At 43.9% G+C, this 995,839-nt stretch overlaps 4 protein-coding genes, 1 long non-coding RNA gene and 2 other non-coding genes across 10 annotated transcripts; 6 read left to right on the forward strand and 1 right to left on the reverse strand.

The window, feature by feature from the left end:
• Positions 1 to 41,442: 41,442 nt before the first annotated feature.
• LOC115472856 lies at positions 41,443 to 46,803 on the reverse strand. Its single transcript, XR_003942570.1, has 2 exons — positions 46,698 to 46,803; positions 41,443 to 42,437 (listed from the first exon to the last, which is right to left on the reverse strand). It is a non-coding gene; the product is annotated as an uncharacterized LOC115472856 (long non-coding RNA).
• Positions 46,804 to 104,277: 57,474 nt separating this feature from the next.
• Positions 104,278 to 326,012, forward strand: RC3H2 (ring finger and CCCH-type domains 2). The gene is made up of 19 exons (XM_030207326.1): positions 104,278 to 104,520; positions 115,902 to 116,019; positions 120,634 to 120,867; positions 147,996 to 148,171; positions 164,863 to 165,063; positions 166,254 to 166,386; positions 178,264 to 178,382; positions 180,035 to 180,147; positions 180,307 to 180,615; positions 181,675 to 181,886; positions 219,232 to 219,650; positions 237,604 to 237,774; positions 250,086 to 250,244; positions 257,041 to 257,254; positions 257,866 to 257,950; positions 259,773 to 259,854; positions 274,236 to 274,343; positions 292,954 to 293,075; positions 321,443 to 326,012. The coding sequence occupies exons 1-19, from the start codon at positions 104,290 to 104,292 to the stop codon at positions 321,630 to 321,632; spliced, it is 3,396 nt and encodes a 1,131-aa protein (XP_030063186.1). The 5' UTR covers positions 104,278 to 104,289; the 3' UTR covers positions 321,633 to 326,012.
• Positions 166,055 to 166,169, forward strand: LOC115473594. Its single transcript, XR_003942691.1, has one exon. It is a non-coding gene; the product is annotated as a small nucleolar RNA SNORD90 (small nucleolar RNA).
• Positions 326,013 to 372,015: 46,003 nt separating the features above from the next.
• RABGAP1 (RAB GTPase activating protein 1) lies at positions 372,016 to 867,706 on the forward strand. 4 transcript variants are annotated; one of them, XM_030207329.1, is made up of 26 exons: positions 372,016 to 372,112; positions 412,368 to 412,565; positions 478,336 to 478,573; positions 489,926 to 490,130; positions 491,751 to 491,925; positions 512,736 to 512,893; positions 518,232 to 518,342; positions 545,007 to 545,073; positions 557,300 to 557,402; positions 579,142 to 579,311; positions 635,828 to 636,002; positions 638,583 to 638,676; positions 639,700 to 639,850; positions 803,770 to 803,883; positions 810,690 to 810,764; positions 818,894 to 819,019; positions 824,511 to 824,654; positions 838,097 to 838,138; positions 842,032 to 842,160; positions 847,034 to 847,126; positions 848,969 to 849,079; positions 849,620 to 849,724; positions 854,565 to 854,648; positions 859,214 to 859,285; positions 863,610 to 863,807; positions 865,755 to 867,706. In XM_030207329.1, the coding sequence occupies exons 2-26, from the start codon at positions 412,416 to 412,418 to the stop codon at positions 865,875 to 865,877; spliced, it is 3,213 nt and encodes a 1,070-aa protein (XP_030063189.1). In that variant the 5' UTR covers positions 372,016 to 372,112; positions 412,368 to 412,415; the 3' UTR covers positions 865,878 to 867,706. The 4 variants fall into 4 exon arrangements, with proteins under 4 accessions (XP_030063189.1, XP_030063191.1, XP_030063190.1 ...); XM_030207330.1 differs by lacking the exons at positions 372,016 to 372,112; positions 412,368 to 412,565 and adding exons at positions 473,714 to 473,728; positions 476,417 to 476,490; XM_030207331.1 differs by lacking the exons at positions 803,770 to 803,883; positions 810,690 to 810,764; positions 818,894 to 819,019; ... (8 more) ...; positions 863,610 to 863,807; positions 865,755 to 867,706 and adding an exon at positions 706,824 to 706,961.
• Positions 569,691 to 569,819, forward strand: LOC115473627. Its single transcript, XR_003942719.1, has one exon. It is a non-coding gene; the product is annotated as a small nucleolar RNA SNORA65 (small nucleolar RNA).
• LOC115472863 (60S ribosomal protein L6-like) lies at positions 656,541 to 657,371 on the forward strand. The gene is given in 2 exon segments (XM_030207334.1): positions 656,541 to 657,028; positions 657,031 to 657,371. Coding segments are annotated over 2 exon segments (786 nt in total). The 5' UTR covers positions 656,541 to 656,554; the 3' UTR covers positions 657,343 to 657,371.
• On the forward strand, positions 707,152 to 709,448 carry GPR21 (G protein-coupled receptor 21). The gene has a single exon (XM_030207333.1). The coding sequence runs from the start codon at positions 707,163 to 707,165 to the stop codon at positions 708,264 to 708,266; it is 1,104 nt and encodes a 367-aa protein (XP_030063193.1). The 5' UTR covers positions 707,152 to 707,162; the 3' UTR covers positions 708,267 to 709,448.
• Positions 867,707 to 995,839: the final 128,133 nt, after the last annotated feature.

Consider the following 995,839-nt stretch of genomic DNA (forward strand, 5'->3'; position numbering starts at 1 on the left):
GTAAAATGAGTTCATCTTGTTGGGCAGACTGGATGGACCATACAGGTCTTTATCTGCCGTCATTTACTATGTATGTAAGTGGTCCTGTGTTAAATCTGCATTAGCCAGTTAGTACACAATAAGTGCAACATGCCAACTTGGTAATGCTTCCATGACCGCTGTCTGCCCATGCCACTCCCCCTGACAGAAAAACTTTGAAAAATTCAGTAACACACAGAAATGGGCAGACTCCTGCATAATCCTTAAGAACATAAGCATTGCCATACAGGGACAGACCAAAGGTCCATGAAGCCCAGTATCCTGTTTCCAACAGTGGCCAATTCAAGTCACAAGTACCTGTCAAAATCCCAAAACAGTGAAACAGATTTTATGCTGCTTATCCTAGAAATAAGCAGTGGGCTTTCCCAAGTCCATCTTAATAATGACTTATGGACTTTTCTTTTAGGAAATTATCCAAACCTTTTTAAAATCCTGTTAAGCTAACTGCTTTTACTACAGTCTCTGGTAATGAATTCCAGAGTTTATTTGCACGTTGAGTTTATAGTTTTATTGCTTTCTATACCGCTTAAACTGACCAAGAGTGAAAAAATATTTTCTCTGATTAGTTTTAAATGTACCTAGTCCTAGTATTTTTGGAAATGGTTAACAAGTGATTCATGTCTACCCATTCCACTCCACTCAGTATTTTATAGATCTCTGACATATCACCTCTCAGCCATCTCTTCCCCAAGCTGAAGAACCCTAGCTGCTTTAGCCTTTCCTCATAGGGAAGTCATCCCATCCCCATTATCATTTTCGTCAACCTTCTCTGTACCTTTTCTGATTCTGCTTAATGTGATCGTGCGATAACAACTTAATACCCTTTAGTAAAAGGGCCCCTCAGTTTCTTTTTATGGTTCTTAAAATCTGTTAAAGTTGTTGTGCATTAATATAAATGCTTAAAAACATTTTTTGGTCCGCAGTAGGTCATCCTTTCCATTTAGAAGGCTGCTTGTCTCATTGATGTAGCTTTCCACTCAAGAGCCTCTAGTTACACAAAATCAATTACAAATTTTGATATCAAAACAAATTTAATTTGTATTTAATGGAATGTTTTTCGGTGTTTTAGCTATTTCTCATAAGTCATTTGATAATTGCCTTTTAATAAAAGTGCTTGCCAACATTTGTCCATGGGCAATGTTGGCTCATTTGTATTGTAAATTGTGTTTTATGCTGCTTAGCTTCATAACCTTGGGTGCTACTTAATGAAGTTTTTAATGACTTAAATATCAATTATAATATAGTATAGAGATTTTATAAAGCTGTTTGTTTGCATTGACCAAAAAGCAGTTTTATGTAAAACCCCAGAACCAAAATTTGTAACCATGATCATTTAGCTGTTTCTTTTGATCACTGGTAATGCAGTGAAAACAGTTAAGAAAACCCGCAAAACTATCCCGTAAATACTTTAGTGCTTTTAAATAGTTGGACCATCAGATAGTAAATGCGGTAGTCCACTCTTTCAAATGGCACCGAAATAGCTCCCAATGCGCAGCAGGCTGCATTTGCAAACTTTAGAGGAAGAAACTGGGGAGACTCCATCCTGATGCAGTCTATATGAAACATGAGAGAGGTTGCCTGCTGTGCTGAAGCTAAGTGCTCCTTATTTATATAAATGATCCCTTTTGAGAGGCTTTTGAGAAGATTGATAGAGAAATGAAAAATACTCAAATAAACTGAACCAATGAAGATTAGGAGCATTTTCGGTGCAGCTTGAAAGAGTAGGCTACCGCATTTGCTATCTGATGGTCCAACTAGTTAAAAGTGCTATAGTATTTACAGGATAGTCTTGCTGGTATCCTTAGGGACTCATTTTTGAATGAGAAAAACATTTAAAATGTGGCATAAAGCAGCATTTGAACATTTTGCTTGCCAAAACATTCAAATCGCTATTTTCGAAGCCTATGTTGCAGTGCGTCCAAATCGCGGGAGCGGGATTAGGGTCTAACACTTAGACGTTTTTCTGCCATAATGGAACAAAAAATTTTGAGCTAGACCTGTTAATGACTAAACCACAAAAAAGTGCCCTAAATGACCAGATGACCACTGGAGGTTTAAAGGAATGACTCCCTCCCACCCACCCCCCCAAAAAATATGAAAGAAACAGTTCATACCAGCCTCTATCCAGATTCAAATGTTATGGTCAGTCATATTAGAGCAACAGGCAGGTCTCTGGAGTAGCCTAGTGGTTAGTGCAGCATAATCCATTATAACTGTTACACTTGTAATGGAAAGTTTCAGCCCCCTCCCCCCCCCACAAAAAAAAAAAGCCCTACTGTATCCACATATAGGTGAGACCTGCAGCCTTAAGGGCTATTGTAGTGGTGTATAGTTGGGTACTGTATGTTTTTGGTGGGTTTTGGAGGGCTCACCATACAATATAAGGGGGTAATGGTGTGATGTGTACCTAAGAGCTTTTAGGTGAAGTCCATTGCAGTACCCCATAGGGTGCACCACTGCTCTGCTGGGATGTCTATGTGGCTAGTCGACTAAGAATTATGGCTGCTCCTACATCCCAGTGGCTTGATTTTGTGCGTTTTTCACTTGGACGTGTTTTTTTTTTCCAAAAATGGACTAAAAATGATAAACGCGTAGAGCACAAAAACATCTTGTAAGTGGTCATTTTTGGGAAAAAAAAAAAAGATAAGACGTTTTGCTGTTTCGAAAATCGCTATATTCGCTATTTAGATTCTGGACGTTTTGAGCAAAATATCCAGTCGAACTTAGACATCATATCAAAAATGCTTATTTCCGATCTGAAGAAGGGTTACCTTCGAAAGCTAATCAAAAAATGTATTTAGTCCAATAAAAAGGTATCATCTAATTTTCTCTGTTTTGGGGAGCAGGTCAAATGTATAATTTCCAGAAGCTTCACCAGTTTATTTATTTATTGCCTTTGTATCCCACATGTTTCCACCGTATGGCAGGTTCAATGTGGCTTACATATTGCTAAAAAGGCGGTTACAAAATTTTGATTTGTAGAAGTCTAGTACATAATACAGAAGTACAATAAACGCTTAGGTTGATATATTAGCATATTGTGAGAGAGGTTAATATTATTGTTTTCCATTTCTGAACTTTTTGTGATGTATGGTGGTGTGGGATTAGGCAGATCCAGGGGGGAAAGACTTCTTGAAAAGATGTGTTTTCAGGTTTGTTTTTAATTGTAGGTAGTTTTTTTGTGTTTCAGGTCTTTGGGTAGTGAGTTCTAAAGTTGTGTGCCTATAAAGGAGAGAGGCTGGTGGCATGTGAAGATTTGTATTTTAAACCCTTGCAATTGGGGTAGTGAAGGGTTAGGTAGGTTCTTGCTGTTCTCGTCACGTTTCTGAATGATAGATCAATAAGTTCCGTCATGTAATCTGGTGCACGTCCATAGATGATTCTGTGGACTATTCATATTTTGAATGTTATGCGAGCGTTAATAGGAAGCCAATGTAAGCTTCTTAGGAGGGGTTTCGCGCTGTCGAAGCGTGTTTTTCCGAAGATGAATCTGACAGCCGTGTTTTGTGCTGTCTGTAGTTTTCTTGTGATTTGATCATTGCAGCCTATGTAAATACTATTGCAGTAGTTACATGGGTTAACACCATGGTTTGGATAATGTTGCGGAATGAATCCCTGGGAAAGTAAGGTTTTATACGTTTGAGCTTCCACATGGTGTGAAACATTTTCTTGGTCGTGTTCTTAGCTTGGCTTTCTAGCGTTGGGTTGCAGTCAATTGTTATGCCTAAAATTGCCAAGTGGTCTGAGATTGGGAGGGATGAACCCTGTGTGTTAATTGCTGAGAGGGAAACATTATTGTATTGGGACGAGAGAATGAGACATTGGGTTTTATCTCTATTGAGTTTTAACTTTAATGCCAATGCCCAGGATTCCATGATCATGCTGTGTATTATTTCCTTGGTGATTTCTGTGGGGTTCTGTTGAGTAATTGTTCTAAAATTATTTCCTTTTTTTTTTCTTCCATGACAATTATTCAGATGGATCTCCTTTAACATACTCTGCACCAACATTCATTTCTATTATATAAACAATGGAAGCCTAAGATGAGGGCAAACTGTTTTACAACTTTCTATCCGAGCTGCCAAGTTACCCTGTTCCAGGTGGGAGACTTTTTGGCCAGTCCTAATTTTTAAGTTGTGTCCAAACAGCAGAGTGGTATTTGTACTTCTTGACTTTACCCGTTGACATCAATACTACTGCTTCAATAATGCTTAGAGAAAAGGGTTACCTGAAATCCAGGACTTGCCTACAATCTCTTGGAATTAGTAACATAGCAGTTCTGTACTTCTATAAACCAGCTATGCCACTTGTAACTTTCAGCCTCTCTTACACTTGGATAATTCATAGTGGTGTTACATACATGCTATGGATGTTGTATTAGTGAAGGAAGACTATTTGCAAAGGAACTGAGTGAAAGTGATAGTTTAGTTTGAGAGTTTGAGGAGTTAATGCTATTTTTGTCTTTTATTTTCCATTTTGTTTTTGTAGTATATTTTTATTATATATGTACCATTTGTAAGCCACCAAGAACAATTTGGATAGAGTGAGCTGTAAGTATTTTAAATAAATATCGATTAAGATAAAATGTGGCATCAACTGACCTAATCCAGGACTTATTCCTTCTTAGTGGCATAGTTATTTGTGGGCTACTGTTAAGATGTGTTATTTTACCACTAGCTCATGCTATTTTAGCATAGGTCCCATTTTATGCAGTAAGGCCTAATCACTAATAACTAGTGTTAACAGTAAAGTAACACATCTTAACAATAGCCCATGTTTAACTTCCACCTCAGTATAGCAAGTATATAAATTAGAGACAATTTGTGAGCAATAGCACAGTAGCTGTAGTGCCAGTTAATAAGGCATGAAGAAGTTAAATGGGGTGAGAGGCGGATGTAATTAATACTCTGCACATTTGTTGGTCTAAGATATATAGAACCTGTGCAGTTCTGCATTTTTGTGTCAGTGGTGGCACAGATGTGGACTTTTGAGGATTCAGAATAATGAACTGGAAATAACTTCCCGTGTACAATGTGTGTTTTTATTTGGCACTGTAAAGCACATATGCCTAAACAGCTTTTAACCTCCTCAAGTACACCATTTTTATTAGCAGTCCAAGGTATACCACAAAGGTTGATGAAAGGACAAGCAGGTTATATTTTAATATGTGGGTGATGGTCATCCACGTTGGCCTGTGCAGAGCTTAAACATGTATACGCTGGAAGAGAGGTGACATGATAGAAATGTTTAAATATCTCCAGGGCATTTATGTACAGGAAGAGAGCCTTTTCCAAATGAAGGAGATCTCTGGAATGAGGGGGCATATGACAAAGTTAAGAGGGAATAGGCTTAGGAGTAACAGAAAGGGTGGTGGAGGTGTGGAATGGCCTCCTGATGGAGCTGGTGGAGTCGAGGACTGTTCCAGAATTTAAAAAGGCATGGGATAAGCATGTGGGATAGCTTAGGAACAGGAAGAATTAGGGGTTACAGAGGCTGGGCAGACTGGATGGGTCATATGGCCTTTATCTGCCGTCATGTTTCTATGTTTCTGTTACAGTTTTAACAGCATGTGCAGCGTTCCCACTGCATGCATGAGTGCCTTCCTGCCTGCCGCAACAGCACAGGACCATCAATATCTTCTCATCCACAGTGAGGAGAGACTGCGATTGTTCCGTGTTCATCACAACTTCTGGTGCATGAGCATTATTTTTTTTTTTTCATTTTTGTGCTTTCCTTTTGGGGTTTTTTCCCTGATTTTTTTTTCTTTTCTTTGGTAAGTTCCTTTCCTTTCCTGTAGAGTTTTAGTTTCCTTTGTTTGTGGCACGCTCTATAGGCCCTCTTAGGCCTGAGCTCCAGACAGGTATCTGCTGTAGCCGGTCCAATAGGACCATCTCTGGCAAAGACACTCTTTCTTGGTGTCTTCAAGTGTTCGGGGACTGAGCATACCCCTTCTAGCTGTGTTCTTTCCCTTCGTATGAAGAAAAGAACCCAGCTGGTCAAAGAAGCTCAAAAGAAAAAGGTTTTTGGAGCGCAGTATCTGCATCAACGTCAGGAGCTGAATCGGTCAATATGGCTGAAAAGCCTGTCTCAGACACTGGGACTGGACGTGCATGGAATAGGTCTCCACCCAACTTGACGCCGGCCAATGTGCAGGGCCCCCAGGACTGGTCACATCGGAGCATGGAATCTAGCCAGGTATATGGGACCTGGATTGGCCACTGTTGGAAACAGGATGCTGGGCTTGATGGACCTTTGGTCTGTCCCAGTATGGCAATACTTATGGATCTGACCCCAAGGCTATGTGGGGATTTGACGTCATCCTCATTGGAACTGAGGAGCATTGATGACCGGCATCAGGTGAAAGCCAAGAAGCATCAGCACTGATCCCCCTCAATGCATGGTGCTGGGAGCTCCAGGGCATCGAGGGATTCAGTCCCAGAGAAGCATTAGCGCCAGGAGGACTGCTCCCCCTCCATACAGGTGGTGCCAATGCGTGGGTCTGCACGCAACCAAGGCCAGGCACCCTTCTTGACCCCTGCAGTTCAGCAGTCTGTTTATGAATCAGCACCAAGCCTTTCCCAATGGCCTCTCTTCAACGCATCCGGGCTATGCTCCCTGAGTTCTTGGTGGGGTTTTGACAAAAGTGTGCATCAGCCATGTCTCTTAACTGCTGACCCGCATGGCCCTCAGCCTGCGGCAAGGTCTCTGATTCCAGTGTCGTGTGTGGCACCCCCTTGATGTCTGTGGAGGAAGCTTTGCTGGAGATGAGGGTGGAACCGACACCTTGATGCCCTTCTCGAGGAAATGGCTCCTATGTTTTGAGGCAGGCTTGGTCTCTGCCTTCCCATGAGGAGTTTTGTGCTAACACTGATGAGGAGCTCTTATGGGAGTCTGAGGACCACGGTACTTCCCAGAGGAGTCCTGTGGTATCCTATCTGACACCTCCCCTCCGAAGAAAAGGATGAAGTCTCCACCTGAGTGCCTTTCCTGCCCAGGTTTTGTGCGGGAAATGGCAGCTGCAATTCCTGTTCTTTGGAGATGGAGGACGAGCTGAGATGTTTGAGGTCCTAGACTACGAATCTCCTCCCAGAGAGGCTACGACAGTCCCCCTTCACTGGATCCTGAAAGATGTTCAGGTGAAGAACTTGGAGTCCCCTATGTGGGTCCCTATTCTACTCAAGAAGATATACCATTATCAGTTCCAGAGTTCCCCAGGATTTGACAAGCCTCAGTTGCCTCATCATTTCTTGGTGGTGGAATTCGCACTCAACAGAGCTAGGAGTTCTAAAGACTATGTTTTGGTGCCTCCTAGCTGAGCTGCTAGAACCCTGGATTCTTTTGGGCTGAAGATTTATCAGGCCTCATATTCAATAATTCTAACTCTACACGAGCTTCTATTTACAGAACTTGGCACACAGTGTAGATGCAAAGCAAGCACTATGCCCAGCCCTGCGTGTTCCTATATGGCAACATATATGGTCTCGTACATACATGGCACTGTTCATCATTAATAACCTGATTACAATATGCAAACTCAGACATTTCATCTATAAAGTCTCTAGAACAATGCAGAGACATCAAGACTAACAGAAGCACAACAACTTTTGTTTACTGTACTTGAGACAGAAGCTGCTGCTAAGATTCCCAATGTTCCAGGACAATCAGGCTGTTATCAGAATTGACATCATGGCTGGGGCAGCCAAGGACAGAAAATACATCAGTAGTACAGACTACAGCTTCTGATTTCTCTATAAAAAGGGGCTCTTATCAGAGATAGGGACTGCTGTGTCAACATATAAGCTTGAGGAGCAGACCTGCATGGGACCTGCCTGCCCATCTAAGGGACACGCTGACATCTGAAGGACTGCATCAGGTTGTATGTGCCATGTACCTTTGTAGTGCTCTGTGGGTTAGAGTGACTTCGGAGTCTAGTTAGGGATTTATGTGTGTTTACTCTAATTTTATTTCTGTAATGAGATTAGCTTTATCTTCATTTCTATCTCTTATACCATGTTTGCTGCTATTGTAAATAAAATAAATGCTCTATTTTTATAATACTTGGGTGTGAAGTTAGTTCCTTCTATTATTTTTGGCACAGTGGTCTTGGATTTAAGGATAAGGGAAATACATTTGCATCTGACACTTCCTTTACCAGTATTAGTCTTGTTTGGGTCCCATTTCTTGTTTCAGGTTCCCCAATAACACTCCATAAAGAGTGTATCTGTATTATGCCTACATGCAATATATCCAATTTGGCAAATTCTCTCCCACAAGAGCAGGCCGAATCTTTGCCAGTTTGTCATGCAGCGGAAGACGTCAACGTTCTTGGTCAGGGGGGCACTTATGACACCTTTTGACGTGGCGTCCAGCTTCTCTGCCTACAGTATGAGATAACCTTTTTGGAGACAAGATGGAGGAGGTCACTGACCTCATCAAGAAACACACTGACGCCATTGACACTCTCTCCCGCCAGACGTCTTCTGCACCTTTCTTCTCATCCAGGAGGTTTTTGGGCAACTCAGAGGGGTCCCTACTAATCCGAGACATAGGTACGCTCCTCCTTATTGCCAGCCTCAGCGGGCTCTGTACCAGCACACTCGTTCTTGGAGTTCATCAGAGCTGTGCTAGACACACAGCAGGCATGAGCTTTTCTCCCTGTGCTGAGGATGCACACTCTTGTCGCTCTTGCCACTCAGATCAGAGCCAGCCAGCAGGTCACAGATCGGAGGATGTTGAGATTGTTAGGCCACATGGCCTGCACTGTCCATGTCACACCCATAGCACGTCTTCACATGAGAACTGCTCAGTGGACCGTAGCTTCCCAGTGGTGCCAAGCTTCGGGGAACCTAGCGGATATCATCTGAGTAACACCAGAGTTGATTGTCTCGCTTTTGGTGGACAGTTTGGTCCAATTTGACTGTAGGATTTTTCCAAATTCCTCAGCCTCAGAAGGGGCTGGCGATGGATGCATTCTGCCTGGGTTGGGAAGCTCATGTAGATGGGCTTCACACTCAGGGTGCTTGGTCAGCTCAGGCATCGGATCTCCAGATTGGCTGTCCAACCAAACTGTATTTATTCAAACAGACAATTGGGTTGCAATGTACTACACCAACAAGCAGGGGGGCAATCGGAACACGCCCACCGGGTCAGAAGGCTGTCCGGATGTGGTACTGGGCAGTCTAATATAGGATGCTCCTCAAGGCCACTTATCTGGCAGGCAAATCCAACTGCCTGGCCAATAGACTGAGCAGGGTCACACAGCCACACAAGTGGTCATTCAACATGGGCATTGGTCGCAAAATTTTCCGAGTGTGGGGCACCCCCTTGGTGGATCTCTCTGCCACTCATAACAAAGTCCCTCAGTTCTGTTCCAGACTTCAGACCCATGACAAACTAGCGTCGGATGCCTTCCTCCTTCATTGAGGGACCGGTCTTCTGTATGCGTATCCTCCTGTCCCTTTTTTGTGGAAGACTTTGCTGAAACTCAAACAAGACCAAGGAGCCGTGATCCTGATCGCTCCATATTAGCCCAGGCAGATCTGGTTTCCTCTTCTGGAGTTGTTCTCCAAAGAACCTTGGAGATGGAGTGTTTTCCGACCGTCATCACGCAGAACAAGGGATCTCTTCTACATCCCAACCTCCAGTCTCTGGCCCTCACAGCATGAATGTTGAGAATGTAGAATTTGTTTCTTTGCATCTTCATGAGGGTATCTCCAGAGTCTTGCAGGCTTGCAAGAAAGATTTCACTAAGAGGTGTTACTCTTTCAAATGGAAGAGGTTTGCCGACTGTTGTGAGGGCAAGGCCCTAGACCCTCTTTCTTGCCCTACACAGACCCTGGTTGAATACCTTCTACACCTCTCTGAGTCTGGTCTCAAGACCAACTCTGTAAGGGTTCACCTTAATGCTTACCATCGCCGTGTAGACAGTAGGCCCATCTCTGGACAGCCTCTAGTTGTTTGTTTAATGAGAGGCTTGCTTTTGACAGAGCCCCCTGTCAGACCCTCGGCTGTGTCATGGGACCTCAATGTCCTACTCGCCCAGCTGATAAAAGCTCTTTTTGAGCCATTAGATTCCTGTCATCTAAAGTACTTGACATATTTTTGGTGGCTGTTACTTCAGCTTGCAGGATCAGTGGGCTTCAGGCCCTAGTGGAGGAGCCACCTTACACTAAATTTCATCATAACAGTAGTTCTCCACACACACCCTAAATTCCTACCTAAGGTTGTGTTGGAGTTCCATCTGAACCAGTCTATCGTTCTTCCAACATTCTTTCCCAAATCTCATGCCTATCCTGGCGAAAGCACACTATACACTTTGGACTGCAAGTGAGCATTGACTTTTTACTTGGAGTGGACTAGGCCCTACAGACAGTCCACCCAGCTTTTTGTTTTTTTTTTATCCCAACAGGATGGAGGTTGCCATCAGGAAACGCACAATCTGCACTTGGCTGGCAGATTGCATTTCATTCACTTATACCTAGGCTGGGTTTATTCTTGAGGGTCACATCAAGGCTCACAATTTCAGAGCCATGGCTGCGTCAGTAGCCCACTTTAGGTCACCCTCCATTTGAAGAAATTTGCAAGGCTGCAGTGTGGTCTTTGTCTATACATTCACATCTCGCTCCTGCCTTGAGCCGGATACCCTATGCAGTAGTCTGTTTGGACAGGAAGTTCTGCAGAATTTATTTAGGGTCTCGAATCCAACTCCACCCCCCCCCCCCCCCCACCCAGGTCTATTTTGTTCTGTTCTAGGCTGCACACTCACACAGTTGTATATAGTTTCAGGTTAATTACTATTTTGTGCTTGCCATTGCGAGGTCCAATAATTGACCGATGTTTGTTGTTTTCAGTGAGCCTGGTACCTAGGGATTCCCTCATGTGAGAATATAGCCCGCTTGTCCTCAGAGAAAGCAAATATACTTACCTGTAGCATGTATTTTCAGAGGACCGCAGGCCATTCATTCTCACATACCATCTCCACCTCCCCGTGGAGTTCATTCCATGCTATGTCATTGTACTCATGGTCCCATGCCCTCGCGGTGGATGGGAAGGCATCACACATGCACGGTGGGGATGCTACATGTGCTGTTCAAGATGTAATAGCTTGTTTTACCTCCGCACCGGGTGCCATGGATGACATCACCCACGTGTGAGAATTATTGGCCTGCAGACCTCAGAGAATATCTGCTATAAGTAAGTATCTTCGTTTTCCTTCCTTGTTCTTTTATCCAAGCCAGCTTTTATAGTTTATTATAGAAACTTCTATAAATTAAGCCTATGCTGGCATGACTGTGCTTTAAACACTGCTTGACAGGTTAAAAAAAAGACAAATTTGGTGATTTTACCTTTTTGTAAAAGCAAATCTAACCAATTAATCACAAGCTTGATTTCTCTGATTTGCTGCTTACTTTTAATTGGACCTTCAATCTATTTGTAGCTGGCTTTCAAGAGTTGCACTGTCAGTCCAGTTTAAAATCAAGTTTCATAATGTGACTTCTATTTCTGCAAATCTAAGTGGACTAATAGGGAAAGGGGGTCATTTTCGAAAAATGACACTCATAAATAGCAGCACATTTACTTCGGTAGATCGCATAGTGAATTTAGAAAACTACTATTTTTTATGTGTAGATAACTATATTACACACACTTTTTTGGGGTGGGTGGGGGAGATCTATACATGCATTCCCCATTTTACAAAGGGAATACCCATCTGGGTGGGGGGTATATTGTCACTGTCTGGTTTTCCACCAGCTCAGAGGTACGCATACAATTTTTTAAATAGCTTGTTTTCATCCAGGACTTTACATGATGGATTAAGGGAGTAAATCTCAATCCCTCATTGTATTTTTCTGCCTCCAAAATTAAAAAAAAATAATAATAAAAATTGCATCACTGCTTGATTGGTAGCACTTATACGTATAGGTTTGTAAAATGAGCCAATTACCTGTGGAAGTTGCAAAATTGCTGCTTCTATGTGGAAGCTGTCGGGTTCATGCCACTCATTATTTCCACATTATTTCACTATACTCCACGGCTTTGCCCACTGTGCATTCCTGCAAGTGCATGTGTTCTATATGTCCACGTATTTTAGAAAATCCTCTGCATTCAACAGAGTCTTTTTTTTTTTTTTTTTTTTTTTTAAATACTGCCTGAACTGTGCGTCCTAACATGAATATCTCAATTCCAATCTCGGTGTTCTGTGTAAAATGGTCTTATAGTGTACTACTTTACATGGCACTAAATTGGATCAGTCGTATTGATATACACTAAATGCTAAAAGATGTTGATTCAAAATAGACTTGTAATAGTTTGGAAATTCTTTTCTTCATCAACTAGATGTCATGTAGCCTGTGTAGATGCAGTTTTATTCTGTAAGGTACTGGTGCTAGTTATTTTCTACAAATAATGTTTATCTTGGGGACATAGAAGTGGTTGCTATACCATTACTTTTCTATCTCTCAAGTATGTCTTGTCCTATTCCTCTTTATCACTGTAAAATAATCCAGAGGATTGTGTGTATAAGCAATGATTATTAAACAGTAATAGTCAAATGTGATCCTCAATGTGGTATTAGACTTACATATTTGAAACTGGTGTCCTGAAAATGCTGTACGATGCACCTAGATGTTTTTAAGGTGGTACTCTGTATGTTAAAGTTGCATGCATGGTGTAAATTTTCTTCTTTGAGTTTTTTTTAACCAAATCATTGAGTAAATTGTATTACAGTTCACTGATTATGATAATTTGTTAGGTAAGCCCTGTGCCAGCTTCTCATATGCAGTGGCTTCTTCCATGCTCTCTAGAGCTAAGTTCACCTATTTATTTTTGGAACTTAGTCTCATTTTTGTTTGCACACTCCTTTTTGCATTTTCATATGCATGCAAAGAAAGGTGAGTTTACATTTTGCAAAAAAAAGTGTAAATGTTATTGGGCTTGCTCTGATGTATTATTTATACTGAAAACTATAAACAAATGTATTTTTTCTGAATTATGCTGTCTGTAATTTTGGTAAAAGTAGCTAAGCAAGATCTATTATCTACACCGATTCCAAGTATAAAGCCCTTATGTTATTACCTCTGTGTATCTGTATTTTAACTTTTTGCTAGTAAGTTAAATCAGTAAAAATCTGATGAAGAAAGTTTGTGTAAAAGTGTGAATTATTCTTGCACAAGACATGGTATAAAACCTGCTCAAGAGGAACATCACATTTGTTGGTCTTTTATACTTAGAGGCTGTGGTGACTAGCTAATATAAGACTGCACAGAGGCCAGAAAAAAGCAGAGACTATTATGGGGCAATGCTATGAAAGAATGGAACTTACAATATTGTCAAACTGCACCGCTGTGAGCTTTCAGGAAATGTAGTTATTAGAACATGGTATGCCCAGAGTATCTCCTATATAGTAAAAGGAAGGAATCAAAGCAAAATTTTCAAAGGACTTTCACAGTTCAGAAAAGGCATGGTGAAGCAGGTACAACTCTAGTTGACTCTAGTCTTACTGGGCAGACAAGCTGGACCATACTGGCCTATATTTGCCATCATTTACTATAAGATCTGAAGCCATGGGCAAAACAGATGAAAGTGAACATCATGGTTGTCACCCTTCTTATTGAAGATGTCACTTGATGGTGATTTTCAATGAGAGAATTGTTTAGAGCAATGTCTACCTAGTCAGTCCTGGAGTACCCCTTTGCCAGTTAGGTTTTCAGGATAAATGCAATGAATATGTATGAACTTGATTTGCATACACTGTCCCCATTATATGCAACTCCCTTCATGCATATTCATTGTAGGTATCCTGAAAACCTGACTGGCAAGGGGGTACTCCAGATCCTCCTCCTTCAAAATATCAGGCTGCACATGCAGTGGCCAAAGTGGGGAGGTGCATACTGTAGTGACTCACAAATGATAGTGAGGGTACTGCAGAGTACTAAGTAGTAGGATGTACACACTTGTCATTAATAGTGCCCTACCCTGCAGAAAGAGTGCACACACTTTCCCCAATAGTAGACACAGGTGTGAACTGTTGCACATACACCATCAGGAAAGAGTATGCACTCACAAGATTGCTCTCATAATGACCAGTACAAAAGACCTGAACAAATATATGACATGGGGAAACAATATAAAACCAAACATTTTTGAGCTTCTAGATGCAGGCTGGAGTTCCACAACAGCAGCGATGTGGTGCAAAATACAGGGCTAGGTGAACCTTCAGGAATCTACTATAATAATTTCCACCTCCAACGTTCTGAAGCTGACTCCGTGGCACACTGAAGTGAAGGGTTCGTAAGGTTCGTCAGTCTGTCACAATCTCTCTCTGTCCCGCCCTCGCGTCAAAATGTGATGACGTCGAGGGCGGAACAGTGAGCGGGAAGGGCACGCTGCAGAGTTGGAACGCGACGTCACACGCATGAGGGTGTATTCCCTCCCAGTTCCAGGCCCCCTCCCTCCGATTTTTAAAAGTCATCTTCACTTACCAAGTTAAGGTTACGGTACCCTCCAGCAGAGCATACCCGACATCCAAGTGTCAGTGCCGGGCGACCTGCCAGTCGGAGGGAGGTTGAAAGCTTTTCACCAAAGGTGGCCTCTCATAACCTCCGATCAGTGGGTTCTCCAAATAGTCCGGCAAGGATACACCCTCAATTTGGCCTCAAAACCTCCAAATTGTCCACCGGGAGCTCAGTCTTACAGCTTCCAACACAAGCAGGTACTTGCAGAGGAACTTTCCGCCCTTCTCAGCGCCAATGCGGTCGAGCCCGTGCCATCCGGGCAAGAAGGGCTGGGATTCTATTCCAGGTACTTCCTTGTGGAAAAGAAAACAGGGGGGATGCATCCCATCCTAGACCTAAGGGCCCTGAACAAATATCTGGTCAAAGAAAAGTTCAGGATGCTTTCCCTGGGCACCCTTCTCCCCATGATTCAGGAAAACGATTGGCTATGCTCTCTGGACTTGAAGGACGCCTACACGCACATCCCGATACTGCCAGCTCACAGACAGTATCTGCGATTTCAGCTGGGCACACGTCACTTCCAGTACTGTGTGCTACCCTTTGGGCTTGCCTCTGCGCCCAGAGTGTTCACAAAGTGCTTGGCTGTAGTAGCAGCGGCACTTCGCAGACTGGGGGTACACGTGTTCCCATATCTCGACGATTGGCTGGTGAAGAACACATCCGAGGCAGGAGCTCTGCAGTCCATGCAGATGACTATTCGCCTCCTGGAGCTACTGGGGTTTGTGATAAATTATGCAAAGTCCCATCGTCTCCCAGTGCAGAAACTCGAATTCATAGGAGCTCTGCTGGATTCCCGGACGGCTCGCGCCTATCTCCCAGAGACGAGAGCCAACAACTTGTTGTCCCTCGTCTCGCGGGTGCGAGCGTCCCAGCAGATCACAGCTCGGCAGATGTTGAGATTGCTGGGCCACATGGCCTCCACAGTTCATGTGACTCCCATGGCCCGCCTTCACATGAGATCTGCCCAATGGACCCTAGCTTCCCAGTAGTTTCAGGCTGCTGGGGATCTAGAAGACTTGATCCACCTGTCCACGAGTTTTCTCAAATCCCTGCATTGGTGGACGATTTGGTCCAATTTGACTCTGGGACGTCCTTTCCAAATTCCTCAGCCACAAAAAGTACTGACCACGGATGCGTGTCTCCTGGGATGGGGAGCTCATGTCGATGGGCTTCACACCCAAGGAAGCTGGTCCCTCCAGGAACGCGATCTGCAGATCAATCTTCTGGAGTTACGAGCGGTCTGGAATGCTCTGAAGGCTTTCAGAGATCGGCTGTCCCACCAAATTATCCAAATTCAGACAGACAACCAGGTTGCCATGTATTACATCAACAAGCAGGGGGGCACCGGATCTCGCCCCCTGTGTCAGGAAGCCGTCAGCATGTGGCTCTGGGCTCGCCGTCACGGCATGGTGCTCCAAGCCACATATCTGGCAGGCGTAAACAACAGTCTGGCCGACAGGTTGAGCAGGATTATGCAACCTCACGAGTGGTCGCTCAATTCCCGTGTAGTGCGACAGATCTTCCAGGTGTGGGGCACCCCCTTGGTAGATCTCTTCGCATCGCGAGCCAACCACAAAGTCCCTCAGTTCAGTTCCAGGCTTCAGGCCCACGGCAGGCTGGCATCGGATGCCTTCCTCCTGGACTGGGAGGAGGGTCTGCTGTATGCTTATCCTCCCATTCCTCTGGTGGGGAAGACTTTGTTGAAACTCAAGCAAGACCGAGGCACCATGATTCTGATTGCTCCTTTTTGGCCGCGTCAGATCTGGTTCCCTCTTCTTCTGGAGTTGTCCTCCGAAGAACCGTGGAGGTTGGAGTGTTTTCCGACCCTCATCACACAGGACGAAGGGGCGCTTCTGCATCCCAACCTCCGGTCCCTGGCTCTCACGGCCTGGATGTTGAGAGCGTAGACTTTGCCTCTTTGGGTCTGTCAGAGGGTGTCTCCCGCATCTTGCTTGCTTCCAGGAAAGATTCCACTAAGAGGAGTTACTTCTTTCTATGGAGGAGGTTTGCCGTCTGGTGTGACAGCAAGGCCCTAGATCCTCGCTCTTGTCCTACACAGACCCTGCTTGAATACCTTCTGCACTTGTCTGAGTCTGGTCTCAAGACTAACTCTGTAAGGGTTCACCTTAGTGCAATCAGTGCATACCATTACCGTGTGGAAGGTAAGCCGATCTCAGGGCAGCCTTTAGTTGTTCGCTTCATGAGAGGTTTGCTTTTGTCAAAGCCCCCTGTCAAGCCTCCTACTGTGTCATGGGATCTCAATGTCGTTCTCACCCAGCTGATGAAACCTCCTTTTGAGCCACTGAACTCCTGCCATCTGAAGTACTTGACCTGGAAGGTCATTTTCTTGGTGGCAGTTACTTCAGCTCGTAGAGTCAGTGAGCTTCAGGCCCTGGTAGCCCAGGCCCCTTACACCAAATTTCATCACAACAGAGTAGTCCTCTGCACTCACCCTAAGTTCTTGCCAAAGGTCGTGTCGGAGTTCCATCTGAACCAGTCAATTGTCTTGCCAACATTCTTTCCCCGTCCTCATTCCTGCCCTGCTGAACGTCAGCTGCACACATTGGACTGCAAGAGAGCATTGGCCTTCTATCTGGAGCGGACACAGCCCAACAGACAGTCCGCCCAATTGTTTGTTTCTTTTGATCCCAACAGGAGGGGAGTGGCTGTGGGAAAACGCACCATATCCAATTGGCTAGCAGATTGCATTTCCTTCACTTACGCCCAGGCTGGGCTGGCTCTTGAGGGTCATGTCACGGCTCATAATGTTAGAGCCATGGCAGCGTCGGTAGCCCACTTGAAGTCCGCCACTATTGAAGAGATTTGCAAAGCTGCGACGTGGTCATCTGTCCACACATTCACATCTCATTACTGCCTGCAGCAGGATACCCGACGCAACAGTCGGTTCGGGCAGTCAGTGCTTCAGAATCTGTTCGGGGTTTAGAATCCAACTCCACCCCCCTAGGCCCATGTTTGTTCTGTTCCAGGCTGCACTCTCAGTTAGTTGGTAAATTTTTTAGGTCAATCTCAGTTATGTCCTCGCCGTTGCGAGGCCCAATTGACCATGGTTGTTGTTTTGAGTGAGCCTGGGGGCTAGGGATACCCCATCAGTGAGAACAAGCAGCCTGCTTGTCCTCGGAGAAAGCGAATGCTACATACCTGTAGAAGGTTTTCTCCGAGGACAGCAGGCTGATTGTTCTCACAAACCCGCCCGCCTCCCCTTTGGAGTTGTGTCTTCCCTTCTCTTTGTCTTGCTACATATGAGACTGGCCGGCACGAGCCGGTTCGGGCGGGAAGACGGCCGCGCATGCGCGGTGCGCATCGGTGCGCGAGGACTAGCAAAGGACTTTGCTAGAAAGTGTTCCGATTGAAGGGGCTGCCGTGGACGTCACCCATCAGTGAGAACAATCAGCCTGCTGTCCTCGGAGAATACCTTCTACAGGTATGTAGCATTCGCTATATAGTATAAAGACATTCATACTTCTAATCAGAGTGCATTATTTGTGATTGATACTGATTAGGCCACATAAGACATTGCCAGTGCTGTTTTAGGGAACTGGATGACTATGGAAGAGTATCAAGATTTAAAATTAACATGGCTAAAAGTGAAGCCATGAAATGTTATGTTCAAATATTTTTACTGAAGTTTCATAAAACAAAGCAACATAGAATATGGTACAAACAATAACAACCACAGGATGCCATCCAAATCTAGAATCCTCTATGAGTAGATAACTATTACTTAACTTCAAGCATTACAATGTCACATATTCTGAGCAGAAGACCAAATAAGCTCACACTTTCTAATAATATTCATTTTCAGTTACTATTCTTCAAATTTTAAAATTTCAACAATTATTGATGGCTTCGCTACAGAAAAAAAAAAAGAAAGGAGAGTAGAAAAAAGATTTCCTGGCTAATGCAGGTAATTCCCCAAGAAAAACTTCAAGTAGTTGCAAAAACTATATCACATAAGTTTTGTCAGAATGAAAACCCCCTATCCACCCTCTCTTCCCTAACCCCTAGCGACCATTCCTCCACCCCTAAAAAACCAAAACACATCAACCTACCAACCTAGGCTCAAATGTTATGTCCCCTACCTCAACGCAAGCGGCGTCCTCGGGCTGCGTCCCGTCGACACACACACTTGACTGACCCTGCCCTTAGCCATTTGTGTGTAGTTCTTCTCTGGGTTTGTTCAGAGAGCGGTGGTTGCAGGCAGTGGCGTACCTAGGGTACTTGACACCCAGGGCTGTTCATTTTTTAACACCCCCTCCAAAATCCAGTACTAGGCATACCAAAAATACAAAACACTCAGGACCTATAGAGCAATTCTTCCATACCAAAAGCAGTAATTTCTACGAGTCACACAAGGAAAAGGCAAGCATCTTAAAAACTACAGTGAGCACTAGAACATCAATTTACCTATTGTAAAACCAGACAGAATAATACAGATTGTCAATCCTGCACAGTCAATGCCAACTGAAAGCCATGTCTTTTTCACAAACACAGATACACCCTAATCCACTATAGAATAAGTAATCATAAACTTTCTATTTAGACAAAAATTAAACAACCCCCAAGATGCCAGACTCTGCATACAATGCAACACCACAGAAACAGAAAATGTCCCTTAGTACTGTGCAAAATATAAAGACAGCAGATGTAAATTGGAAAAAACTAACAAATATTCACCACTTTACAAATTAACAAATAGAAATAATTTAGAACAAATAATAATTTATTGGACTAATACATTTAGCTTTCAGAGGCCAAAACCTCCTTCCACAGGTCAATACAGTATAGTGCTGTTACAGTATCCTATCCTGACCTGAGGAAGGGGGTTTTGTTCTCTGGAAGTAAAATGAATTAAAATTAGTCCAATAAAAATATTACCTTATTTACATGTTCTATTTATAAACATTTATTAACAGCTACAATACTACTTTATCCTAAAGCAAAAAAATAAAAATATATACTTTATTTACAGTTTGTCGTCTCTGGTTTCTGCTTTCCTCATCTTCTTTTCACTGTCTTCCTTCTATCCAGCATATGTCTTTGCTCTCACTCTGCCATCCAGTGTCTGCCCTCTCTCTGCAACAAACTGCCCTTCACCCACGATCTCTTCATCTCTCGTTCCCTTCAACTGCTCACCCTAACTGAAACCTGGCTCTCCCCTGATGATTCTGCCTCAGTCGCGGCCCTTTGCCATGGAGGTTATCTCTTCTCCCACACTCCCCGCCCAGCTGGTCGCGGTGGAGGCGTCGGGCTTCTACTCTCGCCCTCCTGTAGTTTCCAACCCCTCCTCCTACCGGTCTCACTGCTTCTCATCCTTTGAAGCACACTCCATCCGGCTATTCTACCCATTGCCACTCAGAGTGGCAGTCATTTACCGCCCCCCTAATAAATCCCTCTCGTCCTTCCTTACCGACTTTGATGCCTGGCTTTCCATTTTTCTCGAACCCTCATCTCCGTCCCTCATTCTCGGAGACTTTAACATACACGTTGATGACCAATCCGACCCTCACGCTTCTCAGTTCCTCACTCTAACATCCTCCTTCAACCTCCAGCTATGCTCCACCACCCCTACTCACCGAGACGGCCATTGTCTTGACCTCGTCTTCTCCTCTTCCGGCTCTCCCTCCAATTTCCATGCGTCAGCTCTTCCTCTCTCCGATCATCACCTGATCACCTTCACACTTCTTCACACCCCCCCCTGCCCCGTCCAACTTTAACCACTACCTCCAGGAATCTCCAGGCTATTGACCCTCCCATCCTATCCTCTAGTATTTCTAATCTCCCCTCCCCTCCATCATGTCCTCCGAGTCTGTCGACAAGGCTGTCTCCGCTTACAATGCCACTCTCTCCTCTGCTCTGGACACCCTCGCACCATCCACCTCCCGTCCCACTAAGCGTACTATTCCCCAGCCATTGCTGACCCCTTGCATCTTCGCTCCTGCGCCCGATCTGCTGAATGCTTCTGGAGGAAATCCCGCACCCATTCAGATTTCCTTCACTACAAATTTATACTATCCTCCTTCCACTCCTCCCTATTCCTTGCCAAACAGGATTATTACACCCAATTGACCAATTCTCTCAGCTCCAACCCCCGTCGTGTCTTCGCCACCCTTAACTCCCTCCTTGAAGTGCCCTCCGCCCCAACCCCCCTCGCTCTCTCCTCAATCACTGACCGATTACTTCCGCGACAAGGTGCAAAAGATCAACCTTGAGTTCACTACCAAGCCATCTCCTCCTCTTCACCCTTCAACCCTCTCCCTCAACCAATCAACCCAGGCCTCCTCCTCCTCCTTTCCTGACATCACCGAGACGGAAACCGCTCGCCTTCTTTCCTCCTCGAAATGCACCACCTGCTCTTCTGATCCCATCCCCACCAACTTACTTAACATAATCTCTCATACTGTCACCCCCTCCATCTGTCATATCCTCAACCTCTCTCTCTCTACTGCAACTGTCCCTGACACCTTCAAGCACACCGTAGTCACACCTCTCCCCAAAAAACCATCACTTGACCCCTTTTCTATCTACACTTCTTCCCTTGGTTCATTAATCTCATCCCATGGCTTTTCCTACCATCTCTATGCTGATGACTCCCAAATCTACCTTTCTACCCATGATATCTCACCTTGCATCCAAACCAGAGTTTCAGCGTGCTTGTCTGACATTGCTGTCTGGATGTCTCAACGCCACCTGAAATTAAATATGACCAAAACCGAGCTTCTCATTTTCCCCCCCAAACCCACCTCCCCGCGCCCCCCGTTTTCTATTTCTGTTGATGGCTCTCTCATTCTCCCTGTCTCCTCAGCTCGAAACCTTGGGGTCATCTTTGACTCTTCTCTCTCCTTCTCTGCTCATATCCAGCAGATTGCCAAGACCTGTCGTTTCTTTCTTTACAACATCCGTAAAATCCGCCCCTTTCTTTCCGAGCACTCTACCAAAACCCTCATCCACACTCTTGTCACCTCTCGTTTAGACTACTGCAATCTGCTTTTTGCTGGCCTCCCACTTAGTCACCTCTCCCCTCTCCAGTCGGTTCAAAACTCTGCTGCCCGTCTCATCTTCCGCCAGGGTCGCTTTACTCACACTACCCCTCTCCTCAAGACCCTTCACTGGCTCCCTATCAGTTTTCGCATCCTGTTCAAACTTCTTCTACTAACCTATAAATGTACTCACTCTGCTGCTCCCCAGTATCTCTCCACACTCGTCCTTCCCTACACCCTTTCCCGTGCACTCCGCTCCATGGATAAATCCTTCTTATCTGTTCCCTTCTCCACTACTGCCAACTCCAGACTTCGCACCTGCTGTCTCGCTGCACCCTATGCCTGGAATAAACTTCCTGAGCCCCTACGTCTTGCCCCATCCTTGGCCACCTTTAAATCTAGACTGAAAGCCCACCTCTTTAACATTGCTTTTGACTCGTAACCACTTGTAACCACTCGCCTCCACCTACCCTCCTCTCTTCCTTCCCGTTCACATTAATTGATTTGCTTACTTTATTTATTTTTTGTCTATTAGATTGTAAGCTCTTTGAGCAGGGACTGTCTTTCTTCTATGTTTGTGCAGCGCTGCGTACGCCTTGTAGCGCTATAGAAATGCTAAATAGTAGTAGTAGTAGTCAATCATGATTTACTTCTTGCCACATTGTCCTCATTTGGGTTCCAGGGCTCTGTCCTCTCCTGGTTCTCCTCCTCTCTCTCCCACCGCACCTTCAGAGTTCACTTTCATGGATCCTCCTCCACCCCCATCCCGCTATCTGTTGGTGTTCCCCAGGGATCTGTCCTTGGACCCCTTCTCTTCTCAATCTACACCTCTTCCCTGGGCTCCCTGATCTCATCTCATGGTTTCCAGTATTATCTCTATGTTGATGACACCCAGCTGTATCTCTCCACATCAGACATCACGGCGGAGACCCAGGCAAAGGTATCAGCCTGCTTATCCGTCATTGCTGCCTGGATGTCCAACCGCCACCTGAAACTGAACATGTCCAAGACCGAGCTCATCGTCTTTCCACGAAAACCCACTTCTCCTCTTCCTCCACTTTCTATCTCAGTTGATAACACCCTCATCCTCCCCATCTCATCTGCCCGCAACCTCGGAGTCATCTTTGACTCCTCCCTCTCCTTCTCTGCGCATATCCAGCAGATAGCCAAGACCTGTCGCTTCTTCCTCTTTAACATCAGCAAAATTCGCCCTTTCCTCTCTGAACACACCACTCAAACCCTCGTCCACGCTCTCATTACCTCTCGCCTTGACTACTGCAACTTACTCCTCACCGGCCTCCCACTTAGCCACCTATCCCCCGTTCAATCTGTTCAGAACTCTGCTGCACGTCTTATATTCCGCCAGAACCGATATATTCATATCACTCCTCTCCTCAGGTCACTTCACTGGCTTCCAATCAGATACTGCATTCAGTTCAAGCTTCTCCTTCTTACCTACAAATGCACTCAGTCTGCTGCCCCTCACTACCTCTCTACCCTCATCTCCCCTTACGTTCCCGCCCGAAACCTCCGTTCACAGGACAAATCCCTCCTCTCATTACCCTTCTCCACCACCGCCAACTCCAGGCTCCGCTTATTCTGCCTCGCCTCACCCTATGCTTGGAACAACCTTCCCGAGCCCTTACGCCAAGCCCCCTCCCTGCCCATCTTCAAGTCTTTGCTTAAAGCCCACCTCTTCAATGCTGCGTTCGGCACCTAACTCTTACCTTTCAGGAAATCCAGACTGCCCCTATCGGACTGACTGTTCACGTGTCCTTTAGATTGTAAGCTCTTTGAGCAGGGATTGTTCTTCTATGTTATATTGTACAGCACTGCGTAACCCTAGTAGCGCTTTAGAAATGTTTAGTAGTCTCTCCCTTCCATCCACATCTGCCCTCTGTCTCTGCCCCTTCCATCTGCTCATCTGCCCTCTCTCTCCCCACCCCTTCCATCCACTGTCTGCCCTTTCTCTCTGCCCCTTCAATCTACCATTTGTCCTCCTTCTCCCATCCATCCAGGGTCTGCCCTCCCTCTCGCTCCCCCTTCCATCCAGGGTCTGCCCTCCCTCTCGCTCCCCCTTCCATCCAGGGTCTGTCCCCTCTCTGCCCCCTCTTTTCGGCCCCCAGTTCTAGCCCCATTATCCCACCTGCCCCTAATTCCAGCCCACATCTCCCACCTGCCCCCTTTTCAGCCCCACTATCTCATCAGTCCCCAGCTTCAGCCCCAGCCACTTCCCCCTGTTCCCCTCTTTTTAGCCCCCAGTCTCTTCCCCCTGTTCCCCTCTTTTTAGCCCCCAGTCTCCCCCTTTTTAGCCCCCAGTCCCCCCAGTTTCAGCCCCTGCCCCTTTTCAGTCCTCAGTTCCAGTACTGGCCCCCCTTATCCCACCTACCCTCCTTTTCAGCCCCCAGTTCCAGTCCCCTTCATTCATATGCCTTGCATTAGGGCCCCCCTTTTCAGCCCCAGAACCATTCTCCCTCCTGCCTCCTCCCATTTGAGCCCCCCTCCCCAACCCAGTCTCCACCTGCCTACCAGCTCCATCGACGGACGACCCTATTCTCCTGCCATCCGGCCTTTAAAAAAAAATCTGTGAAGCAGCGGCGCAGCGCATCTGTCTGCTCTGCATGTAAAGGAAGCAAATCACCTCGTCAGCCGGCCTTTCCTCACTGTGTCCCGCCCTCTGATGTAACTTCCAATTTTCTGTTAGGACCTGTGTGATTGCATTAATGTGATCACCTGGGTCCAGCACACAGGAGCAGGAGAGTGATAGACCGAGGGAGGCGCAGATGCAGCAAGGTAAGGGAGGCGGGGGTGGCTGCAGTCCCAGGGTCAGTCTCTCAGTGACCCTGATCTAAAGCAAGGAAAGAAGGATTGTCATCTTTGGAGTGGGTATGGGTAAAGAAAAGAAGTAGTAGGGGCCTACTCACTGCCTTATATAAGGTGGAGAAGTCTCAGGGAGATTGGAAGCTTAGCTACATGACTGCCTGGGAGGTTAACATAGGGGTTAAATTTACACAAAAGCAATGGGGGAGGGGGAGAATAATTCTGCAAGCATATAAGTCATCAATTTCACTTAAGAAAGGAGAATGGTATGAATGCATTGACTCAGTGTTATCTAATACCTGTGCAGTTATGGAAAATGTTCCCTGGAAGCTTAGCTAATTGATGGAGGAAGTGTGAAGCATTGGGAACATTCTAGAGGTGATCTGGGAAATTATAGACTGGTGAGCCTGATGTCGGTGCAGGGCAAAATGGTAGAGACTATTAAAGAACAAAGTTACAGAGCATATACATAAGCATGGAGTAATGAGACAAAGCCCACATCGATTTAGTCAAGGGAAATCTTGCCTTGCCTCGCCAATCTACTACATTTCTTTGAAGGGGTCAATAAGCATGTGGATAAAGATGAACTGGTTGATTATGAGGCTTATTTTCAAAGCACTTAGCCTCCCAAAGTTCCATAGAAACATATGGAACTTAGCCTCCCAAAGTGCTTTGAAAATATGCCTCATTGTGTATCTGGATTTTCAGAAGGCATTTGACGAAGTACCTATGAAACTCACAGGAATAGCACGATACACGGTAAGCAGGAATGATAAAAACGATTAGATTTGTATCCTGGAATGTAGGGGGTATAGCCACGCCAGTGAAAAGGACAAAAATACTACAGGCCCTGAAGAGACATAGGGCAGACGTGGTTTGCCTCCAGGAAACTAGGCTCACGAAGGAGGAGCACCGGAAACTGCAAAAAGTATGGGTGGGACAGGTGTTCTCGGCCTCAGCGGAAGGCAGGAAAAACGGAGTAGCAATTCTAATTAAGAAAGGAATAGCGGCGAAAGCCGAACTGGTAGCGGCAGACGCCCAGGGGAGATATGTTATAATACACCTCTGGCTCCAACACCGAGAATTCTTGCTGGTCTCATTATATGGGCCTAATGAATATAAGCCAGCCTTTTTTCAAGCTATTATAAAGCACTGCGCCCCCCAAGCATCACTGAGGCTGCTGATCGGTGGGGACTTTAATTTAGTAGTGGACCCAGAGAGGGACACCACAAACCCCAGCGGCACGCCGCAGGGTGGGAGCAAGCAAAGAGCACTCCCAGCATTCATGAACACTTTGAGCCTAGTAGATACCTGGAGAGCACTACACCCGGAGACTAAAGACTATACACACCTATCCAGGGCTCATGGCACAAGTTCTAGAATAGACTATATGCTGATAGATACCCTAGCCTTCCCCTGGGTGTGCGGGGCCGGAATTGGGCCTACACAAATTTCGGATCATGCTCTGGTGTGGACGGACCTGGAAGTCCCAGACCACTACCAAAACACGGGGGGCTGGAGATACCCGGGCTATCTTTATGGGGACAAAGAGTTCACACAATATTTAGCTACCAAATGGGGGGAATATAAACAATTTAACAAACAACATGCAGACGACCCTAGCCTATACTGGATGGCCTCCAAAGCGGTAATACGGGGAGATATAGCATATGTTCATGCGAGAAAGAAAAAGCAGGCCAAGGCGATTTTGCACATGGAAGCCAAACTTAGGAAGGCCAAATGACAGTACATACAATCCCCAACAGCTGCAAACAAAGAGAGATACGTAGCGACCCAGGTGACGCTTAACACATTAATCCACAGCCAAACCAGGAAATCCCTCATATATTATAAATACAAGCTGCAGAGATTTGGGAACAAGGCAGGCACACTCCTTGCGCGGCTGGTGAAGGCGAATGGCCATAGCAGAGTGATCACAGCAATACGAGACCCCCTAGGCGTAATTAAAAACCAAAGTGAGGACATAGGGAAGATCTTCCATAACTACTTTTAACCACTTTAGGGAGGGCCCTCAGCCAGAAACTTAAGTACCTTGCCTACATATTTAGACAAGGTGGGGCTCCCGAAATTCCAAAAACAGCATGTAGATATGCTAAATCAGCCGTTAACGGGGAAAGAGTTACAAGACACAATTAGAGCCCTGGCCATGAACTCGGCACCGGATGGGTTCATGGGCGAATATTATAAATCATTACCCAAGGAGGGATTAGAAGCAATTTGACAATACTTAGAACAAGCAATAGAAGACAGGAAGTTTCCCCTTTATGCGAATGAAGCCCTGATCACTCTGCTACCCAAGCTGGGATGGGATGGGGCGGAACCAGGATCTTACCACCCCATCTCCTTGATTAATGTAGATGTAAAAATCTTAGCGAGGATACTAGCCACACGCTTGGGACACCTACTGCCAGATCTCATAGGAGAGGAGCAGGTGGGCTTTGTCCGGAACAGGCAAGCAGGTAGTAATGTCAGCCGTCTCCTCTTAGCCATAGCACAATGTCAAAAAGAGCAAAGCCCAGCCCTGATCCTTAGCTTAGATGCGGAAAAGGTGTTTGACAAAGTAGATTGGAGATACCTGTTTGGGTTACTCAGTTATATAGGCGTACAGGGTTGGTTTGGAGACGCCTTGCAGGCTCTGTACAGCGATCCCAGGGCGGCTGTACTGGTGAATGGGGTAAAAGTAGAAAACTTTCAGATACTCCAGGGGACGAAGCAGGGATGCCCCCTTTCTCCCCTCCTGTTCGTCTTGGCGATGGAACCTTTGCTTCGAGCCTTACGAGCGGACAGAGGGGTGAGGGGGATAATCCTAGAGGGGGGAAGGGTCACGGCCCTGGCGTTTGCTGATGACCTGCTTGTGGTGACCCAAGATCCTGAACAATCAGTCCCTAGGATTCTAGAGGTGATCCAGGAATAAGGGGTAATATTGGGTTACACACTGAACATCCAAAAATCCAGAGCGCTAGAAGTACTGCCGGGGGACAATGTAAAACATAGACTTTCACTGCCTATAGAGTGGGAGGAAGAAGAAATTAAATACCTGGGAGTCAAAATATCCCGAGAGCTCTCCCGAATGTATGCCAGAAATGTACAAAAGCTGATGAATGACACGAGAGTGAGTTTCCAAATGTGGCAGGGCCTCCCCTTATCACTAATGGGTAGAATAGCTCTATACAACATGGTGATAATACCTAAATGGCTGTACGTGTTCCAGACCTTGCCATTATATCTGACCAAGACTGATGAAAAACAGCTTAAGATGCTACAGACCTTTTTATGGGCAAAGAAAAAACCTAGAACAGCACTGACCAACTTACACTTGCCGGCAGAATTTGGCGGGCTAGGATTGCTGAGCCTGCGCTACATGACGATAGCCAGTGGATTGAGACATTTGAATGATTGGCTACGACGCACGCAATATTTCACCCCCACTTACCTGGAACTACCTGAAAATGAACAAAGACACATAAGTTATTTGCTACATTCGAACACTAAAAAAGAGCATAGCTTGTTAAGTAGGGCGCAGTCTTTGCCAGCAGCACGGGAGGTCTGGAGGTGGGTGTGTCGGCACCAACGATTTTCGACCTGAGTGACACTGTACCTTCCAATTTGTGGCAATCCGGAGTTCCAGCCGGGCCTGATCCATGAAGCGTTTGCACACTGGAATACATTTTACAGGCTATAGATGAAAACAGAAAGATCAAGCCGTGGACAATTCTCCAGGCCCTGTTCTCTCTGAGCCCATCAGACTGGCTTCATTATTATCAATTACAAACACTACATAGCGAGCCTCCCGCTGGAAGATTTGACAGAAGATGTACAGGAGGAGTTGGGATCGGCACTCTCCTTGGGGGCACAAAGTAAAGTTCCGCTCACATACCATAGACATTTCAAAGATATGGCAAAAGAACCGGGCTTTGAGAGACTATCAAAATTGTGGAGTGAAGAACTAGAGACAGAAATCACAGCTACACTGATACGGGAACACCTTGTTGGGTATCGCAAGAATACGGATCTAACAAATTTCTGGGAATTACAGTTTAAGTTTACATTGAGAGCAGATATACCCCCTAGGCGAGCTTTTCACATGGGAGTATCGCCGGATGGAGCATGCCCCAAATGCGCAGCTGAGGGAGTCACACTGAGCCATATGTTTTGGAGTTGTCCACGGGTCCGGAAATTTTGGAAGGCCTTAACCAAGCAGACAGCTGTCACCTGGGCTATAACTTGGCAAGAAGACCCTAGACTACTTTTTGGCTATCTACAGCTCTCTAGACCCCTACCTAGGGGATGCAAGGCGTTTGTCTTGAAAACAGTTATGGTGGCGAAGAAAACGATACTGCTGGCATGGCTGTCTGCAGAGGGCCCCACAGTGTCTCAACGGAGAGGACTAATGATCCACCTGCTACGTATGGAAAGAACAAGCTTGAGAAGCTGGCGGCCATGCTAGGTCAGAGCCTTCTGGGACTGCTGGACTCCGTTCTGGCAGACACTAACACCTTATGCCAGAGGTCATTTAATGAATATGTGACACAGATACTACCTCTTGCACTGCAGGAGTCGGAAGGATGCGAGCAGACAGTGTGGCATTGAAGGGGGAGAAGGGAGGGAGGAAGGAGGAGGGATAGGGAAGGGGAGAGGAGGAAAATGGGGGGAGGGGAGGGAGAAATTACAGGAGAAATTATCAGAGGCTGGGAGAACCACATTGTGTTTATATACAGAATCTGGTAGGTCAACAATGTTAGCTGTGAATGTGTTGTTGAGATACCTCCAATAAAAAAAAATTATTGAAATATAAACAGAGTGGAATACACTCTGAGGAGGTGGGGTGGAGGGGGAGAAAATGTTAAAAATTTTGATGATGAGATTATCACCATGCTTGTACTGAGTTTGTCTTGTTCTCAAATGGATATATACTGAGATTGTTGACTGTTAATTTTGTTATATCATCAATAAAAATTGTTGAAACATAAAATATCTTCGCTCCATACCTAACTTGAAATTGTCAATCCTGCAAAACTGAGGTTTCTCCTGAGATTCCAAAATATTTTAAAATGCTTCACTAGAAGTTGACAGTTAATAGTATCTAAAGCAATTGTAGTACCCAATGTTACTATTAGAAATTCAGTACTTCCATCAAAACCACAAAGGATAGATTCCAAAACAGAAGTTAAAAGCATTTCAGAGTTATTATATTTATAATATAATGGTGCATCAGGGCTGCAGGTTTTTGCGGAAGTTATGGGCAGTAAGGGAGTATTTGGATTCCGATGCATTTCTGATTTTACTGCATGCTTCGTTTATGACCCATTTAGATTATGCTAATTCGATTCTTGCTGGGCTAACTGATGCGAATCTGCATAAGTTGCAAACTCTTCAGAATTCAGCCATCTGATTGCTGGGTCTGGTAAAAAGATATGAACTTGCTTCTCACAGGTCTCCCACTTAGCCATCTCTCTCCTCTTCTTCTCATCAATGAAACTTGGATACATGACTCTAAAGACCCAATAATCCTAGAGCTTTGTCCACCAGGATACAAAATCACTCATTGAACGAGAGAAGGAAAAAGAGGCGGAGGGATAGCTATAATCTATAAATCCCAATTTACAATTACAACTACAGCCGAATCGATCCTCCCTCAACTCGAAATAGCCTCAGCCAGAGTTACACACCCGAACTTGCATGATCAACTAAATATAATCCTATTTTACAGACCCCCGGCTAAGTGGCAAGAAGCACAGATACACTTCACAGACTTCATATCCAATACTTGTCTATCATCCCAGAATATCATCATAGCAGGAGACATTAACCTCCATCTTGAAGACACCAACTCAAACAACGAACACGAATGCTAGGAATTCCTCCAACTTTGAGAGTTCCACTGGCCTAATATGCAGCCCACCCACAAACATGGTCACACGCTGGACATTATAACTCACAAATTTTCATCAGACGCGAACCTCACAATCAAGGACACGAAATGGACACTCACACCATGGTCAGATCACTATAAAACAAATACTTCCCTCCTCTGGAAAACAAAAGAGAAACAACAAAAACAGGAAAAAAGAACTACACAACGAGAGGCAAAATAGACCCTTTCCATATCATCATGCTGATCAATCCATAGACTGGTGGGTTGTGTCCATCTACCAGCAGGTGGAGATAGAGAGCAATCCTTTTGCCTCCCTATATGTGGTCATGTGCTGCCGGAAACTCCTCAGTATGTTCTCTATCTCAGCAGGTGGTGGTCACACACAGCAGCAGCTCTGGCTAGGTCTCCAAGCCTATTTTTTTAGGTTTTGTTGAGTACCTGGGGTTGAGGGCTCTTCTTGAGCAAGTGCAAACCTGGTGGTGCCAGGTCCCTCCTTTTCTCCCCCCTCCTGCTGGCTCCGTTTAAAAAAAAATTGGACGTCCTTTAAGGGCGTTTATTTCAACGTTTATTGCAGCTGCTCACTGGGACACCAGTTCGTTACAGCTCGGAGCGAGAAGCAGATAATTTTACCTTTTTATAGCGGGCAGGGGGTTCCCCGTTCGGTCTCCACGTGGCTTATGGCGTCAGAGGGCGAGGGCGTGAAGATTCACTCCCCGGACCGCGTGTGTGCGTCTAGCGGGGATGCAGGGGTTTCAAAGCCTGAATCACCTTTGTTGGGCATCAGTTTGGAGTCCGGTCAGTGTCCCGGTTCTTCCTCTGGTGCGGCGGTTTTTCCCCACCATAAGCGCCCATCCCCCGCTGCTCGCCCACTCCATGTTGGCCGGCCACTCTGCTCGGATGGCTTCTTCTTGGGCCGCCCTCGAGCTGGGAGACGTTAATACTATGGTCGCCCTTGATTCGGGCGACGGTAAGAAAGCGGCCAAAGTTAAGCGCCGTTCTTCCCGCGCGGCTCCTTCTCGGAGTTTCGCGCCGGACGCCATTTTGGATGCGCAGCATGTTTCTCCCCCGCTCTTGCGAGTGCCGGTTGAGGGTGCGTCTAGCGCCATGGCCCAAGCTGCAGAAGTGCACAGTTCGGGGGGGTTCTCCCCTGAGTTCATTTTGCTGCTGCATCAGGCTTTTCTTATGCAAAACGCTGCCCCTGCCCCCCCTGTCTGATAAAGGGGTTGAGGCCTCCAGAAGCAAATGCCCTCGGGTGGATTTCCAGGCCCTAGAGGACTCTGTCTCCTCTGATGTAGATGAGGGCAGCGTATCTGAGTTCTCCCAAGGGTCCTTTGGGGATTCCTTGGAGGAGACGGATTCCCGCTCGCATGGAGCGGATGACCCCTCTGCAGCGCAGATCTTTCGCTCAGAGGATTTGCCCAACCTGTTAGTGCAGGCCATGAGCATTTTGAAGATTTCCTCTCTGGAGGACGTCTCTCCCTCAGCCTCTGTTGGCTCCGCCATTATGCTGGGGACGAAGCGCCCGCCTAGAACCTTCCACGTGCATGAGGCCATGTGCACCTTGTTTTCGGCTCAATGGGATGTCCCAGAAGCGAGCCTCAAAGTGGCTAGGGCTATGTCCCACCTCTATCCTCTGCCTGAAGGTGAACGGGAGGCCTTTCTTGGGCCTACCGTGGATTCTTTAATCACTGCGGTGACTAAGAAAACGGCGTTGCCGGTGGAAGGTGGCACGGCCCTAAAGGACGCCCAAGACAGAAGATTGGAGGCGGCTGCTTTAAGTTTGCAGGCCTCAGTTTGCGGCTCCTATGTGGCCAGGGCGTGCCTGACGATTGTGCAGCGGGCTTCCCCTTCGGATCCTTCCTTGAGGGCTGATTGGCCGGCCCTGGAATCGGGCTTGGCTTATTTGGCAGACTTGCTGTATGATGTCTTGAGAGCCTCAGCTAAAGGTATGGCTCAGACAGTCTCTGCGCGGCGTTGGCTTTGGCTGAAGCATTGGTCTGCTGACCACGCCTCTAAGTCTCGCCTGGCTAAGTTGCCTTTTAAAGGCAAGCTGCTATTTGGGGTCGAGCTTGACAAAATTGTGACCGATTTGGGCACGTCTAAGGGCAAGAGGTTACCAGAGATCAGGGCTCGGGCCAGTGGTGCTCGCCCCGGTTCCTCCAAAGGACGGTTTCAGGAAGCCCATCGGTACCGCCCGGGCAAGTCGGGTTCCTCTGCCCCCTCTTCCTTCAAGAGGAACTTCTCCCCCAAGCAGCATTCCTTTCACAGAGACCGCCGTCCCGGAGGTGCGTCCTCCGGTCCTCCCCCAGGATCTCGTACCCAATGACGGGGCCCTGGTCCATGGCCCAGTGCAGATTGGAGGACGCCTGTCCTCGTTTCTGGGCGAATGGACCAGGGTAACTTCAGACGCTTGGGTGCTGGAAGTCATCAGAGACGGCTACAAGCTAGAGTGCTGCCGACCCTTAAGAGACGGGTTTGTGCACTCTCCCTGCAAGTCTAAGGTCAAAGCTGTGGCAGTGCAGCAGACTTTGGACAATCTGATCTGCCTGGGTGCGGTTGTTCCGGTGCCAGAAGATCAGCTTGGCAAGGGACGTTACTCCATTTACTTTGTGGTACCAAAGAAAGAAGGTTCTGTACGGCCTATCCTCGACCTCAAAGGGGTCAATCGGGCCTTGAAAGTTCGGCACTTCCGAATGGAGACCCTCCGCTCTGTTATAGCGGCAGTGAAGGCAGGGGAGTTCCTGGCATCCTTGGACATCAAGGAAGCTTACTTGCATATTCCCATCTGGCCTCCTCATCAACGCTTTCTGCGTTTTGCAGTCCTGTGCCGACACTTCCAGTTCAGAGCCCTCCCGTTCGGGTTGGCTACTGCTCTGCGGACCTTCTCCAAAGTAATGGTGGTCATCGCGGCCTTCCTATGAAAGGAAGGAGTACAAGTCCATCCTTATCTGGACGACTGGTTGATCCGAGCCCCCTCTTATGCAGAGTGCGGCAGAGCTGTAGACCGGGTGATTGCTCTTTTGAGCTCCCTGAAGTGGATCATCAACTGGGAGAAAAGCCAGCTGCGCCCGACTCAGTCCCTGGAATATCTGGGAGTTCGTTTCGACACCCCAGTGGGCAGAGTGTTCCTGCCGGACAATCGGATTGTCAAGCTTCAGGCTCAGGTGGACCAGTTCCTAGTAGCCTCTCCTCTTCGGGCTTGGGACTATGTGCAGCTGTTGGGCTTTAAGACGGCCCTGGGCCAGGGCTCATATGAGACCACTACAACTCTCTCTGCTGCAGCGCTGGACTCCAGTGTCAGAGGATTACGCTGTGCGCCTTCCCTTGGACCCAGCAGTGCGCAAGGCGCTGAGCTGGTGGCTGAGGACAGACAAGTTGTCCGCAGGGATGCCTCTTTTGACCCCGGAGTGGGTTGTCGTCACGATGGACGCCTCTTTGACGGGCTAGGGAGCCCACTGCTTGGGAAGGACAGCGCAGGGGCTCTGGTCTCCTGCAGAGGCAAAGTGGTCTATCAACCTCCTGGAACTCAGAGCCATTCGGTTGGCGCTTTTGGAGTTTCTCCCGGTACTGGCGTTGAAGCCAGTACGGGTCCTGTCGGCCAATGCCACGGCTGTGGCCTATGTCAATCGCCAGGGAGGTACCAAGAGCGCCCCTCTAGCCAAGGAGGCCATGAATTTATGCCAGTGGGCGGAAGCGAACCTGGAACAGCTGTCGACAGCCCACATTGCCGGAGTCATGAATGTCAAGGCGGACTTTCTCAGTCGCCATACCTTGGATCCCGGAGAGTGGCAGCTATCGACTCAGGCGTTCTTGGACATCACGAAGCGCTGGGGCCAGCCGAGCCTAGATCTGATGGCGTCATCGGCCAATTGCCAAGTGCCGTGCTTTTTCAGCAGAGGACGGGACCCTCGATCTCTGGGAGTAGATGCTCTTCTCCAAAAGTGGCCGACACAGGAGCTTCTCTATGTGTTCCCGCCCTGGCCCATGTTGGGCAGGGTGCTAGACCGGGTGGCAAAGCATCCGAGCCGGATAATCCTGGTGGGTCCGGACTGGCCCAGACGTCCCTGGTATGCAGACTTGATCAGGCTCTCAGTGGACGGCCCTCTGCGGCTGCCAGCGGGGCCGGGCCTGTTGCATCAGGGTCCCATGGTGATGGAGGATCCCTTACGGCCTGGCTATTGAGCGGCAGCGTCTGAGGAAGAAGGGATTCTCAGACAAGGTCATCGCCACTATGCTGAGAGCGAGGAAGCGCTCTACTTCTACTGCTTACGCCAGGGTTTGGCGCACCTTTGCATCGTGGTGTGAGGCAGGCTCACTTTCTCCCTTCACTGCTCCAATTTCTTCAGTGCTGCCGTTCCTGCAAGAAGGTCTGGAGAAAGGCCTGTCGCTCAGTTCCCTTAAAGTCCAGGTAGCGGCTCTGGCTTGCTTCAGGGGTCGCCTGAAGGGTGCTTCCCTGGCCTCGCAGCCAGATGTGGTGCGCTCTCAAGGGAGTTAATCATCTGCGCTCGGTGGTGCCTGCGTGGAATCTCAATTTGGTGCTAAGAGCCTTGCAGAAGCCGCCTTTTGAACCCTTGTCGAGGGCATCTCTGAAAGACCTGATGTTGAAAGCAGTCTTTTTGGTGGCTATCACTTCAGCCAGACGAGTTTCCGAGTTCCAGGCACTATCATGTCGGGAACCCTTCCTGCAGTTCACTGAGGCAGGAGTGTCTATTCGCACGGTGCCTTCCTTCCTGCCCAAGATTGTTTCTCGCTTCCATGTGAATCAGCAGCTCTGCCTACCCTCCTTTCGTAGGGAGGACTACCCAGAGGAGTACTCTGCTCTCAAATATCTAGATGTGAGACGAGTCATCATCAGATACTTGGAAGTGACCAATGATTTCCGGAAGTCGGATCATCTGTTTGTGCTGTTCGCAGGTCCTCGTAAGGGTCTGCAGGCTGCCAAGCCTACAGTAGCACAATGGGTCAAGGAAACCATTGCAGCGGCTTATGTGGCTGCGGGGAAGATGCCGCCTATCCAGCTGAAGGCTCACTCCACTAGAGCGCAGGCGGCCTCGATGGCAGAGGCCGGGTCCGTCTCCTTGGAAGAGATTTGCAAGGCGGCAACTTGGGCATCGGCTCATACCTTCTCCAGGCATTACCGCTTGACTGTGGCTGCTCGGGCGGAGGCCCGGTTTGGAGCTTCAGAGTTGCGGTCAGGGATTTCTATGTCCCGCCCTGGGTGAGTACTGCTTCGGTACATCCCACCAGTCTATGGATTGATCAGCATGATGATATGGAAGGTAAAATTATGTATCATACCTGATAATTTTCTTTCCATTAATCATAGCTGATCAATCCATAGCCCCTCCCAGATATCTGTACTGTTTATATTTTGGTTGCATTTCAGGTTCAAGTTTAGTCTTCAGTTCCTGTTCAAGAGGACTTCGTGTTCAAGTTTTTTCAATTGGATTCTTCAGGAGTTGAGACGATTTTGTGTTACAGTGAGCTGCTGCATTCGTCTCCCCTCCGTTTTACGGGGCTGGTTTGAGACCTAAATTCTGCCGGCGCTTCCTCCCGCTTCATGCGGCTGTAGGGCAGCTTTGTACCCCTCCCGCTTCAGCGGTGTTAGGGTCACTCAGCTCCTCCCGCGGTTGCAGGATAAGCCATATCCCCCCGCATCGGCGGGTGTGGTGTCCCTCCCACGCTCCGCGGGGATGAGCTGGACGGATTCCCCTCCCCCACTTGTGTGGGGATGAGCTGGGTTAATTCCCCTCCCCCGTTTCGGTGGTGGTGAGCTGGGCAGAATGTCCCTTTGTGGGTGTAATTCTCTAAGTGCTGAGTCCTGTGGATGGAGCTTTGATATCGACATACTGAGGAGTTTCCGGCAGCACATGACCACATATAGGGAGGCAAAAGGATTGCTCTCTATCTCCACCTGCTGGTAGATGGACACAACCCACCAGTCTATGGATTGATCAGCTATGATTAATGGAAAGAAAATTATCAGGTATGATACATAATTTTACCTTAACATTTTGGCAACAAATATATACCGCCGAATTGACAACCACCACAGAATCACCCCAGTTCTTACAAGAATTGGATAATAGATGCAGAACAGTCCTAGACAATATAGCCCCGCTCCAAACCAGAACCTCGCGCAGGATCAGCTCAATCCCATGGTTCAACGAAGAGCTGAAAGAACTAAAAACACAGGTCAGAAGACTAGAAAGAGCATGGAGCAAAAAAAAAAAGATGAACACACACTTGAAGAATGGAAACAGTTAAAAAGAAAATACAAATACAGCATCAGACATACCAAAAGAATGTATTACAAAACCATAATAGGACCAGATTACAAGGACACACACAAACTCTTTTCACTCGTAAACAATCTCCTAAACACCACACGGGTCACCTCGAACATAGACACCCCATCGGCAGCTGACCTAGCGAAGGATTTCAATGAAAAAATCACAAAGCTCTGACGCATGATACCAAGTAACACCATTGAATATTCAAGCATCCTTGAATGCTTAGACCCAATACCTGGGGAATACCCAGCTGATCGATCATGGACCAACTTTGCCTTAATTTCAGTAGATGAACTCACACACTGGCTCAATAAATATGCCAAATCTCAGTGCAAACTCGACATTTGCCCTACAAGCCTAATAAGAGCTGCACCCAAACAATTTAAAAAAGACCTCACGAACCAAGTAAACTATAGACTCCTACATGGTCTCTTCCCCACGGAAAATGGAAACATACTACTCACTCCGTTGCCGAAAGATGCCAAGAAAAGCACAATGGACTTAACCAACTACCGACCAGTTGCCTCTATCCCCTCACTACAAAGTTGATGGAAGGCATAGTGACGAAGCAGCTCACGGATTATCTGACCAAACACTCAATTCTACACGAGTCACAGTCAGGATTCCGATCAAATCATAGCACCGAAACCGTACTAATATCTGCAATGAACTTCTTCAAAAAAACAATTGCAACCGGCAAGAACATACTCAAATTACAATTCGACATGTCTAGTGCCTTCGACATGGTGGATCATGGAATACTATTACACATTCTAGAATACTTCGGAATCGGAGGCCCAGTTCTCAAATAGTTTAAAGGATTCCTCACCACTAGATCCTACCAAGTTATAACGAATACTGCCAGATCACTGCCTTGGACACCGGAATGTGGAGTCCCTAAAGGATCCCCCCCTTTCACCCACAATCTTTATCCTAATGATGATACCACTAGCCAAACTCTTGGCCAATCAAAACCTTAACCCCCTACATATATGCCGATGACGTCACAATCTACATCCCGTTTAAGAATGACTTAAACGAAATAACCAACGAGATCAACCAGAGCTTACAGATCATGCACTCATGGGCGGACTCATTCCGGTTAAAACTCAACGCAGAAAAAACCCAATGCCTAGTTCTCACCTCCCAATACAATACAAACAACTACTCCACTATAACCACACCTTACTGCACACTTCCTATCTCAGAAAACCTGAAAATTCTTGGAGTCACCATTGATCAAAACCTCACACTCCATACCCACGTGAAGAACACAACGAAAAAAATGTTCCAATCGATATGGAAACTCAAAAGAATTAAACCTTTTTTCCCAAGAAACGTCTTTCGCACCCTGGTACAGTCACTAGTAATAAGCCACTTGGACTACTGCAACACTCTGTACGCAGGCTGTAAGGAACAGACCATTAAAAGACTCCAGACAACCCAAAACACAGCAGCCTAAATACGAAAGTGCGAAGCCCCTAAAAGAGAAACTACATTGGCTTCCGCTCAAGGAACGTATTGAGTTCAAGATCTGCACAACCGTGCACAAGATCATTCACGCAGACGCCCCACTCTATATGCTAAACCTAGTGGACCTACCGCCCAGAAACGCCAAAAGATCGGCCCGCAAATTCCTCAATCTGAATCTCCCCAGCTGCAAAGGAGTGAAATACAAACAGGCTTATGCTACGACCTTTGCATACAAAAGCACACAGTCTTGGAATGCGTTACCCAAGGCCCTGAAAACCATGAACAATCTAACCAGCTTCCGCAAAGCTCTGAAAACTCACCTCTTTAACAAAGCTTACAAAAGTCACCCTCAATGATATAAATCATCCCAAACCACCCAAATACTCCTAAAACACTTCTCACACAATCGATCCAACATCTGCCCATCTAAATTCCTCTTTCACCTCAGCTTATGATCAACTGTATTTAAATCATGTACCGACTTTATCATAACCTTACTCTGTAAGCCACATTGAGCCTGCAAAAAGGTGGGATAATGTGGGGTACAAATGCAATAAATAATAATAATATGTAAAGAACAGACCATATATTTAGCTTCAAAAGGGGTTTATTTGTAATACAGTTTTCAGCAATTGCAGCAAGAGGTAAAGAATCTTAAAACAGAGAATTTGTGCTGCAAAACCAACAAGGTAACAGAGTTTAAACCAAAAGGTTATAATTTAACTTACAAAAGTCCTTTAGCTCCTACACAGTTAACGTTTGCGTACAGGGTTAACACGCATGTACAGTTACATGCGTACAGGGTTAACAAGCATTAAAAACACTAACTCGCCTATAATGCGGCTTAGTAAACAGGGCCCTAAATCCTGCAATTGTACTAATATTAAATTTTCTAACACTTTCATCAGAAATGATAATGGATCCAACTTAGAATTCTTTAGCAAGGTCTTTACTACTGCTCGTTTTAAACAAATGGGAACAATCCCTTTTACTGCATAATTTAATCTCTATAATACAACAGAAGATTGATTCACGGATAAAGTTTTCATTATTGAATCTGAACAAATATTGAGGGCAAACAAGGAATTATTTAAAGATTGAATTACAGCAGCCAACTCACCTGCTGAAACTGTAGCAAATGTATCCCATTTTTCAAGTACACTAGATTCTAAATCAGCTAATGATAATGCAGTACAATCAAAAGAAGCAACAATCTTAGCTATCTTTTGTTGAAATTTATCAGCAAACTCCTGATCTGGCAGTGGCTAAGTTAAAGAAACTCCAAATTCTTCAAAATGCAGCTATTCATTTATTAGGTAAGGCATATTTTAAGGACCACGTTACTCCATTATGCTTCAGGTTTTATTGTCTTTCAGTGAAATACTGAGTTGAATTTAAGACACTTGTGTTAGCCCATAGAGTGTTTGAATTTGCACCACCTTATTTATCTTCTTTTGCAATCGCATATGTTCCAAGTAGGTCCCATTGATTGTTGAAACGCAATAGGATGATCATACCCCAAGTGTCTAGCGATAGAGTGTTTTCTTTCTGGTTGGCTCTAGCACTTTGGAAAAGCTTAGCTATTGCTTTACACAAACAGGACTCTGTAAAGAATTTTATGATTCAACTTGTTTTAAGTTAGCATTTAATTTAGTATATTCAGGGCTGATTTATTCTGGATGGAATGATGTAATATATTTCTTTTGGTTTTCTTGGTTCAGTGAGATTTTATTATCTTAAAGGGGAATCCCTTTTTTTTTTTTAACTCTGCCTATGTTTTTAACTCAGAAGTCTTTACTGAATTTCGCAAAAGCCTACGAACCAAAGAAAGCGCAATGAAGGTGAACAAGAATCTGACTTCCCAGTTTGTAATATCTTTTTCTCCCAAAACAAAGTCTGCCCCCCCCCCCCCCAATCAAATTGAGAGGAAGGGAGACCAAAGTACAGCGTCATCTACCCAAATAAATAAAAGAAAAATAACTTAAATCACCCTAAGAGAGTCAGATTGCACATCTTACCCCAGATGCGCTTGCACCTTTCAGCTGTTAACTTTTCCATTCTACTATACTTGGGCAGCTTAAGTCTCCAAGTAAGGAGAAATGGGACCTGATCTTTCCATGCAGCAGCCAGTGTCAATTTTGCCACATGCAAAAAATGACAAACCAAATTAATCTGGTCCTTATGCAAACCTGGGACAGATTAAACAAACAGATGCCAGGATCTTCAGTCCCTTAATGCAAAGAATTTGAAAATGTATACTTTTCTCGAATGCCACAGGCTTTGGGCAAATGCACCAAATGTGGTTCATAGTACCAGAAGCACCACATTTCTACCACACGGAAGAATTAACATTAGGGAACTAGTGCCTGATGTACTCTGGAGTTAAATAGCAATTATAAAGAATCTTAACATTGGAAGCAATAGCAATAGAGGCTTGAATCCCAGTCAACCAGATCATAAGTCACAACAAGCAATGACTTCCATTTATGTCTGTAAGTCAGGGCTGGAGGCCTAAGATCGCAAAGGAAACCATAGAATGTGCCCATGAAGAATCTTTGAAAACATCTTTTAAAAATATATAGTCCCCCATCAAGTGTGGCTGACAAGACATGTATGGGTTGCTCTCCCACAATCTCATCAATATACCTAGTTGCAATATCCCTAGCCAATGCAGAAAAGGGGATTAAGGTATCATCATACAACTGACCTCAGTGAGCTAGACCATGTTGATGCCACACCCCAGAAGGCGATGGCCCCAATGGTGGAACAATGGATTATGACAAATGGGAGTGTAACAAGAACGCTGAAAGTCAGGCTGTGAACACGTTTTATCCCAAATATGAAATGTGTGAGCAATAGTAAGGGAGATATCCCTAGGGATTGTGCGACATCGCCTAGGAAGCCACATCAAGGTTCCCAGGGGAATAGGGACCACCTGTGATTGCTCTATATGTACCCAAAGTTTGTAATCATGGTTTGGGAAACATTCTACAGCAGCCCTAGCTTGAGTGGCCCACCAATAATTCCACAACTGCAGCACCCCTAGCCCCCATAGTTAGGATCCCAAAACAGGATCTTCCTTGATAGCCTAGGATTTCTGCCACACCAAACTGCAGAGCCTTCAAAATACTGTTTTGTTTTTTATTCACCTGTACATTCAAACTTAATCCCATGAGATAATAAAGATGCAAATCAAAGGTGACTAGTCATAGATCAAGCAAACCAAGTGAATAATAACAATAAAACATTTACAGTTAGAGATAACAAAAAATAACACTTCATAAACATTACTGATAGCAAGATCCAGAGCCAGGAAACCTACACCCATGAGTTTTAAAAAAAATAACCACCATAAGAACAGATTTGAGATATTATCACATTGTTATATTCACCCAACCAGGACTCAGTAATACAAATAAAATCAAGTTTAATTTAAACAATCAAATCGTACAAATATACTGGCCATTTGTTCAATGCAAATGACAAATGCCCAGTCCTAGAAAAAGTCTGAGGAACAAATACTAAAGGGACAGTGAATAGACTTTGCAGATAATCTTTTGCAGAATCAAATGAACTATATCATCCCTGGCCAGTAACCACAGGTAGAGTAGACAAAGTAATCATAAAAACAAGGAAAAATACAAAAGCAAAAAGATGTTAAAAGAAATCCAGCCCTAAATCCACACTAAGGAGGACATAAAGGAGCTCCCTTAGTCACAATCATTTGTCAGCACAACAAAGGAGACATTCACTCCTCTGGTGCAGGTCTGCTCATCTACAATCTGCTTCCCCAAGTTGACGTCATACAGGTCTTCCAGCAGATGTGGACTCCTAAAGCATACATTCTAGACAGCGGTGTGGAAATAGCTCAGCAGATGACGGCAATGATAATCTCACTCTGACGCCACTCTGCTTGTCTTCAACTTGCGTCCTTGAATATCATGATGGGGGGGAAGAGCATGGTCCTGGAGCAGTAACCGGATAGGCTGTCCCAAAGAAGTGGAGCCCCAGCCTCAGATGTTCCACGAATTATGCAGAAACAACTCAGCAGATGATTGCATGATAACAGTTTGTATCTTTGCATTTTTCTGTACAATATATTGTTTGGTAATACCTGTAAATTACATAAATCTAAAATTAAAAAATATCCTGTCCACCTCCAACTGTGTTGAACAGGCATGAATACCTACCACAGATGCCATCCCACAATGTTGTTGATCTTTTCACCAAGTTTCTCCTTCCACCTTTTCCAAGAATATCTGCCACTTGTTCATTGGCCTCAAATGCATCCCTTGGGAGGTGTGGACCATCATCCGAGAAAAACCCAACAGGATTTTTTTTTTTTGGTGGTAAAATTTCCAGGCATATCTTTCCTGGGCCATCACTTAGAATTCTGCAGCACCTTCTAGAAAGAAAGAATAATTAATATTAAACTCAGACAGCAAAATACAATAGAAATATGTCTTAGTATAAACACTGCTAGATCTCTGGCTTACTAAATAAATGACTATTAAATGGCAAATTCACCTTCCATCTAAATGTTTGGCTTATTGAATTTAAGCTTGCCATAATAAAGGCTGAAAAGTATTTCTTACTGCTGGATACAATTACTTCTGCTAGATTTTTATTACATTTTAATAAATGTTGAAGACAAGAAGTTGCGTGAAAAGGTCTCCTCATCAATGTGATGCTTCCATTTCTATTAGTTTACATTCTGTTTTGGGTTTACTTCATGAGTGTATTTGCAGATGAAATGTTTCAATAGGTCCCATGACCTGTCCCCATAGATGGGAAACTTTACACTGAAATCTCTCATAGCCTTTCTTAAAGTGCCGTCAAGTTCATCACATAAGTAAACTCGAAGTTATAATTCATATCATGTTCCCACTGGTCCAATGGCACAGGTCACTTCCTTCTTATAGTGGAATTTCCGAGCATGCTAATGGAGAATGGTGTGAAGCAAAGGAAGCATTGTCCCCTCAATCCGGTGCCTTTCCACCAACACTTCTGATAGGTCATCGTGATATTGCTTACGGTACGAAACAACTTCCACTCAGGGAACCTTCCCTCTAGATAAAATTGTTCTGAAAATTACATATAATATTAAAATTAAACTGAATTCCATTGCTTTTCATTAATCAGGTTGAAAAACTGGCATCTTAGAAAGGCAACCACAATGCTTGAAAAACTTGTATACAGTACAATTTTGGGGAAATTCTTATACTGGTCTAATAATAAGGTATTTCACTGCCTGCAAAGAACACAGCAAGGCAAATCAGCCAAGAGGGATTTATGGTCTGATCCATTACCCTAAAATGAGAAAAAATTAAGCTTTAATAAACCAAACCCTTAGAAAAAACTAAGAATAAAAAGACTCTTACTAAGCTTTTTTTTTCCTTTTACTGCCTTAAGTACGCATTAGCAACTAACACAGGACACATTAATGCAATGCACATTAGTTTTGGGATGTACATACACCACCTAACCATAACCTCTCCAAAGGACATTACACAATGAGATACCTGCAAGCTAGCCTTCTCCAGAGTAGTACCCCCCCCCCCCCCCCACACACACACACACTCTGGAATGCACTCCCTGAAAGCCTTTGCATACCAAAAGACTATCTCTACTTAAGGAAGCAGGTGAAAGCTTGACTCTTCAACCAGGCCTTTAATGGGAGAATTAATTAACTTGCTAGTCTCACTCTCACACACACCCTAGCTCATATGATATTTAAGCACCTTTCTGACTTCATGTGCAACTTTCTTTAAAATAGTCCTCTTATTTTCTAACTCCTCTTACGTATCTATGTGTTCCATCTTTGCTTATACCCTATGCTGTCTGTCAAAATGTTTTATTACGTATTGTTGACATTGTAAGTAGAATACTACGCCATACTTCGTATTGTTATTTGAATATTTTTACTGCTGCAATTGTCTATTGCTTATGTTTGACATTCTTGCTGCACATTGCCTTGAGTGAATTCTTTCAAAAAGGTGGTAAATAAATCCTAATAAATAAATAAAAATAACTGCACACTTAAGGGGCTGATGTTAAAAAGTCCCTGTTAAAAACAGTGTGCGTTAGATCCATGGTATAAGTTACCAATTGTGAAATAGTGAACAAAGAACATCACATGCAAATAAGATTCACATAAATCCAGCAAGCAGCTTCTCCTTGCTGCAAGCACCCCCCCCCCCCCCCCAGCTGACATCATAGGGGCTGGCTGTATGCTTGTTTCTCTGCCTGCCCCCAGCAGACATCATAGGGGCTTTTCCCCAGCCAATTGAATGTCTGCTTGTTTCTCCACCCCCCCCCCCCCAGCTGACATCATGGGGCTTTCCCCAGCCAATTGGCTGTCTGCTTGTTTCTCGGTCCTTTGAACCTGTTCTCTGCTCTTGGACAAGTTTTGCTATTGAAAAATACAAGCAAAGTACTTCTACCAGAAGTTGCCCTCACACAATGGCAGCTCCAGACCCTGGAAAATTGTGCACAATAAAAGGTAGGTGTTCTTTTCTGTGCACGGCACAGAATGCTCATTTTAATACTAATCAGCTCATTCTAATATATTTGCATTGGATTATTGGTAGCAGCTATAGCAAACTGTTAACCCCTTTCTGCATTAGATGTTAAATAATGTTTGCTTTAAACTGGCTCCAATGGGTCTAAAGCAAATGTTGCAAGCACAGTAAGCTTTGTGGATCGGGCCCTAATAATTTTTTTTGAGGGGGCATATTAGGGGCACAGAGTGGGCATTCCTGCTCCTACAGTAATTAAAAAAAAAAATGGCCACACACTAATGGTAACGTTAACACATGCCCATTAATGAAATCAATACAAAAAAAAAACTCCTGTTTTCTATTTTACAGCTGTGGTAAAAATGGCCTTTGCGCATGGAAGAGACCCATGTAAGGGAAAGGGAATGGGACTTGATATACCGCCTTTCTGTGGTTACAATCAAGGCAGTTTACAGGTACTGATTTTGTACTGTGGATTGTTAAATGACTTGCTCAGAGTCACAAGGAGCTTCAGTAGGAATTGAACCCAGTTCCCCAGCATCAAAGTCCACTAGAGATACCCATATATTCCTGTGTGTGCCTCTTGCGTTAGTGTGCAATAATTTTTAGCGCACCTTAGTAAACAGGGCCCTGACTGAAGATGGCCTCATGGGTTACTTATTTCCTCTTACTATATTGTTTTGTCTGTAGGATTAATATTTTCATGTTTCCATCTTTTCTGTTACAAGGGTTATTCTTGGAAATATTTGAAAATGCTTAAAAAATAAAATAAAAGTGCACATGCGCCTATTGTGTGGATGTATATATATGCATGTTTAAAGTACATGCATATATCTATGTAATTCCATACTATGTAAGCCGCACTGAGCCTGCTAGCGAGCGGGAAAGCGTGCGGTATAAATGCAACAAATAAATAAATACATGTGCCAATTTTAGAAATGCCATTAACATAAATATAGAACAGAATGTGTCTTACACAACGTACGTTATGAAATTACATTCAAAGTGATTAAAACAAAATTATTTTTAAAAATTACAACAACAGTAAAAAGATTTGTACTTAAAAGATTCAAAGGCAGTAAAGAGGGGAATGTACAATACACGTACAAGTCCGTGCCTAAACTTGTGCAACTACACACGACGTCAGAAAGGGGCGGGCCCAGCAGGAGAAAGACGCGCCATCGAAGCTGGGCGAAGGCAGGCATCAGGCTTTCTTCTTGCCCGTGCAGCGCCTTCGGACAGAGGAGAGAGGCGCTGCACGGGCCCGGTAAGAGGGAGGGGGGCCCGATGGAAGAGGGGAATGGCGGCGACGACCCCAAAAGGGGGCGGGGCACAGGACGGAGGATGTCGGGAGGCGGAGCTGAGGTGACAGAGTAGTGAGGAAGGGAGGGGGCAGGGGCTGCTCGAATTTTGCTTTTTCGGGGTGGAGGGAGCGGCGGAAAGTGGCGAGCAGCGGGGGGGGGGGGGGGGCAAGGCCGTCCATACAGGACGCTCCTGATGAGCGCCCTTGCCCCCTCCCGATCCTTTTTTTATTTTTATTTATTTTTGTTTTTCTGACGTCCTTTGGACCAATCACAGCGCTTTTAGCTCTGCTAATGCGCTGGGATTGGCTCAAAGTTTCACTTTACGATTTTTCCTGGCACAGAGCTGTCCTAACGAGAGGTCCAGACCTCTCGTTAGTTTTCCTGCCTTTTTCCTGCGTAAAGGCAATCGGAAAAGGTTAGTGCATGTCGTTTCAATGGGGTTTTCACACTAATTGCTCATCTCCATTCCGTTTTCGTTAGCTGCTGGCTTCCTCGGTAAAAGCCCTTTGATGCATGCAACGGATCAAATTTTCCTCGTTGGAGTCATTAAAGGCTCATTTAGCTTTAGTGCATCTGCCTCTAAGAGACACTTGCTAGCTCGTGATGCTCTTTACTAAGTACACGTGAGGCCTATCAAAACTACGGCTCTGAGAACTCTAGCTTTCTAAGGTAGATGCTAGTCCCTTGCCCTTCCCTCCAGGACAACCCTAACACGGGGGACCTAAAGTCGTCGAATCCGATCCGATCTATCAATGTCAACCGACTGCATCTCTCTCAATTTTCCAGCCCCGCCGCCACTCCAGCATCTCGCCATCATTCCCACACCTCGTCTCCTAGTCCTACCTTCAAACTTGTGTTTACGGTTACTGGAACTGATTAAAAAAAAAAAATTCATACACGTTACTACTGTCTGCAATCGACCCGGAGCTTTCTTTCTCATAAGCCCTGCCCCCCTTCTGACGCAAGCAACTAATTTCCCCCCTTGCCGCGTTCCGCCCCTCCCCCTCTGATGCAGTTTCCTGTTTCCGGTAGGGCGGGACGCGGCAGAGGGAAAGCTTAGGGGTCGATTTCGGGCAGTCTGCATGAATTGCTGCTGGGGACCTCAAAGACACGTTTGAAGGTATGACGGGTGGGAGAAGTTGCGAACGAGGACGCGATGTCGGGCCGCGGACAGGAAGGAGAGAGGAAGACGCATTGGGACTGGGGAAAGTGGAAGAGATGCCAGACCGCGGGGGAGGAGGTTCTGGGTTCTTGAATGCGTGTGAAGAGGGGTGCTCGGCTTGTGAGGACAGCCAAATGCGTGTGATTTGGTCTCGCTGGACGTGGCAGTGTTGTGCTTGCTGGAGAGTCCCGGCGGTTGGTATAGGGAAGGAGGTATGCTGAAAGGCAGCATAAGTTTGGCAGTGGGCTCTGCTTTAATGTTTTACGATGATCACTCAGTCGAATAGTCATTTTATTCTGTGACACCTGAGGGCTGTTCTCTAGGGGATTGATTGATCATCTTGAGTTATTGGGCATGGTGTAAGGTTTGATTTATTAAGTTCATAGGCGCAAGATTATTTAATCTATGAAGGCTTTGAGGTGTACATGAGAGCTGTCATTTCTCATTTTGGTTTTCGCTTCCTCACTTATGTGTTAGTTCTTTTTCGTAAGGCGTGTGTAGGTAAACATCGGGTACCTTCATATGTTTATTGCAGAACTTTTGATTTTTGATTGTTTTGGTTAACCATCATATTACTGCGGAATCGTGCAGAACATTATTTTAATTTTTCTTAATAGAAATATTTAAACAGTGGTTGGTCTTTGTTCTCAGTAATAAAGTAGTGAGGGTGATATAGTAGGTCCTAATCCCCTGTGCTTTCGTTCTTCCAACAAGGTAGTGCAGATGGCGTGTTACTATAATTCAGCAAACATTGCTAACGATGCTGATACCAACAAATTAAAGGGCACCCTGAACATTATTAATGACAGCACAATTTAGTGGTACACACTATTTTTGTTGTTGTTGTTGCTGTAGTTTATCTGTACAGACTAATTATTTTTTAACTGTACTGACCTTACTCCCAGCTGAAAGAAGAGATTTTTCAGTGTTCAGAATTAAAAACAAATGGGCAGGGGTATGCAAAAATTATATTCCTTTTATATCATGAAATTAGAATAATGTCTGTGTTTTCCCCAAAATATTTTAACATATGGTGACATGTTTGTTTAATATAATTCATGATGCTTGTTGAGCCTGTAAAATAGGAATGCAGTGACATAACTCAAACTATGCAGATAATTTTATTTGCCTTCTCAGTATTTATGGAAGGTGGAGCAATGTGGCTTTTAATAGCTGATTAGTTAGCCATCTTTAGTCAGGTAAACATAATCATTAAGTCTTAGCAATAAGGAACATTTTAAGGTTACCCTAAAGACAACTCCCACATGTCTGCCTAGTGAACCAGTTGAATAGCAAAACAGTTTAGATCACAGGATTGTTTAGGTTTAGGCAGACATGTGGCAGTTGTCTTTATTTATTTATTTTTTTTTTAATTTTATTTATATCAGTTTATGTACCGTATCTTATTGCAATTGCAAACCAGAACGGTTTACATATATAAAAATAACAATTGGTTTATACAAATAGACAGACAAGGAACTCCATTCATGACAGGAAAGCACAGCAAATCAGAATTAATTACATAGTACAAACCAAAATGGATTATATTTAATATACAGTGAGGCTACCCTTTTATTTGACCGTATCTCTTATTCTAAGTTCTGTTCTACATAATTTATAAAGAAAAAGGTTTTCAAGAGTTTCCGGAAATGGATGTAAGAATTCTCTAGTCTGATCTCTTTTGGAAGGCCGTTCCAAAGAGAAGGGGACAGGTAGAAAAAAGCCGATCTCCGTGTAGATTCCCATCTAGCCTTAGCGAGAGAGGGAATAACTAACCTATTATCTGTTAGAAATCTAAGAGTTCGCATGGCAGTGTAAGGAATTGTCAGGTTTGATAGGTAATTAGAGTTTAATGTATGGAAAGCCTTGTGAGTCAAAACGAGAATTTTAAACTTGATTCTTGCTTCAACCTGAAGCCAATGCAGACGACGCAGTAAAGGTGTTACTCTGTCATCCCTCCGGGCCTTGCAAATCATATGCGCTGCTGTATTTTGTATTCTTTGCAATCGTTTTAAGTTGGCTTGAGTAATCCATGCATATATAATATTACAGTAATCTAAACGTGAGGTAATGTACGCAGATGTCAATGTTTTAAGAGAATCCTTAAATTAACCATAAAGTAGATTAATCATTTGCAAAGATGTGTGATGGATATTCTGTGGTATATCTTGAAAATGAAGTCAGCTAGTGGTTCTGAGGAACTAGAAGTTAATGTCCTAACATAAGAGGGAAACTGAAGATTTGAAGTGCTTATGTGATAGATGGAAAGAACTACTTCTATCCCTCTGGGGTCCTAATGTTCTTTTAAAATATTATACCCTTTTTGGGTTTTAAAGTGCGAGGACGAAGTTTATAGGAGTATAATGCAGCACTTTCTCTGGTGGGGGAAAATCCCCAAGTTAAGCTATGCCAAGTTGATGAGGGGTAAAGTTAAGAAATAGAGACATGATGGCAGATAAGGGCCAAATGGTCCGTATAGTCTGTCCATCCTCAGTAACCACTAACTCTTCCTTTTCCTAAGGGATCCCACATGTTTGTCCCACACTTCCTTCAATTCTGGCAGAGTCCTTGTCTCCACAACCTCCACCTGGAGGCCATTCCACGCATCCACCACTCTTTCCGTAAAATAGTATTTTCTGATATTCTCCTAAGCCTATGTCCTCTTAACTTCATCATAACCCCCTCATTCCAGAGTTTTCCTTTGTTTGAAAAAGGCTGCCTCCTGTACATTAAGGCCACTGATGTATTTAAATGTCTCCATCATATCCCCTCTCCCCGCCTATCTCCTAGCATATACATGTTGAAGTTCATAAGCCTGTCCCTGTATGTTTTGTGACTGAGACCACTTACCAATTTGGTAGGAACCCTCTGGACTGACTCCATCCTGTTTATATCTTTCTGTAAATACAGTAATACAGTCTCCAGAACTGCACTTGTTATTCTAAATGGGGCCTCACCAGAGACTTATACAAGGGCACGATCACCTCTTTTTCTTTTTTTTCCTGCTGGTCATCCCTCCCCTTATGTGCCCAAACATCCTTCTGGCTTTGACCGTCGTTTTTTTTTTACCTGTTTGGAGACTTTAAGGTCATCAGACACAATCACCCTCAAGTCCCGCTCTTCCTTTGCACACAGAAGCACGCCCTATACTATACTGTTCCCTTGGATTCTTGTAAACCATGTGCATGACCCTTCATTTCTTAGCATTAAATCTTACATGACAATTTTTGGACCATTCTTTGAACTTTGCTAGATCCCGCCTCATGCCATCCACACCCTCCGGGGTGTCCACCCTATTACAGAGTTTGGTATCATTTGCAAAGAGAGAAACCTTACCAGACAGCCCTTACGCAATATCACTTATTTGTTTGTTTGTTGCATTTGTATCCCACATTTTCCCACCTATTTGCAGGCTCAATGTGGCTTACATAATTTTGTTATTACATTGTCATTCCAGGCTATCAGATATAGTTATTGGTAAGGTGCAGAGATTAAGTAAGGGAAGTAAGAAGGAAGTGATTAGGGGATAAAGATACTAAAAAGAGCCAACCTGAGGACTGATCCCTGCTGTACACCGCTGATAACACCCCTTTCCTCAGAGCAAGCTCCATTTACCATTACCCTCTGTCTCCTTCCACTTAACCAATTTTTTACTCAGTCACTTTAGGCCCCTTACCAAGGACATGCAGTTTATCAGTCACCTGTGCAGAACAGTGTGAAAGGATTTGCTAAAATCCAAGTATCCCACATGTAGCGCACATCCCATGCCCAACTGTTTGGTCACTCAGTCAAAGAAATCAATTGGATTTGTCTGACATGACCTGCCTCTGGTGATGTACAGGCTTATCAGATCTTAGGCTATATAATGTGGCGGCCCTACATTGTTGGTTTTGAGTTACATCGCGGGGATCCACATTATGTGCTGGGTGAACTGGGGGCTGCCCTTAAAAAAAGATTGACTGTCTTACCGTGTTATATTTATCATGAACATCCCCTTAAACTTGCTAGGCCGTTACAGAAAGTGTGGAAGTGATGGATTTTAGTGAAGGGAAATCTTGCCTCATCAATCTGCAACATTTCTTTGAAGGGTTGAACAAATATGTGGGTAGTGAGCCGGTCGATATTGTGTATCTGGATTTTCAAAAGGCATTTGACAAAGTATCTCATGAAAAACTCCAGAAGAAATTGGAAAGTCATAGGATAGGAGGTAGTGTTCTATTGTGGATTAAAAACTGGTTAAAAGATAGAAAACAGAGAGTAGGGTTAAATGGTCGGGGGTCTGTGCTAGGACCGCTGCTTTTTAACATATTTATAAATTATCTAGAGATGGGAGTAACTAGTGAGGTAATTAAATTTACTGACGACACAAAGTTATTCAGAGTTGTTAAATTGAAAGAGGATTGTGAAAAATTACAAGAGGACCTTACGAGACTGGGAGATTGGGAATCCAAATAGCAGATGACGTTTAATTTGAGCAAGTGCAAAGTGATGCATGTGGGAAAGAGGAACCCGCATTATAGCTACATGATTCAAGGTTCCGGGTTAGGAGTCACCGACCAGGAAAAGGATCTCGGAGTCATCGTTGATACACTGAAACCCTCTGCTCGCTGTGCAGCGGCGGCTAAGAAAGCAAATAGAATATTAGGTATTATTACGAAAGGAATGGAAAACAAAAATAAGGATCTCAAAATAAATATAGTGGAATTAGAAAAGGTATAGAGAAGGGTGACCTCCCTGTGAGGAAAGGCTAAAGCGGCTAGGGCTCTTCAGCTTGGAGAAAAGATGGCTGAAGGGAGATATGATGGAGGTCTATAAAATGAGTGGAGTGAAATGGGTAGACATGAATCTCTTTTTTTTTTTTAACTCTTTCCAAAAATACTAGGACTAGGAGACATGGAATGAAGCTACAAAGTAGTAAATTTACAACAAATCAGAAAAAATATTTCTTCACTCAGCATGTAATTAACTCTGGAGTTCATTGCCAGAGAATGTGGTAAAACCAGTTAGCTTAGCAGGGTTTTAAAAAGGTTTGGATAACTTCTTAAAAGAAAATTCCGTAAGCCATTATTAAGGTGGCCGTGGGAAAAATCCACTGCTTATTTCTAGGATAAGCAGCATAAAATGTATTGTATTGTTTTGGGATCTTGTCAGGTACTTGTAACCTGGATTGGACACTGTTGGAAACAGGATACTGGGCTTGACGGACTTTCGGTCTATGGTCTGTCCCAGTATGGTAACGCAAAAAAAATGGTCAAAAGCCAGTAAACTTTTGGGGACTGTTTCCTCATTCATGGTATTGATAGGAAATCCAGTGTTTCCATCAGGGGTAGGAGCTACACGTTTGCACCACTGGTCCAGGGAGGTGGTTAGTATTTTGGGGAATCTGATACAGTTGTTAGAATAGTTTCTCTTCCTTTACACAAATTAGGGCTTTTCCAAACGCTCATTTTATCCACTATCTACAAATATGACATTACTGGGAGATACTGAAACAGAAAATTGTCTTGGGTATTAGTTGGAGTGAAGTAGATTATGACTTTCACTTGCTTCCCCATAAGTGTAATAAGTTCTCTATTTGGCACCACAATACTTTACAAACAAAGGATGTTTCCCACCTTGAAGAACTTGCAGGGGTTTGAATGAGAGATATAGGAATTGAATACATAATTGGTAATTTACAATAGGTTTGGAAGGAGGGGATATCAATTACTTTCTAGTGCATATTTCCAGGAGACCTTTTTTTAAACTTGCACATTGCCTATGTATCGCACGAAATAGGTTATCAGGTGAAGTTGTGGGACACTGAGATTTGCCTCCATTGTAAGAGGTCTATGGGGTTTTGGATAGATACCTTTTTGGAATGCCCACGTTTGGGTGATCTGTGGAGCCATGCCATAGAAATTGTGGCGTATATAATCAGGTGGAAGATACCTTTTACTCATGGTTTGCTGTGTTTGTAGGATTGGGAGGGAACCGAGGAACAGGGTCTCCCTCATAGGCTGTCCTTGGCAACAACAAAAAAAAAAAGCCTTTTATCCTATATGCTATTTTACTTGTACATAAGATTATACTAAAAAGATGGAAACAGGAGGAACCACCAACCTTCATTTTTATGGCTCCACCTCGTGAACGCTCTGTCTACCTTAGAACTTTAACACTCTCAGTATATTCAGAAGGCTCATGCTTTATGCTATGTTTGTCTCTGGAAGAAATTTACTAGAGCGTATCATTGTATATTTCCCAACCAAACTGATGTCCAGAGAGTCTCATTTTGGTTCTTCACACTTGGGGTCCCAGGGGAGGGATGTGAGATGGATGAGCGAGTGTGTTGGTATGGTTGTTTTATTGAAATCTGTTGATTATGATACAGGATTATTCCCTGGGCACTGCATATCATAACTGTTAATCCTCCCTATATTTGTGGGTTTAGCACTAGTCTGGGCAAAAATTAGATACCTATCTGTAGCTTTTCCTGCTTAATTGTATTTCTAATTGTATTTCTAAATACTTTCAATAGTTTCTTTGCATCCTTTCCCCCATCTTTTCTCTACCCATAGCTGAATCACCTGATCTCTTGTAGGCTGGATTGTTAAGTCAAAGAGGTGGGGCTAGGTTTTTGAAAAAGTGCAGCAGAGGCCTTACGTGTAGTCTTTAGAGATCTGGCCTTGGAGTGCTTGGAGCCAGACTATTCTAGAGCTAAGCAATATTTCTTGTATCTACTGGCTAATTCTAATCCTTGTGACTTTCTGTTGTATTTTAATACAACTTTGGAGATAGATTACACAGCTAACACATTCTACAGATATTTGGTTGTTTAGGCCCTCCCACCCCGGGGTTAACACTTCCTAAATAGTTTGCCTCAATACACTGTTTATCACCAACAGTTAATTCTATCCAAATTACATCTGTTTTCTGGAAGTAAATCATTCCTGATTGTAGCAACTCTCTAGACTTCTACTTGGTATCAGGTGTCTTCCTTCGTTACATTAAATGGATCTCTAAAGGTTACTCTCCATATACCGCTATTACAATAATATTAATTTACCTTCTCTTTCCATTAAACTTGTTCATCAACTTACTACAGGCTTTTCACTTGCCCCCACTTCAAAAGGGAACAGTCGTACTGCCCTTCTGCCACAGTTGACAGTAGCTGTATTGGAAGGATAATCAAGAAAACATTGTCAATTAACTGTTACCCATAGATGAGATTAATCCTTTGAATTAGGCCTACAACCAAACACTGCATTGGGGGGGGGGGGGGGGGGGGATAAACCTACACCCTGAAATGAAAAGCTAAATCACTGAATATCCCAATAATAGGTAAGGAAGTACATTCAGTTTTACCCACAGAGTAAATCTGAACAGGTTCTTAGATCCTACACCTAGATCCTGCTACCTATACACCACAGAACTGGTTTTGGAAAAAATAGGGTTGGTACTTTGATAGGCCATTTTCATTTCTTTTATCCACAAGTACAACAGCTTCTACACTTGAAATATGGCAAAGAAACAACAAACCCCTAGAGCTGCAGCTTCCTTGTCATCAAGCAGATGAAGCCATTACGTATGGGTTATGTCCATCAACCAGCAGGGGAGATAGAGAGCACTCAAACTTTCACAGTGCCCTCTTGGCCAGCTAGCTCCACTGCCTCTTCAGTATTCTCTATCTCCCCTAGCAGGGTGGCTGTAGCTTGTTCGAGCTCCAGAAAAATCTGCCGGGAGGTGGTTCCTGGCTTGCCAGTTGTTAACCGGGGTGTTGGATGCTTTAGCAGCTTCACTTTAAAGGCACATAGGTTAGCCCTTTCCCTGCCTTACCCATACCTCTGTGGATGTGGACATATTGCCTTGCTTTCCCTGTCCTTACCCACCAACAGTGGATGCAGGCATATAGGTTCGCCCTTTCCCTGCCTTTCCCACTCATCTGAGCCTCTGGAGTCTTCAATACCTCTGCTTTCCTCACAGCTTAAAAAAAAAAAAAAGTCGCGTCGCGTTTTTAAACGCAGAGACGCTGGAACAGAGGTTTTTGACCTGATTTTCAGCAGGATCGTAGTTGTACACTAGATCCTTTGAGGTAAGAGTGTTTTCCAACTCCTCCGGGGTGGGCCCGCGATCGGGGCGATTTTGGCGCGAAACCGCCATTTTGGATTTTACCGCCGTTTTTCGGCAATGGCTGCGGACAATGTAAAGCGCTGTTCCACTTGTGGCAAGCGCAAATCAGCAGCAGGGCTCTGTAAATTGTGCTGTACTGGCGTAGGAGCCGGCCCGAGCATGGCGAGCGATGTTTCTTCCCGCTCTGAGCTGGCAGCGGGCGCCATTTTGCTTACACCGCATGGTGCGGCCTCCGTGGACACGGAGAGACCTGAGCCGGGTGGGGCACCTCGAGATGAGGTTATTTCAGGAGTGGCTAGCACCGTACAGGATTTGGGTGCCCAGGGTGAGATTTTCTCCCCGGATTTTGTGCTTTTGCTGCATAAAGCATACATGATGAAAAGAGCCCTTCCTCAAGGGTCGCCTGAGGCTCCTCTGATTGCCCCCCCGATGGATTCTGGCCTGGGACTGCCCAGTGAGGCTTTTTTCCCGGATGCTTGGCCTAAAGATAAGTTCAGAAGGGTTAATTCCCCTTCAGATTGTGGTGCACCTTTTTCCCCCCCGTGGTCGGGGTGTGAGGATTCGGAGAACTCTGACAGACGTTCTTGGTCTGAGGAACCAGAGTCAGGTGCGGATTTACCACAGGATCTGGATGATCCCTCCGCGGTGAGGATTTTCCACCGTGATGAGCTGCCAGCGCTTATTTCAGATACCCTGCAGGCCCTCTCGATTGAAGATCCTGACAGTGGCATGGCCTCCTCGGGTAATCCCAGGATGGCTAGTACCAAGAAAGCTGCTCGGGCCTTCCCTTTGCATGACTCCATCCTAGAGCTTGTTTCGGCTCAGTGGGCTGACCCCGAGGGACCTTTGAGAGTTTCCAGGGCTATGGGGCAGTTATACCCCCTGCGTGAGGGACATATGGCTCGTTTTCAAATGCCTACAGTGGATGCCCTAGTCACTGCGGTGACAAAGAGAACTACCCTCCCTGTTGAAGGAGGTGTTGCCCTGAAGGATGTTCAAGACAGTAGACTGGAAACAGCATTGAAACGGTCCTTTGAAATTGCAGGTCTCACTGTTCGGGCGTCTGCATGCAGCTGTTATGCTGTGAGAGCCTGCCTAGCTTGGCTGCAACAGGCAGTGGCTTAGCCCGGAGATGGAGCGGAGCCCTTCTTGGATGTGGCTCCGCGGATGGAGGTGGCCTTGTCCTTTCTGGCTGATGCCCTTTATGACCTTGTCAGAGCTTCGGCTAAACAAATGGCAGTAGCAGTGGCGGCTCGCCGTCGTCTGTGGCTACGACACTGGGCAGCGGACATGGCCTCTAAGCAAAGGTTGGTGAAGTTGCCTTTTCAAGGACTTCTCCTATTTGGTGAGGAGTTGGGGAAAATTGTGAAAGGCCTGGGTGATCCAAAACCCCAGCGCTTGCCCGAAGATAGGCAGAGGCCTTCCTCTAAGGGCCAGGCGGTCCACTCCTCGTACAGACCTCGCTTCCGTGAAGCTAGAAGGTACCGCCCGGGGCGTTCTGCTGGGTTCACTTCACGTTCCCGTGGTCAGCAGAGGAACTCCTTTCGCTCGGACAAGCGTTCCGCAGCCGGTGGCTCAAGACCAGGAGTTCAGGGGCAATGATGGTGCGCCGGCCCTCTCCTCGATGCCTGTCATCGGAGGACGGCTTTCCCTCTTTGTCGAGGAGTGGGCCAAGATTTCCTCAGATCAGTGGGTTCTGGACCTGATCAGAGATGGATACAGAATAGAATTCAACGCCCCAGTAAGAGACGTGTTTGTGGAGTCCCGATACGGTTCTGCCGTCAAACGGGTGGCGGTGGAGGAGACTTTACAAGGTCTGATTCAGTTAGGAACAGTGACCCCGGTGCCTCCCGCCGAGCAAGGCTGCGGCCAATACTCCATCTACTTTGTGGTGCCGCGAAAAGGTGGGTCCTTTCACCCTATTCTGGACTTAAAAGAAGTGAACAAGTCCCTGAGAGTGCGGCATTTCCACATGGAATCCCTGCGCTCCGTCATTGCGGCGGTTCAGCCAGGAGAATTTCTCACGTCTCTAGACCTGAAAGAAGCTTACTTGCACATACCGATTTGGCCCCCGCACCAGAAGTTTCTGAGGTTTGCGGTGTTGGGAAAACATTTCCAGTTCAGGGCCTTGCCTTTTGGCCTCGCCACAGCTCCCCGAACCTTTTCGAAGGTAATAGTGGTAGTAGCTGCTTTTCTCAGGCGAGAAGGTATCAGGGTTCACCCGTACCTAGACGACTGGCTCATCAGAGCAGACTCTGCAACAGAGAGCTTACAAGCTACAGCCAGAGTGGTCTCAGTACTGCAATCTCTAGGCTGGGTCGTCAATATGGCCAAAAGTCACCTGTCCCCTTCACAATCTCTAGAGTTTTTGGGGGCCAGGTTCGACACAGTCTCGGGCTATGTGTTCCTACCCGAGCCAAGGCGGTGCAAGCTTCAGAATCAGGTCCGTCTGCTCCTGAGGATGCCCCGCCCGCGAGCTTGGGACATTGTCCAGCTGCTGGGATCGATGACAGCCACGATGGAAGTGGTACCCTGGGCGGGAGCGCACCTGAGACTTCTACAGTATTCCCTACTCCGGAGATGGTCTCCTATTTCTCAGGATTACCAATGCAGACTTACTTGGCTCCCTGCAGCCCGTCTCAGCATGAGACAGCATGCTGTGGCGAGGAATGCCGCTGACGCTCCCCGTTTGGTGCCTAGTGGTAACAGATGCCAGCCTGAAGGGCTGGGGCGCACACTGCAAGGGGAAGCATGCCCAGGGTCTATGGACACCCGAGGAGTCTGAGTGGTCCATCAACCGCTTAGAGTTGAAAGCGGTGTTTCAGGCGCTTCTGGCCTTTCAAGTGACCCTGGAAGGATTGGCTGTCAGAGTGATGTCGGACAACACGACAACGGTGGCCTATATTTTTCCATGGACAGGATCTTCTAGCCACACCCCTTGAATGACGTGCCACACCCCTTGGATGTCGTGCGTGACCCGGCCATCCAATAACAACGCTTTAAAAAGAAAGCAAAAAAATTAGCGGATTCCCGCCCATAAGTACTGTATAAATACACTTGACAGCCCAGACCAGTCAGTTTTATTTTTTCCGCGATTGACAGCGACCCGGTTTTTATTATTCAGTCAGTCAGTCAATTGTAAATTATTTACGTTATGTCTCAGAAAAAAACGGGGTTTAAGGCTTGCGCTACATGCCCCCGTAAATTGTCTCTCACAGATACACATTTTAGATGTTTGAGGTGTTTAGGTGAACATCACGATGCCAAGTCCTGTTTTGCCTGTAAGAATATGTCTCAGAAATCCTTGGACATTAGGGCATTTAAATTACAGCAGTATTTGACAGCGTCTCAGTCTGAAACTCGATCTGTCAGCTCCTCTGACAAAGCTTCACCGCATATGGCTGTCACAGCATCAGCAGCTTCAGCGCTTCAGGATGTTGCTATTCTCCCTGCTCTCCCCCTTGCCATAGTGCCCGGGGATCAGGTGGCGTCCATTCCTGCTCTCCCCCTTGCCTCAGTGCCCGGGGATCAGGTTCTTTCTTTACAAAATGGACAGCAAGCGTTGCTGAGAGAAGTCACTGACATCGAGGTCAGTTCTCGACATCGACATCGGCATCATAAATCTTCGAGATCAGCTGATGCTCGACGTCGTCATGACAACCCTCGACATCGTAAGAGGTCATCGAGCTCGACTTCGAGCAATGGATCCGATGTCGGTACCAGGCAGGGCAGTGCACGGCACCATCGACGTTCTTCAAAATATGAGTATTCTCCTCGAGGCAGAAGCACTGTTCGATCCAGTTCTTCATCTTCTTCTTCATCTGCTGCTCCTCAGAAGAAGCGATGCAAAAGGCAGGCTCGATTACCCTCCCACTCTGCTAGATGTAGGGGATCGACTCGGTCAATTTCTCATGCCTCCTCTAGAGGGCGTTCTTCCACTTCTTCCACTACACAATTGAAAATAGTGGATTTGCTAACGAAGTTGTTAGAAAATCAGCAAAAAATGCATCAGCCTGCAGTTCAAACAACTCAATTAGTCACCTCTGAATCAATATCTCTGCCTCATTCACCTCAGAGGCAGCAGTTATGTGCCTTTTCTCCTTCACCTTCAGTGCAGGAAGTGTTGTCAGTAAAATCACCAGTAAATTCACCAGCGCCTTCAGTGGCTTCTTCACATCATACACACATGACTACAACAGGACAAGATTTACCTGCACTTCCAGCTCTTCCTTCTACTTCTCAGGAGGAGACTCTTCCTGTCCAGGATGAGTCTTATACAAAATTTTTACACAAATTAGTGATTACTTTGCATATACCCCTTACATCTCAAGGGGACATTTCTGAAGGGAAAAGATCTGTCACTAAATATTTAAATTTAGTCAAGCAATCAATAGCCTTGCCTATACCGCAGGTGCTTCAAGATCATCAAAAATTAGTTTGGTCCACACCTTATTCAATTAGACCTACACAAAGGTCGTTAGACAATAAATATAAGGTCCAGGAGTTTTTGGGTCATGGGAAGATGCAACTTCCTCATGCATCTTTGGTAGTCAAATCAGCCATGAGACGAAGTAAGTTGCAGAAAGATATAACCAACCATCCACCACCAAAAGATTTGAAATTTATGGACATTCTAGCACGGAAAACTTTTCAGTCTTCCATGTTGTCAGCACATATTGCAATTCACATGTTCCATCAGATTGAATACCTTTATACCATCATGGAAGATTTATCCAAATTGCAATCATTGATTCAGCAACAGAACATGCCACTTTTTCAGCAAATTCTGGTGAATTTAGAAGACAGTTCTAAACAAATGATCCGAACTATTCATGATCACTTTGACACTTCGGTCAGAACTGCGGCTACTTCTATTGCATCCAGACGCTTGTCATGGTTAAGAGCGTCGGCATTGGGAGAAGATGTTCATGACAAGGTAGCTGATGCTCCTTGTGTTGGGGATTCTTTGTTTGGAGACAAAGTAAAACAGTTAATTGAGGGCCTTAAAGAGGACTGTACAACGTTAGATACGTTGGAGCAAGATAAACAACAGCCTTCAAAATCAAACTATAAACGCTTGCCTTATTTTAATACTAAGAATAGATTTTTTCAAAGGAAGTCTTTTCCTCCTCAACGGTCAGCTTCTCATTTTAAATCTCAGTATCACCGATACAATTTTCATGCTAGACCGGTTAGAGAAAGGCGTTCTCAGAAGCCTATTCAACCACATCAGCAGCAAAAGCTTACGCCATCTTTTTGACCCTTCCCAGGCCCAATGTCCGGTGGGGGGCAGGATTCAACATTTTTTCCCTGCTTGGAGATCAATAACAGACAAGTGGATTCTGGAGATTGTTCAACATGGTTATTCTCTGGTATTTTCACAAACCCCACCTTTTCGATCATCTACACATCTCCATGTCCCCAGTTCTCAGGTGTTTCAATTACGTCAGGAAGTGTGCAGACTTCTTCATCTCAATGCTATAGAGATTGTACCTGCTCACGACATAAACAAGGGCTTTTATTCCCGATTTTTTCTCATTCCCAAGAAAGATGGAGGTCAAAGAGCGATACTAGATCTGCGGCATCTCAACAAGTTTCTCCCAAAACAAAGGTTTCGAATGACATCGTTACAAGTCATTCTCCCTTTATTGAATCAGGGAGCATGGTTTTCAGCCATAGACCTGCAGGATGCTTACCTACATATTCCTGTTCATCCTTCTTCAAGACGATTTCTTCGGTTTGTCTGTCAAGGGCAACGTTACCAGTACAAAGTTCTGCCCTTTGGTCTAACATCAGCTCCCAGGGTGTTCTCGAAGTGTGTCATAGCACCAGTTGCTCAATTACATCGACAGGGAATCGTCCTTTTCCCATATCTCGACGATTGGCTGATCGTAGCCCAGTCTTCTCAGCAGAATCTTCAAGATTTACAGACTACCATTGTGCTTCTCGAAAAGTTAGGTTTAGTGATCAATTACAAAAAAATCACATTTGATCCCAACACAGAGATTGACTTTCATCGGAGCGGATCTGGTGTCATACGAGTCTCTAGCGAAGTTACCACTCCCTCGAGCTCATTTCCTTATCCAATTAGTTCACTATCTTCAATCACTGAAGGTCATAACGGCTCGGGTTCTCCTAATTCTGTTAGGTCATATGACATCGACAGTTGCGGTACTTCCACTAGCACGTCTGCACATGAGACCTTTACAGTGGTATTTAAAGAACAGGTGGATTCAGTATCAAGATCCGCTTACTTCAAGGATTCTTCTATCCTCCCGTATCAAACTTCAGCTCTCTTGGTGGACACATCAACACAATGTCTTGGTAGGAGCGCCTTTCCAGTCACCTCTTCCAACAAAAATTCTTACCACGGATGCATCCAAAGTGGGATGGGGGGCGCATATCGACCACTTCTCGACACAAGGCCGCTGGACCAATCAAGAGAAGTGTTATTCCATCAATCTTCTGGAATTGAGGGCGGTCAGATTGGCTATTCAAACTTTTCACCATCTTCTTCGATCCCAAGTGATTCAAGTTCGTATAGACAATCAAGTCGCAATGTTTTATATCAACAAGCAAGGAGGTATGGGTTCTCTTCATCTGTGTCAAGAAGCTGTCACACTCTGGAACCTAGTTCTCTCCCTCAATTCGGTGATTCAAGCAATTTATCTACGAGGTCGGGAGAATCAGATTGCAGATGTATTAAGCAGGAGTCTTCAACCTCACGAGTGGTCCCTGAAGACCATAATTATTCACGAACTGTTCCAGATGTGGGGCTGGCCTCTAGTAGATCTTTTTGCCTCCCCACAGAACAACAAATGTCAGAGATATTGTTCAAGGTGGCCTGCAAAGAACAGAGTAGCAGAGGACGCATTTGCTATCCGTTGGACAAATTCTCTGTTTTATGCATTCCCTCCAATCCCTCTCATTCCAAGAGTGTTGCAGAAAGTTCTCCAGGACAAATCATCACTCATTCTAATAGCGCCGTATTGGCCAAGGCAAGTGTGGTTTCCTGTGCTAAACCAGTTAGCTGTCCGACCACCACAGTTTCTGCCTATAATTCCAGACCTTCTTTCACAGAACAACGGTCAGCTTCTACACCCAAATCTCAGCCACCTTCAGCTCACTGCGTGGTATCTTCAAGTCAATCATTAGTTTCTCAAGTTTTTTCTCAACCAGTTCTTGCAGTCTTGTTGGCTTCCAGGAAGCACTCGACTCGAATGGTTTATGCCTCAAAATGGAGAAGATTTTGTCATTGGTTTACAGCGCATCAACTTGACCAAGTGTCGTGTTCAATTTCTTCCTTATTGGAATATTTCCTTTCTTTATCTAATTCACAACTAGCTGCATCTTCAGTAAAGGTACATGTTGCGGCGATTTCTGTTTTTCATGATTCAATTGATGGTTGCACTGTCATGGCACATCCCATCACTAAAAGATTTTTGAAGGTGTTATTTAACCTTAAACCTCCGGTTCAATTACCTCCAGTAGTTTGGGATTTGAATTTGGTTTTAGACAAACTTATGGAACCTCCATTTGAACCTCTTCAAGAGACAACCCTTCAATATCTTACTTGGAAAACCTTGTTTCTTATAGCTATTACTTCAGCTCGAAGAATTGGGGAATTACATGCACTCGTATATTACAGTCCTTATACTCAATTATTACGTGATAAAGCGATACTACGTCCTCATCCGAAGTTTCTGCCAAAGGTAGTTTCTTCTTTTCATATAAATCAATCAATTATTTTACCAGTGTTTTTTCCTCCTCCACATCAATTTGTTCAACACAGTAGGTTGCACATATTGGATTGTACCAGAGCATTATCGATTTATTTGCACCGTACGTCAGGTAGTCATAGACCTTCACAGCTTTTTTTGTCGTACAATGGAAATGCTCAACAACCAATATCAAAACAAACTTTATCATCATATGTGACTCAGTGTATAAATGTTTGTTATCACCAGCATGCATCACATCCTCATGTTACTGCTCATAAATTACGTTCAATGGCAGCCTCTACTGCATTTCTACATAGAGCACCTCTTATTGATATCTGTAAGGCAGCTACCTGGTCCTCTCTGCATACTTTTTCAAAGCATTACTGTTTGGATGCAGCTTCACGGGCAGATTCATTGTTTGGACTGTCAATCCTGCGGGAGGCAATGTAACCGACAACTGTCCTCCTCCTCCTATCACAGGTAACAGATCTCCGACATTGGGTTTACTGTATATTTCATGTTTATGATTACATGTTTTTGTTACCTGTGTTGGCTTGGGAGTCTTCAAGGGGTGTGGCTAGAAGATCCTGTCCATGGAAAAATCTTAGTTTCTTACCTGTAACGGTAGTTTTCCGTGGACAAAGGATCTTCTAGCCACCCCATCCCTCCCTACCCTCCCTAGTTGTCGTAGCTATATTATTAAACTGACTGGTCTGGGCTGTCAAGTGTATTTATACAGTACTTATGGGCGGGAATCCGCTAATTTTTTTGCTTTCTTTTTAAAGCGTTGCTATTGGATGGCCGGGTCACGCACGTCATCGTGGCGTATATTCAAGGTGTGTGGCTAGAAGATCCTTTGTCCACGGAAAACTACCGTTACAGGTAAGAAACTAAGATAAATCGACAAGGCGGAACAAGGTGCAGAGCACTAGCTGCGCAGGCCGAACTGATTTGCCACTGGGCCGAGCTGCATCTTCAGTGTCTGTCGGCAGCTCATATTGCAGGTCAGAGCAATGTGCAGGCCGATTATCTGAGCAGGCATCAGATCGATCCAGCAGAATGGAATCTGGCAGACGAAGTATTCCTGCAGATCTGTGCCAAATGGGGCAAGCCCATGATGGATCTAATGGCGACAAGTGCCAATACCAAAGTCCCGTGCTTCTTCAGCAGATGGAGAGATCCTCGCTCGGCGGGGTTGGATGCCTTGGCTCAACCCTGGCCTCCGGGTCTACTTTATGTGTTTCCCCATGGCCCTTGATAGGGCGCCTGCTCTTGCGGATTCGGCTGCACCCAGGAGAAGTGGTCCTCATCGCCCCGGATTGGCCAAGGAGACCTTGGTATGCAGACCTCCGACAGATGCTCCTGGAGGCTCCTCTGCCGTTACCTCTGGTACCGAACCTGTTGACTCAGGGACCGGTAGCCATGGAAGACGCCGGCCGCTTTGGTCTTACGGCATGGCTATTGAGAGGGCGCAATTGAGGGATAAAGGTTTTTCCAATAAAGTTATTTCCACTCTCCTGCAAGCCCGCAAGCGGTCCACTTCCGTGGCTTATGCCAGGATTTGGTGCCTGTTTGAGTCTTGGTGTGCTTCCAGAGCCATTGCTCCAATGCGGGCTCCTGTCTCGCCGATTCTGGACTTTTTGCAGGAAGGTGTACAAAAAGGCTTGGCCTATAATTCCCTGCGGGTGCAGGTGGCAGCGTTGGCCTCCCTTCGTGGTAAGGTGGAAGGCGTGTCTTTGACTGCTCACCCAGATGTGGCACGGTTTCTTAGAGGGGTGCTTCGGCTCCGACCTCCAGTGCGAGCACCCTGTCCAGCTTGGAACCTGGGGCTAGTTTTGAAAACCCTGCAGGCATCTCCTTTTGAGCCGCTTCGGCGAGCATCGGAGAAAGATTTGACACTGAGGGCCGTTTTTCTGGTGGCCATTACTTCGGCGAGACGGGTGTCAGAGCTCCAGGCGCTGTCCTGTAGAGACCCATTTCTGCAATTTTCAGAGTCCGGAGTCACGGTTCGGACCGTGCCTTCCTTTATGCCTAAGGTGGTTTCAGCCTTTCACCTAAACCAGCCTATTTTCTTGCCCTCTTTTTCAGAGGAAGAGTTTCCAGAATCTTTTGGGCAGCTGCACCTTTTGGATTTGCGCAGGACTCTGCTGCAGTATCTGCGAGTTACTAACTCTTTCAGGACTTCTGATCATCTGTTTGTTTTGCTATCCGGTTCTCGCAGAGGGTCTCCAGCGTCGAAAGCCACTATTGCCCGCTGGCTCAAAGAAACTATCTTTTCAGCTTATCTGCTGGCCGGCAGGGTTCCGCCTGTAGCCTTTAAGGCACATTCTACTAGAGCGATTTCTTCCTCTTGGGCTGAAACTGGAGCACTCTCTCTTCAAGAGATATGCAGTGCAGCAACATGGGCTTCTAAGCTCTCCTTTGCCTGACAATACAGGCTGGATGTGGCTGCCAGGAGGGATGCGCGTTTTGGTGCACAAGTGCTAGCGCGTGGTGTGGCTTGTTCCCACCCTATCTAGGGATTGCTTTGTTACATCCCATACGTAATGGCTTCATCTGCTTGATGACAAGGAAGGGAAAATTAGGTTCTTACCTTGGTAATTTTCTTTCCTTTAGTCATAGCAGATGAAGCCATGAGCCCTCCCTGTATGATTGTCTGTATGCTGTGAATCTGTTTTTCAGGTTCAGTTCTAATTTCCTGAAGTTCCTTCCTTGGGAGAAAGTTGGAAAACAATCATCAGGATTCATGTTCAGTTTAAATTTAGGAGGATGTGTTCATTCCCTCCAGCATGTTTTTTTTGGAGGATGTGTTGATTCTCTCCAGGAGGCGCATGTGTTCCCCTCCAGTTCTATAAATAGGAGGATGAGTTCATTCCCTCCAATGTGTTGGGAGGATGTGTGATTCCCTCCAGGAGGCGCGTGTGTTCCTCTCCACTTATACAATAAGGAGGATGAGTTTATTCCCTCCAGGAGGATGTGCATTCCCTCCTTTATGAGTTCATGCCCTTGTGATGGGCCATCGTTCGCTGTGAGGAAAGCTCTTGTGATTCCCATTGCGGTTTGCCATACTGCTTTGGAAGCTTCAAATACTGAAGAGGCAGTGGAGCTAGCTGGCCAAGAGGGCACTGTGAAAGTTTGAGTGCTCTCTATCTCCCCTGCTGGTTGATGGACATAACCCATACGTAATGGCTTCATCTGCTATGACTAAAGGAAAGAAAATTACCAAGGTAAGAACCTATTTTCCCTTTCATTACAGCTTCTGCCTCTGTCCAGACTGAATGCTTGGATGCACATTGAATCCCTCATGAAAGAAGTAAAAGAACTAAGAGAAGTGGTGTCAAGACTAAGAAACATCTGTGACAACCAGAAATTCATTACAGATGCATTTTGAAATATAGGGATGTTGTCAGTGGAGTACCACAGGGATCGGTCCTAGGACCGGCTGTTTTTAACACCTTTGTGAGTGATATTGCGGAAGGGCTGTCTAGTAAGGTCTGTCTCTTTGCGAATGATATCAAACTCTGCAACAGGGTGGACACCCTGAAGGATGTGGATGACATGAGGAAGGACATAGCGAAGCTTGAGGAGTGGTCCAATATTTGACAACTAAGATTTAATGCTAAAAAATGCAAGGTCATGCACCTGGGACACAAAAATCCCAGGGATTGGTACAATATAGGGGGTGAAGTGCTTCTGTGTACAAAGGAAGAGTGGGACTTGGGGGTAATTGTGTCTGACCTTAAAGTGGCCAAACAGAAAAAGCGACGGTCAAAGACAGAAGGATGCTTGGGTGCATAAGAAGAGGGATGACTGGCAGGAAGAAACAGGTGATGGTGCCCTTATATAAATCTCTGGTGAGGCCCCATTTAGAGTACTGTGTACAGTTTTGGAACCTGCACCTACGGAAAGCTATAAACAGGATGGAGTCAGTCTAGAGGGTGGCTACAAAATTGGTAAGCGGCTTGGACATAAAACATATAAGGGCAGGCTTATGAACCTCAACATGCATACACTGGGATAGAGGAGATATGATAGAGACATTTAAATATCTCGGGGGCATTAATGTACAAGAAGAGAGCCTTTTTCAAATGAAGGAAAACTCTGGAATGAGATAGCATACGATAAAGTTAGAGGAAATAAGCTTAGGAGAATCTAAGAAAGTATTCATTTACGGAAAGGGTGGTGGAAACATGGAATGGCCTCCTGGTGGAGGTTGTGGAGATGACTGTGTCAGAGTTTAAGAAAGCATGGGACAAGCATGTGGGATCCCTTAGGAAAAGGAGGAGTTAAGAGTTATGGAGAATGTTCACACTGGAAGGGCCATTTGGCCTTTATCTGCTGTCATATTTCTCTGTTTATGTTCTATGTTTCTATGTTGTGGAATGCTAGTTGTATATTGGGGATCAATAGAAACAAGTTCTAATATATCAGTCATAGTAGTGGGAATTGGTTCTGTAGGGGTATTTTCCTGTTATCTCACTTTCACTGGTCTGAGGCCTGTCCAAGCCTGAATAAAATAATATGGATTCTACAGCCTGTGGCCTGTATACATCAGAACCATCAGAAACTAGCTAGCTTTCTATAAAGGGGAAATTAGTTTTTGGTACAACTATGCTGCTGACTTCATTAAGGACATATGGCTACGTGCACTGGCCATCCATCTTGCCTCCTGGGAGCATGTGGAGAAGTGAACTTCTCAAGAACAGTGTCTTTAGTAACAACTGTGAACAATGGAGGGAGCTTTCTACAATCAGGCTCATGACTGATAAGTTATTCTAGCTGGACGCACACACGTCCTCTTTGGTGGGTTATCTGCTGGACAGAGATACATGGTTGGTGATTGGTCCCTGTGTCACCTGACCGCGAACAGGGTCAAGGATGGGCGAGGGAAGGAAAAGGGACTTCAGGAGATGACAAGAGGAGAGGAGGGAGAGAAGAAGATTTCCCTGGTGTATGCATCTCTCTCAGAGGAGCTGGAGAGACTCACTTTTGACCTGAACACCAGTGAACTGAATTCCTTGTGCTGAGAGCTGACAAGGTCGTCCAGCCGCAGCTCGGTGGTTTTCCCCAAAGACTGTATAATTTTATTCCTGCACTGGGATAGACTCAGAGGTACTCTGCTGGAGTCTAAAAGGAATCCGATTCATCACCAGAAGTCTGAAACCTACAGACAGGGTGAGAGAAGTGGGATTATTCTTCATATGGTTCAGGGGTTAGCAAGTCTATGGTGGTTGCCTGTCATTGGTTATAACAGGACTTGTGGTTTTCAGCCTTACATTGCTGCTAACTGTGTAATTTGCACAAGATAAATTATAACTGTGTATAATCACTCGTACATATAGTTTTATATATCTGTAATCGTATATCTATTGGTAATCAGGATACCAGTCTATTTTTATAACTTTGCATTTTGCCACATTAGTAACATAGTAACATAGTAGATGACGGCAGAAAAAGACCTGCATGGTCCATCCAGTCTGCCCAACAAGATAAACTCATATGTGTATACCTTACCTTGATTTGTACCTGCCTTTTTCAGGGCACAGACCGTACAAGTCTGCCCAGCAGTATTTCCTGCCTCCCAACCACCAGTCCCGCCTCCCATCACTGGCTCTGGCACAGACCGTATAAGTCTGCCCTCCACTATCCTCGCCTCCCAACCACCAACCTCTCTTCCCCCACCTGCTCCGCCACCCAATTTTGGCTAAGCTTCTGAGGATCCATTCCTACTGCATAGGATTCCTTTATGCATATCCCACGCATGTTTGAATTCCGTTACCGTTTTCATCTCCACCACCTCCCGCGGGAGGGCATTCCAAGCATCCACCACCCTCTCCGTGAAAAAATACTTCCTGACATCTTTTTTGAGTCTGCCCCCCTTCAATCTCATTTCATGTCCTCTCGTTCTACCGCCTTCCCATCTCCGGAAAAGATGTTTTTGCGGATTAATACCTTTCAAGTATTTGAACGTCTGTATCATATCACCCCTGTTCCTCCTTTCCTCCAGGGTATACGTGTTCAAGTCCGCAAGTCTCTGCTCATACGTCTTGGAACGCAAATCCCATACCATTCTCGTAGCTTTTCTTTGCACCGCTTCCATTTTTTTAACATCCTTCGCAAGGTACGGCCTCCAAAACTGCCACATTGTTATTTTTATATCTATAATAAATAATATATTCCCATTTGTGGCATTTTTCCTTTCATTGGTTCAGCCAATCAGCAGAACCTAAGGTACTGTCATATCCCCGAGCAAACGAGTCCAGAATAATTGCTGTTTTGTGATTATCTATTATAGAAGTACCTACAGTTCTCCCCCGTTTGGATCAGAGTCCACCAATGGGGGAGCATATATAGACTTATATTGTCTCCACTTCAGATCACTATGATTCTTTCTACGTTTAGTATTTTGTCTTTTTTTTTTTTTTTTTTTTTTTTACTGTTATGTAATCCCTAGTCTTTTACTTCTATTGTCTTGAATTGATAGTTTATTCCTACTGCTCTTGATTGCTAAATAAAGATAATTAAAAAAAAAAGTTAATGTCTTGAAAACCGTCTTGATGTAATGGTATTTTAAGTTTGCCATCATTCTTTCAATGATGTCAACTTGGAAACTGAGGGAGAGCATCGCATAGCATCAGGATGGAACATTTTCAGAGATCGGAACTGATTTTAAAATAATGAACATGTGGGGTCCTTCCCGCATACTATATAGTCTCCTTAATCCTTCAATTTTGTTTTGTTTTTTTTCTGCTCTTCCAAATGAAGGGAAAAAAGCTGTTTTTTACCATTTTGTTGTTTTTTTTTATTTGAATTAAATAACAAAAAAAAAATAAAAATAATACTTGTACAGTGAGACAGATTCAAAACATTGACACCCATGCAGATCTCTGATATGTGTGGGTTCTGAGCACTTCTGGGCTGACTGCAATCATTGTTGGAGACTGACCCCTTGGGCTTGAAAGGACTGCCTCTCTTGTTTTCATGGAGCAGCATATGTGCTAGTATTGCAGTTTCCTCAGTGCTACATCGTGTAATACATGCATACCTTATTTCAAGAGTGCAAGCATTTTCACTTCATCTACCTTCTAGATCCCAAGCTAAGTTAGCTAGTATACTGTCAGGTGCAGATGAATGGAGCTCATGTCTTGCACATTCAGCTTACAATGTCTGACATCTCGTCTAAAGTTTTGGTATCTGCCATTGTTGCTGGTCATGGCTGCAGGCTTCTGTTTTGTGTGATGGTGTCCACAGTATTTTAGCATGGTCAATAGCACTATTTAGTGACTGTAGATACTCCTTAAAGATCACTGTATTATGTTATAGCATGTATCTTCAGTGGGCCTTGAGTCAATATCATTCTCCAGATAAACCACTGTCTTTCCGTATCAAAGGTCTTATTACTTTAGGAAGAGGTCTCTTATACCCTTCTCCAGACAACCAGAACTACCTCGGCATCAGTTCTGTACAAGGCCTCGTCATAGAGAAAGCAAAAAAAAACATTGTGCTGTCTAAAACAGCTTTCATCTTTTTCATTCTGCTGTCTGAAAACTAACCTTGTTTCACAAATATTATCTCCTTCATGTAGGGGGTATGGTATAGTGCTTTGTTCTGCAGTGCTGAAAATAACAGTAGATTCTCGAGTACTCTGCGTTATTATATTGTGGTACAGTCTGTTTTTTGTCATCTTCTCCCCCCACCCCACCCTCCTCCAGACTTAATTATGCCTCTTGAAAGCCAATGAAGACCTGTTCCACTGCAAGAAATCAGAAATTCATTTCCAGATGCTTCCAAATCCTCAAGAAGTCAGGAGGACTACATTCTTTATTAGACCTCAGAGAGTGCAATTTATTTTGCAACAAAGAAGTGTTCAAATTGAACAGAGTTTGCTCTTATCCTTCCCTGCCTCACTAAAGGGAACTAGATAAGACCTCAAAGACTCTTATACAGGTATTCCAATTCATCCCAGCTGCAGGAAGTGTCTTTTTGCTTCGGACTTCAAGGTAGTCATTACTAGTATAAGATCATTCTTTTCAGCCTTTCCTCGGCCTCCAGGGTGTCTACAAAATGCTTTAATGAGTGCAGTACCTCACTTCTACAAGCAAGTGCACATGTATTTCTATTAGAGAAACTGTAAGAAGTCAGCTGGATCAGTTGTTTTTCTTTTGGACAGTAGCTCTTCTCAAGTTCGAAAAATCACTCTTCAACCCACAAAACAGCTCTCATTTGTAGGAGCTCTTTTGGAGGTGGATCAGGCCAAAGCGTTTTTTCTGCAAGACGGAATGTAGAAACTAAGAGTGCATTCTAAATGCTGAGGAGTCCATATGAGTCTCAGCAATGACCAACTTATGGATGTTAGGCCATGTGGCAGCTACAGTGCATATAGCTCTTTTGCTTGAAAATAAGAAAACTAAACTAGGCCTCAGTTTCCATTAGGATCAGTGGACTAACTCTCTGTTCTTCTATTCATCCACTACTATCCCTTCAGACAATTTTGAATTGGTGGATTTCTGAAATCCTTTGTACAGCTTGAACTTTCTTGTATCCTAATAGCAGATATTTGTAGCACTGGCTGAGGATCTCAACTTGGTTCACAGCTCACTCAGAGCCAGGTCAAAAGCTGAAAAGGTGGTACATATCAATCATTTGGAATGGAAAGTAGTATTTTACTGTCTACAAATGTTTGCTCATCTGTTTCGCAGTCAGTGTTGTTCCAGACAGAAAGTGAAAGTAGTCATGTTGAACTCAACATACAAGGGGATACTGGTCCTTCATTTGTCAGGAAGCACCAAGAATATGGGTTTTTATGACTTCTAACTGCATAACAATTCAAGCATTCATAATCACAGAGCAGCCAAACTCAGTAGGGTTCTTCAACCCCAAGAATAGTTGCTAAACCCTCACACCATTCAGAAGGTTTTCTGAAGATGGAGCATTCCCCAAATAGACATTCTTGCCAGCAGCAAAGACGCAAAGTTGCCCCTTCTAGTATACCAGTTTCCTGATTATCTAGTGAGGGTTGCACCAGTCATAAATTGAACTTAGCCCCCTCTTATGCTTATCCATCCCTATAATAGCAAGATTACTGCACAAATTTTAAACAAGCCCCACACAATGATATACATTGCACCGTACTGGCCTAATCAGAATTGGTTTCCTCTCCTTAGAAAACTCTTCTCCCTGCATTGATAACCCAGAATAAAGGTGTCTGTTATGGCCCCAGAGGTCGGCTTTGGCTTTGGTCTGGTTCTCTGGGTTCCTGAGCCCACTTCTTAGGGGCAGTGGGTTTGGTAGCCCAATAATACAACACACAAGTATGGCTTGGCAAAAGGTATTTTTCTAGAAATAGGCTTACATTACTTAGGATAGAAAGATAATACAGCACTGCTTTTGTGTATCACAGGGTCTGCCTGTCTCTGCTTCTGTGTGTGTTTCTGTCCTGTCATGGCTGAGGAGGGGGGATGTGTGTGGGATGGCTGCAGGTGGGGGGAGGGGGTGTGGATGTGTGTCCCTCTTTGTCCCTCTCTGGGTTTAAATAACTGAATTCTTTTCCAATGCATCGGCCTGCCATATAATTTGGTTAGTTTTACCAAGGTGGTGTGAATTTCTGTGAAGGCACAGTTTATGGAGACAGTGGTTTGCTTCTATTCCTGTGTATTGATTCTGGTCTGTGTTATTGCTCGGAAGCATAAGTGTTGAGATATCAGAGGCAGGAAACATCCTATACTGACATTCCAAGGGATCAGACTAGGAGGGAGGAGGGAGAATGTCAGAGCTGCTCTCCCAGAGGCCTTAGGATCTTGCACAGCATAAGGTAGTGCTGACAAAGGGCACCTTTATTTATCCCAGTCTGAAATCCTTAGCTCTAACGTGATGGTTCCCAAACTGAGTTTCAACCCCAAATGGGGTTGCTAAATCATCATTTGGGACACAGCGGCCTAAAAATAAAGTGGTGTCATCAGCCCATACTAGCGAACAAGACCCCACCATTGCACTTCACTGTAGAGCATTTGCAAATGAGCTACCTGGTTCCCCCCTTCATACTTTTCACTCTGTGCGACTGCTTGGACCAGTCAACAGTCACGGGTAGTGCTTTAGTCAACCTATCTTTGTGAACTGTGCAGCTCTCACCTTTATTTAATAGGGCTGCTCCTCGCAGTGGACAGAGATTCTATACAGCAGAGCAGCCCTGAGTTTGGAAGTTGCCCTCGTGTGCTTGGTTAACCGTGCTGCCTACAGAAAATATCTGTTACAGGTCAACTAAGCTTTTTCCATCAAATGGGATATAATTGGGCATACAATCCTTTTAGGCCCCCTGAGAGTTGCAGTCCTGAGGAGACCATGGCATGAGGGAAGGGCCACTCATGTTGAGAGCTTTTGTACTAGTTCTGAGCTCTGGGAGAGCTGTTCTGTCCCGGTCCCATGCAATGACATCGCCTACTAATTACTTCATCTGCTGTCCATGGGAAATACCAGTTAGGGATAAACAACTTAGCTGCCCCCCCCCCCCAAAAAAAAAAGCTTAATTATTGTAGTACATGAATTGGCATTTAAATTATTTTCCTGTATTGTAAATGTTCTTTGCTTAGTAACCTAACTCCAGCAAAGTCTAATTAGAAATAGATGACATCCTAACAGTAAAATAAGCATTGTTAGCTAATTTGTTCACATGAAATTCCTTGCTTTGCTAAACAAGGGGACCTAGAGACACTGATTTCCCCCCTCCCTCATTACCAGGGATAGCCTTTCTATAGATACAGACTGCTGCTTGTTATCTTCACTGTTTTTCTTTTTTCTAGATCCTTCATATATGCTCATATATAGGGCAGTGTGTTCCCCCCCCCCCCTTCTTTTTTGGGTGCTAAAAATGGATACTTACCTGACCATTGAGTCCCTTCTTTAGAGGCATTAGTGTTCAGGTCTTCCAAAGCTGCATCAAGAGAAGGAGCAGGGCCAGCAGTATTACTATTCTGCCTCTCAGAAGCATTGTAAAGAGGAGAAATGGGGCAGCAGCTTTGGTCTTTTGGCCCTGTGGGACCATAGTTGAGGAGCAGGCTGATGGATGTTGATGTTTTGGTTCCTCCTGGGATGCATTGAGAGGAGTAATTCAGCAGCTTCTCTCTTCAACCCTCACTGATAGAAGAGCTTGCCTTTAAGTCAAGGTTGCCCTATAATCTATATATCTATATTCATAGGTTTATCCAAGTTTTTAAAATAATGTAAGAGATTATGATGAAAGATCTTGAGCAGATATCCACTCTTATTTTTGCATATTATAACTTGTAAGTCCTGTATTAGTCTGTCTTAATGTAATTGTATTAATTGTGTGTTTTATTATGTATGTTTGGTTGTAATTTGTAACCCACTGTGATTGTAAGATACAGCTGGCTTTAAATTTTAATAATTATAATTGGGCAAATATGATATATAAACAGGCAAGGATTTAAGATCTATAGTGGCTGGAAGGACACCCACTTCCCTTATTCCCTTCTTCCTTGATTTTACTTCACAGCTTTGAAAATAAATACATGTTGAATGCATTGGACACATGATAGTAAATACATACAGGGGTTCAGTGAGCACAGGTTTGAGGCTTGTGAGCATTACTGCCAGTGCCTAGGCTTGAAACCTTGATGTGTGTAATTGCAGTTTAGAAGTTTCAAACTTTTGCTGATTTAATCCGTTTGTGTGAGTTTTGAAAACACAGATGTAAGCAAACTTTCATTTAACTTTTGGATTATTTCACCTTACTTAAGTACAGAGGTAGCTCATGAGGCCTTTTAATCATATTTAACATGCATTTAAAGGTCCTCAAAGAAGTTGAAAGTGAGATGCATGCCTGGGCTAACTTCCACATCTTATACATCAGGGCTTCCCAAACCATAGCCAGTGGTGTTTTCAAGATTCTCATAATGACTATGCATGAGATTAATCTACATGTACTGGGTCTCCAGCATGTACAAACTAATCTCATGCATATTCATTGTATGTACTGTATCCTGAAAACTTGTCTAGCTAAGGATTACCCGGGACAGCTCTGGGAGGCCCTGCTCTACTTCCTTCATCATGGACAATGCAAACTGAGCTACCAATGACAATGTTAGAATAGATAAGTAAACTGGAGGTTCCTTAGCATCTCTCCGGACTGGCCCAGAGTATGACTGATGAGTTATGCACTCCTTCCAGCAGGTGGAGACTGAGAACTCTGACTCTCGTGAGAGTCAATAAGAGCCCTGGCCAGCTAGTGTGAGAGTCAATATTCTCAGTCTTCAGCAGGTGGAAGGAGGTGAGCCTTTCAGTCTCTTTCTCATTTCTCCCTTTTGACTTTAATTATTATTATATTCCATGCATTCTGTGCTCTGGTGTTTCTCTTCAAGTTGGAGGCTGAGGCCCCTGGGGGTTCTTAATAAGTCTCGGGGTTGCTACACTCGGGTGGCCAGGTCCCTCCCTCCTAAAATCCTCCCAAATGTTTGATTTAGTGCTGCTAGCTTCGAGTGACTGCAGTTTTGATTTGCACTGCCTCAGCTCCTTCACGGGAAGGGTGTCCTGAGAGCCGGGAGAGACAGCCACACTGATTCTGCATATAAAAAAAAAAAAACCAACCAAAGCAGCTCTATTTTGGCTTCCTTCAGTAGCCATCCCTTTATCTTGGGTTTGCTACCAATCATAAAACTAGAAAGATGGCCTTTTAGTTCCTTTTATGCTAAACGTGCTCATGCTACAACTTCCTGTTCCGTAAAAGCGTGGTGAAATTTTCTTGAAACGCACATAGTTAACTATTGAACTCCCTTCTGCCGTCAGTGATGAGAATAAGACTCCTTATGTACTGGTTAGCCACCGTGTACTCTTTAAGACATGTTAATAGCAATATTTTAAATCTACCATTGAAATGAATTTGCAATGTGGCTCACATGTAAGCCGCATTGAGCCTGCCATGAGTGGGAAAGCGCGGGGTACAAATGTAACAAAAATAAAAAAACAAAAAATAAATATATCAGATGATAAAAAAGAAAAGCACAAATTGATACATGCAGTTTATCCAGTTATCATTGTCTCTGGCTAACAAGTATTTACATTCCCATACTTCATTCACCTCCAGCTTTCTCAGTCTCTGAACCCTTTCTGCATACTGCTTTCCATTCCCAAGCATTAGAGAATGACACGGGGACAAAGTTTTTCACCTTCCCTGCCCCATCCCCGTGGGCTCTGTACTCATCTGTAGAAACCTCGGACTCTTATGATTTTATATTTAAATCTTTTGATTAAAGAATAAAAAGGAACAATATGCAGTGCAACTGTTGTTTATAAATCACAAATAATAACGAGCAACTATAATAACCCCCTAACCACCCTCCTCTATTCTTCCAACCCCAACAATAGCTGACTTCTACTACTTCAATTAATCCTAATCCACTCTGTTGAAATGCCCAGGGGTACAAAATGCAACCTGTTCTGTATGCCCTAGTGAGGGAGAAATATGCCCTATGAAGCACTGTTATGATTGTTTATGACTTATTCATCCACAGATTAAAATCTCTGGATTCAATCTAGCTCTCCTACAGGCCTTCTTGCAATAGAAGATGTCTTCTCAGATGTGCTGGTAGCAGGAATGTACAGGATTCCCCATGCAAATTTTGCCAGTTGTGGCCAGCATGTTTGCTTGTTTTTCCAAAAAATCAAAATATCGTTGTCTGCATAACTCAAACATAAATAACGGTCCAGTTCATTAACAGGCTTCAAAGCAGAGAATGACACAGGGACAAAGTTTGCCCCCCACCCTGCCCCTGCGGGCTCTGTCGTTGTCCCCGCCCCATCCCCACACGCTCTGTCGCTGTTCCCACAGTTACCACGTGTCTCCGTCCCTGTATCATTCTCTACCAAGCATTTTTGTTTTATTACAATACTAGTAAAAAAAGGCCCGTTTCTGGAACAAATGAAACGGGCGCTAGCAAGGTTTTCCTGGGAGTGTGTATGTTTGAGAGAGAGAGCCAGAGTGAATGTGCGGGTGTGTGACAGAGTGAGACTGTCTGTGTGACAGTGTGTGTGTGAGAATGAGAGTGTGTGACAGGGCCCCCTCCCCTGTTCCTAATGCCCCTCACCCCGTTCCCTCCCCTCCTTTTTCTCCTCCTTCCCACACTTTGGGTTCCTTAAGGCTTTCAAAAGTCTATGTACCCCCCGTGGCCCTAACGCCCAGTATCCGGATACCCCACCGCTTTCCTCCTCCCCCCTCCCCCAAGATGTAATACTTTCCCGTCCTTCATTTTTAAAAAAAAGTGTCCTATCTACCCTGTGTACAAATGCCCGGCATTCAGATTGTGTTCCTCTCATAAATTTTCATTTCTTTCATTCATTCAGAATTTGCCCCCCTCCCACCCCCCCGAACACTTTTGGTTCCTTCAGTCTTTTAAAACTCTCCTATCAACCCTGTGTCCTAATGGCCAGCACTCAGATTGTTTTGCTTTGCCAAATTGTCTGTCACTGAGGTCAGTGCATGCCTGCCTAGCAGACCACTTCCGTCAGGCAGGGTCCCAGGCACATCCTGTTGGAGGTGAGAATTATTATATAAGACTGGCTTTGCTTATGCTCTTGTTTCAGATCCTGTCTTTTTCACAAGTCCCATGCTTCTTAGTCTGCTACCAAGGCCCCCTCCCATATTCTGCCACTAAGCTTTATAGTAACCACTGGAGCTAATGAGTCTGTCTGTTCATTGATACAAGGGTACAGTTCTTTGTTTATAATTGTTGAGGTGTCTTGACAATAGCAAAGCAGCTGACTATGACATCAGTTGCATCTTATTCACCAGAGGTGGTATGTTGCATCTCCACATTCCAGACTCAGAGCAGTACCCAAGTTCTAAAAACAGCCAAAGGAATTTATATTACTGGAAGCCTGCATAATGGTTGCTTAAACAAAGGGTTTTTTTTATACGAGGGTAACTGGGTGCTCGTGAGTATTCATGTATTTATGTACACGCCTACACATTACCTGCTGTCTCCCTCTTTGACCTGCATTATCAGTTGCCAAGGGGATTGTATCAGTAGTGTATGTGTTTTTTTGCACTGTCCCCCTGCACGCTATCTCCTGGGCTTTCCTCTCTCCACACGCCCTCCTGAGCTACATTTCTTTCTCCAAACAGTCCTGCAAATCTCAGAGTGCTGGCAAGTGAAGCTTTCTTTTTTCATGCTTTTTTTTTCACAGTCTATTGCTGTTTAATTTCAGCCATGTTTTATTTAAGGAAACAGGACTGCTGACTTTGATATCCACATTATATCCGTGTTATAAATTGCACAATGAGCAATGAATATCTTTGTGAAGTGATTCTGCTGGCTCTTGTTAAATGATACCCCATAGACTCAGGCTATGAATAATCAAGCAGATGTAATTTTGCACCTGGGGTCTTGTAAGTCATGGAAACCTTCTGCATCCTCTGAGTGTGAAGTACAAGTGTATGTTAGCAGTGCCAGAATTAAACTTCTTTAAATACTTAGATATAGCTAGTGTGTGTGTGTAGATATAGATATATAGATGGAATGGGATGTCATTGGCTGATAATAGGGCATGCTATTTGCAAAGAGGATTCTCTCTTTTCCTGATGATTCATTTATATGCACACTATCTAGAAAAGAATGTGCCTTCCGTGCACAAGAGTGTGCATTCTAAATGACACAGCTCCTGTAACAAACAAAAACATCCGGGAGAAAAAAAAATAAACATTCCCAGAAATGACACAGGAAATGACCCATCAAAAACTTTCTGGCTGCCCCTCCCTAATACATATTATTTATTTATAATTATTACCGAATAACCACAAATATCCACTTGCTACAGAAACATTGGGAAGGACTGGAATTCCAAATTAAACCTTTAAGAAACAAATATAAAAGACCAAAAAAGAAATATCCCGTACCCTCCCCCATGGTCAGCTTCTAATGTTAATCTGTGAACTGCTGTGCTTGTGCCCACTAAAAGGCGGTATACTAACAGGCTTATTTTCGAAACAGGACGCCCATCTTCCGACACAAATCGGGAGATGGGCGTCCTTCTCTCAGGGTCGCCCAAATCGGCATAATCGAAAGTCGATTTTGGGCGCCCTCAACCGCTTTCCGTCGCGGGGGCGACCAAAGTTCCCGGGGGCGTGTTGGAGGCGTAGCGAAGGCAGGACTGGGGTGCGCTTAACAGATGGGTGTCCTTGGACGATAATGGAAAAAAGAAGGGCGTCCCTGACGAGCACTTGGCTGACTTGACTTGGTCCATTTTTTTTCACGACCAAGCCTCAAAAAGGTGCCCGAACTGACCAGATGACCACCGGAGGGAATCGGGGATGACCTCCCCTTACTCCCCCAGTGCTCACCAACCCCTTCCCACCCTAAAAAAAAGCAGATGCAGCCATTACAGATGGGTTGTGTCCATCAACCAGCAGAGGGAGATAGAGAGCACACTTTTTTCAGTGCCTCATACCAGCTTGCTCCACTGCCTCTCTTTAGTATTCTCTATCTCCCCTAGCAGAGTGGCTGCAGCTTCTTCGAGCTCCATCTAAAATCTGCCTGGAGGTTGCTCCTGTGCTTTTGCCAGTTGTTAGCAGGGGTGTTGGAGGCTATAGCAGCCTTCCTTTAAAGGCACATAGGTTCGCCCTTTCCCTGCCTTACCCACTCACCTGAGCCTCCGGAGTTCTATTTACCTCTGCTTTCCTCACAGCGTTAAAAAAAAAAAAAAAAAAAGTTGCGTCGCGCTTTGGCGCTTAGACGCTGGAACAGATGTTTTTCCTTGCCTTTTTCTGTGGGACCGGAGCTGTGATACTCGGTCCAGTGAGGTAAGAGTATTTTCTGACTCCTCCGGGGTGGGCCCGCGATCGGGGCGATTTTGGCGCGAACCGCCATTTTGAATTTTACCGCCGTTTTCGGCGATGGCTGCGGAGACAGTAAAGCGCTGTTCCAAGTGTGGCAAGCGCAGATCAGCAGCGGGGCTCTGTAAATCGTGCTGTACAGACGTTAGAGCCGGCCCAAGCATGGCGAGCGACGATTCTTCGCGCTCTGAACTGGCAGCGGGCGCCATTTTGAATTTACCACATGGCGCGACCTCTGCTGAGACGGAGAGTCCTGAGCCCGGGGGAGGCCTCGGAGTGAGGCTGATATGGGAGCTACTAGCCCCGGCAGAGATCCGAGTGCCCAGGGTGAGTTTTTCTCTCCTGATTTTGTCTTATTAATGCATAAAGCATACATGCTTAAAAGAGCTCTCCCACAAAGCCCGGCAGGGGCCTCTTCTAATACCCCCCCCCCCCCCCCCCGGTGGATTCTAGCCTGGGTATGCCCTCTGAGGCATTATTCCCTGATAATTTGCAGAATATGAAGCGCAGAAGGGCTCATTCCCCTTCAGAGAATGCTGCACCTCCATTCCCACCCTCTCCCCCCCCCCCCCCCCCCCCCCCCCCCCCGTGGTTAGGCTGCGAGGATTTGGAGGACTCTGGCAGGCCTTCATGGTCTGAGGAGCCAGAGTCTGGTGCAGAAGTGACTCAGGATCTGGACGATCCCTCCGTGGTGAGGATTTTCCACCGTGATGAGCTGCCAGCGCTTATTTCTGATGCCCTGCAGGCTCTCTCTATTGAGGACCCTGCCAGTGGCACAGCCTCCTCTGTGAATCCTAGGATGGCTAGTACCAAAAAGCCTGCTCGAGCCTTTCCTTTGCATGACTCCATCCAAGAGCTTATTTCGGCTCAATGGGCTGACCCCGAGGGACCTTTGAAAGTTTTCAGGGCTATGGGGCAATTATACCCTCTGAGTGAGGAGCATATGGCTCGCTTTGCTATGCCTAAAGTGGATGCTCTAGTCACAGCGGTGACAAAGAGAACTACCCTCCCGGTTGAAGGAGGTGTTGCCCTGAAGGATATTCAAGACCGTAGACTGGAATCAGCACTTAAACGGTCATTTGAACTTGCAGGTCTCACTATTCGGGCGTCTGCATGCAGTTGTTATGCTGCTAGAGCCTGCCTGGCTTGGTTGCAACAGGCAGTGGAACAGCCCGGTGATGGAGCGGAGCCCTTTTCAGATGTGGCTCCGCGGATGGAGTCGGCCTTGTCCTTTCTTGCTGACACCCTTTATGATATTGTCAGAGCTTCGGCTAAACACATGGCAGTAGCAGTGGCGGCTCGCCGTCTTCTTTGGCTACGACATTGGGCGGCGGACACGGCCTCTAAGCAAAGGTTGGTGAAGTTGCCCTTTCAAGGCCTTCTCCTGTTTGGTGAGGAGTTGGAGAAAATTGTGAAGGGCCTGGGTGAGGCTAAACCCCAGCGCTTCCCGAAGATAGGCCTCGGCCTTCCTCTAAGGGTGCGGTGGTCCACTCCTCTTACAGACCTCGCTTCCGTGAAGCTCGAAGGTACCGCCCGAGGCGTTCTGCTGGGTTCACTTCTTGTGCCCGTTTTCAGCAGAGGAACTCCTTTCGCTCGGACAAACGTTCCACAGCCACTGGCTCAAGGCCTGGAGTTCAGGGGCGACCCTCTCAACGATGGTGCGCTGGCCCTCTCCTCGAGTCCTGTCATCGGAGGACGTCTTTCCCTCTTTGCCGAGGAGTGGGCCAACATTTCCTCAGATCAGTGGGTCTTGGACCTGATCAGAGACGGTTACAGAATAAAATTCGATGCCCCTGTAAGAGACATGTTTGTGGAGTCCCGATGCGGTTCTGCCACCAAACGGGCGGCGGTAGAGGAGACTTTACAGGGTCTGATTCAGATAGGGGCCATGTCCCCGGTACCTCCCGCTGAACACGGCTAAGGCCGCTACTCCATCTACTTCGTGGTGCCGCGAAAAGGTGGGTCTTTTCGCCCTATTCTGGACTTAAAAGAATTAAACAAATCCCGGAGAGTGCAGCATTTTCACATGGAAACCCTGCGCTCCGTCATTGCGGCGGTACAGCCAGGAGAGTTTCTCACATCTCTGGACCTGAAAGAAGCTTACTTGCACATTCCAATTTGGCCCCCGCACCAGAAGTTTCTGAGGTTTGCGGTGATGGGAAAGCATTTCAAGTTCCGGGCCTTGCCTTTTGGCCTCGCCACAGCTCCCCGCACCTTTTCGAAGGTTATGGTGATAGTAGCTGCCTTTCTAAGGCGAGAGGGTATTCGGGTTCTCCCGTACCTGGACGACTGGCTCATTCGAGGAAACTCTGCTGCAGAGAGTCAGCATGTAACAGCCAGAGTGGTCTCAGTACTTCAATCTCTGGGCTGGGTCGTCAATTTGGCCAAAAGTCACCTGACCCCCTCGCAGTCTCTAGAATATTTGGGGGCCAGGTTCGACACAGCCTCGGGGTATGTGTACCTACCCGAGCAAAGGCGGTGCAAGCTTCAGAATCAGGTCCGTCTGCTCCTGAGGATGCCCCGCCCGCGAGCTTGGGACATTGTCCAGCTGCTTGGATCGAGACCTGAGACCTCTACAGTATGCTCTACTCCAAAGATGGTCTCCAGTATCTCAGGATTACCAATGCAGACTCTCTTGGCTCCCTGCGGCCCGACTCAGCATGGAGTGGTGGCTCTCAGACAGCATGCTGCGGCGAGGAATGCCGCTGGCGCTCCCTGATTGGTGCCTAGTGGTGACAGATGCCAGTCTGAAAGGCTGGGGCGCACATTGCAAGGGGAAGCATGCCCAGGGTCTATGGACACCCGAGGAGTCGAGTGGTCCATCAACCGCCTAGAGTTGAAAGCGGTGTTTCAGGCGCTTCTGGCCTTTCAAGTGACCCTGGAAGGATTGGCTGTCAGAGTGATGTCAGACAACACGACAGCAGTGGCCTACATAAATCAACAAGGCGGCACTCAGTGCAGAGCTCTAGCCGCGCAGGCCGAACAAATTTGCCACTGGGCCGAGCTGCATCTACAGTTTCTGTCGGCAGCTCACATTGCAGGTCAGAGCAACGTGCAAGCCGATTATCTAAGCAGGCATCAGATCGCTCCAGCGGAGTGGGAACTTGCAGACGAAGTGTTCCTGCAGATATGTGCCAAGTGGGGCAAACCCGTGATCGATCTAATGGCGACAAGCACCAATGCCAAAGTACTCGCGCGGCGGGGTTGGATGCCTTGGCTCAACCCTGGCCTCCAGGCCTACTGTTTGTGTTCCCTCCGTGGCCCTTGATAGGGCGAGTGCTCCTGCGGATTCGGCTGCATCCAGGAGAAGTGGTTCTTGTCGCCCCAGATTGGCCCAGGAGGCCTTGGTATGCGGACCTCCGACAGATGCTCGTAGAGGATCCCCTTCAGTTACCTCTGGTTCCCAACCTGTTGTCACAGGGTCCGGTGACCATGGAGGACGCTGGCCAATTTGGTCTTATGGCCTGGCGATTGAGAGGGCGCAATTGAGAGGCAGAGGCTATTCCAATAAAGTAATTACCACTCTCCTGCAAGCCCGCAAGCGTTCCACTTCTGTGGCTTATGCCAGGATTTGGCGCCAGTTTTAAGTCTGGTGTGCTTCCAGAGAGATCACACACCTGCGGGCTCCTGTCTCTCCGATTCAGGACTTTTTGCAGGATGGTGTACAAAAAGGCTTGGCCTATAATTCCCTGCGGGTGCAAGTGGCAGCGTTGGCCTCCCTTCGTGGCAAGGTTGAAGGCGTGTCTTTAGCTGCTCATCCGGATGTGGCACGGTTTCTTAGAGGGGTGCTTTGGCTCCGTCCTCCCGTGCGTGCACCTTGTCCAGCTTGGAACCTGGGGCTAGTGCTGAAGGCCCTTCAGGGTGCTCCCTTTGAACCGCTTCGGCATGCTTCAGAGAGAGATTTGACACTGAAGGCCGTCTTGTTAGTGGCCATTACTTCGGCGAGACGGGTGTCAGAGCTCCAGGCGCTGTCCTGTAGAAACCCTTTTCTGCAGTTTTCAGAGTCCGGGGTCACGGTTCGGACCGGGCCTTCCTTCTTGCCTAAGGTGGTTTCAGCGTTTCACCTAAACCAACCTAATTTCTTGCCCTCCTTTGTCAAGGAGGAGTTTCCAGAATCTTTTCGGCAATTGCACTTGTTGGACGTGCGCAGGACTCTGCTGCAGTATCTGCGAGTTTCTAACTGTTTCAGGACCTCTGATCATCTGTTTGTTTTGCTATCAGGTCCTCGCAGAGGGTCTCCAGCGTCTAAAGCCACTATTGCCCGCTGGCTTAAAGAATCTATCTTTTCAGCTTATTTACTTGCCGGCCGGCCTCCGCCTGATGCCTTTAAGGCGCATTCCACTAGAGGAATTTCCTCTTCTTGGGCTGAAACTGGAGCACTCTCTCTTCAAGAGATTTGTAGTGCAGCAACATGGGCTTCTAAGCTCTCTTTTGCCCGACATTACAGGCTGGATGTGGTTGCCAGGAGAGACGCACATTTTGGAGCGCAAGTGCTGGCACGTGGTGTGGCTTGTTCCCACCCTATCTAGGGATTGCTTTGATACATCCCATCTGTAATGGCTGCATCTGCTTGATGACAAGGAAGGGAAAATTAGGTTCTTACCGTGATAATTTTCTTTCCTTTAGTCATAGCAGATGCAGCCATGATCCCTCCCTGTCTGATGCTATCTGCTGTAAATCTATTTCAGGTTCTGTTCGTGTTTCCTGGAGATTCCGTCCTTGGGAGAAAGTCGGAAAACAGTCTTCAGGATTCTTGTTCAATTAAAGGAGGATGATCTAATTCCCTCCAGTTTCATGTTTTGGAGGATGAGTTTATTCCCTCTGGGAGGATGAGTTTATTCCCTCCAATTATGTCTCAGTGGAGGATGAGTTTATGCCCTCCGGGAGGATGTTTCATTCCCTCCATTCTGAGTTAATGCCCTTTGTTGTAGGGCCATCGTTCGCTGTTAGGAAAGCTCATGTTATTCCCATTGCGGTTTGCCATACTGCTTTGGAAGCTTCAAATACTGAAGAGAGGCAGTGGAGCAAGCTGGTATGAGGCACTGAAAAAAGTGTGCTCTCTATCTCCCTCTGCTGGTTGATGGACACAACCCATCTGTAATGGCTGCATCTGCTATGACTAAAGGAAAGAAAATTATCAGGGTAAGAACCTAATTTTCCCTTTGCCAGCCTCAAATATCATACCCAGCTCCTTGACAGCAGTATGCAGGTCCGTGGAACAGTTTTAGTGGGTGCAGTGCACTTCAGCCAGGGGGACCCAGGCCACCCCCCCCCCCCCCACCTGTTACACTTGTGGTGGTAAATGTGAGCCCTTCAAAACCCACCCGAAACCCACTGTACCCACATGTAGGTGCCCCCCTTCACCCGTAAGGGCTATGGTAGTGTTGTACAGATGTGGGGAGTGGGTTTTGGGGGGGGGGGTTGGGGGGCTCAGCACATAAGGTAAGGGAGCTATGCACCTGGGAGCAATTTCTGAAGTCTACTGCAGTGCCCCCTAGGGTGCCCGGCAGGTCAGGCGGACCAGTGCACTACGAATGCTGGCTCCTCCCACGACCAAATGGCTTGGATTTGGTCGTTTCTGAGATGGGCGTCCTCGGTTTCCATTATCGCCGAAAACCGGGGACGACCATCTCTAAGGTCGACCTAAATGTTGGGATTTGGGCGACCCTGACTGTATTATTGAAACAAAAGATGGACACCCATCTTGTTTCGATAATTCGGATTTCCCCACCCCTTCGCTGGGACGTCCTTAGAGATGGGCGCCCTTAGGGATGGTCGTCCACGTTCGATTATGCCCCTCCACATGATTCAACAAATATAAACATTATACAACAAAAAAATTGGGGTGGGGGGGGGAATAAAATTTGGACTGAATAAAAGGTAAAAAGAATTAAAGCAAGAAACAGGTATAGCAACATTACTACCCAGTTAGATTATCTGTCGCTCACAGCTGTACTACCTGGGGAAGCAGGCAAACCAGTAACTTAAGTGTTCTGAAATAAACAAAAACAAATTTAACACCCAAGTAATTTAGCATTTGCAAGTGTAACGAAGTGCCCAGGTTTCTTGATACATGGAAAAAATAATGTCTCTTCAGTTTTGTGTGTGCGTAAAGGGCAATTTATAAATTGGCGTCTCAGTCTAGGTGCTCCATTGCCGTGCACTTAGTGACAATTCTATAACAGCATCTTAGTGCCAAGGTTCTGTTATAGAAAGCTAGTGTAAGGCTGGCATTGGTGCGCCCATGTGTAGGTGTGCCCATCTTGTCAATGGCAGGTGTAAGTTGGTGTGCCTAGATGCACCGAGTGACGCGTGTAGTATTAAAGAATTCTGTATACTACGTGCCCAACAGGGGAACATAAGTGTTGCCATACTGGGACAGACTGAAAGTCCATCAAGCCCAGTAGCCTGTTTCCAACAGTGGCCAATCCAGGTTACAAGTACCTGGTAAGATCCCAAAACAGTAAAATAGGTTTTTTGCTGCTTATCCTAGAAATAAGCAGTGGATTTTCCCCAAGTCCATCTTAATGATGGCTTATGGACTTTTCTTTTAGGAAGTTATCCAAAACTTTTTAAAACCCTCCTAAGCTAACGAATTCCAGAGTTTAATTACATGTTAAGTGAAGAAATCTTTTCTCTGATTTGTTTTAAATTTACTACTCAATAGCTTCATTGCGTGCCTCCTAGTCCTAGTATTTTTGGAAAGAGTAAACAAGCGATTCACATCTACTCATTATTTTATATACCTCTATCATATTTCCCCTCAGCTGTCTTTTCTCCAAGCTGAAGGGCCCTAGCTGCTTTAGGAGGAGTTGCCTACTGGTTAGTGCAGCGGGCTTTGATCCTGATAAACTGGGTTCGATTCCCACTGCATCTCCTTGTGACTCTGGGCAAGTTACTAGTACTACTAATTTCTGTAGTGCTACTAGATGTACACAGTGCTGTACACATTATATACAGGTACATTCTCTCTCAATGGAGTGCTCACAATCTAAGTTTTTGTACCTGGGCAATGGAGAGTTAAGTGACTTGCCCAAGGTTACAAGGAGCTGCAGTGGGAATCCAACCCAGGTTACCAGGATCAAAGTCTACTGCACTAACCATTAGGCTACTTCTCCGCTTAACCCTCCATTGTCCCAGGTACAAAATAAGTGCCTGTATATGTAAAGTAATGGCACGCTTTGAATGTAACCACAGAAAGGCGGTATATCAAGTCCCGTTCCCTTCTCTTTCCCCATAGGGAAATCTTCCAATCCTCTTTATCATTTTCATTGCCCTTCTCTGTATCTTTCCTAATTCCCCTATATCTTTTTTGAGATACGGTGACCAGAATTACACACAATATTCGAAGTGCGGTCGCACCATGGAGTGATAGAAAGGCGTTAACGTTCTCATTTTTGCTTTCCATTCCTTTTCTAATACCTAATTCTATTTGCTTTCTTAGCTACCACTGCACAATGAGCAGAGGGTTTCAAAATATCGATGATGACACCTAGAGCCTTTTCCTGGTCGTTGACTCCTTATGTGGAACCTTGCATCACGTAGCTATAGTTTGGGTTCCTCTTTCCCATATTCATCACTTTGCACTTGCTCTCATTAATTGTTGTTCCATTTGGATGCCCAGACTCCCAGTCTTGTAATGTCCTCTTGCGATTTAATAACTTTGAATAACTTTGTGTCATTAGCAGATTTAATTATCTCACTAGTTAATCCCGTCTAGATTATTTATAAATGTTAAAAAGCAGTGGTCCCAGCATAGACCCCTGTGGAACCCCACTATCTACCCTTCTCCATTGAGAATACTAACCATTTAACCCTACTCTGTTTTTTATCTTTTAATTTCTTTAAAATCAAGCATGGTACCGAAAAATTGGAGGGTGGCCAATGTAACACCAGTTTTTTTTAAAGGATTCCAGAGGTGATCTGGGAAATTATAGACCAGTGAGCCTGATGTCAGTGCCAGGCAAAATGGTAGAGACTATTATAAAGAACAAAATTACAGAGCATATACATAAGCATGGATTAATGAGACAAAGCCAACATCGATTTAGACAAGGGAAATCTTGCCTCACCAATCTACTATGTTTCTTTGAAGGGGTGAACAAACGTGGATAAAGATGAGCCGGTTGATATTGTGTATCTGGATTTTCAAAAGGCATTTGATAAAGTACCTCGTGAAAGACTCCTGAGGAAATTATTCATAGGATACAAGGTAATGTCCTATTGTGGATTAAACACTGGTTGCATATTACTAACAATTGGTCTGCAAGTTCATTTTTCAATTATATCAGTACTCTGGGATGTATACCGTCCAGTCCAAAGGATTTGCTACGCCTTCAGTTTGTCAAATTACACCATTACATTTCTAGGTTTACGGAGACTTGATTCAGTTCTCTGACTCTGTCAGCATGAAATACCATTTCTGGCATTGGTATCTCTCCCACATCTTCCTCGGTGAGGGCTGAAGCAAAGAATTCATTTATTCTCTCCGCTATGGTCTTGTGGTCCCTGATTGCCCCTTTTTACCCCTCTGTCATCTAGTGGTCCAACTTGATTCTTTTACTAACTTCTTATTTCTAATTTACCTAAAAAAGTTTTTACTATGTGTTTTTTGCCTCCAGCGCAATCTTCTTTTCAAAGTCTCTCTCTCTTTGTCTTTCTGATCAGCGCTTTGCATTTGACTTGCCATTCCTTATGCTATTTCCTATTATTTTCAGTTAGATCCTTCCATTTTCTGAAGGATTTTCTTTTAACTCTAATAGCTTCCTTCACCTCACTTTTTAACCATGTCGTTTGACCTGCCTTCCTCCTTTTTTTTTTTTTTTAAATACATGGAATATATCTGATCTGGCTTCCAGGATGGTATTTTTGAACAGCATCCACACCTGATGTAAATTTTTGACCTTTGCTTATGGCTTTCTCATGCTTCACCCATGTGTACTCCCCCCTCCCTTTTAAGTTCTACCTTACAGAATGGTGCCTACCTCAATTTAATGACGCCTACCTCTACTCGCCAGCTTTATAGAATTGCCGTCTATTGTTTGTCTGATAAGGAAAACTACAGTGGAGATGCATAAGCATATTCAAGACTTTTTCAAAGCCCTAGCTTCCAACAAGGTGGGCCCTCTCTTGATTGTCTTCCACAGATGTTTATCTAGTTGAAATGTCCAAAATTTCAGTTTTTCTTTCAGGTCTACATGTGTTGGCAAAGAATATACCTTATAAAAGGGGACAGCATTGATACAGCTATACCTAAAATGTTAACTAGATATTTCTTCCAAGTGTCAGTAAATGACTCTAGTAAATTAAGGTTCCTAAAGTGATTTTTCCATTTGCTCCAATCTTCTTTAAATGACCATTTTATCTTGAACTAATGCACCAGTCACTGTTTTGGACTCGTGGACATCTGCTCCAAACCAACAGCCTTCTCCTGATACTCTTTCCCAAGACTGTCTTGCTTCTGAGACAATATCACAGTAGTTTGCACCAAAGAACTAACATCATATGAACCTTTTGTAATAGAGTACAATTTACAGGGAAATTCATCAAGCAGCATAAAGATCTTCATTCGGGCATTAGGGCCTTAATGGGCTTCTTAGCATTTAGTATGTGTTAATTCCCTTATCACGTGTCCATTCTCTAATACTGCTTGATGAATTACCTCCTTAATTAGCATGGCCCAGATGATTTACAGTGATACCTCAGAGCTGGGGTCTGGTATTAAATTTATCTCCTGCAACTGAAGTCTCAATCACACTCTCCTCAACAGTACTTGGACAGTTACTTGTGGAAGTATTGCACTCATAGTCTTACATAAGTACATAAGTAATGCCATACTGGGAAAAGACCAAAGGCCCATCAAGCCCAGCATCCTGTCCCTGACAGCGGCCAATCCAGGTCAAGGGCACCTGGCAGCTTCAAAAACGTACAAACATTCTATACATGTTATTCCCGAAATTGTGGATTTTTCCAAGTCCATTTAGTAGCGGTCTAAGGACTTGTCCTTTAGGAAACCGTCCAAACCCTTTTTAAACTCTGCCAAGCTAACCGCCTTCACCACATTCTCCGGCAACGAATTCCAGAGTTTAATTACGCGTTGGGTGAAGAAAAATTTTCTCCTATTTGTTTTAAATGTACTACGCTGTAGTTTCATCGCATACCCCCTAGTCCTATTTTTGGAAAGCGTGAACAGACACTTCACATCTTGCTGTTATTGTACTCCAACTGCTAGCCCAGGTTCACTAGGAGGTCCTTCCAAGGCTGCCAAAATTGCAACACTGTTGTCCCGCACTGATGCACTACCTGCAGTGTCTGCGACTGCAAATGCCAACACACTTTCCACATCTGAGGACCTGAGCCAGGGTCAGAAGAGGAGTGATTTCACAGGCTGAGGGAAACCTTTCCTCCAGGCAGCTTTGACTCTGCACTGCTGCTTCAGAGGACACACCAGTACCAACACCGGAAAGCCATTAGGATCAAGCTCACTGTAGGGTAAACCCTTACTTTGCCTTTATGTTCTGGAGCCATTAAAGAAACACAGTTAAAGGTAACACAGAGCTATTAGCAGGAACTTGGCATCGCGCTACTATCTTGACTCCTCCCACAATTGCACAGGAAAATAAATATTTCATTTATTTCCTTTTAACAAGAATACTGATATTGTAGTGCAAAATAAAAATAAGGAAAACCATCATTATTGCAGAGCTTTATAAAAAATGTGCAACTAGAATTATTGAGCAGAATTTATAAAAAATGAAATAAGGTTTGTTACGAAGACTGTACAACTAGAAGAAGCAGTTTTCAGTTTCACTTGAACTAGAAGGTATCGGTTTTCCTGAAATTGGGTCTCTGCCTGACAGTCATAAATAGATGAGTCAAGTCCTGAATTTTGAATTGCCCTGTCTATGCTTTACCTAGTAAGAAAATCCTAGAATGTTGTAATATGGGCTGAAATTAGGACTGACTCACATGTTCCTTATAATCTGGGGACAGACAATCCCTCTGCTAATATATATATATAATTTTTTTTTTCCATTTTCCTTCTGGCAGGTTCCACAGGTGTGGGGTTAATTTTACAGCTGCCCAGATGCATAAAAATGTATGTGTTTGCTTCTCTCTGTGCTGGTGCTGCCAATTTTTCAAAGCAAAAGTAACATACATTATTACTGTTTTGAAAATTACCTCAAGGAAATCATGTGCATTCATTTATACTTGCTCTTTGGCAAATACAGACTTTCAGAGTTTACTGCAAACAGGCTTGCATTTTCAACTGTATGTGTTTTAAGTACAAACCCCTTCCTAATTCTCATCCCTGGAATAGCTCTGCGCATAAGTTTGTGTATTGATGGGCAAAAGAAGATGAGAAAATCTTACATTTGCTACTAGATTTTTGAAATCTGCTAAAAGTGTCTCATCTGACTTAATCTAGATATGCAAAAGCAGGGGGTTCACAATTTTCTTAATATATTTGTTTTTGTTTATTGTTTTATTCCCAACTTCTTAAACTGCTCCTGTCAAACAGAAACAAGTGGTTTAGAATACCAGTTATTTGGAGGTTAACTAGGATGTCTCCTTTGTATTTTATTCTGTATCTTTTGAAGTTCCTGGGCAACAGTCTAGATAAGCAGACCTGGTTTCTAGGTGATAGCAGGAGGCAAAGCTTTGTAAGTTAGTCAACAGAAGCAAACAGTTATAGGCGTGTCCTGCTCTGAGCTGTGGAAGCCGAAGGAATGAAAGATACGGTTTTAACGTTTTTTCATAGAAAGCAAGTTTATTATGGGGACAGTATACAAAAGAGAACTGATTTTAATAGAATATTTTGGCATTAAAATATTGTATTATGAGTTTGTTTTCACAGTATCATTGTGTCATTGTTAACACTTAAGATTATTGTATTATTTTACGTCGATTTCTTTTATTGTTTAATAACTTGTTTTTCCAACTGGGGCAGTGTAGTACGTCTAGTTGGTTTACAGTTTCAAAATAAAATACTAGGAAGAGAGGCCTAAGTTGCAGCACGCCGTCGGAGCCGATTGCCACCACACTGATCTACACGCTTGCACACGCACAGATACACTACCAATAGCTCACATCCTGGGTATGGGTAGTGAGGCAGATGCCTCACCTCGGCCACAGCCCCCAGTACCATATGGAAGCTGGGCAAAAGAAAGGCTCAGGGCACTGTCTTCTGGGATGACACCAGCTATATACCCTTTGTTCAAGCAGGGGACACCTGTTTGGTCATATTCCACATCGGTCCCCACAAACGACAAAGCCAATCAACCAGCAGATTTTTCAACTGCTCATTCTGAAACTTCAGAAAGGAGCTCAGTGCTTACCCAGTTTGGTGGCCGCCCTGAGCGTTAACAGAGCATGGAAATTTGACTACAAAATCCTGAGTGGTATAGAATGAGTAGAAGTAAATCAATTTTTTTACTTGTTCCAAAAGTACAAGACTAGGGGACACTTGTGGAAGTTACATGGAAATACTTTTAAAACAAATAGGAAGAAATATTTTTTCACTCAACGAATTGTTAAGCTCTGGAACTCCTTGCCGGGGGATGTGGTAACAGCGGTTAGCATATCTGTGTTTAAAAAAGGTGTGGACAAATTCCTGGAGGAAAAGTCCATAGTCTGTTATTAAGGCAGACATGGGAAGCTACTGCTTGCCCTGGGATTTGTAGTAGGGAGTGCTGCCATGATTTGGGTTTCTGCCATGTACTTTTGACCTGGCTTTGGCCACTGTTTGGAAAACAGGATACTGGGCTACATGGACCATTGGTCTGACCCAGTATGGCTACTCTTACATTCTTATGTACCAATATACATTAAAAAAAAAAAAACTAAAAAAAATCTCCAAACACACACATACAGGGAGGAAAGGCAATCGAAGTTTCTTCCTAGCTGCACTAAAGTCAAGACAGGCTCCTGGAAGTTACCAGTCTCCAAAGGCAAGGAGAAAGTAGTGCATCTTAAGATTTGTCTGGAAGGCCTTAAAGGAAGACTTGACACAAAGCAAAAGAGAGAGACTAGCCTAACAATGAAAAAACACACTGCCTCATCCTCTCATCCCTGTACAACACGGACAACCCCACAACCATCAGCATCCTGGATCAGACCCTCCCAATCTCAGACAGCCTGGAAATCCTCGGTGTAACATTAGACCGCTACCTGACACTGGAGACCCAAGTAAAATCCACAACAAAGAGAATGTTCTTGACAATGTGGAAACTCAAATGAGTGAAGCAATTCTTCCTGAGGGAAATATTTCGCAACCTGATACAATCAATGGTGCTAAGCCATGCTGACTATTGCAATGGAATCTATGCAGGATGCAAAGAACAAATCTTAAGGAATCTCAAAACATGGTGGCAAGACTCATCTTTGGAAAAACACGATTTGAAAGTGCAACTCCCTTCGAGGAAAACTACATTGGCTACCAATCAAAGAATGCATCACCTTCAAAATCTGCACTATGGTTCACAAGATCATCTATGGTGAAGCACCGGGATATATGACGAACTTGATCGACCTACCAACCAGAAACATATCCGCATCAGCACGACAATACCTAAACCTCAACTACCCAAGCTGCAAAGGACTAAAATACAAATCAACCTACGCATTCAGTTTTTCCTACATCAGCACACAACTATGGAACGCACTACCAAAAACAGTGAAAACCACTTAGACCACCTCCAATTCAGGAAAAAAACTAAAAACCCACCTGTTTCAAAAGGCTTACCCCACCAACCCAACCTAAATACCTGAACTCCGTGGCATTATAACACCACAGTCCGCAAACAATCTCATCTGTTCTTGCTATCCTCTTTATGGTCCCACCACATGTTCCTTCATGTGGTCCCTACCCTTCCTACCTCAACCATTATTTGTATTTGTTTTACTCCGGAGTCTGTCAACATTAATTTTGCATTTACTACAAACTGTATATTCTTCTTACAACTTTGTAATTCTTTATATTGTTACTATGTAAGCCGCATTGAGCCTGCCATGTGTGGGAAAGCACGGGGTACAAATGTGATAAATAAACACCTCTCCAGTACCATGTAAGCCACATTGAGCCTGCAAATAGGTGGGAAAATGTGGGGTACAAATGTAACAAATAAAGATAAGGGGCTTGATCAAGATCAAGATGGCACTGTAGGCAGCAGCATCTGAGCAGCTCTTACCTCAAAGCACCATTTGGATTATTTCCCGATACGATGGAGAAGAGATGGGATAAAATCGGAGGAATCCCTCCTGTCTCTGGTGTGATGACTGCCTCACTGTAGCTGACACTAGAGTCATATAGTTGCTCCAGTGAGGGAGTGTCTGTCTTCGGCATCTCCAGAACCAATGGAAAGAAGTGCAGTCGGGGTTTCCTTGAGTCCTAAGAAGTGTATAGCCCCCCCCCCCCCCCCAGCAGCTTCTCCTTTCTGCCGTGGGACATGCAGGCAGACGCAGAGGGAGCTGACTCGCATCTACCTGTCATCGAGGGAAACCAGGCAGAGTTTGCTACCACCCCCCCCCCCCCCCCATTTAGATGCAGCTGGAAGAACCAGTGGGGGAATAGATGGAGGTTTCTTAGCTGGAGCTAGGTTGAGTTCTGTGGCTACAGATATCCTTACAGCATTGAGGGAGGGCATTGGAACATTCTTTGTTTTTCCTTCTAGGATTTCTGAAGATTTGGGCAAAGTTAGTGTGCTTGTTCAAGAGCAGGTGATAATTCAAACTCGGCACACTTCATGAGTTAGTAAGTTGGAGAGAGATTTTAAAGTTCTTAAGTCTGTGGTTAAAATTCATACTAATGTGGTTTGGTGAGGAAATCTGAGAATCTGGAGAACCGTAGTAGAGTTTTAAACCTCTGCTTTCAGTGTCTGGTGATAAGCCCAGTGGCTATGTTAAAGAAATATTTAATGGAGGCTTTGGAGTTCCCAAGTAATAATTTACCACCTAAGGCTTATTATCTTTCTTTGTCATCAAGAACTAGAGGCCCAGAAGAACAATCTCATGAGACTATAGAATTGACAGCTTTTTTAGAAAGCTCTCTTGAAGTTGTGACTGGAAAAAGAACATTAATTGCTGTGTTTGCACTTGAGCATGATAGAAATTTAATTTTACATTCAAGAAAATGGATATGGTTTTCTTAGGCTCTAAAATAAGGGGTTTTCCTGATTCTCAATACTCCATGACTCCCAATCAGGGTTTCGGTCTAACCACAGTACTGAAACAGTACTAGTACCCTCATGACTAAATTCAAACAAATGATCGCAACAGGAAAAAACATACTACTCCTACAATTTGATATGTCAAGCGCTTTCGACATGGTTGATCATGGAATACTACTTACTACATATCCTTGAGTACTTCAGAATTGGAGGTAACGTCCTCAATTGGTTCAAGGGATTCCTAACCACATGATCATACCAAGAGACATCTAACTCGACTACTTCAGCCATATGGATACCTGAATGTGGAGTCCCACAGGGATCCCCCCTCTCGCCGACCCTATTCAACTTAATGATGATACCCTTGGCCAAACTATTATCAAACCAAAACCTTAACCCATACATATACGCAGACGACGTAACGATCTACATCCCATTTAAACAAGATCTAAAGGAAATTTCCAGTGACATCAACCAAAGTCTCCATATCATGCATTCATGGGCAGATTCTTTTCGACTGAAACTTAATGCAGAAAAAACCCAATGCCTAATACTCACCTCTCAACATAACAAGAACAAATTCACAGCCATCAACACAACAAATCTGAACCTTCCTATTTCAGACAACCTAAAAATTCTTGGCATTACCATCGATCGACACCTAACACTCGAAAACCACGCGAAAAATACAACCAAGAAGATGTTCCACTCAATGTAGAAATTAAAAAGAGTAAGACCTTTCTTCCCAAGGAATGTTTTCCGTAACCTGGTACAATCAATGGTGCTCAGTCATCTAGATTACTGCAACGCACTCTACGCCGGCTGTAAAGAGCAAATAATGAAGAAACTTCAGACAGCCCAGAACACTACATCTAGACTCATATTCGGCAAAACAAAATATGAAAGTGCTAAGCCCCTACGAGAAAAACTACACTGGCTCCCACTTAAAGAACGCATCACGTTCAAAATTTGCTCCCTAGTTCACAAAATCATTCATGGAGATGCACCAGCCTACATGTCAGACCTGATAGACTTACCACCCAGGAATGCCAAAAGATAATCCCGCACATTCCTTGATCTGCACTTCCCTAACTGCAAAGGTCTAAAATACAAATTAATGCACGCATCAAACTTTACCTACTTAAGTACACAGTTATGGAACTCACTGCCGTGCAATTTAAAAACGATCTACGAACTAACGGACTTCCGAAAATTACTGAAGACCCATCTCTTTAACAAGGCTTATCACAAAGATCAACCAATGTGAATATGCATAACTTCTCCACACATAGTTAGAACTGTCTTGTAATATCTGCTTGTTATACTACTATCATGTCTTATCATTATCATGTTACCAAAGATTCTTCTGTAACACTATTCCTATTTTCTACTATATTTCCACTACTCATGATGTATTGTAAGCCACATTGAGCCTGCAAAGAGGTGGGAAAATGTGGGATACAAATGCAATAGATAAATAAATTTAAGTAGTGAGATCTGGAAGAGGAGGAAGAACTAACTGGCCTTACAGCCTCAACTCTTGGCTCTAGAAGCAACATTTTCTTTACGATTTCCATGTTGATGTTTTATCATTTGTGCTTTAGCAAATTGAGCCTAAGCAATTGCTTGAGTTTTTGGTTTCTAGGGAAAGTTCCTTGACTGATTATGGCAATGCTAATTAGGAATGTTATTTGCCTCTGCCGTCTAGTTTGATGTCTCTTGCACACTGCTGTTGCATTTTAGATGTATTTGGAATATTTCCTCTTTTTGTTTTGTTTTTGTTCATTAATCTTGGCTCCATAAATTGTGGACTGTTATTTAATTTTGCTTGAGATAACCTTTTTTCCTATGTTATTAATCAGCCTCCATTGAAGAGATTTGCAAAGCTGCAACATGGCTTTCAGTCCACACATTCACATCTCACTACTGCCTTCAGCAGGATACCCGACACGACAGTCGGTTTGGGCAGTCAGTGCTGCAGAATCTGTTTTGGGGTTTAGAATCCAACTCCACCCCCCACCCCGGCCCATTTTATTCTGTTCCAGGCTGCACTCTCAGCTAGCTATAGTTTCAGGTCCTAGCCGTTGCGAGGCCCAATTGACCAATGTTTATTGTTTTGAGTGAGCCTGGATGCTAGGGATACCCGCTGTATGAGAATAAGCAGCCTGCTTGTCCTCGGAGAAAGTGAAGATACTTACCTGTAGCAGGTATCTTCCGAGGACAGCAGGCTGATTATTCTCACAATCCCTCCCACCTCCCCTTTGGAGTTATTTGTTATCAGTTATGCTTTTTGATTTAACTGAGGTATGTGCTTGCGTGGCAGGCAGAAAGTCAGTCCACGCATGCGCAGTGTGCACTGCACGTGCACCAGAAGACTCTAGCAAAGTTTTTTTTTTTTTCTTTGCTATGGCAAAATGTCGATTCCCGGGCCATCGCAGACGTCAACCCACATGTGAAAATAATCAGCCTGCTGTCCTCAGAGAGTACCTGCTACAGGTAAGTATCTTCGCTTTCTCACAGAAGGTTACAAGTCAGAGTTGCCCTGCCTGGTGACTGCTCCTCCTCCTCTGCCTCCTCTTCTTCCTCTCTTCTTACAGTCTCCTTGTCAAAAGGTAACCAAGGCAGTCGAGATTCAGGCCACCATAGATTTCTTACTGGCACTCCGAGCCATTGTAACACTTCCCCAGGCGGAACAGGGAAAGGGTAGATAATTCCATCTACTTCATTGTCCCAAAGAAGGAATGCACCTTTCATCCAGTCGTACATCTCGGTGGTCTAAACTGCTACCTGCTACCTCCAAGTGTCCTGCTTTTGCATGGAAACACTAAGAGCAGTGAGAGACTTTCTCACCGCCCTCTATTTAAAGGAGACGTACTTACATATACCCATATGGCCAATGCATCAGAGGTTTCTATATTTTGTGGTGCTAGGCCATCACTTCCAGGTCAGGGCTTTGCCCTTCAGTCTCGCCATGGCTCCAAGAAGGTTTACCAAGGTTATGGTGGTGATGGTGTCCTTCCTTTGGTACCAGGGAATTGGAGTTCATCCATATTTCAATGACAGGCTTATCATGCATCATCCTATTTGGACAGCGTGGCGGGGATGGACATAGTTTTCCGTTTTCCACAGTCATTGCAATGGATGCTCAATTTTGAGAAGAACAGACTGCACTGCAGATGCTGAAGTATTTGGGTATTCTATTCAACACTGCGTGGGAGAGGATCTGCCTCATGGAGCTCAGGAGGTTGAAGCTGGTTCAACAGATTTGTCTTCTCCACAGTCGAGGCAGGCCCAGGGTCTGGGACTATATCCATGTGCTGGGGTCAGTGATGAATTGGTGCCATGGGCAAGAGCTCATAAATGCCCATTACAGGAATCTCTTCTTGGCTGCTGGTCTCTTGTGTCACAGAAGTATGGTCTTCATCATCCTTGGATGCTGGTTGCCAGACAAGTATGCAGTGGTGTTTGTCACCCATGAATTTGAGCATCAGAGATCTCTTTTTGATAACACAATGGGAGATGGCGACATTGGATGCCAGCAAAGTCAGGTTGGCAAGCTCATTACAAGTTTCTGCTGACATAGGGGCCCCTGAACAGAACAGGAGCCTCTGTGGTTGGTAAATCGCTTGGAGCTCAGGTCAGTGCAAAATGCCTTACGTGACTTAGCTCCCTTTCTGATGGTGGACCTCAGACCGAGGTTTCTCCAACAATGCGATGGTGGTGGCTTATATCAACGAGCAAGGCAGGACCCACAGCCGTCCGATGGTGGTGGAGATGGCCTCCCTTATGAGTTGGACGGAGAAGAATCTTCTCTGTTTGTTGGCAGCTCACATCGTTGGATCCTTGAATGTGGAGGCAGACTTTCTCAGCAGGCACTTGTTGGACCTGAGAGAATGGGAACTACAGCCAGGGTTTTCAGTTGATAGTGGCCCGATAGGGTTCTCCGCTTCTATACTTGATGGTGACACAAAAAGGAATGCCAAAGTGCCTAAGTTCTTCAGCCTTCGGAAAGAACCAGGGAATGCTGCTTTACTGCAGCTCTGGCTGGAGATACATTTACTGTATGTTTTTCCTTCCTTGTCCCATGGTAGGTCGCATAATGAGCAGGATCACACTGCACAGTGGTCAAATAATTCTCATAACCCCAGGTTGGTCGTGGGGGCCATGGTGCTTGAACCAGATTTGACTGCTAGACTTCTTCTGCAGGTGCATGGCTACTGAAGCAAAGTCCAGTGCTCATGTAGGATCCGTGCCCCTTTGGTTTTACAGCTTAGCCTTTGAAAGGGCTCGGTTGAGACAAAAAGGTTATTCTGATTCTGTCATCACTACTTTGCTTCAGGCTCTAAAATGCTCTACCTCCAGGGTGTATGTGAGGGTGTGGAGGACATTCGAGGGCTGGTGTTCTGAGCGTGGACTTTCCCCCTTCTCTGTTTAGATTGCACACATCCTAGGTTTCTTCAAGCAGGTCTTCAGAAAGGATTGGCGTTGAGTTCTCTAAAAGTTCAGGTTGTGGCTTTGGTTTTTTTTTAAATTAAAAATGTAGCAAACTAGTATAAGCAAGCAGTATAGAAACACAATCAGAAAAATCAAACATATAATAGTTAAATTCAAGCCCACGTCAAGGGGAGATCAACAAGCAGAGACCCGCTATAGAAATGAGAAAACAATGAATTATTGAACAAGCACAAAATAATTAATTAATCCCTAAAATAACCTACTACAGTAAGCCAAAAAAGAAAAGCATTATGAAACAGAGCCTAATAGTTTATAGTTTATTAAATTTGCTATACCACCCTGCCTAATTAACAGGTCTGCTAGACACACTGAGATACTGTTTCCACCATGTCCTCTGTAAATTTGCTAAATCGAGAGAGATTTGTCTCTCAAACTTATACCCATTTTTCACAATCACATCATATATATCTCTCAAACAAATAGCATCTAAGGCTGGAGGCTTAGGTAAACCAGTATATTGAAAAGAAACACTAGTTAAATTTTTTACAGAGGCTACTACTGCAGTTGAAGAGCCCACAGAAGAGGGAGCAACAACATGAGACAAATTTACTAATTCCAGTGACACCACAGGTTGTGGGGGATGGAAAAGGTCCCTCAGATGATAGAGAAGTTTTCAGGGAGCAAAACATACTCACTGAAGGAGGTTCTAGCATCTTAGGTGACTGCAGATGAAGGTCCCCTGACCATAGTAACCACCTCATGTTTTTTCTTTGCTGCCTTTCACTTCCCCATAGGAGCAGAGCAGATTACCACACTCCTCAATGCTCTGAAGGGGCGGGACCTGTCCCTTTGATCACACGCACATGGCCATGTGCCTGCGGCCACATAAGAACAGCCTCCAGGTGTCCCAGCAGGTGCCTGTAACAACTTCACGGTTCCCTCAAAGATCTCCCGGTGTACCTCGGTAGGGATCACGTGTTAAATGGTGTTAACAGGGCCTCTCTCCCATGTCAGAGCAGCTTCCGGGCATCCTCACAGCTCACTCAAAGGTCTTCCCCAGGTTTTTGGCTTTGACCTGTTTCAGAGGTTGACTACAGAAGATGTCTCTTGCGGCTCATCTGGATATTATTCAATTCTTGCAGGGATCGGGCCACTTGCGGCCTCTCTTCATACACTGTATCGAGAGTGGAACGTTAATTTAGTCCTTTGGGCTCTTCAGAGAAGCTAGAACCCTGAACTCTTTTGAGAGAAAGATGTATCGGGCTTCTGTACTCATCGCCTGTATCCAATCATACCAGCTCTTCACAAGTGTGTACTTGTGGAACTCGTCAAGGCAGTTGTCAGACTTGGTCGATGTGCTCCCTCCGGAGCAGGCAGAGCCATTTTGCTAGTTGGTCAAGTAGCAGAAGGAGTGTCGCAAGTTCTTGGCCAGGGGCACTTATGACACTTTTGACGTGGCATCTAGGATTTCTGCCCAAGGTATAGCAATTCGTGTCTCTGACCTGGAACATTCTGTTCAGCAGAGGTTGCCGGATGCCCCTTGCTGGGGGGACAAACTTTGGAGAGAAGGTTGAGGAGGTCACTGACCAAATCAAGAAGCGTACAGATACTATCTCTTCTCTCTCCTGCCGGGCATATTCTGCATCCGCCTCCTCATTCAAGAGGTATTTTAGCATGTTGCGCTCCCTATTACTATTCTAGTCTGCTCAGCCCCAGCACGCTTGTTCTCATCAACAGCGTGTGCCTAAGGCCCCTTCTGCTCCCCAGCAAAAGCAAGGGACAAACTTTTGACTGGCTCCAGCAGAGTACATTCGCGGTCAAATTGTCCATCCCTGATTACTTGCCAGTTGGGGGGGAAGGTTAAAATTTTTACACCAAAGGTAGCCTCTTGTAACCTCTGGTGGGTTCTTCAAATAGTCCGGCTTGGATACACCCTATATTTGCTTTCCAAACCTCCAAATTGTCCACAGAGAGCCCATTCTTTCAGCTCTCAGCACAAGCAGATACTTGTTGAGGAACTCTCCACCTTTCTCAAGGACCTTTTGGTCAAACCCGTTCCACCAGGGGAAGAAGGGCAGGGATGCATTCCATCCTAGACCTAAGGGCCCTAGACAAATTCCTAGTCTGTGAAAAGTTCAGGATGGTTTTCCTATTCGCCCTTCTTCCCATGTTTTAGGTAAACAATTGGCTATGCTCTCTGGACTTGAAGGATGCATATACACACATCCTGATACTTCCAGCCCACCAGAAGTATCTTCGATTTTGGCTGGGAACACATCACTTTCAGTACCGTGTGTTGCCTTTTGGTCTCGCGTCAGCTTCCAGGGTTTTTACCAAGTGTCTAGCAGCGGTGCTTGGGAGTCCATGCAGATGACTATTCGGGTGCTAGAACTACTAGGGTTCGTTATCAACTACCTTAAGTCCCACCTCCAACCTGTTCAGCGATCGGAGTTCATAAGAGCCCTGCTCAACACGAGGGCTATTTGAGCCTAACTCCCGGAGACTCATGTGGACAATCTTCTTTCCCTAGCGTCCAAGGTTCGGGCATTACAGCAGGTCACAGCTAGGCAGATGTTGAGATTGTCGGGCCACATGGCTTCCACATTGTATGTTAGACCCATGGCACGCCTGCACATGAAATCTGCTCAATGGACCCTGGCTTCTCAGTGGTACCAAGCCACGGGTAATCTAGAGGATGCCATTCAAGTGTCCCAGGAGCTTGTACACGCTTTTCAGTTGTGGACAATTCGGTCCAATTTGACCTTGGTACTTTCATTCCAAATTCCTCAGCCGCAAAAAGTGCTGATGATGGATGCATCTCTCCTGGGATGGGGAGCTCATATAGATGGGCTTCACACTCAAGGAACTTGGTCCCTCAAGGAAACAAATCTTCAGATCGATCTCCTGGATCTTCGAGCGATCTGGAACGCTCTAAAGGCTTTCAGAGATACTGTCCCATCAAATTATTCTAATTCAAGCAGACAGGTTGCAATATATTACACCAACAAGCAGGGGGGGGCATCGGATCTCGCCCTATGTGTCAAGAAGCCGTCCAGATGTGGCATTGGGCTTGCCAGTGCGTCATGCTTCTCCAAGCCACTTATCTGGCGGGTGTAAACAACGACCTGGCCTACAGGCTGAGCAAGATAATGCAATCACACAAGTCTCTAAATATGGGCGTAGCCCACAAGATCTTCTGAGCGTGGGGCACCCCCTCTGTGGATCTTTTTGACACTCAGATCAACCACAAGGTCCCTCAGTTCTGTTCCAGGCTTCAGGCCCACGACAGACTAGCGTCAGATGCCTCCCTTCTACATGGGGACAGACCCTTCTGTATGCATATCTTCTGATAACTCTAGTGGGAAAGAATTTGTTGAAACTCAAGCAAGACCGCGGAACCATGATTCTGATTGCACCCTTCTGGCCACAACAGGCCCACCCGTGGCTACGCCCCTGATTTGGGCAGTGTTGCAGAATCTGTTTGGGGTCTAGAATCCAACTCCACCCTCCTAGGCCCGTTGTTTTCTGTTCCAGGCTGCACTCTCATCTAGTCTGTGTATAGTTTCAGGTTACTCTGTGTTAAGTCCTTGCCGTTTGAGGCCTGATTGAACAGTGTTTGTCGTTTTGGGTGAGCCTGGATGCTAGGGATTCAAGCGGTGGCCTCGTAAAACTTCTGCTAAACTCTCGGCAGCCATTTTAAACAAGCTTCGGCAGTGAGACAGATCAGTGGCAGCAGGCAGTAAAGAGTGCGGATCTTTCCTGCCCCGAAGCAAGCCACTAGACCACCAGGATAACTTCAGGTATGTACAGGGAGGGAAAGCATAGGTCAGCTCAATTGTGTGGTTCCACAGAAACCCCACATTGACCCGGGTCCATCTCTGCGGACCTGGAGAAGATCCCCGAGGGATTTCCACTGTCCCCGCTCCCATGCAGCTTTGTAGTCTGCACCGAGCTCTGTCAGATGACATCCTCCAGCTGTGAGAATATTACTACAGGTGAGTAACTTTGCTTTCAAGAACTGCTAACAGTTTACAAATGAAGTAAAAGCATAATAGACCAATGTAAGATAATTAAAAAAAAATTATGTTGGTATTATGTTTTTTTGTTTTTGTACATATGATGTTTAGAAATCAAATTTGGAATGGGTTTCACAGAAGCTCATTTGAGTTCAGTTCTCGAGGGCTACAAGCAAACCAGGTTTTTAGGCTATTCTTAATGAATATGCATGAGAGAGTTCTGCGTACAGTCTCGTGTATATTCATTAGGGATATCCTGAAAACCTGGCTTATTTGCAGCCCGCGAGGACTGAACGTGGACAAGCCTGGCCTAGCATCATGCATTTTAAACTCCCATGTGATGATGTGAGCTCATACCAGTGGTGTAGCCTTGGGAGCCTCAGGACCCCTCCAGAACAGCATCACCCCTTTGTGTTTGCTGGTGGGGATGCTGAAGCTCTGCCAGCCAAATAAATACAGTGCCACCTCGTCTCTCTTGCTCATGCTGTTTCCTGCCTACAGATGTTGAAGGTGTGCCTTTGGCCACTGACGCTGGGACTTCTTGAGCTAGCATGCATCTGAAGGCATGCAGCTGACATCTGTAGGCAGGAAGCAGCTCAAGAAGGAGGGGAGCAGCAGCACTGTGTTCAGCTGGCGGGACTTTGGCACCCCCTTCAACAAAAGTATGGTTAGTGTGCTGGGGGGGGGAGAGGAATGCATTGCCCCCCCCGGCACCCCAAAAATTGGAGAGCTGTCTACTCCCCTTGCTCAAACTGTGTCAGTTCCAGTAGATTAACCAGAGGTGAGGATGGTGCAGCGACTAGTAGAAAGATATAGCACAAGTAGTCTAGGAGTGAAGGAAATAAAAACTCAAACGAAAAAGATAAATGTTTTCTTCTTTCTTTTCCTCTTATTTCCTACAGGTTCCCAAATAGAAAGGAAGAAAATGTTATGTTAAACCGCTAAACGTGTGTCCTGCTTCCACAATGCCTGTACAGGCAGCTCAGTGGACAGAGTTCCTGTCCTGTCCTATTTGTTACAATGAATTTGATGAGACGGTACATAAACCCATCAGCTTAGGCTGTTCACATACTGTCTGTAAGACCTGCTTGAACAAACTTCATCGTAAGGCCTGTCCTTTTGATCAGACTGCTATCAATACAGACATTGATGTTCTTCCTGTTAACTTTGCACTTCTCCAGTTGGTGGGAGGACAGGTAAGATGTTGCCTCTTCTCTACTTTAAGTTTGTGGACATCAGTTTGACATAACAGTGCTAAATTTTCCACTCTGCAGGTGATAAGTGTTTTTTATAACTGTTTGCAGCCCCAATGGTAAAACAGCCCTAGAATTAAAACATCTGTCCTGTTCTGCTGGTTTTTTCATTGTTTTGTGGCCATTTTATCAGTCTCTTTGGTCTTGAGCCTTGTTAGCTATCCTTGCTGGCACTTTTAGTCATGGTGGTAGCAGACCTACCAAGTCTCCCACATTCAGCGGGAGACACCCGCTTTGGCGGGTCATCTCCCGCACTCCCACCAAAGCAGGAAAGTCTCCTGCTGAGACACTTCCTGCCACCACCACACTGCCGCTGCTTCTTTTCCCGATGTGCTGCGCTGTCGGTTCTGCTGGTCTGCTGACCCCACCAGAATGGGAAGTTGACGTCAGCGTGGTCAGAGGACCGGCAGATAGGACAGCGCAGCGCATGCCTGAAGGCTGCTGCCGCGCCCCCGCAATTGCATTTTGTATTGTTTTGCTACAGCTGCTGCTGCTCACGGAGAGAAGCAGCAGTGACCAGGAAACAGATACTGAGGGGAAGGGGGAAAGGATGCGAAGTTGGAGACAGGAGGTGCTAAAAGAGAGCAGAGTGGAGAAAATGGTAGAAGGGAGCTGGATGGAAGAGAGGTACAGAGAAATGAGTGCAAAGATGGGGAGAGAAAGGGGACACGGAAAAGGGCAGGAGACAGAGAAGATGCTGGAGAGAAAGGGGGAGAACCCTGAGGGGAACAGATGTTGGATAGGGGGGTTTAATAGAGGCGAACAGAAACACTCCCTTTTACCCATCCCTGCTGTCACTGGTGTAAATAAAACATTTTCTGGAATGGCTGTGGGATTGAGGTATGCCAGGAGGCGGTGCCATGAGGTAGAGTGGGTGGGGCCAAGGGGGTGAAGCTGGGGGCGTGTACTAAAATCTCCCTCTCAAAAATCGTGACCCCTGGCAGTTCTGTGGTAGACACATCGTCAATAAAGCTGTAAAAATACATTCCTTAGGGTCCCTCCGGACCGGACCAGGATTGGACTGATGGGTTGTGCTCGCCTACCAGCAGGTGGAGACTGAGAAAAAACTCTGACTCTAGAGAGCCAATAGGAGCCCTGGCCATGTGACCTTAGCCTCAGTATTTTCTCAGTCTCCCAGCAGGTAGGAAGTGAGCCCATTAGTCTCTCTCCTTTTCTCTTTAGATATTACAGATATTTGTGATAATTCTTCTGTGCCTGGAATCTTATTTAGAGGCTTGACAGGGTTTCCTTTCTCTTCTTTCTTTGACAGCCTCGGGGGTGTTAAACTCGGGTGTCTCGAGTCCACCCCCCTTCCTCCCCATCTCCCTGGCTTAGCAGGGAAGGGCCGTCCCTTTCTCTGGAAAGGTGTACCGTCTTTGGGAGAGGCAGCCACTTTTAACAGGCAGCTGCTTTAAAAGAATTAAATCAAATAAAAGAAAATTCAAAGAAGCAGCCTTTCTTTCCCCAGACTTCTAACGAGCAGGCAGCTCCAGTGTTTTATTATGATTGAGGAGTTATAAAAAAAAAAAAAAAAAAGAAGAAAATAATTCAGTGTCTGTGACTTTAAACAGCGATTTTTCTCGTCAGATTTAATTTCCTCCATTTTCTTGCGTTTTGGCGGCGGCAGTTTAAACAAATGAAAAAAAAAAAAAGAAAGGTGCGAACCGCGTAAGCGCGGCCACCTGTTTTTTCCGATATGGCTTAAAAGTTCAAACAGCTGCTGTCGGTCAGCGTCGCGCAGTTCACGCAGCCGGAACATGTAAATTTTGCTCTCCCTTCAAGGTTTCTTCGGGTCCGGTGCTGCTTCCGGTTTTTTCGGGGCCTTTTTCGCCGGCTGTTGTTTCTTCACTGTTCCACTGGGCTCCGCTTGTTCGGAGGTGTCGGGCGCGCTGTCGACGATCGCCACGGGGCCAGTGGTGCGAACGGCGGCCATTTTGTTTCTCCCTCCGTCTTATCAGTCGGGGATCTCTCTGCTGAAGGTAAGGCTGCAGTTCATAGAGCAGTTCGGCTCCAAAATGTGTACACTTTTGTATGTGCTGAACGGCGTATTCTAAAATGCTCTTCACATCAGCAGGCAATATTTGGTTGAAAGGGGGCTCCTTTCATATATGGATATATAACAAGCTTTTCTTGTTTTAAATTTCTATGTATCACGGGGCTGTTAACACTAGTTTTTTCTGATGCTCAGTCATTTTTTCATTGCCTGGTGGAAAATCTACATCTTATCATAATATCATAATTCATTTCAAGCATTTTCCTCAATAGCTGTAGTATTATACAGTGTTTTAAGAACTTTAGAAACTTTCTCTATAGGCATAGAGTAAATTTCTGTCTTTCTCATTCCCTGGTGAATAGGACTACATTGTCTAAGAGTCAATTGATTGGTACTTTGCAATTCTGACCATAATATCTTAGTTCCTTTCAAGCATTTTACTCCATGCCTATGATGTTATATAGTGTTTTAAGAACTTAGCAGACAATCACTCTCAATGGCTGTAGTGTTATACAGTGTTTTCTTTTTCAGACTTTAAGAAGCCTTCTCTAGAGGCATACAGTAGATTGTTCAGATGCCATGGGGATATATCAGCTCTTTCATATTCTCTGAGGGACAGTCCTGTCTACCAAGCTCCCAATCACTCAGCTGCCTTAGCAGGCATGCTTTATTCATGTCTTCCCTTCTTTTCCAACTGCCTTGAAGCCTCTCATATTTCATTTTAGCTTTCTTCTGGGTTTTACAGGACATATGGTCACTTAGAGAATAAAGTCATCCTTTCATTTTGCATATTTCCCACTTAAAGATAGTGGAAGGTCCTCAAACCATCTACTCGTGTTTGTCTCTACTCTATCAGTTCAGCATTGGCAGATTATAAACATCCTGGTTTGGTCCAGTATGCCTATACATACCATCTGCTATCTCTTCCTCTTCCTTAGAGACCTGATGTTATATCAAGCTTTCTTGAATTCAGATACAGTCTTGTCTACACTGCCTTCACCAAGTGGCTGTGGCACAACTTCACTTTTTTCGTTACAGGTATTTTCCAAGTTTGTCCTTTTTCATTTTCATTCTATGCGCCTTCACTCCAGAGTGTTCTTTCAATTGGAAGGGGATTCACTCACTTCCTGTGTATTTATGCCATACATACATAAGTATGGTTATGCTGGGTAAGGCCTAAAGTCCATCAAGTCCAGCATTCATATCTAATGGGCATAGGTACATAAGTTTTGCCATTCTGGGAAAGCTCAAATGTCCACCTTTCTACAACCAGAACAGCATAAAAAAAAAAAAAACCTCTCACGAGAGTATCGAACAGAAATCTCTGCTCCAAAAGCAAGGCTTTGCAGTAATTCTGCAAACTAACGCATACAATATTTGCCATGGCTGTTCACCACTAGGAACACCGGGGACCCTGGGCCTAGGTTCGGTGTTTTAACCTGAAACAAGCTCAACGTTCATATCTGTTGGGTGTGAGTCTGGTACTACTACTACTACTACTATTTCTAGAGCGCTACTAGGGTTACGCAGCGCTGTACAAATTAACAAAGAAGGACGTTCCCTGCTCAAAGGAGCTTACAATCTACATCTCAGTGAGGGAGGATGCATGTACGTGGATTAGTGGTATGTGGATTAGGGAGATCCAAGAAATTACAGGCCGGTGAATCAGACGTTCATACTGGGACAATTTTTTTCTGTCCGGAGCGTACTACCATAGCTGGTGGACTCCTATATTCAGAACTTTCTATATTCAGAACTTACCCAACTATGGAACGCCATAGAGATAGGGTTGGAGTTTGTAGCCCTATTTAGCTGGTGTCCTTGGTCACCCTTCCTCTTCTCCTCAGGATCCAGAGAATGGCTAGTTTTTTGCTTATGCATTAACCAGTCATTTTCAGCAGTACTCTCTCTTCCGTTCTTTTATAGATCTAAGAGGATGTTCATTGCGCTCTTAGGGTCATTTCATTCTTACCTAGACGACTGCCTAATTGGAGAAAGTCTTATCAGCAGAGTTCTCAGGTCACGCACTGGGTGTTGCATTTCTTACAGTCTCTAGGTTGGGTGGTGATTGTAGCCAGGCCTATCATTTGATCTCTCATCAGATATCTCTGATTTTCTCTTTGTTTAGTCAGGTGGGCGCACAGTCTTTTGTCTCCTCTGCAAACATCCCAGTTTATATTTTTCTTGGTGACCTTGGGCCTTCGGCCATTTCCTCGCTCTATTCTGCAGAATGCAATTTTACTTTCTAATGCCCAAGAAGGAATTTTCCTTCATCCTATTGCGAATCTCAGGGTCATCAATCGCGCTATTTAAGTGTCATCTAGTTATCTCAAGAACCTTAGTTCTGTCATTGGGATGCTTCGTGCAGTACACTTTTTGACAGAAGCTTGTTTGTATATATTTTTTTCTGGGGGACCTCAGCAATTCGTTTTACTTTCGGGTGAATTTTGTTTTCCCTACTGACAAACAAGGCAGAGAGAGCTATGTTGGTCCTTGCCATGGCAATGGATTATGTCATCCGCCAAGGAGGTGTTAAGAGTATACTCTTGAGTTTGTAGTCATTTTTTCTTAGTTGTCTCACCCTGCATTTAGGTGAATGGACTCTCATTTTTTCAGCCTTACTTCCTCACTGCGACACTTCAGGGCTATCTCTTTTTGCCTTCAGGCTCACGAACATTTCTTGCTTCTTCCGTTCAGCAACAGTCTTGACAGAGACAGGGACAGATGCCAACGTCCAGCAGGGGTTTTTCAACCTTCTATATGCGTTTCTTCCGTCATCTCACTAGGTGTTCACGCAGAACCAAGGCACCTTTCTACATCCGGACCCCCAGTCACTCAAACTTATGGCGTGGTTACTGGGTCCGCAACGTCTTTGATATTTTTGCAGGAAGTACTTCAAGTTTTAATTGCTTCCAGACAGAAATCTACATTAAAGTCCTATGAATCAAAGGGGCGATGGTTCACTCTGTGGTACTCCTCTCGCCACTTCATTCCACAAACAGTATCCATTTCGCATGTTTTGAAATATCTTCTGCATCTTGCGAAATCTGGTCTGTCTTACTCATCCATTAGAGTTCATTTCGCAGCTCTATCAGTGATGCATGATACTGTTGACAACCGCACGCTTATGCAGCATCCACTGTCAAAGCGGTTTTCTTAAAGGAGTCCTGCACCTGTACCCCCTGCTTCGTCCACCAGCTAGGTGAACTACGTGAACAGACTCTTAAAGTTCTGTTTTCTAGTAGCCATAACTTTTTCTATAAAGTTTTCCTCTTCAAGCAGTGTTTCCTAGTAGCCATTGCAGCAAGTAGATCTATGTGTGGAATACTTCTACGGTTGGTAACTTCTTTTCGGTCTGCTGTAGTTTAAAGTTTTCACCTTTCCCAATCGTTTTTTTCTTATTGGTTTTGTCCTTCTAGCCAGTAGGCGTAAAAGTTTTTCATTGTTTCTAACCCGCTATATCTCGAAGGATCAAGGAAATGAGAATGTCTATTTCTCTTCTCGCTGAGAGGGCAGTTCCACAGCGTATTACAACATATTCCACAACTTCAGAAGCGGGCTCTATTCTTACTACAGCGATTTTTGGTGCTCTCGGTGCACATTGGTAAGTTGGCAACTTAATCCTAGTTTCATTTTATTTTGCTCATTGGGACACACTACATGTTAGTTGTCGCCAGGTGGCCTATGCAGCATGAACATTTCTCTGCAGTTTTCATAGGGTCCCTCCCTTCAGATTACTGCTTTGGTACTTCCCATCAGTCCAATCCTGGTCCGGTCCGGAGGGACGCTAAGGAAGGAGAAATTAGATCTTACCTGCTAATTTGCTTTCCTTTAGTCCCTCCGGACCGGACCAGGCCCCTCCCATGTTCTCTCTACTCTTTAGCTTCTTTTATTAAGTAGGAAGTGTATTCATTCCTTTACGATTTGTGGAACAATACTATATATATACAAAACTTTACGTGGTCTATACCACTTCTCTGGTGGTTGCTGGTGAGCTCAATTGCTGGAATCTATCTATAAAACCTTAAATACGCCATACCACTTCTCTGGTGAGAGTTGTGGCTGAGCTCAGTTGCTGGAATATCTATAAAACCTTAAATATGATTTACCACTTTTCTGGTGAGAGTTGCTGGTAAGCTCAGTTGATGGAATATATATCAAATCTTAAGTGGGCCATACCACTTCTCTGGGGAGAGTTGCTGGTGAGCTATATTACATGTGAACCATATCGCTTCTCTGGTGAGAGTTGCTAGCAAGCTATAGTACAAGTGAGCCATACCACTTCTCTGGTGAGAGTTGCTGGTGAGCTGTAATACATATCGGGCCATACCACTTCTCTGGTGAGAGTTGCTGGTGAGCTCTGATACTTGGCATTGCCGAGTGCTTTGTGGCTGCTAGGATTCCATACGGCACAGAAGGTCTTTCTTTCTTTCCTGCTTTGTTATTCAAATACTGAGGCTAAGGTCACATGGCCAGGGCTCCTATTGGCTCTCTAGAGTCAGAGTTTTTTCTCAGTCTCCACCTGCTGGTAGGCGAGCACAACCCATCAGTCCAATCCTGGTCCGGTCCGGAGGGACTAAAGGAAAGCAAATTAGCAGGTAAGATCTAATTTCTCCTTAAGCAGCAGCTTGTCTTCTCTCTACAAGCAAGAGTGTTGGGGACGGTTTTAACCTAGTGTAGGGGCTGTTTTACTAAAGCTTAGCGCACACTAACGGACATTAGCGTAAGCATACGCTAATGTCCGTTAGTGTGCGCTAAGCTTTATGGGTCACGTGGCACTTAGCATAGATGTAAAATGGGCTGGGCAGCATTTAGCGCATGCTAATGTCTGTGATCATGTGCTAAGCTTTAGTTAAAAGGACCCCCTAGTGACTTATTTGTTAGAACTTTATGTCCCACCAACATCAAAATGGCTAACACAATTAATGTAATTCACATCAAAATTAAATTATTAAAAATAAACCTGTTAACATTCCCTATCCAGAACTCTGATGGGCTCATCCTATCATAATTCTACTTTTTCCATATTTGTTTCTAAAACTTAATTTTGTTTTCTAAGAAGTGCAAACTGGAAAATGGAGTTCCTCTTGATCCTAAGAAAAAAGTTTCTTTCTGTTTTATAGTCCTCTATCTTTTGATCCTCTCTCCAACAATCCACTTGTCCAGCCAACTGAAGGAACTTGCTTCCTCCTAGGTATACCCTTATGCCCTGACGCTCAGAAGCAAATGTGGGTGATAGAGGCCATTAGTGCCAGACTAGCACCCATGTTTGCCAGCACACCATGCTCAGAGGCCCCTACCGTGGGGAATAAAGAGTGTGCCAAGGAAAAATGCAAATAGCATTTAAATTACATTAAAATTAGGCCGTTCCCTATCTCCCCCCTCCCCACCCCATGCTCAAAAAACAGTGTGGCAAACAAGGGCGTTCTTGCCACTGAAAACCCTACATCAGCTCAGGGCTGGTATTGGGCTATCTGGGGTAGGGTTTCCTTGCAGTTTTACTGGCTTTGTTTGGATGTCAAGGCTGCTACCTGCTCCCCTCTGCATTTTGAGACCAATAGAGACACAAACCATTTCTGAACACTGCATTTTTCTAGAACACGTCACACCATCTGGGGGAATGGGGTGATTAACAATTGAAGGGTTGGTGTGGCGAAACGGTGTGTTTCAAGCCTGTGAACTATATTAATCTTTTCATGTTTGGCCAGCAGGTGGTGTTTTTATATTTTAAACCTGTTGCAGAAAAGAGTTTTCTTTTTGAGTTTAAACCGTGTAGGAAGGCAACATGTAGTTTCATTGGACAGATACTTTCAAAGTTGATGCTCTGGGCTCTGATTGGCCCTGAAGTTCAAATCCAGCCAGGAGATACAGGATTTTCCCTAGTCTCAGATAAGGAGTGTAGAGTGTAAACATCTCTGCCCTGAGGCCTTAGAGAATGACATGGGGACCCACAGTAACTTTGGGGACTGGGTGGGGATGGGGACAGACCTCACAGGGACAAATTTTGGCCCTGTGTCATATTCTGCTTTGAAGTCTGTTAATGAACTGAACTGTTATTTATGTTAGATTGATGCAGACAATGATATTTCTATTTTTTTTTTTTTTTTAAACAAGCAAACGTGCTGGCCACAGCTAGTAAAATTTGCATGGGGGATCCTGTACGTTCCTGCTACCAGCTCATCTTTATAGATTGTAAGCTCTTTGAGAAGGGACTGTCTCTCTTTGTTAAATTGTACAGCGCTGCGTAGCCCTAGTAGCGCTCTAGAAATGTTAAGTAGTAGTAGTTATTGCAGGAAGGACTGTGGAATACAGGAGAGCTAGACTGAATCCTGAGATTGTTGATGACTTATTCATTCACAGATTAAAAAATAATAACAGTGCTTCATAGGGCATGTTTCTCCCCTGCTAGGGCATACAGAATGGTTTGTAATTTGTACCCCTGTACATTTTCACAGAGTGGATTAGGATTCCTTGGGGTAGTAGAAGTCAGCTATTGTTGGGGTTGGAAGAGTTGAGGGTGGTTGTGTGTATGTGGGGGGGATTATTATAGTTGTTGCTATTTTCTGTTTATGATTTATAAATAACAGTTGCACAGCATATTGTTCCTTTATACTTTAATAAAAAAATTTAAATATAAAATTAGAAATGTTCAAGGCTTCTGCAGGAGGACAGAGCCCAAGGAGATGGGGCGGGGTGGAGACCCAGCCCGTGAGGACAGGACAGGGACAGAGACAGAACCCATGGAGATGGGGAGGGGACAACCTTTGTCCCCGTGTCATTCTCTAGCCCTGTTCAAGATCTGTGAAACTCCCCAGTTGCTTTCCAGGTAGTGACAGAGTGTTTAGATAGTTTTAATATTGATCCTTATTCAGTTACCTGTTGTTTTTCGACGTGTTTTATATCGTCCACTGTTCTATTTCTGTGATAATAAGCCACTTAGTTTATTAGGTCTGATGTCTTGGACTGACTAAGAATCCTGGTGGTTTGGGTCTGTGAGTGCTTTCTAGGATCTGTGGGTCCCCTGGATATGTGGCCCAAGTGTTAGAAATCACTGGGGAATAACTTGAGAGTGGGAGACTCACCCAGAGGAAAGCGGGACCCAATCAGTGGGAGGATGGTGGTAGTGTAGATCACATTCACAGGTGCAGGCCGGCCTGAGCTGTGCTGGGGACAGACCCTCACAACCTATGTTTTGTACCTGGGGCAATGGGTTAAACGGAGCTGTAGTGGGAATCAAACTCAGTTCCCCAGGTTCTCTGCCCACTGCACTAACCATTAAGCTGATTCTCCACTCCATTGTATGAAGCTGGTTCCCAGAAAGACTTTTGTTTCTAAAGTTAATCCAAAGATCTTTAACCTTGTGTTTCCAATGTTGGCTGCATTAGCTGTTTTATGTAGTATTAAAAATGCTTGAAGAGTTATATATGACCTCCAAAACTAATTGAAGAATACTTATCTATTCTAACATGATTTTGCTTTGCTGGCCCTTCATTATATGTGGTTGCAGATTTTATAAGATATATTTGCCTTAGTCTAGGCCCCAAATGTCCTGCCTTACCAACGGACACAAAATTTGCCTGCTGTCCTTCATCTCCCCTTCCCCATTCCACTTCTTAGTTGGCTGCCAGTAGTGCCCAATACCACCTATTCCCAGTGATGAGATTTCTGATTGCAGAGGGCTTTCTCCCTCCATTGGTGTTCAGATTGAAGTTGTTGTTCCATGTGTTCATGATAGCACTGCACAATTGACTGGGAAGAGGGTTTAAGGAAGTAGAGAGATTGGGGTAGGATGGTGGTTGAGCAGAAGCAGAGGTTGTGAAGGATGGGAGAGAAAAAGAGCAGAGAGTTACTGAAGGGATGGAAAACTGTAAGGGGAGATGGGAGGAGACTACATGAAGGGAAAAAAGAGATGGCTATTTATGACCCTAGTGGATTAGTACAATACTGGTTGATCTTCCAGAGAAGTGCATTTGGTTTTATGTTGTACTTTTTAGTTTGTATGTATTTATAATTTATGGATACGATTTTACGTTAACCACTTTGAACATTTTGCTTGTGAGCGGTGTATACGAATTTTAATAAACATAAAAATGAAGAGACATTGGAGAGGTAAAATAGGAAACAGTTTGAAAAATAAAAGGAAAGAAAAGGCAAATGAAAATACTTAGACACACAAGAAAGGTTAGAAGCTATTAATGCAATTTGATTGTCATAGTTGTGCCTTGGCTGCTGTAGTTGTTGAGATATTGGTAATGTTACAGAGTTTTGTTATTGTGGTGTTGCTTTCTAGTTTCAATTCTGGAGTGCGTGTACTCCTGGGGGAATTCTGTGCAAAATTTTTGAAAAATGAGAACACAATATTTTAAAATTCTGCAATATAATTTGATAGTGTGTTTTGCACGTAATTTGCCCATTGTAAGGCCCGATTCCGTTCTTAGACTCCAGACTCTGCAGTTTTCTCTCCCTCTAACTCCAAGCAAAACTGCTAATTCTATCTGCCCTCAAAGTCTTCTCCCACATGCAATACCCCCACTTCTCATTCTTCCTCCTCTCCGCATCTCAATGTTTATTTTTCCCCTTCACATCTATCACTATCTCTCCTGCCACCCTCCCCATGGTACACCCCCAGGCTTGATCCCTTGCCCACCAGTGGTAAACTTTCAGCTTGCTGCGCCCACCTCCATGGCACGCTCTGACCTTACTCTCTCCAGTCCTCCATTGCACACTCACTTCTGCTCTTCTCAACCTCCCCATGGGCAGCAGCGGTTCACATGTGTTGGCACAAGAGGAAGTGACCTGATGTGCTTCGGTTCACTTCCTCCTCCTCTTCCTCCTCCTCTTCCTTGTTGCACAAGCTCAGCGAGGGAGGGGGAGAGAGCATGCACAGCTGCCCATGCCTGCACAGAATTCTGCTTTGTGCTTCACAGTTGATTGAGTAGACTCCCCCAGGAGTACAACATTTATACATAGTTTCAGTAAATTTGACAGTTTGTACTTTCCAAGTGATATTCAAAACCATTCAAATGCAAATATACCACCAAAGTGCTTCAGAATTTTGTAACACTTGCTGAACAATAATGGGCTTATGTAGTGTTGCAGGAGACCATTGGGGAAAGGAGAAGATGCCTTGGCTGTGGGAGTGGTATAACTTGTCTGGAATGTTTTTACGTTTGGGGAGCGTGCCAGGTGCCCTTGACCTGGATTGGCCACTGTCGGTGACAGGATGCTGGGCTAGATGGACCTTTGGTCTTTCCCAGTATGGCACTACTTATGTACTTATGTACTTATGTAGTGTGTTCAGGGCTGATGGTATCTTCTGTAATTTTTTTAGGTCCCAGATCACCAAACAATAAAATTAAGTAGCTTAGGAGAGAACAAGCATTATGAAGTTGCGAAGAACTGTGTAGAAGATTTAGCACTCTACTTGAAGCCACTAAGTGGAGGAAAGGGTAAGTTCTGGAGTTTTGTCGAAGCTGGTTCTCCACGCATTGGGTAATATGTTTCAAGGCTGAGAGGTCTTTTCAATAAACCATGTTAGATTTTTAACATGACGTTTAACGTGTGCTAACAATGTGACTGGTGAACTGCTAGTGCATGCTAATCGTTATGTTAAACACTTTACTCAGAAGTTGCCATTAGGGGAGTGGGGAATGAGCAGGGACTGCACCTTGCAATTAATGTGGGGGTCATTGCTGTATTTTATGTGCTAACATGGCAGATGTTTAATACTTTTTCAAGAGGTATAGGTAAGAAGTATAGGTAATTGCATTGTGTCCCTCATTAATGACGTGGCTGTCTTCCCCATAGTGCAGGGAATGCCCCCGTTAGTTACTGCAGATGTTTTGCACCTAAAATGCTTTTTCCTTAGTAATTAACACGCATTAGTTGTAAAATATTACACGCTGGTGCTTATTTTAGAAGCTCTATTTGTGTTTTGTACATCTGAAAACCAGCATGGCTGTCAAAATGCTGATTTTTTGTTTATATTTTTCTTTACTAAAGCCAGGATATAGATGTCTAAAACTGCTGAACGTCATATGGCAAGGGGATGTGGTCTGGGTGTGTTTTGTGCGGGACTGGGGAGAGGCCAGAAGTGACGTCCAGCTCCGATTGCAGAAGGGGAAGGGATGTCCATGTTCAAAAAGATGAGCATCCGTATTAGACCTGGTACTTGGCACATCCAGGTTACAGAAATGTGCTACGTTTGAGCAGTTCTCCACTAAATGAAGTAAGGGAAGTCACAGTAGGTGTTTTCCTATCCCTGGAGGGCTCACGATTAAAAAAAAAAAAAAAATCCTGCAGTAGGACTTGAACAGGCAACCTTTGGATCTCTGCTCTGGTTCTCAGTTGGCTGCTGTAACCATTAGGCTACTCCTCCACATAGATGCCTCTGTGACCATTTTATAATGTGGATGTTGCTATGCTACCATAAAGACATCCATGTCCCTTGTTTTGTTCCATTCATAATTTAGATGTTTATTTGTAAAATGGGTGTTCATACTGGACGTAGCCAGCACTTAGATATCCGTTTCTCATATATTTTAGAACAGGTTGTGTGTTGGTAGATCTTGTTCTAAAATACAGGAGAAATGGATGTCCATATCTGACGTACAGACTTAGATGTCCATATTCTGAGTTGAACCTCCATTCTAAAATTGTGCTCCAGGGTAAATAGGAAAACCTCCGTGTTAACTGGTGCAGGTATACGCAGCATCTTGCCTTTCAGGTAGCACAGGGCCCTAAATGCATTGCAGTTAGCTACACTTATTGAAGCAGTGCTAACTGCACCATGTTATTTATTGTGTTAAAGGTTAATGTGCAGTAGCTACTTTCATGTAACTGGCAGAGCCAGTGGTGGGAGGCGGGGCTGGTGGTTGGGAGGCGGGACTAGTGCTGGGCAGACTTCTACGGTCTGTGCCCTGAACATGGCAGATACAAATCAAGGTAAGGTATATACAAAAAGTAGCACATATGAGTTTATCTTGTTGGGCAGACGAGATGGACCGTGCAGGTCTTTTTCTGCCGTCATCTACTAAGTTACTATCCTGCTTATAATCGAATGAGAAAAACACCCAAGTTCCGACCTAAATCGGGAGATGGACGTTTATCTCACAAAAACGAATAACACGGTATAATCGAAAGCCGAACTTGGACGTTTTCAACTGCACTCCATCGCGGAAGCGTACAAAGTTGACGGGGGCGTGTCGGAGGCGTGGTGAAGGCGGGACTGGGGCATGGTTATCACCCGAACAGAGATGGGCGTCTTTCGCCGATAATAGGAAAAAAAGTATGTGTTTGTAGCTAGAATTTAGGGCACTTTTCCTGGACCCTGTTATTTCACGAATAAGGCCCTAAAAAGTGCCCTAAATGACCAGATTACCACCAGAGGGAATCGGGGATGACCTCCCCTGACTCCTCCAGTGGTCACTAACCCCCTCCCACCACAAAAAATGTTTCACAACTTTTTATATTCACCCTCAAATATCATACCCACCTCCCTGGCAGCAGTATGCAGGTCCCTGGAGCAGTTGTTAGGGGGTGCAGTGGACTTCAGGCAGGTGGACCCAGGCCCATCCCCCCCCAACCTGTTACTATTGTGCTGCTTAATGCTTAGTTGTCTAACCCCCCCCCCCCCCCAAACCCACTGTACCCACATGTAGGTGCCACCCTTCACCCCTTAGGGCTATAGTAATGGTGTAGACTTGTGGGCAGTGGGTTTTGAGGGGGATTTGGGGGGCTCAACACACAAGGGAAGGGTGCTATGCACCTGGGAGCTCTTTTACCTTTTTTTTTTGTTTTTGTAAAAGTGCCCCCTAGGGTGCCCGGTTGGTGGTCCTGGCATGTGAGGGGGACCAGTGCACTACGAATCCTGGCCCCTCCCACGAACAAATGCCTTGGATTTATTCGTTTTTGAGCTGGGCGCTTTCATTTTCCATTATCGCTGAAAAGCAAAAACGCCCAGCTCACAAATTGTCGAATGGACGTCTATTTTTTTTGAAAATACGGTTCGGTCCGCTCCTTCACGGACCCGTTCTCGGAGATAAACGCCCATGGAGATAGACGTTTTCGTTCAATTATGCCCCTCCACGAGGCATATTTTCAAAGCACTTAGCCTTCCAAAGTTCCATAGAAACCTATGGAATTTTGGACGGCTAAGTGCTTTGAAAATATGCCTCTCTGTTTCTCTGCTCTGTGCAATGTGTTAATTGATAGTGTGTGTTAATTGGTAAGTAAGCCTCTCAGTTTCCTATTGAGCCTGCAAATAGGTGGGATAATGTGGGGTACAAATGTAACAAATAAATAAAATGTGACTGAATTAAGAGGTGTGTTCACAAAGCTTTCTTTTCTGCAGGATCTCCTTTAAGGGGAAATAGACTATAAGCCTTTGGGGGACAGGAAAACAAGCTTGTGCCTGAGGCATTGGAGGGTTAAGTGACTTACCCAAAGAGCAGTGAGATTTGAACCTGGCTTCCCTGAATCTAAGCCTACTGCTCTAACCTCCACAGTTATTTCTTCTCATCACATAAAAGCATTCTTTATTCTGTGGCTAGGATTGACATGGCATGAAAATACTGGAGTTAAGCAAACATTTAAATGAAAAAATACAAGTATTTTTTTCATTTAAATGTTATATCCTTTGTAGAATAAAGGTTATTATCATTTAAAGGTTATAGCTAATTCAAGTTCTCCTAAATCATATTTGCTTCAAACAATATTTTAAAAGGGTTCTGCATTTGGAAAACCAAGAACATTTAGAGAAGGAGATGAAACATGGGTTGAAAGGCATTTTAGATATAGTTCCAGATGTTGTTGAAGCCTAAATTCTTTCTTTGGTAGTGTGGATAGATAAGATTTTTTTTGTTGTTGTTTTTCAAAGAAAACAAAGGTGAAAAGACATGTAGGCTGACAAAAAATAATTAAAATTCATGTGGAAAACTCAATGTGGAAAGTTAAAAAATGATTTACTTTTTTATGTGTTTACATTACCTTTAATCCATTTGCTATTATTAGATTTAATTCAAATTCAAACAAACATTTAAAACATCAGAAAAATATTATTTTCAGTTCATCAATTTTGAAGTTTGTACTCTTGAAGGGTACTACTTTTACATGGTACTACTTTTAAAACAGGAGGAAATATTTTTTTTCACTCAATGAATAGTTAACTCTTGAACTCGTTGTCAGATAATGTGGTATCAATGGTTAGTGTATCTGGGTTTAGAAAAAGTTTGGACAAGTTCCCGGAGGAAAAGGCCAAAGTCCACTTTTGAGATAAACATGAGGAAAGCCACTGCTTGTCCCTGGGATCAGTAGTTAGAATTCAAAATAGTAACAAGATTCAATCAGGTACTTGTGATCTGAATTGGCCACTGTTGGAAGCAGGATACTGGATTTGATGGACTACTGGTCTGACCCAGTGTGGCCATTCTTATGTAATTTTTATATCATGCACCTATGTTGGAATGATTCACAAGCACATAACATTGTACCTATTTTATAAAGGCAACATATCCATGTGTTTTTATAAAATAGCCTCTGGAAAAGCTACCACACACAGTTATAACAGCTGGAGGCAGCAGTAAGTTTGTGCATGTTCATACCAGTAAGAATTGGTGCTTGCATGTATTTTATAAGATTCTTTACAAGCTCTATACTATATAAATATACCAAAATATAAAATGAAACTCATTATTGCACTTTTGATGATCAGTCTTGTGCCCCTCTCTACCCATTCTCCACTCCTGGGAATCTTAAGTATGTGTCACATAAAAGTAGGAGTTACATTTTCTGAGTGCCTGCTTTTATGTGCATTTACCCCTGCATCATTTTATACAAGACTTACCTGATCATATAAAGCACACTTTTTGTCAGCTCTTCAATTGAAATCTGTATTTCCAAAATAGTCCTTGATTTTTGTATCCCGAAAGGAGGGTAAAGACCTCTTCGTAACTTCTTTTTTCATAAAGTTTCTCTCCATTTCACAATTCATTAGTAAGATTTTAATCAGCCTTTGTTTTGGTAGACTAAAGCCTTAATTGCTTTTGGCTGCATGCTCTCTCTAGGTGTTGCTAGTTTGAATCAGAGCACACTGAGCCGTCCAATGCAGAGAAAGCTGGTTACGCTGGTGAACTGTCAGCTGGTGGAGGAGGAAGGTCGTTTAAGAGCCATGCGGGCAGCACGGTCACTAGGGGAAAGAACTGTAACAGAACTTATTTTACAACATCAGAACCCGCAGCAGCTCTCAGCTAACCTTTGGGCAGCAGTCCGGGCTCGTGGATGCCAGTTCCTTGGGCCAGGTAAGGACTGAGAGTGAGAAGTTCTTTGAATGTTGAGATGGCAAAATGTTAAAGTAAAATAAATCAAATGTCATCGTTGATAGAACTCTGTGAAGGGGTGAACCCTCTTTATTGCACTGACAACACAACATTTTATAAGAGAGGAGGCCAAAGAAGGTTTTGATTTAACAACAAATTCTCATCGGTGTATAATATTACACTGCAACATTTGAGATTGATCAAGACCCCTGAGGCAGGCCTTAGGGCTGAAACACGGCCGTGTCGGGTTGGTTTTTTTTTTAAATACCCAATAAAGGTTTTTTTGTATCCTCCTTGGTTTCTCCTCACTTTTTTTGTTTCACATTATACTGTAGACCACATATAGGGTAGATTCTACAAAAGGTGCCAAAAATTAGGCACCAGAAATATGTGCACCAAGTGCCAATTCTGTAACAGCAATTGTGCTCAAAATTGCCATTATTGAATAGGGCGTAAGTCAACATGTGAGTGCCTGACTTTAGGCGTGAGCACTTATGCCATGTCAAAGGCTGGTGTAAATTCTGGCACCTAAAGTTGGGAGTTGCACGTGTAAGTGATAGTATTCTGTAACTTACATGCGCAGCTGTAAGACATGCCCCTGACCTGCCCATGAACACATCTCCCTTTTTGTGCACTACCACATTTAGGTACTGTGTTTATAGCTAATTTTTTAAATATGTTTTGATTATTGTAATTTTGTGCTTGAAGTGTATTTGTATCTTATAAACCACTTAGATTTAGGCAGTATAGAAGTTTGAAAAATAAATAATGCCTAAGGGCAGTTGTGCATATAACTCTAAATTAGTGCTAATTACCATTTAAGGGCTATTGGTACTTAATACCCGTTGGTGCTTAATTTAACAATTAGGTGCACACTGGCACTATTCTATAATTTTGAGTACCCAATTTTATAAAATCCAGTGTCTATGTTAATGGGTCTACAGTGTAGTAGTTTAATTATGACTGGTGCTCATTGGAAAATTTTGTTTATGCACAGTAGGGATGGGCTGTCGTTTGCAACAACAGAGGAAATGTCAGTAACATATCCCATGTCGTTGCATGTCATTAAGTAACAAAAGCGAGCAGAGAAGACACAATTTTTGTGCTCATTGTTTGCAGAGAGGACATACTCTTAAAGATATTGGCCCTAAAACAAAAATGAAGATTAAACAAAACAAAATCAACAAATAAAACAGAAAATGAAATAAACATTTTGGGGCTGTACATCCCCAATACATACTGTACATATATGGGTTTAAGCTTAACTATGATAGGACAGTGGAGCTGCCCATTAACTTGACAGTTCAAACTGTGGCCCTTATATCTCTGCTTTTTTACTGGGCAAATGGCCCTATCTGCTATTTAGGTATTCAAATACCTTCTCATCATATTGAGCTGTACAAGGCTAATGTAAAGCCTTAAATATGCTTTTCCAAGCAGTTATTGCAGAATTGGATATCCTTCCCTTTGTCTTTATTAGAATAGCGGTTTATAAAATTATACTCCCCACCCCCCACCCCACCCCCAAAATATTTTGCACAGTCCCTTTGCATATCTGTGGCCATAACAAATAATGGACAGATTGTTGCAAAATTATCTTTGACAGGGCAGAAGGCTAAAATGCAATGGGAGGATATTAAAATATCCCGTAGAAAGGGAGGGTTAGCAGTACCAGGTTTACTTGCAAATTTGTATGATGGGTTGGTTGAAAATTCTCAAGGACAAGTACGCCATAATTCTCACAAGTGGGTAAACGCGGCCTGCGTTACTCAGTCCGGAGCTTATGACAAGCTTTAAAGAGCTTTGTGGAGTGCAAGTCATGCTCAACCACAGAAGTGCCTTCCTGCCCACTTAGAGTGCGATTCCCGCAGTTCTTCATTTACGCGGTGAAGGCAGGATATGATTTTTTTTTCCCTGTTCTTCACAGCTTGATCTGCTTGAACTTTGGAGTGCCTTTCAGCTAGCTTTTTGGCTGTTTTTGGCCTGTTTTGTGTTTTCCCATGTTTTGGGTCTCTTTTTATTTCCCCCTCCCCCCCCCCTTTTGTTGTGTTTAGTCAGTTTCACCCGCATTTAAGTTTTCTTTATTTTTTTCCGCGTCATCAGGCCGCTTTTAGGCCTTGACTTTTTGGCCAGGTTCTCCCTTTGTTTTTCTCTGGTGCTTAGCCCCTTTTTTGGCACCATCATGTCTTTTGATTTGGCTTTGGAAGTTTTTCCTTCCATATCCACAAAAGTCTCCAGTGGCTTTAAGCACTCTACCCAGTGCACTCCTACCATCTCTGATAAAGACACCCATTCTTGGTGTCTTCAGTATCTGGGACCTGTCCCTAGCCCTTCCACCTCAGTCCTTTGTCTTCATATGAAGAAAAGGACCCAGTTGGCTAGAGGCTCAGTGTGAGAAGATTTTTGGAGCTTGGTCTGAATCATTGGCATCAGGGGCATCAGTGCGTATGGCTGCGAGACCCATTGACACCGGGAGCAGTAATGCATCGAGTAGATCTCCACCTGCCTCTGTGCCACCTGCTGTACAGAGCCCATGGGACTTACATGTGTCGGACCCAACTCCAAGGTGGCATGAGGATTCTATATCTTCCTCGGTACCAAGGAGCCTCGATGACCAGCTTTGGGCGAAGGCCAAAAAGCATCAGCATCAATGCCCTGGATGCGTGGTGCCAGGAGCTCCAGGATGCCAAGGAATTCGGCACCCAAGAAGCGTTTGCACCGGGAAAACCACACCCTCCTCAATGCAAGAGGTGCAGTAGTCTCGATTTAGCCAGGACCAGCTTCCCATCTTGACCCCAGCAGTTCTGCAGACTGTCTGAGCTGACACCCCATCCTTTCCCGGTTTTGGCCCTTGATGAGTGCATCTGGGCCTTCCTCCCTGAGCTGCTGGCTGACTTTATACAACAGAGTGCATCGGCGTCAAGGGTGCTTGTGCCAGATCAATCTTCAGATCAATCTCCTGGAACTTAGGGCAATCTGGGATGCTCTAAAGGCTTTCAGAGATTGGCTTTCTCATCAAATTGTACTTATTCAAACAGACAATCAGATTGGGCGAGTATGTGTGGTGGTGGTGGGGTAGTGGTTGGGGATCCTTTGTTTTCATATTTTGTTTTTTTGTAGTTGTTTACAATAAAATAAATTCTTACTGTGTTCAGTCATGAGATTGCAATATCATCAAAATATCATCAGTATATTTTTTTCTATAGGCATATATGTTTGAAATTGTGGTCCTTCAAAAATTTCTCTTCAAAATTGGCAATGTATAGATTGCTTCACAACTATCTTCTCAGACTTTGCTTGCTCTGAAGAAAATATCACTATAAAGTACTAGCAAGTAAGATCCAATTTGCTAAGAATAAAAGTAATAGAAGGAAAAAGAATTTCAGTGGCTTAGGTCACGTCTGAATTGAGGCTTGGACTAATGGCCCACCCTACTTCTTCATCAGTCCTAAAAAATAAACCACCTATACAATTCCATATTTATTTAATATTTTGATAATGTTTTCTTATTTTTCAGTATTCCAAATACGATCATGGTCACTCAGATACTTATCTGAAATAAACGCTGCTTTGCTTTACAGCGCGACTGTTTCATACTGGCTTCATCAGGAGCATTATTTTCATTTAGCAAGTTGTTACTTAAAAAACATGTTAGCAAATTATCTAAAAAAGTGTATACTTGACTGCACGCTTAAGGTTATATCATTAGAAATAGAATTAGGAAATTTAATACTTATATCTCTTACCCCGCTGCTTAGTATATTTGTCTTGAGAGTATATAAATTTTCAAAATGGCGCCTGAAATTTAAAAGGACGCCTAGGATTGTTAGCCAATGGGATAAAAGAATCCCTAATTGGTCAAAGAAAACAAAAGCTGGAAGGTCTAAATGTATACTCAAGATCGATCTCCAAACTAATAGGTCTTCAAGATTTTAATTACAAAAATCATAATGATGAAAAAAATCATGATAAATGCTTTCCACGCAGTGGCTATATGTAAACCATTCGGTTGAAGTGTTTTTAATCTGTTTATCCAATATTGTTCTCTTTGTATCAGCTTTTTCCCCCATCCCCTCCTCTTATGAATTCCTGAATTTGATCAATGACACCACATTTAAGATCCTCAAATTGATGCCCTTTTCGAATGCAATGTACCACTAAAGGGACTTCATGTCTATGATATAGTATATTAAATCTGTGCTCGTTCAATCTTGTGCACAAGGACTGATGAAGTGTAGGGCAGGTCATTAGTCCAAGCCTCATTTTCAGACATGACCTAAGCCACTGAAATCCTTTTTCCTCCTGTTATTTTTATTCTTAGCAAACTGGATGTTACTTGCTAGTACTTTATAGCAATGTATAGATTGGCAATTGAAGGGGCCACAGTGGCACCCATCACTGTTCCTTTAATTCGCTGATTGAACTTCTCCTGTAAGGCTATGGAGGCCAGATGTACTATGAATTCTGTGGGATTTCTTAGGCAGAGATTTTTATGGAAGAGTGTTTTTCTGATAATATAAATGTTATCTTTCTGCAGCATTCATATATAGGGATTCTATATTCATAGTAACTAGCATAATATCACCATTTATGGTAGTATTTTTTAAAGATGTTTATACAAGTCCAATTCCTGGTGTAGGAAAGGATCTTTGTTACAAACAATCTTAAAAATGTGTCTACAAAAACAGAGTAGTTCAAGGATAGAGCCAATTGCAGAGACTATTGGTCTTCCTGGTAGTGAGGAGAGAAATTTGAGAATCTTTGTGAGTTTATCAATTGATAAGTGTCAAGCTCTTTTTCTGGATGGAAGCCTGCCTTTTTGATGTTGAGGAGCGAGCTAATAGGTTTCTGTACATGGGAGATGGAAGCTGTCTGTGAATTTCCTTAATGTAATCTGTTCTGTTCATTATCACTGTTGCACTTCCCTTATCAGCCTGTTTTATCACGATAGATGAATCATTCTGGAGTGAATCAGTGGCTGAGTTATCTTGTCTGGTATGGAGAAACAGTAAGTGTGGGTAGTCTGATGTGATTAAAGGAAAGAAAATTAGGTAAGGTATTCAAGCAAAATTCCGGTTTGGCACTTACTTTCTTGATCCAAGGGAATGGCACCAGCCTCCTCCGGTCTCTTAAAGTTAGTCCCTAACTTTGTGGTTCAAACTGTTCATTCTAGTCCCCATGGTGTGAAGGACCAACTGTAAGATTCTACACCTTTTTCATTTATTGACTATGCTGTCAGGGAAGCAGAACTGTTTCTGCTTCCTTTACAGCATAGAAAACTGTGGAATATATTCCAGTCACCTCCAACGTTAGGTTGGTTGCCCCAGAAATTCTTAGCTTTCTGTCCACCAGAGTACTCTAATAGCACCGTAGAAGTTTAGGTTAGTCAACCTAATGTGTCTGACATTTCCACAGTAGTTTCATGTCTTGGCCATGCTTTTTAGTCCTGGAACCACCTTCCCACTTCACATACTTGTGATTTTGGTGAATCTTGACAAGTGGTATGCAGTGGAGACAGTTTTTCTGAGTAGTTCTCTCATATACATAAGTTCTGCTTCAAGTAGAAATAGCTCAGGGTCCATAAAAGTTCAAGTTGCAGCTTTTTCATCTTCTAGGATAATTGTAAAGGTTCTCCCAGACAATTAATCCATATGTAGTGCACCATCTCTGGATCATTATATTTCCTCCTGTGTGTTTCTCCTGTTCTAAATGGAGTTTGATTCTGCTGCTTTGAGCTTCCATCCTTAATCCCCTTTAAGCAGTGTCTTTGAAGAATCTTACCATTGAGTACTGATTTTTATCTCTTCATTCAAGAGCATTTTGAGCTAAAAATGTTAACATGCACAGATCCCCTTCTGCGGCTCTCAGGAGGTATTTGGTTCAAAACAATTCTGTCCTTACTTCCAAAGGTACTGTCCTTATTTCAGGTAAATCAAATTTTTACTTTTGCTCCGTATTTGTTGTGTAATTTAGAGGTATTTTAAAGTAATCAAATAATTTCTAAGGTTGGGCAGATTGTTCTCTTAGCAAATTTTCAGAAGAAGCAAACTGACCTTTATTCTGTCATTGTCCTGTAGCTGAGGTAATGTCTTATAAGTATACATATATTTGATTTCATAAGGAGGTGACCACCAAAGGTTGCAAAACTTTCTTTTAGATGTGTTCAACTCATGAACAGAGTTGTGAGCGATTTAACCTCTGTTTAGCAGTTGCAGACTGGATGATTCAGTGGCTTTTGCATTCCCAAAATGTTACTGGCTCCAGAGAGAAATGCGGCTATAAAATTTGGGTAGAGATTTTAGTCTTACCTATTTTGGGAATTACTTTGATACATCCCACAGGTTCTGGACTGGTCAGGTGAGAACACTGAGGAAGGAGAAATTAGATCACGCCTTCTAATTATCTTTCCTTTAGTTCCAAGTTTCCAAGTTTATTAAAGGCTTTCTATCCTGCTCATCAGACAAACCACCTGAGTGGCACAGAGGCTAAAATATTTGAAGAAAGAGAAGAGCAAAAGAAAAACAAAATAGGTGGGAAGAACTACTTAATTCATGATAGGATAGTGGTGGGAGGAGCACCTGGGAAAGCTATACAATTATGACTCACATCCATTGCCTCTATGCTTAGAGAGAAAAAAGAGTAATGCTTATTTGGAAAGCATCCTGAAAGAGAGAAGTTTTTAGATCGGACTTGAATCACTGGGGCAGTGCCTTACAAAGCTCTGGGCCTTGGACTAAGAAGATTGAACATTGAGTGGTGTCATAGACAGTCTCTCTAAAAGAGAGGACTACTGACCAATCTTGGTTTGATTACCTTAATGTCCTAGAAGGGAAGTATGGTGTCAAAAGGTGTGAGAGGAGCAGAAGTTCTCAAGAAGTATAGATTTTATAAACCAGTAATAGTAATTTGTAAGTATTTGGTGTGACAAAGGAAGCGACAGTTCAAAAGTGGGGTAATGTGGTTGTATTTTTTGGTTCCTGTAATAAGTTTGACTCCAGTGTTGTGTACTAGTTGGAGGCCTCTAAGATCTTTGAGTCTAAGCCTTTTATACAATGCATTGCAATATTCCAGTTGGCTAATAACTAGTGAATGGATTAGAATATTAAGAGCTGAAAGGTGTAATAGAGGTCTTAATGGAACAAATAGTAGAGAGTTTGAAAAATGAGTGCTTAACTACTTAGGAGATTTGTGAGGTAAATGTGAGTGTGTTGTCAAAGATCACACCTATTATCCTGATTGCTAAAGACAAAGGATTTAGATATGCTAGGATTAAGGACAAGTTTGTTTTCATTCAACCAGTTTTGTGACCTATGTTAATTTGCTGTTAGTGTTATGGATCTGTTGTGGGTCTGAAGGGTGTAAAGTACAAAAAATCTGAATGTCTGCATAAAGGAATGCAATATGGTCTAATGATTTGTATCAGGGTCAAAAGAGGTACAAGAAAGATATTGAATGGTATGGGGACCAGTATTGATACCTCTGGGGCTCCACAAGCAGGAGAGAATGGGCTAGAATTGTTATTGAAACTGTACAACTGCATTTCGATAAGATGAAAACCATTTAAAGACAGTATCCTTTAGCCCCATCTGGTGCAATCTAAGGAGCAGGATAGTCAACAGGGTCAAAGGCTGTACGTAAGTCCAAAGAGGAGAAGAACAGATTTAGCTTGAACCAAATATATACAAACAACACATGGGTCAAGCTAAATCTGTTCTTCTTTTTGGACTTACCTACAGCCTTTGACCTTGTGATGCCAAATAAGATAGTTTCAGTACTATGGTTCTGCAGAAAGCCTGTCTGGTTAGGATGGAGCGCATATGTTTTGTTGAAGTCCAAGAGTTTCGAGTGAACAATGGTTTCTATGATTTTTTTTCCAAGAAAGGAAGGTTAGCAGTTAGAGTTGTACCAAATAGCATATTTTACTATTCGTCCGAATAAGAATAATGAAAAAATATTATTTGGCTGAATACGGATAATGAGCATTGAGCTTTAACATAACAAATAATAAAAGAAGCAACATCAAAGATCAAGTGTTTATTTCAGTAGGATTTATCACAGTAGAACCTCAGATTATTTGTATTCGAATTTTCATCACTGTTTGGCCAAATACAAATAACGTATTCAGGGCACTATTTAGGCTGAATCATGAGCAACTATAGTCAACTTCATACATCTGACAACCGTTGCAAGGCTAAGAGGAGAGGGAAGATTAAAGTTAGATGGAGAACTACATGGTGGTGGTCTTCACAAGGGAGGTGAGTCATGGAGCTGGTGTATTGGTGGTGGAAGATAGTAAATTTCTTCCTTTTAATATTAGATTAGATTAATTTTAGATTCTCCGAAGATAAGCAGGCTGATATTCTCACAAGTGGGTGACGTCACGTCGGCCTCGGAGGATTTTCAAGCAAAATCTAAAAATCTCTTTAACGGCGTTCCGTCGCGCGAGCGATCGCACCGCGCATGTGCGCACACATCTTCCCGCTCGCCGTGCGGACACACCCCTCAGTTCTTCTTTTTCCACGTCTGAGGAGACAAGGAGTTCGTTAGCGCTTTGTGTTTTCTTCAGGTCCTCGGAGTTAAATCTCTTTTTTATTTTACCCTTTCGGGTGTTCTTTATTTTTTCATATGTACCCTTTCTCAGGGCAGGCTCATTGTGGCTTACATATACAGGTACTTTTTGTACCTGGGGCAAGGAAAGGTTAAGTAATTGCCAGAGTCACAAGGGGCTGTGCCTGAAATGGGAATCAAAACTTATAGGGAAGCTTTATTTTTGTGGTGTTTCTTTTTTTCTTTTTTCTTATCAAAGACCTTTAAGCAGGGGTGTGCTGGTAAATTGTTATCTATGGGCTCTGTCTCGCCAGCAAAGTAAAAGACCAAGCCCACATTTTGGGATCCATTTGTTAAAGTCCCAAAATTCTTAAAAACTTAACAAACGGCTCTTGAGAGCCTGTGAGAGCCTGCTCCAGCACACCACTGGCTTTAAGCCTTGTACCCGTCCAGGCTGCAGGTTCATGACAGGCTAGCATCGGATGCCTTTCTCCTTCATTGGGGGACAGGCTTTCTGTATGCGTATCCTCCCATACCTCTGGTGGAAAAGACTTTGCTGATTCTCAAGCAAGATTGTGGAGCCATGATTCTGATCGCTCCCTTTTAGTCGCGTCAGATATGGTTCCCTCTTCTTCTGGAGTTGTTCTCCAGAAGAATCCTGGAGATTGGAATGTTTTCCAGCTCTCATTACGCAGAGCGAGGGGGCACTTCTACATCCCAACCTCCAATCTCTGGCTCGCACGGTCTTAATGTTGAGAGTGTGGATTTCGCCTCTTTGGGTCTTCCAAAGAGTGTCTCCCGAGTCTTGTTTGCTTCCAGAAAAGATTCCACGAAGAGGTGTTATTCTTTTTCATGGAAGAGGTTTGCCGTCTGGTGTGACAGCAAGGCCCTAGATCCTGCCTCTTGTCTTATACAGACCTTGCTTGAGTTCCTTCTACACCTGTCTGAGTCTGGTCTCAAGACCAACTCTGTAAGTGTTCATCTTCGTGCAATAAGTGCTTATCATCAACGTGTAGAAGGTCAGCCTATCTCTGGACAGCCTTTAGCTGTCCACTTCATGAGAGGTTTACTTCTCCCCCAATATTGAGAGAATTCCTTGTATGTGTCCAGGGGGGGTTATTTCTGTTGGGCTTAGCACCCCCAATAATTTTGAAAGTTGGCTCTTATGCTTCGGTCAAAGCCCCTATCAAACCTTCTCCAGTGTCTTGGGGTCTCAATGTTGTTTTCATCCAGCTGCTGAAAGCTCAATTCGGGCCACTGGATTCCTGCCATCTGAAGTATTGGACCTGGAAGGTCGTTTTGCTTGGTGGCTGTTCCTTCAACTCGTAAGGTCGGTGAGCTTCAGACTCTAGTAGCTCAAGCGCCTTACCTTACTTTTCATCTTAACAGAGTAGTTCTCTGCATGCAGCCAAAGTTCTTACTGACGGTGGTATCGGAGTACCATCTGATCCAGTCAATTGTCTTACCAACATTCTTTCTCCCTCATCTTACAAGCCCTGGCGAAAGCAAGCTGCGCACTTTGGACTGCAAAAGAGCGCTGGCCTTTTTACATGGAGCGGACGAGTCCCCTCAGACAGTCCGCCCAGTTGTTTATTTCTTTTAATGCCAATAGAGAGGAGTTGCTGTCGGAAACCGCACCATTTCTTCTTGGCTAGCAGATTGCATTTCCTTCATTTTTGTCCAAGCTGGACTGACTCTAGAGGGCCATGTCACGGCTCACAAAATTAGAGCCATGGCTGAGTCGGTGGCTCATCTAAAATCAGTCACTATTGAAGAGATCTGCAAGGCTGCGGCGTGGTCATCAGTCCACACATTCACATCTCACTACTGCCTTCAGCATGATAGCAGACGCGACAGTCGGTTTGGGCAGTCGGGGCTGCAGAACTTATTTGGGGTTTAGAATCCAACTCCAACCCTCCTAGGCCCATTTTTGTTCTGTTCCAGGCTACACTCATTTAGATGTTTCTTCTTTTCAGGTCAATTTTTATTCTGTCCTCGCCGTTGCGAGGCTAACTTGACCACTGTTTGTTGTGTTGTGTAAGCCTGGAAGCTAGGGATACCCCACTTGTGAGAATATCAGCCTGCTTGTCTTCGGAGAAAGAGTAGTTACTTACCTGTAACTGGTGTTCTCCGAAGACAGCAGGCTGCATATTCTCACAAACCCTTCCACCTCCCCTTTTGGAGTTGTCTCCTTCATCTTTTGGATTTAACTGAGGGGCGTGTCCGCACGGTGAGCGGGAAGATGTGTGCGCACATGCGCTGTGCGATCGCTCGCGCGACGGAACGCCGTTAAAGAGATTTTTAGATTTTGCTTGAAAATCCTCCGGGGCCGACGTGACGTCACCCACTTGTGAGAATATGCAGCCTGCTGTCTTCGGAGAACACCTGTTACAGGTAAGTAACTACTCTTTATATGAATTTTTGGCAATTTAATAAAGACATGGCTATTTCAAAAATATTTTCAGGAGTAACTTTAAGAATTTGGAAGTTTTAGATTTTAAAATATATATTTTGGAAGTTTTAGGTTTTAAAATATATATTTTTAGCAGGTAATGTGGTTGGATGTTATTCTGTACTTTTATTTTATGACTGTAACCTGATATATGTTATGTTGTAGTTGCATTTTATTATTTCAACCCACCAGAACTTATTGGTTAAGCGGACTATGAATGAATGTCATGATTAGATTAGAATTTCGCAAATCTATTACTTCTCAAAATGATTAGCCAGCCAGTCCCATCAGACCAGTCTAGAGGCCAAAACTAACATATAACTTATTGAGCTGCTCTACTTTCTCTATTTCTCCTAGTTATACACATAGTAACATAGTAGATGACGGCAGAAAAAGACCTGCATGGTCCATCCAGTCTGCCCAACAAGATAACTCATACAGTATTTGCTGCTTTTTGTGTACACCCTACTTTGATTTGTACCTGTGCTCTTCAGGGCACAGACCGTATAAGTCTGCCCCGCACTATCCCCGCCTCCCAACCACCGGCTCTGGCACAGGCACAGACCGTACAAGTCTGCCCAGCACTATCCCCGCCTCCCAACCACCAGTCCCGCTTCCCACCACCGGCTCTGGTACAGACCGTATAAGTTTGCCCAGCCCTATCCCCGCCTCCCAACCACCAGCCCCGCCTCCCGGTCTTGACTAAGCTCCTGAGGATCCATTCCTTCGGCAAAGGATTCCTTTATGCTTATCCCACGCATGTTTGAATTCCGTTACCGTTTTCATTTCCACCACCTCCCGCGGGAGGGCATTCCAAGCATCCACTACTCTCTCCTTGAAAAAATACTTCCTGACATTTTTCTTGAGTCTGCCCCCCTTCAATCTCATTTCATGTCATCTCGTTCTACCACCTTCCCATCTCCAGAAAAGGTTCGTTTGCGGATTAATATCTTTCAAATATTTGAACGTCTGTATCATATCACCCCTGTTTCTCCTTTCCTCCAGAGTATACATGTTTAGTTCAGCAAGTCTCTCCTCATACGTCTTGTAACGCAAATCCCATACCATTCTCGTAGCTTTTCTTTGCACCGCTTCAATTCTTTTTAAATCCTTAACAAGATACGGCCTCCAAAACTGAACACAATAATCCAGGTGGGGCCTCACCAACGACTTATACAGGGGCATCAACACCCCCTTTCTTCTGCTGGTCACACCTCTCTTTATACAGCCTAACAACCTTCTAGCTACGGCCACCGCCTTGTCACACTGTTTCGTCGCCTTCAAATCCTCAGATACTATCACCCCAAGATCCCTCTCTCCGTCCGTACCTATCAGACTCTCCCCGCCTAACACATACGTCTCTCGTGGATTTCTACTTCCTAAGTGCATCACTTTGCATTTCTTCGCATTGAATTTTAATTGCCAAACCTTAGACCATTCTTCTAGCTTCCGTAGGTCCTTTTTCATGTTTTCCACTCCCTCCGGGGTGTCCACTCTGTTACAGATCTTAGTATCATCCGCAAATAGGCAAACTACCTTCTAACCCTTCGGCAATGTCACTCACAAATATATTGAACAGAATCGGCCCCAGCACCGATTCTTGAGGCACTCCACTACTTACCTTTCGCTCCTCCGAGCGAATTCCATTCACCACCACCCTCTGGCGTCTGTCCGTCAACCAGTTCCTAATCCAGTTCACCACTTCGGGTCCTGTCTTCAGCCCATCCAGTTTATTTAAGAGCCTCCTGTGGGGAACCATGTCAAAAGCTTTGCTGAAATCTAAGTAGATTACATCCATAGCTCGTCCCTGATTCAATTCTCCTGTCACCCAATCAAAGAACTCAATGAGGTTCGTTTGGCACGATTTCCGTTTGGTAAATCCATGTTGTCTCGGATCTTGCAACTTATTGGCTTCCAGGAAATTCACTATCCTTTCCTTCAGCATCGCTTCCATTACTTTTCCAATAACCGAAGTGAGGCTTACCGGCCTGTAGTTTCCAGCTTCTTCCCTATCACCACTTTTGTAAAGAGGGACCACATCCGCCGATCTCCAATCCCTCGGAACCTCTCCCGTCTCCAAGGATTTATTAAACAAATCTTTAAGAGGACCCGTCAGAACCTCTCTGAGCTCCCTCAATATTCTACGGTGGATTCCATCCGGTCCCATGGCTTTGTCCACCTTTAGCTTTTCAAGTTGTTCATATACACTCTCTTCCGTGAACGGTGCTCTATCCACTTCAACCTCATTTGTACTTTTTGCAGTCCATCGCAGTCCTTTTCCAGGATTTTCTTCTGTGAAAACAGAACAGAAGTATCTATTTAGCAAATTTGCTTTTTCTTCATCATTATCCACATAGCGGTTCGCAGTATCTTTTAGTCTCACAATTCCCTTTTTAGTCATTCTCCTTTCACTAATATACCTGAAGAAAATTTTGCCACCCCTCCTTACATTTCTAGCCATTTGTTCTTCCGTTTGCGCTTTCGCCAGTCGTATCTCTCTCTTGGCTTCTTTCAGTTTCATCCGGTATTCCTCCTCGTGTCCCTTTTTCATGAGTTTTTTTGTATATCTGGAATGCCAATTCTTTAGCCTTTATTTTCTCAGCCACTTGCTTGGAGAACCATATCGGTTTCCTTTTTCTCTTGCTTTTATTTACTTTCCTTACATAAAGGTTCGTGGCCCTATTTATAGCTTCTTTCAGTCTGGACCACTGTCCTTCCACTTCTTGTATTTTCTCCCATCCCATCAGCTCCTTCCTCAGGTATTCCCCCATTTTACTAAAGTCAGCATGTTTGAAATCCAGGAATGTGTTTGCTGTAACCTATCTCTAGAACAGCATTAAAATGCCCAGAGCCACAAGTGTAAGGTGGTGGGGGGAATCAGAAAATAATCTTATCTGAGAGCACCCAGATCCGTTCAGCTTCTGTTCTGTGTAGAGACAAAAACCACGTGGAGAGAAAAGCTCCACCTGTGCTATGCAATTACCTTACAACAAAAGCAGATGGGGGAGGGGAGGAGTTTCACACAGAATGGAAGCAGAGGGGAAAAAAAATACAAGAGAAACTACTACCGATTTTAAAGCACTTGTTAAATTCAGTTCCTAGATTATCAACTATCAAATACAAATAGCCAATAAGCAGTTTTAAAATCAGTTACATAGAGTACGGATATCAATTAGAAATAGCCACTAAGCAGTTAGTTAGGAAACACAGATTATGAGATCACAAGTTTAGCTGAGCAGTTAAAAATAGGGTTTTTTCTGTAATTCAGTTTTTTCTCTGGCAGGTTACCCTTTCCAAATTGAGTATAGTATATAGACATAGGTACATTAAGTACGACGCCTCAAGCAAAAGGAATAACGCATAATCTGTTACTTTGCCAGTTGAAATATGGCGTGGCTAAGGCTTCATGGTACCCTTAAGGGGCAAATCACACACAACTTTTTATTTCACTTCTCTGTTTCCTTCTGCTGGTTCACAGGTATAACCCATAGGTTCTGGACAAGTCTGGTTGGACTAATGGAAACAAAATTAGCAGATAAGGTCTAATTTCTCCATTGAACTGCAGATTTGAACAAGTGAGGATCAGTCCCTTGCATTAGAATTGCTTTAGATTCATGAGACTTCAAACAATAATGCATATAGATCTGTGCAGCATGATTTGCGGCACTTTTTCTGGCTCCTAAAGGCATAAATGCATCCAAAAGTGAGAAGATATAATACAACAGTTCTCTGCTCTAGTGCACAGATAATAAATAATTTGGCTGGCTCATGATAATATATCTTTGAGGCAGAAATTCTTAACTTTGTACCAAGGACTCTCCTTAAAAAGTACACTGTATCTTTCCATCCAAGAACACAGGCTGTTTTACAAAATGAATGCATATAACTAACTGAAGAGTTACCAGACTTCACAATCGCATTTTGGTAAAAAAAAAAAAAAACATACACACACAAAATGAGGAAATACCTTTTGGTACATTTGGTCTTGTATTGAGACCTGGGGCTTAAGGGTAAACATTTTCTTTTAATTTGCTTCCAGGGCTTTTATACCATCTGTGCTTAGGTGTAAAGTTCATCCAGAACCACTTTTAGTTGTCATTGGCATTAGATTTGTTCCTAGAAATAAAATGCCATAGAATGTGAGGAAAATGATGGTCTGCCTGAGAGCCATGGTATGGTTTGTGGTTAAATTGGGATTTTGACAATAGTTGATGGCATCTAGGGTTGATTATTCTGCATTTGAGTTTTTAGGGGCTGTTGTGTCACTTTCAAAGTGAAAACTAGTCATAAGAAGAAATAGGTAGGCAGAAATATAGTAAACCAAACCCCCCCCCCCCCCCACAAACACAGGACCTCTGTTGAATGGGTGTTGTCTGTCTTCTGTTCTATGTTTAGGCAAAACTTTGACTTTGTGTCCCCATTTCTTCCCCCCCCCCCCCCCCCCCCCCACCAGTTCATGAACACCTCAACACCACCCTTCCCAGAATAATCTGGATAAACAGACCATTTGAAAACTGCCCACCCTCCCTGTTGGTAAAAATACCTCCTGCTATTTCTTTGAATTTGTGTGTCTGTCAGGATCTATTGCTTTGTTTCACAGCAGTTTCCTTTTAGTGCACCCCGAGAAGTTGCCACTTTGGGAAACTGCTTTGACCTGCCTAGTAATTTAAACAATCTCTAATGATACATACCCAATCCTGAAGCTTATGATGGTGCACGTCACTGAGCTACCAAATAACACTCCTCCCCAATTTCATTATAGTAAAGCATTGACAGCAACATTATTTAAAGAAAGTAGGTGCTTCTGGCAGCTCTGAGCCTTGGAAAATATGCGCTGTAACACATCATATACTACAAAGGTATCAAAATACAAAGTGATGATTGCTTCTGATTTGCAAGTCTTAGAAGATGTAATCTGGTTTGTATAAGTTTTGGAGCAATCCAGAGTGCTGAAGCAGCTGTCGTCCACTGCTGGATGGCAGCACAGCTTATTAATCAGGGATTCCTTATCCTAAGCTGCAGATGAATCCAGGAACTGGTATGTTGTGTGCATCTACCCACAGGTATAGATAGAGATTTGAAGACAGTGATACCAGATGGCCAGCTCCTCCTTCAACCAGTATATCTCTATCTCCAGCAGGTGGTAGATGGCATCTCAGCAGCTCTTGGATTCGTCTCCTGGGCCTTTGAGCCAGTTAAGCCTGGAGGGGTGTTTGTTCAGATGAGCAGCTTTGGAGGCATACTTAGCTGCCTAGGTCCCTGCCTCACCCTGTGGACCCATCTCTCCCTGCTTCTCTTAGGCTGTAGCCTTCCTTACTTGTTTAAAAAAAAAAAACACTTGCTCAGCCTTCACAAAAAGAAACACAAAAAAACAAGAGAGAGCATTTGGAAGACAGTACTTGTGGGGAGAATCTGGCAGCATTGGGCCGATCAGCAGTGCCATTCCACCACCTCTGTTCCTTTGGGCTGAGCTGCCGGAAGCTTCCCTTCTGCCTTGCTGGGTGTGGGTGTGGCACTTTTCTGGTGGTGAGTTTTTGGTGTCTTTGGTTTCTGGGGGGAAGTGCGCTCATGGCGGCACAGTCGGTGAAGCAGTGCTCCTGCTGTGGAACACACAGGTCGACGACAGGTGTTTGTCTCACCCAGGTATACTGAGGTGCTCTCTGGTTCGGGTGAGAGCCTGTCTCTGGGGCAACCTGATTCATGCCTGGGTGTTGGCGCACGTGGCCATTTCCTTGCGCCTTCCGATGTGGTTCCTGCTGCTCAGCTCTTGACGGCTGGGGAGTCCTCATGGCCTGCTTCTAACCTGCACATGGCAGTTTTAGGGGGGGGGGGTCTCTGCTCCTGGGGGACTATCTGCAGGGTTTTCTGCTCTTCCTTCTGGGCGGCTGAGTCGGAGGATTTTTTTTTCTTCCCAGATTTTATTCTCCTTCTCCATCAGGCTTATTTGCTGAAGGGGTCTTTACCCCCTTCTCAATTTTCTGTTGCCTCTCCTTTAGGGACTCCGTCTCCTGGGTCAGAGGTAGCCTTACAAGTTTCCTTGGAGGATCCAGTTTCCAAGCACAGGCAGATCTCTCCTGGCTCAGATGGGTCAGTGGGACCTTTTTCTGGGCCCCTGTCGGTGACAATGGGCTCGGGGGGGAGGGGTCCTTACATCCGTCCTGGGTGGATGAGTTGGAAGGGGATGAGGTGACCCAGGAAGAGGCTGATGACCCTTCTGCTGTCTTTTCTACTGGGATGAGCTGCTGGCGCTCATCAGCCAGGCTCTGGAAGCTTTGAATATTGAGGATCCCGAGGCACAGACTGCGGCTACCATCAATCCCAATATGGTGAGCAATTGGAAACCTCTAAGACTTTTTTTTGCGGCCATTCAAGAGCTTATTATGACCCAGTGGTCTGATCCTGAGAGCAGTTTGAATGTAGCCAAAGCTATGTCTCGCCTGTACTCAGTGGCGGCAGAGCAGGCGGAGAAGCTGGCTTTGCTGAGAGTGGATACCTTGGTCATGGCTGTGACTAAGAAGACCACTCTCCCTGTGGAGGTTGGTGTAGCCTTGAAGAATATGCAAAACCAGTGTCTGGAAGCTTCCCTTAAGCATGCCTTTGAGGTTTTGATGCATTCATTACAGTCCTCTATCTGTAGTTCCTACGCTGCTAGGGCCAGTCTTAGCTGGTTACAGCAGGCCTTGGAGCAGGAAGGAAGGTCAGCTCCGACTGTTGGAGGTTCCTTGTCCCGCATGATGTCAGGGTTAGCTTATCTAGCAGATTCCCTTTATGACCTGGTAAGGACTTCAGCCAAGCAGATGGCCTTGATGATTTCTGCTCTACTGCTTTTGTGACTTTGACATTGGTCGGCAGATTTGGTGTACAAGCAGCGTCTGACGCATCTTCCCTTTCAGGGCAAACTTCTTTTTGGGAAAGTATTGTGAAGGATTTGAAGAGTCAAAGTCTAGGAGGTTTCCTGAGGCCAAGCCCAGTTCTTCGTCGTGAGGAGGGGGGGTCCTGTAGACCTCGCCTCCGGGAGGCTCATCGTTACCGGCTTGGTACCTCTGTGCCCTTCCAGCACCCTAGATTTCAGCAGTTCTCTTCTTTTCAGAATGATAATCGCCCTGTGAGTGCTGCAATGCGGCAGGGGTCTGGTGCCTGTTTTTCTCAATGATAATGAGCACATGTTCACTCCTCGGGGTCCAGGATAGGGGGTTGGCTGACCCTCTTTTACAAGGAGTGGACCAAAATCACTTCAGACCACTGGGTCTTAGACATTGTCAGGGAGGGTTACCGGCTTGAGTTCTCTCCTGTAAGTGAGATGTTCCTGAAGTCCAGTTGCGCCACGGCTGTCAAAAGGGCAGCGGTCAAGCCCACGTTGTAGTCTCTCCTGGACCTGGGGGCAGTGTTTCTTGTTCTGCCTTCAGATCTTTGTGCTGGGAATTATTCAGTCTATTTTGTCGTGCCTCTGAAGGGAAGCGCCTTCCGTCCTATCTTGGACTTCCGGAAGGTGAACCAGTGCCTCGCCGTTTGGCAATTCTGCATGGAAACCCTGCGGTCCTTGATGGCGGCCATTTAGCTGGGAGAGTTTCTCATGGTGCTGGACCTAAAGGAGGCGTACCTTCATATTCCCCTTTGGCCGCCTCATCAGCAGTTTCTCCATTTTTGCCGTTCTGGGGCGGCATCTTTAATTCTGGGCCTTGCTGTTTGGTCTGGCCACTGCCCCTCGTACCTTTTCTGGATGGGATCTGTTGGGCAGCTACTTGGGCTTCACTACACACCTTTGCTAAGCACTACAGAGTGGATGCTGCCGCTTGATTTGATGCTTCCTTTGGAACGGCGGTATTGTCTGGAGGATCGGTGGTGGCCCACCCTCGTTAGGGACTGCTTTGGTACATCCCACCAGTTCCTGGATTCATCTGCTGCTTAGGATAAAGAAGGTAAAATTATGCCTTACCTGTGGTTAATTTTCTTTACTTACAGCAGATGAATCCAGGATCCCACCCTTTGTCCGCTGTGCTTGCTGTTCTTCACAGATGTCTCCTAGTACCAAAAAAAAAAAAACCCAAAACCCAGAAGAAGAAAACAGACTTACAAAAGATTTAGGAAGAATCAATGTTATTTCAGTTGTTTGCTGTTTATTTTATTAGTGAGAAAAGTTTATGACCTTTGATTTTCTGTTACTGCTTTGCGTTGTTACATATATTGGTTGAAGGAGTTGCTGGCTGTCTGGTATCACTGTCTTCAAATCTGTAATCTCTCTTGCCACCTGCTGGTAGATGGATAAAACCTAACAATTCCTGATTTCATCTGCTGCTGGTAAAGAAAAGAAAATTAACTTCAGCAAAGCATAATTTTACTTTCTTTCATTTTTTGGTTGACAGTTTTTAAATTTGTGAAATAAGTTTTCATCAGAAAAATGACACTTCCATTACAAAGAGAAGCATAATTACCTCACAAAATTAAACAGTCAGTGAAAATCTAAGGACTACTAAATCAACATGCAGTGTGGTCTGAATTCAGGCACTTTCCCTTGCAATTTTATTTGCTTGAGTAAAATATCTGCTATTTCGCAGTTGAGTAATTAAGTCATCCTCCACATAGAATAACTATGGTATCATTGACTTAGCAAGAAGGTCAAAGCATACATGTTTAACATGTAGTTTCTGAAAATAGAAGAGAACCTTCTGGTAAACTGCTTCTCTCTTATGATATTAGGTTAATCTTCAGCAATTTAGCAAGACATTTTTCAGGATCTCAAGAACTTTTATTTCTTTGTATGATGTGACAGTACGCAGAAGCCCTTGAGGATTTAGACAGCTGCAATAGATCATGATTCCATAGCTCTGTGATCTGCCCAGTTTTTCTTTTCCATTTTTGGCTGAAAGGGGATCTGCAGCTGAAATTTGCAACTTAGTTTTAGCTGAAACCAAAGTCAAAACCAGAACCATCTGCTACTAGGACCCAGCTCAATCCCCTCTCCTTCCCCAAACAGAAGGTTACTCCCTACTCCCCCTCCCCCATCCGTAGGCCTCCCTGGGCCTATCTTAAATCCTGGTGGTCTAGTGGCCTAATTGGGGCAGGTGTGATCCCCAGTAACTCCTGCCCATGCTGTCTCGGCTGTCAAAGCCTTCAGCAGCAGTTTCGTGAGATTGCTGCTAAGTGTCACAGCAGCCATTTTGAGATTGGAGCCAGCATAGGCAGGAATAACTGAATTAAAGGTAGGCTCTTGGCTTACAGGTTGATCCGGGAGGTGGGCTTCTCCTGTTGGCGGGAGGAGACTGGGACACAAGGCTCCTCCTTTTCTTTTGCACTCAGGAAAGTAGGCTTTTTTGCTTCAGTTCTCAATGTGTTTGGCAAAGAACAACTTTTCCTACATCATTAGCCACCAAAGTATCATGGACTCAAAATTTTGTTAAACAAGTAGACTGTGTTTTTCATCTTATAATTGTGGAGTTAGCTTCCTGGAGTTGGTGACATTTCGTGAGCAAAAGCGTTCTTAACTTTAAAATCCTTGAGGTGGGGGGGAGTGGACACCTATGTCGGCAATAAATGGACAGTGGGTCACTTGAACACAGGGAAGGACCTGTTCACCATGTTGTTCTGGTGCAGCTGTACCAGTGTCTTCCCCTCCCCCCACACCCACACACACTGCAGTAGCTCTGTTACTAATAGTAACAGAGGTACTACAGTGGGAATTATGTGCCAAAAGAATCAAAACAACGCACCAAATTAATACAGCATATTAAACAGAATAGTATTTGTAGTATTTGGGAAATGTAGGTACTTAACACTTGGCTCCCAGTCAGCCCTTGCACCCGAGTCTAGTATTTTCCTGCTAGCCATGTTAACACTGATGTTGAGCAGCACTGTAACAGAAATCCAGTGGTTACTGGCATCTATAAAATAATTTGACTGGCCTTTAGTTTGTTGTTGAGCTACAAAACATGTTTGGTCTAAGCATAACCTACTACTTTGAAAGGTGGGAGCTAAATCCAAAGTTTACAGGCATTTTGTGAATCAATACAAAACTTTCAAGTGTCACTCGGGACCTATAAGACAATTCTACCATACCACAATAGCACTAACTTCCAAGAGCCAAACAACAATGATCTACCTACAGTAGGAAGAGGCAGCAATGTAAACATTGCATTGGTCAGTAGAACATCAATAATACCTATTGGGATAAGCTGGATTAGAACCATACAAAGACATTCAATACCTTTTTATACATGCAGAATTCAGTTAGACCCTCACCAAGTATAGAATAAGTAACCACAAACTAAAAATAGAAATATGGAGTCAAAAATTTAACTGAAGCCAGACTCTGCATACAGAGCAGCACAAGGGAAAGAGATGCATATCCCCATATACTGTGCAAAATATGAAGATAACAGATGTAACGTCCAAAAACTGACACATTCCAATCACTGCATTACAAATTAACAAACAAAAATGAAAAATAAGGTGATGCCATTTTGTTGGACTAATTCTATATATTTTGGCTAACTTTTAGAGGCCTGACCTGAGGAAGGAGGTTTTGGCCTCTAAAATCTAGTCAAAATATGTCCAATTTTGCTGGTCACTCCCCTTCTGATGTAAACTTTCTGCATTGGAGGAGCATGACTGGCAGAGCTAGCAGTGACGAGCAAAGGAAAATGACCCCACGTATCTACATGTAGTTTTCAGTACTGTCCACCTGGGAAGAGAGCGACCCAGCAACGCTGGTAACAGGAGAGTAGAAGGTTTCCATTGGGGATGGGGAGGTTAAGCTTCCCCAAGCCTCTTATACAGGGCACCAGTGATGTAAAGGAATGGTTATCAGTAGTCTCGGAGGACAAGCAGACCTTCTTATTCTCGCATATAGACAACATCATCCGATGGAGCCTGGAGCAGACAGTACAGTAGAAAATTTTAGCAGCGTCCCTCTGTGCGTGCGCTGGTCCTCTAGTCTTAGTTTTTCTGCGGAGCTGAGAGGACATGTTCCATGGCTAAAGACTTGTTTGTGCCTTCCTATCCGGGTTTTTTCTTTTGCTAGTTCTTATTTTTTCTCAACCCTTGTATTTTGTTAAGTTTTTCGGCTTTTCAAGTTTTTTTCTTTTTCAGGTGTAACTACGCGGTTAGCAGATGAGGATCCACATTATTTCTCAGAGGAGGAGTCATATGGAATTCCGTCTGATACCCTCTCCTTCTCAAGAGAGATGAAAATCTCCTCCTGAGGTGTTCTTTTTCACCAGTTTTGTGAGGGAGATGACTGCAGCCGTCCCATTTAAGTTGGAGACGGAGGAGGAGCCCAGAGCAGAAATGTTGTCTGTTCTGGGCTTTAAGTCTCCTCCTAAGGAAGGGGTCACTGTACCATTGCACCTTATTCTTAAGGACGCACTGTTGAAGAACTGTGAGTCTCCCCTCACAGTTCAGGTTGCACCCAAGAAGGTGTATACACAGTTTTGTATCCAGAAGGCACAGTTGCCGCACAACTCCATGGTGGTCGAATCTGTTCTCAAATGGGCCAAGAGTTCTCGGTCTCATGCTTCGTTGCCTCCGGGACAGGAGGCCAGGACATTGGATTCATTTGGGAGAAACACTTTTCAGGCCTCGAAGCTTGTCTGCATTCAGTCCTACTAGCTCTACATGAGCCTTTGCTTGGAGTCTCTGGTGAACAGTACACTGACTCTGGCGGACTGTCTCCCTTCAGAGCAGGCCACAGAGCTTTGCCAGCTGGCCAACAGCAGATGGAGTGTAGCCATTATCTGGCCAGGGGCGCCTATGATACTTTTGATGTTGCATCCATACTCCCTGGTATGGGGATGCGCAGACTCTCATGGCTGCATGTGTCTGACCCAGAACCAACAGTTCAAGAGAGGTTGTTGGACTTGCCGTGCTGAGGGTGCAACTTGTTTGGAGAGAAAGTGGCAGAGGCCACTGACCTCATTAAGAAACATACAGATACTATCCACACTCTCTTGGTGTACTCCATCTGCATCATCATCATCAACATGAAGATTTTCAGCCTGGTCTAGGTGGCATTTCTACTACTCTCAAAAGCTCATTCAAACTCGGGCGACTCAGTCCCAGGCCTCGCCAGCCCTGCCTTCAGAAGTTCCAGCCAGCTCCCCAGTCAAAGCAGGGCATGGGCTTTTGACTGGCTCCAGGAGAATATAGCCGCTCAAAGGTATCCATCCTGGACAACCTTCCGGTCAGGGGGAGGCTCATTTTTCACCAGCACAGGTGACCCCTTATAACCTCCGACCAGTGGGTTCTTCAAGTAGTGCATCTCAGATACACACTGACCTCTAAATTGCCCACCAGGAGCATCTTTCATCAGCTCTCAGCACAAGCAGGTACTTGCAGAGGAAATTTCCTTCCTTCTACAGGCCCGAGCGGTTGAACCTGTGCCTCCAGGGGAAGCAAGGAAGAGATTCTATTCTAGGTACTTTCTTGTGACCCAAAAAAACATGGGGGGAGGGGATACTGGCCCATCCTAGACCTATGGGGTATGACCACATTTCTTGTCATAGAAAAGTTCAGGATGCTTTCCCTGGACAACCTTCTAACTCTAATTCAGGAAAATGACTGGCTATGATCTCTGGATTAAAGGATGCCTATACCCACATTTCGATACTTCCAAGTCACAGGAAGTATCTCAGATTTTGACTGGGAAATGCCACTACTAGTATAGTGTTCTGTCTTTTGGACTGATGTCTGCACCCAGAGTTTTCTCCAAATGTGTGTTAACTGGTACAGGTATACCCAGCATCTTGCCTTTCGGGTAGCACAGGGCCCTAAATGCATTGCAGTTAGCTACACTTATTGAAGCAGTGCTAACTGCACCATGTTATTTGTTGTGTTAAAGGTTAATGTGCAGTAGCTACTTTCATGTAACTGGCAGAGCTGATGGTGGGAGGCGGGGCTGGTGGTTGGGAGGCGGGACTAGTGCTGGGCAGACTTCTACGGTCTGTGCCCTGAACATGGCAGATACAAATCAAGGTAAGGTATACACAAAAAGTAGCACATACGAGTTTATCTTGTTGGGCAGACTAGATGGACCGTGCAGGTCTTTTTCTGCCATCATCTACTATGTTACTATGTCTGGTGGTAGTCACAGCATATCTATACAGACTGAGGGTGTATATGTTTCCCTACCTAGATGATTGGCTGGTTAAGAGCACATCTCAGGAAGGAGCCAAGGAGTCAATGAGGATGATTATTCCAGTGTTGGAGCTACTGGGGTTTGTCATCAATTGTTCCAAGTCCCACCTACACCTAGTTTACCAATTGAAATACATAGAAGCTGTGCTAGATACAGCGCAGGCTGACCTTACTTCCTCAAGCGAGAGCGGATACCTTAGTAAAGCTTGCCTTGCAGGTCTGCAGCAGCCAGCAGGTTTCATCTCTGCAAATATTGAGACTGATGGGCTACATAGCATCCATCGTACATGCCACTCCCATGGTGCGGCTCCATTTGAGAGCGGCCCAGAGGACCTTAGCTTGCCAGTGGTCTCGGGTGACAGGGAACCTAACAGGTGTCTTTTGCATACCACCAAAACTGGCCCACGCCTTTTCTGGTGGACAATCTGGTCCAATTTTAACTCTGGGACTTTTGTTCCAAATTCCACTGCCTCAAAAGGTGTTGACAACAGATGCATCCAACCTGGGTAGGGGAGCTTATGTAGATAGGCTGGTGGTCCACTCAGGAGGTTGTTCCACATCGATCTCCTCAAGCTCAGGGCTATTTGGAACGCTCTAAAGGCTTTCATAGAACAGCGCCAGAACCAAATTGTTCTCATTCAAACAGACAACCTAGTTGCGATGTTATGTGTCAACAAGCCGGGGGGGGGGGGGGGGTACAGGATCCTACCCTTCTGTCGGGAAGCAGTAGGCATGTGGCAGTGGGCTGTACTTCATGGTATGGACCTCTGTGCCACTTTCCTGCCCAGCAAGAACAACTGCCTGGTAGATTGAGCAGGATATTGCAACCACACGAGTGGCCTCTAAACAAGCGTAGTCTGGAAGATCCTCTGAGAGGGGGGCACCCCTTTGGTGGATCTTTTCACCACTCATCTCAACAACAAAGTCCCTCAGTTCTGCTCCAGGCTAGGGTCACATGGCAGACTAGCGTAAGATGCCTCTCTCCTACTTTTTTTTTTTTGGGGGGGGGGGGGGAGAGTCTTCTGTATGCATATCCTCCCATACCTCTCATAGAGAAGACTTTGCTGAAACTCAGGCAAGATCAGGGCACCGTGATTCTGATTGCTCCTTACTGACTGATGTAGATTATTATTATTAGCATTTGTATAGTGCTACCAGACGCACGTAGCGCTGAACACCTGATACAAAGAGACAGTCCCTGCTCAAAAGAGCTTACAATCTAAATAATATCTGGTTCATTCTTCTTGGAGTTGTCTTCTGACGATCCATGATTGGCCTATTTTCCGACCCTCATCGCACAGAATGAGGGTTCCCTTCTGCATCCCAACCTTCAATCCCTGGTCCTCACAGCTTGGATGTTGAGAGTGTAAAACTCGAACCCATGGGATTGCATGAGGGTGTTTCCCGTATCTTGCTGGCTTCCAGGAAAGATTCTACTAAGAGATGTTACTCTTAAGTGGAAGAAGTTTGCTGTCTGGTGTGAGGGCAATGCCTTAGATCTCTTCTCAATTGGTACTTATCACTGTGTAGGAGGAGAGTTGTTCGCTTCATGAGAGATTTGTTGCTAACAAAGCCCCCTACCAAACCTCTCACTGTGTCATGGGATCTTAACATAGTCCTCACCCAGCTGATGATAGCTCCTTTTGAGCCTCTGAATTCCTGCCATCTGAAGTTTTTGACCTGGAAAGTTGCGTTTCTGGTGGTGGTCACTTCAGCTCGCAGAGTCATGGAGGTCCAGACCCTGGTAGTTCATCTACCATATACTGAATTTCATCACAACAGAGTAGTTCTCCACATGCACCCTAAGTTCCTTCCTAAGGTAGTGTCAGAGTTTCATCTTAACTAGTAAATTGTTCTGTCAACATTTTTCCCAAAACCTCATGCCCATCCTGGTTAAAGTGTACTGCATACTTTAGACTGCAGTTGAGCCTTAGTCTTCTATCTGGAGCAGATTCAAGCCCATAGACAGTCCACCCAGCTTTTCATTTCTTTTGACCCCAACAGGTTGGGGGTGGCCATCAGCAAAAGCACACTTTCAAATTGCATCTCCTTTGCTTATGCCCAGGGTCGTGTCATAGCTCACAATGTCAGAGCCATGGCTGTGTAGGTAGCCCACTTGAGATCAGCATCCAAGAAGAGATTTGCAAGGTTGCAACGTGGTCTTCAGTCCACACATTCACTTCCCACTACTGTTTGGATCAGGATACTTGACATGACAGTTGGTTTGGACAGGCAGGTCTGCAGAATTTGTTAGGTGTCTAGAATCCAACTCCACCCTCCTAGGCCCTGTTTTATTCTGTTCCAGGTTGCACTTACACAGCTAGTATGTATTATAGTTTAAGGTTGATTGAAGCTTGTCTTGATGTTTTGAGACTCAGTTACCCTAGCTTTCTTGTTTTCGGTGAACCTGGTAGCTAGGGATTCCCAGATGTGAGAATAAGGCCTGCTTGTCCTCGGAGAAAGCAAAGATACTTACATGTAGCTAGTGTTCTCTGAGGACAGCAGGCTGATTATTCTCGCATACCCTCCTACCTCCTCTAGGAGTTGAATTTAGTGATAGGCTTTGTTGCTTTTTCACCTGGCTAGAGGACCCTTACTCTCAAGTCAGGTGGAAAAGCACCACTGCATGCACAGTGGGCCGCTGCTAGAATTTTCTACTGTACTCTATAGTCAATGACCACACCGGGCTCCGTTGGATAACATCATCCAGATGTGAGAATAATTGGCCTGCTGTCCTCAGAACACCAGCTACAAGTAAGTATCTTTTCTTTTTTGCTACTTGTCTTGGTGGTGTTTATCTCTGATCTGGTAATTAAAGTTATGTATTTAGGGGGTCACATACTAACAGCACACGCTAATGTTATGTATTATCTGTCACATGGCCCAATTTGCTAACCCTTAATAAATTAGTTCCTTAATATTTAATTCTGATAATATAGTTTAAGAATACTTGTATTTCAAAAAAGTATCTTTATATTTAAAGCTATGCAGGAAGAGGCTCTAAAATTGGTATTACTTGCATTGGAAGATGGTTCTGCTCTTTCAAGGAAGGTTTTGGTACTTTTCGTGGTGCAGAGACTCGAGCCTCGATTTCCTCAGGCATCCAAGACCAGCATCGGCCATGTTGTTCAGCTGCTATATAGAGCTTCCTGTTTCAAGGTAATGTGTTTTTGTGTGTGTGTATATGTATGTATGTGTGCTTTGCGAACTTTAATGCATTTTTAGCATCCTCCTTCCCTGTGGTTAGTGCAGCGGACTTTGATCCTGGGGAACTGCGTTAGATTCCCACCTCAGCTCCTTGTGACTGTGTTAACCCTCCATTGCCCCAGGTACAAAATAAGTACCTGTATATATGTAAACCGCTTTGAATGTAGTTGCAAAATACCACAGAAAGGCGGTATATCAAGTCCCATTTCCCATTCCCCTTTCCCTTCCAATTTTAACTTGCTTCCGTCCTCCAAGACTAAATGCCTCAACAACATGCTCCTGCCTGCCCTCCCTAGAGCTCATGCACAATACCTTTGCAGTGCACCTGAGCTCCAACAAAGTCCAAAAACTCAAACCCAAGGAGCTTGCACCACAGCACAATGCTTGAGTTATGGGCAGGCCTGAAAGCTATGTTAACTGTCCCTAAGCTGAACTGTCTTGGTTTATAATTTGCAGTGGTTTACTGAAGTTGTGCCTTCACAGTAGTATGGAAATGAAAAAATCAGTACTAATTATGAATGGATGTTTTATAATAGCAGGATGGTTGAAGAATGACTGGTTTATTCCATTACATAGCTTCCCACTTTTCCAGAACCTGAGAGGTAGTTGTGTCCATCTACCAGAAAGTAGAGAGAGAGAGAATTGAAAACTGAGCTGAGACATATGTGTTTTGGCATCCAGTCCAGCTCCTCAGTATTTTCTGTCTCCAGCAGGTTCAGCCTCTGGTTGAGTGCTTTGCTCCTGATCCAGTTGTTCAACTAGTCCCCAGTTGAGCTTTGCAGGTGAATTGAGTCTGCAGAGTCAACCTGGAGGTCTTCAGATCCCTGTCTCTGGTGCCTTGCAAATTTACTTCTTCCCTCTCTTCACCTCTCCCCTGTTTTCTGTGGAGCGCTCCTTTCCAGCACAACAACATTAAAACACAAAAGAAAAGAGCTTTACTGGCGAGCATGGGACAGAGACTTTCTCATCTGTGGTAAGACTTGTAGAGACTGAGCTTGAGCTGCCAGCAGTGGTAAGTCTGACGAAAATTTGACTCTGAACCGCTTGGAGGGCTTCAAGTTCTACGTGGTGCAGGGGAGGGATCCTGGCTCATCACGTGGGACACATTGTGCTGTGCATGTGACAGGCGGGGTGAATGGCGACTGCCACAGAGACAGTTAAGCGGTGTTCCCGCTGTGGGTCCCGTTGGCTGGCGTCAGGGCGTTTCAGTACGTGAAGCCAAGAATCCCATGGAATGTGGAGGAAATATAGTTGGTGGCTGTACATCTTCAGATTTAGCGCAGCGTCCAAATATGCTTAGGGCTTGGAGCTCTCCGGCAGGGCTGCTGTGCAATTTGATGCAGGAAAGCGCAGGAGCGGGCACCATTTTGTCAGGGTCTACTGGCAGTGGGAGCAGCCTCTGTCTCATCAAGTATGGAGCACAGCTGCCATTTTACAGCCTCAAGGCCCAAGGATCTTTGTTTTCTCCGAGTATATATTGCTCTTACACCAGGCCTATTTACTGAGGTAGGGACAGTCAAGAGTTTCTGCAAGGTGCTTCAGTTTCTCACCACGCTGCCCCTCTGGCTCCTAAGAGATCTTGTTTAGACCTCCAAGAGTGGGGCAGATGAGGCTATCTCTGCTTCTTCCTCCTTATCTGATGTGGTCTCGGTCTATTCAGAGGAGTCATCATTGAAGGAGCCATTAGAGCCGGGCGAGCTCCTTCCTGAGGAGAGGAATAGTCCGAAACTACTGAGATGGTTTCATGACGAGGAACTCAGTACTCTTATTTCTGAGGTACTGGCAGTGCTTTCCTTTGAGTAGCCACCTGCTTTTGTGTCAGGAGTTCTCTTGTCATTGATCATGAGGGGGCTTAGATGTCTTTCTAAGGCCTTCCCAATGCATCCAGAAATTCAGGACCTAATTGCAGCAGAATGGGTCTCACTGGACATGGGGCTGAGAGCTTAGTTCCAGAGGCGAAAGATAAATGACTTAAGAATACCACCTTGCCAGTGGAAGGGGGCATTGCTCTAAAAGACCTACAAGATAGAAAGCTAGAAGATTCGCTGAGACAAGCCTTTGACGTGGCCTCTTTTTGGGTCTTAAAGCAACCATGTACAGCTCATTCGTGGCAAGAGGATGACTGAAGTGGCATCAGCAGTTGGCAGCACAAGACTGGCGCCATAACACCCAGCTGGAAGCGCAGTTGGCCTATTTGAACAGAAACTATTTGACATGTTGCAGGTTATGGCCCACAGTATGTCTTTGGCTGTCACAGCACATCGACAACTCCTGGTTGCAGCATTGGGTAGCAGATGCAGTGTCTGTCACATCTAGTTAAACTGCCTTTTCAGGGCAAGTGGTTGTTTGGAGAAGATCTCAGTAACTTGATGAAAGAAATGGGGGGAAACTAAGCCACAATGGTTGCCGGAGAATAAGCCAAAAGCCTCTGGTCATCCGTCTTCAGGGGGCTCTCGATTTTGAGACAGCAGACGGTACCAACCTGATTGCCAGCAATAAGGTCAGAAGTCCCGCTTTCAGGCTCGCCAATCTTCCTTTTGTGCAAACGGAAGTTCTCTAAAGTGCCCTATGCCTCCAGAACAACTCAATGATGGGCGGCTGGTCCACTCTTCTCTTCCTCCAGTGGGAGGATGTCTTCAGGAGTTTGGGGATGAGTGGGCCAAAATCACATCAGACCACCGGATTCTGGATATTCTTACAGAAGGTTCTCCGAGGACAAGCAGGCTGCTTGTTCTCACGACTGGGTGACGTCCGCGGCAGCCCCCACCAACCGGAAGAAGCTTCGCGGGGCGGTCCGCACGCAGGGCACGCCCACCGCGCATGCGCGGCCGTCTTCCCGCCCGTGCGTGACCGTTCCCGCCAGTCTTTTCTTTTCCACGCCTGAGGAGAGTCGTGCCGTCGCCGCTCTCCTTTTCGCAGCCCCGGAAAGACCGTCGCGTTTACGCGATTTTTGTTAATTTTTGTTTATTCTGTTGCCGCGCGCTCCAGTTTTCTTTTTCTTTAAAAAAAAAAAAAAAAGAGCACGCGCTCCTTTTTTCCCTTGTTTCTAGCGAGGGCGTCGCGTTGCGGCCTTGTGGCCGCGCGATCGATTTATTTTTCGAGGTGTGATTTCCGCCACCATCGACGACTTTAACTTCACCGATGCGATTTTTCCGTCGATGTCCTCGAAGGTCCCGAGTGGATTTAAGAAGTATGGTCGGTGCGGCCGGCCGATCTCGCAGACCGACACCCACGCTTGGTGCCTCCAGTGCCTCGGGCCGGAGCACAATATCAAGTCGTGTTCTCTGTGTCTCGGTCTCCGGAAACGGACTCAGGTTGCGAGGCAAGTTCTGCGGGACCGTCTTTTTGGAACTTGCGCCGGCCCCTCGACGTCGACTTCGACGGCATCGGTATCGACGCCCGGTCCTTCGGTACCGGTATCGATGCCCGACAAATCGGCACCGATGGCATCGACCCCAGGAGAACAGGTCCCGTCGGCCCGCCGGTCCTCCGGTGAGGGTAGAGGTGAGAGACCGCGTGGGCAGTCGGCCCCGGTCACCCCTTCAGCCCGTGGCCCTCGGGACCGAACCCTGTCTGACCCGGTTCCTCGGGACCGAGGGGGATCGACCTCCTCCTCCTCCATACCACCCGGTACCGGTGACGGGCACTGTAAGAAGGCAAAGAAGCACCGTCACCGGTCGCCCTCGACGCATCCGGCTCTCGGTACCGGAGAGGAGTCGACGCCGAAGCGTCCGCGTCGGGAGGAGAGGTCCCCCTCGGTAGTGGAGGTATTGACGCGTCAGGGTCCCAGCACTTCGGTGCAGTCTCCTGGACCCGAGCAGCTTCCGGCACCGACGCCTCTACCGGCCCCCACGTCTTTCCCGACAGCGGGCCTGGACGAGTGCCTCCGAGCCATCCTTCCGGGGATCCTGGAAGGGCTGATGCGCCAGGCTGTGCCGGCGCTGGGGGTGCTTGCGCCCTCGGCGCCGATGACTGTGGCGCCGGCGAGCTCTAGCCCGGTGCCGAGGTCGTCGACGACGACGCCGCTTGCGGCGCCGGTCTCGACCGCCACGCAGGTGGAGTCCCCGTCGACGTCGATGGAGGGAGCTTCGTCCCCGCCGACGCGGGAGTCCACCGCTCGACGACACCGAGGCCTTGGTGCCTCGACGTTGAGCCGGGCCCGGTTCAGGACTCAGCTACATGAGCTCATGTCCGATACCGGGGAAGAGGCCTCGTGGGGGGAAGAGGAGGACCCCAGATATTTCTCCTCAGAGGAGTCTGCGGGTCTTCCCTCGGACCCCACGCCTTCACCTGAGAGGAAGCTCTCGCCCCCTGAGAGCCTCTCATTTGCCTCCTTTGTAAGGGACATGTGGATTTGCATTCCCTTCCCCGTGGTCTCTGTGGACGAGCCGAGGGCTGAGATGCTCGAGGTCTTCGACTATCCATCACCACCTAGAGAGTCCTCCACGGTGCCGCTGCACAATGTCCTCAAAGAGACACTGCTTCGGAACTGGATGAGACCATTATCTAATCCCACCATTCCCAAGAAAGCAGAGTCCCAGTACAGAATTCACTCGGACCCAGAGTTAATGCGGCCCCAATTTCCCCATGACTCGGCGGTCGTGGATTCTGCTCTCAAGAGGGCACGGAATTCGAGGGATACCGCCTCGGCGCCCCCGGGGCGGGAGTCTCGCACTCTGGACTCGTTTGGGAGGAAGGCCTACCAATCCTCCATGCTCGTGACCCGCATCCAGTCATACCAGCTCTATACGAGCATCCACATGCGGAACAATGTGAAGCAACTGGCGGACCTGGTCGATAAGCTCCCGCCGGAGCAGTCCAGGCCTTATCAGGAGGTGGTCAGGCAGCTGAAGGCGTGTAGAAAGTTCCTGTCCAGGGGTATCTATGACACCTGTGACGTGGCATCTCGTGCTGCGGCCCAAGGTATAGTGATGCGCAGGCTCTCATGGCTGTGTGCCTCTGACCTGGACAACCGCACCCAGCAGAGACTGGCCGACGTCCCTTGCCGGGGGGATAACATTTTTGGTGAGAAGGTCGAGCAGCTGGTGGACCAACTGCATCAGCGGGAAACCGCCCTCGACAAGCTCTCCCACCGGGCGCCTTCAGCATCCACCTCAGCAGGTGGACGTTTTTCCCGGGCCCGGCAGACTGCACCCTACTCTTTTGCAAAGCGTAGGTTCACCCAGCCGGCCCGAAGGCCTCGTCAGGCACAGGGACAGCCCCAGCGCGCTCGTTCTCGTCAACAGCGTGCGCCTAAGCAGCCCCCTGCGCCTCCACAGCAAAAGCCGGGGACGGGCTTTTGACTGGATCCACGGGAACATAGCCGCCCTCAAAGTGTCCGTACCGGACGATCTGCCGGTCGGAGGGAGGTTAAAATTTTTTCACCAAAGGTGGCCTCTCATAACCTCCGATCAGTGGGTTCTCCAAATAGTGCGGTGCGGATACGCCCTGAATTTGGCCTCCCTGCCTCCAAATTGTCCTCCGGGAGCTCAATCCTTCAGCTCCCATCACAAGCAGGTACTTGCAGAGGAACTCTCCGCCCTTCTCAGCGCCAATGCGGTCGAGCCCGTACCACCCGGGCAGGAAGGGCAGGGATTCTATTCCAGGTACTTCCTTGTGGAAAAGAAAACAGGGGGGATGCGTCCCATCCTAGACCTGAGAGGCCTGAACAAATTCCTGGTCAAAGAAAAGTTCAGGATGCTTTCCTTGGGCACCCTTCTGCCAATGATTCAGAAAAACGATTGGCTATGTTCCCTGGATTTAAAGGACGCATACACTCACATCCCGATACTGCCAGCTCACAGACAGTATCTCAGATTCCGCCTGGGCGCACGGCACTTTCAGTATTGTGTGCTGCCCTTTGGGCTCACCTCTGCCCCACGAGTGTTCACAAAGTGCCTCGTGGTGGTAGCGGCCTACCTACGCAAGCTGGGAGTGCACGTGTTCCCATATCTCGACGATTGGCTGGTCAAGAGCACCTCGGAGGCAGGAGCCCTCCGGTCCATGCAGTGCACTATTCAACTTCTGGAGCTACTGGGGTTTGTGATAAATTACCCAAAGTCCCATCTCCAGCCAACTCAGTCTCTGGAATTCATAGGAGCTCTGCTGAATACCCAGACGGCTCAGGCCTTCCTTCCCGAGGCGAGGGCCAACAACCTCCTGGCCCTGGCTTCGAAGGCCAGAGCGTCTCAGCAGGTCACAGCTCGGCAGATGTTGAGACTTCTGGGTCATATGGCCTCCACAGTTCATGTGACTCCCATGGCTCGTCTTCACATGAGATCTGCTCAATGGACCCTAGCTTCCCAGTGGGTTCAAGCCACCGGGAATCTAGAAGATGTCATCCGCCTCTCCACCAGTTGCAGCACTTCACTGCTCTGGTGGACCATTCGGACCAATTTGACCCTGGGACGTCCATTCCAAATTCCACAGCCCACGAAAGTGCTGACGACGGATGCATCTCGCCTGGGGTGGGGAGCTCATGTCGATGGGCTTCACACCCAGGGTCTGTGGTCCCTCCAGGAAAAGGATCTGCAGATCAACCTCCTGGAGCTCCGAGCGATCTGGAACGCACTGAAGGCTTTCAGGGATCGGCTGTCCTGCCAAATTATCCAAATTCGGACAGACAATCAGGTTGCAATGTATTACACCAACAAGCAGGGGGGCACCGGATCTCGCCCCTTGTGTCAGGAAGCCGTGGGCATGTGGCGTTGGGCTTGCCAGTGCGGTATGCTCCTCCAAGCCACATACCTGGCAGGTGTAAACAACAGTCTGGCCGACAGACTGAGCAGAGTCATGCAACCGCACGAGTGGTCGCTCCATTCCAGAGTGGTACGCAAGATCTTCCGAGAGTGGGGCACCCCCTCGGTGGACCTTTTCGCCTCTCAGACCAACCACAAGCTGCCTCTGTTCTGTTCCAGACTACAGGCACACGGCAGACTGGCGTCGGATGCCTTTCTCCTCCATTGGGGGACCGGCCTCCTGTATGCGTATCCTTCCATACCTTTGGTGGGGAAGACCTTACTGAAGCTCAAGCAAGACCACGGCACCATGATCCTGATAGCGCCCTTTTGGCCCCGTCAGATCTGGTTCCCTCTTCTTCTGGAGTTGTCCTCAGAAGAACCGTGGAGATTGGAGTGTTTTCCGACTCTCATCTCGCGGAACGGCGGAACGTTGCTGCACCCTAACCTTCAGTCCCTGGCTCTCACGGCCTGGATGTTGAGGGCGTAGACTTCGCTGCGTTGGGTCTGTCTGAGGGTGTCTCCCGTGTCTTGCTTGCCTCTAGGAAGGATTCCACTAAAAAGAGTTACTTTTTCAAGTGGAGGAGGTTTGTCGTGTGGTGTGAGAGCAAGGCCCTAGAACCTCGTTCTTGCCCTGCACAGAACCTGCTTGAATACCTTCTGCACTTATCAGAGTCTGGCCTCAAGACCAACTCCGTAAGGAATCACCTTAGTGCGATTAGTGCTTACCATTATCGTGTGGAAGGTAAAGCCATCTCTGGAGAGCCTTTGGTCGTTCGCTTCATGAGAGGCTTGCTGCTGTCAAAGCCCCCTATCAAGCCTCCCACAGTGTCATGGGATCTCAACGTCGTCCTCACCCAGCTGATGAAACCTCCTTTTGAGCCACTGAATACCTGCCATCTGAAGTACTTGACCTGGAAGGTCATTTTCGTGGTGGCAGTTACTTCAGCTCGTAGGGTCAGTGAGCTTCAAGCCCTGGTAGCTCATGCTCCATATACCAAATTTCATCACAACAGAGTAGTGCTCCGCACCCACCCAAAGTTCCTGCCGAAGGTGGTGTCGGAGTTCCATCTTAACCAGTCAATTGTCTTGCCAACATTCTTCCCCAGGCCGCATACCCGCCCTGCTGAACGTCAGTTGCACACATTGGACTGCAAGATAGCATTGGCCTTCTACTTGGAGCGGACACAGCCCCACAGACAGTCCGCCCAATTGTTTATTTCTTTTGACCCTAACAGGCTAGGGGTCGCTGTCGGGAAACGCACCATCTCCAATTGGCTAGCAGATTGCATTTCCTTCACTTATGCCCAGGCTGGGCTGGCTCTTGAGGGTCATGTCACGGCTCATAGTGTTAGAGCCATGGCAGCGTCAGTGGCCCACTTGAAGTCAGCCACTATTGAAGAGATCTGCAAGGCTGCGACGTGGTCATCTGTCCACACATTCACATCACATTACTGCCTCCAGCAGGATACCCGACGCGACAGTTGGTTCGGGCAGTCGGTGCTGCAGAATCTGTTTGGGGTTTAAATCCAACTCCACCCTCCAGGACCCGAATTTATTCTGGTCAGGCTGCACTCTCAGTTAGTTGTTCTTCATAGGTCAATTTCTGTTATGCCCTCGCCGTTGCGAGGTTCAATTGACCTGGGTTCTTGTTTTGAGTGAGCCCGAGAGCTAGGGATACCCCAGTCGTGAGAACAAGCAGCCTGCTTGTCCTCGGAGAAAGTGAATGATACATACCTGTAGCAGGTGTTCTCCGAGGACAGCAGGCTGATTGTTCTCACCTACCCTCCCTCCTCCCCTTTGGAGTTGCGTTTTCATGTTGTTTCTTGCTTGTCATTCAACTGTCGGGAACGGTCACGCACGGGCGGGAAGACGGCCGCGCATGCGCGGTGGGCGTGCCCTGCGTGCGGACCGCCCCGCGAAGCTTCTTTCGGTTGGTGGGGGCTGCCGCGGACGTCACCCAGTCGTGAGAACAATCAGCCTGCTGTCCTCGGAGAACACCTGCTACAGGTATGTATCATTCACTTTACTGTTTGCAATTCTTCCACTCAGTCGCATTTCTCTTCTTGCAATCTCTTTGTCAAAAGGGAACCAAGGTGGTTGAGGTTCAGGTCACCATAGATTTCTGGCGCTTTGGGCCATTGTTCCAGTTCCACAGGCTGAACAAGGACAAGGCAGATACTGTGTCAACTTCATTGTCCCAAAGAAGAAAGGCATCTTTCATCCAGTTTTAGATCTCAAAGGTCTAAACCTTTGACTCGGAGAGTCACATGGAGACACTAAGAGCAGTCATAACCTCAGTTCAAGGGGGAGAATTTCTCACCACCCAGGAGATGTATTTGCATATACCCATATTGCCGCTGCATCAGAGGTTTCTGTGTTTTGTGGTGCTGGGCCATTGCTTCCAGTTCAAGGCTTTGCTCTTCGGTCTTGCCATAATTCAAAGAACATTAATAAGGTTATGGTAGTGGTGGCTTCCTTCCTTTGGCGCCAGGGAATCAGTTCACTTCTATCTCAATGACTGGCTCATTCGTGTATCATCCTATTTGGACAGTCTGGCAGCATTGGACAAAGTTGTCCATCTTCTGCAGTTAGGTTGTGTGATCAATTTCAAGAAGAGCAGTTGAACTCTATCGCAGAACTGGAGTATCCAGATATTCTATTCGACACAGCAAGGGAGAGGATCTTCCTCACTGAGTGCAGGAGGTCAAAGCTAGTTCCACAGATTTGTCTTCTCGGTCAAGGCAGGCCCAGGTTCTGGGATCAATGACTGCGGTGATGGTGCCATGGGCAAGGGCACATATGCAGCCCTTACAGGAATCTCTTCTCAGCCACTGGTCTCCGGTGTCACAGAAGCACAACCTTCATCTTTCTTGGACGCTGGTTGCCAGACAGAGTATGCAGTAGTGCTTGTTGCTCAGGACTTAAACTCCCTTTCCAATAACACAGTGGGATGTGGTGACAGCAGACACCAGCAAGTTGGGTTGGGGAGCTCATTACAAGTTCCATCTGGCACAGGGCACCTGGATGGAAGAGGAGTCTCAGTAGTTGATAAATCACTTGGAGCTCAGGGCAATGTGGAATACCTTATGTGACTTCGCTACCTTTCTGGAAGGGGCCCTGGTCCGAGTTTGCTCTGACAGTGCAGTGGCTTATATCAGTAAGCAAGATGGGACCCACAGCCATTCAATGGCTGTGGAGGCAGCCTCCCTCATAGTTGAGCAGAAAAAAAATCTTCGCTGCTTGCTGGAAGCTGACATCACGGGGTCCTTGATTGTGGAGGTGGACTTTCTCAGCAGGCACTCCTTGGACCCGGGAGAATGGGAACCATCTAGCCAGGGTTTTCAGCTGCTAGTGGACCAATGGAGTTTTCCACTTCTGGACTTGATGGTGACGAAAAGGAATGCCATAGTGCTCGAGCTCTGTAGCCGTCTGAAAGAACCAGGATCGATGCCCTACTTGCAGCTGTGGCCGGAGGTACATTTGCTGTATGTCTTCCCTCCTTGGCCCATAGTAGATCACTTCTGGAAAAAGATCACATTGCACCATCATCGAATAATTCTTACAGCCCCAGATTGACTGCAGAGACTGTGGTATGTGGGCCTGATTCGACTGCTGGACAGGAGTACTTTGTCTTCCACAGGTACACAGCCTACTGAAGCAAGGTCCTGTACTCAATGGAGCATCTGTGCCCCTTCCATCTTATGGCTTGGTTGTTGTAAGGGCTCGGTTGAAACAAAAAGGTTATTCTGATTCGGTCATTGCTACCTTGCTTCAGATTCGGAAACGTTCTACATCCATAGCATATACCAGGGTGTGGAGGATGTTCAAGAGCTGGTGTTCTGAGCACAGTCTTTCTCCCTTCTCTGTTCATATTGCACACATTCTAGTGTTTCTCTAAGCAGGTCTTCAGAAAGGATTGGCGTTGGGTTCTCTAATAGTTCAGGTTCACAGATCAAGCGAGCTCTGTGCCCTGAAAATGGTAAGGGCAGATCAAGGTTGAGTATGCTTATGTTATTTCACATCATATCATATATGCTATGCATTTCTCTTGTTGGGTGGACTAGATGGACCGGGCAGGTCTTCATCTGCTGTCATCTACTATGTCACTAGGTTACCTTGGACAAGTGGGTCTTGGAGGTGGTGAATCAAGGGTACATCTTAGATGTGGCACAACATAATTTCAGAAGAATTCATGTTCTCCCCATGCGACTCATCCACAAAGCACTAGACGGTGGCTGACATGCTTCATCTGCTCTAGCTTGGGGCTCTGGAGGTTGTGCCTCCCGTGGAGCAAGCAGAAGAGACGCTACTCCATGTATTTCATGGTGTTAAAAAAAGGGGGCTCCTTCAGACCCATCTTGGACCACAGAGGTGCTAACATGGCCCTTCGAGTGCTGCTGTTCTAGATGGGGACACTGTGTTCGGTCATCGCCTCCATGAGTCCGGGTGAATTTCTCCTCTCCTTGGCTCTGATGGAGGCCTACCTTCGTTTTCCCATCCAAGCAGTACACAATGTACAGCCCATGGTTCACGTGAGTGGTTGGCTTTAGGCAAGCACAGGGGAAGGAAGCAACCTTGCAGTACGATTTCAGCTGGGGAGAGGGAGAGAGAGTGAACAGTGCAGCTCTGCCTGTGGCAGTGGATAACAGTGCTGCACAAGGCAAGGTGATTGTGTGCCGTGGGGGGGAGGCTGTACAAGGCAAGGTGATTGTGTGCTATGTGTCACCTATCAGGTAGGTGATGTCATACAGCTGATATCATGCTTCCAGAAGGGAGACAACTCGTTTCTGGCAGTGATGTGCAGGGTACCTTAAGGGACTGATTTATTAAACTTTCAGACACAGAATGGGAAAGAGCCTTAACAAATGAGTTTGTAAAGGAACTGCTGCTGATCATGGAGAAGATTCAACCTCCCCCCCCCCCCCCCAAAAAAAAAAAAAAAAGCCTTCACTGTGGACAATGTTGGGTGTGAACAGGAAATGAAAGGAGTCTCAGCTGCCAGCTCCTAAGTCTTGGGGGCTGGCTCCTAGATTAGTGAAAATCTGTTGAGGCTTGACTTGCGCACTACTTTATAGAATAGCACCTAGTGCATGTATGCTAATAACTGCAGCTTTGTGGAGGAGTAGCCTAGTAATTAGAGTAGCAGGCTGACAACCAGCAAAGCCAGGCTCAAATCGTGCTGCTGGTCCCTGTGATCTTGGGCAAGTCACTTAACCTTCCATTGCTTCAAATACAAAATTAGATTCTAATTCCCCTGCGGACAGGGAAATACCAAGTGTACCTGAATATAGCTCACCTACAGCTACTATTGAGAAAGATGCCAGCTAAATCCAAAAAATATGTTCATAAATCCACTTTTAGGCACTTAATTGGCACATGTCTCTATGCACAAGCTTATAAAATTGCCTTTCTCATGCCTGAAAGAATTGTATTTTTTTTAAGGAAACTGGTATTTGTTATTTGTTGAAGGTTTAGGAACAATTAAACAAAAAAAAAAAAAAAGTAAACTAGGTATACATGCCAAATTTCTTTCAACTGTTTAACATTTGGATCATGCGATTAATCGCACAATTAAAAATTTTAGTCGGTATACAGCCCTAGCTGATAGTCATACAACTGCAATACTTTTGGTTGCTTTGCCTTGCAAATCGAATAGAGACTGGCTCCTTCATATGTATTGTAAGGTTAAGGAATGTACCTATATGAATTCTCATGTGTGTGTGTGTTCTCAGATGTTTTCAAAATCTACTTGGAAGTGACAGCAACAAATTTTATTGCTCAGTTTCAGAGTACTTCAGTTGGGTGTGGGGAGCTTTTCTTTTTCTGCTTTCCTTGCCTAATGTATGACTAAAACGGGAGGACAGAATTATAGTGGTTTTTTTGTTGTTGTTTTTTTTTAAGCCTCTGCAATTGACAATGTTTTTGTCTAATAAAGCCTTTTCTCCTCTCCAATTCACAAGAGATCACTATCTGACCCCTAAGTTGAAGGTCCATGAGAGACTCGGACAGTAATATAGATGGTGTGCCTTTTTAGTCCTTCTATTACTTATCAACAAAAAAAAAGTCCTTTGAGTAGTGAATTGATATCTTTTATTATTGGGGACTAGTAGGAGAGTTAGGTTTAGCTAATTTCTTCTGATGCTTTTTTGTTCTTTGAGATTTGTTTCTTGTAACCCTCCTTTTTCTGTGCAAGTTTATGCTTCTAATTATTTTGTGTAAAAAATGATAGGTAAATATTTTTTAAAATGTGGGACATAAACTAAGAAGATTATTACTACTACTACAAATCATTTCTATAGCGCTATAACAACTGCCTTGTTCTGCAGACAGTCAAACATCTAGGCTGACAGATGGATTTTATCCTTAGAGTATGACAGGAGTAGCCAGACATTTAGAGCCCAGTGCTCAAAACTCCAGCGCTGTATAAAACAGCGCCTGAAAATAATGCTACAACTGCATAGGAAGGGAACGCCACAATGCTCAACATTAATGGCATGCAAATTTTATGCATACTGTTAGCGCTGAGCATTGGGAAGTAAGGAGGGGGGAGCGTGCCCAGCACATGCGCACAAGAGCTGTACAGTGAGGCACAGCTCTTGTGCACATGCCTAGTTGAACAGGGGAAGCGCATGGGGAAGTGCACGCAGGAGCTTCTCCCCTCAGCGCCTATAGTGAAACCAGGAAGCCCAGATGTTTGAAGTGTTGCAGAATATATTGCTTTTAGCAGAGAACCGGGTTCTGTCCCATACCTGCATAGGAATCAGGAGCTCAGCTTATCTGAGGTCAAAGTTACCTTTAGATTGTAAGCTCTCTTGAGCAGGGACTGTCCTTCCCCATGTACCGCTATAGAAATGCTAAGTAGTAGTAGTAGTAAAGTCTTGGAGGACTGCTGCCAGTGTCAGCCCCTGATGCTCCACGAAGGTTTTCTTGGAGCAATGAAAATGACAGCTTGATGGCATCTTTCTGTGCAAGTTTTGTGCTCACCTGTGGCATTGAAAGTGATTCATGTTACTGCCCGGGGAGAGAGATGTCAGCCAGCCAACTGCGTTTGAGGGACACGGTGGAGTAAGTGCATTGAACTGATAAGTCCTTTTGCTTAACAGGTTGGGATAACTGAGGGTCAGCAATTTTTTTTTTTCAGCAGACACCTAACACCAGCTCGGAGCTGGTGTTAGGCTCCAGGTGGTAAGGTCGCCGTTGTTCAGGGCACTGTTCTTTGAGCATCAGGGTGAATCAATAATAACCTTATTTAAATGTGATTAGCATGCTACTTGCACTATCCTTTGGTACGGTCGTTATTCCCCGCACTAGAGCCCTCCGTGCATTCAGCATCTAGCAAATGCGGGCGCTAGTCCTGTGCTAATGACCTCCAGCACATGCTTTTGCTTCTGAGCATTGGGGCCTTAGTCCTTATCTGCACTGATTTTCATCTGCTTAAATGTTAGGCTCAGGGAAAACATGAGGTGGCAAAAGCATTTACTTAGTGGGGTTTAAAAACAAGTTTAGATGATTTCCTAAAAGAAAAGTCCATAAGTCTTTGGATAAGCAGCATAAAATCTGTTTACTGTTCTGGGATCTTGTCAGGTACTTGTGACTTGGATTGGCCACAGTTGGAAATGGGACACTGGGCTTGATGGACCTTTAGTCTGTCCCAGTATGGCAGTGCTTATGTTCTTATGTGTTGGGACTTTCTGGGGATGACTGACATCCAGTTTGATCTGCCTGTGGAGGTAATGGAGACCGATGCTGTAGTGAAATTTGGACATGTTTGGCAAAGGTATATAATGGATAGTAGGAGAAACAGGGTTGAGAGTTAAAAGACTTGGTGGGGAGGGGATATAGTTTTGGTTTTAAATGGAACCAGAGAGGGAAACAACTGAGTGGACTGATCCTCATCTTCCCACATTTTCTCTGTTTTATTTGTCATTTTAATAATGGGGGGGAGGGGAAACAGTTTTTACAGTCTTGTCATGACAATAACTCTGAAATGTTACACTTCTCCAATGATTTAAAATTTAGTCTTGTGTGTTAGAGGTTTAGAAATAATCATTCTAAATTTTATATCTGAAAAAAATCCGTTTTTTTTCTTTGCAATAACTGTTTGGAGGCTATAATATGGTCTGCATTCAAGCGTTAAATTTTATGAAAAAAAAAACTCTCTGATAACAACCTTGAATAACAGAAGTAGTTCAGAATTCTTGTCTGAATAAGTGACAGACACCTTTCTGGTATAAAGATGGATTCTTCGTTTACTTCCTTTTAATGGTTTAACTTTGTCTCTTAGACTAGTTCAGGGGTTTCCAAACTTTTTCGGTTCGCTGCACCTCCCCTCCCCGGCCACATGGGTCTCTGCAGCGCGCACATACCCCCACCCAGGCCACATGGGTCTCCGTGGCGCCCTCCTGATTACATGGGTCTACCTTTCCCTGCAGCCTCCTCCTCTCACACCAGCACACCTCTGCTTCCCTGCAGCCCCCTCTTCTCACACTAGCACACCTCTGCTTCCCTGCAGCCCCCTCCTCTCACACTAGCACACCTCTGCTTCCCTGCAGCCCCCTCCTCTCACACCAGCTCACCTCACACAAGGATCACTGCCGCTTCCTTCCTCTTTCCCCGCTGCCACTGCAGTGCTTGCAGCTTACATTTTCGGGCCGTCCATGATTCACATAGGCACTCTGGGGCCTTCCCAGTCTGCTGCATCCAGCCCTTTCTGATGCTGCTTCTCATTGCGAGAGCCGGACGCAGTAGAGGGAAGTCCCCACAGTGCCTGTGTGAATCGCGGATGGCCCAAAAATGTAAGCTGCAAGCACTACAGCGGCGGTGGGGGAAGAAGCAAGAAGCAGCAGATGCAGAACTTGCAGGCTGGGAAAGTAGGGAGCGATGCACCGCAGCACCCCTGAGAGTTTGCTGCAGTGCACCAGGGTGCCATGGTGCACAGTTTGAGAACCACTGAACTAGTTGATTTCACATATGATGTCTTTCTGAAATTGTTTCTTTCCAGGCTGTTCTATTCCTGCAGTGGACAGAACTTCAAGAGTATAATTGCTAGGTAGAACAGAAGTTTTGAGGAAGGAGCAGGAAAAGAGAATCATAGTTTCTTGTTCCTAATTGTGCTTGGAGCTGAAGAGGGAGGAAGCCTGCCTGCCTGTCTGCCTCCTATATCTTGTTTGGTATAGTGGATGTAGAGGAGCTTGCGGTAGAGTTTCTGTGGTGATGGTGGTTTGGCCATCCAGTAAAGTAGTGATTCCAGGGAAGCCAGCTGTGTGGAATTTTAGAAGCAGGAAATAAGAGAGCTGCTAAACTGATGCTTAATCCAGGCATCCATAGACAGATGAGAAAAGAGTTTGCAGAAGAAAGATTCAATCAATTGGAATGTCGGGTACCATATAGGGTCTTTGGGGACTAATGGAGCTTTTTGTACGTCCAGAGGGAACCCAATGGTCAAAGGAAGGGGGAGGAGGGTGTCGCAGAAGTGTATGCAAGAAAAGATTTAACCCTCTATTTTACCTTGTTGTATGTTTTGAAACTGTCTTGGAACCTGTTGCCGTTAACCTTTGAAGAACATTTATTCAGTAAAGGCTTTTTTTTTGGGGGGGGGGGGGGGGGGGTCTACTGCTACTTTGTCTGAAGTGTCTTCTTGAACTACAAATAGTAGACCTGAGGTTTTGTTGGAGAATCCCATTTCCCCCTCTGAGAATCTGTGCCGGGTGGTGGTGATAGAGTGAGGGACAGAGCCCCTAATCTCAGAAGAAGGGCTACTAATTTTGTGTATTTGTGTTGTGGGAAGGGGGGACCTCCAGTCTTTGCTATAGCACCTTCCGTTTCAGTTGTGAATTTCTTGTGGCCTATTCCCCTAACATCAGAGAGAGAATGAATTTAAATGTTTGTTTGTCAACTATTTAGGTCACCAAAAGGGATGAAGATTCTTCCCTAATGCAGCTGAAAGAAGAGTTTCGTAGTTATGAGGCTTTGCGTAGGGAACACGATGCACAGATTGTTCACATTGCCATGGAAGCAGGGTTGCGGATATCTCCTGAACAATGGTCTTCCCTTCTCTATGGAGACTTGGCACACAAGTCGCACATGCAATCCATCATTGACAAGGTTTGTACAGCTGATTCAAACAACTTCTGGTACCCTAAGCTCTCCACTTAGGAAAGGTATTCCACACTCTCATCTCTAGACACAAGGCATGGTTTAATTGGACATTTTGTCCCTGTCCATGCTAAAAATTGTCTCATTCTCAGTGTCATTTCAAAGCATACATTTGTATCTTTCCAGTTCAGCAATACCTGACACTCGGACAATTAGAGAAAACCAAAATATATCTGTGTGACTCGTTTAAGACTTTCTAATACACATTGACTTCTGTAATTTAATAATCTGTTTCTGTGCCATAGAGTTTCAAAAAGACACATGATGTGTTGTATTTTTCAGTATAATGGTAGTGAACCATACCTAGAAGTAAACTGTACACATGAAAATGGCTTAAGCAGCCCAGTACTGAAGATGATGAAAGTAGATTTTTCCATAGGTTTGCACCATATATATTTTCCATATCTCAATAATATACATCACAAGCCTCCAGTATTGCTGTTTTTTGTTCAAATATCAGTGGCTGTATAAAATGTGATGTCTTATGGAGAGAACAATAGTGTGTGTAATACCTTCAAAAGTAGTCTTAAAGGTGATCTGCAATATGTTTTAAGAAGAAAATATATAGTTGCATTTTATTAAGTGGCTGGGATAGGGATTGTTTGGGTTTTATTGGAGTGATAGCATGTGGCAGAAGCACCCCTAACTTGATGTGACTCACTCTTTCAAGGTGAGAGTCCTTAGACAGCAAGGGAGTACATTTTGCTTACAACATGAATCTTTCTTTAAAAAATTGAATGACTACCAAAAGCATAATTTTAAGGTAAAAGAAAAGATTTGCAGATCACCTATAAAATCCTTGCACTGTGACACTAATGAAGATGTTGTGTGCTGTAGTGGCTGAAGCTGATATCTTGTTTGTGTGATCTGCTGCTAGAGAAGTAGAGGCCATTTGTGTGTGTGCTTAAAAGCAGAACGTTTTGTTGTTCACAGTAAAGCAAAATGAATTTTTGTGTCTAATGATGAAGATTATGGGGCAGATTTTGAGTTGAAAGCATTCATTTTCAGCACTGATTACATTTCATTACACAAAGGCTGAAGACACTGGTTATTTAATCATTTCAATTTACAATGATTTCAGTAAATTTAAGAACTCTTCTTTTACTTAATACAGATCAGTAATAAATTCTTCTCCTTAGCTCCAGTCTCCAGAATCTTTTGCGAAGAGTGTTCAAGAGCTTACTATTGTTCTGCAACGTACAAGTGATCCAGCTAACTTAAACAGATTAAGGCCACATTTAGAACTTCTAGCAAATATAGACCCTAACCCAGGTATGTGACAGAGGAGCCCACTTTGATTGTATCCCACTTCACACTTAGAGGCCAATGTACTAAGGAGCGTTTTGTTTGCGAATGCACAATTTTGCAATCAGGATCACCAAAAATATACAAAATAGATACAAACAATTAATTCATTAGGGTCCTCACCAGACCAGTCCAGAATCTGTAGGTAGTGTCAGTCAAACAGTGGCTGGAGACAGAGAAACAAAACAGTTCCATATGATGTGTCTCTTAAGAGCACCATGCAACATTAGATACTCAGTATTAGAACTTCACATTTAACACTTTAATAACACAATTAACTCGTTAAATGTTTAATTGTCATTAAACATTTTAGCGCAGTTAATGCATTGCTCTGTCTCCCCCCCCCCCCCCTTCCCCGTATCCAGTTTTGTTCCATCAGTCTCCCTATGCTCTTTCCCTCCCGTTGGTTCACTCATTTTAGGTGGTCTGAAGCTCCTGTGGTCAAGTAGAAGGCAGGCTTAGGGATGTTCCCTCTGCGTGTTGCCGCTGGATCTGCCTGACCCAAAAAACAGGCAATTACATCAGGGCTTGATGCAGCGCAGACCATGGGGAGGGGAGGAAGAGATGGGGCAATGTAGGACATAGGGGTGGGGAAAGACAGAGCAGTGCATAATAGGAAAGAGATGTGGCAATATAGAATATGGAGGTGGGGACAGATGGGGCAATGTAGAATATGGGGGAGACAAGGCAATACTAGATGGGTAGGGGAGAAAGAGAAAGAGATTGGGGCAATGAGGAATGATGGTTTTGTTTTTGTGGTAGTAATGGTAGGGAGAGGAAGAGAGAAGCAGTGATGCCAAATGGTTTGGTGTGGGGGGGGGGGGGGGGTGCGGCAAGAGACGGGGCAATACTGGATGTGATGGTGTGTGAGAGGAAACAGATGGGCAATACTGGATGCTGGGGGAGAGACAGGCAGCAGGGTGATGCTGAATGGTGAGGGGAAAGAGCGATGGGTCATTGGTGGATGATGGAGGGACATGAGCAATGCTGGATGGTTGAGGAAGAGAGAAAGGGGTGATGCTGGATGATGGGAAGAGAGGGACAGATGTTGGAAACGGGGGATGGAAGAAAGAAAAAAAAAAAAAGCAAAAAGGGAGATTGTGGACATGAATAGAGAAAGAAGAGGAGAAATGCACATAGATGCCAGGGGACAGAAGAGAAGAGAGAAAGGGGAGAAGTTGCTGCCCATGGATGGAGGGAAAGGGAAGAGCTGGCAACTAGATAGATTTGAGGAGGAGGCCCTGGAAACAGAGTTCAGAGCACAGAGACAGGGAGCAAGATGATTAGAAAAATAAAATCACCAGACAACAAAGATAAGAAATTATTTTATTTTCAGTTTAGTAATTGAAACGTGAGTTCTGAGAATTTACTTCTGCTGTCTATATTTTGCACTGTGCAGGAGGAAATAGGAGGAGGAATGCTTTGTGATTAATCATGCGATTAAAAATTTTTAATCAATGTGCAGCCCTACTCAGTATTTCTCTGTCTCCTGGGGATGGTGACAGATGGACCATGCAGCTTCTGGACTGTTTTCTGAGGCAGCTCCTGACCCACTTGGAAAACTGTGTGTTAATTGAGCAGAGGGGGACCCACTTTTAAGGTTTTGTGCTTCATATAAAAAAAAGAGGAGGAATGTATTCTAGAGCTGAGAATAACTCAGAGGAGTCTGACCCCCATCTTCCCCGTTACCCCCTCCCACTGCTGCACACTGAGCAGAGGATTTCAACATATCATCAACGATGACACCTAGATCTGTTTCCTGGGCGCTGATTTCTAATGTGTTACCTTGCATTATGTAGCTACTAGTAAAAAAGGCCCGTTTCTGAGAGCAATGAAACGGGCGCTAGCAAGGTATTTGTTTATGCAATGAACGTTTTGAAAGGTTTTTGTGGTTAATTTTGTTGTGTTAGTAATGAATAATTGATATTTTAGAATTATGTGCAATATGATTTTGTTAGGGGGGGTTGATTCCTCTTCCCTACATGTATCAGTTTGCACTTGCTCACATTAAATCTCATCTGCCATTTGGATGACCAGTCTGCTAGTCTTGTAAGATCAACTTACACAATAACTTTGTGTCATCAGTCAATTTGATCACCTCACTCAATCCTGTTTCCAGGTTATGCATAAAAATGATAAAAAGCAGCGGTCCCAGCATAGATCCCTGGGGCACCCTACCAGGGCTGCCGAGAGACTGAGCCAGGGCAGGGCTGCTGCCAGCTGTCCCCCTGGATTTCTACCCCCCCCCCCCCCTTGCATCGCCACTGCCCCCCCCCCCCCCCCCCCCCGCCCCCAAGGATTTTCCCTGATCTCCAGAATTGCAAATACCTTAGCTGGCTGGGATCCCGAGGTCCCACCAGCAGATGATGTCTTCCTCCATCACTGCTCTCTCCTCTGCTGCATTGCCTGTCCCTGCGGCTGCTTTTTCTCTCACATTGCGCCTTCTCGGTTTCAAAACCAAGCATGTGCGGCCTAAGGAGAAAAGCAGCCTCTTAGCAGGGGGAATGCGGCAGAGTGAAGAGCAGCAGCGCTGGAGGAAGATCTCTTCTGCTGGCAGGACCTAGGGCGACCCCCACCAACCATACCAGAGGTCCTGTTGTTTCTTCTCCGGGACCTCCCCAGCCTCCAAGGGGGGCCCAGCGCCGGAGTTTTCTCTCTCCTTCTCCTGTCGGGACGCGTTCACCTGGGTACCGTCAGGAGCAGGAGAGAGAGAGAAGAGACCCTGACACTGGGCCCCCCTTGGAGGCAGGGGTCCTGGGGAATTTTGCCCCCCCCTCGCAGCCATGCACCCTAATAATAACCCTTCTCCATTGAGAATATTGACCATTTAACCCTATTCTCTGTTTTCTATAGTCTAACTTGTTCTTAATCCACAAGAGGACACTGCCTCCTATCCCATGACCTTTTAATTTCCTTAAGAGTTATTCATGAAGTATTTTGTCAAACGCCCATTAAATCCAGATACACAATATCAACCAGCTCACCTTTATCCACATGTTTATTCACCCTTTCAAAAAAAATGTAGCAGATTGGTTAGGTAAGATGTTCCTTGGCTAAATCCATGTTGGCTTTGTCCCAATAATCCATGCCTATATATATATGTTCAATAATTCTGTTCTTTATAATAGTCTCTACCATTATGCCTGGCACTGACATCAGGCTCACCAGTCTATAATTTCCCAGGTCACCTTTGGAACCCTTTTTAAAAATTGGCATTACATTGGCCACCCTCCAATCTTCCAGTGCCACACTTGATTTTTTTAAAATAAATTACTAATTATAGGTCTTCAATTTCATATTTTAGTTCTTTCAGTACTCTGGGATATATACCATCCCTTCCAGGTGATTTGCTACTCATTTGTCAGATTGTCCTGTTACATTTTTCCGAGGTTTAAGAACCAAAGAATAACCATACTGGATCAAACCAATGGTCCATCTAGCCCAGTATCCTGCTTTCAACAGTGGCCAATCCAGGTCACAAGTCCCTGTCAGAAATTCAAATAGTAGTAAGATTCCATGCTACCGAACCCAGGGCAAGCAGTGGCTTCCTCATTGCTGTCTCAATAGCAGACTATGGACTTTTCCTCCAAGAACTTGTCCAAACCTTTTTAAACCCAGATATGCTAACTGCTGTTACCACATCCTCCGGCAACGAGTTCCAGAGCTTAACTATTCATTGAGTGAAGTTCTGGACTAGTCTGATAGGACTAAAGGAAAGAAAATTTACAGGTGAGCATGATTTCTCCTTAGGTTGAGTCTCTTGGGTCTTCAGAATTTCCTGTTTTAATGCAACACATGTCCTTCTGGAAGAGCATGAGGTATCTATTCAGAGATTTGTAGTCCCCTGTTTTCTTCTTCCTATGATTAGTTCTTCTAAGCCAGTACCACAAGGGACGCTCTTGCAGATATCTTGTGGTTCTCTGAGAACTGCTCTTGCTATTTTAGGAGTCTCTTACTGCAGACTTCTTCATAGTTCCTAGAGGAAAGTTAGCAGCTGTGATTAACAGGTTTTAACTCCCTAAGTTTTCTAAGGAGTTTTTTTTTCTCTAGGTTTCTTTGTGTTTTAGCTTCAGTGAGGTAGAACGAAATATGAATCACTTTTCTTTGCACCATCTACAAAGACATTCCTTGGATATCTGGAGGTATCAAGCTAACACTCTGTTATACAGTGAGGGGCCATCTCCCTCTTCTAGAGTAACTAATTTTCTCTTACAAGTGGGGGTTTTGCCAGTGGATTTCTCCTCATGTCTGGGAAAATTTTCTTTCTATAGAGAGCTTTATATGTAGGCCAATAGCTGTGGCTTCTCCTTATGGAATAGCTTTGGCCAAGAGTCTGAGCGGTTGGGCCCACAGCACTGCTTATTTTAGAGCAACTATGCCAAAGCACAGGCCCACGCACCTGAGATAATTTTCAGGTCTCACTTCTAGATGCAGACCAGCGAAAGGAGGTAAACTCAGATGTGTCTTCCCTTCTCTTCCTCCCCCTCCCCCACTGATTTCTTTTTATTCAGGCAAACAAGAGCTAAGTGGGTGGTACAATCTATGGAGACTTAGCACCCAGCCAAAAGCAAAGTGAGAATGGTTCAACAGTTCCTTAGATTGAGCTGTGGAATAATATATGCCACTTTTCTGTTTCAGGGATCTATATCTTCAGTTTTGTGTAGCATGCTGTGCCTTCTATCTTCTCCCCCCCCCCCCCCCCCCCCCCCCCCGTTAAAGATATGTAAAAGTTAACAAAAGCTATATATCTACCTTCAGGCATGGCAAAACATGCTTAGTGCCTGCTCTCTGCTGAGTTAATAATCATCAAGTAGAGTCACTTGCATGTCAGTTCCTCTCTCCTCCCCATTGCAAACTAAGAGAACAGTAGTGTGACCAGCCTGCGTGACTCTTTGCTCCTCTACAAAAGTGAAACTTCCAGAATGCCTTTAAACTGGATTAGACTTGTTATGCATTAAAAAAAAACAAAATCCTGGGTGACCTGCTTTGGCAGCACCTTCAGGTTCCGTTTTGAGCTCTTCCATATATACTCGCTCAGTGACACTAGTCTGCAATCATGTCATACAGAGGTACTGCTTTCTGCTTCTTGGCATTCTTTATTGCCGTCTTAGTATTCCTTGGAATGAACTCCTCCAAGGGTAACACTGGAGCTCCTTAGCCTCTAATAGCAGCATGGTCATGTTCTTAACCCAATCTAGTTCATACTTTGTATGAATTTTAGTTGGCTACGCTTTGTTGTGAGAGTATGCAACTCCATTCTTTTTCTTCTTCCTACCTGGACATAGCGTCTTCCAGCCACTTTGAACCCCTTATTGGAGAATGTTGAGCGTCTTCCTTCTTAAAGTGGTATCCCATTATTTAGGGGATGGTACTATTATTTCTTATTCCAGGAGTGTCAAGTACCAGAATTTCCTGTATTTTCCTTGTAACTGTAGAAAGCAGTGTGACTAGATCGTCTTCTAGTACAAAGCTGAAGATCTGATCAGACCCTAAGACTTCTAGGCCGTAAGACAAGTGATTTGTTAATTTCTGCACAGCAAAATGTGAAACGCTTATCTAAGTTTGCTGGGTTCCTTATGAGATGCATGTTTAACTTTGTGTTCAAAGTTGTGAGCAGGGCTTCAGTTGTTTGTAACACAATGGGCACATATTCTATTCTGTGAGCATAGGCTATGGTTGTATTTAGCCAAATACTGGCAGGAATTTTGCAATCCCACCCAAATTGAGAAGTACTTAGTTACATCCCACAGGTTCTGGACTGGACTAGTCTGGTGAGGATGCTAAGGAAGGAGAAATTAGGTCTTACCAGCTATTTTTATTTCTCTCAGTCCCACCTGTCCAGAAGCCCATCTTGATATGTCCTTTTCTAATTTTGTTCCTTTCTGAATATGATGGGTTAGCATGCATATTTTCTGTGACAACTTAGAAAGCATAGCTATACCATTGCTTTATCAGTCAGAACACTGAATATCTAATGCTGCATGGTACCTTTAGTTCCCATGTGGAACTATTTCTGTCTCCATCCACTGGTCAACAGACAGAACCCACAGGTTATGGACTGATCTGGTGGATCTAAAGGACTTAATTTCCCCACATCTGCATTTCGTTTATTAAATTTTTTTTTACATCAAAAACTGCACCTTGGAGGTTAGTATATTGGTCCCTTAATGTTTTTATTTTCCTTTGAAGGCTGAAACAAAAGACAAGCTGAATGTCCATCATTTTTATGGAAATAAGATGCAATAGAAACCCGCTACAGATTGGGCCATATTATTCTTTTACGTGCCATGCTTTCAAGCACCAGTTTTGTTCAGCTTCATTTGGATGATATCAAATATGTACTAAGGCGCTTTCATCCTCAAAGTTCACTTCAGGTTTTATTTTATGCCTTATAATAGCATCTACCTTGCTTCAGAAGAAATTTAAAAATGAAGCAGGTCGTGAGTTAACGTCCCTTGAAAAAGCTTTCCTTCTTGCAGAGTACACCTAGGTTTTTGCTGAGGGGATTGGGGGTGGGGGGAAGCGATTCAACTACACAGCATCCAGTGGTATCATGTTCTCTGCTCACAATGGAAAGAAACATGCTGAAAGTGTATTGGCTGAGGTCAGAGAGTCTCACCCATACCAAGAAATTCTTTGAAGGTAAGTCCACCCTTGGCCTAATTCACTCCAAATTCTATGGTTCAAAAGGTGGGCACCTTCACCTGGCCATTTAATATTTAGAAGCACACAGCTTTGACTGTTTGTTAACCCTTGAAGTGATTGCAAATTGTTCTGTCTCTTTGCTCAAAGCATGCTGATTCGTTGACAATATTTGCCTCTGCACAAGTCAGACACAATATTGGCTAGATTATGGCCAAAACACAGATCTGTGTCAAGTCTGGCAACATTTTCATGTGTATTGCAAACTTTTTTCTGTATGTAACTGAATTAGGCAATATGTTTTTATATTTTATTGATTTTAGACAATTTTTATCATCGTGGTTTTGCTCTGTTAATAAATACTACTTAATGTATGTTTATTCACCTCTCTAGTTTGTTGGAAATTAATTGGTTCTTATCTACTCCCTTCCCTGAGACTTATATGCATTCAAAGAGATTTTCCTCTCTTTTTCATTTAAATATTTTTTAATTTTGCTTTTTTTCACATTTAAGATTGGGCAGTCTGGATGGACTGTGCTGGTCTTTATCTGCCTTCATTTACTGTGTTACTGTGTTAAGGTGACACTCATTCCTAAATGTATTTTTTTATTTTTGTTTTAATCATTACCCAGTCAAGGTGATAGAAGTGTGATACAGCCTCCTTCCTACAGAGGCTTGTATTGACTTGTATATGTTGCTAGAGTTTGCCCAGTTGCTTCTCTGGTGGATGATTCTGGGACTCTCATTCCAAAATTTTACCGCCTCAAAAGGTATTGACAGTGGATGCATCCAACCTGGGGTAGAAAGCCCACGTAGGGCTTCCTACTTAGGGACTTTGGTCTGCTCAAGAGACAGAATTTCACATCAACCTCCTAGAGCTATGGGTGATATGGAACGCTGTAAAGGCTTTCAGAGACTGCTGAGCCAAATCATTCTAATTCAGACAGTCAACTAGGTAGCAGTGTTTTATGTCAACAAGCTGGTTGAGGGGAGGGGGGGGGGGGGAATCCTACCCTTGTGGCAGTGGACCACCAGTCACAGCATAGTGCTCTGAGCAATGTACCCAGTGCTTTTTTTGTAGGAAAAAAGGTACTGGTACTCATTATGGGCGGGGTCACCATCTATGGCTCTGCTCCTCTGGTAGCCACACCCCTTATACCAGCCATGGCGCAATTAAACAGGTATCATTGAAAATACTATACCAGTATAGGAGGAAAAAAATAACTTTGTGATTTTTTTTTTCATTATAAATAATTTCTGTAAGCTGTTACAGCTCCATTATACCCAGTGCAAAAATAAGACTGCAGATGTAAATTCTCAAATTGGACATATTCCAAACACTAAAATGAAAATAAAATGATTTTTCTACCTTTGTTTTCTGGTGACTGTTTTTCTGATCATGTTGGTCCCAGTCGCTGATTCTGCTGCTCTTTATCTGTTCCCTTAACGCCATTTCCAGGGCTTCCTTTCCATTTTATTTCTTTACTTTCCTCCTTCCTTCTTTATTTCTTGCCCTACATCCATAGGTAAAAGCTGGGTCCTCCGCAGACTTGACTGGAGGAGGTATAGAGTGGATCCAACTTTTTCCTATTTTCTCTATCCATGTGCAGTTTTTCTTTTTTCCCTTTCCCTCATCTCCGTCAGTATGCATCTCCTTCCTATTCTTCCCTCTCCTCCATCCATATACATCTCCTTCCTCTCTCTTCATTTACATTTACATTTATTACATTTGTATCCCATATTTCCCCACTTATTTGCAGGCTCAATGTGGCTTACATAGTACCGTAACAGCATTTGCCAGTTCCGGTATGAACAAATACAAGGTGATATCCATGTCCAGCATTTCTCCTCTCTCCCTCCATCTATGTCCTGCATTTCTCCTCTCTCCTCTCCTCCCCTCCATCCATGTTCACCTCGCTTCCCTCTCCTCCATCCATGTCCAACATTTCAACTCTCTCCCCTCCATCCATGTCCAACATTTCAACTCTCTCCCCTCCCCTCCATCCATGTCCAACATTTCAACTCTCTCCCCTCCCCTCCATCCATGTCCAACATTTCAACTCTCTCCCCTCCCCTCCATCCATGTCCAACATTTCAACTCTCTCCCCTCCCCTCCATCCATGTCCAACATTTCAACTCTCTCCCCTCCCCTCCATCTGTGTCCAGAATTTCTCATCTCCCCTAAATCCATGTGCATCTCCTCCTCGGTCTCCCCTCCCCTCCATCCATGTCCAGTATTTCTCCTCTCCCCTCCCCTCCCTCCATGTTCATCTCAGTTCCACTCTTTCCTCTTCTCTATCCATGTCCAATGAGTCTCCTCTGCCCCCTATCCTCCCCGCCCATCCATGTCCAGTTACTCGTCACTCGCCCCCAACCCCACCTGCCCACCCTCAGCTCCCTGACTTTCCGTTCCTGCCGCCCTGCGTTGAAATCTTTTATTTTACTTCAAGTCGCAGCAGAAGTGAAGGCACCAGGCAGGCTCACCTCCTCGCTTCCCTTCCCTCAGCGACGCATCCCGCCCTCGCAGAAAGGAAATTACATCAGATGAAGGCAGGACACTGAGAAGGAAGGGAAGGCTGGAGATGAAGCCTGCCTGCTGCTTCACCGTTGCGACTTGAGGTAAATATAAAAGATTTCAACGCAGGGCAGCACGAACGGAAAGTCGGGGAGCTGAGGGAAGGCAGGTGAACCAGTCCTGTGAAAAAAGGTGCCACTACGCCGTACTGGCGCATACCGGCACAAAAAAAAGCACTGAATGTACCTGATGGGAAAAGAGAACAGACAGACTGAGCAGGATGATGCAAACCACACGAGTGGTCTCTCAACATGGGTATCACCTGATAGATCTTTTGAGAGTGGGGCACCCCCTTAGTGGATCTTTTTGCCACTCATCTCAACAATAAAGTCCCTCAGTTTTGCTCCAGACTCAGGTCACATGACAGACTAGCATTGGATGCCTTTCTCTTACATTGGGGAGAGGGTCTCCTGTATGTATATCCTCTAGTCCCTCTTATAGGGAAAACACTGCTGAATCTCAAGCAGAACAGTGGACCATGATCCTCATAGCGACTTGCTGGCCAAGACATATATGGTTTCTCTTCTTCTGGAGTTGTCCTCCGAAGAACCTTGGAGACTGAACTGCTTTCCAACACTCAGAAGGAGAGGTGTCTTCTGTATCCCAACCTCCAGTCCCTGGCCCTCAAGGTCTGGATGTTGAGAGTATAGAATTTGCAACCCTTCAATTGCTTGAGTGTGTCTCCAAAGTTCTGTTGGTTTCCAAAAAAGATTCCACCAAGAGGTTTTAGGGTCTAAGTAGGGCCTCCTCCACTTTTCACTTGCTGTACACAAAACCTGCTTGAATACCTCTGCACTGTCTGAGGCTAGTTTGAAAACCAGTTCTGTAAGGGTTCACCTCAGTGCAGTCCATGCTTGTCACCGAGTAGGAGGTAAGCCCAACTCTGTACAGCATCTGGTTGTTTGCTTTATGGGAGGTTGCTGTTGACAAGGCCCCCCATCAAACCTCCTACAGTGTCATGGGACCATAATGTCCTCACCCAGCTGATGAAAGCTCCTTTTCAGCAACTTGATTCATGTCATCTGAAATACCTGACCTGGAAAGTTGTGTTCTTGTGGCGGTCACTTCAGCTCGCAGAGTCAGTGAGCTTCAGGTCCTAGTAGATGATCCACCTTACCCAATATTTCACCATAACAGAGTTCTCCGCGAGGTTTTGAGAAGAATGTTGGCAGGATGACTGACTGGTTGAGATGGAATTCTGACACAACCTTAGGATGGAACCATCTCAACCAGTCAGTCATCCTGCCAACATTCTTCTCAAAACCTCATGCCCATCCTAGCGAAAATGCCCTGCACACTTGACTGCAAGCAAGCCTTGGTTTTCTATCTGTAGTGGACTATAGACCATAGACAATCCTTCCAGCTTTTTGTTTCTTTACTCAAACAGAATGGGAGTAGCCTTTGGAAAATGTACTTTGTCCATTTGGTTAGCAGACAGCATCTCCTTCACTTATGTACAGGCAGACTGACTGGAGGGTCATGTCATGGCTCATAATGTCAGAACCATGTCCATGTTGATAGCCCACTTGAGATTGTATTCAAGAGACTTGCAGAGCTGCAATGAGGTCTTCAGTTCACATACATTGCCATCTCATTACTGCCTGGAGCAGCATACCTGACGCGACAGCTGGATTGGTTAGACTATCCTGCAGAATTTGTTTGATGTCTAGAATCCAACTCCACCCTCCTTGACCCAATTATTTTTTATTTTCTTGTCCCATGCTGCAACTCTGCAACAGTTTAGTTTCATGTTAATTGTTTTTTGTTGGCCTTGCCTTTGCAAGTCCCTATTCTTGTATTGTTGTTTTCGAGCAGATGTTCTCTGAGGACAGCAGGACACATATTCTTATATTCCTCCCTCCGCCCCTAGTAGTTGATTTCTTTTTGCTTTGGTATCATACTAACAGTCCCTCACACTCATGCTGGGTGGGAAAGCACTCGTGCTTGTGCCATGGGACACTGCCAAAAGCCTCTTAAAACTATAGAGTTCTGGTAGCATCTGAACCGAGGCTCCGCCGGATGATGTCACCCACATATGGGAATACTTGGCCTGCTGTCATCGGAGAACAGCTGCAACTGGTGAGTAACTTCTCTCTGCCGCACATTTAATGTACAGTAATTGATAAGGTACCATGTTGCTGTTCTGCTCTTGGTTGCCAACTAGATCCAGATTCACCCGACAGGGTTGATCAGTCGTGGGCTTACCCCATTGCATGCATGCACTTCTGGTTCTGATTTCCCCATTGGATTCCCTAAGAAAAGCAAGGATACAAGTCCCTGCATGCATTGGGGTAAGCCCAGGACCCTATCTTGGAGCCTTTTTAACTCCATGTTGTATCGGGAGCAATAGACAAGTTAACTGTGGTTTAAAACTCTGCTGGTTGATGGACACAGCAGATTCTGTAATAGAAGGAGTAATGGAAAGAAAATTAACAGGTAAAACTTAATTTATCCTTTTTTAATTTCTTGAAACATTACCCAACCATGGTGGCGGAGGTGTGATACGGCCTCCCTCCTATAGAGGCTTTTATTGACTTACGTATGTTGTTAGCTGTAGCATTCTAGTTGCATTCTGGTATCCAAAGACCCAATACTTATTTTACCATAAGCATTTCTTCTAACAACAGATGCATCGTCTCCAACATGGGAGCAGCTTGCAAATGCCATGGTGGCTGTGAAGACAGTGGTGCATGGTCTAGTGGACTTTATTCAGAATTTCAGCAGAAAAGGGCATGAAGCGCTACAGGTGAGTCTATCCGTTTTAGAAATTCATTTCCAAGGATTTTGATTTCAGCCACATAAAAGCAAATAAGTTTGCCTGGATCTTAAGAGGGTTTTTTTATGGATTTGTATTTGACTAATAGGAATAAAATTATAGACTGCAGGGCCCAATATTTAAAGGCACTTAGCTGAGTAGCAATACATTCTACCTGGCTAAGGGCCACTCAACAGGGCCAGTGATTTTTCCACTACATTATCTGGATTATCATTGCAGACCACTCTGAGGAGTAGCCTATTGGTTAGTTCAGTGGGCTGAGAACCTGAGGAATTGGGTTCAATTCCCACTGCAGTTCCTTGTGACCCTGGGCAAGTCACCTAATCTTCCATTGCCCCAGGTACAAAACTTAGGACCCGATGCACAGAGCTCCAGCACTGTAGGGAACAGCGCCGGTAAGTACCGACTGAACACAGAATCAGAATTACTGACCAGAGTTGAACACTAACAGCATGCAAATTATATGCATGCTGCTATGAGGGCGGGCCCAGAGGCAGGAGGGAATAGATGTTTTCCTGCCTCAGACTCAAGGTATGTTGGAGGGAGGGGGGATTACATTAGACCACCAGGGCCAGTTTTCACTTTGGGGAGGTTAGTGAGCCTGTTGGATCACCAGGGTATTCGGGGGGGAGGGGGTCGTGAGGGTCCACTGGGCTACCAGGGATGTTTTTAAAGTTTCATGGGGCGGCAGAAGTCTGCTGGACCACCAGAGATTTTTTAAGGTTGGGTGGGGGAAGCTTGGGATGGTTTGGGGGTAAGGGGCTGTGTTGTGCTACCATGTTGACTTTCTTGTCAGTACCTGAGGCAATCAGTGCTCAAGCACTGACAGGAAAGTTAGCGCAGGACCCCAACAACAGCTCTGGCAATTTTCTGAAAATGGCTGCTGTGACCTGTACCGCAAAGCTGCCATGAGGGTTTGCAGCAGCTTTGCAGTACAGGTCACAACAGCCATTTTCGGGAAGCTGCTGCTAGGGACAGGTGCGGGGGGGGGGGGGGGGTCACTCCTGCCGCTGTCACCCCACTGGACCACCAGGGAGCTCAGGTCGGCCCAAGGGGAGGAACCTATCCTGACTGGGGGTTTGGGTGTTGATCTGTTGGGGGGGGGGGGGGGGGGGGAACAGAGGGCAATTCTCCTGTTGTTTTTGTTTTTTGTTTTTTTTAAATTTGGGTCCCATCCAGTATTCAGTGCTGGGGCCTGCAGAGCTAAGCAGGTGAATTTTAAAACAGCTTTTGAGCTGTCCTTTCCAACTTAGCTTTGCAGGTGCCAGCGCTGAATATCGCCAACACCCACATAACCCCTAGCTGCTCCCCAGTATCGTCCCCAGTGCCGCCCCTGACCTGCCCACTTTTTTGTTTGGCAGTCTGTGGTGATATTCAGCAACACTGTCCAATTATGTACCACTCAATATCACCACTTAGGCAGTGGTAAGCAATTTAACCAGACAAGAGAGGGCTCTGTCTGCTAAAATCACTTTGGAATATTGACTGGGAAATGTCTTGTGTATTGGCTAGTAGCAAGAGCCACCGGGGTCGTCTGAATTCTTCTGGGTCTGTAAGAGGTGGAAAAAGATTTTTGCAGATCCCTTGATGAATTTTTTTTCTCCTTATTTTCTTGATTGAAGCCACAGCCAAATAGTAAATATAAAACAAGTATGTGCCGAGATCTGCGACAGCAGGGAGGCTGTCCTCGAGGAACGAACTGTACCTTTGCTCACTCTCAGGAAGAACTAGAAAAGTAAGTGTGGATTCCATCGATTCAAGATTGCAGACTTGTAACTATTTTCAGTGTAAAACTGTTCATGTTGGGGGTCCTTGCCTTAATGATTCAAATGTTAAATGTTTTTTCAGTTTTTGCATTGTATAGCTTTTTTAATTAAACAATTATTTCTTACAGATATCGACTGAGGAACAAAAAGATCAGTGCTACTGTGAGGTCATTTCCTCTACTGAATAAAATCTGCATAAATGGCACTGTCACAACCTCCACTGGAAATATTATTTCTGTCTTAGGAAGCCCAGAAACTGCAGGGAAGATGATGCAAAGCACTAATAGCATTGCAAGCACAGAGAGCAATGTTCCCCAGCTCATCTCCCGGTGCATTGATATAGCTATACGACCAGTAGAGAATGTCCAGAAAATTGGAAAGATTTCCACAGACGGTCAAAATGTGACTGGATCTCCAACAGAATCATTACTTGAGAAGTATGTGTTTGAATCATATAAGCAAATTAAATTTGGGATTAGGAGTGGTTTAGTGGGTAGTGTAAGGAATTAGGGATCTGAACTAAGGTTCATAGGTTCTGATTCTTATTCAGTCAGTGACTGTGTGAGGCATCTAACAAGTAAGTCTGCCTTCCTATGCCTTAATCTTCCTGTATCATTCATGGCCACCAAAAGGTGGTTGTATACTGAACTCGCATAAATCCTAGCATGATCACATCCACATCTGAAATGGGAGCAAGCATGCAAACCCTTTCCCAGCCCTGTTCCTGGAATTGTCTCAAAGTGGACCAAGTAAACAATCTACAGTGGAAGGAAAGATAGGCCAGCACAGAATATTAACATGGAATCTTCCTACTTGTTGGGGCTCTATCAGCTCTCGCATGCCATCTCCATTGATATGGCCATGTTTGCAGGATGGCGGCATCACAGCTACCAAGGAGGTTACTGCAATGGCATCAACCACCTGACTGAAAGGTTGTAAAAAAAAAAAGTGCTCCAAGAAAGACCTGACATAAGCAAATCAAGGTTAAAGCAAACTAGCTCCACATTTGCCTGGATGATTTTACTGCAGCTTCTCAGAATCGACTGCACTGGAAGAGACTCGCTGTGACACCCTTATCACAGCACCTGTGAGACAGCTGTATCACCTAAGGGACCACCCTACTTGGGCTAGAGCACTGATTGAATTGAGGCGTACTTAACGTAGAAAGATACAGGTTTATAGTGCATAAGTTGTACCTGCTTATTTGGCAGGCAGTTTTTATAAAAGCACATTTTAAGCAGTGTCCATATGGTCAGAGATGTTGAAATGAAAAAGGGAAGCAATGGAAAGCCAGATGGGTAAAAACAATAGACACAGAAAAACTTTACTTGACATGAACAGCAAATGACGACTGAGATTGGAGTGCTATAAAGATAAATTCATGTCTTAGTTGTTCCATTGTCAAGATTTGTCTATAAAACCTAATCAGCATAATTAGAAAATGGGAAATGATTCGTGTAACATTTGACTTTTTAAACATTTCTTTTCCTTTTTAGAATTGGTTCTCCACCAAAAACTCCAGTTAGCCAGGTGACATCTACCTCAGCGTGTTCAGCCAGTATGGGAATGGATGTGAATTCTTTACCTCCAAAGTCCAGCCCATTTATTGCAAGGGTACCTACCTACTCTCCACATTCTGAAAATGTGCAGTATTTTCAAGATCCCAGGACACAGTTAACCTTCGAAGTATCACAGTACTCACAGACTGGTAAGTTGCTGAAGGTGCATAGTTTAAAAACAGCTGTTGACGCTGTAAACTCGTTTAAGAACATTTTCTACAGTAAGTAAAATAATATTTTGCTAGTTTGATATTCTGTACAGAACAGGAAGCCAATTATGAAACTATATAGTTAGTTCCTGAAGCATGGAAAATGCATGAAGATTTTAGTGTCAGCACAGATTCTCTTGAAATCATGGCTAGACCAAGACCAAACTTTCAGCCTTGCCCCCCCCCCCCCCCCCCCCACCAAGAGTCCAGCATTAACCCTTTACCTCCCTTCCTCCAAAGAATCCAGCATGGAGTCTTCCCTACCATACCACTCCTCCTCCAAATGTTCAACATAGCCTTCTAAAGGTGTCCAGCATCTCTGCTCTTCTGTTCCTACCAGTTACTGCTGCTGGAGCTGTGCTACTGCTGCCACCCTCCACTAAGCCAGCACTAAAGGAGGGTGAGAGTGGCTGATGCATGTGGGCAAGTCACTTTAACCCTCCATTGCACCAGGTACAAAATGAGTACCTGTATATAATATATGAACTGCTTTGATTATAACCACAGAGAGGCTTCTTCATCTGCTCAGAGCCCTGCATTGGACACTTGCTGTGTTTATTTTAAGCTTGCTGACAACTACCATACCAGCGCTGGCACCACCCCTAGATTTCTGCCACCTTAAGTGGACACCTAGTCCACCTAGTGTTAGGGCTGGACCTACCTGAAATGAAACTGCAAAGACCTTTGTCACTTCTCAAGCAACTGAGTCAGTTGGGGTTAAATGATTAATAATTTTTAGGGCTATTTTCAAAAGCCATGTAGCTCATGAAATTCCAATCTTCCTTAGGTAACTTGGCCTCCTGAAAACTGCCCAGCTACTTAATCAGTTAAAAGCATACATAGGGAATCAACAAAACACATGCTTCTAGCTTGCTAAAAAGTAAGTACCAGTAGGTCAAGGAGCAAGTTTAGGTTGGAGGAAGAAAATAGCGTACCATAACTTTAAAGTTCATGCATTTTATTTTGTGGTAGTGTGACTCTCTGGACAGGCCTGAGCCCTTAGTTACCATATAATATGGTATATGTGAAGGAAATAAAGGGCAAAATCTCTTATTTCTCAAATACTGGAGCTTATAGCCTCCTACATGTGTGATTGGTCAAACAAGTCACCATTAGTCTAGAAAAACCTACTAATAACAGTTGCTGGATAGACAAAAATTCAAAAACTTTAATTCCCAATTTAATTTTCTACCAACAACCAGATAGAATAAAACACAGACAGACACAGTGAAGAGCTCAGGCATAACAGATCGTCTTAGAAAGCGGTGGGGTATCTGGAAGAAGCCAATTGCGAAACGGGTCCCCGTCAGGACCTGTACCTGGGATTTAAAAGATTTTTTTTGGATAATAAAGAGAATGGACGATCACTTGAAGTTTCTGATGAATAACGAGAAGTGAAGTTGCTTTGCACTGTGCAACTAAAGTTAAGTAACAATTTTTATTTTATATGTTTGTTGGTAGAAAATTAAATTGGAAATGAAAGTTTTTGAATTTTTCTGCATTCTGGAATTTTTTTTTTCACTGATCAGGACAGCGCATTTTTAGTCTTATTGGCGGGCTTTTGGTTTGTTAATGGCGGGCCTGTTTTTCGCAGTCAGCCAGTCCACTATGTTCCCTGCACTCTGGCACCTTTTTGGGCAGATTTTTGTTTAATGGCTCTCTTTGGTTTGCCCGGGACCTTTGTTCCTTCGCTCTTCTGGGACAGACTGAAGAGTCCATTTCTGTCTTTCGTGCTTCGTTCCTCGGGGAAGTCTGTGGTGCAACTTGTTTTCTTTTTTGGCCTCTGGTAGAGCGCTAGTGTTGGCGGCAGTTACAAGTGTACAGTTGTCTCCGTTGTAGCCGGTCTTGTCCCCTATTCTGCTTTCTCTTTCAGATGGCCTCCCCTTCTTCGTATTAAAAAAAAAAAAACCAGACGGGGTTTTCTTGGTCCTCCTGGTCAGAGGGTGTCCTGTACTTGCCTTCAGTTTCTTGCCAGCAGTCTCAGTCGCTGCTGTTGCATTATTTTCTTGTCTACAGTTTTTTGGGAGATTGGGGAAGGCTTCGACTGTGCTTTCTCTAGTTTGGCCCAATCTGGGTTTGCATGGTTTTTTGCTCCTCTGGTCTCTGAGAGGCCAAGTCTTGTTGACAGTTTATTTTGCACTCTGTATGAGTACAAATTTTCTGCCTTTATTTTTTCTACTTTGTAAGCTTCCCCGTCAGGCCTGCCCGGTTGGGCGTCTTCCATCACACTTACCTCTGTAGCCTTCCTCCGTCATCGCTACTTTCATTTTCCCTTTGGAAACTCTTTCTGGCAGTACTGCAGGCTGAGTTTCTCATTGCTGTCCATCTTCTGGGTTACTTGCAGCACCTGTAGTATGTTTTTTGCAATGTTTTGTCTTTCTTTTGGGACAGATCCGGTGGAATTCTGTTCTCTTCTGTCTCTCCAGGGACAGCTGTACTTTGTGTTTGACTTGGCAGGACTTGTATGCAGGCATTCTGTTGGATCCCAGACCTCTAGTGTCTGTCCTCTTTGCCTTCCAGTTTTTGCTCTACCTATGGATAGTATTCTGCCTTTTGGAGCTTGGCCTCAATCTCTTCTTAGGTCGGACATGCCTCTTTTTGGGGTTGGCTGGCTGTCAGGTCAGCTCTGCCATCTTGGCTTCTTTCAGGAAGTTTTGCCATCCCGTGCCTGGGCTAGCATCATCTTTCTTGCAAGCTGGGCAGTCTATATGTCTCTTGCAAGAGTTGTCAGGTTTCCTCCTACTGTGCTCATATGGTTTCGGTCAAAAATGCCATTCTGTTTTTGTCTGTTTGCCATCTTCTTTTAGGTCCATTCCTGTCTGTCAGAGCTGGTGACATTGAGCATTTATCCAGCTTTTGGTTAGTAAGCCTTCCTCCTTCTCCAGCTTGGCATATCTTGTCTGGTTCCATCTCTGGTTTTACCTCAGAGTCTACTGGGGCATTTGAGATTTGATCCTTCTCTGTAGGTCTAGTCTTGCTCCATTTTGGGATGATGAGTCTTGCTTCATCTTTAGATGGTGAGTCTTGCCCCATTTCTGGAAGGTGAGCTTTGATTCATTTCTGGATGGCAAGTTTCCTCTGTTTCCAGATAGTGAGCCTTGTTCCATGGCTGGAGGTCGTATCTTGTTACATGTCGGCCGGTCAAGGGTGGCTCAATTTCTAGCAGTCAAGTCTTGCTCCGTCATGGATGTCAGGCCCCATCAGTGGTTCTTTTCGGCTCTCTGTAAGGGAGAATCTGGAATTTGAACCGGGGATGGATAATTCTGTCTTTGCCATGTGGGAACAAAAAGGAATCTTGTTATTGGAGCACATGTTGGGCAGGGAAGGTGCTTTGATCCCATTTGAGGAGTTGCAGGTTCGTGGTGGAGTGACCTGGGGGACCAGATTTGCTTACTGTCAGATTAAACATTATATAACCTCTTTGGATAACGAGTTACTAATTCATAGGATAGGGGACCATGTGCAATGATTTTTTTTAATGACATCTCTGAAGAGGGGTTATTGGTTTCAGATTGCATCAGAACTTAGATATTCTACTGCATAAATAGGAGGTGGATTTGGGTAGTTCCTTATCAGACTGTGATATATTGAAACATCTGAAAAGTGTCCTAACTCTCACTCCTTCCTCAAGACTGAGGGAATACTATTTTCCATATCATCATGCTGATCAATCCATAGACTGGTGGGTTGTGTCCATCTACCAGCAGGTGGAGATAGAGAGCAATCCTTTTGCCTCCCTATATGTGGTCATGTGCTGCCGGAAACTCCTCAGTATGTTCTCTATATCAGCAGGTGGTGGTCACACACAGCAGCAGCTCTGGCTAGGTCTCCAAGCCTAATCTTTAGGTTTTGTTGAGTACCTGGGGTTGAGGGCTCTTCTTGAGCAAGTGCAAACCTGGTGGTGCCAGGTCCTTCCTTTTCTCCCCCCTCCCGCAGGCTCCGTTTAAAAAAAAAATGTTTTTGACGTCCTTTAAGGGCGTTTATTTCAGCGTTTATATCAGCGTTTATTGCAGCTGCTCACTGGGACACCAGTTCGTTACAGCTCGGAGCGAGAAGCAGGTAATTTTACTTTTTTAAAGCGGGCAGGGGGTTCCCCGTTCGGACTCCACATGGCTTATGGCGTCGGAGGGCGAGGGCGTGAAGATTCACTCCCCGGACCGCGTGTGTGCATCTAGCGAGGATGCGGGGGTTTTCAAAGCCTGAATCGCCTTTGTTGGGCATCAGTTTGGAGTCCGGTCAGTGTCCCGGTTCTTCCTCCGGTGCGGCGGTTTTTCCCGCCATAAGCGCCCATCCCCCGCTGCTCGCCCACTCCATGTTGGCCGGCCACTCTGCTCGGATGGCTTCTTCTTGGGCCGCCCTCGAGCTGGGAGACGTTAATGCTATGGTCGCCCTTGATTCGGGCGACGGCAAGAAAGCGGCTAAAGTTAAGCGCCGTTCTTCCCACGCGGCTCCTTCTCGGAGTTTCGTGCCGGACGCCATTTTGGATGCGCAGCACGTTTCTCCCCCGCTCTTGCGAGCGCCGGTTGAGGGTGCGTCTAGGGCCGTGGCCCAGGCGACAGAAGTGCACAGTCTAGGGAGTTTCTCCCCTGAGTTCTTTTTGCTGCTGCATCAGGCTTTTCTTATGATAAACGCTGCCCCGGCTCCCCCCTCTGATCAAGGGGCTGAGGCCTCCGGAAGCAAACGCCCTCGGGTGGACTTCCAGGCCCTAGAGGACTCGGTCTCCTCTGATGTAGATGAGGGCAGCGTATCTGAGTTCTCCTAACGGTCCTTTGGGGATTCCTTGGAGGAGACGGATTCCCGCTCGGATGGAGCGGATGAACCCTCTGCAGCACGGATCTTTCGCTCAGAGGATTTGCCCAACCTGTTAGTGCAGGCCATGAGCATTTTGAAGAGTTCCTCTCCGGAGGACGTCTCTCCCTCAGCCTCTGTTGGCTCTGCCATTATGCGGGGGACTAAGCGCCCGCCTAGAACCTTCCACGTGCATGAATGCACACCTTGATTTCGGCTCAATGGGATTTCCCAGAAGCGAGCCTTAAAGTGGCTAGGGCTATGTCCCGTCTCTATCCTCTGCCTGAAGGGGAACGGGAGGCCTTTCTTGGGCCTACCGTAGATTCTTTAATCACTGCGGTGACTAAGAAAACGGCGTTGCCGGTGGAAGGTGGCATGGCCCTAAAGGACGCCCAAGACAGGAGTTTGGAGGCGGCTTTAAAGTTGTCCTTCGAGGCGGCTGCTTTAAGTTTACAGGCCTCAATTTGTGGCTCCTATGTGGCCAGGGCGTGCCGGACGCTTGCGCAGCGGGCTTCCCCCTCGGATCCTTCCTTGAGGGCTGATTGGCCAGCCCTGGAATCGGGCTTGGCCTACTTGGCAGGCTGGCTGTATGATGTCTTGAGAGCCTCAGCTAAAGGTATGGCTCAGACAGTCTCTGCACGGCGGTGGCTTTGGCTGAAGCATTGGTCTGTTGACCACGCCTCTTAAGTCTCGCCTGGCTAAGTTGCCTTTTAAAGGCAAGCTGCTCTTTGGGGTCGAGCTGGACAAGATTGTGACCGATCTCGGCATGTCTAAGGGCAAGAGGTTACCAGAGGTCTGGGCTCGGGCCAATGGTGCCCGCCCCGGTTCCTCCAAAGGACGGTTTCAGGAAGCCCGTCGGTATTGCCCGGGCAAGTCAAGCTCCTCTGCCCCCTCTTTCATCAAAAGGAATTTCTCCCCCAAGCAACATTCCTTTCGCAGAGACCGCCGTCCCGGAGGTGCCTCCTCCGGTCCTCCCCCAGGGTCTCGTACCCAATGACGGGTTGCTGGTCCATGGCCCAGAGCAGATTGGAGGACGCCTATCCTCGTTTCTGGGCGAGTGGACCAGGGTAACTTCGGACGCTTGAGTGCTGGAAGTCATCAGAGACTGCTACAAGCTAGAGTTCTGCCGACCCTTAAGAATCGGGTTTGTGCACTCTCCCTGCAAGTCTCCGGTCAAGCTATGGCAGTGCAGCAGACTTTGGACAATCTGATCCGCCTGGGTGCGGTCGTTCCGGTGCCAGAAGATCCTCTGGCAAGAGACGTTACTCCATTTCTTTGTGGTACCTAAGAAAGGAGGTTTTGTCCGGCTTATCCTCGACCTCAAGGGGTCAATCGGGCTTTGGAATTTCGACACTTCCGAATGGAGACCCTCCGCTCTGTTATAGCGGCAGTACAGGCAGGGGAGTTCCTGGCATCCTTGGACATCAAGGAAGCTTACTTGCATATTCCCATCTGGCCTCCTCATCAACGCTTTCCGCGTTTTGCAGTTCTGAGGACACTCCCAGTTCAGAGCCCTCCCTTTCGGGTTGGCTACTGCTCCGCGGACCTTCTCCAAGTTATGGTGGTCATCGCGGCCTTCCTACACAAGAAAGGAGTACAAGTCCATCCTTATCTGGACGACTGGTTGATCCGAGCCCCCTCTTTTGCAGAGTGCGGCAGAGCTTCAGACCGGGTGATTGCTCTTTTGAGCTCCCTGAGGTGGATCATCAACTGGGAGAAAAGCCACCTGCGCCCGACTCAGTCCCTGGAGTATCTGGGAGTTCGATTCGACCCCCAAGTGGGCAGAGTGTTCCTGCCAGACAATCGGATTGTCAAGCTTCAGGCTCAGGTGGACAAGTTCCTAGCAGCCTCTTCTCTTCGGGCTCGGGACTATGAGCAGCTGTTGGGCTCTATGACGGCCACGATGGAAGTAGTGCCCTGGGTCAGGGCCCATATGAGACCTATAAAGCTCTCTCTGCTGCAGCGATGGACTCCAGCTTCGGAGGATTACGCTGTGCGCCTTCCCTTGGATCCAGCGGTGCGCAAGGCGCTGAGCTGGTGGCTGAGGCCAGACAAGCCGTCCGCAGGAATGCCTCTTGTGACCCCGGAGTGGGTTTTTTCGTCACGGCGGATGCCTCTTTGTGGGGCTGGGGAGCCCACTGCTTGGGAAGGACAGCGCAGGGGCTCTGGTCCCCTGCAGAGGCAGAGTGATCTATCAACCTCCCGGAACTCAGAGCCATTCGGTTGGCGCCTTTGGAGTTTCTCCCGGGCCTGGCGCTGAAGCCAGTACGGGTCCTGTCGGACAATGCCACGGCTGTGGCCTATGTCAATCACCGGGGAGGTACCAGGAGCGCTCCTCTAGCCAAGGAGGCCATGAAGCTATGCCTGTGGGCGGAAGCAAACCTGGAACAGCTGTTGGCGGCCCACATTGCGGGAGTCATGAATATTGCTCAGGCGTTCTTGGACATCACGAAGCGCTGGGGCCAGCTGAGCCTAGATTTGATGGCGTCTTCAGCCAATTGCCAAGTGCTGCGCTTTTTCAGCAGAGGACGGGTCCCTCGATCTCTGGGAGTAAATGCTATTCTCCCACAGTGGCTGACACAGGAGCTCCTCTTTGTGTTCCCGCCTTGGCCCATGTTGGGCAGGGTGCTGGGCCGGGTGGCAAAGCATCCGGGCCGGATAATCCTGGTGAGTCCGGATTGGCCCAGACGTCCCTGGTATGCGGACTTGATCAAGCTCTCAGTGGACGGACCTCTGCAGATGCCAGCGGAGCGGGGCCTGTTGCATCAGGGTCCCGTAGTGATGGAGGATCCCTCCTCCTTTGGTCTTACGGCCTGGTTATTGAGCGGCAGCGTCGGCGCAAGCAGAGCTTCTCAGATAAGGTCATCGCCACTATGCTCAGAGCGAGGAAGCGCTCTACTTCTACTGATTACGCCAGGGTTTGGCGTACCTTTGCATTGTGGGGTGAGGCAGGCTCACTTTCTCCCTTCACTGCTCCAATTTCATCAGTGTTGGCGTACCTGCAAGAAGGTCTGGAAAAAGGCCTGTCGCTCAGTTCCCTTAAGGTCCAGGTAGCGGCTCTTGCTTGCTTCAAGGGTCACCTGACTGGTGTTTCCATGGCATTGCAGCCAGATGTGGTGTGCTTTCTCAAGAGAGTTATTCACCTGCGCCCTCCTCTGCGCGCAGTGGTACCTGCGTGGAATCTCAATCTGGTGCTAAGAGCCTTGCAGAAGCTGCCTTGTGAACCCTTGTCGAGGGCATCTCTGAAAGAATTGACTTTGAAAGCAGTCTTTTGGTGGCTATCGCTTCAGCCAGAAGAGTTTCCGAGCTCCAGGCGCTATCATGTCGAGAGCCCTTTCTGCAGTTCACTGAGGCAGGAGTGTCTATTCGCACAGTGCCTTCCTTCCTGCCCAAGATTGGTCCTCGATTCCATGTGAATCAGCAGCTCTGTCTACCCTCCTTTTGTAGGGAGGACTACCCAGAGGAGTACTCTGCTCTCAAATATTTAGATGTGAGACGAGTCATCATCAGATACTTGGAAGTGACCAATGATTCCGGAAGACGGATCATCTGTTTGTGCTGTTCGCAGGACCTCGTAAGGGTCTGCAGGCTGCCAAGCCTACAGTGGTACGATGGGTCAAAGAACCCTTTGCAGCGGCTTATGTGGCCGCAGGGAAGGTGCCGCCTATCTAGCTGAAGGCTCATTCCACTAGATCACATGCGGCCTCGATGGCAGAGGCCGAGTCCGTCTCCTTGGAAGAGATTTGTAGGGCGGCAACTTGGGCATCGGCTCATACCTTCTCCAGACATTACCGCTTGACAAGTGGCTGCTCGGGCAGAGGCCCGGTTTGGAGCTTCAGTGTTGCGGTCAGGGATTTCTGTGTCCCGCCCTGGGTGAGTACTGCTTCGGTACATCCCACCAGTCTATGGATTGATCAGTATGATGATATGGAAGGTAAAATTATGTATCATACCTGATAATTTTCTTACCATTAATCATAGCTGATCAATCCATAGCCCCTCCCAGATATCTGTACTGTTTATATTCTGGTTGCATTTCAGGTTCAAGTTTAGTCTTCAGTTCCTGTTCAGGAGGACTTCGTGTTCAAGTTTTTTCAATTGGATTCTTCAGAAGTTGAGACGATTTTGTGTTACAGTGAGCTGCTGCATTCCTCTCCCCTCCGTTTTACGGGGCTGGATTGATACCTAAATTCTGCCGGCGCTCCCTCCCGCTTCGTGCGGCTGTAGGGCAGCTTTGTACCCCTCCCGCTTCGGCGGTGTTGGGGTCAGTCAGCTCCTCCGCGGTTGTGGTTGCAGGATAAGCCAGATCCCCCCCGAATCGGCGGGTGTGGTGTCGCTCCGCGGGGATGAGCTGGACGGATTCCCCTGCCCCGCTTGTGTGGGGATGAGCTGGGTTAATTCCCCTCCCCCGTTTCGGCGGTGGTGAGCTGGGCAGAGTGTCCCTTTGTGGGTGTAATTCTCTAAGTGCTGAGTCCTGCGGATGGAGCTTTGATATCAACATACTGAGGAGTTTCCGGCAGCACATGACCACATATAGGGAGGCAAAAGGATTGCTCTCTATCTCCACCTGCTGGTAGATGGACACAACCCACCAGTCTATGGATTGATCAGCTATGATTAATGGAAAGAAAATTATCAGGTATGATACATAATTTTACCTTAGTGTGTTACACCCGATTTACTTTGTCGAATTACAGTTATATCGTATGGGAAGGATACAGACTTCAATATGTCCTAAGTGCGGGTGATATGCTAACTCTTTTTATCATTCATTTTGGAGTTGCCCCAAGATGCAAGGTTTTTGGGTAACTGTCAAAAGATACATTGTCTCACTCCTGGGGAGAGGGATGGCTGGTACAGTAGAACAGTTTTTATTAGATAAAACGGGGGCATACCGAGGCGGGCACAAGGGTAACAATTTGTTATTCCGTAAAATGATTTTAGTGATGCACAAAAGTGTTTTTTTTTTTTTTTTTTTTAATGTTTGAATATTTTATTGAGCATCATTACAATACAACAATGTAAACTTCTTCATTTTTCTCCCACATTTCCCCCCCCTCCTCCCCCTCCCAGCTCTATGTCAACTGTCCTTATTGGGTTAATCGCTTAAATCGAGACCACAGTTCAGAAGATGGGCTGTACCTTCCCATTCTTTTGTCCGTTAGTTGCTCCAATTCCCCGACCAGGGAAAGTTTCAGAGTCCAGTCCAGCTCTGAGGGAGCCACCTGTTTCTTCCAGTGCATTGCAATGACACTCTTAGCCGCTGTTAAACAAATCCTCTTTAGGCGCCTCTGCCATTTAGTTCCTCTTCTGTTACCGAGACCCAAAAGACACCAATGCGGCGTACATTGAAACGGCTTATTCGTACTTTCTGAAATTTTTGTCGTTACTGTCTTCCAGAATGTTTGTAAAGTCCGGCACGACCACCAAATATGCAAAAAAGTCCCCTCCTCATCTCCACACCTCCAACACAGTGAGGATGCCGAGGAGAACATAGCATGTAGTCGATGCGGGGTGTAATACCACCGCGACAATATCTTAAAAGCATTTTCTTTTAACAACACACAATTCGAGGCTTTTTTGACTTCTATTACTATAGCCTTCCACTCATTTACTGTAAATTCCCTTTGCAGATCCTGTTCCCATTTTATCATATAAGCACATTTCTCAAAAGATCTACCTCTGATCAATTTGTACAACATAGATATAACTCTTCTCATTTTCCCCAATGATCCCCACAAATTTTCAAGTTCCTCGTATTCTTCTGGGTCCCTTTTCAACCACCCTTGTTGGCTCATATAATGCTTGACTTGTATATAAAAATAAGTATCTCCCGCACCTCCCCCACACTGTTCCCGGATCTCCTCTAAGGGTCTTAACTCCCCATCATCCAGAAGATCCCTAAAACAAATCAACCCCTCCTCTTCCCACCACCCTGCAACCTGGTGGCCCATTCCCACTTGAAAAGCCGGTTCCCAACCTATACCTGCCATTGTGGAAGTTTTCCTCTTTATCCAGAACCTGGTTCTGAAAGAGGCCCACAAGGTCAACAGATGGTTCACAAATGGATTCGTTGTCATTTGGCCATATACCCTCGGTTCTAGTGAAGCCCATATAACCGACTTCAACTTATAACCCTGCACCATCTCTTGGTCTAAACTAGCCACCACCGATTGAGGCTCCTGACTCCATGCCACCACAAACTTTACCTGTGCAGCCCAAAAGTACCATTCCAAATTGGGCACCCCCCTCCCTCCCAGGTCCACCGACTTCCACATCAATTTCCTATGTATTCTCGGAGCTTTACACCCCCATATAAATTTCATAATCTCCCCCTGAAGCTTATTTATTTCCTTTTTAGGTACCTGCACAGGCAAAGTCTGAAACAGGAACAAAATCCTGGGTAAGATATTCATTCGTACTGTTGCTATTCTCCCCCACCAGGATAGCCACTTACCCTGCCAGCCCGCCATGTCCCTATGTACTTGTTGAAACAACGGGCCATAATTTAGTGAATATAGCTGATTCAACTCAGAGGGTATCTGAACCCCTAAATATTTGATATTGCCCTTCTTTAGTCGAAATGAGAACCCCTGTAGCATTTCTTCCAGTCGACCCTGTGGGATAGTCACCCCCAGAACTTCAGACTTGTCATAGTTTATCTTAAACCCTGAAATTCTACCAAATTGATTAAGCTCTTTCACCAAGTTTGGTAAAGTCGTCAGGGGACTCGTGACAAAAAACAGAATATCGTCAGCAAATAATGCCAGCTTGTGTTCCCTGCCCGCTACCACCATCCCTTTTATGTCGCCCATCTCCCTTATCCTCTGCGCCAGCGGTTCAATCGATATCGCAAACAACAAGGGAGATAGTGGGCATCCTTGCCTCGTACTTCTCCGTATCTTAAATGCATTAGAATACCCCCCATTTACCTTGATCCTTGCCGAGGGTCCTTCATATAACCTTTGCAACCATCCTATCAACCCCTCTCCCACACCAAGATGCCTCAAAACCTCCCATAAATAGGGCCACTCCACCCTGTCAAAAGCTTTTTCAGCATCTGTGCTTAGCAAGGCCATATGTCGACCCTCCTGTTGAGCCTCCCAAATCATATGCAGTGTACGGCGTATATTATCGGCTACTTGTCTCCCCGCTACAAACCCTGATTCATCTGGGTGGATTAATTTGGGCAATATCTCCCCTAATCTGTTCGCAAGGACCTTAGAGAGAATCTTAACATCCAAATTAATTAAGGAAATTGGTCTATAAGACCCACACGCAGAGGGGTCTTTGCCTGGTTTGAGTATGAGTGATATACCAGCTTCATGCATACTAGAAGGGAGGGAACTGCCCTGGAAACAAGCATTTCCCACCCTTACCAACAACGGCCCTACCTCCCCAGCAAAGATTTTATAAAACTTTGCAGAGTAGCCATCCACCCCTGGGGCCTTCCCTCCTTTAAGTCCTTTTATGACCTGCCTAATTTCCTCCAAATGAAAGGGGGCCTCTAGCTGTTCACAATCCTCACGAGATAACTTGGGCAACTTAAGAGAGCACAGTTCCTTTCTAATTTCACCTTCCTCCACTCCTATAGTGCTAGTATATAGTGTACTATAAAATTTCAAAAATTGCTCTCTAATCTCTCTGTCCTTGTAAAGGATCTGATCCCCCTGCCCTTTAATTTTGGTAATCAGCGAGTCCCGTTGACGGTGTCTCAAACAGTTAGCCAGCATCCTCCCTGACTTATTACCAAATTCAAAAAACTTATGCTGGAGACGTTTCCTCAGGAACTCCACCCGCTCAACCTGTATTTGATCCAAGGCCACCCTCCATTTACATACCTCGCGCAACTCCTCTCCCAACCCCCCTTCCTGATGTTTACGCTCCCAGTAGGCCAACCTCTCCCTGGCTTCCAGTTCTTTTGCCTCCCGTTCCCGTTTTTCCTGGCACCCCATTTAATTAGGTGACCCCGTACCACCGCCTTTAAAGCATCCCAGAGTGTGCCCTCCGATACCTCCCCTATGTCATTCATACTACAGTAATCTTGAATTACCTTGCGTATATCCTCACATATCTGTTTATCGCCCAAGATGCCCTCATTAAGCCTCCAAAATCTCTGTTTATCCTCTTCTCCCAACCCCTTCAAGTCAAGTTCTACCGGGGCATGATCAGAGACTGAGATAGACCCCACATCTGCATCCACAACGTGTTCCCATAAAACCTGGCTACACCAAATCATATCAATACGTGTATATGAGTTCTGCGAGTGAGAAAAGAATGTATATGCCTTCTGGGTCGGATGTTTAAGTCTCCAGACCTCCAGGAGATCCAATCTCGAGGCCAGTGCCCTCAAACTCCGAGTATAAGGCTTGTGTACTGTAATGTGTCCCTTAGAATGATCCATAGATGTATTCCACAAATTAAAATCTCCTCCCATAATCATCCCACCTCTTTGAAATTGAAAAAGTTCCTCCCTTATATGCTCAAAAAACTCTCCCTGACCAGAATTAGGTGCATAGACATTCACAATTGTCACAGATTTCCCATATAAGAGCCCTCTGACCGCTAAACAGCGCCCCAATTCATCTCTATAAATGTCATCAGTTACAAATGGAGTCCCTTTCCGAATATAAATGGCCAAACCGCCCACCTTTCCCCCTCTTTTGTCAAAGTGTGCAATACATTCACTGTAGGCCCTCTGCTGTAATAAATGTGCCTCTCGGCGTCTAATGTGTGTCTCCTGCAGCAAGACTATATCCCATCTACTCCTCTGTAACTCCCGATATACCATATTTCTCTTCCTCTGCGAATTTAACCCATTCACATTCCAAGTTCCCACCCTCAACCCTTTCCCTCCCTGTACCCCCCTCCCGCCCCCCTGTTGCTGAGCGGTACCATTTGCCGCCAGCCTAATACTGTAAGGAAATAACCCCTCGCCAGAGCTGACTCCCCCCTCTCCCCCTCTGTTTTTCCCCCCTCCCCCCAAACTCGTATTCCCTCTCCCTCCGCTCCACCTTCTCCAAACTCATTACATTATAACAGTGTAGAAAACATCCATTCTCTGAACTCATAACAGAAGACAACTATTGCAAACCCTGTCCGGTAACCCTCCCGGGCTACTCAACCACCTATAACTGTGGTGAACTGAAACCAGTAGTGTCTCATACTTTCCATCAGGGTACTCTGTCCATTTCCGGCCTATGTGAGCCCGGTCCTTTGCGAGAGCCCGCCTTTTGCCACGACGATCCTCTCTTCTCGGTTGCTGCCTTCCCTGGTTTCCCTGTATCTCCATCAGATGGCAAATTGTTACAGCCAAGCTCCTTCAGCACTTTCCATGCTTCAACCAGCGAGGTCACCCTCCTCGTGTGGCCCTCTACTGTAAGCTGCAGTCCAAACGGGAAGACCCATCTGTACCTGTAATTGGCCTGCTGTAGAAACTTGGTCAGATCTCGAAACTCTCGTCTTCGTTGCAGCGTGCCCAGGGCTAGGTCTTGAAATACTAGCACTGTTTGATTGTCCCAGGGAATTTCACCCATCAATCGTGCCTTACGCCAGACCAGATCTTTAGTCTTATAATCCTTAAAGCATGCCACTATATCCCTGGGCTGTTTATCTCTTCGGGGTCCCAGGCTTCTGTGTACCCTATCAAATTGTATCTCAGTCCCATCTCCAAGCATGTGTTCATCTCCTTCAGATGCCAGGATAAAGGCACAAATTGCTTTCACCACCTTAGTGCAGTCCATATTTTGATCCGTTTCTAGGACCCCTTTGAATCTTAAATTATTTCTTCTGGATCTATTTTCTAAGTCCTCAAGATCCAACTGCATTTTATCTTTCTCTGCACGCAGGGAGCCAATCTCTGTTTTCAATTCCAAGATGTCTCCCTCCACGTGCTCCAGTGCTTCCTCAGCTTGTTCCACCCTGGTGCCAATTTCCCTCACCTCTTTCTGAATGTCCACCACTGCATCCTTGATTGTTTTCCTCACTGCCGCCATTTCAGCTTTGAGCGCTTTAAACCAGCGCGTTACCTCCTGCTTCGTGAGTTCAGTATCGCTCTCCTGCTGTTCCATCAGCCCCTCCGTATCCGAGTCCGCGTCCGCCATTTTGTCTCGCGCCTTGCGAGGGGTGCGGCTCGATGTTGCCGCTCCGTCCCGCTGATCAGCGCTGTATTTAAATTTCTCCAGGCGCTTTCGGGTCGCCATCGATCCCCGGACTCAGACCGCCTAAATTCGCGATCGCGGTTTCGCTGGGGGAAAATCACTGTTTTCACTGCTGCCCCGACTGAGCTCAAACTTCAAGCAGCCATCTCTGACGGTGACGTCACCTCCTCCGCACAAAAGTGTTTTACAATAGTGGTTGACTCCTGAGCCCCCGAATTTTTGGGTCTGGAGAAACCAACAACACTTGGTGACATGGGAGGCCAGATATGTGAAAGGATCCCTTAAGAGAAGGAAGCAATTCTTACTGGTTTGGGAACCATATCTCCAATCCCTGCACCCAAGAGGACAAGGTTTGATCCTTAACATGTGAAACATGATTTTTTTTCTCAATCTTAGCGTGTCTGCTTAGTGTTGGGATGAGGAGGGGGGGATTCACTAGGGTGTTTCATTACTTGATTTGGGCTCGGAGGGTCATAAGAGCACAAGCCCGTGGGTGCCTTTAAGGGGATGAGGGGGAAGAGGGTTCTAGAGGGCGAGGGGTTATAGGGGTGACTGAAGCAATGGTTGTCAGTTCATACAAAAGATTTGTTATGTTGGTGTATATCCTTTGTTATTCTTCAATAAAAATTGTTTAAACATAAAAATAAAGTGAAAAAACAAAACTTGCATGGCTGCATGTGTGTTGACGTGTTGAGTGTTGCTTAGATGGTGACTCTGGCTGTGAAAAACTAAGGCCAGTTCCTGGCCGACTTATACGGTCTGTGTCTTATATATGGCAGTCTGGTTTAGGATGGGTAGAAAGGGCTTTGACGGCAACTCCAGTAATTGGAACGTGAGGACAGTGTCAGGCGGACTTCTATGGTCTAGGTCCCAGAAATGCCAAGGAAAGACAGGGATCAATTATTTTATAGGGCTGCATTTCGATTAAAATTTTTAATTGCCTCTTTCCTTGAATTTTTCTCATTTAGAAAAGTTATTTTTCATTATTCTTCTTGATGTTTTCCATCCTTGGATCTCTTATTGTGGACTCAAATTTACGTTGTGAAGGTTTTTTTCCTAACTCTGTTTAAATCTGTGATATGGGGAGACCACGTGACGCTATGAGCTGAGCAAGACGTGACTTGCTTCAGCTCCGAGACTCGCTCCCCCAAAATTGCTTAATTTGCAGCAAAGCGGCGATTACCACCATCAACCAATACTACAAAGTGCGCATGGACAAATATATTAAGAAATCGCTGTTGGATTATTTGTAGTAAATAATTAGCAGATTTTAGTACACACAGCTTCAGCTTTAGAAATGTTAATTTCTTTCTTCATCTCTCTCTCATTCACCCCTGAATAATTCACTGCTGAGTCACTTTAAAGTTGAAGTAACAAAACATCTGTTTACTCACAGTTTGTAGTTAGATTATAATCAGACAGGCTTATATATACATATTACTATACATTTGTCTTATCAGCTCCTTCCATGTGCTTAGATGGTAATGGATGCTCACACCACCATAGATCCTCTCAGGTTAGGAGAGATCATGAGCTCCATGTGCTCCATGTGCTGCATGTGCTGCATCTAACCCCCACAGGAAGTTGCATAGCTGTGTGACCTCTCTAAGTAATTCACATCAGAGGTCACAGAGTAATCACAGAGAAATAATAGGTGACAGGCAATGCATGTAAAATACAATTACATTCCAACAAACCCCTTCTCATGCATAACTGTCATGCAATTATTTATTCATACAAAGTCCAAGCTTTATACGCAGATTCACAAAATGTTCTCTGGGTAACGGTTTGGTCATGATGTCAGCTGTCATCTCACTGGTGTGACAATAGTGTAGACTGATGACCCCTTCTTTTGCCAACTCTCGCACGTTGTGGTATTTCGTTGCGATGTGCTTGGTGCGTGACTGAACCTTGTCATTCTGTGACAGTCGGATGCAGCTCTGATTATCTTCCATAATCTGGATTGGTCTCTTTTCAGCTATTCCAAAATCCAGCAAAAGTTTTTCAATCCACATCAGTTCTCTGCACGCTTCCGATACGGCCACATATTCAGCTTCTGTAGAAGACAGACTCACAATACTTTGTTTATGACTGGCCCATGAAATGTGTACATTTCCATACATAAACACATATCCACTTGTGGATTTATAATCAGAATGATCCCCTGCCCAATCTGAATCACAGTAACATATTAGTTTTGGATTACTATTGGCTGAAATCTTTAATTTACAATCAATGGTACCCTTTAAATACCTTACCATCCTTTTAACTGCAGTCCAATCTGATTTGGTAGGTGAGCTGACCCTTCTGCTCAAAATTCCTACTGCATTTGCTATATCAGCCCTGTATGTGGTAGCTAGATATAAAAGCTTACCTATGGCTGATCTATATTGGATGTTATCTGGTAAAGGTTCTCTTACTGTTTCATCCTTCAGAAAATCAGTGATCATGGGAGTGCTTACAACTTGGGCATCTTGCATACCTAAACTTTCAATAAGCTCATTTATTTTCTGCTTCTGGCTTAGAAGATAAGAACCATCATTTTGTTTCTCAATTTCTATACCAAGATAGTATGACACATTACCAAGTTCTTTTATCTCAACATTGTGGTTTAAACACTTTACAATGTCCTTGTACTCTTGCTCACTTTTGCTTGCAATGAGCAGATCATCAACAAAAGCTAAAATGTATGCATATTGTCCATTTGTGCACCTAGTGTACAAGCATTTATCTGCTTCACCTTGCTTAAATCCTAAATTTGTCAATATTTCATGCAATTTTTCATTCCAACATTTTGCACTTTGCTTTAATCCATAAAGACCTTTGTTTAATTTACACACTAGCTGTCTTTGTTTTGTATTTATGAAACCTGTTGGTTGTTCCATGTACAAGTCTTCAGTTATATCTCCGTGAAGAAACGCTGTTTTCACATCAATGTGTTTGACTTGCATGCCTTTTGAGACTGCAATGCTCAGAAGTGTTCTGATTGTCGTGTGTTTCACTACAGGTGCAAACACTTCATCAAAATCTTCTCCATATTTTTGAAGATATCCCTTTGCCACTAATCTTGCTTTATACCTTTCCACTTTTCCTTGTGCATTCCTTTTTAACTTGAATACCCATTTGCATCCTATAGCTTTCTTGCCAGGAGGTAATTTTGTAAGAATCCAAGTATTATTTTTATCCAATGCATCAATTTCTTCTTGTGCAGCTTTATGCCATTCAGCAGCTTCTTCTGCTGGCATTTTCTCAATCTCATCCCATGTTAAGGGCTCTTGAGCTTCTGCTGACTTTGTTAGGTAAGACAGTCTTGGGGGTGGAACACCTTTGTTTTCCCTGGATGAGCGTCTGACAACAGGTTGGTCTGACCTTTCCGCATCCTCTAAATCTGAGAGTCCTTCTCCAATTGATTCCCCTTCTCCAACTGTACTGTCTTCTTCAATGATCCTTTCTGTGTCTGCTTCCTCTGCCTGTTCCTCGTTAGATACAGGTGAGTTGCTTTCAGACATCTGCCTTGGTATGGCATTTATATACACTGGCATGTCTATTATGGTTCTAGTTTCATATTCTGGATGATAAGGCTCATCTGGGATAATCCAGCCTTTATCAACCCTTTTGTTTTCATCAAAATATGTAACATGTCTTATGCCAACAATGCCAGTTTTCAGATTCAAAATTCTATATCCTTTGTGTCCTGGAGCATAGCCAACTAAAATGCCCCTTTCTGTTGTGGAATCCAGCTTATGCCTTCTTTGCTTTGGTACATGAGCATATGCTGTACTTCCAAATGTTCTTATGTGTGACAGGTTTGGCTTCCTACCATGCCATGTCTCATGTGGTGTGCGCTCAGCGCCTTTAGTTGGCATTCTGTTTTGTAGGTACACTGCTGTGAGAATGGCTTCCCCCCATAGTCTTTTAGGGAGATTGCTATCTGACAGCATACATCTGGTCATTTCCACAAGTGACCTAAATTTTCTCTCTGCAACAGAATTTTGCTCTGGTGTATAAGCTACTGTTGTGATATGTTGAATGCCTTCTTGTTCTAGAAATGTGCGCATGCTTTGCGAAGTGAACTCACCACCATTGTCGGTCTGAAGAACCTTTGGTTTTCTTTCAAATTTGTTGCTCACCATGGCTACGTATTTCTTCAGCATGTCTGTGACTTGACTTTTCTCTTTCAGCAAATAGGCCACACAATATCTAGAGAAATCATCCAAGAATATTAGCACAAATCTGTTATTTCCCAATGATGGGATATTAAACGGTCCACATAAGTCACTGTGTATTAAGTCCAGCACTTTATTACTCCTATTTCCTGTGTATGCAGGAAATGAGGGTCTCACACCTTTTTGAGTAACACAGTCTATGCATTTCTCCATTTTACCAGCATCTGCACTTATCTGAATGCCAGTGGCTAGTTGCTTACTGTGAAGATCCTGGATCACCTTAAAATCACGATGTCCCAGGCGGCGGTGCCAGATTTCCAGACTACATTTACCATCATTCTTCCTTACTTGCGCCAGATGTGAGGCTTCACCTGAAATGCTCAGTTTATAAACATCATTATGCATAAAAGCTTCAGCATACACTTCATCATTTTTAGAGATTGTGCACTTACTGTTTTCAAAATGAATCACAAATCCCTTCTTATCTAATGTAGATACACTAAGCATATTGCAAACTGCTTGGGGAATATACAAGACATCACTTACAGGAATTTCTTTAACTTCATTAGACACTTTGCATTTTAAGAATCCAATACCTTTTGCTTGGATCTTAGCAGTCCCTGCGTTTGCAGTTTTAAGAATACCTTCCTCTGGACACATTTCCTGAAAGAAATCCTTACAATTGGTTAAATGGCATGTGCTCCCTGAATCCAAAATCCAAGTACTTTCATTTGAATTATTATTTACCATAGTCAAAGATTTTTCTGCCATTAGAAAGCCCTTGTGTTTATCTTTGTCCTTCATACATTTCCTGGTTTGAAAATTCTTTAGTTCCATTGGCTTAGGTGAGCTAGAGGGAGTGTTTTGTGTTTCCTTACACCATTTAGATACATGTCCCTCCTTTCCACATGAGTAGCAAATCAGCTTGCCCTTGGGTGGAGTTTTCCCATAGCTCCGCCTTTCTCTGTTCTTTGCCAAGAAATTTGTTTCATTTCTCTCTGACTTGCTTTGAGAACAGATCTCCTCAGAATCATTTATTATGCATTCCTGCCTTAGTTTTGATGTTGCCTGTTCAAAAGATTGCCCTTCAATGGCCTCATTTACAGACCTAAAAACATCAAACTTCTTTGATAGTGAGGTAAAAAGAAATGCTCTTTTCAATGCATCACACATGGGAATTCCTGAAAGTTCTAACTTTTGAAATGAAGACATAAGATGCATAATGTGATCATTACATTTACTTTTATCCCTTAATTTGGTTTCATTCAACTCTGCCAGCCAAATTGGTTGCTGCTTTGCATATGTAGTTGCATACATAGTTCTCAGTTTATATAAAATGTCCTTTGGTGTATCTTTTCCCTCCACTAATATGGCTTGTTTCTCTGAGAGAGCTTCCAAAAGCATGCACTTCACATAATAGTTTGCATTGTCCCATTCAGCCATATTTTCAGCTGTTCTGTCTTGGTCTAAGCATATATCTAATCTTTTTGCTCGAAGGAGACATATGAATCTTAATTCCCACTGCCGATAATTAAACTCAGTTAATTTAGGCACCTTGAGAGAATAGAACAATGGTGAATTTCTTCCCTCAGCCATTTTCTTAGCCTTCTGTCTGCTGTGTGGGGGGAGAGAGAGACAGACTGAATCTTTCCTTTAAAACTTAAGAGAAAAATGTGGCCTTTTTTCTGCCTGGTAATATTTCTCTTCTTTTTCAATTCCTGAGCCCTGGGCCCATAACCCTTTTGTTGGATTATTTGTAGTAAATAATTAGCAGATTTTAGTACACACAGCTTCAGCTTTAGAAATGTTAATTTCTTTCTTCATCTCTCTCTCATTCACCCCTGAATAATTCACTGCTGAGTCACTTTAAAGTTGAAGTAACAAAACATCTGTTTACTCACAGTTTGTAGTTAGATTATAATCAGACAGGCTTATATATACATATTACTATACATTTGTCTTATCAGCTCCTTCCATGTGCTTAGATGGTAATGGATGCTCACACCACCATAGATCCTCTCAGGTTAGGAGAGATCATGAGCTCCATGTGCTCCATGTGCTGCATGTGCTGCATCTAACCCCCACAGGAAGTTGCATAGCTGTGTGACCTCTCTAAGTAATTCACATCAGAGGTCACAGAGTAATCACAGAGAAATAATAGGTGACAGGCAATGCATGTAAAATACAATTACATTCCAACAATCGCCAGGTGGTATGGCATTGCGCACCGCAAAGAAAGAAAAAACTGAAGCGGGAACCCTGGAAGGAGTTATGGCGGAAGGCCCGGGAACCGCGGCAGCGCCATGCAGCTTCACAGAACAGCAATTGGTCCAACTGACCTCTGCTATTGAAAAAGCTTGGGCTCCAAAGTGGTCAGCACTACATGAAAAATTAGATCATTACCAGACTGCGTTGAATGGCTTGGGGATCAGGACGGGAGATCTAGAAACCAGAATGGCGGCCCTCGAAGATGATTCACGTGGTTATGGGCCAGATATCCACAGTCTACAACAGCAGCTGAAGGAACAAAGCGCAAAGCTGGAGGACCTGGAGAGCCGATCGCGACGAAATAATGTTCGCATAGTTGGGCTCCCATAACAATTACCAGAGCGCAACTTAGAAACCTGGCTTGAAAATTGGCTGGGAAAAGAATTGGCACTCACGGACTCGTCCGGCTCGCTGGTAATAGAACGGGCACACCGAATAGGATGCAAGGTGGAAGCTAATAACAGGCCAAGAGTTGTGGTGGCGAAAATTCTCAATTATAAACACAAAATTGAAATATTACAAGGATTTAAACTTAAGAGAGACTCACTCAAATATGGCGGACGCAACATTTTGATTTTTCAAGACTGCACAATGATGGTTCAGGAGCAGCGTAAGAAGTTTCATCCGTTGTGCTCACAATTGATTGAGAAAAAGATAAAGTTTGCGTTACAATATCCCGCTAAGCTGCGGCTGCATATTCAAGATAGATGGCAAACTTTTGACAAAGTGGAGGAGGCACGTGCGGCTCTGGCGGACCACCAGTTGTTGGACAGTACTTAGAAAGAAATGTGAGCGTAACTGTGTAAGAATGCATTACTGATTGTGAGTAAGGCCGGTGCAGGGGAAAAGCGGGGAGAAAACATGATGTACAAAGTATGGGGGAGGGGGTCTCAAAGCAAAGAAACGTGGTTTTTTACATTTTCGTGGGCATTGTGACCTGGGGAAATGTTTCGGGGTAGCATCACAGGATGGGGTAATGGGGAGCAGGGGGGGAGGTTGGGAGGGGAATGGGAGGGGGAGTGGGTAAGATATACACTGGTGTGGCTCGGCCAGAACAGAGATTTATATGGCATAGTATTTCACCGAGGGCAGAACAGGGAGACGACACAACCAAAGCAAAAGGCACATGGGAATAGCGGACAGGAGTCAGACAGGGCACCTTGCGTTAGGGCATTATACACAATCTAGTCCATGCCCGCGCGTATAATAACATGGAATGTGGGAGGGATCTCCTCTCCAATCAAGCGGGCAAAAATACTATCGGCCCTGCGAAGGCATGGCGCGGATATTGCCTGTTTACAAGAAACCCGCCTGTCGGCGGCAGAGCACAATAAATTAAAGAAAACTTGGGTTGGAGAGGTGTTTGCCAGTTCCCCCCAGGGCCGAAAAGGTGGTGTAGCAATTCTATTTAAAAAAGGCTTGTCGTATAAGGCCTCGTTGATAACCACAGATCAGGCGGGGCGATACTTGATGTTAAAGGTGTGGTTGCAAGGGATGGAAATAAACTTATTGGTAATTTATGGGCCTAACAAACACGATCCTGAGTTTTACCAAACAATAATGAAGTTATGTAATCAAAATGGAAACCGCCCATTACTGATAGTGGGAGATTTAAATTTAGTAATGGATCCAGAACAGGACTGCACAAATCCAAACTCCTCACATTATCAAGGACACAGGGGAGACTCTGCCTTGCTTAGTACGAGCACAGGACCTAGTTGACACATGGAGGGCCTTACACCCAACAGAAGTAGATTTCACACATAGATCTCGGGCACATGGGACGCAGGCCAGGCTGGACTACATGTTAATAACACGTGGAGAGTTTTATAGAGTGCAGAGGGTAACTATAGGACCGGAAGAAATATCTGACCACACTCCAGTGTGGCTGGATATGGAAACTAACATTGGGGAATCGGGAAGGAAAAGATGGAGATTTCCGGCCTATCTTGTGGCAGACCCACAATTCCAAAAATATATTAACGAGAGGTGGGATGAATTTGCGACAGATAATGTGCAGCATGCAGACCAAGCGTCCCTATTTTGGTCGACCTCTAAGGCCGTCCTACGAGGAGCTATTATTGCATACGTCTCTCTTAGGAAAAAGAAAGTGGCAGCTAGTGTGTTATTACTGGAAGCGCAACTGAGAAGCGCGAGGAGGGCTTATGCGCGGAATCCAACCTCAATGAGGTTGGAAACTTTGAAAGCCACACAGGTGTCCCTTAATACGTTACTGCACGAAAGAGAAACACACTCCCAACTGTATAAGAAGTATAGGTTAGAAAGATATGGCAATCGGCCGGGTCGCATGCTGGCACGGGCTATAAAGACCTGGGGCGGCCCAAGAACGATAGACACTCTTAGAAACCGACAGGACCAATTTACTAACAACCCAACGCAAATTGCTAAAATTCTGGCTACACACTTTGCCACTTTATACAAAAAGGAACAGTTAGAAAGCCCACAGAGGATCAGGAAGTACTTGGCACAAACTGGGCTGCCCAGGTTGACGGCTGAGGAACAACAGGCCCTAAATGCCCCATTGACGGCGAAAGAATTGCAGGCAGTAATAAAAAAACTGAAGTCATACTCGGTGCCTGGGCCAGACGGATTTTCAGGTGAATATTATAAGATGTTGCCACCGAGGGCCGGGGGGGCATTGATTGACTACTTTGAAGAGGTGATAGAAGGTGGCGAGTTGCCCCTGTATGCTAACACGTCCACGATCACCCTAATACCAAAACCAGGTAAATCAAAAGAGTTAGCAGAGTCGTACAGACCCATGTCATTATTGAATGTAGACATTAAAATGTTAGCAAAAATTCTGGCGGAGCGCATGGCCGCTGTCCTTCCCAGACTGATAGGACCTGATCAAGTGGGATTCGTTAGAAATAGGTCCTCGGTTTTAAATGTGCGGAAGGCCCTGGTGGCAATGGCCAGATGTCAGGAGAAGGGAGAGCCCGCGATGCTGCTGAGTCTGGACGCTGAAAAAGCTTTTGACAAAGTGAGTTGGGATTTCCTCTTTCAGACTCTGGAGCATCTGGGATTTGGGAAATGGTTTGGGAAAGCAATAAAAACCTTGTACAATCAACCAAGGGCGGCAATACTGGCAAACGGGGCACTAAGTGAAGAATTTAAAATAGAACGGGGCACGAGACAGGGGTGCCCCTTATCCCCACTGTTGTTTGTGCTCACTTTGGAACCGCTACTGAGGCAAATAAACAAAGTAGAAGCCATAAAAGGAGTGAGTGTGGAAAAGCACCAACTCAAAGTTCTGGCATATACCGACGACCTTTTGGTGATAATTACAGATGTTAAGCAGTCGCTTAATCCCCTCCTAGAGGTATTAGCCGTGTATAAGCGGGTGGCGGGGTTTACCTTAAATTTGGATAAGTCCCAGGCTTTGTCAATCATCCCTGAGTTGGTAGATAGAGAAGGGTATGGGTTCCCCTTTAAACACGCAGATGGGGTGCTCAAATATTTAGGGATATGGTTACCAGCGAATTTGGCTCATGTTTACACACTTAACATACAACGCCTACTGAGGGACACCGAACAGAGTTTAAGGGGGTGGGAGTCCTTGCCGCTAAATTTATGGGGAAGAATAGCCCTGTATAATATGTGCATTATACCTAAATGGTTGTATGTGTTTCAGTTGTTGCCTTTGTTTCTGAAAAACAAAGAAGAACGTAGCCTGAACAAAATGTTAAGAAGGTTCCTATGGAAGGGGAAAAGAGCGCGACTACCATTGAGAATTTTGTGTACCCCAGAAGAATATGGCGGATTGGGATTAATTAGTATTAAAAATATAACAGCTGCTAGTGGGATGCGGCATATCAACGACTGGTTCCGCCAGACATCCCACTTCTCCAATACAGATTTGGAACTCAGCCTGCTTCCACAGATTCATTTTAGTAACTGTCTACACTCAGGAGGAGGGGACATTCCTGCGACACTGAGAACCACAGGGATAATGAGTTCAGCTAAGGCGAATTGGAAATGGATATGCCGGTTCCACCAGTTCTCGCCCAAAGTGACCCCTTTCCTTTCTATTGTGAACAACCCTCACTTCAAGCCAGGATACATCTACCCAGCTTTTGGTAGGTGGAAACAAAAAGGGATGACATATCTTCTACAAGTGCTGACTTTGGAGGGCAAGCTCAAGTCATTTTCAGATTTGAAGACAGAGTTTTTAATCCCTCTGAGAGACTACTTTCATTATGTACAGTTGCAACATTACATCACTTCGTTGCCATGGACAGACTTGACAGAGGACGTGCAAGAAGAATTGTCTTCAGCTTACTCTTTAAGAGCGCAAGATAAAGTACCGTTGGCATACCATCATCGCCACATAAAAGATATGACTCCAGAGGTGGATTATAAACGATTGGCAGAGACTTGGGGAAAAGATTTATCCACAGACATCACTGCAGACCAGCTTAAGGACTATATCCTGTCAATTAAGAGACGCTCAAAATATACAGTACATTGGGAAATCCAGTATAAAACTGCGATGCGGATATATGTAGCGCCCAGAAGGGCGTTTCATATGGGTATGTCCCCATGGGGGGCATGTCCAAAATGTGGGGTAGATGGAGCGACGCTGGGCCACATGCTGTGGTCCTGTAAAGGAATACAACAGTTCTGGAAGGTCATAATAACCCAGGTTTCAAAACTATGGAAGGTGAAATGGCAGTTAGATGCGAGACTGTTGTTTGACTACTACAGAGCGCCGTGGCGCACCGTGAAAGGACTGAAGGTATTCTTAGGAAAAACTGTCATAATAGCACAGCAATGCATAATGGCCAACTGGATTACAAATAAATGTCCGACTTTGCAAGAATGGAGGTTGCGCATGATTACTCTGATGCGAATGGAGAAGATGGCAGTCGGGGATATTTCTTCAAGGACTGGAGAGAATTGGCAGCAAAGTTGGTGTTTATTTCTGAGTACACTGACCCCGGCGGCGAGGAGCAGACTGTTGAACAGATAATTATAAAGAGCCTGACCCACATTGGATTTAGTCAAGTTGGTTTAGGATGCCAGGGAGAGAGGGGGGGGGAGGGGGAAGGGGGGAATCTAAGGGGATGGGATAGGGGTGGCAGGGGGGAGGGCGGGGTAAGGATATGCGGGTAAAAGGGAGAAAATGGGGGGAAAAGGAGTTGGGAACCTGTTAGAAGGAATGATGTTAGCATGGTTATATTTGTGAAACGCTTAAGTTGTAACAAATGATTTATTATTCACAGTGTTAATGTCTACTTCCGTAATAAAAATGATTTAAACAAATCTGTGATATGTTATATTTAGACTCAATGCCAAAGAATTTGGAATAGACCAATGTAAGTTCCCACTAGAACAGATCATGAAAATTCTAGGTATTACAATTAATCAACACCTTTCTTTTGATCTCTATCTCTAGTGATAGTCTTTAAAACATTATGGAGATTGAAAAGAATTAGACCCCTTTTCTCAAAATAAATTTTCAGAAACAGCCCAAACCCTAGTACTATCCAAATTTGATTATTGTAATGCAGTGTATGTAGAATTCAAGGACAGGGTCATAAAGAAACTACAGACTGCCCAAAGTACTGCCGCAAGACTTGTATCTAACTTCTCACAGTTTAACAAGGCATCACCATTCCTTTACTTATTATATTGGCTTTTGATCAAAGCCAGGGTTGCCATCAAATTATGTGTCTGCATTCCAAATTATATATGGTGTGACCCCTGACTATATGCTCCCTTTAACTGAGCTCCCTACGCATAATGGATTCAGAGAATTCCTAATTCTCCATCATCTTAATTGTAAAAAGATTGTTTATAAAACGGCCCTCTCTGTTGACTTCTCCTATCAATATACTAATTGGTGGAATCTTCTTTCAAGGGCTATTCGATCAGTACATGATTACAGTTGCTTGCAGAGTTCCTGCAACAAGATAATGGAAGAGAAGAATAACCACTTTTATGCAAAATGTTGTTTTAAACTTTATCCTGTTTATCTGCTTATAATTTGATGTTTGTTACAGAATACAACCATTCATAAACTAATTTTTGTATAGTTTCATATGGCCGTATGTAGAATATTTACTAAATATTTTTCTTTATCAGAAGATTTATAATTATAATATGTATATACTAAATTGTCTGGATTGTAAGCCACATTGAACCTGAACAATGTTTGGAATAATGTGGGATACAAATATAAATAAGTAAACGTAAAGGTCTTTTCTATTTCAGGCCTCATGAGGCCTGTTTATTTTTAATTTGGAACATTTTGAAATTTAATTTAAAAAAATGTAATCACAATTAACCATGTGATTAAAGGCGGAGTATAGCCAGCAGTCCATTGGGGGGGGGTATGGGGGGGCACGCATTTCCTCCCCTACCCCCACATTAGATATATCTTTGCTGGTGGGGATGCTGAAGCCCTGCCAGTCAAAGAAATCCACTGCCAGTGGCCCCCTTCCTCCTTGTACCGCCTCAGAGCAAGGAAGTCAGCAGGGTGCCTCCAGCTGCCGATGCTGGCACTCCCCGAGCATGCTCAGTTCAAGTTCATGCCCTCAATTGGCATCTGTACTTATTTCCCCCTTCTCCTCCCCATGCACAGTCCAGCATCTCTCCCTTCCCTTTTGGCCCTGCCCACGGTTCTGTCTTCCTCTCCTCACCCCCCCCCCCCCCCCCACCAGCCGCCACAACCTGAGGTTCTTCTGCCTGTCTGAGGGTCTCTCTCAATTCCCTCCCTCCCCCACTCACCTACAGTTCTCTCTCAATACCAACCCCCCCCCCCTTGCGGTTCTCTCTCAATCTCCCCCCCCCCCCCCCAGGTTCTCTCTCAATTCATTCCATCCCTCGCTCTCCCCCCCCCCCCCCCCCGACGTTTTTCTCTCAGTTCATTCCTTCTGTCACTTCCCCCCCTGATGTTCTTCTCTCAGTTCATTCCCTCCCTCCCCCTCTGTCTGCATGGTCTGTCTGGCATCTCACTCCCCTCCCAACCCGGTGTACCTTTTTCAGTAAGTCTGTGGCCTGCACCGAGCATTCCCTCTGACACATCCCGCCCCCTTCTGACACAATTTCTGTTTTCAGAAGGAGGCAGGATGGGTCAGAGGAAAAGGCCCAGTGCAGGCTGCAAGCAGCCTTTCAGTACAGCTGCCCCTAGTGCTGCAGGCGAAGATTTACTGAAAAGTAAACCGGGTTGAAAGGGGAGGGAAGAGAGCCGTTAGTGGTCTGGGAAGGGAGGGGAAAGATGTCTGACCCGACCCGACCATGTGTGTGTACAGACGAGGAAGGGAAGGAGACAGGTTAATTATTAATCATGATTTACGTGCAGCCCTGGTATTTTATATCACATGCATTATTGGTTTAATTATGTTGTTTTAATTATGAATTGATAATGAGTATTACTGTTAGGCAGACTGGATGGACCACTCAGGTCTTACCAGCCATCATTTACTATGTTGGATCTAGATATCAGTGCTATTTTAGAGCTTAAGCATTCTGTTTTCTGCATTAGCTCTCTGTTCGGAGCATCAGCATTCAGCTGTATGTTAAGAGCATTAGCACTCGGTTCTGTTTTGAGTGCCAGCGCTCAGTTCTGCACATCTCTCTCCTTTAACTGCAGATCTGCAGTACTTAGCTGTTTGGCGGTGCTACTGCCCTCAGCTGTAATTTGTGCTATACACCACCTAACTTGTTTGAAGTCTGGAACTTCCAACTGGGCGGCAAAATAAAAAATTCTCTTTTAAAGAAATTTAAGACTAAACTATTTTTCTTAGCTGTCATGTAGCTGGAACATGTCAGTTGTGCTGCACAAGTACTCAGCTTAATTAGGAGGCTAAAGGTCTCAATTCACTACAACTCGCCCACTTATGGATTGCTGAGCTGGAGAAATCTACTTATGTTTCTATTAAGTATCAGGATCAAGTGTCCCTCAGGGGGTGGAATGCTGGCTTCAGCCTAACCCCCCGGTAAGCCTTTCCTTGGCTGAGAGGTGCCCAGCTCTACCACCGGCTGCCTTTCAGGTGCTGTGGAGGACTTGCAGCTCATCTGCATATCCTTACAGCATTCTCCGGGGTGACTCCCAGGTCCAGTCCGATCCACTCAGGACCTCCGCTCTAGGTGCCGCGCGCCGGGGCATTTTCTCTTTACATTTAGTTTTTTCCCAGTTACTACTTATGGCTCCAGTAAACTTTTTCTTCTTGGTACTGTCCCTTCCTAATCTGTTTCTCCATCTGAAACCACTGTACACTGCAGGAACACATTGTCCACCCTCTGTATTCATCACCTCACTATCTCTTTTTTCCTCTTCCTTTTTCTCAGCTCTCAACCTTCAACATTTCCTTCCTTCCATTCATCCATCTCCTTTCTATCGGAGCACATCTCGCCTTTGTCGCTGTCGTCATACCTCTCCTACTCTTCTCCGTACACTCTTGCTCCTTCTCCTGCTGTCCGCTGGGGACATTAATCCCAATCCTGGTCCTCCACATCAGCTCTCATCCTATTTGTACACGTCACACTGTGATATCTCCAATCTAATTTCTGTTCCTCTCCTCCCCCCTTCTTCCCTGCCTTTCTCTTGCGCTCTGTGGAATGCCCGCTCTGTAACAAACTTTCCTACATCCATGACCTCTTTATCTCTCGTACTCTCCATCTGTTTGCCCTAACTGAAACTTGGCTTTACCCTGAAGACTCTGCTTCAGTCATGGCCCTATGCCATGGAAGTTATCTTTTCTCCCATACTCCTCGCCCGGTTGGCTGCAGAGGTGGTGTCGGGCTACTACTTTCCCTCTTGTAGATTTCAACCTCTTCTTCCACCTCAGTCTCACTGTTTTTCTTCCTTCGAAGTCCACTCCATCTGTCTACTTGCTCCTCTGCCTCTCCGAGTAGCAGTCATTTATCGATCCCCTGATAAGTCCCTTTCTTCCTTTCTCACTGACTTTGATGCCTGGCTTTCCATCTTTCTTGAACCTTCATCTCCTTCCCTCATTCTTGGGGGATTTTAACATTCATGCTAGTGATCCCTTTGACTCTTATGCTTCTCAGTTTCTTTCTTTAACATCCTCTTTCAATCTTCAACTGTGCTCCACTTCCCCCACTCACCAGAATGGCCACTGTCTTGATCTTATCCTGTTCTCAAACTGCTCACTCTCCAGTTTCTGTGCCTCAACTCTTTCCCTCTCTGACCATCATCTGATAACTTTCACACTTAAACACCTTCCTCCCCAGTCCCGTCCAATCTTAACCAGTACATTTAGGAATCTTCAGGCTATTGACCCTTCTACGCTGTCCTCCAGTGTTTCAAATCTCTTCTCTACCACTGTGTTATCCAAGTCTGTCAATGAGGCTGTTGCTTCCTATAATACTATTCTCTCCTCTGCTCTGGATACTCTCGCTCCTCCCATTTCCAGTTCTGTAAAACGTACCAAACCCCAGCCTTGGCTGACCTCTAGAATCCGCTACCTACGTTCCTGTGCCCGCTCTGCCGAACGCCTTTGGCTGAAATCCCGTGCCCATGCTGACTTCATACATTTCATATTCTTGCTGACCTCCTTCCAGTCTGCTTTTTTACCTGAACAAACAGGACTATTACATCCAGTTGACAAATTCTCTTGGCTTAAACCCTCGACGTCTCTTTGCCACACTGAACTCTCTCCTCACACTACCTCCAACTCCCTCTTCTCTTTCCCCCCAGACTCTGGCTGAGTACTTTCATGATAAGGTTCACAAGATTAAACTTGAATTCTCAACCAGGTTACCTCCACCTCTCCTTCCCTTAGTCCATTCTCTCAACCCTCCAACCCCTGCCTCCTTTTCTGAAATCACTGAAGAGGAAACTACGCATCTTCTTTCCTCCTCAAAAACTACCTGTTCCTCTGCTCCTATTCCCACCCATCTACTTAACGCTATCTCTCCTACTGTCATCCCTTTTATCTGTCATATCCTCAATCTTTCACTTTCCACTGCGACTGTTCCTGATGCCTTCAAACATGCCGTAGTCACACCACTCCTTAAAAGAACCTTCATTTGACCCTACCTGTCCTTCCTACTATCGTCCCATATCCCTCCTTCCTTTCCTGTCCAAGATACTTGAACGTGCTTGTTCACCGCCGTTGCCTTGACTTTTTCATCTCAAGCTATTCTTGATCCACTTCAATCTGGCTTTCGCCCCCTTCATTCAACTGAAACAGCGCTTGCTAAAGTCTCCAATGATCTGTTCCTGGCTAGATCCAAAGGTCTCTATTCTATCCTCATCCTCGATCTATCTGCTGCTTTTGACACTGTTGATCACAGCCTACTCCTTGATACACTGTCCTCACTTGGATTTCAGGGCTCTGTTCTTTCCTGGTTTTCTTCTGATCTCTCCCAGAGTACCTTTAGTGTATACCCCTAGTGGATCCTTCTCTACTTCTGTCCCACTGTCAGTTGGTGTACCTCAGGGATCTGTCCTGGGACCTTTCTTTTCTCCACCTATACTTCCTCCCTTGGTACTCTGATCTCATTCCATGGTTTTCAGTATCATCTTTATGCTGATGACTCCCAGATCTACCTCTCCACACCAGACATCTCAGCCGAAATCCAGGCCAAAGTATCAGCCTGCCTGTCTGACATTGCGGCCTGGATGTCTCAGCGCCATCTGAAACTAAACATGACCAAGACTGAGATGCTTATCTTTTCCCCTAAACCAACCTCTCCTCTTCCCCCATTTTCTATTTCTGTGGATAACACTCTCATCCTTCCTGTCTCATCAGCTCGTAACCTTGGGGTCATCTTCGACTCCTCCCTCTCCTTCTCTGCATATATTCAGCAGACTGCTAAAACCCGTCGTTTCTTTCTCTATAATATCAGCAAAATTCGCCCTTTCCTTTCTGAGCACACTACCAGAACCCTCATCCACACTCTTATCACCTCTCGCTTAGACTATTGCAACTTGCTTCTCACAGGTCTCCCACTTAGCCATCTCTCTCCTCTTCAATCTGTTCAAAATTCTGCTGCATGACTAATATTCCGCCAGTGTCGTTTTGCTTATATTAGCCCTCTTCTCAAGTCACTTCACTGGCTTCCTATCCGTTTCCGCATACAGTTCAAACTCCTCTTATTGACTTATAAGTGCATTCACTCTGCAGCTCCTCAGTACCTCTCCACTCTCATCTCTCCCTACATTCCTCCCCGGGAACTCCGTTCACTGAGTAAATCTCTCTTATCTGCACCCTTCTCCTCCACCGCTAACTCCAGACTCCGTTCCTTTTATCTTGCTGCACCATATGCCTGGAATAGACTTTCTGAGCCAGTACGTCAAGCTCCATCTCTGGCCATCTTCAAATCTAAGTTAAAAGCCCACCTTTTTGATGCTGCTTTTAACTCCTAACCCTTATTCACTTGTTCAGAGTCCTTATTTTATCATCCTCACTTTAATATTCCCTTATCTCTTGTTTGTCCTGTTTGTCTGTCCTAATTAGATTGTAAGCTCTGTCGAGCAGGGGCTGTCTTCATGTTCAAGTGTACAGTGCTGCGTGCGTCTAGTTGCACTGTAGAAATAAGTAGTAGTAGCTAGCTATATTAATTGCTTGATGCAGCTTTTTGGATTCTCTCTTTCATTGTTTGGAAAGCCGGCTGTTATTAAGGACTGCAGAGGTTAGCTTTTTTTTACACAGCTCTACTAGCTGTTGTGTTACATAGTTTCATTGCCAGTGGTATTGCACAACTCCTTCAACCACATATATTCCATTTTTCCACTAGTCAGCTCCTGCCCTACTGCTGCAGCTGCCTGTAATCCACATCTGAGCCAGGAACCTTTATTGCATTTCTGCTGTAGTTAGTCGTATCAGTACCCTGTTGTGCATAGATTCTCTTGCTTGATTGTGTTGCACAACTGCATTGACAGGCCATCTTCTACAGGTGCTCTGTTGAGTTTTACATGGCTCCTTAGGAGGCCTGTGTTTTTCAGCTACTCAACCCAATTCTTTCCTCAGCCACTCTGGCAGCTTTTTTTTACACAGCTGCTCTGACAGCTTTCTATTGCTACTACTACTACTTCTTTATCACTTCTATAGCGCTACTAGACGTACGCAGCGCTGTACACTTGAACGTGAAGAGACAGTCCCTGCTCAACAGAGCTTACAATCTAATTAGGACAGACAAAGAGAATTACTAAGGTGGGGATCATAAAGTAAGGGTTAAGAGTTAAAAGCAGCATCAAAAAGGTGGGCTTTTAGCCTAGATTTAAAGACGGCCAGAGACGGAGCTTGACGTACCGGCTCAGGAAGTTTATTCCAGGCACATGGTGCAGCAAGATAAAAGGAACGGAGTCTGGAGTTAGCGGTGGAGGAGAAGGGTGCAGATAAGAGAGAGATTTACCCAGTGAACGGAGTTAATGGGGAAGAGTGTAGGGAGAGATGAGAGTGGAGAGGTACTGAGGAGCTGCAGAGTGAATGCACTTATTAGTCAATAAGAGGAGTTTGAACTGTATGTGGAAACAGGGATTCAGCGAAGTGACTTGAGGAGAGGGCTAATATGAGCATAGCGACACTGGCGGAATATAAGTCGTGCAGCAGAATCTTGAACAGATTGAAGAGGAGAGAGATGGCTAAGTGGGAGATCTGTGAGAAGCAAGTTGCAATAGTTTGAGCAAGAGGTGATAAGAGTGCGGATAAGGGTTCTGGTAGTGTACTCAGAAAGGAAAGGGTGAATTTTGGTGATATTAGAGAGAAAGAAATGACAGGTTTTAGCAGTCTGCTGAATATGTGCAGAGAAGGAGAGGGAGGAGTCGAAGATGACCCCAAGGCTACGAGCAACTCTGGACGCCTGGATTGCACAGCTGCTCTCTTATATTGCTTAGTTGTTCTGGCCGCGTGTATTGTTCAGTTCTCTTGGTAGCCTGTATGGCACAGTTCTTATGGCCACCTGTATGACACAACTGCTCTAGCTGTCTGTATGACATGGCTCCTCTAGCCACATATATCGCACAGCTGCCTTGGCCATCTAGTTTGTGCAGCTGCTCACTGGTGTGGCTGCTTTAGCAGGCTATCTTGCACAGCTACTCTGGCATCCTGTCTGGAGCAGCTGCCTTGGTTGCCTATATTGCATGAGTGCTTTAACGACTTTGGCTGCTCTGGTTGCCTGTATTGCTTAGCAGTTTTGGCCACCTGTGCAGTACAGCTGTTTCAACCATCTGAATTGCTCACCTGCATTGGGTTTCTCTCCAACTCTTCTGTCCTTTCTAGCAGTTTTTTTTCCACTGCTGCCCTAGCTGCTGAGTTGTGCTGCTATGCTAGTCTTCTATATTATAAGCGATGTTGCTGCGTTGCTTGGTGGGACAGTTGCAACAGCTAACTTACTAGCACGCCTACACCAGCAGACTGTTTCACAGTGCCTCCAGCCAGTGGTATACCACTGTTTCTCCAACTGGCAAGATTCTTCACTTTACACAGCCTGACTGCGTGCATATATTCATCTATTGTACAATGACTTGAACTGCCGCTTTTCTACAGCTGTAGAAGTCTCCAGTTTTCTGGAAAGGCTGATTATTCTGCTTTATCAGAAGAAAGGTGGTTGTTTTTCTTCTTTCATATTTGCTGTGCCAAATCTTTCAGTTTCTGTTCATTTCCTCTGTAGTTTTGAGTTCCACACTGTAGGACACTAAGTTGGGCAAGATTCCTTACACCCTTCTTTATCCTGTGTTTAGGATGGGGTTCACCTTCTTTGAGGAGCGATTCTCCTTTGTAATAGTATCTCCTTCCACTTTTGATCTGTTCCTTCTGCTGAAGTGGACAGAAAAAGAAACGCTTTACTTGCCATGTACATAGCCTTTGATATTTCCTTATTCTGTAGCCTTCACAGGGTTTGCATAAACCCTAGCATTTATTTGGAGGGTATATTTTTCTTTATTCCGTTTCTTTTGGGCATAGGCTATACCCTAAGAATCTTCAGTCAGATCTTTGTCTGTTGACATCTTCCTTTTCTCACTGTCCTAATTTTGGAACTTTCATCTATGGCAGCTCTTCTATCTCTTTCATCCTTGTTAATTTTGCCTTAAAGAAATGAGCAGTTGTTTCTTCTGGCATTATTTTCTTTAATACTAGTGCTGAAGCATCCTTTTTGTCTTCCTCGTCTACTCCCACCCTACTGGGAATTGCTTTGCTACATCCCACCAGGGCCGCAGAGACGGGGGGCAAAATTCCCCAGACCCAACTTCCAGGGAGAGGGCTGTCACACCAACATTCAATGCGGATATGGGAACAAAACCTTTTACTGCTCCATGGAAATGATAAAAAGTTTTGTTCCCCCAGTAAAAAAAAAAATGCTTTCCTCCCTTCTCATCTTCTTTCTCCCTACTGGTCTCACTTCCCACAACTGGCAGTGATTCACAATCGGAGGCCATTTCTTTGCCTTCTACTGTTTCCCACCCTCCCTACTGCAACTTCCTGTTTAGCATCAAAACATGGCTGAAAGAATGCCTCTGAGTCAGAGATGGCCTCTGACTGTGAATCGCTACCGGCTGCAGGAACCTGTAGGTGAGACCAGTGGGGAGGAGGAAGGGAGGGGAGAAAAGGGGCAGGGGGGAGAACAGTGGCAGGGATGGTGGGGGGGGGGGGGGCAATAGCGACAGGGATAGAGGATTGGGGGGAGGGGCTGAAGATTTTTTTGCCCCAGCCCAGCTTTGTCTCTTGGCAGCCCTGCATCCCACTTGTGCTGGATTGGTTTGGTATGCACACTGGAAGTTAAAATTGTATTATTTTCTTTCCTTTAGTGCTACCAGACCAGTCCAGAAACACTACCTCTTTTTAGTTTTATTGGAGCTAGGGGGTGCTTTTCTTTCTACATTTTGTAGATATCCTTGCTTCTATTTTCAAATTTCTTTCTTATACTTCATTGCATTCATCTCCTGACTCAGCCAGTTTTGCATGTCAGTAGAGTATATGCCTACACTATTGGATTTTACATTGGCTGAATGTGGTGTTTACTACAATTATTTGTTCTTAACTGACAGTTTGAACATGAGCACCATTGCTTGGCTATTTGCAATACTGAGGATTCTATTGTAGCATGATATCCTCTAAAGGCAAATCACTTGGAACTATTTTCTTTCCCTGTCTCTATTCACTGGTTAAATTATTCTGGATTGATCTGGCAGCATTAAGGGAAAGAAAATTATCAGGCAAGACATAATTTTTTCATGCCATCTTGTTGGCACATGTAACTGCACAGCTGAATATGTGAGTGTGAGTCATTTTACACACATAAAATGTGCTTTATAAAATTACTCCTAAATATATTGTGACTGCTTTCAGCTTGTGCACAGGCGTAATGTGTTTTTCCTAACAGGCAACCAGACATAATCAGAGGCACACAGCCTTTATATATTTTGATTGCTCACAGTTGTGATATAATTCTGACAAGGACTGGACAGATATAGTTTTTAAAAATACTGTGGACTTATTATAGAAGCTTTGGGGAATGCTACATGAGTTTTGCAAAACTTGTTCTTTATATATAGATGGCGAGAATGTGAATGAACAGCCTGAAAAAATGGCGCCGTGTCTTACTGAATTGATATGTGGGTTCAGATTCTGATGTTCTTTCAAGCGTTTCACAAATATTTAACTTTATTTTTTTTTTATTTGTTGCGGCACTGATCAAGCAGGATAGGGTGTAGAACTTTCACTTCCCAAGCTTTCTTTGTGTAGCGTGGGTAAGCTGTTTGCATTTTTAAATGGAAACACTGGATAAAGCACAACATTTTGTATTTTCAGTTATGGAAAAATTATTTTGTACTGAGTAAATAACATGTTTATAATAGACTAGGACTTTTTTGAACCATTGAAAATCTTGATGTCCTGGTGGTGATTCCAATTAATACCTTGTTACCATTTTTTTGTCCTGATTTGATATATATATATTTTTTTTCAGGAGCATTTTATCCTCCTCCACCTCCACCACCACCAGCTCTAGCTTCTTGTGTGCCTCGCTTTGTGAGACCCAGTAGTGTTGTGGAACCTTCGATGCCATATACTGATCGCTGCAGCACATTTACCCCTCGAGATCGTCTGACAGCTTCTCCATACCAGCCATCATCACCACATCAATATGGGCCAGTTCCCCCTGTGCCTTCTGGCATGTATGCCCCAGTGTATGACAGCAGGCGCATCTGGAGACCACAGATGTATCATCGAGATGACATCATAAGGAGCAATTCTTTGCCTCCTGTAGAAATCATGCACGCCTCTGTATATCCAACTTCACTGAGAGAGCGATACAACTCTTTGGATGGGTATTATTCTGTGGCTGGCCAACTAACAAATGAGCAGAGGACTGTACCTTTATCCAGGGTGGGCATTGTCAGAATGGAAAATGTAGAAACTAACACATCGCTTATTCTTTTGCAACTAACTCTGGTGTTTTTACCATTTATATTGCTGATGTATAGTTATTCAAACTACATAAACAGGAGAGAAAAGTACAGGGGTGGGGGCCAAATAATCAACAAACACATGGGGGGGTATATTTTTGTAGGTTGCTTTGATTGAGAGGGCAATAAGGCATCTGTTTGTAGCCTGTTTTATAAAGACACGTTGGCCCTGTCTGCAGGAAATACCATCACAAATCCTGCAGAAATAGCACCTAAAATGAAGTTGTAGACATTTATGTCTGCCTTTTATAAAGTGTGCACATAAATCTTGTCAACCTCAAAGTACATTCATGTAAGTCATGGACATGGGGTCGTTCTATAAGACAAACAAACAAAGCAAACACTGGGCCTTCAGGATTGAGAAAAATGTAGTTCTTTATTTATAATGGAGACCCGACACGGTCCGTGTTTCAGCGTACAAACGCCTGCATCAGGGGTCAAGGGACTCCTATAAGATAATTAGTTGACAAAGATGTGGAGTAAACTATCAGGTTATATTACCCACTGTTTGAACAGCTCGTTTGTAGAACGCCTTCAGCCGTGTAAACCGCCAAAAGTCCCTTGACCCCTGATGCAGGCGTTTGTACGCCGAAACACGGACCATGTCGGGTCTCCATTATAAATAAAGAACTACATTTTTCTCAATCCTGAAGGCCCAGTGTTTGCTTTGTTTGGTTGCTTTTGTATGCTGTATTCCCTCTTTTTTGTGACTGTAGTCGTTCTATAAGAGGCATTTTCAGGGCAATTCTATGAAATGAGCATGATGTTTAGAATACTAGTGTATATACCATTATGCACCTACGTGCTATTCTGCTAGTGCGTATCTTGCATAGTGTGTATTTGCAAGAGGGGTGTACGTAGGGGCGGAGCATGGACGGGACCCAAACTTATGCACATAGGGCTAGCGTGCAAAAAAAATTACACCTATGCATATTCTGTAAAGGACACCTAAATTTTATAGAATAGACTTTAAATTTCCATGCGGTATATAGAATACGCCGAGTGGCTTGCCACTTGACTAAATTTGGTTGCATCCATTTAGGCCACATTTTACTTGGTGTAAATCCTGACACTTAAATTAGGCGCAGATCGGGTGTATTCTATAATGCGTATAGATTTTAGAAATGCCCATGCCCCACCCATGGCCTTGCCTTGTTTTCAACTCGCAACTTAGAATTTAGATGCACCACATTATAGAATACACTTACCAAGTTGTGTGCATAAATCTAATGCCAATTAGTGCTGATAATTGCTTGTTAACATCCGATTAACAGCGCTGATTAGCTAGTTAACCAGTTAAGTTATGCACATTGTTACAGAATATGCTTCGCTTTCTGTGCGGATTTTCAGGCGACATATATAGAATATGGGGGATAATATAGAATAATGCAAGTTATGCTTGTACCTGCAGCAGTTAGGCACTATCACTTACACCAGCTCTGTGGCTGGTATAAATCCTCACACCTAAATGTTAAGTGCATTAATACCTGGTTAGGCTAATATTACTAGCTGCTCTCTGAGTACCTAATTTGTTGGCACCCTTGTTATAGAAATACCCCCTTTATGTGCATCAGTGTGTAAAAATGCCTTTATAAAGTTACCAGTCCACATATCCTTTCACTGTATTATATATATCAATTATGGGACCCATCTGTCAATGTGGATCTCTATAGAAATTTCTCTAGAGATACCGGTACCCAATATTTGTCATTGGTCCAGCATACAGTTTTTATTCAAAAACCATTTACATTTTATATAAAAATAATTCAAACGTGTACTTAACTCATAAGAGTAGTACAGCAATCCCATCCAAGAGAAGTGCATCTGATGTGACACGTTTCGTTAGCTGCTTCAGGAAAAAGTATCTTGGGAAGAACAACATTTTACTTCAAATCTGTGTCTGATAAGACTTCTCAGAAATAGAACTTCAAATAAACATTTCTGTGACACACAGCACTAAGTCAGACACTTTATAAAATGGTGCTGTCATCGTCTTATATAAATAATCATCACATGATAACTGTTTAGCCAATGAAATCAGACTAGCATCATCCACTTTAAAACATCATTCAAACCATACGGAGAGAGAGTATTTTAACAAAAAATCCAATGTTCTTGTAATTAAGCAACCTTCCATATCTCTGCCTTTCAATCCAATCTCAGTTTTATCAAGAATTCCCTTACCAGTATTGAATGTAGTTTGACTTTGCCAACTAGGGGCCACTAGCCTGCTCATATTCATCTGTTAATTAGTGTTTGTATTTTTAGATACTGGAAGCTATGCAAGTTAGCTTCACCTTTTAAATGAGCTTCCAATTTTTTTTTATTTTTTTTTTTAGTGATCCTTGATGTGATGTGTCTGTACACAGATATCTCCAGAAGGAGCTTTAAATGTTATTCAAAACTATGTTAGCCAGGTGGACTCCCCTCTCAACAAATTCCTACTGATTTCCCCTTCCAGTTGTCAGAACTAGTATTAGAATTATTTTTAGTTTATGAACAAATACATGAAATTGCAGTTGGAACTTCTTTGGCTCCTTCTCTTGCAATCTTAAATGTTGACTACATTTTAGAAACAACATCTTTATCCTGCCCTTTACTTAAAGTAGAAAAGGGTTTTTTTGGATAATATTTTCTTAATGTGGGATGATAAGAGTAAACTGAAAGTATTCTTTGACTGAATTCCTTGGATCTTAATTCAAAGTTTGTTGTGACCTATCATCAGTGAAAGGTATACTATTTTTTATTATCCATATTTTTAAATGTGAAGCTATATTACTCTCTTTTATAGAAAAGCTACTGATTATTAAGATTTCATAGTTTCCATCCTTTAAATTGAAATCAGATTTACAAATCGGTCAATTTCTTGTCTTAGGCAGATTTGTTCTACTTTGCAAGACATATCTTCTCAACAGCGTTACATAAGAGCATAAATGTTGCCATATTGGGACAGACTGAAGGTCCATCAAGCCCAGCATCCTGTTTCCAACAGTGGCCAATTTAGGTTACAAGTACCTGGAAAGATTCCAAAACAGTACAATACATTTTTTGCTGCTTATCCTAGAAATAAAAACAAAAAAACTTGAATGGCTTGACTCACTCCTAATGAAATATAGGCTACTAAAATATATGTGCAGGAGAAAATCATTCAAAATATTCGCAATTGGCAACCAGGTGGAGTCTCATATCTTTTGCACGAATATTCACATCACTCCCTTGGTGACTCTATTACCGTGCATAGGTTTAATCATCGACTAAAACCACCTCCACCCTAATGTTGTAATTTCTTAAACATAACATACCAAAAAATACAAACATATGTGAATATATATAAAAATGTACAAAAGACACTTAGCTTGCGGAGCAATTAAGCTCCCTTATTCAGACTGGGTGTGTACAAGCCCCGACAGTGCCTGTTTCGCTATGCTTCTTCTGGGGGAACCCACACTATTTAGCCTGATGAAATAAATCGTAGAATACACAGTGTCAATCTCTTGTTCCCATTGCAAATCTTAACAATATTCAAATTAATATCGTGGACTTACTGAATCGTGTCTTGACACAGTCCCTTGACTATTCACACAAAATGGCACCTCTGCTCTCTTACAAATCTGTCTGTTACCGGAAATAATTATACGTCATTTCCGTAAGGAAAAACCTTAAGTGTTCACATAAAGCTGCCCCATTGCAGCATAGTGTTGAGACCCTCGGGTTCCACCGTATTTAACCGATGTATCCAGAAGGTCTCACGTTGCAACAATTTCCTATTGAAATCCCCGCCTCTAACAGCTGGATCAACGCGTTCAATCACCTTACATTTAAGGTCTTCAAAACTATGATTTGTGGCCACACAATGTTGAACTAAAGGAGCACCAAAATTGCGTGCATTAATCCTAGATTTGTGTTCTATCAGTCTAGCATGAAGCGATCGAGTAGATTTACCTATGTATAGTTTATGACATGGGCACTTGATGTAATATACAATGCCTTGAGTTCGGCATGTGGTGTGTTTTTTTAATTGGTATATTTTACCATTATGGGAAAAATGGTCTCCCTCTTCTGTCATTTCACATGTCTTGCAACGAGACTTGCCACACCTAAAATGTCCCGTTTCTAATGTACTGTCAGATAACTCATTGGACAAGGCAGGTAATAGTGCAGGACTCAAAATTTCTTTTAAGTTCTGAGAACGGGAAAAAGCAGTTCTTATCGAATAATTCTCAAACAGAGGATGTGATCGTATTATGTCCCAATGGTGTCTAATAATATCCGCTATTCTTTCACCACCAGGAACATAACGTAAAACGAAAGTTAAAACTTCCTCTGCCTGCTTTTTAGAATGTTTTGATTGCAATAGCAATTCTCTGTTGTTAAACTTAGCGCGTGTATACGCTTTTTTCAAGGTCTTGTGTGGATAATGTCTTTGTAGCAGTTTCGCCCCTAAAACATTTGCATGTGTTTTATAATCTTGTACATCAGTGCAAATTCTTTTAAATCTGAGAAACTGAGAAAAAGGCAAACTCTGTTTCAAAGCCCTCGGATGGCAACTATGGTAATCCAAAAATGGTCTGATACAAAAATAAATTTTCTGGATGTAGAAGTGCATCTGATTCAGAATCATTTTGTCACCTGGGTTTTTTCAAAACCGACTGATAGGAACACATTTTTGGATTACCATAGTTGCCATCCGAGGGCTTTGAAACAGAGTTTGCCTTTTTCTCAGTTTCTCAGATTTAAAAGAATTTGCACTGATGTACAAGATTATAAAACACATGCAAATGTTTTAGGGGCGAAACTGCTACAAAGACATTATCCACACAAGACCTTGAAAAAAGCGTATACACGCGCTAAGTTTAACAACAGAGAATTGCTATTGCAATCAAAACATTCTAAAAAGCAGGCAGAGGAAGATTTAACTTTCGTTTTGCGTTATGTTCCTGGTGGTGAAAGAATAGCGGATATTATTAGACACCATTGGGACATAATACGATCACATCCTCTGTTTGAGAATTATTCGATAAGAACTGCTTTTTCCCGTTCTCAGAACTTAAAAGAAATTTTGAGTCCTGCACTATTACCTGCCTTGTCCAATGAGTTATCTGACAGTACATTAGAAACGGGACATTTTAGGTGTGGCAAGTCTCGTTGCAAGACATGTGAAATGACAGAAGAGGGAGACCATTTTTCCCATAATGGTAAAATATACCAATTAAAAAAACACACCACATGCCGAACTCAAGGCATTGTATATTACATCAAGTGCCCATGTCATAAACTATACATAGATAAATCTACTCGATCGCTTCATGCTAGACTGATAGAACACAAATCTAGGATTAATGCACGCAATTTTGGTGCTCCTTTAGTTCAACATTGTGTGGCCACAAATCATAGTTTTGAAGACCTTAAATGTAAGGTGATTGAACGCGTTGATCCAGCTGTTAGAGGCGGGGATTTCAATAGGAAATTGTTGCAACGTGAGACCTTCTGGATACATCGGTTAAATACGGTGGAACCCGAGGGTCTCAACACTATGCTGCAATGGGGCAGCTTTATGTGAAAACTTAAGGTTTTTCCTTACGGAAATGACGTATAATTATTTCCGGTAACAGACAGATTTGTAAGAGAGCAGAGGTGCCATTTTGTGTGAATAGTCAAGGGACTGTGTCAAGACACGATTCAGTAAGTCCACGATATTAATTTGAATATTGTTAAGATTTGCAATGGGAACAAGAGATTGACACTGTGTATTCTACGATTTATTTCATCAGGCTAAATAGTGTGGGTTCCCCCAGAAGAAGCATAGCGAAACAGGCACTGTCTGGGCTTGTACACACCCAGTCTGAATAAGGGAGCTTAATTGCTCCGCAAGCTAAGTGTCTTTTGTACATTTTTATATATATTCACATATGTTTGTATTTTTTGGTATGTTATGTTTAAGAAATTACAACATTAGGGTGGAGGTGGTTTTAGTCGATGATTAAACCTATGCACGGTAATAGAGTCACCAAGGGAGTGATGTGAATATTCGTGCAAAAGATATGAGACTCCACCTGGTTGCCAATTGCGAATATTTTGAATGATTTTCTCCTGCACATATATTTTAGTATCCTAGAAATAAGCAGTGGATTTTCCCAAGTCCAGAAGTTCTCCAAACTAAACTCCGCTAAGCTAACTGCTTTTGCCACATTCTCTAGCAACGAATTCCAGAGTTTAATTACACACAGAGTGAAGAAATATTTTCTCCGATTTGTTTTAAATTTACTACTTTGTAGCTTCATTGCATGCCCCTTACTCCTAGTATTTTTTTGGAAACAGTAAACAAGTGACTCACTTTTTCCCATTCCACTCCACTCATTATTTTATAGATCTCTATCGTATCTCCCCTCAGCTGTCTTTTCTCCAAGCTGAAGAGCCCTAGCCACTTCAGTCTTTCCTTATAGGGAAATCATCCCATCCCCTTTATCCTCTTTGTCGCCCTTCTCTGTACCTTTTCAAATTTCACTATATCTTTTTTTGAGGTGTGGTGACCAGAATTGCACACTATTCAAGGTGCGGTCACACCATGGAACGATACAAAGGAATAATAACATTCTCATTTTTGTTTTCCATTCCTTTCCTAATAATACCTAACATTCTGTTTGCTTTCTTCGCCACCGCTGCACTGAGCAGAGGGTTTCAGTGTATCGTCAACTATGACACCTAGATCCCTTTCCTGGTTGGTGACTCCTAATGTGGAACCTTGCATCACTTAGCTATGGTTCTGGTTCTTCTTTCCCACATGTATCACTTTGCACTTGCTAACATTAAACATTATGTGCCATTTGGATGCCCAGTCTCGTAAGGTCCTCTTGTAATTTTTCACAATCCTCTTGAGACTTAACAACTTTGAATGACTTTGTGTTGTCAGCAAATTTAATTACCTCACTAGGTATTCCCATATCTAGATCATTTATAAATATTTTAAAAAGCAACGGTCCTAGCACAGACCCCTGCAGAACCCCACTGTCAACCTTTCTCCATTGAGAATATTGACCATTTAATCCTACTCTCTGTTTTCTATCTTTTAACCAGTTTTTAATCCACAATAGAACACTACCTCCTATCCCATGACTTTCCAGTTTCCTCTGGAGTTTTTCATGAGGTACTTTGTCAAATGCCTTTTGAAAATCCAGATACACACTATCGACCGGCTCAGCTTTATCCACGTTTGTTCACCCCTTCAAAGAAATGTAGTAGATTGGTGAGGTAAATTTTCCCTTCACTAAATCCATGTTGGCTTTGTCTGTCTCATTAATCAATGCTTATGTATATACTCTGTAATTTTGTTCTTTATAATGGCCTCTACCAGTTTGCCTGGCACTGATTTCAGGCTCACCGGTCTATAACATTGGCCACACTCCAAACTTCCGGTAAACCATCTGTATTTGAGAGCACACTGTGCTCAGTGGAAATTGTTGCTTCATTATCATTGGGAGGACCTTGAAGAAGCTCTGACCTGTGTACTCCCACTTTACCAACTACAAGTGATAGATTCAGACTCACTGGCATGTTCTGAGACCTTATATCTCTTATTAACCCCCTAGCGTAGTATATAAAAAGGGAAAGTCCTTGGGACTTTATCAAGGGAGATCTTTTAAAAATCATAGTAAATGGAATGGCCTAATGGTTAGGGTGGTGGACTTTGGTCCTGGGGAACTGAGGAACTGAGTTTGATTCCCACTTCAGGCACAGGCAGCTCCTTGTGACTCTGGGCAAGTCACTTAACTCTCAATTGCCCCATGTAAGCCGCATTGAGCCTGCCATGAGTGGGAAAGCGTGGGGTACAAATGTAACAAAAATAAAAAAACAAATGTGGTCATGGTCCGTGATGTGACCAGACACTAGAGGGACATACTTGGATTTACCTAGGAAAAAAAACAGATCTGCTAAACCAGACATACTACTACTTGTGCCTACACTAATGTGGTCTACCTAATTGTTTGTTGTTTGATATATTTTAATATAAAAAAAATTTTTTAATTTGAAAAATATTTTTATTTAGTCACATTGTTCCTAAATACATACACATAATCAGCTAACAGCTGTACAACGGATACAAATAGAGTGAACTGCAATATAACCAATTGATAACATAAGAATTTTCTCCCCTCCCTCCCCCCCCTCCCTCACTTTAAGGCTGAATACTCTGTACATTAGTAGCAGCAGTCCATAAACGTTCTAAGTGTGTCCACTCCTCCGCACCAGGGTCAAATCTACCCCTCCGTCTGTCCGTCAGTTGCTCAAGTCCCATTATATTTCGAAGCCTCGTTTTCCAGTCTACAATCGTAGGACCCACTCTCTGTTTCCAGTGGGCTGCTATTTCCAGCTTCGCGGCTGACAAACATAGTCTTTTTAGCCACTTCTGCCATTTCTTGCCCCTTTTATTTCCCCACCCCAGCAAACACCACTTTGGTTCTGCAGGAAACTGTGTATCCAAAATAGAGGTCAAGCATATAATTATTTCTTCCCAGAAAGAGCGTACAAGAGTACAAGACCACCATACATGTAAAAAAACTACCAAGGTCATTTTCACATCACCAACACCGGTCTGAAGCAGTAGCATACATTCGTTTTAACCTATCTGGCGTGTAGTACCATCTGCTTACGACTTTGTAGGCATTTTCCTTTATTAATACACATACAGATGCCTTTTTTTACCTCTAGGCATACCCTTTCCCATTCCTTCACACTCATTTCACAATTCAAATCGCGCTCCCATGCTTTCATATAAGGTAGTTTAATCAATGTGCTGCCTCTAATATAATTATATAGTCTGGAAATGCCTCTCCTCCCCACCTCCAGTGTAACCCAGATGTTTTCTAAGGGCTCCTGTTCCCTCGGGTCAGCCTGTAACCACCCCTGTTTGCTCATATAGTGTTTGACGTGCAAATATGCATAATTATCAGACTCCCGCAGGGCAAACTTCCTCCTTAGTGTCTCAAATGTTCTTAGTGTACCATCTGACAACAAGTCACAGAATCTCCGCAGGCCCTTTCTATACCATTCATGAAACGTACCCCCCGCTTCTCCAGCCGGGAATTCGACCTCATGAATAATATGAGCCATAGTTGAGGTTTTAGCTCCCTTCTTAAATTTGCGTTTCAGCACATCCCATGTATGTAACAAATGCCCTATAAAAGGATTTTCAGTTCCCCTACGGGAGGCGCACATCCTTCCAGATCCCCACAATCCCCGTTCAAAATTACACCTAGGCTCCAAATGTTGCTCTAATACAGCTACTGGTACCCTTTCCCCCTTACTCTATTCCGCCACCTGCTTTAATTGTGCTGCCTGGTAATACCATGTAATGTTGGGCATCCCCCTCCCTCCTTCCTCAACTCCACTCCACATAATTCGCTTGGATAACCTCGCCCTTTTCTCTCCCCAAGCAAAGTTTGACATATCAGACTGTAATCTGTTCAGGGTACCCGAAGGAACTTCCAATGGCAGCGTCTGGAAGAGGAACAACAACCTAGGAAGTAAGTTCATCTTGATAACCGCTATTCTGCCCCACCATGAAAGCAACCCATTTTCCCATCTACTTAAGTCTGCTCGAAGTTCTCTAAATAAGGGGACATAATTAATCCCATATAAAGATGCAAGGTCCCGAGGAAGTCTTACACCAAGATATCGAAAGCTCTCTCTGGCATGCTTAAAAGAAAATCTGGTTAACAGATTCTCCAGATCTAAAGTGGGACCCGTAATGCCCAACACCTCTGACTTATCGTAATTAACTTTAAAGCCAGATATAGCTCCAAACGCCCTGAGCTCCATACATATAGAATGTAGGGTCTCTTCCGGGTGACTTACATAAAAAAGAATATCATCTGCAAATAACGCCACTTTGTGCTCTCGATCGCCCATCAAGATCCCCTCAATGCTGACTGTCTCCCTAATCCTCTGCGCCAGCGGCTCAATCGCCAGAGCAAAGAGCAAGGGCGACAGGGGGCAGCCCTGGCGCGTACCACGCTGTATCCGAAACTGATCGTAGTATCCCCCATTAACTTTTATACGAGCTATTGGTGTCGCATATAGCCCCTTAAGCCATGTCAATACCCCTGGGCCAAACCCCATAGACTCCAACACCTCCCACAAGTAATGCCACTCCACCCGATCAAAGGCCTTTTCTGCATCCGTTGTTAAGAGTACAAAATCCCCACCTCGACGTTGGGCCTCCCATATTATGTTTAGAGATCTCCTAATATTATCCGCTACTTGCCTGTGTGGGACAAAGCCTGATTGATCCTCATGAATTAATTGGGGCAGAAATGTATTAATCCGCTCCGCCATAGCCTTGGCCAATATCTTAATATCTATATTTATAAGGGATATAGGCCTATAGGATGCACACAGTGTGGGATCTTTCCACGGCTTGGGAATCACCGAGATTCCCGCTTCATACATACTCCTCGACAAGGTCCCTGATGCGAAGCACTCATTCCCTACCCGTACTAACAATGGCCCTACCTCCTTGCTCATTAACTTGTAGAATTTAGCCGTGTACCCATCGAGACCCGGCGCTTTCCCTCCCTTTAAACCTCTGATAACTCTTTCTATCTCATCCAATGATATGGGCTTGTCCAGTGTATCTCTTTGCATCTCGGTTAATTTCCGCAATCCCAACCCGCTTAGATATTCTTTAATCTTTTCCCCGGATTCCCCATTTTCCTTAGTATACAAAGCTGCATAAAATTGGGCAAAACGGTACATACATAAGTAATGCCATACTGGGAAAAGACCAAGGGTCCATCGAGCCCAGCATCCTGTCCACGACAGCGGCCAATCCAGGCCAAGGGCACCTGGCAAGCTTCCCAAACGTACAAACATTCTATACATGTTATTCCTGGAATTTTGGATTTTTCCAAGTCCGTTTAGTAGCGGTTTATGGACTTGTCCTTTAGGAAACCGTCCAACCCCTTTTTAAACTCTGCTAAGCTAACCGCCTTTACCACTTTCTCCGGCAATGAATTCCAGAGTTTAATTACACGTTGGGTGAAGAAACATTTTCTCCGATTTGTTTTAAATTTACTACACTGTAGTTTCATCGCATGCCCCCTAGTCCTAGTATTTTTGGAAAGCGTGAACAGAAGCTTCACATCCACCTGTTCCACTCCACTCATTATTTTATATACCTCTATCATGTCTCCCCTCAGCCGTCTCTTCTCCAAGCTGTATAGCCCTAGCCTCCTTAGTCTTTCTTCATAGGGAAGTAGTCCCATCCCCGCTATCATTTTAGTCGCCCTTCGCTGCACCTTTTCCAATTCTACTATATCTTTCTTGAGATGCGGCGACCAGAATTGAACACAATACTCAAGGTGCGGTCGCACCATGGAGCGATACAACGGCATTATAACATCCTCACACCTGTTTTCCATACCTTTCCTAATAATACCCAACATTCTATTCGCTTTCTTAGCCGCAGCAGCACACTGAGCAGAGGGTTTCAGTGTGTTATCGACGACGACACCCAGATCCCTTTCTTGGTCCGTAACTCCTAACGTGGAACCTTGCATGACGTAGCTATAATTCGGGTTCTTTTTTCCCACATGCATCACCTTGCACTTGCTCACATTAAACATCATCTGCCATTTAGCCTCCCAGTCTCCCGGTCTCTAAGTTCTTTGTCTTGATATAGCAATACATCCCCCTCCCCCTTGATTTTCATTATAGTATTGCCCACCCGTCGCCGGCGAAGGCAACGTGCCAACATCCTCCCAGACTTATTACTATATTCAAAAAACTTTTGCTGAACTAACTTCCTTTGAAAATCCATCTGTTTTATTTGAATTTGATGCAAAGCTGCCCTATACTCCCTCAGTTCTGTAAGTACTTCAGGGCATTGTCCACCTTGATGTTGGGCCTCTAGGGTCGCTAATCTTTGTCTTACCTCTAATTCCCGCCTTTGACCCTCCCTCTTCCTTTGACTGCCTTTTTTGATCAGATGTCCTCTCACCACAACTTTAAGAGCGTCCCAAAGCGTCCCCTCTGCCACTTCACCCGTGTCATTGTAGGCTAAATACTCTTGTACCACCCTCCGAACTTCCTCACAGTCCTCCACTGAGTCAAGTAGAGATTCGTTCAATCTCCAAAAAGTGTGACCCCTTTCTCTCCCCAAACCCCTCCAAGAAGCCCAGATAGGGGCGTGATCGGACACATGGATACTTCCTATACTAGAGTCTCCAACCTCCCCCCAGATATTACGGGAGCCCCAAATTGCATCAATCCTTGTATATGTTTGTTGTGCATGTGAATAGAAGGTGTATGTCCTCTGCCCAGGGTGTTGCAATCTCCAAACATCTATCAAATCCAGATCCCTGACCAAACTCAGTAATTTAGTCGTATTTGCCGAAACTCCACCCTTTTTTTTGCCTTTAGAGTGGTCTAGGTCCGCTAGAGCCCAATTGAAATCCCCTCCAAGAATCACTTCCCCTCTCACAAAATTTGTCAACTCTAATCTTAATTTTTCAAAGAATGCACCCTGTCCCTCATTGGGTGCATAGATATTAACTAATGTGATCTGTTGTTCATTGATCTTTCCCGTGACCGCAATACATCTTCCTTGGCTCTCCAGAAAAGTTTGCTCATGGACAAAAGGTACCCTGTCTTTAATATAAATTGCCAGACCTCCCTTTTTTCCCCCCTCTGGGGTCTGTCAGTATATAGTTCTGACCCAGATTTTTATATTGGATAAGCCGTACATCTTTCTTTTGGATATGTGTTTCCTGTAGCATGGTAATGTCCCACTGCATTTTATGAATTTCCCTGCATACAATGCTTCTTTTCTCAGGTGTATTCAAGCCATTTACATTCCATGAGCCCACTGTGATCCCACCCTCTCTCCCCCCTCCCCCCAGCCCTTCCCCTCAACTGGCCGCTACAACAAGCTGCCAGGTTTTCCCTAAGAAAGTGTCGTCCCCAGGGGGTCCAGGCCCCACTTATATCCCCCACACATTCAAACCTGCAACCACCTGCATTCATTCCAGATATATTCTATCCGAATCATACACATATGATCAATTAAACATTACCAACATGGTATCACTTACTACAAATGATCAAATGACCAAACTTTGCATCCGGGCACTAGCCCCTCTACATTTGTCCATTCAAGTGTCCCCTTGCTGCTCCAGACCACGCTCCTTCCTCACTCTGTTTGTGCTGTTGCCCCTTTTCCTCTGCTGAAGCCATCTGCCTGGACTAGGAATGTTCTCTTTATTGCCATCCTTAGGGGGAGCTCGTAACTCCTCCGGTAGATCCGTGCAGCCCATGTTCTCCAGGATTTTCCTAGCTGCAACTGGCTGTTGTATTTTCCTTGTCTGATTCCCCACCGTGACCATAAGACCACTGGGGAAAATCCATCTATAACGCAGCCCAGTCTTTTGTAGATATCTCGTCACTTCACGGAATTCCCGCCTCTTTTGTAAAGTAGATTTCGCCAGATCTTGAAAAATCTGTATTTTAATGCTCTGCCATTGTATGTCTCCCAAAGCACGAGCTTTCCTCCAAACAGTCTCCTTCACCTGAAAGTCATGAAAGCAGGCAATGATATCTCTGGGGTTCTCCCCCCGCTGTGGTCCCATACTCCGGTGTGCTCGATCAATTTTAATTACAGTCTTATCTGTATACTCCTGGGAGTCTCTCTCTTGACTTAGAATAAAGATGCAAATCTCTTGCACCACTTTCGCAGCATCCATATATTGGGCCTCCTCAGGCACTCCTTTAAAGCGCAGATTGCCCCTTCGAGAGCGATTCTCTAGATCTTCCATCCTAATCTCAATTTCTTCGCGCTGCTGTTTCTTATCTTTAACTCTTTTCGCCAGGCCTTGCACCCCCGCCTCCAACTCCTCCAGGCGTTCCTCAGTCTCACCCATGCGGTTACCAATGTCTTTTACTTCTTCACGAAGTTCTTTGATAGCAGCGTGTATACTATTTCTAGTATTAATCATCTCCGATTTCAGCTCCTGGAACCATTTGATAATTTCGCTCCTCTCGAGTTCCACCTCTCTGCCGCTCCGTTCCTCAAGTTCGGTATCCGACTCGGGGTCCTCCGGCGCCATTTTGTTTTCGCGCGAGGGCAGCACCGCCGACACTCTGCTTCCCGCTTTCACCGATTCAGCCGCAAACTTGAATTTTGAAAGTTTCTTTCTGGCTGCCATATAGTCTGGTAAGTTCAACCGATCGTCTACGGAGATGAATATCAATCTAATGTGGGGATTTAACAACTGATTTCTTCGCGTCCCCGCGGAGCTCCGAATTTGAGCTACCGATCACATCGGTGACGTCACTTCCTCTCTTTAATATAAAATGTAAACATTTTCTGAATAAAACTATATGCTGGACTGATGAATATTGGGTACCAGTATCTAGAGATATTGCTGTAAGAGAGCCACACTTACTGATGGTCCGATACTTGATATTTATAATATAGAGAGATAATTTGTTGTGGATTGGTTTATTATTCATCCTTTCTGCTTTGGTGTGTGTGTAGATATATGGTTTTTCACGCTTTTTTTGTTCTTAGTACTATCACACACGGGGGAGGATTTTGTGAAGATTTATGTGACTAATTTTGTAAAATAGACTGCTATGTCTAATAGAGTAAAATCTCTCCCTCCCCTCATCCAATTAACTTTGTGTGACTTAATTGCAAGGCGTACAAATCTAGCCAGCTAAATTGGAACCTTTATAAGCTTTCCTTCAAAGGGTTTTTAATGTAGCCGGTCAATGAAGATTTTCAAGTTTGACTACACAAATGGCTACCCTAAATTTAGCTGATCTAGGTATAACTCTGGAAATTCAGTTACATGGCCAGTTGGATGTGATTGAAAATATACTTTTCAAGATAACCAGGGTTTTTTACTCCAATTATTTTACCCACTGCACAGGTTTTTGAAAACTGACACAGTTGTGTAACATAGATCAGGGCTTGACGATTTTTTTTTTATTAAATCTAGAAGCCAGCCCAAATATTTAGGAGCCAACAGCTGAGACCCCTCTCACTTTTCCTTCCCCACCCCTCTCAAACTGTCCACAGTTTTTTGTTTTTGTTTTTTTTGCAGGGGAGGAGGAGTGGGATTCGCCTCCCAGATCAGCAGTAGCTCTTATAGAAACTAATTTGCTAAGGCTGTTTTCCATTTCTGTATGTGTGGGCAAAGAAACTTCAGTAAGTCAGTCCCTTAAGACGGTGCTTCTCAACCCAGTCCTCGGGCATACCTAGCTAGTTGGGCTTTCAGGATATCCACTCTGGAATTCGTTGCCGGAGAACGTAGTGAAGGCGGTTAGCTTGGCAGAGTTTAAAAATGGGTTGGACGGTTTCCTAAAGGACAAGTCCATAGACTGCTACTAAATGGATTTGGGGAAAATCCACAATTTCAGGAATAGCTTGTATAAAATGTTTGTACGTTTGGGTAGCTTGCCAGGTGCCCTTGACCTGGATTGGCCGCTCGATGGACCTTTGGTCTTTTCCCAGTATGGCATTACTTATGTACTTATGAATATGCATGAGAGAGATTGGCATGCACTACTTTTCTCAGTATGCAGATCTCTCATATGCATATTCATTCTGGATATCCTGAAAACCCAACTGGCTGGGTGTGTCCCAAGGACTGAGTTGAGAAGCACTATCTTGAGGTACTTCTGCAAATCACTGACAGAAGCTAGCAATCTCCCTTCCCAAAGCGTGCTGTCAGCTGTGTGACACACTGCCTTGATAGGTGAAGTAAAGAGGTGATTGCCTCTTTGTTTAACATATCACCAGAGCCTAGGTCTCTCTTGCACTTCTCCACAGTTTACCTGCTCTTCCTCTTATACCCTCCCTTCTCTCTCTCTCTTTTGTATACTCCCCCGCTGCATCCTTTAAACAGGACCGCCGAGAGATTGAGCCGGGCCAGGGGCAGAATCATCATCGCCTCTGCCCCCTCAAAATTGTAATCGCCACCACTGCTGCCACCGCCGCCCGCCCCCCCTCCTACCCACCCACCCACCCAAAGTACTCTGGCTGGTCCCACCAGCTGCAGATAGCATGGCTCCTTCCTCTGCCCAGCACTGCCTGCCCATGCAGCTGCTTGTCTCAGGTCGCACATGTTCAGTCTCAAAATTGAGCATGTGTGGCCTGAGGGCCCAGCAGCTGCTAGGCAGGCAATGCAAGGGGGGGCCTGGTGCCAGAGTTTTCTGTCTTCTGCACCTGTCGGGACGCAATCACCTGGGTCCTGTCAGGAGCAGGCGAGAGAGAGAGAGACCCCTGTGCCGGACCTCCCCTGGAGGCTCAGGACCGAGGAATTTTGCCTCTTCCCCCCCCCCCCCCCCCCCCCCCCCCCCTCGGCAGCTATTCCTTCAAACAGTCTCACTCTCATAACAGCTGCTCCCAGGCAACCAGTGGGCTTGGGAATCTGCCACCTATTGCCCTTACCTTGATATTTGCAGAGAATGCAAGACTTCCCGAACTTCTGCAGTACTTCAAGTTTAGAGCTGAATCATGGTACAGAGCTGGGAGACAGTTTGTGAGGCAGCTGTGCAAAAAAAGAAAAAAATCATTTGGGTTTAAGAAATTTATTTATTTATGGCATTTATATCCCACATTATTCCCACCCATGGACAGGCTCAATGTGGCGTACAATAGTCTATTAAACAACATTAATACAAAATACAGGAATTAGCGTCAGAGAAGGGAAAGAGGAACAACAGGAGGGAGAGGGAGAGAGGGGAAGGTGACAATTTGTCGATGTGGCTGCCGTGGCTCAGAGGGATGTAACACCAGGAGGGCCCACAGCATATGCTGAAATCTCAGGCACAGTGCAATTTCTAGGTTACCCACTTCCTTGGATTTGTCAAGCTCTGACAGATAGATAGTAGAAGAAGACCTGCAGGCTCATGTAGTCTTCCCAGTTGCTGTTGTCCATACTGCTAAGGATTGTCATCTTAATTAGTACTGTACCATCTTAGGCAGATAAGAATACAAGATGCTCATGTGGTTCTCCCTATGTCTAACTTCTTGGGCTTAAGTACTATACTGGCTTGTTATGTTTCCAGCTAGCAAAGGATGACCATAAAAGAAATCTGAAACTGAAATGTGTGTATTACTGCAATATTTGTGTTGCCCTTCAAGCAGCTTTTATTAATGGGCTTAAGCTGCACAATTCAAGCAGCAGTGCACAAGTACCCAGTGTGTGTGGTTAGAGGTTTCTCAGAAAGCTAGTGTTTTTATTCCCTTTTGTGCATTAAATAATTTCATATAAAGCTATTTTTAGACTGCAGTGGGATGAAGCTTGCAGGTATTTTTTACCCCTAGTCTTTGCACAAGTTTTCAAGAAGAAAAAACCCTTGTGCTTTCACTTAGAAATTTTGTATCTTTGGACTTATCCATCGCCTTTATGCATAATTTTTTTTATTTTTATTTTTTGTGGAAAATATAACATACAGATGAAAAGAGAATCTAAACCTAAAACTCTGAATTTCTCTCCTCTCTTCCCTCAAGCAGCATCTCAACTATAGTATGCACCTTGTGGGGCAACATATGTACTTAAAGCTATTTTGAGGGAGGGTAATTTTAATGCCATTTGCCTACACCAATTAAATAATGCATGATATCTGGTAGATAAAGGCACATATTTAAAGCCCATTTGTTTTCCATTGACAGATAACATTAACATCTGTAGAAAATGTTTGTTGTAATACCACAATCTGACATTTGTTGCTGCATATTTCTACTATGTGTTTATCTGTTTACCTTTTTAATGCCAACTAGTTAAGAGTGCCAGGAAAATCATTGCTGTGTCTGGTATTATAATTACAGGTTTAGTAAGAAAAGTATCTTTTTTTTTTCAATACTTTAGGAGTCTTGTACTCACTTGAAGCCCAATTATGATGAGGAGTCAAGGCGAAAGTCTGAGCAGTGGGTTCCTTGCGACAATCAGAAAGTACACATTGCCTCATCAACCATGCCTTTGATTGCTCAGTCACCAACATCATCATCTGCTTTCTTCAGCATAGACCTTAGTGCAGAGGTAAAAAAAAAAAAAAAACCCAAGAAAACAGTGATACATTGGATAGAAGGGGGTGGGAAAGGGAAGGCTGTGATGGTCTGGTGGCCACAGAATGTCACTAAAGGTAATGTCAGAGGAGACTTTCCTTGGAGCTCACAATGGTACCTGTGCCACCCAGATGTGCTGGGTGGAGCACTGGGGAGGGGAAAAAAGGAGAGAAGGAAACACAAAATCTAAATAAACTTTCCTGTCACTTTTTTTTATTTTTTTAATCATTTTGGGAGGCAGTTTTTAACACATTTGCAGGACTTCCAGGCCTAAGAGTCTGTATGCCATTCTTCAAAAGGAAACTCCCTACAGAAATTCTTTTTGAAAATAGGAGACTGGCTTTTATGTCTACCAATTCTGCTCCCACCCCCCCCCCCCCCCCCCCCCCCCCCAGTTCCAACCCTGCCATTTTATGTATGGAATAAAAGTACCAGGAGTAGTATCTCAGAACAGTGCGTGACTGTTTCATGACCTGCTTCTTTCTTTAGCAGTGATTTAATTTTCTTCTGAGGAGTGACATTGAGCCACCAGCTGAGCGCATTAATGACTGTTCTCGATGAAGCAACCACTGGGCCACGTCGAGTTTGTATGATGTGCAAGAGTGGCTCTCTGTGCTCCAGTTTGGGGAAAGAGCTTCTCCTACTCTTTGGAAGGGAAATCTTCAGGGAAGAGACATAATGTCCCATTCTTCTCTTAGGGAAACATAGGATTGGCAGTCATTTTGTCTCCCTCTCTGTTTGGGGTACCTCAAATGGAGTCTGAAGAATTAACTGCCTCCCAAGTAAATTTGAGGGATGTAGAGGAAATTCATGTATTAATCTTGGTGGGTTGAAGGGGGAGTTCTTCCCCTATGATTAGAGATGCCTTGGGAGCTAGGTCTGGCTTCTAGATCAGTCTCTCTGGAAGAGCCCTTGGTAGGGGTAAAAGGATGATCCCTTAGTCATGCATCTGTTTGGAAGAGAAGAACTTAGTGAAGCCATTACAAAGTCCTTGAAAGCCCTAAGCATCTTATCTCCTTCTGCCCCAGCTCTATCAGAGGATCCCGTATAGGAGGGCATTAGAAGGCCATCCAAAGCATTTTTCAGTTCTTCAAACCATTGAGGCTCTTATTTCTGTGGAGTGGAATACTTCTAAGACGAGGCTTAAAGTAAGAAGAGCAAAGGCCAAACTTTATCCTCTGGTTTCAGAGAAGGAAAACCTACTCCAGTTCAAGGTAGAATATAGTGGTAACAGCTGTGACCAAAAAAGACCACTATTCCAATCCAAAGAAGGTCAGTCTTGAAGCATCTCCAAGATTGCAGGCTGGAGTCTCTCTTGAAACGGGCATTTCAAATCTCGGCAAATGTTTTCGACCCCCAAAACACAGTGGAGAAGTTGTCCCCTCACCCAGGAATGTTTAAAACGCCTGAATGAGTACCGCGAAATCTGATCCGAGCAGAAGACATGGTGAAATTCAGCGAACTCGCGCGTACCCGCACCCGTGAAGGTCCATGACCAGCAGGAACCGGAGAGTAACCTAGGAAGGAGATAAGCCACAGGCCCGAAGCTAGCAGGGGACCAGAAAACAGGTTGGAAAATCTTACTAGCGGGACCCAGAGCGGGCGACCGGGACCAGTGGTACGAGCAGACGAAGAAGGGTGTGGCGGAGTGCGGGAGAGAGAGCGGGACACGCGGAGCAGAGGGCAGCGCATCAGCATGAGAGATTGATAGGGGAAACGATGCAAACAAAGATCAGTAAAAATTGACTTCAGCAATCGCACCTAACATGCCCATTTGTGCATTTAACAAAGGAGGACGAACTCACTAGCACGGAGTGGCATAACGTCAGGCCGGGTAGGGGCCTGTAAAAGTGCAGAGCCTTCGACAGCATGCGTTCGGAAGTCTGAACCATGGCAGCCTCACTGATGCAGATCTAGACAGCATTCAAACAGTACTCTGCACAATATAAATATATAAATTGTCCCGTTCACCAAAGCAGATAGTTCAGCAATTGGGGCAGAAAACAGTATCAAACATCGGCAGACCGGATCATAGTTGCCCCCAGAACTTTTGTATGGCGACCAGAAGCTGCAGGAAAAAGCTGGACAAGAATAAGATCGGGGGAATAAAAATGGCGGAAAAAACTCTCCGCCGTCACCATCGGTGAGCTCTGCCTGGGCCTCAGAAATTGTTGCAGAGGTAAAAATGGCGGTGAAGGAAACCATGAGCCACAAGTTACAGCAAATAATTGACAAGCTTGACGGAATGGATCAAAGAATCACCACTTTTACTAATGAAATCCAGGAGGTCCAACAGCGACTGGGGGACGTGGAAACCTCTTCACAAGAGGCCTCAAAATCTGTAGAGCATCTCCAAAAAACGGTATCAACCCTAGAAGATAAAGTGGACGATTTGGAAAATTGTTCTCGCAGAAATAACCTCCGGTTGGTAGGAATACCAGAATCAATACAGGACGTGGAACTGAGAGGTTTTTTGGAGCCCTGGCTCGCCAAGATTTTACCTAATCAGAACACGACGGGGCCACTGAAGATAGAAAGAGCACATTGCCTGGACTCAAGAAAGGAGACCAATACACGACCTAGAGTGGTCATCTTGCGGCTGCTCCACTATCAACATAAGATGGATGTGTTAGCAGCTCTTCGGAAAGGGGAAACGCTGGAGGTGGATGGACATAAGATACTGTGTTTTCAAGACTATTCTACTAAAGTCTCCCTCCAACGCAAACAATTCTCGCAAGTTTGTGGGCGACTACATACAATGCAGATACGATTCAGTTTATTGTACCCGGCTAAACTCAGAATCCAGCACAATGGGACAGTAAGATTCTGTGACACTGCAGAAGCCGCTCAAGCATGGGTGAACCAGCTAGAGGAGGACAGACCAAGTACATCCAGAAATACATGAACAGTGCTCTAGAAGGCAAAAAGTGAGATCGATGCATCTGAAGGAGGGAGGGCAGTAAAAGCCAGAAGGCTCGTGATTATTTGTGACTGAGTTTAAAGTTCTGAAATCGTTAATGCTGTTTGTGACGGTTATAAGGTAGAAGGGGGTAGGAGACATATAAAACATATATTGTTAGTGTGGGTGGGATCCCGGATCGGAGGCACGGAAGTAGTGCACCTTAGGTGCCGCTAAGAGACTGGAAGGATGGGAAGACAGGGGATGGGTGGGGGAGGGGTCGAGGGGGGTACATGGGAGAGCAGGAACTTCATGGTTAAAGAGGAGAAGGGGAAAGCAGGCAACACATTACTCGTTACACGAGGAGTATACTCATGTAGAATTTTGTTTAACCACAGGCGGTGGGGAGTATAGGCTGGGATGCCCCCCCTGCCCACTCAGTGAAGGCATCAAGGTAACATTTTATTGGATAACTGACAACACGTGATGGCCGTTAAAGCAGGGACGTATCTGCGTGGGGCCTCGGGGGCCCAGGCCCCCGCATTCCTCTCTCAGGCCCCCTCTGCTCTGCCTGATTGAAAAAATTCAATTTGCTGCTGCTGCTGCTTTAAACAACGTCTTCCATGTTCCAGGCAGCTTCAGCAGCGCTAGCAGCTACCCTTGTGGCCCCCACACACCAGCTCCTGCTCTCATATGACTCAGAACGTCACAGCGGCGCGAAGAGCCCTGCCCCCCACAGCAGCACGATCAGACGGAGATGCACGCACGCCTCGTGCCTCACTGCTGCCCTACTCACCCGCCTCACGTCGCGCCTTTGCAGTTCGCGCCAAAATCGGATCTCATATAGACGAGTGAGGAGGACGAGGAGGAGGAGTGGAGCACAACGAGCACTGAAGACGAGCCCACCAGGCACCACCAGGAAGCCACCATCCGCTGCCTATCTGTGTATGCAGCAGCACTGAAGGAAGCCTCTCCCTTGCGGTGCTCAGCCGGTGCAGGCAATTTGATAGTGCCTGGCCCTGCCTAGATGTTGAAACCTCTCCCTTGCGGTGCAGCCTCAGGCAATTTGATAGCCAAGCTCCACCACTGTGACTGCCTGCTGTCTACTCTAGTCCAGAGAATCCAGACTCCAGGTAAAAACAAAACAAAAAAACACTTTGGGGACAGGAGGTGATGCTGGGTTGGCTGGTGTTGTGGGGTTAGAATAGCAGAATTGAGGTTGGACTGTGGGGATGGTGGAGTAGGGAAGGACAGGGGGAGCTATGAGACAGACGGTGGGGTATAGAGAGCAAGGGTGATGCAGGTCTTGAAGGATATGCCACTGCAGTAATTATTTTGCAGGACACTATGATGTGTGCTTAGAGGTTGACCAGACTGAAGTCTACTATATTGGGATAATGCAACTTTGTTTCAAAATGTCAGTGTTTCCAAGGATTCTATAAATGTGTATGTGGTTTATATTGATGCAGGACTGACTGTGTACTTAGTAACCCATCATCAAGAACACTGTAAAGCATTATTTAGCAGTATACCAAGCACTACTCAACCTGTATGCTTAGTGCCCCCCCCCCCCCCCCCATTTTAACTCTGGCCCCCTCAAAATGTCAGGTCTAGATATGCCCCTGCCTTAAAGTGGTGACATGGAATGTAGGAGGTATTTCTTCGCCGATTAAACGGCAGAAGATATTTCAAGCACTTCATAAGCAACAGGCATCAATAGCATTACTTCAAGAAACACATTTAACTGCCAAAGAGCATGAGAAATTATGTTGTTGGTGGGTGGGTTCATATTATGAATCTCCGGCGCAGGTGAAAAAAGCGGGGGTCATAATTCTAATTAAGAAAGGGGTCCAAGTCATTACACACAAAATTATAGCAGACAAGGCGGGAAGATTCGTATTGGCACACTTAACAATAGAGCGTCAACCAGTAGTTATATGTAATGTGTATGTTCCCAACACGTATAATAAGGCGTTTTACAAACCTCTTGCATCACTTAACAATATTCAAAGGAACTCCCCTACTGGTAGGAGGAGATTTCAACGAAGTTGGAGATCCCAAATTGGACAGATCTCATGGGGAGAAAAGGGGATCGGGTGCGGACTCCAGAGGAATAGATATGTTGAGTGAGGTCCTAGACCTGGTGGATGTGTGGCGAACTTTGCATCCATTAGAGCGTGATTACACTCATTTGTCTCGCGCACATGCTACCATTTTACGGATTGATTATATCTTTATTTCTCGTCCATTATTCACAAAAATTTGTGCAGCAGAAATAGGCCCCATCAAAATCTCAGATCATGCAATGGTGATGGCTCAATGGGAACCTTCAGAGAGCAATCCTGATCAATTCCAATGGAGGTTCCCCATTCAGCTCTATAAAGATCAGGGCTTCCGAGAGTTCATACTTAAAAAGTATAAGCAGTTTCAAGACACTAATCAGGCACACATGACAACTCCAGTACTCTACTGGGATACAGCCAAGGCCGTACTTAGGGGGGAGATTATTGCTTACACAAGTCACCAGAAAAAGGCAAGGGACAGGGACCTGCTTAGGCTAGAAAAGGAAATAACACGGACAGGGCGTGAATATGGACGCCATCATAACGTCATATTAAAAGCCCAGCTTCTAAAACTGCAGCAAACCCTAAATGAGAGGCTCCATAACAAGGCCCAACAGAATTATGCATACTATAGTTATCAATTATACAAATATGCCAATAAAAGTGGAAGGATGTTGGCTAGGTTGGCAAATCCTAGGCAGGGCCCTTATAAAATAAACACTTGTACTCATCAAATGGAACTTTAGAAAATAAAGATGTCCTAATCAATAGAATCATGCAAGAATATTATAGGAAGCTATATGCTATCCCAGATCCACCCCAGATGGACAGTGAGATGTATCTGGATGGGCAAGATCTTCCGCAAGTAGATACAAAGTGCCTAGACATGCTAAATGCTCCCATAACGGTAGATGAGGTATCATGGGCTATACAACAGGGACCACTGGGGAAGGCCCCGGGCCCAGATGATATAGAGGAGAGTTTTACAAAATGCTGAGGGATGAAGTAATAGTACCCATCACATCAATGTTTAATGTCATAGTGCAGGAGAAACAAATGCCTACTTCCTTAAGAACAGCCCAGATTATAGTGCTCCCAAAACCAGGGCAGGATATACAGAAACCAGAATCTTATAGGCCAATATCGTTACTCAATTTTGAGGCTAAATTATTTGCTAAAGTCTTAGCAAACCGTTTATCCCGAATACTGCCAGACATTATCGAGGATTCACAGGTGGGATTTGTTCAGGGCAGAACAATTACTAAAAATGTGAGAAAGATATTGGTAACATTGGAGGTGGTGTCCACGCAGGCCATACCATCGGTATTAGCTTTGATGCCGAAAAGGCATTCGACAGGGTGGTATGGGACTTTCTATTTGGGACATTTGACGCGTATGGTATAAAAGTGTTTTTCCAGGAGGCGATCCGAGCACTATATTATCTTCCACAAGCCCAGGTGTGGGTTAATGGAATTTTGTCCCCTAGGCAAGGATGCCCACTGTCGCCTCTATTATTTGTCTTAACGTTAGACCCACTGATTAGAAACATCCAACAGACACCCGATGTACAAGGAGTCAAGATAGGCACAGAAACTTTTAAAATAGCAGCTTTCGCTGATGATTTACTTGCACATGTGATCCACCCAGAGACATCACTTACAGCTGTTTTAGAATGTATGGCAGAATTTGGTGACTTCTCTGGCTTTAAGCTAAATTTAGAGAAGTCTGAAGCTTTGCAGAGGGAAGGAGACCAAGTCAGAGATTGGCAGGGACAGCTCCGGTTAAAATGGGCGGAGGAATCCTTCAGATATCTAGGAGTACGCCTGACTATGGATACCACCAAACTTTATAAAATCAATATAAAAAAGCTGTTACAGGATACCAGATGCTCTCTCGAGAGATGGAACCATTTACCTTTATCATTAATGGGTAAAATCAACTTATTTAAAATGATCATATTCCCGAGATGGCTCTATATCTTGCAAGTGTTGCCAATACATGTACTTGGTAAAGATTTATGTAAGTTGAACAGGATGTGTCGAAAATTCCTGTGGGGGAGAGGCGGAAATCAAAATTACGATTTGAATATTTGTGCAATGGATGGGCACAGGGCGGGTTAGGCTTACCTTGTATTAAACAATACAATCAGGCATGCCTTCTGAGACATTTTAGGGATTGGCTGCTTAACACAAATCAACATACGCCGCTTAGTTGAGAACGTACACTATTTAGACCTTGGCATTTGAATTTCCTCCTGCAGGCCAAAACAAAAAGTTGCCACTCATTTGTCGGAAAAGCATACTGCTGCAACCACTGAGAAGCACTTGGCGATTCATTATGCAATCCTGGAGACATGATCCCAATGTAAGTGATCAGCTCCCATTGCGAGGAAATGGGGACTTTCCACCGGGGTTGGAGAAAGGGCTACTTGATAGATGGTCGGCCATGGGGATTACTCTGCTTGAACATTTAATAAATGAAGAGGGGGTCTGTATGGCTTTCAGGACCTGCAGCAGAGACTTTCACTTGCCAATAAGGATTATTACGCATATAGACAATTACATCATTATTGGTTCAGTCTGGACCAGGCAGCTCTGGGCACGAGGATGGGCCATAGACTGCGAGAATTCCTGAGGGGGGGATGCACATGGACAGGTGTCAATATAGAGTTTACATAGAGCTTTAATGTCGCTCAGTCCCCCTCGTACTTATGAGCTACTCAAAGACACATGGAGCAAAGACTTGGGATATGAGTTGAAGGGAATAAATTTTGCAAAATTGATCAAAGATATACCAAAACAAGTGGGTGGGGCTGAATTGCAGGAGAGTCAATATAGGGTAATCCATAAGGGATACATTACACAAACACAAGCAGCAAGGGCAGGCTAGATACCTGATGCCCAATGTCCTAAGTGTAATAGAGAGAGTAATACCTTTATGCATGCATTCTGGAGATGTGATAGAATAAAACTATTTTGGAGAGCGTTACAGAAATACCTTGAGCACTTATCAGGGCAAAGGTTACTCCCCTCCTGGAGAGGAGTGCTTCTGAACAAAAATGATGCTTATGGGATTTCAGATAAAAATTTGGAGTTATTCCTATGTAAGGCATATGCAGTGGGGAAAAATGTATACTTAGACACTGGATGCAAGCGGAACAGCCCTCCGTTTGGTACTGGAGGAATAGGCTCCATGAATTAATGCTCTGGGAAGCCAGGGCGGCCCACGGCAACCCAAAGAGAAGAGAAAATTTTCTCAATATATGGAATACATATTTGCAAAATATTTCCCATAAAGCAAGTACTGTACTTAATAAATTTGGAATGCCCTAGCTTATGGGGCACCCAGTAGACATATACTCCTTGCTTTAGACGGGTAAAGTCCTGTGCTAGATTTTGGAAGGAATTGATACCATGAAGTAAGAAGTTTAAGGTACAGAGGTTAAGGGGGGGCGGGTAGAGGGGGAGAAAATGATGTTAAAAAACTGATGATGCAGCTAAGATGTACGTATATGAATATGATTGGTCACTATGATCACAAAATGTTTGACTTTAATGATTCTGTTCAAAGTGTTTAATTGTCAATAAAAACCGTTAAAACATAAAAGTTGTTAAAGGATCTTGGTGATACTGAGCCTCAGAGATTGCCAGAGGTCAGGGCTAGGACTTCCTCTTGCAGGAGTTGTTGCAAATCCAGATTGCAGAACGCAAGACAGTACAAGCCTAGACATTATGGGTCCTTTCAGCAGCTTCATTTTCAGTTCAGGCAGTCCTCCTTTTGTTCATAAAGAAAGGAAGGCAACCAGGAATTGAGTGCTCCAGTCACCACCCAAATGCCCCAATGATGCGCAGAAATTCCATTCTTTGGATGTTCAAATAGGCAGGTGCCTATTTTCAAGGAATGGACCCTAGTCACATCTGACCAATGGTTTCTTGACATAATCAAGGAAGGTTATAAGCTAGAATTTTCCCACCCATTCACAGATTTATTTTTAGTTTCTCCATGTCACATTTTGGACCTCAAGACAGCAAATCGAGCACTCTTGAGTATTGCATTTCAGAATAGAGACCTTACAGACAGTGTGCCCGGAGACCTCAAAGAAGCTTGTCTTCACATTTCAATTTGGCCACCTCATCAGGGGATTTTTAGATTTAAGGGTAATGGGATTTGATATACCACCATAGGTATTTATATTTCGCCTAACTTGGACATAACTCAAAGCGGATCATAATAAAAATAGAGAAAGACAATGGGCATGGTCCCACAAAACTTCCAGTTTTAGGCAATATGAACTTTTTCAAAGTCATAGTAGTAACAGCGGCCTTCCTTCTGCAAGAGGGGATCAGGGTGCAGCCTTATCTAGACAGTTGGGTTCTAAGAGCCAGTTTTCAAATGAAGAGCCTCCAAATGTCAAACAGACATGCAAGTGCTGGAGTCCCTGGGATGAAGTGGTTGATGCGAGCAAGAGTATTGTGGTTCCTTCCCAGTCACTGGAATACTTGGGAACAAGGTTAGATACAAAAATGGTAAGAGTGTTTCTTCCAGTTCAGAGAATGGTAACGTTACAAGAGCAGATCAGGAAACTTCTGGAACAGCCAGCTCCTTGAGCCTGAGATTACATGCAAGTGCTGGGATCAATTGCAGTGACCATTGCCTTAGACTCAAGTGCATATGTGATCTCTGTAGAGCTTCCTCCTCGGTCATAGGTCAATTCATTTTGCAGTCTTAGGAATGCCACTTCCCTTGGACTTCATTGGCAAGAGGAAGCAAGTTTAAGTGGTAGCTCCAGTCTTGAAACTTGCCCAAAGGAGTGGAACTAGTGGTGTCAGCAGATGATAGTCTGCTTGGCTAGGGAGCCCACTGCCAGAGTCAAATAGTGCAAGCGAGATGGTTATGCACAAAGGCCTCCTGGTTTGCCAACAGGCTAGTGTTTCTTATGGCTCAGAAAGCGTTCTAGTCCTTTGCACTGCTTCTCTGCAGGAGGGTTGTTCACATTTTTTCCTGACAGTGCAACAGCAGTGGTATAAATCAACAGGCAGAGGGGAACAAAGAGTCTAAACACCTAACTCTTTCAGTGGTGCACATAGTAGGAATCTAGAATATGCAACTGGACTTTCTTAGGGAGTATTTCCTCGATCCTGGAGAATGAGAACTATCAACAGCAGCCTTTCACCTTACAACAGCCGATCTGGTTAGTTCTATAGCAACAGGGAAGCCCAAGTGCCTTGATTTTTCAGTCAACAAGGGAGTTCAGAGCCAAAGGCCTTGACTCACTAATTCATCAGTGGCTGCAGGAGGACCTTCTTTAAATTTTTATCCCTGTTCCCAGTGCTTAACAGAGTCCTTTAAAGAATTGCAGCCCATTCAGTTCGAGTAGTACTTGTGGCACTAGACTGACCCAGAAGAACTTGGTTTGCAGACCTAGTCTTTCTTCAGATTGATCAGCTGTTCTGCCTGTGGCAGGAGAGAGATCTTGTATCCCAGAGGCCCATGGTCGTAAAGAATCCTTCCCATTTTAGTCGTATGGCATGGCTATGCCTAAGGAAAATAAGTTATTCAGAGGAATTCATTTCTACATTGCTGTTAGCTAGTAAGCGTTTTGCTTCTACAGCTTATTTGTGGGTTTGACATGTTTTTGAAACTTGTTGTGCAGAGATGGGTATTGCCCCCTTTTACGCCATCAAATTGTTCATATTTTAGCCTTTTTACAGGAGGGTCTCAAGAAAAGTTTCTTTTTGGCGGCATGTGCAGGTAGCTGCTTGGAATGTTAGGGAGGACTAGAGAATGACATGGGAATAAAATTTGTCCCCATCCCTGTAGGTTCTGTCTCCGTCCCCACCTTGTCCCCGCAGGCCTCATCTCCATCACCATTCCCCCCCCCCCTTTGTTCTCATCTGCAGAAGCCTTGAACACTTATGATTTTATATTTAAATCTTTTTATTAAAGTATAAAAAGGAACAATAGGCTGTGCAATTGTTGTGTTTAAATTACAAATAGAAAACAATAACAATGAGCAACTATAATAAACTCTCCCACCACCACCCTCTACCCTTCCAACCCCAACAATAGCTTTCTACTACCCCAAGGAATCCTAATCCACCCTGTTACAATGTCCAGGGGTACAAAATGCAACCCATTCTGTATGCCCTACAGGGGAGAAATATGCCCTTTGAAGCACTGTTATGATTTTTTAATCTGTGGATGAATATCATCAACAGTCTCAGGATTCAGTCTAGCTCTCCTGTCTTCCACAGTCCCTCCTGCAGTAGATGTACAGGATCCCCCATGCAAACTTTGCTAGCTGTGGCCAGCATGTTTGCTTGTTTTTCAAAAAAATAAAAATATTGTCATCTGCATCGATGAAACATAAATAACAGTTCAGTTCATTAACAGGCTTCAAAGTAGAAAGTGACACGGGCACAAACTTTTGTTCTCGTCCTCAGGGCTCTGTCCCCATCTCTGCATTGCCCAATGGGATCTGTCCCCGTCCCCGTGTCATTCTCTAGAGAGGACTTCCTTGGCTTCTCATCTTAATGTGGTTCACTTTCTAAAAGGGTACTCTGCCTTCACCCTCCAGTCCGTTCTGTCTACTCCAAATAGAATCTCAACTTGGTGCTCAAAGCTCTTTCAGGGATCCATTTCTGCACTTTACAGAGGCTAGAGTTTCCATTCAGACAGATCCATCTTTTTTTCCAAAGGTGGTTTCTGCATGTCATGTGAATCAATTTCTGTTTTTTCCTTCCTTTGGAGAGAGGAATGTGGGAGAGAGTTTAAACATTTAAAGTGCTTGGCTGTCTGAAGTGTGCTGATGAGATATCTCGATGTTACTTTTTGGAGAAGTCAGAAAAAAAGAGGTGGCCTCCAATTTTAGATTTCAAAAGATGTGCATGGAAATTTTTCACAGCAAAACTACCTGCACCAACTGCATGTGGGCAGTTTTGCCAGAGTAACTTTCAAAACAAACATATGCATAAGTTGACTGAGAATAGGTGTCACTTATGTATGTAATAGCCTGCAAACTTATTTATTTACTTAAACTATTTCTGTGCTGCCTATAACTTATGTGAGTTTTGACAGAATTACTCTCACTTAATAATTAACCCCCCCTGTTTACAAAGCTGCGCTAGCTGCTGCCACGCGGCAATGCCAACTCAGTCCATTCAAAGTGAATGGGCTGTGGCGGCATTACCGTACCAACAACCGCTAGCATAACTTTGTAAACAGTGGGGTAAGTGTAGTGATGGGGGGGGCTAAAAAAATAATATTACATAATGTGAATCATTTGTGAATCATCACAACTAAATATTTGTTTCTTTTCAATAGTTCTCAGAGAGTGTAAATGATTTGACCGGCCCTGAATTCAAAAACAGAGATCGTTTGTCCCAGTATTCACCATGGTCCTGCAGCAGCATCAGCAGCTGTATAAATTCTATTGATTCAGAGCCCAAGGATGTCATTGCCAATTCAAATACTGCATTAAAAGTAAGAAATTTATTTCTACACTTGTTCAAGTCCTATTTCATTATCTGGAACATACAAGAGTACCAATATATTTTTTTCAGTTTAATGAGAAATGATAGCTTGTCTTTGATTTCTGTGAACAAATAGGGGCAGAAATGAAGGCTAACAAATACAAACAAAAAATGTATGAGGTGATTTTTTTTTTTTTTTTTAAATAAAGCTACTCAAAAAGTGTATTTTTGGGTTTTGGACCTAACACCCTCTTCCTTAGGCCAGAACAGAATGAAACCGGGGAATTCAAGTTCTAAGTAGTATTGTGAAGTTCTTTCTTTTCAAGGTGTGAATTGCTTAATCATCAGCTGTAGTGCAGAATGTTGGCAATTTAATTCAATTTTACAGCACGCATATAGCACATCAGTCACAGATGTTAGGAGCACGCACCAACAACATAGAGTGGGACCTGCCAGCACTTCGTGTTAAGCTAAGTGAGTGCATTGTACATACCAACTTAACCCATTCAGGATATTTGTCCTTAACTAGTTCAGTCATCATCTAGGCAGGTAAGGAGGGACCGGTGCAATGATGGCAGTTGGTCACTGTGCTCAAATGTAGTTGTTTTGACTATATGATTCAAGAGCACTTAGACTCACACTGAGCACTGCATATATAAAAATAAAAACAATAATAATTTTAGTATATGTTTGCATATTTGGCAAATAGTGATATATACTGGTATCGATTGTAATAGTTAAAATTTAATGCCAAGAAGTGCGGAGTGATGCATTTGGAGTGTAGAAACCCAAAAGAGAGATACCGAATAGGAGGGGAGAGTTTAGTAAGCTCGACTGAGGAGAGAGACCTTGGGGTGCTGGTGTCCAAGGATCTGAAGGTGAAGAAACAATGTGACAAGGCGACTCCTGTGGCCAGAAGGATGCTATGCTTCATAGAGAGGGGTATTACCAGCAGAAGAAAGGAGGTGTGTTGATGCCCCTCTTCAAGTCGTTGGTGAGGCCCCACTTGGAGTATCGTGTTCAGTTTTGGAGGCTGTATCTTGCTAAAGATGTAAAAAGACTGGAAGTGGTGCAAAGAAAAGCTACAAAAATGGTATGGGATTTGCGTTGCAAACCATTCGAGGAGAGACTTGCCGACTTGAACATGTATACCTTGGAGGAAAGGAGAAACAGGGGTGACATGATACAGATGTTCAAATATTTGAAAGGTATTAATCCGCAAACTAACCTTTTCTGGAGGCAGGATGATGGTAGAACTAGAGAACATGAATTGAGGTTGAAGGGGAGTGGAGGAGTGGCCTAGTGGTTAGGGTGGTGGACTTTGGTCCTGGGGAACTGAGGAACTGAGTTCAATTCCCACTTCAGGCACAGGCAGCTCCTTGTGACTCTGGGCAAGTCACTTAACCCTCCATTGCCCCATGTAAGCCGCATTGAGCCTGCCATGAGTGGGAAAGCGCGGGGTACAAATGAAACCAAAAAAACAAGGGGGGGGGGGGCAGACTCAGGACTAATGTCAGGAAGTATTTTTTCACGAAAACGGTGGTAGATACATGGAATGCCCTCCCGCGGGAGGTGGTGGCGATAAAAACGGTAATGGAATTCAAACATGCGTGGGATAAACACAAAGGAATCCTGTTTAGAAGGAATAGATCTACAGAATATTAGCGGAGATTGGGTGGCGACGCCGGTATTTGGAGAGTAAAACCATGCTGGGCGGACTTCTATGGTCTGTGCCCTGATCGTAATGTACAAAAAGTGGGAGTACAACCAAGGATACCAGAAACTGGAGGATGTTCTTAAATAAAAAACTTTATTGAAGGTTTGAAGACTCGACACAACGTCGTGTTTCGGCCGTCAGGCCTGCATCAGGAGTCTGCTGTGCAGAGTGCTGCAGAGCAATGATGATGGAAATCCTCTGAAGATCTTACAGCAGTCTCTTACATGGAGAATTGCTAAATAGCAATGAGGTTGATTCTTCAAAAATAACGTAGTAGTCTTTAAAAAGACTATTTAAAAAAAGTCCGTCAAAAGCGCTGCATGATGGGAGGGTGAGAATGTGGGAATCTGATTCCTTTTAGTACTTCAAATGTGCTCTGATTTTTGTTGGTTATCTGTAGTGGGATGGAGTCAAGGCCTTCAAGAGTTTCAGTGAATCCCCAGACCTTGCCACTACATCATGTTTTGTTTTGGGTTTTTTTTAGTTTGGTCAGGTTTGTAACACTGCTATCCCTCTCTCTGTCATGCGCTCCCCTCCACCTCTCATGGCTACTACTACTGCTACTACTACTTGACATTTCTAAAGCGCTACTAGGGTTACGCAGCGCTGTACAATTTAACATAGAAGGACAGTCCCTACTCAAAGGAGCTTACAATCTAAAGGACAAATGTAGTCAGTCAAATAGGGGCAGTCTAGATTTCCTGAAAGGTATAAAGGTTAGGTGCCGAAAGCAACATTGAAGAGGTGGGCTTTGAGCAAGGATTTGAAGATAGGTAGGGAGGGGGCTTGGCGTAAGGGCTCAGGAAGTTTATTCCAAGCATAGGTTGAGGCAAGGCAGAATGAGCGGAGCCTGGAGTTGGCTCCAACATTTTGCTGTTCCCCTCCCCTTTCCTTCTCCCAGAGCTCCAGCATCTCTATTTTTTTCTTCCTCTTTGTTCACCATTCTTCAAACCTGGCTTTACTGGCGGCAGCAGCGATCAACACACACTATTTGCATATCTTTTCTATCTATTACTATTTATTTGGATTTAGCACACACCTTTTCAGAAGTAGGTCAAGATAAATTAAAGTGAGGTACAGTAGGTATTTCCCTGTCCCCAGAGGATTTGCAATCTATGGAGTCTTTTTACTAAAGCATAGCATGTGTATAGGTATAGACTGGGCTGCTTAGCATTTAGCACGTGCTAATTCCATTAGCACGCGCTAAGCTTTAGTAAAAGGGCCCATGCGTTTGTACCTGAGGCAGTGGAGAAGTGATTTGCCCAAGGTCAAAAGGAGCAGGAGCAGCAGACTTTGAACTGCTACTACTACTTATCATTTCTATAGTGCTACTAAACGTACGCAGCGCTGTACACTTGAACATGAAGAGACAGTCCCTGCTCAAAAGAGCTTACAATCAAATCAGGACAGACAAACAGGACAAATAAAAGATAAGGGAATTAATAAGGTGGGAAAGATAAAACATACAAGGGTCCTGTACAAATGAATAGGGGTTAAGAGTTAAAAGCAGCATCAAAAAGGTGGACTTCTAGCCTAGATTTGAAGACAGCCAGAGATGGAGCTTGACATACTGGCTCAGGAAGTCTATTCCAGGCATATGGTTTAGCAAGATGAATAGAATCTGGAGTTGGTAGTGGAAGATAAGGGTACAGATAAGAGAGATTTGCCCAATGATCGGAGTTCCCGGGGAGGAGTGTAGGGAGAGATAAGAGCGGAGAGTTACTGAGGAGCTGCAGAGTGAATGCACTTGTAAGTCTGATGTTCTAACCTCTAGGCCAGTGTTTCCCAAGCCCGGTCCTGGAGTACCCCTTGCCAGTCAGGTTTTCAGGATATCCACAATGAATATGCATGAACTTGTTTTGCATATACTGCATCCATTATATGCAAATCTCTTTCATTCATATTCATTGTGGATATCCTCAGTGGTGTGCTGGTAAATGTTTAACAGGCTCTCTTCCCGGTCCACCTCTGCGCCCCCCCCCCCCCAAAAAAAAAAATTGCAGAGCTGGCTACAGCCGGGGAGAGAGCCTGGGGGGGGGGGGCAATGCATTACTCCAGGAAAAAAAAATATTTTATGATCCCAGGTTCCAATCTAATTCATGTTTAATGTGGGATAAAATGCCATAAATAAGTAAATATATATAAACTTTTAATGTTGAGCACCTGATTCTCAAAGTGGACATATTCCAAACACTATAATGAAAATAAAATGATTTTTTTCTACCCTTGTTGTCTGGTGACTTTGTTTTTCTGATCATGCTGGCCCAGTATCCGATTCTGCTGCTATCTGTCCTCTTAACTCCGTTTCCAGGGCTTCCTTTCCATTTATTTCTTTCCTTTCCTCCTTTCTTCTTCATTTCTGGTCCTCCGCAGACTTGACTGTCCAGAGGAATCCAGCTTCTGCCTATTTTCTTCATCCATGTGCAGTTTTTCTCCTCTTTTCCTTTTCCCTCATCTCCTTCCTCACTCTTCCCTCCCCTCCATCCATGTCCAGCATTTCTTCTCTCTCCCTTCCCTCTCCTCCATCCATGTCCAGCAACTCTCCTCTCCCCTGCCCCCCCCTCCAGCCATCCATACCCACCCAGCGATTCTGTCCTCTCCCCTGCCCCCCCTTCAGTCATCCATACCCACCCAGTGATTCTCTCCTCTCCCCTGCCCCCTCCAGCCATCCATACCCACCCAGCGATTCTCTCCTCTCCCCTGCCCCCTCCAGCCATCCATACCCACCCAGCGATTCTCTCCTCTCCCCTGCCCCCTCCAGCCATCCATACCCACCCAGCGATTCTCTTCGCTCCCCTGCCCCCCCTCCAGCCATCCACACCCACCCAACGATTCTCTTCGCTCCCCTGCCCCCCCCCCCTCCAGCCATTCACACCCACCCAATGATTCTCCTCGCTCCCCTGCCTCCATCGCAGCAGCCGCAGTGGAAAGCCCGTCTCTAGCCTTCGCTTCGTTTCCTGTCAGTGTCCCGCCCTTGAAGAAAGAGGAAATTATGTCAGAAGAAGGTGGGACACTGACGGGAACGAAGTGAAGGCTAGAGACAGGAGCGGCGGGAGATGAGGTAAGCATGGCTTGTGGCGCCCTCCTGCCATGCTTACCTCACCGCCGGGTTGCGCCGCCCCTGGGAGCCGGCTCGCTTTAAAAATTTAACAACCGGCTCTTGTGAGCCGGCTCCAGCACACCACTGGATATCCTGAAAATCAGACTGGCAAGAGGTACTGCAGGACCGAACTTGGGAAACAATGCTCTAGGCTACTCCATTCCGTATTTAGTAATCTGTGGTAATCTGGATTGTTCCTAATTTTCCCAACAGATGTACATTCATGGTGTAAGGCCCATGTAATATTTAGGGCACCACCTCTTTGTAGGAGGGTCCTTGTTTTGGAAGTTAGTGCTGGTATGGTAGATTTGAGTGACTCTTTTTAAGCCTTTTCTATTACTTTTTGGCCTGCTCAGGCGGGAGACGGGAGTTCAGGGAGCAAGAGCAGAAAAAAAAGGTGTGGAGCACAAATAAGTGAATGTGGAATGGGGTTTTGTCTTGAAAAGAGAGAAGGAATGTTGGTAAAAGGGAGTACAGAGGCAAGAGTTTAGGGTGGCCAAAGGGGAAGTCGGATGGGTCCAGTTTGCAACCCCATTTGAGATCAATGTTTTGAGGTATTCAGGTGTTCAATTTTTTAGTATGTATTTGATCATTTCTTCCCCTACATCTCTTTGCACATACCCAAGTGACACCCTTCACTGCCCCAGATGGAACCCTACTAGAAGGTCATTCCATTGTTTTGTTTCATCTATTGACAAAAGCTTTGACAGCTGAACAACTTTCACATGAGAGAACAAAACAAACCTGTAGGGGCATAATCCTCTCTCATGTTCTTTCTATTTAAGGCACTGCCCTTCTGGGAGGTTTTTAAACTACTATGAGGATTTTAAATCTGTGTCTTCAGACAATGGAGATTATTTATGGTAGTCCTATTATTAGATTTCAGTTTACTGTTTTCTAGTTTACCTCATTCATTGTATTTATGTTTATACTTGGTCATTGTACTATTGTTATGCTGTTAACAAAATTGTAAGTTTTATGTTAAACTTTACCTGCTTTATACCACCTTGGGTGAATCTCTTCATAAAGGTGGTTAATAAATCCCAATAAAAAAATAAATATTCTATTTAGTGATCCAGGGCTAGATGCAAACTCCTCTAGAACTGAAACCCTTAGTTCTGTTTCTATGATGATAATCACCTCCCTTTTCCTGAGCATGCCACCTTCAGTTAGAGGCTGATCAACTTTGGTTTTCAGTTTCGGTGCCAAAACCAGCCCCAAATCCAGATTTGGCAATGCCATTGTTTTGGCCGAAAATGGAAGTGCAGTTTTGTCTGAAACCGAAGTTCCCTGCCCCCATGATCACTCTGTCATCGCCCCCACCACAGAAACCCCATTCCCCCGGGCCAGCGCACCCCCCCCCCCCCCAAGTAGAAAACACATCTCTCCAGACTGCGCACCAATTCCGGCCTCCTCAAGTCTACCTTTGAAAATTCCTGAAGGTCTAGTGGTCTCTTCAGGGTAGGAGCGATTCTCTGCCTATTCCGTAGTCAAAATGGCTGCTGCAACTTTCTATGGCAGCCATTTTGACTACGGAGCTGCTCCGAAGAGGCCACCAGGGCTTTCCGACTGTAGGCCCAGGAAGTATTGGGGGGAGGGCAGAGTTGGTGGGTAGCCTGGTGGGACAGGTTTTCTGCAGTGGGGGAGGGGGAGGCTGACCTGGGGTTGGGCCTATGGCAGGGTGATTGTTTCGGCTTCGGTTCCTGCTAAAACTAATAGCCCTGGATTCAGTCACCCTCTGCCTTCAGTGCACATCCACACCACATCAGCCACAGCAAACTAGACACTTGGAATAGGTCTCTGTGCAAGACTATGGTTAAACTATGAGAATAATCCAGGAGAGTTTTTACTCAGAGAAATATACGGACAAATATTTGTTCAGTCTAAATTTGCCACCTTCTTTCAGCAGTAGTTTAATATGCAGAATGTTCCCTCCTCTCCTTCCTCATTTGATTTATTTTTTATCAAATTTTGTGCATTAATATGTAGGACCTCAACAGTAGTGATGTTAAGAAAAGAGTAAATTTGTTTGAAGCTCAAAGAAGAGCCAAGGAAGAAGATCCTATCATTCCCTTTAGCGATGGACCAATCATCTCCAAGTGGGGTGCAATTTCCAGATCCTCCCGAACTGGCTATCACACCACAGACCCAGTTCAGGCCACTGCTTCCCAAGGAAGCACTACTAAGCCCATCACTGTCACAGGTAAATGGTTTTCTTCCTGTCAGTAGAAACTTCTGCTTGTACACAAGGGATAAATTTCATATTGGTATTGTACTGGGTAATCCCTGCTCCTTCATGTTCCTTTCATTAGCTTCACACATCTCTAGTTTAATAACATCTCTGAATAGCATGCAAACATTTTTTTCTATTTTTATTCCATCTATAGTAATGTGCTAGCTCTTTATAGATTTGTTTACCATGGTGTCCTTGTACTAGTTAGTGAATATCACTATAATAGCATTTTAGGTTCCTTTACACCAGGGGTATCGAACCTCGACCCTCGCTAGGATGGATTTTCAGGATTTCCATAATGAATATGCATGAGATGTATTTGCATACAATGAAGGTAGTACATGCAAATAGATCTCATGCATATTCATGGAGGAAATCCAGAAAACCTGACTGGAATTTGGCCCTTGTATACCGGAAATACTATCTGATACTCCCCATTATCTGAGAAGCTCCTGAATACAAGCCTCCCCCCACCACACAACATTCTTGGCAGTACAAAATGTTAGCCATGGAGCTATCACTCTAGCACTTTCTCCTGTCCTAATATAAAATGACAATTATTTACTTCTTCTATTGTTTAGATTATGTCCCTTATATCAGTGCTGTTGATTCAAGGTGGAGCTTGCGTGCCTCCGATGCCACCTCATACTCGCAATATATAGAAAGGTGGGTATTTAATTTTTGTGTAATGGTTAAATTGGAAATGTGTCTTACCGCAGCTCATATTTTAGGAGCATTAAAGTACATTTTCTCCATAAATATTAGTGACCGATCTATTGTTATATATCTATAACTGTACGGTAGACCTGAAACTAATCTTGATGAACCTGGAGATGCAATAAACCAAGTCGACAAATTTAAAGAGCAGTAAATCACCTGGACCAGATGGTATACAGCCCAGAATACTGAAAGAACTCAAAAATAAAATTGATGATCTAGTATTAATACTCTGTAACCTTTCATTAAAATCATCCTTGGTCCTTGAAGATTGGGTGGTGACCAGTGTAACACCAATTTTTAAAAAGGGTTCCGGAATTATCCTGGAAATTATAGACCAGTAAACTTAATGAAAATGCTAGGTAAAACAATAGAAACTTTTATAAAGCACAAAATTACTGAACCTATAGACAAACGTGGTTTAGTCAACTTGGATTCAGTCAAGGAAAATCTTGTCTCACCAATTTGCTGCATTTTTTTGAAGGCGTGAATAAACATTTATTTATAAAACCTTTTCAAACCCTCCTCTTGCTCATGCCATTCAACATGGTATACAATATTCAGTAATATAAAACAAAAGTTAAAATAAACACAGTTAATGCAGATGGCATAACAAGCAGGTCCAATCTTCAAACAAAGTCTTGGGGAAACAAATGACTTCAAGGCCATTCTAAAACCCAGAAGTGATGTCATCCTTATATATGTATATGTTTATTAAAATTATCTTCCAGTAGATTATTCCATACCGCTGTGGCAGTCTGCCTAAAGACCTTTTTTCCTCCACATTTGTTTCCCTTAAACAGACTTATCTGGAACCCTCAAACAAATTTCTCTGTGAAGAATGCAGTATCTGCGACCCACGCCGCCTACCTGACGGTGTAGGCTGAGGGTTTCCCACCAAATGCTGTTTGCCGAAGAGCAAACCGAAGCTACAAGGCACTGCTTGCCGAAATGCAAGCCGAAACCACCATCCACCGCTTACCAGAGCGTAAGCCGAAATCTGAACACTGCTTGCCGAAATACAAGCCGAATCCACCATCCACAGCTTACCAAAGTGTAAGCCAGAATCCACACCTCCGAAGAGGTCGGACAGACTGGACTCAATTTCCTAGGCCTCCTGGATCCTCTTAACAGGCCCTTTTTCTTCTCAGGGTGAAATGGGTCCAGCTCCAAAACCCTTCTCTCGGTCGCCCCCTAAGTCCAGAGGGTCTCAGCTCTCCCCCCTCCTGGCCCTGAGAGCAGCGGAATCCAGTTTCACTTCTGGGCTTTAAAATAATCCCAACCTTTTGCCAGTCCAAATATGCAAATAGGTATGTAGATCAGCGTTCTGGTCAACATTAGCTATCTACAGTTTTCTCCCACAATAGGTGTTCCACTCCTCGCCTTCAGGAATGGGCTAGTCTGTTGTCGCCTCCCACATAGTCTCTACCCTGGACTACAACCACCCCAGCAGGGTTCCAGGGGTCCACCTGAGTAGAATGGGAATGGACTAAACCCAGGCGTTCTTCCTATGTTTGGCTGGAGACACACTCCCTTGTCTGGGGATCTGCTTCCCAGTGATGGGACAAACACCCCGTCACAAGTGCAAATCTGCAAACATGGGCGTGTTAATTGAGTGACTCTTAAACTTTAAATCTAAAAACACCCACTTCCTCATAGGAAGCCAATATAGCTAAGCCGATAATTGTTATACTACTTTTTGTCAAAAAACCTAGCAGTTTTTAGTTCTTGCAGACCAAGATGCTTACATATTTGTTTCCTCTTCTTAAAGGGACAGATTTCTGATTGTGGATTTCTCTGGTCAGAAAAAGCATTCCAGTGCTGGAGATATGTTGAAGACTGAACCACAGCAGGTATATTTTCAGTTTCATTTTCTGTGAATTCTTTGCCCTTGAAGATTAGAAATAAATATAAATGTAATTCTGTATTTTCTAAAAATCTCCTAATCTGTGATCAAGTAATTCTAAAATGTTCTGTTGGCATACATTGTCGGTCACTTTTCTTGAGGGCCACAAATCATTTTGCTTTAAAAATCTGCAATATCTGTTCCTATTTTGGGTGCGCCAAGACACATTGTTCTGTAATAAAGGTTTGGGTTAGGAAAATTATTCCCACACATTGCCAAAGATCCCTATAGCTTATCCGTAGTTTGTGAAAGTGTTTCTCTGGAGATAGTGCCAACCAACACTGTAGCGCTATAGAAATGATAAGTAGTAGTAGAATCAGGTGCAGGAAGTGGAAAAGTGGTAACTCTGTGCCGGTGAAGGTCTTGTGCCCTAGAAACCACACAGATATGAGTGAGGGATAAGGGAAAGAAGGTAAAGACAGTGCATAGGAGAGGAAAGGGAAAAGGAGGAAGGAATAGTCATTTCAAGCTAGTGAGTGAGGATAAAAGTTGGGGGGGGGGGGGAGGAGGGAGGCTGCTTATTTTTGTATATGTGATGGGGAAAGAAATCACTCTTGTACTGGTGCGAGCAGAGTAGATCTATGACTAAGGAAAAATTATTTCTTACCTGCTAATTTCATTTCCTTTAGTCGACTCACTGTTCTGAGCAAGTGAGTGCTATCCCCTCCTATCTGCAGGTGGAGGTAGATTTAAAAAATGGTCTTTTCCAGTAAACTCACTAGTATAACCTGCTGGTGCTCAGGGGAAATCTCCAGTATGTGTCTTGTCTGCCAATAAGCAGCAGAAGATCCCTTGGTAACACACACCCATACCCCATCAACCACTGCAGCTGCAATGATCATCAAGCGAACATAACACCACAGAGTGGCACTCGCAGCCTTACATATCCAAGGATTGCCTGTTTTGTGTTTGAATCATTCCCTGTCTTTTTTTTTTTTTTAATTGTAATGGCAGAGCAGAGCACCCCAAGGGCAGACTTATACGGTCTGTGCCAGAGCCGGTGGTGGGAGGCGGGGCTGGTGGTTGGGAGGTGGGGATAGTGCTGGGCAGACTTATACGGTGTGTGCCCTGAAGAGGACAGGTACAAATCAAGATAGGGTATACACAAAAAGTAGCACATATGAGCTTATCTTGTTGGGCTTACTGGATGGACCGTGCAGGTCTTTTTCTGCCGTCATCTACTATGTTACTTTGTAACCCCGGGCCTCATCTTCCAAGGGCGGGCTTCAGAATGATGACTAAAGGAAAGGAAATTATCAGGTAAGACACAATTTCACTTTCCTTGTTTTGCTGGACCGTTCTGAACAAGTGGGATGTACCCAAACAGAACTACTGGATGGAGGAAGACAAAACTCTCCTGAGGACAGCTCTGCCAAAGTCCAAGCAGGTCCTAGTAAGCACATCCAGTCTGTAATGCTTCACAAAGTAAATGGAGAGACGACCATGTTGTCACCCTACAAATCTCTGAGACGACCTTCCAGGCTTCCACCAATGAAGTTGCCTGAGCCCTCGAGTGGGCCTTCAAACCAAGAGGCACCAACTGATTCTTACAAACATAGGCTGACTCTAGGACCACCTTCATCCACTGCGCAGTGATAATTGTAATTATTGAAAAGTTTGCATCAAGACCAGCACCAATCTGAACAGAGTTATTGTAACACTGGAAGATAAGGCCATTCCAAGCTAAGTAAAATAAATTTTTGTTTGTCAACTCATAAGTTTAAGTGAATAGTAGAGGCAGGTAGGAATGGATGATGGTGGATTGGTGATATAAGTTATTGACCTTGGTCGATGTAATACACTAAAAACTGAGCACTTAACGCTATAGGAAAATAAGGGTGGCACAGCAAAGCATAAAAAAAATTTATGGTATCCTGTAGGAGTTTATACAAAAGGTAGGAACCGGAGAGTCATATAACCCATGCAAATTTGAGGAAGTTAAAATTGAATGCCAAGAAGTGTATAGTGATGTACTTGGGGTACAGAAACCCAAAAGAGAGATACCTGATAGGAGGGGAGAGATTAGTAAGCTTGACTCAAGAGAGAGACCTTGGGGTGATGGTGTCCAAGGATCTGAAGTTGAAGAAACAATGCAACAAGGCGGCGGCTGTGGCCAGAAGAATGCTAGGCTGCATAGAGCAGGGTATAACCAGCAGAAGAAAGGAGGTATTGATGCCCCACTTGGAGTATTGTGTTCAGTTTTGGAGGCAGTATCTTGCTAAAGATGTAAAAAGACTGGAAGCGGTGCAAAGAAAAGCTATAAAAATGGTATGGGATTTGTGTTGCAAACCGTATGAAAAAAGACTTGCCAACCTGAACATGTATACCTTGGCGGAAAGGAGAAACAGGGGTGACATGATACAGATGTTCAAATATTTGAAAGATATTAATCAGCAAACAAATCTTTTACGGAGACGGGAAGGCGGTAGAACTAGAGGACTTGAATTGAGGTTGAAGGGGGGCAGACTCAGGAGTAATGTCAGGAAGTATTTCACGGAGAGGATGGTGGATACATGGAATGTCCTCCTTTGGGAGGTGGTGGAGATTAGAATGGTATTGGAATTCAAACGTGCATGGGATAAACACAAAGGAATCCTGTTTAGATGGAATGGATCCATAGAATCTTAGTAGAGATTGGGTGGCAACATCGGTAATTGGAAAGAAAAAACAGTGCCGGGCAGACTTCTGCAATCTGTGCCCTGATCGTGACTGTATAGATATGGATGGGCTAGAGTGTAAATTTTAAGGGGCTTCGACATTAACTTCAGAAATTTTAGTACAAGAGCAGTACTGGGCAGACTTCTACGGTCTTTGTCCTGCAAATGTCAAAGGCAAATCAAATTTGGGTATACATATAAAATATTGCATACCATGTATAATGAATTTATCTTGTTGGCAGACTGGATGGACCATACAGGTCTTTATCTGCCATCTTTTATTATGTTGCTATGTTTACTATGAAAACCGTTTTGAGCACAAGGTCCTTGAGCAAAGCACACCATAAGGACTCAAAAGGAGCTTCAGAGAGCAATCTCCTCTCTTAATGCAGTAACAGATACCTTGGTAAAAGATAAGTTGAAGGTCTCTTTAAAGTTGGAACACCTTGAGAATTACAATAGACGTTTAAACCTACGGATATTGAATTTTCCTGTTTCAAGTGGAATTGCTCCGATTGATTTCCTAAAAAAATATCTTTTGGAAGTTCTTGCTTATCCTCAATCTGCCATTCCACCGATTAATAACATTTACTACTTGCCTGATTCCAAACAACCCAAGGTGAATCCAACAGTAAATAATCAGACTCCTGAATTGAATTTGCAAGATATATCGGCCTTTTTGGAAGAGTCTTTGTCAGAAGTACCTACTCGAAGGACGCTTTTGGTATCGTTTGTCTTCGAGCAAGACGTGAAGGCGTTACTTAGACTCTATTTTAAGAATTCAAATAGAATTTTTTGCGGACAAAAAATCTGGATTTTTCCAGATGTGATTAGGTCTACACAAGATCGTAGGAAAGTTTTTCTAGCTTATAGAGAAGAGATTAAAACAATGGGTGCTACATTTGTGTTAGCTTATCCATGCAAATGCTGTATTACCTGGACCTTTAAAGAATCCAGCAGCAGGCTTTGATCCGGACCTTGCTGTAAAAACTAAGACCTTGGGAATCTGTGCCTTTCAGGGAGATAGTGCCCACTCAATACACCTAATCTCAAAAACCTTCTTTACCCACACATAAGCCAATGACATGGAAGATTCTGGGATCTAAGCAAGGTAGAGACAACCGGTGGGGAAACCTAATCAAGGTAGAGACAACCAGGGGAGAAAAAAACATGCCTTGCTAGACACGTCCTTTCAAGGGCCAAACTGTAAGCCAGAAGCGAACTGGATCTTCGATTACCACTGGACTTTGCCAAAGGAGACTGTGTCACCTGGGTAGAGGAAGTGGTTCATCCACCAACAACCGCACCACAGTAGACAGGGCCAATCTGGGGCCACCAGAAGGACGAGATGAGGGTGGTGCACTATTCTGCACAAGAGCTGGTTTGTCAGAGGCCACAAAGGGAAGACATACAGGGGCTCCTCTGCCAGCTACGGCCTCTCTCCAGCAGCTGATGAAATGCTCCATTTTGGCATTGGAGCATGAAGCCATCAGTTCAAACACAGGTGACTCCCAGCCATTCTGAATGATCTGAAAGGCCACCTTCCCTAGCTTCTACTCCCAGGATCCAACTGGGAGGGGCTGAGAAAGTCTGCCTGGACATGGTCCTTGCCTGCTGTATGCACTGCTGACAGGGCAGATTGATGCCTCTCTGCCCAGCAACAGAGACTCACTGCTTCCAACATCATCACCTGGCTCCGGGCAGGGCAAACAGGGCAGGTACCCTGGACCCCACAGCTCCAGGGGGCCCCCGTTGGCCAGCATGTCTTTTCCATCTCTCCACCCCTGTCCGTCATCTCCCTCACCTTCCTGGTCTAATTTAAAAAAAAATGTTTTTTTTTCTATTCAGAGGGTTTCCGGCATGGGAGTGATTGAAACACTCTGCTTTCGGCAAAATTCAGCCTCCTCGGCACTCTTCCTCTGCTGCCATGGTCCGCCTAAGCAGAAACAGAAAGTAGTTGTGTCAGAGGTGGGATGAACTGCATCAGCAAAGGAAGAGTGCTGAGGAGGCCAAATTTCACCAAAGGCAGCGTATTTCAGTTGCTCCCACGCAGGAAACCCTCTGCCTATGAAGAAAACATTTTTAAGTTAGACCGGGAAGATGAGGGAGATGCCGGACTGGGGCAGAGAGAAGGGGAGAGAATGCGGCCCACGGGATCACTTTGGAGCAGCTGTTTTTTTTTAACTAAAGGAAGGGAGGGTTCAAAGAGAGGGGGAGATGCTGGAATGTGGGTGGTGGGAGAAGGTGAAAGGAAAGAAATAATGGGCTTGGAAACAAAAGAGAAGAAGAGAGATGGTGGACAGTAGCATGGAGGGAGGCAAGAGAAAAGGAGAGAAGGTGGACTTGAGGTGTGGAGTGAGAGGGACAGAGATATAGTGGGTGAGAGGACAGTTGAGAAGAGGCTTGGGGCTGGTGCGGAGGGAGGGAGAGAGAAAGATACTAGATGGGAAAGTAGTTGCAAAGAGAAAGGGAGAGATGGTGGGCCCTGGGTAGTGGGGAAGGAAGGATAGATGCTGAATGAGAGAGGGCATTCTGGAAGAAAGAGAAAGAAGCTGAAACTGGGGATCGGAGGGAGGGATGGGAGGGAAGAGAAGGAGAAATGTTGAGTCTGGGGGTGGAAGGGAGGGATAGATGCTCAACATTGGAATGGAGGGAGGAAAGAGATGCTACATCAAGGGGGGAGGGAAGAAGAACCGAAAAGAGAGAGAGGAGGAGAGATGGGCCCACGGGGGGGGGGGGGGGCTGGAGGGAAAAGAGATGGGAGAGAAAGATGCTAGGAGGTGGAGGGGAAAGGACAGGGAGATGTCAGGCAATGAGATTGGGGTGGGCTACAAGAGTGGAGAGAGGGAGAGGAGATTCTGGAAATGGTGGAACCATGTGGGAAAAGTCAAAAGGGGTAGCTAGAAGATGAGTGAGAGGAGAATAGTGAGTACAGAGGTAGAAATGTGATAATAGGGAGTAGATGAAAGGAAATAGGCTGGGAAAGAAGTGAGGGACTGAGAGGAGATGGAAAATTGATAGCTGAAAATTGAAAAGAAGAAAGGGTGTGAGAGAGTGAAATTTGAGTGGACAGAGGCAGAAAGGGCAAAAAAGGGAAGAAATAGCTGAAAGGGAAAAATCAATATGTTAGAGACAGGTGTAGTGAGGGAATGGAATGAGAGAGAAGAGAGGAGAAAATAAACAAGGACAGCAGACACTGGAAAGAGATTTAGCAGAAGACAGACAAGAAAGCAGAAAAAGAGAAATTGAGACCAAGATGATGGAAAAACAAAATGTCCAGACAACAAAGGTAGAAAAAGTGTTTTCTTTTTGAATGTATTAACTGGAATGTGTTAGCTTTGGGGTATGGGCATCACAGATGGTTTTTGTATTGTATTCTGTGGCATAGCCTGATTGCTTATTTGGGGGAGGGAGGGGGCTTGAGCCCAAAATGGATGGGCACCAAATTTTCTCCCCACCGAAATGTAAAATATAAATACTTGAGTTGACGGGGATCACTCAAGCCCCGCCAAGTGAAAACCTCCTCTTCCAGTCTGGCAGCCAGAAATCTCCAAGCTCTGCAGTTGGTGGCAGTATCCTCAAATTACCACTGCCCCCCCCCCCCCCCCCCCACCACCATGCATGATCAGATTTCATGAATATGTGAAGGATGAGCATGTGGAGGGGGGGGGAGGTAGCAGCATCTCTGTAATACTGCTGCTAACTACAGAGCATGGAGAGTTCTGGTCACTGGACCTGAGGAGGGGAAAGAGGTGGTCATCACCTGGTGAGGCCTGAGTAGCCTCACCAGCTACAGCAAGGGAGATGTTAATTTAGGGGGTCTAAGTCCTCTCCCTTCGTGGTTATGCCACTTATTGGTCAGTAGAAAATGAATTGCATTTCTATTTTTACTTCTCAAGTGCGGCAGTATTTGCCGAGTTTAACTTCTTGGGGTTCCTGGCAGTACTTGCCGAATTTAACTTCTTGGTTCCCAGTTCCGTTTTGGTGTTCATATTTCTAATCTGTGATCTCTTGTTCTGTATTTGGTGACAGTCTGTGTTTTGTGTGTGAAGAAGTTATTTAAGGTTGTTTTATGTGTGGTAGTAATGATAGGTAGGGAAATCAAGAGAGGGGGCAGGGAAGAAAGGGGATTGAGGGCCGCCTCCTTAATTTCTGCCCTGGGCCCCAGCATGTCTAACACTGGCCTTGGCTCCGGGTGCTTCCTGGCTTGTTTATGTAGGCTACCACTTTGGTGTCAATCGTCATCACCTGGACTGCCTTTCCCTGAAGCAGGGGAAGGAATTTCAATAAGACCAGGCAGACTGCCCGAGTATGCCTCTAGCAGAGACTAGATCCCCTGGGCCACTCTGCCCAAGCAATGTGCTTACCAGCCATGGAGCCTCACATCCACCACCCACTGCAGAGAGTTCAGCAAAATTCCCCGAAGGAGGTGTACGGGACTGTCCCACCAGTCCAGACTGGCTCTCACCTTGGCAGAGAAGCAACAGGTGCTCAAAATCCTATGAAACGGAGGTCCACCTGGACAATGGTGCTGACTGCACATGCTGTATGTGTGCTCATGTCCAAGGCACCCCCTCCAGATCTGCTGCCATGAATCCCAAGAGCTGTAGGTAGTCCCAAACTGTAGGAGTCAGCAGCTCGCACAGCCTGCAATTCTGGGCTTGCAGCTTTGCTGCACAATCTTCTGGGAGCAAAACCATCCCCCAAGCTATATCGAAGCAAACTCCAAGATATTATAGGACCCGGATAAGGAGCAGATGATTCACTACCCAGCACAGTTCCTCCAGGAGGGCTGTGACCTGAGAAGTGGCTTCCCTGGCCTCTGCGTTGGCCCGAATTAGCCAATTGTCCATGTAGGGTTGCACCTGGATGCCTTGGCACATCAGATGAACCGCTGCCACCACCATCACCTTGGAAAAAGTGTGGAGGAGGGCGTGGCCAGCTAAAGGGCAGGACCTAAAACTGGAAATGGTATCCAAACACACAAAAACAGAGGTACCTCTTGTGATGTTCCACAATGGGAATGTGCAGATAGGCTTCTGTGAAGTCAAAGGATATCAAGAACTCGCCTGGTCGAACAGAGGCAATCACAGACCGGAGAGTTTCCATTTAAAAATGCTGCACATGAAGGCAAGCATTCACTCCCTTTAGATCTAGGATGGCCTGAAAGAAGCCACCCTTCGTTGGGCCCACAATGGAAATGGAATAGAGACCCAGACCCCGTTCCGCTACTAGAATGGGTTCCATTTCTCCCAGGTCGAACAAACATAGCAAGGTAAGAGTGACACTTTAGTTCCAAGCCATATGGGGACACCATGAAGACGTCTGGAATGGTGTGGGCAAACCATCTCCAGTACCCACTGATCTGAGTTGATACAGGCCCACTTACAGAGGCAGAGGACCAACCTGCCCCCTACCAGAACTGCCAAGGGGCCCAGCACACCCTCATTGGGCAGGCCAGGCTACTCCGGCCCCACTGGAGGGACCAGAGTCACCAGCTCTTTTGGACCTTTGAAAAGAGCCTGGCTTAAGAGCCTACCTGAACCTGAGGCCCAGTGTGTAGAATGCTGTACCAGCCGACACTGTCCCATTCTCCTTGAGTAGCCTCTAGCAGCCCGAGGGTCACTGAGAGCCTTTTGCTGCAGTTCAGAAAGACAAAGGACGCGCCTCTTCCCCATATCCTTCAACTTCTCCAGGATCAGGCGACCCTCAGGGGGAGGAATACTGGCTTCGGCCTAACCCCTGGTAAGCCTTCCTCAGCTGAGAGGTGCCCAGCTCTACCACCGGCTGCCTTTCAGGTGCTGTGGAGGACTTGCAGCTCATCTGCATATCCAGGTCCACTCCGATCCACTCAGGGCCTCCGCTCTTGGTGGGGGCATTTTTCTCTTTACATCTATTTTCTCCCAGTCACTACTGACCTCACTCAATTATACCTAATTCTGAATCACGCTATGGCCCCTATACACATTCTCTTCCTTGCCCTGTCCCTTCCTAATCTTTTCCCTCACCCCCTACTTCTTTCCACTACAGGAACTCACTGCCCATCCATCGATTTCATCACCTCACCTTCTCTCCTACCCTCTTCCTCCCTCTTAGCTTTTAATCTTCATCTCTTTCTTCCTTCCATTTTGCCTTCCCTATTCCACCTAAATACCTCTCGCCTTCGATACCTTCATGGCCACACCTCTCCTACTCTCCTCCGCTCTCTTTTACTCCTTCTCTTACTCTCAGCCGGTGACATCAATCCCAATCCTGGCCCTCCTCACCAACTATTATCCCAACTCTACAGATTTCACCGTGACCTCTCTAACCTCATCACTATTCCTCTACTCCCCTCCTCTGCCCTTCTCTTGCGCCCTTTGGAATGCCCGCTCTAGCTGCAACAAACTCCCATATATTCATGAACTCTTTATCTCACGTCATCTCCATCTGCTCACCATAACTCTGCTTCAGTCGCAGCCCTCTGCCATGAGGACTGGGTTGACAAGACTGATCTAGTTCTAGTTTATCCCACGCATGGAATTCAAACATGCATGGGATAAACACAAAGGAATTCTGTTTAGAAGGAATGGAACCATGGAATCTTAGTGGAGATTGGGTGGCGGCGCCGGTAATTGGGAAGCAGTACTGGTGCTAGGCAGACTTCTACAGTCTACGCCATGATCATGATTGAATAGATATGGATGGGCTTAAATTTGAAGGGCTTCGACATTAGCTTCAGAACTTTTAGTACAAGAAGAGTGCTGGGCAGACTTCTACGGTTTGTGCCCTGAGAATGTCAAGGACAAATCAAACTCTGGTATACATATAAAGTATCACATACCATGTAAAATGAGTTCATCTTGTTGGGCAGACTGGATGGACCATACAGGTCTTTATCTGCCGTCATTTACTATGGCAGTTATCTTTTTTCACATACTCCTCGCCCTGCTGGCTGCGGGGGCGGTGTTGGACTACTTCTCTCTCCCTCCTCCAGATTTCAACCCCTTCTTCCACCTCAATCTCACTGTTTTTCCTCCTCTGAAGTCCACTCTATCCGCCTTTTCTCTCCTCTGCCTCTTTGAATAGCAGTCATTTATCGTCCCCCTGATAAGTCCCTTTCATCCTTTCTCAGTGACTTTGATGCCTGGCTTGCCTTCTTCCATGATCCTTCCTCCCCCTCTCTCATCCTTGGCGACTTTAATATTCCTGCTAATGATCCTTCTAACTCTTATATTTCCAAGTTACTCGCTTTAACATCCTCCTTTAATCTCCAACTATGCTCCACCTCCCCCACTCATCAAAATGGTCACTGTCTTGATCTTATCTTCTCCTCCAACTGTTCAACCTCTAGTTTTCTTGCCTCTGATCTTCCCTTCTCTGATCACCATCTTATAATTTTCACACTTAAATCTCCTCCCTCCCAGTCCCGTCCTATCTTATCTAATTTATCTAGGAATCTTCATGGTATTGACCCTTCATCTCTATCCTCCCATGTTTCAAACCTCCTCTCGACTGTGGCACCATCCACGTCTGTCAACGAGGCTGTTTCTTCTTACAACAATATTCTATCATCTGCCTTAGACACTCTTGCACCTTTGATGACCCGCCCTATAACGCGTACAAAACCCCAACCTTGGCTGACTTCTAATATCCGCTACCTACGTTCCTGTACCCACTCCGCCGAACGCCTCTGGCGGAAATCTCGGGCCCTTGCTGATTTCTTACACTTTAAGTTCATGCTGACCTCCTTCCAATTTGCTCTTTTATGCGCCAAACAGGATTATTATATCCAACTGACTAACTCTCTTGGCTCTAACCCTCGACTTCTCTTCACCACATTGAACTCTCTCCTCAAGGTGCCCCCTCCCCCAACTCCCCCTTCATTATCTCCTCAGACCCTTGCTGAATTCTTTCACGACATGGTTCAAAAGATAAACCTTGCATTCTCTACCTCGCTGCCTCTCCCTCCACTAGTCCATTCCCCTTTCTCTCCTTCCCCTCATTCCCTTTCCTCCTCTCCTGAAGTTACTATTGAGGAAACTACACTTCTCCTTTCTTCCTCAAAATGTACCACCTGTTCCTCTGATCCCATTCCCACCCACCTTCTTAATGCCATCTCTCCTGCTCTTATTCCTTTTATCTGTCACATTCTCAACCTCTCACTTTCCACTGCGAGTGTCCCTGCTACCTTTAAACATGCTGTGGTCACACCTCTCCTTAAGAAGCCTTCACTCGACCCTACTTGTCCCTCTAATTACCGACCCATCTCCCTCCTTCCCTTTCTCTCCAAATTACTTGAGCGTGCTGTTCACCGCCGCTACCTTGATTTTCTCTCCTCACATGCTATTCTTGACCCACTACAATCTGGTTTTCGCCCTCTCCACTCAACCGAAACTGCGCTTACTAAAGTCTCCAATGACCTATTACTGGCTAAATCCAGAGGTCAATATTCCATCCTCATTCTTCTTGATCTTTCCGCTGCTTTTGACACTGTCGATCACAGCATACTTCTCGATACCCTGTCCTCACTTGGATTCCAGGGCTCTGTCCTTCTGTCCTTTCCTGGTTCTCTTCCTGCCTCTCCCTCCGCACCTTTAGTGTTCAGTCTGGTGGATCCTCTTCTACTTCTATCCCTCTGCCTGTCGACGTACCTCAGGGTTCTGTTCTTGGTCCCCTCCTCTTTTCTATCTACCCTTGGTTCATTAATCTCATTCCCTTCTTCTTCCCTTGGTTCATTAATCTCATCCCATGGCTTTTCCTACCATCTCTATGCTGATGACTCCCAAATCTACCTTTCTACCCCTGATATCTCACCTTGCATCCAAACCAAAGTTTCAGCGTGCTTGTCTGACATTGCTGTCTGAATGTCTCAACGCCACCTGAAATTAAATATGACCAAAACCGAGCTTCTCATTTTCCCCCCCAAACCCACCTCCCCGCTCCCCCCGTTTTCTATTTCTGTTGATGGCTCTCTCATTCTCCCTGTCTTCTCAGCTCGAAACCTTGGGGTTATCTTTGACTCTTCTCTCTCATTCTCTGCTCATATCCAGCAGATGGCCAAGACCTGTCGTTTCTTTCTTTACAACATCCGTAAAATCCGCCCCTTTCTATCTGAGCACTCTACCAAAACCCTCATCCACACCCTTGTCACCTCTCGTTTGGACTACTGCAGTCTGCTTCTTGCTGGCCTCCCACTTAGTCACCTCTCCCCTCTCCAGTCGGTTCAAAACTCTGCTGCCCGTCTCGTCTTCTGCCAGGGTCACTTTACTCATAGTACCCCTCTCCTCAAGTCGCTTCACTGGCTCCCTATCCGTTTTCGCATCCTGTTCAAACTTCTCCTACTAACCTATAAATGTACTCACTCTGCTGCTCCCCAGTATCTCTCCACACTCGTCCTTCCCTACACCCCTTCCCGTGCACTCCGTTCCCTGGATAAATCCTTCTTATCTGTTCCCTTCTCTGCTACTACCAACTCCAGTCTTTCTTCTATGTTTGTGCAGCGCTGTGTATGCTTTATAGCGCTATAGAAATGCTAAATAGTAGTACAGTAGTAGTCCTCTCCAAAATAGCAAGTGTCCCTAAAAGAGCAGCTAAGTTCATGGAGTCTGCATCTGCAGTCCAATGATGCGGATGCAGCTACAGCCAGCAGCCCACCACAGAGGTGGCCACTGACTGGGAGAAAAGACAGACCAAATCGTAAATAATGTCTACCAGGAAGCAGTGCCGGACTGCAGATGAGAAATAGCTGTGGATTCAGGCATCTACTGTAGCATGACCCTCGCCATATAGCCGCAGCAAATGGCGACCTGAACATCAGATATCCCAAAGACAAGGTGAAACTACTGCTCCACCCACTTCTCATGAAGCTCTCAGAGAGTCAAGCCTCCTTGCACAGGGACTGCAGTCTTTTTGGTGACTGCTGTGACAAGTGCATCCATCTTGGGGTGTGTCCAGTACCTCTTCATGTCCTCAGAAGCAAAGGTATAGGGACAATTCAGTACCTTGGCACCCTCAAGAGCCCATCCAAGGACTCCTACTCCACCAGCATCACTCAGATGAGGGCCTTGTGAAGCAGAAAATGCTTTAGGGGCCTCACGAGGCCCTACAATAAAGGATCTCCTTCAGAGGAGTCTGCTAGGAGAGCTTCGAGCATCCCAAGGGCAGCTGTGATCTCATCAGTAAGTCAAGAAAGCGCTTCCCAACGGAAGAGCTGAATCACATCGAACCGCTCTTCTTCCTCTTCCTTGGGAGTCCGAGGTAGACTGGCGATCCAAGAGACCCTCCTGATCTTTTGTGGTCTATCTAGAACCACCTGAGGCATTGGAAGCTCCCCAGTTCTCCTCTTCGACGCTTGGTCCCCTGAACAGGGCTCTGAACAGAAATATCTGGGCCTCTAGTGGCCACACCAGTGGCTGAGGGGCCAGCCTCCATCTGCAGGGCTTGCTTAACCATTTGGGTTAAGCTCTGGATCCCAAAAGAGCCATGGCCCCTTTGGAATCTCCCCTATTGGCAGACTCGGGGTGGGTAAGATAGATATGCTTCCCACCCCTCCAAGCCCCAGTGGTGGCTTTTCTGCCCTGAAGCAGTAGCAGGAGAGAAAGAGAAGGAACTCAATAATGGTTGCTGTTCCCACCAAAGACGTCTGGATCACAGGTCCCACCCTTCAGTGCAGGGAAAAGGGCAGTCGGCTCCAGCACACCTTTTTCTTCTAGGTGTGGGTTACACAACACATCACAAAGCAAATCTTGTCCCTCAGCAGCATCTCCTCTCTGACAAAATGAGACTTTTTGCCTGGAGACTGTTCAAGTGTTTGTATTTATGTAGACTTGAATTTATTCATTTCAGCACATTCATGATAGTTTCTTCACATGGAGACTGGTGCACTAACCATATAATAATACTTTTTATTATTAGTGCTACTAGATATATGCAGCACTGTACAGTGGTAATAGCATTTAGGTACAATATGTCTCTGCTGCAGTTAACTTACAGTCTAAGCGGGTTCCTGAGGCAGTGGGTGACAGAGAATTACCTAAGGTGCAAAAGTGTCTGGCAGAAGCAGGATCTGAACTCTTGCTGCTTAGCCCATTGCTCAATCTACTAGGCCACTTCTCCCTTGCAACAAAAAGTGCAATTCTTTTGACAAAACTGTTGCATCTATAAGTGTGTTTACTTTCATCTGCTCCTCGTAATTTTCTATGCATACTTCTACACACCCTTGCCTTTATTTTCTTGTTTCTGATAAGACACTATGTACAAGTCCACTGTAATCTGTTAAACTCGTGTGTTCATTTTCTTTGAGCAAGTATCTCTTGTTCCCAAAATAATTTCATTGAGACTTTGCCAGGAAAAGCTTAAAAAAAGCAAGGCAGTTTAAGCATACACGGTTATTTTTATAGCATCAAAGCTATGCAGATCACATCAGGGTGCTGGATTTTTATATGGAGGTAAATTATAGCTCTTAGGCTGGCCATAAATAATAAAGTTGCTGAGTGATTCCTGTAGTGTAATTGGTCTGAGTATTCAGTTGAACTCTTGCAAGGAGCTAGTATCAAATAACTGGTTTTGTACATGAGCAAAATTCTGCATTTATAAAGCAACAGTTGAAATGGAACAGACAGTTATGCATTGCAGTTCTGCTGAAAGCAAAGAGCTACTGGTTTAATTTACCTGCTATTTGTATTTACAGAGTGATTATACAGAAGACATCTCTGTCACTAAACCAGACCGAGACATTGAATTAGAACTTTCGGTCCTTGATATTGATGAACCTGATTGTCAGTGTGAAAAGGCAGAGGTATGTGGCTTTGAGGAGTTCTTGGCACCACCGTCCAAAATTTGTCTTGTGAAATCTCGAAAGCTAGCACGCTGTTTTACCTGGAAGGAGAAATTTCCCTAAATTTGAGAAGAAAGCATTAAAGTAGCATCATCCTAGTGTGTGGTGAATGGCATAATGCTGAGGATCCATGATTGTGAAGAATCGAAGGAGACCCTGGGGAATAGTTGGAATCTATGGCATTGCTCTAGAAAATAAGTTAGGCAATCTATGTGGTTCTTATGATCCATATCTGTGTTATGTGGTGCTACCAGAAGCTATTAGTATTGTAGCATATCTTAGGTTAAGTAAGAATAGTTGTTGAGCTAGCCCTCTTTCTTGGTGCTGCTTCAGCCATGTATGATATATGGCCAAGGTCTGAGTAAGCTGTAACAGGTGAGGTTGTTCTCAGTCATGTTTTGTGTTCTTTGCAGGGCTTTCCAAACCTGTACTTGTGACCCAGCTAGTTGGGTTTTTAGGGTATCCAAAATTTGTCTGAGGACAAGCAGGGTGGTATATTCACACTGATGTGACATCATCCTATGGAGCCTGGTGTGGCAAGCGCTCTCCAGCATTTTTCTAGAAACCTTTGGAAGCGGCCTACATCGCATGTACATGGGTGGACAGGACCAGCTCAGTCTCATTTTAACCATGGAGAATAGTATAGCCGTGCCTCACAGCTCGCGTATTGTTTTCATTGCAGTTGTGGTTGCACTGCTGTGTAAATGATCTGCATGGGGCCAGTATCCCTTCTTTATCCCTTTTAGTTCTCTTAGTCAGGATTTTTGGTATTTCAAATTTTCTTTTTTTTTTTATGGCCCACTAGTCCCCCATAGGCTTCAGGCACCTGATCGGGGACCTCATTTTCGCTTCTGCTATTTTTCCTGACATGTCCCTCAAAATTCCAAGGGGCCGTTGTACTAAAGTCCCCAGAGGCAACCACCCACTATTTTCACTCCAGTAAAAATTACCGAGGTGGAAATAGCGAGCAATTCACTAAACAAATTGCATGCAAATGAGCTTCACAGACTTTAGCGTGCAGCTCGGTAGGGAAAGCGTCGGGGCATGCGCATAGTAGTCAAATCAGTAAGCGTGGCTGCTATGCGCATGCCCTGAACATCATGGACGGCTCCATGGTACACACATTAAAAAAAATTGTGAAGAGAGAGGAATTCTCAAGAGCCACAAGCCCCTACCTGATCAGCCTTAGCTGCAGCCATTCCCTGTATGAAAGCAGTGTGCTGAGGTTTCTTCCCTTTTCTTTTCATGTGTGTCTCATTCATCCCTCCTTGAGACTGCAGTTGGAGCAACAGGGGAAGGGAGTCCCACCCACACAACGCAGCAGGAGCCCAGCAGGAAGTTGGGGTTCAATCAGTGAAAGGGATCCTAATGATGCTGGAGGAGGTGTCCATATTTGGGCAGTTGGGAAGCCCAGCCAGGAGGAGGAGTCTGTTGCTGGCTTAGCCAATCAGAGAGGCAGCTTGCTGACATCATTGCCTACACAGGGGCTTCCTTGGACCCAGGGAGTCAATTGGGACTGGCTGGGGCAGAGCCTATCCTCAATGTTCCTTTCACAACAGCAGGGCAAGAAGCAGAGTGTAAAAAGCTGAAGAAGGAAGCTGTAGATGTATCTGTGTCAGACATCTGACCTGCCCTTTACACATGGAACAATCTGGATAGCAGATTGTGGCTTGCAAGGAGGAGTTTTTGTGCTGCCGCTGCCCAACCCCAGGGCAGATTCTGGCATGGAAGTGGGAGCAGCAGAGGAAAGGGAAGTAGAAGAGAGCTTCAGAGCACTTCAAAGGACTTTTTAAAGTTTTAACCCCCCCCCCCCCCCAGCCTTTTTGTTTCTTTATGCTCTCCTCTCTAGTCCCTGCTCTCAATCCTACTGGCTGCTCCAGACCTCCTGTAAAATTTCTCCCGGTGAAGGTAGGAGGGCCTTTCTGTGCATTGCTTGTAAATGGCTGTGCATACTTCAGAATGCATATAATACTGATCAGCTCATTTAAATGTATTAACATACCGTTCCTGTTGTCTGCTGCCTCGAATGGAAAACAGTCTGCAGAACCCCTTTGTGCATCTCCTGCCAAATAACGTGCTTGGTAAACCAGCTGGAACAGGTCAAAAACCCATGTTGCTGTTCCAGTAAGTTTAATGTATCTCCCCTCCAGAGGCTTTAAAAAATGCTCCAGATGCAACAGGACCATATTCTTCATGGACACTCATAACTGGTGCCTGCAGTGTCTGGGGGACCCAGTTATAATTCCTCTTCTTGTAAACTCTGTTAACAGACCTCAAGGAGAGGTGTTGAGGGTCAAGTAAAGTAACACAAATAGATTTTTGGTGCTGAAAAGTCCAGTCCATCAACATCAGCATCAGAGGCATCAGCCTCCTGAGGCTGTCGGAGCTGCATCGGAGAGTGGGCATGTGTCCACTCTGAGGGAGCCTCCACCTTCCTCAATATTGAGCATCAATAGCAGACACTGGGATTAGGCATCCTTCGATTCCCCCCTAGAGGACGAGGAAGGATTTGACAACATCCTCTAAGACGCCAAGGGATTCTGGTGCCGTACATTAGATGGAGACCAGTAAGCATCGGTATCAATCCCCTGAGGCACGGAATTGAGACCATTGAGGCCATTGATGCCCTCAAATTGCTCTCACCCTTTCAAGAACTGAATGGGTGTGACAGCCTCCATCAACTCAAAACGAGATCACTGATACTACCCTGGTAACTTTGGAGGATGTGACCAATCCAGATGAACTCCAGGCTTTGTCAATGACAGGTCTCAATGAAGAGCCTAGGACCATGCTTCAGGAACAGATGAGGCCATAGCACCGAGAGCATCGGGGCCAGCACCTCAGGCGCTCCAGCCTATCCTGGAAGCCCATACATTGCCTATGGGGAGCACCTCAACACTGAAGCCCCGAAAGGCACTAGAGTTTGGTGTGCGCTGAACCATTGTCATTCTCTAGCCCCTTAGGGGGTGGGAGGAACCACCTTGAGGAGCTGGGGATCTCCAGTGCTTCAACGCTTCTGCCACTCCAAACTTGTTAAGGTAAATTCACTTGAGGAAGGCAGAGACTCAAATGTCTCCAGGGAAGTACTTTTACAAGTCTGATTCAGACTACTCCTGGGCATATGAGGAAGTGATGGCAGTCCTCTCAGAGTAGAGGTCCTTTGGTCTCCTTCCCTCCACACAAAAGGAGAAAGTTGCCTCCAGAGGAGCGCTCATCTTTCGATTTTGTTCAGGAGATGATTAAATCCATTCCATTTGATTTAGAAACGGAGGATGAACCCAAGGCTGAAATGTTGAACATCTTTAAGTTTGATAGCCCTCCCTCCCCCCACTAACAAAGTTGTGACAGTGCCCATGCATAGAATCCTTAAGCTTGTACAGATGAAGCAGTAGGAGACACAGCTCCACCCACCGCTTCTGTGCAGCAGGTTGATAAGAATGTCAACTCTATGTATAGAGTCCCAGAATTGAAGAAGCTTTCTCACCCATTCTGTTCTGGTCAGATTCCGCAAACTACTGAAGACCCATCTCTTTAACAAGGCTTACCACAAAGATCAACCAATGTGAATATTCATAACTCATAAGTACATAAGTAATGCCATACTGGGAAAAGACCAAGGGTCCATTGAGCCCAGCATCCTGTCCACGACAGCGGCCAATCCAGGCCAAGGGCACCTGGCAAGCTTCCCAAACGTACAAACATTCTATACATGTTATTCCTGGAATTGTGGATTTTTCCCAAGTCCATTTAGTAGCGGTTTATGGACTTGTCCTTTAGGAAACCGTCCAACCCCTTTTTAAACTCTGCTAAGCTAACCGCCTTCACCACTTTCTCCGGCAACGAATTCCAGAGTTTAATTATACGTTGGGTGAAGAAACATTTTCTCCGATTTGTTTTAAATTTACTACACTGTAGTTTCATCGCATGCCCCCTAGTCCTAGTATTTTTGGAAAGCGTGAACAGACGCTTCACATCCACCTGTTCCACTCCACTCATTATTTTATATGCCTCTATCATGTCTCCCCTCAGCCGTCTCTTCTCCAAGCTGAATAGCCCTAGCCTCCTTAATCTTTCTTCATAGGGAAGTCGTCCCATCCCCGCTATCATTTTAGTCGCCCTTCTCTGCACCTTTTCCAATTCTACTATATCTTTCTTGAGATGCGGCGACCAGAATTGAACACAATACTCAAGGTGCGGTCGCACCATGGAGCGATACAACGGCATTATAACATCCTCACACCTGTTTTCCATACCTTTCCTAATAATACCCAACATTCTATTCGCTTTCCTAGCCGCAGCAGCACACTGAGCAGAAGGTTTCAGTGTATTATCGACGACGACACCCAGATCCCTTTCTTGGTCCGTAACTCCTAACGTGGAACCTTGCAAGACGTAGCTATAATTTGGGTTCTTTTTTCCCACATGCATTATCTTGCACTTGCTCACATTAAACGTCATCTGCCATTTAGCCGCCCAGTCTCCCAGTCTCGTAAGGTCCTCTTGTAATTTTTCACAATCCTGTCGCAATTTAACAACTTTGAATAACTTTGTGTCATCAGCAAATTTAATTACCTCGCTAGTTACTCCCATCTCTAAATCATTTATGAATATATTAAAAAGCACCGGTCCTAGCACAGACCCCTGAGGAACCCCACTAACTACCCTTCTCCATTGTGAATACTGCCCATTTAACCCCACTCTCTGTTTCCTATCCTTCAACCAGTTTTTAATCCACAATAGGACATTTCCTCCTATCCCATGACCCTCCAATTTCCTCTGTAGCCTTTCATAAGGTACCTTGTCAAACGCCTTTTGGAAATCCAGATACACAATATCAACTGGCTCCCCTTTGTCCACATGTTTGTTTACTCCTTCAAAGAATTGAAGTAAATTGGTCAGGCAAGATTTCCCCACACAAAAGCCGTGCTGACTTGGTCTCAGTAATCCATGTCCTCGGATGTGCTCTGTAATTTTGTTTTTAATAATAGTCTCTACCATTTTCCCCGGCACTCACCGGTCTATAATTTCCCGGATCTCCCCTGGAGCCTTTTTTAAAAATCGGTGTTACATTTGCCACCCTCCAATCTTCCGGTACCACACTCGATTTTAAGGATAAGTTGCATATCACTAGCAGTAGCTCCGCAAGCTCATTTTTCAGTTCTTTCAGTACTCTAGGATGAATACCATCCGGTCCAGGAGATTTGCTACTCTTCAGTTTGCTGAACTGCCCCATTATGTCCTCCAGGTTTACCGTGACGTCAGTAAGTTTCTCCGACTCATCCGCTTGAAATACCATTTCCGACACCGGTATCCCACCCAAATCTTCCTCGGTGAAGACCGAAGCAAAGAATTCATTCAGTCTCTCCGCTACGTCTTTGTCTTCCTTGATCGCCCCTTTTACCCCTCGGTCATCCAGCGGCCCAACCGATTCTTTTGCCGGCTTCCTGCTTTTAATATACCGAAAAAAAATTTTACTATGTTTTTTTGCCTCTAATGCTATCTTTTTTTCGTAATCCCTCTTGGCCTTCTTTATCTGTGCCTTGCATTTGCATTGACACTCCTTATGCTGCTTCTTGTTATTTTCAGACGGTTCCTTCTTCCATTTTCTGAAGGCGTTTCTTTTAGCCCTAATAGCTTCCTTCACCTCACTTTTCAACCAGGCCGGCTGTCTTTTGGACTTCCGTCTTTCTTTTCTAAATCGCGGAATATGTATGGCCTGGGCCTCCAGGATGGTATTTTTGAACAGCGTCCACGCCTGTTGTACAGTTTTTACTCTCTCAGTTGCCCCCCCTAAGTTTTTTTTTTTACCGTTCTTCTCATTTTATCATAGTCTTCTTTTTTAAAGTTAAACACTAACGTATTTGACTTTCTGTGTACAGTTACTTCAAGGTCGATATCAAAACTGATCATATTATGATCACTGTTATCAAGCGGCCCCAGTACCATAACGTCCCTCACCAGATCATGCGCTCCACTAAGGACCAAGTCTAGAATTTTTCCTTCTCTCGTCGGCTCCTGCACCAGGTGCTCCATAAAGCTGTCCTTGATTTCATCAAGGAATTGTACCTCTGTAGCGTGTCCCGATGTTACATTTACCCAGTCTATATTTGGATAATTGAAGTCACCCATTATTATCACATTGCCCATTTTGTTCGCGTCTCTGATTTCTTTTATCATTTCTACGTCTACCTGCTCGTCCTGGCGAGGCGGACGGTAGTACACTCCTATCACCGTTTTTTTCCCTTTTATACATGGAATTTCAACCCACAATGATTCAAAGGTGTGACTTGTGTCCTGCTGAATTTGTAATCTATCTGAGTCAAGGCTCTCGTTAATATACAATGCTACCCCTCCACCAGTCCGGTCCACCCTATCACTACGATATACTTTGTACCCCGGTATGACAGTGTCCCACTGGTTATCCTCCTTCCACCAGGTCTCAGTAATGCCTATTATATCCAATTTTTCATTTAGTGCAATATATTCCTACTCTCCCATCTTATTTCTTAGACTCCTAGCATTTGCATATAGACATTTCAGAGTATGTTTGTTGTTCCTATTTGCATGATGATTAGTACCTGACACTATTGATTTGCCATCTTTTGTCTGATCTTTAGTTGTATTTAAGGGCACCTGGCCTACGGTCTGTTGTGGAACCTCACTATCCAGAAACCCTATCTTCCCTGTTTGTGAGGTATCATTGCAAGATACCTTTTCCCGAACCATGCGCTTTTGAGTGACTGTCGGCCTTCCCCCCATTTCTAGTTTAAAAGCTGCTCTATCTCCTTTTTAAATGCCGACACCAGCAGCCTGGTCCCACCCTGGTTAAGGTGGAGCCCATCCTTTCGGAATAGGCTCCCCCTTCCCCAGAATGTTGCCCAGTTCCTAACAAATCTAAAACCCTCCTCCCTGCACCATCGTCTCATCCACGCATTGAGACTTCTGAGCTCTGCCTGTCTCTTGGGCCCTGCGCGTGAAACAGTTAGCATTTCAGAAAATGCTACCCTAGAGGATCTGGATTTGAGCTTTCTACCTAAGAGCCTAAATTTGGCTTCCAGAACCTCTCTCCCACATTTTCCTATGTCATTGGTACCCACATGTACCCAGACAGCGGACTCATCCCCAGCACTATCTAGAATCCTATCTAGGTGACGTGTGAGGTCCGCCACCTTCGCACCAGGCAGGCAAGTCACCAGGCGATCCTCACATCCACCAGCCACCCAGCTATCTATATGCCTAATGATCGAATCACCAACTACAACAGCTGTCCTAACTCCTCCACACATAGTTAGAAATGTCTTATAATATTTGCTTGTTATATTACTATCATGTCTTATCATTATCATGTTGCCAAAAATTTTCTGTAACACTAAATGTCTATTTTCTATTATATTTCTACTACCCATGATGGATTGTAAGCCACATTGAGCCTGCAAATAGGTGGGAAAATGTGGGATACAAATGCAATAAATAAATAAAATCCACTCTCAAAAGAGCCAAGAGTTCCAAGACTCGCTCTTTGATTCTCACAGGGAGGGAAACTCGGATATTTGAGTGTTTTGGGAAGAAATTCTTCTAGTACACTATACTTGCTTCCTACATAGCTTCTTTACCGGCTGTTAATGAGCATGCTCTTGCAGAACATTGTGCTCAGTGTGGCAAAGTTCAAAGACATTCTCCCTCAGGAGAAGGCTGAGGAGTTCTGTCAGCTAGTAGCCAGAGAGCGGGAGTTTGGAAATTATATGGTGTGAGCAGCCTGTGATGCTTTTGATATGATGACCAGGGCCTCCACCATAGGTACTGGTTTGCCCAAACTCACCTAGCTGTGTCTCAGACCTGGAAACATTGTTTCAGGAGAAATAGGCAGACATTCCATGCTGGAGAGACACCCTTTTTGTTGACAAAGTGGAGGAGGCTGCAAATCTCTTCAAGAAATGGTCTAAGACCATTAAGTCCCAATGCCAGCCTGCTCCTAGCTCATCCTCCACATCCAGGAGGTATTTTGGTAGAGGGCAAGAAAGGAGTTACTACTCTAAGACATAGGTTCCCTTTTGACTTCCCTAGAATAACCTGGTATTTTCCTCCCACCCATGGTAACAGAGGGCTCAAAAGTCCCAGCTAGCTCCCCAGTCAAAACAAGGAATGAACTTTTTGACTGGTTCCAGGAGAATATAGTTGCAGTTCCTGTGACTGCTCTGGATGACCTTCAGGTAGGAGGGAAGCTGAATTTTTCCCAAGAAAGATATCCCCTTGTAACCACAGACTGTTTTGAGAACTCGCCAGTCTAGACAAGCTACACATTTCAGTTAGACAGATTACCACCAAATTGCCCACTGAGAGTGTCAAAACTGAGCTCTGAGCACCAGGAATTGCTTACAAAGGAATTTTTATCTTTTTTATAGGCCAATGTAGTTGAACCTATTTCACCAAGGGAAAAAGGGAATGGTTGTATTCCAAGTTGTTCCTGGTCATAAAGAAGAAAGGACCCTGAACAGGTTTCTGACCGAGCAAAAGTTCAAGATGGTTTACCTGAGCACCCTATTCCCCTTGATTCAGGAAAGAGATTGGCTATGCTCTCTGGACTTGAAGGACGCCTATACCCACATACATCCCAGTCACAGGAAGTATGTGAGATTAGAATAGGGAAGCACGGCTACCCGTATTGCATTCTGCATTTGGCTTCACGTCAGTACCTACAGTTATCACAAAATGTTTCAATAGTCACTGGACAGTTGGCTAGTCAAGAGCACATCAGAGGAAGGTGCAAAAGAATCAATGCACAGAGCCATTTGGGTGCTGAAGCTACTAGGGTTAAATCATAAACTATATCAAGTCCCACCTGAGTATTTCCCAGCAATTGGAGTTCATGGGGACCCCTGTTGGTCATGACTTGAGTCAGTTCATTCCTCCTAACCCAGAGAATAGAGGCACTCACTTTAATGGTTCAGGAGGTGCACCAAAGTCATCAGGTATCTACTCGTAGATATTGAGATTTCTAGACTACATGGCTTCCACCATGCTTGTTGCACCCATGTCACATCTTCATTTGAGGCATGCTCAATGGCCCTGTCTTCCCAATGGACTCAGCTGTTATATCCTGTAGGTTCCCCATGGCCTGTCACAACTTCTCACTCTTAGTGGCTAATTTGCAACAATTTGGACAGTGGTCTACCGTTCCAAATTCCTCACCCACAAAAGACATCAATGGATGCTTCTCACCTGGGGTGGGGAGATCATTTAGATGGTCTCCACACCCAAGGTCAGTGGTCTGCTCTGGAGAGACCACACCATCTGGAACCCTCTGAAGGCTTTCAGAGATCGACTGTCAAACCAAATTATCTTGATCTAAACAATCAGTTTGCAATGTCTGTTTGGACAAACAGAGAGGCATGGGGTTGTATCTCCTGTGTCAGGATACAGAGAGAGACACTATCTCATAGGATGATGCTCAAGGCCACTTACCTGGCAAAGAAGAACAATTGTCTGGCAGACAAACCGAGTTGATAAATGCAACCACATAAGTGATCTGTTAACATGGGAGTTGCCCAGAAGATCTTTTGAGAGTGGAACATCCCCTCAGTAGACCTTTTTGCCATGCATCTCGACAAGAAAGTCCCTTCTTTCTTTCCAGACTGGGATCACACAGCAGATTAGCCTAGGATGCTTTTCTCCATCAAGGACAGGGTCTTTTGTATGGGTATCCTCCAATGCCCCACAGTGAACTCTCTCCTGAAACAAGACCATGGATCCATGATTATCATCGCTTTATATTGACCGTGACAGATCTGATTCCTCTATTTCTGGAGCTAGCCTTCAAAGATCTGTGGAGACTGGAATGCTTTCTGACCCTCTTCACTCAGAATGTGGGGCCCTGTTGCATCCTGATCTCAAGTCCCTGGCCCTCACAGCTTGGATGTTGAGAGGTTAGAAGTGGACTTCTTGAACCTACAAGAGGGTGTGTCTCAGATTCTGTTGGCTTCCAGGAGAGATTGCACTAGGATATCATATGGATTCAAATGGAAAAGGTTTGCTATCTGGTGTGAGGGCAAGGCCCTAGATACCTTTTCCTGTCCTACACTACACCTGTCAGAGTCGGGTCTGAAGACCAACTCCATAAGGGCTCATTTTCAATACAATTGGAGCTTATGTAGAGGGTAAGCCCATCTTGGCTCAGCCTTTAGTAGTTCGCTTTGTGAGGGGTTGGCTTCTGTTGAAGCTGCCAATCAAGCCTTCCACAGTGTCATGGGATTGCAACGTTGTCCTTACCCAGCTGATGAAAGCTTTCTTTGAGCTACTTAATACCTTGCCACCAGAAGTACCTAACCTTGAAGTTTTTGTTTTTGGTGGTGGTCACTTCAGCATGTGGGGTTATTGAGTTACAGGCCTTAGTAGCCGATCCATTTTGACAGTAAGTTTTACAACAATAGAGCAGTTTTGTGCACACATCTTAAGCTCATTCCTTAGGTGGTGTTGGATTTCCACCTTAGCCAGTCAATTGTATCTTTGTTTCTCAAAGTCTTATACCCAAAGACACAAAGAAAAACGCAAGCGAAATAACTAACTACAGACCAGTAGCATCTATACCACTAATAACCAAAATAACCGAAGGAATGGTAACCAAACAACTCACAAATTATCTCAACAAGTTCTCAATACTGCATGATGCCCAATCAGGATTCTGGTCAAATCACAGCACAGAAACAGTACTAATTACCCTAATGACCAAATTCAAACAAATGATTGCTACCGGCACCATTATACTCCTCTTACAATTTGACATGTCAAGTGCCTTTGATATGGTTGACCACGAAATCCTATTACACATACTTGAATATTTTGGCATTGGAGGCAATGTCCTAAACTGGTTCAAGGGGTTCCTAACCTTGCGCTCATACCAAGTCACATCAAATTTAACTACGTCTACCGCATGGACACCTGAATGTGGAGTACCGCAGGGATCCCCCCTCTCGCCAACCATCTTCAACCTAATGATGATCCCCTTGGCAAAACTTCTATCAAATCACAACCTTAACCCTCACATATATGCAGATGATGTAACGATATATATTCCTTTCAAACAAGACATTAATGAAATCTCCAACGAAATCAACCAAAGTCTATACATCATGAATACCTGAGCAGATGCATTCCGACAAAAACTGAATGCCTCGTACTTACCTCCCAATACAACACGAATAAATTTACCGCTATCAACACACCTAAACTAAGTCTACCAATCTCTGAAACTTTAAAAATGCTTGGAGTCACCATTGACCGCCACCTAACACTGGAGACTCATGCGAATAACACAACCAAAAAAATGTTCTACTCCATGTGGAAACTGAAAAGAATAAAACCATTCTTTCCAAGGTTCATATTCCGCAGCCTAGTGCAATCACTCGTACTCAGCCACCTGGACTATTGTAACTCACTATATACGCAGGCTGCAAAGAACAAATACTGAGGAAACTTCAAACAGCCCAGAATACAGCAGCCAGACTCATTTTCGGAAAACCAAAATACGAAAGCGCAAAACCCTTGCGTGAGAAACTACACTGGCTCCCACTCAAGGAACGTATCACCTTTAAGGTATGCACCTTGGTCCACAAAATCATCCACGGTGAAGCCCCTGCATACATGTCTGACTTAATAGACCTGCCACCCAGAAACGCTAAAAGATCATCCAGAACTTTCCTCAATCTCCACTTCCCTAATTGCAAAGGCATAAAATACAAAGTATTGCATGCATCAACCTTCTCCTATATGAGCACGCAGTTCTGGAATACACTACCACGCAGCCTGAAAATGATCTACGAATTAACCGACTTCCGCAAACAATTGAAGACTCATCTCTTCGAGAGAATTTATTGCAAGGATTAAAACACATGAAGTCCATACATACTAATAGAAATGCATCAATACACTCCCTTCTGAATTTCTCTTACCCCGTATTTTCACCACACTTCAAACTCCACCCACAGTTAAAATGTTATACCCTATGTTCTCTTGAAATTGTTCTATCGCCTTATCTTTTCCCCATTGTAACTTCACATGGTTTCCACGCCCTAACGATTTTTGACTTGACTTTGTCTTCCCATAACTCCTCACAAAGTAACCCATAATCGTACTGTAACACTGTATCTCCATCCTTCACAATGTATTGTAAGCCACACTGAGCCCGCAAATAGGTGGGAAAATGTGGGATACAAATGCAATAAATAAATAAATAAAATCCTTGCAAAAGCACACTCCATGCTTTGGACTGCAAGAGAGCCTTGGCCTTGAATCTGTAGCGGGCTAAAGCCCGTAAATATTTCACCTAGTTTTTTGTTTCTTTTGACTTCCAACAGGATGGGGGCTGCTATAGTAAATATACTCTTTCAAATTGGCTAGCAGTCTATATTTTCTTTACTTAGGCTCAGGCTGGGCTGACTATAGAGGGCCATGCATGACTTAGTGTCAGAGCCATGGCTGTGTCAGTTGTCCACTTGAGGTCAGCCTCCATAGAGGAGATTAGCAGAGCTGTAACATGGACTTCAGTCTACATGTTCATATCTTACTACTGCCTAGAGCAAGACTTCCAAAACAACAGCTGGTTTGGACAGACAGTCCTTCAGAATTTATTTGGGATTCAGAACTCCACTCCCACCCCCTCCCTCCCTACCTCCCCTCAGCCCATTTGTTTCTGTTCCAAGCTGTGCAAAAAAAGTGTTACTGTTTGTTGCAGGCTCTCATTTTTGCCCCTTTATTCTTCAAGGTTTATTTAATTAACTGCTTAGGGTCAGACTATCAAAGCTGGGGCACACAGTAATAAAAAGGCATAAATAAAGGCATCATATATAGACGGTAAACTGGGTAAACAAAAACAAACAACTGTGCTGCTGGTGCCCAAAAGCCCTCAGATGGAACGACTGCATTATCCCCTGGATATCATCAATTGCTAACCACAAAGAAGTACCCAAGATGTTAAACATTGAATTGCAAAAGATAGCCAATGACACCTCATGAGGTCCAGGAACTACCAACTGACACCTTATGAGGTCCAGGAACTACCAACTGGTATTGACTGAAACGCAATGACCAGGAGGGAACATAGGGGACTAAGTGAGAGGACAGGTAGGCTGGTGAACCTGACTGTAACACTTTAAAAACAAAATTTTGTATTTAATTTGTTGGCTCATTGGTAGCTAGTTTTCTAGTTTTAAAAAGGGTGTCACCCAATGAAATTTATGAGCTCTATAAAGCAGCTTCATTGCATTCTGGTAGCTAAGGATTCCCATCAGTGTGGATATACTATCCTGCTTGTCCTCGGAGAAAATGAAGTTATTCGCCTGTAGCAGGTGTTCTCCAAGGCAGCAAGATGAATGTTCACACAGCCCCACCAAACTCCCCTTGGAGTTGAATTCTATCAGTTATTGTATTAGACTGTACTGGTCCCATGCAGTAACAGTGGGTGGGAAAATGTGCATGCACAGTAGGCCACTTCTGAAAACTTCTAGAAGAATGCTGAGGAAGCTCTCACTGTGCTAGGCTTCATCAGATGATGTTACCCATCAATGTGGATGTTCATGTTGTCCTCGGAGAGCACTTGCTACAAGATGATAACTTGAATAAGACTTCTGGATTACTTCGGGATTGGTGGTAATGTACTCAATTGGATCAAGGGTTTCCTGATCACCAGAACTTATCAAGTGAAATCAAATTCAGATCTATTCTCCCCGTGGAAAGCACATGGAGTACCTCAAGGATCGACATTATCACCAACCCTTTTCAACCTAATGATGACTCCACTAGCCAAGGCCTTATCCATCCAGGGCCTCAACCCCTTCATCTATGCTGACAATGTTACAATATTCATCCCCTTCAAACATGATTTGTCAGAAATCACCAACAAAATTAAACTCTGCTTGCATACCATGAACTCATGGGCAAATGCATTCCAGCTTAAACTAAATGCAGAAAAAAACACATTGCCCATCCTCTCATCCTGCTACAACTTAAATATTCCCTCGAACCTAATCACCCCAGACTATACTCTTCCGCTTACAATGCCGCTCTCTCCTCTGCTTTGTACACCCTCGCTCCATCCACCTCCCGACCCACAAAGCATACTAGTCCCCAGCCTTGGCTGACCCCTTGCATCCGTTACCTTCGCTCCTGCACCCGATCCGCTGAACGCCTCTGGAGGAAATCTCATACCCATTCAGACTTCCTTCACTACAAATTTATGCTATCCTCCTTCCATTCCTCCCTATTCCTTGCAAAACAGGACTATTACACCCAATTGACCAATTCTCTCAGCTCCAACCCTCGTCGTCTCTTCACCACCCTTAACTCCCTCCTCAAAGTGCCCCCCGCTCCCACTCCCCCTTCACTCTCTCCTCAATCACTGGCTGACTACTTCCGCGACAAGGTACAAAAGATCAACCTGGAGTTCACTACCAAGCCATCTCCTCTTCAGCCTGCAGCTCTATCCAACAACCAACCAACCATGGCCTCTTTCTCCTCCTTTCCTGAGATCACCGAGGATGAAACCTCCCGCCTTCTTTCCTCCTTGAAATGCACCACCTGCTCCTCCGATCCCATCCCCACCAACCTACTTAACTCCATCTCCCATACTGTCACCCCCTCCATCTGTCGCATCCTTAACCTTTCTCTCTCCACTGCAACTGTCCCTGACACCTTCAAGCATGCCGTAGTCACACCTCTCCTAAAAAAAACCATCACTTGACCCTCCCCTTCCTCTCCAAAATACTTGAACGCGCCATTCACAGTCGCTGCATTGATTTTCTCTCCTCTCATGCCATCTTAGATCCACTTCAATCCGGCTTTCGCCCTCTACACTCGACAGAAACAGCTCTCTCTAAAGTCTGCAACGACCTGCTCCTCGCCAAATCCAGAGGCCACTATTCCATCCTCATCCTCCTCAATCTATCCGCTGCGTTTGACACGGTCAATCATGACTTACTTCTTGCCACATTGTCCTCTTTTGGGTTCCAAGGCTCTGTCCTCTCCTGGTTCTCCTGTTATCTCTCCCACCGCACCTTCAGAGTACACTCTCATGGATCCTCCTCCACTCCCATCCCACTATCTGTTGGAGTTCCCCAGGGATCTGTCCTTGGACCCCTTCTCTTCTCAATCTACACCTCCTCCCTAGGCTCACTGATCTCATCTCATGGTTTTCAGTATCATCTTTATGCTGACAACACCCAGCTATATCTCTCCACACCAGACATCACCGCGGAGACCCAGGCCAAGGTATCGGCCTGCTTATCTGACATTACTGCCTGGATGTCCAACCGCCACCTGAAGCTGAACATGTCCAAAACCGAGCTCCTCGTCTTTCCACCCAAACCCACCTTTCCTCTTCCTCCACTCTCTATCTCAGTTGATAACACCCTCATCCTCCCCGTCCCATCTGCCCGCAACCTCGGAATAATCTTCGACTCCTCCCTCTCCTTCTCTGCGCATATCCAACAGACTGCTAAGACCTGTCGCTTCTTCCTCTTCAACATCAGCAAAATTCACCCTTTCCTATCTGAGCACACCACACGAACTCTCGTCCACGCTCTCATTACCTCTCACCTTGACTACTGCAACTTGCTCCTCACCAGCCTCCCACTTAGCCATCTATCCCCCCTTCAATCCATCCAGAATGCTGCCACACGTCTTATATTCCGCCAGAATCGATATACTCACATCACCCCTCTCCTCAAGTCACTTCACTGGCTTCCGATCAGATACCGCATTCAATTCAAGATTCTCCTCCTTACCTACAAATGCACCCGGTCTGCGGCTCCTCACTACCTCTCTACCCTCATCTCCCCCTATGTTCCCGCCCGTAACCTCCGCTCCCAGGACAAATCCCTCCTTTCAGTTCCCTTCTCCACCACTGCCAACTCGAGGCTCCGCTCATTCTGCCTTGCCTCGCCCTATGCCTGGAACAATCTTCCTCAACCCCTACGCCAAGCCCCCTCCCTACCCATCTTCAAATCTCTGCTTAAAACTCACCTCTTCAGTGCTGCTTTCGGCACCTAACCTTTCGTGAAATATAGTATGCCCTATCAGACGGACTCTACACTTGTCTTTGACTGTACACTTGTCTTTAGATTGTACACCTGTCTTTTAGATTGTAAGCTCCTTGAGCAGGGACTGTCCTTCTATGTTTAAATTGTACAGCGCTGCGTAACCCTGGTAGCGCTTTAGAAATGTTAAGTAGTAGTATTTCAGATAATTTGAAAATCCTCAGTGTTACTATTGACAGGAACCTTACATTTGAGAGCCAAGTTAACTCCACAATCAAGAAAATGTTTCACTCAATGTGGAAACTTTGAAACCGTTCTTCCCAAGGGCAATATTTTGCAATCTGGTACAATCAATGGGCCTTAGCCATGCCGACTATTGTAACAGAATTTATGCCGGATGCAAAGAAAATCTTATAAAGAAGCTTCAGACTGCTCAAAATACAGCAGCCAGGCTTGTATTTGGGAGTCCGCAATTTGATAGGGCCAAACCCCTTCGTGAAAAATTACATTGGCTACCAATTAGAGAACGTATTACTTTTAAAATTTGTACCCTGGTCCATAAAATTATATACGGTGATACCCCAGGATATATGTCTGACCTCATAGACCAACCAACCAGAAACTCAATGAGATCATCACGCTCTTATTTAAGTCTACACCACCCTAGTTGCAAAGGACTCAAATACAAATCAGTTCATGGTTCCAGCTTCTCATATATAAGTACACAACTCTGGAATGCACTCCCAAAGACCGTGAAAACTACGTACAAACACCTCAACTTCCGGAAATCACTAAAGACTTACCTGTTCGAAAAGGCATATCCTAAGGACCCAACTTAATTACCTGAATCCAGCAAGTCAAAGAAACCCAAATTTGTTATGAACTTAATAAACTTTATATAACTTCCCTCTCTGTTTCTCTAATGTGTCTGTACATATCTGTTTCATTTAAAATAACATCACTCTATATTTGTTTCTTCACCGGAGGAGGCTTTTGCCTCAAGGCGCTATGTAAGCCACATTGAGCCTGCAAATAGGTAGGAAAATGTGGGGTACAAATGTAACAAATAAATGTACATAAGATAAACTCATATGCTGTTAGGCTTCTCACGGAAACACTGGGATTGTGAGCCCCTGGACCACTGCCTTGGAGCAGCAGTGGTAGGCAAAACCACCCCCAAACGAGAGACAAGGCAGAACAGGACTGGAACCCCGGACTGGAGTTGCAGCTGAGGCAAACAAGCTGGAACAGGCAGAGCAGGCACAGCTAGACTTCACCTGCGCTTAACCGCCATTCCCCAGGAGTTGAGCCCCTGGGTGCAGGCGGCCGGCAGGGCTTACAGGACAGGGCAGGAACTGGAAACCAACAGGATACACACAGGGTTTAGAATACACAAGGGAGGCTAGGCAGAATACTAGACTAGGACTCTCAGACAAACAATACCACACTAGGTAGAAAGCAGACAGGCTCAAGAACAAGGACTGAAAGCTGCCAGGCAGCCACTAAGAAAGGGACACAGACAGGAAAGAGTCAGGACTGAAAGCTGCCAAGCAGCCACTAAGGAACAAACACAGACAACCAAGAACTAGACAAGGAATACAGACCAGAAACAAGACTAGAAAATAATCAATAAAACCAAAGCTAAACTACACACAGACTAACTAGAACCAGACAAGAAACTGGACTAGGCAGAAGTGCACAGAGCACACCAACATACCAGGGACCTTAGACAATGCAAAGGCAAACACAGAAGTTTCCAGGTGGTTAATAAAGCCCATCAGCAGCTGAAGTTCAGCTGCAGGAATCACAAGGCAGCTACGGGTACTGTTCAGGCACAAACAAGAAAAGCAAGTCTGGCAGCCTGGAAGATCCGGACTGGACTGGGCTGAAGTCTGGAACGTGTGACAGTCCATAGCAGCCACCGGTTCTGGCCGCCAGAGGGCGAGGTGAGCACAGACAAGGAAACAGTCACCATCATGACATATGCATTGAAAATTGAGTATATACTAATGTATCTCATGTATATTGTTTGTGAGTATTCTGAAAACCTAACCAACTGTAGGGTCACATGACAGGTTTGGGGAAGCCATATTTTACAATTGTAGTAGTCCAAATAGAGGACAGGGTGCATGCTCAGCTTTGAGCAGGCCAGAAAGATACCACTGTTGAACAATCAGAATGATCTTTCTCCTAGAGGTTTTGTTTTGAACCCTACAAAGCCCTGCTTGTCCACAGTGCTGGAGTCTATATCCACAATACTGTCTCTGAGTTACTGGTGACACTTGGTTCTTGGTTGTAGAACAGTACTGTATATTACTCTGGAGATATGCCTATTGCATCTGTAGTAGGACACTGTGTAGAATAAAGGATGGGATGAAACCAGGAGAGCTCTGGAGGTTAAGCTTCCCAATGAGACTGGTGGAAAACAACATAGAGTCTTGCAAAACACAGCAAGGGAAAATTGAGACTTCTAAGGCCTTATTTTACACTGGAATGTTAATAGGATAAGAAGGGTTTTATTATTTGTTTTTATTTATCTGTTTTAGGTTGCTCTAGATCAAGTTGACCAAGTTTCCAGTGGGACAGTATTTGAGAATGGGTTGCAGCATCAGCAGAAAGAGCCTTTGAATCAGGAAGTGCAAAGACTTGCTGGAGAATATGCAGTTCTGTAAGTATTTTACAACAAAAATTGTTACCTTGAACAAGATTGAATTGACTTAAATGAGCTTTGTAAAGAGACTAGAACATAACTAAGAGGATCATTTACTGATGGTTGGCATTTGTAAACGACTGCCTAAGATGATGCTGAGTGCGTTCATTTAGATTTCCAAGCAGAAAGATGAAAATGGCAGTCTGCAAGCACACTAAACCTAAAATATATAGTCTCCTACAAGTGTTCTAGGAAGCAAACTATCCTTCATGCCACATCCTCAGGACATTTCTCAGAAGTGAAGGAGACTTATTATAAAGTTAAAGAATCCCATAGGACTCAAGAGGCTACAAATGTATGCTGTAAATCACCCCCCTTTGTAAATGCTGTAACATTATAGGAAGGGGAATTCTTTGCAGCCAATGCAAAGCCAGTAATTTGCTTAGTCTTAAAGAAACAAACACATCTGCTTTTGTTAACCAAGTTAATGCTGTAGTGTGCCAGATAATGAAGTCATAAATTACCTTACAGTTGTAATGTAAACACACCCTAGAATTTGGACATCATATTTCACCTTAGATGTTTAACCACCACGTGAGGAAGTCATAAGAACTGAACAAAATGTGTAGCAAATAAGAGCAGTTCAATTAAGCCAACCAAACCATGCCATTACGTTACTACAAACTAAAGCTAAGTGCCAAAAAATGAAGCGCTGCTGCCCTCTGATGGGCCTTAAGAGTAATTACTACTACTACTTATCATTTCTATAGCACTACTAGACTTATGCAGCGCTGTACGCTTGAACATGAAGAGACAGTCCCTGCTCGACAGAGCTTACAATCTAATTAGGACAAACAAACAGGACAAATAAGAGATAAGGGAATATTAAAGTGAGGATGATAAAATAAGGGTTCTGAACAAGTGAATAAGGATTAAGAGTTAAAAGCAGCATCAAAAAGGTGGGCTTTTAGCTTACATTTGAAGACAGCCAGAGATGGAGCTTGACGTACCGGCTCAGGAAGTCTATTCCAGGGTTATGGTGCAGCAAGATAAAAGGAACAGAGTCTGGAGTTAGCAGTGGAGTAGAAGGGTGCAGATAAGAGAGATTTACTCAGTGAACGGAGTTCCCGGGGAGGAGTGTAGGGAGAGATGAGAGTGGAGAGGTACTGAGGAGCTGCAGAGTGAATGCACTTGTAAGTCAATAAAAGGAGTTTGAACTGTATGCAGAAACAGGTAGGGAGCCAGTGAAGTGACTTGAGGAGAGGGCTAACATGAGCATAGCGACATTGGTGGAATATTAGTCGTGCAGCAGAATTTTGAACAGATTGAAGAGGAGAGAGATGGCTAAGTGGGAGACCTATGAGAAGCAATTTGCAATAGTCTAAGTGAGAGGTGATAACAGTGTGGATAAGGGTTTTGGTAGTGTGTTCAGAAAGGAAAGGGCGAATTTTAGTGATGATATAGAGAAAGAAACAGGTTTTAGCAGTCTGCTGAATATGTGCAGAGAAGTAGAGGGAGGAGTCGAAGATGACCCCAAGGTTACGAGCTGATGAGACAGGAAGGATGAGAGTGTTATCCACAGAAATAGAGAATGGTGGAAGAGGAATGGTTGGTTTAGGTGGAAAGATAAGATGCTCAGTCTTGGTCATGTTTAGTTTCAGATGGCAGTGAGACATCCAGGCAGCAATGTCAGACAGGCAGGCTGATACTTTGGCCTGGATTTCGGCTGAGATTTCTGGTGTGGAGAGGTAGATCTGGGAGTCGTCAGCATAAAGATGATACTGAAAACCATGGGATGAGATCAGAGTACCAAGGGAAGAAGTATAGATGGAGAAGTATAGATAATTGCAAACCAAAGGAACAAAGACGCAGTTGGAATTTGTTCCCTTTTTTTTTCTTTTTTTTAAATTTGTAAAATTTTTATTAACAAATCGGAATAACAGCATCTGGAGACAAATACTCCTTGAAAAGTTCAAAACATCAACATTCAAGCAATATCACATCCAAATTTCCCCCCCCCCCCCCCCCCCCCCCTCCCTCCATGAACTCTCAATCTCCCTCCCTCCATCTTCCCTTCCACCGCCCCCCCCCCCCCCCACCTCCACCCCTCCTGATCCGCATCTTATACCCCAGGTTTATTTCTCCCTTAATCATCTCTCCAAACCTCTGCTAAGTGTAGCCACTCTTCCGCATTCGGATTATAATGACCCCTGCGTCTGTCCGTCAGTTTTTCCAGTCCCATCAATAGCTGAAGTTTACCCTTCCAATCTTGCCCTGTTGGGCCCAACTTCTGCTTCCATTTCAATGCTATAGTTGTTTTTGCTGCCGCCAGGCCCATTCGTGTAATTCTACTTTGCCATTTCTTCCCACCCTTATTTCCATAACCTAGTAAACACCATTTGGGTTCACAAGAAAACTGGATTCCCACCGCTAGTGATATGTAACCCGTAACTACCTCCCAAAATTCCTGTATCTTCGGGCATGCCCACCATATATGAAAATATGTTCCTTTCCCCCTCCTCGCACCTCCAACAGGTATCCGAGGTATTAGGATACATAGCCTTTATTCGGTCTGGAGTATAGTACCAGCGACTCAGGACCTTATAGGCATTTTCTTTAATTAGGACACACACTGATGCTTTTTTAACCTCTTTGCAAATTTTCCTCCATTGCCCCTCATTAAATTCCGTTTTAAGATCTTGTTCCCAAGCCCTCATATAAGAAAGCTTTACCATCCCAGAGCCCCTAATGTGCTCATGTAGCTTAGAGATTCCTTTCCCACCCTCTCCTATTGCTCCCCATAAATTTTCAAACTTCTCACTCTCCAACCCTTTATCTTTGAACCACTTTTCTTTGCTCATGTAATTCTTTACTTGTAGGTACGCATATAGGTCGGTCTGTGGAAGATTATATTCTTGTTGTAGCATTTCAAAGCTCTTAAGATTCCCCTCCACTATGAGTTCACGAAATCTTATCAGCCCTTTATCAAACCACGTTGCGAATGTGTTATTCTCCCGCCCACCAGGGAATCCCGGTTCTTGAGTTAACCAGGCATAGGTGGAACGGGTCTGTGACCCCCTCAAGTTCTTCTTAAGTTTCCCCCATATTGTAAGTAAGTGGGAAGTAAAGGGGTTCAGGGTCAGGGATCTATACATGTTGTCTGGGGCAGACCCCCACAACAAAGCATCTAGATTTCCCTCCTGGACAAAAATCTGTTCAAATCTCGTTACGGGAGATAGATCCACACTACTCCAGACCCCAATTTGCCTGAGTTGCGCCGCCCAATAGTACCAGGTAATATTTGGCATGCCTCTTCCTCCCTGCTCTATCGTCTTCCACATTATTTTCTTTGATAATGGAGCTGGGTGACCTCCCCATACAAACTCCCCCCGCTCTGTTTGTATTTTCTGTAACTCCCCCTTAGGGACAGCAATTGGGAGAGTCTGAAAGAGGAAGAGTAACCTTGGTAGTATATTCATTTTTACAGCCGCTATGCGGCCCCACCACGATAATCATCCCTTCTTCCATTGGATTAGCTCTCTCCTGATTGCCGCTATAAGCGGTACATAATTCAAGAGGTATAGTGTAGTAAGATCACGTGGGATATGTATACCTAGGTAACGGAAACTTCTGTCGGTCCAACGGAACACGGATCTCTTCATTTGTTCCACCTCCTGCTCTGTTACTGTTATCCCCATAAGTTCCGATTTATCAAAATTTACTTTAAACCCGGACATTCTTCCAAACATATTTAACTCTCTAATAAGCACCGGCAGGGTACTCCCTGGGGAACCTATAAAAAATAATAGATCATCTGCAAATAAAGCTAATTTGTGTTCCTGCCCCCCCATCCGAACCCCTTTTACGTCTTTAAGCCCCCGGATTTGTTGAGCTAAAGGCTCAATAGAGATGGCAAACAATAACGGGGATAGGGGACACCCCTGTCTTGTTCCTCTTTGAATGTTAAATATACCAGACCATCCCCCATTCACCTTAATTCTTGCCACTGGGTGTTCATATAGCCCTTTCACCCATCCCACAAAAGGTCTACCCAGCCCCATTTCCAACATTACTTCCCATAGATATTCCCATTCCACTCTATCAAACGCCTTTTCTGCGCCTATTGTGAGAAGTGTCATAGAGTCCCCTCTTCTCTGCGCTCCCCAAATCAGGTTAAGAGTTCGTCTAATGTTATTTGCCACTTGCCTTTGACGTATAAAGCCAGATTGATCTTCATGAATAAGAGAGGGTAATATCTCGCTCAGTCTATCCGCCATAAGTTTAGCTAGAACCTACATTCAGCAAGGATATCGGGCGATAAGAGCCACACAATGTTGGATCTCTCCCAGGTTTTAGGAGCACCGATATCCTGGCTTCATGCATGCTTGGCGGTAGGCCCCTTTCTACAAAACAAGCATTGCCCAATCTTACCAACAGAGGCCCTAGCTCTTGATGAAAGAGCTTATAGTATTTGGCCGTGAACCCATCCATCCCAGGGGATTTTCCCCCCTTTCAGCCCTTTGATAAATTTTACTACTTCCTTCAAGGTCACAGTGGCATCAATTTTCTCCCTCTGTTGGGCCGTCACCCTCCGCAGACCCAGGCTCTGTAGGAATTCTCTGATTTCCCCTTTGGAGGCTGTGGATTCCGTACTATATAAAGTCTTATAAAACTTTACAAATTGCTCTCTAATTTCCCCATCTTGGTGAAACATCAAATCCTTTGGCCCTTTATTTTAGTAATCGTATTTCGGACCCTTCTATCCTGTAGCCCTCTAGCTAGCATTGCGCTCGCTTTATTGCTGAATTCAAAGAATCTCTGCTGTAGCAACTGCCTGTGGAATTCCATTGCTCTCAGCTGAATTTTTTGCAGCTCTCCCCTCCACTTTTTAAGCTCCAGTAGTTGCTGGGGTTTACCCTCCCTCTGATGTAGTGCTTCCAGTCTCGCCAAATTACTCCGTACTTCCATCGCATGGGCTGCCCTCTTCTTTTTCATGTATGTTCCTTTATGTATGAGCACCCCCCTCACAACCACCTTAAGGGCGTCCCACAAGATCCCCTCCGACACTTCTCCTGTATCATTTATTTCTAAATACTCTTTGATGGTGGACCGTACTTCTTGACAATCCTCAACCTTATCTAAGAGGGATTCATTTAATCTCCAAATTTGACTTCCCCCCTGTTCCCCTAACCCATCTAACTTCACCCATACCGGTGCATGATCAGAGGCATGGATATTTTCAATTTCTGCTTCTCGCACTTCCCCCCACTCATTCCTGCTTCCCCAAATGGCGTCTATTCTCGCATATGTCCCCTGTACGTGTGCATAGTGTGTGAATTGTCGTCGACCCGGATGTTTCAAACGCCATATATCAATCAGATCTAATTCTCTCATCAATCTGTGGAATTGTCGCCCATTATATCCACCCCCTCCCTTCTGCCTGATGGAGTGATCCAGTGACCCCACTGAATGGTTAAAGTCCCCCCCCCCCCCCATCAACACCCCCCCCCCCCCCACAAAAGGGAGCAATTCTTCCCGAAGTGAATCAAAGTATTTTCCCTGACCCACATTAGTAGCATATACATTGATAAGTGTAATATTTCGACCATTCAGTTGCCCTTTAATTGCCAGGCATCTCCCCTCTCTGTCCTTGTAAACTGCTTCTTTATTAAACTTCAAATGGTCCCTCACATATATCACCAACCCTCCCGTCTTATTTCCCCTGGAGTCTGCTAGGGCGTACCCTAAGCCCAGACCTTTATTCATGATTAGAGATTCATCACGTTGTTTAATGTGTGTCTCTTGCAGCATGACTATATCCCCAATTCAATTTACGCAGTTCCCTGAATATTATGCTCCTCTTACCCGGGTTATTTAATCCATTAACGTTCCATGATCCAATTCGCCCTCCTCCCCCCCCCTTGTTCCCCCCTGTAACTGGCAAACTATATCTCGTGCCAGTCTTACCCTTTAGGAAGCTAGCCTTCCCCAGAGCATAACCGCTCAGATATACATCCATAGAAACTCAACCCCCTATGTTTCCAACTTAAACATTAACATTTACTCTCCTCCATTTTGACATCTGCATATAACATGCCCACCCCCAAGTCTCTCACCAACTGCAATCAGAAAGACAGTATAAGTCCAGAAGCAGTACAGGTCTCGCTTAGGTGACCGCCACTGTCCGTTCTTCCGCTCTTTCCACCCTTGGGGATAAGTGGTTTTTCTTTCCTCCAACCTTCTGCCAGCTATTCTGCTCCATCCTCCTCTTGTTATTTGTAGGATGCTGTTTCGCCTCTTCATCTCTGGGGACGTCTGTGCATCCCATCTCTCTCAGTAGTTTCCACGCTCCTTGATGTGTATGTAGGCACCTGGTATTGTTTCCCACTGTGATCTGTAATCCAAATGGGAACAACCAACGGTACCGCAGTCCCGCCTTTTGCAGATAGGCGGTAATTTCTTTAAAATCTCTTCTCTGCAATGTTTTCTACTACTAACTAACATTTCTAAAGCGCTACTAGGGTTACGCAGCGCTGTACAATTTAAACATAGAAGGACAGTCCCTGCTCAAAGAGCTTACAATCTAAAAGTTTTCCTTGCCAAGTCTTGGAAGATTTTAACTTTAACCGACCGCCAGTTTACTTCCCCCAATTCTCTTGCTCACCTCCATACTCTCTCTTTAACTGTAAATTTGTGGAAACACACCACTATGTCTCTGGGCAAACCCCCTCTTGGTGACCCCAGGCTTCTGTGGGCTCTCTCCAGTTCCATGGGCTCTTGTTCTTGCTGCCCTTCCCCGTTAGGGTCTTGCTGGAATAAAAAGGTGCAAATTTCTTTTACTACCTTTTCTGGATCTTTATACTGATCCTCTTCTGGAATGCCTCGAAATCGCAAATTACACCTTCTTGAGCGATTTTCCAAGTCCTCCAGCGCTATTTCCAGGTCTGCTCTTACTTGTTGTTCAGCTTTAAGAGCTCCCTGGAGTTCTCTCACCTCCGCCATTGCAGCCTCCGTTTTTTCTTCATTTTCAGCCACTCGATTTCCAATTTCTTTTATTTCTTCATGCAGCTCCATTACTGCTGTTTGGATACTTCGACGAGTTGCTACCAGTTCAGTTTTAAGGTCTTTGAACCAGCGCACAAAGTCCTGTTTACTCAGCTCCGTTTCACTTTCCATTTGTTCTTTGGAATCCGGGTCTGAGTCACTCTCTTCGGCAGCCATCTTTGCGCCGCGTGTCCGAAGGCTTGATCCTTTACTCGCACTGGGCACGTCAGCCCCGAATTTGAATTTTGCCAGCTTTTTCTTCGCTGCCATCGTTCCGACGTTCTCTCTTTCGTTTTGGTGAGTAAATTCTACAATTTAGCGCAGGGGAAGCTTCTATTCTGCTCCGAAGACAGCAGAGCTCTCAAATTAAGCTGCCATCTCTAGGGCTGACGTCACTTCCTCCCCGGAATTTGTTCCCTTTTGTAGCTGGCTTGATAACAAAACAAAAAAACAGAGCCTGAATAGGGAACATGCAGCTAATTAACACAAGGAAACCCTGTTCTAGGTGTCAGATTAGGGAATTCCTTAAATAGGCAGGGCACTAAGTACATGGTTCTCTACCTTTTAAAATCTCCCAGACAATAAAAAAAAAGCAGAACTTTCTTCTAGGGATGCAGAAAAGGTAAAACAGCTTAAAGTAGTGATGGTTCAGATTACATGCTTGGATTCAGGGGAAGGTAAGGAAAGACTCTTTGCAGCCTTACTCCAATTCCGCCTCAGGAGATGGGTCTCTCTCCTGTGTAACTTTTTTCCTTTGTTGACATTTGGTACTTTTCTTCTTTCCACTTAAAAAGTGCCCAAACTTTGTAGAGACTGATTGACATTTTAATTGTTTCCCTCTGGCACCTGATGAAATGTCATTACCCTCAGATGCAGGCTCAGTGCTGGGGTCCTCAGATGTAGGACTGACTATGCTAGCCTGTCCAGTCAGTCTCAAGGGGACGTCCACTCTGTCACCCCAGGACAAAGTCGACACAGGGTCACCAGCAGAAGTGGTGCCTTTTTTTCTTTTTTTTTTTTAAATGCACCTCCATTCAAAACCCCTCTCCTCAAGGAAGGTGAACATGGGTTCTCAGACCTGCTTGCCTCTTGCACAAACCTATTTGCTAGGTGTTCCTGGAGTTTTTCATAAAACTTATGGCTTTCTAGTCTACTGCTGAAAAAATCAGCCTTAGATAATGGTCATACACAGTAGAACTTTCCATCAGTAACAGAGATCTGTATAATTGGAGCAAGTGCTTTACCTGATTTTGAAACCTGTAGCACCGAAAGAACAGCAATCCAGTCCTGCAACGCTTGTCCACTTGGGGGCATTATAGAGTTACACAATTTGCCTCAAGTCCTGTATGTGCTCACTTTTGTTATTATAATTGGGATTCATGTTTTGAACTAAGGTGGGGGGGTCACACTATGCATGCCAGACAAAAGACCAGATTAGTGGGGATTAACTCTTTCCTATTTGGAAGGGCACAATTGCTGCTCACAAGGTTTTAAACAGACAGCAGCCCGAGATAATTGTACCAGAATTTCAGTCTCAAAATTGAGAATGATGCTTAGCTGATCTGTCTGATGGGCAACAGACTGCTGTAATTTATGACTCCTTCTAAACAAGATCTACACAAGCTCACTTTCCCTATCATCAAGCCGATCAATCCATAGACTGGTGGGTTGTGTCCATCTACCAGCAGGTGGAGATAGAGAGCAATCTTTTGCCTCCCTATATGTGGTCATGTGCTGCCGGAAATTCCCCAGTATGTTCTCTATCTCAGCAGGTGTGTGGTCACACAGCAGCAGCTCTGGCTAGGTCTCCAAGCCTAATTGTTTAGGTTTTGTTGAGTACCTGGGGTTGAGGGCTCTTCGTGAGCAAGTGCAAACCTGGTGGTGCCAGGTCCCTCCTTTTCTCCCCCCTCCCGCTGGTTTTTTTAAAACGTTCAAAAAGGATGTCCATTTGCAGCTGCTCACTGGAACAAGTCGTTGCTGCTCGGAGCAAGAAGCAGGTAATTTTTACCTTTTACTAGCAGGCAGGGGGTTCCCCGAACGGTCTCCACGTGGCTATGGCCTCGGATGGCAAGGGAGCGAAAAGACGCTCCCAGGAACGCGTTCGCGCACCTAGCGGGAAAGCGGGGGGGCTCGAAGGTAGAGTTGCCTTTTTTGGGCGCCCTTTCAGAGCTGGGAGAGTTCCTCGGTTTTTCCTCCGGCGCGGCGGCCTTTCCCGCCTTAGGCGCCCATTCCCCGCTAGCCGCCCTTCCGGTTGTGACCGGCCACGCTGCTCGGATGGCGTCTTCTTGGGCCGCCCTCGAGGGGGGAGACGTTAACAGCTTGGTCGTCCTTGACTCGGGCGACGGTAAAAAGTCGTCGAAGTTAAAGCGCCATTCTTCCCGCGCAGCTCCTTCTTGGAGTTTCGCGCCGGACGCCATTTTGGACGCGCAACACGTCTCTCCCCCGCTCCTGGGAGCGCAGATGGAGGGCGCCTCTAGGGCCGCGGCACAGGCTGCAGAAATGCACAGACTGGGGGGTTTCTCCCCTGAGTTCATTTTGCTGCTGCATCAGGCCTTTCTTATGCAGAACACTGCCCCTGCTCACCTCTCTGATAGGGGCGATGAGGCCTCTATGCTTAAGCGCCCTCGGGTGGATCTTCCACCCCCGGGGGACTCGGTCTCCTCGGATGTGGATGACGGCAGCGTGTCTGAGTTCTCCCAGAGATCCTTAGCGGACTCTATGGAGGAGACTGATCCTCGCTCGGATGGAGCGGATGACCCCTCTGCAGCGTCTTTTTCGCTCAGAGGATTTGCCCAACCTGCTTGTGCAGGTCATGAGCATTTTGAAGATTGCCTCTCCGGAGGAAGGCCCTCTCTCAGCCTCTACTGGCTCTGCCGTTATGCTGGGAACGAAGCGCCCGCCTAGAACCTTCCACGTTCGTGAAGCCATGCAGACCTTAATTTCAGAGCAATGGGACGCCCCTGAAGCAAACCTGAAAGCAGTCAGGGCTATGTCCTGTCTGTACCCCTTGCCTGAGGGGGAACGGGAAGCCTTTGTCTGGCCCACGGTAGATTCCTTAATCACTGCCGTGACTAAGAAAACGGCGCTGCCGGTGGAAGGAGGCACTGCCCTGAAGAACGCTCAGGACAGGAGAATGGAGGCGGCCTTAAAGTCGTCCTTTGAGGCGGCCGCTCTGAGTTTGCAAGCCTCGGTTTGCAGCTCCTACGTGGCTAGGGCGTGTTTGACTGTTTTGCAGCGGGCTTCCCCCTCGGATCCTTCCTGGAGGGCGGAATGGCCGACCCTGGAGTCGGGGTTGGCATACTTGGCAGACTTGCTGTATGATGTTTTGAGAGCCTCGGCCAAAGGTATGGCTCAGACGGTCTCTGTGCGGCGGTGGCTCTGGCTTAAGCACTGGTCTGCTGACCATGCCTCTAAATCTCGCCTAGCCAAGTTGCCTTTTAAAGGCAAGCTGCTCTTTGGGGACGAGCTGGACAAGATCGTGACAGAGCTCGGCACGTCCAAGGGCAAGAGGTTGCTGGAGGTCAGGACTTGGGCCGGCAGTGCCCGTCCTGGTTCCTCTAAGGGCCGATTCCAGGAAGCCCGTCGGTATCGCCCGGGCAAGTCGGCTTCCTCTGCCTCCGCTTCCTTTCGCAGGGACCGCCGTCCCAGAGGTTCGTCCTCCGGCCCGCCCCCAGGGTCGCGTACCCAATGACGGGGACCTGGTCCATGGCCCAGTGCAGATAGGAGGAAGGTTGTCCTCTTTTCTGGGCGAGTGGACCAGGGTAACTTCAGACGCTTGTGTTCTGGAAGTCATCAGAGACGGCTACAAGCTAGAGTTCTGCCAACCCCTAAGAGACGGGTTTGTAAACTCTCCTCGCAAGTCCCAGGTCAAAGCAGCTGCTGTGCAGCAGACTTTGAACAACCTGATCCGCCTGGGCGCGGTGGTCCCAGTGCCAGTAGATCAGCTTGGCAAGGGGCGCTACTCCATTTACTTTGTGGTGCCAAAGAAAGAAGGTTCTGCTCGGCCTATTCTCGACCTCAAGGGAGTCAATCAGGCCTTGAAAGTTCGGCACTTCCGGATGGAGACCCTCCGCTCCGTAATAGCTGCGGTGAAAAAGGGAGAATTCCTGGCCTCCCTGGACATCAAGGAAGCTTACCTACATATTCCCATCTGGCCACCTCATCAGCGCTTTCTGTGCTTTGCAGTACTGGGCCGACACTTCCAGTTCAGAGCCCTCCCGTTCGGGTTAGCTACGGCTCCGCGGACCTTCTCCAAAGTAATGGTGGTCATAGCGGCCTACCTCCGCAAGGAGGGAGTGCAAGTCCATCCCTATCTGGACGACTGGCTGATCCGAGACCCCTCCTATGCGGAGTGTGGGAGAGCTAAGGACATGGTCATTGCTCTTCTGAGCTCCCTGGGATGGGTCATCAACTGGGAGAAAAGCCAGCTGCGCCCGACTCAGTCCCTGGAGTATCTGGGAGTTCGATTCGACACCCAAGTGGGCAGAGAGTGTTCCTGCCGGACAACCGGAGCGTCAAGCTTCGGACCCAGATGGACCAGTTCCTAGCCTCCTCTACTCTTCGAGCTTGGGACTATGTGCAGCTGTTGGGCTCCATGACGGCCACGATGGAGGTAGTGCCCTGGGCCAGGGCTCATATGAGACCACTACAGCACTCTCTTCTGCGGCGGTGGACTCCAGTCTCGGAGGATTACGCCGTACGTCTTCCTTTGTATCTAGCGGCGCAAAAAGTGCTGAGCTGGTGGCTGAGGCCAGGCAAGCTGTCCGCAGGAATGCCTCTTACGACCCCGGAGTGGGTTGTCGTCACGACGGACGCCTGCTTGACGGGCTGGGGAGCCCACTGCCTGGGACGGACAGCGCAGGGGCTCTGGTCTCCTGCAGAGACGAAATGGTCCATCAACCTCCTGGAACTCCGAGCCATTCGGTTGGCACTTCTAGAGTTTCTCCCGGTACTGGTACTGAGGCCTGTGCGGGTCCTGTCGGACAATGCCACAGCTGTGGCCTATGTCAATCGCCAGGGAGGTACCAGGAGCGCCCCTCTAGCCAAGGAGGCCATGAGACTATGCCTGTGGGCGGAAGCGAATCTGGAACAGCTGTTGGCGGCCCACATTGTGGGAGTCATGAATGTCAAGGCGGACTTTCTCAGTCGCCATACCTTGGATCCCGGAGAGTGGCAACTGTCTGCTCGGGCGTTCTTGGACATCACGAAACGCTGGGGCCGGCCGAGCCTGGATCTGATGGCGTCCTCGGCCAATTGCCAAGTGCCGCGTTTTTTCAGCAGGGGACGGGACCCTCGATCTCTGGGAGTCGATGCTCTTCTCCAGCAGTGGCCAGCACAGGAGCTTCTCTACGTGTTTCCGCCCTGGCCCATGATGGGCAGGGTGCTAGGCCGGGTGATCCTGGTGGGTCCGGATTGGCCCAGACATCCCTGGTATGCGGACTTAGTCAGACTCTCGGCGGACGGCCCTCTGCGGCTGCCAGCGGAGCGGGGCCTCTTACATCAGGGTCCTGTGGTGATGGAGGATCCCTCCCCCTTTGGTCTTATGGCCTGGCTCTTGAGCAAAAGCGACTGAGGAAGAAGGGCTTCTCAGACAAGGTCATCGCCACTATGCTGAGAGCGAGGAAGTGCTCTACTTCCACCACTTACGCCAGGGTTTGGCGTACCTTTGCGTCGTGGTGCGAGGCAGGCTCTGTATTGCCCTTCACTGGTCCAATATCTTCAGTGTTGGCGTTCCTGCAAGAGGGGCTGGAGAAAGGCTTGTCGCTCAGTTCGTTGAAAGTCCAGGTGGCGGCTCTAGCTTGCTTCAGGAGTCGTCTGAAGGGGGCTTCCCTGGCTTCACAGCCGGATGTGGTACGCTTTCTCAAAGGAGTTAATTACCTGCGCCCCCCTCTGCACTCGATAGTGCCTACGTGGAATCTCAATCTGGTGCTATGGACCTTGCAGAAGCCGCCCTTTGAGCCCTTGCCAAGGGCATCGCTGAAGGACCTGACGTTGAAAGCAGTCTTCCTGGTGGCTATCACATCAGCCAGAAGAGTTTCCGAGCTCCAGGCGCTCTCGTGTAGAGAACCGTTCCTGCGATTCACTGAGGCAGGAGTATCGATTCGCCCAGTGCCTTCCTTCCTGCCCAAGATTGTTTCTCGATTCCATGTGAATCAGCAGCTTTACCTACCCTCCTTTCGTAGGGAGGATTACCCAGAGGAGTACCCTGCGCTCAAATACCTGGATGTTAGACGGGTCATCATCAGATACTTGGAAGTGACCAACGATTTCCGGAAGTCGGATCACCTGTTCGTGCTGTTCGCAGGCCCTTGTAAGGGTCTGCAGGCATCTAGGCCTACGGTGGCACGTTGGGTCAAGGAGACGATCGCGTCAGCTTATTTGGCGGCAGGAAAGATTCTGCCTATTCAGCTGAAGGCCCACTCTACTAGAGCACAAGCAGCCTCGATGGCGGAGTCCAGATCTGTCTCCTTGGAAGAGATTTGCAGAGCGGGTACTTGGTCGTTGGCTCATACCTTCTCACGACATTACCACTTGGATGTGGCTGCTCAAGCCGAGGCCCAGTTTGGGGCTTCAGTGTTGCGTTCAGGGATTGCCATGTCCCGCCCTGGGTGAGTACTGCTTCGGTACATCCCACCAGTCTATGGATTGATCGGCTTGATGATAGGGAAGGTAATATTATGTATCATACCTGATAATTTTCTTTCCCTTAATCATAGCCGATCAATCCATAGCCCCTCCCAGATATCTGTATTGTTTGTGTTCTGGTTATATTTCAGGTTTAAGTTCAGTCTTCATTTCCTGTTCACGAGGACTTCGTGTTCAAGTTCTTCCAATTGAAATCTCTTCGAGTTGAGACGATTTTGTTACAGTGAGCTGCTGCTTCCTCTCCCCCCGTTTCGGTGGTGGCTGGATTGATAACTAAATTATGCCGGCGCTCCCTCCCGCTTCGTGCTGCTGTAGGGTAGCTTTGTATCTTTCCCACTTCTGCGGTGTTAGAGTAATCCAGCTCCTCCCACGGTTGCGGTAGCAGGATAAGCCAGTTCCTCCCACGTCGGCGGGTGTGGTTTCCCGCCCACCGCCCCGGCGGTGGTGCGCTGGAATATTTCCCCTCCCCCGCTTCGGCGGTGGCGAGCTGGGCATAGTGTCCCTTTGTGGGTGTAATTCTCTAAGTGCTGAGTCCTGCGGATGGAGCTTTGATATCGACATACTGGGGAATTTCCAGCAGCACATGACCACATATAGGGAGGCAAAAGATTGCTCTCTATCTCCACCTGCTGGTAGATGGACACAACCCACCAGTCTATGGATTGATCGGCTATGATTAAGGGAAAGAAAATTATCAGTTAAGATACATAATTTTACCGTATCTCACAACAATACCTGCACGTTGAACATAGGCAGTCTATAATCTCTGATACTGTTAGAATTATTTAACCAAGGTATCCTGTGTTAGTTGAATCTCTACCCAAAGACTAGCCAGAGCTATAACATCTAGCTCAACCTCAGATTCTAGGGTTAAACTGCGCAGGTGTTCCATTGTGTGGGGAAAAACTCCTGTGCAGACTTTCTATCTCTGACTTCAAAGATCGATGTATATCTTGCTCTTCCTTGTAATTGCTCTGAGAGTCTGAGTATTCCCTAATTCCCGTGAACCTCTAGCTAACTGGGACTCAAACTGTCCGTTTTGTAAAGTTTGCCACTGCCAGACCTCCAAATACGTGTGTATAACGATCTGCACTCCAAATACGTGTGTATAACGATCTGCACTTAGGATCTTGACTACCATTTCTCTGAAACTAACACACTTAGCAAAGATTAGCTAACAGTGGTCCAGCAAGCTGTTACTTTTATAGCTCCACACCGATATCAAATGTTATGCAAAGAACACTGCTTTAAGAAAAACTAGCAAACTAAAGAATGCACTCTCACCTTGGTCTTATCAGTGAAATACCAAAAACTGAAGGCAATTAGTTCACCTACATGCCAGACCTGATAGACTTACCACCCAGGAATGCTAGGAAATCATCTCGAACATTCCTTAATCTTCATTTCCCCAATTGTAAAGGTCTAAAATACAAACTAACGCACACATCAACTTTTTCCTATTTGAGCACACAATTCTGGAACGCACTGCTGCACAACCTAAAAACGATCTATGAACTGACCGACTTCCGCAAGCTACTGAAGACCCATCTCTTTGACAGGACATACCACAAAGATCAACACGTGAACTCTCTCACATGTAACCAAAACTGTTTTATTATGTTCTCTTGCTATATTACTATTATGTTTATAATGTTTTCTTGTTATATTACTTTCTTGTTTTTCATTATCATGTAACCCAAAATCCTTCTGTAATACTAAATGTCTACTTCCTCTTATTTCCACTATTCATGATGTATTGTAAGCCACATTGAGCCTGCAAAGAGGTGGGAAAATGTGGGATACAAATGCAACAAATAATAAATAAATAATAGAAAAACAAGAAGACAGGCCATGAAACAGGTTCAGGCTGACATGGCTTAGTGCCTTGAGACTGTTAGGAAACAGTGCCATAACAAATCATTAAAGAGGGGTGAAATACATATGAAGTATCTCTCCCATGTCTCTGGTACCTACCAAATTGTGGGGATTAATCACAGTTACCCAGGCACAGGTAGAGAGTGGGCAATGAGGGAAGGCAGAAAGATGACAGAAAGTAGAAATTTAGCATTCTGGAAAGAATGGGTCACAACCTTCCTCTTACAGATCCGAATTCTTAGTCTGAGATAATACTGAAAAAATCAGACACAAGGCTCAGATATTGTAAGAAAAATAGAAAAGCTGGTTTATTAGAAATATTGGCAGCAGTAAGCTTATTATTGTGTAGCTGTAAAACAGTGTCAGAGACAATGCGCTTATGCACCTCTGTTGCCAGCCTCAGGATGGCCCAGGCTATATTTCATCTGTACTCTATCTCTCCAGAGAAGTTAGCCTAAGGAGAATGTCTTGGTGATGGCAGTAACTAAGAAGACTAACCTTCCTGGGGAGGGTGGTATAGCTCTTAAGGATGTTCAGGATGGAAGCTGGAATCTGCCTTAAAAACCTTCCTTTGAGGTGTCAGGTTTCTCCTTACAGGCGGTGGTTTGTAGCTCTTATGTGGCCAGGGCTTGCCTCTCCTGGGTACAGCAAGCGGCAGATTCTTTGGCTGATTCTGCTACTCAAGCGTCATTGGAATTCCCTGCTATGGAAACCAGTTTAGCCTATTTGGCTGATTCTTTATATGATCTGATCAGAGCTTCTACTAAACAAATAGGCTTAGCCCATCACAGCTTAGACACTTGTGGCTTCGCAACCGGGCAGCGAACATGGCTTTCAAACATCATCTTACCAAGTTGCCTTTTCGAGTGACGCATCTGTTTGGGGAAGATTTAGAAAAGTTAGTCAAGGATTTTGGAGACTCTAAAACTCAACGCTTGCCTGAGCACAAGTCTAAGGGTTTTCTTAGATCAAATCAGGCTTGTTGTCCTCTTAAGGAATCAAAACAAATATAAGCCTGATCGTTCTACTTCATTTCTGAGGCCCAGATATCAACAAAAACAGTTCTTTTGTTCAGACAAGCGAACCTCTAACTAGCCCTCTCATCCCTCCCCTGCTTCTCGTCCCTCACAATGATGGGGTCCACTCTTCGCAGGAGATTATCAGAGGGCATCTATCCAGGTTTTATGAAGAGTGGGCCAAAATTATGTCAAACCAGTGGATTCTATTTATTATTAGAGGCAGTTGCAAATTAGAGGTCTCTCATATTTTAGATTTTTTTCTTAGAAATCCCGTGCAGAGCCAAAGCCATTTTTTCTGCTCTTCAGTCCTTACAAGACTGGGCGCATTCCTTCCAATATCCAGGTCCAGTCGAGGTCAAGGCCTTCTATTTTGTGGTATCAAAGAAAGGAGGTTCCTTCTCCCAGTTCTTGATCTAATTGGGTTGATATAGTAATTGCTGTTGATTTTTGTTGTTTGTTTTAGTCAGTGTATTGTTTCTAGCAAAAAAGGTGCCGGTACTCAAATGTTAGGCCACCCTTCAAGGGTGGGGTGATCACTGAGGGACACACTTCACAATAACCAGGCCCCCTGCAACCAGTCACAGAATCTATGACAAGGCAGAGTTGGTGTGTAAAGCCTGAGCTGTTTCATTAAACTTGGTGTTTATGGGTCAATTTTAGCAGACAATGGAAAAGGTGCCTGTACTCAGTATCCTCAAGTACCCCCTCAAAAAACAGCCCTGGTTTTAGTGTTTTTATTGCTTGTATGTATGTTGGGGGGGGTTTCTGTTAGCCGTTTTGGACAAAGGCAGGATACAAATGAGTTAAATAAATCTAAAGAAGGTTGACCGATTTTCTCCAAGTTGAGCATTTTTGAATGGAATCCCTGCTCTCTGTAATAGCAGCTATGCAGCTAGTGGAATTCCACAATTCATTAGATGTCGAAGAGGCTTACTTTCATATTCCCATTTGACATCTGTATCAGCATTTCTTATGTTTTGCAGTCGCTAGGAAATACTTTCAGTTCCGATGAATGTCATTTGGCCTTTCTACATCTCCCAGAACCTTCACTAAAGTGGTTGTAGCGGCATTTCTAAGCCTTGGCCGAAGACAGATCTTCTCTCTCTCTCTCCCATGGCCACGGATAAGAAGAGTGTTCCACAGAATCCTCCTTCATCCAGGTCAGGTAATTCTGATAACTTCAGACAGGCCCAGATCTGATTCAACGAGCCGTTTTGACTTTCTCTTCTTCAAGGGCTGCTTGTACAGATAGAAGATCTGTCTCCCTATGGTCTTACGGCTTGGCTATTGAGAGGTCAAAATTAAAAAAGAAAGGATTCTCTGAGAAGACCATTACTACCTTGCTTCAGGCGAGGAAGCATTCTAAGTACTTCAGCATATGCCTGGGCTTGAAGAGTTTTTGAAACTTGGTGTTCAGGAAAGAGCCATCTCTCCCTTTCATTCTTCCTTGCCTCAAATTTTGGTATTCTTGCAGGATGGTTTTAAGAATGGTCTGGCCTATGACTCTTAGTTCAGGTGACAGCATTAGCTTGTTATCGGGGGTGACTGATGAATTCCTGCACACCCTGATATCTTTTATTTTATTTATTTTTTTTTTTTAAAGAGTCAGCAGTCTTCAGCCACCCCTTTGCCTTCCTTGTCCAGAGTGGAATCTGAACCTAGTGCTTAGATCTCTCCAGAAATCATCTTTTGACTCCTTGAAAAAGACTACTTTAAAGGATCTTACTTTGAAATCTGTTTTTCTTGTAGCGATTACTTCTGAAAGATGAATTTCTGAACTTAAGGTGTTGTCCTGTAGAGATACTTTCCTTCGGTTCACGGAAGAGGGAGTCACTATTTGCACTGTTCCTTCCTTTCTACCCAAGGTTGATTGTTCTTGTCATATAAACCAACCATTGTGTCTTCCATCCTTTCAAAAAGAAGGTTATGAGAAGGACTTTAATGTGTTGCACTGTCTTGGTACCTTCAAGTCACCAGTGAACTTCATTGTTCGGATCACCTTTTTGTTTTGTTGGCAGGTCCGAATAAGGGGAATGCACGTTCAAAATCATCCATTGCTCGCTGGATTAAGGAATCTATTTCTTTGGCTTATGTTCTCTCTGGTAAGCAAGCTCCGGTTTCCTTAAAGAGCTCATTCTTCCAGCGTTCTTTCCACATCTTGGGCAGAGTATCATTCCTTTTCTCTCAAATGAATGTAAAGACTTCCTACAGTCCTGGGATTTTAAATGGCCCCACATGCAAACTACCCATATCAAAGGACATACATTGGACCTCCTATCACACAAACTACCTACAGACAATAACCTATTAATAACAGACATCAAATGGACAGCAATACCTTGGACTGACCATTACAAACAGAACCTAACTCTAAACTGGTGGAAGAAGGGCTCAAACAGTACACCAGAACGTACTACTTACACTACAAGAGGGCAAATCGATCCACAAATATTCTGGCAACAAATATACGACAACGAATGGACAACACGCACTGATTCCATACTTTATCTCAACCACTGGGATGGTAGATGCAACAGCGTACTAAACAAAACAGCACCCTTAAAAACAAAAATATCAAAAAGACAAAACACTACACGTTGGTTCAATGACGAACTAAAAAAACTCAAAACACAATCTAGAAAACTTGAACGAGTATGGAGAAAGACAAAAGATGAGCACACACTCAACGCATGGAAACAAATACATAGAAAATACAAATACGCAATAAAACCAAAAGGTCCTACTACAAAACCAAATTAGGACCGGACTACAAAAATATGAAGAAACTATTCCAACTCGTAAATAAGTTACTAGACACCACCCCTATCACCACAACCAACACAGACATCCCACCCACAGACAAACTTGCTAACTACTCTAACGAAAAAATAATAAAACTATGCAGCACACTTCCTCATCACAATACCGACATCGAAATCTTCTTCAACTGGACCCATCCTCCGAAGGATACCCAGCTGACCGCATTTGGACAACATTTAATCTCCTCAGCACCGAATCAGTTACACAAGCGACTCACAGGTTCGCCAAGACCCACTGCAAACTGGATACATGTCCCAGTCATCTACTCAAGTCTGCTCCAGACCTCTTCACTATAAACACTTCATAGTAGACCTTACATCCCATCTAAACTTCATGTTACAACAAGGTCTCTTTCCCTGAGGAACATGGCAACATCCTACTCAACCCAATACCAAAAGACGCCAAGAAAAGCACAAATGATATCACCAATTACCGCCGGTTGCGTCTATCCCATTAGTAGTAAAAATGATGGAGAGCTTCGTGACTAAACAGCTTACAGAATACCTGGACAAGTTCTCAATACTAGATAATTCACAATCAGGATTCAGATTCCACCATAGCACCGAAACTGTCCTAGTCACCCTCCTGGCCAAATTCAAGCAGGAGATTGCCACAGGCAAAAGCATACTCCTCCTCCAGTTCGATATGTCGAGCGCATTCAACATGGTAAACCACAACATACTACTAAATACTAGGCCACTTCGGGATTGAAGGAAACATACTTAACTGAATCAAAGGCTTTCTAACCACCAGAACTTATCAAGTAAAATCAAAGTCAAACATATCACCACTGTGGAAAGCAGTCTGTGGAGTACCTCAAGGATCACCATTATCACCAATACTCTTCAACATGATGATGATTCCACTGGCACAGTCCTTATCCAACCGAGGCCTTAACCCATTCATTTACACAGATGATGTTACAATATACATCCCCTTCAGACATGATCTGACAGAAATAACCAACAAAATCAACGATAGTCTGAACATCATGGACTCCTGGGCAAACTCATTCCACCTGAAACTGAACACCGAAAAAACACATTGCCTCATCCTCTCCTCTCCATATAAAAAATACAAACCCACAACCATAAATACTCCAGGACATACCCTCCCTATCCCAGACAGTTTGAAAATACTCGGTGTCACACTCGATTGCAACCTTACCCTCGACAGTCAAGTAAACTCTGTAATAAAGAAAATGTTCTATTCAATGTGGATGCTCAAATGATTAAAACCTTTCTTCCCAAGAGCAACTTTTCGATACCTAATACAATCAATGGTCCTAAGTCATGCAAATTATTGCAATGGAATCTATGTGGACTGCAAAGAACAACTCATAAAAAAACTCCAGACCACCCAAAATACAGCAGCCAGGCTGATATTCAGCAAAACATGCTTCGAACATGCCAAACCCCTCCGAGAAAAGTTGCATTGGCTCCCAATCAAAGAACGGATCATCTTCAAAATCTGCACCTTAGTCCACAAAATCACATACGGCGTAGTCCCAGAATACATGACAGACCTCATAGACTTACCAATAAGAAGCAAAGTCAGATCATCAAGGTCCTACCTAAACCTACACTACCTAAATTGCAAAGGACTGAAATACAAAACAACTTATGCAGCTGGCTTCTCTTACATGAGCGCACAACTATGGAATGGGCTCCCAAAAGCTGTGAAAACAATCCACAACCTCTTGAACTTCAGGAAATCACTAAAAACCAACCTCTTCAAAAAGGCCTACCCCAATGACCTCACGTAACCCTCTTCACCTACCAGCACAGCATGACTGTGATCGCACAGGACAACATGCAATCTTCATCCATTTCGACCCTCCACTTATACATCATACGATAACTATACAACTTTGTATTTGTTATCCACTGACTGGGCAAACGCATTTGACGGTACTATGTAAGCCACATTGAGCCTGCAAATAGGTGGGAAAATGTGGGGTACAAATGCAATAAATAAATCTGCAGATCGACTACCTGGTCCTCTTTGCATACCTCTTCCAAAATATTATCATTTGGACCTTATGGCTAGGTCGGAAGCATCCTTTGGAGCCTCAGTTCTCTCCACAGGTGGTTTCCCGTCCTGTTTGAGGACTGCTTTGCTACATCCACAAGTTTCTGGTTTTATCTGCTGCTGATGACAAGGAAGGAAAAATTATGCCTTACTGGATAATTTTCTTTCCTTTTAATTAAGCAGATGAATCCAGAAACCCTCCCTCTGTCTGTTGTATCACAGTCTTCTCAGTCAGTTTCTCTGTTTAGTTCAGTTGTTCTTTGCTATTCATATTTTTATATAGTTCATACCTCTTTTCTGTGAGGAAGAAGTGTAGTATATTCTAGTTCTTCCTTCTGTTTTGTTATGAGACTTACTGATTGACCAGGATGCCAGTTGTCTTATATGACAGTTCAGTTTGATGTCCTTTGTCTCTACCTAGTGGTAGATGGTCATAACCTACAAGTTTTTGGATTCATCTGCTGTGATTAAAGGAAATAAAATTATCCGGAAAGATAATGTTTTTCCATTTTAAGACTAGACTAGACATTACAAGATGTGCCTTTTACTGCACTGCCCCGCCCCATCTCTGTAGAATGCGTTACCCAGTTCTCTACTCCTCAAATTATCATTCCCTAAAAACCTATTTATTCCTGCTTACCTTCAGTGATAGCTTAAGCACGAGTGTTGCTAAGGAACAACTGATTCTGATGGTTAAGTTTATCAGTTAACTTTAGTGAATGGTTGTTTTCTTCTTTTTCCTTTTGTGTGTATCTATTTTCAGGGTGACCAAGTATTCCCTATTTATTTTGCTTTCCTATCAAATAGTGGAGTTCCTTTCCCCTGTATTTTGTTTGCCTGTACATTGCCTTGCTATGTCCTCATGAAAGGTTAGTATATCAAATAAGTAAAACCATAAATCATAAACCAATAGGGATGCTGTGGCAGGACCTGAAACGAGCAGTTCATTCATGAAAATCTGTGAATGACCACAGCACCTGCAATTAGACACATGCCCAAGGCTCTTCCTGGTGCATGTTTTGATATATTTTTAATGTATTAATTTTGTATGCTTTATTTGTGATTATTTATTCATTTATGGTTTTATGTATGTTTGCAGACCCCTGATGAAGGCTTAAGTGTTGAAACTTGGCTGAGTTGGGTGGTTTTCCAATAAATCTATTTGTGGCTGAACTTGAGATTTCCCCTTCTCTGGACTATCTCTGCTGTGTTTTGGCTGCTTGTGGTGTTTGTGCAGAATACTTTGCTTCTGTTTTTGCTGCTCCTCCTGGTGTAAACCAACTGAATTGCAGATTCAGTTTGAATAGCCTCTTCTACCAAAGGAAGATTCGTTTTGACTTGATGAATACTCTAGTTCAGGGGTAGGCAACTCCGGTCCTCGAGAGCCGCAGGCAGGTCAGGTTTTCAGGATATCCACAATGAATATGCAGGAGATAGATTTGCAAGCACTGCCTCCATGGTATGCAAATCTATCTCATGCATATTCATTGTGGATATCCTGAAAACCTGACCTGCCTACGGCTCTCGAGGACCGCAGTTGCCTACCCCTGCTCTAGTTCATGAGAGAGAACTAGCTTGCTTTTGGAAAGATGAAGCACTCAGTGTAAGGGTCTCAGAAAGAGAAGGAATTGGGCTGTCATAGTAAATAGTAAATGACGGCAGATAACGACCTGTATGATCCATCCAGTCTGCCCAACAAGACAAACTCATTTCTTATTATCTTGTTAAATACTGGCCCAAAATAGCTAGTTCAGCAAATATGCACTCCCAATACCTTCTAGGTGAAAGACAAAACAATGCGACAAGGCTGCATAGAGAGAGGGGTATAACCAGCAGGAAGTGTTGATGCCCCTGTACAAGTTGTTAGGCCCCACTTGGAGTATTCTGTTCAGTTTTGTTCATTGTGTTCTGAAATGAGCACACTGAAAGAAATAGAACAGCTTGTCTTGAATCTTTCAATTGAATCATATCTAATTCTGCTCAAAGGGAAAAAAGGGAAGGCTTGGGCTTATTTTCAGGAAACCTCAGAGACTTGGGCTTGCAAAAACCTTTACTAGGATCCCCATAGCTCTTCACAATAATAAAATGGGTAAAATAAGGCAGACCACTGGTATGTGTCTTGGAAACTGTAACAGTAGACTAATCGGTGAGCCCAAAAGGGAATGTGTATAACACTGAGTGTTACATATTTTGCCTAAACACATGTGTAGTTTCCATAGGCCCCTTAAGGACATTCAAGGAAATTATACTATGACTGTGCTGGACCTGGAAACATAGGTGCTACACATGGCTGGTTGAAGACCCAGGGGTGAGACGTGAAATGCCTATTTCAGTAAAGATTCCAGCCTGAAATTCTTCAGATCAGAAGATACTACTACTGTAAAGAAGGTCTCTAAGATACTCATCATAGGAAGAATAAGCCTCTTCCTATTCCTCAGGTGTTAAGTGAGACAGGTTAGCCACCACCTTCTACTTAAATTATAGCCCAAAAGACTTGAATAATATGGAAAACCTATGAAAAGTTTTGGGATCCTCCATAATATAAAATCCCCAAAGCAAGACAAGACTCTCTCTTGTATTAGATAATCACAATACCTAAGTCCTCCAGGAACATGGAAATTACTTATGGAGTTCTTTCATTCAGCAGAGTTTGACTTCAGAAAAGGTATTCCCTTCAACCATCGGGAGATCCCTGCATTTTAGCTGCTCTGCTAGGGAACTAGTGCTGGTCCTAAAGACCCACTGAAGGATAAAGATTATGGTCAAACATAATTGTAACTTCCACACATCCAGCAAACCAATCTGTTCTGCTGCCTTACTGAGTGTCCCAGACTTGAAAACATAGGGAGAGTTCTTAGTATTCTGAGTTCCTTCTGAGTACTAAAGATAAAAAGGCTTTGAGAGAGAGACCACACAAGCTCTGGTTGGGGGGGTGGGGGAGAGAGAACCCTGCTCCCAGGGTTCCTGCAGTGCTGCCCAAGGCTACCAAACAATACCCCAGGAACCTCTGAAGCAAACAGGAATTCCTTTTGGGAGCCAACAGAATCGGGCTAGTGGCTGGTCCCCCCGGTAATGGTTTTATGGTAGGACCTGCTGCAGGAGTGCTGAATTTTTAAACCGGATGTCTCTACCATGCTTTTACAGTGAGCCACTGGCATCCCTAAAACAGTTCTTTCCTGTGCCAAAACTAACAAAATGTTCATCTCATAGCACTGAAAGAATCCAGTGTCACTAGACACACACTGCCTGGATGGACTCTGATGGCTACTGCAAGAGACTGCAGGGGCTTACATTCTGAACACAGCCCACAAATTACCTCAGACGCTCGCAGGCAGCTCCTCTACACAAAACCCAGTGCTTCAGCCTAAATGCCCTCAAAGAATGGTGTTTCCAGCAGTATAGGCTCGCAGTCCAAGCTCCCTCGTAATCAGCCAATGACACTGGTCCCCCCCCCCCCCTAAATCTCTTACCATGCTGCTTTAAACTGATGGCATAAATTTTTTTTCTTTTAAATTCCTCTCGGGGGGTGGGGTGGGGGGAAGAATCGGAGTGGGGGCCGTGGATGGAGGATCAATATTCCAGCTCACCAGCCTTCATTTTCTTTTTATGTTTCAGTCATTTTTATTGATGAACAACCAATAAACGCAGTATAAACAACTGTACAATACAGAACAGCCTTATAGATTCATAGCAAATACTGTCCAGTCACAACATTGTCATCCAATTTTCCAGTTATTACCTTTCTAACCCTCCCCATCCCCCTCCCTCCCATTCCCCCCCCCCCCCCCCCAGTGTGTCCGTGTGGATTTAACAGTTCAAAATAAAATTTCTCCCTTTTGGAGGCAGAGTAGCCCAAAGTGGCTCCCATCTAGCCCAAAAATGAGTCACTGGGACACTATCCCAACATTTAACCCCACATCTATCCACTTTCATCTGCTGTATCAGCTGAATCCTCCACTCCTGCAAGGAGGGGCCCGAAAGAGAGAGCCAAGACCTCAGGATGGAGTTGATCCCAAAAAATATAGCCACCTTTAAGAAACCCTTAAAACCCTCTGGCGGCTCAGAAGTAAACGAGTAAGAATTAAACAGAAGCAGTGGGTCCCAAACCAAGGAGCACTCCCACCATGTCCCAATCTCCCTTAGCAACCCCTTCCAAAAACGACTGATACGGGGCAAAGCCAAAACATATGCCCCAGCATAGCCATCCCTCCTCCACACTTCAAGCAAGACCCGCTCTCCACAAATCCCGCCCGGAAGGCTCTTCGCGGAGAAATATACAATTGTAACAAAAATCAGTAAAACTTTTCTCTTTGGGGAATCGATATTCTTAGTGAATATAGATTTTTGATATATGCTTTGCACAGATCTGAAGAGACCTCACAACCAAGGTCGATCGACCAACTCAGGGCCAGCCGAACATAATCTAACTCCTCTGTTATATCCTTCAGTTGTTGATGATGAAACTTTAATGGCACCGACTGTTGCAAACCCAAGGAATAGCCTTCTGTTAAGATATCTAGGACATCCTCGGTAAGGTCTGTCCAGGTCAAAGAGGAGATATAATGCTGTAGTTGAAGCTAGGCAAAATATTGCCCAGAAGGGATCCCATACTGTTGTTGCAAATCTTCGTACGATCTAATGTGCTCTTCACTTAAAACTTGAGCTAAATAGATGATACTATGCCTTGCCCAAGCACCAAACACGCTGGGCCCCACACCCGGAGGAAAGGCAGGGTTGTTACAAATAGAAAGCAATGGGGAAGTCTTAGATGATAAATAATGCCTCCTCCGACATAACCAACGCCAGGCTGCTCTCGAGGCCAAAAGTGGATGAGAACGAAAAGCCTGTCGTGGCATCTCGCCTCCTGTGTGAAGCAAATAGTGGAAGTGAACACCCGGAAACAGTGAAGTCCCTAGTGACGTTAAGGAAAACTCAGACGTGCCCATGTACCAGTTATTTATATGCCGCATCGAACACACAACAGTGAGGGATCTAAAACTTAACAAACCCATTCCACCACTCTCTCGCGGTGCACAAAGCACCGCCAGTGGGAGTCTCGGACGCTTCCCTCTCCATAAGAAAAATTGAATTAGCCGACCTATTCATTTTCTTTTTTTTAATAAGCTTAAGACTTACAGAGAGGTATCCTCTATTCAAGTGAAGATCTGTTCTCCAACTGGCTCTGGAATTGACTTGGTAATCAATCCAGAAGCTGCACAGTCTTCCTGTTATCATCCATTGGAGACAGAAATAAGGAAGCCCTACGGCTGCATGGTGCTCTTATTGGGCAAAGTATGCAGACTTTATTTCTCTGTCTCCATTCACTGGTGAGTGGGAAAAACCTGCAGGTTCTGGACTGGTCTGGTGAGGACTCTTAAGGAAACAGCCTTTTCCCTAGTAGTTACAATACCAAAATACTTACTTGCAGTGTGTTAATTTTGCATGAAATATGTTTGCAGTAACAAGTGATGAAACATTGAGAAGGTTCAGTTTCCACAATACTAATTCAGCTATGACCTTGACCAGCATAACATAAGGTGACACCAGTATTTGGTAATCCAATACAGCCAGTGGAATGCTTTCATTATTTGGGAGTTCTTATTGACTCTAGATTAATGTTTGAAAATCAATAAAGTGGTTAAAAGGGTTTTTTAATCTTGAGAAGATTGTGATCATTAAAATATTTATTTAATGAGGAAGTGTTACATACTTTTACATGCTTTGTTAATATCAAGGTTAGATTATGCTAATGCGATTTATGCAAGTTTATCAGGTAATAAATTGAAGAGACTGCAATCCCTGCAAAATGCGGCAATTGAGCTATTAGGAAACAAGAAGAAATATGATTGTGCTCCTCCAATTTGTCTATTACCATTGATTGCAAATTAAATTTAGAATATCTTAAAATTCTGGTTTTGGCTTACAAAGCATTGTATGAGTTAAAACCTTCTTATTTAAATACCCTCACTATTCCATATATTCCAGGAAGGGTCCTTAAGATCGATGCAGGGTTTTAGGATGGTTGAGCCTTCAAGAAATAGAATAAGGGCTTGATTAGGCAAGGGAAAGAACTTTCTCTTGTTTAGCACCTCCCATATGGAACAGTGTTCCAAAAGAAATATGTGCAGAGTTAAACTCTAGGAACTTTAAGACCATGCTCAAAACGTTTTACATTAAGCAGGCCTTTGCTTTTATTGAACAAGAGAAATTTAGGATTTATTAGGTTCTTGTTAATGTGAAGACAGTACTCCTATGTGTATATTCTGGTTGTGTGTGTCTTGAGAGCATATTATTAGGTATTTTCTGTCAATATCAATGGCGTTCTTTCTTTAACATTTTTGTAATTTTATTTTAACTGTCTTGATCTGTTTAAGCCAGGCAGTATATTAAATTTTTATAATAAACATAAACAAGTGACAGTAGAAAAGACCCAGCACGGCCCACACTACTAAGGAGATACTCCAGCTGGCAACCATAGAGCCTGACAGGGGTTAATATACGCTTGAGCTTCTAACCAGGACCGTATTTAAGATTTTGGTACATAAAGGAGGACTGAAGAAAAGTGGATTCAAGAATGCAACAGTGGTTCTCCTTTGAGGTGCATGTCTTTGAAGCAGAGGTTCTCAACTCAGTCCTTTGAACACACACCGATTTTTCAGGAAGTATATCCACATTGAATATGCATGAGAGAGATTGCATGCAATGCAGTCATCGACTGGGTGCATCCCAAGGGCTGGGTTGAAAATTACTGCCCTTAAAACTAGGGAGAGCAGGACCCTCTTTTGCCTGGATAGTTGACAAATTCAGATTCCATGTATCCAGGACAATTAATTAACCTCTTTTTTGTGAGATCTCCAAGGAAAGGACTTTGAGAATATAAAGTGATTGTAGAGTGCTACCCACCTTTAGATATATAAATATGGATGCTTTTTCTTTTTCTTGATGAAATAGGGAGAAGCAAACCAGACTCCTGCCCCTGACGAGCTGTTTCAGGCAAACTGTGACCACATCCAGGAACAACCTGCCTGTCACTGCCGCAGTCAGCATTGGCAGCTTCATATTGAAGACATCTCACATGCCTGAAGAAAAAAGTGACTTCTTAAAGCCAGTTGCAAGCAGCAAGATGGTTCTAAACAGTTGAAAGGCATTCACCCTTTCAGGTGTGATGCCATCCTAGAAACATTTACAATGGCTTGTGCGTATGTATGCATTATACACACACAGACATATGTATAATAGGTATTATATAATATGTGTATATATAATTTTTTAAAAATATGTAAGGGCATCCATTTCCTGTGAATTCTTTGATACTCTAAGCCCTATTGCATTAGTTCTCTTAAAAGACTGTATTTTGCTTTACTAAGAGAATAAGTTCATGTTCCAAAAATGATTGGAATGTAAACACCATTTTTACTTAAGCTTCAAGCAATTTTTATGAGTTAGGTAGTAAATGGTACAGTAGCTGGGCCATTCATATTTATGATGGCTTCTAACTAAAATTTAAATAACTTTTTTTTTTTTACCAGGATTCTACAGTGATGCATATAGTGAAAGTAAAATAATTTATTTTTGTGTGTATTTTACTGAAATTCAGTCTTCACATTTATGCTGATTTATTTATCTTTTGATGTACGTAAGTTCTTTCTGGATAATTTTTGTATGTTTTAGGGTTTGTTTGTTTTTGTTTTTGTTTGTTTTGGGGTTTTTTTTAAACCATGAGAGACCAGCAACCCCTTTCCATATTATGGCAAAGCTATCGTTAGGAGAGTGGTACAGTGATTTCTTGTCATTTTTTTATTTTTGTGATGATTTGTTAGTGCTGGTAATATTTATATACAGGTCATTTGTCCAAGTAATTGTAGAAATGTCAAGTGCCTAAATCCTTCAGCTGATGTACCAGGTATTTCATTTTGTTACGATATGCACAGAACAGTTTATAACAGTTTTATTGTATTATGCACTAAAATAATTGCTGTGTGTGTGGGGTTTTTTTGTTTGTTTGTTTTTATACCTACACGTTACTGAAGGCTTGACAAAGAATTAGTTTTGTCTAAGAAATGGGAGAAACTGTTGTGTGAAAAATCCTGTATGTAATATTTGCACTGACTGACAAGATGGTTATTACTGTCTGTTATTATTTAAGTCTATTAGCATTTTTATTAATGTTAAACACACATGATTTTCAGGTCTGCTTTTGCTTCTTCATTTCCTAATGCATTCATAGCTTTAGCTGAGCGTTGACACTCTTAATTGAAAGTGCAAGAGCCTGCACCATGCTCAAACCTAAATGAAAACCTTGTGAGGCAGTTTTCAAACTGCCTGACCTAAGCCAGAGTTCATGGGGTACTTCCAATCTTTGGATTCTGCGTCAGATTTATTTGTTTTGTTTTTTTAATTGAAAATGTATGTAAACTTGAAAAAGCAGTTGACGACTTCTTAATGCTGCTAAAGGTATGCAAGTTGTAGCAGAGCATACAGACTTTTTAGCTTCATTGAGCGAAGACCATTTTCAGAAGCCAGTTAGCATGACTCAAACTCTGTCAAAACAAAAGCAGCTTTGAAAACTGCCCACTGCATGAGAAATAATTGGAGGTTAAAGGCCTACCACATAAAAGAAGTCTATAGAGCTATTATTGAACTATCTGATTTTTTTTTTTAAACCTAGCACCATCTTGCAAGAACAAAAGCGGTTTGTTTTCCCTGCTGACCTTTTGCCTGTTCTGTGATTTTTCATTAAGATAAGTTCCCCCCTTTTTTTTAATTGGTTTACTTTTAAATTTGACTTCTGTGAAGTTGCTGACTCTGAAAGCTGTTATTGGGATACCTTAAGCCAAGCCAATCTTTCACCAGGTGTACATAAGGGCTTTTCCTGCAAGCCAAAGTGCTTAAACTGGATCATGTTATTGGTCATCTGAATTGTTAAAATTGTAGTACAAAAAAGGCATGCAACATGTCAAGAAATTTTGATAAGAATTTTGTGTTTGCTGAGGGTTTTGGCATCTCCCTGAATATTAATAAGAGAAAGGACTGAAATGCCAGAGCTTCAAAATCATTTTATAGAAACATATCAGTAAAATGGATGGGAGCTTTGTAAATATATCCACTAAAGAGCTATGTGGGTTAGATATTCTTCTGCCTATATGGAAGATCTTATTTACTGAAACTCAACTGCTAAGCAGGTCTCCTAGCTTGTGATGGTACTGCTTCTCCCCCAGCCTTGCCCTTCTAGATTCTTTTTCCTTCTCTTCATTTGTACTGTTTATTAACTTAGTATTTATTTTACTAGCCAGCTTGAACTTGAGAACATGCAAACTCTTACTCTACCGTTTCACTTTGGCTTGCATAGCTAGCTGAAGGTTAATGAGTAACAAAGATATTTTAAAGAGAATTGTATTCTATATTTTTATCAGTACCTCCGTTCTGTAAATAGGTGTAGCTCTTGCTTTTGAAATTCTATAAGCACTTTTGCTGTAAAGTTAGAACAGAATACCTGTCTGTTGATACCTGTATTTCATGGAGCTATATAAATAGTTTTCAAATAGCAAGATCTTTCTTGTTGAATTTTATGCGATTTTTCTTTATGGCATTTGTCATATTCTATTTTGTTCCAAAAATAGTTTGAATATTCAAGGTTCCAGAAACCCCTTCAGTTCCCTCCTCCTCCCCACCTAGAGATGGAAAAATCTTCAGCACAGTCAAACTTTACTGTTAATGTCTTCAGTAGCACTGAGGATGTATGTTTACCTTAATTCTTGATTTTAAAACATGGCTGTGCTGTGCTAAGAGAGGTTTGGGATAAGCTGCTTCTACAACTTTTGGACCGTTCGCCTCGTGAGCTTCTGAAAACTGAATTCTGTGTGCACTAATGTATAGTTGCCAACTTCTAATACTTGAGCCAAGAGAACATGTGTTGAAATATGCTCGTCTTACAACAGAAAGCAGTACATTTTCCTGTATGAGGTCTCAGTATAACGTAACCAAAGATTTTTATTCTTTGGGGGCATTTTTTTTGGTGTATCCCCCTTTACTACATAGATGGGGATGTGTAGACCACCTTGTTTTTTTGTTTTTTTTTTTTAATGAAATGTGCTGGCTTTCTCTCCTGAATGTTTTCATATTTGCACATGGTCTAATCTTGTCAAACAAAATCCACCATGCCAAATTGGGTTTCCAATTTCTGTGTTCATCGCTTGGATCTAGAAATATTGTTTTTAATTTTATCATGTATATAGTAAAGATACAGAATACATCTGAGTCATGTGTCACCCCATTCATAATTAGAATTATAAAATCTGATGTAAGTTTTGTTTTTCCATGTCTGAATCCCTTTAGAGCTACAACAGATCAATAAGTCAATGGCATCTCTCTTTTCCTCATGTAAAACCCTACTTGTATTCAGCAGAAGGCACTCAAGTGAGAAAAATGTCACATTTATTGCATTGCCTGGGAAGTGATAGCTGTACTATATCTTGCCTCTTTTGGCAGACAAGCCATTATTAGAATCTGAATTGGTATTACTGAAAGTGGAATATTACCATGCTGTTCTGTTAGAAGAGAATTTGAGATATGGGCAGGTTAAACAGCATATTACAGAAACAGATGACTGTAAGCTTTTAGGATTCAGTCTGACATTAGAAATCAGAGTGTAGTTTTTCAGGGTGACCCTTATTATCTAAGAGAGAGATACTGAAGCTAGAGACAAGATTTGTAGCTGGAGACGATTCAATTTAGTGCTAGCGTAACTCTTAGTGACAGAGGTAGAGGACCACTGCTGTAAACTCTGGACACAATGGTACAGACTTGATTGTCTTTGTGAGAATTGTGCACTTGGGAGATGATCCCTAGATGAAGATAAGGAACACTGAGATGTGTGTCACACAAACTATGGATGCAAAATTTGATAAAAGAACATGGTTTGTAGCTGGAGTATCTTTAAAACTTATGTAGCTGGCTTTCTGCTAAACAAATTGAAGTATCAGTTTCTGCAAGACTAGTTTCACAGTTTTTGTGTAAGAGTATAACTTGTGTAAGCATTGGGGGGAGGGGGTAATTTTATAATAGGATGCCTATGTGTAATGTTAAAAAAGTACCTATTTTATAAAGGCAATTTAGGCAGCTGTGCAACTTTATAACATAGGGTCTTAGAACTATCCTTAACAGCACACAAGTTCCCACCTGCTAAATGTGGCTGTGTACTGTATCTGTGTACATGCATAGTTTATAAAATATATGCATAAACTATATCCCCAGGAATGCCTATGTGCACTTGTCTGCGTGTGTTCAGCTGTGAAATCTTAAAATATCCACCTTCTGCGTGGAAAATGTTTTGGTTTTTTTTTAATACCCCTTTAATGTTTGATGGGAGAATTTAACACACATTACTTTAAAGAAAACTAAAAATGCAAAGTTTTGATGAACCTGCCTTCTGCTCTGTGGCTGTTCACATTCACAAACAGACTTATTTTCGAAAGAGAAGGATGCCCATCTTTCAACAAAAATCGGAAGATGGGCGTCCTTCTCCCAGGGTCGCCCAAATTGGCATAATCGAAAGCCAATTTTGGGCATCCCCAACTGCTTTCCGTCGTGGGGATGACCAAAATTCCCGGGGGCGTGTTGGAGGCATAGCGAAGGCGAGACTTGGGCGTGCCTAACACATGGGCGTCCTCAACCCATAATCGAAAAAAGAAGGGCATCCCTGACGAGCACTTGGACGACCAAGCCACGAAAAGGTGCCCGAACTGACCAGATGACCACCGGAGGGAATCGGGGATGACCTCCCCTTACTCCCCCAGTGGTCACTAACCCCCTCCCACTCTCAAAAAAAATTCTTTCAAAATTTTTTTTGCCAGCGTCTATGCCAGCCTCAAATGTCATACTCGGGTCCATCGCAGCAGTATGCAGGTCCCTGGAGCAGTTTTAGTGTGGGTGCAGTGCACTTCAGACAGGTGGACCCAGGCCCATCCCCCCCTGCCTGTTACACTTGTGGTGGTAAATGTGAGCCCTCCAAAACCCACCAGAAACCCACTGTACCCACATCTAGGTACCCCCTTCACCTATAAGGGCTATGGTAGTGATGTACAGTTGTGGGTAGTGGGTTTGGGGGGGGGGGGCTCAGCACACATGGTAAGGGAGCTATGCACCTGGGAGCAATTTCTGAAGCCCACTGCAGTGCCCCCTAGGGTGCACGGTTAGTGTCCTGGCAGGTCAGGGATGCTGGCTCCTCCCATGACCAAAGGGCTTGTATTTGGTCATTTCTGAGATGGGCGTCCTCAGTTTCCATTATCACTGAAAATCAGAAACGGCCAAGTCTAAGGACGACCATCTCTAAGGTTGGCCTAAATTTCCAGGTTTGGGCATCCCCGACCGTATTATCAAAACGAAAAATGGACGTCCATCTTGTTTCGATAATACAGGTTTCCCCGCCCCTTCATGGGGACGTCCTCAGAAAACCTTGGGCGTCCCTTTCGATTATGCCCCTCAAAATGTAAATTTTGATCAAGTTGTGAAGGGGGTGGGATGTTTGCATTGCTTAGCCTTCGGCCACAGTTTCATACTCTTTGTTAATGGACATGAACATCTGTAATCACAACTCAAAATATAAACAATTATTTTAAGTATCAACCTTAATTTTTCATGTACATCTACCTATGATTTTTCAGCAAAGGCAGCCAATACTAGTGCTGTTTGCCAACAGGGAGGTCCTATCTCCCTCACTTAACACAGCAGCATCTCCTGGAAGCATAGCTGAAAAAAAAAATAATGTTTCCGTCACTCCTTTCACCACTCCGAAGTTCTTTCTTTGTACTCTTATAGGGATTAGCCCTACTGGGATCTGAGGCTGCCATGTATGTGTATCCAGCTCTCTTACTTCCCAGTATATCTGCTGTATCCTTCGCCTCTGGCCTCATCCTTGCTAAATGGTGATTTAGGAGCTTACATTCCATGATGCAAATAGGGGAGTTTTCCTGTAAAAGTTCAAGAAGTGTGTAGCGACCATATTATAACACACTGAGTAAACACTTTATAAATCATTTTTGTTGGTCCAATCAGAAGTATCATGACTTCTGAAGTACCCTATCATGGGAGTAAAAAAGAAAAAGATTGACTGGATTACTGAGTTGGAAGGTTGGGATACCCATAGTGTCTCATTAAAATTTGACTAGACTTGAATATTTTTTTTCTAGCACAGTTCTTTAAGGTGTTTACAGGCTCTATAAGGGATGCCTCTGATATCTAAGAGAATAGAAACTAAATATAGAGTGCGCCTAGCAATGGGGAGCAGACCCTGTCCTCAGATGGGTTGCTAGGAGAAGGGACTGACCCCTTACACCTATACTCTGGCTGTGCATAAGTTTACTCGTATATCCAGAGGACAGTTTTACATACAGAAATAGGCTTCCAGGTGGCATATTAGTTACAAATGTGTATTTGTGAGGGAGAGAGATGTACTGGGCTATGTTCAATACTTCAAAAGACAAGGTCTTTTGCGCATAGTACATCAACTTATCCTGCATAGGCCTCAGTTAACCCAAGGCATGGAAAAGCATAGATTTTTGTAGCTGGGCAAATGTAGATTATACTGCAGTTGTGATACAACACATGTGGCTTTGATTTGTGCTACACATGGCCACTGTAGAACCACATTTGAAGTAATGTGGCCACCTCACAGCACCCACTGTCTGCATTTTACAATGTTTATGCCAGATTCTTTTCCCTGGGAGTTTTAAACATGTTTGTTTGGTTTTTTTTTGGGGGGGGGGGTGTTCCGCTCTGGCGTTGATTGCATTTTATTTTTAAATAAAATTTGCTTAGCTTGAAAAGTTTGGGGAAAAGAGGCCTGTTTTGTCAATTGTACAACCGATTGTGGAACTCTGGTGTGAATATTTTTACGTCTGTATTAGACATTTTTTTTTGCAAATCTATTGTTCGATTGAAATGTAAATGAAATAAAAGATGGTACACATCCGTCATGTATAAAGCAGGAACCATCGCTAAGATGGATTTAATGCCCATTTCTATGGCATATTCTGAGCTTATATTTAAAACAATAATTTAAAATAATTCAGTACTATGAAATTAATATATTTGGGAATAAATTTTATTCCCTTTTTTGATGTATTGGATTGTAATCTTTACATTTGTAATGTTTTTTTTCCATTTGTGTGATAGGAAAAAGTTGGTCTGTATGGCATATATGAAAAGGTAGATTGTGATAACTGTCTGATACACACTGAAATACATATTTGCCTTTGCTATTTACAGAGTAGACCATCATGGTTTTCAGTGTTTGAGAGAGAACTGATGGGAAAGAATTTGCAGTACTTGACATGTGTTTGCATGCGTGAATTAAAAAAAAATGTCCACCTAAAACAGTCTCTCTTTGTTTAGTTTTTCTGCTTGGATTTTAATTCTTTTTATAGCCCTCCCCTTGTGGCATTAAGCAAAATAATCAAACCATGGGAAAAAAGCCACAGGAGCCACTTAAAACACCAAAAAGCACAAACAAAGGCAAGGAAATCTTGTATTCCCAAAATCATATAGTCCAGCTTTTAGTAAAGTTATGATGCACTGAGTATTCATCAGAAATTATTGAGATAACCTCTAAATAGGCTGGAAGTGCCGAAGTACGGTAACCACTATATGAAGCTTACTGCAAAAGGTGTATGATGTGTTTGCATTGTTATGATCATATATCTTATTTACAGTCTTTTTTTTTATAACATAGCTATAATAGTCTGTAAAAATAAAAACCATTACACATTTCTTTAAGTACTATCTTTCTAAGGTAACATGGAATGTGGAATTCATTTAGGGGCATAGTTATCTACATGGGCTACTGTTAAGATGTGTTATTTTACCACAGGTCCTATTGTGCAATGAGACCTAGTTATTAATAACTGGGGATAAAAGAAAAATTACATGTTTTACTGGTTGTCCACACTACCTACACCCCTTAGGCTAGGGGTAGGCAACTCCAGTCCTCGAGCGCCGCAGGCAGGTCAGGTTTTCAGGATATCCACAATGAATATGCAGGAGATAGATTTGCATACCATGGAGACAGTGCTTGCAAATCTCTCTTGCATATTCATTGTGGATGTCCTGAAAACCTGACCTGCCTGCGGCTCTCGAGGACCGGAGTTGCCTACCCCTGCCTTAGGCCCTTAAGTTAGAAGCCCTGTTCACACTATACACGTATTTATCGCATACACTTATAAAACCCACCCTCTTCAGACTCAAGCCATTCGGGGGAAACACAACACCACCCATTGAAGTGGCATTAAGGGCTCCCATGGTAACCGGGTTGTAGTGTGACTCTGCTCGATTACCGCCAGGTTAATGCCACGCTAGAAAATAGTTATTTCCATAGGGTGGTAAAAAGTACGTGCCAGGATTGGAACTACTGCCGGTGCCCACGTTGGGCCAACGGTAGTGCCAGATTACCCACCGCTCTGTAAAAAGCCCATAAGTGCCATTTTAACACACACTAGTCCACACAATAAAAAAATATTCTTTTTTGGGAGGAAGGGGCTTTAGGGGGCATTCCTGCACTAATCACTACAGCTACGTTACCACATGTTAACTGGTTAGTGCAGGAGTATTGTGTGAGCCCTTGCCCCCTACAAAATGGGTGGTGGTAAGTTTCTCACGTGGACATTTTTATTAATGGCCATATTCTAATTACAACATTAGCGCACAGCTATTAGTACAAACAAAAATAGAAAACTGGCCATTTTATGACTGCGGCAAAAATGGCCTTAGCACAGGAAAAACTCATACAATGGCACGCTTGTGCGGGTAGTATTTTTAAAAATACTACTGGAATTGTCCACATTACAACTTGGGCGTATCAATTACATTTTCTACATTTTATCTAAAATGGTATTTCAAATTTATTCAGTTAGATACCATCTTAGCGATTTACAATATTAAAATTTAGGAGGAAAGGACATTTACAATTTTAAACAACATTAAAACAGAGAAAGAAATCAGTTTATATTTTGAGTGTGTTTTTGTTGTGCTGCTTTATTTTGTACATTCATGTTGATTTGTTCACTGCCAAGTATTTTGGGATTGTACGGCTAATATTATAAATAGTCTCAATTTAAATTTGAGATGTTTCAAGTCTTAAGTCCAGTGGTAGAGAGATCCAAAACATGGGTCCTAATACGCTAAATATGGCTGTTCAAATGGATTCAAAGGAGATTTTTGATGATAGGAAGGAATTAGTAGTAGTTGTTGAGACAAGTGTATGGACTGAGCAGGCTGATAGAGGGTTATGTAACATAGTTAGAATAAATAGAAAATAGAATCCTAATGTGAGTGTATTGTGTACTAAGAATATACAGGCAGAAGAGATGAAAACATCTTAGGAACAGGAGGAAATAATCAAAAATCCCAAAGAAGCCAGATCGGTGGCCAATAAGAAATGAAAGGTAGTGGTAGTTGGAGAAGGGGTACTGAGGCAGCCATCTGCCGACCAGTATAATGTCCAGGGAGGTGTGCTGTCTGCCTGGTGCCAAGATTCGAGATGCAACAGAAAGATTGCCTAGACTCATCAAGCCTACTGACCACTATCCTTTGCTGCTCATCCATGTTGGCACGAATGATACTGCTAGGTATCCTACTGAACATATGTGACTTCATGGCTGTGGGTCAGAAGGAGAAGCACCTAGATGCACAGGTGGTGTTCTCATCAATCTTTCCTGTTGACGGTAAAGGCCGAACAAAGGAAGCTCACATCCTGGAGCTAAATGTGTGGCTGCATCTGTCCCCTCTCCCCCCTTTCCATCCAGCATCTGCCCTCTCTCCCCCCCCCCCCCCTTTTCATTCAGCATCTGCCCTCTCCCCCCCTTTTCATTCAGCATCTGCCCTCCCCCCCTTTCCATCTAGCTTCTACCCCCTCCCTCTCCTATCCATCTAGTATCTGCCCTCTTTCTCTGGTCCCTTCTTCCAGAATCTGCCACCTCTCCCCCTTATATATATAGTGTCTGCTCCCTCCCTTCGCCCTCCCACCTGAAACCCCCACCACCACTACTGCTGTTGTTTATCAGACCAGTAGCAGTAGTGGTGGTGAAACAAAACTAAAACAATTGCAGGGCTGTTCTGTTCCTGCTTGCGGCTGCAGGTCCCACCCCCTCTGACATTATGTCCTGTTCCAGGGTAGAACTGGCAGCCACGAGCAGGAACACTGCAGCCCCACGAGCTCTCTTTCTTTCTTTTTGCTATGGCTACTGAAACAGTGGCAGTGGGGTGTTGGGTGGGAGTAGGGAGAGTCTGTGCACCTCCTGCCCCCTCTGGATTTTTTGGGGCAGCAATGGCTCCCCCTATTCTGAGACCTATGCTTCCCCCCCCCCCCCCCCCCCCCAATGCTCTCTACTGCCCTTTCTTTACCAGTCCAATGCTCTTCAGCCATCACTGTCCCTCCCCTTCCTTCATAAGAACAATAGCTTACTGGGTCAGACCAATGGTCTATCTAGTCCTGCTTCCAACAGTGGCCAATCCAGGTCACAAGTACCTGGCAGTAACCCAAATCGTAGCAACATCCATGCTACCAATCCCAGGGCAAACAGTGACTTCCCCATGTCTATCTCAATAACAGACTGTGGACCTTTCCTCCAGGAACTTGTCCAAACCTTTTTTTTTTTAACCCAGATACACTAACTGCTGTTACCACATCCTCCAGCAACGAGTTCCAAACTAACTATTTGTTGAGTGAAAAAATATTTCCTCCTATTTGTTTTAAAAGTATTTCCATGTAGCTTCATTGAGTGTTCCCTAGTCTTTGTACCTTTTGAAAGAATTAAAAATTGATTAACTTTTACCCATTCTGCACCACTCAGCATTTTGTAGACTTCCATCATATCCACCCCCCCAGCCTTCTCTTTCCCAAGCTGAAGAGCCCTAATCTCCTTAGCCTTTCCTTATATGAGAAGCATTCCACCCCCTTTATAATTTTGGTCACTTTTCTTTGCACCTTTTCTAATTCCACTGTATCTTTTTTGAGATATGGTAAGCAGAATTGAATGCAGTACTCAAGGTGGGGTTGCACCATGGAGCGATTCAGAAGCTTTATAATATTTACCGTCCTTTTCCTAATAATAACATACTGTTTGCTTTTTTGGCCACTGTCACACAGTGAGCAGAAGATTTCAGAGTATTGTCTTCAATGACACCTAGATCTTTTTCTTGGGTGCTGACTCCGAAGGTGGACTCTAGCATCAGGTAACTATGATTTGGATTGTTCTTCCCAATGTGTTATCACTCTGCATTTGTCCACATTAAATTTTATCTGCCATTTGGATGCCCAGTCTTCCAATTTCCTATGGTTTTCATGCAATTTTTTACAGTCCACATGCGTTTTAACAACCTTGAATAGTTTTGTGTCATCTGCATATTTAATCACCTCATTTGTCTTTCCAATTTTCAGATCATTTATAAATATGTTAAGTAACATCGGTCTCAGTAGAGATCCCTGCAGCCCTCCACTATTCAGCCTCCATTGAGAGAAATGGCCATTTAACCCTACCCTCTGCTTTCTGTCCAATAACCAATTCCTAATCCACAATGGAACGTTGCCTCCTATCCCATGACTCTTTAATTTTCTCAGGAGTCTCTCATAAGGAACTTTGTCAACAGCTTTCTGAAAATCTAGATATACTACATTAACTGGCTCACCTTTATCCACATGTTTGTTAACACCTTCAAAGAAATGGTGCAAAGTGTTGAAACAAGACTTCCCTTGGCTGAACCCATGCTGATTTTGTCCAATTAAACCAGTGGCGTAGCCTACCCACTTTGGACTCGGAACCATCCAAAATTCTTGCACACTTTTTATGGTTTAGTCCTCCAATAGCAAGAACAGCTCCATTCCTTCTTGCTGCAGCCAGCAGCACCAAGGAAGTTAGATCAAGACCTCCTTGGCACTGTGTATGCGCTACTGTTGCGCTGACCTCCCCTTGCCACACATGCACAAGGGGGTAGATCAGTGGCAGAGTGTGGACAGTTCTGCCGGCTGGAGCAAGACAGAGGGAGCTATTCTTGCTGTCAGATGACATCTGCAGCTGGTGGGGCTCAGGGTAGAGAAGGACTTGGAGACAGGGACTCGCGGTAAAAGAGCGGGGATGGGGAAAAGAGCCCATGGGGACGGGGACAAACTTTGTTCCCATGTCATTTTCTACTTTGAAGCCTGTTAATGGACAGGACTGTTATTTATGTTTGAGTAATGCAGATGACAATATTTTTGATTTTTTGGGAAAAACAAGCAAACATGCTGGCCACAGCTATCAACATTTTGCATGGAGGATCCTGTACATCCTGCTACCAGCACATCTTCTAAGAAGACATCTTCTATTGCAGGAAGGACTGTGGAAAACAGGAGAGCTAGACTGAATCCTGTTTGATGACTTCTTATTCATCCACAGATTAAAAAAAAATCATAACAGTGCGTCATAGGACATATTTCTCGCACATAATGTCTTTCCTATATGCAGTATATTAAGTAAAATAAAACTAGAAAACTTACCAGGCTGCTTGATTTACCATGACTACCTATTGGAAGACATCCCTGTCTTTGGCATGTTGGTCCTTCCAGGTGGCAGAGATTGCATCTGTAGAGAAAGTGTCTTATACCTTCCATGATAAGAGTAGTATAGTAAATGATGGCATGGTCCATCCAGTCTGCCCAACAGTCACATTCGTAATCAAATCATTATTGTACCACCAATCCAATAGCATTATTACAACATTGTACTTGCTAAGTTCCACTTTAGGATGTCTTTCCCTCCCCTCTCTGAGATATACAGGACTCTCACAATATGAATGTGGTATAAAATACGTATACTTGATCCTAATCTGTCATTGCCATTTTCAGGGCTCGGACTGTAAAAAAAAAAAGTTTGCCCTGCACTGGTCCTACTTCTCAACAACTAGAGTTGTCTTCGAAACCCACTCCAGTCCATCCTGATCTGTGTAGCTGTATACAGGCAAGTGCTATCTGTGGTCAAATATGGGGAAAATACTGGAGGTTCTGGGAAAGACATGCCTGGTAATGGGTTATTCTGTTGTTTTTTTTATTTTTAGATGGGGGGAGGGTGTATGGAATTCCAGTTTGTGGCATTGTCTTACCTTTCCATGCTGTATGCTATTTACATTTTTCTATGTTTAACCTGTCAAATAAAAAGCTAAAAAAAAAAAAAAAAAACTTGCTTCACTCTCATTGATTTGATTTTCATTAACATCACAGTATAGAGTCTTGCCTTTTGTCCCTGCTTGACGCTGGGAGGTATGCCATGTTGGTTTCTCTTGATCTATCTGTGGCATTTGATGTGGTTAACCACCAGCTCTTCTGTCCAGGTTTCAGTTCTTAGGTGAGGTGGTACCATCAGAACATGGTTCAGTTCTTTATCAGACCGCTCCTTCAGAATCAAAATTGATAACCTATTATCTAATGTCCATCCATTGACATCAAGGGTACCACAGGACTTAGTTCTGGCACCTGTTCTCTTTAATGTATTCCTCAAACCTTTCATCACTATAACACAATCCCTTGGTCTTATTCCTTTCCTTTCCTTTTTGCCAGTTACATCCAATTACTCTATTATACTGGCCTCAAATTACTGGATCTTGTGCCACTCATTCACTGTCTTTTTAAGATGGTTCTTAATCCAGACAAATGTCAAGCCATGTGGATAACACTGTTAGGGTTCTGGGTGTCTGTCCCAATAGTGAGCCCTTGGGCTGTCATCAGCTCTGAACCTTGGAGGTAGGGAAACTCCAAGGAAGTCACCTCAAGACCTGATTGAATACTAGATATCGAACAAAAGAACCACAGAGATGAAGACTGGAAATCAGGAGACTGGAACTCGGGAACAGAGCTGCGGATTGGAACTCAGGAAAAGAATTGCACACTGGAACTTGGGAACAGAGCTGCGCACTGGAACTCAGGAACAGTGCTGGGGCCAAGCAACTCACAGCAGAGGAGCACAGTCTCTAGTGCCCAGGAATGAGACTTAGACCACACTGAAGGAGGCAGCAGGGTACCACGAAGAGGCTAGACTGCTGAAACACCAGCGTGAGGCTTGAATAGTCCCTGGAATGAGGCTAGAATGCTGAGGCAGCAGAGTGAGGCTTGGAACACAGGGGAACTGGCAGCAGAGGCATCAGTGCAGGGAGGAGGTAGTCCGTAGAAGCTGCAGAGCCTGACCATTAGAAGTAAAGGTGAGTCTGAACACGGGGCACGGCCATGGCAGTGACAAACAGGTTATCTGCACCAATTATGGGATAGTCTATTGCTGTGACAACTATTTGAAAAAGTCATGGAGTTACTTTGGATACTGAATTCTCTTGGGTGCCATATGACTTCAATGATTAGAACCTCTTTCTTTATGTCTATGGCAAATCCAAACCACCCAGAGCTATGAAAATCATGGGTGGACACTAAGCACCCCCTCCCCCTCCCCCTCCAAACAAAACTACCTTAGCTAGCACACACTAGAATGACTCAACAATATTTTCATGAACCTTTTATTTCACAAATTTGGAGAAATTGCCTATTCAAGGTAAATAGCGTGCTAGGTTTCAAGATTTCACAAGACAAATTTTTGGACAGTGGCACTGTAAGCGTGCTCCATTATCATGCATGAACTGAGCATGTCATGCTTGTAGTACTGGTGGCTGCAGCAGCAGCACTTTGAGACACTGATAGCTGCACTGTATGTGAAACATGATCCAATTGATATTTCCCTATGAGAAGAGCAGAAGGACAAGGGAGAACCCAGAACCTGGGAAGGACTATGGTAGAGAAGCTCTGTGAAGGATTATTACCCCAGAACCAAAGAAAGGGAATGAATAAGGAATACAACTAAGCAAAAGCAGGGTCATAGTACATGAGAGATCCTCCAGGTAAAACCAACTCCAACTGGATTACTCGGAAGGTCAAAATATTCTGTTCATTGAGAAGTAGCCCCGCCACCAAGACCCTGAAGCAGCAGCATGAAAAACTGGCCATTGCTTGGGGTGAGGGGGTGAAGAAAACACGGTTCAGCACAGGATCTTTCAGTGCCGTCCACAGATAGTGCTGACGAAGAAAGATAAGTGTTTGCACAGTACTACCAATATTACCGTAGCGTATCAATGTCAGTCCCTCTTTGTTTCTTTTTTTTGGGGGGGGAGGGGGGTGAACTCTTTGATATGCAACATTGCAGTAAAATTATTTAAAAAGTGTTAAAGCAGAAAAATTATCTAAAAAGATTGCAGAAAAATTAAAAAATTTGCTTGAAGGATTTAGCAATTGGAAGCTTTTTTCTGGCCAATGATGAAGAGAAGATCGTTGTGATCTGGTCAGCTCTGGTAGACTTTTACGATCTAGTAGCTCTTTGAGGCCTTTTTCCTTCCATGATAATTTATGATTATAAGAATTAGAGCTTCAGCATCTGTGTCGTAATTTATGCATATTGGGACCAACATTGCTATACTTATAAAGTAATTTAAGATGTTTTCATTTGGTGGAAATTATTGGTATTTATAATAAGTGCCATTTTTCCTAAAAAGGAAAAAAAAAAAAGGACACTCATTCAAGGCTCACTGGGGCTTCCACTATCTACCCCAGCTGCACTAAGGCAAAGGAAGCAAATTCTAACATATTTTATGTTCCCTACCTAGTAGAAAATCACCACTTAAAAATAGCTTAGTACAGCTGACCCCATATGTACACATTTTTTAAAACTTACATAACCCATAGTACACAGGCAGTCCCTTTTACTATAACCCTTGATTACCCCTCACCTTTTTACTTGTATTAAATTGCACCCGCCATCAAGGCTTGCCATGTCTGTGGTACTGGTCACATAAGCTGCAGTTAGCCCATGCCTCACCACATGGCTCCCTCCTCCTTCTCTCTTCTAGATCCACGCTCTGCTGCTGCAGCCACTCTGAACATGTGTGTGCAAGCACACTGTTCACAATTTTGTTTTGGACGCTTGGGCTTCAGTTGGGTCATGTGAAAGTAGGCTCATGCTGGTCCTTCCCCTCTTCTGCCTTGTTCTCTCATGGGGTCCAGGAAGTCTACACATCATGCATCTGAGAACAGGAATTCCCCCCTCTCTCCCTGCCCCCACTCCTCCCCCACCCCTCTCATCAATGGAAGCTGGAAAATCTCCAGAAAGAGTTTTGACTGGTGCCAACAGTAGTAATAGCAGCAGTGCGTCAACTACTTGTGTAAGCAAGCTGGACAGAAGGTAGGCCCTGAGCCCTGCTTGTGTCCCAATCTAGGAGGGAGACAGGTGATGGTGACTGTAGAGAGTGCTGGTCCGATATGGAAGATGCAGAGGCCCCAGAGAAGGATCATTAACATTTAGACTGGGCAGCAGCTCAACCCTTAGACATATTTAGTTGTTATGATTCCTAACCCCTAGAATAAATATTATGACTAAGAATTAGTAAACTGTAGTTAGGGTTGTTATGCAATAGTGTTTCCCAGTGCTAAGGAGTCCTTGTACTGCCTCAAGATAAGATGGGTTTAGTGTTGTTAGATGCAAACTTTAATGCTATGTTTTGGTGCTGCTGAAAAAAAATTGTGCTACTCTTAGAAGTATATAAACTGTGGAAAGTGCCTATAATTGTTTTAGAAGGTTATTATCGCATACCTGAATGCAAAAGATAAAATGTGGTTTGCTGTACTTATGTCAAATTCCAGTGGGTTCTCTGCTTGGGCAAGGATGACAATTGCTGTAGCAAATAGATTTGTTCTCACAGTTAACACAATATTAATAAAGTATGTTTTCATGAAGAGTCAGATTAATTTGTATACTTTCAAAGTAGCTGTTTCTGCATTTGGTGACTGGGGGTTTCCTATACTTGCATGAATAATGCACCACAATTACAGAATTAAATTGTTCTTTGTGTGGCTCCGTAAAAGACTGCTTCATATTCCAAACAGAAAACTATGAGAACTGGTGATAACAATCTAGTTTTCCAAATTTTACATGGCTTCACGTCTGAATTGTTGATTAATGTCTCATCATTATATTTGGTTTAACCTAACAGACTGAAAAAAACAATTGATGATAGCATCGCTGCTTTGCAAGGAAATCAAGTCTCAGAAGATTTTTAGCTCTCTCTTCCCTGTATTTAGGAGTCTCACTATGGAATTCTTTACCTACTGCAATTAGGTCAGATAATTTCAGCTTCCAGAAGAGGTTAAAATCATTTTGCTTTTCAAAAACTGTTACATAGTAAACCATTACTACGTTTGCATCCTTTTCCGTCTATAATACTATTCATGATGTACCTTTATTACTTTTATATATACTCTAATCAGTTTATGTCAAGTCCACTTAGGATGTAAAGCACACTGACCCCTGAAAAGGGGATTTTAGCAGTATATAAGACTTGATTTGATTAATCAGGGCTAGCAGTAAGGGGGAAGGTGATAAATAGGGCAGTTGCCCAAAAACTCATGTCACAAATAACCACCTTAGCAAAGAGTGACATCATCTGATGGTGCATTTTTGTCTTACAATGCTTTTGCCTCATTAAAGGGCCCTTTTACTAAAATGAACTAGGCTCTGGGCTTACCGTGTGGTAATGAGGGCTTTTACCGCACACTAAGTCAGATTTAGCACAGCCCTCTGGGGGATTTTCTAACTATATCTTATTGCAGGTCATGCGCTAATGTTGTCATTAGTGTGTGGTACCTGCACAGAGTTAATGTGGGAGCACTTACTGCCTCCTATTTAGTGCGTGTGAAGAATAATGCACTAGCCAGTTAACACTTCCATTCCCATTCTCTGTCCACGATATGGGCCCTCCCAAAGTATTTGTAAACAAATCAGCACTATATGAGTTAGTGTGGGCAAACTGGCAAAATACCGCAAAATGCTTTAACGTGTTTCTGCAGTGGTGCTAACCATGCATTAAGGCCTAATGCCTTTTAGTAAAAGAGCCCTAAACTTATTAGTCTATAAGGTGCTACCAGCACGTCCCAATGTTGCTATCCCTCTGGAGGTTGACATCACCAATGCAGAGTTTGGGCTGTTTGGCTCTGTCCTAGACTACAGTTTACTTAGTTCTGGTTCTAAATACAATATCAGCATGTTAGAGTATGCAATATTATGTTGTGTAGAATAGAGCAAGTGCTATGCATTTAATGCAGTGCTGCTATTCTAATCTATAAACCTCTATAAGCATAGGCTTTTCAGAGATTGAGATTAGCAGAAACTCTGGAGGCTAAATTGTCATGAATTAGATATATATTGAAGGATTTTTCTGTGTTTTGTTCATATAGGGGAAAATGCATAGTACATTTGTCCCTGACTGCCCATATCTCATGCACTATATTGTCTTAACGATACTAAATAGTTTGAAGTAATTGTTGGCCAAATTCTTTTGTTACAATTTCTAAAAATATAGGTATTCTGTGAATGTAAATATCTAACAGGCTTATTTTCGAAAGGGATTGCTGGTGATCTTCCAACACAAATCGGGAGATCGCCGGCGATCTCTCAATCCCGGCCAAATCGGTATTATCGAAAGCCGATTTTGGCCGGCCCCAATTGCTTTTTCGTTGCAGCGCCGGCCAACCTTCAAGGGGGCATGTTGGTAGGGTAGCGAAGGCGGGAAGGGGGTGGGGCGGGGTTATGAGATGGCCAGCTTCACCTTATTATGAAAAAAAAGGCTGGCTCGAACAAGCATTTCGCCGGCTGGACTTGGTCCATGTATTTTTAGGACCAAGTCCCAAAAAAGAGCCGCAACTGACCAGATGACCACTGGAGGGAAGCGTGGATCACCTCCCCTTACTCCCCCAGTGGTCACCAACCCCCTCCCACACAAATAAAAAACAATTAAAACATTTTTGCCAGCCTGTATGCCAGCCTCATATGTCATACCCAGCTCCCTGACAGCAGGATGCAGGTCCCTGGAGCAGTTTTTAGTGGGTGCACTGCACTTCAGGCAGGTGGACCCAGGCCCATCCCCCCCTACCTGTTACACTTGTGGTGGTTAATGTTCAGCCCTCCAAAAAAAAACCAAAACCCACTGTACCCACATGTAGGTGTCCCCCTTCACCCCTTAGGGCTATGGTGATGGTGTAGACTTGTGGGCAGTGGGTTTTGAGGGGGATTTGGGGGGCTCAGCACACAAGGGAAGGGTGCTATGCACCTGGAAGCTAATTTTATGGGTTTTTAAAAGATTTTTTAAGTGCCCCCTAGGGTGACCGGTTGGTGTCCTGGCATGTCAGGGGGGCCAGTGCACTACAAATGCTGGCTCCTCCCATGGCCAAATGCCTTTTGAGATGGCCGGGTCCAGTTTCCATTATGGCTGAAAATCGGAGCCAGCCATCTCATCTAAACCCGGTGATCTGCCAGCGATCCTATTCTAAACCCAGCGAGTGATTTGGCTGGCGCCAAGCGTATTTCGAAAATACGCTTGGCTCCGCCTGCTTGTGGCACCGGCCCTGAAGATGGCCGGTCATCGATTTTGCCGGCGCCGTTCGATTATGCTCCTCTAAATGGATTGCAAATAAAATATTGGAACCACTCAAACGCTTTGTTAACGTAAATATATAAAACAAAATCCTGAACACCATAAATATAAGCAATCAGTCAATATCCCAAAATAAACAGGGGATGATAGATCAAGTCAACTGACTCATCATACAGAGCTAGATAAGTGATGCAAGGATATGCCTTCATCTTCTTTCTGAAGCAGGAGATGAATCTATTGGGAATTCCATAAGGTGAGTCTGGTGATTGAGAAGGCTCAAACATGAGTCTGTTTGCAAATATATATATATATTTTAATTTAATTAATTTATGACATTTTTACACCACATTAGCCTGAGAATAACTCACGTTCAATGTGACTTAAATAACAAATGAATGAGAGATATTAAAATGAATAGGAAAAAAAGCTCACTTATTAGGTTCTATTAGGTAGGAAGTTTTCCAACATAATATAAAATTTACCAAAATGAAACCTCAAGAATCCAGGTGACCTACAGAGATGGTCCCTTATTGGACTCATCATGATGGGTTTCCAACCTACCTCCGAAAACGGCCTCAGTGTAAAAAACTCCAATCTGGAGAAAAAAAAACACTGTGGCAAAAAACGGAGGATATTTTTTAGTGGTAAAGATCCCTACCCATAGAAAATGCAAAAAACTGGGAGGACTAAGTAAACGTCAATATTTAACAATGTGGGTGCACCACATATACGAGGACAAAATCAGAAAAACTTACCTTTAAACCAAGAACCACGCAGCTTGAGTCGAGCTGTAGTCCTCATGAGTGGTCACTCATAGGAGTCAACTTTTCAAAATTATTGGGGGTGCTAAGCCCAATGGAAATAACCCCTCCCTGCACACACACAAGGAATTTTCTCAGTATTGGGGGTGCTCAAGCACCCACAGCACCCACAGAGCTGGCTCCAATGTGGTCACTCATCTTTAGTACCCCGACAGGGGTATCCCCCGTTTCGATCCTGCTTCAGGGGGAGAAAGAGTTTTATGACTTCACCAGTCTTAATCGCAACGAAGCAGGATCGAAACAGAAAATCCCCCTGTCAGGGTACTAAAGATGAGTGGCTGCCGTGTTGGGAACTGCTCAATGGTTTGATGTGCAGGAAAGGAGGTGTGGGTTGGTGGTGGCTATACCTTCACAACCCCTTTGCGCTTGTTATGAGGCATCATGTATTAAAGATAACTCCAATAAAAATGCTACTAACAAGCCTTCCAGAGAGGTAATCACCAAGCAAACACTCAGTCCGCCATGATGCAAAGGGTCCTCTTTTATCAAACCGTGCTAGCGGTCCCTGGTGTGGTAATGCTGACAAAGCCCATTCACTTTGGCTTCATCAGCATTGCCACTTGGAAACCACTAGCACGGCTTGATAAAAGAGGCCCTAAGTTTGTACCTGAGGAAATGTAAGGCTAATTGACTTGACCAAGATCACAAGGGACATCAGTGGGATTTAAGCCAGGTTTCTCCAGTTCTCAGCCTGCTTTTCTAACTATTAAGCTAGAACAAAAGCTGAAAGTTCCAATTACATAGACTGACACTGCAATTTTTGTTAGGCTGGACTCATAATAAAAAATTAACTGTGCACATAGTAAGTGTGCCTAAGCAAGTATTTAATAATATCATTTAATAAGATACAAAATGGGAAAATTAGGTTCTTACCTTGGTAATTTTCTTTCCTTTAGTCATAGCAGATGAAGCCATTATGTATGGGTTGTGTCCATCAACCAGCAGGGGGAGATAGAGAGCACTCAACTTTTCACAGTGCCTCATGGCCAGCCAGCTCCACTGCCTCTTCAGTATTTGAAGCTTCCAAAGCAGTATGGCAAACCGCAATGGGAATAACATGAACTTTCCTCACAGCGAATGACGGCCCCTTAACAAGGGCATGAACTCAAAAGGAGGGAATGAACACGTCCTCCTGGAGGGAATAAACTCGTCCTCCTTATTGTATAACTGGAGGGGATACACGCAACCTCCTGAAGGGAATAAACTCATCCTCCAAAACATAAACTGGAGGGAATGGACTCATCCTCCTATAAGTGAACATGAATCCTGAAGACTGTTTTCCAACTTTCTCCCAAGGAAGGAACTTCAGGAAACAAGAACAGAACCTGAAACAGATTCACAGCATACAGACAATCATACAGGGAGGGCTCATGGCTTCATCTGCTATGACTAAAGGAAAGAAAATTACCAATGTAAGAACCTAATTTTCCCTTCCTTGTCATCAAGCAGATGAAGCCATTACGTATGGGATGTAACAAAGCAATCCCTATATAGGGTGGGAACAGGTCACACCACGCGCTAGCACTTGTGCTCCAAAACGCGCACCCCTCCTAGCAGCCACATCCAGCCTGTAATGTTGGGCAAAAGAGAGCTTAGAAGCCCATGTTGCTGCACTGCATATCTGTTGACGAGAGAGTGCTCCAGTTTCAGCCCAAGAGGAAGAAATCGCTCTGGTAGAATGTGCCTTAAAGGCTACAGGCGGAGACCGGCCGGCAAGCAGATAAGCTGAAAAGATAGTTTCTTTGAGCCAGCGGGCAATAGTGGCTTTAGACGCTGGAGACCCTCTGCGAGGACCTGATAGCAAAACAAACAGCTGATCATAGATCCTGAAAGAGATAGTAACTCGCAGATACTGCAGCAGAGTCCTGCGCACATCCAACAGGTGCAACTGCCCAAAAGATTCTGGAAACTCCTCCTTATCAAAGGAGGGCAAGAAAATAGGCTGGTTTAGGTGAAATGCTGAAACCACCTTAGGCATGAAGGAAGGCACGGTCCGAACCGTGACCCTGGACTCTGAGAATTGCAGAAATGGGTCTCTACAGGACAGCGCCTGGAGCTCTGACACCCGTCTCGCTGAAGTAATGGCCACAAGAAAAACGGCCTTTAGTGTCAAATCTTTCTCCAGTGCTCGCCGAACGGCTCAAAAGGAGAAGCCTGCAGGGCCTTCAAAACTAGCCCCAGGTTCCAAGCTGGGCAGGGTGCTTGCACGGAAGGCCGGAGCCGAAGCACCCCACTAAGAAACTGTGCCACATCTGGATGAGCAGCTAAAGACGCCTTCAACCTTACCACGAAGGGAGGCCAATGCTGCCACTTGCACCCGCAGGGAATTATAGGCCAAGCCTATTTGTACACCATCCTGCAAAAAGTCCAGAATCGGCGAGACAGGAGCCCGCATGGGTGTGATCGCTTTTGAAGCACACCAAGACTCAAACTGGCGCCAACTCCTGGCATAAGCCACGGAAGTGGAACGCTTGCGGGCCTGCAGGAGAGTGGAAATGACTGTGTTTGAATAGCCTTTGTCCCTCAATTGTGCCCTCTCAATCGCCATGCCATAAGACCAAAGCCACAGTCGTCCTCCATGGCTACCGGGCCCTGTGACAACAGGTTCGGTACCAGAGGTAAAGGAAGGGGAGCCTCCTCTAGCATCTGTCGGAGGTCCGCATACCAAGGCCTCCTGAGCCAATCGGGGGCGATGAGGACTACTTCTCCTGGGTGCAGCCGAATCCGCAGGAGCACGCGCCCTATCAAGGGCCACGGAGGGAACACATATAGTAGGCCCGGAAGCCAGGGCTGAGTCAAGGCATCCAACCCTGCCGAGCGAGGATCTCTCCGTCTGCTGAAGAAGCACGGGACTTTGGCATTTGAACTTGTCGCCATAATATCCATCACGGGCTTGCCCCATTTGGCACATATCTGCAGGAATACTTCGTCTGCTAGTTCCCATTCTGCTGGATCGATCTGATGCCTGCTTAGATAATCGGCTTGCACGTTGCTCTGACCTGCAATGTGAGCTGCCGACAGAAACTGAAGATGCAGCTCGGCCCAGTGGCAAATCTGTTCAGCCTGCACAGCCAGTGCTCTGCACTGAGTGCCGCCTTGTCGATTTATGTAGGCCACTGCTGTCGTGTTGTCCGACATCACTCTGACAGCCAATCCTTCCAGGGTCACTTGAAAGGCCAGAAGCGCCTGAAACACCGCTTTCAACTCCAGGCGGTTGATAGACCACTCCGACACCTCGGGTGTCCATAGACCCTGGGCATGCTTCCCCTTGCAATGTGCACCCCAGCCCTTCAGGCTGGCATCTGTCACTACTAGACATCAATCGCGGAGTGCCAGCGGCATTCCTCGCCGCAGCATGCTGTCTGAGAGCCACCACTCCATGCTGAGTCGGGCCGCAGGGAGCCAAGAAAGTCTGCATTGATAATCCTGAGAAACTGGAGACCATCTTTGAAGTAGGGAATACTGTAGAGGTCTCAGGTGCGCTCTCGCCCAGGGCACCACTTCCAATGTGGCTGTCATCGATCCCAGCAGCTGGACAATGTCCCAAGCTCGCAGGCGGGGCATCCTCAGGAGCAGACGGACCTGATTCTGAAGCTGGCACCGCCTTAGCTCGGGTAGGTATACATAGCCCGAGTCTGTGTCGAACCTGGCCCCCAAATATTCTAGAGATTGCGAGGGGGTCAGGTGACTTTTGGCCATATTGATGACCCAGCCTAGAGATTGAAGTACTGAGACCACTCTGGTTGTAGTTTGATAGCTCTCTGTTACAGAGTCTGCTTTGATGAGCCAGTCGTCTAGGTACGGGTGAACCCTGATACCTTCTCGCCTGAGCAAAGCAGCTACTACCACCATTACCTTCGAAAAGGTTCGTGGAGCTGTGGCGAGGCCAAAAGGCAAGGCCCGGAACTGGAAATGTTTTCCCAACACCACAAACCTCAGAAACTTCTGGTGCGGGGGCCAAATTGGTATGTGCAAGTAAGCTTCTTTCAGGTCTAGAGACATAAGAAACTCTCCTGCCTGTACCGCAGCAATGACGGAGCGCAGGGTTTCCATGTGGAAATGCCGCACTCTCAGGGACTTGTTTAATTCTTTTAAGTCCAGAATAGGGCGAAAAGACCCACCTTTTTGCGGCACCACAAAGTAGATGGAGTATCGGCCGTAGCCATGTTCGGCGGGAGGTACCGGGGACACGGCCCCTAACTGAATCAGACCTTGCAAAGTCTCCTCTACCGCCGCCCATTTGGCGGCAGAACCGCATCGGGACTCCACAAACACGTCTCTTACTGGGGCGTTGAATTCTATTCTGTAGCCATCTCTGATCAGGTCCAGAACCCACTAATCTGAGGAAATATTGGCCCACTCCTCGGCAAAGAGGGAAAGACGTCCTCCGATGACAGGAAGCGAGGAGGGGGCCGGCGTACCATCATTGAGAGGGTCGCCCCTGAACTCCAGGCCTAGAGCCAGTGGCTGCAGAACGCTTGTCCAAGCGAAAGGAGTTCCTCTGCTGAAAAACGGGCACGAGAAGTGAACTCAGCAGAACGCCCCGGGCGGTACCTTCTAGCTTCACGGAAGCGAGGTCTATAAGAGGAGTGGACCGCCTGGCCCTTGGAGGAAGGCCTCGGCCTATCTTCGGGCAAGCGCTGGGGTTTAGGATCTCCCAGGCCTTTAACAATTTTCTCCAACTCCTCACCAAATAGGAGAAGGCCTTGAAAGGGCAACTTCACCAACCTTTGCCTAGAGGCCATGTCCGCTGCCCAATGTCGTAGCCAAATAAGACGGCGAGCCGCCACTGCTACTGCCATTTGTTTAGCCGAAGCTCTGACAATATCATAAAGGACATCAGTCAAAAAGGACAAGGCCGACTGCAGCCGCGGAGCCACATCCGAGAAGGGCTCCCCTCCATCTCCGGGCTGTTCCACTGCCTGTTGCAACCACGCCAGGCAGGCTCTAGCAGCATAACAACTGCATGCAGACACCTGAACTGTAAGACCTGCAATTTCAAAGGACCGTTTAAGTGCTGCTTCCAGCCTACGGTCTTGTATATCCTTCAGGGCAACTCCTCCTTCCACAGGGAGGGTAGTTCTCTTTGTCACCACAGTGACTAGGGCATCTACTTTAGGCATTGCAAAGCGAGCCAAATGCTCCTCACGCAGAGGGTATAATTGCTCCATAGCTTGGACACTTTCAAAGGTCCCTCGGGGTCAGCCCACTGAGCGGAAATAAGCTCTTGGATGGAGTCATGCAAAGGAAAGGCTCGAGCAGGCTTTTTGGTACTAGCCATCCTAGGATTCACAGAGGAGGCCGTGCCATTGTCAGGCCCTTCAATAGAAAGGACCTGTAGGGCATCTGAAATAAGCGCTGGCAGCTCATCACGGTGGAAAATCCTCAACGCGGAGGGATCATCCAGATCCTGTGGTAATTCTGCACCTGACTCTGGCTACTCAGATCACGAAGGCCTGCCAGAACTCTCCAAATCCTCACAGCCCGACCACGGGGGGGGGGGGTAGGGGGGAGGTGCACCACAATCTGAAGGGGAATTAGCCCTTCTACGCTTTTCTTTATGCCAATTATCAGGGAAAATAGCCTCAGCGGGCAGTCCCAGGCCAGAATCCACGAGGGGGACAATAGAAGGGGCCTTAGACGACCCTTGAGGGAGAGCTCTTTTCAGCATGTATGCTTTATGCAATAATAACACAAACTCAGGGGAGAAAAACTCGCCCTGGGCACCCAGATCCTGTCCAGGGCTAGCCGCTCCCTGAATAGCCTCAATTCGAGGTCCCCCCCCCCCCGGCTCAGGGCTCTCCGTCTCTACGGAGGCCGCGCCATGCGGAGAATTCAAAATGGCATCCACTGCCAGCTCTGAGTGGGACGAATCATCGCTCGCCATGCTCGGGCCGGCTCTTACACCTGTACAGCACGATTTACAGAGCCCCGCTGCTGATTTGCGCTTGCCACACCGGGAACAGCACTTTACATTCTCTGCAGCCATCGCCGAAAACGGCGGGAACATTCAAAATGGCGGTTTCGTGCCAAAAAAGCCCCGATCGCGGGCCCACCCCGGAGGAGTTAGAAAACACTCTTACCTCACCGGACCGAGTATCACAGCTCCGGTCCCATAGAAGAATCAAAGGAAAACCTCTGTTCCATTTTTTTTTTTAACGCTGTGAGGAAAGCAGAGGTAATAAGAACTCCGGAGGCTCAGATGAGTGGGAAAGGCAGGGAAAGGCGAACCAATGTGCCTGCATCCACTGAGTGGGAAAGGACAGGGAAAAGCAAGCTAATATGTCCACATCCACGGGGGCATGGGTAAGGCAGGGAAAAGGCTAACCTATGTGCCTTCAAAGTGAAGCTGCTATAGCCTCTAACACCCCGGCTAACAACTGGCAAGCCGGGAGCCACCCCCAGGCAGATTTTTGATGGAGCTTGAAGAAGCTGCAGTCACCCTGCTTGGGGAGATAGAGAATACTGAAGAGGCAGTGGAGCTGGCTGGCCATGAGGCACTGTGAAAAGTTGAGTGCTCTCTATCTCCACCTGCTGGTTGATGGACACAACCCATACGTAATGGCTTCATCTGCTTGATGACAAGGAAGGTTCATATACTTGAGGACTCTTTAAATAACATTTCCTTCACCTCACCCATAATGTGTAATTTTTTGTTTAAACCCTGCTTAGCCCACTAGGATATCTGTGCATATCTTTCTCCTACATCATAGAATGCAGATGCTTAATAGTGTTCAGCAGCTTCTCTAAATAGAATAAGAAACCAACAGACTACTTATCTCCAAGATGTCTTTCAATTTCTAATATTGTGGAAAAAGATTAGCTTTCAATAAGAACCTAATTAGATATGCCCTAGTGGTTATCTTTGCTAAGATTATCCTTTACAGATAATGAGAGTATGAGTCTATCACAAGGCTAGCTGATGTCCCAGCCTGCACTGACAAATGATTGTTCAGTGGTATCCTTCTGCAACTTTCCAACTATAGCTGCTGTTATGCATATGTAGTCTGTCTACAGTGAAGCAAATTAGCATTTTAAATGTATAAAATGTAGCTTTATACATTTTATATTTAGTGTGGGAGGGACTTGATCACATTTCAATATCATTTAACAATTTAATAAATATGTAATTAATATAATAATGTAATAATAATTACTATTAATATTTAATAATATTTATAAACCTACCGATAGGTGGGAAATGTGGGATAGAAATGCAATAAATAAATAAGGTCTATACAGACCTAATAATTAGAATGGTTACAATATTGTACTTTTAATCTATACAAACGTTACATCTACTGTTTACACATTAGCACTTATATTTTTGTTTGTTTATTTGGTCACCTGGTAAAATTCCGTTCATACCAATATAAGAATGACTCTGCCTCAAATCCTGTCTATTTTAAACTATATAAAGTTTGGCTATATAGTGCTTGGTGCAGACAAAAATGATAGATTTTGAAGTCTGATAAATAGGGACAAAATTACTTAAGCAGTTTGTTTTATTTATTCATTCATTCATTCTATTTATGCGGATGGCGTAACCATCTACATTCCTCTCAAAGATTCTGTTGAAGAAGTGCTATCTATCATTAAATCTGGACTAGACCTGATGGAGAATTGGGCCTCCACCTTTAAACTAAAATTGAATAGAAAGAAAACAACATTTCTGTTATTATCGAACCCTCACCACGTCAAAAAAATTGTCACAACTTCACAATTAATAATGTAACTTATCCATTGGAGTCCCAGCTAATATTTTCAAAGCACTTAGAGTTAGAGATTATCTAACCCTCCACTATCCCAGTTGCAAAAATGTGATCTACAAGTCATTCTACATGTCAGGATTCTCTTACCTCTGTACTAAATGGTAGAATCCCCTCCCGAAATTCATCAGATGGGAACTTAATTATATTATATTATGGAAATACCTTAAAGCCTCTCTGTTTAAGCAATTTCTCATGGATGATCATAATTAATTTAAACCCCTAATTATACAATTATTCAGTTTCTCAGTTCCATTCTAATTGTCATTATACATGGCTGACTATAAATTGCTACCTTTTTGCGTCCAGCATTTGTTTCCATATTACATATTATAATTACTCAATCCTCATTAAGGGGTCCTTTTACAGATGCACACTGAAAAATGGCTTGCAGTAGTGTAGCCGTGGGTTTTGGGCACGCGCTGCTCCATTTTTTAGCCCACCTTTAAAAAAAGGTCTCTTTTTTTTCCCCCCTGAAAATGTATGTGCGGCAAAATCAAAATTGTCGTGCGTCCATTTTGGGTCTGAGACCTTACTGTCAGCCATAAACCTAGAGGTAAAGAACCTGGGCGGGAATGATCTATGTACATCAGATGCCACTTGGTGCGTATCCGTTACGCATGCCCGAAAATAAAAAATATTTTTCAGATGTTCATAGTGGACACGCGCCAAAATTGAAATTACCACAAGGGCCACATGGTGACCGGGCGGTAACTCCAATTTAGCACACGTAGGCACCTACACAGCTTAGTAAAAGGGGCCCTTATTTTGTTATTACTACTTAATGTATACTATCCCGCATCACTTTTTGTACTGTTAATCACAATAAGTTGTTAGCTCATTGAACATGATCTAATAGGATAATGTGGGATATAAACAAAATAAATGTTTAGGTCTATTCAAAACTTGATATACTGCCTTTTCTGCAAAAGCTAAATTTTGTTCAGAGGGACTTTCCAAATACACAACTTCTTCTGCTTAAGGAAGCTCGATAATGGAATGCTGCACTTCACATCTTTTTGTGGCTTATAGAAGCTCAGAATCCAGATAAGTAGTTTTATATCTGCCTTGTGGGTTGCAGTTACTGCCCTGTAGATAAGCTTCTGTCTACGATATAGACTACAAAGAATTCTTTACATTGTGTGTAACCTCAGATCAGTGGTCAGTAGTGGTTAAAAAAAGAAAAAACAAAAAAACATTGCTGCCTTTTTTTGACAGACTGAGATTGGCTGGTGGTCTCGGTCTGGTACTGGGCAAATGCCAGTTTTCCTGACATTATTTTCATCATTGGCCTAGCTGATATCTCATTAAAAAGACACATAACTTAAATCACCATACTTAGGGACCTGTTTACTAAGCCGTGTTAGAGGTGTGCTGGTGTTTTTAGCGCATGCTAACCGTGTATACACAGCATGTGCCAATTTTTAGTGCGCGCTAAAAACACTAGCGCACCTTAGTAAACAGGGCCCTTAGTACATTTCTCCCTCCTGAAATGACTGTAGTATTTATGTTTTAATCACTTTCATGCTGCAGATAGAAATTTATATATTTTTTTGTGAGTTTAGATAGGAAACCAGAGTATGTAGCTGCCAGCTGGTGGTGAATTTAACACAGATGCACTTTTTCAACTGAATAAGCAGTAGCATAGCCAGAGTTTAATTTTTAGATGGGCCTGGAGGTGGACTGGGTGGGCACAGGCCTCGCATTTCCTCTGCACCTGCTACCACCCCCGCCACCGCATTTCCTCTCCACCCACTACCCCCACGACAGCCTCCTGCACATGGTCAGTTCTGGTCATTTTTACTGACCTGAAGCTCTGTTCTCCCTCCAGCACTGGCGATTCCCATAGCCAGCCTTCTGCCAGCGCGCATCGTCGGAGCCTCTTCTCAGGCACGTCCTGCCTACTCTGCAACTTCATGTTTTCCGCAAAGGTGGGATGCAGGAAGTTGCAGAGTAGGCGGGACGTGCCTGAGAAGAGGCCCCGACGACGTGCGCTGGCAGAAGGCTGGCTATGGGAATCGCCGGTGCTGGAGGGAGAACGGCGCTTCAGGGCAGTAAAAGTGAGCAGACCAAGTGGATGGGGAGAGCGGGCAGAAGAGGCTGGGCGGGCCTGGAGCAAATGTGGCTGGGCCTGGACCCGTCAAGGCCCACCCGTGGCTACTCCCCGATATGTAATTGACTGCTTATTTAGCAAAGGTAGAATCCAAACAGGAAGTAAGGATGAGCACACATAGCCCGTTGCCCCACAGGGCAGCTGTAATTGAATCTGTGCTTCCTGTTGGGTAAAGAAATATTGTATAACAAACTGGATATATCTTTGACAGTAGTGAAGTATTTGAATGTGATTACTGATATTGTTGAGGGAGGGGCTCCTGGTGCACAGGGCTCCTTTCTGTCTACATTGGTTAGATATAGGGCTCTTATTTTTAGGTGTTTATGAAATGTAAATGTTTATTTTCCAGCTTATTAGGGGTATTGTGAGGGCACAAAAATCAGTGTTTATCACTGTTTTCATGGGGGGGGGGGGGGTTCCCCAGTTGAATGATAAATGGCACAAAACTGAGTGAAGGATACAAGAAAAGCCAGGGGAAAGGGTGAAAGAGCATAATAGAAGTAGTGTGGGTTTTCCCCCCAGTGTTTATTCAACTTTTGTTGTTTTCATTTTTATGCATTGGAGGTATTCTATTTATTAAACCCCCCAAAATCTTGCTTCATTTTGTGGCATTTTTTTTTTTATTTCTGCATTGTTAACCGATTTAGGATGAAATATTAATTTGAAGTTATTTTTATTATCTTATTATAAACTAGTAAAAAAGGCCCGTTTCCAAAACCAATGAAACGGGCGCTAGCATGTGGCTTTTTGTGTGTGTGTGTGTGTGTGTGTGTGTGTGTGTGTGTGTGTGTGTGTATGTGTCACAGAGTTATTGTGTGTGTGTGTGTGTGTGTGAATGTGTGAGGGTGCGGTGTGTGTGCAGGTTGTTGTGTGTCTTTTTTTGTTTTGTTTTTTGTTTGGGGGTTGTGGGATGTGCTGTGCTGGCAAAGTGGGTTGGATTGGTGTGTGGCTTTGAGGGTGTGTTTCTGTTGTATTGTGTGTGTGTGGTTTTGTCTGTCATGGAGGTTTGTGGAGGGGGGTTTTTCTGTTGGTGAAATGTAAATGTGGTTGTAGGGGGGTCAGCCTTTGCTGAGTGGTGGTTTTTTTTCCAGGTTTTTTTTTTTGTGTTGTGCTGAGGCAGCAGTGTTGTTTTAGATGGGCGGAAGGTAGAGGAGCACGTTCTTTGTCTGTTGGTATTTTTTGGCCGTTTCAGGGCTGCTGTAGGGGAATGCTGGAAGAGAAACGTGCTGTTGGAAGTAGCGCCATCTTTTTCCATTGGGCTGGGGTTCTGGGCATCCTGGAGGTGGGTGACGGCTTGCCTGAGGACGGGGATGGTTGTTTTAAGTTGGCGGAAGGGAGAAGAGCACGGTCTCGGGCCGTCTGGGGGTGATCCGGTATGTTTGGTCCATTTCAGGCCGGCTGCAGGGGAATGCTGGAACATTTATGCGCTGCAGGAATCAGCGCCGTCTTTTTCCGGGTGCTCGGGGAATCCCCGAGGTGGGAGACAGCTTGCCTGAGGCTGGGGATTGTTGGGCACGTCCTTGGCCGCTTCGGCAAAAGGGGAAGAGGAAGGGGGTGGGAAGTTACCTGCAGCCGCCTGAGAAACCATGTATTCTTTGTTTGTTTTGTTTTATTAGTTTGCATTTCTGTTGAAGAAAGAGTGGATGCCTTTCGAATGATGGAGGTGGTGCGTCGGTGTGCGGTTGTTTCGTTAGTTTGGCAGCCAGTCTCCAGCGATTCCTAGGCAGGGAAGGAGTACTCCTCCCCCTTCCTTGGTCGCTGTTTGCTGCTGGCTGGGTCGCGGGTAATCCTTCCAGCTGGGCCGCAGCTTGTCCTGTTCGCCCACGTCCCAGATGGTGACGGGCACGTTGTTTTCCGGCTCCTCCGACTCCATGTCAAGCGATCCCAAATATAGTCTTTGCTATAGGCCCTCTGGCACTCTTCAGTACTGGCATTAGGCATTTAAAAATTTGTCCCCCCCCCCCCCCCAGGTCTATTTTTGCACATACCCACAGCAGGAATATTCTTCTCTCGTTCCAGCGGTGGTTCTGTGCTCTCTGTGCTGCACAGATAATGAGCCATTCTGCTGGGGAATGCTCCTCCCTTATTGTCACGTAGTTTCCTCTGATTGGTCCGTCTTACGTTGCCTAGTGTTGCCTGGGAACGGTGTTGTGATTGTCCTTTGTGTTTCAGAATGTTGAGGGTGTTTTTTCTGATTGGTCCGTCATGCGAGGGCGGGGCAGAGAGACATGGTCAGTGTTGTGGCTTCACCACCATAAATCCATGAACCCTTCAGGGAGTGGCTGAGTGACTTCAGAACGTTGTCTTCAGAACGTTGAGGGTGAGTTTTATTATAGTAGATGTTATTCACTAGTATTCTTGTTATCTAGTTTTATTGTAATCCACTTAGAACTCGCTGTGCTTTCAGCAGAATATAAGTTCTAATGTCAAGTTATGTTATTTTTTTCTGTGTTTAATTTCATTGCTTAACCACTGACATTTCTTGGGAGCAATTGTCAATATCCTATGTTTTGTGCAAAGTGTATATGCTCTTTCAGTTTATGTATAATGCACCAGTTCTCAAAGGGTTCTGGTTGGGAGTGGGGGTGGGGGAGAGAATATACATACTTTTTGCATAGATACCAAAGGTGGCCCATCCCAAAGAGTGAGGTTTTCTAGTGATGCATCTGGGGTACAAATTTGGAAAGATCTGCATGTTTTGCTTTCTAAATGCTGCCGTAGGGTAGAGGTTCTCAACCCAGTCCACGGGACACACCCAGCCAGTAATGTTTTCAGAAAAACCACAATGAGCATGCAGGAAATACATTTGCACACAGTGGAGGCAGTGCATGTAAATTTATCTCATTCATATTCATTGTGGGTATCCTGGCTGAGTGTGTCCTCAGGACTGGTTTGAGAACCACTTGAAAACCTCAGTCATTGATCTTCAGTCTCATTCATTATGATGGTGAATCTTCTCATACTTTGGAATGGACCATCCCCCCTGCTGTCTTTGCATACAGCTGCTATTCTTCAAGCAGCAATAACAATTCATCATCATATGTACAGATATATGATCACTTTACATGGAACGCATGAGAAGCGGTAGGCAGTGAAGACAATGAAAGGGCTGACAACAGAAGTGCAGCGATCCCCATGAGAAAGCATCCAAGAATCAATAGAGTTATGGGAGAATAGCAGGTGGAGGTCCCAATTTTTACTGCCATGAAATTACAGGCATTTATTCTCTGTTGGTGGCAAGGAGAACTGTGGTAAGGTGCCATGAATAAGCAGAAGCATAAGCAAGATGGTGGCAGCAGCAGCCTATGTGAGTCGGATGGCAGAGGGAATGGCAACAGAGACTCAATTACAAGTAGAGAATTGCATAAGAGGCTCCTAGAGATCACAGGGGGAATCCAGAGTGCTATGGAGATCAGGAAACTGATGGACACTGCAGCGAGATATGTGTGAATTAACTGAAAGACATATGGAGCTAGAGGGGCAGATGGACATGTGGGAACAGGATCTGGAAAGTGTACAGATGAGAGAGGAAAGACATGATGGAGTCTATAAGGATCTTAAAGAGAAGCTGAAAAATCTGGACAACTGCACTTGGCAGTGCAATTTGAGATTATGAAGGTTTCTAGAAACAGAGTCCTTTCAGCAATGTGTGACTGTGATAAGAGAGATCTGTGAGGCAGTGCTTTAGGAGGGTCAGCAATGAGAAGAGCAGGTCAGTATACTGAAAATGGACAAAGGAACCTGAGGTTGAAAAGGGACAACTTGCCCAGGGCCTTGGTAGCAAAGGGTAAAGAGTCATGGATTTGATATACTGCTAGTACAACCAAAGTGGTTTACATATATTATAACAGGTATTTTCTCTGTCCCTGGCAAGCTCACAATCAAGTTTTGTACATGTTTTTATGAATATACGGTCAAGGAAGAAGTATTAAAGTGAGGAAGGCAAGGAGAATCGTTTAGAAGGATTAAGGATTGAAATCTTTCAAGACCTCTCCCCCTGTGACACAGAAGAGGCACAGAGAGATATAAGATGTACTTAGTTATTTGAGAAAGGAAGGGTACAGGTATAAATGGCTGTTCCTTTTTGCATTGGCTTTAATGTGGAGGGCAGACTAGGTAAGCCTTAGTAGTGCTGGAAGTGGAAAAACTTCCACCAGTGGCCCTTTGTGACTTGTGAGGAACCAAAGAAATCAGCCAAGAAGTCCAGGCTGGGAATAAAATGGAGAGGGTAGCAGAAAGGATGTTTGAAAAACCCAGAGAAGGCAGAGTGTAGTAATTACTTTGGCGAGATTACCGATTCAATTTAAATGAATTGAGGAGCAGGCGGCAGAGACTTATCAGCTAGACTATGCAGAGAGGAATCAAGAGAAAGAAGGACATTGAAGCTACAGACTTGGGGGTATAGAAGGACATGGGGGAGGGGAAGGATGAGGATTTTGAGACAATTGGGCACAGAAGAGGGGACAAGCAACTATGGGAAAGGTCTCAGCAGAGGGGGGTCACTTGCGCAAGGGTACAGCTAGTGGGATTGGGTTCTTACCAGGTAGGCAATGGAAATGGTGGGGTGTGGGAGATGTTGGATTTGGAGTAAGGAATGAGATGGAGAGGAGGGAAGGGCAGGGGGAAAGGGAAGGCAGAGGGGTCCCTATACTATTACCCTATAGCAGGGGTATTCAATGTCAATCTCCAAGGTCTGCAACCCAGTAGGGTTTTCAGACTTTTTCATGGTGCTCAGGAAGGGGACCATTGACCACCTTAAGTGGGTGAAGGAAAGGACAGTAGGGATTGCCCATATCCTTATTAAATACAGATGTGAAAATCATAATCAAAATATTGGCAAGTCAGTTAGCAAAAGTGATGCCACTACTAATAAACCCAGACCAGAGTGGATTCATACTGGGGAGTCAAGCTGCAGATAACATCAAGAGGGCACTTCAGTTAGGATGGGCAGCAAAATGGGCTGGTATTCCAGACCTTATGCTTTCTTTGTATGTAGAGAAGGCTTTTGACCGAGTATGCTGGGGCTTTATGCATTCAGTACTGGAGAAGATGGGATTGGGCCAATATTTTAGGTGATGGATTGTAAAATTGTATGAGGTCCCTACTGACTGAGTAAAAATTAATAAGGTATATTCAGAGATTATCTCATTAGGAAGGGGAACTAGATAAGGGGAACTTGCTGCTCACTCTGGTAATGGAGGCACAAAGAGCTCAAGACACAGGGGACATCGGGGAAGTGATAGTTAAGGGGATTGCACAGAAAATTGCATTATTTGCAGATATGTATTGCTGATGCTGACTAGGCCCCATACAACATTGCCAGTGCTGGATGAGCATGGGAGGGTATCGGGATTTAAAAATAAATAAATAAACAAACAAATTATATATAGAGATATATAGATTTTATATTTATAGCCCACATTATTTCAGCAGCCTGAGTTCAATGTGGCTAAAAACACAGCGAAATTGCATCATATAGAACACAAAGAGGCTTATTTTCAAAGCACTTAGCCTCCCAAAGTTCCATAGAAACATATGGAACTTAGCCTCCCAAAGTGCTTTGAAAATGTGCCTCAAAGTGAACATACTACTAAACTATATTATAAAGTACATTGCAATAGAAAGAGAAAGTAAAAAAAACAATAAAAAAAACAATACAGAACAATAACAACAAAGATTCAGTCACCAAAAATTGACTAGGCAGGGAGATCAGTATCCACACCTAAAAATTTCCCAAAGAGAACAATTTTTAACATTTTATGGAATATTATGTATTCACACTGACCCCCTAATTGAACTCGGCAAGGAGTTCCAACATTTTGTGCCCTGATAAGCAAATCCCACTTCAAGAACTGATTTGTAAACAATGTTCTTACAACTTGGATAGTGAAGCACTAGATAATCTCTAGACCCAAGAACAGCATTACAAGATGGAAGATCAACAAGAGATAACATATAGTCAGGGGCCAGGCAATGCCATATACTATTTGGTAGATAAGTGCACAAAGTTTAAAAGTGACTCTTGTTTTTATTGGAAGCCAATGCAGCTTAGCTAGCAGTGGAGATGCCCTCTTAAAACACCAAACTTTACAGACAAGACAAGCTATGTTTTTTTTGGGCAGTTTTGCATTTTCTTACCAGCAGTTCCCTGCAGCCAGCATAGATTGCATTGCAATAGTCTAATTGTGACAAAACAAGAGTCTGCAGGGAAGAAGGATCTTATGCTCCTCCGTTTCCATAAGGTTTTAAAGGATTTCGACTCAACATTGGATACTTGTGGCTCAAAAGAGGTGATGATCAACAACCATTGCTAGTTCTGTTAGTGTAGACTCCAATGGATTAACAGTGTGGTCGATCATAAAACTGTCTAAAGGTGTATGATCAAAAGGATTAGTGAGGACCAGGAATTTTGTTTTGTCCATATTCAATTTTAATTTGAAATCAGATGCCCAAGATGCCATCAGGTCTAAACCTGATTTAACCACTAACAGAATTTTGTGAAAGTCTCATATAAAAGGTATGTAAATTGTGACATCATCTACATAAATAAAGGATTGGGAACCCTTGTGACTCCAATAGCCTACATAAAGGTGCCATCATGACATTAAATAAAGTGGGAGACAGAGGAGAACCCTGAGGTACACCATAGTCAGGAGTCCTGGGGGATGAGATAGAACTCTACTCGCTGACTAGACTGCTGCATTCATCAATGATCACTGTCTGTGTCTGCATAGGCCCAACTCAGCCCAGTTAGAATCCACTAGACACTGAGCCTTCTTCTTTGCAGCCCCTTCCCTAGTCCTCCCTATTTGGATCAAACTGTCCTTCAAAAAATGTAAAAGTGCTATAAAGACTTGGCTGTTTCGCCAAGCTTTTGAACCCTCTTAAGTTGCTCTTCGTCTTTACCATACCTACTCCTACTGCTTAGCTTTTACTGATTAGCTTTTATTGTTTAGATTTCATTACCTGAATAACTCTGTTTGAATGTGTTGTGTTCTTTCCTGTCCAGAATTGTAGTTCTTTCCTTTTAATTCTCTTTGTTTTTTAGAGCATTCACTGCTGTGATCTGCTAGTTAGCTAATAGCAGTATATCAAATTTTAATAAACAATAAAATAGACAATTTTACCTGATAGGACCTAGCCATTAGGAAACCCTGGAGCCACTTAAGGAGATAATCATGGGCGTAGTTTGACTGTTTCATTTGCAGGGGCAAAGGATGGGGCGGAGCATATTAGCATATTCATTTACATATATGGGTCATCAGTGGCTCAAAATATTTAGTAGTTTTTCTTAATGGTACTCCAGATCAACTATATGAAACCAATTATTTGCCACTCTTTAAACAGATTGAGGGGGATTTGGCAGATAGAGGATATTTCCTGGCTGGGAAGGATGGCTACATTCAAAATAAATGGAGTGCCTTCTGGATGGGTACTAAAGTGACTACCTGGTTAAAAACTGGTTAAGTGGAAGGAGACAGACAACAGTGGTAAACACAGCCTGCTCTGAGGAAAAAGATGTTAGCAGTGGTGTACTGCAGGGATTGGTCCTTGGGCCAGCTCTTTTTAACATCTTTATGAGCGATATTGCGGAAGGACTGTCTGGTAAGCTTTGTCTCTTCGTGGATGATACCAAACTCTGTAATAGGGTTGACACCATGGAGGGTATGGCTAGCATGCGGAGGGATGTAGCGAAACTGGAAGAATGGTCCATTGATTGGAAACTCAGATTTAATACTAAAAAATGCAGGGTCATGCACTTAGGTTGCAAAAGCCCAAGGGAATGGTATAGTATAGGGGATGAAGAACTTCTGTGTGTGAAAGAAGAGTGTGACTGGGGGGTGATTTTGTTGGATGATCTCAAGGTGGCAAAACAGGTAGAAAAGGTGACGGTCAAAGCCATAAGAATGTTGGGTGCTTAGGGAGAGGAATGGCCAGCAGAAGAAAAGAGGTTATAGTGCCCTTGTATAAGTCTCTGTTGAGGCCCCATTTAAAATACTGTTTGCAATTCTGGAGACCACGTCTACAAAAGGATATAAACAGGATGGAGTCGGTCCAGAGGACGGCTACAAAATTGGTCAGTAGTCTCTCTTGTAAAACGTATGGGGACAGATTTAAGGCTCTCAATATATATACATTAGAAGAAAGGCGGGAAAGAGGGGATATGATGGAGACATTTAAATACCTTGGTGGCATTAAAGTACAGGAGGTGAGCCTCTTTCAAATGAAGGAAAACTCAGGAATGAGGGGGCATAGGAGGTTATAGGCCCAGGAGTAATCTAAGGAAGTACTTTTTCAAAGAAAGGGTGGTGGATGCATGGAATTGCCTCCTAGTGGAAATGGTGGAGTCGAGGACTGTGACTGAATTTAAGAAAGCATGGGACAGGCACATGGGATCTCTTAGGGAGAAGAGGAGATAGTGGATGCCATGGATGGGCAGACTGGATAGGCCATTGGGGGGGGGGGGAAGAGTAAGCTGCCATGGAGTGTAAGAATGTAGATGTAGCCCTGTCCAGCACATTAAGGCAGTGTGAGAGGCCACAGAGGTGTGGTGCTGTGAGATAGGAGGAAAGCTGCCACCCCTGTTTGGTACAGGGTCCTCCTGTGTGCTGTGAAGAGGACAGGGCCATTAAGTAGTGGTTTCCTTTGAAGAGGCTTTTTATGACAGGGTTGAATTATTGGGATGTATAGAACAGCAGGCTGAACTTTGACTAAGCCCTTCTGAGGGAGAGGGGAGGTAGTGCAAAGGAAGAGGGCCTGAACTGTTAAGGAACTGAATGTTGGCTGGAATTGTGAACCCGGCCTGAACCCTGTTTGTGAACTGCATTTCAATTTTGAGAGTGGGACTGAATTGAGAAAGCACTTTAGTCCTACGTCCGTATGGCAGTCTGGTTCTTTGCTGGAAACCTGTGAGCCTAACCGGGCTGTCAGCCCCAACCCAGAGGGGAGGAATTCAAAGTTTAATAAAAGGCAAACTCTCTAAGGTAGCACACAGAGATGTTGGGAGGGAAGACAGGTAAGGGGTTGGGGGGTCTTCAGCATAAGAGCCTATTATGAGGCTGCACAGGTGAGACACCTGTGAGATTACCAGGGATAGGTGAGGGGGTAAGTGACATGTCAAAATTGAACAATCTAGATTGGGGATACCCCCCCCCCCCCCACACACATTATATTTCATGAATACAGAGAGTGAAAGGGAGAAAAGGGGGTATAAGGAGCCCATATACAGAGCAACTTTGTAGGTTTGGAACAAGCTGGTGGGGAGGATGTTAGGAAAGGACCCTAATTTACTGGTAAAACCCCTACACTATTAGTAGGATTTCATACCAGGGTTGGAAGGGGGGGGGGTATAACTTATGGGAGCAGGTAGGATTGGACTTGGTCTGTCAAGTTGTGGAGGTTGGAGAAGTCAGATAATTTAATGAATGTAAAGAATAATTAGAGGTTAGAGAGGAGGATTTTGTGCTTATAACCAGGTAGTCAATACTTAAAACAGGGGATGGGATCTAAGAAGTGGGTATGGGCAAAGAAAAGAGGAAGCAGGGGCCTGATCGCTGCCTTATATTAGATGATGAAGTCTCAGGGGGATTGGAAGCATGGCTGCATGGGAGGTTAACTTGTGGACTTAGTTTACACACAAGCAATGGGGGAAAATTAATTATGCAAGTTCATAAGTTGTCTCTCGGTTAAGATAAAGGAGAACTGTCTGAAAGTGTTGACCCAGTGGTATCTCACACTACCAGTATGATCACGGAAACTGTTCCCTGGAAGTTGAGCTAATTGTTGAAGGAAGTGTGGAGCATTGGAAACATTCTACCATATGTGGTGGGACTACTTCATAATCCATTTTTGTGATCAAATATGGAAAGTACGTGTAACATTCTGGTGGGAGGTGGCACTTGACTCTAACCTGTACTTGATGGGATACTGAGAAGTGGGATAAAAAAGAAAATATCATAAGAAGATTCCAGCATGTTTATCTGCTGTGAGATGTGAAATCAATTACGGGTGGAAGCAGGAGAAAGCCCCAGGTATACAACACTAGAGGGCAAGGAAGGGATCCATAGTATTAGGTATATGATTAGTATTATGCTAAAATTGTATTATATCTCTATTATTTGAATTCCAGTACTGTTAAATGTGTATATTTTTTATACTGTTTCATGGTAATTCTATTATTAGGTTTCAATTTACTGTTTTCAAGTTTACCTCAATTATTGTATTTGTTTATTCTTGGTTATTTTACTATTGTAATGCTTTTAACAAAATTATAAATTTTATGTTCAATTGTACCTACTGTACACCACCTTAGGTGAATCTCTTCATAAAGGTGGTAAATAATTCCCAATAAATAAAATAAAAAGTAATGGAAAGATTAACCACACTAGCTCATGATAAACCTGAACAATTTGAGACAGATTAGTTACCTTTCCTTAGTTATCTTTGGGGGGGGGGGAGGGGGCAGAAAGTCAGGATGCAAGAAGGGGGTTATATTAATGCAAAATGGAGTTTGGATTCTATGTTCTTGACTGAATTATTGGGCTCCTCAAAGAAACAATGGGAGCTTGGTGGGTTGTAATTAGCTGTAACGTGCTTGAAAGCTTAAGTTCTGTAAAAAATAAATAAAATAAAGACTCGATTGTGGTGGTATTCAATTACTGGTTTTTCTCTTCACCTCCTTTTTTTCAAGTAGTGGGCTGTGCTGGAAGAGTATCAGAGTACTCATGGACCTGAACACACTGCTCCTGGTAACATACTAAGGGGGTCTTTTAATAAAGATTAGCTCAAGTTATCTGCAGCAGGGCCCATAGGAATAAAATGGGACCATCTGCAGATAACTCAAGCTAATATTTAGTAAAAGACCCCCTAAATGATGGCTGATAAAGACCTTTATGGACCATTTGGTCTGCCCAACAAGATGATCAGCGATGTACCTGCCTCTCTCTGCAGGTTACACCCCTCTATGTCAGAGGGTGGTGGTGAATGGAGTTCGCTCGGAGGAGGGAAAGGTGAGTAGTGGAGTGCCTCAGGGATCGGTGCTGGGGCTGATTCTGTTCAATATATTTGTGAGTGACATTGCCGAAGGGTTAGAAGGTAAAGTTTGCCTATTTGCGGATGATACTAAGATTTGTAACACAGTGGACACCCCGGAAGGAGTGGAAAACATGAAAAAGGATCTGAAAAAGCTAGAAGAATGGTCTAAGGTTTGGCAATTAAAATTCAATGCGAAGAAATGCAAAGTGATGCACTTAGGGAGTAGAAAAGAGGCGTATGTGTTAGGCGGTGAGAGTCTGCTAGGTACGGATGGGGAGAGGGATCTTGGGGTGATAGTATCTGAGGATCTGAAGGCGATGAAACAGTGTGACAAGGCGGTGGCTGTAGCTAGAAGGTTACTAGGCTGTATAGAGAGAGGTGTGACCAGCAGAAGAAAAGAGGTGTTGATGCCCCTGTACAAGTCGTTGGTGAGGCCCCACCTGGAGTATTGTGTTCAGTTTTGGAGGCCGTATCTTGCTAAGGATGTAAAAAGAATTGAAGCGGTGCAAAGAAAAGCTACGAGGATGGTATGGGATTTGCGTTACAAGACGTATGAGGAGAGACTTGCGGACCTGAACATGTATACCCTGGAGGAAAGGAGGAACAGGGGTGATATGATACAGACGTTCAAATATTTGAATGGTATTAATCCGCAAACAAACCTTTTCCGGAGATGGGAAGGCAGTAGAACGAGAGGGCATGAAATGAGATTGAAGGGGGGCAGACTCAAGAAGAATGTCAGGAAGTATTTTTTCACGGAGAGGGTGGTGGATGCTTGGAATGCCCTCCTGCGGGAGGTGGTGGAGATGAAAACGGTAACGGAATTCAAACATGCGTGGGATAAACATAAAGGAATCCTGTGCAGAAGGAAGGGATCCTCAGGAGCTTAGCCTAGAATGGGTGGCAGAGCTGGTGGTTGGGAGGCGGGGCTAGTGCTGGGGCTGGTGGTTGGGAGGTGGGACTAGTGCTGGGCAGACTTATACGGTCTGTGCCGGGGCTGGTGGTTGGGCGGCGGGGATAGTGCTGGGCAGACTTATACAGTCTGTGCCAGAGCCAGTGGTGGGAGGCAGGGATAGTGCTGGGCAGACTTATAGGGTCTGTGCCAGAGCTGGTGGTTGGGAGGCGGGGATAGGGCTGGCCAGACTTATACGGTCTGTGCACTGAAGAGGACAGTACAAATAAAAAAGTAGCACATATGAATTTATCTTCTTGGGCAGACTGGATGGACCGTGCAGGTCTTTTTCTGCCGTCATCTACTATGTTACTATGTTTCTGTTTAAATTGCTAAGGTTTTCAAGGTTTATATTGATTTCATCGTCTTTCTACAAATGATCCTCTGTGTTTTATCCCATGCTTTTTTCAAAGCCACCACAGTTTCTGTCCCCACCACCTTTTCCCAGGTAACCATTACCCTCTCTTTGAAAACGTTATTTACTGATATTACTCCTAAGTCTACCAACCTGCAACTTCAATTCATGTTCTCTATTTCTGCCACTTCCCTGGTTTTGAAAAAGATTTGTTTGTGCATTAATACCGTTCCAGTATTTAAACATCTCCCCGTCCCTCCTTTCCTCTAGAGTACACAGATTCAGGTCTTCAAGTCTCTTGTCATACACTTTGACACAAGCCCCATACCATTTTTGTCACTTTCCATGTCCTTAGCAAGATAAGTCCTCCAAAACTGTACACAATACTTCAAATTGGACCTCACCACAGATCTGTGCGGGGCATTAACACCACCTTTTTTTTTTCCTGTAGCAGATCCAGACCTAAATGGCCCCTCTGGACTGGTGTTTCAAACCCAGATCCACTATGCCAAAGCCCATAACATTCTGGCCAGAGCCAGGCACCAGCCCCCATTTTTATTCAGATCTGAAGGTAGAACAGCTAAGTTGTCTATAGAAGGACTGGAACTTGTGAAACACAGGTTTAGAAGGTAGTCATGTTCCTCTAGGTTGTAATGTGAGAGAACACCCCTCAACCCCCCCCCCCCCCCCCTAGATTTCAGAGATATTTTTTGTCTAGGGAAAAGGTCTGAAGATGAGCCTAATGCTATATTAAAAGCTGCTAGCATTGTGGTGTGCAAAGAATGTGGTATATAAATTACTGGAGTTTAAGGTTCCTATACCTCACCACAGTGTAGAGGTGAAAGCCCAAGGGTTACCTGTCAACAAGTTAAAAGCAAACCACAGTTTATAGATTTTTAGTAAACATCTGTCATTACCAGAAACATCTGCCTCATTCATGACTTTGGTTAAGAAATGAACACCCCCACTCCCACCCCCCAAGGCTGAAAGCTGCAACCTTAAAATCCCACATCCTCACAGGCATGTTGGTGCTTTTTCCATTCCAGATGGCTCCACATAGTCTTGTAGATTACACAACCTACAGAAAACTAACAAAAGCTTCCTACAAATAGTAAAGCTCCACAGTGAGCTGCTCTAGCTAGAGAGCCAGCGTGTCCTTGATCAGTCTCCTCATTGTGGTAGTGACAGATGTACTAAGTAAATTTGTAACTTGGTAGGAGATTTTGTACAGGTAAAGCTGAACATCCTTTAAATTTGTCTCAAAAACACTGTTCAGTTTACATGCAAATATATAGTCAAATACCATCCTGTGAAGCATAGTTTTTTTCAAACCACCACAATTAGTCACCTTTATTAATAGTAAGAGGGCTCTGGGAGCTTCAAGTGTAGATCCTAGTTAAAACTTGTGTCTGTTAGAAATCTTAATGCTCCTGGATTATAATTCTTTATTGCTACTTTTTGTTAATTATTGACATTGGGGTCCTTTTACTAAGGTATGCTAATGGATTTAGCGTGTGCTAAATCATAAGATGCCCATTATATTCCTATGGGTGTCTTATCATTTAGTGCATGCTAAGCGTTAGCACTCACTAAGGACCTTTTTTATCAAGCTGAATGGGGTTTTTCGGCATTGCTGCACCGGGAACCACTAGGGTGGTTTGATAAGAGGCCCAAACTCTGCTAGCGCACCTGAGGGCCCAGTTTACAAAGGTGCGCCAGCATACTTTAGTGCGTGCTAAAAATTAGTACATGCTGTGTGGACGCCCATAAAATTCCTATGGGCGCCTACACAGTGCATGCTAATTTTTAGCATGCACTAAAGAACACTAGCGTGCCTTTGTAAACAGGACCCTTAGAGGGGCATAATCGAATGGGGCGCCCATGTTTTCCTGAGGGCGTCCTCGCGAAGGGGCGGGGAAACCCGTATTATCGAAACAAGAGGGGCGTCCATCTTTCATTTCGATAATACGGTCAGTTAGGTCGACCTTAGAGATGGTTGTTCCTGGTTTTCAGCGATAATGGAAACAGAGGACGCCCATCTCAGAAACGACCCAATCCAAGCCATTTGATTGTGGGAGGAGCCAGCATTCGTAGTGCATTGGTCCCCCTCACATGCCAGGACACCAACCGGGCACCCTAGGGGGCAGTGCAGTGGACTTCAGAAATTGCTCCCAGGTGCATAGCTCCCTTACCTTGTGTACTGAGCCCCCCAAACCCCACAACTGTACACCACTACCATAGCCCTTACGGGTGAAGGGCGCACCTATATATTGGTACAGTGGGTTTGTGGTGGGTTTTGGAGGGCTCGCTGTTTCCTCCACAAATGTAACAGGTAGGCGGGGTATGGGCCTGGGTCCGCCTGTCTGAAGTGCACTGCAGTACCTACTAAAACTGCTCCTGGGACCTGCATGCGCTGTCATGGACCTGAGTATTCTCTTCATATATAAATACAGAACTCAGTTACAAAATGTAAGCATAAGTCATTCAAAAAGAGGAGGAAAAACGCCTCAAGAGAAAGCTTCTCCCACAACCGTAAAGGGGACAAAAGCTACTGTTTCATCATCATAGGCGATGCAAAAAAACATCCTATTTTTTGTTATTTTTTATCATTAATTTGTTGAAAATTTATTTCGTTTGCTGTTTCTTTTACTAAACAAAAAATCGCTCTGCCAAATGAATTAAAAAATGTTTACTTAACTTCGGCAGGCTCAAAATTCTCTCCTTTCTCTGACCGAAATCAAACTGTGGTCAACGGGTCCCGTTTCACATTACGCTGCTTCAGGACCACAGCTGTTCAATTATACATTTCAGCGGTCATCTTTCCTAAAAAATTGGAAAGAAAGAGAAAGGAGAGGAATAAACATAAAAAGATTTTATCTTTTCTAATCATTCTCTTAAATGTTGACTCTCCTTACAGTCCGTTCATTATGCCGACGGAAGCATGGCAAGCAACTCAAATTAAACATGGCGGCTCTCTATATAAAGAACGTGACGTCATACGCTGTCAGCAATGTCCAATCATATTCTTTCAATACAACGAGGCTCTGCCTCGGTATTCTGTCAAAAATCAATCCTTCTGAGTTACATTAAAAAAAAAAATGCGTCCATTCAATCTTCCCATTTAATCCAAGAGGAGTCATTGATTTTAATCGGAAAATCCACTGTTGTTGCCACAATCGGGCTTCTTCATTCTTTAAACGCCAATCAGCCTGCTGTAAAACCAAACAGCTGAGAGAGTTAAAATTATGCACAAATTCTGTATAGTGTTTAGCCAATGGGGACGTGGTCTTGTTTGTTGAAATGACACTTCTATGTTCTATAAGTCTAACATAAGGTTGTGGGGTGGTTTGTCCAACATAAATCCTATCACAAGGACATTTAATACAATATACAACTCCCTTAGATTTACAAGTAGTGTTCGTATAGAGAGTAAATTTCTGTCCTGTACTTGGATTCATAAATTCCTTTGTCTCAACCATGATGGAGCACATCTGGCAATTACCACAACTTTTATGTCCGTTATATACAATAGTCTGTCTGAAGATTAGGTTTTGTTAAGCACAACAGTTCCTTTAAATTATTGCCCCTACTGTAAGCCATTCTTACGGCTGAATTGGTAAATACAGGTAGAGTCTGAACAATATTCCAATGCATCCTAATAATATTGGAAACTCTACTTGCTTGCAAGGTGTGCTTTAACACATATGTAAACACCTTTTCTTCTTGGTTATCTTCTCTCTCGGTGGGCTGTAGTAACAACTGTCTATCAATATACTTCGCCCTCTTGTAGGCCGACCTCACTACTTTTTTAGGGTACCCTCTTTCCATGAGACATTCTTGTAAATTTCGTGCTTGACGGCAGAAATCATTTTTATTTGAGCAAATCCTCCGATATATAAAAAATTGAGCGAATGGTAAGTTGTTCTTTAAAGACTTCGGGTGGCAGCTAGTGTAATACAACACGTGTTCCGGTCTGTATTCTTTTTATATATTGAGGTATCAAAATGATCAAATTGCTTCTGTACTTTCACATCCAAAAATGTAATTTAATTTGAATGCACATTCATAGTAAACTTAATGTTGGAATGACAATTATTTAAATAAACCAAAAACTGATCCAGCATCTCTTGACCACCTTGCCACACTAGAAAAACGTCATCAATAAAACCTGAGTATGACATCTGAGGCTGGCATGACATATTTTGAAAGATATTTTTTGAGGGTGGGAGGGGTTAGTGACCACTGGGGGAGTAACGGGAGGTCATCCCCGATTCTCTCCGGTGGTTATCTGATCATTCCAGGCACCTTTTTGTGCCTTATTCGTAAAAAAAACACGTCCAGATGAAAATGTCAAAGTGTTTGTCAGGGACGTCCTTGTTTTTTTCGATTATGGGTCAAAGACGTCCAAGTGTTAGGCACACCCATGTCCCGCCTTCGCTATGCTTCCGACACGCCCCCTTGAACTTTGGACATCCCTGCAACGGACTGCAGTTGGGGACGTCCAAAATCGGGTTTCGATTATACCGATTTGGATGTCCCTGGGAGAAGGATGTCCATCTTCCGATTTATGTCGAAAGATGGACGTCTTTCTCTTTAGAAAATGAGCCCAAAAGTAACACACTAGGGGCCCTGTTTACTAAGCCACTCTAGAGGTTCGCTAACGTTTTTATTGTGTGCTGTTTAGATGCTTATAATATTCCTATGGGCGTCTACACGGATAGTGTGTGTGCTAATTTCTAGCACACACTAAAAACCTTAGCAAAGAAGGCCCTTGAAAAGTAATTTTAAAACAGAGTGCTAAGCAATTAAACAAAAAAAAAAAACCCATACTTTTATTTTATAAAAACAAGTTATGTGTTTAACTGCTTTTATACAGAGACTCCTACAATATTCCTGAGCAGTGCACAAATTCTGTCACACAAAGTTACATTGGATTCAAGGAAGGTGCAACTATGTGGATGTACTCTAATGTGGGTACATGCCTATTTTATAGATTTCTTAAAAGTATACATGCCTTTGTTGGCACACGTACTTACATATACATAAGCCATTTCCACATATAGAACATGCTTCAGAAGCAGAGATTGCTTTATGAAATTATCTTCAAAGTGGTTAAAAGGGAATTTTTTTTCAAAATTGCAACAACAGTAAATTAAAGCTATAGGGCATAGAAAGGTCTTGCACGTACAGATTAAAAGGCAATAAGCTTGAGAACACATGAGAATCTGTGCATAAACTTAGGTTCAATTGCATGAGTCTAAAAGCACAGGTGCCCAGTATAAGAGGCGTGGGGAGGCTAGGTTTCCCCAGCTGCAAGTCCCTGACTCTCACCAGGCCACTCCAGGTGCCTGCAGGCTGCATCATTCTCCCTTGGTCCAACACCTCTCTTTCTCCCTCCATCCTGGTTCCAGCGTCTTTCTCCTTTCCTTCCCGGTTACAGTGTCTGCCCTTCTCCCTCCCGCAGTCCCCTTCGCTTTTCCCCTGGCTGCTGGTAGTGGCACTACTTCAATTCAATCAGCCTGCCTTGGGGGGTTAGGGCCTTCTCTATGACACGAACCACCCTCGCTGATGCAGCTTCCTGCTTCCGTGAGGGCAGGGCGTGTTACAGGGAAGGCCCAAAGCACCAAAGAAGGCTCACTGGATTGAAGCAGTGCCACTACTGGCGGCCAGGAGAAAACAAATGAGAGAGACCGTGGGGAGGGATGGAGAGGGTGGAAAGGGGAGGGACACTAGAACCCAGGAAGGGGTTGGGAAGGAGAGAAGGGGATAGATGCTAGAACCAGGAGGGGAGAGGAAAGGGGGCAGATGCTGGACCCGTGAGATGGAGGGGGAAAGAGGTGCTGGACCCGTGAGATGGAGGGGGAAAGAGGTGCTGGACCCAGGGATAGAGAGGTGGAGGTGGTGCTGCTCTACTGGATCGGGGGGGGGGGGGAGGGAGGGACAGACAGACAGGAAGAAGTGCTAGACCCAAGAGTTGGAGGGAGGGAGGATAGATGCTAGGGGAGTGGAAAGGAGGGAGAGAGAAACCAAGACTGGGAAAGAGGGGGGAAAGACACTGGACCCAGGAGGGCAATATATTGGGCTGGGGGGAGAAAGATACTTGCCCCAGGGTGGGGGTGTGGGAGGAAGGAAAAAGAGAGAGAAAGAACAGGAAGACTGAGAAGAGATGTTGGGCATGGAGAGAGCGTAGAGATATGGACACAGAAGAGCAATGCTGGACAGAGAGGAAATAATGACACCTGGGAACAGTGTTGGACACGGGGGGGGGGGGGGGGGGGGGGGATGCTGATCACAGGGGAAGGAATATGGATTAAGGATGAAAATGCAGGACAGATCAAGATAGGGACACAAAGGAGCTATGCTAAAAATAAGGGAGGATAAGGCATAGGGACAGGGATAGAGGGACAATGCTGGACAGGACAGATAGGATTGTAGAGAGAAGATCGATGGTGGACATGGAGAGAGAAGAAAAGTCAAAGGGACAGAAGACCCTGCACAGACAGGAAAAAAAAAAAGAAAAGGAAAAAAAGCAGTGATGCTGTCACCAAAGTGAATAGAAAAATAAAATGCTCATACAACAAAGGTAGAAAAAAGTATTTTATTCTGAATTTATTAATTGGAATATATCAGCTTTTGGAAATGCACATCTCTGGTATTTTGTATTTGTTTCTATTTCACTACTATTGTTTTGTGCAAAGTCTTACTTTGTAAGGTTTCCGGTTCAGTCTCTTGCCTTCATACTTCTATTACTGATTGGTGGCCCCTTGTTTCATTTTTGTTAAGGGTCGATCTGGGTTTTGTGTGTGTAACTATGGCAGTGATTCCCAAAATTTTTACTATGGTGGACTAAAATATTTCATAGATGGAGAAACCCTCAATTGATTAATGCTGGGCTTGATGGACCTTCGATTTGTCCTAGTATGGCAATACTTATGCACTTAAAAGGAGAAAAAAGGTTTGAGGCTGGAAAGACCAGGTGAACATACCAGAAAGGCAGGAAGATGACACAAGGGTAGATAAAAATTAAAAGCTCATCTAATTGGCAGAGGGCAATCCGGACACTGTAGTAAAAGATTGCAAAGAATAAAGAAAGAGTGTCAGCTGCGGGTACTGAATTTACTGTTTTCAATGCATGCAAGCGTCTAAGATGATGGTAAATGGAATAGAGATCCTTGGAGGGGTTTGGAGATGTCAAGAGTTTTGTAGCAACATAGGTCTTTTTCTTAAGGAAGAAATTGTATTCCTGGCATTATCTACTGACACATGTTAAAATCCACTTTAATTCAATTACCTAAGAGACCTATATACATTTACTGACGTTTGCACGTTTTAATTTTTGTTTTGTAACTTTATTCTTTGGCATTTGATACCTTTTATTATATTTAGATATTAAGATATGCATTATGTACAACTATTTTGCTGATCTTTCTTAGCTCCAGCAGCTGGCCCTTTCCTTCTCAACGCCACTTCCGCTCCAGCATCTCCCCCAATACCCCTAATGTACATCTCTCCCTCTCCAACCCCCCATTCCAGCAGCTCTTCCTCTCTTTCCAAAATCCCCACCCACTCCAGTCTGTCTCACCTTCCATCTCCCATATTCCAGCATCTCTCCCTCTCACAGAAATGCGGTATATCAAAATCCTTTCTCTCCTTCCTTCCCATCCCTGCCACTCTCCAAACTCTTACCCCTCACTCCAGTATCTCTCCCTCCTTTTCATCCTACCACCACGCTACCCCCCCCCCCCCCCCCCCATCTCTTCCTATCGACGCCCCCGCTTCAGCATCTCGCCCTCTCTGTCATTCTCAAATCGCAAACGCTCTACCCCTCCTACTTTCAAACCTATTTTTAAGGGCTCTCGGCTCGCGTTAGTAGCGCAATTCATACAGTTTGCCGCGATACACGCCAAGCAGCTTTCCCTCTGGTCCCGCCCACACTGACGCAATCTCTTCTCTCTGGCCTGTCCCGCCTCCTCCCCTTAACGCAACTTCCTGTTTCCGGCAGGGCGGGACGCGGCAGAGGGAAAGCTTAGGGGTTGATCTCGGGCTGTATCTGTGAATTGGTGGTGCTGCTGCGGACTTCATAGACACGTTTGAAGGTATGACGGGGGAGGGAAGTTGTGAATGAGGAAGTGATATTGGTCTGCGTACAGGGAGGAGAGGGGAACACGTACTATATTGGGAGAATAGAAGAGAGGGAGGTGGGGTACTTGGTCCTTGAATGCGTGTTTAGAGGGGTGCTTGGCGTGCGAGGGCAGCCAAATGCGTGTGATTGATATTTCTGTTTTTGGAGAATCCGTGTACGCTTAGTGTTTGTATATCCTGACCTGGACAGGTCCACAACAATGCCTTTTTTTTTTTAAGTATTTTTTTTAGATAGTGCTAAAAGTGTGCACGCCATGGCAGCCACATACATTTCTAGCTCCATCTGAAGACAGTTTTCAGTAAGGCCATTTAACCCTGGTAATTACTTATTTACCCGCATTAATGGCTTTGAACATTTCTGTTTGTAAGATTAAAGCCAAAACAATAAGGCAAATAGGTAAACATCATAACCTTTTTATTTGCTAAAACACATTAAAGCTGCCTTTTCCTACTTTTACTGGCTATGCAAGGAAGGGCTTTATGTTGTTTATATGTTGCTTTTATGCTACTTCTGTATTAGCATGGCAGGGTCACTGTGCAAAAGAGCTGCTACATATAGTTGATTCTGTTGGGTGCAGAGGAATTTGACTGTTTATGTTCATATCTATCCATTAGTTGGCTCTCTGATGGCATGCATTGTTTGGTCCAGATCACTTTTTGTGCTTAGAATAGACTTGGTAGGGTTAGCGTTTGTACTAAGTCTGACTTGCTCTTACTTTTATCTTGTTAGTAGAGAGTAACTTATTAATGGCAGTGGACCACTTAAATTATAGCAGGAATAGCAATTGTACAGTGTATACTGACCCTCATGGGAGAGGGGGGGGGGGGGTACTAAACAGTACAGTACTTTATTTCTAAGGAGTTCCTAATAGATTAGGTATCTTGAGTTCACAGCAAAACAAAATATTCTTTTAAACCTCTTACGCTGCAATTTTTGTAAATATATATTTTCAGCAGCAAGTTTGTAGTGGCTTGATTCATTCATTTGTTTTTATATTCCGTACTTCCTGAAGCCCTGAGTGCTCTCTGAAATCATTCTGACCATTATAGTGTAATAAAACAAGGTGAATATAAAACAGAACATGGCGTTATTACAGTAGCATGGGTGTGTACCAATGAATATAAATTACATAATCAAAAGAAAACAGCAAGTGTTCTCCAAATAGCATGGGGTCTGGGTGTCAGTACACAGAAAAGCAGAAGAGTAAAGAGCATGAATACATAGTGAAGGATCATGGGAAGAGTCAGGAGTTGAGGTGTTTCCTGAAAGGCAAGAGATCAGGTACTGGGGTGGGGGTGGATGCAGAGTACATTACATTGGTATGGTGATATCTTAGCCTTCCTTCTTTGGAAACCTGCCTAAAATTCTAGCTGAAGCTCAGAGTATGAAATAGGTTTTATAGTTTTAGAGAAGTAGCAAGTGGTCACTTCTCTGATTAAATCACCACAAGGTGGGAGAATTCAAGCAAATAAGAGAGACACAAAGGGACCTATGTGGTGTAGAAAGGAAGAAAATCAGAGGTTGGGCAAGACCTGTGATGGTAAACAGGCCCAAATGGGCACTGGGTAGGAATATCAGTCATGATAGGGAGCTTGCAGAGTTATTGCTAGTTTTTCATGCCTACAAGCAATGAAAAAATATCTTTAAAAAAATCTTTATATGTTGAAAATCTCACATTTAATGTGCATCTGTCCAATGTTTATCTGCTCTTAAGCAGATAAACATTGGACAGATGAACTGGTGATTATTACATTGTAGTAGCTCCTTCAGTTGTATCAAATATGTAAATGTTTGAGAGGCATAGGAACCAGTGAATTTTAGATGACGACTCAAAACTGATTTTGTATTGCATCTTTGTTGGTTACGTTCACAACTGGAGCAATTCATTTTCTATTCTTAAATTGAATATGAAAAACAGGGAAGTCCAAGAGCCTGATTTAGATTTTATCATATCATATGGTGTAAAACTTAATGAATCAGGCCAAAAACTTGTAATTCTTTGGTACATAAAACTCAAGTTGAATAAGTAGTAAACCCATTTTAGACTATTGAAATTCAAAGTTTGTAAATAAGAGTAGCAACCTAGTGGTTAGAGCAGTTCCTGTGGGGATGGAAACAATTCCTGGGTGGTTCCTGTGGAAGTGTAAGCTGCACCTGCACCAACCTCTCACCTACCGAGTAGCAAGTTCTTTGAGTGCTGTCTCCTCCTCCTCCTTGCTTTAACAGCACAGATGTGGGAAGTCTTCCGTTAAGTAGGTGGTAGAGACATAAATGTTGACGGAATTCGAAAAGGCATGGGATGAACACAGAAGATCTCTAATTAGAAAATGGAAATTTATTTAAAAAACCCCTAAGCTTAAATGGCGCCGTGTGTGGATGTGTCGAGTGACACTTAGATGGTGAGTCCGGCTGTGATGAACTAGGACCAATACCGCCGGGCAGACTTATAAGGTCTGAGTCTCAAATATGGCTGTCTGGTTTAGGATGGGCTGGAAGGGGTTTGGACAGCAATTTCAGTGGCTGGAACATGAGGACAGTGCTGGACAGACTTTTACGGTCTTTGTCCCCCAAATGAGAACATGAATAGGCTGGAGTGGACTTCGGCAACTCTAGCAGTTGGAACATAAGGATAGGGCTGGGTGGACTTCTGTGGTCTCCAGAAACACCAAAGAAAGACCATAATCAAGTATATAATATCAATTTCATTGTTGATTTAATCATGAATTTATAATGAGTGTGACTATTGGGCAGACTGGATGGATCATTTAGGTATTTATCTACCGTCACTTACTATGTTACTATAAACCCGAGCTGATGTGCAGACTTCAGTTCTGACACAGGCATGAGCATCAGATGTCACCTGACCTACTGGCGCGTGCATGAGGCAACCTCTCAGCCATAGGAGCCAACTTTTTAAAATGATTGGGGGTGCTGAATGAATGCAACCCAATATTCTCCCGTCACCTGCCACCACCAAAAAAGAAGTAGACTATTCACCTTTCTTTTTTTTTTTTTTTTTAATATATTTTATTGCAACAGAGCAATACCAAATCGAAAATGGTGTGCAAAATGAGTCTACTGTCTAAGTAGTTGCAGGGTACAAGTGTAAAAACTTGCGCCACGGCATTTGTTTTCAGCTGTGGGAGACAATGAGAATGCTCTGCTGATAGATTCTAAGTTCAAAACAGGCCAATTTCTCTCATATTGACAGACCATAGCTGCAGATAGTGGTGGTGAATCTTCTGCCACAGAATCAATTTTTTGATGAGCAAAAGAGCATTATAAAGGAAGTGGCACTGCAAGGCCAAGGTGCCCTGTTCCACCAAGTGTTCTGAATACCCAAAAGTAAAGAGCTGTAGTCCCACTCGGGGAAGCACCAGACAACTCATGCCAACGCTGACAGTCTTGCCAAACCTGAAACAATATGTTATCAAAATCTCGGAACCTAACAAACAGGTCCCTATTCAGACACTTGGCCTTGCAGTCACACATGCAGAACAGAGATAGCCCTCTTCAAAATCTTCAAAAATTAACCAGAAATCCTAAGAAGCTAAACTCTGCATGCAGCACAATACAAGAAAAACAAAGAAACACATTGCTATACTTCAAAATTTATTTATTTATTTATTTTATTTATTTATTGCATTTGTATCCCACATTTTCCCACCTTTTTGCGGGTTCAGTGTGGCTTACAATATGAGTTGAATGTTGGAAATACAATTTGTTACAGATAGTTATGGATTACATTGTGCAGAGTTATGCGAAACAATTGAGGTGTCGTTAAGGAATGTAACAATGGAACATAGACATTGAAACTTTGGAAGGAAACAATGGGAGCTTAGAGGGCGATAAAAAGGCATTAAGGCGTATGGTATATATCTTTCTGTGAGTAAAGGTATGAGTGATGTGATATTACGGGAATGAGAGTTCGGAGGTGAATGTATGATGCATTAGTGAACAGCAGATGCAGATTCTCAAATTGGACATATTCCAAACACTAAAATGAAAATAAAATGATTTTGTTTCTACCTTTGTTGTCTGTTGACTTTGTTCTGATCATGTCGGTCCCAGTCTCTGATTCTGCTGCTCTCTATCTGTTCTCTTAACTCCGTTTCCAGGGCTTCCTTTCCATGTATTTCTTTACTTTCCTCCTTTCGTCTTCATTTCTTGCCCTACATCCATAGGTAAAAGCTGGGTCCTCCGTGGACTTGACTGGAGAAGGTATAGAGTGGATCCAGCTTTTGCCGATTTTCTCCATCCAGGTATAGTTTTTCTTCTCTTTTCCCTTTCCCTCATTTCCGTCAATATGCTTCTCCTTCCTATTTCTTCCCTCCTCTCTTCCCTCTATGTCCAGCATTTTTCCTTTACCCCCTCCATCCATATCCAGCATTTCTCCTCTCTCTCCGCCGCTCCATCCATGTTCATCTTACTTCCTCTCTCTTCCCTCCCCTCCTTCGATGTCCAGCATTTGTCATTGCTCCCCTCCATCCATGTGCATCTCCTTCCTCTGTCTTACCTTCCCTCCATCCGTGTCCTGCATTTCTCCTCTCTCCCCTCCATCCATGTGCCTCTCCTCCTGTCTTCCCTCTCCTCCATCCATGTCCAGCATTTCTCCCCTCCCTTCCATCCATGTGCATGTACTTCCTCTGTCTTTCCTCCATTCCATGTCCAGCATTTCTCCTCTCTCCCCTCCATCCATGTGCATCTCCTTCCTCTGTCTTCCCTTCCCTCCATGTCCAGCATTTCTCCAGCCCTCCCCTCCATCCATCCATGTCCAGAAACTCTCCTCTCTCCCCTTCCCTCTCCTCCATCCATAGCCAGCAATTCTCCTCTCCCCTGCCCTCTCCTCCATCCATAGCCAGCAATTCTCCTCTCTCCCCTGCCCTCCCCTCCATGTCTCGCGATTTCTCCTCTCTCCCCTACCCTCCCCTCCCATCCATGTCTCGTGACTCACTCCAAACCCCACCTGCCTCCCTTTTAGCCCCTGAGTTCCAGTTCCAACCCCAGCCTGACCTGACTGCCCTCTTCTCCCACAACAGCCCTATTTTCCTTCCTGCCGTCCAGTGTTGTAAAACTTATTTTACCTCGAGTCGTGGCGGCAGTGAAAGCAGTAGGCTCACCTCCTGTCACGATTGTGACTGTATCCCATGCCTGCACTCACCTCGCCTTCTGGTGACCAGGCCCTATGGCTGCTGTCATCTTCCTGTTTCCCAACCATGTTCCAGAGTTCATTCCAGTCCTATTCTGATGTTCCAGCATTCCAGACTTGCTTTGGGGTTCCTGCAGCCAAGCCGTGATCTGGTGTTTTTGCTGCCAAGCCTCACTCTTACTAGTGACCTCATCTGTAATTGCCTTTATTAAGCACCTGGGAACTTTCAGGCTTGCCTTTGCCACAGAGGTCTTCAGATGAGTTTTCGTCTGTGTATGTTGTTGCAGTTCCAGCCCTGCTAGTTCTTGTCTTGCCAGTCTTCAACTTCTACTCCCACCATGCTTGTTCCAGCCCTGCAAGCCTTCAGCTTCAAGTTCTAATCCTGCTTGTGTCTATCCTGTTTGTCTTCAGCTTCAGTTCCTCCATTGTTTGTTCCAACCCTGTCTACTTTCAGCTTCCATTCCAGCCAAGCCTGTTTGAGAATCCTGAATCCTGTTTCAGAATCCTGAATCCTGTTCCAGCCAAGCCTGTTTGAGAATCCAGCATCTGGTTCCAGCCAAGGCAAGCCCGTTCCAGCATCTGGTTCCAGCCAAGCCAAGTCTGTTCCAGAATCCTGTTCCAGAATCCGGTTGTTCCAGCCCTGCTTATTCCAGCCCTGCTCATCTACCGCTTCAGTTCCCATCTTGCTAGTTCCGGTCCTTCTTGTACCAGCCTGTCTGTGTTCAGCCTCGCTTCCTGTTTGGGTGGTTCACCTGCTGCTGCTGGTCACTGGCAGTGGCCCAAGGGCTCACTACTCCGGACTCCGTGACAGGCCGTGACACCTCCATCCTTTCCTTCCCTCTCAGTGTCCTGCCCTCCTCTGATGTAATTTCCTGTTTCCGCAAGGGCGGGACACTGAGAGGGAAGGCTGGAGGCGAGCCTGCTGCTTTCACTGCCGCCGCGACTTGAGGTAAAATAAGTTTTGCAACGCTGGGCGGCAGGAAGGAAAGGGGTGCTGTTGTGGGAGAAGAGGGCGGTCAGGTCAGGCTGGGGTTGGAACTTGAACTTCTGATGCGTTCTGGTTTGGTGACGGGTCCCAAAATCTTGGGAGTGCTCGAGGACCCACGGAGTCGGTGCCTGTTCTCTCAGCACACAGTGCCAGTGAATCGGAGACAAGTCTTACATGTGCACACCAGTTTGTTCCAACTTCAGTTCCTTCCTTGCCTGCAGTGCTGCGGCTCAAACCCAGAGAGAGACTGAGAGAGCCAACCAGAATTTTTGAATGTACCATTCAATTCTTGCGGGACCGGGTGGGGACAGATTAAATTATTGTGGGGATGTGTGGGGGGCGGGTAAGATTCCAGCAGGCATAGGAGGGACAGGTAAGATTTCTGGCCCCGTGTAGCTCTCTAGTTTAAATCCCACAGGTGCGGGAGGGGATCCAAGATGACTGCTGCCTGGAGTGCCACGTAAGCTGTGTGGGGCTGACACTGGAAAATATAATTCCTGTTAGTTGCCTACCTACCTTTTTGACTTGAAGATGGCCCTGAAGCAGTGCGAGAAATTCAAGAGCCACCCCTCAAAACTTCTTGGGTGTTTCGCAGCGTCAGTCTTTGATTACATCTTTCGTAGCAACCTCAGATTGTAAGTCATCTCCAGCCAGTGAGCCGCTTGGTAAGGAGGCCTTGCTTCAACAGCTTGTGCAGGAATGCTCTTTGAGGTCAGATGCGAGGAGCCCTTCCCCGCCACCGACTCCCAGAACTGAGAGGCTATAGGGTGAAGTGTCGACTGCCGAAGTACGAGGAAGTACAGCATCGTTTGGAGGGGATCTTAAAGGGGTTATTCCCTGTATGGAATTGGAAGCCTTACCGGGAGTTTCAGGCTCTGGAGAGTGCGGTAAGGAGTGGGGATCCTATACCTGCAGGGTATAACCAACAGTTGGGTCATAAGTACATAAGTACATAAGTAATGCCATACTGGGAAAAGACCAAGGGTCCATCGAGCCCAGCATCCTGTCCACGACAGCGGCCAATCCAGGCCAAGGGCACCTGGCAAGCTTCCCAAACGTACAAACATTCTATACATGTTATTCCTGGAATTTTGGATTTTTCCAAGTCCGTTTAGTAGTGGTTTATGGACTTGTCCTTTAGGAAACCGTCCAACCCCTTTTTAAACTCTGCTAAGGAGTTATATCAGCGAGGGCCTGTTTGGCGGGTTTTACCCCTAAACCTACTCTGATCAAACCCCCTGTGATTACACTTGAGACTATTTTTGGACCACATTGGTTCATTTGGAAACCTCAGTCTTGCAAAATTCCTTGAATATTTCTGCAATTGCAAATGAGTTGGAAATGGGTGCATCACAACAGGAGGAGAGAGTTGGCGCCCTGACTGGGAGAGTGGAGAAGGTTGAACATTCTTTGAAACAACAGGTGGATTTAACTAACTCCTTTGTTCAGGACAGACTCATTTCTAAATGAAAGATTGAGATCATAGAGAATGCGTTAAGGAATCTGAATTTGAGATTTGTGAATTTTTCCAAGGTGCCTCTCGAGTTACCTAGGGATACCTTGAAAAGTATTTTATGAATATATTGAAGATTTTTCCGGAGTTAATCCCTCCTGTTGCTAGATGTTATTTCTTGCCTGTCAGAGCAGGGCAGTGGAGACCTGAAAGAATTAACATCGCAGAGGATAGTCTGTGTCTGCCATCCTGTAGAGATCTGGAGATGAGAGACTAATAGAGCTACATTGTTAGCAGCATTTGTTTTTCATCGTTAAAAGATCAGAATATTTACTTTGTACTGTCATTATCGGATAGCATTATTTCTAGGTCAGAAATTGTGGATTTTTCCTAATTTGTGTAGAACTACACAGGAGAGGCGTAAGAAATTTTTCTGCTGCCCAGGAGGCTTACAACTTGCGTATGCATGTGTTTATTCAATTTCCATGCAAATGGATTGTTACCTGCGAGAATAACAGATATATCTTTTTTTGATGATCCACAATTTCAGAATTTTGTGTAATAAGAGGTCTACAAATAAGTAATGCCATACCATACTGGGAAAAGACCAAGGGTCCATCGAGCCCAGCATCTTGTAGGTGCGGTTTCAGAGATGTCTTAATATATTTATGTGAGAGCTACAGGATATTGAGATAGGGTCTTTGAGATTAGATTGATGTCGCGTGCTCGAGGACCTTGGCATACTGTCAGGCTTCCTCCCCGGGAGCACTGGGTTTGTGAGTCCGTGGGCCACTACCGTGGAGCGGCAGTGGCAGGCAAGATCACCTCCAAGGTAGAGATAAGACAAAACTGGACCGGAACCCCGGACTGGAGTTCTACACAGGAATACACGGAACTGGAACGCACTGGACGGGTGCGCACTGGAGTGGAGCCCGCTGGACTGGAACACACTGGAGGACCCCACTGGACTGGAACATACAGGAGTAAAACCCGCTGGACTGGAACACACTGGAGCGGAACCCGCTGGACTGGAACACACTGGACCTAGGCTTCACCTACGCTTGACCACCTTTCCCCGAGGGTTGAGCCCTCAGGTTCGGGCGGCCGGCAGTGCTTACAGGAAAAACCGGAACTGGAACTTGCAAGCAGGAACAGCAGGAATGAGGATCCAGGAGTGCCCCCTGGCACCTCAGCGAAGGCAAGGCATCCAGGCAGGGAATGTCCGGGTTCTGGCAGTCGGCAGGTTAGACACAAGGACTAGTAGACTGTACCCAAGCTAATAGGAAAGCTATGCCCAGGCAAACCAGTCATACACAAGAAAGATACACTAGACAACTCAGGAGACTAGTAAAGCTATACACCAGCTAACAACAAAGCTGTGCCCAAGCTAACAAGTCATACACTGGAAACAAACTCAGAGCACTAGCAAAGCTATACACAGGCTCACAAGCCACACGGTGCCTAAGCTGGCTAGTCTAACACTAGGAACAAACAGAGAGAACTAGCAAAGCTATACACAGGCTACCAAGCCACACGGTGCCTAAGCTATCTAGTCAAACATAGAAACTCACACAGAGCAAACACTGAAACAGTGTACAGAGCACTCTATACACCAGGGCCCTAGATGAAATGAAAAGGCCAGGGCTGTAGTCTCTAAGTGATTAATAAAGCCCTTCCACACCAGAGGCACAGCTGCAGCAATCACCTTGCATCCAAACAGAGGCTTGACACACAGAGAAGTCAGCCCAGCGGGAGCCATCTTGGATACTGGCATAGAGGAGTCGGCGGCAGCCATCTTGGAAAAGGCATAGCCCACACAGGTGAGGTTCAGTAGGGTAATCAGCACACAGAGCCAGAGAGAAACTAAGACAGAGACAGACACAGAGACAAGCAGAAGCCAGCACAGCCACTGACTCCCAGAAACAGGGTAAGTCTGAGGGTGGTCACGGCCACAGACGTAACAATTGAGGGAACCAGGCGATTTCAGTAATTATGATTTGCATAATTCCTTTATAAATCTCCTTTTTTCTTATTTGGATCCCCCTTTTTTATATTTCAGTTCTTAGTGAGGGTTGTGATGATATTGTTTGATTGTATTTCCTTTATGTATTATAAGTTTCCTTGAATTACTTTGCGATTCAAATTTGTAATGAGATTTGAATTGAAAATTAATAAATATATTAAAATATAAATCCCACAGGTGCCGCTTCTGATCTTGGGCAAGTCACTTACCTACATTGCCTCGGGTACAAGCTTAGACTGTAAGGCCTCTGGGGATAGGGAAATATCTAGTGTATCTGAATGTAACTCACCTTGAGGTACTACTGAAAAATGGTTTGAGCTAAATTAAAAAAGCCAGATCAAAAAATTGACTAATGTGCAGCTGCTATCTGTTTAGGCATAACAATTCTGTGCTCTGCTGTTTAAACATCTTGTTCCCATAATATATCTGCTCTTGGTCTCTCAACTATATATGGTAAGTTGTAGGAAATCTTTAGCATCGTATCTATGTTAGTTGAGTGTTCTAATGCATTTGTATTAGGTGTTTCCTTGTCATCAAGCAGATGAAGCCTTTATGTATGGGTTGTGTCCATCAACCAGCAGGGGGAGATAGAGAGCACTCAACTTTTCACAGTGCCTCATGGCCAGCCAGCTCCACTGCCTCTTCAGTATTCTCTATCTCCCCAAGCAGGGTGGCTGCAGCTTCTTCAAGCTCCATAAAATATCTGCCTGGGGGTGGCTCCTGGCTTGCCAGTTGTTAGCCGGGGTGTTAGAAGCTATAGCAGCTTCACTTTGAAGGCACATAGGTCAGCCCTTTCCCTGCCTTACCCATGCTCCCGTGGATGTGGACATATTAGCTTGCTTTTCCCTGTCCTTTCCCACTCAGTGGATGCAGGCACATTGGTTCGCCTTTCCCTGCCTTTCCCACTCATCTGAGCCTCTGGAGTTCTTATTACCTCTGCTTTCCTCACAGCGTTAAAAAAAAAAACGGAACAGAGGTTTTCCTTTGATTCTTCTATGGGACCGGAGCTATGATACTCAGTCCGGTGAGGTAAGAGTGTTTTCTAACTCCTCCAGGGTGGGCCCGCGATCGGGGCGTTTTTGGCGCGAAACTGCCATTTTGATTTTTCCCGCCGTTTTCGGTGATGGCTGCAGAGAATGTAAAGTGCTGTTCCCGGTGTGGCAAGCGCAAATCAGCAGTGGGGCTCTGTAAATCATGCTGTACAGGTGTAAGAGCCGGCCCGAGCATGGCGAGCGATGATTCTTCCCATTCAGAGCTGGCAGCGGACGCCATTTTGAATTCTCCGCATGGCGCGGCCTCCATAGAGACGGAGAGCCCTCAGCCTGGGGGCGGACCTCGAATTGAGGCTATTCAGGGAGCGGCTAGCCCCGGACGGGTTCTGGGTGCCCAGGGCGAGTTTTTCTCCCCTGATTTTGTGTTGTTATTGCATAAAGCATACATGCTGAAAAGAGCTCTCCCTCAAGGGTCGTCTGAGGCCCCTTCTATTGTCCCGTCCCCCCCCCCGGTGGATTCTGGCCTGGGACTGCCCGCTGAGGCTATTTTCCCTGATAATTGGCATAAAGAAAAGCGTAGAAGGGCTAATTCCCCTTCAGATTGTGGTGCACCTCCTTTCTCTCCCCCCCCCCCCCCCCCCCCCCCCCCCCCCCCCCCCCCGTGGTCGGGCTGTGAGGATTCGGAGAGTTCTGGCAGGCCTTCGTGGTCTGAGGAGCCAGAGTCAGGTGCAGAATTACCACAGGATCTGGATGATCCCTCCGCGGTGAGGATTTTCCACCGTGGTGAGGATTTTCCACCGTGATGAGCTGCCAGCGCTTATTTCAGATGCCCTACAGGTCCTTTCTATTGAAGAGCCTGCCAGTGGCACGGCCTCGTCTGTGAATCCTGCTCGAGCCTTTCCTTTGCATGACTCCATCCAAGAGCTTATTTCCGCTCAGTGGGCTGACCCCGAGGGACCTTTGAAAATTTCCAGGGCTATGGGGCAATTATACCCTCTGCGTGAGGAGCATTTGGCTCACTTTGCAATGCCTAAAGTAGATGCCCTAGTCACTGCGGTGACAAAGAGAACTACCCTCCCTGTGGAAGGAGGAGTTGCCCTGAAGGATATACAAGACCGTAGGCTGGAAGCAGCACTTAAACGGTCCTTTGAAATTGCAGGTCTTACTGTTCGGACATTGTTATGCAGTTGTTATGCTGCTAGAGCCTGCCTGGCATGGTTGCAACAGGCAGTGGAACAGCCCGGAGATGGAGCGGAGCCCTTCTTGGATGTGGCTCCTCGGCAGGAGTCGGCCTTGTCCTTTTTGGCTGATGCCCTTTATGATATTGTCAGAGCTTCGGCTAAACAAATGGCAGTAGCAGTGGCGGCTCGCCGTCTTATTTGGCTACGACATTGGGCAGCGGACATGGCCTCTAAGCAAAGGTTGGTGAAGTTGCCCTTTCAAGGCCTTCTCCTATTTGGTGAGGAGTTGGAAAAAAAAATTGTTAAAGGCCTGGGAGATCCTAAACCCCAACGCTTGCCCGAAGATAGGCCGAGGCCTTCCTCCAAGGGCCAGGCGGTCCACTCCTCTTATAGACCTCGCTTCCGTGAAGCTAGAAGGTACCACCCGGGGCGTTCTGCTGGGTTCGCTTCTCGTGCCCGTTTTTCAGCAGAGGAACTCCTTTTGCTTGGACAAGCGTTCCGCAGCCACCGGCTCTAGGCCTGGAGTTCAGGGGCGACCCTCTCAATGATGGTGCGCCAGCCCCCTCCTCGCTTCCTGTCATCGGATGACGTCTTTCCCTCTTTGCCGAGGAGTGGGCCAATATTTCCTCAGATCAGTGGGTTCTGGACCTGATCAGAGATGGCTACAGAATAGAATTCAACGCCCCAGTAAGAGACGTGTTTGTGGATTCCCGATGCGGTTCTGCCGCCAAATGGGCGGCGGTAGAGGAGACTTTGCAAGGTCTGATTCAGTTAGGGGCCGTGTCCCCGGTACCTCCCGCCGAACACGGCTACGGCCGATACTCCATCTACTTTGTGGTGCCGTGAAAAGGTGGGTCTTTTCGCCCTATTCTGGACTTAAAAGAATTAAACAAGTCCCTGAGAGTGCGGCATTTCCACATGGAAACCCTGCGCTCCGTCATTGCTGCGGTACAGGCAGGAGAGTTTCTTATGTCTCTAGACCTGAAAGAAGCTTACTTGCACATACCAATTTGGCCCCCGCACCAGAAGTTTCTGAGGTTTGTGGTGTTGGGAAAACATTTCCAGTTCCGGGCCTTGCCTTTTGGCCTCGCCACAGCTCACCGAACCTTTTCGAAGGTAATGGTGGTAGTAGCTGCTTTGCTCAGGCGAGAAGGTATCAGGGTTCACCCGTACCTAGACGACTGGCTCATCAGAGCAGACTTTGTAACAGAGAGCTATCAAACTACAGCCAGAGTGGTCTCAGTACTTCAATCTCTAGGCTGGGTCGTCAATATGGCCAAAAGTTACCTTGACCCCCTCGCAATCTCTAGAATATTTGGGGGCCAGGTTCGACACAGACTCGGGCTATGTATACTAAGGCGGTGCAAGCTTCAGAATCAGGTCCGTCTGCTCCTGAGGATGTCCCGCTCGCGAGCTTGGGACATTGTCTAGCTGCTGGGATAGATGACAGCCACATTGGAAGTGGTGCCCTGGGCGAGAGCGCACCTGAGACCTCTACAGTATTCCCTACTTCAAAGATGGTCTCCAGTTTCTCAGGATTATCAATGCAGACTTTCTTGGCTCCCTGCGGCCCGACTCAGCATGGAGTGGTGGCTCTCAGACAGCATGCTGTGGCGAGGAATGCTGCTGGTGCTCCCCGATTGGTGTCTAGTAGTGACAGATGCCAGCCTGAAGGGCTGGGGCGCACATTGCAAGGGGAAGCATGCCCAGGGTCTATGGACACCCGAGGTGTCGGAGTGGTCCATCAACCGCCTGGAGTTGAAAGTGGTGTTTCAGGCTTCTGGCCTTTCAAGTGACCCTGGAAGGATTGGCTGTCAGAGTGATGTCGGACAACACGACAGCAGTGGCCTACATAAATCGACAAGGTGGCACTCAGTGCAGAGTACTGGCACGCAGACTGAACAGATTTGCCACTGGGCCGAGTTGCATCTTCAGTTTCTGTCGGCAGCTCACATTGCAGGTCAGAGCAACATGCAAGCCGATTATCTAAGCAGGCATCAGATTAATCCAGCAGAATGGGAACTAGCAGACAAAGTATTCCTGCAGATATGTGCCAAATGGGGCAAGCCCGTGATGGATCTTATGGCGACAAGTTCAAATGCCAAAGTCCCATGCTTCTTCAGCAGACGGAGAGATCCTCGCTCGACAGGGTTGGATGCCTTGACTCAGCCCTGGCCTCCGGGCCTACTATATGTGTTCCCTCCGTGGCCCTTGATAGGGCGCGTGCTCCTGCGGATTCGGCTGCACCCAGGAGAAGTGGTCCTCATCGCCCCGGATTGGCCCAGGAAGCCTTTGTATGCAGACCTCCGACAGATGCTAGTGGAGGCTCCCCGTCCTTTACCTCTGGTACCGAACCTATTGTCACAAGCCCTGGTGGCCATGGAGGACGCCTGCCACTTTGGTCTTATGGCATGGCGATTGAAAGGGCGCAATTGAGGGAAAAGGCTATTCAAACACAGTCATTTCCACTCTCCTGCAGGGCCCGCAAGCGTTCCACTTCCGTGGCTTATGCCAGGAGTTGGCGCCAGTTTGAGTTTTGGTGTGCTTCAAAAGCGATCACACCCATGTGGGCTCCTATCTCGCCGATTCTGGACTTTTTGCAGGATGGTGTACAAATAGGCTTGGCCTATAATTCCCTGCGGGTGCAAGTGGCAGCGTTGGCCGCCCTTCGTGGTAAGGTTGAAGGCGTCTTTAGCTGCTCATCCAGATGTGGCACAGTTTCATAGTGGGGTGCTTCGGCTCCGGCCTTCCGTGCGAGGACCCTGTCTAGCTTGGAACCTGGGGCTAGTTTTGAAGGCCCTGCAGGCTTCTCCTTTTGAGCCGCTTCGGCGAGCATCGGAGAAAGATTTGACACTAAAGGCCGTTTTTCTTGTGGCCATTACTTCGGCGAGACGGGTGTCAGAGCTCCAGGCGCTGTCCTGTAGAGACCCATTTTCTGCAATTCTCAGAGTCCAGGGTCACGGTTCGGACCGTGCCTTCCTTCATGCCTAAGGTGGTTTCAGCGTTTCACCTAAACCAGCCTATTTTCTTGCCCTCCTTTGATTAGGAGGAGTTTCCAGAATCTTTTGGGCCGTTGCACGTGTTGGATGTGCGCAGGACTCTGCTGCAGTATCTGCGAGTTACTATCTCTTTCAGGATCTATGATCATCTGTTTGTTTTGCTATCAGGTCCTCGCAGAGGGTTTCCAGCGTCTAAAGCCACTATTGCCCGCTGGCTCAAAGAAACTATCTTTTCAGCTTATCTGCTTGCCGGCCGGTCTCCGCCTGTAGCCTTTATTGCGCATTCTACCAAAGCGATTTCTTCCTCTTGGGCTGAAACTGGAGCACTCTCTCGTCAAGAGATATGCAGTGCAGCAACATGGGCTTCTAAGCTCTCTTTTGCCCGACATTACAGGCTGGATGTGGCTGCTAGGAGGGATGCGCGTTTTGGAGCACAAGTGCTAGCGTGTGGTGTGACCTGTTCCCACCCTATATAGGGATTGCTTTGTTACATCCCATACGTAATGGCTTCATCTGCTTGATGACAAGGAAGGGAAAATTAGGTTCTTACCTTGGTCATTTTCTTTCCTTTAGTCATAGCAGATGAAGCCATGAGCCCTCCCTGTATGATTGTCTGTATGCTGTGAATCTGTTTCAAGTTCTGTTCTTGTTTCCTGAAGTTCCTTCCTTGGGAGAAAGTTGGAAAACAGTCTTCAGGATTCATGTTCACTTACAGGAGGATGAGTCCATTCCCTCCAGTTTGTTTTGGAGGATGAGTTTATTCCCTCCAGGAGGTTGCGTGTATCCCTTCCAGTTATACAGTATGGAGGATGTGTTCAATCCCTCCTTTTGAGTTCATGCCCTTGTTAAGGGGTCATCGTTCGCTGTGAGGAAAGTTCATGTTATTCCCATTGCGGTTTGCCATACTGCTTTGGAAGCTTCAAATACTGAAGAGGCAGTGGAGCTGGCTGGCCATGAGGTATTGTGAAAAGTTGAGTGCTCGCTATCCCCCCTGCTGGTTGATGGACACAACCCATACGTAATGGCTTCATCTGCTATGACTAAAGGAAAGAAAATTACCAAGGTAAGAACCTAATTTTTCCATCAGTGTTATGCTAACATTGTATTATATCTGTGGAATCTGTATTCCAGTGCTGTTAAATGTGTGTATTTTTTATACTATTTCACAGTAGTTTTATTATTAGGTTTCAATGTACTTTTTTTCAAATTTACCTTATTTATTGTATTTGTTTATTCTTGGTTATTTTACTATTATGCTGTTAACAAAATTGTAAGTTTTATGTTAAATTGTACCTGCTGTACACTGCCTTGGGTGAATCTCTTCATAAAAATAAATAAATAAGTAAATAGTAAAAATTGTAAAAGTGCAAAATAAAATAATATTTAAAAAAATACTTTAACATTCTAAACTTTTTTTTTTTTTCAAAACATTCAGAGCTACACATGCAGCTCTGAAAATTAAAAAAACAAAACAAACAACCCCACAGTAGTACATCTCTGGAATTTTTACTGCTGGTTTGTGTTGGTACTTTGATTACATTTATAGTTTTTGCAATGTTCATTTGATAAAGCTAGAAGGATAGATTGTTGTTGTAGTGTCTTCACAAAATGGGCTATGGTTACATGGCACAAACCTAGTAGACATGGTGGGGATAAAATCAGTGCTAGACTTCTAGAGGATTTGTGGAAATAGGAATGCAGGAGCACATCAGATTAGGTGGGAAAATAGGCAGACCAGATGAGTTTAGCTCACTTTTCTCTGCCACCATGTTCTGCCTGTGTGGCCTGGATTTTGTTGAATTTGCATTTAGCTCATGCCTTCTTCGGCTGTAGCGCAAGATGAGTTATATTGAGATACTGTAGATATTTTCTTGACCCCAGAGGGCTTACAGTCTGCTTTTGCCTGAGGTAATGATAGGTTAATTGATGCCAATATCACAGTGAGATTTGAACTAGAGAGCTACACGGGAACGGGTATTGCGGAGTTGTTGTGGAATCCCTGCCGGAGTTTAGTCAAAATGTCTGGTGACTCCAAAATGAGTCTTGGAGTGCACTGAGAGAGGCAATTGGAGCACCAGGAAGAGGCTTGGAATGCCCAGAGACAGCTGGAACACCAGACGGAGGCTTGGAACACTCATTGGTTTAATAGTGAATAACATCAAAAAAAAACACAGGAGGCTGTTGGGAGTTGGGAGCAAACAGAGGGCTGTAAGCAAGTAAATAATAGCGTCAACTCTTGCGGGTATGGGTGGGGGTTTAGCAGATTAATTGTGGGGATGGGTAGGGATGGGATGGATTTTTAGCAGGTACGGCTGGATATGGGTTAGATTCCATTGGGGATGGGTGAAATTTCTGTTCCTGTGCAACTCTCTCTAATTTGAGCCTGGTTTCCCTGGTTCTCAGCTCACTTCTCTAATCATTAGACTACTGTTTGTCTTTACTGTACGGTGTAGTCAGTAAAAATGTACTGATTCCGACTCGGCTTCAAAATAACTTACAACATTATAATATATATGGTAAAGTTGTTATTTTATATATCAATATCTTTATTTGTTTATATATATCTATGTCTATATTTCTCCTAGATGTAAATTACAAGTAAATATACAGTAAGTTATATGTACCAGTACTTTGGATCCAGAACAATAGATATCAAACAAAATAAAACATGGAAAAGAAAATAAGATCTTTTTTTTATTGGACATAACTTAATACATTTCTTGATTAGCTTTTGAAGGTTGATCCAGAACAAAAAATTTTAAACCTAATATCAGTAGGAGTCAGACAGTAGAGGAATTTCAGAGTGATATTAGGAATGCAGTTATTTTATGATTACAGTGATGCAAAGATAAGTTATTTGTATTGCAACTCAATCTGAACTCCTATGATAAATCAGGTGATTCTTCAATGGATCCATTTATAGATATGAATTAATCTCTTGGAACTCTTTGTACTAGTAGAAAGTTGGTTACAATAACATTGTTGCTATTGCAGACTTCTTTGTGTATTTATGGGTATAATATTATTGCTTACCATTTTCTTATTGAATGTGCTTTCTTCTTGAATAGTAACATAGTAAATGACGGCAGATAAAGACCTGTACGGTCCATCCAGTCTGCCCAACAAGATGAACTCATTTTACATGATATGTGATACTTTATATGTATACCAGAGTTTGATTTGTCCTTGACATTCTCAGGGCATAGATCGTAGAAGTCTGCCCAGCAATCTTCTTGTACTAAAAGTTCTGAAGCTAATGTTGAAGCCCCTTAAAATTTAAGCCCATCCATATCTATTCAATCATGATCATGGCTTAGACTGTAGAAGTCTGCCCAGCACCAGTATTGCTTCCCAATTACCAGCGTCGCCACCCAATCTCCACTAAGATTCCATGGATCCACTTACTTCTAAACAGAATTCCTTTGTGTTTATCCCATGCATGTTTGAATTCCATGCGTGGGATAAACTAGAACTAGATCAGTATTGTCAACCCAGTCCTCAATGCACACGTCGCTAGACAGGTTTCATCTACAATGCATATGCATGAGATTAATTTACATACCAAGGAGGCAGTGTATGCCAATCTCTCTTCATGTATACTCATTGTGGATATCCTGAAAACCTGACTGGCTGAGTGTGCCACGAGAACTGGATTCTGAAGCACGGCACTATTGTCCAGACAACTGATGCAGTTATACCAATTGGATGAGGATTTGGGGATGCCAGACTTTTGGCTTTTCTACTGGGCTGTTACTCTGAAGGGTATATAGTTTTATGGACAGCAAATGTGGACAAGTACTGGGTAGGGATGAAGGCCAGTCATTACTTATCTTTCCATACTGTGAGGGGTATGTACCCAGATGGAGATCTGAGATGGACAAGTTACCATACACAACGAACTATTAGAAATATTTCCCGTTTTAGGAGAGGGTCAAGATGGCAGCTGCACACTGACTTGGTGTGACTCGGCTCTTACCTGCTTACTCCATTTTGCTTATTAAGGGTAAATGTAAGGGAAGGATCCGACTCATCCTCAATCAGGACCTCTGTCTGTTAGTGGCCCTATAGATTACCATGTAGCTAGAATCAGGAGGTGCTCCACTAAATGCTGCCTTGAGCCAAGAAGAAGCTAGCAGCTTCCTGGGACAGGAAGTTACTCTTCGCCCAGATCTGCAGGACCCTCCACCACTGCTTCAGTTGCAGAGCTCATCAGTCCCATTGAGCCCTGTGCTACCACTGTTGGTGTTTGGAAGAGTGGCTGTGAGTGAGGGGAGAAGCAGGATGGATTCAGTTGAGGTAGATGTAATGCCTCAAGGCTTTGAGGTTAGTTTGAACTGCAGTAGAAGAAGGGGGGACCTGAAGGTGAAGCTCCACAGATCTCTTCTGTTACATCAGTTTCTGAGATACTGTCTAGCCTGCTGTTGGGAAATGTGGCTGTTCCTTCTTCTTTGTTGTCTAAGCCTGAGGTTATCATCATGGATTCTTTATGGGAAGTGATTGCAAGTCTGGCTAACATACTGATTCCTCCCTTGAATGGATTGGCTCAAGTTCAGGTTAAAATGGAATCTGTCTTTTGAATTTCAGCAGGTCGCTACTAGATTGGAGACTGTGGAGAAGGACTCAGCATTTAAAACCAGTTACATTTCATCTATGGTTTAAGAGCTTGTTTTTCTGAAAAATAAAGTTGAAAACATGGTTAGGAGTGTGTTTTTATAAATTTTCTCCAGTTTGATGGAATTTCCAAAATATCTGTCCTATAAATTTTAAACATACCTCATGGAGTCACCTACAGATAAAACACTTTAGTACGTGGAAGGCCGACAGTCGATCAAAAGCACATGGTTCGGAATAAGGTACCTTTTAAAGATATCACCAAAACATTTTTTAAAAAGATATCACCAAAACAGGGAAGATAGGGTATCCCAATAGTGAGGTTGCAAAAGAGACCGTAGTAGATCAGGTGTCCTTAAATAAAAATCAGAGAGAAGATTGTAAATTAATACTGTCAAGTATTGAGCATGATCTAAATAGGAACAACAAGCATAGTTTGAAATGTCTATATGCAAATGCCAGAAGCCTAACAAATAAGATGGGAGAGTTAGAATATATTGTACTAAATGAAAACTTAGATATAATAGGCATCTCTGAGACCTGGTGGAAGGAGGATAACCAGTGGGACACTGTCATACTGGGGTACAAATTATAAATTATATCATAGTGATAGGGTGGATCAAAATGGTGGAGGGGTAGCGTTGTATGTTAAGGAGGGCCTTTAATCAAATAGATTTGAAAATTCTGCAGGAAACAAAACACATCTTGGAATCCCTATGGATTGAAATTCCATGTGTAAAGGGGGAAAGGATAGTGATAGGAGTGTACTACCGTTTGCTTGGCCAGGATGAAGAGACTGATGTTATCGGAAATTAGGGAGGCTAACAAACTGGGCAACATGATAATAATGGGTGATTTCTATTACCCCGATATTGACCGGGTAAATGTAACAGGGCATGCTAGGGGGGTAAAATTCCTTGACAAAATCAAGGACTGTTTTATGGAGCAGCTGGTACAGAAGCTGATAAGAGAAGGAAAAATTGTAGACCTAGTCCTTAGTGGCGCACATGATCTGGTGCGGGATGTAATGGTGATGGCCCGCTTGATAACAGTGATCATAATATGATCAGATTTGATATTAGCTTCGGAGTAAGTATTCACAGAAAATCCAATATGTTAGTGTTTAACGTTCAAAAAGGAGACTATGATAAAATTAGAAGAAGGGTGAAAAAAAAACTTAGAGGAGCAGCTGTGAGGGTCAAAAATTGACATCGGGTGTGGATGCTGTTTAAAAACACCACCCTGGAAGCACAGGCCAAATATATTCTGTATATTAAAAAAGTAGGGAGGAAGATTAAATGACAGCCGGCATGGTTAAAAAGTGAGGTGAGGGAATCTATTAGAGCTAAAAGAAAATCTTTCAGAAAATGGAAGAAGGAGCTGACTGAAAATAATAAGAAGCAGCATAAGGAATGTCAAGTCAAATGCAAAGCGCTGATAAGGAAGGCAAAGAAGGATTTTGAAAAAAAAAAGATTGCGTTGGAGGCAAAAACGCATATTAAAAATGTTTTTTAGGTACAGTGGGGGAAATAAGTATTTGATCCCTTGCTGATTTTGTAAGTTTGCCCACTGACAAAGACATGAGCAGCCCATAATTGAAGGGTAGGTTATTGGTAACAGTGAGAGATAGCACATCACAAATTAAATCCGGAAAATCACATTGTGGAAAGTATATGAATTTATTTGCATTCTGCAGAGGGAAATAAGTATTTGATCCCTCTGGCAAACAAGACCTAATACTTGGTGGCAAAACCCTTGTTGGCAAGCACAGCGGTCAGACGTCTTCTGTAGTTGATGATGAGGTTTGCACACATGTCAGGAGGAATTTTGGTCCACTCCTCTTTGCAGATCATCTCTAAATCATTAAGAGTTCTGGGCTGTCGCTTGGCAACTCGCAGCTTCAGCTCCCTCCATAAGTTTTCAATGGGATTAAGGTCTGGTGACTGGCTAGGCCACTCCATGACCCTAATGTGCTTCTTCCTGAGCCACTCCTTTGTTGCCTTGGCTGTATGTTTTGGGTCATTGTCGTGCTGGAAGACCCAGCCACGACCCATTTTTAAGGCCCTGGCGGAGGGAAGGAGGTTGTCACTCAGAATTGTACGGTACATGGCCCCATCCATTCTCCCATTGATGCGGTGAAGTAGTCCTGTGCCCTTAGCAGAGAAACACCCCCAAAACATAACATTTCCACCTCCATGCTTGACAGTGGGGACGGTGTTCTTTGGGTCATAGGCAGCATTTCTCTTCCTCCAAACACGGCGAGTTGAGTTCATGCCAAAGAGCTCAATTTTTGTCTCATCTGACCACAGCACCTTCTCCCAATCACTCTCGGCATCATCCAGGTGTTCACTGGCAAACTTCAGACGGGCCGTCACATGTGCCTTCCGGAGCAGGGGGACCTTGCGGGCACTGCAGGATTGCAATCCGTTATGTCGTAATGTGTTACCAATGGTTTTCGTGGTGACAGTGGTCCCAGCTGCCTTGAGATCATTGACAAGTTCCCCCCTTGTAGTTGTAGGCTGATTTCTAACCTTCCTCATGATTAAGGATACCCCACGAGGTGAGATTTTGCGTGGATCCCCAGATCTTTGTCGATTGACAGTCATTTTGTACTTCTTCCATTTTCTTACTATGGCACCAACAGTTGTCTCCTTCTCGCCCAGCGTCTTACTGATGGTTTTGTAGCCCATTCCAGCCTTGTGCAGGTGTATGATCTTGTCCCTGACATCCTTAGACAGCTCCTTGCTCTTGGCCATTTTGTAGAGGTTAGAGTCTGACTGATTCACTGAGTCTGTGGACAGGTGTCTTTCATACAGGTGACCATTGCTGACAGCTGTCTGTCATGCAGGTAACGAGTTGATTTGGAGCATCTACCTGGTCTGTAGGGGCCAGATCTCTTACTGGTTGGTGGGGGATCAAATACTTATTTCCCTCTGCAGAATGCAAATAAATTCATATACTTTCCACAATGTGATTTTCCGGATTTAATTTGTGATGTGCTATCTCTCACTGTTACCAATAACCTACCCTTCAATTATGGGCTGCTCATGTCTTTGTCAGTGGGCAAACTTACAAAATCAGCAAGGGATCAAATACTTATTTCCCCCACTGTATATTAAAAACAAGAAGCTGGCAAAAGGATCGATTGGGCCGCTAGATGACCGAGGGGTAAAAAGGGCAATCAGGGAAGACAAAGCCATAGTGGAGAGATTAAATTAATTTTTTGCTTCAGTCTTCACAGAGGAAGATTCGGGAGAGATACCAGTGCCAGAAATGGTATTCAAAGCTGACAAGTTAGAGAAACTGAATGAAAATCTCTATAACCTTAGAGGATGTAATGGGGCAATTTGACAAATTGAAGAGTAGCAAATCTCCTGGACCAGATGGTATTCATCCCAGAGTACTGATAGACTTGAAAAATGAACTTGCGGAGTTGTTGTTAGTAATATGTAATTTATCTTTAAAATCGAGTGTGGTACCGGAAGTTTGGAGGGTAGCCCATGTAACACCAATATTTTAAAAAGGTTCCAGAGGGGATCCAGGAAATTATAGACAAGTGAGCCTGACATTGGTACCGGGCAAAAGGTTGAGGCTATTATAAAGAACAAAATTAAAGAGCATATTCAAAAGCATGGATTAATGAGACAAAGCCAACATGAATTTAGTGAAGGGAAATCTTGCCTCGCCAATCTATTACATTTCTTTGAAGGGGTGAACAAACATGTGGATAAAGGCGAGCTGGTTGATATTGTGCATCTGGATTTTCAAAAGGCATTTGACAAAGTACCTCAAGAAAGACTCCAGAAGAAATTGGAGAGTCATGGGATAGGAGGTAGTGTCCTATTGTGGATTAAAAACTGGTTAAAGGATAGAAAACAGAGAGTAGGGTTAAATGGTCAGCATTCTCAATGGAGAAAGGTAGATAGTGGGGTTCCCCCGGGGTCTGTGCTGGGACTGCTGCTTTTTAATACTTTTTTTATATAGAGATGGGAGTAACTAGTGAGGTCATTAAATTTGCTGATGACACAAAGTTATTCAAAGTTGTTAAATCACGAGAGGATTGTGAAAAATTACAAGAGGACCTTACGAGACTGGGAGATGGGCGTCTAAATGGCAGATAACGTTTAATGTGAACAAGTGCAAAGTGATGCATGTGGGAAAGAGGAATCTGAACTGTAGCTATGTAATGCAAGGATCTACGTTAGGAGTCACCGACCAAGAAAGGGATCTTGGCATTGTCGTTGTTAATACGTTGAAACCCTCTGCTCAGTGTGCTGCGGTGGCTAAGAAAGCAAATAGAAACATAGTAAACATAGTAGATGATGGCAGAAAAAGACCTGCACGGTCCATCCAGTCTGCCCAAGAAGATACATTCATATGTGCTACTTTTTTATTTGTACTGTCCTCTTCAGTGCACAGACCGTATAAGTCTGGCCAGCCCTATCCCCGCCTCCCAACCACCAACCCCGCCTCCCAACCACCAGCTCTGGCACAGACCCTATAAGTCTGCCCAGCGCTATCCCTGCCTCCCACCACCGGCTCTGGCACAGACCGTATAAGTTTGCCCAGCACTATCCCCACCGCCCAACCACCAGCCCCGGCACAGACCGTATAAGTCTGCCCAGCACTAGTCCCGCCTCCCAACCACCAGCCCCAGCACAGACCGTATAAGTCTGCCCAGCACTAGCCCCGCCTCCCAACCACCAGCTCTGCCCTGCCACCCATTCTAGGCTAAGCTCCTGAGGATCCCTAGAATGTTAGGTATTGTTAGGAAAGGAATGGAAAACAAAAGTGAGGACGTTATAATGCCTTTGTATTGGTCCATGGTGCGAGTGCACCTCGAATATTGTGTTAAATTCTGGTCGCCGTATCTCAAAAAAGATATAGTGGAATTAGAAATGGTACAGAGAAGGGTGATGAAAATGATGAAGGGGATGGGATGACTTCCCTATGAGGAAAGGCTGAAGCATCTAGGGCTCTTCAGCTTGGAGAAAAGATTGCTGAGGGGAGATATGATAGAGATCTATAAAATAATGAGTAGAATGGGTAGACATGAAGCGTTTGTTTACTTTTCCCAAAAATACTACGACTGGGGTGCATGCAATGAAGCTACAAAGCAGTAAATTTAATACGAATCAGAAAAAATGTTTCTTCACTCAACGTGTAATTAAACTCTGGAATTTGTTTCCAGAGAATGTGGTAAAGATGGTTAGCTTGGCGGGGTTTAAAAAAGGTCTGGATGGCTTCCTAAAGACCATTATTAAATTGACTTTTGTAAAATCCACTGCTATTTCTGGGATAAGCAGCATAAAATGTATTGAACTTTTTCTGAATCTTGCCAAGTATTTGTGTGTCCTGGATTGGTCACTGTTGGCAACAGGATGTTAGGCTTGATGGACCTTTGGTTTGTCCCAGTGTGGCAATACTTATGTACTTATGGAGGCAGTTCATCTAGGGAGGAATGAAGTCCAGGCATTATGCTGGAGATAATACAATTATGGACCTGCAATGTTGGAGTCCTCTGTTATTGATTTAGTGGTTGTTAAGATTGTCAATTGTGAAAATACAAAGGGGCTGTTAAGTTTCGTTGAAGTGAGCCCTTGGACCTCAGTCGTAGGCCTGACTGCGGTAGTCAGATCACCTCCCAAACCCAAGAAGAGAAGACACAGCCAGGTGGGACTGAAACCCAAGACCTAGCAAGGCGGGAACACCGGAGCTTGCGATGCTGGAACACCGGAACTAGCAAAGCTGGATCTTGGGAGCTAGGTTGCAACTGGAACTCAGGGGCGTAGGCAGGTTTGGCAGGAACCAGGAACAAGGCAGGCTTATGCGAAGGCACTCTAGATGGAACTGAGCTTCCCTTAAGAGCGCTCAGCCCCAGTGTCGCCCAGGCGCATCTCTCTTCCAACATTCCGCTGCTAGCCCCAATCTAGTGGGTCATGGTGTGCATGCACCCTCTAGGAGAAGGGTGAGCACGGGTGTAGAAGGATGCCGTTGGAGCAGAAGTAGTCATGGTAAGGCTGTGACAGAGGCTCATTTTCAAAGCACTTAGACATGCAAAGTACCATAGTAACCTATGATACTTTTTGTGTGTGAGTACTTTGAAAATGAGCCCCTTGTGTTTTACAATTTGAAAGTTTTGGGGTTTTTACAGATATATCTAAGGAAACTCGGAATGAGAAAGCAATTCCTGTTGATGTGCCCAGGGGTATTGCAGCTGGGTGCTGTGGTCTTTTTAAAAAATTTTTTCTTGTAAGTGCATGGTAATATTGATCTCAGAAATATATTTGTCTGCCTTCTCAATTGCCTGTTCTATTGTGTAGTAGAAGTTTGCCTGCCAAGCCTTCAGTTAAGGTCCATGAATGTCTCTTTTGACTTAATTCCTGAGCCTGGTAGTCAGTTATGAATGGCTTGCTTACTTTTCTTTAATTGTTTCCTTATCTCTTTATAGCTTTTGAAACATCTCCATTTTGGGGGGAACTTTGGAAGAATTTTCTGGTTTAAGATAATTGCTGATGCAGTTTTTCCCTTTTGTTTGAATTTGGGTTTTCCCTTTCTGTACAAGTGTATTTGCTTGATTGGTTATGAAATAAATATAAATTTAAAAAAAAGTTCTTTAATAATAAGAGGAAGCATTTCTTTTCCCTAAGTTGAAAACAGAGTCATTACAAGCAAAGCTCCATGGTGTGACCTCACCTTGAGTATTGTGTTCGATTCTGGTCATCATATCTCAAAAAAGATATAACAGAATTAGAAAAGGTTCAAAGAACAACGACCAAAATGATAGAGGAGATGGAACTGCTCCCATATGAGGAAAGATTAAAGAGGTTAGGGCTCTTCAACTTGAGAAAGAGACGGCTGAGGGGGGGGGGGGGGGATATGATTGAGGTCTACAAAATCCTGAGTTGTGGGGAGTGGGTGGAAGTAAATCGACTTTTCATTCATTCAAAAAGTACATAGATCAGGGGATACTCAATGAAATTGCATGGAAATACTTTTAAAACAGAAGGAAATATTTTTTCGCTCAAAGAATAGTTAAGCTCTGGAACTCATTGCCAGAGGATGTGGTAACGATGTGCTTTAAAAAAGGTTTTTGGACAAGTTTCCGGAGGAAAGTTCATAGTCTGTTATTGAGATGGATATGGGGGAAGCCACTGCTTGCCCTGGGATTGGTAGCATAGAATGGTGCTACTTATTGGGTTTCTGCCAGGTACTTGTGATCTGGATCTGCTGGAACTAGGATACTGGGCTAGATGGACTATTGGTCTGACCCAGTATGGCTATTATGTTAATTCTCATCCAGCATTTCTACAATTTCTGTCATCCACCAAACTCCCCTCCCCCCCCTCCCCCCCCCCCCCCGACAAACTAGGACTATGAAGATTAAATAATCACGCCCAGCCCAAGGTCTTTTTTCTGATAATCCCTGACCATGAAGATAACACACTCCCACTGAAACCATCCCCCATCACTGAATCTGCCCCTCCCCCTATACCTGGCTATTACTGATATACCCTTGAGGTATCCCTAACGTTATTCAGGATGACTGTGCTTTTGAAGAAATGAGTATGGCTCCCGGATTAATAGGAAGCGTTTTTGTCTCATAGGATTATATCTGGCCCCTTATGATTCTCATAACATCAGGGCATGAAGCTTGTTTCTCCAGTACCAGAATGTTGGAGGATGCTTTTGCAGCCAATGATTTAAGATTAATTTCTTACTCACAATATATGCCTTACCCAATAAAACTCTTTTCCCAAGACTCCATGCTCCATATAGGGAGGATCTATTAAATATAAGCCCTTTTGCTGACATTTGCAAAGAATGCCCCCAAAGGTGGCATAACAATGTGAGAAGAGCCACCCAAAAAGCACAGACTTGCAAAGTTCCATAGTAACCACACTCAAAGTAACCGTCCGAGATGGCCTACTGGTAGGGGGGTGGCTGAATTTTTCCCAACACTTGAGGCCCCTTGTAGCCTTTGACCAGTGCGTTCTTCAAATAATCCATCTTGGTTATGCCACCAGATTGCCCACCAAGAGCATTGTTCATCAGCTCTCGGCACAATCAGGTACTTGAAGAGGAAATCTCCACCCTTCTACAGGCCAATGTGGTCGAACCCATTCCACCAGGGGAAGAAGGGAAGGGGTTCTATTTCAGGTACTTCCTTGTGTCGAAAAAGATGGGGGGATTTCATCCCATCCTATACCTAAGGGCCCTGAACAAATTCCTGGTCAAAGAAAAGTTCAGGATGATTTCCCTGGGCACCCTTCTCCCCATGATTCGGGAAAAAGATTGGCTATGCTGTCTGGTCTTAAGATTCCTATACCCATATTTCGATACTTATGTGACTGGGAAGTATCTTCGATTCTGAATAGGGAAATACCACTACCAGTATTGCATTCTGCCTTTTGGCCTCGCATCAGCTCCCGGGGTATTCACTAAGTATCTAGCAGTAGTTGCAGCATATTTGCACAAATTGGGAGTATATGTGTTTCCCTATCTGGATGATTGGCGGGTCAAGAGCACATCGCCGGAGGAAGTGACAGTCAGTATGCCAAACTATTCGGGTGTTGGGTTCGTCATAAACTACCCCAAATCCCATCTTCTCCCGGTCTAGCAATTGGAGTACATAAGAGCCCTGCTCGATACTTTGCAGGCCCGGGTTTTTCTCCCACAAGCAACAGCAGATACCTTAACAGCACCTGTCTCGCAGGTCTTAAGCAGCAAGCAGGTCACAGCTTGGCAGATGTTGAGATTGATGGGCTACCTGGTCTTTATAGTGCATGTCACTCCCTTGGCACGTCTCCATTTGAGAGAGACCTAGTTGACCCTAGCTTCCCAGTGGTCTCAGGTGGATGGAAATTTATCAGATGTAATCCAGATTCCAGATTGTCCTTCTCTGGTGGACAATTTGAACAAATTTGACAGTGGGACAACTTTCCAAGTTCCACCTCCTCAGAAGATGCTAACAATGGATGCGTCCAGCCTGGGATGGGGATATCATGTGGATGACTTCCTAACCAAGGAACTTGGTCTCCTCAGGAAACAGGTCTCCATATCAACCTCCTTGTGCTGAGGGTCATTTGGAACTAAAGGCTTTCAGAGATTGGCTACAGAACCAAATTATTCTCATTCAAATGAACAACCAGGTTGCAATGTTCTATTCAAACAAGCAGGGGGATGCGGGATCCTACCCCTTGTGTCAGGAAACAAGGGGGATGTGGCAATGGGCTGTCCTTCATGGAATGGTCCTCCGAACCACTTACCAGGAAAGGACAACTGCCTTTTGGACAGACTGGGCAGGGTTTTGCAACCACACGAGTGGTCTCTCAACATGGGCTAGCCTGCAAGATCTTCCAAAAGTGGGGCCACCCCTTCAGTGGACCTTTTTGGCACTCATCTCAACAGCAAAGTCCCCCAGTTCTGTTCCAGGCTCAGATCATATGGCATACTAGCATCAGATGCCTTTCTCTTACATTGGGAGAAGGGTCTTCTATATGCATATCCTTCAGTACCTCTCATAAAGAAGACTTTGCTGAAACTCAAGCATGATCATGGAACTATGATCCTAATCTCTCCTTACTGGCTGAGTCAGATCTGATTCCCTCTTCTTCTGGGGGGGGGGGGGGGGGGGAATTTGTGATTGGAATATTTTCTGACTCTCCATCATGCAGAATGAGGGATCTCTTCTGCATAAGTACATAAGTATTGCCATACTGGGAAAGACCAAAGGTCCAACAGTGGCCAATCCAGATCACAAATACCTGGCAAGATCCCAAAAAGTGCAAAACATTTTATACTGCTTATCCCAGAAATAGTGGATTTTCACCCATTTAATAATGGTCTATGGACTTTTCCTTTAGGAAGCTGTCCAAACCTTTTTTAAACTCCGCTTAGCTAACCGCCTTTATCACATTCTCTGGCAACGAATTCCAGAGTTTAATTACACGTTGAGTGAAGAAACATTTTCTCTGATTCGTTTTTAATTTACTACATTGTAGCTTCATCGCATGCCCCCTAGCCCTAGTATTTTTGGAAAGCGTGAACAGATGCTTCATATCTACCCATTCAACTCCACTCATTATTTTATAGACCTCTATCATATCTCCCCTCAGCCGCCTTTTCTCCAAGCTGAAGAGCCCTAGCCGCTTTAGCCTTTCCTCATAGGGAAGTCGTCCTATCCCCTTTATCATTTTCGTCGCCCTTCTCTGCACCCTGCATACCAATCACCAATCTCTTGCCCTCATGGTTTGGATGTTGAGAGTGTAGAATTTGAATCCTTACATGTGCCAGAGGGTGTCTCTTGCATCTTGCCAGGAAAGACTCCACTAAAAAGTGTTACTCATTTAAGTGGAGGAGGTTTGCCATCTGGTGTGAGGGGAAGAACTAGATCCCCTCACTTGCCCTACACAAAAACTGCTTGAATACCTCTTGCACCTTTATGAGTCTGGTTTGAAAACCAACTCTGTAAGGGTTCATCTATGTGCAATTTGTGCTTTCCTTCACCATGTAGGAGATAAGCCCATCTCTGCACAGCCTCTAGTTAGGAACATAGAAACATAACGGCAGATGAGGGCCAAATGGCCCATCCAGTCTGTCCTTCCTCAGTAACCACTAACGCCTCCTTTTCCTAAGGGATCCCAAGTGCTTGTCCCATGCTTTCTTAAATTCAGACAGTCTTCTTTTCCACTACCTCCACCGGAAGGCCATTCCATGCATCCATTTTTGTAGCTGCTCTCTGGACCCTCTCCATCCGGTTTATATCTTTCCGTAGGTGTGGTCTCCAGAATTGTACGCAGTACTCTAAATGGGGCCTCACCAGAGCCTTATGCAGGGGTACTATCACTTCTTTTTTTTTTTTTCCTGCTGGTCATCCCTCTCCTTATGCACCAAGCATCCTTCTGACTTTGACAGTTGCCTTTTCTACCGATATTGTACCTGCCCTTGGATTTTTGTAACCCAAGTGCATGACCTTGCATTTCTTAGCATTAAATTTCAGTTGCCAATTATTGGATTATTCTTTGTTTTACCAGATCTTTCCTCATGTCATCCACACCCTCCAGGCTGTCCACCCTGTTACAGAGTTTGATATCATCAGCAAAGAGACAAAGCTTACCAGTCAGCCCTTCTGCAATATCACTCACAAAGATGTTAAAAAGAGCTGTTCCACCATTGATATCATCCCTATCCTCGGATCAAGCTCCATTTACCACTACCCTCTGTCTCCTTCCATTTAACCAGTTTCTAACTCAGTCAGTCACTTTAGGTCCCATACCAAGGGCACTCAGTTTATTAATCAGTCGCCTGTGCAGAACTGTGTCAAAGACTTTACTAAAGTCCAAGTACACCACATCTAGTGCCCCTCTCACGTCTGTTTGGTCACCCAGTCAAAGAAATCAATCAGATTTGTGTGACATGACCTGCCTCTAGTAAAGTCATGCTGCCTCGGGTACTGTAGGCCATTCAATATACGAAACCCTCTGCTTTAGAAGCATTTCTATGTACTCACCACCGAGGTCAGATTAACAGGTCTGTAATTCCCAACTTCCTCCTTACTTCTGCGTCTGTGCAGAGGGACCACATCTGCCTTTCGGGACCACACCAGACTCTAGGGAAATATTGAAGAGGTCAAACAGTGGAGGTGCCAGGACATCTCCTAGTTGCTTGAGTACCCTCGGATGTATCCTATTAGACCCCATCACTTTGACTGTTTTTAGTTTAGCTAGCTCCTCACGAGCACAATCTTCTGAGAATCGGCCCAGCTCTACCATCCATCCATCTCTATTAACGTTTGTTTTCTGCGGTCCTACCCCTAGCCTTTCATCCATGAACACAGAACAGAAGTAATTGTTAAGTAGTTCAGCTTTATCCTTATCAGATTCTACATATCCCCCCCCCCCCCCCCAGCTTTGAGCCTCACAATGCTATTATGGCACTTCCTCCTGTCACATATCTGAAAAACGTCTTGTCCCCCAATTTTACCGTATTGGCTATCTTTTCCTCCATTTGCTTCTTGGCTTCCCGGACAGCTTTTTTAGCTATTTTTGCCTGTCTTCCTCTTTCTGAGTTGTCTTGTATCATATGAAGGCTAACCTTTTTTCTCTTATCTTTTCAGCAACTACATTTGAGAACCAGAGTGGTGGTCTTTTTCTCTTATTTTTATGTAATTTTCTAACAGAAAGGTTTGTCTCCTTTAAAATGGTCCTTTTTAGTTTTGTCCACTGCTGATCTACTTCCTTCAGCTGTTGCCATCCAACTAACTCTTCCTTGAGAAATTTCCCCATCTCGGCAGTTAGCTCTTTTAAAAATCTAGGATCTTCAGTCTTGAAAAATCCCTCTCCTCCTTTGTCTTAATATTGAATCACACCATTCAGTGATCACTAGATGTCAAATAATCTCCCACCATCACATCAGAAACATTGTCCCCGTTGTAAACACCAGGTCTAAAATATCTCCATCCTGCGTTGGTTCTGTCACCCACTGCTGAAACAACTCTTCCTGTAGAGAATCCAAGATCCCTTTGCTTCTAGATCACCTTGCCTCAGGGCTGCAGCAAATTGATGCCCAGCATATTAAAATCAGCCATCAGTTGTACTTCCTCTTTCCTAGCTATCCTGTGGATGTCTTCAATTAAGTCTCTGTTGAACTCTTCTTGTCCAAATCTTTTTATGCTAACTGCTGTTACTACGTCCTCTGGCAAAACAGTTCCAGAGCTTAACTGTTTGAGTGAAAAAAATATTTCCTCCTATTTGTTTTGAAAGTGTTTCCATGTAACTTCATTGAGTGTCCTGTGGTCTTTGTACTTTCTGAAAGAGTAAAAACAAGAAATTGATTCATTTCTACTCGTTCTGCACCACTCAGGATTTTGTAGACCTCCATCGTATCTCCCCTCAGCCATCTCTTTTTCAAGTTGAAAAGCCCTAATCTCTTTAGCCATTGCTCATGTGAGAGGAGTTCCATCCTCTTTATCATTTTGGTCGCTGTTCTTTGAACCTTTTCTAATTCTGCTATATCTTTTTTGAGATATGGCAACCAGAACTGAATCCAGTACTCAAGGTGATGTCGCACCATGGAGCAATGCAGAGGCACTAGCCGTTGAGCCCGTAAAAACGGGCTAGTATAGGAAAGGGGGGGTTGAAAGCCCCTTCCCGTCGCCGCTGCAAGGCCCCCTCGCCGCCGAGTTCGCCCCCCCCCCCTCCACCCGGCTGGGCCCTCGCTCCGCTATTGAAACAGTGAGAGAACGCAGCATACAGCTCTGCTGAGCTGCCGTCGGCCTTCCTTCTTGTCTGCTTGTGTCCCGCCCTTGTGTGATGTAACATCGTCGAGGGCGGGACACAGGCAGAGAAGAAGGAAGGACGGCAGCTCAGCAGAGCTGTGTGCTACGTTCCCTCGCTGTTTCAATAGCGGAGTGAGGGCCCGGCCGGGTGGAGGGTGGGTGGCGGCGGCGACTCCAGGTGGGGGGAGCGTTAGCGACGGCGATTTCGTCCCTCACAAATGTGCAGTAGAGACCCTCTCTGTTCCGCCCCCGTCATCACGTATTGACGCGCATTTGCGAGTGAGTATGACACTCGCCATTTATATGTTTGATTATAGTATTCTCGGTCTTATTTCGCTTTCCTAATAATTCCTAGCATCCTGTTTGCTTTTTGGCTGCAGCGCCGCACACTAGGCAGAATATTTCAGCGTATTGTTTTCTTGGGTGTTGACCCCCAAGGTGGACCGTAGCATCAGGTAACTATGATTTGGATTATTCTTCCCAATGTGCATCACTTTACATGTGTCCATATTAAATTTCTTCTGCCAATAGGATGCCCAGCCTTCCAGTTTCCTAAGGTCTTCCTGCAATTTTTCAGTCTATATGTGTTTTAAGAACCTCGAATAGTTTTGTATCATCTGCAAATTTAATCACCTCACTCATCCTTCTGATTTCCAGATCATTTATGTTTAATCATTTTTATTGTCAACAATTGCATCATAATACATCACAGACGTGAAATGAAACTTGCAAACCAGTTCAGCAATGTTGAATTTAACATTATACAAATAGGTTATTGCCCTCCCCGTTCCCCAAATGGTGCTACTCTCTTTGGTGCCATGTAAGTCCTCATGAAAAATCTATATAACCTCTCATACTGTGGGACCGACAGGTGCAGCCGATATATGTTGCCCCAAATACTTCCAATCTTACAAAATAGTGATAATGTCCATCATCAAACTTTTGAACATTTTCTCCCCTCCTCCCTCCCCCCCCACTCCAAGACAAGGAAGCTTGATCACCACTCTACTCCAGACAGGAACTATAGGTCCAAATATAATCTTATCTCTAACATGTCAAATTCAAGAGCAGACTATGGCCTCGTGGGCTCAACGTATCTATATACCCTTTCCAGATTTGCATAAAGGCCTTTTTCTTCTTAGGGGATCCCCGCGCCTCTCTGGGTTCCCATGTGGCTAGCAAATGAACTTGATTCCTCCATTGCAAGTAGGCTGGGGAGTCCGGGGAGACCCAGTGTTGTAATATAGTTTTCTTAACCACTAAGCATAATTTTCGACACCAAGTCCTTACCCCCTTATCCTTCATCTGAAATGCTAATTGTGTATCTAAAATATAGTGGTCCCAGGTTCCCCCTATTACTCCTCCCACTATTGTGGCCATATATGTCTGAATTCGGCCCCAAAAGGCTCTGACCTTTGGACAGCCCCAAAAGGCATGATACAATGTATGTACTGTAGCGTTACATTTAGCACATCTGTCATTATTTCTGGGGTTTATATGTGCAAGTTGTTGTGTGGAGAAATAGGCTCTCATGACTCCTTGGTATCCGAATTCCCTCAGCCTCTCATTTGCCGTAAGGGCTGGAATTCTTCTCAAAGTAGCTCCTACGGTTTCCCAAGATGGCGGCGTGAACGGATGTGAGGCTCAGTAGCTCCCGAGAATCAACATTGTTCTAGCAAAAGGTTCACTTACCCGACTTCGTGATGGGTAAGAGAAAGGGGAAGATGGCGATTCTTTCCTCCGTGGCACCGCCTTCGACACCCACCTCCCGCCAGACAACTATGGAGAACTTTGGAGTTCGAGTCCTTTGATTAAAGAGAGAGAAATCCAAGAAAGAAAACTGGAATATTTGGAGAATAACGGACGCAGGAATAATTTAAAGTTCTTGAATTTTCCCAAGTCACCTCTTATTTCCTCTTTGGATATGCTCAAGAAATATTTTTGTGATGTGCTGGGAATACCCACTGAAGGATACCCCCCCATAACGAGGGCCCAGTACATAACTGGGATATCTAAGTTGCCTAAAGAACAATCTCAGCCTGCTCCTAATCTTGACCTGAACTTGACAGAATTCTTGGAGAGCTCTCTTGAATTAATAACTGAAAGAACGACATTACTAGTTACCTTCGCTCTTGAACCGGATAGAAATAATATTCTCCGCTCATATTTTTGCCACATTAATGACGCTTTCTTGGGACAAAAGATACAGGTTTTTCCTGATATGGCGCGAAACACACAAAAAAGGAGAAAAGAATTCTTGATATATAAATCAAGAGTTCTTAAATTAGGTGGAACATTTATTTTAAAATTTCCTTGTAAATGTTATGTCTCCTTTGCGAAAGTGAATTATGTGTTCTTTACACCCAAGAAATTGTTGGAGTTCATTGAATTAAAAGAAAAGGACGTTCCACCTGTGGAGACTCCCATAGTTAATGCTGTTTAAACCGGCTGTGATCATCCGCTTTTCCCTTCCGTTTGTAATAGTTAAACTATGTTATTTTATTATTTAGTAGAAATTTCTTAGTATCTTGATCTAATTCAAAACATTGTGGAAAAATAATAATGTTTATTTCAAGAATATATCAGTTTGATATAATGTATTATATAGCTATTATAATTTCTGATATTTCCAATACATTTATGTTGATGGATATAAATGTAAAAATTTAATAAATAAAAGAATTAAAAGTAGCTCCTACATCCCAATTCTCTAGCTTCTCCCCTGATTCTCTTTCCCACTGTTGTTTGATGGACTGAAAATTCTTGGGCATTGAGATTAGTGTTAATGCCCTGTGTAGAGCCGACACTGTCACCCCAATAATCTCCAGTTTTTGGAAAAAAACATGTACTTTCTCCTCCACTTTCAGCTGCAGAGCTGGCTGATCCAGACTTAGAATATAATGTTTAATCTGGGCGTATGCAAACCTATTCCCCCAATGTGCACCTAGGCTATTTTGTACCACCTCAAATTCCACCATCTTCCCTTTCCCATCCAGCATATGTTCCACCCTTGAGCCTCCCACCTAAGAAATGCCACATTCTCCCGGCCCGGATCGAAGTTATAGATAATAATCCGGAAACTGTGGCCTTTCCCCCCATAAGTTTCACAAACCCTCTCCATGTCTCCCTCAACGGCTGTAGTAACACACAGTGTTTAAGACTCATTGGCAGGTATCGCTGTTCTTGATGTAGCAGTGTTAAAGGGTCCTAAGGAGAAAAGTATTCTTGTTCAATCTCTAGTGGGGTGTATTCACTCGTCTGGCTCACCCAGTCTCCTATATGTCTCAGTTAGCAGGCATAATTGTAGCTACGAAGGTCAGGTAAGCCCAAACCTCCACTCTGCCATCCCCCCACCAAAAAGGGCATTTGCAATGTGGGCTTTTTCTTTGCCCAACAAAACTGACTGAAAGCCCTATTAACTTTCTTCAAGTCCCTCTGCAAAAGGCGGAGAGGCAGTGTTTGCATGGCATAAAGCCATTTGGGGGAAGATCATCATACGAATTAAATTTATTCTGCCTCTCAAGGATATGGGTAATCCTGCCCAATTACCAAGATGTTTCTTTGTATCTGCTAATAGGCTATTTATATTAAGCGTGTATAGCTGCGTGGTGTCCATGGGCAGTCTAATCCCTAGATATTTGAATGAGCCCTTCGCCCAGCTCAGGGGGAATTCCTGCCTCCATCCCTGCTCTACTTCTTATCTAATTCTATTTTTATTAATTTTTTTTGTCATATACGTCTATGGGTGGGGTAAACATTTATTTACATATGACCCATGAATTTCATAAGACGAGTTTTGGATGTAAAGGGTTCCCTTGTTTTGCTTGATTGCTCAGTCACAGTATGTCCTGTGATGGTGTATTTTTACTTCACCACAATTGGGGGGGGGAGAGAGGGCGTTAACGTGTGTGATCCCAATGCATGTTAGTTACCCCTTAACTCATGTTAAAGAGTAATAATGTTGTGTTATATTGCCATAACACACATTGAAGTAAATTAACACAGGTTACATGGTAATGGAATACAAAGCATATGAATAATGCTGTTGTATCGCTCCATGGTGCGACCTCACCTTGAGTATTGTGTTCAATTCTGGTCGCCGCATCTCAAGAAAGATATAGTAGAATTGGAAAAGGTGCAGCGAAGGGCAACTAAAATGATAGCGGGGATGGGACGACTTCCCTATGAAGAAAGACTAAGGAGGCTAGGGCTTTTCAGCTTGGAGAAGAGACGGCTGAGGGGAGACATGATAGAGGTATATAAAATAATGAGTGGAGAGGAACAGGTGGATGTGAAGCATCTGTTCATGCTTTCCAAAAATACTAGGACTAGGGAGCATGCGATGAAACTACAGTGTAGTAAATTTAAAACAAATCAGAGAGAATTTTTCTTCACCCAATGCGTAATTAAACTCTGGAATTTGTTGCCGGAGAACGTGGTGAAGGTGGTTAGCTTAGCAGAGTTTAAAAGGGGTTAGACGGTTTCCCAAAGGACAAGTCCATAAACCACTACTAAATGGACTTGGGAAAAATTCACAGTTCCAGAAATAACATGTATAGAATGTTTGTACGTTTGGGAAGCTCGCCAGGTGCCCTTGGCCTGGATTGGCCGCTGTCGTGGACAGGATGCTGGGCTCGATGGACCCGTGGTCTTTTCCCAGTGTGGCATTACTTATGTACTTATGTATGCAAAACACTTAATTACTTTGTAAATCAAATAATGCAGGTTGCAATGAACACCACAAGCTGCATTTTTTCTGGAAAAATACCACCAGCAAAAGGCTGGCACTATTTTTCAGTCCCAGGATCATCAGGCTGCAAAGGTGCAGTCCAGAACTCCTGGGAATATCTTAAAGGGGACAGCACTCTAAAATAAGAAATCTCATCCCTACCCCTCCTGGTGACCCTCCCCCTTATGCATGAATGATATAGCAGCATGGCATTTAGCGGTAGTATCGCAAAACTGCTCTGTGGGTCACTGACACCATTTTGAACCTGTTGTGGGCAGAGTGTAGATGCAACTGAGGATCCTTCCTGCTCCAACCTAAATAGACAGCAGGGATTACTAAAGGTAGCTCCAGGGAGGAGGGTCTCTGGGGAGGGATGCATCATGAGGTGGACTCGTTTTGGAGGGCATTGAGCAGGGGAGCCTGTGGGAGTGTGTCTGCTTTTGTGGGGCCTTCAGGGAGGGGGGGGGCCCTTGTTTTGGGCTGGGTGCAGTCAGGATGGGGTCTTTTGAGCAGAGATGGAAGGGCCTTGTATTCAGGAGCATTAATAGGGGGTTTTGGGAGCAGGGCATTGGAAGAGGGAGTTTATATTTTTTTTGATGGGAGGGGTTGTAATGGATGGGGGCATCAGCAGCTTGACTGGCCCCTTTAAAAATTGACCCAGGATCATCGGGCCATGTGAATAAATTCTGCTAGTGAGGTTGATCACAAGCAGTGGTGTTCATATCGCACGGAGTTGACTAAGCTACCTCAGGTTAGTCACTCTTATGAGAAATTAAAGTGTTGTAAAAGTCCAACTTTTATTGCGCTTTAATAGCTACCTCCCCATAATATATATATACTAGTAAAAAAGGCCTGTTTCGTAAACAAATGAAACGGGCGCTAGCAAGGCTATAGAGAGAGTGAGAGTGTGTATATGTATGTGTGTCTGTGTGTGTGTGACACAGAGAAAGTGTGTGTGTGTGTCTCTGTGTGAAAGAGTGTGTGCACAGGTAGGGTGAAAATGAAGACAGCAGTGAAATTTTACATAGGACAGCTGAACCATTTGAGGCGTGTTTGTGTGTCTGTGTGAGAGAGTGTGTATGTGTGTGTGAGATAGAGAGTGTTAGTGTGTGTGTGTGTGTGTCTGTGTGAAAGAGAGTGTGAAAGGGTAGGGTCAAAATGAAGAGACAGCATTATAATTGTACATAGCACAGCACAAACATTTGAGGCAGTTCTTGCCTTATCTCCCCTGTCGCCCCCTCCATACCCAACGATTTGTTCCTTGTCTTCCATCCCCTCTGTGTCCCGTCTGTATGTGTGTGTGTGTGAGAGAGAGAGAGAGGTGCTAGCAGTGCCTGTGATAGTGGCAGGTCAGTTGCTCATTATAGCCAGATAAGAGTGAGAGTGTGTGTGTATGTGCTGTTTTTTTTTCCTTCCCTCCTATGCCCACCGTGTCCGTTTGTGTGGAGATCAGAGATCTATATGGTCCTTTTAGCGTTGCTGTTGATGTCGCGTAGCAACTGTGTGCTGCTGGTTTTCATTGTTCTGCGATGTCTTATGTCACGTTCCGTCGCTTAGTAACGGGTTCGCGATGCGATTGGTTGAGTGTCATTGGTCCGCCCTCGATGTCATGATGTCTGATGCGGGGGGCGGGGCCAACACTCATGGGCGAATTCCTGGTTTCACTACCATGTATTTAGAATGCTGGGACTTGTGGAGGCTTCAGAATGTTGGAGGTGTGTTTTATATAGAGAGATATTTTTGCATTTTTAAAAATGGTTTCATAGCATCCCACAGATCAATCCAGAGATGAGTGGGTTATGTCCCTCTACCAGCAGGTGGAGATAGAGAACCTCAGAAACTTACTATACATGGACCTGTGCATCCTTCTTACCCTCAGTTTTCTCTTTATCTCAGGAGGTGGATGGACATATCCTCTGCTCCTAACCTGTTCCCGCAGGTTTAGTTGAGCTGAGGGTATTGGCTGGGCTCGGCTACTTTGGAGTACACCTGGTGGTACCAGGTCCCTCCCCTGCCCCTTCCCTGCCTCTCTTTCCTGATAGCATGCTCTGCTACGTAGCTCTCCTGCCTCTAGTACATTCCACTCGTCTCTGGATTGATCTGTGGGATGCTATAGAAGGTAAAATTAGTCCTTACCTGATAATTTTCTTTCCATTAGTCCCAACAGATCAATCCAGAGGCCCACCCTTTATTGATCTTGGCTGTCTATTTGTTTTTTTCCAGCTTGTTTAGCCTCTTTTGAAAAAAAAAAAAAAAAAAAGCTACAGTTTACCACAGTGCGTATCTTCCTCCCGGTGGAGGAAGTACCTACTTGGGCTTTATAGAAGCAGGAGAGGACTTCTGTATTGGATTTATTTTTCTTCTTCCATTGCTTTGATATCGACAATACTGAGGTTAAGATGGATACACAGGTCCACATATAGTAAACCTGTGAGGTTCTTTCTATCTCCACCTGCTGGTAGAGGGACATAACCCACTCATCTCTGGATTGATCTGTTGGGACTAATGGAAAGAAAATTATCAGGTAAGGACTAATTTTACTTTTGCATGTCCCTTCTTTTTTTATACAAATTCTTACTTTGATTAGTCTTTGACTTTTTTGCAACATTGGACTTGATTACTGCCTGCCATGAGTGGGAAAGTGCGGGGTACAAATGTAACAAAAAAATTTGGTGTTTTGTATTTTGAGGTACTGTTTTTCAGTTGAGTTGTAAGAATATTTAGGTAGATGTCACTAGCTGTTTGCTTACAAATATTTGAGGCATAATTTGCGTAAATATTTTAATGATATACCTATCTTTCAGGGGGAAAAAAACAAATTTTACTCATGAGTTGGGTGTCTTCTGTGAGCCATGGATGATAAGGCCTCTGTTGGGAAGATTAGTGTCTCTTCGGACTCGGTATCCACTCTGAACAGTGAAGATTTTGTCTTGGTGTCCAGGCAAGGGGATGAGACGCCTTCCACAAATAATGGTAGTGATGATGAAAAAACGGGACTGAAGGTAGGCATGAGCAAGGTCGCAAAGAATGTATGTTGTTATGTGTCCAAAAGTCAAATGTGATTTCTGTATGAAGTAAGTTCAGATTTATTTTTTTTATTTTATTAGGATTTATTTACCGCCTTTTTGAAGGAATTCACTCAAGGCGGTGTACAGTAGGAATAGATCAAACATGAGCAAGAGGCAAAACATGAGATGAGCGATGAGGTGCGGGGTGTTGTAGAAAAGTTTTCTGATCTTTCTTGTGACACTGAAAGAGATGAGAATTCTGCTACAAACATAGGAGAGTTGGCTTTAATATAATTAATTTCTTGTTTTTTGGCAGAAAGATGTAAAAGAGACAAAGAAGCCAACTACTAAAGGCATGTTTAAAAAAAAAAAAAAAATACTGATCAGCAGTGCTCACTTCTTTTTTTTGTCTTTATCATAAAATCTGATGTTTTAAAATAATTTTTATCTTTATGCTACTTCACAAAATCATCAAGGCAATACATTCTTGACACAAAGATTTTCCATAATCAAGAATTACTGTATATACTAATGTATAAGTTGAATCTTGTGTATAAGTCAAGGGCAGTTTTAGGACTAAAATTGAACAAAAATGCAGTGACCCGTGTATAAGTTGAGGCTCCCCTCCACCTCTGAGTCCAGCGTTGCTCCTTTTCTCTCTCTTTCCCCTGGTTCCTGATTCAGCATCTCCCTCCCTCTACCAGCCTGTAGTTCAGCATACCAATTCCCCCTCCTGTTCCCAAGTACCTTCAAACTTTTAATACACCTTTGCTGTCTACAGCCTGTTCCGGAGTGTTCCCTCTGCTTCAACGTCCTGGAGGGAGTGTGCCGGAGCAGGCTGCAGACAGCATAGATATATTCTATAAAGCAGCAGCAGTGCAATGATACAAATTTGAAGGTACATAATTGTTGGAAAAGGGGATTGAGATGCTGAACCTCGGGCTAGTGGAAGGAGAAATGTTGAATTGTGCGGCCGGTGGGGGTGGGGGCAGTTAATTTTATTAGCTGATAGGGGAATGATAGGATGACTCCTGGATTTTAAAGGCATTTTGGAGTCAAAATTTCTCGATTCATATATGAGTATATATACAGTAGAACAAAGAAAAATAACAATTCAAAGTAATAAAAGGAAAACCTAGGCCACAAATAGAGAAGTCCAAGGTCCATAGTCTGAGAGTAGTCAATAAAAGGAAATAATAAATGAGAAAGTACTGTCAACAACAGGCTTTGAACAAATCTTCCAATAACTTAGACCAAATGATCTTGACCCAGGATCCAAAGATAGTCTGAATAATAGCATGTAATTGCAATGGTTCATAAATAAAAGATGTTTCTCTCAGCTGTATTGTGCATTTACATGGAAAATGCAAAAAAAAAACCCCAAAACATTTACAACCAAAAGCGAGGACATCCTGCCACGTAGAGAGGAGCCCTTTTCTTCTTTTTGGATTTTCATACATCAGTAAAAATATATAGTTTAGAACCAAGAAATTTCAGCTTCCTTGTCATCAAGCAGATGCAGCCATTACAGATGGGTTGGGTCCATCAACCAGCAGAGGGAGATAGAGAGCACACTTTTTTCAGTGCCTCATACCAGCTTGCTCCACTGCCTCTCTTCAGTATTCTCTATCTCCCCTAGCAGAGTGGCTGCAGCTTCTTTGAGCTCCATCTAAAATCTGCGTGGAGGTTGCTCTTGTGCTTTTGCCAGTTGTTAGCAGGGGTGTTGGAGGCTATAGCAGCTTCACTTTAAAGGCACATAGGTTCGCCCTTTCCCTGCCTTACCCATGTGGACCCATTGCTTAGCTTTCCCTGTCCTTCCCCACCAACAGTGGATGCAGGCACATAGGTTCGCCCTTTCCCTGCCTTTCCCACTCACCTGAGCCTCCGGAGTTCTATTTACCTCTGCTTTCCTCACAGCGTTTAAAAAAAAAAAAAAAAAAAAAAAGCGCTTAGACGTTGGAACAGAGGTTTTTCCTTGCCTTTTTCTGTGGGACCGGAGCTGTGATACTCGGTCCAGTGAGGTAAGAGTGTTTTCTGACTCCTCCGGGGTGGGCCCTCGATCGGGGCGATTTTGGCGCGAACCGCCATTTTGAATTTTACCGCCGTTTTCGGCAATGGCTGCGGAGACAGTAAAGCGCTGTTCCAAGTGTGTCAAGCGCAGATCAGCAGCGGGGCTCTGTAAATCGTGCTGTACAGACGTTAGAGCCGGCCCGAGCATGGCGAGCAATGATTCTTTGCGCTCTGAGCTGGCAGCGGGTGCCATTTTGAATTTACCACATGGCGCGACCTCCGCTGAGACGGAGAGTCCTGAGCCCGGGGGGAGGCCTCGGAGTGAGGCTGATATGGGAGCTACTAGCCCCGGCAGAGATCCGGGTGCCCAGGGTGAGTTTTTCTTCCCTGATTTTGTCTTATTAATGCATAAAGCATCCATGCTTAAAAGAGCTCTCCCACAAAGCCCGGCATGGGCCTCTTCTTTTTTTTTTATTTTTTTTTATTTTAACATGTGTTTATTTAGTGAAGCTTTAGAATATACACCAACCATGCAGACTAACATTTCAATCTACTTATTTGCAAATAGACAGCAACTTGATCCCCGCCCCCCCCCCCCCCTTCCCCCTCAGGGTATCTCTTATATATGAAGACCTCCCCATCTGCAGTATCAGCACTGTAGACCTTTAGTATACCATCATCATCTTGACAGACCCCGCCACTCTACATAGGCGGACCATGTTTTACGATATCTCACCATACCCCCACGCCTCAAAGTAGTAAGTTTGTCCATTATGCAACAGTAGTCCACTTTAGCTAGCACTTGATCCACAGTAGGTATCTTCTGCTGTTTCCAGTGTTTAGCAATTAAAGTCCTGGCAGCAGTAACAATGTAGGCTAACAGTCCCGAGCAAGGAGCTCTGCTCACTCCTAATGAAGTATTCAGCAGACATAGGCCAGGGTCAAACACCACCTCTGTCCCCAGACCACTGTGCAGTTTATGCTGTAGATCCATCCAGAACTGCTGAATCAGTGGGCAGTCCCACCACACATGCCAGAAGGTGCCTGTTGCCCCACAGTTTCGCCAACAGGCTGCCGACCCATTTTTAAATATACGAGCCAGCCGGCTAGGGGTCAGGTACCACTGATACAGCATTTTATGACCGTTTTCCAGCAACGGAGTAGCCACAGAGAATGTCAATAAGCGTTTGAATATTCTTTTCCAGTCCCCCTTCTCATTTGATCTACCCAACAAAGCCTCCCATTTTTTAATACATTTGGACAAGGGTTGGGTCTTATGTAACAAGGCTCTATAAATACCACGCCCCCCCCCCCACGCCCTTCTCCTGAACTTATAGCTAGTTCAAGCTCCGTGGGCTGTAGAGACAGGTCCTCCCTCGCTTTTTTCTGAATGAAATCTCTAATTTGCAAATAAAAAAACTTATCCCTATCCCCCAAGCCAAATTCTCCTTTTAGGGTGTTAAAGGAATGGCACTTCCCATCCTCCCAGACTTGCCCAAGAAGCCGTAGGGAGGACGCCGAGCACTGCCCATAAATTCTTTCTGCACGGCCAGGCGGGAAATCGGTTGCATAAATGATAGGGGTGGTTAAATGATAGTTACGCCCTGGAAACCAGGCTGCTCTACATTTTATCCACTCCCCCAATACTACCCTCATCTGACCTTTCAAGTCCGATACCAGGCTTCTCAGTAGCGGTAAAGGTAGCCATCCCACCGCCCAAATTGGCACTCCCTTCAAACCCCACTGTGCTGCGTAAGTCCATAGTTTAGTTGGGCCCCTCTGTACATTAGAGAGCATTTGAAATAGTGCAGCCTTATAATATAGGCCAAAGTTGGGTACTCCCATACCCCCATCCCTCCTAAGTTGAAATAAAATAGAGCGAGCTACTCGTGGGGGTCGTTTACGCCAGATGAAAGCGAACATTTTCTTAAGTGTACGAAAGAATGTATGCGGTATGGGGACCGGCACTGCCATGAATAGGTATAATTAGGCAACAGTGTCATCTTTACCGCAGCAATTCTGCCCATCCATGACATATGTAACCCTCCCCATCTTTCCAATTCCTGAAAAAGCTCTCTCATCTTTGGCAGAAAGTTTTCCCGAAACAGATCCCCTGTGTCTGGTGTCAAATTAACCCCTAGATATCGAATAGATTTAGCGGACCACTGAAAAGGGAAAGAAGATTGTAGTAAGTCTTGCATCTCAACAGAGCATTGTATGGGCATGATCACAGATTTTTGAATATTAATCTTTAGGCCTGCTACCTGTCCATAGTTCTACACTACCTGCATCACCGCCTGCAATGAGCTCTCAGGATGCGACAGCGTGAGCAAGACGTCATCTGCATACAGCATAAGTTTAGTTTCATGTGCCCCTATGCAGATACCCTGTATCGCGGGGTCTTTCCGAATCAGAATTGCTAACGGTTCCATAGCGAGTGGGAACAGAAGAGGAGATAAGGCACAGCCCTGCCTAGTTCCCCTAAGTAATGCAAAGGGGTCAGTGATCGTGCCATTGAGCCGAAGCTGACACAGCGGTTGTTGGTAGAGCGCCGTGACCCAGCAGAAATACTGCCCACTAATTCCTACTCTCCGCAGCAGTGCAAACAGAAAGGGCCACAGCACTCTATCAAACGCCTTCTCAGCATCCAGTGACACAAAGACTGCCGGGCAGCCTACTTGTTTGATTCTATCTAAGATATACTGTGCCCGTCTGGTATTGTCAAATGTCTGCCTCATTGCAATAAATCCGGACTGGTCCTTATGGACCAGATGCGGTAACACTTTTTGCAACCGGGTATCCAGTATTGTGGTTAAGATCTTATAATTAGTCCCTAGCAGAGATATGGGCCAATATGAGCCACAGCTCTGCGGGTCCTTATGTGGTTTGAGTATTAAGACTACCTCTGCTAAGCACCAGGAACGTGGAATCCCCGAAGCGGTCCGAATGTCATTAAACACCTGGACCAAAATAGGGGCCAATATGGAATTAAAACATTTATAGAACCTATTACTGTATCCGTCTGCACCCGGAGCCTTTCCAGTAGGCAAGCCCCTGATGGCCGCAGTCACTTCCTCCAGATCTATTGGTGCCGATAACATCTCTTGTTCCGTCCCCCTCAGACAAGGCATTTCTACGTTATTCAAATAAGTTTGAATAGCGTCCTCATCCACCCTCTCTTCTGGCTGATAAATTTTCTGGTAGTATGCGGTAAAGATTCTCCTAATGTCTGCTATTTGATCCCAAACCTGCCCATCATCTGATCTCACTCTACTAATCATATTTCGATTCTTAAACTGCTTTAATTTATAAGCTAGTATTTTACCTGCCTTATTACTAAACTCATAATATTCCTGTTGTGTCCACTGCATCTGCTCCTTAATAATCTGAAGTTCCAGATCTAAAAGCTGTACTCTAGCTTTATGTAGTTCCTCGTGCTGACTGGACGTAGCCTGATTTTGTTTAGCCAGCGGCTCTAAATGTTGTAAAGTGTTTCTCAAAATTCTTTCTTTTTCCCAGTGATCCTTCTGTAAATGGGATTGCAATGAGATCATGGACCCCCTAATCACTACCTTCAAGCTTTCCCATAGAATCTCTGATGATGTTCCCGGGATATCATTAAACTGCAAGAATTCCCTAAGTTCTCCTGTGATGCGCTGAACATTTTTAGGGTCATCCAGCACTCCATCAGGGAACTGCCATCTCTTATGCCTGTCATTCATTGGGAAGCCCCGGAGTGTTAGAGAGAGGGGAGCATGATCTGACCAGGTCTGTGTGTGGATCTCTGCAGATTCTGCCTGTAGGGCCACTCCCGCACTTCTCATCCACATATCTATTCTCGAGTAGGTGTCATGTGGGGCAGAATAACAGGTATAATCCCTTTCCCTACCATGTTGTAGTCTCCATATATCTACCATGCCCCATTGATTCAAAAATTGGATCAGCCTGTCTCGATCTGGTTGAGCATAGCTAGCTATCCCTTTTGAGTTGTCTAACCCCGGGTCCATCGTCAAATTAAAGTCCCCTCCAATCAAGATTTCCCCCTGCACGTATCGTGAAAGCTGGGTACTTAGAGATTCATAACATTCACCCTGTGAATGATTGGGGGCATAGATATTTAGTAAAGTATATGTGTGCTCCCCCAAAGTCAATACCACCAGCACAAACCTCCCCCCGGGATCCTTCTTCACAGCCTGTATCTCCCAGTTACGTCCTTGCTTCAAGAATATTCCTACTCCCGCTGTTTTTACAGGTTGCCTATTAGAGGCCAAAAACTGGTGTGGGTACTTGGCATGTTGTACTAAGTGTTCATGTCGAAGCAGCAGATGCGTCTCTTGAACAAATAGTATATCCGCATCTACTCTTAATGCCTCCCGAAACAGCCTTTTACGCTTTATAGGGGAATTTAGACCACAAGCATTAAACGATAGGCAGGTAAGCTCTGTCATGGTGGCCTAGTATATCTCACCCGAAGATCCAGCTCAGGGGACCCCCCCTGCCTACAGTGCCTGGGTATAATACTAGCAATGTCCTGAGATGCCCCCCACCCTTATCTAAACGATGGTCAACTTGATCCCACCACAAAATTGTGAGAATGGTGACCAACCACACCCAGGGTATGTTCCATACTTCCCCATACATTCATATACAACCACCATCTTATCGCCTATACTTCCCCCAACTTAAAAACCCATATTCATACAGACCACAGCAACAGCTTATGTAATATCAAAACTCAAGCCACCAAAGTCAAGTAACATTATTTTGTGATGATGGTAGTTTCTTTTCGGAATGCTGTTTGGTACGGCGTCCCTTGCCTCTCGCCACTCTTGTCCACTGCTGTCTCGCCGGTCGTGAGGTCGCCTCCGATCTACCTTGCTCCTCCGTGTCCTCCGTAGGTGCCTCTACCTCAGGCCATGTTGCACGTGCTTCCTCAACACTTGATACCCGGCTCCACTTTCCATCTTGGTTATAAGCAAGAGCAAACGGGTGCTGCCATCTATAAGTAATCCCTTTATCACACAAATACCTGGTAAAATTCTTCATCTCCGCTCGTCTCTTTAAGGTGACTTGGGCAAGATCCTGATACAGTTCAATAGGGAAGGAGTCCCACTGCAGCGCTTCTATTTTCCTGGCCTCACGGAGAATCGATTATTTTACTTTATAGTCTGAAAAGCAAGCAATGATGTCTCGAGGCACATTATTTTTCATTCGCGCCAGTGTTCTATGCGCTCTGTCCACTTCAATCGTTTCAGGAGCCACTTCATGGCCTTCCACCGACAGCAGCATACTCGCTATTTGCTGTGTAACCCGCTCACAGTTCAGGTATTCTGCCTGCTCCGGTATGCCCCTAATGCGAATGTTGGATCTCCTTCCCCTGTTTTCCAGATCTTCGATTTTATCACTGAGCGATCTGTATTGCGCCTGTTGCTCCTTCAATGCTGCTTCCACACTGCTCAGAGCTTCCTGCTGAATCTCCAGGTGGTCATCTAACTCGTCCACCCGACGGCCCATTTCTGTTATTTCGCCACGCAATTCAGCTGCAAGGGTCGCGAAATCGTCGCGGACCCCCATGATATCTGTTCGGATCACATTGAGTAAGGCCCAAAAGTATTTCGCCGTAAGTTCACTCTCCGTTGCACTCTCGTTGGGTGGTACACTTTGGCCTGCTGTTGTATTTTTACCTCGCTCCTCCACAGGCGCCATCTTGTCTGCCATCTGCTGTGGCCGATATGAGAATTCTTTGAGCGATTTACGGGATCCCGCAGCCTCTTTTCCAGCCATCCCTGCATCCCGCAGATCTCCTACACTCGTGCGTCGGGTCTGCACTTTCCAATGTTGCCCAGGGTGGTTATATAAGATCGATCTTCGTTGCTGGTGTGTGGAGCTGTTCTCTCACACCACCATTGCTCAGCGTGACGTCACCGGAACCCCCGGCATGGGCCTCTTCTAATGCCCCCCCAGTGGATTCTAGCCTGGGTATGCCCTCTGAGGCGTTATTCCCTGATAATTGGCAGAATATGAAGTGCAGAAGGGCTCATTCCCCTTCAGAGAGTGCTGCACCTCCATTTTTCCCCCCCCATGGTCGGGCTGCGAGGATTCGGAGGACTCTGGCAGGCCTTCATGGTCTGAGGAGCCAGAGTCTGGTGCAGAAGTGACTCAGGATCTGGATGATCCCTCCGCGGTGAGGATTTTCCACCGTGATGAGCTGCCAGCGCTTATTTCTGATGCCCTGCAGGCTCTCTCTATTGAGGACCCTGCCAGTGGCACAGCCTCCTCTGTGAATCCTAGGATGGCTAGTACCAAAAAGCCTGCTCGAACATTTCCTTTGCATGACTCCATCCAAGAGCTTATTTCGGTTCAATGGGCTGACCCCGAGGGACCTTTGAAAGTTTCCAGGGCTATGGGGCAATTATACCCTCTGAGTGAGGAGCATATGGCTCGCTTTGCTATGCCTAAAGTGGATGCCCTAGTCACAGCTGTGACAAAGAGAACTACCCTTCCGGTTGAAGGAGGTGTTGCCCTGAAGGATATTCAAGACCGTAGACTGGAATCAGCACTTAAACGGTCATTTGAACTTGCAGGTCTCACTATTTGGGCGTCTGCTTGCAGTTGTTATGCTGCTAGAGCCTGCCTGGCTTGGTTGCAACAGGCAGTGGAACAGCCCGGTGATGGAGCGGAGCCCTTTTCAGATGTGGTTCCCCGGATGGAGTCGGCCTTGTCCTTTCTTGCTAACGCCCTTTATGATATTGTCAGAGCTTCGGCTAAACACATGGCAGTAGCAGTGGTGGCTCGCCGTCTTCTTTGGCTACGGCATTGGGCGGCGGACATGGCCTCTAAGCAAAGGTTGGTGAAGTTGCCCTTTCAAGGCCTTCTCCTGTTTGGTGAGGAGTTGGAGAAAATTGTGAAGGGCCTGGGTGAGGCTAAACTCCAGCGCTTGCCCGAAGATAGGCCTCGGCCTTCCTCTAAGGGTGCGGCGGTCCACTCCTCTTACAGACCTCGCTTCCGTGAAGCTCAAAGGTACCGCCTCGGGCGTTCTGCTGGATTCACTTCTCGTGCCCGTTTTCAGCAGAGGAACACCTTTCACTCAGACAAACGTTCCACAGCCACTGGCTCAAGGCCTGGAGTTCAGGGGCGACCCTCTCAATGATGGTGCGCCGGCCCTCTCCTCGAGTCCTGTCATCGGAGGACATCTTTCCCTCTTTGCCGAGGAGTGGGCCAACATTTCCTCAGATCAGTGGGTCTTGGACCTGATCAGAGACGGTTACAGAATAGAATTCGACGCCCCAGTAAGAGACGTGTTTGTGGAGTCCCGATGCGGTTCTGCTGCCAAACGGGCGGCGGTAGAGGAGACTTTACAAGGTCTGATTCAGATAGGTGCCGTGTCCCCGGTACCTCCCGCCGAACACGGCTACGGCCGCTACTCCATCTACTTTGTGGTGCCGCGAAAAGGAGGGTCTTTTCGCCCTATTCTGGACTTAAAAGAATTAAGTCCCTGAGTGTGGCATTTTCACATGGAAACCTTGCGCTCCGTCATTTCGGCGGTACAGCCAGGAGAGTTTCTCACGTCTCTGGACCTGAAAGAAGCTTACTTGCACATTCCAATTTGGCCCCCGCACCAGACGTTTCTGAGGTTTGCGGTGATGGGAAAGCATTTCCAGTTCCGGGCCTTGCCTTTTGGCCTGGCCACAGCTCCCCGCACCTTTTCGAAGGTTATAGTGGTAGTAGCTGCCTTTCTAAGGCGAGAGGGTATTCGGGTTCACCCGTACCTGGACGACTGGCTCATTCGAGCAAACTCTGCTGCAGAGAGTCAGCATGTAACAGCCAGAGTGGTCTCAGTACTTCAATCTCTGGGCCGGGTCGTCAATTTGGCCAAAAGTCACCTGACCCCCTCGTAGTCTCTAGAATATTTGGGGGCCAGGTTCGACACAGCCTCGGGGTATGTGTACCTACTCGAGCAAAGGCGGTGCAAGCTTCAGAATCAGGTCTGTCTGCTCCTGAGGATGCCCCGCCCGCGAGCTTGGGACATTGTCCAGCTGCTTGGATCGATGACGGCCACCATGGAACTGGTGCCCTGGGCGGGAGCGCACCTGAGACCTCTACAGTATGCTCTACTCCAAAGATGGTCTCCAGTATCTCAGGATTACCAATGCAGACTCTCTTGGCTCCCTGCGGCCCGACTCAGCATGGAGTGGTGGCTCTCAGACAGCATGCTGCGGCGAGGAATGCCACTGGCGCTCCCCGATTGGTGCCTAGTGGTGACAGATGCCAGTCTGAAAGGCTGGAGCGCACATTGCAAGGGGAAGCATGCCCAGGATCTATGGACACCCGAGGAGTCGGAATGGTCCATCAACCGCCTAGATTTGAAAGAGGTGTTTCAGGCGCTTCTGGCCTTTCAAGTGACCCTGGAAGGATTGGCTGTCAGAGTGATGTCGGACAACACGACAGCAGTGGCCTGCATAAATCGACAAGGCGGCACTAAGTGCAGAGCTCTAGCCGTGCAGGCCGAACAAATTTGCCACTGGGCCGAGCTGCATCTACAGTTTCTGTCGTCAGCTCACATTGCAGGTCAGAGCAACGTGCAAGCCGATTATCTAAGCAGGCATCAGATCGATCCAGTGGAGTGGGAACTTGCAGACGAAGTGTTCCTGCAGATATGTGCCAAGTGGGGCAAGCCCGTGATGGATCTAATGGCGACAAGCACCAATGCCAAAGTCCCGTGTTTCTTCAGCAGATGGAGAGATCCTCGCGTGGCGGGGTTGGATGCCTTGGCTCAACCCTGGCCTCCGGGACTACTGTATGTGTTCCCTCTGTGGCCCTTGATAGGGCGAGTGCTCCTGCGGATTCGGCTGCATCCAGGAGAAGTGGTTCTCGTCGCCCCGGATTGGCCCAGGAGGCCTTGGTATGCGGACCTCCGACAGATGCTCGTAGAGGATCCCCTTCAGTTACCTCTGGTTCCCAACCTGTTGTCACAGGGTCCGGTGACCATGGAGGACGCCAGCCGATTTGGTCTTATGGCCTGGCGATTGAGAGGGTGCAATTGAGAGGCAGAGGCTATTCCAATAAAGGAATTACCACTCTCCTGCAAGCCCACAAGCGTTCCATTTCCGTGACTTATGCCAGGATTTGGCGCCAGTTTGAAGTCTGGTGTGCTTCCAGAAAGATCACACCCCTGCGGGCTCCTGTCTCGCCGATTCTGGACTTTTTGCAGGATGGTGTACAAAAAGGCTTGGCCTATAATTCCCTGCGGGTGCAAGTGGCAGTGTTGGCCTCCCTGCGTGGCAAGGTTGAAGGCGTGTCTTTAGCTGCTCATCCGGATGTGGCACGGTTTCTTAGAGGGGTGCTTCGACTCCGTCCTCCCGTGCGTGCACCTTGTCCAGCTTGGAACCTGGGGTTAGTGCTGAAGGCCCTTCAGGGTGCTCCCTTTGAACCGCTTCGGCGTGCTTCAGAGAAAGATTTGACACTGAAGGCCGTCTTGTTAGTGGCCATTACTTCGGCAAGACGGGTGTCAGAGCTCCAGGCGCTGTCCTGTAGAGACCCTTTTCTGCAGTTTTCAGAGTCCGGGGTCACGGTTTGGACCGTGCCTTCCTTCTTGCCTAAGGTGGTTTCAGCATTTCACCTAAACCAACCTATTTTCTTGCCCTCCTTTGTCGAGGAGGAGTTTCCAGAATCTTTTGGGCAATTGCACCTGTTGGACGTGCGCAGGACTCTGCTGCAGTATCTGCGAGTTACTAACTCTTTCAGGACCTCTGATCATCTGTTTGTTTTTGCTATCAGGTCCTCACAGAGGGTCTCCAGCGTCTAAAGCCACTATTGCCCGCTGGCTTAAAGAATCTATCTTTTCAGCTTATTTGCTTGCCGGCCGGCCTCCGCCTGATGCCTTTATGGCGCATTCCACTAGAGGAATTTCCTCTTCTTGGGCTGAAACTGGAGCATTCTCTCTTCGAGAGATTTGTAGTGCAACAACATGGGCTTCTAAGCTCTCTTTTGCCCGACATTACAGGCTGGATGTGGCTGCCATGAGGGACGCACATTTTGGAGTGCAAGTGCTGGCACGTGGTGTGGCTTGTTCCCACCCTATCTAGGGATTGCTTTGATACATCCCATCTGTAATGGCTGCAACTGCTTGATGACAAGGAAGGGAAAATTAGGTTCTTACCATGATAATTTTCTTTCCTTTAGTCATAGCAGATGCAGCCATGATACCTCCCTGTCTGATGCTATCTGCTGTAAATCTATTTCAGGTTCTGTTCGTGTTTCCTGGAGATTCCGTCCTTGGGAGAAAGTCGGAAAACAGTCTTCAGGATTCTTGTTCAATTAAAGGAGGATGACTTAATTCCCTCCAGTTTCATGTTTTGGAGGATGAGTTTATTCCCTCCGGGAGGATGTTTCATTCCCTCCATTCTGAGTTAATGCCCTTTGTTGTAGGGCCATCATTCGCTGTTAGGAAAGCTCATGTTATTCCCATTGCGGTTTGCCATACTGCTTTGGAAGCTTCAAATACTGAAGAGAGGCAGTGGAGCAAGCTGGTATGAGGCACTGAAAAAAGTGCTCTGTATCTCCCTCTGCTGGTTGATGGACACAACCCATCTTTAATGGCTGCATCTGCTATGACTAAAGGAAAGAAAATAATCACGGTAAGAACCTAATTTTCCCATTTTGATAGCAGAAATAATGTATGACAGAATCTTTCTCCTGCACAAACACAAAAGGTGCCTCAAGTTTAGCTCTTCTGGTGACAGTCTTCTGATACTGCTAACAAACCAGTAGCATCTAAAATTGAATCAGAGGCAAAACCTGGTCTTCACTTGATTACTCATCAGAACCTAGTAAATACTGTTTAAGGTGGTAAAGTAGTCTCAGAAATTTCAATACGTCCTTCAAATATCTATAGAACACATCTTTTGGAGATGTAGAATAGATGAGGAAAATTTCAAATTGGAATGTTTTAAATGTCTAGCAGCATTTTTTTTCAATCTTGAAATTCTACCATCTTAATCTCTTGTTGCAATGCATCAGCACTCTGAGTCATTGCACAGAACTTAGATTCCATAGCTTAAGTTTTAACAAAAGTCTGAGAGACCAACTGAGCAAAAAAAACATACATACTTTATGTAGGGACGTTCCTTAGCGTCCCTCCGGCCCGGCCCGGCCCAGAATGTGACTGATGGGTTGTGCATGCCTTCCAGCAGGTGGACACTGAGAAAAAAACTGTGACTCTAGCGAGCCAATAAGAGCTTTTGCCAGCTACAGAAAGATCCAGTGATCTCAGTCTCCAGCAGGTGGAAGGTGATGAGCCCTTCAGACTCATTCTTTTTCTATTCTATATTTTATTTCTCTTATTGTAAAGGGATTCTTTGTCTAGCTTTATTTGTTTGGTTCTGTGCCTCTTTAAAAAAACCCAAAACCAAATAACCCTGTTTGCTGAGAGGCAGAGGCCTGTGGGGGTCTCTTAGCGCCTCAGGGGTGCTACACTTGGGGGGGCCAAGTCCCTCCCCCCATTTCCTCCCCGATATTTATTCAGCTGAAAAGCTCACATTTAAAAAAAAAAAAAACCAAAACAGTTTTCCTCAAGCTCTTCAGGGGAAGAGCTTTGGAGGCAGGGAGAGGCAGCTACTTTTAAAAAAAACAACAAAAAACGAGAGACGTTATTTGATTTGGTGAGCAGGGCAGTTCCTACTTAGTTTTTTTTCTCTATTTCTTTGGTGCCTTTCGTTTTCGTCAGGTTTTTTGAGCAGCTGACAGCGATGTCGGAAAAACTTCGTCATTGCTCCGTCTGTCAGCGGTGGGGGCTTGGCACGAGCGGTGTTTTATAAATTTTGCACTGTTGCAGAGGTGTTAGTGGAGCAGAGTGTTGGGACAATGAAATCGTCGGCGCCGTTGGCTGGGAGGTGTGATTTGGGTGTTTCAATGGCGGTCAGGTCTCTCTCGCTCCCGGTGATGGTTTCGGCGGGAAGCGCCGCCATCTTGGATGCCTCGCTGGATACTGTGCCCCAGGCCTCTTTGAGTTCTGTGCCTCTGCCTGCTATTCAATCTCCCGTTTCGTCAGCGGGTGAAGGAGGATTCCCTCCAGAATTTGTGGTACAGATGTACCAAGCCTTTCTGCTACACAAAGCTGCTCCTGGGGACCCTCCAGGCAAAAGATCTTTGGAGGGTTCGTCTATGGCTACAAAGTGGGTCAGACACTCTGAAGAGACAGAAGAGGATTTTTCTTTTACCCCTGTTAAGGAAATACCATCTTTAGAGGAGGAAGCATGGTTCCCAGAGGAGCATTTTGCTGAGGATCTTGATCACTCAGAGGATGGAGCAGAAGCTCTTCCTGCAGGGGAGGTCGCTTTGGTAATAAGGATTTTTCATAAAGATGACCTGCAGGAGCTTATTTCGCAGGTTTCTTCTACTGTGTGTTTTGATGACCAAGATGTCCAAGTGGCGGAACCCAGAAAGGTAGATTTACTGGTTAAGGGTATTCGCAGGGCAGGTAGATCATTTCCTATGCATCAGGATAGTAGGGATATTATTCAGGCTCAGTGGGAGGTTCCCGATTCTACTTTTCAGCTTGCTAGATCTATGATCAGGTTTTATCCGGTTCCTGACTCGGATAAAGAGCTTTCCATAACGTCCCACAGATCAATCCAGAGACGAGTGGGTTGTGTCCCTCTACCAGCAGGTGGAGATAGAGAGAACTTCAGAGTTTACTATATATAGACACGTGCAGCCATCTTACTCTCAGTATTCTCTCATCCTGTGCAGCTCTCAGGATTGAGTTTGCTCCTAGCCTGTTCCCTCAGGTTTAGTTGAGCGCTTTGAAATTTGCTCCTCGCCTGTTCCCTCAGGTTTTGTTGAGCTAGGGGTTTGTGGCCAGATCGGGCCAGTAAGGGGTACACCTGGTGGTGCCAGGTTCCTCCCCTACCCCTGTGCTGCTTCCATGCTGTGGTGATAACTTGTCTCTGAGTTATGGCTTCCCTGGCACTCCTGTCTTTAAAAAAAAACACAAAAACGGGATGCACAGCCGAATGAAGTAGCAGAGATGGTGATAGCTCTATGTGTATACAGCAATGGTTGGTATTTCCTCCCTTGGGCTCATTTTCTCCTTTCGGTGAGGTAAGAGTGTTTTTTACTTCTTTTATTGTGGAGAACTGTGCGTTCGGAGCTTCGCGTGGTTCTGGGGGAGATTGCGAGTTTCCAGGGACCTTTCAGGTTTTAACAAGCGGGGGTGATGCTCTCCGCTTGAATATTTATTTATTTATTGCATTTGTATCCCACATTTGCGGGTTCAGTGTGGCTTACAATACATAGTGAATGATGGAAGTACAATGTGTTACAGTATAATTATGGGTTACATTATAAGGAGTTATGGGAAGACAAAGTCAAGTCAAAATCGTTTGGGGCGTAGAATCCATGGAATGTTACAATGGGGAAAAGATAGGGCGATAGAACAATAGTAAGAGAACATAGGGTATAACATTTTTATCTGTGGGTGGAGTTTTAAGTGTTGTGAAATATGGGGTAAGACAATTCAGAAGAGAGTGTATTGATGCATTTCTATTAGTGTGTTTGGACTTCATGTGTTTTGATCCTTGCAATAAATTTTCTCAAAGAGATAAGTCTTCAATCGTTTGCGGAAGTCGGTTAATTCGCAGGTCATTTTCAGGTTGCATGGTAGTGTATTCCAGAATTGCGTGCTCATATAGGAGAAGGTTGATGCATGCAGTACTTTGTATTTTATGCCTTTGCACTTAGGGAAGTGGAGATTGAGGAAAGTTCGGGATGATCTTTTAGCGTTTCTGGGTGGCAGGTCTATTAAATCAGACATGTATGCAGGGGCTTCACCGTGAATGATTTTGTGGACTAAGGTGCATACTTTAAAGGTGATACGTTCCTTGAGTGGGAGCCAGTGTAGTTTCTCACGTAAGGGTTTTGCACTTTCATATTTTGGTTTTCCGAAGATGAGTCTGGCTGCTGTATTCTGGGCTGTTTGAAGTTTCCTCAGTATTTGTTCTTTGCAGCCTGCGTATAGTGAGTTGCAGTAGTCCAGATGGCTGAGTACGAGTGATTGCACTAGGCTGCGGAAGACGGATCTTGGAAAGAATGGTTTTATTCTTTTCAGTTTCCACATGGAGTAGAACATCTTTTTGGTTGTGTTGTTCACGTGAGTCTCAAGCGTTATGTGGCGGTCAATAGTGACACCAAGGATTTTTAAAGTTTCAGAGACTGGCAGATTTAGTTTAGGTGTGTTGATAGCGGTAAATTTATTCGTGTTGTATTGGGAGGTAAGTACGAGGCATTGAGTTTTTGCTGCGTTCAGTTTCAGTCGGAATGCATCTGTCCAGGTATTCATGATGTGTAAACTTTGGTTGATTTCGTTGGAGATTTCATTAATGTCTTGTTTGAAAGGAATATATATCGTTACATCATCTGCATATATGTAAGGGTTAAGGTTGTGATTTGATAGAAGTTTTGCCAAGGGGGTCATCATCAGGTTGAAAATAGTTGGTGAGAGGGGGGATCCCTGCGGTACTCCACATTCAGGTGTCCATGCAGCAGACGTAGTTGAATTTGATGTGACTTGATATGAGCGCAAGGTTAGGAACCCCTTGAACCAGTTTAGGACATTGCCTCCGATGCCAAAATATTCAAGTATGTATAATAGGATTCCGTGGTCAACCATATCAAAGGCACTTGACATGTCAAATTGTAAGAGGAGTATATTGGTGCCAGTAGCAATCATTTGTTTGAATTTGGTCATTAGGGTAATTAGTACTGTTTCTGTGCTGTGATTTGACCGGAATCCTGATTGGGCATCATGTAGTATTGAGAACTTGTTGAGGTAATTTGTGAATTGTTTGGTTACCATTCCTTCGGTTATTTTGGTTATTAGTGGTATAGATGCTACTGGTCTGTAGTTAGTTATTTCGCTTGCGTTTCTCTTTGTATCTTTGGGTATTGGGGTGAGTAGAATTTTTCCTTTTTCCTTTGGGAAAAGTCCGTTTTGTAGCATGAAATTCACGTGGTTCGTTAGGTCTATTATGAATTGTTGAGGAGCTGATTTCATGAGGTTGTTTGAGCAGATATCTAGTTTGCAATGGGATTTGGCAAATCTTTTGAGCGTTTTAGAGATGAGGTCCTCTGACAGTGATTCGAATTCAGTCCAGATCCTGTCTGCTGGGTATATTCCGTCTTCTGGGTCTAGACAGTTTAGGAGTGTGGCGTATTGAATAGGGCTGGTGGGAATTTCAGTCGTAATTGTATAATTTTCTCCTTGAAATATTTCGCGAGGTCGTCAACCCCTGGTGTATCTTTGCTATTGTTTGTAACTGGTGTGGTGTCTAGCAATTTATTTACAAGGTAGAAGAGTTTGTGTGTGTCTTTGTAGTTTGGTCCAATCATTGTTTTGTAGTGTATCCTTTGTCTGTTTTATGGTATATTTGTATTTCCTCCGAAGTGATTTCCAGGCATTCAGTGTGTGTTCATCTTTCTTTTTGTTCCATGCGCGTTCTAGCTTTCTGACTTGTGATTTGAGTTTTTTCAGCTCTTCTGTGAACCATGGATTTGATTTTTTCCTACGTGATGTTCTGGTTTGGATTGGGCAATTGTGTCCAATGTTGTTATACATATGTCATCCCATTCTTGGAGGAATTGAATGGTGTCTGTATTTGTTGACCATTCATTTTGGTAGACCTGTTGCCAGAATGTTGTGGGGTCTATTTTTCCTCTCGTGGTGTATGTTGTTCGTTCATGTTTGTTGACTGCGTTTCTGTGTATTTTTCGCCAGTGGAGGGAGACATGTGCTTTATGGTGGTCTGTCCATGGTGTGGGTGTCCATCTTGTGTCTGTAAGTAGGAGAGTTGAGTCTGAGTCGAATTTGTATGTAATGATGTGTAGCGTGTGTCCCTTTTCGTGTGTTGGTTGAGTATTAGGTGCGTGTAGATCCCAGAGTTTTAAGAATTCTTTGCATTCTTGTGTGCCTGTTGAGGTGTCGTCTTCGAGGTGTAGGTTGATATCTCCTATTATGAGGATGTTTGAGGCAGAGACACACGTGTTCAAGATGAAGTCCATGAGTTGCGTTTGGGAGTCTTTCCATTTACCTGGTGGTCTATAGAATAGGATTGTGCTGAGGTGTCCTTGTAGGTTCGGATGAGTGATTCTTGTCGAGGCTATTTCGAGTTGTGGTGAGGTGGATTCGCCAGTGGTTGTGATGGTGAACTCGGATTTGTAAATTATGGCTATTCCACCACCTCTTTTTCCATTTCTTGTCCAGTGGATTATTTTGTATTCTGGTGGGCATGTCTCTATGATGGCAGGGTCTGTAGGGCTGTGGAACCATGTTTCCGTGATGAATAGAAGGTCTAGATTCTCTGTGGTGATCCAGTCTAGTGTGTCTACTGAGTTGCTTACTGCTGATCTTGTGTTGATGTATCCTATTCGGATTGAGCGGTATGGTTCTGTAGGGAGGTTAGATGTGTTTATTTTTATTAATTGTCTGTTTCTTCGGCGGTTGAGTTTGTCGTTGTTGTTTTTTTTCTCTTTCTTTTGGTGGTGTTCGTATGTGGGGGGGTTTTCTTTTGGTTGGTTATTGTATTTTTGGTCTGGTGAGTTATTAATAGGTTGTACATAGAGTTGGTGAACTGTGGTTAGGTTGTTGTTGATGTTGGGGGTGGTCCATGCGTGGTAGATTATGGGAATGAGGTAGATTATTATCAGTAGCTTATTAGTGTTCATGTTTATAATGCAATGCACTTAGAAACAGTTATAATCAGGCACTAAAAGCAATACATTTAGAAACAATTATAAGGAGGCGCTAAAAGCAATGCAATTGAGACATATAGGTTGGTCGGATTCTAGGGTTACTTACTACAGTGATTGTATCGACATAGTAGTTAAACAGTCAGAGTGTCTATGCATGCAGTTTATTATAGGCGCTAAAGCAGTGCAATTGAGACATATAGGTTGGTCAGAGCAAGGATGCAAACAGGCATTTCGACAGGAACAAATGAATTGCAATTGTGCTCTAGGTCGCTGAAGCAGTGCCCTACTAATAAAGCAGTGCCCTAGAATTAGAGAGTAGAGCAGCGATATTTAGGTCAATAATTAGATCAATAAGATTATGAACTCTACCTCTCGTTGTGACCTTAGATGGCATTCAGGCAGTGCATGCATTCAAACAGGCAAGTAGACAAGAACAGATAAGTTGCAAATGTGCTCTGGGTCGCTGTTGCAGTGCCCTGCAAATAAAGGGTAGGGCAGCGATATTGAGATCTCTGTAAATTAATGTTTAAATCTCTGTGAGCGGTATGCTCAGGTAAGTGAGCAAGCTCTAGACAGCGATCAAGACGAAGTAAGCAGTCTGTAGGCCCGATCCGAACAGAGAGGCAGTGCAGTCGGAACAGAGACGGTGCAGCGATATTTAGTTCATTACTAGTAAGAAATGCCCGTTTCTGGCAAAAATGAAACGGGCGCTAGCAGGGTAATCCCCCCCCCCCCCCCCCCCCGTCCTCCCTCCCGAGTTGCAGACACCCCCTCCATGCCTCCGTTCCGAGTTGCACACCTTTCGTCCCTTCATCCCTCAGTGACGTGGTTGCGAGGGCCGCCCCACCCTCAACGTCATCGCGTTTTGACGCGAGGGCCGCCCCGCCCTCAACGTTTTGACGCGAGGGCCGCCCCTCCCTCAACGTCATCGCGTTTTGACGCGAGGGCGGAGCTATAGTGACTGGAGCCTACAGGCCAAACCGGATATCTCGGGCGCCTCAAGTTTCCGGCTTGAGGCTTCAAAGTGCCTTTTATATATATAGATAAGCATGGGCTTTCTCGGTCCTAATACTGCTTATCTCTGCTGTGGCTGTCCCCTGAGTTGTAGTTCTCTGCCTGGAACTTTGCACCAGCGATTTTATGGTGAGAATCTTCTGACCTTCCCTGTTTCCGAGTGTGCAGTCATTGTTGGTCATGTGGTCTGGTCGGGTCAGCGGGGTCGTCTGTAGTGTTGCATTAGCGGCAGTTTCTCCGCTCGTTCGATTGCGGTCAGGCCTTCACCGGCAAGGCGTGTCAAAGATCGGGTTCACTTTGGCGCGAGGTTAGGACCAGGTGAGTCTCCCGGACCTTCCGACCTATCTGGGACCCGTTGTCCAGTGCTCCGGTGCGTGGTTGATTGCCGAGTGCTAGCCGCTTCTCGCCTCCTCCTCTCGGTTCGCTGTGGTCGACGTCCTCCCTTGGTCCACTCCTCTCAGGTGCAACGAGGCACAGCGAGGCTCCGATGGTCCTTCCCCATGCATCGGCCCCAGACTCGGGCGGTGGACGCGCCTCCACAAGGAGGCCTCAGCCTTGGAATCTCCCGCCTGTCCGTTCCGGTGCCCCGCAGCTTCGCCTCGACTCGGCTTCGCTCCGGCTCACCTTGTCTCAGTTGTTCTGCTTGGGCTGGAATTCAGGTGGGGGATTCAATTGGGCTCGTGGGCGCTTGTCCAGCTAGGGATGCGTCGCAGCCACACGGCCCATGCACACCAGCGGGCAGTCTCAGTCGCCTTTGTGCACCGTGGCTCTGCAGCGATTCGGCTCCAGACTCGTCCCCGCTTGCTCCGGTTGCTCTGGCTGGCCTAGGTTTGTCCAGTCAGGCTCGACTAGGCCCGGACCGCCTGGACAGAGAGGTGTCGCGACCACAAGGTCAGCCACAAGCAGACCGCTTCGATCGGTCTCAGGAATACCCACCTTTTCTGGGATTCGATGTCCGCGGTATTGGTTTTGGAGGGCTTTTCGCTGTAGCGGACACCATCTTGTGAAGGGGTTTTGGCCTTCGCGCTTTTCAGACAGTTCTGTTTCTCGGACGTTATCGGAGTCACAGTGGGGAAGTGCTCCGAGTAGTAGGATTTGGGTCCTGTCCGGAATTTGTTCGTTGACTGCCTGGGGAGAAAGGAGTGTGTGTGGTAAACCGCTCGCTTCTCTGTTTTTCTGACGCGGAGTTCTTCAGTGTTTAGCGGGGATAGCCTGGGGGCGGCTCCTCGTTTCTTTGGTGCGTTTCCCCGGGTCTCGTTTTTTGCGACTGCGGCAGCAGGAGATTGTTATATGCTTCCTGCTATTGTCAATGAAGGTTTTTGCCTTATCTATGATTTCTTGGTTTCCTTGGGGCTGTACACATTGCTGGCCCTTCTTGTGGGGACCCGGGGCCCTTTTGTCTCTAATTTATGCTGAGTGGCCTCTGGGTCTTTCTAGGGGTTTATTTTCATGGAGCAGGCAGACAATAAATCCGGTAGTCCAGTCTGCTGTCTAATGCAGTGTCAATACAAGTTTCATGTGCCTAGCTGCTTTATTTTTTCTGTTTCCATGCTGCTGGAAGGCCTGTTCTTTTTTTTTTTTCACTGCAGCTCTTTACTTTCTGCAGGTTTCCATGGTAATGGTGCCTTTAGAGGCAGAGCGTCTGTTTTCCTCAGCTTTGCTGTCTGGAGCTGTTCAGCACAGCCTCAGTAGACTTTATAATTTTACATGTGTTTCCTGGCTTCCTTCAGCACAGGCTCTGTGTGTTTGAGAATGAGTCTTAGATTCTCTAGTCCTTGGTTAATTCCCTTCTGGCTATGTGGGCTCTTCTGTTTCAGGAGGCTGGAATTTTCCGCAAGCTGCATTCTAGGTCTCTGGTGCGTGCTAGCTTCCTTCGTCACCATCCTTAGGGGTGGGTTGAAAGGCTGCACAAGGGACCTGTCGGTCTGTGTGTCATTGTGTCTGTATTCATTGGCTAACAAGTGGCTTTGGTTTCTTCCCATTTTGAGGTATTGGGTCTTATCCTATTTAGAGGACTCAGGAGCTGCTCCTGTCTGCTGTAGTCTCCCTTGTTGACGGACAGCGCGTTCGGTTGGCGACTTCAGGGGATGCTAGTGGTGCAGGAGAGCGGATAGATTTGATCCATCTGGGCCTTGTTGCAGCTGAAATTGTCGGTTTCCAGTGGAAGCCGTAGGGCCTTTTTCCGGTGGAGACTGTCGGGTGTTGTGCCGGCTGAGGCCGCCGGGTCTTTGTCAGTCGGAGGCTGTTGAGGATTCTTCAGACTGAGGCCGTCGGGCCTTGCTCCAGATGTGGATGGAGGGCCTTGCTCAGGCTCAGGCTGTCGGGCCTTGCTCAGGCCGCTGGGCCTTTCCCCAGCTGAGGCCGTCGGGCCTGGCGCCGGCTGAGGCCTAGCTCCAGCTGAGGCCGTCGGGCCTTGCTCCTGCTGCGGCAGTAGGTTTTTGCTTCAGCTTTGCTACGGCTCAGGCTGTTAAGCTTTACTCTGGCGCAGATCATCAACCATTGATCAGGCTCAGGCTGTCAAGCCTCTATTGGGGTCAGGCCATCGAGCCTCTCCTTTGATCTAACCGTTGAGCCTCGCTCCGGCTCAGTTTTTCCAATGAGGGAACTTATTTTCAGGGAAAACTGAACACGGTACGTGGTTTAGACCGTGGCTCATTGCTCTGGCTTTGGCCGTCAAGTTCTGCTGACTTTGCTCCGGCTCAGGCCGTCGGGCTTTGTTCCAGCTCAGGCCATCGAGCTTTGCTCTGGCTCAGGCCATAGAGCTTTCTTGGCCTTGCTCAGGCTCTCGAGCTTTGTTCTGGCTATGGCCGTCGAGCTTTGCTCTAACTCAGGCCGTCGACCTGGCTCTGGCTCAGGCCGTCGAGCTTTGCTGTGGCTCAGGCCATCGAATCTGGCCTTAGCTTTGGACGTCGAGCCTGAGTTCGGCTCAGGCTGCCGAGTCTTGTTTCGGATCGGGCCGTCGAGCCTTGCTTTGGCTGAAGCAATTCATATTATCCCTGCTCAGGCCGTCGACCTTGCTTTGGCTGAAGCAATTCATATTATCCCGGCTCAGGCCAGTGACCTTGCTCCGGCTACGACCGGTGAACGGGCTCAGGCTGTTAAGATTTCTTCGGCCCAGGGCCTGGCTACAACTCAGGCTGTCAGGTCGGCCTACGGATCTCAACGGCGAGCTTTGCTCGGATCGGAACGTCGAGCCTTGCTCGGATCAGACCGGCGAGCCTTGCTTCAGCTAACGCAGTTGTCCTGGCTCTGGCTCAGGCCGTCCAGCTTGGTCTGCTTTAGGTCAGATCGTCTAAGGGAGCGCTTGCGAAGTTTCTTTCATTTTCGCTTCCGGCGTCTAATTCTGGTCTTGAGTCCTTCTGGGATCGGTACCTTTGCGATTTCAGTTCGAACTGAAGGGGTCTCTCGCTGGCTGCGTGTAGGCTGCAGGCTCGGTCTATGTTTCTTGACTGTCAGTCTTTTACGGCTGCTGAGCAGTTCCTGTTCAGTAGTCGGGTCTTTGGTGCTCCTGGCATTTGCTGGTGAAGCCCCTGCTATTTGTTTCTTTTTTTTTTTAACAGTATTTTTCTCCTTGACATAGGGAGGTTCTGATTTGCTTGGCTTCTCTCCATTAGGTGGTTTTATGTTTAAATCATGTTTTATTATCGAACATCATGTGAGAATGATACAGTTAACATTTGTCTCTAAGTACAACCATTTCCCACAGCTTTCCATATGCTAATATGTGAGCATTTTTAGTTTTTCTTTTTTTCCCCCGTCTCCTTACCTATATCTAGCACATTTATATTCTAGTAATCAACTTGGCAGGTAGTATCATATCATAGGTATCCTATCTTCCCTCCTCAAGCCCCATCCTCCCCCTTCCCCCATTTCCACCCTACTCCTTTCCTCTTACAGTGTCCTTCCTATTGGTTCATTAGCTGGTTTTAATCACTTTCCTTTTAGAGGTCGGCTTCATTTTGCATTTTGGCCTGGCAAGTTGTTTCTTCCTTTCTGCCTTGTGGCTGTGTGTTGCTTCCTTTATATATTTCAACAGTTTTTATTAATGGTTCAGCATGTTAAACATGAATGTACATTTCGATGTAAAATTGTGTAAATAATATAACATACTTATATGGAACAATCATTGGTTTCTGTTATCTAGGTTTTTTCCTCCCCCCCCCCCCTCCCTCCCTCCCACATTTTCTCCCCCCCCAAACCTTTGTGCTTATAAACAGAATATTTATCTCTTTGTCTGTACATAAACATCCAAATATTATATTAAATTCAACTAATAACTCTTGTTGTATGTTGCTGATTGGTTGCCTATCTTGATCCACCGAAATCGCAGATCACATACCTGGCCGTTTAATATTGCGGCAGTATCCTCTTGTAGACCAAGGTTAAAGATAATACAAAACAACCATCTATTTTGTGTTTTAGAAGCTTTTCTCCCCCCTATGCCCCCCATCCCTTCCCCCTCCTTCTCAGGTTGGTATACTTTATTAACTTTATTAACTTCAAGATGACCTGAGCCTCAGTCATCTAAAACCTTCCCTGAACTGGGAAATAACCGTAATATATATTGACCTCGTTAAACTAATGTCAGGTATGGTCTTGAGATCAGGGCCTCATCCATCCTTTAACCTACCTAGCCAAGACTCTTTCCTTATTCCCCCAAAATCCCCCCCCTCCCCCCCTCCCTTCCCCTCCCTGCGCATTGCTTATAGTCCAATTCCTTTCACTGGTCCCAGGGAAGTCTATTCAAGATCTGACTTCTCGCCTTAGGTGATATGGTGTTTATATATGCCCCCCAGATTGCTAGAAACCTCCGCTGCCTTCCCGGCGACAGTCCCGCTCCTCTAGACTCCCATGTCAATAGTTCCTGGAGTCTATTCCTCCAGTGCCAAAAGGAGGGTGGGCAATCCTCAGTCCAGTGGAGTAAGATACATTTTTTCCCCAATATGCAGGCCTTGCTGAGAAACAATTTCTCTCCCCTCGTGGTTCCCATCCAGAGTCTGGGCATACTGAATATAGCTCTTTCAAATGTTATGCTGATTGTGCGCCCCAACACCCTTGTCAGGTATCTACCAATTGCCGCCCAGAATGATGATATTGACCTACACTGCCAAATCCCATGAAATAAGTTTGCCTCCAACCTAAGACACTTCCTACAGTTCTGTGTGGTCAAGACTCCTGCTCTAAAAGCTTGTCTCTGAGAGAAATAGGCCCGATGGATAGTGCGGAAGTGACACTCCTGTAATTCTGCATTGTGAACTATGGTTACCCCACTCTGAAGAGCTGACGATATTAACTGTGTAGAGATGTTTCTGCCTGACTCTATACTCCATCTATGTGCCACCTCTGTCAGGTCCCGTTCCCTTGCAAGCCTACCTAATTTATTGTAAAACCAGGACACTGAGATTTGTCCCGCTGCATCTCCTTCTAATAATTCTCTTAATTGTCTCCCAAATCGTGGGTGTAGACTATCTGGTGGGAGGGTATGTACATAGTGATGTAACTGCCTGTACGCCAGCCAAGTGGCCGTTTTCTGCCCACACTTCTCCACGAAGTCAGCGTACGAGAGCAAGGATCCATCTTCCCTTACCAGCTCGTCCAACGAATGGACTCCCCTACTCTCTAATAATCGGAAAATCCTATTTTCATCTCCGGGCCTGAATGAAACATTCCCCCTCAGAGGCAACCACACACTTCCTCTACTATCCTGCCCCCAATACATGAGCACCGTTTTCCACACATGTCTCATTGACTTTAATAGCACACTTCCTCTTACTTTTTCTGGTAAATCTCTCCTTGGAGAGTGTATCAAAGATACCAGGTGCCAAGGCCTAAAGAGGTCTCGCTCAAGCTCCACATGTGTATAAGTATCTGAATCCATCAACCAGTCTTTCAAATGTCTTAACAGACACGCCTGGTTATACTTGCGGATGTCTGGGAGTCCTAAGCCCCCCATCTTTTGTGCCCCTAATAGGTATTTCCATCTCACTTTAGGTTTTCTACCCCCCCAGCAGAATTTCATCACTAATTTCCTAAGGGTTTCTAAATCTTTTTTGAGTAGCCACAGAGGAAGGGTTTGTAGAAGATAGAGCCATCTAGGGAAGACCATCATTCTGAACAAATGCAATCGTCCCAATAAAGTCAATGGCAAATTTGCCCAGTGCATCAGTTGCTCCTTTGTCTCCCGAAGGAACCTTTGCACATTAATGTCATATAACCTCGTCGGGTCCATTGCCAGCTGGATTCCTAAATATTTAAATGATGCGTTTGCCCACTGCAATGGGAATCCCTCTCCCCACAACCTCCGCAAATCATCTGAACCAGCCAACGCTTCTGATTTTAAAAGATTTAATCGGAAACCAGAAAAGTCCCCATATTCCGCCAGACTCTCCATCAGGTAGGGGAGGGAATCTCTAGGTTCAGTTATCAATACCAATAGGTCATCTGCAAACGCAGCTGTTTTAAAAAGAAAGTCCCCTATATGTACCCCCTTTACATCGGGATTAAGCTGCAGTTCCCGCAGCAGTGGATCCAGAGTTAGAACAAATAGCAGAGGGGAGAGAGGGCATCCCTGTCTAGTTCCTCTTCTAATCTTAAATCTATCTGAAGTTATACCATTTGCGTATACACGGGCTTCGGGGTCTTTATACAATGTTTGCACAGCTTCATTAAACCAGCCTTCTATCCCGTAAGCCTTTAATATACCAAACATGAAGCCCCAGTCCACTCTGTCAAACGCTTTTTCAGCGTCAAAGCTGATGAGTAAAGCTGGGTGTCCTTCCCTTCCAATTGTCTCCAGAGCCGCCAGAATCCGTCTTATATTTTTGGCTATAACCCTTCCCCGAGTAAACCCCACTTGTGGCTCAGCTACTAATGATGGTAATACTCTTGCCAGTCTGTTTGCCAATATCTTGGCCAAAAGTTTGACCTCAGTGTTAAGTAGGGATATGGGACGGTAAGATTCTGGCTGATCTTCAAGTTTACCTGGTTTCCTTAAAACTATAATCTGTGCTGTGTTCAGATGTCTCGGGAGGGCTCGCTGCTGAATAGATTCCTGAAAGACCTCTGTCAGGACCGGACCAATATCGTCCTGTAATAATTTATAGAACTCATTGCGGAGCCCGTCAGGACCTGGCGCCTTTCCCAGAGCACTTTGCTTAATTACCCATGCCACTTCCTCTGTGTCTATTGGGGCACTCAGCTGTGATAATTCTTCACTCGTTACTCTAGGAAGCTCTATGCCATTCAGGTAAACGTCACTATCTACCAACTGAGATTGCTGTGACTCATACAGTTTAGCAAAGAATTCCCTAAACACTTTGTTGATTGCTTTATCATCATTCACCCGCTTCCCTTTTGAATCCACCAGAGTGGCTATCTTACTCCGACCCGTGCTACCCTTTGCTAATCTAGCCAGGAGAGCGCTACCCTTATTCGCGAACTTATATAGTTGATATTTATAGTACGCCCATGATTTCTTGGCCTCTAGATGTATTAGCTCGTTTAATGTTTGTTGGGTTTCCAATAATTGCTTCTTTATTTGCAATGAGTGACTCACTCCATATTGCTGTCGTAGGACAGTCACTTGTTTTTCTAGGCGTAAAAGCTCTCGCCTCCTCACTCTCTTTTGGTGACTCACATATGAAATGATTTCTCCCCTGAGCACCACCTTTGCTGTCTCCCAGAACAGAGTTACATTTGATCTGTGCTGTTCATTATCTATTTTATATTGTTGCCACTTGGAGAGTAAGAATGGAGTGAAGTTTCTATCTCTATATAGATGCGATGGGAATCTCCAACCGCTCTCCATTTGCCCAGAACGCCCTCCCCGAAGGCCTAACTCCACCCAAGCATGATCGGATATCATTATGGGCCCTATTTTTGTGTTTTCGACCTGCGTGAAGAGTTCTCTTGATATTAGCAGATAATCTATTCTAGATAGTGTGGAGTGTGCCCTTGACATGTGTGTAAAGTCCTTCTCCAAAGGATTTAATGTTCGCCATCCATCCACCAGACCCAATGCTGACTCTAATAGGTTTACCCCTCTCACTATCCTTGTTAATTCTCTGTCAGTAGGGTTGGATCTATCCATTTGAGGATCTGCCACATCGTTAAGATCTGCTCCTAATATTATCGGTATATCCCCCATGTCCAATATCTGCCTAATCACCTTTGTATAAAATGTTCGGTCAAAGATGTTTGGGGCATAAAGATTGCACAATAGCATAGGTTGGCGCTCCAGGATTACCGAGGCCAAAGCATATCTGCCCTCTGGGTCCACAATGACCTTCTTTATCTCTAAGTGCAGGCCCTTTTTGAATAAAATTACTACACCCCCCTTCCTTCCTTTTGCTGGGGCTTCTACAAGATTGCCCACCCACCATCTTTTAAGCTTAGCATGCTCCATCGCGGAAAGGTGCGTCTCCTGCAAGAAGGCAACGGAGGTCCCCCTATCTCTAAGTACTTTCAAGATTTTATGCCTCTTTATTGGGGAGTGAATCCCTCCAACATTCCAAGTAATAAATTTTAGGTTAGACATATTAACCTATCCCTAATCTCTCCCTTTGGGTAGTGTCCTCTAGTGTCTTTCGTCTCTTATTTGTGAGAGGGCGTCCCAGCCTCCGCCCCCCCTCCAGACTTGAATGTTCCAAATTCTTAGTTTTACCCCCATCCAATGTTTCTACAAATTGTGCGCAATACCCTCCCCCCGAAAACCCCTCCCATCTCCCCAAACTCCCATCCCCCCCCTCCTTCCCTTTTTCCCCCAGTCCTCCCATTCGGTTCCCCGAATCCATTCCGTTCTGGACTTAGAGCTACCCACCCTTGCATGTACAGGTCATCCAATCCCTTTTCCGCTAGTCGGATCCGTCCCCTCCCTCCATTCCTTCAAACATAGCATTGTCCCTCATAGATCATTCGAGCATGCCTCCTCTCAGCCACTCTTCAGACTTCTCTCTGCCACTTCCTAGTCTAGCATATAATCTCTTCAGTGGCATTCAGTCATTCATTCTATACCAAATGTTATATACCTCTGTAGATACCCCACTGTGGTCCATCCCGGTCCATAGGGACTCTACCTGTATTAGAATTATGATCTTCATCTATACTCTTTGTTATATAGACCACAGCAGGGTACAACCTTTTACATTTCAGGTGGCCTTAAACCTATCACTTTACCCCCCTCGCTCCACTCATCATTCCAATCCTCCATTCATTCAAATGCTCCCTCAGCCATCCTGCCATTCATTATCTTGTCCATTGTGTTTATAATACTCATCAAATAGTTGTTCTACTGATCCCAGTAGTGATTATATGTTTTTCAGTATTGCAGCTTGTCGGCTATATTGTCCCGACCATGCAATGTTCACTCATTAGACTCCTTTCAGTGATTGATATCCTTCTTCATATTTGCTCTCTGCCTCAGCTGCAATCCATCCACAGTGCACATAAGGTTCAGTTCCTCCATCCTATGTCCTGAAAAATTACTACTGCCATACAGGTGCCAAACAGGTGGTTTTACATCCGCTTCAAAGTCAAACCACCTCGATTTCCACAAAGTATATCTGTCTTTCTTTATGATATTGCTTATGTGGGTTGCTGTCTGTCGTCTTGCAACTTATTCACATAGATTTTCGCTTCCTCCACGCGGTCAAAAAGGACCACTTTACCTCCATCTTGAATTCTCAGTCTTGCCGGGTAAAGGAGGCTAAAACGACAATTCATCTCAAACAGTCTTGAACAGAGTGGTACAAAAGCCTTTCTCGCGGTCGACACCTTAGCTGAGTAATCCTGAAAGCACAGGATTTTTTGGTTTTGAAATTGCAAATGTTTCCCGCCACGCAGCGCTTGTATTATTTTCATTTTATGGGCATAGTTGAGCGCTTTAAAGATTACTGTTCTGGGTCGATCTCCCCCTGCTTGCCGCTGCCCCAACCGATGCGCTCGCTCCACCTTGAAGTCGCCAGCCAGCTCTGGGAGCGCTGCTGCCTGCGGGATCCAAGTTTCTAGAAAGTTCTGCAGATCTTTGTCAGGCAAGGCCTCTGGGAGACCGACCAGGCGTAAGTTGTTCCGCCTCGATCGGTTCTCCAGATCGTCGATTTTTTCTTCTAAGTCCTGTACCCGTTTGGACAACTTTGGGTGTTCAGTAGTTATGCTCTTTAATTCATCCTCCACCGTCCCAAGCCGTTGCTGTGCCGCTTGTATGTCCGCCATCATGGACACGTGCCTCTCCTCCATGCTATCTAATTTATCAATGATTTTTTGCATTTTAGTGTCCATAGCATGCTCTACCGCCGCTTTTACTTCCGTGATTATTTCCGCGGTCCACAGTGAACTCGGTGTAGGGGACGGCGGCGAAATTTTCTCCGCCATTTTGGTGTCTACAGCCCGCCCTTTTTCGCGGCTTTCTTTTCGCGTCGATTTCGTTGCCATTCACTCTCTTTCCGTCTCCTCACCACCTTCTTCGTATACAGGGACGTTTTATATATATTCTTATACTCTTGGGTTAGGTTTAGATGCTGAATATTATGCCGATTTCTTGGGTGCTCCGGAGCAGCGATATTTCCCCTCTTCACTCCTCCATAGCCCAACCGGAAGACTGTTGCTTCCTTTAATTTGAGGAGGTTAGTTCAGTGTTACTTTCATATTCCTCTGGAGCTTGGGATAAACACCAAGTCTCACCTGGCAGTGCCTTTATGGCTGTTTTCCGGATCTCCATCTGTGGTCTATGTTGAGCACAGCACATCTTCCTTGTGGCACGTTGAGCTTGGCTCTTTTCATGCAGGTTGAGCACAGCTTCGTTCCTACATGTTCAGCATAGCATAGCTTTGTTGCTGCATGTTGAGTTCACCGCCGTTGCGGCATCTTGAGCACGGTTGCTTTGGGGCATGTTGAGCAGTTTCTCTATGTTCTTTGCGATAAGTTGTACGCAGTTCCTTGGCCACATGTTGGGCACAGTTCTATTGATACAGGTTGGGATCGACTCTATTGTTTTCTGTTGCGCACGGCTCCATCGAGTCATGTTGATTTCGGCGCCAGCGTGTTCCGTTCAACACACCTACATTTCTGTAGGTTGGGCGCGGATCCTGTGCTGGATGTTTAGCGTGACTTCATTCTGGGAAGCGGAGCGTGGCTCCATCCCTGTACATGACTTCTTTGCGGTAGGTTGATCGCAGCTCCATCGCTGCATTTGTGCGCTGTTCCATCGCCGCTTTTCAGCGCAGTTCTTTGCGGCATGTTGAATGCTGCTCTATCGCTGCAAGTTGAGCGCAGCTCTCTTCTCCTGGACACTCGCACCGTCCCTCAGGGGGCTTGGCTTCTGGATTACTTTCTGGGCACAGGTATACAGTTTTACGTTGAATTGCGCTGCTTCGCTGTGTGTTCAGGCTTGCAGATGTTTATGTAGGTTCGGCGTGGAGAAATTCTCTCTTCTTGTTGCATTCCGCCTTTCCTCAGATTTTGGGATGTCCGACTTTCGCTGTTTTCGGAACCTTGTACCATGCTCTGCTCTAGCGTTGGTGGTTTCTGGTTCCACGTTCTGGGGCATAGCGTGATTAGCATCTGATGTTCGTGAGCCCTCTTGGGGGTTGGGGTATGCCCGTTCTTTGTCTTGAGGGTTCGGTTAAGTTTTATTGGGAGTCTTTACCGCTTTGGGGAACCCACCCTACTTTGGGGACTGCTTTTGTACATCCCACTCGTCTCTGGATTGATCTGTGGGACGCTATGGAAGGTAAAATTATGTCTTACCTGATAATTTTCTTTCCATTAGTCCCAACAGATCAATCCAGAGGCCCGCTCTTTATTGTGTGTGTGGTGGCTTAAGGTACATAGTCACCAGAGGGGGGGGTGTTCCTGTTTTGTTCCACTAGGTTCTCTCTTTCTTAAGGGATCGTTGGATACTGATGGACAACTACGAAGCATGGTCTACTCTCATGTTGACAATTTGACACTTAGGTGTTTTCTCTCCCGCTGGTGCGGTGGAGGAAGAGCCTGCAAAGGTGTTCTTGAGACAGGAGTGAACTTTGATGGTGGATTGCTTGGCTTTTCACTTGCTTTGGTATCGACAATACTGAGAGTAAGATGGCTGCACGTGTCTATATATAGTAAACTCTGAAGTTCTCTCTATTTCCACCTGCTGGTAGAGGGACACAACCCACTCGTCTCTGGATTGATCTGTTGGGACTAATGGAAAGAAAATGATCAGGTAAGACATAATTTTACCTTTGCGCCCTCCAGTAGTAGATTCGGTAGTGTCCGCGGTTACCAAGTGGAACACTGTGCCCGTGGATGGTGGAACAACTCTGCAAGATACCCAGGATCGCTGTATTGAATCCTTATTGAAGAATGCCTTTGATGTATCTGCTCTGGCAGTACAAGCTGCGATTTGTGGGTCCTTAGTAACGAGAGCTTGTTTTCGCTGGTCAGAAAGAGTTTTGGACCATACTTCAGATGACCTTTCAGCTGTAGATGCTGAAGTGGCAAAGATAGAAATGGGCTCGGCTTTTTTGGCAGATGCTCTTTGTGATTTGCTTTGAGCTGCTTCTAAGTCTATGGCTCTTTCCGTTGTGGCCCGTCGGTCCCTTTGGCTGTGTGGTTGGTCGGCGAATGCGGCTTCTAAGTCTAAGCTTAGTAAATTTCCCTTTAAGGGTTCTTTTCTGTTTGGTGAGGAATTAGACAAGTTGGTGCATAGCCTTGGTGAAGCTAAGGTTCCGAGGATGCCTGAGGATCTTTTTCAGAGGTGCTGGGTGTGGTAATTTTTCTGGTCGTGGTAGAGGCCGTGATTTTCGTCGTTATTGGCTGGGCAGAGTTTTTCCGGTTCAACGCTCCAGGTTTTTCCAAAGGACTCAGTCCTTTCAGGGAGGTCGTAGAGGAGGTCGGGAAGCAAGAAATTCCTTTTCATCCTCCTCCCATCCTCAGCAGTGAAGGTTTGCGGGCCCAGACTCTTGTCCAAATAGGTGCTCGGTTGGCACAATTTCAGGGGAGGTGAGCCCAGATTACTTCGGACCAGTGGGTTCTAGAGGTTATTCGAGACGGGTACGCCTTAGAGTTTGCTCATCCTTTGTCAGACGCTTTCCTACAATCTCCTTGCCATTCTCGCATCAAGGTCAGAGCCGTAAGAGAGACTCTTCGCAGACTTCTAGACCTGTGGGTGATTTGTCCAGTGCCTTTGGCGGAACAGCGTCAAGGCCGTTACTCTATTTTCTGGTACCCAAGAAAGAGGGCTCCTTCCGGACGATTTTAGATCTCAAAGTGGTCAGTCAAGCTCTCAAGGTGCCCTCGCTTCTTATGGAGACAGTGCGGTCGGTCATTGTTGCGGTTCGGTCCGGGGAGTTCCTAACTTCTCTCGATCTTACAGAAGCATATTTCCATATTCCTATTCGTCCTGCACATCGTTTCCTCCGTTTTGCAGTGCTAGGTCAGCACTTTCAGTTTCAGTCTTCCCTTTGGTCTTGCAACCGCTCCTCGTACGTTCACCAAGGTCATGGTCGTAGTGTCTGCGGCTCTCAGAACGGAAGGCATTTTAGTCCATCCTTACTTAGACGATTGGTTGATCAGGGCAAAGTCCTATCAGGAGAGTGTTCAGGTGACAGCTTGTGTAGTGGAATTCTTACAGTCCCTAGGTTGCGTAGTCAACATGCAGAAGAGCTGTCTTCAGCCTTCTCAATCGTTAGAGTATCTGGGAGTCCTGTTCGACACGAGGCAGGGCCGTGTGTTTATTCCGCTGGCCTGTGACCTCAAGCTGCAGTCCCAGATTCGTCAGTTCTTACAGACCTCGAGACCATCGGCAAGGGACTATCTACAGGTTTTGGGGTCCATGGCGGCAACGATTGAGTCAGTGCCCTGGGCCAGGGCTCACATGAGGGACTCTCCAGAGGTCACTTCTGTGGAGATGGTTGTCGCAGACAGATTCTCTTCATCAGAGATTACCACTTTCGCTCCAAGTGAAGACCAATCAATCTTCGATGGTGGCTTCGAGAGGCCAATCTAACCAAAGGTATGCCTCTAGACCAGTCCAGCTGGAGAATTGTGACAACAGATGCCAGTCTCCAAGGCTGGGGAGCTCACTGTCAGGGACAGTATGTTCAGGGTCTCTGGTCTGTTCAAGAGAAAGCTTGCTCGATCAACCTGTTAGAGATCAGAGCAATTTTCTTGGTGCTCCAGGGGTTTCTTCATCTAGTAAAAGGTGAGGCAGTTCAGGTGATGTCAGACAATGCCACCCGGTAGCATATATCAATCGGCAAGGAGGGATGAGGAGCCTACCATTAGAGTGAGAGGCGTTGCTACTGTTTCAGTGGGCAGAGACCCATCTGGTGGCGCTATCAGCGGCTCATGTGGCAGGGGTCCTAAATGTTCAAGCAGATTTTCTCAGTCACTTGCTAGATCCTGGAGAGTGGTCTCTAAGTGAAGCGGCGTTTCGGCAACTGGTCAGTCATTGGGGGTGTCCCAGGATGGACTTGTTTGCCTCTGCTCTCAATGCAAAACTTCCTCTGTTCTTCAGTTGTTGCAAGAATCCCAAATCGCAGGGCATAGACGCACTTCTGAAATCCTGGCCAGCCGGTCTGCTGTATGCCTTTCCTCCATGGCCTTTGATAGGGCGTCTTCTTCAGAAGGTCGAGACTCACAGCGGACGCCTGATTTTGGTAGCACCGGATTGGCCTCACAGACCGTGGTACGCCGATCTACGACGTCCTCTGGTAGATGTTCCCTTCAGGCTTCCGGTCACTCAAGATCTATTGACGGAGGGCCTGGTGATTCATCCAGATCCGGGTCGATTCTGTCTTGTGGCCTGCCTCTTGATAGGGCTAAGCTGACTAAGAAGAGTTATTCCGCTGGGGTCATCGCTACTATGCTTTGGTCACGTTGCCGTTCTACCTCTTTGAATTATGTTCAGACGTGGCGGGTTTTCGAGGCTTGGTGTAAGGAGTTTGGTCTATCTCCTTTTTGGGCTTTGGTTCTGCAAATTTTGGATTTTTTGCAACGTGGTTATGACAAAGGTCTTACTTTGGCTTCTCTTAAAATGCAGATTGCAGCTCTCGCATGTTTTCGGGGCCGTGTCCAAGGGAAATCTACTACTCATCCGGATGCACTCCGTTTTTTGAAGGGGGTTAATCTCTGTTCCCCCGTCTCAATGTTCCTTTCCTCGTTGGGATTTGAATTTAGTGCTTTCGGTTCATACCAAGCCTCCCTTCGAGGCGTTGTCATCTTGTTATTTGAAAGACTTGACTCTGAAGACAGTGTTTTTGGTGGCCGTGGCTTCGGCTAGGCAAGTTTCGGAGTTGCAGGCGCTGTCATGTAGATCTCCATTTTTGGAGTTCTGTCCCGAACGGGTAGTTTTGCGACCAGTTCCTTCCTTCCTTCCTTCCTAAGGTTCTCACTCGTTTTCATGTATCTCAACCGGTCGTATTGCCAGTGTTAGGCTCTTTCGCAGGATCAGAGGAGCAGCGTCGTTTGAAGCATTTAGATGTCAAACGGGTGTTGAAACAGTATCTCAAGTCTACAGATGAGAGTCTGGGATCCGATCGTTTGTTTATTTTGATTGGAGGTTCACGCAAAGGATTTATGGATTCTAAGGCCACTATTTCTCGGTGGCTTAAAGAGATGATTGCCTCAGCTTACCTTCTTTCAGGGAAGACTGTTCCAGAGCATGTTAAGGCTCACTCTACAAGCAGTCAGGCAGTTTCTTGGGCAGAGCGTTTGTCTGGTGCCTCCGGAGGACATCTGTAGGGCGGCAACTTGGTTGTCTTTTCATTCTTTTTCTAAGCACTATCGCTTGGACGTTCTGAGTCGTCAGCAAGTTGTTTTTGAGGTACAAGTCTTGACGGCGGGGCTGCTATGGTCCGTCCCATAATTGAACTGCTTTACTTCCCATCAGTCACATTCTGGGCCGGTCCGGAGGGACGCTAAGGAAGGGTAAATTAGGCCTTACCTTCTAATTTGCTTTCCTTACCCAGATCCCTCCCTTCAGATGCTTTCTGTTTCAAAAGTTGGAAGATATTTCTGTATTTGGAGTTGTGTTTGTAGTTCTTTTCTTTTTTTTTTTTTTTTTTTTAAATAAAGAAATACCTTTTCTGGATCTTTAAGTATCCTGATATGCAGGGACATATCTTTGGACACAATATGTTTGCAGGCACTCACCCTATGTTGGCAATGTGCCGGTAGCTGCTCAGGTTTTTGGATGCACAGACCATTTATTTCTTCTTTTGGTTTACTTCTGCTTTGGTACTTTATTACTGGATCTTTCTCTAGCTAGCAAGGGCTCTTATTGGCTCGCTAGAGTCACAGTTTTTTCTCAGTCTCCACCTGCTGGAAGGCATGCACAACCCATCAGTCACATTCTGGGCCGGTCCGGAGGGACTAAAGGAAAGCAAATTAGCATGTAAGGCCTAATTTACCCTTACTCCAGACCACACTTTCTCCAGGGTTGACTTCAAAGGTCATTCCAAGGGGGGCATGGCCAGTAATCCAGACACAGTTTCAGCAACTCCAGATGTTTCACTTTTCCTACCTCCTCTTCATAGGGATGCTACAACACCTCACTTTGACTGGCAGTTGGCTCCATTGGCTCCACAGTTGCTGCTTGCTCTTCCTCCTCTCTTGCGGAGACTGCCCGGGAGGCTGTGCTCAAGGCAAAATGCTAACCGTTCCTTCCGCTACCCTTGACTGGGTTGGCTCCAAGCCACGGATACCTGATGATAGATTGGGGGAAATCAGGCTCAGTGAGGTGTCGCTGCCCAAAGGAGGGCACACTTGGAGATGCTTACCAGCAATGCTCAAAGTCTCATATAGAGTGCTGAGCTGCTGCCGAGGTTGGCATCAAGGTAGGAGAGGGAATCTTAGCCTTGCCCTTCCTCCTCGTCATAATTAAAAATCAGTATGTTCCCCGGAGCACTGCTGAGTGTGGCTTCATGTCAGCCATCTTAGACTTATGCAGTCTGATTTAGAGCATAGCCTTGAAACACATGATGCTTTGTTTCAGAATAATACATGTCTGTTTCAAATTAAATTAAAATTAAATTTATGACATAGTAATTTATTTCATCTGTCATCTCCATATGAATTGAATGTACATTGGGGAGTAATAAAACTTAAGTGGCTAACTACTGTGATTTTTCTTCAAACTGGGGAGCATAGGCATACTGTAGAAATCTAATTGAAATTTCCATTTCGTTACTTCCCTCTATTCCAGGATGTGTGGGTAGTCGTGTCCATCGACCAGCAGGTGGAGATAGAGAATACAGAATTGAGCAACCACTATATTGCCCTGTGCTAGCAGCCCAGTATCTTCTTTCTCCAGCAGGTGGATTGGCAGACTACCTTTGTCACTGGCTCCGAAGCCTTGGCTCCTGGTCAAGTTGGTCAGTTGGTTCCCAGTTGAGTGCGGTGTTTTGAGTTAGAGCAGACATACCTGGTGGTACTGGGACCCTGTTGTGATTCCCGCCTGAGATCTTCGTCACTTCCCTTGTCTCTACTCTTCTGTATGTGTGGTGCCTGATCAGCAACTGGTAAAAAAAAACCAACCCCCCCACCACCCACACAAATTAATAAATAAGGACAACTCCGGGCAGCTGAGGCTTTAAGCTTAGGCAGCACAGAGAGTGTGAGCAGGTTGGTGGGGTCTGCCATTACAGGGAGGTGGCTATGGCCCTTGGTGCTAGATCCAACGCAGTGAGTCTCCTGGGTGTGTGTGGGGCCTCAGGCGTTGTCAAGGGAGTGGTGCGAAAACTTTCTTTTTCATCCGACACTTTGTTTAAAAAAAAAAACTAGCACTGGGAGACTCTTTGTAGCAGCTGCAGCACGCTTGATCTTTCAGCAGCAAGTGGAGCGCTGCCTGTTTCCTGTCAGGCACGTTTGCTGGCATGGCAGCTCCTTTTTTGCATGTGCCTGTTTGCAATGGCGCCAAAGTTCCAGCTCCCGGGGCGGTCCTAGGGCAGCCTGTCTGTAGGCAGGCCTGGCCTATTTAGCGGATGCAGTGTATGACATGCTGCGGGCTTTGGCCAAAGGAACAGCAAATGGATGCCTGCAGTCCCAGGGTGGCTACCTCAAAGCCTTGCTTTAGCTTCTTCTCCTTTGGACAGTGGCCACGATTTCAGTCTCAGCAGTCTTCCTTTCAGGGGGGCATGAAACTACCTGTGGGACAGTGGTTGCTGTCTCCCAACAGTCACAATGATGCCAGGTCGGCCTACCCATCTGGGCCGATAGGGGGACACCTTCAGGCGTTCCAGGATGTGTGGGCCACCATCACCATGGACCAGTGGGTGCTGGATATTCTGCACGAGGACTACAAACGAATTCTCCCACCCAGATATTCCTCTCTTCTTATGGTCTCCCTGTTGGGCGGCTGTCCGGGTGGCGCACATCTGATCCCTGGTAGATACTTTGCTGACTCTTCATGCCATTGTACCTGTCTCTCCTGCCGAGCGCAGGATGGGGCAGTACTCCATCTATTTCATGGTCCTCAAAAAGGAGGGCACGGTGCAACCCATCCTGGATCTCAAAGGGGTCAACAAGTGTCCATGATTACGTCCATGCGAGAGGGAGTTTCTTATTGCTCTTGACCTAAAGGAGGCATACCCTCCACATCCCTATCTGAGGACTGCATCAGCAATTCCATCACTTTGCAGTTTTGGGCTGTCATTTCCAGTTCTCCGAGGACAAGCAGGCTGCTAGTTCTCACATGTGGGTCGATGTCTGCGTCGGCCCGGGAATTGGCATTTTGCAAGCAAAATATAAAAAAAAGTTTTGCCAGAGTCTTCTGGCACGCGTGCAGCGCGCACTGATTTCTCGCCCGTCATGTGAACGCGTTCCCTCAGTTGTTTTTTCTCCGCGTTGAGTTGTGTTTGCTATCACTGTTCCTCTCAGGCCCAGGAGAGAGAGTTCGTTTTCTTCAATTTTTTTCTTTTCTTCTTTCAATTATCGTTTTCAAATATTTATAAAAAAAAAAAAAAGTAGAGCGTACCTTTATCTTTGTTAGTTTTTCTCCTTTTAAAGTTTCATTTCTTTTTCAATGTGGCCGGGTTTTTTCCCTTATTTTTGTGCCTTTTTCTTTTAACAGGCACAATTGCATCATTTGATTTCGCCAAAGCCGTTTTTCCTTCCATGTCATCGAAGACTCCCAGTGGCTTCAAACATTGTACTTGGTGCAACTGGACCATCTCAGGTACCAATACCCATACCTGGTGTATTCAGTGCCTTGGGCCCGACCATAGCCCAGCCGCTTGTAGTCTGTGTCTTCGTATGAAGAAACGGACTGAAGCGTCTCGAGAAGCCCAATGAGAAAAGCTTTTTGGGGCTTGGTCTGGTCTTTCGATGTCGACATCGGTACCAAGAGAAGCATCGATGTTGGGAGCGGAGGTAATGGCTGCTGAAATATCAATTCGCGCTGGGAGCAGTGAGGCATCGAGTGGGTCTCCACCAGCCTCGAGGCCTCCTGCTATGCAGGCCCCCCGGGACCGATCTTCTTCGGACCCTGCCCCGAGGAGACATGAGGATTCCATGTCCTCATTGGTACTGAGGAGTCTCGATGACGGGCGTCGAGCGAAGGCGAAGAAGCAACGTCATCATTCTCCTTCGACACACGGTGCTGGGAGCTCCAGGGCGTCGAGGGAATTGGCACCTGAGAAGCATTGGTGCCGACAGGATTGCTCCCCTTTTATTCAGGAGGTGCAGATGCGTTGGTCTTCTGGCAGCCCGGTACCTGCTCCTGAGCCTTGACAGATTCTGCTACTGGCTACTTTCCCAACTCCGCAGCCTTGTCCGACGGTGGCTCTTGACGAGCGCATCAGGGCAGTCCAGGCGAGCGTCAACTTCTCGGCACTGCCATCGAGGACGTCGCTCCTCGGTGTCGAGGCAGGCTCAGTTTTGGACTGCTCTGAGAGATGTCTTTTCCAATACTGAAGATGAGCGTTCGTGGGAGGAAGAGGAAGATCCCAGGTACTTTTCTTCTGAAGAGTTCAATGGGATTCCCTCTGAACCTTCCCCTCCACCAGAAAGGAGACTTTCTCCACCGGAGAGTCTATCCTTTACCTCCTTTGTCTGGGAAATGGCTGCGGCTATTCCCTTCCCTATGGAGGTTGAGGATGAGCCCAGGGCTGAGATGCTCGAGGTCCTGGATTATCCTTCTCCGCCTAGAGAGGCTGCAACGGCTCCATTGCATAATGTACTGAGGGAAGTCCTTATGCGAAACTGGTCATTCCCTTTGTCTAATCCCGTGATCCCGAAAAAAGCTGAATCCCAATATCTGATCCATGGTGAACTTGTTTGATGAAGTCTCAGCTACCTCACAATTCCATGGTGGTGGACTCCACCCTCAAAAGAGCCAAGAGCACTAGTGACTATGCCTCGGCACCCCCAGGCAGAGAATTTAGAACCTTGGACTCTTTTGGGAGGAAGACGTATCAGGCCGCTATGCTCGCTGCCAAGATCCAGACTTACCAGCTCTTCACGAGCATCCACTTGTGGAACTCGGTGAGGCAACTGTCCAGCTTGATTGATGCACTCCCTCCGGAGCAAGCCAAGCCTTTTCGCCAGGTGGTCAGGCAGCAGAAGGCGTGTCAAACATTCCTGGCCAGGGGTACGTTCAACACTTTTGATGTAGCATCCAGGATCGCTGCCCAAGGTATAGTAATGCGCAGACTCTCATGGCTGCGTGTCTCTGACCTGGATCATTCGGTCCAGCAGCGAATGGCGGATGTTCCTTGCTGGGGGGATAACCTTTTGGTGAGAAAGTAGAGGATCTAGTTGACCAGATCAAGAAGCACAATGATGCTATGAATTTTCTCTCCTGCCGGGCGTCTTCTGCTACTGCCTCCTCATCTAGGAGGTTTTTTGGAGGGACGAGGAGTGCTCCCTATTCATATGCTAGGTGTAGGTACACTCCTGCTTCTCGGCAGCCTGCCCAGGCTCAGTCCCAACGCGCTCGTTCTCGTCAACAGCGTGCGCCTAAGGCCACTGCGGCTCCCCAGCAAAAGCAAGGGAAGGGCTTTTGACTGGCTCCAGTTCAGCATAGCCTCAGTAAACACGTCCATATCGGACGACTTGCTGGTTGGGGAGAGGTTAATGTTTTTTCACCAAAGGTGGCCTCTTATAACCTCCAACTGGTGGGTTCTTCAAATTGTCCGTAGGATACACCCTCAATCTGGAATCCAAGCCTCCAAATTGCCCATCGGGAGCTCAGTCATACAGCTCCCAGCACAAGCAGGTACTTGCAGAAGAACTCTCCGCTCTTCTTCAGGCCCAAGCGGTTGAACCCGTTCCACCAGGGGAAGAAGGGCTGGGATTCTATTCCAGGTACTTCCTTGTACAAAAGAAAATGGGGGATGCATCCCATCCTAGACCTAAGGGCCCTGAACAAATTTCTTATCCGAGAAAAGTTCAGGATGGTTTCCTTGGGCACCCATGATTCAGGAAAACAGTTGGCTATGCTCTCTGGACTTAAAGGATGCTTTCACACACATCTCGATACTTCCAGCTCACAGGAAGTATCTTAGATTTTGTCTGGGAACACAGCACTTTCAGTACCGTGTACTGCCTTTTGGCCTGGCGTCTGCGCCCAGAGTGTTTTCAAAATGCCTAGCTGTAGTCGCAGCATCTCTACGCAGACTGAGAGTGCATGTGTTTCCTTATCTCGACGATTAGCTGGTGAAGAGCACCTCGAAGGAAGGTGCTCTGGAGTCCATGCTAATGACTATTCAGGTGCTGGAGCTACCGGGGTTCGTCATAAATTATCCCAAGTCCCATCTCACCCCAGTCCAAGAATTGGAATTCATTGGAGCTCTGCTGAACACTCAGCTCGAGCTTATCTCCCCGAGGCAAGGGCGGACAAGCTTCTGTCCCTGGTGTCCATGGTGCGAGCGTCTCAGCAGGTCACGGCTCGGCAGATGTTGAGACTTCTGGGGCACATGGCCTCCACAGTTCATGTAACGCCCATGGCACGTCTACATATGAGATCAGCTCAGTGGACCCTAGCTTCCCAGTGGTTTCAAGCTGCGGGGGATCTAGAAGATGTAATCCAACTGTCCACTGACTTTCGAAATTCTCTCCACTGGTGGATGATTCGATCCAATTTGACTTTGGGGAGACCATTCCAAGTTCCTCAGTCTTGAACAGTGCTGACAACGGATGCATCTCTCCTGGGGTGGGGAGCTCATGTAGATGGGCTCCACACTCGGGGAGCCTGGTCCTTTCAGGAAAAAGGTCTACAGATCAACCTCATGGAATTAAGAGCGATCTGGAACGCTCTAAAGGCTTTCAGAGATCGGCTGTCCAACCGAATAATCTTAATTCAGACAGACAATCAGGTTGCCATGTTTTATACCAACAAGCAGGGGGGCACCGGATCTCACCCTCTATGTCAGGAAACCGTCCAGATGTGGCTTTGGGCTCGTCATCACGGCATGTTTCTCCAAGCCACTTATCTGGCAGGCGTAAACAATAGTCTGGCCGACAGGTTGAGCAGCATTATGCAACCTCATGAGCGGTCACTGAATATGGGTATAGTCCGCAAGATTTTCCGAGTGTGGGGCACCCCCTCGGTGGATCTTTTTGCCACTCAGATCAATCACAAGGTCCCTCAGTTCTGTTCCATGTTTCAGGCCCACGACTAGCGTCAGATGCCTTTCTCCTACATTGGGGGACAGGCCTTCTGTATGGGAATCCTCCCATACCTCTAGTGGGGAAGACTTTACTGCTACTCAAGCAAGACCGTGGAACAATGATTCTGATTGCACCCTTCTGGCTGCGTCAGATTTGGTTCCTTCTTCTTCTGGAGTTGTCCTCCGAAGAACCGTGGAGATTGGAGTGTTTTCCAACCCTGATCTCTCAGAACGAGGGGGCGCTTCTGCATCCCAACCTCCAGTCTCTGGCTCTCATGGCCTGGATGTTGAGAGTTTAGAATTCGCCTCCTTGGGTCTTTCAGAAGGTGTCTCCCGAGTCTTGCTTGCTTCCAGAAAAAATTCCACTAAGAGGTGTTACTCTTTCAAATGGAGGAAGTTTGCTGTCTAGTGTGACAGCAAGGCCCTAGATACTCTTTCTTGTCCTACACAGATCCTGCTTGAATACCTTCTACACTTGTCGGAGTCTGGTCTCAAGACCAACTCCGTAAGAGTTCATCTTAGTGCGATTAGTGCTTTTTATCGCCGTGTAGAGGGTAAGCCTATCTCTGTACAGCCTTTAGTTGTTCGCTTCATGAGATGTTTGCTTTTGTCAAAGCCCCCTTTCAAACCTCCACCAGTGTCATGGGATCTCAACGTCGTTCTGACTCAGCTGATGAAAGCTCCTTTTGAGCCACTGAATTCCTGCCATCTGAAGTATTTGACCTGGAAGGTCATTTTCTTGGTGGCTGTTACTTCAGTTCGTAGGGTCAGTGAGCTTCAGGCCTTGGTAGTACATTCACCTTATATCAAATTTCATCACAAAAGAGTAGTCCTCCGCACGCACCGTAAGTCCCTGCCAAAGGTGGTGTTGGGAGTTCCATCTGAACCAGTCAGTTGTCTTGCCAACTTTCTTTCCCCGTCCTTATACCCGCCCTGGCGAAAGCAATTTGCAAACCTTGGACTGCAAGAGAGCATTGGCCTTTTACGTGGAGCAGACAAAACCCTTTAGACAGTCTGCCCAGTTGTTTGTTGCTTTTGATCCCAACAAGGAGGGGAGTCGCCTTCAGAAAACACACACAATCTCAAATTGGCTAGCAGATTGCATTTCCTTCACTTATGTCCAAGCTGGGCTGACTCTGGAGGGTCATGTCTTGGCTCATAATGTAAGAGCCATGGCTGCGTCAGTGGCTCACTTAAAGTCAGCCTCGATTGAGGAGATTTGCAAGGCTGCAACGTGATCATCAGTTCACACATTCACATCTCACTACTGCCTTCAGCAGGATACCCGACGCAACAGTTGGTTTGGGCAGTCGGTGCTGCAGAATCTGTTTGGGGTTTAGAATCCAACTCCACCCCCCTAGACCCATTTTTGTTGTGTTCCAGGCTGCACTCTTAGTTGTTTATGGTTTCAGGTCAATCTCTGTTATGTCCTCGCCATTGCGAGGCCCAGTTGACCAATGTTCATTGTTTTGAGTGAGCCTGGTTGATAGGAATACCACACATGTGAGAACAAGTAACCTGCTTGTCCTCAGAGAAAGCGAAGATACTTACCTGTAGCAGGTATTCTTTGAAGAAAGCAGGCTGATTGTTCTCACAAACCCGCCCACCTCCCCTTTGAGTTGTTATTTTGCTTCTTTTTATGCTTTTTTATTTAACTGAGGGAACGCGTTCACGCGACAGGCGGGAAATCAGTCCGCCCATGCGCGGTGCGCCAGAAGACTCTGGCAAAACTTTTTAAATATTTTGCTTGCAAAATGCCGATTCCCAGACCGATGCGGACATCGATTCACATGTAAGAACAATCTGCCTGCTGTTCTCGGAGAATACCTGCTACAGGTAAGTATCTTCGCTTTCCAGGCCCTCCCGTTTGGTCTGGTCATGGCCACGAGGACCCTTTCCAAAGTCATGATTGTGGTAACTGCTTTTATGGATGACTGGCTGATCTAGGTGTTGTCTTACCAGGACAGCATGGAGGCCACTTCCACAGTGGTGTGCCTGCTGCAGTCCTTGGGGTGGGTGATGAATTTTGATGAGCAGGCTGATTCCATCACAACAGCTGGAGTATTTTGGTGTCCTCTTCGATACCCAGTGTGCATAGGTATTCCTGACGGGGGGGGGGGGGGGGGGAGTGTGTGAAGCTTATGTGCCAGGTCGGTCTCTCCTTTTGCTTCCCTGGCCGTGGGCCTGGGATTATGTGCAGGTCTTTGGTTCCATGACAGCCATGGAAGTGGTTACTTGAGCGAGGGCGCCCATGTGTCTGCTGCAGCAGTCTCTGCTCAGTCGATGGTCTCTGGTTTCGGAGGTGATGATGACAAATGCCAGCTTTTCAGGCTAGGGGGTCCATTGCTCTTGGTCTCCAGGGGAGGTGCGATGGCCCATCAAACTTTGAAGTGGTACAGAGGGCTCTGAAGGCCTTTACCCCACTGTTGGAGAGGGCCCCGGTTTATGTCTTCTCAGACAACGTGACAACAGTGGCCTATATCAACAAGGGGGGGACTCGCAGCAGTCAGCTGGTGGTGGAGTCCAGCTTGTTGATAGCCTGGGCAGAGAAACATTTTCTCTGCCTTTCGCCCGCTCACATTTCAGGGTCACTCAACGTGGAGGCTTATTTTCTCAGTCGGCACACTCTGGATCCTGGCGAATGGGCATTGCTGGCCGGGGCATTTCAGCTGGTGGCGAGTCATTGAGGCCTACTGCTCTCTGATCTCATGGCCATGAAGGTCAATTCCAAGGTTCCCCAGTTTTTCTGCTGTCAAATGGAAAAGGACTCCTTGGGTTTAGACGCCCTGCTGCAACCGTGACTAAGCGGGGCCTTCTGTATGCTTTTCCCCGCAGTTGTTGAGGAGAGTGGTGGCCCATCGAGACAGGGTGATCCTGTTGACCCCGGACTGGCCAAGGCGCCCGTGGTGTGCGGATCTTGGGCGGCTCCTGGATGGGGAGCCACTGCGTTTCTCTCAGGATCGAGGTCTTCTGTGTCAGGGCCCGGTGGCCATGGAAGTTCCCTCCCCCTTTGGTCTTATGACCATGGAAGTTCCCTCCCCCTTTGGTCTTATGACCTGGCCCTTGAGAAGGCTCTGCTGAGGAAGAAGTGCTATTCGGATTCGGTCATTTGCAGTCTTACTCCGGGCCAGGAAGCGCTCTACTTTCTTTGCATATGCCTGTTTCTGGCGTGTTTTTGAGAGCTGTTGCACAGAGAGGGGTTTAGACCCTTTTGCTTCTTCTGTAGGGCACATCCTGGCATTGTTGCAGCAGGGAGTGTGCAAGGGGCTGGCGCTGGGTTCCTTGAAGGTTCAGGTGGCAACTCTGGCTTGCTTTCTGGGTTTCTTGCAGAACTCTTCTTTGGCAAGCATCCTAATGCAGTGCATTTTCTGAAAGGGGTGGGTCGCCTTCAACTGCCCTTCCGGGCACCCTGTCTGGAATGGGACCTTAATCTGGTTCTTTGAGCACTTCAGTGTCCCCTCTTTGAACCAGTTAACAAGGCTATCCTGAAAGATCTCATGCTGAAGACTCTGTTATTGGTGGCAGTATGTCGCCCCATCATGTCTTGGAGCTTCAGGCGCTTTCTTGTATGGCCCCTTTTCTCTGTTTTTCAGAGGCGGGGGTTTCGCTTTGGACAGTTCCTTCCTTTTTGCCCAAGGTGGTTTTGGCCTTCCATATTAATCGATCCATGGATCTTCCTTCCTTTTGTCGGGAGGATGTAGTGGACCAGTTTGCCATGTTCAGAGGGCTCTCATGCATTACCTGGAGGCTACTAATGACCTTCGTCATTTGGATAGACTCTTTGTTCTGTTTGGTAAGGAGAAGCTGGGCCTCAGGGCGTCCAAGGCATCCATTGCCCGCTGGTTGAAGGAGGCAGTGGCCTCATTCTATAACTTGGCAGGGAAGTCTCCACTGCAGGTTTTGATAGCTCACTCTACCAGACATATGGCTACGTCTTGAGCAGAGGCCTCCCTGTCTTCTCCAGTGGGTATCTCTAGAGCAGCAACATGGGCTTCACTGCATACTTTTAGTAAGCATTATAAAGTGAATGTGGCCGCACGGTCTGAGGCTGCATTTAGGGCGTCAGGTTGTGTGTGTGGCGGGGTCGGCTGCTCACCCTCGTAGGGATTGCTTTTGAACATCCCACATGTCCTGGACTAGTGGGAAGTAATGTATTGGAAGGAGAAATTGTCTTACCTGATAATTTTCTTTCCATTAGTTCTTCACACTATTCCAGGAGCCCTCCTGTAGCTTGACACCCTCCTTGGCGGCTCTGCTTTTGGGTCTTGCTTTCCATGGGCTTAGTTTTTGATGCATTATAGTGGCTGGCTTGGCTGGTTGCTGACCACGCACCGATTGGTGTGTTCTTACCTTATTGCTTGAGGACCAATACTGAGGAACTAGGCTGCTAGCATTGGGCTATGCAGTGGTGCTCAGTTCTGTATTCTCTATCTTCACCAGCTGGTTGTGGAATAGTGTGAAGAACTAATTGAAAGAAAATTATCAGGTAACACCTAATTTCTCCCTTATATAGTTTGTAACTAGTGCAAATGGGGGTATGTGTGTGAGGGGAAATACAAGTAGAATCTCCTAAATCTTTGTTAGCTGAAGTCTGGTGGTGTGATATGGAGAGTGTTCACGGCTCATAGGGGAAGGGAGCTCTAGATATGCAGTGGTGATGCCTGTCATCCAAATTCAGAGCCCATGTTACTGTATTCAGAGGGAACTGTGGTTTATAGCCATTTGCTGAGAGCTGTCACTGCAATAGCTGAGTTAAGCAAGGTGGGGTGCTGAAACCCAGCTTTTTTCCAATTGAGCTGGAAGCCCAAATGAGAAGGAAGAAACTTCCTGTAATGTCGTCATAATATTAACCAATGGAAAGTTTCCTAGTGCTATCAGTGGATTCTGTGTGATGTCACAGAGCAAAGAATTATGTTAGTCTGGTTTCTTTTAAAGCTAAGTGATTTGGAGAATGTGAGGTGGTAGAACATAGCATGAGTAATGAACTGTAGCAAGATCAACTTTAATATAGAAACAAAAGAAATAATAAGAGGAGTTTCCTAATGGTTAGAGCAATGGACTGAGAATCACGGAAACCAGATTTCAAAGCCTAATTTCCCCACTGATGCAACATTTATCCTTAGGCAAGTCGTTGTATCTCCTGCTGCCTCAGGTATCCACTTAGGAAGTAAGTTTTTTTAAAGTAGAGCTTTTCGGCACCCAGTGAAAAGGCAGGCTAAATATTTTAAATTTTTATAATTAGGATATTAGCGTGAATAGCTTCTCACATTCCTAGTCCTGTTGACTTAGCAGCGTGTCAAAGACTACTTGATGCATTTATCTGATTTGTTTTAAATTCTGATAATTTTTTTTAAAGTTCACTTTATTTAAATTTCAAAGAAAACATACCAAAGAGAATACACCTCATCAGGATTACAATCATGTAAAAAGGCAAAAGGTGAAGAAGTACAGAGAAAACCCCAGGAATCTTAAAGTAGAACAGAGCATCCTCCCATCCCCACACATCCACACACACACCTAAAACAGAAGAATCACATTAGTACACACAACCTTCAAAAGCATAGGTGGCATGGTGTCAATCAATGCTAACAGAAAAAGATCTGCTCAATCAAAAAATAAAACAAGTTCTCACCAATATAAAATAAATCAGGAGCAGCAGTCATAATTGGGCATAATGTCGAACAGGCTCCCAAACTTGCAAAAAATGTCTCTCTATTTTGTTTTTCCACTAAATTCTAAGAATTTTATAACCGGTTGTTTATCAAGTTCATCACTATCCATGATTGCAACACTTGTGAATAGAATTACCAATCACATAGGCAAACATGGCTTAATGGGACATATTCAACATGGATTCAGCCAAGAGAAATTTTGTCTCACCAATTTGCTTCATTTCTTTGAAGGCATGAGCAAACATATGGATAAAGGGGAGCTGTTTGATATAGTGTATCTAACTTTTCAGAAAGCTTTTGACAAAGTCCTTCATGAGAGACGCCTGAGAAAGTGAAAAAGCCATGGGATAGGAAGCAATGTTTTGTTGTGTATTGGGAACGGGTTAAAAGATGTAGAAAACAGAAGGTATGGTTAATTGGCCATTTCTCTTAACGGAAGAGGGTGGAGTGCCTGAGGGATCTGTACTGGGGCCGCTGTTATTTAACATATTTATAAATGATCTGGAAATGAGAACAAGTGAGGTGATTTAAATTTGGAGATGACACAAAACTACTCAAAGTTGTTAAATCGCATGCGAACTGTGAGAACTTGCAAGAGGGCCTTAGGAAATTGGAAGACTGAGCATTGAAATGGCAGGTGAAATTTAATGTGGACAAACGCAAAGTGATGCACACTGGGATGAATACGCCAAATTATAGTTAATTGATGCTGGGCTCCACTTTAGGAGTCACCACCCAACAAAAAGATCTAGGTGTCATCGTGGACAATACATTGAAATCTTCTGCTCAGTGTGATCAGCAGCCAAAAAAGTAAACAGAATGCTAGGAATTATTAGAAAAGTGATGCAAAATAAGACCAAGAATAATATAAGGCCACTGTATCACTCTATGGTAGGACCTCACCTTGAGTATTGTGTGCAATTCTTGTTGCCGTATCTCAAAGAAATAGTGGAATTAGAAAAGGTTCAAAGAAGGGTGACCAGAATGATTAAGGGGATATGACTCCTGTCATATGAGGGAAGACTTAAGAGGTTAATGCTCTTTGTCTTGGAAACAAGGCATCTAAGGGGGGATATGATAGAGGTCTTCAAAATCCTAAATGGAGCAGAACAGGTAAACAGGAATCGATTGTTTATTCTTTCAAAAAATAGAAAGGCTAGGGGGCCCTTTTATAAAAACTTAGAGCATGCTAAGGTCTGTGAAGCCCATTTTATACCTGTAGGCTTCTTACCATTTAGAATATGCTAATTTTGTTAACACTCGCTAAACTTTTGTTAAAGGGCTCCTAGGAGACAATCCATGTAGTTACTTCGTAATACTTCAGAAACGAATAGGATAAAATATTTTTCACTCAACGAATAATTAAGTTCTGAAACTCATTGCCAAAGCATATGGTAGCAGCATTTAGTTTATCTGGTTTTAAAAAAGGTTTGGACAAGTTCTGGAGGAAAACTCCATAATCTTCTATTAAGATAAACATGAGGAAGGCCACTATTTATCCCTGGGATCTTGCTACTGTCTAAGATTCTGCCAGATACTTATGACCTAGATTGGCCAGTTTTGGAAACAGGATACTGGTTTAGATGTTGGCAATCGGTCTGGCCTAGTATAGCTATTCTTATGTTCTTATGAATACACAAGCTCTTAGTAGATGCATCCTCCTGTTCAAGAACATTTGAAGCATGTCTGGGACCTGCCACCCTTTCCCTCACCCACTCACTCCTGTCTCTGCTTTTGTTGTATAATTTGGCTTTGGCCAAAGATTTAATTTTTGTTGAATCGCCAAATTAGAATGGTCTGTTTTCAGTTTACCTCTCTATTTTTTATTTATTTATTTTTTTGTTACATTTGTACCCCATGCTTTCCCACTCATGGCAGGCTCAATGCGGCTTACATGGGACAATGGAGGGTTAAGTGACTTGCCCAGAGTCACAAGGAGCTGCCTGTGCCTGAAGTGGGAATTGAACTCAGTTCCTCAGTTCCCCAGGACCAAAGTCCCCCACCCTAACCACTTGGCCACTCATTTCCTGATTCACTTTGTAAGTGGTTATTGCTGTTTTTTTCCTGTCATTCCTTCCTTCTATCTTTTGGCAAGGGAAAGTCTAGTGGATACTAGAAGCTGATTTTCAGGTGGTACATGTGTGTTTGGAAACTATGAAATAGTTTCTTACCCACTCCTCCTTTCTCAAGTAATCCTGTGTAGGTCTTGCGTATCATGGCCTTACTGTTTTAACTCTGAGCCTCTTATTTGTTTTGCGCCTTGTCTTTCTTGACTAACTGTAAGTTCCAAAGAGCAGGAACCATCTCCATTGTGTTTCTGTGAAGCTTCACATACACCTTTTATAGCACTTCATTGGGTGGATCTGTTCCCCAAAGGCTGGCAGCTCCATTTGCCTGTAAAAAATTTTTAGTTGATTCTACGAGTCAGTGCTTAAATGAACTAGACCACTGTTTCCCAAACTGTGCGCCGCGTTGAACTCACATGGGTGTCGAGGGACAGATGGGAGGTTCACAGGCAGGCGCCGGGACATCACTTAATGTCAACATATTTAAACAAAGTTATATGGAGTTCCAGGAAATCTACATGGCTAGGGCAAGCTACCGATCACAGCTCAGCTGTGATTGGTCATAGAGCCTGTCTGGCTCCTAAAAGGGCAATCCTGATTGGGAAGCAAGGAGTGATGCTCTTTGTTTCCAAATCAGGATCGCCCTTTTAGGTGGCAGGCTCCGGTGACCAATCACAACTGAGCTGTGATCAGTAGCTTGCCCCAGCCATGTGTGGCAAGAAAACAGCGGTCCTCTGTTGGTGAGAAAGATTTTGTATACAGCTGGGGGAACTTAAAGGACCTACTTTGAATATTGCTGTAGTGAAGGTTGTTGTCAGTGAAGGACGGTTTGAGACTTGTCACTAAAGAGAAAAAATGGCCCAGTTAGCAGTCATCTGGGTTACCTGCCAGGGAGAGGAACAGGTTTTCTGCTAAAAATGCACCATGCAAATGATATAATGTATGTGGGGGGTAATGCATATGTCCAAGTAGCAAAACAGCACTTATTTTATAAAAGCCATAGTAGGTATCTATGTGCTTTTATAAAAGAAGCTTCCAGACCTGACTTCAATAACACATGCTGATACAGAATTCTCCCAAGTTAGTGTAAATGTGTGTATCTGCTTCTGTGTACCTGCAAATTTTATAAAATAGGTATGTACATTGGAACTCTGCCTCTTCTTTGCCCTGCCTATAATTATGCATATAAAAGGCCTTTTCTGGGCATAAATCTATTTTTATCTATAGAAAAACTTCTACAAAATGACCCCCAAAATGTGTTAATTTTTGCTAATGGGATAGTAGCTCCCCCTGCACACAAGTACCAAGCTGCAAACAACTTATGGGTGCTGCCGTGGGATTTTAACCTGGGTCCTCTGGTTCTCTTCACATTGCTCTAAAAAAAAAAAAAAAGTGTCCTAACTTTATCTGCGAAGTAACTACTACTACTACTTAACATTTCTAAAGCGCTACTAGGGTTACGCAGCGCTGTACAATTTAACATAAAAGGACAGTCCCTGCTCAAAGAGCTTACAATCTACCAGCCACTGGTCTAAATATCAGCCAGTGTCCAGTTAACATCTGGGTTACCGCACATACCCAGATCTTCAGTGCTGGAGGCTAGATATGGCCTAACGATTATGCAGGGTTGGCTGTCAGTGGATTGCTGCAGCTTGAATAAGTACTCCATATTATGCACTTAATAGTGAATGTCCTGGATTGGGAATCACTTCCTTAGTTAAATTGGCTGCATATTTTATTCCTGGGGGAAATCTATGCAATGCATAATTTGTGTATAATGTCCCACCCTTAACAGAATTTTACAGTTGTTTTGCAGAATTTGGATTTTCACCTAGGTTGATGGGATTTGGATTTGTGTTCTAGAATAGTTGTATTTATTCATTAAGGGGGTCATCCTCTAAAGGATGCCTAAAGTTAGGTGCTTAAAGTATGTGCCCTAAGCACAAATTCTATAATGGCAATTATGTGTCTAATTGCTGTTATAGAATACTATCTGAAGCCCACAGGTGCATAACTGACAGTGTTCTATAACCTTAGTGTGTAAGTGCTAGGCATGCCCCTAACTTGCCCATTCCCCTTCCATGTCCACAAACCCTAGCAGTTGCGCTCTAAAGGAATTGCACACCAAGGTGTTAGAATACTGCCTATATAAGAACATAAGCGTTGCCATACTGGGACAGACTGAAGGTCTATCAAACCTGGTATCCTGTTTCCAACAGTGGCCAGTCCAGGTCACAAGTGCCTGGCAAGAGCCCAGAATAGTAAAACAGATTTTGTGCTGCTTATCCTAGAAATAAGCAGTGGATTTTCCCAAGTCCATCTTGATAATGGCTTATAGACTTCTCTTTTAGGACACACTCTAACTTTTTTTTAACCCTGCTAAGTTAACTGCTTTTATACATTCTCTGGCAACAAATTCCATAGTTTAATTACACGTTGAGTGAAGAAATATTTTTTTGATTTATTTTAAATTTACTACTTAGTAGATTGGTTGCATGCCTCCCAGCCCTAGTATTTTTAGAAAGAGTAAAGCAATTCATGTCTACCCATTCCATTCCACTCCACTCCACTCATCATTTTATAGACCTCTTTGCCATATCTCTCCTCAACCGTCTCTTCTCCATGCTGAAGAGCTCTAGTCTCTTTAGCCTTTCCTCATAGGAAAGTCTTCCCATTCCCTTTATCATTTTCGTCACCCTTCTCTGTATCTATTCTAATTTTGTATATTTTTTGAGAGGTGGTGACCAGAATTGCACACAGTATTCGAGGTGCAGTCGCAGCATGGAGCGATACAAAGGCATTATCAAATGTTTTCAGTTCCTTTCCTTATTATTTTGACATTCTCTTTGCTTTCTTAGCTGCCGGTGCACACTGAGCAGAGGGTTTACATAAGTACATAAGTATTGCCATACTGGGACAGACCAAAGGTCCGTCAAGCCCAGCATCCTGTTTCCAACAGTGGCCAATCCAGGTCACAAATACCTGGCAAGATCCCAAAGAAGTACAAAACATTTTATGCTGCTTATCCCAGAAATAGTGGATTTTCCCCTAGTCCAATTTAATAATGGTCTATGGACTTTTCCTTCAGGAAGCCGTCCAAACCTTTTTAAAACTCTGCTAAGCTAACCACCTTTACCACATTCTCCGGCAATGAATTCCAGAGTTTAATTACAAGTTGCGAGAAGAAATATTTTCTCTGATTCGTTTTAAATTTACTACTTTGTAGCTTCATCGCATGACCCCTAGTCCTAGTATTTTTGGAAAGCTTAAACAGACGATTCACATCTACCCGTTCCTCTCCACTCATTATTTTATATACCTCTATCATAACTCCCCTCAGCCGTCTTTTCTCCAAGCTGAAGAGCCCTAGCCGCTTTAGCCTTTCCTCATAGGGAAGTCATCCCATCCCCTTTATCATTTTCGTCACCCTTCTCTGCAACTTTTCTAATTCCACTATGGGGCTCATTTTCGAAAGAGAAGGACGCCCATCTTTCGACATAAATCGGAAGATGGATGTCCTTCTCCCAGGGTCGTCCAAGTCGGTATAATCGAAAGCCGATTTTGGATGTCCCTAACTGCTTTCCGTCGCAGGGACGGCCAAAGTTCAAGGGGGCGTGTCGGAGGCGTAGCAAAGGCGGGACTAGGGCATGCTTAACATTTGGACATCCTTGACCCATAATCGAAAGAAACAAGGACGTCTCTGACGAACACTTGGACGACTTTACCTGGTCGTGTTTTTCTTACGACCAAATATATCTGTGTTGCTTGTATTGCTTGTTTCTCAATCAAGTATATCATTCATATAGAGTTTTCTGAGACCTCAGTATGGGGATTCAAGCAAACCAATTATTCTCGGTCAATGCTTGAGGATATCCTAATCGTCATAGGTCCCCCTATAGTTCATTTTAATTTAACACAAAAGTTCTTTTATGAAGTTCTTTTTTTACGACCAAGGCACAAAAAGGTGCCCGAAATGACAAGATGACCACCGTAGAGAATCGGGAATGACCTCCCCTTACTCCCCCAGTGGTCACTAACCCCCTCCCACCCTCAAAAAGTATCCTTAAAAATATTGATTGCCAGCCTCAGATGCCATACTCAGGTCCATGACAGCGGTATGCAGGTCCCTGGAGCAGTTTTAGTGGGTGCACTGCACTTCAGGCAGGCGGACCCAGGGCCTACCTGTTACGTTTGTGGAGGAAACAGCAAGCCCTCCAAAACCCACCAGAAACCCACTGTACCCACATCTAGGTGCCCCCCTTCACCCGTAAGGGCTATGATAGTGGTGTACAGTTGTGGGTAGTGGGGTTTGGGGGGGGGGGGTTGGGGGCTCAGCACACAAGGTAAGGGAGCTATGTACCTGGGAGCAATTTCTGAAGTCCACTGCAGTGCCGCCTAGGGTGCCCGGTTGGTGTCCTGGCATGTCAGGGGGACCAGTGCACTACAAATGCTGGCTCCTCCCATGACCAAATGGCTTGCATTTAGTCGTTTCTGAGATGGACGTCCTTGGTTTCGATTATTGCCGAAAATCAGAAACGGCCAAGTCTATGAACGACCAAATTTAAGAATTTGGACGTCCCTGACGGTATTTTCGAAATGAAAGATGGACGCCTATCTTGTTTTGAAAGTACGGGTTTCCCTGCTGCCCTTGGATCGGGACATTTTGCGAGGTCGTCCATATCAAAACATGGACGTCCCTTTCAAAAATGCCCCTCCACATCTTTTTTTGAGATGCGGCGACAAGAATTGAACACAATATTTGAGGTGCAGTTGCAACATGGAGCGATACAAGGGCATTATACCGTCCTCGTTTTTGTTTTCCATTCCTTTCCTAATAATACCTAACATTCTATTTGCTTTCTTAGCCACAGCAGCACACTGAGCAGAAGGTTTCAACATATCATCAACGACGACACCTAGATCCCTTTCTTGGTCTGTGACTTCTAACGTGGAACCTTGCATGATATATCTATAATTCGGATTCCTCTTTCCCACATGCATCACTTTGTACTTGCTCACATTAAAGCTCAATGTACGATCAGCGATGACATCTGGGTCCTTTTCCTGGTCGGTGACTCCTAATGTGGAGCCTTGCATGATGTAGCTATGGTTTAGGTTCCTCTTTCCCACATGCGTCGCTTTGCACTTTCTCACATTAAACCTCAAATTTCATTTGAATGCCCAGTCTCCTAGTCTTGTAAGGTTGTTTTGCAATTTTTCACAATCCTTTTGCAATTTAACAACTTTGAATAACTTTATATCATCAGCAAATGTAATTACTAGTCATTCCCATCTCTAGATCATTTATAAATATGTTAAAAAGCAGCGGTCCCAGCACAGACCTCATTGTTTACCCTTCTCCATTGAGAATACCGACCCTTTAAGCCTACTCCTTGTTTTTCATTTTTTAACCAGTTTTTAATCCACAATAGGACCACCTCCTATCCCATGGCTTTCTAATTTCCTCAGGAGTCTTTCTTGAATTGCTTTTTCAGATGCCTTTTGAAAATCCAGATACACAATATCGACTGGCTCACCTTTATCCACGTTTTTTTCACCCCTTCAAAGAAATGTAGTAGATTGGTGAGGCAAGATTTTCTTTGACTAAATCCATGTTGGTTTTGTCTCGTTAATCCATGCTTATATATATGCTCTGTAATTTTCCAAGTTAGGGTCAGTGCCAATTAAATTATAGCTGATGCCATTTAGCACCTACTGTAATAATTAAGTTACATATGTAACTGGCAGTATTGTATAAGCTGCGTGTACTCAAGGTTTCTTAATGTGTCTCTGGCTAGTGAGGTTATTAGCAGTTTATAAAATGTCCATATTAGCTAGCTTAGATCTAGTTTGAAGGCACTAAAAACTACTAAATGAATGGGTCAGGAGTATGGTATGTATTTTTATAGTTTACCTGCTAGTGTGTTCTGTGTTTATCCTATTGAATTGAAAAAGGCATGGAATAAACACAGAGGATGCCTTATATGGCAACAGGATGGAATAGAAGTAAAAAGCATTTTCACTTAACAAAACTTAAATGACAGCCCTAAAAACAAAAGGGGGAATGGGGGAACCTACACAGAGTGGCAGGTACAAGCTTCGCCACCTTTCTGTGCAAACTGCATTGACTATTTGAAGATTCTAAGAAACCAACTATGATATTACTTAAATTTTCAAATCAGCTCAAATCAAGTTTAATTCAGGTACTGTTGTTATTTTCCTTTTGGACTTTTGGAACTAGTAAATCAATTTTTTACTTGTTCCAAAAGTACAAAGAGTAGGGATACTCGAGAAAGTTACATAGAAATACTTTTAAAACAAATCGGAGGAACTGTTTTTTCACTTGGCAAATAGTTAAGTTCTGGAACTCTTTGCCGGAGGATGTGGTAAAAGCGGTTAATGTATCTGGGTTTAAAAAAAGGTTTGAACAAATTCCTGGTGGAAAAGTCCACAGTCTGTTATTGAGGCAGACATGGGAAGCAACTGCTTGCCCTGGGACTTGTAGTATGGAATGTTGCCACGATTTGGGTTTCTGCTGGGTACTTGTGACCTGGCTTGGCCACTGTTTGGGAAACAAGATACTGGGCAAGATGGACCATTGGTCTGACCCAGTACGGCTACTCTTATGTTCTTATGCCTAAAAGAGCTTACTTGAAATTTAAGGGGCCCTTCATCCTGGAATTTACTAGCGTAGAGCTAGTTGCTACATAAGAACAGCCATACTTGGTCAGACCAGTGGTCCTCTAACCCAGTATCTTGCTTCCAACAGTGGCCAATCCAGGTCACAAGTACCTGACGGAATCCCAAGTACTACTACTACTTATCATTTCTAAAGCGCTACTAGACGTACGCAGTGCTGTACATGTGAACATGAAGAGAGAGTCCCTGCTCGACAGAGCTTACAATCTAATTAGCACAGACAAACAGGACAAACAAGTAACAGCGAGATTCATGCTACTGATCACAGGGACAAGCAGTGACTTTTCCCATGTCTAACTCAATAACAGTCTATGGACATTTTCCTCCAGGAACTTGTCCAAACCTTATTTTTTTAAAACCCAGATACTCTAACGCTGATACTACGTTCTCTGGCAACAAGTTCCAGAGCTTAACTATTTGTTGAATGAAAAAATATTTCCTCTTGTTCATTTTAAATGTAGTACCATGTTCCTTAATAAATTGGGAGATTAATTTGTATGGTTTCCTCTCCTTGAGAGGGAGTTAGTTACCTTCCCTGGATTTAGATGGGTGGGGTATCTGAGTAGGGGGGAGGTGAGGGGAGGAATAGGATGTTGTTGAGGGGTAAGGATGTAATAATTTTAGGATAGTGTAGTTTTGGCACTAAGTTAATGTGCCTGGGGGAAAATGGAGTTTTCCTGTTTTTGTTTACAAAACAATATTTCATACATAATTTGAAGGAAGGGTGGGAGGGAATTTTGGATAAGGGAAGAGTTAAATGGGGTACTACTTCAGGGTTATTGCTGATAAGAATATTATCCAGCTGTACGTCTGCAGGTATTTGTGGGTCATAAACAGCATATACAGCCTGCTAGCTGATCGTGATGGGGAATCCATAGCAAGATAGTTGACTGCAAGAATGGTTTCATTTAAGGGTGACAATATAAGAAACTGGAGCAACTCTTGGTGAATTGGGTTGTCACAAATCAAATTGACAAACGGCGCAACAGCAATTCACTGGTCCAGTTGATACTCACCTAAAGATATTAAAAATCCAACATGCGGTTGAAGACATATTATTAGTACTTGGTACCCGCCATTATTTATGCACACGGCAGAGATGCGGCGTTCTGGGAAGAGTTTGGAGAAACAAGGTCCTTAGTAGTATACTCTGTTACCTTGTCTTTGCCTCTTGTGTTATGGTGTTATTGATCTTGCTATCGAATTGCGCTTACAGTATGGGAATACCAACTTTCAGGTTTGTTTATAACTGGGGGTAGAGGGAAAAAGGGGGGGGGGGTTCTCTTTGTAAAATGTTATCAACATGTTTGAATTGTCTTCTTTTTATCTGGATTAATAAAAATGATTGAAATAAAAAAATTTTCTCGCCTCAAAGTAGTACCATGTAACTTGAGTGCCCCCTAGAATTGGTACTTTTAGAAAGAGTAAAATATTGATTTATATTTATCTGTTCTATACCACTCAGTATTTTGTAGACCTCTATCATATCTCCCCTCAGCTGTTTCTTTTCCAAGCTGAAGAGTCCTAATCTCTTAAGCCTTTCCTCATATGACAGGAATTCTATCCCCTTAATCATTTTGGTCACCCTTCTTTGAACCTTGTCTAACTCTGCTATATCTTTTTTTAAGATGCGATGACCAGAGTTTCACACAGTACTCAAGGTATGGTCGCACCGTGGAGCGATAGAGAGACATAATATTCGTTGTCTTATTTCTTCACTCTTTCCTAATAATTCCTAGCATTCTGTTTCAGCGTATTATCCACGATGACACCTAGATCTTTTTCTTGGGTGCTAACTCCTAGGGTGAAACCTGGCATCAAATAGTTATGATCTGATTATTCTTCCCATTGCGCATCACACTGCACTTTTCCACATTAAATCTCATCTTCCATTTAGATGCCCAGTCTTCCAACTTTCTATGCTCATCCTGCAATTTTTCACAATCTGTATGTGTTTGAATAACTGAATAGTTTTGTGTCTGCAAATTTAATCACCTCACTCGTCATTCCTATGTCCAGATCATCCCAGAGTACTGATAGAATTGAAAAATGACCTTGCAGAACTATTGTTAGTAATATGTAATGTATCTTTAAAATCGAACATGGTATATGAAGATTGAAGGGTGACCAATAGAACGCTGATTTTTAAAAAAGGTTCCAGAGGTGATCTGGGAAATTATAGACCAGTGAGACTAATGTCAGTGCCAGGCAAAATGGTAGAGACTAAAGAACAAAATTACAGAGCATATTCAAAAGCATGGATTAGTGAGACAAAGCCAACATGAATTTAGTGAAGGGAAATCTTGCCTCACTAATCTACTACATTTCTTTGAAGGGGTGAACAAACATGTAGATAAAGGTGAGCCAGTTGATACTTTGTATCTGGATTTTCAAAAGGCATTTAACAAAGTACCTCATAAAAGACTCCAGAAGAAATTGGAGAGTCATGGGATAGGTGGTAGTGTTCTATTGTGCATTAAAAACTGGTTAAAAGATAGAAAACAGAGAGTCGGGTTAAATGGTCAGTATTCTCAATGGGGTCTGTGCTGGGACCACTGCTTTTTAACATATTTATAAGTGATCTAGAGATGGGAATAACTAGTGATGTAATTAAGTTCGCTGACGGCACAGTTATTCAAAGTTGTTAAATCGCAAGGATTGTGAAAAATTACAAGAGAACCTGATGAGACTGGGCATCCAAATGGCAGATAATGTTTGTGAGCAAATGCAAAGTGATGCATGTGTGAAAGAGAAACCTGAACTATAGTTACGTGATACAAGGTTCCACATTAGGAGTCACTGCCCATGAAAGGAATCTAGGTGTCATTGTTGATGATACATTGAAACCCTCTGCTCAGTGTGCAGCGGTGGCTAAGAATGCAAATAGAATGTTAGGTATCATTAGGAAATGAATGGAAAACAAAAATGAGGATTTATAATGCCTTTGTATCACTCTATGGTTACTGTGTGCAATTCTGGTCAACGCATCTCAAGATATAGTGGAATTAGAAAAGGCACAGAGAAGAGTGACGAAAATGATAAAGGGGATGGGACGACTTCCTTATGAGGAGAGGATAAAGCAGCTATGGCTCTTCAGCATGGAGAAAAGACGGCTAAAGGGAGATATGATAGAGGTCTATAAAATAAACAGATAGATGTGAATTGCTTGTTTACTGTTTCCAAACATACTACTACTACTATTTAGCATTTCTATAGCGCTACAAGGCATACGCAGCGCTGCACAAACATAGAAGAAAGACAGTCCCTGCTCAAAAGAGCTTACAATCTAATAGACAAAAAATAAATAAAGTAATCAAATCAATTAATGTGAACGGGAAGGAAGAGAGGAGGGTAGGTGGAGGCGAGTGGTTACAAGTGGTTACGAGTCAAAAGCAATGTTAAAGAGGTGGGCTTTCAGTCTAGGACCATGCAATGAAGCTACAAAATAATAAAATTAAAACAAATCAGAGAAAATATTTCTTAACTCAACATGTAATTAAACTCTGGAATTCGTTGCCAGAGAAGTTGGTAAAAGCAGTTAGCGGGGTTTAAAAAAGATTTGAGTAGCTTCCTAAAAGAAAAAGTTCATAAGCCATTATTAAGGTGGACTTGGGGAAATCCACTGCTTATTTCTAGGATAAGCAGCACAAAATGTATTGTACTGTTTTGGGATCTTGCCAGTTATTTGTAACCTGGATTGGCCACTATTGGAAACAGGATTCTGGGCTTGATGGACATTCGATCTATCTCAGTATGGGAACACTTATGTTCTTAAATAGCACAGGTCCCAGTACAGATCCCCGGGGCACTCCACTATTCACCCCTTCACTGAGAGAATTGGCCATTTAACCCTACCCTCTGTTTTAACTTGTATCAACAATCAACATTTTTTGTTTATGATGGTATGAGATATTGACTGTGATTTTATGTTGTATATTCATATGTTGGTTGATCACAATAATATAGATTTGCCATAAAAAGAAAATTTAAGGAACTGTTTTACTAAAGCTTAGCGTGTACTAAATGCTAAGAAGCCCATATATATATAATAGGCTTTGTAGCACATAGCATTCACAAAGCTTTGGTAAAAGAGCACTAAGTTTTACCTGATGCAATGGAGGCTGAGTAACCCAGTCATAAGGAGTATTGGTGTGGGAAGGTGGATCTGAACCTGGATTTTCCGGTTCTTAGCTTGGTGCTTTAGACACTGGGCTGCTCCTCTAGTCTGAAGCCTCCACAGTCCTCACTTTTCTGTCTTCAAGTTTTCTTTTGCTAGCCAGACCCCTCCTACCTTGACTCAGAACTCAGTCTTTCCTGTTTCACCCTTGGAACATCTGATGCCTTCTGACTCCATATAGCTCTTGGTGAGTTTGTGCTGCATGGTGCTTGTACTCTTGTAGTGGTCTTGATGTATCGGTCTCATCGATCAGCATGAAAGTAAAGGCACTGTATGGCTCAAATGTGCTCAAAGATACATGGTGCCAGGCGTTTCGTCTGCCTCTAGTGGAGCAAGTTGTTAGGGGACTAGAGGTTAGAAGTAAGACAGGCTGCTTGGTTGGTGGAGATTTGGTTGAGGGATATTCAAGGGTGGGCCTGCTGGTTGGAGGGAAAAGAGAATATATTAAGGAGTGATATTGAAGAGGGTAAATTGGGGTGCAGAGAGAGTGACGGGTTTGGCCCTTTTAATCAAGAAGGTGTTCTGCTGCCACAACCAACAATCTGTGGCCCTGCAAAGCTCTCCAGTTACTCATGCTGCGTTGGGCAAAATATTGGTGGGCTATGGCCCCAGTGGCCCACCCCATTCTGTTGCTTATGATGGTTGGGAAGAGAGTTAGTGGGAAGGAGTTGGAGTAGTGATGAGTGTTAATTGCCCTATAGTTAGGATGGAAGAGACACAAAGCGGGTTCAATAGAACAAAGGTTCTTTATTTAAAAACAAGTCGTTGAGCCCATTAAAACGGGCAAGAAAGCGGTTGGAGCCCCGCCAGGTCCAGCCGAGCCCCCGCCCAGGAAAGCCGCCCCGGGGGATGGTGGCAGAGGAAAGCGCCCGGGTCACAGCGGCAGCAGCTCATCAGACCTGTCGGAGTGTGCCTCAGAGCTGCTGTCGGACGATCCCTGCCCGGTGCTCACTGGTCACCCATAGCTCTGTTCCTGCCTCCTCTATCAACGTCGGAAGAGATTTGTGACGTGCCACACATGTGCAGAACAGCTGCGCTGTTCTGCACATGCGCAGCACGTCGGTCACTCTTCATTTATATAGTAGGATAAAAAAAAACCCGACGTGGTCCAAATTTCTCCCTCACAAGGGCAGCTTCAGGGGTATAAACTACAAAGCATAATCATAAAAAGCAAATAATTCAGAAATATCCAAATCAAGCCAAAAAATACACACAAAACAAATAATATATACAAATCTAAAATTATAAAAATACAAAATAATATGCACAGTGAGTTGGAACCAGTGAAAAACTCTATATCTCCTGATATAGATAGACTGTGACATGTACATTTATTGCTGAAAGTGAACATAAAATAAGCATTTGTGCAGACATCTGTAATTAAAAACGTATACAAAGTAAAATTGTAGAATGAGGATCAATAAAAGACACATGGTAAAATGATTGTGTGCAGAGTACAGGACAAAACTGTGTGTGCATCATATATGTGCAGATCTGTGCACGCGATAGATGAGAGAAATGACTAATTTACATACCACTCATAGAGAGCAAAAGGTCTGTCACTGTCAGCGATGGAAAAATTTACAATGATATTTTGCTGAAAACCAATAGAAAGGTAAAACAGTGAGCAGAGTGACAGGTCTCACAAAAATATTTAAAAAGGATACTAGAAAAACAAAAAATAAAAACCAGTGCTATATACAATATATAGCGATTTTCAATTGTAAAATGAACCTCTTCATAAGTAAAGAAAACTGTGCTTAAAAAAAGAAGGATACAAAATCCAGGATTAAAAAAACATACCCAATACAATCCTACTATAGATGAAAGACAAAGTAAAAGTACAAAATAAATAAATAAATGACTTACCAACATCAGCACAGTGCAATCTGGCAAACAAACTTTCACTGCCAAACACTTTGAAGAGATGCTGTTCTAAACCAGAAATTATGTAGCGATCATCCAACTGAATATGGAAATCATACACTAAAAAGGTGACTTTGTATTGTAAAAATATAATCCCCCCTGTTTACTAAGCTGCGCTAATATCGACACAGCCCATTCATGCTGTGTTGGCATTGCTGCGTGGCTTAGTAAACTGGGGGGGGGGTAAAAGAGGCATCTGTTCAAAATAACTAGTTAAATATAACAAAAGTAACAATTAATTAAAAATTTAATATTAAAAACTGATTTTCGTTAATTTATTGAATATCACATGTCAAATACAAGGCCCCTAGTTCTTGTCGGCAGCCTGAGGCTAAAATTTTTAAGTGGTTTTAGATTGTTAAATGTAGATACGTATTGCATCTGAACAGTGAGTAATCACTGTACGTGGAAGTCAAATAATTTTTAATAATTCTTTGATGGGGATGACCAAACCCTGTTCTCAAGAGCCAGAACTAGGTCTGGCTTCTGGATATCCAAAATGAATGTCCATGTAGTGCATTTGCATGCATTTCTTCCATTGTTTACAAATGTGTTTGTTGTAGATACACTGAAAACCAAACTTTTTAGCTCTTGCATGTAGTTTCTTATATTTTATGGTGCCAAACCTTTTAATGTTGTTCCTTTTTTGGTGGTGGAAAAATTGCACAACATTTAAATTGTCTTGACTACATTCATTGTGAGTTTGTTCATTTCTCTAAATGGTAGTAATATTAAGTTCTGTCATTTGCTATCTTTCCAGCTTCTAGTTATTTATGAGCAACAAAGGGATTTATTTTGTACCTTGATAAGATGAACATAGTTGGTCTGCTTGCTGAGTGCATAGGACCCAGACAGCTTTTGCAGTGATGTAGTTTCTAAGTATGCTGTTTAATTCTTCAAAAGAAACCTTTTGATTGTAATCCTTTTCTTCTCTCTGTATTTAATATAGAAATCTGAAACTGAGAAATTCTGTGATAGCAAGTTTTGCAGCAAACCTGGCATCTGAGGTTTTAGAAAGTTAGGGTCAGTAATACATTATGATATAGGCGTTGTCCTTAGTTTATAATTTTTTTGGTGACACTGGTAACTGTTTTTAGGCATATCTGGTGTAAGGATCTGCTTAGATGTGTGTTAGACACCAAACAGAATTTTGATATGTTGTGAAAACTCCAATGGCATTTGAGGCAGGTGATATATTATATCAATAGATGATTAGTTGGCTTAAAGCATACAAGACAATTCTAACACTCACTTCTGTGTGACTGCATTCCTGCTTGGATGCTGGTTTACAAAATAGTAGTTTGGCCTGAAAAAGTTTGGCTCCTGGTCTGTTGAATGGCAGGACCGAGCCATCTGCAGAGCTCTCTTCTCATTCCTAAAATGATTTTTTGACCTTTTTCTCTGTAATAAGTTTGATATTTAATATAAAATGACATTAAATGTTTTCGCAATGACAATCTGGTTCAAGGTAGAGTACCAAAAAAATCACAAACTTAGCAATATACCAAAATATAAAATTCACATTCACAAAATTATATTAAATCAGATTAAATTAAATACATAATAAAAGGGGCATAATTCCAAAAGTCATCTCAACCCACGAAACTCAAAACTGGGGAAATACAGTTTACAATTCTTTTTTCCCAAAATATCATGTAATCTGTTTCAAGTTCAGTTGAAAGTGAATTCCACTTTTAAGGGGCTCATCCTAACATGATGTATTTACAAGTGGTATAAAGTTTGATTGCATGGAGCAGATCCAAAGCTCAATGTTCTGGTTTGATATTAAAGGGCTTACTGGTTGATATTGATGGATTGAAGACCTAGTCCTCATGAGGCCCGGAACTCCAAGGCAATAAGCTTGAATTTATTTATTTTAGTACATTTATATCCTGCTTTTTGCCACTGAAAGCAGCCTCAGAGCGGTTTACAATGAACTGGGTAATTATTTCCAATAAGGAGCCAATATAGGGCCTTCACTGAAAGGAAGTCCCTATCCCAGGGTATCCAATTTTGATGCCTGTTTTGTATGTTTATTTTTTTTAATGCTTTTAGAGGCTACTGTTAATGATTTCAGTGCTGATCCTAGGTCGGCTGCCACCCGGGGCGGATCGCCGCTGCGCACCCCCTCTCCCGGGTGCAGCACGACACCCCCCTCCCCGGCGCATCAAGCCCCCCCCCCCGGGGGTGCATTCTTGGCTGCTGGAGGGTGCAGAGAGCAGCCGTTCGCCTGTCGGGGCTCCCTGCTCCCTCTGCCCCGGAACAGGAAGTAACCTGTTCCCCCCCCCCCCGCTCCGCCCTTCCTGAGCCACTGAATGATTTAATCTTTGTGTGCATGCATATACTGTGTATGTTGTGCTTTAGTTCACCTTCTCAAAATCTATTTTAAAAATGCTTTTGAAAATTTCATAAATATCTTGCTGTACCACTTTGTGTACATGTTATTTTTATTGTGGGACTTGAGCAATATTATACAATTCATGATACTACTGTTTATCATTTCTGTAGCATTTTTAGACATACACAGTGCTGTACACATACAAACATAAGAGTTTCTCTGTTCCACAATCTATTGAAGGCATACACAGACAAATAGAACAAATAAGAGATCGGAGTATCATTTATTAGAGGAAGTAATTAGAACAACATGGATATGAAAAGAAGTGTAAGTGATAAAAATAGTCTTTCTTGTGATTATATTTAAACTCCCTCCCCGTCCCATTTCCCCCCCCCCCACCAAAAAAAAAAATAAAAATTGGGGAACCATGATCTTGTTCTGTCCATCAGAGGTTTTTTTTGTGATTGTCCATTTTTATTGTCATTTTCTGCTCCACTCTTTCTCTTGCTGATTATATGTATACTTTGTAGATTGTAGGGAATGGAAGTGAACAGCAATTGCAGAAGGAGCTTGAAGATGTTCTGATGGATCCACCAATAGAGGATCAGGACAGTAACAAGGAGCACGTTGAAAGAGAAGTGACCCATGTAGACCAAGATGGGTCTTCTACTGACCAGACCTCCTCAGCATCCTCTAGCATTAACCCAGGTTCCATGGCAGGACTTCAGAAACAAGATATGAGTTTGCCAGTAAAACCTGGACAAGAAGGTTGGTGATGATTATAGAGTCTGTGTTGAGGCTGGGAGGGGGCTTACATTAGTTGGTTGGTTTGTATTTCTTTGACTTGTAGCATGGAAATCATAACTGTATAAAAATAGTTCCTTAGTGTCCAGGGCCGTGCCTAGGGTCTCTGGTGCCCCCCTGCAGACTATCAGTTGGCGCCCCCCCCCCCCCCGTGTGGCACAAGATGCAAAGGAAATAGGAGCTGAAAGATGGAGTGCATCTTTGTGGGATTGCTGAACAAATAGAGGGTTTACAACCACTTAGCTTTTCGTGCTTTCATGTTCACGAAATTAGTAATTAAATCTTTGATATCTAACTGGGAACATATATCATTCTCAATAGGAATCATGGCAAGGCTTACAAGCCTTTCTTGCGAAATACTTGATCGCATATAATAATTCTCACCTCCAACAGGATGTGCCTGGGACCGTGCCTCCCTCGGAGGTGGTCTGCTAGGCAGGCACGCACTGACGTCAGTGACAGCTGATACCAAAGCAAGGGGAGGAGTGTGTTACAGCCCACTGCACTCCCCTTCCGCGACCCAGTCAACCCCCCCTTCTCGGCGAAAACCGTCCCCCGCCGCCGTCCAGTACCTGTGCTGACGGGGGACCCCAACCCCCATCAGCCGAAGTCCTGTGCTGGCCTCCATGCCATTGCTTCTTCAGTGATCTTCGGTTCAAGTTCCTCTGCGTGCGTCTGATGTCAGATGCACGCAGAGCAACTTGGACATAAAATCATTGAAGAAGCGACGCCTTGAAGGCTAGCACAGGACTTCTGCTGATGGGGGTTGGGGTCCCCCATCAGCACAGGTACTGGACGGCGGCGGGGGATGTTTTTCGCTGAGAAGGGGGGGTGGACTGGGTCGTGGAAAGGGGGGGGGGGTGAAAACGGAGGGACGGCAGAGCCTGGAACAGCGAGGGAGGGAGGGTGGGGGATGGCCTTGCTAGCGCCCGTTTCCTTCCCTTTTGAAACGGGCATTTTTTACTAGTTTTTTATGATTTTTAACCGTGAAAATGATCGCTCACCACTTGCCACACTGACAGGAATTGTCAGCAATATTCTTAGAAACAAATTGCTATACATTGCAAAATAAGATAGCAGATGTAAATTCTCAAAGTGGACATATTCCAAACACTAAAATGAAAATAAAATGATTTTTCTCTACCTTTGTTGTCTGGTGACTTTCTTTTTCTGATCATTGATAAGTTTCTGACTCTAAAGTTTAGCAATTTCATTAAAGCAAAATATATTTCACATATCACAGACTCTTCCTATCCAAGGAGAATCTTTTATATAAAAACAAACACCAAAAAAAACAATCAGATTTTCATTTACCAGCTTTTCTACACTACACGTCAGCTAAAAGCTTCCTCTGAAACTACTGTTGGAACCATCAGCCAATGAAATGGCTTTTAGCTGTAGCTATCCGGTTACCTATAATTATGCAAACATCATTGCAGTCATGCCCTCCTCTGGTGTACAAGCTCAGAGAAAAACAAAAACTTTGAACCACTTACAGATTTTAACAATTACACTATTTAGTTTTTATTTCTCCCCAGTCTCACTTGCACACCTCCCTCCAAACCTGGCTGTTCTCTTTAATTTGAATGTTGTTCAAGCTCACCCTGAATGAGGAGTTAGTCCCACACCAAAGACATAAATAGCACTGGTTGTATTCTTTCAAACAACTTCAGCAGAGTCTGCCTGCCTCAGTGAGCACTGTGGTCGAAGAGGGGAGGGCAGGAGAGAGAGGAGAATCACAGCTTCAGGTAAAACATTTTGCAAGTGAGCTGACCTCAGGAAACGGTAGGCGCCCTCCAGAGGTCGGCGCCCCCCTGCGTTGCTTACCCCGCTTACTGTGTTGGCACGGCCCTGTTAGTGTCCATACCAGACCAGTTCAGAACCTGTGGGTAATGCCCATCAGCTAGCAGACATAGAGACAGAGGTTCTAGAATTCTTGGCCCTACCCTATAAGGGCACCATACAACCTGAGATATTCAGTATTTTTCTGTCTCCAGCAGATGTAAGTGAGCAGAATGTGCAGCTTCTGAACAGGCTGGACTAAAGCTCCTGATTGGTCAGAGGACTGAGTCTGTTGAGCAGGGGTTGCTAATTTAGTTATTGAAGCTTCACTCTAATTTGGAGGGGAAAAAATATATATATAGGGGTTTTTTTTTTTTGAGTTGTAAAGGGATATCAGAAGAATCTGAGTAGATCCCCTCCTCCCCCCCAAACCATCAGTGGCTTACCTTGGAGCCTGGAACTGCAGAACATTTCACAGCCTCTGCTATTCAGAAGATTAACCATGTCATGTAGGAGTACTGGGGGGGGGGTGGTGTTCTTTTTTGTTGTTGTTGTTGGTGGTGTTTTTTAGACTAGAGGAACCTCTGGACATTGATAGAAGGGACCTATGCTGTGTTCATCTGCCATTGAGAGAGCTTGGGCAGACATCTGTCCATATAACTCTTGCAGGACATCATTCCTGTTTAGACTGCAGAGCCAAGATACATTTTGTTAGTAGCTGGCATGCCTTAGGTGAGGTGCGAATGTGCTTCAGTGAGAAGGACCTGCTGAGAGCACCTATCAAAGAGTACTCCTGTGGTCTCAACAGCTTCTCTCCTGTGGTGTGTCATGGGGGGGGGGGGGGCGGTGGGGAGAGCACTCCAACTGTTCACCCTCTAGTTTCCTTGCCTCTGATCTTCCCTCCTCTGATCACCATCTTATAACTTTCACACTTAAATCTCCTCCCTCCCAGTCCCGTCCTATCTTATCTAATTTATCTAGGAATCTTCACGATATTGACCCTTCATCTCTATCCTTCCATGTTTCAAACCTCCTCTCTACTGTGGCACCATCCACGTCTGTCAACGAGGCTGTTTCTTCTTACAACAATACTCTATCCTCTGCCTTAGACACTCTTGCACCTTTGATGACCCGTCCTGTAAGGTGTACAAAACCCCAACCTTGGCTGACTTCTAATATCTGCTACCTACGTTCCTGTACCCGCTCCGCCGAACGCCTCTGGCGGAAATCTCAGGCCCTTGCTGATTTCTTACACTTTAAGTTCATGCTGACCTCCTTCCAATCTGCTCTTTTACTTGCCAAACAGGATTATTATATCCAACTGACCAACTCTCTTGGCTCTAATCCTCGACTTCTCTTCACCACATTGAACTCTCTCCTCAAGGTGCCCCCTCCCCCAACTCCCCCTTCATTATCTCCTCAGACCCTTGCTGAATTCTTTCACAACAAGGTTCAAAAGATAAACCTTGCTTTCTCTACTCACCACCTCTCCCTCCACTAGTCCATTCCCCTCTCTCTCCTTCCCCTCATTCCCTTTCCTCCTTTCCTGAAGTTACTATTGAGGAAACTACACTTCTCCTTTCTTCCTCAAAATGTACCACCTGTCCCTCTGATCCCATTCCCACCCACCTTCTTAATGCCATCTCTCCTGCTCTTATTCCTTTTATCTGTCACATTCTCAACCTCTCACTTTCCACTGTGATTGTCCCTGCTGCCTTTAAACATGCTGTGGTCACACCTCTCCTTAAGAAGCCTTCACTCGACCCTACTTGTCCCTCTAATTACCAACCCATCTCCCTCCTTCCTTTTCTCTCCAAATTACTTGAGCGTGCTGTTCACCGTCGCTACCTTGATTTTCTCTCCTCACATGCTATTCTTGACCCACTACAATCTGGTTTTCACCCTCTCCACTCAACCGAAACTGCGCTTACTAAAGTCTCCAATGACCTATTACTGGCTAAATCCAGAGGTCAATATTCCATCCTCATTCTTCTTGATCTTTCCGCTGCTTTTGACACTGTCGATCACAGCATACTTCTCGATACCCTGTCCTCACTTGGATTCCAGGGCTCTGTCCTTTCCTGGTTCTCTTCCTACCTCTCCCTCCGCACCTTTAGAGTTCACTCTGGTGGATCCTCTTCTACTTCTATCCCTCTGCCTGTCGGCATACCTCAGGGTTCTGTTCTTGGTCCCCTCCTCTTTTCTATCTACACTTCTTCCCTTGGTTCATTAATCTCATCCCATGGCTTTTCCTACCATCTCTATGCTGATGACTCCCAAATCTACCTTTCTATCCCTGATATCTCACCTTGCATCCAAACCAAAGTTTCAGCGTGCTTGTCTGACATTGCTGTCTGGATATCTCAACGCCACCTGAAATTAAATATGACCAAAACCGAGCTTCTCATTTTCCCCCCCAAACCCACCTCCCCGCTCCCCCCGTTTTCTATTTCTGTTGATGGCTCTCTCATTCTCCCTGTCTTCTCAGCTCGAAACCTTGGGGTCATCTTTGACTCTTCTCTCTCCTTCTCTGCTCATATCCAGCAGATTGCCAAGACCTGTCGTTTCTTTCTTTACAACATCTGTAAAATCTGCCCCTTTCTTTCCGAGCACTCTACCAAAACCCTCATCCACACCCTTGTCACCTCTCGTTTAGACTACTGCAATCTGCTTCTTGCTGGCCTCCCACTTAGTCACCTCTCCCCTCTCCAGTCGGTTCAAAACTCTGCTGCCCGTCTCGTCTTCCGCCAGGGTCGCTTTACTCATACTACCCCTCTCCTCAAGACCCTTCACTGGCTCCCTATCCGTTTTCGCATCCTGTTCAAACTTCTTCTACTAACCTATAAATGTACTCACTCTGCTGCTCCCCAGTATCTCTCCACACTCGTCCTTCCCTACACCCCTTCCCGTGCACTCCGCTCCATGGATACATCCTTCTTATCTGTTCCCTTCTCCACTACTGCCAACTCCAGACTTCGCGCCTTCTGTCTCGCTGCACCCTACGCCTGGAATAAACTTCCTGAGCCCCTACGTCTTGCCCCATCCTTGGCCACCTTTAAATCTAGACTGAAAGCCCACCTCTTTAACATTGCTTTTGACTCGTAACCACTTGTAACCACTCGCCTCCACCTACCCTCCTCTCTTCCTTCCCGTTCACATTAATTGATTTGATTTGCTTACTTTATTTATTTTTTTGTCTATTAGATTGTAAGCTTTTTGAGCAGGGACTGTCTTTCTTCTATGTTTGTGCAGTGCTGCGTACGCCTTGTAGCGCTATAGAAATGCTAAATAGTAGTAGTAGTAGTAGTTGCTTCAGTTCAGTACTGCATTGCTCACAGAGAAGCCATGGAAAAGGGGATGGGATTTGATATACAGTACTTCCTTCCTGTGGTTACAATCAAAGTGGTTTACATACTAGGACTGGGGAGCACGCAAAAGAAAAGTCCATAAGCCATTATTAAAATGACTTGGGGAAAATAGACTGCTTATTTCTTGGATAAGCAGCATAAATTGTATTGTACTGTTTTGGGATCTTGCCAGGTACTTGTAACCTGGATTGGCCACTGTTAGAAATGGGATGCTGGGCTTGATGAACCTTCGGTCTGTCCCAGTATGGCAATACTTATGTATTTATTTATTTGTTGCATTTGTACCTAACATTTTCCCACCTATTTGCAGGCTCAATGTGGCTTACATAGTACCGTCAAAGGCGTTTGCCCAGTCGGTGGATAACAAATAAAAAGTTGTATAGTGATCGTATGAGGTATAAGTGGAGGGTCGGAATGGATGAAGATTGTGTGATGTCCTGTTCGATCATAGTCATGCTGTGTTGGTAGGTGAAGAGGGTTACATGGGGTCGTTGGGGTAGGCCTTTTTGAAGAGGTAGGTACTTATATACGGGTACTTATTTTGTACCTGGTGCAATGGAGAGTTAAGTGACTTACCCAGAGTCACAAGGAAATGTTCCTTTTTGAAGCAGTGAGCACAGCTGAGAAGATTTTCAGTCCTTTCAAGGTTTTTAATGCTTTCCCAGTGAGCAAGAATATCAATTTTTCCACAGTTTTGATTTCTGCTTATTAGGCATATTTTTTCAAATGTCTCTCCGGGGAGTATTTGGAGCAGCTGAGAGAGTTTTCAGCACTTCCAAGGTTTATTTATTTCCCTGGGAGCAGGGATATTATTTTCACCTGAGTTTTGGCTTGCTTATTAAGGGGCCCTTTTGCTAAGCTGTGCGCAGAAGTAGTCTGCACTGGTGTAGGCGCGTGTGTCCGGCAAAGAGTTCCAGAGATTAGCTATTTGTTGAGTGAAAAAATATTTCCTCCTATTTGTTTTAAAAGTATTTCTATGTAACTTCTTTGAGTGTCCCCTAGTCTTTGTACTTTTGGAATGAGTAAAAAATTGATTTACTTCTACTCGTTCTACACCACTCAGGATTGTGTAGACCTCAATCATATTTCCCCTCATCCGTCTCTTTTCCAAGCTGAAGAGCCCTACCTGTTTAGCCTTTCCCCATATGAGAGGAGTTCATCCCATTTATCATTTTGGTTCTTCTTTGAACCTTTTCTAATTTTGCTATATCTTTTGTGAGATACGGCGAGCAGAACTGAACGCAGTACTCAAGGTGTGGTCGCACCATGGAGCGATACAAAGGCATTATAGTATTTTCGGCCTTACCATCCCTTTCCTAATATTCCTAGCATCCTGTTTGTTTTTTTTGGCCACCACCGCATACTGAGCAGAAGAGTTCAGCATATTATCTACAACGACTCCTAGATCTTTTTCTTGAGTTCTGACCCCCGAAGGAGGACCTTAACATATCAGGTAACTATGATTCGTTTTATTCTTTTCAATGTGCATCACCTTGCATTTGTCCACATTAAATTTTATCTGCCATTTGGATACCCAATCTTCCTATTTCCTAAGGTCTTCCTACAGTATTTCACAGTCCGCACATGTTTTTAAGACCTTGAATAGTTTTGTATCATCTGCAAATTTAATCACCTCACTTGTGGTTCTGATTTTCATATCATTTATAAATATGTTAAATAGCACCTGTCCCAGTACAGATCCCTGCAGCCCTCCACTATTCAGCCTCCATTGAGAGAAATGGCCATTTAACCCTACCCTCTGCTTTCTGTCCAATAACCAATTCCTAATCCACAATAGAACGTTGCCTCCTATCCCATGACTCTTTAATTTTCTCAGGAGTTTCTTATGAGGAACTTTATCCAAAGCTTTCTGAAAATCTAGGTACACTACATCAACCGGCTCATCTTTATCCATATGTTTATTCACGCCTTAAAAGAAATGATGCAAATTGGTGAGGCAAGACTTTCCTCGGCTGAACCCATGCTGACTTTGCCCCATTAAACCATGTTTGTCTATGTGTTCTGTCATTTTATTCTTTATAATAGTTTCCACAATTTTGCCTGGCTTACAGGTTTGTAATTTCCTGGATCATCCCTAGAACTCTTTTTAAAAATCGGCGTCACATTGTTCACCCTCCAATATTCAGGTACTATGGACGATTTTAACGACAGGTTACATGTTACTATAAGCAGATCAGCAATTTCATGCTTGAGTTCTTAGAGTACCCTTGTATGTATACCATCCAGTCCAGGTGATTTTACTACTCTTTAATTTGTCAGTTTGGCTCAGTATATCTTCCAGGTTCACCGAGATTTTTCAGTTCCTTTGCATTATCACTCTTGAAAACCATTTCTGGTACAGGCAGATCTCTTACATCTTCTTCCATAAAGACGGAAGCAAAGAATTTGTTGTTTCTCCGCTATGGCCTTGTCCTCCCTGAGTGCCTCTTTTTGCTTCTTTGTGATCTAACAGTCCCATGGATTCCCTGGCAGGCTTCTGATGTCCCTGAAAAAGTTGTTAAAGTGAGTTTTAGCCTCTGCAGCAAGTTACTCTTCATATTCTCTTTTAGCCTTCTTTATTAATGCTTTGCATCTGACTTGCCAGTGCTTATGTTGCTTCTTATTTTCTTCATTTGGGTCCTTTTTCCATTCTTTGAAGGACAATCTTTTGGCTGTAATAGCCTCTTTTACTTCACATTTTAACTATACTGACTGTCATTGTCTCGTCTTTCCAACTTTGCAAACATGTGGAATGCATGTGGACTGAGCTTCCAAGATGGTATTTTTGAATAATGTCCATGTCTGATTTAGTTTTGTAACCTTAGCAGCCAATCTTTTTAGTTTCTTTTAAACCATTTTCCTCATTTTATTATAGTTGTCCTTTTGAAACTAAATGCAGCTACAGCAGATATCCTTTGCAGGTTCATCCTAGATAGTAGCTCAAACTTGATCATGTTATGATCACTGTTTCCCAGGGGACCCAACACCGCCACCACTCACACTATGCCCTGCATGCCACTAAGGACCAGATCCAAAATGGCTCACCCTCTTGTCGGTTCCTGGACCAGTTGCTTCAAGAAGCAGTCGTTTATTATATCTAGAAATTTTATCTCCCATTCACTCTCTGATGTAACATTTTTCCAGTCAATATGGGTAATTGAAATCAAGAAAAATCAAATAGGATTAGAGATGAAAGATAATACAGAACTCAAGAAAAAAAATCACCCATCTCCTGTTTAGGGTACCTCATACTGTCATGCAGTCCCCAAAAATGTGGAGAAAAAAGACCTCAGAAATAACAGTGCTTTAAAACAAAAAGCCACAGCTCCCCTTTGATCATTGGTCAGAGAAAAAACTCCACAAGTAAAATAAGTATGCTAGATTGTAAACAGCATCCAGAACCACCACATGAATAGGCAATAATAATTCCAGTTACTGAAAGTTTTCAGCAGTGTATTCCAGCACAGCATCAGACATTTTGAGAATGTGTAGTTGCCAGTTCCCCTGAGGATGCTATGTCGGTGAAACAGGGATCTCCTGTTGGGAATTTCTTCTACTTTTTCAGCATTCAGATGAGTATTTTGGAAGTTACTTTTTTAGCTGTATTATACTGACTGATAATAATACGAAACAGCATAAGGAATGTCAAGTCAAATGCAAAGCGCTGATAAGGAAGGCAAAGAGGGACTTTGAAAAAAAGATTGCGTTGGAGGCAAAAACACATAGTAAATTTTTTTTTAGGTATATTAAAAGCAGGAAGCCGGCAAAAGAATCGGTTGGACCGATAGATGACCAAGGGGTAAAAAGGGCAATCAGAGAAGACAAAGCCATAGCGGAGAGACTAATTGAATTCTTTGCTTTCGTCTTCACCGAGGAAGATTTGGGAGAGATACTGGTGCCAGAAATGGTATTCAAAGCTGGTCTCCTCACCTAGGATACATCAAGCAGGAATCAGCTTTAAGTACTCCTGCACGCACACACGGGGAGAGGCAAGTTGACCAGCTTTTGCGTGCATGTGTGTGCATGCATGCTTATCAGTGATCACACAGGCACGCGTGACCCAGTGGAGCTTCACGGGGTCTTTTTTTTCTACCTGCAGTAGCGTTGGGGATCACTGGATATGAGGGCCGCAAAAATGGACTTCGGGGGCCTTGTGTTGGAGACCACTGGCCTTATCCCATTTTGGCAAGGCTTATACTCAAGCCTTTAGTTACTGACCCCCTGAGTGACTTGATGAGACAACTATCGCCCTTTCTAGATGTGCAACATCCAGTCTCCCTTCTGGTTGATTCCTTGGACCTGGAGAGAGTGCTGTAATACCTGGTACAGATTCACAGGAACTAAGCTAGAAAGGCTCTCCTTTTCACAGCATTCGAGGAGTTCTAGGGAACATTTCAACTTCAGAGGGCCATGCTGAACTTTAGCTTACAATATTTACTTAAATATCAAGTGGTAGTGATAAGTAATTCAAGAAAAGTCTCTGTAATGGTACATCTAGATGTAGTTCATTCTCTCTGACAAAAAGGACTTGAGTGGCTAACAACTCCAGATACCTGTACAGAAGGTGAATCCTCAGTAGCCAAGAAAGACTTAACTTTCTTACTTCGGGCCTCATTGTGATCAATACATAGTTTGAAATGACACTAGGGACCTGCCCTAGGAAGAAGGAAGGAAGGTGGTCAGTTCTCATCTTTTTGGAATTTCATCTTAAGAATCTTGACAGATTTGATTACTGTTTTTTGTAGTAGCTTTCAGTCACAGACCTTTGCTTGTCTTAAAGTGGGAATTCTATCAGATCAACTTCCTTCCTTCTTCCTAGGGCAGGTCCCTAGTGTCATTTCAAACTATGTATTGATCACAATGAGGCCTGAAGTAAGAAAGTTAAGTCTTTCTTGGCTACTGAGGATTCACCTTCTGTACAGGTATTTGGAGTTGTTAGTCACTCAAGTCCTTTTTGGCTTCCCCTGCTCCTTTTCAATGGTATGACAAGACAGGGACTTCCTCGGGTTTTTCTAGGGCCATTGAGTTTTATAAGTATCAATCTTTCATCGATTAGTCTAAGGAGGAACCGATCAGGGCTGTCATCCCATTCAGCTCATCATAGCTTAGCGTCAATGGTTGGTCAGATTTAGTAGCTTTAATAATTTACTTATTGTCTTCCACGTTTTATGTTGTTTTTATAGGCTTTGTGTGAGTGTATAACCAGAGTCTGAATTTGAACCCAAAGTAATTCTATGAGGAAGTACAGATTTCCACCCTTTTTTAAAGATTGCTACATTCCACAGGTTCAGAACATAAGAGTAGCTATACTGGGTTAGACCAATGGTCCATCTAGCTCAGTGTCCTGCTTCCAACAGTGGCCAATCCAGGTCACAAGTACCTGGCAGAAACCCAATTAGTAGCAACATTCCATTCTACCAATCCCAGGGCAAGCAGTTGCTTCCCCCATGTCCATCTCAATAACAAACTATGGACTTTTCCTCCAGGAACTTGTCTAAGCCTTTTTAAAACCGAGATACACTAACCGCTGTTAGCACCAGGACTATACTGGTAAGGATGTTAAGGAAGGAACAATTGTTTTACCTGATAATTTCCTTTCCTTTAGTCCTACCAGACCAGTCCAGACACCCTCCTAGAGTATTGTGTTGAATATTAGTTGATGTTCTGTTTCTGAAATATTGTTTCAGTTCTTATTTTCACAGTTCATAGTGTTTCTGGTTTGCAAATCCTATAATATGATTGGTTTCTGAGGCAGATCCTGTCCCAGTGTGTCGGTAGAGATGAGCCTCTTGTTAGAGGTTATAGATGGATATGATACATGAACACCATTGCTTTGTCAGTTGAAATACTGAACACCTGAGATTGCCCTTATAAAGAACAGCCCAAAGTTCTAGAATCTCTGTCTCCATATCTTCTGGCTGATGGGCATAAATCATAGATTCTGGACTGATCTAGTAGGACTAAAGGAAAGAAAATCATCAGGTAAGACATTATTTATCCATAATAGAAAATCTTTCCCTTATCAGTTGGCTTAGGAATTTACAATGATAGTTGATGTGTATAATTCATATGTATTGTTTCCATTGTGAAAGATGCACCTTAAAGGAATTACCTTAAAAAAATTGCCTTTTAAATAACTATTTTTTGTCCTTTCGCATTTCTGCAGATTGTGATGAATCAAGTCCTTTTATCCCCATGGGTGATGAAGAGAGTGTTGTTTTTAGTAAGCTTACCTACTTGGGGTGTGCTTCAGTTAATGCCCCAAGGAGTGAAGTGGAAGCGCTGCGTATGATGTCTATCTTACGAAGCCAGTGTCAGATTTCTTTAGATGTGACCCTTTCAGTGCCTAATGTGTCTGAAGGAACTGTGAGGTACAAAGATTTTTTTTCTCTCTCTCCTTCCTAAGAATTTGTAGATTGATCATATGAAATGAGAAGCTGTAAAAAATTAGAATTTGTGAAAGATTAGGAGGAAACCCTTTCCCATATCCTCCCAAATGTTTTATTTGAGAAATTAATTAGATCATTAGGTAGGTACTTTTGGAAAAGCACAGGCTTCTCATTAACATGCTTATATAATACAAATTAAAAATTGAGCCAAATCTTTTTCATCCTTTCTAAATGGCTGTAGAAAGTCTATATGCATTCACCTGTGTTTTTATGTCTGCTCCTGAGCAGCTATAAATTTACCTGTGCACCTTCCATCGCTAGTTGCATGTATACATAGCAGTTTTCTTCGGGAATGTACATATTTTGCTACCCTTTTCTAAAATTACTGCTTTTTATGTGTACACCAGCTGCATCCACTTATCTGGCCATTCTAGCCTTCATATCATGTTTAGTTGCTTTGCCGCTTCAGCATTTTCCTTGATGAAAAAGAAATTGCATGTCAACCAAGAAGAGCTGTTAACATGGCTGTTCACAACTGTAAACCTAAGCGGCTATGTGTAAAAGGACACTAAAACCTTCCAAACTGCTGCAGTTGTACTCAATATCTTTTGTTGGAATTCTTAGTTCAGTTTGCTCTTCTTTTCCTCTAGAAATTTGCAAAATGAATAATAGTCCTTTGTGTAGTGAAAAACAAAAATTGAAATATGTTGCTTTTGCTCTAACCTCCTTCGGTTAAACTAGGGTGGGCAAGTTACCCTGAATGCAGAGGGAAGAATTTTTAGCCTTCCTGTGGTATTTCCATTCAAATGCTGATATCTCTTTGAAATTCCCATCATAATCTGCATGGAGAGTCTGCCCCAGGAGACAGCCAAATACACTGAAGTAGTTTATCACTTTGGGAGTAATTTTTATAACAGGATGCCTATAAATTTAAAAAATTAAAAATAAAAAAGGTTACACAAGGTGCCTATTTTATAAAGGCAATGTAAGCGTATATCAGATGCTATTATAAAATTGCTCCTAGAAATCTCGCCATTAGTTCACATGTTCTCATAGAAAGGTACACCTTCTCAGAGGCAGGTGCCAACTACATGTGTGAGTGTACTTCATGCAAGTGCCATCCAAATGCCATCCTGGGAATGTGCTTTTTTCAGCTGTACAGTATCCATTTTTCGCCTGTTAAAACATGTTTTGTGCTTGGTAAATGCGTTAAAAAATTACTTCCTCTTTGTCTATATTTAGTTCATCTTGCCAATAGTGTAGTGAACAGTGATGAAAAACAATGCATCATGTTTCTATTGCATTGGAAGTATTTATGCACCCTGTAAACATTCTATGTACAAAGATTAGTTTGGAATCAGTAAGTTGGTTAAAATTATTTTTTGTTTGGTCTTCATATAAAACAAAAAAATCTTTAGATATCAGTTTTGATAACTTCTGTTCCTTCACTTTTGATTATGTAGCTGGGTAAGTTAGTAGAGGGACTTGGACTTATGTATGATTGCTACAGTAGGCTCATAATAACTTTTATTGCAGTCTTTCACCATGAGAAAACCACGGTAAAATAAAAATGAAATGCTGTTGTTTTTGTGTGTTGTACAGACTTTTAGACCCACAAACAAACTCAGAAATAGCAAGATACCCAATCTATAAAATTCTTTTCTGTGTGAGGGGGCATGATGGCACGCCAGAAAGTGACTGCTTTGCATTTACGGAAAGCCATTACAATGCAGAACTTTTTCGAATTCATGTCTTCCGATGTGAAATCCAAGAAGCAGTGAGTAGAATTTTGTCATTGAAGTTTAACTGAATTTGATCTGTGCTCTGCTGCTGTATTTATCAGTAATGAGAACATGTGTTAGACTGTACTTGAAAGGGTAGTTTTTAAGTATGGTTTAAAAAAATGTTTAAAATTTCTGAAAACTAAGATAAAAATGAGGTAGAAATGCTATGTATAGAAACTAGTATAGGAGATCTTGGCCCTAGTTCTATTATAGCCACTTCAGAAAATAGAATTAGTCGCTAATATTGGCACTGCAGATCCTCATAATAGGAGAATATTAGCTTTATTAAATATTGGTTGTGTAAGCCATTAAAATATGTATTGAATGAAAATGTCCCTTCTCTGATGACTTGTGGCAGATCTGCTGTTTTTTGGGTATATTTCTTTCTGCTATTCAGATTCAAGTTGTTCTTTGTGGAAGTGATATGAGCTTCTAAGGATGTCTTGTCAAGTGCTTCTTGTTGTCTTATGTGCGAAGTAATTTTGATTTCTTAGCTCGAGAATCGCAGTTGTAGCTGTTGGGCCATGGATATGGGTACTCATAAAGTTTCCTTATAAGAGAGAAGGCAGGAGACCAATCCATGGAGAATCCTTCATACTTGGATGTTTTCTGTGATGAATTGGGAAAAGTTAGACTTCTCCAGAAGAGTTTTAAGTCATGCATTCTTTACAAAACATACACAGAAGGGGGGGGGGGTCCCTTTATATTTGAAAATTCATAATTTCAAAAACTCAAGTTATTTGAAAATGAAAGCCAATGGGCTCTGGCCTATTATTTGGAAAAAATCTTCAATTCTCTGAAAATTAGTTGGTTTTCTATGTCCCTTTGTCCAGAAAAATGCCCATTATCTTAAAAACAAAATTCTATTATCCAGAACAAACTTGGTCCCAATTATTCAGCTTAAAAGTTCTGCTGTAATGGTGTGAATTTTTGTTTTGTTTTCAAATATTGTATCATACAAAATAAAGAAATGATTGGTGTATATTATCAAGAAAATCTATTGAGGAAAGTTCTTAGTGTGTGGTGGTGGTGGGGAGAGGAGGAGGAATGGAGGAAATAAAACCTCAAATGTGTTACCAAAGCCCATCAAACCTAACACACTCGACAGTCTCATTTACTAGGCTTCCCTAAAGTTTTTCTGTTATGGTGCAGTAATTGCCAAAATTAATGTGTGGTAACTGCAGAACCTTTACATTAACTGTTAGTGGCATTCCCAAGCATTGTGCCATGCAGGTAATAAAAGGTAGAGACTTTTTCTCTGTGTTAACTGTATAGCAGGCAATGTAGTTAGCTTATGCCTTTTGAGATGGCATTAACTGCTCTTTTCCTTAGCGTTCCTCCGGACCGGCCCAGATCAGGTCTTTTGTTTGCCTTTCCTCTGTGGCTGCTGCTAGGTTGTCTGATTCAACGGATAGAAGGGGCCAGTGATTCTGATTTTGCCAGACTGGCCCCACAGGCCCTGGTATGTGGATCTCATTCGTCTGCTTCTCGAGCCTCCGTTCAGGTTTCCGTAAGGTCCTGGTCTCCTAATGCAAGGCACAGTGGCTCATCCAGACCCGGGTCGGTTTTGTCTTAAGGCTTGGCTCTTGCGCGGGCGTGTTTGACTAAGCGCTTTTCCACTATGCTTCGGTTCCGTTGTTGTTCTACTTCTCTTAATTTTATCAGGACATGGAGAGTGTTTGAAGTGTGGTGTGATGATTCAAGTATTTCTCCTTTTCGGGCTACAGTGGCACAGATTTTCTAATTTTTGCAGCGGGGTTTGGAGAAAGGTTTGGCTCGTTCTTCGTTGAAGGTTCAGGTGGTGGCCTTATCCAGGGCATGTTTAAGGGAAGTCCCTTGCTTCTCATTGGGATGTGGTTCAGTTTTTTAAAGGGGGCAAATATTTTGTGGCCTCCTTTGCAGGCGATTTTTCCCTTGTGGGATCTTAATCTGGTTCTTTCTGCGCTCTTTTGTTCCCCCTTTGAGCCTTTATCGACCTGCACTTTGACAGATCTAACTCTCAAGGTAGTTTTTCTGGTAGCTATTGCTTCAGCTTGCAGAGTGTCGGAGTTGCAGGCTCTTTCTTGCTGTTCTCCATTTTTGGAGTTCGCTAACGACCAGGTGGTTTTGCGGCCGGGTCCTTCCTTTCTTCCCAAGGTTTTGTCTCGCTTTCATCTGTCTCAGTCCTTAGTTTTGCCTGTCCTGGGCTGTTCTGGGACAGAGGAACAGCGTCGTTTGAAGTGTCTGGACGTCAGAAGTGCGCTCAAGAACTATTTGATGATCACAGATGAGTTCCGTCAGATGGATCATCTGTTTGTGTTGATTGGAGGTTCTCGGAAGGGTTTTGCTGCCTCTAAGCCCACTGTTTCTCGATGGCTTAAGGAGATGATTTTCTTGGCCTACCTTCTGGCAGGGAAACCGGAGTAAAGGCTCACTCTACTAGGGGGCAGGCAGCTTCTTGGGCTGAGCGTTTACTGGTGCCGCCGTTGGAGATTTGTAGGGTGGTGACTTTGGTCCTCATTACATTCCTTTTCTAAACATTACAGATTGGATGTACAGACACGCCAGGATGCTGTCTTTGGGGCACACGTTCTCACAGCAGGTTTGCTGGGAACCAGTCCTTGGTTTTTACTTCTTTGTTACTTCCTATCAGTCATGATCTGGGCCAGTCTGGAGGGACGCTAAGGAAGGAGAAATTAGGTCTTACCTGCTATTTGCTTTCCTTTAGTCCCTCCGGACTGGCCTAGATCCCACCCGTTCTTTGCTGTCTGTTGGTTCCTTTAGGAATGGTTAGTTTTTAGTATTGTTCTAGAAGAGCTGCATTGTTCGTTTACGATTTCATAAACTATTTAAAAAAAACAACAACAAAAACAGGTCTTCCTGAGATACGTTTTGTGTTCATAGTAGGAAAAGACACATACAGCATGTAGCACAGGCTTCTGTTATGTCTGTTGCTGGGGGCTGCTCAGGTTCCCACGTGCACAGAACATGTTCCTTTCTTCCCCTGCTTTGGTACGATTTACTGGATCTAACGCTTTAAGGTGGTGTAGAGATCTCTGGGTTTAAAAAAAGGTTTGAACAAGTTCCTGGAGAAAAAGTTCATGGTCTGTTGTTGAGATGGACATAGGGGAAGCCACTGCTTGACCTGGGATTGGTAGCATGGAATGTTGCTACTATTTGGGTTTCTGTCGGGTACTTGTGACCTGGATTGGCCATTTTTGAAAGCAGGATATTGGGCTAGATGGACTATTGGTCTGAGCCTGTATGTCTAGTCTTAAGTTCTTTGTTAACTTTAAGGCACAGACCCTGCCTGTTTCTTATCCCTTTCCTCGTTAGCTGTATGAAGTGAGAATTGCTGCACAATAACCACTAAGGTTTATGTTAACTTTTAGCTGTTTAATTAGAACATTACTTTCCACTATGTCTTCTTAAGAAATAGGCCCCTCTAAGAGAGAGTTTCAAATCATATTCATTTTATTTGATACTAGTAAAAAAAGGCCCGTTTCTCAAACAAATGAAACGGGCGCTAGCAAGGTTTTCCTCGGAGTGTGTATGTTTGAGAGAGAGAGAGAGAATGTGTGTGTGTGAGAGTGACTTTGTGTGAGAGAGAGAGTGAATATATGTGTGTGTGTGACAGAGAGAGAGTGAGACTGGGTGAGAATGTGTGTGCCAGGGGCCCCCTTCTCTCCGAGTTCCAGGGTCCGTTCCTCCCTCCGAGTTTCAGGGTCTCCCCCCCTCCCTCCCTCCGAGTTTCAGGGTCCCCTCCCTTGGCTAATAGAGAGTGTGTGTGTCACAGAGAGAGAGAGTGTGTGTGTGTGTGAAAGAGAGAGGTTTGCGGGTGTCCTCTGTATGGGGCTGAGCAATGCTCCGACGTCTCTGCTTTGCTTTTAATATGCTGTGGGGGGGGGGGGGGGGGGGGGGGGGGGGGGGGGGAGGTTGACAGAGAGAGAGTGAGGTTTGCGGGTGTCCTCTGTATGGGGCTGAGCGATGTTCCAACGCCTCTGCTGTGCTACTAATAAGCTGGGGGGGGGGGGGGGGGTTGGCTAATAGAGAGAGTGTGTGTGTATGTGTCACAGAGAGAGAGAGTGTGTGTGTGTGAAAGAGAGAGGTTTGCGGGTGTCCTCTGTATGGGGCTGAGTGATGCTCCGGCATCTCTGCTTTGTTGCTATTATGCTGTTTGTGGTGGGGGGTGCTGTTTGTTGGCTGAGAGACAGAGAGAGAGTGTGTGTGTCACAGAGAGAGAGAGTGTGTGTGTCACAGAGTGTGAGAGAGAGACAGAGAGAGTGTGTGTGTCACAGAGAGAGAGAGAGAGTGTGTGTGAGATAGAGACAGAGAGTGTGTGTGTGTGTGAAAGAGAGAGGTTTGCGGGTTTTCTCTGTGTGGGGCTGAGCGATGCTCCTGTGCCTCAGCTTTGCTGCTAATATGCTGTGGTGGTAGTGGTGGGGGGGGGGGGGGGGGAGTTTGTGTGAGAGAGAGAGACAGAGATAGAGTGTGTGTGTGTGTAAGAGAGGTTTGTGATGCTTTGCTGATAATATGCTGTGGGGGGGGGGGGTTGGTTGAGAGAGAGAGAGAGAGAGTGTGTGTGTGTGTGTGAGATTGAGACAGAGAGAGTGTTTGTGTGTGTGTGAAAGAGAGAGGTTTGTGGGTGTGCTCTGTATGGTGCTGAACGATACTCCAACGCATCTGCTTTGCTGCTTATAAAGCATTTGGGGGGGGGGGGGCTTTGGCTGAGAGAGAGATTGTGTGTGTCACACACAGAGAGAGTATGTGAGAGAGAGAGACAGAGAGAGTGTGTGTGTGTGTGAAAGAGAGTGGTTTGCGTGTGTCCTCTGTATGGGGCTGAGCAATGTTCCGACACCTCTGCTTTGCTGCTAATATGCTGTGTGTGGGGGGGGGGGGGGGGTTTGGTTGAGAGAGAGAGAGTGTGTGTGTGAATGAGAGAGGTTTGTGGGTTTCCTCTGTATGGGGTTGAGCGATGCTCCGATGTCTTCAACTTCGCAGCGCCCTCCCCGCTGCTCTCCCTGCATCTCCCAGCTCAACTCCGCGTACGTCATGCTAATGGGTGCCCACACTCTTTCCCTATTCACCGATGCGAAGTACACAAGCTCTGCCTGCCAGCCAGCTCGTGCGCTCCCCAATGCCGTCGATGGGTGGCTGGCGCTGCTGAGGACTGACTGACAAATCATCTTTGTTTGCTCTGCTCGTATGTGGAGTGCCTGCGACCGAGAGGGGGGGTTGCGGGGGCGGCGACCTCGTGGGAAGGTGGTTTCGTTTGGCTTAGATAGAGAGGGTTTGCTACAGGCCCCGCCCTCTGACATGACGTTTTTACGCGAGGGCGGGGCCTGTTACGAACCCAGGCACAGAACTTTGGAGGAGCAGCTCCTCGAGAGCAACATTTTTGCTCTCTCGTCGTCGCGCGCTTCCTGCCTTCCTGCTAGGAGTAGTAACATCTCTTGACGTCAGGGAAGCAGGGTTCTAGTGGGGGCCAGTGACGTCAGGAGAGATTACGATCCCAGTGAGACACATTCGAACGTTCAATGAGCAAATGATTATATTAGATACCACCTAAGTTAATGAACCTAAGTGGTTTACATGATAAAAAGAATGAAAGGGGAAAGACAAAGACAGACACAGGACAGTTTAAGAAACTTAGGGAAACAATAGAGTAAGGGGGAAAAGAATTATTTTATTTAATGGAAACTTGATATACCGCTCATGACTCTGAATTACATCTTGGTGGGTAACAACATTTAAGCACAAGTGAAGAGGAGCAGAAGAGAAAATATGGAGCAAGAGCAGGACTTGGTATAGGAGAATAGTAGGCAGCACTGAAGGTTTCAGTAAACAGGTGGATTTTGAGTGAGGCTTTGAATCTGACAAAGGAGGTTTCAATACAGTATTACACGAGGGAGAGAATTAAGGAAGGGAGAAACAGGGCAGAGAAAATAGCTTTCTTATTGTAATCTGTAATCATGGGTATACAAAGTGGCCTGGTAGGTGTCAAGCTCACATCAGGAAGGAAAGCAGTGTAGAAGTAATGAACCTTAAAATTAGATTTGAAATTATCGATTGAGGGTTCTAAACTCAAGGGGGTTGTTATATCTGCAATATGTTTAAATTCCCTTAACTTTTCCATTTCGCCAGACTTAAAAGGGCGTTGTAATTCTTCTGTTACATCAAGAGAAGGTTCTGAATTTTTTTATTTCAAAGAAAATCCTTAAATGTAAGGGATTCATACTACTTAATAGAATGTTTTCCTAGGAAATTTCATAGATTGCTAACTGAATAGGATGGGCCACTGCACCATGGTCCTACCAATATTTTGCCCAACAGAGCATTAGCACCTTAGAGAGCCTGGGGACAAAGCCAGGCATTGTTTGGTTTGGGCCCTCCAACCAGAAAAGGTGTTCTTCCACTGCTGCTGTTCCCTGATTTTATAAAAACTCATTCCCAAGAAAATAGCCTTAGTCCTCATAGAACATCAGGAAAAAAACATTTAATCTTGTGGCCATTGAAAACAGCACTTCTAAATCTAAAAATAAATTTCAAAATCTAATCCCTATCAGAAGACAAAATATAAAAGAAACAATCAAAATGCATTTGTTAACCACCTTTATGAAGAGATTCACCCAAGGCGTGTATAACAAGTATAGCTTGACATAAACAGCGTACCTTGTATTAACAGCATACCAACAGTAAAATGACCAAATGTCAGCGTAATGCACAGTTACGCAAATTAAATCCAAGCAATAGCAATAATATGATATGGTGGTAGTTACATATTCATTAAAATAGCACAGTTGGATCCAAGATAGCACCATAGGCAGCAGCATTTGAGCGACTCTTACCTGTAAGTGCCACTCCAGCCGATGCTGGAGTTATATATGGAGTTGTCCCGGTGAGGGAATGCCTTTCTTTGGCATCTCCATTCCATTGGAGATGAGAGCAAACGGGGTTTCTTTGAGCCCCAAAGAGCGAGTAGCTCCTCTTTGACCCAGCAGTTTCTCCTTCCTGCTGTGGGGCATGCAAGTTGATGCAGAGTAGTAATATGCGTCTCCCTGTCATCGAGAGAGACCTGACAGCATTTTTCACCCCTCTGCTTGGAAGCAGCTGGAAGATCCGGGGGGGGGGAGCGGATGGAGGTGCGTTAGCTGGAGCTGGATCAAGTTCTGTGGCTAAAGGTACCCTTGCAGCATTATGGGAGGCCATTGGGGTCTTGGAGCATTCTTTATCATCGTTTTCTGCTAAGGTTTCTGAGGATTTGGGCAAAGTTAGTACACTTGTTCAAGAACAAGTGGCGATTCAAGCTCAGCACGCCTCATGAGTTAGTAAGTTGGATCTTCAGTTTACTTCTAAAATTCATACTACTGTGCAAGCTGTTCTCCGAGGACAAGCAGGCTGCTTGTTCTCACGACTGGGTGACGTCCGCGGCAGCCCCCACCAACCGGAAAAAAGCTTCGCGGGACGGTCGGCACGCAGGGCACGCCCACCGCGCATGCGCGGCCGTCTTCCCGCCCGTGTACGACCGCTCCCGCCAGTTCCTTTTTTTCCGCGCCTGGAGAGAGTCGTGCCTGTGCCGCTCTCTCTGTTTCAGCCCCGGAAAAACCGTCGCGTTTACGCGAACCTCTTTTAATTTCTTTTATATTTAATTAACTGCCGCGCGCTCCACTTTTCTTTTCTTTAAAAAAAAAAAAAAAAAAAAGGAGGAGCACGCGCTCCCATTTTCCCTCGCTTCCAGCGGGGACGTTGCGTTACGGCCTGGTGGCCGCACGGTCGTTTTTCATTTTCGAGGTGTGATTTCCGCCACCATCGACGACTTTAATTTCGCCGACGCGATTTTTCCGTCGATGTCCTCGAAGGTCCCGAGTGGATTTAAAAAGTGTGGTCGGTACGGCCGGCCCATCTCGCAGACCGACACCCACGCTTGGTGCCTCCAGTGCCTCGGGCCGGAGCACAATTTCAAGTCGTGTCCCCTGTGTCTCGGTCTCCGGAAACGGACTCAGGTTGCGAGGCAAGTTCAACGGGACCGTATTTTTGGAACTTGCGCCGGCCCCTCGACGTCGACCTCGACGGCATCGGTATCGACGCCCGGTCCTTCGGTACCGGTATCGATGCCCGAGACATCGGCACCGATGGCATCGACCCCAGGAGAACAGGTCCCGTCGGCCCGCCGGTCCTCCGGTGAGGGTAGAGGTGAGAGGCTGCGTGGGCAGTCGGCCCCGGTCACTCCCTCAGCCCATGGCCCACGGGACCGAACCCTGTCTGATCCGGTTCCTCGAGACCGAGGGGGATCGTCATCCTCCTCCTCCATGCCTCCCGGCGCCGGTGACGGGCATCGGAAGAAGGATAAGAAGCGCCGTCACCGGTCGCCCTCGATGCACATCGGAGAGGAGTCGACGCCGAAGCGTCTCCATCGAGAGGAGAGATCCCCGTCGGTGATAGAGGTGCCGACGCAACAGGGTCCCGGCACCTCGGTGCAGTCTCCTGGCTCCCACCAGATTCGGGCACCGACACCCCTACCGGCCCCACCGCCTTTCTCGGCAGCGGGTCTGGACGAGTGCCTCAGAGCCATCCTTCCGGGGATCCTGGAAGGGCTGATGCGCCAGGCTGTGCCGGCGCCGGGGGTGCTTGCGCCCTCGGCGCCGATGACTGTGGCGCCGGCGAGCTCTAGCCCGGTGCCGGGGCCGTCGACACCGCCGCCGCTTGCGGTGCCGGTCTCGACCGCCACGCAGGTGGAGTCCCCGTCGACGTCGATGGAGGGAGCTCCGTCCCCGCCGGCGCGGGAGTCCACCGCTCGACGACACCGAGACCCTGGTGCCTCGACGTCGAGCCGGGCCCGGTTCAGGACTCAGCTACATGAGCTTATGTCCGACACCGAGGATGAGGACTCGTGGGGGGAAGAGGAGGACCCTAGATATTTCTCCTCAGAGGAGTCTACGGGCCTTCCCTCGGACCCCACGCTTTCACCGGAGAGGAAACTCTCACCTCCCGAGAGTCTCTCCTTTGCCTCCTTTGTGCGGGATATGTCTATTACCATTCCCTTTCCCGTGGTCTCTGTGGAAGAGCCGAGGGCCGAGATGCTCGAGGTCCTCGACTATCCATCACCACCTAGAGAGTCCTCCACGGTGCCGCTGCACAATGTCCTTAAGGAGACGCTGCTTCGGAACTGGGTGCGACCATTAACTAACCCCACCATTCCCAAGAAAGCAGAGTCCCAGTACAGGATCCACTCTGACCCAGAGCTAATGCGGCCACAATTGCCCCATGACTCGGCGGTCGTGGATTCTGCTCTCAAGAGGGCACGGAGTTCGAGGGATACCGCCTCGGCGCCCCCGGGGCGGGAGTCTCGCACTCTGGACTCGTTTGGGAGGAAGGCCTACCAATCCTCCATGCTCGTGACCCGCATCCAGTCATACCTGCTCTATATGAGCATTCACATGCGGACCAATGTGCAACAACTGGCGGACCTGGTCGAGAAGCTCCCGCCGGAGCAGTCCAGGCCTTATCAGGAGGTGGTCAGGCAGCTGAAGGCGTGCAGAAAGTTCCTGTCCAGGGGTATATATGACACCTGTGACGTGGCATCTCGTGCTGCGGCCCAAGGGATAGTGATGCGCAGGCTCTCATGGCTGCGTGCCTCTGACCTGGACAACCGCACCCAGCAGAGACTGGCCGACGTCCCTTGCTGGGGGGATAACATTTTTGGTGAGAAGGTCAAGCAGATGGTGGACCAACTGCATCAGCGGGAAACCGCTCTCGACAAGCTCTCCCACCGGACGCCTTCAGCACCCACCTCCACAGGTGGACGTTTTTCCCGGGCCCGGCAGGCTGCACCCTATTCTTTCGCGAAGCGTAGGTACAACCAGCCGGCCCGAAGGCCTCGTCAGGCACAGGGACAGCCCCAGCGCGCTCGTTCTCGTCAACAGCGTGCGCCTAAGCAGCCCCCTGCGCCTCCACAGCAAAAGCCGGGGACGGGCTTTTGACTGGATCCACGGGAACATAGCCGCCCTACAAGTGTCCGTACCGGACGATCTGCCGGTCGGAGGGAGGTTAAAATTTTTTCACCAAAGGTGGCCTCTCGTAACCTCCGACCAGTGGGTTCTCCAAATAGTGCGGTGCGGATACGCCCTGAATTTGGCCTCCCTGCCTCCAAATTGTCCTCCGGGAGCTCAGTCTTTCAGCTCCCATCACAAGCAGGTACTTGCAGAGGAACTCTCCGCCCTTCTCAGCGCCAATGCGGTCGAGCCCGTACCACCCGGGCAGGAAGGGCAGGGATTCTATTCCAGGTACTTCCTTGTGGAAAAGAAAACAGGGGGGATGCGTCCCATCCTAGACCTGAGAGGCCTGAACAAATTCCTGGTCAAAGAAAAGTTCAGGATGCTTTCCTTGGGCACCCTTCTGCCAATGATTCAGAAAAACGATTGGCTATGTTCCCTGGATTTGAAGGACGCATACACTCACATCCCGATACTGCCAGCTCACAGACAGTATCTCAGATTCCGCCTGGGCGCACGGCACTTTCAGTATTGTGTGCTGCCCTTTGGGCTCGCCTCTGCCCCACGAGTGTTTACAAAGTGCCTCGTGGTGGTGGCGGCGTATCTACGCAAGCTGGGAGTGCACGTGTTCCCATATCTCGACGATTGGCTGGTCAAGAGCACCTCGGAGGCAGGAGCCCTCCGGTCCATGCAGTGCACTATTCAACTTCTGGAGCTGCTGGGGTTTGTGATAAATTACCCAAAGTCCCATCTCCAGCCAACTCAGTCTCTGGAATTCATAGGAGCGCTGCTGAATACCCAGACGGCTCAGGCCTACCTTCCCGAAGCGAGGGCCACCAATCTCTTGGCCCTGGCTTCGCAGACCAGAGCGTCTCAGCAGATCACAGCTCGGCAGATGTTGAGACTTCTGGGTCATATGGCCTCCACAGTTCATGTGACTCCCATGGCTCGTCTTCACATGAGATCTGCTCAATGGACCCTAGCTTCCCAGTGGTTTCAAGCCACCGGGAATCTAGAAGATGTCATCTGCCTCTCCACCAGTTGCCGCACTTCACTGCTCTGGTGGACCATCCGGACCAATTTGACCCTGGGACGTCCATTCCAAATTCCGCAGCCCACGAAAGTGCTGACGACGGATGCATCTCGCCTGGGGTGGGGAGCTCATGTCGATGGGCTTCACACCCAGGGTCTGTGGTCCCTCCAGGAAAAGGATCTGCAGATCAACCTCCTGGAGCTCCGAGCGATCTGGAACGCACTGAAGGCTTTCAGAGATCGGCTGTCCTACCAAATTATCCAAATTCGGACAGACAATCAGGTTGCAATGTATTACGTCAACAAGCAGGGGGGCACCGGATCTCGCCCCCTGTGTCAGGAAGCCGTCGGGATGTGGCGTTGGGCGTGCCGGTTTGGCATGCTCCTCCAAGCCACGTACCTGGCAGGCGTAAACAACAGTCTGGCCGACAGACTGAGCAGAGTCATGCAACCGCACGAGTGGTCGCTCCATTCCAGAGTGGTACACAAGATCTTCCGAGAGTGGGGCACCCCCTCGGTGGATCTTTTCGCCTCTCAGACCAACCACAAGCTGCCTCTGTTCTGTTCCAGACTTCAGACACACGGCAGGCTAGCGTCAGATGCCTTTCTCCTTCATTGGGGGACCGGCCTCCTGTATGCTTATCCTCCCATACCTTTGGTGGGGAAGACCTTACTGAAGCTCAAGCAAGACCACGGCACCATGATTCTGATAGCGCCCTTTTGGCCCCGTCAGATCTGGTTCCCTCTTCTTCTGGAGTTGTCCTCAGAAGAACCGTGGAGATTGGAGTGTTTTCCGACTCTCATTTCGCAGAACGACGGAGCGTTGCTGCACCCCAACCTTCAATCCCTGGCTCTCACGGCCTGGATGTTGAGGGCGTAGACTTCGCTGCGTTGGGTCTGTCGGAGGGTGTCTCCCGGGTCCTGCTTGCCTCTAGGAAGGATTCCACTAAAAAGAGTTACTTTTTCAAGTGGAGGAGGTTTGTCGTTTGGTGTGAGAGCAAGGCCCTAGAACCTCGTTCTTGCCCTGCACAGAACCTGCTTGAATAACTTCTGCACTTATCAGAGTCTGGCCTCAAGACCAACTCAGTAAGGAATCACCTTAGTGCGATTAGTGCTTACCATTATTGTGTGGAGGGTAAAGCCATCTCTGGAGAGCCTTTAGTCGTTCGATTCATGCGAGGCTTGCTTTTGTCAAAGCCCCCTATCAAGCCTCCTACAGTGTCATGGGATCTCAACGTCGTCCTCACCCAGCTGATGAAACCTCCTTTTGAGCCGCTGAATTCCTGCCATCTGAAGTACTTGACCTGGAAGGTCATTTTCTTGGTGGCAGTTACTTCAGCTCGTAGGGTCAGTGAGCTTCAAGCCCTGGTAGCTCATGCTCCGTATACCAAATTTCATCACAACAGAGTAGTGCTCCGCACCCACCCAAAGTTCCTGCCAAAGGTGGTGTCGGAGTTCCATCTTAACCAGTCAATTGTCTTGCCAACATTCTTCCCCAGGCCGCATACCCGCCCTGCTGAACGTCAGTTGCACACATTGGACTGCAAGAGAGCATTGGCCTTCTACTTGGAGCGGACACAGCCCCACAGACAGTCCGCCCAATTGTTTGTTTCTTTCGATCCTAACAGGCTAGGGGTCGCTGTCGGGAAACGCACCATCTCCAATTGGCTAGCAGATTGCATTTCCTTCACTTACGCCCAGGCTGGGCTGGCTCTTGAGGGTCATGTCACGGCTCATAGTGTTAGAGCCATGGCAGCGTCGGTGGCCCACTTGAAGTCAGCCACTATTGAAGAGATTTGCAAGGCTGCGACGTGGTCATCTGTCCACACATTCACATCACATTACTGCTTCCAGCAGGATACCCGACGCGACAGTCGGTTCGGGCAGTCGGTGCTGCAGAATCTGTTTGGGGTGTAAATCCAACTCCACCCTCCAGGACCCGAATTTATTCTGGTCAGGCTGCACTCTCAGTTAGTTGTTCTTCGTAGGTCAATTTCTGTTATGCCCTCGCCGTTGCGAGGTTCAATTGACCTGGGTTCTTGTTTGAGTGAGCCTGAGAGCTAGGGATACCCCAGTCGTGAGAACAAGCAGCCTGCTTGTCCTCGGAGAAAGTGAATGATACATACCTGTAGCAGGTGTTCTCCGAGGACAGCAGGCTGATTGTTCTCACCTACCCTCCCTCCTCCCCTTTGGAGTTGTGTGTTTCATCTTTTGCTAGTCATTCAACTGGCGGGAGCGGTCGCGCACGGGCGGGAAGACGGCCGCGCATGCGCGGTGGGCGTGCCCTGCGTGCCGACCGTCCCGCGAAGCTTTTTTCCGGTTGGTGGGGGCTGCCGCGGACGTCACCCAGTCGTGAGAACAATCAGCCTGCTGTCCTCGGAGAACACCTGCTACAGGTATGTATCATTCACTGTTTGGTCAAAAAATTTGAGTATATGGAGAACCGCAGTAGAGTTTTGAATCTTTGCTTTCTAAACTTTTCTACGTCTCTGGTGATAAGCCAAATGGTTATGTTACAGAAATATTTAATGGAGACTTTTGAGTTTCCTAGTAATAATTTACCACCAGTAACTAAGGCTTATTGCCTCTCTTTGTCATCAAGAGCTAAAGGTTTGGAAGAACGATCTCATGAGACTATGGAATTGACAGCTTTTTTTTATAAAGCTCTTCTGAAGTTGTGACTGAAAAAAAGAATATTGATTGCCACATTTGCACTTGAACATGATAGAAATTTATTCTGCGTTCATACTTCAGAAAATGGATGTGGTTTTATTAGGCTCTAAAGAACAGGTTTTCTTGATTTTTATGTAGTAAGACCCAGAAAAGGAGGAACGACTTTTTGGCCTTGCGACCACGAGTCTCGGCTCTGTGGGCAACAGTTTGTGAGATTTCAATGTAGATGTTTTATTACTTGTGGTTCTGCCAATTTCCTATTTTTTGAGCCTAAGCATCTGATTGATTTTTTTAGTCTCTAGGGAAAGTTCCTTGTCTAAAAATGTTATCTGCCTTTGCCAGCTAGCTAGACCTCTCATGCACACTGCTGTTTGAAATATTTTTGATTTGTCTGGAATACTTTTCCTTTAATTTTATTTCTACTATTGGATCCATTTCTTGTAGACTAATAATTATGAGTTTGTTTGAGAGAATTTCTGCTTTGTTTATTTTATTATTCTTATTTCGATTGTGCATATGTTGTAATACATATAAATTGAAATTTCATTAAAAAGGAAAAAACAGCATAGATGAATATATAACATAATTATGGGAAATGTCAACAGAATATAAATGAAACCCCATAATAGGTAACATGGTAGAAAATTAATACAATATGATATGATGTCAGCACAACAAAAATGAAATGTCTAAATAGACAGCAGATAGGACTAGTGCTATTGGGACAAACAGAGGCCGATACAGAAAGCCTTATGGTAGAACTATATCATAAACAAAGTGCATACAAATTACTACTGCTTTAAAATCATGGTAGTAATCTGCAGCTCAATGCAAAATGTCACTTTCCTTAGCTTCAGCAACAGATCAGTCTAGAAACTTGTGTGTTAGGCCTATTTACCAGCAGGTATTGATAGAGGACTCAGAACTGATTTGTGCCTTAAGAGGCAGTGTGTAGCTAATGTAACTCAGTATACCTCTATCTCCAGCAGGTGGAAGATATGTTCCCTTGTTGCTTCTGGGTTGTTTCTGAGATTCTTGCTCCTGGCCCAGTGATCCTGGTGCCAGTGGGGGGAGGGTGGTAGGCAGTTTAAAGGAGCCTTTGGGGATATACCTAGTGGTGCAAGATATACCCCCTAGGTATGCCCCCCTACCCTGCAGCATCCATGGTTTCAGGTCTCTCTCCCCCCCCCCCCCCTTTCTTTTTTTTTTTTTAATTGCTCAGGGAGAGAGCAGTGCTGCTTCAAGTCTGCCTAATGCCTATGTGGAGAAGTCTTCCAAAGGTTTTAGTCGGGGAGGAGGGGGGGGGGGGGGTCCCAGTGCCGGTAAGTGGCTTCTTGTCTCCTTGCACCTGTGCTTCATGGCAGCGCCAGCAGAGTCAGTTACATGCTGCTGCAGTGCGACAAAGGCAGTATTGGGTTACTGTGTTTCTCTCCCTATTGGAAAAGGAGCTGTTGCTTGTCAGCCCGTCTGTTTTTTTTAGAGCAAAGCTGAGTACTGGCAGTGGAGTGGTTTAATCTGTCTCCCCAGGCAATGTGGGAACAGTGGCCATGACGGCTTTTCAGACACCTGCCTTACAGACTCCTGTCCCCTCAATTGCGGTTTGACTGTGTTGCACATTTCCTACTATCTACTTAAGCACAGCACAGCTTTCTATTTTTTTTCCTGAATTTGTTGTTCTCCTTCACCAAGCTTACTTATTAAAGTAGGCACAGTCTTCTCAGGACCTAGTTTCTTCTCCACCTTCTCTTCTCTCTGCTCCTCCAGAAAACTTGTGGCCAAAAAGGGGAGAGTTCAACTGACTCTTGAGTGGGGTAATGCCTCCTTGGCCTGTGGATTTCTGTTGGTGGCTTTCCATTCCTTTTTACCAGACCCTTTTGAGTTTAAAGTCTCCTTAGAAGAGGGGAATTCTAAATGAAGAGGGAGATGATCCTTCTGTGGCCCAGTTCCATAGAGATGACCTTTTTGCCTTAATCACCAACGTGCTAGCCGTTTTGCATGTTATCTTTCCTACAGCCCAGTCCTCCTCGGCTGTCTTGGATCCTATCATGTCTGTGGCACAGAAGATTCTGAGCATATTTATGAGACTATTAATGAACTTATTGCAGCACAGTGGAACACCCCACTTATGGGTCTTTTGGTGCTGTGTCTAGCACTACCCCTCCTCCCTGAGGACTTAGACAACCTTAAGCTTCCTGGAGTGTACTCCTTGGTGATGGTGGTGACTAAGAAGTCCACAGTTTCAGTTCAGGGGGATACTGTTCTTAATGCTCCCTTTAATGTGTTCTTTGAGGTTGGCACCTTGTGCCTACTGGCTACTGTTTTGAGCTCCTGTGTTGTAGAGTTTGTCTTTACCTAGTTCATCAGGTGGCTGATAGTCTCCTGAAGTTCAGGGCTCTCTCTAGATTCTCCACCTTGGAGTGGGGTATGGCATTCCTGGTAGATTGTAAGCTCTTTGAGCAGGGACTGTCTTTCTTTTATGTTTGTGCAGCGCTGCGTATGCCTTGTAGTGCTATAGAAATGCTAAATAGTAGTAGTAGTAGGATGGCTTTTGACTTGTTCAGGGCGTCTGCAAAACAGATAGTGTTGGCAGTTTCAGCAGGGCATCTCTTCTGTCTCTACAATTGGGCAACAGACATTGCTTCTATGTCACTAAGCTTGCTTTAGAGGAAAGTCGTTAAGGATTTGGGTGACTTGAAGTCTCTCCACTTACTGGAGGATAAGCCAAGGTAATTTTGTAGATATTCTCAGTCTCGCTCCCGTTTTCATAATGCCAAGAGGCCTCGGCTGGGATATTCCTTTTCTAGATTTCATTATCAGCAGAAACAGTTTTTCTTTCATGGAGGCAAGAACTGAGGGACGTGCTGTAAATGAGGGTGCTGTGCAGCTCGGGGGGAGAGGAAGACATTTTGACTGGTAAGTTGAATACTGTCAGCAATACTTGGAGTCTTGGTTATAATCGCATCTCATCCCCATCATGTTTGGCTGCCTTTATGGTTGGCATGGTGGAGACTTGACAACCAGCATTAAACATGGGTGACGGGGGTCCGCGCACACAGAGTGGCAGACGTGGCTCAAGCCACCTTGTTGGCAGACTGAATGGATCATATGGGTCTTTCTGCTGTCATTTACTGTGTTACAGTGAAATCTGCTTGTCTGTCCTCCTCTGCCCGTCTTTCACTTTGCAGGTCAGCGAGGCCACTCCTCTCTATTAGGTGGCTGCCTCTTAAATTTTTATGAGGAGTGGGCCTGAATCACATCAGACCTTGGATGTGGCTCCATGGTCTAGAGCTCCCATTAGGCCTCTCGTCCTTCCTCCTCAGCTGGTGGTCTCCTGTCCATCAGGACAACAAAGTCCATCTACCATGGTCTTTCCAAGTGAAGCACTGTGTGTCTTGGTGGCTCTGCCAGAGCACCTTGCTTTGGGGGAAATTCATTGGCTTCTCTGGAATGGATGTGGTCATGACTGACACCAGTCTGTCAGGTCCACTGTCTTCATCTCATAGAGACAACTTGGCCAATAAACTGCCTGGAGCTCAGGGTGGTTCATCGTGCTATCTAAGGTCCTTCGCCATCAGCCTGTCCGAGTTGTCTCAGACAGTGCTTGCATTAACAGGCAAGGGGGAACTCAAAGTGCTTCCTTAGCTCTGGAAGCCCGGCTGCTGTTTTTGTGGGCAGGAAAGAATCTTCAGGTGGTTTCAGTGGCTCATATTACAGGGTCTCTGAACACCCAGATGGATTGTATATGCAGGAAAATCTTGGTTCCAGGGGAGCGGGAATTACATCAAAGTGAAGTGTTATTCAAATGGACTTCGTGGCCCCAAAACACACTGTGAATTTCTCCAGGTTCTTCAGTCACGGGAAGGAATTTGGCTCTCAGCAAATGGAAGTTTTCCTTTAGTCTTGACCTCTGGAATTCCTTTGGTACATCCTTCTTCTTTGGTCTCTAATGGGCAGGTTTCTCCACTATGTTGCCTGTCATCTGGGCTGAATGATTCTTGTATAAGTCTCTGGTGAGGCCCCATTTGGAGTACTGCGTGCAGTTCTGGAGACCGCACCTACAGAAAGATATAAACAGGATGGAGTCGGTCCAGAGGGCAGCTACGAAATTAGTAAATGGTCTTGAATGCAAAAATTATAGGGGACAGGCTTATGAACCTCAACATGTATATGCTGGGAGAGAGGAGACATGATAGAAACGTTTAAATATTTCAAGGGCATTTATGTACAGGAAGAGAGCCTTTTTCAAATGAAGGAGAGCTCTGGAATGAGGGGGCATATGACAAAGTTAAGAGGGAATAGGCTTAGGAGTAACCTAAGGAAGTATTATTTCACAGAAAGGTGGTGGGGGCATGGAATGGCCTCCCGGTGGAGGTGGTGGCGTCTAGGACTGTTCCAGAATGTAAAAAGGCATGGGATAAGCATTTGGGGTCACTTAGGAACAGGTAGAATTGGGGGTTACAGTGGATGGGCAGACTGGATAGGTCATTTGGCCTTTATCTGCCATCATGTTTCTATGTTTTTATGCCACATTTGCCCAGACGACTGTAGCTTCACTTCCATGGCCTATGCTAAGATTGGAGTGTTTGAAGCATGGGGTGCTGAAATGTCTCCCCCTTTCAATCCACCTTGGCGCATATTCTCTCCTTCCTTCAGGAGGGCTTCAAGAAAGGCCTGGCTTTGAATTCCTTGACAGTTCAAGTGGCAGGATTGGTTAGCTACAGGGGTCGTGTGAATAACCTTTCTATTGCTGTGCATCCAGGTATGGTGAGATTCCAGCAAGGAGTAAATCAACTCTGACCTCCCCTCCGTATGGTCTGTCCATAGTGGAACCTAAACTTGTAGACTCTCCAGAGTCTTCCCTTTACATTTACATTTGGGCTTAGATCCCACTAACACCTTTTCAGTTCTAAGCGGTTACAAAAATAAAGAGATCAGAGCATTCCTCTGAGAATTACAGTTGTTGTTTTGTGGATAGGCAGAGATCTAACTACAGTACATATTTCTTAAATAATAAGGTTTTTTTTTTTTGGAACATGAGGCAGGGTTGTTTAGGGGAATATGTTCCAGCAATGTCTTTCTGCTTAATCAGGGCTACTCTAAAAGATCTCACTTTGAAGTCAGTCTTTTTAGTAGCCATTAAGTTGGCCAGATGGGTTTCAGAGTTGCAGGCTCTGTGTTGTAGAGATCTCTTCCTTGTCTTTTCTACAGCCAAGAGTTTCTCTTCTGACTGTTCCATCCTTTCTTCCTACGGTAGTCTCTCCTTTTCATGTTAATCAAGCATTTCTCCTTCCTTCTGCAAGGGGATTATGGGGGGCTTCCTACTTCCAAATCGACAGCGGGCTGTTTGATGGAGGAAGCAATTTCCATGGCATGTATCTTGGTAGGTAAACTGCTTCCTTTGGTATTCAGGGCTCACTCTTCCAGGAGAGTAGCAACCTTCTGAACAGAGTCTTTGGCAATTCCTCTGTGTAAGATTTACAGGTCAGCTAAGTAGTCATTGGTGCACACATTTCTATGCACTGTAAACTGGATGTAGCTACCAGACTGGATGCTGATTTTGGAGCTTCAGGTACCCACCCTACTTGAGTAGTGCTTTGGCACATCCCACAGGTTTCTGGATTGATATGTTGTCGACGCTAAGGAAGGGAAAATTAGATCTTACATGATAATTTTCTTTCCCTTAGTCACTATAGATCAATGCAGAGGCCCGCCCATCTCATCTGTTTCTTGATTTTGTCCCCTGGTTTTCCTTTTTCTTCTGCAGTTCAGAATACTTTTCTGTAGACTTAAAAGTCTAGTTTCCTGACGTTGAATTGTCCATCTGTTATATTTGAAGAGAAAAGGGACCTTTTTGGTGTTTCAGGTCTGGCTGTCTTACTGCTTTAGTGGCATACTGAGGTACATCAGCTACACATTGCCTCTTAAGGCACAACTCAGTTCTGAGTCCTCTATCTCCACCTGCTGGTAGATGGGCATAACCTACAATTTTCTGAATTGATCTGTTTTAACTATAGGAAAGAAAATTATCAGATAAGAACTAATTTTCCTTTTCCTGTCAGTGTCTGAGCAGTGATTTTGCTCAGACACTACTACTACAACTTATCATTTCTATAGCGCTACTAGACGTATGCAGCGGTGTATGCTGGACATAAAGAAGTCAGTCCCTGCTCGCAGAGCTTACAGTCTAATTAGACAGTGACAAGAAAGTTTACTTTTTAAGTAGCAGTGGTCTGCATTGGTCCCCTCTAACCTAATCCTTGACAAACCGCTCCCCCAACTGTCAAAAAAAAAAAATCCCTCACCTTTCCCTGGTGTCTAGTGCACCCTGCCCCCCCCCAAATCTCCTCTCAGCTGATACCTTAAAGGGGTCAGGAGTGATACCTGCTTGCTCCTGTCACCAGTGCCACCATCTTGAAAATGGTGGTGCCCAGCCCTGCAAGATGCATCCTTATTTGATCGTCCCTTATCATTCCCTTATTTTATAATCTGCACTCAACTACCAAATAAGGGAAGAATTTCCTTATAGGGTAGACTAACCTCATCTGGTTCACCACAGGATGGATCGCACAGGGCTGAGAGGGAAGACTTTGGGGGTGGGGAGTGGAGTAGTGCTGGTTCCTGGTGGGAGGGGGGTTCAGAGAGGAAGATGTTGGCCCCGGGTGAGGGTGCAAGGGAAAGGATCCTGGAAATTGAGAAAAAACAAGATTTAAAGAAGAGAGACAATAGGATCAAAGGTAGGAAAAAAAGTATTATTTTCTGAGTTTATTAATTTTAATATGTCAGCTTTTGGAAATGTGCATTGTCTTCTATGTTGATCTGGAATGTGTTTGCTTTTTCCAGGGTTTGTTTACTGGAGCTCTGAATGGATTCCCCCTCCCTTCCCTCCCTAGTCTCCATCACATTATGGGGGAGAGAGTGTAATAGGGGACCCATTTTAATTTTTCTGCCTAGACCCCATTCAGTCATAGCTACTGACAAATTAGCTATGTGGTGTTAACATGTTCTACGCTTTGATTGTATTAGCTGAAACTTAGATTAGTCAAATATTTAAGTCACAAATTTATTTTTTTGCTTTAGGTTGTCTCCTTATAATTTGTCTGTTGTATTCACATCTGTTGTGTGTGTAGGTGAGTCGTATACTGTACAGTTTTGCTACAGCCTTCCGACGCTCTGCCAAACAGACTCTGCTCTCTGCTACTGTGCCACCGCAAACTCCAGACAGTGACATCTTCACTTTCTCTGTATCTTTGGAAATCAAAGAAGATGACGGGAAAGGTTATTTTAGGTAATTTGTCTAATCATTTTACCAGTAATGTAAATTAGCTTCTGTGGTCTTTGTTTGAATTTTGTTTGTGTGTACGAGAGAGGTTTCATTTATTCAGTGGCTTTCGAAATTAAGTGTGAAGGAGGAATCTTTTTTAAACTACCCCTATGGGTCTAAATCCTTAGGGTATTTTTGTCCACTGACTTTACATCAGTTTTCAGAGGGGAAAGTACGTACATAGTTTCTTTTTGAAAAATTCCTAAGGAAAACATGTCTGCAGATATTTGCTTCTGATTTTCTGTAGGTACATTCTTCCTTCTTAACAATGCACAAAGCTTTGTAAATGCAAAACTATATGTGATGTTGCATTCCTTACCCCATTCCCATCATCTGAATACTGCCTCTTAGTATGGAACAGTGCATGTATATTTACCCATGGGGGGGAGAGTGGGCAATTTACCTGTAAAATGGCCTTTGAAAATTGCCCTCTGAAGCAGCAATTTTAATTTTGTCAAAATATTGACTCTTGCTTCTAATATAGATCAGCTAATTGCAGCTACTATTTTATTTATTTAATTACAAAGTAGTATAGAAGTAAAAATTTACACCAAAGATAAACTTTACATCACATCAGAGCATACTAGTTCACATCACAAGGAATCGTAGCCTAGCAAGGTCAAAATAAGGAAAAATAAATTTCCAAATCTAACACAGGGAAATACTGCAGGAGAGACAAAATAAACTTATAAACCCACTACATAAAACACGTCTTTAACTCCGTAGGAGGAGGACCTAGATCCTTCTTAGAAACTAAGAAACTTTCTAAATGTAGTGAGCCCAAAAATTTATAAGAAATGCCTCCAGACATTACCAGACATTTATAAGGAAACTTTAGGAAACAAGACCGCCTGAAGCTAAAATTCTAGGTCTCAGCTTTAGGAAGGCTTTATGCCTCAACTGAGTAGGCCTGGCAACGTTGGGAAACAGAAACACAGTTTGGCCACAAAATGGTATAGATTTTTTTTTTTTTAATATGCCTTAATAATTTTTAATTTCTGTTTCATTGAGCCCAAAACCATTAAAAAAGTTGTTCTGTTAGTTATATTATCTTGTGAAGATTTTAAAAAGTTCGTGAAATCCAGACTATCTGGGGAGTTTTGTTAAATCATTTTTATTGGTTCAAATACAAGCACACAATACACAGAAAAAGCTGTGAAACAGAATCATATATTTTAGCACAATTACCAGTTCCCCCAAACCCCACAACCTTCCAGCCATCCCCACCTCCCTGCCCCAATGCTCCTCAACTTCCAGTTTGTGGCATAACTTAAGAAGACAGGCATTACTAAATAAGAAGATGACTGCAGGCTACTGTTGTGAGCAAGTTCCAAAAAGGCTCCCAACAAAGTTGAAACTGTTGTCCAGGTGCTGATTCCATTGGGGGTAAACAAGCGTCACTCCTTAGCCGCGAGTTGTAACATAGATGAATGCCACTGTGCCACAGTAGGAATCTCCACCAACCACATTTGTAGTATGCATTTCTTCCCTAGCAAAATAGAACATTTAACAAATCTCAAAAAGCCTTGTTGTGCAGATCGCATAATACCTACAGAGTCGAACAACATAAGAGCCTTCAGACTCTACCGCCTGCACCAAATATGGCTAACATGAGAAAATACAGTCTTCCAGAAAGTCAGTATTTTAGGACATTTCCAAAACATGTGACCTAAAGTTGCCATATCTTGCAGACACTTCAGACAGACAGCATCAGGTCAAAGTGTGGCTTGAAAGGCCTTATGCAGGGAAACATATAATCTCAAAAGAAACTTATATTGCAACTCACCATGCAAGGTTTCACGCATAAGGGTCTCCCTGTTAAGTACACATCATTTAAATTGCTCTTTATTATGAGAAATCCCCAAATCTGTGTTCCATTTAGCAACATAATAGAGCATCAGGCATTAAATCTTTAAGTTGTTTGTGACAGCATTTCAGAGGCACAAACAATTGTGCATCTTGTCAGTAAGCTGCAGTGTAACCTTCATGAGCAGATAAGGAAAGTGCCTCAGCAGGCAGTGAGGCTACATAGTGCCGCAATTGATACTATTGAAAATACACGTGAGCTCCCAGAGGATACTCCTTCTTTAAATCAAGTAACAGTCTAATATTTCCAGTATCAGTAACCACATGCATAAGGTATACACCTCCTCTAGATGTCCAATGATCAAAGGCCCCATCTGAACATCCTGGGGGAAAAGCCGCATTCCCTATAAGGGGCAAGAAAGGTGAGACCTGTGAGTTCATGGCCAACATTTTCCCCACGTTCCTCCAAACAACTACTGTCTGGAGAGTTTAACTTATCAGTCACCTTCCCGAGTCCACCTGTTGGTAGATGGGCATAATCTACAATTTTCTGGATTGGTCTGATGTAACTAAAGGAAAGAAAATTATTAGGTAAGAACTAATTTTTCCTTTCCTGTCAGTGTCAGAGAGTGCTTTGCTCAGATACTACTACCACTACTACTTATCTTTTCTATAGCGCTACTAGACATACGCAGTGGTGTACGCTGGACATAAAGAGACAGTCCCTGCTCCACAGAGCTTACAATCTAATTAGACACTGACAAGAAAAGTGACTTTTTAAGTAGCAGTGGTCTGCATTGGTCCCCCTCCAACCTGTGCCTTGACAAACCGCTCCCCTGACCGTCAAAAAAAAAATCCCTTTCTTTTCCCTGGTGAAATCAGTAGCGTCTTCTCAGAAAGGGGCTATTGATTTCTGCATCGGTATTTCCTTTGCTTTGTGTGGTTCAGAATAGCATGTTGATTGTTAGCACTTCATAAGTACTTGTGTCTTGCAGTTTTAGCGCTAGTGCTATTTCGACAGGTCCCCTGATGAAGGCATTTGTTCCGAAACATGGCCAGTGTTGGGATTTCTTGTCAAGTGCATCCTGTAAACTGCATGTGAAGATTGTGAATATTTCTACTGTTTTTAAGAAACAAATTGAACATTTTGGTTTATCATGGACTTTGTCCTGGTTCCTTCCACTCTCTTTGCTTGGCTAATGCTTGATTGTGGAAGTGTTTTTTCCTTTGTTTGTTTTTTTTTAGTTTGATTTAATGCACATTACATAATAGATTCCTAGTTTTTCTCAGTGGGGCCTGCTTATTTAATTTATGTGCTTAACCTGAATTAACATATTAGTAAATGAGGCCTTAAGTTCCTACCCTGGGCAATGGTATTACCAAGATCACAAGCAGTATTAGTGGGAGAGGCAGGATTTTAATTCTTGCTTCCTTAGTTCTCAGTTTGCTACTCTATTCACTAGACTACTTTTATATCCTCTTACTTAGCAGTGCTCTAAAGTTTTAATCCAAATTAATCAGGATACTACTATACTGATTTTTAGCAGAACTCCAGTAAGGCACAAACGTTAATTGGGATATTCAGTCTAATAAATGTGGCCTTTAGATTATAAATCCTCTAAGGCAGGGGAATACATACTGTGCCTGTAAGGTAATTCACTTTGAACTCAGGTTTGGAGAAGCAACTAATTTAAATGTAAAATGCAAATTCAAGAATTGAATGATCGCATCCATCAGTTACCTTTTTGTTTCCAGATAAAAAAAAGAAGAAATTAAAGATGTTTGGATTTATTCTATTTCAACCAAATAATCCAACACATACTGGCAGTTACAGCTGCTTTAACTTTTTGATTTCTTTTTTTCACATTGAGCCATGTATAACTTGTTAGTATACAGAATGAAATGCATATCCGTGATTTGGTAGCACTCGTCAGATCATCAGATAATTGCATGTTTGAGGATGAGAAGAGAAATTAACACATAACTGAATGGGACTTAAATTACTGCCTTTCTGTGGTTTTTGTAACTACATTCAAAGTGGTTTACATAGTATGTACAAGTACTTACCTGGGGCAGTGGAGGGTTAAGTGACAAGTGTTTATTTTATTTTGTTTTTATTTTTTTCGGGGTGGGTTGTGGGTCTGGCTATTTCACCCCTTTTGGGCTTTGTGCTCAGTTGGAGCTGATTTCTGCTGGGTTACAGCACAGTATTGCTTCATTCACAGCTACTGGGGCTTTTTCTCATTTTTATATCTGCTCTCCCCCCCCCTATACTGCAATGATTTTCATCCTGGTGTGCATGCAATCTAAATTCAGCTATTAGGTATCGCTGTTGTGTGATGGCTGGCTAGCTGCTTTCCTAAGGGCTCCCTAACTCAAGCCTACCCAAGCAACAGAAGCCAGCCTGTTTCCCACGTACCACAGTCACCAGACTGCTCTCACTAATTTTTTGCTGCTCATTCAGACTTGTGTTAACTGTATAGAAATTTCATGGTGCAGTCCATTTATCTTCTTGATAAATGTTATATTCATTTTTGCTCACCTGTCACAGAGACTAGATGTTTGATGATTTTTTGAAGCTGCAGAAGAGTGCAACAATTGCTTTTATCTCTGAAAGGGCTCCCTCCTTCTCTGGTGGTTCTCCTCTGAAATTTTTGTTTATGGCTCTGGAATTTGAACTTTCACTACCCATGGCTGCATAATGTATTTGGTTGTTGTGAAATGTTGCATTAATTGCTTGCATAGAGAATGTAAAATACTCTTGAATTTCATTAGCAGTCCATGGTATAGCATAGTAATTCATAGCAGATAAAGACCAGCCAGCTCATTCAGTCTGCCCAAATATCTCTTTCTGCCTGGTTTTCTACAACTTTGTGCATTTTTCCACGTGAAACCAACTTGTGAATAATTTTTACTGCTGCAGCTCCTTGTGACTCTGGGCAAGCCACTTTAACCCTCCATTGCCCCTGGTACAAAATAAGTACCTGAATATATGTAAACCACTTTGAATGTAATTGCAAAAACCTCAGAAAGGCGGTATATCAAGTCCCATTTCCCTTTCCCCTTTATAGTATTCTCCAGAAATATAGCATGAGAAGATTTTCAGTAGCTGTGATCTTCTCAGATTGTGTACTTTTTCCTTAATATTTTTCACACAACTGTAAGAAAAGGGAGCATCTACTTGTGGTTTTATAACTTGATACAGGAAAAGGTTAACCCCCCCCCCCCCAAAAAAAAAAAACAAAACAAAACCTATACTCTTTGAATATAATATGCAACATGTGACAGGGATATTTTATTCAGATTGACTTCTTATAATGAATAAAAATTCTCCTTTTGTACTCCCATCACCCAGGAATGGTGCTTTCTAATGCCGAAGAACATTTAAGTAACTCCTAAATATTTAACATTTTCAATCTTTTTTGGTCATTTTTTGTGCATCTCTCAGAAATGGAAATAAATATTCATAGAACTCTCTCTTTCTGGTAAATTACAGTGCAGTTCCCAAAGACAAGGACAAACAATGCTTCAAACTTCGTCAAGGCATTGATAAGAAGATTGTTATTTATGTCCAACAAACATCTAATAAAGAGCTGGCCATCGAAAGGTATTTTTTCTGTTTTATTGTGTTGTGATGCACTGGGATTTGTTGTTTTTGTGATACATATGGTTTTTTTTTTTCAGTGATCTCTTCTCTCCCAACCCCTCCCTAGTACTTCCCATGTAAGCGGGCCTTTGTTGCCTCTGCCATTTATGAATTTTACTGAAGAGCAGGGAGACAAATTAGCATATAGCAACCTTCAAAACATAACAGCAGTTGCATAGGTGACAAGTAATTTTCCAAATATATGTTATACTTAAGGGATTGTAATATTTACAACATATATAGCATAATTAAACAAAATGCAGAGCCCAGGGGAGTAGCCATGTGTGGGCAATAGCCCTCCCCTACTCCTTTAGAGTCAAGTCCACCTGGTCAGTGGCAGCATCAAGGCCAATGAGAGATGAACTGGAGGCAGTGTCAGCATCTCCACCATTTAATGATCATATGTTAAGCTAAGGCCTCACTAAAAATTAGTTTGCATGGTGCTAAGAAGGTGTGTACTTTTAGCATTTAGGCATGTACAGGGGTGGTGTTTGGGTGGAGCATGGGCAGAGTACTGTCTTACAGCCATTGTTTATAAAATATGTTTGTAAATGTGATTCCTACTCTTGAGCAGGTGTACGTTCTGTGGCTTCAATCAAAGCGCAGTTCCTGTTTCTTTGGCCTTAGTATTTCACAGAGGCATAGGTACCTAGCTGCCTTTATAAAATAGGCATGAAATAGAAGCCTACTTGGCTTTCACACATAGGTAGTGTTAGGTAAACTACTGCAGTTTGATTGGTTGATGAAGGTGCTTTCAGTGTCATATCAGTTTTGCAGTGTATAGAGTAAAGCTGTGGTATGGAAACAAATCTTTAAAGTAAGAGCTATCAATATTGAGTGAGATTGGTATTGTATAATGTCCTTCAGTGGTTTAGAGGTTTTTTTGGCTTCTAGATCATACAAAGTAAAATTCCAAGGTTGCATGGAGAGTAAAGTGTGGGGTCCTTCAAGGTTCCCCTCTCTCTTGTGCCTTGTTCAATGTGTTTAAGTGTACCTTGGGTAAAACTATTACGGTTTTTCTATGTATATTTCAATCTGCTGAGGAAACAACAATTAAAATACGAGATTGTCTTTGATAGATTTTTGGATTCTAAAGCATTCTCTGAAATTGAACAAAGATAAAACTAAATTTTTGTTAATAGATCGTACTGACAACATTTGGAATGATAATATATTGAGGTTAGGTAGTCCAAAATTTAAATTTGAGTCCAGTATTAAAATTTTGGGTTTTCTACTTGCTAGTACTTTATTGCTTGAGTCACAGGTCAGTGCATGTGTTAAGTCTTTTCTCCTACTGAAAAAGTTAAGGAAGATTTATAGTTTTCTAGATTTCATAGCCTTTCATTAGTGGTACAGAGTTGTCTGTGCTTGATTAAGCAATGTTTATTTGTCGGATGTTGTAGATACTTACTTAAGGAATTACAAATGGTCCAGACTACAGCAGCACCTCTGATATAGTCTGCTCATAAATATTGAAGCTCGAATACAATTTAAAATGTGTACTGTGATATATAGAATATTCTATGGGTGTGCACTGGCATATGTGATGGATTTGATTTGTACACTGAATGGCAGTAGAACCTTGCATGACTCTAGGTTGCTGCACTTTCCAGATCCCAAGGGTTTGTGCTATGAGTGTTTTCATGTCAGGTTTTGATTATCAAGCACCAGCGATATGGAATTTTGCTTCCTGTAGATATTAGGAGGATACAAATTTATTTGTAATTTAGGTTATCAATAGAAATCAAGGAAAAGAAAATAAGATGATACCTTTTTTATTGGACATAACTTAATACATTTCTTGATTAGCTTTTGAAGGTCGCCCTTCTTCCTCAGATCGGAAATAAGCAAATGTAATTTAGAAAAGCTTTGAAAGCATTTCTTTTAAAGAAATATTTACAGGTGTGAAATAATTTGTTTTAATATTTTTGTTTATTCCCAGCATATGCTTATTTTGCTTGAGTTGTTATCAGCATAGAACTTCAGTGTTCTGTGGAATATAAGAGTATTTGTATTAAAATAAATGAAAATGGTTTCCCAGTAAAGAAGCAGGAGGAGAGTTCAGTTCAGTACTGTACTTCTCACAGTGAATCTGAGGCATCTTTTATTAGCCTTGTAAAGCAGTTTCTCAACCCTTTCCTGGAGGCACACCTAGCTAGTCTCATGATATCATTTTAGTAATCCTGAAAACCTGCCTGGCTAGGTATGCCTCCAGGAAGGGTTGAGAAACACTGTTGCGAAAAAGGATCTTTATGTCAAAGACAAGCTGTCGGCATGATCTTAACTGCAGTGAAGAAATATGAATCTTTTTTTCAGGAAATCTACATTATTTAGCATAACTTTCTTTTAATTAGAATAAAGCAAAGGAAGTGATTTTAAGCAGTGCTTGTTGAACTCAGGGAGCTAGTTATGAGCAACTCTAAGAGTTCATATATGTATCTCTTATGGTGCTGCCAAAACATGTGGGGCATTTAACATAATGTTTTAAGTGACTGAACTTTTAGAACTCCATCACTGTTTATGGTTGCTCTTTTAATAAATTATTGATCACACCTGTTGGTTAGAGGTGAGCTGCTTGTTTTGTTTTATATCGACTTTCTGCTGCTGCTGTGAGTTACCTTTTTAACTTAAATAATTAGAAAACATCATGCAAATAGTCCAGTTTCCCCGTGCTGCTTTATAACACTTACTACTACTACCACTTACTTAAAATTTGTTGTCATATTGGTGTCATTTTCTTACGTGAACTATGTTTTGCTATGTGCACAGCTTAGGGAACACTGTAGGACAGTGTTTCCCAAACTTGTCCTGGGGGGCTCCCCAGTTAGGTTTTCTCTGGATGTCCACAATAAATATGCATGAGAGAAATATGCATTCACTATATCTACTGCATGCAGATCTCTCTCATGAATATTCATTGTGGGTATTTTGAAAACATGATTGGCTGGGGAGCCCCCAGGACAGGTTTGGGAGCCACTGCTGTAGGGGATGATGCTGTTCTGATGTACTGAACTGGAGTATTCTTTTGTATCTTTACTGAAGATTATTTGGGAAGGGGGGGGGGGAGTCACAACGATCTAATTGTTGATTTTGTTACCCACCCAGTTGTAGGCGGGTTAGAAAATGTTTTAATAAATATGGAGAATTCAAAAAGGTATTTGGACTTGAAGAGAACCTAAAAACAATGAAACACCAAATTAAACTGAGGCATTACTTGCATTAAAACAATTACGTAGGACACTTTTTTGATATCCTGGTACTTATTTGCATTATTTTGCAGAGGTACACTTGGCTCATAATGCAAAAATTCGAACTCTGCTTATAAAAAGTTGCACACAAGAAAGCTTTTGTGCTCATAGCTCCTCAAAAATTTAGCAGCAATATCTATTCCCTCCCTTACATATAATTTGTTATACATAGATCATCTTCAGCAAGACAATTGATGATGAGCACTCAAGGAGCTAGGGGAGACTGCAGTCCCATTATCACCTTGCATAACTTTTATCACCTTGTAAGAATGGATGCCACATTTAAATTTCCATTCAGCTACCTGCTATATCTGAATGTAATTTTTCTGTGAATTAAATCCAAATCCCCTTCATCCCCTCCTCCGTTTTGATTAAAACATTATGTAGTTATTTTTTCATACCACAGGAGCACTAACCTTCAGATGGTATGAATGCTTTTATGTTAAACAATAATTTATTAGCTTAAACATTTTTTATTGGTGAATAAGTACCTCAAAATTTGTACAATAGGATTTCTCATATAGAAAGTAGCAACTTCACTATACTTACAATACAGCATAGTAGTTTACAAATAAAAATATCTGAAACAGAAATGAACTCTAAATTATAAACAAGAAAAGAAGAGAGGAGGAGAAGAAACCAATCATTCAAGATAAAGAAACAAAGATAACTATGTCACATTCAGGCAGTACAGATGGGGGTCACAGATGTCAGCACAAGCAAGCTCACTGTCTCCAAAGGCAGCCTTAAATAAATAGGTTATAAGGGCTGCCTTGAATCTAGGGAATGAAAGCTGAAGGCGCATTGAAGATGGTAGTGAGTTCTATAATGTTGGCACTACACAGTAAAAAGCCGATTGCCTCATAGAATCAAAACTTGCAGAGGAAGTTGGAGCAGTATGAAGAGGTCTATCGTACAATGATCTAAGTAGTCTAGGGGGTGCATATTGGATTGTCATTGAGGACAAGTATGATGGGATACCCGTGGATAGAGTTTTGTGGGTCAAGGTCAGGATCTTATGTTGGATGAGAAAGCTAACTGGATAAAGAAGGGAGTAATGTGATTGTATTTCTTGACCTGAGCAATAATCGTAAAGCTATATTCTGTATGGATTGTAATCTCTGAAGGAGCAATTGAGTAATCCTGTAAAACACAGCATTACAGTAATCCACGTGTGAGAGAAGTGTAGAGAGTCATCTGTGAGTCTTTGTCTAAGTAGTAACGGACAGTGTGGAATTGGCATAAGGTTAAAAAAAAAGAATTTAGTCAGAGCAGCCACTTGAGCCCCTCAAATGGCTGCTGTGACTAGGGTTACCATATGGCTCCAGAAAAAGGAGGACGGATTGAAAGCAATGGAAGTAAAACCCGGCTGGCTCAATCTGTCCTCCTTTTTCTGGATATAACTTTAAATCAATGGCATAAACTCTTATAGACACTATGGATCAATTAGACTTTCATACCTCACATGTCCAACTCTTTAAGATATAAACCATTCAAGGGCAAACAATTCTTCTCATCTCAAAAGTATTTCACGAGTGTTCATTTGACCTCAGTGATGTTCATTGCCACCTAAAAACTTTTTTAATGGCAATGTTCGTAACATCCATCATCTTCATAGGTCAGCTTTTTTTTATATATTTAAAGCTTTCATTTATCTTATTTTACAAACTTTTAAAGTTTTCACTTACCTTATTCTCCGTTTAACATCGGACCCAGGGGTTACAGTTGTCTGACATATGTTTCGCTCTAGTCTGAGCTGCCTCAAGGACAGTCCCCTATAAAACAAATACTTTGATTAATAAATACAATCATTGCTCAGAGTCAATCTTATTTAAAGACACCAAGCAATGAAATCTCACCACGAGCAGTTCTAGCAGCGCCAGCTTTGTCCAAACTTTCATACAAAGGTGGCGGCCACATTCTTCTTTCAGATCTCAAATATCCTCTATCTCATGACGTCAAAGGCCCCTCCCCTGAGATCTAATTGGATCTAAGCTAGATCAATGACGACCATTCTAATTCTGCATTAAGACCCCTAGGGGCAACCGTTTGCAAAGAAAAAATATACCACTGTTCTCTATAGTTAAGCAATTTCTTCAATGAACCACCCTCCCTCCTCAACTCAATTTGTTCGATAATCCTCCATTTGATATCATCACTATTAATACCCTTCTGAAGCCAATGCTCAACTAAAGGAGCCTGACTATTTTGAGTTCTTATACGGGACTTATGTTCTGTGAGGCGCGTCTTAATAGGATGAGCACTCCTCCCTATATATATAAGGTCACATGGACAAACTATCGCATAAATTATATTACTAGTGTCACAATTGGTTATAGTTTTAGATCTCAAAATCATATTTTTCCCAGGTACTAACCAAGAGGTACCCACTATCGATTGTGTACACCACTGGCAGTGTCCACATCTGTATGTATACCATTATTGGACTTGGTTAAAGGATCAAAAAACTTATTATATGCTAACTTTTCACCAATTGACTTCCCTTTTGTATAAGATATAACTTGCATTTCAGGGAAACATGGATATAATTGAAGGATGTGCCAGTGACCTCTAATACTTAGTACAATTTTTTGACTTATATTTGAAAATGGTAGTATACATGTTAAACTATCAGTTTCTTCTTTTTTTATATTTTCCGTTAGCAACCATGAGCGATGAGCAAATCTTGCTCTTATATAAGCTTTCTTTACCGACGCTCTTGGATAACCTCTAGATATAAATCTAGCTTTCAGTTCTTTTGCTTGACGTTTAAATTCATCTAATGAGGAGCAAACCCTCCGAAGTCTCAAAAATTGACTAACCGGAAGGTTAGATTTCAAATGGTATGGATGAAAACTCCCAAATTGTAAAAAAGTGTTGTGACTCACAGGCTTACGATATAAAGATGTTAGCAATCTGCCTTCTTTTTTATAGATCCATAAATCTAAAAATTCAATCGCAGTTTTACTAGATGACATAGTAAAAGAAATGTTTATATCTAGTGTATTCAGCCAGCTCACAAATTCTATCAGAGATTGTTCAGACCCAGTCCATAGAAAGAAAATATCGTCTAAGAACCGCTTCCATAATCGGATAGAACTAAATTTTTGAGACATGTATATCATCTTAGATTCAATTTTGGCAATATACAATGTTGCCACTGAATGGGCTAGTGTAGCTCCCATTGCTACTCCTTGTGTTTGAAGGTAGAAATTATTTTCAAACCAAAAATAATTATTCATAATCACTAACTCTGCCAAACATAGAATAAATTCGGATGATATCTGCTGGGAACAAGGTCTCGCTTCCAGAACTTCTTTAATAACTTGTAGCGCTCCTGCTTGTGGTATCTTTGTATATAAAGATACAATGTCTAATGTTACTAACACTGTTTCAGCAGTAATGTTATCTATTGACTCTAACTCTCTCAAAAAATGTGAGGAATCTTTAAGATAGGATTTCATTTCCAGCACTTGAGCGTTCAAAAAAAGAGTCAATAAAAATAAACAATGGCTCAAGAACAGATAACTTGGTGGAGACAATCGGACGTCCTGGGGGCTTATCCAAGTTCTTATGTATCTTCGGTAAGAAATATATCTTCGGGGTTTGCGGATTAGCCTCTATAAGAAAGCTTCCATATCATCATGCTGATCAATCCATAGACTGGTGGGTTGTGTCCATCTACCAGCAGGTGGAGATAGAGAGCAATCCTTTTGCCTCCCTATATGTGGTCATGTGCTGCCGGAAACTCCTCAGTATGTTCTCTATCTCAGCAGGTGGTGGTCACACACAGCAGCAGCTCTGGCTAGGTCTCCAAGCCTAATCTTTAGGTTTTGTTGAGTACCTGGGGTTGAGGGCTCTTCTTGAGCAAGTGCAAACCTGGTGGTGCCAGGTCCCCCCTTTTCTCCCCCCTCCCGCTGGCTCCGTTAAAAAAAAAAAATGTTGACGTCCTTTAAGGGCGTTTATTTCAACGTTTATTTCAACGTTTATATCAGTGTTTATTGCAGCTGCTCACTGGGACACCAGTTCGTTACAGCTCGGAGCGAGAAGCAGGTAATTTTACCTTTTTATAGCGGGCAGGGGGTTCCCCGTTTGGTCTCCACGTGGCTTATGGCGTCGGAGGGCTAGGGCGCGAAGATTCGCTCCCTGGACCGCGTGTATGCGTCTAGCGGGGATGCGGGGGTTTTCAAAGCCTGAATCGCCTTTGTTGGGCATCAGTTTGGAGTCCGGTCAGTGTCCCGGTTCTTCTTCCGGTGCGGCGGTTTTTCCCGCCATAAGCGCCCATCCCTCGCTGCTCGCCCACTCCATGTTGGCCAGCCACTCTGCTCGGACGGCTTCTTCTTGGGCCGCCCTCGAGCTGGGAGACGTTAATGATATGGTCGCCCTTGATTCGGGCGACGGCAAGAAAGCGGTGAAAGTTAAGCGCCGTTCTTCCCACGCAGCTCCTTCTCGGAGTTTTGCGCCGGACGCCATTTTGGATGCGCAGCATGTTTCTCCCCCGCTCTTGCGAGCGCCGGTTGAGGGTGCGTCTAGGGCCGTGGCCCAGGCGGCAGAAGTGCACAGTCTAGGGGGTTTCTCCCCTGAGTTCTTTTTGCTGCTGCATCAGGCTTTTCTTATGATAATCGCTGCCCCGGCTCCCCCCTCTGATCAAGGGGCTGAGGCCTCCGGCAGCAAACGCCCTCGGGTGGACTTCCAGGCCCTAGAGGACTCGGTCTCTTCTGATGTAGATGAGGGCAGCGTATCTGAGTTCTCCCAACGGTCCATTGGGGATTCCTTGGAGGAGACGGATTCCCACTCGGATGGAGTGGATGAACCCTCTGTAGCACGGATCTTTCACTCAGAAGATTTGCCCAGCCTGTTAGTGCAGGCCATGAGCATTTTGAAGAGTTCCTCTCCGGAGGATGTCTCTCCCTCAGCCTCTGTTGGCTCTGCCATTATGCGGGGGACTAAGCGCCCGCCTAGAACCTTCCACGTGCATGAATGCACACCTTGATTTCGGCTCAATGGGATTTCCCAGAAGCGAGCCTTAAAGTGGCTAGGGCTATGTCCCGCCTCTATCCTCTGCCTGAAGGTGAACGGGAGGCCTTTCTTGGGCCTACCGTGGATTCTTTAATCACTGCGGTGACTAAGAAAATGGCGTTGCCGGTGGAAGGTGGCACGGCCCTAAAGGACGCCCAAGACAGGAGTTTGGAGGCGGCTTTAAAGTCGTCCTTCGAGGCGGCTGCTTTAAGTTTACAGGCCTCAATTTGTGGCTCTGATGTGGCCAGGGCGTGCCTGACGCTTGCGCAGCGGGCTTCCCCCTCGGATCCTTCCTTGAGGGCTGATTGGCCAGCCCTGGAATCGGGCTTGGCCTACTTGGCAGGCTGGCTGTATGATGTCTTGAGAGCCTTGGCTAAAGGTATGGCTCAGACAGTCTCTGCACGGCGGTGGCTTTGGCTGAAGCATTGGTCTGCTGACCAACCCTCTAAGTCTCGCCTGGCTAAGTTGCCTTTTAAAGGCAAGCTGCTCTTTGGGGTCGAGCTGGACAAGATTGTGACCGATCTCGGCACGTCTAAGGGCAAGAGGTTACCGGAGGTCAGGGCTCGGGCCAATGGTGCCCGCCCCGGTTCCTCCAAAGGACAGTTTCAGGAAGCCCGTCGGTATTGCCCGGGCAAGTCGAGCTCCTCTGCCCCCTCTTCCATCAAAAGGAATTTCTCCCCCAAGCAGCATTCCTTTCGCAGAGATCGCCGTCCCGGAGGTGCCTCCTCCGGTCCTCCCCCAGGGTCCCGTACCCAATGACGGAGTGCTGGTCCATGGCCCAGAGCAGATTGGAGGACGCCTATCCTCGTTTCTGGACGAGTGGACCAGGGTAACTTCAGACGCTTGAGTGCTGGAAGTCATCAGAGACGGCTACAAGCTAGAGTTCTGCCGACCCTTAAGAATCGGGTTTGTGTACTCTCCCTGCAAGTCTCTGGTCAAGCTGTGGCAGTGCAGCAGACTTTGGACAATCTGATCCGCCTGGGTGCGGTCGTTCCGGTGCCAGAAGATCACCCTGGCAAGGGACGTTACTCCATTTACTTTGTGGTACCTAAGAGAGGAGGTTTTGTCCGGCCTATCCTCGACCTCAAAGGGGTCAATCGGGCCTTGGAAGTTCGGCACTTCCGGATGGAGACTCTCCGCTCTGTTATAGCGGCAGTGCAGGCAGGGAAGTTCCTGGCATCCTTGGACATCAAGGAAGCTTACTTGCATATTCCCATCTGGCCTCCTCATCAACGCTTTCCGCGTTTTGCAGTTCTGAGGACACTCCCAGTTCAGAGCCCTCCCTTTTGGGTTGGCTACTGCTCCGTGGACCTTCTCCAAGTTATGGTGGTCATCGCGGCCTTCCTACGCAAGAAAGGAGTACAAGTCCATCCTTATCTGGACGACTGATTGATCCGAGCCCCCTGTTATGCAGAGTGCGGCAGAGCTTCAGACCGGGTGATTGCTCTTTTGAGCTCCCTGAGGTGTATCATCAACTGAGAGAAAAGCCAGCTGCGCCCGACTCAGTCCCTGGAGTATCTGGGAGTTCGATTCGACCCCCAAGTGGGTAGAGTGTTCCTGCCAGACAATCGGATTGTCAAGCTTCAGGCTCAGGTGGTCAAGTTCCTAGCAGCCTCTTCTCTTTGGGCTCGGGACTATGGGCAGCTGTTGGGCTCTATGACGGCCACGATGGAAGTAGTGCCCTGGGTCAGGGCCCATATGAGACCTATAAAGCTCTCTCTGCTGCAGCGATGGACTCCAGCTTCGGAGGATTACGCTGTGCGCCTTCCCTTGGATCCAGCGGTGCGCAAGGCGCTGAGCTGGTGGCTGAGGCCAGACAAGCCGTCCGCAGGAATGCCTCTTGTGACCCCGGAGTGGGGTTTTCGTCACGGCAGACGCCTCTTTGTGGGGCTGGGGAGCCCACTGCTTGGGAAGGACAGCGCAGGGGCTCTGGTCCCCTGCAGAGGCAGAATGGTCTATCAACCTCCCAGAACTCAGAGCCATTCGGTTGGCGCCTTTGGAGTTTCTCCCTGGCCTGGCGCTGAAGCCAGTACGGGTTCTGTCTGACAATGCCACGGCTGTGGCCTATGTCAATCGCCAGGGAGGTACCAGGAACGCCCCTCTAGCCAAGGAGGCCATGAAGCTATGCCTGTGGGCGGAAGCAAACCTGGAACAGCTGTCGGCGGCCCACATTGAGGGAGTCATGAATATTGCTCAGGTGTTCTTGGACATCACGAAGCGCTGGGGCCAGCCGAGCCTAGATCTGATGGCGTCTTCAGCCAATGGCCAAGTGCCGCGCTTTTTCAGCAGAGGACGGGACCCTCGATCTCTGGGAGTAGATGCTCTTCTCCCACAGTGGCCGACACAGGAGCTCCTCTTTGTGTTCCCGTCTTGGCCCATGTTGGGCAGGGTGCTAGGCCGGGTGGCAAAGCATCCGGGCCGGATAATCCTGGTGAGTCCGGATTGGCCCAGACGTCCCTGGTATGCGGACTTGATCAGGCTCTCAGTGGACGGACCTCTGCAGATGCCAGCGGAGCGGGGCCTGTTGCATCAGTGTCCTGTGGTGATGGAGGATCCTCCCCCTTTGGTATTACGGCCTGGCTATTGAGCGACAGCGTCGGAGCAAGCAGAGCTTCTCAGACAAGGTTATCGCCACTATGCTGAGAGCGAGGAAGCGCTCTACTTCTGCTGATTACGCCAGGGTTTGGCGTACCTTTGCATCGTGGTGTGAGGCAGGCTCACTTTCTCCCTTCACTGCTCCAATTTCATCAGTGTTGGCGTTCCCGCAAGAAGGTCTGGAAAAAGGCCTGTCGCTCAGTTCCCTTAAGGTCCAGGTAGCAGCTCTTGCTTGCTTCAGGGGTCACCTGAAGGGTGTTTCCCTGGCATTGCAGCCAGATGTGGTGCGCTTTCTCAAGAAAGTTATTCACCTGCGCCCTCCTCTGCACGCAGTGGTACCTGCGTGGAATCTCAATCTGGTGCTAAGAGCCTTGCAGAAGCCGCCTTGTGAACCCTTGTCGAGGGCATCTCTGAAAGCATTGATGTTGAAAGCAGTCTTTTGGTGGCTATCACTTCAGCCAGAAGAGTTTCCGAGCTCCAGGCGCTATCATGTCGAGAGCCCTTTCTGCAGTTCTCTGAGGCAGGAGTGTCTATTCGCACAGTGCCTTCCTTCCTGCCCAAGATTGGTCCTCGCTTCCATGTGAATCAGCAGCTCTGTCTACCCTCCTTTCGTAGGGAGGACTACCCAGAGGAGTACTCTGCTCTCAAATATCTAGATGTGAGACGGGGCATCATCAGATACTTGGAAGTGACCAATGATTCCGGAAGTCGGATCATCTGTTTGTGCTGTTCGCAGGTCCTCGTAAGGGTCTGCAGGCTGCCAAGCCTACAGTGGCACGATGGGTCAAGGAACCCATTGCAGCGGCTTATATGGCCGCAGGGAAGGTGCCGCCTATCCAGCTGAAGGCTCACTCCACTAGAGCACAGGCGGCCTCGATGGCAGAGGCCGGGTCCGTCTCCTTGGAAGAGATTTGTAGGGCGGCAACTTGGGCATCGGCTCCTACCTTCTCCAGACATTACCGCTTGATTGTGGCTGCTCGGGCGGAGGCCCGGTTTGGAGCTTCAGTGTTGGCGTCAGGGATTTCTGTGTCCCGCCCTGGGTGAGTACTGCTTTGGTACATCCCACCAGTCTATGGATTGATCAGCATGATGATATGGAAGGTAAAATTATGTATCATACCTGATAATTTTCTTTCCATTAATCATAGCTGATCAATCCATAGCCCCTCCCAGATATCTGTACTGTTTATATTCTGGTTGCATTTCAGGTTCAAGTTTAGTCTTCAGTTCCTGTTCAAGAGGACTTCGTGTTCAAGTTTTTTCAATTGGATTCTTCAGGAGTTGAGACGATTTTGTGTTACAGTGAGCTGCTGCATTCCTCTCCCCTCCGTTTTACGGGGCTGGTTTGATACCTAAATTCTGCCGGCGCTCCCTCCCGCTTCGTGCGGCTGTAGGGCAGCTTTGTACCCCTCCCGCTTCGGCGGTGTTAGGGTCAGTCAGCTCCTCCCGCGGTTGCGGTTGCAGGATAAGCCAGATCCCCCTGCATCGGCAGGTGTGGTGTCCCTCCCCCGCTCCGCGGGGATGAGCTGGACAGATTCCCCTCCCCCGTTTCGGCGGTGGTGAGCTGGGCAGAGTGTCCCTTTGTGGGTGTAATTGTCTAAGTGCTGAGTCCTGCGGATGGAGCTTTGATATCAACATACTGAGGAGTTTCCGGCAGCACATGACCACATATAGGGAGGCAAAAGGATTGCTCTCTATCTCCACCTGCTGGTAGATGGACACAACCCACCAGTCTATGGATTGATCAGCTATGATTAATGGAAAGAAAATTATCAGGTATGATACATAATTTTACCTTGCTTCTTTCACTGTCAGCATATTGATTTTTAATGCATCTGTTACTAATTCTTTTATACGAGATTGCAATCCCTCCATGGGATCTTCAGGTAACATTCTATATGCCAGATGATCATTAAGTTGCATATTCACCTCCTCTCGATACTGTTGTTTATCCCAGACTATCGTGGCTCCTCCTTTATCTGCTCATACTACAATAATCGATGGTTCATTTAACAAGCTCTTCAAAGCTGACCATTGTCCCATCGTCAAATTATTTTTAATATTCTTCCGATCTTGATTTCTTTCTAATTCATCAGGGTCTCTCAGAATCAAATCTCTAAATGTAGATACTATTGGATTTACAGGTCCAGGAGGATACCATTTAGAGGGTGGTTTAGCAATTGATAGGTCTATCGTACTAGGATGATCAATAAAAAAGATCTTACATTGCAATTTTCGGAAAAATTTTTATTAAAGCGATTCTCAGGCGGAATGGATCATGCCAGGTTGTGGGTACATAGCCCAGACCTAAGTCAAGTAATTCAATTTGATGGTCTGAGAGCATATATGATGAGAGATTCACTACTGTTTCCGACCTCTCCGGCCTCGAGCGTCCCCCGACCGAAACTGTTCTCTCGAATTTTGCTGTTGTTTCTGCTGGATCACCTTCGTTCTCGTTCTTTTTTTTTTTTTTTGAATTTGTATGAAGTCTTTATTGTTCATTGAAACAACACAAAGAATGCAAAATACTATCCAGCAGATTACATTTACCTTTGACTAATACAGTATTCCACTAGTGCTTTGTACAGTATAACTCATCATAGTTTCAACTTTCCGATATCAACATTTTTAAACTTCAACATTTTTGTTTTTTTCCCAACTGTTTAATAGAACAGAGGTTACCCTCCCTCCCGCCCCCCTACCCCTCTCCGCCAAGAGAGCACCGCTGAGCACTACCTCTTTTTTTTTTTTTTTTTTTTTTAATATATTTAACTAGGCACTCTTCTCTCAGACATATTAGTTCGTCAGAGCGTCTACAGGAATGTATTTCCAAACAGAGTGCCATTTCCCCATTTGTTGCTTATGCTCAGCCACCAATCTTTCCATTTCACGTACATACCTCAACTTATTAAGCCACTTAGCCAGCGGGGGAACTCCCTCCCTCCTCCATTGTGAAGCTACAACCACCCTTGCTGTACCAACCACATACTTTGCCAAAGTTTGTTGACAGGATAGTAAGCCTGCAATCCTAGCTGAAAATAGGAACACCTCAGGGGCCCAGGGCACTGTACACCCTATCCAAGCCTGCAGCCTGTAATGTACCGCCTTCCAAAAGGCACGAATTTTAACACAATTCCACCATATGTGTCCCATGGTACCCTCTTGGCCACACCTTCTCCAACACATGCCCGAGGCATTTGGGAAAATCCGCCTCAATCGGGCAGGCGTGAGATACCACCGATATAATACTTTCATAGCATTCTCCTGCAGGGGTACATGGGTTGACACCTTCACAGCTGCTTTTTCTATGCTCTCCCACCCAGGGTCTCCCAAACTCGTCCCCAGCTCTCGCTCCCAGCTTTTCCTTTGTGCCCCGTAACTGGGCGCCTGCTTGCTTATATTATGGTACAGGGAACCTATCAATCCCCTAGATGAAGCATGTCGCTCACATATCCCCTCCAATTCTAATTTCTCACGCTGCATCACCTCCCTCACCGCCTTGCTTTTAAGGAGAGATACTAATTGACGGTATGCAAAGTCACCTCCCTCCACCCCAGGATATCTGCCCCGCAATGTGTCGAAAGATACCAGCTTATCAGCTTCAAATAATTGGCCCCAGGTTCTCACCCCTATCTCATACCATTTAGTAAAGATCCCCGTAACCGTCCCCGGTAAAAATAAAGGATTAAAGGCTATCGGCGTGTAGCGAGTCAATATACATTGTCTCTTAGGGAACAAACTATCCCAATAATGGAGCGTTACCGCTATGGAGGGACAAGCTCTTTCATTTATACTTCTAAAGGATTTTGGCAGCCACATTAGTGCACTCAAAGGTTTGTCACCCACAGAGTGTTGTTCTATTTGCACCCATTGGCGGTCCGGGTATTCTTGATACCATTCCAGTGCTGCTTTCCCCTGCGCTGCCCTGTAATACCATGCAAGATTAGGTACCCCAAGTCCACCCCTTTTCCTTTCCTTATATAGGAGCGACCTCGCTAGCCTAGGACGCTTTCCTGCCCAGACGAATCGCACCAGCCTATCTTGTAAATTAGCTAAGAATCGCCTGGGCATTATCACAGGCAGCACCTGAAAAAGGTATAACAGTCTTGGCAAGACATTCATTTTAAGAATAGCTATCCTGCCAAACCATGATGTTCCCAAATCTCCCCACCTCTCTAGATCTTCCATGATAATTTTACCCAACCCCTTATAATTTGCATTAAAGAGCTCCGAAGGATCCCTAGTCAGATTCACCCCCAGGTATTTTAAATGTTTGTGGGCCCACCGAAATGGGGATGAAATCTTTAAAGACTCCACCACATCCTCCGGAATTGTCACATTCAGGGCCTCAGATTTTGTCATGTTGACCCTAAATCCGGACACCGCTGAATACTGCTGTATCATGTGTTCTAAGTGCGGGAATGTGGTCAAGGGTCTAGTGACGAACAATAATACATCATCTGCAAATAAGGCCAATTTATGTGTTCTATCCGCTATCTTAGCTCCCGAGATATCAGGATCAGACCGCACACGGGCTGCAAAAGGCTCCATTACCATTGCAAATAATAAGGGAGACAAAGGGCATCCCTGCCTAGTACCTCTGTGTAAATTGAATAAGTCTGAATTTCCTCCATTGACCCGAACACAGGCCTTAGGGAACTCGTAAAAGGCCCGAATCCAGCTACGAAATTGTATTCCAAACCCCATATTTTCCATCACCTTATACATGAAGGGCCAGTGAACCCGATCAAAGGCTTTTTCCGCGTCGAGGCTTAAAAGACATAACGGCTTCTGATTGTTTTTTGCCAAGTTCATTATATCCACCGCCCTTCTAATATTGTCCATCGCCTTTCGGTACTGAACAAAACCCACTTGGTCTGGATGAATAAGTACTGGCAAAATAGGGGCCAGACGGTTCGCCAGTACCTTAGCCAATATTTTGACATCTGCATTAAGCACAGAAATAGGTCTGTAGGATCCGCATTCAGAGTGATCTTTGCCTGGTTTAGGCAAGACCGCTATCCATGCCTCCATCATTGATTGAGGTAATGACCCCCCTCTCCCCACCTGATTAAACAAATCTGCTAGGAGCGGAGCTATTTCAGGGGCAAACTTCCTATAGAACTCATTGGGCAACCCATCAAGCCCGGGCGATTTATGTGAGGGGAGACTACTAATTGCTTCCTGGATTTCCACGGGAGTAATTGGCTCATCTAACATTGTCTGCTGCTGGTGACTCAGAGAGGTAAGTTCACTATCCTGTAAGTAATGATCTATCAATTCCATCGAAGGGTTGAGCTCCTGGGCATATAGATCTTTATAAAATTCCCCAAATCTGTGTCGTATTTGTTCGGATGTACTTAAGGTATCTCCTCCACCATCTCGTATCTTTATGATATTCCGCTCAACTTTTTGCCTGCGCAACTTAATGGCGAGAAGGCGCCCTATTTTGTTAGCATATGCATATGAGCTCACCCTATTCTTTGCCTGTAGCATGCTTAGGTGTTCTGAATATATGGAGTCAAGGCGCATTCTCTGGGAATTAAGTTCTCTCAGAACCCTAGCTGCGCCAGTAGCCTTATGCTGCTCCTCTAGCAAACGAATGCTTTCCAGGCATTCCGCGATCTGCGCCCTACGAGCTTTCGATTGTCTACTGGCCAATTGTAGGAAATATCCCCGGGTCACCGCCTTCATAGCATCCCATATTATACTAAGCTGGGGTCCTGAGCCTAGATTAAATTCAAGATACTCTTTCAACACTTGCTTGTAGCCATCCACCACTGTTCCCTCCCGCAGAAGACCAGTATTCAGTGTCCATCTTTTATTTTTTTTTTCAGCCCTAATATTTGGTAGAGTCACCCATATGGGGGCATGATCCGACAGAGTCACATTACCTATCCCTGCTTCAGGACCATGCTCCACCAGGGTTGCATCCACAAATATATAGTCTATGCGTGAGTAAGAGTTATGTACTGCAGAGTAAAATGTGTAGTCTCGTACCCTCTGATGTTTTACCCTCCATAGGTCCACTGTGCCCAGCGAAAGCGCCAAAGACTTCAAGGCCAAAGATTCCCTATGACCCTCGCCTCTGGGGAGCCCTGAACGATCTACGCTCGGGTTCATCACTGTATTAAAGTCCCCCCCTATTACTAGTGAGCCCTGCGCAAAAGTAGCCAAGGAATTTCTAACCTTCTCCAGGAACCCAGCCTGTCCCGTGTTAGGCGCATATATAGAGGCCAGGGTTAAATCCACATTATCAATCTTGGTATGCATAAAAATATAGCGTCCACCCACATCCCGTTTTACCTTAAGAACCTGCGCCCCAACCGCAGCATGAATCAAGATCGCAACTCCTCCTTTCTTTGACCCAGTTGCTGATGCACAATACACTACTGGGTACTCTGGATGGGAAAGAAGCCTTTCATGTCTACCCACCAAATGCGTCTCCTGCAGGAGAACCACATGTGGTCTATGCTGCTTTATTTCCTTATAAAACTTTTGCCTCTTCTGAGGCATGTTTAGGCCCTTTACATTGTAGGAGAGAATTTTTAAGTCTGTATCAATCACCGTAGTTTGTAATAAAGCTGTTCTATCGCACCCCTGCATGATATCTCTATACAGTGCCATAATGCAAAATATACTCCCTGCATACCCAGCAGTGCCCCTCTCTCTCCCTTATTTTCCCATATCTCACTATCCCCCCCTCCCTCCCACCCCCCCCCTCCCTCCCACCCCCTCCATTCACACCAATTGGAAGACCAATGTCCTCCAAGTGGGTCTTTGGGAAGTTATTCACCCACCACATAGTTCCCAAACCCACATCTATCCCTCCCCATCAATATCAGCTCATTCACGATCCCACTTAATCCTCACCCTTACATCTTTCATTACTATGCCCTCCCTTCAATTTACCATTTCAACATTCTTCAAAATCATACATTTTAAGGTTGTTGTCAACCCTACCATCAATGTTCAGAGTCAACTGGCATTTGCGGCAATGCCTACCCATCAAGGTAATCTCCTGGAAGCATGTCCCCAGTGTCCCGATCCAACTTGCTTCAACGCTTCTGGTTATTATGCCTTGCGGGTCCCGGGGTTCTCTGCCATCGCTGAAGCCTCGTCTTGGTAGCTGGCGCCATCACTCCAGGTGCAGTCTTTGTGGACACCATCTCAGCTGCGTGCAAGGCGTCCCATGCCTCTTGAAGAGTTTGCACCCGATATTTGGTGCCTTTCAGAGAGAAATTTAATGAGAAGGGGAAGCCCCATCTATATTGTATCTGTTGTTTGCTCAAAACTTCCAGCGCCGGTCTCATCAGCCTCCTCATCTGGAGCGTGAATAACGAGAGGTCCTGATAGACCTGAACCGGGGCTCCACCATACTCCAGGCTCTTTGTCTTCCTAGCTGAGGCTAAAATTCTCTCCTTAATCTCATATTTGTGAAATCTCACAATGATGTCCCTTGTCTGCTGCTCTTTTCGTGCTCCAAGAGCTCTGTGCGCTCTGTCCAGCTCGCATCTCATTTCATCTGCCTCAGGGCCCAACAAAGTAGAGCACAATGTATGCACTATTTCTGCCACGTTCTCTGTGTCTCCACCCTCTGGGACTCCTCGGAAACGGAGATTATTTCTTCGTCCCCTGTTTTCGATATCATCTAGTTTATATTGCAGGAGCTCATGTTTTTGTTCCATAGTCTGTAACATATTAGTGTGCTTATCAAGCAGTTCAGCGTGCTCATCTAGTTTTAACTCTGCCTCCTCCACTCTACCGCCCAATTCTCTGAGGTCCGCGCTGAGCGTATCCATGCGCTCTAAAATTTCTACTTTTGACTGCTTAATCTCCGACTGTATCGTAGCAGTTAACTTACGGAGCTCAACGGACAGTCCTTTCTTGGAAGGGGGGGCTCGCGTCTCAGCCATAGATAACGCTGAATCTGAATCCGAAGGAGACCCGCGCTCCGGGGACTCGCGGTGTCTGGAGGCCTTACTCGCCACGCTTTTCTCCGCTTTTTCCATCTCCTTTTTCCGGGTCGAGGCCGCTTTACTCATAGCGTCTGTATGCCAGGAAGTATTTTCTTACAGTTTTGCAATTTTTATCGCCGTTTGGATCGTGTTGTTTCCAATTTTACAGCTTTGGGGAAGGGAGCTGTGAATTCAGGCTACCATGCCGTCGGCTGACGTCACTTCCTCCCCTTCGTTCTCGTTCTTAAATTACTTTGAATTCGATTCTCTTCTGGAGGTGTCTCTAATTCTTGATCACTGCCCATATTTACATCTTCACTATCTTCAGAGGAGCCTTCAAATGCCACCTTTTTTCTATTTGTCATAATATACTCTCTTTTATGCCAGGTATATATTCTTCCTAGTTGATAATCCCGTTCATCTCTCCTCAACTTTTTTATCTTAACTTGTCGAATTGATTCTTTTAACGTTTGAATCGTTTTCTTACATTCCTTCATCTTCTTATCATATTCGTCAAGAGAATTACTATTTTTCAAACCCTCTTCAAGAATCTTAATCTGATTCTTCAGATCTATCTCAACTTGGGCAGTGGTTTCAACAATTAAAGCCATCAGGTCCCTGCTAAACTTATTTTGTATAGCCGACCATCTCTCCATAAAGATCTTGTCGGTAACAAAAATCTTTGGCTCTTTAATTATCCGCAGCCCTCTCGGAATCCAAGATTTTTTCAAATATTGAGCCAACGTACTGGCATGTAATTCCGCCCTCGTTAATCGTTTCCATAAATGTTCTAGCTCCGTCCATGAACTCAGAGTATCAGGGCAGTCATCGTCTTCTAACAACATAGGTCGTTGTAAAAGTTTTTGAATTTGTTTCTCTGTATATCCTTCGAATTCACCTGCCATGATATCTTCGTTATATAACTTTAAATCAATGGCATAAACTCTTATAGACACTATGGATCAATTAGACTTTCATACCTCACGTGTCTAACTCTTTAAGATATAAACCATTCAAGGGCAAACAATTCTTCTCATCTCAAAAGTATTTCATGAGTGTTCATTTGACCTCAGTGATGTTCATTGCCACCTAAAAACTTTTTTAATGGCAATGTTCGCAACATCCATCATCTTCATAGGTCAGCTTTTTTTTATATATTTAAAACTTTCATATATCTTATTTTACAAACTTTTAAAGTTTTCACTTATCTTATTCTCCGTTTAACATCGGACCCAGGGGTTACAGTTGTCCGACATATGTTTCGCTCTAGTCTGAGCTGCCTCAAGGACAGTCCCCTATAAAACAAATACTTTGATTAATAAATACAATCATTGCTCAGAGTCAATCTTATTTAAAGACACCAAGCAATGAAATCTCACCACGAGCAGTTCTAACAGCGCCAGCTTTGTCCAAACTTTCATACAAAGATGGCGGCCGCGTTCTTCTTCCAGATCTCAAATATCCTCTATCTCATGACGTCAAAGGCCCCTCCCCTGAGATCTAATTGGATCTAAGCTAGATCAATGACGACCATTCTAATTCTGCATTAAGACCCCTAGGGGCAACCGTTTGCAAAGAAAAAATATACCACTGTTCTCTATAGTTAAGCAATTTCTGCAATGAAATTTCTTCTCCTTTTTCTGGAGCCATATGGTAACCCTAGCTGTGACCAAATCCTGCCCCAAAGGACAATTCACGGTAAAGTATGACATCTAAGTATTTGAACTGAGAGACTAGGTCCAGCAAAGATCCCCTGTAGATGGGGAAAGTGAGGGGACATTTTTTTGTTCCTGTAATCCAATGAATGGTGGCTTTCGAAGAGTTAAGTACTGACCTGTTGAGATGTAGCCAGGTAGAAATTCTGTTCAGGCTAGACTGAAGAGAACCAATATCAGCTTGTAGGGAGTCAGTAAAGTGAATAAGAAGAATGTCATCAGCATAATAAGCTTTTAAGCCCAAATCTTGAATTAAGAGGGTGAGTGGGCTGAGATAGATATTGAATAGGAGGGGTGCAAAAACAGAGCCCTGAGGAACCCCACAACTCAAAGGCTGGGGAGAGGACAGTGTGCCCTCCAAAAAGACTATTAGTGAGAAAGGAAGAAAACCAACAGAGTACTGTCTTGGCAAGGCCAATTTCTGAGAGATTGGAGATCAGTATGGTGTGGTTCACTGTCAAAATCGTCCGATAGGTCGAGGGAGACTAAAATGGCGATTTTTCCCATTATCCGAAGCATTGAGAAGGTCGCTGATTAACTAGTGATTTAAGAACAGTTTCTGTGCTGTATCTTGGACAAAAACCGGATTGATATGGATGAAAGATGCTGTAATGGTCAGTGTGTTGTAGAAGTTGGTGAAAGGCAACCTTTACAACAATTTTGGAGGGAAAGCAAAGGTTGGAGACAGGGCGATAGAAGGAATGGGTGGATCAGAGTTTTGACCTTTAAGAATAGATAACTGGAGATTACAAGTTCTTCCTCTCCAATTCTCAGTTGTAGAGAAATAGTACTTGTCATGAAATGCTTAGCCACCCGCCTAGGGTTACTCCACGGCCACTTAGAGGATCTATTCCCAGCACGGTTCAGGTTAGCTTCACCTGCCACTTGTGCTGTACACTAGCACCCTCCTTCCACCGACTGGGTCACAACCGTCTCTGGGCGAGTCTCCCGCTCTCAAATTATCCCCAGTGATTTCTAGGTTACTTGGGCCACACTCCCAGTGGTCTCACAGTTCCCAGAAAGCACTCACAGACCCAACGCACAAACCACCAGGATACTTTCAGTCCAGAAAGAGAGGCAATAAACTAAATATTGTTTATTGTCTTTTAAAAATTGAACAGTGGAACAAAATAGTGCAATTAGCAAACAATAACAGGTAACTGAAATATGGATCAATTATAACACTAACTAAACATTTGTTTACTTCCTTAAAAAAAGTACCTGAGGAGATCAGGACACATATAGCTGTTCACTAGTTATGAAATATAACTGTTTTTTACAGGGCTTCAACAAAGAGCGAACTTTCTCTCATTTCCCGGGCTGAAACTGGGGAAAAAACCAGAACAGTTCAAAAGAAAAAATGAGCTCCTGGGACAATCGGAGCCTAGTTAACAAGTTTTAAAGTATAGAGCTCACAGTACTGTAGATTCACTTCTTCAATGAGTGAAACTAAAAGAAGGCATTCACTTTCCCGTAACAGCTTTATCATAAAACGTGCACCACCTGCTGGCCACTAGAAGAAATACACTTCAGGATTTAATAAAGGCAGTTTTACAGGCTGAAAGCACACTGTTCTGTCACAGTACTCATGCCAGAATTCTGTGCAACTGCGGAGCACAGAATTTATGCAGAATACCCCACTGCTCAGAATTCAACATTTCATCGCAGAATCTGCGGGACCATGGTAAAGGACGGATCCCCCGCTGCTCTGCTCGGTTGTCTGCCTTCTGTCGCCCGGCCTACCTTTGTATTCCCTAGTGATCTGGTGGCCTTTTCATGGGGGGGGGGGGGGGGGCAGGAAGAACCTTATTCTTTCCTGCCCTTTTTCCGCCGCTCTCTTGCTTCTTCACACTTGATAACAGGAGGGCCTTGAGAAAATCCTAAGAGTCCTTTGACAAACTACTTGCTCCCTTGACCCCCACCCATCAGAGATAGTGCAGCAGGCAAGTAGGGGCCTCATAGAAGGTGTCACAAGAATTGTGAACTCCTCTTTTTCAAATACCAACAACATTAAAAAGAGCAGTGGTGCATCCTTTGCTAAAGAAGAGCTACCTTGACCAGGACAAACTTGAAAGTTACCTGCCAGTACCTAATATCCCGTTTCTAGGAAACTTACAGAGCAAATAGTCTGTGTTTCAGTGATTGGCTAGAAGAGAGAAGCTGGCTAGATCCATGTCAATCTGGATTCAGAACCAGTTATGGAACAGAAATTGTCCTAGTATCCCTACTAGATGATCTTCAGAGAAACCGAGACAAGGGAATTTGCCTTGGTGTTAGTACTGCTAGATTTTTCAGCAGCTTTTGACACTGTGGATCACGATATCATGCTAGAATGGACTGGCAGAAACAGGTGTCAGTAGAACAGTACTTGTTTCAGATCCTATCTATCAGACAGGCAACAATCCATACTGTTTGGCAGTATATTTCTTAAATACTTCTTAATATGTTTGTTTGTTAATATACTATCATGTTTTATCATTGTCATGCTACCCAAAATCCTTCAGTTATCACTAAATGTATACTTTTTCATGTTATCTCTATTACTCATGATGTATTGTAAGCCACATTGAGCCTGCAAAGAGGTGGGAAAACGTGGGATACAAATGCGAAAAAAAAAAATACTTCATCGCTACCATGGGCACTGACCTGTGGGGTACCACAAGGATTGATACTGTCACCTATTCTGTTCAATATCTACTTCGTCACTAGCCAAGCTGATTTGATCGATGGACACTCAGTTCTACATCTGTGCAGATGATGTTTAGCCGCTCATAGCCATTGAACATGACTTACCTACAGCCCTGAATAAACTGACTACTTGTCTAACATCAATTTAAGAATGGACTAAAAACAAACTTTGCCTGAACCCAAGTAAAACCGAGCTTCTATGGATCACTAAAACAAGTGGGTACATACTTGACATCAAAATCTCTTTTGGGAAATACAAACTCCCCCTCAAATTGTAAGTCAGGAACTTTGGAATACAGCTAGATTCAACACTTATCTGATCCCCCAAATCCAAGCAACCTTTAGCTGTTTCTATCATTTGCAACAATTATGCTGCCTCTCTCCTTACACTGTGAAGGCAAATCTTGTCTTGGTTGTGCATGCCATGATAACATCAAGACTGGATTTCTGTAATGCACTCTGCACTGGTCTGACTACAAAGGGTCTGCACCAGCTCCAATTGATTCAGAATTCTATAACAAGATGTAAGCAACGTGACCACAGCACACCATTTTTGCAAAAATGTCACTTTTCCATGTGATTGAATTGACTATTCCCAAGCGGTCACATGAACAACTGGGTTAACCACTTGAGGTGTGAAAAATGGGTTAGCCCACTGTCTGTAAAGCCATCTAATTTATTTGCTGCATCATTTTTCTTGCTCATCCTGGGTGTACAACTAAATAAAATTTAATAAAAAGGCATTACAGTTCACACCTTAGTTCAGCAACATGCCGTGTTGAGTCATTTGAAAGTTTTTTTGCACCACTGCTACAAAAGACTCTTTATTAATTTTTGCTTGTTTATCCCTTTATCTGTTGAGCCGTCTTCCATTTCCCGCTCTTTGGTGCCTTGCTCTTTGTGGGATTTTTTGTGTTCAGTTACCTAGTGGTAGCTATCCAAAATTCCATATGTAATACCCATCCCACTCAGTTATCCCACTTCCAAGTCCCACACCAGTCGAAACAGCTGCCAAAACTAGTAAAACTATTGCATGTACATTAGCCTCTATAGCTTTGCTGGACAGTACCCAGCCAACCTGCTGGTACTGAACCAGTTGGTTTCCAACCCAGCTATTCCATGGCCTGTAGTATCATTAGTTCATGCTTTACTTACTCCTCCCCTACCTCTGTTCTTGAGAGAGTGAAATGTGAGGAGTTTGCAATATTGTAACGTTCCAGCTGTGTTCTACCACTGTTATGGAATATAACAGGAGACAGAACATAGTAACGTAGTAGATGACGGCAGATAAAGACCTGTATGGTCCATCCAGTCTGCCAATCAGATAAACTCATTGTATGTCACCAGCAATTTTATAAAGTTTATCTTGTTATCTGGTAGAAAAGTCACATCCATATCCACATGTGATCTTTGTAAGGGCTGCTGTAGTGGTGTGCAGTTGGGTACTGTAAGGTTTTGGAGGGCTCCACTTACAATATAGAGAGCAATGGTGAGATCTGTACCTAGAGCTTTTAGGTGAAGTCCACTGCAGTGCCCCCTAGAGTGTCCCACTACTCTGCTGAGATGTCTGTGTTGCCAGTCTATTAAGAATGCTGGCTCCTCCTAAATACCAATGGCCTGATTTTGTGCAGTTTTCACTTGGATTTTTTTTTTCACAAATAGACCAAAAAGATAAACGCACAGAGCACAAAAACATCTAGCACGTGGCCATTTTCGAAAAAAAAAAAAAAAAAAGATATTTTGCTGTTTCTAAAATGGCTATATTTGCTCTACAGATTCTGGACTGTTTTGAGCAAAATATTGAAAGTCGGACTTAGATGCCATATCAAAAATGCCCCTCCACTTATACTAAAACAGTAAATAAAATTGCAACGGATAACAAAGACAATGTGACCAACACTTAACATTTTGATTGTAGAAAGCACAAACCTAACATCGATCTTGATTCCACCCGAGCCCAAAAGATACTAACCAACTAGCTTATCTGCAAAACCCACAAGTTTATACTCTATCTTTGAACTTGCTTTAAAACTTCTCTTTTGTAAGATCAGGCAGAAGAGAATTCCTTAAGGAAGGGTGCCTGATAGGCAAAAGACATGTGCTGAGACAATTCTAATTAAATCCTAGAAGGCAAGAAAGAGAAAGTAGTATTTTTTTGTCTTCTTCTATGTTAATGGCTACTCAATAATTTGATACTGTGATTTATAAATTTTTTTTGTATTTATTTTACAAATTTCCTTATGCATTTCTATTTAAAGCTTGCCCTTTGTTGTGGTATGAGTTCATGGTATATATTTTTAGGATTTTATGTGTGAGAATTAATTTACTGTTCTCACTGATGCTTAGGAATAACAACATATACAAAGTTTGATAAGCAGTACAAGATTAAAGAGATATGAAAACAAAAATAGGCCATGTGGATGGTAACCAGTGGTCCACCAGTTGACTTGGTTTATGGCAGTTCATATGGGTAGAATTAAGAAGGGGAAAGGTTGTTGCTTCATATTTTACATTTTGCTTTGTTTTATTTACTTTCGTGGTATAAATTGCACATCACAGGATAGTGCCTCCATAGCATTCTGGGATATTTTGTTTCCTTAGGCATTGAGTCTCCAAATGTGTACTATCACTTTGACTCAGTGCTTCCAGTGGTTAAATATATACTGCAGAAGAGGCAGAGCTGATACAGTAGTTTAGAAACAAACCCCTGACTGTGGCTTGCGCTCTTCCATTCCAGCAGGTGGAAGCAGAAACAAACTGGGCAGAGTTCTGTCACATGACAATTGTCTCCTTGGTCAAAAGGTGCTGTGTTTGTCTGTAGTTCTTGTGGAATTATTTGAACAACTGGGGTCCACTTAGAAGAGAGAATCCTCTCAAACAACATTTTCAGGAGGAAGAAAGTGGGGACAATTGAAATTGCAAGTTGATAAATATGTGAAAACTTAACTGTTGATCATCAACACAAAATTAAGATGTGGAATCTGTTGCCAAACTACATGTTCAAAGTGACTAACATAGTGAAATTCAATTGAGGATTGGACAAGTTCCTAGAGGAAAAGTCCCTAAAAAAATTATTAGCCAGGCAGATTCAGGAGAGCTATTGCTTATTCCTTGAAATGAGCTATGAGAAAATTGATCTACTTTTTGGGATCTGCTGAGGTACTTGAGTCCTGGATTGATTACTGTTGGAAACAGGATACTGAGCTTGATACATGTCTCTTTTGTTCTAAACAGATGAGAACTAGTATACATGTTATTAAAATGAATGTACATTTTGATAGTGATTGACTACAGACAGTAAACAAGCATGCTGATGTGACTGTTAATTTGAAAATTGCAGATTGTCCTGTGTGGAAATATGCAGCTTCCTATGTATACTAATTTCTAGTTCATTGGTTGCAGGTGTTTTGGACTACTTCTTAGTCCCGGAAAAGATGTCCGAAACAGTGATATGCATCTTTTAGATTTGGTAAGCATAACAGTTGCATGTCTTTTATGAAATACAATATCATTATGCATTTCAGGTTTAGTTCAGGTAATAAATACAAATAAAACAAAACATAGTGTAATAACTGTAATCCTGGTAGCAAACCTTCAAAGGTGGTAGGCTCCCTTTAGCAGTCCACAAACAAAGTCCTTCCAAACAACACAGCTTTTAGTTCCAAACAGTTTATTTCCCCTCCTCCACAAAAATCTCAGTTCAAAGGGTTAAAGTCCCATTCAGTTTCCAAAATAAAGCAACAAGAAAAAAAACTTCCCTTTAAATCCAAGTTCTCTCCCAGTTCAACAGCCTGGGTTTTAGTTTTAAAAGTCTTTCCGCTTGGGTGGTTGCAGAATGGCAGTACACCGCCCACAACACAGCTAATTGACTCCTGTGACCACCCACTGCCTTCAGTCCCTGCAACTCTGCCCCAAAGTACAATTACAGTCCATGTCAACTGGCTCCTCCAAACCTGGGGTGCTGCTCCCTCCAGACTCTCCTTCCTCCAAGCACTCCATTAACTCTGCCTCTCTGCTAGGCTGTTGGTTGGAGACCTCCTCCCCCTCCCAGGTGGAAGGAATCTTGTACTGATTTCTAACCCAAGGGTATTGAGCTTTGTCATCCCTGCTCCCCCTTCTGGCCCTCGCCTGCCATCGCAGCTGCTCTCTCCAGTCCTTTTCCCCCTCCCTTCCACGTGGGGGCCATACCGGGTTTTGGGACCTACCACCCTGCTCCCTTCTCTCAGGGCCTTGTGGGGAATGTAGTCTGGCCCCATACCTCCTCCTGAGCTGCCTAGACCCTCCAACCTCCTTACAATAGAAAAGAAAATAAGATGATACCTTTTTTATTGGACTCTACTAACTTAATACATTTTTTGATTAGCTTCCGAAGTTCAGTACCTTCACATCAGAAATGAGCAAATATTGACAAATAGAATATATAAGTGAAACACAAAAGCATTCCAATGAAAGTCTCACAGGAAGAGGGTGGGGTGGGTTAGATGAGAAATAGGGAGAGCTGGGTGGGTGAGAGACAGGGACAGATGGATGGGTGATCTGAGGGTGACAAAGCAGTATAATTTTATGGTTTATAGTGGGATAGAAAACCCAGAACTTTGTTAAGCCTTGTCTGCTGGGGGTCAAAATATTTCATTATTTTGACTTCAACCGGTCTTACTTTACTGGATTGTCTTAATTTACTTTTAGTATTCTAACCATAAAGTCATTGATGTAGTATTCTGGTTTTATAAAGTGCTGTCCCACAGAGGTGGCATCCTGTTTGGCTTGTGATGTATAATATTATGTCTATGTAAATTGATCCTTGTCTTTAGCATCTGACTTGTTTCTCCAATATAGCACCCTTCTTCACACTTGTTGCATTGAATGATATATACCATGTTTGAAGATAAGCATGTGAAGGATCCTCTTATGCTGAATGGTTTTCCCATGTGAGTGACTTTGGCACAATTTGCAGCTTGGTATATTGCACGGACGAGTGCTATTCTCTTCTCTTTGAGATTGTATTGGGAGCTTGCTTTTCACTAATTTGTATTTCAAATTAGTTGGATATCGGAAGGCCAGCACTGGTGGAGTTGGAAATATCTCTTTTAGGATTTCATCCTTCTGGAGTAGTGGCTGTAGATCTTATTTGATTCTTCTTAGCCACCTAATTTTAAATACAAATTAGTGAAAAGCAAACTCACAATACAAGCTCAAAAAAGAAGAGCATGGCATGTGTACCTGCAATATACCAAGCTGCAATACAAAAAGTGGGAAGAAGGGTGCTATATTGTAGACATAAGCCAAATGCTAAAGACGAGGATCAATTTGCATATTTATTTATTTGTAACATTTGTATCCCGCACTTTCCCACACATTAGCAGGTTCAGTGCGGCTTACATAGTAAATCAGGTTTAACAAAGTGATATAGAATAGGTGCAGCTGTAATATAGCAAGTAAAGAGGTAGTCGTTTATGTGTGGATAGGTAAGATGGGCAAGGAAGGAGGATGGAAGAGGTAGGGAATGGAAGGAGGGTATGTATTGGGATTAATGTGTAGTTTAGTATGGGAAAATGTAAGGGAGGGGTAGGAAGAGGGATATATTAGATTGTGTAGGGAGGGGTAGGAAGAGGGATATACTAAAGGATTAAATAGGGGAACATATTCCAGGTTCTGTTTTCATAGTCTGATCCGGTAGTACACGTGGACTTGTAGTTTGTCAGGTTATTTTTGTAGTCTTGCTTGAAGAGGTAAGTTTTTAGTAGCTTCTGGAAAGTTAGGTCATTGACTATTCGAATGGATCTTGATAAGGCATTCCAGAGTTGGCTGCCTATGACGGAGAAGTTGGATGCATAATATGTCTTGTACTTAAGTCCTTTGCAATTAGGAAGATGCAAGTTGAGATACGTTCGAGAAGATTTTGAGCCGTTTCTGGCTGGAAGGTCAGTTGGATTATACATGTAACCCGGGGCTTCTCCGTAGATAATCTTGTGAATTAGCGTGTGGACTTTGAAGTATATTCGTTCAGTAATAGGAAGCCAGTGGAGCTTTTCATGGAGAGGAGTTGCGCTCTCAAATCGCGACTTACCAAAAATAAGTCTGGCAGCCGTTTTTTGGGCGGTCTGAAGTTTTTTCAGGACTTGGGCCTTGGATCCAATGAAAATACTGCTACAGTAGTCAACATGGGTAAGTACAGTGGATTGCACCAAGTTGCGGAAGGTATTTAGGGGAAGATATGATTTTACTCGTTTCAGCATCCACATCATGTTGAACATTTTCCTTGCCGTGGCACTTGCGTGATTTTCCAGAGTTAGATGGTTGTCTAATATTACTCCTAAAATTTTTAGGCTGTCTGATATGGGAATATTGACGTCTGGGGTGTTGAGTTTGGTTGGGATGGGTGTAGAGTACTGGGATGAGAGGATTAGACATTGTATTTTCTCCTTATTCAGTTTCATCTTAAAAGCGTTGGCCCAGGAGGCTAAGATGTTCATTCCATTAATTATTTTATCGGAAATTTCTGCTAAGTTGGATTTGAAGGGGATGAATATAGTGACGTCATCTGCATAAATGAAGAGATTGAGGCCAGATTTAGATAGGGACTTGACCAGAGGGATCATCATAAGGTTAAAGAGGATCGGAGAAGAGGCGATCCTAGGGGCACCCTGCATATTGATGACCAAGGCGACGAGATTGATGAAGTTGATTTGACTCGATAGGATCTAGTGGTGATGAAACCTTTTATCCGTTTAATGATCTTCCCTCCAATCCCTAGTTTATCCAGTAATTTTGTAAGAATATCATGATTTACCATGTCGAATGCGCTAGATAAGTCGAACTGTAAGAGGAGGATGTTGTTTCCAAATGAAATTTTGAGCTTGAACTTGAATATTAAGGTTAGTAGTACAGTTTCTGTGCTGTGGGCAAGTCGAAAGCCCGATTGCGACTCATGTAGAATTTTTGTATGAATTCGTTGAGTTGGGAGATTACTCTGTTTTCCATCAGTTTAGTCAATAGCGGGATGGAGGCCATAGGGCGGTAATTGGTGATGTCATCTGCTGGTTTCTTAATATTTTCTGGTATTGGTGTAAGTAGTATGTCAGCTTGTTCGGTGGGGAAGGATCCCTGTTGAAGAAGGAAGTTTAAGTGAGTGGTGAGGTCTGTAATGAAACGTGATGGTGCGTTTTCCATTAGGTAGGTAGGGCATGGGTCAAGGTAGCAATGGGATTTAGAGAGTTTGGATATTGCTGTGGAAATTTCCTCAGTGGTAAGAAGGGTGAAGTTTGTCCAGGAGCGATCAGCTGGAATCCCGTCCATGTCTGGGTCTAGTTTATCAAGAAAGCTGTCAATACTGACATCATCTTGGGGGATTATGTTGCATAGTTTGATGATTTTATCTTTAAAGTATTTGGCTAGTTGGTCTGCTGGTGTACAGTTTGAGGATGATGTAGTGATTGGGTCGGTGTTGAGAAGATTTCTTATAAGTTGATGTTGTTTTCTTATGTCTGTACAAGTGGTTGCAATCTTCCTTGTGTAATATGATCTTATGGCTTGCTTGATGGCCTTATAGTTTTTTTTGTGAATGTTTCCATGCATTAAAGGTGAGGTTGTTTTTTGATTTACTCCATATTTTTTTCAAGTTTTCTGCTTTGTGACTTGAGATTTTGTAATATGTCGTTAAACCAAGGAGAAGGGTTGCTTCTACGTAAAGTCTTGGAATGTAAAGGTGCAATTTCATCCAGAATGAGTTTACACCTGTTATCCCATTCTGTGAGGAAATGATTTGAATTGGGATGTGTTGACCAGTCGTTATTATAGATCTTATGCCAGAAGGTTTCTATGTCGATTCGTCCTCTGGTGGTGATTGTTAAGGGTTCACGTGTTATAATCTGGTTCTTTTTATGCCAGTATAAAGATAGGGTCGCTTTATGATGGTCAGACCAAGGTGAAGCTGACCAGTGGATGTCTGATATGAGGAAGTTTTGGTGTGAAGAATATTTGTATGAGATGATGTCAAGTGGTGAGATGGACTCTGAGATGGGTTCTGTGGAGAAGTTTGTTCTATGGATAAGTGCTATGCCTCCCCCTCTTCTATCTTTTCTAGGCAAGTGTGCTATTTTATAACCAGGAGGGCATAAGTCAAGAATGATGGGATCTTTTGAATCACAGACCAAGGTTTCAGTGATGAAGAGGTAGGTCAAGGTTGTCTGATGTAATCCAGTCTGTAATGGTTTTGGTTTTGTTAACTGCTGATCTATTCAGACAGGCAGATGTGGTTCAGTAGTCGACAATGAAGGGCAGATTTTAATAAGTTGTCTCGTTTTAGGTGCTTTAGATGAAATTGTTTCTGATTTTGAGGATGATTGTTTGGGATTTTGTGGGTTTCTGTGGTTGTTGCTGGTCCGTGGGGATATGATTGATTTAGGTGGTCTTATGTGGTGTTGAAGAACTGGTATAATGTTGATTTCTGTTGGGGAGAAGTTGAGTGTTGCGTGGATGATAGCAAGTGAGTGGATGATAAGTTTTTTTATGAGGATCATGTTGGTAAATGTTTATGGATTAGATGAGAGGTAGGTTTGGGAAGAGTCGATTAGGAGTATAGCGAAAGGGTTGGATAGGGGTATGTATGGGGTTGAGAAGGTAGAAAGGTAGGGGTGGATATTATTGTTAATTTGGTAGGGGTGAGGCACAGGAGAGTAGAATTACAAGGGACGGATATTCAAATGTCACTTCGAGTGAGTTGAGGCTGGTATGGTCTTGATATTCTGGATGAGGTGGGAGTGATGGAGGTGGGGGTATAGGAAGGCCAGGGATTGGGAGGGTGGAACAGCGAAAAGACAAAGTCAGTATATAAATTATAATATAATATTATACATACATATTAAACATCATAATGCCAACCAGAATGTCACCTCTGTGGGACAGCACTTTATAAAACCAGACCACTTCATCAATGATTTTATGGTGAGAATTGTAATAGGAAATTTTAAGACAATCCAGGAACGTAATGAAGTCAAAGTGATGAAATATTTTGACACCCACCAGACAGGCTTAACAAAGATCTGGTCTTTCTATCCCACTATAAACCATAAAATTATACTGCTTTGCCACCCTCTTATCTCCCATCTATCTCTCTCTGTCTCTCACCCACCCAGCTCTCCATGTTTCTCACCTTACCCACCTCACCCTCTTCCTTTGAAGACTGTATTTGTAATTCTTTTATGTTTCACTTATATAATATGATATTTGTCAATATTTGGTCATTTCTGATGTGAAGAAAAAAAGGTTACATTTGAAAACTAATCAGAATGTATTTAGTCCCATAAAAAGATACCATCTTATTTTCTTTTCTATGTTTTGCTTTATTTCTATTTATTACCTTTAAAAGTGTACTAACACAGTTACCACTTCACTTTACTCAAGGTTTATTTCAGCAATGTTAAGGAGGCAGGAATATGGCAATGCATTCTTCCTTAATGGTAAAGCAGAGAGGGTGACAGCCAAGGAAGTGTGGACACTTTTTGAGGGTTGGAATAATGCTGTTCATTCTTGGTAACGAGGAAGGTAAAACCGTATGACTTCTGCTTTCTCTTGGCTTCATGCTGAAAACCATTGGAGCAGTGAAAATTCTAAACTGCTTCTGTTTCTTAGAATGTATTTGGCAGGATGACGGGACTCCTACCGTTACGTTGGGTTTTGAGAGCCAGGCACTTCTGGCTAATGCATTGGGTAAGCTAGGATAAAAAAGTCTCTCTAGACTCTTTTTGCCTATTTTGATATAATTGTTCTTTAGAAATTCTTTTGGTAAAAAGCTGTGTTTTTATATGCCTATTTGCATTTGCCATGGCTGTTCATCTCTGTCCTTTTATCCATTATTCCATCTATATGCATATAGGGGATTTGCTTTCTGTGGCTGGATTCAGGTGAAAGTTTGCATGAGAAAACTTGCTGAGATTTCAGTTCTCTTGCTAGATTTCATTCAGATGTATTCACAGCATCCCATATATATATATGCAGGGAAGCAGTGACTAAGGTACAGAGGATATAATAGTGGTGGTGTGCTGCAGCCAGACCATGGCACAACCCTACTCTGCCATCCTGAGAAATGCTTCACTTCTTCAACTTGTTTAAGTTTTCTCTTTTTCCTAAAAACATTTAAGGTTTTTGTGATTAGTTTGCTAGAGCTGGGACACAGTATGGTGCTTAGTTTAGAAGCACTGTTGTGCTTTAGATGTTCATAAACTGGACTTTTGATGTCTAAATTTTGATTTCAGAAAGTCAGCATTTGAATGTCTAATACTGAAAAAGGTGCATCAAACAAGGGGGTGGGATTTGGGTGGGCTTAAAAAAATAGATATTCATTCCCTATTGCAGAAGGGGAATGAGCATCCATGTCCTAAAAGATAGATTTAGGGAGTTAGACTTGCTACTTAGGATGTCCAAAGGAGCCATTTTTGAACAGACAGCAAGTGTTTGTACTTAACCTTGGTTTAACAGCAAAACATAACACAGGGTAAGTGCAAACCTGGTGTGCCCTGCATACATGGCACAGGGCAATTTTTGCGTCCACTCCAAATATGAAATAAATAAGCCGCAGGAGACTCACCCCCCACCCCCCACACATGATTCCCCTCCTGCGCCCCCTGTTGTTTCAAGTCTTCCCCTTCCTCCTCATCTCCCTTTCCAAATGTTCCAGATCCTGTAAAATCTCTTCATGACCCCTCCCCTTGGAGGCGGACTGCTGCTACCCAGTTGCACATCCTAAGTAGGTTCTGGGGAGAGGGTTGAGCTCTCGAAGGCCTTGGATGTTGTGTCTGGGGAGGCCTTCTTTAGTTGGGAGAAGAGGGTTCAGATCTGGTGGTTGGGGCAGGGGAAATTGAACTGCAAGCACACTAATGGACTGCGATAGTGTCACTGTACCTACTGTCTTCTCTTGAGGTGGCAGTAAGTACAACAGTGCTATTAGCAATTGTGACAGCTAGTCCATGGTAAGGACCCATGAGCTAGCTGTCACACTAAGGTTCTGAGATAGCTTGGGCCAATATGAGCATCCATGTTGCTATGTCACAACATAGACGTCCATGTGCTGTCAAACAAGTGTTTGTGCCTGTTTTTCCCCATCTATTGTTTGGGTGGTTCCCTCCCCCCCCCCCCCCCCCCCCCCCCCCCCCATAATGGACATTTCTACTGCACATAGATGTACATTTAATAATGTATTTTAGAACAGGCTCTACTTAGACAGATCCTATTCTGAAATACTAGTGGAACATCAGATATCCCAACACAAATGTCTTTTTTTTTTTTTTTTTTTAAATTCTTTATTTATAATTTGCAACATGAATTGACAAGCATAGCTCACTTGTTGAAAGAAGTACAGGATACTAACCTACTACATCCAGGTAATAATAAACAAGAAAGATAAAGAAGAAACAAGAAATTTTTTTAAACATATGGTAGATATCCTTCCTTAGACTACAATAAAGAGGGAGAGATCCTAAAGAGAGAGAGATCAAAAAAGGAAAAAAAAAATTACTACTACATAATAAAGGCCTGACCTAACTTAATCTACAGTCTATTTAACTCAGTTCAACTTATTGCACTTCTAGTCTACTTTTTCAAGTTCAAAACAGATCTTAACTGTGTAGATGCAAAGAAAACATACTTTACACCAGTGTGTTTTTTCTAGCGAAAAAGGTGCCGGTACTCAAATGCCAGGTCACCTTTCAGGGGTGGGGTGATCACTGAGAGACCCGCCCCTCAATAGCCAGGCCCCCTGCAACCAGTCACAGAATCTATGACAAGGCATAACTGGTGTGTAGAGCCTGAGATCTTTCATTAAAACTTGGGGACCATGGGTCAATTTTAGCAGACAATGGAAAAGGTGCCGGTACTCAGTACCCCCAAGTACCCCCTCAAAAAAAGCCTTGCTTTATACCTAGATACCAGACCATACATTTACAAGAAAATACCAACAAAAATGAAGCCCCCAAGGATCTAGTCTCTTCTCTCATGAATAGGAACTCCATTCTCCGGTCTTGCGTGGATCTAGTCACATCTGGATATATCCATAGTCTTTGACCACAAAACAACTGTTGGGCATTCTTTAAATTTTTTTTTTTAAACTTTAAATTGTTTATTGACAAACTCAATATATCACACACATCCAAATACAAAAGCCTTAATCCCTTCCCATCCCACCACCCTCCCTTCCCCCCTCTCCCCTCCCTCCCACAAGGCATGGATGGTTGTACTTAAGTCAATTGGGTCAAATCTCGAAACTGAGTCCAAAGCTCTGGGGTGGTACTGTAGAGGCCTGATCTTTTGTCGGTAAGTTTCTCCATTTCTCAAATCAGAGAGAACTTCAAAATCCAGTCCATCTCCGTAGGTGCCTCCGTCTGTTTCCAACATCGGGTGGTAACACTCTTCGCTGCCGCCAGGCACATTCTCTTAAATCATTCTTAAATGAATGTCTGTTTTCTGATCTGAATGTCCTTTCTAAAATGCTGCTGCATGTAATTCCCTTTTAAACCTAAGGCATTCATGCCTGCCAAAATAAAGCTTCTTGCATTATTCTACAAACTATGGACAATTGTTCGGGAATTGCATGACAAAATCATTTTTGATGTTTTATAGAATGGGTGGGTTTATTTTCGAATTGTTTGTTTTCTTTTTCTTTTTCTTTTTATATTTATTTATAATATTTCAAACCTTATTCACAAGATATATCTTGTACAAGAAACACAGAGATATTATCTGAAATAACAAAAAAATATTCTAAAGTAAATATTCCTCTTTTCTTAGACCACTAATTTAGAGGGGGAGGTCAGTAAAGTTGAGGAGAACATATATCATATTAGTTCATAATAGGCAATAAGGCCTGGACCCAAACCACCGGGCTATTTTACAATTACTTTACTCAACACTAGTCCCGAAAGTCATTTGGTAATTTTCTTTAAAGCAATAAAGCTTTTCAGCTGATCCGGTTGATAGAAAACATATTTGCCACCCACATATCTTATCATACATTTGCACGGGTATGCCAGTAAAAAACTGGCGCCCAGTGCTTTAATATCTTCTCTTAATGCAAGAAACTTTCTCCGTTTTTCCTGAGTTGCTCTTGTGACATCCGGGTAAATCCAGATTCGTGCACCCAAGAATTCTTTTAAAGCATTTTTAATATATAACTTCATTATTGAGTTCAAGTCTTGCTCGAAGACTAAAGAAACCAACAACGTAGAGCGAGTGTGGATTTCGGTTAAGGATTGCTCTAGGAATGCAGTCAAATTTTGTAATCTGGAGGCTTGTTGTAGAATTGTTTATTTTCAAAATGTCAGGTTTATTTTTATTAACTTAAAAAATCTTTTTATTGAGTTTTATCCAATCAATGTAACAGATGTCAAAACAATAAATAAATGTATAGATAGATGACCTCTACACATACAGTAATATTCTTTCTAAACTACCCCTGAACTTGAGAACACCCAATAATCCCCCCCCCCCCCCCAAATAAAAAAGCCTATTGGACAAAAACTGACTTTGGGGCCTGTGATACCCCGATGAGATAACACAACCGGACAAATTGGATACAAACAAAACACGTTTATCAGAATCCTGAGGTCTGTTATGTAACACCCAGGAACATAAGGTGGAAAAACCTCTGTGGTTTTTTAACAGTCTTTAGCAGGCTCTGGCTGGCAGGTCCGAAACATCATCTGTAGCTGCTGGGGATTCCACGGCCCAAACACAGCCTGTAAGTTCTCGGTTCTTTTCTGAGTTAAAGGGCCTGGCTCCTGCCAGACCTCAAAGCAAGGCTTGCAAGTCTCAATTAAGATGCAAAAGTGGCTTACCTCAGCCAGGTCATGATTATTACATAGAGCTGCAGTGGCATATGCTTGGGCTTCAACTCTTCCCTCCCTGGCCTTCCCTAACCTCAGTCTGGCCCTGGCCTTTATACTTCCTGGTTCCGACTCCACCCTTCCCGACTCCCTTCCTGGGTGAGACTAGTATTCTTAAGGTGATTCAGGCTATCTGAGGGACTATTCTTAAGGGTGAGGGGAAGTGTTCTATAAACCCCCTCACAGGGTCCTTTTACTAAGCTGTGTTAGGCACTAACATGTCTAACACAGCAAAAAAAAATGGACTACTGTGGGAAGCGCTGCAGTGTCACATGGTAGTTTTTGAATGTCTGCGCTCTAACCATGTGCTAAATAAGTTGTTTTTTTTTTTTTTTTTTTTTGAGGGGGTGTTTTAGGGGCAGAAAGTGGATGTTTCTTTAGCGCATCTATATTACCACATTCTAAATGGTTAGCACAGGAGCCCTTATGACCTAAAAAATAGGTGTCTTTAAGTGCTTTTGCGATAATTAAAAAAAATGGCTATGTGCTAACGGCAACCTTAGCGCATTGCCATTAATGGGAAAAAATAGAAAATTGGGGGTTTTATGGTCACATTAAAAATGGCCTTAGCATGCGGGAAGGACCCACTTAGGGGGTGCCCTTAGACCATTTTCTACTGCTGCTTATGGACCCCTTTATTGCTTATGTGAATAGTAACAGAAAAAAGAGGGGCACTCGCTTCAAGCCTGTGCAATACAACAATAGTCCAGAAACGAGTCTATACAGACCCACTGGAGCAGTGATTGCCAGCTTGGTATCCTTATCCCCTGAAGAAGCCCCTCGGTGAAACGGGTCCGTCGGGTGTGGATGCCTGTCCAAGACGCTGCAGCCAGCTAAGTGTTTTTTTTTTTTCTTTCCTCTTGAAACTCTACAACTTTGTTGTTGAAGCATATTTGAGCAAACTTTAAAAAAAAATAATAAATTCCACGCAGAGGGAGGATTGGGGGTTTTTGAGACCTATGATTAAAGAAGTTACGGTGACGTCTCTTTTTTGAAACAATTCCAGCAGTCTTGCTGTACATCACTTTTTCTGAGGTCTTTTCCCCCGTTTTTTCTCATTTTTTTCCCTGCTGAATATGTAGTGTGAACAGACTCATTTCTGGACTATTATGTGAATAGTGCAATAACATTTTTGATTACTAAATATATATGAACTAAACTATTATAAGAATGTGAAAAGTGCTTTGAAATGAGCTACAGGAGACATTGGTGACAGATTGGAAAATTTCTGGCTGGGATTGCTTGTTCCAGGCTGTTTTCTGTTTTCCTTGATTTTTGTTTTGATCCTTTCCATTCGTATCTTTGTTAATTTTACTAGAAATGCTTCACTCAGTGGTCTGATCTCTGTGTTGTACAAGCAATTAAACTAAACAGAACAATGTTATAAATAACAATTCCAATAAAACTTAATCATGGAAAAAAAGTACACTTTGTGCAGATGTTTTTTCTGTGGTATGTAGTTACAGATTTGCTGTCTTGAATACAAAGATCTGAAAGGGGGGGGGGGTTCTAGCATGGAATAAAATAAAAAGCTAGAAAGAAACATTGCTAAGTAGAAGTTTCTGAAGTTATCTTAAGTCTGTTTAGACCACATGAAGAAAGCTTTTTTTTTTTTTTTTTTTAATGTATTTGATGAATAGCTCAAAGCAGATTTCTTTTTACAGCTTTCTAAATGCAAATGTAGTAGGAAGCACAGCACATTCATCTGTACTGGACAGACTAGATGAGCCTTGTGGTCTTGATGTGCCATTAGGGTCTATGTTTACTGCTTCCTTGAGCTGTTAATTTATATGTTCCATTTTGTATTTTCTCTGCTTTTAGGAGTCGATGGGAAAAAGCTCAGATGGTAAATCATACATCATTACTGGAAGCTGGAATACTAAGTCTCCACATTTTCAAATTGTAAATGAAGAAACACCTAAAGGTACTGGCTTATCAAATGATTCTTTGATTCATGTAGCCCTTTTTTTTTTGTTTTAATGATTTCATAATCTCCAGTACAGACCTTTGGATAGAAGCCCTACACAGGAGACCAGTGTGATTTTTATTCTGTATATTTTTCTGGCAATTAGTCATTGCCTTATGAGTTTTTGATTTAAAAAATAAAAGGTGGGGGGGTGGTTCTATGATGAGAAAAGGCTCTTGGTAACTCTCTCAGATCTTCAAGCGCTTTCCATAGTCTGCCCTGACTTTCTTGTAACATGTCAGTTAAAATCCTTTATATTCAGTTATAATATATTCAGTTGCCAGTAGGAAGCAGATAGTGATTCTTTTAGAAGGCAACACTACTGGAGATTGGCTTTTCTGTTGTTTCATATCAGCTTCTGAAAGAACTCCCTCTGATCTGCATTCAGTTTGAGAAAAGTGGGTTGCAGAACTGTGGGATCATTGGAGGGCACTTTGTTTTAAATATCTTTTTTAGTTCTGAACTTCCTTTTGGTCCAAGAAGGAACAAAAGTGCACTGATGATCATTTAGATTAATTTTAAGAAAATTAATACAGAAACACAATTTTTCAGCATTAATTACGTGACCCTGTACCAGGGGTTTTCAACCCAGTCCTCAGGGCACACGCAGGCATTCGAGGTTTTCAGGATATCCCCATTCAGTGGGGATATCCTGAAAACCGCGGCTGGCTAGGTGTGTCCCGAAGACTGGATTGAAAATCTCTGTGGAGGAAGAAGCAGGGGCTAGAAGTTTGTCCAGAGTATTAACTTGCTTGAAACCACCACACTCTTTATAGTTAAGGGTGGATGGTCGGATATATGGTAACATTTGGTTCTTTCCTGAAAGGAAAAGTTGATATGTTTTCTGCATTTATTATAGAAAGCTACAGATGAGCTTGCACTGTATGTGAGAAAATGCATTTCGGGTACAGTATATGGTTCACAATCTTGTCCAGACAAAACTAAAATTTTGCATGCAAGGACTGTGGATTGATATGAATTTGTAAGATGGCATAATAGTCACTGCCACATTAGGAAGGCATAGTCTCTTTTCGGGGTCTCCAGACTTTAATTGCCCCTATGGTTAAAGTTTTGACACATGTTAATGTGAACGATATTGTACTACTTAAGCACATTCTTTCAACATGCCTTTATTGGTGATAAATTTTGAGTTTAGAAAGTCATGACAGAATGGTGTTTTCAGTATTATTTTCAGGATTCAAGATTAGCACTTTATGTTTTTCTTTTTCTTTAGTTTCTGTTGGAAATTGAAAAGATGCCATGCAGCTGTTTACAGATATGTAAATAGTTACAAGAATTGATTCTCAAATATTCCTATTTAAAGATTTTAAATGAAACTTAATCATTAGTGTTTCTACCAAAATCTTCTCCCTACCACTGGAACAAGGACAACAACAAGAGAAGAATGTGCAGTAATAGGCAGTAATAGTTTGATTTTTATAGCAGCACTTGGAAAATGTTAGTAGAGCCAGCTTGGTGGGCCTAATGAGGTGTTGTCCTGTGGTCCAATTTCAAATTTATTTGTGTCTAAACTCCTGGGAAAAAAATTGTTTTTTTAATTCTTGAAAATTTGGTGTCCATTAAAGCCGTTTATCCTGGTCATTCTGGCTTTTACCCAAATTGTAGCACTGAAACTCTGTTGTTGGGCTTAATGTACCTTTAAGAGTCTGAGCTGATCAGGGATTTGATGCCCTATGGCTGCAATTACACTTGACAGCAGCTTTTAATACTGTACTTTATGACTACCTATTGCAGTGTCTTACAGGGCCTTTGAATGAAAGGCAGAGTTCTAGGGTGATTCAAAGATTATTTAACTGATAGATCACGCTGTGTACTTTCAGAAAATAAGCTTTTTCCATTCTATGCCAGTTTGTTGTGGAGTCCCACAGGGTCAATTTTAGCTTTCATATTATTTAATGTATACCATGTAGTGTATATAAGGTAGATAGTTTGATTTTGAGGTACATGTATCGCAGATGATAAACAATTGGTAGATTATATGTCACAGGATCAGGTATCAGCAGGAACCATGTTAAATGAGTGCTTAAAACTAAATCATGACAAACTAAGGTAGGGTCGTGTGATGGCAGTGTGCTGAATGAATGCCCAATAACCTAGCTCCATATCTGATTCCTCCCCCCTCCCCCCCAAAAAAACCGACTTGACTGGAACTACAGCTGAATAACCCCCGAACATGAATTATGGAGGCAGAAAAAGAATGGGCACAGCAGGGTGAAAACAGGCCATTGTAAGTTGACGCATTGTTGCATGCTGATGAAAATGCAACATACTGGGCTGGAAAAGTGCAAGAACAGGGACAGCAATAGCAATATGGGGGTAGACTTGCCCTTACCACTGGTCTTTACCCTGCAGGAAGAGACGGCGAGGGAACTTATCAAACACCTCTTTGCCAATCGATGAAATAAAAGGGACTGGAGGGACAAGCGGAGCAGTTGCATTAAGAGGATACAACTGATGAGGCTGAGAATCAGCTCTGAGTATTAGAAGAACACTGTAAAAAGCTAATGGCTCAGGTGGATGACCAGAGGCTGTCTGAACATTATTAAAATTGTGGGCCTCCTAGAGAGGGTGAAAGAGAACCATGGGTGTTTGTGGAGTGTCAGTTGCTGGAGTCTTTGAATTTGGGCTCTGCAGATATACCAATGAAAGTAGAGCTTGCGTACTATGTGGTTGAGTGTACTGAGAGAATGACTGATGTCTGCAGCCAGTCTTGGTGAGGGTTGTGAACTTTATGGAGGCGCATGCTCTGATCGTGGCTGTATAAAAGTAGGTGAATTTTGGAATACAAGGGAGCAAAGCTGCTTCTGCTCAAATTTTTCTCAGCACAGTTGACCATATTGTATGAGCTGTACAGTAAGGGCATCCAGTTCACCTTGCAGTACCTCTCACCCACAAAAATCAGACTGTGATCTTCAAGACCCCAAAAGAGATGAAACTGTTTCTTGACAATTTGGAGAGAGACAAGAGCGTGGCATGGGACTAAAGCAAAATGATTTGGCACTGACTTTTATGTATTATTTTGGAACTGTGGAACTGACATTTAGTTTAGATAGGGCTGACTCCCCCCTTCTCTCTCCACTGGTTGGAGAGAGCTGGCTGGCATCATTCCTGGAGAAATGTGGAAGAAGGATTGGAGGTTGGCATGAAATTGAAGATTGAGGAAGACATAATGTAATAGATGGCCTAACTTAATGGAGCAACCCAGGGGTGGGAGGGGGAGCAATGCGCACAGTACTATTTCCAGGATACTGGACTAGATGGACTGTTGGTCTGACCAGTATGCCTATTCTTATTTGGACTTGAAAGAGATGCTCAGTAGTACTAGTTGAAATGCTCATACACTTGGTTGGTGTGTAAATTGTGTTGCCTTGATACTGGTTTGGGTGTGTAATATGAGGAAGGGGAGATTGAGGGTGATGGGTTCATGAGACTGGGGGAGGGTGTGGGGGAAAGGGGGTTGTGAATGAGGTTAGTATGTTTTGGGGGAGTCCAAGGGGTGTAGGGGCAGGTACGGGATTAAGGTTTTAGGAGGGAGTTGAATTAAAATAAGGGGATAATCAAGGTGGGATGGGAAACTTGTCTGGAGTTGCCTGAAGAGATTAAAACCTTGATAGAGCTCAGCTAGCTAGCTAGCCCTCAATAGTTATGATAACAGAGGGAATTGTACCATTCATCCTATGGAAAAAAAGGATTGGCTAAGCTGAAGATACTTGCACTCAATGTGGATGGCTTATACTGTTTCATTAAAAGAAATGAAGTGCTGAATTATTTAAATAGGGAGAAAGAAGACACAGCTTTTCTCAAGAAACCCACTTAATTGCAGTTAAGCATCAAAAGTTGGAGAAATTGGGTGGGTGACCAGGGATGGTGTTCCTTTAGTAGCAGGCGGAGAAGAGTGGCCATTTTACTTCACAAAAAGGTGGAACTTGATGTTCACAAAGTTATACAAGATCCGCAAGGGCAATATGCTGTCATGATGTGACGCTTAAGTGAGTGAAAGTGGTACTTTGCAATATATATGTACTGAGTGTTTTCAATCATGAATGCATGTCCTCATTGCTGGCTAAACTGGTAGTATGTGATGATTATCACTATATTATTGAGGAGGATTTTAATACTACTAGGGATCCCCTAATAGAGTGCCAGCCACCAAAGAGAGGGCATTGAGGGATGTGGAATTGGAGTAAATTAGAGGGCGACCGAAATTGGGTTTTTCAGTTTCAGCTGATACTGCATCTGTAGCTGAAAATTTACTGCACAGGTTCAAGTGAAACCAAAACCGGGGCGGTATGCTTCCACCCCCCCCCCCCCCCCCGGCCTAGCTTAAAAGCCCTGGTAGTTTAGTGGCCTGGTCGGGGTAGGAGTAATCCCCTGCCCATGCTGACTACAATCTCAAAATGGCTGCTGGGACCTCCAGTGGTGGTCTTGCACCAGCAGGGTGAGTAGTCTTTGGACACTGTTCTTGAAGGAGGAGGAACAACAGTGGCAGTATCAGAAGGTGGAGACCTTCAGTGGAGGTGACCTGTCTTCTCAACAAGTTGTACTTCTTGAGAAACCACAAATATTCACGCTTGAAACTTTGTGGCTGGCTATAGATAATTTGAAAAGTTAATTATTGGAGCAATTTTAAGGTCAGAGCACTCATTTCAGAAACTGCCAGTACTCTGTTATGTCTGCTGAGCATGAGAAGAAATTTGTAGATAATAAGATTTTCTCTGAGGACAAGCAGGCTGCTTGTTCTCACTGATGGGTGACGTCCACGGCAGCCCCTCCAATCGGAATCTTCACTAGCAAAGTCCTTTGCTAGCCCTCGCGCGCCCGCGCGCACCGCGCATGCGCGGCCGTCTTCCCGCCCGAAACCGGCTCGAGCCGGCCAGTCTTCTTTCGTCCGCACTCGGTACGGCTGTGTTTTTTGCCGTGTCGAGCCCCGGAGAGTCGACCTCGCGCGTCCTTTGTACAAATCGACGTGTTTTTTCTTCGGAAAAGATTTAAATTCGTTCAGAAAGTGCTCCGCAAACCCCCTTGGGTTTCGTTTGCCCCTTCCCGTATTTCCAGTCTTTGCCCCGGTAAGTTTTCTTTCGTCGTTGGGGTAGGCCTCTTTTCGGCCTCGGTCGAGATTTTTCTCCCTCAAAGTTTTTGGTGCTCAAATTCGTCATTTCGGATTTTGATTTCGCCGGCGTGATTTTTCCGCCCATGACATCGAAGCCTTCCAGCGGCTTCAAGAAGTGCACCCAGTGCGCCCGGGTAATCTCGCTCACTGATAGGCACTCTTCGTGTCTTCAGTGTCTGGGGGCCGAGCACCGTCCTCAGAACTGTAGCCTGTGTTCCCTGTTACAAAGGCGGACTCAGGTAGCGAGATTGGCCCAGTGGAACGTTTTGTTCTCGGGCTCTTCGTCGGCATCGGCACCGGGGTCATCGAGTGCATCGACGTCGTCAGCGTCCAGACCTTCATCCTCGGCCGCCAGTGCATCGAGGCATCGGCCCTCTGCATCGGCGCCGAGACATCGGATAGCTGCATCGGCGTCGGTGGTTCCGGGACCTCGTCTGCTGATGTCGTCGGACGGTGGTGCATCGTCAGGAGTGCAGGTGAGGGCTGTCCATTCCCCTGCTGGTGGCGGTGAGCCTTCGGGTGGGTCTCCCCCTACCCTGAGGGCTCCTGCGGTACAGCCCCCCCCCCGGGATCGACCTGCTTCGACCTCGGCCCCGAGGAAGCGACGGATGGATTCTACGTCCTCCTCGTCGGTGCCGGGGAGCTCCGGTGACATGCTTCGGAAGAAGTCGAAGAAGCATCGACACCGGTCTCCTCCCCGCGTCGGCACCGAGAGCTCTGGGTCGCCGAGGGAGTCGGCACCCAGCAGGCATCGGCACCGAGAGGACCGCTCACCCTCTGTTCAGGAGGTGTCGATGCGCTCCACTCTGGACAGCCCGGAACAGCCTCCACGCCCGGAACAGGTTCTGACGTCGACGCCTGCATCGGCCTCCATGCCTTTCTCTGCAGCCGCTCTGAACGAGAGCCTCCGGGCCGTTCTCCCAGAGATTCTGGGAGAGCTGTTGCGCCCTACCCCTCCGGTACCGGCGGTGCTTGCGCCTCCGGTACCGTCGAGCGTGGCGCCGGCTGGCCCATCGCCCGGGGTGAGGTCCCCGACGTCGCGGTACCGACTGCGGCCACCTCCCAGGAGGGCTCCCCGACTACGTCGGCGGAGGGAGCTTCGCCGATGCGGGCGAGGGAGTCTACCTCTCGACGCCCCCATCGTGGACGTTGCTCCACGGAGTCGAGCCGGGCGAGGTTGCAGACACAGGTCCGTGAACTTGTGTCTGACACCGAGGGTGAGGCCTCGTGGGAAGAGGAAGAGGACCCCAGATATTTCTCTGACGAGGAGTCTGAGAGTCTTCCTTCCGATCCCACTCCCTCTCCTGAGAGACAGCTTTCTCCTCCCGAGAGTCTGTCTTTCGCTTCCTTTGTCCGGGAGATGTCTACGGCCATCCCCTTCCCGGTGGTTGTGGAGGACGAACCCAGGGCTGAAATGTTTGAGCTCCTGGACTATCCTTCTCCACCTAAGGAAGCGTCCACTGTTCCTTTGCACCATGTCCTAAAAAAGACATTGCTTGCGAACTGGACCAAGCCACTAAGTAATCCCCACATCCCCAAGAAGATCGAGTCCCAGTACCGGATCCATGGGGACCCAGAGCTGATGCGCACTCAGTTGCCTCACGACTCTGGAGTTGTGGATCTGGCCCTAAAGAAGGCTAAGAGTTCTAGGGAGCATGCTTCGGCGCCCCCGGGCAAAGACTCTAGAACCTTAGACTCCTTTGGGAGGAAGGCCTACCATTCCTCTATGCTCGTGGCCAAAATCCAGTCTTACCAGCTCTACACGAGCATACACATGCGGAACAATGTGCGGCAGTTGGCGGGCTTGGTTGATGCTCTCCCCCCTGAGCAAGCCAAGCCTTTTCAGGAGGTGGTCAGGCAGCTGAAGGCGTGCAGAAAATTCCTGGCCAGAGGGGTGTATGACACCTTTGATGTTGCGTCCAGGGCCGCTGCTCAAGGTGTGGTGATGCGCAGGCTCTCATGGCTGCGTGCCTCCGACCTGGAGAATAGACTCCAGCAGCGGATTGCGGACTCGCCTTGCCGTGCGGACAATATTTTTGGAGAGAAGGTCGAGCAGGTGGTAGAGCATCTCCACCAGCGGGATACCGCATTCGACAAGTTCTCCCGCTGGCAGCCTTCAGCATCTACCTCTACAGGTAGAAGATTTTTGGGGGGAAGGAGGACTGTTCCCTACTCTTCTGGCAAGCGTAGGTACAATCCTCCTTCTCGACAGCCTGCGGCCCAGGCTAAGCCCCAGCGCGCTCGCTCTCGTCAGCAGCGTGCGCCTCAGCAAGGCCCCGCGGCTCCCCAGCAAAAGCAAGGGGCGAGCTTTTGACTGGCTCCAGCAGAGCATAGCCGACATCCAAGTGTCAGTGCCGGGCGACCTGCCGGTCGGGGGGAGGTTGAAAGCTTTTCACCAAAGGTGGCCTCTCATAACCTCCGATCAGTGGGTTCTGCAAATAGTCCGGCAAGGATACACCCTCAATTTGGCCTCAAAACCTCCAAATTGTCCACCGGGAGCTCAGTCTTACAGCTTCCAGCACAAGCAGGTACTTGCAGAGGAACTCTCCGCCCTTCTCAGCGCCAATGCGGTCGAGCCCGTGCCATCCGGGCAAGAAGGGCTGGGATTCTATTCCAGGTACTTCCTTGTGGAAAAGAAAACAGGGGGGATGCGTCCCATCCTAGACCTAAGGGCCCTGAACAAATATCTCGTAAAAGAAAAGTTCAGGATGCTTTCCCTGGGCACCCTTCTCCCCATGATTCAGCAAAACGATTGGCTATGCTCTCTGGACTTGAAGGATGCCTACACACACATCCCGATACTGCCAGCTCACAGACAGTATCTGTGATTTCAGCTGGGCACACGTCACTTCCAGTACTGTGTGCTACCCTTTGGGCTCGCCTCTGCGCCCAGGGTGTTCACAAAGTGCCTGGCTGTAGTAGCAGCGGCACTTCGCAGACTGGGGGTGCACGTGTTCCCGTATCTCGACGATTGGCTGGTGAAGAACACGTCCGAGGCAGGAGCCCTGCAGTCCATGCAGATGACTATTCGCCTCCTGGAGCTACTGGGGTTTGTAATAAATTACCCAAAGTCCCATCTTCGCCCAGTGCAGAGACTCGAATTCATAGGAGCTCTGCTGGATTCTCGGACGGCTCGCGCCTATCTCCCAGAGACGAGAGCCAACAACTTGTTGTCCCTCGTCTCGCGAGTGCGAGCGTCCCAGCAGATCACAGCTTCGCGGATGTTGAGATTGCTGGGCCACATGGCCTCCACAGTTCATGTGACTCCCATGGCCCGCCTTCACATGAGATCTGCTCAATGGACCCTAGCTTCCCAGTGGTTCCAGGCTGCTGGGGATCTAGAAGACGTAATCCACCTGTCCACGAGTTTTCTCGAATCCCTGTATTGGTGGACGATTTGGTCCAATTTGACTCTGGGACGTCCTTTCCAAATTCCTCAGCCACAAAAAGTGCTGACCACGGATGCGTCTCTCCTGGGATGGGGAGCTCATGTCGATGGGCTTCACACCCAAGGAAGCTGGTCCCTCCAGGAACGCGGTCTACAGATCAATCTTCTGGAGTTGCGAGCGATCTGGAACGCTCTGAAGGCTTTCAGAGATCGGCTGTCCCACCAAATTATCCAAATTCAGACAGACAACCAGGTTGCCATGTACTATGTCAACAAGCAGGGGGGCACCGGATCTCGCCCCCTGTGTCAGGAAGCCGTCATCATGTGGCTCTGGGCTCGCCGTCACAGCATGGGGCTCCAAGCCACATATCTGGCAGGCGTAAACAACAGTCTGGCCGACAGACTGAGCAGGATTATGCAACCTCACGAGTGGTCGCTCAACTCCCGAGTGGTGCGCCAGATCTTCCAAGCGTGGGGCACCCCCTTGGTGGATCTCTTCGCATCTCGAGCGAACCACAAAGTCCCTCAGTTCTGTTCCAGGCTTCAGGCCCCCGGCAGACTGGCATCGGATGCCTTCCTCCTGGATTGGGGGGAGGGTCTGCTGTATGCTTATCCTCCCATTCCTCTGGTGGGGAAGACTTTGTTGAAACTCAAGCAAGACCGAGGCACCATGATTCTGATTGCTCCTTTTTGGCCGCGTCAGATCTGGTTCCCGCTTCTTCTGGAGTTATCCTCCGAAGAACCGTGGAGATTGGAGTGTTTTCCGACCCTCATTACGCAGGACGAAGGGGCTCTTCTGCATCCCAGCCTCCGGTCCCTGGCTCTCACGGCCTGGATGTTGAGAGCGTAGACTTTGCCTCTTTGGGTCTGTCAGAGGGTGTCTCCCGCATCTTGCTTGCTTCCAGGAAAGATTCCACTAAGAGGAGTTACTTCTTTCTATGGAGGAGGTTTGCCATCTGGTGTGACAGCAAGGCCCTAGCTCCTCGCTCTTGTCCTACACAGACCCTGCTTGAATACCTTCTGCACTTGTCTGAGTCTGGTCTCAAGACCAACTCTGTAAGAGTTCACCTTAGCGCAATCAGTGCATACCATTACCATGTGGAAGGTAAGCCGATCTCAGGACAGCCTTTAGTTGTTCGCTTCATGAGAGGTTTGCTTTTGTCAAAGCCCCCTGTCAAGCCTCCTACAGTGTCATGGGATCTCAATGTCGTTCTCACCCAGCTGATAAACCTCCTTTTGAGCCACTGAATTCCTGCCATCTGAAGTACTTGACCTGGAAGGTCATTTTCTTGGTGGCAGTTACTTCAGCTCGTAGAGTCAGTGAGCTTCAGGCCCTGGTAGCCCAGGCCCCTTACACCAAATTTCATCATAACAGAGTAGTCCTCCGCACTCACCCTAAGCTCTTGCCAAAGGTTGTGTCGGAGTTCCATCTGAACCAGTCAATTGTCTTGCCAACATTTTTTCCCCGTCCTCATTCCTGCCCTGCTGAACGTCAGCTGCACACATTGGACTGCAAGAGAGCATTGGCCTTCTACCTGGAGCGGACACAGCCCCACAGACAGTCCACCCAATTGTTTGTTTCTTTTGATCCCAATAGGAGGGGAGTGGCTGTAGGGAAACGCACCATATCCAATTGGCTAGCAGATTGCATTTCCTTCACTTACGCCCAGGCGGGGCTGGCTCTTGAGGGTCATGTCACGGCTCATAATGTTAGAGCCATGGCTGCGTCGGTAGCCCACTTGAAGTCAGCCTCCATTGAAGAAATTTGCAAAGCTGCGACGTGGTCATCTGTCCACACATTCACATCTCATTACTGCCTGCAGCAGGATACCCGACGCGACAGTCGGTTCGGGCAGTCAGTTCTTCAGAACCTGTTTGGGCTTTAGGATCCAACTCCACCCCCCGAGGGCCCTGTTTGTTCTGTTCCAGGCTGCACTCTCAGTTAGTTGGTAAATTTTTTAGGTTAATCTCAGTTATGCCCTCGCCGTTGCGAGGCCCAATTGACCATGGTTGTTGTTTTGAGTGAGCCTGGGGGCTAGGGATACCCCATCAGTGAGAACAAGCAGCCTGCTTGTCCTCGGAGAAAGCGAATGCTACATACCTGTAGAAGGTATTCTCTGAGGACAGCAGGCTGATTGTTCTCACAAACCCGCCCGCCTCCCCTTTGGAGTTGTGTCTTCCCTTGTATCTCTTTTGCTACATATGAGACTGGCCGGCTCGAGCCGGTTTCGGGCGGGAAGACGGCCGCGCATGCGCGGTGCGCGCGGGCGCGCGAGGGCTAGCAAAGGACTTTGCTAGTGAAGATTCCGATTGGAGGGGCTGCCGTGGACGTCACCCATCAGTGAGAACAATCAGCCTGCTGTCCTCGGAGAATACCTTCTACAGGTATGTAGCATTCGCTATTAGTTGGAAAACTGGAATTTGCTGTTTCAAAAGATAATTTGTTTCATAGAAAATTGGAGGCTTTTGAAAATAATAACTAGTTCTATGAATCTCAGATGTTTTAATTTTTCAAGCAGAAAGAAGTTCCTCCAAGACATATGGGAAAGAGTCTAACAGTGATACCAACTATATCAAGGGAGTAATTATTTTTCATTAGCACTATCAGAAAGGAAGACTGAATCATTTTTGGAATTTTCTGACAGTTTGAAAAGTCCTGGTATTAACTCTGGGCAGTCAACTGATAATATTCACACTGCTACTTTGACTGTAGTTTTTGCAGAGACTTCTGAGACATGCTGTTGAAGAGGTTTTTTTAGGCAGTAGTCACAGTGATGTGAAAAAGTCCACCTTCCCCTTTTTCTGATTTCCCCTTTTATTTCATTACATGTCACACTGACAAAGGGAACCTGATTAAACACAAGTTTTTAAATATGTCTTTTTTTTAAGGAATAAAGTTATCTAAAAAATGTATTAACTGCAAACTCTTTCTAGGGTTAGTGTCAGGAACTACATAGACTACTGAAAAAATGTCCAAAACATGCCGCAAGTTCACAGAGAAAAAAGGTTTTCTACTTAGCTTCTAGTGGTAAACGAGAAAAACATCAGAGGTGTTGGTCCCAAGTGATTACTCTGTGAGTCACATGGAGAGAGGGACGATCTAGTACCAAGACATTCAGTCTGAGACTAAGAAAATGTGGCAGAAAGATACAGAAATATTTCCCATCGCTTTGAGTACTACAGTCTTTAACATAACCTTCCCAAGCACATGCGGATAAGTTGCCTATACATGTTGCATTGTGCCAAAGAGCTTCTTTCTGGAGTTCATAAGTATTACAGCAAGTGTTGAGAGATTGAGATTGTACTCCACATGTCCAAGCTTAGGAGTGAGGTTCATTCCTGTTATGGTATGTGCAAAACTAACCCACTTGGAGAAATTGCCCCTGGGAGAACATTTTGATTCTAAGGTCTGACTTTTCTCATTCTGAGTTTGCTGTGGGTGCAGTGTTTAGAGACATGGGGTGTGGTCATTGTGCTGTGGTGACACTTAGGGACAGATTATAGTGCAGAGATCAAGAAGTATGGTGCATATGTCCTTGAACTGCCCTTAAAGTGGATGGACTTAATGAATTGAGAGAAGCCCCTACTGGTTGCAGCTTAAGGCTTATGGAACAGACCCTAAAGGAAAACTACTAGGCAAAATGTCCAGGTTTGGTGGTCTAAATGACAAATGGCTGGCTGAGGTATTTCTGTCTTTTGCTAGTATTGTTGCTTTTCTTACCAGCCACCCGCCACTATGCTTGTCTGATAAGTGACTAGTGTAGTCCAGTGGTGAGCTAAGAGCAAACTCTTCCTTAGGAAACAGAACTGGTCTTTATGCTATGAGTAGTTCTGTGCCGAATGGTTGGAGACACCGTCTTAATCTCTACATGCAGAACAGCATCATGTACATTTTGTTAATTTATACCAGCAAGGAATCAGAGACAGTTTTTCTATAGTGTCAACCAAACTCTCAGAAATCTGTAGGCAATCCGTTGCATATAAATAAAGGAGAAATTCTGTAGAAGTGAATTTACCTATCTCAGTGAAAACAACCACGGCTTCCATTGGTCAGATTAATTTCTAAGACAAATTAGTTATTAACCAAGTAAATGTAATTCACAATTTTTGTTTCCATAATTGAGCCAGCACTTATAGCTCCATTAAGCTTGCAGTTCACTCGAATGGATCGGATCTCTTTACTAGGGTGCCATACTCCTTCATTCACAACTCCCCTTGTTCCTCCACGTAGCCAAACTATTGGGTTAGTTAGCCAGGACTAAAGACCACAACAGCTCCATCTAGAACCTGATAACATATTCATCTGAAATCTGGCTAGTAGATATTCTGTTGTGTCCAATAGTTAACATGGTACAGAAGTAGTTGTTACAGGCCATCTTTCACTGAGCAAAGCCAGTGTCCTCTATATGGCAGCGCATAGCATTGCCAGTAGGCCACACACCTTTTTAAGTGTCCTACAGCTGTGAAATTTGCATCACTTATTCAGAATTGTGTACATTCAGGAACTGCAAGCCATAGCTTTTGAGATTTGTAAAAGTGAGATTTCATTCAATCTTGCACAACAAGGTGCCGCTGTCAGCAAGCCACTGTGCCAAATATATTAAAGGAAAAGCTTTATTTTATCTCTTGGTAGCACTGGTTAAGATGAGCAGTGTGTGTTGATTTTGTGCAGCTGGAGGCTATGGCTTTCCCAGATATGCCTAATTAGAAATTGTCATGCTCATAAGCGAGTCCACTTCCAAGGCAATTTTCGTCGTGTGGGACAGGTAGTACAAAGAGCTTTACGTCATTTGAAATTGCAAGAAAAAGTCTCTTCATGCCAGTTTCATTTTGCTTCTCTCAGGCTTTAAATGTTAATCTTATGAGCCAAGTGTCATCTTTAAGAACTATATTACATACACATCATGATTAACTAAAAATTCTAGTATTAGTTGCTTAAGTGAACTTATAAATTTGCATCTAAATATATAAAAACATTTAGTCATAATTTAGCTCTTAAAGAAAATCAGATAAGCTTTCTGTTATAAAGTTCTCTCCCAGACCACTTTTGCACAAAAAGAGACAAAAAAATTATTTTCTCTAAGTTGCAAAGATCTGTAAATCTGTCTACAGACTTTCAATAACTTCTAAATTGCCAGGCTATTTAAAAAGTTTCTAAAGGTAAACTAATGTTATAAACATAGAATCCATGTGTCAAGAAGTTACTAGTATCTTTGGTTTGGCCAATAGGTCAAGCCACCATTTCTAGTCAATGAAAGCTGGATAAATATGAAATTCTTACTAATGATATGCTTGGCACAGATTTATTTGACCAATGATAGAGGAGTGTGGTAGCCGTGTTAGTCCACTCTTAAGGTTATCAATAGAAATCAAACAAAATAAAACATGGAAAAGAAAATAAGATGATACCTTAAAAATGGTATCATCTTATTTTCTTTTCCATGTTTTATTTTGTTTAATTTCTATTGATAACCTTTGACCAATGAGTAACTGGACACAGGTCACATGGTTAATTTTCAGTTAGTCTCCATATGGACTCACCTCAACAGTGATCCGTTATACAATATTTTAGAAAACAGTGCACTTAAGTTGCTTGACTGAATTCTGGACAATTTCCTAACAAATTTAATGTTAAACTCTTTGAGTCTATAGTGACAATATGGCTAACAAATTAGGGTCTTGCTCTGTTGGAATTTATTGAAAGGCCAGTTGTCACAAGAAAACTTACTGCAGGAAGGCTGGTCTGTTGAATCTGATATGTAACTGAGAATGAAAAGGATCTATTTGCAAGTATCAGGGACTAGAAAGGTTTACTTGGATAAGTATGAATTCAGGCAGAAGTCAAGTGCTGATCCATTTTCAGTTCATGATACTGCAATACGTTTGGGGAGCGTGCCAGGTGCCCTTGACCTGGATTGGCCACTGTCGGTGACAGGATGCTGGGCTAGATGGACCTTTGGTCTTTCCCAGTATGGCACTACTTATGTACTTATGTACTTAATAAAAGGAGCTCTGAGAGCAGTAACCATGGATAAGCACATAAGCATTGCTATACTGGGCCAGACCAAAAGGTCCATCAAGCCCATTATCCTGTTTCCAACAGTGGCCGGTTTGGGTCACATGTACCTGGCAAGATCCCAGAACAGTAAAACAGATTTTATGCTGCTTATCTTAGAATATGCAGTGGATTTTCCCCAAGTCTACCTTAATACATGGCTTACGGACTAGGAAAATTATCCAAACCTTTTTAAAACCCTACTAAGCTAACTTTTTTTACTAAAGAAAATACAAATATGCAATAAGACAAACCAAAAGATTATACTACAAAACCAAAATAGGACCAGACTACAAAGACACGCATAAACTTTTCCAACTTGTGAACAAGCTATTAGATACCACACCGGTTACCACGACCAACATAGACACCTCATCAGCAAACAACCTTGCTAAATACTTCAACGAGAAAATTATAAAGTTACAACGCATGTTACCGCTTAACACCACTGACCACGAAAAATTCACTGACTGACTGGACCCAATCCCCGATGAATATCCAGCAGACCGAATCTGGATAAACTTCGCTCTACTCACAGATGAAACCGTCACCCAAGCGATCAATAGGTTCGCCAAATCCCACTGCAAACTGGACATATGTCCCAACAACCTAATAAAATCTACCCCTCAACGCTTCATAACAGACCTCACGTCAAACCTAAACTACATGCTACAACATGGACTCTTCCCTAAGGATAAAGGAAACATACTACTCAAAGAAAAAAGCAAATGATATAACTAACTACCGCCCGGTAGCATCCATCCCTCTGACAGTCAAACTAATGGAAAGTATGGTAACTAAACAACTTACCGAATACTTAAACAAATTCTCAATATTACACGAATCACAATCAGGATTTCAATCCAACCACAGCACCAAAACAGTACTAATCACTCTCCAAACCAAATTCAAACAAGCAAGCAATTGCAGCCGGCAGCAGTGTATTTCTCCTACAATTCGACATGTCCAGCGCGTTCGACATGTTAAACCATAAAATACTACTAAACATCCTAGAATACTTCGGGATCAATGGAAACGTACTTAGTTGGATCGAAGGCTTCCTAACCGCAAGAACATACCAAGTGATATCAAACTTGAATACATCATCACCATGGAAACCAGATTGTGGAGTACCCCGAGGATCACCGCTTTCACCGACCCTTTTCAACTTAATGACACCTCTAGCCAAATCGCTATCCAACCAAGGCCTTAATCTCTACATCTGTGCAGACAATGTCACGGTCTACATTCTGTTCAAACATGATCTATCAGAAATCACAAATGAAATCAATCGCAGCCTCCAAATCATGAATTCATGGGTGAATGCATTTCAATTAAAACTCAATGCAGAAAAAAGACACAATGTCTCATCCTCTCATCACAATATAACACAAACAAACCCACCACTATAAACACCCCAGACTACACCCTTCCTGTTTCAGACAGCCTGAAAATTCTCGGAGTTACAATCGATCGAAATCTCACACTAGAAAGCCATGCGAAAAAAACACAAGAAAGAAAGAAAATGTTCCATTCAATGTGGAAACTCAAAAGAGTAAAACCTTTCTTCCCAAGGGAAATATTCCGCAGCCTGGTACAATCAATGGTGCTAAGCCACCTAGATTACTGCAATGCAATAAATCTATGCCGGATGCAAAGAACAAATCACCAAGAAACTCCAAACTGCCCAAAACACAGCAGCTAGACTCATATTTGGTAAAATGAAATACGAAAGTGCCAAACCCCTAAGAGAAAAACTACACTGGCTCCCACTTAAAGAACGTGTTACGTTCAAAATTAGCACCCTGGTTCATAAAATCATTCACGGCGAGGCCCCAGTCTACATGTCAGACCTCATAGACTTACCAACCAGAAACACAAAAAGGTCAGCATGCACATTCCTGAATCTCCACTACCCCAGTTGCAAAGGACTAAAATATAAATCAACATATGCATCCAGCTTCTCCTACATAAGCACACAAATATGGAATGCACTACCAAACGTCATAAAAACAATGCACGACCTAACAAACTTCCGAAAATCACAAAAAACCAACCAGTTCAAAAAGGCATTCCACAATAATCCATCCTAAATGCCAGACAACAAAATGTATACCAGAACTGGATATAACCAAACTCTTTATACTTGACTGCTTCACCTACTGTCACTAATGAACTTTATCGCAATACCACTTTATTTCACACTCCGGAAATGAACTCTCTATACTTAACTGCTTAACTTACTCTGTCACTTATGAACTTTAATGGAATACCACTTTGTAGTTCTCACTCAGGAAATGGCGAAAGCCATTACGGCATAATGTACGCCACATTGAGCCTGCAAATAGGTGGGAAAATGTGGGATACAAATGCAACAAACAAACAAACACCTGGGTGGTTATAGCAATTACACGATATCCGCTTGTAATCTTCAATCGGGTCCAGTGTGCTACAGGGATACTACTTGAGCTGGATCCAGTTAAAGATTACAAGCGGATATTGTGTAATTGCTATAACCACCCAGGTGGAGAAGCTAAGTAGAAAAACGTTTTTCTCTGTGCACTTGCGGCATGTTTTGGACATTTTTTCAGTAGTGTATGTAGTTCCTGAGAGTAACCCTAGAGAGTGTTTGCAGTTAACATTTTTTTCTCTGTTTTTTGGCTTCAGTGTTTTTTTTCTCCCCGTGAGGAGGAGTTTTCCGCTGAAGTTTGTTTTCAGAGAATTGATTGAAACCGGTGATAGGTGCCCTTTCTAGGGGTTGACCATCTTTGTAGGCACCCTGGGCTATTGAGGTTTCCTTTCTTTAATATATTATTTATCTACAATCTCTGGGGTTACTGTTGTGCTTTAGAGCAAATTTAGTGATGATATTTTACATAGCATACTGTGCCATAATGTCAACACAATACATCTTACAACATTCTAATAGCATAGGATATAGGAGGTGATGGAACACATAGGCAGGTAAGATAGAATAACAGGAGTTAGAAAACAAGGGTAACTAACAAGAAATATTGCACGTGATGTCAGAAAAGATGCAAGAAAATGATCTGCGCTAGAGTAAGATTGGATAAGCAAGTCCTGCTACAGTATGTATAGTTGGTGTTGTATGTGACTAGGTAGCTAGTTGCTTCTTTAGATTTCAGGGGGTCTGTGAACTTAGATGGGAAAAAACTGAGGTTTAGCTTTTCATTTAATAAAGAATGTAGGCAGCAAAGTTATTTATGGCCTCTAGACTCCAAAAATGTTTAGCTTCAATAAATCTTGCTATCTAAAATTATTACACCCTAGAAAGCGAAACCAAAATATGTTAAGTTGTGTAAAGTGCTTTTTCTTTGAAAGCACATAATTGATAATGGTTAGTTGTTATTTGAGCATAATTGCTTTCCCTTGTAGTACAGTCTATATCTATGCATTTTATGTGTTTAAATTCCTTTGACCAGGTGCAATCTGCTGGGCATTCTGCCGAGGTTGAGTCCAAGCCATTGATGAAAGTTTCGATATCGGTGTTGTGCTGAGGAAGTGTGTTGCGTAATTTTTTTATTTTTTCATTGAATTTATCTGCAGATGGGATATCCGTGTTGGTTGTGGTGACTGGGGTGATGTCAAGTAGCTTGTTCACGAGTTGAAATAGTTTCTTCAGGTCTTTGTAATTTGGTCCTATTTTGGTTTTGTATAATAAGACCTTTTGGTCTGTCTTTTAGCATATTTCTATTTTCTTTGTATTTGTTTCCATGCGTTGAATGTGTGTTCATCTTTTATTTTATTCCATGCTCGTTCTAGTTTCCTGGTTTGCGTTTTGAGTTTTTTTACTTCGTCATTGAACCATGGGATTGAGTTATGTCTTCTTGTTCTTAAGGGTACTATTTCGTGTAGTACGCTTCTGCATTTTTCGTCCCAGTCAGAGAGGTAGTGTATGGAGTCCGGTTGTGCTTTCCATTCATTGTCGTAAAACTTGCCAGAATACTTTTGGGTCTATTTGGCCTCTTGTGCTGTAAGTTTGTTCTTGTGTACGGTATGATCCCTTTTTCCGCCAGTTTTAGGGATAGGTGTAGTTTGTAATGATCGGTCAAAGGTGTTTCTGACCATTTGATATCTGTTATTAATATGTTTTGGTCAGTGGACCATTTGTGTAAGAAGAGGTCCAGTGTATGCCCTTTAATGTGGGTAGCTTGCAGGTGTGGCCATTTGCGATCCCATGAGTGGAGGAATGCCTTGCATTCTCATGGGTTGGTAGAGTTTGGGTCTTCTAGGTGGAGGTTTATGTCACCTAGTATTAGTATGTTGGAGTTGGTTACACAAGTGTTAGAGATGAAGTCCATGAAGTTAGACTGGCTTTCATTCCAATTACTGGGTGGTCTGTAGAACAGAATGCAGTTAGGTGATCAAGCAGGGATTTGTTGTGGATTCTGATTGAGGCAATTTCAAGTTGGGTTGTTATGGACTCGGCAGTGGTTTCAGTGGTGAATTGGGAGCGATAAATTAGTGCTGTGCCTCCGCCTCTCTTTTCCTTTCTGGTCCAGTGAATGATTTTATAACCTGAGGGGCAAAGGTCAAGGATTATGGTATCCTTTTGATCGTGGATCCAGGTTTCATTGATGAAAAGTAAGTCGAGGTTTTCTGACGTGATCCAGTCTGTTATTGTAGTTGTTTTGTTTACTACAGATCTGGCGTTAATGTAGCCCACTTGAATGTTTTGGTGTGGGGCTTCTATAATTGGTGATGTATGGATTATTGTTAGTTGTTGTTCCTTAGTTATTGCGTGTTTATTGTGCCCATTCTTTCCGTTTTGTTGATGTTGTCCACATTTAGGTATTCTTCCTTTATTTTGGTGATTGTCGGTTTGGTGAGGTGTGGAATGTCTGATCAGTCTATGGTGATTCTGTAGGATGGGTGTGATATTGTTTTCTGCTAGCGGAAGGGATAGTGTTAGGTGAATCAAGGGTAGGGAGTGAATTGCTAGGAATAATTTGACTGTATTCATATTGATTTTTCATATTAGTTTCAAAAGCAACAAACATAATAAATTACCTGTCGAAACAAGTTTCCACAGCACTCTGTATTCTCAATGGGCTTCTCAAAGAGCTTGATGAAAGTGGCCTGCAGAATCAGTGATGCTCCTTAAAGGCCAGAGCAGGAGTGATGTGGTGGTGGAGGTGGAGGGGGGGTGCTGGGCTGAACTTTCCACAATCTTTCCAAACAGTTCTACAAGAACTGCAAGTGGCACAAAAGCACAAGGAAAAACAACAAGCAGTCAACCTGTGTCTGCTATTGGATAGGGGAGGGGTCTCAGGTGCTGATGCCTCCTGTGTGATTCTTGGGAGGACATGCAGAAAGGGTCGTCATCGACTAGAAAGAAAACCCTGGATAAACAACAATTCTTTTTTTACAATATTATTGTGTTTTTTTAATTGTTTTATCGTTTTTTTTAAATTACTTGCTGCTCATTTCAGCTTATACGTAATACATTCAAAAGTAGGAGGGTGAAAACGTTTCACTTGAACCTTTCAGAACTTGAACGTTTCACTTGAACCTGCCACTTATCTTGTCTGTTCTCCAGCTTGCGCGTTAATTCCAATGGTCCCGTTTCGTTGTCTTCATCAGTGAACCACGCTGCAAGTTCTTGATAATCAGTAACAATTACTGGAGAAATTGTCTGCACAATAATATTGTAATAGGGGAGTTGTTGTTTATCCAGGGTTTTTTTTGGTCGATGGTGGCTTTTTCTGTGTGTCCTCCCGGGGGTTGTGCAGGGGGCATCAGTACTTGAGACTTTTCCCCTGTTTAATGGCAGACACAGGTTGACTGCTTGTTGTTTTTTTGATTGTATCAACATTTTGCAAGCAGCCTTTGATCAGTTTTGAGATTTTGTATCACAAAAGCACAAGGACCGTGCAATTCTTCACTCTGACTGCTGCTTTTATTGGAAGTGGTTTGATCTGTTTATAGTACCTAGATTTCCCAAACTATCAATAAAAATGCAATAAATAAATATAGGTGCCCCCTTCACCCATAAGGGCTATTGTAGTGGTGTACATTTGGGGATAGTGGGTTTTGGAGGGCTCAGCAAACAAGATAAGGGAGCAGCAGAGTGATGTGAACTTGGGAGCATTTATATGAAGTCCATAGTAATGCCACCTAGGATGCCCCATTGCTCTCCTGGATTGTCTGGGGGACCAGTTTGCTAAAAATGATGGCCCCCTCCTACATCCCAATGGCTTGATTTTCTCTGTTTTTAACTTGTCTGGTTTTTTGTTTGAAAATTGCCTGAAAAGATAAACACAGAGCACAAATCCTTATTACAAACAGTATTTTCGTAAAGAAAAAAAAAGACAAGACGTTTTATGGTTTTGAAAATGATCATGCTTTCTGTTCGGATTTTAGATGTTTAGCGCAACACGTCATATCGAAAATGCCCCTCCACGTAACTTTGTGAGTCTATGTGCTTTGAAAATGAGCCTCCTTATGTACTCTGATATTGGAACCTTGATTCCCCTTGAATGAAATTGTAACTTAGACTCTATGCCCTTCAATTTTCAATTTTCCTTTTCCTGTAATCCCCTAATATAATAAATGTAAACTTTTTTGGTTGTACAACAGAAAGGGTGGTAATCAAGGACCCTCCTTAAATTTTAAGGCCACAGCCCTTAATTCATTCTGTTATTTTCACTGTCATAACACATACTTACTCTGACAGTTTCATATCAAAAAAGTTTAATCTCCTGTCTTGTACCTTTCTAGTTGAACTGTTATTGGTACTGAGTCTTTTTCTTGCCTTCATGTAACTGCAACAAAATGAGTGCTAGAGAGCTGTGATTAGTTTTGGCAAGGTGGCTAATCCTGGTAAGGCTAAGTTTGACCTCGAGAGGGGAGCAAGTGGGGTAGATCATCAATTTAGATCCTGTGCCTGAAGCAGATACAAGGTGTAGTTGTGTTCACGTATCCTCCTAAATATAGTGAGTGCTGTCAGAAAGTAGCTTTCATCTTAAAAGGACTCTTTCTCAAAACATGCAATAACTCAGGAGAGAAATGCAGCATTATATGAAATGATTTGTCTGACTCTGCTAAGAAACTGAGAACCAGCTCACCCATAGCTTCTCTGATATTGTGTCTTTTCCAATAGACAGAGTGCTCTTCATGACTACAGCAGTTGATCTGGTGATTACTGAGGTGCAGGAACCTGTCCGATTTCTTCTGGAGACTAAAGTCAGAGTTTGCTCACCTAATGAGAGACTGTTTTGGCCCTTCAGTAAACGGAGTTCTACAGAAAACTTTTTCTTAAAATTGAAACAGGTACCTTGTTTCTCTCTTATAATTTAGCTTATTTTTCAGACATATATGGGTCTTTCCATATAAGTGTTTATACTGTATTTTCAGATGCATAAATTTGTGTTGAGACAGTTGTTTTTTTGTTCCTAATAGGTTATGTTAATTTTCTATGGAAATAATTGCTTTGTGCGCAGAAATGAATGGTTATTTCACCCTTTTACTGTAAGCTACCATGAACGAACATTGGACTGGCAGCCCATAAATGCCCTTAACTAAAATTATCTTGGTTAGAAAATTTCTTTTCTAGCTTTTCTTTTCATCCTTACAGAAGAGACCACTTATATGCGGTATGCATGCTCTCTTTTCAATGGCATAAATTCCAATGGCATAATGTCCCCTATAGACAATTCTAGAGTAACGGTAGTCTGCACAAAAACCAGTCCTGCATTGATCAGTGGCCACAAGCAGGCTTCTTTTTTTCCTGGCCCTCCCACATTCTAAAATCTGTTTTAAGTGTAACTTTACACCATTGCTTTTACTGACACACATGTCTTCGGGGAGGTGATGGGACTTTGTTTAAAATTCAACAATTTAATAGATAACCATTTAAACCAGGCTTGTCCAACCCGCGGGACGTGGGCCAGAACTGGGCCCACCAACCTCATTTTCTTGGGTTGCAGAAGCTCTGGGTGAAGTTCTCCGATAGGATCCATTTCTCTGCTGTGACTGGTCTAACTGGGAGCTTGAGCTGTGCGGCATCGGAAGTTAAGGCTGTTCCCGCGGTATTGAGTTTTATGAGACTTAATACTGTGAGACCAACCTCAACTTCCAGTGCAGCATGGCTCAACCTCTTGGTGAGACCAGTCGCAGCAGAGAAACAGGGATCCCATTGGGGAACTTCACCTGGAGCTTCTGCGGACCACTCACGGGGGAGCAGAGAACCTGAGGCAGGGAAGCAGTTTCCATCGAAGCAATCAGATGAGGTGAAGGAGACAGGGTGAAGACGGGAGGGGGAGTACATAGAGGTATGAAGGATGGGGGGAGAAAAACTGGGAAAGCATTTTTTTTTTCATCAATGCAATATTAACCTGGGTTTAAACATTGTTTGGACTGCTTTTGTGAAGGGAATTCCATTAACAAAACTGGATAGAGGGAAAGAGATATGGGGCAAGACTGGATCAGTGGAAAGGAAAATAAACAGGGCAAGACTGAATGGGAGGGGGGAGAGAGAAAGACAGAACAGGGCAATTCTAGATTAGGAGAAAGAGAGAGATAGGGTAATAGTGAATAGGAGGTGGGGGAGAGAGACAGGCAATGTTAAATGGGTTGGAGAGACAGCAGAGAGGGGAAATAATAGGAAGAGGGAGAGAAAGAGAGAGACTGGGCAATGCTACATGGGGAGGAGAGAAAGAAGCGTGATCATGGCAAATGGTGCAGGGAGAGAGGAGGAAGGAAGAGAGAGACTGGGCAATGCCACATGTCAGGGCAGGGAGTACATATGAGAGAGAGAAAAAATGGGTAAAGATGTGGGGGGTACACAGAGAGAGAACATGAGTAAGGGGGTACATTTGAGAAAGAGAGAATGGTAGCTGGTGGACGTGAGGATCACCTGGTCACTTGCCTGCATGGTGCAAAGGTGGTGGACCTTACGCATCACCTAGATAGGATTTTAGATAGTGCTGGGGAGCTCTTAGGTAGAAAACTGAAGTCCAGATATTCAAGGGTAGCATTTTCAGAAATGCTCCTTATTCCAATGCAGGACTCAAGAGGCAGGCAGAGCTCTGAGGTCTTAATGTGTGGTTGAGTCGATAGTGAAGGGATGAGGGATTTGGATTTGTTAGGAACTGGGCAGCATTCAGGGAGAGGGAGAGCCTGTTCTGAAAGGATGGACTCCACCTTAACTGGGATGGAATCATGCTGCTGGCACTAACATTTAAAAAGGAAATAGAGCAGTTTTTAAGCCAAAATGTGTGTGTGTGTGTGTGGGGGGGGGGGGGGGGGGGGGGGGTTTGGGGGGAAGCCGATTGGAGCGCATAGTTCAGTGTGGAGTATCCTTGAAGGATACTATTGAAATAGGACATTTAGGGAATCCCAACAGAGAGGTTTCAACAATGGGTGAAAGAAAGCCAGGTGTGTTTAAGGAGCAAGCAGGATAAAGGATGCACATTATCCATGTCGACGTCTAAGACTAAACTAGATCCTGCAGTGCCTGCTAGAGGTTATCTGTTAATGCTGTGGTACAAAGTTCAAGTTTTAAAACTAAGGGGAAAAGACTATGGAGATTAGTTGGTAAAATTTGCTTTTGTATTTTTATTCTGCCTATCATTAACCTACAATTCCTCCTTTAAACCCCAATCTTTAAGTTCCCAAAGCACAAAGCAAAATAGTTTTCACTTACCAGGGAAATGTTCTCTTCTTTCATAACTTCTCAGAAAGGTTAAAAATAATCTAAAAGGATCAGCTTCAAAGGTTAGGAAATTAAATCAGGCATGGACTTTGTTTAAAAATATACCATCTTGGAAGCCCAGACCAGATGGCTTCCTCTTATTTATAAAAGTAGAAAGTAGGGTTAAATGGCCATTTCTGTCAATGGAGGGGGTAAATAGTGGAGTGCTGCAGGGATCTGTACTTGGACCGGTGCTATTTAACAAAGTTATAAATGATGTGGAAATCAGAACGATGAGTGATGTGATTAAATTTGCACGTGTCACAAACTATTCAAGTTTGTTTCAACACATGCGGACTGTGAAATATTGCAGAAAGGCCTTAGGAAATTAGAAGATCGGGCATCCAAATGGAAAATGAAATTTTAATGTGGACAAATGCAAGATGATGCACATTGGGAGAATAATCCGATTCATAGTTACCTGATGCGAAGGTCCATTTTGGAGGTCAGCACCCAAGAAAAAGATTTAGGTGTCATTGTAGACAGTTTGCTGAAATCTTTTGCACGGTGTGTGGCGGCAACCAAAAAAGCAAACAGGATGCTATGAATTATTAGGAAATGGATAGTAAATAAGACCGAAAATACTATAATGCCTCTGTATTGCTTCGTGGTGCGACCCCACCTTGAGTATTGCATTCAGTTCTGGTCGCCGTATCTCAAAAACGATATAGCGGATTTAGTAAAGGTTCAAAGAAGAGCGACCAAAATGACAAAGGGAATGGAACTCCTTTCATATAAGGAAAGGCTAAAGAGGTTAGGGCTCTTCAGCTTGGAAAAGAGATTCCTGAGGGGAGATATGATTGAGGTCTACAAAATCCTGAGTGGTGTAGAACGATTAGAAGGGAATAAATTTTCTACTCTTTCAAAATGTACAAGAACTAAAGGGACACTCAAGGAAATTAAATGGGAATACTTTTAAAAGAAACAGGAGGAAATATTTTTTCACTCAACAAATAGTTAAGCTCTGGAACTCTTTGCCGGAGGATGTAGTAACTGTGGTTATCATATCTGGGTTTTTTTTATAAAGGTTTGGACAAGTTCCTGGAAGAAAGGTACATAGTCTGCTATTGAGACAGACATGGGGAAGCCACTGCTTGTCCTGGGATTGGTAACATGGAATGTTGATACTATTTGGGTTTCTGCCAGGTATTGTGACCTGGCTTGACTAGTGTTGTAAACAGGATACTGGGCTAGATGGACCATTGGTCTGACTCATTATGAAAAAAAATGTAAGGGGGGGGGGGGATACATATATGAGAGAGAGAGGATGGGTGATGTGAGGATGTGCTCACGCTCACACACACGTGTCTTGGCTCGCCAAATGTTACAAACTGTTAAATGTGGCCCCCCGATTTAGTAAAAAAAAAAAAAAAAAAAAAAGGTGGACAAGCTTGGTTTAAACCATATGTACTTGAAACAGCTCATTTCAACTGTATGCCCTCCATGCTGACCAGTAACAACCCAGTCTATCTCAGTAGGTAGGGGGGGTGGGGAATGGGAAACCTGCAATTTGGCCTTGGGCCAACTTTGGAGGCTCTCACTTTTCACCAGTGGATGTTTAAATGACAAAGGATTAAGACTATTTCTTATTTAAATGTTTAATATTCTTCATCCTGATGCATTGTAATTTAGGCATCGGGATTTACACCAAGTTTTAGTTGGTGTAACAGCCCATGACTAAATTTAGCTGTGCAGATGTGCTCTCAGCATATTCTATAAATTGCATGGAAATGTAGACTTCCTATATAATAATTCTCACCTCCAACGTTCTAATGTGCCTGGTACCGTGGCTCCCTCGGAGGTGGTCTGCTAGGCAGTTTAGAATGCACTGACGTCAGTGATGTCACTGACAGCTGATTCCAAGGCAAGGGGTGTTTCCCTACTCCTCCCCCTGCCTGGGAAACAGCTGTCAGTGCTCCTCCCTCGGCGCAACACCCAAGCCCCTGCCTTGCAAAACCGCAAGCCAGGCAGGGGGAGGAGTACTCCTCCCCCTGCCTACCAATCAGCTCTCAGTGCCCCCCCTCGGCGCATCACCCAAGCCCCTCCCCCCCCCCGGCGCATCACCAAAGCCCCTACCCCCCCCTCTCGAGCACATCAACTCCCTCGCCACCCGCAGCCGCCAATACTAACGCTGTCCGGCCGCTGCTGCTTCTCCTGTGGAGCAGCAACGGCCGGTACAAAAAGAAAAAAAGCCAGAAAAAGATTTTTAACCTGAAACGCTGCTCCATAGACAGCCATCTGGCATTGGCTGTCGTCACTGCAGCCGCTCCTCCTCTCCCCTCCACGTGACTGCCCCTTCAGGAAGACCCCGGAGGAGCGCAGCGACGTCAAAGGGGAGAGGAGGAGCGGCTGCAGAGATGACAGCCAATGGCAGATGGCTGTCTACGGAGCCGTGTTTCAGGTTTAAAATCTATTTTTGGCTTTTTTCTTTTTGTACCGTCCGCTGCTGCTCAACAGGAGATGCAGCAGCGGCCGGACAGCGTTAGTATTGGTGGCTGCGGGTGGCAAGGGGGTTGATGTGCCCAAGGGGGGGTAGGGGCTTGGGTGATGCGCTGGGGGGGGGGGGGGTAAGGGTTTGGGTGATGCGCCGAGGGGGGAGGGGAGGGTTGCTGGACATGGGTGGCTGTGGGGGGGGGCAGGGAAGAGGGAAGTGGGGAGGGGGTCCTGAGACCAGATGGGTGGCTGCAGGGGAGGGCAGGGGAGACAGAAGGGACGCTGCAGGGGGGCAGGAGGAGAGGAGGGTCACTGGACATGGGTGGCTGCAGGGGCGGCAGGGGAGATAGGTGGGTCGCTGGACATGGGTGGCTACAGGGGCGGCAGGGGAGATAGGTGGGTCGCTGGACATGGGTGGCTACAGGGGGGGCAAGGGGAAAGGAGAGGAGGGTTGTTGGACATGGGTGGCTGCAGGGGGGCAAGGGAGAGGAGGGTCACTGGACATGGGTAGCTGCAGGGGGAGAGGAGGGTTGGTGGACATGGGTGGCTGCGGGGGGGGGGGCAGGGGGACAGGAGAGTCGCTGGACATGGGTGGCTGCAGGGGGAGCAGGGGAGAGAGGAGTGCCGCTGCACATGCGTGGCTGCAGGGGCCGAGGAGGGTTGGTGGGGAGGGGGTCCTGAGACCAGATTGGTGGCTGCAGGGGGGGGGGGCAGGGGAGACAGGAAGGATGCTGCGGGGGGGGGGGATTACCTTGCTAGCGCCCGTTTCATTGCCTACCGAAACGGGCCTTTTATACTAGTTTTCTATAAAGTACGCCTAAATGTAGGTGTACTTTATAGAATACACCCTAGCTTATTTTGTTTCGGCGCCAATATTTTTTAGGCGTCATATATAGAATTTAGTCCTATACCCCTATGTAACCTTGCCTTTCTTTATACCTGGTTGGCTGACCAAAGTGCCTCTTTTCATCTGTACCAAGTCACTCACTACACATGCTACAAATAAGGAGGGAAAGTGAAGTGCTTCTCTTGGTCAGCTGAGAAAAACACTGTTCTCCGGCTAATCAGTAGTTTCTGTCAATACCAGAAGTTATTGGATTTGCTCCTCAACATAGATGATTATTTTTTTTAACACTATACATTTTTATTAAATATGTTCAGCCAAGCATGTCTTGGAGCATTAGATTTACCTCAGTATGTGTAGCAGCCGCTTGGCAGGCCTCAAAAGGAACACACCTATTCTTTCTATGGAGACGGTTCTGCTCCTCTTTGTCTCCATTAAGTAAATAGAAACACTGCCACTGTTAGATTTGTTGGACATGAAGGAAAGGCATGGCTGAAAGAGTGCATACTGCATGAAAATTGGCCTGATTTGGCCAGTGCCTTGTTCATCTTTCAAAATGCTCTTTTTTGTTTTTTAGTATAGTCACGCCTGTCTCTTGAACTTACTGTAGGCATCTTGACTTTTGTAGAAGCTACACATCAAGGTAGCATGTGTTAAATTCCTTTCATGTTTGTCCAGGCCTGAATCATGCAACAGAAGAAACGTTTGGAGAATATTCACTATTCATTGGTTCTTGTTCAGTTAGTAGCAGCTACTGTCCAGATAAATGCTGCTGACTGGTATATTCAGTGGCACTATGCAGACAGTGCAACTGAATATCCTTAGACTGCCTTGGTACTCTCTGGATGGTGCCAGGGTGATACAAAGTTGAAGTGATATGTTATCCAGTTAACCCATTAGTGCCCAAAGTTCCCATATGGGAACAATCCCATATGGCTTATTATGGGAACACTGGGCACTAATGGGTTAATGGCAACATCCAGGCTATCCAGATAGTTCTGACACTGACTAGGCCAATCTGAGTATTCAGTGCCAGCCGTTCTCTGGAGCAGGTGCTGAACATCTGGATTTTGTATAGCCATGGCAGCCAGGTTTTAAAAAATAAGAAACAAAACCCGACTGTTGCAGCTCAGTGTTGACGCAAGTGAATCTATGTGGCTGTGCCATGAAAACCTTTAGCTTGCTTATAGAGCCTTAGGGGTCCTGAGTTTTGTTTCTGAAATCCTGCTACCATGAACTGAGGAGTTTTTCTTAAAGGAGTACCTCATTGCAACTAGCATAAAAATTACTAAGTTGTTATCTGAGCCTGTGACTGTGCCTAGCAGGTTCTTAAAGCTTCTTGAGTTAGGCTGTACTGTGGAGTTCCAAATCCCACTTTGACGAGTACATATGTTTTTATTTTTGTTTTTACTTACCAAACCTGGATTAAAGTAATTATTGTATCCTTCCGGGAGATTATAACAGAGAAAAATGTCCTTACCCTATCAGGTTTTTGAATTATTTGAAAGCTGCAAAGTATGGTTTTTGAGTAATCATGACCATTTAAACAAGTGCTGCTGAGAGGAGAGCAAGTGTGTGTGTGTGAGCGAGAAATTTAAGGAAATGCTTACATATAGAGAACTATATACATTAGTAGATGAAAATAATGCGAGAGATTGGAAGCATTTTGATAAGATGAGCACAGGTCACATGAGAGATGCCATCCTGGGTCACACCAAAGTTCCATCAAGCCTAGCATCCTGTCTGCAACAATGGCCAGTCCAGGTCACTAGGAAGTACCTTGCAGTTCCTGCTTAGGTTTTTGTGTAGAACAGTTTTATTGAACAAATAGGAAACTTTCGATTACAAAACAAAGCTTTTGTTTCATGCATTATAAATTTAAACCTGACCCCCCAAAACCCACTCCCACCCCCTCATGTCTACATATAACATCTCAAACAAACAACAGAAACTACAAACATTGTGAAGAGCCTGGTTTCTTATGACTCCCCACTGACAATAAAAGCTACAGTGGAGAAACTACCATATACAGACATAGTGTCCGAATTAACCCCACAATCTCCTACCCCCCGCAGTTCCCTTCTATGTTTGAGTGGTAGCATTTTGAGGTCTACTTGACTAATAATTGTATGTTGACTTCTCCTTTAGGAATTTGTCCAACCCTTTTTTAAAACCCGTGTTGGATGCTGTGCCCATACTCTTTGATGGTATATTCCACAGCTTGCTTGAATGAAAAAAAAAATACTACTTCCAGGTAGTTTTAAATTTGCTACAATCAGGTCCGTAAGAGAAGAGTAGTATAGTTTAGGTTTACTCCTTTTTCGTTTTTTGGTATTTCTTAGATTCCAGTTCTCCATGGTTGTGGTTCTTATCCTCCTTAGTGAACTATATATTAGACTTTGTCCTGAAATTTTGGGTTCTTTTTTTTTTGGGGGGGGGGGGGGGGTTCCTTATAACATTTTTGTTTCTTTTCAAATATGATTTTTGAATTTGTATATTTCAAATTGCAAATTAAAAACAAATCTGCTACATGTTAGTTAATTATGCTTTAACACCTTACTAGGGCTAGGTGACCCCTACTCCTAGTAAGGTGTGAAGGCATAATTAACTATTTCTTAGTTACCTTCTCATTCCTGATTTTATAAACCTCTTATCATATCCTCACCTTGATCTTCTTTTCTCCAAATTTCAGGTAACTAATTGTTCGCTTTTCTTCATAAGAGAGTCATTCAATATATTTTGTCATTTTGCAGATATGAGACACATATAAAATTACAGTTTACAAAGAGAAGCACAGGGCAAATGGAAGGTGAAATGTTTTGAAACAAAGCATTAAAGCCGAAAAAGTAATCTGCTAGATATAGGAGAAACATATTATATTTTGTATAAATATTTGAATGCATGTGCTGTATACAGATGCATACACAAATCACGATCCTTAACATCTTTAAAATTAGGTTATCCTACTGTAAAAGACATTTGGTTGAAGTTAGTTAGAACATTCATTTGCTTATCAAGGTGCAAAAATTTGGAATAATATCCCATTACAAACTAGGCAGATTCATATTTTCAATTTCAGTAAGCTTTGAAGAGTTTTAGGGGCTCTTTTACTAAACGGCGGTAAAAAGTTGCCTGTGATGGTGCATGAGGTTGCCGCATACTGAGGTCACTTTTCTACCGCCGTCGGTATAAAGACCTTTGTGTTTTTTTGTTAGAGGGACAATAATTAAAGAATTGCTGCATGACCATTTACTGCAGGAGCCCTTACTGCTGCCTATTTAGGAGGTGATGAGGACTCTGGTAGTAAAATGGTGGTAATCGGGCAGTTCGCTGCCCGATTACCACTAGGTATGTCCCCTGGTGCTAGAAAATAAAAAGGTATTGCACCGGAAGTACCACCAGGCCCCTGGGCAAGCCTGGCAGTAGGGCCAATTTGCTTCGCATCAAGCCGGCAGTAGCCCTACCGCCCTTTGGTAAAAGGGCCCCTTAGTTTTTCTCTACATTGGTAGTTGTATGATATAAATTCTCTTGTATATTATTCTGTTGAAGATTTTTTATATGGTAATCTGCCTTAAATCTTGGTTGAAATAAGTCAAAATATGTCAAAGAAAAGAAGAGGCTTCAGACGGCTAAATGTAAACAGAAACCAAGGTTATGGGGAAGAGCAGTTTATCAGTCAAAGGATTAGGAAATATGAAGGGTGGAGAGAAGAGGGTTGGGGCAAAGTCATGAATTAAAACTAAAGAACGAGTTGTAACATAGCACAACTGAAAGCATAGCAAAGTGTTCCCTGTATCTCTCCAAAAGCTGCCTGACACTATTTAAAAAAACCAAAAACACAGCTGCCTTCTTTAGCTTCAATTTATTTTACCTTTATTAAAATCAGTTAGTGCTTTTGTGTTTTACTGGGTGCTGAAGCACTTTTATCTTTTGTTTTTAGTTTGTTTGTTTTTTTGTTGTTGTGTTAGATCTCTCTTCTCTGTGATGCACATAGGGGCAGTTTAAACAAAAAAGTGCCATGTTACCCACTGTACATATTTGCGTGATAATCTACTGGCACCGATGACTAGACTTTTCCAGAAATGCAAAGGCTGGGCTTTTGTACACACACTAAAACAGCTGATGTTTTATAAATTGGCCATTACTTTTGTGAAGCACCATCAATTGGCTCTGATCAGATTGGTACCAGAATATGTGTGGCATTAGATATGATCAGATTAAGTAAAGCAATTTGTTACATTAGCTAATAGCATGATGGAAGAACTGCTAAGGTTTAGAATGAGTGAGTGGTGTACATTTTGTGTACTATTAAGAATACTGGGAATGATTAATTTAAGGAATTTTAGAATTGCATCTTTTTGCTAGTAGTTCAAAGTGAGTTACACTCAAGTACAAGTATACAAATGTTTTAAAATAAAATATTCCTCTGTCACCCAAGGGCTTACTGTCTAGTTTATTTATTTTGTAAAATTTTCATACCATTATTATGGGGAAAAATCCATTCAAAATGATTCATTTCCTTGTCTGTGCTCACCTCGCCATCTGGTGGCCACAATGGACTGTCTGTTTACTGTCACCCGTTCCAGACTTCAACCCAGTTCAGTCCAGATCTTCCGGGTTGCCAGAATTGCTTTCCCTGTTTGTACCTGAACAGCACCCGTAGTTGCCTTGTGATTGCTGCAGCTGACAGGCTTTATTAATCACTTAGAAACTTCTGGGTTTGCCTTTGCATCGTCTAAGGTCCCTGGTATGTGGGTGTGCTCTGTGCACTTCTGCCTAGTCCAGTTTTATTCTGAGTTCTTGCCTGGTTCTTGTTTGTTTGTGTGTAGTTAGCTTTGGTTTTATTGTTTAGTTCCTAGTCTTGTTTCTGGTCTGCATTTCTTTGTCTTGTGTCTGTGTTCTTTATTAGTGGCTACTTAGCAGCTTTTAGTCCTGACTCCCTCCTGTCCGTGTTTCTGTCTTAGTGGCTGCCTGGCAGCTTGTAGTCTTGACTCTGTTGTGTGTTTCCTGCTGGTATCCAGTTCTTGCCCAGTCCAGTAAGTCCTGCTGGCCACCTGCACCCAGGGGCTCAACTCCTGGGGAAGGGTGGTCAAGTGCAGGTGAAGCCTTGCTCCAGTCCTGTGTTCCAGTCCAAGTGTTCTTGTCCAGTGTGTTCCTGCTTTGCTTATCCCTGTCTGCAGTCCCTGCTTTGTGTGTGTGTTAGTCCAGTGCTGGTTGGGGTGGTTTTGCCTGCCACTACCGCTCCTTGGCAGCGGCCCAAGGGCTCACAAACCTAGTTGCTGCTTTGAGAACTGACAATTTACGAGTAAACAAATCAAAAAAACCCAAAGAAGCAAACAATAACAGCAAGAATATTAAATTAAAACAGGAAAGATTAAAATGTGAATATATCAAATATCAATGCTGAGCTCCATAGACCTGATCAAATAATAGTCTTTAATCTCCTCCTAAAAGACAACAGTGAGGGTTGATCTCTCAGGTCCTGAGGAAGGCGATTCCAACCTTCTGGACCAATAACCCTAAAGAACCATTTCCTCTAATGGACAAGCATCATAACATATCGAACAAATGCCTAGTTTCAGATCATAAAGTTCTCCTTGGATAATATGGCATTAGAAGTTCTTTAAGGTACAATGGCATAGATGTATCAGTCAGTTTATACGTAATCATCAATGATTTAAACTGACAATGCTCTCACACTGACAGTATAAACGTGCCATATACTTGTGAACACTGTTCCATCTTGTCAATTTAATAATCAATCAAACAATGGGTGTATGATTTGCTCAAGATCGCAAGGAGCAGAGGTGGAATTTGAGCACTGGCTTTTCTGGTTCTCAGCCCAGTGCTCTGTCCGCTAGGCTGCATAATGAAATATAGCACTACCAAGATAGCTTCTCTGTATTTTTCTTTCTCTGTATAGCACAACCATTTTCAGTTTACTTTTTTAGACCTGATAATTTTCTCCTGCTTCTTTGTACTTCTAAGTCAGGAAAATCTGGGATCTGGTGCCATGAGCCTTCATTTCTCCTAGTTTTTATATTTCCCTCTCAACCCTCCTCCCAAAAAAGAAAAATATTTAGTCTGGCCATTGTTCTGGACTGGGGGCCATGCACTAGAGCTGCTCCAGAGACCAAGTAATGTGGACCCTGCATGTGATCCGTAGGTGTCACTCTTAAGCCCTGACCACAATCCCTTTCTTTCCTGTGACTGAAACCCTACCTCTGCATCATCCTCAGCCAATCTGGCAAATGAGGTTCAAATCAGGCACAGCACTTGCCACTTGAACCACCACCTAATATACGTCCTTCATGCAGCTTTTGCCCATTCTGATCTGTAAAGCACCAAAGCAGAAATGTTGTTTTTCAAAAACAATAATACTGCTGAGTCAACATACAGGAGATTATTAAGCTGCTTTTAGGGGAGAAGTAGCAGGTGGCTAGGCATAGCATTGTGAAAGGCAGGAAACAGCATTGTTGTGTAAAAGGGGATAACAAATTTGGAGGCACAAGTATAGTTTTGGGAAGTCTGGCTCCTGCTTTTAAAATAGGAAGTTAAATTGTTTCCCATAAGGATAATGAAGGCATAGGGAGAGGGAGGGCAGAGTTGGTCAGCAACAGAATTACCTCATTTCTGGTCTGTTCATTTGTTTTTAAACTTTTTTTTTTAAGTAGCAGTTCTAGATTCATATCTTTTTATTAAATATATTAATCATATAAAACAGCAATAAAAAGACGAACATCAACACTTAACATAATGATATGAGTCTAATGTAATGTAGAGAGAGCTTTGACTCTTATAGCTCTCTATAAAAAATAAAAAATAAAGCATTTCAGCTTTCCCTTTACTCGCCCATAATCCATCCCACAGAACACAGACCCTCACCAAATTAAAACAAATTAATTCCCCCCTCCCAACACTCCCATTCTCATTTCCATTCACCACTTCTTCTTTTGTCTCCTCTCCTTCTTTCTTCCCCTATGCCCAGTATCTCATCTCCTCATGCCCTAGGTCCAGTTTCTCCTTTCTTGCTTCTCTCCCCATCCACTTATATTCAGCATCCCATCTCTGTCTCTGTAGCCCCCCCCCCCCCCATGTTCAGCATCTTCCTACTCTGTTTCCTACTCCTCGTGATCCAGCACCTCCCTCCTTGCCGCAGCTCCTTAAGCTCTTTACCTTTGTCATTAGGCAAGAGGCCAGGACATGACGTGTGATAGTGGTAGTACACTAGATGGGAACACACAATAGCTGGTCCCACCGCAGAACCTCTTCCGATCCTCAGCAGTAGAGTCCTCTGATGCATCCCATCCTTCTGACGTACATTTCCTTTTGGGGTGGGACATGTCAGGTTCCTATCATGCTCAGAAGAGGTACCTCTTCAGGTTTGGCTCTGGTGTTTGTCTAGTGCTGCTCTTGCATGCCTGTGTCTTGGCCTGTTGCCTAACGATAAAGGTAAAGAGCAGAAGGAGCTGTGGTAGGGAGGGAGATGCTGGATCTGGACAGCAACAGGGGGCAGGCAATGGTGAATTGCATACTCATATTTTGGGGGTGCCATCGCACTTGTGGCTCTCCCCATTCTGTCATCTAGATTGGAAAAAGGCATATATAACATAGTAACATAGTACGTGACGGCAGAAAAAGACCTGTACAGTCCAACAAGATAAACTCATATGTGCTACTTTATATGTATACCTGATCTTGATTTGTATCTGCCATTTTCAGGGCACAGACCATAGAAGTCTTCCCAGCACTAGCCCCACCTCCCAATCACTAGCCCTGCCTCCTAACCACCGGCGCTGCAACCCAATCTCTGCTAAGCTTCTGAGGATCCATTTCTTCTGAGCAGGATTCCTTTATGTTTATGCCAAGCATTTTTGAATTCCGTTACCGTTTTCATCTTCACCACCTCCCTCGGGAGGGCATTTCAAGTATCCACTACTCTCTCCGTGAAAAAATACTTCCTGATATTTTTCTTGAGTCTGCCCCCCTTCAACCTCATTTCATGTCCTCTAGTTCTACCACCTTCCCATCTCTGGAAAAGGTTCATTTGCGGATTAATACCTTTCAAATATTTGAACTTCTATCATATCACCCCTGTTTCCCCTTTCCTCCAGGGTATACATGTTCAGGTCAGCAAGTCTCTCCTCATATGTCTTGTAACGCAAATCCCATACCATTTTTGTAGCTTTTCTTTGCACCGCTTCAATTCTTTTTATATCCTTAACAAGATACGGCCTCCAAAACTGAACACAATACTCCAGGTGGGGCCTCACCAACGACTTGTACAGGGGCATTAAAACCTGTTTTCTTCTGCTGGTCAAACCTCTCTCTATACAGGCTTGCAACCTGGCTATGGTCACCGTCTTGTCACACTGTTTTGTCGCCTTCAGATCCTCAGATACTAACACCCCAAGATCCCTCTCCCCGCCTGTACATATCAGACTCTCACCGCCTAAAACGTACATCTCCTGTGGATTTCTGTGAAAACAGAACAAAAGTAGTAGTTTAGCAAATTTGCTTTTTCTTCATCATTATCCACATAGCAGTTTGTAGCATCTTTCAGTCTCATGATTCCATTTTTAGTCTTCCTCCGGAATACACATGTTTTTCAGGCATAGATGGAAAACCTGTAGGTTTTACAGTAAGTCTGGGCAGTGTCCTAAAATGCTTTTATGAGCAGATGATGTGGTTCTCTATGGGGAAACATATGGTTTATGGTTTATTAATTTGATGTACTGCTCTTCATGAAAATAAAGTGGTTTATAATTTGACCAAAAAAAAAAAAAAAGACAAGGGAAGGTATACCATATATGGCTAGGACAGAAGAAGCCAAAGAAATAAAAACAAAAGCCAAGAAAAAGTTGTCCGTTACATTAAATAGGTATAGGCTGTTGTCCAGGTGGAAGCATCTCAACAACCCAGCCCTTCACCAAAGGCTTCTCTGAAGAGATGGGTCTTTAGGGCTGATTTAAAACTAATAAGAGATAGTTATAGACAGAGGGCTTGGGAAGGGCATTCCAGAGAGATGGAGCTATGAAAAAAAAATTATTTTAATTGTATTTTATGTTTAAGGTTATTAAGGTACAATTTTTGGTGGAATACAGAGAGTAATTACAGAGAGTAGGTACTAACAATACAAAATCAACCATTAAATCATCCACAGATATGAATTGTGGAACATGAGACACAGATGGACCAACATACAGATGCAGCAAATTTTATATGGAGAGAGATTAAAATCTTTCCCTTCATTGGCTCCCTTTTATGGATAGGTATTTTTAGGGAGAGTTAAAAAATGTTTAAGAATTAGGTCTGAAGTTCAGATCTTTTTTTGCTTCACAATGTGAGGAAGCTTTATCTCATTTAATTCTGTTTTTTTTTTTTTCTTGCCAAGCTCACATGCATTGTGACCTTTATCTCCTGTTTAATTCTGTTTTATTCATAGGCAACAATGAATTATTTAACTTCCAGCCTTTATTACTGTAAGATTTAGCACCACGTGCAGTTTCAGAAACTGACAGAGTTAAGGTTCTGATAAATCTAGAAGGGAAAGGACACATCACTATACTAACTTGATTACATTTTTAAGGCTACAAGTGTGCAGAATTGTCTTATCTGTATTACCCAGCATTTCTTGTTTTGGAGAATTGGAGACAGAGCCTTTGATAAATTTTGCAGAGAACATTTAGTCACTCTGTAACTTTCATTTTGGACATGTTCCCAGTGTTTAGTACTGCAAGAACAAAATTAGCATGACAGATGTTTAAAATGCATTTCAACCCAGCCAGCTCAAACAAGTTATTTTAGGGTGAAATGGTAGCTTGTATTCTTCAATATACAGTACTAAAATGTAGCATTGAATCCTCTTTAACATTTCATCTATAAGATGTTGCATGGTTTACTGCTGGCACTCCTTCCCCGCCCCCCTCCATTCTTGCTATTGCCCCCTCCCTGAAGAGTCATCAGGAGAAGGGACTGATGGTCTCTTAGTATGATCTAAACACTTTATCATAAAGAAAATTAATTCTTTTATGTTTTAAAGAACATAAATGAAAACTGTTTCAAGAATTTTAGATCAGATAATGCATGTATTTGTAGTTATTTGTATCTAGGCATGCCATGATCAATTAATTACCTTAAGATGTGGTATATACTGAAGATGGAGCAAAACAGATTTAAATTGTATTTTAAGTTTTCAAGAAATTCCCTACAGAGTTCTTATTATATTATTCCTGAACTAACATGAGTATCTCTTGGGTTGCCAGTCTTCCAGTGTTTTTGTAAGATTTATGCCAGTGTACCAGAAAAGCAATACACTAATTTAGTATAACATCCTTTAAGTATCCTGGAAGTTTATTTCTCTATTTCAGACCAAAAATGTTTAACCAGAGGGAAAGTCTGCTTGCTCTGTGCTTTAGTACTAAAACACAATGATATGTAGACTTTTGAGTGCCCCCTCTACACTGAATCTCAGGCCTCTCTATTCACTAAACTTTTTTGTTTTTATTTAGTGAAATCTGGTTAAACTAATTTTGTAAAGAGGAATACATTTCATTTATCCCAGCAAGTCTTGCTTTTTTTCCAATTCTGTGTGGGTTTTTTTTTTAATGCTTAAGACACTGATTCCCAAACCTGGTCCTGGAGGCACCCCAGCCATTCAGATGTTCAGGATACCCACAATGAATATTCATGAGATAGATTTGCGTACAGTGGTGGCAGTGTATGCAGATCTCTCTCATGAATATTCATTGTAGGTATCCTGAAAACCTGACTGGCTGGGGTGTCTCCAGGACCAGGTTTGGAAACCACTGGCCTAAGGTTTGAAACTCTGGAATAGATATTTTATGCTATGTGGTGCTATGAATTAAGTTTTTCTAATATTGTTGCAATTCTCCTTCTGCATTTTTGATGATATAAAACAAATTTAACCATAACAAGTTGTGGAGGAGTAGCCTAGTGGTTAGTGCAGCGGACTTTGATCCTGGGGAACTGGATTCGATTCCCACTGCAGCTCGTTGTGACTGTGGGCAAGTCACTTAACCCTCCATTGCCCCAGGTACAAAATAAGTACCTGTATATATGCAAACCACTTTGAATGTAGTTGCAAAATACCACAGGCTGTATATCAAGTCCCATTTCCCTTCCCTTTCTCCCAAGTATGTTAATTCTTTAGTCCTGATTCTTCTTTTACCTATAATACACTGAAGCATGTACTTCAGACTTTGAGGTTTTTTTGTTCTGTTTCTTCTTCACATGCGTTTAAAAGCTGTTTATAGTCTCTGTGAATATAATGTGCATGCTTGAGCTTTTGACTCTTGAATAGAGTCTTGATGTCTTTGGGAGCACAAAACCATTCTGTTCAAGCCTCAGACCTGTGTGGCTAAACAGCATCTCCCAGTCAGTAGTGATGCAACAGTCCTTTGTGAATAGTGTCGGTAAAGCAGAAGTCACTTGTGGTTGGAACCCTTTTACACAGACAGGTATCACATGTTTTATTTATAAGTAATTCTTTGAAGAAATATGTGATGTGTTATTACTACTTGTACTACTTTGGCCATAACTCTCCAGTTATAAACCCATGAGGTAGCAATAGCTGGTTTTGTTTTGCTAGTTACGTTTCAAGAAGGAACTGGCTGGGCCAGTCTGACATGGGAGTTATTGTCTCGTGTTGAAGGAAAAAGTGAGTGTTGCAACAAGCAAAGGTTCCACAAGAACAACTAGTTCTGCAAGATGTTTAAGAGCCACTCTCTACACTCGCCTTTTCAAATTTGACTCCTTCCTCAATATCTTATTTTTCCAAAGATGAACAAGTTGCCGTAATCATACAGGAATTGGGGTGAGGAGAGGAATATGCATGGGTGGAGAGGTTGTAAGGAGGTGGACGAGGTGCAAATAGTCTGAAATTACCATATTTTTTTATCTGACACTTGCAAAGTACAGTGAATTTTAAGAACAGTTTGGAGAATATGGAATGTAGCTTGTACAAATTACATTATAAATGTGATCTATTTACTTCAAACTTTCTAAATCTCTTCCAGTCTCTCTTTCGTAGTCTGTTTCAGCCTATAGTTGCTTAATATAAGAACAGCAGTGGCCAATTCAGGTCACAAGTACCTGACAGAATCCCAAATAGTACTATATACTGTGACAAAAATGCAAAACTAAATTCTTCAAAATCAACTGAAGCACGGTAGCATCAGATATTCAGATGATAACTGGCCATTGGGTCTCTTATAGCTTTTGGCTATTCCAAACCCCAGCCCAACAATATCAATCATTTGCCAAAACATGCTTCTAATATAAAAAATGTCATAAGGCTAAACCTTTATTAAATTCAGTCTACTTCAATGTAGAAAAAAATGACTTTTGTACAACTCAAAAATACTGCATACAAAATTTAGCAGACTTCAATCTAAGAAAGCGACCACCCGATTCGGGTGTTTGATCTCAATCCAGCACAGTGTATGCAATTGGAGATGCAGATAAGTGGTCATATCATATCTCCCCTCAACCCTCTCTTCTCCAAGCTGAAGAGCCCTAGCCGCTTTAGCCATTCCTTGTAAGGGAGATGTCCCATCATCATTTTTGTTGCCCTTCTCTGTAGCTTTTCTAATTCTTCTATATCTTTTTTGAGATGCAGTGACCAGAATTGCACACAGTATTCAAGGTGCGGTCGCACCATGGAGCGATACAAAGGCATTATAACTTTCTCATTTTTGTTTTCCATTCCTTTTGTAATAATTTCTTACATTCTATTTGCTTTCTTAGCCACAGCTGCACACTGAGCAGAGGGTTTCAACGTACCATCAATGATGATACCTAGATCTTTTTCCTGGGCAGTAACTCCTAATGTGGAACCTTGCATCACATAGCTATGGTTTGGATCCCTCTTTCTCACATGCATCGCTTTGCACTTGCTCACATTAAACGTAATCTACCATTTGGATGCCCAGTCTCATGTTGTCCTCTTGAAACTTTTCACAAACCTCTTGCGATTTAACAACTTTGAATAACTTTGTGACATAAGCAAATATAATTACCTCACTAGTTATTCCCATCTCTAGATCATTTATAAATATGTTAAAAAGCAGCAGTCCCAGAAACTAGCCTAGCCACCTTTTGGGTGAGGTGTTAAGAATGGTTTATGGTTTATTTCGGATTTCATATACCATCTTTTCCGACCAGGCAGATCAAAAGAGTGTATAATTAAAACATAATATAATAAAATAGAAAAGAATTCTAACAAATTAAAAGAAAAGAATCAAACGCACAAGAAATCAATATGTAGACTGAGAGAATATCAGGCAGTGGACCAAGCCCTCAAGGGGTCATATCCTGAAAACATTGTACAGCGCTGCGTACATCTAGTAGCGCTTTAGAAATGATAAGTAGTAGTAGTAAAATATAAGTAAAATCTTACATTCCTTATCTGATTGTTCTAAATGAACAGCTCTAGGGAGGTTATTCCATAACTTTGAAGCCAAAAAGTAAAAAGCCGAATGACGCATCCATTCTTAATGAACTTGCCTAGGGTCTGGTAATGCTAGCATTCTAGCTGTAGGTCAATTCTGCTTTCAGGTTTTCAGCATGACCAAGTGAAATTCTTTGCATATTTCAGAAACATGCAAAGGATTTTAGTTGTTCACATGGTAAGTGCAATCTTATCGCATGGCCATTCTTTTTTTGGTAGAAAGGGCCTCAGGAGGCAGCAAAAATGGCCACCGCCGCTAGCGCAGAGCCCCTTTTACTTCAGCTTAGTAAAAGGGTCTCTCACGGATTTTAAAAATGTATTCAATAAAGGTAAAATAAATTAAAGATAAAGAAGCCAGCTGTGTGTTTTTTTCAGTTGAGCTATGTTACAACTAGTTCTTTAGTTTTAATTCATGACTTTGCCCCAACCATCTTCTCTCCACCCTTCATATTTCCTAATCCTTTCATTGATCTTCTGCTTTTCCCCATAACCTCAGTTTCTGTTTACATTTAGCCTTCTGAAGCCTCTTCTATTCTGTGACTTATATTTCACATTATTTCAACTGAGATTTAAGTTAGATTACCATATACAAAATCTTCAACAGAACGAAGAGATAGTACAATAATATACAAGAGAACTTCCAATGTAGAAAAGAACTAAAGGACCCTTTTATCAAAGGGCGGTAGAGCCACTACCGGCTTAATGCATGGCAAATTGACTAAAGAGAAATTTATATTATCTGGCTATTTGTAAGCTCTGTACTATATATGTGGGCCACAGTATTGATCACAGCTTTCTGTTTTTTTTCTTTTGAGTATTGTTTGATGTGCCACTTAAGTTAAAGATAACCTTTGTGTACATGAGGAAAAATGTTCCTCGGTTCTGACACCTAAGCAGTATAAATTAATTAAATTTAATTCTTGCATTTATAATGCACTTAACCATTAAGTTCAAGGTAGAGGACAATCACATATTATAAGCAAGCAGTTTCTCTGTCCCTAGAGAACTCACAGTCTCTGTTTTTGTAACTGAGGCAAAAGATAGATTTAAAAAAATGCTTGTGTATTGTTTGCCATGTTTTGCTTTTATTCCTCTATTAACATAGAAAATAATGGTGGATAGAGACAAGAATGACCCATCCAGTCTGCTCCATAAAGTGGCTAGTGTTTTACCTGCTACTCAGTGCAGGTTACCCCCTTCTGTGCCTATCTTTAGATAACAGAGCTCTCTTAAGAACTCTCTCCACAACCGCAGTGGTAATGGTTACACCAGTATATAGGGCAGAGGAAAAAATAGGAAAAGATAGTGGAGTAGGGGGGAAAGGGTTTTTTTTTTTTTTTTAAGTCAACTGCTTAGTTTGCCTCTAAAGGAATAAGTTGTGGTATATCAGATGACTGGGATAAAGTACCAGCCATACAGAGTTGAGGGATGGCTAGCAAATGAGGTGGACTAGGGCTTAGCAAATTAGAGAGTTTAACCCTGAGGGAACGGTGAAGAGAAATTTAAAACCGAGCTCAGTCTGTCCCCCCTATCTTTCCAGGGCATGGCAGTTTCTTCTCATCCTGCTTTCCTTGAGAAAGGTGGGAGTTGCATAGGCCAGGAGTTCCCAAACCTGTTCCTGGAGGCACCCCAGCCAGTCAGGTTTTCAGGATATCTACAATTAATATTCATGAGAGAGATTTGCATGCAGTGGAGGCAGTGCTTGCAAATCTCTTTCATGAATAATTATTATGGATATCCTGAAAACCTGACAGGCTGTGGGGTGCCTCCAGAACCAGGTTTTGGAACCACTGGCAGAGGCCCTTGAGGTAAAGAGTGATCTAATTGAACATATTGTTGCAGCATATGGCAGTAACAGTCTCCTAGAAATTATACACAACACAGATCATACGATGGGTGAAAAGAGGTAGGGACATAAGTAATTTTCCTACCCCATTGTGCATTGAAATCAAAAGTTTCTGAGGTGGCAATGTATGGGTCAGTGTAAGGTTTGGCTGCTGGGATCCCATTGATTGGCACCCAAGTCTGTCAGCAAGAGATGTGACCCCAAACTTTGACAGAATTGGGCAGTGAAATGTGCAAGAAGTCTTTCAAAGTGTGCTGTTGATAGTAGCATAGTTTTAATAGCAGTGCTAACAAGACATGGGTTCAAGGGATGAGTAAAGGGTTCAGCAGCTCATATTCTATCTATGCTAAAGGTTACCATCTAAGCAGGTAAAAGTAGACCATAAGAGGGCCATGTATCAGTACAGGAGAATGGCCACACTAGAGGTTGACATGGTGGCAAAATTTGTCTCCATCCCTTCAAAATCAAACATGAGCTAGGAATTATTAGGAAAGGGATGCAAAACAAAACCAAGAATGTTATAATGCTTCTATATTGCTCCATGGCGCAACCTCACCTTGAGTATTGCTTTCAGTTCTGGTTGCCGTTTCTCAAAAAAGATATAGCGGAATTAGAAAAGGTTCAAAGAAGAACGACCAAAATGATAAAGGGAATGGAACTTCTCCCACAAGAGGAGAGACTAAAGAGGTTAGGGCACTTCAGCTTGGAAAAGAGATGCCTGAGGGGGATGTGACTGAGGTCTACAAAATCCTGAGTGGTGTAGAACGATTAGAAGTAAATCAATTTTTCACTCTTTCATAAAGTGCAAGGACCTGGGGACACTCAATGAAGTTACATGGAAATACTTTTAAAACAAAGAATAGTTAAGCTCTGAACTTTGCTGCTGGAGGATGTGGTAACAGTGGTTAGGCTGGGGGCTGGGTTTAAAAAAAGGTTTGGACAAGTTCCTGGAGGAAAAGTCCAAAGTCTGTTATTGAGATGGACATGGGGGAGCCACTGCTTGCCCGGGGATTGGTAGCATGGAATGTTGCTACTAATTGAATTTCTGCCAGGTACTTGTTAACTGGATTGCCCACTGTTTGAAGCAGGATATTGGGCTAAATGGACCATTGGTCTGACCCAGTATGGCTGTTATGTAAACTCCATCCCCACCTCATCCCTGCAACCTCTGACCCCTTCCTCTGCATATTTTGTGCTTTTATATATTATTTAGTGCCTTTTGTAGGCCTATACCTAGTATAACCAAAGAAGAACATTATATGTATATTTTTAAATTTAAATCAAAATACTGTTATGATTTGTATCCATGGATGAATAAGTAAGTCATCAACAATCTCAGGATTCAGTCTAGTTGTCCTTTCTTCCACAGTCCTTCCTGCAATAGAGAATGTCCTATTCAGAAGATGTGCTGGTAACAGGAATGCATAGGATCCCCTGTGCAAGTTTTACTAATTTTGGCCAACACTTTTGTTTATTTTTCCAAAATGACAAATTTCCCAAGGGCACTGAGTATTGAGGACATAGAGACCAGTTTAAATAAATGTTCTGTGAATAAATTATTTAAAGATTTTTTTTTGTATATGTAAGTAACGTGGTGTGGTAGCTGTGCTAGTCCACTTTTAAATGTAATAAATAGAAATAAATCAAAACATAGAAAAGAAAATAAGATTCCTTTTTTATTGGACTAACTTAATACATCTTCTGATTAGCTTTCAAAGGTAACCCCCTTTCTTGTGACTGGAAATAAGCAAATGTTGACAAATATCAGAATATATGTGAAGCACAAAAGCATTCCAATAACAGTCTCACAGGAAGAGGGAGGGGTAGGTTAGGTGAGAAACAGGGAGAGTTGGGTGGATAAGAGTCAGAGAGATGGATGGTAAATTAGAAGGTGACAAAGCAGTAGAATTTTATGGTTTATAATGGGCTAGGAAACCCAGATCTTTGAGTCCTGTCTGTTGGGTATCAAAATATTTCATCATTTTGACTTCAAAGGTCTCACATTCCTGGATTGTCTTAAAATTTCCTTTTAGTATTCTTACCATAAGATCATTGATGCAGTGTTCTGATTTTGTGAAGTGTTGTCCCACAGAGGTGGCATCCTGATTGGAATGTTTAATATTGTGTCTATGTAAATTGAGCCTTGTCTTTAGCATCTGGCTTGTTTTCCAATATAGCACCCTTCACATTTTTTGCATTGAATAATACGTACCACGTTTGAAGATGAGCATGTAAATGATCCCTCTATGCTGAATGTTTTTCCCATGTGAGTGATTGTAGGATCCTCTGAGATGTGTTTTCACAGTTTGCAGCTAAGCATATTGCAGGGACATGTGCCATTCTCTTCTTTTTGAGCTTGTATTGGGAGTTTGCTTTTTACTAATTTCTGTTTCAAATCAGGTGGCTGTCAGAAGACCAGCTCTGGTGGGGCTGGGAATATCTTTTTCAGTAATTCTTTTATGATTTTTCTTAATTTTTTTAGCTCTGGATTGAATGTCACTTCAAGAGGAATTCTCTCCATGGCTTTCTTCTCTTTGTACTGCAGTAGGGAATGAGAATGGGACTTGATATACCGCCTTTCTGTGGATTTTACAACTACATTCAAAGTGGTTTACACAGTACGTGGGGAACTATGTAAACTTCAGGAAATCACTAAAAACCAACCTATTCAAAAAGGCATACCCTACTGACACAACCTAAATGCCTGAACCCTGCTACACAATTAACTAAAGCTAGTAATGGACAATGCAAATCTTCCTTTCAATGATTCCCAAATGTATCTGTAACACATGAACCTTATTCTACCATAATACCACTTTGTATTTGTTCTTTACCAGCTTGGCGAATGCCTATGGTACTATGTAAGCCACATTGAGCCTGCAAATAGGTGGGAAAATGTGGGATACAAATAAATAACTACTAGGCTACTCCTCCACTCCTGATTTTCCCTAGGTATTTTAATGGAAGAAGCAATATTCTTGGAGATTATTTTGGGGTTGTAGCCTTTTTGTTTGAAGGAATTAGTCAGGATTTTGAGGTCAAAGCAGGTATGGTGGTATTGTGTGGTTTGGCTGTGTATAATGGATTTTTTTGTATGTGAAGGGTGGAAGCTGGAGTTGTGGACATAGCTGTATCTGGGTACAGGTTTCGTGTATATTAGTGTTTGTATATAGCCATTGCTGATGGAAACTGTAGTGTCTAGAAAGTTGACTTTTTCTGGTAAGTAGTCAATTTTCAATTTGTAGGATGGTATGTATTGAAGGAACAGTAAAATTGTTTGAGAGTCTCTTCTCCCTCAGTCCAAATCATGAAGATGTCATCAATATACCGGTAGTATTTTAAGGGTTTAATTTGATATGCATTCAAAAACATCTTTTCCAGTTCTACCATGAAGAGGTGAACATATTGGGGTGCCATTGTGGTGCCCTTAGCAGTGCCCATGATTTGCAGATATCATTGTTAAAATGGAACTAGCTGTGAGTTAGAATGAAGTTGATTAATTTTGTAATGGTTTCTGGTGAGTATTGGTGGTCCAGGGTGGATGTTTTTTGGAATTTATCACATGCAGCTATGCCATTTGCATGCGGAATGTTGCTGTATAATGCTTCTACATCCATTGCGACCAGAAGAGTGTCCAGTGGTAGCTGCCTTTGTATATAAGGAAACTCTGTGTCTGATATGAGTCATATCGTGGACATGGTGTATCAATCCAAGTGCCACAAAACTCTGTATTCACTAGAGTCTGACCAACTCCACACCATCTTGGGGCTCTTTGTGTGGTATTAATAATATACTTGTGCAATGTGATCTAATGTGCTAACTAGTACAAATTAGTCTTCTAGTATCAGAAAACAAGCAGACCAGCAGTCTGGAAAGATGTGCAGCTTTATTATGAACCGTACCCAATGTGGCCATGTTCAAAATCATATAAAACTAGGAAAAAGGCCCGTTTCTGAAATCAAGGAAACCGGCGCTAGGCAGGCAATCCCCCACCCTCCCTCGGTGTTTCATAGTCTGCCCTCCCTCCGTTTTCAACCCCCCTCGCGTTGCGGCCCGTGGACCCCCGTTCCGTGACCCTGTCGCCCCCCTTCTCGTCGAAACCCCCCCCCCCGCTGCCGTTGTCGACTACCCAAACCCCCGACAGCCGAAGTTCTATTCTGCCCTTTGCGTTGGTTCCTCAATGCTCTTCTCAATCTAGTCAAGTTTCTGTGCGTGCGTCTGACGTCAGACGCACGCACAGAAACTTGAAGAACATTGAGGAACCAACGCGAAGGGCAGAACAGCACTTCGGTTGTCGGGGGTTTGGGTCCCCCGTCAGCACAGATAGTTGACAACGGCGGCGGGGGGCGGTTTTCGGCGTGAAGGGGGAGATCACCAGGTTCGCGGAAGGGGGGTCCAGGGGGCCGTAACGCGGGGGCCGCATGTTTCCCTACTCCTTCCCTTGGTTTCAAATCAGCTGTCACTGACGTCACTGACGTCAGTGCGTGCCTGCCTAGCAGACCACCTCCGAGGGAGGCACGGTCCCTGGCACATTCGAACGTTGGCGGTGAGAATTATTATATAGGACATGCATATTGACCTTACAGTCATAACTTAAAACAAACTGTACCAACAAAAGTTTTAAAATCATGCTTTTAAAACAGACCTAGGTATAATACAAAACTCCAAAACATGTATTTTATACATTCAGTAATACTGCTTAGACTGCATGCTTAGACTGCATGGTTCTATCTTACACTAAAATCATATTAATTTCTGTGTACTATATTCCAACCATAATAGTGACAAGCATCTGTGTTAATAAACATGAATCTTACAAGAATCAAAAATGAAACACTGAAAGGAGGCACATACCTATAGGGGAAGTAACCCACTTTCCCCTAATAGTTGAAGAGTCCTCAAGTTGCTGCATTGAATTCTACCTCATTTTCATGATTTTGAAAATTTAAAAACGGGTTGTTCTTCTCGTGGGATTTTTTTTTAATGTGTTAAAAAATCTGGTCTGAATTGTGATTTTTCACAAGAATAATATGAACATATGAATCTGAATATATTTTTAAAGTTTAGAATGATTTTAAATGAATAATGAATGTTTTAATTCACTGTTTCTGAGATGAGCACAAAGTAGTGCTGAGCTGACCTTTGACACAGCAGGAAATAAAAGTAGGAGAAGAGAGACACACAGATTCACTGTGTGCTGATACATAGTAGGTTAAGCTGCAAGTCTAATGAAATAAGTGCTGCACTGTAAGTATTGAATCCAATTTGACTTTGACTGTCTATCTGGTTTTAGCTGCTAAGAAAGATTTTTTTTAGACACCCTTTCAGCTGCTGACATTTGAAAGGTTTCTTATTTAATTTTTAGGTTGTTTGGATTTGGATTTTAACTATTAGCGGAAAGTGGTTTCACATCAAACATGATATACAAGACTTTAGATTTTTTTTTTTTAAGGGCCCACTTATGCCAGGGGTGGCAATTCCTATACAGTCTGCCTATCCCCATCAATTATGTCTACCTAATCTGCATCCTGTCTTCGGAGGAGAACATTGCTAATTGAGGTTATTTTTGAGTTGTCTGCTTCTTCTATGGGTGCTCTGCCTGGTTTGTTAGAAAAAAGATAAGGGGGGAGGGGGGATTGTTTCTTAAATTGCTATATTGCTAGATTAGCTGTTAGATTAGTTTCTGTACCCTCAGTAGAAGAGGATTAGTTTATTTTATCTCTCTTCCTTTCTGAAGCTTATTTGTTTGCTTGCTTGTGGATTTTCTTTTTTTTTTTTTAATCTCCAGTTAAAAGGAGGAAGCAAGTAAATTATACACTATATAGAATCTATACAGATCCACTCATTTAGCTCTACTCAGACTGATCGAAGTGTTTGGTATTGGTTGGAATCATAATCCAAGAAGTCAATGTTGCATTTTATCTGTTAAAATAGAATAATTATATTTCTGGGTGCTCTAATTAGTAAATCCTTTAATCTTTTAATTAAGCCTACAAAGGGAACACACTAAACTTCACATATTGGATATATAAAACACATTTCTAAAGCCTTATTGGATAAGATAAACCTCTCTGTACCCCAATAACAGGCGAGGAAGCAAATAGGACTTCACATAGGGAATCAGAAGTAGTAGGTCTCACATAAAAATAGCTAGCTTTATCCTTTAACTTGCAAAACAGCTGAGAAAAAAAAAGATTGGGACTTTGATATGCCTTTTCTTTTAACAGGTACAAAAACTCCTACAACTGAAGTATGGGTAGGAAACGTGTACCAAAGTTGCTTCCCGTGCTACAACTTTTGCCTCTGTTAAGACTACTGAAAGCATGATCCAAGATAAGGGACTGATTCCGTGTGGAAGATATCACATTGAATCCCTCACAAAAAAAATACAAAAACTAAGAAGGGAGATGGCAATACTGAGAAGCATTTGTGATAATGAAAAATCCATCTCTGAAATACTTCCGGAACCATCAGGAATCTCCAGCAAAGGAGAAGGAGATGTGCTGAAAAAAAAAAAGACATTTGGACATAGATCGCAAGACCCTACAAAATTAACACCCCTAACTCCATCTTCTCTCAAACCGAAGTACTGGTATGCGGCTCTGGAAGTAGAAGAGATGAAAAGTTCCAAGGAGCATGAGGAAGTGAAACTCAAAAATCTAAAAGTTGCTAGATGATTGACCACTAAGAAATTAAGGTTAGTAGTGGTTGATGATTCCCTTCTGAGGAATACAGAGGTGCCCATCTGCCAACCGGGCATGATGTCCAGGGAGGTGTGCTGTCTGCCTGGTGCCAAGATTCAAGATATTACAGGAAGCTAGCGGAGACTCATGAATGATACTGTTAGGTATCCCACCAAATGTATCAAAAGTGATTTCATGGCTCTGGGAGAGAGGGTGAAGCTGATAGATGCACAGTTGGTGTTCTTGTTGAATCTCCTTGTGGAGGGTAGAGACCAAATCGGAGAAGCTCACATCCTGGAGATGAATGGTTGACTGTTCAGATAGTTCATTAAGAGTGTTTTGACTTAGACCATAGGATGATTTTCCAAGAACTACTGAATAGAGATGATGTCCATCTATCAAAGAAGGGACAAAGTGTCATCTGCTGCAGACTAGCTAACGTACTCGAGGGCTTTAAACTAAAATAGTTGGAAATGGGTGAATAAAGCCCCTGTTAATTAAAATCCTTCAGGCAAGTACAACATTAAATACCTTTAAAGAAATGGGAAAATGGGCAGTATCTGTAAAGTCTTATATACCAATGCCTGTAGTATAGGATGTAAGGTTTTGCATCTAGAGGTTGTGATGGAAGAAGCTGACTTGGACTTTGTGACTGTCACATAGATGTGGGTCACAGACAACATGACTGGTTGTAGAATATGGCTGCCAGATTAATCTTTGGTAAAGGGAGATTTGATAGTGTCACCCAGCTCATGAAATATCTTCACTGGTTGCCGGTTCAGAAGCGCATTAGATTTAAATTGGCCTGTCTGGTCTTTAAATCACTATTTGGTTGGAATTCAGAGGGTCTTATGGAACTACTTTTGATTCCTTCATCTGGATGCCATTCCTGCTTTTCTCATACCTTACAGATAGGTTATCCTACTTTTAAGAATATTCGTTTTAAATCTTTTTATGTATATTGTTTTTCAGTTCATGGGGCGAGAATCTGGAATACATTGACCTGGGAGATAAAATGCTTACTATCATATTTTTGTTTTAGGAAAACTCTGAAAACTTATCTGTTTGAAAAATAACTTAGTCATTAAAGTGGTATTTATATTTTCATCAGCTCTTGAGATTCTTGGTTTGTTAACCGCAGTGAACTTTATTGGAATGCAAGCAGTATAATAAAAATCTTATAGAATAGTTATACTGGGCTGTAATCTATGCAGAAAGAACAGGATAGGAAAAAAAGGCAGAGGAGTGTTCTATGTTAATGAAAATGTTAAAGTGACAGAATTGCAGGACTTATGGGTAAGGAGGAAGCACTTTGGGTTAATCTGGAAAGAGGGAATGGAAAATCTGTTTACATTGGTGTGATATACAGGCCTCTTTCACAGTAAGAAGAAATGGACAAGAGATTTAATTGAAGACATTCATAACATAGCTGTGAAAGAGGACATGATATCTGTGGTTCAGTATGCCAGGTGATGATTGGGACATCCTTGTTGTGGAAATAAGGAGGTGTTGAATTCTCTACAGAGAGCACTGTTCTAGCAAATGGAACTCATCTGGGTTGGGGCCATTCTAGACCTGATGTTTACGAATGAGGAGAGTGCTTCTGGTGTTATAGTAGGTGATCATTTGGCATCTAGTGATCACTAGATGACTTGGTTCAATATTAAGCCACACATGGAGAGGGTTAATTCAAAATTGAAGGTTTTAGATTTCGAAAGACCTAACTTTATCAAGATCGGGGAATACCTCAAGGAGTTGTTAGCTGGATGGGAACAGCTGGGGGAAGTAGAAGAGCAGTGGACAAAACTGAAAGGAGCTATAAGGGCAACAAACCTTTTTGTTAGGAAAGTAAAAGTAAGAGGAAAAGAAGGCTGCTTTGGTTCTCAAAAGTAATAGCTGAAAAGGTAAGGAAAAAGAGGCTAGCCTTCATAAATTACAAGACATCGCAGAAAACATAGTAACATAGTAGATGACGGCAGAAAAAGACCTGCACGGTCCATCCAGTCTGCCCAACAAGACAACATATGTGTAAACCTTACCTTGATTTGTACCTGCCTTATTCAGGGCACAGACTGTACAAGTCTGCGCAGCAGTACTTCCCGCCTCCCAACCACCAGTCCCACCTCCCATCACTGGCTTTGGCACAGACCGTATAAGTCTGCTCTCCACTATCCTCGCCTCCCAACCACCAACCCCTCTTCCCCCCACCTGCTCCGCCACCCAATTTTGGCTAGATTTAGCCCAGTATCCTGCTTCAAACAGTGGCCAATCCAGTTAACAAGTACCTGGCGGAAGGAAGATAGGCAGCGATACCTGGAAAAGCTAAGAGCAGCTGGTAAAGAATTCAGGAAAGTAAATATGCAAATGGAAAAAAATAGGCAATAGAGTAAAATTGGGGGAGTATTTTGTAGATGTAGAAGTGCAAAAGTGGCATTGTGGAGCTCAAGGATGAAGAGAGACAATACGTAGAAGCTGATGAGGATAAAGCAGAATTGCTTAACGAATGTTTTTGTTCTGTGTTCACAGATGAAGGGCTGGGGAATAGGACTGCAGAAGACAAACGCTAATAGGAATGGAAGTGTGGAAGACCTTGACTGATTTTCAGAAGATTGCATTCATGAGGAGCTAGCTAAACTAAAGGTAAACAGAGCAGTGGGACCGGATGGGATACATCCGAGGGTACTAAAGCAACTTGGAGAAGTTCTGGCATCTTTGACCTTTTCAATGCGTCTTTAGAGTCAGGAGTAGTCCTGGATGACTGGAAAAGGGCTAATGTGGTTCCTCTCTCCATAAAAGCAGGAGTAAGGAGAAGATTGGGAACTGCAGGCTGGTTAGCTTGACCCCTCTGATGAGTATATTAATAGAAACGCTTCTAAAACAGAATATAGTGAGATTTCTTGAGTTGAATGGATTTTAGAACCCGGGACAGCATGGTTTTAATAGGAGTACGTCTTGTCAGGTGAATCTGATTTAATTTCTGTGACTGGGTGACCAAATGGTTGGATTTAGAGAGCTAAATGTGATGTACTTAGATTTTAGCAAAGCTTTTGATACCGTTCTGCATCAGTGACTGATAAGCTGAGTGCCTTGGTATTGGTTCTATAGTGACCGACAGGGTTAGAAGGAAATAGAGAATGGTGGTAAATGGAGTTCTCAGTGGGTTGTTGCAGGGATTGGTCCTTGCTTTTGTGAGTGATATTGCGGAAGGGCTATCTGGTAATGTTTGTCTCTTTGTGGCAAACATTTGTGGGTGATACTAAACTCTGTAATAGGGTAGACACACCTGATGGTGTAGATAGAATGAGGAAGTATCTAGCAAAACTGGAAGAATGGTCCAGAAATTGGCAACTAAGATTTAATGGTAGGGAGCAGTAAAATATAGGGGGAGAAGTACTTCTGTGCTTGAAAGAAGAGCGGGATTTGGGGGTGATTGTAATCTGACAATCTTAAGGTGCAGAACAGGTGGTAAAGGTGATGGCTCAAGCTAGAAGGATACTTGGGTGCATAGGGAGAGGAAGGGCCCAACAGGAAAAAGGAGGTGAAAGTGTCTCTGTATAAGACTCTGGTGAGGCCCTATCCAGAGTGCTATGTACACACCTTCAAAAAGATATAAACAGAATGAAGTCTGTCCAGAGGGCAGCTAATAAAATGGTCAGCGGTCTCTGTCATAAAGCATATAGGGACAGAATTATAGGCCTCAATATATATACTTTTTGATGAAAGACGAGAGAAGATATGGTAGAGACATTTAAATATCTCCTTGGCATAAATGCACAGGAGGCAAGTCTTTCATCTATGTGAGCTGTCGTGCATTGACCTGAAAGTTCCCATATCAGCAAGTGCACTTGTTCTCTCAGAAGAGAGCATGTAGAGTATAGGGAACAATCAGAATATGCAGAAATACTTTAATCACATCAGTTGTTACATAACATAAAATACAAACAAATAATGTGGGTTGCCAAAAGCTGTAAATGATGCTGAGAAAGATACTATCACTCTCTACTATTGATACATCATGATTACAGACACCAAGTGTTAAATGCTCAACATGTTTCTGCATAACGCTTGCTTCAGGGGCTTCCTACAAACGAGGGGGGGTCTTTTACTAAAGCTTAGCTTGAGTTATCTGCGGCAGGTCCCATTTTATTCCTATGGTCTGTAGGGTGAGATAAATAATACCTAGGGCAACAAGTACCCACAGATTACTTATACCAAGATTCCCTGATGCATAAGTCTGCCTAACAGACTCACTAGCTCTGTCTAGGGTGAGATACAGGAATCTTGCTTCTGGCACCTCTCCAGGTGTTTTGGTGTGTAGAGTGAAAAAGAAAGACACAGCTGATAGATATATATATTAGCTTTATTATGGATAAGAAAATAGAAATACTCTGCGCTAGCTTATGCAATAAAAATATCCCTTACTGATATGAGCACTACCAAAATATATTGTCTAAACTACACTCTGATTATCCTGAGACTAAGTACGGTAATGATTAGAACAGTACAAATGATAACCTAATAATCCTTATGAAACTTATCACATCTTATGCAAAATACACATTAGCTGCTTTCTCTGACCAAGAGCTGACATAAACCAGTCGTACTTAGATAAAACCACTGCCTAACCCCAGACCAGGAAATATATCACTGTGATCTTACCACGCTGTCGTGATGACGGCTTCAGATAAGACCGGAGCAGAATCTCCCCAGACGCTATTTTAGCTGTCGGTGTCTTAGGTAGTGCAGGTCTTTATTAGCCCACGTAGGTTCCCGTCACTCCTTTGGTTATCAGAGCCAATATCTCTGCCACAGGTATTTGCACCAGGATGCAGGTCACGATGTTAGTATCATACAAAGTCTCTGGCTCCCCCCGAGCCTTGCTGGATCTCTCAGGTCCTCTTACCAGTTGCCCCTCTTCCCAGGGTCTCCGACTCACTAACTTACTTCTGTTCCCGCTTTTCCCGTACCTCTCGGTCAGGTGACGGTAGGAACCAATCATGATCTTGTCCAGTTCAGTACATGGCAAGAAGAGTTCTTTGTTTTGTGACCTTGGAGAATGGTAACTTCTGGAGCCATGTCTGCCTCCCTACTCCGTTCTCAGGGTGATAGAAGGGGGTGTTTAGAACACAGACTGTCCTTGGCTTTAGCAAGCCTGTCAGTGATTTTCCACAAGCTGAAGCTGGATCTTGCTGACACAGAGATGTTGCAGCAGCCATCTTATTATACCAAGATGTCATAGGCTTGTATAGGCCAAGACCAGCTTAGGCTAGATCACAGGGAAATACCCCTACAGATTCCCCCCCTTGGAGATGGAAGTTACTACAAAGGAGTAAAAGCCTTCTCCAACCTAACTAATAATACAGCTAGACGGGTTGACATCAAGACTCATGGTCAGGACCAAAAATTAAAAACTGTAAATGTCAGTAACTCAAAACTAACACTCTGGTAATGATAACTGGAAGCAAATAATTCAAATACTTCATGAAATCATAGCAATGTTCAAAAGTATACAAAAACTAAACAGCAAATCACTGATACTAGAACAAACATATGGTGTTAGCTGTTATGTCCTAACACATGAAAATATAATCAATACAGCTACTATGAAATGCATGGCAAAGCATTAGGAAATGAGTCCTTAATATGATAGTAGACTAAAACTGTTGCATCGTGGAGAGTTACTCATGGTTGACCTCCACGAAGTCCAACAAAGTCAATGGTATGAGAGTCTTTAGACTGTAAAACGACATAATGTCCAAACCATAGTCAATAGGGTGGACCGTGATGAATGATGAGGTGTGAATGGACAACTTCTCACATCAAGAAGACATCAAACAGGAACAAAATGGTCCACGTAATGGTGATGATGAAGAAAGTCTTCAAACATAAGCATTGGACACAGTTCAAAAAGAAAGTCAATGAAATGTCCCAAAAACAAACAAACACACATCCAAAACTTCACTGTCAGGAACACTGGATCGGTTGAAATAAAAATAAAACCAAACAAATTCCCCCCCCCCAACAAGAAGAATGATTCTTGGCCAAAGAAAAACTCCAACAGTCATGACTAAACAATGGAAATCATGAGGAACAAGGGGAAGGGATGTTGAAAACCACCAATGGATTAGGAAGCAGGGCGTCAGGAACATCTTGAAGAACGACATCAAGAATGGAAACAGGATCAATCTGTTAGGCAACTGCACCGGATCTTCAAGGTTTTGTTTTTTTCTTTGTAGCTGAAAAACAAAAGAAGACGAAGCTATTCTGCTTCATGGTTAGTTTGTGTCATTTCAACAATGCATGTATCTGGAACCAAGTGACTGGGATGACATGGTCTCAACTGATTGATGTGGACCCACTTAAGGTTATCTTCACCTTGAGAATTTTTCCTGAGGCGAATTTGGTAAGCCACAGGTGAAGCTTTTTCCACTATAGGGAAAGGACCATGCCAACTGGGTAGAAACTTCTTTTCTTTAACCTTGTTTCTGGCAAAATTGAAATAGAATACCTTGTCGCCAATTTGGTACTCTTTGGAGGTAGTCCCTTGATCATAGTAGGCTTTTCTACCTCTAGCGCTACTTTCCAAGTTCTTCTGGGCAAAGGCAAAGGCACTTTGCAAATGTTGATGCAAATGGGTGACATACTCATGAGAGGAAGTAGCACTGGACAAGTTCACATCATTAGTCCTGTAAAGCAAATGAATTGGTAACATCATTTCCCTACCTGTCATCATCTCAAAAGGCGACACTCCTGTAGACCGATGGGGTGTGGCACGTATGGCCATGAGGACCAATGGTAACTTCATGTCCCCATCCTTACCTGAGGATGACACGTACTTCTTCAGAATGGTGATGATGGTCCGATTAGCTCTTTCCACTTGGTCTTTCACCATAGCGTCAAACTCTGAGAAAGGCTGGTTGGTTGGAATTTCCACCTGCTCTTCAATGTCCTTCTGCAGAGATGAAGTTTCAACCGCATTCACCACTCTAGACTTCTGGGGTAAAGACATCTTTCTGGACAAAATCAAGTAGTCGTCTTCCATCTGCACTTGCGAACCCGTTGCATCATATGGCCAAACAAACTCCAGCGAGATGAGGCCTCTGGGAGAGGTGAACAGACATTCAGGTGTCTCCCCCCCCTGGCAGGTGTTCCAAGAGGAAGGCAGCCTGCCAACAATGGGCAAACTTACCTCGACATCAGGAAAAGAGTCTCCCACTAGAAATCCAAAAGGGTCTCCTGCAGACACTTCCACTTCATCAAACTGTGGATTGGTGACTAACAGGTGAAAAGTCTTACCAATTACCTCTAACCATGGCAGAACGCCGGTGGACAGCCCTAGGTCACGAAAATGAGCATGAGGGTTGAAGAACACCACTTTGTCCAACAGACGCTGTCCCTGGGCAAGACGGAGCTTGATGGAAAAGTCCCTAACTCTAGCTGGAATGGTCACATTTGTATCACAGACTACTTCACAGACCTGGGGTATGGTCTGTCCAGACTTCAAGCTAACAGGCGTTACTTCAGATTCCACTGGGCTGCCATCAAGTCTACTCCACAAGACCAGGTTCACCAGATCCACATAAACTCCCAGTCGCACAAGGCAATCGGAGCCCAGATATAAGGGCTGTGGTAGGTCTCTCACAACAGGGAAGTGGTGGGTGAACGACTTCTGTCCTACAGTCAAAGGAAGGCTACACAGTCCCACGAGCGTCTTGGCACCTTGTCCAGGTACCTGCACAGAAGTGGGCGAACACTTACTGAAGTGAAGTTGCACAGACTTGCGAAGACAATAAAACAGAGTGTCACTGATGAAGGAAACGTCACTAGGCAGCAGCAACGTGGACTGGAGTGTTTGGATGTCAGCTATCTGGACAGGAATGGTGTAAGCATCATCCTTCTGTTGAATGTCCGTCAACTTGCGAGGATGCGGTGAGTCTGGACTGGAAGTGGAACCAGAGGCCTCGTGGGCTATCTCGGCAGCAGCATCTGGGGAGTCACCGGTATGAGTCGAGTCAGTCAAAACAATTTCCAAATTGTCATCCTGGAGAACAATGTCAGCTATCCGGTCCGTTTGGACGCGGATAACTTCACCACGCTGTTCATCCCCCCCTGGTGCACCACACAACTGGAGCTCCCAGGTGTGAGGGTCTTCTGACTTCCGGAAATTCATTAGAATTGGGGAATCCCTAAGCCCCACGGAGCTGGAACCACTGACTCTGCTCATATGCTTTACTTTCCCATACGGGAGGGGACTTGCGACTTGGGCCCAGATGACTTCATGGCGATAATCCAGATCAGTCTGCAATCTCTTCAGAAGATCGTTCCCAATTAAGAATTCTTCACCAGCACCAGTAGTAATGATAGCAGGGTGTTTGACAAACAACTCGCCGAACTGCAAGGAAAGCCAAACCCGTCCCACAGTACCGATGCTTTGATTGCCATAGGCCACCAGTGACAAGTCACACGGGGTGACACGCAGCGCCTCTCCACCTCCCCCCAGAAAAGCCTCAAGTTTCTGAAACATGCCCTGGGTGATCAACGACACCTCTGAGGCGGTATCCAGTAGACCCTGACAGGAAAATTTCTGTTGAATCAACAGAGCTAAGGTATATCTGTACCCTTTAGGAATAAGTTTACCAAGAAAATACCTGTTTTCCTCATTCAAGTCCTGTAAGAGAGGCCCTCTCGGGTTAGAGGGCTGGGCATCAGCATCGGTCACGGAGGACTCCTCACTGTTGGACGACAAAGCATTCACATGAACTGTGGACCTGATGGTTGGTGAAGGAGGGTCCGAGTCTAGTCATGCCAGGTCTTCCTCACAAGAAACCGGATCTTCCAGTAATTCAACGGACTTGACACTCGGCCTAGGCCCTGTAATTGGCCCGGAAGATTTCTCTTTGGGCTTCTGAAAGTTGCCTCCTTTGTTCGGTGACGAGGATGGGTGGGGTGCTGCTGCAGGATTTGTTCGTTGAAGTTGCGCCATCAGTTGCTCAATCTGTGCTTGTTGAGTCCGGATCTTTTCCGCTGCCCACTGTCTCTTGTTAAAACGCTTCCTTTTCGGGTCCTGTTGTTGGCCCTCCGGCGCAGTCGGAGGCGTGGTGCCCTTTTGCTGGTAAGATTGGGTATTGCCAACCCGGGCGGGTGTAGAAGGACTTGACATCTTGTTTTCCAGAGAAAGCGTGGATGTAACAGCACAAACACTAGGTGGAGCCACTTTGCTGCGATTCTTAGGAACTACTTGGGTGGTCGCCGCATCAGGCTGCTCGCGACACATATCAAAAAGCTCCTCCGCCCGCTTTAGCAGAAGGGAAAAAGGTTCACCTTTTTTTCCTGCTAGAGACATTTTCACTTGATTGGGCAGACCTTTCACAAAAAGATTCCTAAATTCCCCAAACTCAAGCTCTTTGGCCTCTGGGTCCGCCCCCCCATCGAAAAATGCGCGCCTCAGGCGATAGGACCATTCATGTGGACTCTCATTCGGCCCGCAGCGCATATTATATGCTGCCCTTTTGGCCTCGGTGGGGTCCGCAAACAGTCCATACCGCTTTTTCAACGCTTGTTCCACGGTGGAGAGATCATTACTCTCAGCCAAAATTGCCTTTAAATACGTTTGGCACTCAGTCGCAAACGTCCACTGCAGTAAAGCTCTTTTATCTGAGTCGGCCTGAACCTGTAAGAAATTGAAAAGGTCATGCACGCTATCCAGATGTGCGTAGATTGTCACCTCAGAAGACTCTTTAAAAGGTGTAATCATCGCCCGAAGTGTTTTCATTACTTGTGAATACTGGTCCCTAGATAAAGGAATGACTTTGTGTCTCTGAGTGGAGTTCCGCTGCTCTCCAGTAGGGGACTTAAACAGTGGTGCTGTGGTGCTGCTGATGTCATCAAGAGGTGCCGTGAGCTGCGCCCTTCCTGGGCGGAGCATAGGCCCAATTGTACCGGTGCCCTCCTCAGGTGTCACAATAAGCTGTGACCTTCCTGGGCGGGGCCTAGGTGCAACTGTCCCGTTAACATCATCAATTTGCACAGTGTTCTGTGGCCTTACTGGGCGGAGCCTAGGCTCCTGCATGCTGTCGAAGGTCTCGGGAACTAGGCTGCTGTACCGGGGTGGGGCTGTCAACTGACAAGGCTTAGACTCCAGCTCTACTTCATTTCTCGGGGACCATTCAGGCAGTTTGAACTGTTCTAGCATAGGACTATTCTGTGATTCCATGGGTGTAGCAGTAGCCTCTTCCATAGAGTCATATACCTCCTGCTGGACCGTATCTAGTTCTGTCCTATACTGGGTTAATGCCTTTACACACATCTCTCTGTCCTGCCGAGCCTGTGACAACTGTAGTGAAAGCATATTATTCTTCTCCCATAACTCCACCTGTCCTTCTTCTGCCTTGTGCCAAGCCTGCCGGGCAGAGCGGGCACTCCCTTTTTCCTGTTTCAACTCCCTACTCAAGGCCGTAATCCTATCCTCATATGTTTCTCTCACTTGCTCTTGCCGGGAGTGAAAGTGATCAGCTTCTTTCTTTTGCAAACTTAAAGTCTGCATCATCTCCTCCAATTGATAAGATTTAGAAGCAAGGGAATCATTTTTCTGCCTCATATCCTTCTCCAAGGACTGGGCAGTCAGTTCCCAATGCTCTTTGTCTTTCTCTAGGGCGGCACACTTTTCTTTCAACACTGCACAAGTGGAACATGGAACATTTCCCTGTGGACCTGAAGCACCCTCCCCTCCTCCAGCCGTTGCCTGAGAAGTGATGCTCTCTAACCTCAATTGTAAATCCAATCGTTCTGTTTTCAGAGCATTAACTTCATCACGCAGTTGTTGGAGTTCAGTTTGGAGGTCAAAGGTACTACAAGCTGCACTTTCGTTCTTAGCTAGTAGGGTACAGCCGAGCTCCACTAGTGCTGCCACAGTCAATCTATTTTTAACCTTCAACACTGAATGCAATACAAAATCATATGCCTTGTGACTTTCAGGCGAGTTTTTCCTAAACAATTTCAACAGAGAGTTTATAGAATACTCCGGTACTGCCTTATTAGACTGTCTTGCACTAATTAAAACTTCAAAAACAGTGACTTCTAGCGCGGAGAGCATATTGCTAGGTGACGTCATACTGAAGAACTGAAAGCTGCTAGCAAGTAACACAACTAGTACTGAAAAAAAAACCTTATCTCACTGCTAGGTCGTAAAGCTGGCAGAAGCAGCAGATTTACGACTACCAGTGTCTATAGCACGCTTCACAGACACTTTCCAGTGCACACACAGAGAGAGAAATTTAAAGTTCAGAACTATACAGCTAGGATTTCTTTCTTTCTACAGAAAAAAACAAACGGATTCTTTCCTCAGCTCTTTGAGATCCCGCCACGAGCTCCCATTTGTAGGGTGAGATAAATAATACCTAGGGCAACAAGTACCCACAGATTACTTATACCAAGATTCCCTGATGCATAAGTCTGCCTAACAGACTCACTAGCTCTGTCTAGGGTGAGATACAGGAATCTTGCTTCTGGCACCTCTCCAGGTGTTTTGGTGTGTAGAGTGAAAAAGAAAGACACAGCTGATAGATATATATTAGCTTTATTATGGATAAGAAAATAGAAATACTCTGCGCTAGCTTATGCAATAAAAATATCCCTTACTGATATGAGCACTACCAAAATATATTGTCTAAACTACACTCTGATTATCCTGAGACTAAGTACGGTAATGATTAGAACAGTACAAATGATAACCTAATAATCCTTATGAAACTTATCACATCTTATGCAAAATACACATTAGCTGCTTTCTCTGACCAAGAGCTGACATAAACCAGTCGTACTTAGATAAAACCACTGCCTAACCCCAGACCAGGAAATATATCACTGTGATCTTACCACGCTGTCGTGATGACGGCTTCAGATAAGACCGGAGCAGAATCTCCCCAGACGCTATTTTAGCTGTCGGTGTCTTAGGTAGTGCAGGTCTTTATTAGCCCACGTAGGTTCCCGTCACTCCTTTGGTTATCAGAGCCAATATCTCTGCCACAGGTATTTGCACCAGGATGCAGGTCACGATGTTAGTATCATACAAAGTCTCTGGCTCCCCCCGAGCCTTGCTGGATCTCTCAGGTCCTCTTACCAGTTGCCCCTCTTCCCAGGGTCTCCGACTCACTAACTTACTTCTGTTCCCGCTTTTCCCGTACCTCTCGGTCAGGTGACGGTAGGAACCAATCATGATCTTGTCCAGTTCAGTACATGGCAAGAAGAGTTCTTTGTTTTGTGACCTTGGAGAATGGTAACTTCTGGAGCCATGTCTGCCTCCCTACTCCGTTCTCAGGGTGATAGAAGGGGGTGTTTAGAACACAGACTGTCCTTGGCTTTAGCAAGCCTGTCAGTGATTTTCCACAAGCTGAAGCTGGATCTTGCTGACACAGAGATGTTGCAGCAGCCATCTTATTATACCAAGATGTCATAGGCTTGTATAGGCCAAGACCAGCTTAGGCTAGATCACAGGGAAATACCCCTACAGGTCCTTGCTTCAGATAATTCGAGCTAAGCTTAAAGACCTCTTTGGTGTGAGGACATCAAAGCAGTGTGTCAGCAGCAAAAGATTAACCCCCCTGTTTACTAAGCCATGCGGTAATGCCGACACAGCCCATTCACTTTGAATGGACTATGTCGGCATTGCTGTTCGGCAGCTGCTCGGCTTAGTAAATGGCCCTAAGAATAAAAGTAAAAGTAAGGAATGAAAATGACTAAAACACATAGAAAAAGATGTAAACAAAAGTAATAATGTTGTCAAATATACTTTACTACCAAGAACAGTTACACTGAGTTTAAATACAGAATGTGTAAACAGCTTCTGAAAATGCAAAATAAAATTAAAAAGTAGCATAAAAACAATAATTAAAAAAGTGGTAATAGAAGGGCGATAGATACAGAAATAAACACTATTCTAAGCAGTCATCAAACCGCTATTGGGAAAACTCCCAGTGCCTCAGAAATCATTTATTCATACCAAATTATCTAGATTACATGTGGTTATTTCCAAGAGATGTATCCATGAAATTTAGTTATATTAATTCTACTATAATAAAAATATGAGCACATAAGCCACAAAATGGAGTAAATACAACCCAGTAAAATAAAGTAAACAGTGTATACAGTGATAAAATTATTCTGAGCAATCAATCAAACCGCTCACAGGATCAAAACCAGTATGCCTCCAGAATCATTTATTTGTACCAAATTACACAGATTAACTGGGAGTACTTCCAAAAAATGTATCCATAACCAGTAAACCTTAACTATAACAGATATGTGCACTTAAAATACGTAAATATCATGTTAAAAATGGAAAATCCAAAACCTCGGATTATGCTATCTCCAAAAACATCAGCATAATGAAAAACAAAATAATTCAACTTCACAATGTATTCACCAACATCAGGAATATAAAGCTTGAACCAAGCAGCTCTTATAATATCCATAAAAGAATAAAAGATTATCGGCATCTGGTAAACAGCTTGCAAAAAACACTAAATCGCTAAAAACACAGACCATTTAGTGTCCCACATCGGGACCCACAAAAGACGACAGCAATAAAATGGGGGCAGAACCGTAGTCTGCAGCATTTACAGCTATTGTGTAATACTGAGAGTGCCGGGATGCTGCGGTGGTGTCCTTTTAAAGACCCACCTTTCCTGTCGTATTGGGCTGACTGACGGCCTGACCGGGTCAAACGTGCTGTTTTAGTGCAGGTCCCATTTTCACTGTTAGGAGCTTTTGAGACTTTTGGATGAATCTGAGGATGTTGTGTGTAAGTACATCAGCAGATGTCATGATTAATAACATGATTAGAGGTTGTGTTAACTTTTTTTTTTTTTTGTGCTTTTTCTGAAATAGTACTTTTCCGCAGTGTGTTGATTACTAACATGATTAGAGGTTGTGTTAACTTTTTTTTTTTTTTGTGCTTTTTCTGAAATAGTACTTTTCCGCAGTGTGTTGATTACTAACATGATTAGAGGTTGTATTAACTTTTTTTTTTTTTTTTTCCTGAAATAGTACTTTTCAATTTGTGGTGAAAATGGTCCTGACCTGGTTTGATTTGAAACTTGGTGCTTATAAGGTTTTATTTCCGCAGTGTGTTGTACTTTTTTTTTATGAATTATCACGTTAAGACATTAATACTTTTGTCATATTTTTTTTATTTAGTTCATAGTTCACATTTATTTGGTATACTGCAAATCAGTAGCACATCTAAGGGGGAAGTTATATCAACACGGGCTACCATTAACATATGTTATCTTATGCATTGAGAGCTTTTTATTATTTTATTTATGGATTTGGATTTTGCTCACTCCTTTTTCAATAGTAGCTCAAGGTGAGTTACATTCAGGCACACTGGGCACTAGTAATTAGGACTCATTGCATAAAATGGACTTATACTAAAATAGCACAAGTTATTGTAACATTAACTACTCCCTAAAGTGGTTTACAATAGTCAAAATATGGAGGCAGGCAAGTAGACAAGATGGGGGAGAGAGAAGAAAGCATACAGAATAGAAGGTTCTAGAAGCCTACATGTTCCTAAATTTGGCGGGGAAAGATTTGATACAGGTAGGGGAGGGAAGGAAAAATGAAGGGCAGGGGTGGTCGGGGAGAATGTGGAATCCACAAGTGAAAGAGGCCAATAGAAGGGGGAATAGACAGTATCAATGTATTATATAGAAGGGGGGATTCCGTATCAACCCTGGAGAAATGCCTGGGAGAAATTAAAGGTCTTAAGGGAAGATGTGAATTTTAGGACTAAAATGAACAAATGTTAGACATTTCTACAGTGTATTGATTGTATTGTGTTTCTTTTATGTTATGTGAAAAATTGTCATTGTTTGTGATCTGTCTTGAACTCGCTGTGCTAAATGAAATACAAGTACTTAAACAGTTTATGGCTGTACTGTTCTGGCAATTTTTTATTGCTTGTATCTGGGTTTAAAATAAATACAGATGACAAGTTGTTCTTATGCCTCTATTTTTTATATTTATTTCTGTAATTCACTTTTATGGAACACCAATAGCCTTACTTGAGAAGTGGTAAAAGTGATTGTAAATGTTAAATACCCTGTTTTAGGTTTGGCACGCCAATCTGGAGCTACCGCCGGCCCAACGCAGATGCCGGCGGTAGTTCCATCCTCAGCACACCTCACATGCTACCTGGTTAGTGCAGGACCCTTTACTGCCACCTCAATGAGAGGTGGTGAGTGCTCCCCCCACCCCTCCCCACATGGCCACATGGTAAGTGAAATCTTACCACATGGCCATTTCTTTTTTTTGGCCTTTTTACTTGCTGGGGTAAAAAGAGCCTTAGCACGTGGCAAAAACTGTCCCTGCTGCTAGCACAGGATCCCTTTTACTACAGCTTGGTAAAAGGACCCCCTTTGTGAATGTTTTGTGTATTTGCTTATCCTATATAATAATTTGCACCTCCAACATTCCATGTATTGTTGAGGAAACGGGCATGGTTCCACTAGTTACTAAATAAGTTATTGGAATTTGTAGATCTTAAACTTAATGCATTTTCAAAGTCTGAAATACATCTGATGTAACTTTTAGTTATGTTTATATATTACAATTGATTCTTAGTTTGTATTAAGCTGTGTAACAGCCCCTTTCAAGAAAATGATTTTTTTTTGTGCTTTGTGGGCTGCTGGTTTTATGATACAGGGCTTGGGAACTACAATATAGGCATGTTAATATGTATCTGCTACTTATTCTGTAGGGTTTTAGTAAGCACTGTAGCTGTTATTTAGAGTTTGTTTGGAGCTGATTTTTACTCTGTTATATTTTAATTATGTATGTTTTATTGTGCGCTGCCTGGAATTTTATAGATTGTGCGGATTATAAATACCCAAAATAAATGAATGAATTAATGATTGGGGTATGAATAAAACCTAAAAACACTTTGCAGGTATTTGGAATATCTTCTCACTCATCATATGATAAAAATGGCCTTAGCATGCCCTTAGATGGATTTTCCCATGTGCTAAGACCAATTTTACTGCAGTCATAGGCCTAATTTTTATTTTTTGTGTTAATGGCCATGTGCTAATGTTGCCATTAGTGTGTGACCATTTTGAAAAATTACTGTGTGTCACCCATTTTGTAGACGGTAAGGGCTTATGCAGTATTCCTGTGCTAACTAGTTAGCGCATGCCAATGTAGATGTGTTGTTTTGCACAGGCATGACCATTCTGTGCCCCCCTGACACACCCCCTCAAAAAATAAGGGCTCCTTTTACTAAGTGGCAGTAAGCTGAATGTGGGCTTACCACTCGCTATGCAGGAAGTACCACCGGGCTACCGCACTAGCCCGGCGCTACTTCCCACCCATAGTGCACCATCATTTCTGGTGCTACAAAAATGTATTTTTGTAGCGCCGGAGTGTACTCAGCGGTAATCAGGCATTGCTGTGCCTTGCCCGGTTACTGCCAGGTCAACTCAGGAGCCCTTACTGCCATCTCAATGGGTGGAGGTAAGGGTCCGTGTCCCCCCCCCCCCCCCCCCCCCCCCCCCCCGAAACAAGTGCTTTACTTGCTGCCTGGCCATTTCCTGTGAGAAAGCGAGACTTCCCTTTTACCAGCTGTGGTAAAAGGGGGCCTCAGTGTGCATGTAAAACACACACTGACGCCATTGCCGGCTCCCTTTTGCCACAACTTGGTAAAAGGGGCCCTAAATTCTTTCCTATACTTCTTTCAAATATGTAATTTGTGTAATTCTTTTTTTGCCAAGTAGTGTAGCCTCCCCATTTTCCTTGGATTTTTTTTTAACCTTTAAAGCATCTTTGTAGAACTTCTGTCTGACTTGTCTCTTAGCCTTTTATGTTTCATTGATAGCCAAACGTTGCCTTGCATCTGCATTATAGTGACATATTGTTGGAATGAAAGTAGGAAACCAAGTACAAGTTAGCACCAAATTTATTAGGCTATTTTCAGTCTTCCAATGAATGTCTGCATATCATGTTTCAGTAAAGGAGTCCACTAAACTTTCCAATATAGTAACTGCATTATTTTGAAATCCATTTTATTTGCATGAGCAGAGAAGGGGCCTGCTCAGCCATCCTTCCACTTTCCTCTTGGCTGGGACAATAAAAAGAACCAGGTATAAAATGTTATCAAAGCAGAGTCTATTAATGGAAGTCCTCTGTGCTGTTTTGCTGAGAACCTTTGATGTAAACTTGCAGTAATATAACACAGGATTCTTTCTGACCAAGTAGAACCGACGTAGATATTTTTCTCCGAGGACAAGCAGGCTGCTTGTTCTCACTGATGGGTGACGTCCACGGCAGCCCCTCCAATCGGAATCTTCACTAGCAAAAGCCTTTGCTAGCCCTCGCGCGCCGATGCGCACCGCGCATGCGTGGCCGTCTTCCCGCCCGAAACCGGCTCGTGCCGGCCAGTCTTCTTTTGTCCGCGCTCGGTACGGTCGTGTTTCGCCGTTCGTGCCCCGGAAAGTTGACCTCGCGCGTCGTTTTTGACTCGTTTCTTCTGAGAAAGTGAGAAAGTGTTTCGGGAAGGCCTTTTTCCGTTTTTTCCTTTCCCATATTTCGAGCTTTTCGCCCCGGTAAGTTTTCTTTCGTCGTCGGGGTAGGCCTTAGTTAGGCCTCGGTCGAAATTTTCTTCTCCCTATTTTTGTGGTGCCAATTTTCGCCATTTCGAGTTTTGATCTCGCCGGCGTGATTTTTCCGCCCATGACATCGAAGCCTTCCAGCGGCTTCAAGAACTGCACCCAGTGCGCCTGGGTAATCTCGCTCACTGACAGGCACGCGTCGTGTCTTCAGTGTCTGGGGGCTGGGCACCGCCCTCAGGCCTGTAGTCTGTGTTCCCTTTTGCAAAAGCGGACTCAGGTAGCGAGGTTAGCCCAGTGGAACATTTTGTTCTCGGGCTCTTCGTCGGCATCGGCACCGGGGGTATCGAGTGCATCGACGTCTTCAGCGTCCAGACCTTCATCCTCGGCTGCCAGTGCATCGAGTGTATCGAGGCATCGACCCTCTGCATCGGCGCTGAGACATCGGACGACTGTATCGACGTCGGTGGTACCGGGACCTCGTCTGCTGATGTCGTCGGACGGTGGTGCTTCGTCTGGAGTGCAGGTGAGGGCTGTCCATTCCCCTGCTGGTGGCGGTGAGCCTTCGGGTGGGTCTCCCCCTACCCTGAGGGCTCCTGCGGTACAGCCCCCCCGAGACCGACCTTCTTCGGCCTCGGCCCCGAGGAAGAGACGGCTGGATTCTACGTCCTCCTCGTCGGTGCCGGGAAGCTCCGGTGACGTGCTTCGTTCCAAAAAATCGAAGAAGCATCGTCACCGGTCCCCTTCCCGTGTTGGCACCGAGAGCTCTGGGTCGCCGAGGGACTCGGCACCCAGCAGGCATCGGCACCGAGAGGACCGCTCACCCTCTGTCCAAGAGGTGTCGATGTGCTCCCCTTTGGACAGCCCGGAACAGCCTCCACGCCCGGAACAGAATCTGACATCGACGCCTGCATCGACCTCCATGCCTTTTTCTGCAGCCGCTCTGAATGAGAGCCTCCGGGCCGTTCTCCCAGAGATCCTGGGAGAGCTGTTGCGCCCTACCCCTCCGGTACCGGCGGTGCTTGCGCCACTGGTACCGTCGAGCGTGGCGCCGGCTGGTCCATCGCCCGGGGTGAGGTCTCCGGCGTCGGTGCCGCCTCCCAGGAAGGCTCCCCGACTACGTCGGCGGAGGGAGCTTCACCGGTGCGGGCGAGGGAGTCTACCTCTCGACGCCCCCACCGTGGCCGTGGTTCCACGGAGTCGAGCCGGGCACGGTTGCAGACACAGGTTCGTGAACTTGTGTCTGACACTGAGGGTGAGGCCTCGTGGGAAGACGAAGGAGACATCAGATATTTCTCTGACGAGGAGTCTGAGGGTCTTCCTTCTGATCCCACTCCCTCTCCTGAAAAACAGCTTTCTCCTCCCGAGAGTCTGTCTTTCGCTTCCTTTGTCCGGGAGATGTCTACGGCCATCCCCTTCCCGGTGGTTGTGGAGGACGAGCCCAGGGCTGAAATGTTTGAGCTCCTGGACTATCCTTCTCCACCTAAGGAAGCGTCCACAGTACCCATGCATCATGTCCTAAAAAAGACATTGCTGACGAACTGGACCAAGCCTTTAACTAACCCCCACATTCCCAAGAAGATTGAGTCCCAGTACCGGATCCATGGGGACCCAGAGCTGATGCGCACTCAGTTGCCTCACGACTCTGGAGTTGTGGATTTGGCCCTAAAGAAGGCTAAGAGTTCTAGGGAGCATGCTTCGGCGCCCCCGGGCAAGGACTCTAGGACCTTGGACTCCTTTGGGAGGAAGGCCTACCATTCTTCTATGCTCGTAGCCAAAATTCAGTCTTACCAGCTCTACACGAGCATACACATGCGGAACAATGTGCGGCAGTTGGCGGGCTTGGTGGATGCGCTCCCCCCTGAGCAAGCCAAGCCATTTCAGGAGGTGGTCAGGCAGCTGAAGGCGTGCAGAAAATTCCTGGCCAGAGGGGTGTATGACACCTTCGATGTTGCGTCCAGGGCCGCTGCTCAAGGTGTGGTGATGCGCAGACTCTCATGGCTGCGTGCCTCCGACCTGGAGAATAGAATCCAGCAGCGGATTGCGGACTCGCCTTGCCGTGCGGATAACATTTTTGGAGAAAAAGTCGAGCAGGTGGTAGAGCAGCTCCACCAGCGGGACACCGCATTCGACAAGTTCTCCCGCCGGCAGCCTTCAGCCTCTACCTCTACAGGTAGAAGATTTTTCGGGGGAAGGAAGACTGTTCCCTACTCTTCTGGCAAGCGTAGGTACAATCCTCCTTTTCGGCAGCCTGCGGCCCAGGCTAAGCCCCAGCGCGCTCGCTCTCGTCAGCAGCGTGCGCCTCAGCAAGGCCCCTCGGCTCCCCAGCAAAAGCAAGGGACGAGCTTTTGACTGGCTCCAGCAGAGCATAGCCGACATCCAAGTGTCAGCGCCGGGCGACCTGCCAGTCGGAGGGAGGTTGAAAGCTTTTCACCAAAGGTGGCCTCTCATAACCTCCGATCAGTGGGTTTTCCAAATAGTCCGGCAAGGATACACCCTCAATTTGGCCTCAAAACCTCCAAATTGTCCACCGGGAGCTCAGTCTTACAGCTTCCAGCACAAGCAGGTACTTGCAGAGGAACTCTCCGCCCTTCTCAGCGCCAATGCGGTCGAGCCCATGCCATCCGGGCAAGAAGGGCTGGGATTCTATTCCAGGTACTTCCTTGTGGAAAAGAAAACAGGGGGGATGCGTCCCATCCTAGACCTAAGGGCCCTGAACAAACATCTGGTCAAAGAAAAGTTCAGGATGCTTTCCCTGGGCACCCTTCTTCCCATGATTCAGGAAAATGATTGGCTATGCTCTCTGGACTTGAAGGACGCCTACACTCACATCCCGATACTGCCAGCTCACAGACAGTATCTGCGATTTCAGCTGGGCACACGTCACTTCCAGTACTGTGTGCTACCCTTTGGGCTCGCCTCTGCGCCCAGGGTGTTCACGAAGTGCTTGGCTGTAGTAGCAGCAGCACTTCGCAGGCTGGGGGTGCACGTGTTCCCATATCTCGACGATTGGCTGGTGAAGAACACATCCGAGGCAGGAGCCCTGCAGTCCATGCAGATGACTATTCGCCTCCTGGAGCTACTGGGGTTTGTGATAAATTATCCAAAGTCCCATCTTCTCCCAGTGCAGAAACTCGAATTCATAGGAGCTCTGCTGGATTCTCGGACGGCTCACGCCTATCTCCCAGAGGCGAGAGCCAACAACTTGTTGTCCCTCGTCTCGCGGGTGCGAGCGTCACAGCAGATCACAGCTCGGCAGATGTTGAGATTGCTGGGCCACATGGCCTCCACAGTTCATGTGACTCCCATGGCCCGCCTTCACATGAGATCTGCTCAATGGACCCTAGCTTCCCAGTGGTTTCAGGCTGCTGGGGATCTAGAAGACGTGATCCACCTGTCCACGAGTTTTCTCAAATCCCTGTATTGGTGGACGATTTGGTCCAATTTGACTCTGGGACGTCCTTTCCAAATTCCTCAGCCACAAAAAGTGCTGACCATGGATGCGTCTCTCCTGGGATGGGGAGCTCATGTCGATGGGCTTCACACCCAAGGAAGCTGGTCCCTCCAGGAACGCGATCTGCAGATCAATCTTCTGGAGTTGCGAGCGATCTGGAACGCTCTGAAGGCTTTCAGAGATCGGCTGTCCCACCAAATTATCCAAATTCAGACAGACAACCAGGTTGCCATGTACTAGGTCAACAAGCAGGGGGGCACCGGATCTCGCCCCCTGTGTCAGGAAGCTGTCAGCATGTGGCTCTGGGCTCGCCGTCACGGCATGGTGCTCCAAGCCACATATCTGGCAGGCGTAAACAACAGTCTGGCCGACAGGTTGAGCAGGATTATGCAACCTCACGAGTGGTCGCTCAATTCCCGTGTAGTGCGACAGATCTTCCAGGTGTGGGGCACCCCCTTGGTAGACCTCTTCGCATCTCGAGCCAACCACAAAGTCCTTCAGTTCTGTTCCAGGCTTCAGGCCCACGGCAGACTGGCATCGGATGCCTTCCTCCTGGATTGGGGGGAGGGTCTGCTGTATGCTTATCCTCCCATACCTCTGGTGGGGAAGACTTTGTTGAAACTCAAGCAAGACCGAGGCACCATGATTCTGATTGCACCTTTTTGGCCGCGTCAGATCTGGTTCCCTCTTCTTCTGGAATTGTCCTCCAAAGACCCGTGGAGATTGGAGTGTTTTCCGACCCTCATCACGCAGGACGAAGGGGCGCTTCTGCATCCCAACCTCCGGTCCCTGGCTCTCACGGCCTGGATGTTGAGAGCGTAGACTTTGCCTCTTTGGGTCTGTCAGAGGGTGTCTCCCGCATCTTGCTTGCTTCCAGGAAAGATTCCACTAAGAGGAGTTACTTCTTTCTGTGGAGGAGGTTTGCCGTCTGGTGTGACAGCAAGGCCCTAGATCCTCGCTCTTGTCCTACACAGACCCTGCTTGAATACCTTCTGTACTTGTCTGAGTCTGGTCTCAAGACCAACTCTGTAAGGGTTCACCTTAGTGCAATCAGTGCATACCATTACCGTGTGGAAGGTAAGCCGATCTCAGGACAGCCTTTAGTTGTTCGCTTCATGAGAGGTTTGCTGTTGTCAAAGCCCCCTGTCAAGCCTCCTACAGTGTCATGGGATCTCAATGTCGTTCTCACCCAGCTGATGAAACCTCCTTTTGAGCCTCTGAATTCCTGCCATCTGAAGTACTTGACCTGGAAGGTCATTTTCTTGGTGGCAGTTACTTCAGCTCGTAGAGTCAGTGAGCTTCAGGCCCTGGTAGCCCAGGCCCCTTACACCAAATTTCATCATAACAGAGTAGTCCTCCGCACTCACCCTAAGTTTCTGCCAAAGGTTGTGTCGGAGTTCCATCTGAACCAGTCAATTGTCTTGCCAACATTCTTTCCCCGTCCTCATTCCTGCCCTGCTGAACGTCAGCTGCACACATTGGACTGCAAGAGAGCATTGGCCTTCTATCTGGAGCGGACACAGCCCAACAGACAGTCCGCCCAATTGTTTGTTTCTTTTTAATCCCAACAGAAGGGGAGTGGCTGTAGGAAAACGCACCATATCCAATTGGCTAGCAGATTGCATTTCCTTCACTTACGCCCAGGCTGGGCTGGCTCTTGAGGGTCATGTCACGGCTCTTAATGTTAGAGCCATGGCAGCGTCGGTAGCCCACTTGAAGTCAGCCACTATTGAAGAGATTTGCAAAGCTGCGACGTGGTCATCTGTCCACACATTCACATCTCATTACTGCCTGCAGCAGGACACCCGACGCGACAGTCGGTTCGGGCAGTCAGTGCTTCAGAATCTGTTAGGGGTTTAGAATCCAACTCCACCCCACTAGGCCTATGTTTGTTCTGTTCCAGGCTGCACTCTCAGTTAGTTGGTAAATTTTTTAGGTCAATCTCAGTTATGTCCTCACCGTTGCGAGGCCCAATTGACCCATGGTTGTTGTTTTAAGTGAGCCTGGGGGCTAGGGATACCCCATCAGTGAGAACAAGCAGCCTGCTTGTCCTCGGAGAAAGCGAATGCTACATACCTGTAGAAGGTATTCTCCGAGGACAGCAGGCTGATTGTTCTCACAAACCCGCCCGCCTCCCCTTTGGAGTTGTGTCTTCCCTAGTCTTTGTCTTGCTACATATGAGAGTGGCCGGCACGAGCTGGTTTCGGGCGGGAAGACGGCCGCGCATGCGCGCGAGGGCTAGCAAAGGCTTTTGCTAGTGAAGATTCTGATTGGAGGGGCTGCCGTGGACGTCACCCATCAGTGAGAGCAATCAGCCTGCTGTCCTCAGAGAATACCTTCTACAGGTATGTAGCATTCGCTATATAGTCTCTCCCCCTAGTCTGACTCTGAATGAAAGGCTTCTGTTCGTTTTAGTTATTGGTTTGTCAAGACAGTTTAAGAACTTTATAAATATTTGGTTGAAATATGTATGGGAGTTTTCCCCTCATTTTTATTCTGTATTTATTATATTAGTGTTTTTTTTTACATTAAGTTTGGGTTTATTTCAGCATCGTTGACTATGCTGTTCATTCTGCTGTATTATTCTGTGTTATGCACACTTCTTCAGCCCATCTTCCCTGGTCAGAGGAAGTGGCCAGAGAAGACCAGACCTGGCTGAAGTGTTAACACAATCTCCTTAGTAGGTTTACCAGGATATGAGGGGGTGTAGGGTAAGCAAGTCCTGGTTATGCAGTACGGTAAAGCCAGGACTGGCTCAACTCTCCCTGGTAACTTGGAGTCTTCCCGGTTACTCTACTTTTAACTAATTATGTTGAAATAAGGCAGAAATAAAGAGAGATCAGTAGTACCCTTACTAAAAGGTTATTGCTGAACAGGAGGATCCTTCAAAAGCCTGAAATACTAGTGTTATTTAAGAAAATAATGTCAGACTCAGCCAAAATCATTTTGTTTTTTATGTAAAGTTTTGCAAGTATTTGATTTGCAGTTCATAGAGGATGTAATGAATTTAATTTATTCTACTTAATAGATTGCCTCTCACCAGAAGCATCATGGCAGTTTCCAATATACTGTCTTAAAGATGCAGCATTAAAACATGGAATAACAAACTTTGTGTACAAAGCAAGGTTTTCAGCTTCTTAGACAGACAAAAATAACCAGGGCTGTGGAGTTGGAGTTGGAAGCAATTTTGGGTGGAGTCAATACAAATGTACAGACTCCTACTCTTGCTTCAAAATAAATACTGCAACATTATAATATGTGATAAATTTATCATTTATACATATCTATATCTATATATTTTTGTCCTGGATCTAAATTACTGGTAAATAGTTGTATTTACCAGTACTTTTGATCTAGAACAAAAATTTAAAGCCTAATATCATTAGGAGTTGGACAGTAGAAAAATAGAGGAATTGGAGTCAAAGGTTTGATGTACCGACTCCACAACCCTAGGCCCAAGTACTGGTCAAGCTTATAGTGTTAGTAGGGAAATGATATTACAGTGAAATGAAGTTTATATATTAGAATATAATTTGAGAAATGTATTTCTCTTGATTGTAGTATTTCAGAGCATATAGTCCTTGCATTCAATAACATCACTGTGCTTTTTTTTTATTCTGGATTGTGCATCAGGCTGGTATAATGTCCACAGTGTAGACAAGTGTCTGGACTCTTTTAACTTATTTTAGTAAGAATCTATATTATGCTTGTCTTTTAACTACATACAAAATGGGAAACATATCAATGCTACTTTCTCTTATTTGTGCAAGTTAGGTAAGCATGGTAATCATGGTTTTCTTTTACATGTTGTTGCAAAGTTCCTGTCTCAGAGGATATTTAACTGCATCTGCATTGACTTGGGAACCTAAATGTTCAGACTTGTTGAGAAGTCTGTTAAAATGGCTTTCCCAGTTGTCAGCCAGTGCTTGCAGTTCCTGGGACTGAAGGGTAATAATCTCCTGTGAGTTTAGCAGAGGGCTGCCCACTGCAAGCTCTGATAATCCCCAGTGGGCCTCATTGGTTCACATTCATACAACCAAACTTTTGGTTTTGGCTGAAACAAGGCAAAAATTTTTGGCTGCAGTTTTGGCTGAAAGTGGTTAGACGATTTGAGCCAAAGCTGCAAAACCTGGTTTTGGTTGACCTCTAAACTGCATGACTAATCCATCTGTTCCCACATCTCACTTTCTCTTCACTGATCAATTTGTAATTAGTTTCACTGATAAAATCACCAAGTTGTGCTGTGCTTTTCATCCTCCTGCTACTGTGTCATCTCCTGTATCTCCAGACCCTCTCTCCTTAACTCCCCTCCAATTCCCTGATGGTTTCCTTCAGCTCTCTCACTAGTTCCAATCCCTTCACTGAACTATAGCCCTGTCAAAAACTATAGCTTCAATGAAACCCTATCTCCTCTTTTATTGATCCTCTGCCCACATATTTCCTTAAACAAGCCATTGGGCCCCTTTTGCCGTATCTTCTGTTCATGATTCTCTTCAGTCTTGCCAGTGGCTGTCTACTGGAGGACTGAAAGCAAGCAATCGTTCATCCTCACCACAAATACCCTAAATCTGATTTGTCCTCTGTTTCTAATTATAGACCCATCTCCATTTTGCCTTTTGTGGTAAAAATCACTGAAAAATTGGTTGGTATACAACTAAGTGATTTCACTGAAGGTGGTGGTGGTGGTGGTGGTGGGAAGCCCCCAATGGTCTTCATCCTAAACAAACAGGTTTCCATACTAACCATGTCACAGAGTGTATGTTTGGTCTCATCAATTTTATCAAGGTAAATCTCGATTCTAGGAAAGATATCCTGCTTATTTTGTTTGATTTATCCTCTGCATTCAATCAGGTTAACCACGTTATCCTTCTATAGCATTTTCCAGATTTCCATATCTCTGGTAATGTCTTGTCTTGGTTTAGATCCTACCATGCCTTTATTCTCAGGTTTTCCTCAGGGTTCCATCTTAAGCCCTGTACTTCTAATATTTATCTTGCTTCCCATGCTCTGCTTCTCCAACCCTTAGGCTTCACGTTTTTCATTTATGCTTACAATATTCAACTTGGCCTTTGATAATCTCTCTTTCTTTCTCTCTCTCTCTCTCTCTCTCTCTCTCTCATAGTTTTATTGATTTTATCTCCTCTAAACTAGATTAGTTCATTTTGGATAAACCAATCTGAGATTTTAAGTTAAATACAAACAAGCCCAGGTCATATTCTTTTCCTGACACTCTTCATCCCCTCCCCCCCATGCAGCCTATTTATCAAAGGTTTCCAGCTTCACTTAACTTAGTGAAGATCTGGAAATCATGATTAAGATCTTAGCTTTCTCCTTTAAATCTCACCTATTGTTCAGAAGCAATTTTTCTTACTAAAATTATATGCTCTGTTTGTTCTAGCTTAGATCTCCCTTCTCTGTGTGTTTTGCTTTTGGCTTTCGTTATAGCAGAGCTTGATTACTGTAACCCTCTATATTAGGGACACCCTTTAATCCAGTTAAGGTTTCAGTAAATACAAGAACTCAGCTGTTAAATTACTGCTAGGAAAGAAAAAAGTTGGACCATGTCACCCTCTTAATACAAACTGAGCACTGGCTTCCAACCTATCAAATTCCAGTTTTATTATACTAGTCTCCCCTTATTTGTTTCTACCCTCCTAATACCCTATTCACCATTACGGCCACTCTGCTCCTCTTAATTATTCTTTCCCATCGAATACCAAGATAGGATCATACAAGGAACTCTTCTTTTAGAGTGCTTGTCCCAACTTTTCTGAACAGTTTTCCCCTGGACATTAGAATTGCACCTTCTTTGAAACCTTTTTAGTCAGGCTTGCCCCCAGTTAAGATCTAGCTATGTTCCTGATCTGTTCTTTGGTTCATACAGGTACTTTCCTTCACCGATTTGTTCTTCATACTGTGCCCCCCCCCCCCCCAAAACCTATTGTATTGTATGATTTTGTTGAGAATTTTTTTTAAGCTGCTGATGTAAATTTCCCTGTCCTCCTGTACCTTGTCTTGTTTATTCAGATTATAGTTGATTGTAAATTGCTTAGATGTCATTGACCTATGTGCGACAAAGAGAGGGAACCAAGTACAGAAAAAGACCAAGCATAAAAAAAACAGCACAAAGGGCCTTTAAAAACAAAAGGGAACACAGGTCTTTCATTAAAAAATCCTTTAATAGTGAACTTTGATTGAAGAAAGACCCGACACGGGCCATGTTTCGGTGCTACCGCACCTGCGTCAGGTGTCTGCATTAAACACATTATAGTGAACAATCAAAAAAATGATAATAACACAACTAGATGAATATATAAATATAAAAAATCTCTTTGATAGGAACCAAGGAAACATTCATAAAAAAAACAAAATATATATAAAAAACTAGATGCATACATGAGATGAAATATTATATATTTCAAACTTATACCCACTCATTAACAAAAAAAAATAAATTGTTCATATATAAAAATATATATTTCATTTAATATTAAGAGCAATGCAAATAAATTTAGGTCAAACGAGTGTGTGTCCAAGCAAAAAATAAAATATATACACACATAAAATATATATATTAAAAAAACATATATATATATATATATATATATATATATATATATATATATATATATATATATAATCAATGAAGGACAAGAATAATAAGGAAATAACTTACCACTCCAATGACAAAGGAGACTTCAACAGACTAATTTCAAAAGGCTGATGCTTTCCAAAATTTTGCATTTTAGAAAATTGCAATTCTATGTCTTTTTTTTCTCTAAAATGTCTTAGGTTTGTATGCTGTTTGTGTTGAACATGTTGTGTATTCATCTCTGATTTGTTGGCAGTGTTGATTGAAATGCATTTATTTTGGTGCTAATATTAATTGCTTTCAATGTGATATTTATATGTGAGAATTATGTTGTCTTTTTACATATATACTTTTCTATTTTGTTATCAAATATTATATTTTTTTAAAAAAAGGTACATATCACACACAATTTTGGAAAGCATCATCAGCCTTTTGAAATTAGTCTGTTGAAGCCTCCTTTGTCATTGGTGTGGTGAGTTATTTCCTTATTTTTCCTGTCCTTCATTGATTTTATATATATATATGTTTTTTAATATATATATTTTATATGTGTATATATTTTATTTTTTGCTTGGACACACACTCGTTTGACCTAAATGTATTTACATGTTTGCTCTTAATATTAAATGAAATATATTTTTTATATATGAACAATTTATTTTTTGTTAATGAGTGGGTATAAGTTTGAAATACATATTTCATCTCATGTATGTATCTAGTTTTTTTTATATATTTTGTTTTTTTTATGAATGTTTCCTTGGTTCCTATCAGAGATTTTTTATATTTATCTAGTTGTGTTATTATTATCATTTTTTTTGATTGTTTACTGTAATGTATTTAAAGCAGACCCCGGACGCAGGTGCGGTAGCACCGAAACATGGCCCGTGTCGGGTCTTTCTTCAATCAAAGTTCACTATTAAAGAATTTTTTAATGAAAGAACTGTGTTCCCTTTTGTTTTTAAAGGCCCTTTGAGCTGTTTTTTTTTTGTTGTTTTGATTGACCTATGTGCAGCATATCAAATAAATATAAGCTACGACCTAAAGGGGGAAGGAGTATTTAGATTAAGCTCAAGCCTTTTCAGTAGTAGCTCAAGGCAAGTTGCATTTAGGTAAAGTAGGCATTTAAAATTCATTTGTTGCTATTTTTATACTTTTTAAAATTTTTATTTAGATAGAGCAAAAGGAAAGGAAGAGCAGTACTGATACGCTGTATGAGGTGGTCTGTTTAGAAAGTGAATCAGAAAGAGAGAGAAGGAAAACTACAGCAAGCCCCTCAATCCGTATTCCACAGTCTGGATCACAGGGTTCGATGATTCCGTCACCCCCAGAGGATGATGAAGAGGAAGGTAAGGCACAGGCTACAATGAATTACATAATTTCATTTTTATTAATGAACATCAATAGACTTACAATTTGTAACTGGTAATCTGAGTAACTTTAAACATCTCCCCAGTTGATTGCAGTAGTAGAACTGGGGCTCTCTTCCGATGGAAAGCTGGAGAGGATACACCCTGGAAAAGTGGAATCCATCACTCTGGGCTGAAGGACTTAACCCTAATTCAGAAGCCATTTTAATTTTGTGTTGGGTACAGATGCAATGAATCAATGATTATCTGCTTTTTAGCATTTTCTTCTACTTAGTACATTAAGGTCTAAAAGTGATGTATTAACAGTCAGAAACATGCTTATGGCCAATTTCAGTGGTAAAGAGTCAAAATATTAAATCATATCACAATGACATTACTGTTTTTAATCCTGAGTACTTGTGAAACTTGAATTGCAGGATCTTATGAATATTCATTGTTACAGAGAACCATATATAATCTGGGGACATCTAGAGCTGAATTTCAGAGAAGCTGCAACACTGTTGTTGTCTGCTATTTTGGTTTTGTTTTCAGTCCATATTCCAGTTGATGCCTGATACCTAACCCGTTGTTGGTTCCCTACAGCTGGTTTTGGTTTTCGTTTGTGTGCTCCTAATGAACATACACAAGATGTATTGTGAGGATTTGCTGAAGGATCTTGTGAGACTAGGAGCCCTCTTTATTAAGCAGTGCCAAGGGCATGTTAGCGTTTTTAGCGCATGCTAATGATTAGTATATGCTAAACGCTGATGCCCAAAGGAATATGGTTGACTCGAGTGTTTAGCGCGTGCTAATAATGCTAGCGCAGCTTAGTAAACAAGGCCCTAGGAGAGTGGATAGCTCTCTATGCAGATGACATTTAACGTGGACAACTGCAAAATGATGCACATGAGGGGGAAAAATCCAACTACAGGTACAAAATGCTGGGGTCTGAGGTAGGAGACATCATTCAAAGAAAAAAAGATGGAGGCATTGGGGTCAATACTTCTGAAATTTTCAGTCCAGTGTGCTGTGTTTGCTAAAAATGCAAGTGAATGTTAGGGATTGTTCGAAAAGGGATGGAGAACCAAATAGAATATCATTATGCCTTTGGATAAGTCTCTGGTGCATCCATATCCTTATTGTTTACAATCCTGGACATCCCATCTCAAAAGCATAAAGACAGTAGAGAAAGGGTTATGATAGAAGCGTAACCATTTCTCACTCCTAATTTTTAAAAATAGGATACAATTGTATTGGCATGTCAACTAAGAGGACACTCCATGAAACTAATGACCAGCTTGTTGAAAACAAATCATAGGAAGTGGGTTTTTAGGCAGCACATTTAAGCTGTGCAGGTTGTGGTCAAGGGAACCAACATAGTGGGTTCCAAAAGGATTGGATAAGTTTCTGGAGAAGTCTATAAAAATTATTAGTCAGGTAGACTTGGAAGAGCCATTGCTTATCCCTGAAAATAAACTATGAGAAATAGAGCTACTATTTGGGATCTGCCAGGTATTTGTGACCTGGACCGGGTAACTGTCTGAAGCAGGATGGGATGCTGGGCTCAGTTAACTTTGATTTGACTTAGCATGGTTTTTCTTATGTTCTGATTTACATGCAGTGCAGATAACATTTTATGCATTTTCATTCAGTTTATTCAGGACTGGCTAAGGGACCACATTGGGCACCACTGGTCTAAATGAAGTTAGTTTCATTCTGAGATTAAAGTTTTAGCCATGCACAATGGCTGAAATAGTCGAGTAAATGCAAATCATGATTTCTAACATAGTAAATGATGGGAGATATGACCTAAATGATCCATCCAGTCTGCCCAACAGTCACATTATCAATTCATGATTAAATCAACAATGAATGTGATATAAAATACTTGATCATGGTGTTTCTTTGGCATTTCTGGTACATAGACAGTAGAAGTCTGCCCAGCACTGTCCTTACGTTACAACTACTGGCGTTGCCGTCAAATCTCACTCCAGCCTATCCAAATTTGTCTTATTTGCGGGACACAGACCGTAAAAGTCTGCCCGGCACTGTCCCTCATGTTCTAGCAACTGAATTTGATACCAAAGCCCTTTCCAACCCATCCTAAACCAGATTGCCTTATATGGAGGAACAAACCATACGAGTCTGCCCAGCACTGGCCTTAGTTCTTCACAGCAGGAGTCGCCGTTTAAGTTTTTTTACATGCAGCCATTTAAGTTTTATAGTTTTTTATACCGTCTGTTTTCTAATTAGAGATCTTCTGTGTTGATCCCACACCTTTTTGAATTCCGTCACCATTTTTGTCTCTACCACCTCCCTCGGGAGGGTGTTTCAGACATTGACCACCTTCTCTGTGAAAAAGAATTTCCTGACATTACTCCCAAGTCTACCACCCCTACAACCTCAATTCATGTCCTATAGTTTTACCATTTCCCCTTCTCTGGAAAAAATTTGTTTCTGTATTAATACCTTTCAAGTATTAAAAACGTCTGTATCATTTCTAGTTTGACTTGCAAAAATTGATGTGTTGTCATGGTTGCAGTGTTTTTCAGATTTGGTTTTCTGTTACTGTTTACACAGATAACGATGAACCTCTCTTGAGTGGTTCTGGTGATGTTTCTAAAGAATGTGCAGAAAAAATCCTTGAAACCTGGGGAGACCTTCTATCAAAATGGTTAGTAAAAAGAACAAAGCTTGTACAATCCTGTGTGTGAAGTATGTTTTTGTTAAGGCAGTCTTCGCTTTTTGAAGATGTGCAGTATATTTGTTTTGTTTTTTTTAAACATGAGATAGTTACAGTTTAGGCCTGAATGGAGTAGAAGTGTAACCTGGTGGTTAGAGCAAGTTGACAACCAACCCCACTTCTCCTATCAGTGTTTTTGTCATCTTGGACAAACCGTTTCACTCTCCATTGACTCAGATGTAAAGCTTAAATTGTAAGGCCTCTTGGGCAGGGAATACCTGCATGGAAATCATCTTGAACTTGTATTTGGAAAGGTGCATTATCAAATCTAAAATCCAACTATATTAATGGATTCCACTGACTTATTGGATGTGTTGTCAAGATAAAGAAGTAATTTGATCACAATGACCAAGTCCTGACCTCTATTCCACATCCCCTGTACTATTACTTTGAGCATGTAGACAGGTGTCAACAAGCAACACATCTTATATATGCTGCCACCTCTTCTGAGGTCTGAGGGAGGGGGGGGGAGGAGTGATGATACCAAGGGATGGGAGGTGGGGGATGGTGGGGATGCCAGGAAGTGGGAGGGAAAGAAAAATGGTGATGTCAAGGTGTAGAGGGAGAGAGGTAAAGAAATCTGGTGATGCTTGGAGGAGACTGGTAGAGAAAAGAAAGTGGTGACACCTCTGTGCTTAGGGGTTGTTGGGGGGAGGGGAGTGAAAGGGATGAGAAGGAAAAGGAATAATGGTGATACCATGGGCAAGTGGGAGAAAGGAAAGGCGTTGATATGGGGGAGTGGGACACTGATGTCACAGAGTGGAACCCAGTGCTTGGGTGTGCTGTTGACACAAAAAAGGTTCTGAACCGTTGTGATTTAAATAACTACTAGAATCCCTAGATAACAGAGGTGCCTGTTGGGGACACATTTCTGTGCAATAATGTGTGTATTAGGAAGTCATTGCTTTCCTTTTTATTTATATACCTTTGAGACTAGAGTTGATTTTAATTTAGGCATCTCAATTTGAGCGTGAGGCCCAGACAGTTGTCGTCATTGGTGAGAAGTGGTGTCCCAGAGGCACTGAGAGGAGAAGTGTGGCAGCTGCTAGCAGGATGTCAGAACAATGACCATCTGGTAGAAAAGTATCGCATTCTCATCACAAAGGTAAGAGAAATTATAATATTTGTCCAGTAAATAATTTGAAAGATGAAAATAAGCAGGGTAATTTTTCTTCATAAGCAACAGTGGAAACTAAGATGAAAAATAGGTACAGAGACACACAGGAAGACATAATGCTTTATTACATTTATATTCTATGTAATCAATTCATAAAGATTGCCTTAAGTAGCTTACAACAATTAAAAATATTTATAATACTTTTTTTTAATAGTACATTGATCTGGCACTTTATTATCCAGAATGTTCTGTTTTCTGGCACCTCAATCATAACTTTCCAAGGGGGGGGGGATAACAGACAAAAGGATTGCAGCTTTTGTTTCTTCCCTTATCTGCTCTGTGTTCCCCAACCTCACCTTGATTGCTTCTCCTCCCTGCAAGGGACTGGAGGAAACAAAAATGGCAGAAAGGGGAGGACTATAAGGAAGCAAAGTAGATCTTCTTTGCTTTGTGGTTGGTCCAGCCTCACCACCTTTCCTCCTGTTCCTGCATGGTACTGCCAGGGAGGAGAAGAGACTGGAGCAGGAAGCAGAAGGCTCTCAAACAGGCAAATTTGATTGACACCCCTTATCAGTGGCGTTCCTAGGGGGGGGCTGAAACCCGGGGCGGATCGCCGATGTGCAGCGCCCCCCCCCCCCCCCCCGGGTGCACGCCGGGGGGGGGGGGGGGTTGCTGCACGCGCCTGTCCTCCGTTGTTCCATGCTTCTTCTCTGCCCCGGAACAGGAAGTAACCTGTTCCGGGGCAGAGAAGAAACATGGAACAACGGAGAACAGACGCGCCCGGCATGCATCCGGGGCAGACCGCACCCACCGCCCCCCCCCCCTTAGGAACGCCACTGCCCCTTATTCCCTATTTGTGTCAAATAGTACTTTTCAAGTGCAACAATAAAATCTGAGAATTATTTTCCTTTGCCCTTCCAAGTGACATTTGCAAGGACTAGGTATCTTTATATTTTTTTATGCAAACTTTTTGTACACTTTGTTTTGGATCTTGAAGTTTCCCAACATGAGCTGCGGTAGAATGCCCTTAACTATTTTGGATTTAGTCCTATTGGTAGTAGTTGAAATAATTAAGATATGACTATTTGTGACTCTTTTATTTTCATGTTGGGAAGATTTAGGGGTTGATACTTAGCATGGTTTAAGTGACTAGGATAGACTCCTGGCTGCTTAAACCACTCTGAGCGGGCTGGGAGCTGAAATTTCAGTAATACTTGACTTGGATGGTCCTGTTGAACATTGGTTCTGACCACCAGGGCACACTCTAGTTAGTGTCAAAGTGGAGTCTGGGAGAAGCATCATAGCTTATGGGCACTCGCCTATATTCAGTGCTGGCACACGCCTATATTCAGTGGACAAGTTGGACCACACAAAAGACAACCCTTGTTAGCTATGCAGGTGTGGCATTGATTGGCCATAACTGCATAACTTTCTGGCACCATCAAAATCCTGAGTATTTAGTGCCGGTGCCCAGATATGGTCTGGCACTGAATATCCAGGTCTAATTTTCAAGGCTGTGACAACTATGATGCTTCACTTTGGTAAGAAGGCCTTTTGTGTTACAGGTCTGAACAATATTTTGGGCAAGAACAAAAATATGTTGGATAATTTTTTGAATTGTTTCTAATAAGCTGTGGTGCTGATTTACTATGTTACATGTTTCACGCTTGGGTTGAGTTCTGGAGGACTAATACACTTGATAAATTATTTTCACTGCATTGGTTACATTTTAAAAACTTTCAACTATGAGCAAGGAAATGACGTCAGCGAGCTAAGAATGGATGCTTAATTCAAGCACTCCGTCATCAGCCGGGAAAACCCCCTGGAATAGGTGGCTTGGAGGAGCATAATTGAACGAAAACGTCTATCTCCATGGGCGTTTATCTCCGAGAACGGGTCCGTGAAGGGGTGGACCGAACCGTATTTTCGAAAAAAATAGACGTCCATGTTTTATTCGACAATTTGTGAGCTGGGCGTTTTTGTTTTTCAGCGATAATGGAAAATGAAAGCGCCCAGCTCAAAAACGAATAAATCCAAGGCATTTGTTCGTGGGAGGGGCCAGGATTCGTAGTGCACTGGTCCCCCTCACATGCCAGGACACCAACCAGGCACCCTAGGGGGCACTTTTACAAAAACAAAAAAAAAAAGGTAAAAGAGCTCCCAGGTGCATAGCACCCTTCCCTTGTGTGTTGAGCCCCCCAAATCCCCCTCAAAATCCACTGCCCACAAGTCTACACCATTACTATAGCCCTAAGGGGTGAAGGGGGCACCTACATGTGGGTTTGGGGGGGTTGGACGACTAAGCATTAAGCAGCACAATTGTAACAGGTAGGGGGGGGGGATGGGCCTGGGTCCACCTGCCTGAAGTCCACTGCACCCCCTAACAACTGCTCCAGGGACCTGCATACTGCTGCCAGGGAGGTGGGTATGACATTTGAGGGTGAAAATAAAAAGTTGTGAAACATCATGTTTTGTGGTGGGAGGGGGTTAGTGACCACTGGGGGAGTCAGGGGAGGTCATCCCCGATTCCCTCTGGTGGTAATCTGGTCATTTAGGGCACTTATTGGGGCCTTATTCGTGAAAAAACAGGGTCCAGGAAAAGTGCCCTAAATTCTAGCTACAAACGCATACTTTTTTTCCATTATCGGCGAAAGGCGCCCATCTCTCCTCGGCCGATAACCACACCCCAGTTCCGCCTCCGACACGCCCCCGTCAACTTTGTACGCTTCCGCGATGGAGTGCAGTTGAAAACGTCCAAAATCGGCTTTCCATTATACCGATTTATTCGTTTTTGTGAGATAAACGTCTATCTCCCGATTTGGGTCGAAATCTAGGCGTTTTTCTCTTTCAATTATAAGGTGGTTGATGGGACTTCCTATCTCTCCTCTCACAGTGTGTTAGTGATGACATCTCGGTGGAAACCGGAGGATGGGAAGCTAGCTGCAGGTGTGCAGGAATGGCCGCTTAGTAAAGGTTCATGTGGTGTGGTGCGGGCCAGGCTGGGGGGAGGAGTGCTGTGGCATTTGTGCTGGGGACCGCTGCCTGCCATAGTGGTGGACTCGTCTGGGTCAGTCACAAAGGCTGATCTGCAGGCATGGATGGTGGAACTAAAGGATGAATTTGGGTCATTCAAGTCCCAAATCCAGGATGCTGTAGAGGAATTTAAGGCAGATCTGGCGGAGATGAGCACGTGCATCGATGGGGTGGAGATCCAAATGGATAGCTATGAGGACACGGTGTCAGAGCTTCAGACTGGACTGGAGGCGCTGCGAGCTGAATACCAGGAGCTTGTGACTAAGATGGAAAACCTCGAGAATAGATCTCGGTGAAATAATGTACGACAAAGAGGCGTGCCCAAGACTGTGGACTTTAATAATGCTCTGGTTGTTGTTCAGGAGTTTGTGGCCTGGTTGTTATCTGATGTGCCCACAGTGGTTATGATTGAGTGAGCCCACAGGTCATTGGGTCCCCGAATTGTGGACAAGCTGCAGGACATTGCGATGTGTTTCCATCGATTTGCATATAAGGAACGGCTGATGTGCAAGGCTTGAGAGAGGGGTTGTCTTGCCTGCCTAGGGATGGAGGTGGCATTGTACCAGGACTTGGCTTATAGCACACTACAGAAACAAAAGGCTGTTTGAGAGATTACAGAGGCGATGCAGCAGGCTTAGTGAAGATATAAGTGAACCTTTCCGTTTGGGCTAGTAGTCACTGTCAAAGGGGTCCACAAGAAGGTAACTACTGTGGAGGAAGCGATGGACCTGCTTTAAAAATAAGGGCGTGGATCTCTCACCTACACTAACTTTGAGTGCTGAGCGGTTGGACTTTTGTGAGAAATTGGCTGGCTTCCGGTGGCAAAAGGTGTACAGGAGTGTGCGCCAGTGGGGCTGTGCCTCTAAGTTGAGAGTGGACACAGGGCTTTGCTGACAGGGCTGTTCCTTGGATTTCTGCATATTTGGACACTGTTGCTTATGCTACATCTGGGTGACTTATGCTGGAGATTTGCAGTTTTTCCTTTCTGAACTGATTTGTGTGGCTGGGGGTGAGAGGTGGGAGGGATATGTATATTAGTTTCTCCGAGGACAAGCAGGCTGCTTGTTCTCACTGATGGGTGACGTCCACGGCAGCCCCTCCAATCGGAAACTTCACTAGCAAAGTCCTTTGCTAGCCCTCGCGCGCCCGCGCGCACCGCGCATGCGCGGCCGTCTTCCCGCCCGAAACCGGCTCGAGCCGGCCAGTCTTCTTTTGTCCGCACTCGGTACGGTCGTGTTTTCGCCGTGTCGAGCCCCGGAAAGTCGACCTCGCGCGTCCAATTTGTTTGAACGTGTTTTTTTCCTTCGGGAAAGCTTTGTCCTAGTCGGGAAGTGCTCCGGAAACCCCCCGCCGGGTTTCGTGTAAATCCTCCCCGTACTTCCAGCTTTTTTGCCCCGGTAAGTTTTCTTTCGTCGTCGGGGTAGGCCTCTTTTCGGCCTCGGTCGAGATTTTTTCTCCCTCTAAATTTGGTGCTTCAAATTTCGCCATTTCGGCTTTTGATTTCGCCGGCGTGATTTTTCCGCCCATGACATCGAAGCCTTCCAGCGGCTTCAAGAAGTGCACCCAGTGCGCCCGGGTTATCTCGCTCACTGATCGACACTCTTCGTGTCTTCAGTGTCTGGGGGCCGAGCACCGCCCTCAGAACTGCAGTCTGTGTTCCCTGCTTCAAAGGCGGACTCAGGTAGCGAGACTAGCCCAGTGGAACGTGTTGTTCTCGGGCTCTTCGTCGGCATCGGCACCGGGATCTTCGAGTGCATCGACGTCGTCAGCGTCCAGACCATCTTCCTCGGCCGCCCCTGCATCGAGTGCATCGAGGCATCGGGCCTCTGCATCGGCGCCGAGACATCGGATAGCTGCATCGACGTCGGTGGTACCAGGACCTCGTCTGCTGATGTCGTCGGACGGTGGTGCATCGGGTGGAGTGCAGGTGAGGGCTGTCCATTCCCCTGCTGGTGGCGGTGAGCCCTCGGGTGGGTCTCCGCCTACCCTGAGGGCTCCTGCGGTACAGCCCCCCCGAGATCGACCTTCTTCAGTCTCGGCCCCGAGGAAGCGACGGGTGGATTCGACGTCCTCCTCGTCGGTGCCGGGGAGCTCCGGTGACATGCTTCGGAAGAAATCGAAGAAGCATCGACACCGGTCTCCTCCCCGTGTCGGCACCGAGAGCTCTGGGTCGCCGAGGGATTCGGCCCCCAGCAGGCATCGGCACCGAGAGGACCGCTCACCCTCTGTTCAGGAGGTGTCGATGCGCTCCGCTCTGGACAGCCCGGAACAGCCTCCACGCCCGGAACAGGTACTGACGTCGACGCCTGCATCGACCTCTCAGCCTTTCTCTGCAGCCGCTCTAAACGAGAGCCTCCGGGCCGTTCTCCCAGAGATTCTGGGAGAGCTGTTGCGCCCTACCCCTCCGGTACCGGCGGTGCTTGCGCCGCCGGTACCGTCGAGCGTGGCGCCGGCTGGCCCATCGCCCAGGTTGAGGTCCCCGATGTCGGTACCGCGTGCGGTACCGACCGCGGCCACCTCCCAGGAAGGCTCCCCGACTACGTCGGCGGAGGGAGCTTCGCCGATGCGGGCGAGGGAGTCTACCTCTCGACGCCCCCATCGTGGACGGGGTTCCACGGAGTCGAGCAGGGCGAGGTTGCAGACACAGGTCCGTGAACTTGTGTCTGACACCGAGGGTGAGGCCTCGTGGGAGGAAGAGGAAGATCCCAGATATTTCTCTGACGAGGAGTCTGGGGGTCTTCCGTCTGATCCCACTCCCTCTCCTGAGAGACAGCTTTCTCCTCCCGAGAGTCTGTCTTTTGCCTCCTTTGTCCGGGAGATGTCTACGGCCATCCCCTTCCCGGTGGTTGTGGAGGACGAGCCCAGGGCTGAAATGTTTGAGCTCCTGGACTATCCTTCTCCACCTAAGGAAGCGTCCACTGTTCCCTTGCACCATGTCCTGAAGAAGACATTGCTTGCGAACTGGACCAAACCATTAACTAATCCCCACATTCCCAAGAAGATCGAGTCCCAGTACCGGATCCATGGGGACCCAGAGCTGATGCGCACTCAGTTGCCTCATGACTCTGGAGTTGTGGATTTGGCCCTAAAGAAGGCTAAGAGTTCTAGGGAACATGCTTCGGCGCCCCCGGGCAAGGACGCTAGAACCTTAGACTCCTTTGGGAGGAAGGCCTACCATTCCTCTATGCTCGTGTCCAAGATCCAGTCTTACCAGCTCTACACGAGCATACACATGCGGAATAATGTGCGGCAGTTGGCGGGCTTGGTTGATGCTCTTCCCCCTGAGCAAGCCAAGCCTTTTCAGGAGGTGGTCAGGCAGCTGAAGGCGTGCAGAAAATTCCTGGCCAGAGGAGTTTATGACACTTTTGATGTTGCGTCCAGGGCCGCTGCTCAAGGTGTGGTGATGCGCAGGCTCTCATGGCTGCGTGCCGCCGACCTGGAGAATAGAATCCAGCAGCGGATTACGGACTTGCCTTGCCGTGCGGATAACATTTTTGGCGAAAAAGTCGAGCAGGTGGTAGAGTCTCTCCACCAGCGGGACACCGCATTCGACAAGTTCGCCCGCCGGCAGCCTTCAGCTTCTACCTCTACAGGTAGACGATTTTTCGGGGGAAGGAAGACTGTTCCCTATACTTCTGGCAAGCGTAGGTACAATCCTCCTTCCCGACAGCCTGCGGCCCAGGCTAAGCCCCAGCGCGCTCGCTCTCGTCAGCAGCGTGCGAATCAGCAAGGCCCCGCGGCTCCCCAGCAAAAGCAAGGGGCGAGCTTTTGACTGGCTCCAGCAGAGCATAGCCGACATCCAAGTGTCAGTGCCGGGCGACCTGCCTGTCGGAGGGAGGTTGAAAGCTTTTCACCAAAGGTGGCCTCTTATAACCTCCGATCAGTGGGTTCTCCAAATAGTCCGGCAAGGATACACCCTCAATTTGGCCTCTCAACCTCCAAATTGTCCACCGGGAGCTCAGTCCTACAGCTTCCAGCACAAGCAGGTACTTGCAGAGGAACTCTCCGCCCTTCTCAGCGCCAATGCGGTCGAGCCTGTGCCATCCGGGCAAGAAGGGCTGGGGTTCTATTCCAGGTACTTCCTTGTGGAAAAGAAAACAGGGGGGATGCGTCCCATCCTAGACCTAAGGGCCCTGAACAAATATCTCGTAAAAGAAAAGTTCAGGATGCTTTCCCTGGGCACCCTTCTCCCCATGATTCAGCAAAACGATTGGCTATGCTCTCTGGACTTGAAGGATGCCTACACACACATCCCGATACTGCCAGCTCACAGACAGTATCTGCGATTTCAGCTGGGCGCACGCCACTTCCAGTACTGTGTGCTACCCTTTGGGCTCGCCTCTGCGCCCAGGGTGTTCACAAAGTGCCTAGCTGTGGTAGCAGTGGCGCTTCGCAGGCTGGGGGTGCACGTGTTCCCATATCTCGACGATTGGCTGGTGAAGAACACATCCGAGGCAGGAGCCCTGCAGTCCATGCAGATGACTATTCGCCTCCTGGAGCTACTGGGGTTTGTGATAAATTACCCAAAGTCCCATCTTCTCCCAGTGCAGAAACTCGAATTCATCGGAGCCCTGCTGGATTCTCGGACGGCTCGCGCCTATCTCCCAGAGGCGAGGGCCAACAACTTGTTGTCCCTCGTCTCGCGGGTGCGAGCGTCCCAGCAGATCACAGCTCGGCAGATGTTGAGATTGCTGGGCCACATGGCTTCCACAGTTCATGTGACTCCCATGGCCCGCCTTCACATGAGATCTGCTCAATGGACCCTAGCCTCCCAGTGGTATCAGGCCGCCGGGGGTCTAGAGGACGTGATCCACCTGTCCACGAGTTTTCTCGAATCCCTGTATTGGTGGACGATTTGCTCCAATTTGACTCTGGGACGTCCCTTCCAAATTCCTCAGCCTCAAAAAGTGCTGACCACGGATGCGTCTCTCCTGGGATGGGGAGCTCATGTCGATGGGCTTCACACCCAAGGAAGGTGGTCCCTCCAAGAAAGCGATCTACAGATCAATCTTCTGGAGTTGCGAGCGATCTGGAACGCTCTGAAGGCTTTCAGAGATCGGCTGTCCCACCAAATTATCCAAATTCAGACAGACAATCAGGTTGCCATGTACTACGTCAACAAGCAGGGGGGCACCGGATCTCGCCCCCTGTGTCAGGAAGCCGTCAGCATGTGGCTCTGGGCTCGCCGTCAAGGCATGGTGCTCCAAGCCACATATCTGGCAGGCGTAAACAACAGTCTGGCCGACAGGTTGAGCAGGATTATGCAACCTCACGAGTGGTCGCTCAATTCCCGTGTGGTGCGACAGATCTTCCGGGCGTGGGGCACCCCCCTGGTGGATCTCTTCGCATCTCAAGTGAACCACAAGGTCCCTCAGTTCTGTTCCAGGCTTCAGGCCCACGGCAGACTGGCGTCGGATGCCTTCCTCCTGGATTGGGGGGAAGGTCTGCTGTATGCTTATCCTCCCATTCCTCTGGTGGGGAAGACTTTGTTGAAACTCAAGCAAGACCGAGGCACCATGATTCTGATTGCTCCCTTTTGGCCGCGTCAGATCTGGTTCCCTCTTCTTCTGGAGTTATCCTCCGAAGAACCGTGGAGATTGGGGTGTTTTCCGACCCTCATCACGCAGGACGAAGGGGCTCTGCTGCATCCCAACCTCCAGTCCCTGGCTCTCACGGCCTGGATGTTGAGGGCGTAGACTTTGCCTCTTTGGGTCTGCCAGAGGGTGTCTCCCGCATCTTGCTTGCTTCCAGGAAAGACTCCACTAAGAGAAGTTACTTCTTTCATTGGAGGAGGTTTGCCGTCTGGTGTGACAGCAAGGCCCTAGATCCTCGCTCTTGTCCTACACAGACCCTGCTTGAATACCTTCTCCACTTGTCTGAGTCTGGTCTGAAGACCAACTCCGTAAGGGTTCACCTTAGTGCAATCAGTGCATACCATTACCAAGTGGAAGGTAAGCCGATCTCAGGACAGCCTTTAGTTGTTCGCTTCATGAGAGGTTTGCTTTTGTCAAAGCCCCCTGTCAAGCCTCCTACAGTGTCATGGGATCTCAATGTCGTTCTCACCCAGCTGATGAAACCTCCTTTCGAGCCACTGAATTCCTGCCATCCGAAGTACTTGACCTGGAAGGTCATTTTCTTGGTGGCAGTTACCTCGGCTCGTAGAGTCAGTGAGCTTCAGGCCCTGGTAGCCCAGGCCCCTTACACCAAATTTCATCACAACAGAGTAGTCCTCCGCACTCACCCTAAGTTTCTGCCAAAGGTTGTGTCGGAGTTCCATCTGAACCAGTCAATTGTCTTGCCAACATTCTTTCCCCGTCCTCATTCCTGCCCTGCTGAACGTCAGCTGCACACATTGGACTGCAAGAGAGCATTGGCCTTCTATCTGGAGCGGACACAGCCCCACAGACAGTCCGCCCAATTGTTTGTTTCTTTTGATCCCAACAAGAGGGGAGTGGCTGTAGGGAAACGCACCATATCCAATTGGCTAGCAGATTGCATTTCCTTCACTTACGCCCAGGCTGGGCTGGCTCTTGAGGGTCATGTCACGGCTCATAATGTTAGAGCCATGGCAGCGTCGGTAGCCCACTTGAAGTCAGCCACCATGGAGGAAATTTGCAAAGCTGCGACGTGGTCATCTGTCCACACATTCACATCTCATTACTGCCTGCAGCAGGATACCCGACGTGACAGTCGGTTCGGGCAGTCAGTTCTTCAGAACCTGTTTGGGCTTTAGGATCCAACTCCACCCCCCGAGGGCCCTGTTTGTTCTGTTCCAGGCTACACTCTCAGTTAGTTGGTAAATTTTTTAGGTCAATCTCAGTTATGTCCTCGCCGTTGCGAGGCCCAATTGACCAATGTTGTTGTTTTGAGTGAGCCTGGGGGCTAGGGATACCCCATCAGTGAGAACAAGCAGCCTGCTTGTCCTCGGAGAAAGCGAATGCTACATACCTGTAGAAGGTATTCTCTGAGGACAGCAGGCTGATTGTTCTCACAAACCCGCCCGCCTCCCCTTTGGAGTTGTGTCTTCCCTTGAAGTGTATTGTCTTGCTACATACTGGACTGGCCGGCTCGAGCCGGTTTCGGGCGGGAAGACGGCCGCGCATGCGCGGTGCGCGCGGGCGCGCGAGGGCTAGCAAAGGACTTTGCTAGTGAAGTTTCCGATTGGAGGGGCTGCCGTGGACGTCACCCATCAGTGAGAACAATCAGCCTGCTGTCCTCGGAGAATACCTTCTACAGGTATGTAGCATTCGCTTTGGTTCTATGGGGGTGTACTTTGTGTGTGGGGGATGGGGATGGGGATGTTTGAGGGAGTTGGGGATGTAGGTATGTGTGAGTGCTTGAGAGTGGGGGTTTGATGTGGTGTGATTGTTGAGGGCTGCTTGGGAGGTTGCTTCCTAACTATCTGGTGGAGAATCATATGATTTCTCATGCGGACGTTGTGGAGAGAGGTGGTTGTGGGGGTGTGGGTAGCTGGGTATTTTTTTTTTTGTTACATTTGTACCCCGCGCTTTCCCACTCATGGCAGGCTCAAAGCGGCTTATATGGGGCAATGGAGGGTTAAGTGACTTGCCCAGAGTCACAAGGAGCTGCCTGTGCCTGAAGTGGGAATCAAACTCAGTTCCTCAGTTCCCCGGGACCAAAGTCCACCACCCTAACCAGTAGGCCACTCCTCCACTCTGGATGGGATTTGCTCTCTGCTTATAGTATGGGAATCCCTGCCTTAATTCCCCCTTTAAGCATTCTATGTTTAAGGAACTAACTAGAGTGAAGGGGGCTATTAGTTTCCTGCAGGACACTCATCTTAAGAAGCATGTGTGTTATGTTCCTGATGCTCACTTTCCTAAAGTTTTTTGGGCCTCTACTCTGGGTTCCACTAAAAAAGAGGGTGTGGGTATTTTATTTGCAAGGGGTCTGACGGTGGAGGTCTTCAGATTAAACGGGATCTGTAGGGGCACTTTGCTACTATAGCTATAATGTTGGTGAATGGAGTTAAGTATACCCTTGTTAATATTTGCCAATTGAAAATCAAGGGGATTTTTTGAAAGTGCATTTGGATGTGATTTTACCATACCAGGAGGGTCATCTGATTGTGGGTGTGGATTTTAATTTGACTTGTATTCCAGGGTTGGATAATACAGGTCCACGGGTGAGCTGTAGCAAAAAGGTTAGACAACAGTTGACAAGCTTTTTAGCTTCTCTCAACCTGGTGGATGCATGGCTGTGGGGGCACCCGCTACAAAGAGATTACACTTATTTCTCCTCTGTCCATCAGTCATACTCTAGTAATGACTATCTTTTTGTGGACAAGGGACTCTTGCAGGCAGTGGTGGGCTCTAAGATTGAGGCTCTAAAGTGGTCAGACCATGTTATGTTTGGGTAGACTTGCTTGAAAATGTGAAAACCTTGGGTCAATTGTATTGGCGGCTTACTGATAGTTTACTTGATCCCCAAATTGTTAAGCAGGTGCGTACGTGTTTGTAAGAATATATTTGCTATAATAGTCTGGGGTGTCCCCTGAAGGGTTTTGGGAGGGATTAAAAGCTACTCTGTGGGGGCAGTTGATTTGGAAGAGCTTCAAGTGTTGCATGCCACCTTGCAGCGCTTAGAGATTACTCATAAACAATATCCAGTTAGGAAGGATTTATGGATAAGGTTAGAGGAGGTGCATAGGAGGCTCTGGGATTAAGAAGTTGAGGGCCTTCACTATAATCTTCAGTTATTGCAGCAGCATTCTTTTGAGTTTAATAATAAGGCTAGTAGGTTGTTGGCTAATAAATTGAAGATGAGCTTGCAGAATAATACTTTGCACGTTAAAACAGGGGATGGGAGGGATATCTGTGAGGAACAGTCTATCGGGGAGCGATTTGTGGAATATTATGAAAGGCTGTATTCCCCCTAACAGGGCTGGAATTTAGTGGCTCTGGATCCTTACTTGTACTTGTTGGGGCTGTTGCAGGTGGATGTAAAGGACTTGGAGCATTTGGACAGGCCAGTCACTGGTAGTCAGTTTCAACAGGCTCTTAGGACTATGAGGCTTGGGGGAAAGGGGGCCAGGATTGCATGGTTTTACTGTTAAGTTTTATAAAAATTTTCAGGATGTTCTTGTCCATCCAATGTTGGAATTTTATAATTTGCTGGAAGTGGGGGGTAGGCTCCCACATTTTATACGATTAGCTGGGCTGACTGTATTGCCAAAGGACAGTAAGGATGCGATTCTTTGTGCATCATAGCGCCCCCATTTCACTCCTAGGGGTGGATACCAAAACCTTTACTAGAATAGTGGCGGAGTGGCTAATGAGCTAGCTGCCCAGGCTAGTTCACCCAGTTCAGTTTGAGTTTGTGAAGGGTAGGCAGACTGGAATAACTTGCGCAGGGTTCTTAATCTTATGGATCATGCTAAGAGGCTGCATCAGGATTTGGTTTTGTTTTCAGTTGATGTGGAGAAGGCCTTTGACCAGGTCTCTTGACTCTTTCTATTTAAAGTTCTGGACAAGATGGGGCTGGGACCCCGGTTAAGGGGGTGGATTCAGGTTTTATATACTTCTCCAGTGGCTTGTATTAAGGTGAATGGGGGTTACATGTCGGTTTTTGAATTGCATAGGGAAACTCGCCAGGGTTGTCCCCTGTCCCCATGTTTTGCTTTGGCTATTGAGCGTCTGGCTCAAAGAGTTCAGGATAACCCACGAATCACTGGCCCTCAGGTGCAGGAAAGGGAATACAAACTCGGTGTGTTTGTGGATGGCTTTCTTTTTACTTTGACTAATCCGAGGGACTCTCTGGAGGTTGTGTTGGAGGAATTGGCTCAGTATGCTGTGGTGTTGGGGTTCATAGTTAATATGCATAAGTCTGAGGTTTTGAATATTACTTTTAGAGCACCAGGTGGTGCCCTTTCAAGCTAGATTTCTGTTTCAGTGAGTGACCTTGGCTATTCGTTATTTGGGTGTATATTTGGGGGGGGGGGGCTGAGTACTAATTTGTATAATTTAAATTATAAGCCTTTGTTCTGGCAGATTCTGCAGGATCTAGAGAAGTGGGATCAGGTTGCAGTTATTTTATTTGTTTTCATCTCTTCCTATTGCTGTGGATGAGTGCAATTTGACTCAGTTACAACAGTTGATCTTGAGGTGTATTTGGTCTCGGTGGCGCCCTAGGGTGTCCCAGAATATTATGTGTCTTAGTAAGACAGATGAGGGTTTGGCGGTCCCTAACATTAAGAAATACTATCAGGTGGCCCAATTTTGGGCAGTGTTGAAATGGCAAGTGGAGCGAGTTGAACAGGGGGAGGGAGAGGTTGTCACTTTACTGCATTTGCCCTGGTTGCCGGGGGGGGGGGGGGGCGGTGAAGCATGGGTGGATCTGAGGAGGGGACCTTTCAAAGGCTTAGTTTGAGTGTTTGGAGGGCTACTAGAGCTTGGCTGTTGGAAGGGCGGAAGTATTCTTGGTACATGCCCTTGAGGTTTAATGAAGAGTTTCAATCCAGCAGGGATCAGGAGAGGGAAGAGGGGAAATAGTGTATGTGGGTCAGTTTTTGTATTCCTCCTCACTAAGGGAGGAGGTCTGTGAATTTGGGTGGTTTTGAGAGTATCATTTGGTTCCCCGAGACCTTTTTCCCTATTTATAGGTCAAGCATTATATACACAGTTTGGAGATCCTGGGGGAGGTTTCTAAGGGGCTAACTGAGTTTGAGCGCTTGTTGGTGCCCAAGTAACATAGTGCGATTTCTCAGATTCATGCTTGTTTGATTACTTGAAGGGGGTAACAGGTGCCATATACGAAGAGGATTTAGGAAGGGAGATATTGGGAAGGGAATGGGAGTTCATTTGGTTCCCTATGACTTTCAGTTCTGCTGGTGGAGAATGGTTATAACTGGTCCTTTGCTGGTATTTTACCTCGGTGAAACTGTCAGTTATTGAGGCAGGGGGGAACAGTGTTGGAGAGGCTGTGGTATGCAAGGTACCTTTTTTCATATGTGGTGGGGGTGTCTCTTGGTCCAACCTTTTGGAAGAAGGTCTTTGCGTTTTTATCTGAAATGTTGCAGCAATCAATTTCTCCTACAGTGGAGACTGCCTTATTAAATCTCCTAGTGCTTGGTTTGGATAACGGGGAGGACCACCTCTGTTGCTTAAGTATTGTTGCTGCAAGGTTAGTCCTTGCTTCATCATGGGAGCGACCTATCGGCCCAGACTGGAGAGGGGTGCCTGGTATGAGATGTTTGGAATCACTTAACTGCTTGTAAATACACTAAAGTGCGCTTGGCAAATTAGGCAACAGTATAATAATGGGTTATTTCAATTACCCCAATATAGACTGGATAAATGTTACATCAGGGAGCACCAGGGAGATAAAATTTTTGGATGTAATAATTGACTGCTTCTTGGAGCAACTGCTCTAGGAACCGATAAAAGGGGGAGCCATTTTAGATGTAGTTCTTGGTGGAGTGAGGGCCATAGTACGAGAAGTAATAGTGTTGGGTCTTCTGGGAAACAGTGATCATAACATGATCAAATTTGAGCTACTACCTGGAATGAAGCCACAAAGGAAATCTACTGTAGCAGCATTTAATTTTCAAAAGGACTACTATAATAAAATGAAGAAAATGGTTAAAAAGAAGCTATAAGGACCGGTTGCAAAGGTTAGGACATTAAGTCAGGCATGGACGTTGTGTAAAGATACCATCTTGGAAGCCTAGACCAGATGTGTTCCTTGTATTTATAAAGGTGAAAAGAAGAGGAAACGACAGCCATATAGTTAAAACGTGACGTGAAAGAGACTATTAGAGCCAAAAGAATGTCTTTCAAAGAATGAAAAAAGGACCCAAATGAAGAAAAGAAGAAGCAACATAAGCACTGGCAAGTTAGATGCAAAGCATTGATGAAGGTGGCTAAAAGAGAATATGAAGAGAAACTTGTAGCAGAGGCAAAACTCACAGTAACAACTTTTTCAGCTACATCAGAAGCAGAAAGCCTGCAAGGGATCTGGGGGACCATTAGACCACGAAGGAGCAAAAGGAGCACTCAGGGAGGACAAGGCCATAGTCCTTGCTTCGGTCTTTACAGAAGAAGATGTAAGAGAGCTACCTGTATCAGAAATGGTTTTCAAGGGTGATGATGTGGAGGAACTGAAAGAAATCTCGGTGAAACTGGAAGATTAACTGAGCCAAACTGACAAATTAAAGAGTAGTAGATCACCTGGACTGGATTGCATGCATTTGAGGGTACTGAAAGAAATCAAACATGAAATTGCTGATCTGCTGTTAGTAATGTACCCTGTCATTAAAATTTCTGTAGTATCTGCAGATTGGATCGTGGCCAATGTGATGCCAATTTTTAAAAACAGTTCCAGGAGTGATCTGGGAAATTACAGATCAGTAAGCCGGACGTCAGTGCCGAGTAAAATAGTGGAAACTATTATAAAGAATAAAATTATGGAACACAAATAAACATGGTTTAATGGGACAGAATCAGCATAGTTTCAGTCAAGGGAAGTCTTACCTCACCAATTTGCTTCATTTCACTGAAGGTGTGAATACACATGTGGATAAAGGTGAGCTGGTTGATGTAGTGTATCTAGATTTTCAGAAAGCTTTTGACAAAGTTCCTCATGTCAGGTCTGATAGGGGGTGCGTACGCAACACTTGCACCTTGAATAAATACACCACTGTGTTACCATGTATATTACCTGCCGGACTACATGTGTATTTGCCAGTATGTGCAGTGGGCTGAGCCATTTTATGAAGATAAAAATTGAAAAAATGAATGGCAACCTCCATGTGGAGGTGTTAGCACACACACACGTGCATGGTAATTTCACATCGTCCATGAAAATCTCCATTTCCACCATGTAGCTGCCTCAATTTTACGAACGTACACATTTAAGTGCTGCCAGTTAAGTAGTGAGATTACTATTTTAGCCTGCTTTCATTTATGGGTTTAACCTGTTCTCATTTTTGGAGTGACCATAAACTTCATTGACTGAAGGAGAATGGCTCCCTTTAATTTCTCATATAAAGCCTTGGCTGAAACAAACACCTTTTTTTTTTTAATGATTAAATGTTTTTGAGCAGGTATAAATCCTGTTAATGGAAATCTGTCCTCATGTATGTGTATTGTCTTTGTAAATCAGAAATACGTGTGTAGATGGTAGGCCTGCCTAAGCCACACTCCCTTGAAATCTCTACATGTACATCATATGTGTAAATAGCAGCCTTCTGAAATCAGTATTTACATGTGTGTGCTGTGTTTCTAAAATAATGGTCTAAGCTTTCAGCTGAAAATGCAACTTAATTATGGAATTTAAAAATTATGCTTATAAATTTAGGCCTGCATTCATTTTCCTAATATATGAACCTAATACTGAAAATCAGTTCTAGCTAAGGGACCCTTTTACCAAGCTACGATAAAAAAGATTCTGCAGTGGCGTCAGCACATGCATTTGCCAAGTGCTGAGGCCCCCTTTTACTGCAGCAGGTAAAATATTGTTTTTAGCCCCCAAAATAAGAAATGGCCCTATGCTAATCACAGGGATTGGCGTGCTGCCATTTTCGGGGGAGCCCTTACTGTCACCTATTTAAGTGACAGTAAGGGCTTCTGTTCTAACCCAGCAGTAATCCCCGGCACTACAAAAATAAAAAAATATTTTTGGCTTTTCTATTCTGCAAAGATGCCTGATGAGAAGAAGGCTAAGAAGGTTAAAAAGGTTAAAAAGCATCATGCCAGCCGTAATCCTGTGCTGGCTAAAGGAATAGGGAAATACTCCCGTTCTGCAGTGTATGCTAGAAAAGCTTTGTACAAGCGCAAGAACAAGGCTCAAAAAACCAAGATTGAAAAGAAGAAAGGGAGAGTACGTGCCACTGTAACAAAACCAGTGGGTGGTGATAAAAATGGAGGCAATCGTGTGGTTAAACTACGTAAAATGCCACGCTACTATCCAACAGAAGATGTTCCTCGTAAACTGCTGAGTCATGGCAAAAAGCCCTTTTCCCAACATAAACGGAGACTGCATGCCTCTATCACACCTGGAACAGTTCTGATCCTCCTCACTGGTCGTCACAGGGGAAAGCATGTGGTCTTCTTGAAGCATCTTCCAACTGGCTTGCTTCTCGTGACAGGGCCTCTGACCATCAATCGTGTCCCCATCTACGCAGAGCACATCAGAAATTTGTCATTGCCACGTTTACCAAACTTGATGTGTCTAGTGTAAAAATCCCAAAGCATCTGACTGATTCCTACTTCAAGAAGAAGAAGCTGCGCAAACCCAAACATCAAGAGGGAGAAATCTTTGACACACAGAAGGAAAAATATGAGGTAACTGCGCAGCGCAAGGCAGACCAGAAGGCCGTGGACTCTCAACTCCTGCCTCTCATCAAGAAAGTGGGCCAGCTTCGTGGTTACCTCCGTTCTTCATTCTCCCTTTCCAGTGGCGTTTATCCTCATAAACTAGTGTTCTAAAAGTTTAAAACAAACTTATTAAAAATGTGTGGAAATGTTTCCTTATATCTAGTGACATTTAATCTGCTACTTTGGAGGATTAATTAATTTTTCTTACATGCCTTGAGTGATGCTGATAGTGCAGTATGGCATAGCACATGTACAAAAATTGAGGCCATAATCTGCCCTTTAGTTCAGGGGAAAAAAAGAGGAGACTGGTGTATTTTGATTGAACTAACATAGGAATTATCTGCTTTAGGCACCACCTTTTTCAGTTTACTAGCCACTATCAAAAAAATTATTTGAAATAAAATGACCCAGGTTTCTAAAACAAATATATATATGTTTTTGTTGCACTGGAAATGGCATGTGCTGGGGGTGGGAACTACTGCTGGACTCCTGCTGCAGCCTGGCAGTAGTCTCGATTTGGTGCATGGCAAAGTGGCAGTAGCTCTACTGCTGTTTTGTAAAAGGACCCCTAAGCTCCTAATCATTTGTGACCATCTCTGGGGAAAAGGTGACTAAAGTCACTAGAAACAGAAAAGGTGGCTTTAGTGAATTCAATGAGCGAAAACAACTTGTAATACAACAGTACAAACCCTATGCGTTTATATGAAAAAAAAATTGCAGAAGTTCAAACATGTAGCCTTTTCAGACTGCCTATGGACCCGTGATATGAAAAACTGGCAGTTCTCAACATTTTGTGTCTTCTACTTTAGTCACCTTTTCCCTGCCCTAAATCTGCTTCTGTTGCAACCTGTTTTGTTTTGGTTGCTCCTAAAAGTAGACGTTTAGTGAAATTTTGAGCATAAATTTAGACAGCCCTAAAAATGTTTTCCAGAGGCCAATTTAGGAGCATACCTTTCAGTGTTAGGAGCATTAATCCTTTCTATATCATGCCTGTTGTTTCTTTTGAAGTAACTATGGGAAATTTCTTTTATTTATATATTGCATGTATAGAATGCTTTCTGGATCTGGCAGACAGGTTATCATATTATAATTTGGTGAAGAGAAACACAAGTAGAATGTCCAACGTTACAAGCAACCTCTTCTATCTTCCTCTCTCTTTTCATGGTTATGTCGCTTTTTCATGTCTCCACTGTCCAGAATTCTGTGCCATGTATCAGTTTGTCAACCATATAGATCCACCCTTTAATCACTGTGCAGTCTCAAACTTCAAATTGCATCTCCTACAACATGCCTACAACTTCCAGAGTTTGAAATTTGTACCCCTAGCTATTTCCAAGTAAAGGGGGAAGGGAAACGTACACAGCTTAATAAACTATTAAATACACACCTAAGTATGGCCTCATTAGCCTCTCTTCTAATAGAATCAAGCCTAAAGTCAAGTGCAATTTATATATGCTAAAATTTGCATTGGCTGTTAAGAATCATTTTCAGCTACAGGTAAAACTGTGTTAGATATTTTCTGTATTCTACCGCAGGGTTGTTTCCGGCGGTAACTGGCAGTGTGCCCATATTGGCGCATGCTGCATGGTTACCGAGTGGGTAGCGCATGAGCCCTTACCACTATGTCAGTGGGTGGCAGTAAGGGCTCAGGCCATAAATCAATGAATCTATGTCAATAAATGTATGTAAGCCACATTGAGCCTGCAAATAGGTGGGGGAATGTGGGATACAAATGCAATAAATAAATAAAATAAAATAGATGCACGTTGGTTTTTAACATCAGTGGAGGCCCATTTCCCGGCCCATTAAAAAATAGCTTTTTTTGCCACTGTTTTCTTAAAGGACCCCATAGTTGGCTGTTTTCACAGAAATAAAAGATTAATAAACAAGTAATAGGTAATATCAGTTTATAGGATTAACGTATTTGTGTGGTTTGCTATATGTCAGAATGTATATGTTGATTGATACAGCAACCACATTTATGAGACCAGTGGACTTGAATAAGAGTTTAGTTTCTATTGTGAGTTTTTATAATTTTATATTTATTTTATTTATTGATTTAAATAATAAAATGTTTTTGTGACATTGGATATTTAGAGATAATGAGAGGTCTCCAGTCAGGGAAATCAGATGTGGGCACATGGAGATACAGAAGAAAACCCAGTATGTTTAGATGTTAAACAGAAGTGAAGAGGGGAATAATCTCATAAAAATATCCATCAAAATCTAAAATGTAAATAAAATGTCTAGAAAGTGTAAAAGTTTTAATCAAGACACATTCAGCAAAATATTTTTTAAGTATTTTTTTATATGGTTGTTGCATCTTGTTGTATAAAACGCTTTTCCCCTCTTTTTTCCATCTTTGATTATATAAGGGCCACATGCACTGTTTCCTCAGTGTTTAGTACACTCACCATAAATGTTTTTACACATTCCTTCCTTTTCTAGGCATTTCACTTCACTACTGCATTTTGAATCTTACTGCCTTGTATATAGGTTTTGGTTTTGATTATACATGGAACACTTTTATTTCAAAATGATTATCCAGCTTATTTTCGAAAGAGAAAGACGCCCATATTTCGACCCAAATCGGGAGATGGGCGTCTTTCTCCCGTGTGCGACCAAATCGGTATAATCGAAAGCTGATTTTGGTCGTCTTCAACTGCACTCCGTCGCAGGAACGAACAAAGTTGATGGAGGCGTGTCAGAGGCATGGCGAAGGCGGAACTGAGCGTGGTTATCGGCCGAGGAGAGATGGGCGTCTTTAGCTGATAATCGAAACAAGGGCGTTTTGGACGAGAATTTGGTCCGATTTATTTGGACCCTTTTTTTTCAGTTCCAAGTCCCAAAAAAGTGCCCCAACTGACCAGATGACCACCGGAGGGAATCAGGGATCACCTCCCCTGACTCCACCAGTGGTCACTAACCCCCTCCCACCAAAAAAACCCACTTTAAACACTTTGTTTTCCAGCCTGTATGCCAGCCTCAAATGCCGTACCCACCTCCATGACAGCAGAATGTGTTCTATCCTGTGACAGCCTTTCCCTGGTTCGGATGTGGCTCTCGGGTGAATGTGACACCTTTTCTGTTATGTGCACTGCAGAGTCACATCAGCAATGCATTGTGGTGGGTGTGTAGGGTATTGGGCTCCGTGATTCCAGTAGCTTGTGTTAACTGCTCACAATGTTGGTAGTTGGTAGGCTCTACTCCCATGGTGCTTTTCCCCCTGCTTACTGGGTCAGAGTGTGCCCTGTTTTGTTTCCGGTAGTCCATGAGGTAGTGGCCATTTTTGTAACAGAGTTTTAGGTCCCTTTCATGTGTTGGCCACGTTACAGCACTTAGTTCTTCCCTTGAATGTTGCTGAAAGAGGGCATTGTATAGCATTCTGCCAGCTCTGACCTACTGCTAATCTCAGTACCAGGAAGACTCTTTGCCAGTGGGGGACAACCTCTGATCTGCAGTTAACTGTGAGTAAGCGTGCTTATTCCAATAAAGGACTTTTTCCAAGAAATTAGTCTTCAGGTGTCAACTGGTGTGCCAAGGTTATACAGCAGCAACAAGTCCTAGAGGCCTGCGTGTATGCAGGTCCCTGGAGCACTTTTAGTGGGTACCGCAGTGCACGTCAGGCAGGCGGACCTAGGCCCATCCCCCCTACCTGTAACACTTGTGCTGGTAAATGGGAGGCCTCCAAAACCCACTGTACCCACATGTAGGTGCCTCATTCACCCCTAAGAGCTATGGTAGTGTTGTACATTTGTGGGTAGTGGGTTTTGGGGGAGGGGGCTTGGGGGCTCAGCACCCGTGGTAAGGGAGCTATGCATGTGGGAGCGTTTTCTGAAGTCCACCGCACTGACCTCTAGGGTGTCCAGTTGGTGTCTTGGCATGTCAGGGGGGCGAGTGTACTACGAATCCTGGCCCCTCCCATGTCCAAATGGCTTGGATTAGGACGTTTCTGAGCTGGGCGTTTTTATTTTCCATTATCGCTAAAAAAAACAAACGCCCAGCTCACAAACGACTAAATCAATGGCATTTTGGTCCGTACAAACCGTATTTTTGAAACGAAAGATGGACACCCATTTTTTTCGAAAATACGGTCTGTCCCACCCCTTCACTTACCCATTCTCGGACATAGACGCCCATGGAGATGGGCGTTCGCGTTCGATTATGCCCCTCTATGTGTTTGTCATTGATTTTTCTGCTAACATTTTACTTTATTCTTTTTTAAATAAGTTTTTGTTACATGTTTTACCCACGTTTTTTTTGTCTTTTGAGTTTTTTATTTATATTATAATGTGTTGATATGCAGGCCAGTTCATACTAATGTGCAGTTATTTATGCTTTTCTTATGATTGTGATTTCTTGTGATTGTTGTTTTAGACAATATTCTAATGATTTTTACATTGCATTTATTTACCAAGGTTAGTGGCATTTCTGCTTTTTAAATCATGTTTTAAGCACACAAGAGATTTTGTATGTATTACCATCATTTACATATGTTTTTGTTAGGATTTTATTGTCCTGGTCATTTATGTATGTATGAATATAATCTATTTACGTAACTTTTTTATTTATAATTTTTGATACATTTATATTTTACACATGTATTTTATTATTTTTTTAGACTTCTGGGGTAGACATTGTAGCCGAAATTCGGTGCCGTGTCAGGTCTTTTATAGTCTTTTGAAACATTTGCGTTGTCCTTCTGTCTTCTTCTGAAGTGTCATGTTTTAGTTGGGTTTATACTTGCAGTGCTTTGTGTTCATGCTTTTACTGTTTTGTGTGCCTCCACTTCTGTGGACTTTGACCTACAGATACCTAGTCATTGATCCCTTTTATTTAATTCTTTCCAGTATTCCCTTTGTGGGGAAGCACAAAAGGTAAAATAGAAGTGATATAAAACCACGTATTTTACTGACCCACCTCCCCCAAAAGAACAAAACAAAATAAAAGTAGGGATGGGCAATTTAAAAATCCAAAATGAGTCTCTCAAAGGCAAATAGAAGTACATATATATTGATACACCAGCTACAGAGGACTAAATATTTGTGGAAGTACCAAAAGACTCGTCACGGAGCCGTGTTTCGGCACACACATGCCTGCCTCAGGAGTTATACAATCTATATATAATAAAACAAATATACAGAGGGTCTTTTACCAAGCTGTAGTAGCGTTTTTAGCTCGTGGTAGAAATCAGCTGGAGGTAAACACTGAGACACCCATAGGAATATAATACATGTAAAATATGAGTTTATAGTAACATATGGAAAATATTAGTTTATGATTTTTATATATATATATATATATATATATATATATATATACATACACACACACACAGTGCAATCTGCATAAGTGCAAGGGTCTTGGACCAAAGAAATGCATACAGTTAACCAGAGCGTGCACTTAACTGTTGTGTCCCAAAGAAGCTTGACATCTGATAAACATATAGTAACATAGTAAATGACGGCAGATAAAGACCTGTATGGTCCATCCAGTCTGCCCAACAAGATAAACTCATTTTACTTGGTATGTGATACTTTATATGTATACCCGAGTTTGATTTGTCCTTGCCTTTCTCAGGGCACAGACTGTAGAAGTCTGCCCAGTACTGTTCTTGTACTAAGTTCTGAAGCTAACATCGAACCCCCTTAAAATTTACACTCCAGCCCATCTCTATCTGTTCAGTCACGATCAGGGCATAGAACATAGAAGTCTGCCCAGCTCCCATTTTGTTTCCAATTACCGGCGTCACCACCCAATCTCCGCTAACGTTAGGCTTACTTGAAGTAATCAGTTATAGTCCTCTGTACACTATTGGGTCTGTGAGTTCCATAGACTACATCTGCCAGACGATAAAAACTGTCATAACACTGACATGCAGTGGCCTACAGGTAGGCCAGCATGGTGTTGAACTCTCCAGCACTCTTGCAAAAGTGACAGGAGGAGGTGGTTGAATTTTGTCAGCATGTGCCTCGCTGCTCATTTCATCATCTGTTCCATCATCAGCCGTTGTTGCCTGTCTTCAGTTGTTTGTAGATCGTAATCAACAGCTATGTAGCGATGGAACTCCTCTGAGCAGTAACACCGGCTGGGATGTCAATAACCTGTTCATCTGACACGTTTGCAACAGCTGCATCTATTTCGTCCCTCTCCACATCCTTAACAAAGCTTGCCCGCTTGTAGCAGTTCTCAATGGTTGCCTGTGTAACATGATTCCAGGCTTCTTTCTGCATCTGTAGGGAATGTAACAGTGATAGATTACGAGCCAGTTCAACAGCACGTTTATCCTTGCCAGCCTGGCCATCCATAACGCTCATCAGACGATGTAGCACAAGAGCCCGATAATGTTGTTTGAAATTGGCTATTATGCCCTGATCCATAGGTTGGATCAGAGAGATAGTGTTTGGTGGCTGGAAGACCACCTTGACGTTAGACAGCCTGACATCATCCCTGTGTGCAGCACAATTATCACAAAGCAACAAAATCTGACACTTTTGTTCCCACATTCTAGTGTCTAACTTCTTTATCCACTGCTTCCAAATTTCCCCAGTCATCCATGAATTTGCATTAGCCTCATATGACACAGGAAGTCGCTTAACTTTCTTGAAGCAGCAGGGCTATTTGCTCTTTCCAATGACGAGGGGTTCCAACTTCTCACTCCCATCCATATTGCAGCAAAGGAGGATCATCAGTCAGTCCTTCGACGTTTTACCTCCAGTAGTTTCGGCATGTTTGAATGCAAGTGTTCCATCAGGAATCGCTCACCAGTAGAGACCGTTTTTGTCAGCATTGAAAATGTCACGAGGTGCAAACTCGTTCAAGATGGTAGGAAGAACTGAAACAACCCAATTTTCAGCACCAAAGTCATCAGCGTCTTGTTTCTCACCATGCTGTTTCTTGAATTTTATGTTCCTCTCCTTCCATCTTTCCAAAAATCCAACAGTGGCTTTGAATTCAGTTAGTCGAAGACTTTCAGCTAGCTGGTTAGCTTTCTTCATAAGCAGTGGACCACTGACAGGAAACTGTCTGCTCCTGACTTGAGAAAACCACCGAAGAAGAGCATCTTCTACCTCCTCAGCTTTTCCCGACCGTTTTCGTTTCCTGTGTGGATTTGTATTGTTTTGCCAGTCTTCCAGAAGCTGGTCTTTCTGCTTCAGGACACGTGAAACTTGACTGGGATTGACACCATATTCTTTAGCAATACAGTGAAACCTCCATTTTCGTCGATAATCCATCCGAAAATAATCAACGAAAACCGAGGCAATAAGAAATTTTTCTTTTACATGAATAAGCAAGACTAAGGTATAGAATGAATGAACATGGTTCCTCCGCGAAGGCTGCAGTATGGGGTCAAACAGATTATTATATCTCAGCAAGTATTGCATCGGCGAACGTAAAACTTTACCAATGTTCATTGGGGACATGTGTGAATGTTCACAGAAAATTTCATCGAAATCCGTGATGGTCGCGCGGGACCACCAGATCACTTAACATGGAATGACCCATAATTGCATATACGTTTCTGGAGACTCTTCTTGGAGTTTGGAAGACGAAGAGAGAGGTGCAGATATTATTGTTTGGAAGGGGGATTCCCCTCCATAAAGACAGTAGGTATCAAGGCACGCCAACAAAATCTGAAGCAACCAACGAAAAACCGAGACAAATTTTTCGTTAACAAATTTGACGAAAACCGAAAACGACGAAATCCGAAGTCAACGAAAACCGAGGTTTCACTGTAGATGCTTGACTTCGTTTTCTAATTTTTTAAGAACTTCTATTCGGTCAGCCAGTGTTAAAGTCTTACAGTTCCGCCGCGATGATGACAACCCCAGTGTACACTCTAACAACATTCTTTCACTTATTCTGCCTGTGGTAGCTAAAGGGGCAGTAAATTTGAAATATCGTTGGTTGTCACGCGCCAATCGGCTTCCATAGTCAATGCGCGCGCTTATGCGGAGTCTTTCCTGCAGAGGAGAGGTCTTAAACCATGCATGTAAGCAAATCTTGCACTTATCAGTGGTGCGCTAAACCGAAGTTTGTCCCCATAGAAATTGATGGCACCAAAAACAGGACCGAAGTACGGCATGCAGTTAAACAGAGCATGCTCTTTTCCAACATGCACTTACCACCCAGGAATGCGAAAAAATCATCCCGCACATTCCTTAATCTTCACTTCCCCAACTGTAAAGGTCTAAAATATAAACTAACGCATGCGTCAACCTTTTCCTACCTGAGCACACAATTCTGGAATGCGCTGCCGCGCAACTTAAAAACGATCTATGAATTAACCAACTTCCGCAAACTACTGAAGACCCATCTCTTCAACAAGGCATACCACAAAGATCAACAAATATGAACTCCTATACGTATATCCAGAATTGCCTTACGGTATTTACTCGTCAAACTTCTATCATGTTTTATCGTTATCATGTTACTCAAGATCCTTCTGTTATATTAAATGTATATTTTCTTATATATTTTCACTTTTCATGATGTATTGTAAGCCACATTGAGCCTGCAAAGAGGTGGGAAAATGTGGGATACAAATGCAATAAATAAATAAATGAAACGGGCACTAGCAAGGTTTTCCTCGGAGTGTGTATGTTTGAGAGAGTGACTGTGTGAGAGAGAGAGAGAGTGAATGTGCGAGTGTGTGTGTGTGACAGAGAGAGTGAGACTGGGTGCGAGTGTGTCTGTGAGAGAGAGAGAGAGAGAGTGTGTGTGTGTGTGTGTGTGCGACTGCGTATCTGAGGCACAGTGAGTGTGAGAGAGAGAAAGTGTTTCACACAGATACAGTGTGTGTGAGAGAGAGAGTATGTGTGCGATACACAGACTCTTTGTGAGACCAAGAGAGTGTATGAGACCGAGGGACTGTGTGACACATAGAGAGTGAATGTGATACAGTGTGAGACATAACGTGTGTGAGAGTGAGAGAGAGAAAGACACTGACTGTGAGAGAGAGAGAGTGTGTGTGTGAGAGACTGTTTGTGTATATGACAGAGATACCCCCCTCTCCCCCCTCTCCCCTCTTTAGGTACTTCAACCAATATTGAGTCCTCTACAGTTGGTGCTTCAATAAATATACTTTTATTTGCCTTTGAGCCTCATTTTGGATTTTATTGGATGGCTGATTTTTTTTTTTTTTTTTTTTTTGGGGGGGGGGGGGGGGATTTTGTGCGCAGGGTTTGATTATTCCTTTTTTTGGGGTGTGATCTTTCACAACACCACATAAAAAGCTTCCTCTGAATGATGACACTACTTTTAATTGACCTTGGTGGCGACTCGTTTCTCATGATTATATGTATACCATGATTCGCCTGCCTTGTCATAGCTCACTATTTCTAACTTTATTTGAAATTTGAATTATTGTTCAAAAAGTTCACATTTTTCATTTCATCAAAATCTTTGCTTATGAGCACATTTCAGACACATCCCAGAAATGTTTAAGTTAACTTAGCTTTAATGTGAAGGCCATGTTCCAAGTTTTGCTATCCACTGCTTCAGGGTACGGTCCTCTGCCTTAGCCAATCACTCCTGTTTCCTTCACATTCTTACCTCTGCTAATAAATATTAAGACCCATTTAATTGGAATGATTGAGGTTTAGACATCGATTACTGGGAAAGCCCGTCTCCCTTGATTATAATAAATTCTTGGATATAACATATCTTTTTTTATGGTATAAACTCATAAGAAGACTGGATTGCATGGGATGTGTGTAACGCTTATATGTAAAAGATTTCGGTATGGGTATATAGTGAATTCTTTATTCACAGCTCTTTATTATCTTTCTGATGGAGTTGTTTCTTTCCATGGATGTTATTGTCTCTGTCAGTAGCGTATGATGCCTTCTGTTTATGCTGCATGCATAATAAATAACCATGCTTTAAATAGCCACTATTTATGAACCTTACTGATTGATTTTTAGAGGAGGTTCCAAGAATTATTTTTTAAGTTGTATGTACCATTCCAGTTTACAGTCAGGTTTTTATTATTTATTGATCTCTAACAAAGCAAAGCTGAGCACCAGATGAAAGGAATGCAAAGTGACATTTTGAGTTCTCTGTCTTCATTTTGAACAGGCTTTGTTTCTTTCCAGTGTGGTGATCAAAACAAAGTATTAGGACTGCGCTGGACAAAGATGATGTGTGATATCTGGTTGATCACTAAGGGGCCCTTTTACTAAGCCGCGTAAGGGTGTGCTCAGGTGTCCTGAGATAGTTTTATGTTTGGCGCATGCTACCCATGTACTAAAAAGCATATTTAATTTGTAGAAGAATTTTATTGAGAAATCAAACACATTTATCCAACAATAACAGCAAACATATAGCTAGCAGAAGCAGAACTTAGTGACTGACCACCCAACAGACTGAATTAAAATGTCCATTCTTCCATATTTTGTTTTAGATAAGAACACTATACAATAAGACAATCCTCTTAACTTTTACAACAGACCCAAAGTAATATCCCCCTCCCTTCCCAGTGGATGAAGATACCATGCAACCAGAAAATATTTTTTAACACGGGGGGCATTTTGGGGCGGAGCGTAAGCATGCCCAGCTGCATTGCCACATGCTAACCGATTAGCATGTGGTTAACACTGGAGCTCTTACCGCCTAGTAAATAGGTGTTGGCAAGGGCTCCTATGCTAATAGCCACACTAATTGGGAAATTAGCGTGTGGCCATTAATGGGGCAAATATGTAATATGGCTGTTTTACAGCCACTCTAAAACTGGTCTCAGCATGCGGGAAAGCCCCACGCTACCGATACAGCAGGTCACTTTTCAGTACAGCTTAGTAAATGGACACAAAAGGGTGATAGTCAAGTAAATCCAAAATCAGGATACTAGGGCTGGAACTAGACAGTATATTCATTTTTTAAAGAATTATATTAATGTTGAGTTTTGCTAGCAGTTAGAAGTACTGGATAATTTGAGTGTAAGAGGATGATTGCAAAACTTGTAAATTTCTCTTTCCTAGTTAGTAGATCCAAATGATTTGTTGGTTTTTTTTTTTTTTACCTTAAGAGTTATGTTTATTTAGTCCACAGATATTCAGGGGATTGTTATTAAGGTGTGTTATCATAATGCACATTAAGAAACAATTACATGTTATATTACCATACCACACATTAATATTAGTTACCACAGAATTCATATTAATATTAGTTACCACAGAATTCATAGGAATTAGATGCACAGCTTATAAAACAACTCATTATTAAGTAAATTGAATAACAGCTTGCAGTGAACAACACAAGCTGTGCTATTCCTGGAAAAATAACCCCAGCTGAAAGCTGGGATTAATTTCCTAGCTAGGATCATTGGGCCACTAAGCTGCAGCCTCATGCTCCTAGGCCTTGTCTTAAAGGCACCAAGCAATCAGTAATAAATCACCGCCCCTCCCCAACAGCCCCTTCTTTCAAAAAAAAAAAAAAAGACCTCCTCCCCCCCCACTCCACTCTCCTTGACGATCCCTCCAGCAGTTTGGCTCTCTAATGGTAGTACTGTGAGACTACTGCTATGGATCACTGGTGCCATTTTGAACCTAGGAGGGGAAGAAGTAATTAGGGATTACCCTAATTACCCTCTAGACCCCAGGAATGCCAGAAGGTAAGGATGGCTTCAGGGGAGTCTTCGGGAGGGGGGGAGTTGATGATTATAGGGCATTGGGAGGGGGATTGATGATGGGTGGAACTTCATTGTTGATTGTCTGGCTCCTGTAGGATGGCCCGATGCTCCCAAGCAGTATGAATAACACAGTTGTAAGGTTGATTGCAAGCTGTGTTACTTACTGCAGGTGTGGCTAACCTGTGGCAGTGAGATAATACCGCAAGTTAGTCACTCAAACTGTAAACTAAGATGTGGTAAAAGTCGGGCTTTTACTTCACTTTAGGTTCGCTCCCCCCCCCCCCCCCCCCCCCGAATTTGGGTTCGGGACCCCAAAGTCGGATGATTTGGCTGGTGGGGGTCCCCAAGCCCTGCCAGCAGAAGCTTTCCTGTGGTGATATTCGCTGTATTTCTGCCTGCCCTGCTTCCCCCTCCTTCATGTGCATGCTTGTTTTTTTGCTCAATTTCAGTAAAACTGAGCATGCACTTCAGGCCAATCAGTGCAGTGCTGAGAATCGCCATAGGAAGGCTCCTGCTGGTGGGGTTTGGGGCCCTCCCCCAACAGCCCAGGTATGTGGGATTGAGGTGGAAAGCATCAGTTTTTATAAGAGTATCTAGTTTATGTTCTTCCTTTCCCTTCACGTATATAAATAATTCAAAAAGAACTATCTTCATTAACTCTAACCATGCTATCAGATAACATCCCAACTTAACTGTGTTTCAAATACTGCACCAGGGAACGGTTCCCATGCTGACGGAATACTGCATTAATTCATTCAGTGCAGCATGTTACACATTTCAGTTTGTAAAATGGATGTTCCTGTTGGACATTTCCAGTCCATCTCACATGGCTGTATCCTGTTATAAAGTACATATGGAATGGATGTCCATATTCTTAGTTGGATGTCCTTTCTAAAATGACGCTTTGTATCTGTTTATAGGAATTTTTAAATTTGAAGGCTGTGACTAGTCATTCTTATCTCCCCATGTTGTCATGAGTCTTACCTTCTCAATTCACATATCAGTTTCCTTAGTGTAATTCTCATACAGTGTTTTGCCATCATTCAGACAATTGCATGCTAACAGTGTATAGGTTTCTTTAAATAATGTAAAATATAAAAACATTCTTGTTTCAGGCAGTGGCCAGTGTCTAAACCCTTTTTTAAGTCCAACTATGATAACTGCTTTCATCACATCCTTTGCCTACAGACTTCACGTTCTAACTGTGTTCTGCCTGAAAAAGATATATATATATTTTTTTTTTCTCTTGAGTTTTTAGGAATTATACCTGTTAATGTTTTCGCGTGTCTTCTAGTTCGTCTCTTTTCCTATTTACTCGTTCCATTATTATTTTATAGACTTCTGTCAGCCAAATTTAGACTGAACAGCCCTAACTTGTTTAGCTTTTTCTTGTAGGGGAACTGTTCCATCTTTTCTGGTTCTGCTATATCCTTTGAGATGGTGTGACAGTTGCTCACAATGTTTAAAGTGCTGTTTCAGAAGCATTAACATAGTAACATATTGAATGATGGCAGATAAAGACGGGAACAGTCCATCCAGTCTGCCCAGCAGTCACATTCATTATCAATTCATGATTAAACCATCAATGAATATGATATAAAATGTACTTGATCCAGATCTCTCTTTTCCATATTCAGGACACAGACCATAGAAGTCTGCCCAACACCATGCTTATATCCCAACTACTGGAGTTGCTATCGAAGCCCTTTCCAGCACATCCTAATCTGTCTTGCCATACACTGTACAATAAAAGTCTGCCTGGCACCAGCCTTAGTTTGTCACAGCCGAGTTGCTGTCTAAACACCAATTAGAATATCCTTTTTTTCCCCAAATTCCTTTCCTACAAGTTCTTAAAAGTCTATTTGCAATTTTTGCCACCGGCACACATTGAACTGAGGATTTCAACATATTGGCCACAATAGAATTTTTTTTTTTTTGTAAAACTGGCCTTTTTTTTTTTTGTCCGTTTCCTGTGAACAATGATCCTGCAAAGGGCAAAATTGTACAGCTCTGTAATTAATAGGAGGCTTGGCTAGCTGATCAATTCAGTGTTGTGATTGTTCACCCTGTAATTAGTATTTGCACAGGTAGCTAGCTGCACAAATATATATATAATATTTGCTAGCAGATGAAAAATGATTTTGCTGGGGTTGATAATGTGTCAAACATGGCAGGAGTTATTAAAATGATGGTGCACTGCTACTTTGCAATAAAGTTAGCAAGGACTGAGAAGCAGGATTGATGGAGAAAGCAGTTGTTGCTACAGCAACCGATATTGAGCTGCAAAACCAGTCAGTTTTTGGTTTTTGCTGAGTTGATGGATGATTGTGTAAGATCCTGACTTTCGAAGAGCTGGCATGTTCTCCAGGTAAAACCTGGTGAATTCATCATGTGTGACACTAGATTTTTTAAAATTTTGGTTGCCGGTGTATATCCTGCTTAACCTAAATAAATAAATCAATCACTATAATCATTTGGTTAACTGTATTTTAAAACCCATTGTAGAGCTGTAGTTTTATTTGCTTCTGCTTCAGATGATTGCATTTATTAGGTTGTGGTTAGAATAATATGATCTTTGAACCACGATTACAAATGATTTTGGGTTGCATTATGTTCAGTACTGCCCAATAATTTCCTAGATCATCTTCTGGGGAGGAAAGATGTTTTTTTTTTTTAAAACTGTCTGTTCGGCTACCTTGATAATACTGATCCTATACAAAACCATTCGTCTTATGCACATTTTGAGGTCTTACCTCTCTTCAGATATTACTCTGTACACCTTGACCTTGAGCATAACAAGTTTAAATGAGCTTAGCTGAATTGTGGAAAATACATGACCATCTGGGAAAACATGATTAAAGTTGCAGATCCAAAATATTGCAAATGGCCAGTTTTCAAGTCATGGGTCAAAATCAAAATTGAGTTAATGAGTTCTACGCTTAGGGGTCCTTTAACTAAGTACGCTGAATGCCAGGTAGCCCTTTATAATCCTATAGGCTGCATGACACTTAATGCACACTAATTTGTTTGCACGCCTTAGTAAAAGGACCCTTAATTTGTTATCTAATCTATGATGATCTAACCTCCTGTGTAGTAAAAGTGAACTCAGTGTTTTTATTACGTACTTTTGGAGAGGCTGTTTCTGGTGACTTCAGTCATGTTTTCCCAGAGACAGTAATTTCCAGTTGTCTATCTTTGGTTCTTTCCACCACATCTACAGATAAACCAAAACTTTCCCTGTAATACATTGGAGCCAGCCCTATTTCACCCATCAGACCATTGTAAGCAACATAACTGCCAGAACCAGGCAAAGGGGTGAATTGTGCTATTGTTGAGCAATTTTGTTGGGAAGTTCACAGTGTCCTGGATGGAGTATAGGGGATAAGTAAACGCGATAAGTATAATGGATCACATAAGCAGTGTGTTTTATTTACCAGCCAAAGAATTTTAAATAATATTCTCTGAGGACAAGCAGGCCGTATTCTCACACGTGGGTGACGTTATCCACGTCGCCTGGTGTGGAGCTTACGACAAGCTACTAGAGCTTTAACAGCATGCGCAGCATCCCCACTGCGCATGCGCAAGTGCTTTCCCACCTGCCATGACAGTACAGGACCATCAGTCTCTTCTCATCTGCAGTGAGGAGCGAGCACGATTGTCCTGCACTCCTCACAGCATCTGGTGCTTGAGTTTCTTTTTCTAGTTTTTGTGCTTTCCCTTCAGGGGTTTTCCCCTAACGTTTTGCTTTTCTTAATTTGGAAAGGTCCCTCTCCCTTCCTATATATTTTTCCCCACTTTTAGGTTTCCTTTATTTTTGGCACGCTCATTGGGCCCTCATAGGCCTGAGCTCTGTTAAGCTAGTTCTCCATGCCCCTTTTTTTAGTCACCATGGAGCTATTTGATTTGGCCATGGCTGTTTTCCCTTCCATGTCATCGATGGTTCCCAGTGGCTTTTAGCGTTGTAGCTGTTGCAATAGGGCCATCTCTGGCAAAGACACTCATTCTTGGCATCTTAAGTGTTTGTGGCCTGAACATACCCCTTCCAGCTGTGTTCTTTGCCTTCCTATGTAGAAAACAACTCAGCTGGCCAGAGAGGCTCAAAGGGAAAAGATTTTGGAGCGCTGTCTGAAATCTCGGCGTCACATTAATGTTGGAAGTTGCATCCGGTGCATCAGTTCAAATGGCTGAGAGGCCAGTCTCAGACACTGGGAATGGACACGCATTGAGTGGTTCTCCACCTGCCTTGACGCTGACCACTGTGCAGGGCCCCCAGGACCAGTCACAATTGGACCTGACACAGAGGCAACATGGGGATTCAACGTCATCCTTGGTACCGAGGAGCATCGTGACTGGCATCGGGTGAAGTCCAAGAAGCATTGGCATCGACCCCCTCAATGCATGGTGCCGGAAGTTCTGGGGCACCGAGAGATTTGGTCCCCGAGAAGTGTTTGTTTATGAGTTGTTCTTTATATCCCGCATAGATTCCATTGCAGTAGTCTACGTGGCTTAGAACCATTGATTGTATTAGGTTACGGAAAATTTCCCTTGGGAAGAAAGGTTTTGCATGTTTAAGTTTCCACATTGAGTGGAACATTTTCTTAGTAGTGGAGTTTACTTGGCTCTCAAGTGTAAGATTGTGGTCAATTGGTACACCGAGTATTTTTAGGCTATCTGAAATAGGAAGGTTTTGGTCTGGGATGTTTATGGTTGTGGGCTTGTAGTTATTGTGTTGGCTTGAGAGGATGAGGCAGTGTGTTTTTTTCAGTATTCAGTTTCAGTTGAAATGAATTTGCCCAAGAGTTCATGGTGTTCAGGCCGAGCTTCATTTCATTAGTAATATCTGTCAGATCGTGTCTGAAGGGGATGTAGATTGTGACATCATCTGCATTGATGAACTGGTTGAGGCCTTGATTGGATAAGGACTTGGCCAGTGGGATCATCATTATGTTGAAGAGTGTTGGTGATAGTGGTGATCCTTTATTTTACTTGGTATGATCTGGTGGTTAAGAAACCCTTGATCCAGCTAAATATATTTCCACCAATTCCGAAGTGGTCTAGGAGTCGTAGTAGAATATTGTGGAAGAGAAGAATGTTTTTACCTGTGGCTATTTCATGTTTGAATTTGGCCAGAAGAGTGACTAGTACAGTTTCAGTACTATGGAGGGGGCAGAATCCTGATTGTGATACATGTAATAATGAGAACTTGTCCAGGTAGTCAGTGAGCTGTTTGGTTACCAGGCTCTCCATCAGTTTGACTACTAGTGGGATAGATGCGATTGGGCGGTAGTTGGTGAGATCATTCGTTTTTTTCTTTGTGTCTTTTGGTATTGGGGTGAGTAGGATGTTGCCATGTTCCTCATGGAGGAGACCTTGTTGGAGCATGTAATTTAGATAGGATGTGGGGTCTTCTATGAAGCGATCGGGGGCGGATTTGAGGTGATGGCTGGGGCAGGTGTCCAGTTTGCAGTGAGTATTGAAGAATCTGAGTCACTTAGATAACTGATTCAGTGGTGAGGAGAGCAGATTTTGACCAGGTGCAATCTGCTGGGCATTCTGCCGAGGTTGAGTCCAAGTCATTGATGAAAGTTTCGATATCGGTGTTGTGCTGAGGAAGAGTGTTGCGTAATTTTATTATTTTTTCATTGAAGTATTTAGCAAATTTATCTGCAGATGGGATATCCATGTTGGTTGTGGTGACTGGGGTGATGTCAAGTAGCTTGTTCATGAGTTGAAATAGTTTCTTCAGGTCTTTGTAATTTGGTCCTATTTTGGTTTTGTATAATAAGACCTTTTGGTCTGTCTTATAGCATATTTGAATTTTCTTTGTATTTGTTTCCATGCGTTGAATGTGTGTTCATCTTTTATTTTATTCCATGCTCGTTCTAGTTTCCTGGTTTGCGTTTTGAGTTTTTTTAGTTCGTCATTGAACCATGGGATCGAGTTATGTCTTGTTGTTCTTAAGGGTACTATTTCATCTAGTACGCTTCTGCATCTTTCGTCCCAGTCAGAGAGGTAGTGTATGGAGTCCGGTTGTGCTTTCCATTCATTGTCGTAAAACTGTTGCCAGAATACTTTTGGGTCTATTTGGCCTCTTGTGCTGTAAGTTTGTTCTTGTGTACGGTATGATCCCTTTTTCCGCCAGTTTTAGGGATAGGTTTAGTTTGTAATGATCGGTCAAAGGTGTTTCTGACCATTTGATATCTGTTATTAATATGTTTTGGTCAGTGGACCATTTGTGTGAGAAGAGGTCCAGTGTATGCCCTTTAATGTGGGTAGCTTGCAGGTGTGGCCATTTGCGATCCCATGAGTGGAGGAATTCCTTGCATTCTCGTGCGTTGGTAGAGTTTGGGTCTTCTAGGTGGAGGTTTATGTCACCTAGTATTAGTATGTTGGAGTTGGTTACACAAGTGTTAGAGATGAAGTTAGACTGGCTTTCGTTCCGGTCGTCTGCTCGTCGATCATGGAGCTGATTCCAAGATGGCGCTGTGAATAGACGCACCTGTGTTTGCTCCTGGAGGCTGCTGTGTTTGTGAGTTTCTCTCTGTGCCTCTGTAGCCTCGTTAACCATGGGGAAGCGGAGGGGGAAGGTAAAGGAATTTCCCTCGGTTCCTGTGACCTCCTCGATGATGAAACAAACAACCCTGCAATTTCCCAGGCAGCAACCGGGTCCTCAGGGAACTTCGACCCCCACAGCAACTCTCTTCCAGGCTGGGGAGGTGCAATTCGCTCCACAGGGCTCAAGGAAGCCCCGTTTCCACTCTCAATCGACTCAATCCCCCCGTAATAGGGGAGGGAATGAATCTTACCTCATTCCTAGAAAGCTCATTAGAAATAGTTACTCAGAGGTTAACTCTGCTTGCCACTTTCGCGTTGGAGCCTGATAGGAATGCCGTACTACGGCTTTCGTTGAGACACTTAGAAAATCTGTTTTTGGGCTCAAAGGTCCGTATCTTTCCAGATCTCTCACGGCCTACACAGATGAGACGAAGGGCCTTTTTGGAACTTCGCCCCAGGGTAGTGGCATTGGGAGCAAATTTTGTTTTGCGATTTCCTTGTTTTTGTAATGTGGTGCTTGAGGGTAAACATTTTCAGTTTGTAGATCCAAAACAGTTGAAAGAGTTTATTGATGCAAGCGTTGATGTAAATATAGTAAACCTTCCCTAATTTAGCAGGCTGGGGTCTGAACCAGAGAAAGCATCTATTGATTATTAATTTTTGTATCTTTTTTTCTTTTTTAATTTCCTTAATCTTGGAATCAAATTTCTTTAACTTGTGGACAAATGGGCTGTAAAGATATATACTTATCATTTTTGTTTCCTAATGTTAAATAATGCCGATTGCATATTCACTTTATGTGGTGATATATTGTGAAATTTAAATAATTTAAAAAAAAAAAAAAAAAGACTGGCTTTCGTTCCAATTACTGGGTGGTCTGTAGAACAGGATGCAGTTAGGTGATCAAGCAGGGATTTGTTGTGGATTCTGATTGAGGTAATTTCAAATTGGGTTGTTATGGACTCAGCAGTGGTTTCAGTGGTGAATTGGAAGCAATAAATTAGTGCTGTGCCTCCGCCTCTCTTTTCCTTTCTGGTCCAGTGAATGATTTTATAACCTGAGGGACAAAGGTCAAGGATTATGGTATCCTTTTGATCGTGGCTCCAGGTTTCATTGATGAAAAGTAAGTCGAGGTTTTCTGACGTGATCCAGTCTGTTATTGTAGTTGTTTTGTTTACTACAGATCTGGCTTTAATGTAGCCCACTTGAATGTTTTGGTGTGGGGCTTCTATAATTGGTGATGTATGGATTATTGTTAGTTGTTGTTCATTAGTTATTGCGTGTTTATTGTGCCCATTCTTTCCGTTTTGTTGATGTTGTCCACATTTAGGTATTCTTCCTTTATTTTGGTGATTGTCGGTTTGGTGAGGTGTGGAATGTCTGATCAGTCTATGGTGATTCTGTAGGATGGGTGTGATATTGTTTTCTGCTAGCGGAAGGGATAGTGTTAGGTGAATCAAGGGTAGGGAGTGAATTGCTAGGAATAATTTGACTGTATTCATATTGATGTTTCATATTAGTTTCAAAAGCAACAAACATAATAAATTACCTGTCGAAACAAGTTTCCACAGCACTCTGTATTCTCAATGGGCTTCTCAAAGAGCTTGATGAAAGTGGCCTGCAGAATCAGTGATGCTCCTTAAAGGCCAGAGCAGGAGTGATGTGGTGGTGGGGTGGAGGGGGGGGGGGGGGGGGTGCTGGGCTGAACTTTCCACAATCTTTCCAAACAGTTCTACAAGAACTGCAAGTGGCACAAAAGCACAAGGAAAAACAACAAGCAGTCAACCTGTGTCTGCTATTAAATAGGGGAAAAGTCTCAAGTACTGATGCCTCCTGTATAATTCTCGGGAGAACATACAGAAAAAGTCATCATCGACTAAAAAAAAAAACCCTGGATAAACACTAATTCTTTTATTACAATATTATTGTGGGGTTTTTTTTATTGTTTTATCATTTTTTTTTTAATTACTTGCTGCTCATTTCAGCTTATACGTAATACATTCAAAAGTAGGAGGGTGAAAACATTTCACTTGAACCCGCCACTTATCTTGTCTGTTCTCCAGCTTGCGCGTTAATTCCAACGGTCTCATTTCGTTGTCTTCATCAGTGAACCACGCTGCAAGTTCTTGATAATCAGTAACAATTACTGGAGAAATTGTCTGCACAATAATATTGTAATAAAAGAATTATTGTTTATCCAGGGTTTTTTTTAGTCGATGATGACTTTTTTTGTATGTCCTCCCAAGAATTATACAGGAGGCATCAGTACTTGAGACTTTTCCCCTGTTTAATAGCAGACACAGGTTGACTGCTTGTTGTTTTTTTGATTGTATCGACATTTTGCAAGCAGCCTTTGATCAGTTTTGAGATTTTGTATCAGAAAAGCCCAAGGGCCAATCAATTCTTCACTCTGACCACTGCTTTTATTGGAAGTGGTTTGATCTGTTTATAGTACCTAGATTTCCCAAACTATCAGCTTACCTATGTTTTTCTTTTGAATTTTTATTCCTAAGACGCCTCTTTTCAGTCCTAATACAATCCTGCCCCCCACACAAATGTCTGCTTTACTTCTTCTCTGATGCCCATGCAGATGCACTTGTGAATCATTATTAAGTGAGTGAAGGCTGAGGGGGGGGGGGCTTGAGAGACTGGGTGAAGGCTGAAGGGGGTTTGAGAGAGAGTGGATGAAGGTTGAGGGGCAGTTTGAGAGAGTGGGTGAAGGTTGAGGGTGTGTTTGAGAGAGCGAGAGAGTGGGTGAAGGCTGGGGGAGGGTTTGAGAGTGCGAGAGAGTGGGTGAAGGCTGGGGGAGGGTTTGAGAGTGCGAGAGAGTGGGTGAAGGATGGGGGAGGGTTTGAGAGAGAGAGAGTGGGTGAAGGCTGAAGGGGGTTTGAGAGAGAGTGGATGAAGGTTGAGGGGGAGTTTGAGGGAGTGGGTGAAGGTTGAGGGTGTGTTTGAGAGAGCGAGAGAGTGGGTGAAGGCTAGGGGAGGGTTTGAGAATGCGAGAGAGTGGGTGAAGGCTGGGGGAGGGTTTGAGAGAGAGAGAGTAGGTGAAGGGGGGGGGGGTTGAGAGAGAGAGATAATGTAGGTGAAGGCTGAGTGGGAGTTTGAGAGAAAGAGTGGGTATGAAGCCTGAGGGGGATGTTGAGAGACACTGGGCAAAGGCTGGTGGGGGGGCAGTTATGAGCGAGTGAGAGACCGGTGTGGATCCAGGTTTTGGTGACATGTAAAACAAAGGGAGTAGCCTTTGTTTCACCTATGTAGAGGGTGCTGTCACACAGCTGACAGCATGTTTTGGAAAGGGAGATTAGTGGCTTTTGCTAGTGATTATGAAGAGACACTGTAAGAAACTGATTTACTAAAGTTTCTTTGCCCACAGACACATGGGTGAGATGTATGGGACTTGATATACTGTCTTTCTGTGGTTACAATCAAAGTGGTTTACATACTATGTACAGGTACTTATTTTGTACCTGGGGCAGTGGAGGACTTGTCCAGAGTCAAAAGGAGCTGTAGTGAGAATTGAACCCAGTTCCCCAGGATCAAAGTCCACTGCACTGACCACTAGGCTACTCCTCCACTCCACTAGACACACTCACTCTCTCTGGACCTTCAGTGGACACTTCAACTGCATTTAAGACCAGAAGTTCTCCAGGTTCCATTCCCATCCTCTGCAAATAGAAAACCACCTCTTCAAGCAAACATCAACACCTCAAGCTACCCTCTGCAGATACAAGACTTCCTTCACCACTTCAGCCAGGAGCAGAAAGAAGAAAGAATACATCAACCTCAGAGTGCGTTCATATTGATCCAGCATAATTAATAATTCAAACGTTCTAGTAATATTTATCTTGTGGCACATTTCTCTTGTATAAGATCCCTAAACTGAGTGCTAAAATTAGTGCATTACCTGTACAGTACTCCATTGCCCCAGGTACAAATAAGTACCTGTATACAATATGTAAGCTGCATTGAGCCTGCCATGAGTGGGAAAGCGCGGGGTACAAATGTAACAAAATAAATTAAAATAAAATAAACATGCTCTGTATATGAGAATAAGAATCTAGTCTTTCCTTAATGTTTTCAGTGTATTCCCTTAATTGTGCAGTACAATTCATGCGCAACCCCAACACACACATTAAATTCAAAAGCCGTATATCAGATGGACCCTTTCCAATGAGTGCTATTTCTAAAGCGAAATGCGCCTAATAAAAATTGCAAGACACATCTAGTCTGCCCATTTTCTTACATTTGGCAAGCTCCACTTTATTTATGATTCACTTTCACTTCCATAAATGTATAACATGTTTTTCAGTAGTAACCTTGTTAAAGTTTTAACATGGATCGTGGTTCACAGGGTTATTTTTAAAAAGTTGGAAAGACCAAAAACACAGCTTTTCATTCTTTGAATCCTACAGTGGAGAAAAACAAATGTGTTGACTTGGGAAGACCGGTTTCAGTATGTTGGTGCACTCACTCACCACTCACTTTCTGCTCTCCTCAGAACTAAAATGCTTTAAAGCAGGCACTGTCAAAATGAAGAAAACTGAAAAGGATTGACATATAGGTTTAGAACATTTGAGAGAAAGCAGAGGCACTGTCCTTGAAATGATGATTATTCTAGTTCTTGAGAAAGTTGAATCCTAAGCTGAATATTTGGGTAAAGTTAACTTCTTGCTAAGAATAGACCAAATGTGTTACAGAAGCTTAGTTGAAAGTAAACAGGACACTTAAAAAAAAAAAAATAAAACTAGAATGTCTGTGCTCATGCTGTAGCCTGAATATAAACTGCCTGGAATGAAATGTTAAGCTTAAAGCCATATTGCCAATTTCCTTTTGCATTTTTTTTCCGGATTATGAAAACTGCTTTCCTCACATCACTCCATAAAGTTATCAAAACTTTAAATATTGCATAAAACCACAAAACCATTAAGTCTGTTTTTTTATAAATTATACAGCTGTTATAGACATGGCCAGTACAACAAATTATTTTCAAAGTTACAAGTTAACATGTTTGTTACAAACACCTTCAATAGAATTAGTTGAATGGTTGAAAAATTGGTTGAACTTGGCTTTTCAGATGGGGACCTTTCCTCATTATTTTGTCTCCATAATTCTTATGCCGATTCCAAAGAATGTGTCTGAAAATCTTTCTGCTGTTCCAAATTATAGACCGGTAGTGTGAATTTCATTTTTTTAGTGAAATTGATGGGAGGGTATAGTATCACAGCAGCTTTCAGATTTTTTAGATAATTATAATCTTCATGAATCCCAGTCCAGTTTTAGAACAAATTTTAGCACAGAAAGTGTTGGGAGCTTTAGTTTCACAAGTTAGGTCTTGGTTTGCAAGAAGAATACAGGTAGTTCAATTTGACATAGCATCAGCCTTTGATGTAGTAGGTCATGAGATTTTATTATACTGTTTGTAAGAAGGAGGCATTGCTGGAGCTGTTTTCAATTGGTTTAAAGTCTTTTTTTTTAATTTCTAGATCATATAGTGTGAAGATAAAGGATGCTTTTTCTGAGTTATGGAAACCAATATGTGGGTTTCACAGGGTTCCCCTTTCTCACCAGTACTATTTAATGTAGTACTTTCTAGTAACAATTTGGACAACTTGGGAGTACAGAGATATATGCGGATGATGTAACTTTGATTATTCCTGTTCAAAACACTGTGGAAGAAAGTGTGATAACTGTGGAGACTTGGGTTGCACTACATCAGTTGAAATTGAATTTAGAAAAAAACTAATTTTTTTTAGCTCATCTAGCCAGGCCAGGATTTAGTAATTAAAGGAGTCAATTTCCATTAGTAACAACTATGAAAATCTTGGGAGCTATGTTGGATGCTACACTATCATTTGAGCCCCATGTGGTATCACTAGTTAAAAAAAAAAAAAAAAAAAAACTTCTGGAGTGTGAGACATCTTAGGTGCATGAAAAATTATTTTGAACAAGATCAGTTTAAAATAAGTCAAACCATTGATAGGGAGTCAGTTGGACTATTGCAACTTGTTATATGCTAGATGCTTGAAGAGTATAAGGAAGAAATTACAGAATGTAGCAATTGCGTCTGATATATTCCGTTAATAAATTTAAAAGGATAACACCATTGATGATTAGAGACTACTGGTTACCAGTACAAGCTCACGTTAGCTTCACAGTATGTACTGCAGTCTTTAAGATTTTATATGGTCAAGCTCCGCAATATATGATTTGAATGTTTTTGTATTAATTTATTTGGGAATATATATGTTTCCCTGTTATCTGCATAGTTTTTATGTGGAATATAAAGTGAATAAAGTAAACTTAACTTTGATATCTTTATTGACAAAATCCAGAGACCTGACTTAAGTTTTCTGTCAAAGGGGTGAAATATAAACATATGTTTGAGCTTAATTTTCCTTTTATAGCAGCTAAGATGTGGAATGAACTTCCTTTTAGGCATCAGGTTAACAAATTATTTACAGTTTCATAAATGTTTTAAATCTTGGCGATTTCAAAAATACTCATTATGATTTGACCTGTGGAAAGTAAGTGATATTATTGTATCTTCCCTAGGTACGACTAGGTAGGTTTGATTTTGTTGTCCGCATTGAACTCTTAAACGCTATATGTGGACTATAAGTGGTGTTTTGGTATATTTTCTGAAGGTAATTGTAATATGGTCAGTGACCCTTTGTCTTCTGGAATTATTTACTTTTAAGTTAAGAACAATAGGAATTCATTTTTATTGTAATCATGGTGTTTCCTATTTATATATTATATATAATTTATAAATGTTCTTAACCTCTCTTCCCACTTTTCATGTATTTTATTTATTTATTGCACTTGTATCCCACATTTTCCCACCTATTTGCAGGCTCAATGTGGCTTACAAAGACCTGTTATGGCATCACCATTTCAGGGTACAGAAATACAATTGGAGTTACAAATATATTAAGAGTAACAAGGCTAACAAGTTGATTTAATCAAGCAATTGTGGAAAGAAGGCAGTTATAGTAAGGGCGGAGTGGTGAAGTGTTGTGGTTGGTTATGGATTTTCGTGGTAGGCTTTGGTGAAGAGAGAGGTTTTCAGCGATTTACGAAAGTTCGTTATTTAGTTAATTGTTTTCAAGTGATTTGGAAGTGCATTCCACATCTGCTTGCTTATGTATGAAAAGCTGAACGCATGAGTTAGTCTGTATTATAATCCTCTGCAGCTGGGGAAGTGAAGATTGAGAAAGGTGTGGGCAGATCTTTTAGCATTTCTGGGTGGGAGGTCTACAAGGTCAAGCATGTAGGACGGGGCGTCTCCGTAAATAATTTTATGAACAATTGTACAGATTTTGAACGTGGTCCGTTCTTTAAGTGGGAGCCAATGTAATTTCTCTCATAGGGGTTTTGCGCTTTCATATTTTGTTCTTCCAAATATAAGACTGGCTGTGGTATTTTGAGCGGTTTGGAGTTTCTTGATAATCTGTTCTTTACAGCCTGCGTAAAGTGCATTGCAGTAGTCCAGGTAACTTAATACCATTGACTGTACCAGGTTTCGGAAAATGGCCCTTGGGAAGAAAGGTTTTACTCTTTTGAGTTTTCACATGGAGTGGAACATTTTCTTAGTAGTATTCTTCACGTGGTTTTCAAGCGTGAGATTTCGATCAATGGTAACATCAAGAATTTTAAGAGTGTTTCCCTCCCCTGCCCTCCCCCCCCCCAAAAAAAAAAACATCAACATGACAAACAGACTAGTTCATCACAGGTGAGAACATGCCAAAGAGCAAGGAGGTTAGATAAAACAGAAGACAAAGTGATGTAAAACCACTAAAGCCGATTAGGTCAGCTCTATTTCCCCTTCTTCGCACAGCCATCATTGCCGTGCACTCAAAACAAAGCAAGCAAACCTATGAGCTACTGCATCCACATTGTCGTTCTTTATTGTTGGTAGCATTTTTATTTAATCTCACTTATATTTTCAAACATGCCTGCTTGTGCAGCATACAGATGAACATAGAGGAAGTATAATAATGGAATAACTTTTCATAAGTAGAGTAGTAATTTGTTATAAATCGTAATCCATGTGTAATTTGGAGGGACTGGTTACAGGGACATGTGCAGAGATTTTTTTCTCCAGGTAAAGGGCCACTAAAACAGACATCATGTTATGAGAATCAACTGCTCAACATTAGAGTTTCTAGCTATTTTTTTTTTTTTTTTTTTTACTAATTTCACACATTAAACATGAATTAGGTTGAAACCTGGGAGCATTAAAAATTTTTTTCCTGTGCCTACATCAAAAGAAAGAGATGCATGTGTGAGCTTGCTCCTTTTGTTTTGTGGATTGCAGTGGTATATTATAAAAATGCACTTGATATTTTTTATTTCTCTGAGGACAAGCAGGCTGCTTGTTCTCACGATTGGGTGACGTCCACGGCAGCCCCCAGGAACGGAAATCTTCCTAGCAACAAAAGGTTTGCTAGAGCCTTTGTGTGCGCGTGGGTGTGGCCATCTTCCTGCCCGTCACGCGAGAGTCCGGCTTAGTTCTTTCTTTTCCGTGGTTAGAGAGTGACTGCTTGAGGTCTCTCTCCGTTTGCCCCAAAAGAGCCTTTTCTGTTTTTCGAGTTTTTGGTCTCCTTTTCCCTCGCCGGTACCGAGGAGCATCGATGACACGCTTCGAGCGAAGGCTAAGAAGCATTTTCATCGGTCTCCTTCCAGGCACAGTACCGGGAGCTCCGGGGCATCGAAGGATTCGGCACCCGTGAAGCACCGACGCCGGGAGGAGCGCTCACCCTCCATTCAAGAGGTGTGGGTCTTCGGGCAGCCCGGTACCGCCTCCTCAACCTCCACGGGTTCTGACATGACTCCTGCACCAACCCCGCAGCTTTTCTCGACAGCGACTCTGGACGAGCGCATCTGAGCCATTCTTCCAGGTCTTCTGGAAGGGCTGCTGTGTCAGTCTGCTCCGGTACCGGTGGTGCTTGCGTCGATGGAAGCGGCAGCTGGCTCGTCGCCTGTGGTGCGGCATCGGCATCGGCGTCGGCTGCCACCCAGGTCGACTCCCCGTCGACATCGCTGGAGGGAGCTTCATCGCCGCCGGCATGGGAGTTGACTTCTTAACATTGCCATTGAGGACAGCGTTCCTCGGCTTCGAGATGGGCCCGGTTTCGGACTGCAGTTAAGGAACTGTTATCCGATACCGATGAGGATGCCTCATGGGATAAAGAGCAAGATCCTAGGTATTTCTCGTCTGATGAGTCTTGTGGTCTTCCCTGTGATCCCACTCCTTCACCAGAAAGGAAGCTTTCTCCCCCGGAGAATTTTTCTTTCTCTTCATTTGTCCGGGAAATGTCTGTGGTCATTCCCTTCCCTGTGGTAATTGAGGATGAGCCCAGGACTGAGATGCTCGAGGTCCTTGACTATCCTTCACCACCTAAGGAGTCATCCATGGCTCCTTTGCATGGTGTCCTTAAGGAGACACTTCTAAGGAACTGGATGAAACCGCTCAGTAATCCCACCATTCCTAAGAAAGCTACTCCCAATATCGAATTCATGGAGAACTTGAGTTGATGAAGTTGCAGTTACCTTACTACTCTATGGTTGTGGATTCCGCTCTCAAGAGAGCCGGAAGTTCTAGGGATTTCTTCTCGGCGCCCCGGGGAGAGAATCTAGAACTCTACACTCTTTTGGGAGGAAGGCCTATCAGTCCTCTATGCTCGTGGCCAAAATTCAGTCTTACCAGCTCCACACAAGCATTTACTTGAAGGACACGGAGAAGCAACTGGCGGCCTTGGTTGATAAGCTCCTTCCAGAGCAGGCCAGGCCTTTTCAGGAGGTGGTCAGGCAGCAGAAGGCGTGTCGTAAATTCCTGTCCAGGGGTGCTTACGATTCTTTTGTTGTTGCATTCAGAACCGCTGCCCAAGGTGTAGTGATGCGCAGACTCTCATGGCTGCTTGCCTCTGGCCTGGACACTAGGGTCCAGCAGCGGATTGCGGATGCCCCTTGCTGGGGGGGGGGGGGTAATATTTTTGGTGAGAAAGTCGAGCAGGTGGTCGATCAGATCACTCAGCAGGAAACCGCTATGGACAATCTCTCCCGCCGGGCGTCTTCTGCTACTACCTCATCAGGTAGACTATTTTTCCGGGGAAGGAAGAGTGCTCCCTATGCTTATAACAAGTGTAGGTACAATCCTCCTTCTCGACAGCCTTCTCAGGCTCATCAACAGCATGCGCCAAGGCAGGCCCTGTATCTCCCCAGCAAAAGCAAGGGACAGGCTTTTGACTGGCTCCAGTTGAGCATAGCCACCATAAAAGTATCTGTGCTGGGCGATCTGCCGGTCGGAGGGAGCTTAAAATTTTTTCACCAAAGGTGGCTTCTCATAACCTCCAATCGGTGGGTTCTTCAAATAGTCCGGTTAGGATACTCCCTCAATTTGATATCCAGGCCTCCAAATTGCCCACCGGGAGCTCAGTCCTTCGGCTTCCAGCACAGGCAGGTACTTGCAGAGGAACTCTCCGCCTTTCTCAGTGCCAATGCGGTCGAGCCCGTTCCACCAGGGCAAGAAGGGCTGGGATTTTATTCCAGGTACTTCCTTGTACAAAAGAAAACAGGGGGGATGCGTCCCATCCTATACCTAAGGGCCCTGAATAAATTCATGGTCCGAGAAAAGTTCAGGATGGTTTCTCTGGGCACCCTTCTTCCCATGATTCAGCAGAACGATTGGCTATGCTCTCTGGACTTAAAGGATGCTTATACTCACATCCCGATACTTCCAGCTCACAGGAAGTATCTTCGATTCCGTCTGGGAACACAACACTTCCAGCATTGTGTGCTGCCCTTTGGTCTGGCGTCTGTGCCCAGGGTCTTTACAAAATGCCTGGCAGTAGTTGCAGCGTCGCTACGCAGACTGGGAGTGCATGTGTTCCCTTATCTCAATGATTGGCTGGTGAAGAACACCTCAGAGGCAGGAGCTCCACAGTCCATGCAGATGACTATTCAACTCCTGGAGCTACTCGGGTTTGTTTATAAATTACCCAAAGTCCCATCTTCTCCCAGTTCAAAACCTGGAATTTATAGGAGCTCTGCTGGACTCACGGATGGCTCATGCCTTTCTTCCCGAAACGAGAGCAGACAATCTTCTGTCTCTAGTTTCCATGGCCAGAGCGTCTCAGCGGATCACAGATTGGCAGATGTTGAGACTTTTAGGCCATATGGCCTCCACGTGACACCCATGGCCCGTCTTCATATGAGATCAGCTCAATGGACCCTAGCTTCCCAATGGCATCAAGCTGCATGGAATCTAGAGGATGTGATCCAGCTTTCCACCGATTTTCGTAATTCCCTTCAGTGGTGGACAATTCGATCCAATCTGACTTTGGGACATCCCTTCCAAATTCCTCAGACACAAAAAGTGCTGACAATGGATGCATCCCTCCTAGGGTGTGGAGCCCATGTAGATGGGCTTCACACTCAAGGCCTTTGGTCCCTCAAGGAAACAGGTCTTCAGATCAATCTCCTGGAGTTGCAAGCGGTCTGAAACGCTCTAAAGGCTTTCAGAGATCGGCTATCCAATCAAATAATCCAAATTCAGATAGACAATCAGGTTGCCATGTACTACATCAACAAGCAGGGGGGCATCGGATCTCGCCCCTTGTGTCGGGAAGCCGTCAGGATGTGACTTTGGGCTCGCCATCATGGCATCTTTCTCCAAGCCACGTATCTGGTAGGCGTAAACAACAGTCTGGCCAACAGATTGAGCAGGATTATGCAACCTCACGAGTGGCCGCTCAACTTGGGCATGGTTCGCAAGATCTTCCGAAAGTGGGGCACCCCCTCGGTGGATCTTTTTGCCACTCAGCTCAATCACAAGGTCCCTCAGTTCTGTTCCAGGCTTCAGGCCCACGACAGACTAGCGTCAGGTGCCTTTCTCCTTCATTGGGGAGCAGGTCTTCTGTATGCATATCCTCCCATTCCTTTGGTGGGGAAGACTTTACTGAAACTCAAGCAAGACCGCAGAACCATGATTCTGATCCTTTTTGGCCACGTCAGATCTGGTTTCCTCTTCTTTTGGAGTTGTCCTCTGAAGAACCATGGAGATTGGAGTGTTTTCCAACACTCAGAACGAGGGGGTGCTTCTGCATCCCAACCTCCAGTCTCTGGCTCTCACGGCCTGGATGTTGAGGGCGTAGAATTCGCTTCCTTGGGTCTCTGTGAGGGTGTCTCCCGGGTTTTGCTTGCTTCCAGGAAAGATTCCATGAAGAAGTGTTACTTTTTCAAATGGAGGAGGTTTGCCATCTGGTGTGATAGCAAGGCCCTATATCCTCACTCTTGTCCTACACAGACCCTGCTTGAATACCTTCTACATTTGTCTGTATAAGTCGTTGGTGAGGCCCCACCTGGAGTATTGTGTTCAGTTTTGGAGGCTGTATCTTGTTAAGGATGTAAAAAGAATTGAAGCGGTTCAAAGAAAAGCTACGAGAATGGTATGGGATTTGCGTTACAAGACTTATGAGGAGAGACTTGCTGAACTAAATATGTATACTCTGGAGGAAAGGAGAAACAGGGGTGATATGATACAGACGTTCAAATATTTGAAAGGTATTAATCCGCAAACAAACCTTTTCCGGAGATGGGAAGGTGGTAGAACAAGAGGACATGAAATGAGATTGAAGGGGGGCAGACTCAAGAAAAATGTCAGGAAGTATTTTTTCACGGAGAGAGTAGTGGATGCTTGGAATACCCTCCCGCGGGAGGTGGTGGAAATGAAAACGGTAACGGAATTCAAACATGCGTGGGATAAGCATAAAGGAATCCTGTGCTGAAGGAATGGATCCTCAGGAGCTTAGTCAAGATCGGGAGGCGGGGCTGGTGGTTGGGAGGCGGGGATAGGGCTGGGCAGACTTATACGGTCTGTGCCAGAGCCGGTGGTGGGCAGCGGGACTGGTGGTTGGGAGGCAGGGATAGTGCTGGACAGACTTGTGTGGTCTGTGCCAGAGCCGGTGGTTGGGAGGCAGGGTTTGTGGTTGGGAGGTGAGGATAGTGCTGGGCAGACTTATACGGTCTGTGCCAGAGCCGGTGGTTGGGAGGCGGGGATAGTGCTGGGCAGACTTATACGGTCTGTGCCCTGAAGAGCACAGGTACAAATTGAAGTAGGGTATACACAAAAAGCAGCAAATATGAGTTATCTTGTTGGGCAGACTGGATGGACCGTGCAGGTCTTTTTCTGCTGTCATCTACTATATGTTACTATATGTCAGAGTCTGGTCTCAAGACCAACTCTGTAAGAGTTCATCTTAGCACAATTAGTGCTTATCATCAACATGTAGGGGGTAAGCCTATCTCTGCACAGCCTTTAGTTGTTCGATTCATGAGAGGTTTGCTTTTGTCAAAGCCCCCGGTCAAACCTCCACCAGTGTCATGGGATCTCATCGTTGTTCTTATCCAGCTGATGAAGCCTCCTTTTGAGCCAATGAATTCCTGCCATCTGAAGTACTTGACCTGGAAGGTCATTTTCTTGGTGGCTGTTACTTCAGCTCGTAGAATCAGTGAGCTTCAAACCTTGGTAGTACATGCTCCTTATCTAAAGTTTCATCACAACAGAGTAGTCCTCCGCACTCACCCTTAGTTCTTGCCAAAGGTGGTATCGGAGTTCCATCTGAACCAGTCAATTGTCTTGTCAACATTTTTTCCCCGTCCTCATACCCGCCCTGCTGAACGTCAGTTGCACACCTTGGACTGCAGGAGAGCATTGGCCTTCTATGTGGAGTGGACAAGCCCCTTCAGACAGTCCGCCCAAATGTTTGTTTCTTTTGATCCCAATAGAAGAGGAGTCGCTATCGGGAAACTCACCATCTCAAATTAGCTAGCAGATTGCATTTCCTTCACTTACGCCCAAGCTGGGCTGACTCTTGAGGGTCATGTCACGGCTCATAGTATTAGAGCCATGGCAGCGTCGGTGGCCCACTTGAAGTCAGCCACTATAGAAGAGATTTGCAAGGCTGCAACGTGGTCATCAATCCACACATTCACATTTCACTACTGCCTTCAGCAGGATACTCGACGCGACAGTTGGTGCTGCAGAATCTGTTTGGGTTTTAGAATCCAACTCCACCCCCCTAGGCCAATTTTTATTCTGTTCCAGGCTGCACTCTCAGTTAGATATTCTGGTTCGTAGGTCAATCCTTGTTATGTCCTCGCCGTTGCGAGGCCCAATTGACCTTCTTTGCTGTTTTGAGTGAGCCTGGGTGCTAGGGATACGCCAATCGTGAGAACAAGCGGCCTGCTGTCCTCGGAGAATACCCGCTACAGGTATGTATCTTCGCTTTACTACTAGTTGATATACAGCAGAAATTAACAAAGTCGACTTCATGCTTTCTAATTTAATTTTTTAACAGCATTTTCTCAGAACCAAATGCGAACACAGTTATGATAATAGGTTTTGGATGTTACTGAATTCTATTATTCTGTCTCATTAGTCTACACGTTACACTGGTTACCGGTAAAGGCTAGAATACATTTTAAGTTGTTGCTGAACTTTTTAAGGTCTTATATATTGTATCTGTTGTTTTAGAATTTCAGTGCTGTGTATATATTTTATACCATTTCACAGCAGTTGTATTTAATTTGCTGTTCTCAAGTTTACCTTATTGATTGTATTTATGCTTATTCTTGGTTATTTTACTATTGTTATGCTGTTAACAAAATTGTAGTTTTATGTTAAACTGTAACTGTTGTACACTGCTTTGGGTGAATCTCTTCATAAAGGCGGTTGTTAAATTCCATTAAATAAGTAAAAATAAAAAATTGTATTTCCAGTTTTGGCATAGTATAAGCCATCACAAGGACAAAATATAAGAAAACCAATGGACTGCATTAGGAGCTTATAGTCTATTTAGTTATATTAAACAAATGAGAGATCTGCATGAAAGAAAACACTTATTTTTATTGTTTTAACTTATTTAAACCACTTGTCCCTGAAACATGCTCAAAACACAATAATCCGTTTGTACAAAAGAGATGAGGTGAAGATGTGATTCCATCCAGCTTATTTTCGAAAGAGATCGCCGGCCATCTTCCGACACAAATCGGGAGATGGCCGGCGATCTCCTGCAGTCGGCCAAATCGGTATAATCGAAAGCCGATTTTGGCCGGCTTCAACTGCGTTTCATCGCGGGGCCGGCGAAAGTTCAAGGGGGCGTGTCGGCACAGTAGCAAAGGCAGGACGGGGACGTGTGTTGAGATGGCCGGAATTGTGGATTTTTCCCAAGTCCATTTAGTAGCGGTGTTTGGACTTATCCGTTACGAAACCGTCTAACACCTTTTTAAACTCTGCCAAGCTAACCGCCTTCACCATGTTCTCCGGCAACGAATTCCAGAGTTTAATTACGCGTTGGGTGAAGAAAAAGTTTCTCCGATTTGTTTTAAATTTACTACACTGTAATTTCATCGCATGCCCCCTAGTCCTAGTATTTTTGGAAAGCATGAACAGACGCTTCACATTCATCTGTTCCACTCCACTCATTATTTTATATACCTCTATCATGTCTCCCCTCAGCCGTCTCTTCTCCAAGCTGAGAAGCCCTAGCCTCCTTAGTCTTTCTTCATAGGGAAGTCGTCCCATCCCCGCTATCATTTTAGTTGCCCTTCGCTGCACCTTTTCCAATTCTACTATATCTTTCTTGAGGTGCGGCGACCAGAATTGAACACAATACTCAAGGTTTGGTCGCACCATGGAGTGATACAATGGCATTATAACATCCTTACACCTGTTTTCCATGCCTTTCCTAATAATACCCAACATTCTATTCGCTTTCCGAGCCGCAGCAGCACACTGAGCAGAAGGTTTCAGTGTATTATCGACGACACCCAGATCCCTTTCTTGGTCCATAACTCCTAACGTGGAACCTTGCATGACGTAGCTATAATTCAGGTTCTTTTTTCCCACATGCATCACCTTGCACTTGCTCACATTAAACGTCATCTGCCATTTAGCCCCCCAGTCTCCCAGTCTCGTAAAGTCCTTCTGTAATTTTTCACAATCCTGTCGCGAGTTAACCACTTAGAATAACTTTGTGTCATCAGCAAATTTAATTACCTCGCTAGTTACTCCCATCTCTAAATCATTTATAAATATATTAAAAAGCAGCGGTCCTAGCACAGACCCCTGAGGAACCCCACTAACTACCCAGCCCAAATCATTCGCAAATGCCCGAGTCTTAAAACGCAGTCTCTGCAACAGCTTCTCCTCTCGCTTGTTACGTTGCTGCACTCCTCCGGGGTCTTACTCCAGGGGCAGTGACGTGGAGGCGAGAGGAGGAGCAGCTGCGAGACTGCGTTTTAAGACTCGGGCATTTGCGAATGATTTGGGCTGGGTTCAAAAACATTTGTTTTTTTTTCTTTTTGTAGCGGCCGCTGCTGCTCAACAGGAGAAGCAACAGCGGCCGGATAGCGTTACCAGTGGCAGCTGCGTTGGGCAAGGGGGTTGATGTGCTTCGGGTGGGGGGAGGGGGGGTGTTTGATGTGCCGGGGGGGGCTTGGGTGATGCACCGAGGGGGGGGGGGGGTTCTGTGGTGCCGCGCTTGTAGTTTTTTGATGCGCCGCTCCCTGCCACTTACTCTGAAGTGGCAGGGAGCGGCGCACTGACAGCTGATTCCCAGGCAGGGGGAGGAGTAGGGAAACACGCGCCGCATGTTTCCCTACTCCTCCCCCTGCCTGGGAATCAGCTGTGAGTGACGTCATCCTGGCTACGGAGCCTAGCTCAGCAACTCCAGGATCCACAGACACAGGCAGTCCCACATTAGAACGTTGGTGGTGAGAATTATTATATAGGATATGGGAAGCTTTCAAATACATTAAAAAGCTGTCAAGTAAAAAAACAAACAAAGAAAAATGTATTTTGTCTTCCACTTTTTAAGGCACTGCCTATCCAACTGGAAAAGCTTTTGACTTTTTACAGATGGACCACACATAGGCAGTCCCTTACTTCTAATAATCTTTTGCTATTGTTTCGAATAGAGAGATGTGGTAGCCGTGTTAGTCCACTTTTAAAAGCTGTCAATAGGAATAGAATAAAATAAAACATAGAAAAGAAAATAAGATGATACCTTTTTTATTGGACTAACTTAATACATTTTTTGATTAGCTTTCGAAGGTAGCCCTTAATCAAATCAGAAATAAGCAAATTTTGATAACAGCATATATAAGTGAAACATCGAAGTATTTCAGTAACATTTTCTATTTTGTGTGTACTAAAACCGTGGCAAGCTCTTCCTACTGGCTTCTGCTTATACAATAAACTAGCTAGGCTCACTTTGTCTCTTGTTTTGTACAACCTTCCCAAAGAGTATAAAATGTTCACACTACCAAGTGATTTGATTGGCTGAATGCGTATCTTTTTCTGATATTTTGAGCTACAGAGATGTTAGCTCTAAAATGGCAGTTAACACATGGTAATAGTTAATGCTGACTTTATAACTATTCTTTCGCCTTGTTTTTTAATCTGAATGTTTAATAAGGGTGTTTAATTTCCAGATCTGTGTTTTGAATCTTCTTCCTACTGCAGAGTTGACTGAGGTTTAATTTAAAATTTGGCTTCCATTGTACCTGATGCCTAGTAGAATCTGTCTCTTTAAGGTAGGGCTGCTTCCTAGAGAGTTGAAAATTTCTAAGAAGCACACACTTGTGTTTTGGAGCTCTGCATGCCTAAAAGCTAAGCTTTTCTAAATTTATATATTTTCAGATTTTTGTGGGTTTTTTGATTCATAGATTCTAAACTTTTCTCTTACCTGTGTGTTCCTCTCTCTTAATATCTTCCTTGATAATCTGCTGACTTTACCTACATCTATCCTATATAGGAGGAAAAAACCCCCCAATTAAACCCTTTCTTTCCTCTCACTTGCAGAGCTACTGGCTCCTATAGGTTGCTATATTTCTGTCCTCTTCCTGACTTTATAATTCCTCACTGCCCACCCCTAGGCTAGGTGATCCTATATGGGAAAACCAAAAGTCAGTTACCTTCAGTAAACCCTAAATTGGACAATCCTGCTCATTGACATTCCTTAACATAGTACATCTTCTCACACTTGTTAATCATATCAACATGACTTTCATTCAGTGCAATATATGTTGTGCATTAGTCCTAAGGCAAACTATGGAACCTTATAGCTTGCTCCATCTGTCTCCAAATATCAGCTATGAAAGATGAAATCAACAATCTCAAGAAGGAATGGGCTGCAGTTAAGGAAACATCCAGGACTACCCAATTCCCAGCCAATTTACCACCAGCAGTGCCACAGAGATTAAAGCAACAGAGGAATGGATGGGCCACACTAGGCTCAGGAAGATTACAACCTGTGTCACAGAGGCATTCACCCTCCCAGCCTTTGCCTGTATATAATTCCTTTGCTGCATTATACCATTATGATGCTCAGAAAAGAAGTACTGAGGTGGAGCCAGAGGCAAAGAATGTAACTCAATCTAAGGGACATCCACAAAACAATGACAGGTTGACTCAAAGCAGAAAATTCTTACTGCTAGGAGACTCCATTATAAGAGGTATTAACTTAGGAGCACAGTTAAGGGTCCCAATGCCTTCCAGGATCCAGGTCTGACGAAAGACACAGTGGGGGCTGGGGCAGGACCATCCCCTCCTCTCCCCGGACATCCCTCTCTCACTCTACTACTACTACTACTTAGCATTTCTATAGCGTTGCCAGGGTTATGCAGCGCTGTACAAGTTTAGCATGGGGAAGGACAGTCCCTGCTCAAGAGAGCTTACAATCTCACTCCTGGACTGCTGCCTACCCCCTTCCCCCCACCCCCCCACTTGGGCTGTCCCCCACATTTGCCCCACCCACACCTTCCTTTCACTGTGTCCAAGGAGGTAACTCATTTTGCCTGTGTCTGCTTCTCCTCTGACGTTGATCTGTTGTCTGACTCTTCTCTTGCTCCTGCGTATCAGGACCCAGATAATTGCATTATTGTGATATCTCGTTAATGCAATCATCCAGGTCTCGGCAAGCAGGAGCGAGACAGACCCGGAAGCAGACAAGCAGGAACTGGAAGAAGCTTGCCGGTGCCAGGCTCCCCCCCCCCTTGGAGACCGAGCCTAGGGAATTTTGCCCCCCTTGATCCCCCCTCTCAGCGGCCCTGCCAGGATGATTCCTCTGCTGCTAGAAGTACCAACCAAATACTGAATGTGATCTGAGAAGAGAGTAAGGATTCTAATACTGATATTGTAATCCACCTGGGGACAAATTACCTGGCCGACAGTAGCAAGTTTGGAGCACAGAGAACATTCCAGAAGCTTGGGGAGGGACTCAAGCAGTGGCGTACCAAGGTGGGGGGGGGGGGGGGCGGTCCGCCCCAGGTGCATGCCGCTGGGGGGGGGGGGGGGGTGCCGCACGCCTGTTGGCTCCGAGACTGCTCGTTCCCTCCCTGCTGTTCCCTCTGCGTGGAACAGGTTACTTCCTGTTCTGGGGCAGAGGGAGCAGCAGGGAGGGAACGAGCGGACTCGGAGCTAACAGGCGCGCGGCATACCCCCCAGCAGGTAAAAATGCACCCGGGGGGGGGGGGGTCGTGCTGCATCGGGGGGGGGGGGGGGCATCAGCGATCCGCCCCGGGTGACAGCCAGGCTAGGAATGCCACTGGACTCAAGTCTTTGGTTTGGATTCAAGCTTTTTCTGAAGTTATTACTACATATGGGAAGGGAGAGAAAAGATTATGTAAAACAGAGGCGTTCAATAAGTGGCTTGAAGCTTGGTGTAAAGAAGATTTTAGATACATAGGATGGAGCAGTACAGGGGAAAGTAGCAGGCTATACTGTAATGATGGGCTACATCTTCCTGTAACACACACACAAGCAGGAAACAAACCCCTACGTATAAACAAAAGCAATGCAGGAATAGCCAAATGATCTCCAGACACCAAATAAGATTTTTTTAAAAAGTCTTTATTGAAGTGGTACCAAAAGTAAAGGACCTGACAGGGAACTGGGTTTTGGCGGAAAGAGCCGCCTACCTCAGGCTTTCTATCTTCCTGCGCTGATTTGTCTGGAACGCTATACAGAGGTTCTTTTGTTTGACGTTTTACATAGTACCCTTTGCTACAGTACTGCTGTTTGCCATCTTCACAGTCTGCCTTTACTGTTTGTCCTCTGTGGTATGCAGTGCATGTGACTCCTGAGGCAGGTGGTTCTTTTCTGCTGAAACACAGTTCCACGTTGGGTCCATTACTTTTGGTGCCATTCCAATAAAGGCTGATTTCTTTTAAATCTTATTTGGTGTCTGGAGGTAATTTGGTCCACTCCTACTCTTGCTTTGCTTTTACATCTTTCTGTGACAGGAAAAAGGGTCCTTGGGAAGAAATTCAGACAGTTTGTTTTTAGACATTTAAACTAGAGGGTGGGGGTGACAAAAGGAAGCAAGGGAAGTCAGAAAGTCACTCCCTGGAAAAACATGACGGCAGTGAGAAAACTCAATAACACATGGAAGGGAATGACCACACATGCTTGTAGTTTAAATAAAAGGGTTCAAGGTTTGCAAGCCCTGATGTTTGATGAAGACTTGGATATTGTTACTATTACAGAAACATGGTTCTGTGATTCCCATGAATGGGATGTGACAATACTGGGCTATAATTGGTAGAGAGGCACTGTATGTGAAAAATAATATCAGAGCGGCTGAAATGCAGGAAACCTGGGGAAAGGAAGAAACTGTATGGATCGACCTGCAAAGAAAAGATGGAAGCTATATCCACCATGTGGGTGCTATCTGCAGACCTCCAGAACAAATGGAGAAGCTGGACAAGGAGCTGATTGAAGATATCCATAAGCTTTCCTGATGTGGATTGGAACGTCCAATCAGCAGAATCAGAAAGAAGCAGAGAGATCATGGATGCCTGTCAAAGTGCTTTGCTCAGACAAATGGTGATGGAACTCAAGAGAGAAGGGTCAACTCTGGATCTAGTGCTCACAAATGGAGGAAGTTTTTCCAATGTCTGGGTGGGTGCCTACCTAGGCAATAGTGATCATCACATGATATGGTTTGGTATAACAGCTAAAGCAGAGTGCAGATGCACAAAACTCAAAGTACTGGATTTCAGACATGCTGATTTTAGTAAAATGGAGGAATAACTGAAGAAGGAGCTGATGGCATGGTTAGGCCCAGGAGAAGTGGAAGTGCAGTGGTCCAAGCTGAAAGCTTCTATAAATATGGCAACAGATCTTTATACAAGGAAAGTAAACAAAAACAAGAGAAACAGTAAGCTTATATGGTTTTCCTAGGGCCAACTTATCCTATGGACCAGGTGAGGCTGTGGCCCAGGGCGCTGGCAATAAAGGACGCCAAATGACCTAGCCAGTGATGTCAGTGGCCCACAGGCTAAGCTGGCCCAGAGGCAGAGGGAGCTTAAGTGGTCAGGTGCACAAGCAAAGAAAAAGGAGTCAGCTTTCGGTTTTCTCCTGGCTCCATTGCACAACACCAACACCTCTCCCGTTCCCCAGTTTGGTATTACCCTGCCCCCCCCCCCCCCCCCCCCCCCGCTGCAAGCTGTTCCTCTGGAAGATGCTAAGGCTGTTCTAGACCCTCGCCATATGACAGCTGTGCCTCTGATAGGTAAAAAGGCCTAGGAACCACCCCTGCCACCCCCTCCCAGAAGACACGCTGGTTGGGCATCCCATCTCAGTGTGCCTTGCAGTGACGAATGGGATACTGAAGCATTGAAACCGCTTCAGTGTCTAGCATGTTCTTTTGGTCCACAGTGCTGCTGCCTGGACCTGATTTCCAGCATTCCAGATAGGGTCCTGGTCTGAGTCTCAGGAGGGGGAGGAGGGAACAGAAGAATCATGAGTCTTGCTGTTGGGGGGGGGGGGGGTGAGGGAGGATTCAGGAAAATTGCTTTCCTAGATCCCGGGGGGGGGGGGGGGGACTGGAAAAATTGCTGTGGTGAGGGAGAGCTGTTTGGTTATACCTTTGGAATTTGTTTCCTTTTCTTCTATAATTTATGACATTTTTGTTCTTTTTTTTTATTTTTTATTTTTTTATATTGAATTGTAAACCGCTCAGGTCATTCCTATGGGCAGTAAATCAAATTTTAAATAAACTTTGAAAAATGTGAATCGAGAATCTGCAGAGGTGTGTGTGTGAGAGAGAAAATTAAAGCAGAAGCCAGGATTCTAAAGAGAGCTGGGTAAGGTGAAGGGACATAGAAAGGAAAGAATATTATAGGGCATCAGGGCAGGAGAAAAGCTGGGAAAAGAAGAGGAGAAAATATTTGCGGGGCTTGGAGATTCAAGCTAGGAAAAGAGGAATAAAATATTCAGGGGTCTGGGAGATTAAAGCTGGTAAAGCAGGAATAAAATATTCAGGGGGGTGGCAAAAGCTGCAAAAAAAAAAAAGAAAATTGAGGGAAGCTGGGGGGGGGGGGACACAAAAGCTGTCAAAAGAGGAGAAAAGTTTCTAGGGCAGGGGCTGAGGGGGGTAGAAGGGAAGCTGGGAGTGGGAGCGAGCAGGGGGGCACAAAAACAAAAGTTAGCCCAGGGTGCCACAACCATGTGAGTCATTCCTGGGTTCTGCAAACAAGTGGCTGAAAAAATAAGGGCAAAAGAGGCTGCATTCAAGAAATGCAGAAGAATGCAGCAAGAGGATTTCAGAATCAGTGGAATTATGTGAAAGGACGCTGCCACAGTGAAACTTGAGCTTTGAGAGCCATTATAGTGCTTACCTTGCATCAATAATGTTGTCCTGAGATTGTCCCCTGAGGAAACCTAAAAGCGAAGTTGTGTGCCACCATTGGAACATATGGTTATGATATCTGAAAGACAACTTAACATGAAGATAAGTGTTGTTTTGATCTAAATAATATGGCATTAATGTGAATTTGTTGAAGCTCAATATTTTAATTTTTTTTAAATTGCAGTTGGAAAATAATTGCAAATATGGAGGTTTTTTAGACTGATGAATGAGAAATGAATTATCTAGCCACCATATGGTGGGCCATTGATTATAGCTACTGAGGTCTTTTCTTTCATTATAAAAACAAGATTATTTTGGATTCACTCAGGTTTTCAAACCATATTCAAAGTACTGTCAGTTATACATCAGAGTCCGTTTGCTGTTGCGCCATTCTATTTGAAACATATGTTGACTATGATAAAATGAGAAGAACGATGAAAAGAAAACTTAGAGGAGCGACTGCGAGGGTCAAAAATTTACATCAGGCGTGGATGCTGTTCAAAAACACCGTCCTGGAAGCCCATCCTCGTATTAAAAAAAGGAGGACGGAAGACCAAACAGCCGGCGTGGTTAAAAAGTGAGGTGAAGGATGCTATTAGAGCTAAAAGGAAATCCTTTAGAAAATGGAAGAAGGAACCGACTGAAAATAATAAGAAACGGCATAAGGAATGTTAAGCGCTGATAAGGAAGGCAAAGGGGGACTTTGAAAAAAAGATTGTGTTGGAGGCAAAAACACATAGTAAAAATTTTTTTTAGGTATATTAAAAGCAGGAAGCCGGCAAAAGAATCGGTTGGACCACTAGATGACCGAGAAGTAAAAGGGGCGATCAGGGAAGACAAAGCCGTAGCGGAGAGCTTAAATGAATTCTTTGCTTCAGTCTTCACCGAGGAAGATTTGGGAGTGATACCGGTGCCGGAAATGGTATTCGAAGCTGACGAGTCAGAGAAACGTAATGAATTCTCTGTAAACCTGGAGGATGTAATGGAGCAGTTCTACAAGCTGAAGAGTAGCAAATCTCCTGGCATTCGTCCCAGAGTACTGATAGAACTGAAAAATGAGCTTGCAGAGCTATTAGAAATATATAATTTATCCTTAAAATCGAGTGTGGTACCAGAAGACTGGAGGGTGGCCAATGTAACGCCGATTTTTAAAAAAAGGTTCCAGAGGAGATCCGGGAAATTATAGACCGGTAAGTCTGACGTCGGTGCCGGGCAAAATGGTAGAGACTATTATTAAGAACAAAATTACAGAGCATATTCAAAAGCATGGATTAATGAGACAAAGTCAACATGGATTTAGTGAAGGGAAATCTTGCCACACCAATCTACTACATTTCTTCGAAGGGGTGAACAAACATGTGGATAAAGGTGAGCCGGTTGATATTGTGTATCTGGATTTTCAGAAGGCGTTTGACAAAGTACCTCATGAAAGACTCCAGAGGAAATTTGGAGAGTCATGGGATAGGAGGTAGTGTTCTATTGTGGATTAAAAACTGGTTAAAAGATAGAAAAGAGAGAGTAGGGTTAAATGGTCATTATTCTCAATGGAGAAGTGTAGTTAGTGGGGTTCCCCAGGGGTCTGTGTTGGGACCGCTGCTTTTTAACATATTTATAAATGACCTAGAGATGGGAGTAACTAGTGAGGTAATTAAATTTGCTGACGAGACAAAGTTATTCAAAGTGGTTAAATCGCGGGAGGATTGTGAACAATTACAAGAGGACCTTATAAGACTGGGAGATTGGGTGTCTAAATGGCAGATGACATTTAATGTGAGCAAATGCAAAATGTTGCATGTGGGAAAGAGGAACCCAAATTATAGCTACGTCATGCAAGGTTGCACGTTAGGAGTCACAGACCAAGAAAGGGATCTAGGTGTCGTCGTTGATGATACATTGAAACCTTCTGCTCAGTGTGCTGCTGCGGCTAAGAAAGCAAATAGAATGTTAGGTATTATTAGGAAAGGAATGGAAAACAAAAATGAGTATGTTATAATGCCTTTGTATCGCTCCATGGTGCGACCGCACCTCGAATATTGTGTTCGATTCTGGTTGCCGCATATCAAAAAAGATATAGTGGAATTAGAAAAGGTGCAGAGAAGGGCGACAAAAATGATAAAGGGGATGGGATGACTTCCCTATGAGGAAAGGCTAAAGCGGCTAGGGCTCTTCAGCTTGGAGAAAAGGTGGCTGAGGGGAGATATGATAGAGGTCTATAAAATAATGAGTGGAGTGGAATGGGTAGATGTGAAGCGTCTGTTTACGCTTTCCAAAAATACTAGGACTAGGGGGCATGCGATGAAGCTACAATGTAGTAAATTGAAAATGAATCGGAGAAAATGTTTCTTCACTCAACGTGTAATTAAACTCTGGAATTTGTTTTCAGAGAATGTGGTAAAGGCGGTTAGCTTAGCGGAGTTTAAAAAAGGTTTGGACGGCTTCCTAAAGGAAAAGTCCATAGACCGTTATTAAATGGACTTGGGGAAAATCCACTATTTCTGGGATGAGCAGTATAAAATGTTTTGTACTTTTTTGGGATCTTGCCAGGTATTTGTGATCTGGATGGGCCACTGTTGGAAATAGAATCCTGGGCTTGATGGATCTTTGGTCTTTCCCAGTATGGCAATACTTATGTACTTATGCACTTTGATTATAATCCAGAAAGACAGTACTGTATATGAAATCTCATCCCCTTTCTCTTTCCCTTTTTAGTAAGTAGGACTTTGGTTTATTAAAGTTTGAGTTAAAATTTATTTGATATACTTCAAATCAGTATAAAAGGAAATGTCTAAGCGGTTTATAAAAATATAATCAAATTGGGGAAAACAAAGGCTGCCACATATAAAGGGAAGGAAAGGAAAATGGGAAGTAAGTACATGTACTTATTTGTACCTGGGGCAATGGAAGGTTAAGTGACTTGCCCACAGTCACAAGGCACTGCAGTGGGAATCAAACCCAGTTCCCCAGGATCAAAGTCCGTTGCACTAACCACTAGGCTACAAAATGACAAACAGGGAAGTCTACTACAATTCCGAAGTTGACCTGGCAATGCATTCCACAATGTTATCCCTGTAGGAACAAAGGCTGTAGATCGTGTTTCTGCATACCGAAGTTTAGTGACAATATCAGTCGTAAGTCTCATAGCAGCCTCTGACCACAATTCACGTTTTGGATGGTAAACAATACAACATTGGTTCCTAGGGGGGGAAAAATGCTTGCCAGGTTTTTATGAGTTTTTAATTGGATCAAAATACCAACAGTTGTAGTGCTTAGCATATTTGCATGTTTTTGTTGGACTTTTTTTTCCCATAGATGCACATTTTCTGAAATTTAAAAAGCAGTTGCTTTCTCACTAAGATCAATATTTGTTAAATTTAGAATGTCAGAACATTAGATTTGCTTGTCATCATTTAGACTCTTATGTGGAGCAGGCCATGGACCAAACCATATTATTTGTAGAAGCATTCACGGTCACTGGAGTATCTTGAAGTTGCTTGTGGTTACTGTAATTATAACGAGCAATATGAAATTACCCCAATTACCCCATATGTTTTTCAATTCTTTTGAAAAAGATACAAATAAAAATTAAGAATTAAGCTGTGGGGCACACTTTGGGTGCAACCAACGTGTTTGCATCATATGATTGCTTTTATGTCCTGCCAAGAAATGGGTTTTGTCATGGTTGTTTTATACATCTTCAAAGGAATTTTCATTATTTCTGTACATGCCGGAATAGCAAGATGGATATGCCACACACAGCAATTAAATTCCTAGTGATAATATCCAGGGCTGTGGGATTTTATTAGCCCAGAGCAGTTTACTAAAAATATAAATGGCTGATCCTAGAACTATACCTCTGTAGCAGTTCTATAAACCATATTGTTATCCGATATTAACTGTCATCCAGCTGTGAAGAATTTTTCATACCATCACTACTACTACTTACCATTTCTATAGTGCTACTAGACGTATTCAGCGCTGTACACATTATCCCTGAGATTCTATATATTGTGCGTTAATTTCCACACGGAAATCAAAGCGTGTTCTATAACAATGTATGTAATGTAGTAGTTTAACTAGCTAATCAGCACTGTTAATTGGATGTTAACAAGCAATTAGCACCAATTGGCATTAAGATTTACGTGTACAACTCGCTAAGCGTATTCTGTAACGTGGTTCACGCAAATTCTAAGTTACATAGTTGAAAAGGAAGCATGGCTGTAGGCGTGGGCATTTGTAAAATCTATGCAAATTGTTATAGAATACACCCAATCTACGCTTAATTTAGGCGTTGGGATTTATGCCAAGTAAAACATGGTGTAAATAGTCAGAACTAAATTTGGTCGTATGGAGTGGCACTCAGTGTGGAAATTTAAACCTATTCTGTAAAATGTAGGCGTACTTTAGAGAATATGCCTAGGCATATTTTTTTTCCTTTCAGAATTTTCAGGCACCATATATAGAATCTAACCCTATATGCAGGTACTTTTTCTGTCCCTAGTGGGCTCACATTCTAAGATGTTTTTTGTACCTGGGACAATGGAGGGTTAAGTGATTTGCCCAGGGACACAAGGAGCTGCAGTGGGAATTGAACCCAGTTCCCCAGGATCTCATCTCACTGCACTAACCATCAGGCTAGTAGTTCCTAAACCTGGTCCTGGAGGCACCACATCCAGTCAGGTTTTCAGGATATCCACTGCATGCAAATCTCTCTCGAGAATATTCATTGTGGATGTCACGAAAACCTGACTGATTGTGGTGCCTCCAGGACCAGGTTTGGGAACCACTGCATTAGGCTACCCCCTACTCCACCCTTTGACACATGGGATCCTTAATTGATTAGAATGCCTTATTTCTTAAAAGCAAAATGTTGAGAAATTGTTAGCAAACTTTTTTTAATAAGTTGGGAAACATATTACACTTTAATGAACTACATGGGACTGCATCATATATCTTTCATGTTTTAATGAACAGTATGGCTTTAAAAATGTAAGGCTTCCATTAAAATATAAAAGATATGGAATGCAATATCATGTACCACATTAGTTTGAGAAGAAGTCCAGGAAATATATGCCCACCAACATCTTTTGCAAGGTTCTGGATTTCTTCCCAACTCAGGACACTAGATAGAACCTGTTTTCAGTCTAGGCCACTTGGCTATAGTGCTACTGCTTTCCATAAGCTTTCTTAATAACATAACGTTGCTGTTGGTAATATTACCTAATTAGAAAGCAACAGATGCATCACATGCTGCATCTAGGAGCCCTTCTTCATCAGTTGCCTGGGACATAAACTCTGTAGCAAGAGTGGGCAACCTGCATGAATGTCAGTACTGTCTGTAGTGGGCCGCAACATTATGTAATGTTGGAAGCAGAAATATATACAGAGCTCCATAAACTTTCTGTGATAAATAAATAAGTAAAAATTTAACTAAAAGCGATGGGAACAAACTGCTAGAGTGGCTATTCTGAAAATATTTGCGAAATACATTATTAAAAATTGCCAAAACTCTCGTTAATGTTGTTTTCTGTGTATACTTCCCATGGTCTTGTGGGCTGCGTAAAATGCAGTGGTGGGCCACAAGTTGCCCATCCTTGCTCTGTAGTTAATTTGTGTTTTTTCTTGCTTTTGTTCATCTGCTTCCTTAGTTAGTGTGTGTATAGCTCAGCCACACAGAGGCCTTGTGTGATTTTGAATAAATGGAAGCTCTATTGATAATGTTTAGCCTCTTTTAGTTGAATATGTTTTACATCATTATGTTTTTGACTGTCTAATTTGTATTTATAGCCAGAAATGGAATGGGGGTTGTGCATTTGAGAGAGAAGATTTTGAAGACTTTGTACTAAATTACAGTCAAATTTGCAAACACAGTTTTGTTCATTGGAAACCTTAGCATGAGAAACTTAGCATTTGTAAATTTAGCTGAATCATATATGCAAAATAGGCAATTAGCTGCATAATTTATGCAAAGCAGCTCATTAACTATGTTTTAAGTGAATATAACAAATAAAAATGTGCAAGAACTTTGGTTTTGTTGAGTCTTAATTACTGTATACCTCAGAGAGGTGTAGGTGTGGCTTAAGGTTTGCATTTTTTGTGAACTTTTAAGGCAATATAGTATTTGAATAATATGTAAATGGGCTCATATTGTGAGAAAAACATCATGGAGCTTTCTGTGGGCTAATACATCAGTTCCACAGCGGACGAATGTGAGAGAGAAGCAATGATCTCTCGTTGCAGGCACTACTCTCTGTCCTTGTTTCCATTTTGTGCATAGCATGTAAATCACTAGACCTGACTCATTACTCACTTTTGAGCCTATAAATTGTACTGACATCTACTGTCCCTGGGAATCTGGGATCACCACTTTCTGCTTATACAGTGCTTTGTTCCTCTGCTCTTTATGTGCCCAAGGGGCAGTAGGGCTTGCAGCCCTTGATGTCACATAAGGATCCATAAATCCATCTGTGTCTCCAAGTGCAAGTCCTGAAATTAACTGTGCGCACACACAAACACACTTTTATATATATTTATATATATATATATATATATACATACATATATTTATATACACGCGCACACACACACACACACACTGTACAGAAAGACCATGGACCAACTCATTGCTCACTGTTAAGAATCCTGATTGATTTGCTTTTCATGGCCTTCAGCAACCTCACGACCACGTCATGTAAGGTAGTGCATAACTTTAATAAATTATCCTACAGCATGTCCTAGAACTTTTCCTTATTTTTTTCATAGTAGTAAGAGTTGCAGCCTGAGCAAGTCCCAGTAAATAATCACCCTTCACTCCTTCCAGTGCTGAGGCCCTGATTACTCCTTTTATCCAATATATATTTTTGTAATTTTCTTCATTGTACTCCACTGTCTTTGGAACCTGAAAGTGTGAGATCCCTTCAGTTGTTTACTCCCAGAAACTCTCTCCCTTATCAAACTACAAAGTCCTTTAGTAATCCAGGCCACCAACTTCAGGGCTACTATTACAAATATATTCAACCTGCTTAGGTCCTTGTGATCTTTCCAGATGGGCCTCCACCACTACCAGCCCCAGTAGACAAGAGTGCATTTCCTGTCAAGTAGACCTTGTTATACGACTACCTTGTTTTTGCTAGCACTTCTAGTTGCTGCAGTACTTAGAGCCTGCCAGATAGATCTAGTTGTTTGTTATATTATGAAAACATGACCATGCCCAGGGAAATACAACTTGATAGCACAATGATACATTGTGCAATAAAAAAAAAGAAATGTACCCCCAGCAATTAAAAAAAAACAAACAAACTGAGACACACTGAGAAACAGATGTGAAAAACATTTATTTTTGGAACTTTAAATGTTACTTACAAGACAGCATATCTGAATATTGCCACGTACATAGTCTTAGGTACAACAGGTATACATCCTCCAGAAAATACCTTTTTTGTTCTGTTTTGTGTCATCCGGTGATCTACTTGTTAAAATCACTGCTACACTGCCCTTTTACTGCAATGTAATGGGAACAATATTTGTATCTCAATGAACTGAATACACATTTTGAGATGAAATTGTCACTTAGTAGAGGCTTACTCCATTATTCTGACAAACTCTAAATATGTCATATTTTGACATATGCTAGCATTATAGAGCAAAAAAAAAAATCTGATGTGTTCACCGGACATTTTGTGCAGTGTATTCCAGAGTAAGATGTCAATTCTGCATTTAACATTTCTTGTTTGATGTGGCTTGGTAAATTAATATATTTAATTGCTCTAAGAGTGTTAAATATGGATTCCCATAGAGCATTACAGTGAGCAGACAATTCATGAGAATGTGTTAATTGCCTCCATTTCTTTTTAATGCAGAGGGTGAAATATTCATAAAATGATTTTAAGTTTTCTTCGAAGGACTCTGTACCACTGCACAAACCCTTACCTTCACAAATGCACCCTGTAGCTGAAATGCTGATGCTGTTTTAGGAGCAATTTCTTTTTAAAACAAAAGCTCTCGAATTGCCTGTATAGAGGGTGAGCAATAAATTAGGTTCCTTTGTGCTTGTAGTGTTCCTTGGCTAGAAAGGAGGACTCTCCTTGTGTGCTCCAGTGCAGTCTGGGAGTGAGCCTTTCCTTGGCAGGGGGATGCGGGGGTGGAGGATGGGTGGGGAGGAGGAGGATTGCTGCCAGACCAGGCTCTTTCTCTCTCTCTCCATTCTGCAGCAAAGTGGGCTGCAATTCGGGAAGCACATTCTGGTGCAGGATTTCTAAGCTGAGCACCCTTTGTGAACGGAATGCAGAGAAGAACAGGTAAACATTCCAAATGTTTGTAGTACAGATTCTTAAAATTTGTGCTGTTAGTATTTATTAGATTTCTATGGAATATGGTCGGTGTAGTACAATTTATAAAACAAAAGGTAATTACTAAAGCTTTATTTTATCTGAGTACTTATATGGATTGGTTGTATTATGATTTTGTGCAATAAAAATTATAAGGGCTTGTTTCAGGAAGATCTGTTTCAAATGCAGTAAATTTCAATATTATATGTTTTATACTTTTACAAACGACAGGAGAAAAGCTTGAATTCATCTAATTACATATCTTCTCAGGGGGAGGAGGGTGTCAAAAATTGCATTTAAGAGCAGCTTTAGTTATTACTGAGGAAATACCTTTGCATTGATTTCCAAGATGCTGTAAAACCCTTTCACATTTTCTTCTCTCAGTTTGTTCGGCTGAATAGAATTAAAGCATTTCACTGAAGCCAGATAAAATCCATTCGACTCGAAGAGAGCCCCAGATGCGTTGTCCTTCCCGAAGACTGCAGGCTTTTGTGTTAAGTTCATTCTCGGTTTCGCCTTCTATTTCACCTCCTTTTGGCATTTGGAAAGTTGCTTGCACTATGGCTGGGGCTGGCTGCAGCAGCAGCATTGTTCAGTGCCGGTATGGTGAGGCTGTAGACTCTGCTTGCCGGATTTAAAGGGACATTACGCTGCAAACAATGCACAGCAGCATGTGCGAGAGCCCTGCAATCGGCCAGCTGGTGACATTTTGCAAGCCAGAGGATGCCAGCTGTCAGGCACAAGCATGAAGCTCTGAACACTGTCACAGTGGTTAACATCATGAACTCTTCCTTGCATGGGGAGAACAGCAGCCGGCCCTTCTGCCTTTTGGGAATCGGCTATTTTGAAGCAATCAATGTTTGCATCTTGGAAGTTGTTATCATCATTTTCCTGACAGTATTGATCATATCTGGTAACCTGATTGTCATTTTTGTGTTTCACTGTGCACCTTTACTGAACCACCACACCACTAGCTATTTTATTCAGACTATGGCCTATGCTGACCTTCTAGTGGGGGTGAGCTGCTTGGTTCCCTCCTTGTCCTTGCTGCACTACCCCAATGTTTTCCAGGAATCCATCATGTGCAGGATGTTTGGCTATGTGGTGTCTGTTTTGAAAAGTGTCTCCATGGCCTCATTGGCTTGCATCAGCATCGACAGATACATTGCAATCACTAAGCCACTGACCTATAACACCTTAGTTACTGCTTGGAGGTTGCGCTTCTGCATTTTGATAATTTGGCTTTACTCCTGCCTGGTTTTTCTGCCCTCTTTCTTTGGTTGGGGCAAACCGGGATATCATGGGGATGTTTTCCGATGGTGCGCTGACTCTTGGGGTACCAATCCTTACTTTACCTCCTTCATTGTGGTGATGCTGTATGCCCCTGCCGCCTCTATCGTATGCTTCACGTACTTTAACATATTCCGCATCTGCCAGCAACACACGAAGGAAATTAACGAGAGGCGTGTGCGCTTTAGCTCCCAGGATGGCGACTCCACAGAGAGCCAGCCTGGAGCAGATAAGCGCTACGCCATGGTCTTGTTCCGCATCACCAGCGTCTTCTACATCCTCTGGTTGCCCTACATCATTTATTTCCTGCTGGAAAGTTCGGATGTTTACAACAATCGCATTGCATCATTTATCACCACCTGGTTGGCTATCAGCAACAGCTTCTGCAACTGTGTTATCTATAGTCTGTCCAACAGTGTCTTTCAGAAAGGGCTCAAGAGGCTTTCAGGGGCGGTGTGTGTCTCCTGCACTAGGGATTATAGGGAAAATAAGGATGCTTCTGCAAGCAAAAGACCTACTAATGGATGTAATGTCTAAAAATATTTCATGTTTATCAATATCCCCCATCAGCTGGCAAACAATGCCCCATTAAAAAAAAAAAAAAGAAATCCAACATATTGTTATCAGTTTGTACATTACAACATTCCCAGGCATGTGGTGGTAGGAAAGAGGCCATATCATTGGCAAACTGTTAGGATTTGAGAGCATTATAGTTTAACCAATTTAAATATACTTCTGGCAGGAAAGGGGGAAAAGACCATTTTTAAAATACACGTTTTGACAAGTATTTATGGGACTGGAGTGTGGAAGCTTCAGTAAAACAGACATTTTCCCTTCGCTTCCTTCCCACCGCTCCCCCAGATCAAATTCTAGTGCATTGTTTCAATATTTGTGCTTCATGTGTACATGGTTTCTTCATGGAAATGTAATATTGTGTGTTATCTTGAATTTTGTGTATGCCAAAGTAAGGTCTCTTCAAATCTTTAAGCACCATGATTTAAGGGGCCAAGGAAATTGGTTATTGGTTCCACATAGACTGAGCTCTGGTCATAGTAATGTGAACAGCTAACTGAAAGTAGCAATGAGACAACAGTGGGAACAAACATTTTTTTCAAACCAGTTTTGCTTATATGCACTATTTGCTAAGTGCATTGCAAAAGATAGTCTTGTATGTGATTGCCATATCTGTCTTTAATTTTTTGTAGATGTACAAATCGGATCAGACCAAATTTAGTAAATGGTATTTTTATAAGCTAAATATTAGGGTAGCTTTTTTTTGTTAAAGAATATAATTGTGGTTAGGACTTAACAGTTGTGAATGTTCTACAGTAGAGGAGAAGAATTTACACTGTGGGCCAGATACAGTGAACTTTTACAATAGATATAAAACTGGGGTAAACAAAACCCTATGGTAGATCTGACCCTATATTGCATGGGCATTTTTACCAAAGTGTTTTCTCTCTCTTACTTTTTAATTATAATAAATTGTTACCCAGCAGCACATATGGAAAATCAGACGAGGACTTTTTTGCCTAAGAGATCATGTATTATAAGCCTAACTGTAGTATTCACCCATGAATGCCCAAACAGTCCTCCGTCATATGCAGTTGTCATACTGATAGATGGTAGTTAACTTCTGTTCATGTTATATTTATTTTACCACTTATGTATAATTAGCTGGTAAAACTAAACTATCTGTGAAACAAACTTTTAGGTCATCTTTGATCTATTACAGTTCTTGACCAGTTTTTAAATAAACATAGAAATCCTTGAATTGATTGATTGTGTTTCTACTGGCCTGGTCTATATTCAGAGTGGACCCCCCCCCCCCCCCCCCCCCCCCAAAAAAAAAAAAAAAAGAGCAAGAGAGTGAGTCTGTTTCACAGTGGTGGAGAATTTATTTTTAGACTGTGAAGACTTTTTATAATTATATTGTATCAGTTTATTTAATTTTATATAGTAGATGACTGTGTTATGTCAGATACAGCTCACAACTTAATGCATGGACTGGTAGTATATTGATCATATCAATGGTTTATTGCAGATGTTGTGAACAGATATGCTTGTCACATATATATTTTAAAAAATAATCTTTCACTTTGGGCTGCACTTTTTAGTTAATTGAGTATAGGGCTTTTTTTTTTTTTAATAGTCAGTTTTGCACAAAGTAAGCTTTCTAAGAAGTGTAGAAATGGTTGCAGAATCAGTAGTATTTTTCAGAAACATGCTTTTTATTGAAAAAAGCTGGCAATATATACTGTCCAACCTTAGAGCAAAAGGTATGCCCACAGATTTTTGTAAGCATTCTCTTGCTCATTTTCTTATTTAAACTTATTATGTACCCCATAATTAGTTTGATTTATGAATTTAAGATTTACAGTGACAGATTACTGTGTTGGAGATATTTCACATCAGTTGGCTTCATGTAAAGCATTTATTGACTGTCGCAGATTAATAAAATAATTGCTTCAGTGTTATCATTAGAGCACCATGCACGTTTCAATGGTTGAAACCTCAGTCCATTTCCAGCATCTGATCTGTTGGACTTGTGCATTGGTGCACATTTGGTCTTCCATAAGTCTAGCTATTCCAGGGTGAATTGTAGTATCAATTGTCATCACATTGCTTAATAAAAATAGAACCTGATCACAAGTAACCATTCATAAGCACAAATCTAGTGGAAGATTTTTCCCCAGGAAGAGCAATGAGAGGATTAGGTTTTAAAGTTTTGTACCTTGAATGTATTTTATTTGCAGAAATGCACCAATTTTTGTGTTTGTCCTATGGATGTCGGATATGAAGGGCTCATGAGCTGTTGTGATACTCCAACACAAACCAAGGAGACCATGTAAACATTGCATACTCCCACACATCTACCTCAAAAGTGCATTGCCTCTGAGTCATTCTAATCTGTAGTAACACATGTGGACTGTGCCTACATTATTTAAATTAATGGAACCAAGAAATTCCTTAAAGAAGCAGCATGCTACTTGCTTGTGGAATGTGTATTATTGGTAACAGTGTTTTTGTTTAGAAAATGGGTAGGGAAATTCACATTTCTGCAATAGATGGAAGTGTTATAGTGAAGGGAATTATAACAAAGCTTGAAGCTGTACATCTTACAACTAGCCCAGTTTTTGAAAATACATATATATTTAAAATGCTTTCTTCTTTTAACTATTATGTTCTTCTGCCATAGATCCATGTATTTTGTTTTAAATAAATCTACCTCTACAGTTGAAACCTATTAATATTACTACTGATCCTTTGTTTTGAAAACGTGGTGATTGTCTATCACCAACCAAAAATTCACTACGGTACTGTGCAAACGTATGCTGAAAAGAAATCTGTGTTTGTGTTCATACATGTAGATTTTTTTTTGGTTGTGGAGCACTTCTTATTTGGCTTTATGCTGTTCCATCATGCAAGCAAGTTACTGCCATTCAGACCCATGAAAGTTAAGCGCATCTACAACTAGGTGATATGAATCAACCAGGTTAAGTTGTTTTGATACAGAAGTAATTTTTTTTCAATATCATCTATTGATCCTAAGAAAGGGTGGTTTTTAATTACAAAGTCTGCATACAGTGCTGTTTCAGAACAACCTTTTTCCAAAACTGTTCATATAAATAATAATTTAACAAAATATGTAATGGTTTTAATAAATTACTAGGTGTGGGGTTTTTTAAAAATGTACTTTCTTATTGTAGCTTTTTTGGCTTATATTCACCAAAGCAGGAGTCCCAAAGCTATGGTCTATGAGCTGGATGCTCCCATGGAGCTGATATTTTTGATCTATTATACTTTCTGTCTACCATAGTGGTTAGGGTGGTGGACTTTGGTCCTGGGGAACTGAGGAACTGAGTTCAATTCCCGGCACAGGCAGCTCCTTGTGACTCTGGGCAAGTCACTTAACCCTCCATTGCCCTATGTAAGCCGCATTGAGCCTGCCATGAGTGGGAAAGCGCGGGGTACAAATGTAACAAAAAAAAAATACAGACCATGGAGGAAGTTTTACCTTTTTTCCCCATGTGCAGCAGTGATAAAGGGAGCAAGACTAGCAGATATCCCAAGTTCCAGCAGCTAAAGAAGATAGTATAGCGTGATGGCAAACAAAAAGGTTGGAGACCTCCCTCCCACCCTACTCAGTAGAATGAATGGAGGATCCTCATTGCTCAACAAATTCTTGAGTAGAGCTCATAACATGTATGACCATTAGTACATGCTACACACATTCTTAGTAACTAGGTTCCATTGCAAAAAATATGACCCACTGTAAATTAATGTACATTGACAGCATTATTATTCAATAATGTGGTAGTGTACAGTGTATTTAGCTGTCAGAGAGGGACACACTACCCCGTTGTAGAAACTAATGGATCTCCTTCAAGGATTTAAAATGGTCTCCCCTTTTGAAAACTGGCTAAATTAAATTCCCTACATTTTTTTGCTGTTTGTAAACTGTGCCAGTACAACCATATTTTCTTGCAGGTACATTGTGCTTATACTTTACATAGGGACCAGCAACTCAAACAGATTTTGTCCCATCAGCTTTACCACTTTGTTCACGTATTCAGCTTAGCAGTGGGGTCAAAATGAAAACCAAAACACACACGTATCACATATGTAATATTTTGTTCCAAATCACCATACTTTTTGCTATTTACTTAGTAAAATTACTGTAGGTTTAATTTCCATTTCAGATTTCTTTTTTTTTTTTTTTTTTTAAGATCATTAGGAGAGATTGAATAGGAACCCTGAGTACTTTGCTTCTAGAGTGCATCAGGATGCTGTCTGTGTGAAGACTATTCATCTCTGCAGGCAGTCTCTCTTGCCACCTAGGCTAGTCATCTTCTAGGATCATTTAGAGGTTCAATGCAAGGGATCCATATCTTAAAAATTGAATTGATTTGCTATAGAATTCTTAGTTCCAGAAGAATGTAAGAGTAGGTAACTATTGCTTAAAAATATGATGCTTCTTTTGCATTCTATTTTGTGTTTTGACCAACATCTTTTGCTCTTTCTTCTTAAGGAGCACTGTTGAAATTTTTAGTTCAATATATTTATTTCAAATATAAATTGCATTTTTCTTCACTGCTGGAATATTAGTATTTGCAAGGACTTACATTATTTCTATTTTTAAGAATCAGGCCAGACTAGTCTGGGGGCAGATGACTTAAGGACATTTTGCTAAGTTCTTCTTTCACCTGTTGAAAGATAAAAACAGTACTTAATGTTCTCCCTAGTGGGATAACAATATATACTCAGAATATTGTGAGGACATGCTAATTATTGGGTAAGACTAGTTTTTTTTATTTAATTCAAGCTACAAAATCATTTTTCTTTTTAAGTACTACATATAGATTTATCCCGCTAATCTCTGCGAATGGTTTATGTTAAACTTCTAGATTTTTTTCAACTAACATTTTGGCTGACTGGGGTTTATGAATTGGTCAAAGAGATTGCATGGATTTTATTTGTCAAACTAAAGACTTGAGGCCCAATATTCAGACTGCGGTGATCAATGTTTTCTGGCCATCACCAGTGTTATCCCCAGAAATTCAGTGCTAGGATACGTCCGGGCTTCAGCATTGCATTGCCAGGTTTAAGGAGATGGCAAACTATATAAAGATAGGACTGACTTTTATGCAGTCATTTTATGTTATCCAGGCCAGTTAAGTGCTGAATATGTGCACTTAATTGGCCAACAGCTGACTCCACCCCCAGAATGCAGTGGTGTATTTATACTAGGTGTGTATGTTGTGTAATCACTCCCTGTCAGACCCGGCACCCCGCCCATACCTTAAAATGCGCTCTGCTGTAGTCTTCACCCAGGCAGTGGCATTTACAGGCTGCTTACAGTCTGCACTGGGACTTCCTCCCTGAACTGTTCTGCCCCTCCTGATACAACGTTATGTTTTGTGACAAGTGGGACACTTTAGGGAAGAAATGCCAAATGAACAACTATGAATGCTGGTCACTATTTTAAGATGCATCATGAAGGACTAAGAATTAAATTAGCCATTAAAAGCATGCAGTGCAAAACTGTTCTCGGTCTAATTTTTGTCAGTTATCTTAGACTGTTATCTTTTGTTTTGGTTCCTGCTTTCTGTGTTGCCTAGGAATTTTTTCAATGTTTGTATGAGTTCGCATCAACTTTTCATATTGCCATTTTGGACTGATGTAATTTTTTGATAGGGACATGCCATTTGTTCATATTGCTATACCTATACAATGTTCAGAATGAAGGGCAAGTAGGAAATATCATTCTTATAGTGGGACCCTAAACTTTTTGTGTATAAATTGTTTTCAGCTAGATGACTAAAATTCTAGTTCATGTTAGAGGCTCTTTTCAGACTTTGTGCTTCTTCTAGAGATCTTGATTTTTGTATATTATCTGGGAGAGGAGTAATGTCTTGGGTAATATACATAAAATTAAGGGTTTTTTTTTCTCAAATCAACAATATACATAATCTGCACATGGTTTGGAATGTAGGGCAGAAGAAAACTATGAACTTACAGAATCTTGTTTTAGACTAGTTAGTGCTTTGTACAGCTCATACAATGTGCTCCCATAAAATATTTTATTTCTAGTTCCTATATATCGTATAGTTTGCATAAATGCATTTCTGCAGAGCATAAACCAAGATTTCACTGAGCTTGGCACGTTTCTCTTCTGCTTACTCAAGTTCAGTATATTTACTTTTTTTTTTTAATTTTAAAGAATAATACAGTTTTGTCATAACACATGTTTTCAGCACTAGCAGGGTAATTCTGTAAAGTGGGTACTAACATGTACATGCCGATTACATGACATGGAATTGATGAAAATACTGGCGTATATGTATTTGAACATACTTTCGAAAATGCAAAAATTCCACCTACGCACTCTTCTGTAAATACGTGCATTTACATAGCGCATGATTGATAGATGGGTGTATACATAGACAGAGCATGGGCGGAACTAAAGCATGTATATTTTATAGAATGCTGTAAGTTATGCTTGTATCATTGGCATTTAGGTGTATGCATTTACATCAGCTCTATGACATAAAATCTCACACCTAAATTATAGGAATGTATTTCACTAGTTAGGCTAGTAATCTGTAAAGGAAAGTCAGTGCCTGTTACAGAATTATCCCTCTAGGACTTTATCTCCTGTTCTGTTTTCTCCTTTTTGCATACGGTAGACAGTTTAAGAAAAATTTTGTCGAGTGAATTCTTGTCAGGCTGTTTATTAGTTTTGCACTTAGAGCACAGTCTGGAACAAGATCTTTTATTCTTGAAACTTCTCTTCTAGATATTGATGCTGTTGGCTAGCTGGCACAGATGTTTGCCTTTTTGCATGAGTAGTTCTGTCTGCTGTTGGTTGGCAAGTTTTCTGGTCTCGGAAGTAGCCACTTGGCAGAGTAACTGGACCATGCTGGTCTTTATTGGCCATCATTTACTATGTTAGAAAAACCTGAAATATGTTTGTTCTCATGTCAAGACTGTTCAGCTGGACAAACAATGTTTATCATTAGAATTAGCCCTTATTAGCCACAGTTCATTGTTTACCATTAATAGAGTAAGACATGACACACTAGTTTATGTGTTTTATTTAAATGTCTAGGCTTATGTTAAAATGGGAGGCCAAATGAATCCATGTATCAATGAATAATTTAAAAAAAGGCATTTCATTATAAAAATAGTTATATAAGAAGACCATGCGTGAAGAACCACGATAAAAGGCGATGAGGCTTCTGGCTGAAACAAGAAGTTTGACATTAGCAACCAATCGGAGTGTAACTCTAGAACATTATCATTGAAAACCCTGTAATAATCTTTAGCAGTGCAATTCAAATGTGTAATCCAGTAGATATTGACTAAAATTTAATGAGAGGACATTACTAATGCACTTACAGCAGTATAGAGCGCTCATCACTCAGAAAAGGTCAGCTAACTAACTTTTGGTGGTCTCTCATAGGTTGAGGAAACCTGTGATTTTGGAATGTTCAGCTCTATTGCTACAGGATACTGATGGATGATAATATTAATAAGACAGTGACTTGAAGATAAACTTACTATACACATGACAACTCAGCAATCGATCTGTGGAATTCATTTTACCTTTTAGTAACAAGTTATAGTCAAGAGATGGTTCAGGAATATGTTAACAGATGAAAAGCCATTGATGACTTTGATGCATTTCATAATTGTAGCAGAAAGGAATGCATGTCCTTGGTTGACAAATGCTATGGGTTACAAGCTTCCTTTCTTGATATGCAAGTTGTTGGAAGGTAACCACATTAAGAACATCTGGTTTTCAGGATATCTGCAGTGATACTGCAAGATATGTATACACATCAAAATATACAAAAATTGTCCAATTTACAAAAGGAAAAGCATTTACAAATTAAACAGAATTTTTTTTTTAAATTTAAACAATTCAGGACTAGGAAGGAAAAACCTCAAAGTACTCCAAGTCAAACCGACTTATAGAGCTAAAATGGTCACATTTGATCTTCTCATCATCATTGGCAGAAACCTTCCATACCACACAAATACACCTTCTAAATGTCCATTTCAACTAATTTGTCAGTAAACTTTCATTGTGTCCAAAGGTAAAGGTGCAAGCTTTAATGATATAGGGGGTTGTTTTCTAAAACTTAGCTCGAGTTATCTGCAACAGGGCCCATTTTATTCCTGTGGGCCCTGCTGCAGATAACTCGAGCTAAGCTTTAGTAAACAGCCCCCATAGTCAACAAACACTCTTATCTTAGCATGCATTTAGTGAGCCAACTTCTCTATATCCCCAGGGCCAACGATGGCCAGTGTTTCGTATAATCACTTTGTATAAACTACTGCATCAGGCTTCATAAAACGGGGGTTTCTCAGCAGCTCTGTACAACATAGCTGCTCACACATGACTGTCCATGGTATGGAAAGATTTTGCCAATGATGATAAGCAGATCAAATTTGATCATTTAGCTGTAGCTCTTTGAGGCCTTTCCTTCTAGTGCTGAATAGTTTAAATGAAAAAAAAAACACATTTTTTTTCTGTATAATTTGTAAATAATTTTCCTTTTGTACGTGGAATAATGTTTGTATATTTTGATATGTTTTGATGTCACCACCCCCATTTTGAGTTTAGTAATAGATATATATATATATATATATATACACACACATACAAGGTATCTAAACCATGCAGGCATGTTTTTCTGGTATGCATGAACTATACGCTAAATGCAGCTAATTAAAAATGCAATCTTATTGTAAGGCCGTCCATAAGAAAATGTTCTGTTTAGAGGTTGAAGTAATGCATGTTAATTACGTCTGTTCATTTACAGTTCTTACTGCTCTTTCACCAAGGAGATGCTTCTCACTCCCTGTTTGAAGCTGTATCAATTTAAGAAGCCCTATATACTAATTAAAGTTCTGTTCAAATTTTCTTGAGTATTTTGGGACAAGGTGACTCTGTAAAACATGTCGCATGCATATTCATTGGGAATAACCTGTCCTGTTTATGTGAGGCAGCAGAACTGGACTGGGCATGACTAGCATGGTATACAGAATGTGGTTTATTGCCTTCATTTTAAAATTATGCCCTTGGGAAGGGAAAGGAAAAGGTTAGCAATGAGAGAAAAATGTTGCTAGTTAAGTTCAATCTAAAACTTATTTTTCAAGACCAGTAACATAAATTAAATTTTATAACTCAAAGGAAAGAAAATGACACATTTGACTAATTATCTTGGTAATAAACATTCTTGCAATTCAAAGACCTTACAGGATAGACATCATTTACTTAAACTGATAAAATGACACACTTTGTTTAATCTTTTATGCTACCCTCATTATCCCTTTTTAATTTGCTGCAACAAAATATGAAATGAAAGAAACTGTTAATACTGTGGAATTTGATATCTACTAATATAAGCTGGATAAGATTTTTCAGCTGCAAAGTGAACAATAAAATTATATTGGCCATTCTGAAGTGAGATGTTTAAACAGCTGAAATACAACTCCTGCCATCTATACTGCCCTGTGTAATAATTTAAAGTGGGAGCTTTGTTACTGCTGCAATATATACCATATATGAAACTTCAGTAATGTTACTGCACGCAGGCAATCCCTGCACTATCGTCATAATCAAACCCTCATTACCACAGTGCCATGTTTACATTTTTTCTAATGCACTAATTTTTTAAAAACTGACACAATTTCCAAAATCACAGTTTCCTGTGGTAAAATGGTTAGTGTTTTTTTAATGTAATGTTTTTTGTTCTAATGATCTTAAAGAAAAACACCTTGTGGTGCTTTTAAAATGGTTAATAATCTATTGTCACCTACTGTTTCTCCCTATAGTCAAGTGACCATACTTTAGAGCTGCTATATTGGGGGTAAAAGAGTAGCTTAATGGTTAGAGTAGCAGGTTAGGAACCCAGAAAGCCAGGGTCAAATCATGTTTCTATCACCTAATCTAATCTAATCTACAGTTTATATACCGCACAAATCCGAACATGAGGTTCGAGGCAGTTTACAATGTAAGAAGTTGCACAAAGCAGGAAGAACATATAATGAAACAGTAATAGTTCAAATTTATCAGATAGCAAAGTCTTTAGTTTCTTATACATCCACAAATAGTGTGATTCTGAACTGACTGTAGCTGGGAGAGAATTTCATTCAGCAATGGCGCAAAAAGAGAACATCAAGTTAATCTGACATTTGAACCTTATGTTTTTAAGTGCCTGGTACTGTATTGTCCCGAATTCTCATAGAATTATAATAAGTGAGAAAAGAATTGAATCAGCAGTTCGGAAGAATTCCCATACAGTACTTGAAAAGGCAAAATGTTTTGAAGGTGATTCGTGCTCGGATGCATAGTTCTCTTACATGGCCAGAAACACTTTCAAATTTCCTTAATCATAAGATCAGCCTCACTGCTGTATTCTGTATAAGCTGAAGTTTGACAAGTAATTTACTATTCCAGTATATAAGGAGTTACAGTTGTCCAAATTTGATATAACCAGCATCTTGACCACTGCAGAAAAATGTGATGTTTGAAAATAGGATCTTATCAACCTTAATTGGCTCATACGAAAGAAGGATTTATTCCAAACTTGGCTGATCTGAGCTTCAAAGCTTAGCAAGGAATCCAAAGCGATTTCCAAGACCCTAGTTTCTTTAGCCAAATTTAGATTTATTCTATTAGACAGTGCTAGATTAAGAGGGATATCATTCACGGATTTAGAGAACTATAGTAATTTTGTCTTGGCCTGATTCAGTTAGAGCATGTGTTCTGCAGCCCATTTGTAAATTTCGTGCATGGCACAGAAAACTCTGTCAGATGTTTCCTTCAGTGTCGGTCTTAGAGGAAGTAGAAATTGTCAACATATGAAAATATGTTCTCACCCTCATCCAGATCAATCTGAGAGAGAGCTCATAAACAAATTAAATAGCATGGGAGACGGTGGGGAGCCCTGAGGCACTCCACATGTGAATACCCAGCTCTTTGATACTGCTCCCCTCCCTTCCAAACTATATAAGATCTGTTTTTCAAGAAGTTTCTGAACCAGTTCAATACAGGACCAGACAGTCCCAAGTCGCTGAGTCTGGCCAACAGTAAACCATGATCCACGGAACCAAAAGCTGCCGAAATGTCATACTGAAGTAAAATGATCTGTTTGCCCCTAGCCAAATAATCTCTGACAGTGGTAATTAGTACTAGTAAGAGGGACTCAGTGCTGTGTTGAGATCTGAACCCAAATTGCATTGGGTGTTAACAGGAGAGCCTCGTAATGTGTTTAAATAACTGTTGACGGAATAGAGCAGGCATTCCCAACCCAGTCTTTGGGGCATATCTGGTCCCATTGGGTTTTCAGGATATTCACAATGGATATGCATTAGAATTGCATGCACTGCCTCAATTGCATGCAAATCTAACTCATGAATATTCATCATGGATATCCTGGAAAACCAGTGGAACTAGGTGTGCCCTGAGGACTGGACTGGGAATGGGTGGACTACAGTGTCCAGTAATTTAGTCAGCAGATAAATCCCGGCTGTGGGTCTAAAGTTGGATGTAAAAGATAGGTCTAAGTTTGAAGCTTTTGTAATAGGAGTAAGGGCAATACAGCCCATCTGTTCTGGGAGTTTTCCAGTTACCAATAAACTATTCAGAAGTAGAGCAAGCCATGAGAGTATTGCTATTAGTGGGTTGACAAACAAAGTAGAAGCACAGATATCCAAGATTCAATGACAGGATGATAGTTTAGGAAGTAATAATTGAAGATCATTGGCAGTAATGGGTTCAAAAGAAGCCCATAACCAGTCTGCTGGAACATCTTCCTCTGAATCAGCCTCAGAAATTAAAAAATTGGAATCTGCTAGTTGTACCTGCTTCTTAGTAAGATCATTCCATATCTTTTGATCTTTAGTATAGAAGAAATCGGCCAGATCCTGTGGATTGGGTTGAGCATTTATCACCTATCTATCAAGACTAGGAGGAGAGAGAATATCATTCACCAGTGTGAACAGTTTTCTTTAATCAGATGATTTTGGTACCAATTATTGTAGAGTGGTATGCCTTTTTTGCCTCAGTACAGTGGAATTTGTAGGATCTTAAAGCTTCTTTCCATCTGAACTTGGCAGATAAGGTATTATTTTTTCCTCCAAACTCTTTCAAGACATCTTCAAGACTTTTTTAAGTTTCTGAGGAGATTGGTGTATCAGGGATTATAGGTTTAGTAGACCTAACCATCTGAAATTTCTCAGGAGCTATAGTAGGCAGTGACTCTTCAGTAATTAAATCCCACTTGGCCTTCATAACTAAAGGATCTTTTTTGTTGTATACAAATCTTATCGGAAACCTATGCTGCTTGTGACCTCTGTCAATCACTGAACTCATCATCAATGCTTCTAGTACTAACTTAGGGTTACATTTACTATTGTGTGTTAATGATTTAATGCACATTATTGTGATTTAACAAGTTATTTAATAGACGCACCATTATTGTCAGTGTCAGACCAGTTACTATTTAATGCACATTAATCTAGGCCTTTAGATTGGGGAGTTACCCCCACTGTACCTGCTTGTAACTTGTCTTAAGCTCTGATTTGAAAATATGAGTAGTTAAATCTAAAATCAAACTGTGCTATGATAGTGGCAGCCTGCTTACAGTATATACCTGTTTTCACTGTAATAGGCTTCGTCCACTGGTGGAAAGCATGCCATTGAAAAGTGTCTACTATAGCAGAGTTCCATTTTCCACAGTTCTGAAAGAGGAGCATAGCTTGATCAATACATAAACTGAACTGTTCATCAATATCAGAAGGACATGAAAACAAATGGAGAAAAAAAATACTTCATTCTGTTCTCAGAGTACCCACAGAATATTTTTCAGCATGATGGGTAGGAGAGGCATAACAAGAAATAGGGATGTTCAAAATCACTAAAAATAGCCCTCAAAATGCAAGAATAGAAGGGGGAGGTAGAAAATGCCTATCAAACCCTCCCCACATGAGCACCCACATGTTCCCAACTGATAACTGCATTCCATCAGCTATGTATTGCACATATTTGAGATCCTTTCATATTACTTCAACAAACAAGTAATATATCTAATAGTAAGGAAAATTGTATTTATTTTGGCGTATGTTTGGTGCTCATACCCCAGGCTGCATTACACGATGTTCAATGAAGTTGATAACCCTATGGGAAATTTTGACTTGGGCCCTTAACCTACCAAGCTATTAAAAAGAAATACAGGAAATGCATGACCTGAAGGTCCTTTCAACTATTAGGAATCATTTTTAATGTATAAATACGGTGCCAGATAATGCAAATTCACCCACAGGCATGCAATGGAAGAAAGCCCTTTAATGAGTTGTTAGCTACTTGCAAAGAGAGGAAGTGTTTTCTGTTTCCAGTCCATCCAGCCAGTAAGAATGCATAAATTGCTAGTGGGCTAATTCAGCATGCAGAGTGCATAAAATACTTAACTGGATGCTCAGAAGTCGTTATGTGGTGCAGGAAAGTAAGAAAACCTTTTTTTTTTTTTTTTGTAACAAATATTCATTCTGCTATTCATTAATCACACAGTACTTTAAATTTGGTAGAGGACTGACAAGGGTTGGAAAGTGGTATTTCTGTAAGTCAGGGGTTCTCAACTTCGTTCTTGAGACACTACTACTACTACTTATCATTTCTATAGCACTACTAGACGTACGCAGCAGGTTTTCAGGATATTCACAATGAATATGCATGAGATAAGATTTGCATAGAATGGAGGCAGTGGATACAAATTTATCTCATGCATATTCATTGTGGATAGCCTGAAAACCTGACTGGTGAGGTGTGTCCTGGGGACTGAGTTGAGAACCCCTGCTGTAGGTTGATAAAGAAGGGGAAATGGGGGTAACAGTATCCTCATTTGTTTTTAATAGATTCAATGTTTTTTATTTCCCTTTTCCTTTCTAAAAGTACTTCCCAATCCAAATTGAACTGATTTTTCCATGGATGAAAAATCTAAGGAACCAAATGAGGGTTTTAATCATTACTCCTTTTGTTTGTCCCTAGGTCAGTGCTTCTCAACCCAGGCCTTGGGGCACACCCAGCCAGTTAGGTTGTCAGGATATTCATGATGAATATGCATGATAGACAAATGCATGCACTGCCTCCTTGGCATGCTAATCTTTCTCATGCATATGCATTTGGATATCCTGAAAACCTGACAGCTGGGTGTGTCCTGAGGACTGGATTGAGAAGCACTGCCCTAGGGTATTTATGCATGCCATTTACAACCTACATTATCCCAATCAATCTTGAGTTCAATGTGGCTTACAATCAAAGAATAATTAAACAATTATACAGAGCAAGTCATAACTGCACTAACAATACGTTAAAAACAAAATAATCAGAAAAAATTGTTTGGAAAGATAATGCACAAGGCAAAAGGTAAAGGGCACAGGAAATGTGCAGAACCTGGCAACAAATCTAGATTAAGTTAAAGGGCTCTTTTCTCTTAATAAGAACTTGCCAAGAGGTAAGATTTCAGAGCCTTGCGAAATTTCAAGTAATCTTGTTGACTTCTAATGGCCGCTGGCAGAGAGTTCCACCACATGGCACCCTGATAGGTAAAATTGGCAGAGTGCACTGATCTGTAAATCACTTTCTTGCAGTTCGGGAAATGTAGTCTCGGGTAGTTCCTTGCACCAGGCGAGGCATTGTGCAGAGGAAGTTTAATCAACAGTTGTATATAATCCAGTGCTACACCATATAATATTTGAAGGATGAAAACACAAAGTTTAAATATAATCCTTGCTTTTATGAGAAGCCAATGCAACTTAAGTAATAAAGGGGAGGCCCTATCAAAAAGTGATACTCAGAAGACAAATCCAGCTGCAGTATTCTGAGTAGTCTGCAGTCATTTCAGAAAGGCCACTTTGAAGCCAGTGTAAATGGAGTTACAGTAATCAAATTGAGTTAAGACTAGAGACTGTACAAGCAACTTGAAGATATTGGAGGAAAAGAAGGATCGTATACTTTTTAGTTTACAAAGGGTCTTAAAAGATTTGGCGATTACAGAGGATATCTAAAATTCAGAAATTAGATGCTGATCTGTAATTATCCTTAATATCTTTAGATTAGTTTCCAAAGGATAAGAAGCATGATCAATGGTGAATCAGCTATACGGGCTACGATCTAAAGGATTAATAATTACCATGAATTTAGTTTGTTCTCTATTTAATTTCAGCTTAAACTTGGAGGCCCATAACTCCATCAAATCAAGCTCCTCTCTGGTCTTAGATAGAATTTCATGTAGTATAATTAGAAATGGCAATGAGTGATGGGAGATGAAGAAATATAATTATTAATTATTTTAAACTCTAATACCGAGGGTGAACTGTGATATCTGCTAACTGTATTCTCATTGGATTAATATACAATGATATATCAACTTAATATTTCAAACTTGATTGAACAGTACTTGATGCAGTCCATATGTATTATGAACGATTTCTTCAGCCAGACTTTGTGGTGTTCTTGCAAAGGAGTTAAATTTGTCAGCGTACACCAGAAGTAGAATTTGTGTAATTTTTTTTTGTAAGTTGAAAAAAAATATAGTTTCAGCAAATAGAAACCAAAGTGCGGTTTCACCAAAAAATTAATCCTTACGTTGAAGGAAGATATTTTTATTAGCAAAACAGCTTCTATTTAAAAACAAATAAAAACATGTAATAAAGCAAAAACTGTAGTGTAGCTGTGTGGTTGGAGGACTTTTCCTGTTAAATTGCACTCTGGCATCATAAGCACTCTGTAAGTTTAGTCCTTTGAAAGCACTGAAAAGGAAATATTTTTCCAAAAATATCCCACCCATATTTTTATTCCCACCTAGGTCTCTGTCATTTCTGTTATGCATATGACACCTCAAAGTGTGAAGTACACCTGTCAAACTGAAGTATCACTCTCTCTTCCTGAGATATGTTGGGATTTGTGCAATAGTTGTGTGTTGTTTTTATGAATTTAAGATGTGTGGTGCTTAGTGAAACTTGCTACTGTATGTATATGTCAGGGATTCCCAAACCTCTCCTAGGGGAACCCTAGCCAGTGAGGTTTTCAGGATATCCATAATGAATATATATGAGATAAATCTGCATATCAAGGAGGCAGTGTATGCAAATCGATCTCATGAATATTCATTGTGAATATCCTGAAGACCTGGCTGGCTAGGATTCCTCCAGGACAGGCTTGGAAATCACTGGTATAGGTTTTGAAACATATCAGACATAAAAGGGCTTTTAAATATTTCCATGTGGTAAACTTTGATGTCTGCTTCTTAGCTTATATCACTGAGCTACTCCTCTCCCTCCCTGAGCCCCTTCAAACATACATACTGGAAGTATATATATAGGTATGTATAAGTATGTGATATATATACACAGATACACATAGCAAAAAAAGTTACTAGTATCAGTAGAGGGGCCCATTATCTTAACACCCCTTCCCACTATGTCATAAAGGAGGTATTTGTATACCAAAGTGTTTAAATTGTTTCTTTCTATGTATTCTTGAAATTGAGAGCGTGTTCTCATTTTTAGAATATGAGGCAGACAAAGGTCTGTCTCTAGAAGAATGTTCACCTTTTAGACATGAGATTTGCATCCATTTTGCAGTGGTGTTATTCATTGTTTAAGAAAGATCCTAAAGCTACAATGGCCAGTGTTGCCTATTGCAAGCAAAGTTAGCTCTTTTAAGTCACAGGCTGTAGCAGGCTTTGGTAAGCTATTCATTCTATTTTAAAATGCGTCAGACTGTTTCCAGTCAACATGTTTGACTCAGTTGTTACTACTACCAAGAAAAGAACATAGCAGAGAAAGTTTTGTACTTTCCACAAACTATTGCATTTCTGCTGTGAAAGATTAGTGCATGTCTTGATTGTTTTTATAAGTAGAGAATTACATTTAAGATCATGCCTGACCTTGTTGCTTTAGTAAGCTTTCATTCATTTGTTTGTTTGTTTTTTGGGGGGAGGGGGGTGTTGCCACTGCTTGTGTGTGCTTTTTCATCTTCTGTTTGATTTTACTTATACTGTCAATAAAGGGATTCATGTGTCCAGTTAACATTTACTAAAGACAGGTAAAGATATTGGCATCACAAGTTTCTTTTACTACTTTATTCATACGTGAGTTTTCTTTTGCCAAAAAAAATCCCACTTTAATTTTCCTGTGGGAAACTTGAACCTTAAAAGGAAATAAACTTTGCTAAAGGGCTAGAATACCGCAAGGGACTCACTTATTTTTAGCACTAAACTTTTGTGCCATATTTGGGTTGAAAGTGTATCATATCAGTTCATTATTGCAATAGCAGTTAGCCACTCATTTTGTATATTTTAATGTTTGCAATAAAAATATTTAAATAAAAAATCTTAGATATGTGTTCTATTGCAAACCTGGTTTTATTTAAATGCTACAGTTTCATAGGTGCTCATTCTTTGTTTAGAAGTAGAGATACTTTACAAGGGATTCTGCACTATTGTCATCCAGGTCAAATAAATAGTCTAAAATTAGAATTTCTTATTTAGGTGAAGGAATTTGTACAATGTTAAACCTGCATGATTTTCAGCAGGGCACTCTTATCAGGAAATCTAGGAGAAAAAAAACCAACCTAACTTAAGCACAGCAGGGAACTTTGTTTCTCATGTGCAGTATTTATGTTTCTTCAACCAATCTGCTTATCCTGTATATACCTGATCTGTTCTAATATTTAAAAATAGAAGGTGGTTAGTAGTGTTATGCTTTAGTGTTCTTCCAGCACACACCTGTACCTGTGCTTTTGCAGCAGGGAATACAAGTGTTCCAAGCGAAGACAGTAAAATGGTTTTCACAGTAGAAATTAGCCTCTTGCTCAGTTGATCATAGAACAGCTGTATATGGTTAATCTCTTGACAATTACTGTTTCCTTTAAGGAAATCAAGCTATGTATTTAATGGACAGTCAAAAACATAATTTTAAAATATCTTGTACAATAACTCTTCCACCATGAAGTATATGCTTGAAAATAGATAAAAAGGAAACTTTGAATTTCTCTATATACAGATTCAGTACAGGGCTGTTTTAAAATATGTATTGTTATGAGGTACTGTTAAGTTGCTTTGTTTGCATAGGTGTACTACTAGACCATCTTTAATTCATTTTTGTTAAAACTTCTGCATAGAATGCATTAAATCTGATAATAAATATTGTTTTTTAAAATTTTTGTAGATGTCTTTTTCCTGCTTCATTATCAGCATTTACACACGTGTATCGAAGAAACACTGAAAACTACATTTTACAAAACCAGGATTTACACATAGTAACATAGTAGATGACTGCAGAAAAAGACCTGCACAGTCCATCCAGTCTGCCCAACATGTAAATCTATAATCCATACATATGGCAAGGAATGCAGGCCTAGGGTGAAACAAAAAAATAAATTGTATTCTCCGTTCCAGAAGGAAATTTAACATCTTATGATCGGTGAGATCAACATCTGGATTTACAGCTGCTCCTGGGTTACATATAGGTTTTATAAAACTGCCAGTTTTAGGTAGTACTTTTCAGGAGGGATTAGAGTTAATACCCCAGTATTTGTTCCCAACACCCCTCCCCCTCCCCAGATTGATAGTACCAGATGATTGTGACCTGTGGGCCAAATTCTATAAATGGCACCTTAAAATTCAGTGCTGAAAAACCACACGGTTAGCGTGATTCTATAAACTACATCTAAAGTTAGGCATAGTTTATAGAATATTCTCATGCGTCATTCTTGTGACTAAAATTTAGGCGCACCTATTTAGGCCACCTAAAACCAGGCCTAAATACTTGCGCCTAAGTTAGGCACATATCAGGTGTATTCCATAATAGTGTGCATTAGTTTTTTGAAATGCCCACAACCCGCCCATTTCATGCCTATGGCCATGCCCCCTTTTCAACTGTGCACATTAGAATTTATGCGCACTGCATTGTAGAATATGCCTAGAAAGTTGTGCATGTAAATTCTAATTAACCCTTTAGTGTCCAATGTTCCCACCAATCTGTTCCCATATGGGTTATTATGGGAACATTGGACACTAAAGGGTTTTAAAGCCAATTAATACTGCTAATTGGTTAAGTCCAAATTATCGGCACTGATTGGCTTGTTAATCATTTAAGTTGTACGCACGTTTTGGCCATGCAGCCAAATTAGCTTGTACAACTTAAGGCGCCATATGTAGAATTTGTGGGCATGTGCCTAATTTCAAGTCTTTAGACATGTAGGTTTCCAAAATGGCACACATACATGTCTGTGTCACCACTTATGGGTGAAGGTTCTGACATAACCAACATGGGGGCAGTTGTCATTGTGAGCTGCCGTTAACACAGGTTATTAGTAACTAGATTTCATTGCATAAAATGGGACCTGTGATAAAATAACCTTGTCTTAGTGGTAGCCCACTTTGATAACTTTCCCCCTTAACACGTAGGTGCTAACACTTAGAGATGTATGTTGCTAACTTGCCTCAACTGATAATTGACATTGACAGTTGTAAAATGGTTGCTCTCACTGCATTCCTGCATGTATTTTAGAAAAGGCTCTGTTTGCATCCTTCTCTTTCTTATAAATTTGAATTTCTTTTCCAAGTATCCAAAACTAAGAAACACAGATCTTTTTCTAAGATACTGCTAGAATCCTGCCTTAGACGTCTCAATTCTGATTTTTACGTTTTCTACATTCTCTCTAAAATGGAGCTGTACATCTGTTTTGTTATCGCAAACATCGATCAGATAGATATTTAATATTCCTAAACAGAAAAATGATAACCCAATTGAAAAATGTAGTGGGAAGCCTTCAAAAGAATGTGAAGATGATTTGATAGGACTCTTAATATAATTGTTTAGAAATTAAGATTTATGTATTTAAAAAAGCATATAAAGAATATAAGATGATGCCTTTTTATTGTTCTAGCATAATACTTTTGTGTATCTTTCTGGATTCTAAGTATTTATTCACCTTTATATACTTCGTGCAGCTACATTACTACACACAAACTGATTAGCACAGAATTAGCGCTGATTTAATTGCATTTGTATACCTTCCACCTGCTTTGTATTCATGGGCCCGAATCACAAAGCAGAGAAGTATTTAAAATGCAATACAATCTTTAATTTCCAAATTATAGGCTATTTCTTGCCTGTCTATATTTCGTAAAGGTCAGCCAAGGATGCAGCTTTGTTTGCTTCATTGCGATTTGTCCTTTTTTACAGCTAAATTATATTAGATTGGGTTCACAGCTTGCCATTACTTGATCTGCATTCTCTGTAGTAGATTTCCTGCCAGGCTCATGCTTTCTATCTTTAAATTTAGTTACAACAAATGTTTGTCTAATGAAATATTAAATGTGTTTACCTAAATGAGCTTTTATATTATGGAGTTGTTTAGTTTTTTTATGTACCTTGCCTGAGACTGTTTTGTGCTTCTCTAGTGTGCCCTAATTAGTTTAAATTGCCTTCTCTTTCACTACATAAGATATAAGATTACCATTATCTGAGTGCAAACTTTCCCATTTTGTTTTATATTATCTGAATTTGAAAACTTTTTTTCCTACCTTACCAATAGCTATTTATTTCAGCCACAAGAGGGAATTACCATGATAAAGATTTACATTTATGTTTTGAATTGTAGGGAGTCTAATTGTGAAGCAAATGGATGAAAATTCCCATTTATTCTTGGGTAATTCTATGTGAAAGGTTACAGAGATGGTAATTCTATGTGAAAGGTTACAGAGATGTTTACATTGTAAAAGTTGTTAGCTGTTAATGTGCCAGTTGGATGCACTATTTAAAGTCACATGGTAGAATATCTAGAAAGGCACTGTCTGAGTAAGTGAATATATGTGTGAGAGCTCATGGGCTAATCCTGCAGTAATGTAGCTGTACTAACCAATTAGTATAGACACACTCCCTTGGCAAAAAAAAACCCATATTTTATTAGCACGCAAATAATATGCACACATCTAAAGTGTCACTCTCAGCGCTTTCTATGGTATGCTATTTTAAGCTGTGGTAAGCTCAGCATGGTAAAAGAGCCCCTATATATTGAACTTTACCATCAGAGTGAAGTAGTCACCACAAAGCAATAATGCTAAGCCACGGTCAAATGAAATTCTAGAACAGATAGGAAAAGAAGTTGTTGAAATATCAGTCTGGATAAAGTTACAAAGCCATTTCTGAAGCTCTAGGACTCCACTGTACCACAGTGAGAGCCATTATCTCTAAATGAAACAGTGGTGAATCTTCCCAGGAGTGGCTGGCCTGCACAAATTATTCCAAGGGCAAAGTGACAACTTATCGTGGAAGTCAAAAAACTTCCCAGGAGAACATCCAAAGAACTGCAGTCCTCTCTAGCCTCAACTGAAGTCAGTGTTAACTCCATAAGAAAGAGACTGGACAAAAATGGGATTCATGGGAGAGTAGCATGACAGAACCCACTGCTATCCAAGAATAACATCAGTGCTTGTCTTACATTTGTAGAAACGTACACCTACTAAGCCTTTTGGGGTAACATTTTATGGACGCATGGGTCAAAAGTGGAATGCTTTGGACATCACAGGTCACATTGTGACTGGCATAAAGCAAATATAACATTCTACAGTAAGAACATCATACCAACAGTCAAAGATGGTAGCAGTAGTGTGATGCTTTGCTACCTCAGGGCCTGGAAAACTTGCCATTAACTGCACTGTAACAGAAAATTCCTAAGAAGAAAATCCAGTCATTTTTCCATAAGCTGAAGTGTAATTGTGGGTTATGCAGCAAGACAATGATCCAAGACACAAAAGCAAGTCTAAATCTGAATGACTGAGGAGAAAGGTTTGAAATGGCCTAGTAAAAACCCTGACTTGAACCCAATTGAAATGCTGTGCATGAAAACCCTAGAATGTGCTGGTCTGAATTAAAACTGTTCTGCAAAGAGGGGGGCACTAAGATTCTTCCACAGCGATGTGAAAGACCGATATCAAATTATAAGAAACTAGTAAAAAAGGCCCGTTTCTGCCTTTGATGAAACGGGCGCTAGCGGGCATGGGAGTCCCTTCCCCTCCCCTTACGCTAGTCTCCCTGGTGGTCTAGACGTACCTGTTCGGTCGGGGCAGGGAAGAAAGAGCCCCCTCTTTCCTGCCCGTAGCGGTGTTGGTAGCTGCCTTGCTGCATCTTGTGGGAGTCCGGCTCTCGGGCTCGGCATTTCAAAATGGCCGCCGAGAGTTGAAGTCTCGCGAGGCAGCTTCAAATGTCGGCAGCCATTTTGAATCGCCAAGAGCCGGACTCAGACACGATGCAGCCGGGCAGCTAGCAGCAGCGTTTGGTTGCAATTATTGCTGTTCAAGTTTAGAGGGGCAGTTGCTTTCTCACATGGGTGTTGGATCATTTTGTTCCTTAAATTAAGTTATAATTTAAAAACTGTGTTGTGTTTACTCATTTTACAGTTGGTTTGATGACCAAAAGAATTCAGTGTGACACATACAGTAATAGAGGAAATCAGGAGTGGGGGGAGAGTGAAAGACCTTTTCACATAACTGTAGTTTTTTAGAGCCAGACGTTTCCATGTGGAAACTCAAAAGAGTAAAACCTTTCTTCCCAAGGGCCATTTTTCGGAACCTGGTACGGACAATGGTATTAAGTCACCTGGGCTATTGCAATGCACTCTACGTTGGCTGTAAAGAACAGACCATCAAGAAGCTTCAAACGGCCCAAAATACCGCAGCCAGACTCGTATTTGGAAAAACAAAATATGAAAGTGCGAAACCCCTAAGAGAGAAACTACACTGGCTCCCACTTAAAGAATGCATCGCGTTCAAGATCTGCACGATTGTTCATAAAATCATTTACGAAGACACCCCCACCTACATGCTTGACCTCGTGGACCTACCACCCAGAAATGCTAAAAGATCTTCTCGCACCTTTCTTAACCTACACTTCCCCAGCTGTAAAGGATTAAAATACAAACTAACACACACGACCAGCTTTTCCTACATGAGTATGCAGTTATGGAATGCACTTCCAACTCACCTTAAAACGATCAATGAATTAACTAACTTCCACAAATCTCTGAAAACGTATCTCTTTAACAAGGCCTACCATGAGAACCCTTAACATAGTAATATAGTAACATAGTAAATGACGGCAGAAAAAGACCTGCATGGTCCATCCAGTCTGCCCAACAAGACAAACTCATATGTGCTACTTTTTGTATATACCCTACTTTGATTTGTACCTGTCCTCTTCAGGGCACAGACTGTATAAGTCTGCCAGCACTATCCCCGCCTCCCAACCACCAGCCCCGCCTCCCACCACTGGCTCTGGCACAGACCTTATAAGTCTGCCCAGCACTATCCTCGCCTCCCACCACCGGATGGCTCTGCCACCCAATCTCGGCTAAGCTCCTTAGGATCCATTCCTTCTGAACAGGATTCCTTTATGTTTATCCCACGCGTGTTTGAATTCTGTTACCGTTTTCATTTCCACCACCTCCCGCGGGAGGGCATTCCAAGCATCCACTACTCTCTCCGTGAAAAAATACTTCCTGACATTTTTCTTGAGTCTGCCCCCCTTCAATCTCATTTCATGACCTCTCGTTCTACCGCCTTCGCACCTCCAGAAAAGGTTCGTTTGCAGATTAATACTTTAAAAATATTTGAACGTCTGTATCATATCACCCCTGTTTCTCCTTTCTTCCAGAGTGTACATGTTCAGGTCATCAAGTCTCTCCTCATACGTCTTGTAACGCAAATCCCTTACCATTCTCATAGCTTTTCTTTGCACCGCTTCAATTCTTTTTACATCCTTCACAAGGTACGGCCTCCAAAACTGAACACAATACTCTAGGTGGGGCCTCACCAACGACTTATACAGGGGCATCAACACCTCCTGCTGGTCACACCTCTCTCTATACAGCCTAACAACCTTCTAGCTACGGCCACTGCCTTGTCACACTGTTTCGTCGCCTTCAGATCCTCAGATACTATCACCCCAAGATCCCTCTCCCCGTCCGTACATATCAGACTCTCACTGCCTAACACATACGTCTACCGTGGATTTCTACTCCCTAAGTGCATCACTTTGCCTTTCTGCGCACTGAATTTTAATTGCCAAACTTTAGACCATTCTTCTAGCTTCCTCAGATCCTTTTTCATGTTTTCCACTCCCTCCCGGGTGTCCACTCTGTTGCAGATCTTAGTATCATCCCCAAATAGGCAAACTTTACCTTCTAACCCTTCGGCAATGTCGCTCACAAATATATTGAACAGAATCGGTCCCAACACCGATCCCTGAGGCACACCACTACTCACCTTTCCCTCCTCCGAGCGAATTCCATTCACCACCACCCTCTGGCTTCTGTCCGTCAACCAGTTCCTAATCCAGTTCACCACTTTGGGTCCTATCTTCAGCCCTTCCAGTTTATTTAAGAGCCTCCTGTGGGGAACTGTGTCAAAAGCTTTGCTGAAATCTAAGTAGATTACGTCCATAGCTCGTCCCTGATTCAATTCTCCTGTCACCCAATCAAAGAACTCAATGAGATTCGTTTGGCACAATTTCCCTTTGGTAAAACCATGTTGTCTCAGATCTTGCAACTTATTGGCTTCCAGGAAATTCACTATCCTTTCCTTCAGCATCGTTTCCATTACTTTTCCAATAATCGAAGTGAGGCTTACCGGCCTGTAGTTTCCAGCTTCTTCCCTATCACCACTCTTGTGAAGAGGGACCACCTCCGCCGTTCTCCAATCCTTCGGAACCTCTCCCGTCTGCAAGGATATGTTAAACAAATCTTTAAGAGGACCCGCCAGAACCTCTCTGAGCTCCCTCAGTATCCTGGGGTGGATCCCATCCGGTCCCATGGCTTTATCTACCTTTAGCTTTTCAAGCTGTTCATACACACTCTCTTCTGTGAACGGTGCTCTATCCACTTCAATCTCATTTATACTTTTTGCAGTCCATCGTGGTCCTTCTCCAGGATTTTCTTCTGTGAAAACAGAACAAAAGTATCTATTTAGCAAATTTGCTTTTTCTTCATCATTATCCACATAGCGGTTCGCAGTATCTTTTAGTCTCACAATTCCCTTTTTAGTTATTCTCCTTTCACTTATATACCTGAAGAAAATTTTGTTACCCCTCCTTACATTTCTAGCCATTTGTTCTTCCGCTTGTGCTTTCGCCAGACGTATCTCTCTCTTGGCTTCTTTCAGTTTCATCCTGTATTCCTCCTTGTGTTCCTTTTCTTTAGTTTTTGTGTATTTCTGGAACGCCAACTCTTTAGCCTTTATTTTCTCAGCCACTTGCTTGGAGAACCATATCGGTTTCCTTTTTCTCTTGCTTTTATTTACTTTCCTTACATAAAGGTTCGAGGCCTTAATTATAGCTTCTTTCAGCCTGGACCACTGTCCTTCCACTTCTCGTATTTCCTCCCAGCCCATCATCTCCTTCCTCAGGTATTCCCCCATTTTACTAAAGTCAGCATGCTTGAAATCCAGAACTTTGAGTTTTGAGTGGCCGCTCTCCACTTTAGCTGTAATATCAAACCAAACCGTTTGATGGTCACTGCTGCCCAGGTGGGCACCCACTCGGATATTTGTCACGCTATCCCCATTTGTGAGCACCAGATCCAGTGTCGCTCCCTTCCTCGTGGGTTCCGTCACCATTTGTCTGACCAAACCGCTTTGTAAAGCATCCACGATCTCTCTACTTCTTTCCGATTCCGCAGATGGAACCTTCCAATCTACATCCGGCAGATTGAAATCTCCCAGCAACAGCACCTCTCTCTTGTTTCCCAACTTTTGAATATCTGCGATCAGGTCTTTATCTAGTTCCTCCAATTGTTTCGGAGGTCTGTAGACAACACCCATGTGTATAGAGGTTCTATCCTCTCTTTTTAAGGTGATCCATATCGCTTCTTCCTTTCCCCAGGTCCCTGTCATTTCGGTCGCCGTGATATCATTTCTCACATATAGAGCTACTCCTCCACCTTTACGACTCTCTCTCTATCCTTCAGATTATAGCCTGGTATGTTTGCATCCCATTCATGCGAACCATTTAGCCATGTCTCCGTGATTGCAACAATGTCTAAGTCTGCCTCCAACATCAGGGCTTGACGGTCATGAACTTTATTGCTTAGACTGCGAGCATTTGTGGCCATCGCTTTCCATGTACATTTCCTGGTATGTGCTTCAACATTTGTGATTTGGGGTTGTCTTTTCTCTTTGGGTACCTTCATATCCTTTTGTTCCAACTTCATTTCTTTCTCTTCTGCCTCAGTTCTATTTTCAGGATCATCACCATACTGTAATGGAGCAAAAGAATTCTGTAGGGGCAACACTTGTGAGGGCGGATGCCTCTGTGTCACATATCGAAGTCTGCCCGAGCCTACTGTGAACCATCTATTCCTAGGTGGTTTTATCCTTGGAGGCAGTGGTGTGAATTTGGCTTGATTCTGTGCTGCATGGTTTTGTGTAGTCTTAGAAGCTGCTTTAAGTGCATCTAATTCCTGTTTTACCTTACCGAGCTAACCCTAACCCTTAACTAACTATAATACAACACTTATCCACCGTTATTCAGAATATATCTTTCTTTAACTGATTGACCAGATCCTCTTACCTTCTTTGACTTCTTTGTAACACCAATTGTATTCTTTACCCTGGTATGGCGATGCCATAACAGGCCTTTGTAAGCCACATTGAGCCTGCAAATAGGTGGGAAAATGTGGGATACATAATAATAATAATAATAATAATGTAATAATCTAGGGTATCTTTTACTAAAGATTAGCTAGAGTTATCTGCAGCAGGGCCCATAGGAATAAAATGGGCCCTGCTTCAGATAACTTGAGCTAATTTTTATTAAAAGACCCCCCCTATTGTCTGTAGAAGTTTTATTGATAGAGTGGGATATAAGTTTGGTTTTTTTTTGTATGAAGTCAATATTAACAAAGGATACATGTTTCAAACAAGGCAAACAAAAATCTGGTGACAATGCAGAGCAATACATGTAACTTCAAATTTTATAGAACTTTTACTTTAGAAGTCAAACATACCCCCCCTCCCCCCCACCCTCTTCCCTTACCCCCCTCGGACTGGCTTTATCACAACCCAGTTCTTCATCGAAATTATGTATGAAGGAGAAAGGGGTCCCAAATCAAGTGCCACCTATTTGTATGGTTGCTCCGCTGAGCTATGAGCCGTTCCATCTCACAGAGATATCCCAATTTTCGAAGCCACCGAGTTAATGGTGGAATCGTAGTCTGTTTCCAACAAGCTGCTATAACTATTTGAGCTGCACAGGTGGCATAGCGCACCAAAGTCTGTTGAGTAGGTGTGAGGCCCGCTGCTTTTGTTGAAAACTGAAAAATAGTGGGGTTCCATGGAATCTGAGTTCCCAGCCATATCTGCAATCTACTACGAACTGCTTTCCAATAAGCTCTGATTTTCCTACAGTTCCACCAAATATGTCCCATGGATCCCTTCACACCACATCCCCTCCAGCACTGCCCAGGCATGGTGGGATAAATTCGTTGTAAACGCTCTGGTGTCATGTACCACCTAAATAGGACTTTAATGGCATTTTCTTTGAACGGGACATGAGACGACACCCCCTCCGCCGCTCGTTCCATCCTCTCCCATACCGTATCCTCCAGTTCAATACCCAGGTCCCTCTGCCAACCCTTCCTGTGAAGTGTGTAACAAGGTGTTTATTGAGTAATAATACGATGTAAACGAGATATCAGCCCTGTGGTCGTAGCCTGTCCCTCACAAATTTGCTCAAGGGTTGATTGCTCTCTATGTAGTACTTCCTGAATTGCTTTTGTCTTAAGGAAATGCGAGAGTTGGAGAAATGCATACTTATCAGTCACCACTGTCGGAAACTGTTGTTGAATTTCTGTATAAGACAAAAGGGACTCTCCTGCCAATAGTTGCCCCCAGGTTCTCAGACCTCCTTCATACCATCTAGTAAATATGCCTCTCTCTGTCCCCGGAAAAAATAAGGGATTATATGCTATGGGGGATAAACGCGACAATAGGCATTGACGATGCGGAAAAAGACTATCCCAGTTAGACAGAGTAACGTATATGGAGGGGCACAAACCCTCTTCTAATGATCTAAGGGACCTTGGTAGCCACATTAGTGCCCCCAACGGTCTTGTGCCCAATGTGAACTGCTCCAGGTCCACCCATTGCCGATCAGGGTAGGCCTGGAACCATTCCACAGCCGCACGTGCCTGAGCTGGTCTGTAATACCAACCCAAATTGGGGACCCCTAGCCCTCCCTTTTTCCTATCCTGGTACAAGAAGGCTCGTGCTAGCCGCGGACGTTTGCCAGCCCAAATAAAACGCACAATACGATCTTGCTGTGCAGCAAGAAATTTACGAGGCAGCGGGACCGGAAGAGCTTGAAACAGGTACAGTAAACGTGGTAATATGTTTAGCTTAACTGCAGCAATACGGCCAAACCAGGAGAGTGCAATGTCTCCCCATCTCTCCATATCTGCAGTGAGAACACGGCCCAGGCCTTTATAGTTTGCTATGAAAAGATCAGAGAGCCTAGCAGTAATGTTCATCCCCAGGTAACGGATACTCCCACTAGCCCACCGAAAAGCATACGTCGATTTTAAGGTTTCCACCAGATCCGCAGCGAGGGTCACGTTTAGGGCCTCAGATTTGGACATATTTACTCTAAACCCTGAGAGTGCTGAGTATTGTTCAATGTCCTGCAAAAGCTCAGGGAAAGATGTTAGAGGGCGAGTGATGAACAATAACACGTCATCTGCAAAGAGGGCCAGTTTATGTGCTCTCCCCGCTATTGTAATGCCAGTGATCCCCGGATTGGATCTAACCCTAGACGCAAAAGGTTCCATGACCATAGCAAACAACAGCGGGGAGAGAGGGCATCCCTGCCTGGTGCCTCTGTGCAGGGTGAAGAATTCAGAGTAGCCCCCATTCAAGCTGATACATGCTTTAGGTGAGGTATAGAATGCTTGAATCCACCTACAGAATTGGGGTCCTATCCCGAAAGTCTCCATCACTTTGTAGATGAATGGCCAATGCACCCTGTCGAAGGCCTTTTCAGCGTCTAAACTAAGGAGACACATAGGCCTTCGCATTTTTTTCGCCAAATACATTAAATCTACTACTCTCCTCGTGTTATCCATTGCTTTCCTATAGGAAACGAAACCCACTTGATCAGGGTGAATAATCGCTGGGAACAAAGGGGCAAGTCTATTAGCTAAGACTTTGGCTAAAATTTTGACGTCAACGTTTAGAACAGATATAGGACGATAAGACCCGCAGTCCGTTTGGTCTTTGTCTGGTTTTGGTAACACTGCTATCCATGCCTCTAACATGGAGGCCGGTAAAGACTCCCCCCGCCCTATTTGGTTAAACAGGTCAGCCAAAAGGGGGGCCAGTTCAGAAGCAAATTTCTTATAGAACTCATTAGGGAGTCCATCCAGCCCCGAGGACTTACCAGATGGTAAATGCTGAATAGCTTTGTGTATTTCAAGCGGGGTGACCGGCTCATCCAGAGTGGCACGTTGCTGGCATGTCAGGAAGGCTAAATCAGTCTCCGCTATGTAATCTGCAATGGAGTCAGCAGGGGGGTTTATTTCACGAGCATATAACTCCTGGTAGAAATCACCAAACCGCCTTCTAATAGCTTCCGATGTATTCAGCATGCCCCCTCCTCTCTCCCGGATATGGGTTACCGCCCTTTCCATCTTTTTCCTACGTAGCCTCAGGGCCAGGAGGCGTCCCGCTTTGTTAGAAAATTCATAAGAATAAACTTTCGATCGGGATTGTAATTGGCTTAAGTGTTCAGAATAAATAGAGTCCAGCTGAAGGCGCTGGGCTCGCAGCTCCTCCAATGTGGTCAAAGAGCCGCCGGCCTTATGCTGAGCTTCTAAATTCTTGATCCTATCTAAGCATTGGGCCACTTGTTTTTTACGAATCCTAGCCCTCCTACTAGCCATCTGTAAAAAGTAGCCTCTCGACACTGCCTTCATGGCATCCCACACAATGCTAAGGGGCGGCCCCGATACCTTTTTGATCTCCAGATACTCTTTCAGCACTTTTTTACAGCCCTCCACCACCTCGCTCTCTTGTAACACAATGGCATTAAGTGCCCATCTTTTGTCTTTAATCTCTGCCTTGATTGTTGGCAGTACGACCCAAACCGGGGCATGGTCAGACAGGGTCGCACTGCCAATACCTGCACTGGGCCCCTGCTCTGATAGAGCTACATCGAGAAAAATATAATCAATACGTGAGTATGATGCATGCACTGCTGAGTAATATGTATAATCTCTCATTCGCGCATGATTCAATCGCCACACGTCCAGGGTCCCCAGAGAGGTGGCCATTGATCCCAACGCTAAGGCATCCCGGGTGCCTACAGGCTGCCCCGGCCCAGACCGGTCTAAAACCGGATCCATTACTCCATTGAAGTCGCCCCCCAGTATTATAGATCCCTGTGCAAATGTAGCTAAAAGATTCCTTGTTTTAATGTAGAAAGCCTGCTGGTGATCATTCGGGGCGTATATACAGGCTAGGGTTATGTCCATTTGATCTAGTGTTATGTGCAAAAACAGAAACCGCCCGCCTGGGTCCCGTTTGACCTTTACTATTTGGGCTTGTACTGACTCATGAAATAACACCGCCACCCCGCGTTTTTTGGATCCCTCATTGGAGGAGGCAAAAAAGGACCTGGGGTATTTAGGATGGGAGAGGAGTCTTTCGTGCTTCCGGCGGAGGTGCGTCTCCTGCAACAAAACTATATGAGCCCCTAGCTGCTGGAGATCTTTAAATAATTTCTGCCTTTTTTGTGGCATATTCAATCCTTTTACATTGTAAGATAAGATCTTAAGATTTATACTCATAACTAAAACATAAAACCAAGCAGAACGAGCAGAACATACCAACCCACTATCCTCACTTTCACCTCCATCCTCCTATAATGTGCCAGTCCGAGCCCACCCTCCCCTTCCCTCCCCCTAGACCCTTTATCTAACCCCCCCTTCCCCCTTCTCCAGTCACCAACCCGAAGGTACATGCCCCCCCGAGTGGGAAGTGAGAAAGTAACCCACTGTGTTTCAGGCCGATCCAACTCCCTCCCGCCTGCCCTCCGCCGACATTTACCATGCTACCATCAGATGCCAAATTCCATTTAAACAGATCCATTAAAAAAAAAAAAAAAGACTGTAACTTATATACATGCCACATCTCTCCATGAATTACCCCTCTCCCAGTACTAATACAGGACCTCACTCCTTTTAGGTGCCTCACTTTTGAGGGTATCCCTCCTCCCGCTAGAGGAAAAGAAGAAAAGAAAAAAGAGAGGAAAAAAATATATATATATACATACAGACCCCCCATTAACCAAAGTACTTCAAAATAAACTCGGAACAAAGCAGACTGAGAGACTCTATGATCAATGTCCCCCTGATACCACAAATGTGTCCGTCTGTTCTTCGTCGTCCACAGACGCAAGGAACTCAGGTGACAGGCCCCGATTAGGCCAGCGTATCAGCATTCAGGTCCCCTCCGCTGTCGCTCTCCGCTTCGGATTGCTGCGCTTGTTGGATGCGGGGACCCGCTGCCATTTTTGTAGCTTTGCTTTCGTCGTGGGTACCAGGTCTCCCGAAGGCGCCTTCGAACTCACCAGTCCCGCCGCATACAAAGACGCCCAAGCTTCAGTTAGGGAGCAAACCCTATATGTGGTCCCTTTAATCGTGAAGTTCAGCGAAAAAGGGAAGCCCCACCGGTAGGTGAGCTTCTCCTTGATTAGGACATCCAGAGCCGGTTTCAGGAGTCGTCTCTGCTGCAGCGTGAACTGGGAAAGATCTTGGTATACCGTTATCTTGGCTCCTCCATACTCCAAGTCCTGTTTCTTCCGAGCACAGGCAAGAATTTGTTCTTTTATTTCATACTTATGAAATCGCACAATGATGTCTCGCGCTCTAGTCTCCTGGCGCGGGCCCAAGGCTCTATGTGCTCTGTCCAAGTCAATCTTCTCTGACGCTACCTCGGACCCCATCAGGGTTGCACATATGGTTTGCACTATTAGTGGGACATCTTCCGTCTCACCACCCTCTGGAACTCCGCGGAGTCGGAGATTATTCCTCCTGCCCAGGTTTTCTAGGGCGTCCAGTTTATAAGCCAGGTCTTTCGTTTTTTGATCCAATTCCTGTATGTGTGCCTCATGAGCAGTTAGGGATTCTGCATGCTCGTCCAGCCGAAGTTCTGCTTCTTCCACTCGTCCCCCCAGCTCGCGGAGATCTGCGCTAAGCACCTCCATTTTTTCTAATATCTCTTCTTTCGATTTTTGGATGTCCTCTTGGATACCGGACAGAATCTGTTTGAGTTCGCCCGAGACACCCTTTTTTGCGGGGGGCCTCCGCGATTCCGCCAGCGATAAGGCTGAGTCGGAGTCAGAAGGCGAGGCCTGCGCCATTGCCTCGTGGCGCTTCGGGGTCTTACTCGGCCCGCCGCCTGCCGACTTCTCTGGGTCTTCGTTCCGCGCTGAATGCGCCTTGCTCATACCGGCTGGTGGGTATTGCCAATCGGGAGTGTTCAAAAGCGGCGAAAATAGCTGATGGTGGTCACTTAAAGCTTTTTTATCGCGGCGGGGAGCAGGAGCTGAGAAGCTAAACCGCCATTGCCAGTGGTGATGTCACTTCCTCCTATAAGTTTTTTAATAAATAAGTAAATAGAAAAAACACTTTAGTATATCTGGCTTTAATTAATTTACTTGTACTTGCTTTGTGTATTCTTTAGGAGAGGGGCATGCTAACCATGTTTAATTGGAGCAGTACTATACATAGGGCTGGCTTAAGGATATTGGATGACCTAGGTGACCCTTTGGCCATTCCGCCCCCCTGATCTGTAGTCTAGTATCTCTCCTTCCCTAGCCCCTTGTAGTCCAGCACCTCCCCTTCCCTAGTTCCCTGTAGTCTAGCATCTCCCCTTCCCTAGTCCCCTGTAGTCCAGCATCTCCCCTTCCCTAGTTCCCTGTAGTCTAGCTTCTCCCCTTCCTTGTTCCCTATCCCCTCTAGTCCAGCTTCTCCCCTTCCTTGTTCCCTAGTCCCCTCTAGTCCAGCTTCTCCCCTTCCTTGTTCCCTAGTCCCCTGTAGTCCAGCTTCTCCCCTTCCTTGTTCCCTAGCCCCCTGCAGCCCAGCTTCTCCCCTTCCTTGTTCCCTAGTACCCTGTAGTCCAGCTTCTCCCCTTCCTTGTTCCCTAGTCCCCTGTAGTCCAGCTTCTCTCCTTCCTTGTTCCCTAGTCCCCTGTAGTCCAGCTTCTCCCTTTCTTATCCCCCCCGTAGTCCAGCAGCTCCCCTTTCCTTATTCCCCCTCATAGCCAAGTATTACCCCTTCCCTTTTCTCCCCATAGTCCATCATTGTCCTCTTCCTTATTCTCCTGTAGTCCACCGTCTCCCTCTTCCTTATTCCCCTCCCATAGCCCAGCAATTCCCCATCTTTATTTCCCTCCTGTAGCCCAGCATTTCCACTTCATTTTCCCCTCCCTTAGCCCAGCATCATCCCTTCCTTATTCCCCTCCCTTAGCCCAGCATCATCCTTTCCTTATTCCCCTCCCTTAGCCCAGCATCATCCTTTCCTTATTCCCCTCCCTTAGCTCAGCATCATCACTTCCTTATTCCCCTCCCTTAGTTCAGCATATCATCTTCCTTATTCCCCTCCCTTAGCCCAGCATCTCATCTTCCTTATTCCCTCCTTGTAGTCCAGCAGCTCCTTATTCCCCCCTCATAGTACAGCATCTCCCCTTTCTTATTCCCCCACACATAGCTCAGCAACTCTCTTCTTCCCTACATCCCAGAGTGTCCAATATTGCTCCTTCTTTTCCATTCCCCCTTCCACTGATGGTGTCACCTTTTTTGTCTTCCACCCATCCTGAGCCTGCATTTTTTTTATTTATTTGTTACATTTGTACCTCACATTTTCCCACCTATTTGCAGGCTCAATGTAGCTTACATAGTACTGTAAAGGCGTTTGCCAAGTCCGGTAGAGAAACAAATATATGGTGGTGATGTGGTCGATTAAGGTTCAGGCACAATGGGGATCGAAGAGAGGAGATGTTATAGAGGGGCATAATCGAACGTGGACATCCATCTCCATGCTCGAGCACCCACAGCACCCACGGAGTCAGCGCCTATGATGGTAGGAACAGTTGGGAGGAACTTAGAGAGGGAAATGGGAAGAAGAGTCAATGAAACTGATTGTGGCAGTAGGCCTTGCAGCACTATGGATGCTTATGGCCTGTGGATTCTGCTTCTTCAGATTCAAAGTTCCTGACAGAGGGGGTGGGACGCAGCAGGTCTCAAGTGTAGGAATGCTCCAAAGCCTGCTAGAGTGCTGACAGTGGCTTTCATGATCTACTCTATCACTGTCATGTCAGCTATGCGTCTACCTTCCAAATCCTGCAGTCTGCCTAGTGAAAAGGCTGGCCCTGGTTTATACACACATGACCACTTCAAGGCCAAGGTAGTGGGGCTGTTGTCACCATGCTTTATACTGTAACAAGTCAACTCTCTTCCTTCCAGAAAAATAAACGGGAAGGCTCTTGAGAGTGGGCATTTCTTGTCTGAGACTATCTTTATAAACTGAGCAGAATTCTTTTACATGCTACATTTACCTTCTACAATAATGCTCAGTCAGTCAATGTTGCTTACGAATGACCTATTATAAACCTCTGCCACCTCTTAATTGGAAATTAGCAGCTCTAATTGAGTAAATAGTGGATAATAAATGAAAATTAATAAAATTGAAGAGTGATTTGGTTGAAATACTCCCTTTGTGACATCAGGGTGATATATTTCTCAGTAAGATTTCCTTTGGCAATGCCCTTCATGTTTTGAAATGTATCTTGAATTAAGTACATTAAGTAACCCAGTTGAGGCTTTAGAAGTAGTTTGCACAGATCTAGACAAATTTTAATTTCATTAAAAAATATATAGACTTTTTTTGAGGTAGCAAACCAATTTAAAGTGATGTACAAGTAATTAAACATAAATCAGGTTTGCATAGCAATGCAATGTACATATAAGATGAATCTAAAACAGTAAAATAAGCAATTGTAATTATTCAAGGCTGACAGGTCAATTCTGGATATTTGTAAACACATACTCAAAGGTTGATTGATTTATTAATTAGGATTTATTTACTGCCTTTTATAAAGAATTTCACCCAAGGCAGTGTACAGGAAGAATAAGCCAAACATAGGTAATAGACAATTACAGCAGTAAACATGTTCAAATAGCAATACACAGTATGGCATAATATCTACTTAGTGTCAACACAATACACACTAAAACTTCTTTGCACAGCATGTAGACATAGGTGGAACATATAGATAACATAGAATAACAAGATTTAGAAAAAAAGATAGTGTAACTTAAGAAAAATTTGCCCATGAAAAATTATTTCAGCTGTAGTAAGAGTACATAAGCAAGTCTACTACAGTATGTGCAGCTGATGTTAGTTTTTATGAGTGTGTTAGTTGCTTCTTCAATTAAAGGCTTGAGAGAAGAGCCAAGCTTTCAAGAGAAAGGGGTTTGGGATTTGATACACTGTTTTTCTGTGGTTACAATCAAAGTAGTTTATTATATACAGGTACTTGTTTTGTACTTGGGCTGCTGCAGTAACCATTAGGCAGCTGCTGCTCCTCCCTCCTCCTTTCACCAGCTTCTTGAAGTAGAAGTAATCTTGCATTAGGCAAAGCCTTTCTGGAAATGCTTTCCCAGAGTGTGGGGCCTACTCAGGAGAAGACTTGTTGATGGATGTCGTCACATTGTGTGATTTTGTTTGGAGAGGGTATGGTTAGGGATATTCCTTACGAAGACCATAGCAACCTTGGATGTATGTAGAGGGAGATCCTGTTATTCAAGTAGACGGCAATTTTCTTTAAGGGGGGTCTTTTATTAAAGGTTAGCTCGAGTTATCTGCAGCAGGTCCCATTTTATTCCTGTGGGCCCTGCTGCAGATAGCTTGCGCTAACCTTTAGTAAAAGACCCCCTAAAGGTCTTAACACAGTATTGCAATTTGAGCAGTAGTGTCAGCAAGGCATCAGTCTTGGTTAAATATGCATAATTGTCATTTATATATATAAATCTTGGCGATATGGGATGTTGAGTTCTGAGCATTACTGAATAGGCAAGCGAGGGATTATGGGCATCAGTCTGATATTTATAATGACTAGATCATGCACCAAATTCAGCAAATCCAGTTAAGGGGAGGTGAACAGAAGAAATTATTTATTTAGTATGCATAGGTCAACAGTGAGACCTCATTTTTTTCTATTCTCCAACTTTTGCTGCCATTGGTTTTTATGCAATTGAACATTGTTTGCAAGGGTATAACCTTGGTATTACCCAGAAAAATTTACTCTTGGATGGAGGTGTGATGGGTTGTATAAAGAGAGTAGGGAAAAAAGAAAAATATAAAAAGTTTTTTTGTAAAGCATTCAACATTGATAAACATAAATGATTGCTTTTTACCCAATACAATTAGTAAAAGTGTTATATTTCCATTTTACTTCACACCATGTGCTTTAAAAAGGTCTTAGAATAAAATGGAAGCCATAAGAACTTTTCTTGTGTTGGATTTTTTTAAAAATTAGGTTTAGGATCTTATAAAAGCAGAACGTGTACTTTGCTTCTCCCTTAAACTACTTCAGGCCACTGTAAAGGTATTGCTAGTGGTCTCTTGAGGGCAAACATAGTTATCTGCTCATTGCAGGGTTGCAGCAAGTTTCTTATGTGGTGTGGCAAAGCATTGACCTCTATAGAAATTGTGTGGACAAGGCCACAGCCTTCTGCATTTGGGAGAAGAAGCCATGGAGTGGTCAAGATAATTAATATCTTCCCTACTATATAGTCATGTAAGTGTAACCCATTATTCCTTTTCATACTGCTAGACCAATTGGTTGTGATCCTCCCAGTAGGTGGGTTTAGAGAAGTTGAAACTCTTCCAGTGACTTCACTGGTATAAGGGCTGGTGCAGCCTTGAAACGTTTAGCATTTCTCTACCTCCAGCAGATGCTGCAGGTTGGACAGGAACAGCAGATTTTTTTCAGGTAGACCCAAGTTACTGTGGCACAGTCCACAGCTGGTGTCCTTCAAGGTTGAGTCCTTTGGCTAGTGTAGGTCCTAGGGTTCAAGCCATGGTCCTTACCCTACCCAAGCCTTAGCCCACAGACTGGCACTTGAAGAGGCTTGTTGGCAGAGGTCCCTGACAGTAAAGGGATGGAAGGGTGTGCTGACCCACCCACTCCCATTTTTTGTGTGCCTCTGTAGAATCGGTTTAAAAAAAAACATACTACCGATTAGCGTGTGCTGATTGCAAAGAAGCCCGTGAGAACTGAATGGGCTTCTTCGCATTCAGTGCACCGCTAATCAGTAGCGCTGCTTTTAAAAGGATCCCATAAAGAGCAAGATCAGGCTTTATTCCCCTGGACCCCTGGCTGGAGGAATAAAAATGATTTCAAATTTTTTTAAAAAAGGACACTAATTCATCGTCGATTGCTTATTGGAAGAATATATGTGGGGTGGGTGGTGGAGGACAGAGTTAAAAAATTACCTCATCTTGGAAAGATAATATTGTAAAGATACGGCTGCTAGTGTACACTGAAGTACTCTTTTATTTCTGTTTATTATTAGCATCCTATTTGATGTGGGGTTTTTTTTTGTTTGTAATATCTTGAATCAGAACATCCAGAATATCCAATGACATGCACAATTGTACAATCATATGTATACCTTTATGTAAAAATAAACAATTTTGATTTAAAAAAATATATAACCAACTAGCAAAATAATAATAAAAAAAGACAGCTTTTTAAAAGTCAGTTGGCACCAACAGAACAGTGCAAGCCTAGAGTTCCCTTTGCTGGTGGGATGAGTCAGGGGCATAGTGTGGACTCAGGAGGGAGGAGGCTGACTCATTCCACAGTGACAGTGATTCAAAACCATACTGGGAGGCAGATGAGTAATGCTGCCACCTCCTACTGCCCTGTATGTGATGGGTAGAAATAACTTCAAAGAATGCAAAACCCAAAAAGGTAGAACACACTCTCAATAATAGCAGTTCCCCTAAAGAAGGGAATTCACCACATATCACACCAAACTAGTTCTAAAAAACCTAATGAATGGTCAAAAAATACTCTATATTACAAAACACACTGTATGAGAAATTGTTGTGTGTAGTATTGGAGCCTTCAGTTTAAACACAGTGGAAACCAGCCCTGAGTGGCGTTAACCTAATTTGCTAATGAATACAGCCTAATGAATAGACAAACCGTTGACACTCACTAACCATTGTATGGCTCCCTATACTCTATGATAATGTGATGTGTCTATAACAATGAAAATAAGTGTGCTGTAACTTAGAACATATGATGAAGCCAAATAGGTTCTTCAATAATTGGAACAAAATTTTTATTTAAAAGTCCCCAGTCTCTACATTGTCCGCAGCAATTAATAAGAACCCCCCCCCCCCCCCAAAAAAAAAATCTGTTATCTTAATCAAGCTGTGTTCTCCATAAAGGGGAGGGGTTCTACAGAGCTCCATTTTTGAACCACCCTTCTTCAGGAACCACACCGCGAGTGGCAATTGGCAATGTGTGCACAGACTGTATGTGCTGATGATACCACTTGCAGTGTCACTATCATGGACCCAAGCAGCTGTGGCTTGCCTCAACAAGCAAGGAGGAAACCGCAGTAATGTGGTAGTGCTGGAAATCAGCTGGATATGCAGTTGAGTGGAACTTTGTCTTTCTGCATCTCTGTGGAATTTAAAATGCACAGGTGGACTTTCTCAGCCAGGATTCCCTGGACCTGAGTGAATGGAAGTTTCAGTCCCTTAGCCTTCCAGCTCCTACTGGAGGTTTGGAGCACTCTGTGCTTAGATCTGGTGGCATTGTGATGAAATACAAAGTGTTCCCTCTTCTTCAGCTGCAGGAAGGAGTTTGGCTTGGTGGGAATTATTGCACTAGTGTAACCCTGGCCATAACAGGAGCCTTTGTACGTGTTACCTCCCTGGCACTTGGTCAGAAAAGTTCTTCAGAGGACAGGCAGGCATCCATTTCTCGTGGTTCTGGTAGTTCACGCCTGATATGCAAATCTAGTTCATCTTTTGGCAGGGCCTCCACCTCCCTTCTGAGGTAGAGTCCAATCGTGATGGAAGATCCAGAACTCTATTAGCTTACAGCCAGGCCCTTGAGAAGCATCACCTGAGAAACAAAGGTTAGTTGACCTTGATCATTTCTTCCCTTCTCAGGGCCCGCTGGCATTTCATGTCCTTGGTATATATCTAGATTTGACATGTCTTTTAGCAGTGGTGTGTGGAACACAGTGTTTCCCCGTGGTAATCAGACTTATCTATTCTGGCACTTCTGTAGAGGAAGTTAGAGCAAGGTTTGGCTCTGAATTCTGTGAAGGTCCAAGTGGAAGCTCTGTTGTATTTCAGGGGGGAAATGCAAAGAATTTTGCTGGTGGTGCATGCAAATGTCATGTGTTTTTTTCCACAGATGTGGAGCACATTTGGCCTCCCCTATGGTCTGTGCTGCCGCAGTGGTCCTTATCACCTTTGGTGGTCTGCTGTTTGAACCGTTGAAATGGGCTTCTCTGAAGGACCTGACCTTGACCATTTTTCTCATCACCCTTTGTTAGATAGATGGGTTTCCAAGTTGCAGACCCTGTCCTGGTCTTTTGAACTCTGCCTGCTCACTCTGGGGCTAGAGAGAGTTTTTCTCCAGCCATATTCTTTAATGGGGCTTGAGTTTGTATATAATTGTCTGTTGCATAGTTCTGCTTCGGCAATAGCTTACTGAAAGGTACCAGGCTGCACCAGTCTGATGATGTCACTGCAAGAATTACAGCTTCTCTACCTTTATCTGCTGGGTGGGGGCACAACTCATTGGTCTTGATTGGTCTAGCTGGATTTGAGGAAAGGAAATTATCGGGTAAGAGTAAATTTCATCATGAAACTAGACTTCTAAGAAGCAGTAATTTTTATCTTAAACAAAGGAGAACATGAAAACATCATTATATCTGTGTTCTAGCACCTTTTTTTGTTGTTACATTTGTACCCCGTGCTTTCCCACTCATGGCAGGCTCAATGGTGCTCACATGGGGCAATGGAGGGTTAAGTGACTTGCCCAGAGTCACAAGGAGCTGCCTGTGCCTGAAGTGGGAATCGAACTCAGTTCCTCAGTTCCCCAGGACCAAAGTCCACCACCCTAACCACTAGGCCACTCCTCCACTTTGATCTTATTGAAATGCACTGATTCTTATTGGATCAAGTTCATTTTCAATAGGATATGTGTCAGATTCATATGCCGTCTTCCACTCAAATTTGGACCCCATTGGTGAATTTTTGTGGAAAGTTGAAGCTACATATGGACAGATTGAATCACTGCCATAGAGTTGTTAGCTATGGTTGAAAAACATTGTTATGTTAAAATTCTGTAAAACAGCATTTTTTAAACTAAGTTGCAATTCTCTCACCCTAAACATTTTAGCCCAGCCAAGGCTTTTAAACTCTGGTGTAGCTAGAGATGAGGGCATTTCTTCTTTTCAACAGGTCTCCTCCAAAAAAGTTGTGCATTAATTAAGAGGTTAAGACTGTTACTGCTGCACATTTTTATTCCTTATTACCATCCTTCTTTGTTTGGCCATATGTAGTTTTCAAGACTGTTCCATTAGTGCTGATACAGCACTAGTATAACACTATTATGGCTAAAGAAACTGACCACCAACTTGGTGTTTTAACCATCAGAAAGGGCTGATAGAAACTGTACAAGTTCTCACTAAATCTAAAAGCTTTGCCTCCTTGCAGTGGGTGATCCCAGCTGCCTCAAATTGCCATACGACCAGAGTATTAAGTCCTTTCTAAAAATAGTGATAGGAGATAGCTAAGCCTCCTGCATCTCGTACTGTCTGCTACTACTCACTCTTCGCTATTCCTAGCACATCTTCAGCCCTCTCCCCTGCTTCCCCTACACTCTACACATTTGTAGGAATTTGGAAAATAGATTAGATTGAATTGCTAGTTTCACATATGTTTTAGGAATGTGGCTTCAGATAGCAGTTCACTCTAAAATCACTTTCATTTGCTTGGTGTAGTACATTTGCTGATGGACTTGAAAATTTCTCCTTTATTTAGGGTTACAAGAAAATAGAAATTAAAATCATCAAAAGAAATAAAAGAATTAGTCAATCATATACCCAGTGTCCTACAGCCACATCCAAAAGTCAGAGAGAATAAATAAGTCTTCAGCACTGTGTTAAAATGAAGTTGATTTGGTTCATCTCTTAAATGATAATGGGAGTGAGCTCCATTCCAGACAGCCATAGATGGAAAAGACAATATGTTTAGTCATATCTAGACAGTAATTGGAAGGAGGTGGAAGGGTCATTTAGAATTCTTCCTGAAGGAAAAAAACAGTGAGAGAGGAGGAGCAAGGGGTCAGCTGCAAACAAGGTGGCTGCTGTGTCCTGCCTCCCATAACCTCCTTCTGGAGCAGGTTAATCAAACATGGAGATGGTAGGAAAATACTGCAGCTGGATTGGGAACCTGCTTAGGCCACCACTCACCACCTTTCCAGTCCACCACTCAGCAAGCTAGTGTGGTTTTGGGGGCAGGGCGACTGGTGGACACTGAACTAAGCCTTTTTGTCCTGCTTCTGTGTTGATGCCATGTCACCTCCCAGGTGGCTGCTGAGATTCTGCCAACTGTTAAGCACCTAAGTGCGAAAGTAATACATGAACTTTATAGCATTAGCTTAGCTGAGAACAACTAGATTTGGAAAATAGGCCAGAAAGGATTCAGTAGGGTTCCTAGTGAAGATCACATATAATAATAATGATAAACTTACTAGAAATATTTTTAAAGTATACACATTATCCATATTGACAATAACAATACTTACAAGCTTGATCCTTATACTGTATAATCCTATCCTGAAATAACTGTAAAATCTTACCCTGAAACAATAAAATGTAGAAATATACCGCATCCTCCTCCAATAAAAGCAAGCGCAAACAAAGGTGTCTTCAACCTTTTATGAAAAAAAAATAGCAAATCTCATTCTTTCTGGAACCTAATACAGTGAATTCCATAACAACAGGCCTCTAACGGTAAATGCTGGAACTTATGTATTATTCTTTACACCACAGACACTATTATGGATTTGGATCACTACCCATTAGAGAGTTAAGTTTCTGTAGCAACACCATTCTCTGTGGATGGGATGTATACAGTTTTCCAGTGTTGACAGGCAGTAAAGAGTTTACCAAGATATCCTTTATAATAATTCTCACCTCCAACATTCTGAGGCTGCCTGGAACCGTGGTCTGCTAGGTGCTGTAGATCAAACTGACGTCATGAATCCCACTGATTGGCTGCACCTCGGGTGAAGGCACAAAACAAGCAAACCTATGAGATGCTGCAGGACGTTTAATAGACAGGAGTGGAAGTGAGCAAAGTAAGTCTATGGTAAGCAAGGAAGCCCATTGGTTAATCTTTGTTTCACTCCCCTACGCAGCCGTCATTGGTATACACTCAAAAACAAGCAAACCTAGGAGCTGCTGCTTCACATTGTCGTTTTTAAATTGTTGTTCCATCTGAAACAAGTCTAAAGCTGTTTCAACTGGATAGACAGTGCCTTAAAACGTGGAGGACAAAAGGAGGGGGAGACAGACAGACCCTGCTACTGGGAGGGAGGGAGGGCGACCGACCCTGCAACTGGGTGGGAGAGAGGGAGGGGGGGACCTTGCAACTGGGAAAAAGGGAGGGGGGGACCCTGCAACTGGGAGACAGACCGGGGGAGGGGGGGACAATGACCCTGGAACTAGGAGGGAGGGGGGACCCTGGCACATACTCTCATTCTCACACACGCACACTCGCACCCAGTCTCACTCTCTCTCTGTCACACACACACACACTCGCACATTCACTCTCTCTCACACAGTCAGTCTCACACACTCTCAAACATACTCCGAGGAAAACCTTGCTAGCGCCCGTATATATATAAATAAAAGTAAATAGTCTAATGGAGTTCTAGTCTGAATTGTGAATAAATGCTAAACTGTGAATAAATGAAATTAACAAAATGTAAAAGTAAAATTATTATAAATATTAAATACTAGGAAAAAAGGCCCGTTTCTGAAACCAATGAAACGGGCGCTAGCAAGGTTTTTCCTCAGAGTGTGTATGTGTGAGACAGTGTGTGTGAGAGTAACTGTATGAGAGAGAGTGAATGTGCGAATGTGGTGGGCTTGGCAGGGTTTGAGCGTTGGTGGAGGGGTAGGGCGATACAGAGATAGAGCATGAGTGTGCATCTATCCATGTCCTGCATCACAGTGTGGGGGGGGGGGGGGGGTGACAGATCATGTGTGTCACATAGAGATCGTGTGTGAGAGTGTGTTGCGAAGTGGTGGGTAGGGGGGAGTATCTGTGTGTGTGTGTGTGTGTGACTGCATCCTGGCAAGTAATTGCTGCTGTCCCCCGAATTGGCAATGTGGTTTACGAATCTGTACTTGCTGTGTGCACAACCGTGCGTCCAGAGAGAGTGTTTGTGAAAGTGAGTTCAGTGTGTGTGGTTTTTGTTCTTTTATGGTTTGGTTTACCTGTTGTGTAGCATCTGCTGTCCTTTTGTCTTCCCTCAGTACAATTTTTTTATTTTAGTTACATTTGTACCCCACACTTTCCCACTCATGGCAGGCTCAATACGGCTTACATGGGGCAATGGAGGGTTAAGTGACTTGCCCAGAGTCACAAGGAGCTGCCTTTGCCGGAGGTGGGAATTGAACTCAGTTCTCCAGGACCAAAATCCACCACCCTAACCACTAGGCCACTCCTCAGGGCCAGGTGTGACATTGGTGTTTGCAGCTGCAGCAGAATGGCCTTTCTGGCCCTCTGTGCCACAGCTGCAGTGTACTGGTACTTGTGCTGGAACGTCCTACAGAGAGCAGGCTGCAGTTGGGAGTAGCATCGGTTCCAGCCTGCTTGAGGCAGGCTGTTTGGGAGACGGCAGCTGTCATGGGCAGGGGGATGGGGTTGCGTCAGTGTGAGTTGGTGGGGGAAGGGGTGATAGAGGCTGGAGGCGTGTTTGCTGGGGAGCGAGGTGGAAAGTGCTACAGAGAAGGCTGCAGTTGGGAGTAGCTTCGGTCTGAGGCTGCTTGAGGCAGGCTGTTTAGGAGACGGGAGCTGTTGTGGGCAGGGGGATCGGGTTGCGTCACTGCGAGTTGGTGGGGGGAAGGGTGATAGAGGGTGGAGGTGCGTTTGCTGGGGAGCGAGGTGGAACGTGCTACAGAGAAGGCTGCAGTTGGGACATCGGTCCGAGCCTGCTTGAGGCAGGCTGTTTTGGAGACAGGAGCTGTTGTGGGCAGGGGGATGGGGTTGCGTCACTGTGAGTTGGTGTGGGGGGGGGGTGATAGAGACTGGAGGCGCGTTTGGGGAGCGAGAAGCAGCGTTGCCCTGGCAGGCCTGTTTCAGAGGGAAATGAAACGGGCAGTAGCAAGGTTTTCCTTCCTCCCTCCCAGCCACGCAGGTAAATCGAACACCCCCTTCGGCGTTATGGCCCCTGGACCCACCTTCTGCGACCGCGAGCTGCTGGTTTTCAGCGCCATGTTGTTTCCGTGAGCGCACTGGTGTGGCAGGTGATTGTGAGGCAAGGGGAGGTTTTCGGCGAAGTAGCTGAGGCTGCGACGTCATGACGTTCGACGCGAGGGCGTGACAGCCATGGTGAGTGGAGAGGCATCACCACCATAAAGTTACGAACCGTTCACGGAAGTGGCTGGAGCTTGGGGCCTCAATAAAACGTTTAGGTTGTGAATTATGTCCAGAAGGGGCGTGGCTGGAGGCATGGCTGAGGGCGAGTGTATGAGTGAGAGTGAGAGTGAGTGGTGTTGACAGGCTACAGCAGTACAGGGCTTCACTGTTTCCCTGCCACACTGTGAGCTTCAGAATTGGAGGTGAGAATTATTAATATAGATGTATGTAAGTAAGTAAAATAGTGGACTGGATGGTTGTAATAAAAACCCTTTAATTAAACTGTGGAATTTATTGTCAGAGAATGTGGCAAAAAGCTAATTTATCAGGGTTAAAAAAGGTTTGGCAGCACAGACAGCAAAGGTGATCCAGGGAGTAAAGAACAGACGAGAGTTCACCAAATCAGATTTTATTAAGGAGGAACCCAGCTTGGCCAAGTTTGGCTTTGCCTTTATCAGGGGTCAACAAGCATATATAAATAAAAACAATTAAAATCACGATAGTCCAAGAAAATATATATACCAATGATCCCAAAAATGTTTAACAGACACTCTCAAAGAAACATGTAAAGATGAAATGTATTAAACATCAAATTAAGAAACACACATTATCACCAAGTTCTTTCAAAAATAAATGCTGCAAGGTTCATTAAGAAGACACATCTTTCTATAAATAAACAAAATTGGGCAGTATGATCAAAAGAGTGAAAATGAAGGGAATTAAGAAGCCAAAGCAGCAAAAAGGCTTAAAATTCATATATATATATATATATATATATATATAATTGCCTTCTAAAATCTTTAAACAAATCTAAAACCTTTCACAATACATAGTATAGTTTCACATTTAAACAATATTGATCACAATCATTGAACTAAAGACATAATACATTAAAATTTAAATGTATCAATCTAGCAAATTGGCTTTGGGTTTAATAAGCAATACCATGTGCATGTAAGGTCTGGATAAACGAGTTAAAACATCAAAATTTAAAGCAAATGCCCATAATATGTAGGGCTTGGTAGTAATAATTAAACAGTGATGGAATATTCACATAGCAGGCAGCCAACAGAGTTATTTTCCTCTGAACATAATTAACTTTGTATGAACTTGGCGGCTAATAGTGTGCTGCTTGCTGCTGTATTTTGGTGGTGTATTTGTCTGCCTAATAAAATCACACTCATCTCTCTATATACTGTAAAAGGCAAAACCAACGTTCTATGAAGCCTCCAGCCGGAAGTGTGAAGGGGGCGAGATATCCGGTTTCCCTATGAGTGTCTGCCCCGCCCTCTCTGTAACACAGTCAGTGAAGGAAAACAGCAGAGCACTAAATCAAATCGCTGGCTCTGTAACAGTGAAGGACTCAGAGGGGGGAGGGGAGAGAGGCCAGAGGGCAGGGACACACACACTCCCACATGCACACAGAAGAAAACATTGCTAGCCCCCGTTTCATTTGCATCAGAAACGGGGCTTTTTTACTAGTCTATATATAAACACACAGCCAGGAGACAAAGATTTAAAAAAAAAAAAAAAAGCTTTTTACAACCAAACAGATTTGAAGAAGAAATATTTACAACACACATTTAGACTGACGCTGGACATAACTTCTGCACAATGGAAGCTCTTCCCTCATTATTCAATACCTGTCTTTGAAATAGTAGTAATAAAAAAAAAATCAAGTGCATTTTATAATTTACCACTGCATTCGACAAGACAAAAGGAGCAAGTTCCCACGTACCATCTTTTTCTTTTGATGTACGCAGAGAAAAAAAAGACCTTAAATGCTCCCAGGTTTCAACCTAATTAATGTTTAAAAAAACATTTGTACTTATAAATTAGAATCTCTGAATGTTGAGCACCTGATTCTCAAAACATGATGCCTGTTTTGGTGGACCTTTACTAGGTGAAAGCATCTATTCATAAATACAAGGAGTCCCTATAACCAACCCCTCCAAATGGCACACTGATTATGATTTAGAACTAATTACTACTCTAACTGATGAAGCCAATACTTCCTCCTTATAAATCCATGTGCTGTACAAGCTGGCATCTTTGAAAATATAGTTGAGATTAAATTTAAAAATGCTACCAACAATAAAGAACGGCAACTTGAATGCAGCTTTGTTTTGAATGTATTAAAATGGTGGTTTTGGGTGGGGGGGGGGGGGCAGACTGCTTCAGCTTTTTGAGTCATGTTGTCTCCTTTTGTCAATGTTACCAGAGAATGTGGTAAAAGCGGTTAGCTTAGCGGAGTTTAAAAAAAGGTTTGAAGGGCTTCCTAAAGGAAAAGTCCATAGAACATTATTAAATGGACTTGGGGAAAAGCCACTATTTCTGGGATAAGCAGTATAAAATGTTTTGTACTTTTTTGGGATCGTGCCAGGTATTTGTGACCTGGATTGGCCACTGTTGGAAACAGGATGCTGGGCTTGATGGACCTTTGGTCTTTCCCAGTATGGCAGTACTTATGTACTTATGTACCTCCTTGGTTGAGAAGCACTGCTCTGTGAGACCAGAAGCCACAGGAGGGTGCAGATCCACTTCTCCACTGCCGTCCCCACAAGCCAGTGGTCCCAGGGGGAAGGGGGTTAGAATGGTGAGCTGTGTGGGGCTATAAGGGTCAAGAGCATGGGTGTCCCTTTACTGGCAGCATCTGTGTGTGCACATATGGAGGAGGGAGGTAAGGAGTAAGGCACAATGCAGCCCTTTTTAAAATAGTTAAGCTTTATATAATAATTTAATGTATTCTAACGTGCTGAATACATTGCATTGAACTTTCATATTTCATCCTGGTTACACCACATAAGGATAAAGTTGAGTGCACAAGGAAATCTTGCTTTTGACCAATTAATCAGAAGAGTAATTGGTCTATAATGGAAGACTGATAAATGATTCATTGTTTCTCACATTTTCTTTGGCTTCATGATTCCTACATGAGTATAATTCATTGCCCTTTAACATGCTAATTTTTCATTAATTCAGGTTACTCAGTTGCTTTTGCTTGTGCTATATTGTGTGGTATGTGAGTTCTCTGGACTGGAATTTAAATATTAATGGGAGTAGTTTAGTGGTTAGAGCATTGGGCTGACAATCAAGGAAACCCAGTTTAAATCCTGCTGCTGCTCCTTGTGATCTTGGGCAAGTCACACATTCCTCCATTGCCTCAGGTACACGCTGAGATTGTAAACCCTCTGGGTAGAGGGATATACCTAGAGTACCTGAATGTAGCTCACCTTGAAATACTACTAAAGCACCAGCTAATGCAAATTTAATTTCAGTATTAACAACTGTAGAGTAAAAAGGTCAGATTCCGTTTTATATCTTAAACAATTAACCCTAAATGTTTTTTTTGTATCAGGGTACGTATGTGAAAAGTCAAAAATGGTTCTTACTTTATAAAGGCAACATAGACACCTATGTGCCTTTATAAATTAGGCTCCTGCAATGAACTCCAGTATTGCACAAATTTATACATTTTACATTACATTTATTACAATTACCACTTACAGTCCGCATATACCCAATTTAGTTCAGTGCAGCTTACAAGCAAAGAGTATGGCAAACACTAGAACACAGATAATTAATAAACCTGTAAAATCATTATAAAATTAGCATAATACAAATTTCTGGAATAACCAAGTTTTTAACAGCTTTCAAAAGATCATATAGTTGGACTCATAGCATGTGTTCTTTGGCAAAATATTCAACCATTTTGCTGCTTGATATGGAAAAGTTAGAGAAAATTCCGTCTTGTAAATTGTACATAGAGGTGAAGGAAACGGAAGAGTCAAATAATGTCTAGAACTACTAACACAATTCTTACTAAGTATAGAGATTAAGTTTACAATGTACTGCGGTGCTTAGCCATATAGAATTAAAAAGACCAAACAGCATAACTTAAAATTTGAGTTTACAAAGCAATGGGATGTCACTTTCAAATTTAGAAGTTTTACATATCAGTCGGGTTGCTCTGTTCTCTAATATCTATAATCGACATCGAACAGATGCATGACATCCAGCATACAAAATATCTGTACTACAAGTTGAAATACTCTAGGTTCAAAATAAGCTCTAATCCATCCTAACTTCATGAATAAATTGAATACCTTTATTGTTAACAGCTGTACTGTCACGCTTCACACAAAACACTGGATATTGAGCCCTTGGGCTACTGCCGAGGAGCGGCAGCGTCAGGAGGAACACCCACCGGGAACAAGGCGGAACCCAGACAGACCGGTGTCCTCCGGACTGGAGCAGCAGGTCCAGAACAGAAGCCACAGCAGAGAGCAGGAAGATAGTCCACAAACCCAGCAGAGCCGTGAGCAGGCAAATAAAGGCAAGGTCCAGATCCAGGCCAAGGTTCAAAGGCAGGCGACAAGCAAAGTCAAAGTCCAGGTCCAGGCAAAGGTTCAAAGGCAGGCGGCAAGCAAAGTCAAAGTCCAGGTCCAGGCAAAGGTTCAAAGGCAGAGATAGGCAGAAACTGAAAGTAGCAAGGAAGCACAGCAACAATCAATCGCAGAAGACACACATCTGAAGAGCTCTGTTGCAAGGCAAACTAGGAAAGCTTCCAGGTGGTTAATAAAGGCAAACATCCAGGGAGGTCACCAGGTACGGAAACTGCTTAGTTCCAAAAAGTCTCAAGACCAACTGGCAGGCTAGAAAATCCGGACCGGACCGGCATGACTTCTGGAACCGGGAAAAACCACAGACAGACAGTCCATTGTGACCACCAGGTCTGACCACCAGGGGGCGAGATGAATAAGAGCATGACACAGGGGCACAGTCATAATAGTACCTCCCTCTCAAGGCCCCCCCCCCCCCCCCGGACCTCTCGGGTGATCTAGGTCTCCATGGATATCTCTGATGGAATCTGTTGGTGAGTTTAAGTGAGTGATCCATGATCCCCGTACTAGACATGGGTCGTGAGACGGTCAGTTGCAGACCAGGCTGGAGCTTGTACACAGTTGGGCCGAGTGCCCAGCGCCCAAGCAGGGCTACCCGCCATGATTCGCTGTGAACTACTCTGCGAGCCCTGAGACTTCCGAACATCAGGGCAGTCCTGAGCCTTAAGACCTGAACCCTGTCTGCGAGGGGAGATGCAAGACAACCCGCCTCAAGGAATCTTCTTAGAGCCCCTGATGGCGGGACTCTGGGGTTTGGACACCTTGCAGACTCCAGCTGGGAACTGACAGATCTGGGGTGCCATGTAGACACAGTGCAGACCCATTGCAGCAACATCCGAGTCCTGGGACTGTGAGTCACTAATATCAGTCCAAGCATCTGATTCTTGGTCTTGCCGTTCGCTCTCAAACTCACCATGATCCGGCATGAGGCAATCCTTCCTGCAAGATTCACCCCAGTCCAAGATCTCACCCTTCTCCCAGTCTAGGCTCGGATTGTGTCTCTGTAACCAAGGTAGACCCAACACAATGGGTTGCACGGCTGACTGGAGGACATATAGGGAAATGTCTTCTCTGTGATCTCCAATGCATAAGCTCACCGGACCCGTCTGGGTGCTCACATACCCTTGAATGTGTCCATAAACTGAAAACAGCGGCATGGTCTTAGGTAATTCTTGTATAGGAATGTTTAATTGATGGACCAGGGCCTCGGCTATAAAGTTCCCACCGGCCCCAGAGTCCAGAAAAACTTCAGTCTTTTCCCTTTTGTGCCCAAGATCGAGCACAGCTGGCACCAGGAACTGAGTACGAGGAATGCCAGCAGATAGACTTACTATAGTGCCTGCTGTCAGACCCTGATCCAGGGGTGCCGGTTTAAGAGAGCACCTGGCCGCATAATGTCCAGTATCACCACAATACAGACAAAGGTTGAGACTCCGACGTCTCTGTTTCTCCTGCAGGGTGAGGGAAGTGTGTCCTAATTGCATGGGTTCTGCGGGTGGTAGGGGAGAAGCCTCCTGGCCCCTAGACATTGGGGGCACACCCTGAGGACTAGGTGTTTTAATTCCCACCCTTTCTGAGGAGCGCCGTTCTCGGCTACGCTCCTGGAACCGAATATCAATTGTAATGCAGAGTCTAATCAGGTCATCCAATCCAGTAGGAAGATCACGTCCAGCTAGCTCATCCTTAATTTGGGGCGCCAACCCCTGCCAAAAAGTCGCAACCAGGCTCTCGTTATTCCAAGTTAACTCAGAAGCCAGAGTGTGGAACCGAATGGCATAGTCGCTCAAAGTCCGCATTCCCTGCTTTAATCTCAAAAGTGCTGACATTGCAGAGGTAACTTTCCCGGGCTTCTCAAACACTCGTCTAAATTGGTCCAGGAAATTACGGAGGTCAAGCATCCCCGGGTCATTCTTCTCCCACAAAGGGGACGCCAGGCTAGGGCTTGTCCAGACAATAGTGACATAATATAGGCTAGCTGAGTTCTTTCAGTAGGAAAGTCCCGAGCTTGAAGCTCAAAAATTATAGCACACTGGTTGAGAAAACACCTACAGTCTTTAGGATTCCCATCATATCTTGGAGGTGACTTCAGACGTATACCTGTCCTTACCAGAGCTGTCGCCGGTCCTGAGTCTGAATCTGGAGGAGCCACCCCGGAAGATGTCCTCAGTCCTGGGGGGTTAAGGTGCACAAATTGGTTTAACAGCTGTACCTGTGTATTCATTTCGTTATAGAGCCTATAAAGGTGTGCTATTGCACCGGCGGGTGATTCTTCCAAGCTCATGGCCTTGCAATCTGTCACGCTTCACACGAAACTCTGGAAAGTGAGCCCTTGGGCTACTGCCGAGGAGCGGCAGCGGCAGGAGGAAAACCCGCCGGGAACAAGGCGGAACCCAGACAGACCGGTACCCTCCGGACTGGAGCGGCAGATCCAGAACAGAAGCCACAGCAGAGAGCAGGAAGATAGTCCACAAACCCAGCAGAGCCGTGAGCAGGCAAATAAAGGCAAGGCCCAGATCCAGGCCAAGGTTCAAAGGCAGGCAACAAGCAAAGTCAAAGTCTAGGTCCAGGCAAAGGTTCAAAGGCAGAGATAGGCAGAAACTGAAAGTAGCAAGGAAGCACAACAACAATCACAGAAGACACACTACTACTACTACTATTTAGCATTTCTATAGCGCTACAAGGCGTACGCAGCGCTGCAGAAACATAGAAGAAAGACAGTCCCTGCTCAAAGAGCTTACAATCTAATAGACAAAAATAAAGTAAGCAAATCAAATCAATTAATGTGTACAGGAAAATAACAAATTAAGCAAATCAAATCAATTAATATGTACAGGAAGGAGGAAAGGAGGGTAGGTGGAGGCGAGTGGTTACGAGTCAAAAGCAATGTTAAAGAGGTGGGCTTTCAGTCTAGATTTAAAGGTGGCCAAGGACGGGGCAAGACGTAGGGGCTCAGGAAGTTTATTCCAGGCTTAGGGTGCAGCGAGCCAGAAGGCGCGAAGTCTGGAGTTGGCAGTAGTGGAGAAGGGAACAGATAAGAAGGATTTATCCATGGAGCAGAGTGCACGGGAAGGGGTGTAGGGAAGGACGAGTGTGGAGAGATACTGGGGAGCAGCAGAGTGAGTACATTTATAGGTTAGTAGAAGAAGTTTGAACAGGATGCGAAAACGGATAGGGAGCCAGTGAAGCGACTTGAGGAGAGGGGTAGTATGAGTAAAGCGACCCTGGCGGAAGACGAGACGGGCAGCAGAATTTTGAACCGACTGACTAAGTGGGAGGCCAGCAAGAAGCAGATTGCAGTAGTCTAAACGAGAGGTGACAAGGGTGTGGATGAGGGTTTTGGTAGAGTGCTCAGAAAGAAAGGGGCGGATTTTACGGATGTTGTAAAGAAAGAAACGACAGATCTTGGCGATCTGCTGGATATGAGCAGAGAAGGAGAGAGAAGAGTCAAAGATGACCCCAAGGTTTTGAGCTGAGGAGACAGGGAGAATGAGAGAGCCATCAACAGAAATAGAAAATGGGGGAAGTGGGGAGGTGGGTTTGGGGGGAAAAATGAGAAGTTCGGTTTTGGTCATGTTTAATTTCAAGTGGCGTTGAGACATCCAGACAGCAATGTCAGACAAGCACGCTGCAACTTTGGTTTGGATGCAAGGTGAGATATCAGGGGTAGAAAGGTAGATTTGGGAGTCATCAGCATAGAGATGGTAGTTAAAGCCATGGGGTGAGATTAATGAACCAAGGGAAGAAGTGTAGATAGAAAGGAGGAGGGGACCAAGAACAGAACCCTGAGGTACGCCGACAGGCAGAGGGATAGAAGTAGAAGAGAATCCACCACAGTGAACACTGAAGGTGTGGAGGGAGAGGTAGGAAGAGAACCAGGAAAGGACAGAGCCCTGGAATCAAGTGAGGTCAGAGTATCGAGGAGTATGCTGTGATCGACAGTGTCAAAAGCAGCGGAAAGATCAAGAAGAATGAGGATGGAATAGAGACCTCTGGATTTAGCCAGTAATAGGTCATTGGAGACTTTAGTAAGCACAGTTTCGGTTGAGTGGAGAGGGCGAAAACCAGATTGTAGTGGGTCAAGAATAGCATGTGAGGAGAGAAAATCAAGGCAGCGGTGGTGAACAGCACGCTCAAGTAATTTGGAAAGAAAATGGAGGAGGGAGATGGGTCGGTAATTAGAGACACCTCTGAAGAGCTCTGTTGTAAGGCAAACTAGGAAAGCTTCCAGGTGGTTAATAAAGGCAAACAGCCGGGGAGGTCACCAGGTACGGAAACTGCTTAGTTCCAAAAAGTCTCAAGACCAACTGGCAGGCTAGAAACTCCGGACCGGACCGGCATGACTTCTGGAACCGGGAAAACCACAAACACAGTCCATTGCGACCACCAGGTCTGACCACCAGGGGGCGAGATGAATGAGAGCATGACAGAGGGGCACAGTCATAACATGTACATGGGATTCAAAATTTGATAATGATTTTTAATTGTGATTCCAGCTTGTACCTTACACTATCAAGTATAAAATCACTAACTGAACACATTCAACAAGGATGGCTTATAAGTAGAATTTTTGTCTTATCAGTGTTCAACTTTCATTTAGATGTTGGGGCCCAGGACACTGCTGACCAGATAGACTGACCAGAATCATCAGTCAGAGGACACTTTGTTCCCCTGTTCTTGCTCCTCTGTCCTCTTTGTGTGTGAGTGTTTACCTTTCCTGTCATTAATCCTCCTTCAGCTATACAACTAGGATCTTACTTCAAGGAGAAAATCCTTACCCTGCGATCCTCAACTGTCAGCAGCCTCTCTGATGTGGACGACTTCCTGGCATCCCTGGTCGTACCATTGGGCGCTTGCCCGGCTGACCGCTATTGGATCAAATTCAATCGCCTGTTGCCTGAAAAGGTGACTATGGCTTTACGTAAATTCACAAATAAAAGCTGTAGATTAGATGTATGTCCATCCCACCTCTTAAAAGTTGCACCAAAATGTTACATTGAAGAATTGACTCGTTACCTCAATTATATGTTAAACATAGGTCTTTTCCCGCCAGGCCATGGAAACATCCTTCTCACCCCAATCCCAAAGAATTTAAAGATCAAGCCAGATGTCATCTCCAACTATCGTCCAGTGGCTTCGATTCCTCTAGTTATCAAACTGTTGGAAAGTCTGGTCAATGTTCAGCTCAACGAATTTTTTGACTAATTTTGATATCCTCCACCATTCGCAATCAGGATTTCGAGTTCATTACAGCACGGAGACAGTCTTGGTCACTCTCTTATCAAACTTTAGACGAGAACTATCAGTTGGACGGAAGATTCTTCTACTACAATTTGACATGTCTAGTGCTTTTGATATGGTGGATCATGAACTCCTGCTCCATCTACTGGATTCTTTCAGTATAGGAGGGCCAGTTTTGCATTGGTTCAAGGGTTTCTTGACTTCAAGGTCCTATCAGGTCATGGCGAACTCCCACACTTCAGAACCGTGGAATGCTTCCTGTGGGGTCCCTCAGGGTTCGCCCCTTTCACCTACCCTGTTCAATATTATGATGATGCCGTTAGCCACAGCACTTGCAAACCTAAACCTCAACCCTTTCATCTATGCGGATGATATTACAGTTTACATCCCTTTTCAATCCTCAATATCAGAAGTTGCCAACCTCATAGATGCATGTTTCACCACTTTAGAACACTGGGCCAAGGTGTTCCGATTCAGGCTCAACAGGGAAAAAACTCACTGTCTCATCCTCTCGTCCACGTACGCTCATGTATCTGACACAATGCTTCCAGTACTGGGCTCGGCCCTCCCGATTGCCAATAGCATGAGACTTTTAGGAATACACCTGGACTCACATCTCCAGCTGGCTGATCATGTACACTTGGTTACCAAAAAAATGTTCCAGGCAATGTGGAGGCTTCGGCGCATCAGATACCTCCTTCCAAGAGACTTGTTTCGTACCCTTGTCCACTGGCTGGTCCTATCCCACCTGGATTATTGTAGTGGTATTTACGTGGGTTGTCAGGCTTCCTTATTGAAAACGTTCCAAACGGCTCAGAACACTGCGGCGAGGCTCATCCTTAAAGTAAGACGTTTTGAACATGCCGAACCCCTGCGCTTTAAACTTCATTGGCTGCCTGTACATGAGCGAATTGCTTTTAAGATCTGCTCCCTAACTCATAAAATCATCTATGGGACTGCACCGGAATACATGCTCCCCTTGATTGACCTTCCGCCTAGAAATGCCAACCCTGCCGCTCGGTCCTATCTCCATCTTCACTTTCCGAACTGTAAGGGAGTAAAGTACAAGAAACTCTTTGCCTCGTCCTTCCGTTACTGGAGTCCCAAACACTGGAATATGTTACCTCATCACCTCAAAACTCAAGAAGACCACGGCCTTTTTAAGAAGTTGTTAAAGACATTCCTCTTTGCTAAGACTTACCCCTCAACTTGCAGTGTTGATTAATGTATCCTTGTCCCCTTCCCTATCTAGTTCACTCTGTTAGATGCTTGTATTACCTTTAAGTTTGTACTTTTATTTAATTTACTGTAAGCCACATTGAGCCTGCACGAGTGGGAAAATGTGGGATATAAGCAATAAATAAATAAATAAATAAATAAATAAATGGAGTTCTTTTCCTTTTATACTAAATTAGTTAAAAAAAGGCCCGTTTCTTACAGAAATGAAACGGGCGCTAGCAAGGTTTTCCTCGGAGTGTGTATGTTTGACAGAGTGTGTTTGACAGTGACTGTGTGTGAGAGCGAGAGAGTGAATGTGCGAGTGTGTGTGACAGTCTCACTCTCTCTCTCTCTGTCTCCCCTGTCCCCCTCTCCAGCCACCCAGCGATTCTCCTCTCTCCCCTGCCCCCCCTCCAGGCACCCACCGAGTCTCCGTCGCTCCTTTGAAAGCCCTGCCCATCTGTAGCCTTCCCTTCAAGTTCGTTCCCTCTGAGTCCCGCCTTCTGATGTCATTTCCTCTTTCCGCGAGGGCAGGACTCTGAGGGAACAAACTGGAAGGGAAGGCTACAGACGGGCAGGGCTTTCAAAGGAGCGATGGAGACTCGGTGGGTGCCTGGAGGGGGGGGGGGGGGTAGGCGAGAGAAGAGATTCGCTGGGTGGCAATGACAGACCGGGCAAGTGGGTTGGGCATTTTTTACAGACAATTGATTGGTTCCTCATTCTTGTGATGTTGCGGGACAGTGAGAGTCAATGAAACGCTGAGTTACAGACTTATGAACCCTACAGTGCCACAGAGTCAGCTTCAGAACGTTGGAGGTGCTTTTTATTATATAGGATTGTAGATTGTACATGCTGTGCTCTTGCTTCGGCAGTTAGGGCAGCCTAGCAAGCTCTAATAAACTAAAAGTACATCTACTATAATAAAACTCACCCTAAACGTTCTGAAGACAATGTTCTGAAGTCACTCAGTCACTCACTGAAGGTTTCATGGATTCATGGTGGTGAAGCCACAACACTGACCATGTCTCTCTGCCCCGCCCTCGCATGACGGACCAATCAGAAAAAACACCCTCAACATTCTGAAACACAAAGGACCATCACAACACCATTCCCAGGCAACACTAGGCAACGTAAGACGGACCAATCAGAGGAAACTACGTGACAATAAGGGAGGAGCATTCCCCAGCAGAATGGGTCATTATCTGTGCAGCACGGAGAGCACAGAACCACCGCTGGAACGAGAGAAGAATATTCCTGCTGTGGGTATGTGCAAAAATAGACCGGGGGAGGGGGGGGGGGAGAAATTTTTAAATGCTTAATGCCAGTACTGAAGAGTGCCAGAGGGCCTATAGCACAGACTATATTTGGGATCGCTTGACATGGAGTCAGAGGAGCCGGAAAACAACGTGCCCGTCACCATCTGGGACGTGGGCGAACAGGACAAGCTGCGGCCCAGCTGGAAGGATTACCCGCGACCCAGCCAGCAGCAAACAGCGACCAAGGAAGGGGGAGGAGTACTCCTTCCCTGCCTAGGAATCGCTGGAGACTGGCTGCCAAACTAACAAAACAACCACACACCGACGCACCACCTCCATCATCAACAACCTGCACACACAACGCACCCTCACACACTCACTCACACACACACACAAAATAACTCTGTGACACATACACACACACACACACACACACAAAAACCACATGCTAGCGCCCGTTTCATTGGTTTCGGAAACGGGCCTTTTTTACTAGTAAAACTATAAACTTCAACCCATGCTTAATTTAACCTCAAATCTCTCCATCAAATAAAACATAGATGGTTGTGTAATCCTGTGTAAATAAAAGGGTGCAACCCCCATTTCCTCCAATTTTAAGCCTAGAGGGCCATAAGTATATTAAAATGGGGACATTGGGGAGCCCAGAAGTTCTTCACATCTAGGTAATTCATTCCAAAGATAATTTGCCCATCATTTTCACTTGGTAAAATTTTTTGGTAAGAAAAACTCTAAACCAGTGCAACACTGTTCCCGTTATTCCATGAGTGCTCATCAGATGTAGCAATATATCATGATCTACTAAGTTGAATGCACTAGATATATTGAACTGTAATATCAAAACTCGCTTACCTAAGGTTCTCTTTTACAAAGTTGTGCTAGCAGCTGCCATGCAGCAATGCCGACACAGGCCATTCAAAGTGAATGGGCTATGTCAGCATTTTCGCACCAACAGCCGCTAGCGTGGCTTTGTAAAAGGGAGCCTAAACTAATTTCCCCTATAATATCAGAGACCAACGTAGCCATTACCTGCTCCAAAGAAGTGTACCATGCTTATGCATATTTTATAAAGTAAAATACGTGTATATCACAACTCTGCCTAAGCTTGGCCCAAATTATGCCCCCAGGAAAGCGTACACACTGTCTTGTGTGCACATGTACTTGAAATCGCCTGGGCAAATATGCACTTTTGTAAGAGCCACTTTCCACATATAAAACATGCTTTACACATAGAATATCCTTTATAACATTGCCCCCTTTCAGAAGCATAGGAACATAGAAAAATGAAGGCAGATAAAGACCATATGGCCTATCCATGCTATCTAATCTCCCTTTCGCTCCCTATGTATTTGTCCAAAGCTTTCTTGAGTTCAGGTACAGTTTTCGTCTCCATCTCTGCCACCAAGAGGCTGTTCCATGAATTCACCACCCTCCATGAAGAATTATTTCCTCAGGTTACTTCTGAATCTATCCCCTTTCACCTTCATCCTATGCCTCCTAATTCCAGAGCTTCCTTTCAATTGAAGGAGACTCACCTCCTGTGCATTTATGCCAGGTATGTTTTTAAATGTCTCTATCATATCTCCCTGCCTTTCTTCCAAAGTATACATATTGAGATCTTTAAGTCTGGCCCCATACGCTTTATGACAAAGACCACTGACCATTTTATTAGCAGCCCTCTGGACTGACTCCATCCTGTTTATATCTTTCTGAAGGTGCAGTCTCCAGAATTGCACACAATATTCTAAATGAGGTCTCACCAGCAGAAGCATAGCTAGGTTGGGCGCAGGGGGAGCGGTCGCTCCCCTAAATCGATTTTTTTTAAAAAACCGGCACCTATGCAGCCATTTAAAACCTGCCCTCCTGCTTTCCTGCCGCCCAGCCAGTGCTTAAAACTCATTTTACCTGGCTGAATGGCAGTGAGAGAAGCAGAGGACAGCCGGCTCGTCTTCAGATTTCTCCTTCCCTCTCAGCTGAGCTGTGGTCTCGCCCTCATTTCCTGTTTACGCAAGGGCGGGACGCTGAGAGGGAAGGAGAAATCTGAAGACGAGCCGGCTGTCCTCTGCTTCTCTCACTGCCGTTCAGCCAGGTAAAATGAGTTTTAAGAGGTAGGGGCAGGGAAGAGGGAGAAATCGCTGGCAGGGGGCAGGGGCGAGGGGAAAATCGCTGAACATGGTTGCAGGAGGGGGCAGGGAAGAGGGAGAAATCGCTGAACATGGATGCAGGGGAGGGCAGGGGAGAGGGGAGAAATCGCTGACATGGATGCGGGGGGCAGGGGAGAGGGAGAAATCGCTGAACATGGATGCAGGGGAGGGTAGGGAAGAGGGAGAAATTGCTGAACATGGATGCAGGGGAGAGGGGAGAAATCGCTGACATGGATGCAGGGGAGAGGAGAGAAATCACTGAACATGGATGCAGGGGAGGGGGCAGGGGAGAGGGGAGAAATCACTGACATGGATGCAGGGTTCAGGGGAGAGGGGAGAAATCGCTGACATGGATGCAGGGGGCAGGGAAGAGGGGAAAAATAGCTGAACATGGATGCAGGGGAGGGCAGGGGAGAAATCGCTGAACATGGATGCAGGGGAGGGCAGGGGAGAGTTGCTGAATATGGATGCAGGGGAGGGCAGGGGAGAGAGGAGAGTTGCTGGACATGGATGGAGGGGAGGGCAGGGGAGAGATGAGAGTTGCTGTACATGGATGCAGGGGAGGGCAGGAGAAATGCTGCATATGGATGGAAGAGAGGAAAGACAGGAAGGAGATGCACATGGAGGGGAGGGGAGAGAGGAGAAATTGCTGGATATGGATGGATGGAGGGGGCAGGGGAGAGAGGAGCATGGATGGGCATGGATGGGAGGACAGGGCCCAGGGCAAGAGGAGAAATTGCTGGATATGGATGGATGGAGGGGGCAGCAGGGGAGAGAGGAGAATTGCTGGATATGGATGGGGAGTTGCTGGACATGGGTGGATGGAGGGGAGAGAGCAGGGGAGAGGAGAGTTGCTGGACATGGATGGAGGGGAGGGCAGTGGAGAGAGGAGGGTTGCTGGACATGGGTGGATGGGAGGGGAGGGCAAGGAGAGAATTGTTGGACATGGATGGAGGAGAGGGAAGGGAAGACAGGAAGGAGATGCACATGGATGGAGGGGAAGGGAGAGAGAAGAAATGCTGGACAAGGATGGAGGGGAGGGAAGGAGATGAGATGAGGGAAAATGAAGAGAGGAGAAAAACTGCACATGGATGGAGAAAATAGGCAGACGTTGGATCCACTGGACAGTCAAGTCTGCGGAGGACCCAGGTTTTACTTATGGATATAGAGCAAGAAATGAAGAAGAAAGGAGGAAAGTAAAGAAATAAATGGAAAGGAAGCCCTGGAAACGGAGTTAAGAGGACAGATAGCAGCAGAATTAGATACTGGGCCAGCATGATCAGAAAAACACTTATGAAGTGGGTGAAAGATGGGAGAAGAACTTAGGAGACTGAGTAAGGGAGAGATAGAGGGGGGAATAGGAGTGCTGGAAAGGGAATGAGAGGGAGATGGTCAAAGCTAGTAGGTAGATGAATACTAAGGACTAAAGAGTGAGAGAAAAGTGTGTGGGGGGGGGGGGGGGGGGGGAAACATAAAATGAAAGATCAGTGCCAGACAGATGCAGAGAAGGACAGGAAGAAGACAAGAGAAGAGCAAAGAAATGGAAAAGCCAACCCGGTAAAGAATTTAGGAGAAGACTGACACATGAAAAGAGACTGGGACCAGCCCAACTAGAAAAATAGAATGCTCAGACAACAAAGGTAGAAAACAAAACATTCTTTTTATTTAATGCTTTTTAAGGACTAAGATGTGCCTGCTTTGTGAAATGTACATTTTTTTTCGTATTATTGTATTTTGCAGAGTGCAGGAGAAAATACATTTCTGTTTCTCTACCAGTATTTGCACTGCTTACATAGTCTGGCTTTCTTGAAGAGATCTATATTTCAGTTTTTGTGGGCATGTTTTTTGTGGTTCCCTATTTTGTACCACATGAGGGTCTGTCCGTGTTCTGCATATGTGACTGAGGTGACTGATACTGCTAGCATGTAGTGTTTTGTGTAGGAATGTGTAATAGTCCAGCCTGTTCCATTTTCCAGTAGCAGGTATATTGGTGCTCTAGGTTCCAGGGTATTTTCATAGGTGAGTTAGTGCTCTTGTGTGTGAAGTTTTCTGTATAGATTTTGAGTGTCTTTTTGTAGGGTTTTGTGTTATTTCATAAAGTGTCTGGCCCTATTGTTTTTGATATGCTGGCTTCATATTCAGCATTTTAGTCTGGTGCATGTGTGTGTTTTTTTAAATGGCCTTAATGAATATGTATGAGATGTACTTATGCAAATGTGCCAAGCCACACCCTTTGCCCCCCAAAATGAAACAGTCAAACTATGCCCACGTCTGACGCCTATTTTACAAAGTCTGCTCCCCCAGATGTCAAAACCTAGCTACGCCTCTGCTCACCAGTCTTATACAGGGGCATCAACACCTCCTTTTTCCTAATGGCCATTCCTCTCCCTATGCACCCAAGCATCTTTCTAGCTTTTGCCTTAGCCTTTTCTACCTATTTGGCCACCTTAAGATCATCACGTACAATCACACCCATATCCTGCCCCTCTTTCATGCACAAAAGTTCTTCACCCCCTAAAGTTTTGGTAAACTTTGGAAAGCCCACTTCTCCTGTAAGTAAGATATGGAAAAACATACCCATCTTGGCAATCCCACCTGTCACTAGTTCACATAAATGCCAAAAGACTAACTTTTTGGATGATATCTTTATTTGCTGACTTTCTGTTTCCTAGACTTTGTTTCCATAGTACACTAGCCTGGCTGGTTTTTTTTTTATTTAATTTAAAATAATTGCCATCCATTATAGGGCTTTTTTTTTTTTAGAACATATTTTGTGTATCACATGAAAAACATGAGCAAGGCTGTCTTTGCTTTTAAACCAATGGGAGAACTCCCATTATTCATGCAGTCTGCTGATATGGGAACTGTAATCCTTGCTATAGTGTTTTTATTTCTCATGGCAGACTTCTTTGTGGGTTTTTTTTGTTTGTTTTTGTTTTTGTTTTACTTTCTCTTTCTTCCTGTGATTCTTAGATTTCTATTTTTCATTCAAAGTTTAAGGGTGTGTGCTCAAAAGGGTTTCCTACAGTTCCCAGTACCCTGAAAGCCTGAGAAATTATCCACAGAACTAATTCTCACAGAAAGGTATAAAAATAGTAAGGAGATGGTTACACAATGCCCTGCAGCGGAAGTCAGCATTAATGGGTTTTCTTGAAGACTGTGGTTGGAAAAACATTTTTAGGAATATTTTTGTTTTGCCTCTTTTAAATTTGATTGCACAGCTTCTGCTTAGAGGAGTTAATTATGAAAGTCAGCTTTAAAAACTGATCACAAATATAACTCGTAGTAAATAGAAAATTAAAAGGAAAATCATTCTTATTTAATTTTTATTTACTTTTTATTCATTTAGATTTGAACAGTGTCCATGCAAACAGGATCTCAATATGTATTTTATATTTTATAACCTTTCAGAAGTGCATCATGTTTCCTGTACTGTATGGCATCTTCTCATGGGGAGTTGAACCCATTTTGTAATATTAAAATGAACCCAGAAAGGCTGATAAATTTACTTCATACACAAGTCAATCCAGTGCCATCATTTCATTATCTTGAGGTGATTTTGAATTCCCAACTTTCTTTTGCATCTCAGGTTTCTGCAGTTGTGCTTTTGAGGTTTTTTTTTTTGCCTTGAGTCAATTAAGGTCTGTTAGAAGACTTTTTGATCAGAAGTCTTTCCATACACTAATTCATGTCATTTAAATGTTTAAACTAGTCTACTGTAGCATAGTGGTATTTCCCACTCAAATATAAAAAGGTTACAGGTTGTGCAAAATACTGCTATTCGACTTCTTTGTGGTGCAGGTAGGTATGAACATATCGATATAATTGGTTACCAATCAAATTTTGCATTCTGTTCAAACTTTTGGTTCTTACCTACTCAGTATTTAGAATTACTATCCCCTACTGTCCCGCCCGAGTTCTTCATTCATTAAATGACTGTAGGCTTGTATTGCCTGGGCCAAGATTGGCTAGTTTCAAAGCCACTAAACATTCATCTTTTTTTCTTTACAGCTTCTGAAGCTTGGAATGGACTTCCCTTTCAACTTCGTGCCGAGTTATCTTTTTAAAAATTTAATCTTTGCTAAAAACCTTTTATCAGCAGGCATTTGAGAGACTATGAGTAGCTAGACATGAGATTTGCCTTTTTAGTTTGTTTTTGTTTTGTGTGTGTGTGTGTGTGTGTGTGTGTGTGTGTGATGTTCTTTGTACTTTCCTATCATTAATGAAGTTCCTTTCATTTATATGTTTTTAGACTGTACACCACCTTGTCCTGTTTGTTCAGTAAAGGTGGTATAGTAAATCTTAATAAACTGTAAACCCTAGTTGTAGCAGAACATAAACGTTTGAATGACTCAGACAGGATTTTATCAGAGAAAAGGATAGTGATAAGGCCTATTCCTTGACATCAACAGCAGTTGAATCCATTAACTGATGGGTTGTATCCGCCTACCAGCAGGTGGAGATAGAGAACACTGAAAGCACATGGTGTTCCAGGACGCCCAACTCCCTCTACCTTCAGTATATCTCTATCTCCCAGCAGGTGTGGACGTCGCTTCTCATCTCCTGGATTTCTGCCTGGGGTGGCTCCTGTGCTTTGCCAGTACAGCAGGGGGTGTTGTGGCTGGTGGTGCCCACTTTAAAGGCATACTTGGTTTTCCCTGTCCCTGCCTTACCCCATTCCCCATCCTCCTGGAGTTCCTGTGTGTCTGCCTGCCTCTAACTATCCTCACAGTAAAAAAAAAAACCCCAAAAAAACAGAGAGAGGCTTTCTCCTGAGCTCCTGGTTCGGTGCAGCTTGACCGCAGCTCGTTTGACTCGGTCTCCTGAGGTGAGAGTGGTGCCCAGCTCCTCCGGGGAGGTTCCCACTGACAGCGCTCTGTGCGGGGTAAGTTTTGGCGCGAAGGCACCATTTTGTTTTCTGTATTTGATGGCTGCTGAAGGGGTTAAGCGCTGCTCCCACTGTGGGAAACGCAGATCAGCAGCAGGGCTTTGCAGCACATGCTGCCTAGATGCTAATGCTGGCACGAGCATGGTGAGCAGTGATTCTTCCCGCCCGCCGGAGTTGGCAGTGGCCGCCATCTTGGAGGTGCCGCATGACTCGACCCTCGCGGTTGCGGAGGGGTCTGCGTGCAGGGGGACGCCTCGTTTCGAGGTTTCTAGAGGAGTTTTTGTCTCTGCTTCCCCCAATGTGGGGCGGAGGTACAGGGTGAGTTTTTCTCCCCTGAATTTGTGTTGCTGATGCAAAAGGCTTTTATGTTAAAAAGAGCACTGCCTGAGGCTCCTGACAATTCCTGTCGGTCTGGGTTGCCTCCGGTTCTTGATAGCCCAGGGTCTGCTGGAGACTATATTTCTTCCCCCGAGCTTTTGGCTGACGCTAAGCGTATACGAGTGAATACACCGTCTGAGGGGGACTCTTCACTCTGTTCTCCCCCGTGGTCTACTTTCGGGGAGTCTGAGGGGTCTGGCAGGCCCTCACGGACTGATGATCCAGATGAGGGTGGCTGCTTGCCACAGGAGTTGGATGACCCTAAAGCGGTTCGGATTTTCCACCGTGACGAGCTGCCAACTCTCATTTCTGATGCCTTACAGGCCCTTTGTATTGAAGATCCTGACGAGGATGCTGCCTCTTCTATTAATCCTAGGATGGCTAGCACTAAGAAGCCTTCTTGGGCTTTTCCCGTGCATGCTTCCATCCAAGAGCTTATTTTAGCTCAGTGATCTGACCCTGAGGTCTTTATAAGACTAAACAATGGAACGTAGCAGTGGCACTGGAAAAAGAGCAGTAACCTAATACACAGTTGAAATTCCAGTGGCAGTTAGTGCTTTTTTGTAAATGAAGAAAAAGCCCTCAGAAATCCACAAATCCACAAATCAAAAAGCTAAGTAACACAATACTTTATATTTGAATAATTGAACATTTAAAACAATTATTTCATTGTGAAAAAAGAAGATTGCATTAGAAAAAGCAATTTTAAAAAATTCTTGAAAAAATTATCACTATAGTAAGAAGCTAGAAATTTGAAAGCTCACTAGAATGAAGTTTTTTTAGCCCTATGATCGAATCGTGATACGTGCCATAAAAATTTATATGACCGTACACTAAACCTAGGGTATTTTACCCACGGTTTCTGAGGGCTTTTTCTTCATTTACAAAAAAGCACTAACTGCCACTGGAATTTCAACTGTGTATTAGGTTATCTGACCCTGAGGTCCCTTGAAGGTGGCCAGGGCTATGTGTCACCGTTACCCCCTGAGGGAAAGTCAGTTGACCCTCTTTGGGATGCCTAAAGTGGATGCTTTAGTTGCGGCTGTGACTAAAAAGACTACTCTCCAGGTGGAGGGAGGGGTCACTTTGAAAGATATGCAGGACCGGTGGCTGGAATCCGCGCTGAAGCGGTCCTTTGATATCTTGGGCCTTTCCTTATGGGCGGCTATTTGCAGTTCCTATGCAGCCCGGGCCTGCCTTTCCTGGTTGCAGCAGACGGTTGAGCAGCCTGCCGATGGAGCGGGTTCCTTCACTGAGGTCGGCCCACTTATGGAGTCTGCCTGACTTTTTTGGCTGATGCCCTTTATGATCTGGTCAGAGCTTCGGCTAAGCAGATGTCTGTGGCGGTTGCTGCTCGCCGCCTTCTTTGGCTCCGGCATTGGGCAGCTGACATGGCCTCTAAACAAAAGGTAGTGAGGTTACCCTTTCGGGGCCTTCTTTTATTTGGGGAGGATTTGGAGAAGATTGTTAAGGACCTAGGGGACTCTAAGTCCCAATGGTTGCCTGAGGATAGGCCGAGGCCTTCTTCCAAAAGTCCTTTTCCCTCCTCTTCCAGGCCACATTTTCGCGATGTTCGCAGGTATCGCCCTGGGCGCTATGCGGGGTTTGGGCAACGTACCCGTTTCCAGCAGAGGAACTCCTTTCGTTCGGACAAACGCACGGCAGCGTCCGGGCAACGTCCAGGAGTTCAGGGGTGTCCTCCACAATGATGGGGCGCCGGTCCACTCGTCGGTTCCCGCAGTAGGGGTCGTCTCTCCCTCTTTTTTGAGACGTGGACCAAGATTACTTCGGATCAGTGGGTCCTAGACCTGATCAGAGAAGATTACCGGCTAGAATTTGCCATCCCAGTAGGAGACGCGTTTTTGGAGTCCCGATGTGGCACTGCCGTCAAGTGGGCGGCAGTATACGAGACCTTGCAGGTGTTGCTGAAGCTCGGAGCAGTGGTTCCAGTTCCTCCCGCCGCACGCGGCTGCAGTGGCTACTCCATCTATTTTGTGGTGCCTCGAAAAGGCGGGTCATTCAGATCTATCCTCGACTTACGCAGAGTGAACAAGGTCTTAGGATTGTGACACTTCTGCATGGAAACCCTGCACTCCATCATTGCGGCGGTACAGCCAGGAGAGTTTCTCACGTCTCTGGACCTCAAGGTAGTGTACTTGCATATTCCCATCTGGCCGCCGCATCAGCGGCTTCTCCGGTTTGCGGTATTGAGCCAACATTTCCTGTTTTGCGCCTTGCCTTTCGGCCTGGCGACTGCCCTTCGGATTTTTTCCAAGGTCATGGTGGTAGTGGCTGCCTTTCTCAGGCGAGAGGGTATCAGAGTTCACCCTTATCTCGACGACTGGCTCATCAGAGCAGATTTGGCAGACGAGAGTAGACTTGCCACAGCCAGAGTTGTTACAGTTCTTCAGACTCTGGGCTGGGTAGTCAATATGCCCAAAAGTCACCTGACCCCTCTCTCAGTCTCTTGAGTATTTGGGGATCCGGTTCGACATGGCTTCGGGGTTTGTGTAGCGCTATAGAAGTGATAAGTAGTAGTTGTAGTAGTAGTTTTTCTTTCTGACAGCAGGCGGCTCAAACTTCAGAATCAGGTCTGCCTGCTCCTGCGGATGCCTTGCCCTCGAGCTTGGGACTTTGTTCAGCTCCTGGGATCGATGACGGCCACCATAGAGGTGGTTCCCTGGGCGAGAGCTCACATGAGACCGCTGCAGCTTGATCTGCTTCAGCAATGGTCTCCGATTTCTCAGGAATACCAATGCAGACTACAGTGGCTTCCTGCGGCCCAGAGCAGTATGGATTGGTGGCTTTCCGACAGCAGGCTGCAGCAGGGGATGCCACTGGCTCTTCCTTTTTGGTGTCTGGTGATAACAGATGCCAGCTTTTCGGGCTGGGAAGCTCATTGCCGGGGACGCTATGCTCAGGGTCTGTGGTCCACCGCGGAAGCGGGATGGTCCATCAATCGCTTGGAACTGAGAGCGATATTTCAGGCTCTTCTGGCCTTCCACAGGACGCTGAAGGGTCTTCCTGTCCGAGTTCTGTCGGACAACACGACAGCAGTGGCGTACATCAATCGCCAGGGCAGCACTCAGTACAGGGCCCTGGCTGCAGAGGTGTCTCAGATCTGCGACTGGGACGAGCACCACCTAGAGCTGCTGTCTGCGGCTCACATAGCTGGTCAGAGCAACGTGCAAGCCGATTTCATCAGCAGACATGAAATCGACCCAGTGGAATGGGAACTGACAGACGAAGTTTTTCTTCAGATTTGTGCCAAATGGGGGACTCCAGGCTTGGATCTCATGGCGTCAAGCGTAAATGCCAAAGATCCTCGCTTGGCGGGTTGGATGCTCTGGCTCTACCTTGGCCCTCGGGCCTCCTGTATGTGTTCCCTCCTTGGCCCTTGATAGAGCGAGTTCTACTTCGGATTCGTCTGCACTGAGGATTGGTGATTCTTATCGCCCCGAATTGACCAAGGCGTCTGTGGTACACGGATCTCCGGCGGATGCTGGTGGACGCGCCACTTCCTTTGCCTCGGGTTTCAAACCTGTTAGTTCAGGGTCTGGTGACTATGGAAGATCCTTGCCACTTTGGTCTTATGGCCTGGCTCTTGAGAGGGCTCAATTGAGGGACAAGGGCTATACTAATAAGGTTATTGCCACCCTCTTGCAGGCTCGCACGCGGTCTACCTCTGCGACTTATGCTCTGATCTGGTGCACTTTTGAGACGTGGTGTACGCCAAAGTCGATCGTGACGACTGGCGACAGTCTCGCTCTTGCTGGACTTTTTGCAGGACGGACTACAAAAGGGCCTGGCCTACAATTCCCTTTGAGTTCAAGTGGCAGCGTTGGCCTGCTTCCGAGGGAAAGTCTCCAGATTGTCCCTTGCTGTTCATCTGGATATTCTCAGTTTTCTCAGAGTGGCACTTTGTCTCCGTCCTCCTTTGCGGTAGCCTTGTCCGGCTTGGAACCTGGGGCTCGGTTGAAGGCGCTCCAGCGATCTCCGTTTGAGCCTCTTAAACGGGCTTCTGAGGCTGATGTGATTCTCAAGACAGTTTTTTTTTAGTGGCAATGACGGCTCGAAGAGTGCCTGAGCTTCAGGCTCTTTCCTGTCGGGATCCTTTTCTGCAGTTCTCGGAATCTGGGGTAACTGTTTGTACGGTGCCTTCTTTTCTGCCTAAGGTGGTTTCAGCTTTTCACCTCAACTAGCCCATCTTTCTTCCTTCCTTCCGTCTCTCTCTAAGGAGGCGTTTCCGGACTCCTTTGGGCAATTTCGCCTTTTGGATGTCCGCAGGGCTCTGTGGCAGTATCTGCAGTTGTCAAATGAGTTTAGGAATTCTGATCATTTATTTGTTCTGTTGGCAGGTCCCCGAGGGGGATTTCCGGCATCTAAGGCCACTATAGCCCGATGGCTTAAGGAACTCATTTTTTCGGCTTATCTGCTTTCAGGGCGGTCACCGCCTGAAGCATTTAAAGCGCACTCTATGAGGGCAATGTCCTCTTCGTGGTCTGAAACGGGTGTTTTTTCTCTTCAGGAGATTGTCGTGCAGCTACCTGGGCTTCTCATCTCTCTTTCGTTTGGCATTACAGGCTGGATGTGGCAGTGCGGCAGGATGCGTATTTTGGAGTGTAAGTGCTTGCTCATGGAGTTGCCTGTTCCCACCCTACTTAGGGAGTGCTTTGGTACATCCCATCAGTTAATGGATTCATGTGCTGTTGATGACAAGGAAGGGATAATTTTCTTTCCTTTAGTCACAGCAGATGAATCCTTGATCCCTCCCTGACTGACTTAAGTTTTTGTACAGATGTTGTATACAGACGTGCCTCATCAGGAGTACTTAAAGACAAGCTATCAGAGTTTCTACGTGCTGTTTTTATTGCAGGAGGTTGATAGCGTCCCTCCTTTGGTTATTGCCCCGGTTCTGGGGCGTTAGTTCTCTGTGAGGAAAGTTTGTGTTATATTGCTTTTTTTATTCACTCTGCTTTGGAAATGTCATATTCTGAAGGCAGAGGGAGTTCGGCGTCCTGGAACAGCATGTGCTTTCAGTGTTCTCTATCTCCACCTGCTGGTAGGCGGATACAACCCATCAGTTAATGGATTCATCTGCTGTGACTAAAGGAAAAAAAATTATCAAGCTAAGAACCTAATTTTCCCTTATGTAGAAGCTTAGGGCCCAATATCCAGCAGAACTTATCTGGGTAGCAGCAGCAGCAGTTCTTACCCAGATAAGTCCCACTCACCGGGTTGTACTTGGATTTTCAGCAGCACTTGCCTGGATAATACTACTAAAAATCCAGTTAGACTGCCTCGATGTTATCTGAGTAGTGCTGGAGCAATCTGGGGACAGAGTCTGGTCAGAGTCAGAAGTTACCCAGTTAGTGACATTGTTCAGTCTGCTAACCAGGCAACTGGCTGAATAAGGTTAGGACAACAAAAAGTCTGTCCTAACTTTATCTGGGTAATTACCAGTTACTGGACTGAATATTGCCAGTATTTGGATAAGTGTCAGTGACCACATTATACCCAGATAATCATTGCCGTTATCGGGGTATGACCTGATGCTAAACCTCTGGGTATAAAAAGCTCACAGCAGCCGGCATTTTAAAAAACCACTGACTGCTGCAGGCTGAATATTGACCCATTAAGATTCTGACCAAATGGTTTGTAACCATTGTTAAGTCAGAGAACTCTTGACTTGCAGGGATCTGCACTGAATCACTACCCTGCCTCAGGGGCTTCTCCCCTCCTTCAGTATCCTGTTGTTTCTTCTTTGTTGTTTTTTGCAAAGGGGATACTTTGTTTTTTTGCGTTTTTTTTAACCCTTACGTTTACCCATGTTAACATGGTAAATGAAAATAGTAGGCAACACCATCGCACTAGCTTAAGATGCTGCCGCTGTCTTGGATCCAGAACAAAAGCCAGAGAGCTCCTTTTAAGCAGGCAAATTGAAAACCTCACTTTTGCACTTTTTAGTAAAATGAAGCATTGTATAGCAATGTCCTGGACAAAGTCACAGAATTGACAATGAAGTGCAGATTATACCTCGAAAATTTCAGGAATGTTCCTAATTTAAATTTCTTTAATTTAATAATTGTTTTTGTCATTGACAAAATGGTGGATGCGTGGAGCAGCCTCCCAGTGCATGTGCTGGTGACAAAACCAGTAATGGAATTGAAACAATCATGTAATAAGCACATAAAATCCTTAGTTGCAAAGAACCAAAGGGAAAGCCAGAGAAGAACAGGACTCTATCATTACAACAGGAAATAATTTGGCGAACAGGATGCTCTCAGAACTTTTATATTATCCTGTGCTGCTTTTGCAGAGTATGTACTTACTGTATGTCTAACAAGTAGAGATTCGGTTATTGACAATAGGTTTTTATCAATGATAAAAACTCATAATGGAATATTTAGCCTTTTCATTTAAAGGAAATCCACCTCCAAATAGTTTTGTAATTGTTTATTATGAGGGGCAACAGAAACATATATGTGCAATTCATTTACAAATGTTTTCTGTCGTCTAAAGAACTTGGCTAACATCTTTTAATGTGCTGCTTCTAAAGATACTACTGGAACAATGCTTGCCTCCTGTGCCAGCGTTGGTAGAATATGTTTTGCTGTTCTCCTGAGAAGTTATAATGGCAATACAGATCAGAACATGTATAACTAAGTAACCCTCTGAAATAATGGGATTGGCTGGCACAAATGTCTTGTTTAAACCCTTAGCTAACACTGTTTTTATTTTAAATGACAATGCTTTTCCTTCTGGGTATGGAGAGATAAATACCTATATTGTCTAGTCCAGCTGTTCAAGAATGAGCGTAAGCATTCCTGCAAGTAAAAGGTTTTATTCTACAGCAAGGAATGAGGCATATTGTAGAAGGTTTTACTGTATTTGCAAAAGATCATATTGGGGTCTTTTGTCTATGCAGGAACACAGAATCCAGTAAACATATTGCATAACTATAAATCTGTGTCGGACTCAGAACTTCAGCATCACATAATGAAAGGGTGATCAGGTACATATGTCAGTGCAGTGTTCCAGCTTCAGCCCTTCATACTCTGTCACATTTCTGTTTTTTTTTTTTTTTTTTTTTTGGGAGGGGGGGGGGGGGGTTGAGCAAAGTCAGTTACCAATCCTGCTTTATATCTTTAGCTAACCAAACTTGTTTCATATTCTGTTCCTGTTGTCCTTGTGCACTTTAACTGTACCTAGGATTTGCAATTTTGTTTGGAAGTCATAGTGACAAGAAAGTGACATCAAGCTGTTTTGCAAAAGAGAGCTTATTACTAGTCGTGAGATGTTTTTGCAGAAAGTTCAAATTGCCTGGTGAGGGTTTTCTAAACCAAAGGAAAATTGCTTTTTTTTTTTTTTGTATTCCTCTGTGGAATGTATTCTACAGGACTGAGATCTTAATGACTGCCTTCTATGGATCATAGTGTATGTCAGTGTTTAACTGCAAATTTTCTTAAGCCTTTTTTTTTTCATGCTCGACTAATACTCTGAGTCTGATAGCCCTTTCTTGTAACTCCCAGCAGTGCTTGAAATCTTTGAGCCAGTCTTTTCTATCCATACCTTTTTCCCTACTAACTTGCAAGCAGTAATTCACTAAATAGCAATTCACTTAAGATCAGCTAGTTTTTAATCATCCATCTGGTAAAATAAGTCACTTTTTAAAAAGATAAGACTATTATTGGGAACTAATACTTCTGTACCCACAATTTGGACTTAGGCACATACTTTTGGATTTTTGAAAGCGTGCATGTAAATGTTCTCACATTTTCCCCTTCATTCTATAATGTTGGCACACAAATTTACACGCCTTGGGAACACATTTTTATATGTAGGTTATAAAATAAGCAGTTACACATATACAGTGGTGGAAATAAGTATTTGATCCCTTGCTGATTTTGTAAGTTTGCCCACTGACAAAGACATGAGCAGCCCATAATTGAAGGGTAGGTTATTGGTAACAGTGAGAGATAGCACATCACAAATTAAATCCGGAAAATCACATTGTGGAAAGTATATGAATTTATTTGCATTCTGCAGAGGGAAATAAGTATTTGATCCCCCACCAACCAGTAAGAGATCTGGCCCCTACAGACCAGGTAGATGCTCCAAATCAACTCGTTACCTGCATGACAGACAGCTGTCGGCAATGGTCACCTGTATGAAAGACACCTGTCCACAGACTCAGTGAATCAGTCAGACTCTAACCTCTACAAAATGGCCAAGAGCAAGGAGCTGTCTAAGGATGTCAGGGACAAGATCATACACCTGCACAAGGCTGGAATGGGCTACAAAACCATCAGTAAGTCGCTGGGCGAGAAGGAGACAACTGTTGGTGCCATAGTAAGAAAATGGAAGAAGTACAAAATGACTGTCAATCGACAAAGATCTGGGGCTCCACGCAAAATCTCACCTCGTGGGGTATCCTTGATCATGAGGAAGGTTAGAAATCAGCCTACAACTACAAGGGGGGAACTTGTCAATGATCTCAAGGCAGCTGGGACCACTGTCACCACGAAAACCATTGGTAACACATTACGACATAACGGATTGCAATCCTGCAGTGCCCGCAAGGTCCCCCTGCTCCGGAAGGCACATGTGACGGCCCGTCTGAAGTTTGCCAGTGAACACCTGGATGATGCCGAGAGTGATTGGGAGAAGGTGCTGTGGTCAGATGAGACAAAAATTGAGCTCTTTGGCATGAACTCAACTCGCCGTGTTTGGAGGAAGAGAAATGCTGCCTATGACCCAAAGAACACCGTCCCCACTGTCAAGCATGGAGGTGGAAATGTTATGTTTTGGGGGTGTTTCTCTGCTAAGGGCACAGGACTACTTCACCGCATCAATGGGAGAATGGATGGGGCCATGTACCGTACAATTCTGAGTGACAACCTCCTTCCCTCCACCAGGGCCTTAAAAATGGGTCGTGGCTGGGTCTTCCAGCACGACAATGACCCAAAACATACAGCCAAGGCAACAAAGGAGTGGCTCAGGAAGAAGCACATTAGGGTCATGGAGTGGCCTAGCCAGTCACCAGACCTTAATCCCATTGAAAACTTGTGGAGGGAGCTGAAGCTGCGAGTTGCCAAGCGACAGCCCAGAACTCTTAATGATTTAGAGATGATCTGCAAAGAGGAGTGGACCAAAATTCCTCCTGACATGTGTGCAAACCTCATCATCAACTACAGAAGACGTCTGACCGCTGTGCTTGCCAACAAGGGTTTTGCCACCAAGTATTAGGTCTTGTTTGCCAGAGGGATTAAATACTTATTTCCCTCTGCAGAATGCAAATAAATTCATATACTTTCCACAATGTGATTTTCCGGATTTAATTTGTGATGTGCTATCTCTCACTGTTACCAATAACCTACCCTTCAATTATGGGCTGCTCATGTCTTTGTCAGTGGGCAAACTTACAAAATCAGCAAGGGATCAAATACTTATTTCCACCACTGTAAGTTAATGCTTGTTAGGTGTGAATTGGCAATAACAATCATAAGTACATAAGTAATTCCATACTGGGAAAAGACCAAGGGTCCATCGAGCCCAGCATCCTGTCCATGACAGCAGCCAATGCAGGCCAAGGGCACCTGGCAAGCTTCCCAAACGTACAAACATTCATTACATGTTATTCCTGGAATTTTGGAGTTTTCCAAGTCCGTTTAGTAGCGGTTTATGGACTTGTCCTTTAGGAAACCATCCAACCCCTTTTTAAACTCTGCTAAGCTAACCGCCTTCACCACTTTCTCCGGCAACGAATTCCAGAGTTTAATTACACGTTGGGTGAAGAAAAAGTTTCTCCGATTTGTTTTAAATTAACTACACTGTAGTTTCATCGCATTCCCCCTAGTCCTAGTATTTTTGGAAAGCGTGAACAGACGCTTCACATCCACCTGTTCCACTCCACTCATTATTTTATATACCTCTATCATGTCTCCCCTCAGCCGTCTCTTCTCCAAGCTGTATTGCCCTAGCCTCCTTAGTCTTTCTTCATAGGGAAGTCGTCCCATCCCCGCTATCATTTTAGTCGCCCTTCGCTGCACCTTTTCCAATTCTACTATATCTTTCTTGAGATGCGGCGACCAGAATTGAACACAATACTCAAGGTGCGGTCTCACCATGGAGCGATACAACGGCATTATAACATCCTCACACCTGTTTTCCATACCTTTCCTGATAATACCCAACATTCTATTCGCTTTCTTAGCCGCAGCAGCACACTGAGCAGAAGGTTTCAGTGTGTTATCGACGACGACACCCAGATCCCTTTCTTGGTCCGTAACTCCTAACGTGAAACCTTGCATGACGTAGCTATAATTCGGGTTCTTTTTTCCCACATGCATCACCTTGCACTTGCTCACATTAAACATCATCTGCCATTTAGCCGCCCAGTCTCGTAAGGTCCTCTTGTAATTTTTCACAATCCTGTCGCGATTTAACGACTTTGAATAACTTTGTGTCATCAGCAAATTTAATTACCTCGCTAGTTACTCCCATCTCTAAATCATTTATAAATCAATACGAACAAATAAGCCAGAGGTAAACAGCAACAGAGAAACAAGCCAATAGTTAAGTTGTCCCAGATGGGAACAAAAGAGAATGTCACTCTCAACACCGGAGGAAGCAGAATTTCTCTGAGGACAAGCAGGCCATATTCTCACATGTGGGTGATGTCATCCACGTTGCCTGGTGAGCTTAAAGAAGCTAATATAGCTTTACTTGTAAAAAAAGGCCCGTTTCTGAAGGCAAGGAAACGGGCCCTAGGCAGGCAATTCCTCCCCCCCCCCCCCCGCGCTACGGCCCCCTCGCCCCCCTTCGGGGAACCTGTCGCCCCCCCCCCCCGGAACGCCGAAAACCGCCCCCGCCGCCGTTGTGTACTACCTGTGCTGACGGGGGACCCAAACCCCCATCAGCCGAAGTGTTGATGTGCCCTTCGCGTTCCTTCCTCATCTTCTCTGGAAGTTCCTCTGCGTGCGTCTGACGTCAGACGCATGCAGAGGAGGAACTGCTCGTTGCGTTTTGACCTCACCTTAGCTCCCAGGGTTTTCACCAAGTGTCTTGCAGTAGTTGCAGCATTGCTATGCAGACTGAATGATTGGCTGTTGAAGAGCACAGTGCTTATGAGTCCTAACAGAGAATTATTCGGGTGTTGGAGCTACTAGGATTTGTTTTAAAGTACTCTAAGTCCCATCCGCATCCTGTTCATCAATTGGAGTTCATCAGAGCCCTACTAGAAACGCAGTAGGCATGGACTTTTCTCCCTGTGCCAAGGGCGGACACTCTTGTCGCTCTTGCCACTTTAGTCCGAGCCAGCCAGCAGATCACAGCTCTGAGAATGTAGAGATTATTAGGCCACATGAGAATTGCCCAGTGGACCCTAGCTTCCCACTGGTGCCAAGCCTCAAGGAACCTAGCGGATGTCATTTGAGCACCATCAGAGGTGGTTCAGTCTTTACATAGGTGGACAATTTGGTCCATTTGAATGTGGGACTTCCATTCCTAATTCCTCAGCCCCAGAAGGTGCTGATGATGGATGCATCCTGCCTGGGGTGGAAAGCTCATGTGAATGGGCTTCACACCCAGGGTGCTTAGCTCAGGAATCAGATCTTCAGATCAACCTCTTGAAGCTATGGTCAATCTGGAACACTCTAAAGGCTTTCAGAGATTCTGTCCAACTAAATTGTACGTATTCAAACAGACAATCAGGTTGCAACAAACAGGGGTACCGGATCATGCCCATTGTGTCAGGAAGCTGTCCGGATGTGGCACTGGACAGTCTAGCATGGGATGCTCCTCAAGGCCATGGTCAAATCCAACAGCCTGGCCGACAAACTGAGCAGGGTCATGCTACCACACAAGTGTTCACTTATCTGGGTATTGCCCACGAGATCTTCAAAGTGTGGGACACCCCCATGGTGGATCTCCTTACCACTTAATTCAATCACAAAGTCCCTTAGTTATGTTTCAGACTCCAAGCCCATGACAGACTAGTGTCGGATGCCTTCCACCTTCATTGGGGGACCTGTCTTCTGTATGCTTACCCTCCCATCCCTCTTGTGGGGAAGATTTAGCTAAAACTCAAGGAAGACTGATGAACCATGATCCTGATCGCTCATTACTGGCCTAGGCAAATCTGATTCGCTCTTCTTCTGGAGTTGTCCTCTGAAGAACCTTGGAAATGGGAATGATTTCCTACCCTCATCACGAACTAGGGATCTCTTCTACATCCAAACCTCCAGTCTCTGACCCTCACAGCCTGGATGTTGAGAGCTTAGAATGTGCTTCCTTGCATCTTCCTGAAGGTGTCTCCCGGGTTTTGCCAGCTTCAAGGAAAGATTCCACTAAAAGGTGTTACTCTTTCAAATTGAGGTGGTTTGCCGTCTAGTGTGAGGGCAAGGCCCTAGATCCCTTTTCTTGCCCTACATAGACCCTGCTTGAATACCTTCTACAACTCTGTAAGAGTTCACCTTAGTACGATTCATGCTTACAATCACCGTGTCAAGGATAGACCCATCTCTGGACAGCCTCTAGTTGTTCTCCTCATGAGAGGTTTGCATTTGACAAAGTCCCTGTCAAACCTCTGCCTGTGTCATGGGACCTCAACATCATCCTCACCCTGCTGATGAAAGCTCCTTTTGAGCTGCTGAATTTCTTTCATCTGAAGTACTTGACCTGGAAGGTCTTGTTTTTGGTGGCTGTTACTTCTGCTCACAGGGTCAGTAAGCTTCAGGCCCTAGTGGCAGATCCACCTTACACTAAATTTCATCATAACAGAGTAGTTCTCCATACACACCCTAAATTCCTGTCTAAGGTTAGCTGGCAGATTGCATTTTATTCACTTATCCCAGGCTGGGCTGACTCTGGAGGGTCATGTCAAGGCTCATAATGTCAGAGCCATGGCTATGATGGTATCCTACATGAGGTCAGCCTCTATTGAGGAGATTTGCAAGGCTGTGACGTGGTCTTCGTTCCACACATTCACATCTCGCTACTGCCTTTAGCAGGATTCTCGACAGCTGGTTCGGTCAGACAGTTCTACACAATTTGTTTGGTGTCTAGAATCCAACTGCACTCTCCTAGACCCAGTTTTATTCTGTTCCAGGCTACACCTTCACAACCTCCTAAATCCCCATGGACTTATTGGACAGTACTTAGTTACTACCAAAATACTTCACTAATCCAGTTGATGTCTGGAGAGTTATAGCCTGGTGTTATTCCACCAGCTAATCTATCTTAGTTTCACCATATCATGTTTCTTTTCAAAAATAATTGGCCCAACTGGTCTGCCTAATTTTATTTCTGACACCAGTGGCAGAAGTTCAAATGAAGGGCCCCAAAAAAATATAGAAAAGGGCCCCCAAGGCAGGAATATAGGAGTGGCTCCAGTGGGGCTCACTTCTTCCATAGGCTTCCCTGCTCTGCAGGGGCTGCTTGAGTAAAATTTACACTACTATCTGGAACAATGTCATAGACTCAGCCAATCTCTTGCATTGTCCTCACTTCCCTATCCACTGGGATTTCTTTCCATTGATCCTATGCTTTTTTGAATTCTGTTACCATGTTTGTTTCCATGTTGTCCACTGGGATTGCATCCACCATCTTTTATGTGGATGAATATGTTCCAGTATTACTCTTGAGTCTATGCCTTCTCCTACATTCTTTTCTTTCAAAGTATTTTTGCTTCTTCTGCTTCATTTATAATTTGAATCTGGCCTATCACCCTAGTCTCTCCTCTTCTGTAAGGTACTTTTGATGTCTGGCCACAGATTTCTCATATGTAAAGAACTGATGGCAGGAGTCCCACTGTTTATATTACAAAATCTTGCTATGCTGTTCCTTGAAGCAGCCTAGTGTGGAAAACTTTCTGGGAAGTGTTAAACTTGATTATTTTTCTAAAGCAGTTTTTTTTTCTTTGTCTCTTGTGTTTTTAAATTACTTATTACTACGTTATATGCTTAATGATGTAAAGGCTGTTGTTTTTTTTCTCTTTTCAGCTCTGTTGACAAATATCAAGGTGCAAAGATTTTATATACAGTGCACTCCATTTAAATGCACGTCAGATAAACGCATGCTCTGTTTAACTGCATGCCGTACTTTGGTCCCATTTTTGGCGCCATCAATTTCTATGGGGACAAACTTTGGTTTAGTACACTACTGATAAGTGCAAGATTCGTTTATATGCATGGTTTAAGACCGCTCCTCTGCAGGAAAGACTCCGCATAAGCACATGCATGGAATATGGAAGCCGATTGGCACAGGCGGTAATCAATGAGAGTTAATTTGTTAGAATAAGCGAAAGAAAGTTGTTAGAGTGTACAATGGAGTCGTCGTCTAGCAACTGTAAGACTTTAACACTGGCTGAACGAATAGATGTTTTTAAAAAATTAGAAAACAAAGTCAAGCATCTATTGCTAAAGAATATGGGGTCAATCCCAGTCAAATTTCACGTATCTTGAAGCAGAAAGATCAGCTTCTGGAAGACTGATTTGTAGTAGTAGTAATACTAATCCACACAGGAAACGTAAATGGGCGGGAAAAGCTGAGGATGTAGAAGATGCTCTTCGGTGGTTTTCTCAAGTCAGGAGCAGACAGTTTCCTGTCAGTGGTCCACTGCTTATGGAGAAAGCTAATCAGCTAGCTGAAAGTCTTGGACTAACTGAATTCAAAGCCACTGTTGGATGGTTAGAAAGATGGAAGGAGAGGAACAACATAAAATTCAAGAAACAGCATGGTGAAAAGACGCTGATGACTTTGGTGCTGAAAATTGGGTTAGTAACATAGTGGATGACGACAGAAAAAGACCTGCACGGTCCATCCAGTCTGCCCAACAAGACAACATATGTGTAAACCTTACCTTGATTTGTACCTGCCATCAGTTCTTCCTACCATCTTGAACGTGTTTGCAACTCGTGACCAGACTGGCAAGGATAAACGTGCTGTTGAACTGGCTCATAATCTGTCACTGTTGGATTCCCTACAGATGCAGAAAGAAGCCTGGAATCATGTTACACAGGCAACCATTGTGAACTGCTACAAGCGGGCAAACTTTGTTAAGGATATGGAGAGGGATGAAATAAATGCAGCTGTTGCAAACGCGTCAGATGAATAGGCTATTGACATCTCAGCTGGTGTTACTGAAGAGGATTTTCATCACTACGTAGCTGTTGATTACAATCTACAAACAGCTGCTGACAGTACTGATGTCGAGATATGTGCCTACACACATTTCCTGCAGAGGCAACGGCTGATGATGAAACAGATGATGAAATGAGCAGCGAGGCACATGCTGACAAAATTCAACAACCTCCTATCACTTTTTCAAGAGCGCTGGAGAGTCTCAACACCGTGCGGGCCTATCTGGAGGCCACTGGATGTCAGTGCTATGACAGTTTTTACCATCTGGCAGACGTAGTCTATGAAACTCACAGACACAATAGTGTACAGAGGACTACGACTGATTACTTCAAGTAAGCCTAACGTCAGTTAACGGAGACTGTATAATGTACGTATAATAAACAGTGCATATGTTTATCAGATTTCAAGCTTCTTTGGGTCACTATGGAGACTATACTGTACATATAATAAACAGTACATGTGTTTATCAGATTTCGAGCTTCTTTGGGTCACAACGGTTAAGTGCGTGCTCCGGTTAACTACATGTATTTCTTTGGTCCCAGACCCTTGCACTTAAGTGGGTTGCACTGTATTTGTTAAACTATAAATAAAGGAAAAAAGAGACCTTGCAGTTTCTATATGTTTTGAGTAAGGTTTGGAAAAGCACCAATAAAAACAATTGTTGATTAATTAGGTGAATTACTCTAGTGCTGTCTGTATCTAAAGCACCAGTAAAACCATTGTTGATTAATTAGGTGAATTACTTTAGTGCTGTCTGTATTTAATTTTATATCTTTCAAATAATGTCACTTGCATTTTGGACTGCTATGGCCACATAGTCTTGCTCAGATTTTATTTTTTAGCCCACATGGTATCTGGGTAGATTTGTTTTCATTGCTAAAGAAATAACAAATTTTTAATGAAATTTACTTTCCCAACTTGCTTTAAAAATAGTTGTTAGCATATTTGCATTACAGCAGATTTTCAAAGGAAGACTGATTGTAAACATCATTTTTAACAAGAGGCATGTCTTCAAATCAAGAATAGAATATGCCTTCAACTAGTTCCAAGATGTCCTCCCGAGTGAACCAGCAAGCAGTTCAATCAACATCTCTGTTCCCAGTACAGAGGGTCTTCAAGTCCTTGGGAATATTTATTTATTAGCATTTCTATATCACCTCCCTGACCTCACAGGGGCATTCAAAGCAGTTTGCATACGACACAACAAAAACTTACTAACAATCAAATACCATAAACCCACAAATCAAATCACTTAAAGCCAAAGAAGACAGGAGACATCAGTCCACAAATACCTTCTCAAGCAAACCTCAGAAATACCCACAGAATCCACCTCCAAGGATTCAGCTACTCAAATCATTCCCATCAGCTCAGTATTTCATGGGCAAGAAACAAAAATAACATTTTTTTATAAGATAGGCATCTGCTGCACTTCAGATGGAAGAGTGTTTATATCTTGGAACTTACTCAGAAAATACTCTTGTTGAGGACATAGAACTGGGACAGCCCTTCCCAATGACCCCACTGCTAATCAGATTTTCAGGATATCCAAAATGACTAAGCATGAGAGAAATATGTATACACTGAAGACCCATCATATCCACATTTACCTTATTCATTTTCACTATGGATATCATAGATCCAACAGGACAGGTTTGATAAGCTCCTTCGCTAGAATATAGTGCTATATAATTGTGAAAGATACTTTTTAAAAAATTCAGTTTCCCTATCATTTTCAAATTTGTAAGATTATGGACTTGGTGAAAACCAAACGATCTGTTTCTTTTTCCATTGAGTCTCTAGGTCCCAGGTGAACTTTCAGGGAGCTGTATGTTTCCACAGTGACTTTCTGATAAGCTTAAGGAGTGAGGGTTGGTGATGGCACGGACAGGACTTTAAAGGGAAATTGGGTGTGGGTGTGAGACATGCTGAAAATTACTTTTACTGAAAATGTATTTAAGTGTTTTCTTCATCTTAAGTTAGGGAACTGTATAATAAACACTATGCTTACCACCAGCACAGGAGAAAAATAGTCCAGGAATAGCAATACAAATACACACAGATGTTAATACATCATGCAGAGGAGAAGGTGGAATGGATTGTGAAGCCACTTACAAAGGATGTTAAAATTGCAAGAGAGAAGTACTTGCCTAGCACTATCAGAGGCTATGCAGATTACTGAAGGGTTTTTCCTCACAAGAGCAACATACATTATACTGCTACTGTCATATATTTTGTAAAGAAATACAGTTCATCTCTTTGACAAGCCACAAATCAATCAGGAGTACACTGTCTAGACAATAGTGCTTCTAGCCAAGTTTGCTGTTGAGCCTAATGTCTGGAGCACATCACTTGCATGTCCTCAGTGATGGAAGTGACCTCAAAAGCAGTGTAAAGGTTGGTGGTTTCTTGTCTTTTCCAGTGCTCACTGTTTTGATTTCTAAATCAAATCCCACAGGAGTGACCAGAGAGAGAGTGCTTCAGATAAGATCTTTACCCATGACGTGGTACCAGCAAGTGCCTTCAGATGAGATCGCTACCAAGGACAAAGCACAGACAGTTGTTTTTTTTAAGTTGACAAAAAGGTAGCAAAGTGCCCATGTCTGGTGTTAACTGGTGGCAACCAGAGCTGTTGTCCTGGGCCCCTCATACTACAGGGGACCCCAAGCCTGCCTCAAGCTGAAGGAGGCATAATCTGAAGGTGGGCTTTGGGACCTCTTTCCCAGTTTCTTCCCTGGGCCCCTATATGTCTCACATCAGCCCTCTAAGGTCTTCTGCTTCTACCACCTTGCCCTCTTCTACATGCATCCTCTGGTTACAGTTTTTTTTCTCTGTGGTTGGTGGAAGTCATTACTGCTGGCTTAGTCACTTCTTGTGAGAACATGGATGTGATGGCTCTTTTAATGGTCTGGTTTAACATGTTTATACTTATTCTGATCTTTCAAAGGGCACTGGTGACCTTTTTTGCTGCCATTTTGATGGAATCTTCTACACAGTGCACTTAATAAGCACGGCATACCACCTTTCAAACATTTGGTCAACAAAGTGGTTTTCAACATGTTAACACAGAAGGAGCAATGCAGCTAAAAACAGAGGGCATCTTTTACTAAGGCACGCTCATGTTTTTAGCACGCACTAAAATTGTGAGCACGCTAAACATTAGAGACATCTGCAGGAATGCTTTGGTGTCTGTAACGTTTAGCGCGCCCACAATTTTTGCGTGCACTAAAAACGTGAGCGTGCCTTAGTAAAAGACCCTCAAAGTGTCTAGTAGTACCGAGACAGAGTTGAGTCAATGAGGGAGTAGACAACTGATTTGGTCACATATGGGACAGTTTTAACTAGATGGTATGAGGCCGGGTAAGTAGAGAAACCAATGTACAGTGTTTTATGGATGGGTAGGAGAACTTTGTAATATATTCTTGCAGGGATAGGTAGCTAATGGAGGCTCTTGAGAGAAGAAGTAATGTGATCATATCTACCAGAATCAGTGGGAGTATGTGCTGCAGTATTTTGCAGAAGTTGAAGATGTCAAAGACAATAGCTTAAGACCTGAGTTTAAATTCAAGAAGATGAACAATAAAGAAAAGACCATGAATTTTAGAATTCTTGTCAAAAAGTATCTTAACAACTCATCGCAATGCAAAAATAATGATTTTATAACAGGAAATTTGCTTATCCAGTGTTAGAAAAATAGATGATGACAAAAACAAAAATTTATTTTTTCCCACAAAGAGATTGATTCCTAAGGACTGGGTTGAGAACCCTTCCTTTAGAGTGAGGTATGAGGAAGAGATAAGGAACCTAGTGAACAGGGCAGTCCAGAGGTGTGCAATGTGGAATTTTAGTATTGGCATTTATTTTATTTCTGGTTTGAAATTCTGTACTTATTTATTATTACATTTTTTGTGGCTTACTGCATAATGATTCTGTAATGCTATTTCAGTGATAAATGCATGTTACATGTGAAAAAGTGTGAAACAGGGGTACCAATCTATACATTGCACTTTGTGTGGCTTAGCTTCTGTTCGAATGTTGTGATTAAAATAAAGATATATATATGTATATATATATATTTTTTTTAATGTGGCAATTTGGATGTATATTAGTGATAGTATTTGTTAGGCCAGTCTTTACTCTTGCAGATGGCCTTGAACTGTTTTGCCAATTAAATGGACCAATTTTAGAAGATGGTGACTGGTGACCTTTTGATTTCAGGCTGCTATGAGTGCCCCTGTCAGCTCTCTTTGATGCAAGATGCTGCATGGATATTTCCAGTATTATTTCATGGCACAAATTCTCGATTGGATTCAAGTCTAGTGATTGGATTGGTCAAGTGAGAGTAGAGATGATCTTGGATTTCTTCTAGTCAGTAGTTGTGCATAATGACATGGGGCATTCTCATTCTGGAATATGTAGTCACCTGGAAAACGTTTCTGTGCCGAATGAACATTGCACTTATGCAGTATCTCATAAGAACATAAGCATGGCCATACTGAGACAGACCAAAGGTCTGTCAAGTCCAGTATCCTGTTTCCAACAGTGCCCAATCCAGGTCACAAGTACCTGGCAAGACCCCAAAACAGTAAAACAGATTTTATGCTGTTTATCCTAGAAATAAGCAGCAGATTTTCCCAAGTCTATCTTAATAATGGCTTATGGACTTTTAGGAAATTATCCAAACCATTAAAAAAATGTTTTAGAAGTCTTTATTGAAATTTGAGAAACATAACATACCAAGAGTTTACATTTAGGAAAGCACATCTCAAAATAATAATGAGTAATACAAGTACATGAATGTGCTGTTCCTATAACAACGTGTAAGTATTGTCAGCGAAATTTATAACACAACTGAACGTATACTTCTAACATTTTTTAAAAGATTTCCCCCTCCCTTTAGTACACCTCCTTCCTTCCCTAAGCCACTCCCAAACCTCCCCCACCTGAAAAAAAGCCCTCTCCCTCCCACCCACCAGAACCATTAACAAGAACAGTGCTTCATATCCAAACCTTTTTTAAACCCCAATGTATTCTTTGGCATTTACCATGCTGTTGACGGTTTGTAGACATCTCACCACTCATTCAGCCTCAAGCTATTATCTTCAATGGATGTTTGACAGACACACTCAAATACTTTGGATTGCATTCACCACTTAGAAATCACCTTATATATGGTCAAGCCTGGTCTCCACAGAGGCAGAAAGTGCTTTTGTTACCGAAAAGTACTAATCTTGCAAGTCAATTTTTTAGAACTTTTTTGCTCACTCAACTGTGTATGATCTCTCTGCTTCTATCAACAGCAGCTTTTTCTTGCTTTACATCCCCTCAATCCACATTCCAGGTGTCTTCTACCCACTGTAGATGATGAAACTGACACTTCAGTTGTCAAATCAGTACCTGAGTAGCTGAGGTGAGGTGAACTTGCAGTCAGAATTATGTAACTGTGATTGGACCCACTTTTGCTGCAGGATACGATTCTGTTTAACTTTACTATTCGCTAAGTAGTGATCAATATGAATTCAACTATATTTGAAACACAGCTTTATGGTTGGAAGATAATTGGTTGAAGTTGAACCCATTAATATCCAAAACCATTTATATAATAGATTTTTTTGCCCATTTTTTTGGTATTGCCACAGTTACTGGGCTATAACTTGCCTCTCAATTCTTCCATAAGAATTTTAGGATTTACACTTGATTCTCAGCTTTCTTTTGACCCTCAAATTGGCTTCATTAGGTCTGTTAGATTGTCCTGGGGGAAATTACCCTAGGTGAGAATTGTCCAGGGGGAAATTAGTGAGTGGGTGGGAACTGTCTAGGTGGCTACTCACCTGATAACCTGTAAGATAACACTGCTATTTTTTGTAACAAGAGTTTTTCCTTTTGGAATTGTGTTTTTAAAATTTCTATAAATACATTTTTTTTAACAAATTGTTTTGATCACCTGCAGCAACTTCAAAATTTCTCTCTTCATATCTTGAAAAGATGAGTCACATCACAAAGGTCCATGCCATGATAACATCATGGCTGGAATACTCACTTCTTATGCTGGTCAAAACAAAAGGAAGATTGCAAGTGGTGTGACCGCATCACACCCCTCCTACAAAATCTACACTGGCTACTAGTACTCTGTGGGGCCAAATTTAAAACTCTTTGATTTTCAAGGCCCTCAGACAAAATGGGCCAGAGTACCTAAAGAAGAAACTAGCCACTTACATGCTGAAACCTCTAAGGTTCTCTCAAAAAGCATCGCTGGCTGTACACTCATCAAAAGAAGTCACACAATGTGATTCCCACATGCAAGCTGTCTCAGAGGTAGTTTCCTCACTCCTAGAGGGACTGCGCCTAATATAACTACTTCTACTTCAGGAAACAGGTGAAAACCTTGTGCTTCTCCCAAGCCTTTAATACATATGGTGACTGACTATCCACTCACTCAGTATCTGGGCTAGCTTGCCATACACCTTGTAGCTAACACCAGTTTCACATACCTTATTCAATTGTACACATAATTTGCCTTTGATTAAGCCACCCATCTATTTTTCCCTATCCATTTTGTCTGTCTCAACTGCTCCTGCCCTCCAGTTGTCTGTTAAGATGTGTTATTGTATAGTTCTGACATTATGAGCATCATATCTGTTATGTGGATGTTTAGGTTGTATCATTTGTATTGTGCTGATTTTCTGATTGGTATCATTGATTGGTAGCATGGAATGTTGCTACTAATTGGGTTTCTGCCTGGTACTTGTGACCTGGATTGGCCACTGTTGAAAGCAGGATACTGGGCTAGATGGACCATTGGTTTGACCCAGTATGGGTATTCTTACGTTCTTATACTGGTATTTTGCTAACATAAGTATCATATCTGTGTTACCTGAATGTTTCTCCATGCTGCCTATTATGATGTGTCTTTTGTACCCTACAGACAGATCTGGGAAACTGCAGACTGTAAGCCTGACAGTGCTAGGCAAAACTATTATAAAGTACAAAATAATTGAACATATAGATAAATATGATTTCATGGGACAGAGTCAACATGGATTCAGCCAGGGATAGTCTTTCCTCACCAGTTTGCTGCTTTTTTTTTTTTTTTTTTTGAAGATGTAAATAAACATGTGGATAAAGTGAGCCAGTTGATGTAGTGTATCTAGATTTTCAGAAAGCTTTTGACAAAGTCTCTCATGAGATGCTCCTCAGAAAATTAAAAAGCCATGGGATAGGAGGCAATGTTCTGTTGTGGATTGGGAACTGGTTAATAGATAGAAAACAGAGGGTAGGGTTAAATGTGCCAGCTTTCTAAATGGAGGAAAGTGAGTAGTTTGAGTAAAGGGTCATGGATTTGATACACCGCCATTCTGTGGTCCAACCAAAGCAGTTACATATTTGTGTTATGATCCTACTGAGCTAGGCATTGTAACAACAGGGTCTCAGTCCTGATTGGCTATGTCAGGGATTGGACTGACATCTGAGGCAGATGATGTCAGATGCCAGACCCTATTTAAAACTACCTCTGCTTGTATAGGATGCTCTAGTGTTAATTCCCTCAGCTGTGAGCTTCCTTCTGATCCTCTTTGTCTGTGCTTGAGGCACAGTGTGAGTTCTCTCTCTCTGTGGTTAGCCTTTAACCCTTTACTTTATTTGCTGTTTGTCTGTGAGAACTTGCTACTCTATAGCTGTACTTGTTAGCTCAGCTGTGAGCTGTTCCTCTGTGTGGTTAGCTTTTAACCCTTTACTTTCTCTATTTGCTGTTTGAGTCTGTGAGAACTTGCTCCTCCGTTTAGCTACTCCTCTGTGTGGTTAGTCTATAGTTTTTGAATCTGTTTCGGCTGCTCTTCCATATAGCTGTGGGTTCTAGCACAGCCCTGAGCTGCCTCTCTGTGTGGTTTCCCTTTAATCCTTTACTTGCTGAATCTGTTGTTTGAATCTGTTTGGGCTGCTCTTCCATATAGCTGTGGTTTCTAACACAGCCCTGAGCTGCCTTTCTGTGTGGGTTCCCTTTAACCCTTTGCGTTTTGAATCTGAATCTGTTTGGGCTGCTCTTCCGTATAGATGTGGTTGCCAGCACAGCCCTGAGTTGCCTCTCATTGTGGTTTCCCTTTAACCCTTTACTTGCTGTTTCTACTATTTGAGCTTGTATGAGTTTTGGCTGGCTGTGCCTTAGGCATAGTGTGAGCTATCTCTTTGTGTGGGGTTGCCTTTAACCCTTTTTGTTATTGTTTATGCCTTTGTGCATGGTCTTTTGACCTTTCGTTTGTTGTATTTTGTACAGCGTATGCTGCCTAGTTAGTAATTTGTTAGGGGATTTATTCTGTTTCTTTCCCCTTCCTTTCTATGTGTTTGGGTTCCAGTTCTGCCTTGTGGCCCGTTCATTTCGACTCTGTTACGTGTGGGTTCCAGTTCTGCCTTACGGCCCATATGAGTGTTCTGTCTTTCTTCCCTGGTTGTGCTCTCTGGTTTCCCTGAACGTGCTGGGCTTTGTAGCCTTTTAGTTTCTGTGCTAGTGTGGGTTCAGTTTGCCCTAGGCCTTGGCCTAGGTCCAAGGGCTCATGACCAAACACAACAATATACAGGTAGTTTCTCTGTCCCTGGTGGGCTCACAATCAAAGTTTTGTATCTGAGGCAGTGGAGGGTTAGGTGACTTGCCTAGAGCAGTGGAGTTCCACAAGGATCTATAGTGGGACCAGAGCTTTGATCTAGAAATAGGAACGATGAGTGTGGGGATTACATTTGCAGATAACATAAAACCATTCAAAGTTGTTAAATCACATGCGAACTGTGAGAAATTGCAAGAGGACCTTGGGAGACTGGAAGACTGGGCATCCAAATGGCAGATGAAATCTAATGTGGATAAGTGCAAAGTAAGGCACATTGGGAAGAATAATCCAAATTATAGCTAAGTAATGCTGGGTTCCACATTAGGAGTCACCATCAAGGAAAAGGATTTAGAGATCATGGACAATATATTGAAATCTTCTGCTCAGTGTGCAGTGTGGCCAAAAAGCAAACATAATATTAGGAATTATTAGGAAAGGAATAGAGAATAAAACAAAGAATATCATAATGCCCCTGTATTGCTCTTTGGTGAGACTGCACCTCGAGTACTGTATGCTGTTTTGGTCTCTGCATCTTAAAAAAGATATAGCGGAACTTTAAAAGGCACATAGAAGGGCGACTAAAACAGTTAAGGGGATTGACTGAGAGGAAATATGATAGAGGTCTATAAAATCCTGAATGGAGTGGAACAGGTAAACTCGAATCAATTGTTTACTCTTTCTGTACTCCATGAAGTTACACAGTAGTACATTTAAAACAAATACAAGAAAAATAAATTTTCACTCAGTGTATAGGAACTCATTGCCAAAGCAAATGGTAAAAGCAGTTAATGCAGTTGGCTTTAAAAAAAAAAGGGACAAATTCCTGCAGGAAAGGTCCATAAATCAATATTAAGATAGACCTGGAGAAAGCTATTACTTATCCCTGGGTTTAAGTAGCATGGAATCTTTCTACTTTTTGGGACTGTACCAAGTACTCGTGATCTTGATTGGCCAATGTTGGAAACAGGATACCGGGCTAGATGAACCATTGGTCTGACCCAGTAGGGCAAGTCTTACGTACTTATGACATCTATCATATTTCTATTATATGATTGTTCTGTGCAGTTTTAATGTGCATATTTCTTACACTGTAATGTTATTCTCACTATTAATATTCAATTTACCTGTTCTTAAGATTACTCATTGATTATATTTATGCTTATATTTGGCACTTTACTATTGTTATGCTGTTAGCAAAATTGTAAGTTTTATGTTCAGCCATACCTGCTGTACACCATCTGGACTGAATCCATTCACAAAGGCAGTTAATACCAACAAATAAAAAAACAGTACTGCAAGGCTACTAATAGTAGGGGATATCTGTGCCATTTTGAAGCCTGAAGCCAGACAGGATCAGAGCGGAGATAGGCTGCTTCTGTCCCATTCCACTAGACTAACAGAGAACATGGGTGAGCCCCGGGGTTGGGTGTAGGGAGGTTCTGGCCTTGCTTGGGGATGAGAGGTCTGATGTTAGGCAGGGGTTGTTGTAGGTGCCAGATGGAGAGGGGAGACATCAGATGAAGGGTGGTGGTTGATGTGTCAGAGATGGTGGGGATCAGAAGGGGGGAAATCACTGTTTTTGTAGATTCATCTTTTTTTTAATTATCTTTATTAGAACCACACAATGGTAACATCAATAATATCCGTATAAAGAGATATAACAATACAGCATGGTAATTTTTCAAGTTTCATTCCCCACCATCCTCTTCCCACCTCCCATACAGAACCTTAGCATTCTCCTCCCTTCCCCAAAGTCAATATTTCAAGTTATAGATTTAACAGATAGCTACGAGCATGGTGTGGCAAATGACCCCACACCGGAGACCAAATTTGTTAAAAAGACTTCCTGGCTCTAGGAGACCGCCAACTAGCATCCAGTCTGTCCATCTTCATTAAACTGAAAAGTTCATTCCTCCAAGCAGTAACCGATGGGGTTACAGCCTGTCTCCAACACATCAAGATAGTCTTTCTGGCTGAGAAAAAATGCCTTATGCAGCAGAAGATTAGGCCCCAATCTCAGACCCAAGGAAACAAAGTTTGAGAACAATTGAATATCCGCCCGGAGAGGCAGGCATCTACCCAATATTGCTGAAAGGGGGTCTGCACCCACATCCAGAAAGGACTTATTAAGGGGCAGGTCCAGAATATATGCACTTATGTAACTGGCTGAGCTCTACAATGTGGGCAGTCTGCCGTTGCCACAGTTCGAGCCAAAAAGGCCCAATGAGGGGAAATGTACAAATGGAGCAAAAACTTATATTGTTCTTGAAAAGCTAATGAACGTGTAAGACACTTTAAGTGTTTCATGAGCAACCGCAGCTGATCACTTGTAACTCCTTCTTCAATAAAGTCCTGTTCCAAACATCGGCCAAAGCATCATAATCAAAGGCAGGAGCCAGACTGCGTAAGCTGATCTGATAAAGGGATAAGCTTGCTTTAGAAGTTTGGGATAAGAACAAAGTTTCAGAAAGTAAATCTACATCATCTTCATTGAAGGTAGAAGCATCCAGGGCACATACATAATGGTGCACCTGATTGTATGCAAGCCAGTCACCAGATTGCAGAACCCCCTCCTCCTGAAGCTGTTCAAAGCATTTCATAGATCCTGCATCCGTCAGGTCGTGAACATAAGTTAAACCATGACATGACCAATGTTTTAAATATAACGATCCAAGTCTTTATTACCCTAGAGAGGGAGCAACACTGTGGAGGAAGTGTCAGCTGCTTACAAATCCATTTCCAACCTTGGCGCATAGTTTTAGAATAGGGTGTGCTGCAGTAGTAGTCAGTCGCATAGGGTGTGCAGTATGAAGATAGCACATGCAACTGTTGTTCCAGTTCAGTAGGTATAAAGTGAGCTGTTCCTTTTATCCAGTACACTAGATGTCTCACGATGCAAGCCACATTATAACGTCTCAAATCAGGCAGTTTTAAGCCCCCCTTCTCAAAAGGGAGATAGAGTTGAGATAAAGAGACTCTATGCCTTTTATTATGCCAGAGAAATTTAAGATTCTTCTGAAAGAGATCCACATCCTGGTTAGTAAGATACATGGGAAAAGCCTGTAAGACATAGAGCCATTGCAGAAATAACACCATTTTATATAAGACTATTCAGCCCGTTGAGGGACAGTGGCAATAGTGCCCATAGAGCAAAAACATCCAAAGTCTTTTTAAGCAATACAGTGTAGTTTTCCCGATAGGCCTCTGTCACCTTACTGGTCAAACTGCCAAATATTTCATTTTATGCTGCACCTTCTTCAATGGAAATTGGTCACCCCAATCAGCATATTGATACCCTCCCAGGGCCATGTCCTCAGATTTACTGAGAGGCAATCCAGACACCATACCATGAGAGTGTACCAGGTGCAAAAGCCTCCTCAGTGATTGGGCTGGATGTGTAAGAACACATAGCTTGTCATCTTCAAATGCCATACACTTTACAACTTCCCTCCCAATTGTGGGTCTGCCTGCAGTGCAGTCAGCAGGGGCTCCAAAGCTAACTCAAAGAGCAAAGGCGACAGAGGGTATTGCCGACAGAGGATTAGTATACAAAAGTTTTATCATGTCCAAAAGAGGATCCCCAAATCCATATTTATCCAATAAAAGAAAATAGTCCCAATTTACACAGTCAAATGCCTTTGGGGCGTCTAGGCTGATTAAGAGAACAGGAACATTTTCAGTAGCGCAATGTCCCATAGCCGACATAACCGCTTGTCGGGATTGTACAAAGCCCACCTGATCCTGATGGATAAGGTCTGGCAGCAGGCCCGACACCCAAGTCACTAAGATCTTAGCCATCAGCTTCACCTCAAAATTGAGCAACCTTGTCCAAGATATGCCTCCAGTGGTAACAAAACATAATCCTGGAGAAATTTATAAAATTCGGCACTTAGTCCATCAGGACCTGGAGTCTTCACCAGTGGAGCCTGTTTTATAGCCTGAAGGATCTCCAAAGCAGAAACCGGCTCATGCAAACGCCCTGTGGGTCAATCCAAGGCAAAGCCAGGGTAGAGACATATGACTGAACCGTTTCAGGTGGGACAGAGGATTGCTGATAGAAGCGAGCAAATTATTGGGAAAACACTTGTATCAGCTGGTCCTTATTAGACTCTAATTTACCCTAATGACGTATATCTTTACAAAACCAGGGACCCTCCCAGGGATGGACTAGGCGAGCTAGTAACCTCCCAGCCCAATTCCCATGTTGATATAAGTTGTACTTTTAATACACAAGGGACTTAACGGTCTGGTCGTGAACTAGAGAATTAAGGGCCACCCTAGCTACTTGTAAATTGTCTTTGGCCGTCGTAGAAGAACATATAATCCACTCCCTCTTACATCGGTCAACCTGATGTTCCAAATATAACAGTTCTTTGGCCTGTTTACATCTTCTAGCAGCCACATAGGCAATGGTTTCCCCTCTCAAAACAGCCTTTGCTGTTTCCCAAAATAATATGGGGTCCGAAGCATGGTGCTCATTATCCACCAAATAATGCTGCCACTTCTATACAAGATAAGATCTAAAGGAAAAATCCCGGTATATGCCAAAGCCTGGGACCCCGCTTATCCAATACTTCCTGCAGATGAACTCAGATATGATCTGAGAGCATAGTGAGATCTATATTTGCCTCTGTAACCCTGTGGAAATGGGTAGATGTCACAAATATATAATCAATGCGAGACATGACCGAATGTGCCCAAGCAATATGAGTAAAATCTTTGTCTAAAGGATGAAAATCCACCAAATCTACTGGGTCTAAGGTCAACATGGCCCCTTCCATCCTTCTTGTCTACAGAAGAATCCATTGCAAAATTAAAATCCCCCAGAACTAGAAGAGGCAAATGTAGATATGGCGCCACAACTTTAATCAGTGTCTGAAAGAAGGAAAGCAGGACTGGTGGAACACGATAAGCAGGGTATTCATGGCAGGAGGCATTCGGGGGTGCCAGACTACCATGTTTACCTTTTTCCCACCACCATAGCAATGCTGCAATCCTCCTCCCGCGTACTACTACCTTGCCGCCTGCCCTGGTGGTGTAGTGGTCGCTGCGGGGGCAGGAAAGAATCCCGCTCTTTCCTGCATGCTGCCGCTACTCTGTCTCTGGCGCTCTCCACGTTTCTGTGCTGCGGACGGCCCCGTCGTATTTTAAAAATGGCTGCCGATGCTTCTGGCGGAAGTCTCAGCAGCCATTTTTGGAAAACACGGTGGCAGTACCCAGCTATGCCCTCACCCAGCTATGCTTCAGTATTTGATGTTCCTTATCGTTTAGGTGGATTTCCTGCAGACAGGCAATATGAACATGCTTTTTGTTTAGCTCCTGTAAGATCTTTGTCCTCTTAATGGGTGAATTAATACCTACCATATTCCAAGAACAAACCATCAGGGAGGTTCCCACTGCACAATAGTAATACTCATCCAGAACAAAAAGAACAGATTTCCTGGGGTCTCTCAGTGCCCAGCCTCCACCAGGTTCCCTCCATCATACCATAAACCATTAACAAGACACACCATACTCACAGCCATCCACACAAGCAAACCTGAAGTACAACTTCCATACTCAAAATGTTCCCACCCAATTGCCCCCCCCCCCCCCCACAAAGTCCCCAACTTCATTTCACACATACCCAGAGAAAGACTCCCCTGTGAACCAACCCTCCCTCCAGTCAAAGCTCATACACACAATCATCCCCCAATATGCCATCCCCAAACCAAGCTCCTCATTATACAAATCAGCAATCAAGCCAAAATCAAAACTGTAAATTTACCACTAGCCAGGTCACAAAACAGGTCCCAAGCCAACAAAATTAGTCCTTCAGTAAGTTCCTTGGATAGTGTCCATATTCTGTTTAAGGAGACGCTGAAATAGCCAGACCATATGCTACAGGCCTCTGATAGAGGCTAGAGAGAAAGTTAATCCAAGCTATAAAGTCAGGCTCCAGATTCCGATGTGGATGGAAACAGTGGGCTGCTTTCCACAGAGAGCAAATCCAAAATGTCCTGAGTCCTCCACAGGAGTGTCATAGAAGACAGTATGGCCCTTATGGTTCACCGAAAGGCGGACTGGATAAAAAAAATGCAGATCTGGCACTTATATAATGCTGTGCAGATTACACTGAATTCACGACGGTTAGTTGCAACTGCAACTGAATAGTCTTGAAAGCACAGAATCTTATGATTGACCACTTGCAAAGTTTTAGTAGCCCATAGCACCCGCAATATTTCTGCCTTGTGGGCACCCTTAAGATCACCACATGTGGCCTGGAATCTTCGCACCCATGATCCCCCAGACGGTGAGCTCATGCAGTCCAGTGTGGTTCGTGGTGTGCACCTCGTGATAACCAAGTCTCCAAATAGTTCAACAAATCTCCCTCTTGGACACTCTGAAATGCCTACCAGGTTCATGCTATTATGTCTATCCTGGTTTTCCAGATCTTCGATTTTGTCCACCAGGGCCTTAAACTGTTTATCCATAGTGTCTTGCCTAGTCTCCACCCAATTCAGAGAGTCCTCCACCACGCCAGTTCGCTGCTGCGCCTCGTCAAGTTCCAGGCCCAAACTATCCGAGCGCTCATGTGCATTTTCAATTTTATCGGAGAACTATTGTAATTTTTTGTCAATAGCAGCCTCTATAGCTGTTTTCACTTCAGATATTATTTCCGCAGTCCATTCCAAGCTGACTGAGGGGCTTGGCAGGGGTGCTTGCAGCGCCATCTTGTTTACACAATTTGGCTCCTGTCTTGTCCCTTGAGCAAGCCTTTCGCAGCCATAAGAGCCGGAAAAATTCCCTAGGAGCACAAACACATGAGGTAAGAGCTTCAAGAGATAGCCAGCCACATGGGATGGGTATTCAATAGAAGAATTCAGATAATTTGCAGATTTTTAAGGAGGGAAGTGGGGAATAGCACTGTTCAGCATCTGCTGTGCCTCATGGCTCCTCCAGGACTGGCTTCATCTTTTTTTAACAGGATGAGCAATCATGTTATATGCACCTGCCAGTAGCATGAGCGTACTTGAGTAATCTACAGGTGCATGGAACCTGGTGCTTGTTTGGTAAGTGTTAAATGTCTGCCCTGAATGCTGGGCACATGCTGGGCAACCACCCTGCATTTACTGCACGAGCTTTGCACTTACTACATCTTAATTTTTGCAGTTAAGGTATAGTAAGTAAAAAAAAAAAAAAAAAACTTACTGTAGTTTAGTAAAAGAACTCCCATTTGTTCATAATATGGGTTTGTAGTTTTTGGTGCCTTTTGTAAAATCTAAACCAGAGAAAAAGGCATCATTCATTACCAATACGTGCATGGTTTCTTTAAAGAAACCTTTTCATTACAAGATCAGCTAATCTGGGCAAAATAATTTTCTTAGGGGATGGATCAGTTAATTAAAGCAAAAGGCATTTTTTTGGATAGCTAATTCTTCTGGACATGTTTTTGTGTCTACTTAGGAGTCACCTCAAGATAGTGCAATCACCCGGGATATCAATCGAACGTTCCCAGCTCATGATTACTTTAAGGATACTGGAGGAGATGGCCAGGATTCCCTCTACAAAATATGCAAGGTATTTTATCAATTTGAGTGAATGCTTTTTCAAAATGCATACATTTTAGATCTGTCTCAAACTTTGTTTTACATGCAGTACTGCACGTATACAAAACATATAATTCATAATTGCTTGATAAAAGATATAGCCTATGAGGAACTTACTGTGCTTACTGCACAGTATTTTTGTTCAAAGTGCATTATAGTTTGCAAGTACAATTGGCACTTCTGTTTGCCTTAGGAGGATGAGTGACACTATTTTAGCTTATAGAAATATTATAGACAGATTTCTTAGATAGATGAACCTTCATCTTTCCTGCTATGTAATGTCTTCCTTAATCTAAACTGAGGACCCTTAAAACAATACAAAATATTGTTTACTTAATGCAGCTTATATGTAGTACAGAACTGTCTTACAGAAATTTTGATTTTTCAAATGTAACATACAGGCAGGAGTAAGGGTATCTGATACCCTAGGCAGAAGACCTTCAGCTCCACCCCCTTCCCCCCCCCCCCTCCACCCGTGGCCACCTCTACTTCCCCTCCCCCCATGTGACCAGCATCCAGCTTCCTCCCCTCTTTCCTTCCTCCTGCCAGACCTGGGCAGCTGCTGCTTCTGCCTGCCTCTTTCTGGGCTGAAGAAACAAGCAGATTCAGGCCTATGCTTGAGCACTGCTGTGTTCTGCTCCCCTTTCAACACAGAAAGCAAGAGGGCAGTCAGTGGTGGTGGTGGCAGTAGGAGGAAGGGAAAAGGACGGAGACGAAATGTTACACTTCTGCTGCTCTACCACTGCCCTCTCTCCCACTCCCCAATTATTTGTACCAGAGGCAGATGTCTAGTCTGTCTTGTGGCTGGGCCAGCCCAGGTAACACTGCACAATCTCTCACACACACAAAAAATACATATTCATTTGTTTTTCTTCACTGTAAAGTAAATTACTCAGCTTTTTAAAATCTTCCAAACAAAACTTCCATATGGTACATTGTGATTTGTAGCAGCATATCGTTCACTTATGCCCTGCCTGGGCTTTCTCTAGAGGGTCATGACAGAACTATGCCTGTGTCGACAACCCAATTGAGATCAACATCTATAGAAGAGACTGCAGAGCTGCAACTTAGATTGCCATCCATACATTCACATCCCACATCTGAGGCCCTTCTTTTTTAGTTCTAGGTTGCCTTCAAAAAAAGAAAGAGAAAAGAATAAATACAACCTATTGCCACTAAAAAATATGGCATTAACATTTATGTGCCAATTACATGTGTAAATGATTACACATATAACTGATGGACCTTTTGGTCTGTCCCAGTATGGCTATACTTACGTACTTAACTACATTCTTCTGTAAATATATGCTTATGTTACGTAGCATTTGTTTTACAAGAAGGAAAACACATAGGTAAAATCTGACTGTGACTCACATTTACATGCATAACTTAAAGAATACTATAAGTTATGTGTGCATCTCTGACATTTAGGCACAAGCACTTAACATCAACACTGTGACTGGTCTTAAGTGCTCGCAGGCATTTTACCTGTTAAAGGGGAAATGGGTGCCTAATTTCCTTTATAAAATAGGCTCCCCCCCCCCCCCCTCCCATGTGCCTAAAGGTGCACTGTGTTTATATTACCACGTTTACTTCATTGGTAGTATTTATGCTTATGTTTGGTCATTTTACTTTTTTTTACGTTGTTAACAAAATTGTGAGTTTTATGTTAAACTGTGTATGCTGTTCACCACCTGAGGTGAATCTCTTCATAAAAGCAATTAATAAATCTCAATAAGTACTACCCTCAAAGTGCTTTTCACCAGTCTCTCTGCTACTTGAAGATACCTCATCACAATAAGGGATAGGCTGCAGCACAGGCATACATTTTAAAATTACTTTCTATGCTATGCAAAGCTAAGCCCGAACACCTAGTACTGAACATATATGTAGAGCTGCAAGGTGTACATAATGCTGAACAAACAGGAAAAAATACAGTCCCTTCTCTGTGGAGCTTACAATATATCTAAAACACCCATCAATAAGCAAATAGGAGCCTTTCATTAAAACGAGTCCATAACTGAGAAGACTTCTAGTAGGTGGTATGAAATGCTGTTTATTAAGATGTGTATTGTGTTAGCATTGTAAGTAGCATACTATGTGATAATATGTATTGCTGTTTGAATCTGTTTACCAATAAACTAATTGCCAGTTGCTTGGGTTTAGTTTATTCTTGCTGTACGCTGCCTTGTGTGAATTTCTTCAAAAAGGCGGTAAATAAATCTTAATAAATATGAAATATAATGTGGAGAGGTACAATAAATATTTAGCGGAGAATGCTGGTTAATTAGCTTTCTCTTATGTGGTGTAAATAGCCATGATAGGCAAGAAGTAAGCCAAGTGGGTTATATGTAGGTAGGTTCAGTGTTGATTAGCATTTGAACCTGGTAACATTTAAAGCATTCTGAAAATATGAGTTGATAGGTCAATTATCCAGTTGGTTACTGGATAAAACCCACCCCAGGGTTTTCCAGGCATAAATAGACAAGCCAAAACTCATTAACTTTACTCCTCAGTTACACACAAGCAATCTTGCAGACTGTTAACCCCATCATAGTACACCTTTTCATGCCCATTTCAACCAGTCAGGATGACTTTTATTCTCTGTAATAATTGTGGTGTTTTAATTTCAAGGCCAATCATCTAGAGACTTAAGGCTTGTCCTAACTGTCTTCAGCTCGCTAGTTTAAAACAGGAGCTCAGTAAAGTAAAGCAGGAATTGGATGCACTTAATACAGCTTCTAGGACTGCACAAAATCATACTGCACAGAATCATACCAAATTCTCACCAGTGCCTCAAAGGGTAAAACCACCTAAGAATACATGGTTCACAGGAGGCTCAGGCAGACTTCGTTATGTGACACAGAAGCATCTGCCCTCACAAGTGTTTCCCCTTCAGAATTCTTTTGCTCCATTACAGCAGGCGGAAGAAAATCAATGAAGGTGGAACAAAAAGATATGAAGGTACAAAAAGAGAAAAGACACCCCCAAATCACTAATGTTGAAACACATACCAGGAAATGTAAATGGAAAGCGATGACTACAAATGCTCGCAGTCTAAGCAATAAAGTTCATGATCTTCGAGCCCTGATGTTGGAGACGGACGTTGTTGCAATCACGGAGACGTGGCTCAATGGTTCCCATGAATGGGATGCAAACATACCAGGTTATAATCTATTTAGGAAGGATAGAGATGGTCGTAAAGGTGGAGGAGTAGCTCTGTATTTGAGAAATGATATCGCAGCGACTGAAATGACAGGGGCCTGGGGAAAGGAAGAAGCGATATGGATCACCTTAAAAAGAGATGATAGAACCTCTGTCCACGTGACGTGGGTATTGTCTACAGACCTCCGACACAATTGGAGGAATTAGATAAAGGTCTGATCGCAGATATTCAAAAGTTGGGAAAGAAGAGAGAGGTGCTGTTGCTGGGAGATTTCAATCTGCCGGATGTAGATTGGAAGGTTCCATCTGCGGAATCGGAAAGAAGTAGAGAGATTGTAGATGCTTTCCAAAGTTCTTTGCTCAGACAAATGGTGGCGGAACCCACAAGGGAGGGAGTGACGCTGGATCTGGTGCTCACAAATGGGGATAGTGTGTCAAACGTCCGAGTGGGTGCCCACCTGGGCAGCAGTGACCATCAAACAGTTTGGTTTGATATGACAGCTGAAGTGGAGGGCGGTCACTCAAAACTCAAAGTCCTGGATTTCAAGCATGCTGACTTTAGTAAAATGGGGGAATACCTGAGGAAGGAGCTAATGGGCTGGGAGGACGTATGAGAAGTGGAAGGGCAGTGGTCCAGGCTGAAAGAAACTATAAATAGGGCCACAAACCTTTATGTAAGGAGAGTAAATAAAAGCAAGAGAAAAAGAAAACCGATATGGTTCTCCAAGCAAATGGCTGAGAAAATAAAGGCTAAAGAGTTGGCGTTCCAGAAATACAGAAAAACTCAAGAAGAGGAACACGGAAAGGAATACCGGATGAAACTGAAAGAAGCCAAGAGAGAGATACATCTGGCGAAAGTGCAAGCAGAAGAACAAATGGCTAGAAAGGTATGGAGGGGTGACAAAAATTCCTTAAGGTATATTAGTGAAAGGAAAATGACTAAAAAGGGAATTGTGAGACTGAAAGATGCTGCGAACCGCTATGTAGATAATGATGACGAAAAAGCAAAATTGCTAAATAGATACTTTTGTTCTGTTTTCACTGAAGAAAATCATGGAGAAGGACCGCGATTGACTGGCAAAAGTACATATGAGAATGGAGTGGATAAAGCACTGTTCACGGAAGAGAGTGTGTGTGAACAACTAGGAAACCTAAAGGTGGACAAAACCAAGGGACCGGACGGGATCCACCCCAGGATATTGAGGGAGCTCAGAGAGGTTCTGGCGGGTCCTCTTAAAGATTTGTTTAATAAATCCTTGGAGACGGGAGAGGTTCCATGGGCTTTGAGAACGGAGGATGTGGTCCCTCTTCACAAAAGTGGTGATAGGGAAGAAGCTGGAAACTACAAGCTGGTAAGCCTCACTTCGGTTATTGGAAAAGTAATGGAAACGATGCTGAAGCAAAGGATAGTGAATTTCCTGGAAGCCAATAAGTTGCAAGATCCGAGACAACATGGTTTTACCAAAGGGAAATTGTGCCAAACGAATCTCATTGAATTCTTTGACTGGGTGACCGGAGAATTGCATCAAGGACGTGCTATAGACTTAATCTACTTAGATTAAGGCAAAGCTTTTGACACGGTTCCCCACAGGAAGCTCTTAAATAAACTGGACAGGCTGAAGATAGGACCTGACGTGGTGAACTGGATTAGGAACTGGTTCACGGATGGACTCCAGAGGGTGGTGGTTAATGGAATTTGCTCGGATGAGGGAAAGGTGAGTAGTGGAGTACCTCAGGGATCTGTGCTGGGGCCGATTCTGTTCAATATATTTGTGAGTGACATTGCCAAAGGGTTAGAAGGTAAAGTTTGCCTTTTTGCGGACGATACTAAGATTTGTAACAGAGCGGACACCATGAAAAAGGATCTGCGGAAGCTAGAAGAATGGTCTAATGTTTGGCAATTAAAATTCAGTGCGAAGAAATGCAAAGTGATGCACTTAGGGAGTAGAAATCCACGGGAGACGTATGTGTTAGGCAGTGAGAGTCTGATATGTACGGACGGGGAGAGGGATCTTGGGGTGATAGTATCTGAGGATCTGAAGGCGACGAAACAATGCAACAAGGCGGTGGCCGTAGCTAGAAGGTTGCTAGGCTGTATAGAGAGAGGTGTGACCAGCAGAAGAAAGGGGGTGTTGATGCCCCTGTATAAGTCGCTGGTGAGGCCCCACCTAGAGTATTGTGTTCAGTTTTGGAGGCCGTATCTTGCTAAGGATGTAAAAAGAATTGAAACGGTGCAAAGAAAAGCTACGAGAATGGTATGGGATTTGCGTTACAAGATGTATGAGGAGAGACTTGCTGACCTGAACATGTATACCCTGGAGGAAAGGAGAAACAGGGTGATATGATACAGACATTCAAATATTTGAAAGGTATTAATCCGCAAACGAACCTTTTCCAGAGATGGGAAGGCAGTAGAGCTAAAGGACATGAAATGAGATTGAAGGGGGGCAGACTCAAGAAAAATGTCAGGAAGTACTTTTTCATGAAGAGAGTGGTGGATGCTTGGAATGCCCTCCCACGGGAGGTGGTGAAGATGAAAACGGTAACAAAATTAAAAAATGTGTGGGATAAACATAAAGGAATCCTGTTGAGAAGGAAGGGATCCTCAGAAGTTTAGCGGAGATTGGGTGGCAGAGCCAAGGGGGGGGGGGGGGGGGGTTGCTGGTTGGGAGGTGGGGCTAGTGCTGTGAGGATGGCAGATACTAATCAAGGTCAGGTATACACAAAAGGTAGCACATATATCTTGTTGAGCAGACTGGATGGACCGTGCAGGTCTTTCTCTGCCGTCATCTACTATGTTACTATGGTTAGGGAGACAAGAATCCGCCGTTCTAAATAAGAAAAGCCTGATACAAGGTGAATGGGTGAAGGATGGGGTGGGTGGTGCCAAGCAGGCACAGTACTTTGTCTCCGCTCCTAGCCAGCATAGAGCCAAAAGAGTTTGTGTGTACAGGAAGTCAAATAATGAAGAGCTGTGCTGGGTCAAATCAGTGCTATTTCTTAAGGAAAAACGATACATGAAGTCAAACAAACCATTGAGTCCTGCGGCCTGTCTACAATAGCGATCACTCTAGTGCATATAGAAGTAACTGTCAGATTCTGATGGGGAGCTCCTCCCCTCCCTGCTGTCCACTCTCAGAAACATTCCCCAACTCAGTTGCTCGTATTTTATCTTTCAGAAACTATCCCAGGCTTTATTTATTGTCATTGATTTGGATTTGAGATTACCTTTACAAATCTGAGCTGGAGATGATTTACTGTTAGGGACATTGAGTGGGCTTTTATCAATATTTAAAAATGAGAACTATTTAGAAAAATAAGCTATTTACCTCTTAATGCAAATGAAAATAACACTGTTCTTTTGTGTAGTAAATTAAAGAAAAAATAACCTTGCCAAACTGAAAATTTTATCATATGCATATTTTATGATGCTCTCTTTATTTCCAGTTAAGCACGCAGAGATCCATTTTTAGCCTAGCTCTTAATCGTTAATTTTGGAACAATTACAAAGTATGTATATGGACCTTTGGTCACAGTATACTTTGTTCAGCTGTTTCACATTGCAATTATACAGACTTACCTAGAAATAATCTGGCTTTTTTTGTTTTTCAGGCGTATTCTGTATACGATGAAGAGATTGGTTATTGCCAAGGTCAGTCATTCCTTGCTGCTGTGCTTCTTTTACATGTAAGTTTCTTTTACTTTTTGTTTTAAAACTTGGTCATACTCATTAAGAATAACTAATCTCAAATTCATTTAATCTAGTAAAACAAGGTTGGTTTAATGAGGTTTGAGAATGGTATTACTTTGAGGTAGCACTGCAACAGTGAGTTGAACGTCTGACTACGTTGGAATGTTGGCCATGGATAGTTAAAAAAAAATTACCCTGTCCTGCCTTAGGCTAGAAAGAGGTCAGGTGAAGGGTCCTGTAATATTAGAGTAGGGTACAAGGTCAGTATTGTAGTTAAACTTTGTAAAGAATGTAATGTTATTTTTAGCAAGCTTTATTGCTAATAAATTTCTCTTTGTTAGGTCTTTTTTTAGCTTTCATTGTCTGGAGAAATGTGACTTCGACGATAGTGTCAAATAAATATCCTGCGTTCCTGTTTCCTTTTGAGCAATTGCACTTAATATATGAAACTAATATAAAGATTTTTATAGTCATACAAAAGCCAGACTTCCTGCTAGTGTCACAAGCAAATATTTTATCTGTAAATTGAGGAAGTATTGCAAATTCACTAGTACATAGCTACTCATAGCTTTCTTGGTGACCCCACAGCCAGTTGGGTTTTCAGGATATCCATAATAAATATAAATGAGAGAAATTTACATAACACTAAAAATTCAATATACACACATTTTATCTTTTCATGGTGGATATCCGGAAAACCCGACTGGCTAAGTGGTCAGTAGGACAAGTTTGGGAAGCCCTGCGGTAGTATTTTCACTTGTATATCAAAATTGTAGTAGTTTAACTATTATATTTTTTGAAAGAATAGTTTGAAGTTTAAGTCATAGCAATGAAACATTTCAGCAAAACAATTAACCAGTAATAAATTCAATTTTATCTGTTTTTGTTGCAACTTTCACAGAATACAGTTACAAAGCAGAATAGGTCTTTCAGAGTGAAAACGTTTTATTTGTGAAAATAATATTATTACTAATCATACAGACCTACATAAAAGAACTATATGATATTGGTATAATTACAACTGATACAAGACCATCAGAAAATCACCAAACATTTTTCTAGATTAATCCCCCCCCCCCCCCCCCCCCCCCCATTGTCAGTGACAATTGTTAGAGAGCCAGCAACCAAATGGTTCAATAAAACCATCAATAGAGCTCAATGTTATAAAAATAGGTATCAGAGAGGACTTTGACTTTTATATTCCTTCCCAACACAAAGGAAAAGGCAAATCATAGCTCAACAAATTTTCCTAACACCACTCATTACGCCCTCCAATGCCCCCCTCCCAGCCATTATCCCACCCATACCCCTTCCTTATAACATCCTAGAATCTCCTCCCAAGGAGTAATACTAAGCTTTGAACATTAAGAGATGACCCCCCCCCCCCCCCAAAAAAAAAAAAAAAAGTGCATGAACATTTTCTGTCACATATGAGACCTTTGGCTCCCTGAAGTTCCATCAATACCAAATTATGTAACTGATTCCTCCTCTCTCAGAAGGAGGGTGGAGTTGATTGCACGGTTACAGCATGGAGACTTTATTAACATCATTGATAGAATAAGATCTTTTTTTGTATAAAAATCATAAAGTACTTTTACTGCAGTTTGATTTGTCATCAGCTTTTGATCTTGTGGATCATGATTTATTGATTGCAGAACTTAGTAAGATTGGAATCTTTGGCAGTGTTTTGTCATGGTTCAGAGGATTTTTGGAGACAAGATCTTGTAGAGTACAACAGGGTGGAGAATTTTCAAATAGATGTAGTAATCCTTACGGAGTCCGCAGGGTTCTCCATTATCTCTAGTTCTATTTAATTTCTATCTTCGTAGTTTGGGTACTGCCCTTACTGAGGTTGTTTTTCTAAATTTATAGCTATTCATACAACATATGCAATTTCTACTTTAACACAAGAATTGTCTAAGGTGCAGTACTGTCTAGATTTAATTAGTCGCTGGATGAGTAGATTCAAACTCAACACCGATAAAACTAAATTTATATTATTTAAAAATAGTCCTGTTCCTGATGTAGATCATATTCTTATCAAACCAAATACTGTTTTTGGTCTATGATCAAAATTCTGGGAGTCTATTTGGATCAGACACTTTCATTAGATTATCAGGTTAACTCGTGAATCAAAATTTATTTTTTGTGGATGAGGAGTTTAAGGAGGATCAGGAATTTTTTTTTAAGTGAATCAGCTCAGATGGTTAGTACAGGCTTTGTTACTCTCTAAATTAGATTATTGTAACCTGATCTATTTGGGAGCCCTAGGATTTGGAAACTGGTATCCCCCTATTTCACTCAACTTTCTATTTGCTGTTTAGAAAACATATAAAAACTTTATTGTTTAAGAGGTTTGTTGATTTATTTTAATGCACATTTGACTTTTAAATATAATGTGTGAAGGTAGTTCTTTAGAGGGGATTGTAGAAATGCTTATGTAATTGAATGTCGTATAGATTCCCAAGAGCTTGACCGTGGTTTTTATTATTGTGAACCGCTCAGAACCATTGGGTATAGAGCGGTATATAAATGTTGCTGTAATGTAATTGGGTCCATAGCCTAAGAATACATTTTAATGCCACCACTCTGGCCTTCTGGATAAATAACCTTGCTCCTTTACCTACTACCCCCAGACTTTATTGCTTCCCAGCACCAAACCCCAAGGTTGATATATAAGTTGCTGCCTAATAACTCCACTCAAATAGTCAACAGTAGCCCCCCCGAAAACTTACGTATTTCATGGCAGCACCAGAACATATGCCCTAAATCTCCCCTAACTAAGATACACTTAAGGCAAATTGGGAACAGCACACAACCTGCCTGGTATGCTCTGACCGAGGAGAAATAAGCTCTAAGTAGAACTCTATATTCCCTATACTCAGCACTATAAGCAGTTTATGGGATTTGCCTTGTGATATCAAATTCAAAAGTTCCTACTGGAACCCCCAAATCCCACTCCCATTTCTGCCTAAGTTCAGAATAGGTTCTTGGTGCTATCAATATAGATAAAGCTCTGTGGAATGAGGACACTGAGAGCAGCTAATAAGTATTGTCAAAGCCCAAAAAATCTTTGAGCTGGCATACAAAATCAATTGCTAACGTATTAAGATCCGACGAATTTGCATAATGTTTTAATTGTAAATAGGCTAAAAAGTCTCCAGGGTATTCTACTAGGGATAATAGCTTATAATTGTGCTGTACATAGTGTTTCAACAAGATTGCTCCCCCTATCCCCCTGTTTAGCAAATACCACGTTTGAGTCCTGGACGAAAATCTGCATTTCCAAGCAACAGAAGAAACAATGAGCTATGGAGGTTTCTCTTTCAAAGGAAAGCCATAGTCCTCCACACCTCCCGGAGAGGCTTCAAAAGTATACTTTATCTGAGTTCCAATGGCAAATAGAGAGTTGCACGGGGACAGAAATCTAATCCATCCCCTCCTCAAGTAACCTCCTCCATCCCAGCCCTTATCCCGCCCTGCCCTTGTCGTGCCACAGTCACCTTGACCCCCTCCCCTGTAAAGATCCCTCAGGATTTGTTAAAGGTACCAAAAGATCATCTGCGAAAGCCACTGTCTTAAAGTTGTGCAGGCCTATTGATACTCCTACAAAGTCTGGATTATTCTGAATCTCCCTGATTAAGAGATTCAGTGTAAGAATAAACAAAAGAGGGGAAAGAGGACATCTCTGCCATGGTAGATATTAAACAGATTGTAGTATACCCCATTAACCAACACCATCATAGCTTGAGGAGCATGAGCTAGAGCCTGCCATATTTCCATAGAACCGCAAACAGAAATATTTATGTATTTATTTATTTGTGACATTTATATCCCACATTATCCCAAACAAGTTTGAGTTAAATGTGGCTTATAATAAACAACCCCAAGATACCCTAGCAAAGGCTTTTTCTGCACCGAAGCTAATCAATATGGATGGTACCTGAGTACGCTGCACTATTTCCAGGGAGGTCAAAATCTTTCAGACATTTTAAACTATTTGCTGTTCACAAACAAATCTTACCCGTGGTTCCAATACTAGAAAAGGGAGGACTTGAGCAGGTGGTTTGCCAAGATCTTTGCCAGTAAATTTGTTTTGAAGTTCAATAATGATATAGGATGATATGATTTGGGTAAAGAATCTTTCCTGGCTTAGGAAGAACTATAGTTTGCGCCAAAAAATCTAGCAAAGACCACTCTGTCACTATGTTCATAAACATCCCCTTAGAGGAGCAGTAATATAGTCTTGCAGAATTTTATGCAGTTCAGCATCCAGACCTAGTGGTTTGTTTAGGAGACTCTGGCAGATCACTCATTTAATTTCTTCACCTGAAATGGGTCTCTTTCAAGATTCCCAGAGACTCCTCATCAACAACTGGAAGATTCAAACTAGACAAATATATATCCCCCTGTAAATCCTCCTACGGTGCTTGGTAGAAAGAGGCATAGAACTCTTTAAAAATAATACTTCCCTTTATCTTCCCTCAGAACCTCCCCTGTTTCCCTTTTCAAATAGTGAGTGGAGGAGTGGCCTAGTGGTTAGAGTGGTGGACTTTGGTACTGAGGAACTGGGTTCGATTCCCGGCACAGGCAGCGCCTTGTGACTCTGGGCAAGTCACTTAACCCTCCATTGCCTGCCGCATTGAGCCTGCCATGAGTGGGAAAGCGCGGGGTACAAATGTAACAAAAAAAAAAACCCCAACAATTCCCATCCCACTGTTTCACCAGGCTAGGTAAAAGAGATCCGTCTTTATTCCCATGAGAGTATGACTTATGTTTATAGAAAAAATAACATTTTGCTGATCTCTGATGGATAAAGATGTTGACGTTAGCCTGAGCAGCCAGCAGTTCCTGTATGTTGAATTGTGAGGGGACTGCTCCATAATTATTTCGCTGTTGCCTCACTTGGTGCTCCAACCAAAACATTTCCCTATCTCTAGTCATTCTCTTTTGAGAAACATAGGCAATGATATCTCCTCTCAGCACTGCCTTTTCATTTTTCCAAAAGAGGGAAGGGTTCCCTCGATAGCATAATCTTCCCACTTCCCAATAAGATAATCCTGGAATTTCACATCTTGAAACAACTCAGAAGGGAACCTCCAAGAGAAAAGAGCCCTTTCTGAGACTGGTAGCAAAGTTAAATGCAAACCATACATTGTCTGAAATTTCATATGGACCTATTTCAGCTGCAGAATAGATCTTTTTAATATATTCTCCTGAGACACTCTCCGTTCCCTTCGTCAGGCATTAGGCTGTCTTCGGACCGGGACAGGGCTCTCTGACTCTGTACAGACCCTTGAATTTTAAGTCCTTGCTCCTTTCTCATTGATGCCTGAACCAGAACACTGGATAGGCAACTCTTTCATTTTGCCTATCTTCGTCCCCACATGGTATTTCGTGATTGGCACCTGAGATACTCTTCTTACTGCTCCTATGAAGTTCTTGGTTTACTTCTAGAACTAAGGTCCCTTTTTTGCTATGATAGAGCCATAGTGCAAGGTTTACTTCCTCAAAATTGCTGTATCTTTAGAATCATCTACTGAGTGGAGGAGTAGCCTAGTGGTTAGAGGAGTAGCCTGACAACCAGTGAAACCAGTATTCAAATCCTGCTTGTAGCTCCTTGTGATTTTGGGAGTCAGTTTAACCTCCATTGCTTCAGGGTACAGACCCTTGAATTTTAAGTCCTTGCTCCTTTCTCATTGATGCCTGAACCAGAACACTGGATAGGCAACTCTTTCATTTTGCCTATCTTCGTCCCCACATGGTATTTCGTGATTGGCACCTGAGATACTCTTCTTACTGCTCCTATGAAGTTCTTGGTTTACTTCTAGAACTAAGGTCCCTTTTTTGCTATGATAGAGCCATAGTGCAAGGTTTACTTCCTCAAAATTGCTGTATCTTTAGAATCATCTACTGAGTGGAGGAGTAGCCTAGTGGTTAGAGGAGTAGCCTGACAACCAGTGAAACCAGTATTCAAATCCTGCTTGTAGCTCCTTGTGATTTTGGGAGTCAGTTTAACCTCCATTGCTTCAGGTACAGACCTAGATTGTAAGCTCTCTGGGGACAGGGGAATATGCAGGGCCGGTCTTAGGGCGAGGCGACCGCATAGGGCCCCGCGCTGTGTGCCTGAACTCCGCCCAAACTGCCCGAGTTCCAGTCCCCCTTCCTCTGAATTTTAGAAGTCATCTAAGTTACCTCGTCGGGGTTACGGCGGCAGGCGGCAGCAGTGAAAAGCGTGCGAGCTGCTCGGCGCTTCAGGAGCCTTCCCTTCCCTCTCTCAGCTGTAGTCCCGCCCTTGCGGAAACAGGAAATGAGGGCTGGAGTCGGGACCAGAGCTGAGAGAGAGAAAGGAAGGCTCTTGAAGTGCCGAGCTAGCACACTTTTCACTGCTGCTGCCTGCTGTTATAACCCGACGAGGTAAGATGGTTTTTAAAATTCGGAGGGAGGGCGGGAGACCCCTGGAACTCGGAGTGAGGCCTCGGAGGGAGGGACAGAGGCGGCCTTGGAGCTGGGAGGGAGGGAGGCAGGCCTTGGGTCTGGGAGGGAGGGGGCCCTTGGAGCTCAGAGGGAGGGAGGGGGGAGGCCTTGGAGCTCAGAGGGAGGGGGGATGGTCCTGGAGCTCGGAGGGAGCTCAGAGGGAGGGGGGAGGGAGCTCAGACGGAGGGGTGGCGGCCCTGGAGATCAGAGGGGAGGGGTGGCCAGCCCTGGAGCTCAGAGGGAGGGGGCCCTGGAGCTCAGAGGGGTGGGGCTAGGGTGGGGCGGGGCTAGGATGGGGCCCCATCAAATTGGTCTGCACAGGGCCCCGCACTTGCTAAGAATGGCCATGGGAATATGTCCTTAATGTATATTGCTTTGAGCTCTGCTGAAAAGACATGGGCTAAATCATAAATAAATATAGTGAAGTGCCAGAAACATCACCACAGGAACTGTATTTTGAGACCTCCTGCATCCACTCCAGGAACTGTGACAGAGTGCATGTTTTCTCCCTTCCCAGTTTCATTCTCAGGAGATTAAGGGGGAAAGTCATGAACATGGGCTATGGTTAAGATGGGTTGTTTTACCACTAATTCATGCTGTTTCAGCAAAGGCCTCATTTTATGCAACAAGACCTAGTTACTTATAACAGTAAAATAACCTGTTGATAACTTCCCCCCAAAACATCTTCCTTCAACTCAACAGTAAACCCTCTGACCAGAATATTATTGGACTTCTGTGCCCCAAACCTTGTATTATCCCATTGTGAGCACGCCTAGAGAAGAGTGCCATAGTAAATGGTTCAGTTCTATATCTTCTTTGACAGCCAGCAGGGGGAAGGTCTGTTTGCCTGCAGCAAGTAATACTCATCAGTTATGCACATACAATCCATTTAAAAATTGCTCCACCAAAACTAGTCCAGAGTTTACATGTTTTATTTCAAGCCATTGCCTTGCATAAATCTTTCTTTTATGTGCATAATTGTCTTTAAAATTAGGTGTTTTGACTGGATGAAGCCAAGACCATGGGGGAGGGAAAAAAAAAAAGACCTTGGACCCTTTTACATTAGTATGAGCAATGCCACTACTTCCAGTAGGTTTTTTTTTAACTCTCAAAATCTAATGGAAAATCTGGGCACACTGTTCCTGATGATAGAAACACCACACAATCCAGCAATCAAAACATAGGAAATGAGAAACAGACACTCCAATGTTATCGTTGAAATGTTGGTGGGATGGAATTTTTCACTTTAATGGTATTGGTCTGCTGTTTCTCTACCCCACCTTTTTCTCATTTATTTTTCTTGGAGCCACCTCATCTATAACGTGTAAAGTAGCTATAAAGTGGGATCTCGCATCAGTGCTCTGGAATGAAATTAATTTGCAGAGAAACATTCCTATTAATTGTCAGTATATGGTAGAAAGCAGTTCTATACTTGTTTTCATAGGAGGCTGTAGTCTTGATCTGAGGTCAGACTGTACTCTTATTTAGGAACTGTTATGACACTGGTTAATCCTTCTTGGAATATGGGAATAGACTGAGTGGAAGTCATCAAAAAGGGTGTTAAATCGAATGGGACAAGATACAGGAAGGGAACTGGAGAAGAGTATAAACAAGAAAATTATACAAGTTGTATTTTATTTTTTGATAGATGCCTGAAGAACAGGCTTTCAGTGTTCTGGTCAAAATCATGTTTGATTATGGACTCAGGGAACTTTTCAAACAAAACTTTGAAGATTTGCACTGCAAGTTTTATCAGCTGGAGCGCCTGATGCAGGTAAGAATTGGTAACACTAGCAATAGGCTGGATCTTAAAAGCAACAAATGTTCAGGTTTCAGTATTTTAGTTGTGTCATGACCCAGTCAGATATCAGGCTACATTAGTGATTTGAGACATCTACAAGCACAGGTGCTTCTAGCAGGATACACTTTTAATTGAATTCTTTGTTTAATAATCATCTTCATTCCCAGATCAGCTTTAATATGCTGCATTTAAATTAAGAACTTTTGTCTTGAGTACAGAACAGCGTTAACAGGCCATAAGCAGACTGGGCAATTTTCAGACAATTTTGTTTTGAGCAAGGTCTGTGGGCAGTGTTGGCATAGAAACTACCTGTTTTCTTTCACTTTGAACTTTGCTGTAGGTAGAAAGTACCTGTGGACGTTTTACATTTGCTTATTATACGGGTACTTTTTGCCTTGGTTGAAAATACAGTCTACACTGTTTTCCTTTTAAATATCCTACATGTCTGTCCCTCCCCCAGGCCCGCCTCTAAAAACATGCACATACTTTTAGCCATACTGAGGAAGAACAGTTGTTAGACAGTTACTCATATAAATTGCTATTTATCCACATAAATAACTGAAAATTAGCCTCTGTATTTTTATAAAATAATAGTTATTACAATCTTTAGAATATGATTCTGCTTTTGCTCTAAACATTACAATATTTGAAAAGTTCACATGACCTCATTAAAATAACTTTCCTGACCTAGGAAGTCTGAAGTGGCTTCTACTAATCATTTTTATATCTTAGATAAACTTAATATTTAATATCTATGCTATAATTTCCTTAGGAGTTAGTCTGTTCTCAGATGTCACAAGTGTCATCGCTCATTGGTATCTGTTCAGTATAATGCTGGTCTGCTGCCAGTAATGGTTCAAATTACATTATTCAGACCCTATGTCTGAGATGCAATCATTTTTCAAGGGTCTAACCAAATTAAACATTCTGGGAAATCATGGAGTCCCTGTATTGAAGGTAGGATACTTTATTACGCATAGGGTCCCTTACTGCAGTTCTGTGTGTATGTGTATATATATATATTTATATTTTTATACAATATCTTGTTACAGAATGGGCTTCAAATTTTATCAAATAGGTCAAGCCTATACCATCATGCAATACACACAGCATATATAAATATAATCACTATTCAAATATGCTAGTAGTACGTTTAAAACATCACTAAATAATGAGACCTTATATCTCTTAAGGTAGAAAAACACTATCGCTGGTCTTCAGACTTTCAGGCAGACAGTTTCACTTAACAAGACCTGTACATAAAAGCATGATCCTGGGTCTCAAGTCAGCTTGATTCCAGACAGAACCTGTAGCAAGTTCCTCTGAGGGGAATGAAGATAAAGATGTGGTACATATTGCTGAACACATGCCAATATGCATTGTTTATTGCTTTTTCATACTGACTACAGATATTGTTTCAAGTAGATGATTCAGTACAATCCAAGAGCTTTTACTCAGAGTTTAGAAGTTCTTGTGAGCTTGTGACTGCTTTTGCATGCAGTTTGCTTTGTTCTTTGTAATTTAAATGTTGCTCTAAATTACCACTCACCCACCCATCCTCTACTGAATCAGTGATATGCCAGTGAATCTCTTCAGTAGAATGATGACATTCATGCCAGTGTTGTACCAATGGCACTTCCTCCCTACTATGAAGGATTTTTGATTTATGTTCATTCAGCCAAATTTTTACTGGTCTGCTGCTACGACCTACATACACTTTACCACAAGAACGCTGAATGATATAAACTGTATTCCATGAAGCACATGTGGAGGGGCATAATCAAACCCAAGTTTTCCTGAGGGCGTCCTCGCAGGACGTCCTCGCGAAGTGGCAGGGAAACCTGTATTATCGAAACAAGATGGGCGGCCTTCTTTCATTTCGATAATACGGTCAGGGACGCCCAAATCTCAACATTTAGGTTGACCTTACAGATAGTCGTCCCCGGTTTTCAGCAATAATGGAAACCGAGGACGCCCATCTCAGAAACGACCAAATCCAAGCCATTTGGTCGTGGGTGGAGCCAGCATTCATAGTGTACTGGTGCCCCCTGAAATGCCAGGACAGCAATCGGGCACCCTAGGGGGCACTGCAGAGGACTTCAGAAATTGCTCCCAGGTGCATAGCTCCCTTACCCTAGGTGCTGAGCCCCCCAAAACCCACTCCCCACAACTGTACAACACTACCATAGCCCTAAGGGGTGAAGAGGGGCACCTACATGTGGGTACAGTAGGTTTGTGGTAGGTTTTGAAGGGCTCACATTTACCACCACAAGTGTAACAGGTGGGGGGGGGGGGGGATGGGCCTGGGTCCGCCTGCCTGAAGTGCACTGCACCCACTAAAACTGCTCCATGGACCTGCATACTGATGTCGGGGAGCTGGGTATGACATTTAAGGCTGGCATAGAGGTTGGCAAAAAATATTTTTAAAGTTTTTTTTTTTTTTTTTTTAGGGTGGGAGGGGGTTAGTGACCACTGGGGGAGTAAGGGGAGGTCATCCCCGATTCCCTCCGGTGGTCATCTAGTCAGTTCAGGCAGCTTTTTGAGGCTTGGTCACAAGAAAAAATGGACCAAGTAAAGTCGGCCAAGTGCTCGTCAGGGACGCCCTTCTTTTTTCCATTATCAGCCGAGGATGCCCATGTGTTAAGCACGCCCCAGTCCCTCCTTCGCTATGCTTCGACACGCCCCCGTGAACTTTGGTCGTCCCTGCGATGGAAAGCAGTTGAGGATGCCCAAAATCGGCTTTCGATTATACTGATTTGGGCTACCCTGTGAGAAGGACACCCATCTTGTGATTTGTGTCGAAAGATGGGCGCCCTTCTCTTTCGAAAATAAGCCTGATAGTGTTAATTCTTGTTGTTATGTTTCTCTTTGTTTGAGGGTCAATCCAAACAGAACCTTCTAAGGTATTGGCACACCACTGACACGATTGACAAGCAGTGTGCAGAGCCAGTTGTACCACTGAGGTGCAATATCTAGTATATTTAATCCGCTCTCCTATGGTATACCCTCATTGTAATGCTATTTTGAAATGTTCTTCATACCCAGACTGCAATTGTAATACATGCCAGTGATTTTGAATGGACTTAGTAATCAATCCAGATATTTGAGAATGTGGTAATACACAGGTTAATCTGTCCTCTGACTGCATCTGTTGATATTGTAAGAACAGAGATCTTTGTGCATATATGGCTCGCAAATAAGCCTTTTTAACTAATTTCTTTGGATAACCACGCTGAATAAATCTCTCTATCTCTCAAGATATCCGCTTGCAATGTAAACTCCTCATCAGTGGAACAAATGCAACGTATCTGTAAAAATTGTCTAACTCAGTGGTTCCCAAACGTTTTTGGTTCACGGCACATTTAGTGTCCAAGCAATTTTTCTCAGCAGCCCCCCCCCCCCCCCCCCCCGGCTCCATAGGTCTCCACACCCCCAGCCTCACCGTTCTCTCTTGTCCCCCTGCCACACATTTTTTTCCACATTATTTGTGATTGTGATTTGCTCCAAAGACCCCCCCCCCCCCAAAAAAAAGCTATTTATTTTTTTCTGCTTGCCTCCACCCACTCATTATTCCAAACACACACACACACCATAAAAAAAGCTATTTTAACTTTAAAAAACTTACCAAATCAAATGAATGGCCCACAAAGAGGCAGAGGGATTTAGCACCCCACCCCAGCTCAGCCCACACAGCAAGCTAGCGCGGCATGGCAGTGAGTGCCTTCTGGGAATGGCACTGGCAGGCTCTCCTACCGTGGTGTAACTCCCTCCGATGCTGACTGAGCTAAGTGAACTGAGCTTGCAATGCTGAGCCTAGCTGTAACAGCCTGGCCAAGAGTCCCAAAGTCCTGCCTCAGCACCGTGGGGCAAGTCACAGCACGTGGCAGGTTCCTCCTGTCCTCCTCCTTCTTCTGCTCTGCTGCTTGCCTGATGACGGACGAGTACTCTGAGCTAAGCTTGCTAGCTAAAGCCTTGGGCGGGACACAGTCGAGGTCTGGGGAAGTCCTGTCTGTGTCTTGCTCTTGGACACCTCAGTGGTGGAAGTTGCAGCTCGCAACAGGCTCCTCCTTCATGCTGCAAGGGCTTCAGGCAATAACATGCAGCGGGGAGCTCAGCTCATGAGGCGGAAGCAGCCACCATGTGCTTCTGTTGCTATGTCAACTTGCTGATCCAATGCAGCCAGCCAGCCTGCAAAAAGTACACGGGCACCCTTGAGAGTTTGCTGATCAAAAGACTCATATCTTGTAAAGATTGTAAAATGTTTTGCTCAGAACTCGATAAAATCAGAAAACATTTTTCTCTTGATATAACTATTCTTCATATTTAACCAAGTCTTTTTCAAGCTAATCCTTAAAAATTAATATTGCAGGATCCAAGGGACTCCCTGGACACCATTTAGACTTGGGTCACACAGTCGATATATCTACCATTGGTGAATGTGTGGAAAAAAATTCTTCAGTTGTAACTTACAAGTAAATCTTTGTATAGCAAATCTGAGTTTGAACGGATCATATTTAGTTGTTGGTACAAAACCCAGACCGAGATTTCAGTACTTGTTTCTGTTGTTCCATTAGCTGATATAAAGATATATTTATCACTGCTGATGTCTCAGCTTTTTTCAAATATTGTATTGATTAACTTTTGAATCATTTGCACTCCTCTCCTACCCCCTGAGGTTCTCCTCTTGTTTGTTGACCTCGATGAGAAAAAGAACTAGCCCCCCATTCTCCAGTAGTACCCATGTTATCTCCTGAATTGCCATCCGAATCACCTGAGGATCCTTCAAAATCTTGATGTACATTTAGTTTTACTAATGCAGGAATATACTCGTTGTTAATCATACTCATCCCTCCGATACTTCTTTATTTTAGTCTGACGTAATGACTCCCAAAAAGAAGCAATATTTTGTTTTAGTTCATCATAGTGTTTATTATATTCCTCCTCTTTAGTGGATTATTTTAATTGCCCTTCGGATTCTTTTAATCAATTCCTTCACCTGGGATTCAACCTGCAAAGTAGGTTCAACAGTCAGTAGTATGAAGTCCCTGCTACAACGGTTAAGAATTGCAATCTACTTATCCAAAAATTCCTTGTTTGTAAGAAAAAGCTTAGGTTTTTTAAATTATCCTTAAGCCTCTGGGAATCATTGCTTTCTTGAGATACTGAACCAATGTGCTATCATGGAACTCAGCCCTAATAAGTCTCTTTTGTAGACTCAACTTAGTACAGAGCAACAAACAGTAAGAAATGCATTATCTCATTTTAAATCAGCAAGTTTTTGTTAAGGAAATGATAAATGTAGCACTTCTTAGAAGTAATTAGCTATGCCTGGAGTTTGAGTATTTATGCAAGTTAAAGCCATTGAATGAGTTGCATTATATGTACTGTTCTATCATTTTGTAGAATTATGGCTGTAAGTTAACAGTTGCCTTTCCCCCCCAAATTAATTAGTTTGTTGTTTCAGGAATACATTACTGATTTGTACAACCACTTCTTGGACATCAGCTTGGAAGCCCATATGTATGCATCCCAGTGGTTTCTGACGCTCTTCACTGCAAAATTCCCTCTTTACATGGTCTTCCATATTATTGACTTGCTATTATGTGAGGTAAGCATTTCAAGCAGGTATCACTTCATTTTTTTTTTTTAAATGTAACACTCCACACCTAAAGTTTGGAAAGGTTGCAGTGATCTTAAACCATGTTCTGGTATGTTTCCATATGGTATATTATGATTTTTGTGAAGTATGAGTAGTAGGTTCCAGGATTCATCCTTTTCTTTAACTCGACAATGATTCATTAATGAAGGAGATTGACTATCTGAATGGTTTTGGAGTAAATTACTCTTCCTCATTATTGAACTATTCAGATTCTTGCCTCATTATTGAATCAAGAATTTCCATTTATAAAGTATATAGTGCCCTGCTAGTGGTTAGTATTGTTATCAGGAGCAAAAAATTAAAAAAAAGGGATGACTTTTGGTTTGATATTACTGGTGTATTGTGGTAAAGGAATAAGGTTCAATGGATCATTCATAAAGTAGCAATTCTCACATTCAAAGCACTTCAGATAGGCACCCCTGATTATTTATCTTGCCTCACCATTCCATATTCACCAGTTAGGCTTTTGCGATCACTGAATGACTACCGCATGATTCTCCCTGGTCCCAGATCTGCTCAACTTGAATCTTCTAGACGATCTGCTTTGTCTTTTTATTCTATTAACAAGTGAAAATAAGAGAGACAAAGGTTTTTATAGTAGCCTAGTGGTTAGAGTAACAGACTGAGAACCAGAAAAGTGGGTGCAAATCCTGCTGCTCCCACTGCTGCTCCTTGTGATTTTAGGCAAATCATGTCATCCCTCCATTGCCTCAGGTGCAAGTTAATTTGTCAGTCTGATTGAATAGTGAAATAACTTTTGTACCTGCTTGTAACTTGCTTTGAGCCTGGGTTTGAAAAAAAACTGAGTAATATGGTTGCATTCTACACCTTGGTGCCTCAATACCATTTTGGTGCACTAACAGGCTTATTTTCGAAAGAGAAGGGCGCCCATCTTTTGACACAAATCGCAAGCTGGGCGTCCTTCTCCTAGGGTCGCCCAAATCGGCATAATCGAAAGCCAATTTTGGGCGTCCTCAACTGCTTTCCGTCGTGGGGACAACCGAAGTTCACGGGGGCGTGTCAAGCATAGCGAAGGCGGGACTAGGGCGTGCCTAGCACATGGGCATCCTCAACCGATAATGGGGAAAAAGAAGGGCATCCCTGACGAGCACTTGGGCGACTTTACTTGGTCCATTTTTTCTTATGACTAAGCCTCAAAAAGGTGCCTGAACTGACCAGATGACCACCGGAGGGAATCGGGGATGACCTCCCCTTACTCCCCCAGTGGTCACTAACTCCCTCCCACCCTAAAAAAAAAAAATAAATAAATATTTTTTCCAGCCTCTATGCCAGCCTCAAATATCATATCCAGCTCCATGACAGCAGTATGCAGGTCCCAGGAGCAGTTTTAGAGGGTGCAGTGCACTTCAGCCAGGTGGACCCAGGCCCATCCCCCCCTACCTGTTACACTCGTGGTGGTAAATGTGAGCCCTCCAAAACCCACCACAAACCCACTGTACCCACATCTAGGTAACCCCCTTCATCCCTAAGGGCTATGGTAGTGGTGTACAGTTGTGGGGGGGGGGGGGGTTGGGGGACACAGCACACAAAGTAAGGGAGCTATGCACCTGGGAGTTTTTTCTGAAGGCCACTGCAGTGCCCCCTAGGGTGTCCGGTTGGTGTCCTGGCATGTGAGGGGGACCAGTGCACTACGAATGCTGGCTCCTCCCATGACCAAATGGCTTGGATTTGGTCGTTTCTGAGATGGGCGTCCTCAGTTTCCATTATCGCCGAAAATTGGGGACGACCATCTCTAAGGACGACTTAAATGTTGAGGTTTGGGCATCCCTGACTGTATTATCGAAATGAAAGATGGACGCCCACCTTGTTTCGATAATACAGGTTTCCCCACCCCTTCACGGGGACGTCCTGCGAGGATGTCCTCAGAAAAACTTGGGTGTCCTGTTCGATTATGCCCCTCTAAGTGTGCACCAAAATGGAGCACACTTAGTGCTAATTCTACAATAATAGGTGAAGCACAAGTCCACAATATATTGAGGGGAGAAATTAAAGAAAATCACAAATAGAAATAGATGTTACTCTCAATATCAGAAAAAAAAAATGAAAATAGCGGAGAATTGAGAGACCTCACAATATTAAAGCTTACTCATGAAGTACATCAGGAATGGAGGAGTGGCCAGTGCATAGGTCTCGACATCCAGAGGTGCCCAGTTCAAATCCCACTGCTGCTCCTTGTGAAGGGTTAACTCCCCAACTACTTTAACCACCGATACTAGGGTAATATTAAGGGTCTCCATAGCATCCCACGAAGAATTCATAGTGACTTTTACAGGCTTTTGCAACTGTGCTGTAGACAATTCAGGGAGCTTTCCAAGCTCTCTATGCCCAGATAGGGTACGCACAATTGGTTGCATAGGATGTAAACCTTCCAGGTCGCTGGTATCCATGAAGGAGGAGAACATAAGAGGTTGAACCTCCGTTCTGGAGGGTGAAGAATTTACCACTTTACCAACCCCGTCCACAGCCTCTCTAGTTTTCCCTCCAGGCTACATCAAAGAAAGCCCCTGAGGGGAACTTGGTGAGACCCCGCTCACACTGCCGCAGAGATGATTACTCCAATGCTGTCATGGTTGAGGGGGAAGCAGCAGCACAGATACCAGGAGAAGCATGGAACTGCTTGCCTGCTTCATCAGGGGAGCAGCACCATTAGGTGGAGGAGCTTGCCGGACTATTGCTTTCCTCTTTTTCCCCATAGCTCATGGGGAAACAGAGCAACCCAACAGCGAAGTCTCCTTGGAGGTAAGGAGCTTCCACAGGTGAGTCCGTTCATGTGGCCATCCTGGTTCCAACTTTTTACACTTTCAAAAAGTACAAAGACTAGGGGAAACCTCATGGAAGTTACATGGTACTGCTCTGGAACTTGTTGCCAGAGGATGTGGTATCAGCGGTCTGGATTTTAAAATGGTTTAGACACGTTCCTGGAGGAAAACTCCATAGTCTGCTATTGAGATAGACATGGGGAAGGCCACTGCCTGTCCCTGGGATCAGTAGCATGAATCTTCCTCCTGTATGGGATTCTGTCAGGTACTTGTGACCTGAATTGGCCACTGCTGGAAGCAGGGTACTGGGCTAGATGGACCATTGGTCTGACCCAGTATGGCTATTCTTATGTTCTTTTTTTTTTAATTATTTATTTATTGATTTTTCATTACATTTATATCATAAACATAAATTGGCATTACAAAAGTCTAATTTTCATAGACATGTATCAGAAGAGGAAAAGAAAAGGAAAAAACAATATATTATATTAGATCACAAATTATTGATCCAAGATATAGGTACATGTATAAACACCAAAAATGAAGTGGTATCCCACCTCAATCTACCAAAATACAAATAAATCTTAATCAGGAAAGGACAAGGACTCAAGTCGGGGCAGCCGACAAATACAGTTCAAGTTAACGCCAGACTACTCCTTACTAGCTATAAATATTTTAAGTTTTCCAGGTTCGAAAAAAATATAATTAGTGGATTGTAATATTCTTATGTTCTTATGGTTTCTTAAGGGTAAATATTCGTTGGATGAATCAAATGTCCCCCAAGAAGACGTGCAAGTAGAATTTGAATATCTTTTGATGGTGGCCATGTATATGGTACAGTGCTGAACTGAATTGATGAGATCAAGTGGCTATTACTGGTTTTAAGAATTCTGAACCACTTGGGGCTTAAATCTGCACCAGTTGTTCAAACATTCAGTAAAATTAACTATAATAGGTTATCAGGACTTCATACAAAGAAAATAATACCATAATTCAGTAGGTTTTAATAGCTAAAGCATTCAGGGTAATAGAGCTATTGAAACGTATATAACCCAGGGACTAGTCAGAGCAAACCTTAAGGAAGTATATTCATTAGTCTGAGCCATTTAAGAAATCATCGTTACTGTGCTTTACTAATTTCTTTGAGCACCCTGCTTTTTGACCAGCTAGCCCTTGAACTGCTTAGTCATCTCAGCATGATGTTAATACTGCTGCCTTTATAGCCTGTTCTTCAGAAATAGTCACCAAGATTGCAGCCTGGCATGATGTGATGCTTAATTCAGTAAATGTTTTGCCATGATTATCATCCCTAAATAATTGAACATATCTTGTCCAAACTGCTCCATTTGTTTGTCAGTCTCCTGTTGGAAGCTATGAGATTGCCAAACTCCTAAATGTGAATTCTAAAGATTTTCCCAGAGGATACCAGGAGATGGCACTGAGTGGGTATATGTTGCCAAGCTGAATATACTGCACTAAATGAACAGCTAATTCTATGCAATTCTGCAGCATTAAAAGAAAATTGATATTTCAGTTCATGCAATGACTTTTAATCCAAACCAGATCCTAATTCATGTTACAATTTAATATTTTGAAAACCTACATGCAGACCTCTTTGATGTTGTGTGCATAAATATTTACCAAGTTTTATATACCATATTTATAAAATGGTATATAAAACATTTAAATAAATATACTACCTAAGTGCTATTCTGTTCATATTTATAAGACATTAAGGGGCCCGTTTACCAAAGCTTAGCATGCTTTAATTGTGTTAATGCATGCTAATCCCATAGGTATAAAATGAGCTTCTTAGCATTTAATGCGTGCTAACAGAATTAGTGCACGCTGAGCTTTAATAAAAGGACTCCTAAGTACAAAATCAGCAATGTCATTTGAGTATTTTTGTAGTCTTTGCACTAAACATTGAACAGACTGTTAATTAGTTTTTGATTTCACTTCTTGGTCCCTTTTCCCTTATCACTGCTGCTAAAAATTGAAGCAGATGGTGCTGGTGACTGTACTGTAGCAAAATCGCTGACTAGATACATTTCAAAAAATCATTTTCTGTTGATGGATGAACAGAAAAAACAGGATTAGCAGTCAGTTTCTGAAGCATCTGTTTCTAAAGCCATGTGATGTTGGTCACAGCAATGTAAATTGTCACTGTTTCGGTGCAGGACCATTGCTGAAACTTCTGAAGTATTAACATGAAATAAATTGAGTAATATATTCCCTATTTTATACCTTGCTGCTTATATCTCAAGGCATTGTACTGTAGAAACTATGAAATGAGCAACCTAAGTAGAATGTGATGATGCTGTTCTTGATGACTGGCCTACAATTCTCAAACTGGGAGTTGACATGTGGGTGACACAGAAATCAGAGCATCACCCTGTTATTCTTTGTCACCGCCTGCTGGAATGTATTGAGTACACTCTGACTAGCTGAGCTATGCTGGGTTTCTTGAAACTACTATGCGCTAATAACTTATTTGCCACTTGTATACGTACATATCCTAAGCAAATACTAGCATGTTTGAAATGTAGTCCCTTTCACATCAGTATCGAGTCTTAGCACCAGGCAAAGCAAATTGGTTTTCTGGCCATTGTGGTCTCTCGGTCATTAGAGTTCTTAGTGGTTCCCTTTCTTGTGTTGCATTTTTCTTTTGTATTGCACTGAACAAATACAGAGCATATACATCACATCTCAACAGGAAAAAAAAAGAAGTCCACCCAAAACAGATATATATATATATATATATATATATATATATATATATATATATATATATATATATATATATATTTCTCCAAGGACAAGCAGGCTGCTTGTTCTCACATTTGGATCGACATCCGCGTCGGCCCGGAAATCGGCATTTTGCAAGCAAAATATTTTTTTTAAGTCTTTGCTAGAGTCTTCTGGCGCGCGTGCGCGGACCAGTTTCCCACCCATCACGCAAATTCGTTCCTCAGTTAGTTTTTCTCCGCGTTGAGGTGCGGTCAAGTTTTTTTCTCCGCTCCTCTCAGGCACGGGAAAGAGGCTCATTCGTTTGGTGGCTTTTGCCTTATTTCTTTTCTTTTTTTTTTAATAGAAATTTACAGTTTTTAAAAAAAAAACTTCCCACAGTTTTCTTTATTTTTGCCCTTTTAAAGTTTCCTTTGTTTTTCGACACGGCCAGCTTAGGCCATGCGGTCGGGTTGTTCCCTTCTTTTCGTGCCCTTTTTTCTTTTAACAGGCACGATTGCGTCTTTTGATTTTGCCGAAGCCATTTTTCCTTCCATGTCATCGAAGAACCCAGCGGCTTCAAACGTTGTACTCAGTGCAACCGGGCCATCTCAGGTACCGATACCCACGCCTGGTGTATCCAGTGCCTTGGGCCCGACCATAGCCCAGTTGCTTGTAGTCTTTGTCTTTGTATGAAGAAACGGACCCAAGCGTCTCGAGAAGCCCAACGAGAGAAGCTTTTTGGGGCTCGGTCTGGTCCTTCGACATAGGTACCGAGGGACGCATCAACATCGGGAGCGAAGGTAATGGCTGCGGAACGACCAACTCGTGCTGGGAGCAGTGAGGCATCGAATGGGTCTCCACCTGTCTCGAGGTCTCCTGTTATGCAGGCCCCCGGGACCTACCTTTGTCGGACCCGGCCCCGAGGAGACGTGAGGATTCCACGTCTTCCTTATCGGTACCAAGGAGTCTCAATGACGGGCGTCGAGCGAAGGCGAAGGCCGGGAGCTCCGGGACGTTGAGGGATTCAGCACCCGAGAAGCATCAGCACCGAGAGGATCGCTCTCCCTCTATTCAGGAGGTGCTGATGCATCGGTCTAGCAGCCTGGTACCTGCTCCCGAGTCTCGACAGATTCTGCCACCGGCTCCTTTACCTGCTCCGCAGCCTTGTCCGACGGCAGCTCTCGACGAGCGCATCAGGGTCCTGCTTCCAGAGCTTCTGGAAGGGTTGCTGCGCCAGTCTGCTTCGGTGTCGGGGGTGCTTGCACCTTCCGTACCATCTGCTACAGCGGCATCTAGCCCTTCACCTGTGGTGAGGTCCCCGTCCTCGGTGCCGCCTGCCACCCAGGTTGACTCCCCTTCAACGTTGGTGGAGGAAGCTTCACCAGAGTCCAGGCGGGCGTTGACTTCTTGGCACCGCCATCGAGGACGTCATTCCTCGGCGTCGAGGCAGGCTCAGTTTCAGACTGCTCTGAGAGATGTCTTGTCCAATACTGAAGATGAGCGTTCGTGGGAGGAAGAGGAGGATCCCAGGTATTTTTCTTCAGATGAGTCCTATGGGATTCCTTCTGAACCTTCCCCTCCACCAGAAAGGAGACTTCTCCACCGGAGAGTCTATCCTTTACCTCCTTTTTCCGGGAAATGGCTGCGGCTATTCCTTTCCCTGTGGAGGGTGAGGATGAGCCCAGGGCTGAGATGCTCGAGGTCCTGGATTATCCCTCTCCGCCTAGAGAGGCTGTGACAGCTCCTTTGCATAATGTACTGAAGGAAACTGGTCGTTCCCTCTGTCTAATCCCGTGATCCCGAAAAGGACTGAATCCCAATATCGGATCCATGGGGAACCTGGATTGATGAAGTCTCAGCTACCTCACAATTCCATGGTGGTGGACTCCGCTCTCAAAAGAGCCAAGAGTACTAAGGACTGTGCCTCGGCGCCCCCAGGCAGAGAATCTAGAACCCTGGACTCTTTTGGCAGGAAGGCGTATCAGGCCGCTATGCTCGCTGCCAAGATCCAAACATACCAGCTGTTCACGAGCATCCACTTGCGGAATTCGGTGATGCAATTGTCTAGCTTGGTTGATGCACTCCCTCCGGAGCAAGCCAAGCCTTTTTGCCAGGTGATCAGGCAGCAGAAGGCATGTCAAAAATTCCTGGCTAGGGGTATGTTCGACACTTTTGATGTAGCATCCAGGATCGCTGCCCAAGGTATAGTGATGTGCAGACTCTCATGGCTGCATGACTCTGACTTGGATTATTCGGTCCAGCAGCGGATGGCGGATGTTATTTGCTGGGGGGATAACCTTTTTGGTGAAAAAGTAGAGGATCTAGTTGACCAGCTCAAGAAGCACAATGATGCTATGGATTCTGTATCCCGCCTGGCGTCTTCTGCTATTACCTCCTCATCTAGGAGGTTTTTTGGAGGGAAGAGGAGTGCTCCCTATTCCTATGCTAGGCGTAGGTACACTCCTGCTTCTCGGCAGCCTGTCCAGGCTCAGTCCCAGCGCGCTCGTTCTCATCAACAGTGTGCGCCTAAGGCCTCTGCAGCTCCCCAGCAAAAGCAAGGGACGGGCTTTTGACTGGTTCCAGTTCAGCATAGCCTCAGTAAACGTTTCCGTGCCAGACGACTTGCTGGTTGGAGGGAGGTTGATATTTTTTCACCAAAGGTGGCCTCTCATAACCTCCGACTGGTGGGTTCTTCAAATAGTCCGGTCAGGATACACCCTCAATCTGGAATCCAAACCTCCAAATTGCCCATCGGGAGCTCATTCTTTCAGTTCCCAGCACAAACAGGTACTTGCAGAGGAACTCTCCGCCCTTCTGAAGGCCCAAGTGGTCGAACCCGTTCCACCAGGGGAAGAAGGGCTGGGATTCTATTTCAGGTACTTCCTTGTATAAAAGAAAACAGGGGGGATGCATCCCATCCTAGACCTAAGGGCCCTGAACAAATTTCTTGTCCAAGAAAAGTTCAGGATGGTTTCCCTAGGCACTTTTCTTCCCATGATTCAGGAAAACGATTGGCTATGCTCTCTGGACTTAGATACTTACACACACATATCGATACTTCTAGCTCACAGGAAGTATCTTTGATTTCGGCTGGGAACACAACACTTTCAGTACTGTGTACTGCCTTTTGGCCTGGTGTCTGCACCCAGTGTGTTTACACAATGCCTAGCTATAGTCGCAGCATTCCCTTATCTCGACGATTGGCTGGTGAAGAACACCTCAAAGGTGGGTGCTCTGGAGTCCATGCGAATGACTATTCGGGTGCTAGAGCTACTGGGGTTCGTCATAAATTATCCCAAGTCTCATTTCTCCCCAGTCCAAGCATTGGAATTCATTGTAGCCCGGTTGAACAGTCAGACAGCTCGAGCTTATCTTCCCGAGACAAGGGCGGACAATCTTCTGTTCCTGGTGTCCATGGTTCGAGCGTCTCACCAGGTCACGGCTCGGCAGATGTTGAGACTTCTGGGGCACATGGCCTCCACAGTTCATGTCACGCCCATGGCACATCTACATATGAGATCAGCTCAATGGACCCTAGCTTCCCAGTGGTTTCAAGCTGCGGGGGATCTAGAGGATGTCATCCAGCTGTCCACCAGCTTTCGGAGTTCTCTCCACTGGAGGACGATTCGATCCAATTTGACCATGAGACGACCATTCCAAGTTCCTAAGCCACGAAAAGTGCTGACGACGGATGCATCTCTCCTGGGGTGGGGAGCTCATGTAGATGGGCTCCACAGTCGGGGAGCCTGGTCCTTTCAGGAAAGAGGTCTGCAGATCAACCTCCTGGAATTAAGAGTGATCTGGAACACTCTAAAGGCTTTCAGAGATCAGCTGTCCAACCAAATCATTTTAATCCAGACAGACAATCAGGTTGCCATGTATTACACCAACAAGCAAGGGGGCCACTGGATCTCGCCCTCTGTGTCAGGAAGCTGTCCAGATGTGGCTTTGGGCTCGCTGTCACGGCATGATTCTCCAAGCCACTTATCTGGCAGGCGTAAACAACAGTCTGGCCGACAGGTTGAGCAGGATAATGAAACCTCACGAGTGGTCACTGAACATGGGCATAGTCTGCAAGTCTTCCGGTGGATCTTTTTGCCACTCAGATCAATCACAAGGTCCCTCAGTTTTGTTCCAGACTTCAGGCCCACGACAGACTAGCGTCAGATGCCTTTCTCCTACATTTGGGGACAGGCCTTCTGTATGTGTATCCTCCCATACCTCTAGTAGGGAAGACTTTGATGAAACTCAAGCAAGACTGTGGATCCATGATCCTGATTACACCTTTCTGGCTGAGTCAATTTTGGTTCCCTCTTCTTCTGGAGTTGTCCTCCGAAGATCCGTGGAGATTGGACTGTTTTCCAACCCTCATCACTCAGAACGAGGGGTCGCTTCTACATCCCAACCTCCAGTCTCTGGCTCTCACGGCCTGGATGTTGAGAGCTTAGAATTCGCCTCCTTGGATCTTTCAGAGGGTGTCTCCTGAGTCTTGCTTGCTTCCCGAAAAGATTCCACAAAGAAGTGTTATTCTTTCAAATGGAGGAGATTTGCCGTCTGGTATGACAGCAAAGCCCTAGATCCTCTTTCTTGTCCTACACGGACCCTGCTTGAATACCTTCTACATTTGTCAGAGTCTGGCCTCAAAACCAACTCAGTAAGGGTTCATCTTAGTGCGATTAGTGCCTTTCATCGCCGTGTAGAGGGTAAGCCTATCCAGTGGCGTAGGAAGGGGGGGTGGGAGGTTACTTCCTGTTCCGGGGCAGAGAGAGCAGGGAACCAGCGGGGCCGACGCAGCTCCGAGTGACGTGCACTCGAGGTGGATCGGCCCTCCCGCAGGTAAGAATGCGGTCCGGGGGGGGGGTGCGCCGCACTCCACCCGGGGGGGGGGTGCTCAGCGGTGACCCGCCCCGGGTGCCATTAGCCCTCGCTACGGTACTGAGCCTATCTCTGGACAGCCTTTAGTTGTTCGCTTCATGAGAGATTTGCTTTTGTCAAAGCCCCCTGTCAAACCTCCACCAGTGTCATGGGATCTCAACGACGTTCTCACCCAGTTGATGAAAGCTCCTTTTGAGCCACTGAATTCCTGCCATCTGAAGTACTTGACCTGGAAGGTCGTTTTCTTGGTGGCTGTTACTTCAGCTCGTAGGGTCAGTGAGCTTCAGTCCTTAGTAGTACATGCACCTTATATCAAATTTCATCACAACAGAATAGTCCTCCGCACGCACCCTAAGTTCCTGCCAAAGTTGGTGTCGGAGTTCCATCTGAACCAGTCAATTGTCTTGCCAACATTCTTTCCCCGTCCTCATACCCGCTCTGGCGAAAGCAGTTTGCACACCTTGGACTGCAAGAGAACATTGGCCTTTTACTGGAGCAGACAAAGCCCTTTAGACAGTCCGCCCAGTTGTTTCTTTCTTTTGATCCCAACAGGAGGAGAGTCACCATCGGAAAACGCACAATCTCCAATTGGCTAGCAAATTGGATTTCCTTCACTTACGCCCAAGCTGGGCTGACTATGGAGGGCCATGTCACGGCTCACAATGTTAGAGCCATGGCGGTGTCAGTGGCTCACTTAAAGTCAGCTCCCATTGAGGAGATTTGCAAGGCTGCAACGTGGTCATCAGTTCACACATTCACATCTCACTTACTGCCTTCAGCAGGATACCCGACACGACAGTCGGTTTGGGCAGTCAATGCTGCAGAATCTGTTCGGGATTTAGAATCCAACTCCACCCCCCTAGACCCATTTTTGTTCTGTTCCAGGCTGCACTCTCAGTTGTTTATGGTTTCAGGTCAATCTATGTTATGTCCTCGCTGTTGCGAGGCCCAGTTGGCCAATGTTCATTGTTTTGAGTGAGCCTGGTTGCTAGGGATACCCCACATGTGAGAACAAGCAGCCTGCTTGTCCTTGGAGAAAGTGAAGTTACATACCTGTAGCAGGTATTCTCCGAGGACAGCAGGCTGATTGTTCTCACAAACCCGCCCACCTCCCCTTTGGAGTTGATTTGTTTCTTTTTATGCTTTTGATTTAACTGAGGAACGCGTTCACGCGACGGGTGGGAAATTGGTCCATGCTGCATGCGCACCAGAAGACTCTAGCAAGACTTTTTTAATATTTTGCTTGCAAATGCCGATTCCCAGGCCGACACGGACATCGACCCACATGTGAGAACAATCAGCCTGCTGTCCTCGGAGAATACCTACTACAGGTATGTATCTTCGCTATATCGCTACAAGCCCACTATAAGTGGAGGGAGGGCTGAGTCATAAGAGGAAAATGAAGAACAGATAAAAGATCAATTATCACCCAACATATACATGTTGTCCCTCCCATCTACCCACTAGCATCTTACACTTGTTACAGGTATTTTCCAACTGTCTAAACACCATCAACTGGGATGACTCAAAATAAGCTCTCATTGTCTAGCACAGTATTTCCCATCCAGTCCTGGAGTGCCCCTTGCCAGTCAGATTTTCGGGATAGCCACAGTGAATATGCATGAAATAGATTTGCATATAATAGAGGCAGTGCATTCAAATTAAGTTTATGCATATTCATTATGGATATCCTGAAAACCTGACTGGCAAGGGGTATTCCTGGACTGGACTTGGGAAACACTGGTCTAGCATACTTCATGGAAAAGTCACTCCCAGAACCATGGCTCTAGGCTATAAATACAAAAGTTCCCTCTTAATGGACTAAGTCGAAGGGGAAACATCCAGAAATATACGTGTCCTGTGACCATGAAACACAACAAACCTATCCCTGCAGAAAAATCTTAATGCCCTGTTTCTGTTGGAGAGTAATGTAAAGGCAGCCACCAGGGAGACCCTATTAGTGGCTGCTTGTGCCTTTTTTATCACTATTATAGCCTAATGTGATGTAATCTATTATCAACCCCAGCATTAATATTCATGCACAATATGATTTGTTATACAAATCTGTGTTCTTTGCACACCAAGGTTCTTTGCTTTATTTTTTTTCCCTTTAACAAAACTGAAATGGAATGCTTGCATCTTGTATCAGCCTGCTGTCTTATATAATGTATGTACTTCATTAACCATCTGTAATTTACAGTTATTAAGATATGGAAATAATGATTGCAGTCAGTTGCTGAAATGAGCAGAAGTTGGGGGTGTAGTAGTGTGTTCTGTACTTTGTTTTTGAATTATCAGTCCATCAACCAGAGTAATGGACCTAATAAGAATTTAATTCTAATATTCTGTTGCATTTTGTCATATTTATACATTTTGTTCTTGAATTTAAATAGCACTGATCCTTAAAGCAACAGCTGCCTGCATTTGTGAAACCATTTAATTTTACTGTAAATAGACTGAGATATTATGAGAAATTGACATTTTTATCCATTAAAACTTTCTAATCCCAAAGCATCCAATTGGTGACTTGATGTATGAGAGAATATCAGCAGAGCAACCGACCGGGCCTTTTGTTTGTGGTCAGAGAATTGTTTATGTGGAGCTCCATTCTTAGGGGTATGTTTACTAAAGTGCGTTTCTATGGGCGCATTAGCGTTTTAATGTGCGTAAACCATTTAAGTGCGTTAAAAATGCCAATCCGCCCATAACGTACCTTAGTAAACATAGGCGTTAATTTTAGAAGCCTGTTTTTAAAAAGCACAGCGAGGTGATGCACTGACTCCTGTTTTTTTTGCATCCACCCTCCTCTTTGTGACAGAATTCCATTTTGCCCACAGTAGAAATCATTGCTACATAGTGTTACAAAGGTCAGGTGGGTGCAGTGTAATCTTGAATGTAGGATGTATTGTGAATATTCATCTTTACTTTTCAAGTAAAAACCCAGTAATATGGAGTGCACAGAAGCTAGCAAGCATACTGAAAATTTTCATTTTTTTTTCCTTTTAGGGAATAAGTGTTATTTTCAATGTTGCACTTGGATTATTAAAAGTAAGTATTCAGATATTCAGTTTTGTCCCCCTTCCCACTGCTATTCCCAAGGTTTCCTTGTTTAGCTGAAGGATGTCAGGAAAATCCTTCATTGGTCTGCACCCCTTCAGTGATGCTCATGTATATGTAGCTGTTGGCTTTACAGTCCCTCTCCCTTTCTGCTGGCTTTCAAGGGTTGCCTTGCTATTCTGTGACAGGTTGGCAAACAGGTTACCAAAGCCTGAGTTACCTGTATAGAAATGTTAATGTCAGGTCACAGAGATTGACTGTAGAATCACACAGTCACTTGCTTCTAAGTAGGAGTAAATGTACCTAAATATCCCAAACAGGGGTTTATTTAATACTCTTCAAAGATCTCAGTGTCCAGAAAAGCAGGAGAGGAGAGATATGATGAAGACATTTAAATACTTCCAAGGCATAAATGCACAGGAGGTGAGTCTTGTTCAATTGAAAGGACACTGTGAAATGAGAGGACATTGGATAAAGGTGAAAGGGGATAGACTCAAGAGTAACCTAAGGACATATTTCTTCATGGAAAGGATAGTGAGCGTGTGGAATGGCCTTCTGGTGGAGACGAAGACTGTATCTGAATTCAAGAAAGCTTGGGCCAAATGCATAGCAGGGACGTAGCCAAAGGAGGACCTCAGCTGGCCTGGGTCCATCCACTTTTGTTCCAGGCCTACCCAGCAGTGGCCAACCTGACCAGCAAAACATTGTAAATACTCTTTTTCTCCCGAATGCCAGACACAGATGGCATTCCCTCCCAACCTTGCCTTCTCCATCGCTGCCGTAGATTGCACCCAGTTTCCTGAGGACCTGCAGCGATGTCGTCATCAGAAGGCAGTGCGGTACTTGCCAGCCATGGGCAGGAAGCTGCAGAAGTGTCAGTGCACACTTGGCTGGCAGGTTCCACTGTGCCTTCTAATGATGGTACTGCTGTTGCAGATCTTTGTGTGTTCTATTGGCAGCCACAGGTGGGCTGCAGGGATCAGGAAGACTGGGAAGAGAGCTGAAGCCGGTGGAGGTGGGTCAGAAATAAGAACCAGAGGAAATATACTAGGGCACCAGGGAGAGGACACTGGAGGATGGGGGGGGGGGGGAGGAATGGAAGGATATAGAGAAGGAATGTTGGACATGAGGGAAGAAAAGGGAGGTGGAATTCCGAACACAGCAAGGAACAGGATACAGAGAGGGCATGCTGGACATGAGGGAAGGAATGGGGGGGGGAGTACAGATGTAGGAAAGGACTGGACACGGAAGGAATGGGGGAGATTCTGGACATGGGAAGGATAAGAGCAGGGTCACAAAGGGGAGATACTGGATATGGGGGAGGAGGAGGATGGATGGATGGTGGACATGGAGAGAAAAGACAAGTCAAGTGGACAGGAGATACTGGGAAAAGAGTTAAGAGAATAAGGTGATTAGAAAAATAAAATGACCAGCAAAGGTAGAAAGAAGGTAGTATTATCACTTTTTCTCCTGTTGTGAAGGTTCTTGACGTTATATTGGATCAAAATTTGAATCTGAGGCCCCAGATTTGTGCTGTTATAAAAAGCAGTTTTATAAACTTAAGCTACTGTACTCAGTTCACCAACTTTTTCTCTGCCTCAGCTCTCCATTTTCTGATTCATTCATTTGTGTTTAGCCACCTGTCATGGTCTGCAACAATCTGGTATTATGCGTTTGTAGTCAGCTCAAACTCTGACGGTTAAATTATTGACAAATTCCACTAAATATGATCATGTTACTCCCCTGTTGCGGGACGCTTCCTGTAAATAATAGGATAACTTTTAAGATTCTTTTTTTGATCTATAAAACACTTACTTTAGGTAGGCCTTCTTATCTTTCCAATCTGTTGGTCCCCTATGTCCCAGTAAGAACATTGAGATCAGCTTTGCAGAACAAACTTGTAGTTCCTTCCTTTCGAGTGGTCACCTGTACTTTACTGTGCACTAAATCATTTCATGTTTCTGGTCCAACTTCATGGAATACATTGCCATTAAATGTGCATTTAGAAACATCCCTTTTTTAAGAAACAGCCTTTGGTAGCTGATTTTTTTCTTTTTTGTTTGTTCCCTGATTCGCTGTGCCCGGCAGGCACGCTTGTGGGCTCCCCTTCATCTGCTAATGTGTTATGTCTGTGCTTTTGATTTCCTTCTTTCCCGTCTATGATTATGTTCTTTTCTTTTAAAATCATTATTAACTGCTCAGATTGCTTTATGAGCAGTATATCAAATTTTAAATAAACTTGGAAAGAAGAATTTTATTTTCTGTTTAGTGATTGGACTGTGTCACTTTTTGGAATGTACAAAGTCAGGATCAAGGCAGAAATTTGGGAGGGACCGCAAAGCTTGTTAACAGGCTGTGCGTTCTTCAGCTTCAGGCAGGCTTGGAGCAATTGACCTGGTTTCAACTGCTTCCCCCCCCCCCCCCCCCCCCAAAGTGCTGTCCCTGACATCTAGTTTATAGTTTATTCACACTTTCTATACCACCTTTGCTACCGTGCAGATCAAGGCGGTGTACAATCTACATCTGCTATCTTTATAGTAGTACAGGGGAAAAATATTTTTGGTTTTATGTTGTTTCCTGCAGGCAAGAGTCTGTTTTTTTTTTTTTTTTTTTTTTTGGGGGGGGGGGGTTCAGTTGAATATTTTTCTACATATTTCTGTTAGCGCATGGTCACAATTTGTATTTGGTGAGGGTCTGTCTGTGTTCTCTATGAATGACCAAAATCCAGATATTCAGCGTGAAGTTTCTGCGTAAGGATCTGTACTAATCTGGCTGCTTCAGTTTTTCTAATACCTGTACTGATGTTCTCTAGGGTCCACTGCATATTTACAGCGCTGCCTTTCCATAGGTATGGTCCTTGTTATGTGAGTTCTGAAAGTTATGCCAGACTGGTAGATTTGCTGTAGGTCCTGAGTGAAATTTTGTACAGTTTTTTATTACGCACAATATGCTGATAGGGTTTATGTTGCTGTTACTGAGATTGTATTAGAAACAAATACTTTTTTTTTTGTACAGCATGTTTTATGGGGAAATATCCTAGCTTTGCTCTGTAACAATTGTTGGGGGAAAGGCCAAGTAGTTCTGTGAATGCAGGCTATATGTTTGGATTTAATACTCTTAGGGAGGAAGCATATGTATATTAAGGAAAGGTGGAGGAAACTGTGACTCATTTGGGGCTGAAGAGTGCAAGCTGTTGTACTATCCCTTCTCAGCTCTCAATTTGTCCTTGAGGTGCTGAATCCTGTATTGCTGCCCTCACTGCAGTGATTTGCCAGGAGCGGGATGGGGTGTGACAAGGGACAGAACAGTGGTGGAGCAGGGCAGTGGCAGGTGCCGGGTTTTTCATTTTTCAAAAAGCTGGCAACCTTAGACGCACCATTCATGTAGTTGATGGGGATCTCCAAGGCCCATTGGCTGAGGACATCCGCAGACCGCTGAACCCCTCTGGGAGAAAACTGTGTCATCAGTGATGCTCCAAACCGCTAACACTGGCACCGTGGACATACTTACATATTCAGTTCATGCGTGAGAACTGAGCATGCTTGTAGTGCTGGCATCAGCGGTTCAGAGCACTGCCTTTGACTGCTGTACTTTTCTAAACATGGATCAGCGGACTGTGGATGTCTTGAGCTGGTGGGGCTGGGGATGTTCATCAGCTAAAGAATTTAATTTTTAAAGTTCATGTGGAGGAGGAAGGGGGAATAAGGGAAGAGGAAATACATGCCCACCCAACCTACCCACTGACCTATCCAAAAATTTCTTTCTGGTTATGCAACTGGTACATAGGATCTTGAGAGAGGAAGGGATAATGGATGGCATGGGTTGGCAAATTTGATAGACCACATGGTCTATATCTGCCTTCATTTTCTGTTTCTGTCCTTTAGACCTCTAAGGATGACCTGCTGCTGACAGACTTTGAAGGGGCCTTAAAGTTCTTCCGTGTACAGCTCCCCAAGAGGTATCGTTCAGAAGAAAATGCCAAAAAGTTGATGGAGTTAGCTTGCAATATGAAGGTAAAGATAGTGACCTCCCCTGCCCTTTTATGTTATCTCCGTTTCCTTCTTTTTGGCAGTGCTAGAAAGTGTAAGTGGTTAATGTAATACAAAAAAGACAAATTGCAAGAAAACCCAGTGATGCAAATTGCTCTGTTTTAAACATGAACTAAATGTCCTTTATGAGGCTATAATAATCAAAGGGGCCTTTTGAGGTTTACAAATCAGTCTGTTCATTGTATTAAATTTAGTTTGTCAAGTTCAAAAAGAAGTGAAGCTTGGCAGGAGCTCTTTATTTAGCTATTAGCTGAAGCCAGTCTTTCAGTGCTCTGCCACCCTGTAATGCTGCAGCCTTTTACTAATGGATTGACCTTTGTTTCATTGAGGGAGTAAAGAAAATGGCAGCTATCTGTTCCCTTTGGTTGATTTCCTCAATATGTGGAGTCATTTTCTAAGAATGCACAAGTCTGAGGTCTTTGTGTGAAGTTGTGCATATCTGGGATGTAAAAGAAATATCTGGTTTTATTTCATAGACTTGTTTTTATCAGCTGTATTAACTTATTTTGAACATATGTTATAGGCATCTGGTAGATTTCCTTTCAGGCTGCTTTTTTCCCCCACCATTTTCTTCTTTGTCCATCTCACTGGTTTTCCTTACTTGTTTTTACCCCCTTTCCCTATTTTATTTTATTCCATTTCTTTGCTATTCTTCTAGTCTCCCATGAATCACTGACACATTTACTTCTAGCATACATACTCTTCTCCTGTTGTCTGTTCTGTCTGTCATGGTTTGCCCAAGGATATCTGACACCCTAGGCAAACCTTCATCTGTGTGCCTCCCTCCCCCAGCTACCACCAAAGGCTGGCTAAAGCCCCCACCCCACACCCCACTCACACACATTGTCCAGCATCTCTCTCTTCTTGCCTACTTTCTTCCCGCCTTGGTCTCTAGCATCTTTCTATTACAACCCCATCCCCTGGGCTCTAATATCTATTTTTTTCCTCCCTCCACCTTCCCCCCCTCCCCCTCAGACCTATAAGATGTTCAGGACTTACCTCCCTTCCTCCAGGGCATGCGATGCAGCAGTTGGCAACTTTAGAGCATGTATCTTGGCCAATGTGGAGACTTGAGCATCCACATGTGCTTGAAGCTCTGACGCTTCCTATCCCCCTCTGAACTTCCTGTTTCAGAAGGGATGGAAGCCAGCAGACCTTGAGCATGCGTGGATGCTCGAGGCTTCACACTGGCCTCCATGTATTTTCTATAGCTGCCGACTGCTGTGTTGCCGCCCTGGAGGAAGGGGAGGTAAGTGCTGAACACCTTGGGAAGGACAGAGGGGGAACCTGGAGACCAAGTGCTGTTGCTGCCATAGGCAGCTGCCTAGTTTGCCTAGTAGGCAAGCGTTGCTATGTCCATTTCCCTTTAACTCTCTCTGTCTCTTTCCTCTCTGTTGATCATAGGCAGGGCTCCTGCTTGCATGAGTGACTTGCTAAGCGCCTCCATGCCTCATTTAAGCCCACACCCTTATGCCAGAGCAAATGATTGTGACAAATTCCTGAAGGAATAGTCCATAAACCATTATTAAGTTATACTTGGGGAAAGCCACTGTTTATCCCTGGGGGTAAGTAGCATGGAAACTGTCTACTTTTTGGGACCTGCCTGGTTTTTGTCATCTAGATTGGCCAGTGTCAGAAACAGAGGTACTGGACTTGATGACCCAGTAGGGTGACAGCTAGCCATCCATTCGTTAATGAATCTGTTTCTCTGTCCAAATGGATGCCTCTCTGATCTTTTCCATGGAAAAAAGAAGATTCCTTATCTTACAGTGGAATCTACTGTAATGTGAATTGTGCAAACTCTTCTTTTGGCACCAAATCTATTTGTATAATCAAGATTTTAAAACACGAATTTTGGTTTTCCTTTATAGTCCATGTGAGCATAGCCTGGTGATTAATCCAGACTGGTTCAGTTTTTACACCCCAGGCTCAGATCTGTTAGTATATAGTTTTAATGCTCTCTCACTTTCATGATTCACTCTTATAGTAGAGAATCCACCTGTGGGGCCAGCCATGAATGTTGGTTGCCCTAGGCAAACCTTCAGTTGTTCCTCCCCCCCCCCCCCTCACCCACCAGTGGCTGAAGGCCCTACCACCCCCTCCCCTCTCGCTTTAATTCAGCATCTCCCCTTCCCTTTCTTATGCGCCCCAGGTTGCCAGCAACTCTCCCCCCCCCCCCCCCCCCCCCCCTCATGTGGCTAGCATCTCCTCTAACCCTCTTTACCCTTGCTGAGGTTGCCAAGATCAAATTTCCCCCACCCCCTTTTCTGGGCAGCTACTAATGCCCCCCCTACCTTTTTCCAAGCCAGCTTAGATAAGCTAGAGTGCTGTACATGTTCTGTATGCTGAAGTGCTACAGTGTCCTGCTTCCCCTCTGACAGGAAGTCTGCCTCAGAGAGGACTGTACAAACCAGCACTTCAGTGCAGGTCTGTGCTTACAAGGCCTGCCCATTGCTCTATATTTTCAGGGCCAGCACCAAGGATGTAGGGAGGAAAACAGGCCCAACAAAGGGAAGGCTCTCGTGTGTGCCAGAGCTGCACTGCTGCTCTCCTTCCCACCCCTCCCACTGTCATATTCTACCACCCACCTGGGGCAGATCCAGTTCTGTCCATTTATGCCAGAAAAGAAACCAAATGATTGTGATTGGAGTGATTCTGTCTTCTAATTCACATATATCCCATATCCCCCCCCCCCCCCCCTTGCAATATAAAAGCAGAAGCCACCAGGCCAGTTTTCATAATAATTTTGTGTCCGCAAAACTAGAATAATACATTTTATGTGCTGGAGAGTCTTGTACTAAAAGCCAGCTCTCCTTGCTCATTATTTCAGAGCCACCATGATTGCACCAACATTATCTTCAACTGGTGTACTGTGCTCATGTATGCACTATATTCAAAATATATTCCAGAATATACAACAGTTTCTTCCAAATATTCTACAAAACATTTAGGTGGGGGTTTTATTTAAAAGGAAAAAAATAAGTTTTTACCAACTTAATAAAAGTATTCCAAAAATGCTTTTTAACTGCTGGCCACTGGGGGGAGCCTAACCCTCAATTTTCTTACTTGCAGACTGCCTTGTTCATCTCAGAAGTGCCTACCTATTATAGAACACTAGTAACAGAGGCCTGTTTCGTAGAGAAATGAAACGGGTGCTAGCAAAGTTCCATGCCCCCCTCCCTACCTCCCTCTCTCCTCCGAGTTCCAGCCGCCCTCCCCTCCGAATTCCATGCCCCCCTTCATCCTTCCCTCCCTCCATCTCCTCCAAGTTCCAGGCCCCCCTCCCCTTCGAGTTCCAGGATCCCGCCCCCTCCCCTTTGAGTTACAGGTCCGCCCCCTCCCCTTCAAGTTACAGGACCCCTTGCCCCCCTCCCCTTCGAGTTACAGGGCCCCCTCCCCTTCAAGTTACAGGGGCCACCCCTCCCCTTTGAGTTCCAGGGGGCCACCGCCCCTTCGAATTCCAGGACCCCCTCCCTCCCTTCCCCTGCCCTTCAAGTTCCAGGACCCTCTCCCCTTCGAGTTGCAGGACCGACCCCCTCCCCTTCCCTCCAAATTCGGCGTCCCCCCCCCCTCCGAGTTCCAGACCCCCACACCTCCCTCCCTCTCTCTATCTCCCCTCCGACTGTAAGCATGACCTGTCTTGCGGCAGCCCCTTGCCTTCCTGCATGCCGGCTGTAATTTAAAAATTCTAACCTCGGGGTCCGGTGTCCACAGTGAAGGCGAGCGGCACTTCAGCCTGCCTTCCCATCTGTCTCAGCTCTGCCTCTGGTCCCGCCCTCATTTCCTGTTTCTGGAAGGGCGGGATCAGAGGCAGAGCTGAGACAGATGGGAAAGCAGGTTGAAGTGCCGCTCGCCTTCACTGCGGACGCCGGACCCCTCGGGGTTAGAATTTTTAAATTACAGCTGGCACGCAGGAAGGTGAGGGGCTGCAACAGGACAGGTCGTGCTTGCAGTCGGAGGGGAGACAGAGAGAGGGAGGAAGGCACGGGGGCGTGAAACTTGGAGAGGGGGGCTGCAACTCGTTGGAGAGGGGGGAGGAGGAGAGGGGGGCCTTGAACTTGGAGGGAGGACGGGGGGGGGGGGGAGAGAGGGGGCCGATTGTGTACTCACCTCGAACGTTGTGTGGCTGGCTGGTGCTGGCTTCCTTTCCCTCTCACTTCGTATTGGTCCGCCCTCTGATATCATTGCCAGGGCGGACCAATGGGAAGTGTGTTACGAACCTAGGCATCCAGACGGAGGTGCAAATTATTATATAGAACAAGCATGAGACTTGTTTAAACAGTAGTGCTGATACAAAATTTGTTTACATATTAGTTTGGGTTTGCAGATGTCTCTAACCTATTTTTAAATTTTCTTTCCTTTTTGCCTTATATACCTGATTTCTTATATTTTGTGCTCAGTATGTATCCGTACCCCAGGAAATATATATTTATAATATTAGGAGATGTGCAGCAAGACCTTTCTGGTGCTAATATGCACTAAAATATGAAGAAGCTGTGAATCCAAATGTTAAGTGATGATTTTACTGATTTTTGTTTTACCTACCAGCTTTATTCTCATATAAAAGCTTTACCAGTACTGCTGGGTTATTTAAGACTTGAGGTGACACTTTTGGTGAATCCAGAGAACTGCTTTGATTACACTTGCTGGCTCCAGTGGTGTCCACGTTTGGTAATAACCCTGGATAATATAACAGCTATAATATTCTAGCTCTTATACTAGACACTAATAATATATCTGTAATACACATGGAGACTAAGAGCTTCTGTAGTAACATTGTGAGAAGTATAGATTATGCATGTTAGATTTCTGAAATGTTACACTTTTGTTTATCCAGATTAGCCAGAAAAAGTTGAAGAAATTTGAAAAAGAATATCATACCATGAGAGAACAGCAAGCCCAACAGGAGGATCCTGTAGAGAGGTTTGAGGTATTTCTTGATTAATTTTCATTTATATATATATGTGGTATAGTAAATACCTTCCATCATGGTTCAGACAGAGGTTTTCAGCTAGATCTTGGAAAAATTTGGCCAGGATCAACGGTGTCAAAGTTATTTCTGCATAGTAGCCATAGGTGTCTTAAGTTTGGCTGCCCCTTGGATAGGTTTTCATGTCACAGACATGAACTGGCATACTAGAACCTCATGGTGAACTGCATTCTCACCCCTCGAGATGGTCCCATAAGGCTGAGGCACATCATCGCAGTAAAGGAAGAAAGGTAGCTTGCACTGCTGCTGTAGATAAATGATGCGCTTCACTCTGTAGTGTTAGGAAAGCTTGTGCTGCTGCGCTAAATGAATGAATCGCTTCTGTATGTAGCATTAGGGAAGCTTGCACTGCTGCAAAAAAAATAATAATAATGCACTTCGGTCTGTAGTGTTAGGGAAGCTTGCGCTGCTGCTGCTGTAGATAAATGATACGCTTCAGTCTGTAGTATTAGGGAAGCGTGCACTGCCACTGTAAATGAGTGATGCGCTTCAGTCTCTAGTATTAGGGAAGCTTGCACTGCCACTGTAAATGAGTGATGCGCTTCAGTCTCTAGTATTAGGGAAGTTAGCACTGCCGCTGTAAATGAGTGATGCACTTCAATCTCTAGTATTAGGGAAGCTTGAATTACTATAAGTAAATGATGTGCTTCAGTCTCTCGTGGTAGGGAAGCTTGCACTGCTGCTGTAAATGAGTGATGCGCTTCAGTCTCTAGTATTAGGGAAGTTTGCACTGCCGCTGTAAATGAGTGATGCGCTTCAATCTCTAGTATTAGGGAAGTTTGCACTGCCACTGTAAATGAGTGATGCGCTTCAGTCTCTATATTAGGGAAGCTTGCACTGCCACTGTAAATGAGTGATGCGCTTCAGTCTCTAGTATTAGGGAAGTTTGCACTGCCGCTGTAAATGAGTGATGCGCTTCAGTCTCTAGTATTAGGGAAGTTTGCACTGCCGCTGTAAATGAGTGATGCGCTTCAATCTCTAGTATTAGGGAAGTTTGCACTGCCACTGTAAATGAGTGATGCGCTTCAGTCTCTAGTATTAGGGAAGTTTGCACTGCCGCTGTAAATGAGTGATGCGCTTCAGTCTCTAGTATTAGGGAAGTTTGCACTGCCGCTGTAAATGAGTGATGCGCTTCAATCTCTAGTATTAGGGAAGCTTGAATTACTATAAGTAAATGATGTGCTTCAGTCTCTCGTGGTAGGGAAGCTTGCACTGCTGCTGCTGTAAATCAATGTTGTGCTTCAGTCTGTAGTGTTAGGGCAGTTTGCAATGCTGCTGTAAATGCGTGATGCACCTCAGTCTCTAGGTATTGTACTTTTTTGGGGATCTTGCCAGGTACTTGTGACCTGGATTGGACACTGTTAGAAACAGAATGCTGGGCTTGATGGACCTTCGGTCTGTCCCAGTATGGCAATACTTATGTACTTATATGTATTCTCGGTCTAGTGCTTTTCATGTTGCTGGAGTTCATTGGAAGTCATCTATTAAAAACAAGAACTGTACTCTGGTTTTATTAGCTACATACTTTATATAGTTACTAGTTAATCTAATTAACTTTGTAACTTCACAGACAGGGCTTAAGATAGTTAACTAAAAATAGGAATTTTTGAAGCTGTTAAATATGTGAAGTTTAGTTAACAAACCAGTTTCTTTCCTTATTTCATTTAAGATGTTGGAGAGCACATTGGTAGAAGTAATTATGGTACAACATATGCTTGACGTGGAAAAGCATCTGAACAGTTGAAATTTTATGGATTTTATCACATTTCACTTTTTGTTTAGCGTGAAAACAGGCGTCTGCAAGAAGCAAACATGAGGCTTGAGCAAGAAAATGATGATCTTGCACATGAACTGGTTACCAGCAAGATTGCATTGCGAAAAGATTTAGATAATGTAAGTATTATGATGTTTCTTATTTATATCTTCTTGAGCTAGTCAGCACATAATCAGACACGCTTGTGTTTCTTGTGTTTCATCAACTGCTTCTGACCAGTTGATACCCATCTCATTGAGGTCCTTTGCAACTGTTTGATGTCACATCTGTTTTGGATTCCTGGACCTCTTTTCCCTTCTGGTTTTCGGCTCATGGCTTGCCTTGGTATGCACTGTACAGCCATTTTGTAGGTGTCCAAACCATCTGAGTCGCCGTTGTTGTGTTATTAACTGGCAACTGTTTACTTGTTCGTCTTATTGCTTTAGTTTAACCTTATTTTGCCACTTGGCATGTAGGATTCTTTTTAAGCTGTGTGATTCAAACATTTCAAACTGCTCTATTTTGAAGAGTTTTCATTATTGGCCAGGTATCTGCGCTGTATAGCTATACAGTATAGCAAAGAATAGTAGCAACGTAGCCTACCTTGTCCTCAGTTAACTCTCTCTGAAGCTGTTTAGTTTTCAAAGTCTCACTTGCACACATCCTTTGATACTTTTCAGGCTGAAGAAAAGGCTGATGCACTGAATAAGGAACTGCTAATGACCAAACAGAAGCTGATTGATGCAGAAGAAGAAAAGAGGAGGCTGGAAGAAGAATCTGCTCAGGTAATATGCTTCATTGCCACATATGCATCCATTTGGTATTTAATGGGAAAGTGGTTTGCTGAGATCAGTGAATGAGAGTTGATTCTCTTTTCTTAAATTAGCACTGTTAGAAAAGAGCAGCATTAGTCATTGGTATGATAAGTCTGTACACCATTGGGCTCATTTTCAAAACAGAAAAACTTGTAAAAAGTGGCATAAAGCAGCATTTGGATGTTTTTCTCACAAAAACGTCCAAATAAGTATTTTCAAAACCTATTTTTAGACATTTTTCTATGAAGTCCGTCAGAAATGCGTCCAAATCTCAAGGGTGCATGTCAGAGGCGTGCTCAGGCCGGGACTTGGGCGTTCCTAAAACTTAGACATTTTTCAGCCATAATAGAACAAAACTGTCCAGGACTAAAACTAAGACATTTTGAGCTAGACCTGTTTTTATAACTAATAAGGCACAAAAAGGTGCCTTAAATAGCCAGATGACCACTGGAGGGAATCAGGGATGACCTCCCCTTATTCTCCCAGTGGTCACTAACTCCCTCCCACTCACAAAAAATGTGATGAAAAACGTTACTTGCCAGCCTCAGATGTTATACTCAGGTCCATTAGAACAGCATGCAGGTCCCTGGAGTAGTCTAGTGGTGGGTGCAGTGCACTGAAGACAGGTGGACCCAAGCTCCTACCTCCCCCTACCTGTTACACTTGTGGAGAAAACTGTGAGCTCTCCAAAACTCACCAGAAACCCAGTGTACCCACATATAGGTGCCCCGGTAGTGGTGTACATTTGGGGGTAGTGGGTTTTGAGTGGGTTTTGGGTGGCTCAGCAGACAAGGTAAGGGAGCAACAGTGAGATGTGTACCTGGGAGCATTTTATGAAGTCCACTGCAGTGCCCCCTGGGGTGCCTATTGCTGTCCTGGGATGTCAGGGGGACCAGTCTACTAAAAATGCTGGCTCCTTCTACATCCTAATGGCTTGATTTTGTGTGTTTTGCACTTGGTCTTTTTTTGGGGTGGGGGTGGGGTTGAAAATGGACCAAAAAAACAAAACATTTAAATCACAAAACCTTGTTCAAAACAATATTTTTGAAAGAAAAGGTAAGACGTTTTTCTTTTTTGAAAATGACCTTCTTTTCTATTTAGATTTTGGATGTTTTTTGCAAAACATCCAAAGTCGGACTTCAACATCATATCGAAAATGCCCCTCCACATAACTTAAATGCTTACCGTGGTATATTGAAAGCATCACTGCAAGAAATTGAAAACTAAAATTTGCTAATAAGCAGGAGTTGTTTATCCAGTTGTTTGCTCTGTCTTTTAGAAAGAAGTAATATACTGATCACTTTAATATATGTCTGCCTTGACCGTAATCATTGGTAATTGTAGGAGATAGGTAATTACTTAGACATGGAGGAGAGAAATGAGCTTGGATTAATACTGAGTCAGCTAGTTCCATGCATGATGTCTGCCACCCATCTATCAGATGATACAACTAAGCTTGTTTGCATTCTTATGTTCTTCCTGATCTTCCAGTGAGAAGCGCAGACTACTTTGCTGTATTCACCACATGCAGTGTTTCCTCTCCAGCTCAGCATCCATCATTTTTCTTTCCATTTGCCAGGTTTTTCAGCTACTCCTGCTGTATTGCTCATAATGTGAGTACAGTAAATTGCTCATGGTGGCAAATACAGCACCACCATGGTTGGCTTAGTTGATATTTTTTATTTTTAAAGTTCTGTTGGATGGATGTAGCTCGTATCTATAGGTTAATCATCTTTATTTTTTATACTAATCAAAATAAGATATCTAAATGGTTTACAAATCATAGGAACAAACGAGGGGGAAAAAAAGGAGTAGATAATACTACCTTCTAAAACAAGTAGAGCAAATACATATAGGCTAAGATACAGGATGTAAGGAGGAACAAAGGAAGAGATTGCTCAAGTGGCAATGGAGCCAGATCCATTCAAGTAATATGTTTTAACCCTCTCCTTAACCTTTTTGAATGAAGTCTCAGCATGAACATAGTAACATAGTAGATGACAGCAGAAAAAGACCTGCACGGTCCATCCAGTCTGCCCAAGAAGATAAATTCATATGTGCTACTTTTTTATTTGTACTGTCCTCTTCAGGGCACAGACCGTGTAAGTCTGACCAGCCCTATCCCCGCCTCCCAACCACCAACCCCGCCTCCCACCACCAGCTCTGGCACAGACCGTATAAGTCTGCCCAGCATTATCCCCGCCGCCCAACCACCAGCCCCGGCACAAACTGTATAAGTCTGGGTTGTTGATTCCATAATGTCGGTGCCACTACCTTAAAACAAAAGTGTACAGTGATGCTAAGGGTTCAAGTAAAATATGTCCTAGGCGGGTACCTGTGACAGTGGAAGATAGTGACTTGCCGATGATCATAACAAATGTCCATGGCAGAAAGATTCAAAGCCTGGCTTCCCTGCTTCTCAGCCCATTGCTCTAACCCAGGGGTGGGCAACCTCGGTCCTCGAGGGCCACAATCCAGTCGAATTTTCAGGATTTCAGCCATGAATATGCATGAGATCTATTTGCATGCACTGCCTTCTTGTATGCAAATAGATTTCATGCATACTCATTGTTAATACCATTACAAGGGTTTCACTTCATATTAGTTAGTCATCCTGTATTAAATACCCAACCACTAGACTACTACATATATGTTATAACTTTCAAAATATTTTACTCTTTATTTTTAATTTTTAAATTACTAACTACACACTCACACACAATTAATCTCACATCAAATATTCAAACATTGAACAGCCAAGTCCATAAATGTCTCTTTCACAAGCTGTAATCTGCAAATCTTCCCTGCTGTGTGAACACCATGGTTAATCCAACAATGCGATCTTCAATATGTTTGACATCCACGTATTCTGCACCAAGTCTATAGTCCAATCCTGGTTAGCTCAATCCAGTTCAGATGTTGAAAAAACTTTAAACAGCAACAGATATGGAATCTTCGCTGCTCACATCCCCTCTTTTCACAGAGCACTGTCTGAATATAGTTCACTCAGACATTATAACAAGCATCCATCCGGTCTCAACACTGGCCGTGTTTCAGTTTCCTTCCTCAGGAGACCTACTACAGAATATCAACAATTACTCCAAATATCGTACATCCCAAATATCTTAAATTACATTAAATCCAAAAAATCATAAACAAAACCTTTAACAGCTTCTTATAACTGGTACACCAAGGTTGCCCTCCATATACGCTATAACAGCTCACATCGGTTTTAATAAACCTGCATCTGTTCTTCTTATCCTTTTATAACGTCATCAATAGTGGCCAATCCACCTCTTTATTTAAACCTAAGGGCTCCACCGTTCGCCAATTAAATATCATTCTTTGTTCTCTCCTAATCAGCTCTCTTTCACAGTTCCTCCCCTCCCCTTTCCAACAGACTAGCACCACAAATTTTAGATCCTCAACAGTATGACATGATCGTAACCAATGAGAGACTAACAGAGTGTCAATTTTCTGAAGTCTAATATTGTAACATAGTAGATGACGGCAGAAAAAGACCTGCACGGTCCATCTAGTCTGCCCACGATAAACTCATATGTGTATACCTTACCTTGATTTGTACCTGTCTTTTTCAGGGCACAGACCGTATAAGTCTGTCCAGCAGTATTTCCCGCCTCCCAACCACCAGTCCCGCCTCCCATCACCGGCTCTGGCACAGACCCCGTATAAGTCTGCCCTCCCCTATCCTAGCCTCTCAACCACCAACCCCTCTTCCCCCCGCCACCCAATTTCAGCTAAGCTTCTGTGGATCCATTGCTAAGATGTTGTGCAATTCGTGTCTTAATCTTCCGAGTGGTTTCCCCAATATACCACTTGTTTGAATATTTGATGTGAGATTAATTGTGTGTGAGTGAGTGTGTAGTTAGTAATTTAAAAATTGAAAATAAAGAGTAAAATATTTTGAAAGTTATAACATATATTTAGTAGTCTAGTGGTTGGGTATGCATACTCATTGGGGAAATCCTGAAAACCCGACTGAGTTGCGGCACTCGAGGACTGAGGTTGCCCACCCCTAGGCTACGTCTCCCAAAGGACAAGCAAACTATCATGAACTTTTTAGAACACCAAGTTACTTATGTGCCCTCCACAAGGCAATCCAAATGCAGTGAGGAGGTGGCTTCTCAGTGTTTTCATTTATTCCAGTTACTAAATTATTTTGCAAAAACATCTACTACTGTCGCTTTCTTATGAGAGGAATATGGGTGCATGACTCAGATCAATGAACAAGAATGACCTTGTGTCTCATGTTAGATGTTAAAATGGGGCAGAATATGTCAACTTTGTGCTTTTGTTCTGCCTTATTCATTAAGATTTTTCTCCCATTCTTTCTGTGGGAGAAGACCTTGAGGAATCAGGCCCATCGTGTTTGGAAACATATTATCAGGTAGCTTTTTCAATAAACACTGCAGACTAAAAAATAGTGTGCTGCGTTAAATGCAAGGGGAGGTGTGTGGTTTTTTTAAATTTAGCCTGTGCCTTTTCCCAAGGTGAAGTTACATTCAGGCACAGTAGGTATGTCCCTGTCCCCCCAGAAGGCTTACAATTTAAGCATGCGCCTGAAGCAATGGAAGGTTATTGTCCAAGGTCACAAGGAACCACAGTTGGATTTGAACTGGGCTCCCCGGATTCTGAGCCCGTTGCTCTAAACATTAGACTACTACTCCACTTCTTTCACAGCTTTCTTAGATTTCCTGTATTTTATTGTCTTCTAATGGGACAGGAGGCTGAATTTTATGTTACAAGAGGGTTTATTTTTGCTTTTGGTTTATCTTTATCTTTTAACCAGCTGAAAGAGATGTGTCGTAGAGAATTGGACAAAGCAGAATCTGAAATCAAGAAAAACAGTTCCATCATTGGTGATTACAAGCAAGTAAGTTATCAATTAGCATGCTACAGGTAATCATTTTTAATTTAGAAATCTGTGAATGATAAACTAAAATCATAATGTTCACGTACATTGGACAAATTCAGATGATGATAATCCCTTTTAATGTATAAAGAATCTTGTATTTTATTGTTTACTCTCATAAGTTCTATCACCTTCCTCCTTGGCTAGCTTTTATAAGGAAGCCATCCTACACTTCTGGAAGCCATATCCCCTTCTATCTATATTCCACCACTGCTGCAACATCTCTTTTGAGGAGAGAAGCTTCTGCTGGTGCACCACTTGATCATCCAGTGAATGTAGGAGAGTCGTTCCTAGCTTGACCGTACTCTGAGGGATAGAGTAGGATGCATTTCTCATTTTTAGTAATATCTGCTGCCATGAGGGATAGAGTAGGATGACTCCCAGCTCAAGAATCTAATGTTTGGGGTACAGAGACTTCTCTGTACCCCAAATATTAGATTCGAGCTGGGAGTCATCCCCTGGTATCCCTCATGAAGGCAGATATTACTAAGAATGAGAAATGGCCATAGGTTACATGTCAGCAGCAATATGTACCATAAATGTAAATTTATACTGCTTGTCACATGCTTTGTCAGAGGAGCATCTGTAGACATCAAACCAAATGCCACTATGGCATGATTTTATCTTGTCAGGAGAGGAGCACCTCACCTGTCCTCTGCTATTTTTCTCATGCTGTTTTGTAAAGATTCAGATTTTTCATAGATTTTTTTTGTTTCTTTTCTAAGCATTTTTGGCTTTCTAAGCCAGTTCATTTAAAACCAAGACATACTTTTATCTCAACATCCAGTCTTTAACATTTAGGGCAGGGGTATCCAACCTTGACTGTAGCCCAGTCGGGATTCTGGATTTCCACAGTGAATATGCATAAATCTATTTGCATACAATGAATCTGATGCATATTTATTGGGAAAATCCTGAAATGAGGCCTGAGGCTGGATACCCCTGCTTTATGGTATACATTCTGAGAGGGTAGTGATAACATTTGTATAAACAAACAAGTCTGCTTGGGGTCTTCAGGCTTCTAGGAAGAAGTCTGCCAGGCAAACATACAGTTTTACATTTAGACGCTTAAATTTATGGTGCAAGGGCAAGTCTTCAGTTCCTTTTTTGAGTTTCCACCTCCTACATCTTCTTTGTAAGGTGATGTAGTTGAAATTATTAATATACCTCACCAATTGTTCTAATGGCTAGTTCGCATTATAGTCAATTGAGCTGCAGTTGGTGCTTTTACATTTTTAAAATGGGAACTGATTTGGTTTCAGCCTTTAGGTGTCAGGTTTGTGACTCCTTCTTTATTTGAAGTGGTCCAGAAAGGGCTTCACACTATTAAGGTATATCAGTATGGTTTTAATCCAGCTGATGATTGTCTTGGCTCTTGTGAGGTTAGATACCCAACCATTAGGGTTCTATTCTTGATGGCAGTAAGTGAAGTTCGGGCCTTAATGATTTATCCACCTTTCACTAACTTTTAGTACAGCAGGGTTAGTACCTAAAGTAGTGATAGACATCCACCTGAGTCGGTCATCCTTCCATCATTTTTCCTCACACCTAAGGGAGAAACTGGATTGCAAAGGATTTCTTGCCATTTAATTGAAGGTGATTGAAGTCCTTTGACAAGCCGCCTTCTTTTTGTGGGCGTTTCTGGATTTGGATGAAGCTCACTTCTTTTTAGTAGTAGCTCAAGGTAAGTTGCATTTAGGTACATTAGGGTATTTCCCTGTCCTCAGAGGGCTTACAGTCTAAAGGGCCATTTTACTAAAGCTTAACAAACGCTAAATGCTAAGATGCCCATAGGTATAAAATGTGATTAGATTGTGAGCCCTCCAGGGACAGGGAAATTCCCAATGTACCTAAATGTAACTCACTTCGAGCTACTACTGAAAAGTTGTGAGCAAAATCCAAATAAATACAGTGGTGGAAATAAGTATTTGATCCCTTGCTGATTTTGTAAGTTTGCCCACTGACAAAGACATGAGCAGCCCATAATTGAAGGGTAGGTTATTGGTAACAGTGAGAGATAGCACATCACAAATTAAATCCGGAAAATCACATTGTGGAAAGTATATGAATTTATTTGCATTCTGCAGAGGGAAATAAGTATTTGATCCCCCACCAACCAGTAAGAGATCTGGCCCCTACAGACCAGGTAGATGCTCCAAATCAACTCGTTACCTGCATGACAGACAGCTGTCGGCAATGGTCACCTGTATGAAAGACACCTGTCCACAGACTCAGTGAATCAGTCAGACTCTAACCTCTACAAAATGGCCAAGAGCAAGGAGCTGTCTAAGGATGTCAGGGACAAGATCATACACCTGCACAAGGCTGGAATGGGCTACAAAACCATCAGTAAGACGCTGGGCGAGAAGGAGACAACTGTTGGTGCCATAGTAAGAAAATGGAAGAAGTACAAAATGACTGTCAATCGACAAAGATCTGGGGCTCCACGCAAAATCTCACCTCGTGGGGTATCCTTGATCATGAGGAAGGTTAGAAATCAACCTACAACTACAAGGGGGGAACTTGTCAATGATCTCAAGGCAGCTGGGACCACTGTCACCACGAAAACCATTGGTAACACATTACGACATAACGGATTGCAATCCTGCAGTGCCCGCAAGGTCCCCCTGCTCCGGAAGGCACATGTGACGGCCCGTCTGAAGTTTGCCAGTGAACACCTGGATGATGCCGAGAGTGATTGGGAGAAGGTGCTGTGGTCAGATGAGACAAAAATTGAGCTCTTTGGCATGAACTCAACTCGCCGTGTTTGGAGGAAGAGAAATGCTGCCTATGACCCAAAGAACACCGTCCCCACTGTCAAGCATGGAGGTGGAAATGTTATGTTTTGGGGGTGTTTCTCTGCTAAGGGCACAGGACTACTTCACCGCATCAATGGGAGAATGGATGGGGCCATGTACCGTACAATTCTGAGTGACAACCTCCTTCCCTCCGCCAGGGCCTTAAAAATGGGTCGTGGCTGGGTCTTCCAGCACGACAATGACCCAAAACATACAGCCAAGGCAACAAAGGAGTGGCTCAGGAAGAAGCACATTAGGGTCATGGAGTGGCCTAGCCAGTCACCAGACCTTAATCGCATTGAAAACTTATGGAGGGAGCTGAAGCTGCGAGTTGCCAAGCGACAGCCCAGAACTCTTAATGATTTAGAGATGATCTGCAAAGAGGAGTGGACCAAAATTCCTCCTGACATGTGTGCAAACCTCATCATCAACTACAGAAGACGTCTGACCGCTGTGCTTGCCAACAAGGGTTTTGCCACCAAGTATTAGGTCTTGTTTGCCAGAGGGATTAAATACTTATTTCCCTCTGCAGAATGCAAATAAATTCATATACTTTCCACAATGTGATTTTCCGGATTTAATTTGTGATGTGCTATCTCTCACTGTTACCAATAACCTACCCTTCAATTATGGGCTGCTCATGTCTTTGTCAGTGGGCAAACTTACAAAATCAGCAAGGGATCAAATACTTATTTCCACCACTGTAAATAAAATGTTAATTCTGTTAGCGTGTGCTAAGCTTTAGTAAATGGGCTTCTAAGTTTGTACCTGAGCCAGTGGAAGGTTAAGTGACAAAGAGTAGCAGTGAGATTGGAACCCCGATTTCCCTGGTTCTCAATCCACTGCTCTAACCATTAGTCGTCCACTCCACAACAGCAGATCTGCAATTTTTATGAAACAATACCTCATTTCTAATTCTCTAGCACACTGCATGCACAACTCCCTTGTAGGACTGACTTTTGAGAGGCATTCCAGAACTCATTTTGTGCAGGTGACGGCACTGTGGGTTGCCACTTAAAAAGCAACTGTGTTGGAAGAGGTTTGCAAGGGTCTAACACGGAGCTCATTCCCTTAATTCTCTAGCAGTATTACCTCTATCACCTCATGGCACCATTCAGTATTTTGGTGCTACGAAGTCTATTATCAGGGTAAAGCCCTATTGCCTAGTCTACTAGAGCCTCTTTAATTTAATTTATGATATCTATGTTTCATGTAACCAACTAACCAGTCCAAGGTGTATTGGTTTTCACGCTTGTATTGTTTTCTCTTACATGTTTCAGCTTCATTGTTTGGGAGGGGAGGGAAGGAGAGAAGAAAAATGACAAAATAGAGGCTTTTCTGATAAAAGCATTGATTGGGGGGGGGGGTTCCCCCCTCCTCACCCATTGGATAGTTAACGCTGTCTGCCCTTTTTCTGTAACTGGTCCTATTTACGTGCCTTTGTTAATAGTGTTTGTCATCAAAGAAAGTGACACTGTGTGTACCGATCTTAATCAATCTCTGAAAATAAAAATTCAAATATCAAATTAGCCAACTATCTTAGATGTCATATGGCTCACTTCTGCACATGCTCATAAGCTTTTTACAGAAAACTTACTAAACATTGGTGTAACAATGCATGCAGCACAGGTCAATATGACTCATGTGTCATTCTATCATGCAAGTATTAACAGAGAATAAACTTTAGAATTGATTTCTCTACAACAATCTAATCCTTTCGTTTTTCAGATTTGTTCCCAGCTCAGTGAGAGACTGGAAAAGCAGCAATCATCAAACAAAACCGAAATAGAGAAAATCCGGGTGAGAAATGGGGTCTCATAGGGCAGTAAGTGTAATGTGTCAGGCTTTCTTCTAACATTTGTGTATAGTACTTGCATGAAAAGAATGGGATCCTCCATCTTTACTTTACACACTTGTACACCAGAACACACTACACTTTATTGCTTTGATAATGGACTCCATAAAATAGTAAATAGCAGATCTAAAACAAAATCAGCAAAAGTATTTTTCACTCCATGCTGAATCGAGTTGTGGAATTATTAGCCAGGTAGACTTGGGAAAGCCATTGCTTATCACTGGGATTGAGCAACAAAGGATGGATCCCGCTGTTTGGAATCCTGTTGGGTATTTGTGAACTTGGGATGTGCACAGTCAAAAAAAGTTCTGGTTAAGTTTCAAAAATGTTCTGTTTTTGTGTAGGGTTTATTCCCAGCTCATTTTATACATTCAGTTTAATAAAGTTGTTTTAACACACAGAACTTTTTATTGTTTGCAAAATGACTTATTGCCAGTTAATTTGTAGGTTAATGTATATTTAATCAATCTTTTATGCAGTAAAACTAAGGTGCACTAATGAACAGACACCCATGCATATCCTTATTTAGGACACCGATTAGCTATTACAGACAGAAGGCTGGACCTGATGAACCTTTGCTTTGACTCAGTGTGGCATATCTTCTGTTCTTAGGAACAAGCCACTGGTTCCCAAGCATGACGTGGGGACTCCCCAGCCAGTCAGGTTTTTAGGATAGTCACAATGAACATTCATGAGAGAGAGTTGCATGCACTATCTTCAGTGCATGCAAATCTCTTCCATGAATATTCATTGTTTATAATTTGTTGACTCCTGAAACAGGCATTTTTGTGCCAAAACGCAGATATCCCTCGAGTCTGAACAATAAATGTTTTTTTATTCTTCTAACTATTGAGGTTTTTTAGAATCTTTGTGTTGGAAATTGATTGTTCCTCCCCTCTCAATACATTTGGAAATATTTCTTTATTCTCTGCCACGTTTCTTTGATCTCTGACTACATTTCTTGTTAATTAAAGATCTTCTCCCTTTCCACCAAATTCAAAGAATAATTGCTTGGAACTGTCAATTCTTATCAGTGGCATTCCTGGGGGGGGCTGACACCCGGGGCGGATCGCTGATGCGCCCCGCCCCCTGGGTGCAGCCCCCCCTGGATGCAGCGCGACCCTCCCCTCCTGGCGAAAGAACCCCCCGGGTGCACGCCGCTGGGGGGGGTGCCGCGCGCCTGTCCTTCGTTTGTTCCATGCTCCCACTCTGCCCCGGAACAGGAAGTAACCTGTTCCGGGGCAGAGGGAGCATGGAACGAACAACGGATAGGCGCGCGGCACCCCCCAGCGGCATGCACCCGGGGCGGACCCCCCCCCCCCCCCCCCCCCCCCCCCAGGAACGCCACTGATTCTTATCAGTACCATTCTGGTGAAATGAGGATGTCCAACTGATCATAATCTTCTCATTCTCCACATTCTTTTCTGGTACAGCAATGTTATAGTGTTTACAAAGATTACATTGGATCAAAGCCTACTCACATGATTCTGTACCGGCAATTGTTATACATTGACCATGTCTCCCATTCTCCTTATGCTACCCCCTATCTTTTCCTTTCCATCTACGTCTACTTCCTAACGTTCATTTCCTTCTACACTCAATCTCTCCAATGCTTTATTTTCTTATCCGTTAACTCCATTATTATTACGTTTACTATTTATTTATTTTATTTATTTTATTGCATTTGTATCCCACATTTTCCCACCTATTTGCGGGCTCAGTGTGGCTTACAATACATTGTGTTAATGGAAGTACAATTTGTTACAACTGAATTGTGGTTACATTGTTATGCATTGAGTTTAAAACAGAGTCTCCGTATCGTTAAGAGAATAGTACAATGGAACAAGGAAGAACAACGGATACTGATAGGACTATAGAACAATAGCGCGAAAAACTTTCGGGTATAGCATTTTACCTGTAGATTAAGGTTTAAGTATGTATAATTTGTATAATCTTCTTAAAGACTTTGTAATTCTTTTTACTTGTTACTATGTAAGCCGCATTGAGCCTGCTATGTGTGGGAAAGCGCGGGGAACAAATGTAATAAATCAGATGTGCCACTTCATTGTGCCTTTCTATGTAGCATTTTCTGCCAGCAGAAATTGGCAGCTGGCAGATGCATAACCGTTTACAGCTCTTTCGTACAGAATCTAGTACTTTGACGAGGACAAGCAGGCTTCTATCTTCTCACGTGGGTGACGCTGATCCACGTTGCCTGGTCCAGCATTTTAACAAAGCTAAAAAGAGAGCTTTGTGGAGCACGAGCACCTTCCCGCCCGTTGCGCAAATGTGGTCTCCTGAGTTCTCTTTTTGTCTAAGCAAGGATAAGATGCGTTTTTATTTTTGTCCTCACCTGCCCGGTTTTTTGAGCGCTGTTTAGTGCCTTCCGGCTATTTTTCTACTCTTCCCTTGTGGCTCATCTAATTGGGCCTCTTTCAAACCCGGGAAGACAAGGCCATAGCGGAGAGATTAAATGAATTCTTTGCTTTGGTCTTCACCAAGGAAGATGTGGGAGAGATACTGTTGCCAGTCAATGCTGATGAGTTAGAGAAACTGAAACAAGTCTTTGTAAACATGGAATATGAAATAGAGCAATTTGACAAATTGAAGAGTAGCAAATCACCTGGACCTGACGGTATACATCCTAGAGTACTGATAGAATTGAAAAGTTAACTTGCAGAGCTATTGTTAGTAATATGTAATTTATCTTTAAAATCAAGCATGGTACCGGAAGATTGGAGGATGGCCAATGTAAATCCACTGCATATTCTAGCATAAGCAGCATAAAATCTGTTCTGTTCTGGGATCTTGACAGGTACTTGTGACCTGGATTGGCCACTGTTGGAAACAGGATACTGGGCTTTTTGGACCTTTGGTCTGTCCTAGTATGGCAATGCTTATGTTCTTATGAGTACTCGGTGGATTAAATGCTATATAAAATGGCACGAAGTCTTCCTAAAATATTCCTCGCTGGATCTTGTTATTAGTATCGCAAACTGTCTATCTTCATACTTCAGATGGAATGTGGTTTGCCACATTTTATTGGTGAACTCGATGTAGTCAATCAATTTAGAGTTTATTTTGTACCTTTGAAGGCAATTTATTATCCTCGAGTGTAGGAGGCTATTAAAAGCTTTCTTAAAATCAAATCATGTCATACTGAGATTTCTGCTTTTCTTTGCAGTAGCTATGATGACTTTATTTAGAATTAACTGGTTTTTGGTTATATCTACTCCTCTCTTATTGCCCTTCTGCTCTATTGTGATGTTAATTTGAATTAATATAATTGTATATTCTACAGTGAGCAGTTTATAAATTTGTAGGTAAGCAACTTACTGTGTTGTAATTTTGGGGGGACCGTTACTTAAATCTCCCTTTGGAAGGAGAAGTGTTCTTCCTGTTATTAGCCATTGTGGTGTTGTGTGTGGCCGCCAGATCAGTTGATTTTTGCAGTTTGTAAGGATTTGGAGTAGGGATGTTAATTGTTTGAGCCAAAAGCTGGGCACTCTATCTGGGCCAGTATGGTACTTCAGGCCAGTCTTCGATATTTGCCATTCCCAAACTCTCTGGTGTACTAGGTAGCCATTCTGCTTCTCAGTTGGTCAATAGAATCTCGGAAATTTCTCCAAAACCTTTCAGCTTTGGTATTAGTTGGTGGTATTGTCACTGTACTGGTGTTCTTTCCCAGTTCCCTGTAACTGTTTCAGATTCTTGCTGAATAGATTTTGGTACTTTGATTTTCTGTTTCCTTGATATCTTTGCAGTTTTTATGCTTCTGCTGCTACTTTCAGATTATTGGATCATATGAATATAAGGTGTTGTGTTTGTTTGTCTTGGATCTTTCTCATTATCTTAGGTGACCTTAATCCTTTAAGATACGCCTGTATCAAGGATAATTCTGCATGCAGTGATTCAAAATATTTTTTCAATGTGTTTTATCTATCTTTTTTTTTTTTCTGGCCTTGTGTCCTTTTTTGGTAGAATTCTCTCAATAACCATTTTTGTTGCACAGTATTGGATTTCATTTATCTCCATAATATCCAAAGATGGTTGCTTTATATAGATTACAGCCTTGTTGATTTTACTTATATTTCTTCCACCAGGCATTAAATTCAGCTTAGGCAGCCGTTCCTTTTCCTGTGCCCCAGCATATCTGTCACTTTCCATGCAGACCAGAAGCTGTACTCCCTGGAGCCTCATGTGACTGTTTAAAAAATATATATATATGCAATATACAAATTATTAATTGTTCTGTCTTTCTAATGATAGCAAAAAGTTGATGGCTGTGAACGGTGCAGAGAATTTTTCAATAAAGAAGGACGTGTGAAGATTGCCAGCTCTGCCAAGGAAGGTTCTGATGAGGACACAGATGAAGAGAAAGAATCTCTGAAGAACCAGCTGAGAGAAATGGAGCTGGAACTGGCACAGACGAAACTGCAGCTGGTGGAAGCAGAGTGCAAAATACAGGTACTGTAATAGGTTTTCATGCTGCACTTTTGGGTACACAGTTGGAACACTGAACCTTTCCTCTGCTTTCATGTAATAAATCAGGATATTTGTGGCCACTTAGTACTGGCTGTTCATATCTATTTTGAGGGAGTCTATTGTTGTTTTGGATGATCTCTAGTTTTATTTACTTACTTGGTCTAATTATAGAATGCCTTCCAGGCCCAATAATTAACACATTATTTAAAAATAATGATTGTAAATGTTGCAGTGAGAGACTAGTTGACCCATTCTTTCTACCATATTGAGACTTTGCTTGTTTAGTATGCCATACAAATACATATTGCCGAAATCAGCACCATGTTCTCCATATACACTCATCCATTTAGACTTTCATGTCCTACCCCCTTCCATTTCTTCTTGCTGTTACCCTCACTAGCCCTTCCTTCTCGTGCTCTGTCCCAAACGTTTTTTATATTCAGTCGTGGTTCTCATTGCTATTGTGTCTTTCAGTATCAGTTGAAAATATGCATCTTCTCTTATTTCCTATACATTGTTCCTTGAAAGGTCACATGTTGACCTATTGTCCTTGAATTTACTCTTCTATGGGAGATTTTGCTTTCTCAAACAATAAGAAAATTAAAGGAATTCCCACAACTTTTACTGGATGTGGTGTATTTGATACTCCTAGTAACGTAGATATTCTGTATTATATTTCACATCCTTTACAAACTGGGGTTTTGCTCGTCTGAACTTTGTCGTATGTTTCCAGGGTGGGGGTGGCAGCTGGAAAGAGGGCTGCAATGGCACTTCATTGTTGGGCCAATCTGCCTGCAGCTCTTTGGGAACATATTTGAGGGTGTGGATCCCAGTTTGAGACGCCATGGTTTAAGCTGTGATTTAAAGTTTATATGAGAAATAATTATCTCCAGATTAAGCATGTTATCAATGCATCATCAGCTTCTCTTTGAGCCTGTAGCCCTTCAAATGTGTGATTAACAGTAAGTGTTCTTTCCCCAACAGTCCTGCAGCAGTTGTATATCGTGATTTATTCTATGTTTTTTAAAATGACAAAATCTCCTCTTGGTTTCTTGAGGTGTCATAAAAATACACCTGATTCTTTAGAATGGGTCGATATTATGCTGATATACTTTCACAAGGTATGGTTGGCAGCAGTGACCTTTATCTCTTTAGCTTTCTGCACAAATTGTAATTAAATAGTAACGTTAGCCATCACAAACAGTATCATTAATTTTGACCCACTGTTGAATTTTTGCATCCAAAAGGAAATGAATAGAACACAGCAGTCCACATTCTGCCACAGCTGAAAAGCATTAGTAGAATAAATTATAGTTCTCAACTACTTTGCATATACATTACAGTAATCCCAAGCATGCTATAAAAGTTATATTGATTTACCCTTGCTAGCCACATAGGTCTTGTTTTACATCACTAAGAATGGACATAGTTATAATTTTAGGGGGTTACGTTATAATTTTAACAGGAGAAGAACCTCAGTCTGTTTTGTTTCTTTAGATATAGCTGTTCATGCCAAAGTTATTGATAAGCCTTGTGTTGTAGAAATTAAATTGTGATTAACTGTAATAGACAAATGTGACACTTTTGTTATTGATAGTGGAACACTGAGTGGAGCCTGGTGGTTAGAGCAGCAGACTAAGAACCAGAAAGGCTATAGTTCAGATCTTGCTGCTTCTACTGATACTATTTTTTATCTTGGTCAAGTTGCTTTATCCTCCATTGCCTAAGATACAACTTAGTATTTAAGCCTGCTTGGGCAGAGACCTGCCACTTGTACCTGAATATGTAAGTTACCTTGAGCTTATATAGGAAAGTCATTACATCTAAAATCCAAATAACAATGCCAATCAACAAGACTTTTATTTAAATCTCATGCATCCGAGAAGAAAACATCAGATCTGATGAGTGTTAAATATTCTTCTTGTTCAGGATTTGGAGCATCATTTGGGTCTTGCACTGAGTGAGGTCCAAGCTGCAAAGAAGACGTGGTTCAACAGGACAATTAGCTCCATAAAAACTGCGACAGGCGTTCAAGGAAAAGAGACTTCGTAAAGCAAAATGTTTATCAAAACACATCTTCTTCAGACACAATACCTTTTGTTGCCTTCCTTGGCCAGAGATTTTACATCGGTGACATGTAAGAGGACCAGTCTGTAAATAAACTAGAAACACAGCACTATCTGGAATTAAATAGGTCCGTGATAGAGTGCCGACATTCACATATACTTTTGAAAGGAAGAAAGCTTTCATACTACTGATATTTGACAGGTCACGTTATCTAGATCAAAATACCATGCTCATTTCCTAAACTAAACACTCCATTTTCTTGTTTATTTCAGCCTGAAAAATATAACAGAAAAAATAGGTACAAGGACTGAAACTGTAACATCAAGTTTACTTATGATAGGGATTTTTTTAATTACTATCAGTTTTTTTTAGAATTTATTTTGGTTATAATGTCACTAAGAATAAAAAATAGTTCTTTTAGATCTGTGTCAGTGCCACAAACCAGGACACTTACCTGCGGATAAGAGTTTTGAAGGCAAAAAAGGATTTCTGTACCAAGTGGTAAGTTGGGTCTTTCCCCATAAATTTTGGAGAAATCTGAGCGCATTGGGCTTTTTACTATAACTTCTTTGTTTGATATTTTTTATTGACTTTTTTATTGCACAACAGCATTCCACCTTCAATAGGTACCTGTATTTGGTGGAGATGAATGACTTCTTACATGAAATGTTCTGATGATGATAAAAAAAACACATTACCTTCAGCAAAACCTGTTAAGTAAAGCACAGCTAATGTTAGAGCTAATGCTCCCCATGTGTTCTCCATTTTGTATCCATTTTGCATTTTACACTTTACACATAGTCATCTCTATGCAACTGTATTTTGATCATGAGTAGTCCAGGCAGTTTTCATCTGGTGGTTCTGTGATTTCCCCCACCCCTAATCCTCACACATCAGAATGCCTGACCTGATGATGGTCTGTCCTGTTCTTCTGGACATTGGCAAATCAGTTCCGTTCAGTATCTTCAAGTAAGCCTTTCGATCCCAGTTCAGGGACAGCCACAGGCCGCTTACCTGTCACATTGTTAGGTTTATTTTCACACACGCTGCTTACCTCTAGAAAAAAGTTCTGTTATGTGTGGTAGCCAGCTCCAGCACGTTGTAAAGTTCTCTGTACCAGATCTTTTGTGAGGTTCTATGGGAGCTACCAGCAGAGGGATTTTAATTTTGCACAGAGGTATGAATGAGAAAAGAAAAAGATATTTAACAGAAAAAAAATCATTAAACTGTACATGCCATAATTTTTTTTTCTTTTTAACCTTTGTGCATGGTTTTATGGTAACCTAACGTTTGGGACAGGTGAGTTCTGGGGGTAGTTGGCACTGTATGAAACTGCACTCTTAGGTGCTGAAGAGAACACTGGGGGTTTTTTGTATTCATCAACCGATGGACTGTTGCATGTAAGTTCTCACCAGAAAGCTATTGAATGGAGGTTTTGCACCTTGTAGGGTTTTTTTTTTCTTTTAATTTATAATGGTTTGTGTTATGTTGACGTATCTGTTACATCGGTGACTAAAATCGGTGTGTGGTTTGAGCAAACAGATTATAACAAGAGGCACTGGTTTGTATATAAAACATTTGGTTTATTTTGTATTTCTACTTTTCATGGTTATTCTACTAATGCTAGCAAATGTAATGAGTTACTACAAACCTAACATGTTATGTCAAAGCTATTTCCTTAATTGCTTAAATTGTCTTTTGTTTAATACCAAAAAATACTGTAACTTCCTCTGGCATTTGATGTGTGGCCATTGTGGTAGAATAGGTGCAGCGTGTATACTTCACAAATTGAATTATAAAATAGTAGAATTATACTGCTGGTTCTCTGCTATATTTCATTTTACAGTAGCTCTAGACATTTTGCAGTGTAAAAGTGGAGTACCATCTAAATCAAAAAATTTAGGGGACACATCATAAATGATGTAGGCTGCATAATGAGGCAAACTGAAGACCAGGCACAGAAAAAAAAAAAAGAAAAAAGTATAAGATATGCAAATGTGAAAATGAAAAAGCTTAGGCACTCAAATGGATTTTATTTAGAGCTACAAGTTAATCTCAGTTAGCATTGCAATTAATGTATTAATCATTAATTGCAGTTTTTAAAAAATGGATCAGGTTGCTTCATCTCCTGTCTCCTCCAAACATCTCCTCTTCTCTCACTCCCCAACTCCTGTCCTCGGTATAATCCGGCACCTTTCCCCCCTACCCACGATTCTACATCCCCCTCCCCCACCATCGATCTATCTTAAAGGTGGTCTTCTGTTGGTCCCTAGCAGTGGCAGTGTTGCACATAAGCTGCCTGCGGCCTGGAACAAAGCTTTCCTTCTGGCCTGTCCTGCTCATGCAGAAACCGGAAGTGATGTCACAGAAGGTGGGACAAACCAGAGAGAAAACTTCAGAGCAGGCACTGTATTTGCAATGCTTGCTGCTGCCAGGTACCAACAGAAGACCACCTTTAAGGTAGACTGGCGGGGGGGGGGGGGGAGTAGGGGAATTGAAGGGGGCAGATGCCAAACCCCAGTTGGGAGAGGAGGTGAGCCAGAGCAGAACTGGAAGGGCCACTGGTAGAATCTATTTCTGAGGCGGTAAGCTTCAGCAGCCATTACAAGAGCTTGGTGCTGCTCCCCACTAAGTTTGTGTTGCTGCTCATGGGGTTGGAGGGGAGGAAGGGAGAGATTCTGGACAATGGGAGGGAGGGAGGGAAGGGAAGAGCAAGAAATAATGGACCCCAGGAAAGAAAGAGGTAATTGACCTAGGGAAGAGAAAAAGAGAGATGTTGGATCTTGGGGTAAGAAGGAGGGAGATGCTCACCCCTTTAGGGAAGAGAAGGTGGATGGAATTTTATATATCGTCTTTCTGTGGTTTCAGTCAAAGCAGTTTACATATTTATAGGTATTTATTTGGTACCTGGGGCAGTTTAGGGTTAATTGACTTGCTCAGAGTCAAAAGGAGCTGCAGTGGGAAATGAAATAAAATACCTTTAATTGTGCGATTAATTATGATTAAACTTTTTCATCAAAATGCATCCCTAATTTTATTGGAAAAAAAAACCAGAAGTGATGAACCACATGAAAAATCATATTTTGATCTCTAAACAGAATCTGCTTTAGGCTTTTGGGAAAAAATGTATCACCACCACTTTTAAGCAAACATTTATTTTCTACAGAAAAACCTTCCAACATTAGCAGTATGATGACTTCATTTTCAAGCTGTACATAGACATCTATCTTGAGTGTCATAAAAATATATAGTATTCTGTTGCTGAATTAATAGGTTCTTTACTGTTGGCCTACCGATGTGCAGTTATTTTTATTGTAAATGTTTCAGCTTCTGGGAAGTGTATTAGTGCTACATGAATGAACCTGTGGAACTGTTGTTAGTAATATGTAATTTATATTTAAAATCAAGCATGGTACCGGAAGATTGGAGGGTGGCCAATGTAATTCTGATTTTTTAAAAAGGTTCCAGAGGGGAATCTGGGAAATTGTAGACCGTGAGCCTGACATCGGTGCCGGGCAAAATGGTAGAGAATATTAAAAAGAACAAAATTACAGAGCATATTCAAAAGCATGGATTAATGAGACAAAGCTAACTTGGATTTAGTGGCGGGAAATCTTGCCTCACCTCTACTACATTTCTTTGAAGGGGTGAACAAACATGTGGATAAAGGTGAGCCGGTCGATATTGTGTATCTGGATTTTCAAAAGGCGTTTGACAAAGTACCTCATGAAAGACTCCAGAGGAAATTGGCAAGTCATGGGGTAGGAGGTAGTATCCTATTGTGGATTAAAAACTGGTTAAAAGACAGAAAACAGAGAGTAGAGTTGAATGATCAGTATTTTCAATGGAGAAGGGTAGATAGTGCGGTTCCCCAGGAGTCTGTGCTGGGACTTCTGTTTTTTAACATACTTATAAATGATGTAGAGATGGTAGTAACTAGGGAGGTATTTAAATTTGCTGACGACACAAAGTTATTCAAAGTTGTTAAATCACATGAGTATTGTGAAAAATTACGAGACGGGGCATCTAAACGGAAGATGACAGGACTGGGCATCTAAATGGCAGATGATGTTTAATGTGAGCAAGTGCAAAGTGATACATGTGGAAAAGAGGAAACCGAAATACAGCTACATAATGCAAGGTTCCACATTGTCACCGACCAGGAAAGGGATCCTGGCTTTGTCGTTGATGATATGCTGAAACTCTCTGCTCAGTGTGCGACGGCAGCTAAGAAAGCAAATAGAATGTTAGGTATTAATAAAAGAATGGAAATCAAAAATGAAGATTTTATAATTCCTTTGTATCACTCCACGTTGCGACCGCACCTCTAATATTGCGTTCAATGCTGGTCACCGCATCTCAAAAAAGATATAGTGGAATTAGAAAAGGTACAGAGAAAGACAATGAAAATGATAAGGGGGATGGGACGACTTCCCTATGAGAAAAAGCTAAAATGGCTAGGGCTCTTCAGCTTGAAGAAAAAATGGCTTAGGGGAGATATGATAGAGGTCTGTAAAATAATAAGTGGAGTGGGAAAAGAAAGCTTAGTAAATCGGCCAGGAGGCTTTCTGAAGCATACTGTCAGTAGCATGCTAGTGACTCCTGATAGAGGTGCCACAGGTGATTGCCTCTTTGTTTCACTTATTAACTGCAGCATTGGTCTTTCTCTGACTTCCTCCTTTCTTTCTCAGAAATAATATTGCTTGAACTGGATCCTTAAAGCATGTTACCTTCCCATTTGGAAGAGAGAGTGAGAAAGGTTTGCTTCTTGTTCATCCTAAAGAGCCCCCACTCTCCATATTTCCATATTAGTAATCTAAGGTAGAAGCCATGATAATAAGCTATTTATTTCTCTCAGTCTGTCAATGTACTTGGGAAGACTTCTGTTAAAATCTCTATTTTGGAAGATGAGGAGGTGACCAAGTGTGTGGAAGGGTGTTTGTGAACAGTGGGCTAAGTCAGAAGATCTAGATAAGCAGAGTAAAACTTTAAGGATAATCTTCTGATGGAAAATAAAATAGAGAGCATGATATATAATTGCATGTTCTTAATTGCTCTGTTTTCAACATTTCTTCAGCAGAAATCAGTTTTACAAAGATATTTCGCATATGAATCCATTCTCCTTGCAGACTCTTTTTAGAACTTATTTTACAAGTATATACCTAAATCAGTGCAATTTATGGAGGAAGCAGGAGATTTGGATAAGTTGCTCATCGATGAGTAGTTTTACATTTTTGGAGATATTACTGAAGAAGTTTCCACTAGGGTAACATTGGTGGCCACTTTTATATTGGCTGCAAAAAGAGATGTGATACTTCAGCTTTTATTTTAAGAATATAAGGCCTTGTTCTATAAAGGTTATGCTCCTAAAATTTATTCTCCTAAATTTATGCTCCTAATTTATGAATGTAGTTTAAACTCCTAAATTAGGAGCATAATCTATACTATTATGCTTATAAATTAGGAGCATAAATTTAGGAGCATAACCTTTATAGAACAAGGACCATAATGTCTCTATTCTATAAGTGGTATTATCAAAGTGTTCCCACATGTTTGTTAGGAGATTGAGAAGAAATTTTTTTGCAATCTAGGGTTTTGGCTCTTGGAATGGAAACAGGATTCTTCCCAATTCTCATGAACCCCCTTTGTTTTGAAGAGGAAACCCTCCCGACCGAGCCCACCTTAGGCCCCTCCCCAGGCTTATCTTACAGCTGTGGTGGTATAGTGTTGAGCTGGGGCAGAGCGGCCTCGTACGTTCCGGGCCAAGTAGTCTCCGTATTGAAAGTGGCTGCTGCAAGTTTCAGCGGCAGCCTCACGGCAGCCTTTTTCAGTATGGATACGCATGGGCTACTTCTACTTGAATTCTTCACCAAAAAAATTCAAAATTCTGCAAGTTTGTCCTAATTTAACCAATTTCACAGCCCCTCTCCCTGTACACAGATACATCCATATTTTTCCCAGTCCTCCTCCCTGCACTCACACATAGAGGGGCATAATCAAACGGCGCCGGCGATCTATTTTGGCGGCGCCACAACAGCTGGCCGGAACTGTATTATCGAAAAAGATGGCCGGCCAACTTTTGTTTCGATAATACGGTTGGGGCCGGCCAAATGCCACAGATTGCCGGGTTTGAGATGGCCGACTTTGTTTTTCAGCGATAATGGAAACTGGAACCGGCCATCTCAAACCCGGCCAAATCCATGGCATTTGGCCGTGGGAGGGGCCAGCATTCGTAGTGCACTGGTACTTCTGGATGTTTAGATTTTGCTGATCAGTTATGTTATGACTTACTTGTTCAGGAGTGCTGTATTTTGTGATACTGTTTTGAGAAATGTTCAAGAAAGACTTCATACAAATGAAAAAAGTCCCTGCCCTGCATTTTCCCTTGATGGCCGTCCCTGATGTGCACTTCTCTTAATAGCCGTCTTTCTCTCCGAAAGTGCACTTCTCTTAATGGCCGTTTTTCTCCCTGAACAGGGAAATCAAAAGTTTTTGCACACTGCTTTTTTTGTAGTAACAGTGGGATTTGAACCAGCCACCTCTGCATTACAAGACCAGTGATGTAACCACTTGGCCACAGCTCCATTTACTTGGGTGTCCCTCCCTTTTGATTATACCCCTCCAGGTCTCTCTCAGCCACTCACAGACAGCTTAACGCACTGTGATTGGCTGAGAAAGACCTGAAGGGGTATAATCAAAAGGGAGGGGCAGCCAAGTAAGTGGAGCTGTGGCCAAGTGGTTACATCATGGCTCTTGTAATGCAGAGGTGGCTGGTTCAAATCCCACTGCAAAAACTGTTTTGATTTCCCTGTTTGGAGAGAAAGCCGGCCATTAAGAGAAGTGCACTTTCGGAGAGAAAGACAGCCATCAAGAGAAAGACGGCTATTAAGGGAAGTGCACGTCAGGGATGGCCATCAAGGGAAAATGAACGGTAGGGACTTTTTAAATTTGTATGAAGTCTTTCTTGAACATTTCTCAAAACAGTATCACAAAATACAGCACTCCAGAACAAGTAAGTCATAACATAATTGATCAGCAAGATCCTTTTTTTTTTTTTTTTTTTTTACGAGCTGGCCGACTGGCTTCCCCTCCTAGGAAGGAAATGTTTTAAAGTTTTTTTTTTTGGGTGGGAGGGGATTGGTGACCACTGGAGGAGTATGGGGAGGTCATCCCCGATTCCTTCCGGTGGTCATCTGGTCAGTTTGGGCATCTTTTTGAGACTTGGTCGTGAAAATAAATAGACTAAGTAAAACCGGCCAAATGCTCGTCATCGCCGGTTTTCTTTTTTCCATTATCAGCTGAAGCCGGCCATCTCGTAAGCACGCCCACATCCCGCCTTCACTACCCTGCCGACACGCCCCCTTGAAGTTTAGCCGCCTCCGCGACGGAATGCCGGCGAGTGTGTCCAAAAATCGGCTTTCGATTATACCGATTTGGCCGGTTTTAGGAGATGGCCGGCCATCTCCCGATTTGTGTCAGAAGATGGCCGGCTATCACTTTCGAAAATAAACTGGATAGCATCCACCTTTTTTTACAGCCCCCTCCCTCCCCCTACAGATAGCATCCACCTTTTTTACAGCCCCCTCCCTCCCCCTACACATAGCATCCACCTTTTTTACAGCCCCCTCCCTCCCCCTACACATAGCATCCACCTTTTTTACAGCCCCCTCCCTCCCCCTACACATGGCATCCACCTTTTTTACAGCCCCCTCTCTCCCCCTACACATGGCATCCACCTTTTTTACAGCCCCCTCCCTCCCCCTACACATAGCATCCACCTTTTTTTACAGCCCCCTCCCTCCCCTATACATAGCATCCACCTTTTTTTACAGCCCCCTCCCTCCCCTACACATAGCATCCACCTTTTTTTACAGCCCCCTCCCTCCCCCTACACATAGCATCCACCTTTTTTACAGCCCTCTCCCTCTCCCTACACATAGCATCCACCTTTTTTTTTACAGCCCCTCCTTCCCTGCACCCACACATAGCATCCGCCTTTTTTACAGCCCCTCCCTCCACAGCATTAACCTTTTTTTTTTTTTTACAGCCCCCTCCCTCCCTCCCTGCACCCACATGTGAAATATATTTTTTTTCATCCACCCCTGCACTCACCTGTGAGGTCGGAGGAAGAGGAACTGCATGGGGAGTACCTCTTTGGGGCAGGAAAGAACCCCACTCTTTGCTGCCTACTACTGCTGCTGCTCTGAACCGGTGCTGTCATTTCTTCAAAATGACCGCTGAGACTTGAAATGGCAGCAGGCAGGAAAGAGTGGGGTTCTTTCCTGTCCCCAAAGAGGCCACTAGACCACCAAGTCCCTGAGGAGCCAGCCAGCCTTTACCGTGGACTTCAGAGGGCCCACCGAGGCTCGGGGAGGCCAGCCAGCTAGCCAGTTCCCCTCAGTGTGCAGATTCTGCACAAAAATGTTGAATTCTGCATGGCTGCACAAATTCTGTGCTCTACAGTTGCTCAGAAGTCTGGCAGGAGCATAGAAGCTCACCACTGGACCACCAGAGCTGTAAGGTAGGCTCGGGGAGGGGTCTACAGTGGGTCAGGGAGGAAGGGGTTCCTCGTTACAAGAATTCTTTTTATTGAACAGGCAAAAAAAGACCCCCCCCCCAAAAAAAAAAAACGAGAAACCATCAAAGGGACTGAACACAGAAGCATCAGCTGCAATCTAGTTTGAGTCTGTTGCAGTCCGCTGGCTGCAGAGTAGTCCAAAAGCACTCCCAACGACACTGGAAGCAGACCCTCTTCCTTGAGGAGCTATCTTCCACATCCAAATGTTCCATTGAAAGTTAAATGATCATGGACAAGGAGGGCAGAGAAATTCCAGAAAGCTAAGCAGAGTAGATTTAGACAACTTGTAATCCTCAAATAAGAAATGGGGGTCCAGAGCTGAAGGACAAGACCATTGAGCAGAAGTAGCGTGGACCACTTTGCTCCAAAAAGCTTGACTCAGAGGACAACTCTAGAACATGTGTCCCAATGTAGCTGGACTGTACTGGCATTTAGGACAAACAGCTGTACCCGCAAAGACCATCTGTTGCCTCTGTTGGGAGAGATGTACAGGCACAAAATAAATTTATATTGTAATTCCCAAAGGAGTGTAGAACTCAGGTGCTGCTGCACCCTCAGCAGGCTGTCCCTGACCTTTAGTTCAGTTATGTCCCCTGCCAAATCGGCCGACCACTGCCGAGCCAGGCGCTTATAGTCCAAGTCCTCTATAGAATATTGGAGATCCTTATGATGATAGCAAACAGGACCCAGTTTTGAAAGCTCAAAGTAAGGGCCCTGTTCAGAGTTTCCTGCAAGTCCTCACAAAGATGCTCCCACAGCAAATCCAGCACATAGTGGTTCAGTTGAGCATATGGAAAAACTATCTGTCGATGGCAAGTGAAAGTACATACGTATTGCCACACTGGGACAGACCAAAGGTCCATCAAGTCCAGCATCCTGTTTCCAACAGTGGCCAATCCAGGTCACAAATACATGGCAAGATCCCAAAAAAGTTCAATACATTTTATGCTGCTTATCCCAGAAATAGCAGTGGATTTTCCACAAGTCTATTTAATAATGGCCTATGGACTTTTCCGTTAGGAACCCATCCAGACCTTTTTTTAAACCCCACTAAGCTAACCGCCTATACAATATTCTCTGGCAACGAATTCCAGAGTTTAATTGCACGTTGAGTGGAGAAAAACTTTCTCTGATTTATTTTAAATTTACTATTTTGTAGCTTCATCACATGCCCCCTAGTCCTAGTATTTTTGGAAAGAGTAAACAAACGATTCACGTCTACCCATTCCACTCCACTCATTATTTTATAGACCTCTATCATGTCTCTCCTCAGCCAGCTCTTTTCCAATCTGAAGAGCCCTAACTGCTTTAGCCTTTCCTCATAGGGAAGTTGTCCCATCCCCTTTATGATTTTTGTTGCCCTTCTCTGTACTCGTTCTAATTCCACTATATCTTTTTTGAAAAGCTGGCCTGCAAATCAGAGAAGGATTTCAGATGGCCATCAGTGGAGGATCTGTAATGAACATTGTATTCCCAGTGACCCCCCCCCCCCCCCCAACCAAGCAAACAAACACTTCTGAGTCTGTGCCCTGTGCAAAGTCTAGATTATGATGGAGGAGAGCAACCCGAAATGGTGTGTAGCTGCTAGCTGAAGTGAATCCTGGAAAAGGTTTAGTCTCCAGCAAAGTTACAGAGAAATCCCCAATTCCTCGGTGCTATCCATTAATATGCTGCATAGCACAAGCCACAGTTAAATACTGCAGATTCAGCAGGCTCAACCCCCCCCCCCCCCCCCCCCCCCCATGGGAACGAGGCTCCTGCAGAATGGAAATCAGGAATCTGGCACACTTACCCATAAATATGCCTGTAAAGTTCAATGGAGCACAGATTACAGAGGCAGCATTTGGAAAATGTACAACTACCAAGGGGTTAAGATCATGTTAAATAAAGCAATACACCTCAAAAGGGATACTGGATAAGCGTGTCAGAGCCCAAGCATCCATTTTAGCGTGGACAACAATGACTTCACATTACTGACATAGAGCTCAGATAGATCCGCAGATATTGTGACCCCCAAATACTTAATCTGATCCTCAGCCCAGCTAAGCGGAAAATGTTCCCGCCACCCACTGCACACTGTAGGTGAGGAAGGAAGGGCTTGAGATTTAGTAAGGTTGAGTCAAAAACCCGAGAGCTGCCCATAAGCCAATATTGCAGCAGAGAGAGCAAAGAAGATTGGGGCTCAGTTAAAACTAGAAGCAGGTCATCTGCAAATGCCATGACTTTAATTTGCTGCTGTATGATCACCCCCACCAGCTCTTCAGAGGCCCTCAGTATATACAGAAATGGTTCCAGGGACAAAAGGAAAAGCAAAGGGGAAAGGAGGCACCCCTGGCAGGTTCCACAAGTAGTAGGAAAGAAAGCTTTACACACCTCATTAACTAGCAATGTAGCCCAGAGGTCTGCATAGAGTGCTGTTACTGCCTGATAATACCACCCCTCTATCCCCACGTAACACGAGGTTGCAAACAAAAAGGGCAATCGGGCCTGGCCAAAGGCACGTTCCACATCCAAGCTAGTGACAAGAAGGGGAATATCCTGCCACTGACTGTAAGAAAGGGACAGAAGCAGCTTCCGAACGTTAAGAATGGATTGCCGCTCCCACCCAAAACTCGCCTGACCCCCCACTGATGAGCTCAGGGAGACCGGCCCCCAGCATGTCTGCCAAAATATGGGAGAAAGTTTTAACATCCACATTGATGAGGGAAATTGGGCATTAAGCCCCAGGCTGGTCATGCAGCCTGCCCGGTTTTAGAAGCAAACTAATCAAAACCACATTTTCATGAGTGGGGAACCTCTGTGCCCCCACCACTGCATCAAAATATGCCACCAATGAGCTGCAACTGCAGAAGTTTATAATACTCCCCAGTGAACCTATTGGAGCCAGGAGCAGCATTAAATTTAAGCGCTTGGATAACCAGCTTCACTTTTTGTTCTCAATAGGTCTATTTAGCGCCTCTCAAAAAGCTGGGTCTAGGCGAGGCATCCCTGAGGCTTGAAGATAAACCTAAATGCTCTCCAGAGATACCCCAGGGACCTCCCCCGCCACATAGATCCTGCGGAAGTGACCTACAAATGCCTCTGCGATAGCCTCCACTTTTGTAGTTAAATGGTCTGCTGTGGACCAAATGGAGGGACTATAATGGGACCCACCCCAGGACCAGGTCACCAGAACCAACAATTTGGCCGTCCTATTACCATACTTAAAAGATTGAAATTTGCGGTATAAAGACGTGTAATGTGTGCTTGTGTTTTAAAGCATTCAGTGGGGGTGTGGGTGGCCATCAGAGTATCATAGAATAAAAGAATGTGACTGACAATATATTTACACTTAGCCAACTTTAACTTGTGCTCCAAATCCTGGATCCCATGGGCAAAGCGCTTCTTATGCGCGCGCACACACACACACAAAAGTAATGATAGCCCCCTACATCATGACCTTTGCAGTGGACAAAAAAAGCTCCATGTTGCTGATTAGTAAGCACAAAATCATCCCACTGCTTCTGTAAATAAATGACAAACTCCTCAGATGAAAACAGGTAGAAGGGGAATCTCCATCCAGGCTGACTGAAATAAGGATCAGCATCCAGGTTGATCCATGCCAGGGCATGATCGGAGACCACCTTGAGATTAGTGGTAGCAGAAGCCACATGAGGAAATAACACCTATTGCACAGAAATATAATCTATGTGAGCAAGAGTAGTCTCCTCAGGGTGCAAGAGCCTCCAGGGGTCTAACAAATCAAGGGCCACACAAAAAGAGCTCAACTCACCCTCCCCTCCTGCATGCCTTGAGGATACGCAAGAGGAGCGGTCTAAGGATGGGTCCAAATTCATGTCCCCCGCCACTATCATAAACAAGAATATTGGTGACACTCCTGGAGTAATTGGTGATAAAAAGTTCCCTCCTGGGGAACAGGACCATACACCTCAACTCAGAGTCAGCTCCCAAACCTGCAAAGTCAGGTGAACTCCCAAAAAATGACCCCTCATGTCCTGAAACAGTTGCCTAGTAATGCAGTGTAAGAACTTCCAGACCGACACTGCAACCCTTCACGGTGCTCCGCCGAGGGTGAGCGAAAAATGCTCTGCATGAGATAACCTAGTTTCCTGAAGGCAATGTCTGCTTTATGACACTTCAGGGCTCCCCAAATTTGTGCATCTTAATAGAATTAATCCTACACATATTCCAAGAGATGATCCTTATATTACCAGGAGAAGTGCAACTGTCAAAGGACACACCCAAGCACAAACCACCACAAAACCACACATTCCTGGACCCCCCAGCCCCACCCAGAAACAGAAAGGTTAAACTTCCCAAATGAAGCACCAAAAGTCAGTCACATGCCACAAGCACTCTCTAAATCTAAACACTCCCCCACGCAGAAACCAAACCAAAGTCCCCAGCCACCTCCCACACCCATCCCTCTGTCCCTCCAACCCATCACCCCAGCCCACCCAACCCCTCCCTCAACTAACCCCAATAGCATTCCCACCACAATACCATGCAGCTGAAACGAGCCACTACTGATTTATGAGGTTCCGCACCCCACCGCCCCCCCCCAGACATTGCAATGCACAACAATGGCAACCTACAGTTAAAGGAGCCCCCCCCCCCAACAACACACAAATATGTAGTTAGTGCATGAATGTAAAAGACTAGAAAGCTAACCCCAGGCGCAAACACCAAATAAACACTGCCCTCCTCTAAGAATCAGTAAGGTCTTGGAAGCATGGTAGCAATGGGGAAGAAGAAGGCATTTTTAAGAAGTAACAGCCGGCAGCCACAACCTCTTCCCACCTCCCCCTGAATGCCAAGATCGTTTTAATTTGGATGCAACAAAAATATTTTTACACAAATATTTAAATATTAGTTGTAATTCAGATAACCCTTCTCATGGCTGCACAAAAGGGGACTCGACTCGGCAGTTTTTGTTTTGTTTTGTTCTTTCAGATAAAGGGTGGTAAATCCTGTACTTGATTGTTTACTCTGAAGACCTGTTGCTCCTTGTTTGCCTATCTTCTCTTTCCATCTGCCGATAAGTACATAAATTAGTTCTTGGCCCTCTAGGACAGGGGGCATAGCTAGTCATAGGGATGTGCCATCAATCCTGATCAATGGCCCCTGCCTTCCATATGAGATTTGTCGCTGCATTTCAGACCATGCAGGACTTGGTGCATCAACACGAGATCATGAGTAGTAGCTTGAAACCCAACCCCCCCAGCAAGAAGGGTACATGGAGGGGTCAGGGAGCCACTGGCAAGGGGGTATGGTTGAATCTTACAGCCTTCAGCAGGGATAGAACAGAGGCACAAGCAGAAGTGGGGAATTGGTTTGGGAGCTAAGCCTTTGGACCTGTGTTTCCCAGGCAGGGAGGCATGATGAGAGCATGTGTGCCTAGCTCTGAATCAAGATTAGATTCTATATAGTTGATCTCCAAACATTTATAAACATAAGCTGTGCCTAAATGTCATTACTGTCTTTTTTAAATGCAAAATAACTACATAAAATATATATGTGATTTTTATGGATGTCAACTGGTTATGCTCACTGCCAATTTTCTAGTGTGCAGTTTAGCCCCTTTTCATCATCAATTGTAGTGAACTTTAGTGTCTTAAGATTCCCTAATGTGGCTGTGCTACATAAACTTTATCTTACCACAACATCACTTTGTATTTGTTCACACTGGAGTATGCAAACGCCTCTCCGGTACTATGTAAGCCACATTGAGCCTGCAAATAGGTGGGAAAATGTGGGATACAAATGGAACAAATAAATAAATAAATAAGTGAATGTTAAAATTCTTCTTAAATCATTTCTATCAAAACAATTCCTTAATTTCTTTAAATAAAATACTTATCTTCAGTCAACATGATCGTGTTTTGTTAAAGCCTTCTTTAGGACATCAAAGAAACCCTGCAGTATTAATACCCTTGTTCCTACTCCATATTAATTAATCCATCCATCCAGCTGCAACAAAAATTGTGACAGCCATATTTCAGGCAATTTAACATGGCATCATTACATCAAATACAAACCAACCAGTAGAATCATAGGGTTTCCAATCAATCATATTATTCAATCCCTCTGGATAAATTGTATGAAGCGTGAAAATCCATTGTTCCTTATAATTTAAAGTTGCAGAGATCTTTCCATCATAAGAAAATAGTCCATTGTAGATCCTGCAATGAATGTCCCATTTGCAATTGATGGTTCACTAATAGATCTGTCATAATTTGTAGACCATTTGCTTTTATGTTCAGTTAATCTAACCTTCATGGGTCTACTAGTATGGCCTACATAGATCAATTGGCAGAGACAAATGATAACATTGTCACATTTTTTGTCTTGCAATCTGGCTGATATCTATGATAAATTGTCTTGTTAATATTTGGAGGTTTCCAGTCTTTTTCCCATGATTGTAGAGGAGCACCATGTAGACAAAAGAAGAGATTGAACCAGCAGTCTAAACTGTCTGAATTCAAAGAACTTTCTAATTCTTCTCAATTTTCTTAATAAAAAGAAAGAGCGTTTAGTCAGAAAATCAACCCGAGTTTCAAGCGAAAGAGTTTGGTCTAGTTGGACACTCAAAATTTTATTAAAGGAGAAAGTAAATACTTGACCTGATCTACAAGTATATGATCAATGGATCCGAATTATTAACCAAAAGTAAAAATTTAGTTTTATTAGATTTCAATTTGAGTTTATAATTCACCATCCAAGCACCTATTCTAAATAACTGATGATATTTGCGTCAAAGACACATAGATTGGAATCAGAACTGAAATGTCATCCGCATAACTGTGAATAAAGGAGCCTTCCCTATCATCAAGCCGATCAATCCATAGACTGGTGGGTTGTGTCCATCTACCAGCAGGTGGAGATAGAGAGCAATCTTTTGCCTCCCTATATGTGGTCATGTGCTGCCGGAAATTCCCCAGTATGTTCTCTATCTCAGCAGGTGTGTGGTCACACAGCAGCAGCTCTGGCTAGGTCTCCAAGCCTAATTGTTTAGGTTTTGTTGAGTACCTGGGGTTGAGGGCTCTTCGTGAGCAAGTGCAAACCTGGTGGTGCCAGGTCCCTCCTTTTCTCCCCCCTCCCGCTGGCTCCGTTAAACAAATAAAAAAAAATTTTTTTTTAACATTCAAAAAGGACGTCCATTTGCAGCTGCTCACTGGAACAAGTCGTTGCTGCTCGGAGCAAGAAGCAGGTAATTTTTACCTTTTACTAGCGGGCAGGGGGTTCCACAAACGGTCTCCACATGGCTATGGCCTTGGATGGCAAGGGCGCGAAAAGACGCTCCCCAGAATGCGTTCATGCGCCTAGCGGGGAAACTGGGGGATCGAAGGTAGAGTTGCCCTTTTTGGGCGCCCTTTCGGAGCCGGGAGAGTTCACCGGTTTTTCCTCCTGTGCGGTGGCCTTTCCCACCTTAGGCGCCCATCCCCCGCTGGCCACCCTCCCGGTCGTGACTGGCCACGTGGCTCGGTCGGCTTCTTCTTGGGCCGCCCTCGAGATGGGAGACGTTAACAGCTTGGTCACCCTTGAATCGGGCGACAGTAAGAAGTCGGCGAAATTAAAACGCCCTTCTTCCCGCGCGGCTCCTCTGAGTTTCGCACTGGACGTCATTTTGGATGCGCAACACGCCTCTCCCCCGCTACTGGGAGCGCAGATGGAGGGCGCCTCTAGGGCCGCGGCACAGGCTGCAGAAATGCACAGACTGGGGGGTTTCTCCCCTGAGTTCATTTTGCTGCTGCATCAGGCCTTTCTTATGCAGAACACTGCCCCTGCCCACCTCTCTGATCAGGGTGATGAGGCCTCTATGCTTAAGCGCCCTCGGGTGGATCTTCCACCCTCGGGGGACTCGGTCTGCTCTGATGTGGATGACGGCAGCGTGTCTGAGTTCTCCCAGAGATCCTTAGCGGAATCTATGGAAGAGACTGATCCTCGCTCGGCTTTTTCGCTCAGAGGATTTGCCCAACCTGCTTGTGCAGGCCATGAGCATTTTGAAGATTGCCTCTCCGGAGGAAGGCTCTCTCTCAGCCTCTACTGGCTCCGCCATTATGCTGGGAACGAAGCGCCTGCCTAGAACCTTCCACGTTCATGAAGCCATGCAGACCTTAATTTCAGCGCAATGGGATGCCCCTGAGGCGAGCCTGAAAGTAGCCAGGGCTATGTCCCGTCTGTACCCCTTACCTGAGGGGGAACGGGAAGCCTTTATCTGGCCCACGGTAGATTCCTTAATCACTGCTGTGACTAAGAAAACGGCACAGCCAGTGGAAGGTGGCACTGCCCTGAAGGACGCCCAGGACAGGAGAATGGAGGCGGCCTTAAAGTCGTCCTTTGAGGCGGCCGCTCTGAGTTCGCAAGCCTCGGTTTGCGGCTCCTATGTGGCTAGGGCGTGTCTGACTGTTTTGCAGCGGGCTTCCCCCTCGGACCCTTCCTGGAGGGCGGAATGGCCGACCCTGGAGTCGGGTTTGGCCTACTTGGCAGACTTGCTGTATGATGTTTTGAGAGCCTCAGCCAAGGGTATGGCTCAGACAGTCTCTGCGCGGCGGTGGCTCTGGCTTAAGCACTGGTCTGCTGACCATGCCTCTAAATCTCGCCTAGCCAAGCTGCCTTTTAAAGGCAAGCTGCTCTTTGGGGATGAGCTGGACAAGATCGTGACGGAGCTGGACACGTCCAAGGGCAAGAGGTTGCCGGAGGTCAGGACTCGGGCTGGCAGTGCCCGTCCTGGTTCCTCTAAGGGCTGATTCCAGGAAGCCCGTCGGTATCGCCCGGGAAAGTCGGCCTCCTCTGCCTCTGCTTCCTTCAAACGGAACTTCTCCCCCAAGCAGCATTCCTTTCGTAGGGACCGCCGTCCAGGAGGTTCGTCCTCCGGCCTGCCCCCAGGGTCGCGTACCCATTGACGGGGTCCTGGTCCATGGCCCAGTACAGATAGGAGGAAGGTTGTTCTCGTTTCTGGGCGAGTGGACCAGGGTAACGTCAGATGCTTGGGTTCTGGAAGTCATCAGAGACAGCTACAAGCTAGAGTTCTGCCGACCCCTAAGGGACGGGTTTGTAAACTCTCCTTGCAAGTCTCAGGTCAAAGCAGCTGCCGTGCAGCAGACTTTGAACAACCTGATCCGCCTGGGCGCGGTGGTCTCGGTGCCAGTAGATCAGCTTGGCAAGGGGCGCTACTCCATTTATTTTGTGGTGCCAAAGAAAGAAGGCTCTGCTCGGCCTATTCTCGACCTCAAGGGAGTCAATCGGGCCTTGAAAGTTCGGCACTTCCGGATGGAGACCCTCCGCTCTGTAATAGCTGCGGTGAAAAAGGGAGAATTCCTGGCCTCCCTGGACATCAAGGAAGCTTACCTAAATATTCCCATCTGGCCGCCTCATCAGCGCTTTCTGCGTTTTGCATTGCTGGGCCGACACTTCCAGTTCAGAGCCCTCCTGTTAGGATTGGCTACAGCTCCGCGGACCTTCTCCAAAGTAATGGTGGTCATCGCGGCCTACCTCCGCAAGGAGGGAGTGCAAGTCCACCCCTATCTGGATGACTGGCTGATCCGAGCCCCTTCCTATGCGGAGTGCGGGAGAGCTACAGACAGGGTCATTGCTCTTCTGAGCTCCCTGGGATGGGTCATCAACTGGGAGAAAAGCCAGCTGCGCCCGACTCAGTCCCTGGAGTATCTAGAAGTTCGAATGCGACACCCAAGTGGGCAGAGTGTTCCTGCCGGACAACCGGAGCGTCAAGCTTCGGACCCAGGTGGACCAGTTCCTAGCCTCCTCTACTCTTCGAGCTTGGGACTATGTGCAGCTGTTGGGCTCCATGACGGCCACGATGGAGGTAGTGCCCTGGGCCAGGGCTCATATGAGACCACTACACTCTCTTCTGCAGCGGTGGACTCCAGTCTCGGAGGACTATGCCGTAAGCCTTCCTTTGGATCCAGCGGTGCGAAAGGCGCTGAGCTGGTGGCTGAGACCAGGCAAGCTGTCCGCAGGAATGCCTCTTACAACCCCGGAGTGGGTTGTCATCATGATGGACGCCTGCTTGACGGGCTGGGGAGTCCACTGCCTGGGACGGACAGTGCAGGGGCTCTGGTCTCCTGCAGAGATGAAATGGTCCATCAACCTCCTGGAACTCCGAGCCATTCAGTTGGCACTTCTAGAGTTTCTCCCGGCACTGGTGCTGAGGCCTGTACAGGTCCTGTCGGACAATGCCACGGCTGTGGCCTATGTCAATCACCAGGGAGGTACCAGGAGTGCCCCTCTAGCCAAGGAGGCCATGAAGCTATGCCTGTGGGCCGAAGCGAACCTGGAACAGCTGTCGGTGGCCCACATTGCGGGAGTCATGAATGTCAAGGCGGACTTTCTCAGTCGCCATATCTTGGATCCCAGAGAGTGGCAACTGTCTGCTCGGGCGTTCTTGGACATCACGAAACGCTGGGGCCGGCCGAGCCTGGATCTGATGGCGTCCTCGGCCAGTTGCCAAGTGCCGCATTTTTTCAGCAGAGGACGGGACCCTCGATCTCTGGGAGTCGATGCTCTTCTCCAGCAGTGGCCGGCACAGGAGCTTCTTTACGTGTTCCCGCCCTGGCCCATGATGGGCAGGGTGCTAGGCCGGGTGGCAAAGCATGCGGTTCGGGTGATCCTGGTGGGTCCGGATTGGCCCAGGCGTCCCTGGTATGCGGACTTAGTCAGACTCTCGGTGGGCGGCCATCTGCGGCTGCCAGCGGAGCGGGGCCTCTTACATCAGGGTCCCGTGGTGATGGAGGATCCCTCCCCTTTGGTCTTTCGACCTGGCTCTTGAGTGGAAGCGACTGAGGAAGAAGGACTTCTCAGACAAGGTCATTGCCACTAAGCTGAGAGCGAGGAAGCGCTCTACTTCTACCACTTACACCAGGGTTTGGCATACCTTTGCGTCGTGGTGCGAGGCAGGCTCTGTATCGCCCTTCACTGCTCCAATTTCTTCAGTGTTGGCATTCCTGCAAGAGGGGCTGGAGAAAGGCCTGTCGCTCAGTTCACTGAAAGTCCAGGTGGCGGCTCTAGCTTGCTTCAGGAGTCGCCTGAAGGGGGCTTCCCTGGCTTCACAGCCAGATGTGGTACGCTTTCTCAAAGGAGTTAATCACCTGCGCCCCCCTCTGCACTCGATAGTGCCTACGTGGAATCTCAATCTGGTACTACGGACCTTGCAGAAGCCGCCCTTCGAGCCCTTGCCAAGGGCATCGCTGAAGGACCTGACACTGAAAGCGGTCTTCCTGGTGGCTATTACATCAGCCAGAAGAGTTTCCGAACTCCAGGCTCTCTCGTGTAGAGAGCCGTTCCTGCGATTCACTGAGGCAGGAGTATCGATTCGCCCAGTGTCCTCCTTCCTGCCCAAGATTGTTTCTCGATTCTATGTGAATCAGCAGCTTTACCTACCCTCCTTTCGTAGGGAGGATTACCCAGAGGAGTACCCTGCGCTCAAATACCTGGATGTTAGACGGGTCATCATCAGATACTTGGAAGTGACCAATGATTTCCGGAAGTCGGATCACCTGTTCGTGCTGTTCGCAGGACCTCGTAAAGGTCTGCAGGCATCTAAGCCTATAGTGGCACGTTGCGTCAAAGAGACGATCGCGTCAGCTTATGTGGCGGCAGGGAAGATCCCGCCTATTCAGCTGAAGGCACACTCTACTAGAGCACAAGCAGCCTCGATGGCGGAGTCCAGATCTGTCTCCTTGGAAGAGATTTGCAGAGTGGCTACTTGGTCGTCGACTCATACCTTCTCACGACATTACCACTTGGATGTGGCCGCTCTGGCCGAGGCCCAGTTTGGGGCTTCAATGTTGCGTTCAGGGATAAGTACATAAGTACATAAGTAGTGCCATACTGGGAAAGACCAAAGGTCCATCTAGCCCAGCATCCTGTCACCGACAGTGGCCAATCCAGGTCAAGGGCACCTGGCACGCTCCCCAAACGTAAAAACATTCCAGACAAGTTATACCTAAAAATGAGGAATTTTTCCAGTCCATTTAATAGCGGTCTATGGACTTGTCCTTTAGGAATCTATCTAACCCCTTTTTAAACTCCGTCAAGCTAACCGCCCGTACCACGTTCTCCGGCAATGAATTCCAGAGTCTAATTACACGTTGGGTGAAGAAAAATTTTCTCCGATTCGTTTTAAATTTACCACACTGTAGCTTCAACTCATGCCCTCTAGTCCTAGTATTTTTGGATAGCGTGAACAGTCGCTTCACATCCACCCGATCCATTCCACTCATTATTTTATACACTTCTATCATATCTCCCCTCAGCCGTCTCTTCTCCAAGCTGAAAAGCCCTAGCCTTCTCAGCCTCTCTTCATAGGAAAGTCGTCCCATCCCCACTATCATTTCCATGTCCCGCCCTGGGTGAGTACTGCTTCGGTACATCCCACCAGTCTATGGATTGATCGGCTTCATGATAGGGAAGGTAAAATTATGTATCATACCTGATAATTTTCTTTCCCTTAATCAGGAAGTCCTTTCGCAGTGTCTCCCTTGACTATGACCTCTGTTGTACTGACGATTCTGTTGAGGTTCTTCTAAAAAATCTCCTTGTTGTCTTATTCTCCCATGGGGAACACGTTCACCCATACTCCCATCGGAATCACTAGATGAATCCTCAAACCTACTTTTTTGCTTTTATTATTTAACTAGTAAAAAAGACCCGTTTCTGACACAAATGAAACGGGCGCTAGCAAGGTTTTCCTCGGAGTGTGTATGTTTTAGAGTGTGTGTGTGTGAGAGTGACTGTGTGAGAGAGAGAGAGTGACTGTGCGAGTGTGTGTGTGAGAGAGAGAGTGACTGTGCGAGTGTGTGTGTGTGACAGAGAGAGAGTGAGACTGGGTGCGAGTGTGTCTGTGAGAGACAGTGTGTGTGAAAATGACAGTGTGTGCGAGTGCGTATGTGAGACACAGTAAGTGTGTGAGAGAGAGTGTGTGTTTCACACAGATACAGTGTGTGTGTGAGAAAGATGTTTAATTACCCCTCTATAGACCCCCGTGGGATCCTTCCACACGGAGGTGTACAGAGGGTTTGTTCTTCTAAGATCTTTTTAACCGCCTCCCTGAATTCCTGTGAGACCCCTTCCCATGGGTATCGCTGTTGGGGAGGCATCAGAAGGCTCAGTTCAAATCTTATTCCCATGACCACAGCTTTCTGTCTCTTTGGATCTAAATGAATCTTTGGCTATTTATGTTCAGTGAGAAATCTTACTTGTGTGTGTGTGTGTTAGTTTGCAAAACAGATAGAAGATAGAGAATAAATTGAAGCAAGGACAGAAACAGTGTAGTTAAAGAAATAATCTTTTTATTCTTACCAAATCAGACTTTAATCAGATACATTCATTAGACAAATTCTGGGTTCAACTGGCCAGAGCTTTGCTGCTTCCGAGGCGTTGGGGAAAAGTTCCAAAGAATCCTTGGAAGAGCCCTGTTTATATAGAATTTGGTGCCCATACAAGTCTATGGAGAGAGATTTTTTTCTCTAATCTTGCTTAATCTATGAGTCATGCCCTCCGGTCAGGTGCCCCTCTTTCCGTTTTAGCTATTGCAAGTTATTGTGCAATTTCCTTTTTTGTAAACACTTCCCTAGATACGGACATCCAAACATCCAAACATTAGCTATTGCAAGCTATTGTGTAATTTCCTTTTTTGTAAACACTTTGTTCTTATGAAGATATCTAAATATGGATATATCAATTTCATAACATCTTGTGATCTGGGTGCCAACTTATTAAAGACAGACTCCGTGTTATGAACCAAACTTCTTATTATTTCTGTCTTTAATTTCTACATCATGTGTGTTACACTCAATTTGGAAGTTGCACCAGGTTTCATTAGACCTCACCAAGCAGTCCTTGCTCTTGCAGGCTCTCTGCTATAAGGCCATCATCTTGTTATCAGGCCTAGTCAGTGCTTTTCAGCTGTTTAAAGCTATGTAGCTTGGCCCACCACTATTCCAGTGGATAGGTCTCAAAGTAGAACACATATTAACCTGCAGGAAAAGCAAGTCCTTGCTCAGCCAGTCATAGATTTTTAAACCTAGCTGGTATTTTTACAGCCTGAGTCCTAAAATCTGGCCTTCCACCCTTCCGGTGGGCATCCAGTGAGGGCCTCTTGCTGTACTATAATTATACATTCCCCACTTGTCACCCCCTCTGAGGAGGGGTGACACAAAGCTCGTCAAGCTTGTCATCATCCATTCCAGAAGGTGGCAAGCTATCAAACGAGAGGGCGAGTTTTGGTCTTACAAATTGCTAGAAGGTATGGTGCAAGACAGGAAACTTCATTCTTAGGTGCTATATTTTTGGGCATATGGAATTCCCTTTATATTACCCCACCCCTTGGGCTTAATCCTGATGTCATCTCTCTTGAGGTTTTATGAATGGGACAAATCCATGAGTTCATCTACAAAATCCCATGAAGTATAGGTATGCGGGTACTAGCAATTTCAGGTGGATCATACTAATAAACACTTTCAGGTCTTTCTATGGCTTCTATTGTATCTGTTGCATAGTGCATGGGGAGATAATCTAATGTATCTATCTCAGTGGTCTTGGGAAGGAACAGTGGTTTTGATTAAGCATTGTTATGGTGGCTCAACAAATATATGGTTAGTACTCAGATTGCAGGCTGTTTTAGGTTGTAGGTATTCAGAATCCTTAAACAGGTCGGAATTCCTGGACCTTACTATTACTCATCATTGGCATCCAATCATGAGCACTAAAAAGTGGATAGCAAGTATGTGGTTGCCTTATACAGCAAAAAAAATGGTCAATCCTAAGAAAATTTATATTAACAAAGGTCATGCATGGATCATGGATCTTGACATATGCATAATGACCTGGAAGTATGGGAAGCATTTCATATATCCGTTACCCCACTTGGAGCTTAGTCAAACCTACAGAAAGACATGCAGCTTAAGTAAGCCTACACCAAAGTTAAACAATTGCATAACAGGTTGATACTAACAGGGTTTACACCTACATTATGATATCATAGCCAGTATGAGGGTTTGATGTTACCCTTGTGTCTGAGCAATATCAACTTCAATTTAAATTACATAAACAGAAATAACGGGGAAACTCTTAGAAAAACATTCAGATACAGTGTGTGTGTGAGAGAGAAAGTGTGTTTCACACAGGTACAGTGTGTGTGAGAGAGAGAGTGTGAGAGTATGTATGCGATACACAGACTCTTTGTGAGACCGAGAGTGTATGAGACTGAGAGTTTGCAGAACTCCCTCCCCCTCTTCTTCCCCCCCCCCCTCCTTCCCCCTTCCCCTCTCCCCCTTCCACCCTCAAGGGCGGGACCACAGGAAAGGCTGAAACACAAGCGAAAGAAAAGGCTGACGGAAGCGGCGTCCCTGCGTGCAGGAGGTAAAAACTTTTAAGCAGCCAGCTGTTACAAAGGGGAGGGCCAGAGAGGGGTGGAGTGGGAGGGGGGTCCTGAAACAACAGAAGGGGGAGGGGGTGGTTGCGGCACCATTATCGTCGACGGAGCTCCTTCAGCAGCACTACCAGTAATTCTCACCTCCAACGTGCTTTCTTGCCTGGGACCGTGGCTCCCTCGGAGTTGGTCTGCCAAGGTCACGTCATAATGCGGCCAGTGACGTCAATCTGATCTACGAAGCCTACCTGACCAACTCCCAGGGAGCCACGGTCCCAGGCAGGTCAGAACATTGGAGGTGAGAATTATTATATAGGATTTCTCTTCACTCAACCATAAATAAACTGTATTAATAGCAAAATCATTGTCATCCTACACAGGGCCGTGCTAACACGGTAAGCGAGGTAAGCACCGCAGGGGGGCGCTGACCTCTGGAGGGCACCTACCGTTTCCTGAGGTCAGCTCACTTGCAAAATGTTTTACCTGAAACTGTGATTCTCCTCTCTCCCCTGCCCTCCCCTCTTCGACCACAGTGCTCACTGAGGCAGGCAGGCTCTGCTGAAGCTGTTTGAAAGAATACAACCAGTGCTATTTATGTCTTTGGTGTGGGACGAACTCCTCATTCAGGGTGAGCTTGAACAACATTCAAATTAAAGAGAACAGCCAGGTTTGGAGGGAGGTGTGCAAGTGAGACTGGGGAGAAATAAAAACTAAATAGTGTAATTGTTAAAATCTGTAAGTGGTTCAAAGTTTTTGTTTTGTTTTTTTCTCTGAGCTTGTACACCGAGAGGAGGGCATGACTGCAATGATGTTTGCATAATTGTCAGGTAACCCGATAGCTACAGCTAAAAGCCATTTCATTGGCTGATGGTTCCAACAGTAGTTTCAGAGGAAGTTTAGCTGACGTAGTGTAGTAGAGCTGGTAAGTGAAAAACTGATTGTTTTTTTGTTGGTGTTTGTTTTTATATAAAAGATTCTCCTTGGATAGGGAAGAGTCTGTGATATGTGAAAATATATTTTGCTTTAATGAAATTGCTAAACTTTAGAGTCAGAGACTTATCAATGATCAGAAAAAGAAAGTCACCAGACAACAAAGGTAGAGAAAAATCATTTTATTTTCATTTTAGTGTTTGGAATATGTCCACTTTGAGAATTTACGTCTGCTATCTTATTTTGCAATGTATAGCAATTTGTTTCTAAGAATATTGCTGACAATTCCTGTCAGTGTGGCAAGTGGTGAGCGATCATTTTCACGGTTAAAAATCATAAAAAAACTAGTAAAAAAATGCCCGTTTCAGCTTAGCGGGGGGCGTGTCTTAAGATGGCGGCATGCTGAGTTTCATGTGCGAGTCTCTGCTACGGTTTGCTGAATTTATTTTTCCTTCGTGACAAGATGCCCCATACTAAACGCAAGAGGATTGTTAAAGTAGCTGCCTCGACTGCTAAGACGTCCTCTCCGGTACAACAAACTATAGAGAGAGACGCTACAAAACCACCTACCCTAAATACCGAGAGGGGCCCCGCTGTCTCGGTGGGTGAAGACTCCCTGGGAGACCTGGGGCTGGAAGTTTCACTCTCCCCTCCGGATCTCAACCCCCCGCCGCTCCCCGAAGCATGTCTCTCCCGACGCGATCGACCTGACCCGGAAGTGGTTGAAGGTACGACGGCGGTTCGAGGAATGGGAGAAGCAGAGCATGAGGGAGGCCCGATTCTGAACGAGTCAGGGGCTGAGCGTTTAGCTCTGACAAGAAAAACAGCGGCTGTGTCACTGGAGAGCATTTGGAATGCTCTCCAGAGGGTAGAAGCGACAGTTGCCAATTCGGCGAAAGAAATAAAAGACTTAGTAAGTACAGTTGAAAATCTTTCCGTATCTCTTAATGCTGCAAAACAAGAAACATCAGAGCAAATGGGAGCTCTTAAGAAAGATGTTATTAAATTGAATGATATTTCAGCCTCAATTGTGAAAGACAATTTGTCTACACAGCGTAGATTAGAACAAATAGAGAACTTCAATCGTAGGCTGAATTTGAGACTCTTGAATTTTCCGAAAGAATTGGGAATGAATCCCCAGGATGCCTTTAAAGCATATTTGTTGGAAGTTTTAAATTTTTCCCCGGAAACTATACCACCATTGAATAAGGTCTATTATATTCCAACAAAAAAATTACCTGAAATGTCTATTGAAGCTATTCCAGATGAAAATCAAGAGGAATCTTTGAATGTATCTGAACTCTTAGAACTAACCTTGAACGTGAATTCTGAAAGATCTACACTAATTGCATCTTTTATTTTTCAACAAGACATTGATGCGGTAATGCGAATGTACTTTAAAAAAATGCAAGCTCTGTTCAGAGGTAAAAAAGTCTGGATCTATCCTGATATTACTAAACAGACTCAGGAAAGGAGGAAACTGTTTTTAGCTATGCGCACAGAAGTAACATCTTTAGGGGCCTCCTTTTACCTTAATTACCCGTGTAAATGCGTTATTAAGTATATGAGCTTAAAATACATCTTTTACCAGCCTGAGCAGCTGAAAGCATTTATAAATATGAAGAAAATTGGTCAACCGCCGATCTAGATGAGATATATGAATTATTAGGATAGGTTGCATGCTAAGCATATTACCACTTTAGCCCCTTGTTATGGTGGTCTAAAGAAGAGTTAAAAAATTTTCCTTGAATTTATTCTTCTATATGGAGAGTATATCTCTATATAAATGTTGCATGTCTGTATTTCCTGTTCAAATGTAACAGATTGTTTAATTTGATTTAAAACGAATAAATAAATTATTTAAAAAAAAATGCCCGTTTCAAAAGGGAAGGAAACGGGCGCTAGCAAGGCCATCCCACACCCTCCCTCCCTCGCTGTTCCAGACTGCCATCCCTCCGTTTTCACCCCCCTTTCCGCGACCCAGTCGACCCCCCCTTCTCGGCGAAAACCATCCCCCGCCGCTGTCCAGTACCTGTGCTGACGGGGGACCCCAAACTCCATCAGCAGAAGTCCTGTGCTGGCCTTCGAGGCGTTGCTTCTTCAATGATTTTGTGTCCAAGTTGCTCTGCATGCATCTGACATCAGACGCACGGAGAGGAACTTGAACCGAAGATCATTGAAGAAGCAACGGCGCGAAGGCCAGCACAGGACTTCGGCTGATGGAGGTTGGGGTCCCCCGTCAGCACAGGTACTGGACGGCGGCGGGGGACGGTTTTCGCCGAGAAGGGGGGGTCGACTGGGTCGCGGAAGGGGAGTGCAGTGGGCTGTAACATAGGAGGAGGAGTAGGGAAACACGCTCCACATGTTTCCCTACTCCTCCCCTTGCTTTGGTATCAACTGTCACTGACGTCACTGACGTCAGTGCGTGCCTGCCTAGCAGACCACCTCCGAGGGAGGCACGGTCCCAGGCACATCCTGTTGGAGGTGAGAATTATTATATAGGATTATTTGTGATCAAGAATTTCGCAAGAAAGGCTTGTAAGCCTTGCCATGATTGCTATTGAGAATGATATATGTGCCCAGTTAGATATCAAAGATTTAATTACTAATTTTGTGAACATGAAAGCACGAAAAGCTAAGTGGTTGTAAACCCTCTATTTGTTCAGCAATCCCACAAAGATGCACTCCATCTTTCAGTTCCTATTTCCTTTGCATCTTGTGCCACATGGGAAGGGGGGCGCCAACTGATAGTCTGCAGGGGGGCACCAGAGACCCTAGGCACGGCCCTGATCCTACATACATTTCTTAATCTTATTCTGCCAAAGTGAATCTTTAACGGCTTCCATCTCAGATGACAAATCCATTGATTGCTTAGTAAAATTTTCTAATTACTACTACTACTACTACTATTAAACATTTCTATAGCGCTACTAGACTTACGCAGCGCTGTAGAAATTAACATGAAAAGACAGTCCCTGCTCAACAGAGCTTACAATCTAAATTGGACAGACGAACAGACAGCTAGGGGTGGGGAAATTGCAGTGGTAGGGGTGATAAGTGAGGGTGTTAATTTCTACTGATCCTCCATAATTTTAGTTGATGACATAATCACCAATTTTTCTTCTGCTGTAGTCTCAATTATTAACAGCCTTAAGTCAAAACTACACTTACTTAAAATTGCTATCCATCTAAAGCAAGTCATGGCTATGGTTACGTTATTTTAGCACAGGGGACAGATGAGGATGGGTGAAATTTCTGTCCCCATGCAACTCTCCTCCCTAAAGCAAACTTCCCCCAACCATCCCACCACCCAAAGCCCATGACAGGGAAGGACTGGGATGGACAAAATAATCCTCAGAAGAACCAATTCCACCCTTCCCTCCCAGCCTACCCTTCCAGAAACAAAAGCCGCCAGAAAATCCCTGTGCTCGAGACCCCCATCAACCCACCTACCACTCCCCCATCAGCAATATACATTCTCCCTGCTGACTGCCCTTTTTTTAAAGACCAATCCTAACCTCCCCAGCTCTTATAATCTTATAACCCCTCAATGCCAGCAGGCTCATCCATGTTGAAAGGCTCAATGCAAGCCACTTTTGAGCCATCCAGTAATGCATTAGAAATACATCATGTCCAGAAAATGGAACTCTCTAAAATGAGAGGTCATAGCATGAGGCACCAAGAGATTTAGATTCAGGAACAACATCATAAAGCATGTCTTCATGAGCAGGGTAGTGGATGCATGATGTGACCCCACAGGAGGTGGTGGAAACAAAAACAATAGCAGAATTTGAGAACATATGGAAGAAGCACAGAGCTGAAAATAAGTGAAGGGGCTATGGCTTTGCAACAGGAATGAAATTAATAGGGCATTATGATCCTTATCTGTCATCATAGTCTGCTTCTATATTAAGCAGTAAAACCCAGTGTAGGAAGCATTGACTAGTTAATTCCTTCTGCTCTGGAAAGTAATGATGGGTGCAGAATCTTGCAATACATGCTGGCTCATAAAGAATTTTATTACCATAATAATATGAAAAGGAATTAAATTTTAATGCTGCACAATCCCAGAAACTATTCTATAAGTGCAGAATGATGCAGTGAATGCCCTTATAATCTAGCTTCTGATTTGTGGATGATATTCTGTTTGTACTGCTCACTTTATAATTATTAAACCAAATTAAATTATAAATTAAGGAAGGAAAATGGAATGCAGTTGAAGTTGACCTATTTAGCAACAAAGTAGAGAATTGATGTTAAAGGTGAGAATCTGCTTAAATTCTAGAAACAGAATCATCTTTTCAAGCTGTGATTCTTATGTCATCTCATGACACATCTTTCCATTGATGGCCTGGAGGAATAGTGGTTAGAACACTGGTCTTGTAATCCAAAGATGGCCGGTTCAAATCTCACTGCTGCTACTTGTGATCCAAAATCCAAATAAATAAATAAAGGGGGTGTCGGAGGCATAGCAAAGGCATGGACATCCTTCTCACAGAAACATCCACATTTTGGACGTCCAGGGATGGAGGCATAGCAAAGGCGCCTAACACTTAGAAGTCCTTCACCCATACTCAAAAAAAAAAAAAAAAAAAATGACATCCCTGACGAGCACTTGGATGTTTTCACCTGGACTTGTGTTTTTTTAAGGTTGTAGACAGCTATAGCATCTGCACTGGCTTCCCCTCCTTAGGAAGGAAATTGTATGCAAATGAGTGAGCAGCTCATTTGCATGTGATTTCCTTTATGCATGCCCGTTCCTTTCCGAATCGCTAAGGGATCGGTAAGGGAAGGGCTTTTTCCGTTCAGTTAGTGCATCAGTTAGTCCACTGCAGTGCCCCCTAGGGTGCCTGGTTGGTGTCCTGGCATGTCAGGGGGACCAGTGCACTATGAATGCTGGCTCCTCCCATGACCAAATGAATTGGATTTGGTTGTTTTTGAGATGGGCGTCCTCGACGACCATCTCTAAGGTTGACCTAAATGTTGAGATTTGGGCATCCCCAACCGCATTATCGAAATGAAAGATGGATGCCCATCTTGTTCGATAATACAGAGTTCCCCACCCCTTCGTGGGACCTCCTGTGAGGACGCCCTCAGGAAAACTTGGGTGCCCCGTTCGATTATGCCCCTCTTTGCCTCTGCACATTAGAAGTTCAGCATATATTGTTACAGAATACACTTGGCACCGAAAAAAAAGACAACTTGAGCACACGTCCTTAATGTAGACCATCATCAGGGTAAATTTTTAGATGCATACTCATATATTTACCACCTTAAGAGGCCCTTTTCAAAGTGGTGGTAAGCCCAATGCGGTCTTATCACACGCTAATGTGGAGCAATGTTTGGCCCAATGCGGGTGCCTGTGGTAGTTCCAGCCCCAGCACACTGGGGAAAATAGGGCTGTAATTTTTAGCATGGTACTAACCCGGTGGTAATTCGGCAGCACCACATACTACCTGGCTACTGCTGGGTTAGCGTGGGAGTCCTTACCACCACCTCAATGGGTTGCAGTAAATGCTCCCCCTCACATGGCCATGTGGTAAGAACTATCTTACCGCATGGCTTGGCTATTTTCAACCTTTTTTACCTGCTGCATTAAAAAGGGCTGCATTGCGTGGCAAAAATGGCCCCTGCTGCTAGTCCAGGGCTGCAGCTTGGTAAAAAGACCCCTAAGTGAAAAGAATGCCAGTGTATTTAGATGTCAAAAAGAGATGTTCTGAGTGCTCCTGATCCACCAGCAAATGTTAACATAATAAAATCATGAAGGGGCCCTTTTTATGTGACCACAATTACCATTACTGTGTTAGAATTGCAGTGTATGCTAATTTCACTTGCTACTTTTATAATCTGTCAGAACAGAGAGTAGAGGGGACTGCTTAAGTTCATAAGTACCTAAGTATTGCCATACTGGGAAAGACCAAAGGTCCATCAAGCCCGGCATCTTGTTTCCAACAGTGGCCAATCCAGGTCACAAATACCTGGCAAGATCCCAAAAAAGTACAAAATATTTTATACTGCTTATCCCAGAAATAGTGGATTTTCCCCAAGTCCATTTAATAATGGTCTATGGACTTTTCCTTTAGGAAGCCGTCCAAACCCTTTTAAAACTCCGCTAAGCTAACCGCCTTTTCTCCAAGCTGAAGAGCCCTAGCCGCTTTAGCCTTTCCTCATAGGGAAGTTGTCTCATCCCCTTTATCATTTTCGTCGCCCTTCTCTGCACCTTTTCTAATTCCACTATATCTTTTTTGAGATGCGGCAACCAGAATTGAACACAATATTCGAGGTATGGTCGCACCATGGAGCGATACAAAGGCATTATAACATTCTCATTTTTGTTTTCCGTTCCTTTCCTAATAATACCTAACATTCTATTTGCTTTCTTAGCCACAGCAGCACACTGACCAGAAGGTTTCAAATGTATCATCAACGACGACACCTAGATCCCTTTCTTGGTCTGTGACTCAACGTGGAACCTTGCATGATGTAGCTATAATTCGGGTTCCTCTTTCCCATATGCATCACTTTGCACTTGCTCACATTAAACATCATCTGCCATTTAGGCACCCAGTCTCTCAGTCTCGTAAGGTCCTCTTGTAATTTTTCACAATCCTCCCGCGATTTAACGACTTTGAATAACTTTGTGTCATCAGCAAATTTAATTACATGACAGGTTCTCACGGAGGAGTCTGGAATCGTGAGCCCTTGGGCTACTGACGGGGAGCAGCAGCAGCAGGCAAACCCCCACCAACTAGGACTGGACAGGATACAAGATTCTCAAGCTGGATACAGGAACTAGCGTGACTGGACAATACTTCACCTGCACTTGACCGCCATTCCCTAGAGGTTGAGCCCCTAGGTGCAGGCAGCCAGCAGGACTTACTGGACGGAGTGGATCAAGACAAACTTGACTAGACAGGTTACAGGATACAGGGTCTCAAACAGGCAGGAAACAACAGAAGCTGGGCTAGAACAGGGTTCAAGGTACAGGGTCTCAAACAGGCAGGTAACAAACACAAGCTTGGCTAGAACAAGGTACAAGGTACAGGGTCTCAAACAGGCAGGACACAAACACAAGCTTGGCTAGAACAGGGTTCAAGGTACAGGGACTCAAACAGGCATGGAATACAGACTAGGGACACTAACTAAGAAACAAGGCTAACAAGACAAGGCAGAAGTGCATTAAGCACAAACACCAACCTGGACCTTTGGCGGTGCAAAGGCAAAGCAGAAAGTTTCCAGGTGGCTAATAAGCCCATCAGCAGCTGAGGCTCACTGCAGCAATCTCAAGGCAGCTAAGGGTGAGGCTAGCTGCCAAACTTCCAAGCAAGACTGGAGGGCTAAAATATCTGGATCGGACCGAAAAGAGAGTCTGGAAAGTCTATGGCAGCCACCGATTCTGGCCACCAGAGGGCGAGAGGAGCACAAACCAAGAAAACAGTCACAATCGTGACAGCACCTCACTAGTTACTCCCATCTCTAGGTCATTTATAAATATGTTAAAAAGCAGCGGTCCCAGCACAGACCCCTGGGGAACCCCACTAACTACCCTTCTCCATTGAGAATACTGACCATTTAACCCTACTCTCTCTTTTCTATCTTTTAACCAGCTTTTAATCCACAATAGAACACTACCTCCTATCCCATGACTCTCCAATTTCCTCTGGAGTCTTTCATGGGGTACTTTGTCAAATGCCTTCTGAAAATCCAGATACACAATATCAATGGGCTCACCTTTATCCACATGTTTGTTCACCCCTTCAAAGAAATGTAGTAGATTGGTGAGGCAAAATTTCCCTTCATTAAATCCATGTTGACTTTGTCTCATTAATCCATGCTTTTGAATATGCTCTGTAATTTTGTTCTTAATAATAGTCTCTACCATTTTGCCCGGTACCGATGTCAGACTCACCGGTCTATAATTTCCCAAATCTCCTCTGGAACCTTTTAAAAAAAATCGGTGTTACATTGGCCACCCTCCAATCTTCCGGTACCACGCTCGATTTTAAGGATAAATTACATATTACTAACAGTAGCTTCGCAAGCTCATTTTTCAGTTCTATCAGTACTCTGGGATGAATACCATCAGGTCCAGGAGATTTGCTACTCTTCAGTTTGTAGAACTGCCCCATTACATCCTCCAGGTTTACAGAGAATTCATTAAGTTTCTCCGACTTGTCAGCTTCGAACACCATCTCCGGCACCGGTATCCCACCCAAATCTTCCTCGGTGAAGACTGAAGCAAAGAATTCATTTAATCTCTTCACTACGGCTTTGTCTTCCCTGATCACCCCTTTTACTCCTCGGTCATCTAGCGGTCCAAGCGATTCTTTTGCCGGCTTCCTGCTTTTAATATACCTAAAAAATATTTTACTATGTGTTTTTGCCTCCAACGCAATCTTTTTTTCGAAGTCCCTCTTAGCCTTCCTTATCAGCGCTTTGCATTTGACTTGACATTCCTTATGCTGTTTATTATTTTCAGTCGGTTCCTTCTTCCATTTTCTGAAGGATTTTCTTTTAGCTCTAATAGCTTCCTTCACCTCACTTTTTAACCACGCCAGCTGTCGTTTGGTCTTCTGCCCTCCTTTTTTAATACGCGGAATATATTTGGCCTGGGCTTCCAGGATGGTGTTTTTAAACAGCATCCATGCCTGATGTAAATTTTTGACCCTCGCAGTCCTCCTCTGAGTTTTTTTTTTTCACTACTGTTCTCATTTTATCATAGTCTCCTTTTTTAAAGTTAAACGCGAATGTATTTGATTTCCTATGTATATTTCAAAGCTAATTTCAAATCCGATCATATTATGATCACTGTTATCAAGCGACCCCAGCACCATTACCTCCCACACCAGATCATGCGCTCCACTAAGGACTAGGTCTAGAATTTTTCCTTCTCTCTTCGGCTCCTGTACCAGCTGCTCCATAAAACTGTCCTTGATTTCATCAAGGAATTTTACCTCCCTAGCATGCCCTGATGTTACATTTACCCAGTCAATATCGGGGTAATTGAAATCACCCATTATTATTGTATTGCCCAGTTTGTTTGCGTTCCTAATTTCCTTTAACATTTCTGCATCCGTCTGTTCATCCTGGCCAGGTGGACAGTAGTACACTCCTATCACTATCCTTTTCCCCTTTACACATGGAATTTCAATCCACAGTGATTCCAAGAAGTGTTTTGCAGATTGCAGTTAGCACAGGTCATTTACTGTGCACTGGCTGCCACTAGTACAGAGAGTGTGGTTGCACTACTGCCTCCTTTGGCAGTACCTGCAACTGCACCACAGCACAGTAAAGTAAGTGTATAGCAATACCCCAACAGTTAGTGCACAGGCTTTGCACTTATCACACAGACAGATGCAAAAATTAAGGATATAGGGCAACTGAAACTGCGTTTTTTTTGTTGTTGTTTCAGTTGAAACTGAATCTGCAGTCAAAATGTGTCCATTATTTGTCAGAGATGAGTGCACAGGCGCTGCTGCTGCCACCCTCCCCTCAAACAGGAGTAGCAGAAGTGTAACCAGGTTGTTGAAGCCAGGGGGAGTGGAAAACAGACTACATAGGTGTGCGTATGCACTGCATGGGCACGGTTGCTTCCCTGGTGCCCCACCTAGCTGTGCCTCTGAGGACTAGCCCCACTTCTTTCCCCCTCCTGGCCTACCTTACATTTAGGACAGGAGCGATCCCGTTGTTCCTGCCCATTCTGGCTTCACACTTAAACTAGCTTCCACAACCTCTAGTGGCAGTCTCATGAAACTGGCAGCCATTTTGAGTACTAACTGGCATGGACAGGTGTGATTGGGGATCGATCCTGCCTTATCCATACCACTAGACATCAGAGAAGGTAAGGTAGGACTGGTTGGCAGGAGCCTACATGTGGCTGGGGGGAGGCATTGGGGGGCCAAGGGGAATTACCCCTGTTTTGGGAGAAGGAGTGGGACTATTTCTTTTTGAATGGGGAGCTACTTGAGCTAGGGAACAAACTTAGGGCCCTGTTTATGGGTGTGTCTAGCATTAGCACACGCCAAAGCGTTTGCACAGCTTAGTAAACAAGGCCCTTAAAATTTTCAGTTTCAGCTGAAAATAGATTTTAGGCTGGTTTTGGCACCAAAAGTGAAATTCGGTCTGTCTCAAATTAAGGCACAGCAAATGAAAACTTAACTGCATTTTTTAAAAAGGGTCCCTAAATCTAAATCCTTGCTTCTCTGGCTTCTCTTTCTGCTACAATCAATTATATAAGGTCTCAGTCATGATCTGGGGATGCTCCTCCTTTTGACTGAGATTGAACATCTGTGCAACAGTGGGGTAGTGGAGGGGAGGAGGGTAATGGGTTACAATGTTCTGTTACCTGTTACCTCTTCAGGAGCACAAAACCTAATGTTCACATAGGAAAGGGCTTTTATACAAGTGCACAGCTGTATACACATGTGTAAAATATCACCATTCCCCCTAGCATACTTTGGGCAGAGTAGAGGCAGAGCTGGAATGCACACATACATTTTATAAATACATTCACACATTGACATCCTTTTTGGAACTGGTGCAAATTTCTGCATTAACATTTCTTTGCTATTGACACTGGTTCTAGGTGCCTTAAAATAGGCACCATTTTGGACTTCTCACTTACGGGTCTAGTTATAGAATTAACCCCCATATCTTTATTTTAAAAAACATTGAAACCTAGCCTATAAATCACAGACTCAAGAGGAATAAAACCTCTAATATTTTAGAGGTCTATGTTCATATTTATTTCCTTTTTCTGACTGGCAGGTTTTGCACACACAAAGTAATGAAAAAAAAAGTTTTTTTTTAATGTGCATCCTTTATGTATACAGTAACATTTTACCAATAAACACCAATCATCAAAATATCACATATAGAGAACTTCAAGCATCCTGTACAATTTTTATATAAGTTTTGTACCCAAATAACTGGCATAAAAAATTATATCTGCATTTTTCTTAGATTGCGGCTATTTTTACTACCTTTTATCAATATTTAAGCTATTTTGTGAACTCCTATTTTGCTGATAAGTGATTTCATTTTATTTTACATTGCTATTTCTATTAGCGTTTTATAACCATAATGTGAGTGTCTGAGCTCAGTATCAAGCAAAAAAGAGAGGGACCTGAAAGGTTTGTCCTGGAAATCTATTAAAAATGAGTTTTGAGGAAGCATTTAAAAATTCAGTAGTAGAATGAATGTGGAAGGGTAATTGATTCCTTAAGAAAATGGCAGAAAGGCACAAACTTGAAAGTGCATATGGAGAGCAGGTGGAGAAAACAAAGGGCTGGGAGCCAAGGTCTCGGTAAAAAGGTAGTTTGGGAGTTGTCTTGTATTTGCTGTTGGCTTGCAAAGCCAGCTAGTCAGGTTTTCAGGATATTCACAATGAATATTTCTGAGATTGATTTTCATGCACTGCTTCCTTGGTATGTAAGTCTATCACAAGCATATTCATTATGGATATCCTGAAAACATGACTGGCATGGGTTCCTCCAAGACAGTTTTGGGAATCACTGGCCTAGAATGTGTCAGTTGAGTTGGTTTGGGTGAAGTTGTGACGTTCCTGGAATGCCTAATGCTTCGTCTTCTGTTAAGAATTTACCTCTCCCTCACTCTAAAATATGCTCTATTAGCCAAGGAAAGGATCCTTTGTTACGCCTTTGTGCATATGTACATAGATCGAAAGTCTCAAGCTAAGCTTTTTGAAAACATGTGATGGAGAGTATGTAGCAATACAAATAAATAAATAAAATAAAAAAAACAGTACTTAAAATTTTCAGAATTAACCAGACCCCTTATGGACAGATATTAAGGTTATAAGCACATGGGCTAATATAATTCTTGAATTTATTCAGATGTTGAGTCAGCAGCCATTCCTTTCAGTTGGTTATTGCATAACTCCAGAGCTATTGGCATGAGATGCTAGTGTCCATTTATTCAGGAAGCACACTTCACAACCACAAGGATGAAGATTAATTACTTCTAAAATACATTTTAATTAACTCCTAAATTAGTAGGTTGACTTTTTGAACTCCCTTCTAAGCAGTTCTGTGAGCTATACTATATTCATGGGGGAATGTGGGATATCTTGCATAGGTAAATTACAAAGAAGGTCTAGGAATGTAAAAGGACGCCAATATTGAAAGCCTTAACGTGCTGATTAGACATAATTATACACCGAGGTATGCTTGCTATATTTTTGTTTTCTAAGATTGAATTATAGATTATTAAAGGTCCTATTTAGTAATGTGTGGCAGAGTTTCACAGTTACCCCATGTTAATTTCCAAAATTAATGTGCAATTACTGCAAAGCCTCTGCGTTAACTGTTAGAGACCTTCCCATCACTTTGCCATTTAGTTAAAACAGAAGAAATGTCTTACTGCGTGTTAACTGAATGGTAGATAACACAATGCCATTAGCTACATCTCCCAAGGCAGCATTAACTGCACCTCATTATCTGACGCATTAACAGTTGTGGAGGGGCAAGTCAGAATTGGGACATCCTGCTCATAATCCAACCCCCCCCCCCCCCCCCCCCCCCCATCTATCTCTCGGTCATTTTTGAACAGGAAATACGTTGGGGGTTTCCTGTTCGAAAATACATGAGAACATCTAAAACTAAACAGCCTTTTTACAAATTGAAACATCCAAATTATGAATGTGAAAAATCCAGGGACAAGGACATCTAGCAGCATTTTTACAGAAATGGCTACCCAGGCATCCTTGCAGAGCAGAGGGGCAGCCTAATGCTCAGTGCAGTAGACTGTAAACTAGGGCACCCAGGTTCATATTCTCCTACAACTCTTAGGGGCCCTTTTACTAAGCCACGTAAGCATCTACACACGCCAAAATGGAGTTACTGCCTGGCTACCGTGTAGCTCTTGTGGTAATTTCATTTTTGGTGCGTGTCTGAAAAATGTTATTTTCAGACGCACGTATCGGACACACGCCAAGTGGCATTTGATGTGCGTAGGTCATTACTACTCAGTTACTGCGTGAGTCTTAGAAACATAGAAACATGACGGCAGATAAAGACCAAATGACCCATCCAGTCTGCCCATCCTCTGTAACCTGTTCCTAAGCGATCCCACATGCTTATCCCATGCCTTTTAAAATTCTGGAACAGTCCTAGACTCCACCGGGAGGCCATTCCACGCCTCCACCACCCTTTCTGTGAAATAATACTTCCTTAGGCTACTCCTAAGCCTATTCCCTCTTAACTTTGTCATATGCCCCCTCATTCCAGAGCTCTTCTTCATTTGAAAAAGGCTCTCTTCCGGTACATAACTGCCCTTGAGATATTTAAACGTTTCTATCACGTCTCCTCTCTCCCTCCTCTCTTCCAGCGTATACATGTTGAGGTTCATAAGCCTGTCCCTATAATTTTTGCATTCAAGACCATTTACTAATTTCGTAGCCACCCTCTGGACTGACTCCATCCTGTTTATATCTTTCTGTAGGTGTGGTCTCCAGCACTGCACGCAGTACTCCAAATGGGACCTCACTAGAGAATTATACAACGGCACTATCACCTCCTTTTTCCTGCTTCTCATGCCTCTCTTTATGCACCCAAATATCCTTCTGGCTTTGGCCATCGCTTTTTCTACCTGTTTGAAAGCTTTAAGGTCATCAGACACAATCACCCCCAAGTCCTGCTCTTCCTTCGCACACTGAAGCACTACACCCCCTATACTGTATCGTTCTCTCAGATTTTTGTGACCCAAGTGCATGACCCTGCATTTTTTGGGATTAAACCTTAGTTGCCAAATATCGGTCCATTCCTCTAGCTTCGCTAGGTCCTTCCTCATGTCATTCACACCCTCCAGGGTGTCCACCCTGTTGCAGAGTTTAGTATCATCCGTAAAGAGATAAACCTTACCAGACAGCCCCTCCGCAATATCGCTCACAAAGACATTAAAAAGAGCCGGCCCTAGGACCGATCCCTGCGATACTCCACTGATGACATCCTTTTCTTCAGAGCAAGCTCCATTTACCACTACCCTCTGTCTCCAACCAGTCAACCAATTTTTAACCCAATCCCGTTACTCTAGGTCTCATACCGAGGGCACTCAATTTATTTATCAGTCGCCTGTGTGGAACTGTGTCAAAGGCTTTGCTGAAATCCAAGTATACCACATAAAGCGCCCCTCCCACATCCAACTGTTTGGATGTGGGAGGGGCGCTAGGTCAATGGCTGGCGGTAAGGTCTCAGACCCAAAATGGACATACGGCAATTTTGATTTTGCTGTACATCCATTTTCAGCAAAAATTTTAAAAAGGCCTTTTTTTTTACCAGCGTGCTGAAAAATGGATCAGTGTGCGCCCAGAACCCGTGCCTACACTACCGCAAGCCTTTTATCAGCGCACTAAGTTTAAATCCTGAGCCCTCCAGGGACAGGGAAATACCTTCTGTACCTGACTGTACATCACCTCAATAACCTTCAGGCTTGCAGGTGTCAGAAATATTTAGGTACAGTAGGTATATGTCTGTTTCTGATAGGTTCACAATTAAAAGGGGGAAAAAAGAGCTACAGTAGGAATTGAACCTGGGTCCCCTGGTTTACAGTCCAGTGCACTAACCACTAGGCTACTCAGACCTGCTTTCTGCTTTGTTCAGAATGCCTATAATACCTGATGCTGCCATAGAGCAGTGGCGTAGCCACAGGTAGGCCTAGGTGGGCCGTGGCCCATCCACTTGGGCCTCAGGCCCATCCAACAGCAGCACATATTTAGTGCTAGCTAGAGGGGATCCCAAGCTTCGCCAGCTGAAGACCTCCCCCTGATGGTGCTAAAAATACTGCTTTCCACTTCAGCAGTCTAAGCTTCCTAAGCTGCTGATACTGGCCTCATAGCGTTGGGGGGGGGGGGGGGAGGAGAACACTTGGTGCCCACCCACTTCTTGACTAGGCCCACCCAAAATCTGCTGTCTGGCTACGCCCCTGCCATAGAGACTGGTATTCCTTTCCGGTTTCACTTTCACGGGGGAGGGCGGGGTACAGCAACCACTGGGAGATTCATGAGAGGTCATACCTTAATCCTTCCAGTGGTCAGTTGCTCAATCAGAGCAACTTTTTATACCCTGGACATAACTGGTCTAAGTAAGAACATCCTTCTTTTTAGACTTGGATGTTTCCTCCCATTCGATTATCACTGTTGAACCTCCTAATTCTGGGCCCTCCCAAGTTCTACCCAAATATGCCCATAGCATGCACCTTTGCTATTTGAATGAACTTCAGTGTAGGATGTCCAAATTGTGCTGTTCTAAAATTGTAATTTGGATGCTTTTTTTAATTTTGCCATTTTGAGATATCCATGTGCTTTGAAAATGTGCCACAATGTGTAATAAGAGCAAAACCATTGTCATACTGGGACAAACCGAATGTCCATCGGGCCCAGTATCCTGTTTCCAACAACGGCCAATCCAGGTCACGAGTACCTGGCAAGATCCCAAAACAATGAAATAGATTTTATCGTAGAAATAAGCAGTGGATTTTCCTAAGTCCGTCTTAACAATGGCTTATGGAATTTTCTTTTAGGTGATTATCTAAACCTTTTTAAACACTGATAAGCTAGCTGCTTTTACCACATTCTCTGTCAACAAATTCCAGAGTTTAATTGCATGTTGAGTGAAGAAATATTTTCTCCAGTTTATTTTAAGTTTACTACATAGTAGCTTCATTGTGTGCCCTCTAGTCTTTGTATTTTTGGAAAGAGCAAACAAGCGAATCACATCTACCTGTTCCACTCCACTCAGTTTTGTATAGCCCTCTATCATATCTCCCCTCAACTGTCTCTTCTCCAAGCTGAAGAGCTTTAGCCTTTCCTCATAGGGAAGTCATCCCATCTCCTTTATTATATTGATCGCCTTTTCTAATTCTGTGATATCTTTTTTAAGATATGGTGACCAGAATTGCACACAGTATTTGAGATGCAGTCACACCATGGAGCAATACAGTATAATAATCTCAGTTTTGTTTTCCATTCCTTTCATAATAATTCCTAACACTCTATTTGCTTTCTTCTATGCCACTGCACTGCAATAATGACATCTAGATCTTTTTACTGGGCAGTGATTCCTAATGTGGAACCTTGCATTCTGTATCTATAGTTTGGGTTGTTCTTTCCTGCATACATCACTTTGCACTTGCTCATATTAAATGTCACCTGCCATTTGGATGCCCAGGCTCCCTGTCCCTTAAGGTCCTCTTGCAATTTTTCACAATCTTCTTGTGATTTAACAACTTTGAATAACTTTGTGTCATCAGCAATCTTAATTACCTCACTAGTTATTCCCATCTCTAGATTATTTATAAATATGTTAAAAAAACAGCAGACTCCTGAGAAACCCCAGTATCTACCCTTCTCCATTGAGAATACTGACCATTTAACCTTACTCTAACCAGTTTTTAATCCACAATAGAACACTACCTCCTATCCCATGACTCTCCAATTTCCTCAGGGGTCTTTCATGAGGTACTTTGTCAAATGCCTTTTGAAAATCCAGATACACAATATTGGCCGACGCTTCTTTATCCATGTTTATTCACCCCTTCAAAGAAATATTGTAGATTGATGAAGCAAGATTTCCCTTGAATAAATCCATCTAATTGAGTCATTGCCAGAAATTGCCTCTGTTCCTCTGACAATCCAGCATAGCTAGGTAGTGTGTTGAGTAGGTGAAGGACAGGGAGGGTGGGAATCCAATTAGGACCAATATTTTCTTTCCTATCAAGTTCGCACATTTATTAAATGTGATCTACAGATTGGGCAGTTTCCCCACTTAAAAGTTTGAAACCATCATCAGGATGTGAATTGATGCTGTACAGATGTTTGGTTTTTACACTTTTGGTATAAAGTCACATGGCCACCATGTTCATCTGAATGCACAGAAGTAAAGGTTAAGAAATAAAAACATCAAAAAGTCCCCTAAAACAATAAGTAGATACCATTTTATTGGGCTAATCTATTATATTCATTGACTGGCTTTTGGGAGCTCATATTCTCTTCTGCGTTCTTGGCTCTTGAATAAACTAGACGGGCTGAAGATAGGACCCGAAGTGGTGAACTGGATTAGGAACTGGTTGATGGGCAGACGCCAGAGGGTGGTGGTAAATGGAGTTCGCTTGGAGGAGGGAAAGGTGAGTAGTGGAGTGCCTCAGGGATTGGTGCTGGGGCCGATTTTATTCAATATATTTGTGAGTGACATTGCCGAAGGCTTACAAGGTAAAGTTTGCCTTTTTGCAGATGACACCAAGATTTGCAACAGAGTGGACACCCCGGAGGGAGTGTAAAGCATGAAAAAAGATCTGCAGAAGCTAGAAGAATGGTCTAACGTTTGGCAATTAAAATTCAATGTGAAGAAATGCAAAGTGATGCACTTAGGGAGTAGAAATCCACGGGAGACGTATGTGTTAGGCGGTGAGAGTCTGATAGGTACGGACGGGGAGAGGGATCTTGGGGTGATAGTATCTGAGGACCTGAAGGCGACGAAACAGTGTGACAAGGCAGTGGCCATAGCTAGAAGATTGCTAGGCTGTATAGAGAGAGGTGTGACCAGCAGAAGAAAAGAGGTTTTAATGCCCTTGTATAAGACGTTGGTGAGGCCCCACCTGGAGTATTGTGTTCAATTTTGGAGGCCGTATCTTGCGAAGGATGTTAAAAAAAATGGAAGCGGTGCAAAGAAAAGCTACAAGAATGGTATTGGATTTGCGTTGCAAGACTTATGAGGAGAGACTTGTTGACCTGAACATGTATACCTGGAGGAAAGGAGAAACAGGGGTGGTATGATACAGACGTTCAAATATTTGAAAGGTATTAATCCGCAAATGAACCTTTTCCGGAGATGGGAAGGCAGTAGAACTAGAGGACATGAAATGAGATTGAAGGGGGGCAAACTCAAGAAAAATGTCAGGAAGTATTTTTTCACGGAGAGAGTGGTGGATGCTTGGAATGCCCTCCTGCGGGAGGTGGTGGAGAGGAAAATGGTAACAGAATTCAAACATGCGTGGGATAAACATAAGGGAATCCTGCTCAGAAGGAAGGGATCCCCAGAAGCTTAGCCGGTGGTGGGCAGCAGGGCTGGTGGTTGGGAGGTGGGGATAGTGCTGGGCAGACTTATACGGTCTGTGCCAGAGCCGGTGTTGGGAGGCGGGGATAGTGCTGGGCAGACTTATATGGTCTGTGCTAGAGCCGGTGGTGGTTGGGGGGGGGCGGGGATAGTGCTGGGCAGACTTATACGGTCTGTGCCCTGAAAAAGACAGGTACAAATCAAGGTAAGGTATACACAAAAAATGGCACATGTGAGTTTATCTTGTTGGGCAGACTGGATGCACCGTGCAGGTCTTTTTCTGCCATCATCTACTATGTTCTGCTCTAGAGAAGAGGTTAGGTCCCAAAAGCTAATCAAAAACATTTATTAAATTAGTTCCATAAGAAGGTATCGCCCTATTGAGGTTTATTTTTTGATTGTTTTAATTTATTTATCTTTATTTCTATACTGTGTGTTGCTTCTCAACCTTAAGTCCATTTTCTCTAACTTAATTTAAAAAATAGTTTAAAAAAAACAATACAGGTATTTTTAAGACACGTAGTAACCTTTGGAACTTTGTAAGTCTAAGTGCTTTGAAAACGAGCCCTTTAGTCACTTGCAATGACAGAACTAGTGAACAGGTTTTAAAAATATTTTTATTTGTGATTGAATGTCAGCATCAATAAGTGGTAAAGAGTTACAGGCCTAAATGTGGAAAGGGACTGTGTAAGTGACCAAGAAGGAACAAGCAGGTGATGTGTGAAAGGATGGGGCTTAAATTTTTAGTCTGTGTTGAGATGATAATGGGGGAAAAGTTCAGACAATAGACTTTTAGTAGGATAAGAAGTGAAAACAGAAAAGAGATAAGGGTCTGAGTTCTGTGGACACAGTTAAGGTTGGGATTTGTATGTGGAGATAAGTGGCAGAGATGGAAGCTCAAGGTGGGGGAAAATCCTAATGAAAAAGGGAACATTAGACATCTCTTTTGAAAGTCAATTTATCGCAGAGACAACTAGCATAACATGTTACTGAAAAGCAAAAATAAGTAGGTTACCTTGGGACTCAGTTTTGAAAGAGAAAAACATTTAAAAAGTGGCATAAACCGGTAGATGGATGTTTTTCTCACCAAAACCTCTAAATCGGTATTTTCAAAGCCCATTTTCCTGACATTTTTCTATGCTGTTCATCTGCAGTGCATCCAAATCTCAAGGGGGAGTATTAAGGGTGGGGTTTAGGTGTTCCTAAGACTTGGATGTTTTTCAGCCATAATGGAACAAAACAAAAATGTCCAGGTCTGAAACTAAGATGTTTTGAGCTAGCCCTGTTTTAATAATGACTAAGCCACAAAGACCAGATAACCACTGGAGGAATAAAGGAATGACCCCCTCCCACCCCCCAAAGATGTGAAAGAAACAGTACATACCATCCTCTATGACAGCTCCAGATGTTATAGCCAGTCCTATTAGAGCAGCAAGCAGATCCCTGGAGTAGCCTAGAGGTCAGTACAGTGCACTGTGGAAAAGGGGACCCAGGCCAATAATCCACTCTGTTACATGTGGTGGAAAATGTGAGCCCTCCAAAACCCACCAAAAGTCTACTGTACTCACGTATAGGTGACACCTGCAGCCATAAGGGCTATTGTAGTGGTGTACAGTTGGCTACAGTATGCTGTTGGTGGGTTTTGGAGGGCTCACTATACAATATAAGGGAACAATGGTGAGATGCATACATGGGAGCTTTTAGGTGAAGTCCACCGCAGTGCCCCCTAGCGTCTCCCACTGCTCTGCTGGGATGTCTGTGGAGCCAGTCTACTAAGAATGCTGGCTCCCCCTACATTGATTTTGTCCATTTTTCACTTGGATGTGTGTTGGGGTTTTTTTTTTTTGAATGGACAAAAAAGATAAACACACAGAGCACAAAAACATCTAGCAAGTGGCCATTTTTGAAAGAAAAAAAAGATAGATTTTTCACTTTATGGCATATCTAATAAATAGTGTAGCTCAAAAACCCCTAAACGTGCTTGCAAGCCATAAAATTACTAGTGCTACAGAGCTTGAGGTGATACAATTTTCAAGGAGACATGGAAGAGTTATGGGGATAAGGGTAGTAATGCTGGGACTCAGAGGGTGTGAACTAAGAACATGAGAGATGCATTTCTTCTGCAGAAGCTTGAATATTCAGTTTCTACAACAGGAATATTTTAGTAAAAAATTAACATGGTTAAAAGGGAGGAGTAGCCTAGTGGTTAGTGCAGTGGACTTTGATCCTGGGGAACTGAGTTCAATTCCCACTGCAGCTCCTTGTGACTCTGGGCAAGTCACTTAACCCTCCATTGCCCCTGGTACAAAATAAGTACCTGAATATATGTAAATCGCTTTGAATGTAGTTGCAAAAACCTCAGAAAGGCGGTATATCAAGTCCCATTTCCCTTTCCTTTCTCCAAACATGCACCAACTGAACTATTTTTCTGTTTACTATTATCCAGTCTTTACTGTATGTTTCTTGTGTCTCGGGAATGAACAGACAGGAATTCCAACAGGGGTGTGCAGCCGGAAAATGTTCACTTTCTGTTGTTTCCCATGTCATTTATGGGAATGTTCATTTTGGTTGAGGTTTTGTGGGCATTTTTTCATTATGGGAGTTATGTCATCAAGACAGTGAGCTGTTTCAGAAAGAGGACACACTATTAAAGACAAATGAAAAAAAAAACAACACAATTTTGTGTTTTTCCTGCCTGTTTTTGTTTGCCAACAAAGAAAAAACATGAGAAATGTTTCAAATGAATGCACATACCTAAATCCTAAGTGGTAGTGGTGTATTATGTTGCTGGTTTTACAAAGTGGGGAGATGCTAGGTTCAGTGATTTCTACATCCCCTCTGGTAAGTTAGGGGTCCTTTTACTAAGCTGCAGTTGAAAGGGCCGTGCAGTAGCGGTGGGGACTGTTTTCCCGCGTACCAGGGCCCTTTTTCCCACAGCAGGTAAAAAGCACCTAAAAACAAAATGGCCATGTGGCAAGATTACTCTTACCGTGTGGCCTTGTGGCAGCGATCACTTACCACCGCTCATTGATGTGCCGATAAGGGCTCCCGCTGTAACCTGGTGGTAACAGGGCAGCGTATTGCCTGGTTAGCACCACGGTAAAAAATTTTCACTGCACTGGAAATGGTGCGCACTCAAGGCGGAGCTACCGTTGGAGGCCGCATTGGCCAGCGGTAATTCCGGGTTGCCGTGTACTAACCCCTTTCATAAAAGGGCCCCTTATTTTCTTCTTCGACAAAATAGTTATCAAGGAAGCTTCTCTTTTAACTCTCATAATATTTGCTGCTAGCAGAAAAGGCAGAAGTGTGGAAAGTGTGGGAGTTGTGTGTTTTTTTTTTTGGGGGGGGGGGGGGGGGGATTGTTATGACCACAGACATTCCATGAACACTTGGGCTTTAAGCAGTGCGTATTTCCTAGTAAAAAAAAGGTGCCGGTACTCAAATGCTAGGCCACTCTTCAGGGGTGGAGTAATCACTGAGGGACCCATCCCACAATAGCCAAGCCCCCTGCAACCAGTCACAGAATGTATGACAAGGCAGAATTGGTGAGTAGAGCCTCAGCTCTTTCATTAAAACTTGGGGTCCATGGGTCAATTTTAGCAGACAACAGAAAAGGTGCTGGTGCTCAGTACCCCCAAGTACCCCCTTAAAAATGCCCTGGCTTTAAGTAGCAAACTGAAAAGCACTCCAGTGGATGTCTGTACATCTCTCTGGTTCTCCAACATACAGGGCAGCAACCGCGGTAGATTAATTTTTGTATCAGTTTATTTCACTTTCTCCTTCTCCTTCTCCATGACTGATCAGAGAAGACATATGGAGGGTGTGCTTCAGAGTTCCAGGGATACCACAGTGCTTCATACAGGTTATCTGCACTATTGTTAAATTATGATTCTAAGAATTTAGTATAGCTGTGAGCATAATGTGTTTCAGACACAGGGCTCTAAGCAGCTGTAAGCTGTGATTGAAAGTCTAACAACATGACATTCACTGACCTACCACAGACAGGGTAAGGGATCAAACAAATCATTAATTATGTGAATAATTAACTGATTTTCCATCTTGCCAAGTTTATTTTTAATCACGTTTGTTATGTTAATTAGAAAAACAAAACAGATGTTAGGATATCTTATGAGACTTGTTTGAATCTTTCTAGCTTAATAGTGCAGTTTTTGCTGGCCAGTTGGGCTATCAGAACATCCACAATGAATATGCATGAGAGAGATTGTCATAGGCTGCCTTCTTTGACATACTAAGAAGGCAGTGCGTGCCACTTTCTCATGCATATTCATTGTGACATACTGAAAACCTGACTGGGCAGGTGGTCCCTGAGAACTAGGTTGAAAACTATTGTTCTAGAGCAGGGTTCTCAACACAGTCCTCAGGACACAGCCAGTCAAGTTTTCAGGATACCCACAATGAATTTGAATGAGATATATTTGCATGCACTACTCTCATTCTGTGCAAATCTATCTCATGCATATTCATTGTGGGTATCCTGAAAACCTGACTGGCTGTGTCCTGTGGACTGGGTTGAGAACCTCTGCTCTAGAATAATGGCATGGAGGAGTAGCCTAGTGTTAATGCAGCAACCTGGGGAACTGGGTTCAATTCCCACTGTAGCTCTTGTGACTCTGTGCAAGTCACCTAACCCTCCATTGCCCCAGGTACAAAATAAGTACCTGTATATAATATGTATACTGCTTTGATTGTAACCACAGAAAAGTGGTATATTTATTTATTTGTAGCATTTGTATCCCACATTTTCCCACCTATTTGCAGGCTCAATATGGCTTACATTTTCCATAATGGTGATCACCAATTCCAGAAGAGAAATACATATTTAAGGTAAAAGAGACAAGTCCCATCCCCTTCCCCTTTTTGTTTTATTGTGAATTGTAACATTGTGGTTTTATTGGAAGTATTGTAAACTGCAGAGACCATTTTTCAAATATGGTGACAAGTGAGCTGAAATAAATGTTATCCACAGGAAAGGAAGTTCCTTTCAACAGTTAGAGCCATGTATGACTCAATTACCCCCCCCCCCCCCCCCAATATTATTGAACTTTTTCATGCACTTAATAAGCATAAGAAGTCCCAACCCAAGCCCTTTGAGCAAGGGATGACCAGGGCTATTACCTCTAGTTCTATTTGTTTGGTTCTCTTCAGCAGTACACAATGGAACCACCCCTATTTTAGAAGTACGTTTGAACACTGATCCCAGCACCACATTGTCATAAGTTTATTTTAAACAAAGTTTATCAAAAACTGTAAACAGAAACAATATAACAAATGTTTTTAACAAAACATAAGACCAGATTAATTTCCAAGTTTTACCCAAGCTGTGAGAAAAGCTGCTCCCTCCAGATCTACCTAGTATAGCAGGTGGGCTGGATGGATATGTCAATGTTGGGCAGTGGAAGAGCTCATGCTCTTTCATCCCCTTAACCCACTGCTAACTCCACTCTAGTCTGCTCTCCACCAACTATCCTTCTTCAATCCAACATATTACCGTGACCTCATACAAAGTACGCTGAGTAAGGGTTGGTGGTCAGGCCATCACCTTGATCCTGGGGCAAAGGGATCCATTGCCTATCAACTACATATTCCTTTGACTGCTGCAACCTTCAGGTCTAAATGAACTACAATCTCCAGCATGGGTTGTGGATGGGTTATGATGTCACTTATTGAACCACCATAAGAGTAATTCATAAATGCTGCAATGTATGACTTTGTGAAGTCATATAGGATCTTTCTTTATAACTGATCAGCATTTCTTTTTAAATTTGGACTTTGCGCACCACTTTTTCAGTATAAGAGGGCAAGAGAGAGCCCAATAAAGTGAGGGAAACCGGTGTGAAAAATCATGAATGTGCGTTTGGTGTTGCAGACACTGGCACTGACACCGTCCACAAATTTAAAGTTTTTAGTGTCACTAGAGCTGTATAAATGTTAAAAATAAAAGTTTACAGATGTGCAGAGGTAGCAGAGATGAACTGTGACCTTTTTGATGCTGTTTTCATGTGTTAAACGCTGAAAAAGTTACACACCCATTTTGGATAATGTAGGGGTTCTAAAAATTTGGATTTGTACATAATTCAGATAAGGATATGCCTGTGACCTGATTTATGGTGTTTAACAGCAAACTGAGGGGGTTACAGTTAATACTTTTATGAGTTTTAGGATGTCTGAACACTGTGTTGGATTTTTGCATGCATGGATCTGCTACAGAATTCCAGTTCATGAAACTGATTGCTGAAGGAGTCTCCTCAGAGACCTGTTTGTCTGTGCAGTGCTGAGGTGACAGTTGAGAGAGAAAAGACATTTGGGCTGAGGAAAAGGGTGCTGAGTGACTGAAGTCAGAGGGATTGAGTCTGAGAGGAAAAACATACAGAGATTTGATAAAAGTTGAGAGAAGGGTTAAAAGTAATTGAATATAAACTAGTAAAGGTATTTCTGAGAGAGTATAGCTAATTTCTTGAGATTAAATTGTTTTCTTCACAGTGTAATTAAAACTTAAAGGGTTCCTTTTACAAAGTGGCGCTACCGATTATAGCAGCATGCTGAACGTGAAGAAACCCATGCGATTCCAATGGGCTTCTTCGTATTCAGTGCACGCTAATCAGTAGTGCCACTTTGTAAAAGGAGCCCAAAGAGTTTTATGAAAGAGTCTGAGAAGTTAAAAGTGGAACTATTATATTTAAAATTATGAAAATTTCTAGGGGTTTTTCTGTAATTTGGAAAATCATTATTTGAAAAGGGGAGTTTATGTGAAGTGATATATTTCAAATAAATGCTTGACAAGATTATAATTAAACAAGTATCTATGAAAGTGAGATTTAAAGGTTAAAAATTATAATTCAATGAGAACTGATGAATGTGTTTTCTGGATTTTATAAGAGAAATATTTGAGTCTACTCGGGCTTTAATAGCCTAATTGTGTGCCACATAGAGCCTGCCTTGCTGGGATTATGTGGGACATAAATGTTCACAATAAATAAATAAGGATTTATTTGAGAATAAGAAATATAATTCACCTGAAATATTGAAACCATGACAGGAAAGAATGTTATACTTTATTTTCCTGTTTAATCTCCAAATTTAATGAAAATTTAAAAGTTGGTAACAGTCTAAGGAAAAGAAGAGGTTATAATATTTACTTTACAACAATCTCCAAATCTCTTTAATAGCGTTTTATTTGTTAATGAGGAAAGTTTCTGGTAAAGAAGGAACATTTTTAAAGGAATTTTTTTTAGAGGATTGTCTGAAATATCTGAAGACTGTGTGAGTAATTTGTCTGGGTGGGTTGCTGTCAGAAGCAGCACTGAAGATGAAGAAGCCCTGGGATATTAATGAAACAGAAAGCTTAGGGAAACTGAAGTTTAGTTATAGTAAGATCCCTGGAAAGGAATTTTTAAAGACTTATCTGTTGTTTTAAAGTTAGTTGACATAGTATTGAAAAAATCCAGAGAGAAGATAAGAACTCATTAAAGAGAAGAACCACCCACCACCACCACTACCACCACACACACACAGACAGGAAGCCAGTTTTTCTTTTCTTTTTATTTAAAGAACAGGTTCACAGGTGCATCACAAGGGCCCCAACATTACAAGAAAGAAGAAGAACTGACAATTCAATAGAGCTGGAAAACCTGGACAGATAAGTTATGCAGCATTGAACAGACATAATAGAACACCAAGTATCTACATTATGCAAATCTGAGTTCTTTCTCGTGCTCCAGTTGATTTCAGTATGTCCACTTTTTGATCATGATGCATTTCTCTCTTTAATCCTATCTGTTTATGACAAGGTTGGATTATTATAACATTATTTACTTAGGGATTTCAAAATCCTTGCTTAAAGGGTTCCAGACCTTACAAAACATGGCTACTTGTCTTCTGTGCCACCTACAGAAGTTTGATCCCCTTACCACCTGTCTTAAAGGATCATCATTGGTTACCAGTTGCATTCTGTGTTCAATTTAAAACATTGCTCCTGGCTTTTAAGGCTTTCCGTGAAGATGCTCCAGCTTATCTGTCCATACTGACTGTTCCATACTCCCTAGCGCGGGTCCAGCATTCCATTAACAATCACCGTATGGTGCTGCCAGGGTTGTGCTTGGCACAATTGGAGACAACCCATTATGCTGCCTTTCTCTTTGCTGCCTCTCACTTATGGACTTCAATGCCCCTAACCTTGCACAGTGAATTGGTCTTAAAGTAAGAAATTCAAATCGCTACTCAAATCATGGCTATTCTAACAGGTCTATAATAATGACTAATGTGTGGCGTAGTGCGGTATCAATGCCTGAATGAGAGTAATTGTCCTAATTGTGTGTGTTCTTCAGTGTATGAGTCACTTTGCTATACATTTTGTAGTTCCTTTCCCACACTTTTTAAATTATTATTTATTTTTTTAACTGCTTTGCCCTGTCTGTCGGTTAAAGCAGTATATCATGTTCTGAATAAACAAACTTACAACACAGTATTGAGTCAGAACTCAACATTACATACTTAGATTCTGAACAAAATGTTACATATATAGGGCCCTATTTACTAAGCTGTGCTGTAGTTGTGTTAGCATTTTTAGCATGTGCTAAAAATTAGTGCACCTATGAGTGTGTCTAGCATTAGCACGGGCTGAAAATGCTAGCACACCTTAGTAAACAGGGCCCATAGAGTTTGATCTGTTAAAGCATACACTGATTACACTGAGACTGAGTAATAAGAAAGAAGAATAGGAAAGAAAGAAAAAATACTTAAGAATTTGTAGCAACAGGAGCACAACTTTTGTCTGGAAAATAGTAAGATTGAGAAAAAAAATCAATTCTTTAATATTAGCATTGCAAGTGAATACAATTTTGAGAAAAGTTAGGAACCTTATATTGTTGACAGATACTTATCTGATATTGCTGTTATATTCTAGCAAAGATTTAAAACAAGAAGTTCATTGTTGAGAACAAGTTGACAATTTTCTGTAAAAATGGTGAAGCAGTTAGAAATCTTATTGTAAAAGTTCAGCTGAATTTTCATTGTAAGTACGGTTTAAAGTGCTGTTTAACGTTTTTAAGTAGTTATATCTAAATGTGCACTTTTTTAACAGATCATTTTAAAGTTTTTAATTATTTTTAACTAATGATAAATTTCTTAATGACTTAAATTTCTTAATTATTTATTTTATTTATTTATATATTATCCCACATTTTCCCACCTCTTTGCAGGCTCAATTTAAATTATTCATACTGCTGGTCATCCTTAACATCATTTTTTTTTTTTAATAACACATAAACATCAAATGCAACATCTTTTCTCTTTGAGAGATTATGGGGCTCATTTTCAAAAGAGAAAAACATCTAAAAAGTGGCATAAAGCAGCATTTGGATGTTTTTCTCACAAAAACATCCAAATCAGTATTTTCAAAACCTATTTTTCAGACACTTTTTTATGCTTTTCATCTGCAGTGCATCCAAATCTCAAGGGAGCATGTCAAGGGCATGTGAAGGGCGGGATTCAGGCATTTGTAAGACTTAGATGTTTTGCAGCCATAATGGAACAAAATAAAACTAAAACTAAGATGTTTTGAGCTAGACTTGTTTTTATAATGAATAAAAAAGGTGCCCTAGATGACCCTCCCAATACCCCCCAGTGGTCACTGACCCCCCCCCCCCCAAAAAAAAAAATGTGAATAAAAATATGACTTACCAGCCTCTATGACAGCCTCAGATGTTATAGCCAGGTCAATTAGAGCAGCATGCAGGTCCCTCGACTAATCTAGTGGTTGTTCCAATGCACTATGGAGTGGAGGACTTGGGTCCCTATTTCCCTCTACCTCTCACACTTGTGGTGGAAACTGTGACCCCCTCCCAAAGTCACCAAAACCCTACTGTACCCACATATAGGTGTCCCCTTCACCATAAGGGCTGTTGTACAGTGGGGGACAGTGTGTTTTGGGTGGGTTTTGGAGGGCTCAGGGGACAAGATAACGGAACAAAAGTGAGATGTGTACCTGGGAGCATTTTTTTGAAGTGCACGGAAGTGCTCTCTAAGGTGCCCCATTACTATCCTGAAATGTCTGGGGACCCGTCTGCTAAAAATGCTGGCTCCTCCTACATCCCAATGGCTTGATTTTTCTCTGTTTTGCCCTTATTTGTTTTTTTTTCCAAAAATGAACCAAAAAAACAAAATGTCCAAAGAACAAAATCTTTTTCTAAATAGTATTTTTGAAAAAAAAAAAAAAATAGACATTTTTCTTTTTCAAAAATTACCTTCTTTCCTATTCGGATTTTGGATGTTTTTTTGCAAAAAGTCCAAAGTCAGACTTAGACATCATATCGAAAATGCCCCTCTATATTTAATAATTAGTACATATTTTCCTCTCAATTTCTTTGAGAAGTTAAGAATAGGGTAGTTTCTTTTGTTTAATAAAGTTGCCTTTTCACTTAAGATCATTATGTCTGAGGTATCACTTGTGTCACCAGTGACTTTCTTCCACTCAAAATCTGTTAAAAAAAAGAAAACTAAAACAAGGTGTGCTCTTGAGTTCTGAAGTGCTTACATTTGGTTTCACCCTGTATGGCTTTCATATATTCTTATTTTCAGCTCAAGAATGTGCTAGCTTGCTTTCACCTTACTCTAGCAATATATATATATTTTTTCTTTACTCAAACAGCAATATTCAATTCTACTTTTAATTTCTCATCCCATCATCATGGTTATCACTTCATTATTAAGAACTAACAACAAGTTTGTCAGTGCCATAGTAATTAGCAACTCTATTAATAGTACCTCATTGCAGATGGGGCTAGATTTTCTTATTGTGTTTAGTTTTAAACAGGAGGTTTAATCTACCAGTTTTGCATGATGTCATGACATTGTATCTTCACTGGGGTTTTATCACAGCTCAGGAAAGGCGAGCCCCTTGAGCAGCAGCCAAGTTGGTGCTACCCAGTCAACCTGAAGGTTAGCCAAGCCCCAACTGGCAGCAGACAAGTCACCCAGGCAATGCACAGGACAGGGCACAGTAGGCAACCAGAGTCTAGACTAGCAGAAACAGAAGGCAGGACTGGATCTGGAAGGCAGGGCTGAAGCTTGAACGCAGAGCTGGAACTGGATGGCAGGAAGCAGGGCAGGAGCAGAACTGGACACAAGACAAGAACACGCTGAGGCAAGGTTGGAGCCAACAGGAACAAAGGCAGGGGTGGAGACAAGGCAGGAACAGGCTGAGGTAAGGTTGGAGACAAGGCAGAAACAAGGCAGGGCTGGAGTACAACACACACGCTAGACACCACTAGGTGACCTGTGTTGCAAAGGCAAAGCATGAGGGTCCTGTGGTTCCTTATAAGAGCCCTCACTATTGATGTCATGATCTCTGGTGCCCTGAAATGAGCCTTGGAACACACTGAAAGAGGTGGTAGGAGCACCAGAATGAGGCTAGAATACTGGAACATCAGAGTGAGGCTTGGATAATCTTTGGAATGAGGCTTGGAATATAGTCAAACGGTAAACCAGCAGCAGAAGCATCAGTATAGGAGAGACACAGTGCCAGGGAGGCAGTCCGGAGAAACCGCAGAGCCCAGCCATTGGAAGGAAAGGTGAGTTGAGATGCGGGGGCATGGCCATGACAGGTTTTAGGGGGCAGGGTTTTAACCTCTTACTCTGTGCAGGATTTCCTTAAAAACTGGAGGTTATACAGGGTGCTCAAGATCAAATTGAAGCCAAAGGACCAAGGTACTATCATTGGCTCCTAATTCAGACCCGGTACTTGAATCTTAGCAAAATGAGGCCATGATGCTACAAGAAAAAACAAAGGTAAACAAGTTGTAGAACTAGGGAACATGATGTGAATCTCCAAGGAGGTAGACTGAGGAGGAACATTAGGAAATGTTTTCACAAAGAGGGTGGTAGATGCCAGGAATGCCCTCCCATGGGAGATGTTGGCAAAAAGAATGATGGTGGAATGCAAAATGTTATGGGATAAATACAGATCTATTAATAACAAAAAAGATGTAAAGTATTAGCTTCCTCTTTTCAAAACATGTTTGTGACAATCTCTAGGAAAAGGTGACTAAAATCACCAGAAACGGCAAATTTAATGAATTCTGTTAGAGCAAACAAATTGTAATACAACAGTCCAAACCCCATCCTTTAATGTGAAAAAACAAAAAAGTAACAGAAGTTCAAACATGTAATTTTTGCAGGCTGTTTATGGACCTATGACATGAAAAACCAACAGTTCTCAACTTTTTGGATCCGCTGCATTAGTGATCATTTCCCAGAGATGGTCACATATGTACTTTTAGGTCACATAGATCCTGAAGGTAATCTGCATGGAATAGAAGTTATAGCCCAAGATGGAGGCATGGGAAGTAACCTGAACAGAATATCAGTTACAACCCTTAAGCATATTACTGTGTACACTAGATGGGCCATTTGATCATTATCCACTTTCATCCGCTATTTCTGTATTAACCAGCCTCATTTCATTGGTATCTAAACTTTGATTGCTGCTCACGTCAAGCACAGAACCATGACTGAGATGCCCAGGTTTAAGCCCCACTTCTATCACTTGATGTATAAAAATAAATGGGTTTCTTAATCTTGGATGGCAAGTTCCTTGAGATATGGAATTATCATCATGGACTTTGTTTTATGGTGCTCTAATCTGGACTGATTATATTTTAGCAAACTTGAAATGGTCCTTCTGTAAAGTAATACATTTAAGACCATAAAACACAAGTCTGTCAGGTGTGTTCCAACCAGTGGTGTGCTGGAGCCGGCTTGCTCCGGCTCGCAAGATCCGTTTGTTAAATTTTGGCCGGACTTGCGAGCCGGTTGTTGGAAAGGGCGAGCCGGCTCTCCCTCCCTCCGCCTTCCGGATCCGGTCCCTCACAGATCCTACCTTGACTATCGAATTCTTCGGGGCAGGCAGTGTTGCCTGCCTGCTGCTATCGCTGACTTTCCTCCGCCGCCTGTTTGTGCTTTAAAAATGGCCACCGAGACTTCCAGAGGCGGCCTCGCGAGACTTCTGTAAGTCTCGGCGGCCATTTTGAAGCGCGATCGGGCGGAGGAGGAAAGTCAGCGATGGCAGCGGGCAGGCAACACTGCCTGCCCCGAAGAATTTGATGGCCAAGGTAGGGTCGGTGAGGGACCAGATCGGGAGGGAGGGAGGGAGGAAGCAGGAGAATTTGTGAAACAAGTCGGGAGGGGGTGGCAGGGGAGAGAAGGGAGCTGCTGGACATGGGTGGATGGAGGGCAGGGAAGAGGAGGGTCAGTGCTGGGCATGGGTGGATGGAGGGCAGGGGAGAGGAGGGTCGCTGCTGGACATGGGTGGATGGAGGGCAGGGGAAAGGAGGGTCAGTGCTGGGCATGGGTGGATAGAGGACAGGGGAGAGGAGGGTCACTGCTGGGCATGGGTGGATGGAGGGCAGTGGAGAGGAGGGTCAGTGCTGTGCATGGGTGGATGGAGGACAGGGGAAAGGAGGGTCACTGCTGGACATGGGTGGATGGAGGGCAGGGGAGAGAAGGGTCACTGGGTATGGGTGGATGGAGGGCAGGGGAGAGGAGGGTCACTGCTGGCCATGGGTGGATGGAGGGCAGGGGGAGAGGAGGGGAGAGAGAATAAATGCTGGACATGGATGGAGGGGAGGGAAGTGTGAGGAAGGAGATTAGATAAGGGAAAAGGAAGAGAGGAGAAAAACTGCACATGGATGAAGAAAATAGGCAGAAGCTGAGGACCAGAAATGAAGAAGAAAGGAGGAAAGGAAAGAAATAAATGGAAAGGAAGCCCTAGAAACGGAGTTAAGAGGACAGATAGCAGCAGAATCGGATACTGGGCCAGCATGATCAGAAAAACAGTCACCAGACAACAAAGGTAGAAAAAAATCATTTTATTTTCATTATAGTGTTTGGAATATGTTCCCTTTGAGAATCAGGTGCTCAACATTAAAAGTTTATATTTATTTATTTACTTATTTATGGCATTTTGTCCCACATTAAACATGAATTAGATTGGAACCTGGGATCATTTAATTTTTTTTTCCTGGAGAGAGTAATGCATTGCCCCCCCCCCCCCCCCCCACTGGCTATAGCCAGCTCTGCAATTTTGGGGGGTGCAGAGGTGGACGTGGGGGGGGGGGCGCAGTGGTGGACGGGGGGAGCGCAGTGGTGGATGGGGGGGGGGGGGGGGGGGGGCGCTGAGGTGGACTGGGGAGAGAGCCTGTTGTTAAAAATTTACCAGCACACCACTGGTTCCAACTGAAAAAAAGATTGAGAACAGCTATCCCAGAGTCTCAGGAGCATTTAGAAAGCAAAACATGCACCCGGTTTTACTGCTAGCATGATTTAATGACTTTGTATATTTCTATATTAGGGGTTTGCCTAAAGTGAGTTAGAAATATTACATCTGCTGAACCAGCAATCTCTATCAGATAGGCTGTTTGGGGGGGGGAGGAGGGGGGGGGACATGATCCTTCTTGCCTGTCAGTCCAACCCTGGAGGCAATGCATGCAAATTTATTTCATGCATATTCATTACAGAATATACAAAAACACCTATCAACTTAGAATTCTTAATAACATCTTTATTTAACAAATCATTATAAAATAACCCCCAATTCTTATGGTCTTAGCCAGACCGAGTATTCCCAACTGGATCAGTAATGAGTAACCACTGCTAGCAATACATCTTGTTGTAGATGTTCTCAGTTCAAATAAGGTTCAAAGTCCTGCTTAACAGTGTATTGCCCACTATTGATTCCTGAAATGATCAACAAGTCACTTAGGAGTCCTTTTACTAAGGTGCGCTGAAAAATGGCTTGCGGTACTGTAGGCACGGGTTTTGGGTATGCGCAGATCCATTTTTTAGCGCGCCTGCAAAAAATGCCATTTTTAAATTTTTGCCGAAAATGGACATGCAGCAAAATAAAAATTGGCAAGCTTGCATTTTGGGTCTGAGACCTTACCACCAGCCATTGACTTAGCAGTAAGGTCTCTCACGTTAACCGTGCAGTAATTGCCTACGCATGTCAAGTCGGACTACTGCCCGATTTTCGTCACGTGACAGAAAATAAAATATATTTTCTGGCACGCGTAGCGGACTCGCTTAAAAAAATGAAACTACCATACAGGCTGCGCAGTAGCCAGGCAGTAACTTCAAATTGGCGTGCATTGGGTACGCGTATGCGCCTAGGCGGCTTAGTAAAAGGGCCCCTTAAAGCTGGTATTGTCCAAATGAACAGTTACACATAGTGAAGGCCATTAACTGCCGCATAGCTGAAATTATTCACACTGATTTCCTGTTGATGTTGATGTTACCACCCAATCGGTCCTGTTCAAATGTAGTCCGTGTTCAACTTTCCAAGGGGTAGTAAAAGACAGGATTCAAAATACACAAACACAGTCAGAGGCAACAGTGCCGTAGCGAGGGTGCCTGACACCCAGGGCGGGTCGCCACTGCGCACCCCCCCTCGGGTGCAGGGCATGGCACCCCCCATCTGGAGCGCACCCCCCCAAAATGTACCCTACCTTGCAGCGGGGGGCGGGAGGGCCGATCCGCCCCCAGTGCACGTCACTGGGAGCTGCGTCGGCTCTGCTGCTTCCCTGCTTTCTCTGCCCCGGAACAGGAAGTAACCTGTTCCGGGGCAGAAAGAGCAGAGAACCAGCGAGCCGACACCTCCCCCCAGCACGTGCACCCGGGGCGGACCGCCCCACCGCCCCCCCCCCTTCCTACGCCACTGAGAGGCATTAAAGTACAAAAGAATCTTCAAGACTGGAACAAATGAGAGTTCTTTAATCTAGAGACCTAACACAAGCCATGTTTCGACGGGACTATGCCTGCTTCAGGGGTCGATGTGAATTAGTGCTCTTGATAATTAAAAAGCAAGGCACAAAGATTCTTGAAACACCACAAAAAAGTTTACATAAAAGGTTAAAACACACTAGAGCGTATCAATGATATGAAGCTGCTCCAGCTAGGTTGTAAAGTCCAATGTGTGTAGTAACCACACATATCAAGCCGTTGCTGTGAACGCTGTAGCTGGCAAAAAACCCCAAACAAACCAATTACTAAGTCGGAGAAGATATACACAAATACAGAAATCTGAAAGCGCGAGTCACTCTAAATGTGGGCGCTGTGTCGAAGCAGTTAGTGTTATGATTCCAAATGCTCAAAAGGAGTTCATATTGAGGGCTTGCACAGGTGTAATTGTAAACACCATCATGTGACATCATTGGTCCAGAGCTCTTTTTTGACTTTAAGAAAATTACGATCAGTTCGCAAATATTTTGAACCATGTGCCTTTAGATTGCTGGTTGAGGCTTTGTTATTATCTAAGCTGGACTACTGCAATATTATTTATATTTGCTGCACTAAAACTTTGATAAAGAGATTACAGTTAGTCCAGAACACAGCCGCATGGCTAATTTTCTCTCCTAAGTAGATTTGATTCTGTTTCAGTACTGTTGCAAAGACTTCATTGGTTACCCATATATGCAAGATGTAGATTCAAACTCTGTGCGTTGACATTTAAGATCATATATGGTGATTCTCCTCTTTATCTGACGGACTGGATTACATTGTTGCATATGAAAACCGGATCCAGAACTAGGAACCTAATGCTTTAAGGGGGGGGGGGGGGTCTTTTACTAAGATGAGTTCACGTTTTTAGCGTGCGCTAAATGTTAGAGACATCTTTGCATTCCTATGAGTGTCTCTAATGTTTAGCATGCGCCCAATTTTAGCACACGCTAAAAATGTGAGTGTGCCTTAGTAAAAGAACCCCTTAGCTTTTTCTTCTGTCAGACATGTTACCAAACATAGGATAAATTCCTCTCATCATCTTCAAGTTGCTTCCGTATAAGAACTCGTTACCACTACAGTTTTGAACCGTGACCAATTATTATACTTTTAGGAAAGTTCTTAAGACATATTTATGGAATTTAATATGAGTTGATTGTAATCTCAGATCTTGTATGCTGACTTGTAAGCAAAGATATATTGGTTTTTATTGTGATCCACATCGAACCATGCATTGTATTTGTGAAATATAAGCACTGCATAACATAACATATTATATGTCCATGTCAAAAATGGTTCATCAGTCAAACAGTAAAACCTCCTGTCAAACAAAGACTAGCCAAACATCTAAGCAATTTGTGGCTCAAACGCTCGGAAGCTCCTCTTGTAGCTCATTGGAATCAGATTAATCATAAACCCAATGATTAACAATTTATTGTATTATTACAGGTAGATGCTTGGAGAGGGGGAGCTATATCTCTTAGCCTATTGCACAAAGAACAAAAAATGATATATTCCTGGAACACAGTGGAACCGATAGGCTTGAATAGAGAAAGAGTGGACACATGTGAGCTGTAGTGAGGAAATTTAAAAGAACATCGCATCTGGTGGCAATCCAGAGATCTGGCTGGTAGCACTTCAGTGCTACCAGCTGGATCTGAAAAATTTAAGAAAACATGTATCAGGTATGCTTAATGGTTTGTTATGTGGTTATTAAGTCTGTGATATTGAAGGTTAATAATGTAGGTTTTCTAAATGGTTTGATTTTTAGTCTTGACTCCTGATGATGACGAAAAGGTGAAACATGGTACTATGTAGAGTCCAGACGAATGTGGAGTTTAAATGAACTCTTTTGCTGACCCTGGGATTTCAAGTGCTTTTCCTCTTGGAAAGTTGAACATGGACTACAATTGAACAGGACCAATTGGGTGGTAACATCAATGGGGAATCGGTGTGAATAATTTCAGCTATAAGTACTCAATAGAAATCAAACAAAATTAAAACATGGAAAAGAAAATAAGATGATACCTTTTTTATTGGACATAACTTAATACATTTCTTGATTAGCTTTCAAAGGTTGCCCTTCTTCGTCAGATCAGAAATAAGCAAATGTGTTAGCTGACAGTGTATTTAACAGTCTCTCATAGATGGTCTAGGGTGGGTAGGAGATGTGTATGGGGACTTCAAAGCATTCCATAGTCTAGCAGGATGTTTGTGGGGAGGGGAGAGGAAGGTGATAAGCAGTGAAATACAACTCATGGTTTATAGTGGGCTAGGAAACCCAGATCTTTGTTAAGTCCTGTCCATTGGGTGTCAAAATATTCAATCATTCTGATTTCAAAGGTTTTACGTTCCTGTATTGTTTTAAAATTACATTTCAGTATTCTCACTGTGAAATCACTGGTACGGTGTCCTGGTTCTGTAAAGTGCTGTCCCACCGGGGTTGGGGCCCTACTGGCAGTATTGTTCATGTGATGTCTATGTAAATTGAATCTTGTCTTAAGCATCTGGCCTGTTTCTCCAATATAACAACTTTCATTACATTTTTTACACTGAATGATATATACCACATTGGAAGATGAGCATGTGAAAGATTCCTTTATGTTAAATATCTTTCCTTTGTGCATGACTGTGGGGTCCTGTGAAATGTTTTGGCATAGTTTGCAGCTAGATGTATTACAAGGGTGTGTGCCTTTCTGTTCCCTTTCAGTCTGTGTTGGCAATTTACTTCTGATAAGCTTTTGTTTTAAGTTGGGTGGCTGTGGGAAGGAAGTACATAAGTAATGCCACACTGGGAAAAGACCAAAGGTCCATCGAGCCCAGCATCCTGTCCACGACAGTGGCCAATCCAGGCCAAGGGCACCTGGCAAGCTTCCCAAACTTACAAACATTCTATACATGTTATTCCTGGAATTGTGGATTTTTCCCAAGTCCATTTAGTAGCGGTTTATGGACTTGTCCTTTAGGAAACCGTCTAGCCCCTTTTTAAACTCTGCTAAGCTAACTGCCTTCACCACGTTCTCCAGCAACGAATTCCAGAGTTTAATTATGTGTTGGTTGAAGAAACTTTTTCTACAATTTGTTTTAAATTTACTACACTGTAGTTTCATCGAATGCCCCCTAGTCCTAGTATTTTTGGAAAGCGTGAACAGACGCTTCACATCCACCTGTTCCACTCCACTCAATATTTTATATACCTCTGTCATGTCTCCCCTCAGCCATCTCTTCTCCAAGCTGAAAAGCCCTAGCCTCCTTAGTCTTTCTTCATAGGGAAGTCGTCCCATCCCCGCTATCATTTTAGTCACCCTTCGCTGCACCTTTTCCAATTCTACTATATCTTTCTTGAGATGCAGCGACCAGAATTGAACACAGTACTCAAGGTGCGGTTGCACCATGGAGCAATACAACGGCATTATAACATCCTCACACCTGTTTTCCATACCTTTCCTAATGATATCCAACATTCTATTTGCTTTCCTAGCTGCAGCAGCACACTGAGCAGAAGGTTTCAGTGTATTATCGACGACGACACCCAGATCCCTTTCTTGGTCCGTAACTCCTAACGTGGAACCTTGCATGACATAGCTATAATTCGGGTTCTTTTTTCCCACAAGCATCACCTTGCACTTGCTCACATTAAACGTCATCTGCCATTTAGCCGCCCAGTCTCTCAGTCTCATAAGGTCCCTCTGTAATTTTTCACAGTCCTGTCGCGAGTTAACCACTTTGAATAACTTTGTGTCATCAGCAAATTTAATTACTTCGCTAGTTACTCCCATCTCTAAATCATTTATAAATATGTTAAAAAGCAGTGGTCCCAGCACAGACCCCTGAGGAACCCCACTAACTACCCTTCTCAATTGTGAATACTGCCCATGTAACCCCACTCTCTCTGTTTCCTATCCTTCAACCAGTTTTTAATCCACAATAGGACATTTCCTCCTATCCCATGACCCTCCAATTTCCTCTGTAGCCTTTCATGAGGTACCTTGTCAAACGCCTTTTGAAAATCCAGATACACAATATCAACCGGCTCCCCTTTGTCCACATAGTAACATAGTAGATGACGGCAGAAAAAGACCTGCACAGTCCATCCAGTCTGCCCAACAAGACAACTCATGTGTGCTACTTTTTGTGTATACCCTACTTTGATTTGTACCTATGCTCTTCAGGGCACAGACTGTATAAGTCTGCCCAGCACTATCCCCGCCTCCCAACCACCAGCTCTGGCACAGACCGTATAAGTCTGCCCAGCACTATCCCCGCCTCCCACCACCGGCTCTGGCACAGACCGTATAAGTCTTCCCCGCACTATCCCCGCCTCCCAACCTCCAGCCCTGACTCCCACTACCGGCTCTGCTATCCAATCTCGGTTAAGCTCCTGAGGATCCATTCCTTCTGAACAGGATTCCTTTATGTTTATCCCACGCATGTTTGAATTCCGTTACCGTTTTCATCTCCACTACCTCCCGCGGGAGGGCATTCCAAGCATCCACCACTCTCTCCGTGAAGAAATACTTCCTGACATTTTTCTCGAGTCTGCCCCCCCCCCCTTCAATCTCATTTCATGTCCTCTCGTTCTACCGCCTTCGTATCTCCGGAAAAGGTTCGTTTGCGGATTAATACCTTTCAAATTATTTGAACGTCTGTATCATATCACCCCTGTTTCTCCTTTCCTCCAGGGTATACATGCTCAGGTCAGCAAGTCTCTCCTCATACGTCTTGTTACGCAAATCCCATACCATTCTTGTAGCTTTTCTTTGCACCGCTTTGATTCTTTTTACATCCTTAGCAAGATATAATGCGCCCTTCACAAGCAAATCAGAGTGGGAGAAAAGGGAGAAAGGAACTACAAAATATCCATAGGAAAAAGAAAGCACAATTTTTTTTTAAACTTAGAGCAATTAATCAAACAGCAGTAAACCTATTACAGCTCTGTCACAAGGGGATCCTTTTACTAAGGTGCGCTGAAAAATGGCTTGTGGTAGTGTAGGTGCGGGTTTTGGGCGTGCGCCAATCCATTTTTCAGCGCTCCTGTAAAAAGGCCTTTTTAAAATTTTTGCCCAAAATGGACGCTCGACAAAATCAAAATTGCCTGAAGGTGTAAATGCTGAAGAGGTGAGCTGATCAGTGGTGTATCAAAAATAAGTGAACTTTCACATAATGTTAGCCATGTAACTTGTCTAATTCACCAACATAGTATTCGGGCAGCACTATGCTGCAGTGGCGTAGCCAGACAGTCAATTTTGGGTGGGCCTGAGCACAAAGTGGGTGGGCACAAATTTTTCTCTCTTCTCCAGCACTTCCCAATTCAAAATATAAATCCTTTAGCAGATGAGGATCCCCAATCTCTGTCAGCTGAAGGCCTCCAGTAAAGATGGCCAGAACTCCTCTCCACCAAGCCCAGTAGGCAGCAGCAACTCCTCGAGCCACTGATGCCAGCACCCCATACAATCTTAGTTGTCAGTGGCTCCAGGATGCTGCTCCCATCTGCCAAGCTCAGTAGAAGGCATCTCTGGCCAGCTTCAGAAGAGACCCCAGCTAGTAGGGCTTGGGAATCCCCACTAGCTACAGCAAGGGTCAGGGCTGCCATTAGCCATGCTGGTGACCAGGGCAGAAAATAAAGCCCCTCCCCCAATTCCCTCTCCTCTCCAATCTCCTCATCTGCAGTTAAAGTCACACTGACAGACCCTCACAAATTAGAAATAAAAATATATAGACAAAATTGAACTGGGAACCTCAGCATGTACTGCAACACTGGAGGAAAAAAAAACCTCAAAACAAAAGCGCATTTCCTTTTCTACTTAACACAATAAAAAGACATCCGCTATGCACATTTCCCAAAGTTAACATATTTCATTTAAAATATTCAAAGTAAAATGATTTTCCTACTTTATTGTCTGGTCATTTTATTTTTCCATCATGTTGGTTCCAATTTCTGTCTGTATTCTGCTAATTCTTCAAGCGGTTGTCCATTTGTCATTTTTCTCCTGTCGTTTCATTTCCTCACTACACCTACCTCTGAAATTTTGATCCTTCCATTTTAGCTCTTTCCTTCCTTTTTTTCTTTTCTGCCTCTGTACACTCAAATTTCATCCGCTTCCTAAATCTTTTCCTCCTTTTTACTTTTCAGATATCTATCACATTTCCATCTCCTTTCACCCACTAGCTCTCCCATTCCCCCATCTCTCTCCTTCTCAGCCTTCCATTCCCTTCTATCTTCGATCTACGCGCCATTACCATATTTCTACCCCCTGTGATCACTATTCTCTCATTTTTTCCTTGCCATCTCTCCACTCCCTGGGCCTCTCCCCCATGCTTTCCACCATTCCCAGTGTCTCCCTCCCTCCACCCTTCCAGCCCAGCATCTGTTCCCTCTTTCTACCCTGTAGCCTGATATTTCCCTATCCCTTTTACCTCCCACCACCAGCATCTTCCTGTCCCATCTCTCTCCCCTCCCCCATTGTCCAGCATTTTCCCTTTCTCTTCCCTACCATCCACTGTCTATCTTCTCTCCCTGGATCCATCTTCCCTCTTTCTCCCCTCCCTCACTTGTGCATCTCTCCTTTCCTCTCCTCTTCTCCACCTTTGTCCAACTTTTCTCCCTCTCCCTGCCTTGAGCCCCTGGTTTGACATTTCTCTCTGCCCCCCATCACCACCATCATCATCTCTCCATCCTTCCTTTCCCTCACTGCCATGTTCAACATTTCCCCTCTCACCTCTCCCTTCCACTTCCATGTCCAAAATGTTTTTTTCTCTCATGCCCTTTCTCTCCCTCTCCCCATCCCACCCATATCCAACAATTCTCATTCTCTTTCCCCTTGCAGCATCTCTCCGTCCCTCCCCAGCTCTACCCTGTCTCACTCCCTCATCCCAACAGTGCTCCTGTCTCTCCCCGACCCCCCACCCACACACCACCACACACACACACACGTTTTCCCCTCCCTTTCCCCAGCGACAGTCTGGCACCTGGCTGCAGGCCTTCTTTCCCCTCCCCTTCGGGCAGCGCCGCAGTCTATCCCTACAGCTGAGCAAAGCTGCACGGCACCAGGTCCGTCTCCATCCTGCCGCTACTTCTGCCCTCCGGCTCCGTTGTGATCTTTATTTGCTCTTCTGCAGCTTATCTGCAGCGGTTCCGGATCTGTGCGCTCCCAGGCCTGTCTGTATGCTGCCTGCGACTGCTTCCTCTGCGCTGGCCCCGCCTACTCTTCTGAAGAGGCGGGGCCCAGCGCAGAGGAAGCAGTCACAGGCAGCATACACAGGCAGCCCTGGGAGCGCACAGATCCGGAACCGCTGCAGATAAGCTGCAGAAGAGCAAACAAAGGTCACGGAGCCAGAGGGTAGAAGTAGCGGCAGGACGGAGACGAACCTGGTGCGGTGCAGTTTTGCTCAGCTGTAGCGATAGACTGCGGCACTGCCCGAAGGGGAGGGAGGGAGGGGAAAGAAGGCCTGCGTGCCGGCGGGGGATCAATTCTTTTGTCGTCGCTCGCTCTGCATCGTTGCTGGGTGGGCCTGAGCCCAAAGTGGGTGGGCCCAGGCCCACCCGTGGCTACGCCCCTGCTATGCTGTAGAGCAGTGGTTCCCAAATCTGCTCCTGGAGGCACAACTACCAGTTAGGTTTTCAGGGTATTCACCATGAATATTCATGAGAGACTTTTGCATGCAGTGCCTCCACTGCATACAAATCTATCTCATGAACATTCATTGTGGATATCCTGAAAACCTGCTCTTCTCCTGCCTACAAATTCAAAAGGACTTCCTGTGCAGTTCGAATTCCTCTCTCCTCCTCCCTTGCTCCTCCCCTTCTTTCCTGCCCCCTCCCCTTGCTACCCCTTGTTTCCCTCCCACTACTACCTCTGCTCTCTAGCTGGCCCTCCCTGTACCCTCCCCCACACTTCTGTCTTCACTGGCCTTCAGCCCGGTTGTGGTCGGCCCCCCTTTAATGGGTGTGCCTGGTTCTCAACTCGGGCATTCGGCACACACTCGGACGTATCAACCCCCGCCCCCTTTAATACCACACTACAAGCTGTATCTTCGATAGAATTGGATTTATTTTGGCCGTAGCCAGGAACATCAAAATTGTTACAACTTAAACAAATTACATTACATCTTCTAATAATCATTATGCCAGCATGCATTTCTTCCCGGGTACACAGCTTCTACACGGAGTTGCATATTCTGGGCCACAGGCCAAGCCGTACCAAGCCCCTGTGGCCCCCTGTGCTGTTTTCCAAGCACCCGACGTCACTTGGTGTCTCCCATTGAAGGAGGCACCTACCACATTTACAAAATGACGTTCTAGGCTTCCCGGCCGCCCAAGCCAGGAGACAAGCTGTATACACGTTGTTTCCTTATAACAAGGCTGCTCACATGCAAGCCTACCATTTGCATCAACTTGATAACTTTCCACACAACTCTTTCTGCAGCAGTAGTTACCCCAAACTTGTAACTGTTATGTGTCAAGCTGCTGTGTACCCATTGCTGGCTGTGCGTAAACATTGTAGTCTAACGCCACAGGCCACGGCAATGACACCTCGTTTGCCGTGGTCTCCCACCCCTCCTGGCTGCGGTCATGCCCTAACGCTATGGCTTGTATCTATTCACAAGTCATGTGGGATCGTATGGCTTTTAATGTACACATGAATGCCTGAAGCATCCCTCCCTTACCTGTACCCTGTTATGGCTACTCTATCACCCTGGCTCCTCTATCGCCCTGACAACCCAGGCTCTCACTGTTCGGTCTCCCTGCTGCCCTTCTATGCGCCCACCGCCTTTCCCTGTGCCCAATGTACATACGAGTGATGAGTGACCGCATATCCAAATCCGCTGCAGCTCATTCTGGATATAGATACCTGTAATAGAATATAATGGGATGTTTGTTTACTCCTTCAAAGAATTGAAGTAAATTGGTCAGCAAGATTTCCCCACACAAAAGCCGTGCTGACTTGGTCTCAGTAATCCATGTCCTTGGATGTGCTCTGTAATTTTGTTTTTTATAATAGTCTCTACCATTTTCCCATTGGTTAATGGACCTTCACTACATTGAGTGTAACTGTTCAATTGGACGATACCAGCTTTAAGTGACTTGTCAATCATTCGAGAAATCAATAGTGGGCAATGTACTGTTAAGCAGGACTTTGAATTTTATTTGAACTGAGAACAATCTACAGCAAGATATATTGCTAGCACTGCAGTGGTTACTCATTACTGATCCATTTGGGAAAATTGGTTCTGGCTAAGAGCATAAGATTTGGGGGGTGATTTTATAATGATTTGTTAAATAAAGATGTTATAATCATGCTAGGTGTTTTTTTTTTTTTTTTTAGTATATTGTGTACAGAATTGCTACCACTTGTAGATTGTGAACCCAGGTTAAGATGATGCATATTCATTATGGATATCCTGAAACCCTGATTGGTTGGGAGAAGCAGTGCACTAGATTCCTTAAGATAGGTATTATAAACTGTAGTGTTCACCAAACACTGAGGTTAGGAAGATTTCTGCCATAATAATGAAATAGAACTAGAAAAAAATACGCTCCATGTCCACACTCCGGCATCTCCTGTCTCCACTCCCCCCCCCCCCCCCCCAAAAAAGCATCCTTTTCTCAATGCAGGGTGATCAGCAGCTTCATAGACCATCTGGGTAGAAAAAGGAGAGGATGAAGAGGACTTGCCAGCTTAAATTATATGTACTTACTGCTTATAATGTTAACAGTCATAGGCATTAAGCAGAGTTTGCATCTTCAATGTCAGCATTATAAAAGTTTAACACAGGTCTGTGTAGCACATTTGTGCCATATCTGCAGCCAGTAGAAGCAGGGGTGGGCAGATTTTATACGCAGAAGACCACATTAATGTCAATACTATCCCTAGCAGACTCCAACATTATGTAATGTCAGAACTGAAAATACACAGAGCTTCATGGACCTGTGATGAATAAATAAAAAATGGAACTAAAAACAATGGAAACAAACTGCACGAGTGGCTATTCTGAAAATATTTATGAAATCCAGTATTTAATGTGGCCATAACTCTGGTTAATGATGTTTTTTTGTGTGTACTTGCCAAGGTCTTGCTGGCTGCATAAAATTCAATGGTGGGCAGCAGGTTCTGCATTCATACAGTAGAGTGTGTGTCTCACTATGTGATGACAGCTCTTGTTTACTACAGATTTATAAATAAGTTAAAGATGCATACTGTTAAATGGAAGAGAATCTAAGAGCCTGACCGCATAAAGGGACTGAATTGCTCACAGCTCAACATAGAAACCCAGTGTGACAAAGGCAGAGCCAGAGCAGCTCAGGAAGGCATGAGCTCAGTCTCAGAATACTCAAAATCAGTTTTTGAAGCATCGGTGTAGTTTGCCTGCCTATGTGTGTGTGTGAGAGGTGTGGGTGGGGGTGGGGGGGGGGGGGGTTTGCAAAGGGTAAAGAGAGCCAATATTCCAGTGGGACCTAGGGACCAATTCTGCATTAGCACCCACAGCATTTGTGGGAGCACTCTCCATGCTCACCTCAAGCTAGAAATGTGTATTCATTTGAAATGACATTGGAAATGACATTTATAAGCAAAAATGACAGAAAAAAAATCCAAAATTTCAGGGTTTTCCCCTATTAATAGTGCATGCTGTTGCTGACTTTGCCCCCCCCCCCCCTTGAAATGGGGAAAAAAAGTAAAACCCTAAATGAAATGAGAAATGCCATAAACTATGCCTATAAAGAAAGGTATCCTTTGGTGAAAACATGCAGTTAATAAATTGTTGAGTATTAAACTTAATTGCCATCTATGGCCTTCGGCATTGACCAGCTCTAACATTATTTCCAATATTCAGCTTTTTTGGCTTCATCAGGACTAGAACTTTGTTGTGTTCATTTCATGCTTTGTTTGCCTTTGTGTGGAATGTATGAGTGAATTAGACATCTTCTCCCTTCCCTGTGTTCTGTAAGATATTTAAAGGCTTAGCTTTAACTTTCTTAAAGGAAAATAAAGGAAACTTAGACCTCACATGGATAGGTTTTGGAGGCAGCCAGGGGACACTGTAAGTACATAAATAGGATGACTGGCAGGCGAGTTCTCTGCCAAAGGCTTCATGCTGTGTGTTATTTACAGGTGGACTCTGCATGTCATGATTGGGAGGTGATACTTTACATCCACTTATTCCCTATCCATCTTTGCCAGCTCTGTAATGAGAAAATGTCATGTATGTTCTTTCTTTCCACTATCCATGTCGACTGTGCTGTCAATAATCATTCTGCTGGTTCAGTAAATCAATTTCCCAAATGCCCCTAGACAAATGAGTAATGAGAAAAAGCAAAGAATTTGTTTCTGTATTCCAAGACCAATGGCACTACCTCTGCCAGTCATAGAAGGCCCTTTAGTAGGGACCCAAGTCTCTAGGTACTGCAGACAGCCTCTTCCTGTGTATTAATTACTATAGATCATAAAAGATCCACAGCGTTTGGCTTCATGCAAGGCAACCTGATAGTCTAGAAAAAAAGGTTTCATAGATAACAGTAGTATAAAAATGTTCTGTTAAAATAAAATGGGGTGGGATGGAGGCAAATGTACAACGAAGGAACACTGAATAGAGACAGTCTTCGGTGCCCTGTCTTCTACCATCAGCTGCTCCAGACAGGGCACTAAATGCTGGTGCTTCTCCATCATTTGGCTAGGTTAAGTGTAAAGTGGAGCAGAGGATGGTCCCTTTTTGGCTTTTTGCCCAACACTGAGATCCTGTACAATATGGAAGAGGGTTAACAACACCTTGCCGAGGGCTGGCTCAAGGGTATCTGATACACTCGGTGAACCTTGAACAATGCGCCCCTCCCCACTCACAGAGGCAGCTCAAACCATCCCCTTACCCTCCCATGTTCAGCAACTCCCCTTTGCTTCTGAACCTTACTCCCTTCTCCCCTGTGGCAAGCATTTCCCCTTCCCTACCTCCCCCCACCCCCGTTTCCAGCATTTTCATTTGTCTTCCCTATCCAGCATATCTCTTTCCCTACCCTTACTCCCATATCCAGCATTTCCTCTTCCCTTCTGTACCTTAGTCCCTCCTTCCCTACCCCCATGTCCAGCTTTTCCCTTTGTCTTCCCTATCCAGCATATCCAGCATCTCCCTTTCACTTCCATACCTTACCCCCTGCTGTACATTCAGCATCTCCCCTTCCTTATCCCCTATGTCCAGCATCTCCCTTTGTCTTCCCTTCCCTACACCTCAATCTGGCATATCCCCTTCCCTACCCCTCTTACCCCTGGCCAGCATACCCCCTTTTTGCCATCTTGTCAATTTTGTCTCCTTTCTTCATCACTGTTGGTGTCACTGCTACCTCTTATACTGCCTCTGTCTGGGCTACACCAAATCAGTGCAAGTTTCTGTTTTAGCAGGGTGGGATACAGCAGGCCTGAACATGAGTATATGCTCAAAGGTCCTATGTTGCATTGTCTTTATTTGTGCTGTCGTTATTCTGTAACACTAGTGCTGGAGCTGCTCCCATTATTGTGATATCCTAAGTGGAGATGTATTTTATACAAACATATTTCCTACTAGCATGTACATGTGCAAGTGACTCTTCCTTGGAATAAATGTAACTTTGTGCATCAGCTTTCCAGTGGCTGTTCCTTAAGGGAATGGGACTTGATATACCACATTTTTGTGGTTTTTGCAACTACATTCAAATCGGTTTACATAGTATATATATAGAAATATAGAAACATGACGGCAGATAAAGGCCATATGACCCATCCAGTCTGCCCATCCTCTGTAACCCCTAATTCTTCCTGTTCCTAAGTGATCCTACATGCTTATTCCATGCCTTTTAAAATTCTGGAACAGTCCTAGACTCCACCACCTCCACCGGGAGGCCATTCCACGCCTCCACCACCCTTTCTGTGAAATAGTACTTCCTTAGGTTACTCCTAAGCCTATTTATTCCCTCTTTACTTTGCCATATGACCCCTCATTCCAGAACTCTCCTTCATTTGAAAAAGGCTCTCTTCCTTTACATAAATGCCCTTGAGATATTTAAACGTTTCTATCATGTCTCCTGTCTCCCAGTGTATACATGTTGAGGTTCATAAGCAATGTCCCTATAATTTTTGCATTCAAGACCACTTACTAATTTCGTAGCCACCCTCTGGACCAATTCCATCCTGTTTATATCTTTCCGTAGGTGCGGTCTCCAGAACTGCACACAGTACTCCAAATGGGGCCTCACTAGAGACTTATACAATGGCACTATCACCTCCTTTTTCCTGCTGGTCATGCCTCTCTTTATGCACCCAAGCATCCTTCTGGCTTTGACCGTTGCTTTTTCTACCTGCTTGGAAGCTTTAAGGTCATCAGACACAATCACCCCCAAGTCCCGCTCTTCCTTTGTACACTGAAGCACTTCACCCCCTATACTGTACCGTTCCCTCGGATAAGTATACAGGTACTTATTTGTACCTGGGACAGTGGAGAGTTAAAAATGACTTAACCAGAGTCACAAGGAGCTGCAGTGGGGATTGAACTCAGTTCCCCAGGATCAAAGTCTGCTGCACTAACCACTAGGCTACTAAGGTCGGAGGTACCTATATAGTATTTATAGAATAAGCATGACATGTGCACCTATGGGCTTTTCCTGTTTAAGGTGCCCTGTATCTTAGCGGTGGGACTTCTTCTTCCTTTTTTTTTTTCTTCAAAACATTTATTGAAATGTCTTTTTTGTTTTTTTACAAACGTAGAAATAACCATAGATCTTCCATACATTGTGAAATGACATTACAGCAGGCCGATAAGCATATAGCTTAAGATAAAGAAAAAGGATGTGTTATTCAGAATAAAAGAAAGTGAATTATGAAGAAAAAAAATATTCTTAGACGTAAGTAATTGTTCGTGAGACTTGAACAGAAGGAGTCTAAAGGAGCCCAATTACTTAAATGAGATATCATCATATTGTGATCCTTAAGGGCTATAGATGTTTTGTATTTTTTTGATTACACAGATAGCTCCACCAGTCAGAGAAATGTAACTTAGAATTATCTTTCCTTTCCAATTACAGAGTATGAAGTGCAGGGCAACAGCCAACATAAAGTTAACTAATTTGTGGTGATGATCTGGTAAGGAAATGTCTGGATTTGAAGATCTTAATATTCTAGTCTTTTAGGAAATAGGCTACCTTCATTTCTTTTCTGTGCCTCTGTAATATTATAAACATCAGGGTAGCTTCAAAGGTAAATTAAAGGGTACTGAAAATTGAGAACATTCATTGTTATGAAATGCAAAGAATGTCATCTACTACGTCCTGACCAACAGACCTATGGGACACTATAGGTGCACTCTTAGATTATAAGCTACCTTGGAACCAGGAAATACCTACCATATCTACCAAATAGGTGGGAAAATGTGGGATACAAATGTAACAAATAAATAAATAAATATCTGAATGTAACTCACCTTGAATTACTAATGGAAAGATGCGGGTTAAACCCAAAAGTACAAGTACAGTATTATATATATATATATGTAAAACACCTTAAATAGCTGCAGCTTATTATTAAGCATATTAGAGATACTTTTAGGGGCATTTTTTATATGATTTCTAAGACCATCTTTGGATGTTTTGCTAAAAATGTCCAAAATTCAAGTGGGGAATATAGCCATTTTCAAAAAAGAAAAATGTCTTTTTTTTTTTTTTTAAATGGCTGTTTGCTAGATGTTTTTGTGCTCTGTGCATTTATCTTTTGGATCCATTTTCAAAAAAAGAAAAAAAAAATCCAGGTGAAAACCGCACAAAATCAAGCCATTGGGTTATAGGAGGAGCCAGCATTCTTAGTAGACTGGCCACACAGACATCCCAGGAAAACAACGGGGCACCCTAGGGGGCACTGCAGTAGACTTCAAATAAATGCTCCCACTGTTGCTTCCTTATCTTGTCTGCTCAGCATAGGCGCCCCGTATAAGAGGCTTGGGGAGGCTAAGCCTCCCCAGCCCGCCACTGCCCCGCCCCCCACCGTACCTTTAAATATTACAGTTTTGCTGGAGTCGCGGGCAGCCGGCATTGAAGACATCGGCAGGCTTACGCCGGTTCCAGCAGCCTTCCCTCTTCCCTCGTTGCAAGTCGGATGATGGCTCCGCCCTCGTAGATACAGGAAATACGTCAGAAGAGGGCGGAGCCATCATCCGACTTGCAACGAGGGAAGAGGGAAGGCTGCTGGAACCGGCGTAAGCCTGCTGATGTCTTCAATGCCGGCTGCCCGCAACTCCAGCAAAACTATAATATTTAAAGGTACGGCGGGGGGGGGGGGGGGGTGGGCAGGAAGGAAACAGGGCAGACGGGAGAGGAGGGTTGCTGCCCATGGTGGAAGAAGGGGAGAGGAGGGTTGCTGGACATGGTGGAAGAAGGGGAGAGGAGAGGGCAGGGGAGAAGAGGGTTGCTGGATGGAGGAAAGGGGAGAGGAGGGTTGCTGGACATGGTGGAAGAAGGGGAGAGGAGGGTTGCTGGATGGAGGGAAGGGGAGAGGAGGGTTGCTGGACATGGTGGAAGAAGGGGAGAGGAGGGTTGCTGGATATGGTGGAAGAAGGGGAGAGGAGGGTTGCTGGACATGGTGGAAGAAGGGGAGAGGAGAGGGCAGGGGAGAGGAGGGTTGCTGGACATGGTGGAAGAAGGGGAGAGGAGAGGGCAGGGGAGAAGAGGGTTGCTGGATGGAGGGAAGGGGAGAGGAGGGTTGCTGGACATGGTGGAAGAAGGGGAGAGGAGGGTTGCTGGATGGAGGGAAGGGGAGAGGAGGGTTGCTGGACATGGTGGAAGAAGGGGAGAGGAGGGTTGCTGGATATGGTGGAAGAAGGGGAGAGGAGAGGGCAGGGGAGAGGAGGGTTGCTGGATGGAGGGAAGGGGAGAGGAGGTTTGCTGGACATGGTGGAAGAAGGGGAGAGGGCAGGGGAGAGGAGAGTTGCTGGACATGGGTGGATGGAGGGGAGAGGAGGGTTGCTGGACATGGAGGGGGAGGGAGGAGTGAGGAAGGAGATGAGATAACAGAAAAGGAAGAGAGTAGAAAAACTGCACATGGATGAAGAAAATAGGCAAAAGCTGGATCCACTGGACAGTCAAGTTTGCGGAGGACCCAGCTTTTACTTACGGATGTAGGACAAGAAATGAAGAAGAAAGGCGGAAAGTAAACAAATAAATGGAAAGGAAGCCCTGGAAACGGAGTTAAGAGGACAGATAGCAGCAGAATCGGATACTGGGCCAGCACAATCAGAAAAACAAAGTCACCAGACAACAAAGGTAGAAAAGATCATTTTATTTTCATTATAGTGTTTGGAATATGTCCACTTTGAGAATTAGGTGTTCAACATTAAAAGTTTATTTACTTATTTATGACATTTTATCCCACATTAAACATGAATTAGGATGTTTTGTGGCTCTACATGAGAATTGTGATATTATGATCCCTTATTTCAATATTGTTGACGGTCTGCATTTTCCGTATGGGTGGTATATTGGTGTATTAGGTTCTGCCCAGTGTAATATTTATGGTACAGTAAGGTTCAGAGTGTGTTTTTGCACAAAGTTGTGCATAGTGTTTTGCAGTTGAGCGATTGTGGTTAGTATATGCTTTGAGCAACCACTTTATTCTTTGACATATGATACATAGCTAATATCTAAATTTAATAAAAGGTATTAATTGTGACATTTATTTTTTTTTTTTTCTGTGTGTGATCAGACAATTATGGATTTAAGCTCCACCCCTAACCCCGCCCCCTTTAGCCTCCCCAAACAGTTGGGCCACCGACCGCCTATGCTGCTCAGCTACCCAAAACCCACTAGGGAGCACCTATATGTGGGTACAGGGGGTTTCTGGTGAGTTTTAGAGAGCTCACAGTTTTCACTACAAGTGTAACAGGTAGGGAGAGGTATGAGCCTGGGTCCACCTGTCTGCAATGCATTGCACCCACCACTACACTACTCCAGGGATCTGCATACTGCTCTAATGGACCCGAATATAACATCTGAGGCTGGCACATTCTAATCACATTTCTTTGGGGTGGGGCATGGGAGGGGGTTAGTGACCACTGGAGGAGTAAGGGGAGGTCATCCCTGATTCCCTCCAGTGGTCATCTGGTCATTTAGTGTACTTTTTTGTGGCTTTATTCATTAATAAAATCTTCAGATATCTTCTTTCTTCTCCCCCCATATTTCCAGCGCTTCCGAATTACCCAGTTTCCGGACACAGACTTTTTGGCCACTCCTGGTTTTATACTTATATCCTAAAGCAGTGTGGTATTTGTAGTTTCTGGTTCTGTCCTTTGAAATCAGTTCTGCATGCCCCATAATGCACAGGATGGAGTGGTCAGAAATCCAGGACTGACCTAAAATTTCCCTCCTGGAACGGTGTAACTTGGAAGCTCTGTATTACATGCTTTGAGCACCCACACTCATAACGTATGATGTGAATGTGATATAAAATACACATACTTGATCCTGATCTGTCTTTTGCCATTTTTGGGACAAAGACTGTAGAAATTTGGCCGGCACTGGCCTTACTTCCTAACTAGTAGAGTTAGACAACAATCCACAGAGATGCCAATGTTACCCAGTTCCAAGCTGGAGATTTTGGGACTGTCCTAGTTTTGAACTTACATCTCAAAACAGTGCACAATTTGTAGTACCTGATCCTGCCCTCCAAAATCAGTGCTGCAAGTCCCATAATGAACCATGATGGGGTGGTCAGAAATCCAGGACTGTCCAAAAATCTCTAACCTAGAACTGGGTAACGTGGCATCTCTGAATCCATTGTTTCTTAGCTTTCCTTTCTGATGCTAAATACCTAAAACAGTGATCCAGGTCAAGACTGGATTTATGTACAAGCTAAGCAAGCCAAAACTTAGTGCATTGCATTACAAGAGGTCTCAAGTGTCACAAAAATAAAATAAATGTATTTCTAAGAAATAAAAATGTACAATCTAAAGTAATTATTTTTCATTATTGATTATTGTTGGGTTTTTTTCATCATCTAGTAAAGCTATAATGTACTTCCTATTTAATTGACAGAGACTCTTTAAATGTTACAGCTTTGGGGCCACAATACAAATAAAGCTGGCCCTAACCCAACATGAGGCACAAAGCTTTCTAACCAACTCTTTTGCATGAGTGCAGCAGCATGAGCAAGGGTGTGGGTGTGGAGCCTTATCAGACATAGCCACTTTATATTCAGAAGAATATTAAAGCTTTTTCCCTTTTCAGGTGAGATAAATTTGAAAGTCTCTTGGAATACAGTTAGTCTTCCTGCAGCAGTCCTGTCCTTGACAGACTCCATATGCGCTAACCTTTGTCTTCCAGGTTACCCAAAACCAGGCCTGGCTTCCAGGATCATGATTTCACAAAGTTCCAAAGTAAAACTTGGCCTACATGCATTAAGCTTCTGCTACTTGAACATCTGTGGTGAAGGCAACTGCTTGAGAGCTGCTCTTCTTGTCTTCCCTGAGCTGAGTGCCCCAGAGTTTTTATCTGGCGGCCTGAAAACCACCCAGTTTGTGAGAAAATGTTATTAAGGGGCACAATGAGTAACAAAGTTGCATGAAAAACAAGCTGCATTTGTACCATCTTTCTTGATGGTGGCTACCATATGGCTCCAAGAGGACAGATTAAGCCAGTCTGGATTTTACTTCCATTGAAAGCAATGGAAGTAAAACCTGGATTGGCTCAATCTGTCCTTCTTTTTCTGGAGCCACTGCCTCTTAGGGACAAGTTAGCCAGAGAACAGATTTGACTCTTCTTGTGCGCAGTATCTTAGGAATGTCTGTTTTGTAACTCATATTTTGCCCTCTTGGGATAATGGTGAACAGTAAGCTTCAACTAACTGCAGTGTGCAGCTGGGGTAGCCTCCTGGTGGTGTAAGGATAGCTTCTTCTAGAGTCCCTTTCTTCCTTTTTTGCTGACAGTGGTGCAGTCTGGGAAGGAGAAAGTCAGGGCTTTTAAAGTCTGAATGTGACGCTTTAGCTTATCACCTCTTCGCTAAGAGACTAGCAGTGTTTCCCTTCTAGTCACTGGCTGATTTGGATTGAGTTTCCTCAAAGGTGAATAAGATTCCTTTTCTTCTGGAGCAAACAGCCATGATTTGAGAATGAGATGGAGCAGATACAATGAAACAGCTTCTCAGTGGACTTGATGAGGGCAAATACTGCATAATTTAATATGATCATTTCTGTTCTGCTCTGTTAGGTACAAATCAAGGTAAGGTATACACAAAAAGTAGTACATATGAGTTTATCTTGTTAGGCAGACTGGATGGACCGTGCAGGTCTTTTTCTGCCATCATCTACTATGTTTGTTACTATGTTTAGTCTAGAAGTAAAGGACTGGGTGTTCTGTAACTGAATGTGGATTAAGAGCAAGCTGTAAAGACTTCTGTAAAACTTTCCCCAATAGGTGGCAGCACTTTACCTTGTTACAAAAAAAAAAAAAGCGTTTACATTGTTCTGTTCCCCCGTATTGTCGGGTTCCGCTGGGGACTGAGGGCAGGTGACTGATTTCGAGTGGGAAAACAGTTTATGGCTAGTGAGGGAGAGTTTGTGAAAAGGTTAGGGAGATATTCCAGACACTAGAATATCCTTTTTACTTCAGCTTCTAATCGTGGCTATCATGCTACCCATAGGCTTTACACTCTTTATAAGCAGGCAATAAGAACTTTATTTTAATATACAATTGTATTTTAAATTCCCTCAGGTGTTCATGTTTGCGTGCATCTCCAATTTAAAAATTTACCCCTTCATACATATATATACACACACATTGAGATATGGATGAGCAGTGTGCAGTAGTGGGAGGTGGGGGGAAGTACATAAACTGAGTGTCTGGCTCAGCTGCTCAACAAGATAGAAGACTCTCAAGTCTCAAGTGAAAGGTCGACTTTTCACATGCATCAATTCTCCCAGCATGAACGCTTCAGAATGTAGTTAAATGATTACAATCACTATCAAAGGTATTCACAATTATAGACACACTTGTGTTTAAGGAGGAAAAGCCTCAAGAAGCTCCTAGATTATTAAAATAGTCTTAGAGGAGATGGACTTCTTCATCATCTGCAAAAACCTCCATAAAATGGTAGTATGATATATTGACTCGTGACTTAATAAACAGTTCTAATAGTAAGAAGAACTTAACTTAGTCATTCGGTCTCTGTGGTGCTCTGTATCTCGACCGTGATCAACGATGGTGAGCGTTTGGAATCTCAGCTTCTGCTTCAGGATCACGGGCCACATAGATCTATAATTCCGTTCAACTAAGCTGACGTCTATGGCTGATCATGGTCGAGATACAGAGCAACACAGAGACCGACTGACTAAGTTAAGTTCTTCCATTAGAACTGTTTATTAAGTCACGAGTCAATATATCATACTACCATTTCACAGAGGTTTTTGCCCATTACAATCTGGTTTTCGCCCTCTCCACTCAACCGAAACTGCGCTTACTAAAGTCTCCAATGACCTATTACTGGCTAAATCCAGAGGTCAATATTCCATCCTCATTCTTCTTGATCTTTCCGCTGCTTTTGACACTGTCGATCACAGCATACTTCTCGATACCCTGTCCTCACTTGGATTCCAGGGCTCTGTCCTTTCCTGGTTCTCTTCCTACCTCTCCCTCCGCACCTTTAGTGTTCACTCTGGTGGATCCTCTTCTACTTCTATCCCTCTGCCTGTCGGCGTACCCCAGGGTTCTGTTCTTGGTCCCCTCCTCTTTTCTATCTACACTTCTTCCCTTGGTTCATTAATCTCATCCCATGGCTTTTCCTACCACCTCTATGCTGATGACTCCCAAATCTACCTTTCTACCCCTGATATCTCACCTTGCATCCAAACCAAAGTTTCAGCGTGCTTGTCTGACATTGCTGCCTGGATGTCTCAACGCCACCTGAAATTAAATATGGCCAAAACCGAGCTTCTCATTTTCCCCCCCAAACCCACCTCCCCGCTCCCCCCGTTTTCTATTTCTGTTGATGGCTCTCTCATTCTCCCTGTCTCCTCAGCTCGAAACCTTGGGGTCATCTTTGACTCTTCTCTCTCCTTCTCTGCTCATATCCAGCAGACCGCCAAGACCTGTCGTTTCTTTCTTTACAACATCCGTAAAATCCGCCCCTTTCTTTCCGAGCACTCTACCAAAACCCTCATCCACACCCTTGTCACCTCTCGTTTAGACTACTGCAATCTGCTTCTTGCTGGCCTCCCACTTAGTCACCTCTCCCCTCTCCAGTCGGTTCAAAACTCTGCTGCCCGTCTCATCTTCCGCCAGGGTCGCTTTACTCATACTACCCCTCTCCTCAAGACCCTTCACTGGCTCCCTATCCGTTTTCGCATCCTGTTCAAACTTCTTCTACTAACCTATAAATGTACTCACTCTGCTGCTCCCCAGTATCTCTCCACACTCATCCTTCCCTACACCCCTTCCCGTGCACTCCGCTCCATGGATAAATCCTTCTTATCTGTTCCCTTCTCCAGTACTGCCAACTCCAGACTTCGCGCCTTCTGTCTCGCTGCACCCTACGCCTGGAATAAACTTCCTGAGCCCCTACGTCTTGCCCCATCCTTGGCCACCTTTAAATCTAGACTGAAAACCCACCTCTTTAACATTGCTTTTGACTCGTAACCACTTGTAACCACTCGCCTCCACCTACCCTCCTCTCTTCCTTCCCGTTCACATTAATTGATTTGATTTGCTTACTTTATTTATTTTTTGTCTATTAGATTGTAAGCTCTTTGAGCAGGGACTGTCTTTCTTCTATGTTTGTACAGCGCTGCGTATGCCTTGTAGCGCTATAGAAATGCTAAATAGTAGTAGTAGTAGTAGTAGAAGTCCAGCTCCTCTAAGACTATTTTAATAATCTAGGAGCTTTTTGAGGCTTTTAGTCCTTAAACACAAGTGTGTCTATAATTGTGAATACCCCTGATAGTGAATGTGCAAGTTGGCAAGTTAGGGAATTCTTTCTCATCACCGAGTCTTTAGTTAAATGATTACAATCCATTATTACTGGGAGGGCAGCACATCAGTTTATAGAAGTGACCTTCAAGTAGAAGGGTTTTTTTATTTGGTGGGTTGGGGGAAGGGCAGGGGCTTGGAACAGAATGAGCGAAGGAAAATATTCCACTTTTAACTGGACAAGCAAAGAGTAGGGTAGTTTTGAGCACAGATCCAGCCGTGATGAAGAGTTTTTCCCATTTTGTATTTATGGGGGTGGGTGGGGGACTCCTTTTAGGCTCAGCAGCTTAGCATTGGTGACGAAGCTTGCATGCTATGAGCTGTAGTGATGGAACGCGGGGTCTTGATAGGGACCTTTGCTGAGCAGGTTCCAAGAGTCAGTGTTGGGGGTTATGCTACTGCCTGGTAACCTTACTTATAAACATCAAAGTAGAAATAAACCAGAAGGGCCTAATGGAGTTCAAATCTGACAAGGGAGAAGCTAAAAAGGAGCCATAGGATATAGGATTATGGATGTACTGAAAACTGCAAAGCAGCACATCAGATGTCTTGTTGTGAAATAATCTGAGTGTATAAACATGTTGGGAGAAAATTTAACTTAGCAATCATTATAGGCACTGAGAAGACAGATAAAGGAATGCAGCAAAGGAATCAAAATATCGGAGCATGCCATTGAAAGCTGTCTGAAGAGACTGGAAATAGAAAAATAGGATAAAGCATTACATTTTAAAAGCATAGGATTGTCAAATGGATGAACAGGTTAGGAGGAGTAGCCTAATGATTAGTGCAGTGGTCTGATGAACCTGGGGAACTGGGAATCCCACTGCAGCTCCTTGTGACCCTGGGCAAGTTACTTAACCCTCCATTGCCCCAGGTACAAAAAATTTTTTTTTTAATTGTGAGCCAGACAGGGAACGTACCTGCATATAAAGGGAAAGGGAAATGGGACTTGATATACTGCCTTTCTGAGGTTTTTGCAACTACATTCAAAGCGGTTTACATATATTCAGGTACTTATTTTGTACCAGGGGCAATGGAGGGTTAAGTGACTTGTCCAGAGTCACAAGGAGCTGCAGTGGGAATCAAAGTCCACTGCACTAACCATTAGGTTACTCCTCCACTCCAATGGGTACAGTGCTGTGTGGAAATAAGTAGTATGTGGATGGAAACTGTTGGGAACCACTTGAGAAGGGAAAGATGAGGCAACTGAAACATTTTTGTGGGGCATTACAGAACCGAATGAATAAGTACAAAAAAACTATTATTTAATTACAGCCAGAAATTTTACTGCTAAGTTTGGGAATTTAACTAGATCCTGTGTAACAGGATGACTTGGTAAAGGTGATATGAATAGGAATGTTTATCAACTAACGGAGGGGGGTCAATGCTTAAAAATAATGCTAGCGGTAAAAGGAGTTAGCACCAGATTTGCACACACATTATACAGTACCACATTCTCAGAGGGCTCGAGCACCAGTGCTAATGTATGCACCAAAGATGGCCACAAATTGCATTCTTTTAAAAATTATTTATATGCATTTCAACTTGAAAAAAGGCTGTTTTAGAACTAACAATACAAAAATTACTCATCTGAACTAGGAAATAATAAAGTGCATGTTAGTCCACAAAAAAAAAAGAAGAGAGATCCAAGAAAGGAAAATAAATCCCTGAAGCATGAAATAGTTAACAAAAAGTAACATCATTCAATTAACACCGAGAAGAGCCAAAATAACACAAAACAAGCTACTAAGCTTCTACACCCTGAGTTCAGGGGGGTTCCAACGTCTTTGCATCAGTGGCATCATTAAACAATTTCAGTTGCTCTGGGTCAAAGTGAATACGCTACACAACATTTACCCAGAAAACACAATAAAATCTTGGCACCAAGCAACAAAAGGACTTGTTGCACATTTGTAGAAACTTCATTCTGTATTCTTGAATAACCTTTGTTCAATCAGGAAATAGCCAGATCTTCTGACCCGTAAAGAGCTTTTGTCTATGGTGAAAGTAAAGTTTCATATCATGATCTCTATCTTCTAGAAAAGCAAAAGTTACAAGATGAGTTGCATGAGTCAAATTTTCTGTATCAGACTTTTCCAGAAATGCAGTCAAATCTAATCTGTCCTGAGGTATTTCTCTCAAATCTAGAACTTGCACTGCTCCTGAGTAGCATGCCTTAACTTTAGATGTAATTGTAGTTTAGTTAGTGGTAGGTGGTATAGCTGCTTTTGGAATTAATAGTACCTCCTCAAAATAATTCTTCAAAAGCTGACAAGACGAAATAATAGGATGCTTTGGAAAATTCAGGAAACATAAATTAAAAAACCTCATGGAGTTTTCCAGGTTCTCTAGCCACCTATTAGTAATAATTTTGTCTTTAATCAGGGCAGATTGTACTTTCTGTGACTCAGAAAACTCCTCTGCCACCTTTTGTACCTGAACATGCAAAGTTTCCAAAGAGTTTGTCCGTTTTCATTGCAGACATTCTAAAAGTTACCACTGCCTTACAGAGAGAAGTTACAATGCAACATGCAAAGAGGTCAAGGCCTGCCAAACAGAGTCAAGTAAAACCCTCTCTGATCTTACCAGCGTCTTCAATGATTTCAACATTGGGGCAAACTGTCAGAAGAAGGTATAGCAGTTAGAGAATTCGTCAACTGCTGGTTAATAACATCTCCTCCCTGCTTCACTATCCTGGGCACCTCCGCTACCTGAAAGCTCTCCTTCCCAGTATCCACACTGTCCTACAACATAGAATGATGCAGCTCACTGCTGGGGCAAAATGCAATTGTAGGGGAAAATGAGCTTGTCACTGATCTGGGCTCAAGTTGACACTGGCGTGTCCCATAACCGCTGCTTCAAACCACAGGAGTAATCGGCGTGTTCCAGGAGAAAGCTTCAGTGATAGTAACTTTCTGAAAAGGGAGTACCACCTGAGACAATGAGGGAATTTTTTTTGGTTTCCCCTAACGCTTTTCTCCCATTCTTCAACAGGGAAAAGCAGAATATTGCTCTCCCTAGGCAGCCATCTTGGATCTCAGTCTTCCATCATTGTCTGCAAATTGCATTCTCATGTATTTAAATGGATGCTACTGAGGTCAATAACCATTCTTTCCTAATGCTCAGATGGCAACACTGCAGTACCCAGAAGCAAATGGTGATCCATAATGTTGAAAACCTACCGTCAGCTTGGGGGCAGCATAGAGGAGGAGTTTGGAGAGAGGATTTCTTGTCAATTTCTCACATTAACCTGCCGGTTTGTTTTCTTATGGAAGTGCAAGGAAGCCTGTGCAACTCCTAAGTGCTTTTAATGAGAAACCTGTATGCAAGTCTGAGCAAAACCAAAATATGAGCCTTTCAAAAGTTTACTTGCAAACAATTTTTGAAAAGATCATATTTAAAGGCGCAAAAGAACAGCGCCGATGTGCTTGTACTTCGGTTTTGTCTGGACACGCACAGAAGAGCTTACCGCAAAACATTTTGTGTGCATGTGCCAGGCACATTCCTCCTCTTGCTTTTGGTTTAATAGTGCAAATTATGTGCAGAAAAAAAGTTTGAATTCCATTTGCTTTGAGCATTGGTTACTAATTTTTCTGTGCTGTTGTTGCATTATGGGGGTTTGTGTTGTGGGATTTAGTGCCCAGGCTTTGAGCATCAGCCCCTATAATTGCAACATTAAGGGACCCTTTTACTAAAGCTTAGAGCAGAGGTTCTTAACCCAGTCCTTGGGACACACCAAGCCAGTCTGGTTTTCAAGATATCCACAATGAGTACCTATGAGATACATTTGCATGTATGCAAATGTATCTCATGCATATTCATTGTGGGTATCCAGAAAACCTGACTGGCTTGGTGTGTCCAGAGGACAGGAATGATAGTCCCTTGCGTAGAGGTATAAAATGGGCTTCTTAGCATTGAGCATGCACTAATGGAATTAGCATGTGCTAAGCTTTATTAAAAGGGCCCATTAATGATCTAACAATAAATACTTTATTCAAGAAAACAAAGAGATGCATACATTTTGCTTGATGTGTGAGAGATTGTCCTCTATAGGAAATGATCCTCCTGAGCTAGAGAGATGGGATTCTAGTGACAAGGTGATATCTACACAGGTCATTCTATTGCAATTTTAGAAGTAGGGATACTGGAAAGTTAGAAAGACTGAGAAAACTAAACCCAAAATGAAATAGAGCAAGAGCAATGCCGATTGTCCAGACTATTCTTTGCAGGGGGTGGTCTATATAATCATAAATCCAGATAATTGGAAATAACTTTAGAATATTAAAATTGCTCACTAGAAGGATACGGCACCGCCTGGAGCTGGATAGAAGGAAGGCCCCACCAAGGTCCACTGAGTAGCATGAGCCTCATATTGATGCACATGTATGACCACGCATGGCACGCAGGCACTCGCGATACAGTGGAGCTTCGTGGGGGCTTCTTTCTATCCACCTCTGGAGGGTTCCGCATCCTTCTGGTGAGCAATTTTAATTTTTCAACTATCTGTGGGAAATGGAGACTGAGGGGTGATGCCAGTCTGGATAATTAGACATCCAGATGATCAGTGTTCAGATAATCGGTGTCCTGCTGTATTTGTAAATTTATATTTTGAAAAGAGTATTAAAATAGCATTTAAAAGAGAGGCTAGAACAACAATCTTAGTGATAAAATAAATGAAGAACTGGAAAATATAAAGGAAATAATAAGAACCCCCCCCCCCCCCCCCAGTTTACTAAGCTGTGCTACAATGCCAACAGAGTGAATGGGCTGTGTCAGCATTAGTGCATGGCAGCCACTAGCACAACTTATTAAATGGGGGGAGGGGGGAAGAAGGGAACTTATAAAATGTTAAGGACAAAAATAAATTTGATAATGAAGAAGAAATGTTTAAAATACTGCAGATGAATTAATTACCAAAAGTAATAAAAGAAAAGCAGGTAGCATATAATTAGAGCTTCTGTTCTTAAGTGTTTATAATTTGTTTATTTTCCATCTAATGTTCTCATGCCACAGATTCTATTGCTTGGTAACTTTTCAAGCAGAATCAGATGTGTAGAGGATACAAGACACATGAGTAGAAGGGTGTTTAGCCAATAAACTCTGAAAATGAAATGGAATAAAAACCTATTTTAATTTTAATTGGGGTGTTCTTTAAATCAGAATTTATCTGTTAACATCTAAAATCTGAAGCTGTGCATATAGTTATATACTGAACCAATAACATGAGGTTCAGAGAACTATAAAATGAAAAAGAATGTTACAAAAAATGTAATAAAGGTTGGTGTGTGGCAAACCGGAACTACCGCCGGCCTAACGCAGGCCCCGGCAGTAGTTCTGCCCCCAGTACACATCATTTATGGTGCTACAGGAAATCAGGTCTGATTTTCTATTGCAGGGGTTCTGTCGACGGTGAGAGGGCAGTGGATGATGGTAAGTGCGTCCCCCCCCCCCCCCCCCAAGAAATGCAAACACTGCACGGTCATTTCTTTTTTTGGCCTTTTCACCTGCTGTGGTAAATGAGGCCCTGGCACGTGGCAAAAATGGCTGCTGCTGCTAGCGTAGGGCCTTTTGTTTACCACAGCTTAGTGAGGAAACCATGAGAGGAATCTTGAAATAAAATTATAAGCAACATGGCAGACCATGATGGAAAGTACAGGAAGCCAAGAAGAAAGCTGACAACTGGATGCAGGTTCTGGAAGAAGAACTTGTGCTATGACTGAGTGGGGAAGATTTAAGAGCAACCTGAGAAAATCCTGGCTTACAGGTTCTTCAGAATATTTAGAGCTGGGAAAAGTACCTATTGTGAGACAAAACGCAAAAAAGACCATTTAAACCAAGTCTGGACATACAAGAACATTTCGTCCCTCACTCGTGAGGGCTGAGTGGCTTTTAGAGGAAGGACAATATTTACTTTGCACAACTGCCTAATAAAAACTGTGAAATGAAAAAAATAAAATTGTCGAGTCATCACAGCAAAATAAAATCACTAAAGAGTCCTTTTACAAAGCTGCTGTAAATGCTAGCACATGATTGCATTATGCTTAAAAGATCTCCTGCAGTAAGTCTGAGATGTGCACGCCCACCTTATGCTAAAAAATATTTTTTTAATGGTAGATGGGGCATGTTGGGGACAGAGAGTGGACATGCTGGCACTGATCAGTTAGCGCACTGCACACTAAGGGGGTCTTTTTTTTACCTAGCTGTGGTAAAAAGAGCCCTACGCTAGCGGCAGGGGATGTTTTTGCCGTACGTTGTGGCCCTTTTTACCACAGTGGGTAAAATGGCATGGCCATGTGGTAAGAGTTTACCTACCACGTGGCCATGCGGGGGGAGCCCTTAATGCCACCCATTGAGGTGGCATTAAGGGCTCCTGTGCTAACCTGGTGGTAATCAGGTAGTATGTAGTGCCTTTTTGAAGGAATTCACTCAAGGCAGTGTACAGTAAGAATAGATCAAACATGAGCAATAGACAATTACAGCAATAAAAATATTCAAATTACAATACAAAGTATGAAATGGTATACTACTTACAATGTCAACACAATACAAAATAAGAGCATTTTAATTGACAGTGAAGGGTATAAGCAAAGATGGAACATATAGAGAGTAAAAAGAGTTAGAAATTAAGGTGACTAAACAAAGTTGCACATGAGATCAAAGAGATTGTTAAGTATTATCCCTGCTACGGTAGGAGTGGATAAGATAAACATGTCCTGCTGCAGTATGTGCAGCCTGAGTCACTCCTTGTGTGTGTGTGTGTGTGTGTGTGAGACTAAGAAGTTGAGTTACTTCTTCCATTAAAGGCCTGGTTGAAGAGCCAAGCTTTCACCTGCTGCCTGAAGTAGAAATAGTCTTGTGTTAAGCAGAGCCTTTCAGGCAATGCATTCCAGAGTGTGGGGGCTACTCCGGAGAAGGCTTGCTTGCAGGTATCAAACTGTGTAATGTCTTTTGCAGAGAGGGTGTAGTTAGTAATAGTCCTTGGGAGGACCTTAGTGTCCTTGGCAGTGTGTGGAGGATCATCCTATTCTTCAGGTACTCGGGACCACTCCCTTTCAGGGCCTTGAAGATCAGACATAGAGTTTAAATTTAGCCCTGTATTGTACTTGTAGCCAATGAAGTTTTTGCAAAAATGGTGTGATGTGGTCACGTCACTTGCAACCTTCTATGAGTCTTGCTGCTGCATTCTGAATCAGCTGAAGCTGGTGCAGGCCCTGCCATGATTAGTGTGTGAGCCTCTACCATTGACAAAATAGGTGTTGGCAACATTAGCACATGGCCATTAATTTAAAAAAATGGGAACTTGGCCATTTTACTGCTGTGGTAGAAAGTGGCCTTAGCATGCAGGACAAGGGCAAGCTAAGGCCATCTTTTTCTGCACCTTTGTAAAAGGACCCCTAGGTTTTCTGGCACCCCACACAGATTTTCAAAGAGGGATTATTTGGGTACTTTTTCTCTAAAAATTTGCTAAAGTTTAAGCAAGTGTAAAAGTGCCCAAGTATTTTGCATTTGCTATCAGGCTAGGTTTGTGTGTATGTGTGTGTGTGTGTATATATATATATATATAAAATCCTGCATATGTGCTTAGTGTACCCCACCCCCAACCCAACTGAAGAGGCCACTTTTTGAGTGGCTATATTTAGCTAATCTGCATAGAGCAATTTTCATCCCTGTTGATTTGGCTGTCTAACTCGGCAGCTCTGGGGAAGTGAAAGATTAAACTCCTGAACAGGTCTCTACATTCTGACTTGAAAGGATTGCAAGTTAATTCTGACTGCATTTTGAATTCTAGTTATTGACTGAGATTTTGCTGCAGGCTGCCAGTGTGTGTGCTCTGGAAACCTTCCCCCACCCTAAAATTAGACATAAGGTAATTAAAACGTAATTAGAATTCAATAACTTCTCTATATTGCATCATTGACTTTACATATTTTGCAAACACAGGCCTGCAGTGAGCACTGCACATCCTGGAATTTGATACAGCTTATCTAATATTCCAAAGCATTGTGGAAAGCCAGCATTATTCTCCTGTACTGTATAATTAGAATTTAAACTGTTACATTGTAACTTGTGCTAAATTGTCAAATAAGCTTAAATTAGTCAGTGAAGAGTAATTACCCTGATAAAATAACTATATGAATGTTCTTGTTCTGTGAACGAGCTGGCTTATAGCGATGCCCTGCCAAATATATGACTAATTAACGACACACTGCAATTAGTGCCCTATAGAGTAAATACTTTATCATGGAACACTACCAATAAAATAATTAGAAATGCCGTCAGTCAGGAAAACTTTAAAATGAAACTGGTGAGAAGTGTTTGAAGAATTTTCAAATTCACCTTCCCAGTTCCATGCATTGTACAGCGATGCAGATAGCTGAGGTGTGTGATGCAAGCAGTCATTTTCAGCAGGGAAGGGGTTTACTTTCGTAAATCTCTGAAGACACATCTCTTCAATAAGGCCTACAAAAAGAACCCATAACCTCACTAAATCTCCTCGCCAGATATGAAAGTCTACTTTCTATACCTGTCCGCCTAAACCTACACTTCTTTCCCTTACCTAATGTTTTTTATACCTACTCACCTAAGCCTTTTCTTCTCTTCCTTACTTAATAATTTTCACATCACTAGTTGTATCTGATACCCTGGAATGACAATGTCATAACAGAACTCTGTAAGCCACATTGAGCCTGCAAATAGGTGGGAAAATGTGGGATACAAATGCAATAAATAAATTATTGGCTGGAGGTGGTATGAGCCAAAAGGTTTAAGACCCTTCTTACAAACATTGCAATTCACTTCAAGCTACTTTTATTGAGGTGTGAATTGTTATATACATGGGTTTCCCTGAAAATTGTTTTTTTTTTTTCGGGGCTCTCCTTAAGGTACTTCAGCAGGTGATGCTCAGTGGAAAATTAAATGCTTCTTTGTAAATCAGTGTTGATCATTATATCTAACATTATGATGAAGATTTTTGCTTTTGAGTGCCTTGAGTGAGCTTAGAAACCAATATTACATCTATCATCAAAGCAGAGGAGACGTTCGCACTAGTGCCAAGGGCAGTTGAACAACTTTTTGGTTGAAACAGCCACACAAATCAATCTCTGGTCTTACCCCACCTCTAAGCTATCTAATCGCTGATGCTATGTTGAGCAAAATATTGATAGGACCATGGCCCCAGTTGCCCACCCCGTTCGACTGCTTTTGACCATCACATTATTGCCTCCTCCTGCAATCATCAAGGAAGCTCAGTGCCTGGTGTGTTCCATCAGATTGTCCAGAGGTTGCAAGTATTTGATGTTCCAGGCAAATGAGAGAGAAATTTTACTCATTTGCTTTTTCTTGAGCTCTTTCTTTCACCTCTCTTACTATCCCAGGCTTGGGAAATAAACTCCCTGCTGGTCAGCATGGTGCTTAAATTATACCTGGGAGCACAGAGAAAACAGAAACAGAGAAAAATGTAGGCAGATAAAGACCATATGGCCTATCCAGTCTGCCCATCCATGCCAACTACTCTCCCTATCACTTCCTTAGAGATCCTATGTACTTCTCCCAAGCTCTCTTGAATTCAGATACTGTTTTCATCTCCACTACTTCCACCAGGAGGCTGTTCCACGAATTCACCAACCTTTCCGTGAAGAATTACTTATCAGGTTACTTCCGAGTCTATCCCCTTTCACCTTCATCCTATGCTCCCTCGTTCCAGAGCTTGCTTTTAACTGAAAGAGATTCGCTTCCTGTGCATGTCTCTATTACATCTCCCCTCTTCTGCCTTTCTTCCAAAGTATATTGAGATCTTTAAGTTTGTCCCCCTATGCTTTATGATGAAGACCACTGACCATTTTAATAGCCGCCCTCTGGACTGACTTCATCGTGTTTATATCTTTTTGAAGATGTGGTTTCCAGAATTGTACACAATATTCTAAGGGGGTCTTTTACAAAGGCACGGTATCATTTTTAGCATGTGCTAATGATTAGAGTATGCTAAATGCTAGAGACACCCATAGAAATATATGGGCATCTCTAGCATTTAGTGCACGCTTATTTTTAGTGTGCGCTAAAAATGGTAGCATACCTTTGTAAAAGGACCGCTAAATGAGGTCTTACCAGAGTCTTATACAGAGGCACCCTCCTTTTTCCTACTGCCCGTTCCTCTCCCTATGTACCTACGCATTATTCTGGCTTTCGCCATCTCCAGTTCCACCTGTTTGGCCACCTTAAGACCATCACATATGATTACGCCCAAGTCTCGTTCCTATTTTGTGCACAAAAGTTCTTTACCTCCTAAACCAGTGGTTCCCAAACTTTTTCAGTTCACGGCACTCTTCGTGTCCAAGCAACTTTTCGTGGCACCCCCAACCTCCAGCCCCCCCCCCCCCTACCACACAGGGCTCCATCTTTTTATCTGCACAAATATATTAGTGCTAGGGTGTACCTATAACCAGCCCCTCCAAGTGACACATTGATTATGACTTATAACAAATTACTATTCTACTTATGAAAAGTTATTCCATTATTATACTTCCTCTTTGTACATCTGTATGCTGCACAAGCCAGCATGTTTAAAAATATGTGACATTAAATAAAAAATGCTACCAACAATAAAGAATGACAACTCGGATGCAGCAGCTCATAGGTTTGCTTGCTTTTATTTGAATGGGAATGGAAACAGAGACTACTGACCTATTGGCTTCAATTTTTTTACTTCATCCCGTCTCCTGTTTTCATCCAACCTCCTTAGCAGTCGACTCTGAGTCCCGAATGCCATCTACTCCCTGTCCCCATTGGCCGTGACAAAAAAAAAAAAACAAGTGCGGGGCCGCAGCAACTTTCAGGCGTGTGCTGTCAGTTCAGCTGGTCCCCTGCCCCTGCTGACGTCAACTTCCAGTTCCAGGGGTAGAGGAACGGCAGAACTGACAACACATGCTTGAAGGCTGCTGCAGTCCTGCGCTTGTTTTTTTGTTGTTGTTGTTTTTCTACCACTGCTGCGCTACTGTATGCAGCCACAGTTCGGACGGGAGGTCAGGATTTGCTCTGGCATCCCAGAGAGGTCACTGCGGCACACAGTTTGGGAAATGCTGCCCTAAACTGTACTTTTCCCTTGGGTTTTTGCGGCCCTTATGCATGACTCTGCATTTTTTTAGCATTAAATCTTAGCTGCCAAATTCCAGACCATTCCTCTAGCTTTGCTAAGTTCTTCCTCATGTTATCCATAACATCAGGGGTGTCTACCCTATTGCAGGTCTTGGTATCATCTCCAAAGAGAAAAACCTTACCAGACAGCTCTTTAACAATATTGCTTACAAAAATGTTAAAAGGAACCAGCCCAAAAAGAACTGAACCTTGCGGCACAGCCACACCACTGATAACGTTCTTTCCTCCAGGGTGTACATATTCAGGTCATCAATTCTTTCCTTCTTGTGGCGCAAACCCCATACCATTTTCATCACTTTTCTCTGAACCACTTCAAGTCTTTTTGCGTCCTTAGCAAGATGTGGCCTCCAAAACTGAACATAATACTCAAAGTGGGGTCTCACCACCAATTTGTACAGGGGCATCAACACCTCCTTTCTTCTGCTGGTTATACCCTCTCTGTGCAGCTTGAGATCCTCAGACACCTTCACCCCAAGGTCCCTCTCCTGAACTGCTGTTATCAATCTCTCACCTCCTGTCTCATATATCTCCTTTGGAATTCCTGCACCCCAAGTGCATCATTCTGTGCTTCTTTGCATTAAAGAGTTATTGTTCCAACTCTGCTATTAGCAAGTAAAAACATCCTTTCTATAAAGACAGGTTATTTTTCAATACTGCTAACAGTGTGAAAAATCTCCCCAATTTTCAATTGAGTAGATTGAAAGGTGCAGATCACTAGAAGCAGATACATAAATCCTGAGTGTATCCTCTTGGTGCACATTGATTACTTTCTCTCCATCTCCAGGCTGAAATGGCTTTTCTGTTTACTTGGAGAAGTTTTAACCATGTCAGCTTCAGCTTGGGGTTGCCAAAAGGCTATGGGGGCAGTTCTTTAAGGTGGCACCTCCTTTTGTTTGCCCCACTGCAGTGTGGGGAGCGCCAATTCAAGGCGCCCTGATTCCGTTATAGAATATTAGTGCAAACCCACATCGGTGCACCCAAAAGGAAGGCATATCTGTTTACACCAAGTCAATGGCAGGTGCAAGAGAGCACGCCTCAAAGTGCTACTCAATGCATGCATTTGATAGTATTCTATAAAATGTGTGTGGTGGTGATGGGCATATCCGTGCCCCACCCACGTGTATGCTCCCTTTGCAGATGGGCACTAAGGCACATATGCGCTACCTTACAGAATAACATGGAGTGCATAACATAACTTCCAACAGCGGTGCCCCCTTGTGGGCTATTCCTAGAATTGCCTTTTTTGTTCTAAATTTCAGGAGTGGCCTGATCTAGTCCTGAATTTCTTACTCCATATGTGTGGTGACATGGTCCTACATTTCTTAAAGCAAGGGTTCCCAAATCCAGTTATCAATGGACACAACATTCTGATTTTCAGAACAGTCACAGTGAAGTGAATTTGAGATTGGTTTGTTTGTATGTATCACCACCATTGTAGGCAAATAACCCTCATGAATATTCTTTGTGGACTAGATTGTAGCCCTAAGGGACTAGTCTTGGGGATCTGGGCCCTAAGAGAAGCAGGACAAGAACACTAGGATTTAACCAGTTAGGAACTTTCCTTCTCTCTCTCTCCCTCCCCCCTCTCTATCTCTCTCCCCCTCCCTCCCTCCCTCCCTCCCTCTCTCTCTCTCTCTCTCTCTCTCTTCCTCTTTCTTTCTCCCCCTTACCCCCCCCTCTCTCTTTATATTTTATATATTACAGGTAAGATTCGAGAGCCACATACCTGGGGTCTGAAAAAAGAATATGTTGCTGACTTGCAAATCACATTTGAAGTTAACTGAGGGAGCTTTGCCAGATATTTGAATCCTGAATCATCAGTTCCCAAGGTCAGGAATCAGAGCTGTTGACTTTAAAATTTACATAGAGTGGTGTATTTTCCATGTAATTTAAGTCCAGAGTTTCACACTGGGCTCTCGGGAGAATGTAGAGAGCTGTTGCTCACTGCCCCATGTCCTTCTCATGCTCCTTTGAACTCGCTGGATGTTGAATATTTTACGATCCATTTCAGAAATGTTGTTCTGCTGTTTGGAGCCTACGAGAGACATCCATTCTGACCAGATTAAATTTCTTTTGAGCAAGTGTTCAGCAACTGCCTTGCTCCATTTATGAACAGCAGTGAAAATGCGCACTCTAGTGCTTAGAATATAGTGCTACATTGGCTAAAAACTGGTGGGTGCAAGGTCTGCCATTGGGGTTTTTTTGTTATTAGTGGCAAGCACTTTGGGGCTTGAGTCATGCCAATGCTGCACACAGAATAACAATTTTATAACAGCATCTGCACATAAAGATATTATAGAATACTAGCGTAAACTGAAAATAGCATACCTAAAATTAGGATTTTCATAAAAAATACCCAGCATCCACATGTTGTATTATCCAGCCAACAGCTCATATAAAAGGACCTCAGTGGCAACTTGTTTCATGTGGGTCCTCGTCAACCTTTGGCTGGCCTGCCTCCTCACCAGTCCTTTTAATATATAATGTCCTCTAATTGTTACTTTCCAATAATCTATTGTATTTATCTCTCAGTTCAAAACTTAATGTCCCTCACAAAACCATATAAATGTACTTATCCCTGTTAAGAAACTGCCGCCAACGTGGGCCATGTTCCAGCATGCATTGCTTCAGAGTGCAGTCCTCCTATTCAACTCCACCACCATTCATGTTTCTAAGAAGAAGCACAAGGCAAAACATGGCCCATGTTGGCAGCAGTTCCTTACCGGAGTTAAGTATATTTATGTTCATGTTTATTCCACACTTGATATACCACCTTTCTGTAGATACAGTCAAAGTGGTTTACATATACTATTTTTGCAGGTACTTTCTGGCCCTAATGGGCTCACAATCTAAGGTTATTTGTATGGTTTTCTTTTTTTCTTCAGCTCCTATTCAAAAGTGGTTCAGTCAGTAATTTCTAAGAATTACCTGGAAAACAATTACGCACTGTTTTTTGCAGCTCCCATTTAGAAGTTGCTCAGTCGGTAATGGTACACACTGCTTTCTTCAGCTCCCCATTTAGAAGTTGTTCAGTCAGTCATGGTACATGCTTACAGCTCCCCATTGAGAAGTTGTTCAGTCAGTCATGGTACACGCTGGTTTCTTCAGCCCCCTTTCAGAAGTGGTGAAGCTGCTTGACTTTTCAATCCAGAAGTAGCAGCAAGAACTGGGTCCCTTAGAATTGTCAGCAAAGGCTGTTGGGATGAAGAATGTGGCCCTGTATGTTACACTGTCTTCCGATACAGGTGCCTTTTGTCTTCACTAAAGTAAGATAGATCTCTTTTAAACAGGGTTTTTTAAGTTAACACAGAAGAATGACCTTTTTAAATACGGCACAGTTTTTATGATGCAGTAATTGGATCTGTGTAGTATGAAATGAGAGAAGTAGCTCTTAGAGTAAGAGGAATTTATTTATTTACAGTATTTGATATATCATCACTTAGACGGTTGAGCAAAGCAGAGCTTGTAGTGTATTGGCCTCTCAAGAAAACGGGAAGAACAGGATCACTTTGCCAATGTGAAAACTTCTGGACTCAGAAGTTTGTCGTTTGGTCATTATTTGCATGTTGTATCTACAGACAGGGTATATAACAAGTGGCTCTTCAACCTTCCAGGAAAAGAGCAGGTAAAATATGGCTTTTGCTCTCTTTGCTCAGACAAAACAAAAATGAGGATGTTCTAATGCGTTTGTAGCGCTCCAGGATGGGACCTCACCTCAAACCTCAACCCCTACATATATGCAGACGATGTCACGATTTATATCCTGTTCAAATACGATCTAAAGGAAATCACCAATGAGATCAATCAAAGCCTCCAAATCATGCACTCCTGGGCTGATGCATTCCAGCTAAAACTCAACGCAGAAAAAACACAATGCCTTATACTCATCTCACAACATAACACAAGTAACTTCACCACCATAACCACACCAAACTTTTCTCTTCCCGTCTCAAACAATCTGAAAATTCTTGGAGTTACCATTGATAGAAATCTCACACTCGAAACCCACGTGAAGAATACAATGAAAAAGATGTTTGACTTTGTCTCCGCATAACTTCTCATAATGTAATCCATAACTGAGTTGTAACAAATCGTATTTCCATCATTTACAATGTATTGTAAGCCACACTGAGCCTGCAAATAGGTGGGAAAATGTGGGATACAAATGCAACAAAAATAAAAAATAAAAATGTTCCATTCCATGTGGAAACTCAAAAGAGTAAAACCTTTCTTCCCGAGATTCATTTTCCATAACCTGGTACAGTCAATGGTGCTAAGTCACCTGGACTACTGCAACGCACTGTACACAGGCTGCAAAGAACAGACTATCAAGAAACTTCAAACAGCCCAAAATACCACAGCCAGACTCATATTTGGAAAAACAAAATATGAAAGCGCAAAACCCCTAAGAGAGAAACTTCATTGGCTCCCACTTAAAGAACGTATCACGTTCAAGATCTGCACGATGGTTCTCAAAATCATCCACGGAGATGCCCCGACCTACATGCTAGACCTCGTGGACCTGCCTCCCAGAAATGCTAAAAGATCAGCCCGCAAATTCCTTTCTGTACATTTCCCCAACTGTAAAGGATTAAAATACAAGCTAACATTTGACTAGCTTCTCTTACATGAGCACGCAGCTGTGTAATGCACTACCAACTGACTTGAAAACGATTACCGAAATAACTAACTTTCGCAAATCTCTGAAAATCTATCTCTTTAACAAGGCCTACAACGAGAATCCATAGCTTAATTATAACACTTTATCACTTCACCTTATTCGGAAAGGCATCTTTTTATAATTGACCACTTAGATCTTTTTTCTCATCCATGATCTTGTTGTAACACCAATTGTATTTGTTACCCTGGAATGGCGATGCCATAACAGTCCTTTGTAAGCCACATTGAGCCTGCAAATAGGTGGGAAATGTGGGATACAAATGCAATAAATAATAATAATAATAAAATATTGTGTGCAATTCTGGTCACTTCATCTCAAAAAAGATATTATGGAATTAGAAAAGGTACAGAGAAGGGCAACAAAATTGATAAAGGGGATGGGATAACTTCCCTATGAGGAAAGGCTAAAGCAGCTACCTTCAGCTTGGAGAAAAGATGGCTGAGGGGAGATATGTTAGAGGTCTATAAAATAAGGAGTGAAGTGGAATGGGTAGACATGAATTGCTTGTTTACTCTTTCCAAAATTACTAGGACTAGGAGGCATTCAATTAAACTACAAAGTAGTAAATTTAAAATGAATCAGAGAAAACTTTCTTCATTCAACGTATAATTAAACTCTGGAATTTATTGCCAGAGAATGTAGTAAAAACAGCTTAGCGAGGTTTAAAAAAAGGTTTGGCTAGCTTCCTAAAAGAAAAGTCCATAAGCCATTATTAAAATGGACTTGGAGAACATCCACTGCTTATTTCTAGGATAAGCATCATAAAATGTATTGTACTGTTTAGGATCTTGCCAGGTACTTGTAACCTGAATTGACCACTGTTGGAAACAGGATGCTGAGCATGATGGACCTTCGGTCTGTCCCAGTATGCCAATACTTATGTACCAGGGTCACCAAATTTGTCCTAGAGACCCCGCAGTCAGCCAGCTCTTCAGCATCTTTATAAAGAATATGCATGAGAGAAAACTGCATGCATTGGAGACACAGCATATCTAGAGTTTTCTCATGCATTTTCATTGGGGAAATCCTGAAAATCTCACTGGCTATGGGGTTCCGAGGACAAATTTCATGAGAATAATACAGGAGGAAAAATGACACAGAAAAATTCTTTATTTTATTGTTTTTCATGAGTTTAGATTACCTGCATATGGAATATAATAACTTTTGATTTAATTACAGGAGACAGGTGAAATCGGAGCTTGAAGTTGGGTCTGTGGTATTGCAGCAGATAGGATAAAGGTTCATCTGAGACAGCTTTTTACTCTTCAGTTGTCATCATGTCCTAAATTTCCAATCCTGCAAGGTTCTGCTGATAAATTAGAGTCGAGTGCTTTAAGAGTTGTTTGCTCAGCAAACAGTTAAAACAAAGCTGCTGCTTGCCTAGGTCAGTTTTTTTTTTTTTTCCTCCTTTGGAAAGAGTTCTATGCTGACACAGCAGGTCTGCATTATTGAGCCTCCAAGGGTGGCTTTTTGCATTCTTTATTAAACATACAGCTTTTTCATTTTGGGCCTGAGAGAGGCTTTTGTTTATTTGGCTGTGTTCTTTCCACTGTAGCCTCTGCTGCTATTTTTGTCTTGCTCCCCCCCCCACCCCCCCAATGTATGTTATTGTCTATCAAGTTTCAATCTTGCTGTCTCTCAGCAGCCTTGAAATTACCTTCCCTATCAGGTACTGCAAATGTAGAACCGTATTGAAATAAAGTTGGCTCTTTACCATTATTTTTGGTTTATAGGTATGAAATATGAAAATTAGAAAGAAAATAATATATTCCATAAGTGATTAAACACTTTTGGTAGCCTGTGTATGTTCAAAGAAGCACAATCAATGACTGTTAGGATCTTTGTCTTGTTGCTAGTCAGCTTTCTATAGAGAATTCCAGTGCTTGAAATCAAAATTACTTTTACTCTGCTGCAAGAGAGAGAATAGTTAGGTTCAACACTTACTCTGATTCCCCAAATCCAAGCAACCTTCAAGAGCTGCTTCCACTATTTGTGACAGCTACGCTGCCTCTCTCCTTACATCGAGAAGGTAAATCTTATCCCAGTTGTGCATGCCATGGTAACATCAAGACTGGATTACTGCAATACACTATACAATGGTCTGACTACAAAGGGCCTGCACCAGCTCCAGTTGATTCAGAATGCAGCAGCAAGACTCATAGAAGGTTGCAAGTGACGTGACCAGATCACACCATTTTTGCAAAAACTTCATTGGCTACAAGTACAATACAGGGCTAAATTTAAAACTCTGTGTCTGATCTTCAAGGCCCTGAAAGGAAATGGTCCCGAGTATCTGAAGAATAGGATGATCCTCCACACACTGCCAAGGACACTAAGGTCCTCCCAAGGACTTTCACTAACTACACCCTCTCCAAAAGACATTACACGATGTGATACCCGCAAGCGAGCCTTCTTTGGAGTAGCCCCCACACTCTGGAATGCATTGCCTGAAAGGCTCCGCTTAACACAAGACTACCTCTACTTAGGAAGCAGGTGAAAGCTTGGCTCTTCAACCAAGCTTTTAATGGAAGAAGTAACTAACTTGTTAGTCTCACACACACACGAGGATTGACTCGGGCTGCAGATACTGCAGCGGGACATGTTTATCCACGCCTAGCCTAAGTGAGATAATATTGAACCATCTCTCTGACCTCATGTGCAACTTCTCCAAATCAGTCACCTTACTTTCAAATTCTTCCTACTTTCTTACTCATCTATATGTTACAACTTTGCCTTACCCTTCACTATCAATTATAATGTTCTATTACGTATTGTGTTGTCATTGCAAGTTGTTACTTGAATATTTTTACTGCTGTAATTGCCTATTGCTCATGTTTGATCTATTCTTACTGTACACCGCCTTGAGTGAATTCCTTCAAAAAGGCGGTAAATAAATCCTAATAAATAAATAATAAATAGGCGGGAACAGAGCTTGAGAGACAGGGAAGGCCGAAGGCGCGTCGAGCGAAGCACACGCGCTTCGCTGCCGCTATGGACGCACGCCACCTTAACCCTGACTCCGAGCCGAGGAGGTACGCTTTTTAAATTTTAGGAGGAGGGAGGTTCCTGGTGCTGGGAGGGAGGGTGGGAGGGAGGCCTGGTGTTGGGTGCTGTGTGGGAGGGAGGCTTGATGGTGGGTGCTGGGTGGGAGGGAAGCCTGATGGTGGGTGCTGGGTGGGAGACCTGATGGTGGGTGCTGGGTGGGAGGGAGGCCTGGTGTTGGGTGGGAGGGAGACCTGATGGTGGGTGCTGGGTGGGAGGGAGGCCTGGTGTTGGGTGCTGGGTGGGAGGGAGGCCTGGTGTTGGGTGCTGGGTGGGAGGGAGGCCTGATGGTGGGTGCTGGGTGGGAGGGAAGCCTGATGGTGGGTTCTGGGTGGGAGGGAGGCCTGGTGCTGGGTGCTGCCAGGTGCTGGGAGGGAGGGCAGGGGGGAGAGGAGGGTTGCTGGACATTTGTGACTGGAGGGGAGAGGATGGTTGCTGGACATGGATGGAGGGCAAGAAATGAAGAAGAAAGGAGAAAAGTAAAGAAATCAATGGAAAGGAAGCCCTGGAAATGGAGTTAAGAGAACAGATAGAGAGCAGCAGAATCAGCGACTAGAACCAATATGGATAGAAAAACAAAATCACCAGACAACAAAGGTAGGAAAAATAATTTTATTTTCATTTTAGTGTTTGGAATATGTCGAATTGGAGAATTTACATCTGCTGTCTTATTTTGCACTGGGTATACTGGAGCTGTAACAGCTTACAGAAATGATTTATAATGGAAGAAAATCATGTTATTTTTTTCTCCTATACTAGTATAATATTTTCAATGATGTCTGTTTATATGCGCCATGGCTGGTGTAAGGGTTGTGGCTATCATAGGGGTGGAGTCATATGTGGTGACCCCGCCCATAATGAGTACCGGTACTTTGTGATAAATAATTCGATTTTGGGTTGCTGTTTGGGCACTCGGACTCTAAAAGGTTCGCCATCACTGCCCTAGGTACACCACTGCAGCCATCTCCATCTCTCTTTTCATTTCCTGACCCAGTCCAGCACTTGCTTCTCTCTCTCCTTCCTTCCTGCCCAGCATCTAATTCACTACCCCCCCACCCCCATCCCTTTGTGGTTCCTTGCTTCTTCTCTCCAGTGTCAGCTTTACAAAGTGTGTCTCTACTGGTTCCTGCCCCATCTGATGTACACTTCCTGTTGTCATGGGGGGGGGGGGGGGGGCACCATACAGAGATGCACAGCATTCTTGAGAAGAGGGTACGCATCATCTGAATCATACTGTTGTACTTTGCAATTCTGATGCTAGAGGGAAGGAATGAGGAGCCACAAAGGGAGGGTCGAGGGGAGGAGCTGATGACAGGTGTGTGGCAAGTGGGGGGGGGGGGGGGGGCAATGCTGAGCCACATGAGAGGAGGTAGGCAGGGCAGTGGCAAACTACCAATATGACACCTCTGACCCCATTACTAAAATCGGGGACAGATGGTTGCCAAAGGAGGAGGGGTCGGGGACAGGGGTCTGAAATCAGGGATTTCTGGTGACCTTATTCTATGTTTTTTCCCTTCTACTTCCTTGTGGCTTTTCCTGAATTTTGATCACTTTAATTAGCCTTGCAAATGTTCGTCAATCCATTCATATGTAAATGTTTTTAAAGGATTTCCTGAACGTTTATATTATCCTTTTGATGATTAATTTTACCTGCTGTTTGGTTGCTATAGGAATTTGACTCTCTCAGTGCAGAAATGACAGGTCAGATGTACTGCAGTCAATATCTGGGTGGGGGCACAGGGAGGTTAAGAACCTTCCGCTGTTTTCTTCTCAGCAGTTGGTAAGGAAGAGAGTGTCAGTGGTTTCTTTAGCCTGTCAATGACTGAGCAGTCCTTCAGTGTGAGGCAGGAATGGCCTGGTTGCAAGAATGAGCAGGACTTTGAGTGGCTTGATAAATATGACACAGAACCTTTCCATCGCTGGTTCACATCCAGCTCACAGCTCACCTCATGTTGTCACTATCTGAAAGCTGTTCAGTAATTTGACAGAGGTCTCAGTATCTTTAATTTGCAGAACTTCAGAGAAAATGCAAGAGCTAATTCCAAATCGCTTCCCTTCCTAGAGGAATTTTTTGTTATTAATTTGGATTTTGCTCACATCTTTTTCAGTAGTAGCTCAAGATGATTCACACTTCACAGGAAGAAACCAGCCATCATAACTGGCATAGCACTTAGTTTGGGTAAACACTTAAAATGAATTCATTTTTCACCCTTCTAGAACTAGATACATTCAATAAGTCTTTGGAGGCACATGTTTTGCCGTCATCTACTATGTTACTATGTTATGTTATGTTTTATTGATCTTATGAATAAAAAAGTACAAACTGTTCTAAAAATTTACTTACCAATCTTCCTAATTTTGTATCCATTATACTAGTTTAGATCATTGATCACCATTTGTAGGCACAGACTTCTGTAACGGGCCTTGGGCCTACTCCATCCTTAATACCATCTCTGTTTGGGAAACAAATACCTACGGTGCAGTCATTTAGATACCTAGGTATTATTACTGATTCGTCTCTATCTTTTAGTGAGCAAATATCTGATTTGACAAAGAAATGTTTCTATCATTTACGTTCAATTCGGAATTCCATAAACAAATCCTCACTATGTACACTAACCTATGCTTATATTTTATCATGATTAGACTACTGTAATATCGTCTACGCAGGTATTTCAAAACTTAATGTAAAGCGACTACAGACGATTCAAAATACTGCTGCGCGTATTATCTGTAGAGTTTCAAAATACGACAGAATTACCCCACTGTTATATCAACTACACTGGCTTCCAATAGAAGCTAGGATAACATTTAAAATTCTTACACTGGCACATAAGGCATTTTATTCACTGAGTCCATCGTATTTATCCAATCTTATTATTCCCTATACACCAGCGTGGACACTGCGGTCATTGACAGACAACAGACTGGTAATTCCATCCCCATCTAAAGCCAGATGGGAATCAACGCGAGCATCTGCATTCTTCTTCTTAGCCCCTACCCTCTGGAACTGCCTTCCTAAAGAAATTAGGCTTGAAAACTCCTACGCCCACTTCCACAAAATCTTAAAAACTAATTTGTTTTGAGACATATTTGAAGATGTTTAATACTAAATTAAATATATAATAAGGGAAAGGGATAGGAGAAGTGAAGAGAGATGGAAGGGAAAGAGAGAGAAGAGGAGAAGAAGGGGGGAATGGAATTTTTAATATTTCTTTGCTTTTATTATGTTTTTTATGATGGTCATTATAATCTGAGTAATTTGTATGAATATTACTAATTGGCTATCTGGTTTTGCTGTGCTTTTCTATCAGAAGTGGATTTCAAAGTGTATTTTTATAGTATTTTAACATTGATTTTATTGTTATATTATATTGTAAACTGTTCTGATTTACTTTTTGTAATAAGTGACGGTCTAGTAAATAAATAAACGATAACAGACAATATAAGAACATAAGAATAGCCATATTGGGTCAAACCAATGGCCCATCTAGCCCAGTTTCCTGTTTCTAACAATGGCCAATCTAGGTCAGAAGTACCTGGCAGAAACCCAGACAGTAGCAAGATTCCATGCTACTAATCCCAGGGCAAGCAGTGGCTTCCCCATGCCTGTCTCAATAGCAGACTATGGACTTTTTTTCCCAGGAACTTGTCCAACCCTTTTTTTTTTACCCAGATATGCTAACCGCTGTTACCACATCTTCTGGCAAATGTTTCCTCCTATTTGTTTTAAAAGTATTTCCATGTATCTTCATTGAGCATCCCCTAGTCTTTTTGTATGTTTTGAAAGAGTGAAAAATTGATTTACTTCTAATCGTTCTACACCACTCCGGATTTTGTAGGCCTCAATAATATCTCCCCTCAGCCATCTTTTTTCCAAGCTAATGTCCCTAACCTCTTCAGCTTTTCCTCATACAAGAGGAGTTCCATCTCCTTTATCATTTTGGTCGCTCTTCTTTGAATATCTTCTAATTCCACCATATCTTTTGAGATATGGCAACCAGAACTGAATGCAGTACTCAAGGTGAGGTCGCACCATAAAGCAATACAGAGGTATTATAATATTGTCAGTCTTATTTACCATCCCTTTCCTAATAATTCCTAGCATCCTATTTGCTTTTTTGGCCACTGCCGCAGCACACTGTGAATAAGATTTCAGCGTATTGTATACAATGACGCCAAGATCTTTTTCTTGTGTGCTGACCACCAAGGTGGACCCCAGAATCAGGTAACTATGATTTGAGTTATTCTTCGCAATGTGCATCACTTTTTGTATTTGTCCATATTAGATTTTAATTTGCCATTTGGATGCCCAGTCTTTCAATTTCCTAAGATCTTCCTGCAATGAATAGCACCAGTCCCAGTACAGATCCCTGTGGCACTCCACTATTCATCCTCCTCCACTGAAAGAAATGGCCATTTAATTGTACCCTCTGTTTTTTGTCCAATAACCAATTCCTAATCCACAACAGAATATTGCCTCCTATCCCATGACTCTTTAATTTTCTCAGGAGTCTCTCATGAGGAACTTTGTCAAAAGCTTTCTGAAAATCTAGACACACTACATCTTATGGCTCACCTTTATCAACATGTTTATTGGCTCACCTTTGTCCAATAAATTTATTCATGCAGTTGAAAAAATGAAGCAACTTGGTGAGGCAAGACTTCCCTTGGCTGAATCCATGCTGACACTGTCCCATTAAAACATGTTTATCTATATGTTCCATAATGTTATTCTTTATTATAGTTTCCACTATTTTACTGAACACTGATGTCAGGCTTACCGGTCTGTAATTTCCAGGATCAACCCTGGAACCCTTTCTAAAACTCGGCATTACATTGGCCAATCTTCAAGTATTACAGACAATTTTAATGACAGGTTACAGATTACTAACATCAGATCAATCAATTTAATGTTTGAGTTTTTTCAGTACTCTTGGATACATGCCATCTGGTCCAGGTGATATACTACTACTACTTATCATATCTATAGTGCTACAAGGCATATGCAACGCTGTACACCATACACAAAAGACAGTCCTTACTCAAACAGCTTACAATCTAGATAAGACAGGTAAACAGACAGAACAATTAAGGGTAAGGGAATAAGGAGGTGAGGATAAAGGACAGGGCAAGTGAGTTAGGAGTCAAAAGCAGTGGTAAAGAGGTGGGTTTTGAGTTTGGACTTGAAAACGGCTAAAGACGGGGCTAGATGTACAGGCTCAGGAAGTCTATTCCAGGCGTGAGGTGCAGCGAGATAAAAGGAATGGAGTCTTGAATTAGCAGTAGAGGAGAAAGGGACAGATAGGAGAGATTTAACTACAGAACGGAGTACTCGAGGGGGGACGTAGGTGTTGGAATGTATTGTATTTTACATGCATTGCCTGTCAAAATGTTTTTCTCTGTGATTACTCTGTGACCTCTGATGTGAATTTCCTAGAGAGGTCACACCCATGCAACTTCCTGTGGGGGTCAGGCACAGCACATGGAGCTCATGATCTCTCCTAACCTGAGAGGATCTATGGTGTGAGCATCCATTACCATCTAAGCACATGGAAAGAGCTGATAATCCAAATGTATAGTAATATGTATATATAAGCCTGTCTGAATATAATCTAACTACAAACTGTGAGTAAACAGATGTTTTGTTACTTCAACTTTAAAGTGACTCAGCAGTGAATTATTCTGGGGTGAATGAGAGAGAGATGAAGAAAAGAAATTAACATTTCTAAAGCTGAAGCTGTGTGTATAAAAATCTGCTAATTATTTACTACAAATAATCCAACAAAAGGGTTATGGGCCCAGGGCCAGGAATTGAAAAAGAAGAGAAATATTACCAGGCAGTAAAAAAGCCACATTTTTTCTCTTAAGTTTTAAAAGAAAGATTCAGTCTGTCTCTCTCTCCCCCCACACACCAAACAGAAGGCTAAGAAAATGGCTGAGGGAGGAAATTCACCATTTTTCCACTCTCTCAAGGTGCCTAAATTAACTGAATTTAATTATCAGCAGTGGGAACTAAGATTCATATGTCTCCTTCAAGCAAAGAAATTAAATATATGCTTAGACCAAAACAGAACAGCTGAAAATATGGCTGAATGGGACAATGCAAACTATTATGTGAAGTGCATGTTTTTGGAAGCTCTCTCAGAGAAACAAGCCATATTAGTGGAGGGAAAAGATACACCAAAGGACATCTTATATAAACTGAGAACTATGTATGCAACTACATATGCAAAACAGCAACCAATTTGGTTGGCAGAGTTGAATGAAACCAAATTAAGGGATAAAAGTAAGTGTAATGATCACATTATGCATCTTATGTCTTCATTTCAAAAGTTAGAACTTTCTGGAATTCCCATGTGTGATGCATTGAAAAGAGCATTTCTTTTTACCTCACTATCAAAGAAGTTTGATGTTTTTAGGTCTGTAAATGAAGCCATTGAAGGGCAATCTTTTGAACAGGCAGCATCAAAACTGAGGCAGGAATGCATAATTAATGATTCTGAGGAGAAGTGTTCTCAAAGTCAGTCAGAGAGAAATGAAACAAATTTCTTGGCAAAGAACAGAGGAAGGCGGAGCTATGGGAAAACTCCACCCAAGGGCAAGCTGATTTGCTACTCATGTGGAAAGGAGGGACATGTATCTAAATGGTGTAAGGAAACACAAAACACTCCCTCTAGCTCACCTAAGCCAATGGAACAAAAGAATTCTCCAACCAGGAAATGTATGAAAGACAATGATAAACATAAGGGCTTTCTAATGGCAGAAAAATCTTTGACTATGGTAAATAATAATTCAAATGAAAGTACTTGGATTTTGGATTCGGGGAGCACATGCCATTTAACCAATTCTAAGGATTTCTTTCAGGAAATGTGTCCAGAAGAAGGTATTCTTAATACTGCAAACGCAGGGACTGCTAAGATCCAAGCAAAAGGTATTGGATTCTTAAAATGCAAAGTGTCTAATGAAGTTAAAGAAATTCCTGTAAGTGATGTCTTGTATATTCCCCAAGCAGTTTGCAATATGCTTAGTGTATCTACATTAGATAAGAAGGGATTTGTGATTCATTTTGAAAACAGTAAGTGCACAATCTCTAAAAATGATGAAGTGTATGCTGAAGCTTTTATGCATAATGATGTTTATAAACTGAGCATTTCAGGTGAAGCCTCACATCTGGCGCAAGTAAGGAAGAATGATGGTAAATGTAGTCTGGAAATCTGGCATCGCTGCCTGGGACATCGTGATTTTAAGGTGATCCAGGATCTTTACAGTAGGCAACTAGCCACAGGCATTCAGATAAGTGCAAATACTGGTAAAATGGAGAAATGCATAGACTGTGTTACTCAAAAAGGTGTGAGACCCTCATTTCCTGCATACACAGGAAATAGGAGTAATAAAGTACTGGACTTAATACACAGTGACTTATGTGGACCGTTTAATATCCCATCATTGGGAAATAACAGATTTGTGCTAATATTCTTGGATGATTTCTCTAGATATTGTGTGGCCTATTTGCTGAAAGAAAAAAGTCAAGTCACAGACATGCTGAAGAAATACGTAGCCATGGTGAGCAATAAATTTGAAAGAAAACCAAAGGTTCTTCAGACCGACAATGGTGGTGAGTTCACTTCACAAAGCATGCGCACATTTCTAGAACAAGAAGGCATTCAGCATATCACAACAGTAGCTTATACACCAGAGCAAAATTCTGTTGCAGAGAGAAAATTTAGGTCACTTGTGGAAATGACCAGATGTATGCTGTCAGATAGCAATCTCCCTAAAAGACTATGGGGGGAAGCCATTCTCACAGCAGTGTACCTACAAAACAGAATGCCAACTAAAGGCGCTGAGCGCACACCACATGAGACATGGCATGGTAGGAAGCCAAACCTGTCACACATAAGAACATTTGGAAGTACAGCATATGCTCATGTACCAAAGCAAAGAAGGCATAAGCTGGATTCCACAACAGAAAGAGGCATTTTAGTTGGCTATGCTCCAGGACACAAAGGATATAGAATTTTGAATCTGAAAACTGGCATTGTTGGCATAAGACATGTTACATATTTTGATGAAAACAAAAGGGTTGATAAAGGCTGGATTATCCCAGATGAGCCTTATCATCCAGAATATGAAACTAGAACCATAATAGACATGCCAGTGTATATAAATGCCATACCAAGGCAGATGTCTGAAAGCAACTCATCTGTATCTAACGAGGAACAGGCAGAGGAAGCAGACACAGAAAGGATCATCGCAGGAGACAGTACAGTTGGAGAAGGGGAATCAATTGGAGAAGGACTCTCAGATTTAGAGGATGCGGAAAGGTCAGACAAATCTGTTGTCAGACGCTCATCCAGGGAAAACAAAGGTGTTCCACCCCCAAGACTGTCTTACCTAACAAAGTCAGCAGAAGCTCAAGAGCCCTTAACATGGGATGAGATTGAGAAAATGCCAGCAGAAGAAGCTGCTGAATGGCGTAAAGCTGCACAAGAAGAAATTGATGCATTGGATAAAAATAATACTTGGATTCTTACAAAATTACCTCCTGGCAAGAAAGCTATAGGATGCAAATGGGTATTCAAGTTAAAAAGGAATGCACAAGGAAAAGTGGAAAGGTATAAAGCCAGATTAGTCGCAAAGGGATATCTTCAAAAATATGGAGAAGATTTTGATGAAGTGTTTGCATCTGTAGTGAAACACACGACAATTAGAACACTTCTGAGCATTGCAGTCTCAAAAGGCATGCAAGTCAACCACATTGATGTGAAAACAGCATTTCTTCATGGAGATATAACTGAAGACTTGTACATGGAACAGCCAACAGGTTTCATAAATATAAAACAAAGACAGCTAGTGTGTAAATTAAACAAAGGTCTTTATGGATTAAAGCAAAGTGCAAAATGTTGGAATGACAAATTGCATAAAATATTGACAAATTTAGGATTTAAGCAAGGTGAAGCAGATAAATGCTTGTACACTAGGTGCAGAAATGGACAATATGCATACATTTTAGCTTTTGTTGATGATCTGCTCATTGCAAGCGAAAGTGAGCAAGAGTACAAGGACATTGTAAAATATTTAAACCTGAATGTTGAGATAAAAGAACTTGGTAATGTGTCATACTATCTTGGTATAGAAATTGAGAAACAAAATGATGGTTCTTATCTTCTAAGCCAGAAGCAGAAAATAAATGAGCTTATTGAAAGTTTAGGTATGCAAGATGCCCAAGTTGTAAGCACTCCCATGATCACTGATTTTCTGAAGGATGAAACAGTAAGAGAACCTTTACCAGATAACACACAATATAGATCAGCCATAGGTAAGCTTTTATATCTAACTACCACATACAGGGCTGATATAGCAAATGCAGTAGGAATTTTGAGCAGAAGGGTCAGCTCACCTACCAAATCAGATTGGACTGCAGTTAAAAGGATGGTAAGGTATTTAAAAGGTACCATTGATTGTAAATTAAAGATTTCAGCCAATAGTAATCCAAAACTAATATGTTACTGTGATTCAGATTGGGCAGGGGATCATTCTGATTATAAATCCACAAGTGGATATGTGTTTATGTATGGAAATGTACAAATTTCTTGGGCCAGTCATAAACAAAGTATTGTGAGTCTGTCTTCTACAGAAGCTGAATATGTGGCCGTATCAGAAGCATGCAGAGAACTGATGTGGATTGAAAAACTTTTGCTGGATTTTGGAATAGCTGAACAGAGACCAATCCAGATAATGGAAGATAATCAGAGCTGCATCCGACTGTCACAGAATGACAAGGTTCAGTCACGCACCAAGCACATCGCAACGAAATACCACAACGTGCGAGAGTTGGCGAAAGAAGGGGTCATCAGTCTACACTATTGTCACACCAGTAAGATGACAGCTGACATCATGACCAAACCGTTACCCAGAGAACGTTTTGAGAATCTGCGTATAAAGCTTGGACTTTGTATGAATAAATAATTGCATGACAGTTATGCATGAGAAGGGGTTTGTTGGAATGTATTGTATTTTACATGCATTGCCTGTCAAAATGTTTTTCTCTGTGATTACTCTGTGACCTCTGATGTGAATTTCCTAGAGAGGTCACACCCATGCAACTTCCTGTGGGGGTCAGGCACAGCACATGGAGCTCATGATCTCTCCTAACCTGAGAGGATCTATGGTGTGAGCATCCATTACCATCTAAGCACATGGAAAGAGCTGATAATCCAAATGTATAGTAATATGTATATATAAGCCTGTCTGAATATAATCTAACTACAAACTGTGAGTAAACAGATGTTTTGTTACTTCAACTTTAAAGTGACTCAGCAGTGAATTATTCTGGGGTGAATGAGAGAGAGATGAAGAAAAGAAATTAACATTTCTAAAGCTGAAGCTGTGTGTATAAAAATCTGCTAATTATTTACTACAAATAATCCAACAGTAGGGAGAGACAAGAGTGGAGAGGTACTGGGGAGCGGCAGAGTGAATGCACTTATAGGTTAATAGGAGAAGTTTGAATTGAATACGGAAACGGATAGGGAGCCAGTGAAGTGACTTAAGAAGAGGACTTTGGCGGAAGATGAGTTACGCAGCAGAGTTTTGGATTGATTGAAGAGGAGAGAGATGGCTAAGAGGGAGGCTGGTGAAAAGTAGGTTACAATAATCAAGACGAGAGGTGATAAGAGTGTGGATAAGGGTTCTGGTAGAGTGTCGATTTGGCTCAGTATGTCTTCCTGGTTCACTGAGATTTCTTTCAGTTCCTCTGCATTATCACCCTTAAAAATCATTTCTGGTACAAGTAGATCTCTTACATCTTCTTCCGTAAAGACCAAAGCAAAGAATTCATTCATTTTCTCCACTATGGCCTTGTCCACCCTGAGTGCCCCTTTTTGCTCCTTAATGGTCCTATGGATTCCCTAGCAGGCTTTCTGCTTCTGATGTACCTGAAAAAGATGCTACCGTTGAGTTTTTGCCTCTGCGGCAAGTTTCTCTTCATATTCTCTTTTAGCCTTCTTTTTCAGCACTTTGATAAAGAAGAAAATTATTTTGTTGGTCATTGCTGATTGCACAGATGAATCTCTCCATGTCTGGAGTTTCTTCCTCATCACTAGTTGCCTTTTGAGAGAGGAAAACTGCATTGGACACATCTTATCCTAACTACTGGAGCATGGATTTGTGTAGGTTTGTAGCTGGCTGGTGTACTTGTACAAACACATTCAGACCATGTCATCATGGTGATTCTGGGAAAAACTGAATAAAAACCAGTTGGTACCTTCTCTATTCTCCTCTCCCCCACTCCCCAGGAAGGCAAACCTCACTAAGGCCTAGATGCATAAAGGTCCCAGTAAAGAATCACTCCGTATTTCCATCTCAGCAAAAATTACCGATTTGGAAATACAGAGCAATTTCTAAAGTGAATCACATGCAAATGAGCAGGTAGCTGCTTTTGTGATCAGCTCATTTGCATGCGATAGGGGGGAAGCCAGTCAGCCAGCTGAGCATGTGTAGAACAGCCAGCCAATCATTAAGCGTAGCTGCTCTGTGCATGCTCAAAGCGGCACTTGTATAAGGCTTTCATACACGCAAAGAAGCTGCGTGTATGAAAGTCGATGTAGCTTTTTTTTTTCTCTTGTGCTCAGGGACAGGGGCTATGCTTCCAGAAAATGGATCCATTCTGCTCAGCCTGCGATCCCTGCTGTAGGACATCCAGAGCAGAAGTCAGGAGTAAAGTTAAGAGGGTCATTTTGGATCAGCACCAGAGGATGACTTCTTTAAAAAATAAACTTCTCCCAAGGCGCACGTCCTGATCTCTGCTCTGACGGGCTTCTTTCCTCCACCACGGATTAATTCTTCCCTCCACTTGATGGCTTCTTATAACAACAGGATGAAAGTTCTCCCAAGGTGCATGTCCGGATCTCTGCTGCGACGGGCTTCTTCCCTCCACCCCGGATGAATTCTTGTGTTTCAGCTGTCATTCTTGCAGTACTGGCAGCTCCTGACCACCCATTAAATTTTCCATGCTAAAGGTAGGGGTGCTTCTGTGCATCGCTCGTAAAACGGCTATGCATCACTTGGCATGCACATTTGTATAGTAATCAGTGCTTTTTTTGTGCCGGTACGCAATGGTACGGCGTACCGGCACCTTTTTTTTTTTTGCTCCCCCCGCCCCGTGACGGACGCAGTGCCAGCCCCCATTTCCGGCCACTGCTGCTTCTCCTGTTGAGCAGCAGCAGCCGCTACACAAAGAAAAAGATTTTTAAAAAACTTCAAACCTGGCTGAAACGCGGCACCCCGGTACTGTAGACAGCCATTAGGCATTGGCTGTTGCCCCGCAGCCGCTCCTCCTCTTGCATCTACGTCACTGCGCTCCTCCGGGGTCTTCCTCCAGGGGCAGTGACGTAGAGGCAAGAGGAGGAGCGGCTGTGGGGCAACAGTCAATGCCTAATGGCTGTCTACAGTGCCGGGGTGCCGCGTTTCAGCCAGGTTTCAATTTTTTTTTTTAAATCTTCTTTTTCTTTGTGTAGCGGCCGCTGCTGCTCAACAGGAGAAGCAGCAGCGGCCGGAAATAGGGGCTGGTGCCGCGTGCATCGCGACTTCGCGCCGTTTGCGGGAAACTTGGCAGGGAGAGGGAAACCAACAGAGGGAAGGATTGGGGAGAGAGAGAAAGAGGGAAAACAACAGAGGGAAGGATTGGGGAGAGAGAGAAAGAGGGGAAACAACAGAGGGAAGGATTGGGGAGAGAGAGAAAGAGGGAAAACAACAGAGGGAAGGATTGGGGAGAGAGAGAAAGAGGGAAACCAACAGAGGGAAGGATTGGGGAGAGAGAGAAAGAGGGAAAAGAACAGAGGGAAGGATTGGGGAGAGAGAGAAAGAGGGAAAAGAACAGAGGGAAGGATTGGGGAGAGAGAGAAAGAGGGAAAACAACAGAGGGAAGGATTGGGGAGAGAGAGGGAAAACGGAAGGATGGGGAGAGAGGGAAAAACAGATGGAAGGATGGAGAGAGAGAGGGAAAAACAGATGGAAGGATTGGGGAGAGAGGGGAAAACAGATGGAAGGATGGGGAGAGAGAGAAAGAGGGAAAACAACAGAGGGAAGGATTGGGGAGAGAGAGAAAGAGGGAAAACAACAGAGGGAAGGATTGGGGAGAGAGAGGGGAAAACAGATGGAAGGATGGGGAGAGAGAGGGAAAAACAGATGGAAGGATTGGGGAGAGGGGAAAAACAGATGGAAGGATGGGGAGAGAGAGGGAAAAACACAGATGGAAGGATTGGGGAGAGAGAAAGAGGGAAAACAACAGAGGGAAGGATTGGGGAGAGAGAGAAAGAGGGAAAACAACAGAGGGAAGGATTGGGGAGAGAAAGAAAGAGGGAAAACAACAGAGGGAAGGATTGGGGAGAGAGAGGGAAAAACAGATGGAAGGATGGGGAGAGAGAGGGAAAAACAGATGGAAGGATTGGGGAGAGAGGGGAAAAACAGATGGAAGAATTGGGGAGAGAGGGGAAAACAGATGGAAGGATGGGGAGAGAGAGAAAGAGGGAAACAACAGAGGGAAGGATTGGGGAGAGAGAGAAAGAGGGAAAACAACAGAGGGAAGGATTGGGGAGAGAGAGGGGAAAACAGATGGAAGGATGGGGAGAGAGAGGGAAAAACAGATGGAAGGATTGGGGAGAGGGGAAAAACAGATGGAAGGATGGGGAGAGAGGGAAAAACACAGATGGAAGGATTGGGGAGAGAGGGAAAAACAGATGGAAAGATGGGGAAAGAGAGAGGGAAAACAGATGGAAGGATGGGGAGAGAGAGGGGGAAAACAGATGGAAGGATGGGGAGAGAGAGGGAAAAACAGATGGAAGGATGGGGAGAGAGAGAGGGAAAACGGAAGGATAGGGAGAGAAAGAAAGAGGGAAGACGCTGGATGGAAGAATGCAGAAAGAAATAGGGGAGACACTGGGAGAGAAAGCAGAGCTGCTGGATGGAAAAGGGGAATAGAGAAAGACTGGCGAATAAGAGGAAGAGGCATGGGGAGAACAAGGGTGAGGAAAAGATGAAAAGCCATGGGTAGATGAAGGAAATTAAAGAATGGATAGTAAGAATGAATTAAATCTGGACTGAGAGAGAGCCTGAAAAATATTGAAGAAAGCAAAGAAAATGGAGACAAAAAAAATGACAAATGGCACAGAAGAGTTAAGCGAAAACAAAGGAAAGGAGAATCACAGACTGGGACCAATATGGAAAGAAAAACAGTCACCAGACAACAAAGGTAGAAAAAAATCATTTTATTTTCATTTTAGTGTTTGTAATATGTCCAATTTGAGAATTTACATTGGCTGTCTTATTTTGCACTGGGTATACTACTACTACTACTTAGCAAATCACGTTATTTTTTTCTCCTATAGTACTGTAATATTTTCAATGACGTCTGTTTATATGCGCCATGGCTGGTATAGAGGGTGTGGTTAATGTGGGTGTGGCTATCATAGGGGTGGAGCCATATGTGGTGACCCCGCCCATAATGAGTACCGGCACCTTTTTTTCTACAAAAAAAGCACTGATAGTAATTAACTCATTATAATACCTTTGTATACGACTTTTGTTAGCTGCTACCATGTCAGGAAAAGAGCTTGCAGAATCCTTTTGTGCAAGTCTCGCTGAACTCCGTGCTCGCTAAACCGGCTAGAACCAGTGTAAAAACAATGTTGCTGACTCATTAGGTTTTGTGCATCTGGGCCTCAATGTATAACTTTTCTGCATTACAGACAAAAGGGATGCCCAGCATTGACTGAACACAAACAGTGAGAGATACACCATTAGGTTGAGTAGGAACTTCCTGTCCAGATGGTATTGTATGTGTTTGTGGTTGGGGGTGGGGAGGAAGATATGAGGAAAGAGAGAGGGTTCCTGGAGGAAGGATGAGGTGCTTAATGATCATGTTACATTTTTGGAAGAACCCTCCCCCTTCTCTCAAATCCAAGAATTTGAGAGAGATTCCCCCTTACCACCTCCACAGATTCTGAAAGGGAGACCACACCATGTCAGAGGGTGTGAGATGTACTTCAGGTTTCCCCCTCTCTTCCCTTCCTTTTCCCATCCCTTTCTCCTTCCTCCTCCTTATGTCCTTCCTCGTCCCTATCTTCTAGTGTGCTTTTCTGTTACCACTTGCTAATTTTCCTCTTTCCTCTTGATATTCTTGTTCTTTTCTTTTTCCACTTCATGTTTTGTACACCATTTTGATGTGTTGTGCCAAAGACATTATATCAAGAACCAAATAAACATAAACATTACGCATGGCCTGTTCTGTGACTTAGGTGAAGCAGGTCTTACTGCTGTAGGAAGAAATGGGCAGGGAGGGGTAGTGATTTTTGGGAGGGTTGTTTCTTTTTGGTTGTTTGTTCATGACATGTACTGTTTTAGAATAACATGCTCTAAAAGCTAGCCCTCATTGATTAAGCCAAGGAAACAAAATGTTTAAAATGTTCTCCTAGGTTTCCCCTTTATCCCTCAGGACTTTTTTCCTTAAGGAGATCTGATCCAGAGGGTCCAAATGGGTAAGAGCAACCCCCACCCTTCCTGCCCCATTTGGAACCTGGGGATAGGGAAAGTCTAAGGGATGGGAACCAAGGGAGTGGAGAAATGCTTTTTAAACATTTTGTTGCATGGTCTTAATTAGTGGAGGCAGTAGAAGAAATCAATGCCATTATCATTTCATATATCGTTTTCCACAAAAGTGTTTATGTTATCCATCAGCCATTACTGTTGAATGTTACTTGGGGGCTGGTCCTCTAAATCAGCTGAAAACTGTATGTGGGGTGAACAAACATGTGGCAAACATGTGGATAAAGGTGAGTCGGTTGATATTGTGTATGAAAGACTCCAGAGGAAATTGGAGAGTCATGGGATAGGAGGTAGTGTCCTATTGTGGATTAAAAACTGGTTAAAAGACAGAAAACAAAGAGTAGGGTTTAATGGTCAATATTCTCAATGGAGAAGGGTAGTTAGTGGGGTTCCCCAGGGGTCTGTGCTGGGACCGCTGTTTTTTAACATATTTATAAATAATCTAGAGATGGGTGTAACTAGTGAGGTAATTAAATTTGCTGATGACACAAAGTTATTCAAAGTTGTTAAATCGCAAGAGGATTGTGAAAAATTACAAGAGGACCTTATGAGATTGGGAGACTGGGCATCTAAATGGCAGATGACGTTTAATGTGAGCAAGCACAAAGTGATACATGTGGGAAAGAGGAACCCAAATTAAAGCTACGTAATGCAAGGTTCCACATTAGGAGTCACCAACTGGGAAAGGGATCTAGGCGTTGTTGTTGATGATACATTGAAACCCTCTGCTCAGTGTGTGGCAGCTGTGGCTAAGAAAGCAAATAGAATGTTAGGTATTATTAAGAAAGGAATGGAAAACAAAAATCAGGATGTTATAATGCCTTTGTATCGCTCCATGGTGCGACCACACCTCGAATATTGTGTTCAGTTCTGGTTAAGGCATCTTAAAAAAGATATAGTGGAATTAGAAAAGATAAAGAGAAGGGTGACAAAAATGATAAAGGGGATGGGACGACTTCTCTATGAGGAAAGGCTAAAGTGGCTAGGGCTTCAGCTTTGAGAAAAGATGACTGAGGGGTGATATTATAGAGGTCTATAAAATAATGAGTGGAGTGGAATGGGTAGACGTGAATGGATTGTTTACTCTTTCCAAAAATACTAGGTCTAGGGGTCACACAATGAAGCTACAAAGTAGTGAATTTTAAAACAAATCAGAAAAATATTTTCTTCACTCAACGTGTAATTAAACTATGTAATTTGTTGCCACAGAATGTAGTAGAAGCAGTTAGTGGGATTTAAAAAAGGTTTGGATGGTTTCCTAAAGGAAAAGTCCATTGTCCATTATTAAAATGGACTTGGGGAAAATGTATTGTACTGTTTTGGGATCTTGCCAGGTACGTGTGACCTGGATTGGCAACTGTTGAAAACAGGATGCTAGGCTTCATGGACCACCTTTGGTCTGTCCCAGTATGGTAATACTTATGTATTATTTGTTCTCTACAACACCACGAGGGGTCTGATATAAATAACCCAATTCTCCTGTTTGTATAGAGTTCAATTGAGAATTATTGACATTAAAAATTGATTTATTACAGAAAGTGTGTGTTGGTGAGTTCTGTCTTTTGATAGCCTAAAATGATTCATTGCTTACAGATGAGCTTGCTAAGGGGATCTTTTACTAAAGGTTAGCTTGCGTTATCTGCAGCAGGGCCCATTCCAGAAGCCTGTTTCCCTTGGGAACAGCCTTGTTTTAAGCAGAGAGAGAGAGAGCTCTTAAAAATAATTAGAGAGTTCAGAAGAGTGGGAGGAAAAGGTGCATTGATTTAAAACCACAGCTATTTAGAATATGAAATGTGAAGTCAGGCTAATTATGATCAAGAAAATCAGTTTAAAAACCAGACATAATCTATTTTCCTTGAGAGTTTACAGTGTGGTGTTTTACGTCTGTTCTGCATTTAGCACTCAAAAAATGTTTATCCAGAAATAAATGAAAGCACCAATTAGTGAGATCTTCCTAGATGTGTTTACTGAAAAAAAATATATAGCTTCACCAATTTCTTGACCAATTAGAGCCAATTTAGAAAGACTTGAGCTAAAAGACAGCATCTACTGATCGCCTAAGGGTCCGCTTGTCAAAAAAATGGTTTTCTGCAATAGTGTATGTTTTTTTATTTTTAAATATCAATCACATTTAGGTGAGCAAAACCAAGACCCAACTCACATTTGGACTTTGGAACCTGGTTTTTGCTCAGTAGCTTATCTCAAGTACTTACAGCACTGAAGGAAGGAAGGGAGGGGGCAAAGAGATTACTCTGCAAAGTGGTCTTTTAGGTGGGAGTAGGGGTGGGAGTAGGGTCAATTTTCAGACTGGTTACTACAGGATAAAGTCTGTGGGTACTTTCACCTCTAGATCTTGCACTCATTTTCAAAACAGAAGTATGTATGTATTTAGACTCTGAATCTTGCCTTGGTTACTGATTACCCCTAGATTTTTTGCATTTAACATTTTCTATTGTCGCTTTTGACCAGTGAGGTAGTTATAGGGGGCCATGGGGGTCTAGCCCCCCCCCCCCAAATTGGCTCTGAGGCCCCTGGTTTGCTGAAACATTTGTCCCGCGCTGGTCTCGCCACATTGCCTGCTCTGCTCTTCTCAAGTCATGCCGTGCATGCTTGTTTTAGTGAAACTGAGCATGCGCAACTGCAAAGGGGGTGTTAAATGTGGGAGGGGCATGTGTATCAGGGGTGTTCTATTTCAATGCATGCTTTATAGATTAGTTGCATTTATGCACCCAGCTCCTCCTTATTGTGGAGGAGTAGCCTAGTGGTTAGTGCAGTGGACTTTGATCCTGAGGAACTGAGTTTGATTTCCACTGCAGCTCCTTGTGACCCTCCATTGCTCCTGAATATATGTAAACTGCTTTGAATGTAGTGCAAAAACCTCAGAAAGGCAGTATATCAAGTCCCATTTCCTTTTCCCTTATTGGCATCCTAGCCATAGACATGGTGTAAGTGATTGTGCTTAAAGTTTGGCCTATAACTGCGGACATACGCGTATTCTAGAACAGATTTGGTGCGCCGTTCTGTCATTATAGAATATTGGCTTGGTGCCTAATTTTTAGCATCATTTAAAGAATTTCTCTCCCCCCCAATGTGCATTAAAACACTCTTAATGCAGGTTAAAAATGAAGTCTATTAAACATATGCATGAAATAAACGGAAAACAAATCTATAAATTGGTAAAGTGAACCTAGTTTTATTTTGCCTGTCCACATCCCTGTCTATTGTTAATACAAGTCAATAATCCAGTGGTTCCCAAACCTGGTCCCGGAGGCACCCCAGCCAGTCAAGTTTTCAGGATATCCACAATGAATATTCATGGGAGAGATTTGCATTCACTACCTCCACTACATACAAATCTCTCTCATTAATATTCATTGTGGATATCCTGAAAACCTGACTGGCTGGTTTGGGAACCACTGTTTTCAGGATCTGTGTTGTATCCACTTACCCATTTAAGCAAAACTGGAAGATCCATTAGTTAATCCAGGGGCCCACATGTCCCAGGTGCTAGAGCATCATGGCACTAAGAAATTGTACCTTGGCATCTGGGATTTTGTGCCCTTGTGCAGATTTTTTAATTTTTTTTTGTAGGTTAGGAGCTAGCTCTGAGCATCCCTAATAGTAAGCAAGCTTCTTCACTGTGTCCAGGGAGGGGTAATTTGACTTGTGTTTGGCATCTAGCTCTGGATTAACCATTAAGCAAAATAAGCAGGTGCTTAGGGCACCAAGGGAAGGGAGGTACCACAGAGTGTTTTCCCCCTAGCTATCATGCCCTTTTTCATTGCCATCTGCCACACCCATTATTCAACATGAATGTGTTTTTCTAATCATTATAAGATATTTCACAGCTCTTATTGAGACTTGTTTTGTCAGTTAAGCAATGGAAGGACTGAGGGGCACCATTGCCGGGCTGTGCTTAGGGCATCCAGCCCTATTGGCATCCCCAATCATAACATTACATAACATAATTTTGAAATGTTGGCACCTGTGCCTCCATCACCACCACAAGAACAGATCTTCCTTTACACAGAATGATTTGGCTGTAGTTTGACTGCATGCTCAGGGAAGGGGGGCTGCTAGCATCTTCTAACACTGTGTAGTGGTGTATTAGGAGCCTCATTTTACTAAGCTTTCTTTACCTATGGAAACAGAATGGAAAAACAGTCTTAATAAATTAGGTCCCAGAGTTGATACAGGAAATCTATGAAAAGATGTCCTCTCCCCTGTTCTTGAACTTTGACTCCCGAGTTTTAGGGCTAGCTCCTAGACTGAGAATTTGTCAAGACTTGAGTTGATCACAATAGAGGTGTATCTTTATCTCCGTTTATAGTCTTTTATATATGGATAACATGTTTGAAACTGTCTGAGCTACTCCTCTAGTTGAGTGAACTTGGATAACTTATCCTGTGTGTTTATAACTGAGGATAACTTATACGGTCTGTGCCAGAGCCGGTGGTTGGGAGGCGGGGCTGGTGGTTGGGAGGCGGGGATAGTGCTGGGCAGACTTATACAGTCTGTGTCCTGAAGAGCACAGGTACAAATCAAAGTAGGGTATACACAAAAAGTAGCACATATGAGTTATCTTGTTGGGCAGACTGGATGGACCGTGCAGGTCTTTTTCTGCCGTCATCTACTATGTTACTGTACCTGTGCTGATGTTATCTATTTACTCCATCATTAGATCTCTCCTGAATTGCTTGCCAGAAGTCCTCCATTCTTTCCAAGCTCTGAATCCAGAATCCAGAAAGTATCCCTTTGCTATTTCATTTATTTTAGTTTTCAAGAGAAATGTGTGTTTAAAAGTTGAAGGATGTTTTTCCAACTTAAATCTCACCAACATCGATCTTAAGTAAAAACATGGAGGTTGCCAAGGAACTGAAGCTAATTCCTCTAGGTATGAATATGATGCAAGGGTATCTTGTGCTCGATACAGGAGACTTAAGAATTATTCAGTAGAAGCTGGCAAAAGTATGGGAAACTACAGCAGAGCCCCAGGAGCAAGAGAAGGTGAACAGGGCAGTGTCGTAGCCATGGGGAGAGGAGGGGAGGCTGGCTGGGCCTCCCACTGCGGGATCAGACTGATCCAGAATTGCAGTACTGTCTGCTGTTATGGCTGGCAGGGATCCCCAAGCCCCACCAACAGAAGAGGCCCTCCACTGTGAACTGGCAGCTGGTGGCACTGGGCCACTGCTGCACCAGCCCCTCCATGCATGCTCAGTTTTTACTCATGCATAGCAGCAACACTTTCCATGGGCTACCATTATGCCGGTTCTCCTGCAAATGTGTGAAAACTGCATGGGGAAAGGGTGCTGGCACAGTGGTAGCCCATTGAAACTGCTGCCGATTGCCAGGTCACTGATGGAAGAACTCTTCAGCTGGCAGGGACTGGGGATCCCTGCCAGCTCAGGTATTTGGGGATTGCAGTGGGAGAGGGCAGAGTGGAGTGGGGGAGGGTAAAATTTTGTGTCCACTTACTTTAAGTTCAAAGTCTGCCCCCCCACCCCTCCGAAATGATGGTCTTACTACCCAACTGGAACAGGATTATGAGTAAGGGGCATGTGATAAATTAAAGTTGTAAAAGTGATAGATCTCTAATCACAGCTTCCTGCACAGCTGAAAACCTTTCAGAAGTTTACATTCCAGATCTCCCCATGTATGCCAGGTTTAAAGGCAGCAGTCACAAATGGTTTACCATGGGACAGATGTATTTGGGATGGAAATTTTTTTTCCAACATCCAGCTGTGACCACTTCAGTTCTGTAAAATCTGTTCTAATGAGCAGAATGCAGTTGCTCAAAATGTATGAGAAATCTACAGTTTTCTCCTACATTTTAAGTTATTTTTCTTCTATCACACTGGGAGGAGCATCATTGTATTGCATATTAGAATCCAACAGATGTGGAAATGGGAAAAGCTTATAAGGGTGACTTGAACAATGCTAATGAGTGTATGCTCCTGCCCATTAATCCAGACTTGGCGCCTTAGTCCTCTCGCTCCTCCTCCTCCCCTCTCCTAGTAAGCTGCCTTCTTCATAGGCTGCAATCCATAGGCATTGCTACAGTGGGGGGGGGGGGGGGGGGGGGGGGAGGCCCTGCAGGCTTATGGTGGGGATCCTGTTGGTGGCTGCATAGGTAAGATACTGTGCCAGACTGTGGGAGGGAGCAGGAGGGGAGGGGCTGGAGGAGAGAGAGGTGTTGAACTGTGTGTGTGTGTGTGGGGAGGGGGTCTGCTGGAGGGAAAGGAGGGGCTCCTGAGAGAAGGGGTAGAGGAAGGGAAAGGAGAGAGGTGCTGGACTCAGGGGGCTGCTGGAGGGAAGGGAGTGATGTCCTGGACCTTGACCTTGCAGAGAGGGACTGCTGGAGGAAAGGGAGAGAAGTGCTGGACTGGGAATGGGTTTAATGAATGGAAGGGAGATGGGGAAAGACTACACTTGGATAGAAGGGCAGGGAGAGGGGAAAAGGTTGCACTTCTCTGATGTTGCACAACATGCAGTCTGGTGTCTCTGCTTTCAGTTTTTGTCTGTATGTTTTTTGTGGTTCCCTATTTTGTATCAGGTGAGAATCATGTTTTTCCTCTGCAACTGAGGTGGATTCTGCTAGCATGTGGTGTCTGTATAGGAATCTGTAACAGTCCATCCTGTTCCAGACTAGTTTGCCAGTAGCAGGGACTATCTTCATAGGTGGGTGAGGGCTATTATAGGTTAAGTTTCCTGTGTAGGTTTTGAGTGCCTGTTGGCAGGGTTCTGTGTTATTTTTTCAAAGTATCTAGCCTGTTTGAAAAATAAAAAAAAATTAGAATTAGTGGGGTCTCCATTTCTGGTAGAGCAGTGCTGGGCACACCCAGTCAGTCGGGTTTTCAGGATATCCACAATGATGCATGAGAACAATTTTCATACAATGCCTCCTTGGTATACAGACCTATCTCATGCATCTTCAGTGTAGATACCCTGAAAACCCAACTGGGTGGTTGTACCCCGAGGAATGGGCTGTGAAGCACCGTGGTAGAGTCACCACACAAACAAAACTCTATGCACTTTAAACAAAGTATCTGGCAGTGGAAGGAGCGTGTGCTGTTGTCCTAATTTGAATATTCTTTTGTGTGGATAGTTGTAAGGGGGTAGCTTCATTGTTGGGGAATATGGAGTTTGTGATACAGAACTGGAACTTCAAGGTTTATATTGAGATTCTGACCAATCTTGTACAGCATCCAAACTTCACGACCACACAGAATTTGTTGAATATCAAAATGATGATTTCATCAGGTAGTTTAAACAGGCTAGAGAGGGGAGGGTTTCTTTTATATACAGAAGAGTGCTAATTTAAAAGTGGGGGGGGGGGGGGAAAGGGGGTTATGTATGGAAATGTCATTCTGATTTGCTTGCCCCCCTGTTGCCACCCCAAATCTTTGGCTAGAGACGCCACTGCTGCAATCCAACCTTAAGGAAGGCACCAATCATTGGACTGTGCACTGATATCCAATGTGATGAAAAATACATAAGGACAGCAGTTTTAAATCAAAGTGATTTATGATATGTGGAAACTGTCCACCTGCAGTGCAGTTATAAGTTCATGTGGTGGTGTATAGTGCTTGGCATTCCAGCCATATGAGAGCATTCCCTTCGCTTGTCTAGATCAGAGACAGGAAGAGAACGAGTGTAGCTTCCATTTTCAAATCTGTGCTTTTCAAGCTAAATTGTACCCATACAATAGGAGGGGCAAATTATCACATGTACCTCATCCCCATGGCACCTTCCAAAGTGAAAATCCTCACATACTTTCCTTTTGTAAATTGGTGCAAAAGCCATGGGTAAAAAGTTGACAGTTTGAAAATTGCTTCCGATATTATTCCACCTAAAAGAACCTTTATGTTTGCCAATCTCAGCACCAAACATCTCATTGATCTTTCCTATTATAGTAACTATCCTGCATCAATACAATTCTCTGGAGCAGAGAGTAAAACTGGACAAAGTACAGTATAAAGTCCAGTAGATGTGGAGGTTTATTCAAATTCAACATTAATAAACTGCTCCAATGGAAAACCATGCAAAATCTCAAAATGTGTTAACTATACATTTTCACCGTTTTAAAAAAAATCTTTTGTAGGATGGACTCTGTGCTCTTTTGTCATATGAAGGGAGGGGCTTTAAAAGGGCTACACAGACCCAGTCAAAGCACCCTGCCCCCCCCTTTTCACCGGCATAGAAAATCTGTTTCATCCAACATCATTCACAAAAGCACCTGGTTCCACTCCAATTGCTGACTGATGCATGGGTTCAGGCTCCTCTAATCTGTCAGACTAATTAAGAAGAAGGTGAGCAGACTAGACAAACAATTGCAGACAGCCTTTATTCATTGCAGAATTACAACTAGGACCTTATCAGCTGAGCAGTGCCTTGGGTTTTAAAGTGTAAATCCATAGCAAGCCTTTTCAGAGGTCAGGCCCATCATATAAAGTCAGGACCTGAGGTACAGAAGGACCACAAGGTTCATCTAAGATGCTGCTGCAGAACCAGACCTGTATCTGCTCACTATTTTCCTACTTTGCTTCCTTATTATCTGTGCTTTTATCTTCCCATTCTCTCTTGAATTTACAGCTAGTAGAAGAGGAGTTTGTTTTTCCAGGCAGATCTGGATAGGGGGCATGAAAAGGGCAGACTGGATTTGTTAAATCTGACTAGAATTCCAGGGGGCGTTGAATGTGCAGTGAATGGGTCTTACTCTCTTCCCCCAACCACCCCACCACCAGGCCCGCTCTGGTACAGATGGTGCCCTGGATGGGAATCTTAATGGTGCCCCCCCCCCTAAAAAAAATAAGGTACTTACATTTTTTTGGGGGGGGGGGGCAACAATGCTGAGGTTGCAGGCAGCTTTGAGGCAATCATTTACCTCATGCCAATAGATAGAGCTTTTCCTCTGCTGGTTGGCATATGCTATTGCGCTGTCTCCTCCTCTGGAGACTGTTGTTGCTTGGGAAAAACACCTTAGTGCTGTGTTTATTCTTATCCTCAATGCTGGTCAAGTTTATAGTGCAGTTTGGTTTATCCAATGAGTTCCTTTGGAACTGGAGGTGCATGCATATGTATAATATAATAGGGTAAGGACGAAGGGGGAATTATCAGAGAATGTCTCTTGATGGAATGCAGTGAAGTAGTTGTAAGGAATGTGTACTCTGTAGGAGTAGCCTAGTGGTTAGTGCAGTGGACTTTGATGGGGAACTGAGTTCACTGCAGCTTCTTGTGACTCTGGGTAAGGTTTTTTTTTTTTTTTTTTTTGGGGGGGGGGGGGGGGGGGAGGGAGGGGCTTACTTCTATGTGATCTACCAGTCAGATATTTCAGCACAATCCACCATAACAGAGAACGTTAACCATGGGATGAATTTTACTGGTTATGTTCCTTTTCTAATCTTTTCCTTCAGTCTGAAACCGGCTCATATTGGAACATTGTTCACTGGATATGCTTATGTATTATATTAACATATAAGGGGAGCCTTAATTTTTGATGGTGGGGGGGGGGGACGACGACACATTTGGCTCAGTATAATAGATTGCCTGTGCTTTCTGCAGCCTTCTTCAGCACGCTTGATCCAGGTGGCTAGCAGATTGCATTTCTCACTACTGCCTTGAGCAGGAATACTGTCAGTGGTGTTGCAGAATCTGCAGGTATTCTCCAAAGGCCAGCAGGCTGAAGTTGTCTCCTCTCTCTCTTTTATGCTTGACTGAACTAAGGACTGGTGCTGAATATTCTTGCTGTACAAAAAAAAATCTGGTAGCTACAGAAGATGAACTATGTGCAAGTTTTTAAGTTTTGTGCTATGTTCTACAATCACCCTAACACTTCTTTCCCCCCCCCCCCCCCCTCAATTCAAGGTATGAGGACAGCAGAATTGTACATGCATCTATGGTTGGTTGGGAAACTGCACCCCAATTACCAGGTACTAAAGGAGATGGCCACTGCTCGTCACTGTTTAAAATAGAATACATGTCATGAGGGTGGAGCACACTGTACTGGATTGATTATATTTGTACCTGCATTCAAACAGAATATATATATATATATATATATATATATATATATATATATATATATATATATATATATAACATGTGCTGACTTATAGCTGCATATGGCACTGAACAAGAACTGGGACAATTTAAAATAGGGGGGGGGGGGGGACCACAAATGTTTCCCCCCCCCCCTAAAGTAAAAAAAAACCAAAACTTTTTGCTATATATCTGCAGAAAAGAAAAACATCTTAACATATGATGAAAGAGAGAGGCATTATCCGAAATATCAACTCAAGCCAAGTTAAAACAGGCTCCAGTTATTGCTGTGTCAATAGACACTGAAAAGTAGAATGGTGGTTCCTTTTTCACACGTTACAGTGGTTTGGGGCCCATACACACATAGGCAAGGGTGATCCCTTTATTGTTTAATACAGCCTTAGATCTTTTTTTTTTATTTTTTATTAGTGGTTCATTCTTCCCAGGATATATTAGGAATCAAAAAAATCTCAGTCTAACCTGAATTCTCTCTACCCATTTTTTAAATTAGTTGATTTGTATGCATCTTCTGGATACAAAATTAAATACTGGACTTGGTTCAGGTTCTTAAAACCTGGTCTCCCCTTTACTTGTCCTGGTGGGGGTTGTCTTAAATACTGGACTTGGTTCCCCTGGTCTCCCCTTTACTTGTCCTAGTGGGGGTTGTCTGGAGTCAATAAAAATGATAAAATGAATGTAATTTTTGGGGAGATCAAAAAACTATTGACAAAATTTTGAGTAAGTTCTTGTGGTCTGGGAAAACTCCCAAAATTGCTCTTGCTACTCTTAAGTCTACCTAAGGAGAAATTCTCACACTTACCATAGAGCCTTCATATTACAGCAAGCCTCCAATGGTTAGTAATGATCTGGCCTATTCCCCTTCATGGTTACAAACTGAAAAAGTAAATGGTATCCCTAGACCTTAACTCATGTCTACCTTTACTGAACTCATCCTTATGGTATAACCCTAAGTTTTGACTCCATCCAGACTTATTTATCATCCTTAAGACTGGCGGCTCCTTCTCTTTTTGATTTTGTCTCTTCAATCACATCAAAAGGTCATGTCTCCAAGCTATACAAGTTCATGATTACTTCACTCTACAGTTAAATCTAGTCTACGATCTATATGGGAATGAGCTAAAATGCCACTTGACTGATCAGCAGTGGAGTTTGTTCTGGACCAAAATCCTATAGCATTTGCAATCTCCTTTCTTCATCACCATTATGGACACCTCATAAAATGAAAATTGTTGGTCTTGTAAATCAGCTATAGGATTTGGTGTGTGATTTGATATTTTTCATTTATCTGAAATACTTTCTGAAAAGGTTTTAGATAAATATTCCTCCAAATTGTATGATATGTTAATTGCTATAGGGTCTAAAAATGGTTGACTTATCTTTTAGCCATCAAGCTAAAAATTCCTTTTCCTTGTCGTCAGCAGCAGATGAATCCATTAACTGATGGGTTGTATCTGCCTATCGGCCCCCTACCGGCCCCCAACTGCCTTCAGTATTTCTCTATCTTCCAGGTGTGGATGTAGCTTGTAGCTTGATCAGCTCCTGGGGTGGCTCCTGTACTTTGCCAGTTGAGCAGGGGTGTTGTGGCTGGTGGTGCCCACTTTAAAGGCATATAGGTTCGCCCCTTTCCCTGCCTTACCCATTCCCCCCCTCCTCCCAGAGTCCCTCTGTTGCTGCCTACCTTCAACTTTCCTCACAGTGTTAAAAAAAAAAAAACACGCGCTTTTACTGTGTGGCTGTTCTGAGGCTTTCCTCCAGAGATTCTGGTTCAGTGCAGCTTGACCGGAACTCGTTGACTTGGTCTTCTGAGGTGAGAGCTCCTCCGGGGAGGTTCCAAATGGGGTAAGTTTTGGTGCGAAGCCACCATTTTATTGCTATATTTCCGTCCAGTTGGATGATGGCTGCTGAAGCAGTTAAGCGTTGCTCCCGTTCGACCCTCACGGTTGCAGAGGAGTAGGAGTGTAGGGGGAACCAGAGGAGCTCCAACTTCCGTTTCTCCTAATTTGGAGGGTCAGGGTGAGTTTTTCTCCCCTTTTGTGCTTTTAATGCATAACGCCTTCATGCTGAATGCGTTGCATCCTGGGTTCCCTCCGGGTGCTGATGAGATGGCTTCAGCTGTTATTTCCTCCCCTGAGCGTTGGAAACACACTAAACATAGATGGGTAAATTCCCCGTCTGAAAGTGGCGCCAGTTTCTGCCCGCCGTCTTCTTTGGCTATAGCATTGGGCGGGCCTCTAAGCAAAGGCTGGTGAGGTTACTCTTTCGGGGGCCTCCTGTTATTTGGAGATGAATTGGAGAAGATTGTGAAAGACCTGGGGGACTCTAAGCCCCAGTGGTTACCTGAGGGTAGGCTGACACCTTCTTCCAAGGGTTCTGTGTTTACCTCCTCTTCCAGACCTCGCTTCCGTGAAACTCGCAGGTATCGCCCAGGGCGCTCTGCTGGGTTTTCTCAAAGTGCCCGTTTTCAGCAGAGGAACTCCTTTTGCTCGGACAAACGTTCCGCAGGGGCCGGTTCAAGGCCAGGAGTTCAGGGGCGTCTTCCACAATCAGGGGCGCCGGTCCACTCCTCGATGCCTGCAGTAGGAGGACGTCTTTCCCTCTTTCTAGTGGAGTGGACCAAGATTACCTCGGATCAGTGGTTCCTGGACCTGATCAGTGAAGGTTACCGACTGGAATTCGGTGCCCCAGTGAGAGACGTGTTTGTGGAGTCCCGATGCAGCACTGCCGTAAAACGGGCGGCGGTAGAGACCTTACAAGTCTTGTTGCACCTCGGAGCAGTGATCCCTGTGCCTCCCGCCGCTATTCCATTAATTTTGTCGTGCCTCAAAAAGGTGGGTCTTTCAGACCCATCCTCGACTTACGAAGAGTCAACGAGGCCCTCAGAGTACGACACTTTTGCATGGAAACCCTGCGCTCCATCATTGCAGCGTACCGCCAGGAGAGTTTCTCACATCTTTGGACCTAAAAGAAGAGTATTTGCACATTCCTATCTGGCCCCCCCCCCGCATCAGCGGTTCCTCCAGTTTGCGGTGTTGGGGCCAGCATTTTCAGTTTCAGGCCTTGACTTTTGGCCTAGCCACAGCTCCCCGTACCTTTTCCAAGGTAATGGTGGTCGTAGCTGCCTGTCTCCCGAGAGGGTAGCAGAGCTCACCCTTATCTCAACGACTGGCTCATCAGAGCGGATTCAGCAACCGAAAGTCGTCTTGCCACAGTCAAGTGTGGTTACAGTCCTGCAGGCGCTAGGCTGGGTGGTCAATATACCCAAAAGTCACCTGACCCCCCCCTCCCTCAGTCTCTCGACACAGCCTCGGGGTTTGTCTTTCTCCCCGACCAAAGGCGGTGCAAGCTTCAGAATCAGGTCCGTCTGCTCCTGCAGATGCCTCGCCTGCTGCTGGGGTCAATGACGGCCACCTTGGAGGTGGTTCCTTGGGCGAGAGCGCATATGAGGCCTCTGCAGATTGCCCTGCTTCAACAATTGTCTCCGATTTCCCAGGACTATCCACGCAGACTAACGTGGCTCCCTGCGGCCCGGCTCAGTATGGAGTAGTAGCTTTCCGACAGGATGCTGCGCCAAGGAATGCCTCTTGCGCTTCCTTCTTGGTGCCTGGTGAGAACAGATGGAGCGCACTGCCAGGGAAGCTATGCTCAGAGTCAGTGGACAACCGTGGAAGTGGGGTGGTCCATCAATCGCTTGGAACTGAGAGCGATATTCCAGGCTCTTATGGCCTTTCAAAAGACTCTGAAGTATTTTTGTCCGGGTCCTGTCAGACAACACGACAGTGGTGGCCTACATAAATCTTCAGGGCAGCACTCAGTGCAGGGGCCCTGGTCGCTCAGATTTGCCACTGGGCCAAGCTCCACCTGCAGCTTCTGTCAGCAGCTGACATAGCAGGTCAGAGCAACGTGCAAGCCGATTTTCTCAGCAGGCATCAAATCGACCCGGCATAATGGGAACTGGCAGAAGAAGTTTTTCTTCAGATTTCTGCCAAATGGGGGACTCCCAGAATGGATCTAATTTTCAGCAGAAGGAGATATTCTCACTCGGCAGGGTTGGATGCTCTGGCTGAACCCTGGCCCTTGGACCTCCTGTATGTGTTCCCTCCTTGGCCCTTGATAGGGCGAGTCCTACTTCGGATTCGACTACACCGGGGATTGGTGATTCTTATCGCTCCGGACTGGCCAAGGCGTCCGTGGTATGTAGATCTCCGTTGGATGGTGCCGAATCTGTTGGTTCAGGGTTCGGTGTCTATGGAGGATCCCTGCCGATTTGGTCTTGCGGCCTGGCTCTTGAGAGGGCACAATTGAGAGACAAGGGCTATTCTAACAAGGTCATTTCCACTCTTGTGCAGGCCTGCAAGCGGTCCACCTCCGCAGCTTATGCTCAGATCTGGCGCAAGTTTGAGGCGTGGTGTGTTTCAAAGGCGATCACTCCCACGCGGGCTGTCTCTCACCAGTGCTGGACTTTTTGCAGGAGGGCTTACAAAAAGGCCTGGCTTACAGTTGCCTGCAGGTTCAAGTGGCAGCATTGGCATGCTATTGAGGGAAAGTCTCTGGCTTGTCCCTTGCTGCTCATCCGGACATTGCCCGATTTCTCAGAGGGGTGCTTAGGCTCCGTAATCCCGTGCGGTCGCCTTGTCCGGCCTGGAACCTGGGGCTGGTGGTTGAAGGCTCTCCAGTGTTAGCCTTTCGAGCCG

This window comes from Microcaecilia unicolor, chromosome 6 (genome assembly GCF_901765095.1).
Source record: "Microcaecilia unicolor chromosome 6, aMicUni1.1, whole genome shotgun sequence".
Taxonomy (NCBI): Eukaryota; Metazoa; Chordata; class Amphibia; order Gymnophiona; family Siphonopidae; genus Microcaecilia; species Microcaecilia unicolor.

Excerpts from the sequence above, each read along its gene's own strand:
- RC3H2 (XM_030207326.1), top strand. The coding sequence starts at position 104,290 with ATGCCTGTACAGGCAGCTCAGTGGACAGAGTTCCTGTCCTGTCCTATT. Across the intron at positions 104,521-115,901 it reads TCCAGTTGGTGGGAGGACAG|GTCCCAGATCACCAAACAAT; the intron begins GTAAGATGTTGC and ends TAATTTTTTTAG. Across the intron at positions 165,064-166,253 it reads TGCAATCCATCATTGACAAG|CTCCAGTCTCCAGAATCTTT; the intron begins GTTTGTACAGCT and ends TCTTCTCCTTAG.
- RABGAP1 (XM_030207329.1), top strand. The coding sequence starts at position 412,416 with ATGGATGATAAGGCCTCTGTTGGGAAGATTAGTGTCTCTTCGGACTCG. Across the intron at positions 579,312-635,827 it reads TTTTCTTAAAATTGAAACAG|ATAGAGCAAAAGGAAAGGAA; the intron begins GTACCTTGTTTC and ends ATTTTTATTTAG. Across the intron at positions 638,677-639,699 it reads GGAGACCTTCTATCAAAATG|GCATCTCAATTTGAGCGTGA; the intron begins GTTAGTAAAAAG and ends ATTTTAATTTAG.
- GPR21 (XM_030207333.1), top strand. The coding sequence starts at position 707,163 with ATGCCAGCTGTCAGGCACAAGCATGAAGCTCTGAACACTGTCACAGTG.